The sequence below is a fragment of the Panthera onca genome, chromosome C2 (assembly GCF_046562875.1).
Source record: "Panthera onca isolate mPanOnc1 chromosome C2, mPanOnc1 haplotype 2, whole genome shotgun sequence".
NCBI classification, from domain to species: Eukaryota; Metazoa; Chordata; class Mammalia; order Carnivora; family Felidae; genus Panthera; species Panthera onca.
The window spans coordinates 129,070,992-130,224,424 of record NC_138347.1 but is presented as its reverse complement, the minus strand read 5'-3'; the positions used below and the strand labels follow the sequence as shown (position 1 = coordinate 130,224,424).

Sequence of the window (1,153,433 nt, the reverse complement as noted above, 5' to 3'; positions counted from 1 at the left end):
TACCTACAGATGGACTGAAGAGATTATATAATTGTTAATTATGCAGGCTGCAGTTATAAATGAGTCATTAAAGAAGTATAGCATCAAGGTAAAGTAAAATGGGATAAGAATCAGAAGGGAAAGTAGAATTATTTATTAATTCAAAATATCCCTGAGTACCTACTATGTGCCAGGCACTATCCTAGGCACTTGGGATGTATCAATGAACAAAGCAAATAAAAGTCCCTGCTCTGAGGAAGCTTATATTCTAATACAGGATGAGAGATAATAGTAAACATAAAACAAAATGATATAGTTCATTAGCAGAAGATAAGTGCTATGTTTAAGGTAGATTGGAATATAGGCAGGTGAGGGGTATTTTAAATAGAGTAATTAGGGACTGCCTCAGTGAGGAGGTGGTGATTGGACAAAGCCTTGAGAGATGAGGGAGTGAGCCTTGCAAATATTAAGAGGAAGCACATTCCAGGCAGACAGAAGAGTCAGTACAAAAGCCCCAAGAAGGAATGTGCCTGGTACATTCCAAAACAGCAAGGAAGTTGGTGTGGCCGACCAAATAAGCAAAGGAGAAAGTAGTAGGAAATAGGACAGAAAAGCGATGAGGGATGGAGACAGACCTTGTGGGATTTTGTAGGCCAGTCTGAGAATTTAGGGGAGTGTTGCTTGTTCACTTCTTCCTGCTCCTATGTATTTAGATCAAGAACAAGAAGTAAGAGAGGAGGTTTGGAAAGATGGCAGAGTAGGAGGCCCCTCATCCCATGTCTAAAACTAGATATGAATCACATCCAAGTGCATAGACCAGACAGCTATTTGAAGACTGGCAGAACAAACTGACAACTAAATACAGAAAATAAGCCACATCAAAGAGGTTAGTAAGAATAGAAAAGGTGGTTGCGAGGTGCCTGAAGGAAGGAGGGAGCTGTGGGTGCAAAGAGGGGAAAGCATCAGGGAGCCCACAAGGGGAAAAACAAATCCTAAAACGTCTGGCCTTGAAAACCAGAGGGGCTGCATTCCATGAGTTTGTATAACCAGTGGGACCTGGAGCCTGGAGCCTGGAGCTTTAAAAATCAGCTAAGTCAGCACTGAGCAATCAGGGATGGGAGTGATAGCTGGGCCTCCACCCTTAAAGAGACAACAGCCCACAGAGAGGCAACATAGAAGTGACAGTTTACATAATGGGAGGAAGATCTGTTTATACTGATTCAGAGTGTACTGGGGGATTTCTCTGGGTACAAAAGAACTAGTAAGCGCCATTTTCCTCTCCCATCCCCCAGCATAAACACAGAGCCACAGACACCTGCTACCTAACCTGCTAGCAGTGCACCCCACAGACAAGTTCTCCTAAAGACTTGCACACCCCAAGCCTGTTGTCTTCAGCCCTGGGCTCAGTGCAAGTTTTGTTAATGCCTCCACATTTCAGAGGATCCAGCCTAGGACTAGTGGCTTAGCACAAATTTTGCTAACACCAATGTCCTGCCCCAAGCCCTTCTGGAATATGCCCCCTCAGAACGAGCCTTCCTAGGTCTCACTAACATCACAGAGAGCAAGCACAGCCCACAACAGGCAGAGAGTCATGACTGAAAGGAAAAACAACTTGGACACAGTAGCAGAATGCAAGCTACACACACAGGAGACTCCCTGGAAGTGCCAGGTTCTTGTGAACAGGGGCCACTGCACTGCAGGGAACTATAGGACCTTTTCTTCATAAAGCCACTACTTTCACAGCCAAAGAAATAGCTGACTTTCCTCACACACAGAAGCAGATACAGAGAGGTTCACAAAATGAGGAGACAGACAAATATGTCCTAAATGAAAGAACAGGATAACAGCAGGAGATCTAAGTGAAACATAAATAAGTAATGATATAAACAATTTAAAATCATGATCACAGGGTGCCTGGGTGGCTCAGTCATTAAGCACCTGACTTTGGCTCAGGTCATGATCTCACAGTTCATGAGTTTGAGTCCCACATTGGGTGAGCTTGAGCCCCACTTCAGATGAGTATGAGCCCTGCTTTGGGTGAGCCCTGCTTTGGGTGAGCCCTGCTTCTCTCCCTCTCTGCTCCTCCTGGGACTCTCTCTCTCTGCCCCTTGCTCACTTGTACCCTCTCTCTCTCTCCAAAAAAAAATAAAAAAATAAAAATAAATAAATAAAGTAATGATCATGAAGATATTCACTGGACTTCAGAAAAGGGCAGATGACATCAGTGACACCCTTGACCAAGAGATAAAAACTAACATATCAGAGATGAAAAACTCAAAAAATGAAATTAAAAATACAATAGGTGAAGTAAATAGTAGGCTACAGGAAGGAGAGGAATGTATCAGTGACCTGCAGGGTAGAGTCATGGAAAGCAATCAAGCTGAACAGGTGAGAAACAAGCAAATACTGCATAATGAGAATATACTTAGGGGAACTCAGTGACACCATCGAGCATAATAACATTCACAATATAGGGATCCCAGAAGTAGAAAGGAGAGAAAGGGGGGCAGAAAATGTATTAGCTAAAAACTTCCCAAATCTGGGAAGGGAAACACAGATCTAGATTCAAGAGGCACAGGAATCCCCAACAAATTCAACCCAAGGAGGTCCACACCAAGACACAGTAATTAAAATGGCAAAAAAGAAAAAAAGAAAAAAGAAAAAAAAATAGTGATAAAGAGAAAACAAGAGAGTTACATAAAAAGGAAACCTTAATAGGCTATCAGTTGATTTTTTAGCAGAAACTTTGCAGGCCAAAAGGAAGTGGCATGATGTAGTCAAAATGTTGAAAGGGAAAAATCTGCAGCCAAGAATACTCTATCCAGCAAGGCTACCATTCAGAATAGAAGGAGAGGTAGTTTCCCAGACAAACAAAAGTTAAAAGAATTCATGACCACTAAACCAGTCCTATAAGAAGTGTTAAGGGGAACTCTGAGTGGAAAACAAAAACCATAAGCAAGAGTTAAAAAATAGGAAGCACGAAAGAAAAAAAAATATATATATATGTCTAAAAATAACTCAAGAGAAACACAAAATAAAAGGATTTAAAATATGATACCAAATATCTGAAACATGGAAGGGAGAGGAATAAAGAATGAATTCAAATTAAGTGACCATCAGCTTAATATAGACTTCTATATGCAGAAGATGTTATATATAAACCAAATGGTAACCACAATTCAAAAAACAGTAATAGATACACAAAAAAATATATAGTGTAAGCAATCCAAGTATATCACTAAAGAAAACCAACAAACCATGAGGGAAAGAGAAGATCAGAGAAAAAGTTCAACCACAAAACAAGTAACAAAATAGCAATAATATATATCAATAATTATTTGAATGTAAATGGACTAAACACTCCAATAAAAAGACATAGGGTAACAGAGTGGATAAAGAAACAAGACCCATTTATGTGCTGTCTAGAAGAGACTTGTTTCAGATGTAAAGATAACTGCACATTGAAAGTGAGGGGCTAGAGAAACATTTATCATGCAAATGGAGGTCAAAAGAAAGCTAGAGTAGCAATACTTATATGAGACAAAATAGAATTTAAAACAAAGTCTGTAAAAAGAGGTAAAGAGGGACAGTATACTAAAGTATACAAAGTATACGAAGAAGGACAATACTAAATGGACAATCCAACAAGAATATACAACAATTGTAAATATATATGCTCCCAACATGGAACACCCAAATAGATAAAAGTGTTAATAACACAAAGGAACTAATTGACAGTAATACAGTAACAGTAGGGGATTGTAACACCTGACTTACATCAATGGACAGATCATCCGAACAGAAAATAAACAAGGAAGCAGTGGCTCTGAATGACACACTGGACCAGATGGACATTCCATCCTTAAACAGCAGAATACACATTATTTTCAAGTGTACGTGAACATTCTCCAGAACAGATAACATTTAGGCCACAAAACAAACCTGAACAAATTAAAAAACATCATAGTCATACCATGCATCTTTCTGGACCACAACACTATGAAACTAAAAGTCAACCCCAAGAAAAATCTAGAAAGACCACAGATACAAGGAGGTTAAATAACATGCTACTAAACAATGAATGTGGCAGCCAATAAATCAAAGAAGAAATCAAAAAGGACACTGAAAGAAGAAAAATGAAAACACAAGAGTACAAAACCTTTGGGATGCAGCAAAAAGAGGTAAATTAATAGCAATATAGGCCTACCTGAAGAAGCAAGAAAAATCTCAAGTGAACAACCTAACCTTAACACCTAGAGGAGCTAGAAAAAGAACAAACAAAACCTAAAACCAGCAAAAGGAAGGAAATAATAAATATTAGAGCAGAAATATATGACATAGAAACTAAAAAATAGAACAGATGAATGAAACCAGGAGCTAATTCTTTCAAAAGATCAACAAAATTGATAAAGGTCTACTAGACTCATTAAAAAAAGAAAGAAAAGATGGGGCGCCTGGGTGGCTCAGTCAGTTAAACATCCGACTTTGGCTCAGGTCATGATTTCATGGTCCATGAGTTTGGGCCCTGCATTGGGCCCTATACTGACAGCTCAGAGCCTGGAGCCTGCTTTGGATTCTGTGTCTCCCTCTCTCTCTCTGTCCCTCCCCTGCTCGTGCTCTGTCTCTCTCTGTCTCAAAGATAAATAAACATTAAAAATATTAAAAAAAAGAAAAGAAAAAGTTCTCAAAATCACAAATGGAAGAGGAGAAATAACAAGAAACATCACAGAAATACAAACAACTATAAGAGAATATTATGAAAAATTATATGCAAACAAATTGGACAACCTAGAAGAAATGGACAAATTCTTAGAAACATATAACCAACCAAAACTGAGGCAGGAAGAAACAGAAAACTTGAACAGACTGATTACCAGCAAGGAGACTGAATCAGCCAAACAAAGCCCAATACCAGATGGCTTCAGAGGCAAATTCTTCCAAACGGTTAAAGAAGAGTTAATACCTATTCTACACAAACTATTCCAAAAAAAAGAAGAAGGAAAACTTCCAAATTCATTTTATGAGGCCAATATCACCCTGAAACCAAAGCCAAATAAAGATACCACAAAAAAAAAAAAAAAAAAAGAGAACTACAGGTCAGTATCTCTGATAAATATAGATGCAAAAATCCTCAAGAAAATACTAGCAAACCAAATTCAACAACAGGTTAAAAAAAATCATTCACCATAATCAAGTGGGATTTATTCCCAGGATGCAAGGGTGGTTAAATATTCACAAAAAATTGTGATACATCACATCAATAAGAGAAAGGATAAAAACCATATGATCATTTCAATAGATGCAGGAAAAGCATTTGACAAAAGTACAACATACATTCAAACAAAGTAGGTTTAGAGGGAACATATTTCAACATAATAAAGGTCATATATAAAAATTCCACAGCAAACATTATACTCAATGTGGAAAAACCTAGAGCTTTCCCCCTAAAGTCAGGAAAAAGACAAGGATGTCCATCCTTATCACTTTTATTCAGCATATTACTGGAAGTGCTAGCCATAGCAATCAGACAACAAAAAGAAATAAAAGGCATCCAAATCGGTAAGGAAGAAGTAAAACTTTCACTATTTGCAGATGACATGATACTACACACAGAAAACCCTTACAGCCTCCACCAAAACTGATAAATTAATTCAGTAAAGTTGCAGGATACAAAACTGATATGCAGAAGTCTGTTGCATTTCTATACACTAATGATGAAGTAGCAGAAAGAGAAATTAAGAAAACAATCCCATTTACAATTGCACCAAAAATAATAAGATACCTAGGAATAAACCTAACCAAAGAGGTAAAAGATCTGTACTCTGAAAACTATAGAATACTTATGAGAGAAATTGAAGAGGACACAAAGAAATGGAAAAATATTGCATGCGCATGGATTGAAGAACAAATATTGTTAAAATGTCTATACTACTCAAAGCAATCTACACATTCAATGCAATCCCTATCAAAATACCACCAGCATTTTTCACAGAACTCGAAAAAACAATCCTAAAATTTGTACAGAACTACAAAAGACCCTGAATAGCCAAAGCAATCTTGAAAAGAAAAAGCTAGAGGCATCACAATTCCAGATTTCAAGCTATATTACAAAGCTGTAGTCATCAAGACAGTACGGTACTGGCACAAAAACAGACACATAGATCAATGGAACAGACTAGAAAACCCCAAAATGGACCCACAACTATATGGTCAACTAATCTTCAACAAAGCAGGAAGAATATCCAATGGAAAAAAGACAGTCTCTTCAACAAATGGTGTTGGGAAAGCTTGACAGCTTTATGCAGAAGAATGAAACTGGACTACTTTCTTATACCATACACAAAAAGAAATTCAGAATGGATGAAAGACCTAAAATGTGAGACCTGAAACTATCAAAATCCTAGAAGAGAACACAGGGAGTAACTTCTTTGACTTTGGCCATACCAACTTCTTTCTAGATGTCTTCTGAGGCAAGGAAAACAAAAAGCAAATATGAACTATTGGGACTACCTCAAACTAAAAGGCTTTTACACAGTGAAGGAAACAATCAACAAAACTAAAAGGCAACCTATAGAACGGGAGAAGATATTTGTAAATGACATATCTGATAAAGGGTTAATATCCAAAATCTATAAAAAATTAATAAAACTCAACACCCAGGCACCTGGGTGGCTCAGTTGGTTGAGGATCCAACTCTTGATCTCAGCTAAGGTCTTGGTCTTAGTGTCGTGAGTTCAAGCTCCACATTGAGCTGTGTGCTGGGTACAGAGCCTACTTAAAAAACAAAACAAGAAACCTCACACCCAAAAAACAAATAATCCAGTTAAAAACGGGCAGAAAACTTGAACAGAAATTTCTTCAAAGTAGACATACTGATGGCCAACAGACACATGAAAAAATGTTTGTCATCACTTACCATCAGGGAAAAGCAAATGAAAACTACAATGAGATATCACCTCATACCTGTCAATGACTAAAAACACCACAAAAAACAACAGGTGCTGGTGAGGATGTGAAGAAAAAGGAACCCTCTTGCACTGTTGATGGGAATGCAAACTGATGGAGTTGCTATGGAAAATAGTACGGATGTTCTCAAAAAGTTAAAAATAGAACTATCATACAGTCCAGCAACTGCACTTCTGGTTATTTACCCAAAGAATACAAAATCACTAATTCAAAGGGATACATGTACCTATGTGTTTATAGCGGCATTATTTTTTTTAAATTTTTTTTCTTAATGTTTTTATTTATTTTTGAGACAGAGAGAGATAGAGCATGAGCAGGGAAGGGGCAGAGAGAGAGACACACACACACAGAATTGGAAGCAGGCTCCAGGCTCTGAGCCATCAGTACAGAGCCCAATGCGGGGCTCGAACTCACAGACTGTGAGATCATGACCTGAGCCGAAGTCGGACGCTCAACCGACTGAGCCACCCAGGCGCCCCAATATAGCGGCATTATTTATAATAGCCAAGATATGAAAGCAGCCCAAGTGTCCACTGATTGATGAATGGATAAAGAAGTCCTATATATGTATACAGTGGAATATTATTCAGCCATAAAAAAGAATGAAAGCTTGCCATTTGCAACAACATGGATGGAGCTAGAGAGTATAATAGTAAGTGAAATAAATCACTTGGAAAAAGACAAATACCATATGATTTCACTCAAATGTGGCATTTAAGAAATGAAACAAATGAGGGGCATCTGGGTGGCTCAGTTGGTTAAGCATCCAACTCTTGATCTTGGCTCAGGTCATGATCTCATAGTTTGTGAGTTTGAACCCCATGTGGGGTTCTGTACTGACAATGTGGAGCCTGCTTGGGATTCTGTCTCCATCTCTCTCTACCCCTCTCTGGCTCATACACTCACTCTCTCAAATAAATAAACTTTAAATAATAATAATATGGGGCACCTGGGTGGCTCAGTTGTTGAGTGTCTGACTTCGGCTCAGGTCATGATCTCGCGGTTCGTGAGTTCAAGCCCTGTGTCAGGCTCTGTGCTGACAGCTCAGAGCCTGGAGCCTGCTTCAGATTCTGTGTCCCCCTTTCTCTCTGCCCCACCCCTGCTTGTGCTCTGTCTCTCTCTTTCAAAAATGAATAAACATAAAACAATTTTTGAAAATAATATAATAATTTAAAAAATGAGCAAAGAGAAAAAAAAAGAGAGGGAGAGGCAAATCAAGAAACGGAATCTTATGTTTGTGGGAATGCAAACTGGTGCAGCCACTCTGGAAAACAGTATGGAGGTTTCTCAAAAAATTAAAAACAGAATTACCCTGGGGCACCTGGGTGGCTCAATAGGTTAAGTGACTGATTTTGGCTCGGGTCATGATCTCGTGGTTTGTGGGTTCGAGCCCTGCATTGGGCTCTGTGCTAACAGCTCAGAGCATGGAGCCTGCTTAGAATTCTGTGTCTCCCTCTTTCTCTGCCCTTCCCCACTCATGCTCTGTCTCTCCCTCTCTCTCAAAAATAAACATTAAAAAAATAAACAAATAAAAAATAAAAGTATAATTACCCTATAACCCAGCAATTGCACTACTAGGAATTTATCCAACAGGAATTAGATACATGAGTACTGATTTGAAGGGGCACATGAACCCCAATGTTTATAGCAGTGCTATCAACAACAGCCAAATTATGGAAAGTGCCCAAATGTCCATCAACTGATGAATTAAGAAGATGTGGTATATACTTACAAAGGAATACTACTCAGTGATTAAAAAGAATGAAATCTTGCCATTTGCAACAACATGGATGGAACTGGAGGGTATTACGCTGAGTGAAATACGTCAGAGAAAGATAGGTATCATATGATTTCACTCATGTGTGGAATTTGAAAAACTTAACAGATGATCGTAGGGGAAGAGAAGGAAAAATAAGATAAAAACAGAGAAGGAGGCAAATCATAAGAGATTCTTAAATACAGAGAACTGAGAGGTGATGGGAGTAAAGGGGTGAGAAAAATGGGTGATGGGCATTAAGGAGGGCACTTGTTGGGATGAGCACTGGGTGTTATACGTAAGTGATGAATCATTGGATTCTACTCCTAAAGCCAAGACTACACTGTATGTTAACTAAGTTGAGAATTAAAAAAAAAAAAGAAAGAAACAGAATCTTAATTATAGAGAACAAAGTGATGGTTACTAGAGCGGAGATGGGAGGGTTGGGTCAAATAGGTGATGGGGATTAAGGATTGCAATTGTTATAAGCACCAGGTGATGTGTGGAATTGATGAATCACTATACTGTACACCTGAAACTAATATAACACTATGTTAACTTTACTGGAAAAAATTTAAAAAATAAAAAACAAAATGCACGATACATTTTTGGAAGAAATCACACGAAATAGAATGGATATGAATGTTTATGTTCATGAGGGCAAAAACCTGCAGTAGTAACACAAACAGCAAGTTCACCTGCCTGTGAAGTATATTTCTATTCTCATGGAAAACAGATGACAAAATTACAAAATTGAAGAAGTGACCAAAGGGTATGCAACTAGGAGCATATGGGAAGATGCGGTTCAAGGGGCAAAAAGTTTCATTTATGCAAGATAAGTCAATTCTGGACATCCAAGGTACAATCATGTAACTATAGTTAACAATATTATATTGTATACTTGAAATTTGCTAAGAGGGAGATCTTAAGTTTTTTACCCATCACCCCCAAAAAAGTAACTATGTGAGGTGATGGACAATGTTAATTTCCTTGATTGGGGTGAATATTTTACAATGTATACATGTATCAAATTATCAACTTGTACACCTTAAACAATTTTTAATTGTCAACTATATCTAAAGTTGGAGGAAAAGGATGTGTAGCTGAAAAATTCTGGAAAAATAGTACTATTGAGATGTGTCAGGCAGTTTATTAATACATTTTCTTTTTTTAATGCTTATTTTATTGTAGAGAGAGAGAGAGAGAGAGAGAGAGAACATGCAGGGGATGGGCAGAGAGAGAGAGAGGGAGACAGAGGATCTAAAGCAGTCTCTATGAGAACAGCAGAGAGCCCAACACAGGACTGGAACTCAGGAACTGTGAGATCATAATCTGAGCTGAAATCGGACACTTAACCAACTGAACCATCCAGGAGCCCTAAAATATTTTCTTGAGGATTTTTCTTTAAGTTTTGGTGTTTGTTGGCCTCTTAAGTTTTATAGCTTGTTGTGATATATTTCTCATCAAAAAATATTTTTTTAACGTTATTTTTGAGAGAGAGCACAAGCAGGGGAGGGGCAGAGAGAAGGGGACAGAGGATCTGAAGCAGGCTCTGTGCAAACAGCAGAGAGCCGATTCTGAGCTCAAACTCATGAACTGCGAGATCCTGATCTGAGCCGAGGTTAGATGCTTACACAAATGAGCCACCCAGGTGCCCCACATCTCTCATTTTAAATACATACTTATATTTGTACAAAAACAAAACAAAAAAACAACAAGAGGTAAGAGGAGGAGAAAAACCAGATAGTCTAGACAGGCAGGATAACATTAAGTGCAGTGTCTGTCAGCAAGAGACTAATGATCAGTCGTGGTAAGAAGAGATGCCTCTTTCCGAATAAGTGTGCTAGAGCCTGCTCAGGAGAGCTTATAATTAATGCTCCCCTCTTAGCAACCTTGCCTTCAGTGACTTCACATTGATACCTTAAAGTTGGCCAGGGTGGGAGTATTTACACATTGGAAAATGACAAACACCACAAATCCAGGCACTGTGTGCGTGTGTGTGCGTGTGTGTGTGTGCGCGCGCGCGTGCGCGCATCCCCGAGCTGGTTTAGCTGCATGCAAATGACTTTCTACAAGAGTGGTGGATTACAAGGAGAAACTGGCAGTACTCTCAGACTTATACTGTGGGAAGATGAAGGAAGATGAAGGCCCAGTGACTTAGAGCCTCTTTTCTGTGAATTAACAGGAGACTTTGATCAACTGCTTGCAGAAAAATTGACATTCCTCTAAAAGGATTTCTGCAGGTGGAGACTGAGCCTACCTAGTCTTGCAGGAGAAAGGAAATAAAGGGAATTATTAATGCAAATGTAAGGAAAGTCAAGCTCAAATAGACCCCCAAGGGCTTAATCTGCATGCATTTCTTCTCTAATTTTCATTTGTTTGTTAGCGTGGGAAAAACAATGTCCCCAGACAAAAGGATTTTGAAGGTTTGTATGCTGGTCTTTGAAGAAGAAGGTTACAAGAAGGCAAGAGAATTTAAAGTCATGGGGAAAGACTTAACTCTGGCGTCAAGGACAAAGAAGAAATATAGCAAAGCTAAGAGTACTTTAATAGTTTAAGTAAAATATTAAATGATGTGGCATAAAAATATTAAGTTCTATAAATGCCTAGTTGTTACTCAGAATTTAGTCTGCAATAATTCAGTCTTCAAAAAGATAACTTTCTGAGGTAAAGTCATTTTTCTTTTCTAGACAAAATAACTTTTACAAGTTATTTCTCTAGATGCTACCTATGAGCGCTCATTAGCTGCCTTGACTCTCAGGGTGAATTCTTTCAGTTTGGCGATTGGTTCCTCAGCTGCAGACACATTCTTGTTCCCTTCATCTAAGTGGAAACTCTGAAAGTTATGTAGTTTTCGAAACAAGATGGAATTCTTTCAAGTTTGTATCTTAGGACACTTAAGAACCTGGATTTGACTTCCAGGATGGTTATACAAAAAGTAAAAGATCAAGTGCTCACAAGGTTAAATTTCAGGAAAGCCCTCTTGGATGCAAGACAAAGGCGGGGTGTAAAACGAAAACAAAAGTAGCTTGAGTTAAAGAGGTCATTTGATTTTAGTCTTCACTCAAGACTGCTCCTCTCTGCCCACTGAAACAGGTTGGTTTTTTCTTTTTCTCATTCTAACTTGGATAAGATTGTTTTTTAAAGCCCAAAGACTTTGTATATTTACCTATGTAGAGGGAGTCTTGATGCATAAAAGTCTAAACGTTTATATGTGCAAAAAAGAGCTATTTAAAAGCAGCTATACACTTTAATCTTAAAACCTAAATCTGAAAATAGCAGGATGAAAATATTTTATTTCTGATATTATTTTAATACCATTACTTGCCTATACAGCTTTGTTAATGAGAAAATAAGTTTTGCTCTACCTTTTTTTTCTACTTTGTTTTATAAATGCTATCTTTTTTGTTGTTCTGGTAATAATTATAAAGACATCTAAAATGTATTCCTATATATCTGCTGAAGGATCATGTCTGCAAATAATTTCCAGTCCTTGTTTTACTTACTCATATTTTTAATAAGATTCTTATTTAAAAAATATTTCCTTAATGTCTTGTATTATTTGGGCATGTTATTCCTTATCACCAGGTTCAAGATTTGTGATGAATGAGAAAGAACAAAGTGCATACTGTGTTAATAATTAACACATAAGAAAATGATGATCAGAATGGTCTTCCAGATTGTAACTTTTCAAATAACCTTAAGGATAAAAATAGTCATTTTAGATTGTTAGCACCTGGTTTTTACATAACGAAAAAAGTTCTTCTATGTGGCATATTTCCTTGGGGGGCCTTCTTTGCTTTACTATCCAAAAAGGGTTAGTAAGAATAAGAACATTCTTTTGAAAATGTACAAGTTGGCACACTGTTTTAATTTTTTTTTTTTAACGTTTATTTATTTTTGAGACAGAGAGAGACAGAGCATGAACGGGGGAGGGGCAGAGAGAGAGAGGGAGACACAGAACCGGAAGCAGGCTCCAGGCTCTGAGCCATCAGCCCAGAGCCCCACGCGGGGCTTGAACTCAGGGAACGTGAGATCGTGACCTGAGCTGAAGTCGGACGCCCAGCCGACTGAACCACCCAGGTGCCCCTACAAGTTGGCACACTGTTTTAAAAATAGTAGTTTCATTAATGATTCCCTAAGAATGTTAGAGATTCTTCCAACTGCAAAAGCAATCAAAGGGAAACAGAACGGGTAAGGAAGGAGCAAAATGAAACTCAGCACTAAAATAAAAACACCGAAAGTAATTTTTATATACTTTTAAAAACTTGTGAATTCTGTGCAAGCTTATCTTACTTCTATAGGGTGTTAATAACCAATATAGTAAAATAACTAGTGATGAGACAAGAAGATTCCTGGCACATCATCTATCCATTCTAGAGTAATACCTTTATACCTCTGCTGGTAAAACCTTTAGTTTAACAAATATATACTGAGCACCTAGTGTGTGCCAGGCACTCTCCAAGGTATTAATTAGAAACATAAACCCAATAAGTCACACTCTTAGGGAACTTAAGTACAGAGGGAAAAGGTAGTCTAGGAAACCCATCTTTTCCATAGGATGGGGTCCATTCTCTAAGAGTGAATGTAGGTATGTATGTAGATATAGCTATTGGATCAGGAAAGTCTTCTGGCAAGGTGAGATCCAGGTTAACTGAGGAGGAAGTGGCCCTTTAAGGGAAGAGCAGGAAAGAGTCTATTAGATAAAGGAACAGAATGAGTAATGATGAAGATATGTGCTGCAGCATGGTGTATGCCAGCAAAGTGCTTCAAATGAGTACTATTACTGTCTACAGCGTAAGGCATATAGTAGAGAAATGTAGCAGGAACCATGGGTAGGACCACATTAGGGAGGGACTCTTGGGCATAATGCTAAGGAGCTTGGATTCTATCTTTCAGGTGAAGAAATGTGTCTTTTAGGGGAGAGCTAAGCAGAAGAGTGACAGATTGACATTTTAGAGATAGAGCTCTGGTGGCAGTAAGAAAAAAAATTTTTTTAATTTATTATTCAGAGAAAATGTGTGTGCACATAAGCAGGGGAGGGGTCGAGAAAAAGGGGGGTAGAGAGAGAGAATCCCAAGCAGACTCTGCCTGTCAGTGCACAGCCTGACACGGCTCGAACTCACGAACTGTAGTATCATAACCTGAGCTGAAATCAAGAGTTGGATGCTTAACTGACTGAGCCAGCCAGGCGCCCCAGAAAAATATTTTATTTTTTTGATGTTTAATTTTTTGAACAATGTTCTGTCTTTTTTAATGTTTATTTATTTTTGAGAGAGAGAGACACACACAGACACAAAGTGTGAGTGGGGGAGGGGCAGAGAGAGAGGGAGACACAGAATCCAAAGCAGACTCCGAAGCAGCTCTGTGCTGACAGCTCAGAGCCCAAGGTGGGGCTCAAACCCACGAATGGTGAGATCATGACCTGAGCCGAAGTCGGACACTCACCTGACTGAGCCACCTGGCGCCCTGAAAATAATTTTATTTTAGATGAACAATTTAATTTACTGACAATATACTGCATAAGAATCACAAAGTTGTATATGTAAAAAATAATAACATTGTTATTCCTTTTGCTGAAATCTAATTTTTCATATGTTAAAAACTATTTTGTGGGTACCTGACTGGCTCAGTTGGTAGAGGATGTGACTCTTGATCTTGGGGTTGTGGGTTCAAGCCCCATATTGGGTGTAGAGATTACTTAAAAAAGGTAAAACCTTAAAAAAAAAAACCCAACTATTTTTACATAAAAGTCATTACTTTCATTTAGGGTTTAATGACTAAGAAAATTCCTCAGGGTATTAATTTTATCTTTCATGTTTAAATCCTAGCTCTTACACACAGACTTGTAAAACCAAAGGATGAAAAAATAACCTTGGGGATATATTCCTAAGTGGTTTCCATTAAAAGGTTTCAAATTTCAAAGAGTGGCAGATTCAGTCTCACCTATGTTATGGAAACAATCTATTCTCTAGTTTTTGTTGTTGTTTTTAATATTTATTTATTTTTGAGTGTATGCATATTTATTTTGAGTGTATTTATGTGTGTATGCATAAGTGGGGAGGGACAGAGAGAATCGCAAGCAGTTTCCACAATCAGCATGGAGCCTGACTCCTGTGCCTGTGAGATCATAACTTGAGCCGAAATCAAGAGTCGGATGCTAACTGATAGAGCCACCCAGGCGCCCCAATAATCTATTCTTGAGTAAAAGAACAAATACATGCTAGATCAAAAATTGTTTCCTTTTAAACAATATTAAAATGAATATTCTGTATTCCTTTTGACATTTAGATTGGAGCCATGGCTTTGGAACACAACCAGTCAACAGATTACTATTATGAGGAAAATGAAGTGAATGGCACTCATGACTATAGTCAGTATGAAGTGATCTGTATAAAAGAAGAAGTCAGAAAATTTGCAAAAGTCTTCCTGCCTGCCTTCTTCACAATAGCTTTCATCATTGGAATTGCAGGCAATTCCATAGTAGTGGCGATTTATGCCTATTACAAGAAACAGAGAACCAAAACAGATGTGTACATCCTGAATTTGGCAGTGGCAGATTTACTCCTTCTATTTACTCTGCCTTTTTGGGCAGTTAATGCAGTTCATGGGTGGGTTTTAGGGAGAATCATGTGCAAAGTCACTTCAGCCTTGTACACTGTCAATTTCGTCTCTGGAATGCAGTTTCTGGCTTGTATCAGCATAGACAGATATTGGGCAGTAACGAAAGCCCCAAGTCAATCAGGAGTGGGGAAACCATGCTGGCTTATCTGTTTCTTTGTCTGGATGGTTGCCATCTTGCTGAGTATACCACAGCTGGTTTTTTATACAGTAAATCACAAGGCTAGGTGCATTCCCATCTTTCCATATCACCTAGGAACATCAGTGAAAGCATCAATTCAAATGTTGGAAATCTGCATTGGATTTGTAATACCCTTTCTTATTATGGGAGTATGCTACTTTGTCACAGCAAGGACACTCATCAGGATGCCCAACATTAAAAAATCTCGACCCCTCAAAGTTCTGCTCACGGTGGTTATAGTTTTCATTGTCACTCAGCTGCCTTATAACATTGTCAGGTTCTGCCAAGTCATAGACATCATCTACTCCCTGATCACTGACTGTGACATGAGCAAACGCATGGATGTTGCCATCCAAATCACAGAGAGCATCGCACTCTTTCACAGCTGCCTCAACCCAGTCCTGTATGTTTTTATGGGAGCATCGTTTAAAAACTACATCATGAAAGTTGCCAAGAAATATGGGTCCTGGAGAAGACAAAGACAAAACGTGGACGAGATTCCTTTTGACTCAGAAGATCCTACAGAGCCAACCAGTACTTTTAGCATTTAAATGTAAAACTGTCTCTTGCTTCGATTCACATGAATGATGCTTCTCCCCAGAGAAAACATCTGCTTTATTCTGAAACTTAAATGTTAAACACTGTGGTGCCAACTTATAACAATCAAAAGGTGGGGGAGGATGGGAGAATGTAGCAGCCAGGAAGAAGAGGAAATGAAATCACAAGTGCACAAAACATGAACTTAACATTAACAATATAGGAAAATAGTATTAACAGATATTAATAATAAAAACACTATGCTATCAATTAGGCCATCTGAAACAGATTAATACAGAGGCTTATATAAAGGAGCATTTATAATTATTTTAAATGATCTAAATTTTAATATAAGAATGACTTCACTGCATAATTTCAGTACTTGAATAACTATACAGCAAAATTTAATCCTTTTTTCCCATTTCATAGTTTGTGATTTCGTAAGACCCCAGACAGAATAACAATTTAACAATAAAAAAATACATAAAAAGCTTTAATGGCCCTTTTAATACATCCGTGGTAAATTTTTTTTTCTTTTTCTTTTTCGTTTTATCCCTGCTAGATTTCTGAACACATAATTTGCTTCCATGATGTCAACTTTCTTTAATAATAACTTGGTTATCTTATTAGATTTACATGTATACTCTAGAAGAAATCTTTAGATAATCATTTTTATCCAGGTTCCAATTTTATGACTTCCTAAAGGGCTCATCCATTTATGTGAGTCTATTACCGAGGGTTAAGAATACATTTTCTCATGTATAGATTCTTATTTTTTTGCTTAAGCACTTGTATTTTTAAGCAATGAAGAAACATGACACAATAAATGATTTCTAATAACATGTACATCTTATCTCTTTAAATACAATTATCTATAAGTTATATTTCATTTAATATATCCCTATTAAAATTTAATTTTGATAGAAATTACCATGATCACAAATAGTGTGCGCGGATATGAATTTTCTCTCATAAACCTTAAAAAATTGTGAATTGTAAAACTGAAAAAAAGACATGTTTTCTGCTCTTAAATATCACCTAATCAAGATATGTTATTTTAAAATTACTTTTCTTTTTAGCAAATATTTCTAAATTTCAATATGCTTTTAAAGGCAGAATTTAAGGAACTATGATCACAAAACTAATAACTATGTATCACATTATTCTAGCACAGCACCTGGCACAAAGGATGGATCTGAATACTCACCACTGCTCCACCATTTCTTGCCATTAATTACATAGCTATCTCCGTCTTGTTGGATGCTACATTCAATATTTGTGGCATCACTTGAAGCTACATCGGGCTCTATAAATAAGCAAAGGTTGAATTTATGGGCAGGCAGACATCATCTACTTACAAAAGAGACTTTGAATAAGGAAATGTGAACTCTTTGAGGATAGGGGCATGTTCCTTCCCTTCCCCCCATCCCACCCTGGTCCTCCCATAACCTACACATAGCAGGTATTCAAAAAGTGTACATTGGAAGAATGAATTTCGAACACTGGGATCAGCAATCTGAATTGTGTTCTTGGCTCCCTCACTGGTACATGATTTGAGATAACTCATGGAATCCATTCTCCAAACATCAAAACTAGATTAAAATGTTGTTCTTTATTTCCCACAGTGAAAATATACTAAATACTTACAAGTCAGATTTCCATATAATTTACTATTTTAGACAATTTCTAACTGTGTCTTGAGAATTCCATCTCACCAATTTATTCTGCATGCTCAACACAATGTCTTCAGAAAGTTTTTCATGGGACACCCTTACACAACTGCTTTATTATATGGCATTTCAGAATGTAAAGGCTAGCCCTCAATCATAGTAATGTGCACTTGTTAATATCCTGCTTTTTTAAATGGGTCCTTCAGATATTTTGTGTATTCTATTTCTAAAACTAGAAACCCAGTTCCTTTAGCCGGAGCGGTGTACTTGCTCTGTAACCTCCAACTAGTGCTTTGTAGAAAACACATCATACTATAGGTGTTCAATAAATGCCTCTTACTGATTTTAAATGAAGATCAGTTTTGCTATTATAAACATATGCAATATTATAGAAGAGTTTAAAATCTGGCCAGAATTATGGCCAGATGACATATAGTTTAATTCTAAACTCAACTATAGAATGACTTTTTCCTTTGAAGAATTCGTTATTGCTGTTTCCTATGTACAAATGGTACCAAACCCATTTTCATTAACATGCCCCTAATTTTACTTCCCCACATGAACATAATTTGAACAATGTGACTAGCATTGGTGAATGTTCTATTTTTCTAGGTTTATGGCAGGGTTAAATATTTTGTATCAACATAAAATTATCACAAATATGAGTATTTCATCATAAGGGCAAAAAAGATATTAAATATCCATAGATAACAATTTTTGAAATGCTAGTCAAAAGATTATGAAGTTAGGTTTACCCTGCGCTAAATGGCTAAAGTAGACAGGCAGAAAACATCAGCTGTGGTAGCCTCCCAAATGGGAGGGCAATTTTATTCTGCACATTTAAAAACGCCAATATTTGAAACTGCACTCAAAACAATCATATTTACATTTCTAGCCATGGGTGGGTGAATTTGCCTGAAACACAGAGGCACCTCCCTCCTTTCTTTAGCTCATCCATAATAGCTAATAGTTATCCAGGATAACTCACTGCACAAGGGGAGAACCGTGATTTGCTTTTACCTGTCATACAGAAGCAGGACGTAATGTTTCCTTGAAGAAGAGGCTCAAGCCACTGCTGCTTCTGCTTTTCACTTCCATATAGGTGGAGCACCTCCATGTTCCCTGTGTCTATACATAAGAAAAAATATTTCTTTTACATTTAAAAATTTATCAATACGAAATCCAAACTTATGTTGACAATATACACATGTACCTTTTAAGTATTTGCTAACAAAAATATTTTGAAACATAAAATGTAAATATAATTTATAATGAAGATATGACATAGTTATTATAAGTATATGGCATTTGGTGCACATTTATTCAACTTGTGAATTACACACACTTGTTTGCTTCATCTCAATAAAGCATGGCTCTAATGAAGTCTGACTCAATTAGGACTAAGGGAAACAATTTACTGGCTTAATCTTTCCCGGCTCTCTTGCAAATATGCTCTGCTAGGGGTGATGGCTCCTGGAAAACAATTATCATTACATGTTCTATTGAGAATCCAGCCCTGAGACTCCTGTTCCTCAAGCATACACTGTGCTTTCTAACTTTCATACATTTGCTTGTGCCAAGCCTTCTCTCAAGTACAAATCTACCCATCATTCCTAAGTAAATTCCTGCTTCTGAGCCACTTGCATTGTGAAGAATCTCTGATTACCCAGTCAGAAATATCTCCTTCCTCTGAACTCACAGAGCAATTGTCTCTACCTCTACCAATGCTCTTACTTCTGTGTGCCCCCTACCATCTAGAAAATACCAGGTCGAATCTCGAGAATGCTAAACACAGAATCCCTGATAGAAAGTGACGGCAGATAACTTCAAAGACCCTTTCCAACACATCAGAGGGTGTTGTTCAGTGACTGACACACTAGTATCATTCTCATATAAAAAAAAGAATACTTCATGTCTGCTATGGAGCAAAATGCTCTAGAGGCTTTCCTCTGATATTCACTCCTATCAAACTTCAAAAAATGTTATCTGAAACCCTTCCTTTGAAAACTGATTACTCAAAATTTTGAGGAAGCATTTTTCAATATCACCTCTTAAAATGACATTATGGATAGTCACTGAAATGCCTATGAAAACTGAGTTAAATCCATGTTAAGTCTCTTAAAATATGTTTGCACTCTGGTTAGACACTACTAACAGAGCCAAAGTTATACTAAAATGCACAAAATTCGTATAGATGAACAAATTCTTAAAATTTGTTAAAGCTTAAAAGCTTTTTGAATGAGGGAAAAAATGAGTCCTCAGTTAGAATTAATGAAACTCATCATTTTCTTTGCTTATTTTAAATTGTTTCTTGTTATAGTTCTAATGAAGTAAATACTGAATTAGATCTTTCCAAAAATTATCAGTTTATTCTGAGAAGCTGGCAAAACAAAGTTATATTTTACAGGATGGGAAAAAGCCTAGGTAAATTATTTCTACAAAAAAATCACCAGCCCCCAAATCAGCCCCAAGGCCCCCAAATTTTCTAGTAAGAGCTTTAGAATTAAAAATTGCTATTTTCAGGGGCACCTGGGGTGCTCAGTCGGTTAATCGTCCAACTCTTGATTTCGGCTCGGGTCATGATCTCATAGTTTGTGAGTTCAAGCTCCATGTGGGGCTCTGCACTGATGGCACAGAACCTGCTTGGGATTCTCTCTCTTTCCCTCTCTCTGCACCTCCCCCGCTGGTGCTCTTTCTATCTCAAAATAAATCAATAAACATTTCTAAAAAATTCCTATTTTCAATATCCCAATATATAATACTGTATGACTTAATGAAGGGCAAAAAAACAAAAGACAAATTGGGAAGCTACATATGGTTCCCATAAGGTTTTAGAACTATTTGAGCTTGAGTAGAAATTCACCTTTTATGCTTAAGAAAACTCCCAAAGTATTTAATTGACATCAGTTACATTCCCTTCTTCATCTGCTCTGGAAATGCTCCAAAACCCAGTCCCCAAGGGCTTCATGAAGATAGCTCCACCACAAAGAGTAAACGCCTAGTGTTCTACTTACAGTTTTACACATCTTTGTTTGCTAAGGAGAGTAGCTGATCAAACTTTGGTCAAAGAAAATGTATTTTCCTGGCCAATTTAAAAATTTCAGCAGAACGGTGATGTCATTTAGATAATACAACTAATAGACTCATGAAACTTTAATACTAGAAATTTTAATGCTAGAAAAAAGGCCTTCCAGTGAAAAGTGAGTTCACGGGTCAAATGAAGAAATAGTGGCAGAGCAGTGTCTACAGAGGAAGTCTTCTGTGGCATTATTTTTCATATTATGACCCATTAGTAGGTCATGAAATAAATTTAATGGAATATGGCTAACATTCTTTAAAAAATGAAATAGATCAGAATAGAATACATTAGATTAGACTCAGTGGAAAATATCTGAATATGTTGCATGCAATAAGGGAAACTATTATTTCACGAAACTCTTTTTCAGTCCCCCCGCCCCCTGCCCCCTGCCTTGTACAATCCATCCACAAATATACACATAAAACTACATAGGCTACATACTGGGTCACAATTTCTTACTATGAGTAGCAATAAAAAAAAAAGTTCTAAATAAAAGACTACCAGTAATCCTTCCATGAAATTATGCCCCCTTTGTAGCATAACATAATAGCTTCACACAAATGAGATGAAATCTTTAGAAATTCTAGGATAGATTTCTTGATTTTTACAATAGCCTCATTATTAGATTAAAATATAGTACAGCAGTAATTTGATAAACTGGTGTTTTGAAGAGGATTTCCTTCCACTTACCACGTCAGGGATAAGTTCAACCATCATCAGAAGTCCATGAACTATCTTAATAGTTGGAAATAAATGAGAGTTAAAGTCCAGGGTGCAAACACTGTGCTATGCAACCATATTGTGTTTTCTCTCAGACATCCAACATTCTTCTTTTTGGCAGTTCCATCCTTCATTAACCCTTTTTGAGAGAGCTTTAGCACTAGAGCCATACAATAAGCACAATAGGCAATATCAAGGTCTAACTTGTGCAGTGACAACATAGGATATCATACCATCATCCTTCTACAACAAATAAAATGTTATTCCTTGACTAGTAGCAACAGAATAACTAAAGTAACTTGGGGGGAAAAAACAAAAGACATTTACAGGGTCTACCCTAGACCTACTGAATCAAATCTTCAGGAATGGAGCCTGCGAATTTGTTTTTTAAGTTCCTTAGCCAGGTCTTTGGCAAATTCAGGTTTGAAAACATCTTCTACAGACTACATTCTAGGTTTATACCTTCCATATTACCTTTTTAAAGAAAAATTGGCCTTCTTTCCTTATCCTTCCAATTTTTAATGGCATCCTTTGGAGGCATCCTTGACTCCCTCATATCCAATCAGGAAATCCTCTTTGCTCTTCCTTCAAAATATATTTAGAATCTTTCCACTTCTATTCCACTGATACCAGAACAAACAAATCCCCATCATCTCTAACTAGGATTATTACAAGAGACTCCCTGCTTCCTTCCTTCCCTCGTTTTGTTAATTCTCAACATAGTAGTCAAAGTGATTCTTTTAAAGCTGAAGTTAATCTTGTCACTCTTCTGCTCAAATCTCCCATGGCTTCCCGTTTCACAGAAGGTAGAAGCCATTACCTACCCTATAATGCCCTTTCCTCTCTGCTATCTTCTCTTACTAGTCTCCCTACTACGCTGGCCTCCTTGGCTATACACCAATCACACTCTTGTCTTAGGGTCTTTGCATTTTCTGTTTCCTCTGCTATGAAAATTCTTCTCCCAGATATCAGCATGGCTAACTCTCTCATCTTCTTTAAGTCTTTATCGAATGTCATTTTCTCAGTAAGGCCGATCCTGACCATTCCATGTTAAATTGTAATTTGCATTTCTTGTTCCCTAGCATTCCAGCACTCCCCCCTACCCTAAGTTTTTTATTCCCAAAGCACTTTTCATCTTCAAACTTACTACATAATTTACTTATTATATTATTTATTTTTAATGTTTATTTATTTTTGAGACACACACACACACACACACACACACACACACACACAGAGTGCAAGTGGGGGAGGGGCAGAGAGAGAGAGAGACACAGAATCTGAAGCAGGCTCCAGGCTCAAGCTGTTAGCACAGAGCCCAATGTGGGGCTCAAACTCAGAAACTGTGAGATCATGACCTAGGCTGAAGTCAGATGCTTAACTGACTGAGACACCCAGGTGCCCCTATTATTATTATTTTTTTAATGTTTATTTATTTATTTTGAGAGAGACAGAGAGTGCAGGGGAGGGGCAAAAAGAAAGGAGAGAGAGAATCCCAAGCAGGCTCCACACTGTCAGCTCAGACCCTGACAGGGCTCGATCCCATAAACCGTGAGACCATGACCTGAACCAAAATCAAGAGTTGGATGCCTAACTGACTGAGCCACCAAGTGCCCCTATATTTATTATTTATTTGTTTCCCTCCATTAGGATATCAGCTCCATGAGGGCAGGAATTTTTGTGTATTTTTTTCCTTGATATATCCCAAGGATCTAGAACACTAAATAATTAGTGAATAGATGGAGAGACAGGCTAACCAAAAGAGTTAGAACTCTCTAGCCATTCCAACTAGCCATAGAAATATCCAATACCCAATCATGAAACTGCAATCCTTATACTGCAATCCCTTTGGTGGTGATCTCTATTCACTAATACTCTTAATGCAATGATGTTTAACCAAGGAATAATCCAATGAGGACACTGGATCCATTTTTTAATATTTAAATCAAAGTAAGTGAAAAGTAAAACTACAGACAAGTTTATAAATCCATGATTTTGTGTAGAAAAACTTCCTGTCATAAAATAGACAAATTTCAAACACTCCTCAAAATATCTGAGAAAGTTTCGTTTTTAAATAATGTAGTAACCTGGTGCTTGGCAGTTAAAGACGTCTGGAGCAAAAAAGCATTTTCCTGTTTCTTCAGCAATCAAGGCATAGTCCACCTGGCTGAGACCGCTTACAGCTGGCAAAAACAAGTTCCAGAGGCCTTCTGCTTTGGCCATTTCCTGTCAAGGTGATGAATACGCCAGTGTGATCATAATTTACCATGAACTAAAATAGTTTATTTTTAAAAGATATTGTTATTTATACTTTTTGCAATTTAAAAACACTTATGAAATTATTCATTTCATTTATCCTACAGTGTGTGAAACCAAATAGTTATTAATTCATTATAAAACAACAATCAAAAGGCATTAAAGAAATGCCTTTTCCTCCAAGTTTCCCTAGATTTGGCTGAAAAACTAAATTTGCTTTCTTGGGTACTCCTTACTGAATCACAGAATTATGATTACAGAGTCTTACAGAATTCTTACAGAATCTCCCACATTTGAGCATAATTATGCCACACATACTATTTTGCACAGTTCAGTTGCTTATGTGTGTGATGGTTAAGATTTAAAAACATCAAATTTAGATTGAGCCCAGGTGGGAAAATGTCTTGCTTGACTTCTGTCTCAATTGAGTGACAGATGGTAGTGAGTGGTGTTGACCATATTTTTTCTTTGAGCAGCTCTAAGAGGCTGTCTCTGTCTTCATCACATACCATACACAAAACACTATGTAGCCTAATTTGCATACTACATATTCTATATTTTCTTTTTAAAAAGTTATTGATGTATTTATTCACTACATACAGAACAACAGCAAATAACAAACTGAGGTCTCAAAAAACAAACAAACAAAAAACACCTGCATTAAAAAAAAAACCAAAAACCTGTATATAAATTTTCCATTATTAAAGGTTTTCTTATTTTCTTACCTTGAGTTTATCAATCACTAAAGGTTTTTTCCATCTGTCCACTGAATTTTCATTTTGAACATAGAACTCAATTACCTCCTTAAAGTAATAACAAGAAAAAAGTTCATTAGCTAAAGTTAATACAAAGTAAATAATGCCATAAGCTGCTAATATCCAAAGTAAACATATTTAGATGAAGAGGTTTTTAAAGCTGCTATTTGATCAGTAATATTTCTTTCTGAAGCCAGTATAGGAGTATAAAAAATTCTAGAGGTTTGCTGCTCACAAAATTATGCTGTCTCAATATTAGATGACAGCCTTACAAAATCTTGTACTAAGATTTGAATGTTCCAATTTTAGCAACACAGCACACTGGATGGTCATAAGAACCCCTCTTAAAGCAGAACAACTAAAAATGCCAGAGAAAATATTTAAAATAATTTTAAAAATACATGTAGTAATGAATAGCTGTGTCAGAAGAAAAATAAGGAAATTTCTCAAAGGTCAGAAATAAAGAAGCCCGAGTTTTCAAGTGTTGCTAAAGTACTTGTTTCAAGCCACCATTAGCAAAAATTAGCAAAACCAATAGTTTAACAGACTCACACTCCCCAAAGACTACAAACTAATGATCAGATACAGAATATAAAGTATTTGTGTCCAATAGATTTCAGGAATAAAGGAAGGAATTAAAAGTATGACAAGGGTTATCAGAATAAGCCAAATTTGAAAAAGAACCAAAAAAAAAAAAAAAAAAAAAAAGAAAAGAAAAGAACCAAATGCAACTTGGGAAAAGAAAAACCATGGTAGTTAAAAATTCAATGGCAGTTGTTCTCAAACACCATTGGTATCAGAATCACTCGGGGCACTTGGTGAAAAGACAAGAATCCATGAGCCTTTTACTTCAATGAGCCTAGGGCTTCTGTATTCTTTACTAGCTTTGGCAATTCTGACACTCTCCAACTTTTGAGAGAACCACTGTTCTATGGATGGTTGAAAAGTAGATTAGATATAGCAGAAAAAAAATAATTTGGAAGAAAAAGCATGAAGAAATTACTCCTTTCTATGAATGAGGCACAGAAATTCAATAGAAGGAAAATATGAATGAGTAACAGATATGATGGAAATAGAGAAATGTTCTCACATCAGTCTAACTAGGGCCCAAGATCAAGAGTATAACAAGAGGGGATACTGGAAACATTTACTTCTGAGTTTTTAGAACTGATGAAAGATACCAATCTTCAAATTCAGAAAACAAAGTAAAGCCAAAGCACAAACTATACAACACCAAAGAAAAATAAAAGCTCTTAACAGGAGAAAGAGGAGGGGAGGACAGATCACTGATAAACAAGTAAGACTGAGAACTGACTTCCCAGAGCAACAAATGAAGCCAGAAATCAGTGGGACAACGCCTTCATTTGCTGAGAGAAAGTAACTGTCAACCTAGAATTCTATAGCCAATAAAACAATCTTTCAAGAATTAGGACAAAATAAAGGCATTAGAAATAAAGAAACAGAGAGAGAGACAAGGAATCTGAACCATTAGTTCCCTCTCCTGAGCAAAAAAAAAAAAAAAAAAGAAAAGAAAAAAAAAGAACTATCAAATAAAAGGTTACTAGCAGATTCTCATTAAAGAAAGTTGATTGCTAAAGAAACATCTGAGTTGCAAGAAGAAACAGTAAATAAAGTGATAAATATATGGGTAAATCTAAATTAAAAGCTAGCTATGTATGGGGCACCTGCGTGGCTCAGTTGGTTAAGTGTCCTACTCTTGGTCTTGGCTCAGGTCATGGTCTTGCAGTTTCATGGGTTCGAGCCCACATCAGGCTCTGTGCTGATGGTGCTGCAGATCCTGCCTGGGATTCTCTCTCCCTCTCCCTCTGCCCCTCCCCGACTCATGCTGTCTCTGTCTCTCTCAAAATAAATAAGTAAACTTTAAAAAAGTTTTAAAAAACTAGCTACATAAAACAGTAACAATAATCTCTAATTTGTGCAACTAAAAGAATCAAGATGAACTAAAATACGGTCTATGATGGCATTCTCCAATATTTGCTATTATTCATCTCTGTACTTATTTTTTTTACACTTAGGCTAGTACAATTACTAGATTAAAGGCTATGAATATTGTCACAAGTCCACATTACAAAATCATTTTCTAAAATTGTTCTATCACTTTACAGTCATACAATATTCAGAAATGTTCTTTTTATTAAAGCATGGCAGTCCAGGGTACTGATGTATTTAGTGAAAACTTCAAGAAGACAAAGGACAGCTCTTTCAAAGCCAATAGGATAAACAGCATTTGTCATTTGTGTCAGGAAGTCAGTTAAATTGGAGATTTCCTGTTTAGGGTTGTTTATTATTTCCATCCCTCGTATTGCCGTGGAAATAGTCAATGTTACTGTGTTTGATAAGAAATATATTATGCAATACATTTACAAATTCCTCATCTCTGACTACAGTTTGTGAGAAGTTATGATACTACAGTTTATGATACTACAGTTCTGAGAAGTTAAAATATGCCAATGTTTATATAATTATTTAAAAACTTGTGTGATTTAAAAATTCCTAAAGTCTATCCATTCAAGAGATCTGCAAAATCTATTTGTGGTATGGCAGGAGTCAGAATTAAAATATCTCATCAGAATGAAGTTCTCTTTAGTTCTTAGAGTATGAAAAACAGAAGGAAGCAGAAAATAAGTTTGGTGCCTGATCAGTTCTCCCCGAATAACGCCTTTAACATCTAACTTCCTCATTCACTGATTGAGATGCGGCTTTGAAGTATGTTGGTTCAGAATCTTAAATCTGAGCCTACAAATAATTTTGCCATATAATATGTTTTTCACTTTAAACTTAAGTCTATTAGAAAGAAGCAACAATAGTTCTTTGCCAGTACATTATTACATTGAGTAGGAAAATATGGCTAATGTTATCATTACGTTAAAAGTGTGTTCTCAAGAACATGTTGCTAGTTCCTGTTTTACATGCTATTTTTTAGGTCTCCTTATCCATTTTAAATAGGAAGAACTGCCTTTTAACATTTTCATAAGTAATGGGTTCTTATGTTCTCACTTTAAGATATCCAAGGAATTTCCATGGTCATTTGAATAGTTTAAATGAAGCTTATTTTTTTCCCATTATAAAAATTTGGAAAAATATGTAAAAGTATTATGAAAAATTCATTAAGAGTCTTACTAAAGATGTGTATTGCTAAAAAACTGGTGCATTATGTGACATAATCTTGCTTTCTAGACATTTTTTTTCTAGACATGATTTTTAATTTTTACAAACTTAGTTATAATAATATTGGATAGAATTTTATAGACTTTTCCCCCTCCCATTTTGAGAAAGCTAATTACTTTTCTCCAGATATTTCAAATGTCGATGTTCACAGACAGGGATTAGTATTGTTCAGAATCATTCTACAGGATAAAACATTTTTACAGATGTCGGTTTAAGATTTTTTTTCAAAGATTTTATTTTCAAGTAATCTCTACACCCAACATGGGACTCAAACCCACAACTCTGAAATCAAGAGTCACATGCTCCACTGACTGTGCCAACCAGGCATCCCAGTTTAAGATTTTTAATGGAAGAAAAAGTTCACGTTATTATGTGTGGATGTATTCTAGATCTGAACAATCTGCAACGAAAAAATGATTGTTGCTTTCCTTGCCACATAAAATATTGACAATCTTCCCTTTAAAGCTATAGACTGCTTTTTACTTATAAGAAGGCATTTTCTTTTACATTGAAAATTCTTTGTAAATATTTTCATAGCTGTATGCTATTAAGTTCAGCAGATGTATCACAAGCCAATTTGTGATACTTCTTTTCTGTGCTGCATGCTTCCTTTGATTCCCATTCACATCTATAAATGAAAGAGCAAGGCTACTTGGTTTCTTCTGCCAATTGTGGCCTCTCTTTCGAATAATCAGCTGGTTCCAAGCACAAGCATGTCAACAAATATGCTTCATTTTAGGGTGAGTAGATAGGAATCAGGCAAACTGACAGGCAAGCTGGGGGTCTACACCATACCCCCACTAAAAAAAGAAAGAAAAAAGCCAAAATTGGAGGACTCTAGAGGACTAACCCTCATGTTGAAGCCCTGGCTTCTTTGAAACGGATAATTTGTTGTTGCTGTTATTGTCTTTTTCATTTCCTTCCTTTCTTTCTTTCTTTTTAGTTTTTCTTTCTTCTTTTTCTTTCTTTCTTTCTTTCTTTCTTTCTTTCTTTCTTTCTTTCTTGTCTTTCTTTTCAGTTTGTCCTTTCTCTTTCTTCCTTCCTCCTTCCCTCCTTTTCCTTCCTCCCTCCATCCCTTTCTTTTCCTTCCTTCATTCCTCCCTTCCCCCCTTTCTTTCTTTTTTCTTTCTTTCGAGTTCTAAATGTATTACTCATAGCTTAAATGTTCTCTGACTCATTTTCAAGCCAGAGTAATAACTGTACCCCCTCAGCAAGCATTACATGAGTCAGTGTACATGTACATGAGTTGTTGGTACAGTAACTGGCAGAGGAGTAAGTTCTTAATGCATATTACCTAGTGTTGTTACTGTTGATTCACTGTTTGTCTTCCTCTTGCATTTGACTGTGAAGATATCAACTCTGTTTAATATTGTCATCCTTAATAAGATTTAATATCACCATGTCCCCACCATCTAGCATAGTGACCAGCATACAGAGGTGCTCAGTGTTTGTCAAATGTTTGAAGTAAGTTTTTTGCTGAAGGTAGAATTTAGGCAAAGTCTGAATCAGAACCCATGCTCTAACTCTAAGAGCCAGGTTTTCCACACTGTTCCACATTGGCTTCCTTCTCTCATTGATTTAGGCAACTTGCTGAATTTCTCTGGCCTCAATTTCCTCATTTTGTTTTTTGTTTTGTCTTTTTTTAAATTGGAGTATAGTTAGCACGCAGTATTACATTAGCTTTTGAGGTACAACATAGTGATTTGACATTTATACACATTATGAAATGATCACCATGATAAGTCTAAGCTGATCATTTACTTTTTTAAAGTACTCTTACAGCCTTTCATTTGAAGCAAATGCCACTACTATTCAGGAGTGTTAGAGACCTAACCCCACGGGCCACTTGCAGGTTAATTAGTCAAACAACTTGATTTCTCTTTTCCTTCTCACTCTTGCTCTCCATACCAGCCAATCACAGGAGACTCCATTAAAAATTAAAAAAAAAAAGAATGAAAAAAGTTACCACCTGTGCTACAGCCTTCTCTTATTTCAAAATGATTTTAAGATGTGGCTTTTTCTGTTAAAGGTTATTCTTTGGTATGATCCATTCTGCTTTCCAAATCCAATTTCCATTCTCTTTTCAAAACCTTTAGTCCTCTGATGTGTCCCATTTCTGTTTTTGTGCTTTTAGCAACTTATGCTATTTCTTTAAACAAATTTCTTTATTGTTAATGGGATTTTATTTGAGGGAAAGGAGATAAATGCTGAATTCAGACTGCCATTTTGAACCAAAAGTGTTGCATTTCCTTTTTAACACCCAAAAGTTCAGAATTTTAAAACTCAAGATTGTATATGTACTAATTAGTTCATAAAGTTTCCAAAGTGATATCTTAATCACTGAACACATGTAAGAGGTGACTATTTTAGAAAGAACTTCCTCATATTTAAGTAGTATTTTCCTTAAAAAACAAAAGACAAAAAATAAAAACTATACCCTGCTTGGTCAGCAAAATTAATCTCATGCCAGATCTTTACTAACAATGTAATTCAAGCAACAATATTTATGTAATTTAAGCAACAATAGTAACTGCCTTATAAACACATATCGACTCAATATTTTTATTGAAAGAATTTTGGGCTTTTTCAGTTTCCTATTTGATTTTGTCAGTCCAGCTCTAGACTTCTCAGAATCATGGAAAATTAAAATGAGAATTTATTGTATATCTACTCATATCTATTCACATCACAGATGAAAAGACTGAGGCACCGAGAATTAAAGTTATTTGCCCATGACCATCTAACTTGTAGAAGAAATGGACTAGAATCAAACCATTATAATTTCTACACCAGTGTTCAACTCAAACACATACCTGGCCCCACCCGCCTTATGTATTATTCATAATAGCTTTTATCTTTTCTTCACAGCATTTATCTTCCTTATTTAATGTCTTTCTTTTGTGCTAAAGTGTAAGCTCTGTGGAAGCATTAGCTCTGTCTTGTTCTTTCTCTTTCAATAGTTCTCCAGATGCCTAACCCATTATTAGGGTACCTGATACTTACATGTTAACTAAATGGCTGAATGTACCATGTTACTTCTCTATCCTCAGTGAACTTATGGTTATTTACTTAACACCTTAAAATAGTAACTTATGGGGAGAGAGGTAGTATATCTGTGAATAGGTTGAAATGATATGCAAAATTTTCTGGTTATGTCCACCTTATTTACTCTGCAGTTTTCTTAATTCTCAAAGGAGTCTATAAAGAAAAAAAAAAAAAAGCCTTAGGCAAAGGCCCTAAAGTAATGCTTTACTCTAATATATTTAGGATCTCAACTTTACAACAGTTAATTCCCTTTGACTGAATTTTAATTCCAATCATTTATCTGTAGCATTCCCTTGACATATTTTAGAAACTTATCAGCTTCTGCAGTAGCTCAGTGCTAAGGGGAAGAGTGGAATGAGGTAAGGATAGGATAGGATACCATGGTACTCCTAGAAACAGAGATAACAGACGTCATTCATCAACAGTCCTTGAGCACAAATACATTCTATTTGTTTGGATGGTACTTACTTTTTCAGCTGGAAGGATGTGTTGTTTCATGAAATGCTTCATCCTAATAAGAACTTCCTGGCCTGTCTTACTCTGTACAAAAAACTGCTGGGAAGTATCAATCTGTGGTGGCGTAGTACCAAAAGTCCTTTATTAAAAAAAAGTAATAAAGGTGTCCAAAATCATTATTCTGTACTTCTGAATATAATGTGAAGACTTCCCCAACTCCCCCAAAATATACCTCAGGAGTAGCCATATTTCTAATTTCTTAAGTTTTTCATATTACGGAATGAATGCAGAATCCCTTTACTTTGAACATTAAACGCTAAAGCTGAAAGCACTACTTGGTAAAACATAAGCCTGGCCTGACCTTAATCAGTGGTAGTTTTGAATCTTTATTAAAGCCACTTATCACAATCTCTAAAAAAAGCAAGTGAAGAAATTGAATAGATTTAGTAATTATTCTTAGTATATTCCTCACAAGTACAACTGTTGGCTGTCATTATAAACAAGAACTTTAAAGATCTTTATGAAGAGCAACACAGTCAGCTGTTATGTTGAGGAGAACACAAATATCCATCTATAATGAATTGTAAGACATAACTGTCCTAATGTTATGCCACGGGAACTTACGGCTTGGACAGTATTTCCAGGGACACCATCATCCACGCACTCAGTAAGTGCTATAGATCACAGCACTTAGATGGGAGTGTGTGGTTGGCAAGTGAATTAGATGCCTTGAAAAGTGCTCCACTGATGGAGATATGGATTTCAGAGACACTTATGAAGTGATTGAATAAAGTTTCATGAAATATGATAGAAAAGAGCAATACTGCTAAAGTTAATAAATCATCTTTTATGTTACTTTATTTTATTTTTCAGAGACAGTGTGTGAGTGGGGGAGAGGGGCTGGGGAGAATCCTAAGCAGGCTTCACACACAGTGTAGAGCCCCACACGGAGCTCAATCCCACGACCCTGGGATCATGACCTGAACCAAAATCAAGAGTCGGATGCTCAAACAACTGAGCCACCCAGGCGTCCCTGTAATATGTAATTTTAAATAGGTATATGTAAGTAACTTATGTTACGTTCGTTGAAACGAAACATTTGAGAGTTTTATCTATGTCTTTAAAAGTTTATAGACTCAAGTTGGCAAAAAAAATTACTTTTAATCATGAATATGGATTATAATTTTTTTTTATATTTGAAGTCTTTTGATTTTCAGGCATATAAGAGAGTTACCAAAAAACTACTGTGATTGGCAGCAGCAATCCCGGTGTAATCAATAAAAACAGTCCCTATCCCAAAGTTTACAACCTTCATATATCTAATAAAGGCTCTAATTTGAGGTATCCAAGGAATTCATTTTGCTTACCGTTTTGAGAGTTGTAATCCAGTTTCTGCCAGAGGTTGCACAATCTTGGCAAACAGAAAGCTATTCTCAGATGCATTATTTCCCTGAAGATATCTACGATATACTCCCTATAAATAAATTAACATAGAGCAATTAGGATTCATTGAAAACTGTTCTTCAGCTATCTAGTCTTTCCAGTTTCCCAGCTATGAGTCCCTAAACTCACAAGGTATCAAGATGTAAATCAGATCACCAATTCTACTTATTTACATGCAAGGATAATTACACCTTCTTAAATTAAAGAGTTATACATGCATAATTTGGTTGACACACTCTTATCCTAACAGAATTATAACTGGAAATCAAATCAAACTTGAAAATGAGTTCAGAAGCTAACAAAGATACCAAATTGGCAAATTATATCACCTCTAAAGATCACTATTTTCCCTTCATACTGGAAGAAAATCTACAGACACAAAAATAAAGTAAAAAACAAACAAACAAAACAACTATAAAACTAAAGAGAAGGCAATGACATGATCTCTACGAAAATTTTCCCTCATTTTTTTTTGACTCCTAAATTAGTTAACTGTCTCCTTGACCAGTGTTAGTTGAATTCTAATTAGTTTTTCTTTCTTCTCCATGTTCTTTTTTTTTAAAGTTCATTTATTTTTAGAGAGAGAGAGACAGAGCACACATGCAGGGGAGAGGCAGAGAGAGAGAGAGAGAGAGAGAGAGAGAGAGAGAGAGAGAGAATCCCAAGCAGGCTCTGCTGTCAATGCAGAGCTCAACATGGGGTTTGAACTCAGGAACCAGGAGATCATGACCTGAATCGAAACCAAGAGTGGGACGCTTAACCAACTGAGCCACCCAGGTGCCTCTCTTCTCCATGCTCTATGCTTTCAAAATAGCACACTCTCCTCTCCCTTGCTTCTTCCACCCAAACACAATCAACTGAATCTCCTTAGTTTTATTTCTTCATGTAATTCTTTATGCAATAATATACCCTAACAGTTTTTCCATCATTTCCAATTTCATATTTATAGTTAGAATAGAATGTTTATGATCATCTCTAAGGTTACCACATATAATGTATGACATACATATTAATTTCAACATAACCCACGTCAAACTTTTGTTTGAAAAGAAAATCCATTTTAAATTCAAAGCCTATTCGTGGAAGCTGACAAATATAAAAAACATACCATAATCCCTATTTTGAGAAACCCATCCAATCAACGTGATTAACATGATTCTAAAACACAGGATGAAATGTAATACAACTATATCCTAGAAGACATTTCAGTTGTTCATGGATAGCATGGACTCTGGAGACAAGGGGAAAAAAACCTTAATTCTTTTCCCATTCTTTTTTGTTTCTGAAATCTCTTATTTACTTATTCCACCAAGCCCTAGCCCTTTGCCACTGATAAAGCATCTCAGTTTCTTAAATAAACTCCCGAGATTCAAAGCACATGGAAACTAAATCAGTATAAAGACAAATACGTTTCAGATGAAGCCATAATATAAAAAACTAAATGTATGCTCAATTTCCTCTCAAAATTAATCACATAAATATGACCTTGTTAGAAAATGGAAAATTTTACTCATCTATTCTCTCAAAAACATATATTAAGAGGCAACTATATTCTAGGTACTATGCGAGGCTTTGGGACATGCAAAAATTATTTCTTTCTTTATCATGGCCCTTGTTAATAAATGGTTTTATATTTGAAGCAAACATCATTAAAAGATTTTAGCTCTTTCTTAAAATGGATATTCAGGTAATACCGAATCTTCACATGGCTTTCTCTTTTTCTCTTTATGTCTTTCTCCCCTCCCCTCCCCCAAAAGTGATAACACATTTTGCTACTCGGTTTTTTCCCTTGCCAAGTTCCTATTCTGTAAATTCTGGATTCATATTCAACCATATTTGGTATTTGTCATTATCGAAAGCAAAATGATCTAAGGACAAAGAATATAAAACTCCTGAAGACCAGAAAATATTGTGAACATTACATTAATAAATAAAAGTGAAACACAGGTTAAAAAGAGTGAATTACCTGTGCTATGCTAGCCATTTTAAAATATGCCAGGGCAATAAAGAAATTCCAGTTAGGAAGAATAGAATTAATTCCTCTGCAGCGGCAATATATTGAAATCATTTCTTCCATTGATGGTATCCCTATAAAAATAGCACATACTGTAAAATTTAATGAAAGATATCATGGTGATTATTTCAAACTGTAATAAAATTGCATATGTGTATAAAACTGAATATAATAACCATTAATCTGAATAACAAACATGTTCTGAATGTTGACTTCTAAAAAGAATGATGTATATAAAAAGGCTATATTTTATCATAAATTGCTAAAAGTGAAATGCTATGTTCAGAAAAATCAAGAACAAAATGATTTAGAAACATTTCAAGAAATTAATTAAAAGTTCTTAACTAAAATTGCTATATAATCTTACCTTTTAATTATGAAGAATAATAAATATAATTTTATATTAATAGCAATTTAGGCAACATGATGGTTTCATACCTATGTTTTCTTGAAAATAAGAACTTTGATTTAGCATTGGAACTGTCCTTGGCCAAAAGTAGAACATGGAGAGATGAGCTAAGTCTGACAAAGGATGACCAATGGTTGAAAGCTCCCAATCCAGTACAGCTATAACTCGAGACTGCAATTAAAAATGAAAAGGTTTTAACATATTTAATACAAAACTAAAACAAGGAAATAAATGAAATCCTGTTTTTCATCAAAAGCAAATCTGAGGCCATAGCTTGCAGTCTTTACCTACAATGGCACATTGCATTTATCAAATAACTCATTAGCCTTGATCATGTAGAGCCAAGTCCTCTGGCTCCATTATTGGCCCTCAGTTCTCCTACATTTTACTTTATATACCCTTACTATCTCTACTAATGAGTGGAGGCAAAAGCAGTTGAAATTGCTCAACTGAGAGTTAACTACAGTAAAGAAGAAACTGTAGTAATTACTGGGGTGTCTGAGTGGCTCAGTCAGTTAAGCGTCTGACTTGGGCTCAGGTCATCATCTCGCAGTTTGCGAGTTCGAGCCCCACGTCGGGCTCTGGACTGACAGCTCAGAGCCTTGAGCCTGATTCAGATTCTGTGTCTCTGCTCCTCACCCACTCACACTCTTTCAAAAATAAACAAACATCAAAAAATTTTTTCTTAAAGAAACTGTAATAATTACTTATAATTCAAGCATCTATGCCAAGTCATGTATAGTTAAAGAGTTTGCTCTGGTGAAAAATCTTTCTGCACAACAAACATTACACTCTTAGGGCAACAGTAATTTTTACCCAACGTTTTTTATTTATTTTTTATTTATTTTTGGGACAGAGAGAGACAGAGCATGAACGGGGGAGGGGCAGAGAGAGAGGGAGACACAGAATCGGAAACAGGCTCCAGGCTCCGAGCCATCAGCCCAGAGCCTGACGCGGGGCTCGAACTCACGGACCGCGAGATCGTGACCTGGCTGAAGTCGGACGCTCAACCGACTGCGCCACCCAGGCGCCCCGACAGTAATTTTTAAAATGAGTTATTTCATGTTGTAGATACAAAAATATAATTGTTTAAAAGATGTTATTTGTTTTATGTAGATAAAATTCACAATCATATGGCAGTATCATAAAATAGTCATGTAATCTGGAACCAATAAAACAGAAAACTTTCCCCATTCTACTTTGTAACACAGGCTATTTGGGGTGCTTGGGTGGCTCAGTCAGTTAAGTGTCTGACTCTTGGTTTCAGTTCAGATCATGATCTCACGATTTCATGAGTTCAAACTCCATGTCGGGCTCTGTGCTGACAGTGTGGATCCTGCTTGTGATTCTGTCTCCTGCTCTCCGCCCCTACCCCACTTGTGTTGTCTCTGTCTCCCTCAAAATAAACAAACTTAAAAAAAAAACATAGGCTATTCAACTGTAAATATAAGAGAAAAAGCAATTTGCAGAATATGTAGAATGTGTACAGTTTATCCTATTTTTGTTTAAATAAAAAGGTTATAAACCAATACCCAAAGTTGAAAGGATATACAACAAACTAATGGCAATGGCTGTGGTTATTTCAAGGTATGGAGGCAGGAGAAAGGAATGGGGGTATAGAGGGGGGAACCTCCACTGGAGGTTTCTGTACAGAGGAGTGACATGATAGGGTTCATATTTTAGGAGGGTCACTCTGGCTGCTATAGACTATAGAGGGGCCAGTGAGGAGGCTACACCAATCATCTAGACAAGATTATCCAAGCCAGATAAAACAGCAGGCTCAGCTAGGCAATGCAGGTTACTGGGTTCCATGCCTTTATATGACTTTGTATGTGCTTATACTCCCCCTGCCCCTCTGGCACACTCATATTGTAACTTTGTGGGAGGGCACAAATTTTGGAATAAGACAGACCTATATTCAAATCATACCTCCACCATTGAATGACTGTGTGACTCTGAACCATCTAGTTAACCTCTCTGAGCCTCAAATTTTCTCAGCCATAATATACCTCTTGCATAGAGTTAGTGGGCAGATTAAATGAGGGCAAGTAGCATGTGGTGTTTGTTTACCAGTTCCTAGCAAAGTAACTGTCACATAATAGGTGGCCAATATTCAATAAGTACAGAGGCTGGCATATAGTGGGCATTCAAAAATTTTCTATTATAACTAAAGGAAAAATTGATTACCCCCTCTTCCATGATTTGACTTAATAAGACCTTTTATTGTTGTGGTTATAGTGTATTGTAAATTACTATATGAGCTAGATTTGTTAAGAAAACAATAAAAAGGATTGGGTGCATTTTTCTCTATATTAATTTATTTGTTTCTATGCTCTTACCATCCAGGGAAAGGAGATGAGATACTTGCTTATGCTATAAATGTTTACCTTTTTTTCAATGAAGCCTGGGAATCTTCTCTGTAGTTAAATTTATCTAAAACATTTTTAGGTAATCACACAAAGCTATAAAACAATGGCTAGTAAGAAACGTTGATGGTTCATCAAACTTTATAAATTAGTGTAAAGCAGCAATAGTTTATGAGAACACCATCTACACCTGTTTGTGTACAGAGCTGTAACAAACTCAGTCTAAGTCCTAGTGGTTAAAATGAACATTTACTAGTTCATCTTCCTGCTAACGAACTTATTAATAAAATGACTTCTGACAGTTTTTCTGAAACCTCAGCACAAATTCCTTTTCATTTTGCTGATTATCCTCTACATTGAGTTTTATTTTTCCAAGTGTGCTTTCTGTACTACTGGATTTTATTAAAATGTGTGTGTGTGTGTGTGTGTGTGTGTGTGTGTGTGTGTATTACCTTTTCAAAACAAAAGAAACACATGCGATCCAACATTACACACAGGAGATGAAGAAGGCAGGGAAGAAGATGTTAATAGAATTTTAAATAAAAAGATGAAACTAGAGGTAAGGTTATTTTGTTAGTGTGGACAGTTAAACATCGCTTCAAGTTTTCAATGGGCAAAATAAAGTGTGAAGCATGACCAGTCAAAATGTTTACAGCATATACAGATTAAAAATAAATCAGCTGCTTCAGAGTGACCACTTTTCTTGGCAATGAAGCTTAAGAAAAATCTGACCCATCAACCTGCATGAAACAGATATTTGTTGGGGCTCCTGGGTGGTTTGGTCTGTTAAGTGACTGATTCTTGATTTTGGCTCAGGTCATGATCTCATGGTTTTTGAGTTCGAGCCCCGCACTGGACTCTATGCTGGCAGTGCAGAGCCAACTTGGAATTCTCTCTCTCTCTCTCTCTCTCTCTCTCTCAATCTCTGCCCCTCCCCAACTCACATGTGCACTGTCTCTCAAAATATATAAATAAACTTAAAAAAAAAGAAAGACTGTATAGAGTATATAGAGTGCTAAAATGTCTTCAACAATGTAAAGAGGACTTCAAGGGGCCTGTGATCCCCAGAAAGCAGCTTGTGCCAGAAAGTGACTACAAGGACAAAAATGAACTAAGCAGAAGGCAAGACAATAAACTGAGAGTGGGAATCTAAATGAGAAAAGCAACTTCATAGTTTGCAAAGAACAGAAAAGATCTGAAAAAAAAAAAAAAACGTGTATATAAGTCATAGATTTTATGAAAAGATGAGATTACAGCCTAGATGAAATTAAGCAACATACATATGTCCCAGATTCTGTTAACGTGATTCATGACTTTATTCTCAAGCAAAAATAAAATGACCCAAGATTAGGGTTAGAGACTATTATAAAGTCAAGAGGTGAGAAGAATCTGGAAGATTAAAAAAATATAAGGTCAGGAAACTTTATAACTCTTATATTACTTGTATATATCCACAGTCAAAGAATTAATTTAATTGATAATAAAGAAAATACTTTTTGAAATAACTGATCCATGCCCACATGGGCCAGGCAGGATAAGAAGTCAAATAGAGTCATAAGGGGTTCATGGATTCTAAAGAGTGAGCAATCAAATTTGTAGCATCTTGGGGAGGTATAAAGAAATAAGAGGGGTGCCTGGGTGGCTCAGTCAGTTCAGTGTCTGACTCTGGATTTGGGCTCAGCTCACGATCCCAGGGTCATGTCAAGCATGAAGCCTGCTTAAGATTCTCTCTCTCCCTCTGTCCCTCTCCCCACTTGTGTGCTTTCTCTCTCTTTTAGAGAGAGAGAGAGAGAGAGAGAGAGAGAGAGAGAGAGAGAGGCAGAGGCACCTGGGTGGCTCAGTCGGTTAAGCATCCGACTTCAGCTCATGATCTCACAGTTTTGAGTTCGAGCCCCACGTTGGGCTCTGTGCTGACAGCTCAGAGCTTGGAGCCTGCAGATTCTGTGTTTCCCCCTCTCCTTTGCTTGTGCTCTGTCTCTCAAAAATAAATAAATGTTAAAAAAAAATTAAAGATTAAAAAAGAGAGAGAAATAGAGGGTAAAGAGGGTGTGGTCAAAGACAAGGGGTTTCAATTTCTTTTTTACTTTTAATTTTTTTTTAATCTTTACTTTTGAGAGAGAGAAAGAGAGACAGACAGACAGACAGACAGAGTGTGAGTGGGGGAGGGGCAGAGAGAGAGGGAGACACAGAATCCGAAGCAGCTCCAGGCTCTGAGCTGTCAGCACAGAGCCTGATGCGGGGCTCAAACTTACAGACCACAAGATCATGACCTGAGCTGAAGTCAGACGCCCAACAGACTGCGCCACCCAGGCAACCCAAGGGGTTTCAATGAAGTTGACCAATTCCAATAGGGGGGAAAAGCAGTATGATGTAGAAAAAAATATACAACACTGCAAGTCTATAGGCCTGAGTTCAAAACCTGGCTTTACTACCACTGAGCACTTACTAAAGAGTATTTTTAAAATATCTGTAATGTAAAGGGGTTGAAAAAAACCCAAATGCCACATCTTTTCTAGGAATAAAATTAAATTTTATAACTATGCCTCTCCTCAACTACACTAACATTTAAGAGATAATGGAGAAAATTAAAAAGAAAAAGCCATTTAAGGGGCGCCTGGGTGGCTCAGTCGGTTAAGCGTCCGACTTCAGCTCAGGTCACGATCTCGCGGTCCGTGAGTTTGAGCCCCACGTCGGGCTCTGGGCTGATGGCTCAGAGCCTGGAGCCTGCTTCCGATTCTGTGTCTCCCTCTCTCTCTCTGCCCCTCCCCTGTTGATGCTCTGTCTCTCTCTGTCTCAAAAATAAGTAAAATGTTAAAAAAAAAAAAGCCATTTAAATACGTTTTGTTTGCATATCAAATCTTTTTTCTTCATAAATTAATATATAGAAGGCTTTAAGATAGAGGACTTCAGAAGAAGTTACCTGTTAATGTTATCTGAAATATATCTGACTACTAATTAATGAATACAGATGAAAAGGTTTATCTGTTTTTAGTTAAATATACTTGTTTTTCAAGTTGAAATGCACACTAAACTCCTTAAACATTTCTCTGCCAAATAGGTAAGATCTTGTTTAAAAAATTAACAAGGGGGCACCTGGGTGGCTCAGGTGGTTGAACATCTGACTCTTGATTTCAGCTCAGGTCATGATCCCAGGGTAGTGGGATTAAGCCCTGTGTTGGGCTCTGCATTGAGCGTGGAGCCTGCTTAGGATACTCTCTACTCCCTCTGCATCTTTCCCCTGCTTGCACTCTTTCTCTCTCTCTCAAAAAAAAAAAAAAAAAAAAAAAAATTAACAATATTTTTCAGGAAAACTGGATTTCTTCTAAACATTGCAGTAAGCATGTTGTACTACTGAAATACTCGCTCAATCATGCTTCAAATACTTTACATATAAGTAAATGGAAAATAGGGATTGCAAAACTGAGTAATAAGCTTTGGTTTTGCCATACCCTTTTTAGTAATCCTTTACTGGCTTACCACACACATTCCTGGAAGGTTTATCATTTAAATTTGTTTTTGTCTTCTTTCTTATGTTTTCTGACAACAAAAATAAAACATGCTATTCTTCGGAAAAAACACAAAATGATAAAACCTCAAACCTTGTACATTACAGAAAAGTACAACTTATAAGTCTCCTATAATTTGATCCCCTACAACCACTGCTTAAGTTTTAGTACATATTATGAAATACTTACTTTTACCTTACTAGTTTTATGAAGAATAGAGCTTGATAGGCAATTTTAGAAAAGTAAAATAGAGAAAGAGAGGAAAAAAATGGAAAAGAAAAAGAGAATTGAAACAAGTTGAGCACAGCTATGCCAGGTACTAGCTACTTGCTCCAAACTGACTATTTCATTTTAGCTTCCCAGCAACCCTGAAATTTTGGTATTTCTTTATCCAACTTAAAAGGCACACAATGTCAATTCCCTGGCTTTGAAATATACTACAGTTGTGTGAGATCCATTTGGGAAATTTGGATGACAGGTATATAAGACCCCTCTGTACTCATTTTACAACTTCTTGTGAGTCCATAATTATTTTAAAATAAAAAATTAAAATAAGTGAGTGGTTCAAATAGTAGCATAGGAAAACCTTGAACTCAACTCTTCCACAAACATCATATCTTCAGCTCCATATAGAACTGTCTCTGAAAAAGACCTGAAAACTAGCTGAACAGCTCCACCACAATAAAGGATAAAAAGGCTACATCAAGGGCACCTGGCTGGCTCAGTCAGTGAAGCATGCAACTCTTGATCTTGAGGTTGTGAGTTTGAGCCCCATGTTGGGTGTGGAGATAACTTAAAAATAAAATATTAAAAAAGGGGGGGTACATCAAGATGGGTAGGAGAGGTAGAGATGTAGTCTCACCAAAACCCCACACTCCAGTGTGGCAACCCACAAGCAGGAGGGATCCCACAAATATGGACTATATCCCTGAGGAGTGTGGGGTTCAAGCCCCATATGAGGTATTCCCATCCTTGGGAACTGCACCAGGGAGATGAGCCTCCAAAATGTCTGGCTTTGAAAACCAAAACACCAGAAGAACCAAAAGGCTCCAGGAAATGGAGACTCCACTCTTAAAGGGCTCATGCACAGACTTACCCATCTTGGATCCCAGCACAAAAGCAGCAGGTTGGAAAGAACTTAGATCATATATGAAAAGATTTACTGGCTAATCTTAAATCATCTGTGGGAGTGGCAGGGGTCTATTCGAACTCTCTCTGGGGATAAAGATGATGGCAGGTGCCATTTTTGCATTCTCTATCTTGCTAGTGCTGCTTGCCCTGGCCCTGTGCTACCAAATGGCTCTGCCTCACTGACCTCAGCAAATAGGCTACCCAGCTGGGTGCTCCCTTGAGGCCTCACCCCAGTAAATCCAATGGATGGTACTGTCCTGACCCATCCCTCCCTATGGCCCCACCAAAGCTGACAGGTGTATGCTGTCCACAGAAGGGATACCTCTTGAGTGCCTGGCTCTGGTGGCCAGGGGGTTTGCATTTCTGGGCCCCATGGTGGCTGAAATGATCAGAGAGACAGTCCTTGGCAGGCTACCACCCTCAGGGGACTGCACAGAGAGCAGACTGAAATACATTCTACCTTCCTGAGACCTCTCCTTTAAGACTGGGAGAGATAGCTGTTGTGCTTAATACATAGAAACAAAGACAGAGAATCAAGCAAAATGAGGTAAAGGGAATAGGTTCCAAACAAAACAACAAGATAAAACTCCAGAAAAAATCTTAATGAAATGGAGATAAATAATTTACCTGATAAAGAATTCAAAGTAATGGTCATAAAGATGCTTACCGATTTCAGAAGAGTAGATGAACACAGCAAGAGCTTCAACAAAGAGATTGAAAATATAAGGAAGTACCGAACAGAAATTAGAAAGCTGAAGAATGCAGCTACGGAACTGAAAGATACACAAGAGGGGTTCAACAACAGACTAGATGAAGCTGAAGAAAGGATCAGTGACCTAGAAAATGGGGGAGTGAAACTCACCAAAATCTAACAGCAAAAAGAAAAAAAATTTGAACAGTGACAATAGTTTAAGGGACCTATGAAACATCAAGTGGAATGACATTTGTGTTATAGGGGTCCAAGAGAAGAGAGAGAGAGAAAGGAACAGAAAACTTATTTGAAGAAATAATGACTGAAAATATCCCTAACTTAGGGAAGGAAACAGAGTTGCAGATGCAGGAGTCCAGGACCAGACAGCTTTACTGGTGAATTCTATCCAACTTTTACTAAGATTTAATATCTATCCTTCTCAAACTCTTCCAAAAAACTGAAGAGAATGGAATGCTTCCAAACTCATTTTATAAGCCAGCATTACCTCGATACCAAAGATAGGCAAGACACCAGAAAAACAGAAAATTACAGGCCAATATCCCTGATGAACATAGATGCAAAGATCTTCAACAAAATATTAGCAAACAAATTCAACAATACATTGAAAAGATCATACAACATGATGAAGTGGAATTTATTCCAGGGATGCAAGGATGTTTCAACATGTGCAAATAAATCAATGTTACATACCACATTAAGAAAATGAAGGCTAACAATCATGTGATCATCTAAGTAGATGTGGAAAAAACATTTGACAAAATTCAATATCCATTTATGATAAAAACTCTCAAAAAAGCTATTATAGTGAATGTACCTCAACCTAAAAAGGCCCATATATGATAAGCCCACAGCAAACATACTCAATGGTAAAAAGCTGAAAACTTTTCCTCTAACAATCAGGAACAAGACATGAATGCCCACTCTTGATACTTTCATTCAACATAGTGTTGGAAGTCCAGAGCAATTACATGAGAAACAGAAATTAAAATGCATCTAAATTGGAAAGGAAGAAGTGAAACTGTCACCATTTGTGGACAATATGATTCTACACATAGAAATTTCTACAAGACTCCACCAAAAAAAAGTATTACAATAAACAAATTCAGTAAAGTTGCTGGATACATAATCAACATACAACACTGTTGTGTTTTTATGCTGTAACCACAAACTATCAGAAAGAGAAATTAAGAAAACAGTTCCACTTACAACTGCACCAAAAAGAATAAAATACTTAGGACTAAGTTTAACCAAGCAGGTAAAAGATCTGTATAATGAAAACTATACAACACTGATGAAAGAAACTGAAGAACACACAAACAAACGGAAAGATATCCCATGCTCATAGACTGAAGAATATTATTAAAATATCCATATTATCCAAAGCAATCTATAGATTCAGTGCAATTCCTACCAAAATTCCAGTAGAATTTTCCACAGAAATAGAACGAAGAATCTTAAAATTTGTATGGAAGCACATGAGATCCCATATAGCCAAAGCCACCTTGAGAAAGAATAAAGCTCGAAGCATCATGCTTCCTGATTTCAATTACAATGCTATAATAATCAAAACAGTATTGGCACAAAATAGACATAAAGATAAATCAAACAGAATAAAGAGCCCAGGAAAAAACCCCACCCACATATGGTCAATTAATTTGTGACAAAGGAGGCAAGAATATACAATGGGGAAAAGACAGTCTCTTTAATAAATGGTATTGGGAAAATTGGACAGCCACATGCAAAAGAATGAAACTGAACCTCTATCTTTCACCATACATAAATGAAATCAAACTGGATTAAAGACTTGAATATAAGACCAGAAACCACAAAATTCCTGGAAGAAAACATAGGCAGTAGGCTATTTGACGTTGCTCTTGGCAGTATATATATACATATATGTATACATATATGTAACTGATTCCAGGCAAAGGCAACAAGTGCAAAAATAAACAAATGGAACTACATCAGACTAAAAACCTCTACACAGCTCTACAAACCTCTACAAACCTCCTTTATTGAAAGGAAACTCAATAAACTAAATAAAATAAAATTGAAAGGAAACTCAATAAAATAAAAAGGCAACCTCCTGAGATATCTGCAAGTCATATATTCATAAGGGGTTAATAGCCAAAATAGATAAAGAACTCATATAATTCAATAACAAAAAAACAATCTGATTAAATGACAGGCAGAAGATCTAAATAGACACTTTTCCAAAGAAGGCATACAGATGGCCAACAGTCACATGAAAAAAATGCTCAGCAACACTAATCATCAGGGAAATACAAATCAAAACCACAATGAGATATCATCTCTCACCTGTCATAATGGCTATTTTCAAAAAGATGGGAAATAGCAAGTGCTAGTGAGGATATGGAGAAAAGGGAACCTTTGTGCATCACTGGTGGGAATGTAGATCGATGCAGCCACTATGAAAAACAGTATGAAATTTCCTCAAAAGAAAAGAGCACTACCACATGATCCAGCAACTCTACTTCTGTATATTTATATGAAGAAAATGTAGACGTTAATTAGAAAAGATATATGCACCCCTACGTTCACTGCAGTATTATTCACAATAGCAAAGATAGTAAAACAACTAAAGCATCCATTGGTGGATGGATAAAGATGTGAGATACACACACACACACACACACACATTGGAATGCTATTCAGCCATAAAAAAGAATGAAAGCTTGCCATTTGTGACAACATGAATGGACTTTGAGGGTATAATGCTAAGTGAAGTGAGTTAGACAAAGGAAGACAAATACCATATGATTTCACTTATATGTGGAATCTAAAAAAACAAAACCAACGAACAAGCAAAACAAATATAACCAAACTCATACATAACATGCAGAGAGCAGACTCATAGTTGCCAGAGGTAAGAAGGTATATGGTGTGGGTGAAATGGGAGAAGGGGTTAAGAGGTACAAACTTCCCCATAAAATAAGTAAGTCATGAGGATACAATGCACTAGAGTCTAGAGTCAACAACATTATATTGTATATTATGTGACTACATATGGTGAAGGGAGAAACAATACTTATTGTGGTGACTGTTTCATAGTATATGCAAGTATCAAATCATTATATTGTACACCTAAACTAATATAATGTTAAATATCAATTAGGCATCAATAAAAACAAATTAAAATAAAAACTGAAGCACAAAGAGAGGTTAAATTATTTGCTTTAAGGTCACATTGTCAGAGAATAAAAATTAAGCAGAAACATAGGATATAGAAATAGTGATTAATTAAAATAAATTCTTTCAACTTAGATTGATTCAGAAACATAAACACCTGCTTCATAAATGCTACAGTCATTGCTTTAAAGGAGGTAATAGAGTAGCATGTCCCCATTTATTGAGCATCCATATGGACTCTAGAGACGAAGATAAAAAAAAATTAAGACATAATCCTTATCCTCAAAGAAAAAAACTAAAAAGCCTTCAATCATAGTGTTAGGAATATATACAGGTGAGCACATACATACACATATTCAGCTCGCTATAGTCCAAGGATTGATTTTCTGATTTGTGGAGTGCCTTCACAAAAAAAGCATATAATCTAATATTTTCCCATTTACTTATGAAATCTAAAAAAGCGAGGTGGAGGGGTGCCGGGCTGGCTCAGTGGCTAAAGCATGCAACTCTTGATCTTGGGATCATGAGTTCAAGCCCCACACTGGGGGTAGAGTTCACTTAAGAAAATAAATAAATAAGAAGGGCATTAAAAAATAAGTAAATAAAAATAAAAAATGAGGTGGAAAAGATAAACTATTAAGCTATTTCACAGCTTTCAATGCCAGCACAGTGTATCTTTCCCTCTGACTGCTCTTACAGTTCATTTTGTAGGACATACTTTAGCACTTGGATATATATTGTTCTCTGCTGTTATATATTTTTCTCTACAGTTGTGTTTCGACCTCATTAAGAGCTGTACTTCCTTTCCAACTCCATCTTTCAGAGCAAATAGTTGGTAATGAATAAATGCTAGTTGACTTGTACTCTGCCAACCATATGTTACTTCCATAAAAAAATTAGCTACAATATTTAAATAGGAGGCAGAAATTAATTAAATTTAACTAATAATTATGAGATTATTGGGTATAAAGTAGAAGAAATTTTACTAGATACCATATAACTCTAATAAAAGATAAAGATACATGTCACAAATTGGTATTGCAGAGAAATAGCTTCATGCTGTGCCTCTAGAAGTTGTTTCTTTTTTAAAAAATAGTTGGAAGAACTACTGAATATTCTGCTTATCTAAAGGAAGTTGACACCTGTTTGGCAACTTTAATCCTATAAGAAGTGGTTTTCAAGAATAAATATTGTCAAAATGTCAATACTACCCAAAGCTATCTACACATTCAATGCAATCCCAATCAAAATCACACCAGCATTCTTCTCGAAGCTAGAACAAGCAATCCTAAAATTCACATGGAACCACAAAAGGCCCTGAATAGCCAAAGTAATTTTGAAGAAGAAGACCAAAGCAGGAGGCATCACAATCCCAGACTTTAGCCTCTACTACAAAGCTGTAATCAAGACAGCATGGTATTGGCACAAAAACAGACACATAGACCAATGGAATAGAATAGAAACCCCAGAACTAGACCCACAAACGTATGGCCAACTCATCTTTGACAAAGCAGGAAAGAATATCCAATGGAAAAAAGACAGTCTCTTTAACAAATGGTGCTGGGAGAACTGGACAGCAACATGCAGAAGGTTGAAACTAGACCGCTTTCTTACACCATTCACAAAAATAAACTCAAAATGGATAAAGGACCTGAATGTGAGACAGGAAACCATCAAAACCCTAGAGGAGAAAACAGGAAAAGACCTCTCTGGCCTTAGCCGTAGCAATTTCTTACTTGACACATCCCCGAAGGCAAGGGAATTAAAAGCAAAAATGAACTATTGGGACCTCATGAAGATAAAAAGCTTCTGCACAGCAAAGGACACAATCAACAAAACTAAAAGGCAACCAACAGAATGGGAAAAGATATTTGCAAATGACATATCGGACAAAGGGCTAGTATCCAAAATCTATAAAGAGCTCACCAAACTCCACACCCGAAAAACAAATAATCCAGTGAAGAAATGGGCAGAAAACATGAATAGACACTTCTCTAAAGAAGACATCTGGATGGCCAACAGGCACATGAAAAGATGCTCAACGTCGCTCCTCATTAGGGAAATACAAATCAAAACCACACTCAGATATCACCTCACGCCAGTCAGAGTGGCCAAAATGAACAAATCAGGAGACTATAGATGATGGAGAGGATGTGGAGAAACGGGAACCCTCTTACACTGTTGGTGGGAATGCAAACTGGTGCAGCCGCTCTGGAAAACAGCGTGGAGGTTCCTCAAAAAATTAAAAATAGACGTACCCTATGACCCAGCAGTAGCACTGCTAGGAATTTACCCAAGGGATACATCAGCATACGGGCACTTGGACCCCAATGTTTATAGCAGCACTCTCAACAATAGCCAAATTATGGAAAGAGCCGAAATGTCCATCAACTGATGAATGGATAAAGAAATTGTGGTTTATATACACAATGGAGTACTACGTGGCAATGAGAAAGAATGAAATATGGCCCTTTGTAGCAACGTGGATGGAACTGGAGAGTGTTATGCTAAGTGAAATAAGCCATACAGAGAAAGACAGATACCATATGTTTTCACTCTTATGTGGATCCTGAGAAACTTAACAGGAACCCATGGGGGAGGGGAAGGAAAAAAAAAAGAGAGAGGTTAGAGTGGGAGAGAGCCAAAGCATAAGAGACTCTTAAAAACTGAGAACAAACTGAGGGCTGATGGGGGGTGGGAGGGAGGGGAGGGTGGGTGATGGGTATTGAGGAGGGCACCTGTTGGGATGAGCACTAGGTGTTGTATGGAAACCAATTTGACAATAAATTTCATATATTTAAAAAAAAAAAAAGAAGTGGTTTTCTAATAGGAGATTAAAAATTAAAAGGGAGTAACCATTTAGTACTTAGTGTTTTTGCCATTATTTTCAGCGTATTATGATTAATCCTAAATTTAAACATGTTGGTAGATGACACAAAATTCAAGAGATCTAGGTCTGAATTTTTCCTTCCTTGCTTAAGCAATGAGTAGAAAAGTACATGGTTACAGAACCCATAGAAAACCCTGAATTATTCAAAGATAGGCTCTTAAAATATTAGACACTTCTATGGTACAGATCAAATACAGGCTTGATCCTGCTAGGTTTAAAGGTATAAGCTTTAAAATTTTTTGTAGGTTATGGGGCACCTGGGTGGCTCAGTTGGTTAAGAAACCAACTTGGGCTCAGGTCATGATCTCACGGTTCGTGGGTTTGAGACCCACGTCAGGCTCTGTGCTCACAGCTCAGAGCCAGGAACCTGCTTCGGAATCTGTGTCTCCCTCTCTCTCTGCCCCTCCCCCACTCACTCCCTGTCTCTCTTTCTCAAATATAAATAAACGTTAAAAAATTTTTTAAAAATTTTTTCCAAGTTATTAATTAGCATTGTTTAATTTTCCTAATCTATATTTAACAAAGTTATTTCAGAATTCATCAGTGCCATTAACAAAAGTCTACGCATACACATTTATAATTACATACACATAATTTTAATATCAAAATTTACTTTCCTATGTTTTCTGTCTTGCTGGTGAATGTACTCACGTCTTTATGCTATATTTGAATTCTTACTTGATACAGTACTACTTTGAATTATGACAGCAATGTAATTTACAATGCTATTTTTCTCCTGTCCTCTTCCTGTATGGAGAGAACATGAAATCCAGAAGCTTAGCACGCGAATTCAGAGCAGTTCTTACTGCCCTAAAACATCTCAGCATCTGAGAAAATTAATCAACCCAGAAAAAACTCTTTTTAACAAGTAGGATTCAGGAAACTATAAATCTTTCACATTAATGTCAGAATTAATATCTTGTTAAATGGCATACAGGTAATGAGGAGGACTGAGATGGTTTCCTCGCTCCCACCATATTCCTCCAATCCCAGACTTCACAGTCTGTGCTCAGTGGAGGGAGGTTATAGTTTTTAATTGTTTGAATCTTTTATAAAGATGACACTGTGTACATTTACACAGAGCAAGGTCACGTTAAGCTCATATAATTATTTCAAACCGTCAAAAGAGGCGTTTGGAATTCTGTCCTCTCTGAGCTTATAATAGTCACATTAAAAATTCTTCATGAGATAAGAAAAGGGAACTGAAGGTGAACCAAAAGAGCAAGAATATGGGTAAGCTAAATACTTGTTGTAGATGAAAAACTTTTCTGAAGAAAACAGTGACATGCATGTAAGTTCCCAAATCCCCTTTAAGCAGTAAGTCAGATACCCTGAGGATTGCACTTGGCCTTAAAAGTAGGCAGTTACCTATGCCATAAAATCTATAGGACTCATTTCTGAAAGTTTTGAGTGGTGAAGACAGTACCAAAGAGGAAGAGTGAGGTTGGGTTGGGTTGGGTTGGGTTGGGTTGGGTTGGGTTGGGTTGGGCTGGGCTGGGCTGGGCTGGGCTCCATTGGAACCCTGAGGGGAATATCTAGCTAGTACTTGTGTCCCAAGTCAAAAGTGCTAAGACCTAATTAATTTATTATAAATACAGCTTAAATACCTCTGTAGGGTGGAAAACTATGTTATCTAGTTTGTAGTCTCCATGAATCAAATTTTCTTCATTGTCATTATCTGGCAAGTTTTTCATTAGCCAGTGAAATAGCTGGTTCATGGCAAGGATGTCCTGATGAGCTGCAGCTTTATATTGCTCTATCCAGGTTGATACCTAAAGATATATAAATAAGAAAAATTGTAAAGTTGAACATAGAACTTAGGTTCCAAATTTAAACAAAATTCAATCATATCAAATTTGGTTTTATTCCTCAATGCTCCAGACAAATCCCTCTAAGTGACGTTCACATGAACCTAAAACATTTAAATCTCTCTTCCATCTAGTTCCCTTTTACTAACTTAGATTTTTATCAGGAAAAAAAATACTGGCACAGGGATCAAGAAATGTGGGTTCTAGCCTCTATTCTGCAACTATTTCGTGAAAGAATAAAAGAATGTACACAAACACATATATACACAAATAAAAAGTTATAGCAGATTTCTGGAAGGGTCACAAGAAACAAGTAATCTCTGAAAAAGGAAATATGGGGGCTGGGAGAAGAAGGGAGATTTTTACTTTTCATTTTAATACTTTTTCTTATTACCCACAGAATCTTCTAAATATATTTCAGGTATAAGGAGTGCAAAGACTTTTTATTGTTCTTAGAATCAAATACAAACAAATCAAATTATACTCAAAGTCCTCCATCAATTGAAACCATATTTTTCATCAGCTCATAGTTCTCTCCCCATTGCCCAAGGTATCTCTGGTCAACTTAGTGCAGTAAAGACCTTCATCTGTGGAATCATACAGACTCAAGTATAAATTATGCCTAAGCCACTTATTCACGTATTATTCGATATGCAGTAGCCCTTAGATTCCTCATGTGCAAAATGAGGGTAATAAATAATACCTATGTCTTAGGGTTATTACGAAGATTTTAAAAGAGTAGGTCAGCAACCTACCTACCATGGGGCCTGGCATAGTGTGAGTACTCTCTAAATCTTACTCCCTTCTCTCTTCCCTTAGCCCCCCTCAAAAAGACAGAAAGACAGACAGACAGACAGACATAGGCAAATAGTCCCATACATATCTGGTCTTGCTGTCTCTTTGGTTTGAAATGCTCACCATCTCTTCCCTATCACTCTAGATTTTCTCTTTACTTAAATACACAGTGCAAGACAGATCTCTCCCACAAAGCTTTCCCCACCCAAGTAAGGGCACACTGATATGCACCCTCTAAATAGAACAGCTCTCATGATGAGTACCAAACAATTTACTACTATATCATATACTCCTTTATTCTATTTTCAAGTTTCACATAAATGAGATTCATGTATAGGTCTCTCAAAAAAATGTTCCTTTAGGGGAAGAACTTATTTCTATTTTCTTGATATTTAACAGTGTACTCAGGAAGTATTAAACACACACAATCGTGCTTAATAAATGTTAACTTCAAAAGGAAAACTGTATAGAAAACATATTGATAAATTAAGTGAAGAGGCATAAAAGCTTTAAATTTGCATCCATGTACATGTTGTTAGTTACAGAAGCTTAGGCTGAACAAACCTGATCTAAAAATATAAAATTATTTTCTGCTAACAAAAAGCCAATATAAAGGTTGATATTAAAAGTTATACCCAAATTTCAGGAAAGTATAATGGGTTTTTATTTTGACTAATCAAGGATATTATTTCCAAGAACTTGAGAAAAGGAGCTCTTCATGTGGACGCATTACCTGTCTTTTGCAGTACCCAGCACCTCTACCATATCCTTCCAGCTGCAACGACTGTACATTCAAGGAATGTAAACGAGCCAAGGTTTCTATCATGGCCACATATATGGCTGAGCGTTCTGCTGGGCTAACTCCAGGAATTGTAAAATCACGAAAGATTCGGCCCTATAGAAACAATTACAATAGATAATTTAAAACAAAATACATTTTTTCACTCCAATTACTTGTAATGTCATAATCCCCCATTGTCCACAAAAAAAAATCAGGATAACAGTTTTCCAGCAAAAACAATTCTTTGTAGAATATGCTAGAAAAACATTCACTTAGGAAAACATGTTTAATAGAATATGTATGCCAAAGGGAAAATACAACGATATTCCAAAATGAACTTAATGGACAAAACTACTCTCAAGTTACAGTTTACAAAATAATTTTTTTTTTTTTTAAACACTTTGAATTTATTGTTCTTAAGGGATTGATATTCTCTTTGGAGTAGTATTTTTCTGTCCACCATCTGGAGGGTTTGGTTATTGCCACTACATATAGCTCTTTATTGCCATCTAGAGGAAAATTTGAGAATAAGTCAACACGTGCTAATTACTAAATTTGTTCCTAGTCTATTTCATCCCTCCTACACTGCCTGTGCTCAAATTCAAATGAAAGTTTAAGCCCTTGCAAAGCAAATTACCTAAAATGTTAACTAATAAACTATTATTTATTAACATCTAATTTTCACGATTAAAAATAAAAGCAACAATAAAGATTAAGTGTTAATTTACCTGCACATGTTCCATCATGTAAAATTCTGTTCCAATGATAGAAGCATCACTGCAGTACAATAAAGGCTTGGGAACGGGGAATCCAACTGAAAACAAAGCTTTCTGGACTTTAAATTCTCTATCAATCTAAATAGGATGATGGATTATTAAAAATTAGAAACACAGAAATTTAAGTTAAAAAAATTTTTTTTTGATGTTTATTTTTGAGAGAGAAAGACAGAGTATGAGCAGGGGTGGGGCTGAGAGAGATAGAGAGGGAGACACAGAATCCGAAGTAGGCTCCAGGCTCTGAGCTGTCAGCACAGAGCCTAACATGGGGCTCAAACCCATGAACTGCAAGATCATGACCTGAGCTGAAGTCAGAGGCTCAACTGACTGAGCCACCCAGGTGCCCCAATTTAAGTTTTAATTAATTTTTTTTAAGTAATCTTTACACCCAGTGTGGGGCTTGAACTCCTGACCCTAAGATAAAGAGTCATGTGCTCTTCCAACTGAGCCAGCCAGGTACCCTAGAAACACAGAAATTTAATAACTATTTGTGACCTTACATTAATGTTAGAAATCAATTTTATTTAAAAAATTTTTAAATATTAGGGTGCCTGGGTGGCTCAGTCAGTGGCTTCGTCAGTTTGGGTCATGATCTCACATTTCGTGGATTTAAGCCCTGCATTGGGCTCTGCTGACAGCTCAGAACCTAGAGCCTGCTTCAGATTCTGTGTCTCCCTTTCTCTCTGCCCCTCTCCTGCTTGCACTCTGTCTCTCTCTCTTTCTCTCTCTCAAAAACAAATATGTAAAAAAATTTTTTTTAATTTTTTAATGTTTATTATTTATTTTTGAGAGGGACAGAGAGAGAGAGAGACAGAGAAACAGACAGAGTACAAGTAGGGGAGAGGCAGAGAGAGAGGGAGACATAGAATCCGAAGCAGGCTCCAGGCTCTGAGCTATTAGCACAGAGCCTGACATGGGGCTTGAACTCACGGACCATGAAATCATGACCTGAGCCAAAGTCAGATACTTAACCAACTGAGCCACCCAGGCACCCCTACAAATCAATTTTAAAACAGTATCAACAAATGACCTGGGGGGTAATATTTTCCTTAAAAGTAGTCATGTAGTCATAGCAATTATTACAATTATAAATTAGGCCAGCACTTAAAAAAAAAAAAAAAGAAATTTAATTAGTCTAAAGGATAGCACGTGAATGGGGCTTCATCCTGGCTCTGCTCATATGAAGGCAACAGTTCCTGATCACAATATTTCACAAATTTCATAATATTTCACAAAGAGATGTTCTCAGCAATTCACGGCTCACTGGCTTGCTCTCATTTACTCTTTCTCTCTTTTTCTGTCTCTCAAGGGGGCTCAGGCAAGTCTCTATTCTAAGGCTCTGAGCACAGTCAGCTACATGGTGGTGGGGGAGGCCAGTGAGTGTTGGTAGAAGGGAAAAGCACTAGCTTTTCTGGAGATCTAAAGAGGTATTTGTTTCTAAAGCAGAGGATGGGAATCCTTCCTGGTATCCAAGGCTGCCATGGAGTTCAAGATAACCATGGGGAAAGGAGGCAAAGAGACGTAAGCTAACACTGAAACAGGAACCCAATATGATAAAAGGGTCTCCTCAACCAGGACAGATATATGAGCCTATCACTCAGGACCTCAGGACATGGCTCACAGCAGAGCTGTGATGCTGACTTATCTGGCCCCAGACTCAGCGGTGACTGATGACTTCTAAGGAGGAGAAACCACGCAGCTCACTTTGACAGCTGTAATAAAGCAGCAGTTGATAAAGATTAACTAGAGCAGGGACATGACTAAACAATGACCAAGGTGAGAGAAGCCAGCAGAGCCATAGGCTGTGACAGAAGTGTTTGTAAGCACCCTGGTGCTGGAATGATGACCTGAGCTGAAGTCCAATGCTTAGCCAACTGAACCACCCAGGTACCCCTCCTCAAGTCCTTTTTAAAAACAAAAAGGGATACAATTCAAGTGAAATTTTCATCTGATAAATAAAATACATTATCTATTATTTAATAACATGAGATGACTTTTAAAGCAATTTAGGGGCGCCTGGGTAACTCGTTGGGTTAAATGTCAGACTTCGCCTCAGGTCATGATCTCACAGTTCATGAGTTTGAGGCCCACACTGGGCTCTGTGCTGACAGCTTGGGCCTTGCTTCGGATTCTCTTTTTCCCTCTCTCTCTGCCCTTCCCCTGCTTGTGAGTGCTCTCTCTCAAAAATAAACACTTTAAAAAATAAAAAATAAAAGCAATTTAAAATGTTTTTTTGTGTGTGTGCATAAAAAGCATTTATTTGTCAACAAAGAATTATTGCATTTGTAGAGGTGCCTGTATGGCTCAGTTGGTTGAGTGTCCAACCCCTGATTTCGGCTCAGGTCATGATCCCAGGGTCACGGGATCGAACCCGGTGTTGGACTCCACACCAAGTGTGGAGCCTGCTTGGGATTCTCTCTCTTTCTCTCTCTGCCTCTCTCTCTCTCCCTCTCTCCCCCGACTCCTGCTCCTCTCCCCTGCTCGTGTACTCTAAAATTTAAAAAAAAAGGGGGGGGGGTGTCTGGGTGGCAGTTGAATGTCTGATTCTCGATTTTGGCTCAGGTCATGATCTCACATTTCATGAGTTTGAGCCCTGTGTCGGGTTCCGTGCCATCAGCAAGGAACCTGCTTGGGATTCTCTCTCTCCCTCTCCCTCTGCCTCTCCCCTGCTCTCTTTCTAAAATAAGTAAACTTAAAAAAGAATTATTGCATTTGTACACCATACCTTATGTGCTTTAGGAAGAAGTGATCCAGATGGTTTTTTTCTGAGTACATATGCTTGATAGCCCTTCTGGAGATAAAAGGTTGGATTGGACTGTCCTGATCTGGGTAAGAGTAGAGAAAAGGTCTATTACAAAGATATATTTTCCTTCCCCAAATGCTACCAAGATGTCAAAAGAAGCACAAAATGAAAATAAATAAATTTCAGTGCTGGGAAATCAACAGAGGTGCTACCAGCAGCTCAAAACACTAGTTTTGGGATGATATAAAGCAGATAACACAGTGGCAGCTGGAGAATCTGTAATCCACAGAGGTAGAAGAGAGGACCTCACTCCCTGCCTGTAAATCATGAATTTTATCAGTAGTACCCCTAGAACAATGCCTAGATCTAAGTAAATGAAGGCTGGGAAAAGAAATTGTATGTGATCAGTCAGAAAATTAATTAAAGGATGCTGGAATAGGTGGGTAAATGGCTCCTCATCTGCTGTTAGAGATATAACCCCCAGATGCTTCACCAAGGCTAGCACCTAAGTATAGCTCTCCACAATGGGAATTCTGGTAAGAGAGAAGTGACTGGACCAGGGTGAACATCTGGGCCAGGGAAATACAACAGTGCCCCAAGGAACTCATAGATACCAGGGCATTGGCTTTCCCTGCAAGGAGAGCAAAAATTCTCACATGGACTAAAAATATCGTCCAGATATCAAAACTATTCAATTTACACCTTCATTCACAATATAGCAGTTTAGAATTACCCAGCTTTTGAAGATTCCAAAAGCATGAAAGAGAGGCCTTAAACAAATAATTAAAAGAATCAGTCTCTGAAGTAATAGGTAATAGGAAGTGAAAAAAAATCTTTGAAGTTTCTCCCTAGGCCTTTAGCTTCTATCTGCAAAGGACAAAACTAGTACAGATTGAATGCAGTAGCAGCTCCATTGTCTACATCTTTCTTCTACAAGCCAGACCCATCCTTCCCAGGAATCATATCTAAGAACACTGATTTTGGCACCATCTAAACCTGTGTGGGTGCCTTTTAACATGGAAAAATAGAGATCATTGCCAGTGGTCAAGAATGGGATCACCTCAAGCTATGTTGATTATTGGGACATGGGAAAATTTATTTGTGATGCTACAAAGAGCAATGAAACTTACAACATTTTTTTTAATGCCAAAAGTCTGATTGATGCATTTTTTGATGATGCAATCATATATGAAGTACCAGCCTTTCAAGATAGTAAATGACATAAGTGAAATATAAAGAAAAAGCAAAAACCTTTTTATTGAAGATAGAGTTACCATATGACCCAGCAATTCCACTCCTAGGTATAGATCTAAGGGAACCGAAAATACATTTGTATAAAACCTTGTCCGTGAATGTTCATAGCAGCATTATTCACAACAGCCCCAAAATGGAAATAACCCAAATGTCCATTAATAGACGGATGTATAAACAAAATGTAACACAGCCATATAATGGACTGTTAGCCATAGAAGGAATAAAGTTCTGATACATACCGCAACAAGAATGGGCTTTGAAAACATGACGCTAAGTGAAAAAAAGCCAGTTACAAAAGACCATGTGTTATATGATTCCACTTCTTTGAAATGTCCAGAGTATGTAAATCCATAGGGACAGAAAGTGGATTAGTGGCTGCTAAGGGATGGGAGGAGGGCAGAATTGGTAGGTAAGGATTGCTTTCTAGGTTGATGGAAATGTTCTGGAAATAGAGGTGCTGGTGACACAACATTGTGAATATACTAAAACCCACTAAGTTGTATATTTAAAAATAGTTCAAATTTTAAATGTTATATAAGATAAATTTTGTCTCAAAAAAATCCCAGTGACACTATACTTCAACAGAAAAATAAATTAAAAAATACGTATTTCTGTTAAAAAAATCTCACCAAATTAAAATCTTCTCCTCTGTGTACATATATACTATGGTTCCTAAAAAGAACCCCCCAAAATGCAGAAGCCCACCTTGGGAAGATCATCACCAACACTGTGCACATAGTAATGGCTAACTTTAATCACTCTAAACATCAGGTTGCCATATAATCCAGAAACCACTGATGGTACCAATATGATAAGAATCATCAATAAGCCAATAGCCATAGCTATTGTTTAGGAGTTGGACAAGATATTTGGTGCTGAAAGAAATGTGTTGCTATAACCAAAGAGGTGGTATTTTTGATTTGCCAAATCTTAGTTAACAAAGATGGAATCTTCGTATTTAAGTATGCAGTTAGGGAAATTCACTCGGCTGGAGAAGACTTTGATTAGACAATCAGTCTCACAAAACCTAATTGACTACCCTCTGCACTAGTTCACTTGGAAACATACAAAGTCAGGGGTGTCTGGGTGGCTGTCAGTTAAGTGGCTGACTGTTGATATTAGCTCAGGTCATGATCACATGGTTTGTGAGCTTGAGCCCTGCATAAGGGCTCAATGCTGACAGCACAGAGCTTGCTTGGGATTCTCTCTCCCTCTCTCTCTGTCCTTCTTTCCCCCTCAAAATAAATAAATAAACTTAAAAAAAAGAAGAAGAAGAGGAAGCATATGAAGTCAGGAAATACGGTTTTGCAGCAGGGCAACATCAGATGAACTTCTACAGCAGGGGCATCACAGTAATCCATGCAGCATTCTAGGATCTACTTGGTGACCCCTGTGTTCCTTTGGTGATGGCTCAGGTTCTAAGAAATGGGACCACATAGGTTCCACCCTGGCTTAGAAGCCTCATGTTCCACAGGAGCTATTGTCTCTAGTAACATTCTTCTGGACACAGCTCCCTGCTTCCTGGCAAGGGACATGAGCAGGTACAAGAACTTGCTACACTTAGGGAAGCCCAAAGTACCCCACCAGATACTTAGAGTTCATTTCCAGGACTTCTAGTTTAGATTACAGTTTATCAATTACATATTATTTTTACCAGAAGTAATGTTGCCTAGAAACACAGCTGACATGTCACCTTTAAGGAGTTACTAGAGTAACAAAGCTAGAAAGTTAACTTAATTTGTCCATAGAGAAGGAGAAAAGGTTCTTTAAGCCTTTCTTCACATCTTGCTAGATAAGTCTCAGGCCCACAAGGTCATCCTACTGGGCGGTTTCAGCTGCATCTCCAAGCTTCAGAAACTTAGAAATACCTATAGGAATTTTCTTTCGAAAGCAAGAAATTAGAAAAAAGCATCAATCCTGACAAGGGTGTTACTTATGTTTGCAGCTATGTAGGCAGCCATCTTGTCTCTTGTCCAGGGATAAATCTGAAACTATTCAAAATTCACTGATCTTTGATATCATTCCATCTCCTTTGGTATTGAAACCACTGGTGGAGTAATGACTGTTCTGATTACGTGCAATACCACAGATCGTACCAAATGGACTTTGACCTTCACTATCTGCTCTGACAGTCAGTTTAGTGTGTCCATTCAGGTTCACGAAATTGAGCAATGATACAGGATAACAAGTAGTTTGGAAAATTTGAACTAATAAACATCCCTCCTGCACACTTTAGAGTTGTACAATTGAACTTTTTTTCATTAATTTTTTAAATGATTATTTTTGAGAAAGACACAGCATGAGCAGGGGAGGGGCAGAGAGAGAGGGCGACACAGACTCTGAAGCAGGCTCCAGGCTCTGAGCTGTCAGCACAGAGCCCAATGCGGGGCTCAAACCCACAAGCCATGAGATCATGACCTGAGCTGAAGTCAGACATTCAAATCGACTAAGCCACCCAGGTGCCCCTAAAGTAACTATTGATGTTGATGCTAACAGCATTTTAAATGTATTTGCTCTAGATAAGAGATCAAGAAAATTAAAGATTAAAAGACCACTGTCATGGTGTTCGAGCATGGAAAACATTGAGTATCCAGTACAAGAGGCTTAGAAGTACAAAGCTAGAGATTAGAAGCAGAGAGGCAAAATATCCCCTAAGGACATGCTCTGATCCTATATTTTCTTTTTTTTTTTTTAATTTTTTTTTTTCAACGTTTTTTATTTATTTTTGGGACAGAGAGAGACAGAGCATGAACAGGGGAGGGGCAGAGAGAGAGGGAGACACAGAATCGGAAACAGGCTCCAGGCTCCGAGCCATCAGCCCAGAGCCTGACGCGGGGCTCGAACTCACGGACCGTGAGATCGTGACCTGGCTGAAGTCGGACGCTTAACCGACTGCGCCACCCAGGCGCCCCTGATCCTATATTTTCAACAGTAAGGCCATGGTGGAAGATGAGACACATCAATGCAGAATCAAAGATGAAGTCAAACAGAAGAACCCTGTTGTGGAACCATGACTGCAGAAATAGACGAAGCTGACCAAAACAACATAACACATTCCACAGAGTTATGAAGTCTGAAAGATCCTAATTTGTAGAAAGATCAGTGACAGTTTTTAAAAATCATATTTGAGCTATTACTAGACATTTTGAATACTTGAATACACACAGGGGAAGAGAATAATACAGGTTCATTCTATTCATATGATAAACAAATGGAAAGTGCTATTCATTTTAGAGAACAAAGTTTGGGTTTTTTTTTTTTTTTTGGTTTTTTTTTAAGAGAGAGAGAGGGTGGGAGAGGAAGAAAGAGAATCTTAAGCAGGCTCCATGCCCAGCATGGAAAAATGACATGGGGCTTGATCTCACAACAGTGAGATCATGACCTGAGCCGAAATCAAGAGTTGGACACTTAACTAGCTGAGCCATCCAGGCACCCCGAACAAAGTTATTTTTAAATTGGCATCATTTGTTGGGGGGGGGGGGTTGGAGCCCAGAGCACTTAGTATAAGACTGCCCCTCTGTAGTCCCAAACACTTCACTTTTCTTATTTCCCATCACTTATATCACTACTGTCATGAACCCCCCAGGATTGGTCTCATCATGTTTTTTTTTTTTTTTTTTTTTTTTTAAGTAAGCTCTATGCCCAATGTGGGGCTTTAACCCACCATTATGAGATCAACAGTCTCATGCTCTACTGACTGAGCTAGGCAGATGCCCCTTATGTTCTTTATCCTTGTTTAGGTCATCAACAAAAGTCCCAGATTCCCATATCACCACTTACCTACTATACTCTAATTCCCATAAGGCTCTGCACAGGCCCTGTTTTGTCTTCTTCTCCCACCCTCCCCTCCCCCAACTCCTGATATCTTTTCTCTGTGCCCCTGGAACTCACTGTCTTTCAGCATAATCACAAACAGCTTCACTCTCATCTCTGAATGGACACTTCACCTTCTCGCTGTGACTAAAGTTTGAATGTTCCATGAGGCCCCTGTTTCCTTTGCAGGCTTATTACATGGTAGATTCCACCCCCCTCCCCCACATCACCTATCCTGTAGGCCTGGAGATGGAGTCTACGTCCCTCTTGATGCTCATCGCCACTTGCAAACTTTTTGCCCTCCCTCCTGCCTAAACCCTTCAATCCAGCTTTGAAACTCATGTTATGAGACTACTGCACTCTACCCTTTCTTGTTGCAACCAACTGCTCTTAAGTCACTCCCCCTCATTGCCTACTGATTCACTATTGCTCTTATTTACACTATTCCTATCTTCATTAATAATTTCAAAATCTAGTCAGATGTTCATCTAACACTCAGGACTGTGTCAGTTCCTTGAATTCTTCTACTCCGGTGATATTTTCCTTTATACTACTTCAGTCACCTACTCTAGGGGACACACCTTACACACCAATTCAAGCACTGCATAATCCATCCTCGTTAAGCATTTCTATCTCTGACCATTATCTTTTCACTCACTCCTGCTGGTTGGTACCTTGATTCCAACAATCCTTCAATCCTGGGAACTACCATTCATTGATCATACTATCTTTTAGCATCCTTCAGTTTCCTCTTCCCCCACATCCTTCCTTCACTCGTTTAAATTTGATGGTCAATTACATAACCACCCTCTTGAATGCATCTTTAATATACTTATTAAACCCCTCTCCAGATTATTTGCTTGGCTTCCCCCATTCTGGTTTTTTCCCCCTTAATGTTTATTTATTTTGAGAGGGAGCGTAAATGCACAGGGTGGGTGGGGAGAAGGAGGGGCAGAGAGAGAGAGAGGAGAGATAAAATCCCAAGCAAATTCCTGCTAAGCGTGAAACATGAAACCGATGGGGCTGGTTCTCAGGGAGATAAGATCGTTGACCTGAGCCAAAATCAAGAGTCAGTTGCATAACCAACTGAGCCACCCAGGCAACTGCCGCCCCCCATACTCCACCCATTCTAGTTTAAGTCCAACTCTTTGCCTGCACTCATATAGCTGAACCCAGCTGGAGAAAGAAACATGGTCGGTATCACATGCTGTGGGAGATGCAGGAGAGAAGCATCAAAGGAAAAGACTTCAAAAGGGAAGGGCTGGAGAAGGTATAAGGCCTTAGCATGTTTACACAGCTGAACACAGCTGGCTGTGCTGTGGCTTGTAAGGATCGCCTAGAGCCATTAACGTTGTCTAGGGTCAGATCCTCCTTCACACCTGACCCTTCCTAGTGTTATAGAAACCAATTAACTTCAAATTCAACCTTGAAAAGCTAAACCATTAGATTGATGAACACACTTGCTTAGCTGACTTTATGCACATAGTCTTCCGCAATTATCCTAATAAAAAGAAGCTTCATTCTGGAGTCGGGGCCTCATTCCGACTCGAGTATGAGGACCTTCACTTAACTGCACTTTGCGGACTCATCTTTTGCGACTCCGGCCATACTCCCTGCAACAATACTCAATATCATATGCCTCTGGCACTTATCACTGGCATTTGTATTCCATGACTACTGATTTATGTGAAAATAAAAACAGTGGTAAAGGAGATGGATCAGAGAGTTTTGTGGTATAGAATTAAAAGGTACCACATCCCAATAGATACTGGAGGCTGAAGTAGGCGTAATAAAAAACAGCTTAGGTTTCCAGCCTAGAAGCCTTGTGTTGTAAACACTGTTTAAGACCTTTCACCTACTATTATGCAATTTAATTATCAAAAGGAGCAAGTACTTATTGCAGATCAGGAAACTAATTCTCAGGGAGTTTATATAACATTAAAATTCCCAGTCATTAAGTGGCAGATAGAATTTCCTGGAAGCCAGCACTGTTTCTATAGTTCTGCCTTTATCACAACACTATTTTTAGAATAAATTTTTTTTAAATTTGTTTTTTTATTATAAAGCAGACCAGAGCCAGATTCATGGTGGAGAACAGTATTCTCAGGAGCGTCATCCAGTTCCATTCCCTCACTTCAAAAAGAACTGAAGCCCAAAGTAGTGCTGTGATTTGCTAAGTGGAAGATCTAGGATTAGAATTCAGGCCCACCAGCTGGTGCCATTAACTCAACCTTCGAGAACATTGCCAATTACAACGGAATTGCACCTGTTTCTCAGAAAAAAAAAAAAAAAGGTCTAACGGTCACCTAACAGAAGTTGAGAGAAAACCTCTTTATATTATCCCACAAAGCTTCCAACCTTAATTGCCTCAGTGAATCTTCCAGGTACAGGATTGCATCCTTCAACAAAGATTCCTTCTCATAGCTGGACTCATGAATGTTGTGGTGCTTCCATTATTGTCCTCGAATTGGAAATACCCAGGATGAAATGCAGGGGACCACTGACGGCAGCCCCCACCTACAGAGCGAGTCAGTGCAGGAAAAGAAGCGGGGACGGGGGGAAATTGCGAACCCACCGTGGGCCAAAGAAAGAAAAGCACACTGTACAGATTTGTTTCCGCTGGAGGAGAAGGCCGGCGTCGATACCTGTATTGAGCAACGGTCAGGTGGGCCTCTGGCTCGGCCCCAAAGCCGGGCAAGTGCTGGTTTAGATAGGCCTCCAGGGACCCGGTGTCGAACTTGTGCTGGGGCAGCACTTCGGTGGTCTCGGGCTCGAGGGAGGCACCGCCCTCCATGACTGCCTCTGTCGGCCGCCTAGATGCAGAATGCACAGGCCTTCCGCGCTGAGACCTCTGGCCTGAGGAGTGCTACTCCACGGCTTGGGGGCGAGGTCCTGACGCGACGGGGCGGGAGTGGCCCCGACGCGACGGGGCGGAGGTGGCCCCGCCTCTCCTGCCAATCACACACATCCCTGGGCACCGTGGTTGAACAACATTGGTCCCTGAATCTGGTCATTCAGGCTCTAGTCGGGTTGTGGGAGATGACCTCCATGTGCTCGCATTTAACAATTTCAGTCAGCCTCACAGTTGGAGGCCGCTATTCTGAAGAAGGTAAAGCCACGTTAATCGCTCCTAATATGAAGAGGCCTCTTCTACCTCCAAATTTCACGAACCGACAGGCGGAAAAGACCTACTGGGTCCGGTTCAGAAATGGGCCCGTCGAGACCTTGGGCCCAGGAATAAAAAGATCCTGGGTGTTTCTCCTAACCGCCCGGCTGGAAAGGCACCATCAGAGGCCGCCGGCTCCGGTCGCTAAGAACTCTGGCCCTGGTGCGGCCGGGTCTGTTAGGACCGGCCGAAGAAGGAAGCAAAGAGGAGCGGGTTTTTTTCTGAGGGGGAGCGGTGACAGCAACGCACCGGAAGCGGTACAGCGGCCGGACCCCGGGAGCGGCGGCGACGTGTCGTTCGTGAGGCGGTGGGAACACTTCCCCAGGGTTCTGGGCTAGGAAGGCCGCGGCTAGGTGCCTTCTCGCTTACCCCTCACGGGGCCAGCAGGCCTAGCAGCGTGGGGCGGAGGCGACGGCGAAGGCCGGGGCTGGGAACGTTGGCGGCCGGCGTCCCAGCCATGGCCGAGTCTGTGGAGCGGCTGCAGCAGCGGGTGGAGGAGCTGGAGCGGGAACTGGCACTGGAGAGGAGTCGGCGGGCCTTGGGGGGCGGCGACGGAGGCGGCGGCCGGGTCCGCATCGAGAAGATGAGCCCGGAGGTGGTGGACTCCAATCCTTACAGGTGATCTGCGTTGCGGGTGGGAGGCCGGCGAGGGGGCGAGGTCAAGGTCTCCGGGTGGTCAGGAGTGAGGCGCTCCCATCCTGTGCAGCTCACGCCGCCGTCCACCTTCCTCTTCTTGAGTCCTGTTCCCAAACGCCCGGGGCCAGGTCTCAGTACTACTCGGTATTCTTCCTCTTAAGAAACAAAACCCGAGCGAACCAGCCATATGGTGCTGCTCGCGGGCCGGCTGAGGACACGCGGCCGGTTTCCTAACGCCCCTCCCTCTGTTTTTAGTCTGCCTCGTTGTGCATAAAACTGATAGTAATAACTTTCAGAAGATATTAAATATAAAACCCGCTAAGCATAGACTTCGAGTTTCATAAAGGCTTCTCAAAATTTCAAAATTGGGGGCGTGGTGGGAAAGCACAATTAGCTTTAGTGTTAAAGCTGTTTGACTTTACCAATACTGTCAGCCGGCTCGATACAGTGCAGGGGTTAAGAGGAAGGTCTCTAGAACCAGATTGATTCGATTCAAATCCCAACTCTTAGTAGCTGAGCAACCATGGGAAGTATTTGTGTTTAGTAGGGACCAGTGGTACGAGTGAAATGTTCAAATAATACCTAAAACTGAAAATCCAGAAGTAACAACGTTAGCATGCTATTTAGAGATGTGTTAGTAACAGTTGAAAATGAGGAAGGAGAGGAAAAGGGATGTGGGGGCCAGGAGCTTGCAGAATTTTAGCAAGCCTGGTAGAAGTATTTGACTCTTTAAAGTGTAAACGATTGGGAATTTCATGTATATGGGTTTAAATACACACACACACACACACACACACACACACACACACACACACATATATTGAACTCAAGATAACAGAGCAGACTAACTAGGTAAAGTACCTCTTAGAGTCCTTGGCATACAGTAGGTGCTTACTAAAAGTAGACGTCATCCGTTTTGGGCAGATACAACTGATGTTAAACATTAATCTGAGTGTTAAATGTTAAATACATATGCTAAGAAAGCATGGGAAAATGTTGAAATTTTACTTTGACCTGCCTCATCTAGACACTTAACATTTAAGTCAATTGTTTTTGACCTTGGCTGCCCATTAGAACATCTGAGGTGCATTTTTAAAAAATCTTGTTGCACAGGCTACACTTGGAAGCATCTTCAGGCATGGGTGTTTTTAAAGTTTCCCAGGTGATTTAGTCTCACCTGGTAAAGGCAGGCTGAAAGATTTCTTTTAAAGCATTAGTAGTGATTGAGTTTGTGTTTTTCTGGGATGATGTATGTTTATCTATATCACATATTAAAAGATTGTAATTTAAAACTTTTTTTGTTTTAAGCCGCCTGATGGCATTGAAACGAATGGGGATTGTAAATGACTATGAGGTATGATAAACCTTTCCAAGTTTTCGAAGATGATTTCAGTAAATGAAAATAATTTCTGACATTTTTGATGAAAAGTTAACCAACAAATGTATAATTTTGCATTTCACAGAAAATCCGTACCTTTGCTATAGCAATAGTAGGTGTTGGTGGAGTTGGTAGTGTGACTGCTGAAATGCTGACAAGATGTGGCATTGGTAAGGTAAAAACATTTCTCTCCTTGTCATGTAGGGAACTACTCACTTATGGAGTGAATCAGGTACAAATTAGGAATTTTTTCCTCATTACTAATGGTTTATTGATTTGTGGTGTATTTATTCGGATTGTTCTTTCTACCCAAAGGAGTTAAGATGTAACCATATCCAGGGGCACCTGGGTGGCTCAGTCGGTTAAGTGTACGACTCTTGATTTCAGTTCAGGTCATGATCTCACAGTTTGTGGGTTTGAGCTCCACATCGGGATCCTCTCTGACGATGTGGAGCCTGCCTGGGATTCTCTCTTTCTCTTTCTCTGTCTCTCTGCCCCTCCCCTGCTCACTCTCTCTCCCCTTTCTCCCAAAAAAAAGAATAGATAAAAAAAAGACATAATACCACCCAAATGGGAGGTGATATTAATGCTAATAAAACAAGGAAAATCTAAATTGTCTTCAGGAATTTTTTGTTTGGGGTAATAGATTACAATTTGGACTTAAGTGTTTTAGATATAGAGCTTTGAGAAGAAGGCAGTTAATAACGTGTGAAACAAAAACATGTAACATAATTTTTTTTAAGGTTATTTATCTTGAGAGAGAGAGCGCGCGCGTGACCATCTGAACAGGGGAAAGGCAGGGAGAGAGAGGGGGACAGAGAGAATCCCAAGCAAGCCCCACACTGTCAGCACAGAGCTTCATGTGGGGCTCGATCCTAAAAACCATGAGATCATGACCTGAGCTGAAATTAAGAGTTGCACGCTCAACTGACTGAGCCACCCAGGTCCTCCTAACAAATTTTATTTATTTATTTTTGAGAGAGAGAGACAGTGTGTGAGTGGGTGATGGGCAGAGAGAGAAGGAGACACAGAATCCGAAGCAGGCTCCAGACTCTGAGCTGTCAGCACAGAACCCAGTAAGAGGCTTGAACTCACCAACCACGAGATCATGACCTGAAACGAAGTTGGATGCTCAACCAACTGAGCCACCCAGGCGCCCCTAACAAATATTTTTTAAACATGCTTTATACAAGATGAACTAGAAAGCATGTACCTTTCTTACTTTTTTTCCCCAAAGAATAGTGGCCTTTTATTAACTTATTCAGAAATACTTTTAAAACTTTTAGTTGACAGGGTTGTATTAGTTTCAGGTGTACAACATAGTAATCCAACAGTTTTATACATTACTGATTGCTTATCATAAGTATAGTCGCCAGCTGTCACCATACAATGTTATTCCAATGTTATTAACTATATTCTCTATGCTGTACTTTTCAACTCCAGGTCTTATTTTTACCCAAAGAAAAATAATTTGAAAAGATATATGTACCCCTGTGTTTACAGCAGCCTTATTTACAATAGTCAAGATATGGAAGCAGCCAGCCCAAGTGTCCCTAGATAGATGAATGGATAAAGAAGATCTATGTAGGGTCTGTGAGTGTAAAATGGAATATTAGCCTTATGAAATCTTGCCATTTATGACAACATTGATGGACCTAGAGGGTATTATGCTAAGTGAAATAATTCAGAGGAAGACAAATACTATATGATTTCACTTCTTTGTGTAACCTAATAAACAAAGTCTGTTAAATACAGAGAACTGGTGGTTGCCAGAGGGCAAGTAGGTTGGGAGGATGGGTGAGATAGGTGAGGAGGATTAAGATAGAAAAACTTCCAGTTATAAAATAAATACCTCTCTTACTCTTGAAATTGAACTGGAAAATGCTCTAGGTTGTTTTTTGTATGTATGTTTGTTTTGTTTTAATTTAAGATTTTATTTTTAAGTAATGTCTACACCCAACATGGGGCTAGAACTCACAACCCGGAAATTAGGAGTTCCACAGTTTACCGACTGAGCCAGCTAGGTATCCCTTTAGATTTTTTTAACCTGTACATTTTTATTTAACTTATACTTTCTTTTTTTTACTTTTTTTCCTAAAATTGATGTAGGTTATGGGTAGGAAAAAGAGGTAATCTTATACTAGAAATTAGTATACCTACCAATTTCAGATTTATAAAGCCAAAGTCCATGATGTTAGATTCCTAGTGGTTGAATACCAAAACTTTCCACAATTAATTTTCACCCCTTTGTCATTTTGATAAAGCAAATATTTTCCCCACAGAGTTTATCAGTGCTTTTTAATATGTTGGTCCATCCCATACCCCAAATTATTTTTTTAAAGTTTATGTATGCATTTAGATTTATTTGAGAGAAAAAGAGAGGGAGTATTCGAGTGAGCAGGGGGAGGGGCAGAGAGAGAGGGGGAGAAAGAGAATCACAAGCAAGCTTTGAGTAGTCAGGTGCAGAGCAGAGCTGAGGTGGGGCTGGATCTCAAGAACCATAAGATTGTGAACTTGAGCCAAAATCAAGAGTCAGATGCTTAACTGATTGGGCCACCTAGGTGCCCCCCTCCCCCCGCCATGCCCCAAATTCTTAAAGTAGTTTCAAAGTTGGCATTCATTTATCAATATAGAAAAGGCAATACAAAAATACTGAAAATGTTTATTGACCTTTTAAAGTTTTTCAAGAGGTTTACAAAAGCCAGCCACCAATTGCTTAGAGCTGACATAAGAACCCTGGCTGATTGATCTAGGATAGTAGATATCCTAGAAATTGAGTTTCTCAGGTTTGAGTGTGCATCAGAATCACTTGGAAGGCTTCTTAAAACATAGATTGCCAGGCCCTACCCTGGTGGTTTTGATTCTTTAGGTTTCGATTGGAATTGGAATTTCAAACAAATTCCCAGGTGATTCTGATGTTCCTAGTGGGGGTAGGGGAAGGACAGACTTTAAGAACTGCTAGATCCTTGGCGCATCTGGGTGGCTCAGTAAGCATTTGACTCTTGATTTTGGCTCAAGTCATGATCTCACAGTTTGTGAGATTGAGCCCTGAGTTGGGCTCTGTGTGCTGACAGCACAGAGCCTGCTTGGGATTCTGTCTCTCACCCGCCCACCCCTCTGCCCCTCCCTGGCTCATGCTGTGCTCGCTCGCTCTCGCTCGCTCTCTCGCTCTCTCTTGAAATAAACAAACTTAAAAAAAAAAAAAAAGAACTGCTAGATCCTTGCTACTCAGTCTGATGTCTAAATTAGTAGCATCAGCATCACCTGGGAGTTTGTTAGAAACAAAGACTTCCAGACCCTTCCAGATGTGATGAATCAGAATCTGTTATTTTAACAAATCTCCAGATGATCCACATGCATGTTAAAGTTGGGACAGTGCTCCTGTATTTCTGATGAGCTCCAGGTGCTGCTGATGCTGCTTGCACAGGCCACGTTTTGAGTAGCCAGGATCTAGAACAGTAGTTATCAAATATTGCTGTAACTGGAATCCCCTGGGAAGTTCAAAATTTTGATGTCCAAACTGGAATAGAATCAGAATTTCTGGGGATGGGACCCAGACATCAGTATTTTTTAAATGATGCCAGTGTACACTCAAGTTTGTAAGTTAAGGATGTACGTAGGTAAGTTTCAGAACTCTTTTTTCAGTATGTAAAACAGATAAACAAGAAGCTAATTCGTGGGGTTAAGTGGGGAAGTGGAGAATTGGAGACTTAGAGCCCACTTCTCACCCCTGAAAGTTTCTGGAATACTTTGTGGTGCCTTGGACCATCAGATCTAGATTAGCTGCTTTATTGAAGATACAGGCCTAAAATGTGAGTGACTTATCCATGATAAGAGCTTATTAGTGACAGAGCTACAACTCACACCTCCTAACCCCAAATTTGGGAATTCCTGCACCTTATAAACCAGCTACAAGGCTGAAGAGTAAAATTTAATACTTGGCCTGACCGAATAAATATTGTTGAATGAGCTAAAATAAACTTTATTTTGGAGACTCTTAAGTCGGGTCAGAAAATTACCACAGGGGACAGAGGTGGTATATTTTCTAGCAAGATACTAAGGGTTACCTAGATGTTCTGCGGGATGAGTTAATTTTGTTGTTAATAAGATCCCCCCCTTCTTTTTTTTTTTTTTTTTTTTTTTTTGTAATTTTAGCCATGCATAGGACAGTTGCACCACAAGCCACAGTCCCCCTTAACCACTGCTGTAGCCCTTGCATCTATGCTTGCCCTGCCCTTCTCCCCATTTTTGTTTTTGTTATTAAATTTAGGATGCTGAGAATTGTATTAAGAAGTCACAGGATTTTAGATTAAGAAAGGGACCTTAGAAATCTTTGGGTGCAACCTGTTCTTACTGATAGGAAATGGGATCTTTAAAAAGGTGTGTGTGTGTGTGTGTGTGTGTGTGTGTGTGTGTGTGTGTATGTGAAATGTTGTCATGCCTAAATATACTTTGGAGTAATAGCTGTGGGTATGTATGGTGTCATAGTCACAAAAGGAGTCATGTTATACTATAGTTTTAAGTTATGGCATTTGTTTTTATCTTATTTTATTTTATTTTATTTTATTTTTTTAATGTTTTATTTATTTTTGACAGAGCATGAGCAGGGGAGGGGCAGAGAAAGAGGGAGATACAGAATCCAAAGCAGGCTCCAGGCCCTAAGCTGTCAGTGCAGAGCCCGACGTTGGGCTCTAACTCACAGACTGCGAGATCATGACCTGAGCCAAAGTCATGACCTGAGATCATGACCTGAGACACTCAACCGACTGAGCCACCCAGGCTGTTTTTATCTTATTTTAAAATTTCATTCATCTAATGTGTTCTTGGCCTTTAGTAAACAATTGGAATGAAATGGAATAAACATTAATTTCTCAGTGGATCATTTGGAGAGGCAGTAAATGTTAGGGTGCAGATGCTGGATTGAGAATGCCTGAATTTGAATTGCATTTCTGCATATATTAGCTGAATGAGGTTTTTGAACATGTGCTGTAGTTGTTTCATTTATAAAGGAGAATTAAAGTCCCCATATACTTAAGTCATGGGAGCATTAAATGAGTTAATATATGGCACCTAGTATTTTAGAGTTAGCTGGTATTATTTCTGTTAAACCCATCAAATGTAAAGTCCACTAATTTATTCTTTGTTATTTGTAGTTTATTTCTTGGTATGTTTTTCATCAAAATACCACTATTTTCATTTTAGTTGCTACTCTTTGACTATGACAAGGTGGAACTGGCCAATATGAATAGACTTTTCTTCCAACCTCATCAAGCAGGATTAAGTAAAGTTCAAGCAGCAGAATATACTTTGAGGTAAATGGAATAGTGATTAAAGACATCTTTAGTGACATCTTAGTTTGCATATTTTGTATAAGTTAACCTAATGCATGAATTTTTCTTTACAGAAATGCAGGTTTCACATCAATTCTCTTACCTCTTGATACTGTGTTGGCAACCTTTTTCAGATAGGGCTAGATAGTAAATATTCTAGGCTTTGAGGGCCCACTATGAAACTGCCCTCAAGTCATGTAGTTGTAGTGTGATAGCTGCTATAGGCAATACAAAAATGAATGAACATGGCTGTGCTCCAATAAAACTTTGTTTATGGACTCTTAAGTTTAAATTCCATGTAATTTTAGCATGTTATGAAATACTGTTCTGTTCTTTTTCTCCTGCCACCATTTAAAAATGTAAAAACTGTTCTTAGCTTGCAGACCTCGGAAAAACAAAAACAGGTGGCAGGTCATACTTGGCCCCAGGTCCATACTTTGCCAATCCTTATTCTAGGAAGTTTCTTTGTGACCCCAAATGTCTTTCACTGAAATAAGGAACAAAGAAGTTCTTTTGTCAGGCTAGGCTATAGCTCACCTAGGTGTTAAAGGCTTAATTCCCAGCACATAGATGGTGGGAACATTTCTGTAATCCTGCAGTCAACATGTTTTGAATGTAGTCTTCTCCTTGGAGTGGGGCACAAGAGGTAGAAGAGGACTTTAGATTTTCTTTGAATAGCTTGAATTCCATTTTTCTTACCTCTGTTACATGATCTTTAGCTTTTTCAGTTCTTTTTCCTGTTTTCTCTTAATATTCCTACTAGTAGTTTTTATAATCATTCCCTTTTTCCCTCTTAGGAACATTAATCCAGATGTTCTTTTTGAAGTACACAACTACAATATAACCACAGTAGAAAACTTTCAACATTTCATGGATAGAATAAGGTAAAATTTTACTATGAATATTTTGCAGTGTCCAGCTCAGTTAAACAAGTATTATTAGAAAACCACTGATGTTGGGGCACCTGAGAGGCTCAGTTAGTTAAGCATCTGACTTTGGCTCAGGTCATGATCTCATGGTTCATAAGTTCGAGCCCCATGTGGGGCTCTGTGCTGACAGCTCAGAGCCTGGAGCCTCTTTCAGATTCTGTGTCTCGCTCTCTCTTTGCCCCTCCCCTGCTTGGGTTCTGTCTTTCAAAAATAAGTAAACATTAAAAAAAAGTTTTTTAATAAAAAAAATCTGATGTTTAATTCAGCGAGTTGGTAGATTTGATATATATTTTTGTTTTTAAAGTAGTTAATTTTTGTGTTAGTAACTCAGTAAAAAGTACTGTCCAAAAGACAATAGTAACAACAATCAAAAATCAAAAACTCTGTTGTTATGGTGTTATAACAAGGGATCCTCAACTATAAGTTCTGTGTTCTAGATTATATTTCTATGTGAAGGTGGTTTTCTCCAGATTGTAACAACACTGAGATACTGAATTGTATTCAATTTTTATTACATTTACATTTGGAATGAAAAAGGAATAAAAGTCTATGAAAGCTGATGGGGAAATGGTAACTTTTGTGAGCAGACTTTATACTTCTTGTGTCTTCTTTGAGAAGCACTGTAGTATCATTGATGTTATATACATATTAGTTAGTCAATACATACTGGATCTTTAACATTAAATACTATGCCTTAACTGTACTCAAACATTTACTGAAAGCACAAATGTATGACTAAACAAATTAGAGTGTATTTTGTGTCCTGATTTCTTTTTCCTCCCCAAGTAAAATTTATTTTCTTTACCTAGTAATGGTGGATTAGAAGAGGGAAAACCTGTTGACCTAGTTCTTAGCTGTGTGGACAATTTTGAAGCTCGAATGGCAATAAATACAGTGAGTATTCCTATTGTATAAGATGTTATACTCATTCATCTGTTTTCTTGTATAGTTCTGTATTTAAACCCTTTTATAATGTGTTTCATTAATTTTTAATGTTCTCTTAGCCTACTTTTAAAATTTATTCTAGTGTGCCTAGGTGGCTCAGTTGGTTGAGTGTCCACTCTCGATTTCAGCTCAGGTCATGATCTCGCGGTGTATGAGTTTGAGCCCCACGTCAGACTCCATGCTGACAGTGAAGTCTGCTTAGCATCCTCTGCCCCTCCTTTGCTCGTCCTCTCTCTCTCTCTCTCTCTGAAAATAAAATAGACATTTAAAAAAGTTTTATTCTAATAGTTGTGGGGCCTCTCTAGCTTTGCTGGTGTGGCTTATGTTTCAGTATCCTATTCTTTATTATGCCAGTAGAGGAAACTATAGTAGATACTTCTGATGTACAATTTTTAAAATAAATGACTATCTTAAAATGTGTTATTCTATGTTAGCATTGGTTTTAATATTTTACTTTATTTTTTAAGATATAAATGCGCATACATTGCTTACAAGCCTTGTTTCTCAGAAATAAAACAATTCTTTGGAATTACTGTGGTTTCAGCTTTTCAGAAGGTATTTTGCAGTTTTTTGTTGCTGAAATTATTTTAGAAAAAAGAATTTTTACAATCAGAAATACAATAAACTTAATCACTCAATTTAATTAAATATTTATTGGCTGCTTACTTGAATGCTGTCAGTTTACTTTTTAAAAAAATGTTTAAAAAATTTAGAGTGGAGGTGGGGTGGGCAAAGGCGGGGGGGAGAGAGAGAAAGAGAGAGAGAGAGAGAGAGAGGGAGAGAGAGAGAGAGAGAGAGAGAGAGAATATCTTAAGAAGGCTCCATTCAGTGCTCAGCATGAAGCCTGAGATGGAGCTCAATCCCACGACCCTGGAATCATGACCTGAACTGAAACCAAGAGTTGGATGCTCAACCCACTGAGGAATCCAGGTGTCCCCAGTTTACTTTTTAAGTAGAGAATGGCAGTTGCCAAGGAATTCCATTATTGATAACTTTCCTCTTTTGAAAATTTAAAACACCCTTTGGTAATCATTTAGTTAAGCTCCAGTTTTTCATGAAATAACTTTTGATAAATTAATTCTTGCTTTTTTTGTTGTTTTCATCTGTTTCTACTAAGGCTTGTAATGAACTTGGACAAACATGGATGGAGTCTGGGGTCAGTGAAAATGCAGTTTCAGGGCATATACAGCTCATAATTCCTGGAGAATCTGCTTGTTTTGCGGTATGCATGATTCATTTTGGCTTATTAACTAAAGTATTGAAAATGTACTTTGTATTGAAAATGTATTATAATTCAACGAATAAAAACTTTGAACGTGATGGAATACTATTTTGAACCTGCTTACTTTTTCCCTTTCATTTTGAAATATATTTTCTTTCTTTTTCATGTAGTGTGCTCCCCCACTTGTGGTTGCTGCAAATATTGATGAAAAGACTCTGAAACGAGAAGGTGTTTGTGCAGCCAGTCTTCCTACCACTATGGGAGTGGTTGCTGGGATATTGGTACAAAATGTGTTGAAGTGAGTGAGGGCGAATTTTTCTGAATAGTTTTGTTTGCTTTTGATAGAAATATATTTCATAAAGCATTTCAAATATTGGAATTACCATCTAAGTATATAGTTTCTTAAAATCCAGCATATGGTTTTTATATATGTATAATATATATACTTTGAATTTACATATATTAGTATATCTAATTTAAATATAAACATATTAATATACATACATGTGTGTTACTCTGTGCATTTAGAATAGCTCTTGTTAAATGGTACAGTAGTACTGGTGTGTTTGTTTATGAAATATTAACCAAATGATTTAAATTTCTGCAGGTTTGACCAAAGAACATAAACATATTTCTTTACTTAACTCTTACTAAAAATAATATGAATGTGATTAAACATTAAAAGGATAATACCTCTGCTCTCTGAAAAAAAAGATATTCACAACCACACCATCTAAACTATAGTGAAAAAGGACAAAGGTTTCTTTGCAGCTAAAATGAATGTAAAAGAGTTTTATTAATGTCAACTCACATTTTATTAAAAGGAGAAAGCCTTTAGGTGTTCCTTTCCTCAGACCATTTTTTTCTCACTTTACAACTTTAATAAGCTTAGTTATGTTTCCATGCCTTCCAGTATAAGAACAAATTGCAACATGATACAGGGAGGTATCCTGATATCAGAAGTGTCAGCTACCAGCAGAGAAATTGCAAAAAGCATACCTAAGAACTTTCAAGGCAACTGTCGAGGGCTATTTTATGTAAGAGCAATAGCTTGTACAAACTTCAGTAGGCTCTATCCAAACAAGATATTTTATAGTATGTTCCAAAAAAAAAAAAATCATAGCTGCAAACTATTTTCTTAAGGACGTGTCCTATTTAGCCAGCCCCCTATGGATGGACATTTAAGCTACTTACACATTTTTTTTTGCTGCTATTAACAATGCTGCAAACAGCACCTTACATATATCTCTAAGTTAGGTTTTTGTAGATACGAATTTTTAGAAGTGGAATTTCTGAGTTTATGCAATATTTATTTTGACGGATACTACTAAATTTCTCCTTCAGAAGGATTGTGTATTTCTATCACCGGGTAGGAATACCTGCTTTGCCCATACCAGTTCATAACATTGGGTGTTATCAAACTTTTTAATCTTTGTCAGTATGATAGGTAAAAAACGGGTATTTCATTTTAATTTTCAGTTACTTATGAAAAGGGGTGAGCACTTACATTTTTCTGTGAATTGTCTGCTTCATATCATTGGCTCAATTTTTGTCTTGTACACTCAGTGCAAATGTGTTTCCTTTTGTTGTTTATATTTTGTATGTGATTTTTCCTCTCTTTATAAGCTTCTAAAAGGAATCAGAACTGTTAGGGAACACAAGGGAACTTTAAGGCATATTGGAAATGTTCTATATTTTGATCTGGTAGTGATTACATGGGTAAAGACTTTTGGAAAATTTCATTGAGCTGTACATTTAAGATTGTTAACCTTATAGTAAATTATATATAAAAACTTTTAAAAAGTAGTTAGATGTAGTACCAATCTCAGGGATTCTTCTCTACATTTTAATCTGACAACAGTACTTAAAATACTGTTGCTTATCACAAAAAACCATTAAGTATTTAAAGATCAATTTTTAAAAATTCAGTTCTTTTATGGTTTGTTTCTTTATCTAAGTGTACTTTGATTTGCTTTTCTAGGTTTTTGTTAAATTTTGGTACTGTTAGTTTTTACCTTGGATATAATGCAATGCAGGACTTTTTCCCTACTATGTCCATGAAGCCAAATCCTCAGTGTGATGACAGAAATTGCAGGAAGCAGCAGGAAGAATACAAGGTATACATCACTTGGTCAGAATGTATGAGAGGTCATACTGTTTGGACAGTATTTTAGAACAATTACTTAGATTTGGAAAATAAGATAAATGGATTCTGGATTTTTATTTATTGTATCTCTAGGGGGTAAATGTTAGTAAGAAATTAAATTCACTATGCTACCAAAGAGAAAAAATTTGTTTGAAGTCCTTTTTTACTTTGGTAAAATAAAAAGCCTGTCTGAATTTTTGATTAATGCTTCAGAGGCCTGAGAATGAGTAAGAATACTTTGATACTGTTTGATTTCTTCAGAAAAAGGTAGCAGCACTGCCCAAACCAGAGGTTGTTCAAGAAGAGGAAGAGATAATACATGAAGACAATGAGTGGGGTAGGAATTCTTTCATAAATTGAAATGGCAGCATGAAACACAATCTCTTATGGGAGAAAATATAATTAAATTATACAAACTTTGAATAATTACTGCTTATTAAATTTCCTTGAAAACTATTATAATATCACATTTAACTCTATAGGTATTGAGTTGGTGTCTGAGGTTTCAGAAGAGGAACTGAAGAATTCTTCAGGTCCAGTTCCTGACTTACCTGAAGGAATTACAGTGGCATATACAATTCCTGAAAAGGTACACCTAAAAGCTGATTTACCATAAGTGTCAGATAAGAGAAAATGTCTACTTACCTTCTTTCTCTTCATCCTAGTTTATAATGCCAATACAGTATTTCCTAATTTGGATATTTTATGCTATAGCAGTTAAGATGTGTGAGAGAGGTATTCAGTGTTAATGTGGAAATATATAGTACATTTTCACCTGTTTGAAACATAGACCTAAAATAGTGATATTGACTCATTAATGGAGCAAGTAGGTTTTAATTAAATGAAGATATCATTTTTTATATTGAGAATTTTAGCCATAATACCATTTAAAAATACCACTTCAGTAGAGATCTTAAGAATACTGAAATTACTGCCTTGTAAATCAAAACATTGGTGGGGAAAGTAAAAGACTTTGTCTCTCCTAAAAATTAGAAGGTATATTTATTAAAGAAAGTTTACTTTATAAACTAGTTGAACACAGTAAACTTAGTGATTATATATTCCTAAGCATCAAGAATTTTAGACGGTTATTTTTTCACTATGTTTCCCTCATTTGATAGCAAGAAGATTCTGTAGCTGAAGTAACTGTGGAAGATTCTGGCGAAAGCTTGGAAGACCTCATGGCCAAGATGAAGAATATGTAGACAATGGACTGACCTACATTTTATTTCCTGAGTTTAAGCAAATGTCCTTGCAATTAAAAAAAAAAAATCACTTAAAAACTTACAAAGCTTAGGGCAACATTAATTGATACATAATCTTCACAGAATTGTTACACTTTTTGAAAGTACTGTATCGTTTATCACTTTCTCCCTTCAACTAAATCAATAACTCTCCTAAAACTTCTGTTTCATTCCTATTAAGAAAACTTGAAAACTTAGCCACTGAAATGTTTTGGCCTTTGGAGAGGGATGGGAAGGATGGACCAATAATATGCTATGTTTCTTTTCTTTCCAGTAATTCTTTGTGGTGTGTCGTCTGAGGCCATGGACAATAAAGTAGTATGTGGTTCTCAAATGTAGACAGGGCAGGGGGTACCACCTATTGGTTAGAGCTAGCAGGCCTCCACTCATTGTGTTTAGAATCACTCTCTACAAGAAAACTACTACCATTAACTTGGCCAACAGTGAATTTAAAATAATTAGCCTATAAAATAAAAATATCCTCTCAAATGTTACCTGATGAAATACAAGCTGAAATGTAGTCATTGGAAAAGTTTGTAAACCTGTAAGTTATATATTAAAAACAAGACAAAGGCAAATAAAAGGAAACTTTCTTCACGGATAAACAGATAAAAGGTACTTTCAGGAAGTACAAGTTATTATATTTCTGCACTGACCAAGGCAAAGGAATCATAGCATCTGTGGAACATATATATCTGGAGTCACTGTACTTTATTTTGAGCAGCAAGGAATGAATTTAAGCTAAGATCCTCTAGATTATACCCATTGTATGGGCTACCTTCGGAATACTTCATTTAAATTTGATTCTCTAGATAATTAGTTATCCTGTATGTGGGCATAAGAGAGACGTAAAAAACCTCTGTAATGACTGATGTGTACTTATTCAGTGGGAGAGAATCAGTTACCCTGATTATGATCACTAAGTTATAAATTGATAAACTGGTTTTCTTTGGAGTTGCATACAAATAATGAAAGTTTAGAGAGCCTTGGATAAATAAATTCCCAATGGTTTGGAGACCAAAAAAAAAAAAAAAAAAAAAAAAAAAATATATATATATATATATATATATATATATATATATATGCGCATGTGTAACCATTATCAGTAGGATGTTACTATGCTAACCTATTTTGATGATTTTTTGCTTTGAAGATAGTAATATCTAAATTGTATTTCTAGGGAAGAACATTAGTACAAAATGAAAAATGCAGTATTCCCTTGTAAAATAAAGTTCTAAAAACTGATTTCAGAAACCTCCAAATATCAAATATGTTCAATATATTTGTTTTGAGATTCTAGAATCATATAGTGATTCTTATGTTTAGAGTGAAGTTTGGAAAGTAGGGGGATAGTTCTTCTAGCTTTGAAACTTATTTATGTTGCCTTGGTAGGTCATTTGCAATTCAAAAAAAATCCGTGAATTCATGTGTAAAATAGTTTTTTTCTAGTTACTCAAGATGTTTTGAATTTCAAAAAAGAAAAGTCTTTCTAAAATAATCCCATTCCTTTGGAACCTCTGGTACACTGATTTAGGAAGGCTTTGCTTATAATTTAAAAATGGTATAGTTTGATAAAGTATAATAGCAAGAACACACTTTTATTCTGCTCTTAACATAGGATTTCACACTGCTGGTGTTTTATACTGCATCAAATCTTAGATCTAAGTTATATAATTCTTTGTCTAATATATTCCATTAAAAAATAGTTACTGGATTATTTTACCAGAAAAAAATCTGGTAACAGGTACCTTTTGCTATGTGGAGTGCTCTTTTGATAATGTTTGCCATGAAAATTAAATTTACAGGAGCTGATAATGAGAAATTAATCAACACTGAGTTTTACATTACTAAATAAAACCAGTGTTTGATCAGATTTCTAAAAATGACTGTTTCTAGAAACGTGAAAGAAGGAAACACACTTCCAAAATTGCCTTAGCACAAGGGCTTTAAATTATAGTAAAACAATTATGTTCAGCTCCCTTCCCCATTGTTAGTGGGGAGCTAATTTATGTACTACTTAAATGTTTTATTTAGTAAAAAAAAATATGTATTATGGGTTTCCTCACATAAAAATACTCCTTGAATACAGACACAACACAAAAAGGTGGTAACCATTTAAGAATATTAAGATTTAACCCTCCCCGATCGCATTTTTTCCATATTTTTTTCTGTAAAGTATTAATGAAAACTATAACCACCATTATTTGGTTCCTACCAATTCAGATGTATAATTGAGTTGTTTCAAAGCTACCTTTTTCATTGTGAAGGTGTATATCAATGTAAACATAATAGTTCTATTTGAGAACCTCAAATAGATGTCTGTTTCAGCAAATATTTATCTTAAGTAGGCATTTTACATAGAAACATTTGAGTTGGCAGTACAAGAAGTAGATCAAAATACAGCTTTCAAAAGTATATTTAAACTTAAATCTCTTGAAATATATGGAGTCCTCAATCCCCGACTATAATTAATGAATTTTTACCACAAGTCACTTTTTTTTTTTTTAAATTTTTTTTTTTTTTCCAACGTTTTTTATTTTATTTTTGGGACAGAGAGAGACAGAGCATGAACGGGGGAGGGGCAGAGAGAGAGGGAGACACAGAGTTGGAAACAGGCTCCAGGCTCCGAGCCATCAGCCCAGAGCCTGACGCGGGGCTCGAACTCACGGACCGCGAGATCGTGACCTGGCTGAAGTCGGACGCTTAACCGACTGCGCCACCCAGGCGCCCCTACCACAAGTCACTTTTAATAAATTATGTTTCCACTTAAGGTTTTCAAGTCCAAATTATGTAGGAACAAAGAATAAATGCATATTATTCTTTTGCTGGTTTTTACTTTTTTCAGGGTTCTTCTAGAATATTAATCTCAGATTATTTCCAAAAGCAGTTTAAAAATTTTTTTTTAATGTTTATTCATTTTTGAGAGAGACTGCGAGTAGGGGAGGGGCAGAGAGCAGGGACACACAGAATCTGAAGCAGGCCCCAATATGGGGCTTGAACCCACAAACCGTGAGATCATGACATGAGCTGAAGTCAGACAGCCAACTGAGCCACTCAGGTATCCCACAAAGTAGTTTTTTTAAGGCATTAAACTTAATATTACTACTTATAATGTTTTAAATTACTAGCTATTAGATAATTACATTTTATTTTTTTATAGATTAAAAAAAATTTAATTTTGAGAGAGGGAAAGGCAGAGAGAGAATCCCAAGCAGGCTCCATACTCCCAGCACAGAGCCTGACACAGGGCTTGAGACCATGAACCATGAGACCATGACCTGTGTAGAAATCAGGAGTCTGACACTTAACCAACTGAGCCATCCAGGTGCCCCAAGATAATCAAATTTTAAACTTAACAGCTTAATTCTGAAATGAGTGGTAATTTGTGAATTTAATTAAGATGTGTTATGGTCGTGTTTTATCTTTTTTCCTTTTGAACTTCTCACAAAAGGGGGAGAAGGAGGCTCATTTTATAAGATCCTGCCCAATTTCTTCTAAATCACAGCTATCGTGCCTTAGAATCAGACCATTGCTTGTCAAACTTAGGTGCATATGAATCACCTGGGGATCTAGCCAAACTGCAGATTTTGATTCAGTAGGTCTGAGGAGAACCTCTAGAGTCTTAATTTTTCATCAGCTCCCAGCTAGTACTGATGATTCTGGTTCATGGACCATCCTGTGCATAGCCAAGCCTTACAGAACATTAACCAAAACCTTATAAAGTCACCAAAACTCAATTTGGTATAAAATGGAGTGGTAAAAAGAAAACTTGAAATTGCACTTTTATTTTTAAATTTCCCTTAAAAAAAAAAAAAGTTAGAGAGAGAGAGAGCCCTCTGTGCACAGGAGGGGCAGGGAGAAAGAGAATCCCAAGCAGGCTCTGCAATGTCAGTGCATGGACCCAATGTGGGGCTTGAACTCATGAACTGATGAGATCATGACCTAAGCTGAAATCAAGAGTCGGACACTCAACCAACTGAGCCACCCAGGTGCCCTGCACTTTTATTTTAAAACAGTGAAGTATAGCTATTACATCTTTCACCTTTATAATTAATATGTTGGAATCTTACAAGTATTAAAATTAAAGATTTTATTATATATAAATACATAAATGGTTTTAACCAAAATGTGGCAACATTTATAAAACCTGTAAAACATTTCATTTTTCAATACAGAACAGACTAATCTGAGTTTGAGATAAATGAGATCAATTTAGGCCATTTAAGAAAGAAGAGACTGTCATGTCTCTATCTTGGGGAAGGTCAAGGAATGCTAAGAGCTTGACTTGTTACTGCATTAATGGCTTCAGATTATGCAGGTACATATAACACAGCAGAACAATGTAGACTAGGCCTGGCCCAGTCTGCTCATGGAAAAGGTAGAATTTTTAAAAAGGTAGCAGAGACAACTGTTACTAGTTCATTTTACAGAAGACAATTCAAACCTTTCATAAACATTGTCCCTTTATTCTTTGAAACTTCTTCGAGGTAGAGAATTAGGCCAGGCTACTGCTGAAAAGCATGACCAGGAATGGTGAGGCCAGAGCAGCTCTGAGAGATGAAAGAATTATGGAATTGAACTCCTTGTCTTTACTGCTCTTCCAGCTCTTGTTGAACAGACCAATCCACTCTTCATGATCAATTCTTCATATCATTTTAGGATTCTAAGGTGTCCACATCCATTGGTCCCATACAATAGGAAAGTTAGTTATTTTAAACAGCATACACTGACACAATCCTGACTGAAACCTCAATGTAGTCCAATGCAATTTCATGCAAATATCAATTAAATTACACAAAGTAAAAATAAATTAACATTTTTTTAATGTTTTAAATTCTAATGTTCCAAATGTTTCTTAATTATTTTGTCCGAAAGTGCATTTGCAATGAATTGTAATTGCCATTACCTTGGTCCCTGATGAAGGAAAACATTAGGAGAATGGGTTGTTTTTAAGCTAAATGTGTCTCCACTTGATGAATGTCGGGAAGGAGCTTTTCCACCCAAAAGTGATGTTTCTGCTTCTTTTATTTCCATCGCCCTTTTGTATAGTTCAGCAGCTTTTTCAAAATCCCCTTCTTCATAGCTTTGTAAGGAAAAATTGTTGAAATGAGAATATAACCTCTTAACAACTTGAAATGACCTTACAGGATACAGAATAACAAGCTGTGAATAATTCCTTTCTCCCTTCTATTTCCAGTGCATGTGCTCAGGCTGACTAGTAAAACAATACCCAAACTCTCCTTTCTATCTGAACTGCTAAAGTATATCTCAGTGCCTCATATAGACACCAGAGAGACCATGTTGTAATGGATGCAGTGAAACTGCTAAGGGAAGTCTCCGCATCTTGAGATACACAAACACAGAAAAAGCAAAATCAACATGCACTTAATGGTAAATTAGTTTTGAGGACAGCAAATTGCCCATATTACCCCCAGAGCCTGTTAGCTGCAAATGTAAACCATCTTTCACTACTTACCTGATACATTCGTCTACAACAGAGATTATGCAGCCTTCATTTCACTTCTGGATACTACTTTACTTTAGTATCTTGAAGTAAATCAACCCCAAACAGCCCATTTACCCCCTCGAGTCCAAGGAAAAACAATCAGCACCAAATATTCTGTTTTGTTCTATGATGACTCAAAGCTGTTCTAAAATGGAGTTTGGCTGTTATCAGGAAGCTGAAAAAATTCTTACCTAAGCACAGCTAAATTTTTTAATGTTTCTCCAACTCGAGGATGCATCCGACCCAGGCTGTCTTCATAAATCTTTAATGCTCTTTCATATAATGGCAAGGCTTCGATATGTTTTTTCTTATTAAAAAAAAGTAACAACACTCACTTGAACACATGGAATTGCTGAACTTACTATTAACATATTCTAGACTAAGCTGATATACTTGGGTAAGCACCTCTAAAAAGGTTAATAACCTCCCACAGGATGTGGATAGAAAAGATTTATTAAACATAATGGTAGAAGCAGTATACTAGAAAGTCAGAAACCTAAGTTTTAGACCTGTCTTGGTGACCATTGACCTGAATCCAAAAATATAAGCAAAAACCTATTTATTGCCCTGTGGGTACAACACCTGCTTTTCACCTATCATAGACAAATGCCACAGCTTAAAGACAATATTAGATATAGAGATGTACGGAATCTCCAGAATTTAAAAACCAAGCTTATGCAATGAACTAAGCACTCAGTAGGTGTTTTACGCTAAGAGGAAGGGACTGTTTTACAAATATAACTTCAATAATTTCCCAAGTACTAAAGAAAGCATTAGTAATCTTTTTTTTTTTTTAAGTTTATTTATTTTGGCAGAGAGTGCATGAGTGGGAGAAGGGACAGAGAGAGAGGGAGAGAGAGAATCCCTAGCAGGCTTCTCACTGTAAGCACAGAGCCCAATGTGGGGCTTGAACTCACAAACTGTGAGATTATGACCTCAGTTGAAATCAAGAGTCAGATGTTTAATCAACTGAGCCACCTAGACGTCCCTAAAGGAAACATTAGCAATCTTAAATTTCCTTTAATTACTGCTACTGTGTCACAGCTAATTCATATTTATCTATATTTCATACCTTAAAACCATTCATAAAGAGTTAATATGTAGGAACTTACCATTTGGCTATAGAGAACAGCTAAGTTCACCAGGGCAGTAGCTACACTAGGGTGCTTTGGGCCAAAAGATTTCTGTCGAATTTCAACAGCTAGCTCATACAAAGGTACAGCTTTGTCAAGTTTCCCCTAAAAAACAAAAGTGAAATCTAACAAAAATATTAAAACAATAAATACTATCTGATCAGAGCTTTTTCCATAAATAAAATTTTCTATTAAGTAATTTTGAGGAAAAAAAAATTTCAGAAGCATTTTCTCCCACTTTAATGGTTAAGTTCATAGATAGATAACTGAAATCTAATGAAGTAAAGCCACACTGAATATAAAAACATTTTCTTTGATAATTCAAAAAGCCCTTTTATAAAGATCACCCATTACCACTAAGTTCCCGGTGACGTAAAAATACCGGGAAAATATGTTTGCTACTGTATATAATTTAGATTTGGCATCAAAATAAAATCTCATTTTCCACCAACTCCCTTCCAGGTTTTCCTAATTGTTTCTTTTTCACTTGAAAGTTGCACAGAAATAGCAACAATGCATCATCGTTCTTACTAAATCATCAACTTCAGTGCCAGGTTGACCAGCAAGGGTCCCACAAGGTCTAAAGACCTTGTCTACACAGCTCTATAACTGCACTAAATAAAGTGAAAGTGGACCTCTTCGGCTTTTTTTTTTGGGGGGGGGGGGGGGAGGGGGGAAACAGCTACAAAAACTCCCAAGTATCTCAGGCTAGATTCCTATAGCAAAAAATGGTTACATTTCATTGCAGGCAAAGAAAAGAAACAGTGACATTTAAATGGTCACTTAATCACCTACAAAGATTCCTCCTTCACCTCTGACAACTGGGTGATTTGTTATGTTTATGGCTGCTTAACACAGGAAATTTAATCATGGTTGAATTTTAGAACTTCTGAAATGTAAGTTCCATCCAATTAGAATGCTGATAAATGCATTTGTATTTGGAATGTATTTTAACAAAACCAGACTGGTATCTTAATTTAGTTAAGTCTGATATAATATTTTTTAATGTTTTACTCAGCTATTTGTTAAAAAAAATTAATCATGATTGAAAAGCTCAGAGAAAATAATCTATCCATCAGGAGACAAATTATTTTGCTGCCAGTAATTATGGCTTAATTGGTATGTTATAAAACACATGTAAGCATGTCAAGGATTACTTACCATTTTCTTATATAAGATTGCAAGGTGCTTCACTGTATAGGCCAAAGAAGGGTGATCAGGAGCTAATGCTCGTCTCCGAATGTCTAAAGCTCTTTCGTAAAGCTCTTCTGCTTTATCATACTGTTTCTTTTCATTGCACAGAGCTGCCAGATTATTTAAAGACTGGGCACAGTCTGGGTGATCTGGTCCTAGAACTCGCTCTCTCATTTCTAAGGACCGCTTCAGAAACTGGTCGGCTGTTCTATGAATAAAACCCCAAAATGGTTTAAATAACGTATTTGCTAGAAGTAAGAATCCTTAACCCTAAGTCAGGTGGAGAACTGAAGCATTTTAATTATTAAATCCAAGATAGTTAATAAAAAGCATTTGGTTAAAGTCCTCTCTCCCTCTTTCCTACCCCTCATTCCTTCCTGCCCTTTTCCAAAAATTAAAATTTCCTGATAGTGTGAGGGCCTAAATTATCTGGAATGATTGCCTCAGTTCTCCACTTGACTTCTAAAAAACAAAGCCATAAATATTTTCTAGGACAAACTTCTGATACCTTTAAAACTACTAGACCTAACTCAAAAGATTTTGGTATTCACTCTTCCTTCCTTTGATGTTAGTACTAAATAATTTTTAATTCAAGAACCCCTTGTGAAGGAGACTAAGGATTTGTTATACTTTCCCCATATCCAAAGTATCAAATTTGTTACAGTTTTCTGAAATCCAAGTTAGTCCAAAAACACTTCTTTTTTCAGAGTGTAAATATGAATGCCTTTTTGAGTCCTTTAAGTACAAATAAACTGAAGACCAAAACTAGCAGCCATCTATATTCTATTCTTTAATATCCCTTGGTGCCAGTTTCTTTTGTGAAGTCTCACATACAATACTGACACAAAACACTTTTCATAAACATAAAACATACTAGGGATGCTACAGATACTCTTTTTAGTAACTTTTTAGTTACTAAAGAAACAAAGTGACAGAAACAGTAGAGACTATGCCATGGTCTTTGTTAAGTGTGGCTATGTTCAGAACATACTGTACATGAAATCTGGCATGGTTTCTATCAATTTATTCTAGCTTGACTTGATAGAAACATAAACCAGCTTTTCATCTAAGAGACAAAACGGACACTTGTTTTCATAATTAACATCATGGTACTCACTCCAGGTTATTCTGAAGATAGTAGAGAACGCCAAGTTCATTGAGGGTCCGAGCATTGTCAGGGGTGTCCTTACCTAACGTGAGCTCTTCTAACTGTAGGGCTCGTCTACGTAAAAGGGCGAATCCATACTGAAATAAACACAAATTGATAATCATTACTAGGTAAATGCAGTCTTTGATTCTGAAACACTATACTGGAGTCCTAAGAAATCCTGGCTCCTTTCGTTCCCTTTAAAGTAGATTACAATTATTTTAAGTTTCACACTGAATTAATCCAATGATTATTGAAAATGCACATACTTCCACATGGCATCACATTTTTAAATTCATTAAAAGTACCATTTTGTGAAAGTGATGATAACGTATTTTAGCAAAGTGAACTGAGCCCCAAGTGCTTCAAAAAGGTCACGAGACAAAGTTAACCTGCAGATATTTACCAATCCCACTGCTAAACACTTAAACATCAGGTACTTAAACCGTATATACCACTTGCAAGTAGTAAACAAATCCTGGAAATCAAATGCAGAGTATAGTGAATACAGACAATAATCCTGTATTATAATCATCAAACTTGCTAAGAGATTAGATCTTAATTATTCCCACCACAAAAAAGAAATGATAATTACATGATAGGATAGAGGTGCTATCACTACAATAGCAATAATATTACAATATATAATGTATCAAATTAACATGTACAACCTTAAATTTACAGTGTTATATGTTAAAAATATTTAATTAAAAATGTACATAGCATTTGAAGTTAAAATAAACAGGCTATATTTAGATTTTATCAGCAGCTTAGAAAAATGAAAATATTTTTTTGTGTGTGTGCTCAAGGGTAAGAATTTCTATGCATTTGCATTTAGCATAATATATTAAAAATATCTTTTTTTTTCCTTTAAAGAAAAGAAGCAGCTTTTAAGTCCATCTTCCAAAGTCTAACTTTCAAATGAACTTTATAGTTACACTTTTAAAAAAAGTAAAAAAAAATTATTTTCAATGTTTATTGAGACATAATTGCCATAAAACATTGTGTGAGTTTAAGGTATACAACATGATGATATGAAATATGTATATACTGCAATATACTGTAATATATAGTTCCACTTTTTTTAAATGTTTCTTTTCTTTTTTTTTTTTTTTTTTTGAGAGAGAGAGCACAAGCAGGGGAGGGGCAGAGAGAGGGGGGACAGAAGATCTGAAGAGGGCTCTGCATTGACAGTAGTGAGCCCAATGTGGAGGCTTGAACTCATGAACTGTGAGATCGTGACCTGAACCGAAGTCAGACACGCAACAGACTGAGCCACCCAGGTGCCCCTAGTTCCACTTTTTAAAAGCCTGCTAAGTTGTACTTTCCAGTAATTCTAATACTTACGCAGGTATTATACATATAAGGAAAATGTTAATTAGTACTTTTATAGAAGCCAATTTAATATCTAAAGTTCTTAAATAGGTGAGGTGTATGCATCTATATTATGATATTCAGACATGCTCTTTTCTTCTGCTTCAAAGCACAACACAAAAGAAATCTTTCATTACCGAGTTGCCTTTTCTCCTTGTAGCTTTCTGACGAATTTTAAAGGATTTTTTCCTAAAATGTTCAGCTTGTTCATATCTTAAAAAAAAAAAAAAAGTCAAACAAAAGAAACACATGTCCAATTTATCATATTTCAGGCAAATGAAAGCATTCCTTACCTAGTGTAAAGTTTTTGTTTTGTTTTTGGCTCTTAAATATAGCATAATTTCTAAAGATGACAGTCACACAGAATTAAAAATCTTTAACAAAAACTTCATAAAACATAATCTAACAAAACAAACCTAGCTCTGCAAGTAGCTGACATTTAATAGATTTTTAACTGACTTAACTCACTTCAAATCTCTAAAGGATGACCTAACTAAATGAAAATCTAAAATTTTAGTTTGTTCTACCATCTTCTTCTGTATGTGCTAATTTCTGGTCAAATATAAATGTGAAATTCACAAAAAAATTGTGTGAAACAATACTTCTAGAAATTAAAAGAAAAAATTCCAATATGTATCATTTACGATAGTGCAAAGAAAATGATTTCTGATAGAGGAAAAGATGACATTCAGTGGGTGCCTAATAGATATGAGACTTTTTATTACACCAGGGACTGGTAAACTTTTTCTGTAAAGGGCTAGATAGTAAATATTTTAGGTTTTATGGACCATGTGGTCTGTTACAAATATAAAAATCTGTTAGTGAATCATGGAAGCAGCCGTGTGGAAGTTTATGGAAGCAGTCACGTAAAATGTGCCTATGTTCCAATACAACCTTATTTACAAAACAAGGGGCCTTTTGGATTTGGCCTGTGGGCAATCGTTTGCTGCCCTGTGTTAGTAATACACTTAATATTACAAAGCCAGTCAATGAATGGGCCCAGATTTAACCCGACTATACAACTCCAAAGTCCATGCTCTAGCCTGCACGCATCTTCAAACAGAGATGAATCTTGTGGTGCTAGTTTTCTGTTTACGCCACAAACACCCAAGACTGAGAATAATATTTGAACATGGTGGACTGAAAAGAATATAGGATAAGGAAAAGTACATAGCCACAAAACAAAGCTGAACACATAAGTACATCAAGAACTGTGACTCCCCATCATAAAACCAGAGTATTACTCATCTAAATCTTACTTATTTTGTTTCTGGTACAAAGTTGCAAGTGCCTCAAGTTCACGAGCAATATGTGGATGCTCCGCGCCGTAAGCATTTTCTGCGATTTCTAATGCTTGTTTATACAACTGTTCTGCATTGCCAAACTTCTTCCACTGCACGTACACACTCGCTAGTTGGTGGAGGGACTGAGCCACTCTTGGGTGATCTGGATCTAAAGCTGTTTCTCGAATTTCTAGAGACCTCTGCAAAGGCACCACAGCCTAGGAAAAAAAAGGGTTCAAGGCCAGGTAAAGTGAGTGAAATACCGTTAAGAGCTGCAATGTGATCAGCACAACAAATGAAAGCTGCACTAACTCCTAGGGAGGAGAGAAGAGCACACAGGAAAAACCCACACAGTCTGTGATTCCTCGCTGAGCATACCTGACTAAGGAGGCCTAGATCCCTGAGAAATCGCCCCAGGGTTTCATAAAGATCCGCCAGGCAAATCATGTTCTCCTCGCCTTCCCAGTTTTTCTCGTGCTGCTTCAATGAATCAAAGTACTCTGCTGCCATTGCGCTTTTGTCTTTGCCAACAAACTGCCAATAACTCAGCAAGTCAGCAAAGTGTCCTCTGTTTCAACAAAAAACAGTAACTTAATGAAAATCAAACATTAAAACCCACTGTTGAGTGAAAGTGCCAGAATTCATATAAGCTACTGACGCTTTATTAGTAGGCAAGTGTAGTACAGAGAGAGGGAAAACTGTAGACTCCAACCTGCTAAGTCCACCGCTTCCTAGCTGTGTGGTCTTGAGCAGGTTGTCTGACCTCTTATACTCTGTCATCCTTTTCTGCAGAAAGGGGTCACTGACACTACCTGCCTAAGGTGTTACTATAAGCAGATTATAGCACACAGCAAGTACTCCATAGTGCCGGCTGTTATCATTACTATCATTATGGTTACTCACCAGTGGAAATCTACCAGAATCCTTTCTAGACATTTCGTGATATGCAGTCAACTGCTAAATTCACCCAGATCATTATTTTAAATGATGGAAATTAGAACAAGAAACTAATGAAACACAGGCAACTGTCAGAATAGAAATACAAAAGTAAGCGTATTCATCTGGAGATGACATTAGTAGGATGGGAGAGCTGGCAAACTAAGAGTAAATCTGATTTCAAAGGAATCATGATTTCAAAGGTTGGAATGGAGATCAGAAATAATTTAGGAGGTATAACAAAAAAATTTGAAAAGTTCACTTAGGAGCAAAACAAATTATGTAGCTATGTTAAGAGAAATGTCTGAGTTTCTAGGTAAGACAGTAACGTGAACTCCCATGAGGCTTAGAGGTCAGAAGCTTGATCGTGAAAAGGTGGTCTGGCCACTGGCAAATTCAAACATAACCAGAAGAGACAATACAATTTCTGAAAAGGGGTAATCCTTTCTTTAAATTTAACACCAGTCGGATTTTGTGGCAAGCCGGCCCAGAATCTGGTTTCAAGGCTATACTTTGAGATACCTGAGGGCCATGAAAGGCAGATGTCATGAACCACCACCATGGGTGGTTTGGATTTAAACCTGCTTAAATGCAAGGGTAAGATAGAAAGGTATCTCAAGATCATTTCAGTTCTGATTTTTTAAAAACCGCAATATTCTTTTTTACTTTATCTCTTGGGAAAAGATCTCGTGGCAATTTGCAAATTGTCTTAAAATTTCTCCCAGTTTTTTTAAATTTCAGGTACCACTGAATCTGGACTTGTTTTTATAGGTTTTTTTTTTTCATTATTATTTTTAATTGTGCTATGTTTTATCCCTAGCACTTGGGGATACAATAAGTACTTGTTAGGTTAATGTAATGTGCTTATCAGCAGAGCTCAGCCCATAGTACACACAGCCTTCTTTCTGCTCATCTAAATTCTACAGCAGAATCCAATTTCATCCATCTTTCCAGGCCCGCTCAGATGTTCCTCTTTGCCAGCTGCTTTCTTCTCTAAATCCCACTTTTATTACAGCATTATATTTTTTTTGTAATTTATTTATTTTTCAAGGCATAGTTGATAAACAACTATTAACTTCAGGTGTACAGCTACTGATTTGAAATATGTATATACAGAGTTCCCCCATCCCCAGTTTCACTTTCGGCAGTTTCAGTTACCAGTGATCAACCACAGTCCAGAAGTAGATGATCCTCCTTCTGACATATCATCAGGAGGTCAATAGTAGCCTAAGGCTACATCACAAGCCTACTCTATTCACCTCACTTCATCTCATACCATGTGGGCACTGTAACATCTCACATCATCACAAGAAGGGTCAGTCAGTCCAGGAAGATATTTTGAGAGAGAGAGGGACCACATTCACTTAACTTTTAGTATAGTATAACTGTTCTATTTTATTATTAGTTATTGCTGTTAATATCTTACTATGCCTAACTTATAAATTAAACTTAATTAAAATTAAATTAAAATTAACCATAGGTATGTATGTGCAGGAAAAAACATAATATATATAGGGCTTGGTACTATCTGTGACTTCAGGCATCCACTGGGGGTCTTGGAACATATCCCCCATGGAAAGGGGGTATTGCAAAATGATCACCACAATAAGTCTAATTAACATCTGTCCTTATTGCATGGTTACAGAATTTCTTTTCTTGTCAAGAGAACTTTTAAGACCTACTTCTTTAGCAACTTTTAAAGATGCAGTATAGTATTATTAACTATATAGTCGTCACGCTGTACATTACCTCCCCATGACTTAGTTATTTAATAACTGGAAGTCTGTGCCTTTTGACTCCTTTCACCCACTTTAACCCCTTCCCTACCCTCTGCCTCTGGCAACCACCAATTTCTTCTCTGTATCAAGGGCATGTTTGGTTTTTGGTTTTTTTTTTTTGTAGATTCCAGATATAAGTGAGATCACACAGTATTTGTCTTTCTGACTTCTTTCATTTAGCAAAATGCCCTAAAGATCTGTCAGTGTTGTTGCAGATGGCAAGATTTCATTCTTTTTTATGGCTGAGTAACATTCCATTGTATGTATGTATATGAATGCACACACACACACACACACACACACACACACATTTTCTTTATCCATTCATCTATCAATGGACACTTAGGTTGTTTCCATATCTTGGCTATTGTAAATAATGTTGCAATGGTGCACATATCTTTTCAGATTGTTGTTTTTGTTTTCTTCAGATATATACCCAGAAACGAAATTGCTGGATCATATCACAGTTCTATTTTTAATTTTTTGAGGAACCTCATACTGTTTTCCACAGTGGCTGCATCATTTTACATTCCCACCAACAGTGCACCAGGGTTCCCTTTTCTCTATATCCTCGCCAGCATTTGTTATCGCTTGTCTTCTTGATAACAGTCATTCTATAGGTGTGAGGTGATAGCTCAGTGTGGTTTTAATTTGAATTCACCCAATGATTACTGATGTTGAGCATCTTTTCATATGCCTGTTGGCTACATGTATCTCTTTTTTTTGAAAAATGTCTATTCAGATCCTCTGCCCATGTTTTAATCAGATTCTTGTTGTTATTGAGTTGTATGAGTTCTTAAATATTTTGAATGTTAATTCCTTTGCATATGTATGATTTGCAAATATTTTCTCTTATTCAGTAGGTTGCCTTTTCATTTTGTTTATGATTTCCTTTGCGGTGCAGAAGCTTTTTTAGTTTGATTTAGTTCCACTGGTTTATTTTGTTTTTGATGCTTTTGCTTTTTATGTCAGATTCAAGAAATCACCACCAAGACTGGCGTCAAGCAGTTACATACTATGTTTTCTAGGAGTTTTATGGCTTAAGGTCTTAAAGCTAAATTAAAAATGCCATTTTTCTTTGTTACACCGATCAATTGTTTAAATCTGTTTTTCTGGGGAAAGATGTTCTACAAATAAGTTTCTTACCTTTTATAAAGGTTTTGAGACACAAAGAGATTGAGAAGGCAATCATGTAACTTCTGTTTACTTCCCTGCTGCTGAAAAAGCCAAGGGAGTTCATCTGTACTTCTCCAAGTCACTCGGTCCCGACTGTTAGAAGGGAAGAGACAACACTCAATAATACCTTCCAACAATGATATTGCCTCAAAAGGCAAATGGTGAAGGAAGAAAAATGTATTCTCTGACTCTTTAAGTGTAATTAAAAAAAATTTTTTTTTGTGTGTGTTTAGTTTGAGAGAGAGAGAGAGAGAACACGTGAGCAGGAGAGAGGCAGAGGGAGAGAGAGAGAGAATCTTAAGCAGGCTCCATGCTCAGCACAGAGCCTGACATGGGGCCAGATCCCATGACTCTGCGACTATGACCTGAGCCAAAATTGAGTTGGATACTCAACTGCCTGAGCCACCCAGGTGCCCCTAAATATAATCTAATACTGAGAAAATTATGTCAAAATCAGAAACTCTGTCAATGTAACTAAGAAAATAAATAAAGTGGTATTAGGACCATCAATCAAACTCTCAAGGTATTTTCTTAAAATTGAACTATTTAAAAAACTCTCAATCAACCCAAATATACACACATGGATATACACAGACACACATTTTTAAACTACTAAACTGGAATAAAATCATAATAATAAAATAACCCTACACTGATTTCATGTAAATCAATTTAAATCTTTAGCATAATATTAAAAGACTGACTTACATAATAATCTTTATAGTTCTTTTGACATTACCAGACTAGGGAGAATATTTAATGTTTTTTGTAATAATTAAAAAAAATTTTTTTTATTTCAGAGAGAGAGAGAGTGAGTGAGCATGAATGGGGGAGAAGGGGCAGAGGGAAAGAGAGAGAATCACAAGCAGGCTCCCTGCTCAGTGTGGAGTACAACGCAGGGCTTGATCCCATGAACTGTGAGATCATGACCTGAGCCAAAATCAAAAGCCAGACACTCAATCAACTGAGCCAACTTATTATTACCTTTTAATAATTAAATTTTTATACATTAAGTTATAAGCTAAGGAAGAGAAATAAAGACACAAAGATAAAATGTGTTACAGAAGAACTATATGGATATTTATAATACCTTAACTGCATGGTAAAATAGTTGATTAGCTTTTGCCTGTATGAAGAAATAACGGTGGGATCTTCCATGTATTCCAGTCTCACTGTTTCCCAAGCCTGGAAAAAAAAAAAAAATACTGTAGTCTATTTTCTGTTAGTCACTGAATATCTAAAAATTAATTTATAAATAGGAATTTATAATTATTTCAATTTTATAGTTGTATAATACAGATGACATAAAAATATTTTAAAATTCAGCATACATTTATGTGATAAACTGACATGAGAATAAAAATCTCCTGGAGGCACCTGAAACACAATTTAATTCAAATTTCTAGTTAGTGCAGAAATGTGGAGTGAAAAAGTACTAAAAAGGAATTTATTTAAGCAATACACAATAAAAGAGAAAGATGAGCCTATGAGATCACAAACATTTCACACCTACAAATACAATGCAGCATACTCACATGAAAGACTTAACTTGCATTTGTATACACATAAATCAACCATGGCATTGCAGATGATAACAATTATACTAGTCAGTATTTCCTAAACATTCACTACTATGTGCTAGACATCATGTCTAGGACCTCATTAGGGTCAAGGACCATCTCAACAAATTCTCTTCACATACCCTGTAGTAAGCTGGAAAAATCTACCCACAGCTTACCGAATTTACCCAAGGTTACACAGCTGTTAAACTGTGAAGAGCTGGATTGTGAACTGAGGCATACTGACTTACTGAGTCCAAGCTCTTGAAGCGTAATTACACTAGCAATCAACAGAACATAAAATTGAAAAAAAAAAAATTTTTTTTCTCTTTTGGAAAGAAACTACTTTGTAAAGTACTGTAGTTCCTTTTTATCCCCAGGTTCACTTTCTGCAATTTCAGTTACCCATGGCCAAATGTGGTTTAAAAGCAGACACCCTTCTGATATTATGGTCAGAAGGTCAGTAGTAGCCCAAAGTTAGGTCCCAGTGCCTATGCCATCCACCTCACTCCATCTCATCATGTAGACATTTTATAATCTCAAGAAGGGTGAGTGCAGTATAATAAGACATTTTGAGAGAGAAAGAGACAACATTCCCATAATTTTTAGTACAGTACATTGTTATAATTGTTTTGTTTTATTATTAGTTATTGTTGTTAATCTCATACTGTCCCTAAATTATAAATTAAACTTTATCATGGGTAGGCACGTGTAAGGGAAAAAACATAGTTTATATAAGGCTCAGTACTATCCTGGTTTCAGGCATTCTCTGGGGTTCTTGGAATGTGTCTCCTACAGATAAGGGGGGGGCTGTTGTAATAGCCATTTCATAAAGGTACTTTGTAAGAATAATATTAGCCAAATTTTACACTTAACCTAAAATCACTGCAAAAGCAATTTTGTAATGCCAAATTTAAAATTTCAACTTTGTCTTATAATGGAAACACTTAAAATAGCATGGGATGTTGACATTTATAGTTAAAAAACCGTATTACAATAACATCTACCTGTAGATGCTGAAACTTGAGCAAGCCACAACCATAAGTCAACAAGCACATTTTGTGTAAACTGTGAATGAGGGAGGTCAAGACAGCCCAGGACAGCTCAGGGTAGAGTTCCATCAATTCTGATTCACTCACACCATTGTGACTAACATTTATGAGGCAGAGAATCTAGGTAGAGAAGTGAATTAACAATGATCACCTCTGTAAGTAACAAAAAGCCATTAAAAGGTTATTAACTTCTTATTCAAACTTACTGTTCAAATGATTTAATAAAGAAACAGATTTCTTAGAATAAAACATACTTTCCAAAAGCCATTAATCAAGAATAAGATAGTGTATATAGTAAATCTAGCATGCCAAAAATAACACACAGAAACAAGTTTCAGGACAATTAAAGCCTCAGGAAACAGATTAAAACTAATGACAAAGTTCCAATTTTGGGACAATGGTAGAAGAAAATAGTTCTTTTACTATAGATGCCTGTTAATAGAAGACAACATATAACAAAACATCTCTAAAAGTACAGCTGAACCTACGAAAAAGAAATCCCCCAGGTGCCAGAAGTGAATAGGAAAGTGAACATCAGAGGGCTAAGGGCTGGAGCTGCTGTCCCTGGGGGAGGTGGGGATCCAGGACAGGCAACCTTCCCAGTAACTCAAATGCTTGGGTTTTCACACCCACAGCGGGGATGGAAGGTGAGCCCTTAAACCCGGTAAGGGGAGGAGTTAGAACTAGAAAGCTTGCCAACACCAGGGATCCAAGAGCTGTACCCTCAGTGAAGAGGTGCATGAGAAAACATCATCCCACAGACCAACCATATATGAAAGCTTACTTTAAAGCTCTAATAGTTAAGACACCATGGCATTGGCAAGGAATGAGCAAAACTGGAACAGAAGAGCTCAGAAAACAAAGTCATGTTAATTTGTGAGTGTGATAATCAAATTAGCAGAAAAGATGTACTCCAGAAAAATGAGGGGCGCCTGGATGGCTCAGTCAGTTAAGCGTCCAAGTTCAGCTCAGGTCATGATTTCGCAGTCTGAGATCTCGAGCCCCTCGTGGGGCTCTGTGCTGACAGCTCGGAGCCTGGAGCCTGCTTTGGATTCTGTGTCTCCCTCTCTCTCTGTCCCTCCCCCACCCATGCTCTGCCTCTCTCTTTCAAAAATAAACATTAAAGGGGCGCCTGGGTGGCGCAGTCGGATAAGCGTCCGACTTCAGCCAGGTCACGAGCTCGCGGTCCGTGAGTTCGAGCCCCGCGTCGGGCTCTGGGCTGATGGCTCGGAGCCTGGAGCCTGGAGCCTGTTTCCGATTCTGTGTCTCCCTCTCTCTCTGCCCCTCCCCCGTTCATGCTCTGTCTCTCTCTGTCCCAAAAATAAATAAAAAACGTTGAAAAAAATAAAATTAAAAAAAAAAATAAACATTAAAAAAAAAATGAAAAGTTAGCTAACCATATGATAAAAGATTAAAAAGTAGATTCCTTCCTCACACAATAAACAAAAATAAATCCTCAAGATAAGGACTTACACAGGAAGAACAACACTGTAAAGTATTTTAAAGGGAAAAAAAAATACACAGGAGAACATTTTTATGATAACAAAAGATTTTTTTTGACAATAAAAGATTTTCAAAATAAGATATAACAGGCATAGGTCATAAAATAAACTGTTGATAAATCTGACCTCATCAAAATAAAACTTTGTACAATGAATGATACCAAAAAGTTAAGACAAGAAACAAATAGGAAGAAGGAATTAATTTACAAACTGTGCAAAAAAGAGGATTTGTATTTAGCGACTCAATTAAAACTCAAGTAAAAAGGCTTGGATCAGCAAACCACATAAAAGGAGACAGGAATCACTAGTAAACATGAACAGATGAAAAATCTCAATGATCATGAGGAAAATGCAAGTTTCTTGAGATACCACTTCTGGCCACAAGCACACTATGGTAGCCAGCATTCCTGTAGATGCTTGAAACATATTTAAGCACACATTTAAAAATAATTACTATTTACTTCAATTCACACATAAATGCAAACTTCTATGAGTTTATTACCCTTTACCTGTTTCATGAGTTCTTTATCCATATCATTTGCCAGGGACTCCTGGATAGATCGCAGAGCAAGTCTGTATAATGAAATAGTGTCTTGACACTGGAAACACTGATGAAGGATTTTATCTAAATTGCCTGCTCTCCCAGCACTGTTGGAATTGAGAATAGGTTTAATTTCTTACAGACAGCCAACATCTGTGAAAAATCTAGGGTAGATAAAAACAACGTGGTCTCTATTTTTTATACTTCAACTGATTAACAGGAATTCAATAAAACATGATATAGGAAAATGGTAGTTTTATGGGGCTGCCAGCATCATCAAGTTTATTTTAGTATACAGTTTAACTCGATGCAGTAAACACGTGCTGGGGACTTACTATATGTCAAGCAATTACTGCACATTATGGAACACAGAAATGAGTAAGACAGGCTACCTACATACAGGAAGCAGGAAAAGAATTATAAGTAAGTGTTATTAGTTAGCGATGCAAATTAAATTTGTTTAGAGCCAGGATTCAGAAAATATCAGGCTAAGAAAATCGGAAAATAGGGTGGTTTTAAAATATTACACAATATTTACCAATAGTTTCTTTTTTCAATATGAAGATATAGAGAGAGAAGAAAAAAAAGGTCTAGAGTCTAATCAGACCTTCTAAAGGTCTAATTTGAGATTTCTTTCTAAGTCAGCATGAAGCCATTTGAGATTTCTAAGTCAGCATGACTGTACATAAACTTTGCTTAAACCAAAAGCCTGATTTATGGCTCACAAAATATTCATTGTACCTTGCCTTATAAACAAGTAGCCTAAAGGAAAGCCATCTTGTCCTTAAGATGTCAATCAATGCTCCCACACTCTGCATTCTGACATTAAAACTCATGATTCCTACTTATGTTAATCCATAATTTTTTGAGCTTTCACAAGATGCAAAAACAGTATATAACCCTGTAAAAACTGTTCATTCTTCAGAGCACTTTCTTTCCTGTGAAGATCATGTTTCCTAGGGAAGGTGTCCTACTGCGGGCTCGAATAAAACTCTCTTCGGGCACCTAGGTGGCTCAGTTGGTTAAGTGCCGGACTCTTGATTTCGGCTCAGGTTATGACTCATGGTTCGTGAGTGGTTCATGAGTTCGAGCCCCACATCAGGTTTTGTGCTCAGAGCGTGAAGCCTGCTTTGGATCCTCTGTCTCTCTCTCTCTGTCCCTCCCCAACTTGTTCTCTCTCTCTCAAAAATAAATAAATGTTAAACTTTAAGAGATTCTAAAAGGTTTGTTCATCTTGTGTCAACACTCTTAAAATAGCTAAATTCAATAAATGTTATGAAATGTGTGGAAAGGGACTCACACTCTTGAACCATACTTCTGCAAGCTGTTGATGTTCACAGTGGCCAGATGGACTGCCAAAACTGAAAACAGTGGGAATATCATGGGCAATTCAAAATTTTAGAAGATGTTTTCGTTTCCAATTTGGTGCTCAAGATGGGAATGTGGAATTAAGAGACATGAGTACCAGGGGCACCTGGGTGGCTCAGTTAAGCATCTGACTTTGGCTCAGGTCATGATCTCATGGTGTGTGAGTTCGAGCCCCACACTGGGCTCCTTGTGGAGCATGGAGCCTCCTTGAGAACCTCTCTCTCTCACCCTCTCTCGCTGCCCCTCTCCCACCCATGCTTTCTCTCTCTCAAATAAACATTAAAAAAAAGAGAGAGAGAAGAGTACTAGATTCAGTGTCTAGAATATGAGTTGTACTAGGATTACCATCTATTGTGATGATCATCAGAACCGTATTCATCTTTTTTACCTCTGGTTGTGAAGAGTTGAAGTAAGTTGAGACTATACTGAAGAAGAAATGTAGTTACACTTTGTAAGGCTTACCTAAAGGGAAATGACTAATGGCTATCATGGATATTTGTTTTTTAAAATTTTTTTTAATGTTTATTTAAGTTTGAGAGATAGAGACAGAGAGAGGGAGAGAGGGAGAGAGAGAGAGAGAGAGAGAGAGAGAGAGAGAGAGAGAGAAACAGAGCACGAGCCAGGGAGGGGCAGAGAGAGGGAGACACAGAATGTGAAGCAGGTTCCAGGCGCTGAGCTGTCAGCACAAAGCCTGACACGGGGCTTGAACTCATGAGCTGTGAGATCATGACCTGAGCCAAAGTCGGACGCATAACTGACTGAGCCACCCAGGTGCTTCAACTAATGAATATCTGATATAGAAGAATCCATTTTAGGATGAAAGGTTTATCAGGATTTTAGAACACAGACAATGAAAAATTCCTACATACCTACCTACTAATATTTAAGGATACCTGAAATAACATTTGTTTGCCTCAGTTGCCTGTCATTTTCCCAAAGCTAGGGGCCTCAAGCAAGTGACAAGAAACACTCATGGACCCCAAATAAGAGCAAAGATGGCCTTCTGTGGCAACCCCCAGTAGGGATACGGTAAGTGTGATGAAAATTAGACAACTATATCCAACAAGTTATTATAATTCATGGGCTATCATCAATCTGCAGTCGCGAGTCACATTCTCACAGGGTGTTAGTGTCTCTGTTAGAATCAACAGAATCTGATATGAGTGGCACAAGAGATTGTCGCAGTGATCAGCTCTCGGTTTCCCAAGACAAGGAAGCAGTCTGCGGCAAACACAAGACATGCAGTTCATGTAAGCTCGCCACCACTTACCGCGCCATCACTTTGCCGAAAAGGGTGACATAAAGGGCATTGCAGGTTGTAGCAGAACGACAGTGTCGCTCTAGCTTCTTCTCCTGTACCAGTTTACCAAAACACAAAACAGACAAACAAAAACAAAACCACCCTGGAATTAAGCGGTCTTTACTATGGAGCCGTCAACAAATATCCCTGGCAGAAATGACATGGCTCCTGCCATCAGTGGCATCACTGCCATATGGTGGGGGACCGCAGATGCGGTTGGAATGCATATGTTCTTCTGCCTTTAAAAACACCTGGTTAATAAAGTAAAACTTAAGCCCCAAAAGGTTTTTATTGCTCCTTCTATATTTGTTAAAGAGCAAATGCATTTAACAATTATTAGACTCCAATTTCTCTTAACACAATAGAGAGTTCCTACATTGAATTTTAAGTCTCATATAAGGTGTCTTATAGGACAGTCGATAGAGAGTAAAAGAGCACTAAAATTAAAAACACTTACCTGCTCTTTACTCAATTTAATGTCCATAGAGCGGCATTCTGCAATTATAATAGATTTTGCATCCTTTGGATTTAGAGGATCAAGATGAAGTGTAGGCCACAACCTTTTATTTAAAGGAAAAAAAATGAAATTCTCTTCTAATACAACTAAAGCTGTAATCTACCCAAACACAAGTCAAAATCCATTACAAGAATTAATTTTTTAAATTTATTTTTATTTTATTTTTTAGAAGATTGATTTTAACTTTTTTTTTTTTTTAATGTTTATTTTTTTTTTTTTTTTGAGACAGGGAGAGACAGCATGAACGGGGGAGGCTCAGAGAGAAAGGAAGACACAGAATCTGAAACAGGCTCCAGGCTCTGAGCTGTCAGCACAGAGCCCGACGTGGGGCTCGAGCTCACAAACCATGAGATAATGACCCGAGCTGAAGTCGGACGCTTAACCGACTGAACCACCCAGGCGACCCCAACAAGACTTTTAAATAGTGTATACATTAGGCAGCAAAGTGGTAGAACACTTCCAGCTCTATGTTCTATACTATTAATAAAACTAAACATAGGTATTGTATTCGTGCCTATGAAGATAGTACAAGATAGCGTTTGTCCACAAATTACTCGTAATCCGATTGGAATTTAATCATCCTGCAACATGCATTCTCAATGCAACATGCATTCTCAATTTTCTCATCTGTAAATTTAACTGCCTGCTAGCCATCACTACTTGGAGCTACACCTGGCAACTCAAATCAACCATGTCCAAAAACGAAACTTCTAACCTTTCCTCCACAAACCTTCCCATCGTTTTTGTTCCCCATTTCAGTTCACAGAGCCACAATTTACTTGATTTCCCAAGTCAGAAACTTGGGGGCCGTTCAGCTTTACCCTCCTTGACATCCCAGATCTAGCCTCCCACCAAATCCTATAGATTGTATCTTTCTCTTGAATTCATCCACTTCTCCCTATCCTCACTGCCACTTATATGAAAAACATAAAAACACAAACACATATCTTTTAAAACCTTTCCTTGTTTGTACTTAAGACACTTCAGTAATCTGAAAGAGCTAAAGTTAGGTCATACCTCCATGCTGGAGGGCATGTTTCCACATTCACAGAAACAATTACTCTTACATTCACTGGCAGTGGATCTATCAGCCATTTCATGTGTTTTTCCACTTGCTTAAAATATAAAAACAAAATTCATTCTATTAATTCAAAATATTTCAAAACAACCCAATAATAGCTCCCCAAGTAAAATGAAATTCTCATTACATCTCTCATTATTATCGAGGATAAAATCTTTTTTTTTTTTGGATGATTTATCTCAGAATATTAAAAGACAAGTGGCAAAATACTATTATTACTGACACAAGTTCTGGACACTTAAGGAAATGTCCAGGCCCTAAAAGTATGTCAAAACAAACAAATTTGTTAATTGGTGAATTCAATTGGTCTTTCCAATAAAATACTAGTGTCTACTGGCATAAAGAACATTTTTTATCCACATGCTTCCTCCCTAGAAATTAAGCAGAAATAACAGAACCAACATCAACATTTTCTTCTCATAAACATATTTAAATGCCTACTATAGCCATTACTGATATTTTTGTTTCTTTCTGAGAGTATCATTAGGTTACAAAGTGAAAACAGTACCTGAACTTGATCTATAGAATCAATAATGATGATGATACTGCCTTGATGACGGGCAGAGAGTTTTTCTAGCCAACGTGGAAATTCTTCTAGAAGCTTAGCAGGATCCAGTGTCAGAGTAGATACTGACCAAGAGTGCTGCATCAACTACAAGATGAAAACACATACAAATTAAAGTAGTTGCACGTTATCACATTGGTGGGAAATTTCTATCCCTACTTTTTAAACCAAACTTGAGTAACCAAGAGGACCCAACTGCATCGAGTATTATTTTTAACTTTCTACAAATCCAAAACAAATGGGTAATATTGAAAATTGAAAATTATTGGGTACTTGGCCCCAACGATTTCTGATCCTAAATAAAAATTCTGATCGTTCTGTGGGGCGCCTGGGTGGCTCAGTCAGTTGAGTATCATCTCTTGATTTTGGCTCAGGTTATGGCCTTATGCTTCTGTTCACGAGATCAAGCTGCATGTCAGGCTCTGGGCTGATAGCATGGAGCCTGCTTGGGTTTCTCTTTCTCCCTCTCTCTCTCAAAATAAATAAATAAACATCAAAAAAATTCTGGTAATTCCAAATCATGCCATATTATACCTTTAGAGTTAGCCGTTTAATAATCAATGAAGGCTCTGAGCTGGTTGACATGGGCCTTCCCACAAAATGAGAAAGAATTAGCGTGTTAGGGGAATTCTTCTGTTGCAACTGAATCCTGAAAGAAAAAGACCTTTTATAAGACTGATAAAACTCATTTGTTATCAATACAAAAAAGAATTCACAATGCATTAAACATCAAATGCTACCTAGCTCTCAGCAATCACCTATCAGTCACTTTTGAATAAACATGGGAGATTTCCATCTTTATTCCACTTTTAGATTGTTTTAAATAAACCTTTAAAAATTATAGGTTCATTTTAATTAAAAATTGATATTAAATAATGGAAACCAACATAGTGTACACTTGAAGTTAAAGTATTAGTGAAATGAGCATTAACCTTTAACTAAAAATATATTAGAGGAAAAAAGGAAGCTTCTTTGCTAGGTAGAAAAATATTATTTTCTAAAAAAATATTATTTTCCACCAAATAAAAGGGCAGTAAAAAGGAAACAACACATGCTAATTCTTCAATGTAAATCATAATTATGAAAGAAAATATTCTAATTGTTTTTAAATAATAGGAACTAAAATGAAAGTAAAAGAGAGCTTATCAGCGTCTATAACCCTTAGTCCCTAATTTGAAGAATGACTTTACATTCATAATACAAGTCATCCTTTATTTTGTTTTTTTTTTTTTAACGTTTATTTATTTTTGAGACAGAGAGAGAAAGAGCATGAACGGGGAGGGGCAGAGAGAGAGGGAGACACAGAATCGGAAGCAGGCTCCAGGCTCTGAGCCATCAGCCCAGAGCCCGACGCGGGGCTCGAACTCACGGACTGCAAGATCGTGACCTGAGCTGAAGTCGGACGCTTAACCGACTGAGCTGCCAAGGCACCCCAAGTCATCCTTTATTTTGATGTACTTTATGACTTATTTCACTCTAAACAGTCTTTGTCTTATTTGAAATATTAAAATCCCAATGAAACTTTTAAGATGAAGCTGATAACTGAAAACAAAGGCACATCCCCTGTAGAATTCACCTAATTCTATTCCACACTGACCACTCCCTCACACAGCACGTGCTTGGCTGTGACCCACATAATTAATATAAACAATCACAAATGCTCAAATTTCCAATTCCTTTCTCATTCTGTATTCTAACATCCAAATTGTACACACTTCGGGGCATGAATCTATTATTTTATACGTTTTTGCTTTTTTTAATGTTTAGTACAGACCATGCAGGAAGGCAGGCAGGCAATAATACATTTTGTTGAATGAGTTCAGTAATTCGAATGATGACAATGGTAACAATGTAATTGTACTGCATCATACCACTTTGATAAAAGAAGGGACTTTCCAGAACCTGGTCCTCCAGATACAAGAAGGGGTGGAATTGGTGCTGGTGCCGCCACTAGATCATTAAGCCGTTGGTAATACTAGAAACAAAAATGAATTTAAATTGCAAGGAAGCATACACCTCTTATAATACTAGAGTCAACTTCGGATCATGCTCTGAAATCATTAGAGAAAAGCTGCATGAGAAAATGAAATCTACTTTTAGTCAACAGGATCCTCATAATTGCTTATTTTTATGGCTGGTTAAATATGCCCAAAATAGTAAACTAAGAATGAGTCCCAATTTTTTCTACACATAGTGCTGCTATAAATTAACGGACGAGAGACAACACTTAAGATCCCCATTGGGTTTTACAACATTCAGATTTTGCAGAATGCTGCAGGAAGGCCAATGTTTTATCCTGTATTCCCTAAACCACAGAAAGTATCACAGAAGGCTTTGAGGGAGTCAGCAGGCATCCTCAGTCTGCTGGTCAGAAGAACACCATCCTACACACCCCCACAGTTTCCAGGGATTTCTGAAAATGGGTCCGAACAAGAGCAGTTTTGTGTGGGCCCTTTATCTGAGTCTCCCAACCTGCCACGGAGAATCAGGTTAGGACAGACTGCCTACCTGAGATCTTTCTGAAATTAAGTGAGCTCTCGGCAAAGTCCAAGAACCCATATATCTCAGGCTTTCCCCAGACACTAAAAAGTTGTTCAGAGATAAAAAGGCCACACTCAGAAAACCAAAATACCTCAGTATTTACTGGGGACTTGGCAAAGTTATCTTGGGGGTTGAGATGTTATTAAATGTACCAGTGGTCTAAATGACAGCAGATAAGGAATTAAAAGAATTTGTAATAAGTAGCTTGTGGTTAGCTTTAGGGAAGCAGACATTTCTAACAACTACAATAAGTTACTATTTGGTATAGTTTTTCAATCAATTTTTGTTTGCCATATTATGAACACAGAATATATTCCCCAGGAACTCAAATTATTCTGATAGCAATGGTGCGTCTCAAAAAGCAAAAGACTTCATTGATTTAGAACCCTGTAAATCCTAACAACTTAGTTCATGTTCCCACATAAAGCCCATTTATAAAACCATGGTTCCCAAGTTCAGACTACTTGCCATAGAAGAAAGAGCATAGGATTAGGAGCCAGAAGATCTAGGTTCAAATCCCAGATCTGCAGTCTACTCCATGTGTGTGCTCTCTTAGGCAAACTGTAACATGAACTTTAGGTTCTTCAATTATGAAATAATGATAGCAATACCTCTCTTATAAAACAGCATATTTTATATGCTATATAGTTACATTCATCATGTGCCAGGTACTGTGCCAAGTGGTCGACGTGCTTTACCTGGCTGAGTCCTCCCAACAACCCTGTCAGGTAGGTAAACTACTAAATCTCATTTTACAGACAAGGAAGTCAAAGGTCAGAGCTTAGTAATGATCACAATCCAGAGTTAGGAAATGGTGGAACCAGGACATAAACACAGACAGTCTCAATTATAAAATTTCTGTGCAAATACTGCTGCTAGTGACAGCTACGATAATATTCTTTAAAACATTCATTCTTACATTAATTTTTAAATATTATTAATTTTTTTGAATTTGGACATAGATTGTGTACTTCAAGTTCCATTAATTTGTTTAGATATCTGTGGATGCTAATGAACTGATCAGCCTATTGCATTAACTACTGTGCTGTTTCCTGAATGTTTGACATTTTGATTCCTCCAAGCCTTGGAAGAATAGAGAGCCTTACGAGTTTTATCAAGTTTCTTAGCTATCCTAAGCTTGGTTTGGTGAACTTCAGATGGTAGCATAAAGCACATGTAGTTGATAAGTCCTCATCTGTAACTAAAAATGTTTGATGTTCATAAATATAGTTGAACCTCACTTTTCTTTCATATGATACAAAGTTAAGCAAATGCCTCAGTATGGATAATCAAGCCACGAGGACAATTATGAACTAACAATTATGAACCTTGACTATATTTAGGTAAAACCACAATCATAACAGAGTCTTAAGTGGTGACTGATCTTTGTTGGAACAATACTCCAAATGCTCACTTTGTCAAATCCCAATTCGTGGGCTGAATTTGAAGCCTGTTGGAAAGTTTCCATTTGCTCTTGTTCATCATGTATGTCCCACAGAACATCACCATAATCATCTTCTTCTGGAATAGAATCTTCACTGCCCAAATCCTTAGTCTCCATGTCTGTGTTCTCAAAGCCCAGGATGTCCTGAACACCAAGAGCAAGCACACGAAAGTGAACAAAGAACTTAAACATCTTGTAGCAGTGTTAGCACACAGGCCTAAGGTGGTCTTCACTTACTGAGGGGGACAAGTCCAAACCTATGGCCTTCGTATACTACCAACAAGAATAAATATAAAACCATAAAAAAACATGAGTTTAAAAATAAAGAAATATTAAAATGATAAACACAAAGATCTTTCTCTTTTATTAAAAATAGAAGGGCATTTGGGGCCCCCAACTGGCTCAGTCAGTAGAGCATGTGACTCTTGATTCTGGGGTCATGGGTTCAAGCCCCACACTGGGTGCAGAGCCCCACACTGGGTGCATATCTGGGTGCAGATATGTTGTTCCTCAAACAGTAAAGATGGCAAATATGTCCACTTTCCTTTGCTGCCATTTATTCTGCTCAATTAATTTTATTTAACTGTGGTCCTAAAATTCACAAGATTGTTGAGAAGATAAAAATTGATGTCAATTTTTATACTAAAGAACACTGTACAAAATGTGTTGCCAGAAGTCATATCATTATATTCTCGAGCTCATTCTTTTTCTCTGATAACAAATCTCCATACTTTTAATACAAATTAATTAGAAAAAGTAATCTAATCCCTAACTTCCCAAATAGAATCCCAGGTCCCTGCAGGGGTGTCCGCAGGTATGGGCAACTGCAGGCTAAACGTGGTACATCTTTCTATTGCGCCCATTTTACTTTAAGGGTGTGGGTTCTTTAAGGGTTCTTTTTCTTTTTATTCTCATTACTAGCATTGTATTTATTTATTTATTTATTTATTTATTTATTTTTAATGTTTATTTTTTTTTGAGAGAGAGAGATAGAGCATGAGCAGGGGAGGAGCAGAGAGAGACGGAGACATAGAACCTGAAGCAGTCTCTAGACTGAGCTGTCAGCACAGAGCCCGACGTGGGGTTTGAACTCATGAACTGAGAGATCATGACCTGAGCTGAAGTCGGACACTTAACCAACTGAGCCACACAGGTGCCCCTCATTACTAGCATTTTAGAGGATATATAATTTAAAATAATTTTTTATATTAAAAATAAACACAGGTATAACATTAAGCAGAATATAGAACTCACATAAATTTACAAGTTAATACTTGAGATATCACAGACACTTTCAGCCCGAGACACTTACTATGATCCATGACCTCAGACTCTTAGAGATATGATTTCACCCCTCTGTGTTGTAGGGATAATGTAGTGGATAAATTTGAAAAAGGTTTTTCTAATTTATAAAAGTTCAAGGTGCACACAAAACCTTGAATAAGATAAACATCTTCCCTCAAATACTTATACTTTTCACCTGGCACTTTTGCAATCTACTGTACACTTATCAGGTATTGAGGCATCAAATAGCTTTGTGAAACAAATGACAGAAAAGATACATGGTACTTGGGGTGCCTGGGTGGCTCAGTTGGTTAAGCATCTGACTCTTGGTTTTGGCTCAGGTCATGATCTCGCAGTTCGTGGGTTTGAGCTCTACATTGCGCTCTGTACTGGCAGTGCAGAGCCTGCTTGGGATTCTCTCTCTCTGCCCCTCCCCTGCTCATGTGCTCTCTCTATCAAAATAAATAAATAAACTTAAAACAATAATTTAAAAAAATACATAGTACTAGTAATACGATGACAATACCACAGGATAGACAACCACTTTCCCAGGTATTATTTTCTCCCCCCCACCCTCAGGTATTATTTTCAAAAACACAAATAAGTTGTTTTCATTGGAAGACCCAACTTTATGGAAAACAGTCTTAGAAAGAAAAATTTTTTTTAACTAGGCTCTACACCCAACATGGGACTCCAACCCACAATTCTGAGATCAAGAGTTGCATGCTCTTCTGAGCAAGCCAGCCAGGCGCCCCTTAGAATATTTTAGATAAAATCTTACAAGGAATGCATATTTTTACCTGTTTAATAATCTTTTCCACATAAATATAAATTTTATATACTCCTTCTGTAGGATCTCCAGAGTGATCAATGACCTGGAAAAAAGAAAAAAGTTCAACAACAACATGAAAAAAACAATAACAGGAGGAGGTGGTGATGGTAAATACTTCTATAGAAGTTATATGTCAGGGATTATCCTATGTAATACTTTACATATTAGTTCATCTGTCCTCACAACAATCCAATGAGAGAGACACTATTATATTTTTTTTTTCAAGAACAGAATTTAGCGATTCATCACTCACATAACACAGTGCTCATTGCAACCTCATTACCTCTCACCCCTTTAGCCCTTTCCCCTACCCAACACCCTGCCAGCAACTCTCAAATTGTTCTCTGTACTTCAGAATCTCTTATGGTTTGTTTCCCTGTTTTTATATTATTTTTGCTACCCTTCCCTTATGCTCATCTGTTTTGTATCTTAAATTCCACATATGAGTGAAATCGTAGGGTATTTTGTCTTTCTCTGACAGACTTATTTTGCTTAGCATAATACACTCTAGCTCCATCCACAATGTTGCAAACAGATGCAAGATTTAATTTTTTGATCACGGAGTAATATCCCATTATATATATATACATATATACCACATCTTCTTTATCCATTCATCAGTTGATGGACATTTGGGCTATTGTCGGTAGTGCTGGTATAAATATTGGGGTGCACGTACCCCTTCAAATCAGCACTCCTGTATCCTCTAGATAAGGTATTTACCTAATAGTGTGCAATTGCTGGGTCATAGGGTAGTTTCTATTTTTAATTTTTTGAGGAACCTCCTTACTGTTTTCCAGAGTGGTTGCACCAGTTTGTGCAAAAGGGTTCCTTTTTCTCTACATCCTTGCTTTAGCTATTAGGGGGTCTTTTCTGGTTCCATACAAATTTTAGGATTGTTTGTTCTAGCTCTGCAAAGAACACTTGTTATTTTGATAGGAATTGCATCGAATATGTAGATTGCTTTGGGTAGTATTGACATTTTAACAATATTTGTTCTTCCAATCCACGAGCACGGAATGTTTTTCCATTTTGTGTGTGTGTGTGTCTTCTTTAATTTCTTTCACAACCTTTCTATAGTTTTCAATGTATAGATTTTTCACCCTTTGGTTAGGTTTATTCCTAGGTATTTTATGGTTTTGGTGCAATCGTAAATGGGATTGATTCCTTGGTTTCTCTTTCTGCTGCTTCATTATTGGTGTATAGAAATGCAACCATGGGGCACCTGGGTGGCTCAGTCGGTTGAGTGTCTGACTTCAGCTCAGGTCATGATCTCATGGTTCGTGGGTTCAAGGTTGGCATCAGGCCGCTGATGTTAGCACAAAGCCCGCTTCAGATCCTCTGTGGCCCTCTCCCTCTGCCCCTCCCCCACTTGTGCTGTCTCTCCCAAAATAAATAAACTTAAAAAAAAGAAATGCAACCAATTTCTGCACAGTGATTTTATATCCTGCATCTTTGCTAAATTCGTGTATCAATTCTACCAGGTTTTTTGTGGAGTCTTTTGGGTTTTCCACATAGAGTATCACTGTCTGCGAAGAGTGAAAGTTTGACTTCCTCCTTGCTGATTTGGATGCCTTTTATTTCTTTGCGTCGTCTGACTGCTGAGGCTAGGACTTCCAACACTATGTTGAATATCAGTGGTGAGAGTGGACATCCTCAGATCAATTTCCTAGGTGTTCAAAGGGTTTGGTGCTGATCTAGCTGCAATTCAGGGATAAGACAAACTCAGGGTCTCCATGGTGGTCCACTATCTTCAGACACAATTACTTTTAATTTTTTTTTTTTAAGAGAAAGGGCGTGCCCAAGAGGGGGAGGGGCAAAGGAGAGGGAGGGACAGAATCTCAAGCAGGCTCCATGCCCTACATGGAGCTCAATCATGTGAGATCATGACCTGAGCTGAAATCAAGACTTGGACACTTAACTGACTGAGCCACCAGGTGGTATTGTTAATACTTCAATTTCACAGAAGAGGAAACGGAGGCAAGTTATGCAAACTGTTGGAGGTCACACAAGGGGATTTATTGTGAACAATGGGAACAGTGTTGCAATAAAACAAAAAATACACTTTTTTCACTTACTTATCCAAATTCTTATATACATCCATACCACTCAAAATATATGACCTTCAAAATACATCAAAATCAATTTTTATAATAAGACTATAATTCTATAAAACAAAAAAGCAAAATGGTATTCTGCTATATAAAACAGTAGTCTTCTGAATTTTCTGAAAGAAGAATGCCCTACCTATAAAGAACATGTGTGTTGCTAGTAAATGATTATTGGATAAAATTAGAGTAGGGCAATGGTTTTACGAAGCACATCAAGTGAACCAGAATGGAAGTTTATCCTATGTTTCCATTTATAATCATGGTAGACAGATCTTATTTTACTCCTATTTTATAAAATAAATTCATCCCTCTAGCGTATTAATTTTAAAAATCAATTTACAAATAGAATAGAGATCTGAAAGAAAAGTCAGTATCATTCCTCTTAGGATCTAGTGGACTAAGCTCATACTAATGTAATTAAAGCAAATAATGAAATGGTTCTGGAGATTATAACAAAATACACTATTTTGTGTTGGGCTCTTTAATGTTACATTGGGCTCAAGCTTTTTCAATACTAAATGATGTAAAAAAAAATGCTTGTGTTCACATTCGATCTTATCTCTTGAATGGGCACAGAGAAATAAAAACAATGTCAAAATCCAAGTTGTTTTCAACTATATTCTTTTTTTTTTCAAGACTTTATTTTTAAGTAATCTTTATACCCATTGTGGGGCTTGAATTCACAACCCTGAGATCAAGAGTTGCATGCTCTACTGACTGAGCCTGCCAGGTGCCCCTCAACTGTATTCTTAACACAACTGTAAGAATTTTTAAGTTATCTCAGTGTGCAGTAAGGCAAAGCCTGTAATCTCTATTCTAAATATTATCCCACCATGCATCTAAGAATGGTCAAATCTCTCATACTGTTATTCACTGTTTTGCTTTTCCCAATGCCCTTCGAAGAGGTTGCTATGAAAAGGCTCTTTCTTACACTGATCCTTGGTCAACAGTAGACAAAAGGACTCTGCACTTGGGGAGAAAAGCACAGGAAAAAATCTGATTTTTCCACTCATAGATCATACCCTTTGTAGCTGTGTATTGCTATTTATCCCTTTCTTTTTCTCATAGTTGACAACTAAGTCTATTGGCTCTACTGTCAAAATTTACCAATTCCTGTTTCTCATCACTTCCTCTACCTCCACCCTGGTCCAAGCCACCAGCATCTTTCACCTGGTAACTGCAAGAGCTCTCCAACTCTGCCTTCCTCCACTACACGGCAGCCCAAGAACATCCTTGTCAGAATTGTATTTCTTCTACTGCTGCTTAAAGTCTTCCAATGACTCAAGTAAAAACCCCCAGGTTAAAAAAAAAAAAAAATCTCACTCGCAGTAAAAAAAACAAGGTTTCTATAGTGATCTCCAAGGTTCTTTACCCTTAGCTCCCAGTCACCTGTCCTATTAATCTCCCCTTACTCACTCCCACCTCATGGCCTTTGCTCTAACACTTCCCTTGGGCAACCAGGTTCTTAAAAAAATAATCTTCTGAATTTTACCTTGGCTTTGTTGGTCTTGTTCAGGTTAGAAACTTGATCAATCAGTTGCTGGATGGAGTTGGAACTGACTTTCCCATCCTCTAAGCGATGATAGATTAATCGTGGTTTGCCTTCAGGGTTTTTCAGAAAAGCTTCTTCGCAGTCTTCCAATAAAAGGCTAGATTGGAAATCAGTATTTCTTGTCCTACACTGCACTATGGCAGCAAACAATCAACCTAAGTGTCAATAATGGCAGTTTAAAGCAATGACAAGGGGCCAGAAGCCCAGGGACAGAACAAGTGCACCTTTCCAAAAATGGATGTTTTATAGCTCTGTTCCAGCTTAGCCAGAAAATATAATGCATTCATTAGCAGACAGAACAAGTACAATAAATTCTGCATTAAATTGAATCTCAAAGGATACATAACTTTAATTTTTCAAATCTAACAACAACAACAAAAAAAAAAACTCTCAAAAAATACTGTAAATATGGCTCAAAATAATGGACCAGACTCATGAGACTTTGCAAATAACTGGAAACCTAATTCCACTTAGAAATACATAATTTCAAAATTAAAATACAATTATTATCAAACCCAGTGCTTCAAGATTTTTCTCTTCTCTAGTCTGTTAGCCTTTCTCATCCAATGAACGACCTGAATCTTTATACCCAAGATACAGTATGAGAAAGATCCAGAGGCAGATGGGGGAGGTCAGATGGCTAGTAAAATCTTAGTTGAAGTACAGGGTTAAAAAAAAAAAATTCTAACTTTGCTACAGGGTACCTATTTAAATTCTAGAAAAATCTTAAAATAACCTACCAGTGTTTTCTACACGGCAAGGAAAATTACAACCAATTCCCCTTTCTAAAAAGCATTAATTGAAAGATTGTCTAGAGAGGCAAATTAGTGTGTGTATGCAAGGGAGAGCTATTACATGATTCACAATTTACATAATATATTAAAATACTAGCCCCAATACAAAACAGAGTAATGTTCTATCATACATCTCTGTGCCAATCCAATCAAACCAAACCAAAGAATTTTTCCTTGTTCAAATCATTCTGACCATGTTCTATATAATTTTTGGATTTTGGTTCTTTTGTTATTACTTTGGGAGAAAAGTCTGTGGTGCATGTGAATACTAAAGAATGGGCCACTGTTCAGGCACATGTTGCTATTTCAAAATCACTCCCTACAAAATTGACACGTGGGGCTCACATGAAATGATATGACATCTGGGATTTGGTTCAAATTCTTTGGTGGGAGGGAAGAATATGGGGCTACTGGGTACTGCTAAGGGGACATGATTCTAGAGTCATCTTTTGAGAAGAATGGGGGAGTCATCATGAGAAGTGAAGGAACAACCTGAGAAAAATAAAAGCTCTATCAACCCTTGTTTACGGTGTGAAGCCTACAATTACTGCCATATTTCTTGACAGCCATGAAATAAACATTAAGGAAATAAAATAATCAGCAGATGGAATATGAAAAAATTAAAGCAAAATAAAGGCAAAGCATAGGTGAAGAAATGATTAAATTTTAGAAATTAAAATTCTTATTCTTTAAGAATAAAGTTTTTAAAATGTAAAATAAATAAAATTTTAGTTAAAGAAGATAAGCTGAAATCTGCCAAGCAAAGTAATAAAAGATGAAAGAAATGAAGGATAAAGGGTAAAAGATTAAGGGTAAAAGATTAAGAGGGATTTAATATGAGAAAGATAGAAATAAATGTTAAAAATGTAAAAATAATGTGCAATATTTTATTAACTAAACATGGATAAAAGGTAAAGAAAAAACAAGATGGTTTAAAGGATTAGAGAATAAGAGAAAAACAACAAATGACATATTACCACCTGAGATAAAATACTACCCAGATATTAAATAATAAAACAGAATATATCCTTAATAAATATAAAAAAATAACAGGAAAAGAAAAGGGGCGAGGGAGGAAAAGAACCCCAAGTAAAAGGGAATCAAGTGGAAAGAATCCTTAAAACTTGTTTGGGTGGAGGCTCATTGACCAACTGGTTCCTTGGCCACTGGGCAGTCTTAAGGAGCAATAATGGATCACACTACAGGGTCTCTGGTAAAGCCTAGGGCTCCACATCTGCACACAGTTGAGGTCAGAGTTGGTCCTCAATAAAAGGAAAAATGCTCTGGAAGGGTTAAATCCAATCAGACAGCAAATGTAGAAAGAAAACCTCTTATTAAATAAATTTTGTCTTCTATCTATGTATCTAGTTGGTTAAAAAAAATCTTTATTTGCAGACTAACTCATTGGTGTTAATTATATTCACACTATAAGAAAATTGCTCACTTTACTGGAATTAAGTAGTAAGCTCCTCAGAGAATTAAAAACTTGATTTAACATCTATATAAGTGTTCAAGTAGCTCTCAATTTGTATCTGAAGAAAGAAAATAATGAAAGTTAATGCAGATTATTGAAATCAGGAGTTGCCAACTTGCTTTATTAGGGCCAGTGAGTATACATTTTAGGCTTCATGAGCTACACAGTCTTTGTTGTAACCACAGTACTTAACTCTGCTCTTGTAGTATGAAAGCAGCTGTAAAAATACATAAATAAATGAATATAACTATGTTCCAATAAAATTTTATTTATAAAAGCAGGTGGCTGACTGGATTTGGCCTGAAGGCCATAGTTAGCTACCCCTGATTAAAATGATCTTTGCATTAATGATGCCAACATTAGGACCTGTTAATGCAAACAGTGTAAAGTTCTTAATTCTTTGTTTCTGTATGAAAAGCCAAAACATTTATTGAATTTTGTGGATTGTTTTTGATTATAAGGATGCAATTAGAACTTATCTTTGAAGTTCATTTGGCAATCTCAATTCTTTTTTTTTTGTTATTTATTTATTTATTTATTTATTTATTTATTTATTTATTTATTTAAAATGTTATTTTTTAAAATTTACATCCAAATTAGTTAGCATATAGTGAAACAATGATTTCAGGAGTAGATTCCTTAATGCCCCTTACCCATTTAGCCCATCCCCCTCCCTCAACCCCTCCAGCAACCCTCAGTTTGTTCTCCATATTTATGAGTCTCTTCTGTTTTGTCCCCCTCCTTTTTTTTATATTATTTTTGTTTCCCTTCCCTTACATTCATCTGTTTTGTCTCTTAAAGTCCTCATATGAGTGAAGTCATATGATTTCTGTCTTTCTCTGACTAATTTCACTTAGCATCATACCCTCCAGTTCCATCCACGTAGTTGCAAATGGTAAGATTTCATTCTTTTTGTGGCAGTCTCAATTCTATACAACTCCTACACTTGATCTTAGTCAAAAGGCCAAGAAGTGATCAATTCTATACAACTCCTGTAATAAATGACAGAATTTTCAGCTTACCTTGGTAAGGTTAAATGAATGAATAAAATAACTAATGAACTCTTCTCAATTTCCCATTTTCTAACAGCTAGGTATTGATTTTCAAGATCTATTGGAAAATATATAGCGTGGAAAAAATATCCCATTGTCTCACACATTCTTTTAAGTTTAGGTGAATAGTCCTAAAAAGAAATTAAAACAAAACAAAACACAAGAAATTAAAACATAATAAAAGTACAGCTTATATAACTAAAGATCTAGTCAGCTTCATACTACTTAAAATAAAAAAGCATGCTTTAGAACAGGTTATGTTGAATATTTTTTTAATTTAAAACTTAAAAATATAATCATATTTTAAAGAAAATCTTTAAGAGAAAAGGCAAGTTTCCCTTAAAACAAAAATATATAAACTTAGTAACTTGGCTGTTTCCTAGCTCAGAAAATAATTTATTTCATAATAAAACCTAAAACAATGGAAGAAAAATACTGGGATAATTTCCTTTGGTATTTATTTTTGTTATTATTATTATCATTATTATTATTATAAATGATTTCTGCTTTATTGTTATAAAGAGTAGAAAACCCAAATCCATGAATCTATATTGTAAAAAGTGTCCACCATGATATATTAGAACATTAAAGCAAACAGATATAAATAAAAAAATTATGTTGGTCTATAACAAATTAAGTTACTAAGTAATGATGAGTATTATTATGCAATTAATGAGTAATTCCCTCAACATCAGTTTGGTAATAACCTATATTCAGTTAGTGAGTAGAAACTTTGGTTTTCAAAATATTTTATCTCTCAACCCAAGTTGAACAATATCAAAAAGCAAAGCTAAATAAATTCATTAATCAATAATCTTTTAATCAATAATGTTAATATAGCAGGTATAGCATGTGGCATGCAGATTTATTTAAAATTCAGTTAGAACAGTAATAGGCAAACTTTTTCTGTAAACGGCAAGTATTCTTACAAATTAGTAATAGCTTAATGACTTGATATTTTAGCAGAGGTCCTTGGGGTCCATTTAGTCTCTTGTGATTTATTCCGCCATTGTAGTATGAAGCAGACATAGACAGTGTGTAAATGAATAAGCTGTGTTCAGCTTAATAGTATGTAAATGAACACTAGCTGTGTTCCAGTAAAACCTTATTTATAGACACTAAAATTTGAATTTAATATAATTTTCACATGTCATAAAACATTCATCTTTTCATTTTTTTTCCAACCATGTGAAAAGGTAAAAAGCAATTTTAGCTTTCGGTCCTATAAAGACAGGCTGCAGGCCAGATCTGGCCCACAGGCTGGAGTATGCCTGCCCTCTCCCTCAGGTTAACCCCAATGACTGCCTTGAAAAATTAAAAACCATGATAAAGATTAAATTCTGTTATAACCTGAAACAGATTCAAGGCTAGGGCTGGCAGATATTACCTAAAGCAGGCGCTATCAACAAGGGTCTTAAACGCTGTGCACAATGTACAATAAAGCACTCATAAAAATTAAGTTCCAAAGCCTTTATTTGAATACACTGATAAAACTGAGCAAGATTTTCTCTTAAAAAAAGCCCAAATTCTTCTTGCTCTTTAAGACATATAATCTGATAGGTAGTAAACTACTTGGTTTAGATGTAGTAGTGTCATAAATAGGACACGATATTAACTTGTATTTTAAATCAGTGAATAAAGAATTTATAAATATCCTCACCTTAAGGAAAAGATCCACTTCAGGCTGGGTTTCATCTGTATAAATGAGGTAACATCTGACAGTGTTACTCCACAGAGAATGTGAAAACAACGGAGTAACTTGTAATAAACTAGCTACAGCAACATCCCAGTCATCTAAAAATAAAATTTATCATGAGTTCATGAAAAAAAATCATCAAAAAACATTTGAGAAGATGTTTACAAGTCTTTTAAAAGTCTGAAAAAACACAACAGGCAACATAGAATGCAATCTGATCTTACTCGTTAATAATGATACACCTTCTGGAATAACATATTAGAAGGCAAACAGTTCTTTAACCTCAAATTCTATCCTTGGGCATAAAGTAATCAATGTCACCCAGGGTCCTTGCTGAGGTACCAGTGGTTCCAGTCAATATCATGAACCTATGTTACTTGAGCTGTTTAATTAGTTTGCAACTGTAGGAGGGCCTACATTTGCAGGCTGGTCTATACTTTTATCTACTTATTATTCTTGAGATATATTAAGTCAAAAAGAAACTTTAAGAATGGCATAAAATGAAATGCTATTTAGTGAAAAAGAACATTTTAAGACATATTTGGCTAATTCAAAATGCATAATTGAACACTTTTCATTTTGCTGATAATCTTATAGTTTAAGAAAAAAAAATAGAGCTACTTATAACATCTCAGATCTGCACTGGCATTGAAATTCTGAACAGATCTCAGAGCTGTTTTGGACACCAAATTATATAAAAATAATGAAAATATTCTTCTGACTAAGGATACTACATTGCATAACTTTGTACTCTATTCTGCAGCCTTCTCTAACCTTTAAAAGCATCAAAAACACAGAGGGAAAGACTAAAAACTAGTGTTTCTCAGTTAATCTATATTACACTCTCAATGATCAACTGAAACCCCTGAGAATTCAGACCAGAAGCGAAGTTTTTAGAACCTGATTTGTCAGTCTGGCCAGGGAACACCATCTGATCCTGATGTGAATTACAGAACTTACTTAGCCCGGCTCAGTGACAGCACCGGTAAGTACATGCTGGTTTGACGGTGGAAGACACCCAGAATAAAAATCTCATGCCTGGTTGATGGTCGTTTTCCCAGCACACAAGATTACAGCATAGGAACAGTCATTACCATTAGCCAAAGTAATTGGCAAATGGCTTGTGTTACCTCTGTTGACATTTGCAAAGGGTCCTTCCACATCTATAGAACTATGGGCAAACTCAGGACCCCTGAAGGACTGCTGAAGCTGGATCATACTCCCTATGGAAGGTTCACTTCCCAAAGCTCCTCCAGTCCAGTATTCACACTGGGTTCCAGCAGCTATAAATGCAAGAGATTTTATCTTGTGAAAACCAAATTACTGAATGTTCAAAAACTTATCACACGTACTACACAGGATTTCTAATTAAAAAAACAACAACTATAATATTATATACAACAAATATCCAAATATTCAATCTTTAATGATTTTGAAAGTACTTTGTCACCAACTTTTGGCAACTTCTAAGGTGCTGGTTAGCATAATTCTGGTTGTCATCTCAAACTCAAAGAGGGGACTAAAGAGAGAAAGATGAAAAGAAATAAACGATATAGTAACCAAAGGAACTGTAACAACTGTGAGAAGTTAAAAATATCCTCATACAAAAATTCTAAACAAGATTTCTAGGCATAGTTTAGGCATCAGTGTAAAATTTGAAGGAAAGAATTTAAAAGGAAGACTATTACTAGCACACCTGTAATTAACATTGGTAATTCATTAGGATGTAAGCTAAGGATGTAAAGAGTGCCCCCTCTTTAAACTTCCAGAGAAATAAAATTAGTGTCTGAATCAGTTGGTGCTTATGAACACAGCATCTTTGACTAAATATGCATATACTAGTATTTGGACTTAATATCTGGCAAAAATGAGATTATTATTTGTAGGTCTTTGAATGTGAAATGAATGATGTTCCCTCAGTATCCTTTATGTTCAAATCAAAATATGAAGAAAGACCTAGGAGGAAATACTAACTTGTTCTTATTAACTTGCCAAGGCAATTACGATATAATAGCTTTGAAACACTGCACATTTTAAAACATGTCAACACTGAAATAACCACTAAGACTAATGTGGGGTCAACAAGAGGATCCTCTTAGTCACTCAAAGCCATTAAGAATCACTTCATTTTTTTCCCCTTCAAAAGTTAGTAATAAAAATCCCAGAATGCTGGTCAGATTCCAATGGTTCTAAAATGTAAACTAAGAGGGAATTGTCAAGTTGCCATATTTCACTCCCAAATCAGTTTGTAAGAATAAAATGCAGGTTCCTGTAAATGAGAGAGTGACTACATTTTTCTACTGCACTTATCAATAGAATATTTTTCATTTTTCAGTATCAGTCACAGTTTATTATTATTTTCTTAGAACATGGTAGACCCTTGCCTTCTATGGCTCCAAGCTTTATTTCTAGAAAAACATATTTTATATGTTTAATTATAGAATATAAACTTTTTGAATAGCTTACGGGACTGTCCTGGAAACCATTTAGTGGAATATCATGCAGATATTCTAATGGATGGTTGCAAAGAATTTATCATTATGTGGAAAAATAATGTAACAGAGACTACCAACTATCCTCCAATATCCATTCTCCCCTTCTTCCTTTAGTAACAGAATTTCCAACTTTACGTGGATACATGACTCTCCTACTAATGATTACACTCTCCAATCTTCCTGAGTGTAGTGCTGGCCAATGCGGTATCAGATTGTGCTTCTTTCTTCTCTCTTTCTTTCTTTCTTTTTCTTTCTTTCTTTCTTTCTTTCTTTCTTTCTTTCTTTCTTTCTTTCTTTCTTTTTCTTCCTTCCTTCCTTCCTTTTTTTTTTTTAAGTTTATTTCTTTACTTTGAGAGAGAATCCCAAGCAGGCTCCACACTACCAGCACTGCTGCTGGATGCAGGGCTCGAACCCACAAACCACGAGATCAAAGACTGAGCCCAAATCAGGAGTTGGACACTTAACCAAATGAGCCACCCAGGGGCCCTTTCAGATTGTGCTTTCAAGGAGAGGAATGAATTCCCTTCTGTCTTCCCCCAGCCAAAATGGAGATATCACGGTGAGACCTGAAGGAGCTGTCTGAGACCAGAGAGAGAAAATCTATGGGGTGACGTTGGCAGTGCAAGTCAGAAGAAAACATGGCTCTTAACAATGTCACGGACTTCATGGAAAATTGCTGTCATAACACCTGAGAAAGAGGCAGAAAGTGCAATTCTATTTATAACAGCAACCACTCACAACTAAAAGGATTCAACGTTGGCTCTACAATATCATTACACCTATAGTGAAAACTCAAAATATTATAAATAGGAAGTAAATTTACCAGTAACATCTGTACAGTTGTCATCCGAATCAGACTCTCCAGGATCAAATACTTGGATTCCCTGAGCCTGGAGCCTCTGAAGTTTACTTTCCAACTCTCGCTTAGCCCTCAGTAAGTCCTGAATTTCATTCTCCTTGGTCTCCCTAAAAATCTTTAAAAGACAAATGTTAATTTTGAAACCTCTCCCATAATCAAAAGGTTGTGTCATCAACTCTTAACCAAAAAATCTTTCACTCATGAAACCAATATTCAGTTCGGTCCTGACCTGTAGGATGAATAACTAAAGTAACTCTATTGTTTTGTAACTGGAACCCACTGGAATTTGGGCAGGAGGCCTGTCTGTGCCGTGGGGCTGTTTTGTGCACTGCTGACGTTTAGCAAATTTGTCTCCCTGCCACTAGATGCCAGTAATGCCCGCCCATACAAAACATCCCCAAATATTTCCAAATGCCTTACCCCCATATGGAAAGACTTCTTTTCCCCAAATCCCTATTGCAGTGCTCACTTTTTTATTTTTTCCTTGAAATGATCTCAAGTTTACTAGGTCCATCTCAAAAATGTAAAAAGTGCTCTACTGTAGTTCTTAGAACCTTCAGGACTACATCTATTTATTCATGCAGCATTATAGAAACTTTTAAAATATGTTGTTTTTATTCTGCATCACTCTGCGGGTAAAAACATAAGGCATTTACCTTGAATTGCCTTTTCACTTTATCTCTGTCATGTTCAAATGTTGCTGCTCTCTCCATTGCTTGGTATTTTGCTTCTAAAGCACTTTCCTTTTCTCGAAGTATCTTCTGATATGTTTTTTGAAGCGCCTGAAATAACTGACCTTGTTATTTCTAACAAAAATAGTATTCCTCTCAAATTTTTCAATATCTTACATATATATTACACACATACCTTAGAACTGTACCAATCTACTTACTATTTTACCAGTTATCAAGAACTACATAGTGCCATTTTATTCAAACACATAATGAATCATGAAAAAAAATGCAAACATTCTTAACTGTAATAAATGAAGACACTTCAGTGTTAAGCTTTTAATGGAAATTAGTACTGTGAATTGAAATTGAAATACTGTGTCAAACTCTTAATTTTCCCTATGGCACAGTTTTCCCATCTGTAAAAGAACAAAAAGTATATAGTTTGTAAGTCTTAACTTGAAGGATAATTAATTCTGTGTGACCAGGCACTTCCTGGCTCCATGTCTTTCTCATTTTGCTATCCCCAGAGCCCCCTTGGTGCCTGTAACATTGAAGGCCTCCAGTAAGTGTATGACTGAATGGGTTAAATAAATATGGAAGAGGGTTTTTTTTAATGCCTAGATATATGAGAAAGGAATCAAAAAGGCTGCATAAAAAAATGGGTGGGTTAGTTAAGGAATCAGTTTAGACCTCAAGATAATACTAAAATGCATAGTGGATTCTACTCAACTTTCAGAACTACTACATAAGGTAACAGGAGGAAACTGAGACTGGCTTTTGTCAGCCGTTACTGCACTCTGCCCTGGTTGGTCCAGCCTTCTTTTCTACCCCCCATCTCACAGCCATTTCCAATGTGCAGCGTCCATTAGACAATAGCTTCGATGCATGAAATCAGGTATCTGAAATTCGTTAAGTCCATTTTATACAATGCAAGCGCATTAAGACTGCCCAGTAGGAGGGGCGCCTGGGTGGCGCAGTCGGTTAAGCGTCCGACTTCAGCCAGGTCACGATCTCGCGGTCCGTGAGTTCGAGCCCCGCGTCAGGCTCTGGGCTGATGGCTTGGAGCCTGGAGCCTGTTTCCGATTCTGTGTCTCCCTCTCTCTCTGCCTCTCCCCCGTTCATGCTCTGTCTCTCTCTGTCCCAAAAATAAATTAAAAACGTTGAAAAAAAAAAAAAAAAAGACTGCCCAGTAGCAAAACTGGTAAGACAACAGATAGGCTGGTAAGTAATTCTTCCCAGATAACAGTCTAATTTTACAACAGCTACTAGGAAAGGTGCCTAGTCTAGAAGGAAGGAGGATTTTTTTTTTTTTAATGTTTGTTTATGTTTGGGGGCCACGAGGAAGAGAGAGAGGCAGAGGTAGACACAGAATCTGAAAACAGGCTCCAGGCTCTGAGCTGTCAGCATAGAGCTGGATGCCAGGCTGGAACTCATGAACCTTGAGAACATGACCTGAGCCAAAGTTGGACGCTTACCCAACTGAGCCACCCAGGTGCCCCTGAAGAAGGCTCTTCTCAGAAAAATCAGTGTGAGGTATTTATTTAATTCCTACTGTGATGAGCCCAGAAACACTTGGGCTGTCTAGAAGTCTCTTCCACAGTTAAAAAAAAAAAAAAAAAAAAAAAAAGTAAAACCACAACCCTCAGAGAGGCCTAAAACAGATGACACAAAGTCTGACAACTTTGCTCACAGGAAAGCAACCTCTTGCTTTACATACCATTTTAATGAGTCAAAACACATCTACTAGAGGGAGACCACGCAATAATTGTTTTTCTGAGTAAATTAGTCAAGTGCATTAAGAGCATTTGACTACACCTAGGGAATGTTTTCAATCAAAGCAGTTAGGAGATGGTGAAAATCAGGTTTCCAGAAAAATTCACTTCAAGATCATTAAAACTCAAGAGCTCCACACGAAGAAACTGAGAGATATATTTAAGGGGGCGGGGAGTGGAGTTAAAAACTCCTAGGGAATTTGATGAGTTGGCTTCAACAGATGTCACCAAAATCTTTTGTGTGTCTGTGAGCCCTGGGTTAACCTACTTCCCTGGAAACCCCTGCAGATTGGCATTTGCTGCTTCAGGACACTTTCAGGTTAATTGTTTCAAGGTGTCTGAATGAATGAACCAGAAATAGAAAAGGGGCGGATTAGTTAAGGAAATCAGTTTAGACCCCAAGAGAATGTGCCTCTCAAATTAAAATGCAGAGCGGTTCCTAGCCAACTTTCAAAACTACTTGGTTTAGAGAGGGGGGGCAGGATGGACGAAGGACGGAGTCAGGCGTCCAAAGCCCAGCCTGGCAGGGCGCGGGCAGGGCGCGGGCGGGGCGGGGCGGGGGGGAGGCGTCCCAACTGCCCCCGCCGCGCACGCGGGCCGGGCGTTACCTGCAGCTCCGCCCGCAGCCGCTTGTTCTCCGTGTCCAGCTTGGCCTCGCGGCGGCCCATAGACAACAACTCCTGATTCTTGCTGACCCGGAAGATCTCGTATTCCTTCTTCAGCCGCTCGTACTCGGCCGCCGCGTACTCCAGCTCCGGCACGGACGAGCCGGTAGACTTGAAGCTAGCTCCCAGCAGCCCGCCGCCGCCCGCTCCACGGGGCAGCGACCCGGGCCCGGCCCCTGCCGCTGCTGCTGCAGCGCCGCGGCGGAACGAGCTGCGCAGCAGGCGGGCCTTGGGCTTCACCTCCACCGGGATCTCGCAGGCCTCGCCGCCGCCCGCCCCATACGTGTCCTCTATCACTTCCCCGCCAGCGGGGCTCACAAGCGACGAGGCCGTCCCCATTACGCCTGAGGCCGCCCCTACCAGCCAGCGGGGTACCAGAAGGGGGCGGGACGCGGCGAAAGAGACAGGGCGGGGCAGCAAGAAGGGGCAGGGCAGGGCGAAGGGGCGGGGCGAACGGGGTGGGGCGTGGCAGCAGGACGGGGAGGGGCGGAGCGCAAGGCGTGCGGGGCGGGCGGTGTGATACGGATGGGGAGGGGCAGCAGGACGGGGCGGGGCAGAGCTCAAGGCGGGCGGGGCGGGATGGATGGGGCGTGGCAGGAGGGCGGGGCGGGGCAGAAAGAAAGATGGACGGCCGCGCGTGCGGGACCTATACTGTACTAAGTCGGGGCTACGGACTAGCGCGTGCATGGCTCCTCTCAGCAGGGTCTTCTCGGTCCCAGGCCCCCTGACGAGGGCGTGCCTCACAGCTGGCAGGGTCCCGGGTTGCTCTACCTTAGCGGCTGCAGTTCCTGTTCTGCCGCCGTGGGAGACCCAGCGCTCCTCTCCAAAGGCAGTTGGGAAATCTGAGAAACGTACTGAGCGCCTGCTGTGTACCTGTCACTCTGTGTTTCACAGTATGCATGCAAGTAGTTGGAATGGCCAGCAAGACATAGTACCACACAAGAAAAAGCTTTTAGACTTTACAGCCTGAGACCACCAGGGACAATCTTTAGACAAGGTGAGGTTTTTTGACTTTTTGTACGGATTTTAGAGACTGCACATCAAAGGAGCTGTGGGGCATATCACCAAATAAAGGGAAAGATAAGAGTATTACGGTATTTGGGGCGAGGGTGGGCTCTAGGTGATATGAAAATTTTCAGAAGATGGGGGAACTGTTTTAAATAAAGTCAGGGAAGGGGTAGGGTTGACGTCTTTTACCCTATCTTGGGTTCTTGCCCCTGCACCTGCTAACTCGGGCTTCTAACCTCTCCAGGTTGGGAGGCCTGGGAGAGAAGACAAGAAAGTATTTGACTGACACTCCTGTGAACTGTATGTTGGTACTCTTTGGACTTGGTAAACTGTTAAAAGTTGGCCTTTTTTCCTCACGGGTACTTTTGTTAGGTTTTTCAAAGACCCCTCTCCCCCTCATAATTAAAAACCTCGACCCAGGCTGGTGTGGCTCTATTCAAGCTGTTGCTCACTCTTTCCCCAGCTGGAATACAGTGATACATTAAACATCCTCTCTGCTGATGTTTGTTCAGATCCAAGAAAATCCACTGGTTCACTTGACCCAGAGGCCCACATCTGATCCACAGGTGTTACAGGTCAGGTTTCCTGGGAAGCTGACTCTGAGATGGAGACAGCCATGCAAGATGTTTATTAGGGAGTGTCCTTGGGATCAACACCTGGAAAGTAAGGGAAAGAAGCACGTTTGCGCAGCAGCAGAAGTTGAGCTTTGCTGCATCTCAGTGGAGGCCTCAGTCAGTCCTCAGAGAGTTCTGATGCTGGAATGGCCCTGTAGAGTGGTCCTAAATTGGGGTGCAGGGCTGGGACTTTATACCCTCATACCAGCCAGTCATCAGCAAGCTCGCTCCAGCCAAAGCAATCCCCATGGAGACTCATAGTTGAGGGCTCTCTGCAGGTATCACTTCCAGTGGCTGGAGGAACAAGTCTTTCAGTCATCACATCTACCACAGTAGGAAACACAATCTTTTCCCTGAAGAACTCTGGGAGCGCAAGCCAATTCTCCACCAAAGTAGCTAGTCATCCTTTCTCTTACCCTTTAGATTTTCATCAGGAGGGAATCAGACACCAGGCCATTACGGTTCTTCAAACTCCAGGAGACACATATTAAGTCTTCAGGTTGTCTTCTGAGATTAAGGGAATCATTACTACCATCCCAGTACCTCAGGAACTCTCTCCCTTTTAAAGTCCCTTCTGATCTCTAATTTCCAATCCTTGTACCCTCAATGTGGATCAGTGCTTTAAGGATCATTCACTAGGTTTCTGACCACCTCCTCTGAAAAATTCTGCATCTTAATCTTGCACCTTCTTTGGAATGTAGCTCAGTTGAAGACTTCCATTATTATTCTTGCATATAAAATAAAAAGCCATCACCCATCCCCTTTAAACCAGTAACAAACTGCAGTAAACTTCCCACAGCTTGTGGAGTGAATTCAGATTCTGCATCCTGGTACTGAGTGCCTGAAGCAATGAGTCTCTCCTTTCTTCACTTCTCATCTATCCAGTAACATCCCTCTACCCACGTTACTCTATCCTAGTCGGGCTAATTTTCTTCTCCTCAAGCCAATAGGGTTTCTATTTCCTTTCAGTACTATCTGCCAAGTTCCATCTCTTTAAACATCTACCTTCTTTCCCTCAGAAACTTGCCCTGGATAATTATACCTTTTGAGTTGATCATATCAGTAGTTTCAACTCCGTAATCCTTGCCCCCCATGTGCAAAGTACTATACTTAACTTTTCCTGACCTTGTTCTTCATTCATTGTGTCTATCAATCTTGGTCTTTCAGTAGTTGTTTTTGTTATTGTTGGTATGCCATTTGTTGCTTAGATTCATCCCAGCAACCCTTATTGAGCTCCTGCTGGAAACATAATGTAGCACAAATGACTGATGACCCAAAGAGATGTTAAATGTGGCTGAGTTCTCAAAAAGCATGCGAGTTGTCTCTGCCTTCCTTGATAACCTTTAAATAGTTTCGACAGATGCCCCAAAACACAAATCCAAGTTTGCTGAGATCATGGAGACTTTTCCTTTTCCCATATAGTAATTACTAGCTGCCTTTCTCATCAAGGACACTGTGTATACTGCATGCATACTGACCTTGGATAACTGTTGGTTAATGACTAAGCCACCTAACTGGGTGAGCCCAGAGGTGATCAGGTCTAGAGTACTAGCAGGTACTCAACATAATAGCGTGGTTGGTTTTCAACCTATTTCTTAATTGTAAAACATCACAGAATTTAGTCTAATGTTAAGTCTAATTTTCAACATCATAATTTGTTTTTCTTCTTTATGCTGAATTTAACCTACATACCTCAGTTTGAATTTTGAAAGGATAACTTTGGGGGTGCCTGGGTGGCTCAGTCGGTTAAGCATCCGACTTTGTCTGAGGTCATGATCTCACTGTTCTTGAGTTCGAAGCCCATGTCAGGGAGCCTAGAGCCTACTTTGGACTCTGTGTCCCTTCTCTCTCCTCCCCTCACCCTGCTCGCTCTCTCTCCCTCTCCAAAATATATAAGCATTAAAAAATTTTTTTTAAATAATTTAAGAAAGTATAACTTTGAATACAGAAGTATGGTAAGGAATAAAGTCTCTGGCAAACAGCTTATGACTAATGAAAGATGGCTACAAATTTTTTAATTACTCCTTTTATTGTAAAGTGAAGTTTAGGAGGACAGGCTATATAATTTGTGGGACCCAGTGTAAAATGAAAACGTGTTGCCCTTTGTTCAAAAATTGTAAAGAATCTCAAGATGGCAACAGAGCATTAAACCACAACCACAGAGCCCTTTTGTGTTGAGCACTTGGGGTTCTTCATGGGTTGCACAACCATGACTCCCGCCTGTTTATGACTCCTCCCCTTGAATCTGGTTGGGCTCTGTGACTGCTTTAACCAGTAGACTACGGCAGATATGACACTGTGCGAGTTTCTGAGTCCGGGACTTGCGAGAATGGCAGCTTCCACTTCCTGTGTCGTGGAACAGTCTGTCTGGGAGACTTCAGCCACTATGTAAGGAAACCTACTACCTCACATGGGACTGCCAGACTGGAAAGGTTATGTGTGGACATTCCAGGCAACAATCATGGGAAGTGAAGCCATCTTGGACTCTCTGGACCAGACTATTTGCTAGTTGGATACTACTAAGTGACTTTAGTTAACACCACAGGGAGAACAGGAGAATCACTCAGATGATCTCTACCCAAATTCCTAATCCAACAAAATCATGAGATATAATAAAATTGTTGTTAGTTTAAGCCACTGAATTTGAGGTAATTTCTTCTCACATTTGGGAGAAAGATTTCCCCGCATTTGGTGAAAGTAGCTTGTAAAATTAATGCTACCACCTTTTTAAAAATGTGATTTGTAGAATAAATAGCATTTGTGGTGGTGACTGTGTATTTGGTTCTCAGACTATGAATCTCAGAATCATTTGGGACACCTGTTAAAAATTAAGATCCACTGAATTTTAAATTCTGAGACTGGAGCTTGCAAATTTGCAGGTTTCATTAGCTCCCAGGTGACACTTATGTAGCTTAAGATCTCAGAACCAGTGAAATTGCATAAAGATTGTGGCTAGGGATGACCTAATTCCTTGCTACTCAAAGTGTGATCTACGGACAGGAGCATCAGCATCACCTTAAAGCTTGTTAGGAGTCAGAGGCTCTGGTGCCATCACAGATGTACTGAATCACATGCAGAGTAAGAGGATCTCCAGGTGATTTGCATATACCTTAAAATTTGAGAAACTACTATAGAACAATGTTTTTAATGTTGGTTGCACATCACCATCACTTGGAGAACTTAAAAAAAAAAATACTGCTGCCTGGGTCTCTCCCCAGAACAATTAGATCAAAATCTCCAGAGGTGGGGATCTGGCCATCATTATTTTTTAAAAGCTCCTCAGAGGATTTTAATCAGCAGTCAAGGGGGAATACCAATGGCTTCATCCTCTGCTGTCTCATTATTTCCAACATGTGTGCAATCCACCTTGGAAACCGTCTTGGCATATGTTTGCATACATCTAGCTTCCTATTGAAGGTTTCTTTCCTTTAATCTCAGTTCATCATAGCGAGTGCACATGCGATTTTGACCATATTGTTAGTATTGTGCTTCACTTTTAGAAATAGACATGGCATCACAAGTGGTCACTATATCCCCCCAAAAATCTGATTGGAAATGCTGCATGGGGTAATAGTGCTTGGAGAGCAAGCAACTTTACAGAAGGAAGGGATTCTAATTCTCATTAAAACTGCCAATGTTCTCCCAGGCCATTTAGTCCTGCTCCATTATACCATTCATAATAAGAATCAGGAATTCTAATTCCTGAAGTCCCTTGCTACAAAGTCTATATGTATGACTCGGATTTCAAGAATTAGTAAACAATGGGCAACATCTAATCTGATTAAGCATCTGTGATTTAACATTTCTACCATTAGGGGGCAGTATAACTCAGGAAAAATTAATTTGGTTGGTAATTTGTATATATAAAAAAGAATCCTCATATGAAGCTAACATTTTATTTTTTATTTATTTTTTTGAAGATACCATTTGAAAGAATTTAGTCCAAGTGTTGTTTTCAGTAGTGATCATCTACATTGCCTTACTTAGTTCCCATCACAATTAATAACACTTGTCTGGAAATTAGTCCTGAAACAGACAAGAGCATAGTTTGGCAAAGTTTTTTCTGTAAAGGACCAGATAGTAAATATTTAACTCTCTGTGGGCCGTTTGATCCCTGTCTCAATTACTCAACTCTGCCATTATAGCATGAAAAAAGCCATACACAGACATCAATGAATGGGCATGTCTGCATTCCAATTCCACTTGGTTTACAAAAACAGATGGCAGGGCATATTTGGCTTGAGGGCTGTAGTTTGCTGACCCCTGAACTACAGGGGCAATTTTCAGACCTGGAAAATTTTCAGAAGTACCTGGGGAGCTTGTTAAAAATGTAGAGTCTTGAACCCCACATCAAATCTACTGAATCAAAATATCTGTGGACCAGGCCCTGGCATCTAAATTTTTTTAAGTCCCCATGTGACCCTGCAACAAATATGAATTTAGTAACCATTAGGCCAAAATAAAGTTAACTGCCCTTTTTGGGAATTGTAAGGTCCTCCTTGGCATTTTATAATATTTTTAGTATCTGAACACATTGTAAAGGATATATATGTGGAGTTTAGGGTTACATTATCCTATGGGTGCTATCAAAGTGCACCAGTGAAGGCCTCATTTCTGTGTAAATGTTTGTATTGTGTGCATGGTTTGGGGGTTGTTTTGTACCACAGCACATGTTAGCCCATCCTGACTGGTAGAGGGGCATACTGAATTAGTTTGAACAGGGAAGGGGAGGAGACTGAAGAAAATGGAAAAAGGAGAAAGAAGAGTTTAGTGAGATAGTGGAATGTTGTGTGGGATCTCTCCAAAATGTCCTAAATCTGCAATAAATTTACAAAATTTACAAAAAAGGTGGCTGTGATTGAATTTTTGATTTTTTTTTTTTTTTTAAGAAATTGGGGAAGGAGAGGAGTTTAATGCCTGGATGAGTACAAAGATGAAACAAAGGCAACACAGATGTAGTGGGCAGGGAAGTTGGGTAAGAATATTTTATGTATGGAGTATCCATTCTTCATGATGTGTGTTCTCTGAAGATAGGGTTGCCCTGGGCTTTTTACCTTGGATTAAATAAATATATGGGTATGTAGAAAGACATGCTCTAAAAAGAGTTGCAATGGGTTTTCTTAAGAATATGATAGCAAATATATTTACTAGTGGTCCTAAAACAGATCGCACATTTTGGACACTTATTTAACAAATAAAGCGATTCTGTTTTTCCAGAGCAGAAGCAGCCTCGGAGGTGCAGGAAGCCATTTATTTCTTGCCTGCTGAAAAATGTCCCTTTGTTTCTCAAGTTCAGCATTTTTCTTCCCCCCTCCTTCTACTCACATTCAGCTGTGAAGTTGAATATAACCTTTTTTGTTCTTTTGAAGCTGAATATAACCTTATTTTTTTTTTAAATTGAACCACCCATTTGAAATCTGGCAGCCAATGTCCACTTTAGGCTGTCATTAGCGACTGTCACTTCTTACCCACACCCATGACCCACATGGCAGGAAGCAGGCAAGGAGCCAGATTTAATCAGCTCCCACAAAGGAGAAATGAAGTGTTTTCTCTACTGTATAAATGTAAATGTGAAAAAGGATGTGCCTTTTCTGACTTAAGTCAGGCACTGAGGAGAGTCAGCTGAGATCGATAGTTGTAAGAAGAAATTTTTGTTTCTTCACAAGTAATATGTGAATAAAAACAGGTTTTAACTTTCAGAGTCTAAAATATAGAAGAGTTTATCTTTTAGATATGATTTATTCATGGTTATGAAATTTTACTAACTCTTATAAAACTGATGGGAGTTATTTGAGTTATTGCCTCAATCTGTAAGTGAGTTGTGTTCCAATGATTAATTTAATAATCTGATATTTAGTATTTGAAGCATATTTTCTCAAGAAACAATGTTAGATAAGATGGTTATTGTTTCATCTCAGCACACAGAATACTATTTATGGTAAGTGCAGAATAAAAATAATTCAGATGCCATTGTAACATGTCATCTATAGAGCCATGCTTTCAGCATATTAACTCAGATTATCTAGGAACACATCCATCTTTGGGTTGTAAAATCTTAGATATCACCTCTGCTCATATTTGTGGCCTGTTGGTCTCCATGAAGAAGATAACTACAGAAGGCAATAGTAAAGAGTAGAGTGGAAATAAATGAAATAGAATGGAAAAACAATAGAAAAGATCAACAAAATGAATGGCCGGCTGGTTTTTGAAAAGATAAACAGCATTGACAAAATTTTAGCTAGACTTGAGAAAAAAGGAAGACTCAAAGAAAACATAGAGAAAAAGCTCCTTGACATTTGTCTTGGCAGTGATTTTTTGGGATATGACACCAAAATCACAAGCAACAAAATAAAAAATGAACAAGTGGGATTGCATCAAATGAAAACGCTTCTGTACAGCAAGAACAAAACAAAACAAAACCAACAAAATGAAAAGGGAAATAGGCACCTGGGTGACTCAGTTAAGCATCTGACTCTTGATTTCGGCTCAGGTCATGATCTCACAGTTCGTGAGATTGAGCCCTGCGTTGGGCTCTATGATGATAGTGTGGAGCCTGCTTAGGATTCTCTGTCTCTGTCTGTCTGTCTGTCTGTCTCTCTCTCTATCTGATCTTCCCCTCACTTGCATGTGCTTTGTTTCTCTCAAAATAAATAAATTAACACCCTAGGGAATGAGAGAAAATATTTACAAATTGTATATCTGATAAGGGGTTAGTATCCAGAATATATAAGGAACTACATATACATGGAACTTAGACAACTCAATATTAAAAGCATCAAATAATCTAATTTTTAAATGGGCAAAGGACCTGAATAGGTAATTTTCCAAAGACGTACAAATGGTCAACAGGTACACAAAAAAGTATTCAATACCACTAATCATAAAGAAATGTAAATCAAGACCACAATGAGATACCACCTCACACTTGTTAAAATAGCTGTTATCATAAAGACAAGAGGTAATAGGTGTTGGCAAGGGTAGGGAGAAAAGAGAAACCTTTTGCCCCACTGTTGGTGGCATTATGGAAAATGGTATGGAGTTTCCTCAAAAAATTAATAGAAGTACCAGCAATCCCACTTGTGGATATACATCTGCAGGAAATGAAGTCACCATCTCAAAGAGATAATCTGCACCTTGTGTTCATTGCAGTGTTATTCGTAATAGCCATAACATGGAAACAACCTAAATGGATAGATGCTGGTGGATGAATGAATAAAGAAACTGTGGTACACATACCCTGTGGAATATTATGCAGTCTTAAAAGGAAGTCCTGCCATTTGTGACAACAAAGATGAACCCTGAGGGCATTATACTAAGAGAAATAACCTAGACACGGAAAGACAAATACTGCATGATCTCACTTATATGCAGAATCTAAAAAAGTCAAATTGATAGAAGCAGAGAGTAGAATACTGGTTACCAGGGGTAGGGAGGTAGAGGAAATGGGGAGATGTTGGTCAAAGGGGACAAACTTTGTTATAACATGAGTAAGTTCTGGGGATCTGATGCACAGCATGTACAGCCCTGTGACTATGGTTAAGAATATTGTATACTTGAAATTTTCTAAGAGAATAGATCTTAAATGTTCTTACCACACACACAGAAATGGTAACTATATGAGGTGATGGGTGTGTATATACTAACCTTCTTGTGGTAGTCGTTTCACAATATATACATATATCATATCATCACATTGTACACCTTAAACTTACACAATGTTATTTGTCAGTTATATCTCAATAAATCTGGAAAAAAAGATTCCTCTATATACTCATCCACATAACTAGAGGAAAAAGAAAAAAAAGATGATTTCTAAGTGTCAGAAGAATAAAAATTTGGAGAAACTGCAACTCTGTGCACTGAGAATATAAATTAACATAAACACTTTGGAAAATTGCTCATAGTATCTCTTAAAGCTGCATATCCTACCTATCCTAGTCCTAGGCATAATCCTTACACAAATGCACCAAAGCCACATACGAGAATGTGAAGAGTACTATTACTCATGACTACCCAAGTTCCCATCAACAGTAAAATGGACAAATATATGGTGGTATATGGTCACAGACAAATACTACACAATAATGAAATGAATAAATTATGTCAACAGGTAGTAACATGGTTACGTTTCCCAAATATTGGAAAAAGAAGCAGACACAAAGGAGATAATGTTTCATGATGCCATTTATAGTATGTTCCAAAGCAGGCAAAAGTAACTGATGATGGGAGGGTACAGTAGCTTCCTTTGGCATGAGAGAGAGAGAGAGAGAGAGAGAGAGAGAGAGAGAGAGGGAGAGAGAGAGAGAGAGACTGGGGGCTTCTTGGGTACTGGTTGTGTTCTATCTTTGATCTCTTCTTTGATCTGGAAGGCAATAACATGAGTTATTCACTTTATAAAAATTAGCCAAGATTTACACTTAAGATTGGTGTACTTTTCTGTATGTCTTATTTATTTTAATAAAGAAAATTCACTCTTAAAAAGAAAAAAGAGGACACCTATAGCCACAGGTCAAAGTGGGCACATCCCACTGGTCTGAAACATGCTCCAGCAGGGAGGGGACCTGGAAGAGGGGAAAGGGAACAAGTTGTTATATAGTTTCCATTGTTTAAATTTTTTTTTTTTTTTTTTTTTTTCAACGTTTATTTTATTTTTGGGACAGAGAGAGACAGAGCATGAACGGGGGAGGGACAGAGAGAGAGGGAGACACAGAATCGGAAACAGGCTCCAGGCTCCGAGCCATCAGCCCAGAGCCCGACGCGGGGCTCGAACTCACGGACCGTGAGATCGTGACCTGGCTGAAGTCGGATGCTTTAACCGACTGCGCCACCCAGGTGCCCCTAGTTTCCATTGTTTAGATTCTAGCAAGATCTTGTGCAAATTATTTGACTTCTCGCACTTCTGTTTCCTCATTTGAAAATGAAGATGATATGGGGTGCCTGGGTGGTCAGTCGGTTAAGCATCCGACTTAGGCTCTGGTCATGATCTCGCTGTCTGTGGGTTTGAGCACCGTGTCAGGCTCTGTGCTGACAGCGCAGAACCCGGAGCCTGCTTTGAATTCTGTGTCTCCCTCTCTCTCTGCCCCTCCCCTGCTTGTGCTGTGTCTTCCTTGCTCTCAAAAGTAAATAAACATAATTTTTTTTTTTGAAAATGGAGATGATAGAAATTCACTTCGTAGCAGCTGTGGACAGCCAAATGAGTAGTCTAGAAGTGTTGGAATTCATTATATTTTGTTCCTCAGGGAATCCAGAAACACACTACCTAATTTATCTTAATTCTCTTCTTTAAGTAACTTAGTAGGGTTGCGCAAAGGAAGTTTGACAAGCCTGACAGATATATTCATTCTCTGAAGGCTGCTTGGATTGACAGACCAAGACTCGGCCTCTCTGTGACAGAGAAAGCACTGGCGTATCTGCATCCTTATGCACACATCACCACTGTCCTAAAAACAGTATCTCTCGACTGTTTTTGTGGCTGTTCCATTTTGAGCCAATCAAATCATTCCAAGAAGATAGTCTGTTAGATTCTGAGGTCAAGAAGCAGGAAATGTCAGACTTCTTTTTAGCAGCATCTGAGATGTCTTCCATATATCAGTTTTTAAGATGGCAACAGATTCACAAATCAAATTGAACCAAATCAAACCCAAATCCACAAAACACACTCCCCTGAGGATGGCAGAAAGCATTGTTTTTCATGGAGGAAGAAACATAACCAGAAGAGAATACAATTTTTGTCTTGACACATCATTATTTGGTAGCACAAAATTACAGACTATAGCAAATAGGGAATAGCTTGCCTAATCACTTTTTATTACCTGTAATTAATGTTTTCTGCACTCCTATTGGACTCACGGAGTCTCCACAAAACTGTCTTTGGCTTTTCTTCCAGTGTATTTAGGTTTTGAGTGGCCCCATCCTCAGCTACAAGGTCAGCTGCATTCTGTGTACAAATGACATTTAAATCCACCCTTTCACTCTTGAACTCCTCTCTGTCCATTTTTGTATTATCTTTTGTCAAGTGTACTTCCGCTGGATGCTTATTTGCAATTCAAATGTACCTGGGGAAAGCCCATCTTCTAATCTTTTCCAGCAAAGGGTAGCAGCCACAGTCTTTTTTCTTACACCATTTAATCTTCAAATCAGGCAATTAAGTAACATTTGTGACCTACCAATAAGGTCTCACCACTTTCACAAAGCCAGTCATGCAAATTTACATGATTCTCAGTCACTAGGAAGTTTCCAGAGATTCAGGTTCACTGCCCTTGCCTTATCCTACGCGTTCTACGGGTTAATTTTTATCCTTGGTGGTTATCCATAATTTCCCTTTATTTTTTTTATACCTTTTTTTAAATAACTTAACTTTATTTTTTATTTTTTAAAATTTACGTCCAAATTAGTTAGCATATAGTGCAGCAATGATTTCAGGAGTAGATTCCTTAATGCCCCTTACCCATTTAGCCCATCCCCCCTCCCACAACACCTCCAGGAACCCTCAGTTTGTTCTCTATATTTATGAGTCTCTTTTATTTTGTCCCCTCCCTGTTTTTATATTATTTTTATTTCCCTTCCCTTATGTTCATCTGTTTTGTCTCTTAAAGTCCTCATATGAGAGAAGTCATATGATTTTTGTCTTTCTCTGACGAATTTTACTTAGCATCATACCCTCCAGTTCCATCCATGTAGTTGCAAATGGCAAGATTTCATTCTTTTTGATTGCCGAGTAATATTCCATTATATATATACATATATATAATATATATAATATATATATAATATATGTATATATAATATATATTATATATATGTATATATATATATATTATATATATATATATATATGTATATATACCACATTTTCTTTATCCAGTCATCCATTGATGGACATTTGGGCTCTTTCCATACTTTGGCTATTGTTGATAGTGCTACTATAAACATGGGGGTGCATGTGTCCCTTCAAAACAGCACACCTGTATCTCATGGATAAATGCCTAGTAGTGCAATTGCTGGGTCATAATTTCCCTTTAGAGTAGTTTAAAAATACCACATAAGAAGAAACTTCAGATTCACTTAAAATCCATTCTTGTCTTTCTCCATTATATACTATTCATTACTTAGGATTATTCACTTTTTCATTAGAGGATTTTAGATTTTTATGCTATCTTTTTCATCTTTGTGGTTTTCGAGCCACAATAATATTGCCCAGAATAATGTAGCTATGTTTTCACCATAGTACACGCTCCAGCATTAGGTCTTTTCTAGTTAATCCCTGAGACTTTCCAAAGCTTTGGCTTAGTGGAAGGAATAATAGGAGGTAATGAACCATGCCAGGGTTTGAATCCCAGCTCTGCCATTTTCTAGCAGTGTGACTTTTGACAAGTTACTTTACCTCTCTGAACCTTTTTTCTGTTAGTCTTTTTTTTTTTCCTTAATAATAAAATGAAATTGCTTCATAGACTGGCTATAAGAATTAAATTTGGTTTCACAGTGGTGACCAAGCTTTATCTAGCACGTTCCCTTTCTCAGTCAGTGGTAGCTCCTTTCTCCTTCACCTCTGCACCCCCTTGCATCTGGGAACTAAATGAACCAATTTCCTAAAAGAATTAAAGGGCTGAAGTTCAGACAGAAGTAGGTTCTGACATTATATGCATTGTTAATAAAAAAACCCAAACATGTAATTGTCACTTCCGAAAAATTCATTTATAGAGAAACCTCAGCTATGGGGAATACCACCCAAACAACATAAATGCAAAAGGAGGAAAGTGGTGTCTCCAAAGTCCTTAAGCTTTGCATGGACAACATTCACTTGACTCACAGGAAAGCATCTAAGGTCTCTATGAAGATCCTATGTATTATTATGTTGGATATTGATTTCCAATTTTATTTTATTTTACATTTATTTATTTATTTATTTATTTATTTATTTATTATTTTTTTATTACATCCAAGTTAGTTAGCATATAGTGCAACGATGATTTCAGGAGTAGATTCTAGTGATTTATCCCCTATGTATAACTCCCAGTATTCATCCCAACAAGTGTCTTCCTTAATGCCCCTTACCCATTTAGCCCATCCCCCCTCCCAGAACCCCTCCAGTAACACTCTGTTTGTTTTCTATATTTAAAGAGTCTCTTATGTTTTGTCCCCATCCCTGTTTTTATATTATTTTTGCTTCCCTTCCCTTATGTTCATCTGTTTTTATCTTAAATTCTACATATGATGCAGTCATATGATATTTGTCTTTCTCTGACTAATTTCACTTAACATGATATCCTCTAGTTCCATCCACGTTGTTGCAAATGGCAAAAGATTTCATTCTTTTTGATTGCCAATTAATACTCCACGGTATATATATATATACACCGCATCTTCTTTAGCCATTCATCTGTCAATGGACATCTGGGCTCTTTACATACTTTGGCTATTATCGATAGCACTGCTATAAATATTGGGGTGCATGTGCCCCTTCGAAACACCACATCTGTATTCCTTGGATAAATACCTAGTAGTGCAATTGCTGGGTCATAGGGTAGTTCTATTTTTACCTTTTTGAGGAACCTCCATACTGTTTTCCAAAGTGGCTTCACCAGTTTGCATTCCCATCAGCAGTGCAAAAGAGATCCTCTTTCTCTGCATCTTCACACACATCTGTTGTTGCCCGAGTTGTCAATTTTAGCCATTCTGACAGGGGTGAGGTGGTATCTCATTGTGGTTTTGATTTGTATTTCCCTGATGATGAATGATGTTGAGCATTTTTTCCAGTGTCTGTTAGCCATCTGGATGTCTTCTTTGGAAAAGTGTCTATTCATGTCTTCTTCCCATTTCTTCACTGGATTCTTTGTTTTTTTATCTTGATGAGGTCCCAATACTTTGCTTTTGCTATTGTTTCCCTTGCCTCTGGAGATGTGTTGAGTAAGTTGCTGCAGCCAAGGTCAAAGAGGTTTTTGCCTGCTTTCTCCTCGAGGATTTTGATGGTTACCTGTCCTACATTTAGGCCTTTCATCCATTTTGAGTTTATTTTTGTGTATGGTGTAAGAAAGTGGTCCAGGTTCATTCTTCTGCATGTCGCTGGCCAGTTTTCCCAACACCACTTGCTGAAGAGACTGTCTTTATTCCACTGGATATTCTTTCCTGCTTTGCCAAAGACTAGTTGGCCATATGTTTGTGGGTTCATTCCTGGGTTCTGTATTCTGTTCCATTGATCTATGTGTCTGTTTTTGTGCCAGTCCCATACTGTCTTGATGATTACAGCTTTGTAATACAGCTTGAAGTCTGGAATTGTGATGCCTCCTGCTTTGGTTTTCTTTTTCAGGATTGCTTTGGCTATTTGGATCTTTTCTGGTTCCATACATGTTTTAGAATTTTATGTTATAGCTCTGTGAAGAACACTGGTGTTTGTTGGTATGAGCACTGGGTGTTGTATGGAAACCAATTTGACAAAAATTTCATATTAAAAAAAAAAGAACACTGGTGTCATTTTGATAGGAATTGCATTGAATATGTAGATTGCTTTGGGTAGTATTGACATTTTAACAATATTTGTTCTTCCAATCCATGAGCATGGGATGTTTTTCCATTTTTTTGGTGTGTCTCCTTCAATTTCTTTCATAAGTTTTCTATAGTATTCAGTGTATAGGTTTTTCACCTCTTTGGTTAGGTTTATTCCTAGGTACTTTATGGTTTGGTGCAATTGTAAATGGGATTGATTCCTTGATTTCTCTTTCTGCTGCTTCATTATTGGTGTATAGAAATGCAACTGATTTCTGTACATTGGTTTTATCTCTGAGACTTTGCTGAATTTGTGGATCAGTTCTAGCAGGTTTTTGGTGGAGTCTTTGGGTTTTCCACATAGAATATCATGTCATCTGCGAAGAGTGAAAGTTTGACTTCCTCCTTACTGATTTGGATGCCTTTTATTTCTTTGTGTTGTCTGGATGCTGAGGTTAGAACTTCCCACACTATGTCGAATGACAGTGGTGAGAGTGGACATCCCTGTCATGTTCCTGACCTTAAGGGGAAAACTCAGTTTTCCCCAAATGAGGATGATATTAGCGCTGGGTCGTTCATATATGGCTTTTATGATCTTGAGGTATGATCTTATATCCCTACTTTCTTAGGGTTTTTATCAAGAAAGAATGCTGTATTTTGTCAAATGCTCTCTCTGCATTCATTGAGAGGATCATGTGATTCTTGTCCTTTCTTTTATTGATGTGATGTGTCACATTGATTGTTTAGCAGATATTGAACCAGCCCTGCATCTCAGGTATAAATCCCACTTGGTTGTGGTGAATAGTTCTTTTAATGTATTATTGGATCCGGTTTGCTAGTATCTTGTTGAGAATTTTTGCATCCTTGTTAATCAGGAAAATTGGTCTGTCGTTCTTTTTAGTGGGGTCTTTGTCTGGTTTTAGAATCAAGGTAATGCTGGCCTTGTAGAATGAGTTTGGAAGTTTTCCTTCCATTTCTATTTTTTGGAACAGCTTCAAAAGAATAGGTGTTAACTCTTCCTTAAATGTTTGGTAGAATTCCCCTGGAAAGCCATCCAGACCTGGACTCTTGTTTGTTGGGAGATTTTTGATTACTGATTCAATTTCTTTACTGGTTATGGGTCTGTTCAAATTTTCTATTTCTTCCTGTTTCAGTTTTGGTAGTTTATGTTTCTATGAATTTGTCCATTTCTTCCAGATTGCCCAATTTATTGGCATATAATTGCTTGTAATATTCTCTTACTATTGTTTGTATTTCTGCAGTGTTGTTTGCGATCTCTCCTCGTTCATTCTTGATGTTATTTATTGGGTCCTTTCCTTTTTCTTTTTGATAAATCTGGCTAGAGGTTTATCAGTTTTGTTAATTCTTTCAAGAAACATCTGGTTTCATTGGTCTGTTCTACTGTTTTTTTTTTTAATTTATTTATTTCAATAGCATTGATTTCTGCTCTAATCTTTATTATTTCCCATCTTCTGCTGGTTTGGGTTTTATTTGCTGTTCTTTTCCCAGATCTTTAAGGTGTAAGGTTAGGTTGTATATTTGAGACTTTCCTTACTTCTTTAAGAAGTCCTGGATTGCTATATACTTCCCTTTTATGACTCCCTTTGCTGCATCCCAGAAGTTTTGGGCTGTCGTGTTTTCATTTTCATTGGCTTCCATGTGCTTTCTAGTTTCCTCTTGAATTTCTTGGTTAACCCATTCATTCTTTAGTAGGATGTTCTTTAGACTCCAATTATTCATGGTCTTTCCCAAATTTTTCTTGTGGTTGATTTTAAGTTTCATAGTGTTGTTGTCTGAAAATATGCAAGGTATGATCTCATTCTTTTTGTACTTGTTGAGGGCTACTTTGTGTCCCAGTATGTGATCTATTCTGGAGAACATTCCATGTGCGCTCAGGAAGAATGTGTATTCTGCTGCTTTAGGATGGAATGTTCTGAATATATCTGCTAAGTCCATTTGGTCCAGTGTGTCACTCAAAGCCATTGTTTCCTTGTCTATTTTATACTTAGATTATCTGTCTATTGCTGTGAGTAGAGTATTGAAGTCCCCTACTATTATGGTATTATTATCAATGAGTTTCTTTATGTCTGTGATTAATTGATGCTTCCACATTGAGGGTATAAATATTTATAATTGTTAGCTCTTTTGATGGATAGACCCCATGATTATGATATAATACCCTTCTTCATTTCTTATTACAGTCTTTATTTTAAAATGTAGTTATCTGATAGAAGTATGGCTACATCAGCTTTCTTTGGTGACCATTAGCATGATAGATGGTTCTCCATCCCCTTACTTTTAATCTGTAGGTGTAATTAGATAAAAAAATGGGTGTCTTGTAAGCAACATAGAGATGGGTCTTGTTTTCTTATCCATTCTGATACACTACGTCTTTTGATTGGAGTGTTTAGTCCATTGACATTTAGAGTGAGTACTGAATGATACGAAGTTCGTGCCATTGTGTTACCTGTGGAGTTGCAGTTTCTGGTGATGTTCTCTGGTCCTTTCTAGCCTTTGTTGCTTTTGGTCTTTTTGTTTTGTTTTGTTTCATCTTTTCTCCACTCAAAGAGCCCCCCTTAAAATTTCTTGGAGGGCTGGTTTAGTGGTCACAAACTCCTTTAATTTTTTTGTCTGGGAAACTATATCTCCTTCTATTTTGAATGACAGCCTTGCTGGATAAAGAATTCTTGGCTGCATATTTTTCCAATTCAGCACATTGAATATATCCTGCCACTCTTTTCTGGCCTGCCATGTTTCTGTGGATATGTCTGTTGTGAACCTGATATGTCTTCCCTTGTAGGTTAAGGACTTTTTTTTTCCCTTGCTGCTTTCATAATTCTTGCCTTGTCTATGTATTTGGTGAATTTGCCTATGATAGGCCTTGTTGATGGTCAGTTTTTGTTGAATCTAATGGAAGTTCTCTGTGATTGGATTTTGATGTCTGTGGCCTTCCCCAGATTACAAAAGTTTTCTGTTATAATTTGTTCATATAAACCTTCTTCTCCTTTTTCTTCCTTTTCATCTTCTGGGACTTCTATGATATGGATATTATTACTTTTTAATAAGTCACTGAATTCTCTAAGTCTTGTATCATGCTCTTTTGCCTTTGTTTCCCTCTTTTTTTCTGATTCATTCAAAAGGTAGTAAAAATTTAAAAATTAGAAAAAAATGTATATAATAAAATAGAATAAAATGAAATAAAGAAAGTGAAATAGAATAAAAAATTTACAAAACCACTAGTAAAAAATTTTTAAAAATTAAAAACAGGGGCGCCTGGGTGGCTCAGTCGGTTAAGTGGCCGACTTCAGCTCAGGTCACGATCTCGCGGTCCGTGAGTTCGAGCCCCGCGTCGGGCTCTGGGCTGATGGCTCAGAGCCTGGAGCCTGCTTCCGAGTCTGTGTCTCCCTCTCTCTCTGCCCCTCCCCCGTTCATGCTCTGTCTCTCTCTGTCTCAAAAATAAATAAAACGTTAAAAAAAATTAAAAAAAAAAATAAAAAAAAATTAAAAACAAAATAAAAATTGAAAGTAAAAGTTTTTCTTTCTGTATCTAAGAAAAAGAAAAGAAAGGATGAAAAAAAAAGAAAAAACAATTTAAAGACTGAAGAAAAAAAAACTGAATATAGGAACCAGCAAACACAATGAAACCTGAATGAAGTTACATCCAGTTTCCCTTAGAACTCAAACTATGAAGCACTCTATAGCCTGTACACTGAGCAGGCAGAGAGACTTGTGCTGGTCTAGCGGATGTGCTTGGAGGGCACAGTTGGGTGGGGCTTGGTATAATGGCTCAGTTCTCCACTAGGTGGCGCTGCTTGGCTTACTGAGGTGGATCAGTGTGACAATAATGCATGTGTGTGTGTATGTATGTGCATGTGCAGGAGAGGTGGAAATGGCTTTACCCAGCTTCCTGGTCTCTGGCACTGGAACTTTGCACTCTCACCGACCCACAATCAAGCACCCCTCCTTTGTCTCAGGCTTCTGTCTACTCCCTGCCTCTACCCTGTCTGTGTCCATGCCATCAGCCTGCCAGGCGACACCTTGCTCCAGAGTTTTTTCTCAGATGGGTCTGCATTACAAAACTCCTCACTTCAGAGAACCCTGTGGCTTGGACCCACACCAACCCTCTAGTATAGGGTCTCACTGAGCAGTGGCCGGGTACCAGCTTGCCCCAGAAAATGTTCTTGTGATTGCACAGTGGCAGAGGTTCAGAGATTATGGCAAATCACAACACACAGATGGTGCCACGTTTCACGGCAATCTGGAGTCTTTGTCCCAATACCAGCAAATATGGCTCCTCTCTGGGGTCTGCTGGGACCTTTGCCTGTGGGGAGGCTGTATGGCCTCTACCAAATACTCTCCAAGCAGGGGAACCACTTCTTCCCTTGTGGCACATGGATACCACAGACCCCGCTGCCTGCCTCTGGTGGTTCACCCTACTTCCTCACCAGAGCACTGCCAGGCACTGAGCTCCAGAACTTCCAACTCTGTGCTCCACTGTTTATAGAATCCTAATGGTATTGAAACCCTCTCTTTTCTCCCTGTCAGTGGTTTTGGGGAACAGATTTCTTGTTTAGTCCCTTGTGAGTGTTTTCACTCCTTCTCTTTCTCTCCAGCTATTTTCGAGGGAGTGCTTTTCCTTTTATTCTCCCAGTGTGCCACACTGTGCCCCCACTTTCTCTGTCCTCTCTCTGCAAAAACAGCTCCCTACCCTCCACCTCCCAGTTCACCTCTCTGCACTGCATACCTGCCGAGTTCTGTGGCTCAAATTATGCAGATTGTTGTGTTAATCCTCTGATCAATTTCTCAGGTGTGCAAAATGGTGCTGATCTAGCTGCATTTCAGGGATAAGACAAACTGAGAACTTCTATGCTTCTCTGCCAACTTGTGTAACCACCACCCCCCCTCCAACAACTCTCAAGTTTTTTTTTTAAAGCGTTTATTTTAGCACTCCTGTAGTCCCTGAGAGCATTGCAGGATAGTATAATAGTCAATGTCCGTAATGGTTCCTTAATTGTCATTAAAAGCATATATTATGTTGTTTTTTGTTAGTTTAAATATATTGGTAAGTGTGTAATAAATTTTTTAAAATTTCGATGCTAAGTAGTTAATGTTTTCTTGAAAAAGATGTTGGTGGCCCTTCATCAAGAAATTTCAATTATCTTGAAATTTTTTTTCATGTTATAATAATACCAACATTTTAGGGGCACCTGGGTGGCTCAGCTGGTTAAGACTCTGACTTCAGCTCAGGTCATGATCTCATGGTCCATGGGTTCGAGCCCTGCATCAGGCTCTGTGCTGACAGCTCAGAGCCTGGAACCTGCTTCAGATTCTGTGTCTCCCTCTCTCTCTGCCCCTCCCCTGATCACACTCTGTATTTCTCTCTCTCAAAAATAAATAAAACATTAAAAAAATATGAGCCAAAGCATAAGAGACTCTTAAAAACTGAGAACAAAATGAGGGTTGATGGGGGGTGGGAGGGAGGGGAGGGTGGGTGATGGATATTGAAAAGGACATCTTTTGGGATGAGCACTGGGTGTTGTATGGAAACCAATCTGACAATAAATTTTATATATTAAAAAAACATTAAAAATAATATCAACATTTAATCTTATTGTTTTTTCTTCTTTTTAACTAACATTTTAAAATTTATTTTTAAAAATGTTTTTATGTATTTTTTTATAAATTCACTATTTTAAAAAAAATGTTTATTTATTTTGAGAGAGAGTGTGTGAGAGAAGGGGAGGGACAGAGAGAGAGGAAGAAAGACAATCCCAAGAGAGAGAATCCCAAGACAGAATCCTGATGTGGGCAGGATCTCTGAACCATGAGATCATGACCTGAGATGAGACCAAGAGCTGGATACTCAACTGACTGAGCCATCCAGGTGCCCCTTTTGTTTATTTATTTTGAGAGAGAGAGCAGGAGAAAGAGAATGAATGGGGGAGGAGCAGAGAGAAAGGGAGAGAGAGAATTCCAAGCAGGCTCTGCACTGTCAGAGCAGATCCCCATGTGGGGCTCGAACCTGTGAACCGTGAGATCATGACCTGAGTCCAAATCAAGAGTCAAATGCTTAAATGACTTAACTGTTCACCCAGCCTCCCCATTAACCAACATTTTATTTTAAATAACTGTATTCATGTAGTACAAGGAATACACAATCTGAGAGTTCTACTGAATCTGTTTCCTGCTCCAATCTCTCTGAAACTATTTTTTGATAAGATTTTCATTCTTTGGTCAGTGGAAAGATTTGAACATTATTTGTTTACATAGGCAAAGATCATAGACCCTCATTTTATGATTTTTGGGGGTGTTTGTGAGGAATTTCTTAAGATGCCTCCCTATTTAGATTGGACTAGTGTCTGGGTAGCGTGGAGAAATATTCAGGAGATAAGCCTCGTACAAAAATGACAAATTTTCTGAGATTTTTTTTCCCATCTCAAAGTATTCTCTTTGTGATTCTAGATCAGTGGTTTATTATAAAAGCATATAACTCAGGAATAGCCAGGTGATAGAGATGCAAAAGGCAAGGTATGTGGGAAACAATGCAGTTTCCATGCCTTTGCTAGGCACACCACTCTCCCGAAATCTCCATGCGTTCACCAACTCCGAAGCTCCCGATTATCTTGAAATTTTATACGTGGAATGTCTGTGATGTCAGTTACTTCTATTCGTGTGTGTGTGTGTGCGCATGCGCGCATACAAACATATAATTCTCTGTGTAATATTTTGTTATAAGATAATATATTCATGTAAAGTCATCTCCTCTGAACTCTAGTTTAGGAGATGCGATTTCTAAGAGTTTAAAAATTTTTAATTCTGTTATGGTTTCACAGAACATTGCTGCAGTAAGGTCTCAAGGGACAAAACCACATCTATCAAATACTATTTCCTTAGATTATGAACAAACATCCTTTGAGTAAATTAGATTCTTCTTCAATAAAATTTCAGGGTCCCATCATCTCCTAAAAAGTGATTTTTTGTCACTCTTCCCTCTACATTAAATTATACTGAATATTTCAGCTTCTTAGAGTAAATTGGCTTCCCCAGAACTACCTGTGTTTTTGAAATTTCTTTTCGTAGAAGTAATTTCTATACATTATTGAACTCTATCACAAAGTTTCTAACCTGGGTAATTTTTCTTTAGCAACTTCATAGACTTAAACATAATAGATTCAATGCCACGTATAAATTGCCAATATTTTTTGTCAATACTCATGACTTAATTAAAAAATTTTTCCTCTTAGTTTTCTTTTTTTATCAAAATAAACCAAAGACCTATATCCAGCAGATGCTGGAGTTCTACTTCTATTTAAAAGGGGAAATATATACCTATCTTACCTTTATTTACATTAATCAGGTACTGTATTTTAAACTCATTCCATCTCTCCATATGAGCTTGTTAGATGTACATTTATGTATTAATCTTTTAGTGGTTGCTCTAAACACTTCAACATGTATTGTTGGTTTATTAAAGTTTATCATGAATTAGAACTTTGAGCACTTCTCAGATAATGCAAGTATTTGAAAACATAAACTTCATTTACTCTCCTTCAACTTTTGTGTTTTTGATATGCGTTTTATTTATATATATATATATATAAAATCCCCTGAATTATTTTTATATAGTGGATATTTATTCGTATATTTTTTTAATGTTTATTTATTTTTTGAGAGAGAGATAGAGAGACAGAGTACAAGTGGGGAGGGGCAGAGATAGAGGGAGACACAGAATCTGAAGCACGCTCCAGGCTCTGAGCTGTCAACACAGAGCCTGACGCAGGGCTCAAACTTACATACAGTGAGGTCATGACCTGAGCTGAAGTCCTACGCTTAACCCACTGAGCCACCCAGGCGCCCTGATATTTATTCATATTTATGCCACATTTACCCTTTCTGTTGCTCTTCATCCCTTGCTACATTCTCTGCTTCCATCTGGGGTCATTTTTATTCTCTTGAAAAACTCCCTTTAGTGTTTTCTTTTAGGGAAGGTCTGCTGGTGACAGATTTCTCCATTTTTGTTTGTCTTAAGACATCTTTATTTCATTCTCTTTTTTGAAGGATATTTTTATTGCATTATATTTTTATATAGTTTATTGAGTATACTGTATTTATTGGATGATAGGCTGGAAGCTTTTTCTTTCAGCATCTTAAATTTTGTTTCTTTCCATTGATTTCTACTTTCATTGCATATGTTTGGTAGTCAAATATAAGACTCATTACTGAGCCTTTGAAGATAATGCCTACCCTGTGTCTGCCCCACATGGCTGGTTTTTTATTTTCTCTTTATTTTTCACTTTCAGAAGTTTGGCTGTGGTTTTTTTTTTGCACACTGCTTGGGATTTTAGAGTTTCTTGAGCCTAAATCTTGATGGTGATCAGTTTTATAAATTCCCAGCCAGTCATTCTTTGATTCAAATATTGTTTTAAACAAATCAAATGTTGTTTGTTTGTTTGTTTGTTTCCAAATCTCTCTCTCTCTCGTTATTCTGGTTCTTTGATTAAATATATATTTGACCTTTTGACCTTATCTTATATGTCTTTTATCTGTTTTCTGCATTTTCCATTAAAATTTTTTTTTTAACATTTATTTATTGTTGAGAGACAGAGAGAGACAGAGTGTGAGCAGGGAAGGGGCAGAGAGAGAGGGAGACACAGAATCTGAAGCAAGTTCCAGGCTCTGGGCTGTCAACACAGAGCCTGATGTGGGGCTCAAACTCATGAACTGTGAGATCATGACCTGAGCTGAAGTCAGACACTTAACCGACTGAGCTACCCAGGCACCCCATTTTTAAAAAAATTTTTTAATGTTTATTTATTTTTGAGAGACAGAGAGCACGAGCGGGGAAGGGGCAGAGAGAGAGGGAGACACAGAATCCGAAGCAGGCTCCAGGCTCTGAGCTGTCAGTACAGAGCCCGATGTGGGGCTTGAACCCACAAGAACTGTGGGATCATGACCTGAGCCGAAGTCAGATGCTTAACCGACTGAGCCACCCAGGCACCCCTGCATTTTCCATTTTTTTAAATGCTCCCTGTTCTTCATTCTGGATATTTTATACTGAACACTTTTACTGATCTTCACAAATACTGAATTTAATCTGCCTTTAGAATCATCTATTGGCATATTTATTCATTTAGTTGTTTTTGCTTATTTCTACTAGAATCTTAACTCCTTCAGGTAGAGTCCAGTCCTTTTATAAAAGTCTCCATATTGTCATCTATTTTCTTGAACCTATTAGTCTCCTAGAAAACCCACTAGACCAAAAGAGTTTGGTAGGAAATAAATCTGCTGAAGGATGACTGCTGTCCTGGCCTATTAAATCTCATTTCTACAAGAGGGAACACTAAACACAAGATAGAAAGGTTAAAAAGCAATGAGAATTATATATAACAAAAGAGAGGATGAGCTGCATTTATGACACAAAATGGTTAAGAATTTAAATGCTGAATAAAACTTTAGTGATAATGTCAGCAAAACCCACCATAGTGTCTAATGTCGCACACCTAATGAACACTCAGTAAGTCTATCTAATGAATGTATTCTCTGGATGAGTAAATCAAGCCCAGATGACCTGCCCAGGAACCATTATGCAAGCATGGCTAAAATGGAGCTCAGTTCAGCAGAATGTCACAGAATCATCATCTCTATAAAGTATCTTCCATTGACACATATTCCTTTGTTTACTAGACTTTTTATTATAAAAATTTAAAACATATGTACAGTAAATGGAATATTTATATATGCAAAGTAATGAATCCCATGAAAATATCATCAAAGTTCAAAATTCTTCAACATTCTAATTATTATTTTGTGTAATTATTATTTCATTGGATTACCTACTCACCAACCCTCAATTTACAATTTTTTTCACAAAATTTTTGAGGTAGAACTTACAAACATTGAAAAGAAAAATCTAACTGTACAATGTTGGCAAGTAGATCCACTCATGTAACTGTACTGTTATGGACTGAATTGTGTTTCCTTAAGATTCAGTTTGAAGCCCTAACCCCCAATGTAACTGTATTTGGAGACAGGGCCCATGAGGAAATAGTAAAGGTAAAGTGAGAGCATCAGGCTGGGGCCTTAATCTGACAGGGTGTCCTTATACAGTAAGAGGAAGAGACACAGAGATGTCTCTTTGCACACAAAAAGGAAGGGCCATATGAGCACACAGCCAGATGGTAGCCACCTATAAGCCAAGAGAAGAGGCTTCAGAATGAGACCTAACTGGCAAGCACCTTGATCTTGGACTTCAGCTCCCAGAACTGTGAGAAATACATTTTTGTTGTTTAAGCCTCCCAATGTATGGTATTTTCTCATGACAGCCCTAGCAGATGAACACATACCCTAGAATGACAGAGAACATTCTTATCTACCCAGAAAATTTCCTCATCTTTCTTTCCAGACTATCCCTGATGCTCTTCTTCCTACTGTTGAGACAACCACTATTTTGATTTTTTTTAATTTTAATTTAATTTAATTTTTTTTTATTTTAGAGAGAGAAAATGCAAGCAGGGGAGAGCAGCAGAGGGAGAGATAATCTTAAGCAGGCTCCTTGGTATGGAGCCCGATGTAGGGCTCATTCCTATGACCCCAGGATCATGACTTGAGCCGAAATCAAGAGTTGGACACTCAACTGACTGAGCCAGCCAGGCGCCCCAGCGGTTTTATTTTTATTTTTTAAACTTATTTATTTTTGAGAGAGACAGAGACAGTGTGAGTGGGAGAGGGGCAGAGAGAAGTGACAAAGGATCCCAAGAGAATCCCATGAGATTATCACCTGAGCTGAAACCAAGAATTGGATGCTTAACCAAGTGAACCACCAAGTGCCCTTGATTTTTTTAACCTTATATTTATTTTGTCTGCTTAAGAAATTCATATAAATGAAATAATTCAGAATGTTGTCTTTTGGTGTTTTTTTGCTCAATATTATGTCTGTGAGACTCATCGGTGTTGTGTGAATATGTAGTTCATTCCTTCTCATTGTTCAGTAGGATTTGATTGCATGAATATATCACAGTTTATCTGTTCTCATGATGATGGACATTTGAGTTGATTCCCATTTTTGGCTATTGTGAATAGAGCTGCTATGTGCATTCTTATACAAGCCTTTTTATGGCATAAGTTTTGATTTCTCAGATAATGCTTAGGCATGGAATCGCTGAGTTAAAGAGTAAGTGTGTGTTTAACTTCATAAGAAACTGCCAAACCTTTTCCCAAAGTGGTTGTTACCATTTTATGTTCCTACTAGGGATGCTTAAGAGTCTGGTTGCCCTCCATCTTTGTCAGCATTTGGTGTTTTCAGTCTTTTTAATTTTAGCCATTCTCGTGTGTATGTAGTAGTATCTCATTGGGATTTTGGTTTACACATCCCTAATGATTAATAATGTGGAACACTTGTCTTATGTACTCATTGGCCATTTGTAATTTTCCTTTGTGAAGTATCTTCTGTAGATTTACCTTTTTTAATCATTTACTATTATTATTTTGTTGTTGTCATAATTCATTATATGTTCTAGATATAAGTTCTTTGTCAATCATAGGATTTATAGTTATTTGCCTATTTGTTTTCTTAATATTGTCTTTTGATGAGCACAAGTTTTAAATTTTGATGAAGTCTAATTCATCAACATTTTCTTCAGTAGTTATCACTTTTTGCATTCTGCCTAAGAAATCTTTGTCCACTCTCAGGTTGTGAAAATATTCTCCTATGTTTCTTGGAAAGGTTTATGGTTTTATTTTTATGTTGTGGTGTATGATCTGTCTTTTTTTAGGTCTTATTTATTTATTTATTTATTTATTTATTTATATTTTAGTTAATATACAGTGCAATATTGGTTTCAGGAGTAGAATTCAGTGACTCATCACTTACAAACAGCACCCACGTCACAAGTGCCCTCCTTACTACCCATCACCCATCTAGCCCCTCTGCCATTCACCTCCCTCCATCAACTCTCAGTTTGTTCTCTGTTGTTAAGAGTCTCTTGTGGTTTGTTTCCCTTTATTAACACACTTGAGGTCACACTGTATATTTACATTTTAACTTGTCCCCCTCCTTGTATTTCATCAGCTTTTCATAGATCATTCAAAATACTTTATGAATAATGTTAGGGGCTATATAATTTTCTGTATTGTGGGTGTTCCATAATTTATTTAACTACTTATGTTTGAACATTTACGTTGTTCTCTCTTTTTTTCTGTTATAAATAATATTTGTAATGGAAAAGGTAGGCTTTTTGCATATCTATGTGCATTTTGGATAATCTTTCTTTGCGTGCATTCCTAGAAGGGGAATTACTGGGCCCAGCAGTACAGAATATCTTTAAGACTCTTAATGCATATTATATTCCCAAAATGCTTTCTGGGAAAGAATGTGACAACTTAAATCCCCTCCGACAGCATATGAGGATAGCTATCTCACCATAGCCTCTCATAGAGTACTGTAAATCTTTTCCTTTGACATGTTAAGGAAGATAGTGTCAATTTGTATTTTTTATTAATGAGTTTGAATTTTTTTTTTAATTTTAAGTTTCCTTATTTTAATTCCAGTATAGGTAACGTGCAGTGTTATGTTAGTTTCAGGTGTACAATATAGTGATTTGTCAATTCTATACATTACTCAGTGCTCATCGTGATAAGTTTACTCTTAAAATGAGTGAACATTGAGTAGGGGGATGGGTTAAATGGGTGATGGGCATTAAGGAGGGCACTTGTTGGGATGAGCACTGGGTGTTACAAGTAAGTGATGAATCACTAAATTCTACTCCTGAAACCATTATTACACTACATGTTAACTAACTTGGATTTAAATTTTAAAAAACCCAGTAAAAAATAGATTTATTAAACTTGTTTTCCTTAATTTTGAATAGTCAATTCATATTCTATGCTCACTTATTTATGGTTTATCTATACGGCCTCTACCTTTATTTTCTATCAGTTTGTAACAGAAATGTATGTATTAAACCTGTTAATCTTTTGTTTTATTTTACTGTATGCTCATATTATTGTCAGTTTTTACTTGAGAATTTTGCTTATGATTTTTGATATTGTTAGTGATTCTAGCCAAAATTATTGCCAGTACTATAAAGATATTTAGGAATATACCAATTAAAAAATTTCAGGGGCACCTGGGTGGCTCAGTTGGTTGGGTGTCCGACTTAGTCTCAGGTCATGGTCTTGTGGTTCATTAGTTCAAGCCCCACGTCAGGCTCTGTGCTGACAGCTCCTGCTTCAGATTCTGTGTGTGTGTGTGTGTGTGTGTGTGTGTGTGTCTCTCTGCCCCACCCCTGCATGTAATTTGTGTCTCTCTCTCTCCTTCTCTAAAATAAATAAACATTAAAAAAATTTTTTTTTAAATTTCAGAGGCAGGGGGAAGGTAGTAGGAGTGAGCTAAGCATAGTGGCTTTCACTGGGATGGCAGAGTAAGGACTTTCATATTTGACACACTCAGAGATTACTAGGTATTCATGAATAGGTCCCATGTTTTATCTTCTGCTTGTTTCCCCATGTATAAAATACAGCTAACACTACATACCTTATGAATTAATACTAAAAATTTATGTGAGTTCTGGATGATTGCACAGGATAATTAAATGCAAAGTATTACACCTATAAGCTATTTTAGCTTGCACATTGTGTGCTAAGTAGAGACCCATTTTCTTTTTTTCATATATTTGTAGGAGATAAAAATGTCATAAAAATGCATGTATCATTTCACTTTTATGACAAAAGTAAATTTATTATATTTAAGATAAACAGCTCCCTAAAAGGAAAGATGTGTCGTTGGTAGAAGATTCAATTACCATTATATGTAATACCCTAGGAAAATTGAGGAAGAAAGAAAAGTCTTAATGAATAGAATGCATTCTAAAGACATGGTTTGTATCAGGCACAGCTCTGCTTTCTGATGTCTTACCATGTGCAGCTACTCCCCTTGGTAGGTAATACCAGAATTCACTGATATTCATTATGGATTCAAACCATCTTATTTATATCCAATTGCCTCCTTTATATTATGTAATTATAGTCTCATGGAGTTACAGACCTGGAAGATTGGAAGACTATCTTGTCTAGTTTTGTTGTTGTAAGAACTGAGGACTAAGGAGTTTTAGTATTTTCTCAAGAACTAGTATTTCCTAAAAACTAAATCTAGAGCCTAGATGAGACCTAAAATCTTTTGCTTCTACTCTGGAGTTTTCCATAACTCTATATTGAGTAAAGGAAGTTAGTAAGTAAATTTTTAAGTTTTTTAAAAAATGTGTTTATTTTGAGAGACACAGAGACAGTGCAAGTGGGGGAGGAGCAGAGAAGAGAGGTTGAGAGAGAATCCCAAGCAGGCTCCACACTGCCAATGCAGAGCCCAACATGGGGCTTGAACTCACAAAGCTGTGAGATCATGACCTGAGCCAAAACCCAGATCCGGTGCTCAACCAACTGAGCCATCCAGGCGTTCCAGTAAGTAAATTTTTAAAAGTACAGCTACCTCAAAATGAAAAAATAGGGCATTGAAAAATTTGTACTTTTTAGCTTAAGGTTCACTTGTCCAAGAGCCACTTGTTTTCTCGTTCTAAAGCAATGATTTTATTATGTTCTAATATAATAGGAAAGAAACTACCAAACTCAACATGTAGAAAATAATGTGTTTAAAAAGAGATGCAAAGGGGTGCCTGGCTGGCTCAGTTGGTAAGAACATGGGGCTCTTGATCTTGGGGTTGTGAGTTCAAGCCCCATGGTAGGGTGTAGAGCCTACTTAAAGAAAGAGGTGCAAATTACGACTTTCAGACAGTTTGCCCTTTGCTTATAGAATGGATTCTGCTTTATAAGGCTCACTCCCAGATGTCAGAAAGCAAATTTTTTGGAAGTATTTTCCACTTGCTGCTTAAGAAAAATGTCTACCTCTGAAAACCTCTTTTAAATTTACTTCAGAGGAAAAAATATCTGCTGCGAAGACTCTTCAGCTTATTTGTGAAAAATGAATTGTCATTTCATTTTAGAACAAGGTAAACAAAGCCATAAAAAGCATTGCTCAGAACTGTCAGAGATGCATACGGCTTTTAAATCAGAAGGAAAGCTCAGTGCTGTGCTTTAAACCAGTGCTTTGTTGTGGCAAACTAAGTAGTTGAAATGATGAATTAAAAAAAAAAAATTCTAGTGTTACAGTGATAAACATGCTATCTACACTCTTGTTAACTACTGCAGAGCATGACAAATGGAACTGATCCCCTGACCTTTGCAGAATGAACTCCTTTCTGTAGGCTATGCGGAAAGCTTGTTATTATCTAGATTTATTTTAAGTTAGATGGACTGTTGTTTGGACAAAATGTAGTTCCAGTAGTTGTCAGTAAAAAACGGACCCAACTAGATGCTATTAATTTAGTTACTTCCCTTGCAAACATATTTCATGTGCACATGAGTATCTATATGGACATCCTGGAAGACAAGGGAGTCTGAAGCTTTTTGAGAATATTTCTGAAAATTAATCAGAAAGTAAGATATTGAATACAGGATTTTTTTTTAATGTCTATTTATTTTTGAGCAAGACAGAGACAATGCGAGTAGGTTAGGGGCAGAGAGAGCGGGAGACACAGAATCCGAAGCAGGCTCCAGGCTCCGAGCTGTCAGCACAGAGCCTGTTTTGGGGCCCGAGCTCACAGAACTATGAGATCATGACCTGAGCCGAAGTCAGACGCTCAACCGACTGAGACACCCAGGAGCCGCAATACAGGATTTTTTAAAGTTTGTTTGTTTGTTTGTTTGTTTATTGCCCTAGCAGAGGACAGGCAGAGACAAAGGGAGAGAGAGAATCCAAAGCAGGTTCCCTGCTGTCAGCATAGAGCCTCAGGTGGGGCTCAAACCTATGAACTGAGGAGAGAACCTGACCTGAAATGAAATCAAGAGTTGGATGCTTAACTGACTGAGCCACCCAGGTGCCCCTTGAATACAGGATTTAAAAAATGTTTATATATTTATTTTGAGAGGGGGCAGGGAGGGGCAGAGTGAGAGAGAATCCCAAGCAGAGTCTGTGCCTTCAGTGCTGAACCAACACAGGGCTCGATCTTACAAATCATGAGATCATGACCTGAGCCAAAACCAAGAGTCAGACACTTAACCAACTGAGCCACCCAGGGGCCCAATTGTTTTTTTGAAGATGGGATTTTTGATGTACAGTCAATATATTTAACTTGGTGGGCCCAGCTCAGCAAAGTTGCCCGTTTTTTCCTGTCACACTCTTCTACAGAACATTAAAGTATTTTAATTAGATGTTCCCAGAATAAACTTTAGTTCCAATACTTGGAGTCACTTATTCTGTTTTACTGAATTAAGTGTCTATTGTGTGTGTTTTGAAAACTTGAACCAGTGACTGTACTAATGATTTGGTGTAGGCTTTTTAAGTGTAAGCCCATTTCAGAAGTGAATAAGCTTGGCTGTGGAGGAAGAGTATTGAGCTTCTTAGCAGATTGCAAGGGCTGATGGTAGAGTGCTGGACCTCTAGAATTCAGTTTCTGGTGCCAGGTTCAGAGCTCTCTGAACCTATGCTAAGAAAGAGTTCCATCTGTAGAAGCACTGGGAAAAGGTAAAGCTTGGTGTTTTCATTTTGTCACATTTTTCTTAATGAAAATGGAAATAGAGATGTTGTTAAATAACTACATTTACCAAACAGTTCTTTTTTTGGGGATTTAACTCAGCAGGGAATCTATTATAGTTTCCCCTTTCTAGGTCAAAAAGAAATATTCCAACAGCGCTCAGGAGATTTTGAAGTATGCATCACAACTCCCAAAAGGAATTATAAAATCAGAAGTGGGATTGCTTAACTAATGATTAGAGTGAAGAAATGCTGCTCCTATTCTAACAAGCTTTGGTATTAACTTGACATGTGTCTCACTTAGGTCGGTAGAGTCGGTGCTGCAGAATTAGTTTTTGGCAATATGCTCTATGATGCTTAAAGGAAAGATTGGTGTTGACTGTGTCGAGAGCAGCATCAAGGGTCTTGCTGGCATAGAGCCGTAGGGTGGAATGAGGACACATATGCTCTGTGGGGATAAAGATGGTCCCTGACAAATATTGAAATAATGTGACCGCTACATGGTAATTACTTTGCAATTTTTGCCTCTGAATGGAGCTTCTTGTTAAACAAGAAAAGACAAAATATCCAAACATGAAACTGCTTAAGAATTTAACTAAAACTCCAGTGAGAAGTAGAAACACAAGCAGGATGACAATGATTATTCAGAGTAGTGACTGTCACCCAGTTTCCTGATGATTATGTCTATTCATGTTGAAGTTCATGTTGAAGGAGATTTCATGCTGAAGGATATTTGTGCTCCTTGAAATACAGCAACCAGGAAAGACCACTCCATTGGATCCAGCTCTAATCATTTCTAGAACATTAATCACAGACCAAGTCAAACATTTATTCACAGCAAACTATTAATTGATATTTTCTACAGGATTACTTTTTTGAGCTTTTTAATTATATATATATATACATATATATATATGTATACACATATATATATGTATATATATATATGTATATACATATATATATACGTATATATATATGTATACACATATATATGTATATATATATATGTATATACATATATATATACGTATATATATATGTATATACATATATACACACACACACACACACACACACACACACACATATACATATATGTATGAAATAAATAGAAATCTTTATTTGGGATAGAAAGGATGATATATTAGTCAACATCTCATTTGTTCTACAGTTATTTCCTTCTTTGAGTCCGTGTTTTAGGTCACCATGCATATGTGGGTAAATTCAATCAATAATCAACAGTTTAGTTTTTTCCTGTAGTAATTGTTCCATTTAAGACTAATGTTTTATTTAACCAAGGTTAGTATTATTACCCTTAATGGATATGTATGACATTGAGCAATTTGTTTAACCCTATTAAGCTTTAGAATTTTTTCAGTTATAAAAGGGATGAAAAAATACTAACAAATATAGTCGGCCTCACAAAGTTGTACTGGGTGGTAGGAGATAGTATCCATGAAGTGTTAAACACAGGACTGGCACATAATAAACATTCAATAAATGAATTATATTGGTATTATTAATGATGTAGTAAAACTGAGGATGTGTGTGTGTGTGTGTGTGCACGCGTGCACACATTTGAGTGTATGTGTGTTTTGCCTACAAAAGCTTGTTTGTCTATTTTTCCTTAGGTTTGGTGCTTTAAAACAAAACCTTTTGGAATTTCTAAAAACACATAAGGAACAGACTTCACTGAACAAACATTGTCTTTAGAATTACAGTAGTATGGAAGCATATTATGAATATTTAGTGTGGATTGTTTGAAAATAACAATGTGAGAACTTCTATTAAAAATCTTGGTTTGGGGGCACCTGGGTGGCTCAGTCTGTTAAGCATCCAACTTTGGCTCACATCATTATCTCATGGCTCATGAGTTTGAGCCCCATGTTGGGCTTTGTGCTGACAGCTTGGAGACTGAAGCCTGCTTTGGATTCTGTCTCCCTCTCCCTCTGTTCCTCCCCTGTTTGTGCTCTCTCTCTCTCTCTCAGATATAAGTAAAATTTTTTTTTAAATAAAAAAAGCCCTGCTCCAAAACATGAATAGAGGTCAACTAAAGCAGCTAGAATATATGACTCCATACCTGTTCTATTTTTAATGAGTTCTTAATATGGAAACCTTTGAAGGAGAGTTTCTTCTCCAACAGAAAATATGTATAGATATTACATTGGATTTAAAAATTATTTTTCTGTAGTGCCTGGCTAGCTTAGGTGGTGGAGCATGTGACTCTTGATCTTGGGGTTGTAAGTTTAAGCACCACTTTGGGTATAGAGATTACTTAAGAATAAAATCTTAAAAAAGAATAAAAATTCTCTTTTCTAAAATGATTCTTCTATGTTATCGCATTAGTAAGGTCTTCAAAAATACCTTTTTAAAAAAATTTCTAGCCTCAAATGATAAACACCATTTAAAAAATATTCCTTTTAGGGGCGCCTGGGTGGCTCAGCCAGGTAAGCAGCCAAGTTCAGCTCAGGTCATGATCTCGTGGTCTGTGAGTTCGAGCCCTGTGTCAGGCTCTGTGCTGACAGCTCAGAGCCTGGAGCCTGCTTTGGATTCTGTGTCTTCCTCTCTCTCTCTGCCGCTTCCCACTCAAGCTCTGTCTCTGTCTTAAAAATAAATAAATGTTAAAAAAGTTTTTTAAAAATTTCCTTTTATTGCAGTATAATTGACCTATAAAACATTATATTAGTTTCAGATGTAGTTTCAGATACAATGTAATGATTCAAAATTTGCATATTCTGTGACATGATCACCACAATAAGTCTAGTTAACATCCGTCATCATCCATAGTTACAGATTTTTTTCTTGTGTTGAAAAATTTAAAGATTTATTCTCTTAGGAACTTTCAAATATGTAATAAATACAGTTTTTATTTGTTGTTTGTTTCAATTTTTATTTAAATTTGAGTGAGTTAACATATAATGTGATATTAATTTCAGGACTAGAATTTAGTGATTCATCACTTACATATAATAGCCAGTGCTCATCCCACCAAGTGCCCTCCTTAATGCCCATCACCCAGGTAGCCCATCCCCCCACCCACCACCCTTCCAAGAACCCTCTGTTTGTTCGTTCTCTATAGTTAAGAGTCTCTTTTACGGTTTCTCTCTCTCTCTCTCTCTCTCTCTCTCTCTCTCTTCTTTCCCCTATGTTCATCTGTTTTGCTTCTTAAATTCCACATATGAATGAAATCATAAAGTATTTTTCTCTGGCTGACTTATTTTGTATTATGCTATATATATATAGAGCATAATACACTCTAGCTCAATCCACGTCATTACAAATGGTAACATTTCATTATTTTTTATGACTAATATTCCATTATATATAGGTAGATATAGATATAGGTATAGATATAGATATAGATACACACACACACCCCACATCTTCTTTATACATTCATCAGTTGATGGACATTTGGGCTCCTTCCATAATTTGACAATTGTTGATAATGCTGCTATAAACATTGGGGTGCATGTGCTCATTTGAATCAGTGCTTTTGTATCCTTTGGGTAATGCCTAGTAGTGCAATTGCTGGGTAGTTCTATTTTTAACCTTTTTTAAAAATTAAAAAAAAATTTATATTAGAGAGAGAGAGAGAGAGAGAGAAAGAGTGTGTGTGTTTGTCTGTGTGTGAATGGGAGAGAGGGGCAGAGGGAGAGAGAGTGCAAATCTCAAGCAGGTTCCGTGCTCAGTGCGGAGGATTATGACCTAAGTTGAAATCAAGTCAGATGCTCCACCCAGGCACCCCTATTTTTATCTTTTTGAGGAACCACGATACTGTTCTCCAGAGTGGTTGCCCAGGTTGCATTCCCACCAACAGTGTAAGAGAGTTCCCCTTTCTATTCATCCTTGCTAACATCTGTTGTTTCTTGTGTTGTTAATTTTAGTCATTCTAACAGGTGTGAGATGATATCTCATTGTAGTTTTGATTTGCGTTTTCCTGATGATGAATGATGTTGAACATCTTTTCATGTGTCTGTTAGCTATCTGTATGTCTTCTTTGGAAAAATGTCTATTCATGTCTCCTGGGTCTTGACTCTATTTTTTTTGTTTTTTTGGGTGTTCAGTTTGCTAAGTTCTTTATAGATTTTGGATACTAACCCCTTATCAGATATGTCATTTGCAAATACCTTCTCCCATTCCAGACATTCCCTTTTAGTTTTGTTGTGCAGAAGCTTTTTGTCTTGATGAAGTCCCCATAGTTCATTTTTGCTTTTGTTTCCCTTGCCTCTAGAGCCATGTCTAGTAAGAAGTTGCTATGGCTGATGTCAAGGAGGTTGCTGCCTGTGTTCTTCTCTACGATTTTGATGGTTTCCTATCTCACGTTCAGGTCTTTCATCTATTTTGAGTTTATTTTTGTATGTATAGTGTAAGAAAGTGGTCCAGATTCATCCTTTCCATGTTGCTGTCTAGTTTACCAACACCATTTGTTGAAGAGACTGTTTTTTCCCCTTTGGATATTCTTTCCTGCTTGGTCAAAGACTAGTTGACCCTAGTTGTGGGTCTGTTTCTGGATTTTCTATTCTATTCCATTGATCTGAGTGTCTGTTTTGTGCCAGTGCCTACTATCTTGATGACTACAGCTTTGTAATGTAGCTTGAAGTCTGAAATCGTGATGCCTCCAGCTTTGCTTTTCTTTTTCAAGATTGCTTTGGCTGTTTGGGGTCTTTTGTGGTTCCATACATATTTTAGGATTGTTTGTTTTAGCTCTGTGAAAAATGCTGGTGTAATTTTGATGGGGATTGCATTGAATGTGTAGATTGCTTTTGGTAGTATAGACATTTTAACAATACTTGTTCTTCTGATCCATGAGCACAGATAGAATGGTTTTCCATTTCTTTGTGTCATTTCAATTCCTTTCATATGTCTTCTCTAGTGTTCAGAGTACAGATCTTTTACCTCTTTGATAAGGTTTATTCCTAGGTATTTTATGGTTTTGGTGCAATTGTGAATGGGATCAATTCCTTGATTTCTTTTTCTGCTGCTTCATTATTGGTGTAGTCACCATGCTGTACATTATATCTTCATGACTTATTCATTTTAAAACTGGAAGTTTGTACCATTTGACAACCATCACCCATTTCCCACACCCTACCTGTGGCAACCACCAGTCTGTTCTCTGTATCTATGAACTTGGTTTTGTATTTGGGTTCAGCATAGAAGTAAGATCATACGGTGTGTGTCTTTCTTTGACTTACTTCACATAGCATAGTGCCTTCAAGTTGCATCCATGTTGTTGCAAATGGCAAGATTTCATTCTTGTCTTTACAACTGCATAATATTCCTGTGTGTGTATATCACGTTTTCTTTATCCATTCATCTATCTATCTTTATTTATTTATTTATTTATTTATTTATTTATTTATTTATATCTATCTATATAATTCTATATACATATTCTATATATATATATTCTATGTAGTCTGTATATATTCTATATATATAATATATATTTTAATTCTATATATATTATATATATTATTTTAATTCCATAGTTTTTAGTGTATAGATTTTTCATCTCTTTGGTTAGATTTATTCCTAGGTATTTTATGGGTTTGGGTGCAATTGAAAATGGGATCGATTCCTTGATTTTTCGTTCTGTTGCTTTATTGTTGGTGTATAGAAATGCAACCGATTTCTGTGCCTTGATTTTATAACTTGAGACTTTGCTGAATTCATGGGTCAGTTCTAGCAGCTTTTTGGTGGAAAGTTTTGGGTTTTCCATATACAGTATCATGTCATCTGCGAAGAGTGAAAGTTTGACCTCCTCCTGGCCGATTTGGATACCTTTTTATTTCTTTGTGTTGTCTGATTGCTGAGGCTAAGACTTCCAATACTATGTTGAATAACAGTGGCAAGAGTGGATATCTTTGTCTTATTCCTGACCTTAGGGGGAAAGCTCTCAGTTTTTCCCCATTGAGGATGATATTAGTGTTGGGTCTTTCATATATGGCTTTTATGATATAGAGGTATGATCCTTCTATCCCTACTTTCCTGAGAGTTTTTATTAGGAAAGGATGCTGTATTTCATCAAATGCTTTCTCTGCATCTATTGAGAGGATCACGTGGTTCTTGTCCTTACTTTTATTCATGTGATGAATCACATTGATTGTTGTGCAGATATTGAACCAGCCCTGCATCTCAGGTATAAATCCCACTTGGGTGTGGTGAGTAATTTTTTTAATGTATTGTTGGATCCGGTTGGCTAATACCTTGTTGAGGATTTTTACATCCATGTTCATCAGGAAAATTGGTCTATAGTTTTCCTTTTTAGTAGAGTCTTTGTCTGGTTTTGGAATCAAGGTAATGCTGGCTTCATAGAAAGAGTTAATAGGTGTTAATTCTTCCTTAAATGTTTGGTAGAATTCCCCTGGAAAGCCATCTGGCCCTGGACTCTTGTGTTTGGGGGAGACTTTTGATTACTAATTCGATTTCTTTATGGGTTATGAGTCTGTTCAAATTTTCTATTTCTTTCTGTTTTAGTTTTGGTAGTTTATATGTTTCTAGGAATTTGTCCTTTTCTTCCAGATAGCCCAATTTATTGGCATATAATTGCTCATAATATTCTCTTATTACTATTTGTATTTCTTATGTGTTGGTTGTGATCTCTCCTCTTTCACTCTTGATTTTATTTATTTGGGTCCTTCCTTTTTCTTTTTGATCAAACTGGCTAGTGGTTTATCAATTTTGTTAATTCTTTCAAAGAACCAGCTTCTGGTTTCATTGATCTGTTCTCCTGTTTTGTTTTGTTTTTTGTTTATTTCAATAGTATTGATTTCTGCTCTAATTGTTATTATTTCCTGTCTTCTGCTGGTACTGGGTTTTATTTGCTGTTCTTTTTCCAGCTCTTTAAGGTGTAAGGTTAGCTTGTGTATCTGAGACCTTTCTTCCTTCTTTAGGAAGGCCTGGATTGCTGTATACTTTCCTCTTATGACTGCTTTTGCTGCGTCCCAGAGGTTTGGGGCTGTGGTATTATCATTTTCATTGGCTTCCATGAATTTTTAAATTTCCTTTTTAACTTCTGGGTTAGGCCATTCATTCTTTAGTAGGTGTTCTTTAGTCTCCAAGTATGTACCTCTCCAAATTTTTTCTTGTGGCTAATTTCAAGTTTCATAGCGTTGTGGTCTGAAAATATGCACTGTAAGATCTCCATCTTTTTGTACTTGTTGAGGTCTGATTTGTGTCCCAGTATGTGATATTCTGGAGAACGTTCCATGTGCACTGGAGAAGAATGCATATTCTGCTGCTTTAGGATGAAATGTTCTGAATATACCTGTTAAGTCCATCTGCTCCATTGTGTCATTCAAAGCCATTGCTCCATTGTGTCATTCAAAGCCACTGTTACCTTGTTGATTTTCTGTTTAGATGATTGTCCACTGTTGTAAATGGGGTGTGGAAGTCCCCTACTATTATGGTGTTATTATCAATGAGTTTCTTTGTGATTAATTGATTTATATATTTGGGTGCTGCCACATTTGGAGTGTAAATGTTTACAATTGTTAGGTCTTCTTGGTGGATAGACCCCTTAATTATGATATAATGCCCTTCTTCATCTCTTGTCTTTATTTTAATGTCTAGACTATCTGATATAAGTATGGCTACTCCAGCTTTCTTTTCTCAATGATTAGCATGATAGATGATTCTCCATCCCCTTATTTTCAATCTGAAGGTGTCTTTAGGTCTAAAGTGGGTCTCTTATAACAGCATATAGATAGATCTTGTTTTCTTATCCATTCTGTTACCCTATGTCTTTTGATTCGACCATTTAGTCCATTGATGTTTAGAGTGAGTACCAAAAGATAAGAATTTATTGTAGAATTGGAGTTTCTGGTAGCATCGTTGATAGTCTTTGTTGCTTTTGGTCTTTTTTTTCCATCTTTTCTCCCCTCAGAGAGTCCCCCTTAAAATTTCATGCAAGGCTAGTTTAGTGGTCACAAACTCCTTTAATTTTTTTTTTTTTTTTGTCTGGGAAACTTTTTTTTTTTAAATACATGAAATTTATTGTCAGTTTGGTTTCCATACAATACCCAGTGCTCATCCCAAAAGGTGCCCTCCTCAATACCCATCACCCACCCTCCCCTCCCTCCCACCCCCCATCAGCCCTCAGTTTGTTCTCAGTTTTTAAGAGTCTCTTATGCTTTGGCTCTCTCCCACTCTAACCTCTTTTTTTTTTTTCTCCTTCCCCTCCTCCATGGGTTCCTGTTAAGTTCTCAGGATCCACATAAGAGTGAACACATATGGTATCTGTCTTTCTCTGTATGGCTTATTTCACTTAGCATAACACTCTCCAGTTCCATCCACGTTGCTATAAAGGGCCATATTTCATTCTTTCTCATTGCCACGTAGTACTCCATTGTGTATGTAAACCACAACTTCTTTATCCATTCATCAGTTGATGGACATTTCGGCTCTTTCCATAATTTGGCTATTGTTGAGAGTGCTGCTATAAACATTGGGGTACAAGTGCCCCTATGCATCAGTACTCCTGTATCCCTTGGGTAAATTCCTAGCAGTGCTACTGCTGGGTCATCGGGTAGGTCTATTTTTAATTTTCTGAGGAACCTCCACACTGTTTTCCAAAATGGCTGCACCAGTTTGCATTCCCACCAACAGTGCAAGAGGGTTCCCGTTTCTCCACATCCTTGCCAGCATCTACAGTCTCCTGATTTGTTCATTTTGGCCACTCTGACTGGCGTGAGGTGATATCTGAGTGTGGTTTTGATTTGTATTTCCCTGATGAGGAGCGACGTTGAGCATCTTTTCACGTGCCTGTTGGCCATCCGAATGTCTTCTTTAGAGAAGTGTCTATTCATGTTTTCTGCCCATTTCTTCACTGGATTATTTGATTTTTGGGTGTGGAGTTTGGTGAGCTCTTTATAGATTTTGGATACTAGCCCTTTGTCCGATATGTCATTTGCAAATATCTTTTTGTCTGGGAAACTTTTAATCTCTCCTTCTATTTTGAATGATAGCCTTGGTGGATAAAGAATTCTTGGCTGCATATTTTTCCGATTCAGCACATTGAATATATCCTTCCACTCCTTTCCAGCCTGCCATGTTTCTGTGGATAGGTCTGATGCAAACCTGATCTGTCTTCCCTTGTAGCTTAAGGACTTTTGTTCTTTTGCTGCTTTCATGATTCTCTCATTGCCTGAGTTTTTTGTGATATGCCTTGTTGATGGTTGATTTTGTTGAATCTAATGGGAGTCCTCTGTGCTTCCTAGATTTTGATGTCTGTGTCTTTTCCCAGGTTAGGAAAGTTTTCCACTATGATTTGTTCACATAGCCCTTCTACCCCTATTTCTCTCTCTTCGTCTTCTGGGACCCCTTATGATTCTGATGTTGTTCTTTTTAATGAGTCACTGATTTTTCTAATTCTTAAATTGTGCTCTTTTGCCTTAATCTCCCTCTTTTTTTCTTTTTTTCTTTTTGCTTCATTATTCTCCATAAATTAATCCTGTATACTGTTGATTTGCTGCTCTGCCTCATCCCTCCTTGCCGCCGTGTCATCCATTTGAGATTGGAGTTCAGTTATAGCATTTTTTATTTCATCCTGACTAGCTGTTACTTCTTTTATCTCCTCAGAAAGAGATTCTAATCTATTTTTGACCCTAGCTAATATTCTTATTATCGTGATTCTAAATTCTATCTACTATTGTAGATAATGCTGCTATATATATCGTGCTGCATGAATCCCTTTAAATTAGTGTTTTTGTATTCTTTGGGTAAATACCTAGTAGTACAATTGCTGGATCGTTGAGCAGTTCTATTTTTAACTTTTTGAGGAACATCCATGCTGTTTTCCACAGTGGCTGCACCAATTTACATTTCTTTTTTTAAAATTTTTACATGTTTATTCATTTTTGAGAGACAGAGAGATTGAGAGAGAGAGAGAGACAGAGCATGAGTGGGAGAGGGGCAGAGAGACAGGGAGACACAGATACCAAAGCAGGCTTAGGGTCTGAGCTATCAGCACAGAGCCCAATACGGGGCTTGAACTTACAAATTGTGAGATTATGACCTGAACTGAAGTCAGACACTTAACTGACTGAGCCACCCAGGTGCCCCACCAATTTACATTTCTAAAGACAGTGCACAAGAGTTCCCTTTTCTCCACATATTCTCTGACACTGTCATTTCTTGTCTTTTTGATACTAGCCATTCTAACAGGTTTAAGGTGGTATCTTGTTGTGGTTTTGATTTGCATTTCCCAGATTATTAGTGATGTTGAGCATGTCTTCATGTACCTCTTAGCCATATGTATGTCTTCTCTGGAAAAGTGTCTATTCAGATCCTCTGCCTGTTTTTTAATCAAATTGTTTTTTTGCTATTGAGTTGTATGAGTTTTTTTTTTAAATGTTTTTATTTCTTTTTGAAGGAGAGAGAGAGAGACAGAGCATGAGTGGGGGAGGAGCAGAGAGAAAGGGAGACACAGAATTCGAAGCAGGCTCCAGGCTCTAAGCTGTCAGCACAGAGCCCGACACGGGGCTCGAACTCACGAACTGCGAGATCATGACCTGAGCCGAAGCCGGACGTTCAACCAACTAAGCCACCCAGGCGCCCCTTAAAAAATATTTTTATATATTTTATTAACCCCTATTCAGATATGTGATTCACAAATATAATCTCTCATTCAGTAGATTGCCTTTTCAGTTTGTTGATGATTTCCTTTGCTGTGCAGAAACTTTTCAGTTTCATGAAGTCCCACTTGTTTATTTTTGTTTTTGTTGCCTATGCTTCTGGTGTGAAATAAAAAAAAAAAAAACATCACCAATAACAATGTCAAGGAGCTTACCACGTATTTTTTTCTGGGAGCTTTTTGTTAAAAAAATTTTTTTTAATGTTTATTTATTTTTGAGAGAGAGAGAGAGACAGAGTGTGAGCAGAGGAGGGGCAGAGAGAGAGGGAGACACAGAATCGAAGGAGGGTCCAGGCTCCTGAGCTGTCAGCACAGAGCCCGACGTGGGGCTCGAACCCAAGAACTGTGAGATCATGACCTGAGTTGAAGTCGGACACTTAACCTACTGAGCCACCCAGGCACCCCTCTGGGAGCTTTTTGATTTTGAGTCTTATATTCAAGTCATTAATCTGCTTTGAATTAATTTTTGTGAATGGTGTAAGACAGTGATCTAGTTTCATTCTTTTGCATGTAGCCATCCAGTTTTCCCCATGCTATTTTTAAAAAATGTTTATTTATTTTGAGAGAGAGAGAACATGTGCATGAGTGAGAAAGGGGCAGAGAGAGAGAGGGAGAGAGAATCCTAAGTAGGCTCCATGCTCAGTATGAAGCCTAACGTGGGGCTTGATCTCACTGTCATGAGATCATGACCTGAGCTGAAATTGAGAGTCAGATGCTTAACTGACTATGCCACAATGTGCTCCTCCTCACATTATTTATCAAAAAGACTGTCCTTTCTCCATTGCATATTCTTGGCCCTTTGTCATAAATTAGTTGACCATGTATGCATGAGTTTATATCTGGGTTCTTTATTCTGTTTCATTGATCTATGTGAATGTTTTAATGTCAATACCATACTGTTTTGATTACTATAGATTTGCAATATAGTTTGAAATCAAGAAGTGTGATGCCTTTGTTCTTCTGGATTTGCTCTTTTTTCCTCAAGTTTACTTTGGATATTTAGGATATTTTGTTGGTTCCATACATATTTTAGAATTTGTGAAATTGCCATTGTGAAAATGTGAAAAATGCCATTGGAATTTTGATAAGAATTGCATTCATTCTGTAGCTTGCTTTGGGTCATATGGACATATTGGCAATATTAATTATTCCAGTCTATGGGCGTGAGATATCTTTCCATTTATGTCTTTATTTTAGTTTCATTTATCCATGTCTTATAGTTTTCAGTTTACTGGTCTTTCACCTCCTTGGTTAAATTTATTCTTAGGTTTTTTATTCTTTCTGATACCATTTTAAATGGGATTGCTTTCTTAATTTCTGTTTCTGATAGTTTGTTATTAATGTATAGAAATGCAACAGATTTCTGTATATTTATTTGTATCTTGCAGCTTTACTGAATTCATTTATTAGTTCTACTAGTTTTTTGGTGGATTCTTTAGGGTTTTATATATATAGTATCATGTCATATGCAGATAGTAACACTTTTACTTCTTTTCCAATTTGGATGCCTTTTATTTCCTTTTCTTGCCTAATTGCTCTGGCTAGGACTTCCAGTACTATGTTGAATAAAACTGACAAGAATGGACATACTTATCTTGTTTCTGATCTTAGAGGTAAAAGTTCCAGCTTTTGAGTAGATGTTAGCTGTGAGTCTTTCATATATGGTCTTTATTATGTTGAGGTATGTTCCCTTTATACTCACTTTATGGATATATTTTATAAAGAATGGATGTTGAATTTTGTCAGATGCTTTTTCTGCTTATATGGAGATGATTATATAATTTTTTTATCTTTCATGTTGTTTATTATGTGTATCACATTGATTGATTTGTGGATGTTGAACCATCCTTGCATCTCTGGAATAAATCCCACTTGATTATGACATATGATCCTTTTAAAGTTTTCTTGAATTCAGTTGGCTAATATTTTTTTGAAGATTTTTGCATCTGTGCTCACCAGAGATATTGGCCTGTAATTTTCCTTTCTTGTGGTGTCTTTGTCTCATTTTGATGTCAAGGTAATGCCTCATAAAATGAGTTTGGAAGTTTTCTCTCCTCTTTTTTGAAAGAATTTGAAAAGGATTGGTGTTCATTATTCTTTGAATGTTTGATAGAATTTACCAGTGAAGCTGTCTGGTTCTGGACTTTGGTTTGTAGGGAATTTTTAAATTACTGATACTATCTCCTTACTAGTTTGATCTATTCTGCTTTTCTGTTTATCGTGGTTCAGTCTTGGAAGGTTGTATGTCTCTAGGAATTTACCCATTTCTTCTAGATTGTCCAATTTGTTGGCATATAAATGTTTGTAGTAGTCTCTTATGATCCTTTGTATTGCTGTGGTATCAGTTGGAAATTCCCCTTTAATTTGTGATTTTGTTTATTTCAGCTCTCTCTATTTCTTGGTGAGTCTAGCTAAAGGTTTGTAAATTTATCTTTTCAAAAAACCAGGTCTTGATTTTATTGATCTTTTCTATTGTCCTTTTAGTATATATTTAATTTATTTTTGCCCTGGTCTTTGTTATTTCCTGCCTTCTACTAACTTTGGGCATTGTTCTTTTTCTAGTTATTTTAGGTGTAAAGTTAGGTTGTTTGAGATTTTTCTTGTTTCTTGAGGTACATCAGATCACTATGAACTTTCCTCCTAGAACTGCTTTTTTGTGTCCCATAAGTCTAGCATGTTGTATTTCCCTTCTTGTTTGTCTCAAGGTATTCTTTGCTTTCACTTTTGATTTCTTCATTGACCCACTGGTTGTTTGATAATAGCATGTTGTTTAGTCCACACATATTTGTGAATTTTCCTGTTTTCTTCTGGAAATTGTTTTCTAGTTTCATACCCATGTTGTCAGAAAAGATGCTTGAAGTGAGTCTTTTGAAATTTGTTAAGATTTATTTTGTAGCCTAACATAGGATCTGTTCTGGATAATGTTCCATGTGGACTTGGGAAGAATGTGCATTCTGCTGTTTTTGGATGGAATGTTCTGTATATATTTGTTAAGTCCATCTGGTCTAATGTGTCATTTAAAGCTGATGTTTTCATGGCACCGGAACAGCTCAGTTGGTTAAGCATTGGACTTCAGCTCAGGTCATGGATCTCACAGTTCATGAATTTGAGCCCAGAATTGGCTCTCTTCTGTCAGCACAGAGCCCGCTTTGGATCCTCTGTCTCCTTCTCTCTGTCTCTCCCCTGCTTGTACTCTCTCAAAAATAAAGAAAAAAACATTAAAAAAAAAAAGCTGATGATTTCTGATTGACTTTTGTCAGTATGATCTATCCATTCATGTGCATGGGGTATTAAAGCCCCTTACTACTGTATTGCTATTTCTCCCTTTAGTTCTATTAATATTTCCTTTGTGCATTTAGGTGTTTCTAATGCGTGGTGCACAAATATTTACAAATGTTGGATTGACCCCTTTACCATTATGTGATACCATTCTTTGTCTCCTTATTATACTCTTTGTTTCAAAATCTATTTGTCTGCTGTAATTATAGCTACCCCAGCTTTTGTTTTGGTTTCCTTTTGCATGTAATATCTTTCCCCATCACTTCACTTTCAGTCTGTGTGTCCTTACATCTGAAGTGAGTCTCTTATAGGCAGCATACAGATGGCTCTTTTTTTAAAATCATTTCAGCCACTTTATGTCTTTAATTTTTTTTTTTTAACGTTTATTTATTTTTGACACAGAGAGAGACAGAGCATGAACCGGGGAGGGTCAGAGAGAGGGAGACACAGAATTGAAACAGGCTCCAGGCTCTGAGCTGTCAGCACAGAGCCTGACGCGGGGCTCGAACTCACGGACCGTGAGATCATGACCTGAGCCGAAGTCGGCCGCTTAACCAACTGAGCCACCCAGGCGCCCCAACTTTATGTCTTTAGATTGGAGAATGGAGTCCATTTACATTAAAGTAATTATTGATAGGTGTATGCTTACTGCCATTTTGTTAATTGTTTTCTAGCTATTTTTGTAGTTTCTCTCTGTGCCTTTCTTTTTTTCTTACTCCTTTTTATAGTTTGATGATTTTCTTTAGTGTTATGCTTTTATTTCTTTTCTTTAACTTTTGTGTATTTACTGTAGGTTTTTGCTTTGTGGTTACCAAGTGGCTCATATATAGCAACTTATTTATAGACAGTCTATCTTCAGTTGATAACAACTTAAGTTTGATCCATTCTAAAGCTCAACATTTTTACTCCCTCCACCATGCTTTGTTTTTGATGTCACATTTTATACATTTTTATCTTGTGTATCTCTTAACTAATTATTGCACTCATAGTTATTTTTAGTACTTTTGTCTTTTAACCTTCCTACTAGCTTTATAAGTGACCTGAGACCTCAGAGATCTCAGGAAAAGTTTAGAGTCAGCCCTTAGATGTGTGTTTAATTAAAAGCTGCCCTTCATGCTGCAGCTATGATGATGAGCCAATTGGCTTCTTTCACAGAAAAATTGAGCTCCTTAGTCTCTTGTCTCTTACTCAGCCCTGGGTGGGTAGCTGTTTATGAGTGCTTTCCTCATTGGTTACAATTCTGTGTGACCCATGAGTATAAGCCCCATGGGGCCCAGAAGTGCAAGCCCCCTGTCCTCCAGAGCCAGGCAATCAAGGGATAGCCCTTGTGTGGCAGCTGCAAAAACTGGGTCACCAGATGTAAACCCCAGGGACCCAGTTGTGTATATCTGGGAGATACTGGCACTCTGAAGTGTGGCAGAAGGAGAGTGCAAAGATGGCATCTACCTAAAAAATTGGGAGTGGGGAGGAAAGGAAAAAAAAGAAGAAGGGGAAAAGGAAATTAAAAAAAAAGCTGATGACCCTTGGCTTTACCAAGGCAGAGGAAGAGGACGTATGGTATCAGTCCACCAGATGGAGCATAAAGGTGGCCCCTGAAGGAAAGGGAAAAAAAAAGATGGTACCTGTTAGCTTTAGCAAGGCAGAAGGAGAACATGAAGATAGTGCCCACTGGCCTCTGATCTTGGAGAGTATCCTATCAGGCCCCTGCCCAGTGCTTTAAAGTTAGGAAATGAATCTTTCACATAAAGTCTGGGCACTTTTCAAAGGGCTGCTTCTGTGTGGGGCCTTGGGGTGGGTGAGTCTGCATGTGGGCTCTGTAAGAGACGTTCCTCAGTTCACCACAGTCCTGTGGGTCTTAAGGACACAAGCCTTGTTGGTCTTCAAAGCCAGATGTTTGGAGGCTCATCTTTCAGATGTCAGTCTTAAAAGTTGGGGTCCCTGGGGGCACCTGGGTGGCTCAGTTGGTTAAGCGTCTGACTTTGGCCCAGGTCATGATCTCATAGTTCTCGTGGGTTCGAGCCCTGCATTGGGCTCTGTGCTGACAGCTTGGAGCCTGGAGCCTGCTTCCGATTCTGTGTCTCCCTCTCTCTCTGTCTCTCAAAAATAAATAAATGTAAAAATAAAAAAAATTTTTTAAAGTTGGGGAACCTGATGTGGGGTACAAACCCTTTCCTCTTCAGGTTTTGAGTTCCCTTTGGGTTGTGGGGATAGGGTTTATGGCGATTGTATCTCGGCTTCTACCTGCTTCAATGTGGTTTTCATCTCATTTGCTCAATATGAAAGGGTTATTCACAGTTTCTAGAGGGTTTTTTTGGAGGAATTTTTTTCTGTAGATAGCTGTAAATTTGGGGTGTCAATGGGAAGAGGTGAGTTTAGGATCTGGCTAAGTCACCATCTTGAATCAGAACCTTGATGAATAGGGGCACCTGTTTGCCTCAGTTGGTTAAGCATCCAGTTTGGCTCAGGTCATGATTTCATGGTTTGTGAGTGTGCTGAGCCCACTTTGGATCCTCTGTCTCCCTCTCTCTGCCCCTCCCCAACTAGTGCTCTCTTTCTCAAAAATAAATAAACTTAAAAAAAAAAAGAAACTTGATTAAACATTATGATGAAAATATTTTTCCATTGTCCTAGGTTTAACAATTTTTATACTCTACACATTTCAAAAATGACCTTCATTAAAGTTGCACTTACATTACAGGTAAAAAAAAATTTTTTTTTTTAATTTACATCCAAGTTAGTTATCGTATAGTGCAATAATGATTTCAGGAGTAGAATCCAGTGATTCATCCCTTATGTATAACACACAGTGCTCATCACAAGTGTCCTCCTTAATGCCCTTTGCCCATTTAGCCCATCTGCCAGCCAGAACCCCTCCAGCAACCCTCAGTTTGTTCTCTGTATTTAAGAGTCTCTCATGTTTTGTACCCCTCCCTGTTTTTACGTTATTTTTGCTTCCCTTCCCTTATGTTCATCTGTTTTGTATCTTAAATTCCATGAGTGAAGTCATATATTTATCTTTCTCTAACTAATTTTGCTTAGCATAATGCATTCTAGTTCCATCCACATTGTTGCAAATGGCAAGATTACATTCATTTTTTTATGAAAAACATTTTATTAACGTTTATTCATTTTTGAGACACACACCGTGAGTGGGGGATGGGCAGAGAGAGAGGGGAAGACACAGAATCTGAAGCAGACTCTAGGCTCTAAGCTGTCATCACAGAGCCTGATGTGGGACTCGAACCCACAAACCCTGAGGTCATGACCTGAGCCAAAGTCGGACACTCAACTGACTGAGCCGCCCAGGCACCCTGGCAAGATTTCATTCTTTTTAATTGCTGAGTAATACTCCACTGTGTGTGCGCGCACGTGTGTGTGTGTGTGTGTGTGTGTATACATCACATCTTCTTTATCCATTCAACTTTTGATAGACATTTGGGCTCTTTCCATACTTTGACTATTGTCAATAGTAATGCTATAAACATTGGGGTGCAAAATTCTTTATTTTATCAACAAGATTTAAAGATACTAGCTTGGTAGTGACCAAAGCCTTGTCTCTTGATGGAATTCTAACAAGGACCTCACCTTCCTACAGTCAAATCTTCATTCATCAAGGGGTTTTGGGCTAGGGGAGCAAGTTGTAACAAAATACGCTTTGTTTTAGAATTATTCTTGGTCACACATAAAGGAGACCAGAAACAGGAAGATAGATACTCAGATGGTCTCTGGGTCTTTTTGGCTTCCATTTATGTGCCATTTATTCATTTAGGTTTTAAGCAATACGTGGCCTATTTGCTATTTGCTGGGAGCTTGAGGTCCAGTGGTGACAAAAACAGTCTCTCACTGGATGCTCTGGGAATTTGGAGTCTAGGGAGAATACTAGTAGTAATAAAACAAACTGTGTGAGTCAATGTAAAATTGTAGGCATGAGAAGAGTTACATGAGAAGGGCTCCTGATATAATGAGAACCTAGACAAGGGAGCCTTAACCTGGCCAGGGAAGTCAGGAAAGCTTTCTTGGGGAGAAGCCATTTGAGCTGAAGCCTGAAAGGATGAGATGGAATTCCAAGATGGAAAGGCCTTTTGGTAGGATGGAATTTAGTGAGTGTGAAAGGCTTGAGAGAAGGAAGCAGTGGCTCAATTGTTGAGGAACAATGTGTAACTAGAAAAGGCTGGAGAAGTGGGCAGAAGCCAGAGCATTGCAGGGTTTATAGACTGTGTTGAAGAGTTTCCCTCTTTTTTTAAACAGATTAAAAAAAAATTGTTTAATGTTTGTTTATTTTTGAGAGAAAGAGACAGAGTGTGAGCGGAGGAGGGGCGGCAGAGAGCAAGAGCGAGACACAGAATCCGAAGCAGACTTCAGGCTGTGAGCTCTCAGCACAGAGGCTGACATGGGGCTCCAACCCACTAGCTGTGAGATCATGACCTGAGCTGAAGTTGGACATTGAACTGACTGAGACACCCAGATGCCCTGAATAGATTTTTTAAAGTTTATTTTGAGAAAGAGAGCGTGCAAACAGGGGAGGGGCAGAGAGAGAGGGAGAAAGAGAATCCCAAGCAGGCTTCATGCTGTCAGTGCAGAGCCCAATGTGGGGCTTGATCCCATGAACTGTGAGATCATGACCTGAGCTGAAATCAAGAGTCAGACACTTAACTGACTGAGCCACCAAGGAGCCCTGAAGAGTTTCCCTCTTTATCCCCAAAGTAATGAGAAGCCTTTAGAGGGTTTTGACTAAGTGGTATGACATGATCAGATTTGCATTTTGAAAAGATGCCCATTCTGGCTGTGCGTAGAGAATGGATTATAGGGGACAAAAGTGGTTCAGGGGATATTCTTTAGAAGGCTACTTATAAATGCACACACATAAAAATGATAGTGGCTTGAACTACATCATGGAGGACATGGAGAGGAGTGGCCATATTTAAGAAGACTTGGATGTGGAGGGTGGGAGAGAGGGAGGCCTAACTTTCTGAATTAGAAGACTGTAGAGATGGGCATGCCACTTGCTGAGTTAGGGAGCAATAAAAGGTGAAAGACCTGTTTTTCAGGAAATGATCATGAGGTTTTTGTGTTTGTTATGCTGAGTTTGAACTTTATTTGAGGGTGCTGAGAAGGGCTCTCAAGTAAGCTTTTGGGTATTGGTGTCTACCCAGGGCTTCCCCCCATAGGCTACCACTATGTCGGGGGCACATTTTAATTCCCTTAACAAACTTTAGTAGGAACCTGCCTTGGGTTTAGACCCTAGACCTGCATTCTCTGGCCCTGGCCTCCTCGAAGAAGTTGCACTGGTCTGTGAAGCCTGTTACAATAGGCCTTCCTCCCCACACAGAACTATCTTGAGCCTCAGCCAGGTAGCATAGTATCTTCTTTCCTCTGCCTTGAGCTACAGGTGGAAGTGACTCCTGGAAGTAGTTTCTTCATCTCAAGTCCATTTCTTTCCATTGTGTCGGAACTATACTCACCAGCAGGTTATTAGGTGTGGTTCTATTTATCTACTCACCTGTGAATATGAACCTCTTTGAGGGGACTTTAGTGGTGAGCCCTGTTCCAAGGGGTCTATCAGTTCTGCTTGCTTCTCAGCTGCCTCTAGCACAAACTTTTTGTCTCGTTCTGTTTTAGCTGGAACAACTTATTAAAACCCATGGTAAATTCCTGTTTCTTGTCAGGAATTTCTATAGTTTTCAGTTTATGGGTAGAACAAAGAATATTGATAGGTCTTGAGCTTGCTTACTTTACATAGTTCTGTTTGATAACTTGGCAGCCAGGTAACTACCTCAAAGTGAATTCTAGAATCCTGTAACTTCAACTTTAGAGCAGAAAAATACTTGACAAATATAATAATAATTACAGATCATTCCTTCCCAAAAGAGCAGGATCATTTTCAGTATATAAATGTCTATTTTTAATGATTGATTGATTTACTGATTCACTTATTTAACAAAGATTTCCTGGGCCTGTTCTCAGAGTTTGAATTAGATGGAAGAATTCCTTGTACATCTTTTATTTAGGAATTGACTAAAGAAATCTCTGGTGTCCAATTAACACAGGGAAAATAAATTGTTCAGATGCTCTCGGTGGCAATAGAGTTAATTAATTTTGACCTGATTTTTCAAAAACTTAATTCTCAAAAATCCCCCACGAAAGACAAAAAACACTTATTCATTTGCCAAAAGTGCCTTACTGATTTATTTCTCAACATCCCACTCCTGGTCATTAAAAATGCTGACTGAAATGTTTAAAAACCTGTAAGCTTCATTCACAATTCTGTGTGAATCTACCTTGTCATAAGATTTTTATTTTTATCTACCTTAAGTTTAGGCTGCAGAGATAAGTTGGCTTACTGTGTCAACTTTTAATTATCATAGATATAAGTTTCCTTGACATATAATATAATTTATCTGCATTTTATCTCAAATATACCTGCAATAAGAAAATGAGATACTTCTTGGTGTTTTCCAAATATCACTGGGAATTATATAAGAGATGAAGAGCATGGTTTTTCTGTTTGCTGTATGAGGAAACTGAGTCACAGAGCAGTTAAATACTATTAAAGATCATCCAATATCTATGGCTGAAGAAAATAATAAATTATCTGGTAGGAAATAAAATGTTTCAAATGGATACAGCTACCTCTAGTCAACCTCCATGAACTCTTTCATGATGACTCATTCCATTAATACTTTTTCCTCATTTTGAGTCCCCTTCACATATTAAAAATCATGGTCATTCTTATATTGTTAATTTTTGTTCAAATGTTGTTTATAATTATTTAAAATTGCTTTTCATCTATGTGTGGTTTTGATCATAGATTGTGGCTGCTAGAGGAGGGGGCAAACTTTTATTTATTTAATTTTAAATCTCCTTAGAATATAGGGTACAGAGATCAGTGTATAATCAGAGGTCAGTAGATTTTAGTTGATTGTAGCTCTGTTTTTTCTATCTTGTATTGTTTTGACTGAAAAGTTTCTGGAGTTTCTGACAAAACTCTGCTGATTGGTGGTCACGAAAGTAACCCATAACCAGAGAGGTTCCCTGTTTGCGTCTTACACTCTGTCATATCTATGGGCAGATGCTATGAAGAGAAGAAAACTATTTAGGCTGAGCATTTGAAAAGCCTATTATGTAAAGGTTTTGCCAGTGTGTCAGAACTTTGTCCATCTGTTTATTTACTCCTTAAAAAGCACAGACTGGGAATTTTGAGTACTGGGTCAAATTTCCTCCAGCTATGAGAATATGTATAGAAACATTTTCTAATGTTTCCTAAACATTTTCTAATGAGCGATACAAATACTTCTCACCCAACTAATAGGCTTTCATGTTAGTCCATAAACTTACAAAGATAACTGAATGTTGAGAAATTCCAGTAGTATAACTGAAAAAAAAATCCAAAGCCTTGATTTAAAAAAATTCTTGCCATCATGGGAATTTTCTATTTTTATTTCTGCAAGTAAGTATTTCAGTTTATGTTCCAGTTTATGAGCAGTCAGATGTTGAAATATTAGTCCCAAGTCAAGGTCAAACATCTCAGACAAAGAATAACATTTCTCTAAAGTACAATACTTCTGTGTAGTTGGAGTGCATATTTCATGAGCAGAACTCATTGATCTGATTCTATCATAATCACAAAACTCAGGCTTCTTTTGAAGTGATAGTGATAATGTGTTCTAACAAGTATAGAGCCATCTGTGATCCACAGTTTTAGACATTACCTCATTTGGCCTTCATAATGGCTCTGTTAGTTGGGTAGAGGAGTCATTACGATTATTAATATGCACATTTGAAAATGAGGATCTCAAAGCCATGGTCAAACCAGTTATCATCCAAGGTACAAGCTGGTACATAGTGGTGGGGAGAGGCATTTAATTAAGTGCTTATCATGTATTAGAATGACCAACAGACCAACAGACATTAAATTTTTATATAGAGTATATAGGTTAAGAACATGGTAGAGAGTATATAGGTTAAGAACATGGGTTCTGGGTTCAAATCTTGGTTTTATCACTTACTAATCCTATGACATTGGGTAAATATAAACTTTCTCAGAAAATAATCTTAAAAGTGGAGAAAACGCTATCACCTGTTTCCTAGAAAATTAAATCAGTTAAGGGATCTAAGCTCTTATCTTATTATCTGGCATACACAAAAAACTCAATAAATAAAACTCGTAGCATTAATCCAACTAAACCACACACACACACACATACGCCACACACACACACACACACACACACACACACACACACACACGACACACCCATTACCAACAACAACCCTATGAATGGAACAACATTTATATATTCTTTCTTCATAATCACTCTTTGGATGATATCATCCAGTTTTATGACTCTGAATACTATTAATTCATTGATGACTTCCAAATGTATCTGCGCTTCTTCTCTGAACTTGTACATACAACTGCCAACTTGAGATCTTCTGGATGTCTAAGAGCATCTAAAATGTAATGTACCCCAAAGTGAGCTCATCCAGTATCTCCTGCAATTTTCTCCATCTTGGGTAATGGTTAACTCCATTCTTACAATTGCTCAGGCCACAAATCTTAGTGTCCTTCTTAACTTCTCCTAACATTCCTTATGTCTCTTTTATACTACACACTGGGTCTAGAAATAAATTATGTTGCTTCTACCTTCAAAATACACCCAGAATATTATCACTTTTCACTACTCCCTACTTATCACTATATAACATATGAAGCATTATACTATTTCATCTTGTTTAGTGTCTGCTTTCCCTGTTAGAAGGAAAGCTTCATGTGGGTAAAGAATTTTTTCACTTTATGTATAAACTCACTGTGCTTAAAACAGTCCCTGGCACATAACAGGTACTCAACAAATTATTTGATGAATGAATGAATGAATGAATACTTATTTAATACATGAAGAAACTGAGCTTCACAGAAGCTGATTAACTTACCCAAGGACAGGAGTGGGTAAGTAACGGCACCTAGGTTTATGTGGCTCTAAAACCCACATTTACAAGTACTACACATTTTGTCAGGGTTAACTTCTAGATATTGGTGATAACCTAGATGTGTCTTCAGGTACATGTTAATTAATGATGTCTTAGCTTGTTCTTGGGAAATAAAGATTTCTTATAATAAAATCAGCCAATGTTTTAAAATTTTTTTTTTTTTTTTTTTTTTTGAGAGAGAGAGAGAGAGAGAGAGAGACAGAATCCCAAGCAGGCTCTGTAGTCAGTGCAGAGCCTAATACAGGGCTTGAACTCACAAACCATGAGATCATGACATGAGCCGAAATTGAGTTGGATGCTTAATGGATTGAGCTACCCAGGTGCCCTGCAGGCAGTGCTTTAAAAAAATGCTTTTCAAGGGTAAGTGCTTGCTGGCCTGAGCACAGAGAGGGAAGGGAGGCTTGGGAGGACGGGAGGAGGGACTTTTGGTCTGCCTACTTGGCTTTTCCCTTCCTGGCCTGAGTCCTCAGATTCCTGAAAGCACTCCTTGCTCAGGCTGGGGAGGTGTCCCTTGTTTTCCTCACCCTCTTTCTCTTTCCCTCCTGTTTCTTTCCATCATGTCTTTTCACTCATCTCCTTCTCCCTTCATACCTTTCCTTCTCTTTTGAACTCTGTCTCTATCCTTATTCCTTATTTTGTGAGACTCCCCCTCACTCTCTCATGAATGTCAGTACTGTCTACTAGGGCACAAAATTTAAAATTCATTACGCAAAATGTAAACCCTGGCTCCTGAAACCCTGAAATTTCACATAAGTAAATTATCTTAAATTAGTATTAAATAACCTTGGGTTAGGCAAAGATTTTGTAAAGATACAAATAGCAATTATCATAAAAGCTATGGTTGATAAATTAGACTTCATTAAAATAAGAAAAATTATATTCATCAAAAACACTGAAAAGTGAGAATGCAAGCCACAGACAAGAAGGAGATATTTCAAAAGATTTATATTCAGCACATGTAAAAAATCCTACAAATCAATAATAAAAAGACAATGTAATTAAAAATGGAAAAAACCTTGAACAGATACTTCACCAAAGAGTATATTCAAATGACCATTAAGTGTATGAAAAGTTCCCAACATAATTTTTCATCAGGGAAATATAAATTAAAACCAAAATGAGATCACACAGCACATCTCCCAGAATGACTAAAATTAAAAAGACCTTCAATACTAAGTATTGATGAGGATATGAAGTAATTGGAATTGCCATACATTGGTGGTAGGTATGTAAATAGATAAAACCACTGTGAAAAGCTAAACATGGCCTTTATGTGGGCCCATAATTCCAATACTGGGTCAAGAAAAATGAGATTATATGTTCACCAAAGTCATGGGCAAGAATGTCCATAGTAGCTGTAAGAAAAGAAACCTGGGAACAACTCTTATGTCCATCAACAAGGGAATGGATAAGTAAATGTGGTGTATTTATACAATGCAATGTACACAATTTATACAATGCAATGGCACTACAATAAAAAGAATGGACTCCAATCCCGCAGAACACCATGAGTGAATCTCATAGAAAGTTGTTGAGCAAGAGAAGCCAGACGCAAAAGGGTGCATATACACTTTATAATTCCCTTTATATGATGTCCCAAAACAAGCAAAACTAATCAATGGAGGCAGAAGTCAGAATAGTGATGATCGGCACTTGTGTGCTGGATTGCCAAGATGTCGTTCCCCAAGTACCAGCCATCGCGCCTGGCCACCCTATCCTCCACCCTCGACCCAGCCGAATACAACATCTCTGGAAGGCGCAAGCCAAGCGTTTGACCACAAGAACCCGACTTAAACGGGAGTACCTGCTTCAATACAATGACCCCAGCCGCTGAGGGCTCATCGAAGATCCTGCCTTGACTCGTGGGACCTATGCAAGATCAGCAAATATCTATCCGAATTACAGACCTACTCCCAAGACCTTATTCTTAGGAGCTCTGTTTGGAATTGGGCCCCTCTTCTTCTGGTATTATGTTTTCAAAACTGACAGAGATAGGAAAGAAAAACTGATCCAGGAAAGAAAATTGGATCGAACATTTAACATTTCATATTAAGTCTGGCAATGATGACTCTATGTATTATGTTTAAATAAATCTTCTATTAATCATTAAAAAAAAAAAGAATAGTGACGATCTCTGCAGGAGTCTGCTGACTAGGAAGGGGCACCTTCTAAGTATTAAAAATGTTCTAAATCTTAATCTGTATGGTGTTGCACAGGTGCATATGAATATAAGCAATGATCAATATGTATATTTATGATTTGTGCATTTTTTGTATGTTACACCTAAATTTAAAAGTAACATCTTCCCTCCTAGGTATTTACCACAGAGAGATTTATACATAAATATTCATAGTGGCTTTAGTCATGATAACCCCAAACTGGAAATTACCCAAATGTTAATCAACATTTGAATGAATGAACAAACTATAGTACATTCATACAACCGGCTTTTTTCAGCAATAAAAAGAATTGAATGATAAATGCAACAACATGGATAAATCTCAAAATCATTACATTGAATGAAAGAAGCCAGAGAAAAAAGACTACATATTATATGATTACATTGATATAAACTCCTAGAAAATGAAAATGAATTTATAGCAACAGAAGCAAATTGGTTGGTTGATTGTCTGGGTAGAGGGAGGGACTGACTGAAAAGGGAGATGGGGAAAACTTGGGTAGGGGAAGGAAATGTTCTGTATCTTGAAGTGCCAATGGTTTCCAGACGGATACATGTCTCAAAATGCAAATTGTACCTCTTGAAGGGATGCAGTTCATCGTCCATAAATTATACTTCAGTAAAGGAGTAAAAAATAATATATATCAAATTAAGCATACTCATTGGCTTGGACTTGACTGAAAAGGTGTAGAGGGCACTAGTTACATAAACTTCAGTTTCCTTCCTAGGACCCTTACATCCCCACTAAAGTTAAAGCTAACATAAGCAGGATATGTGTAAGCGAGAGGGACACTCCTACCCACTTTGCCATATGGAGACAAATGGCAGACATGAATGGGCAGTGGAGAGCAAGAATGTATGGTAGATGATAGACATCATACTAGGTATTTGAGCTGAGGGAATTTAAAGGATTGTTAGCTGCATAATTGAAAAGAGCAAAAAGAGAATACAGAGATATCAGAGATGTAGCAATTGCAGGATGCAGCTACCACCCTTAGGTTTGAGGGAAGAGATAGAAGAGGTTAGAATTATTAAAACTTGGAAACTCAGAAAATGGTCCTGGGGTCTGGGACTCAGAGCTTTGAGGAGGAGCTGGCCGTTGCAGGGGTTTCTGAGGCTGGTTTTACAAGCATCTGAGAAACTAAAAACTGGATTTAGCTGCTACTCTAGGAGGACCCTGCTAATGTTGAGGTGAAGAGGCATTTCTGGTGTGACGCTTTTAGGAACAGGAAGTAAACAGGAGAAAGCATATCCCTTCTCTCTCCATCAGCCTTGCAGTCTTCCTCTAGTGTCCCTGGTGGCAATGCCTAGCAATGAGCAGCTGGAAAAACCAAAATGTGGTTTGCAGATTGCAAGCTCTAGCATCATAAGCACGGTGAAGAAGGGGATGGGGAGCACTTTGAGGTTGAAATTTGGTCTCAAACTATTTTGTGTTTAAATCTTGATTTTGTCCCCCACTTGTTGTGTGACCTTGGGCAAGTTAGTTAACCTCTCTGAGCCTCAGCTCTACATCAGTAAAATCAAGGTAATACTCCCTTCTTTTTTTAATTTAAAAACATTTTTTACATGTTTTAATTTATTTTTGAGACAGAGAGAGGCAGAGCATGAGCAGGGGAGGGGCAGGGAGAGAGGGAGACACAGAATCTGAAACAGGCTCCAGGCTCTGTCAGCACAGAGCCCGACTCGGGGCTTGAACTCACAGGGTGTGAGATCATGACCTGAGCTGAAGTCGGACGCTTAACCGACTGAGCCACCCAGGTGTCCCAAGGTGATACTCCCTTCTAACCTTGTAGTAGTGAGCCTTCAATAAATGGACCCCAATATTTAATTTCTTTGTTTAGGTGGCACTTTTTCCCTCTTCACACTATTCCCTAAATCACTGCCACCATCATGACCCAATTACCTGGTCCTTGAGATGGCTCTGCTCAGAGGTGCCTCAGTAGCTCCATGCCCTCCAGTTTGCTCATAAGAAGCCTCCTAATAGTTAGAGAATCAGAGAACTAAGGTGTGGAGGGTTAGATTGTGGTCCATGAGGTAGCACTTGGATTTCAGTCCTGAGGAGGAGAAAATTAATCAGCTGGCCTACAATTAATTTCTCTCCTGCTACCAGGAGGACATTTTTGGGAGACAAAGAAAGCAAGTGATCTGATGTAATCTCCTGATAAACATGCTGATAATTGGCTTCCTGGTAAATAAATTGAGATTGACTAGGAGGAGAGTATCCACATATGGAATGCTTTAAGCAGGAACGACTGTGGATTAGGATTGCTTATGGTAAACTAATTTAGAGTCTATGGATTGGCATGGCTCCTTGGTGGATTTCATGTCAGTCACATAATGATCTGGGTATCAAATGGAGATGATTCATAACCTAAAATCTCCTTGCTGTGTGAGGTAATCCACAAATCTCTTTGGAGGCCCTATTATTGCTCTGGGCTAGAGAGTACATGTCTGATGCAGGACAAAAGGATCTGGGCAGCTACCATCCATGTCCTGGACCTCTCCTGGCTTTGCCCATGCTCTTAATTACATGTATCCTTAAAATTACTACTGAAGCTTGATGCTGAGTAACAGAGAAGCTCAAACTAACCCAGAGTGTTGTTGGTATGGTCCAGCCATGCTTTTCCAGTGAGCAAAGTACTATTGAGACCTAAATACAGGAGGGCTCTAGAGGCTCTAAAGGGTGTGTATCAGATACTTTGGATTTTTAATTCACTAAATAAAATTCATGTCCTGGAATCTAATCTTATGTGTTTCTCTGGCTATTGTAATTTTCCTTTCTCTAAAGGAATAGAGGTAAAATAAGCACTAAACTTCCTTTAGAAAATAAGGGTTCTAGGGCACCTGGGTGGCTCAGTCAGTGAAGCGTCTGGCTCGATTTCATCTCAGGTCATGATCTCACAGCTTCGTGAGTCCGAGCCCTGTGTGGGGCTCTGCAATGGTAGTGAGGAGCCTGCTTGGGATTCTCTCTCCCCCTCTCTCTCTGCCCCTCCCACACTCGAGCTGTCTCTGTCTCTCTCCAAAAATAAATTAATAAACTTAAAAAAAAAGAGGAAAATAAGGGTTCTGGTCTTAGCTCTGCCACAAATGGACTCTGTGGCCTTGGTGGAACCCTCAGTTTCCTCATCTGCACAATAAGGGGGTAGCAATCATAATTCCTTCTCACAGAGTTTCCATGAGACTCAAACAAAAGATGTAGGAAAAATGCTAAATAGGCCGTATAAAAGTACAAAGTCATATTTCTTCTAGAGGTGTCATCCTTTCTATCTACAGCTTCACATTCATATGTAATGTCTATACAATTTAAAGAAGCAACTCCATCTCTTCCAGTAATTATATTAATACTTGCTTGAATATATAGGTAAAAATCTAAATTCTCTTACTATACTGATACGTATAGATTTCCAATTTATCTGTTTGCTACAAAATGTTTTATTGACATATTTTATAAAAAGCAAAACACATAGATATTAAGTACACAGTTCAACGAATTTTGACAAGTGGATACACCTGTGTAATCCATACTTCTATCAAGACGTAGAAAATTTCTAACATGCCAGAAAAATCCCATGAGGCTTCTTCTAGTCTATCTAGAAGCAGCTATTGCTTCTGATTTCAGAGGCAGCTATTGTTCTGATTTCTACTGAAGTATGTTCATTTCGCCTGTTGTAGAACTTCATACTTTCTTGTGCTTGGCTTCTTCCATTCAGCATAATGTTTTTGAAATTTAGCTATATATTATGGCAGATGTAAGTAGCACATTATTTTATTGTTTTCTGCATAGAATTCCATTGTATAAATATGCCACAATTTATTTATATTCCTATTAATGGCCATTTGAATTGTTTCTAGATTTTGGCTGTTAAGAATAAGGCTAAGGAAAGTCTTATACAAGACCTTGAGCAGACACATGTTTTCACTTCTTTTGGGCAAATACGTCAGAGTGACATTGCTGGTCACAGTACAGATGCATGTGTAACTTTTTAAGAAACTGCCAAATAATTTCCCAAAGTGTATGAGAATTATAGTTTTTCCATATCCTTGCTGCCATTTGGTGTTGTCAGACTTTTTTTCAGGACAGCCATGGGTGTGTCATGGTATCTTTAGTTTGTTTTTTTTCTTCTTCCAAGTTTTCTTGGAATCTTAAACTGCTATCTGTGGAACTGCCCTGGGGTATGCTCATGAAGCTGTATGCAAAAATGTATGCCCACTTACATTTTCATGAGAATAAGATCTATATGTTTCAGCTTCTTAAAGTAGCCCTTCATTCCCTCAAAATGCTAACAATCATAGAAAAAGCAGTTTCTAAAGATGTGATTTTTAAAATCAGTCTGATAGCCTAAGCCATAATTAACTAGCAGCAATCAACTATTTATATTCCTACATCTTAAAGATTTTGTTTTACTGTAACATGCAGTTAAACATAACACAAATTCTTACTAGCTCTTAATGTCTTAAAATACCATTTGGCCCAGATTTCTAAAATATCCTCTTGTATACACAGTCCTTTCTATAATGAAAATCATGTTCTCTGATCCTGTGCTATTAGAAAAGGACATTTGCAGTCCTGATTTGATTAAGGAAAAATTAGTCATGGAGACTTATACAAGGAATGTCTTTTGGTCTACCTTGAACTTGAGGAAATAGAACAGGTAGGAAATAATCACCTATTCAGCATGCTCTGTAAGGCCCAATTTATGTTTGTAACTAGCCTCATCATTGCAGGTTTTTGGGAGCTTGCTTCCTAGATTGTTATGTTCATGTGTATAATTTAGCAAAAGTTTTCAAAGCACCATTTGTATGTGTCTGTGACTTAAAAAGCTAGTGAGCTTCAGAAGAGATAAAGTTTCCTTTATACAAACCCCTCACATTCACTTTGAGAATTCACACTGAATGAATGAATGAACGAATGAATGAATTCAAGGACTAAAGAAAGAATTGAGAAATGTTTGCTCATTCTCTGGATATCCTGTTTGTGCCCAATTCAAAGCATGTCATTAGTTTGTGGTGGTCATTTCCAATATGATAATAATAATAATAATAATAATAATAATAATAAAAAGAGCAGCTTCTAGCATTCATCTTGGTAAATGCTTTTTGTTAGGCATTTGGGTTTGAACAAAAGTAACAAAGAATTGTGGAGGCTTCTGGGTGACTCATTCAGTTAAGCATCCAACTTCAGCTCAGGTGACGATCTCACGGCTTGTGAGTTCCAGCCTCGCGTCGGGCTCTGTGCTGAGAGCTCAGAGCCTGGAGCCTGCTTCAGATTCTGTGTCTCCCTCTCTCTCTCTGCCCCTCCCCCACTTGCACTCTGTCTCTCTCTCTCTCAAAAATAAATAAACATTAAAAAAATTTTTTAAGGTAACATAGAATCGTGTGTTGGCCAATCTACACTGCATCCAAACTTCTTGAATATTAAAATAATGAATGAGATACAGTAGGGTGGCACTCCATTCCAGACTACCATAGTCATAAATGCATTAGTTTAGTATCTCATTGATTGTCATCTGTTATGACTGGGGGAGAAATGGAGAAGGAGAGGAGGTTCTGATATGCTTTTACTTTTTTTAACAAGTTTATTGAGATATAATTCATATATCATACAATCCACTCATTTAAAGTGCACAACTCATTGTTTTCAGTTTATTCATGGAGCTGTGCAAACATCACCACAATCAATTTCAGAACATTTGCATCATCCGCAAAGAAGCTGTTTCCCCTTTAACAGTCCCTACTGCCCCCCCCACCCCACCCCCATGCTCCCACTTCCCTTCAGTCTTTCCAGCTCTAGGTATCTATGAATCCATTTTCTCTTTCCATGGATTTTTATGGATATGCCTATCCTGAACATTTCAAATGAAAGAAATCATACACTATGTAGTCTTTTGTGACTATCTTCTTTCAATTAGTTTAATGTTTTGAGGTTCATCCATATTATAACATGTATTCATACTTAATTGCTTTTTATTGTTGAAGAATATTTCAGTATGTGGATATACCACGCTTTATCCATTCATCATTGGTAAATGTTTGGGTTGTTTCTACTTTTTTTGGCTATTATGCATAATGCTGTGATGATTTGTGAACATCTGTACATAGCTTTTTGCATAGACCTATGTTTTCAATTCTCTTGGTATATATCTAAGAGTAGAATTGCTGGGTCACACGGGAAGTCGATGTTTAACATTTTGAAGAACCACCAAACTGTTTTTCAAAACAGCTGCGCTATTTTGCATTCCCACCAGCAGTGTATCAGGGTTCTGATTTCTCTACCTTTTCACCAACACTTGTTATTATCAGTCATTTTTATTATAGCCATTCTAATGGTGTGAAGTAGTATCATTGTGGTTTTGAGTTGCATTTGACTGATGGCATCTTTTTGTGTGCTTATTTGCCATGTGTATATCTTCTTTAGAGGAATATCTATTCAGATCCTTTGCTTACTTTTTAATTGGGTTATATTCTAATTATTGAGTTATAATACAGTCTTGATATGCTTTTGAGTAATAGAATGAATGGAAAAAGTGGTAATATGGGTATTTCCAAAATGATAACAATATACATATTGACTGAGATGCTTTGAATCACAGAACTTAAAGAGGTAGAAGTCATTGTAAAGATCCACAAGGGAAGGACCTCCTTTTATAGACGAGGAAACAAATCATTTTGAATGTTCAGTGATTTCCTAAGAAGCTACAGCCAAGAGGTAAAAGAACAGAAACTCAAACCCAAGTGTTTTTATGCAGAATTTGCTACTCTGGCTGATGCACTGTATTGCTTGGAAATGCAAAAAGATGCTCTGTGCTGCCAAGAATTCTTAGATCTTTGCCTCTTGTTCTTTAAAGACAAATGCAACATTTATATTTATTGCTATGGATCATACAAGTTTCTTTTTAGGGTAAGACTAATGGATAATGAGTTAGAGCAGTGCTCTCAGATTTGAGCATGCAGAATCTCCTGGGGGAGCTTGTAAAACACAGTTGTGTCCAGCATACATAATACATAATGTCATGTAAATATATATATATATATATATATATATATATATATATATATATATATATATCACTGTACACGATGCACAAGTGCCATTAACAAAGGCTGAAAAATGTATAGCACTTATTACATGACCCCAAATAAACATCTATTGAGTGGAAATTAAAAACACAGTTTAATGTATAATCTTACAACCATGGCTCTGAAACAAGCATGTATCAGAATCACCTGGAGGGTTTATTAATACACAGGTTGTTGGACTACTTCCAAAGTTTCTCATTTAGTAGATCTGAGGAGGGATCCAATAATTTGCATTTCTAACAAGTTCCCAAGTGATGCTGATGTCTGCTGGTTCCGGAACCACACTAGAGGCAAGAGAACATTTCAGTGCCTGGGAAAAGGATAATATGGTGGAGGAAAGGCCTAAATTATAAAATAATGCCATATACAAATGAAAATTTTTTCCAGATAGACTTAATCCTTATCCTTAACTTTTTTTAGTGTACAACTTGGAATACCTAACTTGCTCTTTCTCTTGTGGCTTGAAATGGAGAAAATAACAAAAATGTCCATTTTTTAAATTTCCTTAAACGTACATTCCAGAACTTCATACTGTCCAGATATTTTGTATTCTGTGTGTGTGTGTGTGTGTGTGTGTGTGTGTGTGTGTGTGTGTGTAACTGTAGTTATTCACAGTTATAGGAAACTTCTTTTAAGGTTATAGTTATAGGAAACTTATTTTAAGGTCAAAGAAGTTAAATAACTTATAAAAGATTACTATTGCACATTAGGTTTATATATGTGCTTATATATGTGTGTGCTTATATATAAGAACACATATATATAAAGGAAAATATTTGACAAGGATATTTGGTTTCATTTGTTACATAGAGTGGCTGTTTCTTCTAAAACAAGGCAGCAAGAAGATGATCACTCTGATCACTCAGCTAGAAAGCCGATCAGATTTCTCTGGAAGAGCTAAGTCATGGCCAGGGTGCTTAGAGTATATAATGCTGATCCTTGCATACCATAAGTCCTCTGGAAATATTTGTTGAATGGATGAATGCTATATATTTTTTGTTAATTTTTCAAAATATTTATTTATGAGAGAGAGAGAGACAGAGTGCAAGCAGGGAAGAGGCGGAGAGAGAGGGAGACACAGAATCCGAAGCAGGCTCCAGGCTCTGAGCTGTCAGCAGAGCCTGATGCGGGGCTCAAACCCATGAACTGTGAGATCATGACCTGAGCTGAAGTCGGAGGCTCAACTGACTGAGCCACCCAGGTGCACCAGGGTGAATGCTATATCTGCCATGGGTTTTACTTAGCCTCAGTCATGTAACTGTCAAATTGAAAAATATGGCTGATAAATTGTACCTATACTTTTCAGACTTTCATATCAAAGTGAGAGGCTTATGAATTTCATTAAGGCTTTCTGAGTTTTTTGTATATCTTTTTCCCCTGGGAGTTCTGAATCAATATCCATCCTTAACCTTAGGTGATCAAATATATTTAAAAATGAATGCCACACATCTGACACAAATTATGCTCAATTTGTGTCACTCAATTATTCCTGAATTCTAAGAGAATTCTATGATGAAGCATTTGGAAGTTACCTAACGAATTCACCTAGATAGAATATGTTTTAAGTTTTTACCATACTTAGTGTTTTGGTTGAATCTACTTAAGATGTAAGGAAATTTTTGTGGATAACCTTAGAAGAAGTGTTAATCATAAAAAATAATAATAGAACTAAGGTTGAATTATCTACATAAAATATGGAAAATTCTCATAATCTCAAGACACCAAGGCTATATATCCAGAACCAGCTATAAATTATTTTCCTTTATAAATTTTGTAAAATGGTAAAACATATAGATACCCAACCAGCTGACTGCCTATTGGGGCAAGTGCAGTGGAAGAGTGCATGGGCTTTGGTTTCAGAGCTATATTCACATTCTGGCTTTTGTTACTTCCAGGTTGGTTGACTGTAGCAGATGCTGTCATGTGTTGCTCGGATCTCTATTCGGGACTGAAGAATTTATTTTCCTCAGCTGCTGCTAGTGCTGTAGATTGTGTCCAACTGGTTTTCATGGACGTGTAAAATCCTGACCCACACATCCCAACTTAGGACAACTGTTAAGGGCCATTACAGCTCTAGAACTCCCTATGGGATTAGCTGAGGCCTCCCTGAGACTCTATTGAAGCCCAACTCCTCTTTCTGCCCAACGCTGCTTTCTTCCCTTCTCCTCCAGGTATTGATCTTCAGAATACAAATTCTCTGAACACAAATCTTCATCTCAGAGTCTGCTTTCTGGGGACCAAGGTGCAACAGTGATCTTTTATAAGTTATTCAACTTCTTTGACCCTAAAAGAAGTTTCCTATAACAATGCCTATCTCATTTAGGGTTATCAGAACTAAATTAGATAATGTGTTTAAATGACTTTAGCACAGTGTCAGACACAGGATAGATACCCAATCTGTTACATTCCTTTCTCTTCTTCAGCTGTTGGCTGAAGAACTGTTGGCTGTTAAGTCAGTTTTTCCTTGACTATTCACCTTATGCAACCATAGATAAGTTGGAGAATATGAGATGTGAGAGAGTGTGAAAACTTTCACTTGGTTTGCCCAACCTCAGGCAAAACAGTCTCATTCTGGGACTAATTACAAAGAAATATGGTGTACAAAATATATACCACATAGCGTACCAGGCTATGGTTCCCAATGGCTACTTCTGCACTAGTTTTCTCTGACTGCCAAGAAAATGGATGATAAGCATTTTTTAAGTCAATGGTATCACGTTTGATATTTATTTGTTTATTTGATATACCACATTTTAAATTTAAAAAAAATTTTAATTCTAGTGTAGTTAGCATACAGTGTAGCATTAATTTCAGGTGTACAATATAGAGATTTATCAATTCCTTACATCACCCAGTGCTCATCACAACAAATGCATTCCTTTATGTTTGTTATTAACTGTTTCATGTACTTCGGTGCTCTCATATCGGGTACATATATATTTACAATTGTTATATCCCCTGTTATGTTGTCCCCTTCATTATTATATAGTGTCATTCTTTGTCTTTTTTTACAGACTTTGTTTTAAAGTCCATTTTGTCCAATATAAATATTGCCACTCTGGCTTTCTTTTGACATCCATAAGCATGATAAACATTTCTCCATCCCCTCACTTTCAATCTGCAGATGTCTTTAGGTCTGAAATGACTTCCTTGTAGGCAGAATATAGATGGCATTTTTTTGTTTTGTTTTGTTTTGTTTTATCCACTCTGTCACACTATGTCTTTTGACTGGAGCATTTAGTCCATTTGCATTCAAAGTAATTATTGATATAAATGTATTTATTGCCATTTTGTTACTTATTTTGTAGTTGTTTTTATAGTTTTTCTCTGATCCTTCCTTCTCTTTCTTTCTTTTATTGTTTGCTGGTTTTCTTTAATGATATACTCAGATTCCTTACTCTATTTTTTGCATATCTATTACTGTTTTTTTTAATTTGTGGTTATCATTCAGTTTATATATACTATATTCTGCTTATAGCAGTCATTAGTAAGCTGATGGTTGCCTAATTTTGAACTCATTCTTTCCTCCTCTCCCCTCCACATTTTGGTATCATATTTTAAATCTTTTTATTTTGTGCTTCTCTTGACTGATTTTTATAGATACATCTTTTTTGTGTGTGTGCTTCTTGGTTTTGTTTTTTTTACTCTTACTTGTGGTTTTTGTTTCTACTCACAGAGTCCCCCTTAACACTGCTTGTAGGGCTGGGTTAGTGGTCATGAATTCTTTTAACTTTTGTTTATCTGGGAAACTCTTTACCTCCCCTTCTATTCTGAATGATAGCCTTGCTGGACAGAGTATTCTTGGCTGCAGATTTTTCCCTTTCTGCACTTTGAATACATCATGCCAACCCCTTCTGGCCTACAAGGTTTCTGCTGAAAAATTAGCTCATAGCCTTATGGGGTTTCCTTTGTATGAAATGGTCTTCTTTTCTCTTGCAACTTTTAAAAAATTTTTTTTAACATTTATTTATTTTTGAGAAGAGAGAGACAGAGCATGAGTGGGGGAGGAGAGAGAAAGAGGGAGACACAGAATCTGAAACAGGCTCCAGGCTCTGAGCTGTCAGCACAGAGCCCAACGTGGGGCTCGAACTCATGGACTGCGAGATCATGACCTGAGCCGAAGTCGGATGCTTAACCGACTGAGCCACCCAGGCACCCCTCTCTTGCAAACTTTAAAATTCTTTCTTTATCACTATTTATTTATTTATTTATTTATTTATTTATTTATTTGCCATTTTAATTCCTTTGTGTCTTGGTGTGGATCTCCTTGGGTTGAATTTGTTTGGAGATTTCTGTGCCTCCTGAATCTGGATCTGTGTTTCCCCTCCCAGATTCAGGAAGTTTTTAGCTATTATTTCTTTAAATACATTTTATGGCCTCCTTTCTCTCTTTTCTACTTCTGGGGTCCCTATAATGTGACTGTTATTATGCATGATAGTGTTACTGAATCTCTAAGTCTATTCTCATTATGTAGTATTTGTTTATTTCTCAGCTGTTCAGTTTGATTGCTTTCCATTGCTCTGTCCTCCAGGTCACTGATACATTCCTCTGCTTCCCGTAGCCTACTATTTATTTCATATATTGTATTCTTAGTTTCATTTATTGAGTTTTTCATCTCTGATGTGTTAGTTTTTATCTCTTGATCTAGGTTCTCACTGATGTCCTCCACACTTTTCTGAAGTCTAGTGAGTGTCTTTATGATCCTTACTTTAAATTCTCTATCAGGCCCATTACTTGTTTCTGTTTCACTTAGATCTCCTACTGTGATTTTTCTCCTGTTCTTTCATTTGGAACATATTCCTCTATCTCCCCATTTTGTGTATCACTCTGTGTCTATTTCTCTGTATTAGGAAAGTCAGCTACATCTTCTGCTCTTGGCTTTATGAAGAAGAGGTCTTATAGTGACCTACAGTGCAGTGTCCACTGTTTACCAGAACCTGGCACTTCAGGGGAGTCTCCTATGTGTGTTGTTTGTATCTTGCTGTTGTGTCTGAATCACTTTTTCTTTCAGTCCAGATGTCTGCCTTGACTCTACCTGTTGTGGGCTGTGCTTGGTCTCTGTGGTGTTAATGAGACCCTCACAGGCCAGCTCTAAAGGGGCATGACTGCAGAAGGATTCAGAGATGGGGCAATGGTGTTAGCAAAATTTGTACTAAGCCACTAGTCCTAGATTGGATCCCCCAAGCGTGGTAACCCCCCAGGGGTGAGTCATGCAGTGACTGTGTGGTGCAGTGTCTGTGCCTATGGTGGCTGGGCAGGGCCATGTGCTGAGTTAAGAAAATTTGGTCTGTGCCCAGAACTGAGGCCAGCAGACTTAGAGTGGTCTAGTCCTCATGAGAACTCCTGAGTGGGGTGCACTGCTAGTGAGTTAGGTAGTAAGTGTCTGTGCAGCACCACCCCCACAGGTGGATCTATGCTGGGGGGGCAGGGGAGGAAAATGATGCTTGCCAGTTTTTTGTTCCCAGAGAAATCCCCCAACATGCTCAGAAATTTGTGTAAATAGATCTCACTCCTATTTGCCCCAGGCATTTTGTAAACTGTCACTTCTATGTTGCCGCTCAGTGGGCTGTTGTTACTTTAAGGGTAGTGACCCAGCTATCACTTACTCTCCAGCTTGCCTGTGCTGAGTCAGCTAACTTTTAAAGTTCCAGGCTCCAAGTCCCCACTGCTTATACAGACTCAAAAAATTCAGCCTCTCTGGTTTTCAAGGCCAGACATTTTGGGGATCCATCTTCCCAGTTTGGGCTTCCTGATACTTTCCCCTCTCTACACCTGCAGCTCCCTCCCTCCTGCAAGGAGCTCCCAACCACCATTTCTGCCCTTCCTATGCTCTTAGATGTGGCTTCTTGTCTACATTTAGTTGTGGAGTTTGTTCTGACAATCTTTGGGTCCCTTTCTAGTTTATTTACATGGATGTGAGTGATATCTAGTTGTAAACATAGGATGGGGGAAGCTTAGGATCCTCCTACTCTGCCATCTTCACAAGTTCCTCATGTGTTTGATTTAAATAGTCAACTTGAGAGAACCTGAGCATGCTTTGAGAGTCTTTTTAAAAGAGTTTTACTCCTTTCTCCTCAAAAATATCAAACAGTAAGAATATACTGAAGTGCTTCACCATGTAACCAATTGGGTCATATGGTATGTAAAGCCAACAGTGTCATATATATGATATAGTACTACTCATTAAAAATGGAAAGTCTGCAATCCACATGTTGCTAAAGGGGTTTAACCCAGATAAGGGCTCTTGGAGTGATTATTTATTTTGATAAACATTTATTAAGAATATTTCTATGTTAGGCTTGGAAGCTGTGGAGGTGAATAAGACATAATTCTCTGCCTTAAAAAAAAACCCTCATCTTTTAGTCCTTGGAGGTGCTGGCTGTGTGGAATTCTTTATTAGTGGTAAGGGGGACCAGAAATAAAATGCCAGGGGGTGGCTAGGTGGCTCAGTAGGTTAAATGTCTGACTCTTGATTTTGGCTTAAGTCATGATCTCATGGTTCATGAGTTCGAGTCCCATGTTGGGCTATGCACTGTCAGTGCAGAGCCTGGTATTCTTTCTCTCCCTCTCTGTCCCTCCCCCATTCGCACATGCTCTCTCTCTCTCAAAATAAATAAATAAAACTTTTTAAAAATAAAAAAAAGAAATAAGATGTTAGGTGATTTTTTTTACCATAATAGCAATCTATGTAATTTTTGTGATTATATATGTAATCTATGTGAGAGTGTAGCTAATATAAAGTGTTCATTCTATCCTTCTTCCTTTTAATAATAAACAACTTCCCCCACAATTTTAACTGGGTGTATGTCCATCTAAATAGAAATGACATTTCCCAGCCTCCTTTGCTGTTGGATGTGGCCACATGACTGCATTCTGGCTGATGGTATATAAACAATAGTGATGTGTATGGTTTTTGGGTCACAGATTAAAAGGAAGCTTTCTTAAAAGAAAGCACTCTGCCACCATTATCTTTCCTCCACACCACTGGCTGGGAGATGACCCATTCAAAAATGGAATCCATATTTTGAGCATGCAGGGGTACCTATGAGCCACTGCTTCTGGAATATTATATAAGAAAACTATTTTTATCTTATTTAAGCCCCTATATTTCAGGGTTTCTTTGTTATAGCAATTTGGTCTATACCCTGACTATGACATGTATTATTTTATTTAATCCTTATAATACTTATTACGTGAGGTATTTGTTAGTATCCACATCTATAGAAGAAACAGATTCAGAGATTAATTCACCCAAGCAAGTAGAAAAACTGGAATTCAAGTCTAATTCTTCTCTCCACATGGATTCTGTTACAGGAGAAAACTAAAACATTTTTAGTATAGAAAATGAAGGGCCATGGAGACATGACCTAAAGTTCATAAAATCAAGTAAGAATAGTCTGAACTGGTAATACTTATCAAACCTTGCCTTTAAGAACTGGGGGCTTCTTTGAAGATTGAAACCAGAAGAATTAAAGTTAACATAAAGAGGAATTGTTCTATTTTGCAAAGAAAGTCAACTAAGGTTGACTGCCCCAAGAAGAAGTAAAACTGAAAATATAAACTAGCGGAAGGTAGTTTAGGTTGTTCATTCATGGTAGACTCAGGTTAGGGTTTTGTATGTATTTGGGTACATCCTTAACTTGTGATTTTAAGTTTTAAAGAACAACTCTGTCTTCCTACCAAGTTCCCCTTAGGGCCTCGCTCTGCCAGAAATCTCAGATGGACTGGCTGGCACAGCGTGCCATTCCTTAAATTGTCATGCTGGTGCTAGCACAGCACACCAAGCTGTGAGCAGCTTTGCTGCCAACAACTTCAACGAGGAAGAAGCAGACCATATGCTAAGATGTGACCTCTGTAAATGTCCTTAAATTCATAGTGATGAACAAGCAGGTGCTTAATAACCATATTTTAAAATTATGTCACAATTTTGGGTTTTGGAAGAGCATCAATCCATCCCATATTCACAATGAGAAGACTGTAGATTATCTTTTAGTTGGTTGCTCTTGGACGTTTCCTTTTGTGAGGACCTTCAGAATAAATGTGTGACATAAGTTAGTTTTTTGTCTTTGAGAGAGGCCACCTTCCCTTAAGTGTGGCCTCAAGTGATCTGTCTCATTTCCCTTTCTTCCAACAAGTGTGTTTTGATGCAAATTACACATCCACTCCACCCCTGTCCTTCTCTTCTTTACTCTGCTTCTTTCTATTTATGCTAAAGGAAAGAATGTCCCTCCTTTCAAACATCAAAACTGAGGCCCGTTTCCTTCCTTCTTTTGTTGGGATATTTTTCTGTCAACTGTCCCTCTTAATTGACCCTTCAACTTTTCCATCTGGTGATCCTTGTCTTTTCTTGCACACACACACACACACACACACACACACACACACACACACACCTTGTGGTGGTTTTGTAATGTTTTGACTTGGCTAGGATGAGTAACATTCCCCAGAATTCCCTTTCTTGTATATATCTAGTTAGGGTGGGCCATAGGGAGATTCTTGTGGGAGATTTGGAGGGTAGAAGTGAAGCAGCAGTCATGTTGTAGCTCACACACGTTGTCATTTATCTACTGACTCACCCAGTGGCTGTGAGGCAGCAGCTTGGTCTGCAATTGTTCTACCTTCCCCTGTACCTTCCTTCTGCACTCTGATTCCTGGGCCAGGTGTATGTACGGAGCTCATGAGGAAAGCTCCAGCTTCTGCAGGACACCCACACCACTAGGACCAGAGGCAATGAGAACCGACACAGGTTTCTGTCCAGACTTGCAGGGCTCTAGCTCACGTTTGTTGATGCCAGACTGGTCTTGATCTATTCCTGTTTATATCCACCTTCCCTCTGTTTACCCTATGGATTGTGTGTGTGTGTGTGTGTGTGTCTGTGTACATGTGCATCTCCTAGTAGTTGAATCTCACTGATACTCATCTCTTGACATTTTTAATCTAACACCTTTCAAATTATATGCTACCCACATTATTCCTTTCTTTCATCTTGATATTCTCCAGAATGTAGTTTAAAGTTTTTTAAGTTTATTTGTTTATCTTGAGAGAGAGAGCACAAGCAGGATAGGAGCAACGAGAGAAGAGAGGAGAGAGAGGAGAGAGAGGAGAGAGAGAATCCCAAGCAGGCTCTGTGCTCTCAGCATAGAGCCCGATGTGGGCTTGAACCCATGAGCCATGAGAGATCATAACCTGAGCCAAAGGCAGACGCTTAACTGACTGAGTCACCCAGGAGCCCCCAAAATGTAGTTTATATTCAGTATCTAACTACAACATTTAAGTATTTCTCAAAGTGACTAACTGCATGAGAATGCTTTTTAAAATGCAAATCCTGGGGCGTCTGGGTGGCTCAGTTGGTGAAGCATCCAACTCTTGATTTTTGCTCAGGTCATGATCTTATGGTTAGTGAGTTCAAGCTCCACATCAGGCTCTGCACTGAGCATGGACCCTGCTTGGGGTTCTCTCTTTCTTTCTCTCTCTCTCTCTCTCCCTCTCTCTGCATTTCCCCCACTCTCTCAAATGCATACATACATACATAAATACAAAAATTAAAAACATAAATAAAATGCAGATCCCTAGACCTGCACCTCCAGCTGGATTGAATCAGAATTTCTGGGAGTAGAGCCTTGGAATATACATTTTGAACAAGGTCTCATCAGATTGTGATATATATTAAGTATGAGAAACACTGGTTGACCCCTTGTAAGTGAGAAACATTGGTTGACCATTTTTCCCTCACCTTTTCCCCTCTTATGCATCTTCTACATTCCACTTGAAACTTCTCTCTTGAAAGGCCTTTCTTGTTTGTCTAATCCAAATACTTTTTTTCTGGCTTTGGTCCTCAGGAGCAATTGACATTACTGAAAACCCTTTTCTTCTGTTGTTTATGTCCTTATAGGCATATGTACTGATGGCTCTACCCTAAAAAATTTCTGGCCTGTTCTAGTTACTGGGCACCTGCAACTCTAACCTAATTTTCCTCCTTAACTCCCATTCCTTTTTTGTTTCCTTAGCTAGCATTCCCCAATGTCATGTAATAGCTCAATTCAACTGGGGAATGTATTGAACAATTACTGTGTGCCCTGTACTGTACTGGGCTCTGAGAGTATAGATGCGAGTAAAATTCAATCCTTACACTTACAGAGCTCACAGTCTAGTGGTCCGAGAAACTATAGATTACTAATTAAAATTCAGGATAATAAATGCTTCCAGGGGTGAATAATGGGTGGTAAGACAGAAGGAAGAGGCCAGGGCAGTATGTTTAGAGGAAGACTTAAATAGTTGTCACTCCAGGCAAGTACAGAATTGAGTGAGGATGTTCCAGCAAAAAGAAGGGTCTGGTGAAAAGGTAGAAGGTGTGAAGGATCAAGGTGCACTCTGGGATATGTAAATAATTTGTTTTGTCATATGAGGAAATGGCAAACATGAGACTGAACAAGTAAGCTTTATACACCTTGTTAAGGAGTTTGTCTTTAAAATGGCACTAGGGAGTTTTAAGCAGCAGAGGAAAATGGGTGACAGATTTGTGTTTTGGAAATACTACTGTGGTAGTGGTGATAAAGGTGGTGGTCCTAAAGATATGGGAACCAGTTAAGAGGCTCTTGCAAAATCTAGGTGAGGAATGGTGAGTCCCTGTACCATGTCTGGTTGAAAATGAAGAGTTATCCTTGAGTTGGGGTTGACAGAGGTCATTGTCTGCTTAGAGGATTGGGGAACTTAAAGATAGAGAAGCCTAGGATGTTATGTAAATTTCTGTATGAAGTGAATAGGTTATGTGCATTTATCTGAGATAAGGATGTAAGGAGGAAAGCCAGGTTGGAGTGGGGTGGCAGGACAGGGGACAAGAATGAAGAGTTCAGTTCTGGGTCTATTCAAGTGGAGATGTTTAGAAGACAGATGAACATAGGGATAAGCAGGCTTGCTCAGGGGGTCCTGGGACTTGCCAACCTCATTGATGCCCTTCTTTTAGGACACCCCAACCATGGGCACTTGACTGGGCTTTTATATAGAGGAATGATAGCCCAACAAATTAAAACAACCTAACAATTGGACCCATTTATTAGCCCTACCCTCCTAAAAACTCTGTTACTCAACATCTCTTTCCTTCCTCTTCCCTATTCTCCCCAGCAACACTGAAGGGGAATTTATGGGAGGCTAAATAATGACCCTTCAAAGATATCCATGTCCTGATCCCATAAACCTGTGAATATGCTACCTTATGTGGCAAAAGGGAATTTGCTAATGTGATTAAATTAAAGATTTAGCAATAGAGAGATTATCCTGCATTATCTGAGTGGGCCAATATAATCAGCAAGGGTCCTTACAAGAGAGAGGGATGAGGGGCAGAATCAGAGAGATGTGATGAGGAAAGCAGTGGTTGAGATGATTGCAGGGCCATAAGTCAAGCAATGCAAATGGCATCCCGCAGCTGGAAGAGGCAAGGGAATGGATTCTCCACTAGAGCCTCCAAAAGGAACTCTACCTGCTACACCTTTAAAAAATTTTTTTAATGTTTATTTATTTTTGAAGGAGAGAGAGAGTGTGAGTGGGGGAGGGGCAAAGAGAGAAGGAGACACAGAATCTGAAGCAGGCTCCAGGCTCTGAGCTGTCAGCACAGAGCCTTACGCAGGGCTTGAACTCACAAACCATGAGCTCATGACCTGAGCCAAAGTCGGACACTTAACAGACTGAGCCACCCAGGCGCCCTGACACCTTGACTTCAGGCCAGTGGGAGACTGAATTTGGACTTTGGATCTCTAGAACAAAAAGATAATACACGTGGGTTGTTTTAAGCCACCAAATTTATAGCAGTCTGTTATAGTAGCAATAGTAAACTAACACAGAGTATAGCAAGAATTGAAGCTGGAGGGCAACACAATGGCCTTAGATGTTAGCACAACTGCAACCTCAAACCTGCCTCATAGTGCTAGGTTACAACCTCCTAAAAGGCCCCAGTGCCCAAGTTTATTATTTCTTGGTTAGATACCAGTAACTAATGCAATGATTCCCCAAGAAATTATACTTTATTGTTATCTCTTTTGCTAATCCAGTGGTTTCCAGACAGTGTGCACTTGGAGGTGATTGGTAGGCCCCACCCTCAGAGTCTGTGATTCAGTAGGTCTCATGTAGGGCCTTTCTGGTAAGCTCTCAGATGATTCTGTTGGTCTGGGGACCACAACTTTGAGAACTACTATAATGTGTGTGTTTGTGTGTGCGTGTGCATGTGTGTGTGTGTGTATACATCATATACATATGTATACACACACACACACATATATATATATATACACATCAATGTCCTTTTTCTCACTCTAGGAGTTGCTGTATGGAGTCCTCTCTCCTTTTTTTTTTTATTAGATTATCAATTCTCTTAGGTTTTATTCTTCTTTATATCCTTAGAGTTTAGCAATGTGCTTGACTAAGTAGACATTTCATGAATGCTTGTTGATTCCCTGTGTAGTCCTGTCCTACTTCTGTTCTCTTAAAGTTAAGGACCCAACTCCTTTCAGCAAAAGATTCTATTGCACAAAGCGTTCTTTGAGATGCAGAATTTTTTACAACCCCAGCAAATTTCATTGAGATATAAGCAGTTGCACACTATTTCCAATAAATAGTGCATGGTCCACGGTCTTTTTTTTTTTTTTTTTATAATCCTGGAAGACTAAGTTAATTATATTTTGGTTGTTGGCAGCTTCTCAATAAGAGATCTGTCAAATGTAATACTATCACAAGCCATTTGGTGACATAAAGAAGAGCAAAATTATGTAAGAAGAATAAACATTTTTCCCCCACCAGGGACAGGAAAGGGGGTGAGAAGACAGCCACATTAGTGGTTTAAAATGCTCTTTCTTGTGAGAGCTTTCAGGAAAAACAGTGTTGGTTTATACCAGTTAACACTGGGTTTCCAGAGATTATGCAGTTTTGTTTCAGTGCAGCCTTTCCCTAACAGCTCAAAGCTTGACTCTGCCCCAGAACCATTTTTTAGCCTGATGTGACTCCCCAGTTGAGTTCTGCAGAGAAGAGGCTCTCAAAGCAGGTTTTTAATCTTTCATACGTGTTTAGAATTTTTGTGTTAAAGTGTCTAGAGACCCTCATGTACCAGAGTCTTCGAATATTCTTTCTAGTTAGTTGGCTTGAAAAATATAACTGGCTATTAGAATATGAATGTGATATCCTATAAAATCATAAAATATAATTACAGTTTTCCTTTGTTATGTAATCGTAGTGATTTATTTTTTAGAATAAGGCTGCATGGTTATAAAGCATATGCTTATACATGATTGACCAGAGAGTACCCACCTGACTTTGCCTCCACTGAACCCAAATACATCTCAGAATCCTCCTCAACACATTTTCTTATATGGGTAGGGGTGTGGACTCTGGAGTTAGAGCTGGGTTTGAATATACACTACTGTAGTTACTAGAGATAAGGCCTTGCTTGGTCAAGGCACTAATCTCTAAGCCTTAGTGTTAGTAAACAGAAGTAATAATAGTACTTCCCTCACAGAGCCCTAATGAGCTTAAATGAGAAAATGCATACACATTCCTTAGCACAGGGCCTGGAACAAAAAGCTTCATAATATTATCTATTCTTCTCTCTATTATCAAAAGCTATTGAGAATGGGCAAAGGATGGAATTATTTGAGTGCCACCCCTCCCCCATGGTGTTCAGATCATATCTGGGCAGAGTCTTTATTTGTTAGGTTTCAAAGTTGCTTAACTAACCAGGCTCTATCCCTTTTGGCATGACAACACATTTTAGTGGACACCCTGTTACCTACCCAATTGGGGTACAGCCGTTTGACTCTAAGCCCAGTTTTCCCCACAGCCTCTCATCTCCTTCAAGCCATCCTGCTCAAATGGTAGTTCAGACTTAGGGGAAGCTGCTGCTACTGTTGTTCGTCATATCCTCTCAATCCTTAGAGAGCTCAGACTAGAACTGAGTCTCCTACAACTTACCCCCTGCTCCTGTCTCTCACTAGAGTTTAAAGATATTGAATGCAAAAATTGCTCTTCCATTCAACTTCCCAAGCATATCTTAAACCCATCCATTTCTCTCCATATGCATGCTGCTACTTTTCTAATTCAACACATCATTATCTCTTGCCTGAATTTCTGAAATAGCCTCCTACATGGGCTTTCTCCTTCCATTTTTGCCTCCTTCCCATCCCATCTCCATCTTGGCCAGTTTGATATTTTAAAACTGCAATGCTGACCATGATCCCTGCTTAAAATTCTTCTTCCTAGGTTCTTATAATAAAATATAAAATCAAGAGCCAGGCCTACATGGCCCTTTATAAATTTGGCTCAGCTTATTTCCCCACCCCCATCTCCTACACTTCTCTTCCTCTCTGTCTACATCACAGCTAGACTGACATCTTTCAGATCCTCAATGAGCCAACCTCTTTCCTTTCCCAGGGCCTTTGCACATTCCATTCCTTTTGCCTGAATGATATTCCCCCAACTTCTAATCTGCTCGACTCTGGTTTTCCTGATAGGTTTCAGTTCAGGGGTTCCTTCTTCAGAGAGTCTTTATTCATTCCCACTCCTTAATATGAGTTCTATTCCCACCTGATATTTTTGCCAGACTATTTGTATTTTTTCTCCATAGAGCTTAGCACAATTTGTAATTCTACACATAACATTTGTTTAGTATTTCTCTCCCCTTCTATATTGTGTGATGTTTGTGTGTTTAGTCTCCCAGCCCAAGAAAAAATCTTATTTATTTATTTATTTATTTATTTATTTTTTTTTTATTTATTTATGAGGGGGGGGGGTGGGGAGAATCTTAAACAGGCTCATGCTCAGCATGGAGCCTGAGGTGGGGCTTGATCCCACAACCCTAGGGTCATGACCTGAGCCAAAATCAGGAGTCAGACACTCAATCGACTGAGCCACTCAGGGGCCCCTAGCTCAGTAAATCTTTTTTTTTTTTTTTTTTCCTAGCTCAGTAAATCTTAAGCAGGTTCTGGTTAGCCTCACAAATGTAAAAGTAGGACCTTTCCCTCCCTTACTGGCATACTGCCATGGTAGATTGTAAGGGCCTCACCCTCCTTTGGGTGTGGGTGCTTACTGTGTCCTGGTATTTTGCAATGGGGTGCCTGTCCTCATGGAGTGAGCTGGACAAGGAGTGAACTAAGTCCAGGGAAAAGAATGTATTGCTTGAGCTGGAAAGCTGCTTGAAATATTAGAAGAGTAGACAAAGCTTTCTGTAACCAACTGCAACATTTTTGTGACTCAGTGCAGTAAAAATTAACTTCTCACACAAGAACCTAGTGCAGATGTTTCTGATCAGAGTGGCTACCTTAGGTGGCTCTCTTCCAAGAAGGGACCCAAGGACCCAGGCTCCATTCATCTTTTGACTCTGCTATTTCCTAAGGCCTTGGAGTCCATCATTTATATCTGACAGAACAGGAGAGAGGGATTATGGAGGGTTGCATTGGAAATATTTATGAACAGGATAGGAAGTGGTATATATTACTTCCCCCCACAATCTTTTGGCCGGAACTCACTGGTTTGTGATATGGTTTCATCTAACTGCAAGGGAGGCTGGGAAATAGAGCCTAACTATATGCCCAAGAAGAAAAGGCAAGCATGGAGTTTGGATGGCTGGAGAAAGGATGGCTGATATGGGCCCAGGTGTGGGTGATAGGTGGTGTTGGCAAATGCATCCTTGACTATCATCTGGTTCCTGGGTGTCCACAAATTCTCCTCACTGTGGCCCTTGACTGACATAGTTCTCATCCATGACCCTTCAGATCTGATTGTCCTTCCTATCCCCACTGGCCTCTATGGAAATTCCCTTGCTTTCCATGTTTCTTTCTCCTTTCAGCTCAGAGAAATCTTTTGTCACTTAGTGGGGCATCTGTGGGGGGTGAAGCTCATGCTAACATATACTCTATGCCTAGTATCACTTTTATTCCTGTAAGTACAGGAAGTCTCTCCTTTTTTCTCTGTCTTCTACTTATTACATCTCTTCTCTGAGACAATGATCAGAGCCTAGCTACTTAAGTGGGAACAGGGAGAGAAAAAAGTAACTATTGAGAGAAAATAACATTGGTTAGTATTTCAAAAACATTGTCCTACAACATATATAAGTTCAATGAAGGTAGACACTGTGTCTGTATGTATACCACAATATCTCCAGAATCTAGCAAAGGGACTCAATAAATATTTACTGAATAAACAAATGCATGAATAAGTACCTGAATGTTGTAAGAAGCAGCGTTCCTCACAGATAAACTCTTACATCTTGATTCTTCCATACCTTTCCAGGCTTCTCAAAAGGGAGTGAGTGGTGCTTTTTGGCCCCCACAGGGAGACCAGAGAGAAAGCTGTAGTGACAGTGCTGTGCACTCTGCAAGTTTGACATATTGTCTTATACTTTTATACACACACACACACACACACACACACACACATTCCCATATATACTTAGAATGAAAAATAATAATAAATAAAAGTAATACAAGAAAACAGGACAGGAAACAATAATAAAGGGAAGAGGAATAAAAACACCCAGTGCCTGACACATAGGAACCCTATAAATGTTTATTGAATGAGAGAAAAGAAGAAATGCCCAGCTTTCCCCATTCAGGGACTGAAATGGGCAGTTTATGGACATGCATTGAATTCCAATATTCTTTCCTTACAAATTTACTGAAGAGAGCTATGCTTGTAGTCTGGTCATAATGTCACTCTTGTTCCTTAGTAACAGACCAGGTTTGTTTTTATAGCTGATCTGACTCAAGGACTGTGTGAATGGTATCAAATGCTAGAGGAGAGCTAACTCTCATGGCAGGGGACAGCAGGACCAGGAGGAAATGAGATGGTTCCCATCCAACACTGATAAGGAAAGTGATGTGGTTTGAGATGGATTATTTATCACGGGTTCCTCTGCTGATGTTTTTGAAGAGGGAAGAATTCAATGAAAACCTTTTTTCCTTTTTTTTTTTTTTTTAAACTTCTCATTAACATTTGTGGCAAACACTATAGGTTGGCACTACCAACTCTCATATCAAACCCCTTCTTTCTGGCCTATTATATGAACTGGAAAAAAAAAAACACCATTCCCAAACTCCACTGCAGCCAAAGAGGCTATCTGATATAATTCTGGATCATGGGACATAAGTGACCCCCCTTCTCTCCCTTCTTTTCTACTTTGAATGGACAAGATGGCAGAAGCCGTAGTTACCATTTGTGACTATGAGGGAGAGGTCAAGAGATGTTGGCCTTCACATTACTGAGCCACTGAACCAATGCCAGCAGACACCTGTCTTTAGACTTTCTCTGTTGTGGGGAAAAATGAATTCCTCTTTGTCCAAAGTCCTGAAATGAAGGACTCTGTCACTTGCAGCCCAAAGTATGTTACTGACAGCTCCTCTTTCTTTTCTTTTATTTTTTTTTCCAGATAGAAGTAAATAAACCAGCTGTATTTAATAAATATGAAAAAAATTCCACAAAATATTAAAATAAGATTTTAAAATACGGAATTGCAGAATAGGTGAAACAATTCGGAAAAGAACAAAGTTGGAGGACTCACACTGCTTGATATTAAGAGTTACTCTGAAAGGTAAGAATTTGTAAAGTCTTTATAAATCAAGACAGTGTGTTATCGGCAAAAGGATAGACACATAGATCAATGGAACACAATACAGCATCCAAAAAAGATGGACTTGCAAAATATTCATCACTGCAGAGCACTTCCTAACAGACAATATTCAACAATTCCTATTACCTCTTCTACTTAGAGTTTCAAGTCAGCTCAATTCCTGGTTACTTAGCCTAAGACAAATTGTAATCATAATAAGTATGTTTAAGACTAAATTCTACATTAGCCTTTCCTTGACTAGGATACACTTCTCCAATCAGGTCTTCTTGCTATTCCCCTCTGATCTCCCTGAAGTCTTAGGAAAATTCCTTTGCCCTTCATGTAAGCCAGTCCAGGTACTGTCCATATACCACCTCTAGTCTGGAACAGGTTCAAGGATTGTTCTTTCTGGTGTTCATGCTTTCCTTTTCCTGCCTTTACTAATTTTCTTTTCCAGACACATCATCCATCTATCTCCCTCCTTCAGTTGTCCTTTGGTTCCACAATTTCCTTCCTTCTTATTTATTTCCCTAAACTGTGAATCAGCTGAAGCCTCCAGTAAGTTATCCTTTTCATGAGGTCTGTTCCTTCAACACAAACAGAGGCCTTATCCGTTATCTATCTGGAGCACTCTTTCCCCACATGTTGGCATGCCCAACCATGTCTGGACATTAAGGTGAATATCTTCTCAAGAAAGCCTTCCTGACTGTCTACTTCTCCACCCTGCATTATTTCACCCAGTTTTTCAATTCTCTTCAAAGCTTTATCAGCCTCTAGCTATCTTGTTCATTACTTTATTTGCTTTATTACTTTCCATTGGTAGCATTTCTATACATTAGTAATAAAGTAGCAGAAAGACAAATTAAGAAAATAATCCCATTTACAATTGCACCAAATAGAGTAAAATACCTAGGAATATACTTAACCAAAGAGGTGAAATATCTATTCTCTGAAAACTATAAAACACTGATGAAAGAAATTGAAGATGACACAAACAAATGGAAAGATATTTCATACTCATGGACTGGAAGAATTAATATTGTTAAAATATCCTTATTATCCAAAGCAATCTAAAGATTCAATGCAATCTCTATCAAAACAGCAACAGGATTTTTAACAACACTAGAAAAAATACTAAAATTTGTATGGAATCACAAAAGACCCCTGATAGCCAAAACAATCTTGAGAAAGAAAAAAAAAAGCTGGAGGTATCACAATTCCAGATTTCAAGATATACTACAAAGCTGTAGTAATCAAAACAGTATGGTACTGGCACAAAAATAGACACATAGATCAATACAACAGAATAGAGAGCCCAGAAATAAACTCAGGCTTACATGGCCAATTAATCTATGATGAATGAAGCAAGAATATGCAATGATGCAATGAGGAAAATAAATGGTGCTGGGAAAACTGGACAGCTACATGCAAAAGAATAAAACTGAACCACTTTCTTACACCATACATAAAAATAAACTCAAAAGGATTAAAGACCTAAATGTGAGACCCCAAACCATAAAAATCCCAGAAGAGAACACAGGTAGTAATGTCTCTAGCATCAGCCATAGAAACATTTTTCTAGATATGTCTCCTAGTGCAATATTGGTTTCGGGAGTAGAATTCAGTGACTCATCATTTACATACAACACCCAGTGCTCATCACAAGTGCCCTCCTTAGTAGCCATCACCCATCTAGCCCATCCCCCACATACCTCCCTCCATCAACCCTCAGTTTGTTTTCTATTGTTAAGAGTCTCTTGTGGTTTGTTTCCCTCTCTTCTTCCTCCCCCGCCCTCCACCCCATAAGTTCATCTGTTTTGTTTCTTAGATTCCACATATGAGTGAAATCATTTGATATTTGTCTTTCTCTTATTAACTTATTTCACTTAGCTTAATACATTCTAGCTTCATCCATGTTATTGCAAATGGCAAGATTTCATTCTTTTTGATGGCTGAATAACATTTCATTGTATATATACCACATCTTCTTTATCCATTCATCAATCGATGGACATTTGGGCTCTCCTCATAAGTTTGACTGTTGTTGATAACGGTGCTATAAACATCAGGGTGCATTTACCCCTTTGAACTGATCAGTGCTGTTTATAACCATACCTCTCTGATACAGTGAATACCTCAGCCTCAATACAGACTTGATTTAAAGCAGGGAATAGAGGTGGGGTAAACAAACTATAAACGACAACTATGTCAGCTAATATAAAATTATTTCTTTACTACAAAGATATATTTGACCACTTTTAGTAAATTCAGAACATTCAGCATATGGAAGGCTGATAATTTATTTAACTGATCCGTTATTAATGAGCATTTCAATTTTTTTCCAATTTTTTCTTTATTAACGGCGTTGTGACATTGAACATTCTTATGTATTTAGCTTTGTATACATGTGCAAAATTTCATCAGGATAAATTTCTATATGTAAAATTGCTGGTTCAAACAGTCTGCAAATTTACAATGCTGATAGTTATTGTCTAGGGCCATTTTAAATAGGAAATTAATATAACAATCACTTCCCTAAAGTAAACTTGTATTTCAGTTGCAATTTCAGAGTAACACACTTGTATTTTACACACATACAAATATTCTCTCTCTAATGAAAAATTTTTAGATATCCAAACTATATAATTATGTTTTGCTTTCCCAGCTTTCAATTTAATGATTTCTAATGAATGCAATGGAGTGAATTCATGTATTATTAGCAGCGATATGCCTTCTTTGTTAATTTTAGGCTATTTAATGGTCACAGATGGATCTCTAATTTACACATCTCTCCTTTTTGTAGATAAGAGTCCCAGTGTCTACAAACTTAAGGATGTAGTTAGTTGTACACAAAACTCTGAATTAAAGTCAGTCTTTGGATTTTGTTTTGAATCACAGCATACTGGAGCCATGAGGGATCTTATAGATCTGTAATTGGCATGGCCTAATTTATAGTTTGGGATATAGATAAGGCACCACTCAGGTGGGCTCCCAAAGTTGAACATGTGAACCCTCATATGGCCAGTGAACAGGAAATACCATGTCCTTCCCATATGCCAGAGCCATCATGATCACTTCCATTTCTGCTTCTGGAGTCTCAGTAGAGATGTCCCCTCAAGGCCAGGGGTCTCCACTACCCTCACGAAAGACTGGTGGCTCCCAAGGAACCGCTAGTGCAGACTTTTGCTTGGATCACTGCTCTTCCTTCAGAGGCCAGAGAGAAGATTCCCAGACCTCAGGAGTAAGTTCCACCAGGGGCGGACTCCAGGCAAACCTGGCCTGGATGCCCATTCCTATAGTTCCTCATGTTCCCTCACACAGCCACTTGTCCAGTACTCAAGACTGCTACCTGATTCCTGGGATGGGTCCAGTCCTTGTGGGTACTGATTTACAGACTCCTTTTTGAATTCCTAAGTCTGTGCAGAGGCTGGGCTGGCAGTCCTACTTTTTTCTCCTTGATGGTGAGTTTATCTGATGGGTCTTGTGTTCATTCTCTGACTTTGAGCCTTGCTCAGGGCAACCTCCAGTCCACTCCAACTAGTTTTAATTTCTGAAACAAAGTGTTGGGGTCCTGATGCCTTCCCACCCTCATCCTCAAGAGTATCTTGGGCTCCAACTATAATCTTCAGGCTGCAGATCTCAATACTTTCTCTTTCCCTCACACACAGATATTAAATTCTATTTTATCCATCCATCCCACTGGAGATCATGTAAGTGCAGCCCTCTCATGTTAAAAATGAGGAAACTGAGGCACAGGGGAGTAACTTACCCAGGGTCACATACCTGGTCACTATAGGCCAGAGATAAGGACCTTGCTTTCTAAATCATAACTCAGGGCTCTGTTATTTCCTTTGAGATGTTTCTCTTTTGTGGTTTTTCTCTGGTGAGTTTTGAAATCCTAAGCCATTTACTCTCTAGCATTCTTGGCCACATTCCACACCACCCAGCTGAAATATACTTAGACATGCTGCATACCTTTTTATTTACCTAGTAGTGATTTCCAGAGTCAAAACCAAAACGGTCATTAAAATCAGCTGCTCTTTCAGAAAACCCGCATTATTATTCCCCTTCATTAGGGTAGAATAATCAAGGGCTAGTGCAGAGCACATTCATTGCCCCAGAATGTGCTTTGCTGCTTCTCTGTGATCCAGTGACTCTAGAAAATACTTACGCTGCAGCCCAGCCTTTGGCACATGTTTCCTTTCATCATCTCCTCTGGACTCTTCATTAGGTCAACCTTTTGGGGTGTTTTCAGTTCTGTCTCATCCTAAACAAACATTTGTCACTTGATGGACAGCTTAGGGAAGCAACTGGAAAGCAATTAGAAAGGTAAGAAATCATTCTGACAAGCAATCTCAATCCACCAAGTCATGGTTCGTATCTCCTGGTGTTGGAATCCTCATCTACGGCCTGGAATTCCAGACACAGTCTCATTCCTCAGGCTGATGGCTAGCTTTGGGTGGGGTGTAGAGTTTGAGAGTGTCCGGGTCATGGGGGGGGGGGGGGAAGGGAAGGGTAGTAGGAGTGTTTACATTTAGAAGTCCTTCTCCTGAGGAATTTTATTTCAGTCTTAATGGAATTTAAACCCTCTCCTTTCCCCTTTCTCTCTTTTTAGTTTAGTCCCTGCAGCTATTTCCGATTTTCCACTTTCTCTCCAGCTGCTTTTGGGGAGGGGTGCTTTTCCCTGTATGCTCCCCCCCTCCCCAGTCTCCATCCTCTCTCTGCCAGCAAAAGAGGTTCCCTACCTTTCGGGGCTTCTTGCTCCCCAAGTTCAGCTCTTCGTGTTGCGTACCTGCTGAATTCTGTGGTTCAGGTTGTGCAGATTGTTGTGTTAATCCTCCAATCAGTTTTCTAGGTATGTAGGATGGCTTAGTGTTGGTCTGGCTGTATTTCATGGACGTGAGACACACAAAAAGCTTCCATGCTGTTCTGCCATCTTGGCTCCTCCAGGAATTTTATTTCAAAAAGTCTGGGGATTGTCGGAATATGAGTAGTTAACCTGCCTAACGTTGGATCAGACTGCCTGCAAGCATTGTGTCAGAATGCCATTCTACAAAGACAGCTTCCAGAACTTCCTGAAAAGTACCTTTTAAGAAATCATGTTTCTATCTTGATTTATCTTTATTAGTTGACATGCAGAGAAGACTTAATTCTCTAGGTTTGTACCCATAATTTTACTTAACGTGGAAATCCCACTTTCTGTTTTCCATATTGGCTCATCTCTCTCTAAGAGAGAGGTCCTCAGCCCTGGCAGCACATTGAATCAGCTGGGGAACTTTTAGAAATTGCCAGTTCCCTGGAAACACCCCAGAGCAATGAAATCATCCCCACTGGGGGGGTGGGACCTAGGCATCAGTACATTTTAGAAGTCTCAGATGATTCTGTTGTGGAGTTTAGGTGCCTAGAAATTACTACCTACAGGCAACAATTTGCCTGAATGCTGAACTCTAAGCTTTGTGGGGGTAAAAACTGGTTTGTTTACCCTCTCTCATCCCTGACACCTGTAATACCTCCTGACCCATGAGTAGTAAGTATTTACTGATGGAAGGAATTCATGCTTATTTTGAACTTCATGAAGATGTAGATAAACCAATGCTCTCCCTTTGGGGTGCCTGGGTGGCTTGGTCAGTTAAGTGTCCGGTTATGATCTCGCAGTTCATGTGCTCAAACCCCACATTGGGCTCTGTGCTGACAGTTTAGAGCCTGGATCCTGCTTCAGATTCTGTGTCTCCCTTTCGCTCTGCCCCTCCCCTGCTGCTCTCTCTCTCTCTCTCTCTTTCTCACAAAAATAAATAAACATTAAAAAAAAGAAGAAGAAATGCTCCCCCTTTTACCTAGGGATAATGTTGCACATCTATAGTCATGGCACTAGATTCATATTAGAAGCTTCTATGTACCCTGATTCTTAAATTACAGGATCATGAAAGGTTTATGGTCCGGGGGGAGAGCTCTGGTTTGCCAGGGCTATGGGGACAACTAGGGGCATCAGGACCATGGCTGTTTACCAACTGGAATGAAAATAGTTTAATATTTTAACATAGGTCCTCTTGTACTCATGTATAAACAGGCCACAGTGGTTTGGTTTTGGTCCTTATGTTGCCAGGGATTTCCTAGTCCCAAAAGCTGTATGTGATCTGGTGCTGTCCATTCTCTGACTTGTCATTGTCCTCTTCCTTTTCCTTGCACTCCAACCACCCTGGCTTTCTCTGTTTTCCTTGAACACTGTCAAATGCCTTCTTGCCTGAGGGTCTTTGCACTTGCTGCTCAGTCTGCTGGAACATTTTCCCAATGGGAGGAGCTGCCAAGTCACGTTGCAAAGGGCATAGAAACAAACATGGGAATGACAGCAGCCAGTTTGGCAAACAGTCTACCACATGGCGCCTTTAGGGAAAATATTCAGTCTCTTAGATAAAATGCTCAGCACCTCAGATTTCTCTTCTCTCTCTCTCTGTCTCTTTTTCTCTGTGAGTGCTTGAAAACATTCTATTTTGGCTGCCAGAATCTGAATATTAACTATTTTTCTTTATGTTTCTGCAATAAATCTAATTGTCTTTCCTCTCATTTCTACTCCATACTCCCTGCCCACCTCCTTCTCCAGATAAATGCTTTAGAGTGGCTAAGGAGATGCTTCATATGAAAATAGAAAGGAGAAATACACATTTAATGGCTTAAGATATTATTCCAGTTACAGTAGTTCCACACAATGGTCTCAGGCAATGGGCTGAGTACTTCCTACACATTGTCTCATTTGATCTTCACAAGAGCTCATCTTACACATAAGGAAACTGAGACCTTGAGTGGTTGGAGAAACATTGACTAGGTAAATGGTGAAGCAGGATTTGACCTGAGGACTGCCTGACTCCATTGCCCATGGTCTTCGTCCTTACACTCTCTTGTGTTTCTCTCTGTCAGATCATCATCTGTAATGTCCCCTTTATAAAGCTCTAAAATTCCTATGTGTTTAAAGCTTGTTTACTGCTCTAAGAAGTATGCACTAAGAGCATACTGCCTGGCTAAAATTTAAAAGACAGCAAAAAGAAGCGTGACACAGAGAGTGATTGCCATTACAATGGCAAACAAATCACAGAAGAATAATAGGAAAGCCTCCATACAGAAGGCTTTTATTAATCCATGGAAGTGGCAGTGATATTTCACCATGAAGCACAAGTTAGCAAGAATGGGCCACCAGGCTGAATTATATTTGAATATCTTATCTTCATGTTGGACACATGAGCAAGGGTACATATTATATGCATGATTATTTTTCTTTGGGTTAAGGCATGTTGTTGATGCAATAAATTTCTCTTGGGGCTTAGTATCCCATTTAGGCTTCTCACAAAACCATGGCTTCCTAGTCCTAAATTCAACATTGTTGAAAAAGATGTTTCTTCACAGATTCTATCATTTATACTTAATCCTAAATTATTAATACTTTAAATTTATTCCTAAGGAGTTGCTATTTTACTTTCTAACTATTCAAGGGGGAGATTTGAGTGGAAAAAATGTTAGCATTTATTTATTTTTTTCTTGTACCATGATGTTAAAAAATAACGACAAAATGTGGTCCCTGGACCAGCAACATACAGATTACCTAGGAAACCTGTTTGAAATACAAATTCTTGGGACTCACCCTAGACCATATGTGGTCTCCTAGAAGCCATGTAGTTTCAATTTTTGTATTTAGGTTTATAGTTCATCTCATATTATATTTTTCCATATACTTATCCAGTTGTACGAGCATCACTTATTTAAAAGACTTTTGTCCAAAATCAATTGACTCTAAATGTGTGGTCTATTTCTGGTCTCTTTAATTTGTTCCATTAATCTATTTATCCTTTACCAATACCGCACTGTCTTGATTACTGTACTTTTATAATAAGTCTTGAAATCATGTAGGTTGAGTGTCTGACATAGTTCTTTTTTCTCCATTTCCTTAGGTCATCTTTAATTTCTCTCAGCAATGTTTTGTGGGTTTTGGTGCATAGGACTTGCATGTCTTTTGTTAAATTTATTCCTATTTTACATACATATATAAACCATCACTACTATCCATCTCCAGAACTCTTTTCATCTTCCCAAGCTGAGATTCTGTACCCATTGAACACTAAATCCCCTATTCTTCCCTCCCCCTTCCCCCCAGCAACCATCATTCTACTGTCTGTTTCTATGAACTTGACTAATCCAGGTGCTCCATATAAGTGGAATCATATAGTATCTGTCCTTCTGTGACTGGCTTATTTCACTTTACATAATGTTTTCAAGGTTCATCCATGTTGTAGCAGGTGTCAGAATTTTCTTTCTTTTTTAAGACTGAATAATATTCTAGTGTATGTATTTTCCGTATTTTGTTTATTCATCCATCTATGGATTCTTGGGCTGATTCTACTTTTTGGCTATTATGACTAATGCTGCCATGAATATGAGTGTACAAATATCTGTTTGAATTCCTGCTTTCAATGCTTTTTAGTATATACTTAAAATGGTATCTTTAAGACTCTTTTTTCCAAATGTTTAATGACAAAATATAGAAATACACTAATATAACACTGTATGTTAACTATAGTGGAATTAAAAATAAAAAATAAAATGAATTAAAAATTTAAAAATTTAAAAAACAAAATATAGAAATAATTGATTTCTTATAAAGAGCCCACCAAACTCCACACCCGAAAAACAAATAACCCAGTGAAGAAATGGGCAGAAAACATGAATAGACACTTCTCTAAAGAAGACATCCAGATGGCCAACAGGCACATGAAAAGATGCTCAACGTCGCTCCTCATCAGGGAAATACAAACCAAAACCACACTCAGATATCACCTCACGCCAGTCAGAGTGGCCAAAATGAACAGATCAGGATACTGTAGATGCTGGAGAGGATGTGGAGAAACGGGAACCCTCTTACACTGTTGGTGGGAATGCAAATTGGTGCAGCCACTCTGGAAAACAGTGTGGAGGTTCCTCAGAAAATTAAAAATAGACCTACCCTATGACCTAGCAATAGCACTGCTAGGAATTTACCCAAGGGATACAGGAGTACTGATGCATAGGGGCACTTGTACCCCAATGTTTATAGCAGCACTCTCAACAATAGCCAAATGATGGAAAGAGCCTAAATGTCCATCAACTGATGAATGGATAAAGAAATTGTGGTTTATATACACAATGGAGTACTACGTGGCAATGAGAAAGAATGAAATATGGCCCTTTGTAGCAACATGGATGGAACTGGAGAGTGTAATGCTAAGTGAAATAAGCCATACAGAGAAAGACAGATACCATATGGTTTCACTCTTATGTGGATCCTGAGAAACTTAACAGAAACCCATAGGGGAGGGGAAGGAAAAAAAAAAGGAGGTTAGAGTGGGAGAGAGCCAAAGCAGAAGAGACCCTTAAAAACTGAGAACAAACTGAAGGTTGATGGGGGGTGGGAGGGAGGGGAGGGTGGGTGATGGGTATTGAGGAGGGCACCTTTTGGGATGAGCACTGGGTGTTGTATGGAAACCAATTTGACAATAAACTTCATATATTGAAAAAAATAAATAAATAAAATTCTACCCTTAGAAAGGAGGCATTATGGAATCAATGACACAAGTTGGTGAATAGAAGAGGTATCTTTTAGTCGAGCTGAGGTTGCTAACTGAGTCAGAAATATTAGCAGGGCTATGTGTCGTATTCAAAATATAAGCAAATCACTCACAGGTATCTTCAGTGTTCTCAGTGCTGGCAACTTTTAAAAAAACTCAAATAAAAAATATATTAAAATAAACAAACAAACAAACAAAAGAAATAATTGATTTCTGTATATTGATATTGTATCCTGTGCCTTTGAGAAATTCAATGATTAATTCTACCAGTTGTTTAGTAGATCCTTTAAATTTTATGCATATAGTCTTGTTGAGTGTGAATAAAGATAATTTTACTTCTTCCTTCCAAACTTTATGCCTTTTACCTGTTTTTCTTGTTTTAGTGCATGGCTAAGACCTTATGGACAATGTTTAGGAAAAGTAATGACAGCAGATATCCTTGCCTTGCTCCCAATCTTAGGGTGAAAGTGTTTAGTATTTCACCATTAGGGAAAACATTAGTTGCATGTTTTTTCTTAGTACCTTTAATCAGATGGAGGGATCTCTTCTATTCCTGCTTTGATGAGAGTTTAAAAAAAAACACTTTATAAAGGTATAGTCGATATACAAAAAACTGCATATGTTTAATGTATAAGGATACCTTGTTTTTTTGCACTTTGCTTTATTGTGCTTCACAGATATTGAATTTTTTATAAATCGAAGGTTTGTGGTAACCATGTGTCAAGCAAGTCTATCAGTGTCATTTATCCAAAAGAATTTGCTCATTTTGTGTTTTTTTGTGTGTCCCATTTTGGTAATTCTCAGAATATTTCAAACTTTTTCCCTATTATTATATTAGTGTGGTAATCTGTAATTAGTGGTTACAACTCACTGAAAGTTCAGATGATGGTTAGCATTTTTTAGCAATATTCTTTAATTGAGGTACAAAATTAATTGTTTTTTTAGACATAATGTTCCTGCACATTTAACAGACTATAGTATAGTGTAAATAGAAATTTTATATGCACTGGGATACCAAAAAAATCCACTTGACTCACTTTATTGTGATATTTGCTTTATTGCAGTGGTCTGGAACTCAACCTATAGTATCTCTATGGAATACCCATATACAATTTGATGAGCCTGACATACACCTTTGAAACAACAATCAAGGTAATAAACATAACCATAATCTCCAAAAGTTATCATATGTGTACACTGAATTTTGCCAAATGCCTTTTCTGTGTTTATTGAAAAATTCCCCAGCAAAGAGCAATGAATTTTATGATTCAATTCCTAAGTAAGGTGAAAGTCCCAAATGCTTTGTGCATTTTACTGCCTGAACAAAATTAAGATTTATAGACTAATAAAGAAGAGAGAGAATGGGTGTCGTAGTGGCAATCAACAGTAATGTTCATAATACACCTTATGACTCAATTTTAGAATTTTGTGTAAGTTATACTGCAACTAAATTAATAGAATAACTTGCTATATTTGACATATTGTTTCACCCATCTACCCTGCTCATGCATTAAAACTTGTCTTTCTAAAATACAGATCTGACTATTTTACAACTTTGCTCAAAAAACTTGCTGGCTCCCTAACTACAGAACAAGTTCCATAGCATGGCATCCAATGCCTTTCTGGAATGGGTTCCATGTTGTCTTTTTAGTAGTATCTTTCAGTGCCTTGTCACCCAACATTTGCTCTTCCTCTGATATGCTGTGCATTCCTGTGTCTATCATTGCTGGTAATGCCTTTTCCCTCCTTATGTACTCCACAATCCACTCATCTCTCAAGACCCAAGCTCAAATGCTGCCTCTTCCATGAGTATACTGTGGAATATTCTTCCACAGTATTTCCAGTTGCTATGGATCTCTATTATCTCTGTGCTCCTATTGTACTGGTAATGCTCTCTTGTTGGATATAGTGGAAAATTTGTTTGGATTATGTTTTCCTCAGCTGTGTGGCCCCACATTGCTTCATATAGGGATGGCAGATATTACAGAAGCCACAAGTCCCCATTTGTGAGCCCATGAAAGTTATTACTAAATGATTACAGCATGATTTTCCACCAAGCCTAAATGGACTTAAAGGCACCTCAGAACATTATTAATTGATTATTAATGAATGATCTAGGCAGTTATTGGATTAAATTCATTGGATTAAATGAGAACTGCATTAAATGAAAACTATCTTTAGTTAAATTTATGGCCTCGTTCATAACAAAAGCCCAATTCTTTGGTTAGTTGAAGTGAATTTCACTGCATAGACCCCAGGGGTGGTTTCCACCAGGGACTAAATTTATTTGGGTGAGAGTAGGAAAATAGAAGATTATAGCATATTATAGAACTATAGCATTATAGCATGTGGAGGAACTGGCCACATGGAAGGAATCTGTTAGTAAGAGTGACAAGCTCCTGCTGAAGGGAGGCCAGGCTGTCAGACCGATTTCATTTTCTTCTCAAGAAACTCACCAGGAGATCCTGTTATTTTCTTGGTTTAGAATCTGAGAATCAGATAAAGCTCTGTATCAACTGTGTGTAAGGTCATACCCTGGGAATCTCATGGGCCAAGGGGAGGAGTGAGAGTGTTTCCAAATGCCACAATCCATTTCATTACTGTGGGGCAAACTTCTATCAGACATGGCCTTAAGTTCCCCCCTGGGACTAGCAGGTGTCTACAGCAAATAGAATCCTTTAAACCATGCAGACATCAGTCTGACTAATGTTCAAAAGTCAGTTTGGGAAATGGCAATCATTTGGGGTTTCTTTGAAGAGAAGAGTTTTGACTCTTTGTCAAGTTCTTGGAAACCATATGAAGGCTATACTGTCCAAGCTTATGACCATTAGCCACATTAAAAAAACATTTTTTTAATGTTTATTTATTTTTGAGAGACAGAGAGAGACAGAGCATGAGCAGGGGAGGGGCAGAGAGAGAAGGAGACACAGAATCCGAAGCAGGCTCCAGGCTCTGAGCTGTCAGCATAGAGACCAACAAGGGGCTCGAACTCATGAACCGTGAAATCATGACCTGTGTTGAAGTTGATGCTCAACCAACAGAGCCACCCAGGCGCCCCTTCCACATTTTTGTTTTAATTAAAAAATTTTTTTTAGTTCATTTAGAGACAGAGAGAGAGAGAGAGAGAGAGAGAGAGAGAGAGCGAGCATGGGTGCATGTGTGCATGAGCAGGGGAGGGGCAGAGAGAGGGGGAGAGAATCCCAAGCAGGCTCCATGCTGTCAATGTGGAGACTAACGCAGGGCTCTATCCCACTAATGGTGAAATCATGACCTGAGCTGAAATCAAGAATCAGACACTTAACCAACTGGGCCATGCAGGCACTCCACATTTTGTTTTTAAATTTAAGTTTGTTAAATTTATTTTATTTTTATTTTAATTTTTTTTTACAGTGAAAAATCAAGTTTTATTTATTTATTTTTCCAATATATGAAATTTATTGTCAAATTGGTTTCCATACAACACCCAGTGCTCATCCCAAAAGGTGCCTTCCTCAATACCCATCACCCACCCTCCCCTCCCTCCCACCCCCATCAACCCTCAGTTTGTTCTCAGTTTTTAACAGTCTCTTATGCTTTGGCTCTCTCCCACTCTAACCTAATTTTTTTTTCCTTCCCCTCCCCCATGGGTTTCTGTTAAGTTTCTCAGGATCCACATAAGAGTGAAACCATATGGTATCTGTCTTTCTCTGTATGGCTTATTTCACTTAGCATCAGACTCTCCAATTCCATCCACGTTGCTACAAAAGGCCATATTTCATTCTTTCTCATTGCCACGTAGTACTCCATTGTGTATATAAACCACAATTTCTTTATCCATTCATCAGTTGATGGACATTTAGGCTCTTTCCATCATTTGGCTATTGTTGAGAGTGCTGCTATAAACATTGGGGTACAAGTGCCCCTATGCATCAGTACTCCTGTATCCCTTGGGTAAATTCCTAGCAGTGCTATTGCTGGGTCATAGGGTAGGTCTATTTTTAATTTTCTGAGGAACCTCCACACTGTTTTCCAGAGAGGCTGCACCAATTTGCATTCCCACCAACAGTGTAAGAGGGTTCCCGTTTCTCCACATCCTCTCCAGCATCTATAGTCTCCTGATTTGTTCATTTTGGCCACTCTGACTGGCATGAGGTGATATCTGAGTGTGGTTTTGATTTGTATTTCCCTGATAAGAAGCGATGTTGAACATCTTTTCATGTGCCTGTTGGCCATCTGGATGTCTTCTTTAGAGAAGTGTCTATTCATGTTTTCTGCCCATTTCTTCACTGGGTTATTTGTTTTTCAGGTGTGGAGTTTGGTGAGCTCTTCATAGATTTTGGATACTAGCCCTTTGTCCGATATGTCATTTGCAAATATCTTTTCCCATTCCGTTGGTTGCCTTTTAGTTTTGTTGGTTGTTTCCTTTGCTGTGCAGGAGCTTTTTATCTTCATAAGGTCCCAGTAATTCACTTTTGCTTTTAATTCCCTTGCCTTTGGGGATGTGCCGAGTAAGAGATTGCTACGGCTGAGGTCAGAGAGGTCTTTTCCTGCTTTCTCCTCTAAGGTTTTGATGGTTTCCTGTCTCACATTCAGGTCCTTTATCCATTTTGAGTTTATTTTTGTGAATGGTGTGAGAAAGTGGTCTAGTTTCAACCTTCTGCATGTTGCTGTCCAGTTCTCCCAGCACCATTTGTTAAAGAGACTGTCTTTTTTCCATTGGATGTTCTTTCCTGCTTTGTCAAAGATGAGTTGGCCATACGTTTGTGGGTCTAGTTCTGGGGTTTCTATTCTATTCCATTGGTCTATGTGTCTGTTTTTGTGCCAATACCGTGCTGTCTTGATGATTACAGCTTTGTAGTAGAGGCTAAAGTCTGGGATTGTGATGCCTCCTGCTTTGGTCTTCTTCAAAATTACTTTGGCTATTCAGGGCCTTTTGTGGTTCCATATGAATTTTAGGATTGCTTGTTCTAGTTTCGAGAAGAATGCTGGTGCGATTTTGATTGGGATTGCATTGAATGTGTGTAGATAGCTTTGGGTAGTATTGACATTTTGACAATATTTATTCTTCCAATCCATGAGCAGGGAATGTCTTTCCATTTCTTTATATCTTCTTCAATTACCTGCATAAGCTTTCTATAGTTTTCAGCATGCAGATCTTTTACATCTTTGGTTAGATTTATTCCTAGGTATTTTATGCTTCTTGGTGCAATTGTGAATGGGATCAGTTTCTTCATTTGTCTTTCTGTTGCTTCATTGTTAGTGTATAAGAATGCAACTGATTTCTGCACATTGATTTTGTATCCTGCAACTTTGCTGAATTCATGTATCAGTTCTAGCAGACTTTTGGTGGAGTCTATCGGATTTTCCATGTATAATATCATGTCATCTACAAAAAGCGAAAGCTTGACTTCATCTTTGCCAATTTTGATGCCTTTGATTTCCTTTTGTTGTCTGATTGCTGATGCTAGAACTTCCAACACTATATTAAACAACAGCGGTGAGAGTGGGCATCCCTGTCGTGTTCCTGATCTCAGGGAAAAAGCTCTCAGTTTTCCCCATTGAGGATGATGTTAGCTGTAGGCTTTTCATAAATGGCTTTTATGATCTTTAAGTATGTTCCTTCTATCCTGACTTTCTCAAGGGTTTTTATTAAGAAAGGGTGCTGGATTTTGTCAAAGGCCTTTTCTGCATCGATTGACAGGATCATATGGTTCTTCTCTTTTTTTTTACTGATGTGATGTATCACGTTGATTGATTTGCGAATGTTGAACCAGCCCTGCATCCCAGGAATGAATCCCACTTGATCATGGTGAATAATTCTTTTTATATGCTGTTGAATTCGATTTGCTAGTATCTTATTGAGAATTTTTGCATCCATATTCATCAGGGATATTGGCCTGTAGTTCTCTTTTTTTACTGGGTCTCTGTCTGGTTTAGGAACCAAAGTAATATTGGCTTCATAGAATGGGTCTGGAAGTTTTCCTTCCCTTTCTATTTCTTGGAATAGCTTGAGAAGGATAGGTATTATCTCTGCTTTAAACGTCTGGTAGAACTCCTCTGGGAAGCCATCTGGTCCTGGACTCTTATTTGTTGGGAGATTTTTGATAACCAATTCAATTTCTTCGCTGGTTATGGGTCTGTTCAAGCTTTCTATTTCCTCCTGATTGAGTTTTGGAAGAGTGTGGGTGTTTAGGAATTTGTCCATTTCTTCCAGATTGTCCAATTTTTTGGCATATAATTTTTCATAGTATTCCCTGATAATTGTTTGTATCTCTGAGGGATTGGTTGTAATAATTCCATTTTCATTCATGATTTTATCTATTTGGGTCATCTCCCTTTTCTTTTTGAGAAGCCTGGCTAGAGGTTTGTCAATTTTGTTTATTTTTTCAAAAAACCAACTCTTGGTTTCATTGATCTGCTCTACAGTTTTTTAGATTCTATATTGTTTATTTCTGCTCTGATCTTTATTATTTCTCTTCTTCTGCTGGGTTTAGGCTGCCTTTGCTGTTCTGCTTCTATTTCCTTTAGGTGTGCTGTTAGATTTTGTATTTGGGATTTTTCTTGTTTCTTGAGATAGGCCTGGATTGCAATGTATTTTCCTCTCAGGACTGCCTTCACTGCGTCCCAAAGCGTTTGGATTGTTGTATTTTCATTTTCGTTTGTTTCCATATATTTTTAAATTTCTTCTCTAATTGCCTGGTTGACCCACTCATTCTTTAGTAGGGTGTTCTTTAACCTCCACGCTTTTGGAGGTTTTCCAGACTTTTTCCTGTGGTTGATTTCAAGCTTCATAGCATTGTGGTCTGAAAGTACGCATGGTATAATTTCAATTCTTGTAAACTTATGAAGGGCTGTTTTGTGACCCAGTATATGATCTATCTTGGAGAATGTTCCATGTGCACTCGAGAAGAAAGTATATTCTGTTGCTTTGGGATGCAGAGTTCTAAATATATCTGTCAAGTCCATCTGATTCAATGTATCATTCAGGGCCCTTGTTTCTTTATTGACCATGTGTCTAGATGATCTATCCATTTCTGTAAGTGGAGTGTTAAAGTCCCCTGCAATTACCACATTCTTATCAATAAGGTTGCTTATGTTTATGAGTAATTGTTTTATATATTTGGGGGCTCCGGTATTTGGCGCATAGACATTTATAATTGTTAGCTCTTCCTGATGGATAGACCCTGTAATTATTATATAATGCCCTTGTTCATCTCTTGTTACAGCCTTTAATTTAAAGTCTAGTTTGTCTGATATAAGTATGGCTACTCCAGCTTTCTTTTGGCTTCCAGTAGCATGATAAATAGTTCTCCATCCCCTCACTCTCAATCTAAAGTGTCCTCAGGTCTAAAATGAGTCTCTTGTAGACAGCAAATAGATGGGTCTTGTTTTTTTATCCATTCTGATACCCTATTTCTTTTGGTTGGCGCATTTAATCCATTTACATTCAGTGTTATTATAGAAAGATATGGGTTTAGAGTCATTGTGATGTCTGTATGTTTTATGCTTGTAGTGATGTCTCTGGTACTTTGTCTCACAGGATCCCCCTTAGGATGTCTTGTAGGGCTGGTTTAGTGGTGACAAATTCCTTCAGTTTTTGTTTGTTTGAGAAGACCTTTATCTCTCCTTCTATTCTAAATGACAGACTTGCTGGATAAAGGATTCTCGGCTGCATATTTTTTCTGTTTAGCACACTGAAGATATCATGCCAGTCCTTTCTGGCCTGCCAAGTTTCAAAAGAGAGATCAGTCATGAGTCTTATAGGTCTCCCTTTATATGTGAGGGCACGTTTATCCCTTGCTGCTTTCAGAATTTTCTCTTTATCCTTGTATTTTGCCAGTTTCACTATGATATGTCGTGCAGAAGATCGATTCAAGTTACGTCTGAAGGGAGTTCTCTGTGCCTCTTGGATTTCAATGCCTTCTTCCTTCCCCAGTTCAGGGAAGTTCTCAGCTATTATTTCTTCAAGTACCCCTTCAGCACCTTTCCCTCTCTCTTCCTCCTCTGGGATACCAATTATGCGTATATTATTTCTTTTTAGTGTATCACTTAGTTCTCTAATTTTCCCCTCATACTCCTGGATTTTTTTATCTCTCTTTTTCTCAGCTTCCTCTTTTTCCATAACTTTATCTTCTAGTTCACCTATTCTCTCCTCTGCCTCTTCAAGCTGAGCCGTCATGGTTTCCATTTTGTTTTGCATTTCGTTTAAAGCATTTTTCAGCTCCTCGTGACTGTTCCTTAGTCCCTTGATCTCTGTAGCAAGAGATTCTCTGCTGTCCTCTATACTGTTTTCAAGCCCAGCGATTAATTTTATGACTATTATTCGAAATTCACTTTCTGTTATATTATTTAAATCCTTTTTGATCAGTTCATTAGCTGTTGTTATTTCCTGGAGATTCTTCTGAGGGGAATTCTTCCGTTTGGTCATTTTGGATAGTCCCTGGAGTGGTGAGGACCTGCAGGGCACTTCCCCTGTGCTGTGGTGTATAACTGGAGTTGGTGGGCGGGGCCGCAGTCTGACCTGATGTCTGCCCCCAGCCCACCGCTGGGGCCACAGTCAGACTGGTGTGTGCCTTCTCTTCCCCTCTCCTAGGGGCGGGATTCACTGTGGGGTGGCGTGTCCCGTCTGGGCTACTTGCACACTGCCAGGCTTGTGTTGCTGGGGATCTGGCGTATTAGCTGGGGTGGGTAGGCAAGGTGCATGGGGGCAGGAGGGGCAGACTTAGCTCGCTTCTCCTTAGGTGATCCACTTCAGGAGGGGCCCTGTGGCAGCGGGAGGGAGTCAGATCCGCTGCCGGAGGTTTGGCTCCGCAGAAGCACAGAGTTGGGTGTTTCCGCGGAGCGAGCAAGTTCCCTGGCAGGAACTGGTTCCCTTTGGGACTTTGGCTGGGGGATGGGCGAGGGAGATGGTGCTGGCGAGCGCCTTTGTTCCCCACCAAACCGAGCTCTGTCGTCCGGGGGCTCAGCAGCTCTCCCTCCCTTTGTCCTCCAGCCTTCCCGCTTTCTGAGCAGAGCTGTTAACTTATGACCTCCCAACGCTAAGTCGCGCTTGCTGTCCGGACACAGTCCATCAGGCCCCTCCGCTTTTGCCAGCCAGATTTGGGGGCTCTGCTTGGCCAGCAGGCTGCCCCTCCGCCCGGCTCCCTCCCGCCAGTCCGTGGAGCGCGCACCGCCTCGCCGCCCTTCCTACCCTCTTCCGTGGGCCTCTCGTCTGTGCTTGGCTCCAGAGACTCCGTTCTGCTAATCCTCTGGCGGTTTTCTGGGTTATTTAGGCAGATGTAGGTGGAATCTAAGTGATCAGCAGGTGATCCCAGCGTCCTCCTACACCGCCATCTTCCTATCCTTCCTAAGTTTGTTAAATTTAAATAAAATTAAAACTTTAGTTCCTCAGTCACACTAGCCACATTTTAAGTGCTCAACTAGCCACATGTGGCTTGTGGCTACCACATCAGACAGATTTCCATCATTTCAGAGTGTTCTAGTGGACAGCACTCATATAAGGCCTCCTGTAAAAAAAACTTGAACTCCTTTGCACTGTAGTTTCTGCAGAAAGTTTTGCTTTGCAAGGACCAATTATATTTTTTGGTATTTCTATTATTTATATCATGTAACTATTTTATTTATGTTTATTTCACCTAAATAAGTGCTTTTCTCTTTCAAGGCCTTTCTGTTTAATGTTTCATTTGAGAAAAATATCAAGGAAGTATTTATTCCCCATAGTTGGAGGCCTGTTTGGTAAGCAAGATTCTATTATTTATCTTCCATTATTTCTTTATGGTGGTTAATATCTTCCCTGATCCCTATGAGTTCCTTTTTGTAAACCTCTGCTTGCTAAGTCGGCTATGTCTCGCATGGTTGTTTGAATTTAAATTACCTGCCATTTTGCCTTACTAAGGGAGATGTAGTGAATTCAGTCATTAAAGTAAGGGTCTATTGGGAAATAATGTGCCATAAGACTCCTATCTATTCTGACATTTTTATTCTTGCCTCCTCTCCCACATTAAATAAAAGCTATTGTATATAGGGAGATGCATTAAAAATAGGCCACACAATACAATGTGGATAAAGCTTTCACATTGGTTTTAAATGGGGTTCATTTGAAATGACTTTAATCTTGGTTATGGTGGCTATTCAGTATAGCATTCTGTTACAACTCAAAGCTTTGTGTTTATTTTATTTATTCCTATGAAGATAAGAATAAATGTTTTTAATACTTTTAAGTAAGGTGAAATATAAATAAACAGAAATAAAATGCATTGTGGCATAGGAGATAAAATCTAATCTCTATTTCTACTTCTATGGTTCTATAGATTATCATCTTTCCTTGCAATTTCCTACTAAGGCACTTCTTTGAATAAGGTCTGGATTGGCTACTTAGTATTCACATATTTTCTTTATCCACATGATGCAGAGGCTAAAAAACCTGGTTTATATTTGGACAAAATAAACCCAAGCTTTCCCTTTCTGGTTCCATCGTTGTCACCACCACCCCTCTTCAGAGGCCCCTGTAGAGGGATGGTGTATTATACAGATGGCTTTGAATCCCAGCTCCACCCTTCCTGGCTATGTAGTGGACCACAAAAGTTACTTAATATTGTGTACTTTGTCTTCTTCGTCTTGAAGATGAGTTAGATTTCCAAACCTACATTATTGGATCTTCCAGAGATTTAATTAAAACCCTTAAAAGAGTGCTCTTATTTTTCACTTGGGTTTCAAGTCTAAGAATCATTTTTCTGTGATTTTAAACTTTTAAAATTGAAATGTAATTACTATGGTCTGAATGGTTGTGCCCCCCCAAAATTCACATGTTGAAATCCTAGCACCCAATGTAGTGGTGTTAGGCAGTAAGGCCTTTGGGAGGTGACTAAGTCATGAAGGGTTTACCTGCATGAGTGAGAATAATGCCCATATAAAAGAGACCCCAGAGAGAGTTCCCTTGTTCCTTCCACCACATGAGACACAGCAGTTTGCAGCCCACAAGAACCCGACCATGCTGGCAGCCTGAGCATGGAGAACTATGGGAAGTAAATTTCTGTTGTTTATAAATTATCTGATCAGTGGTATTTTGCAGCTAACACAACATTTTACATATAGTGAAATGCACTGATCTTAAGTATACAGTTTGATGAGTTTTGATAAATGCATATAGCATATAACCCACTATCAAGATATAAGAGATTTCTATCTCCCTATTAAGTCCCCCTAGTGCTTTCCCAATCAGTCCCTGCTCCTCCCCAACACATACTCACACACACACACACACACACACAGCAATCACTATTTTGATTTTATTGCCAGAGCTTATTTTTGTCAGTTCTAGAATTTCATCTGAATGTAATCATAGAGTATGTATTCTTTTATATCAGGCTTTTCTCATTTTCCATAGTAAATTTTTTATCTGATATTTATCTCTAGCATTATATTTTTATAATATTTAATTAATAATTATGTATAAGGTCACAGATCACATATGGGAAAGATTGGAATTTCTTTAAAATTGAAATATAAACAAAAAGCAAATGACCTAAAACATAGCTTATTTTTTGATATGCTATTGTGTTTGTGTGTTTTTATTTTTATGATAATGTCTTTAGTTTGCCTTAGTTTATTTCTCATGCAAATTTTTTTAAAGAATTAATTCACATAAAGTATACTTATCATGCTATGCAAACATTACTATTATGTAATTCCAGAATATTTTAATCACTCTCAAAAGAAATCCCATACCCACTAGCAATTGTTCTCCACTCCCTCCCACTCAGCTCCTAGGAGTCACTAATTTACTTTTTGTTTCTATAGATTTGCCTCTTCTGGACATTTCATATAAATGGAATGCTAAAGTATGTGGGCTTTTGTGTCTGGCAATTTTCACTTAGCATGATATTTTTGAGGTTACCCATTGTGTAGTACATATTGGTAGAGCTGACCCTTGAACAACACTGGGATTAGGGGCACCAACCCCCTGTGCAGTTGAAAATCGGTGTATAACTTTTGACTCCTCACAAACTTAACTGCTAGTAGCCTACTGTTGACTAGATGCCTATTGGTAACAAAAAATAGTTGATTAACACATATTTTGTATATTATAGCATTATATACTGTATTCTTTTTTAAAATATTTTTTAATTTTTATTCATATTTTGAAAGACAGAGACAGAGCATGAGTGGGGGAGGACAGGGAATGAGGGAGATGCAGAATCTGAAGCAGGCTCCAGGCTCTGAGCTGTTAGCACAGAGAGCCCAACACAGGGCTTGAACTCATGAACTGTGAGATCATGACCTGAGCTGAAGTCAGCCACTCAACTGACTAAGCCACCCAGGCACCCCTATACTGTATTCTTACAATAAAGTAAGCTTGTGGAAAGAGTTATTAAGAAAAACATAAGGAAGAAAACTTACAGTACTGTGCTGTATTTATTGGGAAAAAATCCACTATAAGAGAACCTGCACAGTTCAAACCTGTGTTGTTGAAAGGTCAACTGTACTTTATTCCTTTTTATACACGAATAATATTGCACTGTATGGATATTGCCACATTTTGCTTATTCAGTCATCAGTTGGTAGAAATTTTGACTTTTGCTACTTTTTGGCTATTTTGAATGTTGCTTGTGCTTATCAAGATGATGAAGATACATAGATCAATAGAACGGAATAGAGAGCCCAGAAATAAACCCACACTCATAAGGTCAATTAATCTATGACCAAGGAGAAAAGAATATGCAATGGGGGAAAAACAGTCTCTTCAACAGATGGTGTTGGGAAAACTGGACAGCTACATGCAAAAGAATGAACCTGGACCACTTTCTTATGCCACACACAAACATAAACTCAAAAGGGATTAAAGACCTGTATGTGAGACCTGAAACCATAAAACTCTTAAAAGAAAACCCAGGCAGAAATTCTTGGTCATTGGCCATAAGGATATTTTTTCTAGATCTGTCTCCCCAAGCAAGGGAAACCAAAAGCAAAAATAAAACATTGGGACTACATCAAACTAAAAAGCTTTTGTACAGCAAAGGAAACCATCAACAAAATGAAAAGGCAACCTACTGAGTGGGAGAAGATATTTGCAAATGACATATCCAATAAGGGGTTAATATCCAAAATACATAAAGAACTGATACAATTCAACATCAGAAAAACACAAATCATCTGATTAAAAAGGTGGCAGAGAACCTGAATAGACATTTTTCCAAAGAAGACATCCAGATGGCCAGCAGACACATGAAATGATGCTCAACATCACTAATCATCACAGAAATGCAAATCAAAACCACAACGAGATATCACTTCACACCAGTTAAAATGGCTAGTATCAAAAAGACAAGAAATTACAAGCATTGACAAGGGTGTGGAGAAAAAGGAACCTTCATGCACTGTTTGTGGGAATGTAAATTGGTATAGCCACTGTGGAAAAGAGTGTGGGAGTCCTCAAAAAATTAAAAATAGAACTACCATGTGACCCAGCTATTCCACTTCTGGGTATTTACCCAAAGAAAACAAAGATAGTAACTCAAAAAGATGTATGCACCTTCATGTACACTGCAGCCTTATATGCAATAGCCAAGAGATGGAAACAACTTAAGTGTCCACTGACAGATGAGTGGATAAAGAAGCTGTGGTATATATATATATATATATATATATATATATATATATATAAGCTGTGGTGTGTGTATATATATATATATATATATATATATATATAATGAAATATTTTTCAGCTATAAATAACAATGAAATCTTGTCATTCAGGACAATATTGGTGGACCTAGAGAGTATTGTGCTAAGTGAAATAAGTCAGACAGAGGAAGACAGATACCATATGATTTCACTTATATATGGAAACTAAAAAACCTAATGATAAAAAAAACAAACGAACCAGAAACAGACTCATAAATACAGAGGAAAAATTGGTGGTTGCCAGAGGGGAGAGGAATGAAGGGATAGGTGAAATAGGTAAAGGGGTTTAAGAGATACAAACTTCCAGTAATAAAATAAGTAAGCTTATGAGGATGAAAAATACAGCATAGGGAATATAAACAATAAATATTGGAATAACTTTATATGGTGACAGATGGTACACTTATTGTGGTGAGCCTTTTGTAATGCATATAATTGTTGAATCACTATATGGCATACCTGAAAGTAATATAATATTGTACATCAACTAGACTTCAATTAAAAAAAAACATAAATAAATGGAAAAAAAATCCACAGGGTGTATAAGAAGAGTAAAAAAATAAAAGATGTCATTTGAAGAGGAAAAAGAATAGTCTTTTCAACAAATAGTGTCAGGAAAACTGGGTTTTCACATGCAAAATAATGGAGTTGGATTCTTTCCTCAAACAATATGTAAAAATTAACTTGAAATGGATCATAGGCCTAAATCTATTTGCTAAAATTGTAAAACTGCAAGAACACAGGAGTGTATCTTCTTGATCCTGGGCTAAACTGCAATTTCAACTTTTTAGTATTTATTTACCCCTTTATAATTTATAGAACATTGTTTCTATGTTATTTTATATAATCTTCATTGCATCCCTTATAAAAAATAGGTGATATTATTTTTATTTTATAGATAAAGAAGCCAAAACTCAAAATGGTTAAGTAACTCACCCAGAACCATCCAAATAGTTAGTGGACTTTAAAACAGGGCCTCTAAAAAAAAAAAAAAAAAAAACAAAAACAAAAAAACAAAAAAAAACAGGGCCTCTGGCACAAAAGTTTGCACTCTTCATGGAGCAATGCCATTCACCCTGGGGTAGAGAAAAGAGTGACCCAAGACCCTGAAGTCTTGCTGCTCTTATGGCACCCAAGCTGGCCAGGCAGACGTGTGCATCCTCCAAAGCTCTCCTCGTGATTTCTGCCTTCAGCACAGGTGGTGCTTGGCTGTGAATTGGCTGTGATCCAATGGTTCCCCTCTTTGTTCTTTCATTCATCAATAGGTGTATGTTATTCTGGCCATTTGTGTGACTGCTATATACCAGAACCTATTCTGGGCACTGGAAATTTAACAATATGCAAAATAGACAAACAATTTCCTGCTGTAATGTAACTTACATTCTAAATGGTAAGATGGACAATAAGTGAATGAACAAACCTGCTTGTTTACTTATTTAATGTTGGGAGCAATATGTTCTTTAAAGAAAAAGGGAAGAGGGAAGAGGAAAGAGGAACCTTGGGGTATGGGGGTGGGGGGTTGTTGTTCTAAACAGAGTGGGGAGGAAAGGGCTTGTTGGCGAGGTGAAGGAGGTGGGGAGTGGGCCACCCAGATATGTCACTGGGGATGTTCCTGGCAAAGGGAAGAACAAGTCTACAAGCTCTAAGGCAGGAGGGTGTTTGGCATTTTCTGGGAACAGCCAGTAAGCCGTGAGCCTGAGCAGAGTGATCCAGGAGGAGGAGAGCAGGAGAAATAAAGGTGCCAACCTTGGCAGGACTTATTTGCCATTTAGAAATTTTCGGCTTTTACTGTGAGTGAAATGCAAAGCCATTAGAGGATTCTGGGCAGAGGAAGCCCATGGTTTGTCTTATATCCCTAAGGGATGTTGTTTTGCAAACTCCTCAGGAGCTTCCTGGGTATAATCAGAAAGTGCCCCCACCTTGCCACATACAAAGAGGACAGGGAGAGACCCAAGAAAGAGCAGGCCACTCCAGATTGGTAGGTGGCAGGCTTAATAAGCAAGGTAACTTACATACAGGGCAGCTGCAAGACATTAGTAGGTCTCAGTAGATCTCTGTACCCATCTGCCACATCGTAAAAGTTTATACAGAGGGTTTATTTAACCGGATTCAGTCATGTATGACATCCAGATGGTCTCAACACCACATCACTAACTCAAGGCTGTGTCCTTAAGGGCAGCTCTTGACAGCAGAGAAGGTGAGTGGAATGCACATTCCAAGAACAGGGGAGAGGATAAGGAGCCTCCAAATGCTCCGGCCCAACTCATGGGTCAACTGGTAGTCATATCCTCTCTATGACCTCTTCCAACAAAAGTCATTCTGACTTCTGGGGTGAGAAGACCCGTAGGAAGACCAGGAAGACAAGTATGGAAGCAGGGAGACCAGTGAAGAGGCTGTTGCAACAATCCAGGTGAGAGATGATGTGGTGATTGAGGTTATGAGAAGTGGTTAGATTCTGGATATGATTTGAAGCTGGAGCCAATAGGATTAACTGATGAATGGGCTGTGGTTTGCGATAGTGAGGTCAAGGTGATGTCAGGGCCTTTGTCCTGAGTCAGTGAAAGAGAGAATTTCTATCACGTAGGGTGGAGAAGTCAGGAAGGTGAACAGGTTTGGGCAGGAACATCAGGAGTCTGTTTTTTGGAGCAGTTGTGTTTGAAATGCCTGTTAGTCTTCAGGTAGAGATGGTAGGTAGCAGATCTAGACCCAGATATGAGTCTAGAGTGTAGGGACAAGTTTGGGTTGAAGATACAGATTTAGAAATTATGAGAAAAGAGGCTCAAAGCTAGAGGCTAGATGAGTACATCGAGAATGTGGGAGCGTAGATAGAAAAGAGAAGTTCCGTAAGAGTCTTTTTGGAACTGATGAAAATGTGAGTTAAAATAAAAGCTATCTCTCAATTACAGAAAGGTTATTGGAGAGGTCTTTGTCCTCTATTACTATTTAATAGTTCCATGACACTTCTCACTTATTCCTCACCCATTCTTTTCCTTACTAAAGAGATTCTCATTGATTTTATCTTTAGGATGAAAACCAGCCCTGCAGGCAACTTTTTCTGGGTCCCCTCGGATTAATGGGCACTGGAGTTACTATTGAGACTGCTCTCCACTCTTTTCAACTCTTTGTAAATTAAGAGGAAGCCAAGTAGGCATAAAAACAAATATATTGTCTGTGAGTTTGAGGTCCTTATCAATGTGAGGAACAGAGTTTTAGTTCAAAAAGGTCTTGTTTTTCTATAAGAAGTAAAGATAAGAAATATTCCAACCATTTTTTTGCTGTAATCTGTGACCTTGAGAACTGAATCCATCTTACAGAGAAACAAAATCCTATTTTGCTGAAATGTGGATAGGCAGAAATAATAATTCCTCTACTTTAGATATTACTATCTAGTCTTTAGGTTGTTTGAAAAAGGCACTCTGAGAGTAACCTAAAGATGAAATGAGAGATAAAATACCTGGAAAGATTTTGTTCCAGTTACTATGGCTGCATTAAGATTTGCAGTTATGGCATAACAAATTACCATAAAATTTAGTGGAATAAAACAAATTTATTATACTTTTGAGTTCTGTGGGTAATGAATTTGGATGGGGTAGAGCAGGGATTACCTGTCCTGCTCCATGATGCCTGGGACATCAAATGGAAGAAGGGAAGTTTGGAGCAGGAATCATCTGAAGGGTTACACACTCAACTAACAGTTGCTAGTAGGTGCTTTTGGGGTCACAGTTCCTTTTCACGTGGGCTTCTCTAGGCAGTCTGTCTACATGTGCTAGTTGGAGCTTATTTGTAGCATGGTGGCCGGGTTCCCAGGGTGAGTATCCTGAAAGAGAGCCAGGTGGACACTGTCCCCTTTGTCTTACTTAACCTCAGAAGTCACACAGCATCACTTCTGCCACACTTTATTGGTAGGGGCAGTCTCAAGCTCACCCAGGTTCAGTGGAAGGGATATAGGCCCTGCCTCTCAGTGAGGAGTGTCAATCACATTGTAAGAGGTGCATATGGGATCAGATATAAATTGATGCACCCATCTTTGGGAAAATACAATCTGCCAAAGATTTAGTGACTACTAGGAGCATAAGCCATTAAATTCAACGAGTTTTTTTTCTTGTAGAGAAGTAGAGAGGAGCTAAGCACTCTGAGAAGAGGCAGGAGATTATGGTAAGAACTTTCACTGCCAATTTTAGAAATGTTTTATTTCTTTTTTTTTTTTTCTTCCTTCCTTGTAGACCATGAAACTGTTGCTTTGGGAAAAGGTCTGCCTATATCTGTATCTCAGGTTCAGAGTCTCATTAGGACAGTATTTGTGCCATTTGCTGGATGACAAGCTTCTCAAAAGGACACAGGGAAGCGACATATAGTGGAGTTGTAAGCAATTACTGAAGGCCCTTGGGAGTTTGCAGGCATCACCCATGGGAGATTAGAGAGAACTTTGCTGTGAGGCTGTTCCCCTCACTTAATAAGAGACCAGTAAATTCTCTAACCTGCCCTGTGCTTAACTTCCACCAACTTCCCTCCAGACATGTGCAAAGAGAATCAGGGTAAATCATACCCTTTACCTCTGTAGATTTAGATCTGGGAGGAAAACTCTTCTCTCCCCACATACAATGTCAGCACCATGTACTCATTTTTAGAAGACATTGATGGTGAGGTGCAGGTTAGAGAATACACCAAAAAGATTTACATCTGTCTTATTCACAAAGATAGACTGAGGGGGGAAAATATTGAAATCCTTGGTGTTATGAAATCTCAGATAAAGTAAATGCAAATATGTGGACCAAATTTGGGGAGTTATTTGGGATGTTTCCAAATTCCCAAGCAGTACATATGCTAAAGGTGCAAACATCAGAACGATATTTTCTGGCTTTGCCCATATACAGTCCAATCAGAAGAAGTTCTAGGCTTCCTATCTGCTCTCCTGAGTAAGGTGACACAGAACAGAAAGATAGCTTTTTAAAAAATAGAAAACACTTAGGTCACAAAATTTTAGAATTGATCTCAAATCTTAATGCAGTTTAAATGGACCAGATTTTTTTGCAATTTTCAAAATATCTACAGCCAAGGCTGAACTTTATTGATTGGTTCTATTTTAATTGGCCTTTGACTATTGGAATCTTAGAAAATTGGACCATGAAGTTCCTACAGATGTGGTTTGTCTGGCTGGCTTCTGCAGAAGCATAGACATCCAAGGGAATGATGGGTGCTGTAAGAGCATTGTGGGGTCAAGGTTGGCTTGGTGAAGACTGAGAAATGTTTGGCAGTCAGGGGAAAGTGAGGGAACCAAGAATATCGAAGTTAGTTCCCCTAAAAATGGGTAATTTCATGGAAGCACTGACGAAAGTATTTGGAAGGAAGGTAGTAGTGGGAGGTTGAGGTGGGGATGAAGAATCCCAGACCAGTTCTAAGATAAGTTTGGGAAAGAAAAAATGACCTAAGTGGGTGGGAAACTTACATTTTGAGTAACTCAGACTTTGAGGAAGAATAATACTTTATGTAGTAGAGTAACTCTCTGCCTTATGTGGTAGACACACATCTCCACTACATAAAGTATTATTCTTCCTTCTACACTCTCCGCTCCCCTCAATCTTTTCTTTCCCTTTCACGGAGGGTATGACCTGCCTTTTCTGTCTGGTGGGAATGACCTTTAAGTCACTTCCTCTCTTGTTCATCTGTAGATATCTTTGTTTTAAGTGGCCGTGCCTCCTTCCTCAAGCATTAAGCTTAGCCTTAATGGTGAACATGATTCATGGGAGAATAAAACAAAGAATCAGGCTCACATTTTCCAGATAATCACATTAGCATTTATAAAGTACTTTCTCTCTGGAAATTCTGCCTATTGCCTGATATTATTGGCATTTGCTGATTTACTTGGTGGCAAGTGTGTGGTGAGCACTTTGAGGGATGTGGATGGTCCTGGTGTCAACCCTGTGGTTCAAGTTGGTGGGTTGACCCAGGAAGCTCCTTCCACTCTGTGTAACACTGCGTGTAAAATATTTGTCTGCAACAAAATAAACTCAGAGTATAACTTCCAATTCCCATAGAAACCCAATTGGAAATATAATTTTTTCTTTTAAGTCTTCCAGCTGCCCTATTATCCTAAACCCCATAGCCTAATTTCCTTTAGGGTCTTATTGACAGAGTAATGGCTTATTTCAAGACTGCCAAGGATCAAATGAATAAATGCAAAGACTTTAATTTTTTTTAACTTGTTTTTTGGTCACGTGGTTGGTCTTGAGGCCTTGCATGAGTTCTGTCTTAAAAGAAATTATCATTTTTGTACAGAGTATCTGGTTTAATTTTGTATCTCTCTTATGGGATGGCCACACAAATATGACGTCCATGGATCATTTTAAGCCAAACCCCAGGGAGGCTTGATGCTTTTAAGCCTTGAGAATTGTTTGACCTGAGACTTTTAGTTGTTCTTTATGAAAAATAATGATTACTCAAGAGCTTTTAATTCTTTTTTTAGTTTGCTGCTGAATATTTTTAGCCATGCGTGATCTTATATCTGTTGAGCTCATGATACTCTGTCTTTCATCCCCCTACCGAACAGTCAGATCATACTTCAGGATATTTCTCTCTGGTGGCAGAGACATTACAGAGGAAACTGACTTCCCACCTTTAGTTAACACAGCGATGATGGGAGGTTGTTCATAAGCAGATGTGTGGCATTTTTGACAAAAGATGCATTCTTGAATGCTGCCTTGAAAGTGAATCTCTTTGTTTAAAATACCATGACCTTATTTATATGATTGGATAGCTTTTGTGCATTACTTAAAAAATACGTCGGATACACCTCTTACTTGAGCTACTTCTGTGGCAGCTAGTTCCTGCAGACTTTAATCTGATTTATGCAGGGGCAATTAGACTGAGACTTCCTATGGGCTCATGCCATGACCATGTACCTCTAGTTTCTTCCCCTATTGCTTCCCTGATATCACATCACAGGATAATGCCCTATACTTATAGATATGCAACCCAGAAATTCAGGGGGAGTAAACCCTCACTTGAATTGCCCTTGACCAATGGGGGAGAGGAGCAGGTGGATAAATGCTTCCTCTTTTGTCCCCAGGGTAGATACTCTGAGAAACAATTCATAAGCCTCCTTGGAACGTTCTGGTAGATCAAATGCTATCTGCTCATAGGAATGACCAACTCAATAACACATTTTTGTGTTGGCTTTGCCTTCTTCCTGTTTTGCTTTTCCTGTCCTGTAGTCTTACTCCTTATAAATCATATTCCAAAATAACCTACCTGCAAGGAAATTTTGCCTCAGATTTTGTTTTGGGGGGAGCCAAGCCTAAGATAGTATTCTTCTTTCTATTTTATTTTATTAAAAAATTTTTTTATTATGCTTCTTTATTTTTGAGAGGCAGAGAGAGACAGAGCGTGAGTGGGAGAGGGGCAGAGAGAGAGGGAGACACAGAATCTGAAGTAGGCTCCAGGCTCCGAGCTGTCAGCACAGAGCCCAATCCCAGGCGCCCCTCTTCTTTTTAAAACAATGTTTTCTCTTGTTTCTTATCTTTTCTCATTAAAGCCTACCAAAAGAGAGGTGAATGTACAGAGAAGAGTTTGTGAGTTTGGTGAATATATGGATATATACCTGTATATGTTGGAGTGTCCAACTGTATTCCATAACCATCTGTAGTAATTATTTGGAAATCCACATAAAAAGACAGACAGATGGATTATTAAAATATCATTTATATTTGATATTAAGATGCATCCATTCCTTCATTTACTGATAGTCAAAATGCATCTTACCTTTTCTATTCCTGGCTTCAAGTTCCTTCCTACTTGATACTTTATAACATAGGCTTCTGTAGTATAATGGTGGGGAAGAGATCTTGGAGAATCTACAAAGCAGATAAACTGACTTAACTGTAAAAGTTAAATTGGAATTATCTGCTGCTTTGGATAATTCACTTTTTATTTCCGATTGTTAGTATGAATAATTAAGGATTGATTGAATTGATAATGATGATATAATATGATTTGCTTTTTTTTTTAATATGAAATTTATTGTCAAGTTGGTTTCTATACAACACCCAGTGCTCATCCCAACAGGTGCCCTCCTATGATTTCCTTTTTTAAAAAAAAATATTTATTTTTGAGAGACAGAGAGAGAGAGAGAGAGCAAGAGGGAGTGAGCACACTAGCAGGGGAGGGGAACAGAGAGAGGGAGAGAATCCAAAGCAGGCTCTGCACTATCAGTGCAAAGCCTGATGTGGGACTCAGACTCACGAACAGCGAGATCATGACCTGAACTGAAGTCAGATGCTCACCTAACTAAGCCACCCATACCTAATATGATTTCCTTTTACTTGAGACTGGAAACCTGTCTAATTAGTGGTTCCTAGAGGATATATTGTCAATATGGCCTTCAGGAGAATGGTTCATATAATTTAGAGGATTAAAAGAGAAAGGGGTTAGAGAAAGACCTTGTTAGGTGAAGCTGGGATCCCTCTGAATTCTAGAGCCTCATGATCATGGAGGGGGAATCCTAATGACCATTTCCATAATCAATGTCTTGAAAAGGAATTTATCCCCCTGCTGTGATATTGTGATTTACAATAAATACATATTTGGCCTTTATTCTTGGCACAGAGCTCTTAAGACCCTTGGAATTTCCTAAGTGAAGAGAAGTTGTCTTATGTTAATAACATGACATTTGGAAAGCGTCTATGTAACCTAAGGATGGGAGCTGGTTGCCAGGGGAACCAACCTTGTGATTAGAGAGTTTGAACTCTTAGTCCCACTAACCTTCCACCTCCACCCCTATTTCCAAGGAGGGGTGAGGGACTGGAGATTGAGTTTGGTCACCAGTGGCCATGATTTAATCAACCATGCCTATGTAACAAAACCTCCATTAATCCCCAAAAGGATGGGGTTTGGAGAGCTTCCAAGCTGGTGAGCACATGGAGGTGTTAGGTGAGTGGTGTATCCAGAGAGCACAGAAGCACTCTGCTGTCCCCTCCCATGTACCTTGCCCTATATATTCTTATTCAGGCTCTTCATTTGTATCCTTATACAAATTACCTGTAATAAACTGGTAAACATAAGTAAATGTGTCTCTTAATTCTGTGAACTGAGCTATCAAATTACTTGAACCTAAGGGGTTGGTGGGTCAGAAGCACAGGTGAAAACCTGGACTTGCAATTGGCGTCTGAAATTGTGGGAGGAGATGTAATTCTGTGGGACCTAAGCCCTTGACCTGTGGGAACTGACGCTGCCTGGTGTTAAACTGATTTAACTAAATTTAACTAATTTAACTAAATTGAGTTAAACTGTAGGACACCCAGTCAATGTCTGTTGAGTATTAGAGAATTGCTTGGTGGTGCTGGGAAAACAACAACAACAACAACAACAACAACAACAACAACAACAACATACATTGGTCCTGCCTAGGAAGATAGAATCCCATCAAAATCTCAAAGAAATAGACATGCTGTAAGAGGACTTTAGAGGAACAGATCTCTAAAATCTTGTGACCTACCAGACATGCTGAAATTGGGGTTCTGTCACTTGATAGCATGTTCCAAATGATTTTTATCTTATTTTTGCTCCTTTCTGAGCAACCAGTAGATACCATGTAATTCTGGTTTCTTTATCTTTTTTCCAGGAGAGGCAAAATTTAGACAAAATCTTTTCTTGTCATTGTATTATGTGGGTAATTAGTCATCTCTTCAATCTTCTGTTTGACTTTGATCATTTTGTTTCTTTTTGTGAATCATAAGCAACCATCATTGCTCACATGTTCTTTTTGAGATCTTTCAATAATATGCCAGTTGGATAAGGAATTATAGAAGTTGATTGTATTAATTAGGGCTATTTTGGTAGCAAATGACAGAAAGTCAAGTTACAGTAGTTGAAACAATGATGCTGTGGTATCCATAGATCTCAAGGGCAGAAGTGGAGCTGGGATGCCAATCTTGGGCAGACCTCTCTCTTCACCATTTGCCTATTTATGTCTTTATTTGTCTACCTCATTTTTCTCTTTCTTATTTTTTCAACTGGCTTGCTTTGCCTTGGATTAGAAGAATACATGGTTATTGACAGGACCTACCTGAGCTTTCTATTTATAGTTTCAGTCACCTAGAAAGAGATGGGCTCTCCTCATTTTCAGTTACCAAATCCCTAGCCAAAAATTCTGAGTGGCCCAGCTTGGATCAAATGCTCAGTCTGGAACCAATCTGCTGGACAGATTCTTGGAGGTGATTGGCCCAGATATCTTACCCTGGACCAACTAACTGTGGCCAGGGCACATTTTGTACAAGATGATTGGTCCAGAGGTTATCATGTTGATAGAGCAGGGAAAAAGAGAAGAAAGAGGCTATTTCCAGAAGATAGTAAAGGAGGGGTAGAGGTGGCTGTATGTAGTTAGAGCAATAATTATTCATGATGTTGACATGAAGGAATTTGACCCTGTATAGTCAATATGGTAAATTTAACCTAAAGTATTACATCTCTTTTGGTGCTGGGAATATAAAATACAAGAGTGTTTTAAAAATATGTAGTTCCCAATTATGACATGGATAAAGATGATGTAACAATTCAGCATAAATATAAAGTCTTATAAAACATGTAAATACTGGAATGTTGATGGAATATTGGAATGTGATAAAAACGGCATATCAGATCGCTATAATTTGGCTTAATTCTCCAAGCTACGGAAATGCTCTTTCAATTAAATGTGTATTTAGTTTTATTGGTTGTTATTAATTGTGCAAATAAGAAGTGATTAAGCAATCTAGCTCTGGAGGTATTTTGCTTGGTTCCATATTTTTCTTTGCCACGTACTAGTTCCGTGGCCTTGGAAAACTTATTCAATCTCCCTATGCCTCAGGTTATTTATCAGTAAAGTAGGGGTAATAATCATGGCCTTTTCATAGGTCATTATGAGTATAAAATTAGTTAATACACGCACGGTGCTTAGAACAATGCCTGGTGTGTAGTCAGCATTCAAGAAATGTTAGCTATTACTATTAGAATACTCTTTGAGCATTGCTTTTTCTTCAATATTATAAATGAATGGTACAAATGGACTTTCTTGGATACTTTTTTGATTTTCATTGAAATGATCACTTAAAATGGGCTCCTTGCAAAACTTTCATGAGCTCCATCTCACAGAAAAATACAAAGAAGAGATTACTGGTCATGCTTCAAGGACCTGAGGCATATTCTGCCATAGGTATTCATTAAGACCTTTTGAAAATGTTCCATTTCATAGATGTTCCAGCACCCTCTCCTTCCAGGCACATGGTAGAATTTTATTTTCCATCTTTGGGAATTTAAGTGTGGCCATGTAATTTGCTCTGGCAATGATTTGTAATCTTTCTGGGTAAAAACTTTAACCGACTGAGCCACCCAGGTGTCCTAAATGTTTATCTATTTTTGAGAGAGAGAGAAAGGGGGGGGGGGCAGAGGAGCTGAGGGAGAGGGAAACAGAGGACCCAAAGCAGTGAACTCACGAACCGTGAGATCATGACCTGAGCCAGTCAAATGCTTAACCGACTGCTGGGTAGACACTTTAAGAATCGGGATATGTTTTGCTGCATTCTATTTTCTTTCTACCATGACAACTGGCAACGTCTAAGACAAGGGCTTCTCCGTTAGCCTGAATCCCTGATTGACAACTCACAATGGATATATGGTATGGACGACAAAAGAAATTTTTGTTGTTTTAAACAACTGAGATTTCACTGTTTTTGATTCCAGTAGTACTGAAGTCCTTTAAATAAGGCCTCTGATAAGGAGGGTATCTTCAGTCATCAGGTCTGGCTGGGCTGGTTCTTCTTTGGCTATGTTTCATTCAGGAATGAACATCTGCCTAATTAGGACATCAATTTCAAAAAAAAAAAACACATCACCTTACTAAGAACAAACATTTTAATGCAGGAACAAAACACCGTATTTTTTGCAATGATGCAGTTATTATTTAAAACTCTGGCATCAGTTGAAAATTTATATTAAAGTAATAAATTTCTAACCCAGCCTCTCAGAAGCAGAACTCATTTTTAAGACTGTCATTCTGCTTGCCTGGTAAGGCCCATCCACCCATCATTCCAACACTTCCAACTACTAGTATTGATAAACTATCTTTCATTGCTCTAATTTTAATGATACATTTCATCTATCTTTTTCTTTTTCTAATTTATGACACTTGATTTTCTCTGCCCAGAAATTCTTTCAAATTAAGTCAAATTAAATTTATTATTTTTTATCCATCTCATCCATCCAACATAAGCATACACATAAGTTTAGGGGCTCCTGGGTAGCTCAGTTGGTTGAGTGTCCAACTCTCGATTTCTGCTCAGGTCATGATTTCACAGTTCATGGGATCGAGCCCCATGTCGGGCTCTGTCCTGACAGCATGATGTCTGCTTGGGATTCTCTCTCTTCCTCTCCATCTGCCCCTTCCCTGTTCACACTCTCTTGCTCTCTCTAAATATATAAAATTAAAGAAAACAACATAGGTTTATTTAGCCCTTAAAAAATGTTTCCTGCCATTCCTAGACCAGGAATATGTATATAGCTGGGTTAAGGACCAGTTTCAAACCTGTGGAGATATAGTTTTACTGAGGTCAGAATTTTGCCATATCAATTCTTCCATATCCCACTGGCCAACAAAATCTCTTTAATGCTTTTTCCTCAGGAATTGTCTCTTGAACCCGCTCACTCTTTTGCACCTGTTGAGTAGTACAACAGTTCAGATTTCCTCATCCCTTGCTCATAATTTAAACTCCCAGCTGGTCTTCCTGATAGTGTTCTCTCATCTATCATCAGAATTACCATTTAGGAACCAAATTCTAGAAGCTCATTATCTGCCCAGGGGTAAAGTGAGTACTTTAGCATTTAGGGTCCCTCTTCCACTGTGTTCCTTACCCCACCTGGAGTACCCATAGTTCTCCAAATACACATTTTCACCATTCACTGAAAATGTCATAGTGTTTCATGTCCTGGGGCTCTGCCCATATGCCCATCTATGGGGGCATCAAATGTCCCTGGTATGACAATTTTTCTTTCAATTTTACTCTGAGTTTAAGGATGGTGAACTGTCAGAAAATATCTTCTTTTGCTATGTATTCCTTTATTTTTTATAATAATTTAGTGCAGTTTACAGAACAACAGCACATATACATTTAGTCCCCAGGTGTCATTTGGCCTCCAATGCCACGTCTGGGGAACTGGGTGTTGGTACTAATTCCACTAACTGTGGGATCCAGAGCAGGACATTTAATTTCCTGGGAAGCAACTTCCTAGTTTTTAAAGTAAGTGATTGGACAGAAAGCTTTTCAATGGAGGAGCAATTGACACTGAGGCAGGACAATTCTTCCATGCATGAGACTGTTTTCACATTGCAGGACACTTAAAATCTCTGGCCTCTGACCAGTAGCAACTGCTAGTCTTTATGAAAACCCAGAATATCTCCAAATATTTCCAAGTATTCTGGCTTTGGAACACTGTGCTTTCAATTCGAGAATTCTGGGACCCTTGTAATTTTTTTGACAGTTAAATATATGGCAAACGCCTCTTTATCTGAGAAAACCCAGATAACCAGTTTTCGTTTTGTATGTGTTGAGGGAGTGGAAATTATATATTCTGACTGTATTTTTGTATTTTTAGAAGAATACAAATGATAAGCAAATAACTTGTGTCAATTCTGAAATGTTGCATGCAAGGCACATCATTGGGTTCAGATTAAACCCAATGTCTGATCCCTCTGCAGTTTCAGAATGGTAGCCATTAGCCACATGTGGCTATTTAAATTTAAATTCAAAATAAGTAAAATTTACAGTTCAGTATCTCAGTTGTAGTAACCACATTTTGCTACACATGTGGCTGTACCTGGGGCTATTGGTGATTGTATTGGATAAGGGCAGAGGTACAGGGCACTTCCTTCAACAAAGAGAGTTCTGACAGAAAATTGTTAACAGTCCTAGTATAAGTAGCAATAGCTGATTCAGTGTTTGTCATGCAAAATTTTATTTTATTCAGTTCATTTTTAATACTGAGAATGTCATTATATGTTAGTTATTTTGTAATCCAGACATGAAGATCTTTCCTCCACCCATTAAGGAAGGCTGAAAGTTCACTGTAATCAGTAAACTATGCATTCAGGAATTAAGATATTTAAATTTTGTGTAGAGGATCAGAATCTGAAAGAACTGGCCATCTGGGGGTACCTGGGTGGCTCAGTCGGTTGAGCGAATGACTTCGGCTCAGGTCACGATCTCGCCATCCATGAGTTCGAGCCCCGCGTCGGGCTCTGTGCTGACCGCTCAGAGCCTGGAGCCTGTTTCAGATTCTGTGTCTCCCTCTCTCTGACCCTCCCCCGTTCATGCTCTGTCTCTCTCTGTCTCAAAAATAAATAAACGTTAAAAAAAATTAAAAAAAAACTGGCCATCTAGATTTTTTTTTCATTTTCAATTTTTTAAAAGTTTTTATTTAAATTCCAGTTAGTTAACATACAGTGTTATATTAGTTTCAGGTGTACAATAAAATGATCCAACACTTCCATATGTCACCCAGTGCTCATCACGACAAGTGCACTCCTTAATCCCCAACACCTGTATCACCCATCCCCCACCCTCCTTCTGGTAACCAGCAGTTTGTTCTCTATGGTTAAGGCTCTGTTTCTTGGTTTGCCTGTCTCTCTCTCCTTTTCCCCTATGCTCATTTGTTTTGTTTCTTAAATTCCACTTATATGGGAGCCTCGTAAGACCTACTTCTCTGTTTCCAAGGGCCCTGCAAACATAGACATTTCCACAGACACCTCCTCCTCCTTATACATGTTTAGAGTCATTAAAGACAAAAAACATCACTTGGATTTGGTATGAGTCTTTTGATTGTGAGAGTCCACTTGGTGAAGAAGGCTTGCTTACTGCCTAATGTCAGGATTAAAGAGTTTATGTCTGGAGGGGCCTCTCTTTCTTGTTTTTTCCCTCCTGGAGCCTCACATGTCTGCATCCTGTCCCAGGAGGCAGGACTAGGGCTTGAAATCGCAAGGTGGATGAGGCAAGTGTAAGATCACAGGTAGGTTGAGGTGTCCCTCATGACCACACGGTTATGTTTTAATTAGTGGAGCTTTTTCATCTCCATGACTCTATTTCAATTGCCCATGCGAGAGCCTTGCTTCTTAGATGAAGTCTCACAGAGTCCCTTGGAGACCCAAGAAAGATTTATGGCTGCTTATCCAAAGGCTCCAGATGGTTTCCTGTTACCACAACTTTAACTCAACTCACAGTTATCAGTAAGAGATCTTTAGTAAGAGGCCAATATGATCGTCAGGTCCTTTTACCAACTTCTAACTGTGAGAATTCATTTCTCTTTAGAAAGCCCTTTTAAATGGGTAAGTAATCTCTTGTCTTTGGCAGTATTCATAGCCCACATTGATGGAATGCTTACATTGTACCAGACGGTGGGCTAAGATTTTTACATATATATTTCACTTATTCCTCCCAACTGGATGAGGAGTGTTTTATTATTAGCCCTGGTCTCAGAGATATTAAGTAACCTACTGAAGGTCACACAGACGTAGGGCTGAGATTTGAACATAGGCAATCTGACACTAGAGTATGTGTGCATATGCACACACACACACACACACACACACACAATTCTATTAAATGCTTGATATGCTTTTCTACTCCACCTTCTTCATGATCTGATGAGGTATAAAAGGGCACAAAACAAAGGGAAAAAATAGACTCCAATGCCAGAGAAGTTAAGTTTCCAAGCTCCTAAAGAAACTGACATTGTTGTCCTTAGACAAGACTATGCCTGTAACACGTCCTGACAGCTCTGCAGAGGGAATGGACACAAATGGGAGAGAGGACCGAGCTAGAAGCAAAGCAGAAATCTGCTACTGGTTAGACTACTCTTTTGGTCAAGGGTAGCAGAGATTCAGGTAACCTCAGAAAGGGGACAGTTATTCTAAAGCTACATTTGGGGCAAAGGTGCATAAGCAAAAGTGTCTATTCATGTACTCTGCAATAACGTGGATGGAACTAGAGTGTATTATGCTGAGTGAAATAAGTCAGTCGGAGAAAGACAAATATATGATTTCACACATATGCAGAATTTAAGAAACAAAACAGATGAACACAGGGGAAGGGAAGGAAAAATAACATAAGATAAAACAGAGAGGGAGACCAACAATAAGGGAATTTTAAATACAGAGAACAAACTGAGGGTTGCTGGAGGGGAGGGGGGTGGGGGGATGGGCTAAATGTGTGATGGGCATTAAGGACACTTGTTGGGATGAGCACTGGGTGTTATATGTAAGTGGTGAATCACTAAGTTCTAATCCTGAAACCAATACATGTTAACTAACATGAATTTAAACTAAAAAAAAAAAAAAAAAGGTCGATGGGGACTGTCATGGAAATCTACCTCCTGGGTTTGGTCTTCTGGAGCCAGGAGGTGGAGAGGGACTGGGATCTGAGGCAGTTTGAGGTGTTTCAGGATCCACCTTTGGACTCCTCCACTATCAGGATCAGCTTCTCTAGTGCATCCAGCACTCTCCGTGGTGCCCACATCTGCCTGGCAGCAGCAACTGCCTTGTTCTTCCCCTATTTCTAGTTCCAGTAATGAGAGAGGAAATCTGATTGGCTCAGCAAATATTCATCATGTCTGTTTGGGCAGAACCCCCAACCCCCAGGAGGACTTGCCTTAGTAGATAATTTGGTGTCTTCTGTCAGCTGCCCACCCAGGCCCAATCAGCCAGGCTGGAGGTGTGGCACAGGGTGAGAATGGTTGGGGCAAAATAAATGGAAAATCTTGGTCATCTGGACCAGACCCTCTGCAGAGCTGTTTTTCTCAGAAGAAGCTGGGGATTCAGAGGCACTGGCATTAGTGTATCTTTTACAGAGAAAAAAATACTGCTTTTTTTTTTTTTTTTTTTTTTTTTTTTTTTTTTGCATAGCTACATTAAAGTTCACTCCTGTCTAGTTGGTGTTTACATTTGGGAAGGTGATTTTTCAGTTTTCTCCAAGTTGTATAATTCCACACCTAATCAACGCAAAGTACTCATTCCCTCCCCACCCCCTTGCAAATTAGATGTAGGTAAAATTCCTATGCTGCAATTTTTTCCTTTTAACCTGGAAACTTCCAAGACTCGAAGTCACCCTGAAACATGATATGCCTGTTTCTGAAGGTCCCGTGTGGGATTTGGGTTGAGGTTTTCAGGCCTTAACTTTTATTCTTTATTATCTTCCCTGCCACCTAATCATTCTCACATAAATTCTGGGAGTTACTAGTGTTTTCTGCTTGCATATATCCTACTTAGTGTTTCTCAGCTATGGCTACATAGTACACTCACTCAGGGAACTTTAAAAACTACTGCAGCCTGTGTCATACCCACAGAAATTGTGATTTGTTTTGTGAAGGCCTGGGAATTTTTGAAAAGCTCCCCAGGTGATGTTAATGTAGAACCAGGGCCCATGACCACAGTTCTCAAAGTAGGGTCCCTGACCAGCAGCAATTAGAAGCATCTGGAAACTTATCAGAAATGCAAACTTTGGGGTCTTATCTCAGACCTGCTGATTTAGAAACTTTGGGGGTAGGACTCAGCAGTCTGTTTTATCAAGCCCCGCAGGTGATTTTGATTCAGGCTCAAGTTTCAGAACCACTGGTCTACATGGAGCTGTTTAATTTATTTTACCTCTTCATAGACCCATATCTCAAGCCTTTGAACTAAGCCTTTTGGAGGTGGCCTCTTGAATCAGATTTGTCACACAGCTTTACTGACTTCCTAAGAGCTGTGTTGAGCTGACTTATGGCTTGGCAGAAGGTTAATTGTTTGATATTTTGGTAATCCTGAGCTCATTTGTCTTTGATTATTAATTACCAAAATAAAATACCTCCATCTAGTCCTCTCAGTGGGCTCTTTTTGTTATTTTTTTAATGTGATTGTTACCCTAATTGTTTCAGACAATCATTTTTCTCCACGCCTGTTCCATGACATGATAAATTGACCAGATATTAAGTGGCTGCTTAGTGTATCTTCAACTGCCATTATATGATTTTTCATTTTTTTTTCTTTTTGAGAGACAAGACCTAAAAATTGTTTACCAAGATTTTTGATGATAAATGTTTTTATAAACACATGAAGTATAATATACTTGCCATAAAAGCAAACACATATTGTATAGGATATCACGTAGGATCTAAAATTTCAGGATGCAATGCAATGTTATTGTGTTGTCATTGTCTTTATATGTCCCCCACTGAATACAGGGCTTCTAGGGGGTGCATATCTTATTCTTAACTGTCTGGCAGAGTGGCTGATGTGTAATAAACACTGAGCACATGTTTGGTGAATGACTAAAAGAAATGAATGAATGATGGCATCATCCAACACTAGCTGGTCATATCCAGGTATCATGTTTATTTTGTCTGGAGCCACACTGTAGAAGGCTCATTGTTGTCATAAACTGAAGGTGGAAAGTCATACTGAGAACATGAGAATCATTTGGGTTATGGAAGCGTGTCTAGGAGAGGAAAGGGGAATATTGCATGGGTTTGGAGTAGTTCCCTTGTGGGAATGGAACTGATTTTCCCTTCCCCTGTGAAGCTGGGGAAGGCTCAATACTGTCCTGTCAGCAAATGGAGTGGAAAGCATAGCTTGGCATGAGAGAGTACCATTATTATAATAAATGAGAAGGAATCAAAATATGATGAATGTGAATGCCCTTCTTTTTTAAATGTTTATTTATTTATTTTGTGTGTGTGTGTGAGAGAGAGAGAGAGAGAGAGAGAGAGCGAGCAAGCCTGAGAGACTGAGAGCCTGAGTCAGGAAGGGGCAGAAAGAGAGGGAGAGAGAGAATCCCAAGCAGGCTCCTTGCTGACAGTGTGGAGTCTGACATGGGGTTCAAACTCTCCAGCCTTGAGGTCATGACCTGAGCTGAAATCAAGAGTCAGATGCTTAACTGACTGAGCCACCCAGATGCCCCAAGGGAAGGTGGTGGGTGGGGTGGGGGAGAGCTGTGGGAGTGGTTACCCATTAGGAGCATATTCCTTAAAAGTAGCATCCTGACAATAGGTTTTTTAAAGTTCAATGTTTAAGACAATGATGAAAAGGCATGGAACAGATGAATTATAAAGAAAGTTCTTGGGATGCCTGGGTGTCTCAATTAGTTGAGCATCTGACTTCAGCTCAGGTCATGATCTCACAGTTTGTGAGTTTGAGCCCTGCGTCGGGCTCTGTGCTGACAGCTCAGAGCCTGGAGCCTGCTTCAGATTCTGTGTCTCCCTCTGTCTGCCCCTCCACTGCTTGCACTTTGTCTCTCACATTGTCTCAAAAATAAATAAACATTTTTTAAAAATTTAAAGAAAGTTCTCAAAAAATAGTACCATGTTAGCCCCCCAAGTCAGACCCTGGCTTTACTTGTAGAAAGAGAAGGGGTGACTGTGGAGCTAAGAAGCTGTCTCAAAACAGAAGGGTCACCTCTTGAGGCAGCCCATTTTCTCCATCAGGTTAAACCAGCCTGACCCTATACTGGCGGAGAGGGATGGAACACCTGATTGTGGGATGAACAGGATGGTCCTGCTGGAGATTCAGTCCTCACAGAACGTTGAGAGTCCACAAAGCAGTGGCAATTAATAAGAAATGTTAAGGCTATGAAGGTCTTAGAATAGAACAGAGCTTACTTTCTCTGGGACCTAGAACTGGGCACATTTGTCAGGGTGGTATGGCGAAGGGCGTACCTTGACCTGAGAGAAACAAAGAGAACCATTTCTGCCCATTTTTTACCTGGGAACACAATAATGTTTTTCATTGATGAAAGATTTGGATTTGATGTTTCCTGATCACTCTAGTTTATTTTTCCATTACCTTCCTCCTCCTTGGTATTTCTTCTACCAGCCCCTAAACCATTTATTTCTGTTCCATTTCCCTCACGATCCAAGTTCAGCTCTGTCCAGTGCAATGGATGCCTTCCATTTCTGACTCACTTGCACCGGGATATGGCAGGGAACAACAATCTATTACTATATGAAAATATGGTTTGATTTTTTACCCATACTTGGGCTCCCAGCACACACAAATATTTTATTAACAGTCCAAAATGAAGACTTTCTGGTTATTATGAACATAAACAGGACCAATGGCCTTTACAAGCCTCCTTTCAGTTCCTTCGCTGGGCATGGTAGCTCCTGCCTCAGGGACCTTTCTGTTCCCCTATCTTGAATATTCTTATGCTCCCTTTTTACCAAGCTAATGCTCACTCATCCTTCAGATTTCAGTTCAAATATACTATTTGTAATATTAGAAAAAATGACAATACTAATATTTCAGTATTTGTTTCAAGTTTCAACATCATCATCATTATTATTATTATTTTTTTTTTTTCAAAAAGTGTCAGCATAGCATAGTGGTTAAGGGCATGGACTCTGGAGATAGGTTGCCTGGTTTTGAATCAGCTCTTCCATTTACAACTGTGTCATCTTGGTCAAGTGTTTTAATCTCTCTGAGCTTCCGTCTCCCCACCTGTAAGTGGGGATAATACTAGTATACCCACGCCATAGGGTTGCTGTAAATATCAAATGGTAATATTTATTAAAAATGGATTAATTAAAACCAGAAAATTAATATTTAATACATTTACATGTAAACACATTCAAGCCTATTATAAAAAGGAAATGACAATATTACTTTATGAAAATACTAGGCATATTTTTCTGTTATAAAAATATAATTGCTAGAAATAAAATATAAAAATAATTGATGCTACATAAAAATGACTAAAACTTGAGTAATAAGGAAACATTTATTATGAAATAATTTTTGATATTTTGAAAAACTATAGTGTTAAAAAATGACAATCATGTCATTATTGAAACTCCAGAGCATTGGTTTTGCAGAATTGTCTGGCTGTTGGAAGCTCTGGTCCATGAATTCAAGGAGAGATTTTAAACTGTAACATTTTCTTTCCTTACTTCCCTACCTTCAGATAATACCATCTCTTAATTGATAAGTGGAGAAGTCATTTTTGAACACTTTCCCCCATAAGAACTACAGAATTCCACAAAACCTTTTATTTTTACTTTTTATCTTTCATTTTTTTAAGTTTTTAAGTTATTATATATAAAGTTTCATTTTTTAAAGTTATTTTGAGAGAGAGAGAAAGAGAAAGTAAGTGCACATGAGCTGGGGAGAGACAGAGAGAGAGAGGGAGAGACAGAATTCCAAACAGGCATTGTGCTGTCAGCTCAGAGCCCAACATGGGGCTTGATCTCACAGAACAGTGAGATCATGACCTGAGCTGAAATCAAGAATTGGACGCTTACCTGACTGAGCCACCCAGGTGTCCCTCTCTCTCTCTCTCTCTTTTTTTTTTTTTTTTTTTTTTTTTTTTTTTTTTGAGTGATACTCAGAAAGTTTTTCTTTCAAAGGGAGCATTTGTGGTTCATTTTTGTCAGGCTTAGATTTCTTATTGTATAGGTGAAGGTTCTAACTCAGTGTTATCTGTAGCTGTGGAAACTGTTACCTTCCTGTTCCACTTTTTCAAGAAAGTCTCTTTCCACCGTTACTTTCCTTTTTTTCTTATCCTGGAGGAATAAAAGAACACTTTCCAAATGATTGCAACTTTGATTCAAAATTTTAATGCAGAATAGAACTCTGGGTATTTCTCAAGACATGATTCTGGCTTTAGTTTTTTTCAAGATGCCAGTGTAACATTATACCAACAAAATATGAGTATTTTTTACTTAAAGATTTTGAGATATGCTGGATTCCAGAATGACAAAAACAGATTTTGCAATCAACACTCAAATGTCATTTACGTAAAGAATCCCCTTTTCTTACTCCTCAAACTGGATTAAAGCTCTATGCTGTAACAGAGGTCTGCAAACTATGGCCTCGGGTAGCTAAATCCAGGCAGCCTCCTGTTTTTGTAAATAAAGCTTTACTGAGCACAGCTATGCCTATTCATTTATATATACGGTATATAACATTATATATATAATGGTATATGACAGCTTTTGCAATACGATGGCAGGGTTGTAGCTGCAAAAGACACTGTAGAACCCACAAGTTTAAAATATTTACTCTTTGATCATTTACAGAAAAAGTTTGCCAATTATTATGTCCCTATACCTGTCCTTCAAAACCCAAATACAGGGGTGCCTGAGTGGCTCAGTCGGTTAAGCGCCTGACTCTAGATTTCCGCTCAGGGCATGATCTCATGGCTCATGAGTTTGAGCCTTGCATCAGGCTCTGTGCTGACAGTATGGAGCCTGCTTGGGATTCTCTCTCCTTCTCTCTCTCTCTCTCTCTCTCTCTCTGCCCCTCCCCTGCTTGCACACACACACACACACTCTCTCTCTCTCTCTCAAAATAAATAAATAAACTAAAAAAATACAATTTGTAATGATATATCTTGTGATTATTTTATTAATGTTAATCTCTCACCTATTCTTTAAGCTCCATGAGGGCTAAACCCATGTTTATTATCCTCACTATTACATCCCCAGAACATAGGCTAGTGTGGCACATAGTAGTTGCTCAATAAATGCTTGGTAATTAAATAATTAGATTATATAAGATCACAGTTTGGGAGCAAATACTGCCTCTGGGGTAAATGTACATTTCTGTTGAAGCTTGTAGAAATATAGTGGTGAAGAGTTAATGGGATAATACACAAAGTATGCAGTATAACGTGTAGAACGTAGAATGTGCTGAATAGATGACAGCTCTTATTATATAAAATCCTCCAGATTGCCTTTTTAAGATCCTGAAGATACTTTGTCAAATAAATGCACAAAAACTTTAGAAAGTGGATTCATTCCAGGGCACATGTTTATTATGTATTTACTCCATGCCTGGTGAAGCCACTTTCCTTATTTCATGGCTTCTGAGGTTTACCACCCTGCCCATTTTTGTTTTTTGTTTTTTGTTTTTTTTTTTATAGGCCCTGGCTAATGAAATGTGTTCTAGAAAAGAGGATCAGTGGAGAAGTTATCAGCCTTACCAAAGAACATGTCAGTTCTTCATTTGTTTGCTTGTTGACCAGGGCTGTGCATTGCAATCACCTGGGGAACTGTTAAAAATAATGATGTTTGGGCTCCATTCCCAGAGGGTCTGGTTTCATTGGTCTAGGGTAGTGAGTGCTTTTAAAGCTTCCCAGGTTATTCTAATATGCAGCCAGTGGTAAGACTGTCAGTTTTATCAGTTAAAAGATGTTCAATGAATATTTGTTCAGAGAGATTGAATACACAAGCAGACAATGGCCAGACCATAAATGACAAAAGAATTCTGACTCACAACCTCTGCAGTAACTGACCTACAAGGATCGGGACTTAGTAACTGCCAGCTTCCCCATTTTTGTACCTCCCCCATCTTCCAACTCAAGACCAACTAGAGAAAATCAAACACATTTCCCAAACAAATCAGATAGGATGCATCGCTTCTAGCTAGCCTGCTGCTAGCATTCCCATACTAACAGTCTCCAATCAGGACATACCTGAAGTCTTCCTTTTTATTTTCTCACCATCAAGCTTTCCTATTCTCCTGCTTGTGTTTGTGTCTCTGCCCAATGCGAGTGATGGTGGCTAACTCCCTTGCTATACCAGACTCTGAATAATTAGCTTCTATTCTCATTTGGGTGGTCTTCACTTATTTCCACAGTGCTGTTATTATTGTTACTGTTACTAGTGTTGCACAGATAAGTAACATACTTTGGCTTCTCTCACAACCAGGAAAATCATCTAACAGAATCCCCCTGGGATTGGCATAAAAACTGGAATGAATATGAGGATTCAAGGGTGTCTCAGGCAATTGAAAGACAGGGTTCAGTTGGGTCTCAGGAACCCAGGAAGGGAAGGCTATTGGGAATCAGGAAACTTCCCCATTCTGTCTCTCATCCCCATTTTTCTCTGGGCATCTGCTTAATTCTTTCTTCTTGGTTTAGACCACCTGTCTATTTTCCAGCCCACATGGTAGAATAACCACTACTGGCAACCCTTAGGTTTATATCTCCTCAATTAGAGACAGAAGAGCTAGGCCATCTGGAATCTCTTATTCTACATCCACATCCCAAGGAAGAATCTCAATGGCCCATCTTGGGGAGGTTCATTTTTCTGCTGCTGTCTATTGTGACCATGTGAAATGCTAGAGAAGATCAGTTCCTACAATAAACATGGAGGGTGCCTGAGGGGGACACTTTAGCAATACAACTTTAATAATAAAAAAAGACAGCTTAATTTAAATTCTAGGCTTGTACCAAACCCTTTGTTCTGCTGTTTTGTTTTTATTTTTTGTTTAGTTCCCTAGTGATTTCCAGCCTCATCTGGTGATGCTTCCCTTGTATAACTTGCACTCTCAGGCGTCCTGGGGTTATTTAACATTGTAAGGAAGATTGTCCTTGAGACTATGGTGCCTCAGAAAACCTTATGTGTGTCTCTCTACCTTATAAGCTTACCTGCCCATAGAAGTGTGCCAGCTATGTCCATGCCCCCACCATCTCCCAGTGTCCTTTATTTTATTTTATTAAAAAAAAATTTTGTTAATGTTTATTTTTGAGACAGAGAGAGACAGAGTATGAATGGGGGAGGGTCAGAGAGAGAGGGAGACACAGAATCTGAAACAGGCTGCAGGCTCTGAGCTGTCAGCACAGAGACCGACGAGGGGCTCAAACTCACGGACCGTGAGATCATGACCTGAGCCGAAGTCGGACGTTTAACCGACTGAGCCACCTAGGTGCCCCTCCCAGTGTCCTTTAGAAGTATACTTCACCTGTTACTTGAAGAGGGGAGTTGATGCCCTAGCAACTGCTAGGATCCATGCTAACATTTTAGGGGGCTTTATGTCCTTGGATCTTCTTACCCAGCAGACCTAGGGTTGGAACAGCTGTTTGGAGTCGCCCCCCCACCCCCCTCACCAAACCTCTCACTGCACCTGTTCCGCTTTCCAAAGTGATTCTGTTCTCCCTCACTTGCTCATCACTCCACCAACCCACAGGGATGCAGAGTCAGCAGGAAGGTACTAGGGATCGAGTAAGAGAATTTCTGGAAGTGGAATGAGCTCAGAGTCATCCACTCCTAATCAACTCAGGCACTAAAAAAATTCTAGGCAACACAAGTAGGCAATTAAGCATAAGTGTATGCCATTTGCTTTGTAGGTGAATATAAATTGCAGAGACTAGAGTTTTGAGACACTGTGCTCAAGCCAAAACTAGGGCATACTGTACTTCTTCCATCAAATCATATACCATAAGTACAGAGGAGCCCATAGGATTAAGCCCAGAATTGATACGTTCAAAGGAAGCTTGGAGAAAAGTGCTGTTTCAAACATTCCTGCCACTATAACCACAGAGCATTGCACTGAGGTTTGATATCAAAGATTTGCTGAGGACCTGACACATTTACCATTATGCAAATAACATATTCTTACTTTTCCCAGCCGTGAAGTTCAATTAATGTTTTATGTGAAGTCAAATAGCCTGCGACTCCTTAAAGTTCTAGTTTTAAACAAGCAGTGGTATTGTCAGCCGGCTTTGATGTCTGCTTATCTCTAAGCAAGGAGAGCAGGAACAAAGATATCTGGGCATTTTACACTGGTTATGTAATTGCAGAGTTCACAGTCTCTTTGCCCTTTTCAAGGTCTTGGGACTGTCTGATCTGACTTTCCCCAAGCCAGATAGCTGAGGACAGCCTCTGAGAGATCATCTCTCTCTTTTATTCCCCTCTCCCCAGAATATTTTACGTGAGTTTGCACTTCATCTGATCCTTCACCAGAAAGGATTTAATAGGCCCTTAGAGCTGGAGGACACTGTAACCCAGATGAAAGGGACTGAGTTTCCATTCCCCTGCTTACTCACAGAGGTGGGAGCAAGACACCTAGGTGCTTTTGAGGCTTGATTTTTTCACCAGTCAAATGGGAATAATGTGCAAAGCGATGTCTTATCAAATGGTGATCAAAACAGATCCTGGGGCGCCTGGGTGGCTCAGTCGGTTGGGCTTCTGACTTCGGCTCAGTGTGAGTTCCAGCCCCTTGTCAGCCTCCTGGCTCGGAGCCAGGAGCCTGCTTCAGATTCTGTATCTCCCTCTCTCTCTGTCCCTCCCCTGCTCATGCTCTGTCCCTGTCTCAAAAAAAAAAAAAAAAAAAAAAAAAAACATAAAAAAAAAAGAACATTAAAAAAAAAAAAACAGATCCTGATGTGGAAGTCCAAAAATCACTTGCTGAGCACTTACTGTATGCCATGTAATCTACCAGGGCCTGGAGATGCAGTGATGGAGCAAAGATAGACGTAGTCACTTTTCATATGGGTTTACTTGAATCTTTTGGAAAGTTAGGTATTCATGGGTTCTTGGCCTTTTGGCTAAGATCGGGTGTGGAAAGTTAGATATTCAGTTTTAGAAGGCACATGAACAAAAGTAAACTTTAAGTGTGACAGATGCCCCAGGGTTGGAGGTATACGGTGCTGTGAGAGGCTGTGTTAGGGGCATCTGTTCTAGATCGAAGGTCAGAGAAGCCTTCCCCTGGAGTGGCAATGGAGCTACAGTCTGAAGGGACAATAGGAAGTCACTAGGGGAAGAGGTAGAGGAGAGCATTCCGGGCAGGGAGAATGGCATGTACAAAGGTCCCATAAAGAAGAGACTGTATGTCTCTTGTATGCAAGGGACTGAAAGATCATGCAGAAGGACCCCTGGCACCTTGCCCTACCACTATTATAATTGAGGGTACACATTGCATACGGAGGGGAGAATAAAAACAACTTTGCATCCTTAAGTGACCTTAAAAAAAAAATCAGAAAAACCACATGTAATCCTACTTTTCAAAATGAACAAAACTTTGAGCCATGTTTCAAAAGTTAAAAACAACTTTATCTCTGACTTTTGTAACTTTGATGTCTTCATTTATAATAATAGTTGAAGATATGATTATCGAGTGAGGAACTTCTGGCTTTTGAGCAATGAAAATAATAAATGGATTTGTAACTTTATAACATTTTTGTTTACATACCTACGTTTTCCTTTATTCAGGGTGCCCCACTCCTCTGAAGGTTGGACTCTTGCAAACAGTGTAAGGCTCATTTCCTAGGGCTTGAATCTCCCTCTAGGTTCTCTCTTGATGGTGGTAGTGTGACTGGAATGACTCCAAATGACTCTAGAGGGAGGTAGTTGGGGCCAGCTCACAGAGTCCTGCAGGTTACACTTAGAAGTCTTGTCTTTACCTTGAGATCAAGGAGGAAGCCCCTGGGGTCACGGGGACATGATCTCTTACACTTTGAGATCATCTCTCTGCTTGCAGAGTGAAGAGTGCATCAGAGATTTAAGACAGAGTAAGTGCAAGTGTGTGAGAAAATAGGTTCTACTTATATAAACGGGTTAGAAAAAAGCTTAGGGTGGGGGCGCCTGGGTGGCTCAGTCGGTTGAGCTTCCGACTTCCACTCGGGTCACGATCTCACGGTTCGTGGGTTCGAGCCCCCCGTCGGGCTCTGTGCTGACAGCTCAGAGCCTGGAGCTTGTTTCAGATTCTGTGTCTCCCTCTCTCTCTGACCCTCCCCCACTCATGCTCTGTCTCTGTCTGTCTCAAAAATAAATAAAAAAAACATTAAAAAAAATTAAAAAAAAAAAAAAAAAAGCTTAGGGTGGAAAGCCCCCTCCACAAGGCAAAAACGCCTGAGGTTAGCTTGCGAGATGCTATAATGGGATCACGAGTAACTTGTTATATCACCTGCAGGAAATTAGCTTCCATCTCTCACCAATATATTATTGTGCTTTGATCACAAACTCCACTTGCTCCCCAGACCCTTTGCTTCTTACACCTACAAGTTAATGATTACTATCTGATTGTTTTCTCCACGTTCACCTGTGTAAGATCTTGTTGTCTTCATGTTCACCACGTGGGTAAAAATCTGTTTTCCTCACGTTCACCACGTGGGTAAGATCTTGCGAGCTCAATAAATAAGTGACACACGGCCTGTTGGGGGCTCTCGTTTCCTCCTGGATGCTATCTTTCATATTTGCTTCTGTGTCCGCTCTCTTGCTGGCCAAGATGGAACTCCAGACTCAAAGTCTGTGACACAAGTAGGCAAGTTAGGAGACACTGTAGTAACAGAGTTGAGAGAAGATGGACGTTTGTTCTGGGGTGGTGACAGTGGTGGTGGAATGGAGAGGAGAAGGGAATTGAAAGATATTTAGGTGGTAAAATGAATAGCACTTGATTCTGGCCTGAGAACCAGTTGGGTGGTGAAGCCATGCCCCGAACAGGGAAGCTACTGGAAGATGGGCAGGCCTGGGGTCTTAGAGGGTACGTACACAGGTCAAGTTTAATCCTGGTTTTCCAGGAATTGAAGAATTCCTCAGATGATGGTACAGTTACACTCCATTCAAACGTGGTGCTTTAAACCCAGCATTCCCAAAGCTCATTGTGTAATCCTTTAACCTTCCCCCCCCTCCCCCCCCCCACCAAAATGCACAGAATTCATTCCTTTGTCAAAACCACTATTGTACCTCCTTGGAGAACTTATTTAAACGTATCTATACTCGGGAACCCAGACAGAGGAAGCATTAAGCCAGAATCTTCTTCTTTTAATAACCTCTGTGTTTACACGGTATCTTTTAAATTCACAAGATGCTTTACCACAGTGCTACTCAAAGTGTGGTCTCCAGAAGGCAGCATCACTTGGGAGCTTGTTAGAAATGCAGATACCCAGACCTTCTGAATCAAACTTGTATTGCGGGTGTTAGTAGGGGGAGGTCTGCAATCTGTGTTTTGGCAAGCTCTGGGGGTGCATCTGCCGCATACTTAAGTTTGAGAAGCCCTGCTTATCATATAATTTCTCTTCCATGCTTAACAGCAATTATGGAAGGTAGATATTATCATCCTTTTTTCGCTGAAGAAGAACCAAGACTCTACAGGTTAAATGACCTGCTGAAACATACAGATGGTGGTGGCAAAGGTTGAAATCCAGTCCATGGATCTCCTAAATCTACAGTTAGTGCCTTCGTAGTCTTCTTACTTGAAATGAGTGCAAGGACCTTAAGGGAACAGATGAGTAAGCTTTAATGGGGACAGAGGGTGGGTTTGGAAGAGATGGAAGGATATCCTACTTCATACCAAATAATAAAACATCAGATTATATTCTTCTGCCTAGGGAGGGCCTCCTAAATTGGAGCAGGGGTGTGCTGGAGCTTGCTGGTACCAGTCATGAGAGGACATAATGCACATCTCTTCCAAGTTCCGTGTTCATTAGTGACATGCTGGTAGGTTAAAATAGACCACAATGGGAATATTTACACCACAGAAAATGGCAAAGGCTGCAAATCAGGGCTTTTCACTAATACTCCCAAGGGCAGATTGTTACATACTTTACCAGCACACCCCTGGGGGAGAGTTAAAAGATCTCAAATACAATGTATCATAAAATAGGGAAGGAGTTACTAGAGAAATGGGGCAGGGTCACTGTGATCAAGACAAGATGTTGCCAATTATAATGAGCCAGGTGTTTCTTCTATGGATTAAGATAAGTGGGAACAAATAAATGTATCTTAAATCTTCTGCTTTTAGCTGAGCTAACCTAGTCAAGATGGGACAGACTTACTAAATACAGTTAGTTTTGAGACAAAATAACAAACATTTTAAAACCGTGGTCTCTAGTATCTTTTAAACATGGAAAGCAACATGGACAGGATTTTCATAACACTTCTTCAGCCTTTCCCCATCATCAGCTTGAAGTCGCTTATAAGAACTATTGAACAAAATGATAAGAGGTGCCATTAACAAGACCTACAGAATCTGGAAAGAAATGAGTTTTTCCCAAGATCAGGCTTCTGTTATATTTCAGTTAGAGTTTAAATTGAATAAAATTGTATGCATTTTTCTAAAAACCCAAGAAAAAGAAACTCTAATTATATTGACCTATAGATTCACTCTGGGAGGATTATTTAAAATGGAACTTATCTTAGCTAAAATCTGAATATATCTTGGTTTAGGAACCAAGAATGAAAAACTATGATGTTGGGTTTTTAACTCAGAATGTCATAAAACTTGGCTATTGAAACCAGTGATAGGAATCACCTACATCCCCCTAGTCCATGTAAGTCTCAATCTGGGTTTCACATTAGAATCACTGGGTGGGGGAGGGCGCCCGTGTAGCTCAGGTGCTTAAGTGTCTGACTTTTGATTTTGGCTCAAGTCATGATCTCATGGTCATGAGATCGAGACCCTAGTTGGGCTCCATGCTGAGTGTGAATCTTGGGACACTCTCCCCCTCTGACCCTATCCCCCACTCACACACACTCTTAAAAAAAAAAAATCATTGGGGCAGCTTTAAAAAGAGTTGATTCCCAGGCTTCACCCCAGACCAGTTAAATCAGAGTCTGGGAGTGAGACCCAGGCCTCATTTTAAAGCACCTCAGATGGTTCCAATGTACATCTAAGGGCAGGAACCCCAGTCCTGGAACAATGATAGAAACCACCCTCCTATTTTACAGATGAGAGGCTAAAAGCCCAAATTGCTTCACTGACTGTTCCAGAGCCACTCACCTAGGTGCTCGCTGGTTCATCATCAGTTGGGTTAACAACTGTGGAACAGTTAGTATTGGCTCAGTCCTGGGGTGGATGCCATGGAGTTTGGGAAGACCAGTGCAATAGACTGTGGAGCTCCGTGCTTCTAACTCCCTCCCACTGGCATTTTCATCCTAGTGAAGTCATTTTAAATCAGTAGTGCCTTCGGGTCTTCATTTCACCGCAAAAATCCTTTCCCACCCCAGGTTTTTCCAATGCTCTATTTAATATCACTGTACTAGCACTCTGTAATTTGTTTTCCTGGCATACATTACAGTTTGTAATGATATATTCATTTATGAGATTATTACTGTAGGCTCCCCCACCAGTCTGTCAGCTCCATGAGGGCAGGGATTGAGTCTGGGTTTTGTTCACTATTCATTTATTTAGTCAACCAGTATTTTCTGAGTGCGTACTCTGGGTTGGGCTCTGTTCCAAGAACTAGAATATTGCCTGAAACATAGTAGTCACCTCATGGATGTTTCTGTCAGTTACAAAAAGGCCAAAGGAAACAATGTATGGGAGCATAAAGAGGCCACCCTTGACCTTAAAGTGTGGTTCTCAAAGTGGTTCCCAGACAAGCTATTTCAGCATCACCTGGGAACTTGTTAGAGGTGAAAATTCTTGGGTCCCGCTCCTGATCTATGGAATCAGAAACTCTGGGTTGGGGGATGGGTGGGCAGCAGCCTGGACTAACAAGCACCCCAGGTGACTCTGCTGGATGTAAAGGTTTGAGACCCTCCTCACTGAAGAAGCTGGAGGAATTGGGAGATGATGATATGCTTCAGGTTTTGCTTTGGCATCAGTTCACAAATGCCATCTTTGGCCCTCCCACTGGCTACCTCTGCCTGTCCCTCTTTAAGGCCCCCCCACCTGCCCCAGAAAATCTAAAAGTTCAAAGTGACCATCAGATTTTGATCCTCAAGGACAGCTCTTCCATCAAGCTATGGCCCACACCTTCAGGAAGGTGAGATTGCACGGTAGACACAGTTGAAAGAGATGATTTCATGAAGCACTTTTTTTTCTTGGATAGAGCATGAGCAGGAGAGGGGCAGAGAGGGAGGGAGAGAGTCCCAAGCAGATTCTGCAGTGTCAGCCACTCAGGCATCCCCCATGAGGCACTCTTAACAAGACTTTGAGAATTTCCTCTTTTAAATGAGTTGGCTGTGTTAGGAGTTAAACATACACAGCCTTACAAATCAGAGACAGGACTGTTGATTGGTTACAAAGTTTGATATCACCCAAAACAGAAGAGACTCTTAAATATGGAGAACAGGGGCGCCTGGGTGGCGCAGTCGGTTAAGCGTCCGACTTCAGCCAGGTCACGATCTCGCGGTCCGTGAGTTCGAGCCCCGCGTCAGGCTCTGGGCTGATGGCTCGGAGCCTGGAGCCTGTTTCCGATTCTGTCTCCCTCTCTCTCTGCCCCTCCCCTGTTCATGCTCTGTCTCTCTCTGTCCCAAAAATAAATAAAAAACGTTGAAAAAAAAATTTAAAAAAAAAAAATATGGAGAACAAACAGAGGGTTGCTGGAGGGGTTGTGGGAGGGGGGATGGGCTCAATGGGTAAGGGGCACTAAGGAATCGACTCCTGAAATCATTGTTGCACTAGATGCTAACGAATTTGGATGTAAATTTAAAAAAATTAAAAATAAAACAAGTTAAAATTTAAAAAGTATATATAAACAAATAAATAAATAAGTTTGATACCACCTTGTCCTGTGGTACCTGTTGCCAACTGCGGCCGCCAGCAACCCCTATTTCTGTTTGTTTCTCCCTTGCTCAGATGGCGCAAGAATTTCTGAAGAAAGTCGCCAAGCCTTGCTGTTTGGTCCACTCTCAAGTCACACCAGCTTTAACAAGGCCTTCCCCGGTGCTGCTGCTCGTCCTTTCTGTCCTCTCATTCCCACTCCTCGACATCCACTTTCCACTTCCTCCCGCCAGCCCCCCTCTGACCTCCTTCACCCTCAGCTCCTACCCTGCCACTCCTCTTAGAAGGTTAAGGAGTCCATGGGGTGCCTGGGTGGCTCAGTCGGTTAAGCTCCAACTCTTGATTTCGGCTTAGGTCATGATCTCATGGTTTGTGGGTTCATGCTGACAAGGTGGAGCCTGCTTGGGATTCTCTCTCCCTCACTCTGCCCTTCTCCCATGCTCTATTTCTCTCAAAATAAATAAACTTTAAAAAAAAATGTCAGAAAGTCCAGCACAATCCTTCTCAGCTTCCTTGTCTCATTCTTGTCTTTCTGCATCTTGTTTCTTCTTTCCTCATTTATCATTTCACCTATAAAGGATTTACTGGGAACCTTCTATGTGCTAGGCACAGTACAGCCTGTAATCCTGTTCTCACTGTGCATTCAGGGAAAGCTGATTAAAAAAATATGCAAGCAAGCAAATATATACAGTATACCAATATATGAGACAGGATAGTTATAAATTGCAACAGGAGCCATGAGGGAAATTAACCAGGTCCAAAGAGAGAGAAACAGAAAGAGGAAGAGGTGATCTGTTTCTTTCCAGGGCTTTCTTCCCTCTGCACATTGTGATTCCTGCCTGGTTTGCTTCCCTGATCTAATTACTATCCTTTCTCTCTCTTACTTCCAATCCTTTCCTTCTGCCTACAAATAGAATTGACTCACTCCCACTGTAAAACATATCTTCATGATTCTAAGATTGTTTTACAATTGGGTGTTTGTTTCCGCCTCTCTACTGAAACTGGACCTTCCATTAGACTGATATAGACTTAAAGTCTAAATCCCGTGGCCATTGCTTAGTATTCTTGACTTGCTTATGAGACTGGGTCTCTTTTGATCTAAACCCATTCCTTCTCTGATTTCTGTGAAGTGGAACCAACCTTGTTCTCGAAACTTTCCAAATGTGCACCTCTTCTTGTCTTTCTCTTCTACATCTTCACACTCCCCTCCTTTGTGACATTTTTTATTTTCCCCAGGCAGAAGTGACCAGGCCCTTCTCTGCTGTCTCACAGTTCTGTCCTTAACAAGTGGCCTCACTCACTGCCCTTCTGGAGCATTTTCCTTTTCCTTTCTGAGCCTACAATATGCCCAAGGGCAAGAACTGTGAATTCAGCCTTCTGATCCCACCCCAGGGCTTTGCCATGGAGGCATTCAATAAATATTTAGAAGGGATTGCTGTTAGCAATGGTATTTGGTAGATATCCTTAAGTAACCTCTCAAGATATTTCTTAATTAACTTGATGTATTTGTGCATTTCATGGATATTAGGACCTGGAAGCTGGGAATTTGATATTTCAACTGGGGGAGAACTGGATTCTAAAACTAAAAGCCAGGGCCATCTGTAGTCCTGGTGCCTATGAACAGGACCTCAGTAAAGGCTGCCATAGCAACACACAGTGTTGCTTTGTTTTAGTCAGCATAAATTAACCTTTTAAAACATATGACTGGAAAGGGTTATGTTATTTTTGTAAAGCGTATAATTACATTTTTGCTTTGAGATATCCTTCCCCCCCGCCCCACATCCCCACTATTATGACTCTGGTGGCTCATTATGACTGTGCTCCTCTGATACTTTCGCCTCCCAATGAACAGAAGCAACTTGTTGGATCACATCTGGCATGTTAATAGATGTACCTTTGCACAGTAAAATGCTAAATGATGTGCTGTGGATGCATGGGTGTTGTCAGGCTTTGCAGGGGGAGAGAGCTTGATGTTCAGAAAGTGTTTATGGCAGTGAGACTAATGAGTGGCCTCTTAGGGCTTGTTTGATTCAGCCAGACTGAGAGTGAGATGATAGGGCCCTCCAGGTGACACAGAGTATGGACTGGGGCAGTTAACAGGAATACGGATCTTACGTACAGATGAACCAAACTGCCAGCCCCAGGTTTGTTCATAATCTTTGAACTCTACTGAGTTTTACTTGAGTATATGAAGACCCAACCACAAATCAGTAAGAACTAGACAGAGAAAAGCATTTCTACTGATTTTTTTTTAAACACGCTTCAAAATGCTGCTTTTTTCCCCCAAGTCCTATTCACAAATCCTGTTCCTCTCTCTAATCAATATGATGACAAGTGGGTGGAATAGTGGGGCATAAATGAATAACACCTTATGAGTAAAAACCAACCTTCAAACATTGTCCAAAAAGGTTTTTTTAAAACATATCTTTTGATATTTCAAAATAGGCCACAATTAGACCTTAACAATCCTAAACTCTCATGTTATGTACCAGATGTAGGAAAAGAAATATTCATCCCTTTTCCCATGATTATCCATGTGTAGAGGTGTCTATTATTTGGAGGCCTGTTTGTTTAACATAGTCATCCAAATTCTGTGAGCTGAGAGGGGCAGAATTACAGGAAAGCCTTCAAATATTTGGTTATGCATGATCATTCTGCCTGGGAGCAAATGGACAAAGTATGGCACATTTGAATTTTTCTGAGGTCATTTTCTAATTTTATGCTAATATTAGATGCCAATGTGATTAATAATATAACCTATCAGTTTTAGCCACTTGATAATTATTCTCACTAGGCTCATGTATAACACCATTTTCCCCCATGAGAAACCCAAATTATTTTATAAATTTTCACTTGCTAAATAAACAACAATTCTCACACTCTGAGAGCAAGACAAGTGCAATTGCATTTCGATGAGTCTAGAAAAGGAGATGCTCTTTCTTATTTAATATTTTTAGTTCCACCTGTTCTTCTCAGATATATTTTTACTTTACTCTTTGATAGTTTCCTTTGCTGAATCCCCTTTCCCACCCAATTCTTTTGAATCTGTAATTGAAAGTGCTTTCTGTAGCTCTCCAAGCAACTTTAAACTGAAGACTCTTGTGTTTTACCATCCAAAGCAGTAGAATCTACCACTTCCTGCCTCTACCACCAAGCTCCTGTTTCGTGAACTTCAATAGACTGCAAATACCTCAAAGGCAGGGATAGAGGCTGATCCACATTTGTATCCCTGGGGTTGAGCTAAATGCTTGGCAGTTGGAGATCCTCATTAAGTGCTGTTTGAACAACAACAACAACAAGAAATGTGTGGGTGACCATTCCATTCTAGACCACTTCATTAGAAATTTATGAGGTGCATGTAGGAGATGTAAGAATGGGAAACTATTTAACACAACCCCTCACCCCCCTCCCCTTTGATAACCATCAGTTTGTTCTCTATAATTAAGAGACTGTTTCTTGATTTCTCTCTTTTTTTCCTTTTGCTCATTTGTTTTGTTTCTTAAATTCCACATATGAGTGAAATCATATGGTATTTGTTTTTTTCTGAGTGACTTATTTTGCTTAGCATTATACCTTCTAGTTCCATCCATGTGGTTGCAAATGGAAAGATTTCATTCTTTTTTATGGCTAAATAATATTCATATATATATATATATATATATATATATATATATATATATATCTCACATCTTCTTATTCATTCATCAATCAATGGATGCTCATGCTGCTTCCATATCTTGACTATTGTAAATAATGCTGCTATAAACATAGGAGTTAATTAAAGTTCTTGTATTCTTTGGGTAAATAACCAGTAGTGTGATTGCTGAATCGTAAGATAGTTCTATTTTTAACTTTTGAGGAACCTCCATACTGTCTTCCACAGTGGCTGCACCAGCTTGCATTTCCACCAACAGTGCACATGGGTTCCTTTTTGTCTGCATCCTCACCAACAGCTGTTGTTTTTTGTGTTGATTTTAGCCATTTGGACAGGTGTGACGTGATAGCTCATGTAGTTTTGATTTGCATTTCCCTGTCAGTAACTGATGATGAACACCCCTTCCTGTTTCTGTTGGCTAGGTTGTTCCAAATTCTGAAGGTTCTTAGTCTTTGGGAGAAAGAAGAGAGCTCAGATACACCAATGGGTTGGCAAAACAAAGCAGTTAACACAATTGAGCATTCTTTTCTGTGTAGGGATATTTATATACTCATTTTCACTTAATCTTTATAGCCCAGTAAGTTTAACATCATACTTATTTTGAAGTGAGAAATAGAAGCTCAAATGTATTAAATATTCAGGGAAGCTTTGATGAGAACTGTAGTATTTCTTGTGAACTCACCACCAAAGTGCTAAAGTCTGGTGTAACATCTTTGGTCAGTTTTTCTCTCCCTTAAAACCATTAAGTACTGTAATGAGCATCTGTGTGAGTGTGAGTGTGAGTGTGTACATGTATACATGTGTGTATGTGCTAAGTGTGAAACTGTATAACTTTAATTTTTAAAAAAATTGTCATGCAATAAAATTGTCTTTTCTTTTAGTGTACAATCCTTTTTTTTTTAAATATTTATTTATTTTGGGCAGAGCACAAATTGGGGAGGGGCAGAGAGAAGGAGACAGAGGATCCAAAGCAGGCTCTGAGCTGACAGGCTGACAGCAGCGAGCCTGATGTGGGGCTTGAACTCATGAACGGTGAGATCATGATCTGAGCCAAAGTCAGAAGCTCTGCCAGCTGAGCCACCCTGGTGCCCCTCTTTTGGTGTACAATTCTATGAATTGTGTGTGTGTGTGTGTGTGTGCTATTGTATTATTTTTAAATGAAGTGTATTTGATATACAATGTTACTTAGTTTCAAGTATACAACATATTGATTGGACAATTCTATACATTACTCAGTACTCACCACAATAAATGTAGTTACCATGTGTCCTCACACAATGTTATTACAAGATCATTGACTATATTCCCTATGCTGTACTTTTCATCTCCATGACTTATTTATTTTATAATTGGAAGTTTTTATTTCTTAGTTTCCTTTACCTATTTTGCCCATCCCCCCCATTCCCCTTTCCTCTGATAACCACATTTGTCCTCTGTATTTATTATTGTTTTAAGTTTATTTATTTATTTCAAGAGGGGATAGAGGCAGAGAGAGAGAGAGAATCCCAAGCAGGATCTGTGCTGTGAGTGCAGAGTCTGATGTGGGGCTTGATCCCATGAACTTGTAAGATCATGACCTGGGATGAAACCGAGGGTCAGCATTTAACCAACTGAGCCACCCGAGGGCCTCTGTTCTCTGTATCAATGAGTCTGTTTCTGTTTTTGCTTGTTTGTTCATTTGTGTTTTAGAGTCCATGTGTAAGTGAAATCATATGGTATTTGTCTTTCTCAGTTTTTTGAATTTTTACATATGTATGGTTTTGTGTTCTCTCCACCATAATCAGGCACAGAACAGCTTGATCACCCTAAAGAGCTCCCTTGTGCTGTCACCTTGTAGTCATACTCTCCCCCCAGTCTCTATCTCCTGGTGACCCCTGGTCTGTTCTCCATGACTGTAATTTTACCTTCTCAGTAATGTCCTATAAATGGATTTCTTTGGTACCTAAACTTTTGAAATTGGCTTTGTTTACTCATTATGATGCCTTTAAGATTCATCCAAGTTGTATATACCAAAGTTCATTCCTATTTATTGATGAATGGGATTCCATTGTATGGATGTACCACAGTTTGTTTAATTCATTTGTCAATTTGTAGTGGATAACCTTCCCAAAGATGTCCACATCCTAATCCCCAGAACCTGTGTTGTGGCATGTTATAATACATTATCTTCCAAGGCAAGAAGGAAATTAAGATCATTAATCATCTGAACTGGCTGCTGATGACTTCAAAAATGGAAGGGACCATGAGCCAAAGAATGCAGGCAGCCTCCAGAAGCTGAAAAAGGCAAAAAAAAAAAAAAAAAAAAGAAAAAAAGGATTCTTCTCTAGAACCTCCAGTTAAGAATGCAGCCTATCAGAAACCTTGATTTTAGCTCAGTGAGACCTGTTTCAGATTTCTCATTTCCAGAAAGCCAGAACATGCCCCCAATGCAGGACTTGATCTCCAGAACTGTGAGATCACAATCTGAGCTAAAATCAAGAGTTGGACACTTAATTGCCTGAACCACCCAGGCGCCCCATGGGTAGTAGTTTTAATTTGCATTTCCCTAATAGCTAATAATGTTGAATGTCTTTTTATGTGTCTGTCTGTTAACTTGACATCCTTTTTAGTGAGGTGTCTAAGTCTTTAGTCCATTTTCAAGATTGGGTTATTTATTTTATTGTTGAGTTTTGAGAGTTCCATTTTCTTTTCTTTCATTTATTTATTTATTTATTTATTTATTTATTTATTTATTTATTTATTTAAATTCAAGTTAGTTAACATACAATATAGTATTGGTTTCAGGAGTAGAACTCAGTCATTCATCATTTACATATAATACCCAGTGCTCATCCCAACAAGTGCCCTCCTAAATACCCATCACCCAATTAATCCATCTTCTTACCCCCCTCCCCAGCAACCTTCAGTTTGTTCTCTATTTAAGAATTTGTTATGGTTTGCCTCCCTCTCTGTTTTTATCTTAGTTTTCCTTCCCTTCCCCTATGCTCATCTGTTTTGTTTCTTAAATTCTACATATGAGCAAGAGTTCTATTTTCTGTGTACAAGTCCTTTGTTGCACATGGGTCTGTTTGTGGGAGTCTACTTCTGACCTCTCTATTCTGTTCCATTGATCTCTCTGTCTATTCCTTTGTCAATATTACACTGTGTTGGTTAATGGAGCTTTCTAGTAAGTCTTTAAAGTGGATAATGTGATTCATCCAGTTTACTCTTCTTTATCAATATATTTTCTAGCTATGCCTTTTGCCTTTCCATATAAAATTTAAAACCTGTTTGTATATATCAACAAAAAATCCTGCTAGGATTTTGATTGGGATTAGTTAAATCTATAGATAATTTTGGGGAAGTTGATTATCTTTACTGTCTCCATTTATTTGATCTTCTTTAAGTTTTTTTTATCAGCTTTTTAGTTTTCAGCATATAGACCCTGTACATGTCTCATTATATTTCTATTTCTTGAGTTATTATAAATAGTGTTGTTTTTTAAATTTCAGTTTCTAATTATACCTTGTTAGTATATAGAAATGCAATTGATTTTTTTGCATGTGTCGACTTTGCATACTGCAACCTTGCTAAATCTACAATTAGTTTTAGAGGCTTTTTATGGATTTCTTGAGATTTTCTATATAGACAATCATGTCTGAAAATAGAGTTCTATTTCTTCCTTTCTAATTTCTGTGCCCTTTCTTTCTTCTTCTTCTTCTTCTTCTTCTTCTTCTTCTTCTTCTTCTTTTTTTTCTTATTGCACTGGCAAGGATTTCCTACACAATGTTTAACAGAAATGGTGAGAGTGAATATCCTTGCCTTGATTCCAATATTGGGAGAAAACATTCTGTGAACCACCATTAAGTATAATGTTAATTGTAGGGTTTTTAGATGCCCTCCAACCAGGTTCAGGAAGTGGCCCTTCTATTCTTAGTTTATGGCATTGTTTACATGAGTGGATATTTTATCAAGTGTTTTTTTTGTACCTGTTTGAAATAATCATGTAGTTTTTCTTTTTTATATTCCTAATAGGGTAGATTACATCAATGGGTTGATTTTCAAATATTGAAGCAGTCCTGCATTTCCAAAATAAACTGTGTTTGGTCTTGAAATAGTGTTCTTTTTATATATTAACTGGTTTCTATTTGCTAATGTTTTACTGGAGATTTTTGTCTTTATGTTCAAAGGAGATGCTGATTTACAGTTGTCTGTCTATCTCTCTCTCTCATTCTCCCTCGTAGTATCTTTATCTGGTTTTGGTATCAGTAATGCAGAAATGCACAAAATGTATTGGAAAGGATTTCTCTCTTCTATTTTCTGGATGATATTATGTAGAATTGCCATTATGCTTTTGTAAAATGTTTGATAGAATTTACCAGTGAAACCATCTGGGTCTACAGATTTATTTTTCCAAAGGCTTAAAAACTTTTTTTTAAATTTATCATATGCTAGAGGTGCCTGGGTGGCTCAGTCAGTTAAGCATCTGGCTCTTGATTTCAGCTCAGGTCATGATTTCATGATTTGTGAGTTCAAACCCTACATCAGGCTCTGTGCTGGCAGTGGGGATTGTCTCTCTCCCCCTCACTCTGCCCCTCCCCTGCCCACTCTTGCTCTCTCTCTAAAAATAAACTTAAAAAAATAAAAATAAATAAAAATTTATCATGTAGTAGAATTGATTTATTTTCTTTTGATATACAGTTCTGTGATCTTTAAAAAAAACTATGGATTTGCTCTTTCAAAGAGTATTTATAATGCAAATTCAATTTATTTATTTCACAGTTATTTAGTAGTTATAGGGCTTTTCTGGCTGTTTATTTAAGCTTGGTTAATTTCATGTAAGTTGTTGAACTTTTGTTGTTAGTGTTCCCTTATGATCCTTCTAATGTCTATGGGGTCTATAATGATATTCCTTCTTTCATTGTGGAATTTTCTTAGTTTCCTTAATTCAAGAATATTCTTTTATTTCTGAAGTATGTTTTCACTGGATATAGAGTGTTGTGTTGACACGTCTTGTCTTTGGGTACTTGACAACTATTGTGCCTCTTTCTCCCAAATTCCAAGACTTCTGCTGAAAAATCTGTCTTTTGAGTCATTGCTCCCCTACACATAATGTGTCAATACATTTAGGTATTTCCTTTGTCTTTAGCTTTTAACATTCTTATTTTTATGTGCCTACATATGGATTTCCTCTTTCTTTCTTTCTTTCTTTCTTTCTTTCTTTCTTTCTTTCCCTATTTGGGGTTTTCTTAGCTCCTGGAAAGTTTTATAACTTTTCACAATCTCCGGAAATATTCACCATTTCTTTAAGTATTTTTTTCAGCACTATGCTCTTTTTCTTCTTCTTGTGGGACTCCAATGACACCATTAGTAGATATTTCCTTTTTTCTTTATTTTTGTCTCACAAATCCCCAAGGCTCAGTTCAAGCTTCTCAATGTATTTTCTCTTTGTTGTACAGATAGAATGATTCTTACTGATCTATCTTCAAGACCACTGACTCTCTCCTCTGCCATTCTGCTCTGGTATTGAGTCCATCCCATGAAATTTTTGTTACCGTATGTTTTTGGTTCTATATTGCCCACTTGTTCTATTTCTGTTTTGTTGCTGTTGTTGATACTTTCTATTTTGTTTTGAGAGTGTTCACAATTTCTTGTTGAAACTTTTAAATAATATATTAAGGACTGTCCAATAATTCCAACATCTGTGTCATCTTGGCATTGGTGATCCCATGTATGTTGATGGTTTTGATGTTCTTTGCATGCTAAGTAATTTGGAATTATATTCTAGAAACTTTCAAAATTATAAGACTCTGGGTCTTGATTACATCCTATAGACTGTATTGAGATTTTTGTCTCAGTAGACACTTGACCTCCTTAGGTTCAGTCTACAAGTTCCAATCCACTTTCTGTGGCCTGCCGTTGCAGCAACACCTTAGTTTTCAAAACATTTATAGTTTCCTTTGGGTCTACCTTGTGCGGGTGTGTCACTCAATGGTCACTTTAAATCTAGGTGAGAACCCCTCTATTAACTTCGTTCTCAAAATCTTTGCCAATATGCCAATAAAGACCAGGTCCAGAATACACAGGTCAGGGTGAGGTCAGAAGTTCCCACACAGATGTATGGGGTTGCTTTTTGAGCTTCTTCCCGTCCACTATCTCCCAGATACTTCCTGGTTCCAGAGAGCTCCACTTTTCAGTCCTCTGTTCAGAAAGTGTCCTTCTCTGATTATGCTGCTCTGTTGAAAGGATGGAGAAAGGGGGAAGTGGAGATCATTGGGATTTAGTCTGCACTCTTGAAGCTGCAGTTCCACTGAATTGAAAAGAAGTTTCCTCTCCTTCTTTCTCCTGTAGTTTTCCTTTATTTCCATGCACCTGGCACTGCATTGCCTTGGGTTGTCTGGGACCTGGGGTAAAAGAGAACAAAAGGAGAGAAAATGACTGAGGAATTTACCCTACTATCTCTGAGCTTTAGGAGATCTCTTTTCTGTTCCTTGCCCTCACATTAGAGGGATTCTCTTGGATCTTTCTCTATTTGCATCACAGTGCTCACTTTGTGTTTCAGGTAGCATTGAGTTCAAGATAGAGGATACTTGAGAGGGAAAATGGTAAACTCACCACCAGTTTGGTATTATTTTGACTCTAGTATTCTTCCTCCATCTGCCTACTGCTACTTACTTTTCAGAGACTTTGAATACCTATACAAAGCAATCTAAGTTTTATCATTGCATTCCATGGGAGAGAAAGATTGGCGTGTGTTTACTCCATCTTCCCTGGAATCAGAACTCAGTGCATGTATTTTTTTTTGTCACCCAAAATATTTTTCCCCGTGGTAGCAGCCCTTTGGTTTCCTTTCAGGCAACAATCTCCTTCCCACTTTTAGCCCAGATGCTTCCAGAGGAGTTGGTCCCATTAATAACTCAGGGTACAACAAGTGATTCAGGCCTACAACAATTCACTCAATGCATTCTTGTGGCCAAATTGATTGATTTAGTATTGGACATAGATCCACTCAGAGCCAAGGAGATGGGGCAAGATTTCTGCTGGAGTTTAGACAAACAGCACTAGTTCTTTCCCTTCTAGACTTAAATTTGGAAACTTTTAGTACCAGGAGCTTCTGGTAGCTATATTGCAACCATAGAGGAGAGGGTTCCCAGAAATGTCACCAACACCAAGGGTGCAGAGCAGAGGGAGAGAGAAAAACCACACCCTGGTATTGCCATTTGAGCCTTGGGTCAAATTTTATCTGAAACCAGTTACATTTCTCCTTGAACCATCCTGTAATTGGAGTCAACATATTCCCTCCTATTGCTCACTGCACAATGAGTTGAGTTTTCTGACATTTGCAGTGGACATCATTCTGCATTTCCTCACATATTAAAAACCACTGATTAGTTATAACATATTTCTTTTTAAAGCATTTGCCTTTACCTTTTTCTTATGGACCTAGGCAATCTTGTTATCCATATGTCCATTTAATGTGATGAAATGGCAACAAACCCAGATTCCTCTGGAAACCTTCCTGTGACTGTGAACAGGTGTTAGGTATTGTCAAATGCCAAGAGCTCGCAAAAAGAGATTTCAGTGTGTGTGTGTGTGTGTGTGTGTGTGTGTGTGTGTGTGAGAGAGAGAGAGAGAGAGAGAGAGAGAGAGAGAGAGAGATGAGATGGAAGATGGAAGGTGGGAAGAGGCTGAAATGGAGATAAGTGTATAAAGTTGCAGTAAGACACTACAAGCTTTGGTTAAACGGTATCCATTTGAGGTAGCCCAGAGAACTTTATAATTTTTCTCTCATGAAGGTAAGCCTCGTGGTATCAGCAAAATCTCCCAAGATGCTGCCAAACTTGACTGATCTCTCTCATCTCTATGCTAGAGTTCAAGAGATGTTGGACCCTCTTGCAGAGGGGGTGGCCTGGTATTGGTAGCAAAGTGCTTAGATGACTCAACCAATTACTTAAAAAACTGGAATTTGAGGGAAAAAAACCCCACATGACAGCACTTGCCTCTGAATCCAGATCTGCCTGACTCCAAAGCAATTTATTTATCCTTGAAGCTATATGATCACTTAAAACACCACCACTTAGAAGCACACATCTGAGCAAAACTTCCTGCTCACCAGCCAGGAAACAACAACAAAGGAGTATTCATCTCCTTTTATGCTACAAATTATTGCATCGACATCCTGGAGATCATAGTCTCTTCCATAGTGTCCATAGAGACCATAGTAGATTAAATATTCCTGATATTCCTTGCTATTCCTTCCATTAAAAGGTGGAGTGTAATTCTCACCTCCTTTTAGTATTGGCTGACCTTAGGGACTTGCTTGACCAATAGAATGCAACAGAAATGATCTTCTGGGACTTTGGGGACTAGGTCATAACAAGCCTTCCAGCATCTGCCTGAGTCTCTCTCTCTTTTTTTAAATTTATATTTATGTATGTATGTATGTATGTATGTGTGTATGTATGTATGTATTTAATGAGAGAGAGAGAGCGCACATGAGCTGGGGAGAGGGGCAGAGGCAGAGAGAATCCCAAGCAGGCTACATGCTCAGCATGGAGCCTGACCTGGGGCTCGATCCCACAACCCTGGGATCATGGCCTGAGCTGAAATCAAGATTCAGACACTCAACTGACTGAGCTACCCATGTGCCCCCCAAGTCTCTTGAAACACACTCTCTTAGAGCCCTGAGCTGCCATGTAAGAAGCCCAATTACACTGAGACTGTCATGCTGAAGAAGCCAATGTAGATGCTCCTGCTAATAATCCCCACTGGACTCAGGCAACAAGACACCAGAAATGTGAGTGAAGCCATCTTGGCCATTTCTTTGTTATTCTGTGAGATATCCAAACATAGGAATTTTCTCACAGATTGAAGGATCTGTCACGTCCAAGTGCCCTGGGTGACCTCAGCCATTCTCTGTCCAAGGTATTAGGCTTGTTTGCCATTTGCAGAAACCCCCTACACTGCTCCTTTCTACTCCCAGGGAAGCTCTTTCTAGTGGTTGTGCCATCCTGGCTCCCATTTCACCTAACTCACAGCACTAGCAACCAACATTCCCCTCTGGGATAGCCCCAGCTTCATTCTCTTCAATAAAAACTGTTTGCTTCCCATCAGTGTTGGGGTGCAGGTGGTGTCTTGTGGTAAGAAGAGTTTGGACTTCATGGAAACTACAATGGTTTGGTGGAGTGGGGACAGGGGAAAAGAGTTGTTTTGTTCTCCCCTGATGAGTCCATTAGAAGAAGGCAAAGCAAAACCAAACAAACATAAGATGCCAGTTAGATTTTTCTCTAATTTGTAATCACTTCTTGGGATAAGCACCTCTTCATGGTCTCCAGGTCCTGGCAGTGTTGAGAACTGAATGATATGCCAAAGAAAATGGGACATAAGCTCTCTGAAAATGGCCCGTCTTGTTGGAGAAATGGGCTTCATATACGAAGCAGCATCTTTCGCCATGAAAGTTTTTCTTCCAGGTGAAGGCACTGTTAGACCCTTATAAAAATGTATAATTTTTGGGGGCAATGAGACATGCACCCAAGACAATCAAAAAGCAGTACACTTCAGTGGGTGTATGATTAAATGCTAAAAAGGTGTGGGAGAGACAGTTATGTATGCCCTGGACTGTAGGAAAGCTATTTGAAAACCATCTCAGAAAGGGAATACAGTTTCTACAGCTGTTCTCAAGTTGCCACTTTGCCCAGATGACCTCTTCATGACCTGGAGACAATCTGCCTGTGAGAATTTGAGTGTATGTTTTTCACTGAGTAATGGGACAGGCACTCCCACATTCTGAGAGGACAGACCAACAGCTCACAAAGTGGAAAGCATCTATGCATGATTCTTGGCTTGTCTTGGTTTCATCTATTAAATATATGGTTTTCTTTCATCCCAGCAAATCCTCTGAAGTGCCTATAAGCCACAGGGTGAAAAAGTGCCAGGGGTCCTGCAAGGAGGAGAATATCTTGTCCCTTTTGAGAGGTAGTATAATGAATGGTTGCATATGTCGGCTCTGGATTTGGACACCTTGAGTTTGCATCTCTGTTCCTCCACTTATTAGCTATGTGATCTTGGGGCAAGTGAATTAATATCTCTTCTTCTGGAAAAAAAAGTGCATAAAAATTCCTCCTTCACAAGATTTCCTGAGGATTATATTAGTTAATATATAAAAATACACTTAGAATGGTGCCTAGCACATTGTAATTGCTCAGTAAGTGCCAACTATTAGTATTCTGGCATTTCCTCTTTGAGGGTACCTCTAAAGAACAAGGAGTCTATGATAGGTTTGCAGGCTAGGCTCTAATAAACAAAACACTAACGAATAGATGTGGTAGCCTTTGGAAGATTAAAGGAGGCAGTATTAAGACATGTTGAAAATAATGTTGCCTTACCTGGCAAGTATGAAGCATATGGAATTCACTATCCCAGGGAGTTATATAAGCCAAAAATGTAAATAGAATGAAGGAGAGGTGAAATAAAACTCTGAGTGGTAGGACATTAAAGTTAGGATGTGCTGAACTTCTGAGGCACAGAAAGCACCTGCTGTTTCCATAGCATTCCCCGTGGTGCCACGATTACAGAGGGCTAGCTGGATTAAACAAGGGCCAGGCCTCACAGGAGATCTGTTTAGGTAGAGCTTGAGGAGGGTTAGTGCTTTGATGGCTGAACCTTTCCAGAGCTCACAGCTGGAAACTCCACACCTGCCTGCCCAGAGAGGGTACTCACAAAGTTTTGTCAAGTAGCAGAGATCTCCAAACTCTGGGACCCATCCTGGCCCCCAAGACAGAGAAAGGAGCCTTGTCTCAGGAGTTTGGGTCATCGTGGCACTGTTTTTGATTGTCTATACTGCAGCTATCCTCTCTTCTTTCTTGCTGACATGACCTTCAGTGTGTTCAGATATCAGGGCACAGTATATCAAGTTCCAGGGCTTGCTTCATGATTGGTCTAGACAATTGTTGTCATCCCACTCCCCTTTGCAGTGATTGGTTTACTTGTGGTCACATGATCTGGTTCTGGCCAAGTGATAGAGGGATTTAATTGAGAAGCTTTTGGAAAAGATTTTTCTCCAAGATTAAAAAAAAGTCTGCAAGTTTCATTCCGTCCTACTTCCAACACCATTATGTGAAGGTGTGATTTGTGGGGCTACAACATTCTTCTTGCAGTCATGAGGGAAACTGAAAAGATGTTCAGCCAGAACCCTGACATTGGTGAGTGACTCAGACAACCTTTGGACAGTGTACTTCCAGACTCTGTGTGAAATTACTAATTACCCCTATTGTATAAGCCACTTTTATTTGGATATTCCATTACTTGCAGATAAAAGCATCCTAACTGGTATAACTACTGTGTATGTTTTGTTCACCATCAACTAGTGCAGTGCTTGGCATATGGCTAGGAGCTCAATAAGTTTATTAAACTAATGCAGGACAGCACTGTTCAATCTTGCTGCTAAGTCTACTCTGTCCTGATTCTGGTGCTGAGGGCCTAGGAGGTTACCTGAGCCCTTGCCTAAGTAACCTGCCTGCAGTGGCAGCCGCTTGTCCACTGAGCCTTTTCTTGCTCCTGTCAGTTCTTTTGGGCTTGGAGTCATGCCCATGGTCAGTAGTGGCTCCTATCTCTCCCTGAGACCAACTTTCTCTCCAGATTGTGAAAAGATGGCCTGCTTTCATATCTTCTGTTACTGAGTTCCTATTAGAGAAGATCTATGTGTTACCTTCTGCCGAACTGCCCAGCCACAGACTGCTGCCTAGCTTGTTAGATTTTGTCTTTTTTTTTTTTTTTGTTTGGTCTGTTCCTATATCTTGGAGACTATTTTACCTGCCTCCTTGGAACACACCCCTATCCCTAGCCTACCCCCACTATCACCACTGTCTCTTGTTTCTTGTCCAGAAGTGGCAGGTGTGGCCTGTTTTCATCACCCAGACCCCAACCCCAGCCCTTTGATCTCATGTGGTCTGTTCTATCACAGACTTCCCAAATTCTGGAGAGTGTTCCTCTTGGTATACTCAGAAGCCATTTCTGTCATCATTGTACAGAGTTTGGTCAGATGCTATTGAACAATGACAACAATTTCTTCCTCTGCAGGCTAGGAAGCTTCACCTGTGATTGTGTAATATCAAGTAGAAGCTGAGCTAGAAGAAGAATAAAATTATCCTCTGCTCATTGTTCACTTCTAGAATTAAAGAAAGTGTCCCAGGCTTTTTGAAAGCCCTATACAAGGACATTTCAACCTCACTCTTTATAATATCAAAGAAAGTAAGCTTATTTTCAATCTTACTAAAATTCATGAGAATTAGGAATATGGGATTGTTTTGTAAATTTTAAAATTACATGACCTGACAAAAGTGAAACCTACCCAAATGCCCATCACCAATAGAATGGTAGTTCACCTGTCGTATATGTTCAGAACAATAGTTCAATGAGAAAGAATGATCTACAACCATGTGGATGAATTTCAAAATGTTATTTTGAGTTAATGAGGCCAGACACATATATACTATATTTGTTTAAAGTTCCAAAACAGGCAAACCAAATTTGTGTTATTAAAAGTCAGGACAGTGGTTACCCTTATGAGACTGGGAGGCTGTGACCAGAAGGAAGCACAGGGGGGCTTTTGAGATTCTGGTCATGTTCTACTTTTTGTTCTGGGATCTGGGTGCATGGATGTGTTTAGTTTGCAAAAATTCAACAAGCTATACACTTAGGATATGAGCACTTCTCATTGAAAAGTTCAAACATATTTATATGGCATGGAAACAAGGCGTGGATCAGAAAGCAAGCAAAGATTCACAGAATTCTAGTGGCAAAAATAAAGCCCCCCATTTCACGGAGGGGAAGACTGAGTACTCTGGAAGTCCAGTGAATCATCAAAGATCCTATTAATGAGCCAACGGTCAAATCAGACATTGCGCCCACATCTGATTCCAGCCCAGGGCTCTCTCATTGAGTGGGCATAAAGGCACTTAGATTGTGACCAGAAATCTAGTGATATTTCCTTCTGTGCATCTTCATTTTTGTTAGATTTGCTTGTGAATCAGGGTTGGGGGGATATGGTCCCAACCCTGGCATATTTATTGCTAGCAGACACCTTTGTTGCTTAGCTGAGGTCTGCAGAGAGTAGCACAGATGAACAGGGCTGGCAGTCACACAGGAACCCAATCTCAGAAGGGCTCCAGCCTTGATTTAATGCTCTGTTGTTTCCATCTTGAAATCCTTACTAATTTTCAAACAAGGCACCTGGCGTTTTCATGTTGTACTGGTTCCCACAAATTATGTAGCTAGTCCTGCAGATAAATGTTGCTTTGTGTAACACAGAGGATATGAAAGTCAAGTATTTGTGATCAAGACCTATTTTAAGTGATCTAGGGAAATTTGTTATTTAAAGATAAATCCTATACAGCAACAAATCAGTTTTGTACAAAGAATAATACCCCAATATATGTATTTTATTGCTAAATTTCTATGCCACCAGTCAACTTAAAACACATGGAAAGTGAAATAATAAATAAGAATCTTGGAATCATCTAATTTAAGAGCTGGAAAGAGATCTTTAAAATAATCCATCCGTCTTATTTAGCAGATGGAGAAAATGAGGCTTAAAGAAGGGAGTGATTTGCGAAGGAATTGAGTCAACTATGTAGGTGGAAGTCAATCAAAATTGATCTGCATAGTGCAGTATTTGAAGACTCAGTGATATTTGGAAATTTCTGGCAAAGTTTCTGGAGCATTTCTTTTTCCATCTCAGAAAAAGCCTCTTAGCCAGGCCAAAACATTAAACTTTGCTTTGTGCAGAATCATTTGCTGGATGGAAAGCATACAGGGAAATTGATTACATGTGGTATAAAATAATTACCTTAATGTAGCATCTGCCATATACAATGTTCACTTGGAAACAGAAATGTCTGTCCGAATGGCTCTGCCTCAAACAGTTTGTTAGCATCAGCTTGACCCAACTCCGTGTCTGCCACATGCAGATACCAGCATCCAATAAAGATCTTGGCATCTGCCAAAACACTAGGCTTACATCTTAACCCACCTCTATTTGGCTTCACTGAACAGATTTGGGTCATGGCTTTGTTCTGCTTTAGATCAATGACATTTCTGAATCCAGAGGAAAGATGAATGAATTAAACCTTTTAAGTAGCTGCTATGGGCCAGAAGTTTGCTAGGTGACAGGATAGAACATGCCTGTGTTCTGGGGGAAGCAGGCACAATTACATCTCAAGGTAGTGAGTGCTACAGTGCAGATACACAAAGGGTAATGGGGTAGTGGGGTTACCTGGGGGAGCCTGGCAGCAAAGTGGGGAGCAAAGCAGTGCTGAGTCTTAAAGGATGAGTAGAAGTTAGCCTGCTGAGAGCCCAGGAGGGGGATGACATATCATATGGGGCAAAGAGCTCCAGGAAAGAGTATGAACAAAGCCAGTGAATGGTTTTAAACAGAGAAGTAGTTAATGCTTCAGAAAGATTATTGTGGCAGCAGCAGGGACAATGGATATTGGGTGCTGAAGGGCAAGAAGTCAGGCAGTGGTCCAGATAAGCAAAGATGAGAGTCTGAGATATAAGTGCCCCTCACTCCATCTCAGAAAAGGTGTCTGGAAACAGTAGACGGTGAAGTTATCAGGATCTGGTCATCTATGAGTGTAGAAGATAGGAGATAAGAAAAAGAGCCCTTTTGTATCACCAAGATGGTGCAGGCATAGTGGTGCCATCACCTATCCTAGGCCTTCAAAGGAGGAATTAAAGCGAAAGATGGTCCATTTTTGGAGACGCGGAGTTTGAAGTAACTGTGGAACATCTAGATGGCTAACTTTCACCACTTACAGTAGGAACATTTGAAACTTTTCTTGAAGTTGTCTAAATATGTATTTTTGATCATTAGACAAATGAGCTCAAATCTCTTATGTGCATATAATATGCAGTATTATGCATCTTTATTTCAAGAGGACACATCATTAGGCATTCATTTTTATGCCATGTCTAGAGAGAAGAGAGTAGGGAGGTTAAAATACTGCAATTTTATTGCTAAAAGGAGCCACGGGAATCACATTCCACATGAAGCATTTGGAGCTCAGTGAGACTAAGTGTCTCTCCCAAGGTCTCCTAGCTAAGTGTCAGAGTTGGGATTCCAGCCTGGTGCTCTATCCCCAGCCCCATGCAACTCACCTGTATAAAGTTTGCCACCATGTTTCCCACACCAACCTCCCGTTTTAAGGGAGAGCTTTGAAAAACTATCTTCTTCCAGCCTCTACATCTGCCTGCCACCTAATTACGGTTTTATTTCTTCCTTTCAACTCTGGTCCAAACTTTATCCTTGTATTCTCTCCCCTGTCTAGCTCTAATGTTTCTAAGAGGAGCGGCTTGGAGAAAGTCATCATGACATTGTAGTTGATTCTGAGGTTTCCAGTGAAGTGGGAAGCCTGCTGAACACCATCAGTGAAGGCAGCCCAGTTGCCTTCATTTGTGCTAAGGGCAAGCAGGATCTTGAATAGTTAGAGGCCCAGGAGAAGGCAAAGCAGGAAACTTTGGATCAGCTTTTCCTTCCGAAAGGTCCTCATGGAGAGAAGCAGTATTATCAGAATCAAGCAAGTGTTAGATCCACTGGGAAGACTTTTGAATTAATACTATAGAATTGTTTTTTAATAATTCTGCCTGGCCTTTCAAATCATACTCCACCCTAAATTCTAAGAAGGCAAATTATTATATGTCACTGTCAAGCCTTCATTTTACATAAAATTGATGGTTATTGGGAGCCCCCTTATAGCATCACTGTGCACAGCAGAGTTGTGTCTGAATTATAGAAATCAGCACGGAATGTTTCTTTCTAAAATGATTATAGATTTATGGTAGAACATTTGCCTGGTGGAACAAATTACTCTGTCCCTAGACCTTTGTTGTTTTACTCCATTCTTTCTTCTGGTGGAGAGGGGAACTTTAAGCATAAAGTAATGTCAAAGTTAGTCTGTGAGAAGTCATCAATATGGGTAAGAGGGAATCAGCATCGTCTGTCTTATTGTACCTCCACTCTAAAGAATTTAAAGCTGTGGGAAAGATTTGTCAGCCTAACAACCATGGAGACTGAAGTAGGTGCCCTGGCCAGGGGCAGGGGAGAATGAAGCAGGGAGGGAACGAGAGCTTGAACACCCATGTGAGCGACCTCAGTACAAAAGGGGAACTATAAAAGCATTTTGACATCCTCTGTGCTCTGAACAAGATTTACCTTGAGTAAAACTGGGCTTGTTTTGGTGAAGGACTATGTCTACACATCTCACTGTGTAATGCAATAGTATTCTAGTTGCTTATGACGTGCTACTAAGGGCTGATCTATGGAGATAGGGAGCCCTTGGTCAGGAATGCCTAGTAATCTAATAGGCATCTACTATTACCATCTACTATGTGCTGAATACCATCCTAAGTGAGTAGCTTGACCAAAATCTCATAGCCAGGGCAGTGGTGTCCAGACCAGAACCCACGTCACAGGGCTGCCATGTCTGAGCTCCTTCTATTGTACTATCTTGCCTAGTGTTTATAATCTAGTATGGAGGTATGTGTGCACATGGAGACAGAAGAGCTGCCAAGACTCCAAAGAATGAATCTTAGGTGGTAGAATGTTAGGAATGTGAAAAGACTGGGACTTGATCCAAGTTTCTGAAAATAGTGCCAGCTAGGAAGGCTGCTCTGCCCAGGTTAAGGATATACTGTGGAATGTGGTTATTGGGAAGTTTCAAGACGACAAATGGTGAAGAGCCTGGCACACAGTGTGATTAATAAATGAATTATATGAGCTCTAGAGGGCCTCTTACACTGCATATTTGAAGCCCTTCTTCTCTACTGCCCCACCTCATGAAAGCCACTAAACACAGTATTTATCACCATTTGATAGACTATGGAGAGCTCATCTTCTTTGAGAATCTGGGGGGTGCCCTGGGTTTGGAGACCCCAAGGGCATATTTGTGGCTGTTTCTGCCAGGCTCAAGGCATTCACCAGGTAGGTCTTGGACAACCTTGATCAGTCCTAAGTTTCTATTTTTCATTAGTGACGTTCTCAAACAGGGCTGGGGCAGGAAGCTTGCTTCCAGAAGCAACTTACCAATCCCAGACCACAGAGGTGGCAGGGACCTGTTCTGGCTGCCTGCCTCTGACTCTGCTTCCTGCCCAGGCATTAAAACCTCTTCCTTTCAAGTGTATCTAAAACTTATATCCTGAGGGCTTCATAGCTTCAACTCCCACCTACTGCACTATCTTAAAGTCTTCTTTACTTCTGGTTCCTGGGAATTCCCTTTCTTGTTTGCATGCGTATTAAAGAGAAATCTTGTTACGAATCCTCAATTCAGGGGTGCCTGTGTGACTCAGTCAGTTAAGCGTCCAACTTCTGCTCAGGTCATGATCTCACAGTTTGTGAGTTCAAGCCCCGCATCGGGCTCTGTGCTGACAGCACAGGGCCTGGAGCCCACTTCGAGTTCTGTGTCTCTCTCTCTCTCTCTCTCTCTGCCCCTCCCCTGCCCCTGCTCATACACACACACACACACACACACACACACACACACACACACACTCTCTCTCTCTCAAATATAAATAAACATTAAAAAAAAAGAATCCTTAATTCAGGCCCTTCACTGAATGGAAGCTTAGGCAACCAATCCTGGACTTGTTTGAATCTAGACTTCCCTAAATCAGAGACAGGAAAAGAAAGAATTTACCCTCTGCCCCAGGGCCAAGTTCTTTCAATTTTTAATGGGGAGATCTGCTGAACTCATACCTGAATGAGGTGACATTGGCTATTCCCAGGTAATCAACAAAACCAGCTTTGTTTCAGACCACTTTTGGTCATCTTTGTTTCTTACTAACACATATCTTTTCTGTATACTTGGAGCAGAATTTGGGGTACAGTTTGTTTACACATCTGCTAAGTTGGCCACCTTGTCTACAAGTCTAGGTAACACTGTAGCATTTACAATGTTGGCTCACATTGTAATACTCCACAAAGGCCCTCAAGGTCAGGGAAATACAGCCACAAGTAACTGAACAAAGAGTGCCCAAAGCGTCTTTTCTGAGGTAGAAAAAGGCTCTCAGCTGCCCTGGCCAAGGGCACAACTTGCTCTTCAACCCAAAGTCACAGAGGCAGAGGGCCACTTTCTGTGTAGTCAGGAATTTGGGTTCCCCCATCAGCAACCATATGCGTTTGGGAACATTCATCAGCTAGAGAACTCGCTGAGCTGGAAAAAGACTTTTCACAGGACAGCTCAAAATACTTTTTTTAAACTTATGGAAAACTGGTAGTGACTTTCTTAATATGCCAGCTGCTGACAAACATTTTTGTTTAAAGATATACCAGGTGGAAAATAAAATGGTTCAAGGAATATTTCAGTGGATAAGCGTTGGCTATTCCAGGTGCATTTGAAAGAAAAGTTACCCTCAGTAGAAGGGATCAAGGTGGGCACCGATAGCGAATGCTACAGTATACATTCCATGCAGGCTTTTCTTTTTAGGAAATTCAGCAGTCCCCTTAAAAGGGTGTGCAGCTGATATCTACATTAGTTTCTTAGTCTTGAAAAATGCTCTGTCTATGAAATATGCATTGAGGCAGAGCAGGTTCCTCTACCCAGCTTTTGCCCTTAATTTGGCCCTGATAGATAGCACCCTTCTTTATGGAATTGTGTTTTCATTAGAATAATAATAATGCAACATAGCACACACATATGTATTGTTCTTCCTCAAAGTAAAACTTGTGTAAACTAAAGTCTTATATACCCCTAACATTTGTGGGGTCCAATGAAAGAGCACCAATGGAGGCCTACATGCTATATGAAAGTATTTAAAAGGTACAAATCAAGCTCACAAACTGTTAAGTAAGTTGTATCTCTTTACATTGACATATATGCATTCATAACATCCTGAAAGGCCAAATTTGAGTTTATAATTTTCATATTTCTCTAAGTTCCATGCTGGAATGAGATGGCCAGTAGAGAGTATACCCCCCCCCCCCAACCTATGGCCCACCTCCCTTCCTCTGCCCATACCTAGTCTATTCTGTTCTGTGGGGGACCTTGTGCACTAATGTATTAGTTTAACTGGGTTTCCATAACAAAATGCCACAGGCTGCGGAGGGGGCGTGGCTAAATAACAAATTTATTTTCTCACAGTTCTAGAGGCTGGAAGTCCTAGATCGAGGTACCAGCTAGTTTGGTTTGTGGTTTGCAGATGGCTGTCTTCTTGCTGCATCCACATATGGCCTTTCCTCTTTGGCACATGGACAGTGGGAACTCTCTTGTCTCTTCCTATTCTTCTAAGAACACCACCTTTTTGGATTAAGGCCCTACCCTTATGACCTCACTTAATTTTTACTACCTCTAAAGGCCCTCAATTCAAATACAGTCACATTAGAAGTTAAGGCTTTAACATATGAATTTGAGGGGGATACAACTCAGCTCATAACAACAAGCTTATAGACATTCCAGCCTGGACAGCCAAGCTGTATCTACATAGCTTGCCAACAATAAGTTTTTAGCCACCCATTAGGCCTTAAGGTGCTCATATCCGCAACATGGTCTACTCTTAGAAAGATTAACCCAGAAAAAAAGATAAGCCTGGGAAATGGGAAACTCTTGGACATAAATTTTTGAGGTCCCAGAACTTGACCTGGATGAGTCCCATGCAGTGATGGAAACACTATGTTTGGGCTGTCCAATATGGTAGTCACTAGCCACTTGTGGCTACTGAGTATTCAAAATGTGATTACTATGACTGAGGAACTGAACTTCAAATTTTATTTAATCTTAATTTCAATTTCAATTAAAGCCACATTTGACTCATGGCTATCATACTATTCAGTGCAGATCTAGAAGTTGGGGAGCAGGCTGTATGTAATTATATCCTCTGGCCCCACAGACTCCTTGTCCTGTGGGTATGTATTGTATTTTCCAAATATGGCCAAACTCTTTACCAAGAGTTGGGGTCTGTGTTCTCCCCAGGCAGGCAGTTGTGACTGCCTAGACCCAGGAAGTATGGTAGAGGTGATAATATGTGACTTCTAAAGTTAGGTCATAAGGGGCATCTGGGTGGCTCAGTTGGTTAAGCATCCGACTTTGGTTCAGGTCATAATCTCGGAGTTTGTGAGTTTGAGCCCCGCATCGGGCTCTGTGCTGACAGCTCGGAGCCTGGAGCCTGCTTTGGATTCTGTGTCTCCCTCTTTCTCTGCCTCTCCCCTGCTCATGCTCTGTCTCTCTCTGTCTCAAAAATAAATAAAACATTAAAAAAAAATTAAAGTTAGGTCATAAAAACGGCACAGCTTCTGGCCCACTGTCACTTGTGCTCATGCTTTCTCTCTCTCTCTTTTTCTCACTCACATGCACACACACACACATACATACACACATGCACACAATTTCTCTCAGAACTTTTTGCTTTTAAAACTATGGGAATAAACAAAGAGCACCCAAATGAGAACAAGCAAAGCCTACTTAATTCAGAGCTTAAGTAGTAAGGAAGTCAGCCACCATGACTTGTGTTTTGCAGAGATCCAAAGGCAGGTAGAGGAGTGGAAAGGTATAAAGTGGAGAAAAAGGAGGCTTCAGATGTGCCCTGATTAGAGGCTCTTGCCATGGGGAAGCTGTAGGCAGGCTAACTGGAAGTGGAGCATGGTACATGATTGGTTAGGGGAGCATATTTGTTTTTCTCAGTTGGTCCTATGTTGGAAATGGGGGCAAAGATTAAGGAAGCTATCAGTTATTGATCAAGCCCTGGTCATAGTTATTGCTATGGAGGTTGTGGTTAACTTCCTGGGGTGGTTGCTTCAAGTTGTGGGTCAGAATTCTGTTTTCATATTTGACCTAGCCATTGTCCATTTGTATATTCAGTCTCTTAGAACCCAGCTACCATCCTGTGAGAAAGCTTCCCATGTGGAGGGGAACTAAGGTCTTACAGCAGCCAAAACCAACTTGCTAACTCTGTGAATGAATCACCTTGGAAGTATGTCCCCTAGTCTAAGCCAAGCCTTCAAATGACTGTAGTCCCAACTGACATCTGACAACTTCATGAGAAACCTTGAACCAGAACCACCCAGGTTAGCTACTCCCAATCTCGAAACCCACAGAAACCATAAAAGACCAAAAATGATTGTCATGTTAACCCATTGAATTTTGCAGTGATTTTCTATGCAGTATTAGATAACTCATGAAGGAGAAGAATGCAATAGAAAAGGAGCCAGAACCCTCAAAGGTGTGGGGCCCAGGATGGAGGCTTCTATTGCCTGGATCTAAGGGCAGTACTGATGAAAGGATTTTGTTTGTTTTAGTACGTAGGTATTTCCTAGGGAGGATGGGCTTATTTATACAAAAGAGGAACTTGGAGGGCTCATTTGGGGTTTTGAGATTAGGAAATTGTCTTACAAAAGCTATAACAAAAGAGCCTTTTGTCTGGAGTGCACAAACTAAAATGTAATGAGACCATTTATTTGCTTGATTGTGTAAACATACAAAAATGTACACATTTTGGAATAGTCACAGTGGAAGGATATCTGCTTAAGCCAATGATGCCGTTTGTCACTTCAAAAATGCCAGTGAAACTTCTCTTTCAGAATTGCCCACAAAGCTGGATTATGAGCTTCCTGTGAAACCAGACTCATCACTCAAGCTAAGACTTGGTTTGTGACCCCAGACAACATTTCCCAGCTTGATCACCCAACCTACTCAGCAGACTCTGCTCTGAATGGCTTAGAACTCTTTCCAAAACTCACATCCCCCCTCTGAGGATACATGTCAGAGTTATCTTTCTAAAACACATCGTGGATCATGTGCTTCAGTGGCTCTTGGTTGCATGAGAATTAAGCCCCAGCTTCACAGCCAGATTTTCAAAACTTTCTATAATATGCAACCCCACCTTGCTTTCTAGCTCTATCTTCCCAGAACACAGGATGCCCTCTCCACTTACAGATGACAGGTGCATTTACTGAGCCCTTATTATGTGCCCCATACTGTGCTGAGAGCTTTATATTTCATCTCATTTTCTCTTTATATAATTATGTAGAGTAAATGTTATCTCTATAGTACAGATAATAAAACAGCGATCACTAACACTTTGTATAGTGATTACAATGTGCTAAGCCATCATCCAGTAGAAATATAATGTAAGCCATCTATGTAATTTAAAATTTTCTAATTATTACATTAAAAAGCAAAAAAGAAACAAGTGAAATTTATTTCAATGAAATGTTTTATCAATGGGCTTTTAGTCAATAAAAACTTATTAATGATATATTTCATATTCTTTTTTTTCCCCTTTTTGGTAGTAAGTCTTTCAAATCTGTGTATTTTACGCCTACATCACATTTCAATTTGGAAACTAAATTTTCATTGGAAATACTTGACCTGTATTTAGATTTCATAAAAAGTACAGCGGAAAAATTAGATTCACATACCCAAGTTGTTCCAAATATACTTAAAAGATTTCCAGTACCTGAATCGAGTGCCTAAAATCCTTTCCTTTTCTATTCTTATCCATGATGATAAAAACTGCTTCAATTAAAAATTTTTCATTTCAGGGGCGCCTGGGTGGCTCAGTCGGTTGAGCGGCCGACTTCGGCTCAGGTCATGATCTCGCGGTCCCGCGGTCCGTGAGTTCGAGCCCCAGTCAGGCTCTGTGCTGACAGCTCAGAGCCTGGAGCCTGTTTCAGATTCTGTGTCTCCCTCTCTCTGACCCTCCCCCGTTCATGCTCTGTCTCTCTCTGTCTCAAAAATAAATAAACATTAAAAAAAAATTAAAAAAATTTTTTTTAAATTTCAATCTCAATTTAAATAAAATAAAAAATCTAGTTTTCCAGTGCACTAGTCATATACCAAGTGGTTGATGGCCACATGTGGCGAGATACTACTATGTTTGGAACTATAACTCTAAGCACTTTACTGTTATCAACCTAAATGTAGGAAGAAGGTGCTATTATTATCTTCACTTTACAGGTAAGGAAACAGAGACACAGAGAGGTAGTAACTTGGACTAGTACACACACTAATAAGCTGAAGCTGAGAATGGTTGATTTGCTCAATGCAATTTAGCTAACAAAGGTTGGAGTTAGGATTTGAACTCGGGATTGTTTATGTCCAAAGCCTAAGTTTTTATCCACTGTGTTGTCTGCTCTACACCCTTACTTTCTCACTATTCCCCTTAAATGTTTACTTCCCTGTTTCTGGTCTTTAATCAGACTCTTCCCTCTGTCCTTAATGCCTCGCAAGGTCCATTTTGAGTGTCATTTATTCATCTGGACAGACATGTGGTCACATTTTCAGCAAATATTGGCAGGCATTTTTCAAATATCTTTCATGTAGGATAGAGCAGTGATCAAGAAAGATATAGCCCCTGCCAGTCACAGAGCTTATAGTCTAGAACAATGCTTCACAAACTTTGGTCTCAGGACCCTGTAGCACTCTAAAAACTGAAGGCCACAAAGGGCTTCTGATTATGTGGGTAAAAGCTGTCAATGTTTAGTGTATTAGGGAGTAAAACTAGGAAACTATAGACATATTTATAAATTCATTTAAAAATAATAATATGAGGTCAGGTGGGAAGGTGATAGAGTAGGAGGACCCTAAGCTTGTCTTGTCCCATGGATACAACTAGATAACACTCATATCAGTGTAAATAACCCAGAAAGCATCCAAAGGCTGGCAGCTAAACTCCACAACTAAAGGTAGAGAGGAGGCCACATTGAAGAAAGTAGGAAGGGGGAAGACAAGGTCTGGGAACAAAGTAGACTGTGGCTGTCTATGGTGGGGAAGGAGCTAATGGTGCAGACAAGGGTGGAAAACAGACTAGCACACTGGGAAATCCTTGAACAGGGAGAATGAATCCCCATACCATTTGCCTTTGAAAGCAAGAGGGCTGAATTTCATGAGTTCTTACAATCATCAAGACTTAGAGCCTGGAATTTTAAATACCACTGGGCACCACTCTGGGAGAGCCTGGAGGGCATTAGGAAGCAGAGTCCCCACCCCTAAAGAAATAGGACAGCAAACATCTTGTGCAGATACAGCCTAGAACCAGCAGTTTGAAAAATGCTGGGGGACATACAGGAGGCAGAATGATTTGCTTATCTTAGAGCATGCCCTGAGAGACAGGGATCATGGGGACCCCAGAAACAAAGGAGCTCGCAGGTGCTGTTTCCCTCCCATACCTACCAGCATCAATAATGGCCACCTGTGGGAACCAGTGTGTCACTCCTTACCTAATTTGCTCATTCCACGACCCACCCCCTGCCCCGGCCCCCCACCACTTCCCAGTCATGCTCGCCTTACTCCAGCTCTGTGGACCCGAGAAGACCAGCACAAACCCTGAAAACACCACAAGTCCTGACCCATGTGTTTTTCAGGACCTCAGTTCTGGTGGCAGGTGTCTTTACAGAAGTTGACCACTGAACACCTTGTTAAAATGTGCCCCACGCCTGCTGGGGAGCAAACACTACCCACAACTTGTTGCAAAGAACATCTCTGTAGACAGCTGGATTGAAGGAAAGAGAGGTCAAGACTCAACAGCGGAGCACATGCAACACATATAGGAGACACTTCCTGAAGCACCAGGCTCTGGGGAACAAGAGACACTGCACTGCAGGGCACTTCAGGACTTCTTCACAAGGCTATTATTGTTAAGAGCAAGAAAAGTAGCTGACTTTCCTAACACACTGAAACAGACAAAGAAAGTCAGACAAAATGAGGAGACAGGGAAATATCTTCCAAATGAAAGAACAGGACCAAACTATAACAAGAGACCAAAGCCAAATGGAAATAATATGCCCAATAGAGAATTCGAAGTAATGATCATAAAGATACTCACTGGATTTGAGAAAAGAGTAGAGGACATCAGAGATAAGAAAGAACCAATCAGAGATAAAGAACACAATAAATGAAATTAAGAATGCACTTGGAGTAAATAGCAGGTTAGATGAGGCAGAGGAATTAATTAATGTCCTGGAAGACAGAGTAATGGAAAGTAACCAAGCTGAGTAAAGGAAAGGAAAGAAAATTATGCAAACTGAGAATAGTCTTAGGAAACCTAGTGACTCCATCAAGCATAAAATTTGAATTTTAGGGATCCCAGAAGAAGGAAAGAGAGAAAAGGTGGCAGAAAATTTACTTGAAGAAGTAAGAGCTGAAAACTTCCCTCATATGTGGAAGAAAACAGATATCCAGATATAGGAGGTACAGAGACCCTGCCCACCACCATCAAAATTCAACTCAAGGAGGTTTACACCAAGACACATAATAATTAAAAGGGTGATAAGTAGCCATAAAGAAAAAAAAATTTTTAAAGCAGCAAGAAAAAAGAAGATAGTTACATTCATTGATACCCATAAGGCTATCAATGGATTTTCAGCAGAAACTTTGCAGGCCAGAAGGGAGTATGGCATGATCTTTTCAAAGTACTGAAAGGGACAAATGTGCAGCCAACAATACTCTATCTAGCAAGGCTATCATTCAGAATAGATGGAGACATAGTTTCTCAAACAAAAACTAAAGGAGTTCATGACCATTAAACTAGTCCTACAAGAAATATTAAAGAGAGCTCTTTGAGTGGAAAGGAAATACCATAAATGAGAGTATGAAAAGTAAAAAACACAAAAGCAGTAAATATATATATTTCTGTAAAAGTCAGTCAAGAGATTGATAACATAAAAGGATGTAAAATATGATACCATATACCTAAAATGTGAGGAGGAGAGGAGGAGAGGGTTTAAATTTAAGTGACTATCAATTTAAGATAGACTGCTATATGCAGAAGATGTTATATAAAACTTAATGGTAACCACAAATCAAAAACCAGTAATAGATATGCAAAAAATAAACAGAAAGGTATCCAAGTATGTCACTAAAGAAAGCCAACAAACCATGAAAGAACAAGAGAAGAAAGGATCAGATAAAATCTACAGAAATAACCACAAAACAAGTAATAAAATAAAATGGCAATGAATACATATCTATCAATAATTACTCTGAATGTAGATGGACTAAATTCTCCAATCAAAAGACATAGGGTGAAGGAGTGGATAAAAAACAAAAAAAACAAAGAAACAAAAAAAACAAGACCCATCTGTATTCTGCCTATAAGAGACTCATTTCAAACTGAAAGACACCTGCAGATTGAAACTGAGGGGTTTGAGAAAAATTTATCGTGCCGATGGATGACAAAAGAAACCTGGGGTAGCAATACTTATATCAGACAAATAGACTTTAAAACATATAGTAAGAGACAAAGAAGAACATTATGTAATAATAAAGGGGACAATACAACAAGAGGATATAAGAATTGTAAATATTTTGCACCCAACATGGAAACACCCAAGTACAGAAAACAGTTAATGAAATACATAATGGAAATAAATTATAATAATATAATAATAGTCAGGGACTTTAACACCCCACTGACATCAATGGAAAGGTCATCTAAACAGAAAATCAACAAGGAAACTGGCTTTTAATGATTCACTGGATCTAACACTGGATTTAACAGACATATTTATAACATTTCATCCTAAAACAGCAGAATACACATTCTTTTCAAGTGCACACAGAACATATTAGGTCACAAAACAAGTCTCCACAAATTCAAAAAGATCGAAATCATACCATGCATCTTTTTCTTTTTTTAAGTTTTTATTTAAATTACAGTTAGTTAACACATAGTGTAAAATTAGTTTCAGGTGTACACTTTAGTGATTCAATACTTACATACAACACCTAGTGATCATCACAACAAGTGCCCTCCTTAATCCCCATTCCCTATTTAACCCATCTCTCCACCTACTTCCCCTCTGGCAACCATCAGATTGTTCTCTATAGTTAAGAGTCTATTCCTTGGTTTACGTCTCTTTTTTCCCCCCTATGATCATTTGCTTTATTTCTTAAATTCCACATATGAGTGAAATTATATGGTATTTGTCTTTCTCTGATTAACTTATTTTGCTTAGCATTTTACTCTCTAGCTCCATCCACAACACTGCAAATGGCAAGATTTCATTCTTTTTGATTATTGAGTTATATTCCATTGTGTATTTATACCACATCTTCTTTTTTCTCTCTCAAGTTAGTTAACATACAGTGTAGTCTTGGCTTCAAGGCATAGAACCCAGCGATCCATTGCTTACATATGACACCCAGTGCTCATTCTGAAGAGTACCCTCCTTAATGCCCATCACCCATTTAACCCAGCCCAATCAACCCTCAGTTTGCTCTCTGTATTTAAGAGTCTCTTATGGTTTGCCTTTCTCTCTGTAATTTATTTTTGCTTCCCTTCCACTATGGCCTTCTGTTACGTTTCTCAAATTCCACATATGAGTAAAATCAGATGACATGTGTTTTTCTCTGAGTTATTTTGCTGAGCATAATACTCTCCAGTTTCATCCATGTTGTTACAAATGGCAAGGTTTCATTCTTTTTGATAACTGAGTAATATTCCATTGTATATATAACACATCTTCTTAATCCATTCGTCAGTTGATGGACATTTAGGCTCTTTCTGAACTTTGACTATTGTTGATAGCACTGCTATAAACGTTGGGGTGCATGTTGCCCCTTCAAATTAGCATTTTTATATCTTTTGGATAAATTCCTAGTAGTGCAATTGCTGGGTTATAGGGTAGTTCTATTTTTAATTTTTTGAGGAAGCTGCACACTGTTTTCCAGAGTGGCTGCAGTAGTTTGCATTCCCACCAACAGTGCAAGAGGGTTCCCCTTTCTCCACATTCTTGCCAATATCTGTTGTTTCCTGAGTTGTTAATTTTAGCTATTCTGACCAGAGTAAGGTGGTATCTCATTGTTATACCACATCTTCTTTCTCCATTCATCAATTGATGGGCATTTGGGCTCTTTCCGTAATTTGGCTATTGTTGGTAACGTTGTTATAAACATTTGGGATGCATGCATCCCTTTGAATTAATAATTCTATATTTTTTTGGGTAAATGCCTAATAGTGTGATTGCTGGATCACAGGGTAGTTCTATTTTTAACTTTTTGAGGAACTCCATACTGTTTTCCAGAGTGGTTGTGCCAGTTTGCATTCCTACCAACGGTGTAAGAGGGTACCCCTTTCCCGCATCCTCACCTGTTGTTTCTTGTGTTGTTTTGGCCATTCTGACAGATGTGAGGTAATATCTCATTGTAGTAGCAATCATACTACTGGGTATTTACCCCCCACCCAAAAAAAACATACAAGAACACCAATTCAAAGGGATACGTGCACTCCTATCTTTATAGTGGCATTATTTACAATAGTCAAAATGGAAGCAGCCCCAAGTGTCCACTGATAGATGAATGGATAAAGAAGGTGTGGTCTATATACATATATATGGTATGTATATATATGGTATGGTATATATATGTGGTATGTATACATATATGCATATATATACCATATAGATACATATATATATCATATATATATATACCATATATATATACACACCATATATATATATATATATGATATATATATATATATATAAATATACCATATATATATATAATGGAATATTACTCAGACATAAAAAGGAATGAAATCTTGCCATTTGTAACAACATGAAGAGGATTAGAGAGTATAATGCTAAGTGAAATAGTCAGAGAAAGACAAATACTATATGATCTCACTCATATGTGGAGAATAAGAAACAAAAGAAATGAGCAAAGGAAAAAAAAGACATCGAAGAAATAGACCCTTAACTATAGAGAACAAACTGATGGTTACCAGAGGGGAGATGTGGGGGGGAATGGGTGAAATAGATGTTGGGGATTAATGAGTTTACTTATCATGGTGAAAAAATAAAATAAAATAAAAATAACATAATGAACCTGTTATATGTAAACATAAATAATGTATTACTATGAAAAGATAGCTATCTTTTCCAAAACAAGAATATTAATGAGTAGCATTGTTTTCTAATTTTGCTACTGTCCTTAATGTCTTTATAAAAGACAGCTGGACTCTCATCTATGCTTCTGTCTTTAGTCTGTTGCAATATGTTGTTTTGGTTGAAGTATATATGGAAAATCTGGCCTCACCCAGATATGCAATTGGAAAAGAGAGGAATATCTTAAACATCTTTTCAGATAATTGTGAAAAGTCTTCTTTGCTACTATACCCAAATTAAGCTAGTGGTAATTTCTTAAAGGTTAGCTGCAATATAGGATCTAAAACCATATCGATGGTAATATATGAAATAAAGCTCTCATATACTAAAATTAATTAGTCTATCTTGCACTTTCAGTGAGTCTTACATAGGATTTTGTAATAACATGCATTGTTTATTTGGAAAACATTGATTTACTGAGTTATACTACATTTTCAAATGTTGACACATTTCACTATACAATCTATAAAAACCACATTCATTAATATCTGCACTGATCACGTAAGAAAAGTCCTTAAGCATTGAGAGGCTGTTAAACTTGTGGTGGCAAATATAATTTTTCCAGAATTCTGACTTTTTATTTAAATGCTTGAATTTTGCCTCTTACACGACATACTGTGAATTGTTTTTCTTGAAGTGAAAGACTCACTTTGTTCATTTTATGACAAAATGTCTGCCAAATACTCAGGTCTAAGAGTTTAACTTCCTGTTGTTTTTTCTTTAAAAAAATTTTTTTTAATCTTTATTTTTGAGAGAGAGACAGAGTGTGAGTAGGGGAGGGGCACAGAGAGAGGGAGACACAGAATCTGAAGCAGGCTCCAGGCTCTGAGCTGTCAGCACAGAGCCCGACAAGGGGCTTGAACTCACGAACTGTGAGATCATGACCTGAGCCGAAGTCGGATGCCCAACTGACTGCGCCACCCAGGCACCCCACTGCCTATTGTTTTTTCAGGTAAAAATGGTGCTCCATTTGTGTAGCTCAGCTCACAATCCAGTCACTGAAGTGCTTGTTCTTGAGATGACCATTGTACTCATTGTGAGGCAGAAGTGTTTTATGCATATTTTCCATTTTGTCATGCTCAAGGGTCCTGATTTAATAAAAGTAATCATTTTTACTGCTTAATCAAGGACATTCTCAAGTAAAACCAGCATTTTTTTTCTTTGAGTGGATGGGTAAAGAATACAATGACCGATGCTACCATTTGTTGCCACTGTCTTGACTCATCCTAAGGCACAAGCAGCTTCCCACTATTGCTTTTGTACATCAGTACAAATGTCAATACATTGAAAAAGGTAAATAACATCTTAGAGTATTATTAAAATAGCTTTGACCTTGTAAACCCCATAAAACGGTCCCAGGATCGTGGGGGTCTGAGGACCACACTTTGAAAGCCCATGGTCTAGAAGGAAAGATAATTAGGCAGGTACATGGGTGAGCTGGTCTACCCCAAGGGCTTAAGGAAGGATTCGTGGCTATTTAAGGTTCAACTAGAAATATATATGCCAAAGGGGTGCCTGGGTGGCTCAGTCAGTTGAATGTGTGACTTCGGCTCAGGTCGTGATTGGTGAGTTGGAGCCCTGCGTCAGGCCTGTACCGACAGCTCAGGGCCTGGAGCCTGCTTCAGATTCAGGGTCTCCCTTTCTCTCTGCTACTCTCCCATTCATGCTCTGTCTCTCTCAGAAATAAATAAACATTAAAAAAATTTTAAAGAGAGAAATATATATGCCAGTAATCCAGGGGAATGGGGAAGGAGCTACAAGAAACTACAAGAGGTTCGTTGACTAGAACTTGAAAGATCACAGGGAGAGCAGTCAGTGATGAGGCCAGAGAGATGGGCCTGTGAGCAGCCTTGCAAATGCAATGAGGACATCACATCACTTCTGATTAGTCCTAAAAATGTTTAACTAGAGTCTAATCATGTGGAGACAACCAGAAAAATCTAATTTAAGATACATTCTGCCAAACAACCTGCCTGGACTCTTAAAAAAATGTCAAGATATTGAAATACAGAAGAAGGCTTAATTAAAGGAGACTGGAGACACAGCAACTAAAAGCATTATGTAATCTTTGGGTCCTGGATCAAAAATAAATAACCCAATAACAACAACTATAAAGGACATTACTGAAACAATTAGAGAGATTTGAATACAGACTGTATGTTAGGTACTAATATTGTATCAAGGTTAAATTTTCTGAATGGGAACACTGTATTATGGTTATATAGGAGAATGTCTTTGTTCTTAGGGTATTTAAGGGTGAAGTGTTATGATGTCTGTGATTAATTCAATTCTCAAATGATTCATCAAAAGCTAATTATATGTATATACAGAAAGAGAAAGAGATAAGACTAATGTAGCAGAATGTTAATAATTGATTAATTTAAGTGCAGGGTGTATGGGCATTCATTTTACTATTCTTGCAAGTTTTCAGTAGATTTGGAAATTTTTCAAAACATTGGAATATAAGGAGCTTGGGCTTTATCCTCAAATCAGTGGAATCCACGAGAAGATGTTTTTTTTCTTCCAAGCTTTTATTTAAATTCCAGTTACTTAACATATAGTGTAATATTAGTTTCAGGTGTAGGATTTAGGGATTCATCACTTACACATGACACCCAGTGCTCATCACAAAGTGCTCTCCTTAATACCCATCACCCATTTAACCCATCCTCACATCTACCTCCCCTCCAGCAACTCTCCGTTTGTTCTCTATAGTTAAGAGTCTGTTTCCTGGTTTGCTTGTCTCTTTTCCCCTCCATGTTCATCTGTTATGTTTCTTAAGTTCCACATATGAATGAGATCATATGGTATTTGTCTTTCTCTGATCGACTTATTTTGCTTAGCATAATACTCTCTAGCTCTATCCATGTCATAATAAATGGCAAGATTTTATTCTTTTTTATGGTTGAGTAATATTCCATTGTCTGTGTGTGTGTGTGTGTGTGTGTGTGTGTGTGTGTGTGTAAAAGTAACATAATTAGGACTCTTAGATTATAAGGAATCAAAACCCAATTTGAACAGGAAACTTACTGATTCATATGATCAAATATGAGGGGTGATGCTGGTCTCCAGATTTCAGAGTTCAGATCACCTCAGGCCCTACCACCCTGCTTCTAAACCTTTTTCTCCTTGTTTGTCTGTAACACTGGCCTCATTCTTGGCAACTGCAGGCAGGATTTCTCTGCCAGGAAATATGGCCTCAGACAAGTGAGAGTTTATTTCCTCACTGCCTCAGAATCCCTTGTCCCCACCTGTTTGAAGTTGACTAATCCCAAGGGAAGCATTATTATTGGTCCTAATGGGCACCATACGTTCACCCCTTTGACCAACCACTGAAGCCATTGATATGAACAATGATAATTCGTTCCCCTGATCCTGCACTTGCCCTAATGTGCATCACTTCCTCCTCTGAGAAGCAGGCAGTCAAGACAGGATTTCCAAGAGATTCTTTGAAGGAAATGCTGGTAAAGGATAAACTGGAGGGGCATAGGAGTAGGCCAGGAGAGCCTTCAGACTGTGATGCAAGCCTGAATCCCATCGAAGAAGAAAGGGAAGGAAAGATGAAGTAATAGGAAGAGTGTCAGTCCGCAGCACGCTTCTAAGAAAGTCCCTATCAAGCTAATACACAGTTTCTAAGAAAAGATTTCCCATTGGAAAAGTACTACATCAGGCAGAAATATCCTAACTCTAGACCCCATTATGCTCAGTAAGGGCTGGGAGCAGCATGGGGGGAAGTGTGATCTTGTTTTGAACACAACAGTGGAACCCAAGGTGTAGCAGCCAGAGCCTATCAGTCACCTAGGTCCCGCCTCCCCAGCAGGTTCTTCAGAATGAGGTCTGCATTGTATGCTTCAAGGTTACCACACCCTGTTGGTCAGAAAGGGAATGGGGGCAATGGAGGAAGAGGTGCTGGGCAGAAACAGGGTTACAACAGTAGCTGTTACACTATTTTTCTCTGCGAGGGAAAGAATCCTGCCTTTTCCTGGACTTTCAGTCCCCAGTTGTTTGCATGTCTATGTCCTTACACAGTAATGTGTAATAATTAAATTTAGATTCTGGAGATGATTACAAAAGAAAAGGTGTAAAATAGATTTTATGTAATAACAGAGTGATCTGACTCAGTCTAGCTGGAATGATTCCTTGGAGGATAAAAACATGCACGTGATGTATAAAGTCTAGTGTTTTAAATTTTTTTTTGCTTGTCTTAGTCTAACTTCCTGTCGTCCTAAATTAAGTTTTCTACTTAAACGACAGGATGCTTGTGAGGGTCCTTGTTTCTTATTTGATAGTGATGTGAGGTAGTGGCAGAACTAGAGAGAGAAGCTAGGTTTCCTCTGTGTTGAACCCTGGTTCCTTGCCACAGTCACCTTGCACAGATAACCAGGCTGGAACACACAAGGACTGGATTGTCACCCAAAGATGGATGGGATGTTGAGATGAGAGACCTGAGTTTGGTTTGGAACAGAACTGTTAAAAATGAAATGGGACGGTACAGCTACAGTAGAAAAGAGTATGGTGGTTCCTCAAAAAGTCAAACAGAGTTGCTTTATGATCCAGCAGTTCCACTTCTAGATACATACCCAAAGGAATCGAAAGCAGGGACTCAAACAGAAATCTGTACACCTGTGTTCAGGCTGCATTATTTATAGTAGCCAAAAGATGGAAACAGTTTAAGTGGCCATTGACTGATGAATGGATAAAGAAAATGTGGAATATACATGCAATGGAATATTATTCAGCCTTAAAAAGGAAAGAAATTCTGACATCAGCTGCCACATGCATGAATCTTGAGGACATTCTGCTAAGTGAAATAAGCCAGTCACAAAAGGATAAGTACTGTTTATGATTACATTAAAAAATTTTTTTGAGTTTATTTTTTTGAAAGAGAGAGAGAGACTGTGAGAAGGAGAGGGGCAGAGGGAGAGGGAGGGAAAGATAAGCAGTCTCCATGCTTGGTGCAGAGCTCCACACAGGACTCAAACTCACGAACCACAAGATCATGACCTGAGCCAAAATCAAGAGTTGGACACTTAACTGACTGAGCCACCCAGGCATCTCTATGACTACATTTATATGAGGTACCTAGAGTAGTCAAATTCATAGAGACCGAAAGTAGAACACTGTTGCCAGAGAACAGGGGGAGGGGAAAATTTGAAAAAAATGAAATGGGAACCATCTTGGAAAACTATCTGACAGTATCAACTAAGGACAAATTTAAATATATTCTAGAACCCAGCAATCCCAGTCATTAGTACACGCCCAAGATAACTGAGTGCATCTGTCCACCAAGAGACAGGTGTAGGAATATACATAGCAGCACTAGTTACACGGCCAGAAACATTCACATGTCCACCTGTAGGAAGATGGGTAAATAAATTGTGGTCTATTTATATGGTAGAATACTATACAGAAGTGGAAATGAACAAACTACTGCCACACACAACATGAATGAATCTCACAAACATTAGGTTGAGCAAAAGTGATTCCATTATGAAAAGAAGAAACTAAATTTTGGTGTGAAGTCAGAATGTTCCTCCCCCACTTTTGGGGAGGTGGGGAAGGAATGATGGAGGGAGCCCGAGGCTGGCTCCTGCGGTGTTGGTAGTGATCTATTTTTTTATTTAAATAGTGGTCACATCCATGTGCTCAACTTACAGAATTTCATTCATTGTTACACATATCATTTGAGCACTTTTATGCATGTATGCCTCAATTTCTGAAAGCTTATTAAAATAATGGATCAGGAGTAATTCAGATTTTAAAGTCACCATAGAGTTTGAAATTAGTACTCAGAATTGATATATGGTAGATAATTTAGGGCCCATATGTGGGAAGATGGAGACCTTTCCTGCATAAAGCAGGTATCCATGTTTGTGTGACTATGTAGGAGTTAGTGGCAGACCATTACATTTTAAAAATGTACTTTAGGTTAGACTCTTTCAGGTGTTTTCACTACGATTAGCTCCTCATAACAACCCTGAGAGCAATTGCCACCATAGGCAATTTCCAGGTGAGAAAACCAGCACTCAGAAAATCCAGTGATTTACTAAGGTCTCTCATCTACTAAGCAATGGATTCAGAACTGAAGCCCAGGTAGACTGACCCCAAAGCTTGTGTGGTCTTATCCTCCCCATTCTGCCTCTAAGTATCTTTTAGTATCTGCCAACTTCCCCTCACACACATGATTTTGTGCCTGAGTAACGTGGTCCTTGTTATATTATCTATACATTTCTATTGTAGAGAAAGAATTCTGCAATTTTTCTTAGAGCTTGCTTTCTTTACCAATTAGATGTAACTTTTTATTGTTTTAATTTTTAATTCAGTGCTTTATTAGAATTCTAATACATTAAGAATTGTTTTTACTTAGGTGTTTACATCATAAAAGCAGAATAAAAGAAATTGAGAAATTAAGAAGTCATCCATAATCTTGTCATCTTAATCCAATTACTGTTTAAATTATTGTATACCTTCTTATAGATCTGTTCCTATTGTTTATTTTCCCCACTTTTTCCACTTAATACATATCTTAAAGTCTTTAAATGTGTTCTAATGTTTATTTTTTGAGAGAGAGAGAGAGAGAGAGCGCGCAAATCAAATGGGGGAGGGGCAGATAGAGAGGGAGACACAGAATCCAAAGTAGGCTCCAGGCTCTGAGCTGTCAGCACAGAGCCCTGCTTGGGGTTTGAACTCACAAACTGCGAGATCATGACCTGAGCCAAAGTTGGCTTAACTGACTGAGCCACCCAGGTGCCCCCCTATCTTAAAGTCTTTAATGCTACATATTTAGAAAAGACTTTTGTGTGTGTTGAGAGGGTAAAAAATTATATTTAAAACATTTCAAACTGAAAAAAATGTAAAGAAAAATAAAAATTATCTTAATTGCACAACTGAGCAAAAATCAGTACTAACAATTTACTGTGTTTCTTCCCAGGGCTTTTTTTTTTTTGTCCTGTGAGTATATATTATTCATTTAGAAATTGGAATCACACTTATGAAATTGTATCCTGCTTTTTTTTCTCACTTGTATTCTTCCAGGCCACCAAATACTCTTTGAAATCATACTTATAATGTCCACATCACAGCTATTGGATAAAAATATATTAAAAGAAAATTTCCCTACATCACTTTTTCATTCTTAATGTTTTTTCCTAGTCTATACATATATAAATATAATTTTGGACATAATTTCAAAGATTGTAAGCTTCTTAGGGGCAGGAGACACTTGGAACAAGTACAGAATCTTGTGAATCAAAATGATATCTCACCAAAGGTGTTATCCAGAGTGGCGGATAGCCCAGTGAATGTTTTGGATTGTGGTATTTATTATTTCTGGATGAAAGATTCAATGGAAACTGGTATCTTAATATTTACTTATAAAGGTAAGAGAATCTTCACATATCAAGGCAAATAGTCTTTGGCTAATGATAGCAAGTAATCACATGTATTTGAATATACTCCAAGTATCTTTAGCTTTGCATATGTACCCACTGCCCTACTTGCCATAAATTTGTTCACCACCAGGTTTCTCTGTGGCATTCCCATAGTGCCCCTTCTCCGTGCTGTGGTCATGGTGTTGGTGTAGTTGCTGGGCTGTCACAGGCGATAGCAGAGTTCTCTAGTACCTGGCCTTGCTCCCTCCACTGTAACTGCTTTAAGATTCCTCCAGGCTCTTGGTCAAGACCAGAGAGATGAGGAGTTCCCTCTCCTTTCCATTCCAAGGACTGTCAAATTTCCTCCCTTGAGCTTTCCTTTATTCCAGGACTATTAACAGGAGAAACAACTATTCACTTTAGGGAAAATCCTTGCCTCTCTTACTAGGGGCATATTTTATTTTCGTTGCCCCCCAAAAGCAAAATAACAAATTAATTCAATTTTGGCCTGGCTCCCATAATCTGATTCATCCTTTCTTATCCAGGATTTTCAGAGTGACAGATGCCCCATAAACGTAAATAGGTCAACTTAACTCACCTAAAATTAAAAAACAAAAGATGTGTTGGCACAAAGAGCCACTGCTCACATTCCAGTCAGCTTCAGGCTGCTTATTTGGGAATACTGAGAAATAGAGAGAGATAAAAATTGTAAAATCAGGTTCCTGCATGGTGTCACATAACAACCATTTTGCCCGTCTCCACTTCTTTAAATTCACTATAATGAGAGATGCCCTCTGACTTGAAAACAAAGGTTCAGTTAAAATAACTGGCTGTACAATGTTGCTTTCCAAACAGGTATGTTCACCAAAGGATTATGAGGATTAGTGTTTAGCTTCCAGGCTATTTTAGTCCTGAATGATGCAGACATTTCTCATAAACATGAAGACCCTGGTCAGGGATATGTGTTGTGCATTCAGTTACACCTTTAGCAAAGTATGGGCGTTCTATATGTTGTGAGTATAGCAGTTAAATGTGTTGCAATCTAAAACTGCATCCTGTTAATGGCACCAGTGGAAGTAAACAAATACACTGCTACTTCATTAAATTTAAATATTATTTATGATCCTGTAGGTATAAATAAGGTTATTGTTAGAATTGTGTTCCCCTGTGGTTATATCTTTCTGTAAAAGTCACCCAGCATCTCATGTCTTCTAAGATCATCCTGCACTTGCTATGTATGCCTGAGAATAAAGAAATTATAATTATGGGAATGAAACCTGTTGGGAATGGAGGGAACTCTGTGTTTGTCTTCAACTACCCATGGTATTTTTTTATTTCTTCTCCCAGTTCTCCCCTCTTCTTGGGACTCTCCTCATTCGCAATATTTATAAGACCCTGGGATCCATTATTTCCTTGGTGCAGACTAGAATTATGTGCTCTGCGAATATCTGCACAGCAGGGGAGGAGGGAGAACTGGAGGAAAACATGAGGAATGTTAATAAACAGTCTGATGGAGGTAAAATAAAAGTGTTCCACAGAAATTAACATAGTAATACAATGAAGAAGCCTGTTCAATAGTGTTTAAAAGTCATGGAGCCTAATGTAATTTAAAAGAGATTAGGACTATTGCCAAATGGCCACATGTTTGTAATATATATATCCTCAAATGAAAAAGAATAAATGGTTTAGCTTTTTCTGGGTCAAATATAATTTCTGATTAGCTTCCTGCTGAGTTCTCCAACAGATCAGAAAAGAAGCCCAGTAAATTCGGAGTTTGGTTGAGTTTAAAGATTCATTTATACTTAGAGATGTTGTGTTATATCTCTTTTCTGATATCAAATAGAAACTATTTCCATAGTGAAATAGTTGGACTGAAACTAATGGTATAAGTAACGATGAGGTTATAGCAATGAAGTTGCCCTTGTTAAGGAGCCAAAACAGCCCATACTTTTAAGGAAATTTTCACATTCATGAGTCTTTCCTAACATCCTCAAGTAGACTTGGCCATTCTCTATTTATGTAGCAAAGTATATTACTATGACTCTATCATAAATGTTTCATAATGCATATCAATTACTTATCATTCCCAACAATTTATTGCAGCTCTACTCTGTGTCAGACATTGGGAATATGAGGTTGAAGAGGGTACACACCCAGTCCTCAAGGGAAGACAAACATAACAACATGTTAAATGGGACTTTCCCTATTGCCTTAATATTATGCCTATATATTCTAGGGAGGGCATGGGATGTCTCCACAGGAATTGCTAAGAGATAGCAAAGTTAATTCTTTGACTCTTAGCCCCTCATTTAAATTCATCCTATAAAAGAGAGGCCTAGATAGTTGGGTTTTTTAAAGAACTTATTGGAAGGTAATTTATAGTAGTTGAGAACTTTTAGGTAATTCTCCTCCGTTCCCTATCAGGGAGAAAAGGGACATCCTTCCTGGCTCTTTTTTTAAGACAAGTTGGAGCTGTAGGGCACCAGGAGTACAAGAAATATGTCTCTTATACTTTAATAGGCATAGAGACTGATCTACATCTTACTTGGAAGCTGGTGGAGGAAACAGCTATGACCCTAAGAAAGAGAGATGGTTATAAAAGGAATGGCCCATACTTCCAGATTTTGTTGGGACAAGGGTACAGAAATTTACTGGTGGACCAAGCAGATTCTGCAGAAGGGCTGCCAAGCTGGAGTTATCCTGAAAAGATCCAGTGTGAGAGGGATGAACCTCAGGCTTCCCTCACCCTAAAGGTATTCTGCTGGAGGGTAGAATCTGAGGAGTGAAGAGGTTTGCAAACCAGTGAATGTCTAGTCAGTGAGATCATATCTATGAAAATCACTCAAGAATCTACCAATGTGTGTCATGAAAGAATCAACCTTTGGGTGAGAACATTTAACAGCCAAATGAGAGCTATAGGCAGTATTAGTTAAATAAATGGATCTTTGTCTCTTTTCTTCTATCCCTATCCCTGACCCCATTCTTGGAGGCACCATAAGTAGAATCAGAGAATTGGATGAAAGATGGAAATGCTGATATTGAATTGGACTGCATTTCTTAATATCTTAAAATAAGACTGTCCTTTAACACCTGAAGATATCAGAAGTGATGAGATTTACCCTAGATGTTACCAGGAGGAAGGAAGGGGATATTTGCCAGTGTTTGAAAGCATTGGTGGGAGAAAACAAAGACAAATTCAACTCATTGAATAAATCAGTCAAGTAAATGGAGAATTATAAGGGAATGACACAAGGCTTGTTATACAGATGCATGTGGCCTGTCATGGGAAAAACATGGAGGCACCTGGTTGAGTCTTAGGGGAGCAGGGAATGATTCCTAGAATCAGTGAGTTTACATAGCAAGTAATAGTTGGCCAGGGAAAGAGTGAAAGATTGGAGGGGAAGTTCAGCTGGGCAAAATGAGGGGCAGGTGCAAATTTCTAGAAGCAAGACAAACAATGACCTGTTTTGGAAATTACAATTCAGTGTGTTTTGAGTTTAGATTCTGATCATGGAGCAATGCAATGTCATGAAATATATACCATAATAAGGAGGTTGAATGTAATCCTGGAGTCTATGGGAATCCATGAGGTAGCACATTTAAGCAGGGAAGTAGTCTCATGAAAGCCTACTCTAGATGCTGTGTTCTGAGACACGTGGAGTCAGGGCAGACCTGTTAAGGAGCGCTAACAGTAATCAAAGTGAGGGATGCTGGTAGTTGGAACTAGAACTAAGGTAATGGCAGTGAGAGTGGAGAGAAGGTGACAGATACCAGAGCTCTTCAGGAAGTATCATCTAAATACTTGGCGACCAACTGAATGACAGGTTAAGTAGAAGGAACATGTTTCCATGTTTACAGCCAGATTCATTCAGTCATTCAATAATTTCTTTTTCAGCTCTTCCAAAATACCAAGCACAGTTAGGAGTGTTGGGGTACAGGTTTTGTAGTAATTGGCAGAGTAATTGGATTGCAAAGGAAATGGAAAGGGTGAGTATAGACAGCTCTCTTTTAATAATTTGATGGTTGTGGCAAGGGAAAGAGTGGGAGGGTAGTAAGTAGAGAGAGAGATGAAAAGTTGGGAACAGGTTTTCTTTTTTAATGTGTGTTGAAATGCTGCTGGAAAGAGACTGGTAACAAAGTTGGAGAGTGACATCCTGGGAGAGGTGGGATGGGAAGGGAGAACACAGGTGAGGAATTGGAGGAATTGGAGGAAGGTGAGGAAGGACCATTGGGATCAGATGTGAGAGGAAAAGATGGGCACAGATGTAGGCTAGCTTGTAGGGAGAAACTGAGCAGATGGATGAAGTTTCCCTTATCTGCTGAGAGTGAGGGCAGGAAGAGTGAATGAATACAGGGGCTCATGAAATGACCCATGAACAAAACCTATCCTTTTGTGAAAATTACGCTAATTGAATCTGAATAAATAAATATCACGATAAACTGAATAAGGAAGCAAAAACAATAGAAATCACACAAATTTTCAATGAATTATCAAAAAGTATTCAGTTTACTAATAATTAAATAAATAGTAGTAGAAACTGAAACAACCGTGAGATATGATTCCTCTTTATCAGGCTGCTAAAGGTTTAAAAGATAATGCTCAGTGTTCATGGAGATTTGGGGGAATCTTATTGATAGGACTATAAAGGGAAGTTCCATTTGGAGAGAAATTTGGGAAAATGTGTGATAATTAAAATATGTTTCCTTTGACCTAAGGACACTACCTCTAAAAATTTATTCTAAGGAATTAATAAGAGCATATACAGACATATGTGCAAAGATGTTTGTTTATTCAAGCATTGTTTTTATTATTAAAAACAGAAGCAAATGAAATGTATAACAATATGGATACTCAAATATTTATAATATGTTGTACTTATCATAACATATCCATACAATGGAATGTTATGAGTCACTAAAAATAATGATAGAGATCTATAGTTATTGATATGAAAAGACCACTATGGTATATTAAGTGGAAAACTGGTTAAAATGAAAGAGCTTATTTTCTCAGAGTTGTAAAAATATATATGCATAGAAAAACACAGAGTAATTCTTTCTTGGAGAAAACATTTCCAATGGTTTTATTTTCTTCAATAAATTTTCTGGTATTGACTGACGTTTTTTTCACAGTTTACATAATTTTTTTGCCACTCCTCCCCCCTACAATTTACATATATTATTGTTTTTGAAACAGTAAAGCTAATGCCAGTTTTGTTCTACAAAAAGTAAAAGTAAAAAGAAAGTGCCAATTAGAGAAATTTTTTAGTCATACTACTGCTTTGGGGTGAAATGACACAAAATGACAGTTTAACACACATCTTTCCACTCTCTCCTACCTGTTATATGCTATAAAATGTGTTTCCTACTCTGTTAACTTACAGATTGAGGATCTGGCCTGGTGAGTTTTGCGGATTTTTATCATTTTGGTCTCTGGTTAGGCCTCAGCTTCTTGGAAGGTAAAGTCAAATTAAATCAGAGAAATTGTCAAACCCAGCTAAAACCCCATTTAAAACTGCCTGGTGGTGTAGGGGAAGGCCATCATGTTTGACCTGCCGATGATGTGACTCATCTTGCCACCAAAGGTAGAGGAATCAACTGTTGTTTATAAGCTGTGCTTTTGTCAGCCACACAAGAGTCTTCATTTGGAGTTGGGAATGTGTCACTGATAAGGCATAGATTATGACTCCTGCCCTCTCATTTTACAAACCCAGTTAGAGTTTGCTGCTGACAAAAACTGCACCAATAGAGTCATAGTTTCCAATCACAGGCATTGGTCTCCTTTGGATGTGAGTGGTGGAATGACAGTATGGCCAATGCATACTTGAGATGGAAAGTAATTCTTTTCATGAGTCTGTCTCCAATAGGTATCAAAAAAAAAAAAAAAATAGGTTAGTCCCATGTGGTCCACTTGTCAGAATAAACAGTGAAATCATTAGCTACAATCTACGTGAACACAGTATTAACAAATGTACATAGGAGGCTCAGATTTACAGAAAGACAAACTTGAGGATGCTGGTTTGGGGTTGAGTTTTAATGGCCATGATGGATATTTACTGATGAACCATGCAATCTAAGAGCTGAAAGCAGTCTTAGAAATTCTCTAAGTCCTCATTTTATCATTAAGGAAGATGGTCTTTATGACTTATCAAATATAATAGGGGTAATAGCAATACATCAGTAACAGATTGCAAAAAAAACATGCTTTTGGTGTTGTAATTTTATATAACAAATAACTAATATACTATTTCATTAATGTGGTATCTTGGTTGAGCATAAGATTTTGCTGGCTTACTTTTCTACAAATTCATTTGTTAGGTCATCAAAATTTACACTATTAGGAACTTCATTTGCAATCAATATAATTCAAAGTGACATCAGTAGCTTTTGGGGAATGCAAAATTGCAAATAATTTTTGATAATTTTTCACTTTGAGGAAGATATTTTTGTTGAGGAACAATTTTTCTGGAGGAATTTTTCTAAAAATATTTAACTCTTTATAGAAATCAGTTTCATCTAAGTCTGAATTTAATCTTAAATGTAAAGTTATACAATGGCATTTTAATATTTTCTTTGACATTTTCTGTAACTTGCAGAAACTGAAGATGGATGGCTTCATGATTTGTGTATGATTCAAAATACTTGCTTATGCATATTATTGCTGTATATTCATTTATATAATATATAATATATATATAATATATAATATATATTCATTTAAATTATTATTAAAAAAATAATTTAAAAAGTGTTTCCTCATTAACAATGAGCTCATTTGAAGCTTCGTATAAAAACAGTTTTCTTTTCCATTGAATAAAACAATTTTTAAATTTAATTTCTATTTCTAAGCCTATGGATATTTGTTCTTAATATTACAACAGGTTTCAATACCAAAGAATCTAAGTTATTTGAAGCCAAATAACTCCCTGATATGCCATATTGCAATGCCTAGTCTATGTGCTTTTATTTTGTAATAATTTACTGACAAATTTTACTGTCCATGTGCCGCAGTTCCTGTCCTGATGTGTAAGCTAGAGAATTAACATGTGTGCAGATGATGTAAGAATGGGGTCTGGATAGAGACAGGCAAGTTGATCTCTCATTGCAGTCGTGGTGCTACTCCATGCAAAGCCCCTCCTCTCTCCTGGGGTTACCTACTGCCTCTATTATTTCTGCCATTACTGCTAACATTCTGGGTCTGATCACGTCCCTTGACTTTGGCCTCCTCTTTGGGGTCCCATGGCAGCCTAGACCGATGTGGGTATGTGTTCTGGTGCTACATAGCCAGGCTAACTGGTCTGTGCTCTCACTGCTTGCTATTTGCTATGCTCGTGGACCTGAGCTCATGCCTACACACAAGATACCTACTATATCTCCTCTGCTCGTATACACTTTCCATTGTCCCATCGGATTTCACCTATAAAACACAAGCTCACAAATCAAATGGCAGAGCATCGAGCCAAGGATGGGCCCATTTCAAAGAGCTGCACCCTCTGAAAATGTTGCATGCAAAAGTTGCTTGCCCATGAAGCTGGCCCTGTCCACAACAAAGAATGATCCAATCCAAAATGTCAATAGTATCAAGGTTGAGAACCTTGCTTTAGATTAGTTTTGTGTGATTTAGATTTCATGTAAATTGAATCAAACTGTACTTTCAGAGTCATTCTTTATATTTAATTTACATTTCTTGATGTATAATTTTTTTTTAAGTTTTTTAATGTTTATTTATTTTTTGAGAGAGAGAGAGTCAGAGTGCGAGCAGGGAGGGACAGAGAGAGAGGGAGACACAGAATCCGAAGCAGGCTCCAGGCTCTGAGCTGTCAGCACAGAGCTCAATGCGGGGCTTGAACTCACAAACTGAGAGATCATGACATGGGCTGAAGTCAGATGCTTAACTGACGGAGCCACCCAGGGGCCCCCTTTTTTTTTAAAGTTTTTTTAAATGTTTATTTCTTGACATATAATTTAATATGCAAGTAAAATCCATCCATGTGAGTGCACAGATCTATGACTTTTGATAAATGCATAGAACTGAGTCACCAATACCACCACAGTCAAGACATGGAACAGTTCCCTCACCACCCACCCCAAGTTTCTCTCATATGAGATTAGAGTTGACAGGATAGAGATATACTGTTTGAGAAAGATGAATTCAGATTAGTGCAAGAATCTTTGGCATGGTATGGAAAGGACTTGATTTGGGAGCTCAAGGAAAAAGAAGATGCCTAAACTGGTGAACTCTGGCCTGCAGCAGGGGGTCTGTTAATGGTATGGGGAAACTTATGAGGAGTTTATCAAGCAAGTTTTTTAAATTTAGGACCATTGTGTATTTTTAATATTCTGGCCATCTAGGGGTCTTGAGTTTTCTGAAATACTTCCTTTTCATTCAGATTCAAATTGGGATTGCTTAATATACTTCTATTACCTTTGAAATTACTTCCTTCTGTGTGACTAGAACAAAATGTATAACTAGAACTAGCTATACAGACAGAACACTCACACACACACACTCACACACACACACAATCTACGTGCCATAGCCTGAGGCAGATGGGAAAACCTTATCAGAGAGGAGGTTTGTCATGGGTGACTTGTTTGCTTCAACCTGGGGCCATTTCTCAGGGTGTTACAGATTTGTTGTCTTGATTAGAAATGCTCACAAGTACATAGATTGGGTGTTTGAAAAGAAGATCTCACACAATCTAGCTGAGAGAAAGAAACAAGAGAAAGATCATAACTCCACAATACAAGAAAAATAAGTCAATGTAGGGAATGCATTTGGGGCAGCAGCTTCAACACTTGATTGCCTGAAATGTCAGGTGGCAAAAGTCAGCCACAAATGCTCAGACCAATTTTTTTCTATTATTCTACTGTAGAGGCCAACTGAATGGGCTCCAAATTTTACACAGCTTATCCTGAGAATTCTGGATGCCCAGGCAGCATAATTGGAGTGGGTCAACACATTTTATATCAGTTCTCAGCAAATTCCCAGAATTGAATATACCCAAGAAAATATAGGCTTGGTGTCTATATGTACACACAAACCCATACTCCCACTCTATTATTTTAAATAGGCATTCTCTAGACTTTTATAGGTTTCTTACGAGGTGGTATGTGAATAAAAATTAAATATGCATGTGCTTTTGTTATATGGGCCCTAAACTTGATTAAATAATCAAGCCTTTGCTTACTGAGCCATGATGTTGTCCTTCTGTTTTTCTGGTCTATATGCTTAGATTTTGGCTTGCCAACTGGTAAGAGGCATTTTCAATCTAGAGAATGTTTACTTCTAGATATGGAGGGATTATCATGAGGGAGATAATTGCAGAAAACAAGAAGACAATGGGACTTGAGGCTTAGGAAGGCAGAAAAAGGGTGCATCTAGAGGCAGAATGAATGGTGGATAAATGTTTGTGGGTGATGGCAGGCATAGGCAAATAATAACATCAGAAATACTTCTTGGATGTGACCTTGTAAAAGAATGGAGATAGAATATATATTAATTTGACATTCAACCTCAAGTGGTCTATATATTTCTTCTAGGGCATACATATATGTATGCACTATAGCTTATAATTTGATTTTTGAAAGTCATTGAGATACAACCCCCCCTTTCCCTTTATAATCCATGAATAACATGGGCCATGAATCATGCCTGGGGGCTCTTAGAATAACTTCACAAAGTAATGACATGTCAACTTTAACTTGAGTTTTTATAGCAGATTTTATGGAGAGGAAAAAAATAACTATTTATTAAACTGACAGTGACTAGAATTATCATTGTCTGTGTTTCCTCAAATGCAAACACTGCCACCACCTTAACACATGTACATTTTGTCTATGAGTCTTTTGTCTTGATGTTATAAAGATTGTTCATCTTTATAACTTATTCTTGGGACACCTGGGTGGTTCAGTTGGCTAAGGATCTGACTCTTGATTTGGCTCAGGTCATGATCCCAGGGTCATGGGATTGAGACACACATTGGGCTCTGTGCTGAGTATGGAGCCTGCTTGGGATTCTCTCTCTCCCTCTCCCTTTGCTTTCTCTCTTTCAAAATATATATATATATATATATATTTCTTATTCTGGTTCAGGTAAACCCAGGAGGTGTGGTGTGTCATTAGCCTGAATATGATCTCAGTCTAGGGCCACTGGACAAAAGGCCAAAGTAGGATTTATCACATGGTCTTGTTCATTCTTGAATGTTCTGTTAAGCATACATATATGTTCTGTTAAATATATATATATATATATATATATATATATATAGAGAGAGAGAGAGAGAGAGAGAGAGAGAGAGAGACAGAGAGAGAGTGGGAACACTTATGTTTGGTCAGTGCAACAAAAGTTGTTCTCAGAGTCAGTGTAGTGATGTCCACCTATAACTGGATGGATTTCCATGAATGGGAGAAAAGCATGAGATTGTCCCTGTGTGTCTAGAAGGTTAGAAACCACCTAAAATATCAATCACAGTTATCTAGCAGTCATCTTAAGGTGATAAAATATGAACATATTGGATATTTTGGAGCAGAAATTACTTCCATTGTATACTCTGTTTTAGAGAGATATAGGATGGGCAGAAAGCATTTTAAAAAGGATAGTAGGAGAAAAATCTTGTCAGAGCATGTGGAAACACCATCCAAGAAGTAGAGCCTGGCAAATAACAAAGCTTTGTTTAAAAGAGGAGAGGAGTTCTTGGCTCATTTTCTTGGAGTTATGCTGCTTCCAGAACCAGGTTATGCCCACAGAGTTTGGTAAACATGAAGATGTGCCACCCAGCTCCTTCAGGGTCTGCCTTTACTTCAGAGAACTTCCAGCCCAAGGTTTTGACACTCATAGGGCAGAAAGCTACTCCTACAGTTAGGCTGGAAGGGCCAAGGGAGTAGGTGGTATTATCAGAGCCCAGAGGCCAGGGTTATCTGGAAGAAGCCAGAACCACAGTGAGACCTGTCTAGCATGAACTACAGCAATGAAGGAGACCCAGATGCAGTAGGAAGCTTCTGAGACAGAAAGAAAGTGGGGAAAATACTTTGGCTTCTCCCTTCCTTCTACCTTCCAGACTCCCACCAGCACTTCTCATTAACCAAAGCCAGCTGACTAAGAGCCTGGAGACTGAAGCCTACCAAGTCAGCCTGAGTGCCACACAAAGTTCAGGGCCATCATTATCAGGATGTATTTCAGTCAACTCCCATGAAAAACCCCAAACTGATACAGATGGTTCCCAACTGAAGATGGTTCCACTTATGATTTTATCTTCTTTGGAAACGCTGGACAGTGGCAGCGAGCTGCAACTCCCAGGCAGCCACGTGATCATGAGGGTGAACAACAGATACACGTACAACCATTCTGTTTTTTCACTTTCAATACAGTATTCAATAAATTAAATAAGATGTTTGTTCAACACTTTATTATCAAATAGGCTTTGTGTTAGTAATTTTGTCCAACTGTAGTCTAGTGCAGGAACCTTTAAGACAGGCTAGGCTAAGCTATGATGTTTTGTAGGCTGGGTGTATTAAATGCATTGTCAATCTCTGACATTTTCTCTTTTTTTTTTCCAGAATTCTTTTTTGTTTGTTTGTTTGTTTATAATTTACATCCAAGTTAGTCAGCGTACAGTGCAATAATGTTTTCAGGAGTAGATTCCAGTGATTCACCCCCTATGTAGAACACCCAGTGCTCATCCCAACAAGTGTCCTCCTCAATGCCCCTTATCCATTTAGCCCATCCCCCCCAGGAACCCTCAGTTTGCTCTCTGCATTCGAGAGTCTCCCATGTTTTGTCCTCCTCCCTGGTTTTATATTCTTCCTGCTTCCCTTCCCTTATGTTCACCTGTTTTGTATCTCAAATTCCTCATATGAGTGAAGTCATATAATATTTGTCTTTCTCTGACTTTTTTGCTTAGCCTAATGCCCTCTAGTTCCATCCATGTTGTTGCAAATTGATTGCCGAGTGATACTCCATTGTATATATATACCACATCTTCTAATCCATTCATCTGTCAACGGACATTTGGGCTCTTTCCTTACTTTGGCTATTGTTGATAGCACTGCTATACACATTGGGATGCATGTTCCCCTTCAAAACAGCTCACCTGTATCCCTTAGATATATACCTAGTAGGGCAATTGCTGGGTTGTAGGCTATTTCTATCTTTAACTTTTTGTGGAAACTCTATACCGTTTTCCAGAGTGGCTGCATCAGCTTGCATTACCACCAACAATGCAAAAGAGATCCTCTTTCTCCGCATCCTCACCAACATCTGTTGTTGCCTGCGTTGTTAATGTTAACCATTCTGACTGGTGTGAGGTGGTATCTCATTGTGGTTTTAATTTATATTTCCCTGATGATGAGTGATGTTGAGCATTTTTTCATTTTTCATGTGTCTGCTAGCCATCTGGATATCTTCTTTGGAGAAGTGTCTGTTCATGTCTTTTGCCCCATTTCTTCACTGGATTCTTTGTTTTTTGGGTGTTGAGTTTGGTAAGTTCTTTATAGATTTTGAATACTAACGCTTTATCTGTTATGTCATTTGCAAATATCTTCTCTCATTCTGTTCGTTGCCTTTTAGTTTTGCTGATCATTTCCTTTTCTCTGCAGAGGCTTTTACCTTGATGAGGTCCCAACAGTTCATTTTTGCTTTTGTTTCCCTTGCCTCTGGAGACGTGTTGAGTAAGAAGTTGCTCTGGCTGAGGTCAAAGAGGTTTTTGCCTGCTTTGTCCTCTAGGATTTTGATGGCATCCTGTCTTATGTTTAGGTCTTTCATCCATTTTGAGTTTATTTTTGTGGATGGTGTAAGAAAGTGGTCCAGGTTCATTCTTCTGCATGTCGCTGTCCAGTTTTCCCAGCACCACTTGCTCAAGAGACTGTCTTTATTCCATTGGATATTCTTTCCTGCTCTGTGAAAGATTAGTTGGCCATACCTTTGTGGGTCCATTTCTGGGTTCTCTATTCTGTTCCATTGATCTGAGTGTATGTTTTTGTGCCAGTACCATACTGTCTTGATGATTACAGTTTGTAACACAGCTTAAAGTCTGGGATTGTGATGCCTCCAGCTTTGGTATTCTTTTTCAGGATTGCTTTGGCTACTCAGGGTCTTTTCTGGTTCCATACAAATTTTAGGATTATTTGTTCTATCTCTGTGAAGAATGATGGTGTTATTTTGGTAGGTATTGCATTGAATATGTATATTGCTTTGGAGTGACATTTTCCACTTACCATTAGTTTATCAGGATGTAACCCCATTGTAAGTTGAGGAAGGTCTATATAGCCATTTGGGGGACCATCAGGAGCAGGCAGCCTATATTCCTTAGATAATAATATCTACCATGAATTGTACCCTTGTTGGAATGATAATTATATGAACCAACCACTGTGCCAGACACTGTTTATATTCTTTATTCTAAAGCAGATCTGGGGCACTTGGGTGACTCAGTCTGTTAAGCATTGGACTGTTGATTTCAGCTCAGGTCTTGATCCTGTAGTCATGTGATTGAGTCCCATGTTGGGCTCCACACTGACACCATGAAGCCTGCTTGGGATTCTCTCTCTCCTCTCTCTACCCCTCCCCGACTCAGTAAATACATATACGTATACGTATACGTATACGTATACGTATACGTATATGTATATATGTATACGTATACGTATACGTATATGTATATATGTATATGTATATATAAGCAGATCTAAATATCCAATGTAAATTCACTTAACTCCAGGGAATTAACATTAACAGAGACTAACTTGAAATCACATCCATTCAAGACTTTTCATAAACCACATGATAAAAGCTGAATTTAACCTATTCTCTTAATAATTCCAAACTGAACATCCATATGCCATGTGAATAAGGTAGAAAACCTACTTAATTGAATTCTAGGGAATGGAGAATGAACAACTAGTTGTCAAACCCTGAAGGAGTGCATTTGTTTAATTTATTTTATAGGGAAAGAACAATTAAAGCTGGAAAGTTTCTGAATAAATAGTCAATATGCTAATAGTATGTTTTTAAAAATGTCAATTACCTTCCACAAATCCCTCCAGAAAATGAAATGAATTGGTTTCCTATATTCATTGTTGTTGTTTTACCTCTAATGCATGTTTCCTTTGTGTTTTCATGAAAAGAGGCTGTCTCACTGTAGGGTAGGTGTTACTTATTTTTGTAAATATCCAACAGAAGAATTATGCCTTTTATGGAAAAAATATTTTTAGCAGGACTTTCAAAGCATCTTGCTTATGATGTTTCTCTGGTATGTCAGTGCAATAACTACATAGATTTAAAAATCGTTAAAGCCATAAATTTTCCATTTCATTCTTGCTTATGGAAAATTACAAAGGAAAACGGATCCTTTTAAAAGAAAAGTAGCAATTTTTGATTTGTGGACAAAACAATTAGAATAAATAATTTAACAATATGGGGATTTAAAATGTGTCCTAAAGGAAACTGGGTTCAAATACCAACTTTGTTTGATTCAAAGATGTCTTTTAAAGTGTAAATAATTGAAGGGTACTATGGCACAACATTCTTACTCAACTGAGAATAAAATAAACATGATTTGTTGCTGGTAATTTATGAGAAGTGATAGGATTTAGCTTGGACACAATAAAAAGAACGACCTAATAGCCAACCCAGCCAAAATGGTAGCGATTTAGTTTAGTATACCTGAAACATTCCAATAGTTGGTGGCCTCCAAACGCCTGATTTCCAGTTTTGCCAAAAGACAGTCTGAGAAGAATTTAGTTAAAGTTTCAGAGATTTAGATTCCTTCCAGCTTCCAGAGGTAGGATTATGGAAACAGGGAGCAAATAAAGGCTGACTCTACAATGCTTAGGATTAGGGCCTTTCTTGAAGGTTGTGGAGATGCTTGTACTGAAAATAAAATTTAGAAAAGATTGCATGTCTGAAAAATCTCTTAGACTAAATTCAGACTCCAGAGTAAAAAAAATCCAATAGTTTATCAAGTCAGTCACAAAGATCCATTTTCCAAAGTAATAGACTGTAAGAGATGAGTTTCAAGACAATAAAAATGCTGAGACACATCCCAGTTCCTCTCTCCTGTCTCTTTACAACATTGTTGTCATTCGTTTCACTTATCCATATGTTATAATCACTCAATACATTGTTGCTATTTTTACTTCAGTTGTCTATTAGATCAACCGTGAATTTAAAAAAACAATGCTATTTTACCTTTATTTATTCCTTCTCTGATGTTCGTCCTTTCTTTATGTGGATCCAAATTCCTGATTATCATTTTTCTTTCCAAAGAACATCTTTTGACATTTCTTACAAAGCAGGTGATCTGATAATGAATTTCTTTCATTTTCATTTGACTGAGACAGTCTCTATTTTTTCTTTGCTTTTGAAGGATAATATCACAGAATATAGAATTCTGGATGGGTGATATTTTCTTTCAACACATTAAATATTCTACTCTACTCTCTTCTTGCTTGCATGGTTTCTGACAAAAAGTCCACTGTAATTCTTATCCTTGTTCCTTTATAGTTAAGGTGTTTCGCCTCGCTTTGGCTTCTTTAAACACTTCTGGCTTCCTACAGTTTGAATATGATATGCATAGTAAGAGTGTCTTTGGTTTTTATTCTGCATAGCGTTTTCTGAGCTTTCTGGATTTGAGGTTTGGTGTCTGTCATTAATTTTGGCCAATTTCCAGTCATTTATCACTTTAAATATTTATTCTGCTCCATTTTCTCCTTTTTCTCCTTCCCATTTCCAATTATACATATGTTTCATCTTTTGAAATTGTCCCACAGTTCTTGGATATCATGTTCGATTCTTTTCATATATTTTTTTTCCTCTTTCCATTTCAGTCCGGAAAGTTTCTTTTGCCATATCTTCACATTTAAAGATTCTTGGCTGTATCCAGTCTGCTGATGAACCTATGGAAGGCTTTCCTCATTTCTGTGTTTCTTCTTTCTAGCATATCCTTTTGATTCTTTCTTAGAATTTCTCCCTCTTTGTTTACATTACCCATCTGTTCTTGCAAGTTGTCTGCTTTTTCCACTAGAACCCTTAACATATTACTCAGTTATTTTTATCTTATTTTATGTAAATCCCCTGCTTTATTTTTTAAATTTAAATCCAGTATAGTTAATATACAGTGTTATATTAGTTTCAGGTGTACAATGTAGTGATTCAATAATTCTATTCAATACTCAGTGCTCATCATGATAAGTGTACTTTTTCAATGTTTATTTATTTTTTATAGAGAGAGAGAGAGAGAGAGAGAGAGAGAGAGAGAGAGAGAGAGAATGAGCAGGAGAAGGGCAGAAAGAGAGGGAGACACAGAATCCGAAGCAGGTTCCAGGCTCCAAGCTGTCAGCACAGAGCCTGACACGGGGCTCAAACTCACAAACTGTGAGATCATGACCTGACCTGATGCTTAACCCACTGAGCCACACATATATACACACACACATATATTCTTTATCCAGTCATCTATTAATAGACATTTTGGCTGCTTCCATAATTTGACTATTGTAAATAATGCTGTAATAAACATAGGGTTGCATGTTTCTTTTTGAATTAGTGTTTTCATATTCTTGGGTAAATACCCAGTAGTAACATTTCTGGGTCATAGGGTAGTTCTATTTTTAATTTTTTGAGGAATCTCCATACTGTTTTCCACAGTGGTTGCACCAGTTTGCAGTCCTACCAACAATGCACAAGGATTCCTTTTTTTCCATATCCTTGTTAACACCTGTTGTTTCTTATGTTGTTAATTTTAACCATTCTGACTGGTAAGATATGTCATGGTGGTTTTGATTTGTATTTCCCTGATACGAGTGATGTTGGGCATCTTTTCATGAGTTTGTTGGCCATCTGGATATCTTCTTTGGAGAAATGTCTGTTTATGTCTTCTGGCCATTTTTTTTAAACTGGATTATTTGGTTTTAGGGTGTTGAATTTTATAAGTTATTTGTATATTTTGGATACTAATTCTTTATCAGACATGTCATTTGCAATTATCTTGTTCCATTCAGCAGATTGCCTTTTGGTTTTGCTGATTGTTTCCTTTGCTGTGCAGAAGGTTTTTATTTTAATGTAGTCCCAATAGTTTGTTTTTGCTTTTGTTTCCCTTGCCTCAAGAGACATATCTAGAAAAATGTTGCTATAGGCGATGTCAGAAAAATTACTACCTGTCCCTTTTTCCCCAAGATCTTTATGGTTTGAGGTCTCACATTTAGGTCTTTAATTCATTTTGAGTTTATTTTTGTGTACAGTGTAAGAAAGTGGTCCAGTTTCATTCTTTTGCATGTGGGTGTCTAGTTTTGCCAACACTATTTATTGAAGAGACTGTCTTTATCCCATTGTTCAATCTTGCATCCATTGTTGAAGATTAATTAATCATATAATCATGGAATTATTTCTAGGGTTTCTATTCTGTTCTATTGATCGGTAATGTCTGTGTTTGTGCCAGACCCATACTGTTTTGATTACTACAGCTCTGTAGTATATCTTGAAATACGGAATTGTGACACCTCCAACTTTATTTTTCTTTCTCAAGATTTCTTTGGCTATTTGGAGTCTTTTATGGTTCCGTACAAATTTTAGTATTATTTGTTGTAGTCTTGTGAAGAATGCTTTTGGTTTTTTGATAGGGATTGCATTAAATCTTTGGGTGGTATGGACATTTTAACAATATTTGTTCTTCCAACCCAGGACCATCATTTCTATTGTTTTTATAACATATTCACTATCTTTCATGTATGTTTTTATAACAATGGTTTTATTTATAGAAATTCTGTTTTACCCACTTTCAAATTGACCTCTTATTTTTATTTTTATGTTATATTACTACATTAAAATTTTTTATTTCATTTAAGAGGTAATGATCTGCCATGATCTCTATCCTATAGATCCACCATATCTGTATCTTAGTAGAAGCCACAAACAGAATTCGCAACCTAAGCACTTAAACAATAGAATCTAAAAGAGATTGTGAAAAAACTATGCTTGAAATAATTAAATGAGAGAATTCTCATTTCAAGCATGTTTTCTCACTGTTCTCTATTTCAAGCATAGTTTTTTCAAAAAAAAATGGTTTTGCATTTATTTATGCTTAAGAAAAACAAATGCTTCACTGGTCCCAGAAGATACTTTACATTAGTTTCTACACTTGCGATTCTTATACTCCATGATGAGTATACATTTAAGTTTCCTAGCCATTATTTAGCATAGACTTGCGGTTTTGACTGTTCAAACAAAACAATAATTTTACTCAGAAATTCAGGTAGGCAGCAAGTTTTCCTGGGCTCAGGTGGAGGTTGTTTATAGATCCCCTTGCATGGAGATCTATATGCAGTTCTGTCTCTCCACCTCAGCCATGCCCCTGTCACATCTGACTCAAGTGTGTGCTAAAATCCAGCTTTTAGACATTGGGACCTATATTTAGGTCTCATACCCCTCTGTTTCTAGAAATTGTGGGACTAACTGTATTATGAGCTTTGCTTTCTCTTAAAAACTGTTTTGTACAAGCAGACATGCCAGCTCAGTTGAGCCTCAGCTGACAGCACATGATGCAAAAGGACCCACACATAAGTGATGGGGTTGCTTTTTAAAAAAAAATTTCTTTATGTTTATTTATTTTTGACAGAGAGAGAGAGAGAGAGAGAGAGAGAGAGAGAGAGAGAGAGCATGAGCAGGGGAGGGGCAGAGAGAGAGGGAGACACAGAATCCGAAACGGGCTCCAGACTCTGAGCTGTCAGCACAGAGCCCGACGCGGGACTCAAACTCACAGACCGCAAGATCATGACCTGAGCTGAAGTCGGAAGCTCAACCAACCGAGCCACCCAGGCACCCTGAGGGGTTGCTTTTTTTTTAAGCTTTGGTTGCTATATAGTAATAGATAACCAAATTACTCCTGTCATCTCCAAGCTGTCTGTAAGGTCTAGTTAAAGGTTACCATCAGGTTACTATTATCACTGGCAAGATTTGAGAGAAGGGGATTGCCCCCCCTCCCTTCATTTACAGGTAGGTAGTAGGGGGGAGCAGCTGGAGGGACACCCCTACCAACAGCACTGTGACCCATAAAGGAATGTACAGAGGTATGTGTAGGAGGGAGAACAGCATTTCACATTCAGTGATGATCAATATAAATCCCTGAAGATTCCCAAAAGTAGCTCTGGAGGGGAATCTGGCAAAGACTCGGTTATACCATCACATGAGCTGGGGACTTGAGTCATAGTGATTGGTGCTTAAAAATATGAACTCACAGCCTAGTGGAGAGTCAGGAAAAGGAATACCACCTGGAAGGTAGTATTATGAGTCATAAAGTGAGACACAGTGGGGCCAAGGGCATTAATTTCAAGAATGTGTGTGTGTGTGTGTGTGTGTGTGTGTGTGTGTGTGTGTGTTTAGTTTTAGAAAGAACAGTCAAGACCCACTCTCAAAACTGCAGGCAAAAGAAACAAGGTTCACACATATCTATTACATTTGGCAACGAGATTTATCTACTGCATGAATTGTTGGACTAGATAGATAAGATCCCTTTCTCCCCAGAAATTATTTGATTCTAATGCTTCCATGTATCACTGTCTTTTTGATTCATGTCATAGAGCTCTTCTGTATTTTATACTATTCTCTGTCTGTGGGGAAATAAGAATTTGACTGTCTATGTTCTGAAAACAGTGTAAGCCCACTTGCTTTTATCAGCTTGATATTCTTGATCCTAAGCAGGTAACATATTATTATATATGTTTCTACACTCACTTCCCATCAGCCCTTTCAAAGTGTCTAATATGTAAGTAAATAGATTATTCCCCAATAGAACCTAATTTTTGCATATTAGTAGTAGTGGGGGTTTTTGAACAAGGAATCCGAGCATGACAGATTAATTCTGTGGTGATGACTAACACTTGTCTAGCATTGCATGAGCCAGTCACTGCTCGTAAGTACTTTATAAATATTAGGCAATTTAATCCTTACAGCACACCAAGGGAAAGATGCTGTTTTTATCCCCATTTTACCAATGAGAAGACTGATGAGCCAGAGGTTAATTTGCATGGCCAAAGTTCAAGCATTTCAAACATCGATGTTATTGCAGATTGGGTTCTTCAGAAAGCTTATCTAGAGTGGAGTTTGGTGTACAGAAAGTTTAGTAAGTACTCTCAGGACAAACACCTGTAGAATGGGAGAGAAGAAAGTATCACTGAGCAGAAAGAGAACTTGAAAAAATGCCCTGTTAGCAAAAGCCTTTGTCAAGACCATGGGGATCTCTGAAGCTGAAGTGACCCTTCAGAGTGGTTCCAAGTAGGGTGAGGGGACCATGACTTCCACACTGACCAGTCATCGATGAAGGCTGCCCTTGGAAAAGAGGGCATGACCATGGTGAAGCAGCTCTCCAGACAAGGGCATTTTCCAGAGAAGGGCAGCATCCACAGCCACTAGGAAGATAATTGTTCAGCCTTAAAGGGGGAACAGAAAAGCACATCCAGCAACTACTCCATATGTATTTATGAATCATTCAAGGATCTTAAGATGCAGCTTCTGATTCAGTGGGTCTCGGCTGGAGCTGGGAGCCTGCATTTCTAACAAGCTCCCAGGTGACGCCAGTGCTGCTGGTTTGTGACAGCAGGATCCTGGTCATGCTGCATCAATGGTGCAAAGTTAAGAATAGAACCTAAGCTGTCTGGTTATGAGACTGTGGTATTACAACGCTGCTGCACTGCTGCTTAAAGAAATCCCCTACTACTTTTTAATTCCGAAGATCCAACTTGATCTAGCATGCCAGACTGACTAGCTTTAAAGCATTTTCAAGTCTCCTGGCCTACATCTTCGGGGGACATGCTGTCCCAAGCATTTGTTTATTGCTGCAGTCTATCATTGCTGGCTTTCTTAGTGATGGTTCCATCCAGGGTGTTCTTTTCTTGGCTGGCCTGACAGGTTTTGTTTCCTCTGACAATTAAGCAAGTATATCAAACATGAGAATGACCTTAGCTACTTGGTATTCATAATTTGTGGCACACATTGGCTATTATTATTTTTATCAGAAAATTACCATTTTTCTATCTAAAGAGTTTATTATATTCTAAGGTATGATTTTATTGTGTGTTAAAGCCACTTTTCCCCCAAAGGAGTCTATCTTTAATTTCATAATGAGAGCCAGTAAGAGAATTGGATTTGACATCCAGGTTCATTTATACTCATTTTTTTTTAGAAGCACCTCTATTCTATAAAGTCAAACCTATCCTAAGAATTTTCCAGGTCACAATATTCTGTTAATTACATGATGATACTTTTCTCACTATGTACTCCCCACAAGCACAGAGGGAAGAAAATAAAACACCATGCAATTTTATAATGTCCACACAAAGGACAAACGTGAGAATCAGTAACATGTGTGTTAGCCCTTACCTTGTTTGAAATTCTTATAAAAAGCAGTGATCTAATTATTTTACTTTTCATCATTAAAATTTTTTTTTAATGTTTATTTATTTTTGAGACAGAGAGACACAGAGCCTGAACAGAGAAGGGTCAGAGAGAGAGACACAGAATCCGAAAAAGGCTCCAGGCTCTGAGCTGTTAGCACAGAGCCCAACTCAGGGCTCAAACTCACAGACTGCAAGACCATTACCTGAGCCAAAGTCAGACACTTAACCAACTAAGCCACCCAGACACCCCTACTTTTTATCATTTTAAAAGAAGTATCCTATTGTGTGTGTGTGTGGGTGTGGGTATGGGTGTGTAAAATCCTACATAGAGCTTAGGCAGGAGTGACATGGAAAAGAGAAGTGATCTTTTTTTTTTTTTATGTTTATCTATTTTGAGAGAGAGAGAGAGAAAGAAGCTGGGGAGGGCAGAGAGAGAGAGAGAGAATCCCAAGCAGACTCCACCCTATCAGCACAGAGCCCAACATGGGGCTCCATATCACGAACTGTGAGATCATGACCTGAGCTGAAATCAAGAATTGGATGCTTGGGGCACCTGGGGTGGTTCAGTCAGTTAAGCCTCCAATCTCGCAGTTTGTGAGTTCAAGCCCCGTGTCAGGCTCTGTGCTGACAGCTCGGAGCCTGGAGCCTGTGTTGGATTCTTTGTTTCCCTCTCTCTCTCTGCCCTTCCCCTCCTTGTACTCTGTCTCTCTCTCTCTCTCAGAAATAAATAAACATTAAAAAAAATTAAAAAAAAAAAGAGTTTGATGCTCAACCGACTAAGCCACCCAGGCCTTCCAGAAGTGATCTTAAAATGTTTATTGGGTTGTAAGAAAGAAAATCTTGAACTGGGCAACATTCTGGTTAAGAAATCTCTTCTAGCTCAGTTTGTTCCCTAGGCAACAAAGTCTGTGTTTAAAAAGAAAAAAAAAGAGGGCGCCTGGGTGGCGCAGTCGGTTAAGCGTCCGACTTCAGCCAGGTCACGATCTCGCGGTCCGTGAGTTCGAGCCCCGCGTCGGGCTCTGGGCTGATGGCTCAGAGCCTGGAGCCTGTTTCCGATTCTGTGTCTCCCTCTCTCTCTGCCCCTCCCCCGTTCATGCTCTGTTTGTCTCTCTCTGTCCCAAAAATAAATAAAAAACGTTGAAAAAAAAATTAAAAAAGAAAAAAAAAGATAGCACTTAGAGTAGTTAAGGTTTTATAGCCATTCTTCATTCAGGAGATACACGAGGAAACATCATTTATTCAAATATTACAGTTAATAATAGTATAATAATTTGGGTCAGCATATAGAGTAGCTGTGTTCCTAGAATGATGATTCTGAAAAGTGTGGTTCCTGGACCAGCAGCTTCAGCATCACCTGGGAATTCATCAGAAATATGAATTCTCTGTCCCCATCTTAGATCTGCTGAATCAGAAACTGGGGGTAGGGAGGGGGGAGGACAGTGATCTGTTTCCCAAGTCTTCCAAGTGGTTCTGAAGCCCAGAGAAGTTTGAGAACCACTGTGGTTATGAAAGAATTTTAATCTGTTTAGAACCACTTCTGTTCCAGATTTTTTTTTTCTACACATCTATATGGACACACATCTTTGAAACATTAGTTTGAAGGAACTCTTACTAAAATAGTTGTAGTAGAAACAAATTTCTTACTCAAGAGGAATGGATTAGAATTGTTTCTAAAGTTCCTTTTAATGCCTTTTGTTATGCAAGTTGCACGGGCAGCCTCAGCAGTGAAAATGCTACCATTGAATTTAATTTCAAGCAGTATCTCGAAGAGCAGTCAGCAGCAGGAGATATCTTTCAGAAGGAAAAGGACGTCTTTATTCTTTAAATCAAATGGGAAATGACTCCCATTGGATTGTTGAAAGCAGCCTTCCTATTGAGGTGGAGCAGTAGTTGGCCAGGCTCACTCCTCTCTTCCTGCTGCTTGGAGAGAAGGTCAGGGAAGATAAGAGCAGTGAACAGGAGGGGAAATACTGTATTTTGTTCCTGGCTTTTCTTCCTTTCACTAGTTGATACTGGGGAGATAGCTGTGAGATCAGTAACCACTGGTTGAGAAGAAAAGACTAGACCCTCATTTTCAAAACCATAGAAGAGATAACCTAGGGTATTCATAGCCAATACCTAAGAGAGGAGTTGCAAAGTCCCGAGAGCATACTTATCTAAAATCTTGCAGCCCTAGAAATAATGGAGTAGAAGTTAGTCAGTTATAAAAAAGGGAAAAAATTGAATAACATCCAGAGAGAATAGCAAAAAGCTGGCTTTAGCTTTAATTTAAATATTAAGACTTAATGTGGCAAGACTATATGGAGTTTTTTAAATCTTGTTTTTTCAACTAACATTTATTGAGTGTCCTCTAAGCCAGGTGCTTAGCGCTGAAATACAAAATCTACACTTGATCTTAGTCAAAAGGCCAAGAAGTGATTGAAATACAAAATCTATATTTGAGTATCTTAATTAAATATAGTGTTTTACAAGTAGTTTTCTGTATTTGTTCAAACATACATTTAAAACTACAACAAACAGGGAAATTACTGCTCTACTACTCAGTAATGGCTTATAGCTACTACCATTTATGTGTTTCCAAAATATGATCTCATTTAATTCTGACAATTCTCTGAGGTTTGCACCATTTAATGTTCATTTTATATGTGAGAAAAAGACGGTTTTCTACAAGTTTAGTCGAGTTCATCCATCAAGTAAATTGTGGAGGCAAAATTTGACCCCTGATCTGATTCCAAACCTTGCTCCTTTGTTTTCTTTTAAAAAAAATTTTATTTACTTAAGTTCAAGTTAGTTAACATACAGTGTGGTATTGGTTTCAGGAGTAGAACCCAGTGATTCATCACTTACATATGACACCAAGTGTTCATTTGAGTAAGTGCCCTCCTAAATGCCTATCACCCATTAGCCCACCCCTCACCAGCAACTCCTCTCCAGCAACCCTCAGTTTGTACTCTGTATCTATCCAAGGGGCACATGCACCCCAATGTTTATAGCAGTGCTATCAACAATAGCCAACTTATGGATAAAGCCCAAATGTCCATCGACTGATGAATGGATAAAGAAGATGTGGTATATATACATAATGGAATACAGCTCAGCAATCAAAAAGAATGAAATCTTGCCACTTGTCACAATGTGGATGGAAATGGAATGTATTATGCTAAGTGAAATAAGTCAGGCAGAGAAAGACAGATACCATATGATTTCACTCATATATGGAATTTGAGAAACACAAGAGATGAACATAGGGGAAGGGAAGGAACAATAAGATAAAAACAGAAAGGAAGGCAAGCCATAAGAGACTCTTAAATACAGAGAACAAATTTTGCTCTAATTTCTATACTCATTGGCCTCAATCAATTACTCATCACCACAGAAGACTGGTGGTTGACCATGCAACCACCATATACACTGCCCCCTTGTGGTCTTGTTTTCTAATTGCAAGTCTAGTTCTTTAATGGGGTGAATGTGTCTTTTAAAAATTGACTGCATATGTTTCATATATTCAGAAATCAAGGTCAGTTAAGAAAAAGAAGCATAATAATAGACCAAAATACATTTTTTAAATTGAGGCAAATCACCCACTGTAAGTGTACATTTCAATGATTTTTTAAAAAATAAATTGACCAAGCTTTGCAACCATGATTATAAATGAGCTTTAAAACATTTCTAATACCCCAGTAAGATCCCTCATGCCTCTTTACTTTTAATTTTCATCACTACCCACCTCACCCAGGCAACCAATAACATCTGCTTTCATTCTCTTGTAGTTTGCCTTTTCTGGGAATTTCATATAACTGGAACCATACAACATGTGGTCTTTTATTTCTGGTGTCTTCAATTTAACAATGTTTTTGAGATTTATCCATGTTGTAGCATGAATCAATAGTCCATTACTTTTAATTGTTGAATGGTATTCCATTGTGTGAATATACCACATTTTATTTATTCATTCACTGGCTGATTGATGTTTAAGTTGTTTTCAATACTTGTCTATTATTAATAATTTTGCTAAGAACATCCATGTACAGGTAAGTCTTTGTGTGGGTATATGCTTTTATTTCTCTTAGGAAGATGCTGAAGAGTAGAATTGCTGGGTCATATAGTAAATTTAGAGTTAATTTTTAAGAAACTGCCAAACTGTTTTTTAAAGTGGCTCAACAATTTCATATTCCCACTAGCAATATATGAAGGTTCAGTTTCCTCACGTCTTCACCAACATTTGATATTGTCTGTCTTTTTTTATTATTATAGGCATTCTCAAGGGTATGAAGTTCTATGTGCTATTTGCATTTTCCTAATCACTAATGATGTTGAGCATCTTTTCATGTGCTTAACTGCCATCAGTAAATCTTCTTTGGTAAAATGTCTTTCCAAATAATTTACCCATTTTTTAAAAAAAATTAGGTTGTATTCTTATTATTGAGGTATAAGAGTTCTTTGTATATTCTATACCTATGTAAATTATTCAGTCCTAAATCTCTGACTCACATGTTTTAGAAAGACAGTGTACAATACCCCAATCTCTATACATCTCAAAGACATTGAAGCCACACCATACAATTTCTATGTTGATAAGATTAATATATCTGCAAGCACCCTATCTTTTCTGTGAGGTTTTATTCCTCACAGCTGGAATCAGTAAACACAACCTACCTTTTAAAAGAAGACTGTTATCACAATGTGGTGGTTTTAAAACATGGCATCAAATTCTTTGCCGTTCCTCTCCTCAAGAGATGGAGTCTTTTTCTTCTGCCCTTGATTCTATGCTGGCTTGTAAGTGCTTTGATGAATAGAGTATAGTAGAAGTGATGCTTTGTGACTTCCAAGCTTAGATTGTAAAAGGGCAAGCATATTCTGCCTTGTTTGTTGGAATACTTGCTCTTAAAGCCCTGAGCTGCCATGTAAAATGTCCATCTATTCTGAGGCTGCTATGCTGTGAGCAAACCCAAGCCATAGGGAGAGGTCGTGTGTAGACATTTTAATCAGCAGCTCCAACCAAGGCTGTAAAGTAAAGAAGCTGCCAGATGACTCCACGCTCTAGTCATTTTCCCAGCTGAGACCCAAGACTTCATGGAGCATGGAAAAGAGATAGTCATTCCTATTGAAGCCACGTCTGAATTCCTTATCCACAAAATCTATGACTATGACAGCATGGTTGTTATTTCATGCCACTACATAGAAGCTTATTGTTCATTCAGCACTCTTGTGACTATAAGGGACAGAAGCCCCCATAAGATTATTCAAATAACATGAAGTTTATAATAAGGATCTTCTCATGGACTTTGAAGGACTGTAGAAAACCATTAGAAGTTAAAGTGTCACTCCCCACTTCTCAGGGACTTCTCCTGTTCTCATGTGCACACCTGTTCCATTCCCCCTCTTATGGCAGACAGAATTCTTTGGTGTACTTGTCAATCTGTATATGACCCATGGCTTCCCCACCTTGGCCCCTAGCTACATCATCACTTTCCAGCTTTATGTCCCACTGCCAACTGACAGTCTTAGGTCAAATTCCCAAGTGGAAGAACCTAATTAGTCTAGCTTATTTGTTTGAACTGAACCATTCAAGCTATAGATGAGCCAGTATTGGCTACTTTGGGATAAGTTATGCACTCCTAGTGATGGCACATGGGTCCAGGGAATATAGGGTAAAAAAGATGATCTTTTAGGAACGGTGGGCAAGGAAGGAACCATGAAACCTATGTATTTCTCTAATAGTAACTATATAATATGATGAAGACTATGGGGAAATGTAAACAACATACTATAAAAAGGCAAAAGAAGAGTGATTAATTCTGCTGGAGAAGTCAGCAAGCCATCCCAGAGTTGGTAGCATTTGAACTTCGTCTTAAAAGAAGTAGGACTTAACTAATTTTTCAGGCAAAGGCAATGACTCAGGTCACGGCAAAGACACACTGACATATGGAGATAGCAAGCATTTTCATGAGATTATGTTGCCAGAGAGCTTGGAGACATGAGGCCAGAACATTAGGATGATATACCTGGAATGCCCCTTTTCATTGTAATCTGACTAGAGGAGGCATAAACTTTGAGTCAATAAATGTGACAGGTTATGCAAGATTTAGATTTATTCTCTAGGTTTGTAGTTCTGAAATTTGAGTGTACATCAGCATCACCTGGAACCTTTTTTTAAATATATAATTAAGTAGGCACCATGCCCAATGTGGGGCCCGAACTCCTGACCCTGAGATCAAGAGTCACATGCTCTACCAACTAAGCCAACCAGGCACCCCAATCTGGAGTCCTTTTAAGAAAACAGATTGCCAGACTCCATCTGAGTTTCTGATTTAGTAGGTCTGAGGCAGCTCATGACAATTAGCATTTCTAACAGTTTCCCAGGTGATGCTGAATAATGCTCCAAGGACCACACTTTGAGAACCACTGCTCCCTGCAGGTGGCTTTTAGAACTCATCCTACTTTAGCGCCAGGACTTAGAACCCACACACTGCTGTCTGATTCTGATGTAGACTCACATATCTAAAGGACTGGATTTTCCCTTCCTCTTATACATCAGCAGTTCGCCTGGTCTAGGTTGATGAATGGCCAGGCTGTATGAATGTTTCACAACAGCAATAAATGGTTGCCATAGTGATTCTGTCTTATTATAGGGATGTATTTGTACAAGATTTGGAATTAGAGTTGAAAATGGAGTCTATCACTTGATAATCAAAATGAGTAATCGCAATGGTCTCTTCTGATCTGACTGCATTGGTGAGAACTTATGAGCAGATATCATGATCAGCACTGAGAATACAGAAATGTCACTGCCTCTTTTTCTCTATCACAGAAGAGTGCTTGTTCCTTCTTAGTACTCACTGCATTTTGTAATTATTTAATGTTTTTGTTTGCTTATTTATTTCCTGGCTCTACTACTTGATTATAAGCACCACAAAGACTGGGATCTAGTGTGCCTTGTTTATAATTTTGTTCCCAGCCCTACCATGATTAAATAAAATAAAGAAGGATACACCTTGCTCTCAAAGAGCTAATAGTCTGTTGACATGTGATTAAATTACAACATAATAAGTGATTTAATAGCTGAATGTTGAAAAAGCTATGGAATACGGAAGAGGGAGAAAGTAACTCTGTCCGAGGAGAGTAAGAGAAAGTACTACTGGTAAGAGAATATTTTAGATGAGGGCTTGCAGGATAAGAAGGAGTTTAGAACATAGACAAGGATGTTGTGAGTTGAAATTGAAGACAAAGAAAATATCACATGTGAAAGCATAGCTATGTGATGGAATGTGGCATGTGGGAGTAGTTGATATGATGGGGCAAAAGGGATGATAGAAGGAGATAAGATAGGAGATGGAAAAGTATTCTAGGACAAGAGTGTAAAGGTTCTGGGATGCTATGACATGAGCTTGAATCTCTCCTCACATTTTTGGGGAGCCATTAGAAGCATGAGAGTGATGTCATTAGATTGCAGGAAGATGTCCCTGATGGAGGTAGCAGGGGTGTCTAATGGGTCTAAAAGACAAGTTAAAAGAGTATTGCAGTCATTAAGGCAAGGAATGATGATGTCCTGAGACAAATCATAACCATGGAGTCAGAAGGGTGGGAGAGATTTGGGTGGTATTTAGAAAGCAAAATCAATGAATGAGTCCTGGTAACATAATAGAATATTATGGATTTGTGTGAAAATTTATTCCAGATGACACTTATTGTGCTCCACCTAAGTATTTGTTAAATACTGTTCAAATTACTCTATAGGCATTCATTTAATCTTAGCAGCCCTGTGAAGTAGGTACCATTGTTAGCCCAATTTCACAGATGGGGAAATCTAGGTACCAAGATGTCAAGTAACTTGCTCAACATGACACAGTTAAGTGCTGGGAGCCAGGATTTGAACTCAGAAAGTCTGGCTCAAGGTCCATGCTACTAAACACTAAAGGAGTAATCTTACAATTGTCTTGGCTCCAGGGACAAGGTATCTGGGAGCAATTGCAAAGTGCATAAATGGAGTAAATGCAGTTCTTGGAAATTTTGATATTGTCCTTCCTTTGTCTTTCAAATGCTAACAAAATACTCTTGCATTTCCAATATTAATGATTTCAGTGACTTTCTGAATGGAATCAACTGGGGCTGGAAAGAGAGACCATTGGTTCTGAACAGATGTCAAGGGCAGAGTTAGAGCCTAATGAATGGCGGTGGATGGGTTCCACAGAAAGGACTCTGAGGAAAGACCTGGTCATCCTTGTGATGGATGGGGCTTCTGATAATGACTACATCCTGTAAAGACCAACTTCTTTGCTTGCCAGAACCCTAGCAAGCATGTACAGTGAATTGTTGTTTTTCTGTAATTCTTAGGAAATGCTTCTTACGTAATCTGCAATATAGCTTATGCACTTTGGTATACCTAGAAGTTAAACCAGATGGACATGGACCTTTCAAATCTACATGCCATTGGAAGGGAGCTTTCTAAGGAATAACCAAAAATGACTTTTCCAGTCTCTCATCTATATATTCCCTCTTAATATCTGGCCTAATTCTCTAACCAAGAGCAGAGGATGTGGGCCTGGCCCAGTATGTTGGAAGGAAAGCCACCAGGGAGTACAATAGTTAAGGTAAATGGTTCTAAGACTCATTTGGGTGGTGGCAAGCAAGTAATTATTAGAGAAATGTTAATGTCCTTACTGTGTTCCTTTAGTGTACTGTCCCACTGATAGAATTTGAACCTTCATGCATTCTCTGTTTTTTGGTGTTGGCAAAATTTTAAAATTACTCTGTGAGTAGAAATTTTATTCTAGCACTTCCAAGAACTACTCATAGGATCTCTGCTTGTGTTGGGTAATTTAAAATGGAAATCCCTAATTATATAAAAGTAAATGCATTTGCTCAAAATCATAGTTTCTTAACAGACTGAGGGTTGATAGGGAGCAGGGGAGAGGGGAAAATGGGTAATAGGCCTTGAGGAGGGCACTTGTTGGGATGAGCACTGGGTGTTGTATGTAAGCAATGAATCATGGGAATCTACCCCCAAAACCAAGAGCACACTGTATGTACAGTATGTTAGCCAATTTGGCAATAAATTATTTTAAAAAATTATAGTTTGTTAATAAGATTAAATCAAAGTTTGGCAAAGTATGATTTGATGTGCCGTTCAGCATCAACTACAACGTTCTCTCTATAGCTTGGAATCATTTTAGTCTCAGTTATGTTGGAGAAGGCTGACTTGACTTTGTAAAGCCTAATTTACTGGTATCACTGACATGGGATTAAAAAAGTATTTTACTCATATTTTTCTAATTCCTATTATTTTTCATGCTCAATGTAATTGAGAAAGGACTACATTTTTCCCATAAAAGTTGTTTTGTATTGTGATAGAGGGCTATTGCCTTGGTATCCATTTTTTTCTATGTGGATGTCAAGGGCAATACACGATGTTAAAAAAGGAAAAATGAACATTAATTTTTGAAATTGTGATAAAAAACACATTTCAACCATTTTTTTTAAATTTTTGTTTATTTCTGAGAGAGAGAGAGAGCACATACAAGCGGGGGAAAGGCAGAGAGAAAGGGAGACAGAGGATCTGAAGCAGGCTCCAGGCTCTGAGCTGTCAGCACGGAGCACAATGTGGGGCTCAAACTCATGAACTGTGAGATCATGACCTGAGTCAATGTCAGATGCTTAACTGACTGAGCCACCCAGGTGCCCCCATCTCAACCATGTTGAAGTGTAGTTCAGTAGTATTAAGTACATTCACATTGTTGTGCAACTATCACCATCATCCACCTCCAGAACTTCAATTTTCTCATTTATAAACAATAACCTGTCATATATGTTATTACCCATCCATTTATATTAAAAGGGTTCTCAGAGGAGAATGTAAGTCACCAGCCTCACTAAATTAAAACACCTAACTTTCCCTATTCTAGCTTGCTGGCACAGAGTAGGCAGGTTGTAAATTTGAATGAATAAAGAAATGAAGAAATTCCCATCAACATCTCCATCCCTTCTCTACTGGGAAAGTGTGGATGGTCCCCACAGTCGATTCTATTTGGTGCTAATGAAGGGCTCCTTAGTGTTTAGATGTCACAGTGCTCTGGTATAGCTATCAGTTGTAAGTGGCAGAGTTTGTAGGACATTCAACTTGGGGTCTCATGTTAATAATGGTCTTGGGAATTTTTTTATGTACTCCCCATGGTTGGTAGCCCATAGAAATAGAAATATCAGAAATGTGAAGAGACTACATCTCTTCTCTGGCTGGCTGGGGTTTTTGCTACTTTTAGCCAGATATAGATTAGCTTCATTTGTCAGTAAATCTGAGTTTTAAAATTGGCCTTCTGTATTCTCTTGGGTAATAGCTTAGCCTACCCTCTTCCAGATGAGTGAAGACATAAGAATTCAATGAGAGTAATAATCATTATACCATATTTTGAGTACTCACTGTGAGCCAGGCTCCGTGATGTGTCTTACGTGTATTATTTCAAATAATCCCCCAAATCACTCTCCAAGATAAGGGTGAAGTTTCCGTTTACAACTGCCAAGTGTCTGTGCTCCATATGCCATCTGACTTAATCCTTAAAGCCACTTTGTTACATGCTTCATTTCACTAATGAAGAGACTGAGGTTCAAAGAGTTTAGAAACCCTTGATGGTTATTTAACTGTTAAGTGACAAAGCTGGGATTCAAATTCAGGCCTGTCTGACTCCAAAGTCTGTGTTATTTCTCTCAATCCTCTTTAAATTTCTCCTTTGAGTCATCTGAATTCAAATCCTACTTGTACTGCTGATCTTTTGCAGCCTTGGTTTTTTGTTCTGTTTTGTTTTGTTTTTTAATGTTTTTACATATTTTGGCTTTTTCTTGCCATCCATATCATGAAGATGGTGTTCTGAGTTCTGAGTCATTGGGAGAGGGATTAGATAGATAATTTGCTTCTAGGAGAAATAGTCTGTCAAGGCTTGTGGCTATTTTAAAAAACTGTAATTACAAAAGGCTTCACATCAAGACCAGGTACTGGCCAAATGGCTTTGAAACATATAAATCGACCTTCATTAACACCATCTGAGAAGAGATGGGAAGGCTGACAGTAAGGAAGACTAATACCTCAAACTCTCCCTGAAGTGTTCTTTCATCTTAAATGAACAAAAGGAGAGCAGATGTGATAGAACCATGGTTGTTTTATCACATTAAAAGAATCAATATTAATTTTTAGTAACTGGTTTTGCAAGTCTTTGTATTTGAGGTTTTAATAGACCTTACCAAAAATAATTCCATAGTCCTGTCACTTTCTTGCTTTTTCCCCCCTCGTTACAAAAGTAGTGCATTTTTATTGCAGAAAAGTTGTAAAACATAGAAGAGCAAAAGAAGAAAATGAAATATGCCCCTTTGTTGACCTCCTTTCTTGATGTCAGGAGAAAGGACCCCTTGACTCGCCATTCCATTACAGAATGTACCGCACGTTAGCTTTCTCCCTCTGGTTTGGTGTAACAAATAGATTTCCAAATATTCAAGCCAAGAATGAATTCATGTTACATAAAAGACCGAATATACTTGTTAATATCCTTGTCTTAAGAAAGCTGAGACCTCCTGATAGTTTGCAACCATTTTGTTTGTGATTCTTTTTTCTCTATATATCTTTTTTTAAAGCATTTTTAAGAAATATTTATCTTTGAAAGAGAGAGAGAGAGACAGAGTGAGAGTGGGGAGGGGCAGAGAGAAAGGGAGATACAGAATCTGAAGCAGGCTCCAGACTCTGAGCTGTCAGCCCAGAGCCCCATGTGGGGCTTGAACTCACGAACTGTAAGATCACAACCTGAGCCAAAGTCAGACATTAACCCACTGAACCACCCAGGCATCCCTGTTTCTCTATATATCTTAAGGATAATTGATCACAGAAAAAATTAGTAAACCTCTTGTTGAAATTTTATTTGTATTCATTTTTTCATTTTTCATTCTTTTTTTAGAGAGAGAGGGGGAGAACACAAATGGGAGAGAAAGGTAGAGGGAGAGAGAGAGAAAACCCAAGCAGGCTCCATGCTCAGCATGGAGCCAGACATGGGGATTGATCAGTCCCACCACCCCTGGCATCATGAAGCAAGCTGAAATCAAGAGTTGGACGCCCAACCAAGTGAGCCATCCAGGTGCCCCTGTATTCATTTTTAAAAGTTGATTTTGAAATTACATTGAACTTCATAGCCTGAAATGTGTCTATTACTAGTTTGTTTGCAAAATACACATTTTCTCCCTAGCAGAATTGAGCTACTTCTATGGCATGCTTCCAATTATTTACAGGTTGAAAATGCTACATTTTGGGGAAGATGAGATGGCATACATGAACGCATTGGACACAGTCTTGCACCTACTAGGTGTTTGGTGCATACTGAGTGCTGATAATATGCACGTAGCATTCAAATGCAGCCCAGGCGGCTGGGGAACTTTCTTTTGTGCTGTTGTGGCTGAAAAGACTTAAGTGGAACTCAGAGCTCACCTGTCCCTCTGTGCAGGGCATGTTCTTTGAACTGGTGCTGCTTTGCAGGGCTCCTCAGGGCAGAAAACACATGTCTTTTTTTTAACAGTAGAGTAAGAGAGAGAGTGCTTTAATAAGGACAGACTATTAAACTGTAAGGATTGTTCAAGAAGTAAATTTATAATAATTTTCAGTGTATTTGCTCACATGCTCCTGTCTGCCTGAAGGCCTTTTATGAATTTTCAGGTGGCTCCAATTGGATATTCCATAGCACTGTAATTCCAACAGGTGAAAATAAAAAGTAGAATTTATCTCTGTTCACTGCTGTATCCCCAGAGCTTAAAACAGTGCCTAGCATGGTGGGCACACAATAACTTATCCTACCCCTCTCTTCATTTTCTTTCTTAATGGACTTACCACCAGGGTCATCTTTGACTTCATCTCTTCCTTCACACCTTAGTCTGTCTGAGCTGCTATAACAAAATACATAGACTGGGTGGCTAATAAGTAACAAATTTATTTCTCACAGTTCTGGAGGCTGGGAAGTTCAAGATTAAGGCACTGGCAAATGTAGTACCTGGTGAAAGCCTGCTTCCTGGTTTGATAGACAATCATCTTTTTGCTGATGGTGGGAAGGGCAAGGAAACTCTCTGGGGTCTCTTATAAGAGCACTAATTCCATCATGAGTGCATCACCTTCATGAGCTAATCACTGCCCAAAAGTCCCACTCCAAATACTATCATATTGGGGATTAGATTTCAACATACAAATTGGGTAAGGGCATAAACATTCAGTCTGTAGCAATCCCCATATCCAAGTTGTCACTATATCTATCAATCCTGCCTACAGTATGTCTGGACAATCACTCCCTCATCTCTATTCTCACTGCCTGAGAATAAATATGCTCACCTGGTTGACATAATGCGGACTTTCTTCTCAGAATTGGGAAGGTGGGGATGTCCAGGAAAGAGTGGAAAGGATTAAAGATAGGGAATCCCTACAAGCCAGAGCCCTTTGTTCACTGGTGTCTCCTGCATAATGCAATGGAGACCATGGTTGCCAGAGATTTCATGAAACCTTCAAGGACACACTATCTTGATCACCTCTCCTCAAAGTACCATAGAATTCCAGTTCCATGGGGTAGAATAGGTTTAATTAATTAATTAATTAATTTAAAAATTTATTGATTTCTTTTTGAGAGAAACAGAGAACACAAATGAGGGAGGGCAGTGAGAGAGAAGGAATCCTAAGCAGGCTCTGAACTGTCAGTCCAGAGTCCCATATGGGGCTCAAACCCACGAAATGTGAGATCATGACTTGAGCTAAAATCAAGAGCTCGATGCTTAACTAACTGAACCACACAGGCACCCTCCTTATAGTTTTTAATTTGCTTATATTCGATTGTGAAATTGTAAGCAGCAGTGACAGTACACATATTTTCCAAACTTACTTGGAAAATACAGTCCTCTTTCTCTAGACTCAGTTGAGCAGGCTTGGAATGAAGAGAGCATGGCCTAGGAGCATTGCAAGAGAACAGAGTTTACACAGATCAGCCTGAATGCAGAAGTGGGACTGAACTGGTCAGGTCATGAGAAGTTTCATTGATTATATCATAATTTTCTCATAATCAATACTATTAAACCACAAACAATATTTTATTCTATATGTTAGGGTTCACCAGAGAAACAGAACCAATAAGATATATCTACGTATCTATGCTTCTCTATACAGATCTAGGGATTTATCGTGAGGAATTGACTCATGTGATTATGGAAGCTGAGATGTTCTATGATCTCCTGTCTGCAGGCTGGAGACCCAGGGGAGCTGGTAGTATAATTCAGTCTGAGTCCAGCAGCCTGAGAATCAGTGGAGACAATGATGTATATACCAGTTCAGGGCTGGGAGGAGATAAGATTAGATGTTCCAGCTTTATCAGTGAGGCAGGGAAAAGGGACAAATTCTTCCTTCCTCTGCCTTTTGTTCCATTCAGGCCCTCAATGGATGGGATGACACCCAGGCACATAAGGGAGGGCAGTCTCTGCTTTACTGAATCTACCACTTCAAGTGCTAATCTCATCCTGAAACACACTCACAGATGCACCAGAAACAATGTTCAGTGTGGGCACCTGTTGCCCACTCAAGCTGACATGGAAAATTAGCCATCATACTCTACAAAGAATTTATGTAGAGAAGTGACAAGAAGGTACTGTTGATATTCTTGTAACAATTATTTTTCATTGCCTAAACATATCTTAGAAGTCCTGTAAAATTACTTTATGGACAACCTTTGTGGAATATAAATATTTACATTTCAAATAAATGTTATTACCCAACAGTATTCCACTTCTAGGGTGTTAGATGTGATATTTGATGTTTTCCATTTTAAGAATATAAATTAAAAGACTTTAAATATATATATATATATATATATATATATACATATATATATATACTTTAAATAAATTAAGAAACTTTAAAAACATTTCTCACTTTACAGAAAAAATTTCTTCAGTCAAAAAATCCCTCATGATTTCATGAATGATTAATTTTGGAGAAGAGGGTAGGAGAGCAACTTTAAGAGTCAACTGAAGATGAGTGAGAAATTAAGATAAAACATTGCTAGGTGATGACAATGAGGGAGAATTGATTCAATTATGTATTTTATTAGGCACAACTTTTCAGGAAAAACATCTGTTCTGTAAAAAGGATGACACATGTTTCCCAGGTGTTAAACAACAACTAGAAGTACATGGTCCCTTCAAAAGTTCCTTGCAGTAGTTTTGTACTGTGTCAACTTGACTAAGCTAGAGTTTCATTTCTCCAAATTCCCTATTCTGTATGGCTTTGGGTTAGGGTTGGCCATAAGAGGAATTTTTGAAGACGCAGAAGGTAGAAATGAAGCAGCAAGGTCAGCGTAGTTCACCGAGTGCCCCTGCAGCTTCCCACACCGTCGCTATCTGCTGCCCAGCCTTGTTGGCGCTGGGCCACAGTCAGTTCTGCACCAGCTTTCCTCCTTCCGTGCCTCTGGGTCCCAGGCCAGGTGTGTGTGTGCAGCAAGGGAGCAAAGGGCAGCAGCATTTTCTGCAGATCCCTGTGTCATCAGGTTGGAGGTGGTGAGAGACAGATGTAGGTTTCGTTTGTCCTTCTCTTCTGCTTCCCATCCAGTTTTTTTCCCTACTATTAGCCCTGCTGACTTGTGGAAACTTCAGGCCTACCATCCAAGGCAGAGGCCACAAGACTTCCAAGGACTTCTTACTAGATCCCACAGTTGGTGTAAATCCAAATTCCTGCAGTGAATCCCTTATTCTGCATCATTAACAGTGGATCCACTTTCCTGATTGAACACTGACTGACACATTTCTGTGTAACATTGTACCTAGAACCTTTTTATAGGATTCACTTTACTGGATCATCCTACTTAGGGGCAAATTACCAGTTTATTGCCCTCATAGGAGGTCAGTTCCAGAGGTGAGGTCATGTTTAAATCAGTATCAAACAGTTGTAGCTAAGAGTATTGTCTGAAATGTCGGGGGCGGGGGTCCAGGTTTAAACTCAAGATTGGCTACTTCCTGGCCATACTTGGGCCTGCTCCTTAACCCCCCTGAGACTTAGTTCTCTCATTTGTAAAATAGACACAATAACACCTGTCTCACATGGTTGTTATAAGATTTGAACAAACCCAAGCTACATTAAGCACTTATCCTTGTAGGGGGCACAAAGTAAATGAATAAATCTCAACTATTAAAACAAAAACACATCAGTGTAATCATTTTTCCAGAAAGGATTAGAGAGAGCTCTTTCATTGGTTAATGATTTAGAAACATTAGGCAAATCTTCCACTAATATATACTTAAAAGAAATCCTTATATCCCTAGAATTACATCAGGTCAGGTAACTTTACCTCAGTCTCCATTATCATTTAAGAACCTGTCTATGAAGAAACTCTGTGGAGAGATAGGTGGGGGGGAGTGCACAGAGCAGAGGAGGCAAAGAGCTAAAGAAGCTGTTTTCAGTTGGTAACAAATATGTTTGATGAAATGGAACCCAAACCAATAGGGATGTGCAGCTGCCATCGCCCACACATCTGCTTCTGCTGTCACGTGACAGATGAGGCTGGAAACCACACTTCATGAAAGATGAATGCCTCTGAGCTATTTGATTTGTGAAGCTCGACAGAGAAAGCTTTCCACATGCTTGCATGGGTGTTTTTTTTTTTCTTTTTTCTTTCTTTCTTTTCTTCTTGCTCTTGTTTTGTAGAATGCTGTCTGCCCTTACCCAAGTTGCTGATGGCTTATTAGAGGCACAAAGAGGAGGTCTCTCCCAGTGGGGTACACCGACCTAACCCTCAGAGGGTTCTCAGCAGTGCTGGGAGAAAGATGTCCCATTACAATGCCTTACCCTGGCATGTGGTTGAAGGGTATTTGTGGTTCTGGAGAACACCTACAGGTACCATTGTCCTTCAGAGACAGGAGGCTGAGTAGGTTTTTGTTTTTTGTTTTTTGTTTCCCAGACAAAGGAAGAGGAGGGGATTTCAGGCCAAGTTTAGGCTTTGGTACAAACTAATTAAAAAGTAAGGGAGAGAGGATGGACTCCTAATCAATGTGACTATAAGGGATTCACCCTTTTTAATCGTGTCCCAATGTGGCTGGTTCTCTAGGAGAAAATTGTATTTCAGAGTTTAAATATCATGAAATTTCATCAAATGCTCGTGTGAATTTTTATGGATGAAGGAAGTCATTTTTAATAGTATATTTTAATGATGGAATTAAATAATGGCTTTGACTCCAAAATTCAATAGCCTTAGGTTATCATAAGAAAGATGATAAAATATTCATTTCTTTGTAATTAGTCTGAGTTAGAGGTAAAATGAGAAAAAGGTCTGTAGTTTTGAAGTGCTGGCTTAAGAAGGATGCTTTCTACAAAAGTGGAAGAGTCAATGGCACTGTGTTTAGTAAAGACTATAAGGTCATGAAACATGGCTACTTCACCTATCTGCTGTCCAAGTTTCAATTTGCCTACAAGCAGATAACACCTATTAGTACACACACTGTTGGATCACATATTTTCTTACTATCTCATGTTTATTGTAGTTTTCACACAGCCTGCAATTCAAAGGAGAAAATTTTTTATCCTTCCCCCTCCTGCAATAATTATGGGGAGTGTAAGATTATGACTCAGCTGTTTACATCTACTTTATATCCATAAAGGTAAAGTTGTTTGTTATTTTTGAGTCACAAACCCCTTTGAGAATTTAATAAAAAATACACATCTCTTCTCTAGGTAAAAACTCCCACACATTTGCAGACCCACACTAAATTTGCATATAATACCCAGGGGCTCATGAACTCCCCAGGGAACTTCTTTGGACTCCAACATGAGAGCAACAGATTGTAAAATTGGATGGCTATTTCCATGTTGGAGTGGATATGGGGAGTGGAGTCAAGATTCAAGATGAGGGAGAAATCAAATGACTCCTTGTTTGTTTGTTTTTTTAAGATTTAAATATTCACAGGTTGTTTTTAAAATGAATTTCCAGAACACTAAACATACCCATATCCAAATATAATTTTAAATGGATCACTTCTTGGTACCTTATCTCCGGAGGACAAATTGGTGATATGCATCAGTAGCCTTAACAGTGTTCATAGATTCTGACATAGTCATTCCAATTTAATAAATCTATCCTAAGGAAATATTCAGAGATGTAGACAAAGATCTATGTTCAAGAGAGTTTATCACAGTATTATTTATGATAGCAAGAATTTGGAAACAACTTAGATGTTTAGGGGAAAAAAGGTGATAGGTTAATTAAGTTAATCATATCCGTGCAATAAATTACACCTAGCAAAAATCAGGTTTTAATAAGAATATTTAATGGCATGGAAAACTACTTAATATCTAATGTCTAGTTAAAGTGAACAGAAAGTATTTATATAATCTAGATTATAGAATTAAAAATTGATGGGAGTGGGTTTTAAAAGCCTTATGTAGGGGGCACCTGGGTACCTCAGTTGGTTAAGTGTCTGACTATTGATTTTGGCTCAGATCATGATCTCGTGGTTCTTGAGATCAAGCCCCCCATCAGTCTCTGCACAGATAGCACAGAGCCTGCTTGGGATTCTGTCTGCCCCACCCCCACTCATGAGCGCTCTCTTTCTCTCAGATTAAATAAATAAACATTTTTAAAAAGCCTTATATATGTAAGTAGTGGGATTATAGATTATTTAAAATTTATCTTCTTGGGGCACCTGTGCAGCTCAGTTGGTTAAGTGTCAGATTCTTTATCTCAGCTCAGGTCTTGATTTCAGGATCGTGATTTCAGGCTCTGCATTGGGCTCTTTGCTAGGCAGAGATCATACATACATACATACATACATAAAAATTTTCTTCCCTATAAATCTGTATTTTCCAAGTATTTTTTATAATGAATCGGTTTATTTTATTAATTGAATAAACCAAAATTTATTGTATGCTTATTATATGTTAGATTCTATGCTGTACCTATGCTAAGTAATATTTATCATTAAGAAAAAACAAAGGAAACCCACGGTTTCATCTATAACAGTCACCAGACACATGAAATTTCTCTTGACTGGTTCCTGTGTATGTTTTATTTTCCCCTTATGATGTAACCTCCTGTAGGGTAGAGGATTTCATTGAACACACATTTACTAAGTATTTCTTTGTATTGGATACTTTTCTAGACACTTAACTTGTCCAGCACTTTTTAAAGTCCTCAGCATTATCCAGAGTCCTATAGAGTGCTTTATAAATGCCTGTTGAATTAAATTCTAATGCCAAAGAGAAATACGTTTGGGCTTTGTTATCAGCCAAGTGAAATCAATCTCTTGATAATTTTGAGACAGCAGTATCTTACCTCTATGAAAGCATTTCTTCTTTTTTTAATATGGAGCTAATATGACCTGCCTCCAAGTGCTAATGAGGAAATTAAAGGAAATATTGCACATAAATGTCTGTCATAGTATCAAGCAAGTAGTTGACCTCACTCTTTCTTTTCCATTCCCTTATCTATATATTGAACTTAGTGATAGTCAACCATTTTTTAATCTACAAAATGGCAGTGTCATATATTTCTATCTCATAATTGTGATAACTATGATATATAGTGGCACCCTAAATGAATTATATAGGGAATGTATAACTCTAGATTGAAACAGAAAGGGAGGGCTGGATATACTTATGGTGAAATAATTCAATGAAATTCTGAGAACTAAAAATATTGCCTAATTTTAAAATAAGGATAGCATTTGTACCAGCCATGTTTTAAAAACAAAAAACAATAAAATTTGGGACACCACATGTACAAAGCCTTCTTAACTAAGACTGGAAAACCAGAAATGCTATTAGAAAAGTCAGACCTACTTGAACACATAAAACTTTTAGAAATCATATTAAAGTACTATAAATAATAATGATTGATTGATTGGCTGTGTTTCATCCCTGGAATATGAAGTCTAGCAGAAAGGGATTTTTGTCTATTTTGCTCACTAATGAACCTTTAGTACATGTAACAATGTCTGGCACATAGTAGGTGTCATTTCAAAAAATACTGTAAAAGAGTCAATCAATAAATAATAGATGTGAGGCAAATATTTGCAATAAGAGAACAAAGGTTTAATATTTCTAATGCAAAGGAGTTCCAAAAAATTAACAAGAAGGGGACATGAAACTCATAGGAAACTAGGAGGCTCCAATATCCAAGGAATATATGAAAATATTCTCAAACTAGTACATAGCATAACCACTTCAGGCTGGCAAAAGTTGAAAGGACTGACAACCTCCTTTGCTGATAGGAATGTGGGGCCAAGGGGATTACCATACATGGTGAGGAGGTGAATTGCCTCAGCTATGGTTGAGATGCAACCCGATGCTATCTGTTAAAATTTAAAATGCATGTACACTTTAACTCACAAAAGCTTGTACACTTCTGGGCATCTGTTCCACGGAAGGGAAAGCACAAGCATATAGCATATGTGCAAGGACACTGATTGCAGCATTATTTTAGAGACACGACAGAGTAAAAAGTAGAAGCAATGTGATTGTCCATCAATAGGGGAATGGTTGAATAAATCATGACACATTGCAACATAAAATGTTACGCAGCCATTACAAAGAGGGTTATTGTTGAGAAAAAGCAAGGTCTGAAAATATATGTATGTTCCAATTTTTGCAAAACACTGACAAAACCTTTCTGTGTATACGTGTGTTATGAATATGTATGTGCATTTTGTGTAGTCATTTACTTATGAATACATGAGCATGTCGAGTAACATGAAAGCATGTGCAGTAGGTTTTAACATGGATTACTTTGTGTCTATGAGGAGATAGTGCAGATTGAGAGAGGAGTATATGTGAAGAGAAAAGCTAAACCAAAACAAAAATTGCGTTTAAAAAAACACTAGGTATTATATGATCACACATATTGAATTTATGTAAAATTATATGTGACTGTTTATATGTATAAATATTTAAAAAGAAAATAACAAACAGAATAAGGGAAGTGAGATTTACTGAGCCCATGGCCATTTCAATGCGGCCGACGTGTCTTGGTGCAGCCGTAAAGAATACAGTAATACGACATTGGAAATGGAAAATAATATAAGGCAGGACTGCCAAGCCCATTATGAGGGGGGATGGAGAGGGATACACTTTTGCCACCAGATAAATCAAAATGAGTTAAGTAAGCCCAAAGAACCAGCTCCTACAGACCGTAAAAAAGTCAACAGGGAATTACTAGTAGAAAAGTATGAAAATAGAAAATAGTAAAAACCATACCTTTGAAGCACATTTGTTAGAGGTCTGATCCAAGACTCTAGTTAAACTCCACAGCAGAGACAAGCCCTGAAGAGAAGCAGAAGACTTGAACTATGTCTCACACTGGCTGATTTCTAAGGTACATTCATGCTCCAAAAGTCCATAAGTGTAGAATGCAATGGGGATGAGCTAACATGTAGGATTCATACAATCATGGAATTTTGGAACTCGATGGGCCTTGGAGGATTGTCTAGTCCTGGGCCCAAAGGTTGTTTTTTGTGGTTGCTGTTTGAGATTTTATTTTTAAGTAATGTCTGCACTCAACATGGGGCTCAAACTCATAACCCTGGGATCAAAAGTTGCATGTTCTACCAAATGAGCCAGCCAGGCACCCCCAAAGGTTTTTTTTTTAATTTACATTTTTTATTACAGTAAAATGTATATAATATAAAATTTGCCATTCTAATCATTTAAAAAAACTTTTTAACATTTATTTATTATTGAGAGACAGAAAGAGAGAGCATGAGCATGGGAGGGACAGAGAGAAGAGGAGACACAGAATCTGAAGCAGGCTCCAGGCTCTGAGCTGTCAGCACAGAGCCCAATGCAGGGCTCCAACTCACAAACTGCGAGATCATGACCTAAGCTGAAGTTTGGTGCTTAACTGACTGAGCCACCCAGGAGCCCCCACCCCCATTCTAATCATTTTTAAGTGTATGGTTCAGTGGCATTAAGTGTATTCACATTGTTGTGCTAAGCCTTTTTTTTTTTTTAAATGGGCCCATTGGGGGAAACTGGACAAAAGTATACAGTACTTCTCTGTATTATCTTTGCAACTTCCTGTACATTTATACTTATTTCAAAATTTAATGGTTTTATTTTTTCTATTCAGCCTTCTTTCCAGCTCCTGGCAACCACCATTCTACCTTCTGTCTCTATGAGTTGGACTACTATAGGGATCTCATATAAGTAGAATCATACCATTGTTTGTCCTTTTGTGTGAAGCTTATTTCACTGAGCATATTGTCTTCAGAGTTCACCTCTGTTGTAGCATGTATCAGAATTTTCTCCCTCTTTTTAAAAAACTTGAAGTGTAGTTGACTCACATTAGCCTCAGGCATACAATTTAGTGATGTGACAGCTCTATCCATTCTGCTATGCTCACCATGAGTATAACTGCTGTCACCGTACCACACTACTACAATACCATTGACTATATTCTCTATGCATTTTATTGTTGTTGTTTGTTTTTGTTTTTGTTTTAATGGCATGCCCATGTGAGCTTCAGTAGCTTCCTTGCAAGTGTCAGAGAGGCAATAGGGGCAAAACTCCAGAGGTAGCTTCTCCTGCCCACCTTCACTCAGATCAGCGGCACCTTGTCTCTTTCAGTATTGTGCTTCTTCATGAAATTTCTGAAATTTCTTTTATTTTTTAAAATTTTTGTAAGTTTATTTATTTTGAGAGAGAGTGTACGCATGAGGGTGGAGGGGCAGAGACAGGGCGGGGGGAGTGGGAAGGGAGAGGATCCTAAGCAGGCTCCCCATCATCAGCCCAGAGCCAGACGTGGGGCTTGAACTCATGAACCCTGAAATCATGACCTGAGCCCAAACCAAGAGTCAGATTCTTAACTGACTGAGCCCTCCAGGCACCCTGAGATTTCTGAAATTTCATGTTAAAAAACAGTCCCACTAGGGGCGCCTGGGTGGCTCAGACAGTTAAGCATCTGACTTCAGCTAAGGTCATGATTTTGCAGTTCATGAGTTCAAGCCCTGCATCGTGCTCTATACCAACAGCTCAGAGCCTGGAGCCTACTTCGGATTCTATGTCTCTCTCTCTCTCAATTGGCCCTTCCCCCCACTGGTGCTCTGTCTCTCTCTCTGTCTCTCTCTCTCAAAAATAAATAAACATTAAAATAATTTTTTAAAATTAAAGAAAACAGTCCTACTACAAAAAAATAGGTTTGAAAACTGACTCCCCTTTTTTATTTTACCAATAAGAGAGCTGAATTTAGTTTTTCCGAGGTTACTAGGCCAATAAATGGCAGAACTAGGACACAAATTGAGATCTGTTGACTCGTGGTCTGGTCTTCCCTACACTTTACCAGATTGTCTCCATTCAAATACAGAGATTTTTGTTTCTCTTCCTGGCTCTTACACCATATATTATAACCTAAAATGAACACCATCATACAGCAACACAGGTAATGTGTGTAGTATAGACATGGAAGAAAGCATGGTTGAAAACAAATCTAGAGACTCATAAACCTAGAATTTCAAATTCCAATGTCTTGCAAGTTTGTAACCTTGACCTGATAGGTGTATATGCATATGTCTTTGTCTCTTGAAAGAATAAGCAATGAAAGGTAACAAATCTGACCTGAGTCTCAGAGAAATTTAAAAGAAAAATAAGTTCTGGCTTTTCAGTTCATTTGGCATATGTTTAATGCGTGTCTAGTAAGTGTTAGGAACTATGACAGACACAGGATTCAATGATGAGCCATGCAGAACATGCCTTTGCTCTCATGAGCTCACTGGCTAGAAGTTTGAAATACACAGCTATTAATCCAATAATTAAACCAATGAATAGATATTCCAACTGAGTTTGAGGAGAGGAAGGGATGAACATGTATAACAGAAAATGACCTAAAAATGGTCAGAGAAAACTTCCCTGTAGAAGTCATGTTTGAAATGAATCCACAGGAGAAATAACAGTCAACTGGATGTGTTTGTGGAAAGTTATTTGTAAATAAAATCATAGTTTGATTTTTCTTTAGGGAAGCTTTATTGAAAAGATAACTATTGTAGAGGAGAGTGTTGTTTAGGTTCAACAAATATGTGCCCTTCTGAGTGCCACACTCCCCACACTCAACCACAGCAGACTTCACCAATCAATTACAGCCCCCTTTTCTGGTAAATCCCCATTCACCTTCTTACCAGAGATCCAGGCAGTCATTGCCAATCAATCACATTTGGGGCTTGAAATGAAGTGTATTTGCCATCTTGGGTATAGTGAAAAAAGATCTCTTGTCTCAAATGTAGAAGTTCTGAGTTGTAACTACATGACTTTAATGATACAAGGGGACTGGCCAACATTTGGGCATTTTACCTCAGTCCCTTTAATGATTAATTTTATGTGTCACCTAGATTGTGCTAAGGGATGCCCATATAACTAGTAAAATATTATTTTTGGGTATGTCTGAGGGTATTCGTATTTGAGTCTGTAGACTGAGTAAAGAAGATAACCTTCATCAATGCATGTGGACATCATCCAAAACACCTAAAGCCTGAATAGAGCAAAAAGGCAGAGGAAGGTTGAATTTGTTCTCCCTGCTTAAGCTGAGACATCTGTCTCTTCTCCTGCCCTTGAACATAAGTGCTCCTGGCTCTCAGACTCAGACTGATATTACACCATCAGTCCCCCAATTCTCAGGAGGTTGTACTCAACTTGAATTACATCACCAGCTTTCTTGGTTCTCTGACTTGCAGATACCAGACTGTGGGCCTTCTAAGCTTCCATAATCACATGAGCCAATCCTTGTAAAATACACACACACACACACACACACACACACATGCACACACACACACACATACACACATATACGTATACACACACACACAGTTGGTTCTATTTCTTTGAAGAACCATAACTAATACAGTCCCCAAAGAAGACAACAGGTACTGCCTCCCCATCCTATAAACTATATGAAACAGTCTATAAGTTAAGGGAGGCCTCTTTGAGTTCCAACCCTCAATCTATGGATAGAAAAGTTAGCCAGAAAATATGTCCTTGGGCAGTACCAGAATTTGTCAATTTGCCTGGGGATTACAAAAATATTTTGCTGAGACTTGCAAAACTTAGACTAAAAAGAATGTGAGTATCAAAGGCATGAAATTTCAAGCCAGAAGGGGTGATATTAAAATTTTGCAAAGATGTTAAATGCACATAACTTAAGATCTGTGGACACTCCCTGTTCTTCAGGTCACAGAGCCATGGCAATGTTCTCTGAACAATAAAGAACTGATTATGCACAAACTCTGGTTGAGTAGGAAAATGGATGCTTGCAAGAACTTCTGTTTATTTTGGGCTTAAAATTAAAATGCATATTAATACATTTTTATAGTTTTTCTCCTAACCCCTACTTTCTATATGTGTTCCTGCCAACTGAAGTTTTTCCAATCATGATACTCCAGAAGCTGGCAAAGGATTACTGGATTTCAGAAGTTTTTTTCCTTTTAAAAACTTTTTATCTCGACACATGGTAATATCTTTAACACTGGCTGTCATACTGTTGGAAAAAATGTTTTGCATATCCCGTGCTCTGTTTAGAGCCACTCTGGTACCCTGCCATGTGTCATCAGCACAGTCCTAATGAGCAGGACCATGGATGGGCTCTAGAGTGAACTGGTCCTCACTTTGTCTAGTGGAAGAGACAGACACTTGATTCGGGATGAAATCTTCATGCTTTTCACTTCTGTAATATTATGATGGATAATTGGCATTATGCTAATAATAATGATTGTCTTTAGTATTTGATTATGTAACTTACCTGGCTACACATTCTTTGACTACAGTCTTTCATATCAATGCCAAATTGTATGACAGCTACAGAGGAGATTTCAATTTAAGAAGCGGAAAGGATGCTAATCTTAATTCCACTATGTAAGTGTGTTGGCAAATGAATCTGAATGACACAAGTAACTCTGTTGGCACCATTTCATTTACTCCAAAGAAAGATGAACGTTGTATCTTCTGTTTAACTATTGTCATTTTCATCTCCCTTTCCTCCTTCAGGCTCTCAGTTGAGAGGTTTTAGAGGGGCGGACAGGCAAAAGTTAGATAGTGGTGCTCATCAGTGTTTAGGATGTGAACATAGTATCCCTTTGGATGTGTGTAGCAAGAGTGCCAACCACACAGAGGCAAAGCAGAGCCACTCCTGTGGCCTAAACTCTTAGGAAGCTGTGTTTGTGCATCTGTGTAGGGGGTGGGGGTGGGGGTGTCGGGATTTCTCTATGGTCTGATGGCTCCTGCTCCCTGATCCACCTGTCAGATGTTTGTCACTTTGTTGTTACTCCCCTACACTTTTCTCTTCTTTTTTGGTTCATTGTTATTTCCTTCTGGTGACTGTGGATCAAACTTTAGGAAAGCAAAACATGCACTCCCACGGTGTTCTCAGCTCCCTGAGGTAAAGTGTTGGAATGCAAGACTATTGCAGTTGAAACCCCAGACAGCCATGCACATGCAAGGTGCAGCCCTCCAGAGTCCCCACAGACATCTTTTTATAAACTCTGCCCCCTTCCTTCATATTTTAAGTTTGGAATATATATAGGTGCCTGGGGAGGAGCAGCCACAGCCCATAGTTCCCCAGGTTCTATAGGAATCTGTTTTGCCCTCCTGCTGGGAGTACATGGTATCTCCAGGAGAGTTTCTTTGGGTGGTTGGTAGGATTTGAGAATTTTAAGATCAATGATTTTAGAAAGTACAGCTTTAACCAAAATACAAAATGGTTTTAGTTTTTGAGTAATTTAGATAATATGCTGTTCTAATAGCCTATGATGTTGTAACAGCTTCTTGCTTCCAGATCTATTTATAAAACCAGCTGTATGACTTGGGGACACATTGCTTCCCTCTCTGAGCCTCAGACTCTGCTATAAAATGAGAGACTTGAACCACATTAGTGGGTTTCATTCATGAGCTACCTTGGGGGAGGTCAAAGGAAGCTTATACAACTCCACTGTCCACCTAAGCAGCTCAGTTTTGTTTGTTTTATGTGTTGATACTCCATGTAAGATTTAAATTGGGAAAGAGAGAGAGGAAGAAGAGGGAGGAGGAGAAGGAGAAGAAGAAGGGGAGGGGGAGGGAAGGAGGAAGAGAAGGAAAAAGAAGAAAGAGAGAAAGCATTCTGTGGTTTAAGGTTGTTTGAGAAAACAATTGAACTACATGATTCTAAATATTTTTCCAGATTATTTTTTTTTTTGATTCTAAGAACCTAGATTCATCCATGAGATGTAGGGGACTTGCAATGCTTGATTATTCAATTACAAAGTTGCATATGTTAGCAAAGAGCTATGACAAAGGTGAGAATGTAGCTTCTAAAGGGTGTCTGTCTTATAGTTTGTTACAAATTGGTAAGGAGTCTGAGGTTAAATTAATAACTTGTCTTGTAGGGCTTTCTCTATATCCTTTAACTTTAGCTTTCTTCTCTGTCACTTTCTTGAGCCCCTAACCCTAACCCAAAGATTTCAGAGGAAATATGAAGGAACTCCAGCCATATTAGGTCCTAAACCAGCAGGTGGAGGTACAAGGGTACCCAGGCTCTTGAGAGGTGGTTTAGCTGAGAATCACTTGAAAGGGTGAAATCCCTCAAGACTCCTTCCCACAAGCCTCTTTCCTAAAGTCTCCTTGTAATCTTGGATGACCCTCTAAATCCCCACACCCTGCCCTGCAGCGCATGCTGAGGTGTGGTACTCCGTCCCAAACCCCCAGTCACTGAATCATTACCAGACCCCTTACCTGACCCACACCTCCTGCCTTGTTCCTAGTCTTCCAACTCACCTGCCATCAACATTTCTATTTTCCTTCCCCATTACTCCTTTATCTTGCCCTAAAATGCTTTGCATGTTTTTGTCTCTCTCCCTTCACCTCTAATTATTACTATTTCTCTCTATCACAGAGAATGCAAAAGTGGACCTTTTCCCAACTTGACCCAACATTCAGGAACCCTCTGCCCATTTGCTAAGTGCATGAGTACTGTCGCATCTCACTTCATATGAGCCTCACTGATGGGACTTGACAAATGTCTCCATGTCAGTATCCAGGCTGCCAATGATTTGGATCCAATTTATATCACAAACTGCATATAAATTAAAAGATCGATTGACAGGGATCCATGTCTTCAATTAACCTTGTAAAATTTTTATTTAACTAGTTAAGTTTGTGTGGCTTACGGGGTGATCAGTTTGCAATGTATACAAATGTCATATCACTATGTTGTCCACTTGAAACTAACATACGATGGTATGTTAATTATACTTCAATAAAAAAAGATGGCAAAATGTAAAGTGGAAAAAAAGGTAATAATTAAATGATATTATCTACCTCAGAGGAGTTTTGTGAGAATGAAGTGAAATAATGCATTTAATACACCAAACACAATACCTAACACACTGCAGGTGGCCAATAAATAGTAGTAGCCATTATTATTTAGATTGTTGATTTTGCAGGAGATCCTATCCATTGCCTGCTCCAAATTCATTGTTTCCTTCATTCTTGCTGGCAGTGTTTCCATTTTATTCCTCTCTCTACTCCCACAATGCCAATGATAGAATTGTGTATAAAGAGAAAAAGCTTTCATGATAAGGAGAGATTTCTACCTTCTTGACACCCATTTCCCCTTTATCATCTCTGATCTGGGTTGTCCTTTCTGCAGAGCTAAGCAGGCAGGTCTGGGCCCAAGCCTGCTAGATGCAAGTCTTCTGAAAGCTACTTGGTTACAGATGGGATATATACTTTGAGATTTCACAGAAAAGAGTTGTTGCTTTATAATATTTAAGGAAAAGGAAGCCACATCTATAAACCAATAAGAAAAAATCCAACTTGTTAGTGGACTGATTTATAGGAATCTCTCCATTGTATTAATAAAACCAGTTTTTAAAACTTCATGTTACCATCCAATCAGTACTTTGTGAAATTAATAGTAGGTCCAACCAGCAATTTTACAATATAATAAAATTGAACAGAACATATTAGGTGTGGTTACACATAATAAGAAAAATTATTGTTGTGTGAAAAGTTTGATTCAGTTAAATATATACAAAAATATGTGTACATGTATAAGGATGCAAAGTTAAATGTATTTCTTACTGTGGGTGGTGGGCAAAACATTTGAAAATTACTGATTGGTAACAATTGTACCTGGAAGTCAACTTGGGACCATGGATGGGCCTCCTCTTGGTCTTGGAAAAGTATCTGAAATGTCTGGGTAAATGTCCCCTTCTTAGAGAACTTAACTGCTGCATGGGAACCAGGGTGAGTCTTTGGAATCATGAGTGAAGTCCTCTATATCTTCCAGTGAAATCCTCCCTATGACTTTGGTGACTTAAGGACTGGACAGAGGCCTCTCCCTCATGTGGGTAAATAGAGTAATTGGAGAAATAGCCAACCCTTCTTTAAAGATGAATAAGCCCACATGTATCTTCTTTCATTTCTATAAATGTGACTGTGCTATGAGTTTGCCTTCTCATGGTCTCAGAAGGGCCATCTGTTCTCCATCTTTCTCTAACCTGGACCATGTTACAGCTTCATTGGAAGATGATGACTTCAAGGAAACTCCTCTCATGTACGCTAATGGCTGGTATGGCTAAATTTGGTGAAAAAAAACCCCAAGTAATCGTAAATATCTGACATATCTCTGCCGTGAGAGAAGTTCCACTGTCTCATAGCTAGCTTATACTGTCTCTTCAACCATCAGTCCTACACCGCCCCCCTTTTTTTTCTATGCCTTTATCCTTCCTTGTCTTCATAGACAGGCTAAAAATATATGTGTGCTGAAATTCATATATATAACTTCTGACCTAGGTACACTGATTACCCATCCCAGGTCCAATGGAGTCCACTGCCAAGTCCCTAATGGCATTCGGTCTCTGAAGATGATTTCCATCTGCCAATTCCAGGAAGCATATGGGAGTCTTCACAGGCTCCATACAGTAAACATTTAGAATATTTTATATGCCACAAAATCTAACATAGGTTTTACTTTGACTATTAGGTTTATCTATTTTCAGAACTTTACTGTTCAAGCTGCTCCAGTATTAAATCTTTTGGACCCAAACCATTGAATTCTGAGATATATACTAAGAATAGACTGATGCTCGCCATAAACGAAGGCCGACTGTAAAGCTTATAGCCTTCTGCAGCTATATTCAAAAATTCCTACCTACTTTAGTTTTTGTGAATGTGTCTCAATAGAGGAAATGGCCAGGGACACCTGGCTGGCTCAACTGGCAGTACATGTGACTCTTGATCTCGGGTTGTGACTTTGAACCCTATGTTGGGTGTAGAGATTATGTTAAAATTTTTAAAAATATTTTTAAAAATAGAAGAAATGGAGACCAAGCCACATACTGATCCAGACCACCAGGGAAAAATTCAGGAAACAACCAACAGGATGACTGTTATGGTTAATTGCTATAGGTGGTAAGACTTGATTTGCAGATCTTTGCAGGCAGCACCTACATAGGCTAGGATACATTTTAGATGCTTAATAATTGAGAATTGTTGGTATTTTTATTTACTTTTGTTATTCTCATCACCTCTGACCAGCCATACTTCATATATATACTTCTTACTATAAGAGAGAATTATGAGCATGAATGGTTCAGTACAAAATCTCATCCATTTAAGGAATAAATAGCTTGCTCAATCTGTGTGTTGTACTATTGGGTCATCGATGCCATCATTTTTAACGTTACAGGGTATATTACCTCAAGAAGGAATGGTGTTGTAAACAGGACTCAGACATGTAAGCCCTTCCAGGTCCACCTTTGCCCCCAAAGTCCTGAGTGAGTTGGATTTTCTGGGGTACATTCAGGAAACTTACTGTGCCAGGGCACAGGCATGTATCTGAGTGAACTGATTGCATTTCAGCAGCTTCCCCTGGAGCCAAGTCTTCTCACAATTTTTTCAATAAAATATTCCGGCAATAGTCTTATTTCTCTCCTTCCCACATACTTATACTTCTTAAAAGAATGAGTTCTACATTTACAACTTCTAGTTATTCAGCTCCTGTGTTAGTTAGGGCACAGGTTAGGTAAGCCACTGTGACAAAGAGATCCAAAAATACAGTGGCTTATATAATTTAGAACTTCTTTCTTGTCATGTAACATTCCAGAAGTAGGTAGTCCAGCTTACTATAAAGTAGCTGAGGTCCATTCCAGAGTGCAGGCTCCTTTTATCCTGTGGATCCACCATGCCTTAGGGAGATTGTCTTCATTTGAGTGATGACCCCAGGGATTTGATCTGTACAGCCATTAACTGAAATGGGAAGGTGGCAGAAGGAGCAGGTTTAGGGGACAGAGATGAGCTTGCTGTTAGTCATGTTAAGTTTGTACGTCCAGTGGACTATACCTAGGTAGTTGGATAAACAGATTGGGAGTTCAGAGGAGAGGTCCATGCTGGAGACATGACTTGAGCAATCATCAGTCAGGTATCTTGACAAAATTAACGAAGGAATGAGTATGTATAAAAAAAAAAGAGGCAAGGAGTCAGGACTGATCCCTGGGTCACTCAAAAATGTGGAGGTTGGGGAACATGAGGAGAATGAACCAGAGAATGAAAAGGGGCAAACAGTAAGATAGAAGAAAATCAACTTCTCAAAGCCAAGAGAAGAGTGTGTGTCAAGGGGGAGGGGACAATCAACTTGTCAGATGCTGCTTACGAGTCAAGTCAGGGGAGATACGAAGACTAGATTTAGCTTCAAGTGGCAAACAAAATATCTGCAGAGTGGAGGTGAGACTGAGTGGCAAGATGGACTCTTGTTGTATTGATTCATTTATTTTTTCATTTGTTTACTCAAGAAATACTGAATCTATACAATGCATCCTACATTCACAACAAATGCCTTTAGGTAGATAATCGAAACAGATTATTCATAAATTAAGCCACGTGTCTTAGATTCAATCCTGTAAACAGTGCTGTTTATCTCCAAAGGCCCCCTCTATTCTTTCCTTACAACAAATTCCCCCCATTTACTAGACACACCAGCTGCCTCAGTGACCCGCCTGTGGCAAAAACAGTCACCCTGTGAAAGGATAACCCTAAAGATGAGATACAACAGTCAGAGAAAACACAGATCATTAATGAAATCAGGTTTAGTGTGGAATAGGGAAAATGCACAAAACTCTGGAAGTAACTGGGCCACAATTAAAGTCCTCTCCAGTTCCACGGGTCAGAGATCGCCAAGAGGATTTCATTTCATTGAGTGCGCACAAGTATTCACTCCTGGTGATTCGCTTTGATGAAGTGGAACAATGACATAAATTAGTCAAATCAGCTTTGAAATCACTACACATGCTCATGTTTGTTTAAATGTTTGTTAAAATGAGCTCACTTATCTGAACACATTTCAGCATGGAGGGTGGGCCTGCAGCCAGGAGGGCCCCAGGGATATGTGACAACGCAGGACGTTAAAACCCACCAGGGAAAATCCACAAGGCAAAATCTAAAGAAGGGGGTGTACTCATCTAACTGGTATTAGACAGGCTTCTCTGAAGCAAACAGGTCACTGACTAAGGGGGCAGAAGCCTCTGGTTCTGGTAAAAGCTGTCATTATATGTGTGACCTTGGGTACATGGGGTTTCCTTTCTGGACCTCCTGCAGTTAAATGAAGGAGTTGGATGAGATGACCTTTGAGATCTCTTACACCTCTTGCATTTCAAAACTAAAATCTCCCAAATGTGAAAAAAAGGTTCACTTTGTTGATAATTAGAAAGTGCCTTTTTAGTTACACTGTTAGTTTTGACCTGGATGCATGCATTACTAAAGGTGTCAATGATTTTATCCTTGTAAGAAGCCACATGCATACACAACTTCACAGATGTGGAGGCCTAATAGTTTGAGGGGGGAGGTATTTGCTGCCTTTAACGTACATGCTCAGAAGGATTTGTCTCCAATATGCTTGGTCAGGGCAAGACAATGGAATGGCTATTGCTAGGAAATGAAGCATTCTGTTACTGAGGGAAAAAAAAAGGACAGCAGATGTGTGGGATCAGCTCTGTGGCACAGATCTGACAGTGATGACACTCCTAATGTGTGCAAGCTCGCAGCATCCTCTTTCTCTCTGACTTCTCACACTACCTTCCAAGTTAATTCTTCGCATGCTTTGTGGATGAATGTTGTTGGACTTCTGTGCTGGGCTCCACGTCCCTTTTCTGAATTGCATACAACGTGGTGCAATTGTTGTTTTGTAAAGAAGTTTATTAGTAGATTGGGGCACCTGGGTGGCTCAGTCAGTTAAATGTCCAACCTCGGGTCATGATCTCGTGGTCTGTGAGTTCAAGCCCCACGTCAGGCTCTGTGCTGACAGCTCATAGCCTGAAGCCTGCTTTGGATTCTGTGTCTCCCTCTCTCTCTGCCCCTCCCCTGCTCACACTCTATCTCTCTCTCTCTCAAAAGTAAATAAACATTAAAAAAAATTTTTTTTAAGTTTATTAGTAGAATTCACACAAAGCCGCTCTAGCACAATATTCTATTGTGGAAACTGAGAGCCTATGGAAGATATGAACTTGAAAAATAAATTAGGAGATATATCTATATACCTATATAATAAATTAGGAGATACATATTTTAGTAATATATATTAGATATGATTATTAGTAACAAATATATTAGGCCATATTTGCTGTACAAAAGGGGGTGGAGAAATGACCATATGATGGCATGGATCTCAGGCCCCCTGCAGGGAATTTTCTCCTACATTCTCAAAGACAGGGATTGATGCCCTCAAATTCATACCTCGACAAGTGGTAAAACTGGGATTTGAATCTTGATTTTTTTAACTTTCTCATAAATTCAAGAGCACAACTATAAGACTCAGTTATAATTTTTAGGCCACTAGCACCCTTTGACACCATTCGAACTTCGGATAGAACCAGGATCAAGGTGAGCTCAGCCTCTGGACTCGCTGATAATTAAGTGAATTAAATCAGTTAAATGAGCTGATAAATGGTCTTCTTTGCGCAAGCTACTTTGACAGTGGTTTCTGTCACTTGTAAATAAATTTTCATAAAGATATACGAGCTTCTCAATTCTGGAAACAAGTGTATATGCCTATAAAGGAGGGATAATTGCGTGTTCTAATGGTAACCTTCGTGCCAAATGCTTTGCTAAAGACTTTGCATATGTATTCATTTACTCTGAAAACAATGAGGGAGATGTTTTCATTGTCCTAATTTTCCAGTTGAAGAGACCGAGGTGTTAATTATACTTCTCAGATCATGTATCTAGTAAGATTCAGAGCCGAGATTCAAACCCTGGTAGTCAGACGCCACAGAGCCCACTCAAAGTCACCCCTGTATGGGTGTGCACACGTATATCTTAACTGTCGTGTGAAAAATAGGCTTCTGGGGAAGAAACTGAAGCTTCTAGTTTGTCAGTCATTTTCTGCAGAGCAGACTCTGATCTCAGGATGTGCAGCCACACAGTATTCTGAGGACTTCTTCCAGGGAGAGATCAATGAGTTGGGACTAAGTCACTAGATCAGTGACCACAGCAAGGATCTTTTGGACACAGGTGGATCATAACATCTGGTCATTGAACAGGAAGTTTGAAGGAATGAGAGAGGGATTTCTGGAAGCAGAATTTAGCCCAGGGAAGACAAAAAGGGTTAGACTGACAGGAGGGTGAGTCAGGCCTCTATGCTCCCCTACCCTTTCCTCCATGTGCACCTATAACCTAAGCAGTATTTAATTTTATACCTTTTCAATATTTATAAACCTTTTTCATCTTTGAAAATAACATACATAAAAACATATTGTCTGATTTTAATGTTTTGTTTTGTTTTCTCATGAGATTGTTCCTATATTGGCAATTAGGCAACTGGCCATTTAAAATTTTTTCTCTTGTGAATTTTTTAGTAGCAAGTATATCAGGCCATGTTCTTTCATTATAAATGACAGAAACCCAACAAACTTGGAGATTTATTGGATTTTATAACTGGGAAGCCTAGGGGCACATGTGCTTTTAAACAAGTCTAGATCCAGGACCTGAAACAAATAATCATGAAATCATTCATTCTCTCTCTGTCTCTGTCTCTGTCCCTGTCCCTGTCTCTCTCTCCCCTTGCCACCCTACCCCAGTGATCTATCTTCTTAGCCAGGCTCTCTCCCACGTAGCAGTAAAGATGGCTGTAGGCTTACATTGTCCTCTAGCTAGTGATTCCAGAAAAAAAAAAAAAAAAGGAGAGAGTTTCTTTTATTTTTTAGCATATTAACAGCTTATAGCATCTGCAAAAGATTGACTCATTGGGAACATGCTAACTCCTGACAAATCAGTGTGCCTGAGAGGGATGATGTGATCTAGTTCATCACATGCCAATTCTTGAAGTAGGGAAGGTAGTACCATGCTATACAGTTCCATCATGTAGTAACGGGTATTTTCCCAAAGCAAAATTAGGCAAAAGAGAGAACAAAACAAAAGATGACCACTTTTTAAATGCTCTTTCCATTTAAAAGTGAAGTGTTCAGCTTTTTATTGATCTGGAAGCACTCTTTATATATTAAGAACATTAGCTTTTGATCTGTACTATATGAATCATATGCTTGTCACTTGTCTTTCACTTTGTTTATGGTATATTTTTCCCTTTACAGTAATTTAAAAATGCAAGCCCCCACACAGTTCAGTGAGCTTCCTCAAGCAACTTGAGGAGATCCTCCCCTATGTCTCCAGGCCACTCACCACCTTGCTCTACACACCTGAACAGCGAAATGTGCTAAAGCATTATTTCTCTGTCTCCTCAAGGAGATTTTCAGGCATCAGTTTCTCCATCTGTAAAGTGGGTAACAATAGAACTACAAAAGTATACAGTTATATAGCAGGAGGTCCTTATTTCTAGGATATGTATGCTGAAGTGTTAGGATGTCCATGGTTTCTTTTCCAGTGGTTTATCTAAAAAAATGAAAGAATGAGAGACAGGTGGGTAGGGTAAATAGTACAAACAGTTAATAATGTTGAATCTAGGGAGTGGGTAAGTAGATGTTCATTGTACTGATTTTCTACTTTATTGGAAAATTTTCCTAATTAAAAAGTTACAAAAGAGAGTGAGAAGGAGCACTGGACAGTCGTGGAGCACATGAGTTCTTTGCCATGCCTGCCCTCCTCCTTATCAGTTCCACTGATGGTCTGTCCCAGTAGCCGGGTCTGGGCTTGGGTTCTATGTGCAACACTGTGGGATACACAATATAGTCATCACCCCCACTACCACCATTGCTGCTGAAGGAGGATTTGGGGTGAGGGTGGGGTGTTGGTGTCATGGAAGGGCTGTGAACCTCAGGGAAGCCTTACTTCCAGCTAATCCTTGGAAAGCTGTGTGAGACAGTGGCTGTGCTACCTGAAGACCTGGCCTGGGCTTTGACATCTACAGCTTCTTGTGGGAGCAAGAGGCACATTTTTCATAGGACTCATATTTTGTTCAGAATATTTAGGTCAAATAAAAGCCATTTTTTATTAAAAGGGGGGAAAAAACCTGCCCCAGAGCATGCTAACATTGATTCAGAAAAAAATGTGAACTCTTTGACAGGCTTAGCTCTGTTCAAAAGGAATATGAAAAACTGGAGTCACCTTTGAAGAATTCTAGCCTAGAGAAAGAGTCTGGAAGAGAAAGAGTCTGGAAGAGAAAGAGTCAGAAGGCTGGAGCCTGGAGGAAACTAGAAAATTTAAGGAGAAATTAACTTCCTGAGAATAGGACCTGAATGAAGAAAGCTCTAAATGCACAGAACAAGAGAAGTTGGCAGCTAAAATTATAAGAACGATCCATTCACTAGAAGATGAATTAAAAGTCATCACATCACAAGCAGCTTTTCCAATAGAGCATGAGGGCAAGAGTCAACCTCCACGTGGTCCCTCACCAACAGGTGGACTGTCATTTTGAAAACAGAGCTTCCTCTGCCCTTCATTCAGGTCTCACCTTTGCTACCAGACTATGTATACCCATCTCTTCCTCCAGTCTGAAGTATTATTCCTCACTTACTGCTGGTGAGCCCAAGGGAGCAATTTCCACAAAAATGACCTTTTTCTCCTTCCTCTCTGTCTCTCCTTCTTCCTCTAGATTCCCTGCTACTACCACCTTCATGTCCTGAAAATAAAGAGGATTCATTCTAGATTAACTCAAACCTCAAACAAACCAAATATTCCAGAACCATACTGAGAACCATACTGAGAACCATACTGAGAACCATACTGAAAACATTGGGACCTCTTTTTGTCTCTTTTTAAAGAAATAGTTTTGGAATTATTTACCTTTTATTATTGGTTTAAGAAACTACTGCTACTTATTTTTTTGCTCAAATTGAAGCTTGATGGAACAGTTGTTCTCAATATTTTCAAGATAATATTTACATACCAACTTATGAGTAATATTTCCATTTATTTTATCCTTTAGTTAGCATAAGCACTGTATTTTAATTATAATAACTATAATCTCAATAATAATAGGAATAATATGTGTATAGTTCAGATACGGGAGTTGTCTTAAATCGCAAAAAGCAGTTTTTGTTTGCCCAGAGGTGTCTTGATTACAGTTATAAAGCAAATGTAAAAGTCAATTTTTATCTAAATAAATGGTGATTAGTGATTTGGTCTTGAAGAGATATCTGCATTCCCATATTCACTGCAGCGTTGTTCACAATAGGCAAGATATGGAAACAATATAAATGTCCATCAATGGATGAACATGTGTATACACACACACACACACACACACACACACACACACGAATATTATTCAGCTCCAATAAAAGAAGGAAGTCCTGCCTTTTGCAATAACCTGGATGAACCTGGAGAACAGTATACTGAGTGAAATAAACCAGTCACAGAAGGACAAATACTGCATGCTTCCACTTATATAAGGTATATAAAAGAGTCAAACTCATAGAAACAGAAAGTGGAAAGGTGGTTGTGAGGAGCTTGGGGAAAGTGAAAATTGGGAGTTGTTCGATGGGTGTACAGTTACAGTTACATTTGATGAATAAATTCTAGAGATTTGCTGTACGACATTGTGCCTAAAGTCAACAACACTGGACTATACACTTAAAAAGTTATTAAGAGGGTAGATCTCATGGTGAGTGTACTTGCCACAATTAAATAGATACCTTAAATAAGTAGTGATTGGTTGGTTGAAAAGGATTTTATGTGATCAAATCTATCAAACATTAATGACTGTTTTGACTTTTCTTCCGTACTTAGAAAGTTCTTTCCTACCTCTACATCATAAAATCTTGTAAATTGTGTTCTGGAGTATTTATAATTTTATATTTCAATCCACATCAAAGTCATTTTTGTTAGTTAAGGTAGCACTAACTCTGGTAGCAGATAACCCCCTATCGCAGTAGTTCAACACACTAAGAGTGTATTTCTCACCAACATTGTAGTCCAGTGCAGGTGTTAGCTGGGCAGCCTTCTGCATGGACCCACAAGGACTCGGGTCTCTTCCACCTTGAGTCTACACCCTCCCTTAGGTCAACAGAGTTTTCTCCAAGGACCTCAAGGGAAGAACATGGCAGAATGTTTATGGAGAGTTTACATGGGCCAGTCCTAGAAGAAGCACACATCGCTTCTGTGTGCATTCCACTGGTGTCCACGGACACAGCAAACTGCAAGGGAATCTGGGAATTTCGATATGGTAAGGAGGGAAAGAAAGCAGACTCTGGGGAACACAGAGAAGTCTGTGTCACAGTTTTGCACAATTTTGTTGTAAGATGAGAAATAGAGATCCTTAGTATTTGAAATGTTCGGGTCATGTTGAATAAATCATTCCCACTTCCTTCATTACCCTTATCTTCAATTTGCTTTAGCTATTCAGCTTTACCTTTTACTCTAGATCTTAGATTATTTGGCATTTTTGTATTGTTTTGTTTTATTTTTCATATAGTGGGAAGTATGACTACCACTTGGCTTCTGTCTATGTGGTGACCTCAGTTTTCCCAGCATCATCTATCTAAATAATATAAATAAACTATAATTTAAAATTTTCAGTTAGGGGTGCCTGGGTGGCTCAGGCAGTTAAGCGGCTGACACTTGATTTTGGCTCAGGTCACGGTCTTGCAGTTTGTGAGTTTGGGCCCTGCGTCAGGCTCTCCCCTTACAATGTGGAGCCTGTTTCAGGCTCCCTCTCTCTGCCCCTCCCCTGCTTGCACTCTCGAGCGCTCTCTCTCTCTCTAAAATAAATGTTAAAAAAATTTTTTAATTAAAAGAATAAAAATTTTAGTTAAAAAATGAGATGCCATCACCTATCGTGTTCCCACATGTATAAGGTCTCTCTCTGCTCTTCCAGTGGTCAATTTGTCTGTTTTTTTGTTGTTGTTTATTACCACACTCTTCTTATTATAATAACTCTTGTTACTGCAATAACATTATGTCTACCATGGCCTGGTCTGGGGAAAGCTGCTAGCACTCCATGTCATTTCATCATTGTCTTTGGATTAAAAAATGTCTAAACTGAGTCTTCAGTTATGATATCATTCCATTAACAGCAGCAGCACTGGGACAGGTGAGATCTGACCATGTGGTTTGCAGGCTATACACTGAGTATACAGCATCTGAGGGAAAAGGTGGTTGTCCTTGTTGAATCACCACCATGATAGCCAGGAGGAGGGTTTGCTTAAGCCAAGGAACCAAGATAACATTGCCCTTGTCACTTTGTGGCATCCAGAATTCTCAGCAACATTTCCTTCACAAACTGACTCCAGCCTATTTTTCTAGTCTCACAGTCAGAGATAGCATTGTGTTCATTTTCTCCAGTCCCTCATTTGACCCTTGGGAAAGCCAAGCACTGCAATCATTGACCCCAGATTATTTGGCAAGTTCTGGGAAAAGCCAGGACCACAACCGAAATCTCCCCTACTTTGTAAGTATACTGCACTTCCCACCACCATCAACACAGTTCTTGCATGGGAAGCTTGTCTCTCCATGTCTCAATTCCCTGTTTCTGAATACTTGAGAAATTCTGCATCTTATCATAGATACTGAGACCAGAGAGTGAGGTCTATTCTTCTTTTCCTTCTCTGAATGATTCCTGATTCTAGGAAAGAGGTGAGTGAACACATGCAAATTTCACTCATCCTACTTCTTTACTGGGTTGTAGAGATGAAGTTGACGGCCCGCTAGCTGAACATGTAAAATCTCCAAGTCTTTACACCAAAAAACAAAAAAAAATGTAAGGAAACCTCTCATTATCACATTAGCGAATATCAAGTACTTACTCCTTTTTTTTTAAGTGTATTTATTTATTTTAAGGGTGAGGGAGGGGCAAAGCAAGAGGGAGAATCCAAAGAGGCCCCACGCTGCCAGCACAGAGCCCAAAGCGGGGCCCGGTCCCATGACCATGAGATCATGACCTGAGCTGAAATCAAGAGTCAGACACTCAACTGACTGAGCCCCCCAAATACCCCAAATATTGAGTTCTTTTATCCTCCATCTTATCAGCATACTTCTATGTATGTCCTGGGAAAGTGGCTACAGAAGTAAAATTTATTCTACTTAGGAACTACATGAATGACATTCCAGTTGAGAACATGGCATCCTCTGTGGAACAGCATTCGTGCATAACCATGAATAGTCTGGAACTCCTAGGGATGAGCAAGATGGGGCTATGAGGTTTATGTGATATCACCACCCTCATTACTCTTAGAAATTATAGAGAAGTTCCTGTCTAATCATTTGAAAAAAAGAGATACACATTGAGCACTAAGAAATACACTGTCCATATATATATATTCTCTCTGAGATGTCAGGTAGCCCTAGATAAAATCTAAATCTCACCCCAGGTGTTAGATGGATAAGGATAAGAATCCAGGCATGAGAAATGGAAGCAGAGAGGCAGTGACATGTCCAAAGCCAGGTAAAAATTGAATTTCTGAATTCTTTTACGCTCTGGGGTTATTTTCATTAAGACCAGAAGCTTCACACATTTATGTCTCCTTTTCAGAAAAGTAAAGTCTGCTTGGGGGAAAAATGTACTTGGGATGAGAGTTCCTACACTGCTCCTAACCCCAGCATATAATTCTTGAGACAGTAGTTAGCCTTTTCAGGTGGAGAAAGGAAATTATTTGGGACTAGTAACCATTGCTGACATTCAAGTGCTGTTCCTTGCAGAGACTTACATGTAGAATCTTTGAATCAAGGGGCCTTAAAACTCCTACCTGACAATCTGCTGGGTTGTGGTCTGTAAAAGCTTTGACCTGTCTGGGGAAGATGCAGAGGAGAAGCGACACAGAGGCACATGTGGGTCGGCAATCTGAGGCTTTGCAGAGGCATGAATCGTCAGCATCTGAGGCTATTTTTAGGAATTTCAGCCTTGTAACTATATGATAGCCATCTTTAGGTCTGTGCATATTCCTTGGGTGTGAATGAAAAGTCTAAAATGAAATCCGTTTTATTTAGTATTCACTGCTTTTCTGATGCTGCTGCTACAAAAAAAAAAGTTACTCCGATTCATTTTTAATAATTCCCTTGAAAGAAAGGTCAAGGGAGTTTCCTGGGCAGTTCCTTGAGAGCTGACTTGGGGGCTAATTTATCTGCCTCAGATGGTGCCAAGAACGTAGAAGCTGCTCTAACAAGTTTTGTGGACTGAATAGTTGTCCCCATTCCAGAATATCTGTAACAGGAATTTGAGGCCCCATCTGTCAGAAGTGGTTTGGATGCCATTCAACAGAAAGACAATTTAACTCAAGGGTCAGACACCATAGCCTTTTTTCCCTCTCCTCTACCAACCAGCACCTCTAATTCTGAGAAATGTCACAGAATAGTGGAGAGATCATGAACTTCTAAGTCAGAAAATTAGAGTTTGAATCTTAAAATTGCCACCCATTATCTGTGGGGGCTTGGGAGAATTACCTAATTTTTCTTAACTTCCCTTTGTCATTATAAAATAAAATTGCTGGGAGAATGAAGTGACAGAAAGTGCAGTGTGTAGGTGGTAGGGGCTTCATAAATTATATTTTCTCCTTGTTCTCCAGCCCAAATTTAAGAAGTGCTGAAGGACAATGTCAGGTGGAGGTCAATATAAGCAGTGGAATAAACAAAACCCAGCTGGTATAATTTACACATCAATTCATTCAATCACTCATTCAGTCAATACACATTGATTGAATGTTGAAGTGTGTTGAGAGATGGGAATTCAGCTCAGGCTGGGTCTGCACTCTGATATCCCACCCCAGCCCCACCCAGACCTGGGGAAAGTGAAGGACAGATGCCTTTCAGCAGTGCAGAAAGTCAAGCTCAGAATTTTTTTTATTAATTTTTTCTAATGTTTATTTATTTTTGAGAGAGAGACAGAGCGTGAGCAGGGGAGGGGCAGAGAGAGAGAGGGAGACACAGAATCCGAAGCTGGCTCCAGGCTCTGAGCTGTCAGCACAGAGCCCAACGCGGGGCTTGAACACACAAATTGAGATCATGACCTGAGCCAAAGTCGGACACTTAACCAATTGAGCCACTCAGGTGCCCGTAAGCACAAAACTTTAAGTGCTGAGCAGATTCAAGGCCAAAATAGGACTGAGGTCCTGAGGCCATCCGTGCTGGTCAGCATCCTCAGAGCCGGCCCAGGGCTCCAGGCTCCTCTGTCTCCTGGCGATGACGTAGGACCACTGTTTTGCTGACTGACACACTTAGGGTTGCTAAAATGAAAGCAGCTTAATATGCCCTGGCTTATTGACTGCCCTGTGGAAAGGCTGGGACTTCCTTCTCTTTCGCACTTCTCTTTACAAAAGCTTTTGAGGGCAGATAAGATGACCTCAGACTGAAGATGGAAGACCTGCTGGGTCTACATGAAATATGTTTGTCTTCTTTGGCAGGCTGGGCCTCGGTGAGGGGAGTGCTTTTGCCTGTGACACGGCAAATGTTTACTTTGAGTGAACGCCCAGAAAAAAGTGAGCTTGCCCTTTACTCTGGAATCCGTAATTTATAGCATTCCTTAAGCTGTCTGTTATTAGAGTCATAATTTTTATTTTAGGCAAATTAAAATGTAAGTAGAAGTAAATAATATCGTGAATTGTTTATAAAGTGAAAGCTTCTGAGATAAGGATAGCAGGATTCTTTGAATGCTTACTTATCTACTCATTGTTTTTGTTAAATATTTGCCTTTATCCTCAATATAACTATATGAGGTAGGTATGACAATCTTTATTTTGCATGTAAGCAAAACTTGGATTTGAGAGGTAAATACTTTGTCCAAGGTCACACAGCTACTAAACAGCGAAACCAGGTCTGTCTGATTGGGAGGTTCACAATCTGCACAGTGTACCAGCTCTGTATCATGTGAATAAAACGTGTGATATATGTGATATGATTCATAACACAAGTGTGTACAAAGTGCCACAGAAATTCCACCGTAGAAACAAATCATTCTCCCAGGAAAGCCATACAATGCTTCACAAGATGACGATCTCATTTTAGAGGCAAGAAAATGAAGCAATGAAACTCAGAGAGGCTGTGACTTGCCCAAGGTGGCAAAGTGGCAGAATTAAAATGCAACCAAATGCCTAAGCAGTGCTTTTCCTGTGAAGAGAACATGCTGTCTCATTAAGCCCAAAGTTTTGGAGCTCCATAGCAGCTAAAATGATTTATGTAAAAGGTAACCCGAAAGTTTGAAAGTCAAGACAGCTACTAACATATGATGTGACTGGGGGCAGGTTCACTCACAGCCAGAGTTTCCATGGTTTCAGAATAGGGATGTTCCTGTCTACCTTGTGGGAGGGGGTGTGGAAGTCCCATAAGGTGGTGTCTTAGAATCAGACCCTGAAACAAACCCTGACATTGGAATGCATGTGAAGGGACTGTTGTTGGTAAAAACTAGTAGAGAAGTGGGACATTGAGACAGGTAGGGAAAGGAAGACAAGTTGCATCTTACAGCGAGTAAGTCCAAGTCAATCCCACAGAGTTTTTATAGAGGAGAGCATAGGTAACAACACAGAGAGGGAGTGAGGGAGCTGGGGAATTTACACCCCTACAGTTTTACATTCCCACACCTGTGAGTCATTAGGTTAAAGCCTGCTCCTCCCCACCCCCAATGTAAATTCCCCAGCACTTCCAGCTCCTCCTGTGGCTGGAAAAGTGGGCCCTGGCAGCCTGAAGGCAGCCCTCCAACAAAAGGATGCAGTTTTAGGGAGTAAAAGCTACACCAGAGGCCAGTGTGCAAAAAAACAAAAAAGGAACTGGAGGGTATACGAGCAAAGCTACAGGTAGTATAGATAAGCCACACAACACGGGTGTGTCCTTGGTAGCCCCCTTAATAAATAGCAACAATTCTCTCCTTTTCTCTCTCTGCCCCTCCCCTGCTCATGCTCTATCTCTCTGTCTCTCAAAAATAAATAAATGTTAAAAAAAAATTAAAAAAATAAATAGCAACAATTCTTTATTTAATGACGTTGCTATTGGTGAATAGTGTAAAATATTTTGTATTCCCCTAAATTCTGGAGGGGAAGCCACTGACAGGTGAGGTAAAATACAGTTTCCCTCATATCCGGAGCTCCTTCTAGCTCCGGATATGTCCCATGGGCCCCATTATCTCTGAATCATCTGCTTCACATCACTGTTTTGATGAAAAGGAAGGCCACTTTTCACTTTTCCAAGCCAGGGGTGAAAGAACAACTTTGCCCTTCTTCATCTCCTACCCCAGCCCCCTCTGCTTGTCAGTGGATTGTGTGTCCACAGGCTGGCATGACTGGGGCCCAAGCTGCTTCTGCAGTTTGATCATTACCCTTTAGATGTGCGGGGCAGGGGACTGGCTCCTGCATCTGATCTCTTACTGGAATCACTGGGATCCTCTCTGATGGCACTTGCTGTCCACCATTATTTTTTTTTTCATCCGTCTTTCAGCAACCTAAAGGCAGCATGTTAAAACAATCTCAGTCCCCTAGGGGCGCCTGGGTGGCACAGTCGGTTAAGCGTCCGACTTCAGCCAGGTCACGATCTCGCGGTCTGTGAGTTCGAGCCCCGCGTCAGGCTCTGGACTGATGGCTCGGAGCCTGGAGCCTGTTTCCGATTCTGTGTCTCCCTCTCTCTCTGCCCCTCCCCTGTTCATGCTCTGTCTCTCTCTGTCCCAAAAATAAATAAAAAACGTTGAAAAAAAAATTTTTTTTTAAAAATTAAAAAAAAAACAAACAAAAAAAAAAAAACAATCTCAGTCCCCCCTCCTCTTTGAAATACCTTCAGAGTCTTGGCCCAAGCTCACTTGGCAGAGAAATTCCCTTAGTACAACTGTGGGTGGTGCTTCTCAGCCTTAGTCGGTATAAATCTCTAAGTTCTCCTTGTCCCATGGACTTCATAAATGATGGTGTTATGGGTTGAATTGTGTCCCCACCCAAAATATATGTTGAAGTTCTAACTCCTAATAGTGTGGCTTTATTTGGAAATACAGCCTTTACAGAGGTAATCAAGTTAAAATGAGTTCATTAGGGTGGCCCCTAGTCCAATATAATTGGTGTCCTTATGAAAAGGGAAAATTTGGACACAGAGCCAGACATGCACAATGGGAAGATGGTGTGGAGATGCACCGGGAAGCTCTGAGGTGATGATGAGGCAGAGATTGGGGTGAGGTATTTACAAGCCAAGAAACTCCAGGGATTGCTGAGAACCACCTGAGGCCGGGAGGAGGACAAGAAGAATTCCCCCCTAGAGCTGTCAGAGAGAGTCTGGCTAAGCCGAAGCCTGGGACTCACATTTTTAGCCTCCAGACGTGTGAGAGAATTGACTTCTGTTGTTTAAAACACTCAGTTTGTGGAATTTTGTCACAGCAGCCTTAGCAAAGCAATACAACTGGGATCTCTGATACCCCTGAGAACGGACTGAAGGATCTTTGCAAGATGCTTCCCAAGCTCTTCAGGCCTTCACTTCCTCATCTGGAATACATGGAGGATGGATTTAACAGCTGTGGCAGATTGTATTTTCCAAGACGTCCACAAGAATACTGCTCATCCTACATGCTTTTCTACAATTGGCCATAAAGACATTCATTAAAACCAGGCCCTCCCCTGCCTTAAATATGGGTGAGCTTGTGAGTCAATTGTGTCCAATACAAGAATACAGAAGCAGCACTGCATGGCTCCTGAGCCACCATGTAGGAAGCCTGACTATCCTGAGGCTTCCCTGCTGGGAGGAAGCCCAGGCCATTGGGGGAGGTCACAGGTAAGTATCAGGGTCAATAGCCCCGGCTGAGGTCCCAACATACAGTCAGCATCAACATCAATTAGACATTTAAGTAAGGATGTGCCCAGGTTATTGCGTTCTCACCCGTAACGTCTCCTCTACTCACAGTCTTCCCAGGTGAGACTTCAGACATCCTCAAGCACAGAAAAGCCATTTCCACTGTGTCCTTTCTAAATTTCTGACCCGCAGCACCCATGAACATAACAAAATCGTTGTTTTATGCCACTAAGTCTGGGGATAATTTGTTAAGCAGGAATAACAATAGGACCACCAACTCTCCAAGGTCTCTGCCAGATCTTACTGCTTGGAGTCTGAGAACAGGTCAGGAGTATTCTGAGTAGAGCATGAAGAGACAGACTCTGGGAGGACCAGGTCTGCCTGTGAAGAGTGTCCTGCTCTTCACCTGTCTTCTTGCCAGAGTTGAGGAACCAATACCAAAATAAGTGCATGTCTTCAGGACACCTCCAATGAAATCATACAGCATTTCCACAAAGTTCATGTGAACCTGCTTCCCACAAGCATTTATGAGTATTTCACCTCCAATTCCATTTAATCCACAAATCTGCAGTGGACATTCATTATGGTCGTGTGTCCCCTGTGCTCACTTCAGTCTTCCTTCTAATTACTGCCATTTTACTCATTTGAGACCCAATTCATTCATTCAACAAAGTTACTATATGTCAGCTATGTATAACTATTGTGCGAGCCTTTGGGGGTCATCGAGAAGGTATACAGAAATGATACAGTCACTGATCTCGCTCCTAAAGGAATTTGTATTTGAATCAGAGAACTCACATTGCAGGTAGAAGGTGATATGTGCCATACAAGAAAGAAGACAAAGTGCTGAGTGTTGTGCAGAGAAGAAGTGACTCCCTGGTGTGATGGGCCAGTTATTAAATGATTGCTCTCTCAGCTTTAAACCCACCCTCCTGTATTCTTGATGCTGAGGCCGGGGCTCTCAAACTGCCTGTCTGCTTTTCCAGCTGCTCTTTCTTAGGCTCTGCCAATAGGGGGCACTAGAAGAAGACTGGAGGCTGAGGGGAAAAGGATTTGCTTCACCTGCTTGCTTTCTGTTGCTGTGATCATCGCTCCAGCAATGCTGCTTTGCCCTAGCAGCAGCACTTTAACAATGGCAGTTCATTCCTGGGGTGGCAGCTGAATCCAGTTTGCAGTCTGTCTAATAGAACAGAACCGGCCTCACTGTCCCCTCTCAAAGGCACCAGAACTACTTAGCCAGCTTGTGCCCACTCCTCAGGGGTCTGGATCCCAGCCTCACAGGACCTCTTCTAAGTCTCTAGACCTTAACAATCCCTGCCTCTTCCCTTCATTCCCTCAGCCCCAGGGTTAGCTGCCTTCTGCAACTGTCATCTTCTCAAAAGCTTAGAATTTCCTTTTCACTCTTTCAGTTACCTAATTAACAATTCTTTATATTACATTCTCTTCATTCAAAAAAAAAAAAAAAACAGGTGTGATGTTGGGTGAAGTTGGGAAACTGGGACCCTGTGCACTGTTGGTGAGCATGTAAAGTGGTGCAGCCACGAAGCAAAATGGTATGGTGGTTCTTCAAAAAATTTTAAAATAGAATTACCATATGATCCAGCAATTCCACTTCTGGGTATATATCCAAAAGAATTGAAAACAGGGTCTCAAAGGGATCTTTGTACACCCATGTTCACAGCAGCATGATTCACAATAGCCAAGAGGTAGAGCAACCCAAGTGTCCACCAGCAGATGAATGGACCAACAAAATGTGGTGTATACACACAATGGAATATTATTCAGCCTTAAAAAGGAAACAAATTCTGACACTTCCAACATTCTGAATGAACCTTGGGAAACTTATAATACGAAATAAGTCATTCACAAAAGGACAAATACCACATGGTTCCACTTATATGAGGTATCTAGAATGGTCAAACTCATAGAAACAGAAAGTAGAATGGTGTTTCCAGGGGCTAGGGGGAGAGAAAAATGGGAGTTATTGTTTAATGGGTATATATTTCAGCTTTGCAAGAGGAAAAATTTATAGAGATTGGTTGTACAGCAATGTGAATATACTTACTGCCAAGTACACTTAAAAATGGCTAAGATGGTAAATTTTATGTTATGTGCATTTTACCACAATTAAAAAGAAAACTGGTATGATTTCTGTCTCCCAAGTGGACGCTGAATCATGTGACAATTAGAAAAACTTTTGTACTAGTCATGGGGTAGGTGCAGGGAGGGAGTGAATAAGTAAAGGACGAACAGCTTAGATCCCAGTGGCTTCACACAATAAAAGTTCATTGTTTGAATCTGTCACAGTTCAGTGTGGCCAGCAGGGTGGCTCTGCTCCTTGGGGCATGCAAGGACTCAGGTTTCTTCTTCCATCATGTGAGCTCAGCATCTTCAATGTGATCTCTAAGGTCACCACAGAAGGAAAAGGGTTTATAGCTAAGGTTGTCATGCAAATATCACATTTCCCAAATTTTCCATTGGCCAGAATTCAGTCACATGACTCAAATGTAGCCATAAGGAAAGCTGGAAAGTTAGTTTTCCAGAGAGCATAGGAGGAAAATTAATTGAGTAAATTGTTGCTACCACAGCTTTACAGAGGGAATGGTACTTGGGCTGAGCCTTGAAAATGAGTCTGTCCTGACTTCATCTCGTGTATTTATTGCCTTCAGCAAAGGGCCTGGCATACAAGACTTTCTTGATAAGTGTTTATTAGATGGATAGATGGATGGATAAATAAAAATGTAGCTTCATATGACTACTGAACCACAAAAGAACTAGAACCAATCTATTTTATTTATAGCAGAACTATTGTCTGATGTCTTCCTTTGGGCCCTGAGATCATAAGACAATGCTGGTTGCCATCACTCAGTAGATTTTTCTTTCAGCAGGAGACACAGACTCAGAGAAGTTGGTGAGTAGCTTGTTTCCATGGCTCAGTGATGGAGGATGGGCCAAGAATCATGATCCCAAACTGGAACATAGTCTGGTAGATGATCTTGAGTCCACACATGAAGTGCTCCTCAATCAGTGTGAATCGTGGTCCCTCCCAATTTCTGACACAAGTGCTGGGTATGTGGAGAGTAAATTGCGTCTATCTTGAGACATGCCTCACTTGTCTCATTGAGCCTGTGGAAACCAGCCCATATATGAAGGCATTTGTTCTTTTCTCTTTTTGGCTTGTTTGAGGAGATATTAATAAAAATAAAGCCAGTAAAAGCAAAATGATCGTAATTAATGCTAATAAAGGGAAAAAACAGATTGCTGAATGCATCTGTTCAATCTGGCTTCTTGAGTATTTGGCAGGGGTTTCATCATTGGTAAGTGGGAGATAGTGAATTCAGGGCCATTACCCATTCCTAATATACTTACATATGGATAATGATGGCACAGTTACTGTCCCTAGAACTTGGACACCTGCCCAGTAGGTTTTGTGTAACAATATAATCAACTGTAATCTGGGTGAGAAGATTTTTCTTAATATTCTGCACTGAAAGTGTTCCTGCTTGGAGTCTGTGTTGTCATTATCTACTGCTATGTAACAAACTTGATAAACTTAGTGACTTAAACAACAAACAATTTGTTGTGTTCATAGATTCTGTGGGTCAGAAATTCAGAAAGGCCCAGTGGAAATATTTACCTCTTCTCCATAATGTCAGAGGCCTCAGCTGAGAAGACTTAAATGACTCAGGAGAATCATGTAGGAGATTCTTCACTTTCTCTGGTGCCTGGCCTGGGATTACTCAAAGGCTAGGCTCAGCTGGGACTATCAACTGGGGTACCTATGCTTAGCCTCTCCATGTTGCTTAGATTTCTTACAGTAAAATAGCTGGGTTCCAAAAAGGAAGAGGCATTTGAAAAGACCAAGAAGAAAACATGTGGCCTTTATGACTTAGCCTCAGAGGTCACCAAACATCACTTCCAGTACTTTAAAGATCAAAATAGTCATAAGCCCATCAAGGAGAGGAGACATAGACTCTCAAGACGGGTGAGGTATTAAAGGATTTTGGGCTGTTATTTTTTAAAAACCACCACATGTAGACTCACTTTTGTGTGTGTGTTAACCAAATTCTTTTGGTCCTAACCTTAAAACATATCTTGAATCCAACCACTTCTTACCACCTCCATTGTCATCACACTGGTTCCAAGATTTCCCCCCAAAATTATCACAATAGCCTGTTACGAATCCTTTCCTCTACTTCATCTCCCTAAAGACTGTTTTCAACAGTTACCAGAGTGATCCTATTAACCATTAGTCATATCATGGCATTCCTTGACCCAAACCCTCAATGGCTCCCCATTGTTCTAAGAGTAAAATAAATTTTTTTTGGTGGCACATATGGGTCCCTGTTACCTCTCTACCCTCCTCTCCTGCTACTCTCTCCCTTGATCCTTCTGCTCCAGCCACACTAGCCTCTTTGCTGCTCCTTGAACACACTAAGCACAATCCCATCTCAGGGCCTTTGTACTAGGTATTTCCTCTGCCTAGAATGTTTTTCCCTCAGATATATGCATGGTTTATTCCTTCACCGCCTTCAGGAATCAATTTATATATCATCTCAGTGAAACCTTTGCTTACCTACTTCAAAAGAACACTTCAGCTCACCTTATCCTCCAACATTCACTTCCCTACTGTTTTTTCATAACACCAAACACACAATGTATTTTATTATTTGTCTTATCTCTTGATGTCTTCCCCATTAGAATGTAAGCTGCATGAGGACAAGGATTTTCTCCTTTTTATTGACTGTTGTATCTCTAGGACATAAAACAATACTTGTCACACAATCAATATTCATTGCATGTTTGTTAAGCGAGTGAGGAAATTAATGAGAAGATGAATGAATGCGAGAAAAATAGAAGTTCTGTCAACTTGGGCTCAAAAACTGTTCTGATACGATAAAATGTTTCAAAGAGACCCATAAAGGAAAAGGGTTTGACTCTATTGAGTAAGCATGGGTGGTCTGCTTTCTTTTCATAGGGACAATGTCCCAGCTTAACATGTTAGTTGGGTTTTCACCTCTTCCTTAGGTATACGTAGCTGTGTAGCAAAAAGAGGAAAAGATCCCAGCTTTCTTTACCTAGCTGTGTGATCAAAGATTACCCACTTAGTCATCCTGAGCCATAGTTTTCTCTTCTATAAATTGAGAGAAATTGTATTTGAACCAGATGATCTATCTGTAAGATCTCTCCAGCCTTGACATTTAATTCTTTGTTTTTGCTCACCAGATCATTCTCCACTGAATTCTAGGAGAAATCTAAGGGCAACATCTCATGACCTGGCAATAAAGAGGATGAATCAGAAAGAAAGAGGAAGTAAGCCAAGGTATCAGTGTAACCCTGAGCAAAATAAAATATGCACTGCACTGGAATGTTTTATGAAGGGAACCATATTGGACATGAAATTCTGACATTTGGTGGAATCAGAATATTGCTCACCCTTTGTGGGCAGGGGTTGAGTAATACCTGGGAGGGAACATCAGGGAACTTCTAGGTTATTAGAAATGTTACTTGTTTATTTCAGTTGTGGTTGTATAGGAGGGTTTTGTGAAATTCTGTCCATCTCTCACCTCACTTGCGATTTGTATATTTTTCTCTATATATGTTACATTTCAATTTAAAAGTTCACCAAAAAACTCCAACCCAGAATTATAGATAGGTAGATAATAGATAGATAGATAGATAGATAGATAGATATAGAGAGATGATAGATATATATAGAGAGATGATAGATAGATAGATAGATAGATAGATATGGCCTTTTCAACAGACAATTATTAAGGAGAATTTAGACATTTTACATAACTAATGACCTGGATAAAAACAAAAGATTTAAAAAGATTATTTATGTGGTAAGAATTGGCAGGGGGAGTTCTCAGCTTCATTCCTGAGGAAAAATTATGATGATGAACCTCAAAGTGGCTGAAATTTATACAAGGTAGCTCTTAAACATGGATTCTTCTCTTCTCAATTGTCCTAAGCCTCTCTGAACTCTCTGGTCCATGCGGAGGGTTGGACCTGGGATGCTTCTGGAATTCCCAATAAACCCTTGGACCTATTCTGGTTCTAATCATTCATAGCACCATCTCCACTGTAGTCTTGGGGGTGCTTTCACACAGTCTATTTCTGTAGCTTTTCTGATCTATCAAAAGCTTTTAGGGACTCTAAAAGGCCATTTTAAAAGCAAGGGAGGAAGATGTACAAATGGCCCAGGAGAAAGGCTGCATGCCTTTCAGAAGTCCCATGAGTCAAAAAGTACAGCTAGTCTTTTGAAACTATTGTGCAGGCAGGATTTGGGGACTAAGAGCGAGGTATTTGAAGAAGGTGGTTAGATTTCCCACTGTGAGACACTCTGGAAAAAATAGACATTTTAAGCTCAGGGCTGACATCTTACACCTCATCTATTATCCCTAGCAGAGAGAAATCCCTTTTACAAAGTTCCCAGGTACAGAAGCTTATTGTAGCAGTTCCCCCACACCTTTTTTTATTATGAAACTTGGGGTAGTAGAGTGTGCTGATTATATTGATAATCAAACACTAGTTGGTCTGCTTTATGGAGAGATCTGTTCTTTCGTACTCAACCTCATTCATGTTATCTGGTAAGATGCTTCATCCTTCTTCTCATAGTTCATCTTTGGTACTACTGCCTTTAAGATTTATATTGGTTCGATGTTATGCCAGTTGTCTGTGGCTTTGTGACAGACCATTCAAAAACAACCATTTATTTTGCTTTTGAGTCTAAAATTTGGGCAAAGCTTGGCAGGGATGGCTCATCAGCTGGGACAACTTGACTGGAAGCTGGATGCTACACTTTCAAGATGGCCCACTCACATGACAGGCAAGTTGATGCTGGTTGTCTGGTGGGAATTCAACCAGGGCTATAGGTCACAGAACTCTGTTCCATTCCACACGGTCTCTTAACAAGCTTCTTGGGCTTCAGTCTTGGGTGTCCAAGACAGAGTGTCCTAAAAGGACAAGATAGAAGGACATACGATCTAGGTTTGGAAGTCAGGATGTCACTTCTGCCATACACTGTGGTTGAGTTAGTCAAAAAACCCACTCAGATTCAAAAGGAGAAGACATAGACCCCATCTTTTGATGAAGGAATGATAAAGTCCTAAAAGACAAGAGAATGTGGGAGGGGAGATATTGTTGTGGCCATCTTTGGAAAATACGATGTGCCACATATGTTGAAATAGTTGATAACTGAGAGGAGTGACAATGAAACAAATGTGTGTGTATAGATGTGCAGGAAATGTACATGTGGAAGAGAGCCTTTGGTTCCCTTTCCACATACATTCATGAGAGAATTTCAGTGCCAATCATCAGAAGGAGTATGTATTAAAGGACTACTTTTTTTAAGTTATTTATTTATTTTTGAGAGAGAGAGAGAGAGAGAGAGCATGCAGGGGAGGGATAGAGAAAGAGGATCTCAGGCAGGCTCTGCACTGTCAGTGAGGAACTGGACATGGGGCTGGACATCTGGACATCTCACAAACTGTGAGATCGTGACCCAAGCCAAAATCAAGGGTTGGATGCTTAACCAACTGAGCCACCCAGGCGTCCCTAAAGGACTGCTTCTGATCCTCATTCCACACTCCCTCTTCCTTTTCTCCCCAAGGAACAAGGTATTCCAGAGCCACTTTACTGAAATTCAGACAAGGCTGTTTTTCTCCCTTAAAAGAAACCCTAAGGTGAGATATGTACAATAGGTAGTTGGAGCTTGTGCTTTTTGTCTTCATGTGGAAAGAAAACTGAGTGCAGCCTAGATTGGCAGACCCTATCTTCCAAGTTTTCTGTATCTGGATGGGTGAGTTAGGGTCCTATGGATCCCTACATCAGAAGGGGGAGGTGGGGGAGGATTTACCACGTTCTTTAATTCAACCTTATGAATAATAAGCAGATGTTGTTCAGTGCTTTATTTGGCTCCTTGCTATTATTTATCAATTGGTTAAGAACCCAGACCACATAAAGGATGTAATTAGCATCCCTAAACTTCCAAAATCCCTATCACTAAAGTTTGATCTATAGCTCAAAATTAATCATTCACTTAAAGGTAATAGAGTTTGGAATCAGCTACAAGGCATAGAGAATACTGCTTGAGCTGGTATCAAAGAGACAGAAGAGCATGTTATGAAGAAGTGTGCAGGTTTTATCAGAGACCTTGAGCAAAACACTCAGTTGGAGCCTTTCTCCTAGCCCCATCCTATCTATTGGCAAGGAGACTCTGGACACCTGCAAGCTGCTGCTACTTTTTCTCAGCGGCTCCAACAGATTCCCTTAGCTGTATGTCCAGAGTTCTAGCCCCACCTGTCCTTGGGCTGCAATTTCCCCTGCTCCATAATCTAAGATTGAAGTACCCAGGGATTTCAGCCTGACCTTCTGGGTCCCTTTTACCTGGAATGTTTGGGCATCAAAAATTTTTCCAACTTCACCCACTGAGGCTGTGGCATTTGGGGGAAGTCTTCTCTTTACCTGATTGGGATTGACTCAGTCAGTCAGTCTATAATTATGTATTGAATGCCCACCATGCCAGGCATTGTGTTAGACACTGGGTATAAGATGGTGAATAAAACAGACCCAGACTTTGTCTTCATAGAGTCTAAATATCTAAAGGAGAAAGCATATAATAAGACAGAAACAGACAAAAACCCACAAATAATATATAATTACAAATTGTGGTAGGTGCTTTGAAAGAACTAAACAGGGTACAGAGGGATAAGACCATGCGGGGGGAGGCATCAACTTAAACAGGCCCAGCATCTTGTCTAATTCCAGCTAACATTTTCTTGGGAGCTACATCCCTATTTCTTCTGTGCCCCACACTGAATAAAAACAACAGTGGTACCCCTAAATAATAATAATACTTAACACATATAACACTATGTCCCAGTGATTTGTAAATAATTTTCATGTGCTAACTCATTTAACATGGTGTTGGTTAATGGCCTGGGTTGCACCAAGATTTAAGGTCTGCTATTACCCATATCTCTCAAAATCCATGCATTACTGCCTTGCTCCCCTTCTCTCGTCTCTCATACACCCAGACTCCCTCTCCTCCCCTTCAGCTTCTCCTTGCAACCTGAGATCTGTTTGAATGAAAAATAGAGCAACATATCTGTTTGGTCTATAGTTGTGATGGCTGACCTCTTCTGGGGGCAATGCTTCTGTCAGTGTGTGTGTCCTGCACAAATCTCTCACTCTCTGTTGCCTTCTCCTTACTCGATGTCCCCAGAAATAGTGTGCAGATGCAGCACTGATCTACCCTCACAGGGAGCCAATCCTATCAATATCCAGCTGGAAAGGAAGATAACTATTGCAAAGATATGGGAAATTCAGTTAGGTCTGGAATTTTAAAAATCACACAGGAGAGATAAACTTGGGTGTACTAGTTTTCTAACATATTTTTAGCAGCTAAACACTTTTTAAAGTGAAATGTTATTTGGAAATTCCAATATACAAGACAGTTAAAGAGTGAGTGGGAGATCCAAGGTCTACCCTTCCTATCCTTAGGGGACCTGAGTCAGCCACATGGAACTCTATGGCTCTACAGAACTCAACTTTAAAACACTGCATTCAGCAATAAGGAGCAGTTGTGAGTAATCGAGTAGAGGAGTGACATTTTTTTAAGTGTAGTTTTAGGAAATTAATTTGGCAGTAACATACAGAAATAATTGAATGAGGAAAAATGGAGTTGAAGAGACTCTAACAGATTGTTGCTGATCTTCTGATTTGAGGTGATAATGATAACGTCTTAGCTCTGTATAGTAGTTCTGATAATTAAAAACCCATTGTGTACTCCACAACACTGTCATGTGATATGCAAGAAGACTGTCATTACCTCCATTTTATGATTGAGGAAGGCTCATAGGTAAGGACCATATCAAAATATATAAACTGAGAAACATAGTTCTCAATCTGTAAGATCCTTCTCTTAGCTCCAAAGCAATAGCTTTCAGGTGTGGACCTGAAGGAATGGAACATAAGACAGATACATTTCAATAGGGCAAGAGGAAGAATTGATCTAGAGTGATATTTCCAAAGATGTGTTCTTGGGATATTTACAGGCATATTGATGGGCGTTATTTGGAGAACCCAGATACATCTTCAAATGAAGCTGGGAAACACAAGGCTCCACTTATGTTTTAAACCCTAGTGCCCTTCAGAGATTTGATAAGCTAATGTGCATGAGCTCTCTCTAACTGGGGCATATAACATAAAGAATCTGCTACTTGGGGCTCTGTCTTTTGAGGGCATCTCAGAGTTTGGCAAGGTTCTACAAAATGAATTTGGGGAAACAGTGGATGAGGCCTGGAGTTGTCAAGCTTTTTCTGTAAAAGGCCTGATAGTAAATACTTTAGGACAGGCAGGCCATACAGTCTCTGGCACAACTACTCAACTCTGCCACTGTAGCAAGATGGTAGCCGTTAACAGTAGGCAAACAAATGGACATGGCTGTGCTCCCTCAGGGATACTGAAGTTTGAATTCATATAATTTTCACATGTCATGAAATATTATTCTTTGAATTGCTTCCAACTGTTTGAAAGGGTGAAATCCATTCTTAGCTCTTGGGCCATACAAAACAGTCAGGGAGCTGGGTTCTAGAACTTAGGGTAGTACTTAGGAAGGACTGACTGTGGGGTGGGGGGCTGGGGTGCATGCAGAAGCAAGCATGGAGTTGTAGACATCTGTGGTTTGGGAAAAAGGATGATGGTGAAGACTGGCCTCACTGCCTTTGGAATTCTGCCTGAGCCTGGCACTGTCAGAAAGTGTAACTTGGCGAGAACTTCAGTTCACCTCAGTTTGTTACAGAGCCTGGACCATTTACCTGTAGCAATAACATTTGGGGTAAATTCACCCTATAACTCTTAGTCAAAAGCAATGACCCAAACAACAGTAACAAGATGGCTCAATGACTCTCTTGTCTGAAGAAATTTTGTTAACCCTTTTTGCCGTCTTGCTCCATGAGCCCTAATTTCTTCTGTCAAATCCCCTTCCTAATAGTAGGCAATTATATTTTGGCTCTTTCTTAAAGGTCTTGGGGTTATCGCTCATTTATCCCAAGGCAGTGTTTGAAATGAAGTGAGTCCCTTGTTGTCCGCACTTTCCATTGCTTCCAGTGTAACTGTTGCAAAAACTCAGAAATACTTGAATCAACTTTTTCTCTCATGATTTTCCCACTTATGTCCCATTTGCCAAAGTACAGGCTGAATGGGGTTGAGGATGGAAAAGGCGGGAAAATGTTTTACCCCTTCATCTCTCCTGAATTCACTTTCACTTTTACCCAAACAGGCTAAACGGTATTCTCCCTCAAAGTTCAGTAAGCATTTGTCCTTTTAAAAATGCTGGAGGAGTGTTGGGAGGGGGGAAAGGCTAAATGGGCAAGGGGCACTAAGGAAGACACTTGGGATGAGCACTTGGTGTTATATGCAAGTGATGAATCATAAATTCTATTCTGGAAATCATTATTACATTATATGTTAACTAACTTGGATGTAAATTAAAAAAAATAATAAAATTATTACAAAAGTGGCAAATTATTACAAAAGTGGCAAATGCTCATGCAAAGAGACAGAGGAAAAGAGAGAGAGAAGGTAAAGAAAAGCCACCTAAGGGGTGCCTGGGTGGCTCATTCGGTTAAGCGTCTGACTCTTGATCTTGGCTCAGGTCATGATCTCACAGTTCATGAGTTTGAGCTCCTCATTGGGGACTGCACTCACAGTGCAGAGCCTGCTTGGGATTCTTTCTTCCCTCTCTCTCTTCCTCTACCGAGCTTGCTCTCTCTCTCTCTCTTTCAAAGTAAATAAATAAACGTTAAAAAAAAATTAACAAAAGCCGGCTTAGCCCACTGCCTGGAGATAATAGCAGCTGGTACGTTGTTCTTTATCTTTAAAGTTTTTAATGCTCATTTAATTTTAAAAAATGAAAGAGTCCATTCTGTACATACTCCTTCAAAGTAGAATTTTTTTTCCACTAAACATAGCAATTTTCCGGTGATGCATTTTAGCCTAAATCAATACTTCTCAAAGTTTCTTCCATAGAGCACTATTTCCATGAGTAGTTATTACACAGCTGGAAAAAAATGAGAGGAAGGTTATGATCATACATATTTGGGAACTGAGAAGCGCTGGGTCAAATACATTTAAACAGGCTTCTTTATCTCAGGGTTTCCAAGTATCTTTCATATGCTGGTGGGTGTTATAAATCCTCAGATGAGGACTAGAGTATATAGTACTTCCCAACTTGTTGAACTACAAAACTCTTTTCTCCTCTAAGAATCTCATTCCTCCACACAGTCTGGGAAATGCTGGCCAAAATCATTAGGAGCTGAAATCAAACTTTCTCATTTCTCACAGCTATATATTTGGAGTTATTTTTATATAGTATTATGAGATCTTACAGCTATATATTTGGAATTATTTTTATATAGTATTATGAGATCTTTGGGCAAAATGGTGGACAAGACAAACTTCAGAAGGCTGGCTGTTCCCAGCCACCTTCTGAAACACTTCTTTCAAGTCCATGGTAGTCAAAGCCAATTAGCTCAGGGGAGAGAATCTGACTCTAAAAGAGCCCATCTACAAAGCATAGTGATCACCTGAAGCAACCAGATTTGGAAAGCTAAGCTGTGATTCAGAGAGTCAGCGAGTTGATGATAGGAATGGATCCATGGAGCAAAATGAAGGTAGACAGAGTAGCAGAGTCACACAAGCAGATTTATGCTAGGGTAACATACAGGAAGCCATTTTTGGAAACTCCCTGGGACCTAAATGACCTCCATGGCCCCACCCCACAAGTTCCCATTGACATGTCACCATGAGGCTTAGCAGTCCCTGAGTGAGGCTAGCCAGAGAGTTGAAATTCTTGCTTTGCTCACATCCACAGGGTTTTTTTCACAATGGGCAATCTGCGGCAATAAGGAGCACAACTGTCACTTACCATAATAGCCCAGCTCACAAAGCTGGAAAACATAGCTGGAAAAATGGGGACTGTTCTCCCTCCTTACTGCTCCCTTAACAATAATGATAATACAATATAATAAAAATAATAGAATACCTGTCCCATTTGCTCAGGAGGGAAAGGGGATGTCTCCTGATATCTGCATCTTTTAAGCTTCAAGTGACTTGGGCATTATTCTCGAGCTTCAGATCTTTCGCCCATCAATCGCAATAGGTGAATGGGCTTCAGTATCTTCGTGAATCTTCTGATAGCATATGTAAAATTTTTTGTCTATGTATATTTTTCTGGGGTGAAGTACTATTCATAAATTTCTTTAGGCCCTCAAAGTTATCTGCAACTCAAAAATGATTGCAGTTAGAAAGGAAAATCTAGGCTTGTTTGTTTTTGATCCATTAGCTCTTTCTATAGATCAAATATCTTGACTCTCTATATTAAAATATTAGGAATTTCTTATAATTTCTCTGAATCCATTCTGTATAACTTTATTTTCCTTGGATCTCTCCCAGCTTGACATTACTACTTTCATCTTAAAAGAAGGGGAAAATGTCTCTATCTAATGTATAAGTAAACACACTGAAAAAATGTACAGAGTCACAGTCTTATTTTATGTTGTAAAGTGACGTCTTTTTCTGGCCTTGTCGTGTCTCATGCCAAGGCTTTCAAGTTGAAAGTACATCCACCTTTAAACAATCTGCCTCTCTGTGACTGATCTGTCTCCTCCCCTCTTGCTCAGGTATAAATTCTCTTGCTTGCTCTCTGTCACCCACAAATATAGTTCCAAATTCCAGGGAATGTAGGAAGGAAAGGGGAGAGCTAGTGAAGTCACTCTGATAATGAATAAAAGAATGAAAATCCTTGAAGATGCGAAAACCCTGCACAAGCTAAAAACTAAAACTGATAGTGTTGAAATATACCCCCATTAGGAGAAAGGAGAGCCAGTGAGGTCAGTTTTATTTTAATGAATACTAGAATAAAAATCCTTGAAAATGTCAAAAACATGAAAGCTGAAAAATAAAACACTCTCTCATGAATGTGTTAAAATCTACCCGTAAAAGTAGACATTTTTAATTGAAAAATTTTTTTGGCTTTGCAATAATGATTTCATATGCTGAGAGAGCAAAGCAGGCTAAGAAGGTTATGACCTCAATTTAATGAACAGTGAAACATGGAGTCAGTGTTGCTTGTGGATACTTAGTAAGATGGCAGCCCGGCAGGGTCTGGGACTCTGAGTGTCCCTCTCTCAAGCCTGTGGTTAGATCAATGACCCAGGCACTTTTCATGCTTGTGTCCATCAGAGGAAGATCAGATAGCAGTAGAGTAAGAGATTTGAGATGAATCATCAACTAAAAGGAAAAGGGCACACAAGAGCTCTTGGTCTCACAAGTTGGTCCCTGTCAAATAGTCTAGAAATATAAATCCTTGTAAAGCTTTCAAGTGATAGTTTCCAAACATTACTTTTATTTCTCTCCTTTTGGATTGAAGACAGTGATAATTTTAATTTTTAAAAAGACTTCCACGTTCTAGGGATGTCTGGGTGGCTCAGTCAGCTAAGTGTTTGACTCTTGATTTCAGCTCAGATCATGATCTCATGGTTTGTGGGTTTGAACCCTGGGTCGGGCTCTGTGCTGACAGTGTGGAGCCTGCTTGGGATTCTCTCTTTCCCTCTCTCTGCCCCTCCCCTCTACTTGTACTCTCTCTCTCTCTCTTTCTCAAAATAAATAAAATTAAAATTAATTAATACATAAGAAGATTTCTATGATCTAATTCTTGCCTTATTAAGTCTTACTTGGAAATGTAATCACTTTGTTTAGTAAACAGATATTTTCAAGGATTAAAAGTGGGTAGGAGTTCAACTTAAAAAAAAACACATAGAAATACTACAACGGATTTATTGTTAAATTCCCTTGACAATGTGTAGGGCAAAGATAATCTTGTGAAGAAACCTAAAATATGCTATTCCCATTTTTTGTTCTTTTTAAAAGTTTTGAAATGTAACAAACATACTGAAATGTGCCTAAAATGTCATGGGTTTGTGGTATTCCATTGTGAGACTATGCCACAGTTTGTTTATCCCTTTTGCTGTAAATTGACTGGGTTATTTCCACAAAGGCTATTATAAGGAATGCTGCTGTGAACATTCTTACATTCTTGTGGGGCACGTAAGCATGCGTTTCTGTAGGGTCTATACCTAGGAGTGGAATTGCTGGGTCATTAAGGTATGTGTATCTTTACCTCTATTAAACACTGCCAAACTTTTTCCAAAGCAGTTATACCATGCTTAGACTTTTCTATTTTTAATTATTATAATGGTGTACCCAAGTCACATGGTTAAGGACTGCACCTGGTTTTCCTGGCAAGAATAGGTTGGTAAATTGGTTTGGAAACAATTCTTTTTGCCAATTCTTGTTTTCCTTGATTAAATTTCCCCCAGCGATACACTACTTCAGACATTATTTCTCTTGCCTTTGCCATGATAATACAGTCATTTTTTATCAACCTCTGACCTGTATCAATATAGCTATATGCAAGTTGGGATTAGGGGACTGAGAAGAAAGCCAATATCAGGGAAATAATTTGCATAGGAATAATTTCCCTTGGGCCTAAAGCATCTATATTAAAGCTTTCTGTGATGTGTAGTACAATCTGGGTTTTTTTATTCTTTTTTTTAAGGCTATTTATGTGATGCCAATGTAACAGAATGACTTAACACTGTTAAATGCCAAACTGGGATTTCAAATACCAATGTTTTCTTCTTTAAAGTTGGATCCCTCCAGGATATTATGAAGATGCAAGCATCTTCACAGCAGTCTGTCACCTTGTGGCTCCAGAAATTGAGAGCTCATCATGTTCATGGATCAGCACCATTTTTACTTATTAATATTTTTAGTGTCTGCCTGTAAATCAGGCTCAAAGTAAAGGGCTTTTAAAAATAGCCTTCTCAGTCTATTCAGGCTCAATACACTCTGCTAAAAGGAATTGTTGATATCAGCATCTTCCTCTTTTTCCTTCCCCCTTTCTGGCCTCTCCCTGGATATGGGATGCACCTGTGTTTGATCCAAGTCAACCAAGTTCTCCAAAGATTTACCATTGCTTGCCTTTGCTTCTCCAAAACTCTTGTGGTGGCCATTATCTTATTCTTTCATCCAAAGAGAGGTTCTAATAATTCAAAGTTAGGTGCCAGAGTCTGGCCTGTGGCTCTGTTTTAGTCCAGCTTACCTAGCACTGGACAACAAAGAGATCTCACATTAAGTGAAGTAAATCATTTGCCTGCTTAAAGGGAAAGCAAAGATGGTCTGGACAGTGACTATTGTGACAATTGTATAGTATTAAGGATTTAGGAGGACACACACACCAATATATTTTGCAAATTTGTCATTTATATTATATGAAATTAATGATACCTTCCCTGACCTTAAGGAGATTGAAATACAATTCAGGAGATTATACATATATATGGCAATAATTAAAGAGCAAGTGCTGGGTACAGCACAGTATAACAGGACTTTGGGATTCAGATGAGGACTAACACCACAAAGTTAGGGACTGAAGTTGGACCAGAAGAGGGTTTGAAAGACATTGGACAGGCAGGGAAAGAGCACTGTAGGGAAAAGTACCCATGAGCTATGATGATGGCATGTGAAAAAGGCAGAGAGGCTGGACTGATATGGCTGAATCATGTTTGGGAGAAATGATGCTGGCTACCTAGGTGTGGAAACCTATCCATGGGGAATTTACATGGCAGGCAGAGAAGTGGCAAGGAGATGCCACTGAGTATTCTATACTTGACAGATTAATGACAGGAGTGACTTCTAGAAAGATGAACCTAGGAGCACCTGTGTGGCTGTTGGCTGAGCTCTGACTTCAACTCAGGTCACAACCTCATGGTTCATGAATTTGACCCCCACATCAGGCTTTGCCCTGACAGTGCTGAGTCTGCTTCGGATTCTGTGTCTCCCTCTCTGCCCCTTCCCCACTCGTGTGTGCGCTTGGGCGTGAGCTCTCCCTCTCTCTCTCAACAATAAACAAACATTTTAAAATTTTTTGAAAAAGAAAGATTAACCCATTACAATTAATATCAGAGGATGGACAGACAGAGAAAATATTCTGGCCTCATTGAAAGAGAACTAGTTAAAGACTTACATTGCCACATGCAGTTGAGCAGATGGTACATCATGATATAAATGGCACCCAGTAGAGCTGTGCATGTACAACCTGAAAGATGTTTTGTTTAGGGACAGAGAAGACTGGGAGAGTAAAGAGCCATCTCATCTGCCACGAGAATCACAGTATTTGAATTTTGTAAAATGCCCCCACAAATCAACAAAACCATATATGTACATTAGAACTTAGACTATATGTACATTGACATTAACATCTTAAAAATATATTGTTTGACTTCATATGAGCACTTGTATAAGATGTTCATAGAAGCACTACTCACAGTAGCCCAGGACTGGAGACAATGCAAAAACCCATCATCAGGTGAATGAATGACAAACTGGAGTACATCCATGCAATGGAACAATACCCTGCAACAAAGAGGAATGAATGAGTCATACATGCAACTACCTCGATTTATTTCACAGGCCATATGTTAAACGAGAGAAGCCATGCCAAAAGAGAACACAATGTGTATGTAATTTCATTCATGTAAAAAGAAAATGTATACCAATCTATAGACAGAAAGCAAATCACAAGTGACCTGGAGGACAGAGGTATATCTAAGGAGCGACTGCAAAGGTACATAAAACTTTGGGGAGTGATGGAAAAGGTCTTCATAGTAATTGTGGTGGTTTCAGGAGTGCATCTCTTAAAAATTCATTGAATTATACACTTTAAATATCTGCAAATTACTGTAAATAAATCATAGCACAATGAAGTCAATTAAAGGGAGAGGCCAAAATTGCAATTTCTTTTAAAAATTATATTCTGTTATAATTACTAATTTGTGGTGACTTCTTAGTTTTTAATCCTTCAGTGTATTTTTAAAAGATTTCCACATTCTAGTTCTTGCCTATTAACAACTTTTGCTTGGGAGTGTAATCTAATTACTTTGGAGAACAGAAGAAAACAGGTATTAGTATGAATCAGGAAATCAAAAGCAACTGAATTATAAGAACTAAAAATTATTTTCCCATTCATATTACCTGATTTTGTATTTTAAAATGCAAACACATTCAGAAACCTCGTTAAGAATTTATTGTTATTACTTCATCTGATAGTTTCCTGATATCATAGAAAGTCAAACTGAATCAATAAACTGGATCATTTCCCAGTTTTTCTCTTGTTAGGTATTTGCTGAGTCCGCAGAAAAATCAGTCACGGTTTAGCTCCAATGAATAAAATGACAGCTTGTGTCACATTTGTCGTAGGAACCAGGCAAACTGAAGAATGGCAGGCAAACTTTAAAGTTCCTCCTTCATATGGGGTGGGAACGGCTTTCTTTCTTCATGATAATCTTTTCTTTTTCTCTGCTGGAAGATGAACCAATTACAGTCATAGCTCAACGGGAAGGGGTTCTGACATCTTTGATCACAAAGATATTAATAACCATTCTGCCAGTGATTCTTTGTGGTTTGGTTATATCAATTATTAATTTGTAAAGTGTGAGTCTGTTATTCCTTACTGAAATGCTGGCTGCACGGACTGGTACACAGTGGAGCAGCGGAGGAGGGTGGTGGCTAAGAAAGGGGCTGTCACTTCAGCATTATAAATACGTTAGACCCTTGTTTGAAAAAACTGCCACTTGGAAACTGTTTCACTTTCATACATTCAGCTGGTGCCATCCACGACCTAAGACTTATACCTTTAAAACCTACTATTTGTAGCATCCATTACAATGCATTTAGAGCAGTGGTTCTCAACATTAGCTGCACTTGTGAATCACCTGAGGAGATTTTTAAAAAATATTAAGGCTGAGCCCCAACCCCCAGAGATTCTGACTTAATTGGTCTGGGATGAGGCCCAGGCAAAGATATTTTTGAAAGCACTTCAGGTGTTTCAAATCTGCAGCCAACATAGAGCACTACTGATTTAGAAGCAGGACAGTGCTTTTTAAGTCCTCTAAATAAGTGCAATATATGGAAGTTTTTATAGTCCACATTAATTCTAAAAGGCTTTGAAATGGGTTCCAGAAATATTTTCATCCAAGGATTTTTTTAACTCTGAAAATTATAATTAAATAAAAGGAAATTTAAAATACCATTTTTTTCCCATTGGCAAAAATGTAAAAGATTGATGACATCCAGTGATGATGAGAATGCATGGAAATGGTAAGGCTGATACAACACACATAGGAGTGAAAATTGGTGCCAGTTTCCTGGAGGGCAATTTAGCACCATCTATCAAAATGTTCATGTCTCGTACCAATTAATCTAGCAATTTCTGCTAGAAGTTTACTTGCAACATTTCACCAAGATATAGGTTTAGGAATATTCACTGCAAAAAATTGTTAATAGTGAAAAACTAGAGAAAACCAAGTGCCCATCATTCAGAGAATAGGTTAAGTAAATTCTGGTATATTAATAATATGGAATACTATGGATACATTTAAAAAGAAGTGCTCCCTCTATATGTGCTGATGCTTAAAGATGTCCAAGATATATACTAGATGAAATATTAGAGATATTATTATAATATTATGTATTCAATGTATAGATATATTATGAGGTGAAAAAAAGATACAGAAAATTACATAGGATATGATCTCTTGTGTGTAAATTTAAATAAATATAACTTTACTTTAAAAATGTTTATTTATTTTTTAAGTTTTTCTTTTAATTCCAGGTAGTTAACATACAGTGTTATATTAGTTTCAGGGGTACAATATAGTAATTCAACAGTTCCATACATGGCCCAGGGTTCATCACAAGGAGTGCACTCATTAATCCCCATCACCTATTTCACCCATCACCCCACCCATCTCCCTCTGGTAACTGTCAGATTATTCTCTATAAGAGTCTGTTTCTTGGTTTGCCTCTCTCTCTTATTTTTTTTTCCCTTTGTTTGTTTTGCTTCTTAATTTCCACATATGAGTGAGATCATATGGTATTTTGCTTAGCATTATATGCTCGAGCTCCACCCATGTCATTGCAAAAGGCAAGATTTCATTCTTTCTTATGGCTGAATAATACTCCATTAAATATATCACATCTTTTTTTTTTTTAATTTTTTTTTAACGTTTATTTATTTTTGAGACAGAGAGAGACAGAGCACGAACAGGGGAGGGTCAGAGAGAGAGGGAGACACAGAATCTGAAACAGGCTCCAGGCTCTGAGCAGTCAGCACAGAGCCCGACGCGGGGCTGGAACTCACATACCGCGAGATCGTGACCTGAGCCGAAGTCGGACGCTTAACCGACTGAGCCACCCAGGCGCCCCTATCACATCTTCTTTATCCACTCCTCAGTCGATAGACACTTGGGCTGCTTCCATGTCTTGGCTATTATAAATATGCTTCCATAAACATATGGATGCATGTAGCCCCTTTGAATTAGTGTTCGTGTATTCTTTGCATAAATACCCAGTAGTTCGATTGTTGGATCATAAGTTACTTCTATTTTTAAGGAAAATTCCTCTTTTGAGGAATCTCCATACTGTTTTCCAGAGTGGCTGCACCAGTTTGCATTCCCACTAACAGTACAAAAGGCTTTCCCTTTCTTCACATTCTTACCAACATCTGTTGTTTCCTGTGTTATTAATTTTAGCCATTCTGACAGGTATGAGGTGATATCTCATTGTACTTTCATTCGTATTTCCCTGATGATAGGTGATGTTGAGCATCTCTTTATGTGTCTATTGGCCATCTGGATGTCTTCTTTGATTAAATATCTGTTCATGTCTTCTACCCATTTTTAATCGGATTATTTCTTTTTGAGTGTTGAGTTTTGTAAGTTCTTTATATATTTTGGATATTAGCCCTTTATTGCATATGCCATTTGCAAATATCTTCTCCCATTCTATAGGTTGCCTTTTAGTTTTGTCTTTTCCTTCACTGTGCAGAGCTTTTTGTTTTAATGTACTCCCAGTAGTTTATTTTTGCTTTTGTTTCCCTTGCCTCAGGAGACATAACCAGAAAGAAGATGCTACAGTCAATGTTAAAGAAGTTACTGTGTTCTCTTCTAGGACTTTTATGGTTTCAGGTCTCACCTAAATAAATGCTTACAGATGTATGGTTTTTCCTTGAAGGAAATGTGGTTTCTTTGAGAAATTTGACTTTAGGATAAGTGGGAAATTTTATTTTTCTTTTATACCTTTCTGTATGTTTGAATTTTCTAACCAATTACATATATTAGAGTAATATATATTATATATATTAGAGTATATATATAATATATATATAATATATATAATATAGTTATATAGTTATATTACATATTACACATCACTGGAGTTATCTGGGTGGTGAGATAGTGTCCTACTTTTTTTCTTTATAATATAAACTTTGTAACCAGGAATAAAGGTTAGAAAAATAAAAATATGAGTAATTTGGAGTACAAAATACACATCTTAAGATCTCTGCAGCTGCTGACATGTGACCACACATTTGGCTCTGATCTTTCTAATAGCCAATAAAATAAATAAAAAATACCACCAAATCAATTATATGATTCATGTCTGCAAGATAACAATGTATCTGTGAGGGAAGCCCAGGAATTCATGAAGATTTGCTGCAGTTTTTGGGGTGGATCTCCAAAAGGAGAATACTATGTGGGATAACAGGGATACCTTTAACAGCTATTCATGAAAAGTTTGGAAAGTTGGATCTATTTTATGGAAGAGAAAACAATAACAGGAGCTCAGTTACTGGCCCTTTCTGCTAAGACAGTAGTGTTCTTAGCTGCAACAAATGACCTCTTCAGCTAATGTTGCTACTGATCACAGACATCATAGATCGCATTGGCAATGCTGAGCTGTAGTGCCAGACTACCACCTTATTGCCCTCAGAAGCCAGACAGCTACTGCCACCCTCCCCAGAAAACAGATCCCCTTTGTTCTCTTATAAACCAAAGTCTCCTGCATGACTTTTGATTGATGAAGTTGAAGTCATGTGACTGTACTGTACCTGCAAAGAAAGTTGGGAAAATGGGACCCATCTTATGATATGGCAGGTTTTCCCCAGTATGAGGGCAGGATATTCACAAGATCTGGGCCGATCAGAAAAAGGGCAGATGCCCACCAAGATTCCAAAGCAGATCCATGATGAGGGTCAAACAGCATTCAGTATCTATGACTCTGCTTTGCATTATACTTCTTGCTTTGTTACCAGGAAATTCTACTTACACTTTGTCTTAACTGAAATATCTTTATCGGTTCCAGCACAGATCATACAAACATGTAAACTAATATGAGCTAAAGGTTTGAATACGCCTTCTTCTTATAGTCCCAGATGCTGATATAGGCTTTTAAACAAATGAAAACTGAAATTAAAATTCAACATGTAATGAAATCTGGAAATAGACCAAACACCTTTCAAGTGGGGAATGGATAAACGAACTATGGTACAATATACAATGGTATTTGGAAATGAGCTACTTATATATGCATTACTGTGGAAGAACCTCAAAAACATAATGCTAGATGAAGTAAGCCAGAATGAAAAGGCTGCCTACTGTGTGATTCCATTTATGACATTCTTACAAAAGCACACCTAGAAGGACAGAGATCAGATTGGTGATTGTGGGTGGATTGAGGAGGGTAGAAGGACTTGACTACAAAGGGGTATGCGGGAATTGCAGGGAAGATTGAACTGCACGGTTCACTGCCTTGATTGTTCTGGTGGTTACATGCCTGTAAACATTTGCCAGATCAATCAGGACTATACACCTAAAAGGGTGAAACTTACTGCATATAAGTTATACCTTATTTTTTTTTAATGGGGGGGGGATCACTTTTTCAACCATATTTACTGATCACCTCCTATGAGCCAGATACTCTCAACTTTTTTAAATGTTTTATTGATTTTTGAGAGAGAAAGACACAGAGTGTGAGCGGGGGAGGGGCGAAGAGGGAGACACAGAATCTGAAGTAGGCTCCAGGCTCCAAGCTGTCAGCACAGAGACCGATGTGGGGCTTGAACCCATGAACCATGAGATTGTGACCTGAGCCAAAGTTGGACGCTCAACCGACTGAGCCACCCAGGCAACCCACTATGTGCTAGATACTCTTAAATGACCATATAGTTAAGCGAAAGAATCCCAATGTATATAATGTATTACAAATAATCTAAATTACTCTCCCAATTCCTTAAACTTGATTTGCAGCCAAGAGCAATGTATGAAGAACTTTAGCAGTGACGGGAAATGGTGGCAAGTAGTGTCTTTAATCCATAACTGACAAAACTACTGAAGTCTGGTGTGAAGACATATTGCAGCCAATGGATTTGACACCCGCCAAGCACAAATTTAGAAAATCATTTTTAGGTGATAATTGGCTGTGTGAAATTCACATTTTGGTGCACAGAGGCCTGGAATTTCTGTGGAAAGAACTGGGGAAGAAAAATGGTGAGGGAGGTTTTGTTTGGGCAGCCTGGGGTAATAAGGTGGAGAAAGCAGAACGTTGGCAGAGGAGGTCTGTAGATGTTATTAGTCCTCCTCCTGATGTGGGCAGGGTCGGTTTGCTTTTTGGACTCTGTTTCCTTATCCATAAAATGAATGAATTAGAAAAGCAGGACAAATACTAACTGTACAATATAGCGCTCTTCCACCAATCACCTGTGACGTTGGGCAAGTTGGCTCTTGGGCTTTACTTTCTTATTATATTAAAAGAGAAGTTTAATGGTTGCAGAACAATGTTAATACTACTGAACTACAGGGGCGACTGAGTGGCTCAGTCGGTTAAGCGTCAGACTTCAGCTCAGGTCATGATCTCATGGTTGATGAGTTTGAGCCCCGCATCCAGCTCTGTGCTGACAGCGCGGATCCTGGAGCCTGCTTCAGATTCTGTGTCTCCCTCTGTCTCTGCCCCTCCCCTGCTTGTGCTTTGTCTCTCAAAAAAAAAAAAAAAGAATAAACGTTAAAAAAATTTAAAAAATACTATTGAACTATGTCCTTACGATGGTTAAGATAGTCAATTTTATGTTACATATATATTTTACTGCAATAAAAATATATTTTTCAGTTGGAAAGCAGATTTAGACAAAATGACCTTTTGGGTATTGCAGTTTGATATTTCCTCTTTATTTTGGGTCCAAATTCCTTAACAAAGTCATCTATGGGATGTGCAGACCCTGGGCAAATGTTTTTTATGGGGCCCTTGTCTATATAAACAGTTTGAATCACTGAGAATCAGCTGGTCAGCACCAGCCTGGCAGCCCAGTCTCATGTGATCCCACAGAAGAAATACTGTCCCTGCCAGCAGGAGCAATCTGCTTGTCAGACTGTCATTCTGAAACTAGGGCCTGGCCTTGGGGCCCCAAGAATATCCCAGAGTATGAATCCTGTGGCTTCTGGTCAACCTCACACATGGGGTAGAAGATGAAGAACACTCTGAAGGAGAGAAACAGAGTTTGTGCAGCTCCCACTCTGGCCTCTGGGCCCCACGCAAATGGCACTCTCATACCCATCTGGTCTGAAACACCAGAGCAGGACTTAGATAATTTTGAAGAAAGCCCTCCAAAGCACAGAGTCCCTGAGGCAGGAGCCCAAGCAGGGGGCAGGGCAAATGCGATGGGGGTGGAAGTGCTTGAATGAATTTGCCCATGCCTAAGGCCACTATAACAGGTACTTCTTAATTTGGCTTATAAACCTTGTCTGATCTGTCCCAGATGTGCTGGGTGATTTTCATCCTCAGACCAAAGCACCCACATATAGTTTCTCTACTCAGAACACAGATTTCTGCCCTCGGAGAATCTTACAGAGGTGTCTGGGGGCTTTCCTGGTAGCTCATTTGCCATGATATGGTGAGCATGTCTTCTATGGGCACATGAAATTAGAAAAAATTTTGTTAAGACAGCACAACGCTTCAAGGGTTAGACCATGCCATTGCCCTAGGAATTAAAGGGAGCATGAAACATGAGATATTCTGCTTTCTTACACTAAATCCTAAGACTGTTTCTAAGCTTGCTACTTTGTAGCATTTCCTCTCAGAGAACAGAAGTCCAAGTGGGAAGCAAAAATTTATAACAGGTCTTCACTGTCAGGCACCGTGAATGGACAAGGCACTTAACAGACAGAAGGAATGACAAGGTCATGTCTACACGATTTAACCACAGACAAATCTTTTAATCAGCCCCTCCAAAGACAGGGGTCAGGAAGGGGGTGTGGTGGCCTCTTATGTCTACCCTACTCTCTGAAATAGTTCAGCAGTTAAAGGAGAGAAACCTCACCCACACGGGTGCTGAGAAAAGAGTGCAGGGGATTTCTGAGATTAACAGGATTTGCTAAAAATCCTTTCCAACTAATGTCTACCTCTATAATTGGTTCTGGATTGATAAAGAAAATGAAGTTTCTTCTATTTTCTCCAAATTTCCTTAAAAGAAGAGTTCCAAAGCATTTGTTCCACAACTGGTATTTCTACCTCCGTCCCTATATAAAATAACCAAGAAAGATTAACAGGCTGCCTGATGTTTTCTCAGGGCCCTCTGCCTGGGTATGAACTATTTTGAGTCTGTGACTTCTTTCAGAATAGGACAAAAGCTATGGGCCTCCTTCCCAGAAGAATGCACATAAGCCCCCACACACAAAATTTTTCACACAATTGTAGTGGATTCAGAGACCCACTTGCAACTTACCCATGTACCCTAAGGGATCTGTGCTCTAGAAAGTATTTAAAATGTAATTTGTTGCAAAAAAGAGCTTTGGATTTAGCTGCATTGATTGATGAGTCCCCAGAAATATTGGACGTGGTTCTTAGGCTAGAGGTTTGTGGAAAAGTTCCAAGGGAGGAGTGAAGTCAGTAGCTATAGAAATGGGCACAAATGGGCAGTATCTACCTCTGTGATGATGACACAACTCCTCTTAGGTAAGGTGGCCTGACAAAACACAGGATAACCAGTTAAACTTGAATTTCAGATAAACAACAAATTCTTAGGATAGTATGTCCCATGCAATATTTGGGATATTGTCTTAGTTTGTTTAGGCTGCCGTAATAGAATATCACAAACTAGGTGGCTTACACAACAGACTTTTATCTCTCACAGTTCTGGAAGCTGAGAAGTCCAAGATGAAGTCACTCACAGTGTTGGGTGAAGGCCCATTTTCTGCTTCATAGATGAACATCTTCCCACCATGTCCTCATATGGTGGGAGGGCTGAGGGAGCTCTCTGGGGTCCCTTTCATAAGAACACTCATCCCATTCATGAGGACTCTACCCTCATGACCCAATCACCCTTGAAGACCTCACCTCTAAACACCATCATCATAGAGGTCATTAGGATTTAACATGTACATTTATTTCAGGGGAATACAAACTTTTAGCCCATTGCTGATAGATTTATGCTAATAATTATTCATTGTTTATATGATATTCGAATTTAATGGGGTTTCCTCTATTTTGATTTATTAAATCTAGCAACCCGACTCCTGCTCACTTCTACTTTGGCAGGTTTCCCCATCTTGGACTTGTTATACCTCTGTTCTCTGTGTGTTCCTCTTGATAATGGCCTTTCTTCTCCCTTATTTCTAGATGTACCTTAGTTTGATCAAGCTCTGATGAGAAACTAATGATGATTATTTGCTATCATCACTCCCTCTCCACAGTACAGGAATTGTGAAACTGTATGTCTGTGTATGCACATGCATGAGGGAGAGAAAGGGAAACAGAGGGAAGTGATTTAAGAATTACTATTTTAGGGGCACCTGAGTGGCTCAGTTGGACGGGTGGCTCAGTTGGTCAAGTGTCCAACTTTGTCTTAGGTCATGATCTCATGACTCATGAGTTCAAGCCCCATGCTGGGCTCTGTGCGGATGGCGCAGAGCCTGCTTGGGATTCTCTCTCTCTCTCTCTCTCTCTCTCTCTCCCTCCCTCTCTGTCCCTTCCCCCGCTCACTCTCTCTGCCCCCCTCAAAATAAATAAATACAATTAAAAAAAGAATTACTATTTTAGAAAAAAAAAAAAAAAAAAGAGAGAGGCAAACCAGAAAACAGACTCTTAGTAATAGAGAACAAACTGAGGTTTGATGGAGGGGAGATGGGCAGGGGGATAGACTAAATGGGTTATGGGCATGAGGGCACTAGTGATGAGCACTGAGTATTGTATGTAAGTGATGAATCACTAAATTCTACACCTGAAACTAATATTACACTGTATGTTAACTAACTGGCATTTAAAAACTTGAAAACAAAAGAATTACTATTTTAAGGGGTGCTTGGATGGCTCAGTCAGTAGAACATGTGGCTCTTGATCTCAGGGTTGTGAGTTTGAGCCCCATGCTGGATGGAAAGATTACTTAAAAATAAAATCTTAAAAAAAGATAATTATTATTTTAAAATAAACATGCTTACAAAATGAAGTCTAACCACCATTGACTTCAGAAAAAGATATTAATATAACTAGGACACAAGATAAGGCAGTGACTTCTAATAACAAAATAGGAAACAATGCTTGAGGAGTATGGAGACTCACCAACTACTTGTCAATGGGAGTTAATTCTCTTGAAAGTCAGATGGCTTAGGATAACTGCTAGTTGCTATCACCAATATCCTCTGTCTTCTTTTTCTTTAAAAACCATCTCTGGAGGTGCCTGGGGGCTTAGTCAGTTAAGCATTCTACTCTTGATTTCGGCTCAGGTCATGATTTCATGGTTTGTGAGTTTGAGTCCCATGTGGGGCTCTGTCTGTGCTGACAGTGCTGAGACCTACTTGGGATTCATTCTCTGTCTCTCTCTCTGCCCCTCCCCTGCTTGTACTCTCTCTCTTTCAAAATAAATAAAATTTAAATAAATATATAAATGAAAACCTTGATCTTTGATTTTGGTCAAGGCAGCATTGTGTCTCACTAAAACACACATTTTCCAGCATCAAGCTCTGGACAATGAAACATAATGGACGATTATTGGGCATTTCTGGGAAGTAGTTGCTTTTCTGATATAGGTGTTATGTTTTTCTCCTTGTTGCTTCCTTCTTGTTCCTGCCCAGAGAACAGACATAAGACTGAGGTGGAATAGTCATCTTGAGATCATGAAGCAACCATGAACATGAAAGCCATGTGCTTAGAATGGCAGATCCAACAGGGAAAAGGCATCTGGGACATTGACAACTGTGGTGGGCATTGTACTATACCTGCCTGCATCCCTTCCAGGACTGAAGTCTTTGATCCCAGCTGCTGAGACTGTTGATAGCTGACATCCCTCAGCTGTCATCCCTGTTGGGACTTGCCCTCAGCTGAAGACAAACACTTCACCACTGGTCATGCCCCTTTCCTGCAGGTGCACAGCCTGCACCCAATGACTGGCTGATGAGACAGTATAAAGGCCTGTTTCCTTGCCCCAGTATGGAAAAACTCTGAAGGGCCAGCTTCAGAGTTTCCCATGTGATCAGCTGAAGCTTTTTTGTTACCACACCACAACCCAATTTCTTCCTTTTACCTAATTCTGCTGATTTTCCTTACTCAAAAGGTGTTAATATCAAGTACACTCCTCAATATAAACGTCCTCCATTCAGTCTTCATGGTAGAGTTTGCTTTCCAGGAGAAGCTGACCTGCAACAATGACCTTGCACAGCTGCTATTCCAGGCTATCTCTGGACTCCTTGAATCATGAGATTGTTTAAAATATTGGATAAGCCACAGCAGCTGTATTTCACATATATCCACTCCAAAGCAATGCCTGTCAAAGAGGGGTATTTTGTATCTTGAACTGTGAGCTTCAAAATGTGAATGAAGAACTGATTCACAAGACTTAGCTTGGGTTGCTGAAGGCAAATGGACTATAAGTGAAACGTCAGGATTGAGGAGAAAAATATAATTCCTGTTGGATTCCTGCTTTTGAATAGGAGGATGAGAAAAAGCCATTCTCTAAAGCTGAGGGAAAGGCAACTTGACCTTTCTCACTGGAAGAGTAATGAAGAATGAACTCCAAAAAGACTTGGCTAGATTGAAACACAAACATTAACTCTATGAAAGCAGGCAAAATAGATGAAGGTACCGGAAGAGTTGGTCAGCATGGCTCAGAGTAAACAATTCCAGCACCACGGATTTAATGTTCAAGTGTGGATTTGCGTTGCTGTTGACAAACTCCTCAGCTATCATTAGCTCTAGAAAATCTTGATAACTAGAGATGTTAAATCAAGAAGATTTTATCATAAGCACCAAAAAACAAAGCAAAACACAAAACTAAATAGCAAACCAAAAAATACCTAGAAATGAATAAATAAAAAGTAAAAATGGAAGCAAATTATTCCCCTTTTTCCCCAGTGAATGTAATGTGAGGTTAAGTATACCCTCAATCATAAAGTTTAAAGAAAATGAAATCCAGGTGAAATTGAGATCTCTTGAGACTACAGAAAACCTGAAATTAGTATTCTTCCTAGTGTCACATTTAGATGCATTATACCTATGTTGTTTAAGGTGAAGCCAGAAAATCTAAAATCAGAAAAATAATAAGGCAGTCCTGAGGGCTTAGTCAATCCTCACCAATGACCATTGCATCATTACAAGTGGATTATTGTCTTCTTTTTCTGGGTTTTAAAATTAGTACAATTGACTCTTCAAATAAGATAGTTATTGACATGAAAATGAGAATGTGTACTTGGTCCATACAGCTTTTGACTATAAAGAGATTTTCCAAAGTAATTTAAATCTAATGACTTCTCAGACATTTGCTTGTCTTGAGACCGGGGCAATGACAGGAGAAGTACATCTATCATGTCATGAAAGTCCTAGCAAAATCAGGGATTCAAATTTTAATTTGTGTACCTGGAACTTCTAGCGTGTCTTTCCTTTCCCATTTGTCTGCTTTACGCAGACCTGTACTATATTGAAAATGACCACATTTGGCACAATGATTGCAGTCCTTTAATTTAATGTAGTTCTATAATAAAACAGTACAAGTTATATTATACTCAGGCTAATGGATTTGTCTAGAGACCTTCAGGTATCATTCAAGAGCAGGGAGAAAGGAGTTTGCTGAGAGAGTGAATGTTTGTGAAATTCTCTTAGACCTAGCATTCCAAAGCATGGGGGATCTTACCTCCTTAGGATGTGTGGTCTCCTTTCTTGCTTAGTAGTAGAATCCAGATTTTAGTCAGGGTAACAATGTACCCTGCTAAAAAAACCAAAAAACCAAAAAAACGAAAAACTACACTTCCCAGCTCCCTGGCACTGAGCAGTGATCACATGACAATTCTGAGAGTTTGGGAGTTTAGGATGAAGAATTGACCTTTTCAGCCAAAGGGTGTGTCTGGGCCCATGTCAAATGTTTTGCCTGACCCATAGAGACTTCCTTTTAAAAAACTGAAAGGAGGGGTGCCTGGGTGGCACAGTTAGTTGAGCATCCAACTCTTGGTTTTGGCTCAGGTCATGATCTCACAGTTCATGGGTTTGAGGCCCACATTGGGCTCCACGCTGTTAGCATGGAGCCTGTGCAGGATTCTCTCTCCCTCACTCTCTGCTCCTCCCCCCACTCAAATAAATAAACAAAACTTAAAAAAATTGAATATATTTTCTTAAAAACTCAGATTTTAGATTCTTTTTTAAGAATTATGAAATGTCGGGGCGCCTGGGTGGCTCAGTCATTAAGCGTCTGACTTCGGCTCAGGTCATGATCTCGCGGTTTGTGGGTTTGAGCTTCGTGCGGGGCTCTGTGCTAATAGCTCAGAGCCTGGAGCCTGCTTCAGATTCCACATCTCCTTCTCTCTGTGCCCTCCCATGTTCATGTTCTGTCTCTGTCTCTCAATAATAAATAAACATTAAAAAAAAGGAATTATGAAATGTGATTCATCTTGCATTCCCATGTCGCAGTAATAGGCTACAACTTAATAACATGTCCACTTCTTCCTGTTGTCTTCATGTCTGCTGTACTCTGTTTGTCACCAGCTAGACCCCAAGACCTGACCTTTACTGCCCACCTGCTTTTACTCACCAACATTTACCCCACATTCTTCCTTGAGCTCTTCTTTCCAGCTTATTTCTTAACTCAGCCAAATGGAAAGCAAAACCACCCCTGGAGCAACAGCAATTGCTCTAACAAGACCTTGAGCCAGACCAGACCACCTAGACCAGTTTGAGTTTAACCCCTGACTCGCACCTGCGCAGATGGGCCACGGAGTGATCTCTAGAATGACCGATGACTACATTTACCTCATTATAATACTAAAATCTCCACTGAAAGAGGAGCCCCAGCCTCATTTACATAATACACAATGTGTGTATGGGCATAGTTCCTTAAGGCATGTGTGTGACCTTATGCCTATCTCTGCATCCACTGACCAGGCTTCCCTATCTAAAATACTCAACCTAACCCTAAATGAAAGGAACCCATCCACCCTTGCTCAGGGAGTCATGGCTTTGAAGGCTATTCCCTATGTTCTCCTTGTTTGCTGCAAATAAAGTTTACTTTGTGTTAGACAATTCAACGTGATGCAGTTTTTAACTCCCCTTGGAGCAAACCCCTTGGTTTGGTTACACTTTCTCTGCCCACCTCATCCTGCAAGTATTTGTTTTGTAAACCTTATCTTAAGCTGTAGTCTGTATCTCTCTCCCTCTTTTTCTTGTCTGTGTCCTATGCCATGTTTTATCTGTCTGTGCCTTAGCCCTGGGTGACAGATGTGTGCCCAAACTCACAGTTATCAGAATTGCCTGAATTACCATGCCCAGGTGGCACTTTTTAAAAGCTGGAGCTTGTGTGAGTAAATGGAATTACTATTCATCCACTTTAATATTTTTAGTTACTGGGGGCACCTGGCTGGCTCAGTCAGTAGAACATGCAACTCTTGATCTTGGGGTCGTGAGTTCAGACCCCATGTTGGGCGTAGAGTTTACTTAAAAATACATATTTTAGTGACTGGTCTTGAACTTGGATCACAGGTCATACTTTAATGTGAAGTGGACCACACAAAGTCTAAAGGTCTAGACTGCTCATCCAGTCTTAAGAGTTAGAACTGGGTTACAAGGTAAAACTCAAGGAGTATTCACCATATTCTTTTTATCAAAGGTAGCACTGGAGGCCCATTGATAGATAAGTAGTCCTCCTTTTTGTGAACCATGAAACGCTAACAATGTATGGTTTTATCCATTGTATACTTGACAGAATATGTTTTTGTTATCTTTATTTTCCTTACATCTGTTTCAGGGGTTAGGAGTACCACAAAATCACACCCATTAAATGAAGTAGTACTTTCTTCATAAACTTACCTAAGCTCAAGTTTCAAAGGACCCTCTGCATTCCAGGATTTCAGAATCGGGTTATTAACCTATCTGTACTGCTCCTGATGTTAGAGGCTTCGAGTGTCCTAATTTTTAGCTTTTACCATTCTGAAATGAAAAAATCTCTTACTTTCCTTTATTTAGCCACATAAGGCAGGCTTCTGTCCGGTAGAACTCTTGCTTTCTATCAGCCCAGCTGCTCTTCCTAGCACTTTTCCCAGGACTGTTGTAGCCTTTTCTTGAATTTCAGAAACCAGAGGTACACAGTTTTGTTGGGAAGAAAAATATGTTTCTTTTGAATGATCTTCAACAACTGGTTGATCACTTGAGCTACAGAGGCACATTGGACTGACATCTAAAGTGTGGTTCTTAGGAAAAAGCATTAGCATCATCTAGAAACTTGTTACAATGTACATTTTCAGCCCTCATCTGAAACCTACTGAATCAGACACTCTGGGTAAGTTCCAACAATTTTGTTTCCACAAGCCCTTTAGGTGATTCTGATGTACATTCAAGTTTCAGCCCCACGGACATAGTGTTTTGTAAGTGAATGAGATATGGTGACAGAAAAATTCATATGAAAGGGACTTTCTACTTAGAACCAGAAAAACTGGAAGGTAAAGGAATGGAATATGGAGAGTATCTTGTTGTGTTGCTTTTTTGCTTCTCAGAATTAATGGCTACAGTAATACGATCACTGGCAATGTGCACAAGGTGTCAGTTGCTCATATTTGAAGCAGCACTATCTAGGTTTGATGATCTTACTAAAATTAGCAAGGGGAAAGGAAGAAACGTGAGGCTGGAAAAAGAATTAACCTGAGGGGAATTTAAATATTTATACATGCACATATTACCAGAGAGAACACAGAACCCAGAAAGGAAAAGAAACATAAAGGAATGTTAATGACAGACTGTACTAATAGGTAATGGCAATTCTCCAATTCAGAGTAGAATCAGCAGAGATGTCCACAGAAGTAGAGGGAACATTCTGAGAAAGAGAGCTTCCATTCATTTAACAAATAATTACTGAATACCTGCTTCACACCAGGCAGTGTTCTAGGGGCCATAGAAATGATCCCTGACCTTACAGAACTTAGTCTAGTGGAGGTCATGAACCACTGAACAATGAATTGTAATGAAGTGTGATAGAAGCCATGTAGGGGGACATGCAGGGTAGCTATGGGGGCTCAGAGGAGAGGTGCTGAACCCAGACTTGGGAGATGGGGCCTCTTAGTAAGGGTCATCATAATGTTTTGAGCAGAGACATCACAAGGGTAAAGTGAAGAAAATTAGTAAAGTACTTCTCTGAAGCTTCTAATTATCTCTGTGAGGTGGGAAACATTAGTCTCAATTTGGGGTTTTAATAGAAAATGTGTGTGTTATGAGGATATTTGACAGAAAGAAAGATCTTGGACTATGGAAATCAAAACCCTTGGCAGAAGCACAGGGCTGGGTCCAGCACCCTCTGTGAAACCACTTCCAACCTTGGGAAGCACAGGTAATTGTAGCACTGAGGAGAGGGCTCTAGCCAAAGAATGTGATTGTTAGTTTTTTGTTTTTTTAATCTTTGAAAGCAGAAGATCTGAATATTTTCCCTAATGGGAGAATATGGCTTTAGCTACTCCAAGGTCCTCTCAGAAAGAATTATAGCCATAAGAGCTTTTAAACGTAAATAGCTATAAGAATATATGAGGGCCATGCTTTGGGCCCTTTGTTAATAGACCCTTTTGTCAGAAGACTGTTGCTGATGTAGCAGGAGATGATGGAATTCCAGAAGGAGCTCTCAGTACAAAAAAGGAAAGAAAAGAAAGGAGGAAGCAGACAGCCTAGAATTTATTTTATTTTAATTTTTTGATTTATATATATATATATATATATATATATATATTAAAATTTTTTTTTAAAATACTTCTTTATTCTTGAGACACAGAGACAGAGCATGAGCATGAGCAGGGGAAGGGCAGAGCGAGAGTGGGACACAGAATCCGAAGCAGGCTCCAGGCTCTGAGCTGTCAGCACAGAGCCTGACGCAGGGCTGGAACTCACGGGCTGTGAGATCATGACCTGAGCAGAAGTCAGATGCTTAACTGACTGAGCCACCCAGGCCCCTTGGTTTTTATATTTTTATTTATTTACTGAAAAAAATTTTTTTAAGCAGGTAACATTTATTAAATGTTCACTCAGGCTCTCAGTTTGTTTTCAGCCTATAACTTTAAATGTAATTGGCCAACAAATTTGTAAGTGATAGTGTCAAGAAACAGTACAAGAAACAGTAGAAAGAACATGGCCACGTGTAATTTTTATCAGGTCTCTTCAAATAGCCGTTTCATTAAGTTATTTTAAATCAGGCGAAGTCATGGAGCCAATAATTGAGAGTAAAGATTGTTGAACATGAAAACAAAATAATCTTAGGGATTATCTTTTTTCAAGTCTCTTGTGAGACCCTGTACACGAATGGGCAACAGCTACACATTTGTATATACAACTCATACTAATGAATCAGCAGATTCTTCATTTCTGAGTCCTGATGGTATATCCACACTGATTTTGCTCAAACTGAAAGTATCCTGAGTACATGAGAACTGTTATAATCAAGTAATTCTAACTAGTCCCTCTTTGTGGATATCATAGGAAAGGAAGTCTCTGTATTATCCTTTCAGTATCTTAATTTGCAGCAAATAGTTCAGCTTCTTCATGCTTCTTTCCATTCTTGAGCAAATCCTTTATCCCATCAAGATCAAAGGACTCCACTTACGCTTTGAGTGACTTACTCCCTTTGACATGTTAAAATAATCTTCTTTTATTGGTTTCACAGACACTTGCAAGGTGCTCTTCAGAGTGTTTTTCTTGTAGCTGTTATTCTTTATTTTTCTCACATGAACTCCCTCACCAATTTGGGGAAAATGCTCTCTTTTTTCCTTGATAATATAGATGGTTCTAGCAGTTCTGTTTTTAGTTTCTACCTCTAATGCTTATTATTTTCATTCCTTGGTGTATGCTTTTCATGGAAAGTAAACAACAGCAACACAATATATAGGCTTTTATTGTGGGTTGTTGACTTTTCATAGTCTTTCCTTTTAATTGTCTCCTAAATGGGGACTGTATTTATCCTATTTCCCTTTCTAAAAATTGAGAGTGTGTGGGACGTTACTTGGTTTTCCCCTGTCCCATGAGGATGTAGAATTTAATTATGTTTTTAATCTTTGCTTAGTGGTTCACCCACAACAATCTTGTGGGTCCATTTCTGATCCTGTTTAGGATGAAAGTTCCCTCTATTTCCCTTCCTAGTGAGATTTAGAGAGCGGTGCTCAATTTATTAACATCCAGCCCCCATCCCCACCCCTGTATCTCTCATCCTGATTGGGAAGTTCCTTACTTTGTATTTGTAGCCTTCTATCATTATCTGGACTAATTTTTACAGCTTTTCCAATTCCATTTATCATTTTCTGTCTCATTATTTCACTTGGGTAATCTATAATATACATTTTTTTGTACATAGAAGTTTTAACATGAATTATTTTTACAGTTGAAAAGTTATAATTCAAATATATCCTGTGAAGCTCATTCAACAAATACTTTTTCAGTAGCCATTATGTACCAGTTCTAGACACTGGGAATGAACAAGGGCTGGAATCAAAATTTAAATTCTAGTGAGGGGCAGGGTAGGGACACCATAAGAAATAATTTGTCAGATGTTGAGAAGAGCTAAGAAGAAAAAAATGTAGGATGATAGTTCAGAGCAGCTATTCTCTACCAGTTCTACCAGAGAATTAAACTCTAGTGCCCTACAGCACCCTCTGTATACAATGAATTACCTTCTCTGCTATGCAGCTAGAGTGATACCAGTTGGGAAATGGGAAAAAAACAGTCACTGAAATAATTTTCTGTAGGGCTTATACTGCCATGGAACCCTAGGTGAGAAAGGCTGGGATAGAGAGCAAGGTTGTGGGAGTGAGTGCTGGTTGGGATGACTTGGTCATGGAGGGCCTGTCTTTAATATTTTTTAAAATATTTTATTTATTTTTTAAGAGAGAGAGTGGGCAGGGGAGGGGCAGAGGGAGAAGGAGACAGACTATCCAAAGCAGGCTCCACACCGGGCTCAAATTCACGAAAGGAGCTCATGACTTGAGCTGAAGTCGGATGCTCAACTGATTGAGCCACCTAGGTAGGTGCCCCAAGGAAGGCCTTTCTGACAAGAAGTCCTTTAAGCAGAGACCTGAGTTCAATAAGGGAGGGAGGTCCCCTGAAGATGCAAGGTGGCTGGAGGGGGCAGCCACAGCAGAGTACTCCAGCCAGAGACAAGAGTGGGTTTGGTATATTTGAGGAACAGTTAAGAAGGCTGGAGCTGAGTATCAGGGGATAGAGAGGTGGGGATAAGATCAGAAAAGTGGCTGGTGACAGGTACAGATGGTGAGACATGTCAGAGACATTTTAGCTCGAGTCAATTCAACAAAGATTTACTGAGCTCCAACTATGCGCCATGACCTGGGGGCTTCAAAGATGAATGAATCATGGTCTCTGTCTTTATGCAACTTACAATATAGAGTATATCACATGACTTAGACTAAGTAAATACAGTTTGATGAATGCTACGCCTTAATACTAAGCAAGTGGGTGGCCATTGGTTGAGTTCTCTCAGAAGTGGACCCTGAGCCAAGCATTCAGGCACTAGTGATTTAAAAGGAAGTGCTCCTAGGAGGAACTTAGAAGAGCCAGGTAAGGGTGGGATTTCAAGCAACAGATTCAGCCTGAACTATAGGGAGTCGTGTAGTGTAAATTACACTGCAGAGTCTGTCACACTTTGAAGCAATTGAGCTGAATTTTTATACATGTATATCTGCTAGTCATTGAATATGGGCTCCCCAAGAGGGTGGTGTCACTCTCAGGTACTTTTGGTTCCATATAGGTGAGATGGCTTCAATATCGAAGGTAATTGTCTGAAAATTATAACAAAGGGAGTAAAAGCTGGGGGATGAGAGCACAGAGCTGGTGAAAGGGATCCAAGGGGATCTTGGTTGGGAATCAACATTCTCTACCCCAGGGCTAACAAAGCTTCAGGCAGCTTCCCCAGGTCGAAACCAGCCCTATTTTCTTGGCTTTGTGCCCTCGGCATCTAGTCCAGTTCTTACTCACCATAGAGAACCTCAGAGATGTCTCTGAGTGGGAACGAATGCATGCATGAACCCACGCCAGGCTAAGGAATTAATCTTGAGAATTTTTAGAAATCATTTGGCGGAAGCCACATACCCCAATATTGCATCTTCATAGAGGATGCTAAGCTCTTCTGCATAGGAATGGCAAGCTGGTGGGAATACAGTTCAGAAATCTGGGAGGTATAGCCATAAAAATAGCATATAAACTCAAGTATGAGCAAGTGAGAAATAATACATCTAAGGGACAAAAAGTCCAAACATCTTAGAGCATGATGTATTCTATTAAAAATTTCAAAGAAAAAAAAAACCCCAGTGGAAATAATCTATTTAAATTTTCAAGAAAACATTTAGTTTTGTCAGCAGCTAATTTTTTGTGACTTGCTGTTGGACAGAGAGAGACATTTTCTCATAGACAACTTGCTTAAATGTAGACAAGAATTAATATAGGTGAGTGGTACTAGGCCATAGTGCTCTGAATCAGAGTTGTGTCAGGCACTAGGGAGGGCTGGGAGGTATCTCTTTGGGTGTCAGTTCTGATTAGTTGAAGTTGGAAGCCAATAACACACTATTGAGAAGGAGTCCAAGGCCACATCCAGGTTCAGGAGAAAACTATTATTAATAGCTAATGTTAATTTAGCACTTCTATGCCCCAAATGCTCCTAAGCACTTTATATTATTTAATCACCTCATTAACTTGTAAGAGGCAAGTACTTGTATTGCCATTATTTCCATTTTACAGATGAGAAAACCATGAAACATTTCTCCAATATCTTCCAAGGGCCAAATTGTCCACATTTGCACAGGTGGTAAGTGGAAGAACCGGGATTTGGTCTTAGATTCTACTCAAAATCACTAGAATAGAGTTGAATGCCATGGTTGATTACTGGAGGGAGGAATGGCATATCATGCATTTTCATCCTCTCATTCTGGCCTTTTCCTCACCCTCCAATCATCCTCCTTCCCCTTTCACATCTAGTCAAATTAAACTACGTTCTCTTCCCCAGTGTCCATACTCTTGAATGGGCTACTGCTAGTCCTGGAGCACCCAGCCTCTAGCCCTTGGCAACTTAACTCTTACTACTTCTTTGGAATTCAGTTCAGGCATCACCTTGCAGAAAACCTTCCCTGATTTCATCAATCAGAATTGGTGCTCCTTCTAAGTGATTTCTTATAGAGTTATGAATCTTGCTGGTAACATAACACTTTTTATTGTGAATTGTGGTGGCTTACTTCTCTTCAAATGAGCTGAAAGAAAAGCACATGTAGTGTTTTTATTGAATGAATGAGACCTGATACCTCCCCTTCTCTCAGCTCCAAACTATTGGTATTGTCTTCTAAAAATTACCTGTTTTCCAGGTTCATTTTTGTAATTGTAAAACACAGGTGTTGGACCAGTTGGAAGTTCCAGCTGTTATCTTTTTCATATATCAGGTTGGGAACTTCCAAATACTCAGTAAAAATTTTACCCATTTACATTTGTTCTCTATTATATGCATACAATATGGTATTTCCTTCCATAAATCACTCTCTCTCTTTTGTAGCAAAGCTTGCTAAATGTGCTATCTTCATCTAAAACAATCAATTTGTTGGGAGAGATACGTGGGTGCTTTGTATTAAAAATGTTTTATTTCTTAAGTTGGAAGTGGTATGAAGGGGCATATAATATCAATGTGTATGTCATTATATACACATGTTTTAGTATGATTATTTTATAACAATATAAAAACATTCATATTCTTTATGTATAACAAATTATAGAATTAATTATAGAATAAATCCTATAAAAATATAAAGGAAATGAACTTACCTAAAAAATGTCCAGTGTGTTAGGTTAAATCAGTACACAGTTACACTGAATGAAAAAGAAGGTTAACACCGATAAGCAGCGGGGGCTGGGTGGCTCAGTCGGTTAAGCCTCTGACTTCAGCTCAGGTCATGATCTCACAGCTCATGAGTTTGAGCCCCACGTTGGGTTCTGTGCTGACAGCTCAGGGCCTGGAGCCTGCTTCAGATTCTGTAGGTGTCTCTCTCTCTTCCCCTCCCCCACTCACTCTCTGTCTCTCTCTCAAAAATAAATAAACATTAAAATTTTTTTAAATAAATAAAACACAGATAATAGATATAAAATGTTATTCTGATCAGATTTATGTGAGAGATGGAGACTAGAATCTTGGGTAATATTGGGTCTTCATGAAGGAAATCAGTTGAGAAAAGCTATTTATTGATAGATTAAAACAAAATTAGCAATTATAAAGTAATCTGTAGGGGTTCTGATCATTAATGGAGCACTGGATAGATTTCTGTAGACTTGGAAGTTTTCATCTATCTCTTTTTTTTTTCAAGTAAACCTAAAGCTCTTTCTAAGCAATTTGTGGAGGGTATTGGTGGTGGGGGTTGGGAGGGGGGTGGTAGCTTAAGCTAACTCATGATTTAAATCAGATACATACATATCCATTTCCTGAAATAGGATAGCCAGTTTATGTACGTGAGGCAGGCAGACTGAAAAACAGAAAATGAATGACAGCCTGGATGTTCTTTTTTCTAATACTTAACCTCAAGCAAGAATCTCTGTTTCTTGTTGTCATTTTTTTGTAATGATGACACTCACAAAGAGAAAAATAAACGCTTTTTTTCTTGTTAAAAATTTACATTATTCGTGCTAAATATCAGTGAAAACTGTCCTCATTTTACCCAGTAGATAAAGATACAAGTTTATAAGGTGAGAAAATCTTCTCCCCATCGGAATGCAGTGAAATGTATTTTTAAAAGTGTCAGAGCAGGAGGGAAGCTAGTTTGCAGGCTCCCACATTAGGCTTCCATTTTTCTGATGTGGCAAATAAAGTCAAGTTTGGGCAAGGTGGCTATTGTTGGCACAACGTTCTGAGGGGACCTCACTAATTCAGTTAAAAACTAGGTCAAATTCTGATACTGCAAATAACACTCCATAGAAAAACTCCATGCAACAACAGCTTTCTAAGATCCAGGCACTAATCTCTTTATTTCACAAAATAAGAGAATTTGGCAAAAACCCAGGAAAAAGAAACTGGAATCTCTTGGAATTCTTTAAAATAAAATAAGGTTTATTTAGCTTGCATGGCAAGCTAAACTAATAGCACATCTATTTTCCTTGAGGGTTTGCCTATAATGTATATGTTCTGTATCAGGAGGTACCACTTGGACTCAAATTTAACTAGTACAGCTTCAGAATTGTTGCAGGAGAGGCTAGAGGAAGTTCAGGATGGCGATGCTGGGAATCTGTATTTGAACAAGTATTCCAGGTGATTCCATTGCACTTTGGGAAGAGCCTCAGAGAATAACTCTTAATACTGCTCAAATAGACATTTGCTTTTAGTTAAGAAGAGCATAAAACAAGCAAAGATATCAACAGACTTGATTAGTTTAGTGGTTAAAAGGTAATAGTTTCTTTTCTTTAAATATTTAGTTAATCAACTGGAATTAAACTTAGTTGTGGACATGGCTTTTAGATTTGTTCCACTGGACAGGTGTATCTATTACCTGTGAATTATTTTCGGCCTTTAAAAACAGTCTTCTCACAAATTATGTGGAAACTTTCCTCTTCTCAGAGTCTTTATGTCCTTAGTGATTTGTGTTGCAGAGTTGGTTTTCCCTTGTTAAAGAATGAGTCTACCAACCTAGCAGCTTATGCAGGTATTCTCAGGCAAGCCTGGGTACAAACCACCTGTAGATCTTTTAGAACCTCCAGTTGCTGAGGCTGCCCTCCTTACCCCAATCAGAATCTCTAAGCATATGGCCCAAAAACCTATTTCCTTAAAAGTTTTACTGTGCAGCTAGGCTTGAGATCCAGTGGTTTAATGATAGCAAAAGAAACTTTGAGACTTTCCAACATAATCTTCTTGATTGGACATTTCTTTACTGTTGGTATAGCTAGAACCATTGTTGTTCTAGGTTCAATGTATTCCATGAAACTCTGGATTTTGTGCCAAGCCATCTCTGATACACATACTGTGATGAATAGTGTCTAAGATTGCTCAGGGGGCTTTATTTCCCGGGTTGATAAGCCCAAGACAGACACACTGACAAAGGTGAAGTTTTCTCTAAGTGGCAGTTTGATCTTCTTGATAAACAGTGACAGAAAACTGCTTGAAGCAGTGTCATACCATCTGGTCTGAAGAGCTGCGGAAAGAGGGTTTTGAAGAATTTAGCACTTAGGGCTTTGAATCACCTTGGTACTCTATTGGGTAATGTGAGCTTGACTATGCTGAACAACAAAGGTTCTAGCTGACAAGTCTGAACACATTTAGGTTCAGGTAAAGTTTTGAGAGATGGTGGAGGCACAGGACTTCCTCACTTCCAGACTCTGATATTACTGACAGAAGGACGTCTGGGCAATTTTTAAGATCCCTATGGTAGGAGATTTATTTTACAACACCTCTGGCTTATGCCTGAATCGTCCAAGATGCTGAGACCATTAGTACCCTGAATGTTTTTCCTATATGCTTCTTCCTGAGCTTGTCTATATAGTTCCATGACAGAATGTAAATTTCCAGAAAGCAAAAATTATTTCTGTCACTTCTCTAAGGGTTTAGCACAGTCACATTGAGACACACCTGCTGAATACTTTAGAATGAAAGTAGACCTAGTGTTCTCTGCTGGGAGCATTCAGTCCCCACTTCTAGTTTCCACACTCTAACCATCAAGTTGGCACAGATCACTGCCCCACTGTCTAGGGGTAGGTGATATGGGAATTAAATACACCTTCCCTCAGCCGGTGCCCAAATTATGAGTGTCACCAGAACACCCCATGTTTACTCAGTCCCTGGAATGCTTTCTATCACTGGTGAAAGGAAAAGGTCGTGGAACTTTCACATAACATGGAACAAGGGCTATAACCATTTTCTCACAGGTGCCCTTAAAATCTTGCTACTCAAAGCGTAGTCCTCAGATCAGGAGCATCATCATCACCATCTAGAGCTGGTTAGAAAGGCAGAGTATCAGTTTTCCATCACAAATTTACTGGATCTGAATCCTCTTTAACAAGATACCCAGGGGATAGCTATTCATATTTAGAATTTCAGATATCAATTGATGTATTAATTCATTCATTGAGCAAAAACAGCTCCGGAAAACAAATCCAGCCCTTTGTGCCCGCTTCGCACCGGCTCCGCACGGTAGCAACCGAACCCCCAGGGACATCGGAGCGGGTGTTGCCGAGGGCAATTTGGTGATTGGCTGGTCAGGCCACGTGATAGGCGGGGGGACTTTCCTGTAACCTGATTGGCTCTCGCGGACTCTGACGGCCAGTGTCGGGGCGGGCCTGAGCCGGGACGGAGAGGCGCGCGCGGGGGCGCGAAGGCACGAGAGCGCGAGTGCGCGTGCGCGAGCGGCGGGGCTTTCTCCGGAGCCGTCGGAGGGAGCCGGAGTGCTTCTCCTGAGGTAAGCGCAGCTGCGGGGCGGCCCTCTGCCCCTCAGCGGCTGGTGCGGACCAGCGGGTGGCCAGGGCAGGGCTGGGCGAGGTGGAGGGAGAAGTCTGGGGTCCGCCCTCCCCAGGAGCTCTGCTCCGGGTAGGATGCAGACTCGGGCTCAGCCATGCCCGTTGGTGCCTCGGTTTCCCTTTTTCCCTTTTCCTACCCTCCAAATGCACCTTCCCAGCCCCCTCACCATGGTGACGAGTCCGCCCGAGGGGAGTTGCCCACCTGGCAGCTTCGTCTCTGCCTTTGTTTCCCGCCTGGAGGGATGCTGGTATCGGCCCCCTCCCCAGGTAAAGAGTGAGCGTGGTGGGGCGGGGGCATCACGGACGCCGGACTTGGGCTGGGGCCTGGGAGAAGATGGCTTTAATGCAGTGGGACCTGTCACATGTGAGAAGGAAAGGAAAAAAAAAAAAAAATGTGTCACTTTAGCCAAGCGGCGGGACTCGAACTAATCCGGCGGCGAGCAAGCCGAATTCCTAGCGCAGCTGTGCGGGCGGGGGTGGGGGGCTTGACCGGTGGACCGAGCCCAAGTGTTGCTGGTAGAAGGCTCTCCGGACCTGCACGCCAGCTCGCACCCCAGAGTTGCATCGAAACTGAACGCTTTCAGCCTGCCGAGGGAACCTAGGTTTTCGTTAAGGGGTGAGAAAAAAATTTTAAAGCAGTTGGGCGCTGGTCTAAATAAGAGGTTACATTAAGGAATTATAGATACAGCGAAACTGATGACTGGTAAACTGTGAGGAGGGAAATGCCTGCAGTGAACTGCAGACCAGACCGTCACAGTGAGATTCTCCTTCAAGAAGATAGGGATTTGGGGTGTGTGTGTGTGGGGTGGGGGGGATTATCTCTGTAAACTGAGGTCTTTCTGGGCTGCTGGAGAGAGTAATTATTTTAAGCGTGTTAATGGCCTGTAGGGAGAAGGGAAGGCATGGTGTAAATTACACCTGTTCAGACCTCAATTCTTTGAAAAGTGCCTGTTTAAAGACCATTTGGATGCCAAAACGGTTTGTGTGTTGGGGCTGGAGGGATGTCTCCTTTAAGTCCTACTTTAAAAGGGGGAGGCGGTTGTGTGCAACACATCTGGTTTCCTACTCCATTTCCCCAGACCTGTAATAGCAAGGCCATACTGTCTATCTTATGATGAAATATTAAAAGTCCCTTCAGTTTTCCACTAATTTGTTGGATGTATCTTGTAGTCTACTTGGTAAATGGCTCATCGGTCATTAGGATTTTTACCATATGCTGGAGTTTCACCGTGATCTATTTCGAACTTATTCTGGCGTGAGCTGGATGAGAATCTGTCTCCCTGACTCCTTGGAGACATGCTGTTTCAAAGCCCTTTCATTACTCTTACCTTCCCCCATGCAAAGTTTTGTTTCTTCAGGAAACAGTGCAATGCTTCAAACATCTAAGACTCGCATCATGCCTGTGAAGTGCCTGCACTTGCTAAGAAATCAATTTACTTGGCAAGTTAAAACAAATTGAAGAGGGAACACTTAAATTTGTTAGGGGAAATCAGGACATTTATCAGCTGCAGCAAATCAACTTTTTGATGGTTGTCTGAGGTGAATGGAAGTAAAAGAGGTTGCTGCAAAGCTTTGGGGGGATGTAACAAATGACCCTAGTAAAGTGAATATAGATCATCACCTGATAGATTGGAATATAAAGTATAATTAGTGGGAATAATTAAATTTGTCAGTGTTTTTTTTTTTTTTTTTTTAGGTGGCATGTGATGGTGGGGAGAAGGAATTCTGAAGGTGGAGTAGGTGGTATAGTTTGAAAAGATGTGCTTTTATGTTTAGAAAAATGGCATTTATGTAAATCAGATAAAGGTCACACTATGTTTACATTTAGCCTTTGGCGGAGAGGCAGTGGTTTTAAAAAGGTAGAGAAACATTTATAGGCTTATCCTAGGGAAAAGAGGGAGATGGGCTGGCTTAGTTCATCTTGAGGGAAGCAGTGTGCCTCAGTGACCTGCAAGACAAGGTTTTATTTTCTGATTCAATGAAAGCCCACTAATGTTGCTTTCCACGCAACCACAAAATCATTTCATTTCTGTCATTTCTGTCCTCTGGGTCAAGAGCGGGGAGGATGGAGAGCAAATGAGAGAGATTAGAGTCCGACCTGCATACCTAAGCAATCGTGTCCTTTGCACAGGATCTGTGTCACATTGTGTAAACATAAGAGCCTTCACATTGAGAGGGGTCTGAGCATCTTCCCTAAGACCTGTGCTACAAGATACAGCTGGATAACATTGCCACAGGTGGGGCATGGGTGAGATCATCTGATACAGAAGCACTGGAGGAAATGTTTAATTCAGTGAGGCTCCACTGCTTGCCTTAGAGCCTTGAGGAGGCATTTCCAGGCAGAGCTCATTATTGGCTAGCCTGGCTGGGCTGTATATGGCTTCCACAGGACCTGCCTTTCGTGATGGAGACTCCTGTGGAGGTTCCGCTTCTCAGGTTGTAAGCATCAGTTAGGTTCGTTACATGCTCTAGAAAAGAAAGGCTCACAAAGACACAAATCTAGCCTGCCATTCTTTCAGGTCCTTGGCTCCTGTCACCCATAGGCTTCCAGAAATAAGTTGTGCCCTCCCTACCAGTAGATGGCACTGCTGTCTCTGGAATTCCTGGAGGAGATGAAACACAGAGCTGGCAAACCAATGGTGCGTCGCCTCCAGATTGTGAAAGGCTGTGTCAGCTGTCAAAAAGAATCTAAAAAAAAAAAAAAGTTCTCAAGGCCAGAACTGTTTATATTAGGTGGGAATAATGTGTGTTACGGGGATTGAGGAATGGGTACAATTTGCTGGTGATGTGTAGGAGAAAGGGCAGAGGGTAAACTGACAATTAAGCATTGTATCGTAGGGTTTAAAAGCTCTTGGCATACGTTTTGGTTAATTGAACGTGAGGTTGAAATTATGATTCAATCAAAATTCCCCAAAATTTAATAATTTCTAATTCTTTGCATATAAAGCTAGTTTACACACATGGATAGGACTATGGAAATATACATGTAACTTTTAAACCTGATGAATATCCAGTAATTACATGCTGTAAAGATAGTGGTGAGAGTATTAGTTAAACAGTGGTGGTTAAGTTACTGTACTTCAGGGCTGTCCACAGAAGGTAGGTCAAAGTTACTCTGAATCAGTTTCTTCCAAAACTTAGAAATTCCTAACAAATATTTTAAGGTTTTCTTAGCTAGTGCTCTTCTTTCAAGATTACATTATTCCAAATCTTGAATTTTGGTTTTATTAACCTTATTAGCCAGGGTTCACTTATCCATTCCCCTGTTTTGAAATAGCTATTCTTTCTTTGTTACTGATTGTTCTTTGAGATGGAGTTTGTAGCCATATTTGAAAGAGGAGAGTGCTGTTGACAGTGAGGTTATAATGTATATGGGAGCCTCCGTTTTGACCCTGCTTGAGCTGCAGGATGCTGCCTCTGGGTGTCATTACCCCAGTCACCTGCTTCCTCGTGCAGTTCCCTTCCTGTGGCTCAGCTTATTTGAGGTTTATTTCTGTCTCCAAGAGAGCTGATTAGCTGGTCTTTACTACCAATGCCGAATCCTGAAATCCTGCTGGTGCTAGATGGCGGTAGTCACAACAGTCTTTTGCTTCATTATGTGACCTCAAATAAATCTTTGCCTTTCTGAGCCTCCGTTTTCTTGCCCGATCACTGGGATTGCTGAGGTGGTGTGTGTCTGTGAAAATCTCTTCCAGTCTTAAATTCTGTGGCACGGTGACTCCCATAAGGTATTTCTGAAGCCTCTGAAAAATTCTCTTACAGAAGGTAATTTCATACTGTGAGCCTAGGGCAAAAAGAAATCTCACTAATACTTCTTCCCAGAGAAATGATTATGCATTGTCTTAAAATCCTAATAATTCAGAGTTGGAAGAAACCCTAAAGGTGGTTTAACTCAACTTTCTCATTTTATAGGCAGAGAGTTTCAAATAAGAACTAAGTGATAGAACTAGTTAGTGGTAGAGAACTAGGACCTGAGCTCAGACCCCTCTCCGTCTTCACTTCTTCAGTGTTGCCTTTCTCCACTTGCCATCAGGACTCAGAATATGCTGTGTCTACAGGGCTGGAGCCAAGAAAATTCTCTGAGTAATTCCTTAATGTGGCATTTTAAAGCCACAGCATGAATAACATTGAGTTGGGGTAGAAATTCAAGGTCAGGCTTTTCTTTGCAGCTGTTCTTTTCCTCACTGACTGATCCTCAGCAATATTCTTTATGTGCATCTTTGGGTTTTTAAAACTTTTTTGCATGCTGTTTCCTATAAGAAAAAACTTTCATCATCCTAGAAGAGTCACTCCCCATTATATAGTCTTATATTAGGTTCATGGAATTCTGAGTGCTCTGTGGAAAAAGTATTTCCGTATGATGGACATCTTTCATAATCTTATATATTTTATCTTATACATTTAGCACATTATTCTGAGAAGGAGTTTCTTAGGCTTCAATAGACTGTTAAGGCCAGGGGAGTGGGGAGTGGAATCCATGGCACAAAAATAGGGTAAAAATTCTAGAGTCTAGAATAGGTTGTGGAAAATTGTCAGTATGAGAGAATATTTGAGGAGCTAAAGACACTAGGTGGATGAGGATTGGGGGCGGGGGGACAGGGTGGGTAGCATACAAAAGTAAACTTACGGAAGTTCTTAGAACATTTTACCTTTATTAAAATGTTTAAAATTGCTCACTGAATGAAGATGCTAGTAGTATTTTGTTCATGTTGAATTAATAATGGATGTGCAAGTATTGATTTCCATTTATCGTTGCTTGCTCAATAAGTACTCCCTTGTGATTTCAATATCAACACACTTTGATATTCATGTTGCTTCATTGAAGATAACATGCATTGTAAGAGGGTTCTCTCCCCACCCACCCCACCCCTGCCTATCTGATTTGATTTCAAGATAGTACTTTTCTGACTTGTAACTTGGGGGTTTTTGACTTCTATTTTTCGCTTCTGAAGTCCTATGTTTCACTATTTTTTACTATAAGCTCCTAGGACTCCCCATGATCTCAGAGGTTCAAAAATAACATACATGACAGGGATTTAAAAAAAATCTTGAGATTCCTTTATTTATCTTTAGGGTTTATCATAGAAACTGCTGCTTCTTGGCTAATTATTTTTTTCTCTTTTCTATTTGCAGCCCCCAATTCTCTTTTGCTAATTGTTCCCCAAATAATAGTGACCCAGTCTGTATATATTGAAAATCTTTTTGTTTTTTGCCAGGGAGTATGTAGAAATTAATTTGTGTTCATATTTTGGACATGTGAAACATAACTTTGAAGATCACTACATTTGGAAGAACGTCTGTTTGAAAATCTCTTGATGTCTTTTCCATGACACCTTGCCTACATTTAGTACCATGGTGATCCAAACTGGTGAATGCTACCTTCTGGTACCTTTTTGGGTATGGGCTAGAATAGTATCTGTTATTGCTTTAGCAGAAGAATAAAAATTACCCTTTGTTTCTCAGGTTATCAGTTGAGTTTATGTAATAATAGAAAAAAGTAAAAAATTTCTGCATTCTTTTTCCAGCACCCTAATTTATTGTGAGATTTGGGGGGCAGTATTGACATCTCTGAGTTTATTTCCTTTTCTGGAAAATAAGAGAGAACAGTGACCACTTAAATTCTTTTCATTTCCAAAATCCTGTGACTCTATGAAATTTTATATGGTACCTAGACTAAACCTATCCTAAAAGTGCTAGCTAGTTGGGAGTTATAATCAAGTTAGTGCCAAGATAATTCTTGATATCTGCAAATTACTTTTTGGCTTACAAAAATACTCTCTTTATCTTCTTTTTACTTAAAGTGTAGTCAGAGAACAGCAGCACTGGTATCATCGGGGAGTTTGTGGGAAATGCAGATTCTCAGGCTTCATGCAGGACCTACTGAATTGGAATCTGCATTTCATCAAGGAGGCCAGGTGTTATGTGTGCATGTTAAAGTCTGGGAAGTGCTGCTTTGTCTCATTTTGAGTCTTACATTGACCCTGTGAGGAAGGAGGTATTTTACAGCTAAAATAAATAAATAAACAAACAAACAAACAAACAAACAAGGAACCAAGATTCAGTTAACTAACTAAGCCAAGTGTCTTACCCAGAACTCTCTACACCAGACATAACACTGTCATCTTGGTTGGGCTGGAGCCAGCCCCTGTATGATGGATAGTAACTATTAGCTGCCCAGCAGCCATTGGCTTAGGTGTGGCTATGTTACTGATTGTAGCCACTAGAACCTGAATGGAAGTGCAGTAGTGTTGCAGTCCACTTATGGGGGGGAGTGGGGGGGAACACATAAAGAGAATGCCTATGTGAGCTTCCATGCTGTTTTCCATGCCTGACTGGTTGGAATGGAGAGGATTCTTAGGGCAAGCTTGGAAATTTAGTTTTAAAAAAGGTGGCAGGACATTCATTAGCCTTGGTGCCTGGATCACGGCATGAGGGAGAGCCACTCCACTGACCTGTTCACCTGTTCAGTATGTATATGGGAACCAGAGATAAACTTTTATTGAGCTTGAGCCATTATATGTGTTTGCGTCTATATGTTAAACACTTAGGCTACTCACAAATTTACTTGAGCAGTGACTCTGGACTTGAAGTTATGGAACTTGTGGCCTAATTCATTCTTTTACTTTTTGTCTTTGACAGTTGGTGATCGATCAGTGGTGGTCCAATATGCAGAAGTGAGTGAGTGATGAAAAGCAGCAGAGCTGATGGGTTATGAGGATGTAAGTGTGTTTGAAGGCTCTCTCACCCTCTACTCCAGGGTAAGTCAAAGGCATTCTCTGCCATTTTCCTGGGTTTACTGTCATAGAGGCTCTGGTCTCAGTAGCTTCTTGGAGTCAGTACAATGAGGTACTCTGTGAAAGTTTCCCAAAGCCTATATTGATTCAACTAACAGACACCATGGAAATCAACAATTATGAAGACAAAATTCAATAGGGTGATGGGATGGAAGTTATGCATGGAAATATCTTAATGCAGGAATTTTCAGTGAGTTTGTATGGGATGTGATTTACATGGGAGGAGCTGGTTGACCTTCCTGATAAATGCTGTAGAGAAGGGAACCAGGCCTAATGGCCTTTTTCTTATAGTTGTATCCTCATGTTCTGCTGCATATAGTTCTCTCTCCAAGCATCCTCTTCTTCCATGGCTTACTGTGCTTAACTTTTCCTTCATTAATTTTTTTCCCCAGGAAGGAAACCACTTATCACAGAGTTAATGATTCCCACTTTGGTGGATAATAGCTAGCAGGTGGTTCTACCTGTTCCATGTTATTTTATCCATTGTCACTGGAAGTCATGTGTCCATTCTCTCCTCTCTTTGCAGTACTAAGTATAATGGATACGGGCATTGGGAGCATTAAACTCAGAGCTGGCTTTAGATTTTCATTTGTGCTGAAGATTTTTAAGACCAGAGGGAGAAACATACTGTTTGGTGTGCCCTTCTCAGAGTACAGGTGGAGGTCCAGGAAGGATAAGTTGAAAGAATGTCATAACTTTTCTGAGTTTCATGGCTTCAAGAGCTTAAACTAAAACCAGACTCCTTGAAGAGAAGAATCATAATTGATACAGATCTAAGCAGAGCTAAGGATGGTTAGCAAAGAGACAGGAGGTTAAAAAAAAAAAAAAGGTACTCAGCTGAAAAACTGGACGGAGGGTTGTTTTAAGCTTCTCAATTCAATACTGTGGAGCCTTTGGCAGATAATGTCCCATTACCCAGGCTCATACAAAGGGCAGCCAGAAAGACTGATGTCCTTCAGTGTCTCACGTGACTTAGTAATGAGTACAATTTACTGAACGAAATAGACAATTAGGGTCTGTAGATCTCTGGAGATTCCCATAAGCATACATCATTACTGCTCTGGAATAATGCATGTGCTTAGAGATAAGCAAAGTAGAGAAAAGGGAGTTGCAAAGCACTTTCACAACAGAAAAGTCCAGGTGAGCAGCCAGATACACACCATAGCTCAGGGCCTGGAGGTTGCTAGCTCAAGCACCTGGTCTTTGCTAGGTTTTCTCCTTAAAGGAAAGAAGCCAGACTTTGCTAGCTTTCCTCATTTTCCTCTGTGGTTCACATGGATCTTATATTTTTAAAGTAATTAGAAAGTATAGAAGGCCAGAAATAATACTTGATTGGCATGTTCCTGTGTAAATACTGTACAAGGATCAAATTGTAGAGGGAGCCATTCTTTATTGATTAGGGGGGCAAAGAAAGTAATGCTAGAATTGCCAGCGAAGCAGGGGTTCTCATCCTTAACACTGTTGACACTCTGAGCCAGGCAGTTCTTTGGGGGTGGGGTAGGGGAGGGGCTGGCCTGTGCACTGTAGCATGTTTGGTAGGGTCCTTGGCCTCTACCCACTAGATTCTGGTAGCACTCTCTATAGTCAAAAGTGTCTCCGGACGTTACCATATGTCCTCTTGGGGTGGGGGCAGGAAACTGCCAGCAGTGAGAACCACTGCTAAAGTAATACTGCTGAAGGGATTGTTGTTCTGGGACTAGATTTTAATCATTTAGCTTCATTTTACTACAGTTTCCCTACCTGTAAAAGAGATACAGCATTAATAAACTCAGTAGCCTAAGAAAGTGATGTACATAGTATTTGTTGTGTGACTACTTGGGGGCTCTATAAATGTTAAGAAATGATGCCTGTTTCCCCAAATTTCTAGGACCCAAGGATCACTCTTAAACTTTGTGAAAGTACTAACTGAGGAATATTGGGAGTTTGAAGAAGGGAGAAGGATTGTTGGTGAGGGAAATGAACAGTACTGGATTCTGATTTTATTTTAAGGCTTCATGTCCTATTTGTTGCAGCAATGTATTCTGAATGAAGGCTTTCTTTTTGGAACATTAAGAAAGAGGGGAGTGAAGGAGGCAAAAAAGAAGGCTATTGAGAAGAATAGTCAAGGAAATTTCTTTACAAAAAATGGGGCACCTGGTTGGCTCAGTCAGTTAAGGGGTCCAACTCTTGATTTTGGCTCAGGTCATGATCCTACAGTTGTGGGATTAAGCCCCGTGTTGGGCTCAGCACTGGGTGTGGAGCCTGCTTAAAATTCTCTCTCCCTCTCCCCTGCTCGTGTGCATACCCACTCTCTCTCCCCTCTCTCCTCCTCCCCTCCCTCCCTCCCTTCTTCTCTCTCTCTCCCCCCTCCTTTCCCTCTGTCTCTGTCCTCCTCTCCCTCTCTCCCCCTCTCCCTCCCTCTCTCCCCCTCTCCCTCCCTCTCTCCCCCTCTCCCTCCCTCTCTCCCCCTCTCCCTCCCTCTCTCCCCCTCTCCCTCCCTCTCTCCCCCTCTCCCTCCCTCTCTCTCCCTCCCCCTCCCTCCCCCTCCCCCTCCCTCTCCCTCCCCCTCCCTCTCCCTCCCCCTCCCCCTCCCTCTCCCTCCCCCTCCCTCCCCCTCCCTCTCCCTCCCCCTCCCTCCCCCTCCCCTCCCCCTCCCCTCCCCCCTCTCCCCCTCCCCCTCCCCCCTCCCCCTCTCCCTCCCCCTCCTCCCCCTCTCCCTCCCCCTCCTCCCCCTCTCCCTCCCCCTCCTCCCCCTCTCCCTCCCCCTCCTCCCCCTCTCCCTCCCCCTCCTCCCCCTCTCCCTCCCTCTCCTCCTCCTCTCCCTCCCTCTCTCTCCCTCCCTCTCTCTCCCTCCCTCTCTCTCCCTCTCTCTCCTCCTCCTCTCCCTCTCTCTCCTCCTCCTCTCCCTCTCTCTCCTCCTCCTCTCCCTCTCTCTCTCTCCTCCTCGCCCTCTCTCCTCTCTCCTCCTCGCCCTCTCTCCTCTCTCTCCTCTTCTGTCTCTCCTCTTCTCCCTCTCTGTCTCTTTTCTCCCTCTGTCTCCTCCTCTCCCTCCCACCCCGCCTCTTTATCTCTGTCTCAAAAAAAAATGTTTTAGTTGACACAGAATGTTATATTAGTTTCAGGTGTACAACATTGATTCAACTTCTCTCTATGTTCTGCTATGCTTACCACAAATGTATCTACCGTCTGTCACCATACAATGCTATTACTATATCATTGACCATATTCCCTATCCTGTGACTTTTATTCCTGTTACTTTTTCATTCCATTACTGGAAGCCTGTATCTCCCCCTCCCCTTCACCCATTTTTGCCCATCTTCCCACCTCCCTCCCCTCTGGCAACCATCAGTTCTCTGTATTTACAGGTCTGATTCTGCTTTGTTTATTCATTTGTTTTGTCTTTTAGATTCCACATATAGGTGAAATTATAGGGTATTTTTCTTTCTCAGTCTGACTTATTTTGCTAAGCATAGTACCTGCTAGGTCTATCCATGTTGTCATGAATGGAATGATTTAATAGTTTTTTTTTTTTTTTAAGTTTGTTTATTTTGAGTGAGAGAGAGGGGCAGGGAGAGGGAGACAGAAATTCCCAAGCAAGTTCTGCACTGTCAGCATGGAGCCCGATATGGGACTCCATCTCACAAACCATGAGATCATGACCTGAATTTTTTTTTTTTTAACGTTTTATTTATTTTTGAGACAGGGAGAGACAGAGCATGAACAGGGGAGGGTCAGAGAGAGGGAGACACAGAATCTGAAATGGGCTCCAGGCTCTGAGCTGTCAGCACAGAGCCCGACACGGGGCTCGAACTCACGGACCGCGAGATCATGACCTGAGCCGAAGTCGGCTGCTTAACCGACCGAGCCACCCAGGCGCCCCATCATGACCTGAATTTAAATCAAGAGTTGAATGCTTAACTGACTGAGCCACTTAGGCATCCCAAGATTTAATTCTTTTTATGACCGCGTAATATTCTGTTGTGTGTGTGACCGTATGTGTGTACACACATACACCACATCTAAGGAATTGTTTTTTCATGGGGTGGTCTCTTAATGTTAAAGTAACTCATGTATAAGTACATAAAGAACATAAAGAAGTGACAACCCTCAAAAGAAATATATCCTCCCAAATGACCACTGATCCTAGAACAGATTTTATAGGTAATACAAAAAAGACCACAGAATATTTGTAGAAATGTTTTTATTCTAAAACCTTTTATTTCTGTTTCTTTGGAAATATGGAAAGGGTTTATCTTCAACCTATGCCCTTTGAGTGATAAATAAAAATTTTAATATAACATGTGTTCTTTTGATACTCTTCTAGAACTGTGTTGGAATGGTGGTAACCCTGACCTAGACCTGAGACAGTTACATTATTCTAATAGAAAGCCTCATTTTGACTCCAAGACAGGGCCAATGCAGGAATTAGACGTAGAGTGTCCTGGCAGGTTTGAGTTCCACCTTGCTGTGTGTCTGGCCCTTGTAATTGTTAGATACATCCACAAAATTTACAACAAATAAGACCTCCAGGTGATTCTGATGGATGCTAACATTTTATATTATTTATTTATTAAAAAAAAATTTTTTTTAACGTTTATTTATTTTTGAGACCGAGAGAGACAGAGCATGAACAGGGGAGAGTCAGAGAGAGAGAGGGAGACACAGAATTGGAAACAGGCTCCAGGCTCCGAGCTGTCAGCACAGAGCTAGACGCGGGGCTTGAACTCATGAACCACGAGATCATGACCTGAGCTGAAGTCGGACACTTAACCGACCGAGCTACCCAGGCGCCCCGCATGCTAACATTTTAAAAGCACTACTCTTTTCTGATGTTTTTTTATGTTGTGACTTCTTACGAATTGTCCCTCTCTGGCAGGGAGTGCACTGAGAAAGTATTTTCCAGGTAGTCAGAAGATATGTAACATTTTTTTGCGATAATCTCTTATGTCATTTTCCCAAATCATGGTCTAAACCTTTTCCTGCATTGTTCAATACAGTAGCAACTAGCCACGTTTATCTATTTTTATTTAAATGAATTAAAATTAAATTAGAAACTCAGTCCTTCATTCATGCCAGCCACATTTCAAGTGCTCCATAGCCACATGTAGTTAGTGGATACCATATTGGACAGCAATATTAGGAATGTCTACAATACTAGGAATTTCTACGGGGCATGGTGCTTTCATCTACAAGGACCTTACTTGTTGGAAACCCTTATTTTTAGTGATAATATGCTCTTGTTCTAACAAGACTTCACCTCATTTAAAACAGAATTGCATTTTGGACTTTTTCCATCCTGGGGAGCTTTTCAGTCTGTGAGTGTTTCTTGCTGAACTTTTACCTTGCTGTGGCATCTCTGTGTTACAGAAAGTGCCATGGGCCTGTCTCTCTGACATAAGTATACTGCCTCTAAACTATTTGCCCTTTAATCAGAAGTTTCTGAGCTGTCTCTTTCCATTTGGTCTCTCCACAGTGGTGAAATTTGTGCAGGTTGTCTCTTTGGATACTGCCTAGAACTTAACAAAGAGCTTGGGAGAGGTAGCAAGAGAATTTTCACCTTTCCTTCTGCCAAGCCCCAGTGTGGCTCACAAAAGTGTTTCAGAAGATGGTAGTAATTCATAAGCCTAACCTCTGAGGAGTTACGCCCTAAAGAATTAGTCTCTAAAGCAAATTTTCCAACAGACCTATTATAGTACAAATTTAGTAATTAAGCCCTTTAGCAATGTGGTAGAATTTTCAGTTGATATTATCTATTACTATTACCAATATTAGTTGCTCAGAAACTATCATAATTAGAACAAATGAAAAGATGTGGAAATAAAGACACAATTTTTAAAAAGATGTAATTTAAATCTGAGCCCAAGATTGTTTTGCACAGTAGGGGGAATGAGAGTAAGAAGTCTGTGTGCCATGAGTATTATTGTTGGAGGTGAGGAGAAGGAGGTCAGCAGGGCCTGAGACTGATCTTTGGACAGCCTTTACTAGACTGCTTCACTTATGATGGGGTGCATTGCTTGTTCTCTTACTGCTCTCCTCTCTTCAGTTTGCCTTTCTTTCTTGCTTTTTGTCTGCCCCAAATGTTGGAGAGGGCTCAATGTTTCTCAAGGGAAGTGCTATTAGCATTTTGATAGAATGATTCATCGTTGTATGGAACTTTTTTGGTCTATTTATGTCCATTATAGGGTGTTTAGCATCTCTGGTCACTAAATTTTAATATTACTCAAACCAAGTCATCAAGTCAACCAACATGTCCCCCCATCACCCTCTACTTCTAAATACCTATGATTGAGAATAACTGCTAGAGGGATGAATGGTGTGTTTTTGGGGGAGGGAGGAATAATGAGTTGGAGAAGGTACAGAAGCTTTGTGGGGGCTGGCTCATTAATTTTTGATATAACCTGACCTTTTCCCAGTGCTGGAATAGCTTTGGCAACCAATTTTATTCTATAGGGATCAGAAGAATCAGATTTTGTCAATGTAGAGATTGACCCCTGAGCCTTAACTCAAAAGTCACAGGAGGGAATCTGTCAGTGCCACAGAAGATAGACTACTGAAGCTCCCATAGGATTTTGGGTTTTCATTCTTGACTCACTGCGGCTAATCTTCTACATCTACTTGAAAGTAAATTGTGGTCTATATGTGGCAACAGAAAAAATGCAACGATGGCGATTTTAAGACAATCCAAGGGAGATAGGCTTCACTAGCCATTTTTTTTCTTTCTCTTATTGCAAATAATTGGCAGAGTAGCCCTTAAATTTGTGAGGTTATATGTACGCTGTCAGAGAGGAGATCTGAGGTTGTGTTACAGTTAATAAAGAGAAAAGGAGAGCTTTGAGTCATTTTGCTGTGGGACCCATATAAATGTCTTTGATCCCAAGAACAGAAATTCATTTAAGTCACCTAATAAATGGAAGGGTTAAAAATGTGTGAGAAAATAAAACAATGTCAGATATGTAGCAAGTTGGGAAGAATCCCAGGGTTCTTTCAGATTGAGAAGGAGGTGTAGTCTGGTCAGGCCTCACAGAGACAGGACCTAACTCAGGACCAGGAAGATTGTTCCCAGTATTCTACAACTCCAGGATGTTTGGTACTACCAGTGGTTGGTCAATCCATATTCTACTTCTTGACCATTTAACATGGCACAGCATTTCCATTTTGGCTTCTCTTCTCATGTATTCCTGTTCCTGCTTTTTCTTTTTGTCCCCACAACCTAACTGGTGATCTGTGTATGGACCAAGAAGAAAAGGAATATGATAGTTCTGTAGTAACTATCATCCCTAGTGGTCAAAGCTCTTCTACCAGAAATCTTAGGGTAACTGATGCCCTCTCTTGGTCCAAACGGCTGTGACCTGGGCTACTTGCCTCAGTAATGACTGCGGTCCTGGCAGTTTCTCTAGCAGGGAGCAATCATGACATATACTGATACAACATGAGCTCTCTCTCAGGCCTGAGACTGATCTTTGGACAGCCTTTACTAGACTGCTTCACTTATGATGGGGTGCATTGCTTGTTCTCTTACTGCTCTCCTCTCTTCAGTTTGCCTTTCTTTCTTGCTTTTTGTCTGCCCCAAATGTTGGAGAGGGCTCAATGTTTCTCAAGGGAAGTGCTATTAGCATTTTGATAAGATCCTGAATTCTTAACTCTTAGAATGAATATAAACAATATTTGTGGGTTCTGTGTAAAATAAGAATTGGAAGATTATTTGTGAAGCCTCCATGTTCAGTAGCAATTGTGAAAAAGCCTAAATCCATTATTTTGGGAAGATTGGCTGCATCCCAAGGCAGAATGGTAGGGAAATTGCTGGGCTAGATGTTTGGAAAATGAAGAGTTGTATTTGCCATATGGATGACTTATTTTTTGCATCTGTCAAATGTGATTCTCTCAGCCACCCATGTATCCCATAGGAATAATGGCGAGGTGGCTGTCTAAATGTTGAAAGACGTTTCGACATTTTTGACAAATGTTGTTTAACAGCTGGGTTTGTAAGATTCTAGTTCTGACAAAGGAAAATAATTTGGCTTATGACTCTAAAAATAAATTCTGCATAGATGTTGTCATTTTGGGGATTACTGCCTTACAAAGTAGACTTAATGTTTGTGCTATAGTGTGTTTTGTGCCTTTATCCCTGATCTTGGAGAGTTAGCTTCATTTGAACCAATAGATTGTGACTTTACAAGGTAATGCATTTTCATATTGTGGAAGGCTCTGTCCTTACTGATAATTCTGTGTCAGGGTAATAACAAAGGTCCTGGCTTCATGGACCCGCACAGCTGTGAGTGGTGTGATCTGTGGCAACACAAACAGACCATTGGTTCATGGAATTGATTTAAGTCTCTCACACTTCTCAAGTGCCTGGAACACAGTGGTGCCACATATAGACAATCAGTATTTCCTTGGGTGCAACTTTCGTTGAAAATGGCAAAAGAGGAGTTCAGCAGGGCTTCTGCAACTGCTGATTGAGAAAAGAATGTAGTCTGTTATTGAAGGGTGATCTGGATCAGGTTTCTCACCCTGCTGCTGACTACTGAGATAAAAAGAGCAAAGATGAACCATTTGCTGCAGTTTCTCCTCGTCTGACTCTGTGAAGATCCCTCTCCATCCTCTCTATTGATTTTTTTTTTTTTTTTTTTTAGTGGAAAGAAAAAGGGAAAAATGTAGAATTGTATCCAGTGAGGTTTAATATCCATATTTTTTCTGAATAGGAACATTTATATTAGATAACCACATATTGCCAGGTTAAAATCTTTAATATTAAAGAAGTATTAATCTTATAGTATAAGCCAAAGTAACTCAAATTTGTGCATGTACAATTTTTTTTTTTACAAAAATAAGACTGTATTCTCATAGAATCAGGTATTAATATGTAGCCCCTCCATGAAGATTTTGTAGCAACAGTAAAGACACCTGCTCTCTCTAGGGTATAAAGAGATTCTGAAAGATGGCCAAGAGCCAGGATCCTGAGTCCTGAGATTTTTGTCCTGCTACAGGCCGCTCTCTGTGAGTGTTAAATGTGCACAAGGGTAAGGACTATGAGTGCAGATGCCGGAGGGCAGGGCTGAAACCTCTAGCCTTGATGAACTGGCCTGTCCTTCCTGTGAGCCACAGGAAGGGGTGATTTCATTCTCTACCCTTTGCCTCCTGAGCCCATCATTCCATCTTGGCCTTCACCTTTCCAAGAAGTGAAGCTATAGCTGAAATAATGTCCCCAAGTGTGACCCATTCTTTATCAGCATACCCCCTGAAGGAGGCTTCATGGGCAAGGAAGAAGGCAGATAGGCACATGCTTCTCTTAGCTATCAAAAGCTGTCCCTGTTTTGGGGGAAAGAAGACTTACTCGAGCACTTCTGGAATTTTTAATTATTGACATCAGTAAAGCATTAAGCAATAGGACATTAGGGACCCCCAACTTAGAAGATAATGTTTTTACTTTGAGAGACCCAAATCCTATGTTAATACGGTGCTTGATTTTAAATCTTTGTTCTTTTCTGGTGTTTCTCCAAATGCCTTTCCCTAATGCCTTGTTTAGATTCTTTCTTACCTTTTTGTCTTATCTGTGGTTCCACCAACTGGCTGCAGTACAAGGTGCTTCTTAACTGGGCATAAAGGCTGTCCACAGTCTGTTTCCCAACTTTCTGACTTTCTTTCTGTTCTTTCTACACATAAACTTCTCCTAACTCAAATGGATCCTTGGTCCCATTTTCTCCTGTTTGCATAGAATGCCTGTTTTTTCTAATTTTTCTTCAGTGACCAATTGGTTTGGCAGTATTGATAGACCCTTGGCCTAGGACCCAGACCTGCATTTCCATCCTGCCTGTATCAGCTTTTAGAAATGTGACTTTGGGAAAAATATTTAATTTCTGTCAGCCTCAATTTTCTTACTTTTAGGTTGGGATTCATAATATCACCTTATAGAATAATTGTGAGCATGGCACTTGTGGTGCTTTTCCACCTGTATCCTCTTTTCTGCATGTTTGGCACAGAGTTCTGCATGTAGGCTCATCATATGTGCTTGCTGATTAAGTTATTATTTTTTGTATGTTTATTTTGAGAGAGAGAGAGAGTGCATGTGTGCATGTGCACAAGCCTTAGGGAGGGGCAGAGAGAGGAAGAGAGAATCCTAAGGGGGCTCTGTGCTAACAGCGCAGTGCTGGGCTGGAATTCATGAACCGTAAGATCATGATCTGAGCTGAAATCAAGAGTTGGCCACTTAACCAACTGAGTCACCTAGGTGCCCCTGACTAAGTTATTGAACATCATAGCAGAGTTGGTTTGCATCACAGTTCTTGATTAGCCATCCTCTACCTACCACTTTCATGCCTTCTCTAACTACATCTTTCTTTGATAAAGGCCACTATTCCTAGCCCCAGCAAGCACCTGAAGATATATTCTCCCCCCTCCCCCTGTGATTGTGAAAATTATGTTCGTGGACATTCATGGGGCTCTAGTGTATCTGCCCACATCAGAAATGGACAGCAACTTCAAGGTTACTCTACATAACCTTGATAAGAGATTCCTTCACATTTGTTTCTTCTCATATATAGTAAGATTTATCGTAGAGCCAAATGCTATCATTATAGCTGTCATTGGAAGGTAAGGCATACATATTCTTAAAACAAAGTTTTATAAGGCCCAACCAACAGGGTTTTTATTCCAAACATCATTTAATAAAATGCAACATGACATTAACAGGTTTGCTTGGACAAACTCTTGGAGTTCATTTAAGCAGACTCTGCCCTGTATTGATTCTCAATTATAACATGTTAGCATGAATAAGCCTGCCAGTGTTCTCAAATGATGGTGGTGCTCTCCTGGCAGCTCTGCCCCTCTCTGAATACGGGGCTGAAAGCATATCAGTGTTTCTTTTGTTCTTTCTACTTAAGTTATGGTTTTCTACATTTTGTTCAAATAATTTAAGCCATATGTTAGGTCAATAAATTTTGGTTTCATAAACTCTAACTCCTCCTATCCCTTCTCTTTTTACAATTTTTCTTATTGTTTCATGCACAAAATAAGTCTTAAATTTTTTTCCTACTCAAGAATAACTTAGATGCTTGTATTGCTTTTCTAGTTTGATATATTGGTTTTTTAAGTTATTAAAATGGGCTATAATTTCATATAGATGTGTGGTTCTCATTAAATTAATTTTGTCTCTTTTTTTCTTGAATTTTTTTTGGCAAGAGACAGGAGTATAACTACTTAGATTCTTTTGCATTCTTTGGTTATTCGTGTGTATTGCTAAATGGACCCTTACCAGTCGTTTTGTCTCTTTTTATCTCAGGCTTTTGAAAGAAATATGTAAAAAGCCACAAAAATGTTTGTGGTATGAAAAGTTGTGTTTCATTCTTCTCAGATTCCTCTTTTGGAGAAGAGTAAAGACACATTTTTTTCCCCTCATAATCAGAAAGATTATCTAGTGTAACTTCTTTGAATAAAGACATATTATAGGCAGGCAATAGGAGCCCCTTGACATTTCATTCCATAGGTGCTGATGGAGGGAGTGCCCATATTTGTGTTTCAGAGGAGAAGAAAGGGAGAGTGGGAACAATAAACTGTGAAACTGCTTTGCACTTAGTTGCTGGGCCATCCTTCTGAAAGTCAGGGAGATGTCAGGGCCTCAGCCATGTGCTCTTCCTCACAGAAATATTATAGTTGGAGGAAGCAAGAAATATAACCACTGAGCAAGTTGGATTTTTTTTTTAAACCATGGCAGTAGGATAAGAAAAATAAATGGCAGGAGAGATATTTATCAGCTCAGACATGTGGCTGTTTTGTTGACTTAGGCCAGATATCCTAGTCTACCTTCAGTTTTAAATAAACCTCTCAATTTCTTGCCGTGTGAGCTAATCAGAACTTTGTGCTGCTCCTGGAAGCTATCCTCTCTTCCCTCAGGATTTAGGAAGAAAAGCTGATGTGTTGGGGCTCTGTCTATAAAGAATTGACTGCCCTTCTGAGGGTTTGCTCCTGAGGAAGGGAAGAACTGCTTGCATCTTGCTCTTGTGCAAATCACACCCTACTCTGCCCTTGGAATCACTGCTGCGATCAGATGTGTGCTCCCTGCCACATCTTGTCCGTCTGGGGCTCCCTTCCTCTTGTTTGGCTATAGGTCAGGCTGCTGAGTGTTGTGGCTATTCTCTTGTGCCTACCAGCCCTCTTTCCAGGGTGGAAAAAATGGAGGAAGAATGCTTCTGAGGGGTGAGAGGTTCAAAAAGACAAGTGCCAAGGCAAAGCCCTGTTTCACAGATCTGCTCCAGGCCTTGTTGTTTACCTAGATTTACTTCATTGGATATTCTAATTTGAGGCCATGTTTTTGTGACTGGGAGACTTTGTTACTTGCTGGAATTTTTTCCTCAATTATTTGTCTGTCTCCATATTAGACAGTAAGGCCTTTATAAGCATGAACCATGCCATCAACTTCCCTTGGCATTATTTATATTGCCTGTACTGTGGGAAGCACATGACAGGAACTCAGAATAGTGGGGTTTCAGTGCATTAATAATAGTTTCTGCAGTCTTACTCATTCCCTTCACCTCTGCTTACTTACCATTCTTGTATTTGTATTCAATAACCACTTGCTTGGTTCTCCCTGGAGTAGCATTTATGTTCTAAACAGGTCCAAATTCTCCATGCCTCCAAAGCAGTCTGTAGTAGGACTGATTCAGCCATACCTGATTTTTTTGTTTGCTTGTTTTAAGTAGGCTTCACTCCCATTGCAGAGCCTGATGACCCTGAGATCAAGACCTGAGCTGTTGTTGAGTCAGACGCTTAACCAACTGAGCTACCCAGGTGCACCTCAGCCATATCTGATTTTTGTCTGTTGAGCTAAATCTTACCTTTTCCTCTCTTGTAAACTTGCGATCTCAGGAACATGAGCCACACTTTTGACTTAAGAGGATTCTTTTTCCTTTCACTGCCAGGAAATGGAGGATGCCTAGATCCTTTTCAATCAGGTCTCACTTGGTCTGTGTGGCTGCAGAGGAGTAAGCACACCTCTCTGTATAGTGCATTCTCATAATTGAGAGCCATCCCAAGTCCTCTTACTCAAACCACTTATTTTGTTACTGGTTTTCCATCACTCTGGTGAAGTCATTATTTTCGTTAAAGTTCTATTCCTTCATCCTAGTTGTTTCGAATTTTTTTTTTTTTTTTTGCCAGACCCATTTCTTTGAAGGGCAGGGACAACATCTAATTCTCATGTCTTCTTGGCCCCACTTTTTCTCCCTGTAGACAAAAACCTAAGACTCCATTCAAATTAGGTGATCTATAAATGTATTAACCTAATTAAACCCAAGCATTTATAAAATTCAAGAGGAAGAAATGGCCTTAATACATTAACATCCAAACATACTTTAGAGATCTTCTGGTTTACCATCTCATTTTTTGATTGTGGGCTTATTGATTCAATTATTTCTTCATCCCTCGTTCCCTCCCTGCCAGGCATTGTGTAAGGAGCAGCAGATCTGAGGTGAATAAAGACATGGAGCTTATCATCAAATGGAAAATACTTAAATGTCTTAGGAGAGCTCTAGGTATTGAGAGCTTTAGAAGTCCATGATGCTGAGCTGCCTTAGGGCCAAGGAGGCTTTTGATGTTTAATCTGAGGATTTTTAACCTAGAGAAGGGAAGTGACTTGCCCAAGGCCAATTAGTAGCTCATGTGTACCAGAGCTTGGCCTGTAATCTAGATTTCTACCCTCCTTCAAATTTTGTGAGAATGCTGTGAAAACACTCATTGTTAGAATACTTTGGTCTTGAATTTCATTGGGTTACACAGCTTAGCTATTAAATGAATAGCTTACATTTTGTTTTTTTGTTTTTTTGGTTTTTTTTTTTACATTTTGATAATGTCCTTATTATTTGTATTTGATAATGAGGAAACCTTATATATATTTTCCTTCCTTGATACCTATAAAGCAGTATACTATGTTTTAGTACCTTATCTCCTCCTGGAATAGTTATTGGCTCCCCTCCTATTAGCTTCTCTCAACACTGATAGTTTATGGCCTTCATGAGTTTTACATTTTTTCAATTTCTTCTAACTCAGTAGAGTTTTGTTTTAAACTGTGTCCTAGAGAATGTTAAAAATGGAAAGTGGCCAAAAGATGAATGATGAGCAAGTAAGAACTTTAACAAAAATTTTGAAATTTTAGAGTAAACTCAAGAGGTTTTCTGAAATGAGTTCAGAGGGTAGAAAATGGTAAAGGAATCCCTTTACCATTCTTTCCTAACTCATTGACCTCTTCACATATGTGGGCCCAGCCAGAAGTGCCATTGGGCAAAAACTGAAGGGAACTTCTCTTTATATGTTTACTCAGAAATTATTCTTGTACTGTGCATGGGAAGAGGGACCAGATGGGGGGATATAGTCCTTGACAAGAGAGCTACAATAAGGGAGGCTGCTTAACCTGTGGATATAGTAGGTATTCTGCATCCTGCCTTGTGCAAATAGCCCCTGATAGAGAAATATTTTATCATTCTACATTTGTTTGCAGAAAAGCGTAACAACAGATACAGAAAATGTGATTGGAGCAAGATGACACATCTAGTTAGTGAGTTCTTGAACTGTGTGAAATTGTCTGTAAAATGTTTATATTTAAGGGCATTTTTTTGTGGGTGGTTATGGTTTTATCAGATTCTCAAAGGGATTTCTGATGACAGAAAGATTAAGAACAATGATACCAGGGGGTACCTGGGTGGTTCAGTCAGTTAAGCATCTGACTTTGGCTCAGGTTATGGTCTCCTGGTCTGTGAGTTGGAGCCCCATGTTGGGCTCTAGGCTGACCACTCAGAGCCTGGAACTTGCTTCAGATTTGTGTCTCCCTCTCTCTCTGCCCCTCCCCTGCTCACGGTTGGTCTCTCTGTCTCAAAAATAAACATTAAAAAAAATTAAAAAAAAAAAAAAGAATGATACCAGCAGAAAATATTGATGATTTTAAAAAGCTTGGGTTGATGGAATCTTTCCTTATGTGTCATGAGAACCAAACTATTAAAAAGTTGCTAAGCTTTATAATGTAATAATTTAAAACTTATATAGTGAAAATCACCATAAACAAGATTTCAAAGATATGAGTAATTGAAAAACATGTAGAGAATGTTTGTTGTTAATATCCATAACATGAAAATAGAAGTCAAATTGGCAGTGATTATAAAGTTAACATATAATGGTGTTGGTGAATGTGGGGCCCTCTGGAGCACTATGGTTGGTTGGGTCTGTGTTGTTATAACCTTTCTGGAGCACAGTTTGACAACATACACAAAAATGTAAAATGTACTTACACTTTGGTCTAGCAATTCAACTTCTAGACTTTATCTAGAGAAAGCAATTGCACAGCTGTTGAAAGATGTATACACAGAGATACCTGTAGTTTTGCGTTTGGTTAAAAAAAAAAAAACTATAAATAACCTAAATATCCATTAGTAGGAGACATTATTAAATGATACATGTATACTCTGGAATACTAGGTAGGCATTAAAAATGACATAGTAGTACTTTGTTTTTATGGAGAGTTATCCATGATACGTTAGTTAAAACAGTTCTGGTTACAGAACAACATAAATAACCCATTCATATAAAATTGTAAATGCATATATGTGAACACACAAAGAATGCTCAATAAAATTCTAGCAGTGTTTTTTCCAAGTGATTTTTATTTTTGTTTTGGTACTTTGCTGTATAATTTGAATGTTTGTGCAATGAACAAGTCTCATCCTTAAAAATCATAATATTTAAAACATGCTTGGCCTTATTGATCAAGTGTTTGGAGCATCATGCAAATAAGACATATTAAATGGGTGGAAAGAACTGGACATTGTTTTTATAGAATATCTATTAAGTTAAACTGTGTATATGCTACTATACTAGGTGATAGAAATACAGAGGAGTGCCTTTGTTTCCTAGGAGCTTAAAGTCTAGGGTATCAAGTGGGTGTGCAGTTCTGTGGTATGGAATATGTAAGTACCTTCCTAAGGCAGCTTTTATGATGGCATGTGTATTCAAATATATCATTTTACCTTGAGTGTTTACCCAAATATGAAAGGAAAATCAGTGAGTGCTTCACATTGAAGGAGGTATTTTGGCATAATTTTATGGACCTCCAAAACCATTTAACTGAGTGTTGCTAACAGTTTTGGCACTTATTTTTAAAAAGAACTGGCAATTTCTTTCATTGGTAGTTTATTAGGTATCTTAAACACCTGCAATTTAAATGGGGGTAGCATGGACACAGAGTCTTTTCCATGGCAGTGCTGGGAAGTCAGAATGCGTTTTCTAGGAGAAAAGGTCATTTTGCAAATAAAATTAGTGCTTAGTCATTCCTTAATCCAGTTTTTTTTCCTGATATGTGTATTTTCCTCTAGCATTGTCACATTATTTTTGACGGAAAATCATAACCTGTTGACCTGATGGACAAAATATAGCCATGAGACCTTTTGAGGGTTTTTTTTTTTAATAATTATGTTCCCCATTAACATCTCATTTAAAATTGTCTTATAGGCTCAGAAAGAAAACATCAGCCTGCAGCTAATGGACATTCTTTTGGGCCAGAAGGATAGGAACCCCTGATCTAAAGGGGTAGGTTTAAAGGAAGTTGGTTAGTGAGCTTAAATCGTAATGTGTTCTACCATTCATTTTCTGCTTCTAGTTTTGAAGGAGGTTGTGCTAAGGGCAGTATTCAGAAACATATTCTAACTCAGAACATATGTATTGCCTTAGAAACTTGGAGTAAATTGCATACAAAATTTACTTTCGCAGTATTAACTTTCAGTCTAAAGTCTGTTGACAGAATTTAATGCCAGTTCATTGCTACAAAGATTTATCCAGCCCCTGTGGATTTAAGAGAGAATGGGAGGAGAAAGATTGGAGGCAACACTTCAGAGGACTTTGGCCAGTTACCTGGGGGATGTAAGTAGGGGCTCACTGGAGGACACAGATTCAGAGTGAGAGCATTCAATGGGTTGTGTATGGTTCCTGTCTCTGGGCCTGTATGTGCATGAATGGAGTAATGAAGTTGACCATGTTGTAGTTTTGCCAGGTTTGCAGGTCCACATGAGAGTGAGAGGGAGTTCAGGGTATATTCTTTCCTCACTCAAAAAGGGAGTGGTTGTAACAATTGAATGTGGAAATCAAACTCGTTGAGGGGTTGAGGCCAGACATGAGAAACTCCAGGGACAGTGAAAAGTGGTAAGATCAGTGGTTTGCAGGTCTCGCTGGAGTCCCTGAAGTTGGTCTTACTGAAGTTGCGGTACCAGAGGTGGAGAACTGTCACAGGAGATGGTGGTGGTTAGTAACACAGAGGAATTACAGTTAAGAACTGGTGTCTAACCTTGGAGTTAGGGTGGAGGACAAAGACTGAGCAGTCAGAGCACTGGATCATCTGTGTGGATATTGAGTTCACCTGGAATCATGGCCATGGTAGTGAGGGAGGATGGCAGGCAGCTAGGAACCCAGGTCTTCCCCGAATGAGGGGGAGTGGGTGGTGGTCTGATTTTTTTGTGACTCAAAGCTCAGCACTTGTACAGAGAGGAAAGGGAGAGACAATGGTCTAGATGTAGGAAGAAATGAAAACACCCACCTACCTCTAATCCTTGTGGTTCAAGGAATGTTGAGGGGAAATAGCCACCACTTGGGTGGTTGAGATGGTGGGGGTTGGGGAGGAGTGCCTTCAGTGACTAGCCAGGTTACAGTTAGAGTAGGAAGATGGTGGGAGCATTTAGAGAAGAGGCCAACGATATAGGGGATCTTCTTGCTCATGGCTGTCTGTGAGTTTCAGAAAGCACAGGAAAAGGGCTTAAGGCACTGGGGGTGGTAGAAAAGATAGGGTCAAGAAAATGAATGAAAGAGGTTATATGGCCGTAAAAGTGGGAGGAATGAGAAGTGATCTGGGCTTCTCAGTGTGTATTGTTAATAGGGATAAAAGGTATGATGAAATTAGTCCTAATATTCTCAAGGCTATGGCCATAGGGGAGTAGGATGGGAGGCAGGCAGTGTGGATATTGGAGCAATCAGGGTTCTGGGTCTTCAGACTCTTGGTTGAGAGGTGGTCTTACACTGAGCACATAAGACTCCCATTTAACCCCAGCTGAAGGAGGGCTGTCTTAATTTCAGGCACTCAGAGTTCCTCCTTAGTCCTGCCCAGGGAAATGTAAAGAGCAATAGAGGGTAATGGAAGGCTCTCCTGTTTTATTCACTTTTGGGAATCACTTTACATATTTCACCACAGAGACTACATCCCTTTGTGACATATTTTTGCTGATTACTTTGTGCTTGATGAAGAGCCCTCCTTCATTTCTTGCTCCTTTACTTTCCACTTATCCATCTGTATTATCTGACAGATGAAAGCTGCAATGTAGGCCAGTCTGAGGGCAGAGCATCTGCAGGGCCCAGCTCAGTTAAGATACTGTCTGCAGGAAGTCATTTGGTCATTTTGGACCAGGGATCATGCCTACCAACCTAAAAGGGATTCAGTTCTATCTTGGCAAGCCAAAAGGGATCCCATAGTACAAGCCAAAGGAAACAAAATGTATGAACTGACCTTTAAGTGATCTATTTTGGGGAAGTTAATTTGTGTTTAACTCTTTGTGAGCATTATTTAAAATTCAAAATGAACTCTTTGATAAGTCCTTACTGTCTCCCTGTGGAGAGATGCTAGTGTCTTCGGTGTCTGTTTGCTCTGTGCCCCAGTCTGTTGAGACTTAAACACACTGTATAAAGAGATCCAAAAAAGATTTGCCAAAGGGAGCAAATTTTAATTCCAATTTCTCTTTCTGGAATCCTGCTACCTTGGCAAGAATATAATACAGAAAGGACATTTCATGAAACATTTGAGGAGTTTTAACATTTCACTTCTAAATGTCTATTTTGCGTGTAAGGGGAGTTCTCACATATGAATCAGAATTTTCAAGACAAAGGGAGCAAATGTGAATATAAAGGTTGGTTAGAGAAGGAACCTCTCTCTTTTTTCCCCCCTGTGGAAAATTATAGAATGTGGTAGAAGTTTCAGAGATGGAGCAAAGCAGGGGAAGATAACACTGATGAAATCATAGTTTTAAAGGTCCCCCTTCTTTCCTTATAAAGAAATATATCCTACAGATCACTTACACAGTATGTGAACAGCAAGCACAACCAAAGGTGATTTACTGGCATTTTTCCCCGCAACTTTGCATTGACACTTCCTCACAGCTGCAGTATAGTCATGATCATAGTGTAATTCCTGCAAGACCCTGAAAATCCTGAAATGACAAAGTTAAATCAGATCCCTGCCAGGCTGTAAACTTCTAGAGGGCAGGACCAGGTCTTTTATGTGTTACACAGTGACTTTGGGGAAATGATCTCACCCTTTGAGATGTCCTAGATGCCAAAGCCACAATGATATGATCCTTGAATATAAATGAATTTACTGTATATTTGTTGGATGAATTGAATTGTGGTCAGTGTAATTTTTTTAGTACCGTGCATTTTCTAATTCTGTGGGTACTAGCAATCCAAATGCTTGAGTATGTATAAGGATATGTACAAATATACGTGTATATAGGAAGACATGCATGTAGACATGCACTGATAGAGGAGATAACTTGGATATACAGAGAGCCACCCTAACTCTTTGCTAACATGAGTTTTAATTAGCCACAATGTTGCCTTTCCCAGCTATGGCAGATACAGTAAGTTTACTGTAAATGTAGTTACATTTGGCTAGCTTTTTAATCTTTTGCCTCATAGAGGAAATAACCATGTTTAGGAAAACCATGTCTTAGGAAATCATAAAATCATAAAATGTGACCTAGGGAAGGGAAATGTGGCATCTTCTCCTGGTGCCTTAAGCCTAACCTCTCAACTTCTGACCTAGTTTTGACATTTTTAAGCTCTAGTTAGTACAGAAGAAACCAAATTTGTCTTTGTTCTCTCTGAAAAAAATGAAAGGACCTCAACTTAGGGTGCATATTCCTTAATGACGTGCTGTTATGATACATGTAATTGATAGCTCCTTGATCTTGATTCTGACAAGTTTTTTTTTTTTATTCACAACGGAGCCACTTTTTAAAGTGAGAGGGTTGTTTTTGTCCATATGGCATTCATGTGGTTATGAATATTTGTACGTAGCATTCTAGGAATGAATATATAATTTTAAAATGAAAGTCGTAATACCAGCACATGCCTATTTCTACATAGTTTAGCTGCTTTCAAAGCTTAAAGTGGGTGAGATCCACACATCTGAATATTTCAATATAATTGTAGGGTTATTAATGCATGGCAATTTTGGTTCTGTAAAAAGAAAATACACTGTTCTGGAAGTTCTTCTGTGATGGGTACATATATTCTCTAAGTTAAGTATAAGGATCGAAAACAACCGTAATAGCAATGAAAACCGCTGCCTCTTCATTAGTGTGTTTTCTTTGAGTTTTTACTGTGATCATAATTCTTCACATGTACTTATGCTCCAATTACCTTACTATGCTTGGCAGTCCAAGCATGATATTCCTCACTGGACTTTCATTGATTTGCTTAAACTCATCTTTCTGTGAAGTAAAGACTTATCTGGAGCTTGAAATATAATTTATGTTACACCAGGATAACTACCAGTGTCATTTCTGTTTCTGTCTGGTATGAGACCCTTTAGTGTTTTGTGTGTTTGGTTACAGGATGATCCCTTTAATCTGTTTTATATTACCACATTATTTCTCTTGCATATCTCATTTATTTTATACCACATCTTGTTCTGGAAAGGATTTAGGAAGATGCGCAACATACAACAAGTTAAATTTTAAGAGTGAAAGTGAAAGAAGGGGGAAAAATATACAAAAGTAGAATGCTGAATGAAGCTAAGAACATTTCAGGTTATGGGGACTGATTGTCTTACTTTTGAGAGGATCCTTACATGGCTTTGGGTTTATAGCATCTGTTTTGAAGAAATCTCTGTTCCATTACACCGGATCCTAAGTATAAGAAAAAACCATCTACCTTCCCCCTTCTATAGTTTGATCAGTGTTTAATTAGTTTTAAAAGAATTACTATACATAGAAAAGTAGTGATGTATGTGTAAGGTATGAAGAATAAAATGTGTCCCTTCTGTGTACTCTTCACCAAGCTTAAAAAACAGAATATTGCCACTTCTTTTGAAGCCCCTGTGTGCTCTTCTCCAGTTACATTCCCCTCCTTTTCCCTTACTAGTTGTAATCAGTATCTCCAACTTTGCAGTTATGCCTTACTGTTTAAGTTTTATCATCTACGTATTTTTAAGCAAAAAAAAAAAAAAAAAAAAAAAAAAAAACCATAATATGTGTTATTCTGTGACCTCTTATTCTTGTGCTTAGCACTGAGATTCCTCTATGTTGAAGTTTGTACCATAGTTAATTCATTTTCACTTATGTGAATGTGTGCTATTGATCCATTCCCATATAAACAACAGTGCTGTCAGTGTTCCTATTTACAACTTGGTTCATGTCTCCCTTGTGTATGTCTTACACAGATACATATGTGTGAGACTTTCTCCAGGCTATGTAATTACACAACACAAATGTTGTGTCATAGGGATTGTGAATATTCAACTTCATTAGATAATGCCAGATTGTTTTCTAAAGTGGTTATACCATTTTATGCTATTGCTAATGTAATGGGAGCTCTTGTGCTCCATATCCTCATTATACTTGGTACTGCATGACTTTGTAATATCTGCCCATTTGGTAGGTGAATGGTGTATTCTTTATAAAGGTATTGCTAGACAAGAAGCCTGGCACCAGAGGTGAATTACTGTTTATTTGGTCCACCAGACCCCTCTAGACACTTCTCTTTAGTCCCTGTAGTTTTCCTTCATACTGTCCACCAAGACTTGAATGTCTTGCCTGCTTCAGCTCTCTGAATTACTAATGTTCATGTGCTATCACCTTAGATTGAGAATTTAGAACATGCTTTCAAATGTCTTCAGTTTTTATTTTCTCAGTTAATTCAACACATAATTACTTGGTGTTGTATCTAGTCTATGCCAAGATATGTTCTCTGCTCCCAGAGACCTTCTGTGTCTTTTGAGGGTGAGGGCCAATAAGGCTGTAAACAGATTATAAATTAAAGTGCTATGAAGAAAACTTCAGGTGTTGAAATGGAAGGTATTGTGGGAAATGTACCTCAGGCCTCTCAGGCAGGTGGATTTAGTTGAGACATGAATAGCAAAGGGTTAGCTATGCCATGTAATACTATGTGTGGGGCAGATTGGGGAGAGGAAAGGGGATGCAGAAGGCCAATGAGAAAAAAACATGTAAGGAACTTGAGGCCAGAATAAAACCCAGCATGTTTAGGAATTGTGAGAAGGCAGATACGGCTGGAAGTCAGATGCTGGTTTGGAGTACTGTGGTAAAATTGTGGAGTTAAGAAAGAACCAGATCGTGTAGAACCTTTTAGGCAGAGTGTGAGGAGTATGGATTCATGCTTAAGTGTGGTGGAAAGTTGTTGAAAGGTTAGAAAAGGAGACTGGAGGAGAGGGTGACATGATGTAGTTGAAGTTTTAAGATAACTCTTGCTGATATGTGAAGAATAGATTGAGGGGGCAGGAAGGGTGTTAAAAGAACCACAAAATTCTAAACATTTGGGGCACCTATTACCTGTGATGATACCAAGTGAGGTCCTTACCCTCCAGAAGTTATTTGTGGTGGTGAAACACAATTGATAGTACTAACTGTGCAGTTGTCTGGGCAAAGAAGACCTTAGGGGTTGAGAAATGGGAGAGAGCACTGTGGACAGGAGCAGTCAAGAAAGACTTCTTGGGCAGCTGTCAGATTCAATATGGACCCAGAAGGATGGGTAGACGTTAAATAGCAGGGAATGGGGAAAGTGTTGCAAGCAGGACAAAATGGTGTAGACCTCGGTTTGGATGGAACAGAGGAGGGCTGGGAGGTGAATTTTGAGGGAAAGCTTTTGCCATGTTGTGAGAGACCTTGAATGACTTTTCTTCCTTAGTATGGTACCACTAGTGGAGTAGTGAGTTGATACATGTTCCTCATTTTTGTGAGGATGTTGCTGATGGCTTTAGTTTCGAAGACTTCACTAGAAATATAGTTTCCTTAAAAAGCATCATTGCATTTTTTATTATAGACTGATTTTGTTGTCCTGAACTACTTTCCAATGGGATTTTACTAAGTCATTGGTTAATTTTTAGTTTGTCATTAGGTCTTCATATAGAAGAACCAATTCTTTTTTAAATAACGGAAGAAATTACACGTATAGCTAAAAAAAAAAAAAAAGAAAAAAGAAATAAGGGCATTTATCTTACTCCCTCAATCCTTTTCTTCATTTCAGCAATGAGGTGAGAAAATGGTTGAGACAACATGTATCTGCAGGATTTATTTATTTAGATCAGCCAAGATCAAGTCGAGTGTTGTTCTCAAGAAACTAAAGGTCCAATTCAGTACAAATCCTTTTACTTAGAATCCAAGCCATTCCCCTCCATATTTTATCCTTTATTTAATGCCTGAACTCCTTTCTAGTCTGCTCTGAAGGCAGAAATAGTGAGACCACATGGTATCCCATTCTAGATTTTTGCTTCCTTCATTTATGATTTTGCCTTTACCACATCATGCTCATAGCCAGGAGGGGTGCATGGTCTGTCCAGTCATTGTCTGGTCAAAGTCTAGCTGTGTAATTGACCTTAGTCTCACACTTCTGAGAATGTGTACCTTCTTTAGTCTCTACTGCTTTTCCACTGATTTGCATACCTGTAGATGATCTCTTGAATTTCTTGATTGACTACATCCTATTTTTACTCAGAAAAATTGATAGATGTTATTTGTCCAGAATAATAGATTTTTCTTGGATTGATGATACCAAGAAGCATTTTCCACTTTTGACATGTCTTTCTAAATTTATTTTCCTATAAAAGCCCCTGGTGCATTTTTACCCATTCTTCTCTTTTGGCTCAGTACCACCTATCATAACTCATTAAGTGCTCCTCTCTGGAAGCATTGAGTGACACCACCAGTATAATAAATGTCCTAGGTACCTGCTAACTTCCTTTCAGGTTACTTGAGCCATTTTGATAGCCTGTCACAGATTCAGAGGGACCCTGTAAGTGCCCAGGGTGTGTGACATTCTGCTTGTCCTCTGATAGGCCTGCTGTCCTGGGAGAAGAGGGCTTAAACAGATGAAGAGTGAGCAGATAGTACAAGACTGGAGTCACCAGGATGTCAGTCACTTCTGTTCAGCTCAGCCTGGGTAGTTGCAGAGCTGTGGTGTACCTACTACCTTTCTCCGCCCCCCCCCCCCCCCCCCCCCCCCCCCCCGCAGCTTTTAGGCAGTGAGCTGTGAAGCTGAGGAAATTTAAAGTGAATTTTTCTCTGGAAAGGCATAGGACTCTGATGCAACTTAAGTGAAAGTGATGTGAATACAGATACTAAAAGAAAAACATAATAAACCCTGAAGAATGTTTATTAAGAAAAGAGCATGATTTAAATCTCATTATAACATTGCATTACGAGGACTCTGTTTCACAAAGCCATGTCCACATCCTCGCAGGCGACCCACGGAAAAAGCTTTTAGTTGATCCAACTACAATAAACGCTGCAATGAATACTTCCTCTGAGTCTTGTTCACTGAACAGTTACTTGTCATAAGAAATGAATTGTGTTTTAAGCTGGAGATAGGTACTTGGGAATTGGGCTATGGTAGCAACTCTGAATGTTCTGTTGTCATTTTTAAAAATGTATTTAACATTTATTGCCCTCAGGGAACTCACATCAAGGAAATGGAAACCTAGACAGCCAACTAATGATGCAGGTCTGATCTCCTTGAAGGCAGGAGCTCATGAATTTATCTTCTCTCTGTGTTACTAGCACTTTATATGTGCCTTATATGCAAAAGGTGCTCGGGGAATTCCCCCCCCCCCCCTGCTTTTTTTAGTTTGGAAATAATTTCAAACTTTTAGAAAAGCTGAAATATACTACAGAATACTCATACCGTTTATCCAGGTTTATTTATTAACATTTTGTTCCATTTACATGCTCAGGTGCACATGAGCTTTCTCCCCTCCTCCCCCATGTAGATAGGGGTGTGTGTGTGTGTGTGTGTGTGTGTGTGTGTGTGTGTGTGTGTGTGTGTAGTTTTTTTGGAAACCATTTGAGATGTGTATCTCATTATTCTTTAAACACTTTAGTATATATTTCCTATGACTAAGGATATCCTCTTACATGACCACAGTACTTTACCAACCTTGGTAAATTTAACATTGATATAATGCTTTCATCTAATATACTGTCCACATTCCAGTGACCCAGTATCATCTTTTACAGCATGTTTTTTCCTCCAGTCTAGGGTCACTTATGCTGTTTGTTCTGTCTCTTTATTTTACTCTAGAATAGTTACACAGCCTTTCTGTGTCTTTTATGACATCAGTTTTTTTTTTTTAAACAGCTTGATACAGAATTTACATGTGATAAAAATCACCAGTTTAAGCAAAAATTCATTTATTTTTAGTAAACATGCAGAATTGTGCAAACATCTCTATCATTGAGTTTCAGAACATTGCATTTACTACAAAAAGATACCTTGTGCCCATTTGTAGTCAATCCCTGCTTTCAATCCCAGCCCCAGGAAATCATTAGTCTGCCTTCAGTCATTGTAGATTTGCCTTTTCTGGATATTTCATATAAACGAAATTATACGATGTCGAGTCTTAGGCATCTGACTTTTTTCACTTAGTGTAATGTTTTATGAGGTTTGTTAACATGTAGCATGTATTAGTATTTTCCTTTTTACTGCTGAATGGAATCCCATTGTATGGTTATACCACATTTTGTTTGTCCATTTATCACCTGGTAAACATTTTATTATTTTCACTTTTTTTGTTATTATGAATGATGCTGCTATGAACATTCATGTACAAGTCTTTGTGTGCACATACTTTTTCATTCCTCTTGGATAGATACTTAGGAATGGAATCATGATAAATTTATCTTTGTAAGAAATTCCCAAACTGATTTTCAGAGTAGCTGTACATTTCACATTCCCCTAAGCAATGTTCCTTTGCATCCTCATTAACTTGTTACTGTTTAATGATAGCCATTCTAGGTGAAGTAGTATCATATTGTTTTAATTTGCTTTTTCCTAAGGACTAATAATGCTGAACATTTTTTCCATGTGCTTATGATCTTTTTTTGTGTTTTTTTTGGTGAAATGTCTATTCAAATGTTTTGCCCATTTTCAGTTGGATTGTTTTCTTTTGAGTTGTAAGAATTATTTGTATATTCTAAATAGTCTTTTGTCAGATTTATGACTTGCAGATATTTTCTCTCTGTGACTTTCTATTTTCTTAATGCTTTCTTTTGATGTGCAAAAGTTTTAATGTTTGAAGTCCAATTTATCATTTTTACTTCTATGGATCATGCTGTTGATATTGTATCTAAGAAATCTTTGCACAACTCAAGGTCATGAAGATCTGATTACTTCCTTGCAGGGGCATATTACATGTGTCTAGTGCTACTAGATAGCCATGAAAATACTCAGAGGTTTTCTCTGACTTCTTTCAAGATTTTCTCTTTGTCTTTGATTTTCTGTGGTTTGAATATGGTATGCCTAGGTGTAGGTTTTGGGACATTTATTCTGCTTGGTGTTTTCTGAGCCTTCTGGTTCTGTGATTTGGTATCTCTCATTAATTTAGGGAAATTTTCACTCATTATGGCTTTAAATATTTCTTCCCTTTTCTTCTGATTATTCCCATCATGAGTATGTAATACCTTTTGTAATTGTCCCACAGTTCTTGAATATTCTGTTCTGTCTTTTGTTGTGTTTTTGTTGCTCCTCTTGTGTCTGAGTTTCCTTAGAGACTGCTTCTTAAATAAGGTCTGAGACATGCAATTCTTCTGGTTGTAATCCCCTGTTATTAAACAGAAGCCCAATGGATGTGGGAAGGTAAGAGTTGGGGGAAGCCTTCTCTAGTCTTGTAATTAGGTCTTAGTCTTTTAGTGAGCCAGTGCTTTTCATATCCTTTCCTCCTTCACTTAGGTGTGACAGGAAGGTGAAAGGGAGCTGAATTTAGGTATTTCCCTTCCTGTAAGTTGAAGGCTATAGTGGGCTGGAATTAGGTGTTTCCCTTGCCCCATGTCAGGCTCTGGTAAATAGTTTCCCTTGAGGGCAGACCTTACTAAGGAGAATTGGATTTTTGGGTGTACATCAAAATGGCTACTTTCCCTCTCCTCCAGCAGGAAGCAGGAGGGAATTTTTCTCTGATCCTCAGTGTGAGAAATGCTGGTAGGTAAAACACTTAAAAGTGTGCTGTCTCCCCCTCCTCAAGACATTCACTCCTGCAATCCCACCCATGAAGATTTTAACTCAGATTTGTTGACACTGAGCCCCTAACAATTCATCAATTATAGTTTCGGTTTGCTTACCTTGGTACTGGTTCCTCCTGGAGGTCTCGGCTTACAGGTGCCTGCTCTAGTAAGTTAGACTTCTATGTATCTACCTGACCATCTCTAATTTTGGGGATAGTGGCTTGCCCTGTGACCTCAGTTCTCTGATGGATCTAAGAAGAGATGTTGATTTTTAGTTTGTTCAGCTTTTCTCTTGAGAGGAGGGAAATGATGACTTCCAACCTCGTTACGTGCTGACCAGAAACCAGAAGCTATTTAAGAGTTTTCAAGGGAGTAAATAAACCAGTGTTTAAAAACACATCAGCAAAATATCAAATTAAGGCTAATATCACTTTTTTTTAGTTTTAAATTCCAATTAGTTAACATACAGTGTTGTATTAGTTTTAGGTGTGTAATATAGTGATTCCAATCTTCTATACATCACCCTGTGCTCATCACAACAAGTGCATTCCTTAGTCCCCATCCCCTGTTAATTTCACCCCCCCCCCCCAAGCCCTCTGGTAACCTTCATTTCTCTATAGTTAAGAGTCTGTTTCTTGGTTTATCTCCTTTTTTCTCTATGCTTGTTTGTTCTGTTAAATTCCACATATAAGTGAAATTATATGGTATTTGTCTTTGACTTATTTTGCTTAGCATTATAGTCTCTAGCTCCATCCATGTCATTGCAAATGACAAGACTTCATTCTTTTTTATGGCTGAATAATGCTCTATTGTATTTATATATCCTATCTTCTTCATCCAGTCATCAGTTGATGGATACTTGGGCTGCTTCCATGTCTTGGCTATTATAAATAATGTTTCTCTAAACATAGGAGTGCAAGTATCCCTTTCAGTTAGCGTTCTTATATTCTTTCGGTAAATACCCAGTGATGTGATTGCTGGATCATAAGATAGTTCATTTTTTAACTTTTTGAGGAACCTTCATACTGTTTTCCACAGATGTATACTAGTTTGTGTTACCAGCAGTAGTGGGAGAGGATTCCTTTTTCTCCACATCCTTGCCAACACCTGTTATTTCTTGTGTTGTTCATTTTAGCCATTCTGATGGAGGTGTGTGTGGGGTGATATCTCATTGTGGTTTTGATTTGCATTTCCTTGATGATGAGTGATGTTGAACATCTTTTCATGTGTCTGTTGGCCACTTGTAGGCCATCATTGGAGAAATGTCTGTTCATGTCTTTTGCCCATTTTTTAATTGGATTTTTTTTTTTTTTTTTGGTGTTGAGTTCTTTGAGTTCTTTATATATTTTGGATATTGAACCATTATTGCATCTGTCATTTGCAAATACCTTCTCCCATTCATTAGGTTGCCTTTTTATTCTAATGATTGTTTTTTGTTTTGTGTTTTTTGCTGTGCAAAAGCTTTTGTCATGCCAATAGTTTGTTTTTGCTTTTGTTTCCTTTGCCTCAGGAGATAAATCCAGAAAGATGTTATAGTTAATGTCAGAGAGATTACTGCCTGTGCTCTCTTCTAGGGTTTTTAGGGCTTCAGGTCCCATTTAGATCTTTAATCCATTTTGAATTTATTTTTGTGTATGGTGTAAGAAAGTGGTTTAATTTCATTATGTTGTATGTAGCTATCCAGTTTTACCAACACCATTTGTTGAAGAGACTTTTTCCCATTGCATATTCTTGTCTCCTTTGTCAGGTTAATTGACCATATAATTGTGGGTTAATTTCTGGGCTCTCTGTTCTATTAATCTGTGTATCTATTTTTGTGCCAGTACCATATTATTTTGATTACTGCAGCTTTGTAAAATAACTGGAAGTCTAGAATTGTGATACCTCCAGTTTTCTTCTTTTTCAAGATTGCTTTGGCTATTTGGGGTCTTTTGTGGCTTCATAATAACTTTAGGATTGTTTGTTCTAGTTCTCTAAGATGCTGTTGGTATTTTTTTTAAAAATGTGTATTCTTGAGAGAGAGAGAAAGAGCATGAGCAGGGGAGGGGCAGAGAGGGAGGGAGACACAGAATCTGAAGCAGGCTCCAGGCTCCAAGCTGTCAGCACAGAGACTGATGCAGGGCTTGAACCCACAAACTGTGAGATCATGACCTGAGCCGAAGTCAGGTACCCAACCGACTGAGCCACCCAGGCGCCCCGTAAAATGCTGTTGGTATTTTGATAGAGATGGCATACTAAATATGTAGATTGCTTTAGGTAATGTAGACATTTTGCCAATATTCTTTCAACCCATAAGCATGGAATCACTTTCCATTTTTTTGTGTCATCTTCAATTTCTTTTATCAATGTTTTATAATTTTAAGAACACAGGTCTTTTACCTCTTTTATTAAGCTTATTCTTAGGTATTTTATTATTTTTGGTGCAATTGTAAATGGGATTGCTTTCTTAATTTCTTTCTGCTGCTTCATTATAGTGTATACTTTATTAATATATAAAATTAGTATATATGTTTATTTTTATATATTTTTTAGTAAGCTCCATGCCCAGCATGGATCCCAGTATGGGGCTTGAACTCACAACCCTGAGATCAAGACTTGAGCTGAGACCAAGAGTTGGATACTTAACTAACTGAGCCACCCAGCTGCCCCAATATATACATTATTAATGTATAGAATTAGTGGATAGAAATACAGATTTCTCTATATTGATTTTCTAACCTGTGACTTCGCTGAATCCATTTATCAGTTCCAGTAATTTTTGGTGTAGTCTTTAGAGTTTTCTATATATAGTATCCTGTCATCTGCAAGTAGTGAAAGTTTTATTTCTTCCTTACTGATTTGGATGCCTTTTCTTTTTTTTCTGTTCTTTTTTTTTTTTTTTTTTTTGAGAGAGAGTGCTTGTGTGAGTGGGGGAGGGGCAGAGAGAGAGGAGGAGAAAATCCTAAGCAGGCTCTGTGCTGTTAGCAGAAGCCCAATGCAGGGCTTAATCCCACAAACCATGAGATCATGACTTGAGCCAAAACCAAGAGTTGGAAGCTTAACTGACTGAGCCACCAAGGTGCCCCAACTTTTATTTCTTTTTGGAATGATTGCTGTAGCTACAACTTTCAGTACTGTGTTGAGTGAAAGTGGTGGCAGAGGACATTCTTGTCTTGTTCCTGATCTTAGGGGAAGAGCTCTCAGTTTTTCACCAATGAGTATGTCAGCTTTGGGTTTTTTCATATATGGCCTTCATCATGTTGAGGTATGTTCCCTCTAAACTAACTTTGTTGAGTGTTTTTAAGAATGAATGTTGTACTTTGTCCTATGCTTTTCCTGCATCTATTGAAATGATCATAAGATTTTTATCCTTTCTCTTGTTGTGATGTATTACATTGATATGCAAATACTGAACCATTCTTACATCCCAGGAATAAGTCCCACTTGATTGTGGTGAATATTTTTTTTAATGTATTGTTGGATTTAGTTTGCTAACATTTTGTTGAGGAATTTGTTTATCTGTGTTCATCAGAAATACTGGCCTTTAGTTCCTTTTTTTAAGTCTTTATCTGGTTTTGGTATGCAGGGTAATGCTGGCTTCAGTGAATGAATTTAGAAGCTTTTCTTCCTCTTCTATCCTTTGAAATAGTTTGAGAAGTCATCTGTGAAGCCATCTGGTCTTGGACTTTTGTGGGGAGTTTTTGGATATTGATTCAATTTCCTTGGTGGTAATTGGTCTGTTCAAATTTTGGTAAGGTTATATGTTTCTAGCAATTTATCCATTTCTTCTGGGTTGTCCAATTTGTTGGCATATAATTTTTCATAATATTCTCTTACAATAGTTTGTATTTCTGTTGGTGGTTATTTCACCTTTGATTTGTGATTTTATTTGAATGCTTTTTTTTTTTTTTTTTTTGATGAATCTGGCTAGGGGTTTATCAGTTTTGTTGATCTTTTCAAAGAACCAGCTCCTGGTTTCATTGATCTGTTCTATTAGTTTCTGTTTTGTTTGTTTCTGTTCTCATCTTTGTTATTTCTTCTACTGGTTTTGGGTTTAGTTTGTTCTTTTTCTAACTCCTTTAGGTGTAAGGTTAGATTGTTTACTTGAGATATTTCTTACTTCTTAATTAGGACTGCATGGCTATAAACTACCCTCTTAAAAGTGCTTTTGCTGTATCCCCTAGATTTTGGACCATTGTGTTTTCATTTTCATTTCTCTATATGTTTTTTTAAACTTCTTTTTTGATTTCTTGGTTGACCCATTCATTGTTTAGTAACATGTTATTTAACCTCCATGTATTTGTGTTGTTTTCTAGAGTTTTTCTTGTGGATAATTTCAAGTTACATAGCATTGTGGTTGGAAAAAATGTGTGGTATGACTTCAGTCTTTTTGAATTTGTTAAGACATGTTTTGTGGCCTAACATGGATCTATTCTAGATGTTCCATGTGCACCTGAAAAGAATATGTATTCTGCTGTTTTAGAATGGAATGTTAGGAGTACATCTGTTAGCTCCATCTGGTCTAATGTGTCATTCAAAGCCACTATTTGTTGATTTTCTGTTTGAATGATCTATCCACTGATGAGTGGGGTGTTGAAGTCTTCTACTTTTATTGTGTTATCAGTTACTTCCTTTATGTTTGCTAATAGGTGCTTTATGTGTTTGGGTGCTTACATGTTGGGTGCATAAATAGTTACAATTATTATATTTCTTGTTGGACTGTTCTTTTTTGTAGTGGTATTCTTTTTTGTCTGTGGTTACAGTCTTTGTTTTAAAGTCTAATTTAAATAAATAATAATAATAAAAATTTAAAAAGGAAGAGACACTAGAGATCTTTTTCCACATACATGCAGAGGAAGGTGAGGACACAGCAAGAGGACTGTATCTGCAAGCTTGGAAGAGAATTCTCTCTGAAAGCCCTCCCTGACAGCACCTTAATCTCAGACTTCCAGCGTCCAGAACTGTGAAAAAATCAAACTCTGTTGTTGAAGTCATCCAGTCTGTAGTATTTCATTATGGCAGCCCGAGTAGATTAAAACATAAAGCATAATGGAGACCTATCTCGTAAATTGTTTGTTGCGAGTAACAGAAACTGAAATTACCTTAAAAAGAAAATGTCTTAGGTCAATAATTGAACAGTCTGAGATCCAGCTACCACAGGACCCAGGATTTCTTCTGCCTCCCTCTCTCTCTCTCTCTCTCTCTCTCTCTCTCTCTCTCTCTCTCCTGGATCTGCCCCTCCTGCTCCTGGCACCTCTCTCCTCTTGGTGGTTCTTCCCTGGGGTAAGTCTCCTCACCAGTAGCTTTGTGGAGGCAAGCACCTCCTTTAGGAGGTCAGGCTCAAGGCATTAAGGGACTCAGAAGCCACAGCAACAGTGTGGGTGAGGCACAGGGCTGTCCCTCTAGAACACAGGGAATGATCATTAAATGCAGAGCTCAAAAAAAAAAAAAAAAAAAAAAAAAAACGGATTCCAACAATGATGACAAAGGGACCCTGGAGTGACAGAACGAGCTCCCAACACCATAGGTGGATCAGTCTGAGCAACAAAATAAATAGCCTCGTATTGGATTATAACCCAAAGTAAAAAAAGAAGAAAAATAAAGATCCACGAGTTCTTACTGACATAGATGATTGAATAAATAAATGTGGGAAAAGAGACAAATCTCCCATGCTGAAGAATTCCAATTAATGTATGCAGATATGCCACCCTCAAGGGGATGGAACATAACCCCCCCCCTCCCCCCCACCAAGAAGTGTCGGCTGCAAATGACTTCTTCCAAAGATGACAGTGTGGATATCAGGAGGTAATGAATTTTTTTTCGGGAGAAATCTGACACACATTATCTCAGCCAAGTGCTCAAGTCAGCATCAACAGTGATGGGTCATGTTGATAGGATATCCCTTGAAATGATGTAATGGAAATAAAACTTCTGTGCTTTCCTCCCCAAATCCTGTAACCCCATCATAATCACGAGAAAGACATCTGACAAAACCCAGTTGATTAAAAAATGACACAATTGGAGTTTAAAGTTCTGTGTACCTGTCTTCCAAAGTTCTGGGAATTTTTTTAAGTCACAAGTACAGGGAGTGAAGTTAATCTTATCTTTGGTTCATGGCACATTATGAGCATTGGTTGTACAAGGCCCCCTCTTGACATTTATGTATATGTTTATTTCTTTTATCCCCCCCCCATATGTCATTCTGATTCATCTCTCCCCATAGGCAATCATTTTGTGTATATCTTTCTTTTTAATTTCAGTACATTGTAAAATTCATACTTTGTATTCATGTATTATAACAGAACATACTTGATGTCTTTTTTTCTTACTACTTAAGCCTTTCATTTTTTAAGATCGGTCCATGTTGCTCTAGGTACATCTAACCTGCTGCTTCTCTTTGGTGGGCTTCTTCACGGCACATCTACCACATTTTACTCATCTATCCAGCCAGGAACACTTGGCTTAGATTCCCTTCAGCTCTTCCTCCCCACAAACGGTACTGCCATTGACAGCCTCTTTTGACTGTGTATGAGCATTCCTTTAGGATTTATACACAAGATGGATATGCTAGGTCATACTTAATTTTACCAAGTAGCCTTTGCTCTTCAAGAATGTCTGTATCTGACTGTCCCTCCAGCAGCATGTCTTAGGGAGTTCCTGTTTTCCTGAGTCCCTACTAACACTTGGCATGACCCAACTTTTAATTTTTTCCAGGTTTGTATGTGTACACTGAAATTGCACTATTTTTTGCTTGCTGTGTTTCAGTTGTTTCTAGCAAGTTAAAAGTGCCCTTATTGAGTAGTAATATTAACCCTCAGAGTCCACCTCATCACAGTTCTTCTATTTTCATTATCTCCTTCATCACTCCTTGTGTCTAATGCATCCCCATAGTTTTGATTTCTCCTCTGGCCATAATTCTCCCTCTCTTGTACCTTATCCTTTGTAGTGGGAAAGACAGGGCATTATCTAGTCCACCCTATGTTTCATTGTTGTGAGAAATGAGGAGTTTTCTCCTGCTTTGTACCAGCACAAAGGAGTCACAGAGGAAGTAACAGATGGTTCAAAGGGTGAGAACAAAGGCACAAAGCCATATGGGAATAATGTACCTTTAAAAACCAACATTCAGGGGCACCTGGGTGGCTCAGTTAGTTAAGAGTCCGATTTTGGCTCAGGTCATGATCTCGCTGTTCGTGAGTTCAAGGCCTATGTTGGGCTCTGTGCTAACAGCTCAGAGCCTGGAGCCCACTTCAGATTTTGTGTGTCCCTCTCTCTCTGCCCCTCCCCCGCTCTAACTCTGTCTCTCAAAAATAAACATTAAAAAAATTTAAAAACCAAAATTCAAGGTAAAGCAAGTTAAAGAGTCTGAAAGAGTAAGGAATCATGACACAGGTTGCTAGGAAAGGGGTCAGGTGGTATCTGGAGACCTCAAGACCTAACAGAAGAAGATGATCCAGAAAGGTATATAGTTTGGGGTGATGTAAGCATAAAGAAAAAGGGAGACTCATTGAGATTTGGAGAGGGAAGAGAACAGACAGAGTATATAAGGTAGATTTTTTAATACATGTACTTTTAAATACAATATATATAATAAAACACATATATTTTTTAATACATGTACTTGACCATGTGGTATATAAAATGTTCCCTGTAAGATTAAGCCAAAAGTCATAGTGTCAGCCCCAGAGGACTTAGAGTCTAGCAGCCCAGCTTTTAATTTCTTTAGAAAATGTGAGTCAGGGAAAATACTGAAAAGTGTAATAGACACTTATACAACATGTCCTACTAAAGTTCTGTAGATGGTCTGATTCAGTAGTTTGCAACTTCTATCCCACCCACAGGGGAAGGGGGCTCTGATACACTCTGTAAAGTAACAGTGACTAATAGTTGAATGAGGTCTCTCAGTATGGTGGGGGAAGGAATGGAGGAAGAGAAGGTCAACTTTTGAGGTTCATGTCTGTAGAAGAATGAACAAAGTGGTCAAAGATAATGAAATAAGAAACCAAAAAGAAACAACCTAGAGCATCAACCCTTCATTTCACTACTGCAGAGGCCCCATTGACTTCTTGCCTCAACTTTACTTTTTTGCCCTCCCTACAATACACAAATTTTAAGGATACCTTATCCACTTTATCTTTCAGTCAGGTCCCCTGAAAACAGTGGCTTTCTGAATTGTTCCCTCTTGGTTTTTGAGATCAGCGATGGCAGTTGCTGGAAATTATGGGCCAAAGGAGAAGGAAAAAGCATGGTATGTATGAGGGGAAATTCAGTGGCTGGACAAGGAGTTTAAGGAGCAGGTTGTAGGTCTTTATATTGACCATTTCTCTGTCAGACAAGTATTGAAATCTGGCAGTTCTGGTCTCAGCATCCCCGAACTTCCCTTATTTTGTAGCTTCTCACCCTGAGGTTCCCAATTTTTGAGTCTAGGAAACTCAGTCATTTATGAATTAAGCTGAAAGGCCAGAGTTAAAGGTTAAGACACAGAATAATCAGTGAAGGATGAAAGTAATTCCTAATGATGGGAAGCAGAGGGAAGAGTTAAGGCACTGGTAGATTTACAAAGACTAAAAGGAAATATAGCTTTTCCATAAAGGCAGGAAGTGGTGCAAATAGTAGTAGTAATAATCCTTTATGTGTATATCATTTCCGTTTAGTGTTCTTTTTACAATTTGAGGAGTCAAGGACGTGACTGCCATCCTCATGCATACAAAGAGATTGGATTATAGATTGGGAGAGAGACTTCCTTGAGGTCTCCTAGAAGGTGAGAATGGACCTATGGTTCTGAGTAGCTTATTGCTTCTTTCTGTGACAAAATGCTAAATATTGGGATCAGAGTGCCAAGGACAGGCAGAACATAAAGGAAAAGGAGGTCAAAGGAACAGAAAGACTGTATCAGCAGAATGTGTACTGAAAATTAAGCTACTCTGCCCTTAGTTTCTCTTATAGTCTTCCACTTTAAATTGTCCCCTTGGAGTTTTTCTAGTATATAGAATCAGAATTTTAGAGCTGCTTACCTTTTTGATATTCTATTCCATCTTCATCTGGCTCAAGGCCAAAGACAGTTTTCCAGCTTGAAATATAGGAGAGCCTTGACAGAGGGTGGAGCCCAAATTGCCTGATCTCTATGAAAAGAAGGGGCTTAGCTTCTTGATGTTACACCACTTTTCTAAGGCTAACTGGAATAGGGTTTAAGTCAGAAACAAATCCAAATCTAGGGTGAAGCCAATGGAAGGAAGTGAAATCAAGGGCAAGGCCAAGAAATTAGAATCAGGTTGCTACACCAAAGTAAGGAATGACCACATTCAGAGCTGAGCAGGCTGGTGCCCTGCCTTGGTTCTATATATCAAGTCGTCATGCTAAAGCCCATGAGGCAGATCTATGACATACAGATCAGAACAGGCGGCTGAGCTCCTGTGGTTTCTCATTCTCAGGCTGGTTGGGCCAAAGACTTGGGTAAGAGGCAAGAGAAATAAACAAGTGGATGACCAGCTGCTGGGATGAAGCAGGGGGCATGCAGGTTGGTGGCTGGTTAGTAAGTGCCTATTTAAGTGTGCTTTGTGTTTCTCTTCCTTTTTTCCTTTTCTTTTAGTGATTGCAGTGGCGTTTGTGAAGATCCAGCCACATGAGGGAGGGCTGTTGTCCAGAGGAAGTGCTGGACAGCAGGGGGCAAGGCATACTGGGGTGTACTGAAAGCACAGTACAAGACAGCATGGGCCCCCAAATCAAGATTCCCATGAGCTGTGCAGCTGGAAATTGATGCTCTATTCTACAGAGTTATTCTTTGGGGTGATTGATGGGTCTTGTGAAATTCTGAAGAAAAATGCAAACTCTGTCTCCAAGAAGGATGTTTTGGTCACATTTCCTCTCTGGAGGCAGCCTCCAAAGTTCTCAAAATGATAAGGCAGAAATAAAAATATGTCAACTTCTTTTTCCCTCAAATACCCCTCCTCTTTCAGTCTTCTGGTGGCTAGGCAAATTCCTGCTTATTAAAGCCAGCTTTGTCTGCCTGCTGCTTAGAATTACAGGAGAGAGAGCCCACTCAGGGAAAATCTCTACTCCTTATCTTGTGTGTAAGGGATGAACAGGAATCTGGCCAGGGTTCCCTGAGGTCTTGTTCCCAGACTGACTCAGTGTTGCCTCTGTTCCCAGGATGCAAGTGTGGTGTGTGTCCTCCCAGGGTAGCCATAGGGGCATTCAAATGAATCACCCTGGATGCTGCTAGCTTTCTTTAGCGGGTCTTCTAAGACAAGCTCAAGTCATCCTTGAGGAAAAAGAGTTCCCTAAACTGAATAAAGCAGAAGTGGGCGAGGGTAGGAGGCAAAGCAGTTTCGTTGGCATTCCTTAGCTGAAAGGGGTCGAGTTTGGAGATGCTCATATGTGTACATGTTTCAGGTCTTTATTCTGCCACTCACATATGTGCCCCTAAGTCACTTTTTGTGGATAGCAGGACACGTACCTCCTTCTCAACCCTTTGGGATATCCAGTCTGTTACTATCACCTAAAGGACAGCTCCAGCCTTCTTCCCATCTCCTAAGTATAAAAAAACACAGGTTACCCCAAACAGGCCAGTGTCTGAACCCCTCATGGCAAATGATGCTCTGCAAATCTTTTTTGAATTGCTGAGCTGAATGTGTGGGGTTAGATTAAGCAAGAGTTGGAGAAACCCAAGAAAAATTGAAGCTGTAGTTATAAGACTGCCACCCTGTGATGAGCCATGGAATTAGTGATATTTACAATTTTTAATTATTGATGGTGATTCAGTAATTTAAGTGAATAATCAACTGAAACATACATGTGACTTAGGAAGTAATTAGAAAGTTGAGATGTTAAACTAGAGGAGTTTTAAGATTAGAATTTATTCAGCCAGAATAATTGCACTAAATAAGACTAAAGTATTCATTTACCAAATGTGAAATGTTTCCCTTCTTCATACACACACATATACACACACACCCCTCTGTGTATTTTATTACTCTTGGGTCTTGTAAAAAAAAAAAAAAAGGAGAAGGAACATGTAGTTACCCAAAAAGCTACTCACTTATTCAACAAATAGATGTTGAAATCTTACATTGTGCATAGCTCTCTGCTCAAAATTATGAGGGGCCATCTAATTGGTATGTAATTAGATCCTAGAAGATGGGCAAAGAGACCTAAGGGAAAGAGATCCTTGGTAGCTGCATTTTACCAATTATCCCCCTGGGTTTGTTCCCTGTGTGTAGAGAAGGGGCTTTTACACCTGGTCAGGTAAGATAAAATATGTACTGTATACTGCATTTACCTAGGACTGTGTCCCAAGAATGGTCTTTCAAAAAGTAGAGTTGTCCAATCTCCTCCATGATTCTTTGGGGATTATTAGAGATACTCAACATTAACTCTGTGTTGCAGATAAGGAACAACAGATCAGAAGGGCTCATAGTCTTTCTAAGATGAGAAGGGCCTCAGGAATGTATCCTTCTGAAATAAATGTCAGATGGGTTAGGCATAAAGCTTGAAAGTAGAGAAGAGTACTTGTCCACAATTGGTGTCTTGCTCATGTGTTGGGACAGAGGTGTGGGTGTACCTTCTCTTAAAGGCAGAACTTCAGTAGAGGCATAGAGAAGCCTCTGAGTACAGGCTGAGGTGCTTCTCTAGAAGACTACAGACCTCACCCCAGTGCATGGCATGTGAGACCTAAGTTTTGCAGTGTTTTCTTGCTGCATGCCAAGGTCATGAATAACCTGGACAAGTGGACTCTCACCACATATTCTACCTGTTGTCATCTTGTACAAAGAAATTGGTTGATAACATAGAGCTAAAGTGAGCTGCTTAAGTTTCTCTTCAGGTCAAGAAAATGGCCTGGTGGGAAAAGTGGAGTCTCCAAAGTGGAGACTATTTGATCATGTTCCAGAGAGCTATGGTAACCACCTATAGAAGATTGTGGCATAGTGTCTGCTGTCTGCTGCCTACCCTCATTCATATTTATTCTTTGTATAGATTAAGTAAGAATAAGCATCTGAAGCAAAAGGATGGTGAATTTTAGGTTCTTTCATTTGTGATTAACTTGAAGTGGCCACTAGGAACTGATTTATGTGAACTGTGATGCCAAAACTAAGCAACTCATTTGCATCTTTGCCTTTGCCTCTCCAGGCACATGCCTCCAAGGGCATTTGTGGGTCAGCTTTGGTACTTAACAGTGACTTTAGGAAATGAAAGTTTGATCTAATGCTTGCTGCTTCCTCAAGGCTCAACTGAAACATGCTTTCTGCATGTAATTCTTCTCTGAGCTCTTTAGTCTTGTATATCTTCCCATAGCTCTTAGTTCATGTCTCTTAGGACCACATATTTGGTTATTCACAAATATGCTGGGTTCCTCCATTGAATTTTAAGATCCTTAAGGACAGATTTTATATATTATTTTTTATACTCAGAAGCTAGAAATAGTAGGCACTCAGTGGTGTATGCTGATGGAAAAACTGGTTATATAAAGGAAAGTCTGTACAATTCAGAATTAACATTATGAAGGACTGTAATCTCTGCACATTATGTTTCAGTATTTTCTCAGATTTTGTACAAATACTAGGACCTAATGCTTAAGAGAATATAAATATTTGTATCCAGGCAGACTTTAAATGGTGTTTCATCATATGTGAAATTTATGAATTTATCATCTTCATTAGCTTCTTACAGCTTCTCCTCTGGGTTCCTCTTTGTGGGAGACAAAGTGGTTTCATAAAAAGACCATGGACTTCAAAGCTGACTAGATGGGTGACTTGGGTAAGCTACTCTGCCTCTCCTCTATTCATTTCCTCAGCTATCAAATAGGAATGATTACAGTTCCCTTGCATGGTTCTAAGATGTGTGGTTGGCATGTGTTTGGGCTTTGTCTCCTATGCCTTCATCCATACCACCATCATTTCTCATATAGATGTTTCACTGGAAGGTGTTGATGCTATGCTTTCAAGACATTTTCCACACTGGTGTGTGTGCAGTGTAGACCTCTCAACACTTCCCTGTGTTGAGTACTTCTTTATCACCTCCAGAATAAAAAGTTGGTTGCTTGCTTCAGGAAGTAGACATCAGTATGGAATTAGAAACAAGAGATTTCATGCCTGTGAAAGGTTATTGGGCAAAGGGAATGGGAGTAGGCAGGGGAAGCTTTAGGTTGTCATGCTGGTCTGACACCTGTGACAAAGAAAGGAGGAAGGGAGCATGATTTAGCAGGAAGGTCTTCAGACTTTGGTGAAGCTGTGTGAATGACAGTCTTTTCCAGTCCAGTAAGTACAAAAATTACCTGTAGATGAGTCCCTGCTGTTGAGTAATGGTGAATCTTGCCCAGTCATTGGTGGGAGCTGCCTAAACACCCTAACTTCAGCTTGAGAGTTGAGGCAGATCCTAAAGACATCCATAGTTAGCAGCTCTCTGCTAACTGCACTCCTTGAGGAAGATTCTTTCTTGAAAATAAGTAGCTGCATATCTCATGAGCATTTCAGTCTGCTTTGTATTTTCTCCCCTGCCATGTCAAGTTCCTTTGGCAACCATTCAACAGATACGAGTGTCCACTTTGTGCCTGTAACCAAGCTTGCTGAGCAAAGGCAGGCTTCTCTGAAGCCTGCAGCCTAATGGGAGAAATAAATGCTAGTCAGATATTCACATTGACAGTTGACTACCAACTACAGTGAATGCTCTGATAGAAAGGAAGCTTATTTTATGGGGGCGAGCGACAAAGGAACCTGAATTCCTATAACTCATCACATAGTCTCTTGCCCTTCTATATTTCTGCGTGTTGTCCTTTTGCTATAACATCTTTTCCCTGCTTTACCTAGCTCACATCCTCAGTAATAACATCCATAAACACATGTAGGGTGACCATGTGTCTTCTTTGCCTTGGGTAGTTCCAATTGACCTTTTCTGTTCCAGTGTAATTGTTAACATCACTCTCATGCTCAAAATGTCCCAGTCTGGACATTATGTGATCATTTATTTGCCAAAAATTCTAACATATTTTATACAAAATATTCCTTTAATACTGACTATACCCTTTGGAACAGTAACTACTTTTTACCAGTTTTACAGAGTGAAAAGTGAGACACAGGTCAAATAACTCAATCAAGGTCACAGAGCCAGTGGGATTTGAACCCAGGAACTCTGACCCTGGTCTTCCCAACCACCAGGCTGTTTTACCCCCCACACAAGGGTTGGCTTTAGAAGCCCTCTTCTGATGCCCTGTTCCACCACTTAGCCTGGCCTGGCTGTTTTCTGTGTGATCCCTTCATACCCTGTACATTGTGAAGGCAATGGACACTGTCTCTCACTCCTCATTCCCCTCTGCCCCCAGCACCTCACACATACTGAGAGTTCAGTAAATCTGTTGAATGACTGGATTGAGGCAGGTGAGGAAGTTGTCAATGCATACCACATGGATTGTTAAACAGGAATAGACCCTTGAGTGAGTAATAGTGCTCCTTTTTAGATGTTTTCCCCTTTAACCTTCAGTCATTATTTACCTTCTCCTCCAGACTTAATACTGTTCCCAGACCTACCTAATTATGAACACTGTGGACTAAAAAGGGACATTTTTTAAAAAAGTGTATTCCATAATTCATTGTTTGGTCTAGTTTCCCTTGTGGTGTCATATTCATTGGGCATTGTTTCTTCTCATGTCCCTGAAATAATGTTTTATTTTTAGATAGTTCTAACCCAGAGGGCATTCCGAAGACAGTGATATTTCTGGACTTGTTATAAAAGAATACATAATATAAAAAACAAATTTTGAATTTTGCTGAGGAACTTTCTAAGGGAAAGGATAGCTGAGTAACTTGGAGATGAAGGGGTTTTGTTTTTGTTTTTACCTTGACTCTATTGCTTTCCCTTTTTACCTTCCATAGGGGCAAGTCCTGAGGGAATGTAAAAAGGGGACATAAAGTAATTCTAAAAACTTGATGCTCTCTTTGTGCTCGTAGTTAGAACCTTCCTAAATAAATAACATTTCTTAAGATATTGAAGATGAAGCTCTTGACATGGTTATAGGGGAGCATAGTAAAGGCATTTGATAGATTACTCTTCAACCAGGAAGCTTTCTGTCATCTACACGATGCATACCCCACTATCATGGAGAATAAGATTTTATTTTCAACCATTAGATTTTTAAAAATTTCATAGATTAAAAAATTATTAGAATTTTTTTCTTTTTTTCCATTTATTTATTTTTTAATATATGAAATTTATTGTCAAATTGGTTTCCATACAACACCCATTGCTCATCCCAAAAGATGCCCTCTTCAATACCCATCACCTTCCCTCCCCTCCCTCCCACCCCCCATCGACCCTCAGTTCTCAGTTTTTAAGAGTCTCTTGTGCTTTGGCTCTCTCCCACTCTAATCTTTTTTTTTTTTTTCTTCCCCCTCCTCCATGGGTTTCTGTTAAGTTTCTCAGGATCCACATAAGAGTGAAAACATATGGTATCTGTCTTTCTCTGTATGGCTTATTTCACTTAGCATCACACTCTCCAGTTCCATCCACGTTGCTACAAAGGGCCGTATTTCATTCTTTCTCATTGCCATATAGTACTCCATTGTGTATATAAACCACAATTTCTTTATCCATTCATCAGTTGATGGACATTTAGGCTCTTTTCACAATTTGGCTATTGTTGAGAGTGCTGCTATGAACATTGGGATACAAGTGCCCCTATGCATCAGCACTCCTGTATCCCTTGGGTAAATTCCTAGCAGTTCTACTGCTAGGTCATAGGGTAGGTCTATTTTTAATTTTTTTTTTAATTTTTTTTAACGTTTTATTTATTTTTGAGACAAGGAGAGACAGAGCATGAACAGGGGAGGGTCAGAGAGAGGGAGACACAGAATCCGAAACAGGCTCCAGGCTCCGAGCGGTCAGCACAGAGCCCGACGCGGGGCTTGAACCCACGGACTGCGAGATCATGACCTGAGCCGAAGTTGGCCGCTCAACCGACTGAGCTACCCAGGCGCCCCTATTTTTAATTTTTTGAGGAACCTCCACACTGTTTTCCAGAGCGGCTGCACCAGTTTGCATTCCCACCAACATTGCAAGAGGGTTCCCGTTTCTCCACATCCTCGCCAGCATCTATAGTCTCCTGATTTGTTCATTTTAGCCACTCTGACTGGCATGAGGTGGTATCTGAGTGTGGTTTTGATTTGTATTTCCCTGATGAGGAGCGACGTTGAGCATCTTTTCATGTGCCTGTTGGCCATCTGGATGTCTTCTTTAGAGAAGTGTCTATTCATGTTTTCTGCCCATTTCTTCACTGGATTATTTGTTTCTCGGGTGTGGAGTTTGGTGAGCTCTTTATAGATTTTGGATACTAGCCCTTTGTCCAATATGTCATTTGCAAATATTTTTTCCCATTCCGTTGGTTGCCTTTTAGTTTTGTTGATTGTTTCCTTTGCTGTGCAGAAACTTTTTATCTTGATGAGGTCCCAGTAGTTCATTTTTGCTTTTAATTCCCTTGCCTTTGGGGATGTGTCAAGTAAGAAATTGCTGCGGCTGAGGTCAGAGAAGTCTTTTCTTGCTTTGTCCTCTAGGGCTTTGATGGTTTCCTGTCTCACATTCAGGTCCTTAGAAATTTTCAACTGATAAAGTCCAAAGAGAACAATGTCATGAACCGCATATATCCAGCTTCAGCTTTTATGGGCATTCTATCAATCTTGTAACCGGACCTGCCTATCTGAGTCATGAATGCTAGCTAGGCTTTATGATCAATTGGTTTTTCTTAAAATGCTTGGTTTCTCTTGGGTTAAGTCTCCTTTTACTTTCACTGAAAAGATAATCTGCTAGACCTATTTTAGCCACTCTTCCCTTTTCTCCCTACTCCAAAGAAGAAATGGCCTTTCATCATGGTTTGATGCAGGATGCTGTGAGGTTATCCTGTTTTGAAATGGTGTAGGCATCCAGGAGCTATCAAAAGATAATAGCATAGGAGGGGCACATGGGTGGCTCAGTTGGTTAAACATCCAACTTCAGGTCAGGCCATGGTCTCTTGGTTCGTGGGTTTGAACACATTGGGCTCTACTCTGATGATGTGGAGCCAGTCTGGGATTGTTTCTCCCTCCCTCTCTTAATCTCCCCTACCCCACGTGCACGTGCTCTCTCTCTCTCTCTCTCTCTCTCTCTCTCTCTGTCGGTTGCTCTCTCAAATAGGTAATCTTAAAAAAACAAAAAACAAAAAAACCCCCACTATATCATAGGAGAACAAGGGAGGCAAATAGTAGCAATTCCTGTCAGAATATTGAAGACATCAGAGCTGCTCTTTGAAGGATTATTAGCTTTTGGAGAAGCTTTTGGATGGATGAAAAAGAATAATTGCAATTTTTATGATAAGCACAATAGTTAACAGTTTTGGCATGCTTACTACATGCCAGGCACTGTTTCAGTATTATACTTTGCCTATATTATTTCATTCTCACAGCAGACAAGTGAGGTACAGGAGCTGTTAACATCACCATTTTACAGATGAGGAACCTGAAACACAGGGGAGTTAATTGATTTCAGGGCACACAGCACAAGGAAATGGAAGTTCAAACATTCATAGGTCCATAGAGTAGGTATTAAGGTCATAGAGACCGATTCCTTTATTAAAAAAGCCATAATGCAAGTGGTAAAGGGCTTCTCCAGGACACACAGCTAGTGTGGGGCAGGGTTGAGACTCATATCCAGGAACCCTGACTTGAGCCTGGTATGTTTCAGTTGTGCCACTCAGCTGTCTCCACTGCTAGAAGTACCCAGAGGCCTCGTGACATCAGTTCTCTACCTTTTAGCTTTTCTTAGGATTGACATGCATGTTACTCTACTGCCTTCTTCTCTTCAGGAATATTTAATTTTTTTAAAATCTTAACTCTGCAAATTATTGAACTTTGCAAACATTTAGAGAATACAGCCTATTCAAGGCATTGTGTAAAAGTCAATGTAAAGTTGGGTAAAGAGTCTCCGGCCTCCTTATGTGAAACTCTAAATATAAAATGAATTGTTTTCATTCTTTTTTTCATTTCTTCCACTTTATACACTTAAAAAAGTGATAGATGTCTGAAGGATAATTTCATTCTTTGCCACCAAAGGCATTGCCCACTGTGGTGCTTACTCATGTAATGTTACTTTTATAATAGAAAAAGGGTATACATAGCAAAAATTCAGTGTGAAAGGAACACAAACACATCACTGATTATCAAATCAGAGGCTGCAGCAAGACATGGTGTATGATTCAGTTATAAGGATCTCCCTTTTTCTTTTTTAGTGCATGTTACTCTATACTCATGGGTTTTTATTTACTATATTATAGTCCATTATAATTTTTTTAACCAAATTTGGCCACTGCAAGCCTCTTTAATATGGGTCCTGTATCTTTTTGACATAATCCCATTAGTCTCTGAGCCTTTTCTTGCTCCCTATGACATTAAGATATCTCCAAAAGATGTTGTGTTATATGTTCTTGCCAGACTTTTTCTTTGTGTGCATGTGTGTGTGTATGTGTGTGTGTAAGCCTAGAAAGAACAGTTTATATGGATTTTAGAACTCCTTGAAAAATTTAAAAGCCATTATTTAGATCACTGTGCTAGTTGCAATTTTTAAAAACGGAATTTCGGCCTTCAAGAGCAATATTTTTAGAGTGGAGACGTATTTGGGAAATGGAATTTATAAGTTTTCTAAATCAGGGGTTTACTAACTTCATCTTTTCGCTTTTCAACTCTTTGACTCATTTCTCTCTTTGCTGAGAGAAAAGAAGAGAAAGAATACACTGATAATTGCTTACTAAGGAAATTTCAGATGAAAAGAAATGGAATTTTCAGATACCGATCCTGCCCAGAGAGTGGTGAAAGGGGTAGCATACCAAATGTACTCTGTCCTCCATGGTCTTCTCTCCTCCCCGTATCTAGAGGCTCTCCCTCCACTCCTGACCTCCCCTCTCTGCCCTGGCCTGTCCACTGTTGGCTAGAGGTACAAGGAGCTGTTCACTTCAGAGCCAGACATGCCTGGAGTCACATTTTAGTTCTCTTCTTACTTAATCTCTGGAGCATTTGAGGGTTTTTCTCTTCCATCTATAAAGTAAAGCAAAATCACACTTATAAGTTAGGAGTAAGGATGAAATGACAAATTCTACATAGTATAAGTACCGGACCTGAGGCACAGCAAGTGTTCAGTAGTTGTTGAATTCCTTCTACCTTGTATTATATTTACACATGCAGGATATGTGTCTGCCTCATTTCCCTAAGCTTTATTGTGAAATATAACACAACTAGAAAAACTGCATAAAATAAACAATTTAATGAACTATAAGGTGGGCATTTTTTTTAGACATCATCCATGTGAAACAGGTCTTGTCTTCCCCCGTTGGATGAGATACACTCTATGATGAATCAGAACAGTCCTGTTTTTTGCAGTGTGGATGATTCTGTACCAGCTTCCAGCACTGGAAGTCACACATGGGGATGAAAGATGACGTTTCATTTAGTTAAATTAAGTTGGCCCCAATCCAGCAAATATTTTGATAGCATTGTCCACTACAGTGTAGTTTGGGCTCACTTTTATGGCTATGGAAAGACTGGCCCACTGTGCCATTTTTAAATCACAAAATGACTAAGAAAAATGCAGATGTCCCAGAAATCTTAAACTTCCAGTTGTAAAAGGAAATTTGGAATGTCAGGAAACCCTAAGGAGGAGCATTCAACTTTAGGACCTTGGTGCTATTTAGCTGACTCAGTGGCAGTCACAGACTGTTGGGTGTGATCCTAATACAGCTATACCTGGGGCACCTGGGTAGCTCACTTGGTTAAGCATCTAGCTAGCTTGTGTCTTTGAGAAATAATACCTTTGTTAGAAGGAAAGAACCCACCCTCAATAGAGAACTTTCAGAGAGCTACAGATAAATATAATAATTTTGGTATTGTACCTGTTTGGTGAAGAGAGAAAGATTGTTACTAGAGTGTTGAAGTTGACTTTAGGGTTTTCTTTCTCAATCAGGGCCCCAGTATTTCAGCCCATGGTAGGCCTTTGAGGCAGTACAAAGAAGGATGGCCATGGTCCTTGCTCTTGAGATATCTCTAGTCTTGTTGGACTACAGCAGATGCCAGGGAATCTGAGAAGGGTGCTCTGGGACAGACAACATGTGCTGCAGGATTGTCAGAGGGCAGGAAAGGCTTTACAGAGATGATAGAACATGAAGGTCTTGTGCTTGATGTTCACAAATGGGAAGATTCCTAAGGGCAGAGAGGAGGGCTTTGGAGGAGGAGACCAAGTTATGAACAAACTAATGTATTTAAAGGAATAGAGTAGGAAAATTAGGCTGGAGGGGAAAGATAAGACAAAGAAATGATTAGGTGGAGGGGAAAGATAAGACGAAGTAAATTAAGAAGGGTTTGTTATAGATCATAGGTGACAATAAATGACAGCCTAAGGGGCTTGGAGGGGTGATGAAGGTGATGTTCTCAGATTAGCCTTGGAAGGGTCTGCAGGGTAGTAGGAATGGGGCAATGCTGAGAATTGGGTAATTGGTGGGGATAGATTGCAGCTGGGGCTGTCTTTTTGAGTAGCAAGGTTTAGGCCCCTGTGTTTCCCTCCTACACTAATTCTAATAGATTTTTATAGATCCATGGTAGCAGTTCATCACACAAAGAAGAATTTTTGCATGATTTATGGTGCTAAGCAGTACATTCACACTATATTTGAATGTTTACCTTGGAATAAATATTAACATGAATAACTTTTTAAGGACTTTTCTGATTGATACTAGACATTTCAATAGCTGCTTACTAGACTGACTCCAAGAGTCTTGAAGCTAGCTGTAGCATTATGACAATCTCTGGCATTGCTGTTTGGGACCAATGAGGGAACTTACTCTGTCATTAAAATTCTGTGCCATGGCCACAAATGCAGTGAGAAACCATCCTATGCATGCAGCCCTGGTCACTATGCACATTGCACTGGAGGGTCCTTATCAGAATTACGTCAGTTGTCTGGTCAGCTTACCAGTTCATGTTCTGTACTTTTCCCATAATTTTGACATTATTTTTTGAATTTCTTAATTAAAAATAGATTATTTTTTAAAGAAAATGCATATGAATCTTATATTTTGGGCTGTAATTCATTTTTGATAGATTTCTTGTTGTCCACTTGAATCTGAATGTGCCTCATGGACTCTTATGGAGCCTGCTTGGGATTCTCTCTCCCTCCCTCTCTCTCTCTCTCTCTCTCTCTCTCTCTCTGCTCCTCCCCGCTTATGCATGTGCTCTCTCTCAAACAAACATTTTAAAAAAGAGATACTTCTCTGATTTGAGAGACATAAAACATCATGATCAATGAACCAAGAGCTGGTTCTTTGAAAAGATAAAGAAAATTGATGAACCCCTAGCCAGATTCATAAAAAAAGAGAAAAAAAAGAGGTCTCAAACAAAATCACAAATGAAAGAGGACAAATAACCAACATGACAAACACAAAAATTTATAACAGAATATTATGAAAAATTATATGCCAACAAATTGGACAACCAAGAAGAAATAAATTCCCAGAAACCTATAACCTACCAAAACTGCAGCAGAAAGAAGTAGAAAATTTGAAGAGACTAATTACCAACAATGAAATTGAATCAGTAATAAAAAAAACTTCCAGCCAACAAAAGTCCAGGCCCAGACAGCTTCACAGGTGAATTCTACCCAAAGTTTAAAGAGTTAATACCTGGGGCGCCTGGGTGGCTCAGTCGGTTGGGCGTCCGACTTCGGCTCAGGTCATGATCTCGCGGTCCGTGAGTTCGAGCCCGGCATAGGGCTCTGTGCTCACAGCTCAAAGCCTGGAGCCTGTTTCAGATTCTGTGTCTCCCTCTCTCTCTCTCTGACCCTCCCCTGTTCATGCTCTGTCTCTCTCTGTCTCAAAAATAAATAAACGTTAAAAAAAAAAATTAAAAAAAAAAAAAGTTAATACCTATTCTTCCCAAACTATTACAAAATAAAAAAGAGAAAGTAAAGGGGTACCTGGGTTGCTTAGTCTGTTAAGCATCTGACTCTTGATTTCAGCTCAGGTCATGATCTCACAGTTTGTGGGTTCAAGCCCCATGTTGGGCTTTGCTCTGACAGCATGATGTCTGCTTGTTATCCTCTGTCTCTTTCTCTGCCCCTCTCTCACATGCATGCTTGTACTTTGTCTCTCTCTCAAAAATAAATATATATATTTTATAAATTTTTTTAACATTTATTATTTTTGAGAGAGAGAAACTGAGTGCAAGTGGGGGAGGGGCAGAGAGAGAGAGAGAGACAAAGAATCCAAAGCAGGCTTCAGGTTTCAAGCTGTCAGCATACAGCCTGATGCGGGGCTTGAACTCATGAACGGTGAGCAGAAGTTGGATGCTTAACAACTGAGCCACTCAGGCACCCCCAAAATAAATATTAAAAAAATAAGAGGAAGGAAAATTTCCAAATTCATTCTGAGGCCAGCAGTACCCTGATGCCAAAGATGAAAACACCACAAAAAGAACAATAGGCCAAGATCTCTCATGAACATAGATGTAGAAATTCTCAGCCAGATAATAGCAAACCGGGGGTTTTGGGTAGCTCAGTCAGTTGAGCATCTGACTCTTTGTTTTGGCTCAGGTCATAAATCCAGGGTCATGGGATCCAGCCCCACATTGGGCTCTGTGCTGAGTGTGGGGCCTGCTTAAGATTCTCTGTCTCCCTTTGCGCCTCTATGTGCTCACATGCTCTTGGTCTCTCTAAAATTAAAAAAATAAATATATTCCTTTAAAAAAAATACTAGCAAGCCAAATCCACCAATAAATTAGAAAAAAAAAACAAAAAACACAAACATTCAGCAGGATCAAGTGGGACTTATTCCTGGGGTGCAAGGGTGGTTCAGTATTCGCAAATCAATACAATATATCACATCAATGAGAGAAGGATAAGAACCATATGACATTTCAATAGATGCAGAAAGAGCATTCAGCAAAACACAACATCCATTTATAATAAAAATCAACAAAGTAGGGTTAGAGGAGCATAACTCAATGTATTCCTCTGATACTAAGCTAAAGTACTCTTTTCTGAAACTGTTAAATGGTAGGGAAGAATAACCAGGAAGAAAGAGTCCATCATTTCAGCCTTAAATTTATAAACATATAAAAATTATATAAAAATTAAATTACACAAATCATCTTCATTTCAGATCCAGAGTGACAGGGAACAAGCCATGAAAAAATCAGATTTCTAGAACATTCTTCCTCATTGTTAGTTGCATATATAGAGTGCTATGAAAGCTCTCCATTGCTTCCTGAACTCCAGAATCTAGGGACTGTGGTGGATAGTATTCTTTAGCCTTTTTTTACCAAGTGATATATAAACATTTTTATTCTATCAAATTTTAAATTTATAATTTTCTTTAGTTGTATAATTTAAAATGTATCAAAATATTAAATCACTGTTTATTTTTTTAAAAAAATTTTAATGTTTTTTTTTTGAAAGAGACCGAGCATGAGGGAGGAGGGGAAAGAGAGGGAGACACAGAATCTGAAGTAGGCTCCAGGCTCTGAGCTATCAGCACAGAGCCCAACTGGTGGGGAGGTGGTGAGGGGGGTGGAGGAGGGCTCGAACTCACAAACTGTGAAATCATGACCTGAGCCGAAGTCGGACACTTAACATACTGAGCCACCCAGGTGCCCTGATAGTTCACTGTTTAGAATCTAGAACTTTTTAAAATAACATTTGTTCATAATTCTGTAACTGCAACATAATTGCCATTATTATTTTAGTTAATTTTTAACTTTTATTAAAAAAAAGGAATGGTTTTACAAAGTGTAATCATAGGTTCTATTCAGTGTTGTAACTTGGATTTTTTTCACTTAATATTAAATTTTTAAAAGCTTTCCTAATTTACAGTGTAGTCTTGATAATGTTAATTATCAAGATAATGTTAGTAGCAAAATCATTTTCCATCAAGCAATCATACAGTTTACCATTCTCTATTGTAGAACATGTCCATAGCCTCTAATTCTGGAGGAGTCATTGAAATTATACTTATAATACATTCATTCATAAAATCATCAGATATTTAACAGTGAGAAGGGAAATTACATAGAAGAAAATGGCACATAGCTGTGTAAGTATCTTAAAAAGTTCATTTAGACATATCTGAAAAAGTTACTCTGTCACATCCATGGCTTGGGGGGAAAAACATGATCTCACTTTTAATATGTTTGTGGGTAAAGATTGGAGAGGCTAGAATGAAGTCCCACTTGTAATAGGAAGCTGAGACTGTCCCTCATTAATGCTCAGTGTCCCTGAGCACACTGCATTCTGCAAGAAAGCTTGGTCATCAGGCCCTAGATGGGCAAGAAAAGTATGGAGGCAAATCTTCTTGGACTGATTCTCCATCTTTATTGTGTGTAGGATCTTGGCAAGTCACTTTATTTCTCTGGGCTAGTTGCATCTTATATAAAAATAGATCAGATGTCTTCAGTACTTGCCAGCATTCTTCATTCTGTGATTGGTTAATATCCTACCTGCTCAACATTGCTCTAGGTGGTCTGGAATTACGGGAAATTAATATAACTTATTGGGTGGAGGAAATTTAATTCTAATGGAGGCAGAAGTTTCCTAGAGCAGATAAATAAGAAGGCCCAGTGCAACTTGCTTTAAAACATTTTTGTCTCTCCTGACAATTCATGTTTACTGTTAAGACAGTGTGTCTTTCTGAACTGGAAATCTGGCTAGAATAGAGATACTTTCAGTTTGTTGAAAACTCAGGTGGTGGATGGCTGTGACTTCTTTTCTGCAGATTGTATTTTGTCCTACTGAGAAGTCCATCCTTGGTTATCTGTGATCCTGTTATTTTCATTTATAACAATGGTGATAACAATGAGGGGAGTTGATGTGTGAAGCAGGTACCTTTGTAGCTTAAGAAGGTCTTAGGAACTTGTTATAGTTTGTAGACCAGCTGTTGTATAGATGGCAAATATTTAGCTTAAGTTTCCAGTTCAATCCTGTTTCCAAAGGAAACTACTTTTAGGATGTGAAAGTACACAAGTCTGTGTTTCTTAACTCATAACCCATGTCCCTCCTGAGATCTGAGTCAGTTATTCTCTTTGTCCCTCCACTCTAGTGTGTATACATGGCCACATGAAAGATGCTTCTAACCAGGTTGATAAGCTTTGGTACAAATGGAAAGAGCTCTACATTCATTTCAGGGCAACTTGGTTATAGTCTCAGATCAGCCACTTACTAGCTCTGTGGCCTTAGATAATTTATCAGACTCCTCTGTTTTCTGTAAAATGAAGGCAGACAGTCTCCAAGATCCACAAAATTATACTTTCAGAAGTAGAAGGCCTGAGACATAAATAAATGCAGGCATGCAGGCCTGGCCCCAGGCACATTGGTAAGGCAAGACATGCTTTTTGCCTGTGGAATTCCCTCCTCCCTTTGTGCACGCCTCATCATTCACTCACTTTCCCTATTTACATTCTCCTTACCACCTGGCGCTTAGAATTTTGCTGCCTTCTGCTGGCAGGCTCCTTTCAGCAATAGGGTAGCAGTTTTATGACATTTCCTCAGCCATCTTGCCCACATAGCATATTCATATGGTAGCCGTTCTTCAACATTCTGGTTGAATGCCTTCTTCATGAAGCCATATTTGATTCCCTCATCTAATACTAATCTCTTCAATCTACTAACTGCTGTAGCACTTGTTTCACTTTTTAAAATTAATGGTATTTATTTCTGCCTTGTAGATGTGAATAATACTTCTTTTATTGGATTATAGCCCCTCTGAGGGCAGAATTTATATCCCAATTCCTGGTACACCTGTTGAATGAGTGAACGAATGACTGAGGGAGGGAGTTAGTGAATGAGTGAATTAATTCATTACTGTAGCCACACTTTGTACTATGGTATTTGGTAGTAGACTCTCAATAAATTTTGATAAATGAACAATTCTGCTTTTCCCATCATTCCCTTATGTCCTTTCTAGCTAGATAAACTAGCTTTTTAATGTCTGATTAATGAAGAGGGTATTAATAGCTAATTGCCTGATACATTGCTGCTCAGAAAGGAATTTTTATTTTTATAGCAGATTGAAAGGTGTTACTCTTTAATGGTATACATGTCAGGTAATGGACTAAAAGAGGTTTATGGGATGTGTAGGTGCACGTGGTCAAGGATGGGAGGTGGTTCCATCTACCATGCAGGTACCTGTCTCTCAACTTCTCTGTAGAAAGCTGGTCTGATTTACTTGTATTAACTTTTAATTTGTTGTGTGGATTAAAGATTCTCCATAGAACACTAATAATTGTTTCAAATCTGACATCCAGCTGCTGTTTTGTTCCCTTGCAAACATTTTTTTTCCATTCACTTGCAGTGTTTTTTTTATTTTTGCCGTCTTGGCCATGAATCTGTGAGCTACACTGAAGAAGGAAAACTGAGATTATCCCAAAGAATAGAGATCTGGTGTGCTTAACCTCTTCCACAGTATCCTCCTGGAGCTCATGAAGCAGTGCTCATTTACTCTTGAGGGTGCAGTGGATGATCTCTTTGCAACTGGGAGATGAAGGAGGATCTCTACTAATGAACAGCACAGTCTTTCTTATCTTTTTGGATTATGTCTGAACAGCTTCACTTCATGTAAACACAAAATTCTGATGGCTCTGCCTCACCCACCGCCATACACTGTGCTTTTCTTATGATGTATGCCAGAAAAGAAGATAGGTGGTAAGAACAATGTAAACTCTGAAGGCCGATTATTTTGTGACTGTTCTCTTGTTCAGTCTCCATAAGTGTTCTGTGGATTATATTTATCAGGTTCCAGAAAAACATGTATATCTACCCAGCAGAGTATATCATGGGTGAACTGGCACTGAATGAATGACTAGTGATGAGAATGGAGGTTTGCAAATATAACTTCCAAGAAACCAGGGAAAAATTCAGCTTACCTTGAGTAGTTGGCCCCATGAGGAAACATGTCTCAGTTGGGGAGACTGCTGGTTTTGGTGTTTGTACTGCAGGTATCTTCCTTCTTTTATACTGTGTCAGCAACCCCCACCCCCACCCTGGCATGTTAGAAAGAAACATTATGAATACCTGGAGGTGGGAGGAAGATAAAAAAAAACAAAAAACTAAAACTTGGTTAAATTGGCCATTCTCTTTGTTGTTTGAAGTTACATAGAAGCCATAACTGTGGGTCATTGTGGGAGCAAGATACAGCCTTTGATCTGTCTTCAGAAAGTAGTATGTTTAGAAAAGCCATCACTCAAGGTTAATAGTGCTGTGTCTGTGGTGGTTGGATTTAAAGAATCGATGTAAACATCTTTTATTCAAAGAAAATGTTCTCTGGTGGTTAATGTATTCCAAGTATACTTGAGATTTAGGAGTATACAGAAAGTAAAAGTAAATTTCTCATAATTTAGAGTTCTGATGGTGAAAATATAATCATTTTTTAAAAATGTATTTAAAAATTGTTTTATTCAGTTTACTTAAATTAAAAAACCCAGCCAGTTCACCCATTTCTCCCAACCCCCACCTTCACCTCTTACAACCACCATCTGTTCTCTGTATTTATGAGCTTGGTTTTTTGTTTGTTTGGTTTTTCTTTTTTAGATTCAACATATGAGAGAGACTATATGGTATTTATCTTATTTCATTTAGCATAATGCCCGTGAAGTCCATCTGTGTTGTCACAAATGGCAAGATTTCTTTCCTTTTATGGTTGTATAATATTCCATTGTATATATACCACAATTTCTTTATCCATTCATCCGTCGATGGACACAGGTTCTTTCCATATCTTGGCTATTGTAAATAATGCTGCAGTGAACATGGGAGTTTATATATCTTTTCGAATTAGTATTTTCTTTTGGATACTCCAATGCGGAATTGCTGGAGATGTGGTAGTTTTATTTTTAATTTTTTGAGGAAACTCCATACTATTTTCCATAATGGTTGCACCAGTTTACATTCCCACCAACAGTGACAAGGGTTCCCTTTCCACATCTTTTCCAACATTTGTCATTTCTTTTTTTTTTTTTTTTTTTTTTTGTTAAAGATTTATTTAAGAAATCTCTATACCCAGGGCACCTGGGTGGCTCAGTCGGTTAAGCATCCGACTCTTGATTTTGGCTCAGATCATGATCTCATGGTTTCATGAGTTTGAGCCCCACATCGGACTCTGTGCTGAAACTGTGGAGCCCACTTGGGATTCTTCTTTTCTCTCTGCCCCTCTCCTGCTTGTGCTCTCTTGATCTCTCTCAAATAAACTTAAAAAAAAAAAAACTCTACACCAAATGTGGGGCTCAAACTCACAACCTCGAGATCAAGAGTCTCATGCTCTTGAGCTATCCAGGCACCCCTCCTTGTCTCTGATAATAGCCATTTTAACAGATGGTAGGTGATATCTCATTTTGGTTTTGATTGGCATTTCCCTGATGATTAATGATGGTGACCATCTTTTCATGTACCTGTGGCTATCTGTATGTCTTTGAAAACTGTTCAGATCTTCTGCCCATTTTTAACTATATTGTTTGCTTTTTTTTTCTTTTTACTATTGACTTGTATGAGTTCTTCACCCATTGTAGATAACTCCTAATCAGATAGATGATTCGCAGTTACTTTCTCAATTCAGTAGGTTGCCTTTTCATTTTGTTGATTGTTTGCTTTATTGTACAGAAGCCTTTTAGTTTGATGTAGTCCATCTTGTTTATTTCTGCTTTTGTTGCTTTGGCTTTTGGTTAAAAAGCTATCACCAAAACTGATGTCAAGAATCTTACTGCCTATGTTTTCTTTTAGGAGTTTTTACAGTTTTAGGCCTTATCTTCAAGTCTTTAATCAATTTTGCGTTATTTTTTGTATATGGTTTAAGAAGACCCAATTTTGTTTTTTTGCTTGTGGCTGTCCAATTTCCAGCACGATTTATTGAAAACTGTTCTTTCTCCATTGTATGTTTTTGGCTCCTTTGTCATAAATTAATTAGACATACATGCATGGGTTTATTTATGGGCTTTCTATTGTGTTCTCTTGATCAGTGTGTTGGTTTTTGTGCTAAAACCATACTATCATATGATATCTTTGTAATGTAATTTGAAGTCAGGGAGTGTGATGGCTCCAGTTTTGTTGTTGTTTCTCAAGACTGCTTTGACTATTCAGGGTCTTTTGTGATTCCATATGAATTTTAGCCTTGGTGTATCCATTTCTGTGATAAATACCATTGGAATTTTGATAGGAATTACGTTGAACCTGTTTGTTGCTTTGAGTAATATGAACATTACAGCAATGCAGAGATTTTTGCATTTGTGTTTGTCAGAGATATTGGTCTGTAATTTATTTCCTTCCTTCCTTCCTTCCTTCCTTCCTTCCTTCCTTCCTTCCTTCCTTCCTTTGTAACATCATTGGTTTTTGGTATCAGGATAGTGCTGGCCCTGTAAAATATGTTTAGAAGGTTACCCCTTTTCTGTATTTTGGAAGAGCTTGAGGAAGATTAATTCTCTGACGGTTGGGCAGAATACACCAGTGAAGTTGCACAGTCCTGGACTTTTGTTTATTGGGAGTTTTTTGATTACTGATACAGTCTCTTAGCTAGCAAGCAGTCTGTTCAGATTTTCTGTTTCATCATGATTCAGTCTTGGTAGATTGCATGTTTCCAGGAATTTATGTTTCTTCTATGTTGTTCAATTTGTTGGCATGTAATTGTTTATAGTAGTTTCTTATGATCCTTTGTATTTCTATGATACCAGCTGTAACATCTCCTTTTTCATTTCTGATTTTTATTTGAACCCTCTCTCTTTTTGTTTTTTTTTCTTGAGGGGTAGAGCTAACAGTTTGTCAATTTTTATATTTTCAAAGAACCAGCTTAGTTTCAATGATTTTTTTTTCTATTATATTTTTAGTTTCTGTTTCACTTATTTCTGCTATAATCATCATTTCTTTTCTTCTAACTTTGGGCTTCATTCTTTTGGTTGGTTTATTTCTTGATGTGTGAAGTTAGATTGTTTACTTGAGATTTATCTTGTTTTTGAGGTAAGCATTTATCACCGTGAACTTTCCTCTTAGAATTACTTTTGGTGCATCCTATAAATTTTAGTATATTGCACTTCCATTTTTGTTTGTTGCAAAGCATTTTTTGATTTCTCTTTTGATTTGTTCTTTGACCCATTGGTTCATTATCATATTGTTTAATATCCACATATTTGTGAATTTTCCAGTTTTCTTCATGTAATTAATTTCTAGTTTCATATAATTGTGGTTGGAACAGATGCTTGGCATGATTTTAATCCTCTTAAATTTAATAAGATTTGTTTTGTGGCCTAATACATGATCAGTCTTGGAAAATGTTCCATGTGCACTTGAGAAGAATATGTATTCTGTTGCTTTTGGATGAAATATTCTGAAAATATCTATTAAGTCCATTTGGTCTAACATGTTGTTTAAGGTAAATGTTTCCTTATTGATATTCTGTCTAGATGACATAAGATAAGGTATTAAAATCCGCTATTATTGGGGCACCTGGGTGGCTTAGTTGGTTGAGTGTCCGACTTAGCTCAGGTCATGATCTTGCGGTTTGTGAGTTCAGGCCTCGCGTTGGGCTCTGTGCTCACAGCTTGGAGTCTGGAGCCTACTTTGGATTCTGTGTCTCCTCCTCTCTCTGCCCCTCCCCTGCTCATGCTCTGTCTCTCTCTCAATAATAAATAAATAAATAAATAAATAAATAAATAAATAAATAAATAAAATTTTTTAAATCCCCTACTATTATATTGATGGCTGTTTCTCCCTTTAGTTCTGCTAACATTTCCTTTATGCATTTAGGTGCTTCTATATTGGGTGCATAAATATTTACAAATGTTATATCCTCTTTTATCATTATGTAATACCTTTGTCTCTTATCATATAGTCTTTGTTTTAAAGTCTATTTTGTCTGATATAAGTGTAGCTACCCCAGCTTTCTTTTCATTTCCATTTGCATGGAATATCTTTTTCCATCCATTCATCTTCACTTTCTGTGTCTTCTTACATCTAAAGTGTGTCTCTTATAGGCAATATATAGGTTGTTGATATTTTTGTCCATTCAGGCACTACATGTCTTTTGATGGGAGAATTTAGTGCATTTACACTTAAAGTAATAATTGATAGGTTTGTGCTTTTGCCCTTTTGCTAATTGTTTTCTAGTTGTTTTCATAGTTCCTCTCTGTACCATTCTTCTTTTCTTGTTCTCTTCCTTTGTGGTTTGATGATTTTCTTTAGTGGTATGCTTCTATTCCTTTCTTTTTATCTTTTGTGTATTTACTATAGGTTTTTTATTTGCGGTTACCATGAGGCTTACATATAACGACATTTCTATAATAGTCTATTTTAAGCTGATGATTATTTAAGTTTGATGTCATTCTAAAGCTTACCCTCCCCCCCATGTTTTGTCCCCCTTTTTACCTCTCTCCTATGTTTTATGTTTTTGATGTCATATTTTACATTTTACTTTTTATCTTGTGTATCCTTCAGTTATTGTAATTGTAGTTAATTTATGCACTTCTTTCAACCTTCATACTAGCTTATAAGTAATTAATCTGCTACCTTTACTATATATTACTTTTGCAGTGAGATTTATTCTTTCATATGTATTCTTGTTATAATTAGGTCTCTTTCTTTTCAGCTTAAAGAAGTCCTTTTAACATTTCTTTTAAGGCTAGTTTAGTAGCAGTGAACTTTAGCTTTTGCTTGGTTGGCAAACTATTTCTTCTTCAGTTCTGAATGATAGCTTTGCTGAATACAGTATTCTTGGTTGGAAGCTTTTTTTCTCTTAGCACTTTGAATATATCATGCCTCTTCCATCTGACCTGCAAAGTTTGTACAAAAAATCTGCTGATAGTCTAAATGGGGGTTCCCTGGTGTATGGGGGTTTAGATGTCTGGTGGTAAAAACATAAACATTTTTTAATGCCTTAATGTGCTTTCTATGGTGATTCCCGAATGTATTTATTATAGTTATTTCTTTTAATGTTTATTATTTTTGAAAAGAGAGAGCAAGTGGGGTATGGACAGAGAGAGGAGGAAGATTTGAAGTGGCCTTTGCACTGATAGCAGAGAGCTCATTTTGGGGCTCAAACTCCTGAACTGGGAGATCATGACCTGAGCTGATGTTGGACGCCTAATTGACTGAACCCCTGTATGTACTGTACCCCTCTATGCTGTAAGTACAGTCACAAAGGAGTTGTTCATAACCCATTCCGGGCTCTTTAACAAGACTTTGATTTTCTGTGAGGTGATTTTCAGTTGCGGACTTTGTGCATGTTTGTAACCTCTGACCCTTCAATTTATCTTTTTTTTTTTTTTTTTTTTTTTAATTCAAATTTTCTTTTAAGCCTCAGGACTGGCTTATTTCTTTGACATACCAGTTAAATTGTTTCTCTTGGAGACAATATTAGCTACAAACTATTCAAAACTTGTTCCTGTGTTGTTCTTCCTTTGCCCTCCAGACAGCCCCAGGACTCTCCCAGAAGCAAGAAATTTTTGTGTTTTTTTTTTTAATTTGAGATTTTTTTTTTCCCTCAAGTTAGTTAACATACGATGTAGTCTTGGCTTCAGGAGTAGAATCCAGTGATTCATCACTTACACATAACACCCAGTGCTCATCCCAACAAGTGCCCTTCTTAACACCCATCACCCATTTTCCCCACACCCATTATTTTTGAAGGAATTAGAAAAATAATACTGGTGGCATTTGAAAGGATAAAATTAGAAATTACTGAACACTTAAATAAAGCCTGGTTTTCACCTATAAAATGCATGATAGCATCTTCACCATAAGAGCTAAATGAACTATTGTATGTGAGGCCACTCTGTAATTTATAAACTTTCTTATAAATTTATTATATATTTATTATAAAATGGTCCAGTTTTTGTCACTTTGCCTTTCTGTCTAGAAATCACATATGTGCATAGGTAACACTGAAAAGGTTGCTTTAAAATTATTTTATTATTATTTATTATATTTACTATTACCTATTTGTTTTACTACTATCTGAATGTTAGATTTCTATTTGGAATTCACTTGTAGTTTGGCATCATTTAGTAATTATCCAGAGAGACAGAAATGTGGTTTACTGTTCATTTTTAGGGTGAGATCCATTAGTAAAGGGAGATAAACCTCATCATATCCATTACTATATACTGATGCTGCGGTGAACTCATCCATGACTCTATAAACAACTGGAGTGTAATGCCAAATGTAGGAATATTTGTTTTGGGTTTCTTAACTCAGCCTTCTGGTGTCAGTTTGATTTAATCTGAGAAAGGCCAAGTACCAGCACAGAGGAGGGCTGCTTTGTGAGGATGGATTGAAAAAATGAGAATTCTTCAGCCTAGATAGATACTTAACAATAGGATACGTGAGCTAAATCAATAAAATGGTGAAGAGTTAGGATTTTTTCAGTACCTCCAAAAGAGTAATTTTTAAAACTTTTTAAGCATTAGGACTTAGATTCCACTGTCCATTCCATCAAATCTAAAACCTGAAGGTGATTTTTTTTCTAATACTTTTCTGATTATACAAGTAATATGTTAAAGAAAATCTAGAAAATTCAGTTCAGCACAGTAAAAAAACAAACAACCTATAACCCCACATCACAGGGATTGTTGTTATTAACCATAACTGTGATCACTGTGAATAGCCTTTCAAGCTTTGTTTTGTGTGTGTTTATATCTATATCTAGTTATCCATACCTAGTTGTATATATAACTTTTGATTTTCAAAATTGGGATCATATAGTTTTTATTACCTAAATTAAGAACATTTCCTCATTGCCACATGCACATAAGTGGAGAATCCATTATTTAGATGAACCATAATTTATCTGTGCCCTATTTTTGGACATTCCAAGTTGTCTTCAAGTTTTTGCTCTTATACATAATGGGACAATGAAAAGAACCTTGTATGTATTTTTTTTTTTTTTTTAATTTTAAAGACATTGCAAGCGGGAAAGAGGGGCAGAGAGAGAGAGGAATATCTTAAGCAGACTGCACATTCAGTGTGGAGCCGGTAGTGGGGCTTGATCCCACAACCCTGGGATCATGAAATCGAGAGTTGGATGCTCAACCAACTGAGCCACCCAGGCACCCCTGTAATCTTTTTTTAGTGTAGTTGACATACAACGTTATGTTAGTTTCAGGTGTACAATATAGTGATGCATTTTGCTGTGCTGCCTGCAAGTGTAGCTATTATCATCACCATAGAATGCTATTAAAATACTACTGACTATATTCCCTGTGTTGTACCTTTCATTCCTGCAACTTATTCCATAACTGGAAGCCTGTGTCTCCCACTTCGTTTCCACCCTCCTCCCCCCTAGTCCCACTGCCCTCTGGCAACTATTAGTATGCTTTCTGTATTTATAGGTCTGATTCTGCTTTTTGTTTATTTGTTCATTTGTTTTGTCTTTTAGATTCCACATATAAGTGGAATCATATGGTATTTGTCTTTCTCAGCCTAACTTATTTTCACTTATCATAATACCCTCTAGGTCCATGCATGTTGTCACAAATGGCAAGATCTTGTCCTTTTTTATAGGTGGGTAATATTCTTGTGTGTGTGTGTGTGTGTGTGTGTGTGTGTGTATTTATTTATACCACCTCTTCTTTATCCATTCATCTAACCATATGTGTAAAAATTCATGTGAGTTTCTCTAATTCGTGTGTTATGGACAGTGCCTAAAAATAGAATAGCATGGCCAAAGGTACCTATAGTTTTAAGGATTTTTGAAATACACTGCCAGATTGTCCTCCCAAGTACAATGAGAGTTCCCAGTGTCATACTTTCACCGCAGTTTTACCAGCTCATTAAGTACTATTTAGGCACAGACTGCAAATGACATTCCCCTCACTAATGTCGCTTTAGATCACACCTCATCATTTTTTCACTGGTTTACATCAGCCTCTAGTCTTGACTTTCTTCACAGCATTCTCCATATTTTCAACATGATCTTTCTCAAATAGGGATCTTATCACATCTGTGGCTCCCTTATAGTCTTCACATGAACCCACGTATTCTAGCATGTATGCAGAACTCATGGGATTTGCAGTCCTAACATCTCTAGCCTCATCTGTAGATACTTGCCCACATACAGTCTTTGCTTTAGTCCTCTTAAATTATGATAGAAGACTTCTGATTTGAGGCCTGATTTTTTTAATCAAAAATATTGGCTAAAATAAAGTAACAAAAAATGATACATCTTAAAATTTTTATTTTAGCTTAAAATATATAACTGGACATTTGTTTGAAAATCTTTTGATGTAGGGCCAAGGCCTTTGCCTTGAATGTAGTTCCACTTGTCAAGGTCACTGATTTTTATTGTGTAACCACACCCATAATATGTCACTTATGAATTCCAGTTGGGGTTTCTTTCAAGTAGAGTGAATACAAGAGCAGAATCTTCTAGGTTGTTATGGTATATTTTCCAGTGTTCTGTGGCTATCTCACACTTAATTTACCAGTATTTTTTTTTTTTTTTGGTGGCTAGTCTTTTTTAGTTTACATCGAAAATAATAACTCATTCATATTTCATTGACTTATGTAACATTTAATAAAATTACATGATTATTAAACCAAGCACAACTGCTATACATAGGTTGGAAAGAAACATGAGTGACTCTTGACAACATATCCCTTGACTGGGGGAAGTACTAAGTCCCCTGGCCTATTGGAGGGAAGCCACCAGTCTGGGAATACTTGGCTTGGCACAAGTATCATTGAGCATGTCTTCAGAAGGAATTGAGAGTATTTATTAATTCAGGAGTTGGTTCAGTGGGAGGTTAGTGAAAGGAGTTTTTCACTAATAGTTTTTCCCTGTGCTTACAGTCCCTTAAATAAGTCATGGTCTCTCCCTTCTATATCTTTGGCCTGCTCTTTGCTCTCAGATCCTTGCAAACTGACCTGTGGTATCATGGCTTCTTCCAGAAAGTTTTCTCTGTCATAGCCCTTCCCTTTCCAGCTAATTGCTCCTTCTGTTTACCCACTTACAACCATTTGATTTTCTGTATTATAATGCCTATTGTAATTCCCTTGGTTAAAGTGTTCCTGTATTAGGCTGTAAGCCCAATGAGACTAGGAGCCACATGATTTATCTCTAATTTCCTAGCATTTGACACAAGTTTGGCTTTTAGAAAGTATTGGATAAATTAGCTTAAATTTATTTTTTTCAGTGGTACAAACTAAGGATATAAATACCACACATTCTCATATTAAGACACATTTAATATTTCTGAAACTAGGACTTAAAACAAGTCCCGTGTTTTCTGAAAAGCAATTCTTGATGGTGTACCTTAAAAATCATAGAAAGAGAGTGAGTTAAGAAAGGTTGGATCACTTCAGGGACAGCTAAACCTTAATGAGCACAGTCATTGAGTGTGTTCTTTTATAAACACCCCTTTGTGGTGCTATCAGAATCTGTTCTGGGCTTGAGTAACCAGTGCAACGTTTCTTTTTAACTTATAAGTCCTAAGAATGGTTCTGGGGTGGGGGTGGGGGTGTTGTATAGCTCTGTGTGTAAGAACATGAAGACTGGAGTTAGAGTGCCTGGGTTCTCATCTTGGCCCTGCCTCTTACTCTGTGCCCTTGGACAAGTCAGGTCCTCACTTTTCTCATCTACTAAACAGAGAAACTTATAACTTTTAAATGATCCATAAGAAACACTCAGAGCTGCTTGGCACACACTGCTGTCCGAGCTTCAGTTTATGTTCACAGTTGCTATTGCTATTGTTGTGACACTAAAGAATTGATAAAAGTGATCCTATAAATAGTATAATCACAGAAACATTCATAAAAATGCTTTTATAAATAGTATCATCCCTCCTGCACACTCACTGCATGGAATCCAAAGAGGTAGTAGTACTAGGTGGGTAGATATTTGAATCTGGAATCTACCATTTATTAGCTATAACATTGTGGGCTATATTCTTAACATCTCTTAGCCTTGAGTTCTTATAAAATGGAGACGATGACAATACGAGACTTACAGGGTTATTATTGATAGTAAATTATAGGATGAATGGAAAGTATAGTTCCTGGAAGATAATAACTGCTTAATAAATGCTATCTATCTCTGACAGTTAAAATTGACCATCTCAGTCTGTACCTGAAGTTTTTCAAGTCTTGAGCCTCAATTTTCTCCACTGGCATAAAAGGAAATCTTGTCAATTTATGATAAATTCAGAGAATTCCAGACTTTTCCCCTGAATCTCTAGTTTGAGTAAATAATCAGTTGGCTTTGGAATTCTTTCCTTCTGCCTTATATTTTTCTTCTTCCTAAGAGTGAGGATCTGGAGATTAGTGTTATTCTGGTATCTGTGAAACTTCAATTCTAATATAGAGTTCCTAATGGTGTTTGGTTCTGCTGAGTGCACAGCTGAAATTTTTCATTCCCCTTCTGCCTCCTGGGTGCCAGATTCTGCAAGTACCTTTGATTTCCTGGAGCCTGGTCTACCTTCTTCACATCTGTTGCTTTGGCGGAAATTTTTGGTGTTCTCTGGGTTCTCGCTATAGAGAGCCCAGAATCTATAAGAGCCCCCATATGTTTCCATGCTCACCCTGTGCTACCATGGCTGTCCTATCCCTCAGGACCCTACTGGGTGCTGAACTGCTGTCCGAGCTTCTGAACTTAACCTAGGGTTTCCTTTGATTGATCCTCCAGCCACCTGGGCTTGGTTCAAAGTGCAGATCATTAGAGAAGGGCTCTGTTTCCTTCTCAGAAACCCCAGACTGCATTTAACTCTTAATTTTTGTGCATGATTTTTTTTATTGCTGCCATAACAAATCAATAGCAGCTCAAAAACCAAGCCCAGGTTGACTTGGCTGACTTGTCAGGCTGAAGTTTCAGAAAGCTGAAATCAGGGTCTACTTCAAGCTTACCAGGTTGTTGACCTCCAGTTTCTTGACTTTGTTTATAGGACTGAGATCCCCATTTCCTTGTTGGATGTCAGCTGGAAGTTCTCAGCTCCTAGAGGCTACCCACATTCCTTAGTTTGTGGCTCCCTTCCCTACTCTTGAAGGCCAGTAACGATGGTTTGAATCCTCATGTTTTGAATCTCCGAACTCCTCTTCTGTATCATTTTTCCTGCATTCCCTTTTCCATGCGTTTCTGTGACTCCTCTGCTTTTCAGGACTCAGGTGATCTGTTGGGCCCCCCAGATAATCTCCCTGTCTTAGGGTTAGCTGATAAGTAACTTTAATTCCTTCTGCAAAGTCCCTTCACAACAGTACCTAGATTAGTGGTGGATTGAATAGCCAAGGAATAGGAAACTGGGCTAAGGGTATATCTTTATAATTTGGCCTGTAACACTCTTACTCCAAACCTCCCTTGACTGTCTCTCCTGTGCAGGTGGAGCAATAAGCTGGCTGGGCATGCATTCTTCAAAAATCATCCCTTATCCTAGGACCTCAGCTTTTGATACACAAAGATGTTCAAAAGTGACAAACTGTTCTCTATCATACCTCAAGATGCTCTGGACATCTAGAACTAAAATCAACCTTTCTTTCTGTTACACCTTGTGTACCTCATGGACATTGTGTACAGAAAACCCTCCCTGTCTCTTTGGATGGACCTCCTAAAGATAGGCTGGTTCAGTTAATCAAGCATTTACTAACTATTCTGTAGACAGTATCATGGGAAATTCTGACTTTGAGGACTTTGTAACTCAGTATGGTGAATTTCACTTAAATAAATACAGTAAATGCACAATGTGAGAAGACTGTATACGAATATTCATAGTACTGTCGGTACTCAGAGGAGGCAACTGGAACTTCAGCTAAGAAGTGAAACCTTTGAACAGTGGCGTACAGGCAGGCCATAATAAAGGGTGGTGGCCGAGAAGAAAAAATTTACATATTTGCAGTCTACAAAGTACTTTCTATACTGGATTTCATTTAGTACTCACAGTTTTTGCAGCAGAGATTATATTATTTGTGTTATAGATACGGGAGCTAAAGCCAGAGAGACTTGCTTCAAGTCATATTCCAGACTTTGTCTGAAATTGCACCAGTTTGACCAACTCTAGATTGTGATTTTTTTTAATATGAAATTTATTGTCAAATTGGTTTCCATGTAACACCCAGTGCTCATCCCAACAGGTGCCCTTCTCAGTACCCTTCACCCTCCCACCCCCCATCAACCCTAAGTTTGTTCTCAGCTTTTAAGAGTCTCTTATGTTTTGGCTCCCTCCCTCTCTAACCTTTTTTTTTTTTTTTCCTCCTCCCCGCCCCCCCCCCCCCCCCCCCCCCCCCGCCCCATGGTCTTCTGTTAAGTTTCTCAGGATCCACATAAGAGTGAAAACATACGGTATCTGTCTTTCTCCGTATGACTTATTTCACTTAGCATAACACTCCCCAGTTCCATCCATGTTGCTACAAAAGGCCATATTTCATTCTTTCTCATTGCCACGTAGTATTCCATTGTGTATATAAACCACAATTTCTTTATCCGTTCATCAGTTGATGGACAGTTAGGCTCTTTCCATAATTTGGCTATTATTGAGAGTGCTGCTATAAACATTGGGGTACAAGTGCCCCTATGCATCAGCACTGCTGTATCCCTTGGGTAAATTCCTAGCAGTGCTATTGCTGGGTCATAGGGTAGATCTATTTTTAATTTTTTGAGGAACCTCCACACTGTTTTCCAGAGCGGCTGCACCAGTTTGCATTCCCACCAACAGTGCAAGAGGGTTCCCGTTTCTCCACATCCTCGCCAGCATCTATAGTCTCCTGATTTGTTCATTTTAGCCACTCTGACTGGCGTGAGGTGGTATCTGAGTGTGGTTTTGATTTGTATTTCCCTAATGAGGAGCGACGTTGAGCATCTTTTCATGTGCCTGTTGGCCATCTGGATGTCTTCTTTAGAGAAGTGTCTATTCATGTTTTCTGCCCATTTCTTCACTGGATTATTTGTTTCTCGGGTGTGGAGTTTGGTGAGCTCTTTATAGATTTTGGATACTAGCCCTTTGTCTGATATGTCATTTGCAAATATCTTTTCCCATTCCGTTCATTGCCTTTTAGTTTTGTTGATTGTTTCCTTTGCAGTGCAGAAGCTTTTTATCTTGATGAGGTCCCAATAGTTCATTTTTGCTTTTAATTCCCTTGCCCTTGGGGATGTGTCAAGTAAGAAATTGTTGCAGCTGAGGTCAGAGAGGTTTTTTCCTGCTTTGTCCTCTAGGTTTTGATGGTTTACTGTCTCACATTTAGGTCCTTTATCCATTTTGAGTTTATTTTTGAGAATGGTGTAAGAAAGTGGTCTAGTTTCATTCTTCTGCATGTTGCTGTCCAGTTCTCCCAGCACCATTTGTTAAAAAGACTGTCTTTTTTCCATTGGATGTTCTTTCCTGCTTTGTCAAAGATTAGCTGGCCATACTTTTGTGGGTCTAGTTCTGGGGTTTCTGTTCTATTCCACTGGTCTATGTGTCTGTTTTTGTGCCAGTGATTTTTTTTTAACTAAACCACATTAAGATGAGCAGAAGGAAGAGGGGCAAACCATGTGGAGAGAATTGCATATGCTGAGGTATTGAGGTCATTAGTATAGTATGTAGAGTAGCCAGCCTCTAAGAGCTGCCTGTGATCCCCAAGTACTGGTATTGACACCTTTGTGTAGTCATCTCCCAAATTGGATAGGGCTGCCTGTCTAAACAGTAGGATGCTATAGAAATGGCCAGGTTTGATTGTGAAGCTAGGTCAAAACAGACATTGTAGCTTGCAGCTGGCTTTCCTGAAATCTCTTTATGAGGGGAAATAGCTGCCATGTCCTAAGAGACAAGCATCTTTGGGAAGGTCATGTGGCAAGACAATGTGAAGGCCATCTTGGCAGCAGATCATCCAGTCCCAGTCAAGCCTCAGATGATTGCAGCCCTGGACAACACCATCACTGCAGCCCTATGGGAGGCCCTGAGCTAGAATCATCCAGTTAAGTTGCTCTCCGATTCCTTATCCACAGAAATTGTGTGAGATGTTTATTGCTGATTTAGTCCATTAAGTTTTAGGTTAACTTATTTTGCAATAATAGGTAACTAATACAGCATGGATTTTAAGAGAGTTAGTAATTAATCTTATTTAAGTTGTGTTGAATGGATTGTAAAAGAAAAAAAATTGCCTTACAGTCTAAGAAGTTTATTTTTTATTCTATAAGCATGAAGGAGACACTGAAAGGTTCTAAATAGCCAAGCACTTGGAAAAATAGACTATTGGAGAGTCTCTTCCATACGGAGTATTTACAAATTAACTGAATTCCACGCCATTTGGGCCTGGAAAGCAGTCACTAAGGTTAAATATCCTCCAAATACTTCTGTCTTAATTTTTTTGAGTCTGAAAAATCTTAATTTTTTAATGGTTATTTATATTTGAGAGAGCACAAGTGGTGGAGGGGAAGGGAGAGAGGGAGACAGAATCCAAAGCAGGCTCCAGGCTCCAAACTGTCAGCACAGAGTCAGACACGGGTTCAAACCCACAAACTGCGAGATCATGACCTGAGCCGAAGTTGGATGCTTAACTGACTGAGCCACCTAGGCACTCCTTGAGTCTGAAAATCTTAAAGTCTATATCTGACTCTTTCTGCAATCCTGGAAATCTTATTTTATTTTTCTAATTATTGCAGAACTTCCTACTTCAAGCATTCTTACAAGGCTAGCATAAGTCCCTGAAAGATAAAATGGCTTGTCTTAAGAGTACTATAGGCGGGGCGCCTAGGTGGCTCAGTTGGTTAAGCGTCCGACTTCGGCTCAGGTCATGATCTCACAGTCCGTGAGGTCGAGCCCCGTGTCGGGCTCTGTGCTGACGGCTCAGAGCCTGGAGACTGTTTCGGATTCTGTGTCTCCCTCTCTCTCTGACCCTCCCATGTTCATGCTCTGTCTCTCTCTGTCTCAAAAATAAATAAACGTTAAAAAAAAAAAAAAGTACTATAGGCAAATCTGTGGGTTACCATTAGGAGGAAGTATGCGTGGTATGAAAGCATGTACTGCTTAGATTTCAGCCAAACACAACCATAGGGGAAAGTGTAGTGGGAAGACTCTTATCTGGAGTCTCTATTCCCTGTCCTTCTGGGGGAGTCAAATGATGAGGGAGATTTAACTGCCAGCAAAACCTAGACATCACCTCATAGCCACCAGGAGAGAGTGATTTTTCCTGATGTGCCAGCATACCTCGAAGGAAACAGTTGACACATCCTATGCTTTTGAGACCTGTAGGGCTTGAAGCTCCACTGCCTAAACCCTGTCAGTGAACAGCCATAACCTCTAAGTTACAATGTACTCAGGAGAGTAATGTGGGTGGAATGAATGCTTTCTTTTTAAGTGAAGTGATATCCAGATTTAGAGGAAGTCTAAAGTGGCCCCGCATCTTTGGACTTTGCTTGAACATTGTAAGGGCTAATCTCCTGTGGATACTTTGTCTCTGAAGGTGACCTTTCTATATCATGGGTGCTCTTGGTCATGCAGGTGACCTCAGCGACATCATCCCTGGTTGACTCTGGTTGAAGCTCAGAGACAGAATGCTACGGTGGAAAGAATAGAGGACTGGAGATTACAGAGATGACTAGCTGTGTGATCTTGGGCAAATAGTGAATCCCCTGGGTCTTCATTTCCTGCCCATAAAATGAGGGAGGGTTGAATTAGATGATTCCTGAAGTTCGTTCTTATTACAACATTCCATGACTTAGGATTTCTTTTATGGAATATCTCTGTCAAAATTGAGGTATCATGTATCTCTGGGGAGAGTTTAGAGTGATAAACTGACTCTATTTCTGAAGGGAATGAGACAAATATTATAACCAAAAATGTTTCTTGCAAACGTAATGCACTGTTATTAGACACCATGCATATCCATTTGCTTAGTTTTCCATGTAACATGAATATTCCTTTGTAATTGTAAGAAATACTTAATTTCTAAAATTCATAAATGTTATGGTGGGGAAAATGAGAGAGGCTGCCTGCCATTGCATGCATTAATAATGATTAAGCAAGTCTGTGCAATAAATACTGTTCAGTGTGTTTTTATTCTGTTTAGTGATTTCATTTTAAATCAATTATTATGATTTGTAGCATCTTAAACTTCTTGCAGGAGGTACAGCCTCCTGCCTACAAAAAGGTTTTGGTGCAACATTAGTATGTCATAGAATGCTTGGGAGTTGCAGTTTGTAGCTATTACAGATACTCTTTTAGGATAGGTAAATGGAGCTGGGAATCCTTATAGAACTCTACAGGATAACTGAAATTCACTAATCACAAATCCTGATTTTAGTTTTCATTGTAATTGCAACTCTTTTTCATCAAGCCTGACTGTTCTGCCTTCTTTTTTTTTCTTTCTCCTCCCCTCCCACCTCCCCCATCCCTCAGAGGTTTGGTGAAAATGCAATTAGATGAGCAAGCAGAGAAATGAAAAAGGCACAAAATTCCTAGGTGTTTTGAGAGCTCTGTAAAATCAAACTCTTGATTCTGGAGTTCATTTGAGCATGGAGAAGGGAGAGAGGGAAGATGGTCACCAGGTATAGCAACTTGCCCTGTTTGAGCATGCAACTACAACTTCAGACACAGAGCAGACAGGATGACAAATAGAAATAAGTAGTTGGTGCTGCGCTTGTGAAAGCAAGTATCTCCACATCAGTTCTACCACTGTGGACCCTATTTACTCTCTCTAGTATGTTATTTCTTTTTCTACACTCCTTTCCTTCTAAGAGGATTATATACTCCATTGCTTTCTGTCCACAAATCCTCTAATGCCATTTGATCGGCATGTTTGTGACATTTCTGGTTCAATTAGGATTGGGCCATACCTCTAATGGTCTGAGGAAGTGGTCAGCATTATTGGGTGATTAGCCTTCTGCTCTCACATAGCCAGAGGGTGATGTGAATTCATTGCTAAGTTATAGAACAGGGCCAGAGGTATACTGGGATTCATCTACTAAATCAGACCTTTTCAAAATTCTGACTTGAAACAAACACAGACTCCTGAAGCTACTGAAGCAAAAACTCTGTCTCGTAAGGCTATGGTTCTTGAACATGAGTGTGCATCTTTTGGAGATGAGAATCTTCTGAAGGGTTTGTTAAAATCCAATTGTTATGTCCCTACTCCCTGAGTTGCTGACTCAGTAAGTAGAAAGTAAGGCCCCCAAATTTGCATGTCTAACAAGTTCCCAGGTGATGCAAATGCTGCTGATCCAGGGACATTTTGAGAACCACTGTCCAAAGGTTCACCAACCTGGAATAATTTGAGATGAGGCTACAGTCCTCCTGAGGTTTCTCAATTCTGTTGCTCCTTTGAGCCAGCTTGACTCTGACCCACTACCCCTCAGCTCTGGGGATGATGGGTGTGTGCTCGTTTCCTATCTTTCAGATCCTTAGTGTCCCAGACAACTGAAACTGTATCTGGGTGCTCAACCAATCTGAATTTCTGAACCTAGTGTAAAACAGATTTAGGGCAGAATTTATCATCTCTTATGAAAATAACACTTTTAGGTGGGGAGTATTCTACTTTATCTATGAGGAATTGAAATTCAAAAGGTTTAAGTTACTTGCCCAGGACATAAATGGCAGAACTAATTTGAGCCCAGGACTCTGGCTTCAGTGTCTGATTATCTTTCAACCAAATCTCTTTGTCCTGGGTTCCATTTTGAACTGAGGGTTTTCACCACCCTCTTTCCTCATTTTTATATAACCAAGATTATAAAGACTATCTTTAATTAGAGTTTAGATTATGACTTACACATATATATTTGTGTGTACTCATATATATATATGTCACCAGGTATAGCAACTTGCCCTGTTTGAGCATGCAACTACAACTTCAGACACAGAGCAGACAGGATGACAAATAGAAATAAGTAGTTGGTGCTGCGCTTGTGAAAGCAAGTATCTCCACATCAGTTCTACCACTGTGGACCCTATTTACTCTCTCTAGTATGTTATGTATGTATACATACATATATATATACACACACACATGCTCTTTTGCTTCATTCTTGTTATTTTGGATGTGTTTTTATTATACTACATAATAGACATTTTGTAAGTTGCCCTAAAGCAGTTTAGGAACAGGGCAGGCAATACATATATGTATATGTAAATACACTCCCAAGTATAGTTAACATGTGCACACACACATTAGTCATGTACATGGAATCTGGTTTTTCCTCCATAGCTCACATTAAGTCTAAGAAAATGTGTCTTTTTGGTAGCCGTAGACATACTAGGTTTCAGCCATGCCCCAGACTGCCATCAGTAAACAGTTGAAACTGTCTTTGCTATCCTGCCCTCCTCTCATTCTCCCCAGTAGTTCTCCGTAAAGGAGGAGATTAGAGCATCATTTAGTTCCGGTGGGAGATAGTTGGCAGGTCTGTATTGACATACTCACTCTGTTGGAAAACAAGGACAAGCCCTCAGGGCTTTGAGACTGTGTCTGCAGTGAGAGTTTATGTACTTTGTCCACATTAATAGCAATGTAGTTTTGGTTTTTTTCTTTCCTAAACAAAACTGCTCTTTTTCCACTGGGGTGGGGGAGTGGGGGAGAAAACAACCCAACAAATTCTGGCATCTACTATTGAAGGCTGTAGTGAAACAAGAGTCTGGGTTGCAGGAGGAGTGGTGATAAGGGGGAAAAAATGGTGGTTGTAAGTAACCCCAGGAAGAAAATGACTCTGGGAAAATATAAACTCACTTGCTTTTGTTTTTAATTTTGCTTGTGGAAGTCGGCATTGGAAAGGTTGCAGCTTGTAAGTTATTGTAAAATGGTGTACAGAGGGCTGTTTAAAATTTGAAAGAATACTGTAACAGCAGATGTGGACTGGTGGCTCATAACACATGAATAGGTAGCTGGTAGGGGTTAGGTATGTGCGTGTATGTGCATACACTTTGGTTCAGCTGCGAGTGGGTTTCCACAGTCACCTATTGTTTCTGAAGGATGAAATTACTCATAAGCAAACATAAAATCTTCATTATGCTCCAATTGTTCCCTATTATATCACTTGCAATGAAACAAATTTGTGTTTTCAAAACAAGCATTATAGCAGAAGTGACTTTATAAGGTAATTCTCAGATGATTCACCCCTTCTCTTATTTTTAGACTACTTGATGGTCATTTGTAACATGAGGGCATACAAGGGTGGCACTTTTACACATACTTATTTTCTATCTCCTATAAAATTTTAGATAATATTAAAAACAAAATAATGAGTAAAGTCCCCGTTCCCAACCTCACAAAACAAGTGTTAATTTTTTTAAGTCACATAAATATTCAAGATGACATGTTCTCACCCCATCCCACCCCATCCCTGCCTTTGAGCAGAGCCAAGTGGGGCTAAGACACTGATGGCTGAATGTTTTTTCTCTCTGATTATTTTTCTTGACTGATATCCCTAGGAGTTATCTGTTGACGTGGCTCTATATTGTTTAGTGAAGTATGTATACTCATTTGTTCCTGATCTTCAGGCAGTTCTCAGGATCTCATTTGTTGATTTCAGGATATGGCTGAGTATACTGGATACTTCTCAGCAAATCCTGCATGGAGACTATTTGTGATGGTTAATTCTTGGATTCTCTGGGTGTTTTACCCTTTTGAGGTACATTTTGAGGGGGAAAAAAAAGAGAAAATCCACATGGAGAAAGAAATAGCTCCACATCTTTGAACCTACATTTTCAGGGGAGCCATCTCTGGGGAAAAGCATAGTCAAAATGATGTCCTTGGATGGAGCACTTGGTTATTTTCAACAGGTTGAATCCCTGTCTTCTAATTAAATGCAGCAACAGGATTCTCTTGTGTTTGAAATAGAAAGAGATGAACATTGCATCACTAATATAATTGCTGGGATAGGTAGTATCCATGGAAATGTAGGAAAATTTTTTAAAAATCTAGATGTAGTAATAAAGTATAAGATTCTAGAATTTAGGGCTGGAATGAAATGTGGGGGAAAAGGACACTTTGTCCCATGGTTCATCTTACAGTGAAGAATGAAGTCTACAGAAGCATCATGACTAGGCAGGAGATCCTGGCTGGTTAAAACAGAACCAGGACTTAAACACTAGGGTTTCTAGCCATTCACTTTATACCGTGTATTGTTTTTTGTAGTTCAGTAAGTGCTGACCACTTACTTAAGATTCCAGACAGCCCCCATTTTGTTGCTGCTGCTCCCTTTAACCCTGGCATTTGTCACACCTACTTGATTTGATTCTTCTGCCTGCCACTTCCATTTTATTTTTAAAGCTGAGAAAAATGGAGGGATGCTTGTATACAGGCCAGGGTTATCACTAGTTATTTTATTTCTTTGATTGACATCCTTTATTACTGTCATGGATAGAAATATGAATAAGAATACTGGTATAAGGAAGAACAAAAGTGCTAGCCTACTTTGTATGGAGGCCCATTTTCCAACAGTTCTAGACAGTGAAGTTCTCAGATACATTACTGGAGATACAAAGACCTGGAAAAAAAGTGCCTAAGAAAATTTCAGAGAAGAATATTTAACTCATGTATATCCTCAAGATATACATACATATACATACATACACACACACACATATGTACGCATATGTATGAGTATGTATGTATCTATGCATGTGTACGTATATGTGTGTATGTGTATGCAGACATATACATATATATTTTTAATAACTGGGAAAATGTATTATGAAAAATGTTTAGAATGAAATGCAATATTTAAGATATAGAGTGTTGTATGCTATTAATGTGTCGTGTAACATTGCAAAATGAATTCTAAAAATTAAGTAACTGGAGGGCATTCATGAAAGACTATTTAGTTTTGATTTAGTACAATCTCCATACCTCCAAAGATAAGCTGAATGATAATAAAGGCAGCCGACACTTCACTGAGCACTGACTAGGTGTCAGGCACTATTTTGCATGGCTTATAGAGAATCAATCTTCAACACAACCCCATGAGGAAAATTCCATCATTATCACTCCATTTGATGGTGGGGAATTTGAGGTTCAGAGAGGTTGCTTTACTTGCCTAATGCCACACAGTTAAACAAATTGAGCTGGGATGTAAATCGAGGCTGTCTTTAAGCTTACACTCCTAGTAGAAATGAAGGGAGGAGGTAGAAGCACCTGCCTTGGTCATGCCTTTCTCATTTATCAGATAGGTCAGGGCATTTCTTCAAGCAGATTTGTTATCTATTAAAGGGGAATAAAAATAATACACTGCTTTGCTTTCTTACAGATTTGTTGTGATACTCTAAGAAAATAGTGGAGGGAATTTGTATTTAATGAACATCTATGAGCCAGGGGCCATAGCAGATATATTTCACATTGCATCATTAACTGTTGCTGCCCCTGCTATTGTTACTGTGCAATTCTCAAATTCACTGGTGACTCCAGAGTCACTGCCATTTTCAGAAGATGGATTAACTGCCATCTGTTCTCATGTGTGGGTGTTTCTTTTCGCCTCTCTTGTCTGTCTTGCTCAACTGATTTCACTGGGGCTGGGAGATTATTTTTAAAGCAGTACATGTTATTTGTAGAGATTTTGGCCAATGGATTCGAAAAGGCAGTTTAAGAAGAGGAAACTCAAAACACCATCAAGCATTGGAAAAGATACTCTAAGTCACTAGTAAGGAGAGAAATGCAAATTAAGTCAGTAAAATGTATAGCATTTTAGAGAGCTCAATTATGCTAAGTGTTTCTGGGACTGTGGGGACGTTCATGCATTGCTAATAGGTGCGTGTACTGATGCTACCATTTTGGAGAGCCTTTTGGCACCCTTCTTCAAACTATGGCTACTCATACTTCCATGACCCAACAGTTATGCTCTTGGGGATGTATGAAAATGCCTTTGTTTTGTGTATACACACACACACACACACACACGCACATACATATACATACCTCTGTGCGTTTGTGTGTGTATAACACACCATAGTGGGACATAAGAGGATATTCATGCAAGATTACTGTGATTGTAAGAGAGAGTTGGAGGTAACTTGGGTTTCCTTCACTAGGAAAGTGGTTAGTTCAAATTTAGTGAGTGAACATAAAGGAGTTAGCTGTTAGAAGCAATTGATTAGATGAGCAGTTACCAACATGGATTTAAAGGGCATTGTGCCAAGTGAAAAAGGTAAGAAAAATAAGACACAGTGCAGAACCATTTCCCCAAGTTAAAATACATGCCCATAAAATGATAGTCATTTTGTAAGAGCATATACAAAAGAGATATCTGTTACATTTGTCAAAACAGTTGTATGAATATTATATGAAGGATGAGGGGGAAAAGTAGAGATAAAAAAGGGGATAGTCAATAAATCAACAAATAATCTCACAGGAACAATAATAATGTGCCCTATGGAGGATAATGATTAACTCGACCCCCTGAAAAGAACAAAAAAATTATGTCAGAACAAAACAAAAAAATAAAATGATCCATAATCCTATTTGCAGATAGGTATTAAAACTTCAGTGTATATTTTTATATTATTTTATATGTGTGTCCATGAATGTGTTTGTATATATGTATATGTATGCATCTATTTTGTATATACACACAATTTTTTAATTTTAAATTTAATTGAAGTATAATTGTTCAATGTTATATTAGTTTCAGGTATACAGCAACATTGATTCAGCACATTATTCAGTGCTTACCACAATAATTGTAGTCACCATCTGTCACCATACAATGTTATTACCATCTTATTGAATATATTGCCTATGCTGTACTTTTCATCTCTGTAACTTACTTATTTTGTAACTGGAAGTTTGTACCTCTTAATCTTCTTAATCTGTTTTATCCATTCCCCCAGCACCTCCCCCCCTGCAACCACAGTTCTCTGTATTTAAGAGTCTGCTTGAGGGCACCTGGGTGGCTCAGTAGGTTAAGCATCCAACTGCGGCCCAGGCCGTGATCTCAAGGTTTGTGAGTTTGGGCCCTGCATCGGGCTCTGTGCTGATAGCTCAGAGTCTGAAGCATTCTTCGGACTCTGTGTCTCCCTCTCTCTCTCACCCTCCCCTGCTCACACTGTGTGTGTGTGTGTGTGTGTGTGTGTGTGTGTGTGTGTGTGTGTGTCTGTCTAAAAAATAAACATTAAAAATATTTTTTTAAGTCTGTTCATTCGTTTTTTTCGATTCCACATATAAGTGGAATCAAGTCGTATTTGTCTTTCTCTGTCTGACTTATTTCACCTAGGATTATACCCTCCAGGTCCATCTATGTTGTCCTGAATGGCAAGATTACATTCCTTTATATGGCCAAATAATATTCTATTGTACATATACACATCTTCTTTATCCATTCATGTATTGATGGACGCTTGGGTTGCTTCCATAGCTTGGCTATTGTAAATAATAGTGTGATAAACATAGGGATGCATGTATCTTTTTGAGTCAGTGTTTTTGTTTTCTTTGGGTAAGTACCCAGTGGTGGAATTACTGGATCACATAGTATTTCTATTTTTAATTTTTTTTAGGAACCTCTGTACTGTTTTCCGTAGTGGCTGCACCAATTTACATTTCCAAAAACAGTGCACAATGGTTCCCTTTTCTCCACATCCTTGTCAACACTTGTTATTTGTTGTCTTTTTGATATTAGCAATTCTGACTGGCATGAGGTGATATCCCATTGTGGTTTTGATTTGCATTTTCCTGATTAGTGATGCTGACCTTCTTTTCATGTGTCTTTTGGCCAACTGCACATCTTCTTTGGAAAAATGTCCATTTAGGTCCTCTGCCCATTTTTTATTTGACTTGTTTGGATTTTTGGCATTGAGTTGTGTCAGTTCTTATGTATTTTGGTTGTTAAAACCTTATTGAATATATCATTTGCAAATATCTTCTCCCATTCAGTAGGTTGTCTTTTTTGTTGATGGTTTCCATCACTGTGCAAAGGTTTATTATTTTGATATAATCATAATAGCTTATTTTTGCTTTTTTCCCCCCTTCCTGAGGAGACTTATCCACAAATATGCTGCTAAGGCCAATGTCCAAGAGATTACTGCCTATGTTTTCTTTCAGGAGTTTTATAGTTTCAGGTCTCACATTTAGGTCTTTAATCCATTTTGAGTTTACTTTTGTGAATGGTATAAGAAAGTGGTCCACTTTCATTATTTTGCTTGTAGCTGTCCTTTTTTCCCAGTACCATTTTTTGAAAAGACGGTCCTTTCCCCATTGTGTATTCTTACCTTTGTCACCAATCAATTGACCATATTATTTAACTGACTTGGCTCTTTATCTTGTTCATTGATCTGTGTATCTGTTTTTGTGCCAGTACCATAATGTTTTGATTAATATAACCATGTAGTAATTTCTTCAAATCTGAGATTGCAGTATCTCCAGCTTTGTTCATTCTCAAGGTTGCTTTGGCTATTCAAGTTACTTTTATGGAACCACATAAAAATTTTGGGATTGTTTGTTCTATTTCTTTGAAAAATGCTATTGGTATTTTGACAGGGATTGCATTGACTCTGTAGATTGCTTTAGGTAGTATGGACATTTTAATTATATTCTTCTAATCCATAAACATGGTGTAGGTTTCCATTTTCTTCTGTCATCTTCAATTTGTTTCATCAGTATCTTACAGCTTTCATGGTATAGGCCTTTCACTTCTTTGGTTAAATTTATTCCTAGGTATTTTATTCTTTTTGGTACATATGCACATTTACTTTCACAAATAAATGAGATGGAGTCATTCTTCATGTACTTTTTAAATTTTTTATTTGGTTTGTTTTGGGGGGGGGGCGGTGTTGGTGTCCTGGCTGTGAAGATACACTGAATTATCCCTAAGATTCCTTCAGTTCTAAGACACTCACCCTTCAGGATGAATACTATGTTATAAAATTCAGTCAAACTCTAAGTGGACTTTTGTTCAACATGACCCAAAACATATTTTGCTGAACACTCTTGGTGGTCATCTATAAGATACTAGTGCACTCAAAGGAAAATACATTAATTTGCATTTAATTCAAATAGTACTTATTTTGGCTAGATATGCTTGATATTAAGTGTGTTCAGACCATTTGACAGGATGTTAGTTTAAGAATAGATCACATCATCAAATGAATGTTGTTCCCAAATGGAACAAGTGAGGTTGAGACTTGGTCTGATGTACCAGGAGGCCATCCCATGTGAGTGACCACATGGTTTTTCATAGGCTAGAGCTAAACAATTTCCAATGATTATTTGTTCAAAACCAAGCAAATTAGTGAATAAGAGTTCTGAACCTTTGTTCTCTGTTTTGTACCGAGATTGTGAACAACCTTTAATAAAGAATGCTTTCCTTTCTGCCAGAGACAAAAGCAGAACTTCCTAATGGAAAACAGCATGTACATCCAGGCCTCCTTCAAAAGCCAACAGAAACTTCTCAAGGGAGACTCAGATCTCAAATCATTGCACTAGGAGCTGGAAATGACAGAATGTCATTGGCTGTTGTTGCCATGGTAATCACCGCTGACCCCACAGGTCCTCCCTCATGATTTGTAACAGATTCATTTGCTGTTATGCATTTATTGTCACATGCATTTGCTGTCATGTGTATGTGTGTTTATCTAGGTCAATTTGCGTGCTTGTGGCTGAACTGTCTGAATCCAAAGTCAAAAGACAGGAGGCACCAGTGCCTTCTACATAGTAAATACTAAATGAAGATTTGTGAGCTTGGATTGGGTGCACTGGGTTTGGAAAAAATCACAGACATGAGGAGTTTGACAAATTTCTGTAATTCTCAAAATGTAGTCCTTGAAATCCATGTTGTTGCTGGCTACTTTTTCTTTTGGACAGTTACAGCTGCTTGTTAATCAGCAACTGTGTGATGTTTGCAATTCTCCAACCCACAAAAGCCCCCCAGGTGGCCAGGAGAGGGTAACTATTTAAAAAACTATCCTTCTTTAGGGTTTATTTTAAAGATTTTCTGGGGGAGGAAGCAGCATGGATTTAACAGGCTACTGGATACTCACCAGATTGTCTTGTCTCTGGGGGTTGATTGATCAGTATTTCTAACACCCATCTGAGTAAAAGCTGTTTGGGCTGAGTAAAAGCTGTTTGGGATTCTGATGCCCATTGAGATGTGGGAGTCAATCAATAATCTCAAGACTATCTTAAGACTTTGCAATCTTGAGATTTCTCCAAACCTAAACTGATATTATATCAGAGTTTTCTACATCTCTCATGAAAAAATAGTGTTCCCCATGTTAATATATTGCTTATTGTTGTAGAGTACCAAACTTTATATGCAATCATTCTTTCAAAAAAGAAGTGAAAGGGGCGCCTGGGTGGCGCAGTCGGTTAAGCGTCCGACTTCAGCCAGGTCACGATCTCGCGGTCCGTGAGTTTGAGCCCCGCGTCAGGCTCTGGGCTGATGGCTCGGAGCCTGGAGCCTGTTTCCGATTCTGTGTCTCCCTCTCTCTCTGCCCCTCCCCCGTTCATGCTCTGTCTCCCTCTGTCCCAAAAATAAATAAAAAACATTGAAAAAAAAAATTAAAAAAAAAAAAAAAAAAAAGAAGTGAAAGAGAATACCCAAAGTTTGGGAGATAATTTAATTAAGCATTTATATTAAGTTGGCAAAATAACTTTCCAGTTGCCTCTCACTTATCCTCACAAGACAAGGCACTGCTGCCTCCAATGTACATCTCAAGTTTACGGAGAAAAATTCAGAACAACAGGTAATTTGCCTTGGACTTTACCCCCAAACCAGGTTTTTTACTAGTAGAGGAACAGATGCAGATGTATTTGACATCTGAAAAGTAGCTGCCCCAAAACTAGTAAGTCCTTTGTGAAATCACAGTGAGGCCAAGGATTGTAAATCACCTCTTCTCCACCCAGGGTTCTGCTTCCCACAAACAGGATAAGTTCGATGCCAGGGCTTGTCAGTTTACCGTAGGGTTGTGTAAAAAAGCTTTGTTACGTTCTGAGACAGTGTGGTGTAGAGATAACTGCAGACCAGGTGAGAGGACTGGACTAAATGCTGGGCCCTATCATTTCCGAACAGTGTGGCTTTGACCAGATCAGTATGAAGATGTTTGCCTTCCTTGTCTTATAGGTGGTTGTATCAAAGAGTAACACTGATCATTCTTTGCACCACTGGAGTGCTTTGGAAATGTGTTAGCTCCATTCACCGAGCCTTATGATCCTACGCAGGTGAGAAAAAAATGTGTGCACGTGTGCTTTCATGAGTCTAGGTTGTCAGATGCATCTTGCTCAGACTCCTCAGTTTGAAAAAACTCTCAGAGTGTATCCCAGAATACTGGATAAGAGGTGAAAGAAAAAATAGAAAGGAAGCAAGAAAAGATATGTATTCTCCTCCATCCACTTTCCTCCATTCAGTACACTGATTTCATTCACCATTCTTTTCTGCTTTGTATGCAAACACGAGCCTCTCGTGATAATGTGCATGAACAGTGGAGTATAAACAGTCATTGAAAAGTAAATTCACATGTAGTTGGCTGCAGCCATCTGATGGAACCCTAGATCTCTCATTGGTAGTGCCATCCATTTATAGCCCTGTTAATTCATGGTCCTTAATAATTTCTTCAGAGTAAATCTGAGGTTTACTTTGTTTTATCTATGAAGAATGGACCCACAGAAGAAATGAATAGTGTAAATAAGTTTTCTAGGAAACATATTAACCCACTTGAGAGAAAGGGCGGTTTTCAAATGCCTTTCATTTGTTTGCATCCTTTGTACTGATTATGAGTGATTCCAGTCATTAAAGTAATCCTATGAGGATATTCACTTGGTAATATTTTATTAGCACTTAATTTGAATTACTCTAATAAAACTCTACTTCTTTAAATCTTGTCCATAATTCAATATTGTCACACATATCTTCTACCAGTATGAGTTGGTTGTAAGATATTATTGTAATTAATTACATGCTTTTAAGTTCCTTGGATACCATCTGGCATGGTTACATTGTTTGAGCAAGACTTTCAATTTTCCCTTGGTTTCTTAAGATTAAAAATGTCTTGACACCTAAGTGGTATCACTAAGGTTCGGATACAGAGAGCATGCCTATAAGAACCAACTAGGGAGCTATCTCCTCTGTGACTAGAGTCTGGGCAAGATAAAGGTCAACTTTTTCTCCTCAAAACTTGGTTAGATTTCTGTGATTGCATGAACAAACCTTTATTCATAAAACCTCTGCACTGTGCTTGACTTAAAGTGAACATGGGTAAATGATGAGGGTGTAAGAGTACATACATCCTTGGGGTTTGTCTTTCATATAGACTGTCTTTTAATATTGAGCAGACTGTGTTATGATTGGAGCACTGCAAAAGGATTATATTGAAAGCACTACCTATGATCATCCCACCTATCCATGTATCCATGTTTCAGATATTTAGGGGAACCTACTGTGGAACCATCCAGGCATAGAGAAAAGTCCCTGTCCCTGTCCATGTCATATTTAATGCACAAGTCACTTAACCTTTAGTAGAGAGATGGATACAGTCTTTTGCCTCTTGCTGTGCTCAGAGTTTCTGTGTGCTTGGTCAGTATCTTATCCCAGATGTCATCTTGTGGTTATTGCTTTGTATTTATGGGACACTGGTTACAAAAAGGCAGGTTCTATGGGCATAGCTGATCCCTACTTTATGTTCTTGTCTCATGTTTTTCACTTTATGTTAATTTGTTTACACAAATTACATCCAGGGACTCTCCAGTATAAGGGATCCACCGTTCTAAGTAAATCAGCTTTGTACTAAAGGTAATAGCTAATATTTTTGAGTATTTGCTGTATCTATGCCACTCTTGTAAGAACATTTCACATTTTCTCATTTAATCCTCATGGTATCCATGAAGTGAGTGTTGTTATTGTTCCCATTTAACAGATAAGGAAATTGAGTCATATAGGATTATATTGGTCTTTTTGATAGTCCATTTTGGCATCCCATTTTTTTCAGATTGTTTCTGTATGTTCCCTCACTTGATCTGACATTAGTTTACATGGGAGTAGTGAGGTAAATGAGGGTGAGTCTCCACTTTGGACGTCGAGGACTGTAGAGTACTTGAACTCAGGGCCTTTAAATCCTGGTCCAAGACTCGTCCTCCAGGAATGCCCTACCTTTTTTCTGCTCATCTCACCAGTCGATCTCTACTGAAGATGTGGGCCTCTCAGTTTTAAGGGGAGATTTAGAATGTTGGTGACTTTAAATAGTTACTGGAAGAGCATTGTAATGTTGTATGTTTCATATCCACTCTATATAGTCTAGAATCTAAAGTATTACAAATAAGCACCAGGCACCATCTTTTTCTGCTCCTTTGTTGGATTAATATCTGGAATCTGCTCCTTAACAGCTCTGGAGGAAAAGGCCAGTTTTCTGACCAAAGAGCCAGTACTAATGGGGAAATAAATGAGAGTTTGCTGCAGCTAAAAGGGGGAAAACTCCCACACATTTATCTGTCATTTTGATTGATTCTTTCATCCTTGATAGTAGATTTTCAGGGTCTCAAAGAATCTCCCTCTGTCTATGAATGTACCTGTAGAAGCATCTTGTTTTACATATGATGAAAATGGAGAGAGCACTTCTTTTGACAGGAAACTTCACTTCTTGTTGCTGAAAACTGTCACAACAGTCATTATGTCTGGCTTTCACAGATTTCCTGGAATTACGAGAACAATAGACAGTTTCAGTGGCAATATCAAGAGCATTTTGGGGTTTTATCATGAGTACCAAGGGAAATTTTTTCTCTTGAATTTGTAAGAAAAAAGTAGGAATATTTGGGAGGCTGAGAATAATGTGGAAATGAACGTTAATGCTTTATTTTTTAAAACAGTGCTCTTCCTAATCATTGGAAGTTGAAAAAAAATTAATTTCTTTTAATGTTTGTTTATTTTTGAGACAGAGACAGAACATGAGCAGGGGAGGGGCAGAGAGAGAGAGGGAGACACAGAATCTGAAGCAGGATCTAGGCTCTGAGCTGTCAGCACAGAGCCCGACGCAGGGCTTGAACTTGTCAACCGCAAGATCATGACCTGAGCCGAAGTCAGATGCTCAACTGACTGCACCCCAGAAAAAAAATTAATTTTATACCATGGTTCCCATTTTCTGATTACTGAATTGACAGTGACTAAAGCATATTTCTCTTCAGCTGTGCCTGTCTGCTTTTTAAGTAATCCCCCCAAAAAGGCACATTTGCAGCTGTCTCTTTATTTGATTGAGCATCATTTAGAATTCTTGGATCCAGTTTGTTGGTTCTTAATTTCTTTTATTTATACAGGGCTTCTGAGGCTTATGATTTTTAACTTAGCAATAGGAGTTATTTCTCTGCTTCCTGTAAACCCACCTCGCACCCCCCACCCCCAAAAGACTTCCATGCATTAGGAAGAACATTGACTTATCTTATTGTGTATTACAATGTGAGTTTTCACAATTTTTAAACCTTAACTTACATAGCTCAAATATAATTTCTTAATTTTAATATAGTTTTGATATATTTACCATGTCTAACACATTAAAAGTACAAGCTTTGTATACAATTTATGTGAGCTGCTGCTTCCACTTTTGCAGTTTCTTGCTTTCAAAAGTAGTAGATGGTTTTAGAGACCCGTGTGTTAGTTACTTGATGTACCTGAAGGGTAAAAACAACCTAATGGCTTTATTTTTTTGAAAAACTAATTATATGAAAGTAATTATGAATTACTAACATGTTTTTAAATTTTTTTTTTAACGTTTATTTATTTTTGAGACAGAGAGAGACAGAGCATGAATGGGGGAGGGGCAGAGAGAGAGGGAGACACAGAATCGGAAGCAGGCTCCAGGCTCTGAGCCATCAGCCCAGAGCCCGATGCGGGGCTCGAACTCACGGACTCACAGACCGTGAGATCATGACCTGAGCTGAAGTCGGACACTTAACCGACTGAGCCACCCAGGCGCCCCAAACATGTTTTTAAAGTATAAGTAAGACTTACTCTTTCAAAGTAATCAACATTTTTAGACGCTGTTAAGTGAAAATAAATCTTTCTCCTTTTTCTGTGGTTCCTAAATATCATTCTTTAAAGATAACCGCTGTGAAATTTCTAGAGATCCCTCTAGGAAAGATCTACTGTTGATTTGTCTACAAACATGTAGAACACTTAATACATGTATACATGCACCTGTACACATAACACACATCTGTGCTTATTTATGGAGACATATGGGTTCTGTAATACAATATACTTTCCTTAGCAATATATCTTGGATATCTGTTTACATCAGTACATATAGATCTCCCTCTTTTTAATGTCTATATAGTACTCCATTGTGATGGCATGCCATAATTTAACTTCTTTGTATCAACATTTTGGTTGTTACCTGATTTTTCATGTTGCAAGCAATGCTACATCTTTCAACATATCTTTTTACATTTTTTTGGTAAATATATTTGTAGGATACATCCAAAGGAGGGGAGTTACTAATGAAAGTGTGGGCATTTTTAGTGTCACTAAAAAGTGCCAAATTGTCCTTCAAAATTACTGCACCAATTTATACTTTCACCAACACTGTGTGAGAATGTTGTGTTTCTCCACACCTTTGTCAGCACTGAATGTGACAAAAATTTTAGTTCACAGGTATAATAGGTGAAAACAGTTATTTTAATTTAAATTTTTGGTTAGTTCTGTGTCCGTAGTTGATTTCAGTAAATAGTTGCTGAACACTGTGTACCATCATTGAAATAGGATCTGGGGATCAAAAATTGTCCTTGTGGAGTCATGGAAGTGAATAAGAAGGCTCTTTTTAGAAGAAATCAAAAATTACAAGCATAGAAAAGTGAATCATTTCCTCCATGCTAACAGAAGGAAGTTGTCTCATAAAGGAGGGACCGTGTCCACCAGTGTCGACTTTTGTCGTTCTATTCCTGGCTTAAATTGGCAAGTCTTCACTTCTGCATCAATGGCCTTGCTTTCCTTGTCGAAGGCAGTAGCTTTTGTTTTTCCAGGACCTGGCTTGATTATCTCATCAGGTGCTTTTAGGAGCTAATATCTACCTTTGGACTCTGTTCTGAAAGGGCACCAAGCATGAGATCCTACCAGCAGAACAGACCTAGGGCTGAAGAAACTTGATTTATTCATTGTTCAAGCTCTTCCACTTCTGTGGGTTTTCAGAGAAAGTATTTCATTTAGGGAACCCCAATTATATTATAGACACTTTGTGTGTTTCTTAGAATTCACTGAGGAGGGAAAATATCGATAGCAGTATCAGTCATTTGGGACCATGTTGGTTCCTGATACCAAAATTACCTAAATGAATAAAGTAAAATATGTAAGTTAAAATATCTGGTTGCTAGGGGTGCTTGGGTAGTTCATTCAGTTAAGTGACAGACTTCAGCTCAGGTCATGATCTCATGGTTTGTGGGTTTGAGCCCTGTGTCGGGCTCTGTGCTAACAGCTCAGAGCCTGAGCCTGCTTTGGATTCTGTGTCTCCCTCTTTCTCTGCCCCTCCCCCCACCAAATAAATATTAAATTTTTTTAAAAATAAAAATCTGGTTGCTATCCTATTAAATAAATTAATAGGAGTGTCCTAAATACACAACATGATAGATAAACCTGGTTTTATGAATGAAGGCAAATAAACCAATACTTCGACACTTTATTATAGTCAAGGATGAGCAAGATTTAAGGTTCTCTAAAAGTTGAATTTTCCCTGGAGTTAGCCTAAAGTGAGCTCCTTAGAGCTATCCACTCTTGCCCCATTGTCTTGAGCCTGTGGACTTTTTTTTTTTTTAACCTGGGGGCAAGAGAGGGCTCCAGTTTGCCCAAAGGTAGGGAGGCTGACTTGGCAGCTGCCCTTTGTGCAGCCAGCGAGCTCCCATTAATAAAGAGAAAAAAGCTAAGTCCCTCTAGAAGGGCTGGAACAGGCTAGTAGTTGCTAGGCAAGTTAAAGTAATTCAGTGTCCTTGCCAAACGTCTGCCATGCAAATAAGGAACTTTCAGGGAAGTGGAGTGAGATGGTGGTGCATGTTGGTTGCCATAGGAATGTTTCCCTGATTGGAACAAGACCACAGAGCAGAGAGAGGAAGACAGGCTGTATCTATGGTTCTTTGTGCTTGGAAATGGAAGCCCAGAGTGGGCGGTGCAGCAGAGGTAAAGCATGGGGATGAAGGAGCAAAACCCGAGGTTCTGTAGGGGTAGAAGTATGGGAAAGGTATAAGGACAGTGCATCCTCTGAAGAGAGAAGGGCCCCCGCAAATGAGACCCTAGATGCCATATGAAATGAATAGTTTCTGAAGCTAAAGTCAGGGGGAGAAGAAAAAATACATTAATTCAGGAAAATTACATGATGAGCTCCTATGCTATTCTGAAGACCTGAGACTTATTGGAAAAATTACAATTCAAATTAAATCAGGAAGAATTCCAGTTAGAGTCTGGACTAAACCCAGGTTTAAGTTAGATGGAGGTTTAAAATAATGGAGTTTAGTGGAAAAAGAGACTTAACTTGAAGGTAGGCATTTTTAATTTATGTAAATATTATGCTAGAATGTCTTTATTTTAATTCATAAAACAAAGGTAGTGATTAAAAATTTGTTAATGAATTGTGCTGCTATATTTATCAAATTCTGTTTTTATAGGAAAAACACAACTGACCAAATTGTGTACTACCAGTGTAAAACATTAAAGAGACCCTCTGAGTTGGGCTTACTGCACTATTATTAGTAAGCACCTTACTCATCTGGTAGCTGCTTCCAGAATGCCAGCTCGGGGTCCAAGCAGCTTTTAGCAAATATTGAACTTTGATTGTGATGTTTAACTTCTGTTTGATTAATCGATTATCTAGCTCTTAAAATGGAGGTGATAGCTGATCCTTTTATCTCAGAATATGTGAGCATGGATGCTGCTCTCATTGAATACAATTTCTGGGGGTGGTATAAGATTCCAAGGTGCCTATGATGATAATGACAACCTTAGTTTGTCAGTAGTGGTTTAAGTCAAAGATTTTTTTTTAATTTTTTAGGCTACAATCTTAAGAGGAACTTTATTTAACTGATAAAGGTTTACTTGTATATATGCAGCATATATATTTATTATCATTTGCCAAATATTTGGTTCATGTGTTCCATGGATATTTAAAATAGTTTCTCCTTTACAATGTATATGTGTATATATCAGGATTATATGTAACTGTTGACTTTTATGTGGTTTCTTTTTTGGGTCATGTAAAAGAAGACTAACAGAGCATGATATTTATTCTCAAATATTTGAATTCTTGTGATGCAAAAGTAGAAAGGATGCCATTGGACCTCGATTAGGAGTCGCTGTGTTCTGTTTCAGGGCTCACTCCCTTAGCTAGTTTCTTGAGTCTGGAATTTCAATGTCAATTTTACTTTAGAATTGATCAGATGCTCGTTGATTGACACAAATTAACTTATCTGAGACAAATTTGTAAACCAAACACCAAGTTTTAATTTACTGGAAGAATGTACTGGGAGAATGTAATTAGAAAAATTATCTTTAAGCTCCTCAGATGGTATAACCTTTCCCTAGTATGATTTTGACAAAGACTCCAAAATATACACTGACTATAAATTTCTTTGACTATAAATTTCTTTAAACAACAACAACAAAAACGTGATATTCTTAATCTAGATTCTCTAGACTCTAGAGCAGTGCCATCCAATAAAAGTATAAGGTGAACCTCAAATGTGAGCCTCATATGTAATTTAAAATTTTCTCGTAGTCACTTAAATAGTAAAAGGAAATAGGTGAAATTAGTTTTAATATATTAACCCTATATATAATTTACCATTTAATAGTAATTAATAATGAGATAGTTTGCTTTTTTTCATAATAGATCTTGAAATACACTGTACATCTTACACTTAAACAGCACTTATCAATTTGGACTCTAGATTTTTATAGAAATCTAAATCTGTATTTAGATTAAAATTTACAGTTGAAAAAGTAGAGTCATATGACCAAATCAATCCAAACATGTATATCACTTTTCAATAACCGAATCAGTGTCTATATCTAAATTTATCTAAAGTTAAATAAAATTTAAAATAAAATAGAATTCAGTTTCTCAGTCACACTACCCATGTTTCAAGCACTTAGTGATGACATATGGCTAGTATTGGCTATCACATTGGACAGCACAGAGAGGACTGCTTTTATCCAGCTGCTTTTTCTCACTGATGGAGATCTGTCTGAGAAATCTAATGGAGAGGACTCTGGCTTTACAAGCATGGAACTACAGACAGAGTTTATGCTCTTCAAAGGAAATTTCTACTTAAGATGTATTACAACTTGCCTGGCAAGGAGTTATTTATGTGGTTGACCACACTATCTCCACTTTTGCTTCCAAACACACCCCTTATTGTCTTTCCAACAGACAAAAACATGCCAACATTGACAGTTTGCCTCAGGTTCCTCTTGTTCTCTACTCCATGATAGTTCATTTCCATTACATCAATACATTCCTTGGTTATGGGTGACCCCTTTATCTTTCTCATTGTTTCAGTTTCCACATTTGGCTCTTAGTGAAGGATTCAAATGTTCAAATTGCAGTTTAGTTGGTGAGGTCACCTATACTGAGGTAAATTTGATTGGTTTTGTTAATTTGAATAAGAACATTTTCCTCCTTTTCTCCTTGCTCCAGATTTCTAAGGTGACTGGACCAAGAAACCTCACTCTCCCCTTACCCAAGAAAGTATCTTTCTTTGGGAAAATCAGGGTTCTTCCAGATAGTTACCTGTGGTCAGATCTGTTAACCTTAAAGAACCTCTCTTTTCCCTCGACAGGAGGAATTAACAAATAAGTTAGTAGATAATGAGTTGGAAGGTAAAAACTCCCCATAGACTTGCCAGAATTTTTTTGCCTTGCATCTTGGTTGAGTCTGAAACTTGTTTGGCACACAGTAGAAGAGCGACTCCATCACTAGGATGATACAGAGCACAGAAGTTCCTACGTTCCTGTTGAGTACCCGCGACTCTCAAGGGACATTGCTGATGACAGTGTTGAAATTTACCCTTCATGTTCTGGAATATATAGAGTGAAAAGCAGTTATAGAAGGTTTCCAGGTCTAGAGAATGGTGTATTATCCAAGACAATAACAAATACCGTCTTGACAAGAAACCTAGCTTGGAAATTAGGAACTGTTTGACCTATTGAATCATGTAAAATCAACCTGAATAGGAGTCCATATTGTGTCTTTCCTCTTTATCATCAGAGTCAAGTCATTTTAGATAGGGCTTTGTGGAATTGAGGAACAGCTGGAAAATCTTGGCTGCCAATACCTAGTCTATCAGCTATTAAGGGTGTGACATAAGGAAAGCCATTGACTTGCTCTAGGCCTCACTTTTCACCTGTGAAGTGAGAGTGTTACACCAAAAGGTCTTGAGGCTCCTTTCACTCATCACATGTTTTGATCTAGTCTAACCCCACAGCTTCTTAGATGAGGAATAAAAGGCTTGCAGAGTCTCTTCCTGAGATCATATAGCAAGTGGGAGGCAGATCTCCAGTTATCACAGTCATGTGCTTTGTCTATCCCAAGGAGCTTCATTGTGCAATTAGAGGTGAGGTTGAACTAAATGAAGATATCCAGAAGGTTGGCTGGTTCTGTTTTTCCCCATAACATTCATTTTGTCAACTGAATTGGAGATTGCTGGCTGAAACCCCTAAAACCCCTAGGTTACCTGTTTCTGTTTTTTTTTTTTTTTTAACCTCCTTCATATAACTAGTCAGTAATTCATCTCAGATATCTGTGCGGCATAAAGTCCCCCAGTGACCTCAAAATGAAAAAAAAAAAATTGTGTCTGTGTGTGTGTGTATACATACACACACGTACACATATATATTCTTTGCTGCTGAAAATGCTTGATAACAAAGGGAAAATCAGTAGGTGGAATGCAAATTTAAATTTGCTTCAATATTTACCAAACAATTACTACAGCAAAGCAAAGCAGAACAGAGGGCCCTGTCAGGTGCTCTTGTTGAAGTTCCCAGTACAGGTTGGAGGCCCACTTCCAATTGTGGGAGTAGTATTTACAGATAAGAAGTTGAGCCTTTCTCTGGAGGGCTTCTTTTAGCTGGGCAAACCTAGGGGCCTGCAATCTCCTTTAGCCTGTCATTGAATAAAAAAAAAAAAACAAACCAAGAGGTGTTAAGAAAAGGAAACTTACTGATTGCCTGTTATGTACCAAGCATGTTAAGTATTTTATATATATTGACTCTTTTGATTCTGTAACCACCCTGCAAGATAGGTAGGTATTATTTTCATTTTACAGATCAATAAAAGTGCTCAGCAAAGTTATGTAGCTTGCCTAGGGTCACATAATAAGTGAGCAGGGATTTTCTTTGGCTCTAAAATCTGATTACACTAGCATCCAATAGCAGATGGCAATATGTAGACCTCAGTAATTGCATTTTGGTTCCACTAAATTTGAGGAGGACATCTTCTATCACACTGTGATGCCAACATAAATAGACCAAAATAAAAGATACATACAGTAATGGAATAAATTTTATTTACAAACAGAAATTGTTAACATGCATCTCTGAGATCCTCTGAAATAATTAAAAACAAAAATATTAAAGGTTTTTTGTTTTTTGTGTTTTTTTTGCAGATAATAGGTTTATAAATATAACCACTTATCAGCATCAGTGATCAGCAGCAGGTATAATGAATCCTAAATGAAATTTAACTTTCAGGGTAGTGCTGACTGCTTTTTGGGTGTATTGCAGTTCTATCCTTTTGATTTTTAGAAACCATGCTGTCTGGATTGTTGGTTCAGGATGACATTTGCATCCAATATCTTCTCTGTAGATATGACAGCTGTTCAGGTTATTTAATGCTGTAGCACAACAAACTTAGTGTCTTAAAGTGACAACTATATTTTGCTCACAAATCTATAATTTGGGCAGGGCTCAACAGAGACGGTTCATCTCAGTTCCATTCAGTATCATCTGGGTTGGCTTGGAGGCTGGGGATTGTCATCATCTAAAGCGCACTCACTCACTATCTGGAGGGCTGGGAAGACTGAACAGCTGTGTTCCTCTATCATCTCTATTTCCTTGTGGTCTCTCCAGCATGACAGCGTCAGGGTAAGCAGACTTTTATGCCAGCTCAGTGCTCTCAAAGCATATGACCCAAGAAAGAGAAAGTCAGGCGGGAACCTTATCTTTTATGACCCACCCTAGGAAATCACACAGCATCCCTACCCTACTCATTGAAGCAGTTACAAAGGCCACTCAGTTTTAGTGCAAGTGGAAATAGATTCCATCTTTTGATAAGGAAGTGGAAAGCTTCTGGAAGAGCATGTCGGACTGGAAATATTGGAGTGGCCATTTTTGGAATATAGTTTACTACACAGATAAGCCAGGCTACAGGTTACATGCTAGTGCTCAAGCCACATGTGTTTCTGATGATTTATCTCTCACCCAAGGGAGCATATTGGCATGCCAATAAAATATTTCTTTCCCTATAATTAAACCCACCAAAAGTTATACTCTATCTGCAAGTTTTTGGCACCCTAACTATATTTAGAAACATACTATTTATTTCTAAAGCACTAGTGGATTAGGCTAATGAAGTAGATAGTTGAGACTTTCCCTAAATTTTCATCCTTGTTAAGCTGATACCTGTTATGTGTTCCTGAATCATCCTATTTTTGCTTTTCTGCTTTGTGTGCAGAGGTAAACAACTGAATATTTATGTAAACAACTTTGTATAGAAACCTTTCCATTTAAAACTTTAAAAAAAGACAATTACACTTAAATTGAATGTTTCCTGAAGGGATTTGTTCTAGCATTTTATAGCAGCTTCCGCCTCCTCTTTTGGAGATGAAGTGATTATTCAAGACACATTTTCAAAATTGACAAAATTAGTATCTTCTCCCAAGCTCTTCTTGTAAATTGTGGGAATCCTATGACCTGACAGACAACAGACTTTTTATGTTAATTGGGCTGTTTGTTCTGGACCTTTTTTTAAAACTATAAAATAATTCATCCATATGAGAGAACATAAAATTTATAGGTACAGTTTAAAGAATTAAAACTATAAATACTCATGTGCTTACCATCCAAGTTAAGAAGTAAACCATTACCTTCCCTACCCCTTGGAGGTCAAACCCAACCTGACTTTTATGTTAGTCATCACTTTTCTTTCTTTTGTCATATTACCAACCATCTCTACAGTCAAATCCTTCAGTTGTTTGGATCTTTATACAGTGCTTTTCACTTCAATTAAAAACATTTCATATAAAGAACTTTCATATCTTTTGTTAAATTTATTCCTAGATGTTAGGGTCAGGCGTAAGGCAGGGTAAAGATAGGAGTCAGAGGCTAAAAGATTTTAGCAGTCAATGGCTTTATTTGGGAACTAAGGTCTCCAGCGAGGTTCCGTGACTCAGGGAGAGAGAGAGAGAGGGAGGAGTCAGGGAAGTCTCGCCCAGGTGTGGTGGGGTGGGGTTTTCAAGCTGCAGCGGTTCCGGGTTTAGGTCCCGGTGGGCCTTTTTCTCATCTGTCAGGTCGTGCTGTGATTGGTTGGTGATTGGTTGACCTCCAATTCGTTCTGGCAAGCTGCTAGGGGCTTTTCATTGGGTTGTGCTGGCAAGATGGCCGTCCCCTCTACTGTGGTTCCAAGGACATCCTAACACTAGATATTTTAAATTTTTGTTGCTGTTAATGATGTCATTCTGATTATTGCTGAATATAAACATGTAGTTGATTTCTACAGACTGGTTTTTTTGAAAAGTCAAATTTGGTAAATCTTACTAATGAAAATAATTTGTCTTTTGATTCTTTGGGGATTTCAACAAAACATATTGCCTATAAGTGACATCAGTTTTGTAGCTTCCTTTATAATTTTTTTTCATTTTCTTATATTTTTGCCCTGGCCAGGCCCACCAGAGCAATGCTGAATAGATATGGTAATAGCTGGCATTCTTTCTGATTTTAAAAGAAATGTTTTTTTTATTATTTGCATTATCGTGTATATAATGTTCATTGTAGGTGGGTTTTTTTTTTTTTGTTTTTATTTTAATATCTTTTATCAGTCAAGGGAGTTTTTTTTCCTATTCTTAGTCTGCTGAGTTTTTAAAATTGTGAATGAATGTTGAATTCCATCAAAAAGTTCTCTGTGGCTAATGATTTGATCATATGATTTTTTTCCCTTTACTTTGTTAATAAATTACATTAACTGGTGTTCTAATATTAAATCAACTTTGCATTCCTTTGATAAACCAAATTATGTTTACAAGTAATTTGCTTAGAATTTTTCACCTATGTGAAATGGACCTTTAATCACATTTCTCATTCTGTTTTTTTTTTTTAAAACATTTGATTTTATTTTTTTTGAGAGAGAGAGAGGGGAGGGGAGGAGCAGAGGAAGAGAGAGAGAGAGAATCTTATTTTTTTTTTAATTTTTTTAATTTTTTTTTTTTTTTTTTTTTTAGGGAGAGAGAATCTTAAGTAGGCTCCATGCTTAGCACAGAGCACAACGTGGGGCTCAGTCTCACAACCGTGAGATCCTAACCTGGGCTGAAATCAAGAGTTGGTTAGACGGAGCCACCCAGGTGCCCCTCTATTTCTTTCTTAATTTGGAATCAAGGTTATGTTGAAAGAGTTGGGGAATGTTCCCTCTTTTTCTATCCTCTGGAAGATTGGAAGAGTAAGATGAGAATTTCTGTTTCATGAACATCTCATGGAACTTGCCTCAACCTTATAAGGAAGCTGTCTGAGCCTAGTGATTTCTTTGTTGGAAGATTTTTAATTATCAATTCAAGTTACTCAAAAGTTATAGGACTATTCAGGTTTTCTATTTAAGTCATATTTGGTAAGTTATAGCTGTATTTTTCTAGATATTTTTCCATTTCATCTAAGTTTTTAAATGTATTGAGCTAAAGTTGTTGAAAATATCTTCCTATTTATTAGTTGTATCATTTATGGTTTTATTTTTCTTTTCAGCCCTATGATTATATGCATCCCTTGAGAATTTTTCCCCCTTTGATTAATCATACTGGAAGCTTCTCTATTTTCTTAGTTTTTACCAAGACCCAGTATTTGGCTTTGCTGATCATTCCTATTATGTATTATCTTTTTCATTAATTTCCTTAAAAAAATTTTTTTTAATGTTTATTTATTTTTAAGAGAGAGAGAACACAGAGGAGGGGCGGAGAGAGAAGTAGACAGAGGATCTGAAGTGGGCTATTTGCTGACAGTAGAGAGCCTGATGCAGGGCTTGATCTCTAGAACCCTGAGATCATGACCTGAGCGGAAGTGACTACCTGATTAATTTGGAAATTTTCTTCTTTTCTAATATAAACATATAAGGTTATAAACTTCCCTTTGTATTCTGGCTCCCTTCCTCAAGTTTTGATAGGACAGTTTATTATTGTTCAGTTTTAAGAATTTTCCAGTTTCCATTTTTATTTCTTCTTTGTGAGGTGTTTTGAAATACGTTTTTCTCTAAACTTCTAAATGTATGAGAGTTTTCTAGTTATCTTTTAAAATATGTTTGTAATATTTAATTGTATTACAGTAAAAGAATCTTTTGAAATTTATTGAGCTATCATTATAGTTATTTTTCAGAATTGTATAATGTATCACTAATTGTTGCATTTAATATTCTAAATGTGTTCTATGTTGTTAAAAAGCTTATTATTTAAGCTGTTAAAAACTCCTCTATTGTTACTAATATTTTATTTGCTGAAGATGTCAGTTGCTAGGAGATTTGTATTGCAGTTTCTGCCTCTGGTGATGGATTTGTCTGTATCTTCTTGTTACCATGTCAATTTTTGCCTTACAAATTTTGAGATAATATTAATAGGTACATACAAATGTATAATGTTTTTACATGTGTCTTGTTCCATGTTTTAGGTGTATCTTTTACAAGCAACATGTAGCTAGATTTTTGTTCAGTCTAAAAATATTTACCTTTAATTAGAAAGCTGAGTCCATTAGCATTTATTGCAATTAATGATAAATTTATACTTCTTTCACTGTTTTATGTATTTTTATCAATGTTTTCTATTTCTCCCCTTTCCCCTTTTTGCCATATTTTGAATTCATAATTCCCCTCCCCCTCCCTCCCCATTCCAGTTTTTTCTCCTATTTCTTTGGAGGTGATAAGTTTTGTGTCTACTCCCTTAATAGCTGTCCTTGCTCTTTTAATGGACACACTTTAAACATTTTCTATTAATGAGTATGTTAACACTCATGCTCCAAAATTCAAAGACTTATCTCTTCTCAGGTTCTCTGCCCCTTATCCCCCACCCCGACACACACAGGTTGCACATTTTTCTCACAGTTTTAAGTAAAGTTTGCTTAGTTTTACCCATCTATTTACCAATGTTTTTCCTCACTGTTACTTTCATCCCTCTTTTTGAAGTATGTCCTTCAGAATTTCTTTAGTGAGTCTTTAATAGCAAATTCCATGCTATATATCATTGATACAGAAATGAGTAAGATACACTTGCACATGTAATTGCAGTGTAAACTAAGTGCAAAAGTAGAGATCAGGACAAAGTGTTGAGAGCACAGAGAGGGAAAGCTAAGTGTAGAGAATGTGAAAGGGCATCTCAGGAAAGACTATGAGCTATGGGTGTGTTCATGGAACATTCATCATCAGCTCAGCGGGCTGGAACTTAGGCGGGGGTTGGTGCCAGATGGAACTAGAGAGGTTAGCTAGCTAGCTAGTGGGTTGTGAAGAGCCTTAAATGCCAAACTGAAGGCAACAGAAAGTTGGGGGAGGTTTAAAGCAATAGAGTGACATGATTAAATGTATTATTTAGGAGTTATATGTGTAACTATATGGAGGACAATAAGTTGCATAGTCACCTGAGAGGAGGCTGAGTGACTAAACCAAGGCAAAGTAAAGATAATGAAGAGAAGAGATGAAATTTTAAAAGACATTGACAGGTAAAATCTTAATAACAGATTTAAAGCAGAGAGGGTTGGAGGATGTATTCCAAGGACTCTAGAGGACTGGCAAGATTGAAGTGGTGTGCAGGTTTGGGAGTGGAGGGAAGGTGTCATTGGGGAGAGAGAATGATTTTTTTGTAATATAAAGCATTTGATTTTTCAGGACAAATGGTGGGTTGGTTATTGAAGAATCAATAGTTAAGGTATTTGGGATGTCTCTGGGCTGAAAACTCAGCAACATTTTTTTATTGTATCTCATCATTCTGGTCATTAATGTTTTTCCCTCTTTTGCTTTCTGAGTTACAATGTCAATCTGTGTTTCAGGATGCAAAGGGTATATTTTCAGCAATAAATTTAAGAGTTGGATTTCAGTTAACTTTCAAATCAGGAAATGTAGAACTGCCTTCACTGCTGTTTGAAAAATTACTTTAATTGGGCAGTGGTTGTTCTTGGTTGGTGGGACCTCTTGTTTGAGGTCTGTTTTTATCTTATCCCTTTTCACAGGCTGGCAGATGTGACCCAGAGTATCTAAGAGCATCTGGTGGTGAGAAAGGAGAGAAGGAATACAGAGGCAGAGTAAGGGAAGAAGAGAGGGGGAAAAAAAATACTTAATTAGCATATTGGCAGAGCTTATGCTTCCTACCTACTGTGGGGGTTGTTTTTTTGTTTGCTTATTTGTTCTGCATACCACCTATTTTTTCTGGTTTCATTGAGTAATAATTGACATACATTACTGTTTAAGTCATACAGCATCATGATTTGATTTACATATACTGTGAAATGATTACCACAGTAGGTTCAGGTAACATCCATCTTATATAGATATAAAAAGAAAATAACAAAAGGGAAAAAAATTTTCTCCTTGTGCTGAGAATTCTTAGGATTTACTCTCCTAACAAGTTTCCTACGTATCATACAACAGTATTACCTGTAGTCATCATGTTGTACAACATCCCTAGTACTTACTTCTCTTATAACTGGAAGTTTGTACCTTTTGACCACCTTCCTCCAATTCCCTTCACCCCATTCTCTTTTTTTGATAACCACAAGTCTGATGTCTTTCTAGAGGAGTGGTTTTTGTTTTTGGTTTTGGTTTTTGGTGGTGGGGGGGGGGGAGTTTAGATTCCACAGGTAGGTGAAATTATATAGTGTTTATCTTTCTCTATCTGAAATCCATCTATGTTGTTGTGAATGGTAGGATATCCTAATGTTTTATGGCTAAATAATATTCCATTGTATATATACATTTGACCCTTGAACAACATGAGTGTTAGGGGTGCCAGTCAGTCCCCTGCATAGTTGAAAATCCACGTATAACTTCTGACTCTCCAAAAACTTAACTACTAATAGCCTATCGTTGACTTGAAGCTTCACCAATAATAAAGTTATTTAAGACCTTTTTTGTGTTATGTGTGTTATATACATGTTCTTAAAGTAAACGAGAAAAATGTTAAGAAAACCATAGGAGAAAATCCATTTACAGTACTATATTGTAAAAAATCCATGATAAGTGAACCCACATAGTTCAAACCTATATTGGTCAATGGTCAAATGTACAACTTCTTTATTCATTCACCTATTAGTGGGCACTTAGCTTCTATGTCTTGGCTATTGGAAATAATCCTGCTATGAAAATGAGGGTGCAGCTATCTCTTTAATATAGTGATTTCATTTCCTTTGGATATACACCCAGAAATGATAGTGCTGGATCACATGGTGGTTCTATTTTTTTTTTTTTTTTTAAGATCCTCCATACTGTTTTCAATAGTGGTTGTACCAATTTATATTCCTACCAACAGAATACAAGGGTGCCCTTTTCTTGTCTTTTTGATGAAGGCCATGTTAACAGGTGTGAATTGATTTCTCTTTGTTTTAATTTACATTTCCTTAGTGACTGGTGATGGTTGAATATCTTTTCATGTGTCTATTGACCTTCTGAATATCTTTTTTCGAGAAATAGCTATTCAAGTCATTTGCCCATTTTTTTTTTTTTTTTTTTAAATTTTTTTTTCAACGTTTTTTATTTATTTTTGGGACAGAGAGAGACATAGCATGAACGGGGGAGGGGCAGAGAGAGGGAGACACAGAATCCGAAACAGGCTCCAGGCTCTGAGCCATCAGCCCAGAGCCTGACGCGGGGCTCGAACTCATGGACCGTGAGATCGTGACCTGGCTGAAGTCGGACGCTTAACCGACTGCGCCACCCAGGCGCCCCTCATTTGCCCATTTTTACATTGGGTTATTTGTATTTTTGCTATTGAGTTGTATGACTTCCTTGTATATTTTGGATATTAACCTCTTAGGTACATGGTTTGCAAATATTTCTTGTCATTACATAGGTTGTCTTTTCACTTTATTGATCGTTTCTTTTGCTGTGCAGAAGCTTTTTAGCTTCATGCATACCCACTTGTTAATTTTTTATTTTCTGGCTTGTGCTTTAGATGTTGTGCACAAAAAATCGTTACCAAGGGCCACCTGGGTGCCTCATTTCAGTTAAGCCTCTGACTTTGGCTCAGGTCATGATCTCACAATGCGTGGGTTCAAGCCCTGCGTCAGGCTCTATGCTGATAGCTCAGAGTCTGGATCCTGTTTTAGATTCTGTCTCCCTTTCTGTCTCTGCTCTTCCCCCACTCATGCTCTGTCTCTGTCTCTGTCTCTCTCAAAAATAAATAAACATTAAAAAAATTAAAACAAAACAAAAAATCCTTACCAAGACCCATGTCAAGGAGCTTTGTTCCTCTGTTTTCTTCTAGGAGTTTCATGGTTTCAGACCTTACATTTAAGTATTTATTTCATTTTGAATTAACTTTTGTGAGTGGTGTAAGATATGGAGGGATCCACTTTCATTCTTTTACATGTGAATATGCAGTTATCTTAATACCATTTACTGAAGAGACTGTCTTTTTCTTTGTCAAATATTAGATGACCACCTATACTAGGACTTGTTTCTGAGCTTTCAGTTCTGTTCATTTGGTCTATTTGTTTGTTTTTATGCCAGTATCATACTGTTGTGATGACTACAGTTTTATAGCATAGCTTGAAATCAGGAAGTGTGAATTTGTTTCCACCTTTGTTTTTCTTCCTCAGGAATTTCTTTGGCTACTTAGAGTCTTTAGTGTCTCCGTATAAACTTTAGAAGTGTTTTTTCTACTTCTGTAGAAAATACCATTGGAATCTTGATGGGAATTGCATTGAATCTATAGATACAGCTTTTGGGAGTATTGAAATTTTAACAGTATTCTTGCAGTCCATGAACACAGATATCTTTCTATTTTATTTGCGTCTTCTTTGATTTCTTTCATCATTGTCTTGTGGTTTTTCAGCATAGAGATCTTTCACCTCCTTAGTTGAATTTACTCCTAAGAATGTTGGTGTTGTTGATGCTATCATAAATGGGATTGATTTTTTCTTTTTCAGAAATTTTGTTGTTAGTGTATAGAAACATTGCTGATTTTTGTATGTTAATTTTGTATCTTGCAACTTTATGAATTCACTGATTAGATCTAACAGATTTTTGTTTGAGTCTTTCTGATTTCCTACATATAAAATCATGCCATCTGCAAATAGAGACAGTTGTACTTCTTTCTTTCCAATTATGATACCTTTTATTTCTTACCTGATAGTTCTAGCTAGGACCTCTAGTATTCTGTTAAATAGGAGTGGTGGGAGTTGGCATCCTTGCCTTATTCCTGATCTTAGAGGAAAATCTTTCAGTTCTTCCCATTGATATGATGTTAACTGTTGACTTGTCATACGGCCTTTATTATCTTGATATATACTCCTTCTTGCCTAATCTGGTAAGAGTTTTTATCATGAATGGATATTGACTTTTGTCAGATGGTTTTTCTACATCTATTGAGATGATAGTGTTCTTTCATTCTGTTAATGTAATGTAATGTAATGTAGCTTGTTGATTGATCTGCATATGTTGAACCATCCAAGGAATAATTCCCACTTGATTATGGTGAATAATTCTTTCATATGCTGTGGAATTGGACTTGGCTAGTATTTTATTGAGAGTTTTTTGCATAACTGTTCATCAGGGATATTGGCCTATAGTTTTCTAGTAGTGTCCTTTTCTGGCTTTGGTATCAGTTTAATGCTAGCCTATTAAAATGAATTTAGGAATGTTCTTTCTTCTTTTATTTATTTTTTTTGAAGATTTTTAGAAAAATTAGTGTTATTTAAAAAAATGTTTTTTGCAAAATTCACCAGTGAAGCCATCCAGTCCTGGGCGTTTCTTCATTGGCAGATTTTTGATTACTGATTCAATCTCCTTACTAGTAATTGGCTTATTCAAATTTTCTGTTTCTTCCTGATTCTGTCTCAGTAAGTTATATGTTCCTAAGTATTTTTTCCTTTCTTATGGGTTGTTCAGTTTGTTGACATATAATTGTTCATAGTAGCCTCTTATAATCCTTTGAATTTCTTTAGTATCAGTTGTATTTCCTTTTTCATTTATAATTTTGTAGATTTGGGCTCTTTTATCTTTGGTTAGTCTGGCTAAGCACTTGGCAATTCTGTTTATTCAGAGAAACAACGCTTAGTTTAGTTAACCATTTCTGTTCTCTCTTCACTTATTTCTGTATTAATATTCATTACTTCCTTTCTCCTGCTAACTTTGGGATCAGTTTTTTTTTTTTTTTTTTTTTTTCTATTTTCTTAAGATATAGAGTTAGACTGTTTATTTGGTATCTCTCTTGCTTCTTAATGTAGGCATTTGTTCTTAAGTACTTCCTTCTTGCTGCATCCCGTAAGTTCTGGTATGTTGTGTTTTTTTGTTTTCATTTGTCTCAAGAAACTGCAAATCGAAATTTCCCCTTTAGTTTCTTCTTTGATCCCTTCGTTGTTCAGGAGACTGTTGTTTAACTTTGACATGTTCATGAATTTTTCTAGTTCTTTTTACTGATTTCTGGTTTACTCATTTAATAATTTCTGCCATTGTGGTCGGAGAAGATATTTGGTATGATTTCAGTCTTCTTGAATTTGCTAAGACTTATTTTGTGGCCTAAATATGGTCTATCCTAGAAAATGTTACATATGTACTTGAGGAGAGTGTATGCTCTGTTGTTGGATAGAAATGTTCTGTGTGTGTCTATTAGGTTCATTTGGTCTACAATATTGTTCACATCTTCTGCTTCCTTATTGATTCTCTGTATGATCTATTCTTTGGTGAGAATAGGGTATTAAATCCCCAACTATTACTATCTACCGTATATTACTCCTTTTAGCTCTCTTGGTTTTTGCTTTATATATTTAGGTGCTCTGATGTTGGGTGCATAAATATTTACAGTTATTGTATCTTCTTGATGTATTGACCACTTTATCATTATATGACCTTCTTTGTCTCTTTTACTTTTTTTTTTTTTTTTTTTTACTTTAAAGTCTATCTTGTCTGATGTAATATAGCTACCTCTCCTTTTTTTATTTTTTGGTTACCATTTGCTTGAAATGTCATTTTCCATCCCTTCACTTTCAGTCTGTGTATGTCTTTAAAAAGCTAAAGTGAGTTTCTTGGGAAGCATATTGTTAGTTTTTTAATATTGTATTCAGCCATTCTGTGTCTTTTGATTGGAAAATGTAATCCATTTAAAGTAATTTTTGATAGGCAAGGACTTACTATTGCAATTTTGTTAAGTGTTTTCTGGTTCATAATTTTATGGATCCATTGTTGCTTGTTTCTCATCCTTCTGTCTTGTGTCTGTGTTTTGATGTATTTTTGTATATATATGCTTTGACTTCTCATCATGTTCCTTTGTGTAATTACTACAAGATTTTTCCTTGTTATCATGAGGCTTACATAAAATATCTTAAACTTAAAACACCTTATTTTAAAGTTACAACAACTTAACTTCAATAGAATTTGCATACCTTACACTTTAACTTCTTCTCCCCCTCACATTTTTGTTTGTTGCTGCTAAAATTTACTTGTTTTTCATATTGCTTAATACAGGTTATTATACTCATGGCTATTATTTGCTACTTTCATTTTCCTTAACTTCCAAACTAGAGTTGTGAGTTACGCACCACTATTAACAATTCTGCAGAATCAAACTATGACTATATATTAATCATTACCAATGAAATTTATACTACCTTCTTCTGTTTTATGAGATTAATTAATATTCTTTTACTTCCACTCAAAGAATTCTCTAGCATTTTTTGTAAGGCAGTCTGGTGATTATGAACACCCTCAGCATTTGTTCAGCAAAGTCTTTATCCCTCCTTTGTTTATGAAGGACATCTTAGTTGACAGGTTTTCTTGTTGTTGTTGTTTTACTTGAATATTATGAATGTGTCATCCTATTCTCTTCTGGCCTGAAAAGTTTCTGTTGAGAAATTGCCAATAATCTTATGGTGGGTTCCTTTGGATATAACTTCTCTCTTTTCTCCTGCCGCTTTTAAAATTCTTTCTTTGTTTTTGACTTTTGACATTTTAATTATAATGTGTCTCAGTGTAGTCTCATTGAGGTTAAATCTCTTTGGGGTCCTTTGGATCATGGGTCTAGATTTCCATTTCTTTCCCCAGGTTTGGGAAATTTTCAAACATTATTGTTTTAAATATACTTTCTGTCCTTTCTGTTATTCTTCTGGAGTTCCCATAATGCAAATATTGAATGTTATTTCTTTTTATAATGTCCTAAATTCTCATAGGGTTTTTTCACTTTTTCTTTTTCTTTTTTTTTTTTTTTTTTCTTTTTGTTTCTGTGTCTGGTCAGTTTTCATTGTCCTATCCTCCAGGTCACTAAATTTTTCTTCTATTCAGTTGAGTATACTTTTGAAACTCTGTTGAATTCTGTAATTTAGTTAATGTATTTTTAAACTTGAGGATTTCTGTGTGGGTCTGTGTGTATTGGAGGGTTGGTATGTGCATTGGTTTCTATTTTCTTGTCAAACTTCTCATTTTGTTCATGCATTTTTGTTTTAATTTTGTTTCGTTAGCTGTGTTTTCTTGTAGTTTCCTGAACTTCCTTAAGAGGATTATTCTAAATTGATAGTTCATAGATCTCCTATTTCTTTAGGATCAGTTCTTAGAGCTTTATTAGTTTCCTTTGGTGATGTATATATACCTGATCCTTGGTTTTTTACATTGGTATCTGTGCATTTGAGTAATGGAGCTCCTTTTCTAAACTTTACAGGTTTACTTTGGCAGAGATAGTTCTTGACCACTTACTCAGTTTAGGTTTTGGGGTGTGTCTGCTGGTGATGTCTTTGGGCAAGAGGGGCCTGCTATTATGGTATGTTTTGGGGGGAAGCAACTATTTGAACTCTGAGGACAGGGATAGGGGTGTGTGCCACTGAGAACTGTTGGATAAAACTATTTGCTTGGTTCCCTACCCAAGTGAGGCTGTAAGATGGGCTCTGTGGTTGCCTGAATCTCTGGTCAGCCTTACTAGATGATCAGGACTAAGTACTGTATTGATTAGTATCTAGGGCTGTGAGTTAGCTTCCCTGCCCCAACGGAGTAATAGGCCAGGGCTCAGGGCCTGTATAGCTCATTCATTGTTTGGGAGCCCAAATCAGGCCTGAATGTGTACTGAATTCCTTGGTTAAGTGAGGTGACTAGTTTTGCTCTTGCATATAGGCAATGCTGTCTGTTCTAATGCCACTGTACATAGGGTTGTTGAATTGGGCTACACAGCTTCCTGTCTGCTCTGGTTCTGTTCCTTGATCGGACAGGCTGAAGGCTGTTTTCAGCTATGAGTAGGGCTATAAATTAAATTCTTTGCTCAGAAACAGCAGGAGAAACAACTCTAAAACTGGTAAAGCTCTTTGTTTGCTGTCTTAAGCTGACCTGTACCCCAAGTTCCTTGGCTGAATAGGACCACTGGCTTTGCTCTGCAAACTGTTGTCTCTATCTTGCCTGGGCAGGATGGGGAGGGGCCTACTCCAGGGTATTCTGTTTCCCAAAGAGGCTTTCCAGTTTGGAGTTGCCAGGAGCTACCCTCAGCTTGGCAAAGAATCATTCCCTCTGCCTTTACTGAGTATGGGCAGCCTTTGTGCCCTATACTGATTTTGCCATGGAATTGATCAGCTCTACCCACTTGCCTCTTAGGTTAAGTGTCACTGGGCCACACAGCTTCCAACAGTTGTCACCAGCCCTTCTGGTTAGATGAAGCTAGAAGGCACTCTCCACAGAGAGTAGAACTTTGACTCAGCTTGCCTTTGACTCTTACTTGCCTGGGTATGGGAAAAGTCAGCTCTACAGCCAGCAAAACTCTTCATTTGAGGATCCAAATGAGGCAGATCTGCACTCTGCCAAATTCCCTGGTCAGAGTGCACCCCAGAATCAGTTCTGCAGATCAGCAAAACTGATGACTGGAATTACTACTTGGGCACTGCAGTTATGAACTCTGTCTGCCAAGATCTGTGTGTTGGTTGTTGCAAGCTACTCACCCCTTTTCTGTCACAGTCAGATTGCCAGTGGCTAGGCCCTGTAGATTCCCCTGCATTCTTCATCATGTGAGATCAAAGTATGGACTCTCACAAAGTGATCCACAATGCTTGGGGGCTCTTTTCCTACTGAAGGAACTGGCAGCTCAAGGGCGACCTCTCCTGGTGGTGCTGCACAGTCCTAGAGGAGGGACAATGTGGTCAACATGTAACCACATCTGTTACCTTCTAATGCAGTCTCTTTTGGTCTCTGAGGTGCAGGGTGTGCTTTCGGCCTCACCTCTGTGTTCTAGGATTCTCTTGGTATCTTTTTTTTTTTTTTTTTTTTTTGGAATAGATGTTCTTCTTTTGAGGGGGAGTATCTTGGTGATGTCACTCTCCTACCTGCTGTTTTTATCTAGCAAGATCAGATTCTCCTCCTGGAGATAACTGCCTGGCCCGTCAGCCCAGAGGAGGGCTTCCTTTTTGATGCATGAGTCATCACAGTGACTCAGTGACTTACTGGTTGCTCACATGTAATAGTTGCAATGAGCACTGCTGAGAGTTGAGAGGAATTTCTCCCTGCCAGGGTGTGAAGTAGCTTTGACAGCAGGTGTGTCAGCTGGAAACCCAAGCAGCTATTCACCTTCTACCTGGTACCATCATGTAGTACTCTGGAATCAGGCATGCATGCAGAGTGTCCCATCACATACAGCCATTTCTTGACAGAGGAAGAAGTTGGCCAGGGAGTTTGGAAGAGAAAAAAAAATCGCATACTATAAAATGTTTTCTTTGGGGAGCGATACTCTATCTGGCAGCATCATGATCTGAAATAATTCTTAGTCTTTTTATGTTGTTGGTGGTGATTGACCCATGGGATCCTGCTATGTGGATTGGCTGCTGTTAAAATTATCTGATCTTTTAGCAGTGACTCAGGAGGAAAAGTGTCAAGCAAAGGTTAATCATTTCATCCTAGTCAAAAAAAAAAAAAAAAAAGAAAAAAGAAAAGAAAAAGAATTTGAATTGTTAAATTGCAGAATGAATCTACAATTTTTTTTCAGAAATTACAGTTATGACAGAATATATCCCTGCATGCATGCAGACAGGTTTGTCACTATTAGTACCTGCCTGTGGATGGCATTGGTAAGGCAGAAAGTGAGGAGCAGTGCAGTTGGTGACATGTGTGAGCACATACGAATAGTGTTGGGCATTTTATGTAAATTACTTCATCTAATTGATTGTGCAGTTAAGGAAGCTTAGAGAGTAGGGAAACTATTCAAGGTCATTGAACAGGTACATGGTGATCACAGTTCAAATCCATGTATAATTGGTGGCAAAATGTATACCACATTACCTCCAAGCATGTTTTGGTATTTGTTCGTTTGAGAGAACAGATGTTTCTGTGATGAATTAGTCTCACCCAGGTATTTTCCCTTGATAGACACACCATCCTTCTATGCCTGCCTCAGATTCCAGACTTCTGTCCCTAGATACTGTTTCCAAGTTACAATACACATGTGCTAGAAAAAAATGAAAAGGGGGCTCACTCAACACTGCAACAGTTAGCCAGCTCTACTGCATTCTCCTTACTGAATACCTGTTAGGTTATTTGTCAGCGATGTTTTTACACTTATATAATTTCTGACTGTCCTGGGGTGCCTGGGTGGCTCAGTTGGTTAAGCGTCCGACTTCAGTTTAGGTCATGATCTCACAGTCCGTGAGTTCGAGCCCTGCGTCGGGTTTGTGCTCTCAGTTCAGAGCCTGGAGCTTGCTTAGGATTCTGTGTCTCCTTCTCTCTCTGCCCCTCCCCCACTCACACTCTGTCTCTCTCTCAAAAAATGAATAAACATTAAAAAAAACTTTTTTAATGAAAAAAAATTACTGACTGTCTTTATTACAAGGATAGATTATACAAGGTTCTGAACAGCAAAGATGTCAGTTGTGTAAATGTAAGGATTTGTTCCTTATTTTTCCTAGCAACTTAAAATTGACTAAATGCCAAGAATGAGCCAGATGTCAAGCCATCACGAAAGACAGGAGCATAAATGTTGTCTTGGGAGCAGGTCTCCTTGGTGCCAACATGGAGTAGCTTCCTGAATTCCACCAAGCTTGAGGAAACATTCATATGGAATGTTCTGTTGTCTCTATGAGAACTTATAATCACTTGCTTGAACAAACAGAATTTATAATAAGAGGGCTTGAGGACATGCATGGATAGTCTTTTATTATGGAAAGAAGCTGTGTTATAAATTCTGTGTTATAAAGATGTAAATGTTACTGCTTAATAGTTTTATATAGCAATTAGAACTGGAGTGTATATCTATGTCCTGGTCATTTTCCCTGGGATTATAAGTACCCAACTACAAACCTAGATTATTTTTAGCAGAGGTTGTCCCCCACAAAGCACATCAAATGAAGAACTAGAACCAGGAATTGGGAGTTATGAAAAAGTGGAGCAGAAGGTAAGAGGAACATTTCAGAGCCATGACTATAACATAGGTCATCATGATTCATGGGACAGGTGTGATCCACTCTCCAGTGTAGAGTTTATCATCTGTTTAAGAATACACAGAGTGACTTCCTGAAGAAACCTCTATTATTCCTTCTTCCTTCCAAAGAATTCTCAAGAGAAAAGAGTAAAAGGGAATACAGACTACATGTAAGACAAAGATTAGGGAAGATCTTTATATCATATCTGGTACAGATAGCCCAAATCAGTTTTTGTTAGTTTTTGTGCCACCTGATCATTTTTTTAGTTTTGTGCCACCTTTTTGTAGGTAAATGAATTCTGGCAAAGACCCAGGAGCCATTGTACTAACCTCTGTTGATTTTCTACTAACTTTTTGGAGATTCATACCCTCAAACTGCTCAGCGGTTTTGGATTTCCCTTCTATGTAATAAAGGAGGCAATGTAGATGATCATAGCGGGTAAGTGTAAATGAGTTTAGTTATCATTTGATGTGGTAGACACACAATGAATGACTAGGGGAAAATCAGCCAAGGACAAGTAGCAAGTAGCTCATTAGAGCTCTGTCTGGTTTCTGTTGAGCATACACCGCCTTCCAGATCACCAGAGAAAAGGGGGATCTTACTTAGCTAGGCCCTCTCTGGTTATTTCCTTCCCTGGATCTCCCTATTAAAATTTCTGGCTGGTCTGCCATTTTGATACTTTCCCAACCAATATCAAGAGATCAGGCTACCCCTGATATTAGCCTTTCCTTATTGTTTGCCACTGAGATTGCTCTTGTTTCGAACAGTACCCAGGCAGGAATTTTCTATGCTCTGCTCCAAATAGGCAGCTCCCCTCCAGCCGGGCAGCAGAACTGCCAGTTCCCACAGAGTTCTTCATCTGCTAAGGCTGGGGGAGAACTTCGAAGTAATGGATCTGAGGTAGAAGGGGCAAAGGTTTGGAGCAATTCCTGGCTAAAATGTAACAGACTCTCACTGTTCTGAGATTCAGTAGGTTTTCTTGAATAAATCCTCAATTTGTTGTATGCCTTCTGTCAATTTCCAGATTGGTTGAATGGTTGGTTATTTTTTTTATTGTTTCTTTTTTTATTGAAATATGACTAACATTGTATTACTTTCAGGTATACAACATAATTATTTGATATATGTATATGTTGTGAAATGGTTACCACAAGTTTAGTTAACATCCATAAGGATATATAGTTACTTTTTTTTCATGTAATGAGAACTTTTAAGATTTACTCTTTTAGCTACTTTCAAATATACAGTATTGTTAACTATAGTCATCATGCTATGTGTTACATTTCCAGGCCTTATCTATCTTATAACTGAAAGTGTGTACCTTTTCACCACCCTGACTCATTTTACGTGTCTTCTCATCCCCTCCCACTCCCACCTGAGGTAACCACAAATCTGTTCTGTGTATGTATCTAGGTAGTTTTTTGTGTTTTTTTTTAAGATTACACATATGAGAGGTCATATAGTATTTGTCTTTCTCTGACTTATTTCACTTAGCAAAATGCTCTCAAGATCCATCCATGTTATTACAAATGGCAAGCTTTACTTTTTTTTAAGGTTGAATTATTTGTCCATTGTACATATGCACCATATCTTTATTCATCTATTGATGGACATTAGGGTTTTTTTTTATATATCTTGACTATTTTTTTATAACTTTTTTTTAAAGTAATCTCTACTCCTAACATAGGGCTCAAACTCACAACCCCAGGATCAAGAATTGCATGCTTTAATGACTGAGCCAGCCAGTTGCCTCCACTGGCTATTATAGTGCTGCATTGAACATGGAGGTGCATAGATCTTTCAGGATTAGTGTTTTCATTTTCTTCAGATAAATGCTCAGAAGTGGAATTGCTGGAGTCTATGGTAATTCTGTTTTTAGTTTCTTTGAAGAACCTCCACACTGTTTTCTATAATGGCTGTAGGAATTTACACTTCCACCAACAGTGCACAAAGGTTCCCTTTTGTCCACATCTTCAACACTTGTTATTTTTTGTCTTTTTGATAATAGGTTTTCTAACAGGTGTGAGATGATAGCTCACTGTTGTTTTGATTTGCATTTTCCTAATGATTAGTGATGTTGAGCATCTTGTCATGTACCTGTTGACCGTTTGTATGTCATTTTGGAAAAGTGTCTATCCAGATTCTCTAACCGTTTTTTAATTGTTTTGTTTTGGGTTTTTCTTTTGCTTGTTTGGTTTTTTTTGTTTTTGTTTTTTTTGTTTGTTTGTTTTTTGTTTTTTTTTTTTTTGCTCTTGTGCTATCGGAGTTAATTTATATATTTTGGATGTTCACCCCTTATCAGATAATATGGTTTGAAAATATTTTCTCCCATTTTGTAGGTTGGCTTTTCATTTTGTTGCTGACTTCTTTGCTGTGCAGAAGCTTTTGTTTGATGTAGTTCCACTTTTTCTGTGTGCTTCTGGTGCCTTTGTTTTTGGTGTCATATTCAAAATAAAAGGGGCTCCTTGCTACCTCAGTCAGTTAAGCATCCAGCTCTTGATTTCGGTTCATGTCATGATCTCATAGTTCATGAGATGAAGCCCCACATCAAGCTTTGCACTGGCAGTGTGGGGCCTGCTTGGGATTCTCTCTCTCTTTCTTTCTGTCCCTCTCTCTATCTGCCCCTCCCTTGCTTGTGTGCCCTTTCTTGCTCTCAAAATAAATAAACATTTTTTTTAAATACAAAAACAAAACAAAACAAAAAAACAATAGCCAAGACTGATGTCTAGGAGCTTATGCTCTGTTGTCTTCTAGGAGTTTTGTGATTTCAGGTCTTATATTTAAGTCTTTAATCCATTTTCAGTTGATTTTTCGTGTATGTTGTAAGATAGTGGTCCATTTCTGTCCAGTTTTCCTAATACCATTGATTGAAGGGACTGTCCTTTCCCCATTGTATATTTTGGCTCCTTTGTCTTGAATTAATTGACCATATAGGCATGTTTTTTTTTTTTTTTTATTTTTCCCTAGGCTATAGATTCTATTCCATTGTTGTGTGTGTGTGTGTGTTTGTATGTGTGTGTGTTTATGCCAATACCATACTGTTGTGATTACTATAGGTTTATAATATAGTTTGAAATCAGGAGTGTGGTGCCTCCAGCTTTGTTTTTCTTTCTCAAGATTGCTTTGGGTTTTGTTTTGTGCTTTCATACAAATTTTAATATGTTTGTTCTAGTTCTATGCCAAATGTCATTGGAATTTTGATAGGGATTACATTGAATCTGTAAACTGCTTTGGGTAGTATGGACATTTTAACAATATTAATTGTTCCAGTACATGAGCTTGAGCTATCTTCCCATTTATTTGTGTCTTCAGTGTCTTTTTTTTTTTTTTTTTTTTTTTTTTTTTTTTTTTTTTTAATTTATTTTTGGGACAGAGAGAGACAGAGCATGAACGGGGGAGGGGCAGAGAGAGAGGGAGACACAGAATCGGAAACAGGCTCCAGGCTCCGAGCCATCAGCCCAGAGCCTGATGTGGGGCTCGAACTCACAGACCGCGAGATCGTGACCTGGCTGAAGTCGGACGCTTAACCGACTGCGCCACCCAGGCGCCCTGTGTCTTCAGTGTCTTAAAGTGTTCACATCTTTCACCTCCTTCGTTAAATTTCTTCCTAGGTTTTCTTCTTTTCAATGCAATTGCTAATAGGACTGTTTTCTAATTTCTGTCTCTGATAGTTGTGTATAAAAATGCATCTCTTATATATTGATTTTTGTATCTTACAGCTTTACTGAATTTGTTTATTAGCTCTAACAGTTTTTTGCATATATAAAATGTCATCTGCAAATGGAAACAGTTTAACTTCTTCCTTTCTAATTTGAATGCCTTTAATTTATTTTTGTCAGCTAATTGCTCTAGCTAGGGCTTCTAGTACTATGTTGGATAAAAGTGAGCATGGGCATTCTTGTTTTGTTCTTGATCTTAGAGGAAAAGCTGTCAGCTTTTCACATTGGGTATGATATTAGCTATGGGTTTATCACATATAGCCTTTTTGTATATTGGTACATTCTCTCTATACCCACTTTGTTGAGAATTTTTTATCATGAATGAATGTTGAATTTGGAAATGCTTATTCTGCAGTTATTGAGGTGATCATGTGATTTTTATCCTTCATTTTGTTAATGTGGTACACATCACATTGATTTGCAGATGTTGAACCAACTTTGCATCCCTGGGGAAAAAATCCCACTGGTTATCAGTGTATCGTCATTTAAATATATTGTTAAATTCAATTTGCTAATCCTTTGTTGAATATTTTTACATCTGTATTCATCAGAGATATTGACCTGTAATTTCTTATAGTTTTCTTGTTTGGTTTTGGTATGAGGGTAATGGTGGCCTCATAAAATGAGTTTGGATGTGTTCCCTCCTCTTCTATTTTTTGGACGAATTTGAGAAGGACAGTATTAATTCTTTTTTTTTATTAATTAAAAAAAATTTTTTTAACATTTATTCATTTTTGAGGGACAGAGACTCAGTGTGAGTGGAGGAGGGGCAGAGAGAAGGAGGAACAGAATCCGAAGCAGGCTCCAGGCTCTGAGCTATCAGCCCAGAGCCTGACACAGGGCTCAAACCCACAAACCCTGAGACCGTGACCTGAGCCAAAGTTGGACGCTCAACTGAGCCACTCAGGTGCCCCATATTAATTCTTTTTTTAAATGTTTGGTACAATTTACCAGTAAAACCATATGGTCCTGGACTCTTGTTTGTTGAGAGATTTCCAATTAATGATTTAATCTGCTTATTAGGAATTGGTTGATTCATATTTTCTACTTATTCATGATTCAGCATTGGTAGATTGTATGTTTCTAGGAATTTATCCATTTCTTCTAGGCTGTCTAATTTGTTGGCATATAATTGTTTCTGATAGTCTCTTATCCTTTGTATTTCTCTAGTATCCATTGTAACGTGTCCACTTTGATTTCTGATTTTGAATCCTCTTACTATCTTGGTGAGTCTAACTAATGGTTTGTCTAATTTGTTTATCTTTTCAAAAAACCAGCTCTCAGTTACACTGATCTTTTCTATTGTCTTTTTAATTTGTTTCATTTATTTACACTCTGATCTTTATTTTAATGAATTTCATTGTTTTCAACAATTTTTCCAGGTTTGTTATTGCTTTGGGGGGAAAAATATTTGGTAAGCTCCTCACTCAGCCATTCCAGAAATCCTATCTTTTCATAAAATATTACTCAAAATCTATTTTACAGTCTTATGGCTTGAAATTCATGCAAATATACTCTACTTAAATACATCTGCGTCTCTTCATTTATCTCCTGTGATCCCTGCAGATGAAGCTTATCATGACTTGGTCTTAAACCATACTGATTTAAAGCAAGCAATCAGCTATGTATATTACCTCATGATCTGTTGGTAACTGGAAAGATCATGTCAGTAGGTATTATCCTGCAAATGGTAGAATATCTATGAATTTTGTATTTCATACTAAGGTGAAGCTTAATACCTTTCTCCCTGAGTGTGAGTTGGACTTGGTGACTCATTTCTAATGAACAGTGAATGGAAAAGGAACATTAGTAACCTTACAGTAGAGAAACCTGGGAAACACCACCTTAGCCATGTAATCAGGGAGTAAATCACCACCAGTAGTAAATCACATAGACATTTTATATACCCTGATACGATGGAATGAGAAGAATACTTTGCCTCTTTGGTGTTCTTCCTCCAAATCCACAACCCCACATTAAGGGGAATTCTACAAAATGCCATTACTCTTCAGAAGTACCAAGGTCATGAAAGAATAAAGACAAGGAAAGATGAGAAACTTAATAGATTGAAAAAGGCTAAGGAGACATGACAGTTAAATGTCATGTTGGATCCTAGACTGAAGCTAGGAACAGAAAAAGGATATAGGGGAGGAAAAATTCTCCTTTATATTCTTAGGCTGTCTGATAGGGCTTAAGAGTTACAGTGACAGGGGCACCTGGGTGGCTCGGTCGGTTAAGCATCCGACTTCAGCTCTGGTCATGATCTCACGGTCCGTGAGTTCGAGCCCCGCGTCGGGCTCTGTGCTGACAGCTCAGAGCCTGGAGCCTGTTTCAGATTCTGTGTCTCCCTCTCTGTCTCCTCCTCCCTTGTTCATGCTCTGTCTCTCTCTGTCTCAAAAATAAATAAACATTAAAAGAAAAAAAAAGAGTTACAGTGACATAAGACTATTCACAAAAAAACATACAAGTTTTTTAAAACTTTTGCATGTATGTGGGGGCCTTCATAAGAGTATGAAGAAGTGACCAGAGTAGAAAACTTTTATACTGTTTAGACAAAGAAATGACAAATTTGTGAAGAAATGACCAGGGTTTAGTCTAGGGGCAATAAATTGTAGAGAAATGACTAGGGAAAATACAGGATGGGAGGGAAACTAGTGGAAGATATGGATTACTTTAGTAAGTTTGTTTGTATAGATCCATTTTAGTATCAGTTCCTAGTGTCCGGTGATAAGGATGTTCTCTTCCTGGTGCAAGGAGGGTACCTTATGGCCTGTTTTTAGGTAGAAAAGGGGAGTTCAGAGAGCCCTTCCTGAATCTGCTTCTCAAATCAATTACTCCAAAATAATCAAAATGCCAAATGCATACTTTGGGGTGGCACATCCTGAACAACTTCAAGGATATTAGTGAAAAAAAAAATGGGGGAATTCAGATGACATTGTAGTTAATAATATTATCCTACTGTTAATTTCATAGTTCAGTACCATGATTATATAAGTAAGATGTTATAATCAGGGGAAGCTGGGTAGATGATACACAGGAACTCAGTGCTATATTTGCAACTCTTTTATAAATCTAAAATTATTTCAAAATAATAAGTTTAAAAGTTTTTCTCTTATATTTTTCTTGTTTTGCATGTCTTCAACACCTGCATTTATAGACTCCCCAGGGCCGCAATCCACTTATTTATTTACTTAAGAATTTTACTCTTAAAAGTATGTATGTTCTCCCAGTTATTATGTAAGCACTAAGAAAAATTAACGATACTCATTAATGAATAAACAAATGAGCAGAAATTTATTGAGAAAACTGGAAAATTATTGAAATATACCCAGTAAACATTCACTGCATGCAGGTTTGTTAGTTGGCGTTTTGTTTTGTTTTGTTCTGTAAGGTTTTTCTTGACTACACCTTCCTCTAAGGGTGAGTTAGGCTGTTTGGTAGGTGATTTTTAAGCAAATGGAGCACCATTTTTCTCAACTATGCTCAAATCATAAAGTGTAGAACAGTGTCCTCAAAGACTGGGTCTTAGATGTCGGCCATAATTTACATGTATTATTCACTACAGATAAAAATAAGATCTAACAGTGGCCTGTGTTTTCTTAAACATACTCATTTCTTAAAAATATTCAGGGTCAGGGCACCGGGATGGCTCAGTCAGTTGAGCATCTGACTCTTGATTTTGGCTACAGTCGTGATCTCATGGTTTATGGGATGGAGCTCGGAGTCAGGCTTCACACTGACAAGCATGGAGCCTGCTTGGAATCCTCTCTCTCTCTCTCTCTCTCTCTCTCTCTCTCTCTCTCTCTCTCTCTCTCTCTCTGCCTTTCCCCTGTGGATGTGCTTTCTCCCAAACATTTAAAAATAAAAATAATAAAAATATTTAAGGTATTTTAAGGTTAGCAGATTTGAATTCCTAGCCAAGTGTTTCCTCAAGTTATAAAGCTTAACCTCATAATACTGTAATTAAATTGTGCTGGTGGGATATACATTACCCGAAAAGTTTATTTGCTACTACTTTAGGTTTGAGGGAATCTTTAAAAGTAATAATTAAAATCTGTATGATAGCTATTTTTCTAAGGGGCAGTTGGGAAATGCATAGGATAACTTTGGAGCCAGAAAGCTGGGTTTTCTTGAGGTGGTGGTATTGTCCTTTTGTTTCTACAGGCATTAATTTTTTTTAATGTTTGTGTGTTTGGGGGGGGGGGGCGAGAGAGGATGAGTGGGGAAGGGGCAGAGAGAGAATCCCAAGCAGGTTCTGTGTGCTGTCAGCACAGAGTCCAACGTGGGGCTTGACCCCACGAACTGTGAGTTCATGTCCTGAGTCAAAATCAAGAGTTGGATACCTAACTGACTAATTCACCATCCAGGTGCTCCTAGGGGCATTAATTTTTTTTTTTTAATATTATCTTCCGTGAGGATACTACTTGTTTCATATAATTATGTTTTTAATTAAGTGATGTTAATTAACAATGGGAAAAGTTTTTGTCATGAATGAATGTTGAGTTTTCTCAGATGATTTTAATACATTTATTATGTGTCTAGTTATGAGTAGCCCACTGGTTAGTTAGGGCCTACAGCTTAATAAGCCTGTTTGTGTCAGCTCAGTGGTTGTTGTGGGCACTCTTACCTTGCTTAAGTTTCCATTGCTAAAGCCTGTTGACTAAAAGCAGCCTCTCCAGGCTTTTTTTTTTGTAGTTTTTTGATTATTTTTTTTGTAGTTTTTTGATTGCCAATTAAATTGGTCTGTTCAGATTTCCTATTTCTTCTTGATTCAGTTTTGGGAGAGTATATGTTTCTAGGCGTTGACCCATTTCTTTTAGGTTGTCCCATTTGTTGGCATATATTTTTTCATGGTATTGATGGAAGTTTGGGGATGATGGGTTTGTGGCGTCCAGAGCTGACAACCAAGAAAGAATTCATGAAAACCTCTTTGGTACAAAAAGGTGATTTTATTAAAGCACAGGGACCGGGCCCATGGGTGGTAGCAAGAGCTGAGCTGTAAGCCTAGGTGGTGATGGGGGGGGGGGGGGGGAATAAAGTCAAGAGGGAGTTACCAAAGAGACTTTCACATGCTAAAGACTTACTGGAGGCCTAGCTATTGTCAAGTGAAGGTTATTTTTCCCTCTAGCAAAGCATTAACATTGAGACTGTAGGGAGTTCCTGGAGTTTATCCATGAGATTGCTTTTTTCTGGTAAACTGGTGGAGACTCTTACCAGTTTGACCATTTGTTTTTTGTCCTTTCTTATTTTGGGGTAGCAGCAAGTGCCCAAGGAATATCATACATGTCCCACCTGGGGCAGGGGGTGCTGTTAGCCTGCACTTGGCCCTGAGCTTGCCCCATGCTCCCTCATCAGTTTTCTCTTTGTATTTCTGTAGTGTCAGTTGTTAACTTTTCCTCTCTTATTTGATTTTGAGTCCTTTCTGTTTTTTTCTTGATGAGTCTGGCCAAGGGTTTATCAATTTTGTTGATCTTTTCAAAGAAAAGTTCTTTGATTCAGTGATTTTTTTTCTATTGTTTTTTATTCTTTTTTTTTTTTTTTTTTTAATTTTTTTTTTCAACGTTTTTTATTTATTTTTGGGACAGAGAGAGACAGAGCATGAACGGGGGAGGGGCAGAGAGAGAGGGAGACACAGAATCGGAAACAGGCTCCAGGCTCCGAGCCATCAGCCCAGAGCCTGACGCGGGGCTCAAACTCACAGACCGCGAGATCGTGACCTGGCTGAAGTCGGACGCTTAACCGACTGCGCCACCCAGGCGCCCCTATTGTTTTTTATTCTGTATGTCATTTATTTTTGTTCTGATCTTTATTATTTCCTTCCTCCTACTCACCTTGGGCTTTGTTCTTTTTCTATTTCCTTTAGGTGTAAGGTTAGATTATTTAATTGAGCTTAGATTCTGCTGCTGTTTCACTGATGAGGTTTTAGAGTTGATGGGGCGAGGGTTCATGGGATCCAGAGCTGATAGCCCAGAAAGAATTCTTGAAGACATCTTTGATGCAAAAAGGTGATTTTATTAAAGCACAGGGATAGGACCTGTGGGCAGAAAGAGCTGCCCTGGGACCCTGAGGAGAGACTGATTATATACTATGGAGTTAGAGGAGATAACCTCAAGGGGAAGGTTCCAAAGGGATTTTAATATACTAAAGAAGGCTCACAGGGTACTGGAGGCCTAGCTGTTGTCAAGCTAAGGTTGTTTTTCCTTCTAGCAAAGTGTTAACATTACAGTGGGGAGTTCCTGGAAAACATTTTACTCTGCCTGCCTCAAGTATTTGTCAATGGGCGCAGGTTATAAGGAAATTAAATTTTACCTGCCATATCCTTCTTGCCTTTGTTCCCCCTATCACTGTGGAGGGGAGGGTGATGTCGGAGCTCCAGGAAACCAAGTCTATAGGTTTCTGGAGATTAGGCTATTGATAAGATTGCCTTTTTCTTATAATTTACTAAGATATTTGTAAATTGATGGAGACTCTATCAGCTTAACCATTTGTTTTCTGTCCTTTCCTTTGTCTTTGGGCAGCCAGGAGTGCCTGAGGAATGTCACCTGTATCCCACCTGTGGTGGGGGTGGGGGTGGGGTCTTGTTAGCCTATACTTTGCCCTCAGCTTGCCCCACACTCCCTCATCATTCACCTTGTGTGTTTTTTCACCATTTCTTCCAGGAAGTCTTTCCTAGACCCCTCTGGTCTGGGTAAGAGTACTTTGTAAAATGCTCCTTTAGTATTGATCCTTCTGTCAGGAGCACTTGGCATGCTGCATTGTATGTAGCTGCTAATTTTCTGTTGCCTCCTTGGGAGTCTAGATGGCAAGGAACATGTTTATTTTGTCCACATCCCTAGCACCCAACACAGTTCTGGCACCAAGATGCTCAATAAGTACTTGTTAGATGAATGAATGATGAGTGAATGAACAAATGAGTAATATTAAAGTTGAACTCGGGAGACGCCTGGGTGGCTCAGTCAGTTGAGCATCCTACTTTGGCTCAGGTCATGATCTCACAGCTTGTGGGTTCAAGTGCCACATCAGGCTCTGTGCTGACAGCTCAGAGCCTGGAGCCTGCTTCAGATTCTGTGTCTCCCTCTTTCTCTGCCCCTCCCCAGCTTGCACTCTGGCTCGCTCGCTCTCTCTCTCTCTCTCTCTCTCAAAACAAACAAACAAACAAACAAACAAACATTAAAAAAAAAGCTGAACTAGGTTACTGAGGAGACTTTCCAAAGTCTACTCCAGAAACATTGGGAAAACCAAATGGAAATCAAATTACAATACACCTTGGAAGTATAAATGTTCTTGGTAGGGTCATTTTATCACCTATATTCCAAGAACAGTCTGATAGAAATTTAGCAGGTTAGGAATGATTAGCATTAAACCAGGATTTTAAACAGTAGAAATAAATAACACTAACAGCCTATTGTATTACAACAAAACTAGTCTTACATTTTGAGCTAATTTAATGAAGTTATTTGAGTAACAGATCTTTCTTTTGTGTTTATGAATAGCAGTAGAGCAATTACAGAGCATTTCCTCAATATTTTAAATTGCAGACTGTTACTAAATTTTGCAGTATCTTCTCAATTTAAGTAGAGTTTTATTTGTTAACAACTCCACAATTTCTTGGTATTTTGGGTGCCTCGCAAATCAGTTGTCTCTTTTAGAGCTAATGGCAAAGTAGAACAAGGGTCTGAGTAAGAGAATGGGGAGTTGAATGTCATGGTAGATGCCAACCAGAATAGACCAGATGCTGTTGTATGCATCTACAGGAGACATGCACAAATAGAGTAATAATGCATTTATTTGGTTGTTAGAGGCTTAAATTAACCAAAATAGCATTTGCCTTCTCAACTCCATGCGCAAGTTTTGCTGGTTGAGTGAATACTTTCAAGATGCCAGTAGAGCGTTGGTCGTGTAGTGGTGAACATAGCTGCCTTCCAAGATGCCAACAGAGCATTCATTTTAATCTGTCACAAGTCATACTTAATATATACTAGACTGAAGAAGGTATTCTCCATTTACAGTGCCTTTGAAGAACAGCATTGGTTGCTAAGGAACCACAATAGTGTATTTTTGTGGAAACAGTTGGTCTGCTGGGAATTCACATTACTGTTTCAATCTTACTCTTTTCCCAGAGTAGAGGTAATATCTCTTTTGTTTCCCATTGTAATGGCAACATGCTGACTTTGGTTCACTTCATCTATTGTGGTCAAGAGGTATCTCAGGTGAATCTTCATAGGGACAGAAGAGAAGCTAGGATGGCATATCTACTCTTCATTGAATACTGACTAGATTCTGAAAAGAAAAAAATTTAAAAAGGCACCCACCTTTACAATTGTTTTAGAAATTGCCACCATCTATTTGGGTAGTGCCTTTGTCAGATGGCTCCTGTGTATCTCTCCTGAGCTACAAGGGTCATGATTTCTATTTCACCAACAAACTCAGTGGCTTACTTTGGAGGAATGAGAATTTAACTCTTAGGGCCTGGAGGGCCTGGAAACTTGCAGGAATTTCCACAGTCTTCATTACCTGGAAAAAAACACTTTTAGACTGTTTTCTGAAATGCCCTTCTCTAAGCCTTTTAAAAGAGAACCGGTTCAAAGTATTCCACTATAAAGAACATTGGAACACAACAAGTATTTCCATTAGCTCTTAAAATTCCTGTAGTATAGCAGTTAAGGATGACTTAATTAAAAAAACAACTGACAATATCATTAGGCTGGTGAGCAAAATAGAACGATTTTCAGACTGGAGTCCTACCTCTAGGCTGTAGAGACCTTTGATTTAATATTTGGGCTTGTTTCATTTTGTTCTCAAGACAGAATTTAACAGTGATGACAGTTGGTTGTGTTCTGTCTACTTAAAAAGATGAATTTTCAGAATAAATAAAAACTGACCAAAGTAAGTCAACTTTGATTTGTGTGGCATCAGGTAGACTGCTTCTTTATTGTGTCAAACATGCTTCTAAACAAGGTGTTCCTACTAAACATAAAATTACAGTCAGGAGACCAGATCCTATCTTGGCTGCATCATATACAGTTGATCTCAAGCAAATCTCTTGAATTTCTTTGGAGCAGGTGGATTCCAAAGTGTCTTCCAACCCTGAATTTCATTATATGTTAGTATCTGAGCTAAAGTGGCTCAAGTGGAAGTTTTTGGCAATATTCAAGGAAAGTAATAACTAAAATTTAGTGAGTGTTGGGGTGCCTGGGTTAAGCCTCCAACTTTGGCTCAGGTTATGATCTCACTGTTGATGTGTTCAAATCCCACATTGGGCTCTGTGCTGAGAGTCCAGCACAGTGCCTAGAGCCTGCTTCAGATTCTGTGCCTCCCTCTCTCTCTGCCCCTCCCCTCCTTGCACTCTGTCTCTCTCTCAGAAATAAATAAACATAAAAAAAATTTAAATTTAGTGAGAGTCTACCATGTATTAAGCATGTTCTAGGTGTTTTTTGCATTACCTTATTTTTAAATTCCTACAACAACCCTATGAAGGTGGGTACCCTTAATCTTTCACTTTTACCAATGAGAAAATGGAGGACAGCTAAATAGCATGTCCTGGGCAAGTTCAGTCTCTGGTTATATTAAGGCAAATTAGACAAGCTATTGGATAACTGTTTTTACCATCATCACCTTTGCTTTTTATTAAGACTTGAGTGCCAATCAAGCACTGTGTTTTTGAATCTTCCAGTCTTGCCCTGTATGCAGGAGCACTGAATTCATTCCAGAGTTTTCAGAAGGAATTATGCCTATGGGGATCAGCAGAAATGACATTATGATGACAAAATGACTTTTAGTAATTCACAAAGAGGAACTTTGAGTGTCAAAGGCAAATAGGAGTCTGTATAACTCTGTGGAGGCTGTTATAAGAAAGATGTATTGTCAGTAGTGTGTGGTGTGATTTGCTGTGAAGAAAAAGGAAAGCACATGCATGTCAGTGTCACAACTATGAAGCATTGTACCTGTAAAGGCAGGTGGCATCTATAAGACATCTTCAAATGGAACAGTGTTAACTTCTCCCTCACAATAAAGTAGTTGGGTAGTTTATCTAGTTGGCATTTTTTCTCCCCAGCCCCTCAAAGCACAGCCTGGGTGTTCAGAAAATAGTGATTCTGTAGGTGTTTTTCACGTCAACCAAGACACTTAAAAATGTATAGTCTTCTGTGATTCTCAAGTGGCTAAAATGCTATGGAGAATGCAGAGAACTATATGAGTATATGTCCTCAATAAAATATGTAATTAGAGATATAGAACAAGTAAAATATACATGAAGATATGAGCAATGGTGAGATGTATTTAATAAATAGCCAGTTGGAATGGGTACAAGGATTATACCTCAATAGCTTTCTAACTAAAAGATTAGGATTTGGAGTTCCAAAAACTGTTTGACTTACTATTTATGTGATTTAAGCATGTCATTTCATCTCTCTGAGCGTTATTTCATTTGTAAAATAGGGTGCTTATAGAACCCAAACTATTAGGGTAGAATAGAAATCAAATGAGATAATGAATGTGAAAGAACTTTGCCAAGTTTTTAGATGATATTGTCATTTGAGATAGCAATTAATAATCTTCACAAGAAATGTCTAGCTTGGTGCCTTCTAACCATAGTTAGAATTGTACTGCCGTGCCCCCTTCAGTTAGGTATGGTCTGGTAATTTACTCTGGCCAAAGAAATATGAACCCAAGTGGAAATGTGTCCCTTCTACTTTAATAGCATATGCGATTCATTACTGTCCCTTTTGTTGGTATGCCAGTGTGGTTGTGGGAGCATTCTTGAGCCTTAATCAACTTGTGGTCCCTTGAGTGGCCACAATGAACAAAGCCCCTAGGCAGCCAATGTTGAACATAGAGCATGAGCAAGAAATAAGTTTCTGTCATGGTAAAGTAAGAAGATTTGGGGTTGTTTTTATAGCATCATCCCCTAGCATACTCTCACTAAAATGTGTATCATTCATGTTTAATATTACTTGACTATTTGTATATTTAGGTTATACTTACGTTTCAGTGGTACTATCTACTACATATGGGAGTTGTTTATATCTTTGCTAACTCCACTTTTCCAAAAAAGATGTTGGTCTCAAACTCAAACCAGTCTTTTTTTTTTTTTTTTTTTTGTCTTGTGAGGTATTTAAGGTATCTACAGACTAAGAATAGAACTGGACTGTTCTGTCTACTTCTATTTTGCAATATTAGATTAATTGAAAGGAAAAGTTTCTATTTGGACAAAATTTCTCTTTGTTTTAAATATGAAATTTATTGTCACATTGGTTTCCATACAACACCCAGTGCTCATCCCAACAGGTGCCCTCCTCAGTACCCATCACCCACCCCCCATCAACCCTCAGTTTGTTCTCAGCTTTTAAGAGTGTCTTACGTTTTGGCTCCCTCCCTCTCTAACCTTTTTTTTTTTCCTTCCCCTCCCCCATGGTCTTCTGGTAAGTTTCTCAGGATCCACATAAGAATGAAAACATATGGTATCTGTCTTTCTCTGTATGACTTATTCACTTAGTATAACACTCTCCAGTTCCATCCATGTTGCTACAAAAGGCCATATTTCATTCTTTCTCATTGCCACATAGTACTCCATTGTGTATATAAACCACAATTTCTTTATCCATTCATCAGTTGATGGACATTTAGGCTCTTTCCATAATTTGGCTATTGTTAAGAGTGCTGCTCTAAACATTGGGGTACAAGTGCCCCTATGCATCAGCACTCCTGTATCCCTTGGGTAAATTCCTAGCAGTGCTATTGCTGGGTCATAGGGTAGATCTATTTTTAATTTTCTGAGGAACCTCCACACTGTTTTCCAGAGCGGCTGCACTGGTTTGCATTCCCACCAACAGTGCAAGAAGGTTCCCGTTTCTCCACATCCTCGCCAGCATCTATAGTCTCCTGATTTGTTCATTTTAGCTACTTTGACTGGCGTGAGGTGGTATCTGAGTATGGTTTTGATTTGTATTTCCCTGATGAGGAGTGACATTGAGCATCTTTTCATGTGCCTGTTGGCCATCTGGATGTCTTCTTTAGAGAAGTGTCTATTCATGTTTTCTGCCCATTTCTTCACTGGATTATTTGTTTTTCAGGTGTAGAGTTTGGTGAGCCCTTTATAGATTTTGGATACTAGCCCTTTGTCCAATATGTCATTTGCAAATATCTTTTCCCATTCCGTTCATTGCCTTTTAGTTTTGTTGATTGTGTCCTTTGCGGTGCAGAAGCTTTTTATCTTGATGAGGTCCCAATAGTTCATTTTTACTTTTAATTCCGTTGCCCTTGGGGATGTGTCAAGTAAGAAATTTCTGCAGCTGAGGTCAGAGAGGTTTTTTTCCTCCTTGTCCTCTAGGGTTTTGATGGTTTCCTGTCTCACATTCAGTTCCTTTATCCATTTTGAGTTTGTTTTTGGGAATGGTGTAAGAAAGTGGTCTAGTTTCATCCTTCTGCATGTTGCTGCCCAGTTCTCCCAGTACCATTTGTTAAAGAGACTGTCTTTTTTCCATTGGATATTATTTCCTGCTTTGTCAAAGATGAGTTGGCCATACTTTTGTGGGTCTAGTTCTGGGGTTTCTATTCTATTCCATTGGTCTATGTGTCTGTTTTTGTGCCAATACCATGCTGTCTTGATGATTACAGCTTTGTAGTAGAGGCTCAAGTCTGGGATTGTGATGCCTCCTGCTTTGGTCTTCTTCTTCAAAATTACTTTGGGTATTCGGGGTCTTTTGTAGTTCCATACAAATTTTAGGATTGCTTGTTCTAGCTTCAAGAAGAATGCTGGTGCAATTTTGATTGGGATTGCATTGAAAGTGTAGATAGCTTTGGGTAGTATTGACATTTTAACAATATTTATTCTTCTAACCCATGAGCACGGAATGTTTTTCCACTTCTTTATATCTTCTTCAATTTCCTTCATAAGCTTTCTATAGTTTTCAGCATACAGATCTTTACATCTTTGGTTAGGTTTATTCCTAGGTATTTTATGCTTCTTGGTGAAGTTGTGAATGGGATCAGTTTATTTGTCTTTCTGTTGCTTCATTATTAGTGTATAAGAATGCAACTGATTTCTGTACATTGATTTTTATTTGTATCCTGCGACTTTGCTGAATTCATGTATCAGTTCTAGCAGACTTTTGGTGGAGTCTGTCGGATTTTACATGTATAATATCATGTCATCTGCAAAAAGTGAAAGCTTGACTTCATCTTTGCCAATTTTGATGCCTTTAATTTCCTTTTGTTGTCTGATTGCTGATGCTAGCACTTCCAACACTGTGTTAAACAACAGCGGTGAGAGTGGACATCCCTGTCATGTTCCTGATCTCAGGGGTAAAGCTTTCTGTTTTTCCCCATTTAGGATGATATTAGCTGTGGGCTTTTCATAAATGGCTTTTATGATGTTTAAGTATGTTCCTTCTATCCTGACTTTCCCGAGGGTTTTTTTAAGAAAGGATGCTGAATTGCATCAAATGCGTTTTCTGCATCGATTGACAGGATCATATGGTTCTTATCTTTTCTTTTATTGATGTGATGTATCACATTGACTGATTTGCGAATGTTGAATCAGCCCTGCAGCCCAGGAATGAATCCCACTTGATCATGGTGAATAATTCTTTTTATATGCTGTTGAATTCGATTTGCTAGTATCTTATTGAGAATTTTTGCATCCCTATTCATCAGGGATATTGGCCTGTAGTTCTCTTTTTTTCTGGGACTCTGGTTTAGGAATTAACGTAATGCTGACTTTGTAGAATGAGTCTGGAAGTTTTCCTTCCCTTTCTATTTTTTGGAACAACTTGAGTAGGATAGGTATTATCCCTGCTTTAAACGTCTGGTAGAACTCCCCTGGGAAGCCATCTGGTCCTGGACTCTTACTTGTTGGGAGATTTTTAATAACTGATTCAATTTCTTTGCTGGTTATGGGTCTGTTCAGGTTTTCTATTTCTTCCTGTTTGAGTTTTGGGAGTGTGTGGGTGCTTAGGAATATGTCCATTTCTTCCAGGTTTTCCAGTTTGTTGGCATATAATTTTTCATAGTATTCCCTGATAATTGCTTGTATTTCTGAGGAATTGGTTGTAATAATTCCATTTTCATTCATGATTTTACCTATTTGGGTCATCTCCCCTTACCTTTTGAGAAGCCTGGCTAGAGGTTTATCAATTTTGTTTATTTTTTTAAAAAACCAACTCTTGGTTTCATTGATCTGTTCTACAGTTTTTTTTAGATTCTATATTGTTTATTTCTGCTCTGATCTTTATTATTTCTCTTCTTCTGCTGGGTTTGGGGTGTCTTTGCTGTTCTGCTTCTATTTCCTTTAGGTGTGCTGTTAGATTTTGTATTTGGGATTTTTCTTGTTTCTTGAGATAGGCCTGGATTGCAATGTATTTTCCTCTCAGGACTGCCTTTGCTGCGTCCCAAAGCATTTGTATTGTTGTATTTTCATTTTCGTTTGTTTCCATATATTTTTTTAATTTCTTCTCTAATTGCCCGGTTGACCCATTCATTCTTTAGTAGGGTGTTCTTTAACCTCCATGCTTTTGGAGGTTTTCCAGACTTTTTCCTGTGGTTGATTTCAAGCTTCATAGCATTGTGGTCTGAAAGTATGCATGGTATGATCTCAATTCTTTTATACTTGTTAAGGGCTGTCTTGTGACCCAATATGTGATCTATCTTAGAGAATGTTCCATGTGCACTCGAGAAGAAAGTATATTCTGTTGCTTTCGGATACAGAGTTCTAAATATATGTGTCAAGTCCATCCCATCCAATGTATCATTCAGGGCCCTTGTTTCTTTATGGATCCTGTGTCCAGATGACCTATCCATTGTTGTAAGTGGGGTACTAAAGTCCCCTGCAATTACCACATTCTTATCAATAAGGTTGCTTATGTTTGTGAGTAATTGTTTTATATATTTGGGGGCTCCCGTATTCGGCGCTTAGACATTTATAATTGTTAGCTCTTCCTGATGGATAGACTCTGTGATTATTATATAATGCCCTTCTTCATCTCTTGTTACAGCCTTTAATTTAAAGTCTAGTTTGTCTGATATAAGTATGGCTACTCCAGCTTTCTTTTGGCTTCCAGTAGCATGATAAATAGTTCTCCATCCCCTCACTCTCAATCTGAAGGTGTCCTCAGGTCTAAAATGAGTCTCTTGTAGACAGCAAATAGATGGGTCTTGTTTTTTTACCCATTTTGATGCCCTATGTCTTTTTGTTGGAGCATTTAGTCCATTTACATTCAGTGTTATTATACAGAGATATGGGTTTAGAGTCATTGTGACATCTGTAGGTTTCATGCTTGTAGTGCTGTCTCTGGTACTTTGTGGTCCTTGTAACATTTCACTCACAGAATCCCCCTTAGGATCTCTTGTAGGGCTGGTTTAATGGTGTTTCAGTTTTTATTTGTTTGGGAAACCTTTATCTCTCCTTCTATTCTGAATGACAGACTTGCTGGATAAAGGATTCTCGGCTGCGTGGTTTTTCTGTTCATCACATTGAAGATTTCCTGCCATTCCTTTCTGGCCTGCCAAGTTTCAGTAGATAGGTCTGTCACTAGTCTTATTGGTCTCCCTTTATATGTTAGAGCATGTTTATCCCTAGCTGCTTTCCGAATTTTCTCTTTATCTTTGTATTTTGCCAGTTTCACTATGATATGTCGTGCAGAAGGTAGATTCAGGTTATGTCTGAAGGGTGTTCTCTGTGCCTCTTGGATTTCAATGTCTGATTCCTTCCCCAGATCGGGGAAGTTCTCAGCTATGATTTCTTCAAGTACACCTTCAGCCCCTTTCTTTCTCTCTTCCTCTTTTGGAATTCCTGTTATACAGATATTGTTGTGTTTATTGGATCACTTAGTTCTCTGATTTTCCCCTCATACTCCTGGATTTTTTTTATCTCTCTTTTTCTCAGCTTCCTCATTTTCCATAATTTTATCTTCTAATTCGCCTATTCTCTCCTCTGCCTCTTCAGTCCGAGCTGTGGTCACCTCCATTTTATTTTGCACCTCATTTATAGCATTTTTTTACCTCCTCATAACTATTTCTTAGTCCCTTGATCTCTGTAGCAATAGATTCTCTGCTGTCCTCTATACTTTTTTCAAGCCCAGCAATTAATTTTACGAATCTTATTCTAAATTCTTCTTCTGTTATATTTTTAAATCATTTTTGATCAATTCGTTAGCTGTCGCTACTTCCTGGAGTTTCTTTTGAGGAGAATTCTTCCGTTTCATCCTTTTGGATAGTCCCTGGGATGGCACGGAACTGCAGGGCACTTCCCCTGTGCTTTCTGGTGTAATTTGCATTGGTGAGCAGGGCCACAGTCAGACCTCATGTCTGTCCCCAGCCCACCGCTGGGGCCACAGTCAGACTGGTGTGTACCTTATCTTCCCCCCTCCCAGGGGCAGGACTGACTGTGGAGTGGTGTGGCCCCTATCTGGGCTACTTGCACACTGCCGGGCTTGTGGTACTGCTTTGATGGGATCTGGCATATTAGCTGGGGTGGATCTGCAAGGTGCACAGGGGTGGAAGGGGCAGGCTCAGCTCACTTTGCGTCGGTGGTCCCCTGCAGGAGGGCCCCTGCAGCACCGGGAGGAAGGCTGACCTGTCGGAGGGATGTATCCACAGAAGCACAGCGTTGGGTGTTTGTGCGGTGCAAGCAAGTTTGGTGAACTGGTTCCCTTTGGGGTTTTGGCTGGGGGATGGGAGAGGGAGATGGCACTGGCCAGCGCCTTTGTTCCCCACCAAGCTGAGTTCTGTCTTCCAGGGCTCAACACCTCTCCCTCCCAGTGTCCTCTTGCCCTCCCACTCTCTGAGCAGAGCTGTTGACTTAAAACATTCCAGATGTTAAGTCCCTCTGGCTGTCAGAACTCATGCAGTCCGGCCCCTCCACTTTTGCAAAGCAGACTCGGGGATCCCACGTTGCTGGGGGGGCTGCCCCTCCACCTCCCAGGCCCCTCCCACCAGTCTGTGTAGCACGCACTGCCTCACTGCCCTTCCTACCCTCTTCTTTGGGCCTGTCTATGCTTGGCTCTGGAGAGTCCGTTCTGCTAGTCTTCTGGTGGTTTTCTGGGTTATTTAGGCAGATGTGAGTGGAATCTAAGTGATCAGCAGGATGAGGTGAGCCCAGCATCATCCTATGCCACCATCTTCTCCAGTATCCACCCAAAATTTCTATTTGACTATAACAGTATTTGGAAGAGTGGTTGAAAAATTATAGAAGATGAATTACCTTTTTTGTATATATTTATTTCTTTAAAAATAAAGACCTTTCAACAAAGGTCTTATTTTAGGCAAAGTAAACTCATACTCAGTTTCAAGTTCTTACTTGACATACTTTTCTCACTTAGAGAAGATTAAACCCATTTTAGACCATGTGATCATGAGCTTGGGCTTAAGAGCCATGCAAGGAGTGGCATTTTGAATAAGAATACTCTTCAAAACGAGAACAACAAAACCTTCTGGATGATGCCTCAGAACTATTTTAGATTGTACTTTTTTTCTGCATTAAAGAATATTGTAAGTGTCCATTATTGTAGTCACTAACTTTGAGGATTTGAGCCGTTCAATTAGAATGATGCCAATGTACCCCCATTTAATATACCTTTCTCTGAGTGTGTTTAAGCCAGGTGAATGAGGTCCTTTCTTTGTTCTTGGATGAACAATTAGCCTGTCCCTGGGCACTGTGAGTCTGTCAGAAGGCTGGTTGGTGCCAGCACTGGAGGCAGTAACATGGACCTTTGGAGCATGTAGTCTCTTTAGATTGAAGAACTAAACCCATCCTTTTTTTAAAAAAAAATGTTTATTTACTTTTGAGAGAGAGAAAGACAGAGCATGAGCAGGGGAGGCATGGAGAGAGACAGAGACACAGAATCCTAAGCAAGCTCCAGGGTCCTAGCTCTCAGCACAGAGCCTGACACAGGGCTCAAACTCATGAGCCATGATATCATGACCTGAGCTGAACTTGGACGCTCAATCGACTGAGCCACCCAGGTGCCCCTAAACTCATCTTTTGGGAGCAAATCCTATGTACCATATGCCAGGTACTGGACTAGGCATTTGCAAATAGGTTTTGTCCTTTAATCCTCTTAATCCTGTGAGTCTTGTCAACTCCCTGTAAAGATTAAAACACACACACACACACACACACACAGTCAGTTCTTCCCTCTACATTTCTCTCTGTTGTACCTCATATATCTTAGAGATTGTTTAGACGTGAAGTAGGTTGGCCTAAGGGAACAAACTTTTAGTTCTTTTTTTTTTTTTTAACATCACAAAAGTGACCTATTTTTCAAAGGTAATTGAAAAATGCTATAAAGCCAGTAGGTCCATAATTGTCCATAATTCAACCATGCAAAGCAAATTGTGGATACTTTGGCATGTCACCCTTTCCTAAATCCAAGTGTGTGCAGTGTGTATGGAAGGAAATGAGAGAGCACTATCTCTCTTCCTGTAGTACTTGAAAAACTGAGTATCTCAAGAATAAGGGGCAGGAGAATTAATTCAGTAAATAGGCAGCTTTGCGAGATGATGTCACAGGGCTAATGTCTGTGGTTACTATCTCCTGTTGACCTTTTCCACAGCTGGCTGATGTCACCCAGCTACTAATCAGAGCTTGTGAATAGTTGGCTAACACAGGAGAATAGAGCTCAGCCTGTAAATATGTTTACCAGACTGTAAATACCATAAATACCATCAGCCTTTCCCATATATAGAGAGTTAACGGTTGTGCTGTATCTGTTAGAGCATGTGAGGAATCACCTGGAAAAGGATGGCAAAAATGCAGACATACCGTTTACATTCTGCCTAAATCGCATTCATTTTCTCCCCAGATACTCACTTGTGACATCCTGCTATTTCTGATAGATTGTCTTCTGTGATTTTCTATTTAATCCAGTAGTAAGGTGTTCCATATGTCACTTATCTTACCAGTTGACAGTGATGAGTAGGAACTCATCACTATGACATACTTTGTGATTTTCCACCTGTACATTCGTTTTTATTCTAGTTTTCTTAATTAAGTTAGGTAAATCCCCACAGCTCATTTTCCTGGGATTTAGATATTTAAAAGCATTTATACACCTGTGCAATTCTCTCAGTTCTCCTTGGCTGCATTTATCCATGCTCTATTTTCCTCCATCTGTTCATGGGGATCCACCCCTTCAACTACCTAATCATGGAGAGTTCTTGTACCTTACTTGACATATTTCTGGTGTAATTCTTTCCAAGAGTAGAACCAAAAGTTTGCATTCAATTTTGAAAAACCCATGATGATGATAATAGTGGTAGTGATCATTAACACTCACATGGCTCTAACTTGGGGCCAGGCACTGTTCCACATGTTCTTGTTAACTTAATTTCACAACAGCCCTATGAATGGGTACCGTTGTTATCTCCATGAGGAAGCACAGTCACAGAGAAGTTAAATGACTTACCCAAACAGAGGCAGAACTGGTATTCAGACTCAAGCATTGTGGCTCTAGGGCCTCTTTCCTTTAATTGATACTCTGAATGTTTTCATTCTGCTTCCACTTTCCACTTTTTTCTGACTTACTCTTCAATCTGTGTATTTGTTTTGTTCCATTTTATTTGGGAAGATCAACAAAGACACAGAAATAGTAGTTTTGTTTCTGATATCACTACAAGTGTGAATGCATATTGAGAAAAATGGGAGATTCAGGATATCAAACAGAAAATTCCTGATTCACAATCACCTTCTCTGTTAATAGCTTTCAAGAACTATAGCGATCTGTGGTAGGCTTTGCACTATTCTCCTACTATAGTATATGCTTATAAGGACAGCTGGCTGCTTTATGGCCAGCCTGAGGCAGAAGGCATCTGGGGCTAATGGGCTTGCTTTAGGGCCCACTTCACCTTAGGTGGGTCACAGCTTCAGGTTAAAGTCTTCAACATAATGAGGGTCTAACATGCAGGGAAATCATAGTGTTTGCTAGTGGAGTTAGGAGTTCCCAGAACTCCATGATGCAGGAGGAAAGGGTCCTGGAAAGTGGATCTGGTGGGAGAAGAGGAGCTGACACCATTCAGTGGAATCATATGAGGAAACAACAACTGTATTTGCTTTGTTAGTAGGACGTGAGATTGTAGGAACGTGTGTGATTCCAATTCATAAACCATCTCACACCAAGAGTTGGATTTGGATCTAAAACAATACTGTATTTTTATTCTAGGTTGTTTCTGCAATTTTAGCAAACAAGAAAGCATTTTCCTTAGTGGTTTACCCTAGTGTCTTTTCATGCATTATCTGAATTCCTCACACTGAATTGAATTTAGGGAGCATTCTGGTCTGGCTCCCTTGTTACATAAACCAAGACACAAAGGTCTAAAGGACTCCAGAGCTTTACTCAAGTTCTCATTCTAAGAATACAACTCTGATCTTTGGCTTGCCAGCCCATGTTCTTTTCCACTTTATTTCTATCTTCTGTTTATTGAAGAAAGGAATAAATATTAGTTGGAGCATTTGAAGGTTGACAGATATCATTTGTGAGAATTTTTTAAATTTAGAGTTTACATGAACTATAACTGTGAGCAAAAGCAGATTTCAGGGTAGGCCTCAGAATTTACCCAACTTAATACCTTCATTTCTCCACATCCATTTAAACAGGTATAATATCTGGAATCCTAGATTGAAGGAAAGCTTTTTCTAGCTTGATTGACTTACTGTTGACAGTAAAGGAAAGGGGACAGGGGATGAAAGGAAAGAGGGTAAGGGAGAGGGTGGGAGAGAGATATAGGGATGGGGGGATGGTACAGAAAAGGAGGAATGAAGAGACAGAAAAGACACAAACTAATAGTTACTCCCAATTTTATGACTTGGAGAACATTGTAACTTTCCTTAACACCAATTAACATACGAGGCTTGGACTTCCTTAGTAATTAACTTCTGTTCACTTTTAGTTGGTGTCACTCATTTAACATTTAAACAGCAGCATCAGCAGGAAGCTGAGGTTTTTGTGAAAACTAAAGCAGTGAAAGGGTGAAGGTATCTAAAAGGTGTACCGTGGCTTTAACTGTAGATTTAGGTCTTTGTCATAGGAAGATTCCAGCTGAAGATCCTCAAAGAAACATTCTTTAATTGCTCTCATGTAGCTACCTATCACTCTTCAGGTCTTGTTTATTCATTATCTGTTTACTTCCATTAGAAAATAAACTTCATGAAGTCCAAGATCTTTTATGGCCTATTTTTTTTATTGTTTCCTCAGTGCATACAGTGGTACCTAGAACATAGTAGGTGTTCAGCTAATATGTATTGAATAAATGAATGACACTTGGTAAGTGCTAAGTAAATGTTAGCTATTATTAATTGTATTAGAGAAAAACAAAAAGATGAAACCTTAATATAACTGGGGCCCATTTGGTCCTGATTTTATGCAGTGACATGTTCAGAGAAATAGCTGTTCAGAAAAATAGGACTGAAAGCAACTAAAATCTTTATTTCCTCAAGCAAACGTTAAAGGTGAGAGAGTGTACTTTTCACCTTTTATAAGACTTGACAAAATCCTGTCTTGCCATCTATAATCCCTCACAATACCCAACACTCATGGCATCCACTCCACCAATGCTATCTTCCTGTCTCCCTGCTAACTCCCAACAAAAGAACTGTTCTCAAACATGTGTAACCTTGCTGAGAGCCTCCAGGTGCTGGACCCATTTTCTGAATCAGCATAACAAAAAGCCAGGAGTCAAAAAGGCAGGCTTGGAACCCTGGGGTGTAGGTGGTGGAGGTGAGACTGGGCATATTCATACATTAACAATTATGTAACTGCTACACATACAACAAAAAAGAGTAAACTGGAAGGTTTTAATGAATTCTAAATCTAAACTGAATGGTACTTAAGAAAGACTATGAAATAGCTCTACTTGGGGAGCATTGAATCCCACAAACTTTTTATTAGGAACTAAATACACAAAAGGTAAGTCTTATGAGTAGATACTTTTCCACAGAAGACATCCAGATGGCTAACAGACACATGAAAAGATGCTCAACATTACTCATCATCAGGGAAATAGAAATCAAAATCACAATGAGATACCACTTCACATCTGTCAGTCTGAATGGTTAAAATTAACAACACAAGAAACAACAGGTGTTGGTGAGGATGTGGAGAAAGGGGAACACTCTTGCACTGTTGGTGGGAATGCAAACTGGAGCAGCCACTCTGGACAACAGTATTGAGTTAAAAATAGAATTACCCTACAGTCCAGCAATTGCACCACAAGGCATTTACCAAAAGGATACAAAAATACAGATTCACAGGGGTTCATGCACTCCGATGTTTATAGCAGCATTATCAACAGTAGCCAAGCTATGGAGAGAACGCAGATGTCCAGTGACTGATGAATGGATAAAGATGTGGTATATCTATCCCATGGAATATTACTCAACCATCAAAAAGAATGAAATCTTAACATTTGCAACAATGTGGTTGGAACTAGAATGTATTATGCTAAGCAAAATAAGCCCGTCAGAGAAAGACAAATGCCATATCATTTCACTCATATGTGGAATTTAAGAAAAAAAACAGGTGAACATACGGAAGGGAGAGAAGAGAGAGGGAAATAAACCATGGGAGACTCTTAGAGAACAAACTGAGGGTAGATGGAGAGACATAGGTGAGGGACAGGCTAGATGGGTGATGGATATTAAGGAGGACACTTGTTATGATGAGCACTGGGTGTTGTAAGTGATGAATCACTGAATTCTCCTGAAACCAATATTGCACTGTATATTAACTAACTAAAATTTAAATAAAAATGTGAAAAACTAAATAAAAAGGTAAGTCTCTTCATTTTTAGTATCCTGCTACAAAGCTTTGGACCAAGGATCGAGGAGATGTCTATTATCAAAAAGTTCTTCCTTACTTAGATCCTTATGGACTCTGATTAGATGATGTTGTTAACTTTATTATTTTGTTTTTAACTATTGTGGATTAGAAACTGAACCTACAAGAGAAGGGGAACTGTTACAGGCAGAGAAAAGAACTTGATACCAGACAGCTTGATAAGCAGACCAAGATGAAGAATGATCTTACTATACAGTCATGACAATGACTCTGATTCCTAAAGTTGGTTTCAGGTCATACTTTGTTCCTAACTTTTTTCTCTGGTAGTAGGTTCTGGCTTCTAGAACCATTAGTGCTTTCTGTTAGGCACCTTTAGGTCCAATGCATATTTGTAAGACAGACCCTTAGGATCACTGGATGTAATCTGAAGGAAGCAGGTCTGCCGAAGAAGCTTTTCTGAGCCCTTGGCTTCTTTAGCACAGTGCTCCAACCAGCTGACCTCAACTGACTCATCAGGTTATAAGAGAAGTTGGGAATAGAAATTATTTCCCTGGGGGATCCTGGCTGTATAATAGCTATCATTTGTATGCAGTTAAATGATTTGCAGAGTAGCATAGCTCGGAGCTCCCAGCTGCATTCTGTTTATTTCTGGAAGCATATGAAACAGTTGGCTGGGAATGTGGTTTCCAAAAGGTATTGTAGGCATTATAGTAACATCTGGGGCTGAGTGTTTCCCCCACCTCACCCAGATTTTGGTCAGAAGTCCATCCTGCATCCAAGAAACTTGGATTTAATGGTTATTGCCTGCTTTCCAATGCTTGCCGGTTAGTTCTGTTTCTACCTGCCACAGTCTTGAGCCTCTCAGCTGCCATCCCCCAGAGAGTGCCAAGGCACATAAATATTCATGAGGGAAAGAGATTCAGAAGGCTGAGGTCAGGGGAACCCTATTTCTGAGATGGGCTACTGGCTTATTGCCTTGCTTTCCTTTTCTTCCCTCCCCTCCTCTTAGAGTAAATTGTTATGTAAAGTGGCAATTATCTATCTTCTCCATCCAGTAGGGAAGAGGCAATGTGGTAGGTAACAGCCAGGAGAGGTGTGGGAACCACATATGATTCCCTGGGATGGCACAGTGTTTACACCACTTACACCAATGATGGCTTACACCAATGATGGCTAAATTGCTCCTACATTCATTACATATTCCAGGAAACAAAGAGGTTAAGGAGAGCAGAAAATTATACGTAGTAACATCTGTCATGGTTGACATTGGAGGGATGGGGGAAGGAGATGCTGTTTGCCCTAGTCAGGCCACCCGCAACTCTGCCCTGGGGACCGTCATACAGGAGCTCACAGTGCTGCTTGCTCTGATCCCCCAAACCTTTCTGTACCAGAAACCAAATTAAAAGGAATAACAGCTGCAGCCTAGTAGACTCTGAGAGAGGAAGCATATTTCAGCCCTTTGCCTCCCTGAAGGGTGGAAGGGTAAGGTTAAGTGGCCTGGAACTAAGAAATCTGGAGAATTTTGACACCAGGTAGACCTTCCTCAACTCTCACCTTTTGCTTCCCTCTGAGTCCCATTAACACTGGCTGCCAGGTTTCTAAAGCTCAGGCTGCTGGCAAAGGCCCCAGTCTGTCCCACACCAGAGACTTGTTCTTTGACAGCTATGTGTTTCAGCCTCAAGTTCCTGATTTTCAGTTTTGTCACTATTCTAAGCAAGGATTTTGCCTGTTACGAGTTATCCTTACCTGGGTTTCATCTTGTGACTTCCAATCAGAGATGCTTAATTTAACTATCTCTTTATAATTCTCCTTTCCCTTTTTCTGTGCTAGAATTGGTCTCTCAAATCACATTAATTTATAGAACGGCCAGCAAAACCATCTTTATTGCCTACCTCTGCATGAACTATATTTAGTGCCTTTTTATATGTGGCAAGAATAATTTTAATCATCTCAGCAGACAAGGCCAAGTGTCAAGTCACAGCATGGGTGGCAGGGGCAAGGATTTCTCCCTGACTTGATGTAACACCATGAAGAGTTTCTTGGCTCCTTTAAAGGCTAGTTCAGGTAATGGAATACACCAGTGATTTAACACAATCCTTAACCCAGCCAGTTTATGAGCCATGTGTGGAAATCCTGATACCGTGAACAACTGGCAAGTCCCTGAGCTGAACAGTGAAGACCCAGTAGCCTGTGAGAATGAAAGAGCTTTGTGTTGGAGCTTAAGAGGCCAGCAAGAGGCAGTGTGATATAATACAAGGAACACCAAATTTCTAGTGAGAGTCCTGGGTTTGGGAGCATCCTTACTCTGTCAACTTACTGGCCACGTTTGTGGTCAAGACCTTTAACCTCATAGTTCAGGTGTTAATGACTCCTGTGCATCAGGCATCGTGTTGGCATTGCTGATAAACTTGTTAATATGACAAGGTTTTGTGGCTAAGTGTGACAACCCTGGATATATTACAGGGTTCTTGTGAGAGCCATTTCTTTTGCTAACCTTAAGTGTTCACAATACAAGTATTATTTCTATGGGAAATACCGTTAATAACAAATATACCGATCTCCACAGTGGGTTTAGGTCTTGTTAAGCCCATCATAAGTTGAAAATACCATAAGTTGAAAATGCATTTAATACACCTAACTAGCCAACAATCATAGCTTATCCCAGCCTACCTTAAACGTGGTCAGAACACTTACATAGCCTATGGTTGGGCAAAATCATCTAGCATAAAGCCTATTTCAAAATAAAGTGTTGACTATCTTCATGTAATTTATTAAATACTTTACTGAAAGTGAAAAGTGTTTATAAGTGTATTGATTGTTTTCCTTAGTGATTGCCTGGCTGCCTGGAATCTGCAGGTCTCTGTCCAGCATCACAAGAGTACAGTACCTCATATTGTTAGCATGGGAAAAGATCAAAATTCAAAGTGTGATTTCTACTATAATGCTTATCACTTTCATACCATTATAAAATAGAAAACTCTTAAGTTGAATGATCCTAAGTCAGGGACTATCTGTATTTTAAAGTCTATATGGGAGACAGTTAATGTATCCAACCAGGGTACCATACTGAAAAAAAGTACAGAGCAATGTAGATGGGGAATGCACAGTATCTTCTGGGAAAAGATTTTTTGTGCTTTTATATTCATATAATGGCAAAAATTAACATTACAGCCATTGATATGAGGGATATAAGGTGCTTATTAAAATTAAACTTCATGAAACTCTACTTGTTTCTTTTAAAAGTCACTTTTCTGTATTTTTACTGAATACCTGAGAAGACTGCAGGCTTATTATAAAGAACATCTGTTTATATAGCATATTTTCATATCTCTCCTAAAAGGGTCAAAAGCAGCAGAGCATGGGGTGCCTGGGTGGCTCAGTTGGTTGAGCGTCCAACTCTTGATTTCAGCTCAGGTTATGATCCCAGAATTGTGGGATTGAACCCTGCATTGGGCTCTTCACTGAGCATGGAGCCTGCTTAAGATTCATTCATTCATTCATTCATTCTCTTTCTCTCCCTCTCTGCCTCTCCCTCCCTCCCCTCCCCCCACTTTCACACACTCTCTTAAAAAAAAAAAAAAAAAAAAAAAAAAAAACAAAAAACAACCTGTGCAGCAGAGTGCCTTGAAGGGATGGATTGAGGACAATCTTTAGATCACCCTTTCATGGAGATTCAGGGCTTTGTGAGAGCTTCTTTGCTTATTTGGAGCCCAAGAGACAGTCCTTGGGATCCTCCTGAGAGAGTAAATACCAAAGGTAGATTAGGCTTGGGCAGACTTGGATGCAGTATACATTGGATGACTCAAAGTAACTGAGAAGAGCATTTTAAAATCATTAACTACATAGCGCCTAGGTGGCTCAGTTAAGTGTCTGACTATTGATTTCAGCTCAGGTCATGATCACAATTTGTGAGATCGAGCCCCACATTGAGCTGTGTGTTGACAGTGTGGACCCTGCTTGGGATTCTCTCTCACACACACACCACCCACCCTGCTGCCTTCTCTCAAAATAAATAAACATTAAAATTAAATCATTAATTGTAAAGAGTTTACAAATCAATAAAAAGACACTGTCCCATTGAAAGCTCTTCATGATGTGTTGGTAAGTGAGAAAAAGACCACTGACTTCCTTGTATTGTATAATCTTACTTTTTGTAAAAAAGTGTTTGCAGGTTTATATAGAACATTAACTGTGGTTATTATTGGATGGTATGGTTCTGGGCTTATCTTTAGACTTCTCTGTATTTTTCAAGTTTTCTGCAGTAAGCATGTACTTCTTTTATCCTCAGAAAAATAGTGATTATAATATAAACATAATCCTTAAATATTATCTTTGCAGGAAAGGGACTGTGTGCTGTTGACTAGTTTATTCACAGGGTCTAGAATATACGTTAGAATCACCTGAGAGCTTGTAGAACTAGTTTTGTGAGCCTCATCCCTGGAGATGCTGTCTCAGTTGGACTGGCAGGAGACAAGGTTGCCCAGGGAAGTGGAAGCAGATTCTAGACTAAGTCACACTACAGAGTATCAAAACCATCATTTCCTATATAAACTCTAGGTTCACTGTAACATGGGGCAAAATCTGCATTCCAATTGAAAGTTATAATTTAGTTTCCCTCCAAGAGTTCCCTCTTGACTTTGGTAGTTGCTTTACCTGGGAAGAATGTATCTAGTTCAGTTTCCCCGAAGATGACTTTCAGGCTCGTGGGATTTGGAACAGGCAATTATCTATCAAATACCAGATGGCTGTGTAGATTAGCCCCAGTGAGTAAAAACACAGTGATTTGAACAAAAGAAATGATTAGCTGGTTGAATAACAACAGGTCATCTCAGCACAGGTGTACTAGAAACAAGGTCAGGGTCAGATACTAACACTTCTATTTTCTTGAGTTCATTAACAGTGTATTCATTATTTCAATACTACTCTGATGTTAACAGTACGGAGACATGGAGAAAGGGCTAACTTATATACCACAGCATTCATATTTTTTATTAAAATATTTTCCTTAAAATTTCATGAAAAGGTTGGCTTTTATAAAGGTTCATATAACCCTTTATAAGATATAGGTAAAATCTATAAAGAACTTATCAAAAACACACCTAAAAAGCAAATAACCTAATTAAGAAATGGATGATGCATCACATTATCATCAGGGAACTACAAATCAAAATCACAATGAGATACCTCACACCTGTCAGAATGGCTTAAAATTAACAACATAAGAAACAATAGGTGTTGGCAAGGATGTAGAGAAAGGGGAGCCCTTTTGAAGTGTTGCTGGGAATGCAAACTGGTGCAGCCACTTTGGTGAACAGTATGGAAGTTTCTCAGAAAACTGAAAATAGAACTATCCTGTGATCCAGCAATTGCACTACTAGGTATTTATCAAAAGGATATGAAAATACAGATCAAAGGGGTTCATGCACCCCAATGTTTATATAGCAGAATTATCAATAATAGCCAAACTATGGAGAGAACCCAAATGTTAATTGATGAATGGATAAAGAAGATGTGGTATATATATCTCATGGAATATTACTCAACCATCAAAAAGAGTGAAATCTTGCCATTTGCAACAATGTGGATGTATTATGCTAAGCAAAATAAGCCAGAGAAAGACAAATGCCATATCATTTCATTCATTTGTGGAATCTAAACAGATGAACATATGTGGGCAGTGGGGTGGGGTAGAGAGAGGGAAACAAACTATGAGAGACTCTTAAAGACAGAGAACAAGGGCTCCTGGGTGGCTCAGTTGGTTAAGTGTCTAACTTTGGCTCCGATTGTGATCTTGCAGTCCATGAGTTCAAGCCCTGTGTCAGGCTTTGTGTTGACAGCTCAGAACCTGGAGCCTGCTTTGAGTTCTGTGTCTCCTTCTCTTCCCTTCCTCCATTCACACTCTGTTTCTCTCTCAAAAATAAACATTAATTTTTGTTTTATGAAAGAACAAACTGAGGGCAGATGGAGGGAAGTAGGTGGGGGATGGGCTAGATGGGTGATGGGTATTAAGGAGGGCACTTGTAAGTGATGAATCACTGATTTCTATTCCTGAAACCAGTGTTGCACTATATGTTAACTAATATTTAAGCAATAAAAATAAAAAAGACAAAAAATTTCATGAAAAAAGAAAACTTAATGTTATTTCTCCATCTACTTGTAAAGAATAGTAGTGTGTGCACTTCCTGGGAGATTTTCTTCTTTAAGAATTCCAAACAGCACATGGATGGCTCAGTTGGTTAAGCGTCCGACTTCAGCTCAGGTCATGGTCTCCTGGTTCGTGAGTTTGAGCCCCACGTTGGGCTGTTTGCCAACAGCTTGTAGCCTTGAGCCTGCTTCAGATTCTGTCTCCTTCTCTCTCTGCCCCTCCCTGACCCCTGCTCTGTCTTTCTCAAAACTAAATAAACATTAAAAAAAAAATTTTAAACAATTCCAAACTAAAAAGCGAAAAACAAAAAACAACAAATTCCAAACTAAGCATTTTAGTTCCATTTATGACTGCAATAGAAAAACTGTATTTACACTGTCCACCTATGCATGCACAGAACTATGTTGTATAAAAGATAGTAAAAGCTACCCAAGTGCTTAAGACTGCCATTCCATTTCTGCTTAGTTAAAAAAACAAATTGAAAGTTTCTAAGATGCTGCCTGTTGAAAACCCTACTATAGACTTCAGGATCTCCAAGCTCTCGATTAACTAAGGTATAAATGGGGAGAGGAAAGATCACATATAATTTAAAATATAGTTAAACCAAAACTACTCAAAATGTAGTACCAAAATTTTAATTGTAAACATATTTAGTTCAAAATGTATCCAATGTTCAGACATACATTGACATTGTAAAACATCATCAAAAAACATAAATAGGTATTGTTGGTGTGTATGCAGCTAAATATCATATTACTTACTCCACAAAGAAGTGGTCAAAATATGAAAATCAGATTTTAAAAGATCAAAGTCTGTTAAAATATACTGCTGGATTTTTTGTGGAGAGAGTTGTGCCCCAAAACATGATTGACATGTCTGTTCATTAATATGTATTTCTAGTAGTAGACACATTGTAAAATACAGATATTTGTGCATAATTGTGGTGATTTTGGTTTTGGACAAATGCATTATCTATGTATACTTTATGGGCATGTTTAATCTTCATACTGATGTGTCCACTTGTAGACAACAGTTAAACCTCATGCCGCCCTAGCCCATGTTCCTAACATTTAGATAAGTGTTGAAGATTAGGCAACTAAAAGCAGTGGGTATTATTAGCAAGAGGCAGCTCTGTGAGGTGAGTTGGTCTTTTTTGTTATTTTACTTATTTGTTAACATGAAGTCATTGGTTCATACTTTCTCCTGACATTTAGGTAATTCACCACCGGATAAATAGTAATGGTGGTAACTTGACTTTCCATTAATCTGTGTCTCCACAATTGTCATTTGTCCACACTTACTAGATACATGAAAGAAGTTAGCAAAGCTATAGAATAAATAGATGAATGTGGTATGCTTTCAGAGAGTAACGGTTTTACTTGAGGATGTTGAAGACAAAATAAACAAGTTGTATTGATGATAATTTAAAAATTATTTTTATATTAAAATGATGTGTACATATTGCAGACTATAAAGTAAAATGTACATGATTTTAAAGGTGAAACAGGAGACTTCAAGGAAATTTCCTGATCAGAGAGGCCACTTTACACTATACCCAAGACTTCAGAATATGGGATTGGGAGGGGGTGAAGTGGTATATATTAGTTCAATCTAGTTATGTGTTCTTTTGTGAAAAGATTGAGAAGCACTGCAAGGGGGCATGAAGAAAAATAGCATAAAATTTAGTTCGATAGATGCCCATTTAGTTACAATTAGGATGGGATTCCACTGAATTAAACTTTTTCTGAAAAAGCCTAACTCTTAAATGAGCCAAGCGTAAATCACTAATTATCCTGTTTATGGGGACTCAAGATTAAGAGAAGAGTTTAAAGAAATAGAAATAGCTAGATTATAACAATTTCCTGATAGAGAAACATTACTTTCCTCATTTATTTACTTTATGTCTCATTTACCCTTTTGGTGTCAAAAGTTCCCATGACTTATGCATACTTGCAGTCTTGCTGCTAAAGATTCTCTACAGCTCAGACTTTGATGATGATGATGATGGTGATGATGATGATAGTCAACACCCATATAGTGTTGATCGTATGTGAAGCACTGCTATAGATGCTTTGCATTTAGCCCTCACAACAACCCAATGAGATAGAGTTACCCGTATTTTTCCATTTTACAGATGAGGAAACTGAGGCACAGAGACTTCAGTAATTTTTCCAAGGGTATGTTGCCTAGAAACGGTAGAACCAAGATTAGACCCCAGGCAATCTGGTTCCAGAGTCCTGCTCTTAAATATTATCTTTCCTACTTCTCATCACCAAAATTATTAAACATTTAGGGCTTACAAGGCTAGAATTCATGAAGCTGTTGGAAGTGATGTTGGAAAACTGCTTTGAGTCACATGAACAGCATTAACAAATGAAGATCTGGTAGAATTAGACAATCAGGACACAGTAGATGCTTCCAGAGAGAATCATTTGGCTAACAAAGTAAATAAAATGAAGCCCTGAAATAGATTTTGTTTAAATTACTTTCATTATGGTCCTTGTTTCAGCAGCCCATGTACTAAAATTGGAATGACACAGAGAAGGTTAGCATGGCCCCTGCGCAAGGTTGACACACAAATTCATGAAGTTACTTTCACTATAATTGTGCTGTGAACATCCCGTGTGAAATAAAGGATGTTGTATGGTAGGTATATTAGTTCTGTCAGGAAAAACACATAAGTTCCAAAAAGCATTACATTTGGTGTGTATTCAGAGAATTAGTGACTTTTTACAAATTGTTTTCAGATAAAGAAAATCTGTATTAAGTGTATGCTTAAAAGTTAACTTCAGTCTAGTTACTGACACAGGAAACTAGATAACCATAGGAAGTTGATGATGCCAAGTGTCAGTAAAGGTATGGAGGAGTTTCATTTGTGATCCAGTTGTCCTGTCCCAGAAGAGAAGAGCCTGAGTGGCCTTACCTATGTCCTGTCACGCCAGATTTCTTTATTTGTCTTCATCGTAAGTGAGGAAATCACTCAGGGGCTGCATTGCTCCTTATGATTGCTCTGAACTTGGAAACTGCATGTGTGTTTAATTTCACTCCTGTTAACAGCTTCCTTCCTTAGGTCTATGCTTTTTGAGGGCAAAATCTGCATTCTTTCTAAATACTGTTTAGGGTCACTTCATCACTAAAGTTGCCCTTCCCACAGCCTGGACTCAGAGATTATCTTCTTATGAAAGACCCCACTGCAAAAAGAGAAACATTTTCAGGCACATTTAAGTGGAATATATAAAGATTTTCCAGGAATGATTTTGCTCCAAGAAAATGAAGCTTTCAGCAAACCAAATCCAGAAGCATGAATTTCAGTTAAACAGAGGAGGGGAGATGGTTCACTGTCACCATATTAATCTTGGATTTTGATCATTGTTATAAAGGTTTAACCAGCTAGCTAACATAAAAGCAGTTCTAAGTCCAGTCTTTGGAAGTTCTCATATCAAATAATTTGACAGTGACCAAAATTAAATTTCAGCTTTTATGCTTTGGGCCCTGAAAATAAGAATGTGGTTAATATTGAAACAGTCTAAATATTCAGAAGTCTTTTTGCCCAGAGAATTGCATCAAAGATATCTTAAGACACAATGAACCTGTGGCAATAGTCTTTGCCTCTAAACTCCAAGTCTTCTTTGCCTAGTACTCCACCTAGTAGATCCCACCCTATCTAGGCATTCCCACCTGGCTTGATCTGCCACCAGGCTGCCATTTATCTGTCAGATGTGTCAAGGTCCAGTAGTTTCTGCATGCACTTGACTGCCAGCTTTTTATTCCAATTTTAATGGAAACAGAGTCCTTCCTTCCCATTGTAGATCAATTAACCAGATTGTATTGAGGGCAGAGAAAATTAACTTTTCCTTCCAAGACCAATAGTCCTAAGGAAAACATGAAAGATTAAAATTTACTTTTCTCTAGGAAAATTCATAGGTTTGAGTCTCCACAGAGAGTTGTCTGAGCTTACATGTCAGTGGGAGCTTTAAAAAGACCTGCTGGGGATCACTCTTTAAAGAGAATAGCCTGAGATTCCAGTGTGGGTTTGTTGCTGGCCACATGTGTGCATTAGCAGACCATAAGAAGGGAATTCTAGGAATACTAGGTAGTGGCAAACGTTGTCATATTGCGGTTTTTATTGTCTGCTGGTTTGAAGGTTCACAGTAAAACATTTTCTTCCCACGTTTTAATATTCTTGTGCCCTTAAACACCGTCTTAGGCATTTATGTCTGCCTCAGCCAGCAAACCATTCTTCCCTTATTCCAGGAGCACAGGGCCCAGCTAGAGATGTGCTAAATACAGCTGTCCTTTTAACAAAGCCTTCTGAAGTCCAGATATGATACTCCTTGTGAAACAGACCTAAACCAAATATGTCTTGATAAGAGGATTCTGTGAGAGGTGCACCTGACTCATTTTTGTCGTTTCTTGCATTAGCATCCTCACTGTATTGTCCAGTCCAGACATCTTTCTAGAAATAGCAGATATTAATCTTTAGCTAGAAGTAGAGAAGACTTTATTATAAAAACAAAAATATTAGTTGGAACTGCTTGACTCCTCACTCTGGAATGAGTAAATATATAAAAACAAATAAATGTATGTCTTCACAGATATTACAATAATACATCTTCTCTTCCCCTCTAAGTCTGTCTCATTATAGGATGTTATTCTTAAGGCACAGTAGGTTTATGACTTCAGCATAGGAGACTGGTGAGACAATGGGTATGAAAGCAGACACTGAGGAGTGAGAAGGTCCATTAAATTATTGTATCTGCCCCGTAGGTATAGAGAAGACAAACCTAGAGGGTCCAGCTCATGAGGCTCTTCTATAGTGCAGAGAGACTGGAATTGGGAAGAAGGAAAAGATGATATGAGAAAAGAAATGTCTGCCTCTGTCCTGGCTAGGGTAAAGATGGGCAAAGGAAAATAAAAAGAGGAAGGGAAACAGAAATGTGTGTAAGAAAGGCATCTCCACAGTTAGTTCTGCACTTTGGTGTTGAGAGACTGAGGACTTCAGAGTAGCCCTGCAGACTCAGGGTTCTGCCCCTGTGCTCTTAGTGGGACTGGGGACTGCGAAGGAGCATTGTGCTCTACAAGCCAATATGCAGCAGCTCACTTATCATGCAGCAGGTTTGCTGAGGTGAGAATCAGAATCATTACAGCAGATGTTGGGGCAGACGCCTGGGCAGGGGGCTGAATGGTAAAGGAGCACACTCTGGGGTATGCAGCCAGCCAGGGCTGAACAAAAGGGCATTGGCAAGACCTACCTGGGAGCATTACTGGAGGTAAAAGAAGTGGCCAGCATGGTACTTTAGCATCAAGAGGCCAGAAAGACACATGGTGACAGGGAAACGAGATGTTACTACAAACCAGTGGGTGCCAGGCAATGCATATGAAAGGACTGACACAATGCCAGATGACTGCCCCCAAACCCCATCAGACACTGGGCAGGGCTGGGTGCCAGTAGAGGAAGACAGAAATCTGTCAGGGTATCTGAGTATTTTCTAAAGGATAGTATTGACATTTTAACAGTATTTAACAATATTTATTCTTCTAACCCATGAGCACGGAATGTTTTTCCATTTCTTTATATCTTCTTCAATTTCCTTCATAAGCTTTCTATAGTTTTCAGCATACAGATCTTTTACATCTTTGGTTAGATTTATTCCTACGTATTTTATGCTTCTTGGTGCAATTGTGAATGGGATCAGTTTCTTTATTTGTCTTTCTGTTGCTTCATTATTAGTGTATAAGAATGCAACTGATTTCTGTACATTGATTTTGTATCCTGCAACTTTGCTAAATTCATGTATCAGTTCTAGGAGACTTTTGGTGGAATCTTTCGGGTTTTCCATGTATAATATCATGTCATCTGCAAAAAGTGAAGGCTTGACTTCATTTTTGCCAATTTTGATGCCTTTGATTTCCTTTTGTTGTCTGATTGCTGATGCTGGAACTTCCAACACTATGTTAAACAATAGTGGTGAGAGTGGGCATCCCTGTCGTGTTCCTGATCTCAGGGAAAAAGCTCTCAGTTTTTCCCCATTGAGGATGATATTAGCTGTGGGCTTTTCATAAATGGCTTTTATGATCTTTAAGTATGTTCCTTCTATCCCAACTTTCTCGAGGTTTTTTATTAAGAAAGTTGCTGAATTTTGTCAAAGGCCTTTTCTGCATCAATTGACAGGATCATATGGTTCTTATCTTCTCTTTTATTAATGTGATGTATCACGTTGATTGATTTGTGAATGTTGAACCAGCCCTGCAGCCCAGGAATGAATCCCACTTGATCATGGTGAATAATTCTTTTTATATGCTGTTGAATTCGATTTGCTAGTATCTTATTGAGAATTTTTGCATCCCTATTCATCAGGGATATTGGCCTTTTTTTACTGGGTCTCTGTCTGGTTTAGGAATCAAAGTAATACTGGCTTCATAGAATGAGTCTGGAAGTTTTCCTTCCCTTTCTATTTTTTGGAATAGCTTGAGCAGGATAGGTATTATCTCTGCTTTAAACGTCTGGTAGAATTCCCCTGGGAAGCCATCTGGTCCTGGACTCTTATTTGTTGGGAGATTTTTGATGACTGATTCAATTTCTTTGCTGGTTATGGGTCTGTTCAAGCTTTCTATTTCCTCCTGATTGAGTTTTGGAAGTGTGTGGGTGTTTAGGAATTTGTCCATTTCTTCCAGGTTTTCCAGTTTGTTGGCATATAATTTTTCATAGTATTCCCTGATAATTGCTTATATTTCTGAGGAATTGGTTGTAATAATTCCATTTTCATTCATGATTTTATCTATTTGGGTCATCTCCCCTTTCCTTTTGAGAAGCCTGGCTAGAGGTTTATCAATTTTGTTTATTTTTTTAAAAAACCAACTCTTGGTTTCGTTGATCTGCTCTACAGTTTTTTTAGATTCTATATTGTTTATTTCTGCTCTGATCTTTATTATTTCTCTTCTTCTGCTGGGTTTGGGGTGTCTTTGCTGTTCTGCTTCTATTTCCTTTAGGTGTGCTGTTAGATCTTGTTTCTTGAGATAGGCCTGGATTGCAATGTATTTTCCTCTCAGGACTGCCTTCACTGCATCCTGAAGCATTTGGATTGTATTTTCATTTTCATTTGTTTCCATATATTTTTTAATTTCTTCTCTAATTGCCTGGTTGACCCATTCATTCTTTAGTAGGGTGTTCTTTAACCTCCATGCTTTTGGAGGTTTTCCAGACTTTTTCCTGTGGTTGATTTCAAGCTTCATAGTATTGTGGTCCAAAAGTATGCATGGTATCATTTCAATTCTTGTGTACTTGTTAAGGGCTGTCTTGTGACCCAGTATGTGATCTATCTTAGAGAATGTTCCATGTGCACTCGAGAAGAAAGTATATTCTGTTGCTTTGGGATACAGAGTTCTAAATATATGTGTCAAGTCCATCCCATCCAATGTATCATTCAGGGCCCTTGTTTCTTTATGGATCCTGTGTCCAGATGACCTGTCCATTGTTGTAAGTGGGGTACTAAAGTCCCCTGCAATTACCACATTCTTATCAATAAGGTTGCTTATGTTTGTGAGTAATTGTTTTATATATTTGGGGGCTCCCGTATTTGGCGCGTAGACATTTATAATTATTAGCTCTTCCTGATGGATAGACCCTGTGATTATTATATAATGCCCTTCTTCATCTCTTGTTACAGCCTTTAATTTAAAGTCTAGTTTGTCTGATATAAGTATGGCTACTCCAGCTTTCTTTTGGCTTCCAGTAGCATGATAAATAGTTCTCCATCCCCTCACTCTCAATCTGAAGGTGTCCTCAGGTCTAAAATGAGTCTCTTGTAGACAGCAAATAGATGGGTCTTGTTTTTTTATCCATTATGATACCCTATGTCTTTTGGTTGGCGCATTTAGTCCATTTACATTCAGTGTTATTATAGAAAGATATGGGTTTAGAGTCATTGTGATGTCCGTAGGTTTCATGCTTGTAGCGATGTCTCTGGTACTTTGTCTCACAGGATCCCCCTTAGGATCTCTTGTAGGGCTGGTTTAGTGGTGACGAATTCTTTCAGTTTTTGTTTGTTTGGGAAGACCTTTATCTCTCCTTCTATTCTAAATGACAGACTTGCTGGATAAAGGATTCTCGGCTGCATATTTTTCTGTTCATCACATTGAAGATCTCCTGCCATTCCTTTCTGGCCTGCCAAGTTTCAGTAGAGAGATCAGTCACGAGTCTTATAGGTCTCCCTTTATATGTTAGAGCACGTTTATCTCTAGCTGCTTTCAGAATTTTCTCTTTATCCTTGTATTTTGCCAGTTTGACTATGATATGTCATGCAGAAGATCGATTCAAATTACGTCTGAAGGGAGTTCTCTGTGCCTCTTGGATTTCAATGTCTTTTTCCTTTCCCAGATCAGGGAAGTTCTCAGCTATGATTTCTCAAGTACACCTTCAGCACCTTTCCCTCTCTCTTCCTCCTCTGGAATACCAATTATGTGTAGATTATTTCTCTTTAGTGCATCACTTAGTTCTCTAATTTTCACCTCATACTCCTGGATTTTTTTATCTTTTTCTCAGCTTCCTCTTTTTCCATAATTTTATCTTCTAGTTCACCTATTCTGTCCTCTGCGTCTTCAATCCGAGCCATGGTTGTCTCCATTTTATTTTGCAGCTCATTGATAGCATTTTTTAGCTCCTCCTGGCTGTTCCTTAGTCCCTTGATCTCTGTAGCAAGAGATTCTCTGCTGTCCTTTATACTGTTTTCAAGACCAGTGATTAATTTTATGACTATTATTCTAAATTCACTTTCTGTTAGATTGTTTAAATCGTTTTTGATCAGTTCATTAGTTGTTGTTATTTCCTGGACGTTTTTTTGAGGGGAATTCTTCCGTTTCGTCATTTTGGATAGTTCCTGGAGTGGTGCCAAACTGCGGGGCACTTCCCCTGTGCTGTCTTGAATAACTTGCGTTGGTGGGCGGGGCCGCAGTCAGACCTGATGTCTGCCCCCAGCCCACCGCTGGGGCCACAGTCAGACTGGTGTGTGCCTTCTCTTCCCCTCTCCTAGGGGCAGGATTCACTGTGGGGTGGTGTGGCCTGTCTGGGCTACTTGCACACTGCCAAGCTTGTGGTGCTGGGGATCTGGCCTGTTAGCTGGCGTGGATCAGCAAGGTGCACAGGGGCGGGAGGGGCAGGCTCAGCTCACTTTTCCTTCAGAGATCCGCTTCAGGAGGGGCCCTGCGGCACCGGGAGGGAGTCAGACCCGCCGCCGGAGGGATGGATCCGCAGAAGTACAGCATTGGGTGTTTTTGCGGTGCAGGCAAGTTCCCTGGCAGGAACCAGTTCCCTTTGGGATTTTGGCTGGGGGATGGGCGAGGGAGATGGTGCTGGCGAGTGCCTTTGTTCCCCGCCAAACTAAGCTCTTTTGTCCCAGGGCTCAGCAACTCTCCCTCCCGTTGTCCTCCAGCCTTCCCTTTCTGCTCTCCAAGCAGAGCTGTTAACTTATAACCTTCCAGATGTTAAGTCCCGCTTGCTGTCAGAACACACTCTGTCTGGCCCCTCTGCTTTTTCCAGACTCAGGGGCTCTGCTTGGCCGGCGGGCCACCCCTCCGCCCTGGCTCCCTCCCGCCAGTCCGTGTAGCGCGCACTGCCTCGCCACCCTTCCTACCTTCCTCCGTAGGCCTCTCCTCTGCGCTTGGCTCCTGAGACTCTGTTCTGCTAGTCTTCTGGCTGTTTTCTGGGTTATTTAGGCAGGTGTAGGTGGAATCTAAGTGATCAGCAGGATGCGCGGTGAGCCCAGCGTCCTCCTACGCCGCCATCTTCCCAGGATCCTCCGAACTTCCTAAAGCAGATGTTTAAATTATAGTACTGAGGCAAAGTGTAAGGTAGATTGAACATTTAGTTACATTGAAAGGCGATATATCAGATGTGATCAGAACCAATTTTTTTAAATAATGGTTAAAACAAAGAATGATAAATAATTATATTTATATTTGTATATATCTTAAACATTTTATTTTAATTTACTGTTAATGTATATTCATACAGCATTCTTTTAATGTGGGGCCAACATCCTTTCTTCATATATTGGTCTTCCAATTAGTGTTCTTATTTCTAGCATTAATTAAACCTATCATGCTTTGTCTACAATTTCTAACTGTATTTTTTTACTAGGTCAATAACTCCTTAAGCCGCTTGCAAAGAATTTTGAGATAGAATCTTAGTTTTTTTTAAAGTTAAAAAAATCTTACAATTGCCTTGACACTCCATTGAAATCATTGTTAAAGGAAACTCACTTTAAGTCTGTTCAAAGCATTCAATTTAGTTTTCGTACAGACAACTCTTTATCTCCACAGTCGTTTTTTCCCCTATTTTGCAATGTGATTAATTATATTACATAACTAAAATAATACATAAGGTGGTCATAAATAGATTTGGGGACACAATTGACTTTTGAAAACAGACACTGTGTAGACATCCCAGACAGAAACCTGTAACCTGTGAGTACTCTGCATATCACAGGAAACCGTATGGTGAGGAGACGGAATGGAGGGTGCTGGTTAATTCAGCTGGTTGTTTAAATGGAGATTGGTTAAGAGTACGAATAGTATAACATTTTCTCTGTAACAGCAGGTGATGGCTCAAAAAGAAGGCCAAATTAGTTATGGATAGCACTTTAACATTTTGTTAATTAAAAAGATTTTTGTAATTAAAAGATCTTTAATTAAAAAGATTTTTGTAATTACATTGTCCTCTGCACTTTCCAGTTGCATGCTCTGTGGGTTCAACTTTGAAAAAGCCCACTATATACATTCATAATCAAACCATGAATGTATATTGTTAATTTGTGCATGGATATTCACTGGAACATTGGCTTTTTTCCTGCTGATCCTTTTCCATGATATTCTTGATTACATGATAGTAAACCAGTAAGGTTTTTCTTTCTTGTCTAAAGTTCATCTTGGTTTCTGCTTTCACACCTCCTGGAAGGTCTCTTAAAATATGGTCTTCATTGCTGTATTTGTAAGGAAGTTCCTTCCTGCCACAAATTCTGCAGAATTATAGCTGTCTGCTCTAACCCAGGTTAGAGTTGCCTTTGTTGCTCTGGCTTTGTCTATTCTCTAATCTGTGTCCTGTTTCAGTGCTCTGACTAAAGAATAAATAGGGGATATTTTAAGGTACTTTTGGTTGGAAAAGTAACTTTCTCATTGGGGGTCCCAGCTACAAGCAGTTGTTTCCCCCATTGAATGGACATGTCAGTGCTTTCTATTGACTCTTATACTTCTCTGTCCTTTACCCTACCTGCACTTCTGCCTATCACCAAAGGTGCTTGTGTTTTCCGTTTCATGTCCAGTGCCATGCAGGCTTCTTGTGTTCCATGCTTGGGCACTATTTATATATGCAATAACCCAATTCCTACTCCCTGCGGCCACCTGAACCTGAAGTGGAACAGGTGGAAAGGAGAGTTGGTACGCTCTTCCTTGACATTCTACCCATGTGTGTATTTACCTTTTCATTTGCAGAGCTAAAGATCCTACAGGCTGACTTCTGGCCATGGCATAGGAGGCAGAACTGTGAGTGTTTGTTGACTTCTGCAGCTATAGGAAAACTTTGATCTAGAAATAAGCAGCTGCCTCCAATATGTTTAGCAAATGAACTAAAGATCTTTTCATTCTGTCAGAGGATGCAGATTCCAGAACACGGCTGACATCCTTCTCAGCTTGGAGGATCAAGAGTAATAAGCCATTTTTTTGCTTTAATTTTGATATTTTTGCCAGAGCCAACACTGTTCACTTCAATAGGAACTATTAAGGGTTGCTTCACAGTGTTTGTGATCCATTAGTAGCATATTTCTGAATCTTACTTTCCAAACATTGGTGGTAAAAAGAGTTGGTTAACTTCCCCCAACCATTTGAATTAATCCTACTGTTCTCTTCCTATTAAATATAACTTGTAACTAATTCCTTACTGTCCTAGGTCTGACCACGCCTGCAGAGCCATGTCATATAAAATGATTTTTTTTTTTTAAATTTTAGAGAGAACATGCATAAGCAGGGAGGAGGGACAGAGGGGAGAGAGAATCCTAAGCAGGCTCCATATGCAGCGTGGAGCCCGACGTGGGACTTAATCCCACAACCCTGGGATCATGACCTGCCGAAATCAAGTCAAGAGTTAGACACTCAACTAACTGAGCCACCCAGGCACCCCTAAAATCATTTTAAAATGCATAGCATCAACCACTGTGTTGGGTCAATTTTTAATACTCTGAAAAGACTTAGAAATCAGACTCAGTTTAAAACTTAGTCTATCCTATTTGTGAGTAGAAACAGAAATATCAGTTGAGAGCATATTGTGACAAATCTGTGGAAAATATGTCCTCCATTGATCTGTGCAATTATCCCTGGAAAGAGCATATAAGGAAAGAAGTCTCCCCAATCTAAGTTTCCTTTTGATAAAATCTTGGCAATAAGGTTGGCAACAGCTTTTCTAATCCTAGGTTTCAAGTCTTTAAGAATAATTTTGTTGGATGATGCCTACTTTGAGGATATGATATTTTAAATATCATATTGCTTCCAGACATCTGAAGGTTTAGCATGCAAATTAGTATATAATTTCTCCTCGGTGTGTGTATGTATGTGCATGTTCTGTCATATCAAATCACTTCATCATATCAGAGAACAAGACCTTGGGCAGGCAAGTCAGTTAACCTTTCTGGGCTGTCGTCTCACATGTAATGTGAAAGAATTGCACTATGTTTTATTCTAAGCTTTTCACAGTTATAACACTTTTTCATTCTAATAGGAAAGAATTTTGAGATCACATGCTTATATGTGCCCTGCATATGCAAATTACATAGACTAAAATTTTATTTCTGAGAGCCTGGACTAATAAGATGCACGTAAGCTATTCTCTTAACTTCTGTTTTATTTCTTTATATATGTAAAGTGAAAAGGTGTCAAAAAAGATTAAAATCTTTTTTATTAATGTTTATTTCTGAGAGAGAGACAGAGCATGAGTGGGGAAGGGGCAGAGAGAGGTGGCGGGAGGTAAGGAGACACAGAATCTGAAGCAGGCTCTAGGCTCTGAGCTGTCAGCACAGAGCCCGACATGGGGCTCAAACCCACAAACTGCGAGATTATGACCTAAGCCAAAGTTGGACGCTTAACCAACTTAGCCACCCAGGTGCCCCAAGATAAAAATCTTTTTTGAGTAAATATTGGATCCTCACTTAAGCGGATCTTCACCATCAACCACCACTGCCCACCTCCAATGTTGGAAATTCTGTAACAGAATGGTGTCATATGAGCTACTGAAGGATTGAAGGGTCAGGAGAAGAACTTTGGGCCTATGTCTCCCAGGGCTGTCACCAGCTCAGTAAGTAGTGGTCTTGAGGGTGCTCTAACAGGACAATTTGGCTTTCCTAGCAATTTCCTATTCACATTCAGGAGAGTGTTATAGCTTACTTTAAGTTTTACATTTATCAGGGCACCAATCTCTGGAAAAGGAAGAAGACAGGAACAAATAATCTGTAGGCTTAAAAAAATTCTGAAGGCTCATGTGCCACTTCTTCTTGGAGCCATTAAAAGCTGTCTTTAGACTTAACTCTCTGTCTAATCTGCTAAAATGAGAACCATGGCTAGTCCTCACCTCCTTTCTTGATTCTCACACTCCATTAAGATTGAAGCCGGTTTGTCACATTGACACTGAGGAATGTTATTATTCAAAGCTGAATTAAAAAGGGAATTTATATAGAACAAAACCAATAAGCCAAGCAGCCTTGACATTTAATTTTCTTGGAAACCTTTCTCATTGAACCAGAGAAGTCTGCATACTACACATTTGCAAAATGAAAAGTGATATAGTAGGAGGATAATCTCCTCATATAAATGATGAGTAAATAATCTGAAAGAGATTAGATGTTAGAGATGGTCATTTCTCCTTGCCTTGTCCTCTTTCTCTACCCTGAAATGACATTTATGAGTTCCAGCTTTTAGAGATGGTTTCTTCTATTCTTTTTGTTTTTGTTTTCAGACGTGAGGGTATGGGGAAGTGGGGGAAGGGATAATTCTTATTTATGTTTTTGGCCATCAATTTTAAGTTTTCACTGTTAATACTGCTTCTTGGCACATAAATTCAGAGTATCAGTAACCAAGAGACCCCTCAAAATCCTAATGTAAATTGTGTAAGTTTAGTTCAAGACACTTTTTGGCTCTTTAAGGTAGGCTGAACATACAGAAGGAATCATTTCAGGATCCATTTAGCTTTCTGCTTTAGAGTAGGTAGTGGTTGTTGTTTTAACAAAAAGTCAGATTCTCAGTAGTTTGACATGATAAAAATTTATCACTCACATCCTGATTTAGTGTAGATTAGCAGGAGGTGAGGTGAAGGGTCCTGTTCTATATAGTAATTTGGGGACCTAGAATTTCTCTATAGTGTGAGTTCGCCATCTTCTCACATTCAGCATCCCTCCACTGGATTCTTTGTATCTACCTGCGAAGGAAGTCAGAAAGAGAATGTAAGGTCATGCAGAATAGAGATAGGTGGGTCTGTTTGCAGGTTTTAGACTAGAATTCAATCACGTGGTTTTACTTAACTGCAGGAGAGCTTTGGAAATGTAGTTTAGCACTGTAATCTGCAGAAGGAAGAAATGAGTTTGGTGACACATAGTACTGACTCTGCCTTGGTTCCCTTTCCTCTTGCTACCCATACCTGTGCACACAGTCCTTGTCTTAGGGTGGTCTACCTGTGATGACACCAAGGCATTTAGTTTGATCTAGTGGTTAGGCATCCTTTTGATGCTTTTTTATTCCATTTGCTTTTCTCTGAAAGGAAGTGACCTTTACACATAGAGGATGACTTTTCTACTGTCAGGGGTAAAAATGTGTAAATATAGACTCTGCTTGAATCCCCGTATTTTTAAACTGGAATTCTACAGGGAGTGGATGCTAACTGTTTCATATATACTCAGGGGAAGAAGAGATATCATCCATTCATCTATTATTTTGGGAAAAGCTTTAAATGATCTTCTCTATCAAGCTGTTCCTGTGTGTAGAAGAGAAAATTACAGAGCTTCAAGATGACCAGATGATGAAAAGAAAAACCAGAGAGATTTTAGGTTAAATGATAATGGAATAAAGTGACACCATGATGTATAGTAACAGATTATTGTTTTGAGACACAATGTTCTAGAAAGATTCATTTATGCCCCTTGACCTTATTCCAAAATTCAGGGTCTAAGCAGTTCTAAACTCAAGTTGGTTCTTTATTAAGAAGCAATTCAGACAAGTGAAGGACTTGTAGATAAGGCCAAAAAAAGTAAAGAAACTTACAGGAAACTAATAGGAGTCAAAGATAGGCCTGTATACTTCTACAGCAATTTTAGTGAATTCTTCAGCAGAGCATGGTAAAGGCATAGATTGGCATTTTGTTGGACATGCTGGTATTTCACAGGGGAGGTTTCTACCCATGGATATTTAGGGTCCATCAAATATGGTTCTGTATGCTTTTGCTCAAAATCCCATACCCCTGGAGGGGTGCGGAAAATGAAGTACTACTTATTGATTATAGTACTGGCTTTATCTGCCAACAGAAGGCCAGTACTGCAAGAAAAATCCCATTTCCATGGCAACAGTGATCTCTACTTTTAACTGGATATCATGTGAAGAAGAAGCTATTTTTTTCTTTAACCTTAAAGATTACAATTTTGAGAAAACGGGAATGATTTTTGGCAGCAGGGTGTTGTTAGAGCATCTGGGCCAAAGGGCTAATGTCCAGGGTGAAGGCTTTTAGGACTTTTAATATGTCAACCCTGACTTTATATCAGGGCAAGAAGCAGAACTTAAACCATATCAGACATCATTTTACTACTCAGGAACAGTGACCTTTTATTCCAGAGGTATCTCAAGGTTAAAAGAATAGGACATATCCATTTCTCTGAATATTACCAGATGTTCAAAAATGAGGGGAGAGAGGAGCCAATTAAATTAATCTTTATTGGATGTTACTATGTTCTTTTCCTGATAATTTCTCCTTCTCTCTTCATTAAACCTGTTAAGACCGTGGAGCCAGCCCTATAAGAGATGCTTGTCACCCTGGTCTAGAAAACTGAGCTCTAAAAGCTTTGCTGTTGAGAAATCCTCTGCCATTTTTGTTTTAAAACCTTAAAATGTCAGTAAGTCTGCTCAGCCAGATCTCTTCAATAAAGAAGCAAGGAGGAATCTGGGTATGAGATGAGACCTGGCACTTACTGATCACATGCTCTGTGCCAGGCACCGTGCTGGCTGTTTGAGCATAGTATGTGCCATCTTCCTTGCTCTTGTGAATAAAGATCATTGATTGACAGTGGATATCATTAGAGGCAGTCACTTCTATATGAGGATCTAAACTAAGAGTTCAATACAACATTCTATAACCATTGGTGCTAAGTATATTATGATCTATCAGAGTTGACTGATCTGGTATTTCTGTTAAACAGTTGTTCTGGTGGTTCATTGCAAACAAACAAACAAAAATCCTAAATATGCCAATATAGTTGATTTTTGTTCTTGATCAAAATATTAAAATTTTCATTTAGAATTATTTGGAGGAAGTTACATAATGTGTTTTTGAGTAGTACCACTGTGAATAAAATTTCAGTATGGGGGGTGGGTACTTTAAGGGAGACAGCCATTCAGATTGTTCTTTTAGAAAAATGGAGGTGAGAAGGCAAAATCAAAAGGGGATCAGCTTTTACAAAGTATAATCCCCAACAGAACTTTAATAACTAGGTTTTAAATTCACCAAGGTTTTCTCCTTCACTGGTCACTACCTTTGTTTAGAGTAAATTTTCACCTCTCTTATATGAAATAGGCATCTTCTCCTTTGAAGTTTTGAGAAATGTTTTTAAAAGTCCCTCTATTTTTCAGAGTGCTTGATTTATGCTGTGGTAGCAAACTACCACAAAATAGCAGTAGATGACAATCACAAGTTTATTTTTCCCTCATGCTACATGCCAACAAGGATGGGCTGTAGCTTTGCTTACTCATCTTTACTAAGACCTAGGCTAATGATATAGCCTCTGGAACACTGCCAGTTTTGTGGTAGTAAGAAAATCATTCCATCCTGTTAATGGAGCAGTGGCCATTAAAGCTTCAGTCCAGGATTGACATGCATCACTCCTGCTCACATTTCATTAGCCAGACAAATCACATCACCAAGTCTGGGCAGGGAAGGAAATCCTTCTTCTCTTTCTAGACTTAATCTTAAGTACCTTGAACTTCTTGGGGGTAGAGGTACCCCCTTTTTCTTTTTCCTGGGTCATGTCCAGTTGGGGACCACCTTAAACCATTCAGTGGTTTTTTAAAAGGTTTTAAAGCCACACCTTTAATTTGGTCCTTGACCTGAGACTAAGATTTAATTACCTGAATTGTTCAAAGGTCTCCTCAGTTTTTTTGTGTTACAGTATGGGTAAAGAAGTTGGCTCTTCTAATCCTACAAGACTTGGAATTTCTGAACTCTTAGTCCCTTTCATTTCTGCTTATAAACTGTCCATTTCTTTAATCATCTTTTTTCATGGTACAGTTGTCAGATGCAACCAACAGCAGTCAAAGGATGCTATTAGCATCCCATTTTTCACCTTTTTCACCTAAAGCAACAAGCTTATCAGGTGCATTATTTGTATCCTAAATTGTCACAGGTGACAGTTTTTAAAAAATGTTTTCCTGAGGCACCTGGGTGGCTCAGTTGGTTAAATGTCCCACTCTTGGTTTCATCCCAGGTCATGATCTCATTGTTCATGGGTTCTAGCCCCATGTCAGGCTGTGCACTGACAGAGTGGAGCCTGCTTGGGATTCTCTCTCTCCCTCTCTCTGACCTCCCCATCTCATGCTCATGCTCGTGTGCTCTCTCTCTCTCTCTCTCTCAAAACAAGTAAACTTAAAAAAAAATGCTTTCCTACTGCAAAATGGATTGCCACTCTCCCAGGCTCTGCTAAGAGTTTCCATACAGCACTATTGCCTGACCCCAAGTTAATGCCCTATATTTGAGTGCTTTTTGTTGTTACAGGAACACTCCATTCCTGATACCAATACTTTAATTTAACTTTTTAAAGTTTATTTATTTATTTAAAGATAGCACAGGAGGGGCAGAGAGAGAGAATTGCAAGCAGGCACCCTGCTGTCAGTACAGAGCCCAATCTGGGGCTCCACCTCATGAACCCATGAGATCATGACCTGAGCTGAAACCAAGAGTCAGATGCTTAACCGACTGAGCCACCCAGGCACCCCTTAAATTAACTTTTAACTTAAAATTTCCTTAGTCATCCTCAACCCTGCATTAAATGAAGATAGTAAATCTTGCACTGACTCTTGTTTTGTATAGAACATGGGAATAGGACAACTCAGTCGGTTGAGTGTCTGACTTTTCATTTTGGCTCAGGTCATAATCCCAGGGTCATGGGATTGAGCCACATGTTGGGCTCTGCACTGAGCATGGAGCCTGCTTGATATTTTCTCTCTCTCTCTCTCTCTCTCTCTCTCTCTCTCTCTCCCTCCCTCCCTCCCTCCCTCCCTCCCTCCCCCTCTTACTCCCAGCCCCTCTCTCTCTCTCTCTCTCTCTCTCTCTCAAAACAACAAAAAACATACATAATCACTACATAAACAAATACACAGTATAACTATGGTATTAAAATTTGGAGGGAACATTTGGGAGGAAATGTCCAAAAAAGTCTGCTAAGGGAGAGAAGTAATGAAAAAGTTGCCACATCATATTATGAACTGTGTATCATTCATAGAGTTTTAGTCTTAGTTTCAATATTGACAGTTAATCTGTATTTCCTTCTAGAATGTCTCCTTCAAATTTTTTACCTGTAATTTGAGTTGGTTGCCACTAGATGGCAGCCTCTGGTCTCAGAGTCCAACCAGACAGGCTTGGCTATGTAGCTAATGTAGGCTACAAGGAGGTAGTAAACTTTTAGCAAGATTTTAATGCCTCTCTCTAATGCTTCTACAAAAATATAACTCTTGATTAAAAATGAAGTATAACACTTAATAGTACATTGGTTTTGTGCATTTAAGTAGCATCTTAAATTTGTTTAAAAAAAATTCTTAATGTTTATTTTTATTTTCAAGAGAGCATGCAAAGCGGGGACGGTCAGAGAGGGAGACACAGAATCTGAAGCAAGCTTCAGGCTCTGAGCTCTCAGCACAGAACCCAACTCGGGGCTTGAACTTCCAAACTGTAGGATCATGACCTGAGCTGAAGTTGGATGCTCAACCGACTGTGCTACCCACACACCCCAATAACATCCTAAATTTAAAGCAAGATTTACTTTTTTTTTTTTTTTTTTAAGATTTACTTTATTTTTGAGAGAGCACAAGCAGGGAAGGGGCAGAGAGAGGTGGACAGAAGATCTGAAGCAGGCTTTGTGCTGATAGCAGCCAGCCCAATAAGGGCTCAGAGTCACAAACTGCAAGATCATGACCTAAGCCGAAGTCGGACACTCAACCAGCTGAGCCACCCAGGTGCTCCTAAAGCAAGATTTGAAGAAATAACACAAGTTTTGGGAATTTTTACATATCCTTGATGTTTGCTTAGTTGACCAGAGTTAAGCCAATTAATAATGGTAACTCAGTTTACCTTTCTCAGAGGCAAATTATATTCTCCTTGGAGCCTTAGGAAAGTTTGACATTAAAAGAAGAGCATATATACCCTTTTTAATAATTTTTGTTTAACCTTCCCTGTTTCATAGCATGAATTTCTTCTCTTGAGTATCACCATGGAAACAACCCTCCCCTCCCCCCACCTTTATTTCTATTTTGGCTAGTTTTCAGTGTTGCAAAGAGGACTCCTGTATTGTGATGAGATATAAATATTTCCCCTTTGAAGCTTCTTAAAAACTCTAGGCCTTTTTTTTTTTTTTTAAGTTTTTTTTATTTTTATTTTGAGAGAGACCACACACGTGCACATAGGGGCAGGGGTAGAGAGAGAGAATTTCAAGCAGGCTCTGTGCAGACAATGTGGGGCTTGAACCCAGGAACTGAATTGTGAGATGACCTGAGCCAAAATCAAGAGATGGACACTTAATCAACTGAACCACCCAGGTGCCCCACAACTCTAGGACTTTTTAATTTGGTGAGAAATAGGGGCACCTGGGTGGCTCAGTCGGTTGAGCGTCCGACTTCAGCTCAGGTCACGATCTCACGGTCCGTGAGTTCGAGCCCCGCGTTGGGCTCTGGGCTGATGGCTCAGAGCCTGGAGCCTGCTTCCAATTCTGTGTCTCCCTCTCTCTCTGCCCCTCCCCCGTTCATGCTCTGTCTCTCTCTGTCTCAAAAATAAATAAACGTTAAAAAAAAAAAAATTAATTTGGTGAGAAATAGATGTGTGATATGTGTGATTGTTGAGAGATGTAGGTGAAGGAGGAATTATAGCAGGAGAGAATTTTGGAGAAATTAAGTCTTGAAGCAATTATGTTTGAATTGCTAGAAGAAAGTAAAGAAGACATTCCCTGTAGGGGATTAATATTGAAGTGGAAAAGGGCAGCATGAAGTTCGTGTGTGAGTGTGCATGGAAAGATGTAGGTAAGAACACCAGCTTGACAAAGAAGAAGAATGTGTTGGAAAGCAATACAAGATGCCATGGGAACATGCTGAGGAAATGTGAAATATCAGACAAAAGGAAGCCTGAACGGATTTTTGAAAAGGAAGTTTACACCATATATGTGTGTGATTTCAGAAAAAGAAGTCAGTGGGTATAGCAGAAAATTGGTGAGTGGACTTTTTCAGGAATCTACCTGATGTGTTACTTAATCTAGGACATAGTGCATTCTTGATTTGGGAGACAGGGCTCTGGGAAGGATCTTAACATTGTTTTGCAAATTAATATTTCTTATGACAAAGGAAATAAAAACGCATGTATCTAATCTCCCAATGTGTGTAGGGGGGAGGGGCTAAAGAGGAGGTAGAATTTTGTCATTAAACATAAAAATAGTTTTTTAGAGTTACTTTTGTTCCTCAATTTTTAAAAAAATAAAAAAGAGAAAAGATACACCTTTTGACCACTTTGTAGAGGACCAAAAGAAATCATCAGAATTAAAGAAAAGCATTTATTAGGAGCCTTTGTGACTATTGATGATGTGGGGATTTGGTGGGTTTGGGTTTTTGAAGCTAATTAATAAGAATTGAGTATATCTTTATACCTAAAAGAGAGCAGCATGGTTTTGATCCAAAGACAGTGGGCTTTAGCAGTCCTTAATTAGAATCATGACTCTGCTATGAGCTATCCTTATGGCTTTCTGAGTGCTCCAAAAAAAAGCAAGGACACTAAAAACTATTTAATGATGTGAAGCCACCAATGAAAAGGTCCCATCTAGCATGTCACTGAGCACACATTCACTGCATAGTAAATGTTAATTTCCTGTGCTGGTACCTATAAGTTAAACCTATATAGTGCCTGCATGAATGGTAGGGCCTTAGACACACCATTAGGTCTATTTCTGGATTACGAATCAACTAAAGTAAAGAGATGGGCATATTTTTTTTTCACATAATTAAGCTTTTTATATAAAAATTGGGCTTACTATTAAACTCCCTAAATACAAGCATTAACTAGATCTATCATATTTATAAAACATTTTATTATAAGTTGCAGTTAAATACAAATACTTAGGAAGAGTAGGAACATTAATTCTTAAATCATATCAACCTCTACTTAATTTAAGCTCACCTTTTTTGCCATGAATTAGTAATGTAAGTAATTTCACTGGACACTTCCTTGAAATCCTGACTTTCCTAGAGCATTTTCATGCCAGTTTTGCTGTAGGCAGATTTCTGCATTTATTAATAATAACATTTCAAATTAAGCTTCTTCTCTAGTGACTACACTCGTTCCAAACTAGACAAAGAAAAATAGTCTTTTCTGCTGTATTTTTTAAACCAACTTCCTGAATATTCAAACTTATCAGCATCATAAAAGGAAGTAAAGCCCAATGATATATTTGCCATTATTAAATCCCATAATTTACTTTTCTAATCAGCAGGGAAGCTAATTCTCTTTTTCCAAGTTTCCCCATCCTTGCTAGCTAGAAAGTCTACCTAGGTGTGGTGAGGATCAAAATGTGGGTTAGTACCAACTTCCTTTCTGATGCAGAACTCCTTTTTTACATTAAAGGCTTTAGATTTCCTTTCTGGTTATAAATTCAATCTCATGAAATTGGAACATCTTTAATCCTACTTAATATAGCCAAAATCATCTTTACTGTCTTTCATCAATGTTTTCTAATTTTCAGAGTATAGGTCTTTTACCTACTTGGTTAAATTTATTACTGGGTATTGTTTTGTTTTGTTTTTGTTTTGTTTTTTTGGTTCAATTGTAAATGGGATTGTTTGCTTAATTTCTCTTTCTGCTTCATTATTAGTGTATAGAAATATAATGGATTTCTGTACATTAATTTTGTATCCTGTGACTTTACTGAATTCATTTATCACTTGTAGTTGATTTTGGTGGAGTCTTCAGGGTTTTCTATATATAGTATCATGTCATCTGCAAATAATGAAAATTTTACTACTTCCTTACCAGTTTGAATGCCTTTAATTCCTTCTCACTGTCTGATTGCTGTGGGTAGGACTTCCAGTGCTGTGTTAAATAAAAGTGGTAAGAATGGACATCCTTCTCTTTTTCCTGACCTTACAGGAAAAGCTTTCAATTTTTTCCCTTTAAGTATGATGTTAGCTGTGGGTTTTTCCTTTAAGGCCTTTACTATTTTGAGGTATGTTCCCTCTAAATCTACTTTGCTGAGCATTTGTTTTTTTCTTTTAAATCATGAGTGGTTGTTGTATTTTGTCAAATGCTTTTTCTGCATCTATTGAAATGATCACTCATCATCAAGGACATTCAAATCAAATGAAATATCACCTTATATCTGTCAAAATGTCTAAAATAAAAAACTTAAGAAACAACAAGCGTTGGTGAAGATGTAGGGAAAAAGGAACCCTCGTGCACTGTTGATAACAATGCAAAGTGGTGCAGCCACTGTTGAAGAAAGTATGGAGGTACTTCAAAAAATAATAATAATAAAAATAAAACTACACTATGTGACCCAGTAATTGCACTATTGGATATTTACCCAAAGAATACAGAAACGCTAATTCAAAGGGATGCATGCACCCCTATGTTAATTGCAGCATTACTTACAGTAGCCAGCTATGGGAGCAACCCAAACGTCCATTGATTGATGAACAGATAAAGAGGATGTGAGATACGCACACACACACGTACAGACATACATACACAATGGAATATTATTCAGCCATAGAAAAGAATGAAATCTTGCATTTGCAACAACATGGATGGATCTAGACAATATAATGCTAAATGGAATAAACCAGTTAGAGACAAATATCATATGATTTCATTCATATGTGGAATTTAAGAAAAAAAAAAAAAACAAATGAACAAAGGAAAACAAAGAGACAAAACAAGAAATAGACTCTTAACTACAGAGAGCAAATAGATGGTTTCCAGAGGGGAGGTGGGTGAAATAAGTAAAGGGGATTAGGTAGGAGTGCACTTCTCCTGATGAGCGCTGAGTAATGTATGGACCTGTTAGATCACTATATAGGACACCTGAAACTAATATAGTACTATATGTTAACTATGCTGGAATTAGCATTTTAAAAATATAGCCCAGGGGCACCTGGGTGGCTCAGTCAGTTGAGTGTCCGACTTCAGCTCAGGTCATGGTCTCGTGGTTTGTGGGTTCAAACCCCACATTGGGCTCTGTGCTGACAGCTCAGAGCCTGAAGCCTGCTTCGGATTCTCTCTCTCTCTCTCTCTCTCTCTCTCTCTCTCTCTCTGCCCCTCCTCCACTCATGCTTTGTCTCTCTTTTGGAAATAAATAAACATTAAAAATATATGTATATAGCCCAAATCATAAGAATATAAAATTTGACTTGAAAGAACTTGTTTGAACATGGTATAACAGTTACCATGCAACACTTACATAGTAAAATCCAGCACCTGACCTCAGGGAACTGACGCTGGGTATGTTTGTGTGTCTATGTGTGTCTGTGTGTCAAAGAACAAACAGGTAATGCACAACTGTTTAACAGTCTACTACATAAATCATAATGTCTTACGCCTGGAAAGAAAAACTTGTCCCAATTATGCCCTGAACTTTCCCATATTTGAACTTTTTTGTCCTGTTTGCGATATATGAAAGAATAATGAAAACAATTGTAAGAGTAGACCACTAATTACATTTCTCTTTATAATTTATAACATACTTCCACATGTATTACCTAATTTAATATATGCAATAACCAACTCTGAAGGGTGATACTGTTTCCTATTTTATAGGTAAGCAAACCAAGGCTCACAAAATTTAAGTAACATATAAGATCTAAGAGACAAACTGGGACAACATCCAAGATTTCCTAACTTAGGCCCTATGCATCACATTTATTGCTTTTTCATCTAAATAGTCCTCTTGACCTCCTACCCACCCTTTGAGGTTCTGCTGGGCTGCCATCAGGTCCTGTGGGATATTCCATTCATCCCATCTAAAGGAAATTCTATTCTCAGCTCTTAGAGCATCGCATATTTCTGTTGTGGTTCTTAACCTACAGTGCCTTTGTGTTATCATTATTGCTGTATTTGTCATTTTCCTCCCAGATTGGTAAGCTCCTTGAGTCCAGGGGGTTACCACTTGCTGGCAGTAGGCATGCAGGAAGAGTGAGTGAGTGAGTGAGTGAATAGAATGAATGAATGAATGAATGAATGAGTGACATTCCAGGAGTCTCTGCCATCAAGCAGTGTTGTGATGATTCACTTAGCCAAGGATATTTCCTCATAGAGTTGCCAATAAAGGGGGAAAATGAGCTCAGATATAAGATGAGGCTGAGTTTTGCTTACACAGGCATAGTGCATGGTGAGCCATGATAAGCACGCCTGTTTGGCTGTGATCTCTTTAAATTCTTTTTTTTTAATGTTTATTTATTTTTGAGACAGAGAGAGACAGAGCATGAACGGGGGAGGGTCAGAGAGAAGGAGACACAGAATCTGAAGCAGGCTCCAGGTTCTGAGCTGTCAGCACAGAGCCCGACGCGGGGCTCGAACTCACGGACCATGAGATCGTGACCTGAGCTGAAGTCCGACGCTTAACCGACTGAGCCACCCAGGCGCCCCTGCTGTGATCTCTTTACCATGGTTTCTTTCATATCTCTTTTAGGCTATATAATAGCTCTGGAGCTGTCAGATAAAAATGCTCATCTTTGTCTCTTGTTATTAAATAGTTCTTTCATTAAAATTTTTTTTAAGTTTTATTTAAGTAATCTTTATAACCAACATGGGGTTTGAACTTACGACCCTGAGATAAAGAGTCACATGCTTCTCTGACTGAATCAGCCAGGCACCCCTAACAGTATTTTTTAATTTGGAGTGATGCAGGGACTTTTCCACCTTTCCCTCCATCTTTTGCAGGTAGAAGCATATCCTTTAGCTGTTAGTAAGCCATTGGCCACACTGGTCTCCTGGTCATCTTCTCATTGTTGTGTGTGTTTTCATCTCTATGTCTCCCTTGACTGTACTCTGTTTGGAACAGTGGGGGAAATTTTCTTTGAAGGAGGTCACGCTGGCTGTCTTTAATAGTCATCTTGTGATAAAAATCATTGTAGAGCTATCATAGTATGTGCTGCTTTATTGAGTGGACAATCTGCTCACAGTTGTTATGAGTAAGGATTCCACAGAGCATTTTCTTTCCATGTAGCCTATGAGCTTAGAACTTACTAATAGTATATTAGACCGGTGATGAAATGGAATTTATTTAGCAAGATAATTACAAAACAAGTACAGTGTCCCTTTCCAGAATATATAGTGTCATAGTATGATGGTAGCCATGTAGATTGATCTAGTCCTTTTGTAAGATCACTTAGCATCATTTGTAAGATCATTTAGTATCATAAATTTATGTATATACCTCTCTTGACCTGGCAGTTTCCTTCCAGGAGTCAAGTCAAAGGAAATGATTCAAAGTGAAAAATATGAAGACAGTGTAAGGGGATTGCACTCAGCAGGGTAAAAGAAATCATCACAGCAGCTTAACAAAATGGACCTTTATCTTTCTCACATAACAAGAAGTGAGGAGACCAATATTCAGGGCTCCTGAGGCAGCTCCATCATACCATCAGCCTCCCAAGCAGTGTTTTTTGTCCTCACTGTCCCTTGTGGATGTAGGATGGCAAGTTTATTTCATGTCATTGTTCCAGATGGGAAAAGAAAAAAATAAGGAAGCCAGCTTAAACTTTTCTAGGGTGAACTTCTGTTTCTCATTAGTTAGAACTATGTCTCTCCTAACTTCAATGGAGACTATAAAATTAAGGTTTGGCTCAATGTTAGAAGGTGCAGGAGAGACAGTAAAGTATCTCTCAAAATGAGAAGGCACTTTGAGACTGGAAACCGAAGCAGACCACTCCATACAGTTTACCGAGTTTTATTCAGGGTAACTTACTGACAGGGGGATTGAGCAAAGGACAATCCACAGCAGGTGCATAGTTATTCTCCACAAAATCTTACCTTAGTCCACAGATTTTATAGAGTGAGGGGACATGCCAAAGGGCATTGTAATGAGATGTTACACACACCTCATGGGGCTTACATGCATCTAATTGACAGCTACCTTTTAATTAGATCTTGTGGCACAACCTGTGTATTGGGAAGGGGAAAGACTATATTATCTCTAATAGATTCATGGGAGGCCAAAACAAACCTCCCCCTGTCCCAGACGTGGCAGGCATTTCTAAGGTATGTATATTAATCTCTCTGGGGCTCGGAACATGTAGCCCCAAAAGACATCGCTGAGCTAACATGAACAAAATGGAGGACCAAAGATAGAGTCAGTATGGTCAGCATGCCTACAGTTAGCTATATTGGGTCAGGTTAACCCAAATAAGGTTTTGTTAGTAAGGTATACTGAAAGAATGTCTATTGATAAAACAACTAGTAATATTTTCCATAGTAATCAAAGTACTGAAGATAACAAAAGCAAAATAATGATGCCCCTCTTAATGTCTGTTTGCAGAGTAATAGGTAAAATGATCTATTATGTGATGGAATATTGTGTAACTCTATTAATTATAGTTGGTTCAGGAAAACAGAAGCCACTCTGTGAGGAATAGGAAATATTTTTTTTTTATTTTTTTTAACGTTTATTTATTTTTGAGACAGAGAGAGAAAGAGCATGAACGGGGGAGGGTCAGAGAGAGAGGGAGACACAGAATCGGAAGCAGGCTCCAGGCTCTGGGCCATCATCAGCCCAGAGCCCAACGCGGGGCTCGAACCCACGGACCGTGAGATCGTGACCTGAGCCGAAGTCGGACGCTTAACCGACTGAGCCACCCAGGCGCCCCAATAGGAAATATTTTAATACAGGGAAACAAAAGCTTATACAATCTTTGGAGGGCTGGGGGAGCAAAGGTCAGGAAAGCCACTCTCTTAGTTTGGATTCCTCACAAAGTAAAGCTTGAGGCAAGGACTTAGGAGTAGATAGTTTACTTGGGAGCTGATCCCAGGATTAGCAGTGAGAAATAAGGCAAAGAGGAATGGCCAACAGGGGTGTGTTGTAGAGATTGCATTATGGGAGCTTGATTCTAGCAGAACCTACTTAGAAACCTATAGAATCCATTCCAGAATTGTCCTCCCATGGGATGAAAGGTAGGAAGAATTATCCATTGCCTTCCAAGAATTGCCCCATGGATATTAACTCCCTGTATTTCTGAGCTGTACCACATTTTTGTGGTCCCAGCCGACTCCCATGACATCTGCAATGTCAGAGGAACCCTAGAACAGAAATAGAAATGTGTATCTGGCACTTGAGGAAGAATGCTGCCACCATGGAGTTGAAGCTTGTATGGAACTGTGCAACCATGGCTGAAACCAGAGGTGAAGCCAAGAGGATATAAACCAAGGTGCAGTCATTTGCTATAGCAGATTTTAGGAAATTGGATATGCAGGAGACATGAAGGAATAGCCAATAAAAGCCTTAGCTGCCTGTAGCGCCTAAGTAAATAGATGGTTCTCTGGTGGACCCTCAGAAGTCTCTGACCAAACCTTCTGCCTTTTGTCTAGTGCTATTAACCCACAGCTGCTACTGGAGAATTATGGCTTTTCTTTCACCCTTCAAATGTCACGCTCTGGCTTCTAATCAGTGATAATCTAATGGGAATCTAATCTGATGACAAGGATCTCTAAGAAATAGAGTTTTTTTCCAAGTTTCATGCCCCTGAAAGGGTTGAGATTGTCCTAAGTATCAATAAATTATATCTGGCCCAGCAACAACTGATGAATTACCTATGAAGAGTTTGCAAAAATATGTAGAAATTGAGGGGGTTTTAAATTTTTTTTTAATTTTTTGACAGAGTGGGAGAGAGGGGTGGAGGAAGGGAGAGAGAGAATCTTAAGCAGGCTTCATGCTCAGCATGGATCCTGACATGAGGCTCGATCCCACAAACCTGGAATCATGACCTGAGCCAAAATCAAGAGTCTGACACTCAACCAACTGAGCACCCAGGTGCTTCTATGTAGAACTTGTTTTAATGACTTTCTATTCGCTCCATTGGTGAGGGAGGGAACTCACCCTAGGGGATGAGCCAAACACGCAACACAGGATGCATGTGATCAACAGCAGTTGATTAGTCACATGTACTCAAAGCTTGGGGGGGGGGGGGGCATGTCACACAGGGCTACTGGGGAGTTGCACTCAGGAACAGCATGAATAGCTAGGAGTTGTGGGAAGCAGGTTTGTGGTGTCAAGAGGGTGGGGTCCCCCCTGATTCCCGGGGAGGATGTGATGGGCTTGTTTGAATAATTCCACTTGCTTGTTAGGAACTAAAACCTTCTACTCAGGGATAAGCAGGAACTATGCCTGATACCTTTGGTAAGGAGAGTTGCTTTGCTAGGGAACCTTATCCAGAGAGAGTTAGGCCATTCAAGGCCCTCTTGATTTTACCAAAAATCAAGGCAGCACCTAATACTATGCTGTAATTTTAGGCTTTATGCCACATACACAACAATCAATTTTCACTAGTTTGGGTAGAAAAAAAAGGGCATGTCTTTTTTTTTTTCCAATTAAGATTAAATGGTTCTCATTTAATTATCTCATTTTGCAAGGCAGCCCTTTCTTCCCAAGATTTCCTCTATTTTGTGGCAAGCCCAAGAACCTCAAAGTCCGACTCAATTGCAAGGATCAGTGCTTGGGATAACATCCCCTAAGAAGGGAAAAGAAAACAGGGCCTGGCACTTAGGGAGCATTGGAGAATATTTGAATGAACACATGAACCAGCTAGCAAGCTGAGCCAGGAGAGAAATCCCAACTTCTTCACTGCTTTTGTTTCCGTAGACACTTGGTGTCTTTGGCCGTACAGCAGTCACTTTCCACCAGCTGTTGGTGTCCGTGGGTTCAATACCACCTTGTCCCTGGTGGTTGAGGAGTGTTGTCTCTCCTCCTTAAATCTGAAATTCAGTCCTCCCTGTCTCAACAGCTGCTGCTACAGACTTTAGGGAAAGTGGAAAGAATCTGGAGCCCAGGAAGCATTGTCCACCCAATCTGCCTTTATCTGAACCACTTTCCCTGTCAGAAATAATATCACAGTTTGCTGCATTATATACTCACTCTTGTTTTTCTGTGCACCCCCCACATACATTTTCCTCAGCCTCTATAACTGTGTCTACATAATTTTCAATTAAATAGCTATTTAAATTTAAATGTAAACATTTTTCCCAAGTTACACTAGCAACATTCTAAGTGCTCAGTACCACCTATAGTCAGTGTCTACTGTATTGGACAATATAACTTATACAACTTTTTTATCATTACAGAAAATTCTGTTTGAGAGTGCCACCTGTATCAATTTTGTGGATCATTTATGCATTTACTGAATACCTGCTATGTGCTTGACCTTATTCTAAGCACTGAGGGCATAGCAGTAGACAAGATAGGCAAAATTTCTACCATCCCAGAACTTACATTTTAATTCACAAATCCTACATCTAAATGTCAGTGTGTATCAATAGCTTGAGGAAGGACGCCACTGGAAAACAGATGGCTAATTGTTCTTAAACATCCTGATTCATCCCCAGTCTGATTTCTTTGAGGTATAGCTCAATTTTCTTCAATTTTTGGAGCTCTGAATTTTATACTCCTGGTTTGGGCTGATTTGCAAGGCACAAATGGCTTACATATTTGACTCACCTTTAAGTATTGACTGTCATTGTTAAGTCTTTTAGATTCTGGGTAGAGGTTTATTTGAAAAGTAGTTGTTCTAGGATTTAATCATTTAAATTCATTCTGGCAGCTTGTGTTTATAATTTTAATTCATTGAAAGGTCTCATTTTTATTGAAGTGTATAACCACAACAGAGACTAGGAAATACACTGTAGTCATGTTGTTTTTCTACCACAAATCCATGTTTTAATACATGCCACCCCCCATGTAGGTGTTACTACTCATACAGCATTAATATTACTAGCCTAAAAAGTTGAATAATGGAGATGGGTGACATTTTCAAAGCAGTCATTAGGATTCAAACATACTATGCTAATACTCTCAACAAGAGCCACAAATGCCAGCACCAACAATTCAAACTAATGAACTATAAACATTTGCACACTTGTGAACTGATCAATTGTAGTATGTTACAGTTGAAAGAGACTGGAAATGGACCTTTCTGCTCTAATTCCCTCTTTCCTCATTTATTGGTCCTTTGAAGATATAAATGATTTATCCAAGGTAATAGTTAAAGAGTAAAACCCTGCCATAGCCAGAAATTCACTTTTGCAGAGGAAAGGTTCTCAGACTTCAGCATGCATCCTTGAGGGCTTGTTGAAGCATAGATTGCTGGGCCCTACCTTGAGAGTTTCTAATTCAGTGCTCTAGGGTGGAACCTGAGAATTTACATTCCTAACAACTTCCTGGTACTGCTGGTGGTCTGAGAACCACATTTTTAGAGTCAGTGGTATAAACAATGTGGTTACTGCTGTGAAGTTAATGAAATGATGAGAATGAGCCTACATAGCTAGCCCTAGGGATCTGAGGGTCCAGCTGCATGATCATATCTATCCATGTATCCACTGGTTTTGGCACCACGCAGTGCCACTTGGCTAGTGCCGTGTAAACATTAATGGGGATGTAAACATTCTGGGTCTGATAGCTGCCTGGACTTATAAGACAGTGACATTCCAGCTGTCTCATGGTTAGTAGGCATTTATTTTGATCCGGGAAGATTGAGCCTTGGGGACCCAGCCTCCATCTCTCTGCCTCCCAACTTCTGCCTGCTGTTTCCCTGTCAGTTTTGTCCTTTCTTCGGAATATCCTTCCCTCCCCCAGAAAATGAGAACATTGGCCTAATCTCATTTGAGAAGCTGGAGAGTCACATAGTCAAATTGCATTGTTTAGGAATTTTAAAGCAGCAAGTGGTAGATCTTCTGTGGTTTAATGTACTCATCTTCAAACTCCTGCCTCATTGTCCTCACTCAGCATCTTTGTACTTTTTTTACCTTTACTAGTCAGAATCCTTCTTAACCTTGCAAGTTTAGCTCATATTCCATCTCCTTCAGAAGTCCTGCTACTCTCCAGAAGATGTTATTTTTCCTTCCTCTGAAGGGATAGGACATGTTTCTTGTACTTCTGTGGTCTAAACTCTGTGGAGGTGTTATTTCATTCGCAGAAGAACCTTGTAGCATAGGTGTGATACCTGTTTTACTGACAGAAAATGTGCTACCCTTCTTGAGTCTCAGGGTCTAAGTTGTTATAATTTTCTAGAATACAGTGTAATAATTTGTCTTATACAACTGATAAGGGCAAAGCTGGCTATAGAGTGATTTTTTTTTTGACATGATATTTGTTCCCCCTGCTAAACTGCAAGTTCCTTGAGGGCAGGGATCATGTCTCATTTGCTTTTATTCCCAGTCCCAGTCCCTACTGCTAACACAGTACTTAGTACTTAGCAGCACTCAGTATTTTCCAAAGAAGTGGATCTCCAGGTTAATTGTTGTTTATATTGTATCTTCCTGCCCTGATTCTCTGTGTAGTTGGCTTTGGTCCCCACAGAAAGGAGATCCTTTCAGTGTCGTTTATCCTCCCTGATCCCACACAGAATTTGTGGCCATGGCTGCCCCCTCTGTTTTCTCTGTGAATGCAGTCTTGGGGAAAAGGAACATCAGTCTACCTTAGGAAGAAGTGATTTGGGATTAGGGTTGTTTTAGCTTTATGCCAGTCTCTTAGTCTGTACGCGGCTTCCACACCCTCTTGACTTCACTGAACCACATTCTCTCTCCCTTTTAGTCATTATCTCCTTAATCTTCCTGACATCCCTGGAAGCCAAGTAGCAAGGACAAGTGAGAGGTATATCAAAGATATATTGGGTAAAATATCACAAAGAATTCACGTTGCATGAAACTTGAATCGCATGGGAGGCTGTGGATCTAAATATTTAAGAAACACTGAATCAGTCATTTCTGTTTTAAACATAACTTGCAAATGTGGTTTCATCAATCATCCTACTTCCTTCATCTCCCATAAAATGCCAGTCTCAGGAATGAGAATAAGCAGCGCTGGCCTCACTGTGGCTCTAGTGCTCTTTCAGGCTGGGGTAAGGGTCCCTGGTTCTTGATTGACTGCACATTAGAATCCCAAGGGAATCTGATTTAATCTACCCAGTACATTCCTCCAGGGTTCTAATGTGTAGTCAGGATGAAGAAGTACTAGATTAGGTTCTTGGTTTCCAACCTTGGTTGATCATAAGAGCCATCTTGGGAGCCTTTTTGATTGCTCCATCTAAGAACCTGGGAATTAGAATTCCTGAGGGAAAGACTTAAGAATCTATCTTAAAAATAGGTTCTGACCATCAGCTAGTCTTGGGAATACTAATTTTGATACTTGTAGATATTTCTTCTCGCCCTTCCAGTTATCAAAGTAAGGTCTAATTATCAACATAGTTAAGTGGGCTGGTTAAGGCCCTCACAGGTGAGATGAAATGTATTATTTTACTCATGCTTCCTGGAGCAAGGAATAAAGTTGAGAATTATCAGAAATGCTTGGAATATTGTGACTTCACTGTGGGACTGAACTTGCCTACACGGATCTTGCCCATCACTTTAATTCCTACTCTTCAGGTAATGGCTATAAGTGTTCCTCTCTTCCCCGGGTATTGTGGGCAGCATAGTAGTGACTTCCTGGTCCTGTACCACATAGGGAGTGACTTGCACACTACCAACACTGAGTTGCAGGACATCTTTCTTTGTATTGGGAGCAGACAGCACTGCATTCCTCTGATGGCCTTGCCCGCAGATTGAGGTAGAATCTATAGAGCCTCAAACTTCAGGCTGTATCTGTTTTATATTGGCCCACCTCACTCGTACCCGCATAATTTTTCATTTCATTATAATTTTTATTCCAGCCATACATTCAACAGACTCTGCATCTCCTATGGAATCACCAGACATAAATTACATATTTTGAAAGATTAAACCAAAGCCATAAATTAAAACCGTCTTCACACTGGCTCAAGAATTACAGAAGTCTTTATGTGGATTGAAGTTGGATGGGAGAAGCTCAGGACAAAGAATGGCAGGAAAAAAGACTGTTCTTGAGATCAAAATTAAAATTTAGCAAGGACTATGATATTAGGAATAATTTCACATACTGAAATGTATTGCTGGTTCATAGCATGCAGCATTATTTAAATCTTCTCTCCACATGTAAAACATGGTGATAAGAGTTTGCCTGTTTCATATGGCCTTCCCTCCCTTTCCATTGTAAAAACTTGGCACATCTTTTAGGACAAATGGCTGCTTCCCAAAGGAAATACACATATTCTTAGGTTCCAAAATTCAATTTCTAAAGATATTTTTCAGGCACTGCAAAAGAAAGAAAAAAAAATGAATGTGTTTGCTGTGGACAAGAAATAATCTTTTTCATAAGCAGTCCAGTCAAAATGATAAAACATCCTCCTTTAGCATTTGGCATTGCTACAATATCATTTAATTCCCTGACCTCAGTGTATAGTTTTTAATCCCAAAACCATAAAAGAGGGAGTGTGGTATGTGTGCTTCACCTTGCACAAGCACCTTTCTGTCTCCTCAAATGAGATAAATGTCCTTAATACACTTTAATGCCATAAAAAAGAAGTCTGTGTCATTCTAATAAGCCTCAAGCTCCTGGTCCTATTTTTACCCCCTTGCTGACTTCAGTGGCTGTGGACTGCAGAACACCCTCCCCCAGCAAATGCAAATAAACTCCAGCTGGTCTTGAACACTCAGGCAATTACTTCTCAGTCCTCCAAGCAAAGTCTACATTAATTGATTCCTTTTTGTAGGCTTTTCCTTAGTAGAAGGGATCTGTTTTTGCCCTTCTGTTTGGAATTCAGCATCTCATGGATCTGACAGACTCTAATATTGTCTTTTATTTTTCAGAGAAGAAAATACAGAGGGGAAGAGAGGGAAAGGGCACTACTGAAGTGTTTTTTATCCTTCAGAGTTTACTGAGATCCTGGCTCCAAGGGTGGAGGGTAGATCTGCTTGCACTGCTTCCTAAGTCAGTACGGTTCTCTCCACAGACAGACATTTATTCTCCTCCTAGTTTACTAGAAAAGTGCTCATGCAGGTTCTGCACCACGAAAGCCTTTATAAATCGGAAATCACACAGTCCTATTTCTTTTGGCTTGTAGTCTTGCCCCTATGAATTAATTGCTAGTGTTTTAAAATAGGGAGAGATGTGATGTATGGCTTCTCTTGAAAATTTAGGGAAAATTTTTTTTGAGAAGATTTTTCAGTTTAAGGGAAAAAAAGACTCCTTTTCCTACTGACAATTGGCTAGGACCTAAAAATACCATTCCCTTGTGTTTTCAAGTTCACCATAGTCACCACTATTCCCTATAGACTCCCAGGACTGAGACAAAGTGACAGGCTATAGTCAGGCTCACAATGTCGATCATAGGTTCAGAGGAAAGTGAAATATTTCTTGCTCAAAACTGAAAAAATTTGGAAGAACGATTGGAAAAGCCACAAGTTTCAGGAAAAATTATAAGAACATCTATGTCTTTATGGAAGTGAAGGATATTCTTGTGTTAAATATGCAGATCATCTGTATGAAAAGAATTTGACTAAAAACCTTTTCTAACCCAAACTTAGCCCTGTGGATACATGCGTCTATTTGTGACTTAGGATGTAAGTGAGCCTGAGAAACCTTCATATTTGCTTTCCTGAAGTAACCCACTGCTCATGATACTCAGGCCCTGGGGTAACTTGCTGAATATCAGTTCCTTTCACTTTCCTGATTTTTTTTTCTCTATCCTCACAAGACCAAGAGCAGCAGTCTGTATGCCATTCGCTTGGGGGAAAGGGAGAGACAGAAGCAACGTACTAGATACACAGGAGGTGCTTCACTTAATTTAATTCTCTCAGTAATCTTTTTTTTATCATTTGTTTATTTAAGTTCAAGTTAGTTAACATACAGGGTGGTATTGGTTTCAGGAGTAGAACCCAGTGATTCATCACTTATGTATAACACCCAGTGCTTATCCCAACAAGTGCCCTCCTTAATGCCCATCACCCATTTAGCCCATCCCTACACCCACTTCCCTTCCAGCAACCCTCAGTTTGGTCTATTTAAGAGTCTCTTATGGTTTGCCTCCCTCTCTGTTTTTATCTTAATTTTCCTTCTCTTCCCCTGTGTTCATCTGTTGTGGTTCTTAAATTCCTCATATGAGTGAAATCATGATATGTGTCTTTCTCTGATTGACTTATTTTGCTTAGCATAATACTCTCTAGTTCTGTCCACGTTGTTGCAGATGGCAAGATTTCATTCTTCTTGATGGCTGAGTATTATTCCATTGTATATATACTACATCTTTATCCATTCATGAGTCGATGGACATTTGGGCTCTTTCCATACTTTGGCTATTGTCAATAGCGCTGCTATAAACATTGGGGTGTATGTGCCCCTTCGAAATAGCATTTTTGTATTCTTTGGATAAATAACTAGTAGTGCAATTGCTGGGTCATAGGGTAGTTCTATTTTTAATTTTTTGAGGAACCTCCATACTGTTTTCCAGAATGGCTGCATCAGTTTCATTCCCAGCAGCAGTTCAAAAGTGTTCCCCTTTCTCTGCATCCTCACCAACATCTGTTGTTGCCTGAGTTATTAATTTTAACCATTCTGACTTAGGTGTCAGCCTCATTTACAAATGAGAAAGCTGACAATCAGGGAAGTTAAGTAACTTGCTTAAGATCACATAGCAAAGCTACTCAGTGGTAGGCCTGCCTGGTTCTTTTTCCTACAGCATGGTCCACCTGCTGCTCATTGAAATGCTTTCCCTGAGTTACTACTTAACACATGACTTGAGCTTTTATTATGGGTTGACAAGGAGCAGCCATGCCAAGAATAAATAATCTGTTCATATTCCATGAATATGGAATGAATATGAGGAATTCCATCCTCATACTGAGGATGCTAATGCTTATCAAAAATTGTCTAATGATCTTTTCTTAGAAGTTAGTGATAGAAAAGGGTTGTATTCCTGAACAAAATGCAAACTGTACCTCTATGCAGCCAGAAAAAAAATTATGCTATCTTTTTTGCATTTACTTCTAGGAAGCTCCAAGACAAAAGTATTATTGTTTCATTGTATTTTATGGTAAAATTGATTTCCACTTTGTCCACATAATTTTGGATCTCCCTTTTTGATATTATTAATGTGCTTTGATGTGTTAATCTCTTATACAAGTTGCATCTAGTAGTAAGCCTCCTCAGAGAACTTTTTAAGGAAAACAAAGGTATAAATAACAACCTTAAAGTTCAACTTGTACCCATAAAAATAAATTCTAAATTTAATTTAAATAAGACACTGGATTTAACAAAAGGGACTATCTGAGTAATATCCCAAAGTCTTTGTTTCATTTCTAGCTTAGGGAAAGCACAATTCAGAGATGGTTGGTGAGCTCTGGCCTAATGTGTCATTTTCTTGTCTTCTGCTATTAGGTATTCACTCTGAGCACTTGTTGTGTGCCAGGTACTAGGGCAGGTGCTTTGCATGCATTGACTGGTCTTTGCAGCAAGCATATCAAGTAACATTCTTACCCCATTTACAAACAAGAAATCCACCAATCAGAGAAGTCTAGAAACTAGCTCAAGGTCTCACATCTGGTAGATGTGATGTTGAACAAAGACTGAGTTTTTGGTGTCTGTGTCCTCGCCTATAAAATGGAGATGTATGCCCCTTTCGAAACTTTTGTGCAGGCCTGTGATGTTACTTGTTATTTGAACTCTCCTGTTCTTCTCCCCCCACCCCCTTCATCATTTTCCCAAAGGGCACTATTATAGGTGTTGGCTGTTAGTTTAGTCAGTTCTTCCTGAGTCCTAAAGAGATGGGGAGCCATTGTTTTGTTTTGTGCCAACTTTTATTATTCACCTGAATTGTTGGTCATCTTTATTCTTTGCCTCGCAAAATATTTTAAAGCTCATCTTAAATATAGTTGGTTCTCATAATTCATGGCAGTTATGTTCTATAAAGTTTTCATAAATACTGAATAGTAAATACAAGCCATTGCTCTTAGGGGAAATAAAGGGTTAGGTTCCTGTGAGCCTGAGGTCACAGTTTTGTCAGTTGATCCATATGTAACCTTGTTTTCATGTGTTGTTGTTTAAAGACACCTTATGTAATATATATTATTAATTCATTAGCTTTGAACTCACAGCCAATAGCACCATAACTCATGCCTTGTTGCACTTAGGAGCCCTAGACAGCACTTCAGCACTGTGCTTGCAGGCCATTTCAAATAGAACAATAAAAAGCTGGGGCGCCTGGGTGGCTCAGTCGGTTAAGCGGCCAACTTTGGCTCAGGTCATGACCTCGCGGTCTGTGAGTTCGAGCCCGGCGTCGGGCTCTGGGCTGACAGCTCAGAGCCTGGAGCCTGTTTCAGATTCTGTGTCTCCCTCTCTCTGACCCTCCCCCGTTCATGCTCTGTCTCTCTCTGTCTCAAAAATAAATAAATGTTATAAAAAATAATAATAATAAAAATAAAAAGAAAAAGAAATAAAAAGCCCCCAAATGTTAAAAACATAGTACTCAATAGCCTATGGAAAGGATAATTGTTCACAGTATGAGAGCTAAAACAAGAAGACAAAAATAAAGATGACGACAGATCATTGCCTTGTTTGACCTCAGCTGGGAACATGTGTTTTGGACAATGCAAGCATGTATGCAAATGATTGCTAAGGCACCTTGAGGATTGATTTGGGGATTAGGAATAAATTTTAGGGATTTTAACTCTTTGCTTTTTGTAAGATAAACATTTTTTTCCAGGTTTTTATGGTTTTTTTTACTTAATTATAGTTTTTGCTTTGTAATTTTTATGTAATAAAGTTTATGTTTTTCTTGTTGCTTCAAACTTTGATTTAGATTTAGCAAAGCTTCTCTACTCCCAGTAGAATTTGCTCTTTCTTCTAGTATTTGTATACATATTTTACATTTAAAGGTCTGGTCCTTTGAATTTATGCTGGTGTGTAATATTTGGAAGTTAGTACAATTTTATCTTTCCCATATTACTCTGCTAATCTCTCAATGTTTACTTAAAAGTTCTTTTTGCCTATTAATTTAATATGCTGCTTTTATCATATAAATTTCCATATATAATTGGGTCTATTCATGTGTTAATATCAAATTGGCTTGATTATGTAGTGGCCTTACAGTTTGTTTCAGTGTCTGGTAGGGCTGACAGTCCCTCTTTCCCCTGTCCTTACCTTATTGGGTTTTTGTGTTGTTGTTTTCCAGGATTTTCCTGGCTGTTCTTCCTTATTCTGTATGAACTTGTTATTTCAAGTCAGTTTACACATCACATATCAGAGCTTTTCATTTGGCTCTTCATTACTTCTTCTCTGCTACATGAACATTTCTAATTGCAACATTTTAAGTGACCTGTGAAAGAGAAAAATTACCCTTCCTGAATCAGTGGAATAGATAGAACTGTTCCATTTAAACCAAAGCGGGGAGAAGTAGGATTCTTTTAGGCTCACCTTCTTTAAGAAGTGATTCAGGTTACTTGTACCTCTTTGTTTTCCCTGAGCCTAATAGTCAGTGAGATCCCCACCTGTGCCACTGTATCTGCATGTTTGGGCAAATATTTTCATCCTCCTCCTCTCTTCAGTCTCTTGGCTGTAAACTGTACTTTCTTAGAATTTCATCCCAGATATTAGTTGTCTTCCTTGGAGCTTCTAAATTATTCCCCGAGGGACCAGATACAATGAATGTTTCCTACTATATGGTTAAAAAACAGCTTTAGATGGAATCTCATTGTGCCTGTCTGTCTATCCAAAACACAACTACCCACCCAAGAGACTCAGGTGAGAAACCATTGTTAGAACTAAGTGAGTTTGGTTAGGTCACAAAATGAATACACAAAATACAGTCATTTTCATATAGAGGCAGTTAGAAGATATAATGGAAGCAGAAATCCCATCACAGTGGCAAAAAAATATGTGTATATATATGTGTATATGTATATATGTATACATGTATATATGCATATAAAATGTATATAAAATGCCTAGGAATTAATTCAATAAGACTATAGAACTCAAATGAAGGAAAAACACTATAAAACTCCACAAAACTATTAACTATACTGGAATTAAAATAATAAAAACCCACACACAAAAAACAACTCCACAAAAAGACCTAAATAAAGATTAATTTTGAATAAATACAAGCCATGTGGTGCTTATAGTTGGGATACCCCTGTATAACCCAGATGATACCAAGTGCCCAATTTATGAGCTCAGTTGTTTCTTTGATATGTGAATAAAATGGCTCTATTGTATATATTGTCGAAAGTCGAACAGTTTCTCAAAAATCTCTCAGCATTTTTAGAGATGACTGAGGGGCTTATGTTCTTCTTAATCAATATAAACTACAACTGTTTCTCTGCTCTCCTGTTATTTAATCATTTATTTATTCATTCATATATTTAGTCACTTTACAATTGAGTGCTTGCTGTGTCCTAAACCCTCCATAGATGCCCACTAACCGTTGCTTAGGACTCCTATGACTCCTTTCTATTCATGGGCACTCTTGTCTTGGAACATAGTCTCTTCTGTCATTGCCCATCTGAGCACCACTGACATAAGGCTGTTTTGTACAAGACTTTTGCTGAGATTTTTGAGGGTACTAGTGGTGGATAAGCATTGTGGAGGGGAAGAATAGATGTAGTGTATAAGTAAAAATAGCATAAAACAAACAAAAATTAAATGTTACACATCTTAAAGTTTATGGGTCATCCCCTCTGGGAAATTTCTCACTTTATCTTTTATTCTTGGGTCCCACCTACTCCTATCTTTTGGAATTGCCCTTTTTCTGTCTCTCAACATGTCTTGTGTATCCTCTCTTTAGCCTCTGATTTCTGGACTGCTTAGCCCCTATCCTACCTTAGAGAACTGAAATCTGTTATTTTTATAATGGAGAACAGTTGATCTCTTTTTCTCCCTCTTGCTCATCCAGATCACTCTCAGGGGGGCTTTAATTAGTCATTGAGCTATTGTGCCCATACCCAAAAAAGTGCTTCTTCTCACTCTCTGAAAAGAATTCTTTTGATCTTCATAGCTATAATTTTTAAAATTATTTTTCTCCTCAGTACACTCAGATTTTGAAGAGATCAAGTCTTTACCAAATTAATAAAGTAAGTAGAAGATAATTACATCTATAATACCAATGATATTTTTTCTGGAATTTAATAAAATGATAAAGTTAATTTAAGGGAAAAACATACTCAAAGAACAAGATAAATCATAAAGAGTAATAATGGAGGACTAACTTTACCAAGAGTTTAATTTAAACAACGCTTATTATTATAGTAGAAGAATGAACAGAGATGTAAAATGTAACACAAAGTCCAGAAATAGATCTAAAGGAAATAAAAAATACCAGAAGAAAATACAGGCGACTATTTATGTAATCCTGGACTAAAGAAGGCCTCTCTAACCATGGCTGTGTGTGGATTGGTGTGTGTGCGTATCATTCTTACAAAAAGAAAATGATGTTTTACAACATGGATGGACCTAAGAAACGTTATGCTAAGTGAAAGAGCCATATACAAAAACTATGCATTGTATGATTCTATTTATGTGAAATGTACAGAATGAGCAAATGTGTATAGCAGATTAGTAGTTGTCAGGGGCTGGGAAGAGGGGAGAAGGAAAGTGACTGCTAATTAAACATAGGAGTTTTTGGATTTTGTTTTTTAAGGTTTTTCTTTTTTTTTTAGAGTGATGAAAAATGTTCTGGAATTAGGTACTGGTGATGGTTACACAACTTGAATATATTAATGACTACTGAATTGTATATTTAAAAGGCTGAATTTGGGGCACCTGGGTCGCTCAGTTGGTTGAGCAGCCGACTTTGGCTCAGGTCATGATCTCGTGGTCCATGAGTTCGAGCCCCGCGTCGGGCTCGGTGCTGGCAGCTCAGAGCCTGGAGCCTGTTTCAGATTCTGTGTTTCCCTCTCTCTGATCCTCCCCCATTCATGCTCTGTCTCTCTCTCTGTCTCAAAAATAAACATTAAAAAAAAGTAATAAAAATAAAAGGCTGAATTTATTTATTTATTTTTAAAAAAATTTTTTTTTTAACGTTTATTTATTTTTGAGACAGAGAAAGACACAGCATGAACGGGGGAGGGGCAGAGAGAGAGGGAGACACAGAATCGGAAGCAGGCTCCAGGCTCTGAGCCATCAGCCCAGAGCCCGACGTGGGGCTTGAACTCACGGACCGCGAGATCGTGACCCGGGCTGAAGTCGGACACTTAACCGACTGAGCCACCCAGGCGCCCCAAGGCTGAATTTAATAATACATGGATTATATCTCAACATAAACATTTTAAAGATAAATCTGTTCCACTTGGGATATTATGAGAAAATAATGCAGCATGCCAGTAGAGAATGGTTAAAGAAAGCGTTAAAGAAAAAGATACTCAATGACATTTGTTAAGGATGGTGCGTCAGGCTCTATTCAGGACCTTCAGGACAAGTATAGGGAACCATGCAATGGGATATAACAGTTGGGGAGAGAGATTGGGCTCAACTCTGAACACAGCTTGGGCCAGTGGCCGTTTATAGCCAAGGATCAGGGTGGGGGTCAGTGGATGGAAAATGACTAAGAGGAAACATCAGGGGTAAAGGGTTTTGGCTAAACTGACCTAACAAGATTCTTGCTAAAGACAGTCCAGGGTAATTATCACCTGGGGCTTGATGGATACTGAGGGTGGAGGGTTCTGGTCAAACTGAGTTAGCGTGTGTTGTTGCTGAAACTAGGTGTTATAAGTGTGTGAATGGACCTAGGAGAAGGTCCAGGAGCCTGACTAAAGGATCTTTGTCAAATGTGAACTAAAAATTTTAAAAAGACAAATGATTAATAAACATATAAAATGCAAATTAAAGCAATAAGATGAAATATTTGCTTATTTATTGGCAAAGATGGAAAGAAATTATAAATTTCCATCATTGGGTAGGTTGTAGTGTAATGGATATTCCCACTTACTGGTATGGACAAAGGGTAATTTGGCAGTATATTTCAAAAGCCTTGTGTCCTCGTGGTTCCATTTCTAGGGATTTACCTTAAAGAAATACTGTGTGCCATTTAAAATAAAGTAGCAAATAGTAGTAACACAAGAAAATTTTTCTGCTAGGGAGAAAAATTAGAATGTATAATAGAGGCGGCTCCTGACTGGCTTAATCGGTAGAGCATGTGACTTTTGATCTGAGTGTCATGAGTTCCAGCCCCTCGTTGGATATGGAGCCTACTTAAAAACAAACTAAAGTATAATAGATAAAATGAGACAGATCGATAGAAGTGCATGTTGAAAGGCTGGAGAGATAGGTAATTTGTATTTCCTTATAGATTCTTATCTCTATTTCATTTAGCTTTATTTTCCAGATATTCTATACTGGATTATCTGTTATAACCAGAAAATAATGGAAAAGTTATTTAGCATAATACAACTTAACATGTGGTAAAGCTTTTTGGGTGGTTTTGTTTGGTGAACACCACAAAAGAAATGAGATAAGAAATTTTTTGTTTTTCCTGTTTCAAAACTAGAGATTCAGGAGAAGCTAAGTGGAAATCCTCAAAAGTTCCAGTCAGACTCTCACTCTCTAATTGCCCACATGAGTTTCCTTCAGTGGTGTATAGAGTTTCAGTATTTAACCAGTCGATGAATTGGTATTTGTATAACGTAGACTGTTTTAAATTAGACTCTGATGGGGCCGACTGGATGGCTCAGCTAAGTGTTGTACTTTGGCTTAGGTCATGATCTCACTGTGAGTTGGAGCCCCGTGTTGGGCTCTGTGCTGGCAGCTCAGAGCCTGGAGCTTCTTCAGATTCTGTGTTTCCATCTCTTCCCACCCCCCCCTCCTCCCCGCCTCCTGCTCATGCTCTGTCTCTCCCTCTGTCAAAATTAAATAAACATTAAAAAATTAAAAAAAAATAGTTGCTGGTGTATCCTTATTCCAAGAATTTTCCTCTTCAAAGTCAGGTATTTTAAGGATGGAGTTCTTTTTGATTGACTTGAATTCTGTTCCCCAGGTGTAACAATTTTCTTCTCCTGATTTCCTAGACAGAATCATGAATAAACTGGAGGACAAGCAGGACCAGATGATACCATGAAGAGAAGTTTACAGGCCCTCTATTGCCAACTGTTAAGTAAGTTGATGTCACATTTCTTTTAGAATATACCAATGTTATTGTTTGTCCACTGCCAGAAATTTAATACATTTTCTGGAGGAAGACCAGGGTTTTCTCAATAGAAAATTTTCCCTCTGTTTGATCTAGGTAGTTAAAGTGTCAAGCATTAAGTCATTCTATTGCTTTGGGCATCTGTTGTGATGTAGATTCCATTATAATAATACTAAATTGGCGTGTTAATCATAGTTTATTCAAGGATGAGTGTCAAAAACATTATTGTTCTTGGTTTTGTGGCAGAATAAAGGGTTCCAGTATGACCTTCTGTAGGTTCCTTATAAAGAAGGAATGTTAGGCTGTGTTTTGTGGATTTTGTCACATAGAACTTGTTACTATTCGGTGACTATACAGCCTTTAGTTATGTGTGTTCCTAAATAATGAATGATTAAAATGTGATTTCTTTAGGTTTGGTGGTAGAATGAATAGCGTTTATGACTTTATGCATGTTGCTCATGTGTTTGGGGGGTTGTGCTACAAATCTCTAGTTGGGATTGCAATTGTTAATGAATGTAAAAACCAATACCAATACCAGTGGTGAGTTTGATGTTCAGATTTACCCACTTAAGACAATAGACATTGCGCATTCCAGGTCAAATCAAAGCCATTGGGTTGGGAAAACCTGGAGTTCACTGTGTTTGTCTGGTTCTTGCTGAGGTATGAAAAAGGTATCTTTCCTACACTGGATGGTTCCTTTTTAAATTTAGCCAAGAAAATAACATAAGGAAAGATTGAGATGCAGATCACCAGTTGGCCCTTAGAATCTATCAGTTCAGGTTATGTTGCACTTCCAGTGCAAAGCACTTTATTTACAGAAAGTATTCTGGTTAGGTTTTTTAATTAACTTATTTCTGCTACTAAATTCTAATCCCTAAAACATGGATCACCTCAGCCTGTTTTCAGCTGGTGAAATGTCACCAAATTATATGGACTCTTTCATGTTCTTTTTCCATGTATTCTATAGGACTGTGGGTTTGTTGCCTTTTTTTTTTTTTTTTAATAGTAAGCTGGCTTGTTAGAAAAAAAGGCTTTACAGATTGAAGAAGCAGTCAATCAACTAATGATTAACTCTGCCTTGATGGGAGAGGGATCATTTGAAGGTTAAAAAGGATTATACACACACACACACAGATACACTCCCCATCAAGAAGGGAAAGCAAGCTTTGTAGGCAGAAGAAACAGGAAATGAAAAAGAGCTTAGTAGATTTGGGAGGCAGCAAAATGTTTGTTGAGTTCATCACCTATGCTGGTTGTATGCCCCAAAGTTCAAGTAATATTATAAGGTCATGTATTATTTGAAAGGCATCAGGTAAGTATTCTATGAGTCAGAGATCAAGTGTTGGATGCTAATGAGGTCCATCCTCCCAATAGAGCCTATATGAAAGCTGAAAGGGTTTTCCTCAAACATCTGGATAGCTGCAGAAGTCAACTTCGTCTTAACAGTTTCATTGTTTGCAGCCTTGCCTTGAAATGCAAGCAGCCCAGAGTAGGTAGTTTCCTGCTAGTTAGGAGGTAGGTGGTAGTGACCCTTAATAAACCACCCTGGTTACTAGGTAGCTGACTGTGGGAGTCCAGCTTTGTACAGAGCTGGGAGGGTGGAGCACTCGGGCACTGGTCAATTAGTCTGACTGCAGAGAATGGTTTTCACAAGTTCATGGAGATGAGGGGTTGTTATTTATAGCATTTTTTTTTTTCTCAAGAGAATTGGATATTTTGTAAAACCTTAGCTAAAACTCTGGCACAATTCGCACTCAATAGCTCGTATGTGTCATGGGTTAGCCAATTATTACACCTGGATTAAAGTTATCCACAAACAGTATATTTTTTTCAGTGTCTAAAACAGACTTGAGAACTAGAGTTCTCTAAATATAGACTTACCATGTTACTTTATATAATTCAGCAAATTGATGTTTTTAATTTGGGGGGGAAAGCCTGGTAGAGTGTTCTGGTTATATTTTGTTCTGTAACAAACCACCCCAGAACTTTGTAGCTAGAAACAACAACAGTCACATATATTGCTCTTGAACCTGCAATTTGGGCAGGGGTTGGCGGAGACTGCATAGTGTCTAGGATCTGGGCTGGAGGTTGGACAGCCTGGGGCCTGCCAACATCTTTTTACCCTGAGGCCTTTTCATATGACAAAGTGGGGGCTTCATGTGAGGCAGCATAGTGGCCTCATGGTAGTCAGACTTCTTGTATTGCAGATCATGACTGTGAGGCCAGGGCAAAACCTACAAGGCCTGTTATGAGTTGGCTTGGAAACCCAAGAGTAATACTTCAGTCACACCGTATTGGCCAAAGGAATCACTTAGACCAACCCTTATTCAAGGGAAGAGTTATTGAATGCCAGCTCTCAAAGGGAAGATTAGTAAGAATTTGTAATCCTCCTTAGTCTACTACAGAGAGTGTTTGTTTAAAAAAAAAAAAAAAAAGCAATTACTTACTAATGGACATGAGTGAGTTCATGAGTCATCTTTATCATCAAAGAAGCCACTCCCTCTTGAGTGCCTACTGTATTCACAGACATCTGCTTATTAGTTTGTATCATGTCATTCATTCCAGAGGCAAATGCTTCAAGATAAAGAAGTGTTAACCGATGAGTAAGTTAAGGACTGTCCCAGGGTGACCAAGTAGTGAGTGATGGAGTTGGAATTCACATCCAAGTCTCTCTGATCTCTTTGTTCACACATGTTTTTTCATCCGGCCTGTGTGCCTCCACCACACACAGGAAAAATCAGTAGTGTGACCTCTGTGCTGTCCATATGGCTGGTTAGAGGTCGTTCTGACCCGTGGTTGGTAAAGTTTGCATCCTATTAATGATGACAGGTGAAGCTTTAAGAAAAAAATCCAGGCTTGGGGCGCCTGGGTGGCTCAGTCTGTTAGGCATCCGACTTCGGCTCATGTCATGATCTTGCTGTTCAGAGTTTGAGCCCCACGTCAGGCTCTGTGCTTAGAGCCTGGAGCCTGTTTCAGATTCTATGTCTCTCTCCCTCTCTCTCAATCTCTCTCTGCCCCTCCCCTGCTCATGCTGTTTGTCTCTCTATCTCTCAAAAATAAACAAACATTAAAAAAAAAAATCCAGGCTCTCTCTGGATCGTTGCATCACAATCAGTAGTCATTGGGGCTTATGTGTGTCTGATAGGGGCTAAGAGATGCAGTCTTTGGCAGACTGTGAAATAGAGATTTTAATATTTTACTTTTATTACAACTGACTGTGTCTAATTTGTTTTATTTCTTGAGCTCTATTCCACAGTGCAGCATTGAGTGTTTCATCCTGCCAGTTTTAGCTCTTTGGTAAGGTTTAACACATTTTATATGATACTTTGAAACAACTGAAATCTTGAGGGTGAGGGTGGTGGTGAGAACTTTCACGGTTATGTAAAAATCAAGTGCTGCGTTCATTTTTCTTTTTTACACCATAAAGTAAGTATGAAGCTAATGCTAAGAATACCTGAGTTTTTGAGTGGCAGACCTGGGTTCAGATCCTCACCCTACCACTTAGTAGGTGGCTTATGTTAGGGAAATTACTTTACCTCCATGTACCTCATGTAATATGGGATATGACCACCCATACATAAGATGGTATTGAGTGAGATAACACAGCACATAGAAGACCTACAGTAAATGTCAGTTTTCTTACCAGGTCTTCTGTCTCCAAGAGAGAGGTACAACCTAACCAGGATCTCTACTGTAACATTTACATGGGACTTTCTGATTCACCAAACATTTTCACAGAATTTGATCCTCAGGATATCTATTAAGGCAAGAGGGACATTAATTATCATTGGTCACATTCTACAGAGGAAGGAGTTGACATGATCAAGACTGCTTTTCCCAAGCCATATCACAATTTTATATTAAAAAAAAAAAAAGAATAATGGAAAGTAAGGAACATCATCAAAAACCTTTAAGAACACGACACTGCTGGGGAGGCACTGAGTCCTGAGTTAGCAGATTTGATCTTTGCCTAAGTGCTAGATACTTTGCTACTTGGTTAACAATACCAAGATAATTATTATGAGCTTATGAAAGTAAGTTTTTACATACCAATATCTGTTCAAATTAAAGTTGTTCGGGTAGAGTCAAGGAGTGGTTATATTTAGTAAGTTAAGTGTTGCTCTATAATCAGGCATTTGTATTTCTTGAATCACACTCTGTATTATTATTGATATAGCTTGCTTGCTGTTGAATGTCTTACATGTACTGAATTAACTGAAGTTGACTCATGTGTTCTGTCTTCATGGTTTGTTTCTCCTGATAAGTGAGAGGAAATTTTTCCCTAAGATTGAGGAGGGAGAGTTGATATAAATCATAAGTTTAGGTCAGTTTAGATCCAAACAAGTATTGACTCCAGAAACGTAGGCTCTTCTAGATTTAACAAGCAGTCATAAACATACTGCAGTATGGACACATATGAAATGAAAGATGTTCATCTCCTCCACTGCCATTGAAGGTGTCTTCCCTTGCCTTTTACTGCTTGTTCATAATATCCATAGACAGTAACAGTGTGGCAACCATGGTTAAGGGTTTGGATTCTGGATTAAGACTGCTTGGGTTCAAATCCTGGCTTACCACAAATTCTTTTCCAAATGATGTTTACCCCTTCCCATACAAAACATACCAGTTGAGCGTGCCTTCACTGCCAGTAGCTGTTGGGCTATCTGTCTACCACCCCTTGCAAATCTGTCGCTCTTGAGGCTACTAAAGATTCTGCTCTTGTTGAAATAAAACAGCATGTCCTATTTAGTAGCTAAGAGCAATTTATTAGCTTGCATTTCTCTCATGCTACCACCAGTGGCTATAATAATGGTAATAACACATTTGGTATTCATTCAGCATTATGGAAATGGATACATCCGTTTCATCAAAACTGCGATTCAGTATTTCAGGCTAGATTATTCTGATTGGCTTTCATCAATGTTTCTCAAACTTGGCTTTACACTGGAATCACCTGGAAAGCTTTTAACAAATCCCCTTGCTCAACCCTACCCTATATCAATTAAATCAGAATGTTTGGGGGACGGAGTGGAATGTGTGGCAACTGGACATCAGATGATTCTTTTTTTTTTTTTTTTAATTTTTTTTAACGTTTATTTATTTTTGAGACAGAGAGAGACAGAGCATGAACAGGGGAGGGGCAGAGAGAGAGGGAGACACAGAATCTGAAACAGGCTCCAGGCTCTGAGCTGTCAGCACAGAGCCCGACACGGGGCTCGAACTCACGGGCCGTGAGATCATGACCTGAGCCGAAGTCGGACGCCTAACCGACCAAGCCACCCAGGCGCCCCGGACATCAGATGATTCTAATACACAATCAGGGCTGAGAATCACTGGCTTACAGCAATGGTTTTAAATTTAGTCATGCAACATCATCACCTGAAGACTTGTTTATACACAGATTGCTGGGCCACACTCCCAGAGCTTCTGATTCAGTAGATGTGGCGTAGGGACAGTAATTCGTGCTTCTAAGTTTCTAGTGATGCTGAAACTTTGGTCCAGGGATCACACTTTGAAAATCACTGTCTTAGACTTAAGAAAGGCTATCCTGGAGCAACAGGAAGCTTTCAGCTTTCATGTATCACTTGAGCTGCCTAGTGGTGAAATGGATCTTGGAACAAAACCAGGGTGAGTTAGAAATGAGAAGGAAGGGAGAGATGTCAGGGCAGGAACTAGCAGAATCACAGTGTTGTAGAAATAGGAAGTATTAGAATTTGAAGTTTCATGTTACTCTTCATTGTACACTGGAAGTTGGTTTTTACTCTCAACAATGCCAAAGGCACAAAGAGTGGCTAGATAGGATTATAAATAAAGCAAAGGGAAAACACAAGAATGGCCCTGGGGCCCATTTCGGAACTCGATTTTATAAGACTATTTCTTCCTCAAATCATGCTGGATAATTCTTTTGCAAATCACAAATTTGAGGTTGGATTTTTTTGTTGTTGTTATGAAAAGTCTTGCAAATGTTCTCTAGAGAAAACTGGTTTCTTTCGTTCTGAAGAAAAATTCATTCACAGAGAAAAATTGAGGAAGTTAACACTTTCAAATGTGACATTAACCCAGGAAGTTAGGCATCCTTAATATGTTCTGCATCCTTAAATGTGTTCTATTGATTTAATGTCTTTTACATTTTAAGTTGTGATTTTTAAATTTGCATAAGTCAACACACTCTTTTATGCAGATTAAACAAACCTTAATAAGACCTTCTCATTGTAACCAATTCTAGTGAAGACTGAGGAATAAAATATTTTTTTTTTTAATTTTTTTTTCTTAATGTTTTTATTTATTTTTGAGACAGAGAGAGACAGAGCATGAGCAGGGAAGGGGCAGAGAGAGAAGGAGACAAAGAATCGGAAGCAGGCTCCAGGCTCTGAGCCATCAGCACAGAGCCTGATGCGGGGCTCGAACTCACAGACTGTGAGATCATGACCTGAGCCGAAGTCGGACGCTCAACCGACTGAGCCACCCAGGCGCCCCAGGAATAAAATATTTTAAAGAAACAATTTTATGACTTTTGAGAACTTTCTCTTACATGGTTGGCAGGAATGTAGATGAGGGAAGTCATGCTCACGCTTGGGAGAACTGTTGACACTCAAATTTAAATGTTAACTCTTCATGAGTAAATTCAGTTTTCTATATGAAAGTACTTTTGCTAAAACATATGGTGGGAGAGAGCACAGAATTTGGATTTAAAGGGTATACTTTGAGCTCTCACTTCTCTTACTAATTATGGGACTTTGCAAACACTTAACCTTCCAGAGCCACTTTATTTTCCTTAACTACAATACACAGATAATGAGTATTATAATATCCTTGATGATTATTGTGAAAGCTAAATGAGAAGGGTATAAAAACATTTCATAAATTGCAAAATGCCTTCTAAACGTGAGTTGCCATGTTAATACTGTCCGTAAATAACTTGTTTCTTTTGTTGTTGTACTGTTGTTTAGCAAATCTTGTTTAAAATTTTTAAAAATGTGAAAGATAGTCTAGCATGTCCTCACCCAGATTTCAACTAAGTAGAGCTCTCGTGAGTGCACATAAAACCTCATTAGTGGGGGATTTTAACAAGGGTTTCTAGCTGATCAGGAATTGGCAAAATTTTGGAAGATTGTTCTGAATAAGGCAGGGTTGAACAGAATTATTTAAAGTTTATTTATTTATTTTGAGAGAAAGAGCAAGCCAGAGAGGGTGAAAGAGAGGGAGAGAGAGAATCCTAAGCAGGCTCCACGCTATATCAGCACAAAGCCTGATGCAGGGCTCGATCCCACAAACCATGGGATCATGACCTCAGCTGAAATCAAGAGTCAGATGCTCAACCAACTAAGCCACCCAGGCACCCTTTGAACAGAATTTTTTAAATGAAGAAAAAGGATTTTTTTTCAACACCTTCGTGTTGGCTTTGTAATAAACCTAATCTGAAAGTTTTCTGAAATGTGTAACCATTTGCCTTTGCAAATGTGATGCACCCTGGAGACTCTTAGGCTAGGGTCCAAGAAGCTCCCAAAACCTAAAACACACTGCCCTTGCAGTGTTGTCTTTCATATCTCCCTCTCCTGTTTACCCCTACCCTTTCCCTTCCTTTTTTGGGGGGGTTTCCATCACCAGGCTAGGCTCTCTCTTCTCTTCGCTCTTCTCCGTCAGAAGTTTTTGAGCTTTTCTTCTCAAGAAAGGCTTTATCTGCTGCAGGCGTCCTAATAGCTTCTCACAAAGTGAGTTCCTTGCCTTTGCTCTGACTCCACCACAGTATCCACAGTATCACTCAGGGTACCCTGTGAGCTGTGGTCAGTCTCACTACTCACTTGCTTCCTGAGCATCTTCAATTTCCCCATCTGTCAAAGTATGACTGCCATAACAAGTTACTACAGACTTGGTAGCTTAAAACAACAGAATTTTTTTCTCTCACAGTTCTGGATGCCAGAAGTTAGAAATCAAGGTGTCAGCAGGGCTCCACTTCCTACAAAGGCTCCGAGGGAGAACCTTTCCTTGACTCTTCCATTCTAGTGGCTCTAAGATGTTCTTTGTTTGTGACTGTATCACGCCAGACTCTGCCTTTGTCCTCACATGGCCTTCCCTTCTTCCTTGTGTCTCATAAAAGGACATTCATCATTGGATTTTGGGTCCAACTGGATAATCCAGCATAATCTCTTCTCAAGATCCCTGAGTTAATTACGTGCACAATGACCCTTTTTGCCAAATAAGGTCACATTCACAGGTCTCAGAGTTAGGATGTAGGAATAAACTTTTTTTTTTTTTTAATTTAAATTTCAGTTAACATACACTGCAATATTGGTTTCAGGAATAGAATTCAGTGATTCATCACTTACATACAGCACCCAGTGCTCATCACAAGTACCCTCTTTAGCACCCAGCACCCATCTAGCCCATCTTGTACCCACCTACCTCCGTCAACCCAGCCTTTTCTCTATCATTAAGACTCTCGTGTCATTTGTTTCCCTTTCTTCGCTTCCCCCCCACCCCACTTCCCAAAATTTTACCTGTTTTGTTTCTTAAATTCCACATATGATTGAAAGCATGTGGTATTTGTCTTTGTCTGATTGACTTATTTTATTTAGTATAATACTCTCTAGCTCCATCCGTGTCATTGCAAATGGCAAGATTTCATTTTTTTATGTCTGAGTAATATTTCATTGTGTATATATACCACTTCTTCCTTATTCATTCATCAGTCAGTGGACACTTGGGCTGTTTCCATAATGTGGCTTGTGTAGATAATACTACTTAAAAATTTTTTTTCTAATATTTATTTTTGAGTGAGAGAAGGAGACAGAGTGTGAGCAGGGGAGGGGCAGAAAGAGAGGGAGACACAGAACCCAAAGCAGGCTTCAGGCTCCAAGCTGTCAGCAGTCAGCACAGAACCCGATGCAGGGCTTAAACCCACAAACTGCAAGATCATGACCTGAGCTGAAGTTGGGCGCTTAACCGACTGAGCCACCCAGGCGCCCCTGTAGATAATACTTGTATAAACATCAGGGTGCATGTATACTTTTGAATGAGTATTTTTGTATTCTTTGGGTAAATATCTAGTAGTGTGATGCTGGATCATAGGGTAGTTCTATTTTTAACTTTTTGAGGAATCTTCCTTTCTTTTCCACAGTAACTGCACCAGTTTGCATTCCCACCAACAGTGTGAGAGAGTTCCCCTTTCTCTGCATCCTCGCCAACATGTGTTGTTTCCTGAGTTATTAATTTTAGCCTTTCTGACAGGTATAAGGTGGTATCTCATTGTGGTTTTGATCTGTATTTCCCTGATGATGAATAATATTGAGCATCTTTTCATGTGTCTGTTTGCCATCTGGATGTCTGCTTTGGAAAAGTTCATGTCTTCTGCCCATTTCTTCACTGGATTATTTGTTTTTTGCATGATGAGTTTGATATGTTCTTTATAGATTTTGGATACTAACCCTTTATCAGATATGTCATTTGCAAATATCTTCTCCCATTTTGTAGGCTGACTTTTATTGATTGTTTCCTTCACTGTGCACAAGCTTTTTATCTTGATGAAGGCCCAGTAGTTCATGTTTGCTCTCATTTCCCTTACCTTTGGTGACATGTCTAGTAAGAAATTGCTCTGGCCAAGGTGAAAGAAGTTGCTGCCTGTGATCTCCTCTAAGATTTTGATGGTTTCCTGTCTCACATTTAGGTCTTTAATCCATTTTGAATTCATTTTTCTGTATAGTGTAAGAAAATGATCCAGTTTTATTCTTCTGCGTGTCACTGTCCAGTTTTCCCAACACCTTTTGTTGAAGACATTGTCTTTTTCTCATTGGATATTCTCTCCTGCTTTGTCAAAGATTAGCGGACCATATAGTTCTGGGTCCATGTCTGGGTTTTCTATTCTGTTCGATTGGTGTATATGTCTGTTTTTGTGGCGATACAATACTGTCTGGATGACTACAACTTTGTAATATAGCTTAAAATCTGAAATAGTGGTGCCTCCAGTTTTATTTTTCCAAGGATTGCTTCGGCCATTCAGGGTCTTTTGTGGTACCATACAAATTTTAAGATTGTTCTATCTCTGTGAAAAATGCTGGTGGTATTTTGATGCGGACTGTATTAAATGTATAGATTGCTTTTGGTAGTATAGACACTTTAACAATGTTTGTTCTTCTAATCCATGAGCATGGAAGGCTTTTCCATGTCTTTGTATCTTTTTCTGTTTCTTTCACAAGGGTTTCTGTAGTTTTCAGCACACAGATCTTTTACCTCTTTAGTTAGGTTTATTCCTAGGTATCTTACTATTTTTGGTGCAGTTGTAAATGAGATTGATTCCTTGATTTCTTTTTCTGCTGCTTCATTACTGGTGTATAGCAATGCAACAGATTTCTACACACTGATCTTATATTCTGTGATTTTGCTGAATTCATGTGTTCTAGTAATTTTTTGGTGGAGTCTTTCGGGTCTTGTACACAGAGGATCATGTGATCTGCAAATAGTGAAAGTTTGACTTCTTCCTTGCTAATTTGGTTGCCTTTTATTTCTTTGTGTTGTCTGATTGCTGAGGCTAAGACTTGCAGTACCATGTTAAATAGTAATGGTGAGAGTGGACATTCTTATTTTTTTCCTTACCATAGGGGAAAGGCTCTCAGTTTTTCCCCATTGGGGATGATATTAGCTGGGGCTCTTTCTTATATGGCCTTTATGATGTTGAGATATATTCCATGTATTCCTACTTTGTCAAGGGTTTTTATCAAGAATGGATGCTATATTTTGTCAAATGCTTTTTCTGCATCTATTGACAAGATCGTATGGTTCTTATCCTTTGTTTTAGTAATGTGGTCTATCACATTGATTGATTTGCAAATATTGAACCAGCCCTGCAGCCCAGGAATAAATTCCACTTGATCATGATGAATAATTCTTTTAATGTACTGTTGAATTCGATTTGCCAGTATTTTATTGAGAATTTTTGCATATGTGTTCAGCAGGGATATCAGCCTATAATTCTCCTCTTTCAAAAAATTTTTGTAATGTTTATATATTTTTGAGACAGAGAGAGCACACAAGCAGGGCAGGGGCAGAAAGAGACAGACACACGGAATCCTAAGCAGGCTCCAGGCTCTGAGCTGTCAGCACAGAGCCTGACACAGGGGTCAAACTAATGAGCCGTGAGATCATGACCTGAGCCAAAGTTGGATACTTAACCAACTAGCCACCCAGGTGCCCCTATAATTCTCCTTTTTAATGAGGTCTTTGATTTTGGAATCAAGGTAATGCTGACCTCATAGAATGAGTTTGGAAGTTTTCCTTCCATTTCTATTTTTTGGAACAATTTGAGAAGACTAGGTATTAACTCTTCTTTAAATGTCTGGTAGAATTCCCCTGGAAAGCCATCTGGCCCAAGACTCTGGTTTGTTGGGAGATTTTTGATTACTGATTCAATTTCTTTGCTGATTATGGGTCTGTTCAAATTTTCTATTTCTTTCTGTTCCAGTTTTGGTAGCTTGTATGTTTATATGAATCTGTCCATTTCTTCTGTATTGCCCAATGTGTTAACATAAAATTTCATAGTAGTCTCTAATGATTGTTTGTATTTCTGTGGTGTTGATTGTGATCTCTCATCTCTCCTTTGTAATTTTATCTATTTGAGACCTTTCTCTTTTCATTTTGATAAGTTTGGTTAGGGGTTTATCAATTTTGTTAATTTTCTCAAAGGACCAGTTTCTAGTTTCATTGATTTGTTCTACAAGATTTGTTGTTGTGTTGTTGTTGTTTCTTTACCATTTATTTCTGCTCTAACTTCATTAGTTCCCTTTCTCTGCTAGCTTTAGGCTTTATATGCTGTTTCTTTTCTAGCTCCTTTAGGTACGAAGTCAGGTTGTGTATTTGGGACCTTTCTTGCTTCTTGAAATAGGCCTGAATTGTAATATACTTCTCTCTTAGGACTGCTTTTGCTGCATCCCAAAGGGTTTGGACTGTCTTATTTTCATTTTCATTTGCTTCCATGTAGTGTTTTATTACTTCTTTAATTTCCTGGTTAACCTATTCATTCTTTAGCAGGATATTCTTTAACCTCCATGTATTTGAGGGCTTTTTAAATTTTTTTCTTGTGGTTAACTTCAAGTTTGATAGTGTTGTGGTCTGAAAATATGCATGGTATGATCTTGATCTTTTTGCACTTGTTGAGGGCTGATCTGTGACCCCAGTATGTGATCTCTTCTGGAGAATATTCCATGTGAACTTGAGAATGTATATTCTGCTGCTTTAGGATGAAATGTTCTGAATATATCTGTTAAGTACATCTGGTATAATAGGTCATTCAACGCCATTGTTTCCTTGTTGATTTTCTGCTAAATGATCTGTCCATTGTTGTAAGTGGGGTGTTAATGTCCCCTACTATTATGGTATTATTATTGATGAGTTTCTTTATGTTTGTGATTGATTTATGTATTTGAGTTTCTCTATGTTGGGGGCATAAATATTTACAATTGTTAGATCTTCTTGATGGATAGGCCCCCATTAAGTATGATATAATGCCCTTCCTCATCTCTTGTTACAGTCTTTGTTTTAAAATCTAATTTGTTTGGGGCACTTGGAGAGCACAGTCGGTTAAGTGTCTGACTTCAGTTCAGGTCATGATCTCGGGTTTTGTGAGTTCAGGCCCTGCATTGGGCTCTGTGCTGACAGCTTGGAGCCTGGAACCTGCTTTGGATCCTGTTTCTCTCTCTCTGTATGTTTCTCTCTCTCTCTCTCTCTCTCTCTCTCACTCTCACTGTCTCTCTCTCTCACTCTCTGTCTCTATCAAAAATAAATAACCATTAAAAAATGTTTTTAATAAGTAAAAAAATAAAATCTAGTTTGTTTGATATAAGTATGGCTATTCTAGCTTTCTTTTGCCATCTGTTAGCATGATAAATGGTTCTCCATCTTCTCACTTTCTACAATTTTTTTTTAATGTTTAGTTATTTTGGGGAGGGAGGGAGGGACAGAGAGGGAGGAAGACACAGATCCAAAGCAGGCTCCAGACTCTGAGCTCTCAGCAGAGCCCGACATGGGCCTCAAACCCACGTGGGACTTGAACCTGTGAGATCATGACCTGAGCTGAAATTGGGCACTCAGCTGACTGAGCCACCCGAGCGCCCCTCCATCTCTTCACTTTCAACCTTCAGGTGTGTTTAGGTCTAAAATGAGTCTCTTGTAGGCAGCAAATAGATGGATCTTGTGTTGTTGTTGTTTTTTATCCTGATTTTGATTGGAACATTTAGTCCATTTACATTCAGAGTGGTTATTGAAAGGTATGAATTTAGTACCATTGTGTTACCTGTAGAGTTGGTATTTCTGGTGATGCTCTCTGGTTCTTTCTTGTCTTTGGTCTTCTGGTCTTTTTTCTCCACTCAAAGAGTCACCATTAAAATTTCTTGCAGGGCTCATTTAGTAGTCATAAACTCCTTTAGTTTTTGTTTGTCTGGGAAACTCTTTATCTATGCTCCTATTCTGAATGACAGCCTTGCTGGATAGAGTATTCTTGGCTGCCTATTTTTCCCATTCAGCATGTTGAATATATCCTGCCACTCCCCTTGGTCTGCCAAGTTTCTGTAAACAGATTTGCCATGAAACTGATCTGTCTTCCCTTGTAGGTTGATGACTTTTCTTCCCTTGCTGCTTTCAGGATTCTTTCCTTGTCTCTGTAATTTGTGAATTTGACTATGATATGTCTTGGTGATGGCCAACTTTTGTTGAATTTAATGTGAGTTCTCTCTGCTTCTTGGATTTTGACGTCTGTCCACTTCTCCAGATTAGGGAAGTTTTCAGCTATAATTTGCTCATATAAACCTTCTGCCCCTTTCTCTCTTCATATTCTGGGACTCCTATCATATCAGTGTTACTACATTTTAATAAATCGTTGGCTTCTGTAAGTCTGCCTTCATGATCCCTGATCTTTGTTTCCCTCTCCTTTTCAGCTTTAATATTTTCCATAATTTTATTTTTATTTTCTATGTTGCTAATTTGCTCCTCTACTTCATCCATCCTTGTTTTTATGCCTTCCGTTTGGGTTTACATCTCAGTTATAGCATTTTTAATTCCAGCATGACTAGATTTTAGTTCTTGTATCTCTTTGGAAAGAGATTCTCAAGCCCAGCTAGTATCCTTATAATTGTTGTTTTAAATTCTAGTTCAGACATGTTACTTCTATCTGAATTGATTAAACCCTTTGCCATCATTTCTTCCTGTTTTTTTGAAGTGAATTCCTCTGTCTTATGATTTTGGAGGAGGAAAATACCATAATAATAGAATGAAATATAAGTTTTAAATTTGTTAAAAAATCAAATAAAGGAAGCTATATCTTAGGTGTGTTTTAGTCTGCTTGTTAAGATCTTAGGTGTGTTTTAGTCTGCTTGTTAAGAGAAGCTTGATAGAAAAAAGAAAAGAACAGAAAAAATTAAAAATTAGAAAAATTAAATATAATAAAATAAAAATTTTGCTCTTTCTGTATCAAAGAAAACAACAATTAAAACAGAAAAAAACTGATCAAGCAAAAAAAAATAAATAAAACCCAAATGAAGCTAGATCTGCTTTCCCCTAGAACTGAAACTATGCAGCAGTCTATGTACAGTAGACTAAGCACATAGAAAGGATTTTTGCTGGTGTTTTGGGAGAGGGGGCTGGTGCTCTGATTCTTAGGTCAACTTGCCCTAGTGGAGATGTGCCTGGAGGGTACAGGGAGTAGAGCTGCCTCCTCCACTTGTTGGCACTGTTGAGCTCACTGGGGTGCATCCATGTTGGGCTAATACTGAAAATGGCTTCATCCTCCTCTCTAGTCTCTAGAGCGTGATGTTTGCACCCTCACAGACATGCGGTGAATCACCCTTCCTGTGTCTGCCCCTTCCATCAGCTCCTTGCCTTCCCCCTGCCTATCTGAGCTGTCTGCCTACCAGGCGGCACCTCCCTCCATCCAGAGTTTTATCTCAGGCATGGCTGTATTTCAAAACCCCACACTTCAGAGTCCCCAGCGGCTCGGACCCGCAGTGATCCTCTAGTGATCCCAACATTGACTGGTGCAGGCTTATCTTAGGAAACAGTCATGCGACTGCACAGTAGCAGCAGCTTAGAGTTTATGGTAAATCACAACACACAAGCAGCACCAGGGTTTGCTGCCCTCAGCCAGAGTCTTTGTTCCCATATGGGGAATGTGGCAGCTTGATGGCACCTGCTGGGTCTTTTGCCTGTGGAGAGGCTGTATCACCTCTACCAAATGCACTCCAAGAAGGGGAAGTGCTTCTCCCCTTGCAACCAAGGGGATCCTTAGATCCTGCTGCCCACTCCCGGGGATACATCCTGCTTCCTCACCAGAGCACCACCAGGAACAGACCTCTGAAACTTCAGACTCTGCTCCACTGTTTATAAAAACTGGTGATATTGAAACCCTCTCCTTTTTCCCCTGTCAGTGGTTTGGGGAGCCATTTTCTTGTGCAGTCCCCTGCGCATTTTTACTCTTTCCATCTAGCTGCTTTCAGGAGAGTGCTTCTTGCACAAACCCAATGGGCTGCCCACTCTACTACCCTGCCCCCCAGTCTTTCTGCTCTCCACACAAAGGGCTCCCTTCCCTCTGCAGCACCAAGGCTCTTCTCTCCCTCAGTTCACCTCTCTGCACTATGTACCTCCTGTGTTCTCTCCCTCAAATTATGCAGATTGTTCTGTTAGTCCTCAGATCAATTTCCTCGGTATTCAAAATGGTTTGATGTTGATCTAGCTGTGTTTGAGGGATGAGACAAGCTCAGGGTCCCCTTACTACTCTGCTATCTTAACTACTAGTGTCATAACTTGAGAGACCATCATTCAACTGACTATAGCATAATATTCCTGTACTTTATAGAGTCTTTAATGTAAGTACAGTGCCCAGTTCAAAACAGGTACTCAGTAGGGAGTGGTTGTGGGTCCAAGAGTGAGTAGTGTGTGAGGAAATGAACTACTGAGTTTGGTACAGCTTTTTAATAAAAGTTTTACCATAAAGTAAGGGCAAGAGAAGACAGTAGTTGGTAGTAAACAAAAGGCTGAGTGTTTAAAAAAAAAAAAAAAAAAAAAAAAAAAGAGTGGTTTGGGCTGGTATAAAAGCTCCCAGGAAGGTTTTAGTATAGGGCTGTGAGCTTCAGAGGACATGAGGTGCACACTGATGGTGAGCCCTCAAGGCAGGAACAGATCCAGATGTGATTCCCATGTCTATATGTAACTGGTGCCCAGGGTATGTTTCTAACCTTGCCAGTGAATGCTAGTGCTGGGTACATAATTGTGCCATGTCTGATGAGAAGAAGCAAGAATGAGATTCCTGTGTCCTCTCATCAGTGAGTCTGTTTAACAGTGAGTATAATGATTTCCCTGAGATGTTCTCTCAAAGTCAAACAGCTGTCTCCCCACAGGACAGAGCTCAGGCTATGTGCAAGCTGCTGTGAGGTCTGCTAATTATAAGAGGGCATAGGAGAGAGCACAAGAGCCCTTTGAGATTAAAAAAAAAATGTAGTTTACTTTGAAATTCCTTAGTTAGATGAAGAAATGAAAATGTGCCCACTTTCCCCTAAAGGCAGAGAAGCAAGGGTTCAGGAGTTACCTAGATAAAAGACCATGCCCTGAGTATCTGCTAGGTCATCCCTAGCATCCCAGGTTACAACAAGGAGATGAATAAAAAGGGGAGAGTTGGAAGCTCCAAAGTGGGGCACTTAATAAGGGTGGTAATTTATTAAGGTTCCAACTCTGGCCTGCAGGTCATTATGAGGCATGAACAGCCCCCCAGGGTTAGGGAGTGCCAACTTGAAAGGAAGCTTGAGTAGCTGGGCAGCTTTCTTGTCTGAACACATGGGGTCACATCTAAGCAGCTTACCATGGCATAGGAGAAGTCCTAAAGGTGGAAAATAAGGCTCAGAAAAATGCAGTCATATTATTTCTTTGATATCTTATTGTTATTTTGACCTGTGGTAAATCCAGAATAATTGAGCTAAAAAATAAAACCTAATTCTTAAATAGCTTAGCTCTAGAAATTCCATCAGGGGAAAAATGTCCCACATTTCACCGTTGGTCTCATATTGTCAAGACTCATTTCTCTTTTGGTGAGTGTCACAGGTTGGGCTCCCTGGAAGACCTTAAGCCCTTAGATAAAGAGTCTTTGAGCCCTTAGATAAGCAACGTGTTAGGAAGCAGTTCCCAGGAAACCTACAGGAGCATGGGAAGTGGGCATGAAAAGGAAAAGAGGCCCAGCAAGGATACGATATCAAGCAAAGCCCCACAGAGGCCAACATGAGGTTAGTTTCTCTTGTGAGCTCTGGTAAGAGTGCAGATCACACCCCTTCATGAGGACAGAGATACAACATTGTATTCCTGGATTTGTGGGTCCTTGGATGTGCCAGGCACTGGTTTAAGCACTTTAAATTAGTGACATAGCTGGCCTTGCCTCCATTTCTGCTGCTGCATCAAGTTTCTGGCAGTTGCCTGCAGGGGAGCCCACAGGTGGGGACCAGTGTGGGACTAGGCATGAACTATGTGAGCACAACCTTGAATCTGACACCCAAGAGAAGGGCTGGAATAGTAAGGATGGAGCCAGGGATTGAAACTGGGTGTTATGTAAACCCTTAACCCCAACCTTCTCACCTTGGAGAAGTCCTGAACAGGAACCCTGGCTATATCAAACTGCCATGATCCAGGCATCCTAGAACATCTCCAAGATGATTGCCACATCACAGAACCATATCTTTTTCACTGTTGACAACCTTGTGCTGAACCTACAGGATGAAAGTTTTACCTGGGCAATGACAGCCTCATCAAGGGTGAGAAATGAGAGCCTGGTCACCAGGAACTCCATGCCCAGAGAAGAAGTGGATCTGTTTCTCCCCTGATTTTTGAAGAGCAGTTTGGGGTCCAGCACACCCCCATCCTGCTTCCAGTATCACATGTGATGGTCTCTTCTGCATCTGTCCTCCCAAACCTTTTTGGATGAAAAAAGCCTGACCAATTTTCAGTGGAATGATTTTGCTCCTTCCTGTGTTGGTCAGAGGTGCTGGGACAGTGTGATTTCTGAGTGATTTCCTACAGTGTTGATTCTTCCCTCCAGGTTGGGAGGCAGTAACCACCATCTCAGGAATTCTCAATAAATTTTTACTACTTAAAAAAAAAAATTGGAAGGATGCCTAGGTGGTTAAGTCGGTTAAGCATCCAACTCTTGATTTCAGCTCAGGTCATGATTTCGTGGTCTTGAGATCAAGGCCCACATTGGGCTCTGTGCCGAGCATGGAGCCTGCTTAAGATTATTTTTCTCCCTCTCTCTTGCCCCTCACACACACGCTAAGAAAAAAATTTATTACATTTAATACATTTAACACATGCAAAGCATTTGGAACAGTGCCGTAAATGTTGGGTTATTATTATTCTTACCACCATCACCATCCCTTCCCCTACCCCTCCCATTTCTCTGGACTTAAAGTAAAACCTCATTTCTCTTTCATTCCTAGGATTTTGTTTTCATTTTCATGCTTCATATTACAAACTATTGTATCTCCCTCCTGTCCCCTATTAGTCCCTCTCCTAAATCTCATTCATTGAGAATCAGTCTGTATGTTCTAAGAGCTGGAGGTGACCAATGAAAGGCTGTGAAGCCATCCATCATGCAGCCCCTTCGTTACAGGTGTCCTTGAAATTCCCCCTGATGTGGTCTCATAGGCTTCTCTTGTGCATTATTAAATTGTGATGATAAATGAGTATGACCGGGTATGTTATTCTTTCGCTGGAGATGTGACTCTTGTAGATGTGGTCTCCTTGGAAATGTTTTCCCATAGGCAAATCTTTGGCAGAGTCATTGCCAATCTAAGAATCCAGATTTCCCAGTCAGTGAGTACTTGAAAAATACAAAGTTCTGAAAGCTAGGAAATTATAGACTTCTGAGGGAGTTATAGTATAATTATAAAGGAAGGAGGGCAGTCTCTGTGCAGGATATCTAATTGTTCTTAGGAAGCTGGTTCACATTTTAGAGGGAAACATTCTTGTGTGTATACCAGGGAATTTAGGAGTTTACCTTTGATACTGTATGAGAATGAGTTGGCTAAATATCAAATGATTTTCTTTTTCTTTAAAATAAAAAAAACAGAATGGCGAGTGGAAGAGGAAGGGAGGCATCAGATAAGCAGTTGCTAAATCCTAAAAGGGATTAGAGGTCAGGATATTTACATTTGCTCCCTTTCTTTCATTTTCCAGGACAGGATTTTTATTCTTTAGAATATATGGAAAAATCATATGCTTTCAGAATTGAAAGCAAGTTCCTTTACTAATTGCCACTCCATTTCACAGATGAAGAAACTGATGCTATCCTAAGAGGATAACTGTCCAAGATCTAAACCTATTTGATGTGAAGGTAGAGACTTTAACATGGCTCCACATACTCCTGGTGCAGTGCTTATTGTAGGATCTCCTTTCCTGCCACCTTTCACACTTGTATTCCAGTCACACTCATTTTCTTTTCCTTCCTCAAGTATTCCAACTTACTCCTTGCTTGGGGCTTTTGGCCATTCTCCCTCACCTGTCATGACTGGCTCCCTGCTGCTCAGACTTCTTCCCAACAGCTTTCTCACCACCTGGCTCTCTCCATCACGTTGCTCTAGTTTAAGTTCTGCATAGCAGTTGGCTATGATAGAGTTGGCTATGATAGAGTTGGCTGATGGAGTTTTTTGCACTTTATCTTTATTGTTTATATCTCCATTTGGAATGTCTGCTAAGAGCCATCATGCTATATTTCCAGCACAGAACAGTGCCCAGCAAATGGAAGACCTCCAACAAACATGGTATTAAGATAGAGTGAACTGGACAGAAGTCAGGAGCAATGGATAGGTTTCTTTGGTGGTTTCTTGGTCAAGTGAGACGTCATGTAGAGAGAAGTGAAATTGTGGTCTAGATTAGCACTGTTCCATAGACATAGAACACAAGCCACAATTTTAGACTTTCTAGTAACTATATTGGGAAAAAAAATGAAATTGTGAAATTAATTTTAATGATGTACTTTATTTAACCCAATATATCCAAAACATTTTCATTTCAACATATAAAAAATTATTAGTAAAGTATTTGCTTTCTTTTTTTTTTTTCATACCCGGTCTTTGAAACCCTGCATATAATTTGTACTTACAACACATCTCAATGTTGACACTGCATTTTGTCAGAAGTACTTGATTTGCATTTATATTTCATAAAATTTACACTTGAAAAATGAGATTCACATTCTTAAAATTTTTATAATAACTGAATTACTTGTTCATTTTACATTTAAATTAGTGAAAATAGAATAAAAATTTTAAATTCACTTCCTCAGTCATACTAGCAACATTTCGAGTGCTCAATGCCACAAATGCAAGTGGCTGCACAGATCTTTATTGGTTGCACCAGACTACTGATTTTGAAGTCGCTTAGCCCTTCCTGTCCTGCATCAGCCGTATGATATAGAGCCTGGTATGTGGGGCAGAGCACTAGGGCCTTGTGCCAGGATAGATGACTGCCTCTAGCCCACCGGTTTCTTGGCCATGATGTTAAGAAATAGGATTTTCTGGGGCGCCTGGGTGGCTCAGTTGGTTAAGCATCCGACTTCGGCTCAGGTCATGATCTCACAGTCTGTGAGTTTGAGCCCCGCATCCGGCTCTGTGCCGACAGCTCAGAGCCTGGAGCCTGCTTCAGATTCTGTGTCTCGCTCTCTCTCTGCCCCTCCCCTGCTCATGCTCTGTCTCTCTCTGTCTCAAAAATAAATAAAACATTTAAAAAAAAAAAAAAAGAAAAAGAAATAGGACTTCCTGTATCCTCTTAAGACCTTGAAAGTAAAGTTGCTTTATTCTGATTTGTTCCAGAAGGGCAAAATCAGAGAATTCTCCCAGTGCCCACAGAAAACACATAGTCCAGGGCTGAGCACAGCACAGTACACACGTGTGCACATCTTTCGAGGCATCAGACTCACAGAGCTTCTCAGGACTTAGAAAACACAAAGAGAATCACAGACAGCAGAGGGTCTGACTCCAGAGCAGCCCTGCTCAGGTGACTGACGTTGAGTGAGCTGCATGTCGCACATGTGCCCCATAGAGGCACTGAAAGTTTATCTGTATGGGAAGACTTTTTTTTCTCATTCTCTGCAAGGCCCTGAACTAATACTCCTTAGAATAGTGTTTTGAGATCCCTACCCCTTCTATGTGCCATCTCATTCTGATTTCTGCTGCAATCTTAGCCTGGCAGCACTGCATCTCCCTTAGTTACCAGGAAGCTTAATGATGCAGGGGGCAGAGATGTTATTTCTCCCAGTTTTCCTACACTTGTCCAGGAGGCCTGGGTATTGTGCTGTGAGCTGATTCTAACAGCAACCCTAAAGGAAATTACTTCGTGGTGTGTGGATCCCTTGGGAGAAGAACAAGGGTCAGCATTATACACTGAAACATTGGATGTCACAGGCTTTGGTCATGGCTCTAAGTTAATTATCAAGTGACAGTGTTTCTCTTCTAAGAACGTTAGCAGAGTAACTCTAATTGAGATATCCAGGGTGTAGAATCCCAGATAGCCAGGGTACCTGATGAGTAGACAAAAGCTAAAGTTTGCCATGGAAAAAACAGTCTAAAATCCTCACAGTTTGTAGGTAGCAATCTTCCCAAATGAACAAGCTATCAGGAATGGAATCCTTAGGATACTTTCCTACTTTAATTCCCTCTGTACAACCCCTGGATGGCACTAGACAATCTGGTACCCTTCTGTTTTCATTTTCTTTCAAGTCACTTTTTTTTTAATGTTTATTATTTTTGAGAGAGAGAGAAAGACAGAGAAACAAAGACCATGCAGGGAAGGGGCAGAGAGAGAGGGAGGCACAGAATCAGAAGCAGGCTCCAGGCTCTGAGCTGTCAGCACAGAGCCCGATGCAGGGCTCGCACTCACAGACCACGAGATTATGACCTGAGCCGTAGTCGGCCGCTCAACCAACGGAGCCACCCAGGAGCCCCTCAAGTCACTTTTATAAAGAACCTACTGTGTGCTGGGAATTATGCTAGGCATAGGGAATGAAAGGACATGAACCCCTCTGTCCAAGAGTTCCCAGGCTAGTAGAGAGAGAGGCTTCACACAGAAATTAGAGTATAAATGTGATTAATGTGATCCTTTATCATTCAGAGTGTCTGCTACATGTATGGCTCTGTGGAAAACTCTGGGAATACAGAGATATGAGACATAATCTCTGCTCACCAGAAGCTTGTAGTATAATCAAGAAAAGTACAGAAGATGTAAAGAAGATAGTGTGGTATAAGATACACTAAAATGTCACAGGTCAAGCCATGTTCTTAAATCCAGATTAACTAGTAATAAAGCTGACTTTTGATACAACTTCTAACTCCTCTATATATGTTTTAATTGGTTCCAAACATGGAGAGAGGCAGTGATTAGTCCCCATAACCAGCACCACAATCCAAGGAGATGATGACAACCAGCCTTTTGTACTTCATAAAGTGTTTCCCATCCCAAATGCCTTTTGTCATATGGGCAACCCTGTTGATAGGCATCATTTTTGTCACCATGTTGCCTTTAAGGAAATGGAAACCCAAAGAAGCCAAATGTGCTCAAGATCCCACAAGGAACTTGGACCCAAGTCTACTTACTCCGAGTTCAATATCTTTCTCAGAATGTCACAGCCTCCCATAGTTTACCTAAGTCACAGTTCTTGCAGTGGGAAACTGTGAGATCCACTGAGGATAGTTGTTTCATCTGATTGTGTGTTTTTTCTTCTTGGAGTTTTTCAACTTCAGTCAGTGAACTCCTTCAGCCTTTCCCTTGCAGTATATCTCATTTTGTTTTAGCAGCTCTGGTGTTTGGTCTTTTTGTCCACCACCACCCATTTCCGGGTCTGCTTAAAGAAATAAACAGTAGCGGGCGCCTGGGTGGCGCAGTCGGTTAAGCGTCCGACTTCAGCCAGGTCACGATCTCGCGGTCCGTGAGTTCGAGCCCCGCGTCAGGCTCCGGGCTGATGGCTCGGAGCCTGGAGCCTGTTTCCGATTCTGTGTCTCCCTCTCTCTGCCCCTCCCCCGTTCATGCTCTGTCTCTCTCTGTCCCAAAAATAAATAAAAAACGTTGAAAAAAAATTAAAAAAAAAAAAAAAAAAAAGAAAGAAATAAACAGTAGCAGGATAGAGGTATTGGCTCCCAAGTCAGATATTGGCTGGATGAAATTGGGGTACAGAAATGTTGCAACCCTTTGAGGCAATGGGCTATTCCTTTTATAAGCCTATGAATCTGTAGTTCATTTAGCCTCATTATTTCTTAGTTAACGAGCTCTGGTTTTGCCATCCTTATGGCTTTATTTTTAGAAGTCTTAGATTATTATAGCAACTGTGAAAAAGGATGGGAAACGAAATCTGGCTCCCAGTATACATCCTGCTTATTTCTTGAATTAAATTTGCCTTCATCGAGCCCTCAGAGGATGTTGCACCCACCCCTGCTATTGATTGAAAGCTGCTACTGTCACATGGTTGTTGATGGGGCTGTCAGGTGATAGAGATGTTTCAGGGTACTGCCAGTCCTCCTCCTTATCCAGTTGTTTGTTCTTGGTACCAGCTGGATGTGGGAGGGTAGAGGTGGAAAAGACCAGGTAGGAAGCATGGATAACTGTGACATTTCCTTGCCAAGTGAAACCTTAACAATTTGTGTTGAATCTGATGTTCTAGTCACGGCACTTATGCCTTGTTCAAGCTAATATGACAAGAGAAAGAGATCGTAATGGGACAACCCCACTGTACATCAAAGAGTGGCAATGATCTCAGGAAGCAAATAAAGATGGAAAACTATAGGGCTGCATCAGAGTAGCAAAAGGGCAGGGATGTTTCTCTCACACTATGGTTGATTATAGAAAAGCTCTGAGGGAATTGTAGAGGAAAAGCTAGAGTACTGAGCATGAAAGATGTGAACTTAGGTTTTACTGCTGCTTCCTGGGTCCTACAGCAACCATTTCTCCCCACATGCCCTGCTGCTGTCTCTGAGGGCCTTGCCTGCTGTCTTCTCCCCTGCCCTCACCTTGGACTTCTGCCTTTGTTTCTCTACCTGGCACTCCAGTTTCCTTGGACATTAGAACCCTGCCATAAATCGATCTCAAGATTGCCTACTAAGCTCCTGTCCGCATTTTCCCCTAGGGAACTGAATTCTGTTTCCCATAAATCCTCAGCCTTGAGGGCCTTTCCTCAACAGACTGGTCACCCACAGCTGTGACAGGAAAGCCAACTTGGCCTTGAGTCTTGGGTACTGGTTAAACTCCACACTAGATCTCTCATCACCTATCCAGACTAAGGCAGATATTACACATCCCTGTTGGACTTCCCAGGTTGTCAACAGCAGCATTTACTATAGCTAGTTATTTGTCTACACCTCCTCCTCCTGCCTGGTGTTGGCTCTTCTTTGACATCCTCACAGGCTCATTGCTGAGGGGCTACCATGCCTTATTGCCAAGCTCATCCAACATAGCTCATTTTCCTTCAGTATTTATGGTATTTCAAAAGAAAAAAATGCAAGATGTGGTCATGGGACTGGTGAAGAAATTTGTTTTGCTTTTTATTTTGTTTCCTCAGAAGGAGGATATGACCCAGTGGAGGAGTCCAGAATGGAAGAGATAAAGAGTATTTTGAATACGTTTAGGGTCCGAGAGTAATAAAGAATTAAGAATGCAGATAAAGGAATACAAGGAATTATTAGAAAAGGGATCATAGTTGAGTCTAGAATTATTATGAAAAAAATTCAAGGAGATAAGGGTGGTAGAAGGTCATGGAAGGAGATGAGAAAGAGGAGAAAAATAGGAAACAGAAAATGAGAGTTGAGAAGATGAAGGATTTTTTAAGTGACCCCTAATTCTGTAATTAGAGATCATAATGACGTGAGCAGTTTTATTTCCTATTCAGTACAATTTCCATAGAGAGTAAAAGCCCCCACAATCCCAGCATATAGGAATCTGAAAAGTCTAGTGGTTTGGCATTTGATGATTTGATATATCTTCTAAAATCCTGTTTTTCAACCACTGAGGCCATGTGCTAACTGCACAAGTAGACATTTTGGTTGAATTTTGGCAGAGGATTTGGGGCAGTGAGTGTATCAGAGACCAAAGATGTCTTAAGAAATGGAAGAGGAAGAAAAGTGAATCAAATGGCCGCCAGACCACTGGTTGAATAACAAAGTTTGTTAAATTTGCTGAATCCGAAAGTCAAAACACTATGATACAATGGATCTGTCCAATAATATTGAATTATATATATATATATATTTATTTATTTATATTATTATAATATATATGATAATAATTATATCATATTGTATATATTATATCATATATCATAATATATTATTTATATCATATCATATCATATTATACAGAGAGAGAGAGAGAGAGAGAGAGAAGCAGGGTCAAGGGTGCAGCCAGACCTTAGTGATGAGTTTTCAAGTTCATCAGGGATTCCTACAATAATGACATCAACTATTGGGTCTTAGTTGTTGCCATGGTTACTTAGATGCCACCAGGATAACCCTGATCATATTTATCCCATAACTGATGACATTTCAGAGGTGTGTTCCTTTGATTTGAAACCCAACTATAGGAAATAGCCTCATTTTAAATTAAGTTTTATAGTGAAAAATTTTCTTCACACTAAGGAATAAAGAACTTTAAAATTATTTGAATAATATGGTAATTTCAGTAATTATGTGTACAGTAGAACACATTTTAATAAGGAAATTTTAGTTTATGAAAAATATAATAGTTACATGTATTTTTCCAGCTTTATTGAGATATAATTGAAATATACTATTGTGTGAGTTTAAGGTGTACAGTGTGTTGATTTCACACATTTATATATTGCAAAATAATTACCACCATAGTGTTAACTAACACCTGCATCAAATCATATAACGTTATTTTTTGTTGTGAGAATATTTAATATCTACTTACTCTCTGCAACTTTCAAGTATGTAATACAATATTGTTAACTATATTCACCATGCTGTACATCAGATATCAGGAACTTAATCATCTTAGAACTGGAAGTTTGTACTCTTTGACCAACATCTCCCCATTTCCCCCACCCTACCCCATACCCTTGGTAACCATCATTCTAATCTGTTCTATGAATTCAGCTTTTTTAGATTCTGCATATAAGTGAAATCATACAGTATTTATCTTTCTCTGACTTACTTCACTTAGCAAAATACCCTAAGGTCCATCCATGTTGTTACAAGCAGCAAGATGTCCTTTCTTGTGGCTGAATAATACTCTTGTGTGTGTGTGTGTGTGTGTGTGTGTGTGTGTACACACACACACACACACACACACACACACATACATACTATATCTTTATCTGTTTATCTGTTGACTGACACATTGTTTCCATATTGTGGCTATTGTGAGTAATGCTGCAGTGAATATGTGAGTGATCTCAAATATTTGAGATCCTATTTTCACTTTTTTTTGACTATACACCCAGAAGTGGGGTTGCTGGATGATATGATAATACTACCTTTAATTTTTCAAGGAACCTCCATACTGTTTTTCATAGTGGCTGTATCAGTGTATGTTCTTACCATCAGTGTATAAGGGTTCCCTTTTCTCTGCATCCTTGTCAACGCTTCTCATCTCTTATCTTTTTGATGATAGCCATTCTAACAGATATGAGGTGTTTTTCATTATGGTTTTGATTTGTATTTCCCTGATGATTCGTGATGTTGAGCACCTTTTCATGTACCTACTAGCCATCTGTATGTCATCTTTGGAAAAACGTCTGTTTAATTCCTCTGCCCATTTTTTAACTTTTAGTTTTATTGAGATATAATTGGCACATCTCTCTGTGTAAGTTTAAAGTGTACAGCATAATGACTTTCATTATATTGCAAAATAATGACCACAATAAGTTTAGTTAACCTCCATCATCTCATATAGATACAAAAGGAAAACAAGTTTTTTTTCCATGTGATGAGAACTTTTAAGATTTATTGTCTTAGTAATGTTCAAATATATCATACAGAAGAGTTAATTACAGTCATGTACATTACATCCCCCTACTTATTTATCTTATAACTGGAAGTTTGTACCTTTCACCACATATATCCAATTCCCCCACCCCACCTCTGGTTACCACAAATCTGATCTCTTTTTCTATGAGTTTAGTTCTTTTTTTTTTTAGATCCCACATCTAAGTGAAATCATACAGTATTTTCCTTTTTCTGTATCACTTATTTCACTTAGCATAATGCCTTCAAGTTTCATCCATGTTGCTGCAAATGACAAGATTTCTCTTTTTATGGTTGAATACTATTCCATTGTATGTGCGCATGCATGTGCACATGCATGCACACACGCACACACACACATACACACTGCATTTTCTTTATGGATTCATCTGTCAGTGGACACTTAGGTTGTTTCCATTTCTTGGCTATTGTAAATAATGTTTCTATGAACATAAGGATACAGATATCTCTTTGACATAGTAATTTTGTTTCCTTTGGATATATAACCAGGAGTGGGATTGCTGGATTATAAGGTAGTTCCATTTTAAATTTTTTGAGGAACCTCCATACTCTTGTCCAAAGTGGCTGTACTAATTTGCAATCCCACCAGCAGTACACAAGGGTTCCCTTTTCTCTACATTCTTGCCAACACTTTTTATCTCTTATCTTTTTAATGCTAGCCATTCTAACAGGTGTGAGGTAATACATCATTATGGCTTTGATTTGCAATTCTCTAAGGATAGTGATGTTAAGGACCTTTTCAGCCACTTCTATATTTTCTTTAGAAAAGTGTCTAGTCAATTCTTCTTTCATTTTCTAATCAGATTTTTTTTTTGCTATTCAGTTGTTGGAGTTATTTATATATCTTGGATATTAACCCCTTATAGATATATGGTTTGCAAATACCTTTTTTCCCATTCTATAGGTTGCCTTTTCATTTTGTTGATGGCTTCCTTTGCTGTGCAGAATCTTTTAAATTGGATGCGGTTCCACTTGTTTATTTTTGCTTTTGTTTCTTTTTGTTGTAAATCCAAAAAAAAAAAAAAAATCATTGCTAAGATGGTGTCAGTAAGTTTTTCCCTATGTTTCTTTCTACAAGTTTTATGGTTTCAGGTCTTTTGTTTAAGGCTTTAATCCATTTTGAGTTGATTTTTGTGTGTGATGTCAGGAGTTACATGTATTTTTAAAAATTTTTTTTTTTCACATTCACCATTTTATTTAATCCTCATAACTATCTGAATAGCCCTGGTTTGCAAAAGAGGATTGGAACTCAGAGACGTGATAATACTGGAGATCTAACATGGCGGAGAAGTAGGTGGACCCAAAGTTCTCTCATCCCTCAAACACAGCAATGTTGAGGCCAAAGGACTTTGAATTCCAAGAGTCTGGGCTGCAAACTCCAGTAGCCCACAGGGACAACCTGGCTGGCCATAGATGCATGATTATGAACTGGGAGAGAGAAAACAGGCAGGGTAGGCATGCAGGAGAGGGATCCTTCTGCAGAGAGACAAAGAGAAGAGAAAGAGAGACTGTGAAAGTGTAGGACAGTATCTGGACAAGAGAAAAACCATGGACTGGGGACAGAGAAGGATCCAATCTCTAACTGCAGGCCTTTGTCCAGACTAAGGCCGGCTGTCCTGTTTGTGCACCTGGGGAGGAGGGGAGCCAGCCCTGGGCTCAGTAACTAATTCAGAGGTGCAGTCTGCAGTGGGAGAAAGCAATCCCCACCCTGGGGATTGTACTGGAGTGCTGTGGAAAGAAGGTATATAGCTGTTCAAAGGACAAAGGTCCCTGCTTGCACCCCTCAGCCAGAGGCCATTTATTGGTGTGACAGAGCAGCACTTCCTCAGAACTGGGGCACACAGAGCAGGACCATTAAGACATTGGGGTTTAAATCCCAGCCAAATGCCAGGGAGGAGCGGGAGTCGAGGAGTGAGACAATCTACCTCATTCACACCCGTTGCACAGTGAGGACAGCCTGAACAGAGTGGTTTGAGACACCCAGTCCAGGGAGGAGAGACAGGTGTTGCCATTTTTCTCCCCATCACCAACAAAGTGTGGGGCTCCAGGGAATGGACAAAGGGCCCACAATGGAGGCGGTACCTGCCTATGCCAAACCATGCCCCTCCATGTCTGGTAACTGCATATCCACCAGAGATTGATGCTGACCAACCAGACAGCCCCTCCTCCAGTCCACAGCTGCCCCTGGTTCTAGGGCACTCAGCGGTTTTGCATTTTCTGATTTAATTCTTGGGCAGTTCTTATTATATATAATTTTTTTCCTTCCTTTCTCCTTATTTCTTCCCTCTTCTAGTCTGCTTATTCTGGTTGTTGGTTTGTTTAAGCAGACATAGTTAATCTATTATCTTTATACCTATTCTATATCTCCTTCTTTAATTTCCTCTCTCTCTGGATAAGCTGTGTAGCTCCTCTGCCTGGTCAATTTTCTTTTCTTTTCCCCCCACCCCTGTCATTTCTGTCTTTGCATGGGATAAGGCCTCTTCTACTAACACCACCCCCACCCCATTGTTTTTGTTGTTGTTGTTGTTGTTCTGTTGTTTTGTGTGTGTTTGGTGTTTTGTTATTTTTTGCTTGTTTTGTTTTGTTTTGTTTGTTTTATTTTTTTCCAGGGCTACTTCAACAAAGAAATCAAAGCACACCTGGTGGAGCGTCCAAAACATCACTACGAGTAGGGATATAAAGCAACCAGAGCCACAACAACAGAGAGCAAGTAACACACTCCAAAAAAACACCTCTGGCAGGGCCAGGCCCTGGACAGTGTATGGCCCCTCTTTAATATAGTAGTGCTCGCAGGTGCAGGACACATAACAAACTTTTAAAACACATAAGGGACAGAAAACTAGCCAAAATGATGAAATAGGAGAATTCTCCTCAAAAGAAATTCCAGGAAGAAATGACAGCTAAGGAATTGCTCAAAACAGATATAAACAATATAACTGAACAAGAAATTAGAATAGTAGTCATAAGATTAATTGCTGGACGTGAAAAAAAGCATAGAAGACAGCAGAGACTCTATTGCTGCAGAGATCAAGGAACTAAAAAATAGTCGTGATGAATTTAACAATGCTGTAAATGAGGTGCAAAATAACCTGCAGGTGGTGACAGCCAGAATTCAGGAGGCAGAGGGGAGAATAGGTGAAATAGAAGATAAAATTATGAGAAGAGATGAAGCTGAGAAAGAGATGAAAAAAATTCTGGATCATGAGGGGAGAATTAGAGAACTAAGTGACTCAATGAAATGGAACAATATTGCTATCATAGGAGTTCCAGAAGAAAAAGAGAGAAAGGGGCTGAAGGTGTGCTTGAACAAATCATAGCTGAAAACTTCCCCAATCTGGGGAAGGAAACAGACATTGAAATCCAGGAGGCACAGAGAACTGCCTTCAGACGTAACTTGAATTGATCTTCTGCACGACGTGTCATAGTGAAACTGGCAAAATACAAACATAAAGAGAGAATTCTGAAAGCAGCCAGGGATAAACGGGCCTTAATCTACAGGGGTAGACACAAAGGTAGTAGCAGACCTAGCACTCCTTTCTGGAGTGGCAGGAAATTTTCAATGTGATGAATAGAAAAAAATATGCAGCCAAGAATCCTTTATCCAGCAAGCCTGTCATTCAGAATAGAAGGACAGATAAAGGTTTTCCCAAACAAACAAAAACTGAAGGAATTCATCACCACTAAACCAGCCCTACAAGAGATCCTAAGGGAGACTCTCTGAGTATTGCAAAGACCACAGAGACACCACTACAAACATGAAACCTACAGATAACACAATGACTCTAAACCCATATCTTTCAATAATAACACTGAATGTAAATGGACTAAATGCTCCAATCAAAAGATATAGGGTATCAGAATGGATAAAAAAAAAAAAATAACTCCCATCTATTTACTCTCTGCAAGAGACCCATTTTATTTTTTTTCCCAATATATGAAGTTTATTGTCAAATTGGTTTCCATACAACACCCAGTGCTCATCCCAAAAGGTGCCCTCCTCAATACCCATCACCCACCCCCCATCAACCCTGTTTGTTCTCAATTTTTAAGTCTCTTATGCTTCGGCTCTCTTCCACTCTAACCTCTTTTTTTTTTCCTTCCCCTCCCACATGGGTTTCTGTTAAGTTTCTCAGGATCCACATAAGAGTGAAAACATATGGTATCTGTCTTTCTCTGTATGGCTTATTTCACTTAGCATCACACTCTCCAGTTCCATCCACGTTGCTACAAAGGGCCATATTTCATTCTTTCTCATTGCCACATAGTACTCCATTGTGTACATAAACCACAATTTCCTTATCCATTCATCAGTTGATGGACATTTAGGCTCTTTCCATCATTTGGCTATTGTTGAGAGTGCTGCTATAAACATTGGGGTACAAGTGCCCCTATGCATCAGTACTCCTGTATCCCTTGGGTAAATTCCTAGCAGTGCTATTGCTGGGTCATAGGGTAGGTCTATTTTTAATTTTCTGAGGAACCTCCACACTGTTTTCCAGAGTGGCTGCACCAATTTGCATTCCCACCAACAGTGCAAGAAGGTTCCTGTTTCTCCACATCCTGGCCAGCATCTATAGTCTCCTGATTTGTTCATTTTGGCCACTCTGACTGGCGTGAGGTGATATCTGAGTGTGGTTTTGATTTGTATTTCCCTGATGAGGAGCGACGTTGAGCATCTTTTCATGTGCCTTTTGGCCATCTGGATGTCTTCTTTAGAGAAGTGTCTATTCGTGTTTTCTCCCCATTTATTCACTGGGTTATTTGTTTTTCCGGTGTGGAGTTTGGTGAGCTCTTTATAGATTTTGGATACTAGCCCTTTGTCCGATAAGTCATTTGCAAATATAAGAGACCCATTTTAGACCTGAGGACGCCTTCAGATTGAAAGTGAGGGGATGGAGAACCATCTATCATGCTATTGGAAGTCAAAAGAAAGCTGGAGTAGCCATACTTATGTCAGACAAACTAGATTTTAAACTAACGACTGTAACAAGAGATGAAGAAGGACAGTATATGATAATTATGGGGTCTATCCATCAAGAAGAGCTAACAATTATAAATGTTTATGCATCCAATTCGGAAGTACCCAAATATGTAAAATAATTACAAACATAAGCAGTCTTATTGATAAAAATGTAATTGCAGGGGACTTTAATACTCCACTTATGGCAATGGACAGATCATCTAGGCAGAAAATCGATAAAGAAGCAATGGCTCTGAATGATACTTTGGGTAAGATGGACTTGACCGATACATTCAGAACTTTTCATCCCAAAGCAACAGACTACACATTCTTTTCAAGTGCACATGAACATTCTCCAAGATAGATCACACAATGGGTCACAAAAAGGCCGTCAATAAATATAAAAGAATTGAGATCATACCATACACATTTTCAGATCACAATGCTATGAAGCTTAAAACCAACCACAGGAAAAAGTCTGGAAAACCTCCAAATGCATAGACATTAAAGAACATCCTACTAAAGAACAAATGGGTCAACCAGGCAATTAAAGAAGAAATTGAAAAATATATGGAAACAATTAAAAATGAAAACACTACACTCCAAACCCTTTGGGATGCAGCAAAGACAGTCCTAAGAGGAAAATACAATGCAATCCAGGCCTATCTCAAGAAACAAGAAAAATCCGAAATACAAAATGTAACAGAATACCTAAAGGAACTAGAAGAAGAACAACAAAGAAACCCCAAGGCCAGCAGAAGAGAAATAATAAAGATTAGAGCAGAAATAATATAGAATCCAAAAAAACCCCAAAAAACAGTAGAACAGATCAATGAAACTGAGAGCTGTTTTTTTGAAAAAATAAACAAAATTGATAAACCCATAGCCAGACTTCTCAAAAAGAAAAGAGAGAGGACCCAAATAGATAAAATCATGAATGAAATTGCACTTATCACAACCAATCCCTCAGAAATACAATTATCAGAGAAAACTGTGAAAAATTATGTGTCAACAAACTGAACAACCTGGAAGAAATGGACAAATTCCTAGACACCCACACACTGCCAAAACTCAAATGGGAAGAAATAAAAAATTTGAACAGACCCGTAACTAGTGAAGAAATTTAGTCAGCTATCAAAAATCTCCCAACAAGGAGGTTGTTGGGCCAGATGGCTTCCCAGGGGAATTCTACCGAACATTTAAAGCAGAGTTAATACCTATCTTTCTCAAGTTGTTTCAAAAAATAGAAATGGAAGGAAAGCTTCCTGACTCATTCTATGAAGCCAGCATTACCTTGATTCCCAAACCAGACAGAGACCCCACAGAAAAGAATTACAGGCCAATGTCCCTGATGAACATGAATGCAAAAATTCTCAACAAGATACTAGCAAATTGGATTCAACAGCATTTAAAAGGATTAGTCACCATGATCAAGTGGGATTCATTCCTGGGCTGCAGGGCTGGTTCAATATTTGCAAATTAATCAATGTGATATATCACGTTAATAAAAGAAAAGATAAGAACCGTATTATCCTGTCAATAGTTGCAGAAAAAGCGTTTGACAAAATACAGCATCCTTTCTTAATAAGAACCTTAAAGAAAGTCTGGATAGAAGGAACATACCTAAACATCATAAAAGCTACATATGAAAAGCCCACAGCTAATATCATCCTCAGTGGGGAAAAACTGAGAGCTTTCCCCCTGAGATCAGGAACACAGCAGGGATGTCCCCTCTCACCACTGTTGTTTAATGCAGTGTTGGAAGTCTTAGCAACAGCAGTCAGACAACAAAGAAAAATAAAAGGCATCAAAATTGACAAGTCAAATTTCACTTTTCACAGATGACATGATACTCTATATGGAAAGCCCAAATGACTCCACCAAAAAGCTTTTAGAACTGATACATGAATTCAGCAAAGTCACAGGGTACAAAATCAGTGTACAGAAATTGGTTAAATTTCTATACACCAATACTGAAGCAACAGAAAGAGAAATCAAGAAATCGATCCCATTTACCATTGCACTAAAAACCATAAAATACCTAGGAATAAACCTAACCAACGATGTAAAAGATGTGTATGCTGAAAACTATACAAAATTTATAAAGGAAATTAAAGAAGACACAAAGAAGTGGAAAAACATTCCATGTTCATGGATTGGGAGAATAAATATTGTTAAAATGCCAATATTACCCAAAGCAATCTACACATTCAATGCAATCCCAATCAAAATTGCACTGTCATTCTTCTCAAAGCTAGAACAATCCTAAAATTTGTATGGAACCACAAAAGACCCCAAATAGCCAAAGTAATGTTGAAAAAGAAAACCAAAGCAGGAGGCATCACAATCCCATACTTTAGCTTCTAGTACAAGGCTGTAATCATTAAGACAGTATGGCACTGGCATAAAAACAGACACATAGACCAATGGAATAGAATAGAGAACCCAGAATTGGATCCACAAATGTGTGGCCAATTAATCTTTGACAAAGCAGGAAAGAGTATCCAATGGAAAAAAAGTCTCTTTAGCAAATGGTGCTGCGAGAACTGGATAGCAACATGGAGAAGAATGAAACTAGACCACTTTCTTACACCATACACAAAAATAAACTCAAAATGGATGAAAGACCTCAATGTAATACAGGAAGCCATCAAAATCCTCAAGGAGAAAGCAGGCAAAAACCTCTTTCACCTCGGCCGCATCAATTTCTAGCTCGACACGTCTCCAAAGGCAAGAGAATTAAAAGCAAAAATGAACCTCACTTGGGACCTCATCAAGATAAAAAGCTTCTGCAATGCAGAAGAAACCATCAGCAAAAGTAAAAGGCAGCTGACGGAATGGGACAAGATATTTGCAAATGACATATCGGAAAAAGGGTTAGTACCCAAAATCTATAAAGAATTTACCAAACTCCACATCTGAAAAACAAATAATCCAATGAAGAAATGGGCAGAAGACATGAATAGACACTTCTCCAAGGAAGACATCCAGATGGCCAACTGACACATGAAAATATGCTCAACGTCTCTCATCATCAGGGAAACACAAATCAAAACCACACTGAGATACCATGTCATACCAGACAGAGTGGCTAAAATGAACAACTCAGGAAACAACAGATGTGCAGATGTGGAGAAATGGGAACCCTCTTGCACTGTTGGTGGGAATGCAAACTGGTGTAGCCTCTCTGGAAAACATGTGTAGGTTCCTCAAAAAATTAAAAATAGAACTACCCTATGGCCCAGGAATAGCACTGCTACGAATTTATCCAAAGGATACAGGAGTGCTGATTCATAGGGGCACATGTACCCCAATGTTTATAACAGTGCTTTCAACAATAGCCAAATTATGGAAAGAGCCTAAATGTCCATCAACTGAATGGATGAATGGATAAAGAAGATGTGGTTTATATATCACAATGGAATACTACTTGCCAATGAGAAAGAATGAAATCATGCCATTTGTAGCAACATGGATGGAACTGGAGGGTATTATGCTAAGGGAAATAAGTCAGTCAGAGAAGGACAGATATCATATGTTTTCACTCATATGTGGAACTTGAGAAACTTAACAGAAGACCATGGGGAAGGGAAGGGAAAAAAATAGATACAAACAGAGAGGGAGGGAGACAAACCATAAGAGACTCTTAAATACACAGAACAAACTGAGGGTTGATGGGGAGATGGGGAGAGGGAAAATGGGTGATAGGCATTGAGGAGGACACTTGTTGGGATGAGCAGTGGGTGTTGTATGTAAGCGATCAATCACAGGAATCTACCTCCAAAACCAGGAGCACACTGTACACACTGTATGTTAACCAATTTGACAATAAATTACATTAAATCAATACATCAATAAAAATGAGTAAAATTTAAAAAGAAAGGTGATAATACTTAAGGTCACACAGGTAGAATGTGGCACAGAAAGACATCATCTTTTTCTTATGTATCATGGGGATATAATCCATAATACTTTTGAGTATAAGTTATATTGTAGTTATTTTATTCTTCCATATGCTAAATTGAATCAAGTCTTGCATCATACTCTTTGAGCTTCATTTCTCTTATATATTATCTAAGAAATTCAGGAGTTAATTATAGTTCAAAAGCCAAGTCCTCCAGATGCTCTCTGCCAAGTGAGGAAGAGCCCTGGCAGCAGTTTGTCTGTTGGTGCATTGGTACTGTTTGGTGTTGCTGTGGTTCCTCTAACTTCTTGCTGACCTACACCACCACTGCTGATCCTATTGCATCTCTTATCTGATTGGCTCTACTGGTCCATTCCTCAGGAAAGTCTTTCTGGCTCGAGTTCTAGCTGCCTTGCAGTCTCATCTTTGTTTTTTGTCTTGTCTTTGTTGTTTTCTTTTTGTCTTTTTTTTTTTTTTATAATTGAGATATAGTTAATCTATAGCATTATATTAGTTTCAGTCGTATAACATAATGAATCAATATTTGTATACAGTATGAAATAATCACAATAGTTACCATGCATCACCATAATTACAATAAATTTTTTTCTTGTGATGAGAACTTCTAAGATTTACTCTCTTAGCAACTTTTAAATATGCAATACATTATTAGTAACTATAGTCACCATGCTGTACATTATATCTCCATGAGTTGGTTATTTTATAAGCTTTTACCTTTTAATTGCCTTTACCCATTTTGCTTACCCTCCACTCCTGCTCTTCTCTGGCAACCATCATTCTGTTCTCTTTATCTATGGGCTTGGTTTTTGTTTCGTTTATTTATTTATTTTTTTAGATTCCACATGTAAGAGATATCCTACAGTATTTGTCTTTCTCTGACTTACTTCGCTTAGCGTAAGTATGCGCTCAAGGGCCATTCATGTTGTTATAAATTGCAAGATTCCATTAATTTTTATGGCTGATTAGTGTTCGTGTGTGTGTGTGTGTGTGTGTGTGTGTGTGTGTGTGTGTGTGTGTGTATCTTAACCCACTTATTCATTGATGGACACTTAGGTTGTTTCCATATCTTGGCTATTGTAAATAATGCTACAGTGAATATGAGGCTGCATATATCTTTTCAAATTAGTGTTTTCATTTTATTTGAATAAACACCTAGAAGTGGAATTGATGGATCATGTGGTGGTTCTGTTTTTAATTTTTTAAGGAGCCCCCTGATGTATTCCATAATAGCACCAATTAACATTGCCACTAGCAGTACACAGAGTTCCCTGTTCTCCACATCCTTTGCCAACTTTTGTTATTTCTTGTCTTTTTGACAATAGCCAGTCTGACAGGTGTGAGGTTATCTCTCATATTGTTTTGATTTGCATTTCCTCCGTGATTAGTGATGTTGAATATTTTTCATGTGCTTGTTGACCATCTGTATATCTTCTTTGGAAAAAATGTCTATTCCAATCTGCCTATTTTTTAATCAGATTTTTTTTTGCTGTTGTGTGAGCTTTTTATATATTTTGGATGTTAACTTCTTATCGAATACATGGTTTGCAGTTATTTTCTCCATTCAGTACATTGTATTTTCATTTTGTTGATGATTTTCTTTGCTGTGCAGAGACTTTTTGTTTGGTGTAGTCCCACTTGTTTATTTTTGCTTTTAGAGTCAGATCCAAAATATCATTGCAAAGACCACTGTCAGGGAGCTTACCACCTATGTTTCCTTCTAGGAGTTTTATGGTTTTGTGCCTTACATTCAAGTCTTTAAATCATTTTGAGTTAATTTTTGTGTATGGTATAGGGCAGTAGGCTAGCTTCATTGTTTTATATGAAATATGAATATTTATATGAAATATGAAAAAACTGGTGGCTGTCTAGTTTTTCCAACACCATCTATTAAAAACAGTGTCATTTCCCCACTGTATATTCTTGGTTGCTTAACCATATGTATGTGGGTTTACTTCTCGGCTCCCTATTCTGTTCCATTAATCTATATATCTGTTTTTATGCCATTGCCATGTATTTTGGTTACTATAGCTTTGTGATACAGTTTGAAATCAGGAAGCATGCTGCCTTCAATTTTGTTCTTTCTCAAGATTTCTTGAGGTATTTTGCGGTTCCATACAAATTTTAGGATTATTTTCTATTTCTACGAAAAATGCCTATGGAATGTTGATAAGGAATGTTTTGAATCTGTAGACTGCTTTGGGAAGTATGGACATTTTAACAATGTTCTTGCAATCCTTGGGCATGGAATATCTTTCCATTTATTTGTGTATTATTCTATTTCTTTTACCTCCTTGGTTAAATTTATTCCTAGGTATTTTATTCTTCTGGATGCATTTCTAATTGTGATTGTTTTCTTAATTTCTCTCTTTGATAGTTCATTGTTAGTGTATAGAAACAGAGCAGATTTTTATATTGATTTTTGTATCCTGCAACTTTACTGAATTCATTTATTCTAACAGTTTTTTGGTGGAGTCTCTAGGATTTTCTACACATAAAATCATCGTATCTACAGGTAGTGACAGTTGTACTTTTTTTTAATAATAGGATGACTTTTGGGGCATCTGGGGGGCTAAGTCATTTAAGTGTCCAAGTCTTGATTCCGGGTCAGGTCATGATCTCATGGTGGTGAGATGAAGCCCTGCATCAGGCTCTGTTGGGCTTGGAGCCTGCTTAAGATAATCTCTCTCCCTCTCCTCTGCCCCTCCCCTGCTCATACTCTCTCCAAAAAAATAAAAAATAAAATAAATAAAAAAACCTTTTATTTCTTTCTCCTGCCTACTAGCTTTGGCTGAGACTTCCAATACTGTACTGAATAAAAGTTGTGAAAATGGGTATCCTTGTTTTGTTCCTAATCTTTCACCATTGTGTATGATGTTAGCTGTGGGCTTATTTTATGTGATCTTTGTTAGGTTGAGTACAATTCCATCTATATCCACTTTGTAGAGAGTTGTTATCATAAATGGATGCTGAGTTTTGTCAAATGCTTTTTCTGCTATTGAGATCATATGATTTTTAGCTTTCCTTTTGTTAACATAGTATATTATGTCAATTTGTGGATGTTGAGCAATCCTTGCATACCTGGAGTAAATCTCACTTGATCATGGTGTGTGATCTTTTAAATGTATTGTTGAATTTAGTTTGCAAATATTTTGTTGAGGTTTTTGCAAATATATATGTTTAAGCTTCAAAAATTATGGTTTTAGGGGTGTCTATAGAGTAACATCCCATAACCTAGAAATGTAGCACTCTGAGTTCTACATAGGACTATGCTAGATGATAGACTTATAATGTATTATATTCTCAGTATTAGCAAGTCTACATGTGCATTTAGCTTCAATAGTTGATCAACAGAATTTTCTAGGATATGTACAAATCATCAAATGCCAAACAATTGGGATTTTCAGATCCAGTGCTTTCGGGGAATTTTACTCTATTACAGAAATTGTACTGAATAACAAATATAATAATTTAAAACATTGTTATTATCTCTAACTGAAGGGGTGGGAGAGGCTTTTTAAAATCCTCAATTCTAAAAATAAATAAATAAAATCCTCAATTCTGTCAACTCTAATTTTGTGCGTCTCCTGTTTTTCTTCCTCTTACTCTCTCATATCTCAAAGCAGAATTTTTTGACATTGAGCCACTTGCCTAAAATCATGTAATCACTGAAGGAAGAATCCCATGGATTTTGTTTGTTTGTGTTACTTCATTTGAAGTCTAGTCTTTGATTTATATAGTCTTGCTATTGTGTCTGGTAGGTTGTAAGCTTCCCTAAGACTTCATTCAGTCCTTAGCCAGCCATTCTGTAACCCCAACAGGCACTGAATGAGATTAATAGACAAAAATATGCACTAAGTTTATTCATTTAACAAATATTTGAATGCCAGCCATTGTGTTAGATCCTGTGTTAAGATCCCTTAGAAAACAAAATCTTAACAATCCCAGAGAAAGATAGTTAAAAGTTATTCTTTTCCAAAGCAAATTTTCATGGACATTCATTAAACACTATGTGATCAGGATCCATGCTTCTTCTGTCTTAAGATCCCACTATCTTCAGTGCTAGCCTACACGATCATCACAGAATGGGGGAAATATTGCATACATATCCTTCTTTGTCTAGAAGTAATACACATGAATTTCTGCTTCCATCCCAATAGCTAGATCTAGTCATAGGGCCCCATTTGGATTCAAGGGGACTGGCAATAGTCTGTGGCCGTGCAGATACTGCCCAGCAACAAATCTACCCTATGGGAGGGAAACAAATCTTGGATAGTGAACTAGTCATCTCTATGTTCTTGGCTCTAAGCTTAAAACTCTAGGTGGAAGGATAACTAATAAAACCAGACAGACTTTAAAGCATTCAGTTCTTCTGACAGCCTATATTATAGAGTAAAATAAAGGCAACAGGAATGGTTCTTAGAAATAACTAGTTGTAACCACTGTTGCTGTGAATTCTTACAGCATTATTTCACAAATTTTCTATTACGGAGTTCTGTTATTGTCACTATCATCATCACCCCATCTGTTGATGTGAGTGCCCTTGAGATAAATGAGTAACTGACCGAAACCACATTAATTTCAAGTTTTGATAGGCTCATGGGACTAACTATTCCTGTTTACAGGTTTAAAAGGATGAAAGGCAAGTAAAACAGGATTCATTTCAACTCCCTGCTGTGGTAGTATTAAAAGAGCTGTAAAGGTCTAGATATGTGAGATGAATGAAAACAGGACTGTCATCTAAGGTTATCCAGATTGTGAATTGAAGATAGTACAGAGGCCATTTACGTTGTAGACTGTGTTAATGGTGTCCTCCTGGAGTTATGTAGCTATTCTGTGGAGGACCTGAATAAAAATTTTAGCAGTGGAATCATTAGGAAAATAATGTTTTAAACATAGTTTATGATGCTGTAATTGTAAATTCACATGGAGACCCAGCAGATAACTTTCCTTGTAGATTTTTTTGATATGTTTTGATCAGTTTTTCTTGGTACAGTATGTCAGGAAGTCTTGCTCCATAAGCAAGTTTTTCGTGTTCCTATGAGTAAATGGAAAGTAAAATCAAGAGGTAGAGAGTTGAGAGTATAATGAATGGTAGAGAAACAGAAAATGGAAGGGTCAAGAAGCTATGACATTTTAGAACTAAATGAGTAGATAAAATGGGAGGCTTGGGTTAGGATGGCTTTATCCCAAAGAAACATAGAATGTAGAGCAACCTATTGCAGGAGTTCCTGTTTTACCCAGAAATATCCCATAAAACAACAAAAGTAGTTAGGAATCAGAAAAGCTAGATTCTAATACTGGCTGCTAACTTGCTATCAATTATTTCACCTATCTGAGCTTCAGTTTACCCATTTCTGAGGACTCTCAGTTTGTCCACGTATAAAAAGAACATTAAAATAAAAAATGGTCTATAAACTTATTCCTACTCTTAACATTCTACAATTAAGAATGGATGAGGGCGCCTGGGTGGCTCAGTCAGTTAAGCGGCTGACTTCAGTTCAGGTCACAATTTCATGGTTCATGAGTTTGAGCCCCGTATTGGGCTCTGTACTGACAGCTCAGAGCCTAGAGCCTTCTTTGGATTCTGTGTCTCCTTCTCTCTCTGCCCCTCCTCCATTCATGCTCTGTCTCTCAAAAATAAATTTAAAAAAAAAAAGAAGAATGGATGGATGGATGTTGGGGCATCTGGGTAGCTCAGTTGGTTAAGCGTCCTACTCTTGGTTTCTGCTCAGGTCATCATCTTGTGGTTGGTGAGATTGAGCTCCACTTTGGGCTATGTGCTGAAAATGTAGAGCCTGCTTGGGATTGTCTGTCTCCTTGTCTCTCTCTGACTCTCCCTGTGCTCACTCGCTCTCTCAAAATAAATAAACATTAGAAAAGGGGGGGTGGATGTTTTTACCCTAAAACAAACAAAAAGGTCCTGAGTGTCATTGAATCTGCACATTGGAGTCAGATAGCCTGGGAAAAGCTCATCAAGGAAGAAACATAAATGAGGGCACAAGATGGTCTTTTCAGTTACTCCATCCTAGGTGTCACTGCTTATAAAAATGTATTAAACTCTTTAGGTATGATCAGATTAATACAGAAAATTGAAAGGTATACCACCCTTCTGATAGATTTTTTAAATTCTAAATCTGTACAAAGATTTCTTTTGCCAGTGTTTAATTTCACTTGGTTTCATTATTTACCAAGCTCTCCTTGGTTGGTTGATAATCATCTTCAAAAATGTGTTCCATATACTGGAAATTCACTAAGAGAACTTAAGTGTTCTCACCACACACACACAAAAAAAGGTAAATATGTGGTGATGACTAGGTTAATTAGCTTGATTGTGGTAATCATTTTACGATATATACCTATATTAAAATACCATGTATACCTTAAACATATACAATTTTTGTCAATTATACCTCAGCAAAGCTAGAGAGGAGGGGGCAAAAAATACATATATGTGTGTTCTGAATCTCTCCTGTGCCCTGCTGTAGTCATTATGTGCATTAATAAAAAGGAAAAAGATGGGGCACCTGGGTGGCTCAGTCAGTCAAGCATCTGACTCCTGGTTTCAGCTCCAAGTCATGATCTCATGGTTCATGAGTTCAAGCCCCCCATCAGGCTCTGCGCTGACAATGCAGAGCCTGCTTGGGATTCTCTCTCTCTCTCTCTCTCTCCTCTCTCTCTCTGCCCCTCCCGCTCGCTCACTCATGCACGCTCTCTCTCTAAATAAATAAATAAATAACTTTAAATTTTTTATTTAAAAAAATAAAAAGATAATAGGCCTGATCTCACAGAGATTCTGGGTAATTCCAATACCCAGGAATTGGAGGTACCTACTGGGAGGTAGCTACTTGGCAAGATAGTTTTAAAAACTAAATTGTAAACCTGCCTTCAGCATGCCAGAGGGTCCTAAACATCTCATGTGAAGGCACATGAGTCATATTCCTAGTAAAGAACATATAAAAGATATTCATTAAATATTTGTAGGTTGGATGAATGTGCCTAGAAAAAATCCACCTGCAACAAAGGCAGCCAATGAACTGCCTGTAAAGGTAGCCATTAGTCACTGTTGTGGGTATTAGTGGGAAGAATTGTAATAACACTAGCCCCCTTTAGAATTTCTAACCATATCTCTGCTCTCTTGCAGTTTGGATTTTGAATCCATATTATATATGTAGTATGAGTAACTACAAGAGGAGATATAAATAAAAATATTTCTGTTAGGTAGCAAACACCCTCCAGGGGCCAGCCAAAAATGGAAGTTCACTTGGTAGGAAAGCTCCTCAACCAAGGTGGCTCTGGATACCTAGAAATTAACTTCAGCCAAACATGAGATTCTAATAAAAAATTACCAAATGCATAAGGAAACAAACTATGATAGCAAGAGTTGGCAAGAGAAGAGAAAGGAAAGAGAAGAGGGAAAGGGATTGATTTTAGATTGCCAAGAACTTTAGATACTGGAATTAGCAGATACTGAGTATGAGCTATGGTATTTTCATTATCTATCAATGTTTAATAAATTACCCCAGAATTTAGTGACATGAAACAACCAGTTGTGCTCATGGAGTCTGTGGGTCAGGAACTCTGGGTTTGGGTAATGATTTTATTTGTTCCATGTTGCATGGGTCCACAGCTTGGATGGGTTGTAGGCTTTAGTGACTCAACATCTAGCTCCTGTAATACTCTGAAGCTTTGTTCACTCATATTTCTGGTGGTTCATGCTGGCTGTGATTGAGCCCTTAGTTGAACTTATCAGCAAGAATATCCAAATGTAGCCTCTCAATGTGGCCTGGGCTCCTCACAGCATTATGGATGGTTCTTAGGGAATCTGCAGAAAGGCTTAGGCAGAAACTGTATCACCTTTTCTAACCTAGCCTCAGCTTCATGCAGGATGACTCCCACTGCCTTCTATTTGAAAGGAAATCAATAGCAAAGCCTTGGACGAAAGGAAAAGAGATTTCACCTCTTGGTAAGGGTTGTCAAGGTTCTGAGAGGGAATTTGAAACTAGAAATATTGTTGTAGCCATCTTAGAAAAAGACAATCTTTTACAATAGGTAAGAATTTTGATTAAATAAAAGAAATGGGGGAGAAGAATCTTGAGATAATAGACTGTTAAAATTAACCAGTTAGCAATCCCTATCAAAATAACACCAGCATTCTTCACGGAGCTAGAACAAATATCCTAAAATTTTTATGGGACCAGATAGGACCCCAAATAGCCAAAGCAAACTTGAAAAAGAAAACCAAAGCTGGAGGCATCACAATCCCAGACTTCAAGCTGTATTACAAACCTTTAATCATCAAGACAGTATGGTACTGGCAGAAAAACAGACTCAGATCAATGCAACAGAATAGAGAACCCAGAAATGGACCCCCAAACTTGGCCAACTAACCTTTGACAAAGCAGGAAAGAATATACAATGGAATAAAGGCAGTCTCTTCAGCAAATGGTGCTGGGAAAACTGGACAGCGACATGCAGAAAAACTCAAAATGGATGAGAGACCTAAACATAAGACAGAAAGCCATCAAAAGCCTTGAAGAGAAAGCAGGCAAAACTTCTTTGACCTCAACCACAGCAACTTCTTACTCAACACATCTCCGGAGGCAAGGGAAACAAAAGCAAAAATGAACTATTGGGACCTCATCAAAATAAAAAGCTTCTGCACAGCGAAAGAAACAGTCATCAAAACTAAAAGGCAACTGACAGAATGGGAGAAGATATTTGCAAATGACAAATCAAATAAAGGGTTAGTATCTAAAATCTGTAAAGAACTTATCAAACTCAACACCCAGAAAACAAATAATCCAGTGAAGAAATGGGCAAAAGAATGAATAGACACTGTCCAAAGAAGACATCCAACTGACACATGACAGATGGCCAACTGACACATGAAAAAAATGCTCAACTTCACTCACCATCAGGGAAACACAAATCAAAACCACCTCATACCAGTCAGAATGGCTAAAATGAATGACTCAAGCAACAACAGATGTTGGCAAGGATGCGGAGAAAGAGGATCACTTTTGCACTGCTGGTGGGAATGCAAACTGGTGCAGCCACTCTGGAAAACAGTATGGAGGTTCCTTAAAAAGTTAAAAATAGAACTACCCTATGACCCAGCAATTGCACTACTAGGTATTTATCCAAGGGATACAGGTGTGTTATTTCAAAGCTGCACATGCACCCCAATGTTTATAGCGTGCTATCAACAATAACCGAAGTATGGGAAGAGCCCAATGTCAATCGACAGATGAATGGATAAAGAAGATGTGGTATATATATACAATGGAGTATTACTTGGCAATCAAAAAGAATGAAATCTTGCCATTTGCAACTATGTGGATGGAACTGGAGGGTACTATGGTAAGCGAAATTAGAGAAAGACAAATATCATATGACTTCACTCATATGAGGAATTTAAGATACACAATAGATGAACATAAGGGAAGGGAAGCAAAAATAATTTAAAAACAGGGAGAGGGACAAAACATAAGGGACTCTCAGATATAGAGAACAGGCAGAGGGTTGCTGGAGGGGTTGTGGGTAGGGGGATGGACTAAATGGGTAAGGGGCACTAAGGAATCTACTCCTGAAATCATGGTTGCACTATATGCTAACTTGGATGTAAGTTTAAAAATAATAGTGATAATAATAATAATAATAATAAAATAACCAGTTAAATTTAAAAAAAAAACTAACTAGATCTTAAAGAACTAAAAAGACGTCATTATTAGAATTTGAAACTCAGCGGTGCCTGGGTGGATCCATTGATTAAACATCCAACTCTCTTGATTTCAGCTCAATTCATGATATCATGGTTCATGCGATTGAGCCCTGCATCAGTGCAGAGCCTGCACAGGATTCTCTTTCTCCCTCTCTGTCTGCCCTTCCCCACTTGCACGCTCTCTCTCTTTAATAAATAAAGATTTAAAAAAAAAATTGAAACTCAGTGGATGGATTAAATAGCAGATTAAATATCTTTAAGGAATAATGTACTGGAGCACAAAGTTTAATAAATTACCTGGCATGTATTATGGAGAAATAGAAGGTTAAGAAATGCAAGTGATTGATATAATACAAGATAATATGAGAAGACCTAATGTAGATACATTCAGGGGTTCAAGAAGAAGAGAATAGAGAAAATAAGGGCGAAGTATTTGAAATGTAACAATTAAGAATATTTGCTAGAATGTATGAAAGATATGAATACTCAGATTTTTTTTTAATTTTTTTTTTAACATTTTTATTTATTTTTGAGACAGGGAGAGACAGAGCATGAACAGGGGAGGGTCAGAGAGAGGGAGACACAGAATCTGAAACAGGCTCCAGGCTCTGAGCCGTCAGCACAGAGCCCGACGCGGGGCTCGAACTCACGGACCGTGAGATCATGACCTGAGCCGAAGTCGGCCGCTTAACCGACTGAGCCACCCAGGCGCCCCTGAATACTCAGATTTTGACAATGCTGTGAGTCTCAAGAAAAAATAAAAAGAACTCCGTACCTGTATAAATAAACAATGAAATTACAGATAAAAGATGGCCTTAAAAGCAGCCAGTAGAAAAAGTTACTTAGAAAGGAATAACATTTAAACTGGCAGTTGACTGCTCAGCCACTATAGCATCCTGAAGACCATGAAGTAGTATCTTTAAAATGTGGATAGTTGATACTGTCAACTTAGAATTAAGGATCTAATGAAACGGTCTTTATAGCATGAGAGCAAAATAATGTTCAGATGTTTTGCTTTTTTTTTTTTAAATAGAACATTTCACAGATGGACCCTTATTTATAGAACTTCTGAAAGATGTGCTTCAGGAAGAAGAAAATTCTTCTTAGAAGGAAAGTCATAAAAGAAATTAATAATTTCCTATATTAAACAATATAATGTCTAATTGTAGGGTTATAGAAAAATAAAACTAAAGAAATATGCTGTCCAATAGTAGCATGTAGGTTGGGGGGCATTGAACAGAGTCAAAGTCTTCTAAATTCTTATGGTGTTTGAGAAGATGGAAAATATATTCTCAAGTAGTCATGACAAAATTTTAATGGAACTGCTAAAAAACTGGAGATAAATTCCAAACAAGTAGAGCAAAAAATCTATTGGAATGAAAAAAAATACATTCCAAAAGAAGGCAATAAAGGGGGAAAATGGGCATAAAATTAGATAAATAGGACAAGGTAGAAGTAAATCCAGATGTCAGTGAGCACAGTAAATATTGGTGGAATAAACTAACCAATTAAGTGCTTCACACTCACTTAAGAAATTACTATATGCCTAACGTAAAAGTTGGAAAAGGGTAATATGAGCAGGGAAACTTATGGGTCATTCTTGCCAACAAAAATAATTGTAGTCTTGGCTTAGTAGGAGGGATCATGGCAATCATCAAACCTGCAAAGGACACAATGCCTACACCCATCACCCCTGATTTCAGAATGTCTGCAGGGGCACATTGTACTGCCCTCTGGTTCATTTCTTGGGTAGAAGTTGGCAGGAAGTCTTTATTGGTATCATCCCATTTGAGGCTATCTGTTAATATTCATGACCTGAGGCTGTTACACAGCACCTGTGTTATACAACAGCACCTTTTTTATGACCTAAGATGTCACTGTCTCATGAGTAATGAGGTGCTATGGGAGTTATTGAAGGATTAGCTATAGATTCTTTAACCAATCCACAGTTTGCAGGAGATGAGCCACCATCATAAAGAATTTATCAAAATGATTCATCTCTGTTGCTATGGACAGATTACATTCTCATTCTGTCTCTGAAAGTTTATAACCAGTCTCTGAGTAGTTACAAATGTATTATTAATAATCCTTAGAAAAGCAATTTATTTTTGCATAGGTTAACCATTGCTTCTGTTGTTGCTCATGCCCAGAAAATTTCCAACAATCAGACCTGACTTCATAAAACTTGACCCTCCCAAAACAAAACATAAAGCAATATTATGTTTCTCCCTTTGAATATAGCAGATCTGCCTGTTATCTATTCATTAGTATCTTAAAGCTTGAGTTGGCCAGTTAAGTTCAAGTTAAAAGCTTAGATTTGCCTCTAATGTTTTCTCTCTGAGAGCTGTTATTGAGTAAAGGGGGAAAGAGATGGGATGAAAACCCTTCATCCCATTAGGATTAGGTTTAGGATTATGATTAGGTTGTGTATCTGAACTAGGCAGAGTAGATGTTGCCTGTTTGTAAACTTTGGCCAATTCCTGGTGATGAGGAAGACAAATGCAGGGACTTTTCTTCCAGACAATGATATGCTTACTGAGTGCACAGCACTGAGTTACACCTTTTGGGAAGAAGTCAGAGGTCCAGACATTTTTTACTAGAGGGAAGGTTCAAGCAGAGGTTGTTTCATGTGTTTCCCTCCGGGACCCTGAGGGAAAGGTACGACAGGATTCCAATGCCCCTGAGTCCATGGGGAAAATGCCATTCATACCCCACTATTGTTTCCATCAAGTTACAAGAAGGGCATTTTGTGAAGGCAGGAAAATATAGTAGGTGGTTCTCCAGAACCTGGTTTGGAAGGCCATGTGGTGGGCCCTGGCCAAAAGTTGCTGGCTGCTGGGTCCTACCTGCTACCTCCCAGTATAAGTGGATAAGCCAGAGCGATAGAAGTCCCTCAGGTATTTGTGCATCACAGCCTTGTCTATGAGACAGCTGCTTCCATCTCACCTCCCAGTCCTTGCAACCCAGGGGCAGAGCTGCAGCCCCAGCACCCCCAAAAACCTCTGCCCTCTCCTGCATCACCACTGCTGCTCTTCTCCGTCCTCTTCAGAACCTCTCCCTTTGCGGTACCTGTCCTCAACACTTTGGGGAGACCAAAATGAACTCCTCATCTGAGTGGGAGGGGGAAAGGGCCAGGGGACAGGAAGAGAAAGAGAGAGATGGAGAGACCAAGGGACTATAAACATCTTCTCATGTTATGAACAAAGGAGAAAGCATTGTGCAGTGATTTTTTTTTTTTGAAGAGCAATAGAGTTTTTGTGTGTTTTTTTTTATCTTTGAGTGGTATGTCTATTAAAAAAAAAGTGGTTCCATTTAAGCCTCTTGTACTAAATTTGGAGTATACAGAGCTGTTTCAGGATTAGTTGATTGTTAGTACAGCTGAGAAATCACTAAAACACACCATTTCTGTGCCAACAGACCTGTGGACATGCCTGGAAATACAGATTTTAACTTTTCTATTGTCTTTTTATTACAAGTAAATGTAAAATACTCAGTTATTCATTTGCCATTTTCAGAATTCTTCTTCCTGAGATCTTTAGATTGCAGGTGCCATAGATGTTGGTGGTTAGAAGCAGAAATTACCTTTTTATGAAAGAATTGTCTTAAAATTTTTCTAGCAAATGTTATATTCTGTGCATCAACCTATTACCTATGTTTAGCGTGCCTAAAGGAGGTGAGGAGCAAAACCAAACTAATATGCTAAATTAATTTGACCTTTAATATGGCTGTTTATGCTTTACTTTCAAGTATTCAAGATGTTCATTTTATTTTGGTTTAATAAGAGGTAATTGTGAGCTATATAAAATGATAAGAGCTTGCCATTTGTACTTTGATTCAAATCTTGGTCCTGACATTTGCTAGCTGCCTCAGTTTCCTCATCTGTCTAGAATGAATAATATAACCTACCATTTAGGGGTTTCTGAGGATTAAGTGAGATTTATCAAAAGCTCCAAACAATACTTGGTGCCTACTAGATTCCAAATAAATAGTAGAAATTATTAATTATTCATGTAGCTCTCTAGTAAGGGATCTGAGTTTGATGCTGTGGCTTAAGGTTGAATGAAAAACCTTGAAGAAACAGAGAACATAATTCTCATTCAGACAGAAGTCCAGGTAGTACCCTGGTGAGGTCCATGCCCAGCCAACAGCTTGCAAGGTTTGCAGCTGCCAGTGAGAACTGAGAATTAAACTCTGTTCCTTTTTTCCTTCTAAGAACTCCAGAATGTCATAAATTGGACTGAAATGTCAAAATGAAAACTTTTTGAGGCCATGGGATATAGGAAAAAATCATGAATTTTCTAATCCTGGCTCTGCAGTTTACTAGGTGGGAGACTTTGGTTTCCCTCCTCACTTACTAAATGGGAAGAGAATATGACTCCTCCAAGGTCCAGTGAGGTAGTGTATGTAAAAATAGCACAGTGACAAACGCACAGTGCCTGGTGCCGATGTTCACCCCACCTCTCACACTCATCTCTGGCTCCCCTTTTGTTTTGAAAAATCTGCTGTTTTCCAGCAGATCACCTGTCAGTTTTGAGTAGCTTCTTTGTGGTGTCAGGATGTTTATGGAGCACCCCTGGAGCAGAGAGCTCTGCCAGTCACAGATGTGCCTTACAGTGGACCTGATGAACCCATTTTAAGAAACTAGAGGAAGTTTTCCGAGAGAAAAGGTTTATTCTTAGAGTTATTACATAGGAAACAATGGGCTGATCTCTGCTTCAAATGGCTTATAATTCACTGAAAAAAATGTAGAAAAATGTAAAATTGAGAGAAGAAAAATTTGCACACACACATATATAACATTAAGTAGGGTCTTGTTAATGATTTTGAGATTATTCCCTTCACAGGCCCATGTGCAGACATTGTCACATTTTCCCTTGGATTAGTCTTCACTCCCAGGCTGTCCTGATGGGTAGCTTTTTAATACAGATTAGTAATGTCCACTAACGTTCCTCTCATTCATCGATGAGACCTTCATGACACTTAATATATTACTGGTACTTAGTCAAAATCTTACATAATCCAGTGTTGTCATCTGACTTGGCACTTCAATAAACATGGTCTTATTAGTTTCATTTGCTTCTAAAGCTTCTGTAATCTGTGGTGAGTTGTCTTCCTTTCCTTTATGATTACTGTTTTGATGACAAAGAAGTGTTTTTGCTGTTCTTTTTTTTTTTTCATTTTTTTTTTAACGTTTATTTATTTTTGAGACAGAGACAGAGCATGAACGGGGGAGGGGCAGAGAGAGAGGGAGACACAGAATCAGAAGCAGGCTCCAGGCTCTGAGCCATCAGCCCAGAGCCTGACGCGGGGCTCGAACTCACGGACCGTGAGATCGTGACCTGAGCTGAAGTTGGAGGCTCAACCGACTGAGCCACCCAGGCGCCCCTGTTTTTGCTGTTCTGAAACTCTCTTGATGGACTTATGGAACAGTCTCTCTCTCCCCTATGAAAACTTGAGGAACTACTAGAGGAAGCCATGAGAAGTGGATAAGTCCATGAGTTCTGGTCTTGCCACCCTTCTTGGCTCAGATGTGTATTGCCTGCAGAGTGCAAGCCCCAGAGCTTTCACCTGTTTATTTAAGAGGTAGATAGTTGTATTCCCATTACACAGATGAGAAAACCAAGGTTTAGTGAGGTTAAATCATATACCCAGGGTTGAATTGGCTACAACTAAATAATAGAATTAGAATTTTAATCCCTGGACTCTGACTTCACACCCAGTGTTCATTCAGCTATTCCACTTTATTAGTTAGAGAAAAATTATGGGTTACCAAAAGGAAACAACGAGTTTTGCAACTAGAGGAGAAAGTATGTTTGAGCCCTAATACAATATCCAGTGGCTGCTAGTAAGGACAACCTAGCACAAGGGGTAAAGAAAGTTTTCCAGTACCTAGAGAATGAGTGTGATTCTTATAAATAGGACAGGCCTTGGAAAAATGGGTCTGACCTATCAGTCCTTTGAATGGCCCAAGTGGTCAAGGAGACAGTTCCTGAATTGCACAGTGGATGCCCACAAATAGGTGAACGCCTTGTGAAAATCGAGCCCAGAGCCACAGAGACTAAGAGTTGGTTTTGTAGATACAAGGGGTGAGTGAGACTCTCACCATATATGGAAACCTCTAAGCCAACTCACCAACTTAGTGTATATCTTGAGCCAGCTGTTAAGTATCTTTACTTAACACCTAGTTTGGTTTAGGAACCCATATTTAGTAAAGTACTTCCTTGCTTGCCATGCCACTAACATGTGACTGTTTTAGACTTATTTTCGCAAATAAGGATATTTGCGATCTATGTGCCAGGGATCATTCTTCATAGTGAGTAAGATGATCAAGATCTCTGCCCTGTTGGAGGTTACAGACTAATTGGGGAGCCCATACAACAAGGAAATTAAAAGAAACATCAGAAAGAGAAACTTACTATGCAGAGATCTAACAAGGTTATTGTGATAGGTATGACTCAGTAGCTAGTTTGAGTGGTGAAAAAAGGCATCTCAGAGTGGGTGACATTAGGCTAAAATCTGAATGACAGGAAAAAGCCTGCTTTGCCAAAGTGGATAAAGAGGAACATTCTTGATAGGACAAAAGGGACAAAGGCCTTGAGGTGGGGATGTGTTCAGGATTGTTCAGGAACAGCTAGAGGGCCAATTTTGCTGGAGTATAGTCTGTGAATAAACCAGTGGAATAAGATGAGGTATACAAGGGGTGAGCAAGAGCAGGAAATTTGTGTTCTATTTTTAGTGTGATGGGGAGCCCTTGAAGAATTCTAAACAGAAATAACATGATATGTTATATGTTTTAAGATAGCTGGCTGCCATATGGATAATTGCTTGTAGGGGTTGGAACTGGAGTCAGGGTGACCAATTAGAAGGTAATTGTAGTAGTCAGGCCAGAGATGGTGATAGCTTGAACAAAAGTAGTAGTCATAGAAATGGAGAAACAAAATCAGGAAACCTCTTGGACGTGAGTCAACAGGACTTACTTATGGATTGGATGATACCAGAGTGAGGGGGTCACATTTAATCAACCCTGGCAGGCAGCAAGGTAAAACATGTCCTAACCAGGTAGGTTTTAGGTCCATATTTCCCCATTAATTATGTAAGCTACTTGTCCACACTTGAGTTGATGAAGTAAGGGATCCATGAACCTTTGTTGAATTTGGGTGCTGATAGCATTAACTGCATCATCTTTAGATCATGGAATAGTTTGAACAAATGGACAGCAAGAAACGGCAAGGAAAATATTGGGACTCTCTTTGGAAGTGGTAGCTGATTCATTCATCAAATATTTAATATCTGTTAGATGTAGCTGAGTGCTGTAAATATAAAAAAGTGAGAACTACCTAGAAAGCTCATACTCTTGTGTCCTTGTTGGAATCTTCTCAAACAGCACACCTGGAAGTTACATCTTTGGATTGAGATCTCTGTGGACAATAAGTCAGTTAATGTCTGCAACAGACACACCAGCCCTTTGATTTTCAGTTGGCTGTGGTCTTTCTACAGCAGGAACAATTTAGACCTTTTTCTTCTTTTTAAATTTTTTTTTAATCTTTATTTATTTTTGAGACAGAGACAGAGCATGAATGGGGGAGGGGCAGAGAGAGAGGGAGACACAGAATCGGAAGCAGGCTCCAGGCTCTGAGCCATCAGCCCAGAGCCTGACGCGGGGCTCGAACTCACGGACCATGAGATCGTGACCTGAGCTGAAGTTGGAGGCTCAACCGACTGAGCCACCCAGGCGCCCCTAGACCTTTTTCTTAATGCATTTCTGAAAAGAATGCTGGCATTTCTATCTACTCTTTGTGGCTGAGAATTCATTATTGTTCTCTTCATGCTCTCACTTACCTCTTCTCACCTACTCATTCCTAAGACTTATTAGTATACAGGAGCAGAAAGTATTCCTCTTTTCCTCAAGGTATATAAAGCATGCCTAAAGTGCCTTGTTTTTTCCTCATACAAGGTCCAAGCTACATTAATTTATCATTGAATATTTCCATTTTAAGAAGCTGTTAATTCCAATAAATGTTGATGGAGATTTGAAGCCCAAACATTTTAATGAAGTCATAAATCAAGAAGCCATAGCAGCTTTCTTCAGATGTCCTCACACAAAATTAATCTACTGGATGGAAGGTTTCCTACAGTGTTACAGCACCTGCTTTGGACAGGCAGAAACATTCCCAGCTTGGGTTTTAATAAATTACAGTCATCGAAGTATAAAAGTGATGTGGAGAAACTTGACTTCAGATGTCAGTCACTGCATGCTGTTTTCTCCTCCCCTCAGATTCTAGCTTTGGTCATACCTGGCTCTAAAGTTGCACATTACCTGGCTCTGAAGTATTACTAAGAGATGTCTTTGTTTTATTAGTTTATCCCTGCCCTTTATAACTATAGTAACCAGTGTACTTACCATTCAGATCAGGTCCCTGGTTAATATCCAGCCTTCAGTCTGCATAGCTTCATATACTCATCTTTGAAATTCTGTAGCTATTACCTTTATATATGTTGAAATGAGAAAATGTCCTATTTATGGACTAAATTCTCCCTGCTGTTTTTTCAAAAGTCTGAAAATATTCCCTTATTCATAATCTCATACTTGATGCAGTTTTCTTGGGCTCAGTGGATCTCTGTTTCAACATAGTATATCTGTTCTGTATAGTGTCATGTATTATTTAAATGTATTTATTATAAAATGGAACATGCACAAGCTTTACAGATTGCCAAAGAGGTTGCCGTCTGGGCAGATTTTCTTATGAACTGCATAACTCACGATCTCTTCCTCCTTCCCACTTTCATTTACCTTATAAATGAAATACCAGCATCCTGGTACCAGGTATTACCATAGTAACATAGAAAGATTGTTCAAGCAAAAATGGGAGAAAGAGAAACATAACTGAGGTTTTATCTCCATTGGCTCAAGTTTCTATGAGCCCAATGACCAAGACAGAGGGTCTGGAGAAAGCAAGGAGCCCTATTTCCGTTTCTGTCATTAGAAATGAGAGTGTTGTGGTATTTGTGAATTTTGAATACTTGGTTCATCAGATATCTAGAAGTGCTTACTGGGTGTCAAGCCCCACTGACTGCTGAGGATGCAAGCAGGAGGAGAGGGGGTTCCTGCCCTCAAAGAACTTGCAGTACAGTAATCATACCCTTTCACACAACAGAGTTGTTTTGCAAAAATCTTGCCAAAAACTCCAAACAGAATCCCCCCCCCCCTTTTTTTTTTTGCCAGGCATCTTTTTTCCAGATCTCTTGAGAATAGGCTCTTGAGAAACAAATTTTTATTCTGAATACCCTGCTAATGGGATAACAATGAGAATCACCATTTGAAATACTTAAACAAGCCTTCCAAGTTTTTGGAAGTTCTCTGCTACTGTAGATCATAGCTGATGGTTTCTAAAACTTTGCAAGCCAATTACTTTGTCCTGACCCCTTGAGGACACCCCAGCTAAGGTAGAGAGCACAAGAAAGAACTCCAGGCAATGGTGAACTGGAAATGTTCTTAATTTCTTGGAGAAAAACAAAATACTATGGTGGTAATTTAAAGGGAATGAATTGGAGTGACAAGGAGAAATTAACTGAATTACATTTTCTGCATAAACAAGTAAGTAGCAAGGAACATTTACGTCATCTGAAGCTAAGTTACTGCTTGAATGGGTGCTACCTTTGAAAACTATAACAGTTCTTTGGGTATGCTGTATATGCTACTGTTTACTACATTACTATTCTATCCTAATTATAGTTAAAGTAAATCCTTTTAGTGCTTAGAGAATGTGACTTAAAAGTGTAAGAATGAGATTTCTTCATGGATCTGAAAGTGTCCTGGATCATAGATGAGTTCATGGTTTTTCTGAGTTATTAAAGATAAATATTAAAGAGTATTCACTGATAAGAAAAACAGATTTGTTGATTTAATGAGTAGCTTATAATCTTGTGTTTATGTCTCCCAAAGGATTTCTGTGAAATCGTTCTTTTCACTTAAATTCAAAAATGACTAATTTCATACAGTATTTTGTGGTGAATAAGAAAAATCCACACAAAAACAGCGTGTTAGAAATTCTTTAAATTTGACCTTCCTCAAATCCTAGAACACTGCATTACAACTGCAGTCTATATGAGAAAAATTCTCAGAGTGGTAATGCTTAGAGATTACACTGATACTAAAACATCAACTTCACTGGTTTGAATGTGAATTTCATCATTCATGCCAGCCTCTGGAAGAATGGACTTTTAAGCAATCAAGTGGCCCAAAGTTAGTAACAGAAAAATGAGGACACATATAATCCTCAGCCTGAGTAATCCAAGCCTGCAGTCAGCATTTGAGCAAAGTGGAGAAGTCAGTCACTCATGCTGTCCTTCTCTAGACCATGCAACCACTGCTAGAGGGCAAAAGATGGGACATCTGCTGTGAAAGTCACATCCACTTTGGCAATGATTGTTTTCTTCCTCTCAAGCCTGATATAAGAGCAGTTAGCTATTTCAGAGTACTTATTTGATATGTCCATGGAGTGGTCATTATCTCATCCTACAAAGAGGATAATCAGTGATTTATAGAGTATTGGGGTTCTGGTGATGAAAATTCTTGGGAGTTTAGATGTTTGACTTTAGAGAAGTAAACAATAATATTGATTCACCCAACAAAAGGTGTCCTTTAGGCTATTTTCCCTGTTGGTAATAGATTATTTTAGCCATCCCATTCTTGTGTCAAGATTGCTCATGAGCAAGAACCTCATTTGTAGCTGCTTGTCTATGACCAGAGATTGATTCTATTAAGTTGGAACTATGACTTTCTCGGGGGAAACCAGCTGGGAATGAACTTATGTCCACAGGTGACAACACTGTTTTCTAGCAAAGATAACATCATTCCCTCTCCAAGTGGTCATTACGTTATGTTCCTTTCTGCTTCGGGTACAAAATCATCACAAAAAGAAGCAGTGATGGTCTAAGCACATGTCCTAACTTTTTAAGTAGTCCATGATATGCGTCTAGATCTCTTTGGAGAAAAACATGAGACCATGAATGTACAAGCAGATCTGGACTTGATGATTATCTGTAAAACAGTCCATGGAGAAATTACCTAACTTCCAGAGTTGCTGAGGGGACTAAATGGGAGAATGCAGGTGTGTCAATGAGGAAAACAGGAAGCAGAAATCATGCTAGATAGTTTAAGCAGAAGGGGATTGCAGATAAGGAGTTAAGTGCTTATGAAACTATTGGAAATTTCAGACATTAGAAATCAGAAACTACTAGGTCCAAGGACACACCAGTGTAGCAGCAATCCAGAGGTTTTAGACCCCAGGGACCACCACAGTTCTCTGTAAGCACCGACAAAGCCATGATGAAGATACTGAAACACTGAACACAGCTGCCTCACTGCTTCTTATTCTAAGGAGGAGCTGTAGAAGTAGGGCAATGGTCTCTTGCTTGCTTCTTCCTTCCAGGTTTCTCACAAGCATGTAATACACACCTAGAATGCTGCTACACACTGTAATCTAGGGAACATGATTTTAAGTTTTTCAGTCTCTCCAGCTAGAAAGAGGGTAGAATGGAAATTGGGAAAATCAAGTCACATTATTTACCATAGCAGGGAAGTACTTAACCCCATACTTGCTGAATTCTAATTATGTTACGCTGCTTTTGATATTAAATATAACATAGTACTTTGAACCCTGGTGTCTTGGCCCTCATTTCCTAGAGTTCTTTTGACAAGTTGATTTTTAATGACACCCAGATGACTGAGGAGTCTTTCCTCTCCCAAGACTTAAAGTCAGCTATTGGCTTGGGAGGCTCTGGTGATTTGGTTGACACTGCTGCCAAAGCTTTCAGGGCACAAGTCATGACCAGGTTGCCCGTGGAACATACAGATTTACTTGGGAATACCCCTCATTAGCAGGTAAAATCAAGAATCTCAGTTAGTAGTTCCAGAGGAGAAACAGTTTGGTCTATAACCTATAGAATTGTGTTATCCAATATGATAGCCTCTAAATACATGTGGTGATTTAAATTAGTTAAAATTAAATAAAATTAGAAGTTTTCAATAGCCACATGTGTTAGTGGCTACCATAATGGACGGTGCAGATATAGAATATTTCCATCAATTGCAGAAAGTTCTGTTGGACCGCACTGCTAGAATGTGTCTTCACGTGTGGATCAGAACTTACATGTGTATCTCTAAACTGTACAATCTTTGTAATTTTTTTACAATATTAATGACATCAAGTATCATTTTAGGACCCCAGTCCTTTCCCAGTCTGCATCTATAGTCTAGCACTTTTACATGACACCGAAAGCTTCCCTTTGTGTTTGGCAAGGGAAGTTGGTGATAGCTATTTGATACCTCAGTGACTGGTTGACTGTTATCAAAAGTTGGTTATTCCTGGATGGGCCAATTTGGCATAGATCCACTAGGAATCATCAAAGCCAGACATAGGCAAGACAGGATCCTTTGATTACGTGTTCTTTTTTTTTTTTTAACTTAACTCCCTCCAGACAGCAGCTTCTTCCTGATTCTAACATTCTGTATGCCTTTGAGGTTTGATGTTCTACCTAAAAGCTTTGAAATAATTCATTTAAAAACTTGTCCTTGAGCTTCCAACCTGTTAGTGGACAAAACACATGCTTTGGGTTGGGTGATCACTGTAGCCTGCACTATAGTGCAGCACTAACTTACAGATAAAATAAACCTATCCTTGCATCATTTGTTGAGGCTACCATACTGTGATTCTGAGTCCTGTGTATAGGAACCTTTATGGCCAATGTCACTAACATTGATTCTGTACCTACAAGCTTCCATCTCCACCTTCCGTCTTTGGTACGCACAGATGTGTTGGGAGAATATCCCAAGTTTGGACTGCCTGGTGAGGAACTGGAGTGGAGAGAGATCTACTGTTGAGCTTCTGCAAAAAGCCTGAGTGAGACCATTGAAAATGAATGAAATATTCATGCTGCTTTCTCCTCCAGGGTCTGTAATTCTCTTATATCAAGTAAGATGACAACAAAACTACATATGTTATTGTTTGGCTCACCATAGAAATACCTTCACCACCCTAGCATTTTACAATATGTATTTAGCTTTCTTAAAAGTGGCTGTATGTAAAAGTGTCCTGCTTTGGTTAAAAAAATACATCAAAAACATCATTTACTGCGTTATTCAGTGGCTTCTTACATAAAGACTTGGGAGGTAAATCCCTCCTATAATTCAGTACCAGGGCAAAAGTTGTCTTTACATATGAACTTATATGCTACCTCTTTCAAATGTTGAGAGTTGTCCAATTCATTAAAATCTTTTTGCCTTGGCTCTGAGGATGTTCTTTAAAAAAAAAAAAAAATGTGTTCACTTGCAATAGTTCTCCAAGCCTAGATTTTCTGGTATAATATTTATCCCCCACCCAGCCATATCACTTATTATTATACCTTCCTATATTTAAGAGTTTTGGGTTTTGTTATTGTTGTTTTGTTTTAGTAATTTTTTATTCTATTCTCTTATCTTTGGGCATAGAATAAACATCAATAAACCAGTGAGTAACAACTTGGATATGAATAGTCACCTGTGGAGACTTTTAAAATGTACGTGTCTGGAGCTTATCTCACAACTAGTGAATCAGAATCTCTGGGGCCAGGACTGGAGTATGTATGTGTACGTGGAGTATTCTTTTAAATATCAACAGGTAATTCTCACATGTTCTTTTGGTTAAGAGCCATTGAAGCAACTCAATGAATGGTGTGATAACAAGCTGAAAATTAAGTGGTTAACAAATTGAGTCATAGCTGGCCCGTGTGAGATGCCAGGTCAAACAAGTGGTGAGGGTTGCTTACAGGACTTCCAAGATAAAGGGATGTAGTTGCTGTAAAGTCATGATTCAAGGGCAGTTGACTTCATTCATTTGTCCATTCTAGCTATGTGCCAGGCACTGTGATTGGCACTGAGGATACCAAAATGGTACAGTTCCCTGCATCTAAGGTGCTTATAGTCTAGTGGGACTATCAGACATATAGATAATGACTGAACATTATAATAAATACAGATATGGATACATGCTCAAAGCATCATGGAAGCCCAAAGAAAAACCATCTGGCCAAATTTTTGAGTGAAGAGGTCAATGAAGGCTTGCTGGAGGAAACATCTAGAGATCTGGATCTCAAAGGATGAATAGGAGTTTTCTAGATGAATGGTTTTCCCAGAAGAGGGGCCAGCAGTTTGTGGGAGATGCACACTGTGTAAAGAGCATCTATTTCTGCACAAAAAATTTCCTCCAAACTGAGTGACTTAAAACAACAAATACTTACTATCTCATTATTTCTTTGGTTCAGGAATTTGGAAGTGGCTTGGCTGAGGGGTTCTAGCTAGAGGTCTGTCATTTGGTTGCAGTCATCTGAAGACTTAACTGGGACTGGAGGATCTACTTCCAAATGGTTCACTCATGTGACTGTTGGCAAGAAGCCCCAGTCCTTTACCGTGTGGGTTTCTTGATATGCCTGCCCACATGTCCTCATGACATGACAGTTGGCTTCTCCCAGAGCAAATGATCCAAAAGAGGACAAGGAAAAAGCCAAAACATCTTTTATGACCTAATCTTTGAAGTCACACAAAATTCTGGTGATTACACAGGTCGTCTTATGCAACATGGGAGGGGAGACCACACCAGGGTATCAGACAGGATGTGATATCTTGTTGCGATCACTGTAGAACCTGGCTACCATACAAGGACATCAAGCTTAAGATGGAGGAGTGGCAAAAGAATCTGGCAAGGTGCTGGGCCCAACCAATCATGAAGGAGCCCAAAGGCCATCATTAAGAAGCTGAAACTTTAGTAGGCAATGTGGAGCCACTGTAGGAGTGGTAAGAAGAGAATTTGATGGGTTCAGATTTACATTTCAGAAAGACCTCTTGGACAATATGAAGACTTTGGAACAGAAGGGTGAGTGAGCTATCATAAAGTCCAGTGAGATGATGCAGACCCAGGCCAGGGCAATGTGGCATGGAAATGTAGAACTTTGCTATTCAAAATATGGTCCATGGAGCATAACGCCAAGTAGCATTAGTGTCATCTGAGAGCTTGTAGAAATGTAGGATTCAGCCTAGATATACTGAATAGAATCTGACTTATATGGACCTAAAAGTTTGGGAAGTACTATGGTAGAGGATGCAGTAGAAATAATTAGGAATGTGAGTGTTGAGGAAGAAAGAGGACAGAAGATTGACTTACAAATCATATTTGCTCCACTTCAAAGCTAGATAGCATGTTGTAAACATTTTTACCTGAGCCTACAGAATGAATCCAGAGAGCTGTGCATATGCACAGTGTCACTGTTGATGTGATACAATCTAATAACAAGAAGACATTCTCTTTTATTACAAATTGTAGTCATGTAAGTGGTGCCAACAAAGGAAACCTACGAATACTTCTCTGTTGTAAAGTTTTATATTATTTTCCAAACAGCTTATCTGTTTTGTCTGAGAGTCTGAAGAACAGATACCTAAATTTTCAGAAAAGAGGCCATGAGGAATGGAATAACATAATAATACGATAACAGGGATTTGGAAAGCTATGAGATAATGCACATTCTGGAAAATGTCCTGATTTTCAGGTGACCTTTCCAAGCATTGTCTTTTCTGGGATCAGATTTGGGAGCCAATTAACTGCTGGGACTCAAACAGTAAATGTTTGCCAGGAAATCCATTACTTGCATTATGGTCAATGGGAGCCACCACCCAGTGGTTTTTTTTTTTTTTTGTTTTTGTTTTTTTTTTTGCATTTGTTAAGTATAAGTGCATCGTGTGATGTCTGCAGGCTGGCAAACACCAGTTGTCTATATGTGTGCTATATGCCAGTCTTTGCTTTTTTCTTTCCTTCCTCTACTCACTTCTTTGCAATTAGGAAAATTATGTAAATGAATTAGTTCTGGAGCTCAAACTTAAATATATATATGTTAGCCAGTTCTGCAAAGAAAGAGGGAGGGAGCAGGGGAGGGAATATGAATGGATGACTGGAAAAATGGAGAGGGAGGGAGAAGGGAGAGGGAAAGAACCTCCAGAACACTTATAACCAAACATTGGCACAATGAGAGTGCTTTATTCATGGAGGAAGAAGAGTTTCTGGTGAGTTATTGATCATTTATTGAGTCCTTTTTAACTGTTGGCTTCTCACAATGCTATGAAGTGACCTGTTGCCATTTAGAGTGATTAGGCAGTTCCCTGACCAGTAAATCTGAAGCTGCCAGTAATTATACTGCCTTAAATTGTAAAACTCTAAGCTGCCTGTCACCTATAAACTCTGTGGGATTCCCAAGGATCCCTAGTTGTAACTAGGAAGTCCTCAATAAGACTGCACCCCTCCTGAGCTTAAGCCGCTTCCATGTCAATACTCCCAACCCAAACTGTAAGCAAATATTGAGATCTACCTTTTCCTTATGGAAATGAGCTAGTTAAGAGGTAAGAAATGCTAATTAAGATCATTCCCAGCTATTTTGTGAAAGATAAACTTCATTTTCCTCTTTTTGATTATGTCAGTACAATGGGCATCATATCCCTATTCCTCAGATTTTCTTTTGAAGGCATTCTTTTGAGGTTCCAAAAGATCATGTATCAGAGAATTTGCAACTTGTCCTCTCCCCCAGTTTCCAGCTTTAGTTTTCTTGGTCCTCATTACCCTACTCTTCAGTATTTCATCCATAATACTAATCACCTTCCAAACGACAATATAATTTGCTTTATTTTTTTTAATTTTTTTTAACATTTATTTATTTTTGAGACAGAGAGAGACAGAGCATGAACGGGGGAGGGGCAGAGAGAGAGGGAGACACAGAATCGGAAACAGGCTCCAGGCTCTGAGCCATCAGCCCAGAGACCGACGCGGGGTTCGAACTCACAGACCGTGAGATGGTGACCTGAGCTGAAGTCGGACGCCCAACTGACTGAGCCACCCAGGCGCCCCCAGTATAATTTACTTTATTATCACTCTCCCTCCACTAGAATATAAGCTACACAAAAACAGGAATTATTTAGTCTTTTGTGTTTAATGCTATAGCTCTAGCGCCTAGAAAATCTAGTATCTAGAACACAGTAGGTACTCAATAAGTGATATCTGAATAAAGATCCTAAAAGACCTTGAAACCCATTTAGTGCCTTTACTTAGAGATAATGAGATTAGAATGCTGAGTTTGTGACTTGCTGAGGGCCACAAAGTTATTTTGCAGAGACAGATGTAACTCGAACCCAGATCTTCCTCTCAAGCCTGTGTCCTTTCTGCTACTCACTGCTGCTTTTAGCTGGTGGAGCTGGGTTGGGGACTGGAAACTATTGGTCCTAATCCATAAAAAGGGACTTTCTGAGTCTCGCTCAGAAATAGGCAGGCATCATAGACACCTTCTGCTCTCAAAAAGACCTTGGCAGTTAGATGTGGCTGAAACCTTTTGTTTCATGGTCATATTAGCCAGTTTTTGCAGCAGGGTTTTTCTTCCTACTTGAAGAATGCCCCCACATACACACAATTCTCCAGCCACCCCAGATCAGCACACAGTTCTATCAGGAAAAGGGCCATAACCTCGGCCCCAACCTTCCTTGTGCAGCTTGGGCAGAGGGACTGGTAATGGAATTATTGAGGTACTGAAGCACACCTTCTAAGTTTTGGGGGGATTTTTGGTCACAAAACAAAACACTATTTTGATCTTTAAACCAGGATACTATGTTCTGTGACTTTGGTTCTTACCATTCCTAGTTACTTCAGATGATCACATATCCTAGCTCTGTACCCCAAAACCATACCTAAACATCTAAGCAGTCATGCCATGCCCATTGTCCTACTCCATACCACCCCAACCATCCCCAAGGGGCCAACAAGTAGAATTGGAGAAACCAGGCAAGATTGAGCAAACTAATTGATGAAGAGGGTAAGGAGTTCTATGTAAAGGGAAGAACTAGGAAACAGAAAGAGGACCAGGGCTTGACAGCCCTGCAGAGGCAAATCATCTAGGGAATTGAATCAGCTACATCAAAGTGTCATTAGGAAATACTAACTTTTTACCCAGCGAGTGCTGTGTCCACAACCTCTCTCACAAGGCCCCAAACTTCCCTATTATAGGGCTATCGTTTTTCAATTGAAATACTTGAATTTAATGATTCAAAAGTCATTGCTTGGAAATAATTTCTTACATGGTGTTGGATCTCTAGAGAAAATGTAGGTCTTTTCTGCCTGTTAGATGCTATTCACAAAAGAGAAAGCAGGAATTAACAGTATGGTTCAGTTGGCTTCAAAGAACCACCCAGCTAGTGTGTGAGTTCAGGAAGTGTCTCGTTTGCAGGAAAAGAGTAATCAGCACACCAGGCACTTCTCTGATTCTCCTGGGACTTAGAGGAGGCAGAGCTCAAAGGCTACATTGATAGACTATCATGAACCAGCCCCTACCTAGAATAACAAGCCAAGCTTGTTTTTATCATTTCACCTCTCTCTAGCCTACAGGCTGGCCTTATACCTGCCACCTTGCATTCATTCATCTGAATGTGTGTGTTAGGCTCTGTGCTAAGTATGCACCAAGGAGGCAAAGAGGAGTCCAGCACAAGGTCTGTCTTCAAAGACAGTTTTCAGATTTTTAGTAAAGATGTAAGTAGGTGAACTAGTAATCAAAATTGTTGATTAAAATTTTTGGCAAAATTCATGCAACATAGTAAAAATACATTGACATTAGGTTGTGAGCTCTTAATTCTGCTTCAGGAGCTAAAGTAGGCCTCGGAGAGGAATTGCCATCTGAGCTTTGTGCCTCATCATTTCCCTTAAGGCCATCAGATTCCCAGATTGTCATCAGTAAACCCAAATAGGATATTTCCTCACCTAGGACTTTTGTGTCCTTTTTTCTTTATCAGACATCTGATTTGTAGTCTAACACTTAGGGCAGTGAAAAGAGCATGCTAGATCCTCTGACTCTAACTCAGCCTTGTAAGGACAACATACACATTTTTCTAAAGGTAGATTTGTTGTAATATTTGAAGAAAGACTTCTGGAAACTTTCTTGAGGTGCAGGAAACCCCATAGACCCTACCCTCATTACTGCATAGAACCATCTAAGTTTAGACCTGAACTGAACTTCCAAATCAACTTATTTTGTTTATAGTTAATGGACATCAAAGCCTCAGGAGACTAAAGGACTTCCCAAAGTCACACAACTAACCATAGGCAGCACTGAGTCTAGGACCAGGCCAAAGTTTTACACTTTTTAATGGTACTGTGCAGGTCACTCAAAGGAACACACATCTGTCAGCATAATGGGGTGAATAGGAATGGGCATGACACTCAAAGAGGAGATGATATGTGTGAGATATTACTGAATCATAGAGCTGGAAGGAACGATGGAGGTCATCTTGCCTACCTTTCTCATTTTCTTGATGACAATATAGAAGCAGGGAAGGTGAACTTAATCATCTCAACCAGAGGAGGTACTACTTTCTTTGGGGGACTTGTAAATATATGTGATCATTTTTGGTTGTCTCAGTGACTAGTGAGTGTTACTCACTAATGGGCAGGTGCCAAGGATGCTACACATATTGGGATGGAACAGTCCTACCTGATGAGGACTCACCCAGCCCCAGATGTTATGAGATCTACATGACTTAGCTTAAAGCAAAAGAGCCTGTTAGGAGTGAAGAAGGGACTGGGCTCTGTGGTAGTTTACAGAGCAGTAGTTCATCATTGTGGGTGTGTTTGGAGGTAGGTCTTAAACCCCTCTGAGAATTGACTTAAAACAATCTCTTTGTGGAAACCTTCACATACACATGAACTCTTCACTTAATTTTAATGGGTTTATGAGTCCATTTAAGCCCATCCAGGAACCCCGGGTTAATAACTCTGGCCTAGAAAGACATAAAGGTAGAAGAAATTAAATATGTATATATTTTCTTATGGATAAAAGAGTGTCTGCCTAATGGAATGAATAATAAATGTGTCTTTTTTTCCTATCAAGTGGGCACAGTGCTATCCACACTAATAGACTGTCTTTCTTTTGTTCATTCATCAGGAAGCTTGGATTTTGTCCATCACTTGAAAACTATAGCTCATATTTCCTAGTGAGAGCCAAGTGAACACTGAATCCGCTCCCAGCGCTTTCTTCCCCTTTCTTACCCCCACATTAAGAAATACTGGGAGCAGGGCAGAGGTGAGAATGAGTGTGTACTTCAAGGATCCCTCTCCCTGAGCTCTGAAGTGTCTCTTCTGGCTGCGTGTTGGAAAGAGTGCAGGTTTTAAATGTTAGTCAAGATGTAAATCATACACTTTTAAAATTTTTCTAAGTGGGCAATTTCTGACTCATTAAATCAGCTAAATGGCAAATGTTCCATTTCAGGATTCTGTATCCCTTCCATTTGTAACACGTAGTGGATTATGAAGCCTCTGTGGTGCTGTTGAAGAGAGGAGGGAGGGCAGGGATGAAGGTGGAGAGAAGGGCTGAGAAGAGAAGAGGAAAGGTGGACAGCTGGCTACCCCTCTGTGAAAAAGGACTTAGGGTCACATGTAAAAGGACCAAACTGACATTTCAGGTAGTTACTCTTCAAGAGCTTTACCTGTGTCTCATTTATACCTGACAGAACCCTCTGGGACATATTTTCTTGTCCATTTTACTAATGAAGAAACTGTGAGAAAGTAAGTGAGAGTGATTAACTTTTTCAGTTAAGTCAAAATTCAGACCAAGCCCTGTGTGACTCCTTGGCTAAGTTCTCCCCACCCCAGTGCTTCCCAGGCACCCAGCTAGTTTGTGTAAATGAGTGAATGCAGCTAACAATGCTTTTTTTTTTTTTTCTTCCAAGTTTTTATTTAAATGCCAGTTAGAGGGGGGGAAAAAAGTTACAGAGAGGGAGGGAGGCAAACCATAAGAAACTCTTAAAAACTGAGAGTAAACTGAGGGTTGATGAGGGGTGGGAGGGAGGGGAAAGTGGGCGATGGGCATTAAGGAGGGCACCTGTTGGGATGAGCACTGGATGTTGTATGGAACCAATTTGCCAATAAATTTCATATTTAAATAAATAAATAAATAAAATAAATATATTTTAAAAAGTAAAAAAATAATAAAAAATAATAAATTCCAGTTAGTTAACATACAGTGTAATATTAGTTTCAGGTGTAGAATTCAGTGATTCATCACTTTCATATAACACCCAGTGCTTATTACAACATGTGCCCTCCTTAATACCCATCACCCATTTAACCCATCCCCCTGCCCACTTCCTTTCCAACAACCCTCAGTTCATTCTCTGCAGTTAAGAGTCTGTTTTATGGTTTGCCTCTCTCTTTTTTCCTCCTATGTTCATCTGCTACATTTCTTAAATTCCACATATGAATGAGATCATATGGGATTTGTCTTTCTCTGACTTATTTCACTTAGCATAGTACTCTGTAGCTCCATCCATGTTGTTACAAATGGCAGGATTTCATTCTTTTTTATTCAGCCAACAGTGCTCAAACAGCTAAAATTATCTGTAAAGCAAGTGCCTCCATAGTGTCAAAAATTACAGCAGCCTCCCCAGCTACAGGAACCTTCTCAAATTGCTCTGGGTCATTCCAGGATGCTGAGGACGAGGCTACAGATGTTTATTTAGCTTTTCTGATGGTCTGTGCTTCTATCAAGACCAAATGGAATGCTGTCAAGACAACATCTCATGAGTTTCCTTCTCTCTTTCTTATGACTTTGAATCTTGTCTTCTCAACTGATGGGAGAAACCAAGACCACTGCTAAATGCATAGTGCCTGGGAATGGCAGTCCCTGGGAGCTCCCCAGACCTGGCATGGACACATCAAAAAGGAGTTTGCAGGGATACCTGGCTGGCTCAATCAGTGGAGCATAGGACTCTTAATCTTAGAATTGTAAGTTCAAACCCCATATTGGGTTTAGAGATTATTTAAAATCTTTTTTTAAGAGAGGGGGTTAGTTTGCATCTACTTTAACAGGGTGGCTTCCACTTAGCTGGCGGCTTAGTTTTGTCCCCCAAAGTTCTTTGCCCTTATCCCCTTAGAGATTTGTTTCTCCCTGAGTTCAGCCAAATAGAGTGTGTTCTGATGGGCGAGAAGTCCTTTTCCATTGCCTCCTGTGGCGGGAGTTGTAGTTAGTGCCGAACAAATGACTCCCTTCCCACTGTGATAGTACTTCCCATTCCCTCAGGTGACTAGGATCTGATTAACTGAATACCTTGTTTCTATGAGGTTATCTTTCTGAAGGTAGTGGACCTTTGTGCCATTTGTCAACCAGAGTAAGACACATCTCCATTCTCTCTGCTAAATGTGAGTTTCCACCTCTTGACACATTTCCAACATTGTTGGAGTTGTTGGAGGAGCTTACCTCTACCAGAGTTTCTGGCTGAAATTCTACTGCCTTTCATGCAGGGCACTCCCAGCCTCTTTTGTTCTGAATTTGTTGGGAAATATCCCATCAAATGGAACTAGGAAGGTAAAAATCTTTTTCATTTGCTTTTCTCCGTCTCATCTTCTTCTGCCTGAAACTGTTAGTTCCAAGTTGGTGCTTGATTTTACTACTTCCAACAGCAGGGATCACAGATATTCAAGCAGACTCTGGAAGTGGTCTTAGAATTCCATTGCCAAGTGTGGAGCCTGAAGACTGTTGAGAGTCCTATCATTTGAGGATTTTCTTGCTGGAATGAGGTCTTTTAAGGAGAAATGGAAAAAGCACTAGACCACAAGTTGGGAGACCAAAGCTTTAGTTGGACTCAGCAACTAACTATGCCTCCATGACCCACATCACTTTCTTATCCAGTTTTCATGGCTGTAAGGAGTTTTACAATTAGTCTCTAAAGCAGTGCTGTCTACCAGAAATATAATAGGATCCACATGAGTAATTTTAAATTTGTTAGTAGCTGCATTCAAACTAGGAAAGGGGCACCTGGGTGGCTCAGTCGGTTAAGCTTCTGTCGATTTTGGTTCAGGTCATGATCTCACAGTCGTGAGATCAAGCCCCGAGTTGGGCTCTGTGCTGACCATGCAGAACCTGCTTGGGATTCTCTCTCTCTCCCTCTCTTTCTGCTTCTCCCCTGCTGATGCTCACTGTTTTTCTCAAAATAAAAAAATAAACACTTTTTTAAAAAAAACTAGGAAAAATAAACGGGTAAAATTAATTTTCATAATATATTTTATTTAACCTAATGTCTTCAAAACAATATTATTTCAACATGTTATATTTCATATTCTTTTTCCATGCTAAGTCTTTGAAATCTGATGTGTATTTTACATTAACAGTGCATCTCAGTTCAGACTAGACACATTTCAAATGTTCAGTGTGGCCACATGTAGCTAATGGCTACTATATTGGACAATGCAGTTTTATAGTCTTTTCTGGATATTAATTTTTTAATCTGCCACACTTCTTGAAACTCTTGAGGTCAGATGCACAACTCAGAAGTTTTCATATTTTAAAAGGCAATAAAATATCACATATTATGATATGTATGGTATATTATGGTATACATACCCCCTAGGTGTTCTAGAGCAGCACTCCATGACCAAACAAATATTTCTGTAGCAAAAAGTATGACAGTTTATGCTAAAGGAGATAAAGACAATAAATAGCATCTGTGGGTAGAATATTGCTGCCTAGTGAGTTAGATAAAAAAACTTGCCATTTTTAGAGGGTTTTACCTTTTGAAATTATAGATAAAGGATTGTGAATCTCTACCATGAAAACTGTGTGCATTTAGGTTTAGTGTTTAGTTTTACTTATCAAAAATCAGCCCAGTATCAATATGACAATGCAGTTGTCCATGTGCTAGCCATGGACATGGCATAATGGTTGAATCTTGTCCTTTGTTTTCAATCTCATTAGTGACAACTGTCTCCAGTAAGTGTAAAAGGTGATCTATGGGACCTAGACTTAGGATTGCCAGGTAAAATACAGGATGCTCATTTACGTGTGAATTTCAGATAATCATCAAACAATTTTTTTAGTGTAAGTATGCCCACACAATATTTGAATTTTAGATAAAGTTTATCTGAAATTCTGGCTAATCTGGGCCTCCTGTATTCTTATGTACTAATTAACTCTGACAGGTTAAAAGCTGTTTCAGCAAGTAGAGCTCTGCCTCTTGCAGACCAGCTAAGAAAGTGTGAGGGAAGACTGATTTTCTCATCTTGTACCACATTTACTCAGAGAAACCATAGTTAAAGTGAATGGAAATCTGGATGTTTAATTCCAGAATCCAAAAAATTAAGAATGACAAAGAATTCATGTGGTGTTTGCAATCCTCATGGCATAGGTCAGTGCAAGGGAACTTTGATAAGCCAAAGGCTAATTGCTGATCTGACTAACATTCTTTTTTTTTTTTTTTTTTTTTTTTTTTGAGAGAGAGTGGGTGCAGGGGTGAGGGGCAAAGGGAGAGGGAGAGAATCCTAAACAGGCTCCATGCTCCAGCCTGACGCCAGCCACAATACTGAGATCATGACCTGAACCAAAATCAAGGGATGCCCAACCGACTGAGCCACCCAGGCACCCCTGACTAATGTTCTTAATTGCCTTAAAACCATTAAGAACCTTGTCAGGTCATAAGCCACAAACTAATCATGTGACCACTGACTTGGGGACTTCTTAATCTTCGCCAAGGATTTCATAAAGAAAACCAGGAAGAGTTTTAAATTAGGAACAATCTGTTTTTTTGTTTTTTTGGTTTTTTTTTTAATGAGGGGAGGGATTTGTTGAGAGCATAACTCCCTCCCTGAATGCCTCAGAAATGAAGAGGTGCCAAGAGGAAGTGCTGCTTTAAGAACCATCTGGCTCACCCAGGTGCGGGGATGGGAAGGCTTGAAGACTGCATCAGAAATGGACCTTGGCTTCTGTAAAGAGCATCCAGCATTCCCTGCCAAGTTGGACACTTTGTCTCTCAAAGAGTCAGCAGAAGCAGGTGGCAAATTTGACAGACTAAGGAGAGGATAGCATGGTATCCACTTATTCAGTGAGGCGCACTCAGGATCCCTCAAACTTTAGTGACATCCTTTCCAATGACTTGTAAAAGTGCTAGATCAACATCATGACTGAGGAACAGTTCCAGATTAAAAGGGACTAAAGGTATATGACATGGAAATGCACTGCATGATCTTGGATTGAACCCTGGGTCAGAAAAAAAAAAAAAATTTATAAAGGACATTATTGAGAAATTTGAAATATAAGTGAAATTTGACATATAAGTAATTTATTAGACAGTAATTTTGTCATTAAAATTCCTGATCATAATTGTACTGTGGATGTGTAAGAGAATGCCTTCGTTCCTAGTTTTTAAGGATAAAATTTATTTTGTTTTTAAATCATTCAGGGGAAAAAAAATTACACAAGTACACATAGAAATGTGGTAAAAGTTAACTGTTGGTAAATCTGTGGGAAAAGTACAGAAGTTCATTATATTTTTCTTGTAACTTTTTAGTAAGGATTTTTTAATAAAAGAAGGTTGGGGGTAGGGGGGTGGCAGACTGACACAATCCAACAACTGGTGTTCCAAAGGAATAACCATGGGAGAAGGTGAGTTTCCCTGCCTCCCTGAATTAGGAGCTACCAGAATTAAATTAGTTTTAGTCTCTTTGCCCTTTAACTTGCCTGATTTTCATTTTCAGAGGAAGTGTGGTATAGTGGTTAGATACAGTCAGCCCTGATGTATTCAGTAAGACACTGCAGTGCCCTCATTGTTTAACCTTGCTGAGCCTCAGTTTCTTAATCTGTAAAATTGGGGTTCTGTAACTTCCCGCTCAGCCTTGCTATTAGGATTGGAGGTGATGTTTGCAAAGCACCTGGCCAAGTGTCTGGCATGTAATAGGTACTCCCTCAAAATTAAATCAATCTTTGTTTCCACAGGCAGACCATGGCTTGCTGGCTCCATAGTCTTTTATTTTTGTTGGGAACAGAAAACAGCAGTCTGTCACCAAGTATGTGGATCTGAGACTCTGTCTCTGTCGCATTTGAAACCCTCTAATTGCCAACCCCAGTGGAAAGCCTATTTTTTTTAACTGCTCTGAACAGTGTTTCCAAGCATGATTGGTTTCCTAGCAGGCATAATCACATCGGACAAAACCACTGTAAGCCTTTTCTAGAATGCTTTTGAAAATCTTTTCTTTTCCAACTGCCATGTAGCATGAAAAGCAGGATCAGGTTATCAGCTCAAAGGTTTGAAAAGGATGAAATTAACTCTGGACTTTAACCTCGAGACAAATGACCTCAAGACATGGGAGGTAAAGTAGTAAGAAAAAATGTCTGGGGCTGTGAGTGAATGGCAGTGACACTGAACTAGAAACCAAAAGACTTGGATAAGAAATGCTGGCTCTGCCGTTTACTAGCTAGTAGCTTTAAAGCAAGACACTCTGAGCCTATTGCTTTTTTGTGAAATGGGATGCTAATGCTTCATATAGTTGCTAGGTTAATCATATGAACCAAGGTATGTAGGAGGCTCTTGGTAAACTATAAAGGGCTTGCTATTCAAAGTGTACTTCAGCATCAATGTCAGAGACAGATATGCAGACTCTAAGACCCTACCCTAGACCTAGAATCAGATTTACATTTTAACAGTATTCCCAGGGCATTTGTATGCCCAGGAGAGTTTGAGAAGCCAGGTAAAATACCACCCTTGAGTTGATTCTTAAGGTGGTTTCTTTAAAGAGACCTGAGGGGAGCAGTTACTGTAAAACTAGACTGTTCCAAATGACCTGAAGATTGCTGAACCACAGAAGCCACTTGATAGTTCAATGTTTTGCCTATTCAAGCTATAAAGTATGCCTTGCAAGGTTCTGGCAAGCCATTATAGTCTCTAGTGAACATTAAAAACACAGCATTCTGACACAGCAGAGAAGGTCCAAGCTCATGGAGGAAATCCTCTGTGCCAACGCCATGATCACTCTGGGTAGACTAATATCAGCCTTGAGTTGATGGATACCTGTTATTCCCAAGTCCTGCTTTTGTTCTGGAGTTCACCATGTCCATCATGAGACCATCCTGGCTTTGCTAGGGAAGGAATGTAAGAACTCAACCCGAGGTCAGCTGCAAGTAGGAACCGGGACTATCTATTCAGGCTTTCTTTGCTGCCAGAGGCTGAAGGTGGTGATGACCTCAGATAACTATCTATGCTCACCCTTATGGTGGATTAAAGGAAAAAGCCCTGGAATTTTGAAAAGATCCAAACTCCACAATTCTTTTCATCTACTTTACTTTGGGCCAAGTCTTGGTTAAGTCAGAGAACCCTCAGGGCAAGACCTGCAGGGCCTTTATCCTGGTTCTCAGCACCTTAACTAGGCCAGGATAACTTCCCTGTTAGTTACCTACAAACCCAGAGCCCAGAACCTGTGGTCCCTTCAAGGGCCTATGAAAATGTTTCAGACCTGTAGATCAGCAGCAAAATTAATGACTCCAAAATACAGAAAGAAAACTGCAAAGTAACCATTAAAATGTGTAATTAGCTGGCTGTGATATATAGTATTATGTCAGCTAGTCAAGTACAATTTGAACCTTACAATTATGTGTAAATTGTATGAAATTGTGAGATGTGGACACATTTTAACATGTAAATGTGGTGTGGGGAGAGCCTCCAAAAGTTAGTGTCTAGGGATTAAGAAAGACTTAAAACAGTCCTGGTCATAGCAGTCAGATGGCATACCCCCCCATCCCTCCCCTGCTAGAGAGTCTGGAACGGGATGATGAGCTACTGTTTTTCTAAAGCAACTGAGGCAGGCTCAAAGGTAAGAGCCTAAGATAGTGGCAAAGAAATGGCAGCAAAAATCAGGACAGCCAAGATGTTCGAAAAAGTACAGGTTTTTGCTCTGTCTCTAGATAATTTTCCTTGTATATTTTTGTACAATCTTTTGTCAGGAGAGGATTTTCTGCTGCTTGTTCTACTATCCTTACTTATTAGTATTGATTAATGGCATGCTCTACATCCTGTGGATTTCTATTTATTTTCTTAATCACAGGCTGTAGAGGTCGAATTAGGCTGAGTGTAAAAGAAGAGTAGGAATCAGATTTTCATCAGTATTTCCCATTTCCCTTTCCCCTCAAGAAAATAATTTTTTTTAGGTTTCCGTTAAGTTACTAATCCAGGTAATGTATAGAACTAAGTGGGAAACATACTCCCTTTGCTCTGAGAGGCCCAATTTAATAAACATTCCTGAAGATAGGAATAAAGGGATCCGTATCAGTTAGCGTTTGCTGCTTAAACTTAGTGGCTTAAAACAACCATCATTTATTTAGCTCACAATTCTACACACCACCTATACAGTGTGTATACATGGACTGACTCATGCCTTTGTACTCAGCTGCCAAAGGAGTTGGAGGTCTGGCTAATCTGGGACAGCTCATCTCTGCTCCACATGGTCTCTCATGCTCCAGCAAGCTAAATAAGCTTGTTCACATGGAGGCTGATCAGGTGTCTAGGAGAACAAACATATATAGAAATGTATAGACCCTTTGAAGTCTGAACTCAAAGCTGACATACTGTCACTTCCACCATATTCTGTTGGCCAAAGCAAGTCACAAACCAGCCTGGGTTAAAGAGGTAGGAAAGTAAACTTCACCTCTTCAAAGTCATATGCAAGGGACATAAATTCTGTGAAGAGAAGAGCTGCAGCCATTTTTACATCTATCAGAATCACAACAAAAGTAACATGGCCCTGAATGAAATCGGTAAATATAAGAGTTAGAGCCAGGGCAAAAGAAGAGAAGAGGGAGGCTGTCTGGGTGGCTCAGTCGGTTAAGTGGCCGATTTTACCTCAGGTCATTATCTCGTGGTCTGTGAGTTCGAGCCCCGTGTCAGGCTCTGTGCTGGCAGCTCGGAGCCTGGAGCCTGCTTCTGATTCTGTGTCTCCCTCTCTCTCTGCCCTCCCCTGCTTGTGCTTTCTCTCTCTCTCTCTCTCTCTCTCTCCTCTCAAAAATCATAAATAGTAAACATTATAAATAATAAATTTATAATTATAAATAATAAGCATTAAAAATAATAATTAATAAAATAAATAAGAGAAGATGGTCAGAGGATTCACATATTTAGATGTAGTCAGACCAAGGTGGGAAAAATGGGGGCCAAAGCTTGCTCATTCCCCAAGAGTTTGCAAAAAAAAATTTTTTTTAACTTTTAAATGTTTATTTTTGAGAAAGAGAGAGAGAGATGGGGGTGGGCAGGGGCAGAGAAAGAGGGAGACACAGAATCCGAAGCAGGCTCCAGGCTCCGAGCTGTCAGTACAGAGCCTGACGTGGGGCTCGAACTCACAGACTGTGAGATCATGACCTGAGCTGAAGTCAAGATGCTTAACCGACTGAGCCACCCAGATGCCCCACAAAATTGATTTTAATAGGGAAATGAATAACCTCTTTAGGCAAAGTTGTATGGTGTGGTTTTGCTGGACAGCTGTGCTTCAAGTATATGCAGAGGCATAGCATCAGATAAAAATTAATCTTACAGTAGACACCATAAAGCTGGGAACAACCCTGGCTGATTGAGCATCTTTATCTGTGCCCTGTAACCAAGGACAGAGAGGTTTTGTGTAAATGAAAAAATGTTAGTCACATGGCTAAGAAAGTGGTGAGCAGAGATAGCACTTCCAGACAGAAGCACGAGAACAGTTGACACACTGGGTGGTGTTGGAGAGGGATGCTTCTCACTGCTGTAGTGAGAAGCAGAGGTTGGTTCAGGGTAGCCCTGCTCCTGGCTCTCACACTAACCTGCTCTGTGCCACTGCCCAAGTCACCTTCCCTTTCTGGGCTCTGGTTACCTTCTGTACCAAATAAGAGAGTGGGTTTGGTCATCCCTGTGGTTAGGGTTAGGATTATAGGGCTAAATACCTCAAAACATAATGGCTCATCCCAAAAATTTCTTCCTATACAGAGAGAAAATAATGTTTTCAGACCATTTTAATCCTGGTCTCTGGCTGAGTTTTCCTGGCCATGGGCCTCAATGCCAAACCTAATTTTACGACCCTTCTTTGAGATACAGTAAATAGTTACACAAATAAGAATCAGAAGGAACTCTACAAAGATCGAGAAGCCCCTTTATTTCACTGTGTTTCCCAGAGGCATTTTAAGACACACAGGGCTCCCTGTTGGAGTACAAAGATTCAACACACAGTCCTGTTTATGTTCTCCCCACCCGCACAGCAATCCACATATGTTAATGCAGTCATATTGTTGCTTACCTCCTTGCATAAACTCCTCATATCTGATATGCTTAGAAAGCATGCTTTTCACTTGGCATTTTAGTTCATGGATAAATTGGGTCACCAAGGAAGTCTTCACGCAGTACCAAAGAAGGATCCTCTATACCTGGCACCAGTTAGCCAATATATCCTTGTTCCAGTGTTGTGCATTTCCATCGTAATTTCATTTCTGTTTCCCTACTGGTTGGAAAGTTAAGATTGTGTTCACTGTCTCTGTCTCCATTCAGCCTTCTTATAAAAGGTGGAGTTCATTGCAGCATTATTTGTAATAGTGAAAAGTAGGACATCCTAAGTGCCCATAGAGGGAGGAATGGTTTAATAAATATGCAAGGGAATACAACCCAGCAGTTAAAAGGGGTAAGATTCCTTGGTGTTAACGTGGAATGTTGTCCAAAAGATATGGATAAATTTAAAAAACTGAACAATGCTATAATATTTTTGGAAAGGTTAACCTAAACTATGTATTTCAAGGTTGGTGTGTAAGTGAGGCAGTGTCTCTCAGGAAGAACACAAAAATAGGTAACCAGTTTTCTCAGGGCAGCAGAGTAGATGGGGATAAGAAGAATAACAAGAATATTTGTTTTTTCTACATTACTTAGATTGTTAACCTTAAGAATATAATCAGGGGTGCCTGGGTGACTCAGTTGGTTAAGTAGCCGACTCTTGATTTGGACTCAGGTCATGAGCTCACATTTCATGGGATGGAGCCCCATATGGGGCTCTGTGCTGACAGCATGGAACCTCTTGAGATTCTCTCCCTCCCTCCCTGTCTGCCCCTCCCCTGTTCATGTGTGTTCTCATTCATTCTCTCTTCCTCCCTCCCTCCCTCTCTCTCTCTCTCCCCCTCTCTCTTTCTCTCTCAAAATAAATGTTAAAAAAAAAGAATATAATGATATTACAAGTGCAATCTAATCTAAAACAACAACAACAAATGAATAAAAAGCAGTATCAGACCAATAAATAAGGAGAATAAACTGATGGTTACCAGAAGGGAAGGGATTGGGAGTTTGGGCAAAATGGGTGAAGGGAAGAAACAGATACAGGATTCCAGTTATGGAATGAGTAACTCACAGGAATAAAAGGTACAGCATACAAAATATAGCCAATGATATTGTAATAGCGATATAACAGAACAGATGGTAGCTGCATTTGTAGTGAATATAGCATAACATATAAACTTGCCAAATTACTAAATTGTACACCTGAAACTAATGTAACATTATGTGTCAACTATACTCAAAAAAATGATAGGAATATATTTTGTGCAATTAAAATTTTTTAAAAAGGATTTTTATAAAGCAGTAGGTGGTGATGATTTATGTCCACCTCTGGATGTAAGCAAATAAAAAAAAAGTGGGGAAAAAATTGCTTGCCCTTTCTCAGAGTAATAACCCGGGACCCTGTGAGTTGGGTATTATATTTCTGACCCACCCATGTGAAGGAAAATAACAAAAGTTTTGGAAAGTAAAAAGCCATTATATTCCAACCTGGACAAGAATCACCTGAAAACGTCTGCATTTCAGGTTTTAATTACTCTGTCATTTCTTTTGTTCTCAGAGTGAATTCTGGAAGTGACAGATTTTTCTCAAATACTGTGCAATTTAAATACAATTAACTCCTTACAATTTAATTACGAGAGTACTATTTCTTCAGAATCTGGGCAATCAGAAAGCTCCTATGATCAGCTTTTCTCTCTATTCTGCTTTTTGAGAATGAGACAAACAAGAGGCTAAAATCAGGGAACTCTTCCAAAAACACCTTTTAGGTTCTGTCATGGGGTCAATCCAGATGACACTTAATTTCTTACACCGTTAGCAATTATAGTATCATATGGTGATAACTAATGTTTGTAACAAAGGCAGTGAGATACTGCAAGTTCCTAATGTGTCTTTGGAAATTTCAAAAAAAGGTACAATTGTATGTGGTATGTAGTGTTGCTTACTGTATTTTTGAAAATTATAATCCATATGCCATATAATTGGTGCCTCTCAGGGACCCAGGAAAATTGGCAATAACATCTCCAAATCAAGAGATATGGGAGGAAAGACCTGTGCAGAGTGTTTTCAGATATCAAATGTGGACTAGCCACATGTGTCTAATGGCTACCATCCTGGACAGCATGATTCTAGAGCATTCTGATAAGGAGTCTTCCTGGCCAGGGTGCTGTTAAGCATAGCATGGTATTCAAGATTGAGAGGCAGGCTCACTTGCCTCCATCAGCCATGTCTTTCTCATCCTCCCATTTTGTCTCCTCAGCTCCCAGACAGCCAGAGAGGCAGCATCTAATCCTTGCTGCACACACCACATCCCTCCCAGCTCTCCTGCACCCTTTGCTGCAGCACCTTCTGGCAGCTCCCTCAGTGCCTACCAGCAGGTTGGAAGCATGCTGAATTCTACAGGGCTAGCCTTTCATTCTACCCTCCTACCCTCCATGGATGTCCTATTCCCCAGATCTTCCCAGAGTCCTACTGGTGTATGCACAGAACAGACTGTTCAAAGGGCTGACATGGGTTTGGCCTTCTGCATCAACATCATCTTCCTGCCTCTCTCAGGCAAACTGGTTTCTAAGCACTAGTAATACATTCTCCTTCTTCTCCTCAGTCTACCCTCAAATGGCTGCTTTTGCCAGGTGATAGCTGACATTCCTACTTCACCTTCTTTACATGGGGCAGGTGTTGCTGGCTTCAGTTCTGCTCCAGCAGCCTGGAAGGTCACAGCCCACACAGTTCTGGAAGTGCTGCGTCCCAGCTCCAGTGGCTCCTGACAGCAATGCTACCTAGTGACTGGCTAGGTGTTTTCAGTTTATCTCTTTCAGAAAATGGCTTTTGATTTTTTTTTCACATGTTATTTTTCTGAATTACTGCTTTTGGCTATTCAGACTATCTCAAATTAATGCCAAAACCCTGACTTATTCAAGCCAAAAATAATCTACAACCCTCCTTTTCTGCTAGTTTTTGTAAGGATATTTCACTTTGTCTTTTGAGCTCTACCTGGGTTAATTCTGGTTTTGTCTTCTAATTCGCTGATTACTGAATCACTGTTTAAGATTTATTCAATGTATTAAGTTTTTTTTTTTCATTTCAATGAATGAATTTATTTCAGTTAATGAATTTAACTACCAATATTTTAATTGGTAAATTTTCTTATTCTTGTCTTATTTTTGCATTCTTTGTATTATAAATTCTGTTTTTTAAGTGAAAGATACTAGTTTGTTTATCTTTAGAGTATCATAAACATATTTACCTTAAAATATTTGTTAGACTGTTCCCTAAAATATATTTCATCTAGAACAGCACTATCTAATAGAACTTTCTACAGTGAAGAAAATTATCTGTATCTCAGCAGTCCCGTATGGTAAGCCATTAGTCACATGAGGCAGTTGAGTGCTTGAATTTTATTTGATTTTGCTTTGTATTTAAATTTAAATAATCCATGTGGCTAGTGGCTACCATAATAGATAACACAGATCTAGAATATCTTCAAAATCAAATTGCTGTTTTTGGTATTAGGTTTCCTCATATGTTTTGGAATTTTGGTTGGCAGGTTCATTGTAAATGGGAGATAGTTCTTTCTGTGTGGTTTCCTCCTTTCCTGTTTAGTGGTTTTCGGTGCTCTCCACCAGTATGCTAGTCTAGAACTATATCTTAAAGAGGTACATTGAAGCTTTTGCTACAGAGACAGATTATGAATGTTGAAAGATACATGGGTGGCGTGGTCAGTTACTGATCAGACCATGACTTTGTTCTTCTTCCTTGGACTTCCCACCTGCTAAAAACTGTAGCCCCAAGCAGCAGCTAACAATGACACACTTTTTTACTCTACTTTCACAAGCAGAAGAGCCTCCCTCCTCCATCCCCTGAGACCCTGACCTCAAGCTATGAGCCTGGTTCCTGTCCCTAGCTCCTTTGAGTATTACTAGACCCTTTGCCCTGCCAGAACTGGACTACCATCTCAGGCTGCTGCCTGCCTCCAGACTGGATGTCCTGCTGGCCTGTGGCTTCAGCCCTCCTCAATGCTTTACCTTTCTGTTCCATTTCTGGCCCGTGGATATGTGTATCTTGTTTTGGGGTCTAGCTGTGTCTTTTTAGTTTTCTATTTCTATAACAGGCAATGCTCTTTGAGCCAAGGGACAAAAAGGGGATACACCAAAACCTAAAGCTATCTTAGCCAGTGGGATCCCCTCTGATAACTTTTCTAATCCTAAAAGACTTTTTCATTCCTACCTTCCCCAGGAATTTAGTCACACATATGAAAGAACATAGGCTGTCATAAATTTTCTTTTTGAGAGAGAGAGAGAAAGAGAGGAGAGAAAGAAACAGGCTCTACACTCTGTGCAGAGCCCAAGGCAGGGGCCCAGTCTCACAACCATGAGATCATGACCTGAGCCGAAATCAAGAGTCAGACACTTAACCAACTGAGCCACCCAGGAGCCCCTCGTTAAATATTTGTTGAGTGAACATACAAAATATCAAATCTAAAGACAAGTGTTAGTAAAATCCCACAGCTGTCAATAAACCCCTTCTGTTATCTAAATGAAATGATACAGTGTGTTCAAACTCTCTTCCTCTAAGCCACACAGGCCCCCAGAACTAAGGCAAGCACATTATTATCCAAAACCAGACACTTTTCAAGAATGAAAGAGAATGTTCTTAATAGTTACCCCAGAATAGCAAGCTTAATTGCAACTATGCCAAGCACACAAATGAGTGGTTACTTTATCCCATGGCCAACTTGCTAGTGTTTAGTTTCATGAGATCCCCGCATACACCCCAGTGTCATCTTCCTTTTGCTCACTTCTCCTGATATTCCAGGTAAGGGACTACAGCACCTCTTTTTATAGCCTCTTTCTCTGGCCCCATTCTTCCCTTCTTCTCTGAAAAGAGTCAGTCTTTTAAAAAATTTAGTATTAAAACTGGAGAACTAAAATTATTTTTCTGGATCTCTTCCTCTCCTAATACCTCCCCAAAATCACTGAAGTAATCCATCCTATACAGCAATCAGACAAAACCTTACATGCTCAGATTCCTCTTGAACACTCTCCTTAACACCCCTCATGGGTTTTGGTTTCCCTTCAACAAAGCCATCATCACTCTCAGTGGTCTCCTCCAGACTAGCTGTGACCTTGACCAGCCCTTGGCTGACCCAGTTCATTTATACATTTAACAACATGCCAGCCATTCTCCTCCAAGACCACTTGGCTCTAATTCTAGGAGGGGCAGTCATGCTGTGGTGTTAAGTTTATCTGCTGCTGTGTGAAAAACCAGCCTAAAACTTGGCACCTTCAAACAATAACCATATCTCATATCTCAGCAGCAAGGGCTGGAAAGCTGAGCTCAACTGGCACTATCAACTGAAGTACCTACATCTGGCCTCTCCTGCACAGCAGTCTCATGGCAGTGGATTTTCTTAGCTACAAGCTCAAGTTTCCCAACAAGACTGTCCCAAGATAAGGCAAATGCTGCAAAGCTTCAGATGACCTAGGCTTGGAAGTCCCAGGAATCACTTAAATTGCATTCTTTTGGTTAAGCAGGTCACTCAGACAGACTCAGATTTAAGTGGGAAGGAAGTTAGACTCCCCCTCTCAATGGGAGGAATAGCAGAAAATTTGTGGTAATCTTGAATTTACCACACTTGGGTTTTTAATGATCCTGAAAGGGATTCCCACATGTGATCCACGTTATCTTGCCTGTATCAGTCTAGGAACATAAGAGGACAGCTGCACAAGGAACAAAGCAGTAATGAAACCTCTGACCCTGGCCACTAAGCAGTCTTGAACATACGTGCATATCCAGTAATACACTGGTATACCTGTATATGTAGTGAATACACAGGTAGGTCACTAGATCACCACTGCCTTAGTAACCAAAAAAGTTTCTCTTACCAAGAAAGCAGAAGACAGAGCAGATATGAGAAGGATTGCATTTTATTAATGTAGACTCTGTTACCTGCTTCTCTGACCATGTGTTTTTCTTAGATTTTCATCTAATTGATACCCACATTTGAGTATTTACTATTTTTTCAGTCCTAGAATTGAATCCTGTGCTCTTTTTTTGCTTTAAAAGTAGACAGAAAGGCTGGACAAGCAGGAGACTCAGATCCCACCACAGCCCCGTTTCACTGGCCCTGGAACTGAGTGTTAGTGGCAAGAAGGTTCTTGGCATTTTTAATAATTCACCTGCTCCAGACAGTTTTATGTAGTGAGGTTTGGGAGATAATGACCAGGTCACTGATAAAGAATATGGATTAAAATTCCCCCAAAACCTTATTTATAAGGTCTTTTTAGAAGTTGATCAAAGCTGAGTGTATTTATGAGTCAGTGACTCCATTAACCCTGTAAAAAACTGTTAGAGTACCATAGAGTATTCAAGTATGTAACACAATGTGTCACATGTATTTATTCCCTGAACAAGCTAGTGACAAATGTGATTTTACTGAGTCCTCACCCTCCTGAGTTACATGGAAGTTAATAGAGTTACTTCTAGCCATTTTGCTCTGTTTGCCAAATTATTTTTATTTGCTCCTTTTTTTTAAACTTTATTTATTTTGAGGGGCGCCTGGGTGGCTCAGTCGGTTAAGCCTCCGACTTCGGCTCAGGTCACGATCTCACGGTCCGTGAGTTCAAGCCCCGCGTCAGGCTCTGGGCTGATGGCTCAGAGCCTGGAGCCTGCTTCCGATTCTGTGTCTCCCTCTCTCTCTGCCCCTCCCCCATTCATGCTCTGTCTCTCTCTGTCTCAAAAATAAATAAACGTTAAACTTTATTTATTTTGAGAGAGAGAGAACACAAGCAGGGGAGAGAGGAAGAATCCCAAGCAGGCTCTGCACTATCAGCACAGAGCTCGACCTGAGGCTCAAACCCACACACTGTGAGATCATGACCTGACCCTAAATTAAGAGTCAGACACCCAACCGACTGAGCCACCCTGGCGCCCCTTCATTTGCTCCTTTTATGAAATGACTAGTCATCTTTGGGAGAAGCTAAGTGGAAATTTTGATGTAATGTTGATAGCAGACTGTAATGAAATGAATGCTGTGACAGAAGATATGCTAATAAAATTTCATAACAATCTCCCAGTCTAAGATACACTCATTGCCTAAAGAAACAGATGCTGGCTATAGATGATTGTACATTTTCCCCTTGGGCTAAGTAAAACCCAAAGAATTTTAGTTAGGGCTTCTCTCAGATTAGTAAACCAAATAGATTTTAAATCAAAAAGTACAAATCAATAATCTGTTCAACTTTGTTGAACACAGATAATCACTTAGGTTCCACAGCAAGCAAATTCAGGAGAGCTAAATGGAGAATTTTGCTGCTGTGGCATGGAAGTCAGAGAAGTGGTTAATGTTCCAGGCATCATTCCTCACTCACAGGGGAGCCTTAGGCTAGGTTCAGGATGATGGACCTAGAAGCCCTGAAATGGGAACAATTTCAGTTACATTTTAATCAAGCCCCAGGAGAGAAAGGAGAATTATGTGAAATCATTGATAGAAAATAGAGGTTGTTTCTTGCCCTTACAGTCATTTGTATACTTCATAGCTGAACAGCGGGATAAATTAGGAGTTGTGCCCCTCACAATCAAATGTGTATGCATGGTGGTTCATGAAGGTGTGACCTATCTCCCTAAACTGGTTTTTCCCAGTTTTTCCAAAACTGTGCTGTAATAGATTAGCAGCATTCTGATACACTTAATTTAGCAAAACCCTGCTACATATGAAGTGCCAGGAGGTAAGAAAAAAGCTTCTCCCCTACCCAGAGAATATTTCTACCTAGAACCAAGAAATCAGACTATATTTGATGTGGCTTAGTTGTTTATAAAAAGCATCTGATGCCATGCAAATGCCTTGTGTTCTCCAAGGTGAGTTCTTTATGGAAAGAGTGTTTGCTAAAATCTACTGATTGTAAGTCCGTTTGCAGCAGCCCTATTCCCTGTGGTCGTGGATATGCCTTTGTATTGGGGAAAATCACATAAAACACATCAGTCTCTGCTTGTGTGATGACACATCCCTGGAGAGGAGGTACTGAGTGCTTCACATATAGAAGAGCTACTGGTGCTGAGGTGACAGTAATAATACCTAACACTTCAGGATGCTCAGCACTCTGCTAAATACTTTGCACATATTAACCTATTTGATTTCCACACATACAAAAAAAAATTGCTGAAACATTTACAGACAAAATTCTAGGATTTACATCCTAATTATAGGGAACAGGGTATACGGGGTATGGCTGGAATAAGGTTGGCCAAAAGTGACTGATTCTTGGGACTTGGTGACAAGAGACAGGGTTCATGGCTTTATTGTATGTATTTTCATGTAGGTTTAAGATTTTACAATAATAGAAAGCAAAACAAAAACTGTGAGGTAGATACTGTTATTTTCCTTATGGAGGGGAAACCTTGTGCAAGTTCACACAACTCCAAAAGCTATGCATCTGGTTGCTTTACCCACTGTTCTGAAATTGCACCAAAACTCCTCAGGATGCAGCAGTGAACTAACTAGCTGGGGTACTGAAAGATATTTTAAATTGTGGATGGAAGCACAGCAGTACTCCACATCTGTCAGATACCATCTGAACTGGTAGCTCAAATTCAGCTTCCACATTAGAATGCATTGAATTCCTATGATGCTACCTTGTGAAGCTGGGTTTTTTTTCAGCACTGTGGTAAAAAGCAAGTTCCATGTGAAAAATCAAAATGGAACAAGGACTGAGGGTGCTGGTATGCAATCTGATTCTGAGGTTTGAGAAGTTGCACGATACCAGTAATGCACACACCCCATTAGTAAATAATTCTGGTACTAAAGAATAAAATTAAAATATTTTTCTTTCAATGGGTGTGTATTTCATTTCATACAGCTACTGAGTTGTTAGGACATAAGTACTTTAGCTTTGGGGGCCTAAGTGCCCTGTGAACCAAAGTTTGGGGAAATCTCTACACTACACTGCCAAAGATGTAGAAGCTGAAACATGGGACATCTAAATGTCTGTCCCCTATGCTAGCTCAGCCTCCTCGTAAAAAGCAAGACAGTGTCAGGGTACCTGGCTGGCTCAGCTGGAAGAACATACAACTCTTGATCTTGGGGTCGTGAGTTTAAGCCCCACGTTGGGTGTAAAGATTACTTAAATAAATAAAACTTACAAAAAAAAAAAAAAAAAACCTGTTTCATTCACTTACCCATTCAACCAGTACCTACTGTTTACCAGGTGTTGTGCTAGCCATTGGGGGGGGTGGGGGTGGGATGGGGTGGGTGGGGATACATCAGTGAATAAGATGGACAAAAATTCCTGCCCTGGGGCTTATCTGCTGATGAGGAAAACAGACAATAATCAGAATAAACAAATGATAGACATCATTATATTAGATTATGATAAGTGCTAAGAAGGGGACAGAACCAGGGGGATAAGAATGTAGTAGGGCAGGGAGGATGTAAAATTTTAGACAAGGTGACCAGGGAAGGCCTCACTAAGCTAACAGTTTGGTAAAGACCTGGAACAGGTAAGAAAACTATCAGCCACTTAATTACCTCTTACCAAAAAATAAATAAATAAACTGATTCAGAAACAGAGCCCTGACGTTGTGCAAACAAATAGAAAATTAATGAGAACTGGCCTCATCAGATAGAGTAATTCATGGAAAAGGAAAAGAAAAATGGTGTATAACTTTTCTTCTCTGTGGATTACCTCACTCCACTGGATCCCAAACTTAAATAAGGAAACAAAGGTAATAATCATACCGGCTCAGTACTGTACCTCAGTTACAGTGAGAAATGAAGAAGGACCCAGAGATTTTATGCAAATAAGAAGTGATGAATCATGGGTATCTACTCCTAAAGCCAAGACTACACTGTTTGTTAGCTAACTTGACAATAAGTTAAAAAAAAAAAAAAGTGACTTGTTTAAGCCAACAAACTGTTAAAAAAAAAAAAAAGTTATGCTATCATGAATTGAGATGCTAAATGGCACTAGCTAAAATGCTTAGATGTTTTAAATGGTATCTACACTATACTAATACAGCTGCTCATATAACAACAACAATATTTTGGTTTTGTATGGAGATGTTTTACGAAGATGAGAGTAGAGGGCCATAAGGGGATTTTTTTTTTTTTTTTTTGAACCTTGAGTAACATACAGAAGTCAATACCGAAAATGTTAATAGCAATTAGAACTATCAGTCAAAACAAGCAGTGGGTTGTTTTCCTTCTTGGCACCCTCTAAAAACCTTATAAATGGAAATATCAGAAGAAAAGTTTATCAGTACTGAATTTTTTTAGGGGACAGCTGCAACCTTCATGGACTGTGGAATCTCCCTGAGCCTTGCCCTAGAGAAAATTGCAGATTTGTTGATTATAAGCCCTCTGGATATCCTGTGTTGCTGAGCTTATTGTCTTACTTCTGTGTCCTTAATGAAGCCATCAAACTCACCCGGTAGGTTTCCTGAAGGGATCTGGTGCCATTCCAGCTTCTTTGCTTTCCATCTTGGCCTTGATCAGCCCCAGATTCTTGGCAAGGTATAGACTCAGACTGTCTCTCTACCACCTCCTTCTTCCCCCCCCCCCCCAAATTTGGAGTTAATCCCACTATAAATCATCTCTTGTTAAAACCATTTTGCAAAGCAGGATCTGCAGTGGTTCCCAACCCTAACCGTACATCTGAATCCCCTAGGAGCTCAGTAACAACATAAATCTGGATTTAATACATTTGGGACGAAACCCAAATTTGTATGTTTAACAAGTGCCTCAGATGAGTCTGTTAGAAAACACTTAATGGGGATCTTAAAGGGTGAGTAGAAATTTACCAAATTGGCAAAGGGAAGAAGAGAATTATTTTACACATGGATATAGAACACCATATGTAAGTATGAACAAGGGAGTAGGGGAGGGGGGTGGAGTTCAAGGAAGTGCACATTTTCAAACTGTGCTCCAAAAGAGTGCTCAAATGGGGAGGAAGCTGTTTTATAAATATTAGGGTTCTAATAAGGTTTCTTCTAATAAGAGTTTTGCTGCTAAGCTCCTTTCCAGTTCTGCTTTCAGCCTTACCAGGTGGTGGGTTCCTCCCCTAGTCCTCATTAGGCCCCATGAGGTCTTGGAATGGTCTCAGGCTTTCCTTTGATCCTGTCATAGCTACCTCTTATTTGTTCCTTGTTCTGGCACTGATTGTCATCATAAGAGAGAGAAACAATATGGCTGGAACTTGGAACTCAGCTACTTATAAAATGCATCAGGCAGGAGGAACCCACCCCAAAGTGCTCTACAATTTGCAGTAACTTAGTGTGACTTTTAGCCTGCCCATAACTGGCAAGTTTTTCTCAAGCACCAAGGCCCTCCTTCCTTTGCTCAGACAGATGCCCTAGCCATAGTTCCCTATTGTAGAATTATGAATTTATTGTCAATTTTATCAAACAAAGCTTTGTAAGGAGCTCTGGACTTGAGATAGGTGACACTTGGCTTCCAGTTCTAGTTCATATGTCACTTATTTAACCTCAGCCAAACAACCTAACCAAAAAGTATCTTCTCTACATCTCAGTTTCCTTTTTTATAAGACTGGAATTCTAGTAAGCTTTGCTTTCTGCAGCCAGGAATAACAGATGAGATCTTACATGAATGGAGTTTTGAGAAAAGGGATACAGATATGGTACTATTTCTTAAGAATAATAGGGAATAGAACCTTGGGTAATTCAATCTCCACAGATAAGTTGCTTTTTCTGAGACACTAAGAAGAATCAATTTACCAATAGGCACCTTTCAGAAATGTTAACTGTCATGGATAATGTTTACATCTAGACCACTTGCCATTTATCCAAGGATTTGGCCCCCAGCTTTCTTGAACACTGAATCCACAGATGAAGCCAGTCATGCTTTCTTTCGGATTCCTATTGAAATTACTACTTTCCTCCATGAAAGCGTTTATCACACCCCTCAAAGGCAGAAACCTTCTTCCAATCTGTCCCCAAGCCTAACACAGGACCTGGCACATAGTAAACCCTTAACAAATGTCAGCTGTTAAATGAATGAGTTTGGACACTGTCCAGCATTGGATTGGATGCACTTCAGGCCAAAGATTAGCACAATACACATTCCTGAAATGGGATGGATTTTAAAGATTCATCTTGCCAACTTCCTGTCCAGGAAGCTGGCCAGAGCCAACTTTCAAGCACCTAATAAATTAGGACCCCTTATTTTTAGTTCCTTCTTGAGAAGGACATTGAGTGGTTTCACTGGCTAACTCATCAAGCATGAGTATCCTTTGTGCAGATGAAGTTCATTTCCTCTTCCACTTAAAAGAAATGGGAGTAGAATACACCCACATCTTGTATATAGTTTTTTTTTTTACATAATTGAAGGCTCCTCTTATATCACAGAGTCTGATCTAGTTTAGGTTGGAAGCAGGGCCCATCATCTCAATTAGAGTAGAATTGAAGAACTAAGAAATTGTCAACTTGAATTTTAGAATTACTTCTAACAGCAGCTGGTAACATGGAAATCAGCTTCAGTGCACTAAGGGGAGATGCTGCAGATTGGAACACTGCCATCCTTTTGGCAAACAGACCAGACTAATATGCAGAAGATCTTGGATTTCTTATGTCTGAATATTACTGTTCTACTCTCTGAAGGGTTTAGTCCTCTATGCCTTATTTCATGTGACTTGAATGAATTTAATTTACTAGAAGTCCTTTATTTTGGATAATGAGTATTTTTATTTCTCCTCTTTAGAAAAATACAGGGCATCTTTAGGCAGAAGGAAAGTGATAATATTAAACGTATGGAAGAAAGTTTTACCCTCCAGTAAAAATCTTCCAATCCTAGAGCTATCTTGGCTGTTAGCAACATGGCTCTAAAATTCTTTGAGTTTCTCAGAAGAATGTGGTAATAAAAAGTGAAACCACCTTTTTTGTGTTGTCTTAAGAAAGAAATCCAATTTAGAGTTGAGAAGCCAAAAGAAATTGTAGAACCACAGAAACGCACACCGTTATGTCACAGAGCCATCACTACATGATGACTCATCTAAGGATATTTTCTCTACTTCCTTCAAATATGATTATTTCTGGAAAATTTAATTTAAATACTGGTATAAAGATTATTTCTGGAGATGGGACATTTGCCCCCTGTGATAATTCTCTTATCTGCAGAAGGGTTGAATCTATTAATTCCCATGTAGCAATATTGAGATGTATCTTATTGGCTTGCTTGATTTTTTAAACTTCTATCCCAATTGATAGAAGCTAATTAAAATTAGGTGCACATGAGCTTTTATTAAATGGCTGCTACAAAGATGGTAAAATTCAGGAAGTGATGGTCCAACCCATTCCCTTTAATAATGTTGACAGATTCACAATTGGGATAATTTAAGATTTATGAGATTCTAAGCATCCATATGTCCTTACTATTTCCTGAGGAATTGCTTTTAAAGAAATGAATGTATGTGCCATTTCAGCCTAATGAGAGCAGAACCACCAACTTAATAGTGTAGACCCTTACCTAAAATCAGAGTTCACCAACACTAGTAGTAGGATTGTGGGCAAAAGCATTTGGGGTTTATCTATCAAGTTAATTAAAGGCTGTGTTTTCAGCTACTCCCCATTATATACTTTTGTAACAAATTATGGGAAAATGATGAATTTGGTAAAACTTAGGATGCTAAGATCACAAATTAGCATATAGATTATAAATACTTTTCTCATGTTTGTTTCATAAAACAAGTCTGGAGATTGGAATAAGTTATCCAAAATTTTTGTTGCAAAAACTAAACAGTGTGCCCCGTACCCTGAGAATCCTGGCATTTGGGATCTGGAAGCAGCCTTTGAGAGCAACTCCTCTAGAGGGGAGGGATGAAGAAGTGGTCCCCAAGAGCTCTGGTTCCATACCTGCTTGCCATTGTGTAACCGTGTGATCTTGGTCCCATTAGTTGCCCACAACTGACCCACAGTTGCCTTATTTGTAATGGAGTTGGTGATAACACATATACCCGCCTGGAAAGTTGTAAGCATGAAATGAAATGTCCTGAAAGCATTATATGAACTATAAAGCCCAGTGTCAGTGTTAGTCATTATTATTACTGTTACCTAGAAAACCCTCCCCCTCACTTTGCTCATGAAGAGCACAAGTATGCAATGACTTGCCCAGGAGTTTCTTCCTATCCCCAGGAGACACTGAAAGAACCAGGAGGGAGGCAATAAGTTCAACGCTAGGGCCACCACTGGCTGCTGGACAACTTGATTACGCTATTTTGCCTCACCCCCTACAGAGGGATAAAGAACTATAGGATAGAAAGGATGCTATTGGATTAGCACACCTGCAGTACAGCTGGGCCCACTAAAGAAGAGAAAACCACATGGTGTGGGATGTACAGTGCACCAAGGCCCCTGAATAAAAACATTTTATAGGCAGCAAAGGGTAATGGGGCTGTCTGTAGAGGCACAACCCCTCTTACTACAGTGAAAGAACAAGACAGAGTGTTCTAAGACTGAGAAGAGCTCTTGTCCAGACTATCTCCAGAATTCTCCCTTGTCTTATTTTTTATTCCTGTTGCTCCTTACATTTCTAATGTCCAAGTGGTGTATTCACTCTTAACACTCTGGTTCAAATATTAACAAAAGTCCCTTTTTTTTTCTTGGCTTTCTCTTAGTCATGTTTAAATTTTCAAAAGAATTTTACTTAATATTAAAAGCAGGCAAAAAAAAAATCGTAAAGCCATCAAAACAGTGAAGTCAGGATTTAAATCCCAGAGTATCTGCCCCCCAAACCCTTGATTTTTTGGGGCTCATTAAATGTAAGATAACCATCACATTGTTAAGACAAATTATGCACACAGGAGGCAGGGTGCTTAGAACTCTCATGGGGATTTATATTTTCACACACAATGCATGAAAAATTTGATGCACAAAGAAGTCACGTTTCTTCATGTGTTTCCAGAACTCAAAATATCAAGTAGCCAGGCTAACCAATAAGTATCATGTAAGTATTAAATTATCAATACCAATTTGCTAGACTAAAAAAATAAAAAGTAATGATCAAACATTTTCATTGAGCATTTCATTTTCACTTTGTCCAGATCTCTGTCCCACTTCTTGTATGGAGATGGACAGGTTGAAGGAGGCACCTGCCTGAGCCAAGGCCATTGATGTGGCAAGGGCCAGTGGAGGAGGACAGAGGGTTGTTTGGGGCCATTGATGGACAGTGAGGCTAAGGTCCAGCATAGAAAGGTCACAAACAAACATGGGGAGAGTATCAGGATAACTGCCAGAAACTAAGATGGACTGAAAGTGTGTCTGACTCAAAGGTATAGATTCTAAGCAAACAGCTGTCTCATCAGGTGGGAAGAAAAAAGAGGATACAAACCAGTGAGAATGATGGACTCCTGTTATTGTCTGCTATCCTCACTTTCTTGGGGGTCAGAGGGAAGCTTAGCCCTCAGATACCGGATCAAGACAATAGAACAAGGCCCAGTTTGAGCTGAACCTCAGATCCTTTTGGTCTCTAAAGGGGGTCAGAACGATATCAGGCTAGCAGTAGCTTTTTCTTAAATGCATGCAGACACTAATAATGCTCATTAGGCATATAGCTCATTCGAATTTAATTTAGAGTGTTTAATTTGTGTCCCTGTGTAGTTGCCAGGACAGATGTGTGCATGGCTTAGGCATACTTCTCTCTGCATGAGACAGATGTCAGGATATTGGGCCATGTTGGAAAAATGCCAGTATGTTTGTTAGTGACAATACATTGTCAGCCTCCCTTCCCCCAACTGGTATTTTCATTTTTGTAGTTAAAATGCCAGTCCCAGCTCAGAAAAGAAGGATTTTGAGAGAGGTAGAAGAAGACAGAAGCAGGGTAATTGTGGAGAAGAAAATAGAAAGTAACCAAGAGGTAGAAGAAAGGGAAAGCTTTGGGTCAGTCATTCCCTATAACTAAAATAGTCTAGATCATTTAGGATTCACACACATTACTGGGATTCAACCTGCTTTCGGAGAGAGATTAAAAATGAAGAATCCTGGGGGTGCCTGGGTGAGTTAGTCTGTTATGCCTCCAACTCTTGATTTCAGCTTAGGTCATGATCTCATGGTTGGTGGGATCAAGCCCCATGTTGGGCTCTGCACTGGCAGTGTGGAGCCTGCTTGAGATTCTCTCCCTTCCTCTCTCTGTCTGTCCCTCCTCCACTCGTGCTTCTATTTCTCTCTCTCTCTCTCTCTCTCTCAAAATAAATAAACTTAAAAAAAAAAAATGAAGAATCCTGGCCCCACCCCAGAGCTGCTACTTCTTAAAGACCATGGACCTTTTATAGGCCATGGGCCAACCCTGAGAGCCACTGGCTGTGGCAATCTCTAAGGTTTCTTTCTAGCCTTGAGAACCTTTGCTTATGAGAAGGAAGGGGAAAAAAAAGAGTTGGAATGAACACCTAAGGCGTGACTGTTACATCCATGTTACTTTATCCTGGGGAAGCTGCCCTTCTGGTAAAGTCTGATAAGATATCAAGATCACAGGAGGCGAGAGAAGGATGTTTGATGTGCGTGTTAATATCTTTCTGTTGTCAGAGTTATTTCACCAACTGTGGCACATCCCTCACTAATGAAAGTTTTTTATCCCCACCTTGTAAGTCTCAAATGTTTTGATCTCTTTGATGTCTTTATCCATCTAACCTGCAAAGATGCTCGAAGCTCCACCCCTCCCCCCTGGACCACCCCACTAGTGAGTCAGAGGTAGGTAGAAAGGAAGTGCCAGCCCCCTGGCTTTAGTCCCTCTTCTCTGTTCCTGGCTACTGAAACCTCTTACCCCATTTATCTTCCTCTTGGAGATATTCTTATGAGTAGGTTTCTATTAATTCTAGGTACAGCAGACAAATCCTCCTACTCTGCCAGAAGAACCAGAGGCTCAAGAAGAATGTCCCCCTCTGTCTATCCCATCACTCCTTAGTAAATCTTGTCAAGACTCCCTAAAACTTACTAAAGCTATACAAAATGTCTAGAAAACAGATCTCCTCAATCACAATACAACTGTCTCCATTTTATGTAGTTTCTTGATGAATTTCCATATTCATATTTTACATAGAGCATTTACAATTTTCATGGGACCTTTTCTGTTATAACCATTTTCCTCATCACTGTAGAGTCTTGATAATGATCTTGGAAAAAACTGCAAAATTCTCCATCTGGAAAATTACAACTTTATCAAATACTTACATAGTGTTCCCATGTACCAGGTACATAAATATTATGACAAATATTAATTCATCCTCATAATATTGATAAATATAAACTCCTTTCACACTTCTAACAACTCTATTATTCTCGTGTAATAGATGAGGAAATTGAGGCTCAGAGACGTTAGATAACCTGCCCACTCACTCACACAGTGAGTGAGCAGTAGAGATAGGCATAAGCTCATCTGTGCTTATGACCACTATGCATTTCTCACATTTTATATGACTACTTTTCTACTGTTTAACATTTAAGCTGCTTGTAGTTATAAATAACTGCAAACAATAATACTGTTGTTTATGGCTTCTTCATAAACAAAGAATGATCTTCTTTTGGATTGTTTAGGTTTCCAGAAGAGCTTCCTACTCTACTCCCTGTTTTGAGTTGACAGAGGACACAGTCCTACATAAATTCCCATTGGGGTAATCTGAACTGTGGAGAGAAAGAATACTTTCTTGCAAGGCTATTAGCTCTTGATTCATGGCCAGTGTAATCTAGGAACAATAAAGGGAAATTATTAAACTTGCAGTTTAGTGAAAGTAAAGGCTTCAGATATTAGATCATGTTCTGCAGCCTGGTGTTACTCAGTGCCTCGTGGGTGACCAGGTAGCCATAAAGCTACTCTCCAAGCAAGAGAAACAAATTGTCTTTGTTTCAGTGAGGGAAACAAAAGTGGGATAACTCTTCAGCAGCAAATGGATTAACCAACCAGTTGGTGAGTTTAGTCTTTCTTCTTAAATATGGCTGTTTTGACCTCCTGTAGACAGAAGTTGACTTAAAGATCAAGCCCGGTTCTCTAGAATTTCTGCATAGATGGAGATGGAGTTGGCAATCTTTTTGGAAGGGGGTGCTGAGGGGACTTGCCTTGAAGCTACATTCGCATAGCGAGTACAGCTGTTTCCTTCTGTAGTACATCTGTTTAGGGGATGGCTTAAAGTGGATGAACTCATGGAAATTATGCCTCACTCCACCCCTAGACCCACCACCAGGTCAGTCAACTTATGTTTAAGGTTTTTGTATGATATAGACTAAAACCACCAGAGGTCTTAGTGGATCATAGGGCATTTCTTTTCTTTTTCTCATTTATGTCTCAGGCCCATAGTTCTTCTTTGCCTAGGATGATACCATAAATAACAAAAACTGAAAATGGTTCCCATTCCCCTAGGCCAATGTACATCTTCAATCTGACACATACACTCTTCTCCTGGACCGTTCCAGTGTTAACAATCATACATCTGCTCCCATTCTCCCCAGTTACAAATATAATTATCATATCCCATTTGCATATTTTATTGATGGTCTCCCTATCACATAGAAGTGACAAATGTGAAAACCAGAAATAAGAAAAGTAGAATGTCAAAATGAGAGGAAAACAGGAATAGTTGATTTTTCACCCTAAGTTTCTGGGAAATTACAATGAGCCCGTGAGCCTGAGTAAAATGTGTCAATGTCACAGAATCCATAGGCTACCTCACAGGCCCATGCCTTTCCTTGCTCGGTATCTCACTATATCAAGCTATTGAAAACCTCAAAAGTGTTCAAAAGATAAAGAATGTGGGAGGGGTTTTTACAGGGGTGGAGGAGGGGGAAGAGGTTGGTCCTGATGACATTTTAAGAACGTTAACACCTAAGTAAATAAGACCTAAAAGAGAGTGACTAATGTCCAGGAGCTATATGCCGCATACCTGATACTGTTGCCTGGCAACCTGTAGCCAGTCCTAGAGCAACGGAATCCCAGGCAAAGAAGGAAATTGGAAATGTGTCCAGAAGAGCACATTTACCACCCCTACCCTTGTTTGCTAACTCTGAAAAGAATTGGGTAAGGGACTCTGTTTTAAAATGTACCCAGGATTTTAATCAGGTCCGGTAAGATACACAGACATGGAAATGACTGTCACGAAGGAAGAAGTTTATACTCACAGATCCCTACAAACAAGGGCACAGCATGCCACACAGGGAAGCACCGTGGTCAGTCAGGAGACAGAGCAAGGGGAAACATGGGTGAGCGACTTTTTTGTGGTTTTCATGGGAAAGACTAGGCGAGGCAGGGTAAGCAGTTTAGACAAGTTTAGGATTGGCTAGTTTCAATAATTTGAGTGGGGGTGCCTGGGTGGCTCAGTTGGTTAAGTGACTGACTTCGGCTCAGGTCATGATCTTGCAGTTTGTGAGTTAGAGCCCCGCATCGGGCTCTGTGCTGACAGCTCAGAGCCTGGAGCCTGCTTCGGATTCTGTGTCTCCCCCTTTCTCTACCCCTCCCCTGCTCACACTCTGTGTCTCTCTGTCTCTTAATAATAAATAAACGTTAAAAATAATTTTTTTTAAATAATTTGACTGGGCTGTGGCCTGTAGGGGTGGCTCCTAGTTGCTCAGCACCTGACCCTGGGGCATGATTGGGGCAGAGGGATAGTGTCCTATACTGTAAGGACCTGATAAAAGGTAAGTGGGGCTCACAATTGCTTGGTCTGAATATCGAAGGCAGACTCACAGGCAAGTTTACTGTATCTAAGAATTAGCTAATCCGAGGAGGGGCAGTCCGTCCTCAGATCTGCAAATGCCACAGAATACAGAAAATAAGAAAATATAGTTAATACAGAGCCAATACACATATACAAGCAAAGGATCTGTTGTCTGTTTTGTAACGTAAGAGGTTTCTGTGTTTTAGGGGTTGGTTTTCCCAGAGCATGTAAGAAACCTTAAAGACCAACATTAGGAAGATCTCCTGTTCCCTGTCCCTTTGATACCCAAGTACACAAAAGCAAGCCTACATTCAGTTCTAATGCCAAGCAGTGTGCCTCCGGAAAAGCCATTCTTTCAAGATTTGCACCTAGTACCTAAAAAGTATTGAAACATTTTATGCAATACCAGCATATAGTCCACAAGACACAGGCTTAAAAGGATAACTCCAACTAGTACAAGACTCGTATTTGATCATTTTGATTGTCTCAACACAGAAAAGTGGAAAATGTGTTTTTTTTTCCCAGCTCACTTGCCAGGTTTAACCAGAGTTCAGGCATTAACTATGTCATTTCCTATCACTCACAGTGAGCATTGCTAAAAAGCATTATCTGGGAATACTATATTATGCCATTGTTGATTAGTTTCATTAACGAGAATAAACATTTGCAGAGCCTATTGTGTTTTTAAAATGGTTTACAAGTACTGCTGGCTCACTTGTTAATAATTACGTTGGGGGACTCTTAACAATACATATTTAGGAGATAAAAGTAATGATTGTGATGGGATTAGGGGGAAAGGCAAGTAATAGCATTTAGCACAGTTATTTTCAGTTGCATAATGTCTGCAAGCCTGCACTGACTAACCACCATTTTCACTGCATTTGGGTCCATATTCCTAACATTCAAAACTCAGCACAAATACACAAACAAAATATGGTGAAACTATATTTTAAGCTTTATATTATCTACTCTTTCTTGTTGCCCTTTGGTGTCTTGATTTGCACATAGCATGGGCACAACTGAGACACAACTGTGAGTGTACCTACCCACCTACCATGGGGCAGGAGACCTGGTTCCCTGCCTCTGATGTGATGGATGACCCCAAGAACTTCACTGCGTCTCTGTTCTCAGCTGTAAAACGACTGAGGAAGGGAGGTACAGTGGAAGCAAGGGATTTACATCCAATGAATCGATCATCTTGCCACTTTCGTTGAAGCTTAAATGTGTAGTTTCAGGTGTCTCTCTACTTATTATCTTACTAAAACTGACACATTAATGGGACCATAACACCGTGCATGCATGTACACACACACACTTACCAGACTTTACATGTTGAGACATTTTATACCCTTTTGGAATGGAGACATATTCCAAAGCCACTCATTAAAAAAGTAAAATTTCATGAATCTTCTGAATTTTCTAAGCTACATTTAATATTACAGTGTTTTTACTCTAATGTTCAAGTAATATTGACCCTTCAAGTCAGCATTTTCCTATGACATTTGGGTATACCTGGCACACCCCCACACATGTATCATGCCTGCCCTCAAGAGTAAGAAGAGTAATATTAAGCCTCATGCTCCTCTTTGCTCCTTGATGGACCCTGAAATCTAAAGTGAGGTTGAGGATGGACAGTGGACCTCATAATTCCCTGCCCTGTTTTTTTACTGACTCTTGACAAGTTCTGCTAGTAGAGACTGAAGTGGTCCAGGAAATATAATCAGAACCAGGGGCCTATTTGATAATAAAGATACATTCTTTGGGAAATTTTTCCATCACACTCATCTTCAATTTTATAATATAACTTTAATTGAAGAAATAGATGTTCTTTAAAGCCAACAGTGATACAAGTATCTCAAGAAAAATCACTTTATATATTATTAGAGATGTCATTTTGAAAACACTTTATTTTAATAAATACTATTAAAAGTATTTATTAAAATACTATATATTTTAATGGTAACCACCATTTTTGGAGGATGTATATGCTACATATTCTGCCTGTCTTACATCAGCTATGTCAATCAGGGTCCCCTCAGGGAACAGATAGCACTCACGGGGATTAGTGGGCATGTTTTGTTCTTTCAAAAGACATGTTCCAATAATAGTGACAAAGTTCACAGACAATAAACTTTATCAAGATTTGCCAAAACAACTTTCTTTGGTGCTTTCCTAAACATTTCAGTGTAGGGCGCCTGGGTGGCTCAGTCAGTTAAGCATCTGAGCCTGCGTTTGCCTCAGGTCATGATCTCACAATTCGTGGATTCAAGCCCCACGTCGGGCTCTGTGCTGACAGCTCAGAGCCTAGAACCTGCTTCAGATTCTGTGTCTCCCTCTCTGTCTGCCCCTCCCCTGCTTGCACTCTGTCTCTCTGTGTCTCTCAAAAATGAATAAACATTTTTAAATAATTAAAAACAAACATTTCACTGTGTAGAAAATTAGTATAATTTAATAAGAATTTACTGAGTCAGTATACTTCTGAAAATAACTTCCTGATATCCCTCTCCTAACATCAAGGAAGTTAAGCACTGATGGAATCTAGTCATTGTTTATTCATTATTTATTCATTCATTACTCAATGAAACATTGAAAGCCTTAGTCATTAAAAATAACATATACCCCTAAATTGAATACTGTAAATTTACTAACCCAAGATTGATTTTTGAACATGTAATTATGTGACAGTTCAGTTTGAAAGACTTGACTGATATAATGAAATATCAAGGAAATCCAATTTTAATTGATTACTTTGTCATAGAGGGTTTTTTTTAATCTCTTTGGAAAAACAAATGACTATGTAATAATGTGGTTGCTGTTTCCTTTCTGCCCAAGCAGGAAATTGGAATTTTGTTCTGTTAATATAGTTTCTGACTTTATAACTATTTGTGGCTCAGAGCTTTACTTTGCTACATAAGCCAACATTGCCGTGTGGTGGCTGTTACTTTCAGTAAGTCTCATGATGTGAGATCGAGCTTCGTTAAGCTATGCTAGTATGTCTCTGCCATCTCAGTATCTTCTGCACCCAAACCTGCAAAATGGGGATAATTACCAACTTCACTGGCTGGCATGGTGATTAAATAGCACAATGTTAGAACACCAACCACCATAATGCCTGCTACAGATTACCTGGCTCGGTTCTTTACCTTTCTTACATGTGTCATAAAAGGGCTGTGGTCATCTTCAAAACACTGCTTGACATCCTGATTCTGCCATAATCATGCAACAGTGGTCTGACAGAGCCTTATATATTAAATTTTCCTTCTGAACTTGGCTATCCTGATTTTTTAAACAGCTTTATCGAGGTATATATTACATACCATAAAATTCACCCATTGCAGATATGTAGTTCAGTGATTTTCATAAATGTGTGCAGTTATACAGCCATCACCTAGTACACTTATAGAACATTTCTATCACCCCCAAAAGTTTCCTCATGCCCATTTACAGCACCTCACTTTCCCCTCCAATGCTAGGCACCACTGATCTGTTTTCTTTCTCTATAAATTTACCTTTTCTAGACATTCCTACAAATGGAAGTGTACAATATACATAGTCTTTTATATCTGGCTTTTTCACTGTGCATAATGTTTTTGAGGTTCATCCATGTTGTAGCATTCTATTAGAGTTCTTCAAAGAAACAGAACCAATTATAGAAAGAGATTTATGAAGAAGGATTTGCTCACATGGTTATGTAAGCTGGAGATGCAAAAAAAAGGGGGGGGGGGTATAATTCCAGTACAAATCTGAAGGCCTGAGAACCAGGGGAGCCAATGGTGTAAGTCCTAGTGTGAGTTCAAAAGCCTGAGAACCAAGGGAGCCAGTGTCCAAAGACAGGAAAAGATGGATGTTTCAGGTCAGTCAGACAATAAATTTGCTTTTCCTCTGCATTTTTGTTCTATTCAGGCCTTCAAAGGATTGGATGATGCTCATGGGAAATTGGTAAGGATAATCTTCCTTACTCAGGCTGATTCAAAAGCTAATCTCTTCCAAAAATACCCTCAGTGACACATCCACAAATAATACTTTACCAGCTATCTGGGGATCCATTAGCCCAGTCAAGTTGACACATAAAATTATCACAAGCATGTATCAATATTTTACTCCTTTTAATTGCTGAATAATACTGCATTGTATAGATAGCCACATTTTATCTATTCACCAGTTGATGGAAATTTGGATTGTGCCAGTTTGGAGGTTGTTAAAAATAATGATCTGTGAACAGTCATGTGCATGTCTTTGTGTGGACATATTTTCATTTCTCTTGGGTAGATTCTTCAGAGTCTAGAAATTGCAGGGTAATATGGTAAATTTGTGTTTAAAACTGCCCAGTTATTTTCCAAAGTGGTTCTACCATTTTACACTCCCACTAGCAATGTATAAATATTCCAGTTTCTGTATATCATCACTAATACTTGTGTTGTCTTTTTTGTTATAGCCATTCTAGTGGATACGAACTGATACTCATTTTGGTTTCAATTTGTCTTTCTCTAGTGACTAATACTATTATTAATTATCTTTTCATATACTTATTTACCATAAGAAGTGAAATGTCTTCAAAAGATCCATTCAGATCTTTTGCCCATTTTTAAATTGGGTTGTTTTCTTATGATTGAGTTTTAAGAGTTCTTTATATATTCTACATATAAGCCTTTATCAAATCTATATTATGCAAGTATTTTCTCATCTATGGCTTATAGTTTCATAATAGTATCTCTTGACACACAAAAGTGTTTAAATTTGATGGGTCATATTTGGTATGATTTTTGAGAACTCTGTGCCCAACCCAAAGTCATGAATGTTTTTCTCCTATATTTTCTTGTAGAAATCTTATAGTTTAACTCTTACATTTAGGTTTGTGTGTCATGTTGAGTTAATTTTTGTGTTTACTGTAAGTATCTAATTTCATTATTTTGCATGAGACTATCTAATTGTCCCAGCATCGTTTGTTGAAAATACTTTCCCCTCTCCCATTAAATTATCTTAATATATTTATCAAAAATCAGTTTAATGTAAATATAAGGATTTATTTCTGGACTCTCAGTTCTCTTCCATTGATGAAAATGCCTATCCTTGTGCCAGTACCACATTGTCTTTTTTTTTTCTTTTTTTTTTAACTTCCTATTTTAATTTCAGTTAGTTAACATATGGTGTTATGTTAGTTTCAGATGTGCAATATGGCAATTCTACAATTCCATACATCACCCAGTGCTCATCATGAGTGCACTCCTTATTCCACATCACCTAATTCACCCATCCCCCCAGCACCTCCCTCCCCTCTGGTAGCCATCAATTTGTTCTCTGTAGTTAAGAGTCTGTTTCTTGGTTTGTCTCTGTCTTTTCCCCCTATGTTCATTTGTTTCTTAAGTTCCACATATGAGTGAAATCATATGGTTATTTTTGTCTTTGACTTCTTTCACCTAGCTTTATACTCTAGCTCCATCCATTTTGTTGCAAATGGCACGGTTTCATTCTTTTTTATGGCAAAATAATACTCTATTGTATGTACATACCACATCTTCTCATTAGTCAATGACACTTGGGCTGTTTCCATACTTTGGCTATTGTAAATAATGCTGCTATAAACAGAGGGGCGCATATATCCCTTTGATTTAGTGTTTTTATACCACATTGTCTTAATTACTGTGACTTCATAGTATGTTTTGAAATCAAGTAGTGTAAGTATTCCAACATTGTTCTTCTTTTCCAGAATTTTTTTGCCTATTCTCGGTCCGTAGTATTTCTCTATAAATTATAGGATCAGCTTGTCAATTTCTACTAAAAAACCTACTAGGATTTTGATAGGAATTGTATCAAATTTATAGGTCAATTTTCAGAGAATTGACATCTCAACATAACAGAATCACTCTTCAAAACAACTTTTTATTTGTAAATAACTTCAAACTTACAGAAAAGTTGTAAGAATAGTACAAAAAATACACATATATCCATTTTTCACATTCATTGAATGTTAACACTTTGTTCATTTTCTTTATCACTTGAAAATAAATTGCATATATCATGCCTTTCACCCCTAAATACTTTAGTGCACATTTCCTAAGGATAACATTCTCTTGCATAAGCACAGTAAAGTCACCAGCTTCACTAGATTAATTGTACAACACTTTCCTCTGATCATCAATTATCCACATTCTAGTTTCACCAATTGGAATGTGCTTCATAGCATATTTTCCTCCTGAACAGAATTCAATCTGGAATCACATAATCCATTCTGTTGTCATGTCTCTGTAATCTGGACCACTTGCAGCCTTTCTTTGTATTTTATATCGACAGTTTTGACAATACATTTTCAGAAAACAACCACAATTTTATAAGATGTATTTATAATTTTGAAAATAACTTAAAAATTATTTTAAAATACATTTTAAGATAAATGTTCTTTGCTTTTTCTTTGCCTGATGTTTTCTCCTGATTCCATTCATGTTGTGTTTTCCAAACTGGAATGCCACTTAGATGATGGCATGTACTCAGAGCCACACATCTGGAGGCACATAATGTTTAATGTCCATCTGCCTCTCACTGACACTAATTTTCATCACCCAATCAAGGTTCTCCACTATATAACTACCATTTTCCACTTACATTTAGTAAGTCCCCTTTGTTTTTAGACCAGCTTTTTAGATTTTTCTCAGTGTTCCTGGTATGGAGAGGAGCTGTTCCTCTACTTGCAACACTATAAGTAATTGCTACCTCCTGTGAAGAGAGCATTAATGTGGCATTAGAATGTGAGGGCCTTTTTAATGTGTATTTAAGGCTTTTCCCTAATGCATGGATGATTCGAATTAGAGAAAGCTACTACCAATTATATGACAGTTTTTTTATCCACTGTAATCTAATATAAGATTAACTCCTTTCCACTGTTTTATTAATATCTCCAGTAAAAGACTTGCCTGATTTGATCCCAGCCATGCCTGTTCATGAATAAATGGATAGAGCTGTGTTCCTGTAGGAATTTTTAAGGTTTTTTTTTTTTATTCCATCAAATCAAGATAAACGAACAGCTCAAAAGAAAAGAAATGGCTCAGACTTTATGGGAAAGAGTAATGCTTAGAGGAAAAAAATATTTTTAATAGTTTGGGAAAATAAAAAGGATGGTAACAAATCCAAAGCGTGTGCTACCTCTCATCAGTATCTCAGCATTCAGCTAATGAGAAAGGATGACAGCTTTGTTATTAAATTATGTAGATGCTAATTGAAGGCACAATCAAATAGGAGGATCAGTTACTTTTCAAAAGCACTTTCAGATTATTAGCTGTGATATCAGTGATGGAACACAATTTCTAGTTCTATTTCCAATTCTCAGACTGATAGATCTCCTAGGACCGTGCATGCATTGAGAAGGAATAGTTATACAACTGGTCTTCGTGGAGAACCTCTTTCTCAAAGTCACTTTTGCATCTGAAGATGTAAAGCATCCCCGAATTATACATTACAGCCAAGGTCACCAGAGAGCTGTAACCTGCATACTAAATCCATTTCTCTACCTAGTCCTACAGACGTCTAGGGCTGGTGGGGATCTTCTGGTGCTTTATAGCATGGAATCTGTCCTGGTGATTAGTGAGTGGATTAATTAGACTTTGCCTGAAAGTCTATGCGGCAAGGACAGGTAGCATCAGTTTAGGATTTGGAATGGCCCAGTTTTTAGAAATGGCTCAGCCTAACCCCCACAGCTCATTACTATCAGTACATCTATCTGTGAGAAATAATGACAGTGTGGACATTTTTTTTTTTAATTTTTGTATTTATTTTTGAGAGGGAGACAGAGTGTTAACAGGGAGGGACAGAGAGAGGGAGGGAGACACAGAATCTGAAGCAGGCCCCAGGCTCTGAACTGTCAGCAAAGGGCCCAATGCGGGGCTCAAACTCATGAACTGTGAGACCATGACCTGAACCAAAGTTGGACGCTTAACTGACTGAGCCACCCAGGCACCCCAACAGTGACATCTTTGATTTGCATAGTTCTCTGCTTGGGGTGCCTGGGTGGCTCAGTCAGTTGGGCATCCGACTTCGGCTCAGGTCATGATCTTGCGGTCTGTGAGTTCAAGCCCCGCATCTGGCTCTGTGCTGACAGCTCAGAGCCTGGAGCCTGCTTTGGATTCTGTGTCCCCCTCACTCTCTGCCCCTCCCCCGCTTAAGCTCTGTCTCTCTCTGTCAAAAAATAAACATTAAAAAAATTTCTTTTACATAGTTCTCTGCTCTTGCAAAGCACTCTTGGAAATATTTCCTTTGAAGCAATACAGCCAAAATGCCTTGGTTTAAATTTTGGCATCACCATCTCCTGACCGTATAATCTTAAAGTTGTTTAATCTTGCAGTGTCTCAGTTTCTTCATCTGTAATACGGAGATAATAGTGGTTCCCTGCTCATAGGTGGTTATAGAAACTGAGATAATTTTGATCAAGTGCTTAGAACAATACCTGGAACACAGGAAGTACCTAATACAAGTATCATCATCATCCTAATATCCTATGGAAGAAGATAAAGACAGATTAATATCCTGTTTTGATGGATGAAGAGAAGTTTAATGACTTGCCTGTGTCACATAGTAATTGATGCAGGATCCAAGACAAGAGAAGCCACTCTAAGTTTTAAAGTCCTGTTTCAGGTCTGTAGGGAGGGTGTCTTCTCCAGTCTTTTGAGCATTGTATCACATTAAATGGTTTGAAAGCATAGAAAGCCTGATGACCTCGCCTGGATGTATGGAATAAGGACTGGACCAGATTGTGTAGCCACAAAAATGCTTAGCCCCTCACCCCAGCCCCCAGACTTACCAGAGCTTAGATCTGTGATAGCCACCAGACACAGATTTAATGAGGAACCAGTCAAGATGGGGGCAGGAACAACACAACCCCCACTTCCCATGCCCCTTCCAGGCTCCCAGCTACCACAGGAGGAAATCTCACTGATGTGTTAGTTCTACCAAGCCCAATAGCAAATGTAGAGAGCTAGGTCCCCCTCAGAAATGAAGACCAAAGAAATATCTGATAGTTGGATTTTGTAATTTCAGATCTCTAGGGAATGAAAATTAAATTTGACCCAACTTTGACAGTGGACACTATAGAAGCACCTTTTTGCAAAATCATTTTCATACATAATTGAATGAACACTGGCATTATTCAGTTATGAAGAGAGAGAAAGCATATGTGCATAGTCTGCAGTTTAGCTAGCACCTATTCTCAAAGTAGACCTCCTTACTAGTAAGATCCAGAGACAACTGAAAGCCCTGCAGTTTTTACTGAAACATGCACAAATGACAAAAAAGAATGAGAGAATAATAAAAAGGCAAACATTGTTTCCAATAATCAACTGTTCTGGAGTTCCTGTTTCATTAGATATTTCATTAATCATGCAAAACAGGGAGAATAAAAGGAAATGCACATATGAGGGAAGGGGAGAAAAGGACTTTAAAAACAAACAAATGAGCTCCTCATTTTTCTTTGAAAAAACAAACAAACAAACAAACAAACAAAAAAGACTGGAAGAAATGTACCAAAGGGTTGAGTGATTCCTTTTGAGTGGTAAGATAGTGGGTGTTCAGTTTGGTTCTCTTTCTGTCTGTAAGTATTCCTCCATCTTTGTAAGAATGTCTTTTATGGGTGCCTGGTGGCTCAGTTGGTTGAGCATCCAACTTAAGTTCAGGTCATGATCTCAAGTTTCATGAGTTCAAGCCCTGCATCAGGCTCTGCGCTGAGCCTGCTTCGGATTCTCTGCCTCCCTCTCTCTCTGCCCCTCCCCCACTCACTCACATGCTCTCTCTTTCTCTCTCAAAAATAAACATTTAAAAAAAAAAGAATGTACTTTACAATAGAAATAGTAGAAAGCTCATTTTTAAAAATACTTTTAAAAGAAAATTGGTACTCATTGGGCACCAGTTGTAAAGGTATACAATTGATCTCTAACATCATCATTTAGGGAGCCGTGTGGTTGCCAGATTTCTTTCCATCCCAGTGAGAATCTGCTCTGTGAGAGTACAGCTACTATGCCTGCTATTCAACAAGTAGAGTTCTGGGACACCTGGATAGCTGAGTCGGTTAAACAAGTAGAGTTCTGAACCTTGGAAACTGAGGACCTTGCCATTACAAGGATGGGTGCAGGTATAATAACAGGTGTGAACATGTTTTCTTTGTGGATAAACCTTATGAATGCCTCTGGAATGTCTTAAGAATGAGTCAAAGTACCAGATTCCTCCTACTACCCAAGCAGGGCCCAGCTGACAAAGTCCCCAAGGACCTGAATAAGACCCAAGGTGGGCATATGTGGCCCTTAGTTTATGGCAATTCTAAAAACCAGTCTTGGGAGATGCAAATCAAAAGCTAGAAGACTTTCCAGGTGAGTTGGCATAGAGCAGAAAAAGCTGGATAGCAAGCAAAAAGACAGAGCCCAGGGAGCTAAGGCCCACAGAGATCAAGTTGTGGGTGGGAGAAAGTTCCATGTGTGGAAAGAGGGGTGCCACCAAAAATGCCATTGTGGGCTGGATGGGATGGTTTGTAAACCCCTTTGAGCTGGTCAGAGTGAGGATTTAGTCAGATGTGAACTACAGCTATGCCATTGTGAGTCACTGAATGCTTTTCAATCCAAATTCGCAGACTGACAGACATTCTCTGTGTTTCCACAACCCAACTATTGCCCATCTAACTCTGACAATAGGGAAATTGAAAGGGTTTCCTATCCCCAAGGAAGATATGCATTGCTGTTACCATATTGCTGTAATGAATGGCTTTTAAAAAATATATACCATTCCCTTGATACAAGATGCTTGACATGCTCTTGGTAAAAATGCTGAACTCTACCACCTTTACTAAGGAAACAGTGAACTTTATCTCAGCAGGAGGAACGGGAAGATTTCTGCCAAATCTTAAAGATCTTGGCAGATATCAATAATAGGATTTTTATAAGAAATTAGATTCTCCAAATTGTTGGTAATGGATTTGCAGATTGCCCAGATGGCTTAGTGAATAACAGATTGGAAACAAAACAAATTATAGGCAGGAACATAAACACCAAACCAAATTCTGAAAATAAGCAGGATAGAAATCTGAAGAGCATTAACAAATAGTAATTATTTGTAACCTTCAATGTCATCCTGGTTAAAGATGTTATTTGGTGTGGATGCCCCAAGTGACAACTGAAAAGGCTTCTTGCAACGTGGTTCAATCATACCAGATATGAATTGAAGGCCTTCTATGTGCCAGACACATTCTAGGAGTTAGGAACACAGCAGCAAGCAAAATAGATCAAGTCCCTGACCTCGTGAAGCTGATGTTCTAGTGGGGAAAGACTAATAAAACAGGAATAAATAAGCAAAATATATGGTATATGAAATGGAGGTATATGCAATGAGGAAATCTGAAGCCAGAACAGGGAAGGATGGTGCTTCAGCTTGGAAAGGGAAGAACTTGTTTTCAGAGTGGGAGGCAGAAGTTTCCAGCAAGTCTTTTCATTCTGATCACTGTTTCTCCACCTATCACATAAAGCAGTTAGACTGTGATCTTCATCATGAGCAAGCTCAACGGTGATGCTTTGATAAATAACAGAAGGGAAAGTAAGAAACAGATTGAATTTCAACCTTAGACAGTGATTCTTAGGTAAATTGTCCAGAGGAAGGCTCCTGCCTTGGGGCAAATGCTCTGACAAGTCACCACTGGTGCTTTCCACTTCTGTGATAGTTTATGGGAGGAGAAAAACAGGGGTAACTGGTTACATCTTGAGGATCTTACAGACTTTTATAATTGTCTCTTTCACATTTTTTCTTAGAATTCACCATCTGCAAGAACGTGTCATTTTTCAAGCCCATTTTATAGATTAGGAAATTAAAAAATAAAGATTAAGTAACTTGCTCAAATGCAAATAGTTAGTTGCAGTTCAAGGATTTAAACCCAGATTTCTCTGATTCCAGAATCTATAATCTCCACTGAACCTGGCCACATTCTTATAAGTGCCTTATTCTTTACCTTAAACATCTTTCCCAGAAAGAGATGCTCTCAACAAAACCCAAAATGTGAGATACTAAACACTATACAGGACAAATTACCTGATTTCTTCAGGAAACAAACTGCAAGAAAAAGAGAAATAGCATGAGAAATTACTTCTAGATTAGAAGTGATTTAAGAGACAGCCAGTTTCAGTGTTTAGGCCTTATTTGGATCCTCACTTGAACAAACTATTTAAAATTAATATATGAAATACATTCAAGAACTTGAATACTAATGGTATTTGATACTAAAGAATTATTTTTTTAAGTGTGACAATAATGTTGTGGCTCTGTTTTTTAAAAAGAGTTATTTTAGAGGTCTATACTTAACATATTTCCAGAGGAAGTGATCTGATGTTTAGGATTAACTTCAGAATAATGCATTGGAGGGAGTACAAATAAACAAGATTGACCATATGTTAATCACTATTATACCTGAGTCATAGATCTTTTTATACTTTTCTCTCAGTTTTATATATGCTTAAAGTTTTCCAAAATAAAAACTAGAACCAAACCAAACAGCCTGGGATAGCGAATGTGGAGTTGGTTGCACTGACTACCTGCCACTTTCTTAGGTGCTATCTCCTCTATTAGACTGGGGACAAGGACCAAATCTAATGGTCAAAGACCGTATGCCACTGCCTATTGTTGCTTTGGTTTTATAGAGCTGGCCTAGGCATTGGACTTCCTACCCATGGTAGACTTTCCTTTCTGGGGTCTGCAGCTTTTATGCAGGCAGCCCCATAGACCATCTCACCCAAGGATACCAGGAGGCAGTGTGATACAATGAAAAGAAGGTGATCTTGGCCTTTCATTAGAAGTTTGGCCTTACCCTTTAGTGGCTGCATAATATTGAGCAAAACCCTTTACCTTGCTGAACCTGAAGGAGTTGAAATAGAAAAGCATAAACCTAATGGAAAAGCATAAACCCTAAAGATCCCTCCCAAGAATCTGGGCTCTTTAATGCACTGATCAATTAAGATGCAGCAATGAATCAGGAGAAGAAATGGTCTCTATAGCAAGACTGGCATTTTTCTAGATCATCTCTCTCTTCCTCTGGTCTGTGCCCCTTGAACAGAAGAACCATACCTTGTGCTTTTTTGTGTTGTCAGCATAATGAGGTAGGACAAATGTGGACTTGGGATCAGAGAGTCCTGGGTTCAAATTCTGACTGCATTGCTTACTAACTGTAGAGCCTTTGGCAAATGTTTTAACCTCCTTATCTGTGAAATAGCAATAATCCCACTAAGAGGATTTAGTGAAAGAAGACATTCAAGTGCCCAGCTTACAGTTGGGTAGTATTAGTTTCCGACCATGCTCAGATACTCTCTTGATGCTTACTGAATGATTGAGTTTAACTAGATGTCTCTCTGGTATGTGTGTGCCTCAGAAACAAATCACCAGGTTTTCATTGGACAAAGGCATTGGTTGGACTCCTGAGGATGTGCACCTGAGTGTGAGACTCTTTGCCCAAAGGAAAGGTGGCTTTGTCTACTTTGTGCAAAGGTGCCAACTAGCCTATCAATGTCCCTACTCAGAAGGAAAATGAGTTACTCAGAGAAAGGAATTTGATTTTATAATACATGACTTACACTAGTGCCAAGAGTCAAGAGGAAAAATAACTCCAATTGATACTGTCAGAGCCCTGGGGCTTCTTGGAAGCAAACCACATTTTTAGACCATGTTCAAATGTCTTCTTGGTTGATTCAGTTCCCTAGCGTGGGCATCATGGTACCAAAGTTATTATGAAGACAGAAGTATGAAAATGCCAGTTATCCAAATCGGCTGTCTGAATGAGGTGACCACCCAGGGCCTGGCTGCTTGTTAGGACTCACTTTACCTAGGCTACCCTCAAGTCACAGCTCTGCATGCCCAGCTTCTTATTGATGCCAGGTGAACCTTAAATAGTGGTAAGAGTCCCCCTGGCAAATATCCATGGGCAGAAAGGTCCAAGGACTGTTGCTTCCCTTGAAGTGTTTGAACAGGTGCTGCCTCTCCAGAGTGGTGTCAAGGTCATTTTGGTTGGGGTGAGCATTTATACTTTCTCTTTCCCTGTCACTGTCTTGTTATTTAATCTCAGAAGTTCAAGGCTGCAGAGGCTCAGGGGCAGGGATCCCACTCTTCTGAAAGAAAAGACCAGAAGCAAGGCCCATTTCTGTAGATGTCTTTGGTGTGAAGGTCAAAATGATTCAAAAGCCGGTCAGGACAAGCAAAGGCAAGAGAAAAGCCACAAAAAAAAAAAAATTGAAAAGAAGAGTAGCAGGGCTCAGTGAAGGAAGAAGGAAAGTCAAGAGAAAGGCTGACATAAGAGTATAAAGTGAAATACACAAATAGACACATTTTTTCCAAGCGCTTAACCATTTGTTGAAAACTACTTTTTCTTCTTTCCCAATGCCACCTTTTCAGACTGATTTTTCATGTTTTTGGGAATTTCTATTTAGTTTCATTAATCTGTCTCTGATCTCATGCCAGTGTCTTGAGTTGATATATAGGAGAGCTACTAGTCCAAGGGGGTTGGGACTACATTCAGAACTGAAGTTAGATGTGTGCTTTCTCAAACAGGGAGCTCCTCTCTTTGTCATTTTGAATTTTAGCATAAACCCTAAACATCCTTCCCAAAGTCAAAAGGAACTGTTTTGGGCAGTGGTGTGCACCTAATAGGGGATTCATCATTTGTGCCTGAATGTAAGATAAGGTAATGACCATCCGACCACAAGGAAATAAAAGGATGTTGGAAAGAACTTTAAGCCTGTCACCTATAATTGAAAGTCTGGTAGGGGTAAATGAAAGTCCCCATAATTTGATCAGTCTTCCTTTTTTTTACAGTTATCACCACTGTGTGAGCTCTCACTGAACTGCTTACTGTCTGGAGTCCCCAGCCTGGTTCAGCAGGGTGTTTTCCCTATCACCCTGTGAGAAACAGAGGGACTCTTCAGTTATTTCTACCCAATCAGGGTGAGAACAATGTTATCAGTCATTTGCAGGCAGATAGCAGAAGTGGATTTTTCCTAACCTCATCCTACCCTCTTACACCTCCTGCTGTGGAACTATCATATGGCTGCAGGGTCGGTCCACCTTCAGAGAGCAGTGGACAGGGAAGCCAGTATGTTTTTTACTTTCAATGTCCAAGTTTACAGTAGGGTGGATATAACCTAGGACTGAACTCTGGACACTTTCTGAACCTGCTATGCCACGGTCTCCCCAAATAATTGGGGCGTAAGGAAAAAGGAAAATGGTTAGAGATAATTATTCATTCCTCCCTTTCAGTCTCACTGTGTTAAACTCATACTTCTGTTTTAACTCTTATCATACTCTGGGTGGTGTTTATATATCTCCCTCCACCCACCCATGAGCGGTCTAAGACTCTCAGGACTGTTTTAACCATTTTCATAATGTAGTATGGTCCCTGGAATATAGTAGGTGGTAAATAAGTGTTTGAAAAATTATTAAATGAATGAATCTTGGATTATATGTGACAATACTACCATTTTGTTTAAAAAACCCCATTCATCTGTTCAGTTCAGCCACATTGTGTGTATGGCAGGTGCAAGGGTGAAGGGAAAGCATCTGCTTTAAAAAACAGCAACATCCCCACTATTGCCCAATGCCTTGGAACATTTTCCAGGTCTGTGTCACTAAAATCAGGGAAGGAATCTGGGAGATGAGATTGAGGCTCTTTGCTGAGAAAGATAAATATTGTTCTCTAAGCAGGTGACACATTGCAGCATGAGTTTATTGATGCCTAGAGCCTGTGACAGCCTGGCTGTGACTGGCAGAGCTTTACTGGATCTTGTCTCTGCCAGACAGGATCCCAAGATTTCACAGAAAAGCTCTCTTGAGGAAGTGGAGGAGGAAAATCCTGGAAGTGGCAGAAACCCAACTTCCAATTCCTCCTTCACCCGTAGGTTTAACTTCTGAGCAGCTTTGCTAATCACATACGAACATCTTTTGGGAGAGATTTTACTTACCCATTCCTTTGCTTGTTTAGCCTCATTTTTATTGGCTTCTTTTAAGGCAAAGAAAAAGTTCAAATAATCCTTATCAAAGCTCGCAGGCACACAAAGTGAAGGCCCAGAACCCTCTATTCAGCCTTCACCCAAAACGGCATCCATCTAAGAACCATCCTAGGAATGAATGCTTAATTGCGAATTCAGCATGCTTCTAGGGTGTGATCAGGATTTCTGGGAGAAAGGGTTATAGGACAGTGCGTGTTTACATCCTCTCCACATAGAGAAGATTAAAACTAAAATTCCCCACATGGAGGAACTGATGCTAGGGAAGATGCAATAAGGGTTCTCTAAGGAATGAGTTTCCTGTCTTTTCATCCTTTGCATTTAGCAGTTTTGCTTTTGAAAAGAAACTATCATGATAATGTGAAGGAGGAAAAGGAACAATAAAAATGCCATGAATACCTCCAGCTATTTACCTACCCTAAAACAGGCCGGGGCAGCCAGGTACACACAATTCCCTTCCTGAAGACAACTTTTTAAAAATAAGTAAGTTGTCTATAGATAAAAGCTTTCTCTTCAGCAGCTCCACTTCTCGCGTGGAAGCCTTTGGTTAAGTAGCTGTGCTCCAAGGACACTTCTGTGTTGCTGTGGACAGCAGCTTGGACCAGGAGGTTCCATGGGGGAGGCAGAGAGGTGGGGAGGAAGCTCCATGCACTTGCACAAACAAGATATAAAGGGAATATGTTTTGCTTGATCTGTGAGTTATAGTTAATTTTCTTAAAAAAAAAAATCCTTTTCCAGAATTATGTAGGAGAAAGTCTTGCACAATAAAACCATATGGTTTTACAGGAAAGTGATCAGATAGAGCATAACTTGTGTTTTTCTTTTTCTTTCTTATTGCTGCTGCTAGTGTATTTGCTTTGTTTTGTTGCTCTTGAGAAAATAAAATACTGTGTCTTCCAACTATAATTCAAGCCCTTTCTAGAGAATGGAGCTTGCCTTGTTGGCCTTACTGGATTCTAACTCATGCTTTCTATGCTAACCAGGTTGTACCATTTTTGTTTTGTTTTGTTTTAATATGTTCAATTCCATTAAAATTAATGAAAAGATAAATTTTTTAATGTTTTAATAACTTATTCTTGAGAGAGAGACAGAAACAGAGCACAAGAAGGGGAGGGCCAGAGAGAGGGAGACACAGAATCCGAAGCAGGCTCCAGGCTCTGAGCTCTCAGCACAGAGTCCCACACGGGGCTCCATCCCACAAACCGCGAGATCATCACCTCAGCCCATGACCTGAGCCGTAATAGGATGTTTAACTGACTAAGGCACCCAGGCACCCCTGAACAGATAATTTTTTAACAAAACATATCAGGTTGGGGGAAGAAAAGAATCCCTTTTTAAAAAAATTTTTTAAGTTTATTTATTTATTTATTTAGAGAGAGACAGACACCGTGCAATTGGGGGAGGAGAAGAGAGAGAATCCCAAGCAGGCTCTGTATCATCAGCACAGAGCCTGACATGGGGCTCAAACTCACAAAACCGTGAGATCATGACCTGAGCCAAAACTGAGAGTTGGACACTTAACTGACTAAGCCACCCAGGTTCCCCAAGAATCCCTTAAATGTATGATATTTGAGATTCACTTCAAAATAAAACCTTAGAGATGGGAAGTAGACAAGGGCATATCTTAGGCAAGATATATTAGGCAAGGGGGATAAAAAGGATCCTTAAGTAATCATTATAATTTTATAATGCCTGGAATTTACCTCAAAGTTATGTGGAAATGGAGGGAAGTGGATGGGGGTTTAGATGAAACAAGACTATCCAGGAGTTGATAACCACTGGCATGTGTAAGGTTTATAATACTAGTATGCCTACTTTTATATAGACATCTTTGTAATTAAAAAGTGAAAGTTATACACGTCTGTCAGCCCTTAGATATGGAAGAAATCACAGTAGATCTGAAATAAATCAGGCTTAAGGCTACTAAAAGGAAGATACTGATATTTAGTGTGGAGTGGTTTCTTTATTTGGGGGTGTTCACTATTCAGTGTCTCATTGATAATGAGTAAAAATTCTAGAATAAAGAAACACCTGGCTATGGATTCGATACAGACTTAATAGGTCTCTTCCATTGCTGGTTATGTTATGGGGCAGTTTACCATACTAATGAAGCATTCCTCTGATGAGACATTCTAATAGAGGCAGAGAAACTAGACAAATGACTCGATTTCCTAAAACCAACAACAAAACATCCAGTGCAGACTGCAGTGTGTGTTGAATAGCCAAAATATTGCCTTTCTTCACTTTTTAGAACCTTCTAGGGAACATAAGACATATGGGATCTGCCCTTAGCTACTGTATTAGTGCCATTTATACATTGCATGCTACATGTACACAGCGCCCTCCAAGGACCCATATGGATTATCATTTCTTTCTCTTCTGGTTTCCCCAGAAGTATGACCACCTGTGTTCCACGATGTACATACTTACCTGGGGACAAACCTAATTAAATCTCAAGAATCAGAGGAAGCACTCTTATTAATATTTGTCAAAGGAATTCTAGTGATGGAGGATGGGGAAGTCTCAAGATCCAAGAAATCAGACTAGAAGTCAATCTGTGTCAGAAATACATTCAGAAACTTTGAATTCAGTTTCCTGACTGGCAGCTTTGAATCATGATCTTCCGGATGAGTCAGGATCCTAAGAGGGGACTGAGGTATTCAGTTTGCCACTGGAATAGCCACTCCCTGTATTAGGAAAAGCAGTGTATGAAAGAAGTTTGGAAAATGGTTTCTTCGTGGAATCATCTCATCTCTTGGAGAGGTGAGGAAACTACACATTCAACATAGGCTAGAGATCCCACTAGGAATAATTCTGTTGAAGAGAGATGCTGAATATCTGGAAAAGTCTCTCTGTGACTCCTGCTATAGCCATGACCAAAATTGACAAGAGAGAACTTTTTGAAATCCAGGCACCAACTGTGAATTGACCCATTCATTCCCACTAGCTCTAAAGGATAGTATGATCACCAAACAGGAAAAATTGGAACACTTGGAATACATAGTCAGGAGACACCAACATTGAAGTATAGAGATCAGAGATCTCCATTTCAACTTAAACACTCTCTAGAGGGGAGTAAATTAAATAATGTTTGACTAGGATCCTTCTGCCGCTATGGTAATCAGCCTTATTTGGAAATTCTTGTAGCCCTGAGCTTAAATTTAGAGTCGGGTTCTGATGTATTTCAAGACTTTCTGAAGATGGTAGAAAAAAAAGGAAACCTCTACATCTTAAAGCCCTTCAATATTATGCATTATCAGTCACTACATTCAGTCTTCTTCCTATCCTTTAAGCTGATTAGTAACACTGCACAGCATGTTCCTGTAACCAAGGAACCATTAGGAAAGTCAGTGACCATTAGTGTCACTTTTTACAAACTATTTCAGGAAGATAGAGAAAGCAGAGAAAACATGGAGTCTATCCCCTTCAGATCCCTGAGCATTTGCCATAGAATCAAACTACCTCCTCATTCCCTGACATTCCCTGACACTTACCCATCAAGACCATATCTGAGGCAAGTTTTGAATGACTGCATATGCCATGACAGCAAGGCCCTAGAAAACTCTCCCTGGGTGCAACACGTCTCTTTGCAGGATAAGGTTCTTTTCTCTGGGAGCCTTTGGGGGGTTTTGTCAGGCCTGTAATTCTGTCCACTATGGTATCCAATAGCCACATGTGGCTATTAAATTTAAATTTTAATTAATTAAAAAGTCAACTCTCCAGTAATACTAGCTATATTTCAGGTGTTCAACAGCCATATGTGGCTGGTGGCTACCTTATTGAACAACAGAGATATAGAACATTTTCATTATTATAGATCTTGTGGATAGCACCACTCTATACTATGGGTCAGTAAACTATGGCTTATCAGCCATATTCAGCCCACATTCTGTGACTGAATCAACTTTTCTTGGAAAACAGCCATGCCCATTCTTTTACATATTATCAATGGCTGCTTTCATACTACATGGACAGGGTTGAATAGCTTGCAACAGAGACCATCTGGCCCACAAAGTCGAAAATATTTGCTATCTGGACCTTTATAGAAAGTATTTGCCAAACTTGCTCTATATTCTTTGCCCCCCCCAAAAAAAATGTACATGGCTACATACAAAGTTTTATACACAATTTTAGGAAATAAGTGAACCCACTTACTTCCATCCATGTAAACCAAACTCAGGTTACAAGCTTCTCTGCTAGTTCCATTTTTCTAGAATCTCCAGATGCCATTTCCATACTACTGATATCCATAAATGCTAGATTGATATTTCAAAATATTAAAAACACCTTAAAAACTAATGCCACTACAGAGTTTCAGGTTTTACTGTATGTGCCCCTTTCATATAGAATCAGTGATGCTGAGTTTCACTGACAAGCCCACCATCATTTAAGAATCAGGCTATTGCCTCCACTTAATATAAATCTTTTCCTACTTTTTTTTAAAAATGTTTATTTATTTTGAGAGAGAGAGAGAGTGAGGACCAAGCTGGGAGGAACAGAGAAAGCGGGGCTCAATCTCACAAACTGTGAGGTTATGACCTGAGCTGAGATCAGGAGTTGGACGCTTAACCAACTGAGCCACCCATGTGCTGCTTTCCTACTTTTAATTCTTCCTCTAAGAGTCTGATTCAGTGACTTTTTTGTTAGACTTACTACCTAAGCGTTTATGTATAGAAAGTTGTCAAAATCCTAAATACTTCCCATCTTTTCTAGTCCTTGAGATCTTTATTACTAAAACACCTTCATTTAGGCTTCTCCTTCCTCTAGCTATTCCATTCATTCTCAAATATGTGCACGTCCTGCTGTCATCACACTTAGGGGGTTGCCCTCTTAAGGTTCTATAGCACATCTTTGCAGTTTTTGTTATGTGTTGGTTGGAAGAGAATTTGTCTACACGTATGGACACCCACACATCTAGAAATTCTCTAAGTTTAGCTTAAGTACTTGGTTCAATTAGCCAAGAGGACAAAATATTGTCTAAAGCCACAGGATGAGGGACTCACCAGAGGGAGAATATGATAGTTATTCTCCTTCTAGTCCCAGAATTTCTTAGAGTAACACAGCAGATGACACTGCACACTGGTCTTTCCAGGTCTAAAAAGCTCAAGTCTTGCTTGATAACAGCTTTCATCACCATCCAGAGAGAATGTCTAACAGTCTTTGTGCTTCTGTTCAAGGGACTTTTGACAAATATTAGGTCCTCCTTTATTATTTTTTTTTTTTTTGCAAGGCACAAACATCTTCATTCAATCTGTCATTCATTCTTTTTTATTTATTTTTTTTTAGTTTATCAATTACCTGCTATTTCCAGGAACTCTCCTGGATGTTAGAGATATGCCAGTGAATACAACAAAAAAAGTGTTACCTTGGTGGTGCTTCATTCCACTGGATACTGAAATTAATTTTTAAAAATAGACATATAATATGAACTGAGGTAGTGATAAGTCTCATAGAAAAAAAGTAATAATGTTTAAAAATTAGGTAAATATGGGGCGCCTGGGTGGCTCAGTCGGTTGGGCGTCCGACTTCGGCTCAGGTCACGATCTCGCGGTCCATGAGTTCGAGCCCTGCGTCGGGCTCTGTGCTGACAGCTCAGAGCCTGGAGCCTATTTCAGATTCTATGTCTCCCTCTTCCTATGACCCTCCCCTGTTCATGCTCTCTCTCTCTCTGTCTTTCTGTCTCAAAAATAAATAAATGTTAAAAAAAAAAATTTTTTTAATTAGGTAAATAATATGAAAGTAGTAATATGTAGTAAGTAATATGAAGGGTGATAAGATGCACTTTTATATGTGGGATAGTCACAGAAGGCATCTCAGATAACATCACAGCAGAAACCAACGTCAAGTTCACAAGGAGTCTTTGAGGCACTGACAACAGGTTCAAAGACCCTGAGGAGAGAGGTTGGTGTGTTGGAGGAACAACATGCAAGTCAGTGTAGCTAGAGCAGAGTGGGGAAAAGGGAAGAAATACAGTCAGAGAAAAGGTTGATGGCCGTTGTTAAGACTTGCTTTTTTGCTCTAGGTAAGCTGGAAGTCATAGAGGGTTTTCAGCAGAGAAGTGATTTGTTATCACATGTTTAATATTATCTTTCTCTGAATGATATTTTGCCCCTTATTTTTAAGCCTTCTGGGAAACACCATTATCTCTCAGCCCACTCCAGACTGATTTAATGTTCCTTTTATCTCGGTCACCCAGGCACTGATTTGGATCTGAGGACCGCAGTCCCAAATCTAGTTCCCCTGGCCCCACCACCTTCACCAACCTGTTTGCCCTTTATTCTAGTGTTGCTACAGGAATCAGCCACATGGAGAAGTAACTGGAAAGCACCGCCTCAGCTAATGCCACATTTTTCTCATTCTACCCCTGACTTCCCATGTAGGATATCTGTGAGGGCCACTAAGCCCTTCTGTTGCATACACACTCCTGACATGTGCAGGTTAACATCCAAGAGGCAGGCACCCTTTGACTAATGAGGGACAGAACCAATGCATAGATTCTGCCTCTTGTGTACCTTGGAAGGTACATTCTACACAGCTCCTCCAAGGATCCCCAGCATGATTATGCCCCAATTGACCATGGTGGCAATCAGCTCAGTAACATACCCTTGGATGTTCTTTCTCTCCTTTTCTTTTTATCTCCAGTCCCCTACAACTGTGTTCCCTGACATCACTGTGCACAATAAACTACCTACATTTAAGCCACATCTCAGACTACTATTTTTTGGAAATCAGGGTTAAAACACCCTGTTCTTGTTTTACTTTCCTTACTTTGCTCCTGCCTTTTCATTAAAAAAAAAAAAAAAAATCAAATAATCTTAGAGTCAGAGAGACCTTTAGAGAATATCCATTTCTATACCTTTTGGTTACAGATAAGTAAACAGAGATCCACAAAAAATATGTCTCTGCTATAACTTATCTTTCTGGTGGAAAAGATGAGTAAGTAGAGAATCAAAAACATGTAAAAAACAATAGAGCTTGGCAGGCAGTTCCAAAGTCAAGAATAAGACTTTTTTTTTTTAAGGTTTTTTTTTTTTTTTTTTGAGAGAGAGAGAGAGTACATGTGAGCAGGGGAGGGGTAGAGAGACAGAGAGAGAGACAGAATATTAAGTAGGCTACATGCTGTGGAGCCCAATATGGGGCTCAATCCCACAACCATCAGATCATGACCCGAGCTGAAATCAAAAGTTAAACACTTAGCCAACTGAGCCACCCTAATGCCCCAAGGATAAGACTTTATAACAGAAAAAAAGAGAGCTAACCTCTGGCATGACATAAAAGGAATTGGTGCCTTCCAGGAGTTGAAGAAATAGTTATACAATTTTGTAATAAATTATAAGTGTTTATGGATAGTCAAAGTTTGGAGGCAACTGCATTTTTCTGAAGAGTTTAGTTTCTTAGTAAGTCCATGTATGTATTTTCACTCACAAGGTTCCATGCTGGTGCTTTGGAGGAGTCAAAGAGCCTTCTGAGATAGCTACCAGCAGGCTGGGAGCAGGAGATTGAGCTTCTAGTTATATTTTGGGCATTAATTGATTCTGTGAACGTGAGCAAGTGACTTTCTCTCTCTTGGGCTGTGAGTTGGTTCCTTGTTCGTAAAATGACTATTCATCTTATCTTTTTTTTTTTTTTAATTTTTTTTTAACGTTTATTTATTTTTGAGACAGAGAGAGACAGAGCATGAACAGGGGAGGGGCGGAGAGAGAGGGAGACACAGAATCTGAAATGGGCTCCAGGCTCTGAGCTGTCAGCACAGATCCCGACACAGGGCTCGAACTCACGGACCATGAGATCATGACCTGAGCCGAAGTCAGATGCTTAACTGACTGAGCCACCCAGGCGCCCCTCATCTTATCTTTTGAAGTGGCTTTGGAGCTCATCTCCATTTTGCAGGTCTAAAGAAATGAAGTTCTTGAAAGTCATTGATGTAGAATAAAATCTGGCACTGTAACTTGTTCTTCCTGATCCTCAATCTATGGATGAGTTTTGAAATTCTTCCAGTCATGAAACCTTGTCATTCCATGATCAAAGTATAAGACAGTATTTCTGCTCCATAGGATCCCATAATCAAATTAAGGAGACACTTAATGCTTAACTATAATAATAGTTATTACAAGACAACAAATGAGCACCTGTAAGTAGAACAATAGTCTCACCTCTTTGGCCATTCAGAGGAGCAAGTTGTCAGGAAAATCACTGGTATTTGACCTGAGCTTTGAAAAAATGGATAGATATAAAAGATCATTATGGATGAAGGAAAGCAGCAAGAGCAAAGTCCTGGACATGATCAGCCAGGAGGACATTGACGAAATCTATCCTTCAGGAGCAGATGGTGAGGTAGAGTTTATGAATTGTGGTCCTCAGAGACAGGGAATTCTTCTGAAGTTATCTATCTATAGTGAGGCAATCTGACTGACTTCACTGTGTAACAGAGAGAAGTAGAATGTAGAAACAATGACCAAGATCTCTTATAATTAATTATATGTTATTTTCTGATTTGTCCTCAAGCAGTTTTATTTTTAAATGACATTTTAAGCATAACTGATGCACAATGTCCCTGGCACCAGTGCTAGTTAGATAATTCAATTGGTAGAATAATGAAGAACAATTGGTATTTTTTGCTGGTAGTTCTTTGGAACAGATTGCTTAAATAAGTACAATTGTTTATAAAAAGAAATGGGTGAGGTCAACCTTGCTTGATAAATTTCCTGTTGTAAGTAGGATTGGTGGAAAGGTGAGAGAAAGATTAAAAGTTTCGTGTTTAGGGGTGCCTGGCTGGCTAGAGCATGTGACTCTTGATCCCAGAGTCGTGAGTTCAGGCCCCACGTTGGGCATGGAGCCTACTTTAAATAAATAAATAAAGTATTTTTTTAATAAAATAAAAAGTTTTGTGTTTAGCATGGATAATTAAAGAAATGTAATTATGGCAGGACAATAGCAGCATATATACTTTAAAAACAAATAAGGAAACATCAAAACAACAAACAATAAAATAGAAATCACAAAGCAGGATGAGAGAAATAAGACCTAACATTTATGTCAATAAATATAACTAAAGTCTCTATTAGATAATAAAGACTTTCACCTAAAACAAAATATAGCTATTTTCTCTATTCACCTAAAACATGATGACACAAAAGATTCAAAAATATGAGGATAGAGAAAAATTGAGCAAAAATAAAGCAGAAATATATTTTTATTGAACCTAATGGGAGTCCTCTGTGCTTCCTGGATTTTGATGTCTGTGTCTTTTCCAAGTTAGGAAAGTTTTCCACTATGATTTGCTCACATAACCCTTCTACCCCTATTTCTCTGTCTTCCTCTTCTGGGACTCCTATGATTCTGATGTTCCTTTTTCTTTTTTAATTTTTTTTTTTTTAATGCTTGTGTATTTTTGAGACAGAGAGAGACAGAGCATGAATGGGGGAGGGTCAAAGAGAGGGAGACACAGAATCCGAAACAGGCTCCAGGCTCCAAGCTGTCAGCACAGAGCCCGACGCGGGGCTCAAATTCACGGACTGCGAGATCGTGACCTGAGCCGAAGTCGGCCGCTCAACTGACTGAGCCACCCAGGCGCCCCTCTGATGTTCCTTTTTAATGAGTCACTGATTTCTCTAATTCTTAAATCATGCTCTTTTGCCTTAATCTCCCTCTTTTTTTCTGCTTCATTATTCTCTGTAAGTTTGTCTTCTATATCGCTGATTCTATTCTGCCTCATCCATCCTTGCCGCCACAGCATCCATCCATGATTGTAGCTCAGTTATAGCATTTTTTATTTCATCCTGACTAGTTTTTACTTCTTTTATCTCCACAGAAAGGGATTCTAATCTATTTTCGACTCCAGCTAGTATTCTTATTATCATGATTCTAAATTCTGGTTCAGACATCTTGCTTGTATCTCTGTTGGTTAAGTCCCTGGCTATCATTTCTTCCTGCTCTTCCTTTTGGGGTGAATTCCTTTGTTTTGTCGTTTTGAAGGGAGAAAAGGAATTAATTATATATAAAAAATTAAAATTAAAAAAATTAAAATTAAAAAATTAAAAAAACACACAAAAAATCGAATAAATGATGCTAGATCCTAGGTGTCTTTTGGTCTGGCTGTTGAAAGTGGCTTGATAGATTAGAGAAAAAAGGGGGGAAAATTTTTTTTAAAAAGGAAATCATTGGAAAATTTGAAAAAAATGAATACACTGAAGTAGACTAAAATGAAATGATGGGAGTAAAATAGAATTTGAAAAAATTTACACAGAGGTAAAGAATATAGTAGAAAAAATTTAAAATATTTTTAATAAAAATTAAAAATAAAAATTTTTTCTCTTTCTGCTGAATTCTGTGGTTCAGGTTGTGCAGATTGTTGTGTTAATCCTCAGATAAGTTTTGTAGGTGTGCAGGATGGTTTAGTGTTGGTCTGACTGTATTTCATAGACATGAGACACACAAAACACTTCCTTGCTGTTCCACCATCTTGGCTCCCTCCCCCAGAAATATATTTTTAAGTCAAAAAAGTAAATAAAGGAAGCAAAATAACACAGGAGTGGCAATATTAATGTTAGTTAAAATAAAACTTAAGGGATAAAAGTTTTCAGTGGGAAGATTGTTTTATAAAAATTGTGACCTACAATGAATGTATAATGTACTATAACATAACACAGAAATATGGAGAGCAAAGCTGTTAGAAGACAAAGAAGACCTGAAAAGAAACCATTATTATGGAAAAAATTAGCACACCATATTTAGTCTTTAGTAAATCATGGAGTCAAAACTAAATAGAATGTAAATATGCTTAATAAAGTTCATCTGATAACTATATATCAAATTTTGTACCTTATAGATGATATCTTCATATATCCATGGATCATTTATTAAAAATTATTATTAAAAAAAGCCTTGCTAAATTCAAAAAAGGTAAATTTTATTCTTAATATAATAAAAGTAGTGTTAGAAATAAAAAAATAAAAATTTAAACCAAATCTCACAGCCATTAAATCAACTTAAATATCAGACATTAAGGAAAGTGAAAAGTTCAAATGCAGATTGCATAGAAAATAACGGTCGTACAAAAACTTATGTCAAAGTTTATGGCTGAAAGGAGATTAAAATATTTTACAGAAGTAGTCATATGTAAAGGTTGAAGGAGTGTGATTGAAAATAAATTGTTTAATGTTTATTTATTTTTGAGAGAAACAGAGTAGGGGAGGGGCAGAGAGATAGGGAGAGAGAAAGAATCCCAAGCTGACAGCACAGAGCCCGATGCAGGGCTTGAACTCAAGAGTTTTGAGATCCTGACCTGAGCCAAAACCAAGAGTCTGATGCTTAACCGCTTAACCAACTGAGCCACCCAAGCAACCCAACAATAAATTCTGAATACAAAAGCAAAATGAAAATCCTTAAGGCTCAATTCAGGCAAATCCATACCTTTAAAAGCTTTCATCATTTAGTAAGGAAGAAAGAAGATAAACAAAGACTGGCAGAGGGGATGGAGAACCATCTATCATGCTAGTAGATGTCAAAAGAAAGCTGAAGTAGCCATACTTACATCAGACAAACTAGATTTTAAAACAAAGACTGTAATAAGAGATAAAGAAAGGCATTAATTCATATTAAAGGATCTATACATCAAGAATATCTAACAATTATAAATACTTATGCCCCCAACTTGGTAGCATCCAAATATATAAATCAATTAATCACAAACATAAACTCATCAAAGATAATGCCATTATTGCCCATTAATACCATTAACATCCCACTTACAGCAATGGACAGATCATCTAAGCAGAAAATCAACAAGGGAACGATGGCTTTGAATGACACATTGGACCAGATGGACTTCACAGACATATTCAGAACATTTCATCCTAAAACAGCAGAATATGCATTCTTCTTGTGTGCACATGAAACATTCTCCAGAATGGGTCACATACTGGATCACAAATCAACCCTCAACAAGTGCAAAAAGATCAAGATCTTACCATGCATGTTTTCAACACTATGAAACTTGAAGTCAACCATAAGAAAAAATTTAGAAAGCCCTCAAATACATGGAAGTTAACATCCTACTAACGAATGAATGGGTTAACTAGGGAATTAAAGAAGAAACAAAAAAATACATGTAAATAAATGAAAATGAGAATGTGACAATCCAAACCTTTTGGTATGCAGCAAAAGCAGTTCTAAGAAAGAAGTGTATTGCAATTCAGGCCTATCTCAAGAAGCAAAAAAAGTCCCAGATGTACAATCTAACCTTCTACCGAAAGGAGCTAGAAAAGAAACCAGCAAACAAAGCCTAAAGCCAGAAGAAGAAGGGAAATAATAAAGATCAGAGCAGAAAAAAAAAATGACATATAAACAAACAAACAAACAATGGAACAAATCAACGTAACTAAGGGCTGGCTCTTTGAAAGTATTAACAAAATTGATAAAGCCCTACCCAGACGTATCAAAAAAAAAGAGAGAGAGAAAGAGAAAGGACCCAAATAGATAAAATCATGTAGGAAAGGGAAGAGATCACAACCAACACCAAGAAATACAAACAAGTATAAGAGAATACTATGAAAAATTGTATGCCAACAAACCAGGCAATCTTGAAGAAATGGATGAATTTCTAGAAATTCACAAACTCCCAAAACTGAAACCGGAAGAAATAAAAAATTTGAACAGACCCATAACCAGCAAAAAATTGAATCGGTAATCAAAAATCTCCCAACAGGGATGCCTGGGTGGCTCAGTCAGTTAAGCATCTGACTTCAGCTCAGGTCATGATCTCGCAGTTTGTGGGTTCAAGCCCCACATAGGGCTGTGTGCTGACAGCTCAAAGGCTGGAGCCTGCTTCACATTCTGTGTCTCCCTCTCTCCCTGCCCCTCCCCTACTCATGCTCTCTCTCTCTCTCTCTCTCTCTCTCTCTCTCTCTCTCTCTCTGTCTTTCAATAATAAATAAATATTAAAAAATAAAATAAAAAAAAAATCTCCCAACAAACAAGAGTCCTGGGCCAGATGGCTTCCTAGGGGAATTCTATCAGGCATTTAAAGAAAAGTTAATACCTTTCTTCTCAAACTGTTCCAAAAAATAGAAATGGAAGGAATACTTCCAAACTCATTCTACAAGGCCAGCATTACCTTGATTCCAAAACCAGACAAAAATCCCATCAAAAAAAAGGAGAATTACAGGCCAGTATCTCTGATGGACATGGATACAAAAATACTCAACAAAATATTAGCAAATTGAATTCAGCAGTACATTAGGGGTGCCTGGGGGTAAGTGTCAGATTCACTTTCGGCTCAGGTCATGATTTCATGGTTCATGAGTTTGAGTCCCACATCAGTCTCTACACTGACAGTATGGAGTCTGCTTGAGATTCTCTCTCTGCCCCTACCTGCTTATGCTCTCTTTCTCTCTCTCAAATAAATAAATAAACCTTTAAAAAAAGTAGATTAAAAGAATTATTCATCACAATCAAGTGGGATTTATTCCTGGGCTGCAGGGCTGGTTCGATATACACAAATCAATCAATGTGATACACCGCATTAATAAAGGAAAGAATAAGAACCGTATGATCCTGTCAATAAATGCAGAAAAAGCACATGACAAAATATAGCATCAATTTTTGATTAAAACCCTCAAGAAAGTAAGGATAGAAGGAACATACGTCAACACCATAAGGGCCATATACAAAAGGCCCACAAATAATATCATCCTCAGTGGGAAAAAAACTGAGAGCTTTTCCCCTACAGTCAGGAACAAGACAAAGATTCCACCCTCACCATTACTATTCAATATAGTACTAGAAGTGTTAGCCTCACCAGTCAGACAACAAAAAGAAATAAAAGGCACTCAAGTCAGCAAGGAAGAAGTCAAACCTTTTCTATTTGCAGATGATGTGATACTCTATGTAGAAAACCTGAAAGATGCCACCAAAAACTTTCTAGAACCAATACATGTATTCAGCAAAGTTGCAGGATATAAAATCAACATGCAGAAATCTGTTGCATTTTTATACACCAATAATGAAGCAGCAGAAAAAGAAACCAAGGACCCAATCCCATTTGCAGTCGCACCAAAAACAATAAGATACCTAGGAATAAATCTAAATGAAGTAGAAGATCTATACTCTGAAAACTATAGAACAGTTATGAAAGATATTGAAGAGGATTGGAGGAAATAGAAAAGCATTCCATGATCATGGATTGGAAAAACAAACTTTGTTAAAATGTTTATACTACTCGAAGAAATCTACACATTTAATAGAATCCCTATCCAAATACCAACAGCATTTTTCACAGAGCTAGAACAAACAATCCTAACCTTTGTATGGAGCCACAAAAGACCCCAAATAGCCAAAGCAATCCTGTGAAAGAAAAACAAAACTGGAGGCATAATGATTCCAGACTTTAAACTATGTTATAAAGCTATAGTCATCAAAACAGTATGGTACTGGCACAAAAACCGACACATAGACTAATGGAAGAGAATAGAAAACCCAGAAATGGACCCGCAAGTATTTGGTTGATTCATCTTTGACAAAGGAGGCAAGAATATTCAATGGAAAAAAGACAGTCTTTTCAACAAATGGTGTTGGGAAAACTGGATGGCAACATGCAAAAAAATGAAACTGGGCCACTTTCTTACACCATACACAAAAATAAATTCAAAATGGATGAAAGACCTAAATGTGAAACAGGAAACCATCAAAACTGTAGAGAACACAAGCAGCAACCTCTTTGGCCTTGGCCAGAGCAACTTCTTACTAGACACACCACTGAAGGCAAGAGAAACAAAAGCGAACATGAACTATTGGGACCTCATCAAGATAAAAAGCTTCTGCACAACAAAGGAAACAGTCAACAAAACTAAAAGGCAACTGATGGAATGGGAGAAGATATTTACAAATGCCCTATCTGATAAATGGTTAGTATCCAAAATCTATAAAGAACTTACCAAACTCAACACCCAGAAAACAAATAATCCAGTGAAGAAATGGGCAGAAGACATGAATAGACACTTTTCCAAAGACATCCAGATGCTAACAGACACATGAAAAGATGCTCAACATCACTCATCATCAGGGAAATACAAATCAAAACCATGACAAGATACCACCTCACACCTGTCAGAATGGCTAAAATTGACAACAGGAGAAACAACAGGTGTTGGCAAGCATGCAGAGAAAGGGGAATCTTCTCACACTGTTGGTGGAAATGCAAACTGGCACAGCCACTTTATAGAACAATATAGAGCTTCCTCAAACAACTGAAAATAGACCTTGCCCTACAACCCAGCAATTGCATTACTAGGTATTTACCCAAAGGGTACAAAAATAAAGATTCAAAGGGGTACATGCACCCCAATGTTTATAGCATTATCAACAGTAGCCAAACTATGGAGAGAACCCAGATGTCCATCGATGGACGAATGGATAAATGTATATACACATACATGTATACACACACACACACACACACACACACACACACACTGGAATATTACTCAGCCATCAAAAAGAATGAAATCTTGCCATTTGCAAAGACATGGATGGGGCTAGAGTGTATTATACTAAGTGAAATAAGTCAGTAAGAGAAAGACAAATACCATATGATTTCACTCATGTGGAATTTAAGAAACAAAACAGCTGAACATATGGGGTGGGGAAGGACGAGAGGGAAATGAACCACAAGAAACTCCTAATGATAGAAAACAAACTGTGGATTGACAGAGGGGAGGTGGGTGGGAGATGGGCTAGTTGGGTGATGGGTACTAAGGAGGGCACTTGTTGTGATGAGCACTGGGTTTTGTATGTAAGTGATGAATCACTGGATTCTCCTCCTGAAACCAATATTGACAAGTATGTTAACTAAAATTTAAATAACATTTTTTTTAAGTATGAACAGGCAAGAGTAGTAAAGACATTTTTTTTTAAATAAGAGTAATGAAGAGGGGCTTTCTCTGCCAAAAATCAAAACATGTCAAACATGTCATAAAGTAATACTAGTTAAAATATGTATTATAAGTCCAAAAAGTGGTCAAATTAGAAAAGCATACTACATAGCCCAGAAACAGTTTCTAGTATATTTAAGAATTTAAAATGTAATAAAAGTAGCAGTCCAAAAACTGGGGAGAGGATAACTTAATAAGTGTTATTGAGATAATTATTTGGAAACAATAAGTTAGAGATTCACCACACACATTATATGAAAGTAAGTTTCAAATGCATTCAACGGTTCATCCAAGATTCCCTAGGAAAACAGACCTTAAGGAGATTGGCTATATAGAAGGTTCAGTGCTGAGGCAATTAGTCTGCTGGAGCAAAAGGGTAGTCAGGCTGACATGTGGTCAACAAAGACAACTCAGCCCACACCAGGGGGAGCTGTGGAGCTGGAATTGCCCTTCAAAATTGTCCCAAATTAAGACAAGGGCCTCTGGACCCTGATGTCAACCAGATGTTGGATATGGGGTTCACACCAGAGTGTTGTAATCTTGGGTGAGACAGCTCCCTTTAGCTGAGAGAAATTCCAGGAGAGGAATTCAGCTATAAGCCAATCCACAACCAATACTCCCAGCTATTGGTGGACAAGAGCCTCAGTCTTGAAGACAGATCTGAGTGGCACACATATCCATTACATAGTGTAAAAGATGAAATTATGAAACAAATAGAGGAAAATATTGATAAATATTCCTAAAATAGGACTCAGAAGGACTTTTTTGTGATACTTTCCAAATCAGACAAGAAGAGTTGTAAAACAGCGACTGTGACAATTGGTTTTATCAAGGTTGGGAGTATAGGTGGGAAGAGAAAGCAGTAGAAAAAGCCACTAGCATCTCTGTGGTCCAGGTGTGACTTCCCTTGCCTGCAAGGCTGGACATCTGGAGGACTGGCTTTTCCTTCCAGTAGTAATTTTCTCAAAGCCCTGAGAAATAGAGCATGCCTGCCTTGGCTTATGACCTGAACTGTTTGCTCCTATTAATTCACAGAATTAATTCACACTTGTGTCTGGTAGGGAGGGGCTGGTTTCAATCACCCAAAGTATTTCAAACTCAGTATGCTTATAAGAAAGCATGATCTCCAGAAAATATTCCACTACCTCTCCTTACAATTACACATCACAGGTGGCCTCACCCCACTTTTGTGAGTCTGTTTTAAAAAATCAAGGAGCTGCTGAACATCTAGCATGGTGGACTTTTTTCCAGATGTGCTCTCTCAGTGTCCCATGTTGTCACTTGTTACTTTGTTCTGAACCCTTGGGAAGGCTGATGCATAGAGACTATGATGCTCTAAGAAGAAAGAAGGCATCCTCAGGGTTAATAATAATTATGATAATAGCAGCCACAGTGACTGTACCAGACACTGTGAGAAGCACTTTCATATATCATCTTACCAAATCATCCTAAGTCTCCACTTTACAGATGTAGGAAGTGAGAGTTCAAGTGACCAAGTTGCCCCAGGTGACACAGCTGGAAGCACTCTCTGGAGCCGCCTAGATGTGAATTAAGATCTCTTTGATTCCAAACACCTCACTCTTTGTACTACCTCCATTTCCTCTCGGGCCCCATTCAATGAGACAGGCTATGGAAACCACTTAACATGCAGCTATAATTAGATCAGTGTTTCTGAGTCTTGGCTTCTCATTAGATTCATCAGAGAAGCTTCCAAAATCCTATTGTTTCTAGTGAAAAGCCAAGTTTGGGAACTATATATTAGATGCACACGAAAATACCCTAGAATACAAAATTGGTGTCTTCTTAAAAGCTAATGTTACCTCTCTTCCTAAACTTTGAGATTGCATCATTGGATATCCTGTGACTACTTTGAGAGTTTTGTTTACAATTTTATTTTCATGTTAACCTAACAGAAATGGTAACTAAACAAAAACACAGAACATAGAGGCTCTAGTTGGCCTAGAAATTTTAGGTGCTCAGGCACCTTGGTGGCTCAGTCAGTTAAGTGTCCTACTTCGGCTAAGGTCATGATCTCACAGTTGGTGAGTTCGAGCCCTGCCTCAGGCTCTGTACGGACAGCTCAGAGCCTGGAGCCTGCCTCAGGTTCTGTGTCTCCCTCTCTCTCTGCCCCTCCCCTGCTCACACTCTGTATTTCTCTCTCTCTCCCTCTCTCAAAAATAGATAAACATTTAAAAAAAATTTTTTTAAGAAATTTTAGGCACTGCCATGCATCCTTATGTGTGATCGGGAGTTATAGCTCTGAACAAAATTAGAAGGCCTTGGTTCAAGTTTCAGCCCTACCACTTACTACCTATGTGATTTTTTTTTTCACCTATGTGATCTTGATCTTGAAATAACTCCTTGAACTGAAGGAGGCCAACTAGATATTTGAACAGCAGAATGACAGGATGGGGTTTAGGGGGAACCTCTTTCCAGAATATTAGAAAACAAAAGACCAAGATGTTGTTCAAGGGCAACCAGGGTATTAATAATGCTACCTTCACCCACCCATTCCAATCTTCATGAAGTTCAAGATAAGGAGAGCAATCTGATGCTGATTTGGGCTTAAGAGTTAGGAGACCCTGTTTTTTGTAAGGGCTCCTTAAACTGGAGCATATACATCATTAGCCTTAGTTGTTCGAAAATGAAGACATAAGATGCGAGCCTGCAAGAGCAATGACATAATAAGAATCTGGTGTGACCTCAGATCTTGTAAAGATCCTATCCACTGGGGAAGTGGAAGCCCAGTGTCCCATGCCAAGGACTGCTGTATCTGCTTCTGCCCTGTGTATTCTACTCAACTCTCATTCAGTAACTTAGGACCTTAATTGACTTGGCATGTGGCATCTGTCCCAGCTCTATTACCTTCATGCTTCTAGATTGACAGAGAAGTCCTAGGTATGAGATTTGAATTGAGATAAAGGTTGTACAGTAAAAGGAAATAATCACTTCTTACACACTACAAACATGGAAGCAGCTTTGGAGCCAGCCAAGGACCTCGTTGTCTTCTCCGGTTGCAATGCTCAGACTCTCCCTTTCAGAAAAAGAACAGCATTGTGTCTTGCCTACCATCTAATTTAATCATACAGCCCATTTCCCAAACTTTCCTTCACAAGTACCAGACAGGCTCATGATCACTCCTACATTTTGTTCCTTGACATTCTGGAGAAGCATTGATTTACTTGTGTCCTTTAAGGTTGCTTAGCAATGAAACCATAGGAGGCAGGGCCAGCAGCATGGAATTTCACAGGTGGCTCTTGCTTCTCCCTGTTGCATTGGTTTCTACCCTCTGTTTCAATGCATTTAGTCTTTTTATTGCTCTGTAAAGTCTTGATCTCAGTTTTTATATTACAAGACTTATGTTTGCGCCTGTTCTCTTGTAAACCACCTTGAAAACATTTTGAAAGCATGAATGGCACACACCGTAGACAAGTTCTACCATTTCAGACTTCCATGTCTGTGGTGAGAGCATGGCATACACCACGTTAGGTGCATGCCAGTGAAGCTCGGAGCCAGGGACACATCTGGAAATTCACTCTCGTGTGGAGCCACCCAAGAAATCTGATCAGGCATCTGACAGACTTCTGCCATGCTAGAATAGGCACAGAATGATGAGCTGGCATCCAGAATATCACATGGCAACCATCCCTATCCCTGGGGAAGCTTTGCCAGGAAGCTTATTTACTACAATGAATTGTATAGAACAGAAATATTAGGGTTTTGACATTGGGAGTTCTATCAGCACATTTGTGAAATGGCAGAGGATGAAAAGAACAGGAGCTTGGGATTAGACAAGACCTGGGTCTGAACCTCAGGCAAGAGAGACACAAGATTCATAACCAAGAGAGCGCACAGTGTAGTGTGGTGCTTTCCCTGACACACCAACATGCACTCACATCTCACTAGATCCCTGCTCTTCCAGTCCTACCAAACAGAACCTGGCAAGCCCAGCTCAGAAAGGGGTTTATGGAGCCAGGCAGCCTCCTTAACTGTAGCAGAAGCCTGTCAGATCTTACTTTAAATGTCATGAAACCATTTTTTACAGGGATATAAATTTCTAAATTAGCTTTTTCCTTTACACGTTCCTTTGGCATATGTGCTAAGCACATGTTTAAAAAGAAACTAGCTATAGTTCAATTCTGATTTTCTTACTTTAAAATGATCAGCAGTTCATACTCTTATGCATAATTCATCATGTAAACCATACATCTTTTTTGAGTTCACAGGAGGGCAGACATGTGCGAAAATACAGTTTTGTGGGTCATACCAAGTTAGCACCTGCAGGAATCGCATAGTTGGACATGGGTCATACCAAGTTAGCACCTGCAGGAATCTCATAGTTGGACCTGTTACCATGCAGGTGACTCCACTGCACAGGTTTTCAGCTGGAAGTATCTGAATATCACTGTGCAGCATTTGGAAATGGTTGTGAAGAAGAAAAATGTTACAACATCCTGCTTCAGGGCACTGGATTTTTTCTTTACCTACTAAAGTTTGAAATTAGGACTTTGTTTAAACACACATCTTCATGTAGGTTTATGTTGTTAGAAACACTTCTGTTCACTTTAACATCCCTGGAACTACAATGCATATTGCAGTTGCTGTCAGCCAGGCAGCACTCATGACAGTCATCATTGTCTGTGCACAGGTGAATGTTGGTTGTAGTTGTTCATCTCATCTCTCTATTTGAGGCAAATGCACCATTGGTACTATGCATGTTTAACTGCTGTTTAAAGAGTTTCCACACACACACACAAAGGTCACAAAGATTCACTGTGACAAAGCATGGAAACAAAAAGTTGCATTTGCAAAGGGCATTGAAGTAGGGCAGCAGGGCCGAAATTTGATATTTGTGGAAAAAATGTCCATGATTGTATGAATGGTCTCCATTCCATAAACCAAAGCAACAATTAAACTCTAGATGAAATCAAAAGAAGGAAAACACTTACATAACAGTTCAAATCGGGTTGTGTTTTTTTCCTGAGATGCTTGCAAAAGGATTGGCAATTACTTCATGATGTAAGTGAAGGGATATATGATAAATGTGTCTAGGTAAGTCTAAAGGAGCTCTTTTAATAAGTATAAAATAAAAATTATAATTGCAAGAAAGCATTGTGTCATACTTTGTATATTTGTTTCTTACTCATACATAAAACAATAGTATTTTACTTCTTCTAGTTGATGGAATCTGGTACTTAAAACAATAGCTAAAATTTTCTTAGATAACTATTATATCTATTGCCCAACTGTTAATAATGGAAAACTTACAAAATTTACTCCCAGAATTACATGTCTGGCCACAACCTGATGCATCCTCAGATGGTTTTGACATGAACAACAAAGATTTCATGGTCTTACAGATGGAGATGCTAAAGCCCAGAATCCAAAAGTCTCCATTCAGTCAGTGGACATTTATTTAATCAAATGGACCATGAGAGTGTGAAACATGGATGCCCTTTTCCCAGTGTTCCATGTGGACACCTGGCTTAGAGGGGACAAGAGGGGAAGGAGAGGCAAAAAAAAAAAAAAAAAAAAAAAAGGAGAGGAAAAGCAGTTAGGAGGAACTTTAATTTCAGGCAGCTATTGATTTAGCCCTTAGCAGTGTTTATTTTCTTTAACCTCTGCTCCAGGACACCTTCTCCACAATTCCCTCTCACCTTTTCCTTCTCTCTCCATCCTCATCTTCTTCCTTTGTCTCTGTCCCCTCCTTCCCTCAATTGCTATCCTTCTGAACCTTGAGATGGCAGATTAATTGGGGTGGGGAAGGGAATAGGGCCTGTAGGGAGAAAGCACAAACAGCAGGCCTTGACAAAACACTTTAAAAACTTATAATTGCAAGTCCTTTACTATCTCAAATCCTAGATCAGGAGTTGCATACTACAGCCTGCTGCCTCTTTTGTAAATAAAGCTTTATTGAGTCACAGCCACACCCATTCATTTACATCTTGCCTAGGACAGCTTTCACACTACAATGACAGAATTGAATAATCCCAACAGAGACCATATCCACAGAGCCTAAAATGTTTACTAGTCTGTCTATATAATGTGCTTTCCCAAGAATATTCTGCAGAATTCTAGTTCTGCAAAGTTAAACAGATGTTGCTGGAAAGAAAAAGATTCTCAGGTCAAATATTTTTAGAAACTTTGCTTTTCAATTACAGGACTTCTTAGAGCCTTTAATACCTGAATGTGAATTGTGAATTTCTGAGGATTCGCTGAAGTATGCAGCATTTTCCCAAGTTTATTTGGGACCATTTTTCTTACACAGCTCTTGATGGGGATAGAGTTTCTCAGAACACACTTTAGAAAATATCCCTTTAACAATATCCAAGATACATTATTAAGTAAGAAAAGCAAGAGGTGTCCAGGACACATTCACCTGTATAAAGAGTGGGAAGGGAAAATGTAGTTAAGGGTTTGCTTGTGAATGTTTCAATTATCTCTTGAAAGGTCCACAACTAATTGGTAACACTGCTTACTTTCAGGTGAGTTGAAGCTGGGAGGGAGACTTTTCACTGTATTTTCTGCATTTTGACTTTCAATCATACCGATATACTTTATTACCTAAATAATCAATTCATCTGTCAATCAACATAATTAAATTTTGAAACAAAAATGTAAGATGGTAAACCACTTTGGAAAACAGTTTGACAATTTTTAACAAAGTTAAATATATACTTAACCATATGTCCCAGAAGTTCTACTCCTAGGTATTTACCCTAGAGAAATGAGAACATATGTCCATACAAAGACTTGTAAACAAATGTTCATAGGAGCTTTATTCATAATAGTCCTAAACTGGAAACAACCCAAATGTTTATCATTAGATGAATGAATGCAAACTGGGGCATAGTCATGTAATGAAATACTACCCAGCCATAAAAAAGGAACAAACCACCGATGCAGCAAATGAATAAGTTTCACAGATGTTATGCTGAGTGAAAGCGAGAAACAAAACAAGAACAGAAGAAGCAAACCTGTAGTGATAGAAGTCAGATTATTGGTTGCCCAGAGTAGGTATAGGGGAGGAGATCTGACTGCAAAGGGACACAATGGAACCTTCCAAGGAGATGGAGATGTTCTTTATCTTCACTGAGGATACTTGTCATAAGTATACTTGTATACTTGTCATAAGTTTGTATACTTGTCATAACTCATCAATGTGTACACTTAAAATGTGTGGATTTAATTGCATATAAGTCACACCTCAATAAATTTAAATTTAAAAGGAGAGAAATAAATGTCTCCCTGAATCAATCAAAAGGGAGCCATGAAAAATGAAGGAATATTCAAGAATGAGAAGATGGAGTCAAGTTAGCCCTCCAGTATGATTGTACACAGGGTAAGTCTCTGCCCTATAGTATGGGAACCCCAGAGAAATAGAAATGAGCAGACCCTCCCTGCATTGGTTCTCTGTTTGCTTCCTGGGTATTCTGATTTACAAACCAGCTCTGCAGGAGCAGAGCTACTCCACCTGGTTGAAGGTTCCTATTGGCCATGAGTGACACTGGTGACCCTGTCTCCCACATGCTGTGCACTGGATCATACTGTGCTTCATGCTGTCGCTGATGGTATTCCTTCTGTATCTGATGAGACCTTGCTAATTCAAAGGGTAGCTCCGATTGTCATTTGGGGTGTAACAGTTGGTGAAAATACAAGCAACACAGCTGACTTTGCTACAGCTCTGAAAGAGTATCCCAAATGGGTTGTCTCCTGCTTACAAACCAATTGAGCTCCAAAATAAAAGACAGCAAAGAAGCCATTTGACTCTTAGAATACATCTCATGATGGAAATGACATTATGGATGGTTAAATACATACATACATACATACGTACATACATACAAGCCAACATCTTAAAGTCCACCGGAATGTACTAAGATATTGCAACCCAAATCTAACCTCAAGGCAGCCTGTGTTCTTTTTTCCCATTTTCACTTCAGTGCCAAGTGTGTTTTCATACTGAGCATAGGAATCAGCCGTATCTGCAGACCTTTAAAAGGTAAATCTTTCTTACAACACAGTGAAAAACCCAGAGGCCGTCTTTGTTTACAGATGTCGATGTGTAATCTAGCAGATACGCTAGGCAGGGGTGCAGACCCACTGGGGACTGTAGCACATGAATGGGCTGTGTAGCCAAGGCTGGGTAGGATCTGACTCAGAATCTGCACACAGAGCAAGACAGACCTGGGCTTGCAGCTCAGCCCTGCCACATGCCAACTGTGAGATTTCAGCCAAATAACTTAAACTTCTTTGCGTGTTTCCTCATCTGTAAGGTAGCTATGGCAATAATACCTAGTTTGAAAGGTTATTACATAGGTTTAATGAGATAACATAGGGGTTCCGTTTACTATTACTGTGTAACAAACTTTCCCAAAACTTAGCAGCTTATAACAATGACACCATTAATTTTGTTCACAAACCTGCATTCTGGACAGGACTCAGTGGGGACTTCCCTTGGCATCAACTGGGCTGAAATCACCTAAAGATTAGTTTACTCCCATTTGGCAGTCAATGCTGGAGAGACACCTACAGCTGGGGGCTTAAAGAGCTAGGGCTCCTGGGGCATGTCCATCTCTGTATGATCCATGGCAGCATCATCTTATTGCATGTTATTTTTTATGAAGTCATAGTGATGGGGTTTTGGAGTGATGGTGGGGGTCTGGAGCTGACAATTAAGAAAGAATTCTTGAGATGTCTTTGGTTCAAAAAGGTGATTTTATTAAAGCATAGGACAGGACCCTTGGGCAGAAAGAATTGCACAGGGGTTGTGAGGAGTGACTGATTATATACTATGGAGTTGGGGGAGGTAAAGGCAAAAGAGAGGACTCCACACAGATTTTCATATGCTAACGAGGATTCATAAGATACTGGAAGCCTAGCTATTGTCAAGTTAAGGTGGTTTTTTCTCTAGCAAAGCATTAACATTAAGATAGTAGGGAATTCCTGGAAGAATGTTTTACTCTGCCTATCTCAAGTATTTGTCTATTGGCTGCAGGTTATAAGGAAATTTGCCATTTCCTTCTCACATCACCACGAAGGGGGGTGTGTTGTTAGGGGTCCAGGAAACTGAGTATGGGTTTCTGGAGATTAGGCTTTTGATAAGATTGCCATTTTCTTATCATTTACTAAGACATTTGTAAACTGAAGACATGAGACTCATGTCCTGCATGATGGTGATCTCTATCAGTTAACCATTGTGTTTTTTTTTTTCTTTACTTTGTTCTTGGACACTCAGGAGTGCCGAGGGATGTCACACTTATCCCATCTAGGGTGGGGGCAGAGAAGGTTGTTAGCTTGTGCTTTGCCCCCAGCTTGCCTTATGCTTCCTCATTAATAGAACTTGGAACTCATAGTGTCACTTCTGCCACAGTCACAGGTTTACCCAGGTATAAGAGAACATAGACCACATATCTCAATGAATGTCAGCATCACATTGTAGGAAGAACCTGTGGGATGATATTTTAGGGCAGTCTTGTTTGAAGACTACAATGTGGCATTGTAGCAAAGTATATAGCACAGAAGCTGAAATAGTAGGACCAAATAAATAATACCTTTTTGACCATTACTATTGCCACGACCACTGTCACTGCTACACTTCTATTATTATTATTATTATTATTATTATTATTATTATTATCATAATTGCCAGTAAACATGAGACACCTATCACTGCTAATATTCGGATGCTTGCCCTTCCTTTGGTAGGTGAAAGCCACAGACACAATGCCACTTCCAAGAAATCATGTAATGGAAACCTTGCACTGGCCCAAAACTTCTGCAGCATAATTGCATTAAGGGAAGTGAGGGAAGGTGATATCATTCATCATTGTGAATGGAGAGGTCTATGAATACACAAGCTGTAAAAAAAAAAAAAGTAGAAGAAGAAGAAGAAACCTGGGGAGCAGAGAGCAAAGACAGGTTTCCATATAAAGATGAGTTTGTTATGCACCTGCAACCTCCTCCCAGGTGATGATGTCCCATGGGGCCCCTTATCCCCAGCTCTCCTCTCCCCGAGGAAGAGTAATGCAGCATCAGCTTACTAAGTCCTTTAATTCACAATGTGTCATACCCACATCATAATGCGTGGACTTCTCTGGACTCATGTCCCTCTGTGTAGCCCCATTGAAGACCAAGGGCAGAATTTAGACTTCATTAAATGAAAGACATTTATTTGGTAAGTGCCCAAGAGAAAAAAAAAAGATCATAAATCCAAAGTGCAAAATCATGGAGTTAGTGTAGAATTGTTTCTTAATGGAAAAAGATCTCTATAGCTACCCCCTAATCCTCCCGTGGCTTATGATGTTCTCAAGAAGTGGCTCTATTTAGAAGCTGACCCACTTGTCATGGGCTAGCTCCTGAGCTGTTGCAACTGCTCTCTTGCACTGTTTCTGAACCTAGGCTGCCAAGTCAGCTCCACATCCACCTGGTAGGGAGCACAACTCAGGGAATAACAAGCATGCCTTTTGAGGTTGTGCTTTACAAATGCAAATTAATTTGACCTAGGGCAAAGAGTTTAGATTCCCTTTGTTCTAGGCTCACTTTAGATTAAAAAGGTGTAGAAGACTGCAGACCCAGTCTGGCAAAGAGGGCATTGTTTCCAGAAAAAGCAGCAACTGAAGTTGCCAAGCAGTGTGGAATGGAGCATTGCTGTAGGCTACCTATCTGTATTTCAAACTTACTAAAATGCCTAGACCATTTCCTGTGTGGCCTCCCCTGCCCTATGTCTTCTCTGTAACTGGTGTGGATGGTGGGTGACATGGTCTTCTCTTCTAACAGGACCTGTCACCAGTTCCTCTGCATTCCCTTAGCAGTGCCTATCAAATTTGGTGAAATTGGAATCACCTGGAAAAATTAGATATGTATTTTACACTTTCAGAACATCTCAACTTGAACTAACCACATTTAGAATGCCCAGTAGCCACATGTGACTAATGGCTACCATATTGGAGAGTGTAGACTTAATAATACTGTCTACTAGACAGTGTTATAAACCCCTTATATATTAACTTATTTAATCCTCACAATAATCCTATAAGATAGTGTTTTTAATCTTATTTTATAGGTGAGGAAATTAAGGCACAGACAGTTTAATTTACCCAAGGTCACTGGGCTAGAACATGGGAGTAAGGGGTTTGAATGTTGGCAATCTAGCATCAGAGTCAACCACATTACCACAAGCCCTCCTGCTCAACCATAACTCTCTGGAGGATAGGGAAGAAACATTATTTCTTTGTGTATTCACATAGCATAAACAATGCTTAGTTCAGATAGGACACCCAGTAAATATATGCTGAATGAATTAACTGAATGAGAGGAAGATGAGGTGGTTATAAGGGGTTTGTCAAATGTTCAGCCAACAGGATTAGATGCCTTCAATCATCAGCGTATATTATTGGGTAGGAGGAATAGATTTTTTTGGTGTATTATTTTTTTTATTTTAATTCCAGTATAGTTAACATACATTGTTATGTATAGTGATTCAACAATTCTATATATCATTACTCAGTACTCTTCATGATTAAGTTTACTCTTAATCCCCTTAACCTATTTCATCCATCCCCTACACCCACCTCACCTCTGATACGGTTTTTTTAAATTTTTCATTTATTTTATTTTTTTATTTTTTATTTGCTTTTATATATTTTTATTTTATCTATTTTTTATTTAAAATTTTTCTTTAATTAAGTAGATTCCATGCCCAATGTGGGACCCTGAGATCGAGTCACATGGTCTACCAACTGAGCCAGGCTGATATGCTTTATTTTAAATGAGTACCCTCAGTTAGTTTTTTTTTTTCAAAAAGAACATTTTTTCCTTGAAACATGTTTCAGAATAAATGGTTCTAAAAGATATATAAGCCATTCCATCTAAGAAACATTCCATCCATTCCATTCCATTATGCTATGGCAATATACAAAGAAATAATGTTTCCTCCCATCCTTCAGGGAGTTATGGTTGAGCAGGAGGACCTTGTGGTAATGTGGCTATCCCTGAAGCCAGACTGCCAAGATTCAAACCCCTTACTTATATATATATGTATGTATATGTATAAGTATATGTATATACTTATATACACACACATACATATATACATGAATATATACACATATATGTGTGTGTGTATAAAAAAAATAAAATCCATCCAACAATACACATTTTCTTCAAGTACACACAAAAGAATCCACATAAAAAGAGATATAACAAATATTACAAATGTAAGAAGACTGAAATCAGGTGTACATAGGTGGCTCAGTTGGTTAAGCACCCAACTCTTGATTTCAGCTCAGGTCATGATCTCACAGTTCATGAGATCAAGCCCCATGGCCAGCTCTGCACTGACATGGCAGAGCATGCTTGGGATTCTCTCCCTCTTCCTTTGCCTCTCCCCCGTGCTCTTTCTCTCTCTAAAAATAAGTAAATTAATTTTTAGAAAAAGACTGAAATCATGCCAAATATATTTTTCAACCAAAATGGTATAAAACTAAAGATCAACAATAAACGAAAGCTGGAAAATCTACACTGTAAATATTAAATATTTAATGTGTAAATATTAACACACTACTGCACAAGCAGTGGACCAAATAAGAAATCAAAGGTCAAATCAAAATATGTCTCAAAACAAAAGAAAAAGAAAACACAATATTCCAAAATCTACAGTGTGCAGCAAAAGGAGATGTTAGAGTGAAATTTATGCTGTAAATGCTTGTATCAAGGGAAAAAGTTTAAATAATATTATACCATAAGGAACTAGAAAAAAGACAGCTGAAGTTTAGTAGAGGAAATAATAACAAAGAAAAATCAGAAATAAATAAAATAGAGACTAGAATAAACAATAACATAACACTGAAAATAATGACCAAGTTTTCCATAAAAATAAATAAAATTGGCAATGCTTTTACTCCATTAAAGGAAAAAGAGAGAGAAGGGTCAAAACCTAAAATGAGAAATGGAAGAGAAAACAATACAACAGATAACCACAGAAATACATAGTGTGATAACAGATTACTATAAAAATTAGATACTAACAAATCAGATAACTTAGAAAAAGAAACCAGATAATTCCTAGAAATGCCCAAGTTATCTTGATTGAATCATGAATTTTGAATCCAAGAAATAGGAAATCTTCTTAGACCAATAACAAGAATGAAAGTTGAATTAGCAAACAAAAATCTCCCAGCACAGAAAAGCCCAAGAGCACATGCTTTCACTAGTGAATTCTACTAAACATTTTTAAAAAATATTTAATGACAGTTTTGGTCAAAATCTTACCAAGAATGAAATAGAGGAAACACATTCAAAATCATTCCATGAGGCCAGTACTCCCATCATACCCAAAGCAGGATAATAACAATACAAGAACAAAAAGCCTAGTTTGTCTGATATGAGTATTGCTACTCTGGCTTTCTGTGGACATCCATATGCATGATAAATGTTTCTCCACCACCTCATTTTCAATCTGCAGGTTTCTTTAGGTCTAAAATTAGTCTCTTATAGGTAGCATATAGATGAGTCTTGGTTTTGTTTTTTGTTTTGTTTTGGTTTTTTTAATCCATTCTGACACCCTATATCTTTTGATTGGAGCATTTAGTCCATTTACAGTCAAAGTAATTATTGATAGATATGTATTGCCATTTTATTATTTGTTTCTGAAGATTTTCTCTAATCCTTTCTTGTCTTTGTCACTTTTGCACTGAAAAGTTCCCTTTGATATTTTTTGCAGGGCTGGTTTAGTGGTCATGAAATCCTTTAGTGTTTTTTGTCTGGGAAACTCTTTATCTCTCCTTCTATTCTGAATGATAGCCTTACTGGATGGAGTATTCTTGGCTGCAGATTTTACCCCTTCAGAACTTGAAAATATGCCACTCCTTTCTGGCTTGCCAAGTTTCTTTTTTTTTCCCTCCCAAGTTTCTATTGAGAAATCTCCAGCTAGCCTTATGGGTTTTCCTTTGTAAGTTAGGGATTTCTTTCGTCTTGCTGCTTTTAAGATTTTTCCTTTGTCATTGTATATTGCAAATGTAATTATAATGTCTTGATTTGGCTTGCTTTTGTTGATTTTGATGGGAGTTTTCTGTGCCTCCCCGGATCTGGATGTCTGTTTCCTTCCCCAGATTAGGGAAGTTTTCTGGTGTTATTTTTTAAAATAAATTTTCTGCCCCCTTTTCTCTCCCTTCTTCTGGGACTCCTATAATATGTGTGTTATTATGTTTGATGGAGTCACTAAGTTCCCTAAATCTATTCTCATTTTGCATAATTCTTTCTGTCTTTTCTTTGGTTTCATTATTTTCCATTAGTTTGTCGTCTAGGCCACTAATTCATTCCTCTGCTTCTTCCAGCCTGCTTTTCATTACATCAAGCCTGTTTCCAATCACATTTATTGCACTCTTCATCTCTGATTGATTCTTTTTTTAACTCTTTTATCTCTGTGGTAAGGGTCACACTGATGTTGTCTTTTCTCAAGCCCAGTGAGTATCTTTACAATTGTTGCTTTAAATTCTCCATCAGGTATATTATTTATCTCTGTTCTGCTTAGACCTCTAGCCATGGCCTTATCTTGTTCTTTCATTTGGGATAAATTCCTCCATCTTGACACTTTGTCTAAGTCTATGCATTCTGTCTGTTAGAAAAGTCAGTTATGTCTCCTGCTTCTGACAGTTATGGCCCTATAAAGAAGAGATGATGTAGTGCTCAGGATCTGGTGCTTCAGGGAATGTCTCTGGTGTATGTTGCATGTACTCTGCTATTGTATTTTGCTGCTGTATCCTTCAGGCCAGTTGTCTGCAGAGGTTCTTCTTGCCTGCTATGGGCAGTGTTTGGTGCCTGGCCTGAATGTGGCAAGTTTTATCTCTAGGTGTGCTCTGGTTTGCTTTTGAAATGAAACCTGACACCAATGCCACCAGAACTGAGACCCTGTACAACTAACTCTCTGATTAGGCGACATAGTTGGGCAGGGGTTTGTGCTGGTCTTCTAGGGCCAGGGTCTGCCATGCTGTGACTAAGGCAAGCTTGACTGAGAAGGGCAGTCCCACCAAAGCATGGTGGGTGGGGCTTGATATAAGCAAATTAAGCAGCCAGTGTTGGTGCTGTGCTGCTTCCCACAGGTGGCTCTGTGTTTATGCAGAGGGGCAGGGGAGGGAAATGGCCCTAGCCAGCTCTCCTGTTCCCAGAGAGACATCTACATGAATGCTGCCTCCCAGGGTTGCTCTCCAAGATGATCTCCAAGGTAATCTCCCCACTATGCCCCAGGTGTTTTTCAGATTGCTGTTTCTTTACTGTCTGCCCCTGGGTTGTTTGCCTGCCTTCTCTCCAGGAGCAGGGCAGTGCCCTCTGGGCTCTTTTCCAGCCAAGCCTCCTGACCTTTAAAACTCCAGATTTTATGACCCACTGGTTAGAGAACTCATGAAATTCAGCCCCTCTCGTTTTCCAATGGCTTTGAGGAAACATTCTCCTTGTCCATTCCCCTGTGTGCACCTCTCTCCTTGCCTTGCCTCGCCTCACCTCACCTCTCCTCTCTCTCTCTCTCCTCTCTCTCTCTCTCTCTCCCCCTTCTCCATAACCATTGCTCCCTCCCCTCCACAACACACATGATCCATTTTTCTCCTAAACTACATCTCCACACTTCCTTCCTTCTTCAGTGTGGTCTCTTCTCTCCCTTTAGTTGTGGAATTTGTTCTTTCAGTCTTCAGTACAATTTCTGGGGTATTTAGGATGATTTGATAGTTATCTAATGTGTTCCTGGAACAAACCTAGGGTCCTCCTACTCCACTGCCATCTTCCCCTCCTCAAATTTGGGTGAGACTGATATTTTTAAATTGAATTTGAAAATACTTATTCTCTCAAAGGGCTTCCAGGATAATGAAAAGATGTCAGAAATACACAATGACAAAAATACAGATCTTACATATCATTTAGAGTGACAACCATGGTTACAATGACTAGGACCAGGAAAGAGGTACACCAAGAGAGGGTATCTAAAAGTGGTGAATCTTTAAGGGAATATTAAGTGAGATGGAAGAAATATATGGTTAAGACACAGGACATAACGGGTAATATATGAGTAAGACATAGGAAAAGAATGACAAGGGGGGGGGGAATCATCCTCCTCCTCCTTATCAGCATTGATTGGATACTATATGTTGCAGATATTATTCCCAGAAAGCATACTATGAGCTGTAAATTTGCATACTGGATGTTTTTTGGAAGTGTTCCCAGAATCGATACCTTTAGTAGAGTAAAGGAAGCAGTATTGGGCAGGGGGAGAAGTTGGCTGTGATGCAGTCACACCAAAATCCTCAACCAACCCTATGGGGAACTCTGGAGCTGGAGTGGCCCTTTACACTTGTCCCAAATTGAAGCAAGGAGATTAGTCCTTTTAACAACAGGATCCGGTCATTGGATGCAAGTTTCCCAGGAAGGGGGTATATCCATGAACAAGGCAGCTCTGTCAACTGAGAGCAATTCCCAAAGAGAAACTCAGCTGTGTGCCATCAGCTGCCAATACTCCTAGTAGCTATAGAATAAGGACCTCCTTACTGGGGGTGGAGGGAGGAATCTAGATGGCAAGCAACATTGTCCACTACACCAACTTAGTACAAAATCTTGAGAACTAATGAAAGAACATTATGGTGAATAGAAAGCACCAGACAGAATCCCAACATAGCCACCTTGCCTGGGAAATTGATACAAGGCCATACAACTAATGAGTGAATTTATACCTAGTCCCAGTGTCTGTTTTCTCCCCATATCTCTCCAGGAAAGAGAAGAGGGAGGAGAAGGATAGAACTTAAGCACCATTTATTACAAAGAGTCCTATTCCTAGGTCTGTAGGATTTAAACAGTGTGTTCTAGATTTTAAAAGAAATTTGAGTCACATTTGGTTGGGGAGGACACCACTTACCTATGTGCCTCAGTACCTGTTGTGGGAGCTGTGGCTAGAGTAAGGGAAGAACAGCTAACCAAATTTGGGGCAAGGAACCACCTCCCATCTTCCCCATGCCTAGGAGGTAGGGGCAGCTACCTTAGGCTACTGAAGAAGATGTCTACAAAAAACAACATTCTGGAGTTGGGCTGGGGTGGTGGTCCCCATGTCACCCTAGGCTCAGCCTGGGAGTAGAACATTTCAGGATGTGCTTCAGGTTTGATTCTGATCTTATTTTCTTTGGTTCAAGTCAGAGGCAGTGTTTGAACTGTGTGCTATGTATTCATCTTGGCTCCCCCTTGAATGTGTGACTTTGAGTAAGTCTTTTAACATCTCTGAAATTTGGCTTTAGGGAATGAAACCCACCTCTTATAAAATATGAGTATTAATTGGGTTTTTAGGAGTAAAATACCTTCAAACATAATTTGATATTTAATAAATGTGTGTTCTGATTCTGAACATAAGCACACTGTAAAATATAAAGTGCTGAAGTGTTTTCTACCCATGGATAAATTCTGAAAAAATTCCTTTTCAGAATTTGCCAGAATTTTCTCTACCAATATGCATTTTAGTGCCCATGATGGGGAATGAGGTAATAGCAGCCATCCCCATGGCTGAGATCAGGATGCCAGTTTATCTAGAAAACACAAAGCTACCCTCAGCTTAGCCCTCAATAAATGTTTGTTGAATATATGAATGAAGAAATGAATGAATGGTGGAATGGTAGTAAGAGAATTCAGATTTCTCCTCTTCCAGGAAGACTTGCTGGGTTCCTCTGCCTTTCATGGGTTCCCTGCCAAGCTAGTGTACATCAAATCTGTTACATCCCACATAGTCTTGAATTGCAGACTATCTTCCATTGTTCTTTCCTTGTTCTGTATATGTTGTTCTTGTCTCCTTGGTTTGACATGCACAAGATGATTTTATTAGTTTTTCCTCCAGAAAGCTACCTCTAAGTCCACACTGAATTGTTTAAGTACCTAAATCCATAGATTTCTACTCCAACAGAGAAGAATAAAGAGGTGGAGGGTAGGTACCCTTGTAGTCACATGGATTAAGGTTTGTTCTTTTCTCCCTCATAGGGTTTTACGATAACTGAGTAAGATAATATATAAAAATCACCTAGTAGAGTGCCTGGCACATAGTAGTTTCTCAATAAGTGGAAATCTAAAATTAGTGAATAGTTATCAGTATTGGGGAGGAGGGACGAGCAGGGAGGGAGCAAAGCTTTAATCCCCAAGCACGCACAGCCTGGAGGGCTGACTCAGAATTCAATTGTGAAATCTAGCTCATGCCCAAAACCTAAATTATACCTTCGAGTATGGGCATTCTGCCTTGAAATGGGAAATTAGGCAATTTCACAAGAATGCACAGCTGTGTTGCCTGAGCCGTTTTGTTCCAGGCAAACTGGAACAGGCAGTGAACTTTGGCAAATGATGAGAGCCGTACCAGACAGTCTGCAGCCAGCCCCATCAGGGAACCAGGAGAATACCAAGCAGCCTTGCACAATACTAGTGGAGAAGTTGCAGGAGCTCAGGAGCAGGCAAGCCAATGTGGCAGAGAGAGCAGACACCCTTCTTTGATGTCAGCCTCTCCACTCAGCCCACCCCTTCCCCTCAGACTTGCCACTGTCCCTGCTGGCCTCCCATTTTCCTCTTAGTAAACAGCAAGCTCTTTGTGAAGAGGAGTGGGTGCTGAGAGATAATGCTTCAGACAAGCCCCAGAGGATGTCAGGTCAAAAACCCCAATGCTCTTTTTAGGTAAATGATTCTCAGGCATGATCAAGCCCAAACTTTGTGCCTTTTCTTCTTGCTTTTGAGAATTTAAAGCTGAGGGTAGACAGATACTAGTGACCTTGCCTATCTGACAAGGTCCCCAGAACTATCTAAGGGGCTCCTTAGGAGTTCCAAAGATTCTCTTATGCTCATTGAGAAGCCCACTGGCCAAGACCCCAAGCTGTGGGACTTCAGGCCCTGGAGGAGTCATTTTATTGGGTTTATAGGAGCCAAGCATCTAGAGACTCTATGGGCTTCACAGGGCTGGCTCCCCTGTCAGCTGGCCCTCAACATAAGTCCTTCTGTTCATCCTACTTCTTTATTGCTGTCATCAAAACCTACCCAGGGGCACCTGGGTGGCTCTAGCTAAGTGTCCGGCTTTGGCTCAGGTCATGATCTCACAGTTCACGGGTTCAAACCCCGCGTCGGACTCTGCGCAGACAGTGCAGAGCCTGCTTGGGATTCTCTCTCTTGTGTGCGTGCGCGCCTGTCTCACTCTCTCTCTCTCTCTCTCTCTCTCTGCCCCTCCCCAACTTGAACTTTCTCATTCTCTCAAACTAAATAAATAAAAGGTTAAAAAACAAAAACAAAAAACCTGCCCAGAGCACACACCTTCAACCAGGAAGCCAAAGCCAAGACATATCTCTGTAAAGCCCAATTCCTGGCACACGCTTTCACACAACCCTTTAGAACTTTGGAAGAAACAAGGCTTATTTGCTTTTGTAATTAGGAATGGAACGTGCAGCAGTGGGCACAGTTGCGGAAGAGGATCTTAGGAGGATACATAGGATGTAGGTTCCGTCTCAGCCTTCTCCTGCCTCGCTCTGTCTTATGCGTTGCTGTGTTCATTTGAACTAGTTAATGTTAACCACAAAAACAAGCAAAGTAAAAGTGAGATAAATACACACATGAAGACACACGCAGGCTTTGTATAGCCACATCACAGGACTCACATTTTTTTTTTACTCCTTTCTTCCGTTGACATTGTCAACAAAGAAATAAACATCTATGATTTTGTTGTAAACATTCAGCTGCAGATAACTCAAATGCATGAAATTAAGTATTCTTTTATTCCCACATTGTTCAGAAAACATTATTGTGTTCCTTGTACGAGTCAGACAGTGAGCTAAGTTCTGGGGCTCCAGATGCTCAAGAAGTTCACGGCCCCAGGGGAGTGACCTAAATGTAGTAGAAACTAAAACAACAGTTGCTACCTGTTGAATGCCACTACTGTGTGGATGCTCTGTACCTCTTAGTCTCCTCTCCCACCTCTGAAAACACCCTGAAGTTAGGCATCATCATCCTTATTATATAGCTGGGGAAAACAAAGTTTAACTAATTTGCCTGAGGTTACACAACTAGGAAATTACAGAGCCAGAATTGATCCTAAATACCATTAACCCCACCACCACCACCACCACCAGTCCCATGCCTTCCTACCACACCCTTGAATAAAGAACTCTGTAGGGAGAAGGGCCACAATATAAATGGGAACAGAGTGCCCTGGGAGTACTGCACAGGGAGCCATCATTTCTGACCAGAAATACTGAAGGGCCTTGATCTTGTCAAGACAAGTTGACAGCCAAGTTTGGTTTTTAGAGACTGATACATTATCACATAGCAGGAAGGGGGTATGGGTAGAAATTTTGAATGAGGTTAGAAGTATCCATATCCAACACCTTATATGGCTCCCATGGTTAAATGGTAAGGCAATCTAGCCCCATAGTAATGATAAATAAGCTTTGGTTTTCATGCAACCTGCTTCTTGGGTCAAGGAAGTTGTGACTATATTAAGTGAGTGGCATTTACCCTGACCCCTCAGTTGGATTTTGAACAGATTTAAAAACTATGTGTTCAGGCTGTTGGTCTCTGTTTCACCTCCAAACTCTACACTTTGGATCTGAATGCAAATATTTAAAAAGCTGAGAATCAGAGGGAATATAGATAAATGTATCTGGCAATAGTCATGGAATCTTTTTTCCCCTTTCTCTTTCTTCAGGTAGGCTCCACAACATATTTAGCTAGGTTAAATCAGAATCTACCAACTAAGTTAAGAAAGATAGGAGGAGCTGGAAGCTGCCATTAGGGCGGCAGGGTGGGACTCAGTCTTTCCCCCTACACAGTGTTGTATCTGCATGCCCCCTTCTGTGGACACATGATCTTATACCAGGTTGCTGGGAAAGTTGCCTGCAAAGCTCCCTTCAACTATGTCCCCCTCCAGGACCCACATGGAACTTAAAAAAAAATTTTTTTTTAATTTCAGAGTAGTTTTAAACATACAGAAAAGTTGCAAGAGTAGAACAGAGAATTCCTATATACACTGCACTCGGTTTTCTGTTAGTAACATCTTATATTACTATAGTACATTTGTCACAATTAATGAAATGATAATATTATTATTAACTGAAGTCCAGACTTTATTCACATTTTCTTCATTTTTCCCTAATGTCCTTTTTCTGTTTCAGGACTCTATCCAGGATATCACATCACATTGTCTCGTTCGGCACCTTTTGCCTATGATAATTTCTCAGACTTTCCTTGTTTTTGATGACCTTTACAATTTTGAGGTGTATCAATCAGATACTTTGTATACTGTCCCTCAATTTAGATTTTTCGTATGTTTTTCTTATCATTAGAGTGGGTGTATAGGGGAAGGAAAACTACAGAGGTAAAGTACTATGTTCATGTCAAGGGTACATACTGTCGCCATGACTTTATCTCTGTTGATGTTAACCTTCATCGCCTGGCTGAGGTAGTATTTGTCAGGTTCTTCTACTGTAAAGCTGGAACATTTTTTATTAGCCTTTTCCTTTTAGTTTGGGAGAGTACAAGCCAGTCGGGGCTGTATTTGTGTTCTTTCCCATGATGTCAGTGATATGTTCCCTGAATATTAATGATCCGTTATTTTATTAGAAGCTGAGTTGACCTTTTCATCCATCTAATTCTGACTCTTATTTTTGTTTATTTGAGGGAAGTCTTTGAGAGAATGTCTTTGGTGTATGGGTTTATGCCCCTATCATAGCTGATTTTCTTCCCTTCTAAAATTGTAGCTCCTTGAAGGAAATAGTCATATTCTCCAATCTGTGGCCACCATATACTGGCCTCCAGCTGTATTCCATCTGTCTCCCTGAGCCACAAAGTGCATGGTGGACCAAGAAGCTCCATGGCACTCCTAGGCTGCCATGTTCCTTTCTTCCTTTGGGGGAACTTGTAGCCTAAATTGGAGAAATCGTGATGCTATAGAAAGAACCCAGAATTAAGATGTTTCCCTTTCCTTAAGTCTGAGCAAAAGAGAAGGAAAATAAGGGAACCCAAGTCAAAATCAGCATGTTGAGTTCCTGCACTTAAAAAAACAAACAAAAAATAACTCTGATGCGTAAGTTGAGAATTATCACTGAAAGAGCTCTAAGTTCACTTCTATATAGGTCGTATTCCAGTCACTATTGCTGCCTAACCAACCACCCCAAAACTTAGTGGCTTAAAACAAAAATAATAATTCATTTGGTTCATAAATCTGTGATTTGGACAGGGATCACTTGTCTCTGCTCCATCAAGATTTAGCTAGGGTGGATTGTCTGGGGCTGGGAAATCAGTCTTCAAGATAGCTTACTCCCATGGATAGCAAGTTGGTGCTGGTTGTTATCTCAAAAGTTCCACTGGGACTGAAGTCCAGGGGCCTCATTTCCTTTCCACGTGGACTCTTCAATGGACTACTCAGGCTTCCCCATAGCATGGTGGCTGGCTTCCAAGAGTAAGCACCCAAGAATAAGAACTAGGAAGAAGCCAAACCACCTTTTATGACCTAGCCTCAGAAGTCATGTGGCTTCACTTCAGCCACAGTCATAGCCCCAGTCAGATTCAAGGGGAGAGAACAAAGACCTCGCCTCTCCACTAGGAGTGCCAAGTCATGTTTAAGAAGAGTTGGGTGGGTTGGGATGTATTGTGGTGATTATTTTTGGAAAATACAAACTACCACAGCTGACTAGTGAGTAATTTAGGTTTCTTATCCTTCAACAAATATTTGTTGTAGCCACAGTGTTACACTAGATATGGAGATATAACATTGAACCAGACACAGTCTCTACCTTCTGGTAGCTTACAATTCTGACATGCAAATAGATAAGATGCTATTTCCATTCAAAAAGATAGGGGTTAGAATAGGTTAGGCTTAGAGATTACAGGCACACAAGGAGGGATACCTAAAAAGTCTTCAAGACCAAGGAAGAGTCCTAGGTGGAAAATGTTTGTACTAAGAGGAGCTGAATGACTAAGGCAAAAAAAGCTAAAGCTGAAGTTAGAAGGCAGCATAGTTGTCCTAAGTGTTGCTATCTTTGGGGAAAGTTTTATTTTTTAATTGTAGTCATCATAGTTGTTACTATTGTTGCGTCATTGCCTGTCTTCATAAAATGTTCTTCTGCTCATGTAGGGTATTTTCCTGGGCCAAAAATCTTTCCGTTCCTAGGGTCTCAAGCAGCCAAGATCAGAGAACCTACATTTAAATCCTGGTACTTCTACATGGTAGCTGTTTTGACTTTAAACAAATGAATTGACCATATGTTAGCATGGAGATTATAGGAGGACCCCGGCTGCAAATTCTTGCCTGTTTCCTGTTCCTAAGAGAGAATCAGTGCTGTGTATGCATGCACATATGTGTGTTCATATATGTATATAATATTTTCATTAGGAAGCTGTGTTATGTTACCTTCCCAGAGTTATAGCACAAGGAAATTCATGCTAGCTGGAGGCCACAGGTATGGCTACTACCTGGAAGGAGGGCAACAGCAAAGATTTGCACCTTAAACTCCCTGGTTTCATAAAGAAGCCACGGTCATAAGCATAAGTACCTCTTAAGAGCATTTGTCCAGCACACCCTAAAGGCAATGATGCATATTTATTTCTGAGGGAAATCATGGTCTGAGAAATGAGATTTCATGTTTGATCTTTAAAATAAAAGGGAACATTGAAGTTCAGAGGATGGAACACACTAGAATATCAGGACCAGTGATTTAAAGAGAGGATTGTGGGGGGCATCCAGGTGGCTCAGTTGGTTCAGCGTCCAATTCTTGATTTCAGCTCAAGTCATGATCCCTGGGTCATGGGATCAAGCCCCACTTGAGGTTCTGCACTGAGCATGAAGCCTGCTTAAGATTCTCTAACATTAAAAAAATTATTTAAAAAAAAAAGCAGGGGGACACCTCAGTGGCTCAGTAGGTTAAGTGTCTGACTTCAGCTCAGGTCATGATCTCACAGTTCATGAGTTTGAGTCCCACATCAGGCTCTGTGCTGATAGCTCAGAACCTGGAGCCTGCTTCGGATTCTGGGTCTCCCTCTTTCTCTGCCCCTCCCCTGCTTGTACTTTCTTTCTCAAAAATAAATAAACACTCCTCTGCCCCCTCCCCTGCTTTCTCTCTATATAAAATAAAAAATATTTTAAAATATTTTTTAATTTTTAAATTATTTTTAATAAAAATTTTCAAAAAGCTTTATCATCTATAAAGTGAAGGAGTTAGATACCAGAGAGTCCTAACATCCCTTCCTACTAAAAGGTAATAATATTGAAATTAGAAAAGCCCATTTCCTAGCAAGAAGGTGTGTTCCTGCCCATGTTGAGAACAGAACTCCCTGATGATCAGACTTGGTATGCTGTGAATACACGTTCCTTTTGTTGTCAAAACATCAGATGCGGAAGCTAAATTCCTAAGTGTTCCAGTTGTTCATTGCTGCAAAACAAACTACCCCCAAAACAATGGCTTAATCATTTACTTTGTTCCCAAATGTTAGAGTTGACTGAGCTTACTGAGGCAGCTCTTACTTGGAGTGTCTTGTGTGATTGCAACCCAACAGTGGCTGGGGCCACAGTTGTCTCTAGACTTCTTCACTGTCATGTCTGATGCCTAGCTGGGGCTGGAACACCTGGGACTCCTTAGGCCTTCCTCTCAATCTCCACGCAGTCTCTCCACAGTGGCCTGGAGGCCACTGGACTTCGTACATGGGTTCAAAGTCCCCCGAAAGAAACCTGCAGAATGTACATGACCTTTTCTGTCCTGATCTTGGAAGTCAGGTGCTATCACTTCTGCCCTGTTCTATTCGTCACAGGGGTCACAAAGGCCTACGTAGGGCCAAGGAGAGAGGAAACTGATCCTATCTCTTGGTGGGTAGAGTGTCCTTGAACTTGCAAAAGATGGGTGAGCTGCCCTCTTGCTTGGTGACAGGGGTGGCTCAGAAGACTTCTCAGACTCCTGATTCTATGATTCTGTCACAGAGTTTAAAGCAATGGGGAAAATGTCTGGCAGTAGAAATCTAGTTTAATGGGGAGGGAAACTCTACTTAGAAGATGAAGACATTTAAATTACAAGGAAAATGAAATAGAATTGTTTAGCTGTGGAAGGGAATTTTTTTCCATGTAAGAAATGTGTGTGTGTGTGTGTGTGTGTGTGTGTGTGTGTGTGTAAGCAATTTTAAGACAAAACTTAAACAGCAGTATACATGATATGTCAAGATTGGAGAAGAGCAGAATTAAGGCCCTTTTATTGTACAACAACAAGTTTCCCTAGTTACTTACAGGATAAAGTTAATTGGCCATCTTATTAAAAACAACATCAAATCTGTCATATAGAGCCCTGAAAGAAAACAGGTAAGAGGGAAGAAAATCCAAAAGACCAATAATAGGAAATCAGTTCCCAAAAGATTGTGGATCATTGCTTTTGAATGTGCAGAGTAGCCTGATGGATGGGAGAAGGTGTGGTGCCAAGCAGATCCCTGAGTGAAAGTGTCTAAGAGTGTAGACTCTGGAGCCAAGGTGCCAGGTCAAATCACAGTTCACCATTCCCCACCTGTGTGAAAGTAGACAGGTTCCTGTACCTCTCTGTGCTGCTTTTTCCCCATTGCAACAGCGAGCTAATGATAGTGTTTGTCTCATCAGGTTGTTATGAGAATTAAATATATCAGGAGAGGCTTAGCCCTTCAAGCAGTGCATAGTACATAAGAAGCACCTCAGTACATTCAATTAGCCATTTCTCTCTTCACCAACTCCCTCCTTGCCTTTCCGGATGCAAATATCATGCCTAATATGCACTGTGGGCAGCCAACCAAATAAACATAAGAGAGAGGACTTTTCCTTTCCTTGGGCCCTGAGATCATGTATACATTGGACTTCTAGGTAGGAGGAGGCCTTCCTGTGACATCTGGTCACCCATCAGTCTGTGAGTTTCCACTCCCCACACTTGTCCTTATTCCAAGATACTTTAAAAATCAGTTCCACATTTAAAGCATGTCAGGCTAGATTTTAGTTTTAGTCTCTCTCACATATTTGGAATTAGAGCCTCCAGAGGCTATTATGCATAATCTATGCAAATGATATTCAAAGAAGCGGTAGCCCCAGATTGTAGGGAGAGGAGTGAGCAGACCAACACAAAGGGACTTGAATGAAAATTTGCATCTGTTAGGGGAGCCCCAGGTTGAAGGCCTTGCACAGTTATTGTGACATTGTGTGCCCTTCCATTAAGTTATTAACCTTTTATGTCAAGGAAGAGAGGTAAAGTCACGTCTTATTTTCTTAGTGAAGGTAACAGTGGAGGTTGAAGGAGGTGTTTGGGCAGTGCAACATTGTAGCAATTTTTATGACACAAATGAAAGTTGCTTTGAAATAATGGCTGTGGTCCAGGCTGTGTCCCCAACCTGATATGTGTTCTTGGACAAGTCACTTTGCTCCTTCCATTGCCTCTTCTGTGAAATGAAGAGATTTGATTTAGTTACCTCTTAGGGCCCCCTCTCACTGTGACAGCTAAATGTCATCCTTCAAATGAAAACTCTGTGCACCCAGGATGACAGTATCCATTCATTGCACCAAACAAAGTTTTACTCTAAAGTCTAAAGGTCTGAGAGGTAATTTAACAGTCCTCACAGAGAGAAAAATAACCTTACAGGACACTGATAACTTAAAAAAAAAAAAAAAAAAAAGCAACAAAGGCAAACATTTACTTACACTGTAAGTCTTATAGCAAGAAATGATTGTAGTCATATTACTTCCCAGCCGGGGGGATTTTAGTCCCTGGAATGTTCCCAGTGGGAAAATCAGGAACATTTCTCTCCCCAAGTCTTTTAAAGACTAGGATGTGTTAACCCCTCTGCCTCTAGAGTGCTGCAGAAGTTCTGGAGGCCAGGGTGGCTCCTCTCCCACTCCCAGGCCTGTCACTGGGATCATTCAGGGTCTCTGAAAGCTTTGCACTGCCCTTGGTGCTGCTGCCAAAAGACTGCCATGTCCTTGGTCTCTGGTTTCTGATTGTCTCCAACACATCTGGTGTTCGACCCCAGGACTCCTCTGGGCCCTTAATTTTAATTCCAGCTGTCACTCCAGCCACCAGCTGGGCACAGACATTCCCTGATAGCCCCTCTGCCCAGGGCTTCTCTTATTCAGCCACATGGGCCGCGGGCCTCGTGCAGGAGTGAGGAAGTACAGAGGGATGAGCACCTGGGGAGCAGCCCTGGACCAGTGGAGACGGGAGCTGCTGGGTAAGTGAGTGCTCTTCTCACTCAGTTTGAGGTGCGGTCTACTCAGCCCCTCAGAGGTCCCCAGGAAATAGGAGTTGCTCACCATGATCAACTCATAACCTACGCTCAGATTGATTTTCTCTATTTAACTCATCTCAGACCCCCATGGTTGTCCCCTTGGATCACTTCCCAAAATAAGCTACTTTCACACAAGCCCTGGTCTCTCCCTTTCCTGTTTCTGAGATATCTGTAATGTAAGATAAGACACCTGTCTTAGCTCAGGCTGCTGTAACAAAGTATCACAGGCTGGGGTGCTTAAACAACACAAATTTATTTTCTTACAGTTCTAGAGGCTAGAAGACCAGGATCAAGGTACTGACAGGATTGGTTTCTGATAAGACCTCTCCCTTTGACTTGAAGATGGCCACCTTCTCACCGTGTCCTCACATGGCCTTTCCTCTGTGCACAATCATGTCTGCATCACTCTGTGTGTCTTAATCTCCTCTTGTGAAGACACCAGTCAAGTTGGATTAGGGACCACCCCTAATGGCCTCATTTAACTTAATAACCCCTTTTAAAGGCCCTGTCACCAAATACAGTGACATTCTGAGGTGCTAGGGGTTAGAGCTTCAACATATGAATTTGGGGGAAACAATTCAATCTTTAACACTTATATTGAACCAAGGAACTTATGAGTAAACTTATGAGGCTCATAAGGGAATGTCTCTCAAAACATCCGAGGTCAAGACCCCCAGCCATAAGAACAGTTTGTCCCTGTGGTGTTTGACTGCAAGAGAGGAGTTAGAAAAACCCTGAACCCATCAGAGCACCGTGGCACAGCAACTTCCTGTCAGCCGCTTCCTCCTCCTGCATCACTGGTGTGTCTGACCAGGAAAAGCAGGCATCTTAGATATAGTCGGTTTCATATACTGTGGCTACTGTGGGACTTTGAACATGTTAGTTAATCTACCTGAAATCTCAATTTCCTGCCCTGTCGAGTGGTTGTGAGGATTAAATCGAGCGTGAGAGACTGGGTCAGAGCAGGTGCTCTGTAAACAGTTTTTAGGATTGACTTGAACAAACAGAGCTTACAGTTGTTACATGGTTTAGGTCACCAATGAAAGTTTAGAAAAAAAAATATGTCGCTTAGGACAAACTGTTGGTCCTAGAGACTGTATGTGCTACAGTCCGTTCAATCTGCAGTCCCTTGGCCTCCTTCCACCTACTAATTTAGAAGTGCAGAGTACGGGGAGCAGGTCCGTGCTCAGACTCTTCCCCACTCCACATAAGTCGGAGGTGGCCTCAGTGGTGATCCCAGGCCTCCTTTCAAAGGAATGCCAGGAGATGATCTCCCCTTCTGTTTCTGAAAGCTCACCAGGGCCCCTGTCTTCCCGTCAGCAGCTTTGCTGACTGTCCCACACATGCAGAAATCACTGCCGGGGCCCCTGTTTTGGCCATTTGTCTTGCTTGAATCTGGTTGGGGAGGGCAGCTTCCAGAGAGTTACCAGATAGTGACAGATCTCTACCATTGTCTGTGTGGCCAGCAGAGCTGAAGGAAGGGCATGAGAGTGACCAGGAGGGGTTTCATAAGAATAAGGAGGAGTTCACAGGTCAGAATCAGACCTTAGAAGTCTGTCAGGCCACACCTCAGCAGTGGAGACCAGTTCTTCTCAGCCCATGTATTCTATTGGGGTGACCAGTCTTCCAGTTTATAATCTGAACAGATCCTATGTCTCACATTTATATGTGGTGTGTTATTTGTAAAATGTGGCACATGCTATTATGATTCATAAAATCCACATACATTTAGAAGTATTTTTAAATTTATAGGTTTTTGTCCTTGTGCATTTTCTCAATGAGCCAAAAGCATACACGCTGATCATCATGCAAAACTCATGATTTTCTTTTAATGCTCAAAAGGCGTCCTCCTACTCAAAAGGCTGGGCATCACAAGTGATTTTCCACAGAGAGTTCAGCCACATGAACACCACAGGAAAAGCAGTTAACATTAATGAGAACCACAAAACCAGCTGGTGTTCACAGTGTGCATCTCTTTTAGGCTCTGTGCTAAGTGCTGTATGGGCACCAGATCTGGTCACCCTCTGGACCCTTGTCCCCCTCTGCCTGTTGCTCTTGTATGGCACTGAGATGTCGCTGCCTTGCTTTAGGATTGTTTGTGGATTTCTTTGAGCTCACCCAGAGCCAGAGACTGCCCTGTTCATTTTTTGTCCTCTGGAGAGGTCTAGAGACCCTCCCTACTTGCCTGGTGAGTGGGTCTGAAGAAAGAGAGCATTTCTGACCATTTCTGCCTTTGTCTAGTCCATAAATGGAAGATTCAGAAAGGGCATGAGAGTTGGTCAGCTCTGCTTATGTAAGCATTCCATATAGAGCTGCCAGCTTCCCTTTGATCAACCTGGCCTTGACCACCCTCTGGCTGCAGAGGGGTAGCAGACACTCAGAGGCCACAAGCCTTCTTCCTACACCCAGCCCAGCCTGTTCTCAGAAGCTGCTTTTGGGTGGAGGGCTGATGGCGTTTCACAGGCACTCAGCAAAGGATGGTCCTGACTAGCTTAGCTGCCTCTCCCCAACAGTGCTGGGTAGCACCTACCTAATAGACCTGCCCAACTTCACATGATCTTGTATCTGATGAGGGTCAGGATGGCAGTGTGGGCCTCTGGAATGCTCCCAACGTTTCCTTTGAGTTCCCAGAGCTTTACAGGTTCATGGGTAAGGAAGGTCCAGACTCTGAGCTATTCCCCAGGCATTTCACCTCTTCTCTCTGTCTTCCTCTCAAGGCTTCCTCCTGATCTTGGCACTGACCGAAGCACTGGTATTTGCCACCCAGGAACCATCTCCCAGAGAATCTCTTCAGGTCCTCCCCTCAGGCACCACCCCAGGCACCATGGTGACAGAATCCCTCAGCTCTACCAGACACTCATCCATGGCAACTGCACCCACTTCTGTGGTGACACTGACCCCCTATCCTGATGGACCCTCCTCACAGGCTGCAGCTCCCATGGCAATGACAGCACCCCATCCAGATGGACACCCTCCTACAAACACCATCTCCACCATTATGGCAACAGCAACCACCCCACATTCTGAAGGCCCACTGCCCACAGGGCCCCTTCCTACTGCCATGGCAACCACATCCTCCCCCTCAGAGGGCCGCCCCCAGGGAGAAGCTGCACCCACCATCCTGCTGACAAAGCCAACAGGAGCCAGCAGCCGTCCCACCACAGCACCCACCCGGGCTACCACGCGCAGGCCTCCCAGGCCCCCAGGCTCTTCCCGAAAGGGGGCCGGCAGTTCATCACGCTCTGTCCTGCCTGCACCCAGTGGCCACTCTGGGAGGAAGGAAGGCCAGCGGGGACGAAATCAGAGCTCCACACATCTGGGGCAGAAGCAGCCCCTAGGGAAGATCTTTCAGATCTACAAAGGCAACTTTACAGGGTCTGTAGAATCTGACCCCTCCACCCTCACCCCCAGGAACCCACTCTGGGGTTCTTCTTCCTCACCACAGCCCCAGACAGTGACCACAACCATGGCGCCCAGCAGGACCTCGTGGGCACCACCCACCAACCCCCTTGTGCCTGCAGAGGACAAGCCAGGCCTTAGCAGAGCAGATCAGGGGGGTGGTTCCACTTTCACCAGCCAAGGAGGGGAGCCGGACACCACAGTAGCCTCAGGTGCCCCTGCCAGCCCACAACCTGCCCCAGTGCCTTCTCAGCGCCCCCGCGGTGACCCACAGGATGGCCCCAGCCACAGTGACTCCTGGCTTACTGTCATCCCTGGCACCGACAGACCTCCATCTACCAGCTCTGGGGTCTTCACAGCCACCGCGGGGCCCACCCAGGCTGCCTTCAATGCCAGTGTCTCAGCCCCTTCCAAGGGGATTCCTCAGGGAACATCCTCAACCTCGCAGGCCCCAGCCCACCCCACCGGGGGCTCAGAAAGCACTGTTTTCCAAGCCAAGGAGGAGGCTACAGCCACCCCCACCATGACCAACAGGGTGCCCAGTCCTCTCTCCACAGTGGTGTCCACGGCCACAGGAAACTTCCTCAACCGCCTGGTTCCTGCTGGGACCTGGAAGCCTGGAACAGCAGGGAATATCTCCCATGTGGCTGAAGGGGACAAACCCCAGCACAGAGCCACCATCTGCCTGAGCAAGATGGACATCGCCTGGGTGATCCTGGCCATCAGTGTGCCCATCTCCTCCTGCTGTAAGTGCCTCACCCACTCCCTACTCCTCCCTCTCTCCTTCCTCTCCCTCTACCACATCATCTTGTCAGTCCCCAGAGTTCCTTTGCCCTAGAGTTGGACAGTCCCCACCCAGTAGGCTGCAAAACTTCCCAGAGTTACAGGAAACCAGGTGGCAGGACAAGAATCATGGGTTATCTCTACCCCTAGTCCTCTGCTCTGCCAGGCTATGGCTCAGATGCTAACTGATCATAAAGACAAAGCTCCCAAGAGTTGGGGAGAACCTTCCAAGTAGTCCAGTCTGACCGCATTTTTTAGAAAGGAACACCAAGCTAGAGAGGTCCCATGGCTCACTCAGGAGCCCAAAGTTAAGCGAGAGACAGACCTGGGAAGGGACTGTCTTCCCACCCAGTGCTCTTGTCATGACACCACCCTGCCACACTCACCCTGGAGGGCAGCCTGCTAATGGCTATAGTGACATGGCACCAAGACACCGTAGGTGAATGTTGGCACTTCTAAACGTACAACCTCCAAGTAGCAAAGCCTTCACCTTCCTCTCCCACTTCATATCCATCTTTCTGCCTGCCTTTTCTCCCATCCCTCATCTCTTCTCCTCCTCCTCTCTCTCTCTTTCTCCAAAAAAGAAGAAATGAAGCTTTGATCTTGCAGGGATTTCTATCAGCCTTGGCAAAAGCAGTTCCTATAGCTAAATTGAGCCTTGAGAGTTACATGTAAATTTAGCTCTTCTCTCTCTCTTCCCTGGTTTTATTTGTTCATGGGTGGTATGAGCTAGATAACGATGTAGATCCCATCATTGCTTCCACTGGTACTGGTGGAGAAGGGCTCTCCCCAGGCCACCAGCACCTCCTTGCTGCTCCCTGTCATTACTTTAATGAGAATTCAGGAGACCTTCTCCCTGATGTCTCCATATAGAACCTAACATAATCACTCAGAACCTTAGGGCTTCCTTTTATGTCTTTGCCATGTATTTGATCCTAGATTCTTAGAGTTTCTCTGATAACCTCACAGGAATCCTCACTGATCTTAGCTTCAGCTCACCCATAACAGTTATCATATGGCCTCCTTCTGAACCCTTCTAGGGGTGAGAAACCCCCTGTGCTCCTCATTCATTGGACATCCCATTCTCCTATGACCCCCTCAGGTTGTTACCCAACTCTCTTGGGAGCCTGACATTTGCCTCTTTGTAATTTCCACTCTGTGGTCCTAAGCCATGTCCTCTGAAACCACACAAAACCAGTCCATCTACCAATCCCTAAAACATTTGAAATGGCACTCAAGGGCAGCCTTTCTTTTCCCAAGTTGCTCATTACTATTCATTCAAGTCTCTTTGTAGGGCCAAATTGCCCTGGCACTTCCCCCTTGTCTACCACTCTGGATGGCCACCAGTTTATCCCTGCTCTCCTAGAAGGAAGCACAGCATTTCACATGCCCAGTCATGGCAGAGGAGAGCAGATGGTCGCTCCTTTGTTCTGGACATTTCGGTCACATTCAGGAAGCCAACACTGGCATCGGCTCTGTTGGTGGTACCGTCACATCACACCATGGGCTCATCCTGATCTCAAGAGGAATGAAACCCCAGAAACTTTACACAGAGGAGGCTTTTAAGCCAGCTCTCCTAGCCTTTCCTCAACCCATGGGTCATTTGAACATTAGTACAGGGGGTGTGTGCCTTTAACATGAACATAATTTCTGCTTGGCATTATACCAATAAGATCTTTTAAAATCTAGATTCTGGATTCTTTCCAGAAGCCACCTCTCCCAGCTTTTTTTTCCTTCTAGTTGATAAGCAAAGCAAACTTTCCATGTCAAAAGTGGGCGGCCTATTTCTGCTCAAGGACCCAATTCAGGAAAAGTGAAAATGTTTGCAGATTGCATATTTTATTCTTTCATTAAGTGGCTTTATTGTCTTTCATGGAAATACAAATGAATTCTTAAAACTGATTGCCCACTTCTGAAACAGAAGAATGATAATGAGAAAATGTAGCACTGTTAGCCAATAAATTATTAATAATGGTCATATTTGAGAAGTAACCACATTAGAAACAGCTTTCTAGTTTTCTATTCTTTACATGTCTCTAGAGGCTTTAGTTTACAAAGTGAGTTCCCATTATTTTTAATAATTCCATCCTTGGGGCACCTGGGTGGCTCAGTTGATTAAGTGTCCAGCTTTAGCTCAGGTCATGCTCTCATGGTTTATAGGTTCAAGCCCCACATTGGGCTCTCTGCCCTTCCTGTGCACTCTCTCTCTCTCTGTCTCAAAAATAAATGGCCATTTTAAAAAAATCATTCCATCCTTCAAACAGACTAGCCAGAGGGATTAAAACAAAAACAAAAACATAAACATGCTATGCAAGGAACACACTTTACAGGGAGGGAATAAGTCACCAGGTGAAGTGACTTTTCCAGGGTCCTAGCTCACATAAGTCAGCCCAAATCCGGTGGTAGAATCTGTTTGATTCAACACAATATTTCCCAAGTGCCCGTTGTGTGCCAAGCACTATGCCAAGCATTAGGGAATTGATATATGTGATGTGGCTCCCTTCCCCAGCTCCCAGAGCCCTCTCCCCACCTGGGCCTTTCTCTTTGCCTGGTTTGGACAGCACAGAGTAGATCCAGCCTGCACCCCACAGGCCACACCCACCTGTGTTTTATAGTTCTGAAAAGACTCTACAGCCCTTTTTACATGTGTGAGTTTGAAATTAGATCAGATCTTACTGCAAAGCCAGAAAACCCATGGGCTGCCTAAACCATGCATAATAATGTCAACTAAGGTAGTAGCAAATACATAGCCTAGAACCGCACCCAGAGAATGCTTCGGCAGTCTGAAAAGAGCCTTCAGGTGCTGGGACCGAACATACCACTTCGTAAAGGAAGATATGAGTCTTTGTTCAAAGTGGACTCTTGCAGCCTCTTGGAACCAGACTCCACTTCTTTAGCATCTGTCTTGCATTTCCGTCGTCCACATGGGAGGGTCCCCTAACCTCTCACTCCTAAGGTCCCTGCCTTAGCCCTGGCTGCCTCCACATAAGGCTCCCTGCCCTTAGTCGTGGCCCCAACTCCTGTGGGTCCTCTGGGGCCCTGTGAAGGCCCTGATGCAAGGGACATCAAGATAGAATATTTGTCCAGCTGCAGAATACCATGCTCTTTCAGAGCACAGATGAACAAATATCCCAGCTGTTTTCATAGCCTAATCCCACTCCAGTCATTAGACAAGCAGACCTCTTCCAGTGGCTGCATTTATCCTAAAGTTCACTCTGCTGCCCTCAAAGATGGGTCTTTGCCAGTTTGCCAGATATTTCAGGCAGTCTAGGTTGGTAACAAAGTGTGTGCCTAGATTTCCTCACACCTGGCTTTTCAGACCAGCCCTGGTCTTGTTCCTGCTTTTCTCCATCCACCAGAAGCCAGACTTCAGGTGGCCAGGGTTGCTAGGCAGGTGGGTGAATCCTCTACTTCTGTTGGAAGCAGGGGGTGATCATAGCAAATCTCAGGCCTGCGCAAGAAGGGATGTCATCAATTACACCAGCCCTTCCAAATTGAAAGCTCCGCCCAATGGCTGGAAGGCTAGATGTGCCACAGCTGAGAAATGCTTTGTCTCCTGAGACATGCCAGAGACAGCCACACAGGGTTTCAGATGTGCTGAGAACTGAAACTGATTGGATCCAGGCCACAATTGACTGGGGCAGGGGAGCCATGTGGCTCTTGAGTTGGTCTCTGCTGCCACCATCAGGAATCAAAGAGCCCACTACCTCCTGCCGGAACCCTCTGGGCCTGGCACTGAATTGATCCTCCCGCACTGCCGTCAGTGCTCTGGGTTTTCATCAGGAGGTCAGTTTTGTGGCTCTGCCAGGCTCCCTGGCATCTCTTGCACATGACGCATCTGTTCTCGAGAATGTCTTCACTCTGCTTCCCTGAAAAAGATGAAAGCCTTTCTGGAGGGTGAGAACAGAAAACAGGCCAGCAGCAGATGTTTTTCATACCAATCTAAGTTGAGCCTGGCTGGAACCGGGAAGCAACTCTCTCTGACCCCGGATATGTGAGGGTCCATGTGCACCTCACCCCAGAGCATTCTGGCTTCTTGCAGACATGCACTTAATGCCACTGGAGTATCAGTGTAGCGTTCAGCAAGATAAAATATCCTGTGGTCATGTAGTTCTTGGCTATGTTCATTGTTCTGTGAATGTTAGTCCAATCTGAATGTGTGTGTATTTAGTTATGTATGTGTATGTGTGTATAAAATATATGTGTGTGTGTGTGTGTATACACACACACATACACACATACATATATATGTGTGTGTTTTTTATAGGCCCAAAATGACTTTGTAGTTATTACATAAGAAGACACGGGTCAGAGTTACTCTTTCCATGAGAAGAATAGAATAAATTGGAATGAGAAGGAAGTGTGTCCAGGAGGTTTGTCTCCTTGGGGCTTATGAGCTAACTGAAGCCAGGGTGGTGGGGAGCAGCCTCAGGGCCAGGGGATGTCACTTCAGCTGGACCACAGTGTCATACCTATGTTCTCACAGCTCATCTCTGCTTCCCAGTCAGCACCTCCTGCTGGGGGCCTTCTAGTCCCACACACCAGGATGGGGAGCCAGACAGCCCCTAAACCTGCTTTCCTGAGGCCCATAGCCTCGTTTTGAGCCTGGCCTCCTTCCCAAACGCCCAAAGGTGGGAAACGATGGTCCACAGTCTGGCCCCTCAGGCCGGCACCACTGGACCAATCCTTCCCTCCAGGGTGTCAGGCTTCTCCTCTATAAAACGAAGTGCCCAAACTGAAATATGTCACACCTCCCTGTCTTCTAACTTTCTAACACTTTTTTAAAACTGTTCATTTATTTATTTTATGTGAGAGATTGAGAGAGAGCGAGCAGAGGAGGGGTAAAGAGAGAGCAGGAGAGAGAGAATTCCAAGCAGGCTCCATGCTGCCAGCCCGGAGCCCAACCTGGAGCTTGATCCCAAGAACAAACAGCAAAATCATGGCTTGAGCTGAAATCAAGAGTCAGACACTCAACCAACTGAGCCACCCAGGTGCCCCTGTTCTGCTGCATAAATCATTGGAGAAGAAGGCTGGTGTGACAGAAAAGCTTGGCTCATGGACTCAAACATACCTGGATGTCATGCCAGCTCTCCTGCCGGCCACCTGTGGGGCTTGGACAAGTTATTTAACTGTCAGTCCAATGTTTCCTCACCTATAAAAATAGGACTAGCATCCTCTATGTTAGTTCAGGACCTTGAAGAGGCAGATGCCAGCATGGGCTTGTGTTTGCCCAGAGTTGTGTCCTTTACCAAGTGCTTCCACATGCCTTAGATGTGTTCCCAGCCATGTTCAGGGTGATCTCACACAACAAGCATCACTCTGAGGGTCACAAAGACTCAGGTCAGGTTCTGTTAATTACCTGAGTGATCAAGATCAATTTGTTAACTTCCATGAGCTTCAGTTGCCACTTGTGCAAAGGGGAAGAGTAACAGCACCTTTCTCAGAGAGCTATTTTGAAGGTTAAATCAGACTATAAAGTGCCTAGGTCAGCCCTGGGCATGTATTAGAGACTCCATAAATCTGAACTGTACTTTTCTTTCTTAGATGAAAGGTCAGGCCAGCAAAACAATGAAAGTTCTAAACCACAGGTGGTGCCTTGGCCTTGAGCCACTCAACAGTCATGCAGCCCGGTATTTCTTTCTACATCTCTCTTGTGGAGGGTACTGGAAGAACAAGAAGAAAGCTGTCATTAATTAAGCACCCACTGTGCATCCTGCAGTTTGCTCAGCATTTTGCATTCATGATCTCTAGCTCTCATTACAGCCCTGTGAGTCCATAGCAGTCAGTATGAGGAAATGACTTACCTAGTGTAACGTGCAGCAGTCAGACTTCAACCCAGGTCTTGTGGACTCCAAGCCCAAGCTCTTTCTATCTCAGGCCAGCTTCTATTATATAAATGAAATGGCACTTGAGAGGCACTGGGAACTCCTGGAGAGAAACAGTCAGGCCTAGAGCACTAACAACACTTGAGGAGAGAAAGCTAGGAACTGAGCCCCCTATTCCAATCCCCAGGCCATCCTGCAAGCAGGCCAGCCCTTCCCATCGAGACAGGGTCCTGGTCCCACATTCTAAACAGGCCCTGGCTCTGGAGCCAGGGGCAGTGTGGGCTTGAGGGAGCACTGGACTAGGAGTCAGAGGACCTGGACTCTGCACCCTGTGCCAGCCCAGGTTAGCAGCATGAGTTCACTGCAGCCTAACCCTCTCTTTATGGTTTCTGTTTCACCAGTTCGAATCCCCCCCTCAGGCCACTTAACCATCCCAGTTCCAGGAGCAGGGTAGAAAGGTAGTGACAATGAATAATAAAGATGCCAGAAAAAGGGACACAGGACCTAGGGTCTTGCCCCAGCCCTGCCACTCGCAGACCTGTGACCTGTGGCAAGTCAGCTGGATGCTTTGGACCACAGTCTTCTCATCTGTAAAATAAGGAGAGTCCCTAAATTAGCAGATTTTCAGGCTGAGTTCTGCAGCTCCCCTTCCTCACCCCCATTCATCCTCCAACCACCCCCGTCTTTGGAAGGAAGGGAGAGAAGAAAGGAGAACTTGAATTTGGAAATTTTTCAAAATTTAAAAAAGTCTATACCAGCCAATCTAAAATTCCTTTTAGCTCAAACATTCAGAAATCTCCTTTATATCTTTAAAACTTTTTTAAGGGGACATGGAAGAATAATGAGCAAATTAGAGAAGTCTTTCTCGTCAAAGTAGATTGGATCAATAGAAACTTGCCCAACCTCAGTCTTGTCTGGAGGCCTTTTCAGGTTGAGATAAGAGAGTTACAGAATTCCTACATCATCCTGTAGGGGCCTACAGGGTGGGCCCTGTGGTCTTAGCCTGTGTGGGTGCCAGCTTTTTCAGGTACCCCACACCCTGGCAAGTACAGGCGCCCTGATGCTGGCTAACCCTCAGGCTGCTGCGAACAGAGCTGACACTCTGCTGCCCCCTGGTGGTCATTGCTATCTTGGTGCCGGCCTCTGGAATGCTCAGCCTGGGGTCCCCTCTGGAGCACACATGGTTGGCACCTCCAGGATGTTAAGTGCAGCCCTGCCCACCCCTGGCCTGGAGTTTCAGCCACTGCACAGGCTGTGGTGATGATGAGTTGGGCAAGGGATGCCCAGTCTTCATTTACTGGCTTCTCCCCAAGAGGGTTACTGTCACCCTTGTCAAAACATCACCCGTTGCACTGTGTGAGCCTGGACAGGCCACCTTACCTCCCCAACTTCAAAAGCCTTCCCCGTTGGCATGCCGAAGGCCCTCTGTTCACACCTGATTCATAAGCAAAATCCAAACATACTCCTTCCTCCCTGGGGCCCTGCAAATCTCAAAGATTGGACAGACGGGGTCACACATCAAGCTGCGTAGAGCCCCGATCAGGCCCATTTGTGCAGTGTGGACTTCTGCGCATCAGTCTTTGTGAGGCAGAATCATGAATGGTTAAGAGCACAGACTATGGAGTCCAGATGTCTGGGTTTGCTCTTGGGCAAGTCGCTTCACTTTTCTGAGTCTCGGTTTTCCTGCCTGCAAAATGGGAACCCTAAAAGTACCTCATGGAGTGAAGTGGAAGATTAAATTAATTAATATTTCTAAAGTGCTGGGAAACCTTCCTGACACATAAACACTATATAACTGTTAGAAGCTTCTTTTTTTTTCTTTTTTTTTTTTTTTTAAGAGGAGGAGGAGGTTGGTGATAGTGGAGGTGATGATTATGGTGCCGGAGCAGCTGTTTTATCAGGGTCCAAGACCTCTGCTCAGTAATACTATTCTAAGTCTCTACCATCAAGTGCCTCTGTGGTATTCAAGGGCTCATTTTGTAAAGTTCACCAAGTCCTGTTCCTCTTTCTGCCATACTCCCACTCTGGCTGAGAATTCTCACCAGTCCAGCAGTGCAACTGAGAGCACACAGCCATTCTCTAAGCCTTTCCACCAAATGAGCAAGGCCTTTTCTTGGAGCAAACTCAAGGAGTGGCAGTGCAGCACCCACAGATATCTGAAATTATATCCAGGCCTCTTGCCTGTGAGCCCTATGGATGCAGTCACTGGACATGACCCTGGCTTCATCTCCTACCTCACTCCCCTACACTCCAGCCAGGCTACTCTTTTCACTCACATCAAGTGTGTCCCCGCCTCGGTCCCTTTGCACATGCTGTTCTCTCTACCTGGGGCATACTGCCCCATTCTGCTCTTGTCCAGCTCCTTCTCCATATTCTGTTCTCAGCTTTAAGGTCACCTCAGGAAAGCCTTACATGATGACCCTAAAGCATTCTCTCCCCAACCCCTGTCCATTGTCTTTCTCACTTCACCCTGTTTTATTTTCTTTCTTCAGTTACTGCTATCTGAATTTATCTTATTTATTCATTTTGTTTATCATAGATCATGTGACCCTGCCCCTCATCCCGAGTATCCCTCCTTATACACACTAGGAGGGATGTTTATCATGCAGGGCAGCCTTGTGGTTTTTTTTTTCATTCTCTCTCTCCCAGAACCTGGCCCACAGTAGGCATTCAGCGTATGTAGATAACTGTTGAACGAACAAGCAAACAAATTGACTGATGGAGTAAGTGGTTGCTTGTATGGCCATCACAGCCCCACCTGGAGACTGGCACCTGTCACTCAGCACTCTGGCTCCATGCTTGTTGTCTCCCTCCCCTGTCTCTAACTTGGACTCTCTCCACAGCCGTCTTGCTGACAGTGTGCTGCCTGAGGAGGAAGAAAAAGACGGCCAACCCAGAGAACAATCTGAGCTACTGGAACAATGCCATCACCATGGACTACTTCAACAAGCATGCTGTGGAGTTACCAAGGGAGATCCAGTCCCTTGAAACCTCTGAGGTAATGAGCCCCAAACCAAGGGGTGCCCCTGAAAGGTCTGGCTCCAGCACAGGGAAAAGCCCAGGCTCCAAAGTAAGCTATGGAGCCTCTGCTTGCTTCTCAGTGTCTTGTTCCTTGAAGGGTGGTCTCTGGACCAGGAGACTGCAGGCCCCACCCAGTCCTACTGGGTCAATCTGTATTTTAGCAAGAATTCCCAGGTGCCTTCTACATATGTTAAAGTTTGGGAAGCACTGTTCTTGGGACCTCTAGTTTCTGGGAACGGTTCGATAAGTATTCACTGAGGACCCAGCTTGTGGCAGGCAGTCCCTGGGAACTGTCAAGATGAGAGCTTGCTCTCAGGGGGCCCAGATTCCAAGATGTGGTTGAGGTATGATGAGCCCCACACATCATTCCAAAGCAAACAAACTAGGGGAGATACAAGAAGAGTTGCAGAGGTATAGAAACCTAGGAGAAGAAGGCCTTCACAGTGGGGTTTCGGAAGGATAAATGGATTTTGACAGGTTTCCCAGCAAAGTAAGTAGCCTGAGTAAAGGTGAGGATGTGGACTGGACACAGCATATCATGGGGGAAAAGAATACACTGGGTCAAGAAGTGTTTGCCCAGACACCTGTCTGGCCAGTGAGAGAGCCAGGCTTTGAGGTGTTCCTTCTACACTCACACAGGTGGGGCAGAGGCCAGGACACATCAGGAAAGGTACATGGGTTGGGCATGGGCTTGAATGGGCTTGAATGGAGTTCATACTTTAGTCTTGGGCAGTGGAGGGTCATTGAAAGTTTTGAGCTTTGTGTGGCCTAGTTTTAGAAAGATTGTGCCAATGGTCTGATGAAGGCACTGTATACGTGAGTAGTGAGTGAATAGGAAGGAAAGGAAGGGTGGTTTAATGGATGGATGAATGGATGGGATGACCGGAAGAAAGACTCAAAATAAGTAGACCAGCTGGGACCAATCAAGGTCCAGGAGAAAGATGGCAGACATCTGAGTAAAAGCAGGGAGAGCCAAGAAGAGTTCTTCTGGAGACACAGTGCCCTCTTCCCCTGCAGATCCATCCCCCGCAGCAGCCAGAGTGGGCTTTTACAAACATAAATGTGATCACATCGCTCATGTACTCAGAGCCCTTCAGTAGCTTCCTGGTGCTCTCAAGTTAAAGTTCAGAGTCATCTACAGGGCCTGGGAGGTTGGCCCGGCCCTGGCCCGACTCTCCAGCCTCACGTCACTCCACTCTCTCTCTCATTTGCTAAGCTCTAGCCACACCAGATTTCTTTGCATTTCTTTATGGCACCAAGTTACATTCTGTTCTAGGGCTGTGCATGACTCTCCCCTCTGCTGGAATGTCATCTGTCCCTCCCCAGCACCCCCTCATGTTCACCTCAATGACTTCTCCCTATCACTCAGGCCTGTCATCTGTCTCTGCTGCCTGAGGGCAGGAGCCCTGTTTGTTCTTTTCACCACTCTATCCCTAGCACCTAGAACAGTGCCCAGCACTTGCTAGGTGCTTGGTAAATGTTTATCACATGAATGAACCACAAGTTTTGTTCATTATTGATCCATCACCCAGCCCACAGCCTAACACACAGTGGACGCTCAATAAAAAATTTTAACTGAAGGACAGAGGGACAGGCTTCATGAAAGCAGTGACCTTTAGTATGGTCAGTGCACATCCTGCATAGCAAAAGTGGTAGCTACAGTCATTGTGGTGAACATTTCATCATGCAGACAATTGACAGATCACTATGTTGTACACCTAAAACTAAAATAATACTGAATGTCAACTAAACTTCAATAAAAAATAAAAATGAAAACTATTATAATGAGCGAAAAATGGCTAAGTTAGCAGAGGGGCTGGCCACACTTTGAATGTGGGCTGTGAATCCCTGAACTCTAAATTTCTTATATTCCTGGGGTGCCTCGGTGACTCAGTTAAGTGTCCGATTCTTGATTTCGGCTCAAGTCATGATCTCACGGTTCATGAGATCGAGCGCCGTGTCAGGCTGTGCTGAAGGCACAGAGACTGCTTGGGATTTTCTCTCTCCCCCCTCTCCACCCCTCCCCTGCTCGCTCGCTCTCTCTCAAAATGAATAAATAAACGTTAAAAAACGTTTAAATAAATAAATTTCTCATAATCTCTTTGCAAACTGATAAATGAAAACCAAAGCCAAAGGGCTGTGCCTGTGAGCTTACTATAGAAAGGGCCCTGCCTGTGCAGCGTCCCAGTTAGTCATTCCAGCCCAGGGCACCTGGGCTGCCATCAGACACAAGCCAGAGGCTCTAATAGAGGCTGCCTCCAGCAGTCACCCTCCCAGGGTCAGGAGTTTGCAGCAGAACCAGCAGCAAAAAAGTCAGTTTGGCTTCAGCACGGGCTTTATGGCTGTTTCCCTCCCAGCAGGCCTCCTGCCCTCATTCTGCTTTACTTAGCGCAGTGTTAGTTTGTTCCCGCTCTCTGGGCACACCCAGGCACTGTGGACCACCCCGAGAGCGGCCTTGCCATCACAGGGCAGGTGCCCCACACTCCACAGCCGGGGCAGCCCTTACCGCCCGCCCTGTAGGCTGCCAGGGCCAGTGGCTGCCAAGTGCTTTGCCTAAGCAAGTTTCTCTGGTGCCCTGCTCCCCTTCTGGGTTGACGAAAGAGCAAAGCACAAATCTAGGCTGTACAGGCAAAACTGTGATGCCGAAAAAGTGCCTGGAAATTTTTCCATGCTTTTTTCCCCCCCTCTTCCTTCCCTTCCTCCTCTTCTTCTTTTTTTTTTTTTCCTTCTTTCTTGTCTGTTATTTCTTAAGTAACTTTCTTTTTTATGCTACAAAAAGTGTCCACATGGTTCACCCATGGTGAACACTTGCTTTGTAAGAACTATAAAGGGGGAGCCTAGGTGGCTCAGTTGGTTGAGCCGCCAGCTTCGGCTCAGGTTGTGATCTCACAGTTCATGAGTTCGAGTCCTGCATCAGGCTCACTGCTGTCAGCACAGAGCCCACTTTGTATCTTCTATCCCCCTCTCTTTCTGCCCCTCCCCTGCTCACACTCCCTCTCTCCAAAATAAACATTAAAAAACAAAACAAAACAAAACTGTAAAACAACACACCAGATCTCATCCTCCAAAATTCCCCTCCACAGCTCCACCCAAAGCCCAGTGAAGAATGGGAATGGTAGTCCCCTCAGTGACATGCTGCCTTGTTTTCCTTACTTAGAGGGCTGACTCTGTGTCTGCCTCTGAGATGGGCACTCAACCAATTCCAGACATTGATGGAAATTCTCGTCTTCTGGAAAGTCATTTTACTGACAAATGGCCTTTCTTTCTTTCTCTCCTTATTATCCATAAGGCAATATGTACTCCTCAAAAATTATACATGTTTTGCTTAAAAATAAACTTGAGAGAATTAATTATGTCTTCTTCAAGTGGAGACATCTAAGCAAGTCTGGCTTAAGCCAGCTCTGCCTCAGCATATTACTGAGTCTTTGCCCTGATGTAGCCTGCAGGTTCTGAGACTTCAGTGTTTGAGAATTAGGACAAGCTGTGACTTTTTTTCCCCCCTAAATTATACCTGGGCCTGAATCTGAGTATAGACATTTAGTGGCCCACAAATGCTTGCAGCCTTTATTGGATGAGGCCAAAGCTATTCAGATGACCTGATCAGTGAATTACCTATTTGTAGGCTTTTCCATTTCTGGGGCTGTGGAGACAGACTGTATTTTTCACTTACCACCCATTGTCACACAGAGATTCAGGTCGTTTCACCTCAGAACCATCTAGTACTATAAGAAATGAGGCTATAATTCTAAGCAGGTTTTGAGAGGACTCAGGATGGGGAGGAGTGAGCCCTTGAAGGCCCTGCCGGGTGGGTGGTAGGAGAGGAAGGAGGTGGGCAAGCGTAGGGTGTGAAGGTGGAGGGAAGAAAGGCAGCCACATCTCCCAAAGATCTGTGAGAAAGAGGCAGGAGGGAGAGTGTGGGTTTGCCCACTAGAGCACTGAGATATGCTGAATGTCACTCGTGGCGGGCCCTCTCGGACTTTTACAAGGAGAGCAATACCATCTCTGGCAGCCTGAGCTGGGGGTGATTCAGGAAGCAGGAAATCTTGTTCAGAAGCTGCTGCAAAAATATGAAAGAAGAGCAGAGAGGGCTCTGCGCCTCCACACTGGCAGTGAAGATGATGAAAGGTGTTTACCAAAGCAATCCCATGTGGAAACAAATGTCCTCGTGTGTGTATTTCTTTATGAATGGCCACTGCCTAAACCCTCTGAGATCATCCCATGTCCTGCCTCTCTCCTCCCAGGACCAGCTCTCAGAGCCCCGCTCCCCAGCCAACGGTGACTACAGAGACACTGGGATGGTCCTTGTTAACCCCTTCTGCCAGGAAACACTATTTGTGGGAAATGATCAAGTGTCGGAGATCTAACAGCAGCAACCCTTGCTTTGCCGTTCCCTACCATTCGTCTCTAAATTATAAATATACAAATATATATTATAAATATAACCTTTGTGTAACCCTGACTTAATGAGAAACATTTTCAGCTTTTTCTCCCCCTAAGAATTGTCAACATCTTTTTTACAAGTGTGGTTTAAAAAAAACTTTACAGAATGATCCGTGGCTTTATAAAATAAAGGTATTTCTAAGCAAAGCAGTTGCATTGATTGCTTCTCTTAATAACTGTCCTTGAGCACTTGGGGTCCCAGCAGCCCCAGGCAGGTGAGGGAAGAGACAGACCTGTAGAGGTGCGATTTTAAATTGGTCAAGAGTACGGCCCTTTGCGTGCTCCTTAAAGTTCTGGTTCCTCTTGATTCAGTGGGACTCCCTTCCCTCCCCCTCTGTGTACACACCAGTGAAGGCAAGTGGGCCACCGGGGGAGAAGCAGTAGACTTGTGCACAGAGCAGGAAGGGGGAGCACCTTGCCACCCCAGCAGATAAACGTCCTGCACCTGCACAGTGGCACCATTGGCTGTCGAGCGTAATTCCAACCGAGTTAAGGACCGCGGGCAGGAACATGCAGCCCTCAGGAGCCTGTGGAGGACATCGTGGGCGTCCCGTCAAGGCCACATCCCCCTAACATCCCACGACAGGGAGCTTCCACTGTGCTAACAACAGGACTGCCTTGCCCTGGTGGAAAATAAGCCCCCCCCCCCCTTAAGCACATTCCTGCATCCTCTCCAACACCCACATCTGCTTTAAAACTCGTGCCTTTCTCTAGAGATGGTTTAGATGTGGATCCTAGCCCCAGAGCTTTGGTATGCTTGCTCTCCTTCAAGGATCAAATGTTTATTGGGGTTCAGCTTTGTTTTCTCAAAAGGCATCACACTGTGCCCCTGAGGAACATGTTAAGAGGCCTTGAATTATGGGGCTGTAATTTTCTAAGCCCTCCTGTGATCTTAAACAAGATTGCTAAAGTGGATCACTTAGGAGAAGACATCCTGATATCCCTCCCTGGTGTTGCAGACCTGCCTGTGGGTCAGCAGACAGGCTTGCCATCCAGCTCGCATTCTCCAGTCTCCCCTCCACTGCTCCCCTTGCCTGTCCACGCTCAGGAGGGCTCAGACCCACAGAGACGCAACAGAGGCTTCCACAGATGGCTGCTTCTCACTTTTTCCCTAATAGAGAGTGGTTGGGAGAGAAGATAACTGCTTTGACTCTTTCTCTAAAAGAAAATTAGTTTGATAGTATATTTTCAATATAGATGTTCTTATAGTCAGATTGGGAATTGAACTTGAATGTTGATTCGTATGTTCGTGTTGTTGCTGTGGTCTTTTTATCATACCTTTTTCCTTTCTTCCTACATTTCTTTTTTTTTTTTTTAAGATGGCCTTCAAAAATGTGTGTTCTCAATGTTGTATGAACCTACTTAACATGAGTTTGGTGGATGTGTCTCTTTAAAGACTCTTCAAACCACAAGGAAGCAGGTTAAATGTTGCTCTGAGATTCATTTCCCAGTGTGCTGCTGTATGACCTTTTAACCTTCTATTTCTGTTAACTATTGCATTTAATATAGCAATGTGTGTGCGTATATATAGAAAGAAATCTGTTTGTAAAGTAAAATTATATATAATATATGTAATCAAAGATACATATGTTATATATATATATGTGGATGTATGACTTATTTTTCCTTATCCACAGAATTCAACTACCATGTATATATAAATAAACTTATTTTACTAGCCAGAGGATTAAGTTGCTAATACATTTTGCATTCTTTTCATTTTAAAATAACTTTTAAGTCTTCCTTAAGTCCTGACACTGCCTAATGTTCATCTGTATTTTTTAATCTATTTTAACAATAAGTTGGGTTTTATGAGTAATGAGCTATTGGCAGTTTGTCATTTGGTAATACCAATCCTTTAGAACATGTTTGTGACTTCTCCACAAGTCCTCTTTCTTTAGGTCTTTGGAAACTCTGGTGTCAATTAAGGTACATCCCTTCTTCCCCTCTCCCTCCACAGGGCTGGGGGTTTTACTGTATGTATCAGAGAAAGGTCAGAGAAAGCTGGGGTTAACCTGTCCACTGAGAGTTACCATTCTGTAGGAAATAACAGTGCCTAAACATGACACCTGTGCAAACAGCTTCATCAGTAGTTTGAACCCTTCATTTAGCCTTGGATGATACACCCTGAAATTCCTGCAGCCCCTCAAGACCCAGGCAGCACCCCCTGTGCTAGGAAGATGTTATTATAAGAGTCTGGCGGGTGCGGTGGGGCCTATAGGGTGCCTCAGAGGTGGTGTTTGCACCAAGAATGCCATGTCTAAATAAGGACACTGCCACCTTTTACTTGATCAAGTTGGTTCCTTAATCTGTTCATCATATACCAACATTGATATTTATACAGTATCTTCTGTGTCAACTCAGACAAAGTAGAAAGGGGGAAAAAAGTTATGGTGTCCTAATCAGCAAGGAAGAGCACATAGAATATCCCAGTAGGTAACTGTAGTTTTGAACTCTGCTTGTGTGACTTTGGATAGTACCCTGTTCTCTAGGTGGTGGGAGACAGAGGGCGTCCTACATAAGTCACTGGACTAGGGGTCAGATGAGATTTTCTTGTCCTAGCTCTGTTATTTTCTGGATAGGGGACCTTGGAAAAGTCATTGCAGCTTTCAGGATCTTCATCACATAAGGAGTCAATAACTGATCATTTGACATGTGATGATACTTCTGGAATTGTAAAGTGCACAGCCCAAATAGCAGTACATGTCAACCCTGTACCTACCTTCCAAGGTTAAATTGAGAATTCAATGAAACAAAGTATGGAAATTATGTACAGCACTAGGATAGATTCAGTACTTACTAGAAATTGGCTACCTTCCCCTTCTCTCACTTGAGGTACGTCCCCGTGGTGCAGGATTTGGGATAAATATCCAGGTCTGGGTTTTGGCTACTTGGTTTCTCTACTGTAAAACTTACGTGCAGTGGGGTTTATTTAGGTCCATTTTGTTATCTCAGGATAACAAAGAGGATCTTTTCTAGATCTGGGAAAGTAATTGAGGTGTGACCATAACAACATGCCTTACTGGATGCTGACAGCAGGAATTAAAACCCAGGGGGTGTCATCAAAACCTAACTTGAAGCACCCACCCTTAAAGAACTTACTGGAAAACCTTCTCTTTGTTTTGACTTACTAGTTTTCTGGCAAATGGAGAAACAGAGGTGTAGGGAACAGCTACATCATAAAAGGTGCCCAACATGTGTGGGACCTGAATTCCCAGGATCCCTTGCACTACTGCATTAGGGAGAGCTCAGGCCAGTGCATGGAAAGCAAGATCCAGAAAGGTGAAGCAACGTGGCCATGGTCAAGCAGCTGATAAATAGCAGTGTTGGGGGAAGAAAAATGCCACAGAAGGACCTGAAGCTGCTACCAAGACTGAAGGAGGGGAAGGGAGGCAACAGGTTTGGTTTGTTTCTCTTCAGTTCATGGGGCTGCCTCCCACTGTGGCTGGTTCACATCCATTTCCATCCTCTATTACCTGTGTGGACGTGCATGCACATTCACACATTTACATACACAACACATGTAAGGATGTAGAAAGCTCTGAAATTGGCCCTGGAACACCTGGATTCAGTCCTGGATCACTACACTTGTGATCTGAGGCCTTTGGGTCTCAGTTTACTCATCTGTGAAATGGGCTGCTTGATGCCTGCCTTGCTCTCTCTTAGGTAGTAAAGTACACAAATCCAGATGAGCCACCCCCACAGTCCGCACTGATCCAGCACCCCCATCACCAGCAGAAAAATCTGGGAGGTCAGGCACATGACCTTGCAGAGAATGCATGAGTGCCTTTCTGCACGCAACCCTGGGCAGGGCCTGTTTCCCTTTCAGCTCGGTGAATGGTGGAAGCTCATGGAAAACAGCAGACAAAGCAGCCCTGGGGATAGGGGAGCTTCCAGAGAGGCCCACAACTGAGCCACAGGGACACTGGGGCTGGAAACCAAAAGTCACTGGGCTCTGTAAGCCCACTAGGCACAGCAGAGGCAGAAGGGATGACGAGCAGCAGGCGAGTGGTGGTGGACATGCCCACCGGTGCCAGCTCCAGCTTGCCCCTCCAGAGGCACAGGGCGTCCTTTGGGGGAACATGGTCATCATCCTCCCTGGATAGCCCCCCAGCCTCCAGGACCAATGCCATGGGTGGTCTCGTCCGAGGACCCAGAGTCTATGTAGGGATGGTGCCCAGTGGGTACACAGGTGGCCTGGGCACCCGCGTGACACGCCGGGCCCTGGGCATCAGCAGTGTTTTCCTGCAGGGCCTGCGGAGCTCAGGTCTGGCCACAGCACCAGCTCCAGGCCTGGAGAGGAACCTCGGTGCCGTTGAGGACCTGGGGGGTTGCCTGGTGGAATACATGGCCAAGGTTCATGCCCTCGAGAACATCAGCCAGGAGCTGGAGGCACAACTGCGCGTGCACCTGGAGAGCAAGGCCACACGCTCCGAAAGCTGGGGTGCCCTCAGGGCTTCCTGGGCCAGCAGCTGCCAACAGGTGAGTACGTGGGCTATGCCCAAGGGCTTTGTGTAGGGCCAAGAGAGGATGCTCACAGATGCCTGGGGGGTCATCATCAGAGAGCAAGGATGCTGAGGCAGGGGCAGGGGAGTGAATGGTCTCAGGCCAAAGAAACTGACCATAGCCTCTTACTCTTTCATGCTCAGAAATACTGATGACAGTGATAACAATGACAGTCGCCATTTACTGAGGTAGACTAAGGGCCAGGTCCATAGGAGTCCCTGTACATGCACTGTCTCCTGTGTTCAAAGCAATGCTAGGCAGGGACTTATTCACTGACTGTATTTTTCAGATGAGAAAACTGAGGCACAAAGAAATTAAGTAATTTGTCCAGATCATGCAGCCCATAGGGAAGCTGAGCTTTGAGCCCAAATTGTTCCAGTTCCAAAGCTTGCATTCATCCCATTAGCCTGGGCTGACTCTGTACCCTTTGTATTAAGCAAGGGTTTTTACAGACATCATCAAATGGAACACCATCGAATGGATATGGCATTAAAAACAATGGATAAATGGGGGTGTGTTCCTGTATCCATCGACTACAGCGCTGTCCAATAGAAATAGGAGCCACAGGGTAATTAAAAAGTTTCCATTACCCACAGTAAAAAAAAAGTAAAAAAGAAACAGGTAAAGTTAATATTAGCATATCTTATTTAACTCAGTATATTTTAAATGTTATTTCAACATGTAGTCAATATTTAAAATATTAATGAAATAATTGACACTGAAATAGAACTTTCTGCCGTGATTGAAATGTCCTATACCCACACTGTCCAGTCTGGTAGCCACTAGCCACATATGGCTATTGAGCACGTGAAATGTGGCTAATAAGATAAGGAATTGAATTTTTGTTTTTATGTTTATTTTATTTTATTTTATTTTATTTAAATGTAAATATGGGCTCCTGGGTGGCTCAGTCAGTTGAGCATCTGACTCTTGACTTCAGCTCAGGTTGTGATCCTAGGGTTATGAGATCAAGCCCCAGGTCAGGCTCAGCGCTGAGTGTGGAGCCTGCTTAAGATTCTCTCTCTCTCTCTCTCTCTCTCTCTCTCTCTCTCCCTCCCTCTGCCCTGCCCTGTGTGTGCTCTTTCTTTCTATATTAATTAATAATAATAATAATAATAGATTTAAATAGCCACATGTGGCCAGTGGCTATCTCATGGGACAGGGCAGGACACAGAGGTTTCATCATTCCCCCTTGCTTGGTCAGGATGTGCTCTCCAGGGTGATTGCTGCAGAATGCTGAGCTCATCTGTCACGTCTGGCCTGCGGCCTATGGTTCCACCACTGGGACTCCAGCCAGCATTGCATATCTCATCAGGTCTCTGTGGGTGGCTCTTTCTTGTCCCTTCCCTCCCCCACCTCCACCCGACAAAGGCTGGCCTTAGGGTCCCTCTGAGCTAGATCAGCCTCCAACTCAGCTAGGAACTGCCCTTGTACCCTGGGGCCCAGCACGCAGTCCCCTGAGAGGAGGTCACAAGCCTCCATTTGTGTGTGACTGGGTGATGCAGAGCAGGAACACTGAGAGGCTCCCCATTCCCTGCCTGCCCCCCATTTCATCCCAGGATGCTTCTCCTTCATGGGCTCATAGGCAATCAGTGCCCGGCTGTCAGCTCAGTATGTGTGATGTGCAATACTGTCCTCTTGGCTTTCCTCTGGAGCTGTTGTCCTGATTGCATCGATCTGGGCTGTGAGAGAAAGCCAACTTAAGAGCAGCTTGGGGCTTAAAGCTGTCGAATCTAAGACAGCCATCCCTCCCAGATCCTCCCTGGCAGCCCTGAGTCCAAATATTTGTGTCCTATAAACCACCAGGCTGTCCCCAGATATTCCAATATTTCAGCACGTGCAGGACAATTTCTCACATTCAGATGCCACACAGGCTTTTCATGAGAAGTCAGGCATCCTGATTTCTAAGTCAGAAAGTATGGCCACAAAACATAGTCCATATTCAACTGTAGCTAGCTACAGGAGATTGGGCAACTTACTCAACTTCTCTATGCATCATTGGCCTTATCTGTAAAACGGATCTAATGCTGTGGCTATTACAGCAAATACATAGATATGTAAGTTGCGTGGTTCCTGCCTGCAGGTAGACTACAGGTCAGAAAGCTACACCATGACAGCAGCACAGCCACAGGGCTGCCAAAGCAAAGGCTGGATGCCAAGACATTCAGCCCTGACACTGGTGGTCATTTTCCTCTTAAATGACCATAACTGGGGCACCTGGGTGGCTCAGTTGGTGGAGAGACCGACTTCAGCTCAGGTCATGATCTCATGGTTTGTGAGTTCGAGCCCCACGTCGGGCTCTGTGCTGACAGCTCAGAGCCTGGAGCCTGCTTCGGATTCTGTGTCTCCCTCTGCCCCTCCCCCACTCACATTCTGTCTCTCTCTGTCTCAGAAGTAAATAAACATTAAATGACCATAAGTGAGATCCTTCATATGACTACAGAGTTCTCTTTTTCTTCCTTTTTTTAAAGCATGAACTTGAAGATACAGTTAGACCAACCTGTAAAATGAAGTTATTTCTGTATCACACAGCCCAGCCTTCCAGCCATATTAAGCTCTGTTCCGCCACAAAGAACCAAAGAAAATTCTACATATGCACATTAATTTTCCTTTGTTGCAGTTACAAAGCTGACCCACGCTTTCTACCCCTCCAGGCTTCAACATAAAGCTTTAAGATGGCTTTGCTCATGCCTGCTCTCCTTCCTGGTGTTCTCTACCAGTCACCAGCATCATCTTTTGGACATATGGGATCTGACTGTATTATGTCCCTGCCCAACACCTTTCTGGACTCCTCATCACTGTCAGGACACAATCCATGACTCTGGGCTCAGTCCCCAAAGCCCTCATGAAGCCACGTCTCTGTCCCAGCCACATCACCCACCTAAGAGACCCTGAACACAACTGCGTGTCCTCAGCCTGCTCCTTTGTGATGCTCCCCCTGTTCCTTCTGTGATCTCATGACAGCCTCTACACACATCCACGGTGGTAGTTAGTTACCATGTTGTCCTGTGGTCCCTTGCCTGGCCGTGCCCTCGCACTCTTGGCCACTTAGGAAGAACCAGCTGTGCCCACCAGTGGAAAGACTGGAAAGAGCTTAAACTAGTTCAGCTTACAGTGAACTTACATTTGGATGTTGGCTCTGCCACCTGCTCACTGGGTGCCTTTGGGTCAGTTACTTAACTTCTCTCAACTTGTCTCCTCATTTGCCATTTGGGGATTACTTTACTGAGGAGAACTGTTAAGGGGGTTAACTGAATGTTACGGACCCAGTAAAATTAGTGACTAACAGCTTAGAGAGACTGCTTCACTCACAGCATTGCAGCTACCTGGAGCCATGTACAGGATTGATGCTCAACCGTGAGTGGGGCCCCGCTTCAAATCCTGGTTCTGCCACTTACGTGGACCAGCCATTCCTTTGCTCTATGTCCCCCTTTCACTATCTATAAAATGAATGAGCACTGCCCAGGGTCGCTGTGTGCATGAGATGAAATAAGATGCAAAAAGGTGCATTGGGAACTGTGAAGTACGATGCACAGGCAGCAGGCCATCCTGAGTCAGAACACTCTACCCCAGTCCCCTGGGGGCTGAGCCTCAGACCAAGGGACTCACCTCTGGAGGCCATGGCCCCCCTTCAGGGCCTTAGCTGGATCCCTTCTTCCTTTCTCCACCCCAAGAGTCCTCTTCACCCAACAGCCGTGCGATGATAGCTCCTTCACAAGCCCTATCTGTCCTCAAAAGGCAGGCCCAACTTCTGGCTACTCGGAGACCCAACTTCTGGCTAATCAGAGACAAAGCCTTTCCCACTGGGGAATGGGGGCCCCCACTGCCTTCCAGAGTGCTTTGTCATGGAGCCCTAGACCCACCAACCAGCCAGTTCCCATAGAACTGCAAGAGGGGTCCACCCCAACCAGGGCCCCTAACCTCTTCCAGGCCTAGAGAACAGACTACCAGCAATTCATTTATTTCAGAAAGTGCTGCCTTCCCCTCACACAGGCTTCAGAGGCAGCCATGCCATGCTAAGAGTGTCTGGGCTCCGAGAATCCAAAGCTCTCAGCTGCTCAGTCCTGTGCCCTGGGAACCCCAGGCCCCCACCCACCACCAACTCCAGTTAGGGCCTCGTCACAGGCTCAGGGAGGGGCAGGTTGCTTCCTGGGGTGTGGCACAGAACCAGGAATGGCAGCACCACACTGCATCTAGAAGGCAGCTAGAGGGGAAGGGCGAGCCTCTTGTCTACCCTTGACCCAGGCACCTGCAGGGCCACACTGAAGTTCAATCCTCTTAGCGTTGCCTATCCTCCATGGGTCAGAGTGGCCAGTCTGTGGGAAAGGCAGATGCCAGGCAGGAAAGGAAGGCTAACCAAGCAGTTGGTATACCGCACAGTGCCCCAAATAGTGGGGCAGGGCCCCCGGGGGGCCTAGAAGAGTTTGCATTTGCCCCCTTGAGTACCCTTGTGTCTGAGGATGTGCAAGATTAACTAGCAAAAATTACCATGACAAGACAAGAGAAAAACCACAGAGTTTTATATTTTGCCACCATTATTTATTTATTTTATATTTTACCACCTTTCAAAGCACTTTACCCCCTGCCTTTGGAACAAGGAACTCCATGTTTTCCTTTTGCACGAGGACCCACAAATCACATAGCCAATCCTGCTAGGGTTAATGTATACAAAGTCCCTTTTCATTTCCAAACCTCTCTCTCCCCACTCCTCAGTTATATTAGAAACTCAGCCACTTCTGCTAAGCAGTAAAAACAGACAGTAAAACTCTCAGGTGATGGCCCCAGAGGCCAAAGAAGGCACAGTCCCTGCCCATTGCTTGGGCAGAAACTGACTCTTTTCCTCTCCTGCTTTGCCGAGTGCTCCCGACTTCTCTTGCCAAGTGAATGGTGCTCATAATAAGTTCTGGCAGCAATGTCAGACCCTTTCATCTTCAAATAGGCCAAACACAAGCTTGGAATTAGGCAGCCTCCCTGTCTCAGAGCTGCAGAGAAAAGGAGACTGGGACAGAAGAGATGCAGCCATGGAGGCAGAGTCTCAGAGCACAGGGAGCAAGCCAAGGCCAAGGCCAGAGAGATGCTGCCTGGGAAAGAAAGGGGAACATGGAGGCTTCGGTTTCCACTGAAATTATTGGTCTCCGTGGGAGAAAACAGCAGCTTACACCTCACACAGCAAAGGTTGTTAGCTGGAAGAAAGGGGAAATCAAAATCATTAAAAAGCAAGAGAATTAGAATTTAAAATGAACCTGATTTGAATATTTTTCCTGCCTTTCACAGTTCCTCTTTCTGTCCTTGCAAAGAGAGACCCATACTCTGGGGATCTGCCTATTTGGGGGAACTGCTGGAAACTTAGCCAATCCAGGTGAGGGCCAGTTTCTCTCCCCACAGAACCTGTGGTCCTAACAGGGTTTTTTGTTTTTGTTTTAAAAGAAAAAGAAACAAGAACTAACCCCCCAGCCCCAGCCCCCAGTGCCCCTGAATAAGAAGGCCATAAGATCATTGTTCATGATTCACAACCTGGTGTCCCTGAAAGGGGGAGGGAGAAAGAACCCTGAGCTATTTTAGTATCTGCAACACCCTGCATAAATTTACCCAAGATAAACCACCCATCTCTTCTGAGTACTGTACATGTACTTTGGTCAGAGGAGGCCAGTAAGTTAACTACTTTGTTAGCCAAGTTATAAAGGACACTAAAGTATCATTAGAAATGTTACTTTATGGAGAAAAAAATGTATTTAGGAGACTTCCTCTCAGGGAGAGTGACATATAAGAGTGGAAGAAATCTTTGGAGGGAGCAGAGGCAGGGAAGGAGGCATGAGGCTTCCCCCAAGGGTCTTGGTCCAGAAATATAGGCAGTCACCAAACTGCTTTCTAAGAAGGGTAGTTTCTGATTTCCTGGGGGTTCTAGCTCTGCTAAGTAGAGGATATCTGTGCAGAAGCAAAACTCTGCTACAGAATACGGGGTGGGGGGGGGAGAAGGAGTGCTGTCATTGGAGGCTCATTGTCAAATCTCATAAGATCTCTTAAAATGCGCCGGCCATGTTGAAGAGTAGAGGACTGGGCTGTCCCAGTGACAAAAAATAGGGGATGGGCTACAAAGACTGACAGCAAATTCTTCACTGATCTTGCTACATCTTGATTTCTCACCTGAATAATAAGGATAATTGGAGACTTTCTTGACATGATAAAATAGCTAAGAAAGAAATACAAGAGGACTTCCTATAGAAATTAAGAACAAGATAAGGATGCCCACTATCTTTACTGTTTTGGAACACTGGTCAGAGGTCACAGTTAATGCCACACAAGAGAAAGGAATTGGAGGTATAAGGACTGGAAAGAAAGAAGGAAAATGCTGGTCTTTCTGGAAAGCCCAAAAGGATCCACATGAAAACTGTACAATAGAAAATAAGTTAATTTAGGAAAGTAGCAGGTTATACACATTAAAGATATTTGCTAAATATATATATACGCACATATAGACATATGTTTATTTCACATATAAATGGCTGCCATCTCATTTATGATAGCAAAAATTAAAATAACTCTAAATAAACTTAACAAGAAATGTCCAAAATGTATATGAGACAATAATAAAACTCTTCTTGAAAGGCATAAACAGAAACAAAGACCATGCACTTGAATATAAAGACTCAAGAAAAATCAGTTCTCCCTAAGTTAATTTACATATTTAATGCAATCCTAATTTTACAATATCATAGAGGTTTTTTTTTTTTTTTGAACTACAAGGGTTTATTGTAAATTTCATTTGTAAAAACATAAAGGCAAGAGGGGCACCTGGGTGGCTCAGTCAGTTGGGCATCCGACTTCGGCTCTGGTCATGATATCACGGTCTGTGAGTTCAAGCCCTGTGTCCAGCTGTGTGCTGACACCTCAGAGCTTGGAGGCTGCTTCGGATTCTGTGTCTCCCTCTCTTGCTCTGCTCCTCCCCTGTTCATACTGTCTGTCTCTCTCTCAAGAATAAATAAAACATTAAAAAATAATTTTTTAAACATAAAGGCAAGCATAGCCAAAAAGAAAAACTGAAAGAGGAGAGCAAGGAGGGAAACGTCAGCTCTCCCAGACATTGAAATATACTAGAATCTGATTCACAAAACAGTTCCATATTGGCCCATAAAAGATAAGAAGACCAATGGAACAAAATATAAAATTCAAAAGTAGGCCCTGCTACATACAGAAATTTAGTATTGATAAATGCACTATTTGAATCTAATGGAGGAAATGATGGATTTTTTAATAAATGGTATTCAGACAACTAGATAGTCATAAAGAAAATAAAATTGGATCCATCCTTCACTGTTCCCTAAATCAATTCCAAATATATCCCATTTGGATACATTTTTTAAATGTAAAAAAGGAAACCATACAAGTAGAAATCATGGGTGAATTCCTTTATAACCTGGGTGTGGAAGAAGTCTTCCTTGATATAATTCAAAATCTAAAAGCAATAAAGGAAAATACTGTTAATTTTATTACCAAAAAAATTTAAATTTTGCATCACAAAATAACACCATAAGCAAAACTAAAAGATAAATGACAAACTAGAAAAAAGTATTTGCAACTTTGAATTCAAAGGATTAATACCTCTATTCTATAAACAGCATTTAGAATTTGAGGTTTTAAAATAAAAGCCAACAATGTGCTTACTGTTACATAGGCTGGAGACACAAATGGAGAGTTGACATAAAAATAAATGAAAATGGCTCTAACCATGTAAAAGGATGTTCAACTTCACCCATGATAAAAGAAATACGAACAAAACAAAACAAAAATCTACCTGAGATATCCTTTTCACTTATCAGATTGGCAAAACTCCAAAATCGTGTCAATCTATTTTGTTGGTGAAGTGCTAGGGAAGCAGCCAATTCCACACAGCGCTGATGGGAATAGAATGTTAGAATGCCTATGGAGAAGAACTTGGCAATATCTAGACAAACTATATATGCATTTATGTGATTTAATCCAGCAATCCCACTTCTAGGAATCTCTCCTGATGATAACCTGGCAAACACATGAACAAGAAGTACGCACAAGGTTGTTCATTTCAATCATAGCTATAATGGCAAGAGACTGGAAAAAACCCAAATACTTAGCAATAGGGGACTAGCTGAATAAGCAATGATACATCCACAAAAGGAATGAGGAAGAGCTCTGTAAGTATTATGGAGTGATGATCTCCAAGATGTATTGTTGAGTTAAAAAGCAAGGTGGAGATAGTGTGTATTTCATTCTACCATTTATCTAAGGAAGAGGAAGATATATGAACATATACATACATATTCACTTGTAATTGAAAATAAAAACCACAAATGTTTTTAAATGATCATTTATAGGAGAATGGAGGGAGTAGGGTAGAGGGGAAAGGAATAGGCACTAGAATTCTTTTAATTTATCTTGTTATGTGGAGATGACTTTGGAACCATGAAAGTATTTTTGCGGAATTATAAAAGTGACTTTTGTACTAAAGTAATTTGCACATCCCTAGTGGGATGCAAAGAGTACTGAAAAAAAATCTTATTAAATCATTTTCAGTAATGATATTGTTCATATTGTTATTCTGACACTGGTGTGTGTGTGTGTGTGTGTGTGTGTGTGTGTGTGTGTGTTGTACTGTGGGATAAAGCAAAAGAGTAATTCTATTTGTGTCATTGAGATCTGAGACTTTTAGTATGGATAAATGGAGACACACTTGTAAAGCAGATAAAGTTTAGTGACAATTCTCTAGTCCTGAATTTGAATTGAAATTATCCATTTAAAATCATGGTGTATGTGGTCCCAAAATAAATATATACCCATTTCCTAACTCTGGCCTGTGAAAAGACCTAGAAACAATTGTCAACCCACTAGCAGTGAGTATTTTTAGCCTCTGATTTGGATCACTAAGTACCATCTTTCATTACAAGAACTGAGGCTCCTTAGTTAGAGAAATGGCTGATCCAGGTTTGGGAACAGGAAGTGTAAGAGATGAATCTGAAACCTCTTATCATACAAAACCAAGGAAGCTAAAAAGAACTGCTAGAGTCATGTGAAAAGACTTAGGAGACAATTTGAATAAGCTCCCACTAAACAAAGATGACTACATATCAGTAAGAATATTAACCACAAGGCATTGAGACACATCAAGTATGTTTAAATCTATGAGTTCAGTATAATACAAAAAAGAAAAAAATCCCACTTATTAGTTGTGTTGGAGTCCACTGGGAACCAACTCATTATTTTGAAACCTGGTAAATAACTAGAAAGAATTAGTCATTTTTCCTACCTTTCCTATAAGAACTGTAGATCCATCAGCATTAATGAAAAAAAAAAAAAAAAAAGAATTGAAGAGAGTAATTATCTTTTTTTAGAAATAATACAGCTAAAAAATAAATAATAATGTAACTATTAACATTTTATTTATATTTATAACTAATATTAATCATTAAAATAGAATTCAAATATCACCACTTTGCAAACATAATTTAAAAATTGGATCTAGGCAATAACAATCATCAAATGGCTGCTAATATCACAAAAAGAGAAACCAGCAGACAGGTACCCCCCAGTAGAGTACACAACATCACCTATGATATAGTCTTACCAGAAAAGAAAAAGAAAACTGAATGTGATTAAGCTTCAAAATAAAACTACGAGTTTACAGAAAATGCAGAGGTCAGATGAACATGTTTATTGGCACCCACTGCGATGAAATCAGCAAAACGCAGACTGGGGAAACTATAGAACTAAACACCCAATGTTTTCAACGAGAAAACGCTGCAAGGAGCAAAAAGGGAGATGAGGTACAGCTATACATTAAAAGAGATTAAACTGACATATCACCCCACTAAAATGGACATTATTTGAACCACTATCCAAACAAACTAAAAATTAGACAATTGAGGAAAGATGAACTGGGTATTTGAGGAATTGTTATTAATATTTAGATGTCATTTTTAGATGTTTTTAGAAGTTATTTTTAAAGCATTTTTATAATTTAACACTACATACTGAAATATATGAAGAAGAAATAATGATATCTGGAATTTGTTCAAAAGAATCTGAAGTGTAGTAGGAATGTGAGGGGATATAGGGGAAACAAAATAGGCCATGCATTTATAATCATTGGAGCTGGATGATGGGTATATGGATGAAATAATGCTTGTAAGTTGCTACATGTATAACCAATGCCCAATTAAATCTGTGGAATTGAATAAAGGAGAAGCTACAGATATTAAGTGAGTAGTAACATAAACAACTGTGTTCACACACGTGGATTCATGAGTCATTCAACCCACCCATGCTGCGGGAGTTTAGAGAAGAGACAGGGTATTCACTGGTCCTCAGTGAGGGTACCCCAGGAGGTTGACACTCAATGTGGGACCCACAGAACATGCCAGAAGATGGCCCTTCAGACCGGGGCCCCACCTGGACGAAGGTTGGGAATCAGGAAACGGTCTGACCATCCACAGAGCAGTCTATGCATGAGGCAGACTTCTCAACTGTCAAAGAGAAATTTTGCCCTGAACACTTGTTAAAATTGGCAAGACATACCTTATTCAGACTACTGCAGTAGAAGAGAGACACTTGAGGATACAGAACTGAGCTCAACTCCACTGAAACAAAAGACAGAAGGCTTTTTAAATGCTGGGTGTGCCAAAGGAAAAGTGCTGAAGGAGGTTAAAGGAGGGGGTGGTCTATGATCAAGCCATCTGTGTTTGCTAATTGGTGCTTATCCAAAGGAGAAACACACTTCTCATAGCTTTATGACAGGAACGAATTGGAGAAAGACGCCCACCAAAGTCAGCATCCGACCCTCCCACAGGAACTGGGAGACAGGGAACTATCTCCTCAAAGTGTGCATTTCACAGAGATGGTTCCCAGGTCCTTGAAGCAAAATTCTGAATTGTAGATTTACCTCTCAAAGACAGCAGATAAAGGATTTACAATTTCTAGTTTCCTAAAATAACTGCCAAGGAAAAGGGAGGTCAGGGGCTTTTTGTCAGGTTTTAGCTGGAAGGAAGAGTAAATTCTTTTGGCAGCATTGACCTTTCTCAGGCAGGCATTTTAAGGGGCCTAGGTCCACGCTAGGAACATAGTCTGGGCTGACAGAAGCCATGCCACGGTGTGGTCAGGCTCCTTAGTGGCTGGACCGGGGTGGGGCGGGGGGGGGGGCGGCTAGATGGCATCATTTATGCTGAGGGTTTTCATTCTCACCACCAGGCACCAAGCTCTTCCGGGTCTCTGCACTATCCCCCTCAGCTCTCTATTCTAAGTCCGTGGTGTGGAGTGGGTGTGCCCCAGTACACAAAATGTGGCCAGCAGATGGTTGCACAGCCAGGGCTGAATACAGAATCGGACACATTCAAGGTTTCAAATGGGAACCCTGAAGTTACGGGCAGAAAGCCTCCTAAAATCCCACACCACACCGAAATACTGGCAACAGCCTGAATGTCCAATATAGCTAACTAACACAGCAGAATCCTCTGTGGCTGGAGGAAAAGAACTAGGAAGCTTGTTATGTACTGATGTGGGACTGGCACCAGTGTATATTTTTGAGGAAAAAGGCAGGCTGCAAAACCCCATCTATGCTATGCTGCACTCTGTGTGTTTTGTTTTGTTTCCATGTGGGAAGGCAGACTCAAAGCATACACCAGGGGTGGTAGCAGCAGATGCTTCTAGTGAGGGCCGGAGACAAGGGTAGGAGCAGGCGTACTTCGGGCGATTATTCTTTTTGCAATGTTGGTATATTTTACCTAAAATTTAAAAAATGAAGTAATAGGGGAGCCTGGGTGGCTCAGTCGGTTAAGCGTTCAACTTCGGCTCAGGTCATGATCTCACGGTCCGTGAGTTCGAGCCCCCTGTCGGGCTCTGTGCTGACAGCTCAGAGCCTGGAGCCTGCTTGGAATTCTGGGTCTCCCTCTCTCTCTGCCCCTCCCCCGCTTGTGCTCTGTCTCTGTCTCAAAAAAATAAATAAACGTTAAAAAAAAATTTTTTTTTAAATGAAGTAATAAATAAAACTCCTGCCAGCGACTTGGGTTGGGAGAGGGGGTGTTCCAGCCGGGCCAGGGTGGGCGAAGCCCTCACAACCTCACGGAAGCTACTGACATGTCCTGGTGGGAAAGAAGGCTCATCTCAACACTCTCGTCTCAAAGCAAAAACCCAACCAAATTACATAAGCATGTGTAAGAGCAATAGGCAAGACTTCGTAGTGGCCTACACTCTCCAGAAGCACTAAATTAAAATTTCATCCAGGCAGGTGGCAAAGGTGCCAAGGACAAACGTGATGGTTCCTTACAGGGAATTATCAAAAGAATGGGTGAACCAAGGTCCCCAGCACTCCTCCACAGGGTTCATGCAGATCCACTGAAGCCGAGGACTCAATTTAGGGAAATAAAACCCAGTTTATCATCGTCTGGCTGGAGAAATGCACAGAAAGACTCATTTATCTGGTTGTAAACGAGCTAATAGAGCTGTCACAAATTCAATACTCAGCAGAAATGAGAAGTTACTTCAGCTGTTATCAGTAAGTAATGAAAAGCTGTGCACAGGGAATGTCCGTCACAAAAGCAACCTGCTCTCAGAAAACGACTGGGACTTTCTATTTATTTCTTTCGAGGGCCAGTGAATAACTCTGAATAAGTCTTAGAGGAAACACCACAGTATTCAGAGAGAAATGAAGTTAGAAAGGCCCCTTCCGCAGACTCTGGGCAAAGTTGTACAGAGGAAAAATACCCTGCCTGAATTCTAAATGCCCACACCTGCCTTCCCCCACCATTACCCTGCTCCTCCCTCCAGGCCTTCTCTCTCTCCACAGACCCTCCCTCCAGGCCCCCCTCCCTCTAGCCCCCACCAGTACCCTGCCCCTCCCTCTAGGCCCCCCTCCCTCCATACCCCCACCAGTACCCTGTCCCTCCCTCAGCACCCCCTCCCTTCACACCCCTCCCTCTGGGCACCCTTCCACAGCTCCGCCCACCCCCCCGCCCCCCCAGTGCTGCCCTCAGGAGCACTTGCAAGCATCATCCCCAGCCTGCGACTACACACCTTCCTCATCCTCATTCCTCAGACCCACTCCCAGCCAACGCTGAGGAGGAAGCTGAACTGACAGATGGATTTATTATTATTTACTTGCCAAGGAAACCTGGGCTTGTCTCAGAGCCTCGGTGAAAACTCTCTCCTGCAGTGTTGTGAGGCCTAAATGAGGCAAGGAGGTGAAGCCCTGAGGCATCTCTAGAGTTCACTGTCCCTGTCCCTAAGGAGCCCTGCTTGGGAAGTGAATTGCTTCTGGTGATATTTCAGAGGGCCTGCAGGTGACTGGGAGGGAGCCCAGGGCCCCTCAGTGTGGAGTCTGCACCCCCAGGCCAGCCCTGCCAGGCACTACAGGCAGGCCCCTGAATTCCTGGGGTTTTTTGCCCACATCCCAGCCACCCCCTGGAGGAGGTACAGTCACTCTAGGGGTTCTACAGGTTCCCCTCCAATGTCTCCTGAGAAAACCAAGTACTGTGATAAGTCTCATGAAGATGACTGTCCACACTTCACGATGAAAGCAGGCCTCCGTGCGACGCTCATTTTGCGTGACATAAGCATTAACAGAGTACCACAGGCAGGATGGCGTGAACAGCAGAATTTATGCCCTCTGGTCTGGAGACTGGAAGTCTGAGATCGAGGTGTCAGCGTTGTTTTTCTGAGGCCTCTCTCCTTGGTTTCTCCATGGCCATCCTTCCCCGTGTCTTCACATGGTCTTCCCTCTGGACATGTATGCCCAGACTTCCTCTTCTCATAAGGACACCTGTGGAACTGGATTGGGGCCCCACCCCCACAGCATCATTTTAACTTAATCACCTCTTTATTTTTTAATTTTTTAAAAAATATTTGTTTGTTTTTGGGAGAGCATAAGCAGGGAAGGGGCAGAGAGAGGATCTGAAGCAGGCTCCGCACTGACAGGCTGACAGGAGAGAGCCCGATATGGCGTTCGAACTCACAAACCACGAGATCGTAACCTGGGCCGAAGTTGGACACCCAACCAGCTGAGCAAACCGAGTGCCCCTTAATCACCTCTTTATTTGTTTATTTTCTAAATATAATTTAGTGTCAAGTTAGCTAACAGACATTGTATACAGTGTGCTCTTGGATTCAGGAGTAGATTCCCATGATTCATTGTTTGCATACAACACCCAGTGCTCATCCCAACAAGTGCCCTCTCAATGCCCATCACCCATTTTCCCCTCTCCCTACTACCCACCCATTGACCCTCAGTTTATTCTCTGTATTTAAGTCTCTTACAGTGTTTCTCCCTCTCTGAAACTATTTTTCCCCTTCCCTTCCCCCATGGTCTTCTGTTAAGTTTCTCAAATTCCACATATGAGTGAAAACATATATCTGTCTTTCTCTGACTGACTTATTTCACTTAGCATAATACCCTCCATTTCCATCCACGTTGTTGCAAGTGGCAAGATTTCATTCTTTCTCATTGCTAAGTAGTATTCCATTGTATATATAAACCACATCTTCTTTATCCATTCATCAGTTAATGGACATTTGGGCTCTTTACATAATTTGGCTATTGTCGATAGCACTGCTATAAACATTGGGGTACATGTGCCCTTATGAATCAGTGCTCCTGTATCCTTTGGATAAATTCCTAGTAGTGCTATAGCTGGGTCATAGGGTAGTTCTATTTTTAATTTTTTTGAGGAACCTCCACACTGTTTTCCAGAGCGGCTGCACCAGTATGCATTTCCACCAAAAGTGCAAGTGTGTTCTCGTTTCTCCACATCCTCACCAACATCTGTTGTTTCCTGAGTTGTTAATTTTAGCCATTCTGACAGGCGTGAGGTGACATCTCGGTGTGGTTTTGATTTGTATTTCCCTGATGATGAGCGATGTTGAACATTTTTTCATGTGTTGGTTGGCCATCTGGATGTCTTCTTTGGAAAAGTGTCTATTCCTGTCTTTTGCCCATTTCTTCACTGTATTATTTGTTTTTTGGGTGTTGCGTTTGGTAAGTTCTTTATAGATTTTAGATACTAATCCTTTATCTGATATGGCATTTGCAAATATCTTATCCCATTCCTTCAGTTGCCTTTTAGTTTTGTTGATTGTTTCCTTTGCTGTGCAGACTTTTTTTTATCTTGATGAGGTCCCAATAGATTATGTTTGCTTTTGTTTCCCTCTCCTTCAGAGACAAGTCGAGTAAGGTCAAAGAGGCTGTGGTCTGTTTTCTCCTCTAAGGTTTTATCACCTCTTTAAAGGCTCTATCTGCAATCACCTTCTGAAGTCCTGGGAGTTAGGACTCCAATATATGAATTTGAGGGGGGACATAATTCACCCTATAGCTGCCATTTTATAGTCAAAGAAACTGAGACCTACAGAGATTAAGTTCCCCCTTTGAATTAGTGTCCCAGCCAGGACCAATTCAATGTTGTTTCCACCCTCAAAATATTATGAAAGTCCTCCTGTTATACTCATTTATAACAACAGGGTCAGTCCTGCCTCACACCCCAGACCCTAAAAGGGTATACTGTGAGCGCCCACTGTCTGAAAAGACAGAGTCATAGTCAACAAGGGCCATTCTCTGTGAGGAGTTTAACCACTAAGATGAACCTCCTTTTTCTCCTCCTCTGTCTCGCTTTTAATTTGGAAAAAAAAAAAAAAAAACTGTCAGAAACGGTGATTGATCCTTAGCCAAGCACACTTTAACTGGAACTAACTGCTGTAGCTAGAATGCGTGAGGCTGGGTGGCTTCCAGATTGTCAAGCAGCTCAGTACTGGAACTTGAAAGTTTAATAGCTTTGCCGCCAGGAAATGGTGCGGCATCCCCCTCCCCCTGCCCCAGGGACTTTGACTTTTCTTTTTCATTGACTTTAATGCCCAGAAAAAAGTGCTGAGCAGTCGGCCCTTGAGGCAGAATGTCTATATCTGAGCAGAGGTCAGGAACTCCCCGAGGGGCACCGCTCCAGTGTAGGTGGGATGAGTCCTCCTCCCAAACCACACACAAAGGCATCGGTGCTTTCCACAGACTTCTGGGCTGGCTCCCTGTCCCCTGCAGGGTGACCCCCCCTCCACCACCCAGTTCCAAGTACTACTTGAAGAGTTGAGGGTTCCTCAAGGGCCACATCCAGTGGGAGGAGCCCCCAGGACCAACCCCCATGGATCCTGGTAGAGGGGTGAGGCGTGCACCTGCCTAAACCAGACAGGCCACTGAGAACACACTTCCCGGTGGACAAAGTCAGGTTTGTCAGCTTGCTGCAGCAAGGGAGAACCTGGGACATCTCAGAAAGAGGGAGTCAGAGGGGCTTGTTTTGAGGTCTGTGCTTGTGCTGGTTGATTGGGGTAAAGGTTCAGAGCAAGGATTTGTTCTGCATCTGATGCTGTCAGAAATTGGGGGCAGTGTGATGACTGGGTGTCTTATAGGTTTTATCCAGGAGATGGGAGGCACAAAGCAGGCACAGGGCGGGCATTCATAAACAGTAAGTAGTAAACCTCGTCACTTGTGCTGCTGGAAGAGGGATGTTGAGTTTTGTGAATGCAGAGCATCCTTTCCTCTCTGTTTGGATATGATTTCAGCATGGTCTTATCTCTGTCTCTTTCCACCGAGATCACAGAGTGACCCTGTCTGGCTATCACTGATACCGTATGCACGTTCAGAGCAGGCGAGGGTTCTATGGCCAACTTGTTAGCTGGCGGGGCCGTGGCTCAACTTCCTCCCCCCAAACTGGGCCTCCTGAGCCCCCTCATTCTCAACGGGGACAGCAGGCCCGTGGAGACAGAGCAGGAGTGTGAAGGGTCTCTGCCTCACACAACTATGAGGACCCTGGAGACCTGGGGCTGATGTGTCATTTCCTGACTGTAACGTGACTTAGGGCCCACTCGGTGCCTCTGGGACCCACACTCCCGCCTTTCTCACCCTTCTCCCCCTCGAGAGTCTATCTAGGCAGTCCTGCACATAAGCAGTAAATGAGGTAGAACACTGTGAGGGGTGAATGCAGGGCAGTGGCTCAGACCGAGCCAAGTCCAGGCCCTTAATCCTTACCAGAAGTGAGGCCTGGGCCTAGTTACTAACGCCTGAAGAGTGAGTTTCCTTATCTCTAAGTTGAAAGAGAATGATCCCTGTTTCGCAGGACTGTTGTGAGGACTCTGGGAGATGATACGGGTTAAGTAGAATGTAAGCTTCGGGAAGACAGGAGTTAGCTTCTCTCACTCCCTGCTCTCTCTCTGGCACCCAGCGTAGTGCCTTCCACCCGACAGACACACAGGGAACATTGGCTAAATCAACAAATGGTCTTTATCCAGCAAAGTAATTGGTTAATAAGAGGTACCTGTTTTGGTTTGCTAGGGCTGCCATAACAAAGTGCCACAGTCGGGTGGAGTAAAACAACAGAAATGTATTCTCTTCTGTTCTGGAAGCTGGAAGTCAGAAATCTAGGAATCAGCAGGGTTGGTTCCTCCTGGGACAGTGAGAGAGATTCTGTTTTGGACCTCTCTCCTATTTTGGTTGTTGGGTGTCCATCCTTGGCCTTTCTTGGCTTGTCGAAGCATCACTCCAACCTCTGCCTTCATTTTCCCTGTGTGTCTGTGTCCACCTTTCCCTCACAAGAGGGACAGTCACATTGGCCAGGAGCCCACCCTAATGACCTCATCTTGACTTGATTACATCTGCAAAGACCCTACTTCCATTTAAGGTCACATTCACAGGTGCTGGGGGACTAGGACTTCAACGTATCTTTTGGGTGGTACACAGTTCGACACATAAGAGTAACTATTGTTTTCTTTCACACTGTAGTCCTGATTCCCAATATTTTTAAAAAAAAATTTAAGTTTATTTATTTATTTAAAGAGATAGAGAGCACAAATGGGGAAGGACAGATTGAGAGAGAGGGAGAGAGAATCCCAAGCAGGCTCTGCACCACCAGTGCAGATGTGGGGCTCAAACTCACAAACTGTGAGATCATGACCTGAGCCAAAGCCAGACACTTAACTGACTGAGCCACCCAGGTGACCCCTGATTCCCAATATTTTATCCCAGTTCCTCAAATGTCATTTTAAAATGTTCCAGAATGACCAATATTTCTGTACATACTCCATTTCACCCTCACTCCTTTTGCACTTGGAATCAGATCCCAAATCCTATCAAAGCGCATGGAGCTGGAGGTTCAGAAAAGAGAGACTAAGAGAGGACTATTCATGTAGTAGAAATATAGTAAATGTCACTACGTTTCCATGTGATCTTAGACAAGTGACCCCACATTTTCAAACCTCAGTTTCCTCAACTGTTAAATGAAGAGATTAGGTCACACTGACGTCTCCCTGCAGACACACAGGGGATAGGCCAGATTCCCTTCCCTAACTCTGGTGAGCAGGTGGTCGCCTTATCCAACCCCTTCATGGACGTGAAGACACTAAGTACAGCCGACCCCTCGTCCGTCTTCGCTTCTGACGGCTAACCAGTTCTGTGCCCTGCAGCGATCCCTCTTGCTCTGAGGCTCCTCATCTGTAAAATGAGAGGGTGGAATTCTCTGATCTCCCAAGCCTCCAACCATACACCTGTCTGTCACCGCCCATAATTATCTCTGAGCAGTGCAAAGCCTAAAGGGAAGAAGTACCTAAAGAACCCTTTGTGGCTCAGCTGATTGGCCGACCCAGACCCGGAACAGTCAGTACATGTCGGCCACCTCCTTCACTTCTGAGGGTCGGGTGGCAGCCTGTGCCCCACCCCTGGTGAAGCAGAAGTTTTATTAGCTCCCCACATCTGCTGGAATATACCCCAGGTTTCTCCAACCGGCGGGGGCCCCCCTGGAGATAGGGGAGTCCCCAACTGCTGCCTCTGACTCTGTCCCTTTGGTGGGCGGCACCACCTTCTAGCTGCTCCGAGCACTGTCTTGCATACCTAGTCAACCAGCTGCAAGATGTCATTTGTGTTAACTTTTGGACAGCTATAATCATCCTTTCACTGCCAATGCCACCCTGATCTGAAAGGCCAGCCACGTGGTCCGTGCTGCCCTGCAGTCTCTGTGTTTATGTCAGAATTTCCACAATGGCTCCCATTTCCTGAGAATTATAAATCAACCATAAAATTTCATTTTTCCCTGAGACGTTGCATATATTAGCCAGCAAGTCTGTTCATATTCTCTCCTGCTTCCATTTATGATGGAAAAACAACCCCTCCTCTCCACCCCCCCTCCCACCCCTGCTCCTTTTCTCTTTCAGTTGCATTTTCTGTGCATTTGGGTTTTAGGTCAGAGCTTGAGTTTGAATACCCCAAGTCTTGGCTCCCCAAAGGCTTCACCCAGGTCCCTAATCTCTCCCATCTGCAGCTTTCTTATCTGCAAAAAGATGGAGATAATTACACCTGCCATGATGGCCCCGACCCTTTTAAAATTTAAGGAGAATAATGTGAGTAGAAAAAGTCTTTGTCAGTGTCACAGATTCAGCTGCAGATTCTCAGTCCATGGGTGTAATTAGTGTCACTTGTAAGTACGGAATCTTTAGTGATGTTGGCGTGCGTTGGCCCTGCCTCCCTCCTCACCAGCAGTCTTGACAGTGTTACATTTGTCATGGTAGCTGCTGTGGGGCTGGCACAGAATTCAGTTTTGTTATGTTCATTCATCAGGCATTGAATGTGGGTCTACTGTGTACCAGGAACTATGGGAATTCAAATATTATTAAAGAGTCAAAATTCTCAGACTCTAGGACCTAAAGTTCTAAGAGGTATGATGAGTAAATAAATCCACACATTATTGAGTGCCTGCTACGTGCCAAGACCTGTATGATGGATGTCAACCGTACATTGAACAAGAAGGACTCATGAGGCATCGTTCTAAAAGCAGCTTTGGTTTGAGAGGAACCTCTCCCGGTTCATTGGGAGGTAAATATTGTCTCCTGCCTCTGGTTGAAAACTTGGGTAGTCTCATGACTTTTCTGATCACTTGTCATTACCTAAAACTTCCATGCTCATTTTAAGTCATGAAACACGGTCCCAAGTCAGTAAATAGAATGTCTAGTCGGTATATCATTCAACACGTGGACCCTTGTCTCCCTCCCCCCACCCCCGCCCCAGGTAGGGCCCAGAGCCTCTCGCTGGAAGTTCTTCTATCCTCACACCCCACTGCTGTTTCAACCTGACCAAAGTGTAAGCAGGGAGAAAGGAAAGGGAAAGAGGGCCAGAGAGTTCTTCCATGAGAGAAACTGTTGTGAGGTCGCTTCACAGTGTCTGGGTCTGACTAAAGTTTAAAACAGATTCTCTTAACAGATTTTTCTGGGTTCTTCTAAGATTCCCCTGCTGGACCCACCACAAGGAGAAGCCCCTTCTTCAGCTGATGCCCCCCCAGCAGCCCCTCTCCCTCAGCCCCAGCCCCAGGCTGCCCTCCTGGGTAGGACCCCTCTCCAATGAGCCCAGGCTAACATGCCTGTCATGGGCTCCACCTCTGTGCCCAGGATGGGCGCACCTTTGGGGGCCATTAGAGGAGTGCAGGGACTTCCCAGTCTCAGCCCAGATGAGTTAACATTGTGTTGTTACACATACATTTCTTTATTATTATTATTTTTATTTATTTTGACATAGGGAGAGCATGCTCGCTCATGGGAGCAGGGGAGGGGTGGAGAGAATCCCAAGCAGGTTCCACAGTCAGCTCAGAGCCCGATGAGGGGCTCCATAAGATCACGACTGGAGCCGAAATCATGAGTCCGACACTCAACCAACTGAGCCACCCAGGCACCCCCCCATACATTTCTTCTCATCATCTTGAAACCCTGGGGAGCAAGTTTCCTTTTCCCCAGGCAACAGATAGTCTACAAATAGAGCATCACAATCCCCAAGTAACAGGTTTGAAGCCCTGTCTCTCCAGTTACAGCCCGTGATCTTCCCAGAAGTCCTTGCTGCTGGACTCTAAAGGGCAAAGGACCTGCCCTGGGGCCTGGTGTCTGCCATCACACCTCTCTGTGCCTCAGGTCTTCATCTTTCATGATCTTCATGAGCCCTTTGCATTCTAAGACTCTGTAATGACATTTCTGACTTTAGGTCTCCTGGAAGCAGATGGCGGAGAATTCTGCAGAGGCCTCCCACCCCCACCCCCACCCCCTTCCCCACCCCCACCTCCCATGTGGAAGGCAGCCCACAGCTTAGCTCTTCACCTATTGCTCCCACACCTGTATCTCCTGCAGGCACGTGCCCTAAACAAGAATGGGGAAGAGAGAAACGCTCTTTAAATAGTGCCATTTAGGGGTGCCTGAGTGGCTCAGTCGGTTGACCGTCTGACTTTGGCTCAGGTCATGATCTCACAGCTCATGAGTTCGAGCCCGCCATCTGGCTCTGTGCTGATAGCTTGGAACCTGGAGCCTGCTTCGGATTCTGTGTCTCCCTCTCTCTCTGCCCCTAACCTACTCACATTCTGTCTCTGTCTCTCTCAAAAATAAACATTAAAAAAACGTAGTGCCATTTAAACACCATTTAAACTTCCAGTTGAGATTAATTAATGCACCTAACATTTATTGGGCATCTACTATATATGCCAGAATTTGTTCTGAGGTTCTTAACTCATTCAACCTCGCAACAACTGTATGAGGCCAATACTTTCATGACTCCTTTTTTGAAGATGAGGAAACTGAGGTACAGGGCAATTAAATAACTTTTTCCAAGATCACACATCTAGACAGAGATCGGTTTGGGCAGTTTGGTTCCAGAACCTGTGTGCCCAGCTCCACTGAGACAGACCAGGCTTAAGGCACCTGTACTCCAGAGGGTTTCTGGGATGCAAGGCAGGAGGCTGAGAAGAACACTTGTCCGAGACGGATTCCCAAGAAGCAGAGCCCGAGTCCAGGATTCTTTACTGAGGGACACACTATGGAGGTGCTCCCAAGAGAGACCAGCAAGGGAGGAACCAGCAAGAGAATAGTCTCTGGCCAGGTCTCAGCTTCAGCCTGACCCTGCAGGGAACTGGGAGGGAAGCTCCACCTCAGAGCTGCCCCAGCTCCCAGCAAGGGAGGTGGCTTTCCCACCCCACACCTGTCAGTCATTCCCAGAGCGGCAGTTAGCCCAGGGGAACTGGAAAGTGGGCTGGGGTGGCCTGAGCGCACTGCTCCAAAAAGAGCCCAGGTGTAGGCTGTGGGAAGGGAAAAGAAGTGGAACCTGGGGGCATACAAAGGCGGTTTGAAAAAACTCTGCGAGCTGAGCACTGACGGTCTGCCCCAGCAGCCACCCCTGAAGTAGACAAGAAGAGCTCCTCATTTGCTTTAAGCCTCAGCAGGTCCCCGGTAAGAACACAGACTCCTCTGACTCCGGTCGGCACGCAGGAAACAAACCTTGTCAGAAGGAAGTCCAGGCTAACCATTTCTAAAGGGCCCCCTTAGGATGAATACAAAGGGCCGCTGGGAGAGCTCCAGTGACTGTGACCTTGACACTGGCCCACCCACACCTCCGCAGCCACTCACGCACTGCCTCTCCCACACTCGCCCAGCTGTTCTCGGTTCCCCTGTCCCCATACCTCCTGTCCTGCTCTGCTGGCCCCCAGACCTGAGTCCACAGCCAGTCCCACTCCATCTTCACCCCCGGCGGTCCAAGGAGGCCTTTTCTGGAGCTCTAGAGGCGCTCCCCTCCCCCGAGTCTCCGTCACCTGCCTTCTCCAGCCAGTCTCCCTCTCTGCACATTAGGAGTCTATTGCATTCCGTTCACCACGCTAGATTTCTTTCCCTTGTTGTTGATGTTCTCTCATTCTTTTCTTCTTAATTATGAAATATTTCAGGCATATGAAAATGGGTGCTCAACATCCAGAATTGTCAGTCTCCGTGTTATTTGCTGCAGACCTTTTATATTTAAACATGAAATCATGGGGCACCTGGGTGGCTCAGTCGGTTAAGCGTCCGACTTCAGCTCAGGTCACGATCTCACGGTACGTGAGTTCGAGCCCCGCGTCGGGCTCTGGGCCGATGGCTCAGAGCCTGGAGCCTGCTTCCGATTCTGTGTCTCCCTCTCTCTCTGCCCCTCCCCTGTTCATGCTCTCTCTCTGTCTCAAAAATAAATAAACGTTAAAAAAAAAAAAAAAATTTAAACATGAAATCAAAGATTTCAATGGAAACCTCATTTGTGCTCTGTCCTGATTCCAATCCCCTCCCCAGAGGCCAGCACCACTCTAAATTTGGCTTTTTACCACTCCCACCAATGTTCTTCCAGTTTTGCTATATATGTATAATAAACCCTTTATAGGATTGTTTTGCATGATTTTAAACTTGATATTAAGTTGTATCATACTGTGCATTAGGGTTCTCCAGAGAAACAGAACCAATTGGATGTTTCTAGAGAGAAAAAGAGATTTATTGTAAGGAATTTGCTCACAGGATAATGGAGTCTACATGTCCCAGATTAAGGGGTCAGCGGGTTGGAGACCTAAGAAAGAACCAATGTTGCGGTTCAAGTCCAAAGATCATCTGTTGCTGGCAGAATTCCTTCCCTGGGGTAGGGGAGCACTCGTCTTTCTTCTATTAAGGCTTTCAACCCATTGGATGAGGCCACCCCCCTCCCCATTACAGAGGGCAATCTACTCTTTTCAGAGTCCACTGATTTAAATGTTAATCTCATCCAAAAACACCCTCACAGAAACATCTAGAATAACGTTTGTCCAAATCTGACCACCATGGCCAGTTGACACATAAAATTAACCACCCCAGGGGCACCTGGGTGGCTCAGTTGGTTGAGCGTCCGACTTCGGCTCAGGTCATGATCTCACAGTTCGTGAGTTCGAGCCCCACGTCGGGCTCTGTGCTGACTGCTCGGAGCCTGGAGCCTGCTTCGGATTCTGTGTCTCCCTCTCTCTCTGCCCCTCCCCTGCTCATGCTCTGTCTCTCTCTCTGTCAAAAAATAAACATTAAAAAAAAAAATTTAACCATCCCATAATATTTCTTTCTGCGACTTGCTTTCTTCGCTTCTCATTTTGTTTTTGAGATTTATCCATGGTGATACATGTAGCATTTCATTGTATATACATCATAGGTTATGAAGTTTTCCGTTGTTGGATGTAGGTTGCTTCCAGTTTTCTCTGTCGCAAACAGGAGAGGGCATACATAAACCTCACACACACAGAAGAGCTTCCCTAGGTCAGAGGTGGGCAGACAATAGGCAGGCCAAATGCAAACAGGTACCTGCTTTTGTAAATAAAGTTTGATTGGAACACAGTCACATCCACTCATGTGCTAATTATGTACTTGTGCTTTCATCCTACAAGGGCGGGGTGGTGTAGTTGCAACAAAAACTGTGGGCGCCCGTAGCCTCCAGTATCTCCTGTCCGGCCCTTTGTAGACAAAGCGACAAAGTTTCTGACCCTGCTCCAGGCCAGTAGGTAGGAGCAGAGTGGGCCATGCCTGCCGTCAGCTTTTCTATGGCATTGCCAAATTGCTTCCCAAAGCGGCTACACGAATTTACGTTCTGGAACAGCATGTGAGACCGACCTCCGCGTTCTCCACACCCTCTCCTCCCACAGGTTTGCCAGTCTGTTGCTTGCGAATTGGTTTCTCGTTATTTCATACGTTTGCCTCTTTAAACATGTATCACTTATTCATTTAACAAACATCCACTAAGGGATTACTGTGTGCCTGGTACTATCACGATAAAGTGGCCCCATCTCTCAAGAGAAGAAACGGAGCCACCTAACGTTGGACTCGAGCGTGGTGGTAAGGCAAGGTGGTTTCGTGGGGGTGTGCATGCAGCGCCATGGAACATAATCAAGTAGCTGACATTTTTCTGCAGGCCCGAGGATGCTCAGCTGGGAAGTAAAACAATTTGGCTATCTGCCCATAGCTTCTGACAGGGGCACCTACATCGTAATTCCTAGCAGAAAGGACCTGTATTTCACACAAGCATCAGTGAAGTAGGTTAGTAATTAAGCTGGTTTTGTGTCTTCCCTTTGACCTTAGAAGATAAATCACCTGTGATTGTAAGAGGGCGCAAAAGTGTGAAAGAGAAACTCCATAACTGATACAGGGAGAAATAGAGCTTCATTATTTAAAGTTATCAAGATAGTCAATAAATACAGGAAAAGGGTGGTGGAGTGTGAGTGACATAATCCTCATTTGTCAGCTGGGAAGTCAGTAAATGATGTCTATGGCTGATAACTCAAACAATCAAAAACCTGTAGAAATATGGGGCAAGCTCCGGGCAGATGAAAAGTGGAAGCTGCTGGGGACTGGGGCTCTGGGACAAGACGTGGGGCAGGGAATGCTTTTCTTTACCAGCATTTCTTCTCAGTGTTTACCAGCATTTCTTCTAATCAAGTGTACGTGTTACTTTGATACCTTTTAAATTAAAATGCAAGGAGTACAACATCGAGCATGACTCCTGCAATATTTATAGATGAAGTGATACTTATGTAATAATCTCAGACAGGAGGGGGGTTTGCAGCAACAGAGATTTTGAAAATTAGCCGTGAGATTTTGGTTGTTGAAGTGGGGAGACAGGGGGGCCATTATTCTATTCTCTCTCCACCTTTATATATAGTTCTACCTAGCTGAAATTCCCCATAAAAAAAGGTGTCTTTTTAAGGGGGTAAAAAAGAGCATGGGTTGGGGAGTCCAGGAGACACGGGTTAAATTCAGCAGGGCCGTGTGGTGCTGTGGGCAAGTCTCTGGGTCTATATCCTCCCCTGTAATGAACACGCACCCATTTTGTACAGCCGCTGGTGTGGGGTTCATTGACTGTGAAGGGCTTATCGTGGCATAAAACGTTGTTAAGTGCTTTAAAAATGTTTGGGTTTGCTTTGCTTTTATTTTGGGTTTTATGAAGTTTGGCTCTAAGTTTTGAGTTCTCAGCCATCTTATACTTAGTCCTACACATCTTGTTATGTACTGCCTTATGTGTTTGCATTATTTGCATTCCTCAGCTAGCTTACCTCACCTACTGAGTTAACAAATATTTAGTGTCCCTGTTCCAGGCACTGAGCCGGGTGTTGAGGAGGCAGAGATGGGAGACTGTCCCCATCCCAGGGACACACAGGTCAGTGGTAGGGGAAGAGAAATGAGTCAGAATAAAATACACCGTGACAACTGCTTTGAAAGAGATATGCCCGCAGGGCGGTCTAGGGAGGACAGAGGATTACCAGTGCATCTGAGCTGGGGTTTTGAAGGATGGCTAGGAGTTTACCTGGCAGAGAAGGAAAGCATGGAGGCTGGGTGGCATGGTTAGGTCATGACATACAGAGGCAGCAGCATGGGCCGAGGTTCTGAAAGCTGGAAAGGCCCGAGTCTGTTCAGAAGAAATAGTTCAGTTCACAGCAGGAGAGTGAAGAAGAGAGAAAGCTAAGTGCAGAGAAAGGCGCAAACTGTGAGCTTTATTCAAGAACACCCTCTTGAATAAATGTGAGTTCAAGTTTGCATTGTAGTAAGCTCATTACAGTAAGAAAGGGAATGGAAGATTAGAAAGCATTCACTCTAAATCTAGAAGAAAAAGAGAGAGAGAGAGAGAGAGACCAATCAGCTGGCTGCCCAGACAGAGCCTCCCAGGGTCACTGTATCTTGATGTGCCTGGCACTCAAAACTCAGATTTTGTTAGGACGTCTGTAGAAACTTAGGCCCTGAAGGGCAGGCTTTGTGATACAGACACCCAGGACTAGGAGGGCCCACACAGTGGTGGCTACTCTTTAGTGCTCAGCTCCTTAGGGCTTTGCTGCTCTCCAGATCAACCCCTCTGTTTCCCAGAGAGGAGGCAGGATGCGAGGTAAGCCCAGAACCAGTCCTGGGAGGGGTAGAGACATTTCTGGGAAAGGTGAGGCCTAAGGAGGTTTGTACTCATCAAGACAGAGGACAACCTGTAGAGATCAGAGTGTTCCTGATTGCCCCCAAATTGTTTATAACACCACTCACCAGTTCTGGCCTCTCAGCCCGTGCTCATCTGACCCCTTCTACAATAACATTCTTTCTTCAGACCGAGCACAGCTTGATGATGAAGTCAACATTTCTTTGCAGTACAGACTCAGAAATGTCTACTGTCCTGGCCTCCCAAAGTAAGACCCAACCTTAGCCCTCAGGTGTCCCTGGTCCTCTCCGGATCCCCACCGGCTGTGACTGCACTCAGGGGTGAGCTATTGCTGGAGAAGGTTCAACTTCTCCATGACATTGTGACATGCTCCCTAACTGCACTTGTAGCTGTAATCTTAACTCCATGTGCTTGGGCTTTGTGCTGTCCGTCCCTGGGTAGCAACGATGAGGTAAAACCACGGGAGAGACAACCGGGCCTTGAACCCAGGCTGGGCAGTGCGGCAGAAGGAACTGGAGCACGTCGATGCAGGGGATCGATGGAGTTCTGACCTGGGAGGTGAGGGAGGTGGTCTTAGGTGGGAGCCAGGGAGGAACCGTGTCTTCACCGCCTTGGTTCTCCCTAAAGAGGCAGCGCTGTTTCTGGGCTCATTCGTTCAACTGATACCTACTGTACCGGATCACCTAGGGATAAAAGAACAAGTCCCATGACCCAGCCTGAGACTCTCTAGCATGCAGAGGTCAGTTGAGGGAGAAAGACCTAGTGAAGGAGACTGAGCAAGAATGGCCAGTGACGTAGGAGGAAGCGCAGGAGAAGAGCTGTGTCACGGCGGCCAAGAGAGTAAAGTACATCTTCTGTGACAAATGTCGCTGGCAGGTGTAGCTGAGCGCAGAGAAGCATCTGTTGGGCTTGGTAACATGGTGCGTCTTCACCATCGTGATGAAGATGCAGTTTCAGCGGGGTGCTAGGGACGGATAATGACTTCCTGTTCTTTTACTGCCAGAACAAGTCGTGCTGAGCACTCCTCCTAAACTTGAGAGTCAAAGAAATATGTAAAGTGTTTCCAGGGACCCCTATCCCCTGCCACCGCACCAGCCACGTCTAATTTCCCAGGGGCCCAGTCTTGCCCACCTCCTCCCCGCACCTGCAGCTCTAGCTGCTGGCAGGCCAATGTCTTTAACTCCAAATAAAGCATTAATTGTACCCTCGGGCCAAATGATAACCCTTCTAAAAATACTCCCTGTCCTCGCCTTTTTAAAACACAAGGAGGGTCAGATTCCTCACCTGCCACCAGCAGCATCATTTATTTTAATAACGGTACCCATAGCAAGGAACAGCAGTAGGAAAGGCTAAGGTCCTCTTCATCATAGTACCAGTGACCAGGGCTTTTTTCAAATGACTATGGACAGGAAAAAACTGAAAGAAAAAAAAAACCACTAGATGGAAGTCTTCATTCAACTGCCTGCACAGAGAAGAGGGAACAGTGCCAGGCTGCACACACCCATCAGATCCATTCAGCAGTCATGGGCCAAGTGCTGTGGCCTAAGACATGTAACAGTGATAATAACGGCTGCCATGCATGGAGAGCCTACTCTGTGCCAGGCAGCCGGCCAAGTGCTTCACCTTCTGTGGTTCGTTTAACTCTCACATCTTCCCTAGGAGGTAGGGGGTGGTGTTATCCTCATTTTCTGGATGAGGAGACCGAATCTTAGAAATGTCCAAGTAACCGGCCCAAGCTGGTGAGTGGAGGAGGGGGGTTCATGACCGATGTCATTGTCTACTAGGTGTGGTACTCAGGTCGGGGTGTGGCTCCAATGCACGAATGATCTAAGGCGGGAGGAAGAGAGTCAGCAAAGGCACCATGCACCCAGTAGCTCAGGCTAAAAACTTAGAAGTCACCCTCAATTACTTTCTTTCCCTCTCTCCACAACTGTTCCATCACCAAAACCCATCTGTTCCATCCACAAGATACGTCTGCTTCTCTTCATGGCCCCGATGACCACCCTAGTCAAAGCCGCCATCATCTCCCTTGGGCTCTCACAGAGCTTCCTAGCTGGGCCCTCAGTGCACTCCCCTGCATCCTACAATCTGCCCTTCCCTCAAGAGTCAGGGGACACACTCATTGCACAGATCGCACCTGTGCCCGTCTCAAAACCTTTCACTGGCTGCCCAGCAAATCCCGCCTCCTGTCGCTCCCACAGCCTTCCCTTCATGCCTGGCCTTTTCCTACCTTTCTAATGGCATCCCTTATAGTAGCTGCTGATTCCCCTACAACCAACACAGAGCCCGCCACAGAGGAAACAATAATTGTGTGCTGAAGAAGTGAAGGCAAGAATGAGTGAGTAGATAAATTAAAAAACTTTGCAGAGGAAGGTATGTTTGAGATGAGCATTAAAATGGGGGGAGGTTTCTCAGGGGGCAAGGCCTAGGGGGTGTGAGGTGGTAAAACGGGGTGCTCTAGGTTTACACAACGACACAGGCAAGGTCACGGAGGAACAGCCAGGAGCAGGCTGGGAGGCAGCACGAGCAGGACTGGAGGAAGGTCTGCGCAAAGCTGCTGTTCTCCAAGCCAAGTGTGCCCTGCGAGCCCTTGGAAAGCTTTTCAAACACGCATTGTCGGGCCGCCCTCCAGAGACTGACTCAGACGTCTGAGGTAGGGTCTGAGAGCTCACGTTTCCCACAAGTTTCAGGTGGTGCTGATGCTGCCAGGCCTGGGACCGTACTTTGAGAACCACCTACATAAAGTGTGCTAAGGAATTCTCCACATGGAGGTGAGAGGAAGATGGTTCCAGGGAGGTAACTAAGAGAGCTGCGCGCCAGTCCAAAGCAGTTTGTGAACACACCCTTACCCCTACCTGCACCATCCCTCTCAGAACAAAGCCTGCGCCTTACTTGACTTCTGACTGCCCGTCCCCATGGTACTTAGTCAGCTCTGCTGTTCTCCTCCACTGAACTGTATGCTTCGAAGGTATCTTCCGTTTCTCACTCCAGCAAAACTTCCAAATCCTGAGACCTATCCCCTCAAGACCACCTGATTTCCCACACCAATTCTCACTGATGCTGCTATGAAAATCAGCTTGTCTTAAAAAAAAAAAAATGTTTATTTTGAGAGAGAGAGAGCAGGGGAAGGGCAGAGAGAGAGAGAGAGAGAGAGAGAGAGAGAGAATCCCAAGCAGGCTCTGCACTGTCAGCACAGAGCCTGATGTGGGCTCCACCTCACGAACCGTGAGATCATGACCTGAGCCAAAATCAAGAGTCAGACACTCAACCGATGAGCCACCCAGGCGCCCCTCAGTGTCTCTTTTTACCAGGAGACCTGGTGTTAAATCATCTTGCACAGACGAAACAATCATCCCATGCTGCTGGCAGGAGTCAGCTTGGTTTGGGCAGAAGGAGAGAGAGAAGAGGAGGAGAGGTCATCCCCTCTGGCCCTCCCAGCAGCCACACGCAAGCTGCCAGCCAGCCACCCTTATGGTTCACCCTGCTGTGCAACTATTACCTTGGTTCCGACTTCCTTCCTACTAGAAAAGAGGGCAGGAGGGCTTCCAGGGTTATGAGCAAGGACACTTGTACGCATGGCATCAGCCTAGTGACCGTACGTATTACTATTTGGTCTTTGTATGGCCTTCACTCCTGGAAAGAAAAGATGACCAAAGAGGTGAAGTTAATTTGCATCCTCTTCAAGCGTGAATCTCAGAGGACCAGATTGCGAATGTGCATTTCCCTCAGTTTTAAATGCAGACGACATCTCTTCTGTAGACTGGACAGCAAAGCACTCCGCAGCAGGATTTCTCCAGGCCTTCTTCAGAGTTGGCCCCACTGTCTGCTCAGCTCTGCTTAGCTTACCGGCTCAGAAATGCAAGTTCAGGAGGTTGGCGTGGGAGCTGGTTTGCTTTGGTTTGATTTGGTGAGCTGCCTCACGCCAGTGGGGAAGACATCCCTTTCTCTCCGTGACGCAGCCCAAATAGGAACCACGATTCCTGGCTGTTCCGTTACAGGAAAAAGACAGAAGACAGTCCTCCACAATGAGTTTCTCTCTTGATGCTGATGAGCCCTTTAGTTTCCAAAGCTGATGACAAAAATACGCACACTTTGGAGTCGTGTTGACCTGGCCTGGCGTTCTGGCTCTGCCTTGCTCGGTCCGGGTGATTTGGGGCAACTTCTGTATGGCCTTGGCACCCTCCTCTGTAAAATAGGTGTGTTGCTGTCAGGGCTGAATATCAGGAGCACTGAGTGAAGTCATGAGTGTTAAGTATTCAGTAGCATGTGAGGCCCAGCCACCGAGCCAGGATCTGTGTAACAATCAGCTTTCCATAAATAAAAGGCTCTGGTTTACCGTGTTTGCCAACTTCCCTGGTGTAAACACTCTCACCACGGCTGATACGAAGCTACCAACATGCTGTCAGTGAATGCACACTTGAGAAGAGACGCACATAACATACATCATACGGTGTTTCCACTGTGCAGACACAACAGAAGGAAATAACCTCACTAGCAGGATGATAGTCAAACATAGGAGGAAGTGATGAGTAATTATGGCCTTTGTATTCTGAGCATTTATTAATGGTGTTTTTCGTATAATTTATTTAATTGTAAGTTCACATAATTAAAATGTTCGTGATGGCTGTGTTTAACCACTGGCTCCCAAAACTCCTGAAGTATTTACCAGCCTGCCCCGGCAAGCCAGTACAAGCCAGCCCCAGCAGGTGTGCCGGGCACATCCTTAGGTGGTCAGTGCATGCCCTCCCCTCTGCGGTTCCCGTGCTCAGCCCTGGGGAGGATTTCACGAAACTTTCCCAGGTGGGAAGACAAAGAGCCTGTGCCCCGGCAGGCTCCGTGCTTTACTCTGGGCCTTGGCCACCAGCCCGGTCCCCAGCCTGTGCTAAACCTGGGCCAAGGTCCCAGCCCTGGTCATGCTGCCTGACGGGCCCTTTCTACAGTGGGGGAGGCTGAGCCACCACGAACTCCAGAGAGGACGCCCCTCTGCTAGGCTGAGGTGCCCACAAGAGAACAGTGAAGGGCTCTATGGCTGAATTGGGGGCTGGCGGTTTATTTTAAGCTCCTCATGTGAAGGAGATGGGGAAGCACGGACAGCAACCGTGCTTTGGCAAGTCAGGGCCTATAATTAGCCTCTGCTTGAGGCTTGAATAAGCCCCTGGTTGTCACTAAACAACAGTTAGAGCGGGAAGGCCTCCAGCTTCCCTGAACCCAGTGCCACACGAGCTGCCTGGGACAGACATTTGGACGCAGCTACCCTGTCTGCTATCCAATTTGCCCCAGGAAGCACTCCTGTCCTCAGCCCCAACTGAGCAGGAGGACCACTGAGCAGCCGACCCCTCACCACAGCCGATCACGCAGCGGCTGGCATTTCCTATCAGACTCCTTCGTGGATGGCTCCCTGCCACCTCTTCTGCACAAAGTTTGCAATCAACTAGGGGAGTGTTAAAAATGAACACACCGGGTACTGTTGTAGCTGGGCAAAGCAAAGGCTGAGAGGAAATACAACATATCCAAATGCTGGCGGTGCTTATGCTGGATGGCAGGACTTGGGGCGATTGCATTTTCAGCCATCTTTCTGTTCGTCCCGAATCGTAGGACTCTCAATACGCGTTTCCAACATAGGCGCCAGAGTGTTGCTTGGTTTGTACTTTTTCTGCCCACCCCCTGGGGCCCAAATTTAAAAAGCAGAAACAAACAGACAAAATTAAGCTGTACCAAGGTGAAGAATTTTAAGAATTTAAGCTTCAGGGTCCCTTATTTGTGCATATCCCTTTGTATTAGTCTTTTTTTTTTTTCTTTTTCTTAAAGGCGGTCTCCCACATTGCATAAGCTCCAGGCCCCACATCTGCCCACAGCTGCCCCTGCGTGGCCACCCTGTCTAAAGAGATTGTAAAGCCGCCTTCTCTAACAGCCGTAGTTTTGGGGCCCACAGTCTAGATACCTGTTGTGATTCGGTGTCCCACACTAGAGTGGGACATTTGCTTGGGCATTGTTGTGAGAAAATCAACAGGGTGATTGATTGCCTTTGGCTTTAAGTCTGTCATATGGAAAATGGCATCTGTAAAGTGGCAACCAAAGTCTGGAAAAGGGGCTCCTGATGAGGGCCACAACTGCGGGCAGGAGGTTGAAGAGAGCCTCGGCCAGACCAGCCAAAGCCAGTCCTCAGGGAGGCCTCACATAGCCGTGGCCCTTTAGATGAATTATATTCAACAATATTAACTGTATTTTCTTTTTTTCTGTATTCTTGGTGCTCTGGCATCTAGGGCCTCGCTGTTAGCCCCTCACTGAGCTAGCTGATCTTAGAGATAATAAGCCACTTGCCCAACATGCTTTTGATATGCAAACCAGCCAATCCAAGAGTCCGAGAGTCTGTACCCCATCTGCCTTCTCTTTCTGGCACTTATACTCCAGGAGGCAATATTCCTCTGCTCTAATCATCCCAGGTGGCCCGAGACCATTCCAGGGACCCATAGAGACCGCTGAAATGATTCAAACTACTCAATCCTAAACCCACTTGGCTATTTACCTTGCCTCACCCATTCCTTCCCATCCTTCCCATGAAAACCACAATAAAGGCTTTTGCCCACACTTTCCCCTCATCCTTTTGTAGCCGACCCTTGTACTTCGTTATATGGCCCCTCCTGGTGTGGCTGCCCCTCCCTTTGGGAACTGTGAGTAATATCTTTTCAAGGTCAGCCATCTCCCAATCTGTTGGCCTCGCCCTACCTACCTAAAAACAAAATCTCAGGGGGCTTCTGAGGAATAGAAATGACCTCCAGACCCTGACGGGGGAAGGGAGGGGTACGGTTCACCCATGGTCGCACCATTCGTTCATGCATGCATTCATTCAGCAGGTATCGATGGAATGTCTACCGTAAGCCAGGCTTTGGAGACCTAGCAGTTAACAAGGAGCCAAGCTTGGGGAGGGTCCATGTCAACACGGTGGGCTAGGGGTCCCATGGGGAAATGGAGAGAGCACAAGGGTGGGCCAAATCCCAACCACAGTGAGAGTACTGATTTGTGTCCTGCCTTGTTTCAGTGGGGATGTCCTGTCTCGTTTCATTGAATTTCCTGCTACCAAATTTGATCTTCTCTCAGCTCCAGCCCAGCCCTGGGGAACCCTGGGGAACAGGCAGATGAGGGTCTCTCCTCTCCTACTTTCTCATCTCATGCCATCTCTGACTTCTGGTACTGGAAGACCTCCCACTCAATGAAGAGCTTACAACACTTTCACATCCAAGTACAAAAGGACTGAAAACAGCGACTTGCGTCCTTCTTTTAAAGTAACTGTCCTCTTATCCCCCCCAAACTGAAGATTATAGAAAAGCTACATATGTAATATCTATGTTTCTCAGATCAAGGAGAGAACTACCCCCCAACCCCCACTTTTGAAGGACTCTGTAGGGTTTGGGGAGCCAGTTTTGAAAAGCCACTCTTCGTGGCTCCAGGAAACTCCCAGACTGTATGCATAGTGTATCTATGTTCATATGTACGTTTTGAGGATGAATGAAATTCTAGAGCCGCATTGCCCAGTACAGTGGCCACTAGTCACAGGTGGCTATTTAAATTCAAATGAAATTAAATTTTCAGTTCCTCAGTCATCCTGGCCACATCTTGAGTGTTCAGTAGCCACGTGTGGCCGTGATAGTGCAGACATAGAAGAGTGCCATAACCACAGAAAGTTCTATTGGACAGCACTGACCTAAAGATTTCGTCAGCCTTTCAAAGGCACCCATGAGCAGAAAATGTTAAGAGCCACTAAATCAAACCAGTGAAACTTCGTTTAAGGAGCCAGAAGCTTCACTGGCAGTTGAGAGCTCAGCATTATGACAGAGGCTAGGAACAAGTCTGCCTTTGAGTAATATTTTAGCTCCAAAAATCCAACTCTAAAGGCTCTTAAAAGACACCCAGATTTTATGCTTTGTGGTTTATCTCCTCCCTACCTTTTTGGAGAGAGATACTTGAATTCTAAAAATATTTGCTGTAAGAAAAGTGCTCTATTCCCCAGAACCTCTGTGCCCAGTGCGAGTCACAGTGGGAAGTAAGGGAAGATGGTCCAGTGACCTTGTCTCCTCTGATGTGTGTGATCTTTCTAGGTGGGCGAGGCGGTCTTGGAAAATGCCCGGCTCATGCTTCAGACAGAGAATATCCAGGCGGGTGCAGACGACTTTAAAGAGAGGTAACTTCTTCTTCTTTTTTTTTTTTTAAAGTTTATTTATTTTGAGAAGGAGAAAGAGAGAAAGAGAGAGAGAGAGCAGAGGAGGGGGAAGGGCAGATAGAGAGAGAGGGGGAGCATCCCAAGCAGGCTTTGTGCTGTCAGTGCAGAGCCTGACATGGGGCTCAATCCCACAAACAGTGAGACCGTGCCCCGAGCCAAAATCAAGAGTCAAACGTTTAACTGACGGAGCCACCCAGGTGCCCCGAGAGGTAACTTCTGCAGCAGGGGGGACAGTCACTCCACACCTTCAGACCACTGTGCAACTCGGGGACTGCTATTCCGAGGGTCCGCAGCGTTCCCTTCCAGCAGCACAGAAGGCTGGAGTGGGATAGTGGAAGCCCCAGGAGAATCCAGAGGAAAGATCGTCCAGTTCAGACCCTCCTTCTAGACACAAACCGGGTCCCCAGGGCTCAGAGACTTTGCCCAGTGTCACCTGGTTCAGGGCAGGGATTCTCAGACTGTAGTGTGCTTCAGAACCACCAGGAGGTCTTCTAGAAAACAGATGGCTGTGCCCCACCCTCTGAATTTCTGACTCAGTAGTCTGGGGTGGGGCCCCAAATTTGCACTCCTAATGAGGTCCCCATGATGCTGATCCTGCTGGTCCTGGGACCACACGTGGAGAACAGCTGGTTTTGAGCAATGCTTCTCAATTGCAGCCACATGTCAGAATGACCTGGGCACTTAAAGCTGCCAACGTGCAAGCTGCACAGACGGATGAAACCACCGTCCCTGGGGGTGGGTCCAGGCCTCAGTAGCTTTAACTCACCAGCCTTGAAAAACATCTTTTGAAGTCTAGTACAGTGTTTCCTAAAATATGGTGTGTAGACCACTGATGACGATCATTTTAAGCGATAGAAGGATAGACACTTTGTTTTTAATAGTTATGGATTTTTATAGTTACCTTCTATTTATGACTCATGAAACTGTTTTTCCACCATAGCTACTATAATTTAGAGTAGCAATTTAAAATGTATTTAATATAAAGAGCTTTTAAAGTTTACTGATTTAACATGTACTTTTTAAGTAGATAAATTTAAGGAACAGTATAAAGTACTAGTGATAGGAGAGAGATGCATTTAGGGCAAAGTCATGATGGTGCATGAGGTCTGTGGTCCGTGTTGGAGAAGTGAAATGAAAAAGACCTTTCATTGATGAACACAGTGATTTTGGGAATATTCTGCGGGGAAGGTGTTCTGGATGTTGGGCAATTAGATGGGTGATGGGATAGTTATTCAAGGAACATTTCCTTAAATTGATAAGGGCAAAGAGGAAAGGCACATAGCTGGGAGTCTTTGGGGAAGACAGTGACCCCACTGCCATTCTTGTCTTAGGATAGAAAGGGTATTGTGATGGAAAGGAAAATCACTACGTCTCCTCAGACCCAGAGTCGTTCCTTTCTCTAAGACCAGGCTTCTCCATCTGATAAAAGGACCTCCGCTAGTGGCCACTCTCGAGTCAAGGAAACTCAATCAGCTGGGGTTGCTGTCTTGGACAACACTGTGCTGGTCAAGGTCACAGAAGCACAAAAAAGCGAAGCCATCGGCTTCCACTGACAGCTAACTGCACAGTTAGAGATGGATGCCAAGAGACGTGAAACCATTTGTGCTACATTTAAGATAGAATTTAATTAGGTGTGAAGTTAAGTTAGGATGTAACCAAAATTTCATTCATTCATTCATTCATTCATTCATTTATTCATTTATTCATTATGCATTCATACATTTCTTCATCCATCCATCCAACTGAGTAGCAGGGACTTGGTCTGTTTTGTTCGCCAGTGTATTAACAGTGCCACGCACAAGATAGATGCCTGACAAATAGTTGTTAAATTAATGAATAAATGAATAAATTCAAGAAATGTTTGAATAGCTGCCCGGACCCTGGCCAGGTCCTGGGGATGAAGTAAATGGAACCTCGAGGAGCTCACAGTTCAGTGTCAAAGACAGAGGAGTGAACAGATAGTAGCATCATGGGGTGGTTGTGCCATCACTGAGAAGAGCACAGGTGGGGTGGGGACATTTAGTCGGCCAGGGAGGGTTGACCAAAGAGGTGACGCCTGACTTGGGTCCTTTGCAGGAGTTGTGGAGGTCAATAAAGGAGACACGAATTTCCAGGCAGAGAGGGCAGTATGTGTTAAGGCAGGACATGAGAAAACATGGTGTATTCGTGGCCACCAAGTAGCTCATTGTAACTGGGGCATGTGGAGTGAAGAAAGGAGGGACAACCAGTGGGGCTTGAAAATCAGGGAGAGACCAAATCCTGGAGTATCATGTCAGCCTACCAAAGAGCTCAGAGATGACCTGAGAGAAGAAGAGACCCATAGAAGGGATCTGAACAGTGGCTCACCATGACTAGTCTTCAGCTTCAAAATTTCAGCTTTGTACTGGTGGAGAGGAGAAGCAGGGCAAACCAGCAAGAAGCAATGGGAGCAAAGGGGCTGGACCAGTGGAAGGGCAGAGTCTGTACTGGGAGCCATGGCTGGAAAGTAAGGTGAGATCAGATTACTTAGGGGCCAGAGGATAACACTTAAGGCTCTGAGCAGATGGTGACTGGATATGGTTAAGGATGGTTCCTCTGGAGGCACTACTGTGGGTCAGTTGTGGGAAGACGATCAGAGGCTGTTACAGCTCAAGGTCTGCCTGGAACGGTGGCCATGAGCAGACTTGAGGGATGGGTCAAAGAAATCATTGGCAGGGGTTGATAATTATCTACATATGCAGCCTGAAAATAGAAGGCAAAGGTAAGTTTCAGGTGTTGAACTTGGGTAAGTGAGAAGATTTGCCATTCTCTCGACAAAAATAGAAAATTGTGGAAGCAACGCTGGTCTAAATTCAAGGGTAGTAATGAGCTTGGCTTTGAGCAAGCAGAGCTGAGCTGAGCTGATGGAGAAGTTGTGGTGGGCCACTGAAGATGCCGGGCCAGAGTGGCCCACAGGTCAAGACAGGCACTTCTGGGCATCACCAACACAGAGATTCTATTTGATGACTTCAACATGGAAGAGGAAAGGAATGAAAGACAGTGAGAGAAAGCTAAACTTTCAGCTTTCCCCAGCCTTGGGGATATCCCCAAGCCTTGGGGATATCACAGATAAGTGTCAAATTCTAAAGGACTTCCAAACAAAGATCTGTAGAGCACCTAAGACCTCCCATAATGCTGAGTGGTGCATATCCTGGAAAGGACCAGGCTCCCTGGAGAGATAAGCACAACAGGACTTTGGAGGCACACAGAGACTCTTCCAGCGGGGGTCAAAAGGGACCAATCCCAGTGCTATGGGTGGGTTTTCATTCCAGCTAGAAGGGCAAGACTCGTTTCCAAAAGATTAAATGTTAATAAAAATACAGTACTTCCTAAAGAATACATTTGGGTAGAAAATCTAATCCCACATAGAGAGTACATAAAAATGCTTTAGAAACCAGCTCCTCAGGGGGTGATTCAAAGGTGCAGGTCCAACTCTGAGGAAAGGTCTCTAGCAGTATGCCACAGGGCTCTGTCCTTGGTTCCTTCATTTACTATTTTTAACCACAGGTGCATGAAAGCAGGTAGGGCAAAATGGCAGAAGATACAAAGCCAGGAGGGGTGGCGAAGAGAAAGATGACAGGCAGAACTAGGAATCAAAATGATCCCCACACACTGGAACACTGGGCCAATGAAACTGAGAGAAGATATATGCGGATCCTCTCTTTGGGGTTCAAATACCAGGTGCACCCAGAAAGGACAAGGTAATGGGCTTGTGAAAAATGCTCAGGGTCTCTAGTTGAGAGGACACCCAATATTAGTCAACAGCAAATACAGCTGGTCAAAATCAAATGAACAAACACACAAAAAAACAAACCCCCTCAAAGGAAACCTTAGGGCCCATGGTGAATAGAACTGAAGGGTTTAAACAAAGGAGCAAACAGTCCCCCAGGACTCTGAATTGATCAGGGAACATCTGGAGTTTTACATTCCATTTTCTGTATCACATATTGAGAAGGACATAGACCAATTAGGGCATTTCTAATCATTCCACAAATCTATCTGAAGCCTGGAGGTGGGTGCTAAGAATACAAAGACAGAAAGGTCATAGTCCCTGCCACGGATGATGAGGGACATGGACACCAATTTGTATGAAGAACGGAAGAACCGGGAATGTTTAACCTGAGGAACAAAAGGCTTGGAGGGAGAGATGAGCGGGAAAGCAAGAGTGCTATAAGAGACATTCTAAATATTTGTAGGACTGCCAGAAAGAAGGATTAGACTGACTTTGGGTACTCCAGAGAGTGGAACTCAGACTCTTACAGGAATGAAGGCTTAAGCTCTTTAAGGAAGAAATTTGTAATAATTACAGCTGTCCCAAAATGGAACGGTGGCCTTGATAGGTGATGAGTTCCCCATCACTGGAAGTAGTCAAGCAGAGATTACATGATCACCTATCAAGAATGCTATCAAGGCATTGTCACGGAGTGGGAGACATTTAGGAACCCTAAATGCCCTTAAAACTCTAAAGCCCTAAGATGCTTTCTTCAATGAGAAGTGTGAGCTTTCTCCATCCTATGGATGGATGAAGGTAAGGTGTGAAATTTGGCTGATGGGGTACACCTGGGTGGAAGGCTGTGGAAGAAAAGGGGTTAACACTGGGGGAAACTGGCAAAGATGTTGAGTGGCTTTTAGAAAGAAGGCTCTGCGCAAACCAGAGATGGAAAGAACTCAGGGATTCTTAAAGACAGAGAACAAACTGAGGGTTGATGGAGGTGAGGTGGGTGGGGGGATGGGCTAAAGGGGTGATGGGAATTAAGAAGGGCACTTGTTGGGATGAGCACTGGGTGTCATATGTAAGTGATGAATCACTGATTTCTACTCCTGAACCAATATTGCACTGTATGTAAACTAGAATTTAAATAAAAACTTGGGGGAAAAAAAGAAAGAACTTGGTGGTGGGAGGGGAGGGCACAGTTTCAGACTTGTGTCAGTGTGCGTGCGTGTGTGTGTGTGTGTGTGTGTGTGTGTGTGTGTGATTGTATAAGCTGCAAGTTTTTAAAACTCTGGATATTTTACGTTCAAATCCAGGTTTCCTCGTTTCTCTTGAAGAGAAAGGGCACACATATTTCCACGCAGCAGCCTCCCCTTGCCTGTAGGGTGAGCCGTCCTGTGTGCTCCTGTCCCGTCCCCACCTCTCCCTGCTTCCCAGACCTGGGCCTCGTCCCTCATCTATATTCCCCTCTTGGCCCCTGATGGCACTGGGTTTTGCAGCCACAGTTTTAAATTTTCACGTGGGTTCTTTGGAGCAGAAACCATGCTTTTTATTTGGGGATCACTAGCACATAGCCTGGTACTTAGCAGACTCTCAGTCATGTCTGTTAAAAGATCCTCAAGGGAAAGGATGACAAATCACAATAATGGTGACAAGGCCAGATCCCCTTACCTGGATCTCAACTCCCGGAGAAGCTTTCCCTAGAGTTCTGTGCCTCCAGAGCCCCTGAGCCTGGCAGCCTGTGAAGCTGGGCCATCAGAAGTTGGCTGCAATCATTTTCATGATAATAAATCAACATGTAAGACTTGCATTAACAGTGCCCTCAAAGCTGTTGGAACAGTGACTTTTCACATCTGTTTGTCTATGACATAATTGGCCTATTGGTAACGTTTCTGATTATTTTCCCTTTTGGGTTGCCCACCTCTGCTCTTTACCTTCCTTTATCTGCAGATATGAAAATGAGCAGCCATTTCGAAAGGCAGCAGAAGAGGAAATTAACTCTCTGTATAAAGTCATCGATGAGGCTAACTTGACAAAAATGGATCTGGAGAGTCAAATAGAAAGCCTGAAAGAAGAACTTGGCTTTCTGTCAAGGGGCTATGAGGAGGTAGGTGGGGGCAGGGGCAACGCTGGGTTGGCCACAGACCACAGGCACTCACCTGTCTCACGGAGGTTCACATCAGTGATGGTGGCTTATCTCGGCCTCTCCCCGTCCCTTGCCCAAGGCTGCAGGGAAAATGCGGGTAAAATACCTTCAAAGCCTTGTAGTGGGTAAGCTTACCCCGGGGAGTCTCAAATTCAAGTGGCTTTGAGACCAGGCTGGTACATAAATGGAGGAGACAGCAGGTCCACACCGGCAAGAGTGACGGAGTCTGTGTTGAACTGGAGAGAGCATCCCCTACCTCAAGGCACTGTATTTCACGTCTCTTTTTTTTTTTTTTTTTTTTTTAAGCACTGCATAGGACAAACAAGACAGCTCTGAAGGTAGATCCAAGCTGTGGTTTACACACACTCATTAATGAAATTAGGTCAGATGCTTGAGTGACAGGACTCAGTGGGACCTCCAACGGGGAAGCCCTCCAGTTCCCTGTGGAATGGCACTGACTCTAAACCACCTCACACAAGTCGCTGATCAGACACTTAAAGTGCTTTCAGTTGAAAAGTCAACTCACTTAACCATGCTTCCATTGGGAAGTCCCTTCTTTTGTCCGACCTCAGGCTGACCTGGAACCCAAAGCCCACTTCCTGTTCCTAGCTCAGTTGTTTGGTACCACTCCCCCCACCTCCAACCTTTGAGGGACTCCAGAGTTACCTTTAAACCTCTTCCTGCCTACTGTGACTTTACAAAATCCATCAATTTCATCTTACTCTTGTTGCTTACTCTGTTTGTGTTGTTATTTGGTTATTTATTTGTTTTGACGTTTGCTTTGAGTGGGTCTGGGCTTGCGAAGACCAGCCTAAGAAATACGTCCTTGGGGAAGGAGACTATGGCACCGGTGCTGATGACAGGGTCAGGGACTTTGCCAGTCTCTGTGAAGCCCCACTTTTGGCAGTAGCAGAATAAGAAGCATAAGTATTACCCAACAGACCTGGGCTTATGCTGGCTCAACTTCTGTGTCCTTTCCTTCACCTCTGGAACTCACCTGAAGCATCTATCGTCATTTGCAGGATGTGAAAGTGCTGTACAAACAGCTGGCAGGGTCTGAGCTGGAACAAATGGGTGTTCCCATTGGCACTGGTCTGGACGACATCCTCGAGACCATCAGAATCCACTGGGAGAGAGATGTGGAAAAGAACCGGGCGGAGGCAGGAGCCTTGCTCCAAGCCAAGGTGAGTGTGTTCCCCTCTGCCCTGTGCAGAAGGAGGCCAAGCAAAGGTGAAAAGCAGTCAACATAGAAAAGAAGAAATGCAAGTTTCAATCTCATTAGACATAAAAGAAATGCAATTTAAGATGATAGCGGCTTACCTGTCTAAATGCAGAACGTGTTTAAAACTTAATGCCGACAAGTGTGTGGAGAAGTCGGTTCTCCCCTATATTACTACTGAGGAGTACAAACTCGTATGACATCATTGAGTGAGGGAATTCATGATATGTGTTAAAAGTCTTGAAATGCCCCTACCTTCCAGTTGAATAATCTGGACACTTTCCTAAACAAATCATTGAAAACACAGATAAAGTTTACATCCAAACATACTCACTGAAGCATTCATTTAAAGAATGAAAAAAACTGGGGTGCCTGGGTGGCTCAGTCAGTTAAGCGTTCAACTTAGGCTCAGGTCATGATCTCACAGTTCGTGAGTTCGAGCCCTGCCTCAGGCTCTGTGCTGATAGCTCAGAGCCTGGAGCCTGCTTCAGATTTTGTGTCTCCCTCTCTCTCTACCCCTTGCCTGCTCACACTGTTTCTCTTATTTAATGTTTAAATAAACATTAAAAAAAAAAGAATGAAAAAACTGGGTGGGGGGACACAGAAATGTTTAATAATAGGGGTAAGGCTAAGCCATAACCTAACCATGCAATTAAATTCCAGGAAGTTGTTAGAAATATTTATGAAGCATTTATAACAACACGGGAAATGCTCACATAATAAGGTAACATGGGGGATACAAGAGTACAGAAGGGTATATGCCAGGAACCAATAAACTTTTTCTGGAAAGCACTAAATAATAAATATTAGACTTCCTGGGCCTGACAGTCTCTGTTGAAACTACTCAATCCTGCCATGGTCCTGTGAAAGCGGCTGTAGACAAAAGGTAACAAATGAGCATGGCTGTGTTCCAATAAAACTTTATTTACAGAGACAAGAGGTGGGCTAGATTTACCTGTGGGCTGCAGTTTGCCAACCCCTGGTATATACAGTAGGGTGAAGCAATCAAACAAAGAAATGAGGCATCAGGGAAGAATTAGAAAAAAAAGGCAAAAATGTGTTGGTGTTAGCAGCGGTTGTCTTTGAGGGAGGGGCCTATTTGACCTGTTGAGATGTTTTTGCTCCCTTGTTTTTGAGCACGGTGTTTTTAAAGTTTTTCTTAAATATTATGAGTTATATTCATGGAGAAAAACATCTTTTATTAAACCTCATAAATAATCAAGAAATTAACGAGAAAATAGAATGCATAGGGTTTCTTCTTCCCTTCTCCATCTCCCAGCCATGTATGACTTGGGGCATTTTGAGGCCCAGGATGAGAGGAACAGAAGAGAAAGAAAGGTGTGGAAAAGGTATGAAAAATGAGATAGCTCATCTTTTGGAGAGAAGGCAAGTGGACTGCTCCTATGCTTTGAGTCGCTGTTTGGTGGGACTCATTTCCAGCTGCACAGCGGGATTATTTCAGAGCATTTTCAAAAACGCTCATTTCCAGGTGCCATCAAAGACCACTCAAAACCGAAGAAGGAGAGGGTCTCTGTGATTTTTTTAAGCTCGCTGGATGATTCTAATATACAGGAAGGCTGGAGAGCCACAAGAGTTTATAAAAGCTACTAAAAGAAAACCAGGAGGACGTTTTCTGTTCTTCTTTCTTCCCCCTGTGGCCCCTCAATCCCCTAGCCCCTAAGTATCAACAGAAACCTTCAGATCAGGGTGTTCACCGATTCTGGACCCCCTAATGTTCTCCAGCCCAGAAAACATCTTTAGTCCCCCATCTCTCTACCCCTTATCCCCTTTCAATGTCCCTTTTCTTTCTAACCTTAATTCCATGGGCCAGGTCACTGCAAACATTTTTTATGGCAAATAGTGCCTACTAACTGCACAAAATGCAGCTCCCCACCTCCAACCAGGCCAGAGGTGGAACAACACAAAGGGAAAGTGAAACCAAACCACAGGTTTGATTTTGGTCCATTGCTTCTTTTTTAGAAGATTCATGAATATTTATAATCCAGGACCTTAGAGACCATCCCATTTCCTCATTTCAAAGGTGAGGAGACAGATCCAGAGAGGGCAGTGACGTCCTGAGGTCACACAGCTGGCTGGCAACACCACAGTTCAGCTCTCCAGGCTCCCAGTCCAGGCACCTTTACTCCACACTGGGCTGTCATTCCTGCTTGGCTCTGTTCCCAAAGCAGAATCTCTGTGGTGTGCAACCCTGTTCTGTCCCAACCCTCCTGGGGCATACACCACACTGTAGTGATCATTTCTTCGTTTGTTTGTTTGTTTGTTTGTTTGTTGAGGAGGGGGGAAGGGCAGAGAGAGAGAGAGAGAGAGAGCGAGAGAGAGAGAATCCCAAGCAAGCTCCACACTGTCAGTGTGGAGCCAGACGAGGGTCTGGATCCACCAACCGTAAGATCATGACCTGAACCGAAATCAAGAGCTGGAGGTTTAACCAAATGAGCCACCCAGGCGCCCCTGTAGCAATTATTTCTTCAGGGAGGAGGGAAGGGGCATTGAATTCACAGAAATAAATCCTGCATAGTTTGAAAAGGAAAAAACTCCTGGCCATTATTATTCACCCTTCACACTCTTGAGAATCATTACCAACCCAACAGTAATTCAAGCATTAATTCTGAACAGATTCATTAGTGTTTTTTTTAATAGAGTAATCTGAAAGCTGCATCTCAGAGAAAACAGACAGTACTTGTTTTCATTTGGCTAATGCTGCCTGGGCCTCTTGCAGAGAGGCGGAGCTCAGAAAATATTTGCAGAATGAGTGAATTCCTCTGATCATCAACAGAGATCAGAACTGACAGCCAGAAGTCCTCCAATAAATAGTTTTGTCAGTTGCTGTCATGCCCTTGGGGGCTGACATTTGCCCGTCCTGAGCATCTCCTGTCGGTTTCCTGGCAGCAAAGCATAAATGTGAAATGGCTTAGCACACACTGCTTTCAAAACCTTTTGCAGAGAGCATACAAACATGTATTTAATTACCTTTCAGCCTGGAAAGCCTGAAAATTAATTGACATGATTAATTTATGTCTTTGTTTAGGTTTCCCCAGAAACTGACCCTGAGACAAATATTAAAGTGGAAATGGTTTATCTGGAAGTTGGCCGGGGCGGGTGGGGAGTACAAAATACCGGTAGAGAAGGGAACCAACAAAGAACTCATTCTCCAACCAGCAGCCACTGTGGGAGACTGGACTCTGAAGCCACAGGGCTTCTGGGGAACAGTACAGAATACAAGAGAAGGGAAAGGCGAGGAAGCTGGGGTAGTAATACCATCCCCATTAGACATCTGGCATCTGCTAGCACAGTGACCTTTCAAAGACTTCAGAGAAAGCTCTCCCAGGCAAAGAAGTATGGAATTTGGCAGTGGAATGGAAGCTGGGGAGAACAAACATGTTTCAGCCTGAGGGATAAAGGTGGATGCCATCAGCATCTGCTACCAGTTATCTGCTAACTCCTCCTAGTTTTAAATTTTTTTTTTTTTAACGTTTATTTATTTATTTTTTTTTTTTTTTTGAGACAGAGAGAGACAGAGCATGAACGGGGGAGGGTCAGAGAGAGGGAGACACAGAATCCGAAACAGGCTCCAGGCTCTGAGCTGGGAGCACAGAGCCCGACGCGGGGCTCGAACTCACGGACCGCGAGATCGTGACCTGAGCCGAAGTCGGCCGCTCAACCGACTGAGCCACCCAGGCGCCCCATTCCTCCTAGTTTTAAATCAATAAAAGCTTATAAAGAGGTTATGGCTAGGTTCTCTCCAGCCACGGTCGTGGATGTCAGGAACTTTGGCGGTCCAGTTTTTGGAACTTCTCAAATTGTATAACTCCATGTTTGGGGAGATCAGTTTGGTCCAGAAAATTTCTGGAGGGTCTTGCAGCCTGGCCCTTCCTTTGGTTTATTGTGGTTACCCACCTCAAGGTATTTGAGGATGTTCAGGGAACCACAGACAACATGCCATACCACCCTCCAGACCTCCTGGCTAGCCATGGAATACATTCCCCAGTCTGCAGCCCACAGACCCTCACAAGGCCACCTTGGGAATATGGGGGGGCCGCTATCATGCCCCTCTTTCCTAGCATTCCTAATCTGAGATTTTCCATTCTGGAGCAAACAAGACAGGCTCTGTTTTGCCTTCTTAACCACCCCCCTGGGGTCTCCACACCCTCACTCCTGGAAGCCTCATCCCTGTCCCTTGTTCACTGCAGCGGGAGGATGTGGGCAATAACCAAAGGCTTACTCAATTACCAGCACAAGCTGGTGGGGTGGGGTGGGAGGTGCCACTGAGAGAGAACTCAGCTTCCTATTAATAGCTCCTGGGGGCCAGGAACCCCACAGCAAATGCTCCCACGCTACCTATTCTGATGGTGGTCTGCACTCGCCTCAGATCAGTTCAAGGCATTTGTGGTCAGGAACTTCATTGGAGCTCTAACCATCATGCCTCCCACAGTCAGGATGACAGATTGTGGAGACAGTAGAGAATGAAGAGAGGTGAACAGATTGAGATGAATTGTGAGGTTTCTGGTTATTGATAGTCTTAGGGCTGGAAGACACATTAGCAACTGACTAGAGCAGTGCCCTCTAATAGAAATTTCCACAATGATGGAACTGTTGTTGTATAATCTGTACATCTTTCCAGTATGGCGGCTACAGGCCACCTGTGCTTACTATGCACTTGGAATGTGCCTCATACAACTGAGAAGCTGAACTTTTTTAAAAAAATTTTTTTAACATTTATTCATTTTTGAGAGACAGAGCACCAGCGGAGTAGGAGCAGAGAGAGGGGGAGACAGAATCTGAAGCAGGCTCCTGGCTCTGAGCTGTCAGCACAGAGCCCGATGTGGGGCTTGAATTCACTGACCTCGAGATCATGACCTGAGCTGGAGTTTCATGCTTAACCGACTGAGCCACCCAGGTGCCCCGAGAAGCTGAACTTTTAATTTTATTTAATTTTTATTTAAATAGCTATGTGTGGCTAGTGGCTATCATATTGGACAACATAGGTCTGGATCTACCCATAGGAGACTAGAAACCTTGGATAACATGTCTCCACATTACCCATATTCACAAATAATAATTTACCCTGAAAGGGCAAATATTTTATATAGGCTGCCATGTCAACACATTCCCTTTGCTTGCTTGTACAAAAGTGAATATTTTCTAGAATATATGAAATTGGATTGAAATGGGTTTCTGCTAGTCACCTGGGGTCACTGACTCTAGATGGCAAGATAGCCAACTGGGAGAGTCCCTTTGAAGGAGGACAGAAACAGCAGAAGCCCTAAGAGCATCTGCAATCTAGGAGACCCTGTGTGTTGATGAGTTGGCTATAATCCTGATGCCTCTTCAGTGAAATAAGCCATGTTTTATTCTGGTGTGCTCACTACAAGCACTGAGGGGGAGTGTCACAGGAAGAGCTTTGGGCCCAGCTTGTTTTTCTTTCTTTTTTTTTAATTTACTTTTATTTAAGCATTTTTGATATATAATACCTTCACTTGCTTCAAAATTCAAAATGTGCGAAATGACATACAGTTCTTTTCTACTGGGCCAGTCAATGTTATCCTTATACTATGAGTCCTTTCAGAGATATTTTATCCACATACAAGGGAATACGTATATATTCTCTTTCTCTTTACACAAATAGTAGTATTCATGCTTTTTAGATGCATGATATTATACCACAGTGGGCAGCAAACTATGGCCCACAGCCAAATCTGACCTACTGCCTGTATTTTGCAAATAAGCTTTATTGGAACACAGCCATGCTCCTTCATTTACATATTGTCTATGGCTGCATTTGCATACGCTAGCAGAAGCGAAAAATTGCAATGGAGGCCATATGGTCTGTTAAGCCTAAAATATTTACTATCTGGCCTTCTATAGAAAAAAATTCCCAACCCCTGTTCTAGCTAATGGATATCCCAGGATTTATTTAATGCCTTGCTGATGAATATTAAGTGGCTTTTATAAAATCTTTTGCTTTTATAAATGAGATAAGTCACTAACTATGTATGTCCCTCACTTCCCAAGATGGAAATACATCTACTGAATAAATTCCTAGATGTGGAATGGCTGGGTCAAAAATTATGTACATTGGTAATTTTGATAAATGTTGTCGAATTACCCTAGGTAAAGGTTGTAACACTTTACGTTCTCATCAGAAATGTTTGAGAGTGACCATTTCCCCACATCCTCGCCAATACTGTGAGTTCTCATACCTTGTGATCTTTGTCAATATTATAGGTAAAACATGGTTTCTCGGTGCTGTTTTATTTTGCATTTCTCATATTATAAGGTAGGTGGAACATCTCTTTACATGCTGAATTTCAGCCATATTTGCTCTCATGTATACTATCAGATCATACCTTTTACCCATTTTTGTTAGGTCTTGGACTTTTTTTTTTTAACGTTTATTTTTGAGAGAGAGAGACAGACAGAGCATGAGCGAGGGTGGGGCAGAGAGAGAGGGAGCAGGCTCCAGGCTCTGAGTTGTCAGTACAGAGCCCAACACAGGGCTCGAACCCATGAACCAGGAGATCATGACCTGAGCCAAAGTTGGATACTTAACCGACTGAGCCACCCAGGCATCCCAGTCTTGGACTTTTTATTACTGGTTTGTAGTGACTCTTTGTACGTTAGAAAAGTTCGTCCTCTCCCTGCAATAAGTTGTAAATGTGTTCTCAGCTTGTCAATTGTCTTTTTACTTAATTTATGGTAGTTCCAGCTAGCTTTCAAAAGGTATTGTTAGCCAGTAAGGCAGGGTTACTAGAGGAGTCAGGAGACCAGGGTTTGGTTCCTGTCACTGTGTGTTACAGTAGTGTAGCCCGGCTGGTCTGGCCGGGGGACAGGGCAGGGGAGTCAGAGTAGTTGTTAGAAGGGAAAATAAAGAGACCGTCTCATTGAGGTAGGCACTGGCCACTTTCACCTGTTCTTTACCCTACCAAGTACAGCGTGTATACTGTAAAGGGCACTCCTAGACCCTCACCATTCACACTGTGTTTCCACCCTCATAACTGGTTGACGACCAATATTTGAATGACTATCTATATAGAGGATCACCCAACATTGTAAGCTCCTCCTCATACATTCTACCAAGAAATCTTCACTCGCTCACTCACTCGGACTCCATTTGTTAAACACAGACCAGGTGCTTGGTGCTGTGGGCACAAAGTCCCTGGCCCATCCCTGGCCACCTGATTCTCCTCAAAATATCTTAGATATTTCTCAGTGGTAGCTCTTCCCCATGAAAAGTATAGGGACCTTGTTTCTAAAATAAGAGACTTGCAAAGATGAAACAGCTCCAATCCCTGAGAAATTAAAGTAGTAGGGTTTTGGGGCGCCTGGGTGGCGCAGTCGGTTAAGCGTCCGACTTCAGCCAGGTCACGATCTCGCGGTCCGTGAGTTCGAGCCCCGCGTCGGGCTCTGGGCTGATGGCTCGGAGCCTGGAGCCTGTTTCCGATTCTGTGTCTCCCTCTCTCTCTGCCCCTCCCCCGTTCATGCTCTGTCTCTCTCTGTCCCAAAAATAAATAAAAAACGTTGAAAAAAAAAATTAAAAAAAAAAAAAAAAAAAAAGTAGTAGGGTTTTCATTCAACACGTGTTAATCTCCAAGAAGAGACAGAGCAGAGGAGTTCCTTCTTAGGAATGGGATGGTCTCCGTGAACCAGAAGAAAAATACTATCATTTAGACTTCTCCAACAATTGCTTTAAGAAGGAAAACATACTTTTCATACTTTTACACTCACTGCCGAGCCTCTTCTGCCACTTTCCTCAGCGGGACGTGCTTTACTGATGGCCAAGGGGCCGCAAGACCACAAAGCCATGTGCTCCTCACTGTGCCCTTTGCCAGTTTCCACTGAGACTGGGAATTGGTCCTATAGCCTTAAGTGAGCAGCTTCAACAGCCAGGTGGCTCTTGTGTAAATTCAAGGAGAAACCTGGCTTAGCCTCGCCAGGCCAGCTCTCCTGCCAACACTGAAGTTTCACCGAGCGAGACACGTATTTCTTTTTAGTTCCCACACAGGAGAACTCATGTCTCAGGTAAAGACTGGATAGCATCCAGCCTTCTCCCAAATAAATCCTACATCTGGCTGGATAGGTCAGGGGTGTGTGTGCTGCTTATCAAAAGCTATCCTTAGCTAAATACCATTTATATGACACCGCAGGACTATAAAATGACTTATAGTCATTATAATAATGATAGCTAATCCTCCTAATGAAAAGGAGATGTGATTTAATTCCACTGCTGGTAGACCCTCCTCTTCTGTAGTCCCTAGAATGTGCCTAGGACACATTGTAGACCTTTAGTAAATGTTGCTGAGCATGTCCTAGGTGTAAAAAACCATGTTAGGTCACCAGGGCAGACGGAGGAGTCAGTGAGAAGTTGTCCACTCACGAAAGGTACCTACAATCTAGTGTGAGGTTGGCTGAGTGCATGTGGGAGGCAATAGAGAGAAAGACCATTCTTCTAGAGGCACCTGGGTGGCTCAGGTCATGATCTCTCAGTTCATGAGTTCGAGCCCCACATCAGGCTCTGTGCTGATAGCTTAGAGCCTGGAGCCTGCTTCAGGTTGTGTGTTTCCCTTTCTCTCTGCTCCTCTCCTGCTCGTACTCTGTCTCTGTCTGTCTCTCTCAAAAGTAAATAAAACATTTTTAAAACGAAGAATAAGACTTCCGCAAGGCAGAATGCAATGTGTCATGAAGGCATTGCCAACAGAGCATTTACCAAGTATCAGCGGTGTTCTGAGCACCTCACAGGCTTGTTCTTATTTCGTGTTCCCATGATGAGATAAGTATTGAAATATTATCCATTTTACAGAGGAGGGAACTAAGGAAGGCCCAGAGAGGTTAGTAACTTATCCAAGAATACACAGTTACAAAGAGGCAGAACTGAGATTCAAACCACACATTCTGACTCCAGTATCAACATTCTTAACAGCTAGGTTGACCTGGACAGATCACATGGGGTGGGAGTGGGGGTGTCTTGATTCATTTTCTTTACTTAGATGAGCAAGTGACATCTTGTGGAATGTGAGGTTGAGAAGCCTTTGTCTTGAGGGTCCAAAAGGGTATGCCAGACTCTTGTCATGATCTTTCCAAATCATGTTTCTGTGTCCTGCCCCCACGTGGGATAAGATTCCTCTGTGATAGAAGATCGGGAACCCCGGTATCTTCAAGGACTCCATTGCTTTCCCTTTCTCCTCGATAGTGAACATAATGAGGTTAGTGTGACCCCGTGAGATCCAAGAGGCTTGAGAGCAAAGCGGTTAGCTGTACTCTGAAGCTGAGCAACGCGTTTGTAAAGCTGTTTTTCACCAGCTGCAAAAAGAGAGAGCTCCAGTGATTTGCTGAAATCCACACAGCACCTGCTGGGAAAAGGCAGATTGCACATTTCCACATCTGAGCGCTCATCTTGGATACATGTTCTGCTAAGAACACGCCTGCATAGCAGAGGGCTGGGTTAGGAGATGGCCCTTTTCCCCCTCCATTTGGAGACTCTCAGAGACTTCATTCTGACTCACTCCAAAGCATGCTTGCTGTTCTTTCTCACACCCATCTTACATGTGCAATAACATGCAAAATTAAAATTTAAAACGATTTTTTTAATGTTTATTTATTTTTGAAAGAGACAGAGACAGAGCATGAGAGGGTTTGGGGCAGAGAGAGAGGGAGTCACAGAATCCGAAGCAGGCTTCAGGCCCTGAGCTGTCAGCACAGAATCTGACGTGGAGCTCGAACTAACGAGCTGCGAGATCATGACCTGAGCCACTTAACCGACTGAGCCACCCAGGTGCCCCCTTAATTTAAATTAAAATTTTTTTTTTTTTGCCAGGGCACCTGGGTGGCTCAGTTGGTTAAATGTCTGACTTCAGCTCAGGTCATGATCTCACGGTTTGTGAGTTTGAGCTCCACATCAGGCTCTCTGCTGTCAGCACAGGGCCCACTTTGGATCCTCTGTCCCCTTCTCTGACCCTCCCCCCCTCACACTTGCTCATTCTCTCTCTCTCTCTCTCTCTCTCTCTCTCAAAAATAAATAAACGCTAAAAAATTTTTTAAGAAATCTTTTGCCAGATTTCAAAATGTCAATATACTCTCCTGTCCCAGAAATATAGATGGAGTGCAAACATGGGAGCCTTCTCCTGCACAGCAGAGCCAAGATTTCAAGCTGGTTTGAAAGCCTGGGGACCAACATATTTGAATCTCATTACACATCCTAGCAACTGCACTGAGCAACAAAACAGAGCCCTATGTTCCTATCCTCAGGGTCTAGACTGACACACCTACTGTTTGGTCTGTGAGGAGAAATCTGGAAGCATTGGATTGAAATGGAAATAGAAGTAAAGTAATTATTAATCAGAAAGCGTAACTCCAAAAAGCAATTGGAGAGAACAGGTAATACTTTTAGGTGAGTTAAAGCAGTTAACTGTCCCCAAATGAAGGGTAAGTATTACGTGTGGTAAGCTGTTTTGAGAAGGTATTGGGCATGATATAAAATGACACTGAAACCCATAGTAAGCAAGTTAATTTATTTTTCTCTTTCCATATTAATTAAACTGTATAAGAAAGTTTCCATTTGCTGCTGGTAGGTCATTACCACTTCCCCATACTTATTTTTTTAAGCTTATTTATTTTTTTTGAGACAGAGAGAGAGAGAGAGAGCACTCAAGTAGGGGAGGGGCAGAGAGAAGGAGAGAGAATCCCAAGCAGGCTGTGCCCTGTGAGTGCAAAGCCCAACTCAGGGCTTGACCCCGTGAACTGTGAGATCATGACCTGAACCAAAATCAAGAGTTGAACACTTAATGAGCCACCCAGGTACCCCGACACTTCTCTTATATTATTAATTTCAACTTCCAATGAAGAGAAAGCAGGGTTTGGCACTTAGCAACCTGACAACCAAAATTCGCTCCATTTCAAAAATTTTTTAATGTGATTAATTTTTCAACTATCTTTTGTCTGTGACAAGTGACACAGCTTTATCAGTTTCTGTAGCAATCTAGAACTTTGCTTCCATGAACCAGGCATCACATGGCAGTTTTTTTATTTTAACTTTATTTATTTTGAGAAAGAGAGGGGCAATCAGGGATCCCACGAACTGTGAAATCGTGACCTGAGCCAAAAATCACATGGGACTTTTAAATGCAGATTCCCAGGCCCGCTCAGCTCTCCTGAATCAGAATCTACGTTTTCACAAGCCCCCCTAGATGATTCTGATGTGCACAAAATTTGAGAACTTTTCTACAGTTTCCATTTTGAACACATTTCTTTATAAAGAAAAAATGAATTGATTTAAATAAAAATTGCTTAAATCAGTATTCAGATATGTGCAAAACCATGCTGCTTGTGGAAACACTTGGATAAAGTGTTCATCCCCTCGAAGACCAGTGTGAAACTCTGAATACAAACCACCTACTGCCTGGGTTGAGAGGAGGGCAGATCATATGGGGGACTATGAGAGCCTGGGCCAGCAGATTCACCCCAGACCCACCCACCTAGGCTTTGAAACTTACCCTCCAAAGGACCTGATTTCCACCCATCTCCATTTCTTACCCAGGATGTGCTGGTCATGTTTCACACCTGCTCTCTGGAGGGGGTAGACATAAGCATGTGTATTTATGTGCTAGTCAGATTTCACAGTACCATTAAAAGGTAACAGAGAAATTTCTGTTGATGTTTTCTTTATATAATTTTAGAGATAACATAATTTTTTTTTTAATTTAAATCCAACTTAGTTAACATATAGTGTAATAATGATTTCAGGAATAGGATTTAGTGATTCATCACCTACATATAACCCCCAGTGCTCATCCCAGCAATTGCCCTCCTTAATGCCCATCACCCATTTAGCCCATCTCCCCCACCCAACACCCTGCCAACAACCCTCAGTTTGTTCTCTGTATTCAAGAGTCTCTTAAAGTTTGCCTCCCTCTCTGTTTTTATCTTATTTTTCCTTCTCTTCCCCTATGTTCACTTGTTTTGTTTCTTAAATCTCATATATGAGTGAAATCATATTTATCTTTCTCTGACTGACTTATTTCCCTTAGCATAATGCACTCTAGTTCCATCCACATTGTTGCAAATGGCAGGATTTCATTCTTTTTGATCACTGAGTAATATTATATTTTGTGTATATATATATGTAAATATATATGTAAATACACACACACACACACACACACACACACACACACACAAACACACCCACACACACACACCCCACATCTTTATCATTCATCAGTCGATGGACATTTGGGCTCTTTCCATACTTTGGCTATTATCAATAATGCTGCCATAAACATTGGGGTACGTGTGCCCCTTAGAATCAGCATTTTTGTATCCTTTGGATAAATACCTAGTAGTGCAATTGCTGGATCGTAGAGTAGTTCTATTTTAAACTTTTTGAGGAAGCTCCATACTGTTTTCCAGAGTGGCTGCACCACTTTGCATTCCCAGCAGCAGTGTAAAAGGGTTCCTCTTTCTCCACATCCTCGCCAACATCTGTTGTTGCCTGAGTTGTTAATTTTAGCCGTTCTGACAGATGTGAGGTGGTAAGAGATAACATAAATTTTAAGATAAAATACTCACTTTGCTTTTACATTTGCACCTATACCTTCAGTGTGACTTGCTGAAATCTTGCAAAATCTGCCAATTGTTTTTACAATTCTGTCATCAACAATGTCACAAAATCAGATTACAAAATATGCTTGATTATTAATATCCGATTAAGCAAAAAAGTCACTCATGTCAAAGATAAATGAGGATAGCTCTCATATGAATTTTCGGTTGATATTTCCATTGACCTTAATGAGTCCTTTCATCAATGATATGAGTAACTTCTTCGCAAATCAGATAACAGTTTGTAAATATTGGGAAAATACTCCCTCTAATGTTTTTGCTATTCCTTTTTTTTTAATGTTTATGTATTTTTGAGAGAGACAAAGACAGAGTGTGAGTGGGGGAGGGGCATAGAGAGAGGGAGACACAGAATCGGAAGCAGGCTCCAGGCTCTGAGCTGTTAGCACAGAACCCGATGAGGGGCTCCAACCCCCGAATGTGAGATCATGACCTGAGCTGAAGTCAGACGCTTAACCGACTGAGCCACCCAGGCACCCCTGTTTTTGCTATTTTTAATGCAACGGCTACAGACATGACCCAACTTAAAGTTTAATCTGCATTATTAACATTTCCTTAAGTCTAGATAGTCACCAAAACAATAATTCAATCCCTGATTTGTGGTGTTTACCAATTTCCATGAGGTAAATACTCTCATGGCTGATTTCAAACTCCTAACTTGATGTAAATGAGCACAGAGTTTGACAGACATGCTCAGGAGTCCATTAAATGTTATTCCTACCACACAGGTACCATCAATATAAAGACCATGGATGGCACAGATAATGATAAAATGTAAATAAATTAGCAAGTGATGTGTTTGGAGAATTTGTTACCATTTTAATAAAACTTAATTAAGTGTAAGTTGATGCAATTTAATTTTTAATGATGGCGGTGTCTACCAACCAGCTTACAAACATCCTGAGAATTTAACACTCAGCTCCTGTGAGGGGTCAGGGGCCGACTCCAGCTCCCAGCTGCCCCTGGCCGCTCTGTGCCCCTGCACCGCCAGACTCCATTTGTCTGCCAGAGCACCACCCTCCCACTGCCCACCCAGCCACACGGCCTACACGGTCAAGTCCCAACCGGAAAGAGACAGAGAAAAATAGGGCAACCCATCGCAGGAGGGCTTGGCAGACCACAAAGATGTTTTAGAGTGGTCCACCTTCACTTTGGGGAAGGCAACTCTGCTTTCAGGAGTCTTGATGGGTTGGTGGAAACGGCAGCACTCAGTACTGGTTAAGAGTACAGGTCTGGCATCTGTCTCTACACTGGAGCCCAGCTCTGCCCTCCTAGGACATACGATTTTGAGTAAATAGCCCAGTCTCTCTGTGCCTCAGTTCCTCATGTAAAATAGGAATACCAATGACACTTGTTTCATAGGGTCGTGAAGATTAAGTGAAATAATGGACTTAACCCTGTTAATGAAGCGCTCGGCACCATTAAGTGCTTAACGCCTATGAGTTATCATTAGTAGTATCCAACCCACAATATCTTTTACAAACTCATTTATTGGCTAATAGTACTTTTTACATATATAGAGAATATACGCTGTCACTATTTGCATGCTTTTAAGGTTCTAAAAGTGTCCACATGCATAACCTGATGGAAGCCTCAGAGTGACCCCTAGAGATAGTCATATGATTATCATTCTCCACTCACTGTCATCTGCATTCTGTGGGCAGGGACGGGGCTCAGAGAGGCTGAATGACAGTCCAGGGACACACAGCCATGCACTGACCAGTCAGAGCTGGGCCCACAGCTTCCATTCTCCTTCAGCCTATCCCAGACTTTTTTTTTTAATGTTTATTTATTTATTTTGAGAGAGAGAACATGAGCAGGGGAAGGGCAGCGAGAGAGAGGGAGAGAGAGAATTCCAAGCAAGCTCCATGCCATCAGCACAGAGCCAAATGCAGGGCTCAAACCCACAGTCCGTGAGATCATGACCTGTGCTGAAATCTGGAGGCAGATGCTTAACCAACAGAGCCACTCAGGCTCCCAATCCCAGAACTTTCTTTTTTTTTTTTAATTTTTTTTTTTAACCTTTATTTATTTTTGAGACAGAGAGAGACAGAGCATGAACGGGGAAGGGTCAGAGAGAGGGAGACAGAATCTGAAGCAGGCTCCAGGCTCTGAGCTGTCTGCACAGAGCCTGACACGGGGCTTGAACCCACAGACCACGAGATCACGACCTGAGGTGAAGTCAGACGCTTAACCCACTGAGCCACCCAGGCGCCCCTCCCAGACCTTTCTTTAATGGGTGTTTTTGTTGAGGTCTTTATAGCCCTCACACAGAAAGAACTACTCCTGAGATATGAGCTCTCTGACCTGGGTGTTCTTAGTTAGTCAGTTAGATTGGGCTATTTTTGCATAACCCTATAAATAAGTATTCAGATGTAGTAAAAATGGCCAACCCAGCCAGCCAGTAACCTAGGAGAGAAAACAGGTGTTTTCTCCCATATCACTGGCTCAGAGATAACCCTTCGACTACTCTCAGATGAATGAAGGTGACCTCTAGTTTTCCCTGTTCTCCAGCACAAAGAAAAGGGGAGCGATGACCTACTCCACTGAAAGTATGGGGAAGAACCAGACTATGTCCATCTCGCTCAGGGAGAAATTTCAAAACACAGACCCCCTGTGTTCACAATTGTGGCCAGACTGGTTTTTATGAGGAAACAGGGGATGTCAGAGAAGTTGAGTGCTCCTCGTCTAAAGCAGATGTGGGGATAGTTGGCACTGCCTTACAGTACTGGACAGAGTTAGAAGTTCTCTGAAGGGCAATTTGGCAACGTTAGTCAAAATGATAAATGCATGCCCTTTGACTCAGCAGTTCCACTGCAAGGATTTACCCCCTCAGAGATACGCCCATGTGGAAAAGGAGGGTTATAAAGCCATTCTTCACACCATTGTTTATAAAAGGCAAAGACCGGCAACAAAGTGCTCATCGGTGCAAGGGCTTCCAAACGAGGCAATACTATGGAGCCGTTTAAAAGAATGTAATTGAGGGGTGCCTGGTGGCTCAGACCGTTAAGCATCTGACCTCTGCCTAGGTCGAGATCTCAAGGTTCATGAGTTCCAGCCCTGCGTGACAGCCCCTGCTGACAGCTCGGAGCCTGAAGCCTGCTTCAGATTCTGTGCCTCCGTCTCTCTCTGCCCCTTCCCCACTCACACTCTCTCCCTCTCTCTCAAAAATAAACACCCCCCCAAAAAAATTTTTTTAATAAAAGAATGTAATTGATCTATATATACTGGTAGAAAATATTTTCTAAGATATATTAAGTACCAAAGCAAGAGGATGGGGGATGACCATACCTATTTACTTATAAACATATGGAATATTTCTGGAAAGAGGTATAGGAAACTGGAAACAAGAGAACTAGATAATTAGGGCATAGGGACAAAAGGAGACTTTCTCCTATAAATCCTTCAGAAAAATCTTTTGAATTTTATTCTATTTGCATGCACTATATGTTCAAACTAAGTAAATGCTTGGATACGAATCGGTGGGGGCATCTGTAGAAAAAGGGGGATATTTCAGTCTGCCAGCTCTTTGCCCTAAGTGACATGCAGCGGAGTGGTCACTGGGAAGGGCGAAAGGGAAAGCGAGGTTCGGGCTCTCCACGCACCCCTGCTCACGCGGACACCTGACCCTCCACAGCAACAGGCGGAAATGGCCCGCATGGCGCAGACCCAGGAAGAGAAGCTGGCCGCCGCCCTCAGACTGGAGCTGCACAACACTTCGTGCCAGGTCCAGAGCCTCCAGGCTGAAACGGAATCCTTGCGGGCCCTGGTGAGTGGGCCGGGAGGAGCCTGGCGTTTCTTATGTCAGTTTAAACTCTCAACTGTTGAACCCTAGTCATAGTCGTGTGGGTCAGAGTTTGCAAGAAATTCCCATTTCACAGCATGAGTTTTGAGTCCTGAAAGGGTCGTCTGATACAGAATCACAACAAGAATAGTAGACGCTGTTAGTGCCCCACCGAAATACCCTACACAAGGCCGCTGCTGTGAGTGATGGCCGCTGATACCCCCAGACGTCCCTCTTCAGGGGCCCCACTTCTCCAGGGAATTGTCCTCAAACAGTAGACACCTGGCCGAGAAGGTTAGGCCCGCCACCCCCACTCCCGCTCAGCCAATGACGGCTGACATGGGGTTTAAAAGTCCAGCCCACTTGCTTCCAAGCGAGTAGGTTTTACAGTGTAATTCATACTCCAAGCTCTCTGTGGGATCAGGCTGTCCCAGTCTCCTGCTGAGACTACCTCCTGGTTTAGCACCTTCCTCCGCTCTATACTGCTTTCCTTGCCCCCGCTTTTCTTGAGAACAACCCCTTAATTATTTACAGGTACCAGGATCCCTACCTCAGGCTTTGCTTCTGGGGAACCAAACCTAAGACACCTAGTAAGCTCCTCAGACTCACTGGGGTTTGTGGAAAGATCTCTTGCCTTATTTATTATTATTATTATTATTATTATTATTATTTATTAATTGAAATAATTATTAATAATACAGCAATCCACCCTCTGATCTCTGGGGTTAACTAAAGTTCTATTAGGATGCCAAGCACACAGCTCCTCCTCGATACCCCCTCTAGGGGCCGTGTGTGCTGATTTGAACCACAAGCCTGTTGTCCACACTGGAGTGCATGAAAGGCATGCAATCCTTGTGCAGCTGTGGTAGTCTGGACTCCACTGAGGCCCAAGGAGCCCATCTCTCCCATCAGTTTCAAGCCTTGTGGAAGTTCCAATATTATTGTTAGTGCCCCTCTCTTCTACCATTCCCCATACACCCCCATCTCAGTCTTGCCACCCAAATCAGTTCTGACACCAAACCAGCAGCCCCACCTCCCAAGAAGTTAGCACAAGGATTTATTCTAGTTGATTCCCTCAGAAACAACTTTTTCACTGCCTGTGGCCAAGCTGATCCCATCACCCCCAGCTCCCCTCCTTTACGTCTTCAGTTCACTTGGGTCCATGTCCTCTGGCCAACAAGGTCACATGGTGCCCAGTCAGCTCAGGAAGATGTTCAGTCTTGTCATGCCACGGCACGACACAACACACATCTCACCGCTCCTCTGCTCTCCCACACATCCTGTGATGGGATCTGGGTCAGTGCAAGAGGATGTGAGAAAAGGATTTGAGGTGAGAAAAATCAGGAAACTACAGCCTAGAGCAATGTGACTTTAGCCAAAAAATTGGAAGACATTGCATTATTTACTCAGAGCTATGTGAATTCTATTGTAATCAGTTTTACTCACCTGCCATGACCCTTGATGCTAATATTAGGGGTGCTGCGCTTTGCCCAACTTGCTTTAAGCACAGTTAAGGTTAAGAACACCTTGTTCCCCAGGTGTTCTTGTGGCTGTCAAAATTGCCACTCTTCCAGTCATAGAAAGTGCCAGGCAAAATGTGGGGGACGTACACTCAACCCCACATCACCAAAAAATCCTGGATGAATCGCACCTGTGTAGAGGTGGCTCATCACTCAGCACACATTCCAAACGTGTATTGGCTGCCTCGTGTGTGCTAAGCCCTCCCTGAGGCAGGTCCCAGGGATGCAAACAGGAAGTGGATGGTTCCCGTTGTCTAAAAACTCAGACGGGTAAGAGAAAACCTGTGTGTAAATGACTGAACACAGCAGAGGGTACTGGTTCCCCAGAGCAGGTCCTCCCAGCAGCCTCCATTCTCAGCAAGTCCCAGCCTGCCCTCAACAATGTCCCTCAGCAGATGCTGTCACCACCATGCTGCAGGTAAGATTCAGGTCCCCCAACACGAGGGCTCTGTCTTCCTTTTCCAAACTCAAAATACCTCTAAAGCTTTATCCATCCTCTCCTCCCTTCAGTAAACTTCACCTGTCCACTGTTGCCCCATCTGGGACATTCCTCTATCTACTGTCCCCTCTCTTCTGCATGTTTGGTGGAATTGCCTGGGGGTAAAGCAGAAAGGCTTCCTTTGCCAGACCTTCCAGCACCACCCAGGTTGGGTTTCATTCAGAGACCAGCCCAGATTCCATAGGAAGGGAGATACCCAGGACTCACCCTTTGCTCTCCTACCCTTGAGCCCTTGGGCATGTTCTTCCCATGACTGGAAGGAGACCCCTCCCCAGCCTTGCCCACTCTACCTGTCCTCACGCACCCTTGGCACAGGGGAAGTGGAAGACCTACCAGTGCTTCCCAGTGAAGAGCCTAGATCCTGACTCCCACAGCTGGGGTGATCTCTCCACCTGCCACCCACTCACATTCAGAGCCCTGTGGTTCGTGTGGTATATCAGCTGATCCTCTGATGTCACATTAACTTCTTCAGGGCAGAGACCATGTCTAGTTAGCTTTATGTCCCCAAAGCACTTGGTGAGTGTTCAAAGTGATACCAATAGCAATGAGAGCATACTCACAAGCATTCTGCCCTTAGACCCTCATAGAAACACTGAGAAGTGTGGTGGGCTATGACTGACATCCCATTTTGCAGAAGAGCAAACTGTGGTTCAGGGGTTGGCCCATTAACATGAGCAACAAGTGGAGAACCCAAGCCCTTCTGGCTCTGTTTCTCTACTAGACCACGGTAGGCCTATGGGATTGGGGGTTGGTACCAGACTCTGGAATCTGGAATCCTGACTCTATTCACTAGCTGCGTGACCTCTCTAAGGTTCTGTTTTCTCACTTGCAGAGTGAGGATCTATTTGGGTTATCATAGCTCCCTTCCGTGTTAGTGGCCGAAGACAACAGTAAATCATTTGTTCATTCACTCTGCAATTTAGGTGGAGTCCAGCAGAGACAGCTCTTCTCCGTTCCATGTGGCATCTGCTGGGGCTGGCCCATCCAGGAATGGCTTCAAATCACACGTCTGGTGCCCCAGATGTGCCTCTTTTTCTCCCTCCATGTGACCTCTCCATGTGGCTGGCTTTGACTTCCTCAAATCATAGCAGTCGTATAGTTGGACATCTGACATGGAAGCGGCTTCCCTCAGAGCGTGAACACAGAAGCTCCCAGGCCTCTTAACACCTGGACTTGAAAGTCCCTAAATATCACTTAAATGGAATCCTGTTGGTCTAAGCAGGCACAGACCATCCCAGATCCCACAAGAAGAGAAATAAACCACCTCTTGATGAGGCAGTGGCAAGGTCACATAGAGAAAGGACATGTGGGATGGAGATAATGATTATAACTGCCTTTGGAAATGTGATCTACCACTGGACCTAACAGAATTTACTTTATAAAGTCATTGGGATGATTAATTAAACAATGCAGGTCAAGCCCTTAGCGCAGTGCCTGACACAGAGTGAGCAGTCAATATATGTATCTATTATTGATCATCATTGTAAAATTATTATAACCACTGGCAAAGTAATCCCAAGTTGGCATCATCCGATCACCTCACTTAAACCCCATGGTCCTAACTATTGGAACAAATGGGAAGAAAATTCACATCCCCGCAACCAGAAGTCTTAAGAGTGATGACATGCTGGTGGTGCTCAGGACCCAGGACAGGCTGCCTCTGTCCCCTGCTGCCTCGAGTAGATCAGAGTTCTGGTCACTGAGCCTTGTGGGCAAGGTTGGGAGCACAGACTAAGCCAGAATAAGTAGCACACTTTCCTGCAGCTTTCAAATACAGCTCTGCTCATTCAGCCATCCCCGTTATCCTCAGTCTGAGCAACCTGCACACACAAGGCCACCATGGCTCGTATAAGTCTCAGACAGCCACGCTGGAGACACTTTCAGTCCCCTTTGCCAACAAGGCCCTATTTATATTGGCAGGCAGACACCAATGATGGTGCTTAAAGCCCACTGAGCTCTGTGTTCAGTCAACTCAAACCAGGAATGGGATTCAAGGCCAGAAATCACATAAGGTCACTATTTTACTTTCTGGAGGGCTTAGCAGTTCAAGGAAGTCCCTTCAAATCTCCAGAGACTAGGGAATAAGTGTGCTTCTGTGACCTCATTTTGCTTGCTGGTGTTGTGTGGCTGAGGGGGCCAGAGTTAGGAGATGTGCATCAGTGGCCTGATTGCCATCACCCAAGCCCAAGTGTCTCTGGGAGGACCAGGCCAGGATTTCAGGGACTTAGGTGGGGAAGCTGGACTGTGACTCTGAGGGTGGGTTGGAAGAGACAGAAGACCTCTGATAGGGGTTCTTATGAGCCCACCTTGGGCAATGGGTCCTAAGTCATCAGAGAAAACCCCAGGCCACATGGAGAAGTCACCCATGAATATGGAGCAGAAACTGTAGACAGATGATCCAAACGTGATTCCATAAAAGGTTTTTCCAAATAACAGGTGTTACAGGTCCAACATCAACAATAAACACTACAAACCAAGCAATTTCCTGATAAACAAAGGGAGAAAACCCAGAGTGGAACAAGTGATTCTCAATGTGCAGGTGGCCATTTCTGCATCCTCCTTGCCATGGAGCGGTTCTCAGATCTCACCAAAATAATAACCCTAGACCAGACACTGATCTAGATTTATTTTCTATTAGTCACATTTTTGCCACCTGTAAATGTACCTAGGATGGGAATCTGGTTCAATATCCTCATATCCAATGGAATTAAGATAGTTTAAATAAGATAATAGTGGCCCCTGCTTAACAGGAGCCATGATTCAAGATGGCATCATGGCCAACAATCCTCCATTTCAACCACAGTCATCAAAAAGGTATGAAAAATCTCCTCCTAGGGAAGAGAATCAACAGAAAGTTGCTTCATCGAGATTTTATTCAATCCAATTTGAAAAGATATTTATCTGTTCTTATGTGTTGTATGAAAAGTCAGATGCTAAATTATAGGTACACCATAATTACAACTATTAAAAAATGTTAAAGACAGACGCATGCAGTTTTTTAAAGGTGTTTCTTGGTCAGCCCTATGGTCTGCAACACTTGGTATATGGGAGACAGGGCAATAAGTATAACCATAGTGCTGTCATCCTGGGCAACACACCCAGATGAGCACCTACTCTGTGCCAGCCTCTGTCTTATCACTGGGGTTACAGAAATTTCATTTCTGCTCACTCTCCAGTAGGGGAGACATGCCCCTAAGAAGTTCAGCCCACTATTACAAGTTCAAGGGCATGCATGTACTTGGGCAGCTGTGGAAACCCAGAGGAGGTGGCCCTAACCCAGCCTTGGGGCGGGGGGGAGGGGATGGGGTAAGAGACTATCAAGGAAGTCTTCCTGGGGGAGGTGACCCCTGAGCTTGGACTTGGGGATGAGTAGGAATGATCCAGATGAGATGGAAGAAGAGATACAAACCCAGATTTGGACTTCAGGCAGAGCACTATGGCTGCTCTGTGGGGAATGCAAAAGCAGGAGGCTAGAGACCAAGAGACCAGATGCAGGCTACTGAGGTTACCCCAGGGGAGCAGTGATAAGCATCCATCCTGGGCACCTGTGGCTGGTGGGGAGTGAGCACGAATGTGAAAATTTTTCAGAATATACAAGAGGTAGAATTCACTGATGATGAACTGGGGAGGGAAGGAAGATTAGGGACATGCCTTTCTTTCCCTGGTTTCTAGTCCATGTGACTTCACCAGCTGAAGCACAGAATAGGAGAGGCAAGCATGTTCAGAAGGAAGCCGGTGGCTCCATTGTGGACACCTTGATTTGAGATGCCCATGGATTGTATATATTTACAGTAAGAAGTTCAGGAGCAGGTTTATGCTCGGGGGAGAGGTCTGTGCTGGAAATATCAATGCAGGAGTCACCAGGAGAGAGACAACTAAAATCATGAGTGTGGCAGAGACCAACCAACACAGACAGGAGAAGCACAGCTCAGAGAGAAACAGACTCAGGAGAGGGTGGTGGGGTGCCCACAGAGAGGGGACAGCAAGGGGGAAGAGAACTTAGCCAAGGTGTGATAGTAACACACTAAAGAAAAAATGCTGAGTGTGTAAAGGCCAGAGACGCTCATGCTAACTCTGGCAATGTGGGCAAGAATGCTGGAGGAAAAGGCTTTTTAGCTTAAAAATGGATGGGGTTTCAGCAGTGGAGGAGGAAAAGGCCCCCCAGGGAGTGAGAAATCAGGGGCAGAAAGGCCCAGAGGCAGTTCAGAGAGCAAGATTTCTTTGAAAACCACCTGCAAACTGCCTCCCCCTTGTGTGCCTGTGTGTCAATTTCTCACTCTCGTTTTTTTTTTTTTTTTTCCCCTCATTATTCTCCTCTCTCATTCTGTCTCATCACTATACCTCATCTTTCTCCCTCTCCTTCCCCTCTTCTCTTTCTTCCTCCCCCCACCCCCCATCAGAAGGCTCAGTGAATCAGACCAAACAAGAGCCTGGCCTCCCCAGGAAGAGTCATCATTTCCCCCGGGGAGCCAGCGAAGCCATTGTCCTGGGGAGAAATGGACAGCCCGGGCCCATGCCAGCCCCTCCCACAGCTCCACCCACCTCCCTCTCCAAGGGCCCTGCCTGCGGCCTCGGGTTCGGACCCGCGTTCTCTCTTTGGCAGAAACGAGGCCTGGAGAACACCCTGCACGACGCCAAGCACTGGCACGACATCGAGCTGCAGAACCTGGGCGCCGTGGTGAGCAGGCTGGAGGCGGAGCTCAGGGAGACGCGCTCAGAGGCGGAGCAGCAGCAGCAGGCTCGAGAGCATCTGCTGGCGCACAAAGCCCAGCTGCAGAGGGACGTGGCGTCCTACCACGCCCTGCTGGACAGGGAGGAGAGCTGGTAAGCCCCCGTCTTCCCGATTCCCGTGAGTGACAAGAAGACATGCCCATGGGTTTGAAATGAAAAGTTTTTCGAACGCTAGAGAAGTAACTAGGGGAAGGGGCGCCTGGGTGGTGCAGTCAGTTAAGCGTCCAAGTTCAGCCCAGGTCATGATTTCGCAGTCTGAGAGTTCGAGCCCCTGGTGGGGCTCTGTGCTGACAGCTCAGAGCCTGGGGCCTGCTTGGATTCTGCGTCTCCCTCTCTCTCTGCCCTTCCCCCCTTCCCCCCCCCCCCATGTTCTGTCTCTCTCTCAAAAATAAACATTTAAAAAAGGTAGTAAAAAATCATCCTCAAACTCCCAACACAAACACACACACACACACGCTCCCACAGACTAGGTCCCTGAAGGGTTTTTTCTGTTCATATATTCACATAATGCAGGCACACACGGACACACACACATGTACACAGACATACCTCTATGTGTTCATACATACTGAGTACACACATGATGTCTGTTAGGAATACTTTCAGCTGAATGTAATAGACCCTCATTAGTGGGTCCACAAATCAATGCTCCTGAAACTTTAATGTGCACTTAAAACGCCAAAACCTGGGCATCTTTTATTTTTATTGAAGTATAATTAACATAGTGTTATGTTAGTTTCAGGTGTACAACATAAGGATTCAACAATCTGTACCTCACTCAGTGCTCATCAGGATAAGTGCACTCCTTAATCCCCATCCCCTATTTCATCCATCCCCCACCCACCTCCCCTCTGACAACCACCAGTCTGTTCTCTGTATGTAAGAGTCTGTGTTTTCACTCATATGTAGAATTTAAGAACAAAAGCAAATGAACAAAGATAAAAAGAGAAAAAAAAAACAAAACAGATTCTTAGAGATAGAGAACAACCTGGGGACTTTTTTTTTTTTTTTTTTAATGCAGACACTGCTTCACCAGGTCTGGGGTAAGGCAGGAGAGTCTTCACCTCTAACAAAACCCCCAGGTGGTGCCCATAACTGCTGGCCCAAAAAACCACAGTTTGAACAGCAAGGGCATAAACCACATTTATCTAAGAATTCCAGAAATAAGGTGGTGTAGGTTACTCAATGATTTCATTAAGGTCCCAAGCTCTTTCATCTTTCTGATATACCATCCCTGATATATTGGCTTTTGGTCTTCATTTTGTCACCCATGGTTGCCTGCCACAGCTCCAGACATTCATGGTAAGAAGGGGAGGGAAGAGGGAAACAACAAAAAAATCTTTTCCGTTTGTGGCTCTTTTCTTTTATCAGTGAAAGAAAAGCATTTTGAGAAGCCTTCCAGTGGATTTTCCTTATATCACATTGATCATAACCTGCTCATGTGACCATTCCTACCTGCAAGGGATGCTGGGAAAGCAATGATTTAGCTTTTCCAGCCTCCATACTGGAGAGAGACAAGGGATAGGAATGGCATATATGTATCTGTGTATGTATGTGTATGCTCATACATGTATGTGTATATATAGTCTTTTTTAAATGTTTATTTATTTTGAGAGAAAGCGAGAGAGAGAAAGTGAGTAGCGGAGGGAGAGAGGGGAAGAGAGAACCCCAAGCAGGCTCCACGCTGTCAGTGCTGAGTCCCATGCAGGGCTCAATATCATGTACCTTGAGATCATGACCTGAGCCGAAATCAAAAGTCAGACGCTTGACAGACTGAGCCACCCAGGCTCCCCTGCAGTCATTTTTTTAACGGATAAGAATTCTAGGAGCATATACATAAGTCTTGAGGCTCAGTTTCCTTGCCAGCTCTTTAAGGAAATCCAAGCCTTTATTTTATCATAATTCTGTATTTCCCTCCAACGCCCCTTCCAAGACATACATTGAATAATGAATAGAATATCAGCTCTGAGAGACAACTTAGTGATTCTACAGTCCAACCCCTCAATTTCAGGGAGAATACTAAAGCCCAGAGCAGAACATGATGTGTCCTTGATCACACGGGAAGGTGGAGGCAGAGCTGGGACTAGAGCCCAGGTCTCCTGGCTTTTCCAATGTGCTGTGCCACATTTTTCTTCTGAAGGCAAGAGATCTGAATAGAAGCAACCTAATCTTCCCTCCTTTCAAATGGAAAATATGTCACCCAGCTCCTTTCCAACTGCCTTTTTATTGGATTGGTTTCTATTGATTATAAAAGCTAGATGCTCCTAAGAAAGCTAATTTTTTCAAATGCCCACGAACATCTGAATAAATACATAAAATTGTTTTAAGCATATACAGAAAGTAATGAGTTAGGCTGAATGTACTTCAGGAATATAAGAACTCCATTTAGTGAGTGCCTGCTATGTGCCAAGATAGTCTTAGGCTCTTTATCTTCATTTCTTCCCAAAACTGCCAGGATGACATCATTCTCCCCATTTTATAGACAGGAAACAAAGCCTCAGAGAGCTTAAGTCATTTGCCCAAAGTCACATATCTAATAACCATGGGACAGGGGGTTGAAACCCAAACTGCCTTGCTCCAAAAGCCAAATTTTTTCCTGTCCTATACTCCTCCCATGATATCTTTACTAATTCTCATCATCTATGACTTCTTTCACATGTATGTATTTTTTGTTTGTTTCAGCTAATGAAGAAACTTCCTCTTTTCATAAAGGAATTGCTTCCTCCCTCACCAAGTGACCAGTGAAATTCCTAGAGGAGTTCCTCCACACCCTCATAGACTCCCACCACCTCCCTACCCTCCTGAGCTGGATTCCCTGCTGGATTCCCTGGTTGATTCGGCTTAATCTGAAAAGCATCCTGGAAGTGGAGACGGTCCTTCTGCCTTAATTTAAATAGTCTGTAGCTTGATCAACCTCCCTTGTGCCTCTCCAAATAAAGGCTTTGTGTGTGGCTTCCAGTCTGCCCACCTTGCTCGGCCCACTGTCAGGTGGAATGGATATCACATTACCTGGCTGGCTTTTGCTCATGGAGCCATTCTTAAAGGCTTCTGCAAGGGTCCTTGAGCTTGACGCCATCTGCCTCGTCATCCAAGGGCCAGGCGCTCTTGGGTTTATGGACATAAACGCGCTGCTTAGGCAAGGCTTGTGCTCATGGCATGCCGGGTTGACCCAATTTGGGGCAAAAATATCACTCTTACTAGAGAGAGGATTGGTGCGGTACTTTATCGAATATATCATGATCACAGACATCACAGAGCATTCAGATCTCTTGAATGAACTCTGCGTGGGCACTCACATGCAGACACACACGTGCAGACACACACATTCCACTGTGATTGGCAGATTATCTCTCAATCAGTGAAAGGGTACTTCAATTTAAGTCTTGTGTGGGAGGGCATTAATTAGGTTGTGGCTGCCTATCCCACTTGCAGCCTCGGAATTTTCTTCCAGGATCCTTCCCCCAGCCTTCTCAGGACCCAGCCCACCCAAATATGGTTCATGAATCGCCCCCTATCTAGGCAAGACTCCCCGCCTTCTGATTAAAACTGAAACCACCACCTGTGTCCTACCACGGGCTCTTAGTGTCTCCAAAACCACACACACAAAGCCCAGTCTTAATTTCTTAATTCTTCCCCCAAGCTTCTGTCCAGAATTACAGACTCGCCACACAGAATTACAGACCAAAATATCCAAGCTGAGTCTGTTCTCACAAGTGGCTAATCCAGCCGGGGCGGGGGAAGTGTCCAATATGGGCATATTCAAAGACACCCTCCCTCCCAGCCCTGGGATTCCAAATAGCCAAAGCTGACATAAACAAAAGAAACCTTCTTTACCCTTAAGAAAGCTTAGAAGAAAAGCAAGGCAAGAAGCGGAGTCTCCTGGCTGAAAATGCACCAGCTGGTTTCCCTTTTTGGCTTCTAGGATCAAAGGAATTGTATTCATAACTCGTGTGTACAGGACAGGTGTTTACAGTTTGCACGACACCTTTACATAATTCTGTTTGTTGTCTGAGGCACGGAAATAGCCAAGGCACCACCTACTGCTACGTTTCAATAAAGCAGCAATCCCCCCACCCCCGCCACAGTCGCACACCCCAGGAGTGCCCACAATTGAAGCACTGGGAGCAAGGGCCTCCCTAGAAGGCAGAGTGTGTGCCCTGGCCTAGCTATGGTGGATGCACTGTACACGGAGGTCTTTTCTTTTCTTTCTTCCTTGTTAACAATTAATTTTCTGCCCCCCAGCCAAGACCTAAATCCCTAACCTACACGCAGCTGGAGGGCCCCGAAAGGTCAGCCATCAAAAGGAGGTAATTCTGTGTCTGAATGGCCATGCGTTTTCCAGAACCCGGGAGCAGTTTCAGCTATTGGACGCAGGGGAGGTTGGATTTGTACACCATCCTGAGTTTCCACCAGTGTGCTGTGTGGGGCTGCACACATTCCATCTCCTCTGCTCCCTAATCTCAAAGAGCAGCTGCCGTAAATCGTTAAGTTAATCATCCTTTGGCAGGGAGAGCCCAGGCAGACTGGTGCTTCCAGTTCTCAGCAAGGCTTCTTGCTGTTTCTAATGAGGCTTCATTAACAGGTAAGAAAAGGCACTGCTGGCCCCCTGATTCCGCTAGGGCCTTATTTAACTCAGGCTTCGTCTCACAACATCCGGTAAAATTACACTCTGGCAGCAGTGTGCTGACAGGTGGCTGGGGAGGCTGCTGCTTCTGTTGGTGTCAAGGACAGAGCATTTGTTCGGGAGCAGACCAGAGAAGGGCTTCCGATGGACTCCTCCAGAAGCGCAGATGCGTGCTATTTCCAGACTAGATAACACCACTGGCTTCTGGCCCCTGGGGCACGGTGTAACACCCAGTGAGACTGCTAGAACGTCCACTTGCTTTCGGACTAAAGAACAAACTCACCTTCGTTGTCATCTACGACACTTCCGAGCACCTACTCATCTTGTTGGACTTCAAGGATACCAGGAAACAGAAGCCGCTTTCTGCTCCGGTGGGTTTACAATCTCACTGGGGAGTCTGGGTGTGCACATGAAAGGACAAACAAAGCAAAACAGTCCAAGCAGGCACATTACAGTTTGCACGACCCCTTCCTATAATTCAGCTTATTATAGAAGGCATGAAAATAGACATCCGGATCTGATCTCTATGGGTTTTCAGTAAGATGATTCAGCAGGAATCCTCAAGGCCCATGCTGGTCTCTGATTATCTCTAAATAACCCACAGATATTCTTTCTTTCCCCAGACTTATTGAGATGTAATTGATAAACAGCACCATATAAGTTTAAGGTGTATAGCATCATGATTTGACATACATATATATTGTGTAATGATTATCACAGTATGTTAACATCATCATCTCATATACACACACATATAAAAAAGAAAAATTTATTTTTTCCTTGTGCTGAGAATTCTTGGGATTTACTCTTAACTTTTACATGTACCATACAGCAGTGTTAGCTGTGGTCATCATGTTGTACATGAATCCCTAGTATGTATTTTTCTTATAACTGGCAGTTTGTATCTTTTGACCACCTTCCTCCAATTCCACCCCCCACCTCTGCTAACCACGGATCTAATCTCTTTTTCTAACAGTCTAGTCGTTTGTTTGTTTATTTGATAAGATTCCACATACAGATGAGATTAGACACTATTTGGCTTTGTGTGACTTATTTCACTTAGTATAAAGCCTTCAAAGTCCATCCATTTGTTGCAAATGACAGAATCTCCTGCCTGTTATGGCTAAATAATATTCCCCTCTGTGTGTGTGTGTGTGTGTGTGTGTGTGTGTGTGTGTCTATATATATACCACAACTTCTTTATCCATTCATCCATCCATACACACATCTTGGCTATTATAAATTATGCTGCTATGAACATGGGAATGCAGAGATCAACTTGACATAATGTTTTCATTTCCTTCAAATATTGTCCCAGAAGTGGGGTTGCTGGATCATAGGGTATTTCTATTTTTAATTTTTTGAGGAACCTCCATACTGTTTCTCTTACAGTGGCTGTACCAGTGTGCATCCCCATGAAGAGTGCACATCTTCACCAGCATTTATTTCTTGTATTTTTAATGCTAGCCATTTTAACAGATATGAGGTGATATCTTATTGTGGATTTGATTTACATTTCATTAACAGTTAATGATGTTGAGCATCATTTCATGAACCTGTTGGCCCCTCATCTACCTTCTTTGGAAAAATGTCTGTTCAGGCCTTTTGCCCATTTTTTAAAATTGTAATTTGCTAATTTATGTATTATCAGACATTAATACTTCTTCCAAAGTTGAATATATTACTTTTTTTTTTAACATTTATTCATTTTTGAGAGACAGAGAGACAGAGCACAAGCTGGGGAGGGGCAGAGAGAGAAAGAGACACAGAATCAGAAGCAGGCTCCAGGCTCTGAGCTTTCAGCGCAGAGCCTGACGTGGGGCTCGAACTCACGAACTGTGAGATCATGACCTGAGCCGAAGTCAGATGCTCAACTGACTGAGCCACCCAGGCGCCCCTGAATATATTACTTAAAAAAAAAAAAATTGCAGAAATCAGCATAGGACTTTGGCTATTAAAGAAATGAGTGATTTTCAACATATCTGGAAGGGTAACTAATTTTTAGTACTCTAGCTGCGCAGAACTATGTCGTCCCAATCTGTTAGCATAACATTCAGTTTACCAGTTATTACAAACGAAACTGCACGGGCCCTTTGAGGAAACATGTGACACCAGTGTAAGGGTGCCGACAGCAGCCAGAATAAGAGGATTTTCTTACAAAAAGGCAAGAGTAAGTCGAGCATTAATGGAGGTTTGATACTACTCTTCAGGGAAGCAAAGCTGCCTGTTTCATATTCTAAGTGATGAAGCGGTAACACATACGCGTGATCATCTGACCTAGTAGCTCACTGGGGGGGCATGATGACTACGGCTGGCCTATCACCCATACAGATCTAACATTTTGCAGTCTGAGAGCAGGGACTTTTCACTGAATAGTCTTATCCCAAAAGTGAGGTCCTTCTTTGGAGAGAAAGAGCACTCTATCCCCAGGAGGACTAAGGTGGCAGCACCAGGGCTGATATGGTCCCCAGTCAGGACAAGAGTCTCCAAGTAGATTAGAAAGGAGACACGATCTCTCCTTGTATATGCCCTTGTCTGGCCAGTTGACATTTCGACTTTGCTAAACCAAACACCTGTTCTTCTTGAAACATCTCGAGGTGCTAGTGGGATACGGCAGTGGGTCATCCAAAATGAACCACTGCATGCTGAGTGTCTGCCCAGTCGGTGGCCTGGCACCCCAAGGCTGATGCTGCCACAGCTGTCCCTGCTGCCATGCCAGAGTACATGAGCCATATGTCCTGTCTGTGGTCCTTGGCAGGGTCACAGGGCATTGGGAAGTGACAGCCTTGAAATGCTAGGATCCCTACTTTTTCCTCCCCCCCAGATTTTTGAATTTATTTTGAGAGAGAGCATGAGCAGGGGAGGGGCAAAGAGAGAGGATAGAGAGGATCCCAAGCAGGCTCCACACTGTCAGCACGGAGCCTGATGTAGGGCTCAAACTCACAAACTGTGAGATCATGACCTGAGTTGAGATCAAGAGTTGGACGTTTAACCAACTGAGTCACCCAGGTGCCCTGCCCAAAACTTTTTAATTAGATTATTTGTTTTTTTGCTATTGAGTTGTGTGAGTTCTTTATATAATTTGGATATTAACCTCTTATCAGATATTTGGTTTATGAAATTTTTTTCCCATTTAATAGGTTATTTTCCATTTCATTGATGATTTCCTTTCTGTGCAGAAGCTAATTTTTAGTTTATTTTAGTTCAGTTCAGTTCCACTTGTCTGTTTTTTGCTTTGTTGTTGTGCTTTAAGTGTCTTATCCAAAAAGTCATTGCCAAAACCCATGTCAAGAAGCCTTTTTCCCTATGTTTTCTTCTAGGGGGTTTATAGTTTTTAGTCTTACATTTAAGTCTTTAATCCATTTCAGGTTAATTTTTCTAAGCAGAAATAGGATGTGGGTCCAGTTTCATTCTTTCACGTGTGAATATCCAATTTTTCCAGCACCATCTGCTGAAGAGACTGTGTCTTCCCCATAGAGTACTCTTGGCTCCCTTGTCAAATACAATCAACTGTGTACGCATGTGTTCACTTCTGGGCTCTAAATTCTCTTCCATTGGTCTGTGTGACTGTTTTTTGTCAATATCACACTGTTTTCAATACTATAGCTTTACAATATACCCTCAAAATAGGAAGTGTGATGCCTCCTGCTTTGTTCTTCTTTCTCAGAATTCCTTTGGCTATGCAGTCTTTTGTTGTTCCATATTAATTTTAGGGTTTTTTTTTCTACTACTGTAAAAACTGTCATTGGAATGGTGATAGGGATTGCACTGAATCTCTAGATGGCCTTGTGTAGTATAGACATTTTAACAAGACGAATTCTTCCAATCCATGAGCACTGGATACATTTTGGGTTGTGTTTTCTTTGATGTCATTCATCTATGTCTTACAGTTTTCCGTGTAGAGATCTTTCACTTCTTTGGTTAAATTTATTCTGAGCTATTTTGTTATTTTGATGCTATCGTGCCACAGATATTCTTTCATGAACTCTTACATCATCTTTTTTGTTTTTATAAATGGCAAAAGAGAATGGTGCCTCTTTGGGGCAATACTAGCATCTTATCTAGGGTTGCTGAACTTAACAAATAAAATACAGGACATCCAGGTAAATTTCAATTTCAGATAAACAATGAATAATTTTTTAGTAGAAATACATCCCATGTATCGTATCAGACATACTTCTACTAAAAAAATCATCATGCAGCCCTAATAGTATCAGACAGAAATAGTCCATCCTCACATTCCCCCACAGTTTTCTGACCTCAAGTGATTCATGAAGATTTGTCTGGCATTTCTAGCTTGGCTATCCCAACACCCAAGAAGGGGAATGGGTGACCCAGGTCATGCTCTTGCCCAGTCTTGATTGGAAACTCAGTCTCCTGACACAACAGCACAGCAGGCCCAATCACGTTCAAGATATTAATCTGCTGGTTGAGTGAAGAAAGCATACTATTTTCTCAGCTGAAGTGACTGGCTTAATTGGATCATATAGACCAGTTATTTTGAACAATAGGTGGAGCAGGAACCAGAGTAGATCCCAGCATAGATGTGTTGTGTTGCAGAGTCAACAGAAAACCCAACTTTCCCTGTCACGCCCAAGAGGAAATACTCCATTTTCTCTTTCTCCTCCTCCTGAGAATGAAAGACACTGAGTCAGGTTTTCAGTGTACTTTTGGGGTTGGACACAAAAGCTGTGTTGCACTTTTGGAGAATGGGCTTTGCAAAGTAGATGAGCAAAAAACTCCTGAATTTCTTTGGACAAGCCATAGGTACTTTGGCCTTTTTGTTGTTGTTGTTGTTGTTATTCATTTTGTTTTGTCTCTACAGCTAAAGTTCTTATTATGACCTACCTAGGCAGGAAAAATGTATAAATGAAGTTCAAAATTTTAAATTAAAAAGTCTAGGGGCACCTGGGTGGCTCAGTCATTGAGTGTCCAGGTCATGATCTCACTTCTTGTGGTTTCAAGCCTTGCGTCGGGCTCTGTGCTGACAGCTCAGAGCCTGGAGCCTGCTTCGGATTCTGTGTCTCCTTCTCTCTCTGCCCCTCCCCTGCTCACGTTCTGTCTTTCTCTTTCTCTCTCTCTCTCTCTCTCAAAAATAAGCAAACATTAAAATTTTTTTAAAAATTAAAATTAAAAAATAAAAAGTCTACTTGGCAAACCTGACTAGATAATTCAAGCAAGTTGTCACCAATTCCCTTTATGTCAGTGTTGCTATGGGGACTTTGAGATGGGAAACAAAAGGGCAGGAATGAATAGACTAGTGGTAGGCTAAGCACCTCATCACTTAGCTACTAGTGACCAAGAAAAAAGAGGCAAGAGAAACATGTAGGGTAATAACTGTCCTGGGGAAGTAAAATTGTGGTTTTATGTATTATTTGGGAAATTCAGTCCCAGCAAACTAGCAACCATCGTGCTCAGCAGCTCTCTCCTCTCCAAGATTAAATCCTCTTCCCCCCCCCCCAAAACAGTTATGCAGCCTCTGTTACATGTCAACACCTGCTAGGTGCCACGGGTATGGAGACCTGCCTTTAAATAATCTAGATCAGCACAGTCCAAAAGAAATAGAATCTAAGCCTTGTACATCATTTTAAATTTTCTAATAGCCACATTTTTAAAAGGATCAGAGGGAAACAGGTGAAACTTATTTTAATAATACATTTTACTTATCTGAATATATCCCAGGTGCTAACATTTCAGCATGTAATTGACATTTTAAAATTATTAATAAGATATTTTAGATTCTTGTTTTGCTACTAAATCTTCTAATCAGGCTTCTAGTTTACCCTTCCAGTCCCTCCCAATTCGGATATTAAATTTTCCTCAGAAGTACGTGATCCATATTTAGATTTTACAAAATGTATAGTTAAAAAAAAAGTAGATTCACAAACCCAAGTTGTCCCAAATATACTTAGAAGTTTTTCAATAATTGAATTGAGGACCAAAAATTGTTTTCCTTTGATGTTTATATTTTTTCCTTTGATCTATGTTAACAAAACCTTGTTCATCTTTTTTAGAATTTATTGGCTTTGAAGCAAAAGCATATTGGCTTCAAAACCACACCTGTCCAGGGGCGCCTGGGTGGCTCAGTCGGTTGAGTGTCTGACTTCGGCTCAGGTCACGATCTCACAGCTCTGTGGGTTCGAGCCCCGCATCGGGCTCTGTGCTGATGGCTTGGAGCCTGCTTCGGATTCTGTGTCTCCCTCTCTCTCTGTCCCTAACCCACTTGCATTCTGTCTCTGTCTCTCTCAAAAATAAATAAACATTAAAAAAAAAAAAATTTAAAAAAAAAAAAAAAAAAAACAAAACAAAACCACACCTGTCCAAGTTAAGTAAACTCACTAACTCTTGTGTTCACTCAATGTTATTAGCATCATATTTAAGAAGGTATGGTATGTATTGAAAAGCAACTATAATAAATCTGTAACTATCTAAAAAAAAACCACTTTTCAAATTTGTCTTTTAAGTTTTACAGGACAAATATTCTATACTGCTTCTATTTTTAAATTAAAATTTTTTAAAACGTTTATTTATTTATTTTGAGAGAACGAGCTCGCGAGTGGGGAAGGAGCAGAGAGAGAGAGAGGGAGAGAAAGAATCCCAAGCAGGCTCCACTCTGCAATGTCAGAGCAGAGCCCCGTTCTGGGGCTGGAGCTTGAGAACTGTGAGATCATGACCGGAGCCAAAATCAAGAGTCAGATACTTAACTGACTGAGCCACTCAGGTGCCCCTAAATTAAATTTTTAATTAATCAAAGTTAAATAACATTTAAAATGCATTACCTCAGTCACACTAGCTGTGTGTGGCTGGTGGCTACTGTTTGGACAGAGCAGATAAAGGTTGAGTAGAGGTGGGCGGGATGGATAGATAGCTTGTGAAAACTACTGCAAGCTTATCTGTGGGAAGTCCTGCTTTCACCTCCTCAGCAATGTGAGAAGTGCTTGGTAGGGGCGTGTCCCAGAGTATCCTAGGCAGGTGTAAATAGAATGGCTGCCATTCCAACTGTTACACATGCCTCCTGCGTGGCTCAGGTAGCCCTCCGCTCCATGGAACTGCCTCTCATAACCAACTCTTTTGGAAGCAGTCCCTTTGTCAGAGCTCTTGAGCCTCCTATGACAGGTCTTTTGTTTCATGCCACATCCCTCTCCTTTCCTTGGCCCCCTAACACACAAGCCCTGGAGAGGGTGAGCTGAATCAAAATTGGCCGCCATGATCTCACCACTGGTCCCCTCTTGCTCAGCTGCATCATTCTACCAGTCTCTTCTTTCCCTTGTAGTGATTTTCTCTCCAAGGTTCCATAGTCTCTCAATCCAGCTTTATCAGGACTCACCCCAACCATTTAAGTTCCTCAGACAGATATGAACCCCATATTTAGACTGTATTCACATTCTGCCCTCGGCCCCATGCCAGTCAGGGCATATGACCAGGCATCTGTTTCAAAGTCCCTAAGTATTTCCTGAGTTTTAAGAAACTCCTGAGTTATCAGTAGTCACTGTAGGCTAATCTCCCCAGAGTACAAGAGGGACATCCAGTGGGTAGTGTGGTCCAACACTAGCCTACTTGTCCCAACTGGTCCCAGCTTGAGGGCCCCATTATATATTATGTTTATGGAACTTAAGGCATCATTGATTATAAGATGCACCATCACTGCGAGTAACACTAAGAAATAAAACCACTTCATTGGGGCGTCTTGGTGGCTCAGTCAGTTAAGTGTCTGACTTCAGCTCAGGTCATGATCTCGTGGTTCATGGTTTCAAGCCCCATGTGAAACTCTGTGCTGACAGCTCAGAGCCTGGAGCCTGCTTCAGATTCTGTATCTCCCTCTCTCTCTGCCTCTCCCCCAATCGTGCTCGCTTGCTCTCTCTCAAAAATAAATAAAAATGTTTTTAAAAATTAGAAATAAAACTACTTCAAACAGAAGTCTAGTAGGAGACCCCAGATACAGCTGAGACACTAAAGACCTCGGTAGAGGAGGAAATGACAAATTTACAGAAAAGAGATAGCAGGAAAGGAACATGCAGAGTGGGGCAGCAAGGGAAGTTGCATGTTTCAACTCTGCCCCTGGGTAGAGGGAAGGAAAATATCTTCCCTAATCATTTGAACCCCAAGTTGGTTCTCATGCAGACTGTGGGACCATTTGTGCAGTTCAAAACCCTCAGATTGAGGTCTCGTATTATTGAATTCACTGGCAGGGGCAGAGCCCAAAGCTTATAGAATTTGGGGCCATCTTTAGGAAAATGAATACAAAATATCTTATTCTTGCAAATTTTACAAAAACATATGATCGTATGAAGCTGCGACTAGGGCCCTTGCAGGCCTTTGGAAGAGACACGTGAGGGAGGGACCCTGAGGCCGTAGTTTCATTGGCTTCAGGTAATCTGCCTCCGCTTCCAAGAACAAACAAAAATTCTCTATGAACAAACCCAGTTTGAATCCCACTGGACAGCAATAACACACCACCAGCTGTTACCATATTCTAGTTTCAGAGATGTTCAAGTGTGAGATAATGTGCTCTTAGGATGGATGATCAATGAAATTTGGTACTTTAGAAAGGGAAAATGGTAACATAGATCTTGGCCCTGACTTAGCTGACACAATAACAACAATGAGGATGATGATGACCATTCATCAAGCTCCTACAGTGTACCAGCCTCTTACAAATGTCTTCCTCTGCCCTCATGAGAGCTGAATGCTACCACCAGAGACCTGAAGAGGCAGGGTGGTGATTGCTACCATATCCACGATTAGCTCACCCATTTAGTCAGTGTACCAATCAGCTGGGTCACAGAGAATAATTGCAGATTATCACAGAGTAATCAAATGGTGACGTGAATCACAGCAAGATTGCAGAGGTGGCATTTTTAAAAAAATTTTTTTAATGTTTATTTTATTTTTGAGAGACAGACAGAGAGAGAGAGAGACAGAGCATGAGCAGGGGAGGAGCAGAGAGAAAGGGAAACACAGAATCTGAAGCAGGCTCCAGGCTCCGAGCTCTCAGCACAGAGCCTGACGTGAGGCTCCAACTCATGAACCGTGAGATCGTGACCTGAACCAAAGTCAGACGCTTAACCAACCGAGCCACCCAGGCACCCCAACAGAGGTGGCATTTTTTTACATTGACCTAGCCAATGCTTTTCTCCCCATGTTCTTCTACAGGGACAACAGTATACCTTTACTGTATTGCCTCAGGCTATGTCAACTCTCCTGCACCTGCTCATAATGTAGTCTAGAAGGACCCCGGCACACCAAGCTGATCCATTTCATGTTTTCATCATGCTAATTGGACCTGGTGGGCCCGAAGGAACTAACTAGCAAGTAGATGCCTTACTTAGGAAGGCATGCCAGAGGACGGAAGGTAAGCCCTGAGAACATTCAGAACACTGCCACATGGGTAAAGCCTCTGGGGTTCGTTGGGATAGATGTTCTAAAGTGAGTAGTGTGGGTTGTAATTTACACCAGCCACCATGAGGGAAGAGGCACAGAGCTTGATTTTCAGAAGGAATACAAATCAATTTGGGCTGAGAACTAGTAACTCAGAAGACTACAAGGTTTTGGGATTGAGGTTTTTTTGTTTTTTATCTTAACATAATTTCAGATACAGAAGAGTTGAAAGAATAGTCAAAGAATTCCATTATACCATTTGCTCAGATTTCACAAATATTAACATTCTAGATAGATTCTTTATGCAGTTTTAAACTTTATTAACTTCAGAAGTATAAATGCTACAAACTTAGAAAAAAATTATTTTAAAGTTAAAGCATGTAAATGTCTTATATACTTATCTAGCTTTAGAAATTTTGACTGGCTGGGGTGCCTGGGTGGCTCAGTCGGTTAAGCATCTGACCTCAGCTCAGGTCATGATCTCTCAGCTTGTGAGTTCGAGCTCTGTCATGCTCTCCGCTGACAGCTTAGAGCCTGGAGCCTGCTTCAGCTTCTGTGTCTTCCTCTCTCTCTGCCCCTCCCCTGCTCATGCTCTGTCTCTCTCTCAAAAATAAATAAACGTTAAACAAAATTTAATTTAAAAAAAAAAGAAGTTTTGACTGGCAAACATTGAGACAAAAAAATTTAAAAGTTAATATTTAAAATTCATTAAATTGAGTAATAAGTTCTAATGGGTAGACTTTATTCTTTAGAATGGTTTTAGGTTTACAGAAAAGCTGACAGATTTACAGAGTTCCCATTTACTCCCTCTGCCACACATTTTCCCCTATTATTAACTTCGTACATCAGTGAGGTACACTTATTACAATCAGCGAACCAATGCTGACACATCATTAACTAAAGTCCATAACTCACATTAGGGCTCAGTCTTTGTGTTGTACATTCTGTGGGTCTTGATAAATGCGTAATGTCCTGTGTCCACCATACAGTGTCACTAGAATAGTGCCCCTGCCCTAAAAGTCCTCTATTCACCCTTCCCCTCTTGTTTGAACCCCTGGCAACCATGATCTTTTCACTTTTTATAGTTTTGCTTTTTCCAGAATGTCATATAATTGGAAACATGAAGTAGGTAGCCTTCTCAGATTGCCTTCTTTCACTTAGTAATATGAATTTAAAGTTCCTGCAAGTCTTTTTGTGGCTTGATAGCTCCTCTGCTTCTATTATTCAAGAATACCTCATTGTATGGACGAGATATGAGACACCAATTTGTTGATAAATTCAACAATGATGTTGAAGGGCAATTTGGGTTGCTTTCAATTTGGGGCAATTATGAATAAAGCTGCCATACACATCTGGGTGCAGGTTTTGTGTGGACAAAAAGGTATTTTCAGCTTATTTACGTAAATACCTAGGAGTGTGATTGCTGGATCTTAGGGTAACACTATGTTTAGCTTCGTAGGAAATTGCCAAACTGTCTTCTGAACCGGAAGTGTCAGTGCAAAGTACCGTTTGCGTTCCCAACCGACAACGAATGAGAGTTCTAGGACTCTGCAACCTCGTCCATGTTTGCTCCTTCAGTTTTGGGGATTTTAGCCATTCTGATACAGTGGTACATCACTGTTGTATTAATTCGTAATACCCTAATAGCATATGATGTTGAGCACGAGTCCATGTGCTTATTTGCCACCTGTATATCCTCTTTGGTGAGGTGTCTGCTCAGACCTTTTGCTTGTGTTTTAATTGGGTGGTCGTCTTCCTGCTGGTTTTAAGAGTTCTTTCCATATTGCAGATAAGAGTCCTTTACTATACCGTCTTTATATGCTGTCTATTCTTTCACAAAGCACACTATTTTGATTTCTGTAGCTTTATAGTAAGTCTTGAAGATGGGTCATGTCAATCCTGTAACTTTGTTCTGCTTCTTCATCATCGTGTTGCCCATTCTGGGCCTTTTGCCTTAAACTTTAGAATCAGTTTGTCAATATCCCCAAAATAGTTTGATTAAATCTCTAAACTGTTTAAAAGTCAGTTACAGGCATAACGTTTCTTTACCCCTATTTTTATTAATAAATGAATATGTCTTTAAAAAAAGGAACTGTCTTAAATAACTACAGTACAACTACATACACTGTATGTTAGCTAACTTGACAATAAATTATATTTTTGAAAATAATAAAATAATAAAAAGGAGATACTTCTCATTTCCTAAAATTTGAAGAAGTGATTTAATTTAAAATGAAAATTTCCAATGATTAAAAAAAAGCAATTACTTAATGATGTGGCACAGATATCTGTTTTAATTTCACCTGGTAGTAAGTTCACTTGTGTAATAAGTTTGTTAAAAATGATTATTTAAGGGGAGCCTGAATGGTGCAGTCAGTTGAGCATCCTACTCTTTTTTTTTTTAATGTCTTATTTTATTTTTTGAGAGTCAGAGAGAGAGAGAGCATGAGTAGGGGAGGGAGAGGGAAAGAGAGGGAGACACAGAATCCAAAGCAGGTTCCAGGAGAGACTGATGCGGGGCTCAAACCCATGAACACAAGATCATGACCTGAGCTGAAGTTGGATGCTAAACCAACTGAGCCACTCAGGTGCCCTGAGCATCCAACTCTTGATTTCTGGGCAGGTCATGAACCCTAAGTAGGCTCCACACTGAGCAGGAAGCCTGCTTAAGTTTCTCTCTCTCTCTCTCTCTCTCCCTCTCCCTCCCTCTTTCTCTATGCCTTTCCCCTGCTCACATTCTCTCTAAAAAAATTAATAATAATAAAGATTTAAATTAAAAAATTGTTTTTAAAACCAAAAGAAAGAAAAGAAATTAACATTGGTGACAATACTATCATCCAATCTGAAGACCTTCTTCAGTTTTTATCAGTTGTCCCAATAATGTCCTTTAGAACAAAAGAAAATCCCATATCGTGGATTATATTGACTAGACATGTCTCTTTAGTTTACTGAAATCTGAAAAAGTCCTCAGTCTTTCCATCTGTGTTTCATGACACTGACATTTTAACAAGCACATTCATTTCCTAACACTGCTGTAAGAAATTACCACACACTGGGTGACCGAAAACAACAGAAATGTATTGTTTCACTGTTCTGGAGGCTAGAAATCCAAAATCAAGGTGTCAGCAGGGCCACACTTCCTCTAAAACCTGTAGGGGAGGATCCTTCCTTGCTTATTCCCAGCTTCTGGTGGTGGCTGGAAATCCTTGGTGTTCCTTGGTTTGTATCTGGGGCACTTCACTCTCGGCCTCTGTTTTCACGGACATTCTCCCCTCTGTCTGTGTCCTTGGTTTTTCTCCTCTTTTTTTGTGCGTGTTTTTTCTCCTCATCTTAACACTTACATCAGCAATGACCCTATTTCCAAATAGGGTCACATTCTGAGGGATTAGGATTTCAACATATATTTTGGGAAAACACAATTCAACACATACCAACTGAAATTTGTCCCTCAGTTTGGGTTTGTCTGCTATCTCCTCAAGATTAAATTCAGGCTGTATACTTTAGGTTAGAATACCATAAAACTGATGAGGAGGCACATCATATTATTATGTCCCATTGCTGGTGTTGTTAACTTTCATCAGTCGGTCAAGGTGGCGTGAGTCAAGCTTCTCCACTGCAGTTACTGTTTCCCCCTTTGTCATTGATAAGCATCTCATGGGAAGATACTTTGAGACCATGTAAATATTCTGTGAGTCTTCAAACTTTGCCCCACTGGTTTCAGGTTGCGTATCAATTGATGATTCTTGCCTGGAGCATTTATTACTATTACGGTTGCCAAATGGTGATTTTTCAGTTCCATCACTTCTACATTTTCAGGTGACCTTCTCCTGGAAGAAAGAGTTTTCCTTTCTCCCCTATTTGTTTGTTTGAATATTTATATCAGGATGCACTCGTGGAGGGGCTAGAGCAAGACAGGGATCTGTAGGAGGCTCAGATAGGCAGGCTATCTGTGTAGGCCGCCCTGCCCCTGGGCTTTGTGACCAGCGTGCCCAGTGATGTTGCAAGTGTCTGCTGCAGAGAGAGACGCTGTTTAGAACCCCGCGAGCCACAGTGGGAGGATCGCAGTGAAGTCCCCCAGAGCCTGAGAAAGGCTATGCCCGCCATTGCTGACAACCGTTCTCCACTGATGAGCAGCCCCTGGGTTCCCCACGTTCCCTGGATCTGGTGGGCCGCACAGACAGCTTCAGGCCACCTACTCTGCACCTGGAAGGCAGATCTGTGGGCACTGTGCGAATGGCTCGCTTCCCTGTAAACTCCATCGTATGCCAGCACGAGGGAGCAATAGGGGACACCACAGGAGAATGACAGGGAAGAGAGTGAGGCCAGGGTATTTATCCCCTGCCCTCCCTGCACCATTACCACAGGCTGGCCCCCTACCTAACTAAAGCTTTCACCTCATCAGGCAGCCCTCTTCACCCAACTCTGTCTTTCTGAGTCTGCGACTGGCTCCTTCCACTCACCTTCCCAAACCTAGAGGTATGACAGTGCCCCATTGTTCCCAGGCTGGGATACTGCACCACTTTATATGATCTCTGCACCCTGTACCTTTGTTCATAACCCATTTATCGGGCCCTACTCAAAGCAGCCAGGTAGAGCGTGCCTTCTGCTCAGTGCCAAAACTCTGGTCACACAGACAACTTTATCAGGAAGTTGCACAAGCTGGCCTCGTAGGGGTTCACATAGAACGTAGGGGGCCCTCGTAGGGGTTCACCATAACGGAGGAGGTTTCCTTACATAGGAGACTCCTTCCAAACAGGTGGCTGCTTTAGTTGACCCTAACATACATGTAGGTCACTCTTCTAACATTGTCACTTGAGCAACATTAAGATAGCCCTTAATTTTATTTTTGTTTATAATCGATGCCCTTATTATTTTTGATAGAATAATACATGCTCCAAGAATGAGCCATATGGTTATCGTGTGCCTCCTGATGATACACTGGGAGGGACAAATGTCTGTCCTATGCTATTCCCACCAAAAAAATGCATGGTCCAAACCTAATCATGAGAAAACATCAGACAAACTCAAATCGAGGGACAGTCTGTGAAATCACTGACCTATATGCTCTAAAAATGTCAAGTTTATAAAAGACAAGGAAAGACAGAGGGATTGTTCAGATGAAAGAGAACTTAAGAGACGTGACACCTGAATGTAACCCACACACCTGGGTTGTATCCCAAGCCAAAATTTTTCTTTTTTCTATAAAGGACATATTTGGGACAATTTACAAAATTTTAATAAGGTCTGTAGGTTAGATAACAGTATTGTATCAGTGTTTACTTTCTGATTTTTATAATTGTACTCTAGTTACCCAAGAATATGTTTGCTTTTACACCTGGGGTATGTAGGAGTAAAGAAACCATCCTGTCTACAACCTATTCGCAAATGGTTCCCAAGAAAAAAGAAATACACACACACATGTGCACACACTCAGAATGATAAAGCAAATGTGGTAAGATATTAGTATCTGTGAAATCTAGATAAGGAATATGGAAATTATTTGTACCATCCTTGCAGCTTTTCTGTTGGTTCACAATTATTTAAAAATATAAATCTAGGGGCCCCTGGGTGACTCAATCGGTTAAGCATCTGACTTTGGCTCAGGTCATGATCTTGCAGTTCATGAGTTTGAGCCCCCCATTGGGCTCTGGGCTGACAGCTCAGAGCCTTGAGCCTGCTTCAGGTTCTGTGTCTGCCTCTCTCTCTCTACCCCTCCCCTGCTCACACTCTGTCTTTCCTCTCTCTCAAAAAGAATAAACATTAACAAAAATTTTAAACAAAAATCTAAAAGCCTTCTCATTATAGAAATCTTAACCCACACCAGAAAGTTCAAATAAGAAACAGTAAATCACTTAAAATCTCACCCTGCAGAAATACTCTGCACTAGGGTTTGGTGATCATTTTTCCAGCCCTCTGTCTATGCCCACAGTGGGTGAGAAGTATTGATCAAAAGAGATCTGTTAAAGAGAGGCACCCAGAACAAATTATATGTGATTAGGCTCAAGCTACACAAGCTGCTTTTTTGAAAAGAAAAAAAAAAAAAAACACTGAGGTTTTAGTTTAATTCCACATGAACTTAAAAAAATGATATTGAAAGAAGTACTGAACTTTTGATAAATGCTTTTTTCACCTCAAGAAATATTAGTTGCTATAGGATTCTTTTGGGCCCAGAGTTAAAAATAAATAAATAAAGATAATAAAAACTGTTAAGAGGTTGGAATATTATATATTACTTTTAAATACATGTTTGTTTTATATATAGTATCAATTGTCCCTGTACTAGAACACATGTAATTATTAACACAGCTACACTTTCTTTCTTCTTTCCCTCTTAATGCTCCTTTTTTTTTTCTTGCTCACATCATTTATACTTTATCAAGATTTATAGTATTCCCATTCCTTTCTGCAACCATAATTCCTTTTATGATTTAGACTTGGTCCCCCTATATTTATTTTTTTCTTCTTTTTTTTTTAAATTTAAATTCAAGTTAATTAACTACAGTGTAGTCTTGGCTTCAGGAGTAGAATTCTGATTCCTCTCTTACATATGACCCCCAGTGCTCAACTGAACAAGTGCCTTCCTTAATGCCCATCACCTATTTAACCCATCCCCCCAATTACCTCCCCTCTAGCAACCCTCAGTTCTCTGTATTTAAGAATCTCTTATGGTTTGCCTCCCTCTCTGTTTTTATCTTATTTTTGCTTCCTTTCCCCTATGTTCATCTGTTTTATTTCTTAAATTCCAGAGATGAATGAAATCATGTGATATTTGTCTTTCTCTGACTGACTAATTTCGTGTAGCATAATACACTCTAGTTCCATCCACATAGTTCCAAATGGCAGGACTTCATTCTTCTTGATGGCTGAGTATTATTCCATTGTATATATACCACATCTTCTTGATCCATTCATCAGTCGATGGACATTTTGGGCTCTTTCCAAACTTTAGGTTATTGCTGATAATGCTGCTGTAAACATTGAGGTGCATGTGCCCCTTCGAATGAACATTTTTGTGTCCTTTGGATAAATACCTAGTAGTATAATTGCTGGATCGTATGGTGGTTCTATTTTTAATTTTTTGAGGAATCTCCACACTGTTTTCCAGAGTGGCATTCCCACCAACAACGCAAAAGGGTTCCCCTTTCTCTGCATCCTTGCCAACATCTATTGTTTCCTGAGTTGTTAATTTTAGCCTTTCTGACAGGTATGAGGTGGTATCTCATTGTGGTTTTGATTTGTATTTTCCTGATGATGAATGATGTTCAAAATCCTATAGGAGAAAACAGACAACAACCTCTAGGCAAGGGAAATAAAAGCAAAATTGAACTATTGGGACCTCCTCAGGATAAAAATCTTCTGCACAGCAAGGGAAACAATCAACAAAACTAAAAGGCAACCAATGGAAAGGGAGAAGATATTTACAAATGACATAACAGATAAAGGGTTAGTATCCAAAATCTATAAAGCACTTACCTAACCCAACACTCAAAAAATGAATAATCCCATGAAAAAATGGGCAGAAGACATAAATAGACACTTTTCCAAAGAAGACATCCAGATGGCTAACAGACACATGAAAAGACGTTCCCTTACATTTAAATGAACATGAGTACTTTTACCACAATATTGTAGTTCCTGAGCTCTTTATTTTCTTTCATCTCTTGGTTGAATGGATTTGTCTTTAAGGAGTTTTCCAAAAAAGGCTGATGGCTAATGTATGCCCCACTTCCTGACTTTTCTCAGGTGTGAACATGTCCGACTGTCTCTGCTATATTTTAATAAGAATTTGACTAAGTACAATGCTCCTGGGTTGCACTTGGTTTCCCTCAGCACTTGGCAGACATGGCCTCATCATCTCTTGGCTTTGACTATTGCTGTGAAAAAGTCTGAGGCCAGCCTCACGCTTTACCCTACCTGCTTCTTCCTGGACACCTGAGTAGTTTTTTCTTCATTTTTCAAGTTGTTAAAGAAACCAGAGGGTAGATGTGCTTTGATTGCCATCATGTTTAATCAGTTTTCCCAAGTGTATGATATGCCCTCTTTGCCTGAAAATTCTATTCTCCTTTCATCTCAAGGCAATGTTTTTGGGTTATATCTCTGAGTGTTCTTTCTGTTCTGTTTGTTAGAGTCTCTACTTCAAAGCCATCAAAGGATTGCCTTTGCTCTTCTCTATGTCTGTCATTGTCTCTCTAGTTTTTAAAGTCTTTTTCTCTCTTTTCTCTGCATCCTCTCAAACCTCTCCACCAACATTTGACTGCCAGTCATGTCAGTTCATGACCACATTGTTTATTTATTTCATATCTAATAGCGTTAACTTTTCTTTAGTCCTGCAGTATCCTCTTCAACCCATTTTGTTGTCTTAGCTTATCGTCGCATAGGTCTTATTGTATGTAATTAATATTCTGTATATTCTCCTAGTGCAAAGCACTTATGGAGAATAACCCCTGTGTGGGTGTTATTTTCTTCTATACAGATATCTTTCTCTATCATTTATTTTCAAATTACTTATTCAACATATATTTGAGTGCCTACCACTGCATGACAGCGATCTTTGGCAGCGCCACAAACAGAGAAAGAACTTGCTGTCATGGCACTTACATTGTGTGCATGTGCCTTTGCACATACATGGTACATGTGAACTAGGGGTTTGCGATGATATGCTTACATTGCATCTCATCATTTTACTAATGGTTAAGCTGAACGGTGCTACCCACGTCCTTCATCTCTCTAATGAAGTGAGATTGAATTTTCCTTGACATGTATTGTTTTCCCATTATCTGGAACCAGTTTGAATTCCCCTCAGAGCTTCAGATTAAATTACCCATGTTGATTCTAATCCACTTTTGTGGAGCCTGAAGATAGAATTGCGTGATTAAATTTATGGACTTTAACCTTACAAATGTGAATTCAGTTTGTTGTCATAACAAACTTTTCTTTATAAATTTAATTTTTAACTACAAATTATATAACCACATTTTCAAAAAGTTGGAAAAGAATATAGTCACCTATATATGACTCTATTGGAAAACTATTCTTGTGTGTGTGTGTGTGTGTGTGTGTGTGTGTGTGTGTGTTGTTTGCGGGTTTATTTGTTTGCTTGTTTTTATTGTTGTTTGAGTAACTGGATCATTACCTAAAAATGAAAAAGCTGAGGGAGCCAATAGGACAAGCCATGGTCTCTATAGTAACCTACAAGAACATTCATCATATAACTCTGGAAACTCTTTACTGACTGCTTAGAGGCAAAGTACTAAGCTTTTTCTAACAGTTTCACACAAATGAGCAATCCTAAAGGTGTTCCATATCCTAACTGTATTTCATGACAAAAATAACCACACGCATGGCTATAATCCATTTCATTTGGGATAATTTCATTTGGGTCCAAACCGGAAATATGGCCTCCACCTTCTCCTTTGTCTTCCTGTCAGTCAAGAATCATGTTAGTTTCTCAGGTGGAATGGAAAGGAATGATGTCAAGTATCCAAAATAAAGAATTTCCTCTCTAGATTGTCTCTAAAACCCAAGGAGAAGGCAAGAGGGATGACCTTTAACAAATTCAATAAAGACAAAATTGCCTCAAGCATCCACAAAGAAATTTTTCAAAGGGCATTACAGATTCTCAAAGGAACCAAGTACAGAATGATAATACCAACTCAGATTAAAGAACACTTCTGCATCCAAGGAGAAAACATATCTCTGAGTTTTCTGGCAGCCAGTGAAAAAAAGGAAAATAAAATACATGTCATATTTTCTTTGCCTTAAAAATGTTTTCCAGACTATTGGAAGACTCAAAATTACCTCCTATTTTTGAACACTGAAAAGACAATTTTTACGTGGATCTGTATGTATAGGACCATGAACAGTGGAAGAGATGATATTCTCAGTAATGTTTTTTTTTTTTTTAAATGTTTATTTAGTTTTGAGAGAGAGAGAAAGAGAGAGCCTGCAAGCAGGGGGAGTGGCAGAGAGAGAGGGAGGCACAGAATCCAAAGTAGGCTCCAGGCTCTAAGCTGTCCACACAGAGCTCGACGCCGGGCTCGAACTCATGAACCATAAGATCATGACCTGAGCCAAAGTTAGACGTTTAATCAACTGAGCCACCCAGGCGCCCCCCTCAGTAATAGCTTCAACCAAAAATAAGGGGAGATCTACTTATAACTATTTTTTCTATGATCCCAAATATGAAGACAATATAGCAAGATGTTGTTTCATAAAGCCAGTGCCACAAAAGTCATTCCTAAAATTTCTGTCTAGATTCATGAATCCATTGTGCGATTTTCTTCTTACTCAGTGTTCTATTTTCCACTGCTCCTGCCTCTGTACATTTTCTCTGATTGTGTTTCTCTCCTGGGGATGAAAGCATCATCTGTTATAAGCCATTGTTCAACAAACCATGTTGACAGCCAGAACAGACTGAGTAAGCTGTCATCAGAGGCAGGTCCTGGTGAAAGCAGGAAGCAGAAACCATTCTTCCTTTGACACTCTCTCCTTTCCATGGCCTTTAGATCTCCAAGCCCCTGAGGGTCCTCAGTGCTGTCTGGGCTTACAACTGCCCGCTATGTCCTGTGCAGGTTCACCTCCAATATTGCCACAGCTTTAAGATTACCTCTTCTTTTTATTTCCTATCAAAACCTCCCTTTCCCCAGGGCTGAGTGCAGCGTCAAAAGGAAATGATGTATATCAACTCAGGTTCAGTTGGAGAAGCCGCACCACAATGAACTCAGGAATAAGGGACTTGGAATTAGACCTTACACAGTGATAGGAGGAGCTGGGAAGTGCAGGTTGGAGAGGAAGAGTGAGATCAGAGAGTCACCAGCCTGTCCATCTGAGAAGCACCATCTGCTGCCAAAGTGGGATGCAAAGGGGAAGCTGGTAAGGAAATCTTTAAGGAGCTATTGCTTCTGTCAGCTGTGGGAGGTCCACAGCCAAGCATCTGGTGACGGGCCTGGGGCTGCCATTGGTCTTCAGGGTCAGCACTTGGATAGATGAGCTGCTCTCAGAGTATAGGAAGACCAGGACAAGAGGAACCCGCTGGCACTTCATCTGTTACTGCATTTAACCACAATGAGAGTCCAAAAGGCATGGCTGCAGCTTCTCTTCCATCTCCCAAATTTTATGCAGGTTCCTCTTTTGACCAACTCTAACTTGAAACCATCCAGAAAAAAGGATTTGGAAACATTCTTCCCAATTTAAGTTGCTTGCTGGATACATTTCTTAACTTTCTCTCCCCTCGCCATTCAGTTGCGTAGAAGATGCAGCCATTTACCCTGTGGCTTCAAAAGCCCTGGCCACCACCAGCAAACCACCCCTGCCACATCACCGAAGTCTCCACCACCAGCCGCACCACCCTGGAAAGTGTGTACTCGAGACTGAGAAATATGGGCTTTCTCTGGATGCTCAGCTAATCAACCACTCCCCTGCTTCAAAAGATCAAAGGCTCCCAACTGCTCTCAGGATCAAGTCCAATCTCCCTAACCTAGTTTTCAAGGCTTCCGTGGTCTGGGCTCACTCCCCTTCCCCTGCTTTGTTTCCTATCACTCATCACCCACTTCTGCCTCTGGAAGTCTCCTTTCCAGCACACTTCCGTGGGTCCCTGACTCCCCTGTGCTCTTGCTGGTTCCTCACACTTCCTCGTGATGTTTCTTCTTCTCTGCCCTGCTTCTTTGCCTGAAGAAATCTTCCATAAGCCTCAAGACCCAGCTCACATGCCTGTCATATCCTTGAATTATCCCCCACAGGGGCAAGTGGGTCACCCCACCTAATCAGGTCAGTTCATAATTGCATTATGACTTTCATTGCCCTAGATACTTTTTCTTCTTTGGAGGGCCCCTCCAACCATAGTAGATTTTTGTGGGCCCCCCAAAGTTCATGTTTTTAATGATAGAAGAAAAAAGATAAAATAGTTTCCTCAGGGGCACCTGGGTGGCTCAGTCGGTTAAGCATCTGATTTTGGCTCAGGTCACGATCTCACGGTTGGTGAGTTCAAGTCCTGCATCGGGTGAGCTTGAGCCCCGGGTGGGGGAAAAAAAAACAAAAAACAAAAAACATGAGCCCCTCTTTGGGTAAGCCCTGCTTCTCTCTCCCTCTCTCTCTCTCTCTCTCCTCTCTCTGCCCCTCACTCACTTGCGCCCTCTCTCTCCCTCAATAAATAAATAAATAAATAAATAAATAAAAATTAAATATTTTTTCAATGCTGAAGGTTCATTTTTATTCCTTCTAATTTTAAAAGAAATCAAAGCATCTTAGTGAAGGTCCTAATAATATTATGTGCCCTAGTCGTGCCCACGTGCCTCCTGGTCCTAATGGATGCACTGGCCCCAGGTCATAACCTAACATAACTGCGTTTCACAGAGATTTTAAGTAATTGGCAAATATTCAAACATCTAGAAAATAATGGAACCAGGATTTGAACTCATGCTGTCTCACTCCAGAGACTGTACTCTTAACTGTTGTATCAGTGTTTTCAAACATTTAAAAAAAAAATTTATTACATTTAATTTATTTTTGAGAGTGAGACAGAGCACAAGTGGGGGAGGGGCAGAGAGAGAAGGAGACACAGAATCTGAAGCAGGCTCCAGGCTTTGAGCAAGCATTCAGCATAGAGCCCTACATGGGGCTCAAACCCACGAACTGTGAGATCATGAGTTGAGCTGAAGTCGGACACTTAACTGACTGAGCCACTCAGGTGCCCCCAAATATTTTTGATGGTGACCCACAATAAGAAATAAATTTCTAACACAATACAGTATACACACACACCAATACAGCTGAATCAAAAGTTTCACATAATATATTTACCCTTCTACGCATAATTCACATTGATGTTTCTATTCTACTTTATTTGGTTTTATTTCACTTTTGTATTTTTATTTTATGTCTTTATGTTTATTTGCTTTTGAAAGAGAGAGAGAGAGAGAGAGAGAGAGAGAGAGAGAGAGAGAGATGGAGCATGAGCAGGAGAGGGGCGGAGAGAGAAGGAGTCACAGAATCTGAAACAGGTTCCAGGCTCTGAGCTGTCAGCACAGAGCCCTACACGGGGCTTGAACTTACGAATCGTGAGAGATCATGGCCTGAGCCAAGGTCAGACACTTAACGGACTGACCCACCCAGGCCCCACTTTATTTCACTTTTTGAAATGCCAGTTGCAGCCCAACAGATTTCATGACCCATCAATATGCTCTGACCTAAACTTGAAAAATCTTGCACTCCACTGTAATTCCATTTAATATTTTTTGAATAAATGTCTTAGGTGTAGGGACAGGATAGGGACATCACCCAATACAAATATTTTCAGTCGAAAAACTGTCAGTTTGGGGGGTGCCTGACTGGCTCAGTCAGTAGAGCTTGAGACTTTTGATCTTGGGGTCAAGTTTAGTTTTTTAAAAAATTTCAGGGGCACCTGGGTGGCTCAGTCAGTTGAGTGGCTGACTTTGGCTCAGGTCATGATCTCGCGGTCCATGAGTTCGAGCCCCACGTCGGGCTCTGAGCTGTCAGCACAGCTTTGTGCTGACAGCTCAGAGCCCAGAGCCTGTTTCAGATTCTGTGTCTCCCTCTCTCTGACCCTCCCCTGTTCATGCTCTGTCTCTCCCTGTCTCAAAAATAAATAAACATTAAAAAAAAATTAAAAAATTTCAAAGTCTCATTCCAAATCTCTGTACTCTGTATCACCCCATATTGCCTACATCCAAAACAGAATAAATCTTTAAGAAAAAAAAAAAAAACTGTTTTATCTGTCTCTTTAACAACTGAAATAACATGAAAAGGAAACACATGTTTAGAAAGACAATGCCAGTGGTTCATTAAATATATTAAAGTATCTCCTTCCTAAAAAGAATGGAATGTGGTAAGAGCTTTGATTTTATACAGTTTTGACTTGAATAAGTCTTAACATTCCATCCTTCTTCAGCAGTTTGTAAGACTGAAAGGCATGAAACCATGCTTCAGAAAACTCATGAACCCAGGGGCTAAAATGAGACAGTTCAATCTCTTAGGTCTATGTATGCCTACTTCCTCCTTGATTAATCAAACATGAGGCTTTCACTGGGTTTCCTTAACGGCGTACTAGAGCAAAAAGTGAATTTCAAGCTGGCTGGGTAGATAATAATTGTTGCTAAACTAGACATAAAATGCAGACCAGGCAATGTAAATATACTATTGGGCTCACTTAAAATCACCCTGATACCTGTATGACTTCTGAACAAAGATGCTAGTGCATAATTAGATATTCTCAGGTGACACTGAGGAGCTGGCTCTCTGTCCCTCTACATTTGGGAACTAGTCTTGATAATGAAAAACCTTCATTCACTGGGGCCCTCTGATAACCAGTGGTACACTCAATGTCTAGACTGGCACAGGCATCAAATAACAATTGGTCAATAATGGATGAATAAAGGCCTGCATGAAGGAAGGAAAGAATGTCGGCATGATCTCAAATCAAGGAAGTTCAGACCAAGAAGCTATAAAACCCAAGCTCTCAAAGTGGGGCTTAGAAAAGGAGGGGAAGCAAGGAGAGGAAAAAGAAAGGACAGTTGAAGACATAGGTCACGTCATAGTGAGAAGAGTTCAGAACTGGCAGGCAGGGGGTATAGGATCTGACAATTTATTTTTTAATGTTTGTTTTTTGAGAGAGTGCACCAGCAGGGGAGGGGCAGAGAGAGAGAGAGAGAGTGAGAGAGAGAGAGAGAGAGAGAGAGAGAGAATCCCAAGCAGGCTCCACGCTGCCAGCACAGAGCCCGGCACTGGACTTGAACTCACCAACCACGAGATCATGACCTGAGCCAAAATCAAGAGTCTGACACTCAGCTGACTGAGTCACCTAGGCACCCAGGTTCTGTCAATCTTGGTGTCTAACTTGCTGTATGATTTTGGCCACAGCCTTGACTTTTCTGAGTCTTGGTTTCCTCAACTATAAACTGAGTTATCTCTACTCAATGACATTAAATTTTCCTTTCAGCCCCCAAATTTCAAAATTCTCAGATCTGAACTGAAGGCCCTGGCAATGGCAGGCTATGCATGCCACAGTTAAGGATGGAAGGCAGAGAGAAGGGAATTTCCTCTTGGAATTTTGATGTTAGAAAGGGGTTCTCATGCCCAAGGATGTTGGGACCTACATTTTCACTGGTGGCACTGCTTTCCTGGGGCTGGGGTTAGCAATCCCTCCTCCTGCATTAATTTGCTAGTTACTCTGAGGAGAAGCCCCAGCACGCACTGTACTTTATGTTCCTAATTATGAGTACATTTGATAAATTTTTTTATGTGCATGATCTCATTTTGTCCTCACAGCATTCTGTGAAGTAAAGACTATGCTTGATTATGCTGCAGATGAGTAGAGAAAGCTTCAAGGCTTTCTCTTGAAATGGCCCACCCTAAATCATTCAGGTGGGATGTAGTAGAGGTTGGATTTGAACCCAGATATATCTGCCTCCAATTTTCATGTTCTTTCTACAGCACCAGGCTGTACAAGTCTCCTGATTTGCAAGAAATAAGCCCCTCCCTCCCCACACATTTTGGCCTAACAGGAGGATTAACATATATCCCACCGGATACTTTTTATTTCTTTGTAATTTATAGCACACTTCTAAAAATGGATCTAGGGCAGCTCAAAATATTAAAATACATACTATAGGACAGTTTTTAAAATTAAAGGATATACGTAAATAAGTGCACACACACACGAATGCAGATTTAAAAAATGATAACGACTGAATAAGGTCTATAGTCTACTTAACAGTAATGTACCAATGTCAATTTCTAGCTTTGTTGTTGCTACAACTATAGAAGCTGTCTCCTTTGGAGGAAGGGTTCACATGATTTGGTACTATCTTTGCAACTTCCTGTAAGCCTACCTTATTTCAAATGACAAGTTTTAAATTATATAAACAAATAATAAAAAGATTAAGGGGAGGTCAGAAATAATTTAGATAAGAAATAATGTAGATGAGAAATAACCTGGGATCACATGCTGGGAAGTGCTAGTCCTCCACCCCAAATCTTTCTTCTCCCTGGGCACTGAAGCTAGACCTATGTCCCAGTCGTCTTTGGAGTTTACAACGGTCATGTGACTGAGTTTAGCCAATAGAATGTGAGGAACAAATGGGTACCATTTGCAAGCTGGTCAAAAAAAAACCTCCCAAAGGCTTTCTTCCCTGCTCTTTCCCTGTGTTAAAAGAACTCAGATGCTAACCAGAGTCTAAGAGTTGGTATAACAAAGGAGAAGCCTGAATGACTAATTACAGTGGGAGAGCTGCCCACTGACCTTTCCACCTTGGACTGTTACTTGCCTATTACTTGCCCCAAGAAATAAACTTCTATTTGTTCAAACCATACACTCTTTATGATTTCCCCTTTACATTCTTACAACTATTGAGGACTCAAAAAGTTTTGTTTATGTAGACTATATCCAGTGATATTTACTGTATTAAAAATTAAAATTGAAAAATATTTAAAATACTTATCAATTCCTTTAAGAAGAATAGATCTAGGGGCACCTGTGTGGCTCAGCTGGTTAAGCATCCAACTCTTGGTTTCAGCTCAGGTCATAGTCTCATGGTTCCTGAGATCAAGCCCCACATGGGTTAGTGTGGAGCCTACTTGGGATTCTCTCTCCCTCCCTCCCTCTCTGTCCCTCCCCCAGCTTCTGCTTGCGTATGCACTCTCTCTCTCTCAAAATAAGTGAAATAAACTTAAAAAAAAAATAATAGATCCATTACATATTAACATAAAAAGCATTTATTATAAAAAATAATATCTTCTAAAATGAAAAAAAATTTTACATTTTTATAGATCTCTTTAATTTCTGGTTTAAAATAGAAGACAGGCTAGATTCTCATCTCTGCTTCTGCATTTGATCTGTGAGATAAATTGTTTTTGTTTAAGTACATGAAAAAACCCAGCATCACACAGATACGTGATTGAAAAAAGAGGAATATTTTAATAGATTTTTTTCAGATAATTGTGAATATTTTTCTTCATACTACATCTAAAGTCTACAAGTGATAGTTTATTAAAAGTTAATTGCAATATAACATCTGAAATCATATCAATGAACTTTTCATATTCTGTTAAATTAAAATCCATAAAATAAACTTTTTGTACTCTGAGTGGATCTTTTACCCACGCATAATTTTGTAACATCATTCATTGGTCATTTAGAAAATGGTGATTCACTGAGCTATGCATATCTTCCAAATGTTGACATATGTTGTTACACAACATTTTATTTTATTTTATTTTATTTTATTTATTTTATTTTAAAGTAGGCTGTATGCCTAATGTGGGGCTTGAACTCACAACCCAGACATCAAGATTCACATGCTCTACTGACTGAACCAGCCAGGAATGCCCATATTACACACAATATTTTAAAAATCACATGTGTTAATATCACCACCAATATTATCAGAAAAGTCTTTAAAGTATTTGGGAAGATGTAAAGTTCATAATGGCAGATACTAGTTTTCCAAAATTCTAATTATCACTTAAACCCTGAGTATTATCACTGGCAACAAATGCTGTCATTTGTTTTCCTTAAAATAACAGATTTGGGGGTGCCTAGGGGTCTCAGTCGGTTAAGCATCTAACTTTAGCTCAGGTCATGGTCTCACAGTTCATGAGTTTGAACCCTATATCTGGCTCTGTGCTGACAGCTGGGAGCCTGGAGCCTGCTTCAGTTTCTGTGTCTCCCTCTCTGTCTGCCCCTCCCCCGCTCATGCTCTGCCTCTCTCTTTGTCTCTCAAAAATAAACAGACCTTAAAACATTTTTTTCAAGTAACAGGTTTGCTTCATTCAATAAAATGGTTGTCCAGTCTCCAAGCCTAAATTATAAGTTTTCTGTCAGTCATTCTTTCTGGTAAAACTGAAGTTCCATGAAAAAAGCATCTAGTTCATTCACCTCACAGCTCGATTGGGTGAGCGCTCTCCCCCCAAGACAACAGGAGTGCACTTCAGTGTGCGACAGCAGTCGCATATCCTTTGTCATTTTTTCTCTTTCTCATAGTTGTCTCGGCTTCACCATTGGCAGACCCTGAAAGACATGGATTCAGGGATAACCCATTTGGTTTCCTTTAATATCTTCAGAAGAATGACTGAAAATACAAGCTAAAATTATCACCATTATCTTTCCCTTTCTCTGATGACCTGTCTTTAAAATGATATATTTTGGTATATTTTATGAAGTTGTCTTTCTTCCTTTCTTTCTCTTTCTTTATTTCTTTCTTTCTTTCCTTTTCTTTTTTCTTCTTTTCTTTTCTTTTCTTTCTTTTTGCCTCTCTGCCATTTTTAAATGTCCTAGTATTCATCATATATGGTGCTGCCCTCAAATCATCAGGATTTCTGAATTCCATAACAGAAATTCTAGCAGTCCCAAAGGCTTCTGGGAAACTCTTGACCTGAAAGAGAAAGGAATGTCCCTTCTCTGGAAAAGCTGACTGATCATTTCTATCCAATTAAGATGGCCACATGCAGCAAGGTCACAGGATCAATAGTGATAATAGAAGCCCCATAAATGGGAATTCCAGACCCTTCTGATTCCTCTCTGCTATAGCCCCCCTACCTGCAGAGAATGCATTTTCTCTTTTTTCTGTTCTTTTCCTCTTCCCATCTTTCAAACTCCTTCCTGGGGCCCAGATGGACCCCCTGAATTTGATAATCCCCCTCCTTCTTGGTTAAACTGACCATGAAAATCTCATAAGATTCCTTTACTTAATCCTCTGGTATTTGTTACCTAAGCTTTACTGTATAATTCTTTGTGTTTAGTTATTCTTGTTGGTTTGGGAATTTGACTTGAACCAGTCGTATTTGCTACTCTTCATCTCACGTGTTGCCAGTTTCCTTGAATGATTTTTAAATTAAAAGCCATAATGGATTCCCCACCTGTGCATCTGTGGAAGATGCTTTCTGTGGTGTCAGTGTGGCTTGCCTCACCCCTTCTTGAGACCCCCTCATCCACCTTTATAAATGGGCCTTGCAGGCATTATTGTTATCAGTGCTCCTGCCCTTCCCAGACCACAGCTGACTGGACCAAGGGTGGATACCCAACTCCAGCAGGTCAATGAGAATTTTTTCTCCCAAGAATGTGCTGTTGGGCCGAAAATAAATTAGTCACATTTTGCTGTTGCTGGATTCAAAGATGGGTCAGCTCAGGAGTTGTGGGTAGGTAGAAAAATCAAGAAAGCTGTTCTACTGAGGCAGGGGCAGGAGGCAGATGTGAAGAGAAGAGGAGAGACATAGACCTCAAAGCTTTGGCAAGTCAGATGAAATCTCTACTTTGGTTCCCAGAATCTGTCCAACTCCTGGTCTCAGGCCTTGAGAGACCCTGTTTCCTGTGGGTTCCAGGACAGCCCCTGGGTGCTCCACAAAACTCCCCCTTTTTGCTTAAACTAGCTCCAATTTAACCAAGATCCTCCTTACCCGTCTCATCCACCAGGCCTCCTTCAAGCCTAGGCACAAATATCCTTGCCCTGAGAGTCTTTATGCTTTCAGTGGAGTGACCATGTCTTGACCAGGATTTCTGTACTACCACAGACCCCTGCATGACCACAGTTCCCACATACTACCATAGTCCCCTGCACAGCCTCAGTCCCTGAACTACCACAGCCCCCGTGCTACCACAATTCCTTGCATGACCATAGTCCCCTGCACTACACCAGTACCACTCCACTACTCCACTCCCATTACTGCCGTTGGTTCATAAGTTTATCTGTCATCTATTAGACCGGAGCCCTTAGATGACAATGACAATCTCGTATGGTTAGAGCAGCACCTGGGACCTAGTAAGCACTAAACAGATTTTTTTTTTATGTTTATCTATGTATTTTTTGAGAGAGAACAAGTGGGGGAGAGGCAGCGAGAGAGGGAGAGAGAGAATCCCAAGCAGGCTCTGCACCTTCAGCACAGAGCCCAACATGGGGCTCAATCTCATGAACTGTGAGATCATGATCTGAGCTGAAATCAAGAATCAGACGCTTAACTGACTGAGCCACCCAGGTGTCCCACTGGCTGAGTCAGTTAAGAGTGCCACTCTTGATCTCAGCTCAGGTCATAATCTCACAGTTCACGGGTTGGAGACCCGAGTCGGGTTCTGCACTGACAGCACGGAGCCTGCTTGGGATTCTCTCTCTCTCCCTCTCTCTGCCCCTCCCCCACACGTGTGGGTGCACTCTCTCTCTCTCTCTCAAAGTAAATGAACATTTTAAAAATAAATAAATACATAAAAAGATTTTTGAATGAATGAGTCAGTGAGAAAGTGAAATTTATGAGTGTGGAATTCACTTGTCTATTATTTAACGACTCCCATTCAACATTTCAAGTTGAAATATTTTAGCTGCTCAGGAGAACTAGAAGGCATGCCCCAAGGGAGCAGGTACTTCCTGTCCTGTGACTCGTGTGGCCCCAGTACCCAGCACAGCTCCCAGCATAGCAGACACCTAATGTTAGTCAAATGAATGAATCAGTTAGCAGGTATGTAAGGAAGGAGAAGTAGGGGGTGTTTGGGCTGCAAAAAATCTCCCTTAACTTCCTATAAATCCTTGCCTGTGGATGGCAATTTTCTAAGTTCTATTCATAATTCTTGCCCTATTATTTGCATGCCTTTTTAAAGAGAATCTACAGAAGGAAATGAAGTGCTCATTTAGAAGGAGTTATAGACCCCTGGTTAGGCCTACCCATCCCCCAATTCTGCATTTCTGAGCAGGGCAGAAAGGCCTCCAAAGTTCTGCTGTTTGCTCCTCTTTGTCATCTCAGGAAAGATTTCTCTTCATTGATGCCTGTAGCCTCATATTGGCATACATACAAGTTTGTAAGGCCTGCCATAACAAAATTCCACAAACTGGGAGGCTTAAATAACACAAATTTATGTTCTCGTAGTTCTAGAAGTGGATGTCCAAGATCAAATTGTCGGCAGATTTGGTTTCTTCTGAGGCCTCTGTCCTTAGCTTGCAGATGGCTACCTTCTTGCTGTGTCCTCACGTGGTCTTTCCTCTGTGCACACGCATCCCTGATGTCTCTCTGTGTATCCAAGTTTCCTCTTCTTAATAAGGAAAGCAGTCACATTGGACAGGAACCCACCCTAATGGCCTCATTTTAACGTAATTGCCCTTTAAAGGCCCTCTCTCCAAATACAGTCACATTCTGAGGTGCTGGCAGTTAGACCTTCAACATCTGAATTTTGAGAGGACACAATTCAGCCCATATAGTATTATATTGGCCAAACACACTGGAACCAATTAAATATATAATGATAAGATAATGATTAAATTCATTCAAGAAATATACCCTCAGTGCCCCCAGGCCTGGGTACTGCACTGGGTGCTCAGTCCAGTTGGGGCAGGGGGCAAATGGACAGATCATAAGGGAGGCAGCTAACATGACACTTCCAGGCACAGACCCTGGATGTAGATTTCCTTGCTGCCCACTCTCCACTTATTGACTGGATGACTGTGGGCAAACTGTTGAACCTTCTATGTACCTCAGTTTCCTCATCTGTGTAGTAAGGTTCATAACTGCACTTACCTCATAGGTCTGTTTTGAGAATTAAATATTTATAAAACACTTAGAATAGTTGCTGACACCTAATGCTGTATTGTGTGGTAAGTAAATGAATTTGTGAGCATCCACGTGAGTCATTGAAAATGAGGTGTGCAGGAGAGTACATTATTGGCCCCAATTTTACCTCCCTCCTTGTATCCATGTGCTTTGCCACGTAACAGTGATTCCTCCACAAACCGTGGAGTCTACTTCTTTGTCTCTTTACTTCAGGCTCACCCACATGACTTGTTCTATCCAAAGGGATAGTAGCAGATATGAAATCGGTAGATATTTGAAGGGTACCCATTGGGTGTGTCCCCTTGTGTTTCTCTCATCATCATGAGAACATGCTGGAACTAGCCTGCTGATCCTAGGGGCAAGATGGAGACATATGGACCAGAGTCATTCACACTGACCCACAAACCCCTACATGAGAACTAATTTACTGTGTCTGTATACTAAGACTTTGAGGTTGCTTGTTACACAGCAAGAACTGACTAATAGAAAGTTGATTGAGACTATTTAATGGTGTGAGGAAATGTTCCCACTAAATTAAGTGGTGGAAAGGCAGATAACAAAACCATTTGTACAGTAAGATCCTATTTTTATTTTAAATAAGTGTGTGTGTATCCCTAAAAAATAGACCAAAGTGTTAATCTGTGGTAATTGCTGATTGGTGGTGATATTTATTTTGTGTGTGTTTCTCTCCATGCTTCAAATAATTGCCTTTGGATTGTGAAATGTTATTTGAGATGATATCTAGACAGATGTAATGATGAGTGGTAGCTGGGTATTCTGAGCAGTCCCTCCATGGTGCCTGTTCTTTCATCCCAGACTTCAGTCCAGATTCTTCTATGGTAACCAAACCCACACTACAGTGGGGTTGCAGGCCATACAGAATGTCTGTAATTGTAGGAGTTTGGAAAACGATTTGTAAGATAGCCTTTCAAGGTGAGACAGCTTGTTAAGATTCTCTGGTGCCCTCTGAATGGTTCCCTCAGGGCTTGGAACATTGTGTTTAATGCATTTTGGACACAGGCCAGGTCAGTGCTGAAATTAGAGGTTAACATCTAGTTTAAGAGCAAAACAACAGAGGGCCTGAGGAGCAAGCTTGAAATACCTGATTTGCTTACAGCAATTACTTCATTTGTGGCCACATTGTCCCACACCACTGCAGTGGCCTCCCCAGGTGATCAGCTCTGGTAAATGGAACCTGACTGGATGGGGCCTGGCTTCTCCAGACAGAGCAGAATAAAATGGGCAGGTCTCATTCATAATCTACACTGGCACCACAAGTGGTTTCCAGGCCTTGGGAGGAAAGACTTTTGCTATTTTCTTTTTTCTTTTAATCAACTTTGTTGAGGTATTATTTAGAGACAATAAAATCCATCCATTTTAAATACACAGTTCAATGAGTTTTGACAAATGTATACACTCTTGTAACCACCACCACAGTCAAGATATAGACCTTTTCCATCACCTTGAAAGTTTCCTGCAGGTCCCCTTGCAATTAATCCCAACCCCCACCTCAGCATCAGGCAACCACTGATGTGTTTTCTGACTATAGATTAGATCTGCCTTGTCTGGAATGTGATAGAAATGAAATCACACAGTATGTAACCTTTTGTGTCTGGCTTCTTTTTCTCAGTATGATGTGTTTGAAGTTCATCCAAGTTGTGTGTATCAGTAGTTTGTTTCCTTTCATTTATTTTTTTAAATATTTATTTTTGAGAGAGAGAGGGGGAATGAGTGGGGGGAGGGGCATAGAGAGGGAAATACAAAATCTGAAACAGGCTCCAGGCTTTGAGCTGTCAGCACAGAGCCTGACACGGGGCTCAAACTCCGGAATGGCGGAGATCATGACCTGAGCCAATGTCAGACACTTAACCAACTGAGCCACCCAGGCACACCCTGTGAGTTTGAGCCCCATGCTAGGAGTAAAACCTACACACAAAAAAAAGATGAATGAATAAAGAAATTGTGGTTCATCCATACAACGGAGTACTATTTTTTAATAGTATTGAAATATATAGAATATATAGAATATGGTATAGAATAGTATTGAGCCTGGGTGGCTCAATCAGTTAAGGGCCTGACTCTTGGGGTACCTGAATGGCTCAGTCAGTTAAGTGTTCAACTTTGACTCAGATCATGATCTTATGGTTCATGAGTTCAAGCCCCACATCAGGCTCTGTGCTGACAGCTCAGAGCCTGGAGCCTGCTTCGGATTGTGTGTCTCCCTCTATCTCTGCCCCTCCCCCACTCTCTCAAAAATAAAGAAACAATAAAAACATTTAAAAAAAAAAGAGTCCAACTCTTAATTTCGGCTCACAGAGCCTACTTGGGATTCTCTTTCTTTCTCTCTCTCTCTTTCTGCCTTTCCCCAACTTGTGCACACATACTCTCTCCCACTGTCTTAAAATAAATAAACATTAAAAAAAAAATGGTATTCCGTTGTATGGATGAACCACAATTTCCTTATTCATTCATCTTTTTTTTTTTTTATGTAGGTTTTACCCACAGCATGGGGCTCAAACTCACAACGCTGAGAGCAAGAGTCACATGCTCTACCAACTGTGTCAGCCAGGCACCCCTATTCATTCACCTTTTAATGGACATTTGGGTGGTTTCTAGTTTGTGACTATTATGAAAAGCCTTTTTTTTTAGTTTCAACTGTACTTGTTTGGTGGGTTTTATGGGACTCACTAGCTACTGATTGGATAATTTTCCCGGAAGCTTGCTTTTGAACTAAGGAAAAAGTAGATGATCACATGAGTTGATAGTTTATTCATTCATTTAACCACTCATTCAGTTAGCCATTTATCCAATAAACATCCACTCACCACCTACTATTACCACCAGTAATCGTTTAATAATATTATTTATTGAGTGCTTAGGGAACAATAAGGTCACCGTGCTTAGAATGTACCTGGGATGATACTGCTCATTTCTCACAGCAATCCTGCAGGATAGCTGTTAACTGGCCTCAGCTTTAAGTGCTTTCTTCAACCAAAAATGCTATGCAAATAAAATTGCATTTTTTAAACAAAAGCATTTTCCATACAACTGAGGTCTTTCATTTATTTATTGGCCTTTCCTCCTCTCTCTCATTCCACTTCCTGTGAATTGATGAGGTTTTATTACATCTCTTCTTTAATCAAGACCAAATGGTCTATGACATTGCTCTGGCTTTTATGTTTATTGGGGTTGAAGTGGTGCCTGGCTGACAGAGGAAGACATTACACTCCCAACATCCCTGGTGTCTGAGGTAGATTGGTATTCATTCCCAGCATACACTGAACACTTCATCTTCCAGACACACAATTGAGCCAAGGTGCTATATAAGTCAAATAAATAAGTAAAGCCAAGGACACTTCTGTCCTTATTGGGCACGTGGAAGTATAGTTAACTTTCTCTGAGTTTCTACTGAATGCTAACACTCACCAGGAACTTTGGAAAGAGAAAGGAAAAAAAGAGACACAGAGAAAGACTGTTTGACTCTTGAGAAGTTTAATCAGTATGAGAGCCAAGAATAAGCTGGAAGAATGGTTATCAAGAAAGTATAAAGAAGGAGAGAAAATTAGCATTTCTTGAGATTCTACCATCTGCCAAAGAATGTGCTAGTCCAGTGGTTCTCAAAGTTGACCAGTCATCAGAAGCCCCTGGAAGGCTTGTTAAAACATAGATTGCTGCCCTGACCCCTGGAATTTCTGATTCAGATCTGGGACAGAGCTCAAGAATTCATACTTCTAATAAGTTTCCAGGTGATGTTGATGCTATCAGTCTAGGGACCACACTCTGATATCCACTCAGAGTTGTAAATATGTGCTAGATACATCTATTATCTCTTTTAAACATCCCAGGAGCACTATTAATTAGGTCTCATCCCCATTTTGTACATGAGGAAAGTAAGAGTTCAGAGAATTTTCAGAATTTGCCCTGGGTCCACAGCTGGTAAATGGCAAAGCCAAACATTGAACTTTGATCTGCCTCACTCTAAAACCCATGATTTTCCCCCTATTTCAAACTTCTCCCAAATTCTTCCTGGAAAAAGTAGACATATAATATTATCTGAGTTTCTCCATGTTGTTAGAATCTCCAGGGTTTGGGAGTAAACAAGCATGGTGACATCATTTAGGATCACATGCTACTAAAATAATAAGGCGGTTAAGTGAATGGTTTGGAAAAGATCCAGAATGTAGGAGTCAATGTCCCTGACCAAAACTACCTGATTCTTTGAAGCTAACTCAGAATTAAAAAAAAAAAAATTCAAGGCAACCTATCCTCTCCATTTTCTCGTTTCATAATGAGAGAGCCTGGTTACAAATCAGATTTTCATCAGACTATCTCCCTTCTGCTTCCCATAAGCCTCTGGCTGCATGAATTCAGCATTAGAAACAATTCTATTAAAATGTGTAAAAGCAAAGACTTCAAACTTAAATAGGTTTTCTCATGTGAACAAAGGAATTCTATCTTCCTGTTGATTTTTTGTCTCCTAAAAGTCTTTAATTCAGACACAAAGTACCAATTTAAGAAGCGAGAGAGGAACTATCAACTATAGATTCTACAAGATTAAAACGATGGGGACATCTGGGTAATTCAGTCACTTAAGCATCCCACTCTAGATCTTGGCTCAGGTCATGATCTCACAGTTTCATAAGTTCGAGCCCCACATTGGGCTCTGTGCTGGTGGTGCAGAGCCTACTTGGGATTCTCTCTCTCTCTCTCTCTCTCTCCTATCTCTCTGCCCCTCCCCTACTCACACTGTCTCTCTCTCTCTCTCCCTCTCTCAAAATATATAAATAAACATTAAAAAAATTTTAAAGATGATAGGGTAAATTTATGAACTTTATGCCAATAAATTTAATGATTTAGATGAAATGGATGAATTCTTTGAAAGATACAAACTACCAAAGCTCACTGAAGAATAAGTAGATAAACTGAAAATCTATTAAAGAAATTAATTTATAGTTTAAAACCTTCCCATGAAGAAAATTCCAGGTCCAGATGGCTTTACAGGTGAATTCTACCTGACATGTAAGGAAGAAATAATATCAATTTTTTACAAATTCTTTTGGAAAATTGAAGAGGAGGGATTACTTCCAAACTAATTCAATGAAGCTAAAATTACACTGAAATGCAGACTTTCGTTCAAAATTAAAGACTGTACTTAAGGGGAGAAAAATGTCACAATTTGGTAATGCTAGCCAATATGGAAACCTGAGCTTCAGAGCAGCTCCTGGGAATAAGCAAGATTCATTCATGTTCCTGTTTTGCAGATAAGGAAATAGGTGAGAAAAGCTCAAGCTACACACCTTTCCTCTGGTGGTAGGGAAGGCAAAGATAGGAAGACATCAAAAATAAACTATTTCACAACTTCCGTGTGAATGAGGTTAGAAAATGTTCAAAGTCACCAGAGAATGTTAAAGAGGGTCCTTAGAGTAGGACCCCAGAGATAGCAATTTACCTCATGGGAAGGTTTTTTAAAACTTTTTATGACAGAGAATTTCAAACTTATCTAAAGGAGGTAGAATATAATGATCCCCCCCCCATAACCCACACCGAACCCCAACCAACAACAATCAACCAGCCTATGCATCTAGACCTTCATCCATTTCCTCTAACACACATTATTTTGAAGCAAATACCACCTATAGTGTCATTTTGCCCATAAATATTTCAGTATGTATCTCTAAAACAGGGCCTCTCAATCTTAGCACTGTTAATATTGAGAGCCAAATAAGTCTTTGTTGTGAGGAGCTGTCCTGTGCATTACAGGATGTTTAGCAGCATCTGTGGCCTGTACCCACTAGAGGCCGGTAACACCCCTTCTCCTCAGTTTTGGCAACCCAAAACATCCCCAGACATTGCCAAGTGTCCTAGAGAGCAAAATCTCAAAACTGAGAATCACTGCTCTAAAAGATGAGGACTTTTTTATTTTGTTTAAACATCGGGTTTTTTTTTTTTTTAATGTTTATTTATTTATTTTGAAAAAGTGTCAGTGGGGAAGGGGCAGAGAGAGGGAGAGAGAGAAAGAGAGAATCCCAGCAGGCTCTACACTGTCAGTGCAGAGGCTGATGCAAGGTTAGATCCCACAAACTGCGAGATCATGACCTGAGCCAAAACCAAGAATCAGATGCTTAACTGACTGAGCCACCCAGGCACCCCAAGATGAGAACTCTTGTTGAATCTAATGGGAGTTCTCTGTGCTTCTTGGATTTTGATGTCTATGTCTTTCCCCATGTTAGGAAAGTTTTCCACTATGATTTGCTCAAACCTCCTACCCCTTTTTCTCTCTCTTCGTCTTCTGGGACTCTTATGGTTCGGATGTTATTCCTTTTTAATGAGTTACTGAGTTCTCCAATTCTTATATCGTGCTCTTTTGCCTCTGTAGTTTCCCTCTTTTTCTGCTTCACTAGTCTCCATAATTTTCTCTTATATGTCACTGATTTGCTGCTCTGCTTCATCCATCCTTGCTGCCATGGCATACATTCAAGATTGCATCTCAGTTAAAGCATTTTTAATTTTGTCCTGACTAAATTTTACTTCTCTTATCTCTGCAGAAAGGGATTCTATGCTTTTTTCAACCCCAGCTAGTATTCTTATTATCATGATTCTAAATTCTAATTCAGACATCTTGCTTATATCTGTCTTATGTCCCTGGCTGTAATTTCTTCCTGTTCTTTCTTTTGGGGTGAATTCCTGCTGAGTTCTGTGGCTCACGTTATGCAGATTGTGTTAATCTTCAGATCAATTTTCTAGATGTGCAAAATGGTTTGGTGCTAATCTAGCTGCATTTCAGGGATGAAAGAATCAGAGTACTTCCATGCTGCACCACCATCTTGGCCCCTTCTCCCCAAGATGAGAACTCTTTTTAAAAATACAGCTATGGTACTATTATCACATAGAAATAATTAATAACATTTCTGAATGTAATTAAATAGCTAGTGTCCAAATTTCTAATTGTCTCATAAATGTTAAAAAGTTCATTCTTCCAATAGTTTTTTTTTTTTTTTTTTAAATAAGAATCCAAATAAGGTCCATACACTGTGATTGACTGATATATCTTTTGGATATCTTTTAATCTTTAGGTTTCCCCCCAGTTTTTATTTCTTCATTCATTTATTTTTTCCCTAAAGAAAAGAGATCATTTTACCTATAGAGTTTCCCACAGTCTGGATTTCACTGATTACACATTCATAAAGTAGTTTAACATTTTCTTTGTGATCTCCATTTCCTACAAATTGGTAGTGAGATCAAGAAGCTTAATCAAATTCAGGTTCCAAGGCTACTTCAATGTGACATTGTGTTCTTCCATGGGGCACCTGATATAAACAGCCACCAATGATCAATACCATTCTAATTCAATCATTCTTTCTCCATTTATTGACTGAGTTCTTCTCTAAAGGGAAATTTTCCCTGAGAAGCAATTGTTTAAGATTAGTAATGGCCACCTGCAAAACTAGGATGATTTAAGATTCTGAAGCCTTGTCCAAACGCAGTATAAAGAAAGGCAGAATTAATGACTGATGTCTGATATGGGCATGTGTTGGAACAGTCAGTAATTTCTATCCCTAATCTGATTTCTTCTCTATTTTAGAACTGAAGACTCAGTAGAAAGAAATAAGACCATTAAGAGTGGCTTAGAATGTGCTGAATGTGATTATGGAGTCAGGGTAGTCTCAGAATCAAAGTGATTATTTTTCTTGTTTGTTTTTAATGATAATCCCCAGTGTTGGCAATACACAAGGAATACCACTTTGGAATACTGTTTGTGAGAATGTAAACTGGCACAACTTTTCTGAAGGATAATTTGATAATATGTAACAAAACCTTAAAAGTTTGCATATCCTTTGACCTAGAAATGCTACTGCAAAAATTTGTCCCAGGGATGAGCAAGGAGACTTAGCCAAGATTGTTCATGGCAAGTGTATAATAATGAAACATTGGAAACAACCTAACGTTTGTCTATAGGGAGATAGCTAAAGGCAGCATGCTATCCAATTGATGACCTTGCAGGTTTGAATATTACAGAATACATAAGGGCATGGAAAGATGTTCATGATATATTACTGAGTGAGGAAAAAAAACATTTCTGAAGTAGTATATTCAGTAAATCTCATTTTCTATTTTTAAAAAAGGAATTTATGCATATAAGTACATGCATGGGAAAAACAGTCACCGTCGATGTATCAAAATATTAAGTTAATATTGAATTATTAATATTACCCCATGGTAAAATTAGGAGTAATTTCTATTTTCTTCCTTTTGCTTATATGATTTTTCAAAATTTCCTATAGGTAATTCACATATTTTAAAGGAAAAAGTTTTAATAACAAGTACTTGTAATTAGGGTTGCCAAATGAATACACCATGGGACATACACTAAAAATTATTGTTTGTCTAAAATTTAATTTAAGGAGGCATCTTGTATTTTTATTTGCTAGTCTGGCAAGCCTAATTTTAATGCAGAGTAGCCAAAGGAGAAGGAAGGCCTGGCTGACTCAGTCAGTAAAGCATGTGACTCTTGATCTGGGGATTGTGAGTTTGAGCCCCATGTTGGGGGTAGAGATTACTTAAATAAATAAATAAATAAATAAAATATTTTTTCAACAGTAATCAAAGAAGAGATTGGGGTACTTGACCCCAACGTGCTGGCCCCTCTGAGGACAGGAGAGGAAATTATTGTTCCAAGACTTTTAAGCCAGGAAATAGGATTTAGTGGAATAAGAAAAGATCAGTTTAGAAGCCACACAGTCCTTGTCTGAAATTTGGACTCTACTACCCCCACCAGTTTCCCCATTCCCTGCCTTTCCCCAACACCATTCACCCCACAATAGGTATGTCCTAGGGACAAGTTACTTGTCTTCCCTGAACCTTAGTAATAATGCTTGTCTTGCAAGGATCACGTGAAAAGTGTGTGATGGCACTTTGTAAATTGCAAAGTGCCAGGCAGCACGTTATTATCATGTTAGTAAATTATACACACAAGGACATGTTGAAGAGGAACAAAACATCTGCCACAGATGACTGTAGAATTGTTCCTTGTAGAAGATTTTTGATGGCTCTCTGAGGTCAAAACAACTCAAGGTTTAGTCACTCGGAGACTGAACCCATATATTAACATCTATCCAAATTGTTCTTACAATCCTATTTATAGATGCACTGATCACTAAACATTGTGGAAATACTTTGCCGCAAGTCGGTTGCTAAATTGGTTGGCGAGCAGCGGGCCACGAGTGGCTCAGAGGAAGTCTGTGTTCTTTACGAGTTTGGCAGCTCATAATTCCAGGCCCTCACCTTGTCCTCACACACTAGTCGCGGTCACCTTGGAAACTGCCCTATTCTAGATGCAGAGCACAGAATGCATTGGCTGGCATGGAATTAATCAGCAGCTGCTTCTCTCTTGCTCTGTTATTGACAAACCATCAGTACCTCTCAAGCCACTTTAGGGAGGATCCATGGTGGGGTTTCAAGGCTCTTCCAGGGGAAAATTAACACCAGAGGTTAGGGTTTATGGAAGAACAGGAAAATAAAACAAGGGAGAAAGAAATTAAGGGAGAAGGAAGGAGGAAAGGAGGAAGTAAAAGAAGAAAAGGTCAGAAGGAGGCAAATGAGATTATTATCCTATTTTACAGATGAGAAAACTGAGGCCTAGCAAGGTCACACAACCAGTAAATATCAGAGCTGTATTTCAAATCCAGGAGAAATAAAATCCATGGAGGAGGAAAACAAAATCCCCTAAGGTGAGTGAATTTTCCAACGTCCAAAAAAGTTCCTGATGGGAATCACACACTCTGGAAATAGTGCCTCAAAAATGCAACTTGTGGCATGACACAGGCAGGACGCAATGAGAGGTGGCCATCTGCAAGCCAGAAGAGGGCCCTCACCCAGAACCCAGCCCTGATCTTAGACTTCCTAGCCTCCAGAAATATGAGAAATAAATATCATTGGTTAAGCCTCCCAGTCTGTGGTATTTAGTTATACACAGCCCGAGAAAACTAAGACATGGTAATTCCATGGTTAACTTATTAAGGAATCGCCGAACTATTTTCCACAGCAACTGCACCTTTTTCTATTCCCACCATCGGTGTTTGAGGGGAGAATGCCAGTGTGGAGTCCCACCATCCTCAGCTTCAATCTTAGCTCTGCTACTGATGTGACTCAGTAACCTCCTCACATAACCTCTCTGGCTCTCAATTTCCTCACTGGCAAAATGGGGGTAATAGAGTTGATGAGGATTACACGGATGACGTAGGAAAAGCTCCTAGTCCACACCACTCAGTACATGTCAGTGGTTTTGTTACTGTTGCAGAGAGAATCACAAAATCTCAGTATGGGAAGGGGCCCAACAGGCACAATACACAATTTTATTTCCTGGATTATCACAGCAGGATTCCACATCATGTCCTGCCAGAATATCCCCATCACTGCTCACCGTGAGGCATTAAGGGTGAGAACCAGTTCCTCTGGACATTGGGATAGCATTTTCCAAGTGGGTTGTTGGAAACATGGCTTTCACAGAGTACAAATGAGGGTTATGAAGAGGGAAAAAGAATTCTGAGGTCAAATAACTTTGGGAAACACAGGGTCAAAAACCCTAAAGCAGGTTCCTTTCCTGCAGGACTTCTCAGAGCATTGATCAGGGTTGTACACTTTGAAATCACCAATGAGGAATGGAGACTGCAGCATTTCCTCAACTTCCCTGTCCTGGTAGACCTTTCCCAGCTGGACAAAGTCTGCATCCATAAATGAGGCATCTGTCCCCACAGTGCAGAAACCACACACAACCACCAAGGTCGCCCTCAGCCTTGAGTTCTAAATATTCACTCTCAACCACAGCATTGCAAAAATTTTCTCCTTTGCCACTTTGTCCCAAAAGGCAGTTTAGAAACTGCAGCCACTGCTGCTCTGCAGTCTTCCTTAGTGTCCCCATTCATCCCTGCTGCGTGAAGCCAATCTCCAAGTACAAATTTCAGGTGTTAGATAATCTTCCGAGCCTGAAAGAAGAGAATCACCTTGTCAGGCCTGAGGAAATCCGCCCTCCGCATTCCCATCCTGAAGCAGGTCCTGGACGAAAGTGGGCAGGGCTAAGTTTCCCTTCTCAGCCAGGTTTTTCAACTGCTGTGTTCAGTAAATTTCCAGAGCCACTAGAACTCACTAGAGTTCTGCAATTGCCCCTTCGTATGCTAATGCACTTTCTTAAAAATCCATGATAAGTTTGGAGGACATAACTAAGAGATATGAGGAAATGTCAGGATCTGGGACAAACCAAAAGACTTAGTAATTTTCTGAGACACTAGGGAAGGGGCTGGAGGCATTGTTCCAGAAGACCTGACCTCCAACATTCGCACATAATGCAGATGAATGCAAATAAGTTACCGCCTTCTGTTGTCACTTCCAGAATGGTGAATAATTCCATCTCAGTGACCAGAGGAAATGACTCTCACTTCACATACAAGCTTACCTTGAGTCTTTTATTCTCAGGGACACCGAGGAAACTCAGGGCTTTTCCTGAACCCTGAACTAAAATGAAAAAGACAGTCCTGGGTTGACCCCAAGACAGGAACGCTAGCACGGGTGAACCTTCGTTAAGCATTTGCCATGTGACAGATGCATGTGGTCCCACAGCCAGAGAGGAGAGCCAACTGCACACACATGCATGTGGCTGGGATTAATCCTAGCCAGCCCCAGGACCACCACCGGCAGCTCCTCAGACGACTCAGCTGGAGTTTGGGAAACTGAGCAATGTCTGCAATGTAGGGAATCCAATCCACCCGACCCTTATAGACCCAGTCAGAAGGCAGCAGCTGGGGGTGAAGCCTTTGGGAAGATTTGCTCAAGTATGCTGGGCACGGGTTTGTCTTTCACTGACACCCTCGCACAGAGCAGGCCCTGGAAGTAGCCAGAAGGAAGGCTGGCCGAGCTCTGCGGGTAGGGAAGACGGACCTCTGCATGGGAGGCAGGGGGCCTGGCTGCAGAAACTATGGGGTGGCATGCATCTGAATCTTCAGCTCAGGACAGCAGCAAGTGTGCTGAGGAAGAGAAGCAGCCTGCTGTGGCAGGCCGAAGGTCAACAGCGTGGCTGCACCCCCGACAGGCTGGGTGATCTCACCAGGTCATTCCCCTTTTCTGACCTCAGCTTCCTTGTCCGCAAAAAACGAGACGGCTGGTCTAAATCTGTTGATTGGGATTTGTTTCTTCTTCTTGCAATAAAATTCATGTAACATAAAATTTGTGGCTGCTGACATCTGGCACATTCCCTGTGTTGTGCAACCATCACCACTCTCTAGTTGCAAGGCATCTTCCTCACCCCAAAAAGAAGCCCGTACCTATTAAGCAGGTTATCCCCCTGCTTAACCCCCCATTATCCCCCACCCTCCAGTCCCTGGCAACCACTAATCTTCTTTCTGCCCCTGCAGACTTGCCTGTTCTGGACATTTCATACAAATGGAATCATACAATAACATGGCCTTTCCTGACTTGGCTTCTTTCACTCAGCACAATGTTCGCAAGGTTCATTCATGTTTATCAGCACTTCATTTCTTTTTATGGCTAAATAATATTCCATTGTACAGATGTACTACTTTTTATCTACTCATCAATTGATGCACAGTTGGGTTGTTTCCACCTTGTGGCTATTGTGAATAGTCAAACATTCGAACGTTCGTGTACAAGAATCTGCTTGGGAATCTGTTTTGAATTCTTTAGGGTATATATCCAGGAGTAGAATTGCTGGGCCGCATGATATGATGGACCAAATATTTGTGTCCTCCCAAAAGAAGGCCTAAGCCCCAGTAAATGTGATGGTATTTGGAGGTGGGGCCTGTGGGAGGTAATTAGGTTTAGGTGAGGTCATGAGAGTGAGGCCCCCATCATGGGATTAGCACCTTACAAAAAGAGGAAGAGATTAGAGCTCCTTCCCAACCCCCATGTGAGGATACCGTGAGAGGTAGCCAAGTGCAAGGCAAATATAGGGTCCTCGCCAAGAACCTAGCCCTGATCTCAGAATCCTAGCCTCCGGAACAGTGAGAAATAAATGTCTGTTATTTAAGCCACCTAGACTATGGCATTTTGTTATAGAAGCCCGAGCAGACTGAGACATATGATAATTGTATGTTTAAGTGATTGGGAACCCTGAACTATTTTCCACAGTGGTTGTACCATTTTCCATTCCCACCATAGATGTTTGAAGGTTCTGTTTGCTCTTCGATCTCACCAACGTGGGAACTTTTTTAAGCAGGGAGGGCATTTAGTAATAAAACTATTTCTTCTGGGCACCTGGGGTGGTTCAGTTGGTTAAGTGTCTGACTTTGGCTCAGGTTATGATCTCACGGTTCAGTTTGTGAGTTTGAGCCCCGTGTCAGGCTCTGTGCTGACAGCTCAGAGCCTGGAGCCTGCTTCATATTCTGGGTGTCCCTCTGTCTCTGCCCCTCCTGGCTCGTGTTCTGTCTCTCTGTCTCTCAAAAATAAATAAACATTAAAATTATTTTAAAGAAAAGGAGGGGGGCGCTTGGGTGGCTCAGTCAGTTAAGTGTCTGACCCTGGCTCATGATCTCACAGTTCAGTTTGTGAGTTCGAGCCCCGCATCGGGCTCTGTGCTGACAGCACAGAACCTGGAACCTGTTTCGGATTCTGTGTCTCCCTCTCTCTCTGCCCCTCCCCCCACTCACTCTCTGTCTCTGTCTCTGTCTCTGTCTCTCTCTCACAAATAAATATACATAAAAAAAAAAAAACTACTTCTAATGAAATCTTTCTTGGAACCCTACCATAACAAAACAAGATTAAAGAGAAACTGTCAGGGTGAGGTGATGGCACCTCTAAAATCCTAGGGCTCTAAAGAAGAACAGTGTGAAACCTGTTGCTCCAGATAGGTTTGTTGGATCCTTCCTGGTTTAGAATCCAAAGATCCCATCTTGACCTGCTTCCCAGATCCATCCAGGTCCTCAGAGGTTTGGCTTAGAGAAGACTCACCCCATCTCCATTCCATGCTTTTATGGAAGCCCTGAGGTTGCAGCCCTCTTCCAGATGCATATGGGGCCCATCTGGGCAAAAATCATCTGGTTCTCATGAAAATGAAAATTCTGGGATTCCCACCCCAGACTTACAGAATGGGAGTCTTTTTCAGAGGAACCCTAGTATTTTTTTTTTTTTACATACTTCCAGATGTATTTTGATGTCCCCCTGTTTGAGAACCACTAGACCAGAAAGGGCTGAGAAGTGAGGGAGCCGAGGGTAAATGCCTAAGTTAATGAGGCCAAAGAGCTACTATCTCGCTGAATTGTGGCGACTTTCTCCTTTGCTCTTTAAGTGAAAGAGAGGCATTGGATTTTGCTTTGAGATCCAAGCGCCAACTGGGGCTACCCAAAGGTCATATTGGCACCACTTCTTTCCCACAAGACTATGAAGTTCAAAGGATAAGGACCCTCTTAGGCCCCTCAGAAACTGTGCACAGTGTTTAAGCATTTCCAAGTGCTGTTATTTTTTTTTAATGATGGTTATTATGGTTACTTTTTTGAAATTTGAAAATATAGCAGATCAGTCATAAAGCAATGACTATTTATGCAAGTTTTAGCAGTGTTAAGCAATGCCTTCCTTGTGCTGAGAATCAACATTATTTACTTTGGGAATCTTGCCCAGATTTCTGTTAACTCATTCACACATAGTTTCTCCTCCCAGCCTTGTGACTCAGTGAGGTTTTTCCCAGCTGGGGCAAGGAAAACTGTTATATACAGACCTAATCCAGTGCAATGAACTCATCAAGGATCATCAAAAGCCCCCTACTCCAGTTACACCCCCAGAGCAGAAAATCACTCTTCAGGCTCTGTGGGACTCCTCCAAGAATGAGTAATTCCCCACCTGTTTTGGTTATCCATTGCTATGTAACAAATCTTGCCAAAACTTAGTGACTTAACACAACAACCATTTTATTAGTTCTCGCTGGTCTTTGGATTGACTAAGCTCAACTGAGTAATTCTGCTCCATGTGTTGTCTGTTGAGGCTACAGCCATCTGGGGGCTCAACTGGGCTGAAGAATCCAAGCTGGCTCACTCACATGGCTAGTGGCTGATGCTGGTGTCAGGTGGGAGCTTAGCTGGGCCTGTTGGCTGAAATGTCCTATACATGGCCTCTTCATGTGGCTTGGGCTTCCCACAATATGGCAGCTGGGCTACAAGAAGGAGCAACCCAAGATCAAATGTTTCAAGAGGGAGGAAGTGGTTCAAAGCACTGATTGGGATTAAACCCTAGTTCTAAGGCCTTGGACAAATTACTTAATCTCTTAGAACCTAAACTTCTCCATCTACCACATGAAGATAATGCCTTTCTCATCAGATTGATGTGAATACTGAGGTGGTATATATGAAGCTCTTCACGCAGTGCTCCAAAAACAAGACTGAGTTATGATCATGGACACACCAACACCTAATCCTGGGACACCCTGGATAGTGCATGCTGGATCTCTCCACTTTTTCTCCCAGGTTTATTATACAAATTCCCCAGTTGCCATCTGTCATTTGAAGAAAAGGGAGAGTTGCTGTCTTCAACGGGATCCTGCCAGTCTGATGCAGAGATCAGAAACCGACATGACTCCTTGGAATTTATCTAAAAAGGAAAAAAATCTTACAAGTATTCAAAGATATTTGTAGAAAACATATTACAATAACATGCTATCAAACTAAATGTCTATCAATAGGGACTGAAATATGACACACTCATATTCTACTGGATGGCTTTTGCTCTTAGGGTATCTAAGACCTGATCATCCTCCCTCTTAGAGGGAAACTCTAAGACAGGAAATAAACACCCCTGCTGATACAAAATCAATGTGCAGAAATCAGTTGCATTCTTATACACTAACAATGAAGCAACAGAAAGACAAATGAAGAAACTGATCCCATTCACAATTGCACCAAGAAGCATAAAATACCTAGGAATAAATCTAACCAAAGATGTAAAAGATCTGTATGCTGAAAACTATAGAAAGCTTATGCAGGTAATTGAAGAAGATATAAAGAAATGGAAAGACATTCCCTGCTCATGGATTGGAAGAATAAATATTGTCAAAATGTCAATACTACCCAAAGCTATCTACACATTCAATGCAATCCCAATCAAAATTGCACCAGCATTCTTCTCGAAACTAGAACAAGCAATCCTAAAATTCATATGGAACCACAAAAGGCCCCGAATAGCCAAAGTAATTTTGAAGAAGAAGACCAAAGCAGGAGGCATCACAATCCCAGACTTTAGCCTATACTACAAAGCTGTCATCATCAAGACAGCATGGTATTGGCATAAAAACAGACACATAGACCAATGGAATAGAATAGAAACCCCAGAACTAGACCCACAAACGTATGGCCAACTCATCTTTGACAAAGCAGGAAAGAACATCCAATGGAAAAAAGACAGTCTCTTTAACAAATGGTGCTGGGAGAACTGGACAGCAACATGCAGAAGGTTGAAACTAGACCACTTTCTCACACCATTCACAAAAATAAACTCAAAATGGATAAAGGACCTGAATGTGAGACAGGAAACCATCAAAACCTTAGAGGAGAAAGCAGGAAAAGACCTCTCTGACCTCAGCCGTAGCAATCTCTTACTCGGCACATCCCCAAAGGCAAGGGAATTAAAAGCAAAAGTGAATTACTGGGACCTTATGAAGATAAAAAGCTTCTGCACAGCAAAGGAAACAACCAACAAAACTAAAAGGCAACCAACGGAATGGGAAAAGATATTTGCAAATGACACATCGGACAAAGGGCTAGTATCCAAAATCTATAAAGAGCTCATCAAACTCCACACCCGAAAAACAAATAACCCAGTGAAGAAATGGGCAGAAAACATGAATAGACACTTCTCTAAAGAAGACATCCGGATGGCCAACAGGCACATGAAAAGATGTTCAACGTCGCTCCTTATCAGGGAAATACAAATCAAAACCACACTCAGATACCACCTCACGCCAGTCAGAGTGGCCAAAATGAAGAAATCAGGAGACTATAGATGCTGGAGAGGATGTGGAGAAACAGGAACCCTCTTGCACTATTGGTGGGAATGCAAATTGGTGCAGCCGCTCTGGAAAGCAGTGTGGAGGTTCCTCAGAAAATTAAAAATAGACCTACCCTATGACCCAGCAATAGCACTGCTAGGAATTTATCCAAGGGATACAGGAGTACTGATGCATAGGGGCACCTGTACCCCAATGTTTATAGCGGCACTCTCAACAATAGCCAAATTATGGAAAGAGCCTAAATGTCCATCAACTGATGAATGGATAAAGAAATTGTGGTTTATATACACAATGGAATACTACGTGGCAATGAGAAAAAATGAAATATGGCCTTTTGTAGCAACATGGATGGAACTGGAGAGTGTGATGCTAAGTGAAATAAGCCATACAGAGAAAGACAGATACCATATGGTTTCACTCTTATGTGGATCCTGAGAAACATAACAGAAACCCATGGGGGAGGGGAAGGGAAAAAAAAAAAAAAAGAGGTTAGAGTGGGAGAGAGCCAAAGCATGGGAGACTGTTAAAAACTGAGAACAAACTGAGGGTTGATGGGGGGTGGGAGGGAGGGCAGGGTGGGTGATGGGTATTGAGGAGGGCACCTTTTGGGATGAGCACTGGGTGTTGTATGGAAACCAATTTGACAGTAAATTTCATATATTAAAAAAATAAAAAATAAAAAATAAACACCCCTGCTGTTCACTACAGAGGCCAAAAGAAGGCAGATAGGCCCACTCATGCTCCCTGGAAGGCAACATATAGACAATGTATAAGCATGTGAGCTGAGTGTGGCCAGGGAGATTTTCCTGCCTGAGGCTTTGCCCACAAAGGCACAAGGACAGTTAGTGATTTTCAAGACTGTCATGTTGGCAGTGGAGCCTAGATTCCAGTGACATACAGGCAAGTGTCTGGTGCAACAGAGCTGCCTCCCTGACCTAGACAACTCATCTTGGAACTGATATATATGAGAGAAATAAACTTTTATTCATTAAGGCCACTCTAAGTTGGGCTTTTTTTTTTTTTAATTATTATTATAGCAGCTTAGCTTATCCTAGTTACGGTGACTTTAGAATATGGTCACATTCCTTCCATTGACAAGGAGAGCCTATGTCTCCTCCTCTCAAATCAGGGCAGGATTGTGAGCACTTAGATCAAGAGACTACAGTGAAAGTGACTCCCAAGGCTAGGTCATGAAAGGCCACACAGCTTTTTCCCTGCTCAGTAGAACACTAGCTCCTGAGCCACCCTGTAAGAAGTCAGACTACCCAGAGGCTGCCACACTGTGAGGAAGCCAAGCCATACAGAGAGGCCATGTATAGGCCCTCTGGACAAGAGTTCTAGCTCAGCCCAGGATTCAAGTCATCCCAGCCAAAGCTCCAAACATGTGAATGAAGAAGCTTCCAGATGATTCCATTACCCTCCCCCTTCACCAGCTTTTCATCTCACTCCTAGTTTGAGTTTTCCCAGCTGAGGTCCCAGACATTGTGACATCATCCCTGCTGTATCCTGTTAGAATTCCTGACCCACAGACTATATGAGCATATTAAAGTGGCAATTGCTTTATTCCACTAAGTTGTATGAATTGCTATACTACAATAGCAAATAGAACACTAAACTAACATGTAATAGATTCTGTGGACTATTATACACCCTTACAAAAAATTCCTCTTCTATTGATTCAGTTAGCCAGATTTGGTTGCTGTTGTTGCAATCAAGAATCTTCATGGTGGACTGGGACAGGGGGAGGTGTGGGCAGTGCACCTGTATGGCTCAGTCAGTTAAGCATACAACTTCAGCTCAGGTCATAATCTCACAGTTTGTGGGTTCGAGCCCCACATCAGGCTCCACACTATCAGTGCCTGGGGTTCCCTCTCTCCCTCTCTCTCTGCCCCTCCTCACCCCTCTCTCCCTCAAAATAAACAAATAAACAAACAAACAAAAAAAAGAACCTTTATTGGTGGATATACAATGAAACACTCCACAAAGCTTAAACTGATGTAGCTCTATGTTAACTGTCCCAGAAAGATGTTCACACTGTAGTTTTAATGAAAATGGCAGGTTCTAAAACAGGTACAGACTAGTTCTATTTTTGTAAAATAAAACTATTTTTGCATAGAATTCTAGGATGCTATGTACTAAAATTATACAGTATTGTGTTTAGGTATTGGAAATACAGGGAGTATTTTCTTGTGCTTATCTGTATATTCTAATTTCTTACTAATGAATATCATTACACAGTTACTTGCATAATTTTTTTAATTAAAAAAAATTTTTAAAAATAAGGGCAACATTATAGATCAAGGAATTTGAGAGTGGTTGGCACACCTCTCCACCTCTCGGGATTTTGTACATTTTCCAGTGAGAAACCCAAAAGTACAATCTTTAGGGAGTGTGATAGCCCCTAATAATTCCTCCTCTCCCTATAAACATATGCTGTTTCTCACATCAAGAAGTAGTGTTTGGGCATTTGACTGGCTCAGTAGAGCATGCAACTCTTGAACTCAGAGTCATGAGTTCAAGCCCCATGTTGGGCATAGAGATTACTTAAAAAAAAAAAAAAAATAGGGGCGCCTGGGTGGCTTAGTCGGTTAAGCATCCAACTTCTGCTCAGGTCATGATCTTTCGGTTGGTGAGTTCAAGCCCCGCATCAGGCTCTGTGCTCCAGAGCCTGGAGCCTGCTTTGGATTCTGTGTCTTCCTCTCTTTCTGCCCCTTACTGCTCTCTCTCTCTCTCAAAAATACACATTAAAAGATTAAAAAATATATTTTTAAGTAGTGTTTAGTTCCCCTTTTCTTAAGTCTAGGCTGTTCTTGTGATTCCTTTGGCCAATAGAATACAGCATGTTTGAGGATATCTGATCTCAAGCATTAGGAGGACTGGTAGCTTCCGTTTCCTTCCTCTTAGATACTTGTTCTTGGGACATTCTCTTAGAACCTAGCCCAAGCCCTGTGGAGGAGAACCAAGACTCTCCTGTTGGTAGCCTCAGCTGAGCCCCTAGCTATTAGCCAGCACCAACTGCCAGCCGTGTGAATGAGTCATTTGGAAATCTAGCCCAACTAAGCCCCAGGTGACTTCAGCTCCAACCAACAACCTATGGGACAGAAGAACCACCCAGCTGAGCCCTGTTAATCCACAGACTCATAAGAGGTACTAAAATGGTGATTGTTTTAAGCCACTGACTTTTGGGATAATGTAATAACTAGTTTCCAAGATGGCTCCAATGATCCCCACCCTCTGATATTCACACCCTTGTATAGTCACTTTGTACATTGTACCAGGGCTTGTCTGTGTGACAAACAGAATATAGCAGAAGTGATGTGTGTTATGTTACTTCCAAGATTAGATTATGAAAGATCTTGTTGTTTCTGTCTTAGTCACTCTCTCAGATCACTCTTCATGTTGTGAGCAGCCCCAGGGAAAGAAATCTACATAAGGTGACCAACTTGTCACCAGGTTGCCCAGGACTTTCCTGGTTTTAGACTGAGAGTCTCATTCTGAAACCCCCTCAGTCCTGAGCAAACCAGGATGGTTGGTCACCCTACACTCCTGATAAGGAACTGAGGCCTTTGGACAACAGTGAGCTAGAAACTGAAGTCTCCTACCGCAGCTGCATGTGATGTGCCATCTTGGAAACAGATCGTCCAGCCCCAGTCAAGCCATCAAATGACCACAGCCCCAGCTGACCACTTGACCACAACTTTGTAAAAGACCCTGATCCAGAACCACCAGGCAAGTTGATCCCAAATTCCTGATGCCCCAGAAACTGTATAAGATAAGTATTTGTTATTTTAAGGTGCTAAATTTGGGGCAATTTGTTAAACACCAATAGATAATTTAAACAGGTGGCCTATTACACCCAAATAGGTAACAGAAACAGGGAGCATGTTCATATTCTCCACCCTGTTTGAAATAGCCATGATAATCTTTCTGTTTGGGGACTTCCTTTACCTTCCTGAAAATCAACCCGAGGGAATTTTGCTTCTAGAGTTCCTGAAGAGCAGTGCTGCGCATGACCCCTGCTTGCTGTTGGGGAGCTCAGTCCAATTCTAATTATCTTCCAAGCTCTAACAATGAATCTCTTGGGCTCCCAAGGTCCTCCCAACTCTCCATTTCCAAATGCTCTTGAGGCCATCATGATTTCCCAAAAGGCCTGAGATGCTTACCCAGGCTGCTTAAACAGCCTTCTCTGCTGGAAAGTATCCCCTGATCTCTGACAACATGAATGTCTGCATGCAGAAAACAATGCATGGGATGCATATGTCTGCAGAACATGCAGATGGTTTTATGAGGGTCTGGGAGACTTGACCTAAGTTTTTTTCCAACCAGCACCAAGATATTTGAGATTTTACCTTTTAACTTACTTAGGAAGGCTAGTTTATTCACAAGCACCTTCTTCTGGACGGGTTTTAAAGACATCACGTTAGTCCAGGGGAGCACAACAGGCGGGTGGGCACCTTAAAAGCCTCTCTTGGCTCCTCCTTCAGTCTAGTATGGTTTACACTGACTCTGTCTACAGGCAGGCTTTGGGCTCCGCACATGCAGGGCACCCAGCGTGTCTGGGCAGGCTACTGTGTGCACCCAGAGACCCAAAGACACCTGGAAAATAGATACAGATACAAGAAACACGTGCAAGCCATTAGTTTCCTGGAGCTGCCATAACAACCACAAACTGGGTGGCTTAAAATAACAGAAAACTATTCTTTTAGAGTTCTGGAGACAGAAGTCCAAAATTAACGTGTCAGCAGGTTTGCTACCTTCTGGGGCTGTGAGGGAGAATCTGTTCCACGCCTCTTTTAGATTGTGGTGGTTCGCTGTCCATCTTTGGCATCACCCCAATTTCCTGTTCACATGGCATGCTCCCTGTGTGTCTCTCTGTGTGTCCAAATTTCCCATCCTAATTGACCTCATCTTAACCTCATCATCTGTAAAAACCCCCACTTCCAAATAAGGTCCTATTCACAGGTACTGGGAGTTAGGACTCCCATCTTTGGGGAGAACACAGTTCAAACCATAACACCAAGCATTTAATAAAAACAGGAAATATCCATGAAATGCCAGGCACTTGCTATGATAGGCATTTTATACACACTATTCTTAATCCTCACAAAGATTTCCTAATTTTATAGCTATAGGAACAGGATCGAAAAGATAACAGTGCTTATCTTAACTCATATAGCTAGAAAATGTAGGGTTCTGAAATCAGATAGCTTGGTTTCACCACTTACTTGGGAGGGAGGCCTTGGACAAGTTATTTAACCTCTCTGTACCTGTTTCTTTATTTGTTAAGTGAGGGTGATAATAATCATGCCTCCATCTATGCTGAGTTGTTGCAAAATCTTTAAAAGACAATGCACAGAGTCTGACACATAATAATTACTGAACTCACGTAGCTGTTATTATAAGTAGTAGAGTCAAGATTTAAATCCACATCTCCTTAGCTCTGATACCTTCATTCTCTCTCATCTATGATCCAGCATAATGAGGTGCCAGTCACTTTGGCATCCATGATCTCACTGAATCCTCGCGATCCCTGGGAAGTCAATATTTCTGGATATATTTTATGGATGAGGGAACTGAAATACAGAGAGGTGAGGTGACCTGACGAAGGTCACCTAGCAAATAAGACACTCTGATCTAGCTCTGCTGACTGTAGTATTTTTCCACTACGTTACCCATCATCCCATTGCACAGATACAAGGTGGTGGAACACTCTCCTCTACCGTAGTTTGCTAATAATCTCTGGGTCTAAGGTAGTCAACCAAGTTGATGAGGTCAGTCAGTGGCCCACCCCAAGGCTGTAACAGTCAGCTCCTGCCAGTTCAGAAAGCTCAGCGCAGAAGGTATGCTATTTTTTCTCGAGAAAATCCTTCAGAAGGGAGAACTCTTTCTCACACACACACAAGCACACACACCTGCACACGCATGCATGCACACACAAACATACAGAATGCTTACACAAGGACGCACCCCTGGAACAAAGTCACTAACAGTTGAAAGGGAATGGGCCATAGAAGAAGATGTCTCAGTTAGAAAGCCTAAAAAGTAAGAACCAGCTGCTAGGCCCAATCCAAAATTCCCTGGCAAACTAGGGTTGAGAAGATTCCAAAAGGCAAAAATAAAATCCAGGGGCGCTTGAGTGGTTCAGTTGATTAAGCGTCCAACTTCAGCACAGGTCATGATCTTGTAGTTTATGAGTTCAAGGCCCACGTTGGGCTCTGTGTTGACAGCTCAGAGCCTGGAGCTTGCTTCAGATTCTGTGTCTCCCTCTCTCTCTCTGCCCTTCCCCTGCTCATGCTCTGTCTCTCTCTGTCTCTCAAAAATAAATGTTAATTTTTTTTTTTAGTAAAATAAAATAAAAACCAAAAAACCATGCAAACACCTCAGAGATAAACTCCCTCAGACTTCTCTGCCAGGACGGAAAGAGAGACAAAGCAGCTAGGTTCTCTGGCCTGGACTTTCTCAGATCTTTGTACCACCACCTCTGTCCAGCTGCTCTTGCACACCACAGCTCAGCCCTACAAACACCTAAGGAGAGTGGTCATGGAATAATGGCCACCCGTAGGCCTCCTCTGGCCCATAGACAAGTTTTAGTTAGCCTGCACACAGTTTTTAAGTTAGTTGTTAACATTTCGGGTTTTTTTAATGTCTGTTTATTTTTGAGCGAGAGACAGAGCACGAGCAGGGGAGGGGCAGAGAGAGAGGGAGACACAGAATCTGAAGCAGGCTTCAGGCTCCGAGCTGTCAGCACAGAGCCCAATGCAGGGCTTGAACTCATGAGCTGTGAGATCATGACCTGAGCAGAAGTCAGATGCTTAACCAACTAAGCCACCCAGGCACCCCAGTTGTTAATATTTTAAAAGAGAGACATTTCACATAATTCTTGGTTTTTGCGCCTTGGGAAAATCAAAAGTTCTGGCCAAGTGGCTCTGTATCTGAGAGGTAACTGTGAGCCAAAGCTGAGTGGTGGCTGCCTCCAGGTTGATTATTTTTATACCTAGACCACTTGACTCATTTATCTTCCTTGCCTGACCCCTCTAGGAATGTAAGTTTTTCACTCAGGCCAACTGAGACCTCCCGTCTGCTAGCAAATAAAATAGCACCTCACCTGCCCTGGCATTCAAAAGTCCTTCAGAGCATGGCTCATTCAGACTTAACACCTGTGACTATACTTCATTCCAAATGTATCTACTCCTTCATGTCCAAAGGAGTCCCTTGTCTTCCCACACTGGTACCTTTGCTAGTGCTTTTTTATTTCCTCTAAGATGCATTTCATTCCAACCTGGCCAGAACTCTCCCACACTCACTGAGGTCCATATGAAGGCCTTCTCAGAAACTCCCAAGTGGATGTGAGCTTTCTTTCATTTGATGCTCCAAAGCACCTTGTCATTTTGAAGTACTAGCTCCGGACTCTCAGGGCTTCACACATTTGCATATTATAATTTTTCTCCCTGTGATTCATTCCCCCTCAGCCAGTAGTTCCAGTGGAGCCCAGCCTTGCAGTCAACTTCACCATAGCATTAGCATGAATAAGGACACTTCAGACCAACCTGGTCACCAGAAGAATACCACTGAACTAATCCCTCAGTTCATGCCACCTGGAACAGAAGAATTGCCTGACTGAGACCTGCACACATCTTTGACTTTTGTGACAATTGTGAGATAGAGCGAAAGGGTTGTTTAAGCCACTGTTAGGCCAGTTTGTTACACAGCAGTAGGTAACTGAGACAGTTGGGAATCTTGCTATTGATTTTCTTCACGTCTTTTTATGAAACTAAAAATATATACATACACACACAACTTAGAGATGGGGAAGAGAACTAGTATTTATGGAGCTCCTAATTTGATTTCTGTCTGACAATTTTACATGCATTACCTCATCTAATACTCAAGACAACCCAGCTTATATTATTATTTATGCTTAAAAAAAAGAAGAGGGGCGCCTGGGTGGCTCAGCCCTTTCAGTGTCTAACTCTTGATTTCGGCTCAGGTCATGATCCCAGGATTGTGGAATCAGGCCCTGTGTTTGACTCCATGCTGAGCATGGAATCTGCTTAGGATTCTCTCTCTTCCTCTGACCCTCTCCCCCACTCACTCTCTAAAAATAAAAAATTAAAAAAATTAAAAAAAATTAAAATTAAAATTAAAAAAAGGAAGAAGAAACCAACCAAAGCCTAGAGACGTTCAGTAACTTGCAAATGATCACATAAGTCCTGAGTGGGGGAAATGGGAATTGAATGCCTAGTCTGCTCTATCCAGCTACAAAATCCTTGTTTTTGTCACCACCTCACATCTCCACACCACCTCTCTGGGCTCAGATAGTGGTCTACACTCCTCTTAACCTGACACCACATGTGGTCTCTTCATGCTGCCACAAAGCCTTCAGGACCTTCCTCTTAAACGACCATACATTATTCCAATTATAGTTTACATACCATTCCCCTCCTGTGGAGCATTTACATTCCTTCCAAATCTTTTTGCCATTAAAAGAATTCTGACAGTTGCATTCTGCTACAAAGAATAGGAATTCCGAGGGCGGGGTGAGCCTTTCTTGGGTTTCTTTGGTATTACCAGGAATCTCATCAACGTGACTCTTCCAGCCCTCTTCCCACCCACCCTCTGACCCCTGACTGCCTTAGTGAACCCCCTCACGTCAAGCTGTGGCCTAAGGAGAGTGTCCCAGGTGGAGCAGAGGAGGGGAGAAAAACAATCCCCTTGAAACTCGCACCCATTTGGCCCAGATGAGTTCATCACCCTTTATCAGTGTTATGCAGACCTCATTAATCTTAAATCGCTTTGACGGCTGGAAAAATGAAGACTGTGTCAGGATTCTTGTTGATTTTGAAAAGATTATACACATCCTGTTATTTCAAAAGGGCCAGGTGAAAGATTTTTAAATCCTGTTAAGAATTTTAGCCTATATCCTGAGAGAGTAGGTAGACATTAAATGGTTTTAAATACAGGAGTGATGACCTAATCTGATTTTTTTTTTTTTAACTAGAAAGAACACCCTGGTTTGGAGGACAATGACAGGATTTAGTGATTGAGAGGACAGAGGGTGGAGGCTAAGGGAGGACTCCAGCAAGACCCTAGGATTCTGCCCAGGACAGCTGGGTGGGTAGGATGAGAAGCAGTAAAGGAATAACAGCACAGTAGTCCCCTTTGGGACCAGGTGAGCTAGGGGCACCTGAGGGCAGCACCTGGGACAAGCCTACTTCCGCAGGGACCAGGGACAGGCCTGGGAGAGAGGGCCCCCTAGGCCAGGAGTGAGAGTGATGTGGAGGGCCACCGGCAGGCCCTGCTGGAGAACTGCGCACCCTGGCGAAGGCCCTGAGGCCTCAGCAACCCATGAGGCTGCTAACCCTTTCCTTCCCAGGAATAGAATCCTGAACTACTCCATCTTAAGGGGCTGTTTGAGCCAGTCACCGTGTCCCTAGAGGTTTTCAGGTCAAAGATTCCCACTGATTTTATACTTAGGAGAAAGCACTACCCCCCAGGAAGTAGCCCCAGGAAGAAAATCCCCTTGTTTCTGACCTCCCAAAGATCTGCAGCCAGCCAGACACAAATGCCAAGGTGACCTGCACAGTCTTGTATCCGTTCTTTAAGAGGAGCAAAGACAGGCTGCTGGGGAGAGGCAGTTTCACCCCACCTGGGCATCTGGGAGCGTGAAGACAGGATGGGTTTTCCTCCAAGCCATAAAAGAACAGGTTGACTTCCTCAGGTGAGTAGGAGGGGATAGAACGCTCTAGGAAGAGAGACCGCCGTGCAAAGATCCAAAGAGGGGGAAATACAGAACAGGCTGGAGCTGAGGGAGCTTTGCATGACTCTTCTTAGATGCAAGGGGATAAAACTGTTTCTACTACTCAGACTCACAAGTCTGTGACGTTCTGGGGCAACAATCTAACCATGGCCCGGAAGGCTTCTTCGTCATTAGTGGCTGAGACAGAAATTTCCTGTGACATCATCTGGGAAAATTGCTAGGAAGCTCAGTCCCTAACTTGCCCTGGCCTGACCTCTAAAAAGCAACTTTCCAGAGCCTGTGGATGTGCATTTTTTGAACTAGCCTCATCTCTCCCTGCCTCTTCCTTTCCTACCTGTATTTTTCCTTTTGCCTTCTTTCTATTTAAACCTTTAGAGGAAGAGATAAGCTATGTAAAAATAAGCCTATAAAACACTGAATCTATCATCTTTCAAAAGAAAGCCAGCGTCCACCAAATCTACAGAGGGGTCAGTGGTGCGGCGGGTCTCATGGGTGGAGCTAGATGGAGGCCAGGTAGGCAGGGTCCAGGGAGGAAGTACAGGAAGGAGCAGGCCTGGGCAGAGGACTCTGGGGACACCAACTGAAAGCACAGAAAATCCTGGGGGAACCCGGAAGGTTATTAGTCCAGCTACATACTTAGAGTCAGCTTCAACTGAGGCTGGTCAAGCAAACCCAGGTCATTTTGTCCCAAATGTCATATTCAAGAGTTAAGAGAAGAGGGGTGCCTGGGTGGCTCAGTCAGTTGGTTAAGCATCTGACTTTGGCTCAGGTCATGATCTTAACAGTTTCGAGCCCCGCTTCTCTCTTTCTCCCTCTCTCTGCCCCTCGCTCACTTGTGCCCCCTCTCTCTAAGGAAGAAAAAAAAAAAAGATTGAAGAGAGGGGATCTTCAGGCTTCATATTTTCTACCCCCCGTCCCCCCACCACCACCAATGAGGTTCCCTTTTGTGTGGGGTATCCTGGGAGATGTGAAGGGCCCAGGGATGTGGAAATCGGGTGGGGAGATTATGACAAGCACTCTTGAACAACTTCAGATTTGCTGCAGTTTGGCGGGGACAGCAGCGGTAGGTTGGGCTCTGAGCTGCTTTGCCATGGGTGTGGGGGCCAAGAGGAGGAAGAGACACCATACCCCTAGGAGTCTTTAATTAACTTGGCCATTTTTGCTGAGAACTTACAGGTGGAATCCTTCTCCATGGAGCTGTGTTTGGCAGCAGGCTCAATATATAACATGTAATCGTTACATACATTTATAGTTGTTTACAAATACACGACATGGTATTTGCTCCTCCAGGGCCAAGACCCACAGATGCCGGTAAGGAGATTTGCCAGCAACAAGGGAGAAAGCCCCAGGCAGCCTCACAAAAGTTTTCCAGTTTCTAACCTTCCAGCATTCCTCCGAGGCCGGTGGGGAGGGACTATTGGGGTGGCAGATGGCAGAATCATACCATCTAGGACTAAGTCCGTGCAGGAGGTTGGGTCATCATCATCGAATGCTTTCTTCCTCTGTGTAATCATTTGACAGGAGGCTAATCAGTGCTCACCTGAGGAGACCCCTAGCTCAACCTTCAAACCCCGGACGGGGGAGTCCTAGGCCGGAAAGTCCTGCTCTGCTCGCGCTGAGTGGGAGAGGGACTCCCCAGCTCAAAAGACTGAGTGGGACAGCAGGTAGCAGGACAGCAGATGTGCTCGTCTGTCACTAGGCAGACAGGGTACTTTGTTATGGCTATTTTGATCCAGACATCTTGAGGGCACAGAGAGTTTAGTGTGAGTAAAAACTATATGATCAGGGGCGCCTGGATGGCTCAGTCAGTTAAGCATTCAATTCTCGATTTCGGCTCAGGTCATGATCCCAGGGTCGTGAGATCAAGCCTGCTGTTGGGCTCCACACTGAGCATGCTTGGGATTCTCATTCTCTCTCTCTCTCTCTCTCTCTCTCTCTCTCTCTCTCTCTCTTTCCGGCTCATGATTGTGCTCATGCTCTCGCAAAATAAATAAATAAACATTTTTTTCAAAAGCCTACATAATCATATTTGAGAGAAGATGCCAAAATACTAAGTGATTTCATACATAGTAACTGCAAACATGAAGCATGAAACCTTATTTTTAACAGCCAACAAATGTTCAGTGATTGTCTACTCTGGGGATGGCACTCCGTAGGCATAGCACCGAAGACCCAGTAATGAAGAAGAAGCAGGGTCAAAGAGGACAGATAAAAGGAACAGTCAGCAAACACCCCCATATAACTCTAATTCATGATACATGCCTTAGCAATAACATGAGCACTCTTTTTTTTAATGTTTATTTATTTATGACAGAGAGAGACAGAGAGAGACAGAGAGAGACAGAGCACAAGTAGGGGAGGGGCAGAGAAAGAAGGAGACAGAGAATCGGAAGCAGGCTCCAGACTCCGAGCTGTCAGCCCAGAGCCCAACGTGGGGCTTGAACTCACAAACTGTGACTGTGACCTGAGCCAAAGTCAGATGCTTAACCGACTGAAACACCCAGGCTCCCCAACGCGAACACTCTTAGTAACAACAATACCTAACATTCATTGGGCTGACAATTCCAGGCACTGAGCTGAGTGGTCTTCAATTCATCCCATCATACAGTCCTCACACAACTCCACAGGCAGGTGTATTTATCAGCCCCCTTACAGATGAAAACACCTAAGGTGCAGAGAAGTTAAGAGACTCGCTAGGTAGGAAGAGGCGGAGCTGCTACTTGAACCCAGGTCTGACTCCAGAAAGTAGGCCCTTGACCCTGAAGTAAAGAGCAGGAAGAAGAAGTAAAGATCTTGCCTTCAGCACGGGGGAGATCTCTCTGCACTCCCCGTACCCTCACCCTTTCCTTGCCCTTTTTAGCCCAAGTAGGAATGACAATTCCATTGACCTACTGGCCTAGTAACCAGGGCCAGACAATTTCACATCTACTTGTTGGGTCATGAAATAGGATCAGGAACGGAGTTAGGGTCAGAAATAGGATGATCGTGCCTTGCGAACATAATTATATCCCTTGCACTCTGTGATCAAAATGAGTCAGAAGGTTTTGCTTAATGTCAGAGTCACTTGACTGGCTCTCAAAGAGGTCACCCAGGGTAGTTTTACCTTGATGAATTTTCCACAGAGCTGAACCTGCTTCACAGCCAAGTCGGTGCTCTGAGGTTCAGCTGCCTGGAGAAGCCTGACTCCCAGTAATCCAACACATAGGAGGCTGAAGTATATAACCAGATACTCACGTATTCATTAACAGTTGGTATTAGTCCTTCAAGAGCTGGAATGCTCCTCCCTCAACTGGAGCACCCTTTTCTCAATATCAGCAATCAGAAAGCCAAATCACCCATCAGCTGGCTGGTTACTGAGTGTATCCCAAGAGTTGGCCTAGGCAGATTTCTTTCAAATCAGGGTGGGGCTTAGTGAGTCATCTTTACTTCACAGCAGGGCACATCTGTATGAGCTCCAGTTTCATTTGCTCTTTCCTGGACAGTGGTGGATAATAAGTGTCAGCTCTGGCCTCTGGGCTTTACCCTACTTCTTTTTGCTTTCTCTTCTCCAGCCTTCTCTCCCTTTCTTGTTTCATGCTTTCTCCATACAGTACAACTGATTAGGTTGCTGACCATTCAACTGTTATCACGTTCCAGCCCTGCTCCCCTGAGATTACATGAGGGAGATGACCTGATGGGTGGGTTGGTTGATCCAAACTCTCCATTTATTTATGGACTTTTTGTGTATATTCTCAGATATATTAGGTTGAACCATATGAGATTGCTATTTGGGTAGGTCAAAAACAAAGAGCAGCAACTTTATGTGGTATAACTAACAACAGACCAGATTTATTAGGGGTGGGCTTACTGAGTCCAACTCCTTTTTGCAAGCCTTGATGGTAAGCATGTGTGTATATGGAGGGTCATACATGGCAGGCTTTTATGTCTCTCTGGAAACAGGCATCTCTGGCTAGCCATTAGCATCTGGGACTTCATTCCTCTTGCTGTCCATTCACCCTCTGACAAGGGCCTTAATGTCAAGGATGAGCCAAGGAGGGACTTGAGGTTGAGGGAGAAAGTCAAACTCTTTGTTATATGTGACAGAGTATGTGTTCTGAAGCCAACAGAGAACAATTTTAAGGAACACTTTTAGATAGTTCATATTTTGTTTATTCCCCTATTCATGTGAAAAAATTAGGGACTACTGGAGACATTTTACATCCTATAAACATCAAACACCTGTGTGACATAGGCTCATGCCCGACACCATTCCTACCTTCCAGGGTTTTCACTGGCTATAGTTGTATGTACATATACCTGTGTGTCTGTTTCTGGTAGCAGATTACCATATGGTAAGCTCTGTGAGGGTAGGGCTTATCTCTGACTTACTGGTCTTTAATTCCTATCATAGGGCCTGGCATACAGTAGGTGCTCATTAAAAAAAAATGTTTTATATAAATTAATGAGCGAGTGAATGAATGAATGAGGTTAAACAACAAACAAATCATGGAAATACCAAGAAGGCATCAAATACCATACCAAACAAAAGGTCTCTGGACCTTTAAAGGTCAGGAACCAGGCTGCCTGCAGAAGTCAGCAAGGCTCCCCAGGGAAAGTAACCTGAAAACGTTTGCTCCCCAACTGGAAAAGGTTGGTGGAACAGCTCAGGCAGTAGCACAGTCTGCCTCACAGATGTGAGACAGGAAGCCACAAATGAAAAGAAGCCACAAATGAAAAGTTGTTCCCTATTTCCTGGCAAGCTCTTTGGTCAGCATGAGCCGCATTCCTTTGAGCTGAGCATGTGTGGAATTTCCAGTCTAGGTAGCAGAATGGAACTTGGAACAAATAGCTCAGCAAAAAAGAACCCGGGGACAATGGGACCAGACCCAGCTGCCCTTTGCCAACTCTTGAGCTCACAGAATATTGGCTCAGTGGGCCTAGTTGAGGGAGATAAATGATGTCTTTTGGGCTGTACCACTTCAGAGGACTCAGAGAGACATTTCCATGTTCAGACAGCACTAAAATCCTTAGAAGATATGCTAAATATCTAGGAATGGTCTGAGTCCTCACCATGTTCAACTTTCCATCTAGCAAGGACAAATTAAGGTCTGTTTTGCTTTACAGATGGGGAAGGTCTAAATACTGGAAGGTAGAGGAGAAGAAACCTTCATCAAGAGAAAGCTGGAGGATACTTCAAGGTGAGGACAGGTGATGATGAGGGGGTGATGGCAGGATTCAGGGCCCTATGTGATCAATCTGGAGGAAGGAGTCAGGGGAAGTTTAAGAGGAACTGGTGGGAATATATGCTGTCAGTTTCAGGGCAAAGGATTCAAATAGGAAGGAGCTTCTTGGAGGAGACAGTAACTGCAGACAATAACACAAACACAAAGATACTGGTCTCTCTACTGGCCTGACCTGAATTTCTTACATATGATCATGTTCTAGGAGCATGTCATGAATCACACTGAAAAATGTAGTGGGGATTTCTGCTGTGTCAACCCTCAACTGAGGTTCCTTCTCTGCATTTTCCCAAGGCATTAATTCCTTCAAGACACTGATATATTGATGGAGACCTAAGAAAGGAGAGACTGAACTCCAGTTACTCATATCTCGATCTTCTTGATTATAATGGAGTTGAAGGCAGGAATGACGAATTGTTCAACCTAGAATAAGCTACGTAACCTTAAATATAGCTAAATAGGTGCTTCATAGATGAGGGAAAAAAGAACGAAAGGAAGGAAGGGAAGAAGGGAAAGGAAGAAAAATGTTACAAAGATGTTAAGGGAGATGGAGTGGGAGCAATACTTAACTTGGCCTGCATCACAGGAAGATAGGTAGTGTCACAGAAGGAAGTTACCTAGGGCCCATCTTGAGGGTGGGGCAGTTAATGTTTGGGGAATAATATGTAAGCTTGCTGTTGCTCAAGGCTAGGTACCTGATTTACTTTGTTGACATATTTTGGACTTAGTTCTTTTAATAAGTAGTGGAAGTGGGGGAGGGAGGGAAGACACCTTTAAATGGCGAAACTATAAAGGAAAAGACAAAGACGCAGCTCCATTTACTGGCTGTGCTGTATCTACCCCATGAAGCTACTAACATAGTCTGAGTCATTTCCTCAGTGGCTGTTCGCTCCTCTGTCCTTAGAAGGAGGAAGTGGAAAGTCTAATACATTACGGTACCTTTTTCTTTTTCTAAAATTTTTTTAAAAGTTTATTTATTTTGAGAGAGTGAGAGTGGGGGAGGGGGTAAGAGAGAGAGACAGAGAGAGACAGAGACAGAGAGAGAATCTTAAGCAGGCTCCACACTCAGTGCAGAACCCAACGCAGGGCTCGATCTCATGACCATGAGATCATGACCTGAGCCAAAATCAAAAGTGGGTGGCTCCACCAACTGAGCCATCCAGGCACCCCTAGGCCACCTTTTTCATATGAAAGGATTCCTGGAACACCTGGGTAGCTCAGTAAGTTAAGCCTTGGACTTTTGATTTCAGCCCAGGTCATGATCTCTGGGATCAAGTCCCACAACAGGCTCTGAGCTGAGCTTGGAACCTGTTTAAAATTCTCTCTCTCCCGGGGTGCCTGGGTGTCTCCATCCAACTTTGGCTCAGGTCATGATCTCACGGTTTGTGAGTTTGAGCCCCGCATTGGGCTCTGTGCAGCCTGCTTCGGATTCTGTGTCTCCCTCTCTCTGTTCCTCCTCCACTCACACTCTCTCTCTTTCTCAAAAATAAAGATTTTTAAAAATTAAAAAAAAAAAAGATTCTCTCCCTCTCTCTGCCCATCCCCTGCTCACATTCTCTCCCTCTCTCTCTCTCTCTGAAAAAACTTAAAAAAAAAGAAAAAAAGGATTCCTCTCATTCTCAAGGCCCACAAAGTACTTAACGTAAGACCAGGTTTGACATGGGTGTTTTATCCGCACCCTATGACACATCATTCTCCTCCTTTTATCAGATATAAAAGCTAAGGATAAATTGCAGCCATCATCTAGACTCAAGTCAGGGCAGGGGGCACTATTTAAATGTATTAAAAAGTCACATATTTCGCATCCAATGCGTGTTAATGCTGGGAAGGGAACAGGTCCTCTTTTCCCACATAGCTAATACCCCCATTTCACAAATCAGAAGTTTAAGGATCATATTTCCTTAGCTCGATCTTGATGGACGTATCTAGCAGTAGATGGAGTCCAGACAAAAGTCAATCCGTGTCTATCTACCTACTGGCTTATTAAAGATCTTTTCTTACAGAACCTAAACGTCAAGCCCACTATTTTGCTAATAATTATCTCATCACACGAAAATTAAAACTCGTCAGACCAGAAAGAGTGGAAGTATAAAGTAGAGCGGTGGGAGAGGTACCATCTCTCCCACCACTAGTTTAACACAGTACATTTCCGTTTCGCTAAAAGTTCAAGCCACAAGGCCACAGTTCATTAAAGGCGAGCAGACACGCGTGCACCCTACGCATGCGCTCAGCTGGGACCCACCCGCCCCTTTCACCGGACCTCTTCAGCCAAGTCACCAATTAGCCCTCTAAATGCCCGCCCTCAAGGCTAAACCCTCGGCCAATCGGAAGAAAGGAGCCATCAGGCACATCACTTATGTAGCATACACCCTTCTCTCCCCTTCCCAAGGCCCCGCCCCGTCTGAGGCAGGGATTGTCGCCTAAGTGCTTCGTTCTGGCACCTGATTGGCTCCTTTCCCAGCTCCGCCTCTGTCTCCTCCCACAGCCCTCCCCACCGCAGACCGACAGCGGCGGGCGGAGCTAAGTACGCAGGCGCGGGCACTGCCTCTCTTTTCTAGTGGCCCGCCCTCCCTCCTCCCCCTCCCTCCCCTCCCCACCCCCTCTCCCTTCCTCTCCCGGCCTGCGCGCGCGTGTCTTCCTCCTGCACGCGCCGCCGCAAGCCAGGCACTCTCGCCGGAGCCTCTGGCCCGCGCGTTCCTTTTCCCCTCCGGCTGCGGGGCCGACGGGATCCTGCACCGCCGTCGCGGCAGCAGCTGCAGCCCCGGCAGCCTCGAGCGGCGGGAGCAGCGCGCGATCCCCCCAGGCGGACCGTACCACCGCCCGCCAGCTCGTGGGGGGAACTGCCCGCCCTGCCACACACGCCTCGGCGACCCCGCCGGGCTGAGGCGTCGCCGCGCCCGGGAGCGTGAGCGCAGAGCCGGCCTCGACCCCGAGCTCGGAGTCCCGCGGGCCGCGCCCGCCGCTGGCCCCACCCATCCGGGCCGTGGAGGCTGCGGCCATGGCCGAGACGGAGGAGCGAAGCCTAGATAACTTCTTCGCCAAGAGGGACAAGAAGAAGAAGAAGGAGCGGAGCAGCCGGGCGGCGAACGCCGCGGGAGCGGCGGGCGGCGCCGGCGGGAGCAGCGGAGCCGCGGGCGCGGCGAGCGGCGGGGCGGGAGCGGGGGCCCGGCCGGGCGACGGCGGAACCGCAGGCGCGGGGGCCGCGGGCCCCGGGGCCGCCACCAAGGCCGTGACTAAGGTGAGGGGCCGGGATGAGGGGCCGGGCCGCGCGCTTGCGCCCATGTGCCCGCCCCCGCCGGCCGCCCGCCCGCCCGGGGAAGCGTCCGGGAGGGGCGGCCGGAGGGCGGACGGGCGCGGGGGCTGGCCATGTGACGGGGGCTTCCCACGCCAGGCCGGCTCCCCTCTTCCCGCGGGACTCTCCCCTCGCCCCCAGCCCGCTCTCGCCCCTCCACCTTGTGTCGCTGGCTGGGACCGAGACCCGGACAGCGGCACCCTCGAGGAGAAATGGGACTGGGGCCGAAGTGCCTGGCCCAGAGCAGCATTTATCGGGTGACGTCTACTCTGAGACTCTTGAGTAATTTGGTGTTCCGACTTTAGCCCAGTAGTCTGAGCTGAATTTTCTAACAATCGCATTTGTGGCAGCTCGAACTGGCAGGGCTTGGCCTCTAAGCCTGTAACAGAGTAAGTCTCATGACTACATTGAGGTAGACATTTAGTTGTGGGGTTACTATTGACTTTTTCGTTCCACTTTTCCTGGTTGCTTTTAAAGTAACCGCTCTCTTGAAGGAACTGGTGGAGGTAAAAGAAATTTGCTTGGGCACGTTTGTCCTCCAGCCTAGTTTGCCCTCCAGTCCTCCCTCCGATCCCTCCGGCCTCGGGATCAAGTAAGGGCTTTGGCCAGAAAATGAGTCTATACTTTAGGTTCCAGATATTTGATCCCCTTTTCATAGTCTGATATTTGCCTTTGTTGTATTTTAACAAATAGATTTGCTTGATCCAATGGTGTGTGTTTTACAGGATGAAGATGAGTGGAAAGAATTTGAACAAAAAGAGGTTGATTACAGCGGCCTCAGAGTTCAGGCGATGCAAATAAGGTATGGTCTGTTTACTTCTGTGTTTAGATAACCCTTAGGATAGGTGTTGTATGTTTGGTTTTTCTCTAGCCCCAAAGCAGCTAGACACAGTGACCTCATGCTTTAGATACGCTTATTAGGGCTGTAAGGATTGTGTCTTCCTCTCTCTGATGGCGGTACTTTCTATATGCTGATCAAATCAGCTGCCAGCTCCAAAATCCTGTGAGAGCTTGCCTACTTATTTGAGACAGCTAAAATGAAATGGATTTTGTGGCCTTTAAAATTTTTACTTTTAATATTGGTGGCTTGAACGGCGTGGTTTTCACATCCTGTCCAATAAGCAAGTTCATATATATTTTTGTAGGTGAAGCATACTTAGAAATACGGATTTTAGGTGTTCACACAATGAAACCAGCCTATGTAATCAACAGCAAGTTCAAGAAACTAAACATTGCTGCTACAGAAGAAACCTAGGTGCTTTGAGTCACTGCCTTCATTCCCAAGAATAACCGCTATCCTAACACTGTAGATCAATTTTCCTGAGGATTTTATAGGAGTGGCATTGGATAGTCCAAGCATGTTAAACTTTTTAAAGTTTAAGAAAACAGGACTTTTTTAAAAATTGGGTTGGTTGCCTTAAAGTATTTGAAATTAACATATTAAGTTCAATCTATGGTATTTTGTTTTAGATTCCTGTAAATAAATGTCATATTTTAATGGGCTCATAAGGTAGAAAAAACAAGTGAATATATGGTTCCACCATTTTGAGATAAAAACTCTTTAATCTCAGTTTAAAGAAATAAATGAGATCCTAATGAACTGCCTCCAGTTTAAAGTTTGCAATTTGTAGACACCAGTGACCACATGGCACACTGACGGAAGTAATTTTCCTTAACCAGAATACAGCCTTTTGACTTCTCTAAATGGTGACATTTACGGCTTTGAGTAACTGACTCAAAAACCAGGACTGATATTTTTGACATTTGTTGCATTCCTTCCACAGCCAGGCATTATGTCCTAGGTTCTTTCACATTGTTTCATGAGCTTAACCAAAGTGAAACCTGACTGATAGTGGGAGACTTTTTAGGAAATGAGGTTTTTCCACTCTTGAAGTTCTTTTGTAGTAATGTTACGTAGACATGATTAGACTACAGTTTTATTCCCAGCCACTTCTTGAATTTGTGTGTTAGATGTCTTTGAAGAGGTGTGGTTTAGAAAATATCCCTGTTTCGGGCACCTGGGTGGCTCCATTGGTTAAGCAACTAACTAACTCTTGATTTCGGCTCAGGTCATGATCTCAGGGTTGGTTTGTGAGATTGAGCCCCTTCGAGAACCCTGCTTGGGATTCTCTCTCTCTTTCTCTGCCACTCCCCATGTGTGCGCTCCCTCACGCTCTCTAAATAAACTTTGTTTTTTTTTAAGAAGAGAGAATATCCCTGTTTTCCCCAGGGCTTGCCCTGTAAAAATGAAGAGGAGGTATTGTGAAGTTCTTAATCACTGGGGGGTTGTAGAACTGCCTGTGTATGTGGTTCCTGTTTGGCTGTAGAATAAGGCTCTAGGTCTGCCTCGCCTGACCACAGGCCCTTGAATGCACGTTCTGTAGATTTGAATGGACAGGAAGGATGACAGTAAGTGAACTTACTGAGCAAGAGTAGCGCTTTCTGAGGGAGAAAGGTTTCAAATTCACTGAATGCAAGAAACTGATTTTGTTTTATTATGGAGGATATTACCTGTTTTTCTGTCGTTGACTCTAAATTCCATACCCATATTCAGAGTTATTTTTGGCTACTCCAGAGGTGATGAAATAGTTCTTAAGTCATTTCTTTCACCTTTGCTAGGGGCACAGGTAAATCTCAGCTAGGCTAGTATGAGTGTTTAAGTTCTGCTTGACCTGAAGCAGGCCAGCTTTTATGTTGTTTTTTCATTATTGTTAGCATGTAGTCATTTCTCCTAAGTGGTCCTCCACAGGTTTTCCCCTAACCTTCTAACATTGAAAAACCTACCTTCAGGAAGCTGTTTTTGTGGATCCTCCCGTCATTGTGGAATCTAGAGTCTATATTTCCATTCCCTTCATAAACCATTCAATAAAGAGGAATCTAACAGCCTTCAGGAAAAACTTGAGTGTGAGAAGTCCTGTCATCTGAGGCTTAATAATAATGACTAATATTTTCACTTTATATATTGAAAAACCTTGTAAACTTTGTATTAAATGTTCTTGACACTGAAACTCAATTGGGTTGGGGTCCCCAGGGAAAGACAGTTTGGTTCATAGGAATGGAAGTAGGTTACTCAGTTAAGTGGGGTGGAGATGATAATGTCTCGAAAACATGGGCTTTGGAGATAGACAAACTCGGGTTTGCATTTTAGCCTGCCGCTTATGTGTGACCTTGGGCAAGCTGGTTGGTTGTTGAATGTTGGTTGTGATCTACAAAATTGAGACATGCTAGGATTGTTGTGAGGATTTTTGAGCAGGGTATTTGTAAAATACCCACTTGGTGACATTAATCATCTCTGTTCAGTAGGTAAATTAGGATGATTCAGTGTTGAGAATTTCTGTTATTTAACCATGAGGTACCTGGTTTATAATACCGAGATTTGAGGGAAAGGGTAGTGGAGATGCATAAGATTATCATTTCTGATAGACTTTGGTGAGTCAGTTCACAGTGGACTTAATAGGAGAAAATTACATGTTCGGGTTGGCATTAGTATAACCATACAAACAAAAATCCCTCTCTCAAGAGCCTTAAACACTGCTATCGACTTCCAGTTATTGTCTTCTATAGCTTGGTCTTACTTTTTAGGCAGAAACCCTTAGAAGGGGGCAGAGAAATGAGATCTCTTTTCTCTGAGAAGTTGGGGTGGGTGGTTCTTTATGCCTTTAATCTGTTACCTTTTTCTGTCTGAGAGGCAGCCTTGCCATCTCAGAATGAGATAAGGGAATATGAAACTTTGGAAATTGACATAAAGTATCTTGAGGGGGCACCTGGGTGGCTCAGTCAGTTAAGCATCTGACTTTCAGCTCAGGTCATGATCTCACAGTTTGTGATTTTGAGCCCTGCGTCGGGCTGTGTGATGACAGCTTGGAGCCTGCTTTGGATTCTGTGTCTCCCTCTTCTCCAACCCTGCTTGTGCTGTGTCTCTCAAAAATGAATAAACGTTAAAAAAAATTTTTTTTTTAAGTAACTTGAAATTTTCAGACTTATAAATTTTTTCATCTAGCTTTTTGCTTTGAAACATTAGAAACCTCAGAAAAGTTGCAAGAATAGTAAAATAAGTGCCCATTTATTTTTTGCTTAGATCTACTGATCATTTTTGCCTTACTTGCTTTATCTTCAGTCCGCTGCAGGTATGGCATATCACCTTAAAGTTCTTGACACTACTCCTCAGGTAGGTTAGCCTTCATGGACCTTTATTGAAGATAAGTGTGCATTTGAGAGAGGAAATTTTTGAGGGGCACCTGGCTGGCACAGTTGGTGGAGCATATGACTCTTGATCTCATAAGTTCAAGCCCCACGTTGGGTATCAAGACTACTTAAAATCTTTTTTAAAAAGAAGTTTTCAGTAGCAACAAACATATCATACTAACATCCTGTCTCACATTTACCAACTAGCTCAAGATTTAATTACCAAGAGTATCATAAGAGCTTGGGGCGCCTGGGTGGCTCAGTCGGTTGAGCATCCGACTTCGGCTCAGGTTATGATCTCACAGTCTGTGAGTTTGAGCCCCACATCGGGCTCTGTACTGACTGCTCAGAGCCTGGAGCCTGCTTTGGCTTCTGTGTCTCCCTCTCTCTCTGCCCCTCCCCCACTCATGCTCTGTCTCTCTCTCTCAAAAATAAACAAACATTAAAAAAAATTTTTAAAGTATTGTAAGAGCTTGTGTCAAATTTTGTGTCTAAGTTAATAGATGTATTCAAGGTCATCGTTTGTAGACAAGTTCTTTGGAGGGGTGCCATTGGGATGGTGATAAAAAAAGGGACCTAATACTGGAGCTTAGATTTTTGGTTGATGGTAGGACCTGTGGCCTCTCCTCTCTTTAAAATGGATTTTTGGGAGAGAGAAGGATTTCATTTAATATTTGAAGTAAATGTTGAGCATTTGTCATCTTTAAATAAAGAATTGAGTTCTTGGAGCCCAGTGGGTGTTTTTAGGAACCTTCTTAAGAGATGTAGACCTTTAAACCCATTAAGTAGAGCTGATTAAGTTGTTCTTTCAAGAAATCATTCCTGCATCCAAGCTGGATTCAATTGTAGCAAATACTAGTGTGACTGAAGTGTGCCAGACATCAGGGTTGTAGAAATAAGTCCTGCTCAGCAGCACTTTCAACAATAGCCAAATTATGGAAAGAGCCTAAATATCCATCAACTGATGAATGGATAAAGAAGTTGTGGTTTATATATATAAAATGGAATACTACTTGGCAATGCGAAAGAATGAAGTATGGCCTTTTGTAGCAACATGGATGGAACTGGAGAGTGTTATGCTAAGTGAAATAAGTCATACAGAGAAAGACAGATACCATATGTTTTCATTCTTATGTGGATCCTGAGAAACTTGACAGAAGACCATGGGGGGAGGGGAGAGGGGAGAGTTAGAGAGGGAGGGAGGCAAACCATAAGAGACTTTTAAAGACTGAGAATAAACAGGGTTGCTGGAGGGTGGGGGGGTGGGGGGGAAGTGGGTGATGGGCATTGAGGAGGGCACCTGTTGGGATGAGCACTGGGTGTTGCATGGAAACCAAATTGACAATAAATTTCATATTTAAAAAAACAATAATACAAAAGAAATAAGTCCTGCTCTACTAAACATCAGTAGATCATTTCAGTGATGTGCAGAGTGCTGTGGAACACAGGAGAGAGACCCTTGGTCTGCCGTGAAGAGGTTGAGAAAGTCTTTGGAGGAGGTGCAGTGCCATTTTAGGCTGCCGGCATAGCTCATCGGGCATGTCCGTCTTCATTTTGCTGTTGTCTAACAGTGGTTCAATAATAGGGTCAAACCAATGGAGGTACCTACCATTCTCATAGAAGCACAGCTACTAAAATCCTAGCATTGGGATGCATAAATTCTCATGTAATGTCCCTTGAGATAAAGAGGTAAGAATGTTCCATTTTTATTAATAAACTGCTGCAGGATGTATAATCCTGATCAACCTTCCTGAAAGTGAATTTCTCAACATAGAGAAAATTTCTGTGTCATATATTAGAGCTCTAAAGAGGATAAAATGAAAGGGGCAACATGAAAGAATAAGGGCTTTGGAGACCCAGGGATTGGCTCCCCTACTTTGTAGCTCTGGGGGAGGGACTTAATGTCCAAGTGTCAGTTTCCTCCCGTGTCAGTGAGCCTCCTGCCTGCTTTGGTGGTATTGAGAGGTTTAACTTTGCAAAGTGGTAGGACACTTCCCGGCCTCTTAGATGCTCTGTAAATACTCCCTTTGCTAGCATCATCATTCCGCCTTACGACCAACAGTGCCTTATGGACTTTTGCATATTTAAGACTGTGTACTTTAAGTTGTGATAATATACTTACAAGTAGCAGAGTAGTGTTAGGAAATGTGAATTTTAGCTGATAAGAAGCTATGTATATTTTATTTGGGTCAAACACAATTTTAGCCTATTGACTTCTGTGGGAATAATTCTTTGCAACATTTGTCTTACTACAGTATTTAGAGATTTGACATTTCCTGTAGTGTGTAAATACAGAAAAGTAATCAGATATTTAAATCATTTCTACCCTGCCCTTAGTACTATGGCATTTTGGCAAGGCTGTTAGCATCTCTGGGCCTTAGTTCCCTCTGTTGGATGAAGGGTCCTGACTAGACAGTTTCCAATGTTTCATTTAACTAATACTTCAGAATGTTAAGAAACCAAAATATTAAGTTGTCTTGTGTTTATTATTACAGATATACAATTCTTTGAATTAAACAAATCACTCTTATTTCTTAGGAATAGTTTATAATTTAACGGGATTTTTAGATTAGTGATTCAGTTCTTGTCTCTGAGGGTGAACAGGTAATAGTAAAGGAACCTTCTTTTACAGTGGACCCTCAGTATTCTATCAGACCAAATTGGGGGTTTTATTTAATGTTTTGTTGTGAATTACAAAAACTATACATTAAGGACATTTGAAAAGTATAACAGCATAAAGAAATGTATTAGAATTATCCATAATCCATTCGGCTTAGGGATTATCAGTGTTAGAATTTTTTGGTTTTTAGTTAATTGTTTACTACAAGCTGATAATTCTGGGGTTTAGATGTATTAATCACCAAATATTAAAGCAGTTTAAAGAAAAGTCTGTCTTAAGAGTCCGGTATATGTATTTGAAAAATAGTGGTTCAGCACATTTTGTTGAGTTAACTGTTTCAAAATGTAGATGACCAACTGAAATGAAAGCTAACATACCTTGGGGTATATATGACAATACAAGTGCCATGAATGTTCTTAAATCTTTGTGGGGATCTTCTTGTCTAGCCTGGATTGGGATGCTGCGACATTACTAACAAGTCTGATGTAACTAGGTATATAACACGTATGTTTTTACTCATGAACCAATATTAAAGTGTAACTGCATTGCTGTGGGTTCAGAAGTGAATTTTAAAAAATGGGGGGTGGTGGACAGTACTAATGATTGGATACCACTGTTAGACTCCTAGATAAATTAGGACCTTACTGTCCTTACCTGGTCATTCATTCCACATATAAACTTTAGAAAACAAGGTTATAGTGTTTGGTTTCTATTTTTAAAAATCCATTTAAGGGGTGCCTGGGTGGCTCGGTTGGTTAAGTCTCCAACTCTTGATTTTGGCTCAAGTCATCATCTCATGTCAGAGCCCCATATCAGGCTCTGCACTGACAGTGTGGACCCTGCTTGGGATTCTGTCTCCGCCCCTCCAGCGCACGCTTGTGCGTGCACGCACTCTCTCTCTCTCTCCCTCTCTCTCCCTCTCTCAATAAATAAATAAGCTTAAATCCATTTAAAAAGAACATTTTTAAAAAAAAAAATGTTCATGTTGTGGATTTTAGAAATTTTGAGTTTTGTTCCATCTTAGTTGTTTCTTAATAAGGCGGTGGCATCTGTGCTGCTTGTTTGAAAGCTCAAATGAATATTAAAAAGCAGGTAATAGTAAACACTTAACTGCTTAGTATATGCCAGGCACTGTTCTCAGTGCTTTGTGTCTGTTAACTCACTTAATCTTACTGTTCTCCCCATTTTACATTTGTGGAAACTGAGGCATACAAAAGTTAAGTGCTATACTCAGTCTCCTGACTAGTAAGTGGCAGAACCAGGCAGTCTGGCTTTAGAATCTGCTCATAACTACGTGCTGCATGAACAAAAATAAAATCACGATTTCTAGTACCCAGCTACTTCTTTAAACATTAAAAAAAAAAAAAATTATTCAGGGGTCCCTGGGTGGCTCAGTCAGTTTGGCATCTAACCCTTGGTTTCAGCTCAGATCATGATCTCAGGGTTTATGAGATGGAGTCCCACATCAGGCTCCAAGCTGACAGTGCTGGGCCTGCTTGGGATTCTTTCCCTTTTTCTCTGCCCCTCTGCTGCACACACACTCTCTCAAAATAAAAAATAAAAAATAAATAAATTTAAAATCATTTTTAAAATACCTTCCTATTTAATATTAGGTATATAGATTTTGTTTTAGTAAGTCCTTGGTTTAATTGACATTGAATTGAATATTACTGTCATGTTAGTATAGGCCTAACATTTTAAACAGCAGCACTAGATTCTATTATATATTAACAAAAAGGGAAACTGAAAGGTGGCTTGGCCATATTCTCTGTTCTTTTTTCCTCTTGAACTATAGTCTCAAGTAAAATTGTGCTACAGATGGAGATTGAAGATGCGTCTGTTCCCCTCACCCCTTCCTGATTGCCACCCTAGACCTCTAAATTTGGTGGACATTGTCTTTGAAATTATTTGTGTGTGTGTCTTTAAAGGAGACCATTAGTTATTCAAGAAGGTTGTCTTATAGCCAGGACTTCCCTTGAAATGGAAGGAAAGCACACTTAGATGTCCTTTTGCAGAAGTCAAGAGAGGCCATGATGATCCCAAGGTCACATGGTAGGGTGTACATTGTTACAGCCATGATCACTGATTAGATATCAAAGGGAGACATGTCTTAAACGTGGAAGGCCAGGGACAGCTTTAGGCAACATCCTGTTTTTTCAATAGGAGAGAAAAGGGAGGTTGATAGGCTGAAGTTCTAGGAAAAACCACCATTGTCATAGAACGTGATTCATGGAAGGGTTGGTAGTCAGCCAGAGGTGGCATCAGCAAGGACAAATAGCTGCAGAAAGGAAGTTAGATTTGACAGTTAACTCACTGATTTCTGACTCCAGCCAATAAAGAATAAAGAAATAAGAAATTGGCATTAAAACCACTGCAGACAGTCTTAGGATGGTGTGTTGCCATGATGTATGTGTCACATTTATAATCACTAGTAAAGCCGAAGACTGAGTTTTTGTATTCTCTTCTTTTTTAAACAGGTGACATATCTGGTGATCGGGACCAGTTCTAGATATATTCCCTGTGTCACACAGTAGAGACTGGCACTAAAAAGTCTGTAGCAGTGGTGTAAATACTGAACGCAGATTTGTTTTCTCTATTGGAATGTGAATTCTAATTTTGAGAGTTTTTTGTGATATGTACTAAACAATTAGCCAATGACACACAACTTCCAAAAATCATTTCATCCCTGAAAATAATGCTTACCATCAGTGCTAAACAAATGGGGGATTGGGGCTCTGAAGAGGTTAAGCGACTTTTCAAGGGTCACACAGATATCAGCATTGATAGAACTAAGGGTTTGGATTGACACTTTTCCTGGCGGTTTTATAATTGAATTTCCTGGGGCACCTGGGTGGCTCAGTCGGTTGAGCGACTGCAGCTCAGGTCATGATCTCACAGTTTGTGAGTTCGAGCCCCGCGTTGGGCTCTGTGCTGACCGCTCAGAGCCTGGAGCCTGCTTTGGCTTCTGTGTCTCCCTCTCTCTCTGCCCCTCCCCCACTTATGCTCTGTCTCTCTCTGTCTCAGAAATAAAACATTTAAAAAAAAATTTATAATTGAATTTCCTCATTTGCTTTTCCAATAGTGAAAAGGAAGAAGAAGATAATGAAAAAAGAGAAGATCCAGGTGATAATTGGGAAGAAGGTGGAGGTGGTGGTGGTGGTGTCGAAAAATCTTCCGGCCCCTGGAATAAAACCGCTCCAGTACAGGCACCTCCTGCTGCAGTAATTGGTAATCTTAATGTTTTATTTTCATGAAGACATCTACGTATGGTTTTACATATGGTTAGCTTTCAACTGAATGAATGCTGTGGTAGAATAAGAGGGGTTCCTTTCTGTTCTTGGGGGAGAGGTTTGTATATGTCTGTTTAAAGATTTTTACATCCTTAGGAAAGGAATTTGGAAGTTAAGATATGTGCTTTTCTGTAGGCTTCTTACATTTTTATGTAAACTAACTTGCCAAATTTAAATATTTAAGTCATTTGTTTTACTTTTTGACAGTTGGCTAATGGATGATTGAGTACCTGTGTTTCCACCTGTGTTTCTTTTTTTTCTCCCCATTTTACTGTCTTGAAGCATGAATTCTCACACGGGCAGATTGTATCACTCGTTTTTTATACAGAATAATACAAAGAATAACAAATCTTACTGCCCAGAGATCACAGATAACTACTGTGTGTCAACATTTTTGCATCCTTTTGAGTACTTTGCTGTGTTACCTTTTTCCATTCAACTTTGTGTTTATTTTTGAGGGCATGTGAGGGAGGGGCAGGAAGGGGGGTGAGGGGAGGGACAGTTTCCAAAGCAGGTTCTGTGCTAACAGCAGAGCTCTTAACATGTTTTACTGCATCTGTCACTGATCCCTGATGACCTCAGCATTGCTAAACTCCGTTTCCCAGTCTCTGTCCTCATTCGATGTTCCCCATCCTCAACATTTGCTGTAGCTCATCACCCCTTTGAAACACACTCTTCTGTTGACTTCCAGGACACCACGGTCTCCTTGCTTCCTCAGTGGTTGGCTCTCAGACTCCCTGGCTGGGGTCTCTTCTTCCTCCCTGCCTCTAAGTGATACTCATCCCCAGCGCTCAGCCCTTGCCACTCTCTTCTCTGTGGCCTTACTCCCCTGGCAATCTCCACATGCCAGCGACTCCAGAATTCACATCCACTCAGATCTCCCCTGACCTCCAAACACGTAAATCTTAACCACGTACCCAGCACCTCAATATTCACATATCCAAAACTGAACCCTTCACATAGAGTTGACCCCGAAACAACATTATATGAATTACTGCAGTAACCTGTTAAGTGGTCGGCCTGCTTCCCTACGTACACTGTTCCCAGTGCAGCCAGTGGCCAGTGTAGTGATCATTTCAAATGTGACCTGAAAGTGTCTCAGATGTTGACAAGCCTCCAGTGGTGTCCCCTCTAATCAGAATAGAAGCTGAAGTTCTCAGACTTGCAGCACCTTAGATGCCTGTCTTGGGATCTCTTTTTCTGATTTTGTCTTTTAGTCAGGTCCTTGCTCACTCTGCTCCTTGGACATACCAGGCACATTGCTGCTGCAGGCCCTTGTGCATATGTTTTCAGCCTGAATTCTCTCCTTTATATTGGGAGTCTCTAAGTAAGCTTTTTCTGTAAAGGGCCAGATAGTAGGTAATTTAGGTTTTGAGGGCCATACAGAAGACTATTTTAATTACTCAGTTCTGCTGTTACAGCACAAAAGCAGCCGTAGACCATACGTACACCCATTGAGTGTAGCTGTGTTCCAGTAAAACATTTATAAGATCAGTGTCAGACCTGATTTGGCTTGTTTACCAACTCAATATGTTGGCCTCCTTCTTTCAGGCCTTGTTCACTTTTCACTCGTCACTGAGTCCCTACCCATCATGTGTTCCCTGGACAGACCCTTCCCCCACCTTAATTTTTGGTATGGCACCAATTTTTACATATTTGATTTCCTTATTCTGGGATAACACTGTCCAATAGTACTTTTTTGCAGTGATGGAATAGCACTGTTCACTATAGTAGCCACTAGCCATATGCGGCTATTGAGTCCTTAAAATGCGACTGATACAACCAAGGAACTGAATTTTTAAGTCTTTCATTTTAAATAGCTGCATGTGGCTAGTTGCCAGAATATACAGTTCACGAAAGCCGGTCCTTAACATTTGTATGCCCACTACGAACAATACCTGACACATAGCAGGTGCTTAGTAACTAATGAATGCATGTTATATTATGGCTTTCCCACACTTAATTAAAAGCCGTATGAGACAATAACCCTTTATGCATTATGCATTATGTTGCAGCTAATAAATGATGTAGGCTTTTCTTTGAAAGGAAGTTTTTGATAAATGGAACAACATGTAAACTACTGAATCCATGTTGAGAATGGGGAGAAAAATGATAACATAGCAAAAAGCCAGAAGGCTCTGTCCCCAAAATGTTAGCCATCATGGAAGACTTTGGGCTGTTCAGCGGTTTAGTTTTTTCTTGCTTTTCCTGTGTTTTATAAAATAAGATCCATTGATGATATGACAGTGAAATTAAGGGTATCGAGTATATTTTTTTTACTAGTCTTTTAGAATTAAAAATATATACGCAAGCATTTTAGTAAGTAAATTCTTTATACTGGCATCTTATTTAACCCATCAACCAGGTAAAGAGGTGATTATCCACATTGCCGATATATATACTGAGGGCTGACATGGTCATACTCTGAAAGGCAGTCCCTCCTGGGCCTGCCTCCCAGGTCCAGCAGATTTCTTTCCCACTTCCAGTAAGTTGAATTCTAGAAAGAAGTCATTTACATAGGTAATTAAAATTGTACATGGGAGAAAAATTAGACTACCCTAGAAAAATAAGAGTATTTTCGCTTTCAGACTCTCAGGTAACTTTCTGTTTTCCAGAGACTGTCATGTAGGTATTGTTTTTTTCTGTAATTATCAAATGATTGGGAATGTGAGAATAGCTTATTAAAATGCCAGGCGTTTGAATGGTTTCTCTAAACTGTTATGAAATGTCAGTTACAGAAACCCCAGAACCAGCGATGACTAGCGGTGTGTATAGGCCCCCTGGAGCCAGGTTAACCACAACAAGGAAAACACCGCAAGGCCCACCAGAAATCTACAGTGACACACAGTTCCCGTCCCTGCAGTCCACTGCCAAGCATGTAGAAAGCCGGAAGTAAGTACTCCAGCTCTCGCCTTTTTATCTTGGCGTGCTCTGTCCCTTGGCCAGGGAGTGGGATGTAGGAGATGGGAGAACCCACCTGGGCTGGGGGAGGGGGGTCGTTCTCTTGTAGGTAAAGCCCAGGCCACAGCTGACAGGCAGCTGAGAATTAGGGTAGGACTTACCTGCCTTAGGGCTGGAAAGGGGGAGGGCTGGAGGGGGCTGTGGGGAAAGAGCGCCAAGAGACCAGGTCTCTTTATCCTTGGTTTATATGTTGTTCTGTAGCTATGACAAGTCATGCCTAGTTTAGAATTCTTTCTAACATGAAAACTAGAAATGTAAGAGCGGTATTTTCATTGTATTCCCAGTTGATGTGAATAGATGAAAGATGTTGGCATTTATAAATCTAATATTAAAATAATCTTATTTCAGCAGGTACTTAAAATGAATGCTACCTGGAGTTAAATGACCACATTTGGCACATCCACATCTTTTTTAGGGACATGAATTTTTTAAAGTAAATAAAACGGGAAGAAATGTAAAAGACATTAGATGGAAATACTGTTGGGGGGGGGGGGTAGCTTTTTTAAAGTAAATCCAAGCCTTTTTTGCCTCTGAGAGCCTAATTTAAGCCTCCACTTTATCTGACCCACTCCCATAAGGAAGAAGTGAGGAGAAATCATTGAATGATGAGAACTTTACTTGAATAAGAAAACCATTGCCCTTATGCATAAAGAAAGAGAGGTATTATTTATTGTTTGCTAAAAATAAAAGTGACTCTTAGAAGGAATCACCGTGTCATTAGATAGCCTTTTGACTTTCCAGTTGTCTTCAGGTTGGTCCCAAAATAGATTTGCCACCACAGAAAACAACACCATAGAGCCTCAGTACTCATGTTTTCTGTTCCTTTGAAGCCTAGAAAATGATTTGATGATGATTTTATGTGCAACTTTCCCCTGTCAAAAGCAGAGCATTCCTAAGTCAGAATGGCGTAAAGCAGAGAGGATCCCTCACTTTCTGAAAGTTTGCACTACACTTCACTTTTACAGGAAGACCTATGTTAGTGCGCGTTTTCGCTACCTGAAAGAAATCTGGAGAGATGTTCACTGTTACGGGAAAAGGCTATTGCCATCCTAATGTACGTCTTCTGTAAAAGCAAGTGGTGTAACAGGAACTTTCAGGAAGCAGTGTAGGAAGGGAAGCAGTGTAGGAAGGGAAACCTGTACCAGTTTCCCTTCCTATTCCTCCCTCAGGATACTTCTAAGGGGTGACTTGTTTTTTGTTTTTTGGGGGGTTTTTTTGTTTTGTTTTTTGTTTTGATTGGTTGGTTTTTTTAATTTGAGGAAGAATTTACACAACAACCCAGTGAAAAAGAAATATTTACTGATTACATTTCTTTTCCCTTAGGGATAAAGAAATGGAGAAGAGCTTTGAAGTAGTAAGACACAAAACTAGAGGTAGGGATGAGGTTTCAAAAAACCAGGCCCTTAAACTTCAGCTAGACAACCAGTATGCTGTGCTTGAAAATCAGAAAAGCAGCCACACACAGTACAATTAAGGAATGGTCTTTGCTAACCCTTCTAAGGTAACTAGACCACAGCTAACCACCAGGAACAGCCATTCATCATCTGATCTCTGCTGGACCCACGGCCGATGCAGACCACTCGATATAAGTGACCGTCCCTATTGCATTATGGAAGCATAAGTGTCACACTGCTCTTTGTGTTGTATTGGATGTAGGGGGATTCTCATTGTTCTATAAATGCGTGAACTAGATTCAGCAGTGTTCTTTCATTATTACTCTGCAAGTACAAAAACAAACTGCAGCCAGTGGTCATTTCAAAATCTTTTTATGTTCAGATACTGAGCCTTCGTAAGGGCTGACTACCTCAGGTTTGCTGCACTCGTCGCGGACTTCTTGTGGATCACAACTTCTGGACACGAAGGTTACAGCTAGTAAGTGTCGGTGTGAAGCTTGAAACCAGCTCTCCTGGATTCCTATCAAATCCTGCAGAAAGTCAGCCATCTCGGTTCTGATCTGCTGTAAAAGATGAAGATTTAAGTGACCTTAATTAACCTGTCCTGTGCCCCACCCTTAAGGAATACTCTGTAGTGGGCTGTGTTAGACTTCCTGGAACGTGCCGCTCTCAAAAGAACTCCTGTGTTCAGATAATCTGTGTAGTAGGGCTGTGATTTTATAATTTAAACTTTGAGTTGTATCCTGGGGTAACCATAAGTTAAATTCAACCAAACTTGGGTCCACCCAGTGGGAAAGGGGGTGGGGGGGAGTGATCTTTCTTCTTTTAGTGATTTCTTATTATTTGGGTAGTGCTTTTTCTGTGTTCCACATTAAGGCCTTTTTTTTTTTTTTTTTTTTTTTTTTTTTTGGAATAAGTTCTTTGACAGAGCATATTGCTTGGTTGAATAAGTAACCTGAAGTATGCGTTAGGATTGTGAAACGTCTCGTGAAATTTGCCAATCCCTAGAGTGGAACCAAATAGCCTTTGATGTAAAGGGCAGTGGATGCAGGGGGCTCTCCTTCAGGTGCTGCTAAAGCCTCCTCTGATCAGGTCTAAACTGTACAGTAAACTGCAGTGGAAAGAGTAAGGGCTCTGCTCAGGCCACATGATTCACTGACCTGTCCTTATAAATCCAGAGCAACGTGAGCAGAACCTTCACCTAAAACCCACTTGGGTTTTCACGGATCTTGCGTGATCTTTGACAAGATTTCCAGATACACTTGTGCCCAAATTGTTAAGGTATTGGACCTTCCGTAGATGCAATGACTGTGCCAGCTTAGCTCTGTTCTCAACCTTTTGGTATGTCTGTGTTCGTTTGAAGAGTCAGGGGCGAGAGGGACAGGTGATGTAGCACTTCTGTTTTTAATAATTACAGCTTAAACTATCCAGTAATTTTTAGTCCTTAAAGGGACTTCAGGAAGCTACCCAGGATTACTGAGAAGTCTTTCCATCTAATGAGATAGTCTGGTAATTTACTAGTTTTGTATCTGGTTCAATAGAAATACTTCAAAGTGGTATGTGACTGCTTGATGCAGAGTCTGGGTTTCTCTATAATAAATCCCTTTGCCAAATGCAGGAGTTGCAGACTTGCTACTGGCAAGAGTGAAGCAAACGAGCGAGTAGAGTGAGTAGAACTATTCCTGTGTGGGGGCATCTCCTATGGGAGTTTAGTCTGATGAAAGTGTCAGTGCAGGAATCAGCTCCTGGGAGTTGACAGTATCTCCTGACAGGACCTGCCCACCACACCTGGGCCCTAACGACATTGTTGGAGGCGGCAGGCAGGATGCCTGGCCTCTGGTGTATTGGGGCGAGTAGCTGAGCCAGCCAAGGAGAGGTTGGATGATTAAGCAAGAAACAAGGGATTCTTGGTTAAACTGAAGACTTCGTTTGGGAACCAAAAATCTTAACAAATAGTCTCTTGGACCTTGAGCCACATATTTCCCCTGAAAAGTATGCATTTTTTTTCCAGCAAAATTTTGTTGGGGGTTACGTTATTGAGGAATGAACTGAGATGAATATGCGCAACTTTTATTTAATGGCATACTACGCTAGAAATCTGAAGACCTGCGGGAGATATAAAGTTCCAACTCTTGTTATAACTTTTTAAAAGATTGTGAAATTATAAAAATGCACATGAATCAAGTTTTAATATACTGTATGATGGGTGGGTGAGGCTGTCCATTGTACCATTTCTTTCTTTGAATTCTCAGGCATGGTTTGGCAGTGCAAGAACTCTGTAACATTAACAAATTCAATAAAAGGTAAATATATGGATTCTGGAGTCTGATAGTCTTTATTCCTTTTCCCCCACCTCCCTCATAATTTTTATTCTTAATCTTTAACCTAGTCTCTGTTTTTGAAAATGGCGAATTGATGTCATGCCTCCATTGCTGTGGGAGGATGATAATCTCATCTCGGGTAAAACTCCCATTTGATAAATGTTTGCAGAGTACTCTGAATGTTAAAAAGACATCTGGAATGGAAGCGGTGGATACTCTTCACCAAAGTTAAAGCGTTGAAATGTACTTTTTTTGTTACCATATTACATTTTGTTGTCCCAAACCATGGCAACAGAATCTACAATCTTTACTGTGTGGAATAAAGATCTGGGGCCTTACCCCTTGAAGCTTACAGATTTCTCAAATGAGCCATTTTAAATTTCGGGATTTAGTCTGCATTATAGTCCCCAAATTTCTAATCTAGAGAGTGTATTTCAAGTCCCTTTTGGTAATGGAGTTTAAATGTTTAGTGGTAACAATTGCTATTTGGTCATTCTGGCTCCTCGATTGAGTGTTTTGACAGCCCTATTTAAAATAATGTATGAGACGCGTGGGTGGCTCAGTCTGATGAGCATCAGGCTTTTGATTTCAGCTCAGGTCATGATCCCAGGGTTGGGGCCAGTGTGGAGCCTGCTTGGGCTTCCCTCTCCCTCTGCTCTCTCTGAAAACAAACTTTTTTTTTAAGTGTTTATTTTGGAGAGAGGAGGGGCAGAGAGAGAGAGAGGGAGACAGAATCAGAAGCAGGCTCCAGGCTCCGAGCTGTCAGCACAGCTAGATGCAGGGCTCGAACTCCCGAATCGTGAGCTCGTGAAAGTGCTTTTAAAAAATAACGTACAGGGTCGCCTGGGTGGCTCAGTCGGTTGAGCGGCTGACTTCACCTCAGGTCACGATCTCGCGGTTCATGAGTTAGAGCCCCGCGTCAGGCTCTGGGCTGATGGCTCAGAGCCTGGAGCCTGCTTCGGATTCTGTGTCTCCCTCTCTCTCTGCCCCTCCCCCATTCATGCTCTGTCTCTCTGTCTCAAAAATAAATAAACACTAAAAAAAAAAATTTTAAAAAAACGTACAAAACACCATCCCTGCTTTCAGTTACTCCATAGTGTTTTGTGGGGTTTTTTTTCCTGAGTCGCCTTTTCAAAGTGTACACTTAGTAGTTTTTAGTGCATTCTCAAAAGTTGTGCAACCATCGCCACTATGAATTCTGGAACATACTCCTCCATCTCCCCAAAAAATTCCATACCCATTAGCAATCCTTTACCATTTCCCCAAGATCCCTGCCTTAGGCAACAAATATTCTGTCTCTAGATTTCTCTCTCTGGGCATTTCCTCTAAACAGCGCTATCCAACATGTAGTCTTGACTGGCTTCTTTAACTTGGTGGGTTCTGAGGTTTGTCCCTGTTGCAGTGTGCATCTTGCTTCATTCCTGTTTATTGCCAAACAGTTGGGTACATCACGTTCGTTTATTTCGTCAGTTGAACATTTAGGGTATTTCCACTTCATTCTTACCAATCATGCTGCTATGAGCTTTCGTGTACAAGTTGGATCAACATGTTTTCAATTCTTGGGTATTTATCTGGGGTGGAATTGCTGGGTCATAGAACTTTCTGAGTACCAAATTTGCAAAGTGGCTGCACCACGTTACATTCCCACTAGCCATATCGGAGGATTCAAATTTCTCCACATCTTCATAACTACAGATAGTTAACCTGACTTTTTAATTCTAGTTATCCTAGTTGGTGTGAACGGATATCTTGTAGTTTTGATTTATCTGCATTTCTGTAATAACCAATGATGCTAAACATCTGTGTGCTTATTGGCCATTTGTATATCTCGAGAAAGATCTATTCAAATCCTTTGCTAATTTTTTTAATTCACTTTTATTATTGAGTCATAAGAGTTCTTTATATATTCTGGATACTTGCCCCTCATTATCATAATTTGCAAATATTTTTCTCCCATCTTAGTGTCTTCTGAAGCACAAGTTTTGTTTTTGTTTTTGTTAAGATTTACTTATTTAAGTAATATCTGCACCCAATGTGGGGCTTGAACTCACGACCCCAAGATCAAGGTCGCATGCTTTTCCAACTGACCCAGCTAGAGGACTGGAAGCGGGCTCTGCACTGACAGCAGAAAGTACAATGGGGGGCTCAAATCTACAAACTGTGAGATCACAACCTGAGCCGAAGTCAGACGCTTAAATGCCCGAAGCCACCCAGATGGCCCCAGCACAAAAATTTTTAATTTTGATGAAGCCCAATGTATCTTTTTCAGTTGTTTGTGCCTTGGGTGTGTCTCAGAATTGACCTAACCAAGATCACAAAGATTTATGCTTATTCTAAGCTTTACAGTTTTAGCTCTTTAATTTAGATTTTTGATCCATTTTGAGTTAATTTTTGAGTATGGTGTGAGGAACAAGTCCAACTTCATTCTTTTACGTGTAGATACCCAGTTATCCAGCATCATTTGTTGAAGACTTTTCCACTATTTGGCACCCTAAATATTTTACTTGTTTATCTGCCTCTACTAGAATGTGAAACTGGTTTGCAGTAGAAACGTAGGAAGGGATGTCGAGTTGGGGAGTGTGGGACAGGAATTGGGAAGAAAAGCCAGGCTGAGTCTGCTGACGAAGCACAGAGGTCAGAATCTGTACAGGCATTCCTCCATGTTACAGGTTCCCATTCCCGCACACCACAATAAAGCAAATATTGCAATGAAGTGAGTCAAATGAATTTTTTGGTTTCCCAGTGTGTATAAAAGTTATGTTTACACTGTAGTCTAATAAGTGTACAATAGCGTTATTCTAAAAAAACAATTTACATAATTAAAAATATCTTGCTGCTGGGGCATCTGGGTGGCTCAGTCAGTTGAGTGTCTGACTCTTGATTTTGGCTCAGGTTCATGAGATCGAGCCCCGTGTCAGCCTGGACGCTGACAGTGTGGAGCCTGCCTGGGATTCTTTCTCTCTCGGCCCCTCCCCTACTCATTCTCTCTCTCTCTCTCAAAATAAATAAACCCTAAAAAATATAAAAATCTCTTATTGCTATCAAATGCTAACCATCATCACAACTTTCTCAGCAAGTTGTAATCTTGCTGGTGGAGGATCATGCCTCTGTCGGTGGCTGCTGACTGACTAGGGTAGTGGTTGCTGAAAGTGAGGTTGACTGGGGCAATTTCTTAAAAAGTGAAGTTTGTCACATCGACTGACTCTTCCTTTCATAAATGATTTCTGTATACCATGTGATACTGTTTGATAGTATTTTACCCACAGCAGAACTTTTTTCAAAAGTGCAGTCAATCCGGGCGCCTGGGTGGCTCGGTCGGTTGAGCATCCGACTTGGGCTCAGGTCATGGTCTCTCAGTCGGTGAGTTCGAGCCTCGCGTTGGGCTCTGTGCTGACAGCTCAGAGCCTGGAGCCTGCTTCGGATTCTGTGTTTCCCTCTCTCTCTGCCCCCCTCCACCACTTGCACTCTGTCTCTCTCTCTCTCTCTCTCTCTCTCTCTCAAAAATAAACATGAAAAAAAAATTTTTTAAGTGGAGTCTGTCCCCTCAAACCCTGCCGCTGTTTTATCAACTAAGTTTATGTGATTTTCCAAATCCTTTGTTTTCATTTCAACAGTCTTCCCGGCATCACCAGGAATAGATTCCGTCTCAAGAAAACACTTTCTTTGCTCATCCATAAGAAGTAAGTCCTCATCCGTTCAAGTTTTATCCTGAGTGCAGCAAGTCAGTCCCATCTTCAGGCTCCACTTCCAGTTATCTCGCTGTTTGCACATCAGCAGTTCCCTCCTCCACTGAAGTCTTGAACCCCTCAACGTCATCCATGAGTGCTGGAACCAACCTCCAAACTCCTCGTTAATACTTATGTTTTGACCTCTTCCCATGAATCACGAAATGTTCTTGATGGTATCTTGGATGGTGAATCCTGCCAGAAGGTTTTCAGTCTACTTTTCTCAGATCCGTCAGAGGAATCTGTGGCAACTAGAGCTTTACCAAATGTATTTCTTAAATAATAAGACTTGGAAGTCAAAAGTATTCCTTGATCCGTGGGCTGCAGAATGAATGTTAGCAGGCATGCAAACATGACTTTTGTCAATCTCCATCAGAGCCCTTGGATGACCAGGTGCCTTGCCAATGAGCAATAATACTTTGCCTTCTCTGAGCAGGTGTCAACAATAGCCTTAAAATATTCAGTAAACTGTGTTGTGAACAGATGTGCTATCATCCAGGCTTTGTTGTTCCATTTACAGAGCACAGGCAGAAGATTTAGCATAATTCTTCAGGATCCTAGGATTTTTGGAATGGTGAATGAGTGCTGGCTTCAACTTAAAGTCACCAGCTGCACTGGTCCCTAACCGACTCCACCTGTCTTTTGGAGCTCTGAAGCCAGGCATTGACTTCTGTCTATAAAGTCCTAGATGGCCTCGTCTTCCAACATAAAGCTGTTTTGCCTACATTCAAAATCTGTTGCTTAGTGCAGCCACCTTCATTCACGGTCTCAGCCATACCTTCTGGGTCACTGGCTGCAGCTGCTCCATGGGCACCTGCTGCTTCACCTTGTTATGGAGACGGCCGCTTCCTTAAACCTCATGAACCAACTAACCTCTGCTAGTTTCAGACTTTTTTCTTCTGCAGCTTCCTCACCTCTTAGCCCTCATAGAACTAAAGAGCGTCAGGGCCTTGCTCTGGACTAGGCTTTGGGTTAAGGGAATGTTGTGACTGGTTTGATCGCTCCAGATCCTGCAAACCTTCTTCATATCGGCAATTAGACTGTTTTTTTGTTTGTTTGTTTGTTTGTTTGTTTTTGCTTTCTTATCACTTGTGTGTTGTTTACTGTGGTAGCACTTTTAATTTCCTTCAAGAACTTCTCCTTTGCATTCACTACTTGGCTACCTGGCACAAGAGGTCTCCTTCTGGCCTCCCTAAGCTTTTGACATGTCTTCCTCCCTAAGCTTAATCATTTCTAGCTTTTGATTTTTTTTTTTTTTAATTTTAGAGAGTGAGACCACAAATGGGGGAAAGGGGCAAGAGGAGAGAGAGAGAGAATCCCACGCAGGCTTCATGCTCAGCACAGAGCCTAACGTCGGCTTGATCCCACAACCCTGGGATCATGAGCTGAGCCGAAATGGAATCAGATGTTCAACCAACCGAACCACCCAGGCGCCCCTCGAGCTTTTGATTTAAAATGAGAGACATGTGACTCTTCCTTTCACATGAACACATGTGGTTCTACTTTTTTTTATTTAAAAAAATTTTTTTAAGCTTATTTATTTTGAGAAAGACAGAGACAGTGTGAGTAGGGGAGGGGCAGAGAGACAGGGAGAGAGAGAGAGAATCCCAAGCAGTTTCCGCACTGCCAGTGCAGAGCCTGACACAGGGCTCGAACCCACAAAACTGCAAGATCATGACCTGAGCCGAAACCGAGAGTCAGACGCTTCACTGACTGACCCACCCACACACCCCCACATATGATTCGTAATTGCCCTAATTTCAATATTGTTGTGTCTCAGGGAATAGGGAGGCCCAAGGAGGAGAGAGACAGGGAGATGGCCAGTCAGTGGAACAGCAAGAACACACACACCTTTGCCGATTAAGCTCAGTGTCACATAGACACAGTTTGTGATGCCCCAAAACAATTATAGTGACCTCAACTGACTACAGATCATCGTAACATATACAACAATGAAAAAGCTTGAAATATTTCAAAGAATTACTAAAATGCAGCATGGAAACATGAAGTGAGCAAATGCTGTTGGAGAACTGGTGCCAATAGACTTGCTCGATGCAGGGCAGCCACAAACCTGCAGTTTGTAAAAAACACAGAATCTGCAAAGGGCAATAAAGCAGCATGCATAACATGAGGTATGCCTTTATTTACGAAGTGGAGACAGAAGTTAATGCGGTAATCAGCTAGGCAGGAGAGTCAAAATAGAGAATCATAAACAGATACTCTGCTAACTAATCTCCTGATACTGCAGGTTTGTGATATACATATCCTAAATCCTTGATGTGGACATAATTTTGATGTGGACATAAAATTTGACACTGTAGCCCAATGAGACTGGAATTCTAAATGATCATTGGATGTGTAGTAACACAGAAGCTGGGTTGAACTTAAGTTGTCAACTCATTTCATGTGGGAATACCCTCCTCCAGCTGAACTTTCCAGGGATCCTGTCAGAGCATGCAGCAGGACACTTTTGTGAGGGTAAGCTCCTTTGTCTCCAAACATGATGGAAAACGATGTGTTAAGTAGGAAGGACGCAGCACCCAGCACCCGGCCCTCTAGTCTAACTGTTGCTAGGCTGGAGCAGATAGCTTTAGTATCAGGTGAGATGTTGGTTAACAACCAAGTAGGAGGCAGACATTTTCTCATCTGAAGAGGTAGTAAATTTAACAGGGAATAACTTTAAAAAGTTTCTTGCAGGGGCACGTGAGTGGCTCAGTCAGTTAAGCATCTGACCTCATGATCTCATGGTCATGATCTCATGGCTTGTGAGTTCAAGCCCCATTTTGGGCTCTATGTTGGCATCGCAGAGTCTTGAGTCTGCTTCGGATTCTGTGTCTCCCTTCTCTCTGCCCCTTCCCCACTTGCACTCTGTCTCTCTTTCTCTCTCTCTCTCAAAAATAAATAAACATTTAAAAAAAGTTTCTTGCAAATACTTAGTGTCATGTTGTATATTTTGCAGTGACATTTTAGGAAACCTGGTCTTCTGTTTTTGTTTTTCATTAAAAACCTGAGCAGTTTTTGACCCCAAGATCTGAAGGTTTAAATCTTAAACCAATGTATTTTGCCTTTTCTTACCTTATTAGGACAAAGTGGCAATAATTTTCTTTGTTTTTTTATTTTTTTAACTTTACTTATTTTGAGAGAGAGAGAGCAGGGGAGGAGCAGAGACAGGGAAGGAGAGAGAGAATCCCAAGCAGGCTCCACGCTGTCAGTACCGAGCCTGATGCAGAGCTCAAACTCACAAAACGTGAGGTCATGACCTGAACTGAAACCAAGAGTCGGATACTTAGCTGGCTGAGCCCCCCAGGTGCCCCACAATAATTTTCTATATGGTCTCTTAACACCTATCGGGTGATTTTTACCTTATTCCCAGGAAAACTCAAACTTTGGTTTCTTAATCTTTTTGTGTAGGATGGCAACACGTACAAAATAAACTAATAATTATTTTGAATGTTAGCATATGGAAACACAAAACGTTACCTCAGGACAGAGTCTCTGTTCTTCCATTTTAACTTAAGAGGTGCTTGGGTGGTTCAGTCAGTTGAGTGTCTGACTTGGGCTCACGGTCCTGATCTCACAGTTCATGAGTTCGAGCCCCGTGTCAGGCTTTGTGCTGACAGCTCAGAGCCTGGAGCCTGCTTTGAATTTTCTGTCTTCCTCTCTCTCTGCCCCTCCCCCGCTTATTCTCTCTCTCTCTCTCTCTCTCTCTCAAAAAGCAAACTTTTTTAAAAAATAAAAAGAAAAAAAAAAATTTTTTTTTAAAGTACTGATGATGCCTGGCTCCCACCTCCACCCTCCACCTGGCATTCTGGTTTACTAGGTATATGGTGCGATTTGCCCATAGGGAATTTTTGTTTTTTTTAAGTTCCCCAGTAAATTCCAATGTGCAGCAAAGTTTGGGACCCACTGGGTTACTTCAAAATAAGGGACAAATGATCTCTCTGTGACTGAGTTGGAAAAGTCACAGAGCTAGATAGAGAAATGTAGAAAAATATTTTCAGTTGGTTCTTAGCCCAGAAGGATTATCATATTTATAAATGCACTTTTGGATACTGTGAAATGGAGGTAAATTGATACTGAAGTGAGGTGGCAGGAGACTTGTAAGCTGAAATACTAAGCTCTTGATTTTTATGTATACCTTTTCATAGTTCATAACAGTCAACACAAATACCCTTTTTAGTGTTTCCCATCATTTCTTAGAAAATGACCTCCCCATTAATAGGATTACTGTAGCTACTTTGCTTTCCTTCTCTATACAGTGATCTGACTCTGTTGGGCGGTGTCTTGGCAGTAAGTCCAACCAGGTCAGAATTCTCTCACTGTAAATGCTAATCTGCCCTCCATACTTGTGGCCACTTTTAATTTGCCCATCCATTAGGTTGCCCAGTTACAACACCTTTGGGGTTCAGGGCTTTCTTTAGAATTGTGCAGTTCTCCCTGATGACTGTGGAACAAACCCTAATTAACTTTGCAAGAGATAAGCATCAGCAACTGCAGAATCCAGGAGCTCACCTACTTAGGAATTAGAACCTCAGATGCTTCGACAACCCACGCTCTTGGCCTGAGGTTTACTTCACTCACCAGCTCCTTCCTTTTAAGGGTCAGGTGGGCTGCACTTTGGCATCTGTTTTAATGGTGTGTAGGCACAGAGAGGCGTTCTCCTAGGCTTGTTTTTTACTTTAACCTGCTCGGATGATTGTGGTTTTCTTCCTGGGTTTCTCTGATTTTACTGTTCAAATTTTATGCTTTTCATTAGAACCCGGATTAAAGTTAGAAATCAGGAATTCCCATCCTCAACGGCACCATAGTAATGGGGGTAAAGGGAAGTGACAAGTTTCCATTATATTTCTTTGTTCTTCCCTGACATTCCCTCCTTCCTTCTCTCTCGTTTTTTTTTAAACTTAGTTCCAGTGGGCAAGAGTGTTAAGTAGCAAATCATTCATTGGATTTTTTTAAAGTACTCATATAGTATTTAACCTTGGGCCAGGCACCCTCCTAACCAGGAACAAGTGCTGCTCATTTAATCCCTGGCAGTCCCTTCAAGATGGGGAAATAGGTTCTGCGAGTTAAGTAGCTTGCCTAAATCACGAGGCTAGTAAGGAAGGAGCCAGGATCCCGCCCCAGGTGTTTTGCCTCCAGCATGTTCTTAACCATGAGGCTCTGCTCCCACTGATCTAGCCGGACTTCAGGCTGGAGAAAGGAGAGGGGAAAGAAATGCTTCTTCGAATTTGACTTGAGAGCCCCTTTTGCCCTATTCCTGTCCCAAGGTCAGCATGGGCGCACTAGAGCCTGGCTTCTTCACTCTCTCTCTCAGAACAGCAGAATATAGACCTCCTAATGTTGAGGTGAGTTGTACTATCCCTTATTTAATTGCTGGGGATGGGATTTTATTTTTCTTAGGATATTTTATGATGAAAAATTTCAAATACATGCGTACAGAGAGTAATGTAATGGATGTCCTTGAACCTATAACCCACCTTCCATGATTATCAATTTGCATCCACTCTTCTTTCACTTGTGAACACCCTTCCCATTCCCTGGATCTTTTTTTTTTTTAATGTTTATTTATTTTTGAAAGGGAGAGCACTAGCAGGGCAGGAGCAAAGAGAGGGGGAGACAGAGGATCTGAAGTAGGCTCTGTGCTGACAGCAGAGAGCCCAATGTGAGGCTCGAACCCATGAACCATGAGATCATTACCTGAGCAGAAGTCAGATGCTTAGTCAACTGAGCCACTAGGCACCACCCCCCCCCACCCCTGCCCAGATCGTTTTTAAGCTAAACCCAGACCTACTTCATCCATAAATATGTCACCTAGGGATAAAGACTCTTAACTATAATACCATCGTCACACCTAAAAAAAAGCTAACATTTTCTTAATATCAAATATCTTGTTGGTGTTCACATTCTCTCTGATTTTGCATGGTTCTTTACAGTTGGTTTGTTTGAAACAGAATACAGGCAAGGATGACCTATTTAGTTTTCTAAGCTTCCCAGAATTTCCCCATTTTAGTCTTACCATTCAGTTATTGAAAAAACCTGGTCATTTGGCTTGTAGAATTTTCCACGTTCTGAATTCAGTAGGCTGCTTTCCTAGATTTTCTTATGAATGAGTTGAGTGGTGTGCCCGTTACTAATTTATGGCCTCTGTCTTCCAGAGCTGCCCTTTTTTGCCCCGTGTTGTGAGTCAGGAACTCTGTGCCCTGCACATATCTCACCTGTGCCAACAGGTGTTGCCAACAGAGGCTGCTGGAGGAACAGTGTAGAGTGGGCAAGAGCAAAGGCCTTGCTTTTGGTCCTCAGGGCAGCTGGCAGATCAGCAACCCTCAGGGATCAGCCACGACTCACTCCCCGCTCCAGCAAGTTTCTGTGCCCCTGGCAGGCTGGGTGCTGCACTGCGACCATGTCTCTGCTCGTGGCTTTGAGCCTCAGCGTTGAGCAGGACCCCACCTTTAAGTTTCTAATTTCCTTCGGTGTTCACCCCTCCTCAACTGTAGGGGTAGTGCCTGCCTTCTCTGCTTGCTGCTGCTGTACCCCATGTACTCTCTTACCCTTCTTAGTAGTTAACCAAACTTTTTACTAGTTAATCATTCTTTGCATTACATTTTTTCCTATTAAAATTACTGGCTTAATTTGCTTCTTGACTAAATATTGGCTAATGAAATGGTACCAGGAATGGTCTCAGGAGACAAATCTTCAAAGTTTGGTTCTTGGGATTAGTTTGCTGGTGCCTTTGGACTCCAGTGAAATGATAAGGTCCCTGCTGGTGAGAAATGGGGTACTCCTAATCCGTGACACGCAGTGGCATTACAATAAGGCTGCCACCTCTTCTTGTGATGAAGCAAGTGCTGTGGGAGCTGCTAGGACCTGGGTTGCACTTGACTTTCACAGCAGTAATGATGTCTGCAAGGACCTGTGAGGGGCTAGTTCTGCATCCACTGTGATCCTATGAGAATAAGTGGCAAGGAGGCTCAGGTCCTTAAGCTCTCAGCTTAAGCCACAGTCCAAGGACCAGAATACCTCCAAGCCAGACCTAATAGAATCATTTCATATAGGTAGGGGACTGATGGATGTTCCTGAAAACCAAACAAAATTGTCCAGATTGCAGAATTACAACATCAGTTGAATTCGCAGCCTTGTCTTCTTGCGTGACATTTAGGATATTGATCAGGAAAGATGGCACCTGACACTTGAAATGGCAACAGGGGTCGGACTCAGAAAATCTTAAAACTTCAAGTCTCAAGGTGCCTGGCTGGTTCAGTCAGTAGAGCATGTGACCCTTAATCTTGGGGTTGTAAGTTCAAGCCCCACGTTGGGCATAGAGCTTACTTTAAAAAAAAAAAAAAAAAAAAAAAAAAAAAAAAAAAAACTGGATAAATAAACCGGACTTAATAAAACTTAAAAAATTAAAAAAAACACAAAACACGAAATCTCTCTGAGCTTGCCTCGCCACTGGACATAGTTTGCCCTTCTGTGCTAAGCTGAGAAGGCTAACCTTTTCTTGAAAATCCTGAGATTCCACACTTGGTACAGATTGCCTTGCAAAGACACGCTCATTTCTCAAGAACTTCTTCGTGGCCACTACACCCATAGCTAGAGTGAGCAAAAAGAAAGAGACTTGCCTAACACGTTATTGTCAGAAATCTGGGGAAAATGTGCAGGAGTGTGTTTGAAGGGAGAGAGCCAGGAGAACAGAATGTAACACTAGATGGAGCTGAATTCATTGATATGGGTGCACTTACTAGAGATTCTGGGTTTAAAGTATTAGCTCTTAAGACTAACAGCTTGTTTGGTTGGTCACCAAAACTTGGGACACAGTGGTAGCCTATGTTGTCTGTTTTTGTTTATATTGATGTCTAATTTACATATCACTTATTAGTTTCAGGCATACAACGTAATTTGATATTTTGTATATATTACAAAATGATCACTACAATAAGTCTAGTTATTATCTGTTAACATAGTTACAAATTTTTTTTCTTGTGATGGGGGCTTTTAAGATTCATTCTCTTAGCATCTTTCAAATATGCAATATAGTACTAACATACTCCCCATGCTGTACATTACATCCCCAGGACATATTTATTTTTAACTGGAAGTCTGCACCTTTCGACCCCCTTCACTCATTTCTCCTACTCCACGCCCCACTGCTGGTAAACACCTATCTGTTGTCTGTATCTATGAGTATGGATTGTTGTTGTTTTTTTGTTTTTTTGTTTTAGATTCCACATATAAGTGAGATCATCTGGTATTTGTGTTTCTCTGTCAGACTAATTTCCCTTAGCATAATGTCCTCAAGGTCCATCTAGGTTACCACAAATGGTAAGATTTCCTCCTTTTTTATGGCTGAACAATATTCCTGTGGGGTGTGGGTGTGTATATACATCAGTTTCTTCATCCATTCATCCATCAGTGAACACTTAGGCTGCTTCCTTGTCTTGGCAGTTATAAATAATGCTGCAATGAACATGGGGTACAGATATCTCTTCAAGATACTGATTTCATTCCCTTTGGACAGATACCCACAAGTAAGATTGATGGATCATATAGTAGTAGATCATATAGTAGTTCTATCATACAGTAGTTCTTTTTTTAGGAACCCCCATACTATTCTCCGTAATTGCTGTGCCAATTTACATTCCCACCAACAGTGCACAAGGGGCCCTTTTTTTCCCATGTGCTTGCCAACACTCACTTGTTATTTCTTGTCTTTTTGATTTCAGCCATCCTGACAGGGGTGAAGTGATATCTCATTGTAGTTTTGATTTGCATTTCCCTGATGATTAGCGATGTTGAGCAACTTTTCACATATCTGTGGGCCATCTGTAGGTCTTCTTCATGTCTATGCAGATCCTCTGCCCATTTTTAAATTAGATTGATTTTTTTTTTTTTTTGCTTTTGAGTTGTATGGATATTAACACCTTATCAGATAGATGATTTACAAATATTTTCTCCCTTTCTTAGGTTGCCTTTTCCTTTTGTTGATGGTGTCCTTTGCTCTGCAGAAGCTCTTTAGTCTGATGTAGTCCCACTTGTTTATTTTTGCTTTTTGTGTCAAATCCAAAAACTCATTACCAAGACCAATGTCAAAATACTTGCCACCTATGTTTTCTTCTAGGAGTTTTATAGTTTCAGACCTTATGTTCAAATCATTAATTCACTTTCAATTAATTTTTGTGTGTGCTATAAGATAGTGGTCCAGCTTCATTCTTTTGCATGTGGCTGTCCAGTTTTCCCAGCACCATTTATTGAAGAGGCTGTACTTTCCCTATTGTATATTCTTGTCTCCTCTGTCATAAACTAATTGACCATATGTGTGTGGGTTTCTGGGTTCTCTGTTCCATTGATCTGTGTGTCTTTTTTTATGCTCACACCATACTGTTTGATTGTTACAGCTTTGTAATATAGTTGGAACATAGAGAGGATGATGTTTCCAGCTTTGTTTTTCTTTCTTGTTTCTTCTTTGTCTAAGCAGTCTTAAGAAAGAAGAAAACAAAGCTACAAGCATCACAATCCCAGATTTCAAGATATGCTTCAAAGCCATAGTAATCAAGTAGACATTTGATTACACATTTTTCCAAAGAAGACCTAAAGAGGGCCAACAGACACATGAAAGGATGCTCAAAATCACTAATTATCAGGGAACTACAAATCAGAACCACAATGAGCTATCACCTCACACCTGTCAGAATAACTAGTATGAAAAAGAAAAGAAATAACAAGTTTTGGTAAAGTTGTGAGAAAAAGGAACCCTTATGTAATGTTGGTGGGAACGTAAATTGTTACAGCCATCATGGAAATCAATATGAAGGTTCCTCAAAAAATTAGAAATAAAAATCTCACCCAGGGTTATGTAGCTGGCTCAGCTACTAGAGTAGCTCCTAAGATTGTGAGTTCAAGCCCCAAACTGGGTGTAAAAATCACGTAAAAATCTTTCAGAAATACCTTCTCCAAGAATTCCACTATTGGGTACTTACCCAAAGAAATGAAAACACTAATTCAAAAAGATATATGCACTCCTATATTTGTTGCAGTATTATTTACAATATCCAAGATATAAAAGCAACCCAAGTGTCCATCAATATATGAATGGATAAAGAAGATGTGGTGCATACACACACACACACACACACACACACACACACACACACTGGAATATTATACAGCCATAAAAAAGAATGAAATTTCTGCCATTTGAAACATCATGATTGGACCTAGGGTATATTATGTTAAGCAAAATAAGTCAGAGAAAGACAAATGCTTCAGAGAAGCATAAGTCAGAGAAAGACAAATGTGTATATGATTTCACTCATATGTGGAACCTAAAAAACAAAGAAAAAGCAGAAGCAGACCTATAAATACAGAGAACAAACTGATGTTCGCCAGAGGGAAGTGGGGGGGAGGGATGAACAAAATGGGTGAAAGAGAGTGAGAGATAGAGTCTTCCAGTTACGGAATGAGTAAGTCACAGGAATAAAAGGCTCAGCATATGGCGTATATTCAATTATACTTTGATAGCATTGTATAATGACAGATGGTAGCTACACTTGTGAACATAGGGTAACATATAAAGAAGCTGAATCGCTATGTTGTGTACCTGAAACTAATAAAACATTGTGTGTCAACTATACACAAATAAAAGAAAAAAAATTTTTAAAGATTGTTTTGGCTATTCAGGGTCTCTGTGGCTGCATACAAATTTTAGGATTGTTTGTTGGATTTCTGTGAAAAATGCCGGTGGGATTTGGTAAAGATTACATTGAATCTGTAGATCGCTTTGGGTTTTAACATTTAAGAATGTTAAATTTTTTTTAATGTCTACTTATTTTTGAGAAAGCGTGAGCATGTGCCCGACCGAGGGAGGTTCAAAGAGAGAGAGAGGATCTGAAGCAGACTCTGTGGTAACAGTGCAGAGGCAGGGCTCAAACCCATGAACCTTGAGATCATGACCTGAGCTGAAGTCAGAGGCTTAACCGACTGAGCCATCCAGGGGCCCCTACCAATGTTAATTCTTGTCTTAACAATGCTAATTCTCCCAATCTGTGAGCGCAGAATATCTTTCCATATATTCCTGTCATCCTCAATTTCTTTTATCATGTCTTCTAGTTTTCAATATACAGGACTTTCATCTCCTTGGTTAAGTTTATTCCTAGATATTTCATTCTTCTGGTGCAATCGTAAATGGAATTGTTTCCTTAATTTCTCTTTCTGATAGTTCATTATTAGTGCATAAAAACACAACTGATTGGGCACCTGGGTAGCTCAGTCGGTTGAGCTTGAGCATCTGACTCTTGACTTTAGCTCAAGTCATGATCTAACAGTTTGTGGAATTGAGCCCCATGTCGGGCTCTGGGCTGACAGCAGTGCAGAGCCAGCTTCATATTCCCTGTACCCCCTCTCTCTCTGCCCATCTCCTGCTTGTGCTTCCTCTCAAAAATAAATAAAACTTGAAAAATAAAAATAAAATAAATAAAATAAAATAAAACACAATTGATCTTTGCCTATTGATTTTGTATCCTGCAACTTTACTGAATTCATTTATTAGTTCTAATAGTTTTTGGTGGAGGCTTTAGAGTTTTTTATGTATAATATCAGGTCATCTGCAAATAGCAACAGTTTTACTTCTTTCTTACTGATTTAGATGCCTTTTATTTATTTTTCATGTATAATTGCCGTGGCCAGGACTTGTAGCACTCTGTTGAATGAGTGTCGAGAGAGGACATTTCTGTCTTGTTCCTGATGTTAGAGGGAAAGTTATCTGCTTTTCACCATTGAGTATGGTGTAAACTGTGGGTTTGTAACATATGGCCTTTATTATGTTGAGGTATATTCCCTTAATACCTGCTTCAATGAGAGTTTTTACCATGGATGAATGTTGAATTTTGTCCAATGCTTTTTCTGCATTTATTGAGAAGATTATATGAATTTTATCATGCATTCTGTTAATGTGGATGTATCATGTTGATTGATTTATGGATATTGAGTCATCCTTGTATTTTGGGACTAAATCCTACTTGATTATGGTAAATGATCGTTCTAATGTATTGTTGAATTCAGTTTGCTAATATGTTGTTGAGGATTTTTTTGTTTATGTTCATCAGGGATATTGGTCTGTAATTTTATTGTAGTGTCTTTGGTTTTTAACACCTCATAGAATGAATTTGGAAGCATTTCTTCCACTGCTATTTTTTTGGAATAGTTTAAGAAGGATCAGTATTAACTCTTGCTTAAATATTTGGTAGAATTCAGCTGTGAAGCCAACTGGTCCTAGACTTTTGTTTATGAGATTTTTGAATTATTAACACTGAATTCAATTTCATTACTAGTAATCTGTTCAACTTGTCTGTTTCTTCCTGACTTAGTCTTAGAAGATTGTATGTTTCTTTTTTTTTAGAATTTATTTACTTCTAGGCTGTCCAATTTGTTGGCCTATAATTTTCATAGTATTCTCTTATAATTCTTTATATTACTATGGTGTTAGTCGTGTCTTTGCTTTTATTTTATTCTGGTTTTATTTGAGCCCTCTCTCTTTGGTACTTGATTCATCTGGCCAACGTTTTATCAATTATGTTTATATTTTCAAAGAACCAGCTCATAATTTCATCTTTTTCACTGATTATTTTAGTCTTTATTTTACTTATTTCTACTCTGATCTTTCTTTTTTCTTTCTTTCTTTCTTTCTTTCTTTCTTTCTTTCTTTCTTTCTTTCTACTAACTTTGGGCTTTGTTTGTTGTTGTTCTAGTTCCTTTAAATGTAAAGTTAGATTCTTTGAGATGTTTTATTTGTTGAGGTAGAACTGTATTGCTATAAAGTTGCCTTTTAGAACTACTTTCACAGTGTCCCAAAGATTTTTGAAGTCTTCTGTTTCCATTTTCATTTGCTTCAAGGTATTATTTTTTTTCTTTCTTCATTGACTCTTTGGTGTTTTAGTAAAATGTTATTTAGCTTTCATATGTGTGTTTGTGTTTTGTTTTGTTTTTCAGTTTTTAAAAAATGTTTTCTTTTGAGAGAAAGAGAGTGCACACACATGAGCGGGGGGGCGGGGGTTGGGCAGAGAGAAAGAGAGGGAGGGAGGGAGAATCCCAAGCAGGCTCTGCGCTGTTAGCACAGAGCCCAATGTGGGGCTCCGTCTCATGAATTGCAAGATCATGACCTGAGCCAAAATCAAGAGTCGGATGCTTAACCTACTGAACCACCCAGGAACCCCTTTTCAGTTTTTTCTTGTAATTTGATTTCTAGTTTCATAGTCTTGTGGTTGGGAAAGATGCTTAATGTGATTTCAGTCTTCTTAAATGTATTGAGACTTGTTTTATTTCTTAACATGTGATTTGTCCTGTAAAGTGTTGCATGTGCATTTGAAAATAATGCGTATTCTTCTATTGTGGATGAAGTATTCTGTATGTATCTGTTAAGCCCCATCAGCTAATGCACTGTTGCAACACAGTTTCCTTATTGATTTTTCTGTTTGGATGATCCACTGGTGTAAGTGGGATGTTAAATTCCACAACTGTTGTATTATTGTTAATTTCTGCCTTTGTCTCTTAATGTTTGCTGCATAAAAATTGTTTTTTGCTTTATATATTTACATGGCTCCTATGTTGGGTGCGTACATATTTATAATTGTTATATCCTCTTGTTGGACTGATCCCTTTATCATTATGAAATGCCCTTCTTTGTCTCTTGTCACAGTCTTTGTTTTACTGTCTATTTTGAAAAAATACCTATTTTGTCTGATTTAAGTATTGCTATCTCAGCTTTTTTTTTTTTCTTCCATTTTCATGGAATATTCTTTTCCATCCCTTCTCTTTCAGTCTGTGTGTGTCTTTAGGTCTGAAGTCTTTTGTAGGCAGTATATAGATAAGTCTTGAGTTGTTGCTTTTATCCATTCAGCCACCCCATTTAGTCATTTTATACAAGTAATTATTGACAGGTATGGACTTATTGCCATTTTGTTCATTGTTTTCTCATTGTCTTTGTATTTCGACTTTGTTCTTGTTGTTCTCTTCCCTTGTGAATTGAAGAGTTTCTTTAGTGCTATGTTTGGATTCTTTTTACTTTTTGTGTATCTATTATAGGTTTTTGATTTGTGGTTACCATGAGGTTCATATCAAACATCCTATGTATAGAACAGTCTTTTTTAAGTTGATGGCCATTTTAAGTTCAAACATTCTAAAAGCACTACATTTTTACTGCCCATCCTCAAATCAACATTTTATATACAAGACATTATATTTTACATCCTTTTATTTTGTGTATTCCTTAAATTATTGTATATATAATTGATTTTACTACTTTTGTCTTTTAACTTTCATACTAGCTTTTTAAGTGATTATTTTACCTTTAGTATCTGTTTTAACCAGTAAATTTTTTTTCCTCTCAAAACTTTCTTCTATTTATAGCCTTTTCTTTTCCACTTAAAAAAAAGTCCTTTTAGTATTTCTTATAAGGCTGTTTAGTTGTGATGAGCTTTAACTTTTGTATCTGGGAAACTCTATTTTTCCTTCAATTCCAAATAATAACCTTGTTGGGTAAAGTATTCTTGATTGTAGGCTTTTTTTTTCCCTTTTAGCACATTGAATATATCCTGTCCCTCCTTTCTGGACTGCAAAGTTTCTTTTGAAAAATTAGCTGATAGCTTTGCAGGGGTTTTCTTGTATATAACTCATTGCTTTTCTCTTGCTGCTTTTAAGACTCCCTTTTTCTTTAATTTTTGAAGAAATTCTTTGATTTTTAATTTTTAATATTTTAATTACTATGTATCTTGTTTTGGACCTCCATAGGTTTATCTTGTTTGGAGCTTTCTAGGCCTCCTGGACCTGAATGTCCATTTCCTTTCCCAGGTTAGGCCATTTTCAGCTATTCTTTCTTTCTTTTTCTTTTTTTAAGTCATGTCATATATATTTATTTATTTTTTATTCTAGTGTTATATTTGTTTAAGATGTACAATATAGTGATTCAACCATTCCATACATCACCCTGTGCTTGTCATGACAAGTGCACTCCTGAATCCCCATCACCTATTTCACCCATCCTCCCACCCCTGCTCCCCTCAGGTGACCATCAGATTATTCTCTATAGTTAAGAGTCTGTTTCTTGGTTTGTCTCTCTCTCCCTCGCTCTCCTTTGCCTGTTTGTTTTGTTTCTTAAATTCCACATATGAGTGAAATCATACAGTATCTGTATTTCTCTGACTTATTCAATTTACCATTTATACTTTCTAGCTCTATCCATGTTGTTGCAAATGGCAAGGTGTTATTTATTATGGCTGAATACTGTTCCATTGTGTATATACACCATATTTGCTTTATCCATTCATCTACTGATGAACTGGTTCCATGATTTGGCCATGGTAAATAATGCTGTCATAAACGTAGGGGTGCATGTATCCCTTTGAATTAGTGTTTTTTTGTATTCTGGGGGTAAATACCCAGTAGTACAATTACTGGATTATAAGATTTTTTTCTTAATGTTCATTTATTTTTGAGAGAGACAGACAGAGCAAGCGGGGGAGGTACAGAAAGAGGGGAAGACAAAGAATCTGAAGCAGGCTCCAGGCTCAGAGCTTTCAGCACAGAGCCCAATGCGGGGCTCCAACTCATGAATTACAAGATCATGATCTGAGTCAGAGTCAGATGACTCTGACTGAGCCACCCAGCCACCCCAAGGATAGTTCTATTCCAGCCTTGCTTTGCTTTTCAAAATTGCTTTGGCTCTTTGGGGTCTTTTGTGGTTCCATATAAATTCTAGGAATGCTTGTTCTAGTTCTGTAAAAAATGCTGTTGGTGTTTTGTTAGGGATTGCATTAAATATTTACTTTGATTACTTTGATTACTTTGAGTAGCATAGACATTTTAACAATACTCTTCCAATCCATGAACATGGAATGAATTTACATTTCCTTTTTTTTTAAGTTCATTTTATTTGTTTTGAGAGAAAGCAAGCAAGCATGAGTGGGGAAAGAGCAGAGAGAGAAGGAGAGAGAGAATCCAAGCAAGCTCCATGCTGTTAACACAGAGGTTGATGCAGGGCTTGATCTCACAAACCATGAGATCATGATCTGAGCTGAAATCAAGAGTCAGCTGCTTCACTGACTGAGCCACCCCTGTCTTTCCATTTCTCTGTGTTGTCTTCAATTTCTTTCATCAATGTTTTATAGTTTTCAGAATACAGATCTTTCACCTCTTTGATTAGGTTTATCCTAGGTATCTTATTATTTTTGGTGTATTTGTAAATGGGATTAATTTCTCTTTCTGGTGCGACATTATTAGTGTATAGAAATGCAACAGATTTCTGCTCATTGATTTTTGTATCCTGCAACTTTACTAAATTCATTCAGGAGTTTTAGTAGGTTTTTGATGAAGTCTTTAGGGTTTTCTAGATAAACTATCATGTCATCTGCAAATAGTGAAAGTTTCACTTCTTCCTTACCACTTTGGATGCTTTTTCTTTGTTTTTTGTTGTCTGATTACTGTGGGTAGGACTTTCAGTACTATGTTGAATAAAAGTGGTGAGAGTGGACATCCTAGTCTTGTTCCTGACCTTAGGGGAAAAGCTCTCAGTTTTTCCCCATTAAGTGTGATGTTCGCTGTGGATTTTTCATATAAAGCCTTCATTATTTTGAAGATTTTTTATCATGAATGGATGATGTACTTTGTCAAATGGTTTTTTCTGTGTCTATTGAAATGATCATATGGTTTTCATCCTTTCTCCTATTAAGGTGTTGTATCATGTTGATTGATTTGCAAATATTGAACCACACTTGCATCCCAGGAATAAATCCCACTTGGATGATTTTTTAAACGTATTGTTGGATTTGGTTTGCTATTATTTTGTTGAAGATTTTTACATCTGTGTTCATCAGAGATAATGGCCTGTAGTTCTCTTTTTTAGTGGTGTCTTTTTCTGGTTTTGGTATCAGGGTAATGATGGCATCATAGAATGAATTCGGATGGTTTCCTTCCTTTTTATTGTTTGGAATGGTTTGAGAAGAATAGGTATTATCTCTTTAAAATGTTTGGTAGAATTCACCTGTAAAGTCATCTGATCCTAGACTTTATTTGGGAATTTTTTGATTACTGATTGAATCCTCCTGTTGGTAATTTGTTTGTTCAAATTTTCTATTTCTTCCTGTTTCAGTTTTGGTAGGTTAAATTTTTTAGGAATTTATCTATTTCTTCTAGATTGTCAAATGTTTTGGCATATAGTTTTTCATAATCTCTTAAAATTGTACTTCTGTGGTATTGGTTATTTCACCTCTTTCATTTGTGATTTTTTTTTTTTTTTTTTTTTTTTAGTCCTTTGTCTCTGTCTCTCTTTTTTTCTTTGAGAGAGAGAGAGTGCAAGCTGAGGCAGGGGGCAGGGAGAGCAGAGAGAGAATGAATGAATCTTAAGCAGGTTCCATGCTCAGTGCAGAGCCCAATGTGGGGCTCAATCCCATGACCCAGGCATCATGACCTGAGCTGAAATCAAGAGTCAGACGTTCAACTGACTAAGCCACCCAGGCACCCCTCTCTCTTTTTCACAGATCCGGTTAAAAAGGTTTATCAATTTTGTTGATCCTTTCAGAGAACCAGCTCCTGGCTTCATTGATCTGTTCTATTGTTTTTCATAGTTTCTATATCCTTTCTTTCTGCTCTAATCTTTATTATTTCCTTCCTTCCACTGGTTTTGTTTGTTCTTTTTCTGGCTTTAGGTGTAATGTTAGGAGGTTTATTTGAGATTTTTCTTGTTTCTTGAGGTAAGTCTGTATTGCTATAAACTTCCCTCTTAGAACAGCTTTTGCTGCATCTCAAAGGTTTTGGACTGTTTTCATTTTCATTTGTTTCCATGTAGTTTTCTATTTTTTCTTTGATTTCTTGTTTGACTCATTCATTGCTTAGTAACATGTTTTTTAACCTCCATGTATTTGTGGTCTTTCCAGACTTTTTTCTTGTGGTTGATTTCTAGCTTCGTGGCATTGTGGTCAGAAAGGATACATGGTACAACTTTGATTGTTTTGAATTTGTGGATGCTTGTTTTGTGGCCTGATATGTGATCTATTTTGGAGAATGTTCCATGTTCACTTGAAAAGAAGGTGTATTCTACTGTTTTGGATGGCATGTTCTGAATATATCTGTTGAATCCATCTGGTCCAGTGTGTCATTCAAAGCCACTGTTTCCTCAGTGATACTCTGTTAGGATGATCTGTCCATTAATGTAAGTGGTGTGTTAAGGTCCCCTACTATTATTGTTTTACTATCAATTAGTTCCTTTATGTTTGTTATTACCTGTATTATGTATTTGGGCATTTCCATGTTGACATAAATATTTACAATGGCTATATCTTCTTGTTGGAGTATCCCCTTCATTATTATTATTTTATTTATATCTTTCTTTCTTCCCTTCCCTTCTCCCTTTCTTCCTTTTCTTTCCTTTCTTTCCTTTCTTTCTTTTCTTTCCTTCCTCTCCTTCCTCTCCTTCCTTCCTTTCTCTTTCTTTCTATTTTATTTTTAAGTAATCACTACATCCAACATAGGGTTTAAACACATAATAACCCTGAGACTGAAAGTTGCATGCTCCACTGACTGAGTCAGCCAGGTGCTCCACTACTTAGTTTTCTTTTGACGCCCATTTGCATGATAAATATTTCTGCATACCCTCACTTTCAATCTGCAGGTGCCTTTAGGTCTGAAATGAGTCTCTTCTAGGCAGCATATAGACGGATCTTGGTTTTTTCATCCACTCTGTCACTCTGTGTCTTTGGCTTGGAGCATTTGGTCCATTTACATTCAAACTAATAATTTTTTGTTTTTCTTTTTTTTTAATGTTTGTTTATTTTGAGAGAGGGCGTGTGTGCATGTGAGAAGGGGGAAGGACAGAGAGGGAGAGAGAGAATCCCAAGCAGGCTTTATGCTGCCAGTGCAGTGCCCGATGCAGGGATTGATCTCATGAACTGTGAGATCATGACCTGAGCTGAAATCAAAAGCTGGACGCTTAACCAAATGAGCCACCCAGGTGCCCCAAAACTAATTATTGGTAGATATGTATTTGTTCTCATTTTGTTACTTTTGTGGGTTTTGTAGCTTTTCTCTGATCCTTTCTTCTTTTTTTCTCTTTGATGATTTGCTGGTTTTCTTTAGTGATATACTTGGATTCTTTGTTCTTTATTTTTTGCACATCTATTACTGTTTTTTGATTTGTGGTTACCATTTGGTTTATATATAATATCTGCATATAGAAGTACATTAAACTGATGGTCACTTCATTTTGAACTCATTCTATACTCTCCTCCAGGTTTCAATATTTGGTATCATATTTTACATTGTGTTCCTCTCGACTGATTTTTATAGATATACTTAATTTTTTGCTTTTGTGCTTCCTATTCTTACTCTTATGATTTTTGCTTTCCACTCAGAGTTCCCCTTAATATTTCTTATAGGGTTCATTTAGTGATTATGAATTCCTTCAGTTTTTGCTTATCTGGGAAACTATCCTTCCTTCTATTGAATGATAGCCATGAATGATGGCCTTAAATGATAGCCTTACTGGATAGAGTATTTTTGGCTGCAGATTTTTCTCCTTCAGCACTTTGAATACATCATGACACTCCCTTCTGTCCTGCAAAATTTCTGCTGAAATATTAACTGATATCTTTATAGGGTTTCCTTAGTACATAACTGTCTTCTTTTCTCTTGCAACCTTTAAAATTTTTTCATTGTCACCATTTTTTACCGTTTTAATTGCTATGTGTCTTGGAATGGACCTCCTTGGGTTGCATTTGTTGGGGGAAGCTCTAGGCTTCCTGAATGGGGATCTGTGTTTCCCTCCCGAGATTTGGGAGGTTTTTATATATTATTTCTTCAAATACATTTTCTTCCCCCATTTCTCTTTTCTACTTCTGGGACCCCTGTAATAGAATGTTAGTATATTTTATGTTGTCACAGAGGTCCCTTAACCTATCTTCATTTATTTATTTTTTTCTTTAAAAAAATTATTAACATTTATTCATTTCTGAGAGACAGAGGGTGAGCAGGGGAGGGGCAGAGTGAGAGGGAGACACAATCTGAAGCAGGCTCCAGGCTCTGAGCTGTCAGCACAAAGCTCGATGCAGGGCTCAAACTCATGGACAGTGAGATCATGACCTAAGCTGAAGTCAGAAGCTTAACCGACTGAGCCACCCAGGCACCCCATCCTCATTTTTTAAAAATCTTATTTGTATGCTTTTTAAGTAGACTCCATGCCCAACATGGAGTACAACACAGGGCTTGAACTCACGATCCTGAGACTGAGACCTCAGCTGAGATCAAAAGTCAGACACTGAACCAAGTGGGCCACTCAAGTGCCCCATAACCTATCCTTATTTTTATTGTTTTGTTTTGTTTTAATGTGTATTTTTATTTTTGAGAAAGACAGAGACAGAGCATGAGTAGGGGAGGGGCAGAGAGAGAGGGAGACACAGAATCTAAAGTGGGCTCCGGGTTCTGAGCTGTCAGCACAGAAGAGCCTGACGCGGGGCTCGAACTCACGAACCACGAGATCGTGACCTGAGCCAAAGTCAGATGCTTACCTATCCTCATTTTTAAAACATTTTTCTTTTTGCTGTTTACTTTGATTGCTTTCTACTACCCTGTTTTCCAGATCACTGATTCATGATGCTGCATCCTTTAATCTATTGTTGACTCCCTCTAGTGTATTTTTCATTTTACTTACTGTATTCAGCTCTGATTGGTTCTTTTTACATTTTTTTATTTCTTTGTTGAAGTTCTCACTGAGTTCATCTACTCTTACTCTTCTCGCAAGTGTGATAAGCAAGCATCTTTATGACCCTTAATTTTGAAAAATCTTTACCAGGTGGATTGGTTATCGTGGTTTTGTTTTGTTCCCTTTTGAGGTTTTGTCTTTTAATTTGGAACATGGAATGTTCCTCTGTCTCTTCACTTTGACACTTTGTGTTTGTTTCTGTGTATTAGGTAGGCCAGTTACAGTCCTGGTTTTGAAGGTAGTGCCCTTATATAGAACCAGGCTAGAACCAGGCCCTCCAGGTCTTCCCACGTGTGGACTGTGTGTGTCCTCCTGTTGTGACTTGACTGCAACTGGTGCAGACGTGCTGGTGGGTAAGGCTGGCCTCCAGCACAGTTGGCTGAGAGGCCCTGCTGCAGCTGCTGTCCTGTTGGGTGAGGTTAGTCCCCAGAACAGCTCACTGAGAGTCCTTGCCGCAATTCTTGGTGACGTGCCGGTGGGCAAGGCTGCCTCCCCCTCCCTGCTGGTTCTGGCAAGGGCTGTCCAACGTGTCAGGGCAGTAGTCACTTGGGGAGAATGCTGGTCCCATCCAAGGCTGTCAGTTGGGTGTGGCTGGGCAGGAGCTCCTTTGGAGGAGCACCTGCTGGGGTAGGTGGTGTGGGTCTGAAGGGAAATGCTGGGGTAGGGTGAGTGATGCTAACCATTACATGGAGAGTGTCCAAACTGGCTCTCATCAGCATTGGGGCAGTTAGGTTGAAGGAGGGCAAGAAAAATGATATGTGCCAGCACTTCTATCCTGGAGAAAGTTCTTACACATTCTTGCCCCTCTGACACATGCCCTACAGTCCATCAATTTCTTACACATGAAACCCAGGTGCTTTTGAGACTGCTGCCTCTGTGATGGGTCTTGGAGTGAGTGATAGTGTGTTTGCCCTTTAAGAGTGGAGTCTCTGTTTTCTGTATCCCTCTGGGTCTCCCAGAATTAAGCCCTGCTGATTTTAAAAGCCAGAAATTATGGGGGCTTGTCTTCCCAGGGCAGTGTGTGTTGGATCTGGGGCTTGATCCCCTCATTCCTCAGGGAGGATCTTTGTACTGTGATAACCCTTGGGTGTGTGGTTCCCTACCTGTGGTTCACCACACTGGGAGTTTTGTTCCGAACCACATCTCTGGCCTCCTTCCTTCTCAATATGGCTTTCTCTTTATGACTTTAGCTGTGGAAGAGCTGTTCTGCCAATCTTCATGTCACTTACAGAGTGAGCTGCACTATATTTAGCTGCAGGCTTGATGTGTCTGTGGGAGGAAATGAGTTCAGGATCCTCTTACTCTGCCATCTTTTTAAGCTCCCCTTGTTGTCTCTAACTTTTGACACTTTAATTATAACATGTCTTGGTGAGGGTCTCTTTGGATTCCTTTTTATTTGGAACTCTATGGGCTTCCTTGGTCTAGATGCCTATTTCCTCCCCCAAATTAGAGAAGTTTTTGGCCATTATTTCTTCATACATTTTCTGCCCTCCTCTCTTCTCCTTCTGAGAGCCCTGTAATGCATATAGTGATTTTCTTGATGATGTCCTGTAAGTCCCTTAAGCTATATTCACTTGTTTTCATCTTTTTTCTTTTTGCTGTTCTGATTCATTGATTTCCACAGCCCTGTCTTTGAGTTCACTGATCCTTTCTTTTGCTTCATCTAGCCTCCTTTTGTTTTCGTGTGTGTGTGTGTTTTTAATGCTTATTTTTGAGAGAGAGAAACAGAGAAAAAGAGAGCAAGAAAAAGAGAGAGAGAGAAAACATGAGTGGGTGAGGGGCCAAGAGAGAGAGGGAGGCACAGAATCTGAAGCAGGCTCCAGGCTGGGAGCTGTCATCACAGAGCTCGATGCAGGGCTCAAACTCAAGAATGGTGAGATCATGACCTGAGCCGAAGTCAGACGCTTCAGTCCAACTGAGCCACCCAGGTGCCCCTATCTAGCTTCCTTTAGTTCAGCTATTGTATTCTTCAGCTCTGTGACTTCTGTTTGGTACTTTGTGATATCTCCTCTCTGTTGAAATTTTCACTTCGTTCATTCATTATTTTGAGTTTGGTGAGCATCTTTCTGACCATTATCTTGAACTCTTTATAAGGTAAATCACTTATCTCCATTTCACTATGATCTTATTTTGAGGTGTTTATTTTTTTAAGTTTTTATTTCTTTATTTTGAGAGAGAGAGAGAAGTGGGAGGGGCAGTGAGAGAGAGTCCCAAGCAGGCTCCGCACTGTCAGTGCGGAGCTGGATGCAGGGCTCGAACTCTCGAACCGCGAGATCACAACCTGAACCGAAGTCAAGAGTCATATGCTTAATGGACCAAGCCTCCCAGGTGCCCCTTATTCTGAGGCTTTTATTCTTTCTTTTCCTCTCTGTTGGTTTCTGTGTATTAGAGACAGAGCCACCCCTTTCAATTTTGAAGGAGTGGGCTGGTGTAGGAGACCATCCTTACTGTTCAACCCTGCCCTAGCTCTTGAGTGTCTCATCAACCTTTGTGATTGTACAAGCAGCTTACTTTATTGTTACTGATTTCTGGTAGTTGAAAGTGTGCCAAGACCTGTCCATGTCCCAAAGGGGAGGATCTCAGTCAGTACCCAGATGCAGGCTGGTTGGAAGCCAGACCCTCACACAGAAGCTTTTAAAGTATGCAAATATACCTTTTTCAGGGGAAGAGTGGGAAATGAGCATTTCTGTCTGCCCCCTCTGCACTGAGCCCTGGGGTGATTGCCAGTTAAGAAATGTTTCTTTATTTGCTACTGTCCCATTGAACCTTGAACAGAAGCCCCACCAACCACCAGAGCCAGGCTATCAAGGAACCTTTTGGGTGGTATAAATGCTGGGGTACCAGATGGTGTTGGGGCACTACATTCCTTTCCCAAAGGCACCAATGACCTGGGTAGGACAGAGGGAGAATGAGAATATGGTGCCCACTGGACCCCCTTCCTGGTCTCTGCAAAAGATGGTAGTTGGCCTCCAGATGTGTATTCAATTAGAAGCCAGCCTCTCAGACCACAGCTATGAGGCTAATCAGCCTCTCACACACCTCCAGGCTCTCTGTTTCAGTCTGCTGGCCCCTGGCGGTGGTAGCCACTTATGAACTGTTTCTTGGACTATCAAGGCCCCGTGGGACCCATGAACATAAGACCTGCTGGCCACCAGACCCAGGTGCTCAAGGGGTGTCTCCTAGGCAGTAGTTGCAAAAAGTGGGGCACCAAATGTGTGCACAAGCTCCTTTTTAGGAGATACTGGTGACCTGGAGCAAGGCAGAGGGAATTTGAGGATAGTATCGCACTCAGGTCTCTGGAGAGAATTGTACTGGCCCTTAGATACATGTTTTAATTAGAAGCCAGCCCCTCAGGCCACAGCCATAAAGCTAAGCTGACAGAGCTCTCACAGAAAGACTGCCGTGTGTTTCAGTGGCTGTCCCCAGGCTGTGCCCCAGGAGGCAGCCAGTGAAGCACTCTTTCTGCATTTGTTAAAATACGGGACCTGTGAACTTAAGCCCTGCTGGCCACCAGAGCCAGGTGACCAGGGGTGTTCTCTATACAGAAGCCACACAAACCTGGGCACCAGATTTGTGCACCAGCTCCTCCCTGGGAAATGCCAGTGACCCGGAGTGAGGCCGGAGGAGGGGGCAGAAACCGTGCCCTCAGGCCTCTAGATGTGTGACATCTGAAGCCTGCCCTTCAGGCTGAAGGTTAAGATAAGCAACATGGCCTCCTTCACACAAAGTCTGGGCTACGTTTCGGTGGCTGGCTCCACACTGTGCCCTGGGAGGCGGTAGCCAGTTAAGAACTGTTGCTGCATTTGTTAGTCCCATGGAACCCACAAATGTAAGCTGCTTGTGCCGGGTGATCAAGAGGTGTCCCCTGGGTGGCAGCTGCTGCAAAAACTGGGGCACCAGACATAAAATCAGAGCACCACATGGGTGCACGAGCTCCTTTCCCAGTGTGTGTGGGGGTGGGGGTTGGGGGGAGGATAGTTGGGGGGGGGGTGCAGAGGGAGAGGGCAAGATGGCGCCTGCCAGGTATCAGACTTTGGAGAGTATTTCAGTAGGGCCTATGCGTTTTAAATTGGGTGCCTGACCCTCAGGCTGGAGCTTTAAGATAAGCAACTAGGCCTCTTGTACAAAACGGGCACTTTCTGGTCAGCTGCCTCTGCTCTGGGCCCTGGAGTCCGCACTAGCCCTTTAAGAGCTGTTTCTCAGATTGCTGCAGCCTTGTGGGTCTCCTGGATACAAGTCCCTTTGGCTTTCAAAGCTAGTCGTTCTGGGGTCTCATCTCTCAGATGTGGCTCTTAAAAGTTGGGAGTGCCAGATGTGGGATTCAAGCCATTCAGTTGGGGAGTTCGCTAGGGGTCGTGAGGTCCCTCCTGACTGGGTTGCGAACCAGAAGCGAGGTTTATGCTGAGATTGCAGAAAAACAAAGAGCTGCATGCTTTGCTTTGTTGACAGATCTAGATTAAAAGTATTTTTAGGATTATAGAGTGGGAGTCAGTGTTCTGTGGTCCACTGCCTATTTTTGTGTAGCTGTGATTTTTTATGGTTTTAAAAGGTTGGGGAGAAAATGTCACAAAGATCCAGCCCACAAAGCTTAAAATGTTTACTAACTGGACTTCTATAGAAAAGTTTGGCAACCCCTGATATAGAGCAATGTGTATTAAAGCACCTCTGGGTGAGAGGTGTACCTGTGAAACAGGTTTAGATTAATTACAACAGTGGTTTGTCTATTTGGAGTGGGAAATTATAGATGTGAGTTCTAAAACTAGGAGCTCTGCCCTAAAAGTGTACATATACCAAATTGTTCCTGTGTCCATTCCAGCCATTATGGCCCCCAGGTTAAGAATCTTTGCACTCTAGGGGCACCTGGGTGGCTCAGTCGGTTGAGTGACTTCGAGTCAGGTCATGATCTCACAGTTCATGAGTTCAAGCTCCACGTTGGGCTTTGCATTGACAGTGCACAGCCCGCTTCAGATCCTCTGTCTCCCATCTCTCTGCCCCTCCCCTGCTCATGCTCTCTCAAAAATAAACATTAAGATCTTGTCTAACCTAATTACCTCCTTAAAAGCCCTATCTCCAAGCAGTCACTTTGGGGGTTAGGCTTCAACTTCTGAATTTGACTTGTTTCACACACACAGTCTGTAATACAGATCCTGCCTCTTTAATCTCTGTGAGCAGGCATGCTTTCTAGATGGTTTGCTCCTGAATCCCACGTACTACTTACATTCTAAGGAATATTTGGATTAATGAATGCTGGACACCAGGCAGATGTACAAGAAAATGCATGGAGGAATACGAAATGCTAATTTAAGTGTCACATTAAAAATGCGCTTGCAATTCTTTGGAGAAACTAATAACAACCAAGGAAAGCTTTCGTTTTTCTTCTTAAATGAGAGAATTTCCTGTTTGGCATTATTTGCATGTAAGAAGGCCTATGAAGCAAAGACAAAGACAAAGTTGTTGATATAGAGATTCTGGAGAATCGGGAAGAGTTGACATCTGGACTCTTTATAAACTATGTGTTTTAAGAACTGACTGGCGAAACCGTTCATAATCTTGGCAGAAAAGAATATGGTACATTATATAATTTTATGTGGGATAGAGAGAAATAGGATCTTTTACTGCCAGTGAAAATTCAGATCACACAAAATAGCTGATAAAAAACAGGCCAGTGTGGTTTCTATGTGGGGAGGGTGAAGTTTACATTCGCAGGCTATTTGTATAGGAATTTTTGTCCTAAGCTGTGAATTAGCTCAAAGCTGAAAACTTTGAAGGGCCAATTGTGAGGGCTGTGATAACCCATTATTTCCCTCCATTCAGAGGAAGATCTGATAAAAACTTGAGAGGTTTTGTTCCAGGTTAAGAACTTGGACCCATCACCATTTGAGTTTGCCTTTCAGAAAATCATTAGGAATGGGACCATTTACATAAAAACCATGGTTCTAATTCTGGTTTGTCCCTTCAACAAAATGAGGCAGCTTTACCTGTAGAGGACTGTGGTAACACATGTAGTACTTGGGGTTCAGATTAGATTAATAAAGGCTAATGTAATTTTATAGTTCCAACAAAAGGGTTTTTTTTAAACCCAGTTAATACAGTATTCTAAATAAATGAGAAATAGAGCAATTTGCTTAAGCTAAATTTTACACATCATTTATTGTTTCAACAAGAGAAATGCTTTGCATTTAAAAACTTAATTGAATGGGGGGCACCTGGCCAGCACAGTAGGTAGGTAGAGCGTGTGATGTGATCTCAGGGTCATGAGTCTGAGTCCCATGTTGGGTGTAGAGATTACTTAAACTCAAACTAGTTGCCCAGATAGGTTTTCTTTGGTTTTCTTTTTTTATTATTTTCCAAGTTTTAGCACCCAAACTTGGCAAATATCATGGAGATTTGTACAAACATGCATGTACATATATATATATACACTCACACATTTTAGTTTAAAGCCTTGGTTCCTCATTAAACCTTGTGCTCAGGCTCCTGTTAAAAAGCAGGAAAGTAGTGAGGAGAATCAGGGGAAACGTGAATAAATCCCAATTGATAACTTCCTTGTTATGAATTAATGCAGGCATTTTAAGGTAAAATCCATCACCTTGCTAAAACTTCCACTAAACTACAGCCTCAGCTATTTACAAGAAAATAAATAAGTCCCTTACACACTTCAATGTGGTTTAATGACAAGCTAGAGGAGGATTTGTATTTTGTTGTTATTTCAAGTAAGACAGTTAATGGTGCAGTGATTAAAATTTCAGGTGTTAAAAACTAATTTCAAGCAAGGTCATTATTATACGCTGAACCTGAATTCTTCAGACACTTGTCTTTAAATCACTATGCAAATCCATGACCGTAGCATTCAGGTTTTGTAATTTAAAAAGATCAGGTTTGGTCACTAAAGAGTAAACATGATTAGTTTACTCTAGGTCGTTTGAGTTTCTTTTTCTCTGTAGGAGCTTTCCTCTTCTGTGATGATCCAGGCCCAGGTTCCTTATTCTGAAGAAATGAAATAGTTTCTGATAGACAGTAGTTTTCTACTTGAGGAGGGGATTCCTATAAAAGCGGGGAAAAAAGATTTCGAAGTGTTATTAGGTAATTCTTTACCCAAAATAATTTTGTCTTTTAAGGTGCTACCTAGCCCTTGTCACATTTAGGGAACAGACTGTGTGTGACAAAATCTCACCTTTTATCAGAAAAATTCATAGCTTGGATCTTGATAACGGTTTGATTTGTAAAGTAGGGTTAAGAAGTGACACCTTATACTTAGTATCAGTTTTTGAAAATCTTTTTTACTTATTTTACAGATAAGATAAAGGTTAAATAATATTATAGAACTAGCAGGTGGCAAAGTCAAAATTCATATACTCTGCTCTACCTGCCTCAAAAACCTTTGCAATTCTCTTATAACCATATCCTGACTGAAAAGGACCTTTCCTCCCTATTACAAGTGTGATAAAACTTGGTTTTCTAGCAAGATGGCACACTGGATAACATGAAAATGAATCTTTTGATTGGACTCTTCCCCTGGATGACAACTTGTGACCCAAATATATTAAAAGCACCTAACATAAGACACAGGAGAGGAAACGAGATCAGGCAAATACTAGAAGGGGTTGACACTTGGGTCAGGGGTGAATTTCTCTTTTTGTCATTTGTTTGTTTTTGGTCTGAGGAGAAGCCCCAGTCTGTGTCATGTGGTCTGGCTAAACCTCAACAGAAAACATGCAGCATTAACAGCCTGAAACCACAGCCACTGGAAAATGAGGTGGGAAATCTCAGGAAGGAGCAGAGCAAGTCCCAAAATCTGTTGTGAACTCTGCCCAAATCTTTCACTTCTCCCCATGGATGTACAGAGGTGGCTCAACGTAAGGCTAAAGATTTAAGCCCCCACGTATTGCAGAAGGTGCCTGCTAAGCAAACAGAATGGCATTCTCCTGAGGAACACAACAGAATCTAGAGTTTCTACAACTTATAATGTCCAGATATATCCAAAATGACTCCACATCTGAAGAATATGACCCATTCTCAAGAAAAAACAATTAGAATCCAAAAGCCCAAAAAAGAAATAGATATAAAACCTAAAACATATACTGAAATTTACAAAATGTTGATGAAAGAAATCAAAGACGACCTAAGTAGACATGCTGTGTTCATGGACCAAAAGGCTTAATATAGTAAAGATGTCAATTTACTCATAGTCTTAATGTGATTCCTATCAAAATGGTAGCAAAATGTTTTCGTAGGCATGTAAATAAGCTTATTTGAAAACTTACACAGAAAGGTGCAGGCCCTAGAACAGCTGAGACTGTCTTGAAAAAGAAGAGTAAAGAGGACTGCTTCACATCAGGGCTTACTACATGTATAATAGGATGCTATTGCAGAGGTAAAGACACCTAGATGAGTAGGAAGGAAAACCCAGAAATAGCCCCCACAACATGCCCAAGTGAATTCTGGCAAAGGTTCAAAGCAACTAAATGGAGGATGGTTTTGATGGTGGAGCAACTGGACATTCTAAGACCATTTTTTACCTAAATTTCATACCTACATGAACCTCACACCTCATAGGACCTTTATGAAGAGGACAAAAGCATATCACAGTCACTCTGATGAGCCATTATAGAAATACACATTAAAGCCACAGCGAGAGATTACCTACACATCAACTGAATGACTAAAATAAAAGAGACAGATGCTGATAAGGATATAGAAAAACAACACTGGTAGGAATTTAAAATATGACCACTCTGAAAACACACTCTCAATCATTTATCCCAGTGTAATGAAATCTTTTCTCACAAATGTTCATGGCAGTTTTTTGTTTTTGTTTTTGTTTTTTTTTTTTAATGTTTGAGAGAACACATGGGAGTTGGGGAGGGGTAGAGAGGGGGTGGAGAGAGAGAATCCCAAGCAAGCTCCACACTCAGTGCAGAGCCCAAAGCAGGGCTCAATCCCATGACTGGGAGATCATGACCTGAGCTGAAATCAAGAGTTGGTTGCTCAAGTGTCTGAGCCACCCAGGTGCCCCAGAGCAGCTTTATTCATAACAGCCCCAAACTAGAAATAACCCAGATGTCCTTCAATAGGTTAATGGTTAAAGCTGTAGTACATCTGAACTATTCAGCAAGAAAGATAAAATTGATACAAGTAACAACCTGATTAAAAAAAAAGCCAAAGATTACATACTATACTGATTCCATTTAAGATTTTAAATGACACAATTACAGAAACCGACAATGGATTAGTGGTTGCCAGAAGTAAGACAGCTCAGAGAAGAGAATGAAGGGAAGGAGGTGGGTGTGAGTAAGAAAAGGCAAAATGAAGGATGGCTCTAGTGACAGAGTGTTCTGTATCTTGACTGTGGTGGCAGACACATAAGGAGAAGTGGGGGTACTGGAATACACATAAACTGCATCATGTTAATGCCCTAGCCGTAAAATTTTACTACATTTTTGCAAGACCTTATCTACTGGGGGACACTGCATTATTTCTTTTAACTGCATTTTTAAATCTACAATTAACTCAAAATAAATTGAACATCTTGTCATGACCCAGATGTTGGAGATAGTAAACAGTGATACCAAAGCAGCTATTACACTTGAGTGAAATGAAAAAGCAGAACTAGAAGCCATAGAGATTCCAGATACAAAAAAACTTAACATCACGGTGCCTGAGTGGCCCAGTTGGTTATGTGTTCCATCTCTTGATCTCAGGGTTGTGAGTTCAAGCCCTGCCTTGGGCTCTGTGCTGGGTGTGAAGCCTATTTAAATAAAACAAAATTTAGTATTGAAAAAAAAAATCTCCTGGAATAGGCTTAAGAGCAGAATGAAAATAACAAAAAAATCAGTAAAGTTGTAGGCAGATAAAGAGGTATTAGTCAATCAGAAAAACACAGAAAAATGACTGCAAGTAAACTAAACACAGCTTTAGGGACCTGTGGAACTATATCAAAAGGTATGAGTGACTAAATTCCTAATGGAGCAGAAATAAGGGCCAAAATTTCTCAAATCTGGTGAAAGTTCCAGACTAACACAGCTCCACAGAAACCAAGCACGATTAATATAAAGAAACACCATCTGGAAATATCATAAATGGTGAAAACCAAAGATGAAAATTGTGAACAGTCAGGAAAAAAAAAATGACATACTGCATTGCATACAGAAGAATTCAAATTACCACTGACTTCTTATCAGAAACCATGGAGGCCACAAGAAAGTGGAATCTTTAAAGTAGCAGAAGAAGAAAAAAAATATCAACCCCAAATCCTATATCCTACAAAAAGATCCTTCAAGAATAAAGGTAAAATAGACACTTTCAAAAACAGAAAAAAAAAAAAAACCACTAGAATTGGTCCCATCAGACTTACACTACAAACCAAAATTTTTCAGGCTGAAGGAAAACTGATACCAGAAAGTTTGCTGGCCCCTGCTTTACATTAAAGAACTAGACATTAAATATTTTAGGCTGTGTAGGACAGATGGTCTCTGTTGCAACTACTCAAGCCGGCTGTAGGAGTGCAAAAGAAGAACAGAGAATATGCAAATGAGTGAATGCAGCTGTGTTCCAGTAGAACTTTATAAAAAAGGCAGGGGATAGGATCTGGCCTGTGAGCTACAGTTTACTGTCCCTGAATTTAAAGGACAGGGGAAGCAAAGGAACCCGTATGATTCCAAGTTTTCTGCCTTCTGTGTGAAGTGGCACATGATTCTACCTAGACTATGAAAGGTTAAGGAAGTATATTGTAATCTGTTGAGCAAAACACACCCTGCCACCAAGCAAAAAAAAAAAAACGCAAGAAAGGAAGAACACAAGAACAAAGGAGAGAAAATGAAAACAAATTGCAAAAAACCATAAACCCAGTCATATCGATAACTACACTAAAGAATTAACAAGCAAGACCCAAAGATACCCTGTTTAAAAGATGACAAGTAAATAGATATCTGTGCTCAAGAACTGGAAGAATTAACATTGTTAAAATGTCCACACTACCCAAAGAAATCTACATATTCAATGCAATCCCTATCAAAATTCCAATGGCATATTTTTACCAGAGATAGGACAAACCTAAAATTTGTATGGCTCACAAAGACTCCAAATAGCCAAAACAATCTTGAGAAAGAACAAAGCTGGAGGCATCATGCTCCCTGATTTTAAACTATATTACAATGCTATGGCAATCAAAACAGTATGGTACTGGCATCCAAAGAGATCAATAGAACAGAATAGAAAATTCAGAATTAAACCCAGGGATTTGTGGTCAATTACAAAAGAGCCAAGAATATCTAATGGGAAGAGGATAGTTTCTTCAATAAATGGTGTTGGAAAAACTAGACAGCCACATGTAAAAGAATGAAATGGGACCGTGATCTTACATCATACTCAAAAATAAACTCAAGATGGATTAAAGATGTGGATGAAAGACCCAAGACATAAAACCATAAAACTAAAAGAAATCTGTAAGGAGCTCCTTAAAAAAAATTTTTTTTTAATTTTTATTTTTGAGAGAGAGAAAGAGAGGTCATGAGCAGGAGAGGGGCAGAGACAGGGAGACACAGAATCCAAAGCAGGCTTCAGGCTCTGAGCTGTCAGCACAGAGCCAAACGTGGAGCTCAAACCCACGAACTATGAGACCATGACCTGAGAGGAAGCTGGACGCTTCACTGACTGAGCTACTCAGGAGCCCCTGTAATGAGTGAGTTCCTTTGACATTTCTCTTGGTAAAAATTTTTTGGACTTCACACCAAAAACAAAGGCAACACAAGCAAAAATTAACAAGTGGGATGACATCAGACTAAAAAGCTTCTGCACAGCAAAGGAAACCATCAACAAAAAGAAAGGCAACTTAACAAAGGGAGAAAATTATTTGCAAATCATGTATCTGATAGGGGTTAATATCCAAAACAATCTGATTAAAAATGTGAAGATCTGAACATTTTCCCAAAGACATATAGACAGTCAACAGGTACATGAAAAGGTGTTCAACGTCATTTATCATCAAAGAAATGCAAATCAAAACCATAACAAAATATTACCAAACACATTAGAATTAAAAAGTGTTGGTGAGGATATGGAGAAGAGAGAACTCTTTGTACTCTTAGTGGGGTATAAATTGGTGCAGCCATTATTTTTTTCCTCAAAAAATTAAAACTTGAACTACCTTAGAGTATACTTCTCTTGATAAGCACTGAACAATGTACAGAATTGTTGAATCATTATATTGTACACCTGAAGCTAATACAACACTGTATATTTCAATTTAAAAAAATGAAAAATAGAACTACCTATGACTCAGCAATTTGACTTGTATGTATTTATCCAAAATGAAAAGAATTTGAAAAGATTTCTGCACCCCTATGTTCATTACAGTATTATTTTCTTTAAAACAATTTTTTAACGTTTATTTATTTTTGAGATAAAGAGACAGAGTGTGAGGGGGAGAGGAAAGGAGACACAGAATTGGAAGCAGGCTCCAGGCTCTGAGCTGTCAGCACAGAGCCTGACGTGCGTCTCAAACTCATGAACCGTGAGATCATGACTTGAGGTGAAGTCGTACGCTCAACTGACTGAGCCACCCAGGCGCCCCTACAGCATTATTTTCAATAGCCAAGATATGAAAACAACCTGAGTACCTGCCGACAGATGAATAAAAACGTAATATACACACAACAATGGATTAATCAGCCATAAAAAATATTTCAGCCAAGGAACCCTGCCAACTGCAGCAAAATGGATGGACTTTGATGGCCTTAATGCTAAGTGAAATAAGTCGGATAAAAGACAAAATACCAGATGATCTCACTTGTAAGTGGAATCTAAAACAAAAACCAAAATAAAACCCACAAATCCCCCCAAATGTGATAGACACACAGAACCAAACAGAGGCTGCCAGATGCAGGGCTGGAGGGCTTAGGGAAATGGGTAAGGATGACCAAGACGTACAAACTTCCAGTTATAAAAAAAGTAAGTCCTGAGGATGTAATGTACAATATGGTGACCACAGTTAATATTGTATGGTATATTTGAAAGTTGCTAAGAGACTCAATCTTGGGAGTTCTCACAAGAAAGAAAACTTGTCAATGTGTGGTGATGGATATTAACTAGACTTATGGTGATCATTTTGTATATATATATTCATTAACACACACAATTGTTATGTTGGACATCTGAAATTAATGTTATGTCAATTGCATCTCAGGTAAAACAAAAGGTGGCCAGACTCCTCCTTGAGGCAGATTGCAAGACTCCTCGTTGTTTTTCTTCATGTCAATTGTTTATTTAAATTCTACTTAACACGTACGGTAAACTGGTTTCATGTGTATAATTTACATATAATACCCAATGCTCATCATAACAAGTGCCCTCCTTAGTATGCATCACCCATCTAGCCCATCCCCCTACCCACTTCCCTCCATCAACCCTGTTTGTTTTCTGTATTTAAGAATCTTTTATGGTTTATCTACCTGTTTTTATCTTATTTTTGCTTCCCTTCCCTTATGTTTATCTGGTTTGTATCTTAAATTCCACATATGAGTGAAATCACAGGCTATTTGACTGACTTATTTCACTTAGCATAATACACTCTATCTCCATCCACAGGAAGACTCCTTTTTGAATCAACTGAAACAATTCAAGAAGTACATGAAAGTATGAACCTAGAAGAGAGTCCCCAATAACTAGACCACCCAGACTACTGCATTCAGATCAAAGCTGCCAAGACTTGTGCACTCGGTACTTCCAATCAGCTTTTAATCCTCTACTCTTAACCATGAACAGAAAGCCAAGAATTACCAAATGTCTGATAAATTCCTCTAACGTGGAAGATAAAGACCCAAAGAGGTGAATACAGCTTAGTGGATGTGGAGAGTATGCAGAAATAAGAGAAGTTTGAAAAATAAACCAGTAAATCCTGACATCTAGTAGAAGGTATCACATCTATGAAGCAAAAAAAGATGTTATTAAAATACTAAAATGTAAATTCAAAAAAACTAAAAAAAGGTCTTGCTTATTAAAAACATGATACCCAAGTGAAGAGCTAACAAAAGGAGAAGAATGAACTGAGGGAACCTCTCAAAAAGTGAAGATTAAAAATACTTGAGAAATAAGAAAATCCAATATGTAAGTAGCAGAAGTACTAGAAGGAATGAACAGAAAATGGAGAGGGAAAATAAAAATCATCACTGAAATAATTCAACATTTCCCAGAACTGAAAGATACAAGTTACCAGACCAGAAGAGGCTTATCATGTATGGCATTAAATAAACAGACCCACATGATAACCTATCATTTTGAAATTTTAGAAAACTAGGGATAAAAAGAGCTTCCTACTAGATTCGTTACATAGATTATGAATCAGGAAGGCTTTAACTACCCAACAGCAATACTAAGAGCAAGGAGACAAGCAATCAAAAGTCCAAGGAGAAAACAGTTTGGGTGGGCGTCAAAGGCTGGGTTGGAACTCATCTATCAGTCAAGTGTGAGTACAGAAGAAAGAACTTTCACACATAGAAAATCTCTGTTTATCTCTCATGTGCTTTCTCAAGTAATTACTATAAGATGACCCTCAACAAAAGGAGAGATCGGGATGACATGGGATTCAGAAACAGGAGATCTGACAAAGAGAAAGGATAGTGAATGGAGGTCCTGGGAGGACAGCAATGCACAGAAGTAGAGGGTGACCGTCCAGATTGGAGCGACGTGGCTAAAGACCAGCTAAAAGCTATCATCACCAAGATCCCTGTGGCTACTGCACCCACCTTTATTTTTTTTAATTCATTCATTCGTTCATTCCCCACAATGCACCTAGCTTTTAACCTGAGGTCAGAACACTGTGGTGAGCCTGAGTTGTACTTGTACCTGGCTTATCTCGACCATGAGCTTCAACATGAAGTCGCCACTCCCCCCTCCCTATTCTGCTGCTTTGCTCCACGCAAGTGTTCTGTTTTGAGCTACTTCTGAGAGCTAGGTAGGCAGTGGTGAGCTGAGACACAGAAATACAGAGCACCCTACTACTCCCCCACTGCATTCCTCCAGACATCTAGTACCCAACTCCCAACACAGCCCCAAGAGAGGCAGGGAAAGAAAAAGCTCGAGATTTTTAAAAAGTTATTTAGGTGTTTCTAGGAGTTAGTATTGCCTTACTAATTCCTCTTCGGTACACCTCACTGCTTTATGATAAAGGCTTTTAAAAAAAAAAATGTAAGAAAAAAAACGTAAAAAAACATAAACGTGTTTTAGCCATTCTTTCTATAAATCCCGAGCCAACTCCTAAACACAAACAGCAAAACCTACACAGCAAGCTGAGTTTTGGCTTACCTTTATGTAAAGAGCAGTTTTAAAGCTTTTAGAGGTACCTAGATTTTTATACCTGCCTCATTTAACTCCAAGCTCAATGTTTACATAGGTGTTATTATAAAAAACAGAATGAAACCGAAAGGAACTGCATAGAGGAGAATAACAGGAGATGAATATTCTATTAATAAATAAGCTAACAAGGGTTTTGTTGTGCGGTCCCCTCCCTATGCATATAAGCCTGTCTCTGGGGATGAGGAGGGCAAGGACAAACTCGTACAAACCTGCGTCAGATAATCAGCAATGTACTCTGTTTTCAGGCAGTACACATTCTGGGCAGCAGCCTCTGCTATGTTAACTCCTGAGTCACCTTGTTTCAGTTTACTGAAGTCAGAGAAGAGATGTGTGGCCTCTTTAAATAAAGGTACAGAATGACCAGGTAGCACCTGAAGAAGAAATAAGCATTACAATCTATCATTGTCCCAAAGTAGTTCAACTGTATAATTTGTGCTTGAGGATTACCATCTCATAAAGTACAGAAAATCACCTGATCACAGCAATCATGGTTAGAAAATAACTTGTGTAAAAAATTTAGTAAGTTGACTCAATACAAACCTTCGCTCCTCCTGACTGAAGAAGGCGTTTGAATCCTGCTTCTCGGGACTGGTCAAGATGTAAGATGACCTTCCACCCACTAAATGCCCCCTACAAATGAAAAAATATCAGTGTTGAAATTATTTGGGAAATAAAATACAAATACATTATTTTATCTGTAAATTTAGTTTTATGTCAACAAATAACCTTTACTTCTGCCACAAGTGGTAACTGTCTTTGGTCAGAATACCTTGAAACACACAGCCAGGGTGTTAGGCACACAGTAGGCCATCAATAAATACTTGAAGATGAAGGAAAATGCTTTACTGATTAGCTAACATGAAAACAAAGCAAATTGACCTTTGTTTAGTCTTTTTTCTTATAATTAATCCAGGGTAGAATTTCATGCACAGCTTCTTTAAAGAAGCTTCCATTATATTTCTCTTGAAAATGTTTGCAAATTGGAAATACAAAATATTTAGCTAGGGAATAACAATCAACAGAAGCCAATGGAATTACCCTAAAGAAGGGAAATTAAGGCTAACAAGGGCTTGGATAAAGGAGAGAACTCAGAATACAACACAAAAGATTATCTAACTTGGGTTCCTAACCTTTTTGTAAGCCAGGACCTCTTTGACAGTTGGGTGAAACCTATGGACCTGTTCTTTAAATAATGATTTTAAAGTAACAGCTTTATTGAAATGTAATTTCCATGCCACATGAACAATGGTTTAAAATAGGGCTCAGTCGGTTAAGCGTCCGACTTCAGCTCAGGTCACGATCTCGCGGTCCGTGAGTTCGAGCCCCGTGTCGGGCTCTGGGCTGATGGCTCAGAGTCTGGAGCCTGCTTCTGATTCTGTGTCTCCCTCTCTCTCTGCCCCTCCCCCGTTCATGCTCTGTCTCTGTCTCAAAAATAAATAAACGTTAAAAAAAAAATTAAAAAAAAAAAATTAAAAAAAAAATATTGTTTTGTTTTGTTTTTTTAAAGATTTTTAAAAAATGTTTTGAGAGAGAGGGAGGGAATATATCCCAAGCAGGTTCTGTGCTGTAAGTGCAGAACCTGACATAGGACTCTATCTCACAAACTGAGATCATGACCTGAACAGAAATCAAGAGTCGGATGATTCACTGACTGAGACACACAGGCGCCCCTAAAATATTTTTAATATATAAAGGAATACAAAAAAACCTCCCATCTTTTAAAAAATTATCCAAATATTTACAAATTTATAACATAATAGATGTGCTTCTGCACAAAAGACCTAGTGATGGCTGAATAACTACTAAAATTTTAGAGCAGTAAAGACAGATGGTAGCTATACTTTGTGAGCATAGCATAATGTATAGTTGTCAAATCACTATGTTGCATACCTGAAACTAATGTAACACTGTGCATCAACTACATTTCAATTAAAAAAAATGATGGGGCACCTGGGTAGTTCAGTCAGGTAAGCATCCAACTTTGGCTCAGGTCACAATCTCACAGTTCGTGGGTTCGAGCCCCATGTCGGGCTCTGTGCTGACAGCTCAGAGCCTGGAGTCTGCTTTGGATTCTGTGTCTCCCTCTGCCCCTCCCCCACTTACATGCTGTCTCTCTCTCTCCCTGTCAAAAATAAACATTAACTTAAAAAAAAGTGATGAACACAAACAGTATTTTAAGATACTTGCAATATAATGCAAAGCAAAAATATCTTGATTTTTGTTGGGGTAAAGTCACTGGTACTGTTAATAGCGTTGGGATTTGTTACCCAGACTTCTATAATGAAAGGAAATGCTTTCAATTAGATGTTAATAGAAATAAAGATGTATTCTTCCGCCCCATCCAGAGTGTGTATACAGGCTTCCTGAATTCAATCTACAATTCCTTTGGGAGAGTCTGTGGACCCCATGTGAAGAGCTCCTAAAAGTAGACGGTGAAGATTTCTTTGGAAGAAATACAATGTGTGTCACATTTTACATATATATTTTTAAAAGAGCCATCCACATTCTATCTTCCTGTCAATCATAATTAGAAGAATTAGAAGTTAATATTAAGCTCAATTTAATGCCCAAACTAAGTATATCAACCAAGGCATAAAAGACAACTAGAATTCCTTTTTCTTTTTTTTTTTTTTCTCTTAAAGTAGGCTCTGTGCCCAACATGGGGCTTGAACTCACGATCCCAAAACTAGTAAGAGTCGCATGCTCTACTGACTAGGCCAACCAGGAGACTCATAACTAGAATCACTATTTTGTTAAGCATATTCTCTTAAATTTAAAATCTGTAAAGTCATAATACTGAATGCCATTCAAATAACCTACATAACTATATATATGTTAATACCTCAACAATGCCCGATTCTTGTCTTTGCTGGATTTTTTTTCTCCATCTCATTGCTGCAAGTGCTAGTCTTCGTTGCTGTACAGTGATTCCAGTCAAAACGTCAAGTATGGAACTACTTCCCCATTCGTAGTCTTCTTCCTAGACAATCAGTACAAGACACTTTGGAGTTGTCCTACAGTATGTCCTTAAGGAGTCCATGATCTAGTAACAGTTAAAAGCTATACACTCAATTGTTATAAATATAGAGCACAAAATAAGCATCAGTTTTTGAACAGAGAGAAGGAAATGTACATGAATTTCGATTCATATACCGGGATTTTAATTAGAAATCAGAAAAATACTGCATACGTTTCTAAGAGACACAGATAACTATACCTTAGTAACTGATAAACATACATTATTTGGTTTCATCTACTGTAAGATGAACCTCACAGAAGGACATGTTCTCAGTGGACACCTGTATTAACAGCTTGATTACCTGTCGACAGAAATCAGATCCCTAAGGGATGTTGATTGAAAACCTCAAAAAACTACATGGTAGGTATTACTGTGATGGTTAGTTAGGAACCAAAATATCTCACACAATTTAGTATTTAATGGACTGGCAGTAAAGATAAAAGCTTATAACGAGATAATCTTGAAATTTTCTAATGTTGTTCCAATAAGAAAAAAAAAAGGCCCACTTCCGAATTAAAATTGATATCACTAAGAATCTGGGTTTGTGATCTCTATACATTTTTTTGTTTTGTTACTGTGGGCCTTATAAAATTGGCATAATCTAATTTGTCACATTTAGTTATTTCAATTATATGAATGGCCAGTGGAAGTACTGGAATCAACTGTTAAGAAATTTACTTTTAAAGAAACATGATTCTTCACGTTAATTTGAATACACACCGGCACGAAGTGCCCAGCAGTCCGGGATGCTTCCAGGTAGGAGCGATGAAGCACCCACTTCCCAGCTGCCAATGAAGCTAAATACTTCTCGTTTCGAAGTGGATGTCCCACAACAATGTGTGTACAACTGGGATCAAAGCACTGCTTCTCTATTACTAGTCCACCTAAAGTAGAGAAAAATGGATACTTTATTGGAATTCTTAACTTTTCCTAGGAAAAAAACATGTCAACTCTGCACAGAATTTACAAAATGCACCAAATAAAAAAAAACCTTGACTGAAAATTATTTCATTTCACATACATTTTTATAAAATAATATTTTTTATGAAACTTTAAAATATGAAAGCAAAACAGTAAAATGAACACTCACACACTGGCCACCTGGCTTCTAAAATTATCAAAATCCTGCTATGCCACTTCAGTCTACCTCCTTTCCGGCTTAACTATTTTAAAGTAAATTCCAGACATTGTGTTACCCTATCCCTGTCCAGTCAGTATGCATTTCTAAAGTACATGGCAATTTTCAGGGGTGCCTGGGTGGCTCAGTAAGCGTCAGACCCTGGCTCAGGTCATCATCTCACGGTTCGTGGGTTCGAGCCCCACATTGGACTCTGTACAGACAGCTCAGAGCCTGGAGTCTGCTTCGGATTCTGTGTCTCCCCCTCTGCCCCTCCCCTACACCCACTCACGTGCTCGCTTGCTCTCAAAAATAAACATTAAAAAAAATTTAAAGTACATGGTAATTTTCTTATACAGCCACAATGCCATTATCAGATATAATACAATTAACAAAAGTTCTTTGCTATCTCAATACATTTTCTTGTTCAAACTTTCCAGTTTGTTCCACACTTGGTTACAATTAAGATATAAAAAGAAACAGAATATAAACAGAGGCCATATACTACTGCTGGTATCTCAAGTCTCAACCACTTTTGCAGTTTTCAAGCACTGAATATGCATAACCAGGGAGACAGAAGTCAAAAAGGGGCGTCTACAGACTAAAAGCAGAAGAAAATTTTCTGTGAGTGGAAATAAGGTCAGTAGCCCAACCACACAGAAGCTTGGGAGGAAAACACACACAATAGGTAAACAGAGATGAAGCAGCAGGTGGGGGCTGACCCTCTTCTCATACAAATGTATGAAGCCTGACTTAGAGGAAACAAGGTGGCGTAAGCATATGTAAAGCATGGCTTTTGATTTATACTTCAGAAGTGAGATTACTGGTTAGGCAGAGTTGTTTTAAGGACTTCGTGAGAATTCAACAAAACATTCAAATTCTACTCATGCTTTACAGAGGAGTCTAATAATGGCAGCAATACTGTTTGAGCACTTATTATATGCCAGGGACTATTCAGAGTGCTCCAGATTATTAACTCCTTTAATTCCCACAACTCTATGAAGGTAGGTGACTATTGTTATCTGCAATCTACCCATGATGACACAGACACACAGTAACTCACCCACTATCAGAGTGACAAAAGAACAGTAAGGTGAAAATTCCATATTGTAACAGGATCTAATCCTATATAACAAATTCATGCTGTAACCCAGACAACACAATATACTGACTCATGTGTATCAGCTGGCCATGCTTCATTTATAATATGGTCTCTCTGCATTCTAGTATCAAAAACTTTCTATTCAGACTCAATTCCAGCACAGTCTGTCCTCATCTGCCTCTTTTCTCTGCCCTTTTCTAGAAAATGCTCTGCTAGTTGATACTACTCTTGTCCACAGTTTACAGAGATGGAACAAAATACAGGAGATGGACACCTGAAACAGCTTCTTTCATTTTGGGACCTCTATGTAAAGCTTAACAATTGTGACTTACAACTCTATCTGATTTAGCAGGTAACTGAGAAACTGTTCCACATGAGTCCAGTTTCTAAGAAATACAGCTTTGCAACTGTATGACTGTATTTGACAGAAATTTTAAAAAAAAATTTTAATGTTTATTTTTCAAAGTGGGGGGGAGGGGCAGAGAGATGGGGACAGACGATCCGAAGCGGGCTCTTAGCTGACAGCAGCAGGCCTGATGTGGAGCTTAAATTCACAAATGGTGAGATCCTGACCTGAGCCAAAGTCAGACACTCAACTGACTGGGCCACCCAAGTGCCCCAGTATTTGACAGAAACCTTAAAAAAATCATGGTTTTCCACATTCTCAAAAGGATAGCACTAAATAACATTTAATATTTTCTTGATAACTCAGGGCCATTACTAAAACAACCATTTCTTCTTTTTAAAATTTTTTTTTAATGTTTGTTTATTTTTGAGAGAAGAGAGAAAGAGCAGGAGTGGGGGAGGGGTGGAGAGAGAGGGAGACACAGAATCTGAAGCAGGCTCCAGGCTCTGAGCTGTCAGCAGAGCCCGACACAGGGCTCAAACTCCCTAACCACGGTATCATGACCTGAGCTAAGGTTGGATGCCTAACCAACTGAGCCACCCAGGTGCCCCTAAAACAACCATTATATCTTAATGTTTTCTCAATACCAAGCTGTCAGATTAAGTTCTCTTCCTATACTTTCCCTAACCCTGTACAGCTGCTTTGTCCAACACAGTAGGCACCAGCCACATGTGGTTATCAAACACTTGAAGCACAGCCGGTCCAAATTGAGAGGTGCTAGAAGTGTAAAATATACCTCAGATTTCAAGAACTTAGTAAGGCAGATATCATTGGTATTTTATATTGATTATGTATTGAATATAAGATTTTGAGTTCACTAGGTTAAATAAAATATATGTTTAAAATTAATTTCACTTGTTTTTTACTTTTTAAAATGTGGCTACTGGAAAGTTTAAAATTACTTATGTGGCTTATGTTCTCTTTAGGTTGGACAGTACTGCTAAAGAGCACCAGGTTACCTTCCTAGTATGCTGCTTCCAGAATGACATCAGGTGGACAGCCTGACATATATAGTAGAATGTTACAGAAGAGGTTGTTCCTCTCTGGGTATTACTCTACCTTCAACCTCAATTAAATGCAGTGTTATTTTAAACCTACAATTGCGATGATTTCACCAATGAACAAAAAGCTCAAAGCAGCACACTCTTAAATCATTTTGATGGTTGGTTTCGATCTAAATAAACTTTAAATATTTACATGCTATAACCCAGTGACTTCAGATTTATTTAGACCTTTATAAAATCAAAGTTCTAATGCTGACTCAATACATACAGCCTTAGACAAGTTACCCATCTTTTTAAATTTTATTTTGCAAGTAGGATCCACACCCAATATGGGGCTTGAACTCACAACCCCGAGATCAAGACTTGTATGCTCTACTGACTGAGCCATCCAGGCACCCCCGCTCCAATGTTTTTAATCTCAATTTCTACACCTTACAAATGATATCAACTACACTAGTTTCCAAATAAGGTTGCATTTTTGACTTAAGTAAAATACTTGTACCTAGTTTTTCAATCAGATGACAATAATCAATACGTTCTTGAGGATTCAGAGATGACAACTGAAATATGTACTGTTTTTTTAAGTCTTCATGAGTTTCCTCTATTGTTATAGTCTGAAATGGAAGAGTTTTATTTTAGAAAAAAATTAACACTAAAAAGGTTATCATCAGCTATATGATTCTTTTTCAGTGACATTTTACTTAGTCTTCCGGTTTATCAAATACAGAAATAATAATACACTGCAAAGAAATGCAGTTTTCAACATCTGTGAACTCCTGATACTGTTATCAATAAATTTTTAATGCAACACAATAGCAATATCAAAAGGGCATATCATCATACTTAGGATAAACTAACCTTTTCTCTAGGGTGTGGAGCCACCGGTGGGTTGGCCAGGGGGAAGGCAATACTGGGGGCTTGAGGTGTAGGGATCAGGTGGCTGTCTTTAATTGGTGTTTCCAGTTCCTCAGAGATTGGGTGTTTTGGGGCTTCAGTTACACACATGTTTCCGGAATCACAGACAGCTGAGGGCAATAAAATGCTGCAGTGTGATGTTACCCAAATATGACTAAGAACAAATTCAGCCAAATAGTCTCATCTGTCTTAACCAAGATGAAATTAAACACAAACTCTGGAATATACATGTAAAAGTAGCCTACCTCTAGAGCTTATAAATAAGTGCAATTAATTAGCTTTTTAAAAAGGCAAATAGGTTATCTATGGGATTCTCCCAACCCTTTCTTTAAATACCAAGCTTTCATCAGTAAAATGGAACCCAAATTTGTAAAATGACAGCAAAAGCTACAATTGGAGAAAATCTATTTAGTGTAGAGATAGAATCATGCGATATGAGAAAAAGGGGGAGAAAAAATGACCAAAAATGAAAGATAGGAATCATTTTGTCTTCAAGGTGGAGCCCAAGGGAAAAAATAGGAGAATTCAGAAAGAAACACATACAAATTCAAAGAACAGATGTAGGTACCTGCTGGCTCAATTTAGAAGATTTAAATGAAAATAAAGTAACTGGGCAAAGTCCAAACTTTAATGACACAAATGTACAAAGGATGAGAAGGAGAGAAAGAACAATACTGAAAAACTATGTCTGGAAAACACTGCCCAATCTTCAATTTCCAAATTTAAGAACCAAAATATGTTATTCAATTTACTGATAAATTATCTCAATTTATAATTATTTTTTGTCTCTTACTAAAATAAAAAATATCTAGTAAGTTTTTTGTTTGCATGTGTCATTCAGAGAACCACAATGTGCTTATCTATTTTTAAGAAGTCAATGTGTACTTCACGCAAACAAATGAATAGATTTCCTCTCATTACCCTGTTCAGCAGTTTCTGCGTCATGTAAAGGCTCCTGGAAAGGAGAATCCTCCAATTTTTTAATGTCAACCTGAAGCTCAGAATACTGTGTGGGACAACTAGGCCACTGCAGATTGCTGGCAAGCCGTGCTCTCTCCTCCCTGGCTGTTGGGTCATCCCAAATGATCTGTTCATTCTGGGAGGGCTCCGTGTTGACATCAGGTACTGTTTGACGAGACTGCCTAAGGAGTAAAAGTGACAATTTTCATAAACAGATAGGCACGACAAAATCTACACTCATAAATTCCGTAAGACTGCAAATTTGAGGCTCACCTTTGTATGCCCACCATCTAGCACACAGTAAGCACCTGAAAATATGGAATAAATGAACTTTGGGAAATTTTTTCTTTTAAAAATATTTCTTTCTAAAACTTACTGTTTTAGTTAGAAAAGAAAATATCTATTTCGACTGAATGTCCATATATTTAAAACTTTAAAAGGGAAAGTTTACTGTCAAGAAATTGTTTTCAAAATTCTAAAATGATCACTACATTTGAAAATGGAATTTTTCTTAATTATACAGGCTTAGGGAAACACGGTAATGTTTAGAAAACCAGTTACTTTGCTTACCAGCAGTTGTATTTTTATCACTTGAAATAATAAGAACTATAATTACACAGGAAAGACCCTATAAAAGCTGCCTTAAAAGAAGGTGCTTTTGGCTCTTGGTAACCGAACCTCCCAGAGTCTTAGATCAGTCATATACTGAACTAGAGTGAAGCATGTTTTATGTCATAATTATAATAATTCCACTAGACGGTAAATATAATTCCAACTGTTTTCCTTCTAAATATCAAATCTTTCAATGTATGTAAATGGAATCTTAACAAAAATAATTTAGCCCAGAGAGTTCATTTGCCTCAAATACAAGGCAGATAGCCTTATTCTGAGTATACTTATTTACTCTGACTTGGCACAAGATTTAGGCTCTCTGTAATGACAAAACATCATCTGAAGTATATTAGACAAAAAGTCACGTTTACTCAGTATGCAGATATAGAAATGGCCTCATGAAATATACAGGTAGCTTAAGACAGATGCATAGTTCAATCAATCAATTCAAGACAGAAGTCCCCTAACAGTCATCCTACAATTAGAGATCCTTCTATCAGGAAAAAGATGAAGTTATGCAACTGAACTTGTCATATCACACTGAGATCTGTAATCACCTTTTCTAGAAGGTAAATTTGTAAAGAGAATACAAAATGCATGTGGTTCTAAAAGAATTTAAATTTCTCTCTATATATTACAATGTTTAGAACGATTATTATTTAATACTAACATGACAGAACAGAATTATCCACTGAATCCATTTCAAATGAGGCTTTTTGAGAGAGAGAGAGACAGAGAGACAGAGAAAGAGAGACAGAGAGAGCGAGCCACAGAGTGCAAGCAGGGGAGGGGCAGAGAGAGGGAGACACAGAATCCAAAGAAGGCTCCAGGCTCTGAGCTGTCAGCACAGAGCCTGATGCAGGGCTTGAACTCATGAGCCGTGAGATCAGGACCTGAGCCAAAGTTGGATGCTTAACTGACTGAGCCACCAGGAGCCCTGGTAATAAAAAATATTAATCATGCCTCAATGTGAAGCAGTTGCTTGGTGTGGAACAAACCTTTGTCTACCTCTTACCCCAAAGTAAGAATTCTACAACTGCTTGGAACAAGAGAGGGAAGGAGGAAAAGCTAGGAAGTAATGGAAGAGAGAAAAGTCTATAACCAGTATAGTATCTGCATATAATATATGTATATAGATTGGGCTAAGTAAGGCCCAGTACTATAACCCTTTTTCCTGTTCTGTTCTTGTTATTCTAAACTTCTGCTTTGCTGGAAAAAAAAAAAAAAATGCAGAATGAGGCTTAACTTATGGAACTGAGCAAGTAGGAACCCAAATAAGGAGCTACCTTTCTGTTGAGTCACCCAGTTGCTCCTGTCTGCCACCAGTGACAGGTACATACCTCAGTGCCTCCAGGACTCTACTTCGCCCACTGCGGGCAGAGCGACTGCTATCAGGGGTTGAAGAAGTGCTGTTACAACCACTTCTTGAAAGGGAAGCCCTCTGCCCTTGGGGTTTCACTATTGACGTCGCAGACATGATCTCCTGCAGTTGCTTCTGAAAGTTCTCTCTCATCTCCAATGTCTGTGTCAGAACTTGAAACACATGCAAATACACCAATTAAGGTAAGTTTCTCTTTTTTATCACATCTCATTCACATTAACTATATTGTCTATATTTGAACACAGATTTATTAACTTGACATTTATTGCTTACTACAGGCAACAGTAATGAACAAGACTATGAATACTGCAGAACCTTAGGCCGTCCTTACCAGAAGGACCGTATATGAAAAAATCAAAAAAGCCCTTCCAAGACATCCTGCTAAGACCTGCAGTGATTCTCCCTTTTGTAGAGCTCCCTGTCTGCTTCTGACCCTCTTGTGTTATGTACTATGCTCTGAGGTGCATCCATAATTAATGTATGTGATTTCTACCCCTTGGTCCTTAAAAACAGACCACAATATATATCTTTGGTTTCCTTGTAAACACAGAAATAGATCCTAAATAAACATTTTTGGAATGAACTGAGTGGGACTAACTAAATAACTAAATAGGTAAGTCATAAGGAAAGCTCCAGTAGGGTAAGATCAGTAAGGAAAATAGAAAATATTAATCCATTAAAAAGAGGACATCTACAGATAGTTATTTGCTGCTGTACTCTTTGTAATAGCAAGAAATTAGAAATAGCCTGCATGCCCATAAAAGGGACTGACTAAATGGTCATTCATATAAATGTGAAAGAAGATTCAAAATGGAAGCATTGCTAAGAAAGTCACTCAAAATAGAGTCAAAGGACAAAGGAAGTAAGGCTATGCAAAGTCTCCTGTTTCAATTCTCAGGAACACTATGAGCTTTTAACTTCTGTCAATTGCAGCTTGTCAACCACAAACTCCACCACCTCTTAGAACATATCCTTCTATTTTGGACTGAAATAAAGGTTATTATCTGTTAGCTAAATAACAATCTTGTATTAGATAGTCAATTCAAACTCTGACAGCCCCAATCATATTTCTTCCAAAGCAAGTTATATAACCTTGCTGTTTCTGCCTTTATAAGCCTGTACTCCCTGCTTGCAATGATGAGTTTCAATGGACTCTATCTCCTGGACTGCAATCCTGAAAATCCCAAATAATTGCTTTTGGTTGCTTTGTAGCCTCTTCTTGGTCAACACAATCAATACTCTACAGTTACAAAAAAAGAAAAAGATACAGAGAGAGACCAAAGAAGCTCCTTATGTACTAATATGAAACACTCCAAAAGTTGAACTATTAAGCAAAAAGATAAAGATGAATGTATAAAATAGCATATATAGTATGTCCACCATTTATACACTTTTTTAAAAGTGCAGAAGGAGTGGGGCACCTGAGTGGCTTATAGTCAGTTGAGTGTCCGACTTTGGCTCAGGTCATGATCTTGCGGTTTGTGAGTTGGAGCCCCACATCGGGATTGCTGCTGTCAGCTTATCAGCACAGAGCCCGCTTTGGATCCTCTGTCCCCCTCTCTCTGCCCCTCCTCCACTTATGCTCTCCCAAAAATTAATATTAAGAAAAAAGTGCAGGAGACAACATATGTATTTATGATTGTATATGCATAACACAGCTCTAGGATACATAAGAAACCAAAAACACTGGAAGGCAGGGAGAAACTTCATGCCTCCTTCCATACCTTTAAACCATGTGAATATATTAAAATATACCACATATACAATAAAGCTTTTTGGAAGTTACTGAAAACTGAACTGAAGAATAAATTTTTACAAAACCACCAATTCCACCTACCTTTGACAGAATAGGGCTGTATCACACTAACTCTAAAATAACTTGTTCCACAGATTTCACAAGTTTGGACACGTATAAATCACTTAAAGCTTTGCAAATTATTACTTAATGATTGGCATATAACCTCAAATCAATCCTCAAACATATGCTTTGCTTGTATTTAGCAACACAGAAAACAAAGGAAGCATTCTGTATGAAAGATAGAGATTTGTTAAAAAATGTTTTTTGTAACTTAAAATATTTTACCTCCTTTAGAGTCATTCCTTCCATCTCCATTTGATGTTACTAATTCTTTATTACTGGTGGTCATATTGTCTATGTCATTTTCTTCTACAGGCAAATGATCTGGCTATTCAAGGAGAAGAATTATAATTTCTCAAAACAAGTCATTAAATTTGGTTTCACAGCACTATAAGATTATGCATTCAGCTTAAGGAGGGGGTAAATGCATCATCCATATCATCTACCTCATCATCCTTTGTTGCTGAATCAGCTGCGAGTAGTCGACTATTACAGAGTCTGCCATCTTGCACTGTACTGATATCCAAGCTCATTTTGGGATTATAAGTATGTGGATAAAGAGATTCAGGAAGATGCTTATACTCTTGGGCACACTGCAATACAATGGCAGGCTTTAAAACAGGGCTGAAAAACATCTTAATGAATAAATAATGTTAAGCAGAATAAGGACAACCAATCCATTATGTTCTAAGATGGCAAAAGTTTACAGAATTAAAGTTTTGAAAAGTAGGTGACACTGAAACATTCCACCATACAAACGAAAAATTATTCTCACCGTTTAATGTCATATACACTAAAGAACAAAACATATTTCATTCCTGTGCTTTTGCCAAAGTATCAATCCTATTCCTGGGAATACCCAGAAACAGAGAAAAATTCTAGAAAACACAGTTCTAAACTGCACTGGTGTGCCAAATTAATTCGCCTTAAATTTTTAGAACATTTTATTTCACATCATTTTTATTAGCGACAAGAATCAGAGAAGTCAGAAAGAGTATCCATTAAAGACTTGTTAAGTATGGGGTCGCCTTGAGGCTCAGTTGGTTAAGCATCTGACTTCACCTCAGTTCACGGGTTCGAGTCCTCCCACATCGGGCTCTGTGCTGACGGCTCAGAGTCTGGAGCCTGCTTCAGATTCTGTGTCTCCCCCTCTTTCTGCCCCTCCCCCGCTCATGCTCTCTCTCTCTCAAAAATAAATAAATGCTAAAAAAAAAAAAAAAAAAAAGACTTGTTAAAGTATTTAGGGACCAAAGATCTTAAGTTTTTAATGCCAAAGAAATGAAATGTGCACTGTTAACTAAGGTTATCAAACTTGTTTACATACGTGGAAACTAGCTTATGTCTGGAAATGTTTATATACATTCTCATTTAATAGAAAAGGAAAAAAAAGTATTGCTTACTTCTAAAAGCCAGTGCTCTGAAACAATGTGTACTCCTTTTTCTTTTACAGATTTATATTCTCGGTTAGTGTCATTTGGTCGGCCTTGATAAATGAAATGAGTCACTGTTTCATCAAAACTCCATCTGAAACAACCAAATTTTAACAAATAACTAAAAGAAATATCTAAATTTAAGACGATCATTACTCTCTATGAATATATTTACCTTCAAAAAACTTCTAAGATCTGGAGTAAACATGGACATTAAATGACAGGCGTTTTTTGGGGGGGGGGGGGGTCAAATTTTACACACACCAGGTATGTAAATACAGAGAGATACCAGGAAAGATAGTCTTTAAAAGTATTACTTCCTTCTTTATACTTTTCTGAATTGTTTAAATTTTCTTTTTACAATGAGTATCACTTTATAGTAACAATAAAGGTATTTTCAAATCAATAAAATAGGCAAAACATCCAATCTGTCCTCTGGTTGTTGGAGGTCACTGGTCACTGTACATTTGCTCTATGCCCTGTAATAAACTATGTACTTGAAACAACATTATCTCAGCCATTCCTCGCAACAATCCTAACACGCTGGTATTATTATATATTATTATATTAAAACCGTACAGATAAGAAAACTAAAGGACACAATTAAGTAACATGTTTTAGGATATTCAGTAAGTGGTAGTTTTGACTTCAAAACCCATATTAACTAATACATAATGCTACAATCTCCTGACTCTTCCCATGTAACAGTTTCCTGATCTAGGAAAGTAATCTAAAAATTGTAAAATACGTGCCATCCTTCAAAAGATCAAGTAAAAGCCAAAGAGAAAGTAAAATTATATTTCTGCATAAAATCACCAAAGTTAAATAGAGTTTTCTCTTTATGGACACTTAACATACTTTCCATTTCCTAACTAAGAAATATCCCTGGTTAAGCATCTGACTCTTGATTTTGGCCCAGGTCATGATCCCACAGTTGTGACAGCTCCATGAACATGCAGCCTGCTTGGGATTCTCGGTCTCTCCCTCCCCTGCTTGCGCCACACTCTCTCTCATGTACGTGCCCTCTCCCAAAGTAAGCAAACATTTAAAAAAAATATATCTTTAGGGTTTTTAAATAGTCAAATTAATTAAGGCATATTTCCTTCTAAATTATATTATAAACATCTCTATTTCTTACTCTATTGTGTTTCCTTAAAAATAATAGTAAAGAACACCTTGCCTAATTTAGTTGTTAGTCTTTCTTTTTTTAAGTAGGCTTTATGCCCAGTGAGAGGCAGAGAGAAAAGAGAGGGAGAGAGAATCCCAAGCAGGCTGTGTGCTGTCAGTGAGATAAAGACCTGAGCTGAGATCAAGAGTTGGACAATTAACTGACTGAGCCACCCAGGCACTGCGAGTTGTTAGTCTTTCTAATGGTTGTTCCTATTTCTGATGTTAGGGAAAATAATACAAATGTAAATAAATCATAAAAATAATTTTAAAAATAGAAGAATGTTTTTGCCTGATTCATCTTGCTTCATTACTCACTGTGACAATAGAGAAACTATGGGTTTTAGTCCTCAGAGATCCTTCAAGGACAGATTCTCAATGGTTATAAATGGTTTAGACCAGGGATTAGAAAACTTTCTTTTTTTTTTTTTTTTTTTTTAAAGTAGGCTTAACACCCAGCATGGAGCCCAACACGGGGCTTCAACTCACAACCCTGAGATCAAGACCAGAGCTGAGATCAAGAGTCAGACACAACAGACTGAGCCACCCAGGTGCCCCAAAAAGTTTTTCTTAAAAGGCCAGATGATAATTATTTTAGGCTTTGCAGCGAAAATCTCTTTTTCCAACTACTCAACTCTTGCCTTGTATGAAAGCAGCCACAGATAATAGGTAAACTAATAGGCATGCTGTGATCCACCCTCTGGTCTAGATCAGTGCTTTCAGCAAAATTGTTACTTTACAAGCTATTGTGTAGATTTGTAGGAGTGATTTTGGTTGTTACAATAATGTGTTTATATGATGGAGGGTGCTACTGGCATTCAGTAAAGTTGAGGGATGCTAGAAATCCTGAAGTATAGTTATATATACAATTATCCCATGTCTTACATGATTTTCTAATGTCTTGACACAAATTCACAGATGTAAAAAAAAAAAAAAAAAAAAGTTTGTTTATAATTAGATGAGTCTAGAAGCCTGTTTTACTTACAAGCCCAAGTGTTTTTTTTTGTTTTTGCATTTTTAATATACACTAATATACCAAACATCCAACTAAGTAATTGATGGAGGACTGTACTTTGCTTAATTTGTAACTTTGCCAAACTGTGAACAACTCTTGGTAAAGTCCTGTTACCAACAGAAATGCTGCTCATGGTATCAGAGTCTCTACATCGGTTTCAGCCTTGTGGCTATAGCGTTTGAAGTGATTTTACATATGTATGCAAACATAAGAATACTCTGTTTTCTTCTAGTGTCATCAGGCACAGGCATTTACATATTAAATATATATCCTATGATTACGTGCCTTCTGATGACTTTTAGTTTTTAAAATTACAAAAGTAGTTGGGGCACCTGGCGCTCAGTTGGTTAAGTGTCTGACTTTGGCTCAGGTCATGATCTCACAGTTTGTGGGTTTGAGCCCCGTGTTGGGCTCTGTGCTAACAGTTCAGAACCTGGAGCCTGCTTCGGATTCTGTCTCCCTCTCTCTGTGCTCCTCCCCTGTTCACGCTCTATCTCTCTCTCTCAAAAAATAAACATAAAAAAATAAAATTACAAAAGTAGTTAAGTTATATTTGTGAAATCCATTTAGTAGAGGTAATGCTATGACATGCTGAGGAGATCTGGTCTAGATGTTTAAACTGTAGGAAGTGGTAGGCTGTGTCATGATCTCTTCAGGATGTTCTGTTCTAGCTTATGGATGGGAACTTCTAGGACAGTTTTATTTGAGAATGGATTAAGTATTGTAAACTCTACATGTTAAAGTGTTCTTCCCTCTCTTTTATCACCAAGTCTGAGAAATCTTTCAGGAATAGATTTAATGCAAACTTTAAATCAGTTATATCTTTTTTAGGAATTTCAGAATAGATTCTATTTTTCACACTGAGAGGACTGGCATTTTAAGTCTTATTAAAACACAAGTCCTATAGGTTCCTTTTACATCTTATATCAAGTCCACATCCAAAGAGAATAAAGAAAGCATTCAATTTTGACAAATATATACACCCTCATAGGACTTTTGTGAGAATGAAATGAGACAAAGCTTGGCTCATGCTAAGAACTCAGCAACTGGTAAAAGGGAAGACGAATACTGTAACATGTAATTATACAGTCGATAAGATTATATAGTAACATATGAAACAGGTAATACAAATAATAATAACAAGTAAAAAGCTTTTCTTTTCTACAACAGATACATTAAATACATTAAGATGCTTATAACTATCCCAGATACTTTTTATTTTTATATTCTCCCAATCTAATCTATCAGAAAACTAACTAAAACAAGACTTACCTAAGGGAAGATGAAGCCAAACATATTTCTCCAACTGTCTATTACTTGAAGAGCCAATCATTATGCTGCCACAAATGGTTGGATACAAGCGATCAAGAAAGCTAGCACTGCAGACAGTGGAGTACGATCAACCCAGGACTGCCTGGCATAGGCCAGGGCCTCTTGATCCCTGGCACACGCACCATCTGTGCTAGAGACCTGTCTCTAGCCTGGCTGTCAGGAGGAGGGGCAGATCTGATAACCCAGGTCTCCAAAGTAGTAACAATGAATAGAAATCAAAACATCCTTAAAAAAAGATCACTTTAATTCAGGAGTGTAGCAATACTTTAGCACTACTCACAGGGCTCTACTCTGAAAATCACTACTAAAAATATGCTTAATCTCAGACCTCATCTCATTAACTGTATTATTAGATTACAAACTCCTTAAAGACAAGGATTCTTCTAGACTGTATTCATAATTCATGGAACCCAAGTTTCCAGAATAGTGAGTGGCACAAAATAGGTTCTCAAATATTTGTGCATTACACCCTATGAAATACACATATCAAAGTGAATTGATATGGAAGAGGGTATTTTTCAAGGATGTAGTAAATTAAAAATTAATTGGAGACTGTAGACAATACAATACAGGAAAAGGAAAAATAAATGTTCCTTTGTGGATGCTCACAATAACTTTAGGTTTTCCTATAAGTTCAGACAATAACAGTACCAAACAGAAAGTTGTGTCAACTACCTGTAATCTGCTCCTAGAGAGGCTGCAATCCCATTCAGCTCACTCTGCTTCTTACTGAGTTTCTTACTAACACATACCACTACCTTGTGAAGTGGCTTTGGAGCTTCTTCCTGTTCCTGGAAAGAAAATAAAAGAAACTGATCAACTATTATTATTTGAAATATTTTACATACAACTTGCTTTTACTAAGAAATCTAATTCTACCTTCTTGGATTGGGCATCCTTCAGCTGAGGGCTGGCAGAAAGAGCAACAGCATTTCGGGAGCTGTTTGCCAAAGCAAGTTTCAAGTTTCTGACAATGACTTCTGAAAGTGGTGTACTCAGTTTCCTTTTCCGTTGGCTGGGACCTCCTGGAGTTTCCAAGGCTGCAAGTGCATCCTAGATGTATGGTGAGGGAGACGGAAAGAAAGGTTAAGAGGAAGAGGAGATAAGGAGATAAGGGAAGAGATAAAAGAAGAGGAACGTAAACAGTACAGGGAAAGGGAAACAGGAGAGGTAAAGAGAGGAGAGAGAGGAGAATCCTCAAAATTAACTGGATTACAGCTTTAGCCTCCTCCAGTTTTCCTCCAAACAACAAAAAAAAATGAAATATTATCTGCATCTGAACACAATAAAGAAAAATAATTTTGTACTGTCCAGCAAATGGGTTCAAAGGGACAAACACACTTACATTTTCAGCTGTGCTACCCATGTTCGGCCAAATCTTAGACTAGGAGGTGCAGTTAAAATTAAGGACACCCAAAACCAAAATGAACAAACAAAAAACATGGAAGGGAACAGATAAACAAAGATGGATATAACCAAGATGTGAACTATAAGGTTAATAAGTCAGACTGAGCTGAGAATTGTGAAAAATCCTCAAAGGAACAAAATATATTCCTGTTCCCAAGCCACCCACAGTTCCCTCATGGGAAGGGGCCCATGCTGCTGCCCCTCTTTCCCATCTGTATAGTATTCCATGCAGACAGCTGACTGACTGTATTTAGCACTGCTCTCCTGATGAATATTTAGATTAACAATCTTCTGCCAGTATAACGATGCAATGAACAACCTTGCACACACACCATTTTTCCCATGTAAGAGTAAAGGGAAACATTTAAGCAAAACTTATATAATGTTGACATTCTCATGAGCCTTGAAGCATGTTTCCCAACATGCTTGACAGCACAGTGGGTAATCAGATTTTTCTTTTTTGCCCATCTGATAGGTTAAAAAAATTTAATTTCCCACCCTATTATACCAAATGATATTAAACATCTTTATGCATGTATAATATTTCTATTGAAGTTTTTGTGACAGCTATCTCTTCCTAGCTCTTGCCCATTTTTCCTATTGGTTTGTCTTTTTTTTTATTCTCTTGCCTAAATATTTGCATAAATTTATATGTATACATACCCACTGAGATATACATATATTTGTTTCCAATTTGTTGTCAAATTTTTGCCATGGAGAATTTTGAAATACTTTTATTGCACATTTGTAAAATCTGCAGTTGAATGTGGAGAATTTCTTTTAATGCTGTCAGATTCACATGAATTCTTTACTTTAAAAAGAAATTTTTTTTTTTTACATTTACGTATTTCTGAGAGACAGAGAGAGACAGAGCACAAGTGGAGGAGGGGCAGAGAGAGGAGACACAGAATCCAAACCAGGCTCCAGTCTCTGAGCTGTCAGCACAGAGCCCCACCTGGGGCTCGAACTCACAAACCGTGAGATCATGACCTCGGCTGAAGTCGGACACTTAACCAAATGAGCCACCCCAGAATCCTTTACTTTCTTAAGGGTATATGTTATAGTTAGAAAAGACTTCCTAATGGTGGGATTACTGAAAAACAAACTGACTCTCTCAAGGTCTGTTCTATAATTTTTATGCCTTCATTTTGTGTATGTAAATAATATCTAATCCTCTGAAATTTATTCTGATATAAGGGGTAAGGGTTAAGTTCTCATCCCAAGTGTATTCTCAGATGTTAACCAGTTGCCTGATTTGAATGCCCCCTTTATCATATAATACATTCTCCTACCTATGGGTGTAATCCTGTGTATTGAGTACTCATGTGATAACACACTCCTTAAATTGCTGCAACTTCATACGATGTATGAATAACTATTAGGGCTAGTGCTTACCCTCAGTTATTCTTTAGATTCTTAATACTCTTTTTGCTTGCATTTTTAATAGGATTTATATTATCTTTATAGATCTTTACAATGTTTAATCTTTTTTGTGAGAACATGGTAAGGCTTTCTATTTGCTAAAAATTTTTAAAGGTTTCTATATAGCATTCAAAGGATTTTTCATACAAAAAAAAAAAAAAAATCAGAACCTCCCATACCACATCTACCTTCTTTCTGCACCTGTGCCATTAACACTGCTTGCTTTCTGGTACTTCCTAGCACGCACCAGCTCAAAGATGTGGCTTTCGCAATTCTCCCGTTTTGTCTGCATCATCAACTGGATCTACTAGATTGGCCATATTGGCACACAGTTATTTTTTCGATCTTGCAAACAAAACAACCTTCTTTTAACTCTACTCTGCCCTACAGCAACCACCCCATTTCTTGGTTCCCCTTTACAGGGTGAGATTCCCCAAATGCATAGTTTATATCCAATGTCTCCAAACTTCTGCATTCCTGTATGAATCTACACTGGCTTGCACTTATACCACGTCATCAAAACTCTTCCTGTTAAGATCACCACTGACCTCCATAATGCTAAATCCAATGGCCAATTTTTGATTCTTACCTCTCTTGACTTTCAGCAGCATCTGAATAGTTAACCCCTACTTCCTCAAATACTTTCTTATGTGACCTCTAAGACAATCTCCAGGCTTTCTCTCCCCTCACTGGTGGCTCCTTCTCCAGTCGCCCCTGCTGTTTCATCCTCTAAATGTGAACCCGAGAGTATTCCTGGACTTTTTTTCTTCTCCTGCTCTCTTGGCATCTAAATTTTATATGGCTTTAAATATTACCTACAAACCTCAACTCCCAAATTTCTTTCTCTAGTCCAGATCATTACCTAAACTTCAAGCTCTACATGTAACTGACTATTTGACAACAGTACTTGGATATCTAACAGGCATCTCTAACATTATGTGTCCAAAATACAAACTCTTGATCTGATCCCAATCCATTCCATTCAACTCAGCTGACTGGCATCTCCATTCTTCTTATCTCTCAGACCAAACATTTGGAGAAGGATCCAAATTCCAAACATTTAAAAACCTGCTATGTTCTAGGGAAAACTGATGGAGAATGATCAGTATTCTAGACATATCCTTGTAAAAGAAAACTCCACATGGCCTTCAGGCACAAAAGATGGAATAACTTACAAAAAAATGTAGACTGGCATCAGAATTTTCAAAAACAATATACACAAAGAAAAGCAGCAGAGCAGCATTTTCAGGAAACTCACGAAAACAAAAATGCAAACCAAGAACACTACAACCTGTCGAATAATCAAAGCCTTGGTAAAGGTTCTGAATGTGCACAACTCAGGAACTACTACACACATGTGACCTTCCTGAGTATTCTATTAGAGGATGAATTTCATCTTACCAAAAGATGACAGAAAGCCTTTCACGTATTTGATTGTAGGGTTAAGATTAAAACAAGGGTGAGGGCCATGGGTTGAAAAACTATATAAACATTTTATTTCCTCACAAAGTAGAAAAACATAACTAAAAACAGTGGAAGAGAGAAAATGGAGAAACAGAATAAGATCATTGACTGCAACAGATGCAATAAGTAGGGGTCAAAACATAATTTAAAACTGACAAAAGGTTAAGTAAGAAGGGGGCTTAAGGGCCCCATAAGAATAAAACTAACAAATCCTTTCCTAAATATGAAAAGAAAAAAAAAAAAATCCCAAAACAGAGGACACAATATGTGAAGAAACACACAGTATACACACATACGTGATATAAAATAATTACAACATATGACAGAATTGAGACCAAATATAAATCATATTAAATGTGAAAGGGCTTAGGTCCCTCAGTTGAAAGAGAATAATTTTCAAAATGGCTCATAAAGCAAAACTCAGTTCTATGCTTAATTCTACATTTAAAACACAGCAATCCAAAGAGGCCAAAATAAAGGAACGCACAGATTTATAAGGCAAAGAAAATAAAACAGCGGGGATTGAAATCCTGATACCAAAGTAGACTTCACAAGCCAAAAAGTGTTAAATGAGACAAAGGACACATTCCAAGTTACACCAACAGTTACAAATATCTATGTACTAATTAACATAGCAATCACCTATCTAAAACAAAACCACATGTGATGCAAGAAAAAAAAAAGAAACACGCCATATTAGGAAACCTGAAAATACCACTTATGAGATGGGTTAAATGAAAAAATTTAGGAGAGACTATAAAGGATCTAACTAAACAACATAATCAGTAAAGTCTGATCTTCAGGGGTGTGTGTTTGTGTATATGTGTGTGTGTGTGTGTGTGTATATATATGTATGTGTGTGTATATGTGTATACGTGTGTGTGTGTGTAGCAAAAACTATCCCTGATAGAGAATATATCTTCTCACAAAATGTTCTCAAAAATCAAGAAATGTTATTATATACTGATATGACAGGGAATACACATAAAAAATCAGTAAGTTCTATGAAACAGAAATAAACACTCTGATCACAATGTAATAAGAAATTAAAAACAAAGTCTTTCCATCTGGAAAGTAATGAAAACTCCATTTCTGAACAATTGGTATATGAGTATTCCTTCTAGTATTTTCATTTTGCAACTTTTTGTAAGTTAGAAATTATTTCCAAGTGAAAAGTTAGAAAAACCTCAACTTATAATTCCTCGCTGGCAAGGATGGGGAATGCTGGGTGCTTCAAACATTACTAGTAGGAGTATAAACTGGTATACCACTTTGACAGTTTGTCAGTCTCCCCTCAAGTTGAAATATGACCCAGCAATTTCACTTTTAGGCATATATCAAAAAGAAATGCATGCACAAGAATGTCCACATTATGTAACACCAAAAATCTAGCAGCCACCTAAATGCTCACCAACAGTGGAATGGATATGTAAATTGTGGCATGTCCATATAATGGAATGTTACACACCTATGAAATCAATGAAATGCAGTTACAGGGAAATGGACACAGCTTTCAAGTGAAGGCTCAAGGAAAAAAATTACTCAAAAGAATACATATTATAATTCGACATATTTAAGAGTCAAAAACAAGCATAACAAAGCTACAGTGTTAGAAGTAAGGAGAAAACAGTAAGGAGGAGCAGCATGAGGGAGGCTCTATGGCATTGGCAGTGATCTCTTTCTGAACATATACAGTGGCCTCCCAGCTGTTAACTCTGACTTCATTTAGCAGCACATTTGTTGTACTTTTCTGATGTATATCAATTAAAAGTTAAGTTTATATAGGAGATTTTTAAAATGTGAGGCCTAACATATGTTCAATTTTGTAATTATTCCATGGGCTCTTCTGTTTTCAGAGCAACAATTTCAATATACCATGTTACGTCAATGTGAAGAACCACTGATTTTAAGATGAAGCACTATTTTATCACCAAAAACCACCAAACCTCCCCCCCGCCCCAAGAAAGAGAAAAACATTGCTAAGTAAACTATGACTCTAAACAATAAAACCTTTGAGTGTGTTTTGTACCTTTCTGAAAGGTATCTAAAGAAGAACCGTCTCAATGACTGGGAATATTTCTTCTATTGTCTTGCCTACTAATAACATTTCATTTACTATTCAAAGAATCTGTGAGCTATAAGACCTGAGAGACCATCTAAATATACCTCATGATTTTATAGATGGGGATGATGGAGCCTAAAGAGGCTGAAAGAAGTAGGAAACAAAGCAGAGGCCTGATTCTAGATCTCGGATATCAAACCAGTGGTTTTCCTCTATTTCTTAAGGCATAACAAGCAGTGCTAATCACAGTACAAAATGTTACTTTAGAAGAGATCTCAGCAAAGGTTTTGCTTGGTGAAAATTGTCCAAATATCAATGCCTATTTATTTTCTGAAGATGAACAACCTGTAAACTTTATAAGCCTACTCCAAAACGCACCAGTAAAAATTATTAGAATGTTGTTTCTTAATACCCTATCAGCAAACTCTAATATATGAGTAATAACTATACTTGTGCAAAGGTTCATAGATAAAAAGTAAAAAATCATAAACAACGATTGGAATAGCCACTTGAAAGGCCAACAGCTGTTAAAGGAATAACAAAGAAAATCATCTTTGGGGAATAAAAGGAAACCAATTATTGTCAAATGAGATCTTGATTTGTGCATGAATTTTTTTTAGAAAGGGTGTCATACTCCAAGTGCTCAGGAGATCAAACAAAGAAGCAGATTTAACTCATCTTTTCAAGGGAAAGGACTGCAAAATAAGGTGGTAATAGACACATTCTCAGAAAGCAAGCACCAAGTGCACTGCTAGAATTGAAACATAAGTAGCAATGTGTTTATAGGATTTATAAAATTATTTCATCACACCATTTCATTTGATCCTATGATAAATCTGTGAGTTTTCAGGGCAAGTGATATTCTCTTTGTACAAAAGAAAAAGACCTATGCTTGGATATGCCAAATGATCTGTCTAGAGTCACACTGTTCATGACAGATCTAGGACTTGAACCCAGTCCTGATTTCACACCATTTTACCTCCAGTTGTTATCTCAACCCTGAGTATACGGTGGGACTCAGTAACATGAATCTACCTTCCAATATCTCTACAAAACTTACTACTACAAACTTTAGAGGTGATGCAGAATTTGGAGCTTTAACTTTATACACTACGAAGTTGTTAACTCCAGGACCATTTTCTATGAACGTTACCTTCACATCAAAGGAAGGCTTGAAGAGTTTGTCTTTGGACAGAAATTTTGATGGTGTATCCAGATGCAAGGAGGGCTCCTTCTGAAGTGGCTGTCCTACTGGTGGGGACACAGACACTTGTTTGGTGTGTTGGGAGATCACGGCATGGAAAGCTTTACTCTGAAAGCTGTTCATATCTAAAGGTGTAACGGCTGTTTTCCTGTGAGTGTCCAGGTGTGTGACAGGATGCTCTGCAGTATCTGGGCTTACATTCACCCTGTTTGTTATTTCAGTTTCCAAACCTTGTTCTAGAGATTTAAAACGAAAAGAAACAAATGTAAGCCACTAATGTCATCACCTGTCTCTAAAGAGACACACCTGAAGTCATCTTTTATACCTTGTTAGTTTTCACATGAATTCTCAAGTATACTTTAAACCACAAAGTTATATATACCCACTTTTTAAACGTTTATTTTTAGAGAAAAATAAAGTGTGAGGGGGGGGAAGGGGCAGAGAGACAGGGAGAGAGGGAGGGGCAGAGAGTGCTGAGCCCGACATGGGGCTTGAATGCGCAAACTGTGCGATCATGGCCTGAGCTGAAGCTGGACGCTTAACAGACTGAACCATCCAAGTGACCCCATATGCCCACTTTTCAAAAACAAAACAAAACAAAATGATGTATTAAAATCTATGTTGAATTAGACAAAGCACATCAGCTGAAACAATTAATGAAATTTTCTATTTCATCTTGTTTAACTTGAAATATTCTCAATAAAGCTCACAATTTGCCAAAAATTATCTAAGTGTCATCTTAAGTCAATGGCAGAGTTAAAAAAAAAAAAATCCCAATTATGTGTACTCTGAGTTAACAAATACAGTGGAGTTTTTGGAAAGTCCTTAGTGAAATCTTAATATGTCCTAAACATCACTTTGCCTCAGTTGTAAAAGTTCCAGTCTGTATGGGTAAGTAATGGCTCTGAGAGCTAATCCCAAGATACTGATTTGACCCTGAAGTTTGCACAGAGATGCCATCACCTTAGAAGAGAAGCTACTGTGTCTTTCCATCCGCTTATCTTTTTTCAATATTTAACAAAAACAATTAGATGGCTAGGCCATGCCAGCCCAGTGCTAGCCAAGGAAAAATATATAATGCACAAGACATGCATATTTTTTGCCCTTTCAGAGCTTATAATGAGTGGGAAGACACAAAAGCAAACTAGAATTAGGATATTGGGATAAGAAGTATAAAAGGCATAATGAAGGGAGTTTTGGCCAAAGGCTGTACTTGGTGGATTAAGGGAAGTTTCCCAGGGAAAGTGACATTCCAGCTGAGAACTGAAAGATAAGGATGAAGAGGTAAGCACGAAGTAGGCTAGAGAAAAGATGTAAAAGTCCGAAGAGGAGAGGAAGAGAGAGCACATGAATTATAGTCAGTGTGAGCCACAGAAGGAACAGTAAATGGGATCCGAGCCCACATCTTAAGGCTTCAAACGTTGAGACCCTAGATCGCTAGAAGGTTGTTTTGTATCTTCCAGCTTTCAGAAAGTACCTACAGTGGAGAGCAGATACAAATTAAACATCTGTGCTATGAACATGTTTATTTTGCCAACCGATAAGGAATGTTCAACATCATATGCACTACACGCGATGTGAAAAGCAAAACTCAATGAACTTTCCTAAAAACAAGCTTTGGCACATTCATATTCCAGGAACCATCAAATTGTAAAAATACATACAAAAGAACAAAAGTACTAACCTTCTTTAGTTGACTTTTCAATCAGAAAATGGCTTTCACTTGCTCTCTTTCCCGTTCTAGCAGTCTCCAATAGCCATGATATGTTGACTGCCGGTAAATTCCACTTCTTGGCAGCTTCGTATTTAGAACCACCTGGTTCCTTCAATACAAGATGTGTACTGGCAAACATGCCTTTCTTTGCATTGGATTTGCGAACAAAGTATTCTTGAACGCTGAAAAGTATATTTAAATAAAAGCAAATGGTCATATATACAACTAGTGTGCAAACTAAGAAGAAAGTTTCTAATACAACTGTTGTTACCGTTCTAAGATCATACTTGCTGATAAAAATTTGATACACTTAAGAATCCTCTTACAAATGCTTACTCCAAGGTAAAAATGCATTGCTACAATAAAACTTTTTATAATAACATTAGCAAATTAAACTAGACTTTCAAGAACTAACCAGGAAAATTACCTCCTTAGTCTCACCTACCCACCTTGGCCTTTCTTCCCAAAAGGAGACATGGAACTAGGGAGCATAGAAAGGTTATGAATAACAGTTGGATGCTTAACTGACTGCTCATCTTTCTAGCTCACTATGTCTTCCCAAAGCATCTTCACACATAATCTCATTTGATATCCTTTTAAAAAAATGTTTATTTATTTTGGGGCGGGATAGGGCAGAGAGAGAGAGAGGTAAAGAGAGAATCCCAAGCAGGCTCCATGCCCAGCACAGAGACCAATGTGTGCTCACAACTTTTCTGCTTCTAACCTTTTCTAATGAAATTAAGAATGCTTGCTTATTGCCCTCCCTAAAAACTTTGGATGGCACTTTTACTGGGATGTTAAATTTATATATCAATGTAGGGGAAATAGAAACTTTATAATCTTCTTTCCAAGAACATGTGTATCTTTTCTATTGTTCCCTTAATAGAGTTTTATAAGCTTCTATAAGTCTTCCAAGTTTCATGTTAAATCTGTTGGTATTTTATCTCTCATTGTAACCTTAGCTTTCATTAGCTTTTCTAACTGGTTGTACGAATGTCAATGGTTTCTGTGTATTAGTTTCCTACATAGCCATTTTACTGCATTTTTCTCTGAGTATTGCTTTGGTCTACTCCATGGAGTCTGATCTCATTCTTTTGCTATTGTTACTTTCTAGATTTTCTACAACTTCAGGGTTTTGTTTTTAGTATTTATGCATTTTTGAGAGAGAGAGAGAGAGAGAGAGAGAGAGAGAGCGAGCACACGCGCACAAGTGGAGGAGTGGCAGAGAAAGGAAGACAAAGAATCCAAAGCTCCAAGGTTCATGGCTCTCAGCACAGAGCCCGACGTGGGGCTCGAACCCAGGCACCGTGAGATCATGACCTGAGCCGAAGTTGGATGCTTAACTGACTGAGCCTCCTACGCACCCCATGCAACTTCAGGGTTTTTTTAAACGTTTTTTATTGTTTAGTATAATTCAAATGCAGGACACAACAAAAAAGGAAATATATAATTTAGAGCATTATTATAAGGTGAAAACCCTTGTATCTACCACCTACATCAGATGACAGAATCTTACCAGCCACTCCAGAACCTTTCCAACATGTCCCTTACTCAATTACAACCCCACCATCCCTCCCTTCTTAATAACAGTAGCCACTATCTGGATATTTATGGTAATCACTCTTTACCTTCTAGGTTTTATCACAGAGTGCATCCTTAAACACTACATCTATATAAGTAAAGTTTATTTTTGAGAGAGAGAGGGAGAGAGAGCGAGCGAGTGCGCAAGCAGAGGAGGGGCAGAGAGAGAGAGAATGAGAATCCCAAGCAGGCTCCACACTGTCAGCACAGAGCCCAACATGGGGCTTGACCTCATGAACTGTGAGATCATGACCTGAGCTGAAATCAAAGAGTCTTAATGCTAAATTGACTGAGCCACGCAGGCACCCTACATGTTTGTTTGCTTGTTTTGGTCTTTTAGCTTATAGGATTCGTCCTTTTCCCTATCCTCTTAATGTGTATTTGTGAAGACACTGTATTATTTATAACATAAGGTTATCTCCAAGTCTGATTTTGCTGACTGCATTCTATGCTCTAGTTTAACATACTACTCTCCTACTTCCTATGAATCAGTAGTTGAATCTAGAGGCTTCATCAGACTGACGTCACATCACTGTGGTAAGGCCACTTCAAGGTGGCACTATGCTCTACATTAAGAGACATATAATGTCTGTTTTCCTCTTTATTATGTGATTACTGATTTTCAAGGCTTGATGCTATCATATATATCATATATGATATTATGAGTTATAACCCTATCCTTCATTTATTTGTTGGAATACCTCTGAAAGGGAAACTCTCTTATCCGTTATTATGGTACTCTAGATACCGATTACATAGGAAAGACTGGATAAATACTTGATCCTTTCTCTTTATCTAACACTTTCAAAATAATGAGCTGGTCCTGCTTCAGGTGAGCCCAAGCCCCACATCGAGTAACCCTCATTTCTCTCTCTCTCACAAAAAAGAAAGAAAGAAAGAAAGAAAGAAAGAAAGACAGAAAGAAAGAAAGAAAAAAGAGCTGGTTTCCTAGCATCTTTCAACATGACCAATTAGCTTTCTTTGGTGTCATTATAAAGTCTTCATTTAATATTATTTGAAGTGTTTGCATCCACTGCCATTATGATCTCTGGTGACACATAAATTTTCCTGTCTTTGGCTAGTGGAGGTCCTTTGCACACAACTTCCTTAGTAGTCCTTGCTATCTGGTCTGACCATATTCCAGACTTACTGGCACCTTTTGTGAACTTAATCATTTCTTTACATTTTAATTTCTTTTAGTGGGAAATGGTATTTTTAACATCACAATCTAGGCACTGGAATTACTTATTACCATTCGATTGATAATGATTTCTAGGTATACAAATGGTTTTGAATTCCTCTTGGAACCAAGAGTTATGAAAAACAGTTCTAAAATGTCTAGTTAATAAGATCTTTTCATTTTCTATTTCTACTACTCATTTCTAATCTTTTTGCACTGTGATTAGAGAATATGGTCTGTGCTCTTTCTAGTTTAGGAAATTTACTGAGGTTTTCTTTGTGGCCAATTTCACAGACAATGTTTATAAGTGTTCACAGGCACTGGAAAAGGTATATTCACTTTTTCAGGATAGGGGACTATGCTACTGAAATCTAGATCTTTCCCTGTTTTCTATTTGACTTGTCATGAAGTAAAAGATGAGAGTTAAAGTCTCCTACAAGTCATGTATTCCTGTTGATTCCACCTCCTATCTCCTAAGTTTTGTCTTATGCATGACAGTCATGTTCTTTGTGGTGTGTGTGTGTGTGTGTGTGTGTGTGTGTGTGTGTGTGTGTAAATAAAACCTTCAGTGTAAACAGCTCTTTACTTACGGTGCTATTCTTTTTCTTATTTAACACCTTTTTAATTGAACCCAAACTTGTCTGACATTAGAACTGCAACCCCTTCTTTCTGTTTGCATTTCTTTGACATACCTTTGCCCATCTTTTTTTTTTTTTTTTTCTGAGATGTTCTCAAATCAATTTGTTTTAGGTATGTCTCCTGTTTAAAATCATTTTAAGTGTTGCTTCAAGATCTAACCTAAAAGAACTTTTTTTAAAAAATTTCTTTTTGTTTTTGAGAGACAAAAGAACTTTTAATATAAAAGTTTAGTCCATTTACATTTACCATATATATAACAGTTTGGTACTTCCTTTTAAAACAGCCACCACTTAAAGTTCACTTAGGGGTTGGGCTCATATGGATTTTGGAAGTAACTTTTAAGTTTTTTTTTTTTCCCTTCCTAAGAATTACTGAAAAAGAATCAATCATCCATATGGTACATGGAAGGGAATAATGCTTAGATGTGTAATATTCAATAATGGCCCTTGTATCAGCTTTAGATTTTCCCTTTCCTGGTAGGTAAGCATTAATGCCCGTGATCTTAACATCTGCCAGGAATCCATCTAGTAACCCTGAACCATCACGCAGGTACACTACATAATTCCCATAAATATTATAAAGACACTCAGCCTAATTCCAATTTGAATATTCACCAATTAAGTCAAAAGCATAAAAGGTACACCATGATAGTAGGTGCGTGAAAAATACCTCATACCTTGCTCCAAGGCGTTTTGCTAAGAATATCAACGAATCTTTTTCTGCTCCTGCACACTGGCTGAATGAAATAACACAATCCTCTAAAGGAGTCATTCCTGCCATTACTGAGACTGGCACAAAGAGAGGATTTGACTTCGGATCAATTAAAGTCTGATAGTCTATGCAAGTTACCTTTTAAAAACAAGAGAAACAATAACAGCAACCTGAAATGAGCAACCAGTGGTTAATACTGGGTTAGTTACAGCAGTAATTTTAGTTTAGATGAAAAGCACTTTTACTTTAATATAACCTTGTGTATGCTCATTCTCAATATATTCCAAATTATAATTAAAAAAAATCAAATTATATAGGATATTAAGATCAGTCAGGTTTATCATCAAAATTAGGAAATATTGCTTTAAATTTAATGTCTTCCGAAGTATTAGTTTATAAATTTTTTAAATTCTTGTAAACTTAAAAAAAATTGGTGAAGTTACCAGTGTTCAGCCAGTAACAAGCAACAATACAAAAGTGCCTGTCATGCTTTGGTTGTGAGAAAACAGGGAAGACTGAACCAGTACAAGATGACCTGGAATAACTTTCTTAGAAGGAAAGCTGCTCTTGTGGCCCCAAGGAAACAATAAGCTCTACTGTACCAGGACCAGGACCAAGAAGCTTGCACATTTTCAGATCTTAGAATTTCTTTTGCTAAAAGCAAAATCTAAACTGCTCAAACATAAATACCAATATACCTAAACTGCACTGCACTGCCTAGAAAATACACATGAACACTTCCGGCATCTGACATCCTTCGTATCTGACATCCTTCCACACTACATTTCAACTACTCCAGGGTTTTCTTACCAGCCACGTATTTGTAACGACTTCTCCTACAGTTGCTTCTACTTCACACCCCAGCAGAGGAACCACAGCATAATCAGCAACAATTCTGCTCTGAAGGGAGACAATTTTTCCAGCATTTTCTCTTATGACGTTTGCAATATTAGATTCATTTTCACTACTAAAACCCACAACAAGGAAACTCTTTTGGCTAAATAAACCTTCCTCAGTAATTGTAGAAGTGTCAGGATGGCAATGAGTGACAGAAGACTGGCTTTCTTCTTGCAGGGAAATATGAGTAGAGTCATTAAAGGGCTCAACTTCAGACTTGGCAGCTTCAACTGAAAGAGACAAAGAAATGTATTCTACCAGATATAAAGGTAACAGGGAGCCTGAGAATTGTGACCACACTTCAAAAATTAAGGCTCGGTAAGTACACAATGAAGAAAAGATATGAACCCATCCTCTTGGTTACCAAGAGTATTGTCACTATTTCCACCTCCGGAATGATAACAGCAATCATGTTACTGTTCTAAATGTTCCTACTATACTAGAAACTCCCAATTAGTTGAAAATTTTGAAGCTCCAGTAACTGGGCCTATCTCAGTTCCAAAACTTGTTTTAATAATTCACAACAGAATTGAGAAAATATCATTAAGGAAAAAACAGAAGTAAACTCCTAAAATTTCCATATTAAAATTGCAGCTACTTAGCTACTATATGGATTTAAGAGAACTGATTAAGAACCCAAGCAAATGGTCTCAACTATTTCATTTTAGAGTCAAGTTTGCTTATAGATGGGTAGGAAAAAAAACAACAGGTGTATAAAAACATAAATGTCAGAAACTAAAATATGTAATACCTAATACACAATAAACATTGTCAAATCAAGGCTAAAAGGTTAAAAGGGCAAAACTCGGTAAGGTTTTTAGAAACCCTAGTGGTGCTATGTACAGGGATTGGCAAACTACAGGTTAGGGGTCAAACTGGGCTCACAGCCTGTGAGTTAAAAATGGTTTTTAGGGGCACCTGGGTGGCTCAGGCGGTTAAGCATCTGACTTCGGCTCAGGTAATGATCTCACGGTTCGCAGGTTCAAGCCCCGTGTCAGGCTCTGTGCCGACAGCTCAGAGCCTGGAAACTGCTTCAAATTCTGTGTCTCCCTCTCTCTCTGCCCTTTCCCTGCTCATGCTCTCTCTCTCTCTCAAAAATAAACATTAAAAAAAAAAAAAGAATGGTTTTTGCATTTTTAAATGGTTGTAAAAACATAATCAAAACAAAATAAAATACATACAGAGACAGAATGTGACTGACAAAGCCTATAGTATTTACCATCCTGTCCTTTACAAGACAAGCTTGCCACTGCTTTATGGGATCTCAACAAGCCTGGAAGCTATTCACGGATTCTTCATTTATTCATGTACATGTAAAGCACATACATGTTATTAGTGCTCGTGACACTATGAGGTTGATAATACTAGTATATCTATAGCCTTTCTTCAAGAGGAATCTCAGGATTAAAGAAGTTAAGTAATTTGCCTAAAGTCATACAGTTAACTGCAGAAATGATATATAAATCAAAGGCTGTCTGACTTCAGAACCCATAACACTGTTACAGTGCCACCTTCTCATTTCTATCCTCATCTCCAACATTAACACTGTAATTTTTAAACTATTGCCATATAAAATAAAACTTAATAAAATTTTCCTACTTCATACAAGTATTTAATTACTCTTATTCATACTCTGAAGAAGCACAGTTTTATCTAGAACATTTACTGATCAATATATCAGGAGACTCTTTGAACTTCAGATTCATTATATAAAGAAAAAGGGTTAATAGTGTATTTATAATTTTAGAGATAGGTGAGGATGAATAAGCTTAGAAGGAAACAAAGGTGATATGATACACAAAGGCAATATGAAAATAGAAAATATCCTGGAAAGTAATGTTTAAAATAGCTATTCTTTTTACTTTTTTAATTTAAATTCTAGTTAGTTAATATATAGCATAGTATTCATTTCAGGAATAGAATTTAGTGCTTCATCACTTACATATAACACCTAGTGCTCATCTGAACAAGTGCCCTCCTTAATGCCTGTCAACCATTTAGCCCATCCCTCCACACACCTCCCTCCATCAACTCTCAGTTTGTTCTATTTAGAGTCTCTTACGGTTTGCCTCCCTGTTTTAAAATAGCTATTCTTAATATAAAAAGACTTTTTTTTGCATTTATAATTATTTTATAATCACATCTAGAAGGGAAAAGAAACAACGTTGTTTGATATCTATATCCTGCTGGTGAAATGGAAGTGGAAACCATGTGGAATTTTATTTTATTATTTTTAATTTACATCCAAGTTAGTTAGCATATAGAGCAACAATGATTTCAGGAGTACATTCCTTAAAGCCCCTCAGCCATTTAGCCCATCCCCCCTCCCACAACCCCTCCAGTAACCCTCTGTTTGTTCTCCATATTTAAGAGTTTCTTATGTTTTGTCCCCCTCCCTGTGTTTATGTTATTTTGCTTTCCTTCCCTTGTGTTCATCTGTTCTGTGTCTTAAAGTCCTCACAGGAGTGAAGTCATATGGTATTTGTCTTTCTCTGACTAATTTCGCTTAGCATAATACCCTCTAGTTCCATCCACGTAGTTGCACCATGTGGAATTTTAAACTAATACATAAAAACAAACTGGCAATACTAAGTTCTTATAAGCTGCAAGTAAAACCCTCAAGTTATGAAGAGACTCAGAATAAATTAGCATGTTCTACAGCGGTCCTTTCCATTTACTGGAACAGAATCCTTCTTTCCATCAGATCTTGTTTAGGAGCCCAATAAACACATCTTGATAAACCTAATACTGAGTAAGCACTCTCAAAAATAATTTTGCTTTAAGAACTATAAAGAACTTGATTACATTCTAATGAGCTTGGGGATTCTGTCAGGTTCACTATCATTAAACCCTTCCAAAGTAGGTAGACCACTAACTGCCAGAGAAAGGAAGATTTGAGAAACTAATCACTTGATTCCACCACGTACCCTTGGCTGAAGGATAATGCATAAAACTGCTGAGTCAGTTTGCGGCTTTTTTATGCCAAAACATCCCAGAAAATTGAAGATCTCCTGACATAACGTACTACTAAAGCATAAGCAAATAGTCTGACAAAAACCAATTTTTCAATATACCATTAACAGAAATAGTGTGGGGGAAAAAAAAACTGGACTGGTAACGAGGAAATAAATTAAATGAGTAATTAAAAAACTCCCAACAAACAAAAGCCCAAGATGAGATAGCTTCACAGGTGAGTTCTACTAAATATTTAAAGAAGAGAGAATACCTATTCTTCTTAAACTATGCCAAAAAATAGAAAAGGAAGGACAACTTCGGAATTCATTCTATGAGCCAGCATTATCCTGATACCAAAACCACCTAAAGACACCACTAAAAAAAAAAAAAAAACAAAAACCATAAGCCAAATAACCCTGATAAGTATTGATGCAAAATCTTCAATAAAATATCAGCAAACCAAATTCAACAATACATTCAAAAAATCTTTCACCATAATCAAGTGGGATTTATTCCTGGCATGCAAGGATGGTTCAATATTCGCAAATCAACCAACATATCACATCAACAAGAGAAAGGATGAAAACCATATGATCATTTCAATAGACACAGAAAAATTCGACAAAGTACAACCACCAATGATGGAAAAAACTCTCAACAAAGTACGTCTAGAGGGAACATACCTCAACATAATAAAGGCCATATATGAACAACACTCAGCTAACGTCATCCTTAATGGGAAAAACTAAGAACTTTCCCCCAAAGGTCAGGAACAAGACAAGGGTGTCAACTCTCATCACTTTCATTCAACACAGTACTGGAAGTCCTAGTCACAGCAATCAGATGATAAAAAGGAATAAAAGGCATCCAAATCAGTAAAGAAGTAGTAAAACTTTTACTGTCTGCCAATGACACGATACTATATATAGAAAACCTGAAAGAATCCACCAAAAAATACTAGAACTGAGAAACAGATTCAGTAAAGTTGCAGGACACAAAGTCAGCATACAGAAATCTGTTGCATTTCTATACACCAGTAACAAAGCAGCACAAAGAGAAATTAAGAAAACAGTACTATTTAATAAGATATCTAGGAAGAAGTAATAATAATAGAGGAATAAATCTAACCAAAAAGGTGCAAGACCTGTACTCCAAAAACTATAAAACACTCATTAAAGAAACTGAAGACAACACAAAGAAATGGAAAGACATTCCACCCTGATGGACTAAAAGAACATTGTTAAAATGTCTATACTACCCAAAGCAATCTACACATTTAATGCAATTCCCATCAAAATACCAACAGCATTTTTCACACAACTAGAACAAACAACTCTAAACCACAAAAGACCCCAAAAAGCCAACACAATCCTGAAAAAGAAAAGCAAAAGCTGGAGGTATCACAATTCTAGTCTTCAAGTTATATTACAAAGCTATAGTCATCAAGACAGTATGGCAATGGCATAAAAACAGACACACAGGTCAGTGGAACAGAATAGAAAATCCAGAAATAAACCCATGATTACGTGGTTAATTAATCTTTGACAAAGCAGGAAGTAATATCCAATGGGAAAAGGACAGTCTCTTCAACAAATGGTGTGGGAAAACTTGACGGCAATGTGCAAAAGAATGAAATTGGACCACTTTCTTACATCATACACAAAAATGGATTAAAGACCTAAATGTGAGACCTGAAACCATAAAATTCCTAGAAAAGAACACAGACGGTAACCTCTTTGACACTGGCCATAGCAACTTCTTTCTAGATAGGTCTCCTGAGGCAAGAGAAACAAAAGCAAAAATAAACTATTGGAATATTACATCAAAATAAAAAGCTTCTGCAGAGAAGAAAACAATCAACAAAACTAAAAGGCAGCCTACAAAATGGGAGGATATTCCTTTCCAGTAAAGGGTTAGTATCCAAAATATATAAAGAACTTCTACAACTCAACACCCAAAAAGCAAGAAATCCAATTAAAAAATGGGCAGACGATATGAACAGTCATTTCTTTAAAGAAAGCATCCAGATGGCCAAAAGACACATGAAGAGATGCTCACTATCACTCATCATCAGGGAAATGCAAATCAAAACTGCAATGTGCTATCACCTCACATGTCAGAAAGGCTAAAATCAAAAACACTAGAAACAAATGTCAGTGAGGATGTGGAGAAAAGGGAACCCTCATGCACTGTTGGTGGGAATGCAAACTGGTGGAGCCATTGTAGAAAACAGTAGGGAGTTTCCTCAAAAAGTTAAAAATAGAACTACCCTATGATCAGCAATCGCACTAGGTATTTACCCAAAGGATATAAGAGCACTAATTCAAAGGGATACCAGAGCCCCTATGTTGATAGCAGCATTATTTACAACAGACAAGATATGGAAGCAGCCCAAGTGTCCAGTGAATGATGAATGGATAAAGAAGATGTAGCGTGTTCATGTGTGTGCATGTGCGTGCACACGCACATGCACGCACACACACACACGCACACAATGGAGTATTATCCAGCTATCAAAAAGAAGGAAATCTTGCCACTTGCAATGACATGGATGAAGCTACAGAATATAATGCTAAGCAAAATAAGTCACTGGCAAATACCATATAATTTCACTCATATGTGGAATTTAAGAAAGAAAACAAACAGACAAAAAGAAAAAAAATAAGAGACAGGGGCGCCTGGGTGGCTCAGTCGGTTAAGGCTCCAACTCTTGATTTGGTTCAGGTCATGATCTGTGAGTTTGAGCCCTGGGTCAGGCTCTGCGCTAGTGGTGCAGAGCCTGCTTGGGATTCTCTCCCTCTTCCTCTCTCTGCCCCTCCCCTCCCTGTTCGTGCTCTCTCTCTCAAAATAAATAAACTTAAAAAAAAAATAAGACAAATCAAGAAACAGATTCTTAATTATAGAGAACTGGTGTTTACGAGAGGGGTGGTGAATCAGCAGGATGGGTTAAACAGGTGACTGGGATTAAGGAGTGCACCAGGTGATATACGGACTTGTCCAATCACTATACTGCATACATGAAACTAGTATAACACTGTATGTTAACTCACTGGAATTAAAGCTAAAAAAGAAAAAGATAAAATGCTGCAAATTCCCTTCTAGAAATATGATAGGCTAGACATGCAAAACCCTCTCGTTAAAAGCACTTGAAAATAAAGAATAAAATATTAAAGGCATCAGTACAAATGCAGAGCTGAATTTGCAAGAAAGCAAGAAATCAAGGACTGAAAATGAAGTAGTATCATGAATCCAGAGCACTGAGTGGTTACTAAAACTAATGGTTACCCTGAATCTATTTTTCCAGAAACTTAGATTCTCAGAATTCAGGAACATCACGTGGAGGGAAACAACTTAAGCCTTTGGTCTCACACAAATTAGAGGTGGGGTGGAGTACACAATGAGTAAACAAACCCAGAAACCCTAAAGGGAAATGTCTAGTTACAATGCAGACCAAAATCAATCAAACAACAACAAAAAATCTACCCTGCAAAGGAGATGACAAATACACTTGATTTTGGCTTTGGGTCAAGGGGGAAAAAGATCTCTCCTGAGAATTTGTTATCATAGGCTGGGTCCTCAAAGTAGGTGAAGAGTACAAATTCACACTAGCCTGGTGGTCCAAAAAACATCCAGCCAATAAACTGAGATGTGTCCTGAGTTGGAAAACCCTTAGACTTCTGGCAGATTTAAATATGAACCCTTTCTAGAGGAACAAACCCTCACCTTCAAGCTTCTTAGAATTTCCAGAGGCCTAATGAGTTTATAATATCACAAAGACATGAAGAAACTAGGCAGCATGAACAGAGAACTACTTCTCCCCTCCATTCATAATACTGCAGTATGTTTAATGTGTTTCAAGAAATAATTAATAAGACATGAATACAGAATAAGATTATTAACAGAACTTCTAGGAACTGAAAAAAATAATTATTGAAATAAAAAATTTAATGGATGGGTTAAACACATTAGGCAATAGCTAAACAGAGAAACAGTGATGTGAAAGGAAATCCTGAATAAATTACACATAATAAATCACAGAAAGACAAAAAGATGAAATCAGAAGGGCAGGTTAAGTGATCCATACACAGAGTAATGGCAGTTAGAAAATATAGAGTGGTGAAGAAGCAATATTCAAAGTGATAATAGATGAAAAATGTTTTACAATGAAGTAAAAAGACAAAAACCCCCCACTAATCCTTAATTTAGAAAGCACAATGAATTGCAAGTAGGACAAGTACATGGTAAAACTCTAGGATACAAGAAATAAAAGGAGATATTAAAAAAGGCCAGAAAAAAAGAAAAAGACTTCCTACAAAAGAATAACAATTAGACTGAATGACTTCTTATCCACCAGCCACAGAAAGAGGACAATGAAATAACATCTCCCAAGAGCTCAAAGTAACTGTCTAGGACTGTATTCAGAGAAGAACTATTTTTTAAGGCAAAGGCAAAATAAAGACATTAACAGAAACTGAAGGAATTTCTAAAGGATATATTTTATAGGAGGAAAGAAAATGATTCCAGAGGAGAGGTCTCAGATGCCAACAAGGAATGGGAAGCAAAGAAATCGCTAAATATGTTGATAAATCAAAACAAATATGGGCCACATGAAACAATAAGTATCTAATTGTGAGATTAAAAAAGACAATGAAAATACTAGCCCAAATCACATAAATTGAGTGTACTAGTGAGTGTGTGTAGAGGGGTGTGATTAGCAAGATGTTGAAGATAGTGTTATAAAGTTTTTGTACTTAAGATGAAGATCAGGGGCGCCTGGGTGGCTCAGTCAGTTAAGCGTCCAACTTCAGCTCAGGTCATGATCTCACGGTTCGTGAGTTCGAGCCCCGCGTTGGGCTGTGTGCTGACAGCTTGGAGCTTGGAGCCTGGAGCCTGCTTCTGACTCTGTGTCTCCCTCTCTCCGCCCCTCCCCTGCTCATGCTCTGTCTCTCTCTCTCCCAAAAATAAATAAAAACATTAAAAAAAAAAAAAAAAAAGATGAAGATCAAAATTCTGATTAACTTTAGATTTCAAGTTATGATGCACCTTTAAGTTCCAAGGGTAATCACTGAAAATAAAAACAGATCTAACTTCTACATTAGAAGAAGGAAGACAGAGAGTTGGGAGACTGAGGTAAGAGGGGGCAAGCTCAAGCTACCCAAAAGGCAAAAATTTTAAACAAAGAAGCATAGAAAAATGAGACAAACAAAAAGCACAAAATAAGATGGCATAAAATAATAAAAATAGATCACAAGTAACAATAAAAGAAAACTGACCAAATTTGCAGTTAAGAAAACAAGTCAGTCACACTAAATGAATACTCACACGAGGTACAGATAGTTGTATTAATATCAGATAAAACAGATTTTAAGGAAAAAAATTAGGAAAATGAGAATCATCATGTAATAAAACATCAAGATATATTAAAAAATTAAATCTGACAGAACTACATGGAGAAACTGTCAAAGCCACCATTATGGTGGTGGAGTTTAACATCTCTATTTCATTAATTCAGATAGAGCAGACAAAACATGGTATCATATGCATGTATAGAAACCTCCACGCAATCACAGAGGCATGGTTAAGAACAATCTCAGCCGTACTGTTTGTACTGGCAAAAAAAAGACACAATATAAATGTCTATAGGTGGGAAAATGGATACAATGTGGTGTATTCACAACCAGTTACTTGGATTAGATAAATCTCTCTCATGGTTGGAGGAGAATAGCAAAAAAGTACTTACCATATGTCATTTATATAAGTTAAAATACACACAAATTAAAGAGTATATACATTGCAAACAGATATATACACATGTAAACTATAAGGAAAATGGGGAGACTTACAGGAGGCTTTTGGTATAGTGGAATATTCTATTTTTTTTTTATACCTAAGTAGTAGCATATGGTTACGCATCACATTATTCTTCATATCTTTCTCAATGTACTAAATATTTCACAGTAACTTTTTACATTTTTTTTTTTTTTTGCATTTATTTATTTTTGAGAGACAAAGAGTACAGTGGGAGAGGGGCAGAGGGAGAGGGAGACACAGAATCTGAAGCAGGCTCCAGGCTCTGAGCTGTCAGCACAGAGCCCGACATGGGGCTCAAACTCACAAACTGTGAGATCATGACCTGAGCTGAAGTCGGACACTCAACCGACTGAGCCACCCAGGCGCCCCTCACAGTAACTTTTTCTTAAAAAAGAAGAAATGCTGCTCACAACTCTTCACTGGCAGTTTTCCTTCCCATTCTGAGACGATTACATACAGAGGTCACAGTTCACAGTGCAGCACTGTATGCATTAAAGATCACAATAACCAAGTAAGAGGTAATTAATTACAAGGTTAAAATAAAAATTCATGCTGTTACAAACTCACACAAAGTGATGCTGGTATATAAAACAGATCAAAGTGGAGATAGTTGAAGAGAGGAGGAGGTCAGAGGGTTCAGCACCCCTTGGCCTTGCCTGCTTACAAAAAGTAACAAACATAAAACATTAAGAAAAAGGTTTAACTTAAAATCTAGAAAACCTGGTAGAAATCACATATGTATGCATTCCTCTTCTAAATTTATGACTGTAAATACTAATCAACTATTTCTTACCCGCTGTTGTGTTATTATTTACATACTGAGAGAGGAGATCTTCATCAGCTTGCTCATGTTTTCCATCAGGAGTAGAGTCCTTCTTGGAGGAGCTGTTGTTCTTTTTTAAAGGGGCTGTTTGACTTTCAGGTTTATCCGAAACTGGAATTTCCACTGGTTGGTAGTTAGCATGGATATATGGCTCTTCAGGAAGTATATAACCTTTACTAAAACACTCTAGCAACCATTTTGCTCCCACTACATGAGGCCTGCAAAAATAGTACATAATTATATATTAGTTCAAACTATAAAGACCATCATCCCACTTGCCATGCTGTTTCCAAAACCACATGGATATGCAATTTTAAGAAAAATCATTACAGAGTAGAAAATTCTTTGATATAAAAACTGACAAAACCTGTGAGCCGATTTATCCCAAAACTGCTTCAATTCATCATCATAATCTCCCACAATAACATGAGTTACATCTTCATTGAGCTGATTAAAACGAACTCCACCTCCACTGTTAATAAGTCTTCTCAGTTTATCTAGCTTTCTGCCACTAAAACCGCAAAGATATATCTGCAAAGAAAGAAAATATCTACTTTAGATTAATGCATTGAAGATGGCTTATTTCTCTCAACAGAAAAAGAATTATTAAAAAAATATATATCTAAATCCATTGTGTATAAATAAGACAACTCGTGTACATTTAAAATACATTAAGAATGGAATGTATTCTGAAACTTGGATTTTTTTTTTAACAATTCTGAAATTTTTACTATTACTTCTTCACAGTTCTATAGCATCATCATCCTTCACAGTAGACACCTGATATGTATTTTAAGGCTTTAATAAAATAGAAGCTAGAATTCAATTATCTTCTGAATATTAGTGCACAGCAATGTCTAAAATGCCGGTAGCTTCTTAAATATTGAATATCTTACTATTTGTAAATTTTAGATTATAGAAATAAACTGGAGTTTATATGTCTGAGTTCAGGAAACCTGGGTTTAAATTTTGGCTCAGCTGTCAATAATTAATTACATGACCACAGTAAGTTACTCAGGCTCTTTAAATCAATTTTCTTACCCATAAATTAAGATACCTTTTACACAGAGTTGATTACACAAGATAATTTAAGTCAAGCTGAGGATCGTGCTTTGACAATAATACATATGCAAAAATTTATTTTTAACTATCAGTATGTATGTATTGAAACCAATTTAATAAATATAAAAATCGTTTTCATCTCTATTTTACATGTGTCTTTAAAAAAATTTCTTAATAACTGCATTTATATCCCAAATTAAATAACCTCCATTAGAATATATTTGAACAAAAATGAGGAATCATGATTTCTGTCACATAAATTTCCTATAAGAATAATTAAAAGTCATATCCAGAATTGGCAGGGTCTAGGATAAAAAAGAGTATACAAGATACTCTCTGTTCTGCTCATACGTTGGTAAGTTTTTATTAGTTTTTTTTTTTTTAATTTTTTTTTTTTTAACGTTTATTTATTTTTGAGACAGAGAGAGACACAGCATGAACGGGGGAGGGGCAGAGAGAGAGGGAGACACAGAATCGGAAGCAAGCTCCAGGCTCTGAGCCATCAGCCCAGAGCCCGACGCGGGGCTCGAACTCGCGGACCGCGAGATCGTGACCTGAGCTGAAGTCGGACGCTTAACTGACTGAGCCACCCAGGCGCCCCTAGTTTTTTAATGTTTATTCATTTTTGAGAGACAGAGACAGACCATGAGAGGGGGAGGGCAGAAGGAGAGAGGGAGACAGAGAATCCAAAGCAGACTCTAGGCTCTGAGCTGTCAGCACAGAGCCCGACATGGGGCTCGAACTCACAAGCTGTGCGATCATGACCTGAGCTGAAGTTGGACGCTTAACCAACTGAGCCACCCAGGAGCCCCATAAATTGGTAAGTTTTATAAGTTTAGAAGGATAAGGTAATCTGCCCAATTTCCTCTCTTAACAATAAAACAGGGTTACATCTTTGCTATTGAGAATTAATGTATAGCCTATTCACTCTACAAGTAGAAAAATTATATATATGCATTTTTTAAAGTTTATTTATTTTTAGAGTGCACATGCGAGTGGGGAAGGGGCAGAAAGAGAGAAGGAGAAAGACAAAACCATGCTGACAGCATGGAGCCTGAGGCAGGGCTGGATCCCATGAACTGTGAGATCATAACCTGAGCCCAAATAAAGAGGTTGACACTTAACCGACTGAGCCACCCAAGCACCCCTACATAGAAATATATTAAATAAGTATTCAGCTCTAGGAGATAAATAGCATAGGATGTTTTCATCAAGGCACTTATAAAACAATTATTCATACATTAAAAAATTAAGTAGCCCAAGGGACACTAAACAAAGCAGTGGGTCTAATGGAATATAGGACCCTGGAATAAAGCCTAGGAATATAGGCTTTGGAGTAGATGTCTGTCTACTTAATGTCTGTGTGATTCTGAACAAGAATTTTAATCTGCTAAGCCTCAGTCTCAGGGTAATACTCATTTTAGATTTGTGGGAATTAAATGAGATTATATATAACATATTAACAACATGCACAGTCTAACATGTTAGAAACACTTATTAAGTGACAGTTACAAATAAAAATCCATTAAGTGGTTCAGAAACTAAGTGGTCTCAAAACAGAGTAGAAAGATTACTGGTAAGGATGGTTCAGAATTGAAAATAATAAAAACTTTGAAAGCTACAAATGAAGGCACATCCCAGGCAGAGGGACCCTGACAGCTAAAGGACAGGTATGGCCTAATGTTTGCCTCTGCTTAGCTAGGGTGAAGGTTTACGTAGACAAAGAGCAAGCCCAACTCTGAGGTGTCTTCAAAGTTAGGCTAGGTAGCACTGATGTATATTATCACTGCATGTATTACATGATAAAGACATACCCGACAACCATCTAGTAAATCTTCAGGTGCTTGAAATGCACTGACATCCAGATTTTCTAGATTTTCAAGTGTAGACTCCACTTTGCTATTAAGAACTGAATTATATATCGATTCATTTATGCAACTTGCATTGATGTTGGAAATATGGCTGACATCCGAAAGAGTACGACCTACATATCAAACAAAGATGTAGAAATTTATGGAGATAAAAATGTGATTACCTACTTCCCTATAGATTAACTTTTCTTATACACAAAGGGCTGTGAACAATTTTCAAAGTAAGAATCAAATGTTTTTACTGAAGTCTTGGTGGCCAAGTGAGAAGGGAAAATGAAACTAACTTTCACATCTTTTTCAAATAAAAATAAATTTAATATATTTTAATAGTGGCTTGCTTCCATTAAAAATCGGAAGTTGCTGGCTGTAGGGTCCAGGAAAGAAGAAAGCATAACATCTGATAAATTGCCAACATGGCACCTATAAGATAGAAATGATTTTAAATTTTACATGAATACAGATGGTCTATAACAACTGCAGTAAACTAATAAAAATGTATTACTATTTGAACATCAGTCAAGTTCTGAAAAATCTTTTAAGTCTTTATTAGTATTCTTGATTTCTTTAATCATCTTTTGCATTCAATCAGAAAAATAAAGAAAATACATTCATTATAAAAAGAAATACCAGGAGTTCTGGACTAATTTTCATACAATTTAGTTATTATACAACTATGCCTGGGAGCATACCAAGAAAGAATGACATTCCTTACTATATCTAACTGATTCTATTTACAAATCAATTCTTACATAGAAAACTGTTAAAAATGACTGTTTACTTTAATCCCACTGAGACTTACTATCAACTGTGTTGATCTGGCCAGTAGGAGTTGAAGTATCAGGTACAGTCTTTGTTTCCGGTCGAGGCTCTGTCTTGTATATGGATTCATCCTGACAAAAACCTTTGTCAACACTGTCAAAAAACCACTGTGTGGTCACACAGTGTACATTCCATTTCTTGGCACATTCATATTTTTGACCTATTATGTTTATTAAGAAACAGAAAGAGAAATGTAACCATTAAAATCTATCTCTGTAGAAATATTCATAGTATTACAGGTTATGGGGAAAAACTCACCTGAAACAAAATTAAAGTTACCACTTCTTACTTTCAAACAGTATGCTATACAGTATATTAAAAAATAATATTTTAAGTTATTACTCAACTATATTTTCCATGTGTTGTGTAAATACACATGCCATATAAGGGGGTTTAATCTCTTAAAATTGAGTAATTTATGGGGTGCCTGGGTGGCTCAGTCAGTTGAGAGTCTGACTCCAGATTTAGGCTCAGGTCATAATCTCAGTTTGTGGGTTTGAGCCCCATGCTGGGTTCTGTGCTAACAGCACAGAGCCTGCTTGGGATTCTCTCCCTCTCCCACTCCACTGCTCATGCTCTCTCTTGCTCTCTCTCTCAAAATAAGTAACATTAAAAAAAAATAAAATAAAACTGAGGAATAAATGTGGGGTAACTGAAATGGTAATGCATTTTCTTCTTTTAACTGCCTCATGTGCTGCAAGGTATATCTGCAGGTTACAACTTGTAGTTCATCTAATAAAGCTGATTTGTTCAATTAAAAACTAAGCCAAGCCTTTTGTCATTAGAAAGAAATGTAATTTAGCTACATTAGCCTTTTTTTATTCATCCAAATTTCTTGTCCTGTAAGTTTTTTTAATGATCTGAATAAACCTGGATAGTCATGTAATTTTTCTACAGATTGTGAACCAAACTCTCTTTGTAAGATTTCAGAGGAAAAAAATATACCAGATTTGTAACATATCAGAAGGAAAAGCTATTCTGTAAACATCTTCAAATGTTAAATACTAGGGAAAATTCTGTACTTTTTTGCATATAGTTTTACCTTTCGGTTCTTGCACAATGAGGTGTGTACATTCATTCATTTTCAGTTGTCCCATGTATTGACCTCCATGCTTAACTGTGAGTTGCTGAATTGCCTTTCTTTCTGAGCCACACAAGCCAGTCACACAGATTGTGCAACCAAGAAAAATAGGACACTTGAAGTCTTCCATGTTTATATCAGTATATCTGGCTATTTTTCTGGGGAAAGTAAGTAACAAGGAAAAAATAAACATTTTAATATACTAGTTTAAAATTTACCAGAATAATAATGACAACAGAAATCATTAAGGCTTTCCTCATTTTTTTAGGATTTTAATCATTTTTAAGGGAAACTGACAAACACGCAAAATTACACTAATTGCTCATCTAGCTCAACACTATGTCACTAATGAAAAGTAATACTTCAGATAGAGTTTCTCAAATAAAACTGTTCTGAGGGAAAATATATTTCATTAACTCTTTAAATCCATGCCAAAGTGGTGTTTTCTCCAAAATTTTAGGTCTGAAATACCTACAAACTCAAAACAATCTTGGTTGCCTACCAGAAAAGGAGACTTTTTTTCCTTCCCTTATACCATATGGATAATATGCAAGGATTTTTAGTTGAATACCAACAAAAATATCATTACCATTTTGTTTCCATGCAAGACAGACATGCTGGGAATGCAGGTTCCGATGCAGAGACATGTTTAGGATGTGTTGGACAGTGCTGAGAGGAAGACTGCAAAAATGCCTATTCCTAAGGTCTATGAAGGCAAGCATGTATCCTGCTTTGCTCACTATGTATATCTAACGCCTAGCTCAGGCCAGGTACGTAAAGTGAGCTTGATTAACATTTGCTGAAGGACCACAACTTAGTCAATGGCTTACATATGTTTACATTCAACTTTACACAGACCGACATCTTTGGGAGGGAATACAATTGCCAAAATGGTAATTCACTCTCCATCTTAATATATGGGCAGAGTAGTGGAAGGGTAATGCAACTTAAGAGTGACAATTGCTACAGTGATCATCTCAACTATTTTACAAGCATTTACTGCTGCTAACAACTTTATCATCAAAGCATTTCTTACCTTGAAGCTAGTATTAAATCAATAGCCTATTCTACCTATTAACTAATACCTTGACAATAAGAGCCTGCAGATTCTGCTCTCTTGTTTTCACTGAAGGTTAAGAACCCCATTTTTTGTCCCTGAATAACAAATCCCGAAAGAACAACATAAAACCTCCCCTATAAAAACCCACAATAGGCCAAAATGATCGCATGTATCATTTTTTTAAATCTAGAACACATCTAAATGTCTTTCTTACTTCTCTTGTGACTTCTCCCAAAGTGTTTCAATCCAAGAAGGAAGCAAAATAGGTTTCTTTAGGTTTGCAGCAACTAAATATTTTTTGCTGCCAACTTCTCCTGCAATAAGGTGAGTTACTGATATATTAAGATCTCTGTATACGCGTCCACCCATCATTTGTACATATTTATGAACTTCTTCCTGTAAACCCAAAAGAAAATATGTTAATATTAAAGCAAACAGTATCTCTGCCATTTTTAATACAAAGACTCATAAATATCTTTTGTTGTTGTTAGCTTTAAGGCACAAATGTTTCTCACCACTATAAAGTTAAATAATCAAATTACTTTTTGTATAAAGATAAATATGAAATATAAATTCAAAAATAATTACCTTCACACATTATTTTCCTATATTTGTTTCTTTCAACTCCATGAGTTTATTTCTTTTAAATATAAATTTTATACATTACATATAAAAATACATATTTTTATCGCTTAGAAAGCATTATCAAAGCATTTCTTACCTTGGAGCTAATGCTAGACCCATAGCCCTTTCTACCTGTCAACATTTTTTTAGAAGATCGACCATCTACAGTGGAAAAAATATGACTCAAACTCTAACTCATCAACTGCAGAAAGGAAAAAGGGAGTTTTCTTTCAAGTAGTCAGTTTTCAATTAAACAGATGCTACTGTATTCGTTAAAATAGAAAAGACTGTACACTGTTGTATACTGACTTTGTGTAAGCCATGAACACCAACTACAAAGTCTTTCAAAGTGTCTCCTACACAGTGGAAGATTAAGTGTGGAGATATATATATATTGGTCATGATTTTCCTCAACACTTACCCTTTTGTCTTTTTCCAGGCTTGTACAAGATACAGTTACATCAGACATAACCATATTAAAAACTGGATGTTCGGCTCTTGGGACACATCGCTGGTGGTGCACACAAAATATGACTACTTGAGGGCCAACAATTCTGCAGCCAAGCTATAAAAAGAGGGAGAAAGTTTAGTATGTAGGAAAAGACGTCCTGTATTATGAAATTACATTTTGTAATATTTACCAATTATTTACAGAAGGTGATGACCACTGCAGAAAAATCCCCAAATTGTTATAAGAAAAATTATTTAATTTCTTAGGGACACAACACACTAAATAAACACACATGCAAATCAAACAATGCAGTCTATCAAAAGAAATAAGCTTCAAGAGCCACATCAGTCAAAGTTGTCACCAAATTTTAATCTCTAAAACAAACACAGCCTTAATGATAGGGTGTATGAGTAACAGTCTTATGCTATAATAATTAGGAAATATCCATTATATACTTTTTAAATGAAGTACCCAGCCAACCAAGCAGTTTAAAATAATAAGAGCCTCACTGATCCCCTTCTAAAATACCTACACTGTCACACACACAAAAAATAATCCTAGGCAGTTTCTACATCTGCGTTTAAACACTTTGTCTTCAACTCAATGTCTTTCCAAGATGCACAAAGACTTCTCTATGGTATTACAGATTGCTAAAAAAGTGACCTTTCATTTTCATTGATAACTAAGTTAACAAAAGTGACAGTCTTGCTCAACATCAGCACATTCAAGCCAGAACTAAAAAGTCTGTGGGTGATTTAAATCATGACTGATTTAAAGATCTAAAAGGCAAATGATTACTGCTATCTTTTTGTTCAGCCATAGGAAAAGTGAATTTTTAATGCTATTGATTCTATCTGACAAGGAATGTTATTTCCAAAAGGAGGGTAAGACCAACAATGCTTTTGGCAAAGGTGGGCACAGACCTTCCATAAATTGTGCAGATACTGCATCTACCTACTCTTCTATGTTTTCTTCTCCTTCAAACAAGAATCACTTCTTTGTTATCTGCATGGAATTACAGCCAGTTTACTTTTATTTCAATGCTTCTCTCTTGTCCAGACACCAAAAAAGTAATGAGTCAGTAGACTCTGGAAATCAACAAAAAGAAATAAGATGGCTCATTGGTATATTGCAATACTCATCTCCAAAATGCTTCTTTCTTAGCATATAATGTTTCAGACCCTGCACAAGGTACAGATACTAAAATTCTGTGTGTAAGAGCACAAAGGAAAGACAGTAAGTAACCAAGAGTTACGTTGAGATCTCTTCCTATCTTTACTGAAAATTTTGCAATCAAACTGAGTTTAAGTACAGAACTCCATCACTAAAATGTTTCATTACTATAGAGTTCACTTAAACTAAATGAAGTTAAATCTTCTAAAATACAAAAGCCTATTGTAACATTATTAGCCTTTAAAAGTATTATTCTGGTCTCCTAAAACCAAAGGATTCCTCTATATTCATAATCTGCATAATATTTCATGGTCGATAAAGAATTTATATCCACTGAAGCAAAAACAAAACGAAAATCAGACTACAGAACAAACACACTAAAAGTTGGCAAACCTTTTTGAGGTGATCAAAGACATTGCCACTAAATGGGTCACAGATATAAAGTGATCTATCATTCTCCTTCATGTTTAATGCCTCTTCTTCTGTAATAATCTGAAGATATTCTTCTGATTGGAACTCTTTTATTGACTGAAAGAAAAAATGAAAGAATGCACCTGAAATTTTTCTCCTGTATTTAAGTCCTATAAATTTTACCTTCAAAATCCATCTCCAATCCAATCTTTTTCCCTTTGAAAGCTACCATCATCTCTCCCCTCGACCTCTGCAGAAGTTTCCAAAGTGGTTCCTTCTCTCTTCCTTGCCCTAAATCTATTCACCAGATAGCAGCTAGTAATCTCTTTCACAATACAAATCAGGTGATGAGTCTGGGCCCCTGCCTATCTCCCCATTATTACCTTCTACCTCTCATCTCTCTTGCTTACTCTTCTCTAGCCTCCTGCTTTCTTGCTGAGCCTGGAACAAGCTAAGCATGACCTCATTAGAGGTCTTGCTCTTGTTCCCACTACCTGGAATATTCTTCTTCCAGGTCTTTACCTGACTTGATCCGTCACTTCAATCAGATATGCTCAAATGAAAAAGTAAAAGTCTTTACAATGGCCCTCGAGGCCTTTTACATGACCTCTTTACTCTTACTCTCTAAAGCACCCCTTAATATTCTTCCCCCATCCCTTGTTCACTTTAGCCACATTAATGTTGGACAGACACTCCCAAGTACTTTCTCAGGGGCCTGTGTATAGTTGTTCTCCCTGCCTGAAAGCTTCACCCCAGACATACATACGGTTAACTATCTCAACTCCTTCAACTGCACTCAATTATCATCTTCTCCATAAAGCCTTCACTGATCATACTCTGCTTAAAATTGTAACTTCCCTCCTCCCCCAGCAAACATCCTCTAGAACCCCTTAACCTGTTTTACTCTTTTCTCTTCCCATAGCACTTAGCACCTTGTAACATATAGAATTTACTCACTTATCCTACCTGATTTATGTCTAGTTCCTCCTGCTAAAATACAATGTAAGCTCTGAGAGAGCATGGACCTTTGCCTGTTGTGATCACTGATGTATCCCAAGTACTAGAACAGTCCTTAACAGGTCATGACACTCAGTAATTATTTGCTGAATGAACTTGAGAGAAAAACCTGCTACAATAATGCTTCTTAAACTTTAATATACACAGTAATCACACTGAAGATCTTGTTAAAATGCAGGTGCTAACTGGGAAGTCTCAGTTGGGCCCAATGTTCTGCATTTCCAACTCTACTAATGCTACTGGGGTCTGTGAGTATCAAGGCTCTACAAAACCCCCTACATCTTCCCATATTACACTGTACACAATGAAACATACTTTTAACGCCAAAAAATTAAGTGTAACCAGTACACAACAGATTCATATTTCTTCAACACACAAAGGTCTACTCTGATTAGTACACATAGAAAGAAATGTAATTTCCAAGAATAGCAGGTGTGTTACTTTCAATAAAAATGTCATAATAGACTTATGCTCTCCAAAATACACAATGTTTACATCAACCCCAAAATATGTATCACATCTATATTAATATAGACTACAGTAAAACTTCAAAAATAACTAAGACATAAGAAGCCCAATAAATCAAAAACACTAAAAAGGAGGAAATGAATTCATAGCATCAAACAAGGCGTTTTCAAGCACCCTTACCTCAAGAGCTTTAAAAAAACATTCGGTATTGTCTGAAGACTTTAAAAACTTCACAAGAAACGGTTCTTTGTCATTTCTGGACATTTTTGAACTGTCAAAATAAGGGAGCCATTAACAAGGACAAAAACACATCCCGTATGAAGTTAAACGTTAAGAGCAGCTATTTTTCTGTGCCGACAACAACTCCCAAGGATAGAGATGCTGGCTTTGCCCAGGAATTCGTTTATTAGTTTCTAGGAAACGCTAGAATGTGGGTAAAGTCGAGAAAAAAAAGTGACAACAATCCATGCAAATCAGAAGACGACATTAATGTCCCTAAATTGACTACACTCAGGGCTTTTGTTATGGGGCTCTAAGACCCCTAAGCCCATGGGGCATTCAGTTGCGCTTAGCTTAAAGATACACAGAACGAAACTGTCCACGACCCTCGAGGTTTGTTCACTCCTCAGTAAACGGACTTCAATATATAAACGGAAAACCGGTTAGCAAGGTCATGCCCCTAGAGGGCCGAATGCTCTTGCTCGCCAGCTCCCAGAGAAAGGCCCGACTCTAGGTTCAACCGCAGTCACGTCCTCTCCGGCGTCAAAGCCTCACCCGCCGGTCCATGGGCCATTTACACGGACGGGGGAAACGAGGCCCCTAAGGCCAGAGGAAGTGTAGCGACCCCCCAATTAGGGTGAGGAAGGAGCTGGGTCCTCTCTCCGTGCCTCCCTCACCTCTGTGAAGCCTGGGGGTCTTCGGGCGGCGAGTTAGGGTGAGCGTGGCCCGCAAGACGGTGGCTGGGGTCGGGCGCCACCCCGGCGCACACCCGCCGCAGCCGGCGGCGCCCCCGACCCGAAGCAAACGTAAAACCCGGAAATTGCTGAGGCCGCGAACCGACTTTCGCGCCAACCGCGCGGAGGCGCCCGCCTCTTCCGGCGGAAGTGAGCCCAGCCGCAGTTGCGGGAGGAGGGCGGAGATGTCAAAAGTCGCGGTGGCGGCGGGTTTAGTGCTATTGCAAGCTGGCTTAGGGGTTACGAGGGCTTAGGGCTTTGGGTGGGGTGGGTGCGTGGGCAGGGGGAAGGGGCGCTAAGCTCCCCTGGGAGTTGGCAAGCTGCTCACGGGAAGACCTGGCACATCGAAAAATAAAGCCCTGGGGAAAAAAGAGTTTCCTTAATCAGTATTTTACACCTGCCGTATGCCAGGCAGTGCGCGTAAAACCATATAGTATGGTTCAAAACAACTCTATGAGGCAAATAGTGGTATCTCCGTTTTACAGATGTGAAAACTGAAGCTTAGCTAAGTTAAATGATGTAAGGTCACACAGTAAGTGGTAGAATTAAAACTGCAGCCAAGTCTTTTTGATCCCACAGATAGGGTCCTTTTCTCTCCAATATTGGTGGAATATAAGCACCACCTACCACAGCCAAATGACCTGAAGGGAAGAAAGATGTCAGGATGACTTAAACTACACACCTAATGCGAAGGGATATGCACCCCTCCCCTCTGCCCCCCTTCAATTAATGTCTCACTTTTTCTGTAACTCCCTGAGTGTTGGGGGTACTCTGGGGTGGGCCCTAATGTTCAAATGGCAAAGGTCAGGGGGAGAGTAGTAAAATGGGACTGCAGAATCTTGGCTTGTTGATAACAACAAACAAACAAACAAAAACTGCTAAATTTTATTCTTCACTTTTGAGATTGAGAAGCTTATAACTTTGAATTGAGTAATATGAGAGTTTAACACCATGTATCTGATTTTCTTTCTTTTTTTTTATTTGAAAAAAAGAGTGAGCAGACTCGGGGGGGGGAGAGAGAGAGAGAGAGAGAGAGAGAATCTTAAGCATGTGCCATGCCCAGCACAGAATCTGATGTGAGTCTAAATCTCACCAACCATGAGATTATGACCTGAGTGGAATACAAGAGCCAGCACCTAACGGACTGAGCCACCCAGTCGCCCCTTTCTTTTTCTTTTTAGTGCCTAATGTTGGCAATAAGCATGTTGGGTCTAGTTGTGTGAATAAACCTGTGGAAGGTGAGTCAGAATCAGTAACACTGGGGCTCAAAGATAAAGGCCATTGTTGGGGGAGAGGGTGGGGAAAGTCTTAAAAATAAACCAAAGTTATTAGAGTTGTAAGAAAATAAGGATGATGAGGAGGAGAAGCCGCCAGTACCACAGCTTATTGTTAAGGAGCAAATCCGTCACGAAGCTGTAGCAATAATTACCGTTTGTAGGGTATGTTACAGTCAACAAAGGACTTCTGCCTGCACTATTCTCCTTTAGCCTTCTCAGCGGTCCTCTAGGATGTGGGCATCATTATCCCGTGTTGTGTAGATGGGGAAAGTGAGGCTCAGGGCTGCACAGCCAGGGAGTGCCTGCACCTGGGCTCGAGAAGAGGTAGTGTGACTGGAATCCCCTTGCCCTTCCCGACACACCACCCCGCTCCTTGTCACATGCTGCCTGCCCATCTCTGCGCCAGGAGGCAGGAGCCTGTTCCAGGCACTTCCAGGCCGAGTGGAGGCCTCACGAGAGGAGGAGAGTCATACCTGCTCTAATGAAGAGGAGGAGGAAGATGAGCTCAACCCTTTAGCTTTTGGCCAGCTGATTTTAATAGCAGAGGAGCTGACCTCATCTTTAGAGTAGACCAGGTGACAAGTTCTCCCATCTGTGTCTCCACATGGGCGGAGAGGGTCTGTATCTGTCCCTGAAGTACTTACTCTCAGAAAATGGAGGAGTGTTTCTTAATCTAGTATAGCACCTGGGCCAGCTGTATCAGCATCAACCAAGAATTTGTTGGAAATGAAAATTCTTAGGCCTGACCTCAGACCCGCTGAGTCAGGAACTCTGCCTGTGGGTTCTAGCATTCCATTTTAACAAGTCCTCCTGCTGATTCTGATGCACCCTAAAGTCGGCCTGAACAGCATCTCTGAGGCAAGGATGAAAGTGGTGATATGGATTGTGGTTCATGAAGGTTTTGGTGAAAACGGGGAACAGAAGAGATGTGCCCGCAGGCAGCTGCCTCAGAAGATGGGGCTCAGAATTACCTTTCCCCTCACCTCTCTGGCATTCAGTGTCACCTTCCTGTTTCTTTGGCACTTCTGTCAACTGGAGTCAGACACTCTAAGCCCTGCTTGGAATAATATTAAAGGGAACTTGATATTTAACTGTTTGTAGAATGAAAAAAAACTACAAGAAACAAATATGACAAAATAGTGACTTTTAAAATATGGATGGAGGTAATATATTTCTTGTTACATTTTGCTACATTGATAAGACTTCTGAAGATTAAAAACTAAACTAAAAATACGTATTTTTTGAGTGATAGGGTTTCATATTTAAGTTTCTAATGCTGTAAACGGATAAATTTAGGTATTATAACTTAAGAATGAGATTAATAAATGATTTTTATTGCTGCAGAAATCACCTTTGCAGTGGCAGAACATTTGTTTATACTGTTGTATTCAATAACCTAGAAAGTAGAGCATAAGCATACTGAGTCTGCTGAGGTGCAGGGACGAAAAGGTAAAATAGAATGTTAGTAGCATATGTTGCTACTGGCTGCATTTAATTAGGTACTATAAGAAAGAGACAAACTCAGAGAATTGGCTTGTTTGCATGCAAAACATAAAAGGGAATTTATAAATCCCCAAATGTGGGGTTGTGCAAGGTTGGAAAAGCTGACAACATCCAGGCCCTAAAAACAAGAGATGAACTTGAGAGGTTTTGCACAACAAATGTCCCTTTCAGCTTGTCCATATGGGAAAGGTCTAGTTGAGAGGATGGTCATCCCACTGAACCTGGGTAGGTACCATCAGCTGAGAGAGAAAGAGGTGTGGGCCAAGATAGGTATCAGGCTGGAAAATTAGTCTAGGACAGAACCGTGTGTGTGGCTGCTACTGTAGGCTGACAGCTCTGCCATGACTTCCTGGAAACCTTGCATGTACCCACATAGGGAAGAGGTTGGAATTGCAGCATATCTGAGGCTCATCCAAACACCTCATGATCCTGCTGGAACATGAGAAGACAGCTAAGGAGCTGCTAGCTCAGAGGCCACCTTCCACCTGTCTTCCTGCCTCTCCTAGCAGGCTGTAATCAGGTAGTTTCTCATGGCCTCCCAGATTTCTGATGATGTATGGGGCTTTCTGGGCACCCCACCCCCCAAGAACAGAACCACTTGGCTGCTGTCTAGATTTGGCTCCTCGGTGGTGGGGTTCCCACAATGCAGGTTGCAGTCCTCAGCCCTTTTGTTTCAGAGTCATCCCTTTTGGTTTATAGGACAAGGACCCGGAGAGCTGGCACCTTGCCTTCTTCTCTTTTACTATCTGTGGAAGTAATCAATGAGCTAAAAGTGTCTCATGGATCTTTACCAGGCTAATCAGTCAGACCTTCCCCTTGCCCTGTATGCGTGAGGTTGATGACTAACACATGAAACTGATTGGAAGCAAATATGAAGGATACTAAGGTTTTGAGATAATTGCTCTGTGAAGGCAGCCAGAAATCTGGAGGACTCAAACTTTGACACAATCTTCAAGCTTGCACAATAGGAAATGGACGGAAAGTCATATAGCCCCTGAGGAGCACAAACTCCCTAATACCCCATCCAGATGTGGCTAGAGAGGATAATGGAGAAGGAAGACCCTCTCAGAGGGAGATGCCATGGAGGCATCCATGGAAGGCAATGAACAAAAAAAAAAAAAATACTTTCAAGGAGCAAAATCTGAATCTAATCAGTCAGAGGAACCACCCAATACCTGCCCAGTAAGACTTCAAAGTTGACACTGACCAGCAACAGCTATGGGGCTCTACTCCTCTACTTTCTGAAAGGGAGTTTTATTGTAGTTACTCTGGTCCTGCTCCACCATCGTATATCAGGTATGTGATTGGGCAGGGGTGCAGAGGGGAAACAATCTGTCTTTTCAGTCCATATGTCATTGGACCATAAGGTAGATTCTTGCAGAGACTGTAGCAGACCTTTAGTGTTCCAGACACATCCCTTCAATGCCTAAGCACACTGGCAAACTTCCAGCTGCCGGCCTCTGTGTTTCTTTGCATGAAGGCATTCTCCTGATGCCAGGAGTCTGCTATGCCACCTACACAGGCCACAGGACAAGATTATGACCCATGGAAAGAATCTCAAACAATGACTCAAACTTTTCCCTGTCCCACTTTCTCATCCTCTCACCTGTGTTTCTTTACTTACCAAATATAACTTTTGAAAAGTCTTATTTAAGAGTCTGTTTTCTGGAGGAAGTCAAACTAAGACAAAAGACCCAAGACTCCAGTTTCCCTTTCAAAGTATGTGTAGTTGCGGGGAAGAAGTTGCCCAGCCAGGGATTGCAGTTCCCATCCTCTTTGCATCTGGGGGGGTGGGGGAGGGCATGTGACTGAGTTATCGCCAACAGAATATCGGTAGAAGTCCACGAAAACCTCTCGTACTGTCTTCCACACTCCTAACTCTGCAAGTCAACACACAGGGCAGTCTTGGGAGCTACATGTTGAAAATGGCAGAGCCTCTCTCAGCCTCCACCTCTGAATGACTCACTAGAGCTGTGCAGGTAAACTCCCTACCCCTACCTCTCTGACAAATCACCACCACGGCTGCCAATTGGGCTTTATTCTGTTAGGGTAAACCATTGAGATTTGGAACTTCATCTTTTATGGCAACTAGCACCAACCCAACCTAATCAATTCTAAACTTGGCAAAGTTTAAATTGTCTTTATTACCACAAAGGTCCTTGGGAAGAGGGAAGAGGAAAATCAGTCCAAAGACAAATGCCAGAGGCCACGTGGGGAAGAGCATGGACTATGGAAGCGGGCTGTGGAATGCTGGCTCTGACATGTACTCTTGTCTGACCTTGGGCAAGTTACTTAACCTCTCTGTGCTTTCACTTTCTTCCTGTATGAAATAGGGATAGTAATAGCATCTGCCTCATAGGGTTACTATAAATTAATATTTGAAAAGCACTTATCTCAGTGCCTGGTATACAGTTAATGATAAATTTACAAATTCCTAGTTTTCCAAAGACTGTCATGAAGTCTTTAAATTGTTTCCCACAATATAATTTTCTAACCTTCTGCTCTGCTGCTGTGACAGGTTGTGCCAAAGCAAGGGAGACAACTTTTAGCACTCTGGATGTTCTTCCTTGGCAGTATGACTTTGCCCCTGTACATAGGAACTTTTCAGAGTTTGCTCCACTCAGAGGTCAGAGGGTACCTTGGCCCTATTGGATCTGGGCTGTGTTAGCTTTGGGTAGATCATTAACCTTAAGAGAAATATTCATGCCTTGACCCTATTTGGTTTTTGTCCGCAGGTCTGCAGAGATTGCTCAACCCGCTTTTGAGACAAACATTTATGTGCATTTATTCATCTATTTGGTAATTTTTTGAGCCCTATATAATACCAGGCATTATTTTCCAACCTTAGGATTTGTATGTTGAACAAGAAAAATGTGATGTCTATCCTTATAGGTCCTATTTCCTTTCAAAGGTATGAATAAATGAAGGAAGAGCTAGAACATTTATAAATGAGTACAATAACCCATAAAACTCATTAATCCAGTAGTAATATACTAGAGTCTTAAAAAATAAAGATTAAAAATTAGTAGCTAATGTAGTCCTCACTTTTGCCTCTTTCATGATGAAGTAGCTTATGTAGGAGTTGTGCTCTTGTTGAATACATCTAAAAGATGTGGATAAAGCACCATAAAACATCTATTTAAGAGCATTAGAGACTTAGAGGTAAAAAATTTCCAGAAAAGGGAGGGGATAACAAAGAGGTGAGATGACATTCTACAACCACATTTCCTTGGGGGAATTTGCCACTTCTCGGCACAAGACAAGAGGTATCTGGGTTTGCCTGAGCAAAGGGCCACTGCCAGCAGAACTTACAGCAGTCTCAGGGCTGGAGAAACAGAAATAGAGGCAACATCTCAATGAGAAGGGAGGTACAGAGGCTAGGTCTGACAAGTCACCAGTTTCCCCCTTAAGATGTTTGGCATATTTTGAAGCTCCATGGAACAGGAGGTAAAGAAGATAGCCCCACGCCTTAGAGTAGGTGTGTTAAATTTCCTATTGCTGCTGTAACCATTCCTACAAATTTAGTGGCTTAAAACAACACACATTTATTATCTCATTGTTCTGTAGTCAGAAGTTTGAAGTGGGTCTCACTGGGCTAAACCCAAGGTGTCAGCAGGGCTAGGCTCCTTTCTGAAGGCTTGACAGGAGAATCCATTTTCTTGCCTTTTCCAGCTGTAGAACTGCTTACATTCCTTGGCTCATGACCCAATGCCCTTCCATTTTCAAAGCCAGCACAATGGCAGTCTTTCTTACATCACATCACTCAGATACTAACTCTTCTCCTTCCCTCTTCCACATTTAAAGGACCTTGTGATTACAATTGGCCCACCCAGGTAGATAATCCAGGATAATTACTTTATCCTGAGGTTGTCTGATTAGCAATTCTAATTCTATCTGCAACTTTAATCTTCCCTTGCTGTGTAACATAACATAGTCACCATTTATGGGGTTAGGACATGGATATATTTGGGGGGCCATTTTTCTCCTTACCACACCAGGCTTTCAATTGGAAGCTATGGGAGCCTACCAAAACTACAATCCAGTCTTGATTCAGCCCAACCTTGACTGGTTGAAAGAGATCAGTTCCCACTCCATCTTCTTAGCAGAATAAAGCAACAAACCCACTTTGGAAATGATGGTGTATCATCTGGAGCCTCCAAAAAAATTTGTAAGCATGTCCATTTGTTCAAGTGAAAATTAGGGGTGCCTGGATGGCTCAGTTGGTTAAGTGTCCGACTTCAGCTCAGGTCATGAACTCCCAGCTCATGGATTCAAGCCCTGCCTCGGGCTCTGTGCTGACAGCTCAGAGCCTGGAGCCTGTTTCAGATTCTGTGTCTCCCTCTCTCTGTGTCCCTCCCCCATTCATGCTCTGTGTCTCAACAAATGAATAAAGGTTAAAAATTTTTTTTTAAAAAAATTTAAAGGCATGCCAAGAGAACTAGATGTCCAGAAACTAACAGAAAAACATACAAAATAAATACATCTACAAAGAGCCCAGATATTATAGTTAGCAGACAGACCCAGATCTTTAAAAACTATGTTCAATAGGGCCAAGAAAATAGAGAAAAATGTGATGACAGCAGAGGAAAAGATGGTGAAAATAGCGGAAAAGATGGGGAATTTCATTGGAGAACTGAAATCTAGGAAGAAAAAATCAAGTGAAAATTCTAGAAGCAAGACAGGCAGTAGTAATTCCACTATGATTGCAATAAAAAGTGTCCTTGTACTTTTGGTTTGTGATCGTGGCAGCAGCCAAGATTGCATGGCAGAACACAAGAATCACAAAAATAAGGAAAGAAAAATTTTGCAATTCAGAAATAATCTTGTGAATGGCAAAAAGACTCTTTTACTCCAAAAAGCAATCTATGTGATTTTACACGTGAGGTTATATGAAAAGGTAATAATTGATAGTAATTTCTCACTATATGGATTTAACAGTACAATAGATACACAGAAGAGAGGATCAGTAAACTGGAAGGCAGGTCAATAGAAAATATCCAGCTGAAGCACAGTGAGAAAAAAAAAGAATGTAGATTCAGAAAAAAAAAAGCATGATACAAGTGTGCAGTTTTAAAACATTACTACATGTACAATTATGTAAGTATAAAAGTAGAGTCAACAGAATAGGCAGGAGGAATATTTAAACAAATAATGAGAATTTCCAAAAATGATGAAAAACAGCCCACAGATAGGGTAAAATCACAATTAAGCACACCATGGTTAAGTCAAAGAACATAAAGAAGATAGACTATTTTTAAAAGCAGCCAGAGAAAAAGACACATAACCTTCAGAGGAACAACAGTTGACTTCAGTCGACTTCTCAACAGAAATTATGGGTAAAAGAAAACAGTAGAATGACATTATTAAATTTGTGGAAGACATGGCTAACAGTGAAATATACTCAGTGGGGAAAAATCCTACAAAGCTGTTAGTTACCAACACTTACAACCCTGAGAAAATTCTTTGCCAGATTTGTATTAAGGGAAAGAAATTCTTTAGACAGAATAAAAATGATCTCAGATGGAAACACAGAAATTGAGGCTGTAGTGAAGAGCAATGAAGAGAGGAAATACGCAGTTAAATATAAGTAAGTACCGGCTTAATATTTATAAATATTGACTTAATGATTTTATGACATTCTAAACTATAAATGTAATTAAAAGTACACAACAATAGCATAACAGACAAAAGGGACTAAATGAACTTAAAATGTTATAAAGCCCCTAGCATTAGCAAGGAAGTTGTAGAAGGAGCATTAGTTCCTTTCAGTATAGTAAATTAAGGGTGTGTGTTGTAATCTATTGGGGACCCACAAAAGAATAGGAAAAGAATACGTAACTAATAAGTGAATAGAAAGGAAAGGATGGAGTAATTAAAAGATCGATTTCTCTAAAATAAGGCAAGAAAAAAGAGAAAAGGGAACATAAAACAGGTTAGCCAAATAGAAAACAAATAGTAAGGTGGTAGATAACACCCAAATATATTAGTAATTACATTAAATATCAACAAATTATATATGCCAATTAGAGTCTAAGATTGTCAGACAGAATTTTCAAAATATATGCTGCTTATGAAAGACACACTTTTTTGTTTCAAATTTTTATTTAAATTTGAATTAGTTAACATATAGCATAATATTGATTTCAGGAGTAGAATTTAGTGATTTATCAGTTACATACAACACCCAGTGCTCATAACAAGTACCATCCTAATACCCATCACCCATCTAGCCCATCCCCCACCCACCTCCCTCCATCAACCCTCAGTTTGTTCTCTGTCTTTAAGAGTCTCTTATGGTTAGTTTCCCTCTCTCCTTCCACCCCGCCATATGTTCATCTGTTTTGTTTCTTAAATTATACATTTGAGTGAAATCATATGGTATTTGTCTTTCTCTGACTTCTTTTGCTTAGTGTAATACACTCTAGCCTCATTCACATCATTGCAAATGGCAAGATTGCATTTTTTCTGATGGCTGAGTAATATTTCACTGTGTGTGTGTGTGTGTGTGTGTGTGTGTGTGAACATGCGCACATGCGCGCGCGCGCACACACACACACACACACACACACACACACATCTTCTTTATCCATTGATCAGTCGTTGGACATTTGAACTCTTTTGATACTTTGGCTATTGTTGATTATGCTGCTATGAACATCAGGATGCATGTACCCCTTTGAATCTGTATTTTTGGTCCTTTGAGTAAATACTTAGCAGTGTGATTGCTGGGTTTTAGGGTAGTTCTATTTTTAACTTTTTGAGGATGCTCTATACTGTTTTCCAGAGTGGCTGCACTAGTCTGCATTCCCAACAGTGCAAGAGAGTTCCTCTTTCTCCACATCCTTGCCAACACCTCTTGTTTGTTGTGTTGTTAATTTTAGCCATTCTGACAAGTGTGAGGTGGTATTTTATCATGGTTTTGATTTGTATTTCCCTGGTGATGAGTGATGTTGAGATTGTTTCATAAAGACACACTTTAAATATAAGGACACACACACTGAACACAAAAGGATTAAAACATATATCATGTATACAATAACCAAAGAAAGCTAGTATAACTATACCAATATTAGACAAGACTTTAAAGCAAGAAACATTACTGGAGATAAAAAGGCTTTTCATAATGATCATAATTACAAAGGGACTAACCCACAAGTAAGATATCACAGTCCCAAATAGGTACGCACTCAAAAATATAGTTTAAAATACATAAAGCAAAAGTTGAAAGAAATAAAAAATTAAATAGACTAATCCACAATCATAGTAGGGAACTTTAACACACCTTTCTCGAGTACTAATAGAAAAATCAGATTAAAAAAATCAAAGATAAAGCAACACAATTTTCATGTATATACATATATACACACATAGATATATATTTATATATTTTATTTATAGGTAATACATATTATATAAATTATTATATATTTATTTATAAATAAATAAATTTATTATAAATAAATGTTTGTGTATATAATATATATACAAATAAAATGCTTTGTCCAACAACTATAGAATGCTCATTATAAATAAATAAATTTATTATAAATAAATGTTTGTGTATATAATATATATACAAATAAACCGCTTTGTCCAACAACTATAGAATGCTCATTATTTTAAAATGCACACTAAACAACAAAAAGTGATCTTATGCTGGGCCACCAAACAATCTTCAACACATTTCAACTCATTCAGAGCATCTTATTCTCCCATAATGTAATTACACTAGACGTAAACAGCATGAGACAGCTTGGAAATTACAAACACTATAAATCAACCAATACCCTTCTCAATAAACTATGAGTCCATAAGAGACATAATGAAAATTAGAATATATTTTGAATTAGAATATATATTAAAATATTTAGGATAATCATACAGATATATCAAGAGAAAGAGTGCTTATAGGGAAATTTATAGCCTTCAATACATATATTAGAGTGGAAGAGAGCCTGAAAATCAATGACTTCAACTTCCTTTTACAAAGACTAGAAAAAGAACAAAACCGAAAAAAAGTCAAGAGAACAGAAATCAACACAATAGTAAATGAATTTTCAGTGGAGAAAATCAACAAAAGCAAAAGTTGTCTGTTTATGATTAACAAAATAGATAGAACCCTGTCACTTCTAATCAACAAAAAGGAGAAAACATGAATTACCACTATCGTCAATGAAAAAGAGGATCATGGCAAAAATTCCCACATATTAAAAATGTTTAAAAGCCTTCAGATTGGTGAATGCATCCACATGCTGGGAAGGTGGTGCATTCCAGTTCTTCAAGGACAGAAGTTTCTGTGCTTGAGACCCTTCCAGACCTCACCTATGAGCCTCTTCATCTGGCTGTTTATCCATACCCTTTATAAAAATTTTTTTTTTTTAACGTTTTATTTATTTTTGAGACAGAGAGAGACAGAGCATGAACGGGGGAGGGGCAGAGAGAGAGGGAGACACAGAATCGGAAGCAGGCTCCAGGCTCTGAGCCACCAGCCCAGAGCCCGATGCGGGGCTCGAACCCACAGACCGTGAGATCATGACCTGAGCTGAAGTCGGACGCTTAACCGACTGAGCCACCCAGGCGCCCCCCATACCCTTTATAATATCCTTTGTAGGGGTGCCTGGGTGGCTCAGTAAATTAAGTGTCTGACTTGGGCTCAGGTCATAATCTCATGGTTTATGAGTTTGAGCCCCATATAGGGCTCTGTGCTGACAGCTCAGGGCCTGGAGTCTGCTTCAGATTCTGTATCTCCCTCTCTGTCTGCCCCTTCCCCACTCACACTCTGTCTTTCTCTCTCTCTCAAAAATAAATAAACATAAAAAGTTTTACAAAATATAGTATCCTTTGTAATAAACTGTTAAACATAAAAAAACACATAAAGATAACATTGACAAAAACTTTACATCAGTTAAGTTTGAAATTTAGATGAAATGGACAAATTTCTTGAAAAACAAAACTTACCAATACGTGAAGAAACTTGAAGAATCAGAAAATCTGAACATTTTTCTAGGCATTAAAGAAATTTTATCTGGGGCACCTGGGTGGCTCAGTTGGCTAGGCATCCAACCTCGGCTCAGGTCATGATCTCACCGTTTTTGAGTTCAAGCCCCGTGTCAGGCTCCGTGCTGACAGTTCAGAGCCTGGAGCCTGCTTCGGATTCTGTGTCTCCCTCTCTCTCTGCCCCTCCCCTGGTCTCTCTCTCTCTCTCTCAAAAATAAATAAACATTAAAAAAAAAGAAATTTTATCTGGAATTGAAAATTTTCCACTAATAAAACTCTAGATATGAGTGGCTTTCACTGGTGAAATGTTCCAGAGTTAAGAAAAAAAATAACACTACTTTTATACAACATATTCCAAAGAATAAGAAAAGAGACATTTCAGAATTTATTTTATGAGCTAACATTAACTTTAAAACCAAACTTATGGGGACGTTAAAATAAAGGAAAAACTGAAGAATAATTTCTCTCCTGAAAAAAGATGAGATAGATGCAAAATATCTTAAACAAAATGTTGGAAATTCAAGTTCCACTGTATATTAAAATCATTATACCTAACAACCAAGTGGGTTTATTCCAGGAATATAATAGTGGCTTAACATTTAAAAGTCAATTAGAAGAGTTCACCACATCAACAGAAAAAGCAGAAGAAATCATATGATTATCTCAATAGGTACAGAAAAACACCTGATAAAAATTCAGCATTCATTCATTATTTAAAGATTAGTCAAGCCAGGAAGGAAGGGAGCTTCTTTAATCTAGTAAATAATATCTAAGACAAAACAAAGCACCGGCAAACATTTTACCCAATGGTGAATTATTGAAAACGTTCCTCCTCTATCAGTACTTCTATGTAGTGATGTGCTGGAAGTTCTACTCAGTGCAATAGATCAAGAAAAAGAAATAAAATTACAAGAATTGAAAAAGAAGAAACAAAACAAACACTATTTACAAAGACACAAAGATATGCACAGAAAATCCAAAAGAAACTATTATAATTAATAAAATAACTTAGTAAGGTCATTGAATTCAAGGTCAATATACAAAAACCAACTGTTTTTTTTCAAATAGCAGCAACAAAGAAACGGGAAATGAATTAAAATCATGATCCCATTTATAATAGCACCAAAAACCAGTTGATATCTAGGAACAAATCTAAGAAGGATGTTCGAGACCTATAAAGTGAACACCACAAAATATTATCAAGAGAAGAGCCAGTAAGGAAGGCCTTCATGAGTGCAGGGATATACCATATTTATGAATTGCAAGAGTTAATATTGTGGAGATGTCAAATCCCTCCAAATTGATCTATATTTCTGTATAGTTCCAATCAAATCTCTGCAGGTATTTTTTCTGGAAATCGACATGTCAATTACAGAATGTACGTGGAACTGCAAAAACCAAAACAATAACAACAAACATACCCAAGTCCATCTTGAAGAAGAACAAACCAAGAACTCACAAGTCCATCTTGAAGAAGAACAAACCAAGAACTCACATTATGAGATATCAAGAGTTACAATAAAGCTGTAGGAATTGAGACAGTGAGATATACAGATCAGTAGAACAGAATGGAGAGCCCTGTAGCACATATTTGATTGCCTGATTTTTAACAAAGGTTGTACTAAAGTGCAGTGAGGAAAGAAAAATCTTTCCAGGAATGGTGCTGGGTCCATAGGACATATACATAGGAGAAAACATGAACACAGGCTCCTGTCTCACCATTCACAAACATCAATTCCAAAAATCTAGGCCACATGGTTTAGCTTTGTCTTCCATGACATTATACTAGCTCACCAAGTTATTCAGTTTATAATTATAGTTATATAGCATGAATTAAAGGACTTATAAATCCTTTGTTAAATTTGAGAAGACCTAATGAGTGAATATTTGGGACAAAAAAAAATGTCACAATAAGAGAAGTCATCTGCTTCTTTTAACTTAATTTCACTTCAAAATGAATGGAAAATAAATCTATGTATTAAAAAAAATCAGTTCCAGGGGTATCTGAGTGGCTCAGTCTGTTAAGCGTCTGATTTTGGCTCAGGTCATGATCTCACAGCTTGTGAGTTCAAGCCCCGTGTCAGCTTTGTGCTGACAGCTCAGAGACTAGAGCCTGCTTTGAATTCTGTGTCTCCCTCTCTCTCTGCCCCTCCCCTGCTCATGCTCTCAAAAATAGATAAACATAAAAAAAATTTTTTTTAAATCAGTTCCAGATGGATTCTAGATCTAAATGTAAGAGGAAAAACTATGAAGCTTTCAGAAGGAAACAATATTTTCACGAACTTGGTACAGGCAAAGACTTTTTAAGCATACAAAAGGTGCTACCCATAAATAAATCTGTTGAAATTGACTCAGAAATATTTTAAATTTCTGTATATGAAAAGACACCATTGAGAGAGAAATGCAAACCACAAAATGTAAGAAAATATTTGAAAAACATACATCCAACAAAGTTCTCATAGCTACAATATATAAGGAACTCCTACAACTCAATAAAAAAATAAGCAAATAATCCAATAGAAAATTGGGCACATCACAAAAGAAGATACGTAATTTTCCAATAAACATGAGAAAGTATTCAACTTTATTACTTATCAGGGAAATTAATATTAAAACTATAATGAACTGCATCAAGTGCTCCAGAATAACTAAAATTAAAAGAAAACTTAAATTTATATTTCATCCCAAACCAAGTATTTTTAAGAATTTAATTGAGAGAGAGAGAGTGCAAATAGGGGAGGGGCAGAGAGAGAGGGGGACAGAAAATCCGAAGCAGGCTCTGCACTGACAGCAGTGAGCCCATGTGGGGCTTGAATTCACCAACCACCAGATCATGACCTGAGCTGAAGTCGGACACTCAACCAACAGAGCCACCCACGCACCCACCCAAACCAAGTATTAATACTTGGTACGGGGCAACCCACATACTGTTGGAAGTGAAATGAGATTGGAAACTGTACAACCATGTTAAAAAATTGTTTGGCAGTTATTAAAGCAGAATATAGGTGCACCCTGTGATCCAGCAATTGCACCCTGTTTACAGAAATGCATACACATGTTCACCAGCAGACATGTATGAGAACTTTCACAGCACTATTGCTTCGTGATGGCCTTAAATTAAAAAAAAAAAAAAGACAACCAAATTTCCATTAATACTCATTGATATATTCACCATTGGAATACCACAGAGCAATAAGAATGAACAAATTACAATAAAGACACACCTCATTTGATTGCACTTTGCTTTACTGTGTTTCGCAGATACTGTGTATTATATTTCACAGATTGAAGGTATGTGGCAACCCTGTGTCGAGTAAGTCTAGGGGTGCCATTTTTTCCAACAGCATTTGCTTGCAGGGTGTCTCTGTGTCTCATTTTGGTAATTCCGACAATATTTCAAACTTTTTCATTATTATCATATTTGTTATGGTCATCTGGGATCAGTGATTATGACTTCCTGAAAGCTCAGACTGGTTAGCATTTTTTAGCAATATTTTTAATTAAGGTATGTACATGTTTATAGACATAATGCCATTGCACACTTAATAGACTGCAGAATGATGTAAGCATAAGTTTTATATGCTCTGGGAAACCAAAAATTCATTTGAATCCCTTCACTGGGATATTTGCTTTGTTTTGGGGATATGGAACCAAACCTGCACTATCTCTGAGGTATGCCTCAGAATACATATGAAACAGCAGAGTTGACTCTCTCAAATATCAGGTTTAGACAAAGAAGCTAGACAGAGAACAGTGCTTACTTTCTGATTTCATTTATATGAAATAAAAAGCAGGTGAAACTCAACTATGGTATTCAAAATAAGAATAATGATTACCTTTGATCATTGGTGACTATAAGGCAGATGAGGGGCTTCCAGGGTGCTGGTAACATACTCTTTCTCTATCTTCTGAATACTGGCTACTCGGGGTGTGCTCATGTTGTGCCAATCTGGGCTGCACACTTACAATGTGTACATTTTCTATGTGTATGTTTAAATTCAACGAAAGGTTTGCATTAAAACTATATACATTCCTTTTCCTCTAGATTAGACAAAGGAAGGCACTCCTATTCTCACTTTCAGAAATTCTATGGTCAAAGGATTCCTTGACTCCAAGCAGCCGCAGAAGTAGATGATCCCCTTCTTGGAAACTCTGCCCTTGAGTGTCTTTGGCATGGGGTGGATGTAGCAGGTGGCTTTCAGGACTGTGTGTTCTCGTCATAGCAGGTTTAGAATAAGGGTTTACCTCTTAGCAATCCTTGGGGCAAATCCCAGGCTAGGGACATCCTGATAAGTGTCTCAACAAAGAGAGGACTTGTTCATTGTTTTCTCTGGGATGCTCTTTAGCAGGGATCACTCTTTAATCTCTGATGAGAAAGATGTAACTATTTCCAGCTTAAGCGCAGATGGGCTGTGGTCAGCCTGACAGCCTCTTTGCAAAGCACAGACCCTGTGTGTGCTTTGTACAGAGGCTTGTATGCTTTTCTCAGTGGACTCTAGCTGGTCTTTGCTCCAAAGCCCAAAGAGTCACCAGATGTGAGAGGTCCTCCCCTCACTCCGCCCTGTCCCTAGTCATGTGGCACATAGAGAGAGACAGTGTACATTTATTTAAGTTTATTTATTTTTGAGAGAGAAAGAGAGACAGAGAGAGAGAGCGCGCACAAGCAAGGGAGGGCTGAGAAAGAGGGGGACACAGAATCTGAAGCAGGCTCCAGACTCCGAGCTGTCAGCGCAGAAATGGATGCAAGGCTTGAACCCCCAAACTGTGAGATCATGACCTGAACCAAAGTCGGACACTTAACCAACCGAGCACCCAGGTGCCCCTACATTTCTTAAATTGAAAGCTTAGTTGGCCAGAGGTGGTGTGAAAGGGGAGATGAATTGGGACAATATCCCATTGGGTTGTCTAAGGATGCTGATGTCCGTAAGGTGCAGAAGGAAGAGGACAAGCTGTTTACTTTGAGGTGTGTGTGTGCATGTGTGTATATTACAGAGAAAGAGAGGAGAGCCCAGGTTTGTATATCAAGGTGTCTTGCCCTTGACTTGGTGAATTCTGTGATTTACAATCTCTTATAACTACTTCAGCACTGTCTCTGGCTCAGTGGATGGCAGGGTTAATCTCTGCCAGAGAGAAGAATTTTTCACAATCTTAACTGGGGCCGAAAAAAAAAAAAAGTTACTTAGCAAAGATTCATCCTTTGCACATGAGAAGAGGATGCAGAATAAAGAGTTATGATGGGCTAAAATAATATAACACAGTCTTACATTCTTAAGGCCCAAATCTGAGGATACTTTACTAGACAAGCCTCGGTTTTGTAGTTTGAATAATTGTATTGCCAGTCCCAAAACTTAATTCAACAGAAAGGCTATTTAAAATGTATTCAATGTTGGAGTACTACGTGGCAATAAGAATGAAATATGGCCCTTTGTAGCAACGTGGGTGGAACTGGAGAGTGTGATGCTAAGTGAAATAAGTCATACAGAGAAAGACAGATACCATATGGTTTCACTCTTATGTGGATCCTGAGAAACTTAACAGAAACCCATGGGGGAGGGGAAGGAAAAAAAAAAAAGAGGTTAGAGTGGGAGAGAGCCAAAGCATAAGAGACTCTTAAAAACTGAGAACAAACTGAGGGTTGATGGAAGGTGGGAGGGAGGGGAGGGTGGGTGATGGGTATTGAAGAGGGCAGTTTTTGGGATGAGCACTGGATGTTGTATGGAAACCAATTTGACAATAAATTTCATTAAAAAAAATAAATAAAATGTATTCAGTGCAAAAGACTTGAAACAATGCTTTATATGAGATGGCACCCAAATAGCCAATATGCACATAAAATGATGCTCAACTTCATTAGTCATCAGAGAAACTCAAAATTACAGTGCAAAACTAGTTATACTCCCATCAAAATAGTAAAAGATGTGGAGCAACCAAACTCTCATACCCTTAAGTTGGGAGTATAAATTGGTTCAGCCACTTTGGAAAACTGTTCGGCAGTATGTATTAAAGTTAGACATACCTTCTACTTTAAGACCAAGAAATTACACTTCCTGGGAAATATCCTGCAGAAATGTATACCTACATGTACTAGAAGATGTGCTAGAATGTTCATAGCAGGGCTCACTGGCTCTTTGTAAGAGCCCAGACTAGAAACTACTATCATCAACAGGAAAGATAAGTGAAATAGAGGATAATATGCAGCACTGAGAACATGTGAAAGACAGCTATACACAACACCATAGATGATTCTTACAAATATAACAAGCGAAAGAAGCCAGACACAGCATTGTACATATCGTATGATTCCACCTCTACCAGCAAAATTCGTCCATGCTGTTAGAAGCCAAGAAAATGTGTATCTTTGTGGGGGACACGGAAAGCAACTGGAAGAAGCACCAGGGGGCCATCTCTGCTCTGTGAACGTTCTGTTTCCTGATGTGGGTGCTGGTTATACGGATGTGTTCACCTGGTCATATTTCATCAAGCTGTACATTTAGGATGTGTGAAGTTTTACGTATATTTATTGTACTTCAGCAAAAGTTGTTAAAACTGCATCTAAACTTTCCCTAAGTGAAGCTCACCGACTTCAGGACTGGGAGGCAGGCTGCAGAACCAACTAGAAGCAGCCCAAAGGTTCAGCGCTTTGCCTGACCTCAGCCGTCAGCAGAGGGTTGCAGGGAACCGTGTCTTTTTTGGGGGGTAGGGGTTCCGGGAGGCGTCCGGAGTGAGCGACTGAAGAGGAAGAGCCTGAAGATGCCTGAAAATGATGTTCAGAACATTGTGTATCTGTGTGCGCATGCTTTCCTGGGGGAAGAGTCTCCAGGTTTCATTCCGTGGACTGCCCCCCATTCCTCTGGAGCCTGTGTATCCTGTGCACTGCCCCCAATTCCTCTGGGGTCTGTGTTTTCTAAACATTTAAGAGCTGCATGGCTAGACGAAGGCCGAGAGTCAGGGAACTTAGGTCCTAGTAACTCACCTGGGACCCAGCCGATCACCTGCCTTCTCCCTCTGTGAAGGCGGCCAGTCCAGCGGGCTCCGAGGTTGCTTCCGCTTGCACCTCCAGCATGCGGACCCCTATCCCGCGAGAGAGGTGCGGTCTAGCAGCTCCGGGAGGTGGGCGGAAGGAGTGGCTGCGGGTCAGCAGGAGCGTGGCTCGAGTCTGCCGCCCTCTAGCCCTGCGGAGGGCTGGGGCTGGTCGGGGGTGTGGCGAGGACGATCTGCCCAAAAGGTGAACCCTTCGGGGGAGGCGGATCCGCTCCCCCTGGGGAGGGTCAGGTAAAGCCTGCCTCGGCTCCCGGAGCCCGCGTCAGTGTCGTATTCCTGCAGCGGACGATGAAGTTCGCCATCTGCTCCCTGCTGTGCGCAGGGACCCTGGGTGAGTGCGCACTGCGAGCTGAGTGGGGGCTGGCCCTCCAGGGCGCGGACTGGGTGCCAGCCGAGGGTCAGCCATAGTGGGACTGCACAGCCTGGGTGTTAGGGGCCCGGAAGCAGCCCAGCGCCTGGCTGGTTCCAAAGTGCCTCTGCCGGGGGTGGGGGTGGGGGCGGAAGGAGGGTCGGGGGGGCTGGGGGTGGGAGTGAACCCAGGCACCTGACAAACTTTTGTAGCCTAGGGCAGGGGGCCAAATCCCGCTTGCCGCCTGATGTTGTACAGCTGGATGAGCTAATGATGGCTTTAACATCTTTAAATGATTGAAAGAAAGTGAAAAGAACAGTAGTTTTGATACATGAAAATTATATGAAATTTAAATTTCAGTGTCCATAAATAAAATTTTATTGGAACACAATCATGTTCATTCAGGTAAGAATTGTCTGTGGCTGCACTCAGGCTTCAAGGACAGAATTGAGTAGTTGCTACAGAGACCTTATAGCCCACAAAGCCTAAACTATTTACTCATTAGTCCATCGCGGAAAGGACTTATGACACTTAGCCTGGAAGCTGTTGATCTTGTTCACAGTGAAGGAAATATGATCAAAGGAGAGAAGGGATTTTCCCCAGGGCTCCTGGCTCCTAAGCGGGGGAGGGGCTTAATGTCAGGTATGCTTGACCTATCAGGTATCTAACCAGAAGGGATTTTCCTGCTTTGAACTGTACATCTCCCATCTCTATCACACAACAGGGAGGTAGAGGAATGTACGAGAAAGGCGGTCACCCTAGAGTAGGATCCACTGTCACTCAGTTCTGTGTGGCTCAGTTCCGGGCCATCCCTTGACCTCTCTGAACTGGTTTCCTCATTAGTTCAGTAGGCATTGCTTTTCACAACCAACACTGCGAAATTAGAATGAGATAAAGTACCTAATGACAGAACTCTAGACACAGGTGAGTTACCACTGGTAATAATCCTGAACATCAATGTAGCAGGCCCCTTCCTGTGTTGGGCAGGGGGAGCCCAGGGCTCTTGGCTGGGTAACTGTAGGAAGGTAGGCGATGGTACAAAGTCAATGAGCTCGTGCATGTGAAAAACAGTTGCATGGCTCAACAACTGTTGGTTTTTTCTAGCTCTGGTTCCATCTGTTCTCAGGCTATCTTAAATAACTTCTGGAGTGGTAAGGTAGCTTACCTGAGGAGAGGGGTAACTTGGGGACGGCAGGAGGAAAAGGCAGGTAGGTCAAGGAGTGCCACATAGGGCCACACAGGGAGCTCTGCAGGGGCTGGGAAAGGCTGGAAAGGGAGTGTACAGCTGTGTTCCAACTACAGCCAGCAGGGAATCCAGAGTGAAGCTCCCTGGTTGCTCCTTAATTGCTCCTGATCAGGGCTTGTGTTGTTTTTTCTTCCTTTATCTCCTTTCCTAGAAATGCCAGGCACTGACCAAAAGGTCATTTTCCCAATCAGGTCTGTATTTACAAACCAGAGGCAAGAGCTGCCTACCTCCCCCATGCCCACCCCCATAGTCCTTCCCAGTGGGCCACTAGATATGAACCAGCCTGGAGTCTAGGATGTGCTCTCTTCAAAGCTCAGTGTTCTTTTCCGACAAAAAACTGATGGGCAATGACAGAAATGCAACCAAAATAGTTTAAAATTTAACAGATCAAAGGAAAGGGGTTTGTTATTAGTAGACCTTGCAAGAGCCAAGAACCAGAGGGTCAGAACAGCCTGCACCTCCGCTTTGGCCTCTACCTTCTACTTCAGCCTCTCTGGGGCTTAAGAGATTTCTCCACACAACGAGCATGTGGCCACCAGAAGATTTTCCCTCCCAGGATCAGTCTCAAATATCCACAGTGGGCTCAGATTGTCCTTTCTTGAAATTGTCACATGGCTGTCACAGAGTGTTACTGAATTGGTATAGTCTAGCTTGCTTGCACTGTCTTTCTTTCCTCTCTTTTTCTTTCTTTCTTTCTTTCTTTCTTTCTTTCTTTCTTTCTTTCCTTCCTTCCTTCCTTCCTTCCTTTTTTGTTTATTTATTTTGAGAGAGAGAGAGAGAGAGAATCCCCAAGCAGGCTCCGTGCCACCAGCACACAGCCTGATGCAGGGCTCAAACTCATGAACCACAAGATCATGACCTGAGCTGAAACCAGGAGTGGGAAGCTTAATCCACTGAGCCACCCAGGAACCCCTCTCTCTTTCTTTCTTAGAATAATTTTTACTGGGGCACCTGGGTGGCTCAGTTGTTTAAGCATCCAACTTTGGCTCAGGTCATGATCTTATGGTTTGTGAGTTTAAGCCCTGCATCAGGCTCTGTGCTGAGAGCTCAGAGCCTGGAGCTTGCTTGCTTCAGATTGTGTCTCCCTCTCTCTCTGCCCCTCCTCCGCTCACACTCTGTCTCTGTCTTTCTCTCAAAAATGAATAAACATTTAAAAACATAAAATAATTTTTACTGAAGTATAATTTATATATAATAAAATGCACTCATTAAAAAATTTGTTTTAAATGTTCACTATTTATTTTTGAGAGAGACAGAGAGATGGAGCATGAGCAGGGAAGGGGCAGAGAAACAGGGAGACACAGAATCTGAAGCAGGCTCCAGACTCTGAGCTGTCATCACAGAGCCTGATACAGGGCTCGAATTCATGAACCGTGAGATCATGACCTGAGCCACAGTGTGATGCTTAACTGACTGAGCCACCCAGGCACCCCAGCACTCATTTTAAGTATACATGTAGTTCAATGAATTTTGACAACTACACGTACCCATGTAACTACCATCATGATCAAGATATAGAACATTTCCATCACTCTCAAACTATCCTTTTCCTAGTCATTCCCACTCTCTGTCACTCTATGTAAGTTTTGCCATTTCACATAAATGCAGTTGTACAGTACATAGACGTAGTCTTTTGAGTCTGGCTTCACTCAGTATAATTGTTTAGAGATTCCTCCACATTTTTGCATGTATTAAAGTTCATTCCTTTTTATTGATTAGTTGTATTCCATTGTATGGCTTTACCACAGTTTGTTTACCTATTCATTCGTTGGTGGACATTTAGCTTCCCCACTTTGGGGATATTATGAATAAAGCTGCTATGAACATTAGTGTACAAGTCTTTGAGTGGACTTATGTTTTCATTCCTTTTAGGCAAATTTCTAGGAGTAAAATTGCTGGGTCATAATGTAAATATATATTTAATTAGTTAAGAAAATGCCACGCTTTTTGAGTAGTTGTACCATTTACATTGCTGCCAGCAATGTAGGAGAATTTCGTTGCTCCACGTCCCATCAGCACTCGGTGTTGTCAGTCTTTTCCCGTTTAGTGATTTTAATAGGTGTGCTGTGGTATATCACTAGAGTTTTATTTTGTGTTTCTTTGATGAGCAATGATGTTGAGCATCTCTCTATATTCTTATTGGCCACTCGTATATCTTCTTTTATGAAGTATATGTTAAAATCTTTTCCTATTTTTTTAAATTGGGTTATTTGACTTACTATTGAGTTAAAAAGCCCTTTATATATGCTGGATACAAGTCCTTGGTCAGACTGATGTATTGCGATTATTTTTTCCAAGTTTGTGGCTTAGCTTGTCATTTTCTGAATGCTATCTTCTGAAGAGCAGATGTTGTCCATTTTGATCAAGTTCACCTACCAAATTTTAATTTTTGGATTTTATGCTCTATGTCCTCTCTAAAAATATAATTGGCTACCCCTAAAGCTGCAATAATTTCTTTTGGTTTATTTTAGAGGGTTTTTTTAAAAGCTTATTTATTATTTTGGGATAGGTAGAGAAAGAACCAGTATGGGAGAGGCAGAGAGAGGGGAGGACAGAGGATCTGAAGCAGGCTCTATGCTGACAGTCGAGAGCCCAACGTGGGGCTCAAACTCACGAACTGTGAGATCATGACCTGAGCCAAAGTTGGATGCTTAACTGAGCCACCCAGGAACCCTATTTTAGAAGTTTTATAGCTTCAGCTTTTGTGTTTTGGTTTATGATACACTTTTAGTTTTTGTGTATGGTTAAAGTAAAAGCTGAGATTCATTTTTCTCACATGAATATCCAGTTATTCCAGGACTTGTTTTTGAAAAGGATATTCTTTCTCCACTGAATTACCTTAGCAGCTTTGTTGAAAATCCACTGACCCTATAAATGTGGGTCAATTTCTAGTCTCTCTATTCTGTTCTGTTAAGCTATATGTCTCTTCTTGTGCCAATATCACACTGTCTTGATTACAGTAGCTTTACAGAAAGTCTAGAAATCAGGTAGAATAAGCCCTCCAACTCTATGGTATTACATCAGTATTGGTTTGCCATTTAGATCCTTTACATATGTGTATACATTTTTAATTGGCTTATCAACTACTATAAAAATCAAGTTTAGTATTGAAATGTTGTTGAGATTGCATTTAATTTATGGATCATTTTGAGAAGCGTTAGCCTTAAAAATAAAACTGTCAAGAGAACAAACTGAAGGTTGCTGGTGGGGTGTTGTGTGGGGGGATGGGCTAAATGGGCAGTGGGCATTAAGGAGGGCACTTGTTGGGATGAGCACTGTGTGTTGTATGTAACTGATGAATCACTAAATTCTATACCTGAACACACACACACACACACACACACACACACACACACACCAAATAATAAAATAAAACTGTCAAGTCTGGGGGTGCCTGGGTGGCTCAGTCGGTTAAGCGTCCGACTTCAGCTTGGTTCATAGGTTTGGGCCCTGCATTGGGCTCTGTGCTGACAGCTTAGAGCCTGGAGCCTGTTTTGGATTCTGTGTCTCCCCCTCTCTATGTCCCTCACACCCCCCTCAAAAAATGAATAAACATTAAAAAAATTTTTTAAACTGTCAAGTCCAAAACCTTTGGGATGCAGCAAAGGCAGCCATAAGAGGGAGGTATATTGCAATACAGGTCTACCTCAAGGAACAAGAAAAGTCTCAAATACACAACCTCATCTTACACCTAAAGGAGCTAGAAAAGGAATAGCAAATAAAGCCTAAAGCCAGAAGAAGGGAAATTATAAAGATTAAAGCAGAAATAAATGATATAGAAACAACAACAACAAAAACCCCCAGAACAGATCAACAAAACTAAGAGCTGGTTCTTTGAAAGAATTAATAAAGTTGACAGCCCCTAGCCAGACTTATCAAAAAGAAAAGAGAAAGGACCCCCCAAAATAAAGTCACAAATAAAAGAGGAGAGATCATGATCAACACCACAGAAATACAAATAATAATAAGAGAATATTATGAAAAATTATGTGCAAAAAACTTGATAATCTGGAAGAAATGGACAAATTCTTAGAAACATAAAAACTACCAAAACTGAAACAGAAATAGAAATTTGAACAGACCCATAGCCAGCAAAGAAATTGAATCAATAATAAAAAATATTCCAACAAACAAAAGTCCAGGGCTAGATGGCTTCCCAGAGGAATTCTACCAAACATTTAATGAAGAGTTAATGCCTATTCTTCCCAAATTGTTTCGAAAAATAGAAATGGAAGAAAAACTTCCATTTCCTTCTATGAGGCTAGCATTACCTTGATTCCAAAACCAGACAAAGACCCCACTCAAAGGAGAATTACAGGCCAATATCCTCGATGAACATGCATGCAAAAATTATCAACAAGATATTAACAAATTGAATCTAACAGTACATTAAAAGAATTATTCACCATGATCAAGTGGGACTTATTTCTGGGTTGCGGGGGTGGTTCAATATTTGCAGATCAATCAACGTGACACAACACAGTAATAAAAGGAAGGATAAGAACCATATGATCCTGTAAATAGATGCAGAAAAATCATTTGACAAAATACAGCATCCATTCTTGATAAAAACTCTCAACAAAGTAGGGATAGATAGAATATTCCTCAACATCATAAAGGCCATATACACAGCTAATATCATCTTCAATGGGGAAAAACAGAGCTTTCCTTCACTGTAAGGAACAAGACAGGGGTGTCTACTCTCACCACTACTATTTAACATAGTACTGGAAGTTTTAGCCTCAGCAATCAGACGACACAAAGAAATAAAAGGCATCCAAATTGGCAAGGAAGAAGTCAAACTTTCACTATTTGTGGATGACATGATCCTCTATGTCGAAAAACCCAAAGAATCCACCAAGAAATTGCTAGAACTAACACATGAATCCAGCAAAGTCACAGGATATAAAATCAATGTACAGAAATTGGTTACATTTCTATACACCAATAATGAAGCAGCAGAAAAAGAAATCAAGGAATCGATCCCATTTACAATTGCACCAAAACCCATAAGATATCTAGAAATAAACCTAACCAAAGAGGTAGATGGTCTGTACTCTGAAAACTGTAGAACACTTATGAAGGAAATTGAAGAAGACACAAAGAAATGGAAATGAATTCCATGCTCATGGATAGGAAGAACAAACATTGTTAAAATATCTATACTACCCAAAGCAATCTACACATTTAATGCAATGCCAAATAGCAAAATACCAAACAGCATTTTTCACAGAACTAGAACAAACAACGCTAACATTTGTATGGAACCACAAAAGACTCTGAATAGCCAAAGCAATTCTGAGAAAGAAAAGCAAAGCTGGAGGCATCACGATTCAGGACTTCAAGCTATATTACAAAGCTGCAGTCATCAAGACAGTATGGTATTAGCAAAAAAAAAACCAAAAAACAAAACCCAGACACATAGATCAATGGAACAGAATAGAAAACCCAGAAATGGACACACAACTATATGGTCAACTAATCTTCGACAGAGCTGGAAAGAATATCCAAAAGACACTCTCTTTAACAAATTGTGTTGGGAAAACTGGACAGAAACATGTAGAAGAATGAAACTCGACTACTTTCTTACACCATACACAAAAATAAATTCAAAATGAATGAAAGACCTAAATATGAGACAGGAAACTATCATAATGCTAAAGGAGAAAACAGGCAGGAATCTCTTTGACCTCAGCTGCAGCAACTTCTTACTAGACATCTTGCCAAAGGCAAGGGAAACAAAAGCAAACAGAAACTGTTGGGACCTCATCAAGATAAAAAGTGTCTGCACAGCAAAGGAAATAATCAACAAAACTAAAAGGCAGCCTACGTAATGGGAGAAGATATTTGCAAGCTACATATCTGATGAAGGGTTAGTATCCAAAATCTTGAAAGAACTTACCAAACTCAACACCCAAAAAACAAATAATCCAGTGAAGAAATGGGCAGAAGACATGAATAGACACTTTTCCAAAGAAGACATCCAGATGGCTAACAGGCACATGAAAAGATGCTTAATATCACTCATCACCAGGGAAATACAAATTGAAACCATGATGAGATACCACCTCACACCTGTCAGAATGGCTAAAATTAACACAAGAAACAACAGGTGTTGGTGAGGATGTGGAGAAAGGAGTATCCTCTTACACTGTTGGTGGGAATCCAAACTGGCATAGCCACTCTGGAAAACAGTATGGAGGGTCTTCAAAAAGTGAAAAATAGAATAACCCTACGACCCAGCAATTACACTACTAGGTATTTACCCAACAGATACAAAACACAGATTCAAAAGGGTACATGAACCCCTATGTTTATAGCAGCATTATTAATAATAGCCAAAATATGGAAAGGGCCCAAGTGTCCATCGACTGATGAATGGATAAAGAAGATGTGGTGTATATACACACAATGGAACATTACTCAGCCATCAAGAAGGATGAAATCTTGCCATTTGCAATGATGTGGATGGAGCTAGAGTGTATTATGCTGAGCAAAATCAGAGAAAGACAAATACCATATGATTTCACTCATATGTGGAATTTAAGAAACAAAACAGATGAACATATGGGAGGGGGGAAAAGAAAAAAAAAAGAGAGGGTAACTAACCATAAGAGACTCTTAAAAATAGAGAACAAACTGAGGGTTGATGGAGGGAGGTGGGGGGGGATGGGCTAGATGTGTGATGGGTATTAGGAGGGCACTTGTGATAAACACTGGGTGTTGTGTGCAAGTGATGAATGACTGAAGTCTACTCCTGAAACCAATATTGCACTGTATATTAACTAAGTAGAATTTAAATAAAAATTTGAAAAAAATTGTCAGTTATTTTACCAGCAAAAATGGGTTTCTTTGGGAATAGCAGAAAATCTCATTTCAGGACATGCAAGCTATGGCAAAACCATAGGCAAGACTAGAAGACAAAAGACAGGAGTTTTTGTTTTTGTTTTTGTTTTTCCCCATAGAGAAAAGGGGAAGTTGGGAGGAGCTAAGTGTAGTGACTTTTCATTGGCTAAGTTGTGATAGTCTCTCATTACCTAGCCTGTTTCCTGGCAAGGAGAAAATATATCTTCCTCCTGCTAGGGCAGTAAAGTATAGGCTTCTTCCTGTTAGGAATGCAGGGTACCTCTCTTCCTTTTTGAGTCTGCAATCCACAAGGAGTGGTAAGGTGTGAGAGCTCCCACTTCTGGCCTTCTGGCTTTATCTTATTTTTATTTATTTATTTTATATGTATGCTTTTTTAAAACTTTATTTATTTATTTTGAGGTAGAGACAGCATGAATGGGGAAGGGGCAGAGAGAGAGGGAGAGAGAGAATCCCAAGCAGGCTACACACTGTTAGTGCAAAGCCCAACTGGGGACTTGATCTCACCAACCGTGAGACTATGACCTGAGCCAGAAAGTACGAGTCAGACACTCAAGTGACTGAGCCACCAGGCACCCCCTGGCTTTATTTTAAAAATGAAGTTTTCTTTACTTGGTTTCACTGAAGAATTTCATCTTAATAATATTGAGTTTTGTAGTTCATGAGCATTCTGTATCTGTTTAGTCTTCTTTCATTTATCTTAGGAATATTTTGTAGTTTTTATTGAATAAGTGTTATTGATAATTTGTTAAATTTATCCCTAGATGTTTCATATTTTTGGATGCCATTGTAAGTGGTATATAAAATTTTTTCATTTTACAGTTTTTTTTTCTTTTTACTATCATCAAAATTTTATTGATTCTAGTATATCAAATCAAATCCTGTGACCTCTCTAAAATCATTTATTAGTTCCAGTAGCTTTTTTGCAGGGTCTTTAAATTTTTCTGTATAGACAAACATTATCTGTGGATAAAGACAATTTTATACCTTCTTTTCCAATTGGTATCCCTTTTTTCCCATTTTATACCTTATTAAAATGGCTAAGACCTCTTATACAATGTTAAATAGAAATGATGAAAGTATATGTCTTTGCCTTGTTTCTCAACTGGAGAAGCATTAAATCTTTCCCCATTAGGCATGATGTTAGTTGTATGTTTTTGAAGATGCTTTTATCAGGTTGAGGACACTCCCCTTCTATACCTAGTTTGCTTGGAGTGTTGAATTGACAACTACGTCTTCTGTATCTTATCAAGATAATCATGGATTTTTAAATTTTGCAGTATGGTGAATTTGACTGATTGGTTTTGCATCGTAAAGAATTTTGTAAAGAATTTTTGTGTCTACGATATTTGCCTATAGTTTTCTTTTCTTGTAACATCTTTGTTTGGATTTGATATCAAGTTAATACGGCCTTAGAAAATTAGTAAGGAAATCATGCCATTTGCAGCAATGTGGATGGAACTGGAAGGTATTATGCTAAGTGAAATAAGTCAGTCAGAGAAAGACAGATATCATATGTTTACACTCAGATGTGGATCTTGAGAAACTTAACAGAAGACCATGGGGGAATGGAAGGGGGAAAAATAGTTAAAAACAGAGAGGGTGGGAGGCAAACCATAAGAGACTCTTAAATATAGAGAACAAACTGAGGGTTGATGAGGGGTTAAGGGGAGAGGAGAAAATGGGTGATGGGCATTGAGGAGGGCACATGTTGGGATGAGCACTGGGTGTTTTATGTAAGCAATGAACCACGGGAACCTTCCCCCAAAACCAAGAGCACACTTTACACACTGTATGTAAGCCAATTTGACAATAAATTATGTTAAAAAAAAAAAGTTTTCCTCCCTTCTTTATTTTATATAATAGTTTGTGCAGCATTCGTATCTTTCTTTTTTAAGTGTTTGATAGAATTCACCAGTATGTCACTTGGGTCTGGCACTTTCTTTCTTTTTTTTTTTTTTTTTTCCAATATATGAAATTTATTGTCAAATTGGTTTCCATACAACATCCAGTGCTCATCCCAAAAGGTGCCCTCCTCAATACCCATCACCCACCCTCCCCTCCCTCCCACCCCCCATCAACCCTCAGTTTGTTCTCAGTTTTTAACAGTCTCTTATGCTTTGGCTCTCTCCCACTCTAACCTCTTTTTTTTTTTTTCCTTCCCCTCCCCCATGGGTTTCTGTTAAGTTTCTCAGGATCCACATAAGAGTGAAAACATATGGTATCTGTCTTTCTCTGTATGGCTTATTTCACTTAGCATCACACTCTCCAGTTCCATCCACGTTGCTACAAAAGGCCATATTTCATTCTTTCTCATTGCCACGTAGTACTCCATTGTGTATATAAACCACAATTTCTTTATCCATTCATCAGTTGATGGACATTTCGGCTCTTTCTATAATTTGGCCATTGTTGAGAGTGCTGCTATAAACATTGGGGTACAAGTGCCCCTATGCATCAGTACTCCTGTATCCCTTGGGTAAATTCCTAGCAGTGCTATTGCTGGGTCATAGGGTAGGTCTATTTTTAATTTTCTGAGGAACCTCCACACTGTTTTCCAGAGCGGCTGCACCAATTTGCATTCCCACCAACAGCTGGCACTTTCTTTAACATGTATTTGTAGTGCAAATTTGCTGTTACCAAATTCCCTCAACATTTTTTGCCTGAAAAAGTTCATTTTTGCCTCCAGTTCTGAAAGTTAATTTCATTGGATATAGATTTCTAGGTTAGCAGGTTATTTTTATTTTAGCAATTTGTCTATGACTTAATCTTGATTCTGACAAAAAAGTCCATGGTATTCATTATCTTTGTTCCTCTAAATTTGTCTCTTTTCTCTGGTTGCTCTAGAACTAAGTTTATAGTTTTCATAACATTTGGGAAAATTCTGGCCAAATATTTCTTCATATATTTTTTCAGCCCCCCTCCCCACGTTTTCCCATAGGACTGACTGCAGTTACATATATATTAGATCACTTGACATTGGGTGACAAGTCACTGAGGCTCTGTTTATTGGTTTTTCATCCTTTTTTCCCCCTCCCTGAGCTTCATTTCAGAGAGTTTCAAGTAATGTCTTCCAGATTATCTTTTTTTCTATTGCAGTATGTAATCTGCTGTTATTCTCATTCAGTTAAATGTTCATTTCAGATGTTCTTTTTTTTTTTTAAGTTTATTTGTTTATTTTGAGAGAGAGCAAGCAAGTGTGAGCAGTGGGTGGGGCAGAGATAGAGAGGAGAGAGAATCCCAAGCAGTCTCTGCACTGTGTGGAGAGCCCCCTGTCATGGGGCTCCATCCCACAAACCTTGAGATCATGACATGAGCTGAAATCAAGAGTCAGATGCTCAACTGACTGAGCCACCCAGGTGCCCCTCGGACGTTCTGTTTTTTTTGTCTCTAGCAATTCCTTTTAGCTCTTTTTATAGCTTACATTGGTTTCCTCATTATGTTCATGCTTTCCTTTGAATCTCTGAGCATACTTATAATACTTAAAATAGCTGTTTTAAAGTTATTTTCTGTTACTTTCATCATCCCTTTTACTTCTAGTTCTGATTCTGTTGACTGTTTTCCTCTTGATTATGGGTTACATTTTCCTGCTTCTTCACCTGCATAGTAATTTTGTGGGTTGCCAGGCATTGTGAATTTTACCTTGCTGAGTATTGAAATTTGGTGTGTACAGTGTGTGTGTGTGTGTGTGTGTGTGTGTGTGTAATGAATTTTGTTGTTTTTATTTAAAGAGTGTTAAACTTTGTTCTGGCAGGCAGTCATATTATCTGCAGATCAGCTTAATTCTTTCAAAACTAGTTTCTAAGATTTTTAGTCTCTGTCTAGAATATTCTTTATTCTAGGGTAGTTTAACCTACTTCTGGAACTTTAATAACTGTACTATTTATTCAATGAGATTTTTATCCACTCTGAATCATGGGAACTTGAAATGATTCCTGACCTCATTGAAGTTCTGGAAAATGTTTGGCTTAAGCTCCCCATTGAATTTTCTTTCTCTAGCAGTTGTTATTGCCTGGTTTCTACAATGCTCAAGTTGGAATTTAGCCAGAATCTCAAATGTATGTAGACTCTAGATTTCAATCTCCTCTCTCTCTTCTCTCCTTTTTGGCATTCACTACTGTTTGGTAATCTGTGCTACAAATTCTAATTGCCTTAGCCTTACCTAAATATGATCTCTGTCTCCTCAACTTGGTAAGACAGTCAGGCTACTTGGTTTTCTTCTCTCTGCTCTGCCATCTGGAAATCTGGTCCAGAAAGAAAGTTAGGATGATTATAGGACTCACTTTATTTGTTTTCCTTCTCTCAGAGATCACAGTCCTGCACTTCCCATTGTCCAATATTTTATGTTATGTTATGTTATGTTATGTTATGTTATGTTATGTTATGTTATGTTATATTTTTATTTTAATTCCAGTTAGTTAACATACAGTATTAGTTTCAGGTCTACGATATAGTGATCAAACAATTCCATACATCACCTGGTGCTCATCATGACAAGTGCACTCCTTAATCCACATCAGGGTTTTAACCCATTCCCTCCCACCCCCACCCCCTCTGGTAACCATCAGATTATTCTCTATAATTAAGAGTCTGTGTTTTCCTTTGTCTCTATCTCTTATTTTTTCCCTTTGCCTGTTTTCTTCCCTAAATTCCAGATTTGAGTGAAATCATATAATATTATTTTTCTCTGACTGATTTATTTTACTTAGCATTATACTCTTTAGCTCTGTGCATGTCATTGCAAACGGCAAGATTTCACTCTTTTTTTAAAGATTTCATCCTTTTCTATAGCTGAATAATATTCCATTGCTGTCTATTGTTGATGGACACTTGGGCTGCTTTCATATCTTAGGTATTGTAAATAATGCTGCTATAAATATAGGGGTGCATGTATCCCTTTGAATTAGTGTTCTTGTATCGTTTGGGTAGATACCAAGTATTGTGATTTCCGGAATCTAGGGTAAGTCCTATTTTTAACTTTTTGAGGAACCTCTATACTGTTTTCCACAGTGGGTGTACCAGTTTGCACTCCCACCAGTAGTGCATGAGTGTTCCTTTTACTCCATATCCTTGCCAACACCTGTTTCTTGTGTTGTTAATTTTAGCCATTCTGATAGGTGTGAGGTGATATCTCATTGTAGATATTTGATTTGCATTTTCCTCATGGTGAGTGATATTGGGCATCTTTTCATGTGTCTGTTGGCCATCTGGACGTCTTCTTTGGAAAAATTTCTGTTCATGTCTTCTGCCCATTTTTAATTAGATTATTTGTTTTTTGAGTGTTGAGTTTTTGTAACTTCTTTATATATTTTGGATACTAACTCTTTATTGGAGATGGTTTGGTTGTTATTTCTCATCTCTCATTTGTGATTTTATTTATTTGAGTCCTTCCTCTTTGTTTCATGGTAAGTCTGGCTAGAGGTTTTTGATTTTTTTTTAAATTTTTTTCAAAGAACCAGCTCCTGGTTTCATTGATCTGTTCTATTGTTTTTTTTAGTTTCTATAACATTTATGTCTGCTCTAATATTTATTATTTCCTTCCTTCTGCTGGTTTTTGGTTTGGTTTTGTTGTTCCTTTTTTTTAGCTCCTTTAGGTACAAGGTTAGATTGTTTATTTGAGATTTTTCTTGTTTCTTGAGGTAGGCCTGTATTGCTATAAATTTCCCTCTTAGAAACACTTTTGCTGCATCCCAGAGGTTTCCATGGACTTTTTAATTTCTCTTTTGATTTCCTGGCTGACCTATTCATTGTTTAGTAGCATGTTATTTAACCTCCATGTATTTGTGGTCTTTCCAGATTTTTTCTTGTGGTTGATTTCTAGTTTCATAACGTTGTGGTCAGAAGAGATGCATGGTATGATTTTGACCTTCTTGGATTTGTTGAGATTTGTGTTGTGGGCTAATATGTGATCTATTCAGGAGAATGTTCCATGTGCACTTGAAAAGAATATGTATTCTGCTGTTTTAGGATGGAATGTTCTGAATATATCTGTTAAGTCCATCTGGTCCAGTATATCCTTCAAAGTCATTGTTTCCTTGTTGATGTTCTGTTTAGATGATCCATCCATTTATGTAAGTGGGGTGTTAAAGTCACTATTATTATTGTATTATTGATTAGTTCCTTTACATTTGTTATTAACTGATTTATGGTTTTGGGTGCTTCTATGTTGGGTGTATAAATATTTATAATTGTTATATCTTCTTGTTGGATTATTCCCTTTATTATTGTATAGTGCTCTTTTTTTGTCTCTTGTTATGGTTTTTGTTTTAAAGTCTATTTTGTCCCATATAAGTATTGCTACTCCGGTTTTCTTTTGCCCATAATCCAATAACTTAAAACTTTCTTCACATGTTTTTTTTCCACACTGTGTGTGTGTGTGTGTGTGTGTGTGTGTGTGTGTGTGTGTTTTAGTTGTTTAAAGTACTAGAACAAGTCCCATATCAGTTACTCCTTTACAGGTAGAAGCAAAAGTCCATCTTCCCTTTTTTTGTTTTGTTTTGCTTCTGTCAAGACTTTCACTTTTCCCCTAATAATACAAACTTCATTTGCCCTGTTTTGCAATCGCAGTTAAAAAAAATTAGAAGTGCAGAAACTAGTTTTAATCATTTGAACATAAGCACAGTGGTGACTGAAAATATAAACTTTCAAAAAGGCTTTCCCAAAAAGTGCATACCTCTGAAAAAAAAAACCAAACCCTACATTTGGATATAGTAGCTCTTTGTATAACTTAACCTGCTTACAAAGCATTTTCATTTATAGAGTTGTATTGTCTCTACTGTTGCCAGTTATTTCTAAGCACAAAATGTTTTAGCAATGTATATTAGGAAGCAGATTAAACATGCTTTGAAAGTTTCAAAATGAAAATGAAAGCTAATACTCCAAATGTTTCTATTCTGCACATGGGCACATGGCCTCTATAGTTCCATTTCCTAGCTTGCTCTCCTTCCTTGGGCTGCTACTCTCAAAGGCTTTTTCAGATAGGGTTGAGGAGCTCCATATGTCATTCTGTGTTTCATATGGGATTCTGTCTAAGGTAATTTGGCATCTCCTGTCCTATTTCTTTTGATGTTTCTTACTCACAGACACTTAAAAGGCAGTGCAGATTTTGGAGTCAAACAGATTTGGGTAGTTCAAATATTAGCTTCGTCTCAAGTTATTTTATGTCCCTGATAGTTTTTTTTTCCTTAAATTTCATCCACAAACAGAAACACTAATGTTTAAATGGCAGGAGATTTGTGGACCTTAGAGCAGAGTAATGTGCTTGGCACACTGCCTGACATACAGGACTTCATCCAAAACTGGGATTTGCTACTGCTGTACTTTCATCTTTGAGATTTTATTTAAAATAACATTTGGCTCAAATACTACAGATTTGTAAGCAGCATTTTGCCTTTAAAATAGTCTCTAAACTTATTACTATATCTTAAAATGAAATAAACATGTACTGATTTTAGTGCCCCAGCAATTAGTACCATATAAGGTTAGAGTATCTAATGTCAAAAGAATGACTAAATCAGTAGGCTGAAGATTCCTTCCCATAGGTTTTTCTTTTAAGTTTATTTGTTTATTTTGAGAGAATGAAAGAGCAAGAGGAGGGGAGGGGAAGAGAGAGAGAATCTCAAGCAGGTTCCACACTGTCAGTGCAGACAGAGCCCAATGTGGGGCTCGAACTCCTGAACCACGAGATCATGAGCTGAGCCAAAATCAAGAGTTGGATGCTTAACCGACTGAGTCACCCAGGCACCCCTCCACCTTTTATATTTTTTCTTTTCTGAGGTGACATTAATTAACATAAAATTAATCATTTAAAAGTATACAATTCAGTGGCATTTAGTATACTCACAGTGTTGTGTAACTACCATCTCTATCCAGTTCCAAAAGAAAATCCTGTGCCCATTAAGCAGTCAGTACCCATTCCCCTCTCTCCCAGCCCCTGGCAACCACCAGTTTGTTTTGTGTCTCTATAGATTTACCTATTCTAGATATTTCATATGAGTAGGATTATATAATGTGTAGCCTTTTATGACTGGCTTCTTTCATTTAACATATTATTTTCGAGGTTCATCCATGTTGTAGCATATAGCAATACTTCATTCTTTCTATGGCAGAATAATATTTCATTGTATGGATATACTATATTTTGTTTATCCATTCACCCATTGATGTACATATAGGTTGTTTCTGCCTTTCTTGACCATCGTGAATAGTGCTACTATGAATATTCATGTATGTGTATTTGAGTACCTGCTTCCAATTCTTTGGGATATATACTGAGGGGTGGGATTTCTGGGTCATGTGGTAATTCTGTTTAGCTTTTGGGAGGTGCTTTTGGGTTTGTTTCTCCAAGGGGAAAGGCACAATCAGAGAAATGGGACCTGAAAACTCAGGTGAGCCATGCAGCCAACCCAATTTTTGTCTGTCCCACTCAGGCAACCATTTACCTTGTCTCTAACTTCTTCTGCCAGCAGAGAAAGATGAGTGCTGTGGGTTCCTTACACCTCTGGCATCTGTCCCCTAGGTCTGTGTCTGGCTGTCCCTGGGAAAACTGTGAGGTGGTGCACTGTCTCAAATCATGAGGCCAGTAAGTGCTCTGATTTCAGTGACAATATGAAAAAAGTCCTTCCAGCGGATGGTCCTCATGTCACCTGTGTGAAGAGAGCCTCTCACTTTGAGTGCATCAAGTCCATTTGGGTAAGTCACAGCTGCCCAAAGGAGAATGGAAGAAAATCCATACTTCCTTTTTCTGTACTTGTTAGTGTTTATTGCTTCAGAACAACTTTCTTCCCACAGGAACTAGACCATGCTTTAAAGGAGAAGGAAGTAAGCTAAAGACCTGAAAGTACAGGGACCGTGTAGAGAGAAAAATATAGGTGCTCAACATTCATTAATAGTAAAAGCAATAATAGTAATTAAACAACTAATAGAGAAGGATTCAGTGAAAATGCCAACAGGAAAGCTAAGCCAGAATTGCACTGGAGTCAGAAATAAGAAGCTGTCGTATCACCATTATTATTTAACATTGTTTTTGGAATTTTCCAGTAATGCAATAAGATACAAAATACATATGAAGTAGAAAGAAACAAATAAAATATCAATATTTTCAGATGATTGCATGCCTGGAAAGTAGGGTAGAATCAAGAAGAATATTACTATAATGAACTATTGGGACCTCATCAAGATAAAAATCTTCTGCATGGCAAAGGAAACAACAAAACTAAAAGGCAACTGATGGGATGGGAGAAGATATTTGCAAATGACTTATCAGATTAAAGGCTAGTATCCAAAATCTATGAAGAACTTATCAAACTCAACAACCCCCCCCCAAAAAAAACAATAATCCAGTGAAGAAATGGGCAAAAGACATGAATAGATACTTTTCTAGAGAAGACATCCAGATGGCTAGTAGACACACAAAAAAAAATGCTCAACATCACTCATTATCAGAGAAATACAAATCAAGAACACAATGAAATAACCACCTCACACCAGTCAGAATGGCTAAAATTAACAACTCGGGCAACAACAGATGCTGGCGAGGATGCGGAGAAAGAGGAACATTTTTGCATTTGTGGTGGGAATGCAAACTGGTGCAGCCACTCTGGGAAACAGTATGGAGGTTCCTCAAAAAATGAAAAAATAGAATTACCCTACAATCCAGCAATTGCACTACTAAGTATTTATCCAAAGGATACAGGTATGCTGTCTCAAAGGGGCACACGTACCCCAATGTTTGGAAAGAGCCCAAATGTCCATCGACAGATGAATGGATAAAGAAGATGTGGTATATATATATATATATATATATATATATATATATATATACACACACACACACACACACACACACATACACACACACACACACACACACACACACAATAGAGTGTTATTCGGCAATCAAAAAAAAAAAAAGAAATCTTGCCATTTGCAACAACGTGGATGGAACTAGAGGGTATTATGCAAAGCAAAATTAGCCAGTCAGAGAAAGACAAATATCATATGACTTCACTCATATGTGGAATTTAATATACAAAACAGATTAACAGAAGGGAAGGGAAGCAAAAATAATATAAAAACCCGGAGGGGGCAAAACAAGAGATTTAAAAAAAAATTTTTTTTAACGTTTATTTTTGGGAGAGGGAAACAGAGTGTGACTGGGGGAGGGGCAGAGAGAGAGGGAGACACAGAATCTGAAGCAGGCTCCAGGCTCTGAGCTATTAGCACAGAGCCCGACGCAGGGCTCAAATCCATGAGCAGTGGGATCATGACCTGAGCCAAAGTTAGAGGCCCAAGCAACTGAACCACCCAGGCGCCCCCAAGAGACTCTTAAATATAGACAACAAACTGAGGGTTGCTGGAGGGGTTGTGGGTGGAAGGATAGGTTAAATGGGCATGGAGCATTAAGGATGACACTTGTTGAGATGAGCACTGGGTGTTATATGCAGGGGATAAACCACTGGATTCTACTCCTGAAATTATTATTGCACTATATGCTAACTAACTTGGATGTAAATTAAAATGAAACAAAAAAACAAACTTAAAACCCAATAATAATGAGACAACCCAATTTTTTTTTAAATGTTTTTAATGTTTATTTATTTTTGAGAGAGAGAGAGAGAGACAGAGACAGAGCATGAGAGTGAGCAGGAGAGGTGCAGAGAGAGAGAGAGACACAGAATCTGAAGCAGGCTCCAGGCTCCAAGCTGTCAGCACAGAGACCGACGCGGGGCTCAAACTCACAGACCGCAAGATCATGACCCGAGCCGAAGTCGGCCGCCCAACCAACTGAGCCACCCAGGCGCCCCAACCCAATTTTTTAAATAAGCAAAAGATTTGAACACACATCCACTCACATACAGACGGCAAATTAGCACATAAAAATATATCCAAAGTTATTAGTCATTATAGAAATGCAAATCAAGACAATAGCACTACTTATCTACTAATATGGTCAAAATAAAATACACTGATCACATTAAGTGTTAATAAGGATTTAGAGCAACTGAAACCCTCAGATAGTGCTGGTGTGAATGCAAAATAGCATATCTAGAAAACAGTTTGGAACTTTCTCCTGAAGTTAAATATACAATTACCATACTACCCTTTTTGTGTATCTACTCCCCCGCAAAATAAAAACATATGTCTACATAAGCACCTGTATGTTAATGTTTACAGTTGCTTTTTTCATAATGTTAAAATTAAAAACAATTCAAATGTCCATCAACTGGTTAATAAACAAATTGTGGTACAACTATAAAAAAAGAAAAATATTACTACAATTATTTATGAATGAATAAATTAGTTTGGCAAAAGACAAACATATCACAATGTCATTTTCATATACAACAGTCATTAGTTGGGGAAAAGTAACCCAAATTTATGACTTATTTTTATTTAAAATAATGTACTAAAGGGGCACCTGGGTGGATCAGCTGGTTGAGCATCCAACTTCAGTTCAGGTCATGATGTCACGGTTCATGGGTTCGAGCCCCACACTGGGCTCTGGGGTGACAGTGTACAGCGTGCTTAGGATTCTCTGTCCCATTCTCTTTGCACCTCCCCTACTTGTGTGCTCTCTCTTTCTCTATAATAAATAAAGATTAAAAAATTTTAAATAACATACTATAATTCTATTATGCTACAATATAATCTACTATAATATAATAGAAAAATGTTTCAGGAAAAAAATCATGACAGATCTGCAAGATTTTAACAAATATAGATTCTGCAGTGGAGGGACAACACACAACAGCCTTGTGAGCGTCCTCTCTCAGCACAGAGCCTGGCTCTCTCTCCCCTGTGGCCCAGCCTTCCTGTCCCAGTTGAGAAACTGGAGGTGAGGTCAGTGACCTGAAGCTCACAGACCCTGAGGGATGTGGTGTAAACCCGGTTGGACCTGCCCTGCAGTTGTGGTGTTTCCTCTGTCATCAAGTCAGGCTATTTAGTCCTGAGAAGAGTGTTTTTTTAGAGAGAAAACAGAAGATGGCAGTGTAGGAGGACACTGGGCTCACCACGTCCCGCTGACCACTTAGATTCCACCCACATCTGCCTAAATAACCCAGAAAACTGCCAGAAGACTAGCAGAATGGACTCTCCAGAACCAAGCATAGATGAGAGGCCCACAGAAGAGGGGCCCCTCCTGAAGCGGACCACCGAAGGCAAAGTGAGCTGACTCTGCTCCTGCCTCTGTGCACCTTGTGGATCCACCCCGGCTAATACGCCAGATCCCATCGAAGGAGTACCACAAGCCTGGCAGTGTGCAAGTAGCCCAGACAGAGGCCACACCACTCCACAGTGAATCCTGCCCCTGGGAGAGGGGAAGATAAGGTACACACCAGTCTGACTGTGGCCCCAGCGGTGGGCTGGGGGGCAGACATCAGGTCTGACTGTGGCCCCGCCCACCAATGCAAGTTACTCCAGACAGCACAGAGGAAGAGCCCTGCAGTTCCTCGCCACTCCAGGGACTATCCAAAATGATGAAACGGAGGAATTCTCCTCAAAAGAAACTCCAGGAAGTAGCGACAGCTAACGAATTGATCAAAAATGATTTAAGCAATGTAACATAAAATGAATTTAAAATAATAGTCATAAAATTAATCGCTGGGCTTGAAAAAAGTATAGAGGACAGCAGAGAAGCTATTACTACAGAGATCAAGGGATTAAGAAACAGTCAGGAGGAGCTAAAAAATGCTATAAATGAGCTGCAAAATAAAATGGAGGTGACCACAGCTTGGATTGAAGAGGCAGAGGAGAGAATAGGTGAATTAGAAGATAAAATTATGGAAAAAGAGGAAACTGAGAAAAAGAGAGAGAAAAAAATCCAAGAGCATGAGGGGAGAATTAGAGAACTAAGTGACACATTAAATGTAATAACATATGCAAAATTGGGATTCCAGAGGAGGAAGAGAGAGGGAAAGGTGCTGAAGGTGTACTTGAAATCATAGCTGAGAACTTCCCTGATCTGGGGAAGGAAAAAGGCATTGAAATCCAAGAGGCACAGAGAACTCCCTTCAGACATAACTTGAATCGATCTTCTGCACGACATATCATAGTCAAACTGGCAAAATACAAGGATAAAGAGAATATTCTGAAAGCAACTAGGGATAAGATAAGCATGCTATAACATATAAAGGGAGACTGATAAGACTAGTGATGGATCTATCTACTGAAACTTGGCAGGCCAGAAAGGAATGGCAGGAAATCTTCAATGTGATGAACAGAAAAAATATGCAGCTGAGAATCCTTTATCCAGCAAGTCTATCATTTAGAACAGAAGGAGAGATAAAGGTCTTCCCAAACAAACAAAAACTGAAGGAATTCGTCACCACTAAACAAGCCCTACAAGAGATCCTAAGGGGGATCCTGTGAGACAAGGTACCAGAGGCATCACTACAAGCATGAAACCTACAGACATCACAATGACTCTAAACCCATATCTTTCTATAATAACACTGAATGTAAATGGATTAAACGCTCCAACCAAAAGACATAGGTTATCAGAATGGATAAAAAAGCAAGACCCATCTATTTGCTGTCTACAAGAGATTCATTTTAGACCTGAGGACACCTTCAGATTGAAAGTGAGGGGATGGAGAACTATCTATCATGCTACTGGAAGTCAAAAGAAAGCTGGAGTAGCCATACTTATATCAGACAAACTAGACTTTAAATTAAAGGCTGTAACAAGAGATGAAGAAGGGCATTATATAATAATCACAGGGTCTATACATCAGGAAGAGCTAACAATTATAAATGTCTATGTGCCGAATATGGGAGCCCCCAAATATATAAAACAATTAATCACAAACATAAGCAACCTTATTGATAAGAACGTGGTATGCAGGGGACTTTAGTACTCCACTTACAACAATGGATAGATCATCTAGACACAGGATCAATAAAGAAACAAGGGCCCTGAATGATACATTGGAACAGATGGACTTCACAGATATATTTAAAACTCTGCATCCTAAAGCAACAGCATATACTTTCTTCTCGAGTGCACATGGAACCTTCTCCAAGAGATATCACAAACTGGGTCACAAAAGAGCCCTTCATAAGTATACAAGAATTGAGATCATACCATGCATACTTTCAGACCACAATGCTATGAAGTTTGAAATCAACCACAGGAAAAAGTCTGGAAAACCTCCAAAAGCATGGAGGTTAAAGAACACCCTACTAAAGAATGAATGGGTCAACCAGGCAATTAGAGAAGAAATTAAAAAATATATGGAAACAAATGAAAATAAAAATACAACAATCCAAACGATTTGGGATGCAGCGAAGGCAGTCTTGAGAGGAAAATACATTGCAGTCCAGGCCTATCTCAAGAAACAAGAAAAATCCCAAATACAAAATCTAACAGCACACCTAAAGGAAATAGAAGCAGAACGGCAAAGACACCCCAAACCCCACAGAGGACGAGAAATAATAGAGATCAGAGCAGAAATAAGCAATATAGAATCTAAAAAAACTGTAGAGCAGATCAACGAAACCAAGAGTTGGTTTCTTGAAAAAATAAACAAAATTGACAAACCTCTAGCCAGGCTTCTCAAAAAGAAAAGGGAGATGACCCAAATAGATACAATCATGAATGAAAATGGAATTATTACAACCAATCCCTCAGAAATACAAGCAATTATCAGGGAATACTATGAAAAATTATATGCCAACAAGCTGGACAACCTGGAAGAAATGGACAAATTCCTAAGCACCCACACACTTCCAAAACTCAATCAGGAAGAAATAGAAGCTTGAACAGACCCATAACCAGCAAAGAAATTGAATCAGTTATCAAAAATCTCCCAACAAATAAGAGTGTAGGACCAGATGGCTTCCCAGGGGAGTTCTACCAGACGTTTAAAGCAGAGATAACACCTATCCTTCTCAAGCTATTCCAAAAAATAGAAATAGAAGGGAAACTTCCAGACTCATTCTATGAAGCCAGTATTACTTTGATTCCTAAACCAGACAGAGACCCAGTAAAAAAAGAGAACTACAGGCCAATATCCCTGATGAATATGGATGCAAAAATTCTCAATAAGATACTAGCAAAACAAATTCAACAGGATATAAAAAGAATTATTCACCATGATCAAGTGGGATTCATTCCTGGGATGCAGGGCTGGTTCAACATTCACAAATCAATCAATGTGATACATCACGTTAATAAAAGAAAAGATAAGAACCATATGATCCTGTCAATCAATGCAGAGAAAGCATTTGACAAAATTCAGCATCCTTTCTTAATAAAAACCCTCGAGAAAGTCGGGTAGAAGAAACATACTTAAACATCATAAAAGCCATTTATGAAAAGCCCACAGCTAATATCATCCTCAATGGGGAAAAACTGAGAGCTTTTCCCCTGAGATCAGGAACACGACAGGGATGTTCACTCTCACGCTGTTGTTTAACATAGTGCTGGAAGTTCTAGCATCAGCAATCAGACAACAAAAGGAAATCAAAGGCATCAAAATTGGCAAAGATGAAGTCAAGCTTTCACTTTTTGCAGATGACATGATATTATACATGGAAAATCCGATAGACTCCACCAAAAGTCTGCTAGAACTGATACATGAATTCAGCAAAGTTGCAGGATACAAAATCAATGTACAGAAATCAGTTGCATTCTTATACACTAATAATGAAGCAACAGAAAGACAAATAAAGAAACTGATCCCATTCACAATTGCACCAAGAAGCATAAAATACCTAGGAATAAACCTAACCAAAGATTTGTCAAAGATCTGTATGCTGAAAACTATAGAAAGCTTATGAAGGAAATTGAACAAGATATAAAGAAATGGAAAAACATTCCCTGCTCATGGGTTGGAAGAATAAATATTGTCAAAATGTCAATACTACCCAAAGCTATCTACACATTCAATGCAATCCCAATCAAAATTGCACCAGCATTCTTCTCGAAGCTAGAACAAGCAATCCTAAAATTTGTATGGAACCACAAAAGGCCCCGAATAGCCAAAGTAATTTTGAAGAAGAAGACCAAAGCAGGAGGCATTACAATCCCAGACTTTAGCCTCTACTGCAAAGCTGTAATCATCAAGACAGTGTGGTATTGGCACAAAAACAGACACATAGACCAATGGAATAGAATAGAAACCCCAGAACTAGACCCACAAACGTATGGCCAACTGATCTTTGACAAAGCAGGAAAGAACATCCAATGGAAAAAAAGACAGTCTCTAACGAATGGTGCTGGGAGAACTGGACGGCAACATGCAGAAGAATGAATCTAGACCACTTTCTTACACCATTCACAAAAACAAACTCAAAATGGATAAAGGACCTGAATGTGAGACAGGAAACCATCAAAACCCTAGAAGAGAAAGCAGGAAAAAACCTCTCTGACCTCAGCCACAGCAATTTCTTACTTGACACATCCCCAAGGGCAAGGGAATTAAAAGCAAAAATGAACTATTGGGACCTCATGAAGATAAAAAGCTTCTGCACAGCAAAGGAAATAATCAACAAAACTGAAAGGCAACCAACGGAATGGGAAAAGATATTTGCAAATGACATATCGGACAAAGGGCTAGTATCCAAAATCTATAAAGAGCTCACCAAACTCCACACCCAAAAAACAAATAACCCATTGAAGAAATGGGCAGAAAACGTGAATAGACACTTCTCTAAAGAAGACATCCGGATGGCCAGCAGGCACATGAAAAGATGTTCAACGTCGCTCCTCATCAGGGAAATACAAATCAAAACCACACTCAGATATCACCTCACGCCAGTCAGAGTGGCCAAAATGAACAAATCAGGAGACTATAGATGCTGGAGAGGATGTGGAGAAACGGGAACCCTCTTGCACTGTTGGTGGGAATGCAAGCTGGTGCAGACGCTCTGGAAAACAGTGTGGAGATTCCTGAAAAAATTAAAAATAGACCTACCCTATGACCCAGCAGTAGCACTGCTGGGAATTTACCCAAGGGATACAGGAGTACTGATGCATAGGGGCACTTGTACCCCAGTGTTTATAGCAGCACTCTCAATAATAGCCAAATGATGGAAAGAGCCTAAATGTCCATCAACTGATGAATGGATAAAGAAATTGTGGTTTATATACACAATGGAATACTACGTGGCAATGAGAAAGAATGAAATATGGCCCTTTGTAGCAACGTGGATGGAACTGGAGAGTGTGATGCTAAGTGAAATAATTCATACAGAGAAAGACAGATACCATATGCTTTCACTCTTATGTGGATCCTGAGAAACTCAACAGAAGTCTATGGGGGAGGGGAAGAAAAAAAAAAGAGGTTAGAGAGGGAGAGAGCCAAAGCATAAGAGACTCTTAAAAACAGAATAAACTGGATTATTAGAGAGGGAAGATGGCGGCGTAGGAGAATGCTGGGCTCACCGCGCATCCTGCTAATCACTTAGATTTCACCTACACCTGCCTAAAGAACCCAGAAAACCGCCAGAGGATTAGCAGAACGGAGTCTCCGGAGCCAAGCACAGACGAGAGGCCCACGGAAGAGGGTAGGAAGGGCGGCGAGGCGGTGCGCGCTCCACGGACTGGCGGGAGGGAGCCGGAGCGGAGGGGCGGCTCGCTGGCCAAGCAGAGCCCCCGAGTCTGGCTGGCAAAAGCGGAGGGACAGGACAGAGTGTGTTCCGACAGCAAGCGCGACTTAGCGTCTGGGAGGTCATAAGTTAACAGCTCTGCTCAGAAAGCGGGAAGGCTGGAGGACAAAGGGAGGGAGAGCTGCTGAGCCCCGGGACGACAGAGCTCAGTTTGGTGGGGAACAAAGGCGCTCGCCAACGCCATCTCCCCCGCCCATCCCCCAGCCAAAATCCCAAAGGGAACCAGTTCCTGCCAGGGAACTTGCTCGCTCCTCACAAACACCCAACTCTGTGCTTCTGCGGAGCCAAACCTCCGGCAGTGGATCTGACTCCCTCCCGCTGCCACAGGGCCCCTCCTGAAGTGGATCACCTAAGGAGAAGCGAGCTAAGTCTGCCCCTCCTGCCCCCGTGCACCTTGCCTACCCACCCCAGCTAATACGCCAGATCCCCAGCACCACAAGCCTGGAAGTGTGCAAGTAGCCCAGACGGGCCACGCCACCCCACAGTGAATCCCGCCCCTAGGATAGGGGAAGAGAAGGCACACACCAGTCTGACTGTGGCCCCAGCGGTGGGCTGGGGGCAGACATCAGGTCTGACTGCGGCCCCGCCCACCAACTCCAGTTATACACCACAGCACAGGGGAAGTGCCCTGCAGGTCCTCACCACTCCAGGGACTATCCAAAATGACCAAACGGAAGAATTCCCTTCAGAAGAATCTCCAGGAAATAACAACAGCTAATGAACTGATCAAAAAGGATTTAAATAATATAACAGAAAGTGAATTTCGAATAATAGTCATAAAATTAATCGCTGGGCTTGAAAACAGTATAGAGGACAGCAGAGAATCTCTTGCTACAGAGATCAAGGGACTAAGGAACAGTCACGAGGAGCTGAAAAGCGCTTGAAACAAAATGCAAAACAAAATGGAAACGACGACGGCTCGAATTGAAGAGGCAGAGGAGAGAATAGGTGAACTAGAAGATAAAGTTATGGAAAAAGAGGAAGCTGAGAGAAAGAGAGATAAAAAAAATCCAGGAGTATGAGGGGAAAATTAGGGAACTAAGTGATACACTAAAAAGAAATAATATACGCATAATTGGTATCCCAGAGGAGGAAGAGAGAGGGAAAGGTGCTGAAGGGGTACTTGAAGAAATTATAGCTGAGAACTTCCCTGAACTGGGGAAGGAAAAAGGCATTGAAATCCAAGAGGCACAGAGAACTCCCTTCAGACGTAACTTGAATCGATCTTCTGCACGACATATCATAGTGAAACTGGCAAAATACAAGGATAAAGAGAAAATTCTGAAAGCAGCAAGGGATAAACGTGCCCTCACATATAAAGGGAGACCTATAAGACTCGTGACTGATCTCTCTTTTGAAACTTGGCAGGCCAGAAAGGATTGGCATGAGATCTTCAGTATGCTAAACAGGAAAAATATGCAGCCGAGAATCCTTTATCCAGCAAGTCTGTCATTTAGAATAGAAGGAGAGATAAAGGTCTTCCCAAACAAACAAAAACTGAAGGAATTTGTCACCACTAAACCAGCCCTACAAGAGATCCTAAGGGGGATCCTGTGAGACAAAATACCAGAGACATCACTACAAGCATAAAACATACAGACATCACAATGACTCTAAACCCGTATCTTTCTATAATAACACTGAATGTAAATGGATTAAATGCGCCAACCAAAAGACATAGGGTATCAGAATGGATAAAAAAACAAGACCCATCTATTTGCTGTCTACAAGAGACTCATTTTAGATCTGAGGACACCTTTAGATTGAGAGTGAGGGGATGGAGAACTATTTATCATGCTACTGGAAGCCAAAAGAAAGCTGGAGTAGCCATACTTATATCAGACAAACTAGACTTTAAATTAAAGGCTGTAACAAGATGAAGAAGGGCATTATATAATAATTACAGGGTCTATCCATCAGGAAGAGCTAACAATTATAAATGTCTATGCGCCGAATACCGGAGCCCCCAAATATATAAAACAATTACTCATAAACATAAGCAACCTTATTGATAAGAATGTGGTCATTGCAGGGGACTTTAACACCCCACTTACAGAAATGGATAGATCATCTAGACACACGGTCAATAAAGAAACAAGGGCCCTGAATGATACATTGGATCAGATGGACTTGACAGATATAGTTAGAACTCTGCATCCCAAAGCAACAGAATATACTTTCTTCTCGAGTGCACATGGAACATTCTCCAAGATAGATCATATACTGGGTCACAAAGCAGCCCTTCATAAGTTTACAAGAATTGAAATTATACCATGTGTACTTTCAGACCACAATGCTATGAAGCTTGAAATCAACCACAGGAAAAAGTCTGGAAAACCTCCAAAAGCATGGAGGTTAAAGAACACCCTACTAAAGAATGAGTGCATCAACCAGGCAATTAGAGAAGAAATTAAAAAATATATGGAAAAAAACGAAAATGAAAATACAACAATCCAAACGCTTTGGGACGCAGGGAAGGCAGTCCTGAGAGGAAAATACATTGCAGTCCAGGCCTATCTCAAGAAACTAGAAAAATCCCAAATACAAAATCTAACACCACACCTAAAGGAAATAGAAGCAGAACAGCAGAGGCAGCCTAAACCCAGCAGAAGAAGAGAAATAATAAAGATCAGAGCAGAAATAAACAATATAGAATCTAAAAAAACTGTGGAGCAGATCAACGAAACCAAGAGTTGGTTTTTTGAAAAAATAAACAAAATTGACAAACCTCTAGCCAGGCTTCTCAAAAAGAAAAGGGAGATGACCCAAATAGATACAATCATGAATGAAAATGGAATGATTACAACCAATCCCTCAGAGATACAAAGAATTATCAGGGAATACTATGAAAAATTATATGCCAACAAATTGGACAACCTGGAAGAAATGGACAAATTCCTAAACACCCACACTCTTCCAAAACTCAATCAGGAGGAAATAGAAAGCTTGAACAGACCCATAACCAGCGAAGAAATTGAATCGGTTATCAAAAATCTCCCAACAAATAAGAGTGTAGGACCAGATGGCTTCCCAGGGGAGTTCTACCAGACGTTTAAAGCAGAGATAATACCTATCCTTCTCAAGCTATTCCAAGAAATAGAAAGGGAAGGAAAACTTCCAGACTCATTCTATGAAGCCAGTATTACTTTGATTCCTAAACCAGACAGAGACCCAGTAAAAAAAAGAGAACTACAGGCCAATATCCCTGATGAATATGGATGCAAAAATTCTCAATAAGATACTAGCAATTCGAATTCAACGGCATATAAAAAGAATTATTCACCATGATCAAGTGGGATTCATTCCTGGGATGCAGGGCTGGTTCAACATTCGCAAATCAATCAACGTGATACATCACATTAACGAAAAAAAAGAGAAGAACCATATGATCCTATCAATCGATGCAGAAAAGGCCTTTGACAAAATCCAGCATCCTTTCTTAATAAAAACCCTTGAGAAAGTCGGGATAGAAGGAACATACTTAAAGATCATAAAAGCCATTTATGAAAAGCCCACAGCTAATATCATCCTCAACGGGGAAAAACTGAGAGCTTTTCCCCTGAGATCAGGAACACGACAGGGATGCCCACTCTCACCGCTGTTGTTTAACATAGTGCTGGAAGTTCTAGCATCAGCAATCAGACAACAAAAGGAAATCAAAGGCATCAAAATTGGCAAAGATGAAGTCAAGCTTTCACTTTTTGCAGATGACATGATATTATACATGGAAAATCCGATAGACTCCACCAAAAGTCTGCTAGAACTGATACATGAATTCAGCAAAGTTGCAGGATACAAAATCAAGGTACAGAAATCAGTTGCATTCTTATACACTAACAATGAAGCAACAGAAAGACAAATAAAGAAACTGATCCCATTCACAATTGCACCAAGAAGCATAAAATACCTAGGAGTAAATCTAACCAAAGATGTAAAAGATCTGTATGCTGAAAACTATAGAAAGCTTATGAAGGTAATTGAAGATTTAAAGAAATGGAAAGACATTCCCTGCTCATGGATTGGAAGAATAAATATTGTCAAAATGTCAATACTACCCAAAGCTATCTACACATTCAGTGCAATCCCAATCAAAATTGCACCAGCATTCTTCTCGAAACTAGAACAAGCAATCCTAAAATTCATATGGAACCACAAAAGGCCCCGAATAGCCAAAGTAATTTTGAAGAAGAAGACCAAAGCAGGAGGCATTACAATCCCAGACTTTAGCCTCTACTACAAAGCTGTCATCATCAAGACAGCATGGTATTGGCACAAAAACAGACACATAGACCAATGGAATAGAATAGAAACCCCAGAACTAGACCCACAAACGTATGGCCAACTGATCTTTGACAAAGCAGGAAAGAACATCCAATGGAAAAAAGACAGTCTCTTTAATAAATGGTGCTGGGAGAACTGGACAGCAACATGCAGAAGGTTGAATCTAGACCACTTTCTCACACCATTCACAAAAATAAACTCAAAATGGATAAAGGACCTGAATGTGAGACAGGAAACCATCAAAACCCTAGAAGAGAAAGCAGGAAAAGACCTCTCTGACCTCAGCCGTAGCAATCTCTTATTCGACACATCCCCAAAGGCAAGGGAATTAAAAGCAAAAGTGAATTACTGGGACCTTATGAAGATAAAAAGCTTCTGCACAGCAAAGGAAATAATCAACAAAACTAAAAGGCAACCGACAGAATGGGAAAAGATATTTGCAAATGACATATCGGACAAAGGGCTAGTATCCAAAATCTATAAAGAGCTCACCAAACTCCACACCCGAAAAACAAATAACCCAGTGAAGAAATGGGCAGAAAACGTGAATAGACACTTCTCTAAAGAAGACATCCGGATGGCCAGCAGGCACATGAAAAGATGTTCAACGTCGCTCCTCATCAGGGAAATACAAATCAAAACCACACTCAGATATCACCTCACGCCAGTCAGAGTGGCCAAAATGAACAAATCAGGAGACTATAGATGCTGGAGAGGATGTGGAGAAACGGGAACCCTCTTGCACTGTTGGTGGGAATGCAAATTGGTGCAGCCGCTCTGGAAAACAGTGTGGAGGTTCCTCAGAAAATTAAAAATAGACCTACCCTATGACCCAGCAATAGCACTGCTAGGAATTTATCCAAGGGATACGGGAGTACTGATGCATAGGGGCACTTGTACCGCAATGTTTATAGCGGCACTCTCAACAATAGCCAAATGATGGAAAGAGCCTAAATGTCCATCAACTGATGAATGGATAAAGAAATTGTGGTTTATATACACAAGGGAATACTACGTGGCAATGAGAAAGAATGAAATATGGCCTTTTGTAGCAACGTGGATGGAACTGGAGAGTGTGATGCTAAGTGAAATAAGCCATACACAGAAAGACAGATACCATATGGTTTCACTCTTATGTGGATCCTGAGAAACTTAACAGAAACTCATGGGGGAGGGGAAGGAAAAAAAAAAAAAAGAGGTTAGAGAGGGAGAGAGCCAAAGCATAAGAGACTGTTAAAAACTGAGAACAAACTGAGGGTTGATGGGGGGTGGGAGGGAGGAGAGGGTGGGTGATGGGTACTGAGGAGGGCACCTTTTGGGATGAGCACTGGGTGTTGTATGGAAACCAATTTGACAATAAATTTCATATATTAAAAAATATATATATATATATAAAAATAAAAAAATTAAAAAAAAACAAAAAAACAAACAAAAAAAACCCAGAATAAACTGAGGGTTGTTGGGGGTGGGAGGGAGGGGAGGGTGGGTACCGAGGAGGGCACCTTCTGGGATGAGCACTGGGTGTTGTATGGAAACCAATTTGACAATAAATTTCATATTAAAAAAAAACAAATATAATACAAAGGTCTAGGATAAATGAACAATATTTATTAATAAACACATATGACATATTCCTAGATGGGAAGATTAAATATCAAATACTTGCATATTTTCTCAAAGTTAATAAGTTTAATATAATTTTCATCAAAGTATAGTCCTTTTAGAAGTATCAAATAATTACAAAATCTTAAGAAAAAGCACATGGATAAGAATATAAATAGTATTTTATTTGTTTAAAATATATTTTAAGGTTTATTCATTTTTGAGAGATAGAGACAGAGTGCGAGTGGGGGAGGGGCAGAGAGAGAGGGAGACACAGAATCCAAAGCAGGCTCCAGGCTCTGAGCTGTCAGCACAGGGCCCAACGCGGGCTCGAACCCACGAACTGTGGGATCATGACCTGAGCCAAAGTCGGATGCTCAACCGACTGAGCCACCCAGGCACCCCTATAAATAGTATTTTAAAAAAGAAAATTAGCAAGGGAGTGGTGGAGGCCTACCTGAAACTATAAAATATTTAAATAGCAGTATTACAAAGACCAGGGTCCTGGTGCAGATGTTAGGAGGCCTGAAAGCAAACAAAATTCATACATATTCACAGCTTGCTATATATATATTCATCTATCTAGTTGTCTACATGATATGATGCAGATGTCAGCTATGATCAATATCCAACATTAGGGCACTAGGGCCATAGGCTTAATAAATTTAGGTAAGATACATGTAGATTTACACAGATATGTATGATAAGGTATAGATTTACACTGATATGTGTGATAAGGCAAACTTTCTAAGTAAATGACTAAGAAAAGATTCTTTAGCGAGACAACTGGGTACCTCTCTTTTTTTTTAATGTTTGTTTATTTAGTTTTGAGAGAGGTGGGGGGGAAGGGACAGAGAATCCCAAGTAGGCTCCACACTGTCAGTATAGAGCTGGATGCGGGGCTCAAACTCACCAACCATGAGGTCGTGACGTGAGCTGAAACCAAGAGTCGGACACTCAACCGACTGAGCCACCCAGGTGTCCCCTGGGTAACTCTTCAGCAACAAAATTAAGTGAAGTGTTTAATCCATTTACCAAACAAACTCTCAGTTTGATGAAATTTGACTAATATAGGTAGACATAACAAGATAAATCACAGAGGTAGATAAGCTTGGAAATGTAAAAGTTTTAAATCTTTGACAAAAAAAGATTTTAAGACCTTAAGCATACAAAAATATATTCACATCAACTATGACAAAACAGCATAATGTAAAAACTAGATTAAGATATCATTTAAATTTGTAAAAAATGCTTAAGGATAACAAGCTATAGACAAACCACTTGCAGAAAAGAAATTACAACTAATAAAAGATATAAACAATAAAGGAAAAAATGTTCATATTTTTTAATGATCAAACGCAAATAAAGCCATTGTTTAAAAAAATTTTTTTTAATGTTTATTTATTTTTGAGAGAAATATAGAGAGAAACAGAGTGTGAGCAGGGGATGGGTAGACAGAAGAGGGAGAAACAGAATCCAAAGCAGGCTCTAGGCCCTGAGCTGTCAGCACAGAGCCTGATGCAGGGCTCCAACCAACAAACCTGAGATCATGACCTGGGCCAAAGTCAGACTCTTAACGGACTGAGCCACCCAGGGGCCCCTGAATAAAGCCATCCTTAAAGTAACAGTTTATACCTAGAAATGTAATAACATTTCTTAAATGATGGAATTTCTTGCTGGTAGGTTTCTGTGACATTCATATGCATTGTTATTGGTGTTATGAATTATAAATTCTGTGTCATTTCTGGAAGACGATTGGGAAATATTCAGTAAGGGTCAAAAACATGAATACAAACTTTTCTTTATTTATTTTTCTAATTCATCTATGGGGGGGGATTGATTTGTTACAAGAATTTGACCTTATGCAGTTGCTGAAGCAGGTTATACAGTCTCTATTAAGACTACTGACTTTTCATAAGCCTTTGGAGCTTGAGGAGGAGGCAGCCAGGAAGGGAAGATGTAGGTAAAGTGGGGGAAGAGCAAGAACAATCTGGAACCACCAGTAATGAGCTGGAGCCCATGGGTATGAACTGAAACCCATGTATGTAATTGCTTCTGACCTTGATGGTATTCACTAGTCCCAGTGGCCTTCTTGTCCTTTTACCTTTATACTAAATGCCTCTTTTACCTAAGTGAATTTAAATTGAGTTCTGATACATGCAACAGAGTATTAATTATATACTACATACATAAATACATAAATAAAATTCATATGTAAGAAAAATGGGAGGAGGAAAAAGGAGGCAAGTATATAGAAACACAACACTAAATTCAGAAAAAGCCAAGTTACTTCAAATGTGAATTGATAAATGAATTTAAAAAATTATTTCTAAGGGCAGCTGGGTGGCTCAGTTGGTTAAGTGTCCAACTCTTGTTTTCAGCTCAGGTCATGATCTCATGGCTGTGAGATTGAGCCCCGTGTCAGGCTCTGTGCTGAGTGTGGAGCCTGCTTAAGATTCTCTCTCTCTCTCTCTCTCTCTCTCTCTCTCTCTCTCTCTGCCCCTCCCCTGCTCATTCTCTCTCTTTAAAAGAAAAAAAAGGTTTCCATGATGGGTTGAGAAATGATCTACCTCACTTCTGAGAAGAGGCTGTGAGGTTGCTGCTTCTCACAAGAAGGAAGGAATCCTAGGCTGACAGATACTTGAAGAGAGAATCCAGATCTGTGAGTGCAAGCCATAACTTCTTATGGATGGAAATATTTGACAATTCACTCACTCCTCCAACAAACATTTATTGAACACTTACCTATAGGAGGTGCTTCTCTAGGTTCTGAGATACAGCAGGAAAAAGCCAACCAAACAAAAAAAGTATCCCCACCTTGGTGGAGCTTGAATTCCAAAGGGGAAGAGAATTTACAATGAATGGTTGTCAGGTGGTTGACTGAAGGAAAAAGCAAAGGGGGAGCTCAGCATTTGTGCATGGAGTGATTGTATTAAGATGTGGTTGGAGAGAGCCTTGCTGAGAAGGTGACATTTGAGTGGACAATAAGGAGGGAATGAGGTCTGACCCATGCAGATATCTATGGGTCAAGTGTCCCTGGCAGAGGTCTAGATTAGGGGCTCCATTCATGGACTGGTCTCTTCTCTTTCAGGCAAATGAAGCAGATGCTGTGACTGTCGAAGGAGGTTTGGTATTTGAGGCAGGCCTGCTCCCCTTTAACCTGAAGCCCGTCGTGGCAGAATTCTTTGGGTCAAAAGATGGTGCGTTCTCCCTGGGGTCCCAGGTCTCTGGTCTGACACTGCAGCCATGGGGGGAGGTAGGGTCTCTGTCAGCCTGTAGGGAACAGAGTTGCTGGAGCTCTTTGGATTGAAGGAGTCTGTCATCTATGCTGACCTACAAGGGCTAGAATGTTGACTCTCCCTGGGAAATTGTGAACTGTATGCATCCTGATCGAAATGCCCTTGGTACTGCTGGATAAGAGGGGGCAGTGCTGTCCAGAATCCATCACTTACCCAGTGGGGTTTCACCATTGAGAGGCCCTTCTCTGGAGACACAGAGATCTGGACAGCCTCTTCGCTGTGCTAATTCCCCTGCAGTTGCTACAGAACATGGATCTGTGAATGATGTGAGGAGAGATTTGGGGGGAATTGAAGAATAAGGCTTTGCCTCCTCCCATACTTGTCCATAACTGTCATCAGTGGGTACATGAGCACAGCCCACCTCAATCTGTGTCCAACTTTCAGGGCTCTGTCAAAATCCTGGGGTCACCCCTGCATCCTTCCTCTCACACCTTTACCATTGTGTCTGGGCTGCAGGCAAAGAAACAGAGAAAGGAGAAAAGCCTTTGGGGAGAAACAGTAACATCACAATGACTGGGAGCTGAGGTCTCCCTAAGAATGCCCTGCAGGCCCTGTAGTAGCCAGTGGCCCCAACCCCATGTCTCCACTGGCTACAAGGGGCTGGCTTAAAGGAACTAGTGTTCATTGCCCTGAAAATGGACTCCCCCCCCACTCCTATTAATCAAAGGGCAATTTTTTTCTTTTTTTACCTGTTCACCAGGAGATGGTGCAGGTCCTAGGATTTCCTGAAGTTGCCCATTGCACACACTCTGGAAGATTAGTTAGCAATAATGCGGTGTCTTCCTTTGGTCCTCCTTTCACTCTTTTCCTTTGCAGATCCACAAACCTACCATTATGCTGTAGCTGTGGTGAAGAAGGACAGCGACTTCCAGCTGAACCAGCTCCGAGGCAAGAAGTCTTGCCACACGGGCCTAGGATGGTCTGCTGGGTGGAACATCCCCATTGGGGTACTTCTTCCTTCTGACTCCACTGAAAAAGGTAGGCTTGCTAGGGCTGGGTGCCCTCAGGCAGGACTCCTATGCCAGTCACCCACATAGATTGTGTTGGGGCCATATAATCACTACCAGGCGCTGAGTTTCATGAACTACAAGGTGAGGAGAGGACAGCCTGATTTAAATGTGACTAGCTGGGTTTGCTTGCACCAGCGACCCTCGGGAACTGGCAGCTGAGTCTTCTCTCAGCAAAGGCCCCTTGGTCTCTGAGCTTCTGAAAGCCCCACATTCATTGTAACCCCAGCAGTTTGGCTTGACAAGGGCCATCCCTGGGGCTCATGAGAAAGGGGAACTCCCTTCCAGCTTCCCAGGAAGGCTCACTAGGGATTATAGTCACACCATCGGCAGTCAGGCCTCAGTGCCTGGGGTGAGGGTTTGGATGGGGGCAAGAAGTGAGGAGCAGACTGGAGCCAAGAATTTTTTATGTCCTTTTTGTTCAGTTTTGATGAGCCAAGGGAGTCTAGGGTGCCTCATTAGCCTTTGAAAGACGATGGGCAAATCTTTTCTGTGCTTTTGATCCCTGCCAACTCTGCAGCATCCATGTTTTGCCTGTGATAGAAACAAAGGGGCTTTTGGGGTCAGATGGAGTGCCAAAGCCTGGGCCATAGCTCTGGCCGTGTTTGCCCTTTCTTGGGGTCTCTTTTGCCTCCATGTCTGACACTGCTGGACATCTGTCTGAAAAGTTATGACTGTTGGCCTACCCCCTACCAACCACCAGGCAAATTATCCCAACCCTCTTCCATGGATTCCTGGAACTACCATCAACTACCATAGCTCCTGGATCCAAAGGGGAGAGGGGTGGGTGGGACCATGTCCCGAAGTAAGAAAGGGCAATTGGAGCTCCTGCAGTGTTTAGAGTTCTGTCTGCCACACCTAGAGCCTCCATGGTGGTGAGTTAACAAGGTGAGCGGTCCCTTGGTTCAGTGTAGGTAGGTGGCTCTCTGCAGTGGACATGCTAATGACCCCAGGCCCACACATTGGTGTGATGTCTGAACACATGGGGACCCTGGGCCATCCACTTCTTTGGCTATGGGCACTGTTGGCCACCTCTGGACATCTGCTTCCTTAGGACAGTCTTGGGAAGTATGTACAGCCTCATGGGATCTCACAGAGGGCCACTCACTCACACACATACACAACCCAGAGGCCCCCAGCCAGTTCATGCCCTGAGGTCCATATGTCTGTGTTGAGCAGCCACAGCAGAAATGGCCGAGTTCTTCTCCGGCAGCTGTGTCCCCTGTGCGAACAGGACAGCGTTCCCCAGACTGTGTCAACTGTGTGTGGGGAAAGGGACAGACAAGTGTGCCTGCTCCTTCCAGGAACCGTACTTCGGCTACTCAGGTGCCTTCAAGTGAGTGGGGCCCCCCTGCTTCTCCTCACCCTGATGATGGGGAAACTAAGGCACAGGAAACTCAGACCACCTAGAGTGTCAGTGTGAAACCCAGGGTCCTGAGTGCTTCCCATGGCCCACCCTCACTCCTAACCATCCTGAGGAGCAGCCTTCTGCGTGGGAGCCCCTCTTTGCCTCCCAGGGAGCCTGTGTGCTCCCTCCTGGACCAGGGAGGGCTTGGGGGACAGACCTATCTCTAGGTCTCTGGGATCCACACACACAGGCTTGGGCTTCCAGATGGGCCAAAGGCCAAGACCTCCCAGCTTGCTTATTTCTGGCAGAGCATCTCCTTGTGTCAGGGACATGTGCTCGCCTCTCCCCACCTCCCTCTCAGCCCTCTGCAGGCACCTCTCCATGTCTGTAAGAGAAATGGCTACTGGTCAAAACCAGAACAAAACTGGCTGGGAATCCAAGGCTATCCTGAGTTTTTATCCTCCATGAATCGGGCTTTATTAAAAAAAAAAAAAAAATCAATCACTTTAGGCTGCCTTCAAAGGGGAAAGTGCGGGTCCTTCCTTCACACCATCCCTCCCTAGAATCACCTGGGTTGTGGCTTACAGAGCTCCTGCCTACTTTAGACCCGGGTTGGCTGTGGAGGTTCAAAAGCCCCTCAGACAGGGCCATTGCCTCTGTGAGGACACACTGAAGTCTGGGAAACTGTGGGCAAAGCCGCGTGAGCCAGTGGTCAGGGCAGAGACTCTGAGGGGTTGCCAGGGCAGGGGTGAGCCCAAGTCACAGACAGTGGCCTGACTATCGCTTTCCCGTTCCTCAGGTGTCTGCAGGATGGTGTGGGGGATGTGGCCTTCGTGAGGCATATGACAGTGTTTGGTAAGTGCTGAATGGAGGGAGAATCATGTGAGCCATACCCTGGCCAGGGGAACTGGTTCTTACCTGAAAGTTTCCTAACATCTAGAGATGGGTGATGACAAGACCGTTAATGATACAGGAGAGTTTCTGTAGAAAAATCATTTCTGTTATTTGTACTTGGTTTAGTGTTCAATTTGTTCAGTTTGCAAATCTACTAAACGAACTGAAACAGTATTTACCAATTAATAAAACAAGTTGTAATAATTCAATTCTCTTAGCCACTGCAATATCCATTTCAAATGTAATCACATTCTCCCGAATTCTTCAGTATAAATGGCTCCTAAATGCTTCAAACACCTTAAACAAACACACAAATTATTATAATGATTTCAGAACTTATTAGCACATCTACAACTAGAGGTGTTGCAAAAGCATTATTACTGTGGACAAAAATATATTTCTTTTGTGTTTCTACATTGAAAAAAATAAACCCTTTTAAGAGTTTTGGGCCGGGTCACCTGGGTGGCTCAGTCGGTTGAGCGGCCGACTTGGGCTCAAGTCATGAACTCACTGATTGTGAGTTCGAGCCCCACATTGGCCTCTGTGCTGACAGCTCAGAGCCTGGAGCCTGCTTTGGATCTTGTGTCTCCTCTCTCTGTTGCTCCCCCACTTTCTCATTCTCTCTCAAAAATAAAGATTAAAATTTAAAAAAAAAAGAGTTTGGGCCATTTATCAGAAAGAAACAAAAAAACCAAAATAATATTTCAGGCAAATTGAAGTTACAGAATCTGGGTTTTGTTTTGTAACCAATCAAATTTCTATCACATACAGAATACACTTGTATTGTTCAAGATGTTTAAACCAAATGAATATTCAGTATGCTAGGTTCATTTTTAAGATAAATGTCTGCTACCTCAAAGGAAACTTTAAGTCATCACTTTTCACAGAGCTCCTTACAACACAGTGTCTTTCTCTAGCATGAAAGAGGAGTTCAAGGTCCTTTGTTGCTTTGTTCAGCTATTCACAATTCACAGTCCCCTCATTATTACACACTGACCTGGTTTGTTAGCATTTTGGCAACTGACGCATGTCTTATTAATAATCAGTAAATTTGATTAGTGGGGTCATTCATGGGTTTCATTTCCCAGAATCAAGTTGTTCCAGATAATTGTCATTGTTATTTCCTCTGGTTGCTCAAGTGGTCACAGTTACCATGCCAGTGGGCAGAGTCTTCTAACACTCACCCTGAAGCATTTGAAAACATCTTCACTTTCTGAAAACAACAGGCTGTCCCAGCCTGTCCTCATTTACTTTTACTGAAAGTCATTTGCCTGCTAATATAGATCACTCATTGCCTTCGAAAAAAAAGTTTATTTACTTGGAGAGAGAAAGAGAAAGAGAGAGAGAGAGAGAGAGAGAGAGAGTCAGCAGGGGAGGGGCAGAGAGAGAGAGGACAGAGGATCCAAAGCAGGCTCTGTTCTGACAGCAGCGAGCCCAATGCAGGGCTTGAACTCATGAACTGTGAGATCATGACCTGAGCCAAAGTCGGACACTTAACCAACTGAGCCACCCAGGAACCCCCACTCATTGCCTTTTAAGTAGAAGTTTATAAGAGACTATCCATCAGGCTTTTGGGGTACAAGTGAGTGTTGGGGAGCTGCTGCTACCACTGGGACCTTGAGGTAAAGTTCTTTCTTTCTGGAGCTATTAGACCATATTGATTTTTTTTAATTGAATTCTGATATTACTAAATCATTAAAATTTTTTCTTTCAATATAAAGATTTAAAATGTATTTTCTCTTCGACATACCTAATTAAACTTGTAACCTTATACAAGAACTCTAATTGTACTCCTTCCCTTTCAGTGTGAGAATTTATGAACCCCAAAGACCTTCTCTATGAGTTTTCTAGGGCTGCCGTGACAAAATACCACAAACTGGGTGGCTTAAGCAATAGAAGTTTATTGTCTCACAGTTTGAGAGGCTAGAAGTCCAAGATCAAGGTGTGAGTAGGGTGGGTTCCTTCTGGAGGTTCTGAGGGGAATCTGTTCTTTGCCTCTCCCCTAGATTTCTGGTGGTTTGCCGGCAATCTTTGGTGTCCCTTGTTGGCTTGTGGTCACACCAGCCCAACCTAAGTCCTTCTCTTCACATGGCATTCTCCTTGCGTGTGTATCATTTTTATCAGCATACCAGTCATGCTGGAGTAGGGGCTCACACTACTGTAGTGTGACCTCATCTTAGCTAATGACAGCTGCAATGACTCTATTTCCAAGTAAGGCCACATTCTCAGGTAACGGGCATTTAGGACTTCAATATAGGAATTTCAGGGGACACAATTCAACCCAGAACACTTTCAAATACCAAGACAAGGGGAACCAAACAGTCTGTTTCCCTCACAAGGTTTTCTGGCCCTCTTTGTACCTGTAGAGTACCCTGACTGGGGCCCTATGCCTCCTTCAACTCTTTCACCACCTTTCCCCAGCAGGCTCTGCCTCCAGGGGAGGATCGCCATTTTAGTGGGGGACCTGGATTGTCCTCGCATGGTGATGCATCAGCCTCAGACTAGCTCACAAGTTACCTTAACTCTCCGAGCCTACGTTTCCTCATCTCTAGAATGGCATCATCATATCACTGGCCTCCCCAGTTGCTATGAGGATTAAATGAAAGCCTTCAGCACAGTCTTTGGTGTGCTGTGAGTGCTCAGAAAACATTTGCTGTCATCATTCATATCGGCAGAGTTACAGACGTGTGGGGTAGTAAGAGGGGTCCTGGGCCAAACAGGCTTCCCGGCCCCGGGTCTATCTGCAGTGAGAACCAGTCATTTCACCTCCTGAGGCCTCAGGTTCCTCATATGTATAAAATGTATTTGGAAAAAATTTTCTTTCAGTCCTCTTTAGGTTGTTAAAAAATTATTAAAGACAAATTAGGTGATACAAACACATTTTAACATTTCATGAAGTTGACAGTCTCCTTTTGGAGAGCTGAAAAATGGGGTGGAAGTCAGGGAGCTTCTATAAATGAATAAAGGACAAGAAAGAGACAAATAGACTATTGACTGGGGCCATATAGTCAACTTTGTCTAGGTTAGAAGGCCCAGGGCTGGCTTGGTGTTCGGGGACTTGCTGATTTGAATAGACTTTGTTTCTGGTCAAGCAGAGCATTTAGAGGGACACAAAAGCTGATCTAAATTTTGGTTTACTTATGTGGTACCTCGGCAGGACTAGCTCCATCTTGGGCCTAGAAAGTTATTACAATAAGGTCAAACAGTCTGTGATTCAGGGAGCAGCAGGGACCACAGCTCATAGCTCTGTCTACAGTTGGCCCATCTGGGCTTTCTTCCCCCAGAGAACCTGCCAAACAAAGCTGACAGGGACCAGTATGAGCTGCTCTGCCTGGACAACTCCCGGAAGTCAGTGGATGAATACAAGGACTGTCACCTGGCCCATTTCCCTTCTCATGCTGTCATGGCTCGAAAGGTGGGGGGCAAGGAGGACTTGATCTGGGAGCTTCTCAACCAGGCCCAGGTATTCCCACCCACCACCCTCCCTTCCTGCTTGTGGGAGGGGGTGTCCCTGCTTGGATTTGGGGCATTTTCCTACATTCCCTTCTAGCTACTCTGGAAGTTCTTCTGGGTGTAGGACAGGAACCATGTCACACATCATCTGCTTCACTGAAAAGCCACTCAGTCTGTATATGTTATAGACAGCAGAGGCCATAAAACCCTCACCTTATATCATTGACCTCCTGGTCCAAAGACTCTATAGAAGTGCCTCATTGCTCCATTTTTTTCTTTTCAGTTCTAAAGGGTCCTCATGATGCAGGGCAGGTGCCCCTCCTCTATGGAGTATTCTCCTATTATCTTACTGGCATGCGATCCTGCCCTCCTGACTTCCCTCAGTGGCAGGTTCTCTCACCATGAGCATTCTCTCTGTCTGGTGTTGGTGGCAGCCTCTCCCATCCAGCCTTTATCCATCCCCTGACCCCTCTCTCTTGGCGCTCCCTGCTCAGCACTGGGGATTCAGAGATGAAGGGCACAATGACTTGCCCTTGAGTTGCTCCCAGATGAGTGTGGGAGACATGATGAATATACATACAAACTATCACCAGATGAAATGGTACAACCTTGGGGACCTGGATTGTGTACTTTGTAGAGGTCAGAGGAACTAATTTGTAGGGTATATCTGGGAAGATTCTTGAGCCCTGGGAAGTAAGCTGTGTGTACCCCTAGGAAGTACGGGAGGTTGCCAGAGGTCACATTTCATGTAGAGCCACTGCAAAAGCAAAAAGTGGACAGACACTGGAAAGACCTTGGGGGTAGGTACAATAGTCAGGAATGGCTTTGGGCCAGCTAGTGGGAGTTGTAGGCAAAGGGCCCTTCCATTGTTTGGAGGCCGGAAAGTTTCCAGCTTGTCCTTCAGTGGTAGGCCTGAGGTAGGAGAGGAACCCAGGACTCCTGACGTCCAGGCTCAGTGGCAGGTGCTGGACCACTAGCCGCTCCAGGACGAAGACCACTAGAGCCACTAGAGCCACTAATGGCCAGGAATCAGGCAGCCTTCACTGCCTGTCACATGGGAACATGACACTGGGGAGGAGCAGCTGCCTGGCATACAGCAACCCGTACCTCTTGGTGCGAATCTCAGGGGGACAGCCCCTGGCGGTTTCCCTGAAGCCGCACATGGCAGACCAGCTGGGATTTGGGTAAAGTATTCCCTGGAGAGAGACATGAGAAGCCCAGGAACCACAGGGACGTTGGTGGGCCAGGCGCTTTGTCTTTACTCTCAGGTGCTCATGTTTTTTCACTTTCAGTTTTCCTTATTTGGTTTTGGGTTTGTTTTCCCTTTCCCTTGCTATGCCAGCCTCCCTCCTTCTCTGTTTGTTTTATCCTTTGAACAGGAACATTTTGGAAAAGACAAGTCAACAGAATTCCAGCTCTTTGCCTCTCCTCATGGGAAGGACTTGCTGTTTACAGATGCTACCGATGGGTTTTTAAGAGTCCCTCCTAAGATGGATGCCAAGCTATACCTGGGATACAAATATTTTGCTGCCATTCATCGTCTAAGGATAGGTGTGTAAGGTCCTGGGAGGGCAGCAGAGCAGGAAAGCCAGAGAAGCTTTCCCAGTGCCTGCAAGCCTCATCCTACCCAACCTTCACTGGCCCGTGGAGCCTAAGGGAGCTACCAACTGCACTGGGTTAGCGAGGGGATTTTCTGCTGAGCTGCAGAAAAGGCCTGAATTATGAGATCACAAAAGGGTTTTGAAGACCTTCAGGTTACAGTCAATTTGAAGTAATGATGGTTCTCAGTCCTGTGTATTAACCAGGGTCACCTTCCCAGTGCCCAGGAGAAATAGCACATCCCAAACTGATGTGGGAACATGGCCTCTGCCACTATTAGGAATGAAACTAGGATTTCAGAGGGTGTTATTTCAGCTCTTGCCTTCCTCTGGATCCCTATGGCTCATTTTTTCTTTCTTTCCTTCCTTATTTTTTTCTTCATTTAGTCAACCAATAGTTATTGAGCACCTACAAAAGCCACTGTGTTAGATGTGGGTATACTGTGGTGAGCAGATATTGGGTGAGGGGAGAACAATTAGGCCTACCCCAAAGATAACACATGACTACCAACTGGGGAATGCTGCTGGATGGGAGAACCCAGTCCTGTCAGAGAAAACCCCGGAAGGTCCTGACCTGGGCTGGTGCTCAGAAAGGCCTCCCCTCAGAAGGGTGTACTTGAGGAGGTGAGGTCAGTAGGGAGAGGGACTGCTCTGCCTTCATTGTTCCTTCTGAGTACTGAGTTCCCCATTTCTCCCGGAGGGTGATAGGCAGGGAATGAGCAGGGATGTCTCATGCCCACTCTGCTGCTGTCAGTGAGGACACCATTGGGCAGCCATTCTGCAGTCAGTGGCACTAACCTCCCAGATGTATGTGAGGACTTATTTTGCATGCTGGGCTTTTCTCCACCTGTCCTAGGTGTGGAAGACTCCCAGAGGGTGCTGTGGTGTGCAGTGGGCCACCATGAGAGGGTCAAGTGCGATGAGTGGAGTGCTGTAAGTGGTGGCGCCTTACAGTGTACCATGGAGGAGACCGTTGAGAACTGCATCGCTGCCATCGTGGTAAGGAGGGCCCTACCTCCACAGCTGGGCTTGGACACCCAGATACATGGCCTCTCTGCCCTTTTCCCATATGTCTTCCTGTCAGCCATGAGGCTAAGATGTACCTGTTGTGTGCTGCCCCACCTCCTCCTCAGCCCCATGCGACTCCACCCAATGCACCCCTCCAGCTCAGGCTGGCCCAAGACCCAGACTCCTTAGGTACTTAGCTCTGGAGTCCTGGGAGCTTTGGGAAGTGGGGTGGCATCCCAGGGTGTGGATTATGAAAGCAAATCAGCCTTCTCAGTCCTTGAGTCATTAAGTTTAACTTTTTTCTGGTGCCAAAAATATTACATGCTACAAGAGAAATGAAAGATAAATAAAATCATTCACAACATCATAACTCAGAGATCATGACCACATAATTTCTGAGTTATGAAGTTGTGTTGTTATTAACTTTCCTTTCTCTAAGAGCAGACAATATTTTTGTGATTAGAAAAAATAAATTCAGGAGGCACCTGGGTGGCTCAGTCATTTGAGCTTTTGACTTCTGCTCATATCATGATCTCGTGGTTAGTGAGTTTGAGCCCCACATCGGGCTTGCTGCTGTCAGCCTGTCAGTGCAGAGCCCGCTTCTGTCCCCTCACTTTGCCCCCTCCCCCACTGGCACTCTCTCAAAAATACATAAACATTAAAAAAAAAAAAGAAAATTATAAATAAAATACTAAAAAATTGACAGAAACCTAGGAGACACACAGTCTTCTTGAAGAAAGAAGATCTGTATTTTGGTAAGCCTTCCTGGGAATAACCCGTACATTAAGATCTGGCAATTTATACAGTCTCCTAAATTTGTCGGTTACAAAGATTAAATGAATTTGAGTGCTCGGGACATTGCCTAGCATATAGTAAGCAGCCAATAAATGTTATCTATTGTTATTATTATTTAAAGTCAACACAGAAGGTGTACTTTCTTAGGTAATGAAATATTTGTTTAAAATATGTTTTTAATGGCTGCATAATATTCCACCAAGTATTTCAGCCTCAATGTATTTAACTAATTTATAAATGCCTACATTTGATTTATTCTCAAATCCTTTGCTATTGTAGATAATACGGATTGAATATTTTTGTTCTATGACCCCAGTATTTCCGGGTGTATCTTTAATAGTAATGATAGCTAATATTTGTGAAGCTACTTACTATGAGCCAAGTATGTTTATGAGCTCTTATCTTGTATTAACTCATTTAATCCTCACAATAAGCTCAGGAGCCCATTTTATGGATGAAAAAAATATATAGAATAGTTTTGAGGTATGTGTCCTTTAAAATAGATCCTGGAGACTGTGTGGGTTAGTGGTCATGAGCTAAGGAATGAAACTATGTTTTAGTCTTAGTAACTGTCTATTAGAGGAATTATTTAAGCTGTCTCTGATCTAGTTCACTAATGTATAAAAGGGGGAGGATTATAGTACTTACCTTGTTGGATTTTGTGAGCAATACATGAGATAATCACTGGAAGGTGTTTCAAAAGGACCTGGCGTATAGTAAGGGCTTGGTAAGTTTTTGTTTCTATAGTTGCTACTGTTTTAAGATAAATTTCTAGTAAGGCAGTTAATAGATCAAAAGCGAAGCATGTGTATGTATCTGTGTGTTTTTATCACAGTGACCTTATCTATACATTTTTTGCTCTGCTGTTGGAAAATTTCATTGATTTAAATAATAACCTATTAATGAATTATTTAACTGGAGAAATTAATTGTTTATCGAATATCTCTGTTGTGTTAGTGCTCTGAGTTAGTGCTAATGGGATTATGGGAACAGAGTTGAACTCCACCATAGAGAAGAAAACATGTTTCATAGAAACATTAGTAAATACGGTCTCTGAATCTGGCCATGTAGATGGCTGAGTAGTAACAGTCACAAATAAAATGTGGTAAGGACATGTCCAGTACTCAACATGGGACTAATGAGAGGTCAGAGATGCCAGGGAGCATGATCTGTGTTGGCTGCTTGCTCCTGGGTCAACATGTCCAGCTTTCTAAACCCTGTGGTTATATGGCAGAAGTTTTGATTAATCAAAAGTACATGTGACATAAAGTTAATGAGACAGAAAACCTCTGAGGGTCAGTGAGATAGGAAACAGCCTCACTTTTGTGCTACTGATTTATTTCTTCAGAAAGGAGACGCTGATGCCATGACTTTGGATGGAGGCTTCATCTACATAGCAGGCCAGTGTGGTCTAGTGCCTGTCCTGGCAGAGAACTACAGTAAGTGGAGGGGGTGCCTCTTGCTGTTTTATTTCCTCGAGGCCATTGACATGAAAGATGAAGAAACGATTTAGTTCACTGTTGAGATAATAACTACTGTTGGAATGTAAGAGGCTAGCAGATAATATCCTCTTTCCCCAGAGTCAGAACCAATGAAGATATGGATACAGGAATAAGGCAGAATGAGATCAAAGGAGATCTTTATTACTTAAAAGGTGATATTGGAGGGCATGGTACAGAGCTGGCTGCAGGGCTTGCCAAATTGCCCTTGAGTTAGAGTTACCCACTAGTTCAGGAGAACGGGTCTGTTGGCTTACCCCATGGCTGAGGGCAGAGGAGAACACATATTGTCATAAATCTTCATTGAAAAGATCTAAACCAACCTCTCCCCACTCTCTTCAATAAAGAAAGGAGGGGCTGAGCCATATGAACTTCAATACTTGTGCCAAATTTACTAGTCCAAAATCAACTCACCCCAGCTGCACCGGAAGATTGAGGGGTGATGCTACAGGGTCATGTTCTTTAGTGGGGATCCTTTCACATAAAAAAATAAAGCTGGGAAAAAGAGGATTTCACCAATATAATTTATGAAGTACCTCATCGGTTAGGCGGTGAGCAGGAAACCATACATTATTCTGCAATACAGAAAAACACTGCTAAGTAAATAATGGTAGCTCCATTTTGCTGATATAAAAACTAAGGCTTAGAGAAGTTAAATGATGTGTCCAAGGTAGAATGAAGACCGTATCTAGGGTTTTCTGACTCCATGGATTCGATTTTTCCCCTCCAACATAACGAGAATATGATGATTGCCCGCCACAGTCCAGGGTTCTGCAGACAAGAAGGATGTCAGGATGATTTCAATCACATAGCAAATGCAGAAAGATCTTTGTCAGGATCTTCAGTGGCCTCTGCCCCTCTTGAAAGGGCATCTCATTTTCTTTCTCTGTAACCCCCTGAGTGTTGAGGAGATTCTGAGGTGGAACCTAATGTTCAAATAGCAAAGGTCAGGCAGAGAAGGGTAAAATAGGCCTACAGAAACTTGCTTGTTGATAACCAATGACACACTGCTTAATTTTATCCTTCACTCTTGAGATTGAGAAGCTCATGACTTTGGACTGAGTAATAGGAGAGTTTCATGCCATTATCTTGTTTTTTTTTTTTTTTTTTTTTTTTAGTGCCTAAGGATGAGTCTAGGTGTGTGAATACACCCATGGAAGGTGAGTCAGAATCAGTAACACTGGGGTCAAAGATAAAGGCCATTGTTGGGGGAGAGGGTGGGGAAAGTCTTAAAAATAAACCAAAGTTATTAGAGTTGTAAGAAAATAAGAAGGATGATGAGGAGAAGCCGCCAGTACCACAGCTTATTGTTAAGGAGCAAATCCGTCACGAAGCTGTAGCAATAATTACCGTTTGTAGGGTATGTTACAGTCAACAAAGGACTCCTGCCTGCACTATTCTCCTTTAGCCTTCTCAGCGGTCCTCTAGGATGTGGGCATCATTATCCCGTGTTGTGTAGATGGGGAAAGTGAGGCTCAGGGCTGCACAGCCAGGGAGCGCCTGCACCTGGGCTTGAGAAGAGGTAATGTGACTGGAATCCCCTTGCCCTTCCCGACACACCACCCCGCTCCTTGTCACATGCTGCCTGCCCATCTCTGCACCAGGAGGCAGGAGCCTGTTCCAGGCACTTCCGGGCCAAGTGGAGGCCTCACGAGAGGAGGAGAGTCATACCTGCTCTAATGAAGAGGAGGAGGAAGATGAGCTCAACCCTTTAGCTTTTGGCCAGCTGATTTTAATAGCAGAGGAACTGACCTCATCTTTAGAGTAGACCAGGTGACAAGTTCTCCCATCTGTGTCTCCACAAGGGCAAAGAGGGTCTGAATCTGTCCTTGAAGTACCTACTCTTGGAAAATGGAGCAGTGTTTCTTAATCTAGTGTAGCACCTGGACCAGCTGCATCAGCATCACCTGAGAACTTATGAGGAATGCAAATTCTTGGGCTCCACCCCAAATCCACTGAGTCAAAAACTCCAAGGATGGGGCTACTGTTGTGTGTTTTAACAAGACCTCCAGCTGGTTCTGATACACATTAGGTTTTGAAAACAACAGTGACAGAGGATCCTGAGGTGAAAACAGATGCTTGCCTGGGCTTGGAGCACCCCAGCACCAGCAACATCTCTGTTCCCTGCTAAGAATGGGGTCATAGAGGCCCCACCATGCCCACACTCCACCAAGCTGCCTGGGGTGCAAAGCAGCTCCCCTGCAGCAGCTCCCCTTCATGTGCAACAGAACCCAAGCCCTAGGGTATGCTGCCCCTCTCCCCCTCTGCTTTCATGGCTAACAGTCTTCAGTGAGTTGTGTCTTCACCCTCAACCCTAAGGACTGGCATTTTTCTCAGCCATGCAGTCTATCGATTGGAGAATATGTGAAGTCAGAAGGAACTCTGCTTGAAGAATGGTTGACATTGCCAGGAACTTCAGTGATAGGCAAATGCAGGTAGACAAAGATGCTTAGAAGACAGTTCAGGGTGGCTGACTGGGATGGAGAAGGTTAGATGTGAGTAGAGATGGAGAGGTATCAACCCCAAAGCCACACACACACACACACACACACACACACACACACACACACACACCAGATGACAGTAATTGATGCTATTTGTGCAGAAACAGCTACACCTCAGGAAAGGCACTGTGACAGTATTTGGCTGCTGGAATGGTGTAATAGAGCACATTCTGGTAAGCAAGAGTTTGCTGTGGCCTTGGGAGAATCTGTTGCAGTGAAAGAAGGGCTCTGGTACTGCTTGTGCCACAAGCAGCGTAGCTGGAAACCCAGCAGTGTAACTTCCCCGTCCTAGTCTAATGTACAATGTGCCCATATTAGCACATCTGATCCCCCTAAATCAGCCCCTGGGATGAGTATCATTGTCACCATTCTACTGAGGACAAACTGGGGATCTAGATATGAAGCGACTTGTCTGAGGTCATTTAGGAAGTAACTGGCAAGGCAGATCTTTCACCTGCCATGTTGACTTCCAATTTTTCTAGGCTTGAATATTTAGAGACCTGAATCACAACAGCAAGAGAGGGAGTGTAGTGGGGAGAGGGGTTCGGAGTGGCGGTGGAGAACCATACCAGCTTCTAATTCTGAAAATTTATGATTCTAATCTTCTTATAAATTTAGGTTTGCTGTTTAGGCCTCACTCAATAAGCACATTCAGTTACATAGTATTGGGATAGGAATATATGAAGTATCAGTGGTGTTCCCATTATTTTCAGGAACAAGACAAGAAGACCTACTCCCACCAAAGACACTGGGCATTACTTTGAAAGTGAATGCAGTATAATTAGGAATATATGTATATTCCTAATTATATATATATATATATATATATATATATTCCTAATTACATATATATATATACATATGTATATATATAATTAGAAAAGAATTTTTAATATTTGGAAGAAGATTAAATTGTCACAATTAGAGAAAACAATATTGTCATATCTAGAAAATCAGAAACTTAACTTTATTTCTTTTTAAAGTTTATTTATTTTGAGAGAGAGAACACAAGCGGAGGAGGGGCAGAGAGAGATAGGGAGAGAGAGAATCCCAAGAAGGCTCTGCAGTGCAGAGCCGGATGCAGGGCTCAAACTCACAAACCATGAGATCATGGCCTGAGCTGAAGTCAGCCACTTAATGGACAGAGCCACCCAGGAGCCCTGAGATTTAACTTTAAAAAAGAAGTCATTAAAGCTCTTTCTTTATGACTTAACGTTCAACAGAAATATTTCAACAGGTGCACACTTATATGTATAAAAATTTATGCAGATGATATGTAATCTGGCAAAGTGGGCCACAACATAAATGCTCACCAGTAGGAGGATTACAAAATATGGTATTTCCATATAGTGGAACATAACTTAGATTTAACCAATAAACAGAATGAGATAGTTGTATCTATTTCTGCTGAATCGAAAAGGTGCCTACAATATATCATTGATGGAGGATAAAGCATCTTATAGTAAAGAACGCATAGCAGGATAAAACTGAAAGTATGAAATACATGTGTAAAAATTTCTGGATGCATGCATGTAGACATGTCTGGAGCGCAGTTGCCAGACTGTTTGGCCCCATACTTAATAATGATAGTTATTGGAAGGGTCTTCTGCTAAAGTAAGGTGAGGGGTTCAAGCTATTCCCCCTCCCCTGAGAGAGTGGCAGGAGGGGCTAACTGTAGCAGCTCTAGAATACATTTTCAGAGGGTCCTGGAGCTACTGAAATTGCATCTTGGTATCTGTGTTGCAAGGTTATTACGTCGTGGCAGTGGTTAAGAAACCAAGTGCCGACCTCACCTGGAACTCCCTGCAAGGCAGGAAGTCCTGTCACCCCGCAGTTGGTACTTCTGCAGGCTGGAACATTCCCATGGGTTTAATATACAACAAAACTGGATCCTGTAAATTTGGTAAGTATGTTCTGGGAGGTGGTGTGGCATCCCCTTCCTTGGGCCTGTGCCTGTGTAGGAGAGAAATTCAGTTCAATGGCAAGGAATGCCAAGGGATGATATAAGTGGGTAGTGGGGTCAAGGGCTGGGCAGACATTACAGGTGAGCTTCACCTCTGCTTGAATGGGTGCTCCCCTTTCTCCTCACCTCCTCACTTCTGAGGGGAGCGGCTTGGTCCAAAGGGCAGATATCAGGGAAATACCCCTTTCTTTATGTATTACCACTAGCTCGGGGAACAAGCCTGGGGTTACAGAGCAAGAGTAGTGTGTGTGTGTGTGTGTGTGTGTGTGTGTGTGTGTGTGTGTGTGTTGTATTGTTTCCCCATATAAACTAGATTGGCTGCTTTTTAAAAATTGAAAACCCTATACCAGTAAGTCCTTGGACACTTTATCTTTCACTTTCACCCTTATCTCCCTTAGATTCTCATATTCGTCATTTTAGCAACACTCTTGTCAATACCTAAAAGGCCCTTGGTCCCCTGCTTTCTCTCGCCATCTCACAGATCCTATTCCTATGCAAAGCCCATTCCCTGCTCTCTTCACCCTCTGCACCTTAGCAGCTAAACATGGCTGGAGAAGTCACAGGGCCCAGCAGTTCATTCCACTGGAAATGCTCTAGCTGCTGGCCTCAGTGGGCCCCTGGCACTCATGAGCACCCCCACTGTGTCTCTACACCAACCACCCCCCCCCCCGCACACTTCCTAATAATTATCCTAATGTCCTCACTGTCCACACATTTCCATCCCACACCCATCTACCAAGTTTCTCAGCAGATGACTTATCTCAGCCGCAGAGACAATTGAAATGATCAGAAAAATTTCCCCTCACCATCCCACTGCCGAAGCTGTGGGCCTACTGATGGCTATATCTACTCAGCCTCCCTCCACCTGTGTTTTGCGTGGGGGCCCCTCCCCCACACCCTTCCCTAGAGCCTCACCCTTTTGGTTACTACTTCTTCCTCTGGTATAGCCAACAATTTCTTTCAACATTGAACTCACCCAATGTTTTCCATTTTTAAAAGTCCAGCCTCTCTCAGCAGTCTCCTCCCACTTTTGACTTGTTTCTCCACCTCTTTACTGCCAGACTTCTTAACAGCAAGGTCTGAGCCAATCACCTCCCACTTACTCCTCTGCTCCCTGCCTTCTGGCTTCCCTGTGTCATTGCATAAGGAAGAACTCTGATCAAGGCTACCCATGACCTCCATGTTGCTCAGCTGAAAGGTCATGCTCCACTCCATTCCTCCATGACTTCTCTTTCTTCAAATCACCTTAAAACACTATCTCCGGACTTTTGTGAAAACACACTGGTTTGGTTTTTCTCCTACCCCTGCAAAATGCACTTTCCCATTCTGGTTAATAAATGTTTCAGTTGCTTAAAAAATTTTTTTTCTCCTACTCTAAACTCAATCCTCAGGCACTCATATCCATACCTATAGCCTTGATTACTATCTAAACAAATACTATACATACAAAACTAGGCACATAACCAGTAGTAGATAAATGTTTGCTGCTATCACTATTATTAGTATTATGTCTATATGTTGATAACTATTACATTGTTATCCCTAGCACAGATCTCTCCTTGACCTCCAGAACTGCCTATTTGACATTATCTAGTTGAATATCTCAAAAGCACATTAAGCTCAAAACAGAATGCATCATCTCTGCTGAGCCTGGTCCTGTTCCAAAACTGCCTAGCTCAGTGGAGGACCCTATAGTCCATCCACTTGCGCCAGCTGGAAACCAAGCTGTCATCCTGCATGCACCCATCCATCACCGGTGATGTCAGTTCTCCACGCCCCCCCCCCCCCCCCCACCTCACCACCATCTCCCTCACCTTAGCACTACCCTAGTCCAAGCTGCCTTCATCTCTCCTGGGCTACAACAGTAACCTGCTGCCTGCACACCACATCTGGCCTGGATTCCATCCATCCCGTTGCCAGACCAATCTTTGCAAAGTGCAGACCTGCTATATCCTGCCCACTATACCTGGTCTACCATTGCTACAGCCCTTCAGAAGCTCCTCATTTCTCTAAGGATAAAAAACAAAATCTACACAAAGGTATAAAAGGGGATCTGGACCTTGCCTTCTCCCCACTGACTCTTGCAGTGGGTGGTCCAGCTCAACGACCTCTATTAACCTTTCTGTGTCATTTGCTCCCCACCCCAACCCCTGCCTTAGGCCTTTGCAGATGCTTCCCTGTCTGGAAAACCTGTTCCTATTCATTCTTCATCTCTCTACTTAAGGCCTCTCCCTGACTCCCAGGTCTGCACTAGATTCCTTTATCTACAGGTGTAGAACCATATTCTTCTTTCCCAGAGCAAGTGGGGGTTGGTGGGGGTGGGTGGATAAATTCACTGGTGTGGCTACTTGAATTATGACTGTTGCTCACAAGCTTGGGTTCCCGGAGCACAGGGCCTATGTGACGTCCTTACCACAGTGCCCTGGGGCCCAGCACAGTGCTTGGCAGCTGGGTCTCTCAGGCCCCTTCCTGGATCTGGAGTCAAGATGGAATACCTTGTAAGGAAAGGCAAGGGAAGCAGAGGGCAGGAAAAATGGGGGACAATTTCAACCAGCTGGGACTTTCAGTTTTGTTGTGTCTCTTAGGATTACAACTGTGTCTGTCCTTCCACACCTCTGCCCTGTGCCACTTCTATTCCACAGACCCTTGTCCCAACTTCAGCCAGTTCCCCTTTACTCTAGTTGCAACCTTTATTTTTTAGTTCCATAAGGTTCTTATTTCTGATAATATGGTACCAAACACCTGAATGTGGCAATTCTAGGGATAAAATCTGGGGCTCTCTTTCTAACATAGGCAGGCAGAGCTGACCTCCCGTGTTTTCCTGCACAGATGAATTCTTCAGTCAAAGCTGTGCCCCTGGGTCTGATCCAGATTCCAGTCTCTGTGCTCTGTGCAGTGGTGGCAACGACCCAGCCCATACTTGTGCTCCCAACAACCATGAGGGATACTACGGCTCCAGTGGGGCATTCAGGTGAGTAGTGTCTGTGCACCTTTCTCTTTGGCACCAACCCAGTGAACTTCGCCCAGCATCTGGGCACTGCATTTAAGAGGAGCCAGAATTAGAAAACAAAACTGTAGATTCCCACCGGCCCCAAGGACTCAAGTCCAGCTCCTCTCTGGAACACTTTTCTGCAGACCCACCTGACTTAGGGCACCTGAGGAGAGCCAAGAATGAGGGGTACAGGGTCACAGCCATGCTTTTACTTTTGTTCTTTTCTTCTGTGTGATTGTGGACAAGTCATGGAATCTTTCAGAGTCTCAGGTTAAAATCAGAGGAGGGGTACTGGGCGTGTGCTTCTTACATCTGGCTGATGAGTACATTTTAAAACTAGATATTCCTAGGCTCCCCATCCATTCAAGAAACAGTTATTGAGCACCTAGTATGTGGCAAGCACTGGTCTAGGTAGAGGGGTTATAGCAGCAAAAGACACATGTAGGTCCTGCTCCCTGTCTCCTCTCATGAGGAGAGTAGGACAATAAATATAAATGAAGGGCCAATCACTTCCTGACTGAGGTAGGAGCTACAAAGGAACAGAAGGGGGTAGTGTGGTAGTGACTTGGGTGGTGGACAGTTTTGATAACAGCAAGTGGAAGGGACTGTATGATTTGAGGATTAAATATTGACAGGGAGGGGCATCAGGGTGGCTCAGTGGGTTGGGCGTCCAACTTCAGCTCAAGTCATGATCTCATGGTACATGCGTTCGAGCCCCGCCTCAGGCTCTGTGCTGACAGCTCAAGGCCTGGAGCCTGTTTCAGATTCTGTCTCCCTCTCTCTCTGCCCCTCCCCTGCTCACATTCTCTCTCTTGCCTCAAAAATAAATAAACATTAAAAAAAGTTTTTAATATTGACAGGGAGTCAGACCTCAGACCGGAGGAAGAGTATTAAGGAAGAAGGAACAGCAAGGATACAGGCATGGGGCAGAACAAATTGTGCCGTGTTTGAGGCCAGAAAAGGCCATGATGGGGAGGGGTGGTGGCGCATGGGTGAGAGGGGATCAGGGGTGTGCAGAGCTGGAGCTGCAGCATTGGATATGTCTCTGTGCCCTATCAACCTGATCAGGGAGGTAGATTTAATTCTAAGTGTGCTGAGCAGCACGGGACACTTTGAGGCAGTAGGCATGTTGTATGAATCAGGGTTGTGTGGAGAATGTGTGAGCCTCTAGGAAAGGCCCCTTTATTTGTCACACTGCCAGATGACTTTGTCCTGCCATCTCCAAAATTTTCTCTTTCATAAGCCATACATAAATGACATATTTTCACAGATCCACTGCAACACTATATACTGCACATGAAACCTAGGCTAACGTAGTTTTTTTGTTTTTACATCAGAAAGTGCATTGGTATTAGGGTTGATGGTCTCCTTGGCACTAATATAATATTACAGAGGACTGGAATTGTCAGAACTGTGTCTTGAAACACAACTTGTTCTCATCCCCAAATGAAGGACCAGTTTTCAGTCCTTGCATTGCTTCATCTACCAGACCAGTATCATTGATACCACCCATCACTTCCTCCCAATGGATGCATTTTCCTCCTTGGCTCCAGGACACCACACTATTTGGATTCCCTCCTCCCTCTCCTGCTATTGCACCTGTCTCTTTGTTGGTTCCGCCTCACTTCCCCATCCTCAACATGTTGGTGCACCCCAGGGCTCTGTCTTTGGACTTCTCTGTTCATACTCACACCCTTGGTGGTTTTATCTACTCTCGATCCATCTACATGCTGACAATTCCCAAACTTATGTTCCTGTTCTCTTCAGAACTCCAGGTGAAACTCCAGACTGCCTAGTGGGCATCTCCACTTGGATTTCTAATCACTGTTTCAAATTTAAATGTCCCAAACTGAGCTTCTAAAATTTCACATACTCCCACCCAAACCTGTACCTCCAGCAGTCTTACCCACATCAGTTACAGGCAACTCCATTTTTCCTTTTGGAAAAAAGTCAGAACCTTAGTGTCTGCTATCTATGTCTACTTTCTTTCTCTCAGACTCCATATCTGGTCCTTCATCAAATCATGTTGACTCTACCTGCAAAGGGTAACCAGAATTGACCTCATCACCCATCTCCACTGATATCACCTTGATCCAAACCACCATCCTCTCTCTCCAGATTGTTATCATACATTCTTAAAGGGTTAGGAGGCAACTGCTCTATCCTCTTCTCCCTCCTACGTCCAGTCTATTCCCAACATATCAGCAAGAGTGATTCTGTTAGAATATAAATCAGAGTATCACACTTCTCTGCTTAAAACCCTCCAGTAATTTCCCATATCACTCAAAGTAAAATTTAGGGTCCTTCTTTGACCTATAAGGCCTCTTTATGACCTGGGAAGGCCCTTTGTGACCTCATCTCCTACATCTTTCCCCTTGCTGTATCTACTTCAGCCATCTTGGCATCCTAGCTATTCCCTGAAGACATCAGGCACACTCCTGCCTCAGTGTCTTTGTACTTGCTCTTATTCCCACTTAGAGTATTCTTCCTCCTCATATCATAGCTAGTTGCCTCATTTTCTTTAGGATTTATCAGGGAGTCTTTCCTGGCCACTATAATTTCACATACACACACACATGCCCTTACCAATATTTCACATCCCCCTTTCTTGCTTTATGGTTTTTTTTAAAGCACTTTTCACTCTATAGAATACTATATATTTTATCTACTTGTTGAATTTTTTTTCTTTAATGTAATGAATAAAGACTCCTTTGGTTGCAAGTGAAAAAACCCAAGGAGCTTCCACCTTGTAAGGACTAAGATTTGAGCCTCAGGAGACAGCCAAGATACTTTAAGGCAAGAGTTGCCAGATAAAATTTAGGATGTCCAGCCAAATTAGAATTCTAGATAAACAGTGAATTAATTTTTAGCATAAGGGAACATACCCTGCTTCTCTCTCTCTCCCTCTCCCTTCCCCCCGTCCCCTCCACATCTGCCTCACTTTGTCTTTCCCTGCAGGATGGTTTTCTCTATTTTTCAGTCTACATGAAAGGAAATGTCTGTGATTAACATTATTACAGAAGCAGTAAAACACAGACTATAATATATTCGTCCCAATTCTCAAGAAATGGGATTGTCAGCCCAGTTCCAGTGAAAGTTTGAGTTCACACAACTCATGCAGTGATGTTGCATTGTAAAGTTTTAGCTGCTTCCACTGTGACCAGGCGGATTGGGGGAGATGGGGGAAGGAGTCAGTTCTCAAAATATTAAAGCTTGGTAGACAAACGAAAGTCAATAATTTTTAAATAAAATTATATAAAGGGAATTTTGTTTTCCTAGATATAAAAATTATGTTGTAATACTATATAATACTGCAATATTATGATCAGTACAGAGTTGTTTATGTGCAAGAATGACAAATCAGTGGTAGAGAATAGACTTCCAACACTTATACGTGGACACATTATATCTGGTCTATAACAGAGATAACATTTCAAACTGGGGAAAGGATGAACTTGAGAAACCAGATAAAATGAGTATAGTGAACTGGCCCCTGGATCTGGTGGGAGCAGATTCAATAGTGAGTCTATCCCATAAACTGACCAGCAGGGGTCAGTGAGAGTGGTGAGAAGGGATGCTGATTGTAAGTGCAATGATTACTTGTAGGTGTTTGGATGAGTCGGGGAGGGATGCCCATTGCTGAGGGCAATGTGGGATCAAAACAGGGATTATTGTTTTTTAAAAAAGAAAAGTATAAATGCTGATAAAAAGAGCCCAGGGAACAGGGAAAGACTCCAATTGCATAAGAGAAAGAGGAAAACTATGAGAAAGTGCCTGAGAGTATGGGCAGGAATGGGATGCAAGGCACCTGGGGAGGACACCTGCTGGGAGGGAGATCTTTGTTTCTTCTCTGTGCCTGATGGGCAGGAGAAGAGCACTGGAGACTTGGACTGACAGATTTGGCTGGAAGAAAGCCCATGTGATGTTATCTGTGTTTTCTCTGGGAAGCAGGAGGACATGTCAGAGTGAGTACTGGGGAGAGGGAATGTGGAGAGATAGAAGTATGTGGAAATTTGGAAAACATTTTAGTCACTGCTCTATAGAATGGGGAGGTGGCTATCTGAAATAGTGGTTCTCACCACTACAGCACAGAATCTCCTGGGGAGATTGTTAAAACACAGATTGCTGGGCCCCACCCCCAGATGTTTCTAATCTAGTAGGTCTTGGGTGGGGCCCAAGAATTCGCATTTCTAAAAGGTTCACAGCTGGTACCTATACTGCTGATCCCAGCTCACACTTTGAGAATCACAGATCTAGAGTAGAGCAAGGAACACAGGAATGCCCCAGAGAAGTTAATGATCGGGAGGGTCTCTGGTCTGCCTCCCTGCTGAGGTACAGACACACCTGAGGCAGATGACCGTGCTTATTCAGGACTGGGACTATATGGAGAGTGGGTGGAGGAAAGAAATAGGGCAAGGCTTAGGAAAATTGAATGGGAGTAACTGATCCTAGCTAAGTATAGAGGGACCTGAAGTTAGAGAAAACTGGAGAGGTGCTCCTGATAATGAATCATTAGTATCAATTACCAACTGACTGGATGTCATAGAACTGATTTTTAGTATGTTCAACATTTCTCATAAAAAATGGACCTTAAACACAGAGAAACATTTTTCAGGGGATTAATCATGAAAACATATCTAAGTGGTGCACATTAACTTTTATTAAAGCTGACTAGACATCTGAATGTGAAAAGACTCCTTCAAAATCATGTCTTCCATGCTGACTTTAATCTCTGATGTGAGTTTTTAAAATTTTTTTTAACATTTATTCATTTTTGAGAGACAGACAGAGCATGAGTGGGGGAGGGGCAGAGAGAGAGGGGGAGACACAGAATCCAAAGCAGGATCCAGGCTCTGAGCTGTCAGCACAGAACCCGACGCAGAGTTCAAACTCATGGAACGTGAGACCATGACCTGAGCTGAAGTCGGACGCTTAACCAACTGAGCCACCCAGGCGCCCCTCTGATGTGAGTTCTGATCCAACCAAAGAGCCGTTCTTGAATATCCCTGTTAATAGGAGAACACAAGCATCTTCTCTGGAGAAACCAATCAGTATTTCAAATAAGGAACCAAACAAGGGTTATTATCTACAATAGAAACAAAATGAGCAGATTTCTTTTTCAATGTTTGTTTATTTTTGAGAGAGAGACGTAGACAGAGCATGAGCATGGGAGGGGCAGAGAGAGAGGGAGACACAGAATTTGAAGCAGACTCCAGGCTCTGAGCTATCAGCACAGAGCCCAACGTGGGACTCGAACCCACGAACCATGAGATCATAACCTGAGCCAAAGTCGGATGCTTAACCAACTGAGCCACCCAGGCACCCCAGGCAGATTTCTTTTTCTATTACATTTCCCCTCTAATTCCCAGGGACAGTTGGGTGTTACAGTTGTGTGTGTGGATGTGGTCAGTGTTAGGTGTGCCTGGTGGCTCTGGTGGAGGGGGTGTGAACCCCTAGGTGGTTCCCTCTGGGTGTCTCTCCCTCTCACTCCTATTGATCCTCCTCACTAACTGGACCCTTGCTGTGCAGGTGTCTGGTTGAGAAGGGAGACGTGGCCTTTGTGAAGGATCACACGGTCTTTCAGAACACTGACGGTATGTGTCTGTACTGTCCTTTCCTCCCTTGGAAAAAATCTGAGTCTCTTATGGGAAGTCACTCCCCAGTCAGGTAACCAGGAAAGTTCATTAAAGCATGTCTAGCTCCCTTAATATATAGGCAATCCTTAAATATTCTGGATACAAGTTTTTATCAGCTATATGGATTGAAAATATCTTGTCCCTCTCTGAAAGACTTTTCACTTTCTTAATGATGTCTTTTGATTAACATTTACATTTTTAATATAGTTAAAATTTAATTTTTAATATAGTTCAACCAATCTTCTCCTTTTTGGCTACTGCTTTTTGGGGGATGTTTAAGAAATCTTTGCCTTTAACAGGACCGAAAATGAATTTTCTTTTCTGTTTTATTTTTAAAGCCTTATTATTTCATTCTTCCATGTCTCTATGATTCTCCCAGACATTGGTGGTTGGTCATATCCCCCCAGTGAGGCCACCTTGACCAAAGCTGTCTGCTGTGGCTGACCCACCTTCCTTCCCCCTAGGAAAGAACACTGAAGCATGGGCTAAGGATCTGAAGCATGAAGACTTTGAGCTGCTGTGCCTCGATGGTACCAGGAAACCTGTGACTGAAGCTCAGAGCTGCCACCTGGCCAGAGTCCCAAATCATGCCGTGGTCTCAAGGAAAGATAAGGCAGATTTTGTTCGCAGAATTCTCTTCAACCAACAGGTATGGCCACACAGGAGGTCTTGTCCACACAGTCCTCCCAACTGAGTGCTCAGGTCAGTTGCAGAGCTGATAGGCACACCCAGCCCAGTCTCATACCCTTTCTCCCTGGGACTTTACCCCTGGGATGTGGAACTAGATTCTTGCAACCCTGCCTCTGATGAAAGCAGAAAGCTAGATGGTGGCCATGTTCACTTTGTGCTCTGGGGCTGTCTAGGGTATCAAAGTGGACTGAAAAAGCCTTGGACATGTGGATATCTGAAGTATCTCCCTGAGACTCACTTGCTTCTCTGAACAGACTCCTGGTACCTCCTGGACTTGTTCAGTTCCTCCATGAGAGCTGTCTCTTTCTTCTTCTGTCACAGAAATAAGGGTGTTGGCTCAGAGCCCTTAACACAAGGGTGAGGTATTTGTGGGAAGAGCAGAATGGAGGCTGCTCTACCTGACCTAGGGTGGGTCCCAATGCATTAATGAACCTGGGCAGGCCAAGCACTGTTTCAGGCTTCATGAAAGTTCCAGAGCTAACATTCAAACAACTCATGACCTCTACAGGCAGCCAACAAGGGCTATGGAGTAGCAGGATGCCTAAATCAAATGATCTTAAGGAAAACCCAAAGCTTCATCTGCCTTTTGCACTCACACACCCCATTCCTGGAAGAGCCCCAGATGAACATTCCATGTCTTAGCATATGCTGCCCACACATCCCAGTTAAAGGATTATGACCCAGGGAGAACTGGCAAAACAAAAGGCTCTCGGTCATGGACTTTTGAAGGGGTGCATCTCCCAAAGGGCAAGCTGCCCCCATGGCTAAAGGGGGGCTGAATGAAAGAAAGGAGAGGAGGGGCAGGAAGAGATGGAAATGGTCAGGTGCCTGGGGCAGATGTAGGGAATAGCAGAGGCAAGACAGCAAGGGCTTCGGGCAGCAGGAAGACAGGCAAGTGTGACCCAGAAAGTTGAAAATATCCAGCAGTGATTGGTGGAACTGTGATATAGTGGCCAACTTGAAGCTTTTCCTATTTAGCAGTTAATTTACATACATCATCTTACTATTTAGGGTTATTATCTTTGTTTACAAATGAGTAAACAAGGTTTACTGAGCTTAGTAAAGAATTTTCCTACAGTCACATGACAAACAAAAGCTAGGCCCAGGATCTGAACCCAGAGGCCATGCTCTTTGCCATTAATGGTGCCTCCTAAACTGTTGCTGTGCCCTAGGGTTCCAGGTGCTGGAGCTAAGCAGCCCAGCAGACTTAGATCTTCTGAGGCAGAATACACAACCTTGTGCTCCCTGGTGCTGCTGCTCACTCTCTGCCTCTCTGTCTGTCTGTCTGTCTGACTCAGGAGCTCTTTGGAAGAAATGGGTTTGAATACAGGATGTTCCAGATGTTTGAATCCTCAAACAAGGATCTGCTTTTCAGTGATGACACTGCATGTTTGGCTAACCTTCAGGATGAAACAACTTACAGAAAATACTTAGGACCAGAGTATCTTATGGCCATTGCTAACATGAAACCATGTTTACACTCTGGTGAGTAGAGTATTAAGGACCATCGTAAGCCAAGCCCTGGGCCTGTACTGATAGGACATAAAGATGGAGAGGGCTTGCTCCTGGCCCTGCAGGAGGATTCAGACTTACCAGTGAAGCAACTCAATTAGACAACAGTATAAGACTACCTGAGAAAAGACCAAATCATTTGGAGGAGACAGAGAGTACAATAGAACTTGAGATCATTTGGAAATTGGACTTGTTTACTTGTGCATTTCCATTTTTTTTGCTAACAAAATGAAAAGGTACACATGTGTGAGCACTTCAGTGTAGGGAGAAGGTTGGGAGATGACCCACAGCATGACTCATAGAGGATCAATTTTCAAAGATTTTAAGTCAAATGCATAAATAATATTAATAGAAACAAAATGAAGTTAGCACTATAATATGCCCTTTATATGTATATTTTATATATATGTATATTTATATTTAAATATATAAATAAATATATATTAAAATGGCATAGTTTATACATGCATATATATGTTTTTATATATGTGTATGTATTTTAGAATGGCATAGCTGCCTCAAAAAGGATTAAGTTGGAGAAATAAAATTAGAGCTGGGATAATCAAATTGCTGGGGGTGTGCCTGAATTTTTGTTGAATTATATTATGTGTTGGAGATGATGAGAGCAGGAGGAAAGGAAAATGTTGGTATTTAAGTATGGCACTGACATCAGGAGATAGACAGATAGAGATTTTTAAAAAAATTGTTATTACCTAGCATTTACTTTTAGAAAAGAGGAACAGAATTGTGTTTAGCAAGCATAGGCAGTACCTGAAGTTCTTTCTCTTATGTTTTGCTTCACAGAGCTTCTGGATGCCTGTACATTCCACATACATTAAACACTGATCAAAGTGGACAACCATATGGGGATGCTCAGTGCCTGAGATATGGTGGGGCCACATTCTCACTTGTCTGTACCTGGGCCTGTGTTAACCTCAGTTATTTTGTAATTATGTGCTGGAACTGATAAAAAAATTAAAATGAATGAAAATTATTGTGTCTTCTCAGAAAACTTCATTAAATGTTCTCAGATTTCTTTTGAGGGGAGAAAACTATGTCTTTATACTAGAGTTATGCTTCTGAATCTAATATCTATTAAATTGTACCTTTGTAAAGAACTGTATAAGACTAGCTCATCTTCCCTCCCCATTCTTTATTTTACCCAAGAGTCAAGTCACTTAAATAGAATATAAGTAATAAATATGTCTGAAGGAAGTCTGAGTGGTGATTACAAGTGTGCCAAAAAAAAAAAAAAAAAAAAGCATCAGTGTGTGCTGTATCAAGGACTTACATAATAAAAACAAAGGCTAAGGAACGAGTTTGTGTATTTTAAAAACATATTTGAACATTTAAAATTCACAATGTTAAGTGGAATCAAATCCTGACTCATATTAATTGGAAAACATTAAAATTACTGCAAAAAAATCTAATCTTACTACCCTTTTATAGTCAACTTCCTTAAAGTGGGATTTATACTCATTTCTTTTAAGTTAGTTTCTTATCAGAGATTTTGTCATATCTAGTGTTACCATAATTGCAGCTTATGATAGTGCCTCAGTAAAAGTTGAATGGGAGCCTAAGTTATACATTGTTAAATGTTAGTTTTATGAGTGTGGACTTGTGCTTCTGCCTGTGAAAGAGTAACCAGTACAGGACTTGCCATCCTTCCATGTCCACTTGAAAAAAATATGTATTCTGTATTTTGGGGTGTAATACTATCGTGCGTAGATCTGTAATATATAGTGTAGTTCTATAAACAGCAATTAGGTTAGGTTGGTTAATGTTATTGTTCAAATCTTCTGTCTTAACTCATTTTCTATCTACTTTTTCATTAATCACCGAGAGAAGAGGATTGAAATCTCTAGCTGTAAGTATGGATCTGCTCATTTCTCTTTCCAGTTCAGTCAGATTTTGCTTTATATATTTTGTTCTGTTAGGTCATACACATTTAGGATGTTAGGCTTTCTTGATGAATTGGCTGCTTTATCATTATGAAATGTTCCTATGTCCTGGTAATACTTCTTGTCTTAAGTCTACTTTATTGCATATTAATATGCCCACTTCACCTTTCTTATGACTAGTGTGTGCTTGGTCATTGTTTTCCATTCTTTTACCTTAATCCATCTGTTTATATTAAGGGGGGTTTCTTATAAAGAGCATAGGGTTGGGTCTTTCTTTTTTCATTCAGTGCAATAATCTTTATCCTTTTAAAGGATGTGTTTAGTTCATTTATATATAATGTAGTTATTAATATTTGTTGTCTCATCTGTTCTTTGTTTCTTACTTCCTCTTTTCTGCCTTCTGTTGGATTGTTTTTTAGTATTCCATTTTATCTTCTCTACTGGCTTTTACCTATTCTTTTATTTTTTAATGTCTTCTCCAAAGTTTGCAATACTTATCTTTGTTTTAATACTAGTGTCAGATAATGTTATACCAGGATACAAAATTAATATAGACAAATCTGTTACATTTATATACAATAATAAAGTAGAAAGAGAAATTAAGAAAACAATTGTATTTATAATTGCACCCAAAATAAAAAAAATACCTAGGAATAAATTTAACTAAGGAGGTAAAAGACAATACTCTGAAAACTATAAAACATTGTTGAAAGAACTTGAAGATGACACAAATGGAAAGATATTCTATGCTCCTGGATTGGAAGAACAAATATTGTTAAAATGTCCATACTACCCAAAGCAATCTATAGATTAATGAAATCGCTATCAAAATACCAACAATATTTTTCACAGAACTAGAACATATAATACTAAAATTTGTCTGGAACCACAAAAGGCCCCAAATAGCCAAAACAATCTTGAGAAAGAAGAATAAAGCTGGAGGTATCACAATCCCAGATTTCAAGATACACCACAAAGCTGTAATAATCAAAACAGTATGGTACTGGCACAAAAACAGACACAGATCAATAGAACATAATAAAGAGCTGAGAACTAAACCCATGATTACATGGTCAATTAATCTACAATGAAATAGGCAAGAACATATAATGTGGAAAAGACAGCCTCTTTAACAAATGGTGCAGGGAAAACTAGACAACTACATGCAAAATAATAAAATTGGACCACTTTCTTACACCATACATAATGATAAATTCAAAATAGATTAAGCACTTAAATGTGAGACCTGAAATCAAAAAACTCCTGTAAGAAAACATAGGCAGTAATTTATTTGACATTGGCTGTAGAAACATTTTTCTAGATATGTCCCCTCAGGCAAGGGAAACAAAAGAAAAATTAAACTATTGAGAATATACCAAAATAAAAAGACTTTTGCACAGCGAAGGAAACCATCAATAAAACAAAATAATCCAACACCAAAAAGACATAATCCACTTAAAAATGGGCAGAAGACATCTTTCAAAAGAACATACAGATGGCCAACAGACACATGAAAAGATGCTCAGCATCACTAATCATCAAGGAAATTCAAATCAAAATCACAGTGATCACAGTGAGATATCACGTTACACCTGTCAGAACGGCTAAATTAAAAAGACAAGAAATAAGAAGTGTTAGCAAGGATGTGGAGAAAAGGGAACACTCATGCACTGTTGGTGGGAATGCAAATTGTTGCAGTCACTGTGGAAAAGAGTATGGAGGTTCCTCAAAAAATTAAAAATAGAATTACCATATGATCTAATAATTCTTCTACCAGGTATTTACCCAAAGAAAATGAAAACACTAATTTGAAAAGATACTTGCACCCCTATGTTTAATAAAGCATTATTTGCAATAGTCAAAGTACGGAAGCAACTCAAGTGTTAATAGATGAATGGATAAAGAAAGTGTGGTGTGTGTATGTGTATATTCAATATTACTCAGCCATAAAAAAGAATGAGATTTTGCCATTTGCAACAACATTGATGGACCTAGAGGTACAAGTGAAATAAATCAGAGTAAGACAAACACCGTATGATTTAACTCATATGTAGAATTTAAGAAACAAAACAAATAAACAAACAAAAAGAGACAAACAAAAAAACAGACTCTTAAATACAGTAAACAAACTGATGGTTGCCAGAGGGGGAGGTTGGTGGGGGAAGGGGTGAAATAGATAAAGGGGATTAAGAATACACTTATCCTGATGAGCACTCTATAATGATATATAGAATTGTTGAATCATTATATTGTACACCTGAAACTAATATAACACTGTATGTTAGTTATACTTCAATAAAAAATAGAAGTAATGTTATATGACTTTGTGTATAAGATCCTGTAATATTACAGTTCCACTTTCCCCAGTGATATGTGGATAAACTTTTAATAACCAGATCTTAAAGGTAAAAAAAGGGCCCTGATCTGCATCTTTTGCCAATTCCATGGAGCAAATACTTTTGCCGCAGATGATTTCAAGCTACCAAAGTGATGTCAATGAATTCAGAGTTTAGAAGAGATATACACAATCAGTTTTTGTGAGCCAGCATAAGCTTACTGCACTACCCCACTGGATTTCCCTCTTTTATCTGTGTGCTCTTATTATCATGTTTTACTTCTACATACATTAGAAACTTGACAATAATTTTTATCATATCAAGCATCAATTATCTTTTAGTGAAAATTTTAAATGACAAAATATTTAATATTTATCCATATCTTTATTGTTTCTGGCTCTCTTCATACTTTTGTGTAGATTACAGACTCTAGGTGTTTTGTGGGCATATCTTTCTGGTATGCTTTCATTGTCCGTGGACATATAATTTTTTCTTATAATAACTTTATATGATATTTGACCATGGTACTCTCTGTTGTTCAATTTTAGGTGAGATTTGCTTCCCTGAACTCTTTTTTTTCAATATATGAAGTTTATTGTTAAATTGGTTTCCATACAATACCCAGTGCTCATCCCCAAAAGGTGCCCTCCTCAATACCCAGCACCCACCCTCCCCTCCCTCCCACCCCCCATCAACCTTCAGCTTGTTCTCAGTTTTTAAGAGTCTCTTATGCTTTGGCTCTCTTCCACTCTAACCTCTTTTTTTTTTTTTTCCTTCCCCTCCCCCATGAACTGAACTTTTAAAATAAGACTATTTTTGGCAAAGCGTTTCTTTCTTCACAGAGCTCCCTCTTCTGTCATTTTGTGCATTATTTAAAAACATAGTAGCTTGCTTTCTAGGGGCTTTTTGGTTTTATTCTTGTCTACTTTGATCTAGATCTTCTTGTTCCTTCATCCCTTTTGTCCCTTTTCTGTACAATTTTGATTCTACTTCTAGTTCCAGATTGCTCCGGATCCTTTGGGTCCTTCTTGGTAAAGGTATTTTCACATCTAGTCCTAGGTCATCTCCCTGCAGACTGTCCCTAGGAAACCACCTGCATGCTCATCCTTTATGTTGGGCTTCCAGGAAGATTCCTAGAGTTTTACCTGCTACAAAATCCTCAGGTATTCTTGCCCAAAGCCTCAGGGACTAGTGGCTCTGAGAGGCTTGAGTTTCTACCGCCACATTTCCCTACTGGAGAGCCAACCTTGCAGTCTTCAATGGCACAACCTTGAGGCAAGAGCCCAAAGATCATGGTCCAACAGAGACCTTTCACTGGCACTGGGGAAGAGCTGTCAAGTATCCTGCCCCTATTTTCTTCGAATTTTAAGAACTTGAAATGAAGACAGATAATTAATGTTTTACATTTCAACATATTTGGGCTACCAATGGACCACTTTCAGGTTTAAAAAAACTTTTTTTTATTCTTTATTTATTTTTGACACAGAGAGACAGTGAGATGGAGTGCAAGTGGGGGAGGAACAGAGAGAGAGGGAGATACAGAATCCAAAGCGGGATCCAGGCTCTGAGCTCTCAGTACAGAGCCCGATGCGGGGCTTAAACTTATGAGTCGTGAGATCATGACCTAAGCCAAAGTCAGATGCTTAACTGACTGAGCCACCCAGGTGCCCCAGACCTCTTTCAGATTTAATAAAGTCCTGGGACTTTCACCCCAGTAACACACACACACACACACACACACACACACACACACAACACACAACACACACACACACTACTTGGTGTACAATTTTTGTGTATTCCATAGGTCCAGTCCAGTGATTTTTCTGTGACCTCATGCCACTTTCCTCTGGGGGTGAAGATAGAGGCTAGTTAACCTGTTTTCAGGCAGATGCTACCCCGTGGGGCTAATAAGTCTTACTAAATTGCACATATTGGCAAGTTGTACATATTTATGTAAAAGGCCTATCTGTGAGAACATTTAGAACTAAAAGGGTAAAACCATTCAGTTGTAGAAACCAACAGGTGACACCAATTGTCTATAGACCTGTATGGGCCAGAGGTTTATTTTGGAACAGCTGAGAAACCAGGTGGACTTTACTCTTCTTTTTCTATGGAGAGCAGGGACATCAAACAGTGGCATTCGCTGTGGAATAGTAGAGGGATCAGTGATCTGTTTGTTTTGCCCCAGGAGTACTAGACTATGCTCAGCTTTAACAGCCACTTTTCATGGGCCCACCTGAAGATCTCAGGACTTGGCTTCTCTTGGTGAAAGAGCAATGGGAAACGAAATCTCTAAATAACCTTGTTAGAAAATATGAGGGACACTCCAGGCCAGTGAGTTACAGGATGATGAGGATAGCTCAGGATGTTGAGTCCAAAGTAGGTTCTAGCTTTGCCTGCCCTGCTGGGCACTCTACCAAGTTATGTCCTCTGGCTGGGCCTCAGTTTTTCTCTCTGTAAAATGAGGTCATTGTACTAAATGGTCTCACAGGGTATGTTCTGCTGAAGGGCCCATCAGCAATAGACAAAGCTCTTGAGAAATTATGTAGGGTCACTTCACTGAGTCACTGAACATGCTGTTAGCACTTAGTCCATACTAGGTGTTTTGTAAAAATGATAGTCATTGCCATGTACTGGCAGGGCCAATACTTTAATAGCACTCTGAGTAATATTCAAAATGAGCCTAGAAGATAGGTATTCATATTCTTACTACTAATGAGAAAACAGAGTATAGGAATAGACAAGTAATTTGTCCAACATCATGTAGGTTCTCTAAGTGGCCTATGATTTAAACCCAGGAATCTCTGACTCCAGTTTCATACTCATTTTATTCCACAGACTGCACATGATAATACTCAGTACCTGCCCTCAAGAATGGACAGGTAAATAAAAGGAGTGCACAGATAACTGATATACAGACAAAATAATGCTGCCAGGCTCTGTGTGGTGTATTGTCTATGATACGTTGTCTAGCACCTAGTGGTCAACACACTTGTAGGATTCCCTGATGCAATGTGACCTGAGGGGCTGGGCTCACAGTGCTGCATACACAGAACTTAAAGGGGAAAGACACTGGTCATGACACAAATAAAAATAAGAAGGAGAATAATGTGCTGGCTATTGTTCTAGGTGATTTACTTTGTTAATTTAGTTCTCATAACAAGCCCAGGAAGTAGGCATTATTATTCCCATTTTCTAGATGGGAGACTGAGGTACCAAGAGTTAAGTAACTTGACTAATTCACTGAATAACTGAAAGTCTTACTCTATAGAAGTGAATGTAAAGAAGTAAATGACAAAACCACACTAGCTTTAGTGGTGCTGTCCATCAGGAAGAACCAGGGCCATGTCCTTCTCTTGTCCTAATATTTGCATTTGTGAACATTTCTCATGTTTATTTCTATAATGATCTAATGCTACTTTTATTAACACTACATTCCTGATTTGCACTGGGCAGATGATTTCCAAATACAAATCTGGGAATAAACTCTACTTCTGGGAACAAATTCCTATACCTAGGATCCTTCCCTTATTTTAAAATCCAGATTTCTTGACATTCTGGTGTCCTGACCCACTTTATACCATGCTCTCTGAATTCCACAACCTTTCTTTCCCCTCTCTATAATCCAAGTTTGTGGTCAGGGAGAAGTCAATTGTCAGAAGGGCCTCTGGAGTAGGGACTGAAGCAGCTTCCATAACGTGTTCCCTGTTTCACAATTTTGCCTGAAAGCAGTTCTGCCATGGAGCTCTAAACTATGCCCCTGGCCCTGACCTCTAACCTTGTTCCCATCTTTGCCAAACCTGTCCAGGTGTTCTGCAAATGGCATGCCAGAGAAGACCAGCTTCTACTGCATGACTGCCTTTGATCAGTGACTTTTGTTCCTTTACACATAGCAATTTCCAGAGTCTACTCAGTTCCAGGGTCAGTGGCCTCTGCACCTGTTGGCCTAGAGGTCGGGTACAGCTGGGTTAGGTTGAACATTATACTGACAAGGAAAGGGTTTTCTTAGGAGGTTCTTTTGCTTGTAGAATGGATATCTCTAGATTTTGAAATGAGGACAAACAGGCTGTTGTCTTTCCCAGTATATTGTAGAAGAATGACTGAGTTGAGAAAATAAGACCAGAGCTTTGTAACATTGAATGATGCTGACCATCTCTCCTCAGTTATTCCTCATTCTGTACATCATCCTGCTCTCTGTTCTTCACAGCATACCAGGTGACTGTGGAGACAGTTAAAAAGGTTTCCCTTTTACTCTTACTTTTTCCTACCTTTCTCTCTTCCCTTCCCTTCCTTCCCCCCCTCTCTTTTATTCAGTTAAAAAACATGTATTTGCTCTCTACCTTTCTTGTTCTTGAGGTGGCTAGGGGCAGTGGAGCTTGAGAGACTTGGGCAAAGAGGCAGCTGGAGGTCAGGAGATTGATTATGTACAGAGGAAGTGAGCAAAGACCTAAAAATATTGAGAATTGAGAATATGGGGATTCAGGTTTCTCACTGTCAGAGAACGAAGCTGCACATATGGGGAGAAAGAAAACTAGGAGATTTGCTGTGATGTTCAACTGGAATTTGAAGAATTAGTATGAACTAATGTAGATGTATGTTATGAATGTGTGTGTCTATGTGTATGTGTGTATATTCTAGCTCTGTTGAAATATTCTAGTATCAATTTCTTTCCAAAGCAGTTATCACACCTAGCATCCAGATTTTGGTTCCTAAATACCATATTCTACTAAAGGATAAAGTTTCTTAGAGAAATTAAATTCCAGAAACAGAGATTCCAGAGGTGATGAAGGGAAAGTACAAAATAGGCCTGAACGTCTCATTCTGCCAGAAAGTGAAATGCTTAAAAAATAATTGGGCTTAAAGCAGTGCTATCAACAATAGCCAAATTATGTAAAGAGCCCAAATGTCCATCAACTGATGAAAAAATAAAGATGTGGTGTGTACACACACACACACACACACACACACACACACACACACAATGGAATATCACTCAGCAATCAAAAGAATGAAATCTTGTCATTTGCAACAACGTGGATGGAACTAGAGTATATTATGTTAAGTGAAATAAGTCAGTCAAAGAAAGAAAAATATCATATGATTTCACTCATATGTGGAATTTAAGAAACAAAACAGATGAACATAGGGGTCGGGAAGGAAAAATAAGATAAAAACAGAGAGGGAGGCAAACTGTAAGAAACTTAAATACAGAGAACAAACTGTGGGTTGCTGGTGAGTGGGGAGATGGGCTAAAAGGGTGATGGGCATTAGGGAGGGCACTTGTTGGGATGACCACTGGGTGTAATATGCAACTGATGAATCACTGGGTTCTACTCCTGAAACCAATACCAATGTGTATGTTAACTAACTTGAAGTTAAATAAATAAATTAATTAATTAATAAATTAATGCAGCCTGTGAAATATACATAGAAGCAAACTTGAAGGGCCACCCAATGGCCAAATTTACAATAATCTGAACACCAGAATAAGTAAGGAGGATGATTTTGGGAAGATGGCAGAATAGGAAGCACCAGGAATTTGTCTCCCCACCCAGATAACTATTGTACTGGTAATATGTATTTGATGCAGTTACTTTGGAATTATGAAGGATACTGAAGGCTTCCAAAATCTAAGGGAAGTCTTGGAAGGAAGGTAAATTGCCATTAATTTCAGTTTTTAGCTTGGCAGTGACTACCCATTCCCCTCTTCCCACCCTACATCAGGCAGCGTTGCACATATTTCAGGAGCACATATTTCAGCACACAGCTGTGGGATCCAGGGTGGGCAATAAGGATTCTGTCATGCAATATTAGGTATCTGTGTTACGGTCACTGATTGCTGCTTCTAAACATGAAGGTGCAGACACAAAGGAGGGAGGCCTTCATTATTGCACCTCCCCTCATTATCGCAAGACTTCCCTCCTCAAGTTAACTTCCAAAGAATTTAATGAGCTAACACCTTTTTCCCCTTTCGTATTTCTCTTTCTCCATTTTCAGAGTCATACACTTAAGACTAGGACATTCAAAAGTGATGATATATTCTAGAGAAATTAGAAAGTTACTGCACAAACTGAGGGAAAGCAGGAGGAAAGAAGACCTGAGAAGACCTTAAGTTTTCACTTCAATCTCATCCTTGGTACAGAGATAGCCTACAGAAATAAAAAGCAAAACAGAAAAAAAAACTGCAAACACTGGGAAGAAGGAGAATTTGATTTCCAGAGTTACTACATTATAGATTCAAATGTCCAGTTTTCAACAAAAAAATCACAAGGCATACCATGAAACAGGAAAGTATGGCCTATTCAAAGGAAAAAAATAAACCACAGAAACTGTTTTTGTAAAGGACATGATAATGGATCTACTAGACAAAGACTTTAAAACAACTGTCCTAAAAATGTTAAAAGAACTGAAAGATGTGGACCAAGTCAAGAAAACTATATAAACAAAATGGAAATATCAATAAAAAGACAGAAAACTTAAAAAGAAACAAAAAGAAATTCTGAAGCTAAAAAGTACAACTGAAATAAAAATTCACTAGAAGGGATTCAAAGGCATATTTGAACAGGCAGAAGAAAGAATCCGTGAACTGAAAGACAGGACAATGGAAGTTATCGATTTTGAGGAACAGGTAAAGAAAAAAAGATGGAAGAAAGTGAACAGAGCCTCAGGGACCTGCTGTGAGACATCAAAATGCAGAACAATATATGCATTGTGGGAGTCACAGAAGAAAGGGAGAAATGAGTAGAGAAAATATTTGAAGAAATAATGGCCAAATTTGATGAAAGACATAAATATCCAAGAAGTTCAAGTAGGGACCCATACCAAGACATAGTATAACCAAACTGTTAAAAGCCTAAGATAAAAAGAGAATCTTGAACACAGCAAGAGGTAAATGCCTTGTCACATACAAGGGATCTTTGGTAAGATTACTAGCAGATTCATCTTCAAAAAGTTTGGAGGCTAGAAGGCAGTGGGTGGATATATTTAAAGTGCTAAAAGAAAAATATTTTAAATCAAGAATCCTATATCCAAAGCAAAACTGTTCTTTAAAAATGAAGGAGAGGGGCGCCTGGGTGGCTCAGTCGGTTAAGCGGCCGACTTCGGCTCAGGTCATGATCTCGCAGTCCGTGAGTTCGAGCCCCACGTCGGGCTCTGTGCTGACAGCTCAGAGCCTGGAGCCTGTTTCGGATTCTGTGTCTCCCTCTCTCTGACCCTCCCCCATTCATGCTCTGTCTCTCTCTGTCTCAAAAATAAATAAACGTTAAAAAAAAAATTTTTTTTTTAAATAAATAAATAAAAATGAAGGAGAAATTAAGACTTTCCCAGATAAACAAAACCTGGTGAAGTTTGTTACTAGTAGACCTACAAAAATGCTAAAAGGAGTCCCACAGGTTGAGATCAAAGGGCACTAGATGATAATATGAAATCTTTTTTATTTTTTTAAAATTTACATCCAAATTAGCATATAGTGAAACAATGATTTCAGGAGTAGATTCTTTAATGCCCTTACTCATTTAACCCATTCCCCCTCCTACAACCCCTCCAGTAACCCTCAGTTTGTTCTCCATATTTATAAGTCTCTTCTGTTTTGCCCCCTCCCTGTTTTTATATTATTTTTGTTTCTCTTCCCTTATGTTCATCTGTTTTGTCTCTTAAAGTCCTCATATGAGTGAAGTCATATGATTTTTGTCTTTCTCTGACTGACTAATTTCACTTAGGACAATAGCCTCCAGTTCCATCCATGTAGTTGCAAATGGCAAGATTTCACCCTTTTTGATTGCCGAGTAATACTCTATTGTATATATATACCACATCTTCTTTTTCCATTCATCCATCTATGGACATTTGGGCTCTTTCCATACTTTGGCTATTGTTGATAGTGCTGCTATAAACATGGGGGTGCATGTGTCCCTTCGAAACAGCACACCTGTATTCTGTGGATAAAGGCCTAGTAGTGCAATTGCTGGGTCATAGGGTAGTTCTATTTTTAGTTTTTTGAGGAACCTCCATACTGTTTTCCAGAGTGGTTGCACCAGCTTGCATTCCCAGATAATATGAAATCTTATGGAGAAATAAACATCACAGTAAAGGAAAATAAGTGGGCAATTATAAAAGCTAGTATTTTATAACTTCCTACTTTGTTTTATACATATATAAATATACACACACATATACATATCAGAAGATAAATGTGGAAATAGAGGACTTGACCACATCATTAAACGATTATATGTATATAATATATGAAAGTAATGCATTAAAAAACCAATTATTTGTTTTTAGACACACAAGGTATAAAGATGTAATTTTATGACATCAACAACTGAAAGGGTTGGGTAATAAAGCTGTAAGAAAGCAGAGTTTTGTATGTTATTGAAGATTATATAAATTCAAATGAGTATTAAAACTTTAGGATGTTAAATGTAATCTCCATGATAACCACAAGGATAACAGCTATAGAATATACCCAGAAGGAAATGAGAAGGGAATTGAAATGTTTCACTACCAAAAAAATCAACTACACACAAAAGAAGATAGTAATGCAGGAAATGAGGGACAAAAAAAGCTATAAGGTATATAGAAAACAAATAATATGATGACAGAAGCAAGTCCCTCCTTATCACAGTAATTACTTTCAATGTAAATGGATTAAACTTTCCAGTCAAAAAACGAAAATTAGGGTGGAAAAAAACACACTATCCCACTATACACTGAGAGACTTACTTTGATCCAAAGACACAATCAGATTGAAACTGAAAGGATGGTAAAAGATATTCCAAAAGAGAGCAGGGATGGCTATAATAATATCAGATAAAATAGATTTTAAGTCAAAAAAGTTTACAAGAGGCAAAAAGGACATTGTATATTAATAACAAGTTCAATACAGCCAGAATATATAACAATAATAAACATTTACACACCTAACAACAGACCATCAAAATACATGAAGTAAAAATTGACAGACTTGAAGGGAGAAATAGATAGTTCTATAATGATAGTTGGAGAATTCAATACCACACTCTCACTAATGGACAGAACAACCAGACAGAAGGTAAGTGTGGAAACAGAGGACTTAAATCATTAAACCAAACAGACATTTACAGAACACTCTACCCAATAACACAGAGTACAATTTCTCAAGTGTGCATAGGACATTGTCCAGGACAGACCATGTTAAGCCACACAGTAGGTCTCAACAGATTTTAAAGACAGATATGATACAAAATATCTTCTCTGGCCACAATAAGATGAAGTTAGAAACGAATAACAAAAGGAGAGGAGCCTGGGTGGTTCAGTCAGTTGAGCCTCTGACTCTCGGTTTCAGCTCAGGTCATGATCTCACAGTTTGTGGGATCAAGCCCCATGTCAGGTTCCATGCTGGAGCCTGCTTGGGATTCTCTCTCTCTCCCTGTCTCTCTGCACCTCCCCCACTCATACTCACCCTCTCTTGCTCTCTCTCACTCCCTCTCTCTCAAAATAAATAAAACTTAAAAAAAAAAGAAACCAGTAACAAAAGGAAAACTGGAAAATTCACAAATTTGTGGAAGTTAAACAATACATCGTTAAACAACCAATTGGTCAAAGAAAAAAATCACAGGTGAAATTGGAAAATACTTTGATATGAATGAAATGAAAATATAACACAACTTATGGGACACAGCAAAAGCAGTCCTAAGGGGAAATTTATACTATAAACACATTAAAAAAGATGAAAGATCTCAAATCAACAGCCTAATTTCACAAACTAAGGAACTAGAAAAAGAATAACAAAGTAAACTCACCTGGTAAAAGAAAGGAAATAATAAAAACTAAGGTAGAAGTGAAAGAAATAGGTAATAGGATAGAAAAACTAGAGAAAAATCAATGAACCCGTAAGTTGGTTCTTGGGAAAGATCAACAAAATTGACAAAACTTTATCTTGACTGACTAGGCAAAACAGAAGACTCGAATAACTAAAATTGAAATGAGAGCAAAGACATTACTGATTTTAGAGAAATAAGGATTATGAGATTACTGTGAACAATAGCATATCAACAAATTGGATAACCTTGATGAGATGGATAAGTTTCTAGAAATACAAAATCTATCTAGACTATATCATGAAGAAATAGAACATCTGAATAGACTTTTATTTGGTAAGGAGATCGAGTCAGTATTAAAAAATCTCTCAACATAAAAAACCCCTGGACATGATGGTTTGATTGGTGAATTCTACCAAACATTTAAAGAACCAACACCAATCCTTCTTAAACTTTTCCAAAAAAATTTTTTTTTTTTAAATTTTTTTTTCAACGTTTTTTATTTATTTTTGGGACAGAGAGAGACAGAGCATGAACGGGGGAGGGGCAGAGAGAGAGGGAGACACAGAATCGGAAACAGGCTCCAGGCTCCGAGCCATCAGCCCAGAGCCTGACGCGGGGCTCGAACTCACGGACCGCGAGATCGTGACCTGGCTGAAGTCGGACGCTTAACCGACTGCGCCACCCAGGCGCCCCCAAAAAAGTTAAAAAGAAGGAACACTTTCTAACTTACTCTGAGGCTTATTATATGATACTATATTTATTTTATGATACTAAATCTGGACAAGGACACTGCAGGAAAAGAAAACTACAGACAAATATTCCTATCAACATTGATTCAGGAACCCTCAACAAAACACTAGCAAACTGAATTCAGCAGCATTTTAAAAGGATTATACACCATGACCAAGAGAGATTTATTTCTAGGATGCAAAGATGGTTCTATATATGAAAAACAATTAATGTAATACATTACATTAACAGAATGAAAAATCCCACATGATCATCTAAATTGATGCAGAAAGGCATTTGACAAAATCCAACAATTTTTCATGAAAAAAAAAGCACTCAACAAACTAGGAATGGAAGGAAATTACTTCAGTGTATTAAAAGGCATATATGAAAAACCCCAAGGTAGAAATCATATTCAATGGTGAAAGACTGAAAGCTTTTCCTCTAAGATCAGGAACAAGGCAAGGAAGCTCACTTTCACCTCTTTTGTTCAACACAAAAGTTCCATTCAGAGCAAGTAGGCAAGAAATAACAATAAAGGCATCCAAACAGGAAAAAATAAAATTATCTCTGTTGGCAGATGGTATGATCTTATATGTAGAACACCCTAATGATTCTACCAAAAATTTTTTGTTAGAACTAATTAACAAATTTGCCAAAGTAGCAGGACACAAAATCAACAAACAGAAATCAGTTGTTCATCTACATACTAACAACGAATAGTCCAAAAAGGAATTTAAGAAAAACAATTCCATTCATGATGGTATCACAGGATGCTTAGAAATGATCTTAACCAAAGAGGTGAAAGACTTGTACAATGAGAACTACAAAATACTGCTGAAAAAAGTTAAAGAAGACACAAATAAATGTGAAGATATCCCATGTTTATGGAATAGAAGACTTCATATCATTATAATGTAAATACTACCCCAAACAATCTATAGATTAATTGCTATCAAAATGCCAACAACTTTTTTTCATAAATAGAAAAAAAAATCCCAAAATTCATAAGGAACCTCAAGTGATTCTGAATAGCTAAAATCTCTTGGCAGAACAAAGCTGGAGAACTCATACTTCCTGACTTTAAGACTTACCATATGTTACAGCTATCAAGAGTATGGCACTAGCATGAAGACAGACACATAGACCAATGGAATAGAATAGAGAGCCCAGAAATAAACACCTGCATACATGGTTAAATTATTTTCCACAAGAGGCTAAGGGCATTCAGTGGGTTAAAGAGTCTCTTCAACAAACTGTGTGGGGAAAACTGGATATAAACACGTAAAAGAATGAAGTTGGATTCTCACTCAATACCATATACAAAAATTAACTAAGAATTATTTAAAGATCTAAACTTAAGACCTAAAAGTTAAAAACAAACAAACAAACAAATAAAAAAAAAACTCTTAGAAGAAAATATAGGGCAGAAGCTTTATGGCATTAGATTTGGCAATAATTTCTTGGATATGACATGAAGACACAGGCAACAAAAGCAAAAATACACAAGTTGAACTTTATGAGAAATAAAACTGTTGTGCATCAAAAGACACTATGAGCAGAGTAAAAGGCAACCCACAGAATGCAAGAACATATTTGCATATCAGATAACTGATAAGGAGTTAATATTAAAAATATAGAGAGAACTCCTGAAGCCCAATAACAGAAAAACAACCAATTCAAAAATGGACAAATGACTTGAGTAGACTTTTCTGAAAAGAAATTATAAAATGACCAATAGGCACGTGAAAAGATACACACCACAAATCATTAGGGAAATGCAAATCAAATTGATAATAAGATACTATGTCATACCCACTGGAATGGCTGCTATTTTTTAAAAAATACCCAGGAAGTAGTCAATGTTGGAGAGGATGTGGAGAAATTAGAGCCCTGTGCACTGTTAGTGGGAATGTACAGTCATTGTAGAAAACAGCATGGAGATTCCTCAAAAAAATTAAACATAGAATTACCATATCATCCATGGTGTTGGGAAAAATGGACAGCAACATGCAAAAGAAATGAAACTGGACCACTTTCGTACACCATACACAAAACTAAATTCAAAATGGATAAAAGACCTAAATGCGAGACTTGAAACCATAACCTAGAAGAGAACACAAGCAGTAATCTCTTTGATGTTGGCCATAGCAACTCTTTTCTAGATATGTCTCCTGAGGCAAGGGAAACAAAAGCAGAAACAAACTACTGGGACTTCGTCAAAATAAAAACCTTCTGCAGAGCAAAGGAAACAGTCAACAAAACTAAAAGGCAACTTACGGAATGGGAGAATATATCTGCAAATAACATATCTGATAAAGGGTTAGTATTCAAAATATATAAAGAATTTATAAAACTCAACGCCCCAAAACCAAATAATTCAGTTAAAACATAGGAAGAAGACATGAATAGATATTGTTTCAGAGAAGGCATACAGATGGCCAACAGACACATGAAAAGATTCTCAACATCACTGATTATCAGGGACACGCAAATCAAAACTGCAATGAGATATCACTTCTTACCTGTCAGAATGACTAAAATCAACAACAAGAAACAACAGGTGTTGGTGAGGATGTGGAGAAAAGATAACCCTCTTGCACTGTTGGTAGGAATGCAAACTGGAACAGCCACTGTGGAAAACAGTATGGACCTTCCTCAAAAAGTTAAAAATAGAACTACCCTATGATCCAGCAATTGCACTAGTAGGTATTACCCAAAGTATACAAAAATACTAATTCAAAGGGATACAACACCCTGATGTTTATGGCAGCATTATCTACAATAGCCAAAATGTGGAAAGAGCCCAAATGTCCATTGATTGACGAATGGATAAAGAAGATGGATAAAATCAAAACCACAATGAGATACCACCTTACACCTGTCAGAATGGCTAAAATTAACAACTCAGGAAACAACAGATGTTGGCAAGGAAGCAGAGAAAGGGGAACATTTTTGAACTGCTGGTGAGAATGCAAACTGGTGCAGCCACTCTTGGAAACAGTATGGAGGTTCCTCAAAAAATTAAAAATAGAACTACCCTATAACCCAGCAATTGCTCTACTAGATATTTATCTATAGGATACAAAAATGCTTATTCAAAGGGGCACATGCAGCCCAGTGTTTATATATCAAGAGTATCAACAATAGCCAAAGTATGGGAAGAGCCCAAATGTCAATTAACTGATGAATGGAAAAAGAAGATGTGGTATATACATATATATATATACATATATATATGTGTGTGTATATATATATATGTGTATATATATATGTATATATATATACACACATACACAATGGAATATTACTCAGCAATCAAAAAGAATGAAATCTTGTTATTTGCAGCAACGTGGATGAAAGCAGAGTGCATTATGCTAAGTGAAATAAGTCAGTCAGAGAAAGACAAATATCATATGATTTCACTCATATGTGGAACTTAAGAAACAAAACAGATGAACATAGGGGACGGGAAGGAAAAATAAGATAAAAGCAGAGAGGGATGCAAACCATAAGAAAACTTAAATACAGAGAACTTGTTAGAATAAGCAGTCGGTGTTATATGTAAGTGATGGTGAATCACTGGATTCTATTCCTGAAACCAATACTACACTGTATGTTATCTAACTTGAATTTAAATAAAAAAAAATTTAAAAAGAAGATGTGGCATATATATATATATATATATATATATATATATATATACAGCCAAAAAAAGAATGAAATCTTGTGATTTGCAATGACATGGATGGATCTAGAGAATATAATGCTGAGTGAAATAAGTCAGTCAGAGAAAGACAAATACCATATGATCTCACTCATATGTGGAATTTAAGAAATAAAACGAATGAGCAAAAGGGGAAAAAAGAGAAAGAGAGGCAAATCACCAAGAAGCAGACTTTTTTTTTTTTTTTTTTAGGAGAATGAGTATGAGAAGAGCAGAGGGAGGGAGAGGGAGAGAGAGAGAATCTTAATCAGGCTCCACACTCAGCCAGAGCTGGAGACAGAGCTCAATCCCATGACCCTGGGATCATAATATGAGCTGAAATCAAGAGTCGGATGCTCAACCAACTGAACCACCCAGTGCCCCCTCTTTTTTTAAAGATTTATTTTTAAGTAATCTCTATCTCCAACATGGGGCTTGAACTCACAACCCTGAGATCAATAATTGCATGCTCCACCAACTAAGCCAGCCAGGCACCCTGCAACAGAGTCTTAACTATAGAGAACAAACTGCTGGTTAACAGAATGGAAGTTGATGGGGGGATGGGTTAAAAAGGTGAAAGGGATTAAGGAGGGCACTTGCTGTTATGACCACCAGGTGTTGTATGGAAGTGTTGAATCGCTATGTTGCACACCTGAAACTAATATTAGACTGTGTTAAGTAACTGAAATTTAAATAAAAACTTTAAAAAGATTACCACGTGATCCAGAAATTCCACTTCTGACTACATACGTAGAAGAACTGAAAGCGTGGTCTTGAAGACATTTATACACCATGTTTATAGACATATTTTTTTGCAATAGCTAAAATGTGGAAGCAACCCAAGTGTTCACTGATAGATGAATGGATAAATATAGTACATACCTAGAATGAAATATTATTCAGCCTTAAAAAAAGAAGGAAACTCTTGAAATTTGCTACAACTTGAACTGTGGACATTATGGTAAGTGGAGCAAGCCAATCACAAAAAGACAAATATTGTATGATTCCACTTAAAAGAGGTACTTAGAGTGGTCAAAATCATAGAGACAGAAAGTCTCTAAGGTGAGTGGTGGGGTTGGGGGTAGAGCGAAATGAGGAATTTTTACTTACTGGGTATAGAGTTTCAGTTTTGCAAGATAAAAGAAGCTGTAGAAATGGATAGTCACATCATACAACAATATGAATGAACAGGATGCTCAAAAATGGTTAATATGATAAATTGTATGTAGTGTTTATGTTGCCACAATAAAAAATTTAAAAAATGACAGCTAAGGATTATAACCCACTGAGAAAGACAGAACCCTAAGTCCATGCTGTAAAAACAAATAAAGGAAAATAAATACTTGGAGAATGGGAAGCACTTGTATACTTTAGAATGCCAACTGATAAATGTACAAGGAATGATACAATCAGAAAATCACTATTTGGCAATCAGTACTTGATAATAACTGATCTAGTCAAGAATAATCAATGGATGCTAAAACAAGGGGGTGGAAATCTGGTGAGGAATAAAATATTAAATAGTCTCAATGCATCTTTGCACAAACTACTGATTAACTACAAAGGGAAATTTACAGTGTAGAAACCTGTCAGACACAACCTTAACCAAGCAAACAAAGTTAACAGAATTGATGATGAGACAAATCACTATCGTGCTCCTTCTAACACAATAATCTGTGAAGAAAATGACAGTTTTATTTTTTCCTTTTCAATTCTTCTACATATTATATCTTTTTTGTACCTGACTGGATTGGCAAGGTTCACAAGTAAAATGAATAGAAATGATAATACTAGACGTTCTGATCTTTTTCTTGATCTCAAAGGGAAAGCTTTCATTCACCATTTCACCACTGAGTATGATGATTTCATATATATACAAAACATCTCTTTTATGTATTTATATGTACACACACATACACAATCAGATTAAACACGTTTCCTAGGATAAGTTTACCAAGAGGTTTTAAAAAGTATGGTTGCTGAGTTTAACCAAATGCTGTTCCTGTACCAACTGGCATGATCATATAATTTTTCTCCTTTATTCTGTTAATGTGATCAATTATACTGATTGATTTTTCAAAAGATAACTTGCATTCTTGGAATAAATCTAACTTGGTAATGATTTAGTATTCTTTTTTAGATATCGCTGGGTTCAATTTGCTAATATTTTGCTCAGGATATTTGTATCTGTGTTCATAAAAGGTAGTTTTTAACTTTGTTATGATGTCCTTGATGGTTTTTGCTTTCAAACTATAATTACCAGCCTCAAAAATTAGTCAGGGAATGCTCCTTCTTTTTCTATTACCTGGAAAGTATGTGTAAGATTGTTATAATTCTTTTTAAGTGTTTGGTAGAATTCATCGGTGGAGCTGTCTGGCCCTTGACTATTCATGAAAAGGATATTTTTATGGACTCCTGTGGCAAAAGAATGGAAGCCTGAAAATCTTCCCTTGTCCAGGGACTTCAGAGGGGTAGAAGTGAGAGACAGAGAGGCGGCGGTATATGGCATTTCAAATGGCTTGACATTTTTCTAACATCAAGTGCCCTTGGTTCTCACCTCTTACCACATTCTACCTAAGCCAGTAGGTCTGTGGGACAGTCAGCCTATAAACATCAGTTCTCAGGCTGCCTGATCCCACCTTCCTGAAGACCGAGACTCAGGTTTTCAGAGGAGAAGCCCTGGTGTTGGGCAGAGAGCAATGAAGGGGGGAGGGAAAGAGGGACTAGTTCAACCAGACAGAAGTTCTTTGTTTGCTCTGCTTCTTTGTAAATGAGGCAACATTTGGAAACAACAAATATTGGTTCAGAGAGCCAATGCATTCCTGCCCATCCCTTTAGGTCAGCAACCCAACCCCCCTGCACGTACACACAAATTCAGCTTTTTCTACAAGAGGGCCAACCCCACTGAAATTTAAGAGTTTTATTCAGTTTATGGTGGAAGATTTGGGTCATGACTTGGCTTGGTCTATAACTGGAAGCTCTCTTCATTCCCCACCCCACCCCCGCCTCCCCCCCCTCCCCCCGCGGCACCTTTCTTATGCCCTTCCTTCCCTTCTTCCCTTCCTCTTCTGGATAAGTAAAGAGAAGATAAATATCCAGAAGGCAACTGCGGTCTAGAGAAGGCTGGGACTAAGAAGATTTGAGTTCAGGTCCCAGAGCTCTGTGAAGGAGGACCTGTCATTTTAGTGTAGTGTCCATATCTGAAAAGTGGGGAACTGATCTCATCTCTCAAGGTAGTTGGTCAAGATCACAAAGATCTTGACCCAGAACAGTTCCTGGAAAATGGAAGGACTGAAAATGTGATACTTTCCTTCCATCGGGGGGAAAAAAAAACCCCAGTGCATGCCTGAGGTTCTGCGGTTGGGGCACTCAGACCTCTCCCAGGGGGACAAGCCCCTCTGCAAACTGAAGTGTGGGGTCATGTGTCTGTGGAGAAATGGCAGGGCTGGGAATGCCCTGTCTGTTCCTCTCAGTGTGAGCCCAGATGAACCCCTTGGTCTCTGTATGTACCTGATGGGTATGTGTACTCTGGAATTAGACTGCTTGATTTTGCATCTGACTCACCAGTTGGTTTGGGACAATTTATTAACCCCTCAGGACCTCAGTTTCCTCATCTCATCTTTAAAATGGGGATTCTAGGGGTGCCTGGGTAGCTCAGTCAGTTGGGCATCCGACTCTTGATTTTGGCTCAGGTCATGATCCCAGGGTCCAGGATCTAGCCCAGTGTTGGGCCCCATGCTCAGTGTGGAGATTCTCTCCCTCCCCTGTCTCTAAAATTAAAAAAATAAAAAATGAAATAAAATGGGGATTCTAGTGCACTCGCCAGAGGGTGCTCTCTCTGAGGGTCTCAGGCTTGGCTGTGGGCCTGTCCCTTGAGGAGCTGCCTCAGGAAAGGCTCACTATCTCCTCTGGTATGAGAGTAAGTGCAGTAGGAACCCAGGCATGAGAATCATGGTCCATCTGCCTTCCATGCCCTCCACAGAGCTTCCCCAAGTTTACGGCTTATTCGGCATTGGGCAACTCTCCTTCCTACTTCTGGGCAGACCCTGCAATTTCACTGCAGGGTCCGTGAATGCGGGCATGCTTGCTCTGTACAGTCTTTTCCCAGCCAGCCCTTCCCCTTACTTTCTCCCTCCATCTTCATCTCTGTACCTCAATGTTTTCCACAGGAAGCCAGACCACCCCCTAATGCCTGTTGCAGAGGCAAGTCAGAATACGCCCCTCCCGCCATGATGCTGGGTTTTTCATGGCTTAAGCAGGAGGGCCCAGGATGGGCAGGGAAGGAGGGCAGAAGCAGTCATTCTTCCTCATTGGTGAGGCGGGTGTTTGGCCGGCTAGGCTTGTCTTATGTCTCCACTGTAAATGGAAAGTCCCTGCTATAGCAATGCTCTCTAAAGTGGGGTGTGTGTAACCACTTGTATATGAGACAATCTATTGGGGTGTGAGAGAAGGTAACCTAACTTCCAGTTATGTTCATTCTTAATGCAACAGATTAACAAATGAACATTCACTACTATTTTGTATGAAGATTGGCACTGTCTCTCACTGGTCTGTAGGCCAGGCAGATACATGTCTTGTAGAGCCTCTGAAGTGTCTTGAGGGAAGATCAGGAACACCTCACAAGGAGTGGGCTGTGAAAGGGGGTGCTGGGTGGTTGTAACCCTCTGACCTGACCTTTGCTTTTGGCTTTTGTGGGGTTCCACATTTCGTGGTTTGCGTGTGCTCAGGAAATTGGATGCACACATTAGGTAATTTGGTTTAACTCACCAAACCTCATCAAATGCACAAGTGCCTTAAAAATATTTTTGAAAGGAAATTAGAATTAGATGATTTTGATAACACAAACACAATTGAACAAAAATAAAATGACAGTACTGATATCTTCTAGGCCTGCTGTAAATTAGTGTAGATAGAGCCCAAAACAACAATTATCTGATCAGACTGGAAAAGAATTAACTTTTAGAGAACCCTAAAATTATCCTGATGACTTTCAGGAGTACTAATATATATCTACTATCAGGAAACTTGCCATTTCCCTAAATGTATGATTTTGCCTTGAGGTATTACTCATTGTATACAAGGCACAATAAACAAAGGAACATTTTAAAATGAGTGTTTCATCTTTGTCTTACTACTTTATAAACTTCTATTGAAATGTGCACAATGTATTAGTTTAAAAAGTACATACACAGAATGTACAATCTCACTATTTTCCTGATAAGGATGTGCAACCAAAGCCAGTTGGAGACTACTTAGCTGGATGCGGCCAGGGATGACCCAGAGCATTGAGACCAGGCCACATCCTCCCCTGGGTCCCTTGCTTTGTGCTCATGTGACACTTTGTTCTGAGTCTCAAGAGTCTTGGTCACATTCCTGGATAGTTTCCTATGGGAAAGCTCCCTATGTCTCCCCTGTGGCTCTGTTCCTAGGTCAAGGTGTCCAGCAGGCTGCATCATGGGAAGGTTTTCAGTCCAGGAGCCTTAGTTCAGCAGGGCACACAGGGAGAGAGCAGTTCCTCAGTTAGGATGGCCTTTGAAAGCCCAGGGGGTATGGTTTCTGGGGACACCTGGGAACAAGTGAAGGGTGTTGAACTTATCTTTGAGGTCAGCTTTATTCTCCTCTGACACCTTCTCTCAGGAAGGTCTTCGTTATTCTGTGTTTCTAGTCTGGATCTGGGGTAGTTCCTTTCCTCTATTATCTGTGGAATGAATACACAGGACTGGTGCAAGGCCAGCTTTGGTATCCTCAGATTCAGAAGCAGATCTACCCGCCCCCACCAACCCCCTTTCTGCTGCAGCTCTGCTCCTGGCACAGAGAGAGCGCGTATTAACAAAGGGTTGATTTTTCTTTAATTCCCTTACAATCAGCATTTTTGTGCTGGATACCATCCGTGCATCTTTCTAGAGCTCAGGAAATGAGGTGATCAGCCTGGGCAAGGAATGAAAGGGGCGGGATGAGGGGTGATTGGGCAAGCGGGCTGTGCAAACATTGGAGGTCAAAGATTCTGCTTGGCCCGCGGTGCGGGGGATAAAGCCGTGCGGAGGGCTGGGAGGCTGCGCAGAAGCCCATAGGTCTGTCCTCGCTGCTCCAAGCCACAGACTCAGGAAGATGAGGCTTGCCGTCCGTGCCCTGCTGGCCTGCGCGGTCCTGGGTGAGTGCTGGCGCGGGGAAGGCCCACATAGTTGTCAGCCCAGGTGCTCTTTGTACCCCCCACTCCAACATACCACTCCCTGGGTTCCCTGAGCATTTCCTTCACTCTTCCCCACCACACCCCTGCACCTGCTTCAGGACTGCCTCGAGTTCCCCTCTGTGCCTCTGCTGCCTTTTCGTGTCCCGCTGTGCTTACTTGCTTCCATTCCTTGCTTTCCTCCTCCTCATTGTCCAGTAAAACTTACAGTATTAGAATACAACAAATTAGAGCACTTACATCATGGTTTATCAGATCCCTTCTATGAGGCTGCCTGAGTCAAGTCTGAACTGCTGAACATGGTATTCAAGACCTCTGGGATCTGACCCTGTCCTTAACCTTGGCAGTCTGATGTCCCACAGGTGCTCCTGGCACTGATGATGTCATGCTAAGAAGCAGGGCCACTGAAAGGCTTGGAGCATATCTGAAGCCAGGCTTCTTGTATTCTCACCAGTGAGAAGGGCAGTACAGCCCCAGCCTGAGAGGGTCAGGTGACGGTAAATGAGGCCATGGATCCAGGCACTAGCACATCCTTGGTGTGGGGACTGCCAATGGATGGCCTCTGCCAATGCCCATCACCTCCTGAGATTGCTTGGTTCCCTTTGTCCTTTAACTTTCATCTGCCACTCCGGTGCGTTTGTTACACCTTTGGAGCCTCTGTGTTTAGTTATTTTATTTGTCTCTCCTGGAGAAGTTTACCATTGAGAATTGGCCCTGCATTACTTGCCTTTCCCCTGTGCACCCTCCCTTCCCCCCCCACCAAAAGCACCTCATAGGACTGTGCAAGGTAAATGCAGGACTCAGGACAAATTCCTGCCTATGAGACTGCAGGTGGGACAGTTTAGAGAGGGTTTGCCACTGAATCTTGATGCCTCCTGTGACTTCTCATGGGCACAGGTAGGGTAAAGTGTGGTTGGGGCAGTAACTTCCCTGTGGCCCCTCTTTATGCATTCTGGAGAACCACTGCCCTCCCCCTTTCCTGCTTTGTGATTTGTGGATATTCATCAGCTTCCCTGAGTCAGCCTTCTGCTACTGATCCACAGAAAGTAGAGATGACAATGGGCTTTGGGAGTAGTGCAACCACATGATTTTAATAGCTACAGACATGGGTGGCTTTAGCTTCTTCTAATGGCAGCCCAAAAGACTGATGAAGATTGAAGGAGGGGTCATTGGAAACAGAGAGAACCACTAAAGATGTGGAGTTCTAGTTATTCCTGGAACAGAGGATGATAGAAAAGTATCATAGACAAATTCATTATCTCATTAATCATTTGCCCCTACCTACTGGTGAAACAGATGGAAAATAACTCAGAATGTCATCTTCTTTTGTTCCCTGGGTAGAGACCAAAGTCTGGAGACCTGGTATCTAGGCCAGTCTCAGCCACTAACAGGCTGGGTGACCTTGGCTAAAGCATCACTTTCTGAGCCCAGTTCCATCATCTTTAAAAGATGGTAATTCCTCGTTGTATGTAAGCGATGAGTCATGGGAATCTACTCCCGAAGCCAAGAGCACACTGTATACACTGTATGTTAGCTAACTTGACAATAAATTATATTAAAAACATAAATAAACACAAGATGCTAATTCCTACCTTGTTAGCTTCCCCAAATTGTAGTTTCAAGCCACTGCCTTCAAGTAGCTGAAAATGCCCTGTCACACCAATAAGGCTTATGTCCCGTGGCAGTCCCAGGATGGTGAGGCAAGGAGGCAGGGAGAACAGAGAGGAGTAGACAGTGGTCTCCACTTGAGAGCTGATGGTCAAGCCCACATCCCTCTGGCTAGCAGAGGGTGATTAGCAGGTGACTAGGAGGACTCTAGCGTTCCTTTATCTTGTCCCCAGCCTCAGAAGGCAGCAGAATCTGTGCCCTGGGGTGTTAATGGGAGGAGTGGGAGGAGGACAGGATAGAGGGGATGGAGCCTTCAAGACCCTTCAGAGGGTGCTGCTGTCTCTCCCACTAGCACAGGGACCTCTGGCCTCTTTCTCCTAGGGCTGTGTCTGGCTGTCTCCCCTGAGAAAACTGTGAGATGGTGCACTGTCTCAAATCATGAAGCCAGTAAGTGCTCCAGTTTCAGCGAAAATATGAAAACGGTCCTTGAGACTGGTCCCTTTGTCAGCTGTGTGAAGAAAACCTCCTACCTTGAGTGCATCAGGGCCATTTCGGTAAGTCACTGTTGCCTAAAAAGGAGTGGGAGAAAATCTGTACTTTCCTTTCTCTTCTGTTATTTTGGAACAACTCTTTACCCACAGGTAGGAGGCTGGTGTGTGTGACAGTCAACCTCCAATGCTAATAAAAGCACTTCAGAAAGGGAAATTGGAGTGCTCACTTTTAAGGGGTCTTGAAACAAAATCCAATGCTCTGAAAAGGGGGAAATTTTGAGGCACTAAGTTCTCTAAATTCAGGGGAAAAACAAGAATGTTTGCTATCAAAATTATTATATGACATTGTTTTGGAAGTTCTTGACATATCACGGGAAGTTGAACGATGCTCCCAGGGAAGAGAAATACAGTGCAAACTTCAGATGGTTGCTGAACCCTTTGTTTCTAGATTTTCCTCAAACTCTTCATTCCTTCATCTTTGTGCACATCTGAATGTGGGTCAGACCCTGTACTGGGCAATGGGGCTGCAGTGGTGAATTGAAACACACATGGTCATTAGTTTTGAGCTTACAGTACAGTCAGGAGAAAAGAAAAACATGCAACACATAGACTATAATTTCAAATTGTGTGATGTACAATGAAGGGAAAGAGTAGAATGCTCTGACAGAGACTTTCAGAAGAAACTTGTTTTGGCCTGAGTATCAAGGATAATCTCCCTGAGAGGGAAGCAATGAGCTGAGACCCTAAGGATGAGCATGGGTTAGGCTGCTTGCTGGGTGCCATGGGTAGAATACACCAAGTGGTGAACAACAATTTGTGCAAAGAGCTTGAGACAGGAGAGATGGGCTTTTTGAAGCTGCTGTAGGGAAGTCAGGATGACAGGAATAGAGCAAGCAGGAGACTAGAAGGAGTAATGAGATGGGAGATCAGCCAGATAGAGTATGATTCACTGAAGGAATCAATGATTTGATAAGAACAGCTGGTCTGCTGTGCGTGCGTGTTTTAATTGGATCTCAGTTGCAATCATGGTTTAATTCTAACCATTGAATTATGACATTTGTTCCATTTTAGTGCATGCATGCCCCTCTTTAAATGTTAATAACATAATATTATCCACAAACCTAACACAGGTTCTCAAAACTTCATCACTGCCAATAGCTTACTTCTAGGGCTGCTGTGTGGCAGTACTGGATTTTATGAGAATGGCCCCACTTAGTGTGGTATATCCCACTGACCTTACTTAAAACCACCAATGTGTTTCTCCATCCTGAGCAAACTGAATCCTAAAACTTTCTTACCTTTTATTTTCATTTTAAGATGTATATAGGCATGTATGAATCACGACACATTTTTGATTTGTGAAAAGTTTCCTAAACGTGACATTACTATGTGTTGTCTTCTCCTACTTGTTTTTTCCTCCTCGATATTATGCTAAGATTCACCCATATCATTGAATATAGCCATTGTTCATTCATTTTCAGAGCTCTACAATAGTCCATTATGTTAGTATACCACAATTTATTTTTTCTTTTCTGGTCATTAGGCATTTGGGCTATTTCCAGCTTTCTGTTATTCTAATCAGGGAATGACAAATATTTTTATATAAATCTCTTGGGACACAAGTATGAAGTTTCTCTTGAATATACATATATATATGTGTGTGTATATATGTGTGTGTGTGTGTGTATAGGAGCAGACTTGCTGTGCCGTGAGATATGAATTTGACTTTTAAGACAATGTCAAATGTGTTTGATTTTTAAGCAAATTCAATGTTGTTTCTTTTTCTTTCTTTTTTCTTTTGGGGGTGTAGTTGACAATTAATGTGGTTATTTAAATTTCTACTCCCACCAGGAGTGTATGAGGGAATAATCCTATCATTCTTGGTGAATTTGGTATTTTATCATTATTCAATTATCCCTGGCAGTGCTTTTTGACTGAACTCTATTTTTTTAATATTAACATTCTACACCAACTTTCTTCTGTTTAGTAGTCTTCTTCTATAGCTTTTTGCATTCCTTTATTTTCAACTTTTTGTGTGCTTCTGTTTCAGGTACATCTTTTGAAAACTGTTTATTGCTGGCTTTTGTTTATTAATGCATTCTGACAATCTCATTTATTTTATGTGGTAAACTAGGCCACTAATAATTGTTATTACTGGTAAATATGGACTTATTTCTGCCATATTACTTTTGATTTCTTAGTTCAGCCTTTCCTCATTTTCTGATTTTTCCTTTTCTGTTTTCAAAAATTGAGTTCATACATGTGTGTTCATTTGTGTTGTTTCCCCTTTTTTCCACTTTATTTATATTCTTTCATGATTTCCTTAAATTCGTACTATACACTTTTAGTTTACCAAAAGTTTATCAGAAGTAAGGTCCTCATCAGGATCTGGTCTTATCCCTTTCAGACAAATGAAGCAGATGCTGTGACATTGGATGCAGGCTTGGTGTTCGAGGCGGGCCTCCACCCCTACAACCTAAAGCCTATAGTGGCAGAGTTCTATAAGTCACAAGATGGTAAGTTCTTCCTGAGGACCCAGGAGAGAGTTTGTTGCTCTTATTCTCTCCTGGTAGATGCTGAGTTTGTCTTGTTCAGGCAGGTAATGGGGATTAAAGATGGATGAGCATTCCCCATTGGGTATCAGTGGGGAATGAGAGGTCTTATCAGCTGCTGAAGACACAACTCAAGGCCTTTGGGGCTTTGGGATGGTTGAGGACTGGTGCTCCTGACACTGACATTCTGGGCCAGGAAATGTGCTCCCTGGAGAAACAGAGCAGGCTGTGTACAACCTGACCTGAACCACTGGGGTTGAGAGCTACACAGAGGAGCCCTCCAAGAACCATAGGTGCCACAAACAGGGGAGAGACCACACTGGAGCCTATGCTCAGAGCCCCAACAGCCTTGCATCTCTTCTGAGAGCAACCAGCTGTCCCTGGGCCTGTGTCAGGGGACAGGAAGTACTTAGAATGAATGTGGTCCCTGTGCCACAACTCCTGTTTCCTGGTGGGCTTGGGTTGGTAGGTATAGGCAGACAGACCCCCTGCAGGGCCATGGTAGGCAAAAATATTTGGACCACATGTGTATGTGGCCTTCTTGCCCCTGTGTTTGCCTGGAGGGTTATTACAAATGTTCTCTCTGTGGTGCCTTCTTTCCCCTGCAAGTCAAGGCAGGTTTTCCTGATCTCTCTCTCTTTATGACCCAACCCAACAGAAATGTGCCCTGTGGATTCCCTTTTTCTACTAAGGAGCCCAGCAGCAAGGAGCAATATTTCCAACTGTTCCCCAGGCTAAATGTCTTTCATTCACACTGTCCCTTTGCAGATAAAAAAACCCACTATTATGCTGTGGCTGTGGTGAAAAAGACCAGTGACTTCAATCTGGACCAGCTCCAAGGCAAGAAATCCTGCCACACAGGCCTTGGCAGGTCTGCTGGGTGGAACATCCCCATGGGCTTACTTTATTGGAAGTTGCCTGAGCCACGTGACTCTCTTCTGAGGGGTAAGTGGGCAAGAGGGTGAGTGCTATCAGGCAGGCCTACACAGGCCAAACTGGGGTTGCTCAGACATGATCAGGTGATCATGTGTGATGGGTTTTGGGGGTAGAGGTAGGAGGTATACCAACTTTAAGCTGGTCAGTTCTGCCACATCAGCAGTCCTTGGGAGGTGTCAGCTGTGTTTTTCTTCTCTGAGCTCTTAACATCCAACCAGTGGCTGTCCTGAGGAATGGGGGGGGGGGAAGGGCATCAAGCCTGACAGAGGGCTTCAGTCAGGACCAAGTTTGCTCGGCCCTACTGTTCACTTCCCTGGGGTTCTTTCCTGTCTGTGGCTGATGTGTTTCCCATTCTGCTGGAGCTTTTCTGGTGGCCATCTGTTGGCCATGAACTTGGCCTGTACCTCTATATGGGGGTCTCCTATCTCTCAGATAGGATTCCTAGAGGAAACCTCTGAGATGTTCCAGTCTGACAGGCAGAGAGGGGAGCTGACAGCAACCTGAGACAGGCCTGGGTCAATGGCAGGCACAGGCCTAGTTCTTGGGGAGGGAAGTCGGAGGACAAAGGTTAACTTGTCCCTCTTGGAAAACCTTGATCTTGGTCAGTGAACACATATAATGGTGTGCTGGGACTGGGTGTACTGGTTTTCCTTTAGTCACTCTCTGTTCTCTCATGATCCGGGACTGGGAGCTGTAACTGCCTGTGGCCAGGGTGGCTCATGGCCTTTGTTACATGTCTTATGTTGAGCAGCAGCGTCCAATTTCTTCATGGGCAGCTGTGTTCCCTGTGTGGATCGGACCACCTTCCCCCAACTGTGTCAACTGTGTGTGGGAAAAGACACAGAAAAGTGTGCCTGCTCCAACCATGAACCATACTTCGGCTACTCAGGTGCCTTCAAGTGAGTGAGACCAGCTGCTGTTCTATGATGGCCAAAGTGTCCAATGTCCTTAGGCTGTGAGACCCTACCTGGCCCACAGCAGAGCCCAGCCTGCAAAGAGGTGTCCAGGAGGCCTAATTTCTTCACAGTGACTCAGTGATTCAGCTGGGACTCTCCTCCAGGCCAGGCCAGTGCATACGCCTTTCATGTGATATCTGACAGGGAAGCACCTCTCCCTTTCTATCTCCCCAGAGCTTTTGATTTCTTAGTCCAGCCCAATGAACTTAGTCTAGCCCAATGAACCTGCCCAATGTGTCCTCTCACTGGGCTAAGCAGAGCCTAAGGGACAGGCACATCCTTAGTGTCTGGACCATTCTTCTGTGACTGACCCTCTGTTTTCTATTGTAGTAGTGTCTCGTGTTCAATGCACTGGCCTCTCTCCTGTCTTCCCTCACTACCCCTGTGCAGACAGCTCAATGGCTGATTTTTTGCTACATCTTTTACCTTGGTTATATCCTAAAATTTGATAGACAGCCAAGGCCACATTTCCTCTCTTAGGAGACTTGATGTATTTATCTTCCATTTCAGAAATTTGAAAACTCTGTTCTATATTAAAATATTTTCAATGATTTTTTTTTTTGCTGCTTTGGGAAACATGATGAGGGATTTCTAGTTTCTATAAATTCATCCTCCCATCTTAGTGGCATATCAGTGCCCCATGGCGCTTCCTCAACTGTGGGTCTGCTCAGAGGCCTTCACCAGGCTCTGCCCTTGTCCCCAAGCTGGATGGTGTGATCAGACAGACCCTTAAGCCTGAGGAGAAGGGCCTACCCTGCAGTAATCCTTTTAATGTATTTCTTTCCCACAGGTGTCTGATGGATGACGCTGGGCAAGTGGCCTTTGTCAAGCACTGCACAGTACTGGGTAAGTGACAGGAGAAGAATTTGCATATCTCCTCCAGGCTGTGGGCTTTTTTTTTTTTTTTTTTTCTCCTTCTGCATTCCTCTTCATGGGCCATAGTTAGATATGAGCATACTGTGTTCCTCCTTTATCATTGCTTGGGCTTCTACTTGTGCAGAGTTGTGTACATATGGGGTCCTCACCTGGACTCCTGGGCCTCTTTCCATAATTCAACCTCCTGGACACAGGAACCCTTCTTGCCGGTCAATGTTGCCACAGCAAAGGATTGGGGGCTCATCTGGCTGACCTCGGCCTGAACTTGGCCCGCTGAGATGAGACCTGTTGTGGGTGTCAGGCAGTCACCCCTGCACTAGGCATCAGAAGCTTCCTTACCTGTGACTGGTTGTGGGATCTTATGTCAGTTCTCTTATGTGCTCTGGCTTTCATTTGCTCTAGGCATCTCAGCTTGTACATGTTATGATTTATTGGGATTGCAAGGGATAGGGACAGAGACTACAGCTCATGGCTCTGTCCTGGCTACAGTTGGCTCATCCAGGCTTTCTTCCCCCAGAGAACCTGCCAAACAAAGCTGACAGGGACCAGTATGAGCTGCTCTGCCGGGACAACTCCCGGAAGCCAGTGGATAAATATGAGGACTGCTACCTGGCCAGGGTTCCTTCCCACGCTGTTGTGGCCCGAAGTGTGGGGGGCAAGGAGGACTTGATCTGGGAGCTTCTCAACAAGGCCCAGGTACTGAATTCACTGTTCTCCCTCCTGCTTAGTGGTTCCTGATTGGATTTGGGGCATTTTCCTACATTCCCTTCTGGCCACTATGGAATTCCTTGTTTTCAGGACATAGTGGGAACTGTGCCACATATTATCCACTTGTGTGAAAGTGCCCAGCAGGGACTCAGGGTCACACGGGGTCTAGTCCTGCATTACTGCTTAATTCTATTTCTTTCTATCTAAACCAGGACTTCTAAGCCAAGGGCAAACACCCCCTCCCCCATAAGGCCTTCCATGACATCCCCAGAAGGAAATGATCTCTTTCCCAACGTCCCTCAGCCTGACTACAAGGGTGCTACACACACAGCCAGCTTTATTTCCTTAGAGCAGCAGAATCCCAGCACTGAGCCAACCTCCTCTCATCAAGCCATTCCATCTATCAAGAGTTTAAGTGGTAATCACACAGGGTCAGCCTCTGAAGGAGATCCATTTCTTATACTCAGTGAGCTGTCAACCCAGCCAGGGGGATAGGCCACAGAAACATGTTGCATGACTGTAAGAGGGCTGGGGGTGGGGAAGTTGCTGGGTGGGAAAGAGCAGGCCTGTCTGCCCTCTCTCCTGGAATCTTGAAAATTTCATCGTCTTAATTTCATTTTCTGGGGGGTTTGTTTTTCTTCAGTCTCCTTTTGCAGCATTCCTTGTTGCTGTAGCCATTTACTATTGTGTTTTACTATATACAGGAACATTATGGCAAAGACAAATCTACAGCCTTCCAGCTCTTCAGCTCAACTTTGGGGAAGGACCTGCTGTTTAAGGACTCTGCCCAAGGGCTTTTAAGGATTCCCTCTAAAATGGACACCTGGCTGTACCTGGGATATGAGTATGTCACTGCTCTTCGGAATCTAAGGGAAGATATGCGTAAGTACTAGGGAAGGATCATGTGACCTTAGGAGCTAGGAAACCTGGTAAGGGCAGGGACCAGCAATAGACTCTTTCCAGGTACCAGAAGCCCACCCTGACATTTCTTTATCTGCCCAGCTTTGCCACCCAGTGTCAGACTGATGCTAAATGGTATCGGTCATCATGAGATGAGCCCGGATATCACCAAAAGGCATTGAAGGAAACTTATGCTTAAAATGATTTGGATTGATACTAGTATTATTTCCCTTGTATAAATCAGGGCCACCCTGCCTACCCACTTTGTGAAACCAATTAGCCTGGCACAAAGTAAGGCAAAAAGAACAAAACTACTACAGACTTGTACATCTGCAGCCATATTATGATCAACATGTGCCATAATGAAGCTGGAGCTCTGGACAGGTTAATCCTGCTCCTGAACTTCCTTGGATCATTGTGGGGTTTGCTTGATCACTCTTTCATTCAACAGACATTTATTGATCATCTAGCCATAAACTGTGCTAGGTGCTGCGCATACAATGGTGAGACCAACATATATAAGATTCTGCTGCCATAAAACTTTCTCACACCAGTGGAGAAGACAAATAATGAATAGTCACTCTACTGAATGATTGATTACAAATGATAGATTTGCTCAAAAGAAGGGAAAACAAACACAACAGAACAAAATATCATGGTCTGATGAGACCATGAAAATAAAGAAAAATAGATCCTGGAGCTGTGGGAAAGCTTCCCCGAGGAAGTGACTTGAACTGAACTTGAAAATTGAATAGATGTCCATTTATTCAGCAGACATTTATTGCACTGACCACAAGCCAGGCACCGCCTTTGAATAGTGAGGGTGCCTTGGAGAATAAGACAGGCATAGCCCTTGCCCTGGCTGAGCTTATGTTTTCCTGCAGGGAACAGATAATAAACAATGAACAAATAAATAAGAACAACTCAGGATGTGCCTGTGTAGCTCAGTCAGTTAAGTGTCTGATTCTTGATTTTGGCTCAGGTCCTGATCTCATGGTCATGAGATCAAGCCCCACATTGGGCTTGGTGCTAACAGCATGGAGCCTGCTTGGGATTCTCCCTCTGTCTCTCTAAATAAATAAATAAATAAATAAATAAATAACTTAAAAAAATAAAGTATTAAAAAAAAAAGGAACAACTCAGGTAGTTAAGTGCTATTTCAAAAAGAAGAAAAAAAAAACAGGAAGAGCCTGACTGAAGTGATAGAGGGGTTGTGAGTGAAGTTGGCTTCTTAGAAGAAATTATCGTCTAAATGATACAACAAAGAGATTGTTACTGCCTTTGTTTTCTAAGGCTATTAATTCCTTGAATGGGATCTGTTTGTGTATTGCTGGCAAAATCCCAGCACTTTCATGAAGACAGTTAGCAGTATTTGTAGCCAGCAGGAACTTCTGAGGCCTCATCTAAATCTGGTTCTCTTCTTTATGCCCTAGGCTCTGATACCTCAAAGGATGAATGCAAGAAGGTGAAATGGTGTGCAATAAGTCACCATGAGAAGGCCAAGTGTGATACGTGGAGTGTAAATAGCGTAGGGAAAATAGAGTGTGAAACAGCCGAGTCCACCGAAGACTGTATTGCCATGATCGCGGTATGTCATTGCTGCCCCCACAGGGCATCATCTCTACCACGGCTCTCTGCCTGTTCCTAAGGCTGAGTGAGTGTTCTTAGGAATGATATAAAAACCTGCGTTCCCAGGAACCTTGCCCTCATGTGTGGGAGCCCAGCCCCACAGAAGCTTCAGTACTTTTGATTTTATGGATCTGAAGGGCTCCTTAGGGTTCTGTTTCCTCCTGGTGTTAGTACACAGTGGAGGGCACTCTGAGCTGTGTCCACTTATGGGAGGCTGGACCATGGTGTGGTGTGCCTGAGACCCATGGTGTGCCATGACAAGTGTGACAGGGCTGTGCTGATTGTGCAAGCAGGCAGAAGTTTAGCTTTGTTGATCACAAGAGCATCCCATGTCTGCTTTTGGAATTTTGAAAATCCTGAATGGTACAAAAAAGAAAATGAGAAGTACTTATAATCTTCTAACTCAGAGAAAATCCTGTTAAATGGGATCATATCATATTCACAATTCACTACACTTTCTTCTGATATCTAGTTAGCTTTTCCTATGTCACAAATCATTTTTTAGAAAACATGATCTTTTAATGTTGTAATCTATTTCATAGTGTGGATATGATGCAGTTTACTTAGCCATTTATCCATATTATCTATAATAGCATTTAGTTTCTGTCTTTTTGCTGTTATGAATTATACTTGCATGTTTTACATTTTATGAATCATACATTTCACTGAGATAGTTTCCCATATATTTAATTACTCCTTTAGGGTATATTTTGAAAAAGTATATTTCCAGGCCCAATGGAAAGCTTGGCAATCTTGTGGAATTTAAGCATCTCTATAATTCAGGACTTATAAACCTGACAATTAGGTCATTCAAGAATATTTTACTCATTCAGTAACACTTTGACTACACCAAGCACTGAAAGAGAATGCAACCTCATGGCCATGATTCAGGGCCGGAGCCCCATCAGGAGGCATTCTATGCCACAGACATGGCCTTGTGTCCCTGATGCCACTCATCTGTCTTACAAATAAGAACTTTGGTTTCCAGAAAGTTATTGTAGAAATGTCTGTAGGACAGTGCATCCTTATGAGAGGATAGGAGGACTCAATGTGGGTCTTTGCTCCTGGAAAAGCTAAGCAAGGCACCCCAAAATAATCATCAGTTCATCATGCTTTGGGTGAAAATCAGAGTACGTTTTATTTTCTGTGCTGGGTGTTCCTGACTGATAGATCCTCTGGGGGTCTGGTATAAGTACCTGCTATCTCCTGGGGCCTTTGTGGCCTGTACTGGGAAGGCTGCTTCAAGGAAACAGCTGGAAGGACAGGTAGGACAGGAGATAGCCTCGTCACCTGCTTTAATGTGCTGTGTCTTTGCAGAAAGGAGAGGCTGATGCCATGAGCTTGGATGGAGGCTTCATCTACATAGCAGGCCAGTGTGGTCTAGTGCCTGTCCTGGCAGAGAACTACAGTAAGTGTAGGGAGTGTCTCTCAGTGTTTTATTTCCTTTGGGCCAGTGAGAAGAGATGGGAAAATCATAGCCTGATTCACACCGCATTGGCCATAAAGCTCTTGCTTACTGAGCACCTCCTGCTTCCTAGGCTCTGGGCTCCCCCCTCATCTCTAATCCCCACAGTCATGGCAAAGGACAGAATCTTCTATCATACTTTCCACCAGAGGGATAGGAAGCTTGGCACTGGGAAGTTCCAGCTAAAAGTGACCTCTCTGCAGAGGACAGCTGGGATTCCTGGAAGGTCTTCTTGCTTCCCCAAATCACTTCTCCTGTAGTCCCAGTGCAGGGACTCAAGTATAGCCGGAGGACTGTGGCCACAGGTCAAAACAGAGCAGGAAACTTGAAATGCACAATTTTTGGCTAACTTCCAGAGGCCAGTGAGTGAAAGTGAACTTGAATCATCCAGACAGCCTGGACTGTTTGGGAATGTGGTAACATATAGATTGTTTTCCTGGCTCTTTTTATTCTGAGCTGCACATAGAAATGGCATGACTTTCAATGAATAAATGTTTAATGATTTTTTCATTTTTTCCTCCAGAAACTAAAGACCCTGAGTGTAGCAAGAAGCCAGAGAAAGGTGAGTTGGGATTGGTACCTCAGGAGTTTCATTCTTATTACTTTGGGGAAAGGGTAAGGTATATTTAAATTCAAATCAGAAGTAGGTAAGGCAATAGAAGAGACCAATTTTTAGAGTACAAAAGAACCCTAGAAGGATGATAATTGATAATGATGGTTACTCTTTTAGACTTGCCATGACTTGCATGCAGGATTTCTCATTTAATCCTATTAAGTGGGTACTGTCATCCTTTAAGGATGCCATAAGAGAACCAACAGCTCATGAGGTTACAAGTTGTCTAGGCTCCTATATCCAGCAAGCAAATTTACACCCTCCTCACCACTCCCAACTCTTTGTATTACATGAGGCCTGGACAGTTTTAGATGAGAGTTAGCACCAGGAGTCTTGCTCATATGTGCCTGGCAGGCCTGAGCAGAGCGGCTCACACGGGCATATGTCTAGGAGCATGAAATTACCCAGTCTCCCAGCCAGGCTGGGCCCAGGAACCCAGGCCGGTTTGGCTCTCAGTTAATGCTCTGGTGGGGATGGGTCTAGAAAGATGGGATAGGAACAAGACTGGAAATCTTGTCAAGGTGATCACTGGGTCCCAGAGCTCTGGTGCTCAGATCTCTCCAGCCATTTTCCAGACATTAGTGTGCAACTTTGTCCTTGTGACCTCCCCTGTTACAACCTCCCAGCCTCTCCCCCTCATTCTAGGAGCCAGACTCTTTAGCTGAAAATAGAAAGACCTGGTCTTACTCCACAGATAAGGCTTCTCTGTTTTCTGGTGTGAACAGTTGACTGAATTAACTAAATTGGAAGGTTGAAATCATGGGTTGATATTCTATTCACAGTTTTAGGAGTAGCCTGTATTTCCTGCTACAGATGGTAGCTGACTTGATTTTGAATTTCTACTTCACATATTTATTTTGGTGCAAACCTGTATTCTCCTCATGGCCAGAATATTCCCTGTAGTTTATTTGGTCATTTACTACTCTTTCCTAATTGTGACTGTATAAAATGTAAGAGTCACATGTGCTTTTCAGTATCCATTCCTCTGATACCCCACAGTGGAAGGTGAGTTGCTGGTTTATAACTTTACTAGTTTTATGCATTTAGGGAAGACTGGTATACCAACCGTTGCTCTGATGATGATCTTTTCTTACTATTTTGTTTTTTAAGTTCAGAATAATCTCCATCTGACAGAATGACTGGTACTTCCTCTCAGTCTTGCTTTTTTGTTTTTTTAAATTAATTTATTTATTTTGAGAGAGAGAGAGAGAGAGAGATCATGAGGGGGGGGGGCAAAAAGAGAGAGAGGAAGAGAGAGAATCCCAAGCAGGCCCTGCACTGTGAGCACAGAGCCTGACACAGGGCTCAAACTCACGAACCTTGAGATCATGACCTGGGCCAAAATCAAGAGTCAGACACTTAAACGACTGAGCCACCCAGGCACCCCACGTTTTGTTTTTATAAGTAGGCTCCATGCCCAGCGTGGGGTTTGAACTCATAACCCTGAGATCAAGAGTTGCATTCTCTACTGAGCACGCCAGGTGCTACATCTCAGTCAGTTATTGGGAAGACCCTTTCAAAGGCAGAAGGAATGATTGGGGATAATTTTGTTTCCATAGGGAAATGGCAGGTTTTGATTGTAGATAGATACTCTGGAAGGCCCGGGGTTGTTAATACTTTCTTTTTTTGTGTCTTTCCTGTAGGGTATCTTGCTGTGGCTGTGGTTAAAAAATCAGCAGATGCATCCCTCACCTGGAACAATCTGAAAGGCAGGAAGTCCTGCCACACTGCAGTAGATAGAACTGCTGGCTGGAACATCCCCATGGGCCTGCTCTACAACAGGATCAACAGCTGTGAATTCGGTAAGTGAATCCTGGGAGGGTGCTGTGATCAGAGCCAGGCTGGAAAGAGGTATTCTGGAAAAAAGTGGTATGGTGCAAAATGCTGTGGCCCTGGTTTTATAATAGTAAAATTTGGTTAAAATGAACCTCAAGGAGATACCTAAAAGGGTTACTAGGGCTGGGGAGCTAAATAAGACTGGTTCTTTTTGGTTGCACATATGGCTTGAGTAAACATATGTTTACTTCTCTCTTTCATTTAAAAAAAAAAAAAAAAGAGGTAAGCAGTCCATGGCTGGCTGATATGGTCACTAGAAGCCCAGGCTCCTCTCTTTCTGTTCCACCATTGTGAGCACGGGGCCTCTGTCTTCAAGGTCAACAATGGTAGCCATCACATCCATGATTCAGGCAGCCTCAAGGAGCAAGGAATAAAGGGAGCTTGAAGTGTAATGCCACCTGCTGTCGCTTTATTAAAGGAGCTACCCAGGAAATCTAAATCAATTACTTCAAGTAACTTCTTACCGTTCAAAACTCAGGCACACAGTCACTCTTAGCTGTAACAGAGGTTCGAGAATGTCCTCTTTTATTTGGGCATGTTCTGTCCCAAATAAAACTAGAACTTTGTTCAAAAATTAAAAATAGAACTACTATATGATCTAGCAATTTCACTTTTGGGTATTTGTCCAAAGGAAAACACTAACTCAAAAAATTATATACATCTCCACGTTCATTGCAGCAGTATTTATAACAGCCAAGATATGGAAACAGCCTAAGTGTCCACTGAAGAACGAATAAAATTTGAGATACACACACACACACACACACACAAAACACTTTTATTCAACCGTGAGAAAGGAAGAAATCTCGCCATTTGCAACAACATGGATGGAACTTGAAGTTGTTACACTAAGTGAAGTATTTTAGGTAGAGAAAGACAAATACTGCATAATCTCACTTATATGTGGAATCTAAAAAAAAACCCCAAGCTCATGGATATGGAAAACAGATTGATAGTTGCTAAAGGTGGGGGGTGGGGCAATGGGCAAAATGGGTGAAGGGGCAAAAGATACAAGCTTGTAGGTATAAACTAAATAAATCCTGGGAATGTAATGTACAGCATGGGGACTATAGTTAATAAAACTGTATTGCATTTTTCCAAGTTGTTAAGAAAGCAGATCTTAAAAGTTCTCATTACAAGAAAAAAATTTTGTGACAACATACGGTGATGGATGTTAACTAGACTCATTGTGGGAATCATTTTGCAATGTATTGCTATAGCGAATCATGTTGCACACCTGAAACTAATGTAATGTTACATGTCATCTATCTCCCAATAAAAAACAATGGAGAAAAAATTAAAAGAAAAAAACCCAACTAGATCTTTGTTACTAAGGAATAAGGGGAAATGACTGTTGGGTGGACAGTACAATCCCTGCCACTGGGCTTTCTAGGTAATGTGAATGTGTGGAATCCTTGGATCTCTTTAAGGTCTTGGCAATCTCACTGAGGGGCTGCCCAGCTCTTAGGCCCTTTCAAAGCGGTGAAAACCAGTTTATTCTCTGTGTCCACTGAATATCTTCAGGTATGAGTTTAGTTCTACCCCTGAAAAATGTATATGTAAGTTAACCATAGACAAATAGTTTCTAAAGGTTATTTACATCAACTTTCTGAGTACTTCCTCCTTGACACCTCCAAATATGTGCAACTGCTTTAAAAGGAGAGGCCTCTGGGGCACCTGGGTGGCTCAGTCAGTTAAGCGTCCGACTTTGGCTCAGGTCATGGTCTTGTGGTCCGTGAGTTCGAGCCTGGCATCGGGCTCTGTGCTGACAGCTCACAGCCTGGAGCCTGTTTCAGATTCTGTGTCTCCCTCTCTCTCTGACCCTCCCCCGTTCACGCTCTGTCTCTCTCTGTCTCAAAAATAAATAAACGTTAAAAAAATTTTTTTAAATAAAAATAAAAATAAAGGAGAGGCCTCTGAAGACAGTTATGAACCAGACAAGTCCTGTGTGTAGGGACCGGGGATATTTCTGCACTGGGGTGTTCTCTGACAGCAGTTTGAGAGGAGGCAAAGTATGGCTGGGGTGATACCCAGAAAGCTTGGGCTCCCCACCAGCAAGGGCACTACCTCTGCTCTTCTGAACTTCCTGGCAGTTTCACAGCCATCAGAGAGCAGCTGAGCTGTGAGTAAAACCCCCAAGCTCTTAATTGAGTTTGGAGTTCTAAGTTCTATTAAAGTCTCTTCTAAAAAATAGCAATGGAAGGAAAATCCTGAAAACAAGTGGCACATGCTCAGGGAGTGAGACCTTCAATTTTATCACTTTTATGTCAATTTTCATGTCATTTCCTTCTCTTCTCTCTTTAGATAAATGATGACACTATCCAGGTACCCATGGAATCCTCTCTACCTGACTTGTAATGCTCTGCTGACATCTATTCCCAGCCTCAATTAAGTTTTCTTTTAAAGCCTGGACCCTGGCAGGTCCTGACTTGGTGGTGGGTCACAGAATGAATATGTTCCACTTATCCTGGGCCATACACACCTGTTATGTGTTAGATGAAAGCTACTCATATTGACTCAGTTAGGAAGAGCTGACTTTCTCTTGTCCTTCTACACAGATAAAATTTTCAAACAGAGCTGTGCCCCTGGATCTATGCGAAATTCCAGTCTCTGTGCTCTGTGTGTTGGCTCGGCAAAAACTCCAGGAAAGGAGTGTATTCCCAATAGCCATGAGAGATACTATGGTTACACGGGGGCTTTCAGGTGAGTCTTTTAATCCCGACACAAATATAATGATAAACCCAGCCCTGACAAGATTGTTTTTTAGGAACTAAAGTGAGATTATTATGTTCCTGGCCTGTTAGTCTTGCATGTATTAGGGTGCCCCATTTAGCAACTGTATTAGAACCCTGTGTGAAGGAGCATCCAAGTGCCTCCAGGACACTATCTCTAGACCTGGCTCTCATAGCAAAGACTGACAGTACAATGCAGATTAGAAGTTCTCAACAGGGGGGCGATTTTCCCCTCAGGGGAAATTTGGCAGTGTCTGGAGATGTTTTTGATGATCAAATGGGGTTGAGGGAGGGTGCTACTGGCATCTAATTGGTAGAGGCTGCTAAACATCTTACACACACAGGAAAGCATCCTACAACAAAGAATTGTTTGGCTCAAGATGTCACAATTGCCAAGGTGAGGAAACACTGCCAGAGTTGAATACAGGAGTCAGGAGTCTGGTTCATGCTTTTCTAGGCACCTCTGGGGAACCTATGGCCATATTCACCTGGCAATACACAAAAGTAACCTGCAGGACTTCTACATTCCCAACTGCCAAGTCTATTTCATGGGGTAGTTGTTACTTATACAAAGATGCCTATGCACCTTTTGACCTTATTGCTTTTTAACTGTCTTATGATTCAGCCTTGTGTTAGTAGTTCATGAGTCCATCATCTGCACAATGATGGTGGTATTCTAACTGAACTTCTCAGTAGTGAAGGAGAAAAGAAAGGTTATCCTAATTCTCCAGTTAGAACCACCTGGTGAGTTAGTGTAAATACAATTCACAGTCCACAGATTCCCAATTTTTACAAAGTAGAGTGTGAGTAAGAAATCACCGTATTGGGACACTGCCCCTCTAATATCTCTATTGATGCTAGGGAAATGCTATAGCTCTATTGAAGAAACTATGCCATAACTTAGCATTTAGTGTATGGAATTGAGATTAGATAACCACAAAGCTAATTGGAGGTTTTGTTTTCTTTTCTTTATTACTTACATTAGTAATCTGTAAGATTAGTGATAGAATGGGAGTCACAATTGCTGACATCAGATGGCTAGCCCTGGATCTATCAGGTGGCCCTCCTGAATGACAGATGTTGTCTCTCTGACCTTCTCTCTTCTCTCTCTCTGTCTGGCACTCTGCAGGTGTCTGGTTGAGAAGGGAGATGTGGCCTTTGTGAAAGACCAGACTGTCATGGAGAACACTGGGGGTATGTTCACATGCTCCTCTGTCCCCACAAATTGGGGTTTCTGGGTTCACTTATGGTCAGGATGCCTTTGTGGATGTGTATGTACTCTGTTAGACTCCAGAGCTCTGACCCTTGACCTGTTTTTTTCAGTGGAGAGAGAAGTGTTCACCTGGGTAGGCAGAATGGTAAGGACCATGAGGTTCTTCTAGTGGCCCTGAATTGGTGCAGGCATTGCCTTTCCCCTAAATACTTCAGTGCACACTTTGTAGGAATGAGGACATTTTCTTATATGTCTACATTATAATTACTGAGATCAGGAAATTGATATTAACATGCATTTAATATTTACCATGTTCACAGCCCATACTAAGATTTTGTGAATTGTCCCCAAAAGGTCCTTTTTAACTATTTCCTATGTTTCTGGGTCCAATATATATATTCCAAATATATTCTAGGTCCACTGAAAAAAACCTAGAGACAATAGTACACCAGAGGGAATGAACACCAAGATCTTTACTTCTAGAACCATTCTCCAATAGCAGGAGCCAGGGACACTTGGAAAAATAGCTGATTCTAGGGCTAGGGCAGGAAAAATATAAGGTGAGCCTGGAACATCATGGTGAAAATTTTGGGATATATCAAAATATACAGGAGCCATTTTTAATGATCCCCACTGGCCAAATCTGGGACATTTTGAGCACTAGAAGAAATAATAATGGTAGTAAGATAATGACTTGTTCAATAAAATGGGAATATGGGATAATAATATCCTGATTAAGCAAATGAGGATAAAAGGAAACATCTTCCTTATTGTGGAACAAGAATAAATGGAGGAATACTGTAATTATACAGTTAAAAAAAACTATCATTTGGCAAACAATATAGTAATAATTGTTTCAAACAAGAATCATCAATGGGTACTAAAACTAGTGGGTGAATATTAGATGCCGTGACATTAAAAAACCTAACAAAAATTTTTTTAAAGTTAGTAAGAATGAGCACTCCACCTGCCCCCTCCTATCACTAACTGCTTAGAGAACCTGCTACAGTGCAGGTAAGTATTACCTTGCTTCCTTTCTCATGTCCCTTCACCCAATCCCAGATCATCCCAGCAACTCATCTAGAATGAACTAGCTTATCACCAACTCCTCTGAGAATCCTTCCAAGATGGCATGCCCCCATCCCACAACAGAATCTTCCATCCATATGACTAGTACATTGGGTTCATCTCATTCTGTAATAAACTGTGGCTACAGAAACTCTTTGAGCTCTTTTTTCCTTCTTTTATACCCCAACTATGGTAAGTGGCACACAGAAGTTGCTAAGTACTTACTTGAAGGACTACTGTGTTGGCTAATTTTTCTTTCTTTTCTCCTATGACTGTTGCTTTTTCCTTTAAAGGCTGCCCTTTTTCCTATGACTTGAGTTTTACCCCTAGATTGGTTCTTTGTTACCCCTTGATTTTTAAATTTTTTTTCTTTGGTACTGTTCTGAGTGGGGTTTCTCTCTCTAGCTCTCACCTCTGCACCCTGCAATGACTCCAAAATCCTTACCCCCTGAGGAGAAGGTAGAGCAGAGGCCTCAACTGCCTTCTAAATAACACTCTGGAGTCTCTATTTGCCATGTGGTCATTTTTATATACAAAGTTCACTGGCACTGCAACCTCAACCGCTATGAGTCCAAACTTCTACTATTTCTTTCAAAATCCACTCCTCTTCTTAGCTTCTATCCCTTTTGAGGCCTTTATCGTCTGCCCTGACAGTTGGGCCTAGGTTAGTCTCCCAGTCAGTATGTATAACACAGGTTACACACCTAAAACCATGTCTCCTCCAGCCATCTCTCCCTAATGAATATGTTCTCACCAAGATGGTTCTCCGCTCATACAGCATTTAGAAATATAAATAGAAAATGTTACTATCTGCATCCGGAATTGTTGCTTTTGGTTTATGTGCTATTTTCCCGCTCCAATAAGACTGTATCTGACAGAGGGCGGACAACATAGTATTGAATAAATGCTTAAATTATGAAGTAGAACAGAATTGGTTTGGAGAGAATGATGGTGGGTTTCATTTGGAGGGAGCTGAGTTGAAGGGAATGGTAAGAAAGGGCAGGATAAATGTTAGAAGGTGAGCAAAGATGTGTGCAGTTACTCATGGGAGAGACACAGGCAATTTGTTGTTTTCTATTAAAACTGTAAGTCTATATTTGGGGAGGGTAGGAAAAGAGGTATTTTTACTTTATAAATAATACACAGCTTTATGGTAGCTAATTCATGCATTAGTTGTTCAATTAAATAAAATTAAATCAAAATTAAATTAAGAAAAAGATTGCAACGCTGCCTTTTAGATGAGAAGTAAAAACTAGGAAAATATATTTGAGAAGTGCCTCAGGAGGAAGGAAACCTTGAAAATGGGTGAGATTTTCTTTTTTTTTCAGGGAAATTACAGAAACAATGAAGAAGCTGAGAATAGGATATGGACCTGTACGCACAGAAGCATGTGTGCATTTATTTTCATGTAGAACCAGTATGAGCACATCAGATTTAGAACACTGGTCCAGCTTGCAAAATGGCCCCAGGGGAAGTTCTTTTGCTTGCTGATGCCAGATTGTATTGCACAGAGAGCCACGTTCTTCCTGTGCTAGAGCAAGAAGTCCAGATGCTTTGGAATTTAGTAGAAATGAAGATGTTTTTGAACATCATTCACAGATATATTTCACTTTCTCCTGGTTGGGTGGGACAGGTTGGAAGGGATGGTCACTAGGAATTCTTGGTTGAGTGTTGAATCTGTTGAATCAGACTTATATACATGTGAGTGTCTCTTCCTCTCCACATCACTGTGACCCCAGTGTGTGCACTTCTGCTGGCCAATGGCTCTAGGTCCTTCACATGTCAGTGGGTTGGTTATGTGCCCTCAGTGAAGGTGCCTAACCAAAGCTATCAGCTGTGGCTGACCCACCTTCTCTGTCCCCAGGAAATAACACTGAGGAATGGGCTAAGGATCTGAAGATGGAAGACTTTATGCTGCTGTGTCCTGATGGCAGCAGGAAGAATGTGACAGAGGCTGAAAAATGCTTCCTAGCCCATGCCCCGAATCACGCTGTGGTCTCACGGAAAGATATGGCAGCTTGTGTTAGCAAAACATTACTTGAGCAGCAGGTATGGACAAGCCAGGGCCTGCCATTTTTTCTTCCTGGTGTGTGTGGATTATTTGGGGGAGTTCAGTGTTAAGCACAGCCCTCACTCCAGCATTCTCTTTCTGGAAACTAGAATTGGGAGGCTGTCACTTGTGGAACTGGATCTCCCAGGCCCAGGTCTGCTTATATCTCCAGGTCACTGGAGATTAGTTCCCACGTGATCCACTGGCTCTGGGGTCCATGCATCTGCCTTCTTGCTCACCCTTGACCTTGCTCTATGGTACCGTCATTTTCTCCTTGTATCCTTTTTGAAAATGAAGGAGAGTAATCCTGTGTCCTAGCCTTCACTGATATAAGTCATGAAATGTGAACTGTATTTCTCTTGTTTAGAGAGACTGAGAACCACTCCAACAGCCAGAAACACAGGACCTCTATCCTCAGGCAGCTTGTCCTCTGGGGAGAACAAGCAACCCAGGGCCAGCCTTGTTGTGAGGGGGAGGGGGAAGAGGCTGCCTGAGTATTCTAATCCTGAGAGTCCTCTACCCACACACACCACTTTCTCCTCAACAATAGCTTCCTGCCTGCCATTAGTTTTCTTTAAAAAAAAAAAAAATTAAGATAGCATATTTTCATGAGCCCTCTTAAGGTAAATGATAATAATAATTAGCATTTAATGAACATTTCTTAGGTGCTAGATGGAATGTTAAACTTTTTGTAATCATCACTTCACTTATAATCCTACAAGGCCTAGAGTTAAGCCTCTTGCCCAAGATGGGATCAAAGATGCAGTCAAACATGAAATTTAACAACTCCCTATACCACCCCTTGTTGTGCTCCGTTTACTATCTTCTTTGATAGTAATACTTGGAAGGAACATGTTTCTGTCCTCTCATTTCCTGGAAGCAGTCTCCAAGGCCATAGCCAATGAAGTGGGGAAGAGAGATCAGGGAAGTCAGGAGTGACTAGGTGGGTGGGAGGGACTTTCCAGAGGTGAGACTAGGATGCACCCCATAAAGGACATGGGGCCTCATGAAAGCATGAAGCTGGGGCCAAAAATGGGTCAACGCCAGGCGAGACATATGGAAACATCCTGAGGCATCCTCTGCAGCTTCCCTTGCTTCCCCAGGGCTGGTTTCCAGCTTTCATCCCCCTGAAACCAATCCTTGTATTCTCAGCTATTCACTGCCACAGACCCTCATGTGTTTTCCCTCTATCTGACAGGAGTTGTTTGGAAAAACTGAAAATGACTGCTCGAGCCAGTTCTGTATGTTCCACTCAGACACCAAGGACCTTCTGTTCAAGGATGACACAACATGTTTGGCCAAACTTCCGGAAGGCACAACATATAAATCTTACTTAGGACCAGAGTATATCACAGCTGTTGCTAACCTGAGACAGTGCTCCACCTCAAGTGAGTAAGAGAAACAGCATGGGGAAAGATGCCAAGCAAACATGGGTGGGGTTCTAGGTGGTGAGTAGAAAAGGAGGAGTGGGCTGTGGCCCTCTGGGGATGACCAATAGACAAGACGAGATGATGAGAGAACACCGTAATCCCAGTGCGTGTGAAAGGCTTCTTGTATGGGCAGATGGTAAGGTGGACACAGGCTCAGGGCACTAAGGTAATGAACTGCCCAGACATGAAGAATTCCATGTTATTACTAGGGAAAGGAAGAGGTTGTATGTACCCAATGCTCATTGCTCTGCAGTAAACTCCTTTTTTAAAATTAAAAAAAAAAGTTTATTTATTGATTTTGAGTAAGTGAGTGAGAGAGAGAGAGAGAGAGAGAGAGAGAGAATCCCAAGCAGGATCCACATGCTGAGCCTGACACAAGGCTTGATCTCACGACTGTGAGATCATGACCTGAGCCAAAATCAAGAGTGGGATGCTTAACTGACTGAGCCATTCAGGCACCCCTACTAAACTCCTTTTTATATAGAGCTGAACTGTCCAATATAGCAGCCTCCAATTATTTATGGCTATTTAAATTTAAATCAATTAAAATTAAACAAAGTTAAAAATTTAGTTCCTCAGCTACACCAGCCACAATTCAAGCAGTCAGTAGCTACATGTAGCAACAGACAGGTGAGCAAACAGAATATTTCCATCATCACAGAAAGTTCCCTTACACAGCACTGCTTTTGAGAGCTTGAACAATGACAATTTTTATAATTATAAAGTTGCTATACCTACTGCTCATTGAGAACACCAGTTTTCTAAGCCTCAAAATAACAATAAAACACACCTTTGCACTTTAACTATGCTGGACATCATTGAATCCCTTGAAATCATTTGGAAGAGGTGAGAGAATAACATGTGGATGGAGGGAGGTTATTCTTTAACTCCTGTGTGCATATAAGTGAGCCATGGTCCTTAAAATACTGATTCACAGGCTGTGGGGATACTGATTCAGCAAGTCTGTGCCAGCGTCCCATAGTTCCAACGTAAGGAACACGTTTACCCACAGCCACCGTTGTGAGCACCCAGGTTACATTTACCTAACCTATATCCTCCAGAAGGGGACAAAGTCTCGGTCTGCTATTCTTTGCTCCTTCTCCAGCCCCTAGCTTGGAAACTGGCATGTTCCAGGTACTTGTTATTAGTTCCTCACCTGACTAAGGAGGCCAGAGAGGACAGTCCCACCAGGCTCCTTCCAGCTACATGGATTTAGGTGTAGGAAACATGCCTATAAGACACAAGGTG

At 39.9% G+C, this 1,153,433-nt stretch overlaps 10 protein-coding genes, 2 long non-coding RNA genes, 2 other non-coding genes and 1 pseudogene across 40 annotated transcripts in view; 11 read left to right on the top strand and 4 right to left on the bottom strand.

Annotated features, from left to right (window-relative positions):
- The window catches only part of ACAD11 (acyl-CoA dehydrogenase family member 11), a 91,476-nt gene extending 27,238 nt beyond the window's left edge, over window positions 1-64,238 (bottom strand). Inside the window, exons 1-13 of the mRNA XM_060638668.3 lie at window positions 63,447-64,238; window positions 55,717-55,816; window positions 52,944-53,069; window positions 52,168-52,329; window positions 50,439-50,603; window positions 35,106-35,247; window positions 34,620-34,741; window positions 32,578-32,684; window positions 31,223-31,349; window positions 24,491-24,568; window positions 23,597-23,735; window positions 18,731-18,838; window positions 17,248-17,346 (exon numbers count right to left, since the gene is read on the bottom strand). Of these exons, the coding sequence (XP_060494651.1) occupies window positions 17,248-17,346; window positions 18,731-18,838; window positions 23,597-23,735; window positions 24,491-24,568; window positions 31,223-31,349; window positions 32,578-32,684; window positions 34,620-34,741; window positions 35,106-35,247; window positions 50,439-50,603; window positions 52,168-52,329; window positions 52,944-53,069; window positions 55,717-55,816; window positions 63,447-63,595 (1,624 nt within the window). The 5' untranslated portion in view covers window positions 63,596-64,238. The remainder of the gene's footprint in view (window positions 1-17,247; window positions 17,347-18,730; window positions 18,839-23,596; window positions 23,736-24,490; window positions 24,569-31,222; window positions 31,350-32,577; window positions 32,685-34,619; window positions 34,742-35,105; window positions 35,248-50,438; window positions 50,604-52,167; window positions 52,330-52,943; window positions 53,070-55,716; window positions 55,817-63,446) is intronic.
- On the top strand, window positions 11,515-16,882 carry ACKR4 (atypical chemokine receptor 4). The gene is made up of 2 exons (XM_060638674.3): window positions 11,515-11,797; window positions 14,993-16,882. Exon 2 carries the CDS (start codon window positions 15,002-15,004, stop codon window positions 16,052-16,054), a length of 1,053 nt encoding a protein of 350 aa, XP_060494657.1. The 5' UTR covers window positions 11,515-11,797; window positions 14,993-15,001; the 3' UTR covers window positions 16,055-16,882.
- A 6-nt stretch (window positions 64,239-64,244) lies between the features above and the next one.
- UBA5 (ubiquitin like modifier activating enzyme 5) lies at window positions 64,245-80,294 on the top strand. Of its 3 annotated transcripts, XM_060638670.3 has the most exons (12): window positions 64,245-64,585; window positions 65,912-65,957; window positions 66,067-66,156; window positions 71,184-71,293; window positions 72,109-72,195; window positions 73,050-73,134; window positions 74,303-74,407; window positions 74,578-74,705; window positions 76,389-76,524; window positions 76,815-76,890; window positions 77,036-77,142; window positions 77,675-80,294. In XM_060638670.3, the coding sequence occupies exons 1-12, from the start codon at window positions 64,425-64,427 to the stop codon at window positions 77,756-77,758; spliced, it is 1,215 nt and encodes a 404-aa protein (XP_060494653.1). In that variant the 5' UTR covers window positions 64,245-64,424; the 3' UTR covers window positions 77,759-80,294. The 3 variants fall into 3 exon arrangements, with proteins under 3 accessions (XP_060494653.1, XP_060494655.1, XP_060494654.1); XM_060638672.3 differs by lacking the exons at window positions 65,912-65,957; window positions 66,067-66,156 and having other exon boundaries at window positions 64,363-64,585; XM_060638671.3 differs by lacking the exons at window positions 64,245-64,585; window positions 65,912-65,957 and having other exon boundaries at window positions 66,067-66,151.
- A 1,948-nt stretch (window positions 80,295-82,242) lies between these two features.
- NPHP3 (nephrocystin 3) lies at window positions 82,243-124,471 on the bottom strand. 5 transcript variants are annotated; one of them, XM_060638675.3, is made up of 28 exons: window positions 123,998-124,469; window positions 121,600-121,725; window positions 120,908-121,058; window positions 118,720-118,872; window positions 117,554-117,687; window positions 115,864-116,024; window positions 112,514-112,670; window positions 108,879-108,953; window positions 106,765-106,938; window positions 104,681-104,784; window positions 103,344-103,458; window positions 102,753-102,896; window positions 102,181-102,278; window positions 101,104-101,206; window positions 100,617-100,699; window positions 97,947-98,085; window positions 95,891-96,055; window positions 94,415-94,509; window positions 93,295-93,417; window positions 89,813-90,002; window positions 89,411-89,652; window positions 88,289-88,364; window positions 86,748-86,875; window positions 85,598-85,838; window positions 84,416-84,541; window positions 83,495-83,610; window positions 82,704-82,880; window positions 82,243-82,460 (listed from the first exon to the last, which is right to left on the bottom strand). In XM_060638675.3, exons 1-28 carry the CDS (start codon window positions 124,391-124,393, stop codon window positions 82,448-82,450), a joined length of 4,005 nt encoding a protein of 1,334 aa, XP_060494658.3. In that variant the 5' UTR covers window positions 124,394-124,469; the 3' UTR covers window positions 82,243-82,447. The 5 variants fall into 5 exon arrangements, with proteins under 5 accessions (XP_060494658.3, XP_060494660.3, XP_060494659.3 ...); XM_060638677.3 differs by lacking the exon at window positions 95,891-96,055; XM_060638676.3 differs by having other exon boundaries at window positions 82,243-82,880; window positions 123,998-124,468.
- Window positions 124,472-124,676: 205 nt separating this feature from the next.
- LOC144612786 (uncharacterized) lies at window positions 124,677-347,458 on the top strand. The gene is made up of 4 exons (XR_013549858.2): window positions 124,677-125,051; window positions 205,307-205,468; window positions 216,138-216,225; window positions 347,410-347,458. It is a non-coding gene; the product is annotated as an uncharacterized LOC144612786 (long non-coding RNA).
- On the top strand, window positions 180,224-180,700 carry LOC132683096 (NADH dehydrogenase [ubiquinone] 1 beta subcomplex subunit 4 pseudogene; annotated as a pseudogene).
- A 26,106-nt stretch (window positions 347,459-373,564) lies between the features above and the next one.
- Window positions 373,565-775,890, top strand: TMEM108 (transmembrane protein 108). Of its 7 annotated transcripts, XM_060638685.3 has the most exons (9): window positions 411,050-411,161; window positions 417,859-417,977; window positions 432,481-432,537; window positions 453,352-453,458; window positions 453,865-453,971; window positions 602,037-602,122; window positions 759,463-760,890; window positions 769,596-769,750; window positions 774,015-775,889. In XM_060638685.3, exons 6-9 carry the CDS (start codon window positions 602,083-602,085, stop codon window positions 774,135-774,137), a joined length of 1,746 nt encoding a protein of 581 aa, XP_060494668.1. In that variant the 5' UTR covers window positions 411,050-411,161; window positions 417,859-417,977; window positions 432,481-432,537; window positions 453,352-453,458; window positions 453,865-453,971; window positions 602,037-602,082; the 3' UTR covers window positions 774,138-775,889. The 7 variants fall into 7 exon arrangements, with proteins under 7 accessions (XP_060494666.1, XP_060494668.1, XP_060494665.1 ...); XM_060638682.3 differs by lacking the exon at window positions 432,481-432,537; XM_060638683.3 differs by lacking the exons at window positions 411,050-411,161; window positions 432,481-432,537; window positions 453,352-453,458; window positions 453,865-453,971 and adding an exon at window positions 373,565-373,660.
- On the top strand, window positions 560,947-561,054 carry LOC132684420 (U6 spliceosomal RNA). The gene has a single exon (XR_009612643.2). It is a non-coding gene; the product is annotated as a U6 spliceosomal RNA (small nuclear RNA).
- LOC132684499 (small nucleolar RNA U89) lies at window positions 619,449-619,669 on the top strand. Its single transcript, XR_009612708.1, has one exon. It is a non-coding gene; the product is annotated as a small nucleolar RNA U89 (small nucleolar RNA).
- Window positions 734,881-738,073, bottom strand: LOC132683098 (uncharacterized). 2 transcript variants are annotated; one of them, XR_009612046.3, is made up of 3 exons: window positions 737,908-738,073; window positions 735,142-735,260; window positions 734,881-734,965 (listed from the first exon to the last, which is right to left on the bottom strand). It is a non-coding gene; the product is annotated as an uncharacterized LOC132683098 (long non-coding RNA). The 2 variants fall into 2 exon arrangements; XR_009612045.3 differs by lacking the exon at window positions 737,908-738,073 and having other exon boundaries at window positions 735,142-735,403.
- A 2,182-nt stretch (window positions 775,891-778,072) lies between the features above and the next one.
- BFSP2 (beaded filament structural protein 2) lies at window positions 778,073-846,876 on the top strand. The gene is made up of 7 exons (XM_060638691.2): window positions 778,073-778,695; window positions 813,541-813,623; window positions 819,343-819,499; window positions 820,561-820,722; window positions 837,022-837,153; window positions 843,791-844,011; window positions 846,601-846,876. Exons 1-7 carry the CDS (start codon window positions 778,204-778,206, stop codon window positions 846,602-846,604), a joined length of 1,251 nt encoding a protein of 416 aa, XP_060494674.1. The 5' UTR covers window positions 778,073-778,203; the 3' UTR covers window positions 846,605-846,876.
- Window positions 846,877-911,370: 64,494 nt separating this feature from the next.
- Window positions 911,371-931,493, top strand: CDV3 (CDV3 homolog). Of its 11 annotated transcripts, XR_013549855.2 has the most exons (7): window positions 914,016-914,673; window positions 915,453-915,529; window positions 924,615-924,760; window positions 927,555-927,714; window positions 929,107-929,156; window positions 929,560-929,655; window positions 931,189-931,493. XR_013549855.2 is itself a non-coding variant. In XM_060638694.3 (6 exons), exons 1-6 carry the CDS (start codon window positions 914,434-914,436, stop codon window positions 929,574-929,576), a joined length of 690 nt encoding a protein of 229 aa, XP_060494677.1. In that variant the 5' UTR covers window positions 914,016-914,433; the 3' UTR covers window positions 929,577-931,493. The 11 variants fall into 11 exon arrangements, 8 of the variants coding, with proteins under 8 accessions (XP_060494684.1, XP_060494676.1, XP_060494675.1 ...); XR_013549853.2 differs by having other exon boundaries at window positions 914,015-914,673; window positions 929,107-929,655; window positions 931,430-931,493; XM_060638694.3 differs by having other exon boundaries at window positions 929,560-931,493.
- Window positions 931,494-962,091: 30,598 nt separating this feature from the next.
- Window positions 962,092-1,023,589, bottom strand: TOPBP1 (DNA topoisomerase II binding protein 1). Of its 4 annotated transcripts, XM_060638702.3 has the most exons (28): window positions 1,023,433-1,023,589; window positions 1,022,717-1,022,807; window positions 1,021,034-1,021,168; window positions 1,019,438-1,019,581; window positions 1,018,607-1,018,788; window positions 1,017,294-1,017,490; window positions 1,016,232-1,016,411; window positions 1,015,376-1,015,545; window positions 1,012,867-1,013,030; window positions 1,012,470-1,012,717; window positions 1,002,824-1,003,140; window positions 1,001,979-1,002,151; window positions 997,873-998,084; window positions 996,138-996,424; window positions 989,509-989,682; window positions 989,305-989,420; window positions 985,086-985,209; window positions 984,132-984,278; window positions 983,911-984,013; window positions 981,787-981,979; window positions 979,796-980,016; window positions 978,818-978,984; window positions 978,462-978,573; window positions 975,051-975,214; window positions 974,154-974,291; window positions 971,852-971,941; window positions 971,521-971,682; window positions 962,092-963,004 (listed from the first exon to the last, which is right to left on the bottom strand). In XM_060638702.3, the coding sequence occupies exons 2-28, from the start codon at window positions 1,022,798-1,022,800 to the stop codon at window positions 962,864-962,866; spliced, it is 4,545 nt and encodes a 1,514-aa protein (XP_060494685.2). In that variant the 5' UTR covers window positions 1,022,801-1,022,807; window positions 1,023,433-1,023,589; the 3' UTR covers window positions 962,092-962,863. The 4 variants fall into 4 exon arrangements, with proteins under 4 accessions (XP_060494685.2, XP_060494686.2, XP_060494687.2 ...); XM_060638703.3 differs by lacking the exon at window positions 1,022,717-1,022,807; XM_060638704.3 differs by lacking the exons at window positions 1,022,717-1,022,807; window positions 1,023,433-1,023,589 and adding an exon at window positions 1,020,391-1,020,555 and having other exon boundaries at window positions 1,021,034-1,021,144.
- Window positions 1,023,590-1,042,462: 18,873 nt separating this feature from the next.
- On the top strand, window positions 1,042,463-1,105,451 carry LOC132683103 (inhibitor of carbonic anhydrase-like). Its single transcript, XM_060638707.3, has 17 exons — window positions 1,042,463-1,042,638; window positions 1,059,285-1,059,457; window positions 1,077,351-1,077,459; window positions 1,078,375-1,078,536; window positions 1,079,745-1,079,901; window positions 1,080,713-1,080,768; window positions 1,084,092-1,084,270; window positions 1,085,640-1,085,811; window positions 1,086,715-1,086,857; window positions 1,089,010-1,089,100; window positions 1,090,279-1,090,320; window positions 1,093,412-1,093,567; window positions 1,096,457-1,096,598; window positions 1,102,149-1,102,213; window positions 1,102,720-1,102,904; window positions 1,104,244-1,104,430; window positions 1,105,262-1,105,451. The coding sequence occupies exons 1-17, from the start codon at window positions 1,042,596-1,042,598 to the stop codon at window positions 1,105,294-1,105,296; spliced, it is 2,097 nt and encodes a 698-aa protein (XP_060494690.3). The 5' UTR covers window positions 1,042,463-1,042,595; the 3' UTR covers window positions 1,105,297-1,105,451.
- Window positions 1,105,452-1,128,953: 23,502 nt separating this feature from the next.
- Window positions 1,128,954-1,153,433, top strand: part of TF (transferrin) — a 24,913-nt gene continuing 433 nt past the window's right edge. The window contains exons 1-16 of the mRNA XM_060638706.3: window positions 1,128,954-1,129,086; window positions 1,131,112-1,131,284; window positions 1,133,629-1,133,737; window positions 1,134,542-1,134,718; window positions 1,135,461-1,135,608; window positions 1,136,456-1,136,511; window positions 1,137,059-1,137,237; window positions 1,137,954-1,138,131; window positions 1,139,583-1,139,737; window positions 1,141,096-1,141,186; window positions 1,141,767-1,141,805; window positions 1,143,500-1,143,658; window positions 1,146,251-1,146,395; window positions 1,147,554-1,147,618; window positions 1,150,570-1,150,754; window positions 1,151,954-1,152,143. Of these exons, the coding sequence (XP_060494689.1) occupies window positions 1,129,044-1,129,086; window positions 1,131,112-1,131,284; window positions 1,133,629-1,133,737; window positions 1,134,542-1,134,718; window positions 1,135,461-1,135,608; window positions 1,136,456-1,136,511; window positions 1,137,059-1,137,237; window positions 1,137,954-1,138,131; window positions 1,139,583-1,139,737; window positions 1,141,096-1,141,186; window positions 1,141,767-1,141,805; window positions 1,143,500-1,143,658; window positions 1,146,251-1,146,395; window positions 1,147,554-1,147,618; window positions 1,150,570-1,150,754; window positions 1,151,954-1,152,143 (2,092 nt within the window). The 5' untranslated portion in view covers window positions 1,128,954-1,129,043. The remainder of the gene's footprint in view (window positions 1,129,087-1,131,111; window positions 1,131,285-1,133,628; window positions 1,133,738-1,134,541; window positions 1,134,719-1,135,460; window positions 1,135,609-1,136,455; window positions 1,136,512-1,137,058; window positions 1,137,238-1,137,953; window positions 1,138,132-1,139,582; window positions 1,139,738-1,141,095; window positions 1,141,187-1,141,766; window positions 1,141,806-1,143,499; window positions 1,143,659-1,146,250; window positions 1,146,396-1,147,553; window positions 1,147,619-1,150,569; window positions 1,150,755-1,151,953; window positions 1,152,144-1,153,433) is intronic.

Coding starts and splice junctions, on each gene's coding strand:
- ACKR4 (XM_060638674.3), top strand. CDS start 15,002: ATGGCTTTGGAACACAACCAGTCAACAGATTACTATTATGAGGAAAAT.
- UBA5 (XM_060638670.3), top strand. CDS start 64,425: ATGGCCGAGTCTGTGGAGCGGCTGCAGCAGCGGGTGGAGGAGCTGGAG. Junction 74,706..76,388: donor TTGGTACAAAATGTGTTGAA/GTGAGTGAGGGC, acceptor TTGCTTTTCTAG/GTTTTTGTTAAATTTTGGTA. Junction 76,525..76,814: donor AGCAGCAGGAAGAATACAAG/GTATACATCACT, acceptor TGATTTCTTCAG/AAAAAGGTAGCAGCACTGCC.
- NPHP3 (XM_060638675.3), bottom strand. CDS start 124,393: ATGGGGACGGCCTCGTCGCTTGTGAGCCCCGCTGGCGGGGAAGTGATA. Junction 106,939..108,878: donor TGGAAAAGATTATTAAACAG/GTAAAAATATGC, acceptor CTTGGTGTTCAG/GACATCCTGGGCTTTGAGAA. Junction 102,897..103,343: donor TTAAACGGCTAACTCTAAAG/GTATAATATGGC, acceptor TTCATCTTGTAG/TTGATGCAGCACTCTTGGTC.
- TMEM108 (XM_060638683.3), top strand. CDS start 602,083: ATGAAGAGAAGTTTACAGGCCCTCTATTGCCAACTGTTAA. Junction 602,123..759,462: donor CCTCTATTGCCAACTGTTAA/GTAAGTTGATGT, acceptor CTTCCTCTCAAG/GCTTCCTCCTGATCTTGGCA. Junction 760,891..769,595: donor TGTGCCCATCTCCTCCTGCT/GTAAGTGCCTCA, acceptor CTCTCTCCACAG/CCGTCTTGCTGACAGTGTGC.
- BFSP2 (XM_060638691.2), top strand. CDS start 778,204: ATGACGAGCAGCAGGCGAGTGGTGGTGGACATGCCCACCGGTGCCAGC. Junction 778,696..813,540: donor GGGCCAGCAGCTGCCAACAG/GTGAGTACGTGG, acceptor TGATCTTTCTAG/GTGGGCGAGGCGGTCTTGGA. Junction 813,624..819,342: donor GCAGACGACTTTAAAGAGAG/GTAACTTCTTCT, acceptor CTTTATCTGCAG/ATATGAAAATGAGCAGCCAT.
- CDV3 (XM_060638692.3), top strand. CDS start 914,434: ATGGCCGAGACGGAGGAGCGAAGCCTAGATAACTTCTTCGCCAAGAGG. Junction 914,674..915,452: donor CCACCAAGGCCGTGACTAAG/GTGAGGGGCCGG, acceptor TGTGTTTTACAG/GATGAAGATGAGTGGAAAGA. Junction 924,761..927,554: donor ACCTCCTGCTGCAGTAATTG/GTAATCTTAATG, acceptor ATGAAATGTCAG/TTACAGAAACCCCAGAACCA.
- TOPBP1 (XM_060638702.3), bottom strand. CDS start 1,022,800: ATGTCCAGAAATGACAAAGAACCGTTTCTTGTGAAGTTTTTAAAGTCT. Junction 984,279..985,085: donor CAGAGCACTGGCTTTTAGAA/GTAAGCAATACT, acceptor ATTGTATTGCAG/TGTGCCCAAGAGTATAAGCA. Junction 978,985..979,795: donor CGCAGAAACTGCTGAACAGG/GTAATGAGAGGA, acceptor TATTGCCCTCAG/CTGTCTGTGATTCCGGAAAC.
- LOC132683103 (XM_060638707.3), top strand. CDS start 1,042,596: ATGAAGTTCGCCATCTGCTCCCTGCTGTGCGCAGGGACCCTGG. Junction 1,079,902..1,080,712: donor GGCTACTCAGGTGCCTTCAA/GTGAGTGGGGCC, acceptor CCCGTTCCTCAG/GTGTCTGCAGGATGGTGTGG. Junction 1,096,599..1,102,148: donor GGCTCCAGTGGGGCATTCAG/GTGAGTAGTGTC, acceptor CTTGCTGTGCAG/GTGTCTGGTTGAGAAGGGAG.